This window comes from Dama dama, chromosome X (assembly GCF_033118175.1).
Source record: "Dama dama isolate Ldn47 chromosome X, ASM3311817v1, whole genome shotgun sequence".
Taxonomy (NCBI): Eukaryota; Metazoa; Chordata; class Mammalia; order Artiodactyla; family Cervidae; genus Dama; species Dama dama.
Window position 1 is genome coordinate 123,763,084 of NC_083714.1, and position 1,153,433 is coordinate 124,916,516.

General features: G+C 37.4%; 2 protein-coding genes, 5 non-coding genes and 1 pseudogene across 7 annotated transcripts; 4 read left to right on the forward strand and 4 right to left on the reverse strand.

The window, feature by feature from the left end:
* Positions 1 to 41,183: 41,183 nt before the first annotated feature.
* Positions 41,184 to 41,976, forward strand: LOC133052206 (KATNB1-like protein 1). The gene has a single exon (XM_061136973.1). The coding sequence runs from the start codon at positions 41,189 to 41,191 to the stop codon at positions 41,861 to 41,863; it is 675 nt and encodes a 224-aa protein (XP_060992956.1). The 5' UTR covers positions 41,184 to 41,188; the 3' UTR covers positions 41,864 to 41,976.
* Positions 41,977 to 160,386: 118,410 nt separating this feature from the next.
* IL1RAPL1 (interleukin 1 receptor accessory protein like 1) lies at positions 160,387 to 834,492 on the reverse strand. Its single transcript, XM_061137691.1, has 10 exons — positions 834,447 to 834,492; positions 833,389 to 833,668; positions 732,806 to 732,992; positions 728,652 to 728,805; positions 473,227 to 473,301; positions 213,372 to 213,504; positions 211,246 to 211,391; positions 182,464 to 182,607; positions 161,543 to 161,713; positions 160,387 to 161,105 (listed from the first exon to the last, which is right to left on the reverse strand). Exons 1-10 carry the CDS (start codon positions 834,490 to 834,492, stop codon positions 160,387 to 160,389), a joined length of 2,055 nt encoding a protein of 684 aa, XP_060993674.1.
* Positions 291,970 to 292,042, forward strand: TRNAC-GCA (transfer RNA cysteine (anticodon GCA)). The gene has a single exon. It is a non-coding gene; the product is annotated as a tRNA-Cys (tRNA).
* LOC133053242 (U6 spliceosomal RNA) lies at positions 332,681 to 332,787 on the reverse strand. The gene has a single exon (XR_009692175.1). It is a non-coding gene; the product is annotated as a U6 spliceosomal RNA (small nuclear RNA).
* TRNAY-AUA (transfer RNA tyrosine (anticodon AUA)) lies at positions 620,764 to 620,835 on the forward strand. Its single transcript has one exon. It is a non-coding gene; the product is annotated as a tRNA-Tyr (tRNA).
* LOC133051678 (actin-related protein 2/3 complex subunit 1A-like) lies at positions 785,166 to 786,610 on the reverse strand (annotated as a pseudogene).
* Positions 834,493 to 901,498: 67,006 nt separating the features above from the next.
* TRNAL-UAA (transfer RNA leucine (anticodon UAA)) lies at positions 901,499 to 901,569 on the reverse strand. The gene has a single exon. It is a non-coding gene; the product is annotated as a tRNA-Leu (tRNA).
* A 135,860-nt stretch (positions 901,570 to 1,037,429) lies between these two features.
* Positions 1,037,430 to 1,037,501, forward strand: TRNAA-UGC (transfer RNA alanine (anticodon UGC)). The gene has a single exon. It is a non-coding gene; the product is annotated as a tRNA-Ala (tRNA).
* The last annotated feature ends 115,932 nt before the right edge of the window (positions 1,037,502 to 1,153,433 follow it).

Genomic DNA, 1,153,433 nt, shown 5'->3' on the forward strand with positions numbered 1-1,153,433 from the left:
GGCTAACATTGATTGCTTACTTAACATAGGCAGACATTGTAATTTCTTGACATAAGTTAATCTAACTTAATCCTAACAATAGCCCTACAAAGTAGGTGGTTATCCATTTCATAGATGAGAAAAGTCAGGGTAAAAAGTGACAAATAAGTCAGTAAGTGGCAGAGCTTAGATTTTAATTCAAGAGGCAAGACACAGAGCTTAGGTTCTCATGCTGTGTATAGAGAATAACATGCCTGAACATAGCCCTGTCCTCAAGCAGCTTACCATGTAATGTGAAAAACAGTCAAGTGAATTATTGTAATTCAGCAATATAATTCTATCACATTTGAGTATTTAATGGGACAGAGAAATTGGATAGGGAGGTCTAAATGAATTAAAATTGGAGCTGAAATATGAAAGACAAATTTTCTTAGAAGGAAAGGGAAGAAAGGATGTTCTAAGTCAATAAAACTGCATGAACGAAGACTTGGAGATATGAAGTAGCCTGTCACACTGATGGATATTTTGAAATATCCTGAGTACTTCAGAATGGTCAGAAAAAAAATGAGGGTGAAGGGAGAGAAGGGGAGAGGCACAGGCAGAGAAGGAAGAAAGGCCCAGTTCCTCGCTGCTAATCTAATCATAAGGCTATTGGAATGAAATAATTTTTTTGGAGGAGAGTGATGTGGTCTGATTTGCACTTTATAAGCCTCAAGATCTTTGTCAGCAGCTTAGAGAATGGTTTGGAGTCAGAGGAGAATGGATACAGGGAAGACAGCAAACTGAATACAGGAATGAGGAAATGAAGATAGAGACTATTCTAAATTGAGAGGCAGGGTCAGCCTGGAGACAAGGAATTGTAGCAGTCTTGTCCCCTCATGAACGTGGCCCTGTTGAGGCCTTTAGCTGTTAGCTGAACATTCCTTATTATCCTGGGACCCATTACTGGAAAGTGGTAGGCATCCCTTGAGATTTCTCAAAAAATGCTGCTGAGGTCAAAACTGATTGAGACACAATAATCTTGAACTTGAAGGACCTTTTGGTGCACTGGCAGATGAACCGACATTTTCCCTTTGAACTCTTCCATAGGACATTAAGGATCTTAACTATTGAGAATCAGTTCTTAGAATGAGAAGGCCACATAGTATAGTGGATAGTGTTGTGGGCAAGTAGGTGTGGCTCCAATTCCTGAGTCCACCATTCACTAGGGAGGGATATTGGTGAAGATATTTAACTTAGCTGAATCTTAACTTTCTAATCGAATAAGTCATAGCTGCAGCATTATCAAAAGGGTGAAATCAGCTACCACATATAAAACAGTGAGCTTATTGCCTTGCACATAAAAAGTTACCAACAAATATTAATCTCCTTTCACCCTTCCTTCTTTTTCTTCTTATTTCTATGGCCCTATCCATATGTGGTAAATGACAGTTACGTGTCAATATCATACACACATATGCAAGAAGGAGCCTAACCTTACTGGGTGCCAAAAGTATAATGATGGTGCTAAGTACTCCACAATGATTGTTTCAAGTTGTAGAAGGATTTTTGGCTGTTCTAATTTTCATGGGGAATAAGAATATAAATTCTCTGTCACCTGAATAAAATCTTCCATGCTTAGTCATGTTAAGACTGAAATAAAAGCCAGAGAAGAATCAGGACTTTTGGTCTAACTAGGACTGATTTTGAAATCAAAGGCTAAAATCTTGAGATAATATGCTGAACCACACAGCCTATATTTTAATTATAGGACTCATATTTAGTCTTCTTTTCCTTTAAATATTCCTGTAATGTTAAAAGTCAGAACTTGTTTTTATAAAGTCATATTAAAAATATTCAGCTCACTGTGCCCTTGATGTAACACATCCAAAACCCTTCTGGCCATGTTGGTGGTCTCTGAGCTCCTCAGGACTAAAACTGACAGCTGAACTCTGCTCAAGGGAGCAATGGGGAGATTAATGTTACTTTGCATTTTCCCCAATCACAGCATTTCTATTAGACTCATAATAATTGACCCTTGTGTGTGGATCCTCCACTTGGGAATCACTGAAGAATTAGTAGCTCATAAAATGGCACCTGCTCAATCGTCCCTTAACAACAAGTGCAATAAAAATTGCCCAAATTCATAAATGTGATAGAAAATGCTGCTATAATGATTATAATGGATCTCCTTAGGTCTGTGGTATTTTATCTGCTGCCCTATGAGGTTTTTTTTTTTTTTTTCATTTTCCTTTCATTTCCTTAACTGAAAATATTTCAAAAGTTTGATGTAAAGCCATAAAATAAAGCCATTTGGTATTAAGTCAATCTTCCCTCTTAACCCACACTACAGTGACTAGGCATTTTAATTAGTGCAAATCTCTTTTGTCCATGAGTAATTTTAATGAGTGCTTTGGCTGTGCTGTTCTATATGGCTTTAAGCTTGCATATTTTTATCCTAAATTTTGCTTTCATCCCTAACTGAAATCTCATTGATTTTCAAATGAGAACAGAAGTATCTTGGGGCCATTTTGCTAAGTTACTCAATGAGTTTGGGTTCCTGAGGGAAAGCACTGTGGTAGAGGGAACTGTTTGTGTTCAAAATACAATTAGTCACATAGCAAGTTCCAAATAATAGTGGCGTCATGGGCTTATCCTTTTTTAGGTAAGTACTTCCACCTTACTTCATAATTTTTCTTCTAATTATAGCAAGAAGGAGACAGGTCAAAAGACATGTGCACCAAAAGACATGTACAAGAATGTACAATAGCAGCACTATTTGTAAGAGTTCCAAACTGGGAACAGCCCAGGTATCCATCAGTAGTAAAAGGGTAACTATATCACTGCATATTCATACAATGAGATACTATAGAGCAGTGAGAATGAATAAACTATAACTACTCATAAGTGCCAGGATAAATATCACTGACGAAATGCTGGATAGACTAGCCAAAGCAATCTTGAGAAAGAAAAACTGAGCTGGAGAAATTAACCTTCCTGACTACACCACAGACTATACTACAAAGGTACAGTCATCAGGACAGTATGGTACTGGCACAAAAACAGAAAAACAGACCAATGGAACAAGATAGAAAGATAGAAAGCCCAGAGATAAACTCATGCACCTATGGGCACCTTAAAAAAAAGTGGCAAGAATATACAATGGAGAAAAGACAGCCTCGTCAATAAGTGGTGATGGGAAAACTGGGCAGTTATGTGTAAAAGAATGAAACCGGAACACTTTCTAATATCATACACAAAAATAAACTCAAAATGGACTGAAGATCTAAATGTAAAGCCAGAAACTATAATGTTCTTATAGGAAAACAAAGGCAGTACACACTTTGACATAAATCACAGCAAGATTCTTTCTGATCCACCTCCTAGATTAATGGAAATAAAAGCAAAAATAAACAAATGGAGCCTAGTAAAACTTAAAAGCTTTTGCACAAGAAAGGAAACTATCAACAAGATGAAAAGACCGACCTCAAAATGGGAGAATTAACTGAAAATGAAGCAGATGACAAAGGATTAATCTCCAAAATATATAAGCAACTCATACAGCTCAATATCAGAAAAGCAAACAACCCAATCAAAAAATGGGCAGAAGACCTAAACAGACATTTCTCCAAAGAAGACATACAGATGGCCAATAAGCACATGAAAAGATGTTCAGCACTGCTCATTATTACAGAAATACAAATAAAAAGTAAAATGAGGTATCAGCCTCATACCAGCCAGAATGGCCATCATCAAAAATTCTATAAACAATAAATGCTGGAGAGAATGTGCAGAAAAGGGAATGCTGTTGCACTGGTGGTGGAAATTTAAACTGATATAGCCACTGCGGAAAACAGTAAGGAGATTCCTTAAAATACTAGGAATAATCTACCATATGACCCAGCAATTCCACTACTGGGCATACACCCTGAGAAAACCATGATTCTAAAAGACACATGTACCCTAATATTCATTGCAGTGATATTTACAATAGCCAGGACATGGAAGCAACCTAGATGTCCATTAAGAGATGAATGGATAAAGAAGTTGTTGTACATTTATGCAATGGAATATTACTCGGCCATAAAAAGGAGTAAGTTTGTTGTGGTGAGGTGGATGAAGCTAGAACCTCTTATACAGAGTGAAGTAAGTCAGAAACAGAAAAACAAGTACCATATATAAATGCATATACTTGGATTCTAGAAAAATTGTACTAATGAACCTAGTAGAGAATGGAAATATGGACTCAGAAGGGGAAGGTGAGTGTGGGACGAATTGAGAAAGTAGCATTGACATATACACACTTTCATGTGTAAATTAGTGGGAAGTTGCTATATAACACAGAGAGCTCAGCCTGATACTCTGTGTTAACCTAGAGGTGTGGGATGGGGGGAGGCTCAGGAGGGAAGGGATCTTAACTGTTGTGATGTTGTACAGCAGAAACCAAAACAAAATTGTAAAGCAGTTATACACAAATTAAAAAATAAACAAATTTTTTAAAAAAGAAAACTATCAAAAAATGCTGGGTAAATGAAGTCTCAAAATTCTCCAAGCCAGGCTTCAACAGTGCGTGAACCATGAACTCCCAGATGTTCAAGCTGGATTTGGAAAAGGCAGAGGAACCAGAGATCAACTTGCCAACATCTGTTGGATCATCGAAAAAGCAAGAGAGCTCCAGAAAAACATCTACTTCTGCTTTATTGACTATGCCAAAACCTTTGACTGTGTGGATCACAACAAACTGTGGAAAATTCTTCAAGAGATGGGAATACCAGACTACCTGACCTGCCTCCTGAGGAATCTGTATGCAGGTCAAGAAGCAAAAGTTAGAACTGGACATGGAACAACAGACTCGTTCCAAATCGGGAAGGGAGTATGTAAAGGCTGTATACTGTCACCCTGCTTATTTAACTTATATGCAGAGTACATCATGCAAAATGCCAGGCTGGATGAAGCACAGTCTGGAATCAAGATTGCCAGGAGAAATATCAATAACCTCAGATATGCAGATGATACCACCCTTATGGCAGAAAGCGGATAAGAACTAAAGAGCCTCTTGATGAAAGTGAAAAAGAAGAATGAAAAAGTTGGCTTAAAATTAAAAAAACTAAGATCATGGCATCTGGTCCCATCACTTCATGGCAAATAGATGAGGAAACAGTGAGAGATTTTATTTTGGGGGGCTCTAAAATCACTGCAGATGGTGACTGCAGCCATGAAATTAAAAAAAAATGCTTGCTCCCTGGAAGAAAAGTTATGACCAACCTAGACAGCATATTAAAAAGCAGAGACATTACTTTGCCTACAAAGGCCTGTCTAGTCAAAACTATGGCTTTTCCAGGAGTCATGTATGGATGTGAGAGTGGACAATAAGGAAAGCTGAGTGCCAAAGAATTGATGCTTTTGAACTGTGGTGCTGGAGAAGACTCTGGAGAGTCCCTTGGACAGAAAGGAGATCCAACCAGTCCATCCTAAAGGAAATCAATCCTGAATATTCCTTGGAAGGACTGATGCTGAAGCTAAAACTCCAACACTTTGGCCACCTGATGCGAAGAACTGACTCCTTAGAAAAGACTCTGATGCTGGGGAAGATTGAAGGCATGAGGAGAAGAGGACAACAGAGAATGAGACGGTTGGATGGCATCACCGACTTGATGGACATGAGTTTGAGTAAGCTCCAGGAGTTGGTGATGGGCAGGGAAGCCTGGAGTGCTGCAGTCCATGGGGTCGCAAAGAGTCAGACATGACTGAGTGACTGAACTGAAAATGAAGTCTGACAAAAAGTGTACACAGTACTTCTACAAAGTTTAAATTCAGAGAAACTAATTTATGGTGTTAGAAGTCAGGATAGTGGTTATATATCAGGAAGGAGGATTGTGACCACGTGGGTCAGTTGAGGCTTATAGGTAATATTCTGTATCTTGATATGAGTGCTGGTTAGACATGTTCACTTTATGGAAATTCCCTGAGAAATAAGCTTATAATTTGTGTACTTCTCTAAATATAAACACATTTTTTTTCAATAAAAATTAAATTGGACAGTGCAGTAGTTGCTTTTCCATTGATTGTTTCTTGTTCATGTTGTATATGAGAAGGCATAAGAAATTCCCAGCTAAGAAAATGACCAATGAATATGGAGGCAGTTTGGGCTTATGTTTGGGCACCAGAAAACTCAACAAGAGTATATCAGTGAGTTTAGTCATAAAAGTGAAAATACCCCTGGCTCAATAAGCCAACAGTTATACACTGAATGGCCAAGTTTATATTGCCCAAATTAGGTACCTCCCATTGCTCTATGGCAAGCAAATAAGTGTGTTAGGAAGGAATAAACTGCTGTCAATTGGGCAGGGACCTTTGCAAATATTCCTTCAAAGAGGGGTCTGCCATCTGGATAGGAGGTTTATAGCCTCATCACTGCATGAATGTCTATTAAGAGGACACATGAACATGAGACAATGAGGAAGAATAAATATGAGCATTCCATACTCACCCAACCAGAGTGTGAACCTCTCCACCAAGGCCGGATGCTGCAACCCTCCTCAGCTCATCAGGTAAAACTCCTACTGAAGATGAGTCCTGAGCATAAAGCACACAGCAAGGAGAGAAGCAATGTTAGCTGCCCAAAGGATGTTCAGTTTCATATAAACTAGGATAGTAATGAGCCTATTCTTAGATAATCTGTTAGAAGATTTTCCTCTATGTGGATTTAAAATAAAAAACCTTTAACAGTGCCTCTTAATTTAAGAATTAAATTTGAATTGTATGATCCACTTGAAAGGTAGAATTGTACCTGTAGTACTGAGGAGGGAACAATAAAAATTCTCAGCACCTCAAGGAGAATGTGTATACTCTCCTCCCAGGTGTGTTACCATACTTTAAATTTCTCTTAATCATGTGGTCAACAGAGAGTGAAGAGTATTATGGAAAACATCATGGCAGGTTATACATTGTACCCTTGAAATATATAACCTAAGCAAGTGTTTAAAGAGAAAGGTAAAACGCAAAACTCCACTGTCATCTCTTCAAATGCAACTAGTAGCACCATTGGTAATCACTCCCGAATAATGTGCAAGCAATCTATAATGCACCTTCCCAGCAGAGCATGCAGAAGGTAGTTGAAGCCACTTAGCTCAATGAAAAGTTTCAGGTTTTTTATTTCCTTATAGCTTTCAAGTGTTTGGGGTTTCTCAGTTGTTACCACGTTTTTCTATCTCCAAAGACATCTTTTTAAAAACAATTTAACTGCACACTGCTTGACATGTGGTGGAATCTCACTAAGTAAATATTTGGTTGAAGGAATGAATAGATGAATGGATAAACAAAGGATACAAAGATGGATGGATGGATGGAAAGGTAGATGGACTGGGAACTATGCATTATTAAGTTCTTTCTGCAGGAGAAAAATAATTTTATATTATCTTCACAAGCATGCTTTTGCAATTTATAGCAATAGAGAAATTATCTGCACGTTTATACCCTATGACCAACATCACCCCATTTTCTTCTTCTTCAAGCTCCTAGAAACTACCATTCTATTTTCAGCTTCTATGACTTTGACTATTTTAGATTCCACATGTCTTTCTGCATCTGATTTATTTCACTTAGCATAATGTCCTCCAGGTTCTCCCATGTGGTTCCATATTAGGGACTCCTTTTTAAAGGCTGAATAATATTTTTCATTTTGTATATACTTTTTCTTTATCCATTCATCCACTGATGTACTTTAAGATTGTTTCCACATCTTGGCTGTTGTGAATAGTGCTGCAATGAACATGAGAGTGCAGGTACCTCCTTGAGATACAGATTTCATTTCCTTTGGACATATACTCAGAAGTGAAATTGCTGAATCATACGGTAATCCTATTTTTAATTTTTTGAGGAACCTCCAAATTATTTGCCATAGCAGCTACAACATCTTATATTCCCACCAACAACGTACAAGTGTTCTGACTTCTCCTTATCTTTGCCAACACTTTTGATCTCTTCGTTTTATTTTTTTTGCTTGTCTGTTTGTTTTGGAGTTTGTTTGTTTGGTTTTTTTTTATCTTAGTCACCCTAACAGGTGTGAAGATCTCATTATAGACTTGGTTTGCATTTCCCTAGAAATTGGTAATGCTCTCATATAAGCTGTTGGTCATTTGTATGCCATCTAAGAGGAACAATTATTTCTGAAATTATGTTATGTTCAAAGCTTCTTGAAATTACATGACTTCAGTTATGTTATCTGTAGTCCTTCCCTTTTTAGAAAAAGGGGATCTTGGTATATCTACCCATTATTCATTAGAACAACCAGACAAATCAACATCATCACTATTCTCAGAAACATTAGCTTTTAGAAATGTCACATGCCTGCTATTGTGTACTTTCTATGACTGTTAACATCATTACTAAATAAAACCATCCATGGTTGATCGGTACATCATGTAAGTACAGGTTAGCAAGACTCATGTGTGAGGATCATGAAAACCTCTACCCATATTAGAGTCTCATTTACTTCCTCAAAATCCACATTGCCTCATCCTTTATGTTTTTAAATCAATAAGGTGGTTTCTTTATTTTTTTTTTTATTTTTACAAACATGGGGGTTTTCATCATTGCTTTGGGGCAAGTGCTGTCATAAACTTAGTTAAAAAGGATTTTGCAGTTGCGGTTTTGTCTCTACATAAACAAGTCCACTGTCTGAAACGTCCTAACTAATTGTTTTAGATTTTTTCCCCTCTGTTTTTCTTGCTGCTTCACAAACATTTTGCAGCTCTAAGAAAAATCAATTACAATAGGACTCAGGTTTTCTGGTTTTGTTTCCACTAGGGAAATGTAGATTATTTAAGGTTTCAGAAAGCAAGATCAACATTGATCTTCAAGTCTTAATATAGTTACTTGTATCAATAAAATAAAATAAATGCAAAGCAATTCCAGCAACCATAAAATACTTTTCCACAGAACTTTTTTCTTATGAAGACATGGAGGCCCAAGTGTACAATACACAAGCATGATAATAATTAATAGAGATGCTTAGTTCCAGTATATAATGCTTTCATTGTAAAACCTAATCCCTCAAAGACCCACCTTTAACTTCAATCTGATAATTGGATTGGGCAACGGATGATATGTAATAAGAAGGATGTTTGCTCCCATTAGTGAGCAAACCAGACTAAACAACTGACTAGAATTAGATAAAACCTGGCAAATAAAAGTAGTCATATTTGATTCTCTTCTTTTGAAACTATCCAGTCCTTAATTTCAGTCAATCTGCAGGAAAAGCACAATCAGAGAACCAAAGGATTACGAGTTCTTAGCACACTGCATTCAGTCCAAGAGTTAGAAAGAATTCCTCATCACAAAGTGTATATCTTCCAGGCCCTGATCAGTAAACTGATGATGTAGGAAGTCATTTTCATATTACTTTCTTTGAGATGGACTGCCAAGTCAAAATTTCAAGCAATATTTTCCTTGCCAGCTGAAAAAATAGAAGGGTGCTTTAATCTGATTGTAGCTAGTTTTTGTTTTTTTTATGAGCACCACTCTGCTGCTGTTTGTTATTAGTTTATGATGGATACTATTCTACAGTTGCTACATGTGCACACATTTTCAGTGAGGAGCAACCTGACCAAGCAAATCTATTAAGGCATCATTTGCTGTTTGTGAAGGTCTACAGGATAGAAGAAGAAAGAGCAGGCATGTTCTGAAACATACCCATGCACTGCCTCATTATATCATGTATTAAAATAGATATGATAGGGGACTTTCCTGATGGTCCAGTGGTTTAAGACTCCATGCTCCCAATGCAGAGGGCACAGGTAGGTCCCATCCCTGGTCAGAGAACCAAGATCCCACACGCCACATGGTGCAGCCTAAAAAATAAAAATAAAAAAATTTAAAATATATATGACACAGATTATGTGAGGACCCTGTTAGTAAGATAATTGGGGTATAGCCATCAACATATTAGGAAGTAAGGTATATTGATTGTTTATTGAATGAACTGCAATTTCATAAATGCCTTTTAAATCAGTCCTCATGGTAACCCCAGGAGGTAAATAGTAACCTAATTTTAAAATGTCTTAGAAAAACAAAAATACAGGTAAATGAAAACATTTTACTTATATATCCCCATGGTTTTCCACAAACTGAACACAACTGTGAAAGTAGCAGTCAGATGAAGAAACAGAATATGATCAGCACTACAGAGGGTACCATTCTATTTCCTTTCCATCACAAATCCTTCCCCTTCAAGGAGACCAGTGCCCTGATTTCTAATGGTATATATTTGTTTTGCCACTTGTGGAATTTTACAATAAAAGAATAATAGAAAATGTACTTTTCTATCTCGACACCAGGTCTGTGAGATTCACTCATAAGATTGACAGTAGTAGTAGGCAGTTCATTCTCATTGCTATCCAGTTTTCCCATTGTGTGGATATGGCATGATGTAGAGACAAGATTTCAATAAAAGCCTAAGTTATGAAATCCACTACTCTACATATTTTAATCTCTAACATAAAAGAAACATTACAGTTGTTAAGTATTTTCTAGTTGTTATAGGTTGCTCTCCACCCAGCATTTTCAAAAGCTTGGTCCAGTTTTCGCCTTTTGTTTTAAATGTAGCAAACAATGAATTAATAGGACAATTAATCAATAAAAGAGACACAGAAAGATGGTTGGGTAGTATTTAATTTTTAGGACGAATACTTTATATAACCATACTTATACTAAAAATGAGGAACTGCTATACAAAGATATAGGTCTTAGACTTCAAACTGCCTACAGCAATGTGCGTATGTGTGTATACATACACATACACATACATACACTCACATATATTTTGGAGGTAATATATCCCAATTACCACAATTCACTCCCAAGTCATACCTGCTTAGGGTAACTAAATTAACTGTTTCCTCATTGCTTGCATATGTACAGCTATTAGCTGATTAATTTGATAACAAAGAGATGAACAGTGACCAAAGAGTCAATTCAAGTCATTTAACAGTTGGATGCATTTTCATCAAACTATTTTTTATGTACCTATCAAAACAGTCAGTCCTAAGGGATATCAGTCCTGAATATTCATTGGAAGGATTGATGCTGAAGCTGAAACTCCAATACTTTGGCCCCCTAATGTGAAGATCTGATTCCCTGATGCTGGGAAAGAGTGAAGGGAGGAGGAGAAGGGGATGACAGAGGATGAGATGATTGGATGGCATCACTGACTCGATGGACATGAGTTTGAGCAAGCTCCAGGAGTTGGTGATGAACAGGGAAGTCTGGTGTGCTTGGCTTGGCTAGCAGTCCATGAGGTTGCAGAGTCAGACATGACTTAGTAACTGAACAACAACAACTGAAAATTCAGTGTTGTGAAACAGGGATCCAAAGAGACTCAAATGAGATCGGGCTAATCAGAAGGAGATCAAGAAGAAAGGAGTATTTTGTGATGAATTATAAGAGCAAGCATTTGGATTAGTCTGGCATATGTCCAATTTACAGCTGGAGAGACGGTCATGAGCAGGAACTAGGGTCCTGCAGAAGCCTTCCCTTCTCTGGTATCCCTAATCAGCAGCAATTTTCCTTGCTCTTATTTCCTGTAGCACTTGTAGCATATTCTGTACATAATTTAGGGCAGTTCTGCTTTGTTTACTAAATGTGTTGAGAATCTTGGTTTTTTAAATAAATCATTATCTCCTTGAGGGCAGAAAATTTTCCATAGCATTGTTTGGCATTTGTGACTCATCCATTTGAGTAGCCAGAACTTGTGATTTGGTCTTTAAGAGACAATTTGTTTCCCTTAGAAATGGACCTGCTTGCATTTCACTCTCCTGAGGCTATTAGAGAAACTATGATGAGAATGTGAGGATACATAAAAGGTCTTAATTTCAACCATCCTGACAATGTTAGTGACTGAAGTTAAAGTGGCTTTGAGGCGCCATTTTACACATAGAAGTAATAAGTCTCACTTTGACACAATATGCTATCCTGTGTGCTTGAAACATAACAGATTGGTTTCCCCACTAAGGAGAAGTTCCCACTAATGAGAAGCTATAGCATGTAAGTACAGGAAAGATTTTCTGATAGGGTTACAAATTGGACATGCAGCCACCAAATGGGGAATAATGAAGGATAAGGGGGGTAAAACCCAGAAGCTATCCATTGCCAATAATCTGAAACAGGAGACTACAATGGAAGCTTGATTTGCATATGGTGAGTTTATTGTGGTGTATTTGTACAACCAAGGGCCTTGTGAATATTTATAATGGACTTTTCTCCAACTAATGCCAATTTAAGTTAGTAAGTATTGTAATGGTTAAACATTTTTTCTAGGATATAAAATAAGCATGCTCTTTCCTTTTATAGGTATTTAATGGATTTCCTGGTGGCTCAGATGGTAAAGAATCTGCCTGCAAAGCAGGAGACCTGGGTTTGATCCCTGGGTTGGGAAGATCGCTGGAGAAGGGAATGGCAACCCACGTCAGTAGTCTTGCCTGGAGAATTCCATGGACAGAGGTGCCTGGTGGGCTACAGTCTATGGGATTGCAAAGAGTCAAACACGACTGAGTGACTAACACTTTCACTTTTCCTTTCATAAGCCTTGGTTCATCAATTTACTTCATCTCATTCTAATTCAGTAAAAATCAAATGAATGCTTTCTGTGGGCTGGGAGGTATGTTTAGCACTGGGGATCCACAGAAGAGTCCTGCTGGAAGAAAATATCTGCTAATTTTATTGTGTAGGATAATTATGAGAAATCACACAAACTAGTATTTTTGAAACATTTTTCTAAATCTTACACTAGTATAAAAATTTCAAGTTTTTGAGTTTATTTTTGTTCTTATTTCTGCCTTCAGACTATTTCAGCTAGACATGCATCTGTTAAAAAAATATTTGATTTTTGGAGGATACATTTTATTTGTGGTTTATGGGGAATCAGGTTCTCATACTGTGAAAGATGTGTTAACACAAAATAAGTATAGAATTCAATCCCAACAGTCAAGCTTTTATCAGTAACTAGTTGTTCTGTATCCATAATGTGGTTTTAAAACTGCTATGTTGATAAAAAGTTGCCTTTTTCTTCATTGCTTTTATTTCAGTTGTACACATCATTTCACACTTTTGAAGAGTTCGCTAAGATGAAATCTGGCTTCACCATTTTACTGAAGTAGAAAGTCAAGTGACCTTGATTTCCTACTTTATGCCAAATATCTCTCAAAGGTGATTACCACAAAACACCTGTACTTCTGACTCTTTGTAATGCATTATCCTTAACTGACATTCTATAGAAGAGGTTTATGCTTTCATGATTTCCTGAAAGTAAGTTTGTCACCGGTTTGTAGGCAAAAAGTTCTTCAAATTCCTTGGGTTTTTAAAAGCTACTACCTGAAGGATAGTTTATCAGTTATCTTTTTAACCTAGTAATGTTTAAGTTTATCACTTTCACATCTAAAATGAATTTAAAATATGCTCATTTTTCATATAAGTAAAGAAAGCTCAAAATGAGGAACTTAAAATCACTGACTTGAAACTCACTGTTGGGGAAAAAGCCATACCCGTCGAGAAAGCAATTTGTCATCATTTCAATACCTCTAATTGCCAAATTGGAACCATTTATGCCTTACTGTACTGGTATTCTAACTTTGCCTTTTTGCCTCTGAAAGATGTGGACAAGTCTCTATCACCATAATTACTATTATTTCTTGACAAAGATTATGTCCAAAGCCCTCTGCTAGGTACAACCTCCTTTGACCAGCACTGAGGAAGTTATATTACTTAGACAATCTATCCTTTGGACACAAAAAGAGATGAAACTGGACTGCAAGAAGATCAAACCAGTCATTCCTAAAGGAAATTAGTCCTGAATATTCACTGGAAGGACTGATGCTGAATCTGAAACTCCAGTACTTTGGCCACCTGATGCGAAGAACTGACTTATTGGAAAAGACCCTGATGCTGGGAAAGATAGAAGGCGGGAGAAGAGGACAACAGAGGATGAGATGGTTCAATGGCATCACCAACTTGATGGACATGAGTTTGAGCAAGCTCTGGGAGTTGGTGATGGACAGGGAAGCCTGGTGTGCTACAGTCATGGGGTCGCAAAGAATTGGACATGACTGAGCGACTGAACTGAATTAGAAGCAGCAGCTTACTTGGGATAAGCAAAGGGATCTGTCTACCAAAAATTTTTTTTTAAACAGATCAGTTCTTTCAGAATCTACTTTGACTTACATAAAACTAGTTATCAGCAGCAGATCCAACCCATCTTGGCTTTGATATTTTCCTTCAATAACCCCTCCCCCTTCCAAACAGATTTCAATGCTAATTTGGCCTGTTATCAGTATCACTCAGGTTGAGAGAGGGTTTTTAAAAAAATATTTTATTTTTAATTGAAGGATAATTGCCCTACAATATTGTGCTAGTTTCTGCCAAATATCAACATGAATCAGCCATAGGGATACCTATGTACCCTCCCTCTTGAAACTCCCTTCTACCTCCCACCCCATCCCACCTCTCTAGGTTGTTACAGAGTCCCAGTTTGAGTACCCTGAGTCACATAGCAAATTCCCACTCTTTTACATATGATAATGTATATGTTTTCATGCTACTCTCTCCGTATATCCCACCCTCTCTTTCCTCCCCCCACCCCATGTTCATAAGTCTGTTCTCTATGCTGTGAGGTTGAGAGAGGGTTTTGAATGCCATCAGTTTTTCTCAGTAATTATGAATTACCTCCTGCTGCAAAAACAGAAAATCATTATGTAGGAGAGAAGATTGAGTTAAAAAACATGTTAAAATTTGTATTCCCTTAATATTTGTGAAGGGAAAATTACTGGCTTTACTTCCTGAACATATTTAGGTACATATAAGTCATGACTTGGAGACAAGCAGAAGGCCTTCATGATCATTTCCCATTCTTCAGGCAGCACGGCCATCAAACGAGATATGCACAGCTTCTGCCTTCACTGTTGCCTCACCCAACAAATACTTTTTTTCCCAAGTCTCTAATTTCTTCCCCAACCTCAAACACACAACACACATGTACACCACAACCAGTCTCTCTTTCTCTTACTCCCCACTCCCTTCCCACCTCTTTCTCTTTTAAAGTGTTTCATTAGAGGAAATCCAGTTACTGGGGCATCAAGGGAAGGTGTGCAAGAGTCCAAAAATGTTACCATAGGCAGAATTATATCTGGGAAGAAGCAGAAAGTTATGAAAAATTTCCCTTGGGTTGATTGGCTAATTGTGGGGAAATGAGCTTTGCATTTCTAAAAGCATTCCTTGGGAATGCCACTCTTTGTCTATCCCTGACTTTTTTCAAACTTTAAACTTTTTATTTTGTATTGGGGTATAAATGATTAACAATGTTGTGGTAGTTTCAGGTGAACAATGCAGGGACTCAGTCCTATATATCCCATGGACTGTAGCCTGCCAGGCTCCTCTGTCTATAGAATTCTCCAGGCAAGAATAGTGGAGTGGGTAGTCATTCCCTTCTCCAGGGGATCCTCCTGATCCAGGGATAGAACCCAGATCTCATGCATTGCAGGCAGATTCTGTACTGTTTTAGCCACCAGGGAAGCCATACATGTATCCATTCTCCCCCAAACTCCCCTCCCATCTAGTTTGCCACATAACACTGAGCAGAGTTCCCCATGCTATACATTACAGTGGGTTCTTGTTGGGCATCCATTTTGAATATAACAGTGTTTACATGACCATCCCAAATTCCCTAACTATCCCTTCTCCCTGGCAACCATGTCATCACTGTCAGTTAAGAGGTCCCATTCATTCTAGATAATTAGTGGTTCTGACAACAGTGATCTTTATTTAAAATAATAATGTACTAAGAATGAACAGAAATAGTATAATTTCAAGGGATTTCTTTGGGTGGGGAGGGTGGGATTAGAAATCATTCTCCACATGGGTATATCAGTTCAGTTCAGTTCAGTCGCTCAGTCGTGTCCAACTCTTTGTGACCCCATGAACCGCAGCACGCCAGGCCTCCCTGTCCATCACCAACTCCTGGAGTTCACTCAAACTCATGTCTGTCGAGTCAGTGATGCCATCCTCTGTCGTCCCCTTCTCCTCCCGCCTTCAATCCTTTCCAGCATCAGGGTCTTTTCCAATGAGTCAGTTATTCTCATCAGATGGCCAAGAGTTAAAAGAAAGCACCACTTTTTTTTTTTTCCTTGCCTTCTACAACCAGGACTTATGCAGACCTTTTATTGGTGGAATGGTAGGAGTTTAATTCATGACATTTCTTTACTCTATATTCATCCATACATAATGGACCACTGTCACTTCATCAGAAGTACTGGTGGGAGGGGTGAGCTTCTTGTTCTGAAAATGGAGAAGTGGCTCCTATTGGACCAGCCTTACCACAGTAAACAACTAGAAACTCTGGACATGATAAAAGAAAAATTGACTTAAAGTCAATGGAGAATAACTAAAATCAGGCAAATTTTAAAGGAAAGTATACATTTGAAAGTAGAAAATGGAATAGGGTAACTTTCCCCTTTTACAGCTTTTTTTTTTTTTTTTTTTTTTTTGCTGAGGGCAGGCTACAGTCAATCCCAAGTAAGGTGACTAAAACTGGCATCTGGAAAGTACGAGAGAAATATCAAAGAGGAGACACTCAATAAAGGGAACTCCAAATTCTACATATAAACTCTATCCTAAACTATAGTTCAGCAGACCCTTGAACTATGCCTGTGCACGACTGAGGCAAAACTAACTGAACAAAGACTCCAGCTGCTTCTCACTAAGGAGGAGACACAGTTTGGATTTCAAGTTCTGCCAAGTCAACTGCCTATTAAACCCTTTTAAAAAATCAATATTCTCTGAAATAACACAACAGAATCCACAGTCTGAACATCCCATTTTTCATAAAGTCCAGGGTACTAGCCATGAACGAACAGAAAAATGTGATCCAAACTGAAGTGAAAAGGCGATCAATGCAGACGGACCACAAGACCAGATATTATACTTAGCAGAGATTTTATTGGACTCTACTATTTAAAATCTGATTTCTTCAGGTATTTTGGGTTTCCAGCAATTTTGTTATTCTCTGCCTTCCCACACTCGTTCAGTCCATTCCGTAACTTCTTGGGAAAGCACTTTAAAGTTCTCCTGAAGATGAGCAATTTTGCTCAATCCACACATTATTTCCCTCTGAACTTGGTTGATATTATTCTGAGATGTTCTTAAGATGTCTTTGGTCTCAATAACTTGCAATCGGAGGGATTCTGATGATTCTTGGAGTAACCGTGTCTGTGCTTGAAGGCGAGTTATCATCATGGTATGAAATAAAAGTTTAGGGAACTTACTTTTTTGTTCTTCGAGAGAGTCCCGAGGCAAAGAAGTGAAACTGTTCATACCTTTGTGAAATACAGCCAAACACAGAGTTTGTAACTTTAGAGGACTGTCTACCTTTGGAGGTGACTTCATGGCTTCATAGGCTTGTGTAAACAGTCTAGTCTTCTGACTAAATTTGCCATATTCTTCAGCTTGGTCAGTAAGTTGTTGGGCCGCCTCTTTTTCCTTCTTTAGAGTATATAGTCTCTCTACTATAACAAAAATCACAGCAACATACACCAAGATCTCCCAGGAAAACTCCAAGGTTCTTGGAGCTTGGGTCAAATATCTGGAGAACACCATCAAAGCACCATATAGTTGCTCCATGACCAGCTGGAAAAACATTTTTATGACAACTAGCACACCATCCATGGCTCCAGAGGACACTGCAGCTCTGTCTCTGACTTCCAGTCTCCTGTGGGCCACAAGTGACCACAGAGACCTTGTAGAATGTTCTGATTCTTACCTAAACAAGTGCCTGGCAACAAGGACAGAGCCAATAGGAGGGGCTGAGAGGAGGAGGCAGCAAGGTTCTATAAGAGAGTACCCTAAGATTGCTCTGCCCCCCTCAAAAAAACAGAGTCACATTATTCATACCCTGCACTTAGCATTTGAAAATGTGGAAAGAGCTGATGGTAGCCAGAGAAGGCCAGCCAATGAGTTCTGACCACACTAGGCCCCACCTGACCTTACAGCAGACCTGGGTCTAATCAGTCCCATGCCAACACACCCTTAAGCATGTTGGGGCATAATAGTGCTAGATGCTATAGTATAGGACTCATGGGCCCACATCTTTGGGTGAGGATCATTGTCCCGATTTAAAGTTTCCTTGGGCAACAAGGAAGTCTGACCTTGCTTAGTCTCATCAAAGATAGTAACTAAAAGCGCTGTTTTTCAGTTGTAAGGACTTGGGAAAAATCAATTGGAACTGGCAATGTCTTAATATTTCAGGATTTTCTGTGGAGCCAGTGTTTTCCTATTTAATCCTAGTGTCCTGGAAGATAATGACTCTTGTCTAGTGCTGACTCAGGGATCCCATCTCTATCTCTCATGTGGCCCTAGCTCTCTCCAGCACATGACTCCCAAAGTTGACCTGGAGACAGTCTCTACTCCACTGAGTCATCTTCAGAACAGAGGCCGTTCTTCCCAAAAGGAAGCTGGTCCTACTTCTAGCTGAATTTATTGTTTTTTAAAAGTACATCTCACTCTCCCCGTATTTCTCTGGCAAACTCTGCTCCTTGTCCAACACTTGGGATTGCCACGGGTGACTCATCCCTAATATTTTTATTTGTATTATTATTTTTCATCCCCAATACTTTTACTATGAGGAATCAGTAGGCTTGTCAGCCAAATTCCACTTGGGGGCCTTAGAGGGTGCTGGGCTGTGGGTCCTCCCATGGATATGGAGAGTAGATGTTCTGATCAATGAGGAGAAGGCAGCCAAATGCCTAATGTAGTGATTTTCTTTAACTGAGATAACTTTGTTTTATTGGACTTCCCAAGTGGCACTAGTGATAAAGAACCCACCTGCCAATGCAGGAGATGTAAGAGATTAGGGTTTGATCCCTGGGTTGGGAAGATCCCCTGGAGGAGAGCATGTCAACACACTCCAGTGTTCTAGCCTAGAGAATCCCCACGGACAGAGGAGCCTGGCAGACTACAGTTCAATATTATATAAGTTTGGGGTGTACAACATTATATTTCTGTATACACTACAGTGTGCTCACCACCAAAATTTTAATTTCTACCTGTCACTATACAGTACTTTCTTTACCCATGTCATCTTCCTTCCCTCCCCCTCTAGTAACCACTACTCTGTTCTCTGTATCCACATGTTTGTTTTTGTTTCGTATGTTCAAATTTTTTTTTGGGGGGGGTTGCTTGTTTTTTTTATATTCAACATACGAGAGAGATTGTATGGTATTTGTCTTCTCTGTCTGATTTATTTCACTCAGCATAATACCCTCAAGGTCCATCCATGTAGTCACAAATAGCAAGATTATATCCTTTTTTATGGCTAAGATAGTTTTTCCTTTTAATAATTTTAAAAGGAAATTGTCATTTTAGAGTTTATAACCTGTTTGGGAAAAGAACAAACTCAGTCACTGTTGGGATTTAAAGACAGGGAGCAATTAGAGAGGATTTTAGACAGAAATCTTTCAGTTGCCAGTTACATGTACACCACTGGAAGTAGCTTAAGTCAAAATAGGAATCTGAGGTGCAAATAGTGGAGGTTCACAGAATGGGAGAACTGTGTGAATCAGGGAATCCCCTGGAGCTTCAAGTCAGAAGCCACTCCTAAGAGTCACTCTGTCTCTTGTTCTTAATTCAGGAAAAAAAAAAAAACAAACCTCTGGGTGTCTGTGGGTTGGCTCTACAGACAGGTTTCTATGAGTGGCAGGAACATGGCTGCCAGTATCTCTAGTAGACAAGGAATTTAAATCAGCTATTATAGCTCTGATGAAGGTCACAGGAAGCAGCTGTGGAGGTTTTCCCAAGGAGGCCCCCCTGTCTATGGAAAGTTATCAAGCACTTCCTCAACTGCCTCTCCCTGTCTTTCTTGAGACTCTGAGGCTCTCACAGGACTATAGCTATCAGCAGAAGCCACAGGATTTACCAACGGCTTCTACGGTAACCACCACCATGTACAGTTCTATACCTTGGAAGGGGCTCTGCCAAGGGAAATCTAGAGTGGCTGCCTATGCAGTGACATCTCAGCCTGGAATCTCTGGACTTGGCAAGTCAGAAGCCATTGTTCTCTGTAACGCTGAGGGGTTCCTGAGGCCATCTCTGGTATCAGCAAATAAGAGGTAACCTTGCCTCACAGCTGCAGACTGCTTATCCTTGTACCCACGGCAGGCTGGTATGGTGACTCTGTGATTGAGCATAGACAGTGGTACGTGCAGAGAGGTCAGAGTAGAACAAACATGGTGCACTGATAAGATGGTGGAATAAGCAATTTAACTAGGCAGAGATTATTAAGATGTCCATGTAAGCAAGTGTGGTAGCCCATGGGTTTGCTCTCAGAGACAAGAACCACCACATAGACTGAAATCAGCTCACTGGCCTGGGCATACCCTCCAAACCACCGATTTAGGCATCTATCAGACCCCTGACCAGATCTGTGCTCGAAAGAAATCTGTCATGTTTCCAGTGAAGATTTAAAGAGTATCTTTGGGTAATATTCCATTGTGTATATGTACCGTAGAGGTTGGATGCATGAGACAAGTGCTCAGGGCTGGTGCACTGAGAAGACCCAGAAGGATGGGATGGGGAGGGAGGTGGAGGGGGGGTCGGGATGGGGAACACATGTAAATCCATGGCTGATTCATGTCAATGTAGGCAAAAACCACTATAATATTGTAAAGTAATTAGCATACAACTAATAAAAATAAATGAAAAAAAAAGAGTATCTTTGATAATCCAGTGTTTAAGACAGTGCCTAGCACATGGTAAGCACCAATATCTGTGGAATGACTAAGCCAATACTCTAGGGAAGGAAAGTGCTGTCTGAGTGAAGAGATGATGTTGACAATCATGGGATCAGCATGCAGCAAGTGTTTGCTCTATGCCAAGCATGGAGCTAAACAATTATATGAATTATCTCACTTAATTTCCCCAGCACGCCTATGAGTTAGGTTCTATTATTGTCTTCATTTTAACATATGAGGACAGTGAGGCACAGGAAGTCTCAAGAGATATATAATCTGTTGTTTCTGCATCCTTTTGGCTACTTGATCCACTAAAGCTGAATAATAAAAAGCATAAACTGGAATCACCGCTCCCAGAGTCTTGCATGGGCATGTACCTTCAAATGGGACTTCGCAGGTAACCATTCCACTAGGTAAGACTGGAGTCCCCTAAAACTGTGCTCAGTAACAGAAAATGGAATATTCACGAAGACACTGAATGAAAACACAAAAACTACACTCAAATAATAAACTGGCGGACAAGTTATTATACAGCAGAGCTGAGAGCTGCTGAGGTGGGGTGATGCTAGTGGGATGCCAGGAGAAACTCTTTTAAATGTGAGGAGAAACTCTCATAAAGAATGCTTTTGAAGCAGAAATGAAAGGACACTTCCCTGCAAAGGCATTGAAAAGAGCATAAACCAAACAGCTGAGTCACATACTACAAATTCCAGCTGCAGCTCTGAAATAAAAAGAAGCTTTCAAAGACATGGTGGGAAAAGATAGGTCTTTTCTGTCGTATCCAGTGGCAAGTTCAATCAGCAGTAATGTCACAATCAGCCACAGACTCGAGTCTAGAGGCTGAGTGGTCACCTAGGGAGCACCCCAAGGTCCTTCTTGGCACATTTTATAAACAGAATGCTAAAGCGTTGAAAACTAACTTGGCAATAGGGAAGAGAGGACAGAGACCTAGATTTACTTGACTTGAATAATCTGTACTATCAGAGATGGCAGAGATTTAGATTCTTGCATTGAAATCTACACGTGAAACTTCCTGTAGTAGTAAGTATGACTTCAGTGTTTATTTCCGCTTTTCATACAAGAAAGGCTTTGAAGGCCGATGCAATACAAATGTGAGGTAGCTTTAGGCAAGCATTGTCCTGTGTGGTTATAGGGTTATAAATCATTTGGCACTGGCTCTCACACTAACCTGGGACAACTCTGATCTCTCTAATTTGGCAAAACTTCATAGTATCACACAGCACTCTAAATCAAGGACCAATCATTTTTTGCCTGTAAAGATAGTAAATAGTTAAGGCTTTTCAAGACTTATAGTGTCTATATTGCATATTCTTCATCATTTCTATTTTTTTTTAAACCCTTTAAAGTGAAAGAAAAAAGTGAAGTCGCTCAGTCATATCCGACTCTTTGCAACCCCATGGACTGTAGCCTACCAGGATCCTCTGTCCATGGGATTTTCCAGGCAAGAATACTGGAGTGGGCTGCCATGCCCTTCTCCAGGGCATCTTCCCAACCCAGGGACTGAACCCGGGTATCCCGCATTGTAGGCAGACACTTTATCGTCTGAGCCACCAGGGAAGTCTAAGTCCCTTTAAAAATATACAAAACATTCTGAGCTCAACAGCCACACAAAAATAGGTCACTGGCTGGATTTGGTCCTCAGGATACAGTGTGCCTTTTACTAAATCACTGAGAAAGTGGATGTGTGGGTGAGAAGTGTACATCGAGGTATGTACATAATATACCTAATTGAAGAGACACATGCTTTCACGTACATGTTAAGTATGTGAATTTTCTTTTTCTTTCTTTTCCTTTAGAAAATAAATTCCTCTGGTGCAGAGACTTCACTAGCATTTTTACAGTTCTCCAAAACAGCAAGAAATGAATTCTGCACAAAGCAGATCTCAATAAATACACACTGACAGACTACTAGAAAGAAAATAGCCTATGTTAACAGACCATGGCTGGGGAAAATCTCAGTTTTCCTTTTTCAGAAGAAAAAATGCCAAGTTTTCTTTCTACTTAACATCTAAGGATATGTGATGTGTGTTGTTTCAGTGTATGTGCACCCGGTAACACTATTATCATCATCAACATCAACATTACAATTTTAACGTCTTATTTCACATATTATGGTTTTCAAAACACTTTCTATGCATTATCCTGTATTAGTCTTGACATCAGAAATACTATGCATTTTCACAGATAAAATTTCCACATTAAAGAAAATATTAAACAGATTTCAAAACTCCAAATTTCCTGATGCCAAAATTTAACTAGACTAACAGCTCAAAATCTACCTACAAAATCGACACAAAATCTACTATCTAGCATGATAAAGTACAAAGCAAAGAAATATGAAAGATGTTTAATTTTTCTATGTAATTATCTGAGTGTCTAATCTGATCAAGGAAAAGGACTGAAGAGCTCAGAAGACAGACTATATATAGGAACTAGAGTCTCACTAACTTTCCATTTTCTAGATCTTTTTTTTTCCGGTCATACTTTGACTGCAAAATCTGGTTGGGTTTTTCTGCCTCCAGGCTTTATTTATTTATTATCACTGCATTGAAGGGCCATGTATTCTCATCATGCATTTTTAAAAACTACTGCTGAGACATTTTCACATTCAGTACTGTAATAAACATTTTATTACTGAACTCCAGTATGTTCTCCTTCTTTCTAAAGATACCTGAAGTTATATATCACTGGAAATAAAAATACAGTCTTCTTGCTGCAGAAAGTTTTTATTTACTAGAGTTCAAAATGCCAGCATTATGAGATAAGCTATCATACAAGATGTTGACAAGAAAAGTCAATATGCATTACCCAGTTTGCGCTCCACAATTTTTTGTGCTGTTACTCATAGTTGGGGCATGTGGTTCTCATAAACTTCCCTTCAAATTGCCATCTCATTCCACTTATGGCTTCAAAGGCAATTTTCAAGGTTGAGAAATGAAAGGAATGGGACACAGTGATAGGACAACTCTATCTCATCATTATTCTCACTTTGTGGTAGTTCTTGGTCTTGCTGTGGTACTAACTTCACCAATGTATCTTTTTACCCAGTTCTACAGTCCAGAAATTCATGTGTCTCTTTCCTTCCTTCTGTCCCCAAAAGTACATAAGAAGTATGTTTATAATATATACTTATAACCCTTCTACACAGTAGAAATTCTCAGTTGCTTCCCAAACTACATCTGAATACCTGTTCCTTGTTTTCAAGAGTTTTTGGAATTTTTGTTTTAAAAATTGACATACTATTGACACATAACATTATATTAGTTTCCTATATACAACAACAAGATTAGATATCTGTATATATTGAGAAATGCTCACCACAATGAGACTAGATAACATCCATTGCTACACAGTTACACAATTTTTTCTTGAGATGAGAACTTTCCAGATCTACTCTCTTAGCAATGTTGAAATTTGCAATACAGTGCTATTACCATGTCTCTGGTGGCTCAGATGGTAAAAGCATCTGCCTACAATGCAGGACACCTGGGTTCAATCCCTGGGCTGGGAACATCCCCTGGAGAAGGAAATGGCAACCCACTCCAGTATTCTTGCCTGGAAAATCCCATGGAAAGAAGAGCCTGGCAGGCTACAGTCCATGGGGTTGCAAAGAGTCAGACACGACTGAGTGACTTCACTTCACCATGTCTGTATGGTACATCCCATGACTAATCTTCTTTATATCTTTTAACTACTTTCACCCATTTCACCTAAGCCCCACCCCCTGCCTCTGGCAAGGTCTTTCCTAACTCAGTGCTTCTTACTATCTAAGTTGATACATTTCTATACATAAACCTGGTAAATCTTGTAGATCTTGAAGGTAAAGTTCATTTCCTGAGAAGAGTTTTGCTATCAACTGCTGATAATGGATATAGGTTGAGTTCAGAATCTATTAGGGGAATTAGAACAAATAAACCACCAATAGTCTTTCTTTCCCCATGCCATCACCCATTTAGTACAGAGGAGGCATATCTAGGATAAACACCTATGAGATCATTCTCCCTTCTGTCTCTTCTTTTCCTTTCTAAAGGTGACCTCAGTCAGGGCTCTGGGTCCATTCCAGAAGCTGTGACTTCAGGTTCTTCAGAGTGAAACATCCACAAGTCATATCATATTTTTCTTGCCATGACAACTACATAGCTTCATTTTAATGTGCCATTATGCTAACGAAGTCTCTCTTTGTTCTAACAAGTAAAAAAGGTGAAGAACTTCTTGCCACATTTATCCTCAAATAACCTTTCCACTTTGTTAGTATGATTACCTCACAGGCACCTGAAGGCTTCAGGTTTATTCTTCATTTACCAGCTTAGTTCATGTGTTTCCCTTTCCTGGAATCCCTCTTCTCCTGCATGTCTTCCAGTCCTTCAGAGCCTGGCTCCACGTCAACCCTCATGGAAACTTCAGTATCAGTTATCTATCATTGCATAACATTCACCCCAAACTTAGTGGTATCAGAAAACATTTATTATGCCTGACATTTTATGGGTCAGGAATCTGGGCAGGAACCACCAGGGATAGATAGTTTTCATTCCACAATGACTAGGGTCTTAGTTGGGTGGTATGAATGCCTAGAGAGGACTATGATGGCTCAGTTAGGGTCCTATGTCTGAGGTTTTGGTTGTGGCTGCTGGGTGGCTGTCTTCCTTATTTTTCACATCACATTTGTTGCAGCTGGAATGTCTAACAAAGCTTCTTCATTTTCATGTATGGTGTTTCAAAGGCTAGAATGCTGAGGCTAAAGAAATAAGTTTTCATGTAGCCTTTCCATGATGATGCTGATGCTCCAATACTTTGGCCATCTGATCTAAAGAGCAGACTGATTGGAAAAGACCCTGATGCTGGGAGCCAGACATCATGGAATTTGAAGTCAGGTGGGCCTTAGAAAGCATCACTAGGAACAAAGCTAGTGGAGGTGATGGAATTCCAGCTGAGCTATTTCAAATCCTAAAAGATGATGCTGTGAAAGTGCTACACTCAATATGTCAGCAAATTTGGAAAACTCAGCAGTGGCCACAGGACGGGAAAGGTCAGTTTTCATTCCAATCCCAAAGAAAGGCAGTGCCAAAGAATGCTCAGACACAATTGCACAATTGCACTCATCTCACACACTAGCAAAGTAATGCTCAAAATTCTTCAAGCCAGGTTTCAACAGTACGTGAGCCATGAAATTTCAGATGTTCAAGCTGAATTTAGAAAAGGCAGAGGAACCCGAGATCAAATTGCCAACATCCATTGGATCATCAAAAAAGCAAGAGTGTTTCAGAAAATCCTGATTTATTGACTATGCCAAAGACTTTGACTGTGTGGATCTCAATGAACTGTGGAAAATTCTTCAAGAGATGGGAATATCAGACCACCTGATCTGCCTCCTGAGAAATCTGTATGCAGGTCAGGAAGCAACAGTTAGAACTGGATATGGAACAAAAGACTGGTTCCAAATCAGGAAAGAACTATGTCAAGGCTGTATACTGTCATCCTGCTTATTTAACTTATATGCAGAGTACATCATGAGAAATGTTGGACTGGATGAAGCACAAGCTGGAATCAAGATTGCAAGGAGAAATATCAATAACCTCAGATGTGCAGATGACACCACATTTATGGCAGAAAGCAAAGAACTAAAGAGCCTCTTGATGAATGTGAAAGAGGAGAGTGAAGAAGTTGGCTTAAAACTCAACATTCAGAAAATGAAGATCATGGCATCTGCGGGGAGCGGCCTGAACCAAAAGGCTGACTCTGGGAGCTGCCTTGATCCTCAAGGGTCTGTTCGCAGACATAGCTCTCTGTCCCGCCACCCCTCTCTGGAATTTATTATCTAAGTTAAATCTTAACAGAACATTAGCAAGCCTTGAATGCGCAGATGGATAAGCCTTTCACCCTTAAGATAAACGGGATGCCCTTCTTAACCCTTGACGTTATCAGAGAGTTCTGGTGATTGTTATCTCAAAGTGATGTTTATGGAAAAATATTTTCTTTTCTTAAGATTCTCTTCTTGGTTTAGTATAAATGTAATCCTGAGAAATAAAGAATCATCGCTGACTGCAGCGATCCTCTCGACCCCATCTGTTCTGTGTCTTTATTTCTTAGCCTAAAGGAACACATCGTGTTGCTCGCTGAAATCTTCCGGCTGGCCCGGCAGGCATCTGGTCCCATCACTTCATGGAAAATAGATGAGGAAGCAGTGGAAACAGTGGCAGACTTTATTTTTGGGGGGCTCCAAAATCACTGCAGATGGTGACTGCAGCCATGAAATTAAAAGACGCTTGCTCCTTGGAAGAAAAGTTATGACCAACCTAGACAGCATATTAAAAAGCGACATTACTTTGCCAACAAAGGTCCATCTAGTCAAAGCTATGGTTTTTCCAGTAGTCATGTATGCATGTGAGAGTTGGACTATAAAGAAAGCTGAGTGCTGAAGAAGTGATGATTTTGAACTGTGGTGTTGGAGAAGACTCTTGAGAGTCTCTTGAACAGCAAGGAGATCCAACCAGTTCATCCTAAAGGAAATTAGTCCTGAATATTCATTGGAAGGACTGACACTGAAGCAGAAACTCCAATACTTTGGCCACCTGATACGAAGAATTAACTCATTTGAAAAGACCCTGATGCTGGGAAAGATTGAAGGTGGGAGGAGAAGGGAATGACAGAGGATGAGATAGTTGGATGGCATCACCAACTCAATGGACATGAGTTTGAGTGAACTCCAGGAGTTGGTGATGGACAGAGAGGCCTGGTGTGCTGCAGTCCATGGGGTCACAAAGAGTTGGACATGACTGAGTGACTGAACTGATGCTGGGAAAGATTGAGGACAGCAGGAGAAGGAGAAGACAGAGGACGAGATGGTTGGATGGTATCACCAACTTAATGTATGTGAGTTTGAACAAATTCTGGGAGATGGTGAAGGACAGGGAAGCCTGGTGTGCTGCAGTTGATGGGGTTGCAAAGAGTCAGACATGCGAACTACAAATTGGCACTTAGCAAGAGCATTACCAAGGACTGAACAACAAAGGCATTTGCCATCTGCCACTTGGGAGATTGAACCTCATGCTGCTATAGCTGGTGACCTTCAACAACCCCTGAGGGAGTTCAGGGTGGAGTGAGGCACTCTGTGCTCCAGGGAATCTGGTGGGACAGGTCTTTAGATAGTTGGATGTTTTTAGGAACAGATTTTATTATCTCAATCCTTGAGATCTTAATCTCAATCTCCTCATATCTAGGAAGCACTAAATCCCTTCGTGGTGACATCAGATCCTCATGACTAACAGAAACCTTTTGTAAAATGAGAGATTCATGGTATTGAACTCCCCCTTCACCAAAACCTTATATATTGGCTTTCTCCCACTGCTGCTTTGGAGCAGTCTCTCAGAGCCATCTGAGATGCTGCCTCCTGGGCTGCAGTCCTCGTTTTGCCCCAAATAAAACTTAACTCACAACTCCCAAGTTGTACATCTTTTTTAGTCGACAATTATGGTGACTGACGAAGTGACCCAGGATGGACTTCCTTCCTTCGACTGGACTCCACAAGGAACTGGAGCTTTGGTACCAGCAGCGGCCCTTTGTGCCCATCTGCCTCCTCGGGGAGTGCAGACAAATTTGGTTAAGTCTCTCCTGGTTCTCACATCTCCCATATTGGTTGAGATTCTGAGTTTTACTTGGTGGTGGAGCAGGTTACCTGCCCCCCTCCCAGTAGGAAAGATACTGGGTGGGGCCCGGGTGAAACATCTGGGGCATACCCACTCATGGTCTAGACACTGAGTGGGGCTCAGCTGAAAGATAGAGAAATTCCCACTCAGTCAAAAGATACTGGGTGGGGGGCTGGCTGAAAGATGCCAGGGGAATTACCCACCCAGTGGAAAGGTACTGGGTAGTGGGGCTCAATTGGGAAAACAAAATCGAGGAATAACTGGGGCTCAGCTGAAAGATGCCAAGGTCGCTCCATTGTGGGGACTGAAGGGTCTTGGCTGAGCGGTTAAGTAAGAGGCTGATCTGACACTTTTCCTCAATTTGACTGCCATTATAGAATTTGTCAGGGTAAAAGTGAGGAAAATAAATGAGAGCTTTACTCCGAAGAAAAGGGATAAGACTCCTCCTGGCCAGTTTTGGTTTTCTCAGGTGACTGAGAAATTTACAGGAGTGGTGGAGGCCTAGTCCTCATACCATGTGCAGTGGTCCCATAGGGAAACCCACTCATTAATTAAAATACTTACTTGTATAGGGGTCGCACGTAAGAACTGGACATTCAGCGACCTGAGAGGCCATGGTGGTCTTAGATTGCCAGAGGCAGAATCTGAGACACATAAGACGAGCTGAAACGACTCTGGAGTGACTCCTGGAGGAGTTAAGCTCACAAGCAGCACATGGGCCCACTGCACAAGTTCACTAGTGATTTTTATGCCTGACAAATTCAGCTTAAAATGGGAAACAGAATCTCTCAAAAACAGAAACAAAGGGGTGTCAGAAAGCCAGCCTCTGACTAACACTCCAGCCAGATTCATGCATAATATGTATGGAACTCATACTTGCAAGTACATAGTTAATTGGAGAAATTATATTAAAAGAGATCTCAACCTAAAATGGCCAAATTGGGGTTCTTTTGATATTCTAAAATTGATATTTTTGTGCACACACTTAGAAAAGGCCAGCCGTGCTTACTTTGACTGGTATCTAGAAGCTTCTAAAAAAGGAAATGATAGAGTAACTTCTTTGCAGAAAATCAACAAGAAATTGCTTGAAACTATATCAAAACTAAAAAGGTTGCTGGCACTGACTTTGCCAGGTCACAGGTCTAGTGGAACTGGGAAGTCACGTTTGGCATTTATGCCATTTGGCTTTTGATTTCTGGGCATCACTTTACCATCTTTTTGGGGCACTCCTGCCACCTGGCTTTTGATTTCTGGGCATCTCTTTGCCTTTTGTTTCATTTGGAGTGTGACTCCTGGCTGGTGAAGTTCTGGTTTGATTTGGTTTGGTGGTTTAGTTTGAGTGCACAGACATCTGGTACAAGCTACTTGAGTTAATACATGAATTACTCACTCTAAGGTTCCACGTTCCACCTGGGAATCCCATGGAGGGGGGAAACTTTTTTTTTTGACTGGTCAATCATAGCTATGACCTACTGACAATAAAAATGGCCTAAAAATATTAGATCTTTATTGACATAGGATAGGAAAATGGACTGAAGTTCCCTTATGTCCAGGACTTCCTTCGGTAATCAACAGCCTGGGGCTGATCAAACTAAGATCCCCACTTTCCCAAGGGAAAATCCTTGCTGGGACCAATCTGCCCTTAATATCAGGACCAAATTGAGCACAATCTGATCTAAATTTTGGCTATAAAACTATGATCACAGGAAAATACGATTTTTGACAATGTGGTCACAATATTCTTTAGACTCCAGAGATAGCTTGAAGAAAATAAATTATCTCTATAAAAATTTTTGCCCTGAGGAAATAACTCCTTCTCTACCTTTGGACCAGAGCTCTCTGGATCACTTATCTAGACTACCTCTAATTCCTGAAACCAAAAGGAAAAAAAAAGAGGAATAAAGCCTTTTAAAATCTTATTCCAACCATTTTTTATAATTAGTGTGTTTTGTATTGTGATATCTGATTCATAACTAAGTTTGAAAAACAAAGCTATAGGATCTCTTGTGTTTATTTGGATATACGTATGTCTCAGTGTGTGTCTTTGTTTTTTGGATAATATGGCTGATATCAGTTTGTAATTGAGCTGTAATCTAATTGGCCTTAAAAAAAAGTAAGCACTTACAAATCAAATAATTCTAAATACAGGAGAAATTAACCTAAATGAATTTCAGGTTCATGTGAACTGAAAAATATTCAGTATTAAATACCTGATAATTGAAAGGTCATGCTGATCACAGGCGGAAAGGCGTCAGCCAGAAAATGCTGACAGAAAAAGCCCCCTGCCGAAAGGTCTCAGATAAGCCCGCTGCCAGGCAGACTGACAGGGACAGACATCCACCAATCAACAGCCTGTTGCCAGGCAGACTGATGGACGTGAAGGCGCCAAGACTCCGGCCAATCAAAAAACCGATGCGAGACCTAGACGGCCAATCAGCACCTTGGTCCCGTCACTTCCGTATCCGCCGGGGTATATAGGTGTTGCCACACCTCCCCGCAGATTGCAGACTCCCGTTTTTTCCTGGCTCGCATGTGGGAGCTCTGCCCGGGAGCAATTGTCCAATAAAAGCCTTTTGATACTCCGGTGCCCCTTTGTCTTGCCGCAGTTCTTACATCTGGCGCCCAGCGTGGGGCTCGAGGTGAGGGCCCCGGCTCACGCCGTGCGGGCCCCCTCGAGCTCCACTGCCACGGCCATACGCGCCCCAGCCACGGACCAACCTCCCGGACGGCAGACGACAGGGTAAGTCCCTCCGGCTTTGGATCCCGCCACCCTGGACGACCACTTCCTAGGGCCAGATAACCGGTGCGCACATATCGGGCCCTCCTCCGGCAGCTGTGCCTTCTCCTGGTTCTCAGCTCGTGCCGGAGACGTCCTAATCGGCTGAGTAACCCCCGGTCTCTCTCGAGACCTCCAGCTGCCTCTGTTTGCCCGGGGATGCCTGGATAATAGAGGCTAGCCCCCGGTCTCTCTCGAGACCTCCGGCTGCGCTCTGTTCGCTTGGGGACACCTGGACAATAGAGGCTAGGCCCCCGTGGTCGCCATGGGGTCGACGGCCTCCAAACCCGAGTCCAATTGGTCTACTCCGCTAGAATGCCTGCTAGCCAACCTAAAAAATCTGAGGTTAACGGGCTACATCAAGTCAAAACAGCTCACTTTTTTGTGCTCAGAGGCTTGGCCTCAATACCCCCTAGACAATGATTCCCATTGGCCCCCCACAGGGACGCTAGACTTTGATGTTCTCCGTGATCTGGATAATTACTGTCGGAGAACGGGAAAATGGTCCGAGGTCCCCTACGTACAGGCTTTCTGGACACTGCGCTCCCGCCCTACCCTTTGCACAACCTGCTCCCCGACCCAAATTATGCTCACCATGGCTCCTAAATGGCCCGCCTGCCCAAATCCAGACCCCCCTCCCAAAGAATTGCCAGGCCCTGAGTCCTCTGCCTTCTCTATTCCCCCAGAAGACCTGGTCGCCCCCCTGCCCTATGCTCCTCTGACTCCAGCAGTTCCATCCTCCACTCCCACTTCTCTGACTCCAGCAGTTCCATCCTCCACTCCAGCTTCTCTGACTCCAGCGGCACCCTCCCCCACTCCCACTCCCCTAGCTACCCCAACAACACCTCCCCACACCTCCTCAATCGATACACAACCAGCGGAAACTATACACCCCCCTCCTACTCCCATTCTCTATCCTCCACTACCCCCCCTAACACTCTCCCCATCACCGGTCAGCTCACACACACGGTCCCACGGACAGCCGTCCCGAGATTCTTTTCCCCGTGCCCCGGCCCCCCTACTCCCTCTGAGACAAGTAGCCGGAGCCGAGGGCTTGGCACAGGTCCACGTTCCCTTCTCCCTCCAAGACCTGTCTCAAATCGAGGCCAAGCTTGGGTCATTCTCATCCGACCCTACCCATTACATCAAACAGTTCACCCAACTGACCTGCTCATATGCCTTAACCTTGAAAGATATCTATGTGGTCCTAGGTTCCACCACCACCCCAGAAGAGCGACAAGCCATCTGGACGGCCGCTAGGGCCCAGGCCGACCAGAGACACTGTGCTAACCCCTCTCCCGAGCGCCCCCCAGGGGCCCAGGCAGTCCCCGACACAGACCCTAACTGGGACTATCAGGAGACTGGGGGAGGCGAATTCAGGGTCAGGTATATGATAGAGTGCCTACTGGATGGCATGGAAGCCACTTCTAATAAAGTGGTCAACTTCCTCAAGCTAGATGAGATCACCCAGGGCCCTGATGAAAACCCCGCTATGTTCTTAAATAGGCTGACAGAGGCCCTTATCCAATATACCCGACTGGCTCCAGACTCCCCAGCTGGAGCAATCACTCTGGCCAATTGTTTTATCTCCCAACCGGCCCCGACATCAAAAAAAAACTGGCCAAGGCTGAGGACGGCCCTCAGACTCCCATATGAGACCTGGTAAAAATGGCCTTTAAAGTTTACAATGCCCGGGAAGAGACTACAGAGGCTAGTCGTAAAGCCAGACTGAGACAAAAGGCCGAACTCCAAGCCAGCCTCCTCAACCAACAAACCCAGGCTCTGGTAGCAGCCCTGCGGCCGGCAACGGGCTCGGGCCCACAAAAACCCCCACCGGGGGCCTGCTTCAAATGCGGCAAAGAGGGACACTGGGCCAAAATGTGTCCCAACCCAAGACCGCCCACAAGGCCCTGCCCAAAGTGCAGGCAACGCGGACACTGGGCAAGTGACTGTCCCTCGGCCTCTCGGGCCCTGACCCCAGGGGGTAAGGGACCAGAGCAACCAAAGATGACTCCGAGCCCAGACCCCACCCTACAACTGCTGACCTTCGATGAAGACTGAAGCCGCCCAGACTCAGGAACCCCGATAACCCAAGCCGAGCCCAGGGTAATGCTCCAGGTAGCGGGTAAGTCGATCGACTTCTTGGTTGACACGGGGACTACCTATTCAGTCCTTCCCTCTTTCGGAGGCACCTTGCGTCCTTCCCGGGTCTCGGTAATGGGAATTGATGGCCAGCTGTCACAGCCTTTAGAGACCAAGCCCTTAAACTGTCAATTAGACAATTGTCTATTCACCCTCTCCTTTCTAGTTATTCCCTCCTGTCCGAACCCTCTGCTAGGGAGAGAGATTTTAACAAAACTCAAGGCCACACTTCACCTAGCCCCAGGGCCTTTCCCTTCCACAGGCAGATTCCTACTGCTACTCACCAGGTCCTCTAGCTCCCAAATAGATCCCCAGGTTTGGGACACCGAGATCTCAACAATTGCCCGACACCAACCCCCAGTCCTCATCCACCTAAAAAACCCCACCTGTTTTCCAGCTCGGGCCCAGTTTCCCCTGTCCCAGCCAAGCCTTTGAGGGCTTAAGCCAATCATTGACTGCCTCCTGGGACAGGGCCTACTGGTCCCCACCTCATCCCCATGTAATACCCCCATCCTTCTGGTCCGTAAGGCCTCAGGAGCCTACCGACTAGTCCAAGACCTCCAGCTTATCAACAAGGCCATTGTCCCTACACACCCACTGGTCCCCAATCCCTATACTTTATTGTCCCAAATACCCACAGGCACCACCCACTTCACGGTAATCGATCTCAAAGATGCATTCTTTTTCATCCCAGTCCACCCCGACTGTCAATCTCTGTTCGCCTTCACCTGGACTGATCCTGACACCAGACAGGCCACTCAACTCACGTGGACGGTCCTGCCTCAGGGGTTTCGAGATAGGCCTCATTACTTCGGCCAGGCCCTGGCCCGAGACCTGGCCCTCTGCCCTCTTAGCCCTAGTACCCTACTCCAATATGTAGATGACCTCTTACTATGTAGCCCTTCCGAAGATCTCTCAAAACAACACACCACAGCTGTCCTTAACTTCCTGGCCTCCAGAGGATACCGGGCCTCACAGGCAAAGGCCCAACTCACCCAGTCCTCAGTTACTTACCTGGGATTACAAATTACCCCCACCACCAAGGCCCTCACAATTGACCAGTGCCAACTTCTCCGGTCTATCCAGCCTCCAACTAACAGAGACCAAATCCTGTCTTTCCTGGGCCTGGCGGGATTCTTCCGCCATTGGGTTCCCAACTATGCCTCACTGGCAAGACCCCTCTATACAGCAGCAAAAGAAACCCCAAAGGGGCCACTCTCCTCACAAAATGAGGTCACCCGAGCCTTTCTCACGTTACAGTCTGCTCTGACATCTGCCGCTCCCCTTTCCCTGCCTAATCCAAACTACCCTTATCATCTCTATACTGATGTAAAGGGGGGGATAGCCTTTGGGGCCCTGGTACAGCCGGTGGGCTCTGAGTTGCTGCCTGTCGCCTTCATCTCCAAACAACTAGACCCCACTGCCAGGGGATGGTTCCCCTGCCTGTGGGCACTGGCAGCGGCAGCAGCGGTTTACATGGACGCAAAAAAGTTACTTCAAAATCAACCTCTAACCATTTTCTCCCCTCACCGCCTCAGTGACCTCCTGGCCTCCAGATTCCTCTCTGACCTCAGCGACTCCAGACTACAGCAATTCCACTTAATATTCCTAGACAACCTGCAGGTCACCGTGGGACGTAGTTCCCAGCTGAACCCGCTATCTGTGCTTCCCTCTCTCCCGATTTCCTCAAGAGTCCCTGCTCACCAGTGTACCGAGATCTTGGACTCTCTGACACAGCCACCTCCAAACCTCTTTGCAGAGCCACTGCTGGATCCCGATATAACCATGTTTGTCGACGGGGGTTCCAAAAAGGACCCAGATGGGCGCCGGGCAGCGGCATACGCTGTAGGCACCCTACAGGAAGTCCTTGAGGCCCAACCCCTCCCACTAGGAACAACTTCCCAAAAGGCAGAACTAACTGCATTGACCCGAGCCCTTCACCTAGCAAAAAACAAAAGGGCCAATATCTACACGGACTCTAAGTACGCTTTCCTAATCGCCCATTCACATGTGGCAGTCTGGAAAGAGAGGGGTTTTCTCACAACTAAAGGCTCCCCAATATGTAATGCCTCCCATATTACCAAACTACTGGAGGCCATCCACCTGCCAAAAGAAGTGGCCATCTTACATTGCCGGGGACACCAGGCAGCTCGCGATGAAATAGCCCAGGGTAATAATTTGGCTGACCAGGTGGCCCGACGAACCGCCCTGCAACAAGAGGCGGCCCCTTTACTGGTCCTAGAAACCTCCTTTACCCCTAAATACACCAAGGCAGAAACCAGAACTCTACCTGCCCAGGAGGGGACACAAACTCATCCTTCCGGATGGATCACCCTCCACGAAAAACTGGTCCTCCCTGAACAACAAGCCATTACCATTATAAAGCAGATCCATGACACCCTCCATATCAGACCACGAGCTCTCTTAACTTTCCTTAGCCCGCTCTTCTCTCCTCTTCACCTTAGACAGGCCATCCAGACCGTACATCGCTCCTGTCTGACCTGCGCAACGATCTCTCCTCAAGGAGGGCTCCGGCCCCCCCAGGAAACCCACCAGCTGAGAGGACATCTGCCCGGTCAAGATTGGCAGGTGGACTTCACTCACATGCCCAGACACCGGGCTTATCGTTATCTGCTGGTACTCGTGGACACATTCTCAGGATGGGTCGAGGCCTTCCCCACCTCCTGCGAAACGGCCGCAATAGTGTCCGAAACGCTGGTCAAACACATCATCCCCCGGTTCGGACTCCCTAGCTCCCTCCAATCTGATAACGGACCTGCTTTTGTTTCACAGATAACCCAGCAGGTAGCTGCAGCCCTCAACATCACCTGGCATCTTCACATTCCGTACCGACCCCAGTCATCGGGTAAGGTAGAACGGGCCAATGGGGTCCTCAAGGCCCACCTCGCCAAGCTCGCCTCAGAAGTGCGGCTCTCCTGGGTCGACCTCCTCCCCTTGGCTCTCACCTGCATCCGCAAAACACCGCACTCAAAGACAGGTTTGACCCCCTTCGAACTGCTGTATAGCAGGCCCTACCTGCTGACCCATCTGCCCCCAGAAAAACCACCTCCCCTGGCCAATTATCTGCCCCTCTTCACCCACCTGCGTGCCTTACTCAGGGATCACGCAGATCGGGTCCTGCCACAACCTGGAGACGGTGATGGCTCCATCAGACCGCTGTCGCCCGGGGACCAGGTGCTACTCAGGACCCTGTCTCCTGGGCCCCTCCAACCTTGTTGGACGGGTCCTTACACAGTAGTCCTGACCACCCCCACTGCAGCCAAGCTCTCAGGCCTCAAATCCTGGTACCACATGACCAGGCTCAAACGAGCCCCCCCCCCCCCGGCCTTCCAGAAAGAGATCCAGGCTTAGACTTGGGTCCAGAGGCTTCGCCAGGACACACATACCAGTCCTCTCTAACGGGGCCCACAAAACTAAAAATCTCCCGGACCCCCTTCCCACCAGAGGCCAAAGAATGACAGGCACCCTCCTATTGCTTGTTCTTCTTGGTCAGACCTACAGGGGATTTGATGACCCGGCTAAGGCAAGGCAAATCCTGGCCAGACAAATGGGAAAGCCTTGCGACTGTGCTGGGGGGGCTCTCTCCCAATATCCCGAGGGAAGGGTCAGACACATCCAATCAGTCAACTGTGGGGACAAAATGGCTTACAACTTTATAGGGTTGGGATATGAGCCTTCCTCAAATGGATACTCACGCATTGGAAAAGCCAATTCATGGCAATGCGTTAACACCATCCAGACCCCAGAACCCCTGCCCCCAGGTCAGCTCAAGAACTGCTCTTGCTTAGAATACCAGGAAACTCTCTACTCTCTATACTACCTTAAGGAACAGGCACACCAATGCAGGGGCCCAAAAAATAAGACTTATTGGACTGTAACACAAACAGGACACTTCCCAGGTACATCAGGCCCAGGCCCTTCCTCACCTGCGTGCCCAAATAAGGCAGGTAAAGAGGTCTGCTGGAACCTAAAGGCACCCATACACATCTCAGATGGAGGAGGGGTCCAGGATATGACACGAAGGGAACAAGTCCAACAAAAACTCCAAGAAGTAATAGACCACTACTTCCCAAAAGTCCATTACCATCCCCTGGCCCTGCCTGACCGGCGGGGCCCTCTACAACTAGACCCAGCAACAACAAACTTAATACAGCTAACATGGAACACCCTAAATCAGTCCAGCCCCGAATGGGCCCAAGATTGCTGGATATGCCTAGCCGTAGGTACCCCTCGCCTGCTAGCTGTGCCGGCCAACCTCTCCCAACCGGTCAACACCTCCGTAGACCCAGCAGCGTGTAAAGTGACACCACCCTTGCAGGTACAACCAATAGAAGCCTCAATAGGATACTGCCTACGAGGCCAAATAACAGACAACGAGACAGCTCTAGACGTGGGGGTGGGAGACTTTGCCAGCTGCACCACAATACAGAGCATCACCACCTCAATATGCACCCCTCATCCCCTGGTCTTTGTCTGTGGAGGAAACCTGGCCTATACTTTCCTCCCTACAAACTGGACTGGAACCTGTGTTCTCGCAGTCCTGCTCCCAGACATCGACCTGATATCAGGAAAAGAACCAGTCCCCATACCCACACTAGACCATGTGGCCGGGAAAAAGAAGCGAGCCATCCAAATGGTACCCCTGCTGGTGGGACTGGGCTTATCCACCAGCTTAGAGGCAGGGGCAGCAGGGATCGGCCTCTCACAGCACACATACGCCAAGCTCTCCCAACAGATCATATCAGATGTCCAACATGTGGCTGACACCATGTTAGAACTTCAGGGGCAAATAGATTCTCTAGCAGAAGTTGTCCTCCAAAATAGACGTGGGCTAGACCTCCTCACCGCCTGAGAGGGCGGCATATGCCTTTTCTTACAGGAAAGATGCTGTTTCTATGCCAACCGCTCCAGAATAGTCTGGACTAAGATTAAAGAACTACAGGACAACCTGGAACAAAGGCTCAGACAGCTCCAGGAAAGCCCTTTCTGGACCGGACTCAATGGTTTACTCCCATACCTCTTGCCCTTTCTAGGCCCTATACTCCTGCTGGTCATGAGCCTCACCATAGGCCCCTGCCTCCTCCAATTTATTTTTCGCAGAGTCCACGAAATAGCGCAGGCCGCGACAGGGCGGGCCATGATACTAACAGCTTACACTCAACTCAGTCAAGAAGACATAGACCTACCTCACAATCCCACATAAGCTGACCTTTCGTCCCGACTGGCCCTAACCCCCACGTTGCCCCCGTCCAGCAGGAAGTAGCCAGGAGACAAACGTCGCCCCTTGTCCTATACCAAAAAGGCCGGGATGAAAGGTCACGCTGATCGCAGGTGGAAAGGCGCCAGCCAGAAAATGCTGACAGAAAAACCCCCCTGCCGAAAGGTCTCAGATAAGCCCGCTGCCAGGCAGACTGACAGGGACAGACATCCACCAATCAACAGCCTGTTGCCAGGCAGACTGATGGACGCGAAGGCGCCAAGACTCCGGCCAATCAAAAAACCGATGCGGGACCTAGAGGGCCAATCAGCACCTTGGTCCCGTCACTTCCGTATCTGCCGGGGTATACAGGTGTTGCCACGCCTCCCTGCAGATTGCAGACTCTTGTTTTTTCCTCCCTCGCGCCGTGGGAGCTCTGCCCGGGAGCGATTGTCCAATAAAAGCCTTTTGATACTCCAGTGCCCCTTTGTCTTGCCGTGGTTCTTACAATAATTAATGCTTGTTTATTGATCTAACTAATGTAGACATGTCTAAGAGTAATTAACATTAAGCAGAATATTTTCATTGTACCTAGGTTTAATATAAGTTAAATATTATATCTGTTACAAGTTCGTCAGCAAGGAAATTACCTTGAGTGAAGAAACTTCTAAAAAATGTAAATGAGATATGAGCTTTTAGATAAATTCTATTAAGAATAATTATGCTTTAGGAATGTCTGTCTAAAATAGTCACTCCAGATTGGGGTAACTTGAATTCCTAAGGGTTGTGCTAAACTAAGTGCTGGAAGTCTAGGTCATTTCCAAATAAAATAAGATTTTGAAACATCTACTACTGAACATTAATTTTCTCTTACAGAGAAACTAAAGAGATTTGGGATTAAAAATGAATGATGTTTGGTGCCATCCTAAAATGTTCTAAGAAAGCAAAGGTTTTAGAAATTATCACTGGTATTTATGCTCACCAATCTATAAAATGCTAATATAAAAGTCAGTTCTTGGTTGCTTAAGGGAAGTAGGAAGTATGTTTTCAGTAAAGAAGGTATGAGGAACGGAATTGCATTTTGTGAAAGGAAAAGGAAGTAAGCCTGACATGCAGGTGGCTTTTTAGGATGGAAGAACACAGTAATGGGTACAGAAAGTGATAAAGTTTGTGAAAAGTGAACCATGGGGAAAGAGTTTTGTATATGGTTAGGACCAAGTGAGAGGGTAACAGGCAGGAAGGCCAGGGGTCTCCAAACGGAGGAAAGAGGCTGCAAGTGCCAGACATTTTTATCCCTCTTAAGCGGCAGAAGGAAACAAATCAGGGATATTTTTACTTCTCTATGCAAATTTAAAAGGAGGTTTCTCTTAAAATGCTGTGTTGCCATGACACCTGGTTTCACCTGAAGCTAACTACTCTCAAACCTTGAGTTAACCAATACATTTCTTTTTCTTATGGAAATGTTGTCTTAAGCTATGACTCTATCTTCAAGTTGGTTCCAAATGGCCCAACCTACTTACTCAGGTATTGTTCCCCTAATCTATGTAAACGAAACTATTTGTTGGTAATCTGCTCTTCTACAAGATTCAAGTCAATTGTTTTATGGCCAGGGATGAATTATCTGGTGCCATTCTAAGTTTTATGACATTCCTTTCTTTTCATTAACAGATTGTGAGTGACTATATAACAATAATGTATCCTGCCTGAGGACAGTCTTTGGATTAAACCCTCTGGCTAATTCTGTTATCTTAAAACATAAATTATGGGAGTAGGTCTGGTCTTTACAAGGATGTGTCCTGCCTGAGGACAATCTTTGGATTAAACCTTCTGGCCAACTCTGTTATCTTAAAGTGTAAATTATGGGAGTAGGTCTGGTGAGGTCTTTACAACCTCCAGACATTCTTTGGATTCATTGGAGAGTATATAACTCCATTGCTAATACTAGCAAGGGGGTACTCTTTTGCCCCCTTCTGATGCCTATGTCAGAAGCTTTCTCTATCTCCTTTATACTTTAATAAAACTTTATTACACAAAAGCTCTGAGTGATCCAGCCTCATCTCTGGCCCCAGATTGAATTCGTCTCCTCCGGAGGCCAAGAATCCCGTGTCTTATCATTCAGCAACAACCTTTCATCTGTTTAAAATAAAGTTAATTAAGTTTACCTTAAAGTAAGCTGGTGCAAAAATTTGAATTTAACTTTTCTGTTAAGATAACACCTTTTCTTCAGATTCTGAACTAACTGCCTTTGATAATAGATTTAAGTTTCTTTATCTCTTAAATGGGTGTTCATTGGTAGGACTGATGTTAAAGCTGAAACTCCAATCCTTTGGCCACCTGACGTGAAGAGCTGACTCATTTGAAAAGACCCTGATGCTGGGAAAGATTGAGGGCAGGAGGAGACGGGGCCGACAGAGGATGAGATGGTTGGATGGCATCACTGACTCAATGGACATGGGTTTGGGTGAACTCCAGGAGTTGGTGATGGACAGGGAGGCCTGGCATGCTGCGGTTCATGGGGTCGCAAAGAGTCGGACACGACTGAGTGACTGAACTGATGGCATCTGAAACCCATAGTGTTAAAAAATGCAACTTTTGTAATAATATTGAGGATCATTTCATTGATCTTCCTAGAAAAAGGACCTCTAATTTCACTAATAAAAACATGAAGGGGGTTAAGAAATCTCCAAAACAGTTGGCTGCTTACATAACTAGAATAGTTGGACAAGCTGTGAAAAGCCCAGATAAACTATGTAAGGTTTATAGAAGAAAGAAAGTTCATCATCCTATTCAAAATCCTTGTTACAGAAAAAAGCAGACCCCTAAAAGTGGGGGCTGTGTCATGACAAATAAAGAAAATGAACTGGCTTGTGCAGGCCACCTCCTTGAAAAATTACGGCATGATAGTCAAACATACTTGATTAACTCCAGTGATTCTGGTTCTTCACAGACAGAAAGCTCATCATCAAAATATAGTGGCTTTTTTTCTGAGGTTTCTCAGGACCATGAAACAATGGCACAGGTTTTATTCAGCAGGAATTTGAGATTGAATGTAGCTTTAACTTTCTGGAGAAAGAGAAGTATCAGTGAACTTGTAGCATATTTGATAAGGATAGAGGGCCTTGGAATTGTGGTGGATTGCCTTCCCATGCTCACCAAGAGTTTTCAGGAAGAAAAACAGTACATCTCACTTGGCTGCTGTGTAGATTTGTTGCCTCTAGTAAAGTCACTACTTAAAAGCAGATTTGAAGAATATATAATAATTTGGTTTAAACTGGCTTCAAGCAGTCATAAAAAGGTGGTGGTCAGAACTATCACCCAAAACAGAAATTGTGAATGATAGAAATATGCAGATTTTAAAACAGCAATTAAGTGGGTTGTGGGAACAGGAAAACCATCTTACTTTGGTTCCAGGATATACTGGTAATATAGCCAAGGATGTAGATGCTTAATTATTACATTTGCATTGAGAGACTTCATCTATAGTGTTTGGCTATTCAAAACATCCCTGGACTATATGACTTCCCCCCAAAAATATCCCATCTGAGAACTATGGAAGAAATCAAAACCATTTGTTCCTTTAAAAAACCGCATAATGAAACCCCTAATGAAATGCCACCAAGTTACTTCACATTGAAGTGGAAAAAGATCCAAAAGGCTTCAATGAGGTCAAAGTGCACTATGAAGATTGTTCACCTTTGCTGCGTTTGGGATTTATATGGTTATTTAGCAACATTGTTTAAGAAGTACTGGGTCTTAATGCAATCCTGCATAGGAATATAATTTATACTATGAGAAAAATAAGACAGGACTTATTACTAGGAATCACAAAGACCAATCATTACTTTTTTAAAAGATTGTGTTTTATAAGAAAACACTTAAATGTATGCAGCTACTATTTTATGTTGAAAAGACTTTGAAAGTTTGAACCATTATAGCAAATGATCAGTATGGTTGACAGAGATACTCTGTATGCAAAATGCCTTAATTATTAACAAGCCAATGTGTATGATACCAATATCTGTTTAAGAAAAGTAAAAGCAATCATGCTTTTGGCATGATAAAATCATGGAATTAAATCAGAGGTTTCCATTCATGTAGAATGTTGTTGTTAAAACTTATTCCACACCATTCTTAAAACTTGAGAATATTTTCAGTATCTCTGAATTTTTTTTTTGCCAAAATCATGTCATGTACGTATGTATGTTATTCCTATATATAGGAAAAAGATGAATTTGTATTTGTATGAATGCTTAACTGGAAATGTCTATGGAATTGACTAATTTATATTCACTTTTTATTGTATATAGATTTCTGATATTTTCAGTTCTGTATCATTTAAGTTTTCTTCATTTGAGTAAATTCACTAAATATTGCTTAAAAAAAAGTGTAAAAAGGCCATCAAAATAGTGGTAGAAAATAGTTCCAATACTTATAACTTAGAAAACCTCTTATCTTGATTATGTTTTAAAAGCCGCTATAAAGCCCTAAGAAAAAGAGAGACAACCCAATAGAAAAATGAGTAAGATAACTGAATGGGTACTTCACAAAACAGAATTACATAATGGCTATTATATCATGCCTTTTATAAACATATAAGAGAATTTAAGCCTCATTAATCAGTGGACACAATATGACATCACTAGTCACCCATTAGAATAGGTAAAGTGAAAAAGATGGAAAACACTCAGAGAAGATGAGGATGTGCAGAAGCTGGAATTCTCATATACTGCCGGGGACAGACAGAACACATGCACAGTGGGAAACAGCCTGGCCTTCCCTATGAGCTGGCAATTCAACTCCTTGAAAATAAATAAACCACAGCTATACACCACAATATGGATGACTCTTGCAGACAGAATGCAGAGCATGAAACAATCTATGCTGTATAATTCCTCTTAAATATAACTGAAAAGAGTCTTCATAACTATCTATGGTATTTAAGGATTCATGAATAAGCTGAAAAGCTATAATGAAATACCAAGAATGGTTATCATAGTCAGGGTAATGGTTATGTTTTGGGGGAAAGATAGTCATAGGAAAAATGAGGGTGACTTCTAGGATCCAAGCAATATTCCATTTCTCAGACTGGCTGGTAGTTACATGGATGTTTGATGATAAACTATTTAGCAGCACATTCATGCTGTGTGATCTCCTTGCAGTCCAATTTGATAACTAAGAAAATAAAAAATTAAATTTGAAAAATTATTCTTGTTTTTTCTTGTGTTGTCTCTGGATGTGTGCCACATTTTATATTACTTTATCATTATTTCTTTTCTCTTCTGAGTATGGTCTTCCTGGCTAGCTAATTGCAAGGGGTTCCTGTAGGTGAGGACAGAACAGATAACATTCTAGTTTAGCTGGTTTTCCCTGCCACTCTTATCACTTGCTGTAAAATCTGGTTGCCTCCTAAAAATAAGTCTTGCTCCAGTGATTCTTCATGGAGCCTCAACTGCCTGGTTTCTGTGAGCTAACTGAATCCAACAAGCAGCAGGACCTGGGAGAGGGCATGGAGAAGAATCCTGCTACCGCCTGGGTAGTCTGCATTCGGTTTTACACAGGGAAGTAGCTTCTGCCCTCCAGCATGCATTCCCCAGTCTTGCTAAGTGTACTTTCTGGAAGTGATTTCTGAGAATTGCAGTGAGTGCAGCCACACTCACATCAGAACATACATCTCATACATGAAAAATAGACCTAGGGGTTGATTTTGTCTCAGCTGTTCCCAGCTGAACATGTGAAGTTTCTTCACTTCCATGTGAAGTCCTTGCTACAAGACCTTTCCCAACCATTGCAAGTGCATTTTTTTATTTAGATAATTCTGTCACAGAGAGAGAAATTTTCAATTTACTTTGAGAAATTTGCATTTAAGAAAAATGCAATGTATCCACCATCCAGTAACTGAGAGTATATAACTACCAACCAAGCACATATTTTTTCCCTCTTTATATTTTCTTGCAGGTTTCTTATTGAAAAGAGGCTAAACTGAGACCTAGAAGAATTACATTTAGAACATTTGATTGCTTTTCTTTTCAAAGAAAAACATGTTCGTTAAATCCTGATGACAGTAAAAGAGCAGGAGCAAAAAAGAAGAGAGATAAATGTTAAGACCTTGCTCTGCGTGATGATTCTCTTGTTGCACATTATTGTCTGTTTAATCTAATCTTTTCTCTAAGTGTTGCCTAAAATAGAAAAATTTTCAATGTAAATGTTGGACTGGTGGGTGACACCATCCCTCTGATTTTTTTAAATTGATATCATTTATTTATTTTCCCAATTATTTTTATTAGTTGGAGGCTAATTCCTTTACAATATTGTAGTGGTTTTTGCCATACGTTGACATGAATCAGTCATGGATTTACATGTGTTCCCCATCCTGAACCCCCCTCCCGCCTCCTTCCCCATCCCATCCCTCTGGGTGCCCCCTTTTTTCTCCTCCTGCTCATCTCTATCTCCCTCCTCCCTCTCCTCTTCATCCCTTTGATTTAAAGACTCTAGGGTATAATGAGAAGAAGCTATTAGTGATGGCTATTTCTATAGCAGAATATTTGTCAGAAGCAATGTTTTATGAGAGAACAAACATCTACATGCTGCTATGAGAGGTGGTTTCTTTGACAGTGAAGCAATGATGCTTCCACAAATGGCTTTTACGAATGGTTCCTTTTAAACTTGTCTGTTTGCAGTGATTTTCACCAGTTCTACCATAAGAGGTAATTAAGGTGTGGTTCTTGACCCTGTTATATGAACTTGGTCCATATGTGAGACTAAAGACTTAAAGAGTATAGGCTCTCAAGTCAGAGCAACTGGGTTTAAATTCCAAGTCAGTCACTAGCTGGCTGTGTAATAGATAGTAACTATGGTAACTTGATCTCTGAACCTCAGTTTCCTCATCTACGAACTGAAGAAAAAGAAAACCTATTTTGTGGATCATTGAGAGCAGTTCAACTAATAACACAGGTATGTATATCTTTTACCATGGTGTAGGTTCTTATTATTTTGTCTAATATGGTTATTGTTACAATAAATTGATTCATTGTGATAAGCAAGTCCATATAACAAAGTTCAGTTCAGTTCAGTTGCTCAGTCATGTCCGACTCTTTGCGACCCCATGGACTGCAGCACGCCAGGCTTCCCTGCCCATCACCAACTCCCAGAGCCTACTCAAACTCATGTCCATCACGTCAGTGATGCCATCCAACCATCTTATCCTCTGTTGTCCCCTTTTCCTCCCACCTTCAATCTTTCCCAGCATCAGGGTCTTTTCCAATGAGTCGGTTCTTCCCATCAGGTGGCCAAAGTATTGGAGTTTCAGCTTCAGCATCAGTCCTTCCAATGAATGTTCAGGACTGATTTCCTTTAGGATGGACTGGCTGGATCTCCTTGCAGTCCAAGGGACTCTCAAGAGTCTTCTCCAACACCACAGTTCAAAAGCATCAATTCATCAGTGCTCAGCTTTCTTTATAGTCTAACTCTCACGTCCATACATGACTACTGGAGAAACCATAGCTTTGACTAGACTGACCTTTGTTGGCAAAGTCAACAAAATAAGATCCCCAAATGACAGCACCTTAACCCAACATGTACTGCTGGACTAGAACAGATCAAGCACTATGGAAGATCTGAGATTTCATCCTACTTGCAAGCTAACTGGGTGGCTTGATGCAGTTTTGTGGATGTTGGCAGATGGCACAAGATTCCTGAATCAGACATGAAGGACTGATTTTTACTTTACTATTCACAGCAGGGCGGACAGCATGAGCATATTTAGATCAGTTCCCTTTGTTGCCCTCCCCGACCCCAAGCCTCCTGAGGGCAATGTGGAGCCTGTCAGGTGGATGCCTATTTGCAGTGAGTTGGCAAAACAGGAAGAATCCTGTGTTTAGGCACTTCCAATCTTTTAGAAGGGGTTGAGAGCAAACCTGCCCAAACTTTGCCCCGAAGGAGAGGTTATCTTTACTCTTCTTCACTGCTAATAAATCTTCCCTCTTCCCCAGAGGGAGATGCTATCTCTATTGCCCAAGATTGCTGGCTTAAAAACATCCTGGAAAAGCGAGTCCAGAACAAAAGCAACCAATGCCTCTACTCCAAAGATGTGCAGACACGTGAGAGAAACATGAAACACGGTCCCCTACAAACACAGAGTGGGTTTGAAGAGGAAACAGGTGAAAAGGAGAGGGTAATGTATAATAAATTTTTTTCTTTGATATTCTTTTCTCCTTTTTATTGATGTATAATATACACACAGGTAGATGCATGTATCATATTTCTACAATTCAACTTTCAAAATGGATCACAACCCAGATCAACAAAGGGCTGATCTCCTGCTCCCAGAACACCTCTTGTACTTTCTTCCAACCAATAACCACTCCCCAAGGGTTAACGCTATTGAAGGGTAACTACTAACCATAGATTAGTTTTGCCTATTTTTGAACTTAATTTAAATGGAACCGTAGGATATATACTCTTGGTGACTGCTTCCCTTTGCAACTAGTTTTTTTTACTTGACATTATTAGTGGTGGTGAGTATTTATAAATAGTATTTATCCATACTATTATATGTATTTTCCATGGTTTATTTTAATGCTGTATAATATTCCCTTATGTGGCAATATGGCATCTATCCATTCTACTGTTGATAAGCATTTATTTAAGTCCTGGCTTTGGATTATTACAAATATTGCTGCTATGAACATTGCAGCATGAGCCTTCTGGTGAGTATATATTTGCATTTCTGCTGGGTATATACCTATGAGGAAAAATTCTAGGCTTGAAAGTTTTGAATGGGGTAAAATATGCTAATGCCAAGCCCTGCTTTTACAATAATAATTTCTCCTGGTTCTTTATTATTTGCCTCCAAAGAGTACATCTGCAGCAGCTTGAAACAACATGCCACTCTACGTCCATGATTAAAATAAAAGAGTTTTTAGAAGCCAGTTTAAATTAGACATTCTCATCGGCCTACATGTGAAGTTTTAATTAAAATACATTCACATTAAGACTCCATCAGTTGAGCACAGCTATTCACTTTTGCTGCAAAACAAGCAAGGAGGCAAAGATAGACTTGAGGCATTTGCAGCATTCATACCCAAAAGTAGAACAGACAAAACAGAAGTGGAAGCTAATATGGAAAGAAAATGTCTGTGACAGAAAGTCCCAGTCATGCTAGAAGAGCAGCTTAAGAAGAAATTGGTATGAATATATTCCCTATATTTGGAATACTCAATTGGCTGTGTGAGCAAATAAAATGGTGTGAAAAGAGTGGGTTTACTGGTTAGATTCACTGAGCTAGGCGAAAATAGCAGGTAAAAACATTAATCCACAGAAGCAATTCCCTAAACAGTAAGATTCTATCTGCCTGAATATAGAAAAATCGGGAAGTTTAAGAGCTGTAGCCAAACCCAGAGACATGAAAGGCAAATGAGAAAGCCATAAAGGGTAGAAATCAGGCCAGGTCTCTAAGGACATCTTTAAAAAAAAAAAACAACCTACGAACCACATATATTTCTTTATAGGACAAATGCAAGAAACTACAATCTGGAGCAAAAAAGTAATGCCACTTGCAAAAGATACTGAAAAGTCTACTGATAAGTGTTCATTAAATATCCAGAGAAATGGATCACGCTGATGGAACTGACAGGAGAATCCAAGGAATCTATCTATTCAGCTATTTCCTTTTTAAGTTTTAATGTTTCCTCACTGCCTCACTGCGTTTTGGTTTCTCCTTTGAAAAGACGTGGGGAGGAAATGTTCCAAGAAAAATGAAAAAGGAGTAACTTAGGCAGAATGAATTTCAATCACCAAAAGCCAGTGATGGGAAGGCCCTTCCCAGATGGAGGAGGTTCTTGGCAACTTACAAATGGGCTGGGGTGAAGGAGAACAGAGGCACCACATCTCATCATTTTCCCTGCAGCAGCAGCCTTAGGGACTGAACACTCACTGCCTTAGGGAATGGGGCACGTTTTAGTAGTAGTAGGAGACTCAGTGCAAATGCTGCAAAAATCATAAACTTTAATTTTGTAATTTGTATATAATTTATGTTTACTACATTTATATTTACTAATATGAGTGTGTTCTAAGCAATGGTTTTCCAAATTTGGTCCCTAGACCAGCAATGTGAACATCACCTGGGAATTTGTTAGAACTGCAAACTACCAGTTGGGGCCCAGTCATCGGAGTTTTACCAAGTCCTCCAAGGGATTCTGAGTCATGCAAAAATTTGAGAATCACTGCTCTAAAGTACTCAAAGAATTCAAAAGAAAAAGGAAAATCAAAAGTCTCTATTCACCAGTACCCACTTCTCTGCAGGTAGCCTTGTGACCTGATTTGGAGTAAAACCTAATAAACCTTTTCTAGGCTTTAACAATATCCACATTCAAAACAGGTGAAGATATACATACATCACAAACATATTAGCAGATCTTTTTTGCTTTTGGTACCTCTGGTTGGGATTCTGCAAGATATCAATATGTTGTCTCATAAAAGGTGAAACCCTTTAAGGAAAGGCTCAGTCTTGTTCTGTGAATTTCAGAAGCCTGATTATAGTGTAACCTAAAGATGATGAATCAGAGTAAATTTCCTTTGACCCAAGGATAGATGAGATTTTCTAGGTGAAGGCAGAGGGGAGCCAAGAGGGGAATTGCTCAGAGCTCACAGACTAGAAAGTCCTGAGAAGGGGTCCTAGGCCCTCAACTCCCACCCCAGCCCTCAATCAAACTCCTGGCTCAGGGGGATCAGGGTGTAGAAACCCTTGGGTTTTGTTTTGTTTTGCTTTGTTTTGGTTGTGGCTTCTAGGAACTCAAGAGCTATCTCTATTTTCTGTCCATTCATGGGGCTTGCTACAGTCTCCAAGGATTCCCCATGCCGTTCTATGGTATGGTTGTGAAAGAAGGGCCCATGTTCTTGAATGGGGTACCCTAGACTCTAGAGTGGTATAGGATCTCAGAATGTCTTCCATGTGTATGAGAGTGACAAAGACATGGCACAGAGAGTGGGCACATGCAAAGAGACGTTACTCGCAGGAATGAGTCTGGATGCACAGACCTAAGTTGCCTGGACCATAAAAATATGCCCAGGGAAAGAGTGTGGCGATTTATTGAAGTAAGAACACTTAACATGAGATCTGTTCTCTTAACAATATGATCCAGTAGTCCCACTTCTGGATATTTAGGCAAAATAATTGAAATTAAGATCTCAAAGAGATATTAGCATGTACATGTTCATTGCAGCACTATTAACAAGAGCCAACACATAGAAACAATATAAATGTCCAGCAATAGATGAATGGATAAACTGTAATAAGGATAATGAATATAGACAATAATATTGTACTATTATATAATTATCTAATGTGATAAATATCACTACAAAGCAATCATTTACAATATATAAGTGTATCAAAGTAACACATTGTACACCTTAACTTTACACAATGTTATGTGTCAAATATATTCAATAAAAAACAGAAGTCAATTCATTTAAGAATTAATACAAATATTTGTGAGAAACCAAAATAGCAAATTACTAAATTATGACCATCTTTGTGATTATTAATGAGTGGATAACTTTGGGACATTAAAGACCTGGGGGGAATGTGAAATATACATGCAATAGAACATTACTCAGCCTTACAAAAAAAAAAAAGGGAAATTCTGCAACATATGACAACATGGATGATCTTTGAGGACAGTATGCTAAACTAAATAAGCCAGTCACAAAAGGATAACTATGATAAATACCACTTACATGAGGTATCAAATTCATAGACTCATAGAGCAAAATAGTGGTTGCCAGGGTTGAGGGGTGGGAGCTTGGAAATACTGTAGAATATTTTAAATCTGGTAAGATAAATTCTCCCCTCACTTCTTTCTTTTCCCAGTGAAGTGAAGTGAAGTGAAAGTCGCTCAGTCGTGTCTGATTCTTTGCGACCCCATGGACTATGGGGACTGTATAGTCCATGGAGTTCTCCAGGCCAGAATACTGGAGTGGGTAGCCTTTCCCTTCTCCAGGGGATCTTCCCAACCCAGGGATTGAACCCAGGTCTCCTGCATTGCAGGCAGATTCTTTACCAACTGAGCCACAACGGAAACCCTCTTTTCCAAATATCTTTGGCTATTATGTTTTAACCTTTCAAACGAACATAAAATTTAATTTGTCATACATTATTAAATACCTTATTAAGAATTTTGTTTGCTACTGAATCCATGTAATAATTTGGTATATTTTTGAGGCATATTTGAAAATTCAGTTTTCAAGTTGAGGTATAATTTACATGTAACATGTTAGTTTCAGGTATATAGCATAATGCTTTGATAAGTGTAAAATTCATTATCACACAGTTAAATTTTTCTTGAGACGAGAACTTTTAAGACCAACTCTCTTAGCAACTTTAAAATATCGAATACAGTATTTTAACATGCGGTACATTTACATCCTCAGAAGTGATATAGTTTATAACTGGAAAATTGTAACTTTAAACAACCTTCACCCATTCCTCCCACCCTTCACCCCACCTCTGGCAACCATCAATCGATTCTCTGTACAGTTGGATATTTTTTAATATTCACTCTTAAATTCATCATCATAGTATGACTCTTATTTAGATTTTCTTTTATGCCTTTCAGTGTTTTTTCCTAAAATAGATCACACTTCTTTTTAATCTTATTCACAGGAAATTTTTGAAAACAGTTTATTTTTTTGCTATTGTGAGTGGGGTATTTCTCCCATAGCAATTTTTTTGTTGTTCACTCAAGAAATATTTATTGATAGGTGGTATGAGTGCACTGTATTTGAAAGTGGTTATTTTTGATGTATAGCAAAACTTTAAGGACTTTGGTATTCCTATTGTATATCTGGCCACCTTTATAGATTTCCTAATTGGTTTTATAGTTTTGTGGTTGGTTCTCTCAGATTCATAGTATCTGTAAATTATAATAATTTTTTCTTTTCCTTGCTAATATTTTTAGTTCTTCTTACATTTTAATGTCCTATTACATTGGCTAGGCTTTCCAGAACAGTGTTGTGGAGATAATGAGAATTCTTGTCTTGTTCCTACTGATAATGAGAATGCTGTTCAAATTTCCCTGTTAACTATGATGTTTACTGTAAGTTTCTGGTAGGTAGTCATTCTCAAGTCAAGAAATTTATATTCTTAGAATTACCGAGAATTTTTATTAGGAAAGTTTTTGAATTTTATCAAAATAATTTAGCATTGAGTAGAAGTAATATGATTTTCTATTTTGTTAATGTGATTAATTACATTAATATAGTTCTTAGTACAAATTATCCTTGCATTCCTAGAATGAATCCTTGGATCTAATACTCTTTCACTCGTAATTGTTTTTGCTCGTTTCATTTAGACTTCTACATTTATTTTTGTGAGATTGGCTTACAAGGTCTTATAAGACTTGAATATCAGGGTTATGCTAGGCTAATATATCGGAAACTTTTCTTCATTTTTTATGCTCTAACAAATTTTAAGTGGAAAAAATATTTTCTGTTCTTGATGAGATTGGTAGAATTGACCTGAGAAACGAATTGGGCCTGTTACCTTTTGAAGGACGGCTATTTTTATTACTTTCTGAATATTTTATAACTATTTACCCTTTCAGTCTATCTTTGTCTTCTTCAGTCTGATTTGGGAATTTATATATTTTTCTAGGGAATCATCCATTTTATCTGAAAGGAGCAGGAAGTTTGCTGAGGATCCTCATGATTTCCAGTGTAATAAAGAATTTTCTTGGGCCTGAAAAAGTTTAGTGTTATTCCTTCAAGGAACTGATTTTCTTTTCTCTTTCTCCCCTTCACATTTTTCCTCAGTTTGTTTCTAAAGTCCAAAAGTTGCCAGGCTCTGTTCTGCTTTTTTTTTTCCCCAGCCATAACTCATGCTGCAGAAATCCTCCCTTCAGCTCTCCGGAATTGCAATTTACTCTTCTTGTTCCTCTCTCAGACATCACCCAGTCTCCTTATTCTAGAAATCCCTTCACATTTTGGACCACTTTTGTAATTCCTTATTTTGTCTGTTCCAGTACCTGATAGCAGTGCTTGTCAAACTTTAAGGTGTATACAATCACATGAGGATGTTGTCAAGATGGAAATTCTGCTTCAGAGGACCTGGGCTGGACCCAAGAATCTGCATTTCAATCAATCCCGTGCTGCTCTGGGTCCTTGGACCACATTTTGGGTAGCACTGAAAGAAGACTTGAAGATCCCTTGATGTAATTTTCTCAAGGGTTAAACCAACAGATTCATAGCAGATAAGAGCCATGTGTCTTTAGTAGTGGTTAATCCAGGTCCTACTTAATATATCATGTTGCTTTCTACCAAGTTGCCTTTAGGTCTTTGCAGATAAAGTCAAGTGAAAGGAGAGTATATCCCATTTACATGTAATGTCTTTTTAGTTCAACCATACACTATGTATCTCAACAAAAGGAGTTTTGTTACAGCCAATATCTTCAAGGATAACAGTAAATTTGGCTTTCATGCTCCTACCCTGATGAAGGCCACTTACAGAAGAAAGCAATGCTGCTGGTGTTAAAAAGACCAGATTACCATCACCATCATCCTATCACTAGTACCATTTTCATGCTAAAGCATGTTCCCCCCACTCCTGACCAATCTCTCAGTTTGTTTCTACACTACATTCCAGTAACTTCACTGTCATAAACCTATACATACTAGAAAGTGAAAGTTGTTTAGTTGTGTCCGACTCTTCACAACCTTATGGACTATACAGTCCATGGAATTCTCTAGGCCAGAATACTAGAGAGGGTAGCCTTTCCCTTCCCCAGGGGATCTTCCCAACCCAAGGCTCGAACCCAGGTCTCCCGTATTGCAGGCTGGAGTGCCTAGCAAATAGTAAAGGATCTTTGTTGAAAATATAAAGGTAAATTTAAAAATTGAATTTTCCCTATTGTCAAAGGGAAAGTGTTGTCTTCTCCCTCTCCATTAGAGCACTCCCCTGATAAATCTAATATCTTTGACTTCTTTCTCTAACTCTTTGATACGTATGCAAATCTTTGCAAGGGCTAGGTAAACCTTATGTCAACTTTACAACTAAGGAATGTTTTTGTTAAGGGTCTAATAACCATATCTTTGAAATGTAAACCTTAAGGAAGACAGTGCCTCCATTTTTCTGTTACCTTGGGAATCTAGCTTAGGTGCCTCTCTCTGAGCTATAAACCATTTCCTTCTCATAGAGATAAGAGAAATTTTAGTATTCCTTTGGATAAAAGCAATTAGCAAAAAAAAAAAAAAATGGCTGCTTCAATTACCAGGTGAACTCTGGATGAACTATGAAAGAATGCATAGCAAAGGGTGCTGTCAAGTTTTCTCATAAGAAGACAAGTTACCATTAATGTAGTGAATATGTATCTAATGGATTTTAACTGCTCGGCTATATAAAAAGAATAGGATTTCTTTCTTTCTATTCTTATCTGATTTCCTATGAAGAAGCACATTGTAATCTGACAATACTTTTTCAAAAAATAAATCTGTTTTCTTTCTTTTCAACATTTTGTGGAGAGGATTTTGGGGGTTGACAGAATTTAAAATGTTCCCCAATAAGGGAGAAAAAGGGACAGAAGCAAAAATAGAATAGGAAGTCAGCAAAGGAAAGGGGGAAAGAAGAAAGGGAGGTAGGAAGAAGGGGATATCCACATGAAAAAAAAAATGAATGTAGATACAGTCCTTACACCCTTTACAAAAATTAACTCAAAATGGACCAAAGACATAAATGTAGAATGCAAAACTATAAAAGTCCTAGAAGATAACATAGGAGAAAATCTAAATGACTTTAGGCATGGTGATGATTTTTTAGATATAACACCAAAGGCGTGATCCATGAAAGACAGAACTGATGAGACGGGCTTCATTAAAATTAAAAACCTCTGCTCTGTGAAAAACAATGTCAAGAGAATGAGAAGACAAGACAGAAAATAGGGAAAACATTCATAAAGATGCATCTGAAAGAGGACTGTTATCCAAAATATACAAAATACTCTTAAAAGTAAATAATAAAAAAGTGAACAATCCAAATATAAAAGTGGGCAAAAGAATTGAATAGGTGCCTCACCAAAGATACACAGATGGCAAGTAAGTATATGAGAAGATGTTCAACATGATATATAGGGAATTGCAAATTAGAATGACACATTATTCTACACTTACTTGAATGGCCAGAGTCTGAATAGCAAATAATGTTGAGGATGTGAATCAGCAGGAACTCAATCAATACATTGATTGACGGGGGAATGCAAAATGGTATAGCCACTTCAGGAAACAGTTTGGCAGATTCTTACAAAAGTGGGGAAAAAAAAAAAAAACTTTTACCATATGATCCAGCAATTGTGCTTCTTGGTATTTACCCAAATGAACTGAAAACATGTCCATATGAAAACCTTGCACTTGACTGTTTATGGCAGATTTATTCATAATTGCTAAAACTTGGAAGCAACCAACATGTCCTTCAGTATAAAAATGAATAAATAAATTGTGGTATATCCAGACAATAGAATACTATTCAGTGCTAAATAGAAATGAACTCTCAAGCCACATAAAGACATGGAAGAAACTTAAATGCTTTTTACCAAGTGAAAGAAGGCAATCTGACAAGACTACATACTCTATGATTCCACCTGTATGGCATTCTAGAAAAAACTATAGAAGCAACAAAAAGATTAGGGGTCATCAGTGATCAGCGGGGAGAGAGGGATGAGTAAACAGAACAAAGAGGATTTTTAGGACCATGAAACCAGTCTGTAGGATACTATAATTGTGTGTATGTGTCATTATATATTTGTCCCAACCTATAGAACATACAACACCAAGAATGAACCCTAATATAAACTATGGGCTTTGGGAGACTAACATGAGTCAGTGCATGTTCATACACTGTAGCTACCTTAATAAATAAAAAAATATCTATTTAATTAAAATTCTAAAGCTTCATCTGGCATGAAGGATGGTAGAAAAAGTGACAGAAATGGATATACCTTGGCTTTGAGGAGTAACTGTGTTTTATTTGTAGCATGCTCGTCCCAGGGAGACCAGAGGAAAGGCCAAGCATGAGCTGTAGTCTTTATCTCTAATCTGTCTAGTCAGATTTTTGATCCACAAGAGAGGAACAAGTGTGAGACAGAGACTACAAAACAATATGGACTGCAGGATAATAATAATAATAATAATAAAACTTTGTGCTTTGCCTTTTTTCTTTTCCTGATACGAAATAGGAAATGACAGCATGATGATCTATAAATAATGTTTACCTTTGTCAACTACAAATTGGCACTTACCAAGAGCATTGCCAATGACTGAACAACAAGGCATTAGCCATCTGCCTCTACTGAGATTGAACCTCATGCTGCTATAGCTGGTGACCTTCAACAACCCCTGAGGGAGTTCAGGGTGGAGCGAGGCACTCTGTGCTCCAGGGAATCTGGTGGGACAGGTCTTTAGATAGTTGGATGTTTTTAGGAACAGATTTTATTATCTCAATCCTTCCATCTCATATCTAGAGAAGCACTAAATTCCTTCGTGGTGACATCAGACCCTCATGACTAACAAAAAACCTTTTGTAAATTGAGTGCTTCATGGTATTGAACTCCCCCTTCACCAAAACCTTATATACTGACTTTCCCCCATTGCTGCTTTGGAGCAGTCTCTCAGAGCCATCTGAGATGCTGCCTCCCGGGCTGCAGTCCTCATTTTGCCCCAAATGAAACTTAACTCGCAACTCTCAAGTTGTACATCTTTTTTAGTCGACACCTTGATTTCTTTATCAAGGCATAAACAGATCATGTATGTTTTGCCTGGTTTTCAGTAAAAATACTTTAAACAGAAATGAATGCAGCGGGGTCGGGGAGAGAGGCTCAACAGGGAAGGGATGTGTGTATACTTACAGCTGAAACACATTGTACTACACACATCAACATAACACTGTAAAGCAATTATTCTCCAAAAATTTTAAAGAAATGAATTATGAGCTGAAACAACCCTTTATATCAAGGAATATTTTGATGCTGGAATACAAGTTTTACAGAGAAGTCTGTGATTTGAGGACTTTGAGAGATAATTAGAAAGAATATCCATAATCTCTTGTTTTCTAGTAGTCAATTATTTAGCAGTAAGTAGAAATATTTTTATTTTTAAATAAAGTGTTAAATTCTTAATCATGTCTTTAATGTTCTCTACATATGTATCTTTTAGGGGTAGGAAGGAAACTCTTTTCTCTTGTCCATGAAAGACAAATGGCCATGTATACTTAATGCCTTCTTTAGGAAGTACTGGAAGAAAATTCCCACTGTTCTCTCTACCTCACACTTGATCCTCTTTGGTGGATCAGAAACCTGATTAGAGAGATTTGAGATAAAGACCACACCTCATGCTTGGCCGTTCCTCTTGGGCTCCCTAGGACAAGCGTGCTCACAAACAAAACACAGTCATTCTTCAAAACCAAAGTACATCCATTTATGTCACTTTTTCTCCCATTCTTCATGCCATGTGAGGCTTTAGAATTTTAATTAAATAGATATTTATTTATTGTCTTTTTCTGCCCATGAAGAATGCAAGCTCCCTGAAGGCAAAGATGGTGTCCTTTTATTGACTGTCCTTTTATTGACAGCACAGACACTAGCAAAATTCTTTACTCATACTATATGTACACAGTACAAAGTCTGTTGCATGCTGAAAATAATTCTCTTATCCTATGTTTAGTCAACTCAGACTTCCAGCTTTCCCTTGAATATTCTCTAGGTTTTCCTACTGCCATGCCTTTTTTATGTCATTTCTTCATGTAATGCTCTTTTCCATTAATTCCTACCCTTGGTCTCATTTTTTTCCTTTTTGAAATCTTACTGATCCCTCAAGGTCTATCTCATTCTCAGACATCCTCAGTGATTTCTCTCCTTATAAACTCAACCAAAATGATCTACTCCTGTTAAACCTCGCAATACTTTTATTTCTCTTGAAGAAAGAATTCATAGGGCCTGGACTCCATCTCAGGCCTGTCCGTGCTGATCGTGCTAGGCTGCCTCTCCAATGGACTCTGAACTCTCTGCTTAGCGCCTGTGGGAATGACAATGGAAGGATAAAACCCCCTCTGGGCAGGGGAATCTTGAAGATCACATCCAGGTTAAGAGAAAACAGACACTAATCACCCCTGCCTCGGACAGTATCTATCGGAATGTAACCACAGGCTTATTGGTTATTAACTGGTTGGAATATAACTGCGAGCTTATTGGTTATTAACTGTTTGAACACATAACACGTGAATGATGGGGTTACTGTGATTGTATTTACCCTTCCTTTGTAAGCCTCAAGGGATTTGGGCTGGTGGGTTTGGACATGTACATATGGGGTATAAAAGATTTTCACAAATGCTGGTCGGGGTCCTTGTCTAAGAGGAGACTCTGCCTTGGGCCCGCCGGTGTAATAAACTGCACTCCACTATCTGCATTGTCCTTCTGAGTGAGTTTGTTTCCCGGAAAGCATGGCTATAACACTCTGAAATAGTTTACCATGTTTAAACTGACATTTTATTCAATTACATGCATGCTCTCTCCCTTCCTTTTGATTATAAGTTTTCAAAGGATAAGAATTATTTTTTGTGGGGCTTGAGAGGGAGGTTCAAAAGGGAGGGGACATATGTATACTTATGACTGATTTACATTGTTGTATGGCAGAAACCAATACAACATTGTAAAGCAATTTTCCTCCAATTAAATAAAAGGAACTGTGTTTTAGTCATCCTTCTATCTCCGACAGCACCTGAAACTGTGGATGATTTGAAAATGTTCTTTTTTGTTCTGGTATTACCAGTATAACTCTATTATTTAAGTTTATTTAATCCATAGATTCAATAGCAAATATATTAACTGATTACCTAAGTCACAGCCTGATTTACTTACATTGCTAAGCAACAGGTATTGAGTTTTACAAACAAATAGCATGACTTACATATTTAGTAGTTCATAAAATATGATTTCTAGTATGCTTATAAATGTTGGTTCAGCTTTCTAAGTGAAAACGTTGTATAACAATTTTGATATGACTATAGAGTGGCTGTACCATTAGCCTAATCATAAGAATCTTTAGATATGCAGATTTACTTTTCCAGACTACTGAAGAGCTATAGTTAATATGCTATAGATTTTTATAATTTTAAAAACCTAAGAGATGTATTATTTAAGATAAAAATGTGAGATAATTATGAATGAACATTTTATTTTCTCATTTATAAGAACTTGGACTCCTTAAGGTATCTGGTAAATATAAAAATGTTACTTTCCAAAAGCTGTAAGATGCAAATTCCTAACTGCTGAAGGTTTAATTTTATTAGAACATGTAGCACCAGATAATGTAAGGAAGGTCTATATTCTGCTTAAAGCCTGGGACATTTGATTTATTGCTCCCTGTCAGAGTAGTAGTTGGCACCCTCTGCTTACATAGGTCTATTTTACTAGCATTGTAAAACAGTACAGAGAATGGGCTATGCTTGTAAAATCATTCTTCAGTCTTATTATTTGGTTCTTTTTGACAATTATACCCAATCTTTTAATGCTAAGTCAATTTCAAATGTCAAAAATACAATGAATACTTGTACACATGCTTTACTACTCAAATACAGGAGTGCTTATTTCCACTAAGACCTATTCATCCAAAAAATGATGGAGATGATTTAACTTAAGTGGGCATATTATAAAATTTCAATTGCAGTTAGGATCTGTTCAATGTCTGAGGCTTTTCTTTTTGAGAACGAATATCCCACAAACTGGTAAAGTAACACTGGTCTGAGCCACCTGCATGTTCTTTTGCTCATCTTTTAAAACTTATAAATAGGGACCCATTTTTTCTATTAAGGCTGGCACATTTTACGCATCCTCTTTTGACTTTCATTAAAGGGATTTTGGGCTTCCCTGGTGGCAGTGGTAAAGAAGCCACCTGTCAATGCAGGAGATGTGGGTTTGATCCCTGGGTTGTAAGGCTACCCTCTCCAGTATTCTTGTCTGGAGAATTCCATGGACAGAAGAGCCTGGAGGACTACAGTCAATGGGGTTGCAAAGACTTGCAAAGAGTCCAACATGACTAAGTGACTAAACAACAATAACAAAAGGAGTTTGTTTTCCATATCACATAATGACATTTGTATACCCCAGCTTCTGTTGTGTTGTTTGAGGATACTTTATTCAACAAAGTTTTGCTGCTGTCGGTTTTACCTTCTCTTGTCAGGAAACACGTGGCATACTAAAATTAAAATAATTCATAGAGGGTTTATAAAGTTCCTAAGTACAAAGAATTCGTTTGAGTGTAGGTGGAACCATAGGATGTAGGGCAAGAATCTGAGGCTAGTAACAGTGAAGTTGTCACCACTTCTAGGGCCTAAGAAACAAGGGAGAAGTTACTGGAACCCAGAACATGAGAAAATTATGTAGAGTAGGTTACCTCAAGAAGATAATTTGAGCAACAGAGCCAGTCTAAGGCAAGGTTGTAGGAAAGGATCCTGGAGAAAAAAAATACCCTTTTCTCTTTCTCTCTTTTCTTCAGTCTTCCAGAGCTCCAAGTAGGTTAAAACCAACCAGAAGACAGGAGCTATAGGAGCCTTGGCGCTGTGGTCTAAAGGGATGTCAGGCAAGGAGCAGGGAAGAGAAGGAATGAGAGCACACCTAGAGAGGAGGACGGCAGATAGCCAGTACAGCTCCTGTGCTATATGGTACCTGGGGAACACGACAGCTCCTGACCTTTAACCTTCTTTATAGGCACAGCCTCAGTGGATATACTAGCATAATACTGGGTGGGTAAATACCACCTTTTCCAAGACCTGCCAAACAACTTATTTCAATGAATTGACATAATTTTGTAGTGTCTAGTAATCCTCACCGGTGCCCATTTGTTGCTGGGTGCTGCTTGATTACCGGAGAGTTTCTGTTGAGGATTTTCAGCCCTCGTTGAGTCCAGACCTGTTGGAGAATTTGGGTTTTCACATTAGTTTTGGACTATGATTTTTTTTAAAGAGAGGCACAACTAAATCTTGAATTCCTAGTCAAAGTCTACAACACAGCCTGGCACCCATCAGTTCAACTCTATCACCTGTGCTATTTCCTCTATGGAAATCAACACCCACAAAACTGAATCGAAGATTAGCATTTCACTCTTGCAAAGAGCTGGGGAAATTTTATGACATCCAGTAACCTGTAAAATATTCTTATATTTTAATACCACTTTTGGCTGTGCATGGAGCCTTTCATGACCTGCTTTCCTTCACTCCCTGGCAGCAATCTTCTTGTAACCTTTTCCCTTTGGTCAGAAAAGGGAGGAAAGGATCAACATGCTTAGCATGCCAGTGTCAGTCAATATTCTGCTGCCAAACAGCTTCTTCACTTGAATTGATGAAAACATGGTCAGCTGTGTCAACAATGGGGACCTCAGCACCGAGAGGCCACAGCCCATGGCAGTGGAAGAAAATGGCCAACTCCGCTTTCAAAAAATGTGTCACAAAAGAACAACTTTCCCTAAGATAGGGACAGGGTTCACCTTCTCATGCCTTTTAGGTTCCTTGGGCAAGCAGGGTGTGCTGTCTTTTCGGATCACTCTACTATAAAATTACACTCTCCACAGACAGGCGAGATGCCCTTGAGCTATTTCACCCAAGTCAACGCAGCTCACATTATAGGAACATCTACTGTGTGTCAGGCTCTGCGCTAGGTGCTAACGATAACAAGATGAATGTCACACTGCTGACAAGGACATCAGTGCAAAAACAGACACACACACACAAATGGTTAGTCCTTGTGGAACTGAGAAGAAGGAAAATGCAGTCTTCACTGCAGAGATAAGAGCTGTTTGGGGCTGGATGGTGGTTGTTGTTTTGTTGCTAAGTCGTGTCTGACTTGTCGTGATATTGAAGAACAAATAAATATGGCATTCACCAATGGAGAAGGGAGAAGAGGAATTTTCAAGCAGAAGTGATAATCAGTGCAAATATTGTGTGATTATTTACAGAGTGAAGACAGTACGAAAATCATAAAACCAGTAACTTCAGTAGGAAATGAATTACCATTAATATATATTGGTATATTAGGAACAGAATATGTTTTCCATTTTCTATAAATTCTCAGTGTCTATCACAGAGCATGGCATAGAGTAGGGATTTAATAAATGTTGAATGAAGGGTCATTAGGTGCCTTTAAAAAATGTTTTTAACTCAAGATGTAAGCACACCATAAATTTTGAAGTGACCTGTAGAACTTATAACCTTTATCAAGATGAGCTGGACTACATAGGAAATGATCATTTATTTGATAGTAAGGGAATATTGGGGGCTTCCCAGGTGGCTCAGAAGGTAAAGAATCTGTCTGCAATGCAGGAGACCTGGGTTCAATCCCTGGGTCAGGAAGATCCCCTGGAGAAGGAAATGGCAACCCACTCCAATATTCTTATCTGGGGAATTCCATGGACAGAGGAGCCTGGCAGGCTACAGGGGGGTTGCAAAGAGTTAGAGATGACTAAGCAGCTAACACTTTCACAGTCAAGGGAATACTGAGGAAACATAATAAGTTAGGATTAAAAAAAAAAAAAACACTTTTTACTTTGTATTGGAGTATAGCCAGTTAACAGTGCTGTGATAGTTTCAGATGGACAGTGAAGGGACCCAGCCATGCTTATATATATATCCATTTCCCCCAAACTCCCCTCTCATCCAGGCTGCCACGTAACACTGAGCAGAGCTCCTGTGCCATACAACAGGTCCTTGTTGGTTATCCGTTTGAAATATAGCAGTGTTCACCTGTCCACCCCAAACTCAAGTTAGGATTTTTGATGTGGCAGGCTCATATCTGAAGTCTAAATATTTAGGATTAGGAAGCATCAGAATAATCTTCAGATCCCTACACATCTCATATTCAACCATCCCTTTGATACGAATCAATGAGTTCTCTATGGGGCCTGGTAGAGTTTACTCCGGGATGATCTCTAGTTCTTCCTCCTCTGCCTGAGGCCAGCAAAAGGAGAGATTATGAAAGTTCCCTAGGAACTGTGCCTGAGCTGCACTGTCCTTGTCAGAGTCTGCTGCATGTTTGAAGAATATACCAGATATATCCTTTGATATCTGTAAACTTCCGCTGCAGAAACACTCATGTGTTCACATACTGTGTTGTGTTAGGTGACCCTGTTTATTCTTTCTGAGAAAGACAACTTTTGGAACCATAGATGCTACAGTTTAAGAGAAGCAGGTTAATGCTCTTCCACCTGATACAAACCTACCTGTCCTGATTGACAGTGGTACCAGTAAAACTTAAAGACTCCCCTACAAAGGGAAAGAGGAGTGGCATAAACAAAAAGAATAAGTGATCAGCAATGCACTCACTAAGAACAGCAACAAGCTTGGCATGTTTTAGAGACTGGGTAATGAGAAGGCCAGAGGAGCGAAATGAAAAGAGAACTGTTGGAAGAATGTTCAATAATGTATTTGCTCAGATCCACAGATTGGAAGCTCTCAAACACTATGGTGCGAATTAAAGATATGCCAAGCAAAGGAAATTAATTATTAACAAAGTCAAGGCAGCACAGGAATCATAAGATTAGTGACTTCAATTTTAAAGTGGGAGAAATTACAAATAAACTGTATCCATAATGTAAATAGAGGAAGCAGTTGAAATTTCATAGCTCCTATGATGCCATCCCACTGAGTGCCAAAATCCCTCCAAACTGTCCTCCCACTTTCCTCCAAAAATCGTAAAGACTATGTTGCTGTTGTTGTTAAATCGTAAGTTTTTAACATTTATTTTTGTATTTGAAAGCTCAAGGAAAACTCTTTATTTGAACATGTAGTAAAGTTCCTTACAATTTGATAGCATGCAAAAAGAACACATAAGAAGTCAGTTTATCATGGAAACAATTCAGCAACACAAGGTGAATGGACAAGAAAAATTTGGGGAACTAGAATGCAGGTTCTTTAGGGATCAGGACACAGGGACCGGACACTTCCAGGGAGAACTGGAACAACTAAGGAGGTACATCAACTGCCAAAGACTGTCTGAAGCAGAAAGAGGACAAGTAACCATCCTGGCTTCCTCCCTTGTGCTGTACTGTGCTAAGTCGCTTCAGTTCTATCTGACTCTGTGCAACCCCATGGACTGTAGCCGGCTGGCCGCTCTCCTCTGTCCATGGGATTCTCCAGGCAAGAACACTGGAGTGGGTTGCCATGCCCTCCTCCAGGGAATCTTCCTGACCCAAGGGTTGAATCCACATCTCTTCAGTCTCTTACACTGGCAGGTGGGTTCTTTACCACTAGCACCACCTGGGAAGCCCCTTCCTCCCTTGTAGGACCCTCCAATTTCTTCTCAATGCCTTCCACTGGCTGCCCTTCTCCAGAGCCATAAAGTAAGAGGTTCTGGGCAGTGTAGTGTGCAGAAATACATAAGTGCCCTGAAATATAGGGAAGAGAAGGCAAACAGCAAGGGTTGGATCAGTGCAAACAAGCCAATGACTAGAGAAGGGAAACTACAATGGTTTTAAAACATGTTCATAAATTCTTTGACATTTCCACTACCAAAAGTGGAGTCTAATGTCCCGCCTCTTGAATATTGCTGGCCTTAGTGACTTACTTATAAGGAACAGAAGGTAGCAAATGTGAATGCACGAATGCATAAAAGATAGAGTCTCCACCTTGTTCAATCTCTTGCTCCATCCTTGGAACCCAGTTCTTTGAGGTGCAATCCCTCCGAGGGAATCTAATTTAGGGAACTCACTGCAAACAGTAGTTAACAAAAGACTTGAAAAATTAAGCAGAGGGCAGAGAGGCAAGCTAGGGATTAGCAACAGCCAAGCAGAGATGAATAAAGGACAAGTGTAGGTGGTCTGGTCACAGCCTCAGCTGAAGTTCCAGCTGATAGATGGAACTGAAGGCCAAACACGTGAGGGGGTGAACTTTTAGGTGCTTCTAACCAGACTTTATGTTTTGGGGCTCCAAAATCACTGCGGATGATGACTGCAGCCATGAAATTAAAAGACGCTTACTCCTTGGAAGGAAAGTTACGACCAACCTAGACAGCATATTAAAGAGCAGAGACATTACTTTGCCAACAAAGGTCCGTCTGGTCAAGGCTATGGCTTTTCCAGTGGTCATGTATGGATGTGAGAGTTGGACTGTGAAGAAAGCTGAGCACCGAAAAATTGATGCTTTTGAACTGTGGTGTTGGAGAAGACTCTTGAGAGTCCCTTGGACTGCAAGGAGAACCAATCCATCCTAAAGGAGATCAGTCCTGGGTGTTCATTGGAAGGATTGATGCTGAAGCTGAAACTCCAGTACTTTGGCCACCTCATGCGAAGAGCTGACTCATTGGAAAAGACTCTGATGCTGGGAGGGATTGGGGGTAGGAGGAGAAGGGGATGACAGAGGATGAGATGGCTGGATGGCATCACCAACTCGATGGGCATGAGTTTGAGTGAACTCCGGGGCTTGGTGATGGACAGGGAGGCCTGGCGTGCTGCAATTCATGGGGTTGCAAAGAGTTGGACACGACTGAGCGACTGAACTGAACCCCAGTATTCAAGACACCCCTGCTGATGCCACATGGAACAGAGATGAGCTGTCCCCAAATTGCAGATCCAGGAGCAAAAAATAAATACTGCCATTGTTAAAGCCACTAAGTGGTGTAGTGGGCTGTTAAATAGCAGGGGATAACCCCAAGAGGATCTGAGAGCAAGCAAGCCAATGACTTGCACAACATCATTCTCATTTGCTCATTTCTGCTTCAGCTAACATTTGAAGGTCTTGGTCAGAGCCAACCACACTTCAATTTTATGGCCATTTTAGATATTTATTGGCTAGTGTTACTAGCAGCAAAAACAATTTTTCAATTCATTAATTCTGATTATACATCCAAAGGAAGAATGATTGTTTGTTGATGCTCTGGTTTATTCCTCCATTTAGAAATATTTCCATATGAAGGTGCTTGACGGAGCTTGCTCTCCTCATATGAAATAGAAGACCTGAAACTTTAGCTCAGTTCAGTTCAGTTCAGTCACTCAGTCGTGTCTGACTCTTTGTGACCCCATGGACTGCAGCACATCAGGCCTCCCTGTCCATCACCAACTCCTGGAGTTCACTCAAACTCATGTCCCTTGAGTCAGTGATGCCATCCAATCACCTCATCCTCTGTCGTCCCCTTCTCCTCCCGACTTCAATCTTTCCCAGCATCAGGGTCTTTTCCAATGAGTCAGCTCTTCTCATCAGGTGGCCAAAGTACTGGAGTTTCAGCTTCAGCATCAGTCCTTCCAATGAACACCCAGGACTGATCTCCTTTAGGATGGACTGGTTGGATCTCCTTGCAGTCCAAGGGACTCTCAAGAGTCTTCTCCAACACCACAGTTCAAAAGCATCAATTCTTTAGTAACATATGTGAAATTCAATTTACTATTATATACTATTAATTTGAAACAAAGGCCAACTTATTGACTAAAACAATCTATTTTAAGAGAATTATTGCATATACAATTAATTTGATAATGGTTTGTGACATGTATTCTTTTTTTCATTTATTTATTTAATTGGAGGCTAATTATTTTACAATATTGTGGTGGGTTTTGCCATACATTGACATGAATCAGCCATGGGTGTACATGTGTTCCCCATCCTGACCCTCCCTCCCACCTCCCTCCCCATCCCATCCCTCAGGGTCAACCAGTGCACCAGCCCTGAGCACCCTGTCTCATGCATTGAACCTGGACTGGCGATCTGTTTCACCCATGATAATATACATGTTTCAATGCTGTTCTCTCAAATCATCCCACCCTCATCTTCTCCCACAGAGTCCAAAAGTCTGTTCTTTATATCTGTGTCTCTTTTGCTGTCTCGCATATAGGGTCATCATTACCATCTTTCTAAATTCCATATATATGTGTTAATATACTGTATTGGCATTTTTCTTTCTGGCTTACTTCGTTCTGTATAATAGGCTCCAGTTTCATCCACCTCATTAGAACTGATTCAAATGTATTCTTTTTAATAGCTGAGTAATATTCCATTGTGTCTATGTACCACAGCTTTCTTATCCATTCGTCTGCTGATGGATATCTAGGTTGCTTCCATGTCCTGGCTATTGTAAAGAGTGCTGCGATGAACATTGGGGTACACGTGTCTCTTTCAATTCTGGGTTCTTTGGTGTGTATGCCCAGCAGTGGAATTGCTGGGTCGTATGGCAGTTCTATTTCCAGTTTTTTAAGGAATCTCCACACTGTTCTCCATAGTGGCTTTACTAGTTTGCATTCCCACCAACAGTGTAAGAGGGTTCCTTTTTCTCTGTACCCTCTCCAGCATTTATTGTTTGTAGACTTTTTGATAGCAGCCATTCTGACTAGTGTGAGATGGTACCTCATTTTGATTTGCATTTCTCGGATAATGATTGATGTTGAGCATCTTTTCATGTGACATTTATTCTGTATGTTACCTTTTTACAGTCATCAGGAAAGGTACAGAAAAAGGAGATGACTGAGGAGAGAAAATAGAGGGCAGAGTGGAATGAGGGAGGAAAAAGTGGAAGGTGAGGCCACAGGAGACAGAAACACACTATTGGAGAGGAAGAGTACTGACACTGATCTACTTTTACAAGCATGCTGATTCAAAGGCCTTTTCACACAATGGAAATGTTTTGTCAGCCGAAGAGAAGAAAATAAACATAATCAGTACATTTCCCAATATGTTTTTGGAGACAGCAGATTTAGGATGGTTTGCTGGAAAACAGACCAGCAAGAGATCAGACTATGCCACCAACAAGTCATATGACAGGCCACTTATTGTCTTTGTTCTTGTTAGTTTCTTCATGGGGAAAAAAAAAAAAAAAAAAAAAACATGCGTTATACCAGATGGTTTCTAAAGTTTGCTTCAGCAATAAAATTTTAAAAATTTAATAGTAATGGGGACCTTTCTCTTGCCTGAATGACTCTAGATTCTGATGCTGTGCTTAATCCTAGAGTCAAAGAAATGTTAGACTGATAAAACTGATACAAAACAACCTGTCTCAGCCTGATCACTTCCTGCACACCTCACTGTAAACTCTGAAGCAGGAACAAATTCAAGCTCCTGTATTTGTTTTATTTTGATTTGTATTCATATAGGAAGTGAGGGAAAACTGCCTTCCACATTTATGGTCCTGAATATTTTTAAAATAAGAGAAATGAGGAACCTAATTAGCTACACACACTTCTATCCTATAATATTCTCACATATTTACATATGAATAAAAATTAGTGAAATTATGCCATACAGTTTGGATTTCTCTGGAAAAAAAAATTCCTTGTCTTGAAACAGTTTCGACAAAGATGGAAGGAAACATGAAGAAGGAATCTATAGTGCATGCTCAGTTTTCTCCATGTTAAAGAATGAAAGAAAGGAAACTGGAACCGGACTTCTTCCTGGTACTTTTTCACAGGAAGAGTTGACTGCAAATTTATTTATATAGTATAATTATTTTTATGTACAGCTTATTTCTTAAGGGTCAACATATTATAGACTTATGTAATAACGCATTGCCTAACAGAGATATAGAATTACCCACAATAGCTTGTCAGTTTGCTCCAAGACCTGGTATGTCTGACATTTTTGACATGCAGTTTTTCAACTATCATAGAATCAGAAAATGGAAAGAGAAAATCCTTTACTCATTAGGCTATTTCTTTGCCATTTTTCTTGTGTTTATGTCATTTTCTCACTTAATTATAAGCTCATTGAAGACAGGAATTGAATCAAGCTTCCTGGTAACCTTCCACATAAACAATGCAAAGCATCTGCTGCTACGGCTGCTACGTCACCTCAGTTGTGTCTGACTCTGTGCGACCCCATCCCTGGGACTCTCCAGGCAAGAACACTGGAGTGGGCTGCCATTTCCTTCTCCAATGCATGAAAGTGAAAAGTGAAAGTGAAGTCACTCAGTCGTGTCCAACTCTTCGAGACCCCATGGACTGCAGCCTACCAGGCTCCTCCGTCCATGGGATTTTCCAGGCAACAGTACTGGAGTGGGGTATGCAAAGCATCTAATACATGTTAAATCCATATGTATTGGTTGTCACAGATAATAGGCATTCCCCTACTTGATTGAGAGAACTGACCTTGGTTACTTAGTCTGGGGAGGCCTCGTCACGGCCCTTGCAGAGATACATAGTACTTTTCACTTGCATTTGCACCACCAAGGTATAAAAGAGTGATTTCAACAATGCTGCTTTGGAGAGGAATAGACCATAACTGTAGTGGAATAATATCATCAAAATGGGCATCAGGAAAGTTTTGCCTGAAAGCATTCAGCTATTTCCACTGCATGATACCTATATCATGGGTAAAAATGTAGTACTACTATTAATAATGGGTACTTTGGCATGGCGTTTGTGCTTCAAATGTCTTGTGATGGTTAAAGGAGAAGAGCAGTCCCTTTGAGAAAATACATCTTCAAGGACAGGCTGGAGTTTAAAACCAAACTCCACTGGCACCAAAGTGTCTCAGATACTTGTTTGTCCTGACACAAAGGTGAGAAAGAATCTGAGACGAAAGGAAAACACTGTAGACGATTCCAGCATTATCCTCCAATAAAGCTGATGTGCTATGAACAGGCAGACTGATGCGTAAGCTGGCACTTAGTGGGTTGTTGCTGTTCAGTCGCTCAGTCATGTCTGACTTTTTGCCACCCCATGGACTGCAGCATGCCAGCATTCCCTGTCATCACCATCTCCCAGAGTTTGCTCATGGCAATTTTAACATGTGTTTAGTTTCATTCAAACTAAGGGTATTTTTTGAGATTTAATTTATAAACATTAAAACAGAGATCGCAAGTATACATGATATGTTTTGACAAATGTACACAACTATGAAACCAATATTTAAGTAAGATAAAGAATATTCCCATCACCCCACAATGTTGTCTCTTTATCTTTCATCAATCTCCTTGTGGAGGAAACTACTCTTCTGAGTTTTTTCACTATAGATTACGTTTACTTGTTATTGAAAATGCCTATAACTTATTTATATATTAAATTTCTTTAAGAGATATTCCCATACTCAAATCTGATACTTCTTGAGAGTAGAAATGGTGAGTTGTATTTTTCATGGAATTTGTCAATTTCATTTAGCTTATTGAGGCGCTCCCTGGTGGTCTAGTTGTTAGGATTTGGTGCTCTCACTTACCTTATTGAATATATTGGCATAAAGGAATTCATAATGTTCTCTTATTACTCTTTTGATATCTGTAGGATCTGTAGTAATATTCACTCCTTAACTCAACGATATTTATACCTTGTATTGTTTCTTCAACCTTAGTTTGACAACTTTGTTTAACTTTTTAAGGAATCACATTTGGCTTTGCTTTATCCTTGTTTTCTATTTTATTGATTTCTACTCCTACTATTCTTATTTTCTACCTTCTTTCTATACACTTTGGGTTTTTATTTTTCTGAGTGATAAATAGAAACTTCATTGATTTGAAAACATTCTTTCTTTTCCAATGAAAGTGTTGGTTGCTCAGCTGTGTCCGACTCTTTGCAACCCCATGGACTATAGCCCACCAGGCTCCTCTGTCCATGGAGTTTTCCAGGCAAGAATACTGGAGTGGGTAGCCATTCTCTTCTCCAGGGGATCTTCCTGACCCAGTCCATGGGGTCACAAAGAGTCAGACATGACTGAGCTATTTGTACTAACCATTATGATAATCTCTTAGAGGTTTAATTTATATTTAAATTAATAATAGACATGGTTGAGTTTACCTCATAGGGCAGCATTAATTTTGCTACTGTTATCATATAGTTTATTTCTACATTTGTCATAAACTCCAAAATAAATTATTGCTATTTTTTCTTTAAAGAAGCTGTCATTTATAAAAATTAAAAGAAACAAAATATACTTTATAATTTACCCAGAAAATCACCCCTTTGGACTCTTTCTTTCTCCCTGTTTTGCTGAGTTTCCATATGGTACAATTTCCTGTTAGAGCGAAGATCTTCCCTTAACATTTCTTAACAGTACTGATCTGATCTGTAATTTTTTCAGTTTCAACTTATTTAAAATATCTGTATTTAATCTTTTAAAATATTTTCACTAAATATAGAATTCTAAATTCACTCTTCCTTCAGCACTTTAAAAGGGTCCATTGTCTTCTAGCTTCCACTGTTTTTGATAAGAAGTAATTTATCATAATCTTTTCCCTACATGTAATCTATCTTTTTTTCCTTTGGCTGATTTTTAGGTTTTTCTTTTTATCTTTTGTTTTTAGCAGTTTAATAATCTGTCTGTGGTTTTATTCTTATTTCTCTTGCTTGGAATTTACTTAACTTCTTGAATTTGTGTACTTAAGTTTATTCTTCAAGTTTAAAAAGTGAAAGTGTTATTATTCAGTCTTGTCCAACTCTTTGTGACCCAATGAACCATAGCCCATGACCCAATAAACTATAGCCCTCCAGACTCCTCTGTCCATGGGATTCTCCAGGCAAGAATACTGGAGTTGGTTGCCATTCCCTTCTCCAGGGGATTGTCTCAACCTAGGAATTTAACCCAGGCCTGCTGCATTGTGGGCAGATTCTATACTGTCTGAGCCAGCAGGCAAATTTAAAGTTACATAAAAAAATTTTTTCCTGCACTGTTCTCTTTTCTCCTAAAATCCAACTACATATACATTAGTACATTTTATCTTGTTCCTACTCATTGATGTTCTATTTTTTTCTAGATGGTTCATTTTGGATACTTTATATTAATATGTCTCAAATTTACGTCCCTTTTTTTCTGTGTCTAATAATTTTTAAATTCCATATGTTATTTTATTTCAAAAAATTTCATTTTGTCACTAAAAGTACAGATGTGTTTGATAAACACTGACTATCCAATCTTGATAAAGTGAAAGTGAAAGTTGCCCAGTTGCATCCGACTCTTTGTGAGCCCATGGACTGTATAGCCCATGGAATTCTCCAGGCCAGAAAACTGGAGTGGGTAGCCTTTCCCTTCTCCAGGGGATCTTCCCAACCCAGGAATCGAACCCAGGTGTCTGGCACTGCAGGCAGATTCTTTACCAGCTGAGCCACAAAGGAAGCCCGTTCTACCTTAATATACCAAAGCAAAAAAAATGTCTTAGAAGGACATCAAAATAGATTGGGAAAGACCAGACATCAGATAGCTCACTCTGGAGAAAAAAAAAAAAAAAAAATATATATATATATATATATATATCAACTTATATTTTAGATTTCACATATAAGTGATATCATATATTTGTCTTTCTCTTTCTGACTTACTAGACTCAGTATGGTAATCTCTAGGTCCATCCATGTTGCTGAAAATGGCATTATTTTACTCTTTTTATGGCTGAGTAATAACAAGGAATTGAGGGCGGGAGGAGAAGGGGACGACAGAGGATGAGATGGCTGGATGACATCACTGACTCGATGGACATGGGTTTGGGTAGACTCCGAGAGTTGGTGATGGACAGGGAGGCCTGGCGTGCTGCGATTCATGGGGTTACAAAGAGTCGGACACGACTCAGCGACTGAACTGAACTGAACTGAATATTCTATTGTGTACATGTACCACTATCTTCTTTATCCATTTATCTGTCAATGGATGTTGAGGTTTCTTCCCTGTCTTGGCTATTGTAATGCTGCTATGAACATTGGGATGCATGCATCTTTTTTAATTATAGTTTTGTCCACATATATGCCCAGGCATAGGGTGCCAGATCATATGGAAACTATTTTTAGCTTTTTAAGAAACCTCTACGTTGACTTCCATAGTGGCTGTACTAATTTACATTCCCATCAACAGTGTAGAAGGGTTCCTTTTCCTTCACACCCTCTCCAGAAATTACTACCTGCAGACTTTTTAATGATGGCCATTCTAACTGGTATGAGGTGATACCTCATTGTAGTTTTCATTTGCATTTCTCTAATAACTAGCAATGTTGAATATTCTTTCATGTGCCTATCAGCCATCTGTGTGCCTTCTTTGGAGAAATGTCTATTGGGGTCTTCTATTTGTTTTTGTGTGTGTGTCTTGTTGTTTGGGGTTTTTTTGTGCTTTGTTAATATTGATCTGTATGAATTGTTTATACATTTCGGAAATTAAGCCTTTGTTGGTGGCATTGTTTGCAAATATTTTCTCCCATTCTTTGAGTGTTCTTTCATTTTGTTTATGGTTTCCTTTTCTGTACAAAAGCTTATGAATTTCATTAGGTCCCATTTGTTTATTTTTGCTTTTATTTGTTTTGCCTTGGAAGATGGACCTAAGAAAACATTGCTATGATTTATGTCAGAGAATGTTTTGCCTATGTCCTCTTATGGTGTCATATCTTCTACTTAAGTCTTTAAGCCATTTTGAGTTTACTTTTTATAATTTTTTTATTAGTTGATTTTATTTTTGGCTGAGCTAGGTCTTCGGTGCTGCGCGGGCTTTTCTCTAGTTGCAGTGAGTGGGGGCTACTCTCTAGTTGTGATGCACAGGTTTCTCATTGTGGTGGCTTCTATTGTTGTGGTGCACAGGCTCTCAGGCACGTGGACTTCAGTAGTTGTGGCTTCCAGGCTCTAGAGCACAGGTTCAGTTATTCTGGTGCATGGGCTTAGTCGCTCTGGGGCATGTGGGATCTTCCCAGATCAGGGATTGAACCCATGTCTCCTGCATTGGCAAGCGGATTCTCTACGACTGAGCCACCAGGGAAGCCCTTGAGTTTATTTTTGTGTATGATGTGAGGGAGTGTTCTCACTTGACTGATTTACATTTGGCTGTCCAGCTTTTCCAAGATTGCTTGCTTAAGAGTCTATCTTTTCTCCATTGTATATTCTTGTCTCCTTTGCCGAAGATTAACTGGCCATAAGTGTATGGGTTTATTTCTGGACTCTTTTCTGTTCCATCAATCCATATGTCTGTTTTTGTGCCAGTACTATCCTATTTTGATTCAGAGAAGGCAATGGCAACCCACTCCAATACTCTTGCCTGGAAAATCCCATGGATGGAGGAGCCTGGTAGGCTGCAGTCCATGGGGTTGCTAAGAGTTGGACACAACTGAGCAACTTCACTTTCACTTTTCACTTTCATGCATTGGAGAAGGAAGTGGAAACCCACTCCAGTGTTCTTGCCTGGAGAATCCCAGGGACGGGGGAGCCTGGTGGGCTGCCATCTATGGGGTCACACAGAGTTGGACACGACTGAAGTGACTTACCAGCAGCAGCATACCATTTTGATTACTAAAGCTTTACAGTATTGTCTGAAGTCTTAGAGGGTTATGCCTCCAGGTTTACTCTTTTTCCTCAGGATTATTTGATAGGGATCAAATGTGTACATTACTTAGGGTAGTTTGGCCATTTTAACAATACTAATTTTTCCAATCTAAGAGCATGGGATATCTTTCCATTTCTTTGAATCATCTTCAATTTCCTTTATCAATGTTTTATAGTTCTCAGCATGTAAGCCTTTCACCTCCTGGGTCCACTCCTAAGCATTTTACTTTTTTGATGAAATTTTTAAAGGAACTTTTTTTTTTTTACTTTCCCTCTCTGATATTTCACTGTTAGTGCAAAGAAATGTGATCAGTTTCTATAGGTTAATCTTGTATCCTGCTACCTTGCTGAATTTAACAGTTATAACAGTTTTTTATTAATTAATCTTTTTATTGAAGGATAATTGCTTTACATAATTTTGCTGTTTTCTATCAAACCTCAACATGAATCAGCCATAGGTATCAGTTATAACAGTTTTTATGTGGAGTCTTTAAGGTTTTCTATATAGAGTGTCATGTTATCAGCATATGACAATTTTACCTCTTCCCTTCCAATTTGGATACTTTTTATTTCTTTTTCTTTTCTGACTGTTGTGGCTAAGATTTCCAATACTAGGTTGAATAGAAGTGGTGAGAGTGGGCATCCTTGTCTTGTTTCAGAGTTCAATGGGAAGTCTTTCAGCTTTTCAACGTTGAATATTGTGTTGGCTGTGACTTTTTCATAGTTTTTATTATGTTTACATATGTTCCCTCTGTCCCCATTTTGGTGAGAGTTTTTATCATGAATGGATGTTGAGTTTTCTCAAATGCTTTTTGTTCATCTATTGAGATGATTGTGTGGTTTTTGTCTTTTGTTGATGTAGCATATTACATTGATTTATTTGCATATGTTGAATCATCTTTGTGATCCTGGGATAAATTCAACTTGATCATGGTATATGATTTTTTTTTTTACCCATTCTTGCTTTCAGTTTGCTAAATTTCTGTTGAGAAGTTTTACATTTATATTCATCCAAGATACTAGCCTGTAATTTTCTTTTTTTGGTAGTGTCTTTGTCTGGTTTTGATATAAAGGTATTGGTGGCTTCATAGAATGGGAAGTCTTCAGTCTTTCAGAAGAGTTTGGGAAGAACTGGTATAAGTTCTTTGTATGTTTGGCAGAATTGCCCAGTAAAGTCTTATGGTCCTGGACTCTAGTTGTAGGAAGTGTTTTTTTATTCTTATTTTAAATTACAGATTCTATTTCACTTCTAGTGATTGGTCTGTTTCAATTATCTATTTCTTCTTGAGTTCATTTTGGTAGGCTATATGTTTCTAGAAACTTCTCCATTTATTCTGGGTTGTCCAATTTGTTGGCATAATAATTGCTCAGAGTATTCTTTTATGTTTTTCTATATTTCTAGTGTATTGGTAGTTATGTCTCACCTTACATTTCTCTTTCATTTCGGCCCTTTCTTCTTGGTGAGCCTGGCCAGAGGTTTGTTGATTTAACCTTTGGTTTATTCTTCCAAAAGAACCAGCTCTTGAATTTATTGATTTTCTACTGTTTTTCAATCTCTATTTCCTGATCTTTATTATTTCCTTCCTTCTACTGACTTTAGCTTTAGTTTGTTCTTCTTTTATAAATTCTTTTAGGTAGTAGGTTAGGTTGTTTGAGATTATTCTTATTTCTTGAAGAAGGCCTGTATAACCATAAACTTCTCTCTAAGGATTGCTTTTGTGCATCCCATAGATTTTGTATAGCTGTTTTCATTGTCATTTGTCTCAAGGTATTTTTTAATTTCCTCTTTGATCTCATCATTGATATATTTGTTTTTTAGTAGCATGTTGTTTAATCTCCATGTAATCATTTCTTTCTTATTTCTTTTTCTATCGTTGATTTCTAGTTTCATGCTTTTTAGTCAGAACAGATACTTGAAAATTTTCTATATTCTTAAATTTGTTGAGGCTAGTTTTTTGCCCTAGTACAGGGTCTATCCTAGAGAATGCTCCAGTAGCACTTGAAAAGAATGTGTATTCTGTTTTTTATTAATGTAATATCCTAAAAATATTAAATAACTATTCTGACATTTAGATTCTCTGTAACCTTATCCATTTTCTGTCTATAAGATCTTTCCATTGATGTGAGTGGGGTGTTAGATTCTTCTACCATTATTGTAGTTCCATCAATTTCTCCCATCCCTGCTTATATTTGTTTTATGTATTTAGGTGCTCCTATATTTCATGCATATATGTTAATGAGTGTAATATCTTCTTCTTCTATTGATCCTTTTATCATTACATAATTTCCTTCTTTATCTTTCTTCATGACCTTTATTTTAATGTTGATGACTTTTTATTAAAAGGCAAATCTGTGAAATCTTGTGAAACTTGAGGCTGCCCATTCTTATCTACCCTCAATGATGAGTGCAAGCAATCCATCAAGGAGGAGATTTTCATGGTGTTGAACTGGTGATGGTCAACTTGGTCTCACTGCTTCCAGTCCCCCCTAAGTCTGGGAATTGTTTCTTAGCACCACCTTCACTCTACAGATCCAGGTTAGATTTTACTAATGAGAGGAGCCCTTGAGAAAAATTGGGAAGTAGAAATGATACAAAAGCTATTATTGCTCAATACATCATGAAAATCAGAGGGGTAGGCAGTCAGTTCCAGACCACTCTGCAAACTCTTACTTTGGGGTATTTGAAGTTTCTTGGACTTCCTCAGGATTGGCAGCTTCACTCCAAGTCTTCAGACTAATGTCACAGTGAGTTTTCAGCTGATCCTTCAGTTGCATTCTTTCAGACCTTTACTCTAATGATTCCCATTTTAATCCCTGATTGCTATATGGAACCTCTTATTTACTTAATTCTTACAGTGATTTTCAAAATTCCCAAACTGGACTAATACAGATATTCTCAACAATTCCCAAGCAATAGCGAACTTTGTGATCTCAAAAATGTATGTCAACTGAAATGATGTCAGCAAAAGTTATTACAAAAATGCATTGTGAACAGTATGTCACAAATTTTTAAGATACCACAAATGTAATCAGATTCTGTGTGTGTTAGTCACAGTCATGTCCACTCTTTGTGAATCCATGGACTGTGGCCTGCCAAGCTCCTCTGTCCATGGAATTCTCCAGGCAAGAATACTGTAGTGCATAGCCATTTCCTTCTCCAGGGGATCTTCCTGACCCAGGGATCAAACCCAGGTGTCCTGCATTGCAGGCAGATTCTTCACCTTCTGAGCCACCAGGGAAGCCTAGCCATAATTATTGGTATAGGTTGAAATACAAGCAAGGCACACTGAAGAGGCATTCTGACATCTCTCTCCCAAATAGGATTTTCTTTCAGGTTATGATTATCTGAAAATAGATGACATAGTACAGAGTTGAAACCTATGATATTACTGATCCTTGCCAACTTTGGTCTACAGAAACATAAGTGTTTTATAGTTTAATCCTAATGATAATCTTGTCATCTAATGGATTTTTAGTGGAAAGTATATCATTTTTCCCAAGTAGGAATGGTGACTTTTCTTCACAGAATTTATATTGTATAAGAGATTATTTTTTGAGGCTATGCATGAAGTTATAACTCCCTGAATTCAGATAAGAAGTCTTGTGTGCTTGAACTCAAAGCAACAGTGTCCTCAGTCAGAGTTGATTTCACTTGTTAAGTGTTAGGGAAATTCATTCCTCAAAAATCCTAAGATCTCATCAGATGTCTGTCCTAGGTCAAGATTTCTCTACCTTGGCACCACTGACATTTTGACCCAGATAATTCTTGTTGTGAATTGAGAGGTGAAAGGAAGCAGGGGGTGGGAGCTGTCCTACGCATTGTAAAATGCTTAGCAGTATCAAGGCATCTACCCACCAGCAGCAGTGGCACCTCTCAGTTGTGACAACCAAGAGTATCCAGACATTGCCAAAAGTTGCCTCAGGCAGAGGGCGGTAAATCATCCATGGCTGAGAAACACTCTCCTAGATAAAACAGAAATATGGTATTGGCAGACACTTAGGTTCTCTCTACTATAAGCTTGTATTTCAATCTTCTACCTTACATTTGGTTTTCCTTCAAGAGAGACTAAAATTCTCTCAACATTTCAGTAAGGATATTGAATGTTATCAGATGATGTGAGGTGTGCCAAAGAATTTTTTAAAAGTGCATTAGCTATAAAGAATCCAGCCCAGGTTGGATGCATGAGACAAGTGCTCGGGCCTGGTGCATTGGGAAGACTCAGAAGGATTGGGTAGAGAGGGAGGTGGGAGGGAGGATCGGGATGGGGAATACATGTAAATCCATGGCTGATTCATGTCAATGTATGACAAAAACCACTACAATATTGTAAACTAATTAGCCTCCAACAAATAAAAATAAATGAAAAAAAAAAGAATCAAAGGAAATGCCATATTTAAATGTTACTGAGTAGCTGAGTAGCCATTTAGAGTGAGTGCACACTATATGCTGCTGTTTATTTTTCTTTTAAATTAGATATCATTTTCATCACCAGGAGATATTATACTGGGTATCGGTAAAATATACTATATAATGGATGAGCTTGTAATCAACAAAACATCTTATTTTCAAATTCGGTTATAAACTAATTCTACCTCAACTCACTGAAACATAATATATAGGAATTCAAACCAAACAAAACGTCTAATATTGAATCGCTGTGCTCCTCAAACAACAAAAGCTTCAACATCTTTGTTCTCTCTGCTCTTCTCCTACCCTTGGTCTTATTTTCTGATGCATTTTGGGCTCATCATGCAAAACATGTGGCACAAACAGGGAAAACATGCAATGACCTAGCAAGTGAACATCAGCATACTACTAAAGAAGCCTCTTGCAACCTGGAGAAAGCAGACCTGTGACAGTCCAGCTGGTCCTCTCATTTCAGCTGTATCAATAACTAATATTGTTACTGCAGCAGAACAGGTTGTTGGTGATTCATCTGGAATGTACCTCAGTCTTTAAATTTCACAAGGACTGTATATATTGCCCTGATATAGATAAACTTTACATTCTAACATTTTACTGGACACTTGTCTTTCTAAAACACTATCAACAGGGACTTCCCTGGAGATCCAATGGTTAAGACTCTGTGCTTCCAACTCAGGGGGTATGGGGATACCTGGTCAGGTAACTAAGTGTCTACAAGCCACATGGTCAAACGAAGAAATAAAACACTATGAACATAAAAAAACACACCAAAAATCTAGCCAATCCAAGCATTTAGACTACCTTACTTAGAGGATATAATCCTTCTCACCATTTTAGTGCTCTTATCACCCCAAGATCCAACCACTATAATACCATGCCTTTATCACCATGAATTTTGCTCACCAAATTGGGCAATGAGGTTGAACATCATTAGACCAATTAAGAAAAAACAGTCTCCTTTACATTCCAGTAAATCCCTGGAAGGAGATGGATTTGGCCATTTTGTCTACTCAGAAATTCACCCATAGCAATTTTCCTTGACCTTCTTACCAACCTCATTGCCATGATGCTGACTTCGCTCCACACTCACCAAAGAAAACCTTTACTGTGGGAATGTCTTGGTTGACTGGAGCTTTATGAAGATTATACTGAACTTGGGAGTCTTTTCCATACTATGTATTATCCTTGTCTAAGGAAAACTCAAAATCAACAACGAAAGAACAAAATTTCTATTTTATAAATGGAAAGATTAAGAACTACTTAAGGCAAAATACTTAGCAATAACAATAAATATGCAAAAGCCTTGTCAGATGGGTTGGAAAATATTATTTCCATTTTACAAATAAGAAAAAAAGAGGTTGTGAATGTGATAAATATGAACACTGCTAATGGGTAGGTAGAACTGAAGACACATACTTAGAAATTCTGGAAATGAGTCTAGCACTATTTCCTCCATATCATGCTGTAATAAAAATAAATGGAGAGGTATGGTGCCATTGTAAATAAATATTGTATAACTAGCAATAAGATTTCATACAATTCACTCATCACAGAAGAGAAAGAAACATATCCTGTTTGGATTTCCAAGGGGCATTATCTGAAAGAAAACATCATTTTATGCCTCCTTTTGTAGAGAAGAAACAATTGCATTCATGTAAGCTTGATTCCTGAGAGTCTGACAGTGTATGAAGGTCATGAATAGACCAAGAAGTCAACAACACTGGAGGGTGATAATTGAATCAGTGGTTACATGTACACACACACACACACACACACACACACACACACACACAGATATCATTCTTCTATTCTAAGAAATAAAAAAAAATCAGAGAATATTTTACTTTGGAAAGAAAATACAGAGAATAAAAACAATTTCTAAAAAATGTGTTTGCTGCTCACTCGCTTCTGGAATTTTCGAAAAATCTAAACTCCAATAAACCTTTTAATCCACAGTAATGCTCTCCTCCATCAAAAGAAGATTAAGCCTACAGGAAATATTGACATGATAAGCATACAGTCCTACAGCTCTCTGTAAAAATATGAAGTACCTGTTATCTGAGTGTGACCTCTCTTTCCAGAACACTGAGATTCTTTCAAGACCCAGACAAAACAGTTTGTTGCTTTTGCTTGAGGTTTGAATGACTTACTAATCTTAAAAAAAAAAGCAGCACATTTATATTAACATAAGGCTGTATGCTATTATTCAATGGCATATTCAGTGGTCTGTGATCCTTGGTGACCTTGTCCCATTCAGGAAACTAGAAAATATAGGAACTATAGCTGAAAAAATGGATGTTGCAAGAGGAGTGGAGAACTTTTAATAAGAGGATTCATGGCAGAAAGATTACATAATGGTAGAGCAAGGTTATCTATCCCAAGACTAGAAAAGATACTCCAGATTAATGGATTTTGGGAAACCTCTTTTAAAACATTAACAAACTATAGTCATTGTGGGTCCCTCAGAAAGGTTAGACTTGAGCCTTACACCTCTATTAATATCAAGTTCAGCCTCATCTTGAGGTGGGGTGTGAAGGGAAATCCTGGTAAATTTGAGATTCAAGAACATAGGGAGGTGGGACTTGCTTTTCTAGCACACAATAGAGAAGCAGCAAGCCTAAAGAGGCTTAGAAATGTCTGCACTGGGTGCCTAGGCAAATGGAACTGAGAGCTCAGAGTAACTGTGCCCAAAGGTAAAAAGAACAAGATAATTTCCTTGCATCCACAGTGGCATACAAAGAAGCAAACAGAAGGTGGCCTGTTGTTGGGAGTGGGACTTGGCTATGACTCATGGGGACCAATGAACAGATGGGAATAAGGACAACTTGGAAGACATGCAAAGACTACTCAAGCCAAAGTCCCTTTCCTATGCCTTGGCAGTATATAATCTCCCTATCATTAGATTGAACCCTGAAAGAAAAATGGAGATAGGGGAAGAAATGAATGAAATTAAATTTCTACTACCCAGTAGAAACAAGTAAATAAAATTCTTTTACCTTTCCATCACACATCAACATGTGGATTCAGTTTTGTACTTACCACACCAGCTTTATCGTAAAACAGATTAGTTTTATACAGATAGCAAAGTTGTGAAAGAATCTGTAGTGGCGGGAACACATCCATGTCCTCATTTCTAGCCCAGAAATAAGGTCTTTTAGGCTGATATCAAACTAGGGAAACTTTATAGGAAAAAAAATCTTTAACAATAATTTTGAAAGTCAAAGATTTTATAGTAATTTGTATATTTTTAATTAATTAACTTTAATTGGAGGATAATTACAATATTGTGATGGTTTTTGCCATACATCAACACGAATCGGCCACAAGTATACATGAGTCCCCCCTCATCCTGAACCCACTCCCACCCTATCCCTCTAGGTTGTCCCGGAGCACCGGATTTGAGTTCCCTGCATCATACATCAAACTACTGGTTATCTGTTTTACACATGGTAATGTATATGTTTCAATGCTATTCTCTCAAATTATCCCACCTGCTCCTTCTCCCGCTGAGTCCAAAAGTCTCTTCTTTTGCTGCCCTGCATGTAGGATCTTTGGTATCGTCTTTCTCTTACGCTGTTGGTGGGAATGCAAACTAGTACAGCCACTATGAGATAACAGTGTGAAGATTCTTTAAAAAACTGGGAATAGAACTGCCATACGACCAGCAATCCCACTGCTGGGCATACACACCAAGAAAACCAGAATTGAAAGAGAGACATGTACCCCTGTGTTCACTGCAGCACTATTTACAATAGCTAGGACATGGAAGCAACCTAGATGTCTGTCGGCAGATGAATGGATAAGGAAGTTGTGGTACATATACACAATGGAATATTACTCTGCTATAAAAAGGAATGCATCTGAGTCAGCTCTAATGAGGTGGATGAACCTGGAGCCTATTACAGAGAGTGAAGTAAGTCAGAAAGAGAAAGACAAATACTGCCTATTCATGTATATTAATAGTATCAAAGTATGCAGAGCTAATTTAAAAAGTTTCCATCTCTAAAATTATGTTGTAGTATATCTTAAAGAGATGTACCATACTTGCCTGGTTTCCCAAAGTTCCAACTTGTTGCAAAGAATGAGAGTTCTGCTATAATTGGTGTGAAAAGAGGTTTGTAGATACAATACCAGGGATGTGGTCATCACAAAAGTTTTTGGCAGATACGATCAAGATATAAGAATGCTTTAGGTAGGCCTTCATTCCACTTTAGAGTAGGATTTAGCCTAGCCATATTACAAACACTGTATTATTTTGTTCATGGCCATTCTTCTGCTTCCTTCCTAATGCATGTCTATAGAGCTGTGCTTCTTTCTATCAGAGTAACTATTCAACGAAAGTGTGCACCCCACACTAGGCTGCAGTTCTACAGGAGCAGGGGCCTTCTCTGCTTTACCTCATGCTAGTAACTCCAAGCTTAACATTTGCTACATAGTTAATGAAAATATGTGTGTGTGTGTGTGTGTGTGTGTGTGTGTGTGTGTGTATTTGCTAAGTGAGCTGCTGTGTTCATTAACTGCTCATTTTACCAGTTTGCTTTTCGAACACAGTACTTGGTAAAAATTATTCTCCCTCTGCTTTTCCCCCCATTCTCTGCAATTTTGTTCCCTTTGGGGGAACAGACAGAATGATACCAAACTAATTCCACAAACTTTTTGCTTTTCTGACTCGTTTTCTCTCCTCTGGGCTAAGAAGCCAGAATAATCAGAGTAAGATGAATGACTTGTGTCCCTGTCAATGCCAGGTTATAAGTCTCTGAAAGCATTCTCGTCTCCAACTGCTCTCTCACATGTGTTATGAATCTGGCCATGCGGTGATGGCACCCTCAATGGAGTTTTGAGTGTTCATGGTCATCTCAAGGTTGTGCCGCAGGGTGCCCACTCTACAGCTTGTCTCAGAAAAGGTCAAGTTCTCCCAGGGTCCAGATCTGATATTCAAAATTACTCTGGCTGGCTGGCCAATGAGGTTAAGAACAGATCCATCCATACTGATATACTGTAACCTGTATGGTAGTATGTCTAAAGAAACTGCTCCTATAGTGAACTTCTTATAATAATATAGTGAAAGAGGCTGTGACAGTACCTACGCAATGCTAAAAACAGCTGCTTGAAAAGTGAGAAACACATAGCAACATCCCTAAGAACCAAAGACACATTTATCTGATTTCCTAAATGTAGTCATAACATGGAACTACCAGAGGCCCTGGATTGAGTTGGTTGGTCTGTTCAGTCATAAAACAAAACAAAACAAAACAAAACTCATTTGGCTGTTTTGTTTTTCTGACTAAATTGCTGTAATGCACCAGAGAATAAGATGTCACATGATGATGTATATCCTAAAAGTTTTACAATAAAAAAAAAAAAATTAAGAAGAAGCCCCACACTTCTCGTGTCTTTCTTCTTTTTAATGGAGTTGCTCAGCTGTCTGACTAGATGTTATGTAAGTGAAATATATACATGTACATGGGCTTCGCTGGAGGATCAGTGGTGAAGAATCCGCCTGCAATGCTGGAGATGGTTCAATCCCTGGGTGGGGAAGATCCCCTGGAGGAGGGCATGGCAACCTACTCCAGTATTCTTGCTTGGAGAATCCCACAGACAGAGGAGCCTAATGGGCTACAGTCCATGGTTTACAAAGAGTTGGACAAAACTTAGTGGCTAAATGACTACAATATATATGTACATACCTGTACATATTGTTTATCTCATCTATTTATATATGTCTCTCTATATGTGTATCTACATATGATCTCCCCAGAAAAGATTTGTGATTTAATTACTAGCCCCAGGCCTTCCTTCCAATTACCTCTAGGCTGCTAAAGATACCATCAGGAATTTTTATGATCCCCGTGTGGACCATTTAGGGAATACAACTGTGGCCTTTTAAACAGCTCACTTTACTGCTCCCTAGCAACTTTAGTCTGTGCAAGGCGAAGTTCTGCAAGGCAGCTGGGCAACACCATCTTCATTCCAAGTGCTAATTTGATATCTGCATAATTTAATCTCCTCATTCTAAATACCAAACCCTGTTTCCAGAAGTTAATTGGTTTTCTTTCCTCTTTGTTTTTTTTTTAAATTTAGATATATTAACAGATTTTGTTTGCATTTTAATTTTCTCAGTTTTGGCAAGGTCCACATTTCAATTATAATTATTTGGGCTCACCACGGGATTTATATATTTTAGAGATTACATTAATTAGCTCTCAAGTAAAAAATAAATTCTATTCCTCATCAAGAGTATTATCAACAAGCATATTCAAATGACTTTCTGGCAGTTTCAGGGCATTAGTAATTCAGAGAACAACAACGACCATTGTGTTTTTTTTATTAAAGACCCAATGTATTGGTGTTAATTGACTCAGTTTGTAGGACCAAAGATGATTTAGACCTACATATACAGATATACCGCCTATCTGCCTCTCTCTCCCTCAAATAAACACATATCCACATCCACACATGTTTACTTTTGGAGGTAACATTGGCCTTAGCTCCATAATGGTTGTAAGCCATTGTTTTGAAGCTCCACAGTCATTAGGAGAAAAATGGGGGCAACTCTAACCTGCTACCATAACAAGCACTTGACCTTTAACTCTGTCTAAAGTCCTATTCCTGATCCAATCATTTGGGCCCTTCTGGAGTACATCTCTGGAGTATTCACAGGCGTCAATGTGGCCTTCTCTGTGGCAACATAGAAATATCTTTCCTCTGCAGTAATGTCTGCTGCTGAGACCTCCCAGGATGCTCTTTCTCCCCTCAAGTGCAGCTGCTCTGTGACAGCTGCCACCACCCTCCTGCTGCCAACACCAATGGTCAAGCCCTAGTTACTGGTGGTCTGTGCTGCCTGGCTGCCGCATGTGATAATATAGCCCTGGCCCTGGAGCAAGACTGGTGGCTGTGGATACTAGGCAGTGCTGAGGCATAAGCCTCAGTGCAGTACGCTGGTGCAGTAGATATCCTTCCCAACCTCTACCTTTGTGTCAGGCTTTATTACCAAGTAGAGCTCCTGATATCTCTGAGATTTTTGTGAGAAAATGACCCTTTGAGATTTTACCAGTGGAAGCCTCTGTCCATTCACAAGAAGGATTCAGATATCCATTCACAGGAAGCAATACATCTCGTCTCTGATCAATACAATCTTTCTCTCTAATTGTAGGAACACCTACAATGGAACAAGCTAATTTTTCCAACTCTTATTTCCTTGAAAGAAAGTGAAAGTGTTAGTCGCTCAGTCGTGTCCAACACTTTGGGACCCCATGTACTGTAGCCTGCCAGGCTCCTCTGTCCATGGGATTCTCCAGGCAAGAATGCAGAGTGGGTTGTTATTTCCTCCTCCAGGGGATCTTTCCAACCCTGGTGTCCTGCATTGCAGGCAGGTTCTTTACCATTTGAGCCACCAGAGAAGCCCAAGAGAAGCTGTTTCCCAGGAGGCACCTCAGTGCCTCACAGAGATAGACCTCTAAGAACCTGGGTCCTAAATATCATGATGCCACTCCAGAATTTTCATTCTAGGGTCAAGGTGTAACCTGCTTTACAATAGAGAAATTGTGAAATATGCAAACCATGTATGTCTATACGAATGTTTATGCAACTGATTAATGTGAGAAGTAGCTACAGTGTGATAGTTCAAAGCGTGGATTCTGGAGCCAGACTACGTGGACTCAAATCCTAGCTCTGTCACCTGCTAGCTTAGTGGGCCTCAACAAGTCACTTGGCCTGCTTATGTCTCATTATTCTCATCTCATAAACTGTGAATAATAACAGTACCCTCTTCCCAGGGTTGTTATGTGATCAGACAAGCTCATCCATGTAAAGTCCTTAGAACAGTAGCTGGCACAAAATAAGTGCTCTGTATTATCTCTGATGATAGTTATAGTTCTCTATGAGTGGTACAACTATTCATTCTGGTCCTCTAGGTGATGGGGATACAGCTGTGCCTAAAATATACAATGACCATGACCTCACAGGGAGGGCATACTATGTGTGCTTGTTAGTCACTCAGTCATGTCTGACTCTTTGCAACCCCATGGACTTAGCCCACCAGGCTCCTCTGTCCATGGGATTCTCCAGGCAAGAATACTAGAAGAATACATTTCCTTCTTCAACAGGGAGGGCATGACAACAAACAAAACATACACTCTCAGCAAGTGATAAATGCAGCAAAAAGAAAACTGAAAAAAGAAGGAAAAAAGAGCACTGTTGAAGGGATAATTTTCAAGCCACTGCCAATGAGTGTCATATTTTATCTTAAAGGGAACAATTATTTTGTTTCATGTTACCATTTGAAAAATTTTTTATGTGGACCATTTTTAAAGTGTTTATTGAATTTGTCAGAATATTGTTTCTGTTCTATGGTTTGGTTTTTTGGCATGTGGGATCTTAGCTCCCCAACCAGGGACCAAACTCACACTTCCTGTATTGGAGGGTGAAGTCTTAACCACTGGACTGCCAGGGAAGTCCATGTCACCATTTTTTTTTATTTAAATGAGTTTGAAAGTATAGATAAAACCCAGCAAAAAAGTAGTTTTCGTTTCAACAGTTCATCCTGGAAAATTGCTGTTCCAGCACACAGATTGTTGTTTTGGTGTACTTCATATAGCATAGAAAATCAGCTCCACAGAAATGTTGCTGGTGTTCTTAGGAAAGTTTAGGGTTTCCATGTGATATTCTATATTTATTTGCTCTTTGACCTCTGTTTACTTGAAAACGTTTCTGCTTCTATTGAAGATTCAAAGCATATGGCTGAGACCAGAAACTCATATACTTAGACACAGAAAACTGAGACCACCTATCCCCAAACGGCTTACTGTCTCCATTAGGGGTCAGCAAACAACAGCCCACCAGGCTGAATCTCGCTCCTTGCTTGTTTTTGTGAATGCATTTTGGCACAAGTTCCTGCACATTTATTTGCATATTATCCGTGACTCTCTTGCACAATCACAGAGTTGAGTAGTAGCCACAGAGAAGGCATGGCCCAAAGCTTAACATTTTTTACTCCTTGGGCCACACCAGGATTTCTCAACCTGGGCACTATTAACAAACTGGCCAGATAATTCTTTGTTGTGGAGGTTGTTCTCTGCATCGCAGGATGTTGAACAGCATCCCTGGCTGATAGCTATTTATCAGATGCCTGGTAGCACCAAAGCTGCCAACTCCCCTGGTAACAAGTATGAAGTCTCCGGACTTTGCCAAAAGCCCCCTGGGAGGCAAATCAGTCACAGTTGAGAGCTACTCTCATGGTTCACTGAGAATCACTGACCTGGTGTTACTATTCAGTTGTCTACATTAGTATAATTTGAATATTCTAGATGACTCTTGCCCAGGCAAATAAATATATTGTTCATTATAGGACTTCCCCAAAGGTATTGATTCTTCAATAGAAATTAACAATTTGCGCCCTCCCCTTGCTATGCCCTCAACCCTAAACTAATACGCCACAATCCTCACTTAATCCTAAGCAAGCCTCCACAGTAAAAAATCATCTGAAACCAAACTTCAGATGCTTATCAAAAATCTAACCAAGTCCTCTGAGACAAGATCAAAAACTGTCTAGGTGGTGGTCTCCCTTACCATGGTAAGTGGTACATTTGTATTCACTTTATCAATAAGATGCATTGGTGAAACTTAGGGTGTCAGCATCCCACAGTATGTAATAAGCTTTAAAATTCCAAAGTCTTACATAAAAAGGAGGTTTATGAAAATGTGTAATTTCTAGTTAGGCACTTATACTTCAAGCATCCTTTTCACTTACTCAACACTGTGTTGAGTCTAAACTCTTTCAGATTTTAGATTTATAATTACCTCTGTCCTCACTGCTTTTAGAAGATTTAGAATAAATCCTGAAAGAAATACAGTATCTGTATTTCCAAATGGAATATTTTAATGTTATTGGGATTTCCCCAACTAAGTATAATTAAACATATTTCAGAGTAAGTTATCTGAATATTGAATTGGCATCTACCCTAACAAAGAGAGAATTGCTGAGTTCTACTTAGGAAAATTGTTTTCCCCTTGAGTAAGTAAAAAGGCGAGAAATCCTTTCAGTGAATGGGAAAAATTCCAGTTTGCCTGAATAAAAAAATAGTTACTCAAACTAGCCAGATTGGGGGAAATTAGCTGGGTTCTTCATCTAACTGAAGCTCCATAATCAGCACACTTGTGCTTCTCAATTTTCTACCAGTTGTTATAGATGGAGCTTTATGAAATCCATCCTGTGTTTTATTCACTGCTCAATAATCAGAGTCAAGAAGAGTTTCCAACACATAGTAGGTGTTCAATAAATATTTGTTAAATAAAATAATAAAATAAGTTATGTACTCTATACATGTAAATGGAAGCATATGAAATCATCTCTGAGAATTTGCTTATGACTTACAGTCCTAATCTCAAATTCAAATGCATTAACATCTAAAATCCTCAGACTCCCCATGAAGAGTGTCTGCTGTGATGGGATGTGTTTCCAATCACTACCTGTTTTTCAGAATTTTTCTGAGGTAGGTGTCATACATCTATGCAGAGCCATTATTTCCAGTTAACAGCTTTCTTCCTTTTGTCCTTCATATTCAATCCCCTACTTCAGAGGGGTGGGGTGGGGAGGGAGGTGTGAGGGAGATTCAAGACAGAGGCGGCATATGCATACTTATGGCTGATTCATGTTGATGTTTGGCAGCAACCAACACAATACTGTAGAGCAATTATTCTCTAATTTAAAATAAATACATTTTGAAAATTAAAACAAAAAATCCCCAACTAGAGCTCTTGGTTGGTGGTTCAGCTGCTAAGTCGTGTCTAACTCTTGGACCCCATGGTCCAAGAAACTAGACTTCTCTGTCCATGGGATTCTTCAGGTAAGAATACTGGAGTGGGTTGCCATTTCCTTCTCCAGGGGATCTTCCCAACCCAGGAACTGAACCCGGGTCTCCTGAATTTGCAGACAGATTGGTTAGGGAGATGCATTTAGTGCCTTGATAATGAAGACACATTAAGATTTCAGCTTCATCTTAGGCTGTAGAAAGCCATGAAAGAGCAATGATTCTATTCTAACCAAGAGAAAAAAAATGAATAATTTGTAAATTCATAAATTTCTGAGCCCCTTGGAGCTGAAAATAAGATGAACTAAGTTCCAAAGGGTGACAGGCCTCTCTGAGGAGGCAAAAGAACACTAACATTGTTTTACCTGTGACAGACACGGGAGGAAGGGTTGGCATTCAATAAAGTAGGTAAGAAGAAAACATGCAAGTTTTAATGAATTCCTAAATTCTTAAAGTATGTGTGAACATGAGAGTTTATAACTCCTGGGAATGGCATACACAAGTCAAGTCTGCAGCCACTTGGCAAGCTTTTCTGTGAACATTCCCCAGTGCTCACAAGCAACGGTGACGTCAGGTGTGAGCTCTGAGATACTCTGTGATAGAGCCATGCAGGGCCTGCCAACATTTGAAGGTTGAGCAAAAGTACCCAGAGAAGCTTATCTGTGTTCCTTCTAGAACCTGCAGGTGCATGAAGTAATGAGCAACTGCTACTGAGTCATAGACAAGAAACCTGACAGACACGCCCACACCTCGATCTCCTCTCTGATATGAAGCAAAGGCATCTGCTAATGGAGGATGGAAAGAAACCTGCCCATATCTGGAATCTGACCACACTTTGATAGAAAAAGCTACCTGCCCCCAGGGAAGAGGAAGGAAACTGTCCCATTCCACAGTGGACAAAGTTTGGCTGCTGCTGGGTGAGGAATAGAAAACCCACTCTGCCCTGCATTGACACTATTCAAAAGCCATCTGACACTGGGAGAGGAACAGGAAATCTGCCTGTCTGCAAAAATTTATACTGATGGCACAGGTCTCCTGCCAGCGGGAGACAGGCAGGAAACTCATTCATGCTCAAGATACCCCATACAGGGCAGATATATAGGGCATTATAGATGCTGCACTGGGAGGGAGAAAGAGATGGTCCATCACTAGGGGAGGGCTAAAATACAGGAAGATCCACCTTTGAGGCTGAGTTACACAGGGCATGCTGAAGACTGAGGCTGTAGCAGAAGAAAGAGAAATTCCCCTTATATCTACAAGTTTCACACTAATAGTCTACCACTGGGGAGAGGGGCAATAGTGTACAGAAAAGCCTCCTTCTGTGTTGCAAGTGTGCTGAAAGCTGAGGGTGGAGGAAAAACAATGAGAGAAACTCTACAGCACTCAAGGCATCACACTAAACACAAAGCAGGAGCAGTGGCCCAATGAAGGAATTAGTGAGTTGCTTCCAAAAGGGGAAAATACAAACTGTGCAGGGGAGAAAGCTGGCAGACCCCCACCCAATCAACCAAGTGATCAAGGTCAACATCACTGGCGATCGTCATGCGAATAGCATGTACCCCCTGCTACGATGTGATGGGAAGAGCACTACCTTTCTGTGGTCTCCTTCCCCCCAACCCATGCAAGCAAAATGTGGAAGTGTTTGTCACTCAGTTGTATCTGACTCTTTGAGACCCCACGGATTGTAGCCTATCAGGCTTTCCTGTCCATGGAATTCTTCAGGCAAGAATATTGGAGTGGCTAGTCATTCCCTTCTCCAGGGGATCTTCCCAACCCAGGGACTGAACACAGGTCTCCTGCATTGCAGGCAGATTCTTTATCATCTGACCCACCAGGGAAGCCCATTACCCAGTCTAATCAAGAGAAAACTTCAGACAAACCCAAATTAAGGAATATTCTAGAAAGTTTTTGACCAATAGTCTTCAAAGGCATACAGATAATGAAAAACAAGTAAAAATTAAGAACTATTATAGATACGATGAGACTAAAAATACATGATAACTAAGGTAATATAGTATCCTAGACTGAATTCTGGAACATGAAAAGGAAAAAATGGTGCTGTTTAGTTAACAGTCTTAGTGTTAATATTTTAGTTTTGACAAATGTACCACTGGTTAACATTGGGGAATGCTGAATAAAGTATATGTGGGAACTCTCTGCACTATATTTGTAACTTTTCTATAAAGTTGTTCCCAGATAAAAAGTTTAATTTTAAGGGCTTTCCTGGTGGCTCGGTGGTAAAGAATCTGCCTGCCAATGCAGGAGACATGGGTTTGATCCCTGGTCCAGAAAGATCCCAAATGCCGTGAAGTAACTAAGTCTGTGTGCTACAATTATTGAGCCTGTGCTCTACAGTCCAGGAGCGGCAACTACTAAGCCCACGTGCCTAGAGCCCATGCTCTGCAACAAGAGAAGCCACTGCAATGAGAAGCCTGCACAATGCAACTAGAGAGTAGTACCCACTTGCTGCAACTAGAGAAAAACCTTCGCAGCAACAAAGACCCAGCACAGTCAAAAATAAAAGTATTTTTAAAAAGTTTAATTTTTAAAATGGAAAGAAATAAAGTAACTCATTGAAGCACAAGGAGAAAAAAGTGGAGGGAAGAAAGTATAGTACATTCAAAAGCTGTGGGAAACCATCCATCTTTTATACATGTAATTGGGGCCCCAAAAAGAAAAGGAGGAAAATAGAGCACTAGAAATATTTGAAGACATAATGACTAATTATTTGAATAAAAGGCAACAAATCACAGATCCAAGAAGCTCAGAGAATCCCAAGGACAATAAATGCAAAAATACTAATAAAAAAAAACAACCTAAGCATATCATAGGACTTCCCTGGTGGCTCAGATTGTAAAGTATCTGCCTACAATGCGGGAGACCCGGGTTTGATCCCTGGGTTGGGAAGATTCTCTGGAGAAGGAAATGGCAACCCACTCCAGTACTCTTGCCTGGAAAATCCCATGGGAGAAGCCTGGTAGGCTACAGTCCATGGGGTCGCAAAGAGTCGGACACGACTGAGCGATTTCACTTCACTTCACTTCACTTCAGGCATATCATAACCAAACTAAAAAGCAAAAACAGAATGACAACAGATTTCTCATCAGAAAATATACAAATAAGATTTAATGATATCTTTAAAGTTCTTAATGGACAACTAAACAAGTAACAATCTCACGGCAACCTACAATTCTATGCCCAGTTAAACATAATTCAAAAATGAAACTGAAATAAAGATATTTTTTGATACAAAAGAAAAAGCCAAGAGATCATATTGCCAGAGGATATATTCCTCCAACATTAAACAATAACAGGGGAATATTTGAACAACTCCATTCCAATAAATGTGACAACTTAGAGGTACTGGACAAAATTCCTCCAATGGCACAATCTACCATCTCTCACTCAAGAAGAAATAGATAACCTGAATAATCCTGTATGTATTAAAACTGACTTTTTAGTTAAAAATTAAAACTGCCTTTTTAGTCAAAAATGTTTGTACAAGAAAACACAGGTTCACATGGCTTCATTAATGAACACTACAGAACAATGAAGGCAAAGCCTGAGGAAGGGAGAGAAGAGGGACTGCACTACTTGACATTAGGATTACCATGATGTTAACATGTGACAAAGATATTAAAAGAAAAGGAAACTATAGGCCAGTATTGTTCCTAAGCACAAATGCAAAATACCTAATAAATTATTGGCAAATCAACTTGTACAACATATAAAGTAGATATAATATCATGAACAAGTAGGCTTTCTCTCAAAAATGCAGTTGTTTCAACATTCAACAACTGTATTTCACCACACTAACAGACTAAAATGTATACCATATGAAAAATCATTTCACAAATTTCAACATTTATTTACAACAAAATTTTCATTAATTTAAAAATTAAATGTAAATTCCTCAAGTTAATGAAGGGGCTCTACAAACACAGCTAACATTATACTTAACAGTGAATACTGAATTCTTTCCCTCTACAATTAGAAACAAGTCGAGTGTCTGTTCTCACCTTTTCAGTTCAACATTAACTGGAAGTTATAGCAGTAAGGCAAAGGATAAAAAAAGGTATACAGATTGGAAAAGAAGAAATATAACTGTTTTTATTATCTGATTTCACAATTATCTATATAGACTATCACTAGGAATCTACCAAAAAATTGGTAAGTGAGTTTATCAAAGCCACAGGACAAAAGGTCAACATACAAAAGTCAAACATATATTTATGAACTATTAATGTACTGCTGAAAACTAAAATTTTTAAAATACTATTTACAATAGCCTACAAATATGAAACACTTAAGGATACACTTTATAAAATATGTGAAAGTTATGTACATTGAAAATTGCTAAGTATTGCTGATAGAAATTAAAGTAGATCTAATTACATGGAGATATATCTTATGTTCATGGATCAGAAAATTTAATGTTGGTAAGGAGTTAATCCTCTCCTTGTGATCTCTAAATTCAGTGCAATCTTATTAAAATCATGGAAAGATTTTTAGAGCAATTAACCAACAAGTATAAAGTTTATATTTAATAAGATATAAAACAGCCAAAATGTTTTTGTAAAAGACAACAAAATTGGAGTTCTCACATACACCTATTTGATACAGTTATGTATCAAACAATGTGGTATTGATATAAGGATAAACATGAAGATCAATGCAGGAAAACAGATACTACAGAAACAGACTCACTCATAAATGATAAGTTAATTTTTGACAATGGTGCAAAAGTAAGCAATGCTGAAAGTAATTTTAAAAATTATGTTTGATGCTGTTCTCTCATGTATATTATTAAGTGTGAAATAGATCGCCAGTCCAGGTTGGATGCATGAGACAAGTGTTCGGGGCTGGTGCACTGGGATGACCCAGAGGGATGGGATGGGGAGGGAGGTGGGAGGAGGGGTTCAGGATGGGGAACACATGTAAATCCATGGCTGATTCATATCAATGTATGGCAAAAAACACTACAATATTGTAAAGTAATTAGCCTCCAACTAATAAAAATAAATGGAAAAAAAAATTAAAAAAATATTTTTGTGTATGGTGTTAGAAAGTGTTCTAGTTTCATTCTTTTACAAGTGGTTGACCAGTTTTCCCAGCACCACTTGTTAAAGAGGTTGTCTTTTTTCCATTGTATATCCTTGCCTCCTTTGTCAAAGATAAGGTGTCCATAGGTTCGTGGATTTATCTCTGGGCTTTCTATTCTGTTCCATTGATCTATATTTCTGTCTTTGTGCCAGTACCATACTGTCTTGATGACTGTGGCTTTGTAGTAGAGTCTGAAGTCAGGCAGGTTGATTCCTCCAGTTCCATTCTTCTTGCTCAAGATTACTTTGGCTATTCAAGGTTTTTTGTATTTCCATACAAATTGTGAAATTCTTTGGTCTAGTTCTGTGAAAAATACCATTGGTAGCTTGATAGGGATTGCATTGAATCTATAGATTGCTTTGGGTAGAATAGCCATTTTGACAATATTGATTCTTCCAATCCATGAACACGGTATGTTTCTCCATCTGTTTGTGTCCTCTTTGATTTCTTTCATCAGTGTTTTATAGTTTTCTATGTATAGGTCTTTTGTTTCTTTAGGTAGATATACTCCTAAGTATTTTATTCTTTTTGTTGCAATGGTGAATGGTATTGTTTCCTTAATTTCTCTTTCTGTTTTTTCATTGTTAGTATATAGGAATGCAAGGGATTTCTGTGTGTTAATTTTATATCCTGCAACTTTACTATATTCATTGATTAGCTCTAGTAATTTTCTGGTAGAGTCTTTAGGGTTTTCTATGTAGAGGATCATGTCACCTGCAAACAGTGAGAGTTTCACTTCTTCTTTTCCTATCTGGATTCCTTTTACTTCTTTTTCTGCTCTGATTGCTGTGGCCAAAACTTCCAACACTATGTTGAATAGTAGTGGTGAGAGTGGGCACCCTTGTCTTGTTCCTGATTTCAGGGGAAATGCTTTCAATTTTTCACCATTGAGGGTGATGCTTGCTGTAGGTTTGTCATATATAGCTTTTATTATGTTGAGGTATGTTCCCTCTATTCCTGCTTTTTGGAGAGTTTTAATCATAAATGAGTGTTGAATTTTGTCAAAGGCTTTCTCTGCATCTATTGAGATAATCATATGGTTTTTATCTTTCAATTTGTTAATGTGTATTACATTGATTGATTTGCAGATATTAAAGAATCCTTGCATTCCTGGGATAAAGCCCACTTGGTCATGGTGTATGATTTTTTTAATATGTTGTTGGATTCTGTTTGCTAGAATTTTGTTAAGGATTTTTGCATCTATGTTCATCAGTGATATTGGCCTATAGTTTTCTTTTTTTGTGGCATTTTTGTCTGGTTTTGGAATTAGGGTGATGGTGGCCTCATAGAACGAGTTTGGAAGCTTACCTTCATCTGCAATTTTCTGGAAGAGTTTGAGTAAGATAGGTGTTAGCTCTTCTCTAAATTTTTGGTAGAATTCAGCTGTGAAGCCATCTGGTCCTGGGCTTTTGTTTGCTGGAAGATTTTTGATTACAGTTTCGATTTCCTTGCTTGTGATGGGTCTGTTAAGATCTTCTATTTCTTCCTGGTTCAGTACACTTTCTAAAACCATACACAAAAATAAACTCAAAATGGATTAAAGATCTAAATGTAAAACCAGAAACTATAAAACTCCTAGAGGAGAACATAGGCAAAACACTCTCTGACATAAATCACAGCAAGATCCTCTATGACCCACCTCCCAGAATATTGGAAATAAAAGCAAAACTAAACAAATGGGACCTAATGAAACTTAAAAGCTTTTGCACTACAAAGGAAACTATAAGTAAGGTGAAAAGACAGCCCTCAGATTGGGAGAAAATAATAGCAAATGAAGCAACAGACAAAGGATTAATCTCAAAAATATACAAGCAACTCCTGCAGCTCAATTCCAGAAAAATAAATGACCCAATCAAAAAATGGGCCAAAGAACTAAACAGACATTTCTCCAAAGAAGACATACAGATGGCTAACAAACACATGAAAAGATGCTCAACATCACTCATTATTAGAGAAATGCAAATCAAAACCACAATGAGGTACCATTACACACCAGTCAGGATGGCTGCTATCCAAAAGTCTACAAGCAATAAATGCTGGAGAGGGTGTGGAGAAAAGGGAACCCTCTTACACTGTTGGTGGAAATGCAAACTAGTACAGCCGCTATGGAGAACAGTGTGGAGATTTCTTAAAAAACTGGAAATAGAACTGCCATATGACCCAGCAATCCCACTTCTGGGCATACACACTGAGGAAACCAGATCTGAGAGAGACACGTGCACCCCAATGTTCATCCCAGCACTGTTTATAATAGCCAGGACATGGAAGCAACTTAGATGCCCATCAGCAGATGAACGGCTAAGGAAGCTGTGGTACATATACACCATGGAATATTACTCAGCCATTAAAAAGAATTCATTTGAACCAGTCCTAATGAGATGGATGAAGCTGGAGCCCCTTATACAGAGTGAAGGAAGCCAGAAAGATAAAGAACATTACAGCATACTAACACATATATATGGAATTTAGAAAGGTGATAACGATAACCCTATATGCAAAACAGAAAAAGAGACACAGAAATACAGAACAGACTTTTGAACTCTGTGGGAGAATGTGAGGGTGGGATATTTCAAAAGAACAGCATGTATACTATCTATGGTGAAACAGATCACCAGCCCAGGTGGGATGCATGAGACAAGTGCTCCGGCCTGGTGCACTGGGAAGACCCAGAGGAATCGGGTGGAGAGGGAGGTGGGAGGGGGGATCGGGATTGGGAATACGTGTAAATCCATGGCTGATTCATATCAATGTATGACAAAACCCACTGAAATGTTGTGAAGTAATTAGCCTTCAACTAATAAAAAAAAATAGAAATAAAATAATCTGAAGAAATTAAAAAAATAAAATAAAACCTGTTCCATTTCCAAAAAAAAAATAGAATTTATATTAAAAAAAAGCCAAAATGTCTGTGCTTCAAAAGACAAGGCACAGATTGGGAGAAAATATTTGCAAAACATATATCTAATAAAGGTCTTGTATCCAGAATATATAAAGAACATTTGTAGTTCAACAATAAAAATACAAATGCTGGAGAGGGCGTAGAGAAAAGGGTACCCTTTTGCACTGTCAGTGGGAATATAAATTGATACAGCCACTATGGAAGATGGTATGGAGATGCCTTAAAATACCAGGAATAAAACCACCATGTGATTCAGCAATCCCATTCCTAGGCATATACCCTGAGGAAACCAAAATTGAAAAAGACACATGTACCCAAATGTTCATTGTAGCTCTATTTGCAATAGCTAGAACATGGAAGCAACTTAGATGTCCATTGACAGATGAATAGATAAAGAAGTGTGGTACATATATACAATGGAATATTACTCGGTCATGAAAAGGAACACATTTGAGTCAGTTCTAATGAGGTGGATGAACCTAGAGCCTATCATACAGAGTGAAGTCAGAAAGAGAAAGATAAATATCATATATACTAATGCATATATATGGAATCTAGAAAGATGGTACTGATGAATTTACTTGCAGGGCAGCAATGGAGAAACAGATGTAGAGAACAGACATATGGATGTGGGGAAAGGGGAGGAGAAGGTGAGATATACTGAGAGAGTAACATGGAAACTTACATTACCATATGTGAAATAGATAGCCAACGGGAATTTGCAGTATGTCTCAGGGAACTCAAATAGGGGCTCTGTGTCAACCTAGAGGGGTGTGATGGGGAGGGAGATGGGAGGGAGGTTCAAGAGGGAGGGGACATATGTATACCTATGGCTGATTCATGTTGATGTTTTACAGAAAACAAGAAAATTCTGTAAAGCAATTATCCTTCAATTTAAAAATAAATAAATTAAAAAAAAAGAAACTAATGAGTGTTGCTAAGAATGTGGGAAAATTGTAACACTGCTGGTTGGAATGCAAAATAATTCAGCCACTTTGATCACTTCCTATAAAATTAAAAATATATTTACCCTATGACTCAGCAATTCCATTCCTAGGTATTTACACAAGAAAAAGAAAAATACCTATATGCAAATGTTCATGGAAGCTTAACTCAGAATTTTTTTTAAAAAACTGAAAACAACACAAATTTCCTTAACTGGTGAATGGATAAACACACAGTTTCAAATTCAAAGAAGAGAACACTATTCGACAATGAAAAGGAACAATGTACTGATACATGTAGATACACAGGCAGATTTCACATCATTATGCTTGGTGAGAAAAGCCAGTCACACTAAGTGCTGCCTGATTCCATTTAAATGACTTCTAATAAAGGAAAAAAATATTAATAAAGGGACTGAAAACATATCAGTGGTTTCCAGAGAACCAATTAGGCAGAGGTATGAGGAATCTTTGGGAATTATGAAAATGGTCTATGTTTTGATTCTGGTCATGACTATACAAATATATACTTTAAAAGGGTAAATTTTATCACACAAAATTATACTTTAATAAAAGTTGAAAACTGTGACAGTATTCACATAGGGTACAGTCAGCTAGGTTAGTCCTAGCACTTGATTTTGTATGTGCAGACAGTGAAATTATGAATTCCAGGAGAGAGAGTAAGGAATTTTTTTCCATTAAGGTACAAAGAACTCTCAGATAATAACACAAAATTCTAACTTTTTTTTTTTTTACTGGAAATGAACTTAGAGATCATCCAGGATGAACACTTCACTTTACAGGTAAGGAAATAAAGCCCTAAAGAAGCTGGATGACTCATCCAAGAAACCCCATCTACAAGCTGGGACAGAATGGCCCTCAGAACAATCCTACTAGATATACCCCAAATTGTAAGCAAGTCATCCAAATAAATCTAAGCAATCCTGGGAGCTAATGTTACAAGTTAAATCTCACCAAGAAACAAAAGCACCACACCAGACCTTCAAAATAATGCAATACAATGTAATTATGATCCTACAGGTTGGGGAAAGGGAGTTGTATTTCAAGGCTAAGTGACCTTCAAAGGTCAGAGAAATAAAGAACTTTAACATTTCTCATTTTTCACTGATATGTGTTCAAACAGCTAGCTCAATTTGTCAGTGCATTTGCCTAATCAGTAATATTAAAATACTCATAACAAAGTCGTGAAGAGGAAGGGCAATGACCATTCCATTGTTTTCCATGATAGGTCAGGAGATTCCGAACTTTTAGATTCACTTTGAAGTCTAAAAGGTGAACATCATCAGATGTGAACACAGAATACGAACAAGCAGATACAAGATATCAATTGATTTCTTCCCCTTCTTCCATCCCTACTCCTGCTCACTTCCACTCCTACCATCTATAGTGCTCATATTTACAGATGTGATCTCTTTCCCTTGCCATTAATAATTAACACATTCTATATTTGTGTTTGCAATAGAAACCCAGTCAACCAGGGTTCAAATAATTTTAAAAGTGTGATCATTTTTACACATCAACTTGGCTAGGCTGTGGTGTCCAGGTGTTTGGTCAGACAGCAGTTGAGATGTTGCTGTGAAGATATTTTTAATATGTGACTAGCATATTATTATATGGGCATATTATTATAATGGGCAGACTTTAAACAAAGTAGACTGCCCTCCATACTGTAGATGTGACCTCATCCAGTCAGCTGAAGACCTTAAAAGCAAAGACATGTTTCTTGAAGAAGGAATTCTGCCTTAAGACTGCAACTTGGAAACTGCCTGAGTTTACACCTGTTGGCCCGTCCTGCAAATTTCAAACTTCCAGCTCCCACAATCACATGAGAGTCAATTTCTTAAAATAAATCTCACTTTATTTCTGTTTCTTTCTATGTATGTGTGTGTTTGTATATGTGTATATACAAACATATATGTTATGTGTATGTTGTGCATGTTCTGTTTCTCTGAGGAACTCTAATTCATAGAGCTCATAATTTTCATAAAACAAGCAATTAAGAGGTTGTGAGTTCAATGGCTTCATTTACCATCAGACACTTGAGCTTCTTCTAGCCTTCTACTCCTCTATCCTTACTTAGCTGGCAGCTTTTGTCCATATGATCATGGTGGCAAGGCAGTTATTGCACCATCAACATCATTACTATGTTTTAGAAAAGAGGAAAAATGAATATTCAGGACTGATTTCCTTTAGGATTGACTAGTTTGATTTCCTTGCAGTACAAGGGACTCTCAAGAGTCTTCTCCAACACCACAGTTCAAAAGCATCAATTCTTTGGTGCTCAGCTTTCTTTATACTCCAATTCCCACATCCATACATGACTACTGGAAAAATCATAGCTTTGACTAGACGGACCTTTGTCGGCAAAGTAATGTCTCTGCTTTTTAATATGCTGTCTAGGTTGGTCATAGCTTCTTTCAAGGAGCAGGTGTCTTTTAATTTCATGGCTGCAGTCACCATCTGCAGTGATTTTGGAGCCCAAGAAAATAGTCTCTCACTGTTTCCATTGTTTCTCCATCTATTTGCCATGAAGTGATGGGACCATATGTCATAATCTTAGTTTTTTGAATGTTGAGTTTTAAGCCAGCTTTTTCACTCTCCTCTTTCACATTCATCAAGAAGCTCTTTAGTTCCTCTTCACTTTCTGCCATTAAGGGTGGTATCATCTGCATATCTGAGGTTATTGATATGCCCTCTGCTCCACACATACTCACCCCATGGAACTAACACTTTATTCAAAGCAACTGAAAACATGGAAAGTAACTAGTATTTCATGGTTAATGAGTCTACTAGAAAACATATACTCTCATAATATTGAAGATTCAGGGTTACAGCTAATAATCATCAACTTGGTTGGAAAACATTTCACAAGGAAAGAAGATGCCCAAGTTTAGAGGACACAGGAGTAGCTAGGAAATTCATTTCCCGAAAGATTATTATGATGAGCTAGCTCAAATCTATTAACTGCTTGAGATCACAAGAAATGAATACATAAGGTACAGTTGCTTATCTCCAGGAGCTGGTACCACTGGGACTGATTTCTGTCTGTCAGAAATAATCAGTAATTATGAAGACAATACAAAATCAAACAAAGTAACTTTAAAAAATTGCCCTAAAGGGGCATGTGTAAGAGAGGTAATTAACTTTCTTTAAACTATAAATGAAAACCCTTGTGCCAGAAAATGGCTATTAAATCTACCACGTAAATTCTCTATCCTCAACATTTCAGCATTCATCTTTTATTCTTGGAATTTCACTGCCACTTCTTTGGATCCCACCTTTCACATATAGCTACATGTATTCCTTATGTTGATCTTATTCCATCCTGCACACCACTAATACTTTGATCTTAAGTGTGAAAGTGATCATGTCAGTCTATTGCCTAAAATCTTCTTCTGTAGGTCTCTGTAGCTTTCAAAATAAAGCCAGAAGCCTCAGTTTAGTACACAATGATGTTCATGACTTGTATCCTACCTCCTTTTCTTGGCTCAGTCTCACTGATCCTGCCTTTCTCACTCTCTAAACATAAAAAGATAATTCATCCATTCATTGAATATATATACTTATAAATATATATGTTTATTAAATATGCTGAACACATATTGTGTGCCAGGCATTGTGCTAGGTACAGCAGTTTAAAAACAGTACCCATCATTTAAGACTATTGTCTCATCGTTTTAAGTTTGAAATGACTCAGCTCAGTAGCTTTTATTCCGAGTTTCTCACGTGGTTTCAGTGATCTCAATCCCCAAGATTTTGTGCCATCTCAAAGGCTTCCTAATTGATGTGTCTGGGCTGGGAAGTTGTTGGCAGCTGGAAGCTGGAGCAGTTGGTGTTTCTTGGGCATCTCTGCCATCTTTGTGTGTTTGCTTCAGCATAGCAGCTTTGAATAGGCTAGACTTCTTCTATGGTGGCCCAGGACTTCAAAGGCACATTTTTAAGAAAGAAGTGGAGGAAGTCATATCATCTTTTATGGCCTAGCCTTGCCAGTCACGTGGTGTCACAGCTACTATAGTTTATTAATGAGGCAGTTTCCCAGGCCTACCCAGGTTCAAGGGGAAGTGATACAGACTCAAACTCTTGATGGAGGAGTGGTAAGGTTCTGGAAAGTATGTAGGACTGGAAACATTGTTGCCAATATTTTGAAAAACACCATCTGCCACAGAAACCTTTCCAGAAGAAGTATGTTGTTCCTTCACACTCCTATGCTTTCATAAATGCTGTTCACACTTCCTCAAGTGTCTTTGCCTCTTTTTGATTAACTTAGTAATACTCATTTGGTAAAACTTATCTCCAGTTTCTCTTCCTTTGAGAAGAAAAGTTCTTGGACCACTACCTGTCATGTCATACCCACTGTCACCCCAATGCTTCTCCTCATATCCTGCTCCATTTGCAAGCCATGGATAATCCTAGCCCTCTTTTCACAATATATTGTGGTAGATGATCTCTTAACTCCATAACTGAATCCAAAATTCTTAAAGATATAAATCTCTGTTCAATTTTCCATTGTCAGGAGATTATTTAGTACTTAAAGTACTTAAATGAGTTAATGTGAAAGCAAATCAAATTGTCAAGAATATAGCTAAATATAGAAATGTTTGTTAAACTTTTTGCTAGGATTTTGGGTATTCTAGATAAGAAGTGAGAATAACAAATACAAAGGAAAGAAACAGGGAGGCAGAAATCTAGTTTCTACATAAAAATCACATGTACTAAGTTGTGAGAGGATCACTTCCCATCAAATCTATGGTTAGGGCAAATGAGCATGTTAAGTGTTATACATTTTCTAGCCAAAAGAACAAGAAAACAAAGTTTACTGGATTTTTACTCAGGCAGTTTATGTACATTCATATCAAAGACATGAATAGATATTACCTCTATTTTGCAGGTAAGGAAACTAAAACTCGAGCATACAAGTAATTATTCTAAAGCACGGCACTCAATTATTATTGCTATTCTAGTTGTAAATGACAGAACCAGGATACAAACTAGCTGTCTGACAGCAAAATTTATTCTTTCTCCCATATTATTCTCTGAGTAAGTTTCCATAGCTCTTCATTTCTAGTCTCAAATGAGGCTGGATCTCTATGATGGCAAATTTCCACTTATTTGTGGCTTTCCTTTTAGAACTTTTAAGTTTAAATTTTTCAAGAAAGCAGTTGCCATAGACGTACAGACCATAAGGGTCTACCTCTTCTGTTTTCGTTTTTTTGTCTATTACTTCTTCTCTTAGATTTTTAGGTGCTAGAGTAGGAAAAAAAAAAGACCTGGGTGGAGATACTCAGAAAGATTCTATGACCTTAATTACAAATGAAGGATTCTAACAATGTAAGTAGATACACAATTCCACTTTTCATCTTAAGTGTTACCAGAGGCATTCTGGTGTAGTCTCAATATCTTTTAACCATTTCTAATATCCATATTTTTCAACTGGAATTGTAGTAATAACATATCATCTTGGTTTTGTCTGACTCCTTTAAGGTAACACTACTAGTATAAATAACTTTTACACAGAAAATGTTACAGAATATGTAGGATGAAGTTCCCTCCTGTATGTGTCACTCAGTTATCTTCTCCAACTTTTACTCTTCCTAAAATCTGCAAGATTAGACCATAAAACAATTTGAGTGGAATGATTCAAGTTATTTTATAATGGTTATAATCAAAACACTACAGGAACTTCCCTGGCGGCTCAGCTGTTAAGACTTCACAATTCCAATGCAGGGGATGTGGGATCAATCCCTGGTTGGGGAAATAATATCCTACATGCTGTGTGGTACGTACACCCCATCACTCTCAAAACAAACAACAACAACAAAAAACAATAGTAACTAACCAATCCAAGCTTCCAAGCTGATGTCCTTAAAACATTAACATTGCTTATTAATAATTTCTTCATTTAGAAAAAATGTAGAAAAGGAAATATCCTTTAAGTTTTTTCTCTTTATTGACTAACATAAGAAATTTTAAAATTTTTAGATATTTATACAGGTCAAATCAAACTAGCCACATGTAGTTGATGCAAAAGATCATATTATTTCTAAGTTGAAAAACATTTTTATTGTTAACAATTTAGGGTAATACTTGTAGCTTCTTCTACGCACTAACAAAGCTATTTGAGAATGAGTCCATTAAACCCCTTTCATCTTGCTATACCACTGTTTTTTCTGGTGAAGAGATTATACTTGGCAGATTCCCATAGGAATAAATTATTTCAAGACCAAGAGGTCTCATAACTCCTCAGCATATCCAGCACCCTAATTTGGGGAAGGATAGTAACTATATTTCAAAATTGTTGAGAGAATATGAGATTTGACTTTTAAAAATCAGAATCATACTTAATAGAAGAATTTGGTTATTATTCCATTGATAACAAAGGGTCTCTTAAAATAAGAATAAGCACTTCCTATTTTTTTTGTTTTGTTTTTGAGTTCAGATTATATTGTTCTGAATTTTCCTGAATCAGGATCTAGCCATTCTTTTCCAAACAGCACCAGTGTCTTTTGTTTTTAAACAGTATGAAGAATTCAGCTTGTCTCATGAATAAAACAACTGCCTGAATTTCTCTCCTATCATGAGTTTCTATTTATTTTTTTTCTTGAAGACAACCGTGAAATCAATGCACTAATTACCCTTCCAATACCCTTTCCTCTGAATTCTGTTCCACAAATGCAGCTACATGGAACAACCAGTCAATGAACTGCTTACTGTTGAATGCCACACTTCTTAGCTACTTGATCATAATTCAATGTCTATTAAAATAAAAAGAAGTGTTTTGTGGTTGAAAACATGATTCTTCACTCTGTTTTAATTCTGTTACCATATTTACATATTAAGCTCCCTTCAGGTGACTTTTCAGTTATTTAAAAATACATAAAATTATTGAGAAACACCAATTAAGCTGAGTGTCTAGTAAAGACTTATTTGGATGTAGTCCCAGATAATGTCCCTGGCTAATGGGACGAAAGAAAATGAAGCAACATGATTTTTAGTAAATTTGATTTGGTCTTGTAACATGCTCTCAGTTGAAAATACTCTAGCTATATGGCAACCCAAAGCTAATGCCAGTGTTCAAAATGCATACAGAAGTGAAAGTGTATATGTATATCAGGAGATGCACAGAAAATTAAATTTTGGATACAGAAACTTTTTTTGACCAAAAATATTTATCTGTAGAAAACAATGACTCAAAAAAATAGTACAGTTATCACACCTAAGCAAAATGATCTATTCTGTTACTATTAATAGCTCACTTGGGATCCAAGTCAGAAACTTCTAACAGTAGTTGTCTTTGGGAAAGGGGGACATTCTTTTCATTTAAGTAATGTTTTTACTATTTGAAATTGTATACAATATTTATGTATTACTTTTAAACAAATTTTAAACCTAAATTGAAAGTGGTATCTTTTAAAACAAAACATTTCAAAAACATAATTTTAAGATTAATTTTTTGTTACAATAACTATTCTCTTAAAAATGAAGCTTTGAAGTGTTCTGAGAAAAAGTGGTTAGATCTAAGTCCATCTACAGGATGTCAAATTGAAATGGGTCTGCCAGGATGCTTCGGCTCAAGGATCAGTTTATTCATGGAGAGGAAATTATGTACATACAAACTTCAGTTTGGGGGGTTTTCCATAGCTCACAGAGTCAAACTGAGATGATCTGGAATCTGTGAACAATTGGCAAGAAAGCTTTCTCAATATATGTTTTTGAGTGCCTGCATAACTAATTTTAGAATATTTTCCGGGTTTTGAGTCTTCTCAGATGGTACAAACATGAAGGAGAAGCCGGCAGCTCAGAAGGAATAGGGCCTAAGAAGAAGCTTTAGAGAGCACCAGTGACAACAAAGAGAAGCTGAAAGGGGAGGAGCAAGATGACGGAGACATTTGACCACGACTGAACAAGAGAAGTCTGCTGTGAACTGCCTTCTTTCTCTTTTCAAAGACATCTTCTATTTGTATCCATGATTTCATGTCTCCTTTTAGTTTCAGAGGAAGACTTGTATCCCCTTCTGGCACTTGAGAATTCTTGGTCCTATGCACTCTTCTTGTCTTCTTCATCAACAACTTGCCTTCTGCAATGAATACACTGCATTATGAGATTTACCCTGGGGGAATCTTTAATATGTCAGTGGCCCCAGTGTTTACCTTTCTTGTGGTTCACACCTTGGGCTGTGCCTACCCACACTGACTCTTGACCATAGTCCTCACTCAGCTCAATGGGGAATATTATGCAAACAGAAACTTGAAAAGGATTTCAATATTAGAATTTGCCCTCCATTGCTACCCTTAGGAAGCACTGCAACCATACTTTATTCCAAAGACAGCTATCAAGAAACCTAGGGATTTAGTCTTAATCCTGCCAGTATCTCCTACATCAATGAGAAAGCAAGTCACCTTTAAGAGCCTATGTAATCATCCTTTACTGTGATCCAAAATTGTCTTTAACCTGACTCCAGTCCTTTGTCAACTCAGTTTTTGTTTAATGCCTTGTCCATCTGTATCTGTCCTCTTCTAAGTGGAAACTGAACTCTTAAATGTCAATGTCTTTGCCAAATCAAATAAGTGTGTCAAATTTATTCACTTTAAATTCTCTGGCTTATTTGACACAATTAGCCATTCTTTTATTTTCAGTTATCTCTTTTACTCCCTGCACCTGTTTCAAAAAAATTTACTACCTTCATTTTGGTACTTCTCTAATTCTCTAGTTTTTAAATGGAGTTATGTAGAATTCAAATAGGTTTATATATTATTGGTTATACTGGGAAGCAAAGGTATACACATATGATTTAGGGGTGTCTATGATGTTGTTTAGTTGCTAAGTCATGTCCGACTCTTTTGAGACCTCATGGACTGTAGCCCGCCAGGCTCCTCTGTCCATGGAATTTCCCAGGCAAGAATACTGGAGTGGGTTACCATTTCCTTCTCCAGGGGATCTTCCCAGCCCAGGGATCAAACCTGCATCTCCTGCATCGGCAGGCAGGTTTCTGTTTTTCTTTTTAAACCACTGAGCCACCTGGGAATTCCAGGGGTATCCATACTTTTAATCAATCAAATGGTCTGTAAGCTGTAAGCTAAAACCGATTTGCTACTTCATTCATTTACCTGAGAACATTCAATATGCCAGGCTCTGTTCTAGACCCCGAGGAGAGAACAATGATTGAAACAGATACAATCTCTGACCTCATGAAAGTTAATTCTATCTGGAAAAGCAGAAAATAAAAACAAATTATATGTCATATTTTCTGACAGAGGAAAGTGCTGTGAAAAAAAAAGTGAAGCAAATTAGAAGATAGAATGGAAAAAAATAGTATTTTACATAGGTTGGTCAGGCAGTTTTCCATGGGGTACTGAGATTTGAACAGAAGACTGGATAAGGTGAGAAAGTTGTCCACATGGATACTGGGGAAGGGAGCATTTCTGGAAAGAATGTTGAGGTTCATTGTTGAGGTAGAAACATGCTTTGTGCCCATCAACAATACTCATGAGTCATTATGGCTGATGAGAGCAAATGAGAGGTGAGTATTTAGGAGGTGAAACAGAGAAGTTTGCAAGGGACGGGTTAGGGAGGCCGCATAGTCCATGGTTAGACGCTCAAGGGCACCAAGACAGCTTCCCTTTCTTCTTGGAAATTCACTACAGGAATCTTGTCAGCCTGTCTTAGTTGAATGAGACTGGATTTCGGATTATCACACATTTGGGTAGCTACTGTGAGAGGTTCGGTAAGTTTCAGTTGCAGAGCCTTGAGCAAATTGTTTTACCTTTCTGAGTTCTATTTTTCTGATCTTTACAACTGCTATTTAATGACCCAGCTGATGGAATTTTTAAGTTAATATAGCATATGAATGTGCCCACCTTAGTGCTAGCACGAAGTAGATGCTCAATAACTGCTAATTTTCATGCCTCTTTACATACCTTGTCTAAGAAAATGTATATCTTTTCATGACTTCAACTCCTACCTCTATGAATTTATTCTCAGATCTGTCCCTCAGACTCTACCATTCATTTTTCAATAGTGTGTTTTCTTTCATCATTTTCATATGCCTACCTAGATGTTCTAGTAACACCTCAAACTAAAAAAATCACCTTTCCCCTAAAACTGTGATCAAAATCTCAAATTGCTCCAGAGTAACAAAATGAATAAAAAGACTTGATCTGCTGGAAACCATTCAGTGTCAGCTCCCTGATCATAATGTGTCCAGCCCTGTAGATCTTTACCCACCACACGTGCACAATACTCAGCTATCGGCTCAAGGGAACCCCTGGGAAGTCCATAGTGCTCTTTCTCTGTGTAACTCCTTTCTGACACTCTGCTCTGAAATTCGAGCTACATCAGTCTCCCGAAACTGTTCCTGAACTTAAAGAAACCACTGTGATCTGCTTGGGTTTTCCCTCCAGGCATCATATCCCAGAAAGTGCCTCCTGGAAGAAAGGTGAGGTAATCCCAGGGCTCACTGCATTTGTTTCCCTTCTCTTGGGGATCTCTGCAACTCAATGTCTGATATCCAATGTCTGAAAGCTGCTGTTTCATATATTTTGTGCCATATTCTAGTTGTTTACAGGAGGAGGGCAAGTTTGTTCCCAGTGCTGACTTAAAAAAATGCACAATGTGAGAGCTATGAGTAAAGTTTTATTTGGGGCAAAATGAGGACTATAGCTTTGGAGGCGGCATTTCAGATAGCTGTGAGAAACTGCTCCCAAGATGAGGGGGAAGGTCAGTATATATGTGATTTGGGTGAAGGGCAAGTACATACAATGAAACACATGTTTTTTACATAAGATTGCTGCTAGTCACAAGGAACAGACATCACCATGAAGGAATTTAGTGCTTTTCTAGATCTGAGGAGATGCAAGAATTGGGCTCATAAAATTAGCTCTGGAAAATATCTAACTCTCCGAAGACCTGTTCTGCCAGCTTTCCCCAAGCACAGAGTGCCTGGTTCCTGATCTCTACCCTAAACTTCCTTTCAGGGAATGGTGAAGGTCAGCAACTGCAGCAGCACCTGATTTAATCCTTATAGAGGTAGATGGTAAGTGCCAATTTGTAGTTGACTCCAGTAACTTCACAAAAATAGAAGCCCACTGCTACTTATTTAGTAGAAACCCACTGCAGTACACAGAATGCTCAAACATTTCACATATGGATTTCTTACACAGTTCTTCAGAGAAAAATGATGTGTTTGGAGATAGGACCTCAGGAGGAGCAATTTGTTCCAGCCTGAGGCCACACTTATTGAGACTATACATTCTGTCTTGCATGTCTCTTCTTTATGGCCAGGTCTTCTTCATGCAGCACTGGGTCATTCCTGAACCAGGTCCATTTTGACCGACAGGCAGCAAGCCAAATGCTGAGTTGCTGAAAACTGGCAAGGCAGCTAAATGAGGAGACTGGGATGCCTCACACCCACCTTCCCAAAGCAGGAGCTGGAGGACTGGGGATAACAAATGAAGAAGCAGGGTAGTCTGGGGCATGGGGGACCTGGGGAGAGGCGACTGGAAAAAAAAGATGCAGGAAAGGTTGTTCTGCACAGGTGTAACTAAACTTCAGGCCTCTACATGTTCCAAAATTGAGGTTTTAGCACACTTGAGGGATGGAGCTTTCAGCACTCTGATGTCAAAAGGTTGCCAAGGGGACACTCATGCATGCCTAGTTAGAGGGTCAGTAATCCCATCCAGTCTTAAGTAGCTCACCTCAAGTGAGACACAACTGATTTCAAGTTCCTGGGAAAAAAAAAAACTCTGGCAAATATCTTATTGTTTATGCCAGTGGTCCCCGATCTTTTTGGCACCAGGGACCTGCTTCATGGAAGACAATTTTTTCATGGACATGGGGGCAGGGTGGTTTCTGGATTATTCAAGCCCACTACATTTTTTGTGTACTTTATTTCTATCCTCAGATCATCAAGCATTAGATCCTGGAGGTTAAGGACCCCGGGTTTATGCTGTGTGCCACTTACAGGATATGCAAGTCCTTTGTGGCAACAATTATGACTTTTATTAGTGAAGGCAGCTGACATTGATTTGACTAATAACCACAGTTGTAGGGGTACACAGAAGGTGCGTAGAAGGTATTCAAAAAGATAAGTCTCCACTTCTTTGTTCTCTCTTCTCTTTATTTCTTTCTTTAGGCCTATGAATAAGCAACTGCCATTATATAATTTTTCCACTTTTGAAAGTCCACATCATTTATGTTATTTCATTCATTTCCTTGCATTTCTCATGGTGTAACTATTAAAAGAGGTCTATTGTTTTCTATTAAAGTGGCTAAAGCTTATTCAAGCCTTACCTATCATTTTGAAAGGTAAGTTTGATTTTTTAAAAATTCCTATAAAACTCTAGTTACCCAACTCTATTTACCTGTAAGACCAAGAATGCAACTCCAGGTAAGGGACAGTTTTAAGTCTTGGGAAAAAAAAGAAAAGGATGAGGAGTGTTAGAGCTATGTTTTGTATTCACAATGTCTACTTGCCTGCATCTTTAAAATTAGTTTATTCCTTTCACAGTGTTGTATATAGCCCATGCTTGATAAATATGTCTCAAAAAGCTTATTTCTCTTATTATTCTTCAGGTCTTAAATCAAGGTCTTATGAAAGGGCGGGGGGGGGGGATGTGCCTGTAATAGATTTAGGTGGTGATTTTCACGTTGTTCAGAGTCCTGATATTTAGAGTCCTTTCAAATTCCAAATTGAGACATAGTCATCATGAACAATAGCTCAGAAGAAACCTCTCTACTGCTAATGCAATTGTTAAGTGTATTGTTTTGAAAATGAAGACTTATGATTTGCACAAGTTCTCTCATCTGCACTCATGCCACTTTTGAATTGCATAAAATAACAGAAAAATGATAGCATGAATCTTTCGTATGTGAAGCCATTCTTTTCCTTTCTGGAATGCAATATGTGCATCTTCTTATTCACACTGAAGTGCCTCATTCAAAACACAGAGGCAATTGTACAATAATTCTCACTTGGGATGAGGTTTCATACAATTGAATAATATCTCGACTTCTCAGTGTAAAGTTAATTTATGTAATTTGTTACACTTTAGGATAAAATAATATAGGCACATATCTACCATATCCACATTCTTTTTTAAAAAACAAAATTTTAATCCTTGTTAGAACAATGTCCAATCACTTTAATTTCACAGGGATACATATGCTTTAATTGCAGCCCCATTAGTGCAGACAGTGGCTTCCTGTAGGGCAATACAGAAGAGAGAGATCAATTGTGTCCTTTTATCCTCAAAAATTTCAGAGACTTTAATTTTTTTCAGACTTTTTATAGACATATAAGTGAGAGAAAAGAAATAAAGACAAACTCAAAGGCAAATAAGATACTTAATACTCTCACATTTTAATCTTTTTCTATAATTTGTAAATGCCTTGGATCAAGGAAAATGATTTGTATTTTGATTTAGCCAGAATAATTCTACACTGTCTTAGAAACTGGGCTATCCCATATTGTGTTTTTCTCTTGAAGTGTGGTCTTTCACTAGATTAAATAATAGAACATACTTCATTTTAAAAGTTAGTCATTAAACCCTAATAAACAACCAGCAATGCATACCTCATCCAGACAAGCGTGATTATCCATTTCTCATAAGACTTTGAAGATTATAGATTCATTTGAAAGCTTCTTACAAACATTTATACAGCTAGTCTTTATTTTTCATAATTTATTTAGCATCATTTAAAATGTACCAATTTAATAGTTTTAAAAAGGAAACAACTTATCTCTCAATTCTCTCATATATATGTTCATCTTTGCTATTTTGCTTTTTGTTCTGTTTTCTGTAATCTTCTGGAAAGGTGAAAAACTAAGACATGAAATTAATACAGTTTTAAAGACTCAAGAAAGTCAAATACTATGAACTTAATATTATTCATTCTGGGCTTCCCACGTGGCTCAGTGGTAAAGAATCCACCTGCCAATGTAGGAGACATGGGTTTGATCCCTGATCTAGGCGGATCCCACATGCCACAGAGCAACCGGGCCCGTGCACCACAACTGTTAAGCTTGTGCTCTAAAGCCCAAGAGCTGCAAAAAGAGAAGCCACTGCAGTGAGAAGCCCACACACCGCCAACAAGAGCGCAGCCCTTGCACTTGCTCACTAGATGAAGACTACACGCAGCAACAAAGACTCAACACAACCAAAAATAAATAAATAAATAACCCCAATCATTCCCAAATGACTGTTTCTTGAAAATAAGCTATCTTTACTATGAGAGTGATTCTTTTAAAAACTGAACTTATCAGTGGATTTTTGTCTCATGCCATTTATTCATATCTTTACTCAGACTATAAGAACTCTTAAATAGTTTCTTCCTCACAGACTTCTTCCTGCCTCCTCCAGATAATTCTATTATAATGCTTATCATATGGATTATAGGTAATTATTTGCTTAACTACTACTTTTCTTCTAAGTGATGAACTTCCTGGAGTTAGGGAAAATGTCTTACTAGTCATTGTAAACAGGTCCTGAAACACAAAACCTTTCTTCTCACAGTAAATCATCCCAAGTATTTGTTAACTAAATGAATATGGCATAACAAAATCCATGCACAATTGCTGGTGCCTTTTTGATGCGTTCTACAAACTGTCTTAACGCTTGAAAGCAGCTCCATTCCTTCCTACTAGTCTTAGAAATTCTTTAACTGATTCTTTTGAGGTTTCCTTTGAAAAGTCCTTGCTAATATTTTTCCTGTAAAGACAGAAATAAGTGAGAAAATATGTCACTTTTCTGGAGCCCTGAAACCAGTGATGGAAGGATTTGGCAATAGTTTATTACTTTTTCAGTCCATATTGTAGCTTTCTATAAGCTGAGGAGATAAGAAGGTATACAAGAGAGAAACTATGCATCTGACCTGATTTTTAAAATTCCTTTTCTGAGGAAGATGTATTATCATTATCCCTATCACAGGAGTATTAATCATGTTACTTGCGGAGTCATGAAGTCAATGTAATTATTTTGAAAGCCACTGCCTGCCATAGGGATATATGTTATCAGGGAGTTATATTCAACTGGAAGCTAGGAGGTGAGGTGGTAATCCTCAGTCACCCCCAGCCTCCCACATACCTCCCATTCTCTTCTCTTTCCACCTTTTGACTCCACAGTGGGAATCAGAAACAGTCCAGGTGGAATGTGGGTTTTCAATAACAGTTTGTAAGAATTAACATACTCTTAATCCTGTCTACCAAAAAGACAACTCAGGGTTTCCCATGAATTTTTAGCCATGTGTATTAGTCAACACTCTTCAGACAAACAGAACCAATAGAATGTAGATGATGGATGGATGGATAGATAGATGATAGATAGATAGATAGATAGGGATCTTCTTAAGGAATCGGCTCACATGAATACAGAAGCTGCCAAGTACAAAGCCTGCAGGGTGAACCATCAGGCTGGAGACCCAGGGAAGAATCCATGTTGCAGTTCAAGTCAGAACACCATCTGCAGGCAGAATTACTTCTTGCTCAGGCTAGCTGAGCCTTTTGTTCTATTCAGGCCTTCAACTGATTGCATGAGACCCATCCACATTAGGGTGAGTAAAATATTTTTCTCAAAGTCCATCAATTTAAATGTTAATCTCATCTGGGAAAAAAATTACCTTCATGGGAATATCTAGAATAATGTTTGACCAAATATCTGGGTACTGTGGCCCAATCATGTTGACACATAAAATTAAACATCACACCAGGTAATATTTACCTGGGCCTTTGCCCTCTAACTCTTCTTCTGCATGGACTTGGGGATGTGAAATCACAGGCCAACATGCCACTGGTCTAAGCAGGCCTGATTGGATTGATAGGACTATACTAAGGTGCCCTAGCTCTCCAGCTCTGTATTTTATAATTCTGCTCACTTTTTGTACCTATTATACAAATTAAAATGCCATGTTGCTTTCTTCTCATACTTCCTTCCAGCTCCAGTCACAAAAACAGAATGATAAATAGTACAAAAGATAGTGAAGGACAAAGAAATTGGATTAAATAACCTCTAAGATTGGTTAGGAGAAGGCAATGGCACCCCACTCCAGTCCTCTTGCCTGGAAAATCCCATGGACGGAGGAGCCTGCTGGGCTACAGTCCATGGGGTCGTGAAGAGTTGGCCACGACTGAGCGACTTCACTTTCACTTTTCACTTTCATGCATTGGAGAAGGAAATGGCAACCCACTCCAGTGTTCTTGCCTGGAGAATCCCAGGGACGGGGGAGCCTGGTGGGCTGCAGTCTATGGGGTCGCACAGAGTCGGACACGACTGACGCAACTTAGCAGCAGCAGCAGCAAGATTGCTTAAGGGGCTTCCCTGCTGGTTCAGTGGTAAAGAATCCACCTGCCAGGAGACGCAGCTTTGATCCCTGGGTCGGGAAGATCCCCTGTAGGAAGAAATGGCAACCCACTCCAGTATTCTCCGTGGACAGAGGAGCCTGTCAGGTTACAGTCCACGGCGTCACAAAAGAGTCAGACATGACTCAAAGACTCACCAACAATAGCAACAAAGATTCCTCAGAGCTCTAAAATTCTATGAGGAAGAGGGAAATTAGAGGGCCAGGTCTATCTTTCTTCAAAGCCTGTGTTTGGAGAGACGAGTTCTTGTGATGGTGCCTGGAGAGTAAGTGTGTTTGCAGATGGGGAGGGAGACAGGGTTGGGGAGAACCTAAATAGGGAGTAAAAAGACCTGTGGTTGCCAAAAGGTTCAGGAAGAAGGAAGGATGAATATAGCACAGGGATCTCTACTCAAGGCTCTAAACGGTCACTTAAATAGGAAGGGAATCCCCCAAAGAGGGGATACATGTACACATATGACTGATTCACTTTACTGGACCGCAGAAACTAACACAGCACTGTAATGCAACTATACTCCAATAAAAACAAAAAAACAGATGAACAGGTAATGAAGCTATTCATACTCCGCTGTGAATACATAATGGAGTATTACTCAGTTACAGTAATGAAATTCTCCCTTTTGCAGCAATGTGGATGGACGTTGAGAATATTATGCTTAGTGAAATAAACCAGAGAAAGGTAAATACTGTATGAAACCATTTACATGTGGAATCTAAAAAATAAAACATAGCAAAATGGAAACAGACTCAAAGGTATAGAAAAAAAAATAATGGTCACTATTGAGGAGAGGGAAAAGAGGAGTGGCAATATAGGAGTTGGGGATTAAGAAATAAAAGCTATTATGTATAAAGTAGATAAGCAACAGGGATATATTCTATAGCATAGGGAATTAGAGCCATTATCTTGTAATAATTTTTAATTGAGTATATTCTGTTTAGTTCAGTTGCTCAGTTGTGTCCGACTCCTTGAGACCCCATGGACTACAGCATGCCAGGCCTACCTGTCCATCACCAACTCCCGGAGTTTACTCAAACTCACATCCATTAAGTTGGTGAGGCCATCCAACCATCTCATCCTCTGTCGTCCCCTTCTCCTCCCGCCTTCAATCTTTCCCAGCATCAGGGTCTTTTCAAATGAATCAGCTCTTCTCATCAGGTGGGCAAAGTATTAGAGTTTCAGCTTCAGCACCAGTCCTTCCAAAGAATATTCAGGGCTGATTTATTTTAGGATTGACTAGTTGGATTTCCTTGCTGTCCAAGGGACTCTCAAGAATCTTCTCCAACACCACAGGTCAAAAGCATCAATTCTTCGGTGCTCAGCTTTCTTTATAGTACAACTCTCACATCCATACATGACCACCGGAAAAATCATAGCCCTGACTAGATGGACCTTTGTTAACAAAGTCATGTCTCTGCTTTTTAATATGCTGTCTAGGTTGGTCATAACTTTCCCTCCAAGGAGTAAGCGTCTTTTAATTTCATGGCTGCAGTCACCATCTGCAGTGATTTTGGAGCCCAAAAAAATAAAGTCTGCTACTGTTTCCATTGTTTCCCCATTTATTTGCCATGAAGTGATGGGATCCGATGCCATGATCTTTGATTTCTGAATGTTGAGCTTTAAGCCAACTTTTTCACTCTCCTTTTTCACTTTCATCAAGAGGCTCTTCAGTTCTTCTTCACTTACTGCTATAAGGGTGGTGTCATCTGCATATCTGAGGTTATTGATATTTCTCCCGGCAATCTGGATTCCAGCTTGTGCTTCTTCCAGCCCAGCGTTTCTCATAATGTACTCTGCATAGAAGTTAAATAAGCAGGGTGACAATATACAGCCTTGACGTACTCCTTTTCCTATTTGGAACCAGTCTGTTGTTTCATGTCCAGTTCTAACTGTTGCTTCCTGACCTGCATATAGGTTTCTCAAGAGGCAGGTCAGGTGGTCTGTTATTCCCATCTCTTGAAGATTTTTTCATAGTTTACTGTGATCCACACAAAGGCTTTGGCATAGTCAGTAAAGCAGAAAAAGATGTTTTTTCTGGAACTCTCTTGCTTTTTTGATGATCCAGCGGATACTGGCAATTTGATCTCGGGTTCCTCTGCCTTGTCTAAATTCAACTTGAACATCTGCAAGTTCATGGTTCACGTACTGTTGAAGCCTGGCTTGGAGAATTTTGAGCATTACTTTTCTAGTGTGTCAGCTGAGTGCAATTGTGCGGTAGTTTGAGCATTCTTTGGCATTGGCTTTCTTTGGAATTGGCATGAAAACTGACCCTTTCCAGTCCTGTGGCCACTGCTGGGTTTTCTAAATTTGCTGGCATACTGAATGTAGCACTTTCACAGCATCATCTTTTAGGATTTGAAATAGCTCAGATGGAATTCCATCACCTCCACTAAATTTGTTCATAGTGATGAACATTTGACTTCACATTCCAGGATGTCTCGCTCTAGGTGAGTGATAACAACATCATGATTATCTGGGCCATGAAAATCTTTTTGTACAGTTCTTCTGTGTATTCTTGCCACCTCTTCTTAATATCTTCTGCTTCTGTTAGGTCCATACCATTTCTGTCCTTCAATGAGCCCATTTTTCCATGAAATGTTCCCTTGGTATCTCTAAGTTTCTTGAAGAGATCTCTAGTCTTTCCCATTCTATTGTATTCCTCTATTTCTTTGCACTGATCGCTGAGGAAGGCTTTCTTATCTCTACTTGCTATTCTTTGGATCTCTCCATTCAAATGGGCATAACTTTCCTTTTCTCCTTTGCTTTTCATTTCTCTTCTTTTCACAGCTATTTGTAAGGCCTCCTCAGACAGCCATTTGGCTTTTTTGCATTTCTTTTTCTTGGGTATGGTCTTGCTCCCTGTCTCCTGTACAGTGTCACGAACCTCTGTCTATCAGATCTAGTCCCTTAAATCTATTTCTCACTTCCACTCTATAGTCATAAGGGATTTGATTTAGGTCATACCTGAATGGTCTAGTGATTTTCTCCACTTTCTTCAATTTCAGCCTGAATTTTGCAATAAGGAGTTCATGATCTGAGCCACAGTCAGCTCTCGGTCTTGTTTTTGCTAACTGTATAGAGCTTCTCCATCTTTGGCTGCAAAGAATATAATCAATCTGATTTTGGTGTTGACCATCTGGTGATGTCCATGTGTAGAGTCTTCTCTTGTATTGTTGGAAGAGGGTGTTTGCTATGACCAGTGTGTTCTCCTGGCAAAACTCTATTAGCCTTTGCCCTGCTTCGTTCTGTACTCCAAGGCCAAATTTGCCTGTTCCTCCAGGTGTTTCTTGACTTCCTACTTTTGCATTCCAGTCCCCTATAATGAAAAGGACATCTTTTTTGAGTGTTAGTTCTAAAAGGTCTTGTAGGTCTTCATAGAACCATTCAACTTCAGCTTCTTCAGCATTACTGGTCGGGGCATAGACTTGGATTACAGTGATATTGAATGGTTTGCCTTGGAAATGAACAGAGATCATTCTGTCATTTTTGAGATTGCATCCAAGGACTGCATTTCAGACTCTTTGTTGACCATGATGGCTAGTCCATTTCTTCTAAGGGATTCTTGCCCACAGTAGTAGATATAATGGTCATCTGAGTTAAATTCTGCAGAAATACTGAATCAGTATGCTGTACACCTGAAACTAATGTGATATTGTTAATCAACTACACTTCAATAAAGAAAAATAAAGTTAAAAAGATAGGTAAATCACAGGAGGTTTAAGGGCAGTGAAACTCCTATATGAAATGGTCATGGTGAATACATGACATTATGCATTTGTTAAAACTCATAAGACTACAATTTACATAGCAAGCCCCAAAATAAACAATCAGATTTAATTAATAATAATGTATTGGTATTGGTTCATTGATTGTAATAAAGGTACCATACTAACAGAAGAGGGAGTATATGTGAATGTTGATTTTTTTCTCGATGCCTTTGTCAACCTAAAACTTCTCTAAAAAATAGTCTATTAATTTTTGAAAAGTAGTAACAACTTAAATAGGAAAATAATTAAACTGCGTTTAACTATAAACTTGAGTGCTATGCAATAATAAAAAATTATGTTTATGGGGAAAAAAATCATTCTCAGCCTAAGCCTGAAGGAACACATTCAGCAAGGAGATGGGAACAACACTCAGAACTAGCTTTCTGGGTAGGAAGGGCCACTTGGGGGAGAAAAAAAAAATCTAAGCAAAGAAGTAATAGGGACTTCTTTGGTGGTCCAGTGGTTAAGACTCTGTCCTTCCAATACAGGGCACATGTGTCTAATCCCTGGTTGGGTAACTAAGATCCCACATGTTACATGGCTTGGCCAAAAGAGAAAAAAAGCTAATAATTTTTTTTCTTACAACAGTCAGATGAGAGATGGACTTGTGCTAGATTAGTTGCAATGGATTAGAAAGAAGTGAACAGATTCCAAATATTGAAAAAGTAGGATGGACTCAGACATGATGATGGATTAGGTATAAGTGTGCTGGGAGAGAAGGGTGTTGAGCATGACTCTGAAGTTCCTCCTCATCTCATTTCCTAAAAGAGAGGTTGGAAATCAAGAATTGTGCTTTTAACAGCTTAATTGTGAGTTGTTTAGGAGGCAGTGATGTAGGGGTTTCAAATATATTTACAAAATCTCATAAAAGTGGCCTAGGCTAAAGATGTGAACTCCAGAGTCCTATGATGTAGATTCTATTGGAAAAACGAGAAGAATGCATTAAGATATCTATAGAGAGGGGGGAATGCTGACCATAGATAAAAGAAAGCCATTGTTTTGTTAAGGGAGGTTGTTGTGCTGTGTGTTACTCACTCAGTCATGCCCAACTAACTCTTTGTGACCCCATGGACTGTAGCCCACCAGGCTCCTCTGTCGATGGGATTCTCCAGGCAAGAATACTGGAACAGGTTGCCATTTCCTTCTCCAGTTAAGGGAGGAGGAGCTAGTAAAGGAAACTAGGAACAGAGTAGCAGAATTGTAAAGGGAAGACCTTGAAACCGTGGTGTCATAGAAACTCAGAGTATTTCAAAGAGACAGGTCAGTGATGCCAAATGTTGTATGGACATCTGGTAAGAGAGATTGCGCAGTGAACTATTCATGCGTCCTGGCTCTAGAATGTGACTTCTGGAAATCATAGACCAATCGCACGCCTTACTAGTCACATGTCCTTGAGAAAATAATTGATCCTCACTGTGTCTCAGGTTCTACATCTGTAAAATTAGATAAGAAAATTACCTAGCTCACAGGTTTTTTGTGAGAATTAAATGCGACACCTAAGTTATGTGGTAAACAGCAAGCATTCAATGACTATAAGCTATTAGCATCACTAAAAAGTATTTTCCTAATTTGGTGAGAGGGAGGGTGTTAGTGATACAGTAAAAGCAGAATCAGCATAACAGTGGAGGCAGAAAGTGGGTGAGAGGGGTTAAAGGGTACAAGTTCTATTGATAAAGAGAATGTTTATGATAAAGAATGATAAAGATAAAGAAAAAGAATGATAAAGCTATGTTCTCATAGCTCTTGGACAAATCCAAGACAAGCGACAAAAAGATACTCATTGCCACCAGAAGCTACTATTCCATTAGATATGTCTATATATGTGACAGAAGTCTGGTCCCTACATTTATCAACCCCATTGATCATGGTTTTTATTTATTTATTTTTGATCATGGTTTTTTACTGGGTTGAACTTTGAGAGGGTTCCTCTTTGTGTTGAACCATAATCTGCCCTCTAAGATCTTCAATTCAGTGACCTTCTGTCATTTGAGGCCAACATAGTATATAACCCTAGAGTATAACATTCATTTATTTCTTAAACATCTTTCAATCCTTTATTTACACAAAGACATGTAAACTTCCTTCATGTCATTTGTTTTCAAGGTTCTCCAAAACGCCCATCAGAATCACTCCGGATTAAAAAACTATATAGATTCTGAATCTTGGACCTATCGATCCATGATCTCCAGGAGGCAGAGATAACTTAAACGTAACTTAAACGTTCCTTTGGCAAATCTGACGTACACGTATTGTCTATGCGACAAAAACACTTTCAGTGAGCCATCTTTTCTTTTTTCCACTCAGAGATCCCAACATTGCCAAATGTCACTTTCACTGGCACTGTTGCTTTAAAATTTGGCACTGCCAATTTGCAAACATGTTATATTTTGTGGAGATACCAATTACTCCCAATCTATGATCGTTCAACAGCTGATTGCAACATACAAGGCTTTTGCACCCAGATGTCACACAGCTGGGTGTACCTACTTGGCCACCAATCCTTTTAGTTACTGTATTTCTCGGCCAGATAAATGCTGTGTGTGGTTGGCACCAGGTAGTGCACAGGTAGTTCCCACTGTGCTTTGGCAACATATGCAGTGTTCACAGTGAAATTAATTTTACTTCCCTACCATCACCCACTCGTAATTCTTGCACTATTGTTTCAATCAGCTGTCCCCTGCTCTTCTTGTCAATGGCAAGGGATGGTGGAAGCCAGGCAGTTAGCTGAAAGCCAAAGTGCAAGCTGATTTCACAATTGCAAACTGGAATCATGCTTTTCTTTCACTAAGGAGGGAATTGCTATGGGCCACTCAGTCCTATTGTTTGCTGCTCTGACAATCCATGAGTATTCTGACATTTTGGGCGTGATCCCCACCATCAAAAAATAAGACTGGAAACATAAGGGAACTGACCCATGTCCTCTCCTCTTGTGGACTGGTTTTTATTTATGATTTATCACTGAACTATATCATCTTGTCACTTGCAGTCTCACTCCTCCTTGCCAAGAACAGCTTTAAAGGACTAAGTTTTTGTCTCTGTACACTCTTTTGTTTCCCAGGAATATTCTTCGTTTTAGCTACTGTGAGCTCCAAAATTTGCTTCTAAGTAATACCTTCATATTCTTTTCAACACAGATCCACATCTGAAAATCAATCTTTTCAGTGTCTTCTCATTGGAACAATACTCACACCTGCAACATCATACACAGCTCTAGAAAACATCTCAAGATGATCCAGGACCTGTCAAGTGGCATCTACAAGAAGCTGCCTTATCCACTGGAACAATTAAAACTAGCATACCACACCAGCCCTCAGGTAAAGCACTTCTTAATACTGCCAAAATTAGTGGTCTTCTTAACTCAGCCTCTGAGAACAGTGAATCTTGAAACCACTGCTGTCAAAATGATTTGTTTTCCATTTTTGTTTTGAGACAGTTGTAATTTTCTGAGAGCCTGTCTTCAGTCAAACACTAATTCCAGCTGTCTCAGTTTTAATTTGTGCTTTCTCTGGGAATTTCAGAAATTTCTGATGCCTCCTTTAAGTTGCTCCAGATTGGTTTTGATTTTTAAATGTCTTTTTGTTCTAAAATCTTTGGTACTCTCCTAGCAAACTCCTTCTTTCATAGCTCAAACTATTCAGGTCCCTAAAGCAATTAGCACCATCTTTCACATATGTAGGTCACTTGTTTATTCATTCATTCACTCATTCATTTAGCAAATATTTATTGAGTTCCAACTATGTCTAGGCATGGTTTCAGGTTTTGGGATTTCAGTAGTGAATAAATTGTGGTGGGAGAAACAAAACTGTAAATATGTATGTATCAAATTTTTGTAAGAGTTATTGAGAAAAATAAAGCAGGATAAGAGGGCCCAAGATCAGCTGTTGTGGACAGGCTGGTCTAGGAAATCCTTCACAAATGAGATGGCAGTTGAACAAAAACCTGAAGAAAGAAGGAGGTGTGTAAATTTCTGGGGAAGTGTTCCAGATAGAGGGAAAAGTAAATGCCAAGGTTCTCAGGGAGCATGTCTAGAGAATCAATGAATGAATGGATGGATGAGTACATGAATGAATATTGAGTGCTGAATATATTAAGGAAGAGAAACTGTTGGGGACAGATCCTCAAGTGATCCCAGTGTTGGTATCATGAGTAATCTCCTCCCTTGAGTGTAGGCAGACCCAGACCCTTTAAGTTGCTTCTCATAAATAGAATGTGGCAAAGGTGGGGACTTCCCTGGCAGACCAGTGATTAATACTCCACTGCAGGGGGCAAGGGTTTGATCTCTGGTTGTGGAATTTAGATCCCCGAAGCCGTGTGGCATGGCCAAAAGAAAATGAAATATGGCAAAGGTAAAGGGTGTCACTTCCATGGTTATGTTATTTTTATATAAACATTTTCTTTCCATCTATCTTATCTAGCCATCCATCCAGCCATCCATCCATCTATCTCTGTTGCTAGCATGCCCTAGAGATACCCTCCCACTGGGTTTGAAGAAGTGAGTTCCTGGAGAGTGCCATGTGGCAGGGCACTGCAAGTGGCCTCTAGAAGCTAAGAACCACAGCCCTACAGTCACATGGAATTGAATTCTGCCAACAACCAGGTGAGCCAGGAAGAGGCCGCCAAGCTCCAGATGAGAACAGTCTGGCCAACACCTTGATTGTAGGCTTGCAAGACTCTGAGTAAAGGATCCAGCTAAATTCTGTCCAGATTCCTGATGCATGGAAACTGTGAGATTATATGTGTTTTAAGTGGTTAAGTTCATAGTAATTTTTTATGTGCATAGACAACTAACAGGACAACATCACAGTGAAGCTAAGTAACGGGTACAAAATTGCATGTTAATTACCTTACTCATCGTCCACTCCAAACTTAAAAGTAACTGAGGTATCATGTAGTTACTTTTCAGTCTCCCCTCTCCTCCATCCCCCACCCCAACATCCAACCCTCATGTCCAGGCTCATTCTCAATAGCTAGGATCACATTTTACCTTGTGTTGTGGTCTCATCTTTTACTACATAACAAATTATTCCAAACCTTAGTGGCTAGAAAGAATAGTATATTGTTAGTTCACATGATTCTGGGCTCATCTAGACAGTTCTCATGCAGTTCTGTCATACAAATGGGAGCTGAGGCTAGAGTCATCAAAAGGCTCAATTAGACTGGATGGCCACAACAGCCCGCTCTAAATCCTGACAGTTGATTCTAGATGTCAGCAAGCACCTAGCTAGAGCTGTCAATTGGGCTACATGTGACTCTTCCCATGTGCCTTAGGCTTCCTGCAGCACAGCAGTTGTGCTCTGCGATGGAGCATTCCCAGGAGTATACACTCCAAGAGGCTGTAAGTGGAAATTGCTAGGCCAGTTAAGAACTGAATTCTGAAGTGGGACAGCATCACTTCTGCCATATTCTATGCCCAGGTCAAGGGAGTGGAGAAATGGACTCTTTTTAATGGGGGAGGGGTAAAGTGACATTGCAGAAAACCATGCTGCAGCCATCTTTGGAAAATATTCTTGGTCACTGCAATGACAGAGGGAAATCAAGCTCAGTTCTGTGCTTCGCTTTAATCATAATTGAAATGAGAGCCTTGAGTTCAATTCATGGCTCTGTCCCTTACAAGGTGTATGATTTTGATAATTTAACTCCTTGGGACTTGATTTCTTCAATCTGTTAAATCAGATGAAATACCTATGTCACTCGTAGTTATAATGATTAAAGGAAATAGTATGAAAAAGACAAAGCAGAGTTCTTGGAACATGGTAATATGTCTACAGTTATTATATTATCATATTATTATTAGTTATTATATAATAACTACTTATTGTATTATTAATTTTGTCATTTCAATTATGGTTTTATTCCTCACTCTCACAACTGAAACTCTTTTTTATTTTTAGGACACTTTGTGCTCTTCTAGTAGTGAATAAATTATGACATGAGTCTTTGAACCAGTAATCTGCCCTATACCATAATCATCTAGGCATGGCTTTCTGTCTTGGTTATGCCTGCCCTGTCTTCTTGGAGATTATGATATCCAACTGAACCCCAACCAAGCAGTTGGAGTCCTACTTTCTTTTGCTTTTTGGTTGTGCCATGGCATCTGGGATCTTAGTTTCCTGACTAGGGATCGAACCATCCCTCCTACAGTGGAAGTATGGAATCTTTTTTTTTTTTTTTTTTTAAAGCACGAAGTCTTATCCACTGAACCTTCAGGGAAATCCCAAACGAGTCCCCTCTTCTACTAGTGGACTTTCTGGATGGGTGTTACCTACTTACTTTTGTATATTTCTGCACTTGGCCTGTTCTGTGATTTTCCACTATGGCATTTATCTGTAAGGATATCCCATAGGTTGGCATTAGACCCTCTGAGTTCCACCTGCTTAGCTTCAAGTCTGGGCTTCATCTCAAGACTTTGCACCTGCTCCACTTCTACAATCAGTTAAGTTTCAGATCCTGAATTCTTCTTTTCTCTCTCTCCTTATTGGTCAGGTATGAATATGTACCTTTCAGGATTCTAATTCTTCATACATGGATGCTCTGTAGCCTCTTATTCAGCTCAGTTGCCCTAAGTATTTTGTCTTCCATGCCCATCAACTCCCTGTGGCTGGCTCACTCACTCCCTTACTCTCTCCCTCATTGGTGCCTCCACATCCCTTGTGTAAGAATTCCTGCTCTTTCCCATCCTCCAAACCTAGTGTGACTACCCCTCCCTACCTGAATCTAAGAGCATCATTAGGTCTCCTCACAAAGTCATATAATGGGGATCCCTGAGGTTTGATTTCTCCTTGAAGAGACAAGCACAGAGTAAGAATCCATCCTCATTTAACAGCAGATAAGTTCCGGGGAGACAGACACAGCCCTAGATCCACAATGATTTCCTGAGAGGAGAGCTTTTCACTTCAGCATCTATGGGAAAAGACAATCCTCTAGCAAGCATGGTAGGTTGATTTGTTGCAAATTTGATGTGACAGGGTGACCTAAAGAGAAACAGCACCAAGCTCTCCCTGCTGGATATTCACTGGGAAAGAATGAAAAGTGATTTTTACTCCACTAGGAAGCCATTTGGGTGTTTCTCTCCCTAAGGTTTGGGGTTCCCTTTCCTCTACTGGAGGCTAATCAGGTTTTGGGTTTCAGGGCTCTGAAGGAGACATTTTCATGTGGGTGGCAAAAGAAGTCTACCTTATAACAGAGTTTTCTGTTGAGATGGCATAGAGAGGCCCATGGATGCAAGTAAGCATTACTATTGAAAAAGCAGTCAGAACAAATCTTTGTGCTTAAAATTTTTTCTAAACTATGTTAGATGTAACCCCACAATTGGGACAGAGGGAAAACCGTGGATGTTCTGGGTAGTGGATGGTGGGGATGGAGTGTGATGGTGCAGCAGGTGATGGTGACGACTCGGTTAGTAGGGTGGAGCCTAACTCCACAGCCCAGGGAGCCTGCAAGGGGGACCAATGCTGAGCTTAGCCAGGGGAGAACTCTTTATAAAGAGATAGCCTCATTGGGATGATCTTGTTCACTTGCAGAGGGACTTGGACCAAGGTCTCTAAACCTAAAGAAAAATGGGCATGTAAATGGGATTGCTTGTCTGCAGCTACAAGCCACAGCAAAACATAAGAGCAGTGGAAACAGTCAGGGACTAAGAACCATGGGCTATCATGATGAGAAACATGGGAGGCTGTCTTATTGGGGCTATGTGTGCCCTCCAGGGTGGCAATATGATGTCAGATGTTGTATCCCCTGAATCTGTATCCTTTTTGCCCTTCTATGTCACCCCAGAAACAAAAATCCCAGAAGTATATTTTCAGGATCCCCTTAAGAGCAAGTCTTTAGCTTAGAAGACACCATGGAAAGGGTCTTGTGTGAAATTTGGAAAATGTAATAAAAGAAAAATCCATTCCTTCTCCTTTAGAAGTTGTAGGCAAGGGCTGGGCTGAAACAGACAGGGTTTTGACACTTCTCAGCCTCTTCCAAGCATCTCTGGGAGTCATATGGCTCCTATAGACGCTTGAGGTGATGAGTGACAGTCCTCTCTGATCCCTGCATTTTCTGCTTCGTTCATGTCAGTAGCAGTACAAAGTCTGTGGAAGCCTCTGTCTCCCTGTATCAAAAATCCCTTCTGGGGACTTCCCTGATGGTCCAGTGGTTAAGACTTTGCCTTCCAGTGCAGGGGGTGTGAGTTCGATCCCTGGTCTGTGAGTTAAGATTCAAATACCTCTTGGTCAAAAAACCAAAACATAAAACAGAAGCAATATTGTAACAAATTCAATAAAGACTTCTGAAAGACTCAGTTCAGTCGCTCAGTCGTGTCCGACTCTTTGCGACCCCATGAACTGCAGCACGCCAGACCTCCCTGTCCATCACAAACTCCTGGAGTTCACTCAAACTCATGTCCATTGAGTCGGTGATGCCATCCAGCCATCTCATCCTCTGTCTTCCCCTTCTCCTCCTGCCTACAATCCCTCCTAGCATCAGGGTCTTTTCCAATGAGTCAACTCTTAGCACGAGGTAGCCAAAGTATTGGAGTTTCAGCTTCGGCATCAGTCCTTCCAATGAACACCCAGGACTGATCTCATTTACGATGGATTGGTTGGATCTCCTTGCAGTCCAAGGGACTCTCAAAAATCTTCTCCAACACCACAGTTCAAAAGCATCAATTTTTCAGCACTCAGCGTTCTTCACAGTCCAACTCTCACATCCATACATGACCACTGGAAAAACCATAGCCTTGACTAGATGGACCTTTGTTGGCAAAGTAATGTCTCTGCTTTTTAATATGCTATCTAGGTTGGTCATAACTTTCCTTCCAAGGAGTAAGCATCTTTTAATTTCATGGCTTCAATCACCATCTGCAGTGATTTTGGAGCCCAAAAAAGTAAAGTCTGACACTGCTTCCACTGGTCCACATCAAAAAAAATATTTTAAAAAAATGTCTTCTGGCTAGAAACATCTACAATGATTTCCACTTTCCTGACTTGAACAATGACTTTGTAGAGAAGGTGAAGAGATGTCCTCCCAAAAGAGTGATGCAGGACTTATAGGTAGGGATTGGAGCTGATTTTAGTTAACTTGGGGAAAATGATTAACTGTAACCTTATTCATACCTCATATGCTGTGGAACAATTCATACTTTGTCCATAATCAAAGTGATATTTGTATCAAGTTTAAGGCAACTGCTTGAAAGACTTAAGTGATAATCTACCATGGCACCTTGTAATATTAAAAATCTTTTAAAATGTCTTCCTTTATACAATAAACACCAAGACCTAAGTTTTGTGCCCTAAGTGGAAATTCAGAATTGTCTGAGGCCAATGAATAGCATAAACAACAACAAAACAGAATTGAGTATACAACTATGTTAGTTGCAAGCATTTCCTGATTTAAAGAGAGAATTTAAATGTAGGGAATAATTAGAGATGTTATTAGTCTCTGGAGTAACCAATCTTTAGGTTATTCATCTTTTGACATGTATCATTTTTTTTCCAGTCTTTCAGCTGAAGTAGAATCTAGCGAAGCTAGCTCTTAGAATGCAAAGTAGATGCTGACTTCAGAAACAATTGTTCCATTGTGTTAAAAATGAGTATTCCCTTAGGTGACGTGGATTAAGACTACAGACTTCCAGTTATAAAAATAAATTAAGTCATAGGGATGTAATATACAGCATAAGGAACGTAGTCAAGAATACTGTCATAACTTTGTATGGTGACAGATGGTTACCAGACTTATCATTGTGACTATTTTTTAATTTATTTAAATGTCAAATCATTATGTTATATATCTGAAACTAACATAATATTGTACATAAACTAAACTTTAATAAAAAGTGAGTGTACCCTGTGATATCCCACTTTAACCCTGCTTATTAGATTTTGCCAAAGTGAAAGTGTTAGTCACTCAAACATGTCTGACATTTTGCGACCCCATGGACTGTAACCCGCCAGGCTCCTCTGTCCAAGGAATTCTCCAGGCAAGAATACTGGAGTGGGTAACCGTTCCCTTCTCCAGGGAATCTTTCCGACCCAGGGATTGAACTCATGTCTACCTGTATTGCAGGCAGATTCTTTACCATCTGAGCCACCAGGGAAGCCCAGATTTTGCCATGGGAAGGGCAAATGGGGATTTGTGGAGGAGTGGACATAAGGAGGCTTTCTTAAACCACTAGAAATATGGGAAAATCCCAAGAGTGTCTCTCAACTTATATAAAGAAGCAAATATTCTAGGAAAGGTATTTAATGAATTTGCACTAAAATTATGAATAATGTGAAGAATCTGTAATGCTTCAACATATAGTAGCTCATCACCTGGGAACATAACTTTTGTAGTATGAAACTGTACCATTAAAACATGTATAAGTGAAAAAAACAGCACAGCCAACTAAAATCCTTCCAATTCTCCTAAGAAAGACAAATGTTTTCTGGTTTACTTCAGGCCCCTGTGAGCTTTCAATCTGTCGAATATAATCTAGCTGAAGTCAGCAACCTGCACTATGGTCGCAGCTGCCCAGAGAAGTTTTCCCAAGGGAAGCATGTTATTTCCCCAGTGGAGGAACGATCTGTCATGGTAGACTAGCCATTCCAAATGCTCTTTGTGAAATAGAAAATCAAGGAAAAATCGATCTTTCAAATTAGTCTTTTAGCCAATAAAATACAACAACTTGATCTAAAATGTCACTCGAGTATTTACTGTCTTTTATCCAAGTCCTACAGTCTATAATATTGTACTGAATTAAACTCAGTAAATATTTCTAGAATTAAATGACTACATGAATGGATAGAACATCATCAAATTGATGGATATATTGAGCTCTTCTGGAAATATATAGGAGCATTTAAAATTTTAGAAATGGAAGAAATGAAAGATGTATCACTAGGGAGACCACAATGCATGGTCTCCCAAACAGGTTTTATAGTAGCAAATGTTAGGTCAGAAGGGACATCTGGACAAAAGGGATCAGTTGGCACTATTCCAGTCAAACCAATACATATGGTCTCCTAAGCATCCCATTCACCCTACCCAAGTCTAAAGCTAGAGTGGTAAAGGAAAGAGAAAACGGAATCATTTTTAACACAATCTTATTTGTTAAAACATTAATAGATCTCAATGTGTGTGCTGCTTGGGTTAATCAAGGATCAAGCACTGAAATGGAGTTAGGAGAGCAAGTGGTTTCTTGAAGGAAGAAAGAGGATAATACCAGTGAATGATGAAGGAGCAGGGAAGACAGAATGGACAAGGAAAACTTTCAAATTATCTGTCAGATCTGACACTTGTGAAAAGAACGGCGTTGGTCACAATCATGACCACGTGACCACTACCCAGCTCTAAGTCTCAGCCAATCCAGCTGGGAGCTCTGGAGCTAAGGTTCCCATTAAAGAAGAAATGTCACGATTTTGCGCCCCTGCCATGCGCAGTCCCTGGCTTAGGCTTCTCAGGAATTTCTGGCCTCAGATCAAAAGAAGGCAAACAGGAAGATCTGCACGGTTTGTAGCTTAATGTAAAGATTTCTCTTGATGGAAAATCTGACCGGTGTATCTCCAATGGCTGCCTCACAGAATACAAACCTTACTGTCTTGGACAAATGAAGACACTGAAATTCACAGGGATCTTTAAATCACAGGGCAGCTACTGGAGCCTCAGGTTCTTGACTTTAGGGACACTGAAATACCACACTGGTATGTCTTCTTTACAGTAACTTTGGGCTAACAGAACTTTGAGATATTCCAAATAAGAAACCATGTTTGATTCCATAGCAAGCAAGAGGCAGAGCTGAGAGGTAGACCCTGATCTAACTCACTCCAAAGACTAAACAGGCAAGGTGGGGGGAAACTGATTCATGAAAACAAAGATCTCTTAAAGATAACATCCAGACCTTAAATGCACTAAGATGCTGTTCACCTTTTCTAACTCTTTCAGGTCAGACTAGTTTAGTGAAGGAGGGGTATAAATATGTTTTGGATTGGTGGAAAGTAGTAAACTGTTTAGATATACCAGGCTGGCCAAAAAGTTGGCTTGTGTTTTTCCATATGCTGCTATGGAAAAATACAAACAAACTTTTTGGCCAACCCAATATAAATGTCATTTCTCACTTTAAAAAATGGCTTGTGTCCTAATAGAGGGAATAATGTCCCATCAATCAGCCTCTGACTATTATAAACTAATGAAGGTCTCTCCAGGGTCTGGTTCTGGGGGACTCTTCAAATACTCACACATCTACCAGTATTTGTTTCATCACAGTTGCAGGAGTGTGGACAGGCTGTTTGCTTAAGACTTATTCCGCCTGGGTGAGGGAGGCAGTTGAGATTCTAAGAGCTGGCTGTAATTATGTAGTTCAACTCTACAGAGTTCATAGCTTGTTCACGTGAGTGGATAGCCAGGGAACATCAGTATTAAAGATAGGGCAAGTAATGTGTGCAGAAAGAAGATACACATGTGTGTGTGTCTGTGTGTCTGTAAATAGAAGGTCTCACAGGAACTGCAAATAGGTTTCATCTTCAGTGCAAACTCAAAAGCATACTAACAGATAGTGACATTTTGGAGTTCTTTATTTACAAGAACTCTGATACGAAATTCAGGTTTAGTAGGAAAGAGTGCTATACTTTATTAGTCATGCCTGCATAGGGACAGGGAGTGGGGTGGCAACATACACGCCATCAATTAGCACCTCTTGGTGCTACAGAAGGAAAAAAGAACTCGATCTTCAAAATGGGCACAGTTTATGTAAGGACATTTTGCTTTCTTTCACAATGTTTCCATTAGTTTTATCTTGGTCCAAGCTGAGTTGGTGGGACTCTGAATACTCTGTATTTAACCAGAAAAGTCTGCTTCCATCTGTTTGGAGTCACGGACCTTACCTAAGATTTCCTTGGGAAATTTGAAGAGGGAATTCCATTGCTTTCTAATGAAAATACTTTTGGGGCCAACCCAATAAAGAAAAATAAGGATTTTGAAGATGGCTGAACTAAAAGATCCTTTGTCACTTCCAGCTCTAAAATGTCAATACATATGGCATCCTATCTGAGAGCCTGGGGAGAAATGGCCCTGCTTTTTCTGACCTGTTCAATATGAGATGGTTGGATGGCATCACCAACTCGACGGACATGAGTTTGAGCAAGCTCTGGGAGTTGGTAATGGACAGGGGAGCCTGGCCTGCTGCAGTCCATGGGGTCGCAAAGAGTCGGACATGACTGAGCACCTGAACTGAACTGAATTTTGAAATTTGAGGTAGTTGCAGGCGTGCTACAGCAGGTAAAGAACTGCTGACTCTTCATGAGTAGGGTCAGGTCTGGGAGGAGAGAAAGGAACTGAAGGTGCATTTGGTGTGTAAGACTGTGAAGAATGCAGCAGCTACTACAGGAGCTGTGTGAGATAATTGAGCAGAACTGTTGAACTGCACTGCAACCTGCTTTCCCCTGTATTTCTCAGGTGCTAGTATCTGCATGGGAGATTTACATAGAAAGGGGAGCTTAAATAGAAGACATTTTATACTAATATGATTTGACTTCCTTGGCGGTCCAGGGGTTGAGACTTCACCTTTCAGAGCAGGGGGTGCGGGTTCAATCCCTCATTGGGGAGCTAAGATCCCACATGCCTCGTGGCCAAAAAAACAAAATATAAAATAGGAGCAACATTGTAACAAATTCAATACTTTAAAAATTGTCCATATCAAAAAAATCTTAAAAAAAGAATGCCAAGGTGACTTTACTCGACATGCTTCTCAGTATATGACAAGCTTCTCAGTATAGTAACTAGCATACAGTAGGCAATAAATATTTGTAAGTGAATGAGAGTATAATGAGTACTTAGTCTTGTCTGACTCTTTGCGACCCCCTGGACTGTAGCTCACCAGGTTCCTCTGTCCATGGGATTCTCTGGGTAAGAATACTAGAGTAGGTTGTCATTCCCTTCTCCAGGGGATCTTCCTGACCCAGGGATCAAACTCAGGTCTCCTGTATTGCAGGCAGATTCTTTACCATCTGAGCCACCAGGGAAGCCCAATATATCTGAGTAGAAATCATATTCATTCTTTAAGGCCCAGCTATTTCCTTTGAAATTGTGCTTCAGTTTAGGAGTGATATATACATTAGAAAAGGAAAGAGAGACTCCATGATTAGAGCAGAAAAGAGTAGAACAGAACACAATAGTATAGAAGCAGAAAACCATAGGTTAATATTCCAAGTGGTAAATATTAGTGGGCACACATATTCATCCCTGCCTTCCTTTTGATTCTGGTTTTTTACTCTGAACATGTGATATGCTTTGAACAGTGAGATGAGGTCAGAGGCTTGGGAAAGTGCTTGTGTGTCTCTGCTCATGGCCATGTTCTGCCATTGCCCAGAGGGCATCCAGGCTTATGAGCTGGTAGATGAAGGATGCTGGCATAGAGTGAAGTTTCTCCAGTCATTCAAGCCAAGGCCATTGTAGATCAGAGACCAATGAGCCAAACCCTAGGCGGGAGAGTGAATCCAGACAAGACCAACAGAAGTGCCTAACTGATTGCCCAGATGCATGAGCAATAAATACCCATTTTTGCATGCTGCTACAGTTTTTTGGTATTTGTTACACAGTACTGATGTCACATAAGAATGCTAACACATTCCAGCTTCAAGATTACCACTTGTGATATCTTAAGCAAACCCTTTACCTTGTTGAGCCTCAGCTTATAAAAACAAAAATATCTTCTCTTTTTGATTCATCAGGTTATTGTTGGTTAAACTGAATTAAACAACATAATACATGTAGAAGTTCCTTGCAAAAAGGAAAAATGTGCTCCAAATTAACTTTATTGTGACTTATTTTATTATAGAGCAGCCACCATGTAGTCCTATCTCCCTTTGTATCCAGTGGTGATCAGAAACTTTTCTTAATAACTTGTGCACATCCAGGACATTGCGCTCTCTCTCATCTGTGTGTGTGTGTGTGTGTGTGTGTGTGTGTGTGTGTGTGTGTGTGTGTGCTAAATCACTTCAGTGCATCTGACTCTTTGTGACCCTATGGACTATAGCTCACCAGGCTCCTCCATCCATGGGATTCTTCAGGCAAGAATACTGGAGTGGGTTGCCATGCCCTCCTCCAGGGGATCTTCCTGACCCAGGGATTGAACCCATGTCTCTTATGCCTCCTGCATTGGCAGGTGGGTTCTTTACCATTAGTGCCACCTGGGAAGCCCCTCTCTTATCTGACAGATGGTAAACTGGGTGTGTAAGTATGCCTCTCAGCAGAAGCAAACCACAGCTGTGGAGTTCCCCCATCTTCTGAGAGTCAATGACATTTTACCTTAGGTTGGAATTGTTGCCAACGTCAGGCTGTGAACTGTTGCCAATGTCAGGCTGTGTCAACCTGGTCAGTAGGCATCAGTATTGTTGCAGTAATTCCATCTGGATCCATTTGGAACAGTCATTTCCAAAATTTTCACAAAGGGCCCCTTTAATTATTTTTGGATGTTCAGTTCAATTGCTCAGTCATGTCCAACTCTTTGCGACCCCATGGATTGTAGAACACCAGGTCTCCCTGTCCATCACCAACTCCCGGAGTTCACCCAAACCCATGTCCATCCTGTCAGTGATGCCATCCAACCATTTCATCCTCTGTTGTCCCCTTTTCCTCCTGCCTTCAATCTTTCCCAGCATCAGGGTCTTTTCCAATGAGTTGGTTCTTTTCATCACATGGCCAAAGTACTGGAATTTTCAGCTACAATATCAGTTCTTCCAATGAAGATTCAGGACTGATTTCCTTTAGAATGGACTGGTTGGATCTCCTTGCAGTCCAAGGGACTCTCAAGAGTCTTCTCCAATACCACAGTTCAAAAGCATCAATTCTTTGGGGCTCAGCTTTCTTTATAGTCCAACTCTCACATCCATACATGACTACTGGAAAAACCATAGCCTTGGCTAGACAGACCTTTGCTGGTAAAGTAATGTCTCTGCTTTTCAACACGCTGTCCAGGCTGGTCATAGCCTTTCTTCCAAGTAGCAAGCATCTTTTAATTTCATGGCTGCAGTCACCATCTGCAGTGATTTTGGAGCCCCCCAAAATAAAGTCTCTCACTGTTTCCATTGTTTTCCCATCTATTTGCCATGAAGTGATGGGACCGAATGGCATGTAGTTTTCTAAATGTTGATCTTTAAGCCAACTTTTTCACTATCCTCTTTCACCTCTATCAAGAAGCTCTTTAGTTCCTCTTCACTTTCTCTCGTAAGGGTTGTATCATCTGTGTCTCTGAGGTGATTGATATTTCTCCCAGCAATCTTGATTCCAGCTTGTGCTTCATCCAGCCCAGCATTTAGCATGATGTACTCTGCATATAAGTCAAATAAGCAGGCTGACAATATATAGCCTGATGTACTCCTTTCCCGATCTGGAACTAGTCTGTTGTTCCATGTCCAGTTCTAACTGTTGCTTCTTGACCTGCATACAGATTTCTTAGGAGGCAGGTCAGGTGGTCTGGTATGCCCATCCCTTTAAGAATTTTCCACAATTTGTTGTGATCCACATAGTCAAAGGCTTTGGCGTAGTCAATAAAGCAAAAATAGATGTTTTTTGGAAGTCTCTTGCTTTTTTGATGATCCAGCAGATGTTGGCAATTTGATCTCTGGTTCGTCTACCTTTTCTAAATCCAGCTTGAACATCTGGAAGTTCACGGTTCATGTATGTTAACGAATTTAAAGACTCATTGTCAGATGGAGCTTCTGAGCCACAGGAAAATATTCCACCCCCAAATTAATAAGATTTCAGCACCAAACAAAGCATATTACTGTTTCATTAGTCTTTCAAACAGTCTTGTAGAAACAGGTACTATTTTCTATTTTTTTTTAGATTTTAAAATAATGAAGTCCATTAGAATATTTTTTTTAAAAAAAACCTCAAAGTCTCCATTACTATTTCCACATAACTCCTTGGGGATTCAGCGTTTGGGATCCAGAGTTGTTATGCAGTTTTTCACTGTCCCCTTTCAGGATTATACAGGATTATTTTTATATATAAGAGGAGCAAAAGAGAATCACTGAATTTTATACCTGCAAGGAATTTTAGAGATATCTCATAATGCACACACAGAGACTAAGGTCCTAAGCTGTTGAACACTATTGGAAAGTTTACACAAATAATAAAAATAATTGGGAAAAAATAAAAAAAGAGAAATTTTAAAAAAAGAAAGTTTACACAATTAGAGAACCAGTCAGAATTATAACTCAGGTGCTTTATTTCTTTCCATGCTTTAATGCCACTTTCAGAGACACCACAGAATGCTCTTTCTAAAGTCTGTATTAGCTTGTATTTGATATTCTGCCAATTTAGAAATTTATTTGCTAAATTTCAATCTCTAATTACTGAAAAAATTAAACAAAAGCAAAATCAACAAGCATCCATAAATGATAATTTGTGAACTTCAGTCTCTTAGGTTTCATTTCCCCTCAGAATGAATCTGACTTTTGAAATTCTAAATAGTCCTAATTTTCCAGATTTTATATATTTTTTATCTTTGAACAGGGTTTTCTTCCTGAATTCCATTAAGCCACCTTCTACTCCTATTCCCCGACTGCATACATCAGCTTCTGTCTTTAGTTGGATTTTCTGGCTATGTATCTTTTTGGACATTCCAGCCATTCACTTGTCCCCTCAACCTCCCTTCCATGAAAAACTTTCTCACAAATTTTCACTTGTGGGCAAGTACTGTCTCTCCAAATTCATTCGAGCCTTTCCAACTCTCTGGTTGATTTCTACAGCTGAAATTCCACGGCTATGTCCAGCACAGCTAATTTACAGCTAACATAGTCACTATGCTCCTCTTTTGACAAGGAAATCATCATTCCCCAGTGTCCCTGGCTTGAATCTTCTGCATAAGCTTTTAATAGTTGGCCTCTCCCACCCCATATATCTGATGTGTCAAGAAATTTTTCTTTGGCCAGACTCTGAACCATATGATTATCTACTCAAGATGAACCAGTGAAAAATTCCTACCTCGTTTTTCTATCTCTGGTTTCTGCCTCCTGCACCTCATCTAAAGCATTTCTTGCATATTAACCTGATGAAAACACTGCAGTGTCATTTAGCAAACCCTGGTGGCTCTGACGGTAAAGAATCTGCCTGCAATGCAGGAGACTAGGGTTTGATCCCTGGATCAGGAATATCCCTTGGAGAAGGGAATGACAACCCACTCCAGTATTCTTGCCTGGGAAATCCCATGAACAGAGAAGCCTGGTGGGGTCACAAAGAGTCAGACATGACTGAGCGACTAACACTTTCATTTCCACCAAGGCTGAGATTGATTCCTTATCTCTCTCTGTGTCTGAGAAGAGGAATTAAGAACATGCATTTTTCTGACCCCCAACCACTTTGCTGTCTTATTTGCCACTGATGTAAAATAGTTAGTCACTTTCTCATGTAGTCAGCAAACTATGACACGAAGAGCAAATCTAACCCACCACCTGTTTTCCTGTGGCCCACAGAGAGGCTTTTACATTACTAAGTGGTTAGAAAAAAAATCCAAAAAGTAGAATATTTTGTGCCATGTACAAGTTGTAGGAAATTCAGCATTCATAAAATAAGTTTTATGGTAACACAGTCACACTCATTTGTTTCCTTATCATCTATGGCTGTTGTATGCTTCAGTGAGAGAGATGAGGGACTTCCCTGGTGGTCCAGTGTGGCTAAGATTCTGCACTTCCAATGCAGGGGGCCTGGGTTTGATCCCTGGTCAGGGAAATATGATCCTACATGCCGCAAGTAAGACCTGACACAGCCAAATAAATAAATCAATATTTTTTAAAGAAAATGATAGAGATGAGTAGCTATAGCAGAGATCATATGGCCCTCTCAAAGCCCCAAATATTTACTATCTGGCTGTCAACAGAAAAAGTCTGCTAACCCCTTTTATGTGTGCTGTTCTCTGAAACTATACGTCTGTGGCCATCTACATGTTATTTATCCTTGTTAAGGAAAATTATACAAAACATAGAAATAAAAAAGAATGAGTGCATGTCATTTTGATGTCAGAGTGAAGCATTGCCTGATAGCCCTACCCAACGATTATTTCATTTTCTAGAGGATGGACCTTTGTTTGATTCACTGTTTACTACTGATCAGGGCCCAGATTCTGAAGTTATATGTTAACTTATAAATATCTATTTAGGAGGAAAGGCTACTTCAAAAGATATAGTTTTATTACTCTGTAGGATATTAATTTTTCATCTACTAGGAAATTCATTTCATGGTGCCTTGGACTTACTGTCTATATAAATCTCTGTTTTTTTAACTCTCCTTTGAACCAATTTTACCATCCTGCTGGTTCTCTCATTAATGATTTAAATTTTTGATACATACTCATTCTGCATTTGTACGGAGGTTATGTTTTTGACATTTTGAAAATTATACTTTGACCCACTGTCTGTGATTCCCCATACACATCTCGAATGTTGGCCTCAAGTCCCCTGTCAAATGGCACTTAATGTTGTCTTTTGTTGCTAACACTGGTTTAAATTGATCATTTTCACAGTATTCATCTTGTTAATGAACATATAATTTTTCTCATACATCCTAAGATTTTTAAAGGTCAGTGAGTACATTTTTATTTAAGATTGAATTTTCAAATGCTTTGGTTATGTAAAAAACTCATTAAATGTTTGTGGAATGAATGAGCTTAAAATGCATTTAAAAGAAAGACTGCTATTAAAAGAATACTGTCATTCTTTGTATCAGAAGGGAAACAATAGAGAAAATAGTGCAGGGCAACAATTCAGAGCCTTCTAAGTGTTTGTTTAGCAAATGTTAAATAGGAAAGTAGATAAGAGTTCCTAGGTTGCTGTGAATCAGAACAATGATAAATTGCCTGCATTTAGAGTATTCAGATTTCTTCTCTTAAATGGTAGCAAGAATCTTGTACATGATAAAGCAGATCTCATCCACCCAATATAATTATCAGCTTCTTGTATACTGAACATTGATGTGGCTGATTCCCAATCTGCATACAGCATTCAGCTATGAATTTGCTCTCTTATTTCTCCTTTATTTAGAAGTTAATCACTATGTAATGATTATTCTGTAGTGATTAACTTCTAAATAAAAGAGAATTAAGGCCTCATCAAATCCATAGCTCAAAAATACTTTCTACTGAGTCATCCAGGTATAGAACTAAATAATATAGCCTTATATTAACTGGAACATCTAATATACCCTAAATGGTGTTTTCACAGGTTTGAAAAAAAATGTAACTGCACACGTGATCTTAGAAAAATATTTAAGGCATTGGCAAGAATGCAGAGGAGAAAAATTACTCATAATCCTACCTCTAAAACCATTCTCAGTTAATCTCCAGTGACAAGCCTTTGAAGTAGGCATTATCATCCTTATTTTGTTCATTTTGAACCTGAGAATCTTAGAAGCTATACCAGAGTACAGAAGACTGGCAATCTTGTCATAAACATGGGACAACTCTAAAGAAACATCTCAACTTCACAGTTCCGGATGGGTGTCAGCTGAGGACTTCTGTGGAATGGCACCAGTGCCCAATTTCTGGCCCTGATCTGTGGATTAAAATATAAATGTTATGCCCTTTCCTTATCTCCAGGATATAGTGAGCAAGGATCGAAAGACATAATTAAAAAAAAAAATACATTTGGAAAGAGAAGAATAATGAACAGAGAGGTCACTGGTTTATGGAAATTCTGAAACCCTGGCAGGCAACATTACAGATTCTAGCACTCCACCACCACAAATGGGGACGTCTGTAACATGAAGCTATGGCTGAGAAGGACAATCCAATTGCAGTCTATACTTTTCTGGCCCAATCAGATCAGGAGTCAACAACTGCCTAGTTTTGACTTCATGGACTGTTGAGTGGGAGTGATAGAACTTTTAGCAAGAGGTGGGGACAGGCTCCTGCATACTCCATAGCTTGTCTAAGACCTAGCAGAAGGTAGAGCTACACAGTGGAAAGATCTCAACAGTTAGGATTGGGTCTCAGCTGACCAGGAACTCCTCCAGCAATGAAATTTGAGTGAGTTGGTCACCTGGATATTTTAAATTGTTGTAGTTCCTGGCAATACAGAACCCAGCTAGATACTGTCTATGTGTCATACCAATGCATATAACTTTAATGTTCACAAAACATTATGTGTTATTAGCTCTGTTTTACAGATGAAAAAAATTGGGGCTCAAATGGATTAACTCTAACTTGACAAAGGTCCATGACAAAGCTGAGAAGCTAGGACTGAAAATTATGTTTCTCCAAATAAAAAAACCCATGCCATTTTCTTTATATCATGCTAGGAGAAGAAAGAAGAGGGGATGGGGAGAATTAGAATTAGGAGGAGCAGAGTGGAGTTCAGAGGAGGTGGGGGGTTGATGCTGTCTTTTGGCTCTGAAGAAATCACTGTGCCAATTTACATTTTAACCCATAGTAAATAAACCCACAATAAATAAGCACACACATTACCTCATCTCCTGATGAGCTCAGCAACACTTGGTGCATCACCTCATTAGCATCTGTATGATTTTATTAGAATTTGTTCATATTTTTGAAAAAAATCTCACAATTTTAGTAAATGTCACTCTTTATTAACCTGGACAGTTTCCTCTTAGCATGTGTAGATTACTTCCATAGGCCTTTGCCCTCATCCTCCTCTATTCCTAATCCATATTTACTTTGAAAATCCTAATCCACAGAGTGAAATGACTGAGGTCAATATCAAACAAAACTGTATTTGATGTGTATGAACATGACTTTGGGCGACTTTGCTTAATAATGATTCAATGTAACTGCAATTTTATTCCATTTGGAATCTCTCTGGGACACAGGTGGCATTTTGCTAAGACTTTTAGCAGCCCAGCCACATGTAGTGCAGTTGATAGTACATACTTTCTGATGGAGGGGTTCAGGGAGACTATTTAATTGTACTTTCCATGGCTTGCTGCTGTGTACAGAAGAGCCAAGTAGGGAAGGTTCACCTTTGCCTCTCTATGGTGCTCATTTGCATATTTAAATATGCCTTGGATGCTCTCCCAGTTGTAGCTTAGTGGCTAATGTTTAAGCACATATTTGCATTTGAAAAAAAAAGTTGTGAAAAGAAGGAAAATATACATTTGATCAAAGAAATGCTAATGAGAATTCAATATAGCTTCAACTTTTCTATTCCTGTTCAAAGTGTTAGCATGACCTCTTAGCTAGACAACTCTCTGTGGTTTGTTCTCAGTTCTGGGGACATCATGTAGGAAGTAACTGAACTCTATGTGTTTTAGAATCTTTAGCAACAGAGTGATCCCTGGGGACTTCACTGATCCAGGTAAGTGAAGACTCCCCTCATGCTGGGCTACACCAACAGACCTACAAGCACTTTTCTGGCTCAACTTCAAAACAGAAGAAGGAGACCGGGAGTCAGGAACAGAGACAACAGTGGTCTAATGGATGGGGGAGCTTACATATCTGAAGCAAGGTCCTGGAGCGACACCCCAGTGTGTATGGCAGCTGGCAGGCAGGACAAGGTAGCAGTCTTCATTGGGGGAAGGGGGAGGGAATTTTAAGGAATTGACCTCAAAGTGGACTCATTAGTTACCAGGGAGATCAGTAGAGGGCACATTCCTCACAGCTCTTTTAATGAGAACAATCACCAGCTGGGGCAACAATGGAGGAAAGTCAGTCACGTGCTTAAGATACAGGTGAAGCAGCACTGTCGGGCAGGAGGTGGACAGAGAGCAAGACAATAGCCATCTTGAGTGGCCTGACCATACACTCCACCCCCTGAATATCATGCATGGCCCTTACAATCTTGGTCTGCCCTTCTTTGACAATATCTCTGGGGTTAGGTATGTAGGGGGCACTGTAACCAGATACCACAAATACAACACAGATAGCAGCAGCCAGAGAGTATCAAGAGTAAGAGACCTTGCACGCTCAGAATAGTCATTTGACAGGATGTGGACAAATTTTGGAGCCAAGTGCACATAAGGTCAATGGAAAGGGAGTCAACAGCAGCAATGCCCTGTTTACTTATAAGGAAGGTAAGGCCACTCCTGGTTTTCACAAACCCACAGCCACCCCCATGGGAAAGGGAAAGCCCAACTTTAAAAGAAAGTCTGGTGGTCAAACCAGGACTCAGCAGACACAGTATAGATGTGTCACCTCATGTTATGTTGAGGGCCATTAAGGGTGAACCCAGTAGGTCCTTTCAAACAAAAACCAGTTAATCCCATGCACTTCTGGACAGAAGTCAGCCTATTCCGCTCCACACGACATACATAGCCCGGGCTGGGGGACTCAACAGGCTGTCAGCTGTACAGTAACGTTTAGCGAGAGGGTCCTTCTGATGTACTAGCATTGAGACCAGAAGATGGTGAGTCTTTTTTCCCCATTGTCAGCAGTCCCCACATAGTCACATTAGGCGGGTCGATTTTTCATGGAACTATAGATGTGCACAACAGCAGCATCTCTCTGTGAGGCCAGTGTTGCCACAAACAGACTTTCTCCGTCAGACAAGGGATGAAATGTAGGACATATAACAGGCACAACACAGGGGAGATGATGACCATTAAGCAAAATACAAGCAGTAACCACATTCTGAGATAATACCACACCTACCTCTGGTTTTTGTCCTAGTCTGCAACACAGTTCAGAAAACTCAACTTTTTAATAAGAACATATCTAAAATCACATCTACAATGACCAATGACTAGTTTTAGTTTGGATGTTTGAACCACAGCTACTCCATTTTGACTTTCAAATGCATTCCCTTCCTCAGTGGCCAAAGCAGATGCACAGTGCAAGTCTGAAAGGCCACAAAACAGACTGCTCTGGTCAGTAAAATTTAAGTAAAACCATGTATAAGCCTGAATGACTTCCCCATAGCCTCAGTACATGCAGATTTCCCCATCAATTCCCCTTTTGATTGCAAATCTTCCAATAGAAAGCACTGATGATCAAAATATACATCCTTTGATGCTGGCGTGTGGGCTCCTACCCCAGGTTCAGATCATGTCCCCTAGTACTAGGTCTCCTTTGTATTTCCCTGGTCATTCATGTTGGGGGGAAATTAATCAGATCTCCTGAACAGGCTCAGAGGTATGTTAATGGGGAAACACTTCACAGGCTATGCATTTTATCATTTATACCCACTGTCACACAAGCATTGTATATGTGCTTTTAGCAGCGGACTTAAAGCAAGCAGTGTCACACTTCACGAGCAGTCATACTCTGTGACAATTTCACTAGGTAATCTTCTTTCCATCCAGAACATCAGGGCAAAAGTACGCCTAACACAACTTCATAAATACAGACCTCAATAAACAGAACTAGAATTGAACATCCACTGAAACATAATATTGTTCTCTCTAAAATTACCTTCATCTCTAACAAATACAGTCAGTCCAAGCATTTCCTGACTGGAAAACTTAATGCTTTAGTCTTCCTTTCCTAAGCAGGCAAAAGTAGGTAAACTGAGACCTGCTCAGCAACTAATGTTCTAATATTTTATTCTATTTGAAATGATCTATGTAGTCAATGAATTCTTTTAATTTAGTTTAGGGACTTCCCTGGTTGCCCAGTGGTTAAAAATCCACCTTGCAATGCAGGGGACAATGGTTCAGTCCCAGGTCTGGGAAGATCTCATGTCCGCCGGGCAAGCTCTGCAACGAGAAGCCACCACAATGAGGAGCTGGGGCACCTCAACTAGAGAAAGCCTGTGCAGCACTGATGGCCCAGCACAGGCATAAATAAATAAATAAAATAAAAATTTTTTTAAAGCTAAAACAACCCAGTTTAGTTTCAAGTTCCCAAAATCTGGACAGACTGTGTTAGACATTCACAAAAGGTAATTATTTCTGTAGAGTTTACCTAAAAGTTCTTATTTTTTCTCCTTTACTCTTAGAGATCATGGAAGATTCAAATTCCAGAGAGCCCAGGTAGACAATTTACATCTCAAAGGCACAAGAGAAGTACCAATTCCTTCTAGAAAGCTAGCTTGCTGCTGCTAAGTCACTTCAGTCGTGTCCAGACTCTGTGCGACCCCATAGACGGCAGCCCACCAGGCTCCGCTGTCCCTGGGATTCTCCAGGCAATAACACTGGCGTGGGTTGCCATTTCCTTCTCCAATGCATAAAAGTGAAAAGTGAAAGTGAAGTCACTCAGTCGTGTCCGACTCTTCGCTACCCCATGGACTGCAGACTACCAGGCTCCTCCATCCATGGGATTTTCCAGGCAAGAGTACTGGAGTGGGGAGAAAGCTAGCTTAACCAATTATAAAAGGTGCACTTTGAAACAACAGCAGAGCTATTAGAGGTCTTTGTTTTCCAGAACTCTTGAGAGCCTCCGTCCAGCAAGCCCCAATCTCCAGGGGGCCCCACAGACCAGCAGACAGCCACCCTGGGATTTCCTCTAACTTGTAGGATCACCCCTACAACTTTGGGGCCCAACGAGGTAGTGGTAGGCCACCCCAGGATTATACCCGCTTAGTATTTCTCGACATCTCGGCGCTCATGGGAGCTTCCTCCCTCTCCTGACCTTTGTTGGGCTGCGCCCCGCAGGCTCCAAGGTCTGCACTTGCTCAGCTTTAAGGCAGAAGAAAGAGCCCGGAGTCAGCGACACAGACATCAATGGTCTAATGGATGGGGGAGCTTACATGTCTGAAGCAAGGTCCTGGAGGACACCCCAGAGTGTGCAGCAGACAGCATGGCGGCAGTCTTCATTCCCCGAGGGAAGGGGAGATGGGCAGTTAAGGGGCAATTGACCTCAGGTGGGCTCATCAGTTACCAGGGAAACCAGAAGAGGGCAGGCCCCTCACCACCCCTTTGATGAGAACAATCTTCAGCTGGGGCCTGGGGCGAGTATGTAGGAAGCTCAGCCCTGTGCATAAGATACAGATAAAACAGGCACTTGTTGGGGGGTGGATGGACAGATAGCAAGAGAACAGTTATCTTGAGTGGCCAGACTATAGAATTTTTATTTATCTGTGGAGGGATCCCTGGGGACTTTGCTGATGGAGGTTTGGCCTTAGTTCATTACTAGTAAAATGAAACCTTAATATATGGCCTCCCCTAGTTCTCCTGTAAGCAGAGTGAGTTTTGACTAAGAAAGAACCCTTATGGGCTGGGAGGGGAGAAGGAAGAGATTTTCTTCCTGTACATTTTGTTACATTATATTTAATGGTATTCATGACCATCGGAGATTAGACAGTTTTGTTTAGATACCAAAAGTTGTGGACTTCATGTCTTTCAAAGGTCAACCACGTGGTGATTTCAGGAGGTGAGACCATATCCTAGACATCAACAGTTCAGTCCCACACATCCTTTCTCACTGATTCTGTGGTAGTCAGTCTGAAAAGATGGCCTCCAAGAACCATGCCTTCTGGAATTCATGCCTTTCTGTGGTCCCCTTGCACAATCAAGAACAATGAATCTGACTTGACTCACTTTAACCAACAGAACGTGGTGAAAATCATGCTGACCCTGAAGAAGGTCTAGTTGCCTTCACTGTTGTACTTCTGGGAAACTGGAACTGCCAGCTAAGAAGTCTAGTACCCAGTTGGAGAGACAACATGGAGAGACCTTGTGGGAGGCACCAGCTGGAGAGCAGAGGCCCTGGACTACATGAGGAGAGAGACAGAGCCATTGCAGCATCTCAGTTTACCCTCCATGTGTGTCCATTTCCATTGGTCCTATAACCACAACTGCTTGAGAGTTCCTAAATGAGCCCAGCAGTAGAACTCCCCAGCTGATCCTGGTCAATTCACAAGAATGATAACAGAAAGTTTATTGTTTCCAATCACTGGCTTTTGGGGTAGTTTGTTACATAACAATAGAGAGCTAAATCAATGCACTTCTCTCAGGTCTCTTTCCCCAGGCCTCTCATTTCCTCTTCTTTCCTTGCACATCATGCTGAGGTGAGAGGTGAGAGACTATTGCACTGGTTCCTACTCCAGCTTGTGGACATTACATATCCTTCTTTGGCCTTCTGCTGCCCACACCCCCAAGAACCATATAGCCTCTGAGTAGCCAGATATAGCACATCAAGTACATAAACTGAGGGTGTGTTTTATGTTTCTTATTAGCTGATTTGGTGACATACTTAGAGATTTGAGAATAAATGCTCTTAAATACAACCTATCGAAGTCCTTCCTGGACCACAGTGATAAACTACAAGTCAAAGATGTTTTGAACAATAAGAAAGGTGGAATGAAAAATGACTACATATATTTTCATTTTACATTAAGACAACCTGAATTTTAAAATGTAATCTCCAACTTGCTTTCAATAATACTAACTACCCTTTATTTATCACCTACTATGTACTATGCCTTCTATATATTACTTCTAACCTGTATTTACAAAGACCCAGCTACATGGCCTTCCTTTTCTTCCTTAAACATACCAAGCTCATTCCTGCCTCCAGGGCTTTGTATTAGTCTGTCCTTTGGACTCAACTGCTGTTAACGCCAGGTCTTTTCCTGGTTGTCCCCTTCTCTTGATTCTAGGTTCAGCCATAATTTTATGTCTTCCAAGCAGCCTTTCATAGCTACTCTATAAATTAACCTCCTCACGTAGTCACTTCCTATCACATCCCCCTAGTTTATATTGTCATTGCATGTGTTACTGTCTGAAATTTTCTCATTGATTCGAAAACTTGCCATATGTGTCACCTTCAAACAGAGTAAGACCCATGGGTCAAGAATACTGTCTCTCTGATTTTTTATTATGTCTCTAGCAACCAGAAAGATGTCTGACATTAATGAGTAAATGAAGCAACTTTCACAATTTACCTTCAGAGAAGGTATTATTGTCTACTTGTATGTCAGATGTGGAATTCAGGGGTAAAAGAGGTCACATAACACGCTCAAGGTCTCTCAACTTAAAGTAAATGACTTGTCTGCTCTTCAGCCTATCCTGCTGTCCCCTCCAGGACTTCCAGGCGGTTAGGTTAGCAAATAAACAACTCTGTCTTAAAGGGGGTCTAGAAAAGACCAGAACAGATAACCCGAGCAGAGTAAACAGCCACTCTCCCCTGCCAGAATCTCAAAACAAGCCCTAGAACATTTCTCTGGTGCATTTCTCCTATACATTTTAAGAGGTAAATGAGGTCTTTAAGGTTTAATTAAATTATTAAACATCATCAGCTCAAATCAATAGGTCTTAGTGGTGTAATGAGCTTACTTAACCAAAAATAACATGTGACCAAGAGTTGAAAAATCAAGTTGTCTTCTGAGACTGAATGTAGACAGAGCGCTTAAGGAGATCAGCTGCCCAAAGCAGATATTGACAAATGGATGGCTGAGGAGTTCTGTTAACACTCATATTCCAGGGAGCCAGAACAAGGCATGGCTATCTTATCGTCCTTAAAGCCGTATGATGTAACAGGAGGCTGAGGGGCATCTGGGAGTCCAGAAAAGGGAAATGTAGTCAGAATTTGTCTGTCTAGTTCTGTGTAAGGAAGAAAATGGCCATGACAGAGACTTTGCCTAAAGCTATATCTCAGAGGTGGAGACAGGTGTATCAAGACATTAAGTTCTTTCTACTAATTTTCCTCTTTATGATTCCACATTGGGCAAAACCAATTTTAGTTATGATTTGACTTTCCTACAAGGTGATAAGAACAGTCTGTCCACTATTAATAATTTTCATTTGCATTGAAGACGGTGTCTTAAACACCCGATCAGCATGAGTCTGTACAAGAGAGCAGGATCTGTCATAGGTCTGTTAATAGATCTTCACTTAGACAACGGGAGATCATATTTTCAGACCCTTAGACATGAAGGCCCACTGAAGTGCTATCCCAGGGGTCCCGCCCTAAGCTGACTCCCTGAATGTGTTGACACTATCATAGAAAAGTTGGGACTGTATGTACATGATCATCCACCAGCACTGGAACAGAGATGCTTGAAACGTTAGAGGAAGAAGAAAATCACTTATGCTGTCTGGGTGAGTGTGGAATGGAGCAGTTAAAGTTCATTTTTGTCTTCCTTTTTCTTTAAAGAGAGAGATTAGAGAGATGGGATGAAAAGGAGGACTCTATGTTGCTAATTCAGCCAAATTCTTTGATGAATCATAAGAAAAAAGTAGGATGTGTTAATATATTTGAGTCAGTAGGACAATTGTTGGGGGTGGGGAAGAGTAAGACATTAAGGGTCAACTTCTATAGGTTAATGTTTCATTGTTATTTTCATTAGTTTAGATGCTCTTTTTCTTTTAATGTCTGTAACAGTTTTGGGAGCGACTGCATCCACCCACTCTTGATTTGGACATTTCCTCCCTGGGTGTGACCTAATACAGTAGTAACTGCAGTTTTATACAGATGCTGAAAATATAACTATGCATCATTAAGAAGTAGCAATACTTACCATTGGTATAGGAATGTCTGTGATACACCAGAAATTAGGTTTTCATTTTAATGCCCTTGGCCTCTTGAAAAGGAAATGTTTTACAAATTAAAAAAAAAAATTCTACATTACTTCAGCAATTTTCCCACCTCCCATAGTGCTGTAGGCATGAAACCTCATGTCCAAAAAATGTGATTGCTTTTCTGGTTTTCTTGTCACAAGTCTTTTGCCCAGCAAAGAAGGTTTATTTTCAGTTTCCACATTTTTTCTTAATCATAAGTTTATAGACTACTATATAGCTCAGGGAACTCTACTCAACGCTCTGTGGGGACCTAAATGGGAAGGAATCAAAAAAGAGGGGATATATGTATACATATAGCTGATTCACTCTGCTGTACAGTAGAAATTAACTCAACATCGTAAATCAAGTATACTCCAATAAAACTTAATTAAAAAACATCAAAAAATAAATTCATTATTTAACTCCTTAAAAAAGTTCTTAGAAGTTTCTGAAAACCACTTACTGGATGATACTTATAAGAGCATGTATGAAAATCTACACATCTAGGATTATTGTCTTCTTTAATGATCCAGCCTCTTACTTTAATCTTCAAGAGACATTTTCAGCTTTGGAAATACTTCTTGGTTTCCAAACCACCTCACAATCACATTTATAGATTTCAAAGAGGGGCATTTAACTAAATACAGGTACGTGATAAGGAGATATATATTTATGTGTGTGTGTGTGTGTGTGTGTATCTTCTGAGACTGAAAGTTTATGTGTGTGTATATATATGTATATATATATAAGTACACCATTTCTGTTTTTTGTAAATATGTTCTTTCTAATAAACCTTGCAACTTTTTTAGCCCAAGACATACATTCCCTAATAGCCAGGTACATAGAGAACTTTTTATAAATGGAAGAATTTTCTTTATGTATTAGCTTTGATGTCATAAACATGTAATAAGGAGCATGGTGTGCCATTAAATTGTCTTATTGTTCTTAATTTTAGAAAATAAATATAACTTTAAACTGAAGAATGAAGAATAAAAGTTTTCCTAAAATCAAAACACTCTTTATATTTTTTATATATATATTCTTGCATCGAATGGCAAACCGCATTTATATAATTATTTTTAGCATTATACTCACAAAAATGGATCTTGCTATGGTTTTCAAGATCTACTGGCGTTGATTAAAAGAAGTTTGCATACTCAACTTAGTCACATTGCTTTATTTCTGTTGTTGTTGGTGGTGGTATTGTTCAGTTCACAAAGAAGGTACTTCAAGTCATCATATCCTTGCATTTAACCAAGTGAAAGAGTCATCTTGAAAGAAAACATTTTACAAACTAGACACATACCCTGTTTATTTTCTCCGAAAAATGCACTCCATAAAGCAAGTCCATTTTTTAAACTTTTCCCAATATTATACAAAAATATTCTTATGCAAGTAATAAATGTATCTTTAAACATCCAACTTTTTTGAAATTTAAAGCAGTCACACCAAAAGTTATCATTGTTAATTTTTAATCTAAACATAGAACACCTTGTGCTTATAAACTGCTGTTAACATGTGCTCATATACTCTTTACATGGATCTGGCAGATATACTCTGCTGTTATCCACTAAACTATGTAAAAAAGTATAATCAGTGCAGAACTTGCCTATTTTTAAACAATGTTCTTTAACCATCCTCATATATGTTTGTTATATATAATTTCTTTTTGGAAAAAATTTTAAGGCAAGTGCAATCAAAATTACAAAATCACTATTTCTATTGCTAACATATGCAGCATTCATAGTGAGTGAGTGATCTCCTTCCTTTGTAAAAATGAAAGTACAAAATGCTAAGTAGGTTATACTTGCTAGAGCTGATTATGTAGTCTTACCTATTAAGTCATAAAGTCTTTAGAGATAACACAAAAGCATACATCTTTAAAGATCTTTCAAGATATCAACACAAATGCTATACCAGCAGCAATCTGCTATCCCCTTTCTGTAATTTGTTGTTGCAGGTCCAGTTTTCTCATGAAAATACACAGCAAGTTATTCAGATGCCCATTTTGAAGATGACTATGACTACAAGGTCACCTTGAGGCAAAGGATACTTAAGGTTCAGTACTCATAAAATCCTCGGTTGTAAGTTCACTTAATTCTATTGTGTTTCTATTTCACTTCGGTGATGGCCTGGATTCTGTAAAGTAAGAGAAAACTTAAAAAAAAAAAAGAAAAAGAAAGAAAGAAAGAAACTTACCAGTAACTGTATCTCTAAAGTTAGATTTTGCTGAGGACATGTTATTTGCTCGGGACATAATTTAAATGGAATCTGAAAAAATAAGTTATTTCACAGCCCTGGAAAAATAAAATCGACTGAAAGATAGGAAATTCATGGTAATAACTTTGGGGTTTTCATAGACTTTTCTTATGATAGTTGCTGACTGCAATGCCTTCCCTTGTTTTTATAAATAAATAATTCAGGGCTACCATGTAATGGAAAAAGTAGGAAATGGAAACAATCACAGAATTTTTATGGGAAAACAAGAATGAGCTGACCCTCTCCTTTAGGATAAAATGCATGTTCTTAGAGAAAAGTGAGTTGAACAGAAATGTGGGTATTTATTTTTAGCCTGTGCCAAAATGATTCACTGGGTCATTTCCTGATGGAGTGCATTATCTTGGTAATTCTTATAACTCTTTATCTAATGTAGCCCATATATTGATTAAGGTTATTTAAATGTAATGCCAGTGTGCATTTTCGATTAGATCACACATACCTTACACATGCACGCACACTAAATACTTCATGTTGTCCAAGTTGACTGTTTTGAACTATTGTTGTCCAGAATGCTTTCTAAAAAGAAATCCAGCTTAATTGGCATATTGTCTCTTTCAGTTCAGTGTAGAAATAAAAAAGGCTATATTGCGCTCAATAAAATTCTACTGTTGAGTATGATTTTTTGGGTGTTCTAGTGTTATAAAACTCAAGATAGTAAGTGGGCCTACAGTGGCTGTGGAAGTCACTAGCACATGAAAAGTGGGAAAACTGAAACCATTTCTCTAGGAACTCTTTGATGTGGCCACTCCACAAAGAATATATAAGGATATTTTCTTTTAACTAACAGAAGCCGTGTCCTTGAAATTTGCACTTCAGATGAGTGACATGATTTGTTTGTGAGACTCAGACATCAAACAGGACATTTCTTCTTAAGAAACAGAAGCTGGCAACCTCATCACTGATACTCATTCCTGGCATAACACAGAACATAAAGACCAATGCTAGCCTAGTGAGATAAATCTATGTGGCTAGAAATATATTGTTAGAATAAGTGATTGAGGTGTGAAATACAGAACCAACCGGTTTGTCATTGTTGTGTAGGTTGTCATTTTTCTGAAATGATGAGAGATGATGCATTTAGTGGATCATCTCACATAGAATTAACTAAATTTATTGTCACTGAACCAATATAGTCTTGAACTGTATGTCATTCACTGATATAGGGTTCCCCAAATTACGTGCTCATAAACATTTCCTGGAATTTAATTGTTTTGGAGTGTGAGACAGTAATTTATGCTTTTAAGAAATGCTACAAGCAATTCTTATGCTAAAGGACGTTTGGGAAAGTCTTCATTAGAGCTTATCTTTCTATGAATTCATTGTTAATGTGAGGAAAATAATTGTTAATTAAGTCTAAAAAATTTAGCACATTTTATATTGATGTATTTATTTTCACAACCAACATCTTTGGTATCCCTGTATATTCTTGCTACTTTTTTCTTCCTTAACAGAAAGAGAAGTAACAATAGATCTGTATTTTCTTAGAAGGGAGGTGTTTTTATTTAATGCTTAACTATTAATTATTTTTCTTCTACAATGGTACAATTACTTTTTTGAAGTCATATATTTCATGACAAAGTTGCTTGTCTTGACTAGTTTTTTGTGTGTGTCCTTTTTGAGAAATTCTCATATAAACTGTTATTGTCTATATCGTTCGGCTTTTCTCAGGGCTTCATTGTGAGTTCTGGTGAACAAACTGGGAGGAATTATTAAAAGCAAGACCCAGTTTATGGTGACGTTCATCCACTGCAAACTTTAATTTTGTATTCGAAAGAGTAACACCAGTTGTAATGATAGAAACAATAAACCCTACACCCTGTGTTTCTCAAAGAGGGGAGGTCCTTGGGCCACCACGTTAGAATTACCTGTGGAGCTTGTTAAGTAACAGATTCTGAACCCCACTCCAGTATCATAGGCATTCAATCTGAATTTCCATTTTTAACTAACTCCCCAGGCAACTGTTCTGATGTCTAAAATTTGAGACTCATCTGTTTGGCTCCTATAGTTTTCAACTGTTGGTTATCTTATAGAATCACCCGGAGGGTGTTAAACAAACAAAGCAATGGACTAACAATAGGGACAAACTGGATTAATTTTATCTGAAATCTCTGGGACCTTGGGATGTTTTAAATTTCCCTGGTGCACCGAGGTCTTAGAATTATTACTAGCAGACCCATTAGAAGGAGGCTATGAAAGAACCATCCCACTCCTCACCAAACCTTTATATCACAGTATCAAGCACGCCAAAATCCTAATTTCTATTCATATTAGAACATTTAGCAATAATTTTCCCATTTTATTGAGGAAAAGCATGCTGAGGCCACTGAGGGAAGGATTTGCATTCCGCGCTTGGTCTTCCTTTGAAGTTCATAGTTGTGTAAACAGTTCTTTATTTGCCAAAGACAATCGAACTGAGATACTTCATTGTTTAATGTAAACCAGCTACTGATTTTCATAGTTTTATAGTTCTGTTTGTCATACATATGGGCTTTTGACATGTTATTCTGCTCTCTGATTTTGAGGGTGTTCTTTTTTATTTCCCAGAAGTTGGAAATTGGACTGCCTTAGTTTTTCCATAATCCAGTCATTCATAAACCATTTTGATGACCTTTCCTAGACTATTATTTACCTATGTTTTTGTTTAATCATTTACTATATATTATTCTATCTGAAACAGTATCCACAAAGTCATTTGATCTACTACTTGTTTTTTTTTTAAATTTTAACACATTTTAAATCAAATACATAACTATTCAAATGAAAACTTCCCTCTGTGTACCATCTCAAACCAACATATCACTGGAATAAAAATCCCTAATTTGGGCAAACAACTGGCTAAAGTATTCATCAAATTTAGATATTCTTTATTCTTCAGAGTTTCACCCCACCCTCCTCCATACACATCAGTACTACTGGGCATTAAACAGTGACTGAAAATGTAAGCTTAATCAACGAATTTGCTTGCATTACTCTTACAGGCCTACATACATGATAAAAATCCCACAGCAGTAAGTGATTGGGTTACTACTATTTTAATTTTCTGAATATTTGCCTCATTGTATGTTTCTATTTTTCCAGTAGATGAGGATCTATATCAGTTAGGAGTCTTCTAGAAATAAGAAAGATGTTTCATGAGTATCAGTCTTTTAACCAGTTGTTAATAATATGAGTGTAATTGAAAGCTTCTGAGAATTTATGTGTGTGTGTGTATGTGTGTGTGTGATGTGCACACATAGTCCCAAATGTTCTTCAGCTATAGAGTTCTTTCCTGGTATTTTTAATAATAGGTCAGGTCCTATGACTCACAATTTAAAATATAATATATAAAATATACACTGAGTCATAACTCATACAACATTTTACTTTTTCAGTAGAAGTTATTTTTTTCACACTGAAAAATCCTATTGAGGTAGAAATGACTTTATGAAATTTTAAATTTATCAATTACTTTGACATTCAATCTGAAATAATCTTAAGTTTTAAAAAATATTACTTTCCATTTTTCATAATAATTTATCTCTGCTTCATTTTTAATAAGTGCTTCTTAAAAGGCTGTGCTAAGACATGAATTTTGCTAAAACAGCCCATTTATTCTAAAAGGTTTATGGTTATTCACTTGTTATCCTTGTGATGGAACGATTTACCACTTTCCCCCTCCCCCAAATAAATAAATAACAATTTTATTTATCTTTAACATAAAATGAAAAAGGCAAAAATATTTCCTTTTAGGAGTAAGTATGCATAACAACTAGGTGGAAACTGAGTGGAAAAAAAAAAACCAAACACTGATTAAAGATGTTGATCATTTTAAAATATTACCTGAGGGGACTTTATTTTAAGGTCCTTACGTTCGCGCATGCTCAGTCGCTAAGTCGTCTCTGACTCTTTGTGATCCCATGGACTGTAGCCCACCAGGCTCTTCTGTCCATGCTATTTTTCTAGGCAAGAATACTGGAGTGGGTTGCCATTTCCTCCTCCAGGGGGTTTTCCTGACCCAGGGATCGAACCCATGACTCCCGTGTCTCCTGCTTTGGCAGGCAGGTTCTTTACCACTGAGCCACCTGGGAAGCCCATCCTTATGTGAGTGGTACCTTAAAAAGAAAGGAATAAAATACCTGGGGATCAAGAAGTAAGGGAAAGAAACAGCAAAGAAGATTTACATGTTATCATCCCTTTCATTTCTGTTCCTCAAAGGATTGTATGAAATAGTTGAAAGGAAAATGCAGAATTTAACCTTGAAAAGATCATTAACATGATAATGACTTTTAAGAGATTGAATTTGTGACTCAAATTTCTCAAAAATCGAGAAGTGAAGAAAACAAAGAAGGATTGTAAGTGAACTTGACTTTTTAACAAAGTTTTTCTTTTTGTTCAGCCAGTTGGCCATTTCTTAAGTCCCTTTCTCCATAATCTTAATATGAATTATGTCTAAGAATTATAAGCTTATATAGACATAAACAGAGAGGGAAAGAGAAATATAACAAGAGTTGTCAAATTAACGAAGGTACTTACATAGGTTCCAACAACACATTATTTAATTTATTTTCATCTATGATCAGGTAGAAACCAGAAGAAACATATGTAGCTTAATAAATAATTTAATTTCTTGAATTTCTATGTAACATATAAATTTATTTTTACAGGATATATAGAGAGCATACTCATAGAGAGCAACAGACTTATGAAACAACTATAAAACACAAATTATAATTCAAGTTTAAAATTTCTCATTTTTACACTTGTATTTGTCTATTGTCCTATTGCTAGTCAAAGCAAAACCAAATATATAATTGTAAGTATTCTAAGAAAAAAAGGAGCGCCTCCATCACCTACGCATGTTACATACATTCTAGATTGTACAAAATCAAAGAGGGTAGGCAAAACTAAAGGGAAACACTATGGAAAATGCACTTTTTACTGACTGTTGAACATATCTGAAAGTATCTGAGTTTAAAATTTGATTTGAACACCAGCAGAGGAAAATGACCAAATTCATTTTCCTATTTGGGTTCTCTCAAACTCTGAAACTGTAAAAGTTTTTACAATTTAATAGCAGATTATATGAACATATCTCCACTACTTCAGTGGAAAAAACACACTAAGGATTCTAGCTACCAGGAGCATATGTTGTGAGGAATATGGACAACTGTCCACATATACTAACAGAAAGATGTCTTCATCCCAGTTGAGAATTAACCTAAAACACTCACATCCAATCTCCCCAAATTTAGTCTCTCATTGACTAGTAAGGATAGATCCAAATTACTTTGCCACATGTTCATGCACTATGTAATATGTCATTTTACATTAAATCTTTTTTTTTTTTTAATGACCAGCATGCCCTTTGAAACTTAAGGTTATCTGGACTATGAAGACTGAAATTTACACAACATCAATATTACATGTAAGAGTCTCAAGTTCATGTGCAGTTCTTCAATTTCTACTCATTTAGTAGTGGAGGAAATATACTGTAATGACTTGCCTTTGTTAGGAAGAGAAGATTTTTCAGGCTGTGGACGCTGGGGGATGTATTGTGAAGGTAGTTAACGTAGTGAATGGTAGAAACACAACCGTGCCTTACTTATTTCAGTGAACAATTCAGAAACCTGAGTTTGTCAGTGGACTCAGAGACTTTAGAGGGGCACTTCCTAAAGGGCAAAAGGAAATTTGTCTTTTTATGTCTTTTTATTTGTAGAGATGTTTTGTGTTCTGGAAGGAAGAAATGATACTTGATGGAAAAATCAGAGCTGAGTTCTTTCTTTTCAGTCTGGGCATTTTCTATACATGTGACTGAAGTTTGATGATGACAAAACAGAGAAGATTAGGATTAACTAGTCATCATCATCACCATCATCGTCCTCCCCTTTACTCACACTGAGTCAGGTCTTACAGTTCCTTGTGGCAGTATCTTAATTAACATAGCACCAACTTTCATCTTGCTGCCCACCAGGAGCAAAAAGTAAAACTTGAAATTACCACCATGTCAGTTCATTCTCAAAATTCTTCATATTGCCCCAAAGTTATATCATAAATCCTGAAACTGGCATAAACTCAGTTGCTGAAAACCAAGTACATAACCAACTCTAAATCTTAGCATAAGAAAACCTGGTCCCTTTGGAAAAACATGTCAAATGGTTGTTTCTTCTACTCCTGCCCTAAGTTATTTCTTCTTAATTTTGTTGTAGGAAAACAATTAAATCAACCCAGAAAAAAGTTTAATGACATAAGGCATCATGTCAAATTGCATGATTTCACATTCCCTACCCCTCAGTTATCTTTTGAGTAAATTAAGAAATGAATAAACTATCAACTTTCATTTATTTGGGTGTGAATTACTTGGTCATCTAAGTTTTGCCTCACTATAAACCAAGTCTCCCACAAAGTTGGGTCATGTTGGAATTGCCTCTGTTTGTTTAAATAATAATCATTCCCTGAATTTTCACGAATGAAGGTAAGAAATAGTAGCCATAACAGTGTCTGCAAGATACGTGGTTTATCTCAATGTCAGTTTCTGAGGATACGCTTTATATCCAAATATCATAGCTTTTTAGGTGATGGATGTCTTTGAAGACTCACATCCCAGAAAACACAGTTTTGTACATTTTCACAATTCTGTCTGGAATTTCAAGTGTTTCCTTACTTCCTTTAATCAGTCTTACATACTTAAGGTGTCCTTAAACCCACGTTTAAGGTCTATTGTTAAGGACAATGCAAATTTGACTGTTGGTTGCTTTCTTTGTTCAGAATAATAAAGTGGGAGGTGTTAGTGATAAGGCAAGGAATAGCTCTGCTTCCATTGACAAGTTACTCCTTTTAGGGAACTCAGTTGCATCATCATCTCTTTGTAATAACTGTATAGGTTGTTAAAAAATTCTTTAGTAATAGGGAATATGTGTCTGTAGATAGAATTTCTAACCCATTTAATAATGGGAATAATGATCAAGCAAGTTCAGATCAGAAACAGTAAGGGATTTTCTGCTTCTGTGTCTCTATGTTCTCTTAGTTCCAGTCTGTCATTTTACTTGCATGGTATCAGTGATCTTTGAATTTCACTAAGCTTTCTTCTGGGACTAATGATATAAACTTAAACTAAATTAAAACAAGAAAGAAATTAAGCACAAGATGAAAAATACTTCTTACAAAAAGGAGAACTAGAGCATCCAGAACCTGAAAAAAATTTACAAATATACGAATGAATGTTTTCTTAGAAATGATGATCTTAATTTACTTAAGTGGTACCTGTCAAAGTTAATGACCATTCTAGGATAAACAAAACTTACTTGGCGTTTAGGGTCAGCTCTCAGTTAACATCTGTTCTTGTTATAAAATGCTAAATAGTAATGAAATAAGGAAGGAAGAAGTATTTAGGTATTTAAGTCAACAGGGTTCAAATGCATATACTGTGAAGAAAGTAATCAACACAGAATGGTTGACTGAAACAATCAGGGGTTTAGCTATAGAAACAGAGTAGGTTCAGGTGTCTTAGGTCATTGTGTCTCGGATTTATTTCATATACTTGATCTTAAATCAGCTGGCTGCATGAGACACAAAATCCTTCTCTGCCCACAGAAGACCTAAGGAACGGATTACAAATTAAATAATCAAAGATTTGAGCACCAGTATAAAGGGTAGGACGCTCATAGGCAGCAAGTAGAGGTTACATTAAAAAACCAGGTGGACTTAGGAATCCATAACATGTCACTTGTGGTCTGAGTAGCAAATGATGAAAAACAGGCAATACCAAATATCACACATATCCAAGTTCAGATGTCCATTATCTCCCTCAGCTTGGCTAACAAATTCACACTTTCAACTGTGTTTTTACAACTAGAATATTCTTATCCCCCACAGCCCCCACAGAAAAAAGAGAAGGATGAAACCTAAGCACTAGGGAAAATACATTTTTTTCTCTCTTTATTGTGAATTCTAACATAACTTTTGTTAAACATAGAGCACGTGAACACATGACAGTTTCTTTCATTTGTTCTCACATGTAGCTGATAGAGGAATACTCGGGAGGAATGTTTCTAAAGCCATAGAGAACTTCTTCTTCCATTGATTTTCTAGAAATATGACAAAGCATTAGAGGAAAAAGAAAAGCGTTTTTTAAGTTGTGAGAATATCAAATATTACCCATCAACCCCTGAATCATGCTATTCAAAGTGCTTAAATCTACACTAAAAATAGAACAAAAAATGTACTCCCAATGCAGCTAAATTAACACCTATGGATGCCTAAAATATGACTGTGGTCTGAATACTTCCTCTACTTTTATTCCACACTTCCATCGTGCACTTAAAAAAATTAAAAAAATAAAAAAACAAAGAAAGAAATAAACCAGGCCATTGCCATGTTTATAGTTTTCTGAGCACTGGGGGAATCTGGAATCCAGTCCAGTGACGTCACTGCCACCAGTCCCTGACAGGTGTCCATAGTATAAACAATGGCCTTCTTGAATTCTGAAAACAACCCAATGTGCAAAGCTGACCTTAAAGTTTATGTGTCCTTGCAGCTTCAGTTCTGGTTTGTGAAAATGTAACACAGGTCCAAGGGGAGCACGGGAATAAAAAGAACAGATTGTGGACAAGGACCCAGGCAAGTTGTCAGGGAAATAAGCATTTTTTTTTTTAGCAAATAAAAATTAATGCACATCCTAAAGCTCCTTTACCTTGTCACACAAACATGAGATATTCGCAGCTTTACAAAATTCTTATAATCATCTCTCACACATTTGCAATTCAATTTTACCCTCACCAATGAACTCTACTGAAGTTTACATTTTTGTGTGTGTGGCCAACTCATACCTTAGTATTGTGACCAAAACTGTAGAATTGTTTTCTCATTATATGGTGGTAGGAATAAACCAAACATACAATAGTCACTACACAAGCCCACGGACGATGGCTGGAATGGAAGTTCCTACACTGAATCACTAAAGTAATGCATAAGTTCTATTATCAGTGTTTTCATCACATCGATTTTTTTAAAAACTAAAAGCTACTTAGGTAATATTTCCCTTTAGCAATTTTGCCCTCTGCAAGTTCCTTTAGGATTGATTTTGTATCATTTTCAACATGAATATGTATTAGCTACTTATGTCATTGATTTCAAACATAAAGCTAAATGGTAAGAGATGTATTTCCTGGGAGCATCAGCTTCCTGATTCTGACAGAATTATACAGTTAAAATAAAACTAATTTTTTATACAGTAAAATTATTTTAAATACTTTCTCATCTAGTTTAAAAACTATTTTGTGTAAATAATGTTTATTTTGAAAATACTGATTTCTGTTGGTAATCATATGTTTGACCTCCTGAGTTCTTATATAAACACTTTGAGATTAATAAGTGTTGCTTATGTTCACAAACTGAAACCAAACACTTGATTCTGATTATAGCACTGAAAATTAAATACAGTGAAGTAACATTTAAATACAAGGGGACCCCATAATAAGTTTCACAGATTTGCACTGACTCTTTAGAAAATAACATTTTCTATAATACAAGGTGACAAAACATATTTGATGACACATCCTGTCCTTCCCTTTGGTTTGGAAGCCTTCAATGTAAATTTCATTTTGACTTGTGTTGATTCACCCTTTTGAGTTAACTTGCCTGGCATTTGCACATAATCTCATTTGCAGAAAATCATAGAGGGAAAAGAGGAAGTAGAATAGTAAACAAAAACAGCCACGAACACATTCATGCCTTTCCAGGAAGTGATCAAATATAGGGCTTGATTTTTTTGTTTTGTTTTTTTTGTTTGTTTGTTTTTTTTTGTGTTTTTTTTTGTTTTTGTTTCTTTTGTTTTGTTCTGTGTTTTTATATATATATATATATATATATTTATATAAGGGTACATCAACTCATTTAAAAAACGGAAACAGCACACTCTCCCCCATTTTCATGCCCTTGATCTTCTCTTCTTAGCACTCTGTAGTGGTCACTGTCAAGTGACTAGCACACTTTTGGGTCTGGAGTGTATTCTGACGAGCAGTGAATTAAATGTTAAGACAGTTGGACCCCACCCCCCTACCCCTTCTCAGAGTTTACACGTCATGCCGCCATTAGAAGGGTAGAGGTGGGGAGTGAGGTGGGACAAGGAAGAGATTCAGGGCTCTGACTGGTGGGGCCCTCCTATGAGCAAGTGTTCTCATTATTTTTTTTTTTTCCCGAGTGGCAATGCTGGCATTCGTTGCACTGCTTTCTGAAGGCCCACATGGCCCTGCTGATCCTAGGTAGAACCCAAGAGAGGATCCGGTGCTCCTTGTCCCATCGGATAGATTTGTCCAAGCACCCCAAGGAAATGTTAAAAGCAAAACAAAAATCAAGGAAAGGAAATAAAAACCCATTCTAAAACTAAACTAATGAAGCAAAAAAGGGTTTTCTGTCTATACATAAGTCTCTTCTTTAAAAAAAGGTAAATTTACAAATTCCAATGACATATAAAACAAAGTCAAAAAATGTAATGGTAAGAGACATGGTAAAACAGGAAGACACTGATGCTACAAAGAAATTGCAAAAAACATATGTACAAGACCCTGTTTTTCCTCATGTTCTAGAGATTGTAATGCATGTTTTTGTTTTTTTTTTTGTTTTGTTTTGTTTTTTTTAAACAGCAGCAGTCGAGGATTTAGTTCCAGGCACTGGACTGCAGACTCTACTCAAACTCCCAGGGACGGGGTGTCCCTTGCTTTTCTGTCACCAGATCACACTGGATATACTGGTCTCCCGTGGCAACAGCGGCAGGATGGCACTGTTTGTGTGGGCCTCGTCTGGATTCTGCTCCCTGCTCGATTTTGTCTGTGGCCGCTGCCCGTTGATGAGTGTCATAGGGATGTTACAATAGGTATGCTGATTGCCTATGGAGGTAAGAGGCAGGGTGCCAGTAGGAGGTACGTCATACTCGTAGCTTCGGTAGTAGTGTTTCTGACGCATTTGTGAATGGTAAGTGTTATGAAAGGTGGATCGGAGATCTGGATGGGCAGTGGCTAGAGCTGTGGAGGTGGCGGCAGCCATGGAGATGGCTGAGACAGTCTGCAGCTCCCCAAAAGGCCCCTGCTCACTAACATCTAAAGCCTGCTCATGTGTAATGGGTTCTATCCTCTTAAAAGGCATTTCGTATTGTAAACGTTTCCAGAACTTAGAGTTCAACTTGTTGCATTTTGGTCCATGCCACTTAATAACGGTCAGGAGCTTGATGGTGTGCTTGAGGGCCTCCACCTCCTGGTAGTTCATAATTCCTCGTAGCTCACTGCACTCAATGAGTATCACTTTAATTTCTCCAGTCACAAGCATGTTTCGAAGTCTGGTCTCCAGCTCAAAGATGCTCCAGCCTCTTCTGACTACGTAATTGGGGGTCATGACAATAATCAGCCGCTTGCTCTGATCTACACACCTTGCCACATCTTCAATGTATGCTACAACAGAGAAAAGGGTTTATCAGAATAAGTAAATTGAACATTTGGTCCAGAAAGCCCCAATGGATTCTCTTTCACACATGAAAATGAGAATTGTTGGTTGTTAGGTAAACCTTGAGAAGATGAAAATAGCCAATGATCACTTAGAAAAGAGGATGGGGCTTTTGCTTCTCTTAGTGATAGAAATATTTTCCCAGGTACAAATCTCTCATTTGGTTTTTTTAAATGTCAAGGCTCATAACATGAGACGCTTTATAGAAGAGTGGAAGTGGCTTCCTCAGGGGTATCAAAACTTATTTTTCATTTGAACATATCATGCCATTTCTTGAGAAACTGACAGATGTAGAAGAAGCAAAAGTTAAAATTTTACCCAAAAATGATGACTACACAGACAGTTAGAAGGATACTCACACTCTTAAATGAAAACATTAACTTACTTCCAGTTGGGATTAAATCTCTATCTGGTATAAACAACTTATATCCATAATGCTTTTCAAGCATATCAGGCAGGATTTCAAGAGCAAAGCGTTCTTCTTCCCCAGTCTCTTGATTCCACTGGTCAGGATCCACTTTGGTATATGATAAGTATGCATCGTAATCTTTATTATCTGTCAAGAACATTACAGAGTAAAGCTGAAGTCACTACTCTACAAAGAAAGCAATAGGACATGAGAACAATCACCTTATTTCATAAGTATCTCCAAATGTCCCACTTCTCGGAGACCAGAGGAAGAAGTTTTTATTAATTTTCATTAATAATTCAATAATGCCAAGTATCGTGGAATGAATTTGGGGGTATAAAGGAGTTACATTTTGTTGTTATTAAGACAGTAGGAGAAAAATTAATGAAAACAGCAATGAAATGTTAACATTAAACATTTTTGATGCATAGATCATAGAGAATTTTGACAGCTTATAATAGCCACATATTTGGATAATATGTTCTTATTCTATGTAATTGTACATTTCACCTAATCCTTCTTTTGATGATTTTACCCTGTTGAAAAAAAAAAGAAAGAAAATTGAAATTGGCTTGGCTGGCTTGAGGAATGGTTTTTAGGTTGTGTGCTGTGTGGTTTTAGGTCGTGCTGATTTTCTTTTGGGGAAAAGATAAAACAAAATTTGGAATAATTAATTTTTCTTTGGGAGCTGGTTCTTAGAGTTCAGTATTAAGACTATTAATATGCTGAATTATTATAGAAAAACATATTGTTTTCCTGATCCTCACTTATCTTACATGTAAATTACTGCCTAATTTTATTTCATGTTAATCAGTTTGACTGAAAGAATCAAAAAGTATAATACAAATGAATTAAACTTAGTTCCAAAATTTGATTTCTTTCTTCATTCTTCTCGCTTTTTACATGAGAACCCTTCAAATATTTGATGACTACTATTGTGCGTTATCTTTATCTTAGCATAAACATCCCAAAATTCTCATTTGTTGTTTCTTAGAACAAGAAGTCATTGATCTTCTGCAAAATCTCATCTGTCAATTTCCTTTTCATAGTGTGATATCAGGATTCATAATTCACTTCAATTCTAAATACTATCAGTAGGCTATATCTGTCAATATCAATATGCTTAGGTCTTTTTTGTGCTTCCTTGATGATTGTCATTGATTTCTTTTGATTATTAGATTTGATTATTATTAGATCAAGTTGAGTTGAAACACTCATATTTCAGAACAAAAGGATGTTGGCATTTGGTGTAGAAAATTTAAAATATTTGGGGTATAAAATATCAAAGATAGAGGGGCATCCATGACTTGCTCTGGGTGGCTCTGGGACACTCCTTTTGACTTCAAAGACACTAAAATTCACTTCTGAAGGTACATATGTATGTTCATTTAGTAGTCTGATAATCCTGAACTACCTATAAGTCATTCTATAGCTTATTATGGAAAACTCAGAGAACTGTTTACTTCACTTAAAGTTAACACAGGCATATAAGAAACTAGCAACTCTACTACAGGATCCCTGGGAAAATAAAAACCTTTAGCTATGGAAAATTTTTTTAAAGCAACTTTCAGGTAATAAAAAAAAAGTAATCATCCCAATCATGTCATATTTTGGTATTTGGCATTTTCTTTATTCTTTAAGCAGGATATAATTGTACACAGTAATTCAATTTTCACAAAAATGATAATTATATTTATTATACCATGTCTATGCAGATATGCCAGTGGTCTATAGTGGTACCACTTTGTTGACGTAAATACTTGAGTAAGAAATAATAGAAAATAGCACATAATAAAGCTACAATACCAGTTAATATTCAATTAAAATATCCATTTATTAGATAATCACATGCCATATCTATGAGATAAAGTCTTCCTACAATATGACCTACAATATGGGTCAGTAACTTCCAGTCTAGTAGAAGACATAGACAAGTCCACAATCTATTTCCAGAGGATAAATATGTTGCAAAGAATAGTACAAGCGTCATGGGCCAATGGGAGGACTCTTTAAACTAGACTGAAGATTGCAGAATGATTTCATGCATATACTATTATTTTTCTGGGATTATTTCTCTTCTAATTTTTTACAAAGTACTATAAAATACTGAAGTTTGCCCAATCTGGGATGGGTAATGACTAGATCCTCATTCTTTACCTTTTGTCTTGTATAGGCTCAAAAGTATTTGAAAACCAGATCAATATGAACACCAAAGAGAACAGAGCACTTATGACCACATGTAAACAACTGGTCCACCAATATTAGTAAGTTCCAGATGGATGTCACTTTTGCTTACATGACACTGTTTCTGGTTCTCCTGCCTCATCCATGGACATCTCTCTTCCAATTCATAAATGCTGTTGTTTCTTAAGATGTTTTCGGTGGCCCGTTTCATTTGTCTCTCAGCCTACGATCCCTTACAAATCTCTTTTTCTCCCATTACATCGACAGCCACGTCTATGTAGATGTCTCCCTAACTTAGATGTCCAATCTTGTCTTCTTTCTCATGAACCTGTAACCTGGACATTCAACATGTTCACAACCAAACAAACTTTCCATCTCAAGCTTTGTTCTTCATGTTTTATTACACTTAAATTTAGTAACATAAGAATCTCACGTCTATAGTCTCTAAATGTCAAATGCATGTTTCATTTATCTCTTTTCCTTACCAATAATCTCACAGCCATTCACTGGTAAAAATCCTTTGGATTGTTTCCATCCAGGGTGAGGTCCTACTCTCTCCTCAGCTGCTATAATTATATTTTATTGGGTCTTTCCTCTCTGTTTCCTTATTCTTCTGGCCCATTCCACATAGAATCAGAAAATTTATTTTTTTAAACCTCACAACTGATTACATTTATGGGAGCTTGAGAAATACTTATGGCTACTCATTGTCAAAAAGCCAGCAGCTATCTCTGCCTTTGGTTTCCTTTCAATTTGAGTCTGATATCTTCGAGTTGAAGGTGATCTCTTTTACCACATATTATATTATTGTGCTCACATCTTATCTTCTTTCTTTGACCACAAGATCCTTGATTCAGATATATGACTAGGGATTAGTAGATGCTCAAACATATCTGTTGATTAAATGAATGAATGGCCTCTCGTTTGGGTATCACGTGACATATATCTATGGCTAATGGAGAGATTTTCTCAAGATTTGGGCCATTTCCTAGGAGAGATGGCTTTGGTGATACATACTTCAAGTTGCCTGGACTCCTCAAGTAATTACTAAGAGTGACAGGGTCAAAGTTTAGCAAAGTTTCTTTGGAATAATCTTGAACTGTATTTTCTCACTGTGACTCATTGAAGGCTCAGAGTCCTTGTAAGCTTCTCTGAGAAAGTGGTTTTCATACTTAAGCATGAATGGCAACAATTTGGAAGACTTGCTAAAATACAGACTGATAGACTCCACCTCCGGAGTGGAGTTTAGATATTCTAAATTCAGAATATCTAGAATAGGTCCTTAGAATTGGAATTTATAGAAAACTCTCAAGTGATAACTACTGCCAGCTCAGGGACAACACTTGGAGAAACTCTGCTTTACGACAGAGTATAGGTACTCCAGGCATAGGTATTGGAGCTTCCCAGGTAGCTCAAATGGTAAATAATCTACCTGTGATGCAGGAGACCTGGGTTCAGTCCCTGGGTTATGAAGATCCCCTGGAGATGGGAATGGCAACCCACTCCAGTATTCTTGCCTGGAGAATTCCATGGACAGAGGAGCCTGGTGGGCTACAGTCCATGGGGTCACAAAGTGTCGGACATGACTGAGTGACCAACACTTTCACTTTCATAGGTACTCCAAGGTCTCAAAGGTATCAAAGAATTGCAGTCAGCTGCCAGGTAACTGATCAAAAGTATCACAAAGCCTACACACTGCAGCCTCAGCTCCATGATAAGGAGACTTGATACTTACAAGCTGTGTGCTCTATTTTACCTAGAAATAAGATGAAAATCCACACTTTCATCAAAAAGGGGATAAATTCGTACCTAGACTAATATATTCAGTAACCATATTAAGATTAAATGAACCCCGGGAATAGGTACTGTGGTCTCAGTCAGTTTTCTATCTCTTTATGTCATCTGGATGAGTTTGCAACATTTAAGCTAATATCCCCCAGGTAAAAAGGAGATGTTCACATGGAAGTTATTCTGGTAAGAAATAGGACTAAAAGGCCCCTTTCAAGCAGCTACAGCAGCATCCTTCCTCAAATCAATGGACACTTGATTGATATCTAATCTCTCTCTTTCCCCAGAGTCTATGTCAGTGCAGTACTGGGCTAGGCATTTATTTAGCAACAGGTGCAAACTCCTGATTTGAAAATTATCAGACTGAAAATACCATGTCATATATCATGCTAAATACAGTAACGTTTCCTGAGTAAAAAACATACGGATTCTAAGGTTTCTTCTTTTTTCTCAGTTACCTGCTGAATCGGAGTCATGGGAAATATCTCTTAGATATTTTTTATGTCTGTAAGAATGCATATTGACTAATCTTAATGTGTATAAGAAATTGAAAATGTGATTTTTTTTATAATCATAGAAAAAACAAAATTATGCTAAGATTTTTAAAGGATAGGACTGTGATCTTTCAAATTCAACTTCAGTTTATAAATAGCTGAAAACGAGTTAGTCATAGAAGGATAGTACCACAATCTATATCTTATTCTGAACTTTATTCTCTAAATTTGATTTTCTGTAATTTAAACCCTCAAGTATAATTCTGTTGACTGCAGAGATGGAAAGCAGTTGACATACACACCTTTTGTAATAATACTCATAGGTTCTAATATAGTCATTGGTTTACTCTTGCCATGATTTTCAAGAGATTCTCACTGTAATGTCCCACAAAAAAAGAAAAATAGGAATGAAGTCATCAAGATGGTCCAATAAGATATCATTTGCATATATCCTCTCTTCTGCAGCACAGAGCCAGCCCTGCCCACCCAAGGATCCATCCAGTGACCAGGTCTTAGCCGGAGGGTGACCTGATGGGAGCCATACCCATCCACACACCTGGCAGTAGGTCCACCAACTGAAGACACAACTGTGGATCCTGAAGTGAAAACCTGTCCAAGTGGTATACTACTGAACAAGGTTCTAGAGGTATTCCTATCCACCCAGAGACCAGATAGGACCCATATGAACCTGAGCTCCAATCCAGAATGATTAGGTTTCTGGAAGTAATTGCACTGGCCTGGGGAACAGACAGAAGAACTTTACCTGCTAAAGTCAGTCTGGAAAGACTAGCAGAGATATTTGCTCCTTCAAATGTACAGACACCAATGCAAAGATACATGGATCACAAAGAATCAGGCAAATATGATATCACCTAAGGAAAGTAATAATGTGCCAGTAACCAACACCTAAGAAGTGGAGGTCTACAACTTGTGATATAAAAAAGTAAAAATAATCATCTTAAAGAAAAGCAGTGAAAATAAATACAGGCAGTTTAACAAAGTCAGGAAAATAATGCATGAATAAAATGCGAAAGTCGCAAAGTTGTATGCAACTCTTTGTGACCCCATGGACTATGCAGTCCATGGAATTCTCCAGGCCAGAATACTGGAGTGGGTAGTTGTTCCCTTCTCCAGGGGATCTTCCATTTAATACAGAAACAGAAACCATAAAGAAGAACTAGACAGAAATTCTCAAGCTAGTAACCACTTTGGCTGGTGAATTCTACCAAATATTTAAAGAAGAATTAATGCAATCCTTTGCAAACTCTTCCAAGGAAAAAATAAAAGAGGAGGGAATATATCCAAGTGAATTTTATGATGCCAGCATTATCCTGATACAAAAACCAGATAAGAACACTACAAGAAAACTACAAATCAATATCCCTAATGAATACAAATACAGAAATTCTCAACAAAATACTAGCAAACCAAATTCAACTGTACCTTAAACAGATAATATAACATGATCAAGTGGGATTTATTCCTGGGATGCAAGGATGGATCAACATGTGCAAATCAATAAATGTGGCATGCCACATTAATAGAATGAGGAATAAAAATCATATGATCCTGTCAATAGATTCAGAAAAAAGGATGTGACAAAGCAGTTTATAACTTCATTATAAAAGCTCTCAAAAAGTTGGGTAGAGAAAGAAAATACTTCAACACAATAAAGGCTAGGGGACTTCCCTGGAAGTCCAGTGGTTAAGACTCTGTGCTCCTAATGCAGGGGGCACAGGTTTGATCCCTGGCCAGGGAACTAAAGATCCCACATGACACATGGTGTGGCCAAAAAAATATGAACATAAAATATGAACACAGTAGAATATTGTTTTGTAGAATATTATTCAGCTATAAAAATGAAGGAAACCTATTTTATTTGGGTGGGCCTTGAGGGCATTATGCTTAAGTGAAACAAGTCAGACAGAGAAAGACAAATATTGAATGATCTCACTTACAATGTGGAACTGCAAAAGCTGAACTAATGGAAAAAGAGAGTAGAATGGTGGTTGTCAGGGGCTAGGAGTGGGGACATGCTGGTCAAAATAAATAAACTTCAAGTTATAAGAAGAATAATTTCTAGGGATACACAGAAAGCTTGATTAATAATACTGTATTATATACTTGAGTGTGGCAGAAAGTAGATCTTAAATGTTCTCACTACAAAAAGAAATATTTATGTGCAGGGATGGATATGTTAGGTAATGTTATTGTGGCAGTCATTCCATAATGTATATGTGTGTCAAATTGTCACATTGTACCTCTTGAATGTATACAATGTTATATGTCAATTATATCTCAATAAAGCTGGGGGGAAGAAGAGAAACAAATAAAAAATACCAAACCTAATCAATTAACTAGCTGCTTTGTTACTTTAAGTCAAACAACTAGTCCAGTAGAATTTTCTCCTTCAATTTACTGAATCAACTACTATGTTTTATAAAAAGATATATTTGAGGAGAAAAAAAGCTTGGTCTAGATAGTGAAGAAATAAAAATATAAATTAAAAACATTATTAAGAAATTTTGATGAGAGAAGGAAAATATAGAACTGTGTATCAGGAATAAAAAAAGTGGTTTAGAAAAATGATAAACAAACATTTTTCCTTTTGACATATGAGAGGATATTAGTCAATTCTCTTTAGAAGGACTGAGAAGCCGAAGAATCCATGGATTTTTTTTTAGAACAATAGAGCTTTTAAGAAAATGTAGAATGAAGACTCCCTTATCAAGATGAAGGTGGTGGCTATATTGGATATGTGCTAGGAAAGAGATTTACTGATAACGTAAATGGCTTGAGATTGACATTCAGGTCTTTGGGAGTTTTTAACCTTTAAATACCTATTGAATAGTTGTCAGATGATATTGGCAGGTGGCCGTTTCTTCTTAAAATTTATTTTCAAATATTTATAGTCACAAATGTGAAACTGACTAGTGACAGAGGCTATTATTCAACAAATGGATTACCAAAGTGAGACTGGGGTAGGGTTCCATGATGAACTGTGTATTTCATTTTAAAGATGATTTTCTACATTTGCATGTAGTACATTAGCAGAGAATTATGTGATCATTAACAACTAGCATTGATATAATTTGAATACATAAGAGTTTTTTTTTAAATTAAGTCATTTCTTTCTTGTATTTCAGACTTGACCTTCATATGTTTTCTTACATTTCCAACTAATAATTTTTCATTTAAAACATCTGCAGAAATAGGTATTTGAATAAAAACATTATGCACATATTAATATTTAGATTTTGTGATTACTGAATGTCATTGTTTTAATAAATTCCACTTTTCATGTCAATTCAGCCAGGGCAGCCTCTGACCATTATATTCTAAAATAAATCTGCTTTATTTTTACACTTTGAAAATTTAACAATATTGCTCTAGTTTACATGTTTGATTACTTGGTACTTTTCTGGACTCTTTGATTCCATAGGACCTCAAATACTGAAATGTGTCACTAATTAAAATATCTATGGTATGATACAGTGAAGGAAAAAAACAGCAGCTGAGCTCAAATTCAGACTGCCATTAATTTTATTTTACTCATTTGAGACTTCATTTCCAGATATATAAAATTGCAGCTCCCTAAAGAATATGTCTAGGATTAAATGAGTCTCCACCATACAGTGAAATGCTTGGCCCAATGCAGGTATTCAGTAGATACTAGTTTCTTTCCTTTGAATCCTTAAGAGGACAGTGGGAAGTGTAGATGGTAAAAGTCTTAATTAGGAGGGTAACACCATATTTGCTTGGGTTTATTTCTGTGTTCTCATTCTATCCCATTGGTCTACTTGTCTTTTTATGCCAGTATATATATATATACATATATATATATATATATATATCACACTTCAAAACAGTATATATATATATACTGTTTTGAAGTGTCATAGTGAAGTGAAGTCACTCAGTTGTGTTCGACTCTTTGTGACCCCACGGACTGTACCTTACCAGGCTCCTCTGTCCATGGGATTTTCCAGGCAAGAGTACTGGAGCGGGTTGCCATTTCCTTCTCCAGAGGATCTTCTGGACCCAGGGATCGAACCCAGGTCTCCTGCATTGTAGGCAGACATTTTACCATCTGAGCATGAAGTGCGATAACTCCTGCTTTATTCTTCTTTCTCAGGATTTCTTTGGCTATTTAGGGTCTTTCATGGTTCCATATTAATTTTAGTAGTGTATTTTCTAGTTCTGTAAAAAAATGCATCTGGACCCTTGATAGGGATTGCATTGCATCTACAGAAGGCTTTTGCTAGAATTGCCATTTTAACAGAATTAATTTTTTCAATCCATGAACACAGGATACCTTTCCACGTGTTTGTGTCTTCCGCAATTTCTTTTATCAATGCTTTGTAGTTTTGAAACTTAAACTTATGGAAAAAAGACCAAACTTAGAGTTATCAGAGGTGGAGGGTAGAAGAGGGAAAATTGGAGGAAAGTGGTCAAAAGTTACAAACTTCTAGTTATAAAATAAGTAAGTACTATGGATATAATGTACAACATGACTATACCTAACACTGCTGTTCAATATACAGGAAAGTTGTTATTAGAGAGTAAATCCTATGAGCTCTCATCACAAGGAGAATTTTTTTCCTTTTTTCTTTCTTTTATTTTTATTGTATTTATATGAGAAGATGGATATTAGCTGAGCCTATTGTGGTACTTTTTTTCACAATACATGTAATTCAAACCATTAGGTTATATGCCTTGAACTTGCAAAATGATGTATGTCAATTATTTCTCAATAAAACTAGGAAAAAAAGAAAAAAGAGGGTAAGAGTTGGCAGCATGCTATAGGGAACATGAGATTTGGAGTAAAAAGGCTTGATTCCTATCACTTAGCTTACGATTTTGAGTAAGGTATACACCAAAATCAGCTATATTGGTTTCTCCTTCTGGAATTCAAAAACACAGTCTAGATCGTTCACATGTAAGCAAATTATCTAATTACCACCACCAAAAAATACCCCCAAACAAACAAAAAACCCGAGGGTGTTTCTAAATGATTTTACGGAAGTACTGTGTGTCACAGAAGACAATGTTTCATCATGAGGACAATGATTCCTGAAACTCTTAATGTCAGTAACCTTATAATTGAAGAAGAATGAAAAATAAATTCTATGACATAAGACTGTATAGATACCAATTTATTTCAAATGCTTTAAATGGAACAGTTCTTCACATTTTCCAGGGTCAGTGGGTAGAGATTACGAAGGATTGCTCTGACTCACTTTGTCCAATATCTGTAATAATTCTTAAAGTAGAACTAGAAGAGATCTGTTTCTTTATCTTTAAAATAGGAATCATATTAGTTATTATAGTGTTTGCATAAGCTTGCCCTGCCAAGCCCTGCCATTATTATGAATAAGCACATCCCTCAAATCCCATACATAGGAGATAAAAGCAAAAGGAAGCATTTTATGATCTGAGAAAAACAAACAAAAAGTAGATTCACCCTGTCTAGCACAAGATCCTCCCCCCCCAAATGAAGTCTTAAGTTTGTTCCCATAAGTTATACCCTAATGAAATCTTACATAGTACCTTACTGACATCTACCAATACAATCATCAGTGTAAGACAGCTTACTCTTTGCTGTTTTCTTTTATTCATAGACTATAACATTATAATCTTGTTTTTCTTTAAATATCTTATATTTTTTATTTGTAGAGTCAATTCTAAAATCTAGACATCCTTGTAAGATTTTTGGAACAATTCTTTTATTCATGACTCTGAGCCTTTTGTTCCCATAAATCAATAAATGTGGTATGGAATCTTGAATTCATAATGATGTACAAGTAGTAAGTATTTACCAGTAAGTGCTCATCATTCAAAGTGAAAGAGCTATAAAAATGATGTTCCTGAAGTGCCATTTTAGTATAGATGAAGGAGAAAATAACTACATCTTGCGATTATGAGGGGAATCTCTGTAAGTCAGGGGGAAACACGAGCTGTATATGAAAGAGGAAAAGAGAAGGGAGGGAGAAGAGACAAGAAGAAAGGAAAGAAAGAAGGACAGCCTATCTTTACACAAGCATTTAAACAGAGTGGAAGGGAAATCCCAGTCAGAGGCATGTAGGGGCAAACGAGTCTGATGTTACTGGGATAACAGTATTTTCTTTTAATTATTCTGGCAAACATGGTGAGATATCATATTAGTGTATATTCAGCTCTACGGACAGTAGGTTGCCTTTATCAGGATGGTCAGCTAGCATTTAATTAGAATAAGGGAACACTCTAGAGCCACTACAAACACTTCAGCTATCATTATTTCTCATCAAAAGTAGATGCTTCATGAATTAGCACAGTGGATATTAGAAATCAAGTTTCACTGCTAAAATTAGCGACTTTTTTTTTACTAAGTATAATGGATTTTGGAAATGGACCCTCAATGTTGAAATCAGTGCTACTTAAGACATATGCCCAAGAAATCATAAACGAAATGAAAAGACAACTAATAGAACAGGATAAAATATTTGCAAATGATGCAATTGACAAGGGATTAACTTCCAAAATATCCAAAGAGCTCATAGAGCTCAATATAAGGGAAAAAAACACAAAATGAACAATTCAATCATAAAATGGGCAGAAGACATAAATGGATATTTCTCCAAAGAAGACATACAGATGGTTAACAGGTACATGAAAAAATTCTCAACATTAGTAATTATTAGAAAAATGCAAACCAAAACTACAATGAGGTACCACCTCCCATCTGTCAGAATGGCCATCATTTTAAAAAATCTACAAATAACAAATGCTGGAGAGAGTGTGGAAAGCAGTAACCCTCCTACACTGTTGTGGGGAATGTAGTACAGCTACTATGGAGAACAGTATGAAGGCTCCTTAGAGAACTGAAAACAGAATTACCATATGATCCAGCATTCCCACTCCTGGGTATATATCCAGAAAAAACGCTAATTCAAAAAGATACATGCACACCAGAATTCACTGCAGTACTATTTACAATAGCCAAGACATGGAAGTAACCATGCAGTAAATGTCCATTGACAGATAAATGGACAAGGAATATGTCCACATACACATACATGCAAACAATGGAATATTACTCAGCCATAAAAAGGGTGATATAACACCATTTACAGCAACATGGATAGACCTAGAGATTATCATACTAAATGAAGTAAGCCAGACAGAAAAATACAAACACCATATGATATCACTTACATGGGGAATCTAAAAAAAATACAAATGAAATTATTTACAGAACAGGAATAGATCCAGAGATAGAAAATAAACTTATGGTTATGTGAAAGTGGGGGAGGGATAAATTAAGAGTTTGGGAATAACATACATGTTCTACTATATATAAAATAGATAAACAACAAGGATTTACTGTATAGCATAGGGAACTATAATGAATATTTTGGAAGAACCTATAAGGTGAAAAATCTGAAAGAGAATAAATATATTTATGTGTGTGTGCATATATATACACACACACACATATATATATATACATATACACATACATATATATATATATATATAAAACCAAATCACATTGCCATATACCTGAAAGTAACACAACATTGTAAATCAACTATACTTCAACAAAAAAAGACACGAGTAACTTAACATCATTTAGAGACACATCCCACCTCTCACATATCTAGTGGGGCCAGAGACCTTTCCACTTAGGGAAACTGTTTCAGACTTGATTCCAAATGGTCCTGTGTCCTAATGAAGAATATTCCTTCTGGGTTTTTCATAAATCCAAATTTATTTCAGAAAGAATTTTAAAAGTTATATGTAATAGAAAAGACAGTAATATCAGAGAAATTTCTGAAAAAATATAGATATAACATCTCAAATTATAATGCCCTACAATGTTGTTTTCATGTCTGAATAGTACCTTTCAGTTCTTATCGACATGGAGACATAGCTCTCTTCAAAGCTGATCATCATAGTATACAAATCTTTTTATGTTCTGCTTTTCATTGAATACCATGACAGTTTCCTGTATCATACATCATTCCCAGTTGATGAGGAATATTCTTAGACATCATTAGATGGTTAGCCTAATCCTGACACCGGGATTGTCACATGTGCCTCAGGGGCAAGGTTTTCTGGGAACTCTCACAAACATTCATGTGACACAGAGTTGGATCTTCTTCAAGTTGATAGGATAGGTTAAATGTTTGTTTATTAAGAAATGTATATGCAGCAGAATCTGTCCAAATTTTCTTTCAGTATTTTATGGAATCAAGGTGGTAAAGTAGCAATTAATCTTCTCCTATCCCTAACCATTAGAGTTAGCTCATTTACCCAAAGGGACCTGAGAATTATGGGTAACTGCATTGTCTTGGGTCCATTCTCAACAGCTGTGTTTGTCCAAAGACCAGCATTTCATTCTAACTGGGAACTATGTATGATCAAATTCTATGGGGTTGGCAAGGTTACACATGTTTAGTTGGGTCACCCTGTTACAGCAGGTGCTTTCTGAGTTAAGAAAGTTTTCTGCTCTGGCAGGCAGAAATATCGATAACCAAAACCAGGAGAAGTATCAATAATCTCAGATATGCAGATGACACCACCCTTATGGCAGAAAGTGAAGAAGAACTAAAGAGCCTCTTGATGAAAGTGAAAGAGGAGAGTGAAAAAGTTGACTTTAAACTCAACATTCAGAAAACAAAGATCATGGCATCTGGTCCCATCACTTCATGGCAAATGGATGGGGAAACAGTGGAAACAGTGACAGACTTTACTTTTTGGGCCCCAAATCACTGCAGATGGTGACTGCAGCCATGAAATTAAAAGACGCTTGCTCCTTGGAAGAAAAGTTATGACCAACCTAGACCACATATTAAAAAGCAGAGACATTATTTTGGCAATGAAGGTCCACCTAGTGAAAGCTATGGTTTTTCCAGTAGTCATGTATGGATGTGAGAGTTGGACTATAAAGAAAGCTGAGCGCCGAAGAATTGATGTTTTTGAACTGTGGTGTTGGAGAAGACTCTTGAGAGTCCCTTAGACATCAAGGAGATCCAATCAGTCCATCCTAAAGGAAATCTACCCTGAATAGTCATTGGAAGGACTGATGTTGAAACTGAAACTCCCAATACTTTGGCCACCTGATGCGAAGAGATGACTTATTTGAAAAGACCCTGATGGTGGGAAAGATTGAAGGCGGGAGGAGAAGGGGATGACAGAGGATGAGATGGTTGGATGGCATCACCGTCTCAATGGACATGAGTTTGAGTAAACTCCGGGAGCTGCTGATGGACAGGGAGGCCTGATGAGCTGCAGTCCATGGGGTCGCAAAGAGTCGGATATGACTGAGTGACGGAACTGAACTAGCAGGCAACATAGCTGCTTAGTTGCTAAGTTGTGTCTGGCTCTTTGCAACCCCATGGACTGTAGTCTGCCAGGCTCCCCTGTCCATGGAATTCTCGAGACAAGAATACTGGAGTGGGTTGCCATTTCCTCCTCCAAGGCAACATAGATGAAGGCTCTTTTTTTTCCCCTAAGAATCACAGTAAATTTGTACTTAGAAAGAGAAGTTTGGCTGAGTATAGAGGATCAAACGGAGGGGAAGAGAATGAAGACTAAGAAAGTGTTGTAGGAGGTTTGCACAAGGCATTTGCAATGAAGAGTGAGGATATAGTCTATTTTCAAGAGGTACAATTAACTCATTATTGCCTGGGGGAGTTTTGCAGAAACCAATGTCTGTGACCAGTGATTTTTGTCTGGCCCCAAATTTATTCTGTTATTTCACTAACACTTTCTGGGTTATTATACTGGATAGTTACACTTGACACACCTATAAAGTCTTCTCCAGTACTGTGAGTTTCTTTTTCACTTTCTGTATCAGACTCGATCACTAAGGTTTTTTGTCTTTTTGTTGGTCTAATATTCACATCAGAAAGAAAGGCAATGCCAAAAAATGCTCAAACTACTGCACAATTGTACTCATCTTACACACTAGTAAAGTAATGCTCAAAATTCTTCAAGCCAGGCTACAACAATACATGAACCATGAACTTCCAGATCTTCAAGCTGGTTTTAGAAAAGGCAGAGGAGTCAGAGATCAAATTGCCAACATCCGCTGGATCATCAAAAAAGCAAGAGAGTTCCAGAAAAACATCTATTTCTGCTTTATTAACTATGCCAAAGCCTTTGACTGTGTGGATCACAATAAACTGCAGAAAATTCTGAAGGAGATGCGAATACCAGACCACCTGATCTGCCTCCTGAGAAACCTGTATGCAGGTCAAGAAGCAACAGTTAGAACTGGACATGGAACAACAGACTGGTTCCAAATAGGAAAAGGATTATGTCAATGCTATATATTGTCACCCTGTTTATTTCACTTACATGCAGAGTACATCATGAGAAACGCTGGGCTGGAGGAAGCACAAGCTGGAATCAAGATTGCTGGGAGAAATATCAATAACCTCAGATACGCCAATGACATCATCCTTATGGCAGAAAGTGAAGAAGAACTAAAGAGCCTCTTGATGAAAGTGAAAGAGGAGAGTGAAAAAGTTGGCTTAAAGCTCAACATTCAGAAAACTAAGATCATGGCATCTGGTCCCATCACTTCATGGCAAATAGATGGGGAAACAATGGAAACAGTGGCTGACTTTATATTTTGGGCTCCAAAATCACTGCAGATGATGACTGCAGCCATGAAAGTAAAAGATGCTTACTCCTTGGAGGAAAGTTATGACCAACCTAGACAGCATATTAAAAAGCAGAGACATTACTTTGCCAACAAAGGTCTGTCTAGTCAAGGCTATGGTCTTTCCAGTGGTCATGTATGGATGTGAGAGTTGGACTACAAAGAAAGCTGAGTGTCAAAGAATTGATGCTTTTGAACTGTGGTGTTGGAGAAGACTCTTGTGAGTCCCTTGGACTGCAAGGAGATCCAGCCAGTCCATCCTAAAGGAGATCAGTCCTGGGTGTTCATTGGAAGGACTGATGTTGAAGCTGAAACTCCAATACTTTGGCCACCTGATGCAAAGAGCTGACTCATTTGAAAAGACCCTGATGCTGGGAAAGACTGAAGGCAGGAGGAGAAGGGGATGACAGAGGATGAGATGGTTGGATGGCATAATCGACTCGATGGACACGGGTTTGGGTGGACTCCGGCAGTTGGTGATGGATAGGGAGGCCTGGCGTGCTGCAGTTCATGGGGTAGCAAAGAGTTGGACATGACTGAGCGACTGAACTGAATGTTCACATTGTCTGAATCAGTACTATATTCTGAAGAACTATCATCTTCTAAGACACTATTATATATGTCATCCAGATAATCAGAGAAAGTATCTGCATAAAATTCACTGAAAAGTCCTTTACTCAAAATTTTGTGATGTGGCATTTTTGAAAGTTTTATGGTAATAAACTTGCATTTACAATACACAGAATGTTGGGATAAAAACTGAATGGAGCAAAATATGAATGATAATGACAATCGTAAGTTGTACAATGAACCCTTGATTAACTTAAAGCTCTAAAAACTATGCACAGTCATGTTAATTGTATCTCTCTATATAAAAATGTATTGATATATCTGTGGCCAATAATGTTTGGGTAACAAAAGATGTATTAATATGTCTCTTGTCAATAATGTGTTAGCTGATCATGATAACTAATTGGAAATGGCAGATGGAGAGGAAGTGAAGCAAATGAGGTAAATGATGATACAGAGAATTGAGATGTAAAACGGAGAATGGTAAGGAATGAGTGTGGGGGGATGGGTGATGCAAAAGCTGGTCTTGGTTCCTATCACAGTGTGAAAAAACCAAAAGGTTATGTGAATATGATAATAAAACAAGAGAACTTGGAGAAAGACATTTAGGAGTAATTCGTACATAAATGCAACTGTAGACAGGTTGTACATATGATCCAAAAAGGTGGTGCCGCAGAATTAAAAGATAAATGCTAAGGCCTGAGTCTAGGGGAAATATTACAATGTAAGGTTGTATAGAAGGGTACAAAGATTGATGTGAACAAACCAAGAGAGCAAAGCATCAATGTGTTTCATCTTGGAAAAATAGAATCTTTCTGATACAGAACTGATACAGTCAGGTAATGCCCATTGTAAAGACTTGAAAGGAACCGACTGAATGTGTCCAGATGCCAAACAGTCCATCTCCTAGTCTGATACAGTGATGGAAATTAGGAAAATTTGGGGATTTAGACCTGGGTTTCAATTCTGTCTTTCTGGTTGTATGATTTTCTGAGTATCAATAAAATAGTCAACACAACACTTGTCATTTAATACATACTTAAGAAATGGTCAGTGAATCTGTTATTAACAATCACTGTAGTACTGACATTACTTCAAAAGATGAGCTAAACTTTTTTTCCCTCTTCTTCTTCTTCACACCCTTTTCCTTTCTTTCCAAGAGCATTTCATGTATTCCCATTTCAGGGGAGGAAACATGGTAGCCAAGAATAAAGATAGCTGATCAACTTTGACTTTCAAATTACAGTTTTTGAAGCCAAGTCAAGAAAAGCTTGCATTCTCTTAACAATTCTCTCTTCTTTGGAAGAAGAAAGGACTTGTAAGAGAGCTAGGAAGAATGGGGATTCATGATATTAGAGAAATTTTTCAACACTGCAATAGTAGATATTTATTCAATTGTAACAATGTGTAGAAGAATCCAAGGAGATGCAACTAAGGCTCAGTAACATCTAAACTCTAAACATCTAAACCTAAATCAAATCCCTTACGATTATACAGTGTAAGTGACAAATAGATTCAAGGGATTAGATCTGATAGACAGAGTCCCTGAACAACTATGGACAGAGGTTCATGACTTTGTACAGGAGGCAGTGATCAAGACCATCCCCAAGAAAAAGAAATGCAAAAAGGGAAAATGGTTCTCTGAGGAGGCCTTACAAATAGCTGAGAAAAGAAGAGAAACTAAAGGCAAAGGAGAAAAGGCAAGATGTACCCATTTGAATGCAGAGTTCCAAAGAATAGCAAGGAGAGATAAAGTCTTCCTCAGTGGTCAGTGCAAAGAAATAAAGGAAAATAATAGAATGGGAAAGACTAGAGATCTCTTCAAGAAAATTAGAGATACCAAGGGAACATTTCATGCAAAGATGGGCACAATAAAGGACAGAAATGGTATGGACCTAACAGAAGCAGAAGATATTAAGAACAGGTGGCAAGAATGCACAGAAGAACTATACAAAAAAGATCTTCATGACCCAGATAATCACGATGGTGTGATCACTCACCTAGAGCCAGACATCCTGGAATGCGAAGTCAAGTGGACCTTAGGAAGCATCACTATGAACAAAGCTGGTAGAGGTGATGGAATTCTAGCTGAGCTCTTTCAAATCCTAAAAGATGATGCTGTGAAAGTGCTGCACTCAATATGCCAGCAAATTTGGAAAACTCAGCAGTGGCCACAGAACTGGAAAAGGTCAGTTTTCTTTCCAATCCCAAAGGAGGGCAATGCCAAAGAATGTTCAAACTGCTGCACAATTGCACTCATCTCACATGCTAGCAAAGTAATGTTCAAAATTTTCCAAGCCAGGCTTTAACAGTACGTGAATCATGAACTTCCAGATGTACAGACTGGATTTAGAAAGCGCAGAAGAACCAGAGATCAAATTGCCAACATCCGTTGGATCACTGGAAAAGCAAGAGAATTCCAAAAAAAATCTACTTCTGCTTTATTGACTATGCCAAAGCCTTTAACTGTGTGGATCACAATAAACTGTGGAAAATTCTTAAAGAGATGGGAATATCAGACCACCTTACTTGCCTCCTGAGAAACCTGTATGCAGGTCAAGAAGCAACAGTTAGAACTGGACATGGAACAACAGACTGGTTCCAAATCAGGAAAGGAATATATTAATGCTGTATACTGTCACCTGCTTATTTAACTTATATGCAGAGTACATCATGAGGAATGCTGGGCAGGATGAAGCACAAACTGGAATCAAGATTGCTTGGGAGAAATATCAATAACCTCAGATACGCCAATGACATCATCCTTATGGCAGAAAGTGAAGAAGAACTAAAGAGCCTCTTGATGAAAGTGAAAGAGGAGAGTGAAAAAGTTGGCTTAAAGCTCAACATTCAGAAAAACAAAGATCATGGCATCTGGTCCCATCACTTCATGGCAAATAGATGGGGAAACAATGGAAACAGTGACAGACTATTTTTTGGGGCTCCAAAATCACTGCAGACGGTGACTGCAGCCATGAAATTAAAAGATGCTTGCTCCTTGCAAGAAAAGTTATGACCAACCTAGACAGCATATTAAAAAGAAGAGACATTACTTTCCCAACAAAGGTCCATCTAGTGAAAGCTATGGTTTTTCCAGTAGTCATGTATGGATGTGAGAGTTGGACTATAAAGAAAGCTGAGCGCCGAAGAATTGATGCTTTTGAACTGTGATATTAGAAAAGACTCTTGAGAGTCCCTTGGACTGCAAGGAGATCCATCCAATCCATCCTAAAGGAAATTAGTCCTGAATATTCATTGGTAGGTCTGATGTTGAAGCTGAAACTCCAATACTGAGGCCACCTGATGCGAAGAACTGAGTCATTTGAAAATACCCTTATGCTGGGAAAGATTGAAGGTGGGAGGAGAAGGGATGACAGAGGATGAGATGGTTGAATGGCATCACCGACTTGATGGACATGAGTTTCAGTAAGCTCCGGAAGTTGGTGATGGACAGGGAAGCCTGGCATACTGTAGACCGTGGAGTCACAAAGAGGCGGACATGACTGAGATACTGAACTGAAACTCTTTAGAATCTTCTACCTTTCAGAACGTGACAAAAAAAATTATACTGGAAATTTATCATTTGGGTTAAATCCTTCATATCATTCAGAACAAAAATTATGTCCAAAATAAGGTTAATAGATAAAATGAGACTTCTTTAGCCAATGTCTTTTCAAATAACTTCTACTGTGTTAATTGTGCAAATAACAGCAGATCTTGAAGTTATGCTGAACATACCAAATTTTTAAAAGGCTAAAGATAACAAGGGCTCAGTGATCAATCAAATAAATGCTTTGGAAATAGACCTATATTCAAATCCCATTTTGGCCACTTACAAGAACACTAGTGGTATCTTCTTTAGTAAGTTATTTAACTCTGGGAGCCTCAGTTGCTTTATCAGTAAAAGAGAGATTATACTATTGACCTGAGTTTTTCTGAGGTTTAGCAAAAATGATTTTAAGAAGGCCTAGTACTCAGCTTGATTCTCACTCAACAATGACTCTGACATTGGCAATTTTCTAAAATCTCTTTGAAGCAGTAGCAAAAAACTTAATAATCTGTATGAATAGGCAAAAAAGTTAGAAACAAAGAATAAATAGGCTAATCGATACTTTAAAATGAGAAAAAAAAACAGTCTTGCTGTAGCACAGATTTCATTTTAGTGGGAAGGGGAGAAGGTTACACAGAGGAGTGTTAGGGATGCTGAATAAATTGCTCCTCTTCACAAGTCTGACAGCCTACACTCTACCTGTGACTTATTCCAGAGGCCTGTGGAAATGTGGTAACAAGGGCAATTGTTTCATTTTCCTTTGTAATGATAAGTGAAAAATGGATAGTCAATAAAAAGAGATTATGAAAATGATCAAGAAACCCTGACCGTCTGTACTATTTATTGCCACTTCACATATGCTTCCTATGTTGCAATTAATGTTATATATGAATCACTTTCAAATGACCAAAAAAGGAAAAAAAAAAAAAAAAACTTTAGTCCACTAATGGGCAGTTTATGGAGCTCAATTTTAAGGACTCCAAATTCTTCTTAGATTGTAAACATATTTATGACTGACCAGAGGCAAATAATAATAATGATTCTATGAAAACAATATTTACTTACCCAGTTGGAGCACAAGTATTAGATTTATTATTATGAAAATAACGTGTTTGTGCACTTCCCTCTCTGTGGGTCCCCACTTGGAATAAAAATTAGACTGTCCAAATAAAGCTAAATAAACAGGGGTGAAAGACCGTTGGATGAATTCTAAAATATTCAGTATGGTTTATTATAACTGATCAGGCTAAACAAGGGACAAATGAAGATTCACTTCAAACTACTGAGCTAGGGAGCACAATTAAAAGAGACGCCCCTTACTTATACAGAAGTAAAGCTGGACTTTCAGTACTGATTACAAGGTGAGAGAAATGAACACTCTGATAACACTGTAGTCAGTGTTTGTAATTCAGAAGTGTTTTTTGGAACACCATTCTAAAAACGGTAGGTGTTGCTTTCCAGTTTTCAGAGGATAATACCTATTGGCTCCAAAGCATCACACATAGCGTTCCATAGAAAAGATGAATTTACAAACTGAACATTGAAAGACTCTAAGAGATACTGCAAATGGTTATTCAGGTAACTTTTCTTTCCTTCAACAAAACAAAAGCAGGAAACAAATATGAAAAGAAAGAACGTTACAAGAAGGGACTCAGCTTACCTCCATCTAGCTCCTCAGCCCCAAAATGATTCCTATAGAAGAGCATGATTTCTATCTTGTAACATTTGTAGATGGTCACCAAACAAACGAGCAGCAGAAGGATAGCACCAAGCCCTCCAGCAAGTTCAACTGTATACATCAGCTCTAGAAAAAAAATTACCAGAGGGAATTATACCATATTCACATACAAAATCATAAATTCAACTTGATTTCACACTTCTGTGGATGAGATCAGATGTGGGTAGTGGACTGACACAACCCCTTTCCTTTCTGCAGTAGAATCTGACCTTTTGATAACTTTCTAGCTGTTTCCTTGGTAACCAGATAAGGTGGTATGTGGTAACTGTGTTGCTAAGCAACATTGCTTATGGTAAGAATGAACCTACATTGGTAGATTGCGTTTGGACTGATTTGTAAATACCTGATTGGAAACTATAATTTGGGGCTTGCTAGAGTGAAAGTGCCTCTTACACATAAACCTATTCCTGTGGGAATCCTGCAAGGTATGCTGGAGTTGATAAAAGAAATACTGGTTCCTCTGGAGATGAAGCTTTTAAGCCAGGATAGTTTCTGAACTCACCCAATCTGAATCTTAATCTTTCCCACCTCAGCTGTCACCCGGAGGTCGGGGCTGAGGAGAAATGAGGGGTAAACTGCACAGTTCCTGAAGGGCAGTGTGGAGGGTTGCATAGAGAGTTGGGTGGACCACCTAATGAATACTGACTGCTGGCTCCTGCCAGAAGCGCTAACACTTGTCTTTCTCAACAGAGTGGTGCCAATATGGCTGACCACAGTCTTGGAGGCTGAGTGCTAACTTGGGCTTAAGAACTAGGCTCCCTAGAGGATGTCACACCAGACTATATGGTCGTTTTTTCCTTTCACTAAGCTCTTAAAGGGGCTTCCCAGGTGGCTCAGTTGTAAAGAATTGGCCTGCCAGTGCAGGAGATGCTGGTTTGGTCCCGGGGTCAGGAAGATCCACTGGAGAAGGAAATGGCAGTCCACTCCAGTGTTCTTGCCTGGGAAGTGCCATGGACAGAGGAAGCTGGTGGGCTACAGTCCATGGGGTCACAAAAGAGTCAGTCACGACTTAGCGACTAAACAGCAGCAACAGAGCTAAATATTTTTTTCTTATCCTTTCTTTCCCCTTCGACTTGGTATGTTACTACAATCTATCCAAAAGAGTAATTTTCTTGCCACCCTCTGTATACAAGTTCTCTTATTCCTATATAATGTCTATAAAACATAATAAACGATCAGACAATTTTAGAGATAAAACATTCACTTCTTTTTTCTCCTTCAGAGCTCATGGACAATGTAACAAATTCAATGATACTGGTATTTAAACACTAGGCCAGAATGCACAGATTTTGAAGTCCACTTTAGTGAAACTTTAGTTAAACTGCCTGTGTATGTATGTTGACCTTGATCATCATAGTCCAAATGTTACTGATGGGTTGCTATTGTTCCCTGCAGTTGACAACTACCTTGAAAAGTACTAGTTTCCTTAATTACCACTAAAGATAACTATTCCTGAAATTATGGCCCTAAAGTAATGGTATTTTCAATTCTGTAATTTACAATCCACCAAAGGGTTGTCTAACTCTGTAATAGTTGATGTAGTCTTAGATTGAGAATTTTAAAAGAATTTATGGTTTTTTTTCATTTATTTTTATTAGTTGGAGGCTAATTACTTTACAATATTGTAGTGGTTTTTGTCTTACATTGACATGAATCAGCCATGGATTTACATGTATTCTCCATCCTGATCCCCGCCCCCACCTCCCTCTCTACCTGATCCCTCTGGGTCTTCCCAGTGCACCAGGCTCGAGCACTTGTCTCATGCATCCAACCTGCCATATGACCAAGCAATACCACTTCTGAGAATCTATGGGTTTGCAGTGACAACTACTCTTGGGTTCCAAGATCACTCTTGAGATCTTACTAACGGGGTGAAATCATCATGGGTGCAACACAGTATCAGTGATAAATAATCTGAAAAGTATGGCCATCATATTCTCACAAGGACATTTTTGTATTAGTGTGTGTGTTTGCATCTGATGTCACTTATCCTGTGATGATTACAGGAAAAAAAAGAAACAAACCTCAGCCATACTTCTTATCTAGTCATTCATTTCTAATTCAACAGTTGAATAAAAAGGTACATTTAACTAGTGTTTAATCAAGTGTAGCTTTCTGCTCTTATTAAAATTAAATAGGACGCAGAAGAAAAACTCACAAAAAGTGATTGGAATTTATGAATTTAAGAAAGAAAAAATAAAGTGAATTATTAAATCTTTAAGAGTCTAAGTTAACATGAAGTGTGAATTACTAAGAAGTATCTCACGGAAATTTATATAGTTTGTATTTATAAATATCAGACAGCTTTATCTGCTGAATCTTGTGAGGGACTACTACAAAAGTACCAGGAATGAAATACAAAACATGCTTCAGTATACTATTTTCCCACTACTATGTGAACAGAAAGGATTAGTGGGTATATAATTCTGTGTGGTACTTTGGGTCTTGTTTTCTCAGGATATCAGTTAAACTCCACCACACATAGACACCTGCATAAAACTCTAACTTAGGCCCATAGGCTAATTTACATACCAGAAAATCTGATTTCAGTTATACTGGATATAATGGGAGAGATAAGCATTTGGACTGTGGCTTCTTTTAATATTCCTTCTGCTTTCTAATATAATGAATTTCATACTTGGAATTCATCACTCTAAAACATGTTGTGTGAGAAAAGAAATTACAAAAATAATGGAGAATGTGTAGCCTCTACTCCCAAACACTGCTAGTGGAAATGCCCAAATGAAACTTCTATATTAAAAAAATTTGACTAGTTGCTAATAAAGTTAAATATGAATCCACCCTAAATATGAATCTACTCCTAAGTTCTTGCTCAAAGGAAAAATAAGCCAATGTCTACAAGAAGACTTGTACAGGATGTTCAGAGTAGTCTTATTCATAGTAACCACAACTGGAAGCAACCTAAATGCTCATTAACAGGGCATGATGAACAAAGTACTGTGTGTCAATAGGGTACAATACACTCAGCAGTACAAAGAAAGAACTGCTGACAACATGCAGCCTTCGTGAATTTCACAAAATGATGTTAGCTGAAGGAAGCCAGACACAAAGAAATACCTTCAGTATATATATTTAAATAAAGTCCAAGAGCAGGCCAAAATAAACCTTAGTGATAAAGATCACAAAATGGATGCTTTGTGGATGAGTGACAGGAATATTTATTGGAAAGGGGAAAGAGGGAACATTCTGGGGTTAAAAAACAAACAAAAAAAAAACACCACTATCTTTTTCAGGTATAGATAGAAGCGTATACATTTGTCAAAACTCACTGAGCTAGACACTTAAAACTTTTATGTTTTACTTTAGGTTAATTGCACTTCAATTCTTTAAAATATTGGTATTTTTAAAAAGAGTCATTATAAGTTCTAATCCAAAGGATATGGGTGAAGAAGTTGTAAGGAAAGAAGGGAGTCAAGACAGCTGCTTTGCTGTAGAGAAGTGCCCAGGCAGGGAATGGTTCTTCCATGGTGCCCTTAAGCATATCTTTTGATTCTGGAACCATGCCTTACATACTCATGTCTCACTGAATAGCTTATGTAACAATCAAAAACTATGCCTGAAATGTAATTCTATTAATTCAATAAGCAGAATTCTTTTCCCTCAGATAGTATTTTTAACAGTGGTCTTTATACACATTTTTTTATAACTCCTAAAAATTAAGTATGTGTAAGTTAAAAATGTTAAGAAAGTAAGCTCTTCTTATTTTTAGGGAAGTAGTTGCCCAAATATGAATTATTCCCATTGCTAGATGTCATGAGTCACTCAAAAACCGTATATACTACTGAAACACACTGCTTACGAGGCTAACCAATAATACTAAATGTATTATAATAATACTAAATGTCTAAAATGTAATGAGAAAAAGAGAGCAGGGTAGGTGAGGTTTATCAATTACAGACATGCTCTTGTGTCTCATGAATCCCTCCTTTAAGGTACAAACATGAAAAGTTGTATATGCCTAGAGTATGAGCAACAAAGCAAGAAAAAAATCTTCTGAGCCATATGGCGGTCATTTACTTAATAATAGGGATACCAAAAATTAGTCCAAGAAACAGCATTTGCAAAAAGCTAACTTATCTTGAATCAAACCAGTCAATCCTAAAGGAGATCAACCCTCAATATTCATTGGAAGGACTGATGCTGAAGCTGAAACTCCAATACTTTATCTACCTGATGCAAAGAGCTGACTCATTGGAAAAGACCCTCATGCTGGGAAAGATTGAGGGCAAGAGGAGAAGGAGACGACAGAAGATGAGATGGTTAGATAGCATCACTGACTCAATGGATAGGGATTTGAGCAAACTCCAGGAGATAGTGAAGGACAGGGAAGCCTGGCGTGCTGCAGTCCATGGTGTTGCAAAGAGTTGGACAAAACTTAGTGACTGAATAATGACAACAAGTTATCTTGAGATCATGACAGTATCTCAGATTTTCCTCAGAAACTAAAGTATTACAAGGAGAAGCACAGTGTCTTATAACAAACTTGCAAGTTGGAAAAGAAATGTCTTTCCCTAGTTTATATAATAATGCCTGCTACCTCAGTGACTACATTGCTTTTATGCAAGACTAATAAACATGGCTTCGGTAGTATAAATGTATGCAGCTTAAACATTTTTCCATTTAGGTTTTTTGCATTGGTTTACATAGCATGTGTAAATTCTCCTGAAGAAAATGATATATTAGATTCGGTTCCACATTCTTTTGCTCTAAGCTGGACACATTCATTAATATGAGTGCCAGCCAATATTGCTTACACATTAGGTGAGGACAAAATTGCTAGGGGTTAAATTCTGTTACAGTTAAAAGAAATGATGTGAACCCACTGCTGTATTTTATCTTTACATTACAATGGGAATGGTGTTGCCCTAGCAAATGTCATTTCCTTTTGAAATGGGATCTACTTTTCAGCTCAAGTTCAAGCTGCCTGGAGTGGCAGCATTTAAAAAATAAAAAGATTCCATTTCAGCAGAATTCAACATCAGAGGATGGACAAAGAAAATGCAAACCTTTAAAACTCTGTTTAGCCTCTGTGTTATTTTGTTAAAATGATAGACTCTGCCCCCTTTAAGGGACTGAGATGGAATACGGAAAATTGTAAAGCAAAATCACTGGGCAAAACCTAAGGGAAACTGGCATTTGGTTAAACACAACAAATGAACAAGTGCCAAAGAGTTACGTTTAAGGGCGCCAGCAGTCATTTAGTTACAGGCAATTAACAATAGTCCATGGAAAGCTCAAGTATGGGCTAAGGGAAAACACATTGATTATTGCTGCAGTAGTAGACTGCTTTCGGAATAAATTGCTTCAATTTAAAACTAGATTTGCTACAAGCATTTTGAGCAATGACTACAATTTTTTCTTATCAAGACAGTTGGACCAAGCAACCCTTTAAAAGAAACAGCTAATTAAAATAAAGCGCATGCCATCCGCTAGTATATTGGATTACATTGCAAATAATAAATGCATTTGGTTTACACTAATCTTGCTGCAATTACCTAGTGTAGTCTGGAAACCTATTTTTTTTATTGGCCTGTACCTGGTGTTATTGTTTGCAAACTTTTTCTGCTAGGTATCTTTGAAGAGGTAAAGATATTAACAGAGTTAAATCAAAGTTTATAATTTTCAACTCTTCGCTTGGAGTATTCATTTTCTTCTCTCTGTTTATACATATCATCTTGTTTAAAGTATAGCTGAAGATTTTAGGTGACTTATATAGTTCATCCTAAAATTGCCTCATTCACTATATAAAGTCCTTTCAAATGCTCTGCCCTGATTTATATGCAGTAAAATGTAAGTTTGTGGGGAAAATGCATGATAGACAATATAATGATCTTAGTTTATTCATTAGCCTCACCAAGTACATTTCTTTTTCTCTCATTGTGTTATAAAGAGCTAAACTTTATAAGGATTTATCCATCCACATAAATTCATATGCATATTTATTTCTCCGGAGCAGTATAACTTATTTGTTCCTGGCAGGAGGGTAATTATACTCAGCCTACAAAGATATTCAACTCAATTCTACAGTACATCAATGCAATTTAGAAGCAGTTATAATTTTTTTTGGCAACACATTAAGAAACTGAATTGCTATTCACATAACAGCAAGAAAATGTTTTCAGAAGGTATAAACTGGTATGTAAAGATAGTAGTCTTGCTCTTGAAAAAGTGCTTTTTGGAAGAAAGAAGGGTAGACATAATAACAATAGTAATAGTAATAATAATAAATGAAAATGGTCTCTGAATTTAACAACTTGATCTGTGCAGCCAAACATTTGGGCAAAAGATGACCTTCAAAGTAGTGTATTTTGCCATTTTGGAAAGAGGTTTTCAGCCAAAGTATCAAATTAACTTTAATTTAGTGTCAATTGAGAATCCAAATAGGGTCTTGGTGGAGACCCATGATTAAGGCCTAGTTAGACTAAGCTCCCACGAGCCCTTGGATCTGAAATGTTATACATTCATAAACTATTAAAATGAAGAATTAAATGAAAGACGAGACAGAAGAAATGCATTGTTCTTTATATAGTTACCCGTGGAATGTCCTTTTTCTTTCCCCAACAGGACAGGAAGAGTGCTAAGTTTTGTTTTGTATTTTTTTTTCTATGAAGTAGGGAATATTCATAAGTGGTATGTATTAAAAGAAATTTACAATGAGTAATGACAGAAATCAAGTAAAACATGATTCCATGAGTTTATATTAATTATAAGCAAATTAATAAAAAGGAAAGCTCTCCTTTAGAGCAGAATGCCAATTGGCAAATATAGAAGGAATAATAGAGCTGGAAATCACCACTTTCTCCCATCCTAATAATAAATGACTCAGGAAAGAATTATCAACAAAGCCTAAAGTTAATGGATAAAAGACTGATGAGGTGGAACATTCATACTATCTTAAAGCACCTCCTTACTAATTATTTACTAATGATTAAGGGAGAAACAGACACCATCTTAAGGAACTGACCCAAATGAGCATCACCACTCATTGTACACAACATGACATCGTGTACCTCCTGACATAATGCATCAAGATGGCAGAACAACGTTTATGTGGTATTCCAGCCACATATAAGAAAATATCTGCCCAAGGAGGAAATAACAGACAAACTCAAACTGAGGGACACAGTATAAAAAATAAAATCTGGTTTCTATTCTTCGAACAAGTCAAAGGCATAAAAGGCAAATAAAGGTTGAGGGACAATCCCAGGTTAAAAGAGACTAAAAAAACTTGACAACTAAATGGACTTGCATAATTCTGGATGGAAAAAGTGGTACAACAATATTATGGGAATACCCTTTGAAATGTGAATATAAACTATATATTAGCTAATAGCAGTCTATCAATTTTCAATTTTCCTAAATTTGATAAATATACTCTGATGTTGTAAGAAAATTTCCTTGTTTTTAGAAGATTCATGTTGAATAATTTAGTCATGATGTCTGCAATTTACTCTCATGTGATTCAGAAATATGTATTTATATACATGGCATAGATTTATCTTATCTAACCTGTCTAGATGAAGAGATATAAGGCAAGTGTGGCAAAATGTTAATAATAGGTGAATCTAGTTGAAGAGGCTATATGGAAGTTTATTGTATTATTCTTACAGCTCTTCTGTAATGTTTGCAGGTTTCTTTTTTCAAACTAAAAGACTTTCACTATAGCATTTATCATTATAGGATATAATATTTACTTTTCTAATTACTATATTTATTATCTATTGTCTATCTCCTCCCATTGGAATTTAAATTCCATCAGGGCAAGCTTTTCTTTGTGTATTTTGTTCATATGTTTTTTTTCCTGATACTATCTCAAGTGCCTTGAAATCTACCTGACACATAGAAGACACATAGAAGAAACTCAGTGAATATTTGTTGAATAAGTGGATGACTGAATGACTAAGAACAAGTACAATTTTCTAATGAAAAGTTAGATTTCTTTTGGTATTCCACTCTAAAATTAGAATAATATCTCTGTGAGCCATTTTTCCAGACAATGTGTCATGAGGTTCAAGTAACTGATGAGGTATAATTATTAATACACAGTCTATTAATTTGATAAAACTTCATTTTATAAAAAAAATGGTTAACTTCATAGTACAGATTTAAAATGATTCTTCCCTCTATAAACCCAATGATAATATACATAGTCTTTGTAGACTTAAAGAACTAGGAGAGTTTGAATTCACTTGGCATTTAGGAATCAATCTTGTATTGTTATACATCTTTGATATTATAATATTATTACTCATTTTTGTCTTTTCATTCACTCCTTCATTCACTTTCTTTTTGTTCTTTAAGTGCTATAAATGTACCAGGTATAGTGTGTTGAGTTCTAGTGATCAAATGATGGATGGAATATACTCCTTGCCTTGAAGGAGCTGATGTGTAGTTGCAGAGTCAGACATGCAAGGAAATATTTTTTAAAAAATAAAAAAATATTAAAAAAAAAAGCTAATCTTTACTGTGCACCTAAGTGTCACTCTGCTAGGCCTTTTATATAGGGGTAAGAAATGCTCTACGGTAAGAATAATAATCAAGGACCAGATGAGCATCTCACTCAGGGTGCTTTGTGTATGCATGTTGTGTTTCTGTTGGGGGATTTTAGAGACAGATCAGACGCTGTATGGTGCACTGCAGGAAAGAGGCTGCAAACAAGTTTGGCAAGGTTGAGTGTGGAGAACAGGGAAAGCAAGTATATGGTATGATGGGTGATGGTCAGCAAATTTTTGCTCTGATTTCTCAGCTGGTATATATTATCTTTTATTTTTCCCCAAGCAACTAGCATGTACCTTGAAAATAAATATTTGTTTGAAGGATTCATGGTGTCAATTAAGTCAGGTTTCTTAAAATTAGGTCAGAAAAATAGGACAATGATTCTCCCCAGTGGAAAATTGACATATATTTTCAAAATGTACCATGTGGTCTTACTAACACAGACAGAGCTTTATCGCTGAAAACATTTGCCTTTTGGATTATAAAGGTACTGTTTGAAACAGGTCAATCCAGAGACCATAAGGTGGGCTGTGCACAGACTACCATGTATTTGCACACACAGAAACATACCAAATATTCAGATGGGGCCCCCTTCATTTTAGATTGTGTAGGACTTAGTGTGATGGGGAGAAACCAGATGAAAGAAGATTCTGCTATAATGAACAACAAAATGGGCCTCAGGTGACCAGCTTAGAAAAGACACAGCCATTTTTCATCAAGGTGTCAAACTTCACTGATGCCTAAAAGAATATCTCTGAGAAGAAAAAGTATTTGCTTTACTTCTACTAGGAATTTCCTTTCAATATGTCATACAAATAGACAGTCACAGATGGAGTGTTACAAAACGTCTCTGGAGAGAAAACTGTCAGAGAGAAGGTGGCGTTGCCATTTAACTCCTTTGTGTTAAGGGCTGCAGTGTTTATCCTGGACGCAACCCTCCACCAGAGGATATATTGTCAAATTTAGAAGAATTTGGTCTTCCACTGGGATTGCTTCAGATTGACCAAAGAACCCAGAACATCTGGGCAGCTTAGATAACCAATAGAAGGAACCATGTTTTTGATAGAAACACTGAACACTTCTAAAAAAAACCTGTATGATGATTTGCAGCATATTCAGTATATTGAGTTGTTAAGAATAGATTTATAAAATATATTACACATGTAGAAACGAATTGCACTGCAATAGACAAAATGGGATGTTTTGATAAACTGCAGAATTCTATGTTGTTATTATAATTTTTTCCCTTTAGGATTTCTTTTTTTAGGATTTTTAACATATTTCTTAATTATTGAAAGCATTACAATAAAATGTGTTTGGCAAAAGCTGTCTCTCTCACAAGACAAGTTTCATTCAAAATCTTGGTGATTCCACAGAGCTAGAGACTATTAAAGTAAAAAAAAGTAAAGAAAAAAAAAATAATCAAACCACATGCTGGGGCATTTCCCTCAATGGAAGTAACAGAAAAATCCTTTTCTTATCCCTGTTGAATCTTTTTTGACCACTCTGTTTTCTGAAAACATAAAAATGCTGAGGAAAATAGTGGTAAGTTTGCTTTCCCTTTCTCATTTTGTAAAGAGATAGTAATCAAGAATTTATTAACATTTAAGTATTTTTTTTCCTCCCATCAACATTCTATGAAGGAATAGACATGCCTTGGGAACTACCAGTAGCAGGACCTACCATGCCTTGATTCCTCCTAAGCTTCCTTAAGCCACGACAAAGTTGAGAATAAGGTGGGTTTCTTATATCTTTTAGTGGCCTGTGTTGTCAGGATATATGAATAGCCCATCTTCCATAATGAATTCTCTTTTACCAAAACGGCAATAACACTGCCCTGCTTCACATAGAGTAAGGCCTTATTGTCTCACTCTATGTACTGGTTTTTGGTGTGTGAAAATTAGCAGCGGTTTGAGAAAATGCAGAAGTCAAGGTGTCCCCCAATATACAATGTTTTCTAATATAGACAGATACAAAAGAGAAGAAAGACTAAATTCAAGGAAACAGACTTTTAAAATGTGGAAATAATTTGATATTAAAATGTGGAAATAATTCGATATTATAGAAAACAGATTAAGGGTAGGTTTCCTATAAGCATTTTGAATACTCCAGACTGTAGCAATAGATTTTTTTCTCACCTTTTTTCCTGACTATAAAACATGCTTATTGTAAAAAATTTGAAAATCATATAACAATAAGAAAAAGAACTTAAAGGTCACATGGAATCAGACCACCCTGAGATAACCACTATTACTACTCCAGTTACAATTTTTTAATGAATCTCTTTCTAATGTGTTAGATGTCGAGTGAACTTAATAGAGGCAAGTGACCTATACCTTTAAATGCTAATACTTCAAAAACGCTTATATTTTGCCTTTTACTCTGGACACGTTGGAATAGAGTTGTCCACGGTGGTTTATAATCTCTGTTTTGCCGAGGATCCTCATGGTAAACTATTTATCCTAATTAATTTTTCATTCACCTATCTACCCAATCATCATTTATAGATGCTTGATTCAGGAAGGCAAGTCAAGCAGGAATTATTTAACTCTACCATGGAGCTTTTCTCTGTATACAAAATAATCATTTTTTGGCAACAGTTTACAAATATTCCCTGAAAAAGTAGATTAAAACATAATCCAATTTTAGAGAAAATACGGATTTCAAGTTACATTTAATCTAATTGCATTGTTTTACTGAAAAGCAAACTAACCTGGCTTGTGAATAGGTAAAACTTGAGGGACTTCCCTGGTGGTCCAGTGGTTAAGACTCTGTGCTTCCACTGCAGGGGGTGTGGGTTTGATCTCTGATTGAGGGAGGAAGATCCCAAATGCAACATGGCAAGTTGAAAATATATTCTAATATTATCAACTTTTATGGTACTATTGAATTGCCACTGACATTAGTTTGCCCAGGAAGACAGCCAATATGGACTTTTGTTGTGACATATTTAATGTATTCCTTTTAGCTACTTTCAATAGTGATATATTTAGATAATATAGACACACTTGTTCACCTGGGGAGAATTAGAAATGCACCCAAGCAGTTGTGAGTCATTATCTGGAAATGGTGAAATAGTATAAATGAGTTTTCAAGTCATATTCATTTTATATTTCATGCTAGAATTAGAACTCCAAACTGAGTTAAGTCAAGTAATTTAAGTATCATTCTTCAGGATTTGATAATGGCCTCTTCCATTTTAGTTTCTGTGAATTTGGTCGCTGTTACGAGTCAGTACTTTAAACCGCAGTCACATATCTTAAGGAATGCTAATTTCTATTCTGCCTAGAGAAACTTGTCATCTAAAGATGTGAATCAACTTTACAAACAGTTAAAAGTAACCAAAGTCCTGAGAAGAGCAACTGTTCCATTCCACTTTCAAGATTTGAAAATTGAGGTACAATGATACAAAACTCTGACAACCTGCAAAAGCTGATGAATGGGCTAATATATACTATTAGTCACCCAGGGTTTAATATGTTCTTACAAGATTACCGCACTGTGGTTTAAAGACAATTAGGTAAATGATAAAAATGAAGAACAATGACATAAAGAGACTTGCTCTAGGTCACACACAAGAGTCAAAAACAAAACACTCTGAAGTAACTGTTTTTCCATCACAGTTCACAATTTTTCAGTCAATCTTCATTCATATCAAACTCTAATTCATTGTAATGACTCTTGGGTGATCTTTAAAATGACGATTTTGTGCTTTCTTAAATATACCACTGAATTTCTTTTGGTCAAGTACAAACAAAGTCTATTTTAATAGCATTTAAATGTCCAATTGTAATTTAGAGAAAGCAACCTCCGGATATATCATTCCTCACAGAACACATGCTAAGAATAGCATATGTGCCCTAAAAGTAGAGACAAATAGCTAACATATTTCTTACAGATGGCAAATGCAATTCTCAACTCTAAAATCTAATACAAGTTACCATGGTAATTTATTGGAAATCAACACATTTTTTTCCTACTATATGACCTGAGAGAACAGTTAGCATTTTTTAATGTGTCAAGTCTAATTTCTCACTTTACTGACCTGGTTGTCAAAGTTCAATATACAGGGAACTGCTTATTAAAAGTTATACCTTGCATTTTTGACCCAGTTGTGCCATTTCTCAACTGAGTGCAAGAATTCACAGCCATGAAAAGGTACAGCCATCTCCTCCCCAACAATGTTGCTTTAATGCCCCAGCATGGTGATCGACCTTCTTCCTGCAGCAGTGACTTAACTACTAAGGACAACTAACCCAGTGCCTTGCCCAGAGCTGGCACTTAGTACATATTTAGTGAATTGGAATGATTTATTGCTTTCTCATGCAATAGCATTATATGAATATATGAATTATTTTTAGCGGTGAAGTGATATTTCGAGCAGGATATGAGAACTTGTCAGTTACTAGGTTGTTTTGACCTAGAAATAATGAGAACATGAAGGTAGTTCTGAAAAGTGAAGTGAGGGGTGTGTCGGTGGGTAGTGGTCACAGGGATGGTATTCTGTTTGTGATCTCTGATCGCATATGTAAAATTGGGCAATGTGTGTGCCTCGTGATATCTGTGGCTTCTTGCAAATATCTTAAACTGAATTAATATTGTTGAAGCTGCTTGTGTGTTGCTTTCCAGGACAAAGATCCCAGTTCCAGTGGATTCCCTCTGCTCTCACTGTAGGTCTGTGTTTTCATAACCTCTTTAGATGCTAGACAGATGCCTGTAAACAACAATTTGAACTTTCGAACATGCAGGCCTGTTTATCCAGATTCTGTTACTGGGTTATTTCTTCTTTGCCTGTTTTGTAATCATATCATTGACCATGGAGGTTCAGTTTTCATACTGTCTGCCCTTCCTTACAACGCATAGTTGAGATTCAGCTGGATGCAAGTGTTTAAAACAGGAAATCAGCAGTATTTACTGCCCATCATAGAGCTTGTTTCTCCTTGGTAATTGCTATTTTCACAGACTGAACTCTGTATATAGCCTATTTTCATAGGCTGAAATACATGTATATACCCATATACTGGTTGTGGAGACATTCTTAAGTGGATTTCCTTTTTCAAAAGAGATATGTAGGAACTGTGTCCAAGAATGAAGGCTCTCTTCCTGTAAGAGGGTAATTATTTAATAGCTGAAGAGAGTGTTCTCTCAGATATTGCCCTGAGTAGCAAATGTGTTCTATAAAGCACAATTTCATTGAATACATGAGGCAAGTAACCTCATTAAGAGGGGATGTGAGGGCAATGTACAAATGTTCAACTAGGTTCAAAGGTGTTGATCATGTAAAAAGAATGGGGCAATTAGTTAGAATTAATCCCACTGACTGGCTCTACCCCTCTTTCATTCCTCTGTCATGGAAACAGTGAACTCGAGAGAATTACTTGCCTTTTACCTATTAGATTCTACCAAGTTTGTTAGAGGACCTATTGTCTAGGCAAAGACCTTGGCATGCCAAATGTGATCCACAGACCAGCAGCATTAGCACCAATAAGAAACCTATTTGAAATTCAAATCTTGAGTTCACCTTAGACTAAGGAAATAATAAGAACATGAAAAATCACTTTTAAACAAACTTCCTAGGTGATTTCTATGAACTGTAAAGATTGTGATAACAACAACAGCAGAAGATTGTAAAGCATTGCTCTAGGGACTTCTTTTTAATTCTCTCAGAGTGGTATAGGGGAACAAATTTTGCTACCCCCAAAAGTATCTCTTTGGTATGACGATTAACTTAGTCTGATTATTTTAAAGAAAAGGAAACTCGGGAAGTTTCTCTTGTTTCCTCCAGCTTAGTTGCCCAAAATACTGGGGTGGCCAAAAAGTTCATTCAGGTGTGCTGTGCCGTCTTATGGACAAACTTGAACAAACTTTTCGGGTAACCCAATAATTTCAGTATTGGAGAAGGAAATGGCAACCCACTCCAGTGTTCTTGCCTGGAGAATCCCAGGGACCAAGGAGCCTGGTGGGCTGCCGTCTACGGGGTCGCACAGAGTCGAAGACGACTGAAATGACTTAGCAGTAGCAGCAATAATTTCGGTAAAGGGCCTGTTGCCAGAATAGAGCTATCAGCAGAGACATCTGCAAAGAACAAGGGCCAGGTGTGGTGAGGAGAACCTAGCAGGGCCTAGAGATCAGAGTCCACTCTGTGTCCCATGGTCTCTGCCTGGCCCAGCAAACATTTGCCTTTCCAATTCCACATGAATTGCCTTCTTACCCTTTTAGGTTCCAAACCACTACCCCCAATATCCTTGTTTATCTTTAGCTGAAGATGGTATTTAAGTGAGGATTTCAGTCATTTTGGTGAGTTACTCAGTTCTCCTGGGTTTCTCTGATGTATGAAGTTCAAAAAAGTGGAAGTGTCAGTTGCTCAGTTGTGTCCGACTCTCTGTGACCCCAAGAACTGTAGCCTCCCAGGCTCCTCTGTTCATGGAATTTTCCAGGCAAGAATACTGGAGTGGGTAGCCATTCCCTTCTCCAGGGGATCTTTCTGACTCAGGGATCGAACCCGGGTCTCCTGCATTGCAGGCAGATTCTTTACCATCTAGCCACCAGGGAAGCCCATACATGTTATTAAACTTTTGCTTAGATTTTCTCCTATTGATCTGTCTCATGTCAGTTTAACTCAGATAAAAGAACTTAGATAGGTACAGAAAAAAATTCTTCCTCCCTGACAGTTGGCGTAGCAGGTAGGATTCAACCTGACTAGCTGGATACAACTAAGTCCGAGGATACTGTAGCTAAGAGATTCTTCAATAATTGACCAAAACTGGCCAAAGGTAAGAGTTTTTACCATGTAATTTGGTCTCCCAGATCTCTGCCTGTGGGTCTGTTGGAAACGAGGGTGGTAAGAGTCCTTTCTCTCTTTTATAAAATTAGATTAGCAAGAGAAAATATTTGTGGAGTTAGTTTCTTGGACTTAGAAACTGTGGTAAATTCAGCAGAGTATTCTTGGCTTTATTGAACCTTTTCCTCCTAAAGATGGTAACCTGTTCTTTACCTCTATCTGTTGTGTCATTTGTTCTACATCCTGAGAGCTTGACTTTTTGACCAGTGGGGATATTCTCCCCGGCATGTACATTATAGATAGGGTATTTTTATACCTCTAGATGGCAATACCATAATCAATTTGTAAAAAAGCTCTATTTACTTAGGTTAAAGTAAGCACTTATATAAATTATTTCTAAATATAATAGGAATTAACTCAAATGTTCCTCAAGTTCATGTGATCTAAGATTCATCTTTAGTCAATAAAAGTAAATTTAAAATTACTGGTGTAATTAAAACAGGTATATCTTTAGAGATATCAGCATTCAGTGTAATACTTTTATTCTATCTAGGTTTACTAAAAGTCAAAGAAGTTCATGCTATCTCTGTTATAAAATTTGTCAACAAGAAAAATAACTTAAAAGAGTTAACTGCTTTAATGTCTCATAAAACCTTCAGGGGTAATCTAAGTGTGATTATTAAAGACAAATGTATTAAAGAGATGCAAATGAGATAAACCCTTTTAGGTAAACTTTTAAAAAATGATTGTTTTATGATTGTTAAATAGGTTCCCAAATCTTTTTGGGAAATTAAACCCTTAGGGTTTTGCTATCTCAAATTAAATGAGGGAAATTCATTAAATATCTAGATTATTTCTGAATAAGATAAAATAATAAAACGTTAATACATTGTTTTATCTACTTCTGACTACCTTGTACAGACAGACTAAAGATGAATTCAGTTTTTTAGTCACCAGATCTCATGCCCCACTGAAAGACTGCACTACTTAAAAGGGCACATATGTCTAGAAATTATAAAAGGTATTTATAAATTCTCTACACCACAAAATCCTAATGTAATTCATAATTGTTTATTTCTTTATTTCCACTAGAAATTAAGGTTTCTAATTAATATATGGTCAATATGATTAAGGGTGCCAGTGATAATAAGGGAAATGATGTGTGCAAGGAAAGGAAAATGTATTTTGGGGTAAGAAAAGGCATGAGGTATGGAGATTCATTTTTGTTGAGAGAAATAAAAGCAATTTTTGTCCTACAGTTGATTATTTCAAAATAGAAAAGAGATCAAGGAACAGACTAAACTGGACATGGAAATTTGTAGAAATTTTCTGAAGAAGGGATCTTGGGAAAAAAATTTTGTGTGATCAACCTGGCTAAGATCGGAATAAAGTTAATTATGTGAATGAATTTCAGCATCAAAGGTACACTGGCACAAAATTAGAATTTGGGTTTTCTCTTTGTTAAAAGGATAATGTTTTTTTGTTTCCTTGTTTTTTTTTTTTTAAAGATTATCTGTCTGCTCTAAATGATGTTGTTGTTGTTTAGTTGCTAAGTCATGTCTGACTCTTTGCGACCCCATGCAATGCAGTATGCCAGTCTCCTCTGTCCTCCATTATCTCCCAGAGTTTGCTCGAATTCATGTCCATTGAGTCAGTGATGCTATCTAACCAACTCATGCTCTGCTGCCCCCATTCTCCTTTTGCTTTTAATAAGCAGTTGTAAACAAAGATTTTCTTTGTTATTAATGCCATCTGTCTATAAAAATAAAAATTCAATCTTTTATCTTCATCAGATCTTTGACTATTTAGGAAAAAAACTGACATTGTTCAATATTTACAAGAGCTAACTATCTAACTTTCTGTATTTGCCTGTGAAGTCTTTGTCATTTTGATTAAATACATAACTAACTATAGCGTCACAGTGACCTATGACCCTATTTGAAAAAGTGTTTTAAAATCTTTTGAAATTTTTGACGAATTTCCTTCAAATCAAACTCAAATGAAATCTTATCGACCTGGAAATAATTTGGGGGCTTTCCAAAAGCCCCTGGAATACAGCAAAATATTCGCTTTCTCTCTTAATAAAAGACAGATATGAAAATAATTAGGGTTATTGAGTATGCTAAATTTCATGGGAAGCATTGTCAAATAAGTGATGATAAATGTTCTTAGGTTATATTATATGGTGAAATGTTATTAATATAAGTGCTCTAGAAATTTATAAAATTTGTAAAAATCAGATATGTCATTGTACAATGTTATTAGTCATAATTCTAGTTATTATTTTAAAATTTTATGTGTCACAGAAATAACCAAATTACCTCTTCAATTGCATTATAATGACTCAGATCTTTAACCATGCCATTTTAAGTCTTTTGTCATTTAAGGAAATTACAGTGTTACTCCGATGCTTTTGCAAACAAAGCAAAACTTCAACTTCAAGAAGATCCTACAGTTCAGTTCAGGAACTCAGTCATGTCCGACTCTGCGAACCCATAGGCTGCAGCATGCCAGGCTTCCCTGTCCATTATTAACTCCCGGAGCTTGCTCAAACTCATGTCCATCGAGTCAGTGATGCCATCAAACCATCTCATCCTCTTTCATCCCTTTCTCCTCCTGCCTTCAATCTTTCCCAGCATCAGAGTCTTTTCCAAGGAGTCAGTTCTTTGCATCAGGGGGCCAAATATTGGAGTTTCAGCTTCAGCATCAGTCCTTCCAATGAATATTCAGGACTAATTTCCTTTACGATGGACTGGTTGGATCTCCTTGCAGTCCAAGGGACTCTCAAGAGTCTTCTCCAACACCACAGTTCAAAAGCATCAATTCTTTGGCACTCAGCTTTCTTTAGAGTCCAACTCTCACATCCATACATGATCACGGGAAAAACCATAGCTTTGACTAGATGGACCTTTGTTGGCAAAGTAACATCTCTGCTTTTTAATATGCTGTTTAGGTTGGTCATAGCTTTTCTTCCAAGGAGCAAGCATCTTTTAATTTCATGGCTGCAGTCACTATCTGCAGTGATTTTGGAGCCCAAAACAATAGTCTCTCACTGTTTTAATTGTTTCCCCATCCATTTGCCATGAAGTGATGGGACCGGATGTCATGATCTTAGTTTTCTGAATGTTGAGTTTTAAGCCAACATTAAGCCAAGTTTTCACTCTCCTCTTTCACTTTCATCAAGAGGCTCTTTAGTTCCTCTTCACTTTCTGCCATAAGGGTGGTGTCATCTGCATATCTGAGGTTATTGATATTTCTCCTGGCAATATTGATTCCAGCTTGTGCTTCATCCAGCCCAGCATTTTGCATGATGTACTACTCTGCATAGAAGTTCAATAAGCCGGGTGAAAATATACAGCCTTCACGTACTCCTTTTCCTATTTGGAACCAGTCTGATGCTTCTTGACCTGCATACACGTTTTCTCAGGAGGCAGGTCAGGTGGTCTGGTATTCCCATCTTTTGAAGAATTTTCCACAGTTTTTTGTGATCCAAAAAGTCAAAGGCTTTGGCATAGTCAATAAAGCAGAAGTAGATGTTTTTCTGGAACTCTCTTGCATTTGTTATGATCCAGCGGATGTTGGCAATTTGATCTCTGGTTCCTCTGCCTTTTCTAAAACCAGCTTGAACATCTGGAAGTTCACAGTTCATGTACTATTGAAGCCTGGCTTGGAGAATTTTGAGCATTACTTTGCTAGCATGTGAGATGAATGCAATTGTGTGGTAGTTTGAACATTCTTTGGCATTGCCTTTCTGTGGGATTAGAATGAAAACTGACCTTTTCCAGTCCTGTGGCCAAACTACTGAGTTTTCCAGATTTGCTGGCATATTGAGTGCAGCACTTTCACAGCATCATCTTTTAGGATTTGAAATAGCTCAACTGGAATTCCACCACCTCCACCAGCTTTGTTCGTAGTGGTGCTTCCTAAGGCCCACTTGACTTTGCACTCTAGGATGTCTGGCTCTAGGTGAGTGATCACACCATCGTGGTTATCTGGGTCACGTAGATCTTTTTTGTATAGTTCTTCTGTGCATTCTTGCCACCTCCTCTTAATATCTTCTGCTTCTGTTAGGTCCATACCATTTCTGTCCTTTATTGTGCCCATCTTTGCATGAAATGTTCCCTTCGTATCTCTAAGTTTCTTGAAGAGCTCTCTAGTCTTTCCCATTCTATTGTTTTCCTCGATTTCTTTGTGTTGATCACTGAGGAAGACTTTTTTTATCTCTCCTTGCTATTCTTTGGAACTCTGCATTCAAATGGGTACATCTTTCCTTTTCTCCTTTGCCTTTCACTTACCTTCGTTTCTCAGCTATTTGTAAGGCCTCCTCAGACAACCATTTTGCCTTTTTGCACTTCTTTTTCTTGGGGGTGGCCTTGATCCCTGCCTCCTGTACAATGTCATGAACCTCTATCCATAGTTCTTCAGGCATTCTATCAGCCTTTGCTCTGCTTCATTTTGTACCCCAAGGCCAAAGTTGCCTGTTACTCCAGGTATCTCTTGACTTCCTACTTGTGCATCCCAGTTCCCTATGATGAAAAGGACATCTTCTTTGGGTGTTAGTTCTAGAAGGTCTTGTAGGTCTTCACAGAACCATTCCACTTCAGCTTCTTCAGCATTACTGGTTGGAGCATAGACTTGGATTACTGTGATATTGAATGGTTTGCTTTGGAAATGAACAGAGATCATTCTGTCATTTTTGAGATTGCACCAAAGAACTGCATTTTGGACTCTTTTGTTGACTATGAGGGCTACTTCATTTCTTCTAAGGGATTCTTGTCCACAGTAGTAGATATAATGGTTATCTGAGTTAATCCCAGTCCATCCATTTTACTTTGCTGATTCCTAAAATGTCGATGTTCACGCTTGCCATCTCCTGTTTGGCCACTTCCAATTTACCTTGATTCATGAACCTAATATTCCAGCTTCCTATGCAATATTGTTCTTTACAGCATTGGACTTTACTTGTATCACCAGCCACATCAACGACTGGGCAATGATCCTTTCCAAGGATCTTCTTTAGCTCAGTTGGTAAAGAAGCTCCTTAGAAAGGACTTTTTGACAAACATAGTTTTCTGATAATTTTCAGATGATACCACTGAATTGGGTAAGAAATAATAGAACTGTAATGGAAAAACTAATGGCTTTACAAAACTGCTAACAGAAGACAAGATCAACAAGAATTAACCACATGGGACTGAACAAACTAATGAATACGATTATAATTTTATGACTTTTTTGTCTGAAATATTGCTGCCTTTTTAATCTTTGTTTTCCAGATATAAGAAAACCTTTGATCTTATACCATGACTTACAGTAATTCAGTAAATTATATCATTATAAGCAGAACTGAAACATTTATATTTTTCTCCCTGCCTGATCCCTCCAGAAACTCATGGTGAATACTCTTATTTTCAGGGCATTAGAGTTATATCTTGTTCTTGTTTAGTCGCTAAGTCATGTCTAACTCTGCAGCCGCATGTACTGTAGCCCACCAGGCTCCTCTGTCCATGGGATTTTCCAGGCAGGAATACTGGAGTTGGTTTCCATTCCCTTCTCGAGGGGATCTTCCCAACCCAGGGATTGAATCCATGTCTCCTGCATTGGCAGGCATATTCTTTACCACCTAAGAACCAGGGAAGCCCGTTACAGTTATATTTACATAAGTTAAATAAGAATTTCTTCTCCTTAGAAGAGGATGCAACTGGAAACTTGTTATATTACCAAAGATTTGACTGGAATGTCATATTTGAGATAGACAAGTATAGACTCAGGTATGACCAAACAGCTTTAAGGAACTAAGGTTGACTTTGTGGAGCTGACAAAGCCCTTTGGAAAAACAGCCTGGCACCTTGCTTACAGTGTTCCCATCAGCCTTACCAGGTGAGTAAAGAAGGTCATTTCCTGCAGGTGCAGAAACTTCAGGATATTTGGGGGACCTCAAAAAGAGAGCAATCCACCCAAAACTATAGGTATTATAGGCAAGCATGATGGCAAGTCTTTTGCTGTGCTTCCTTACCTCGAGAGACATTTAAAAGTTCAATCTGGAGACTCCTTACTGAAAGGTAACCATTCCATTCATCACATTTCTGTGATGATGTACAAGTTAAAGATACAAGACAGAAGTACAGGTTAAAGATCTTTATTCAGAATTTAATGTATAGTTAGGAAAACAAACAAAGTAAAGACTTCCAATGACTATGAAGGGAAGTGAAGTGTTAGTCGCTCAGGTGTCCAACTCTTTGCGACCCCATGGACGGTAGCCCGCCAGGTTCCTCTGTCCATGGGAATTCTCCAGGCAAGAATACTGGAGTGGGTAGTCATTCCCTTCTCCTGGGAATCTTCCCAACCCAGGGATTGAACCTTGGTCTCCTGCGTTGCAGGCATATTCTTTACCGTCTGAGTCACTAGGGAAGCCCTCCAATGACCACGTCCATACATAAATACTAAGAGCTTTGAACCACATGATTAATTCAACAGGAATAATAAAAATGGAAGGACTAGTTTATCCAGGATCATTCCCTTTTTATTCATTACTTGAGAAATATGCTAATCATCAGTTAAGAGTGGTCCTTTCTTTCCTAACCAAGATGCTGCTTGGATATTCCAATTCACATTTAGGAAAACTGAATAACCAAAATGACTGAAAGGCAAAACAATACTATATAACAAATATCCATGCTGTAGCTGATCAGGAAAAACTGGGATCAACAGACCTTTGAAAAGATATTTCACAAATGAGGTAAAAATAACTTGGAGTTAACTTTAGTTAAATCATACATTCTGTATTTGAGGAAATAGCTCAGAAGTTTATTTTCCATGCTTGTAATTTTGGTGACTGTCAAATAACCTCATTGGGATGTCCATATCAAGAAATTCAGTGGCACAAAAATCACGAATACTAGACAATTTGGGCTCCTGGCATTCATAATAGGCTCCAATGTAGTTTTTGCTTGTTTCTTTGCTTTGGTGTTAGTTATCAAGAAGAAGAAGAAAAAAAAAAAAAAAAGAACTGGGGTCAGCTTACATGTCTCATGTAATTGAGGAGCAGAGAAGCAAGAAAAATGTTACAGAATAGAATAAAACTTTGACTGCCAGATCTTATCCAAAGAGAGAATCTGTTAAACCTGATGGCTCTCATTGGGAGATGCTGCAGTGACATAACTAAAATTCTTTAATGTTTTGGTATTGCATAAGCAAAGAAGAGGGATAACATATGACCTCTCAAAATATGTCTCTTTGGTATAAAGATAATTTAAGGCTGATCATTTTTAAGAAACAGCAGACACAGGAGAAGTTCTAAAAATCCAGTAGAAGTTAACTCTTTGTAAGAGATCTTTACAATGATAAAAGAAATCTTCCCTTGTAAGGGTCTTTCCCTTCCTGTACCAGGAAGAGGATGACTTTCAATCTCCAGAAACTCATCAATGGAGAGGGCAGAGGCTTAAATCGGCATAACAACCATGCCCATCGTTACTGTGCTTTTCTTGGTCACCTCCCATAACTGGCCTCCCATGCTTCCCAACTCTTCTTTTGTCTTTCCTGGAGATGGTATTGAAGGTGCTGGCTTGGGCCATTTCAGGGGGTTACTCAGTTTTCCTGGCTATTTCACGTGTATTTAGGAGGAAGATATGTTAGTAAATTTATGTTTGCTTTTCTCCTGTTAATCTATCTTATATAGCCAAGAACCTAGAAGGGTAGAGGGAAAATTATTTTTCCTTCCCAACAGCAACAACTCAAAAAATGACTCTTCTGTGTATGCCTAGTGAAGGACTGGGAAGCCTGGTGTGCTGCAGCCCATGGGGTCACAAAGAATTAGATACGAATTAGTGACTGAACAACAACTCAGTTTTTAATGGTCTTTTTAGGAAGATGCAGCCGTATAGAGAAGTAGGAGGTTTTGATGTCTAGGCAAAGTTTAGCTTTTCCATATTCTGAAATCAGTGGTCAAAGATGTTAAAGGATGAGCCCCAAAAGAGCTTTACACAGTTCTATTGTCTTCCTGTATCTTGCAGCAAATAAATGCACGAGGTAAATACTAACAAGGATGGTGGCATATATTACAAAAGTGATCCATTATAAGAAGGGACAAGGAGTCCACTGGGTCTAAACTCATCTGGTTTTAAAACAACGCATCCTAAATGATGTGCATGTTAATTACATTATTGAAGATATTTCAAAGACTAGGGAGTTAGAGAGCAAGTCTAATTCCCAGGGATTTCACTCTTTGGGGGGCTTCCCTGGTAGCTGAGATGGTAATCTGCCTACAATGCAGGAGACCTGGGTTCGATCCCTGAGTCGGGAAGATCCTCTGGAGAAGGGAATGGCTACCCACTCCAATATTCTTACCTGGAGAATTCCACTGACAGAGGAGCCTGGCGGTACAGTCCATGGGGTCGCAAAGAGTCGGCCATTACTGACTGAGTGGTTAACACACACATACCTTCTAAAACAAGTATTTCCTGTAGTGATGAGCTAAACTTTGAGCTTCCCAGGTGGCTCAGTGATAAAGACACTGCCTGCCAATGCAGAAAACGTGGGTTTGATCCCTGGGTCAGGAAGATCCCTTGGAGGAGGAAATGGCAACCCACTCCTGTATTCTTGCCTGAGAAATCTCATGGACAGAGGAGCCTGGTGGGCTACAGTCCATAGGGTCACAAAGAGTGGGACAGGACTGAAGTGATTTAACACACACACTCTTCGGAGGGAGGGAGAGAGGGAAAGGGAGGGAGATTTCGCATCCAAGAGTTAAAATGGGTTTGAGGAGGAATAGAGGAAAACTAGATGTTTATGATTATTAACTAGTGCTAGTCTCTGAGACAGATACTTTGCCAGTTTTCAAATACTTCATGATGAATGAATTGCCATATTATTGTAATCAAGATATCTAAACAACAATTCACAACAGGACTGTTAATGAACCTTCCCTTTAGGTAACAGTTTCAAAGCCAAACATCCCCTAGAAGCACAATTCTACATTAGAAATGCTTAATATCAAAGTAATTTAAAAAGGAGATGATGGCATTTCAAATTATATTGGTTCTGATTTCCTGATCATTTAATTTTATGAGTGCCAGGCACATAGTAGGTTCTTAACAATTGCCATTAAATGAATGAATAAATTAATGAAGATCTCCCATAGGACAGCACATTCAAACTAAAGTAAGTCTATTATAAGGAAAAATATAGAATTAACAGAGCAAAATTGCCAGTGCTAAAGCTGACCATTTTAATGAAAGATAAATTAGATGTGAGGGAATTTTTAATGAGACATGTTATTGCTGCATCCTAAATTATCCAGATTATCACATAGTTGGAGTAGAAAAATCATGTAATAGCTGCTAACATGGTGATAAATATGTCAGACACTGTGATACATATCGATACATATTAAGTTTATTCCTCATAGCTGCTCTATATGGAAAGTACTATCATTATTCCCCATTTTATACAAGAGAAATTTGAGGCTCACAGAGAGTATGGGATTTATCCAAGATAGCACAGTTAGTATGCAGAGAGTGGGTTTTGCACAGAAAGCCTTACTCCAGAGTCCACACCCTTAAACATTAAACTGCTTTATTCCAGAGAGTAAACACGTCCACACTGTGAGGTCATTCAGAATTAGAGTGTGGACAAGGAACTCAGAGAATGAAAAAGAAACTTAGGACGGCCTGGTGGGCGCAAGAGTGGCTAGGCCAAAGTCAGAGCACAATGATGCTGGGTGTCTGTCTGGAGAATTGCTTGTGTTAGAGACATGGAAAACATACAAATGATGGGCAAATAAAAGATTGGGGTTTTGGAGGGAAGCTGAAAGTCAGTCAAATTGGGGAGCAGTGATTAGGAACCTAAACAAAGGCATCTGGGTAAAAGGTTCAGAGACTTACATAGGGAATTCAATTCAATAGGCAATGGTGGAGACAAGAGATAACACAGTAGGAAATGTATCTACTCTTTGCTTTGGTTCTTTTTGGGACAAGGATCTAACTCTCAAGCTTCTCAGGCCAGGGACTAGAGTGAGGAATATGGCGCAAGGCAGTCATACACTAATGTGGCCCATTGGTCATTGTTTTATTCTATGACCTAGTTCTCTGTAGAGCATGTGACATGACCCTAACTGTCCCAGTACCTTCCCTGGCTGTAGGAATCAACAACCCTGAATATTCTCAAGCAAAAGACAAATTTCTTAGTAAATTTTCAGCTGGTTTTTGTGGAAATTAGATTTTTTTTAAAGAGAAAAGGCTGGCCCAGAATCTACCCTAGCTCAATCCTAGCTGTACTATTTATTGTAGTATTGTCTTGGCATTAAGGACAATTCAGCTGATACAGGTGGTGATATCTCAAAGAATCCACAACACCCACTGGAGGGTTCTGACATCATTTTTATTGTGTTAACAATACTGAACTAAAGGTAACAGTGGAGGGGGAAAAAAACTTAAGTTATTTTGGCAAAGGTACGTCCTGGCAAGTTTACTTGTCAGAAGCATGGATAATTACTGACTTATGAGACCTGTATTCATCAAATGCTTTAACATATCTCTCTATGCAAGTTTTAAGAAGAAAGACTTTGAAGGTGTGTAAGATAGTTAAGGGGTCAACAGCAGAAGAATATGATTCACAGGAACAGCTTCCGGCTCTTCTCTGAGATTTAGGCTTCTGAGCAATACAGCCAGTCATCTGGTCATTACACAATTGCTAGGATGACAGCAATTTGACTCTCGCAGGGACCCTGTGATCAAAACTATCACCTCCCATGTGCCATGCCTTCCTTGAGCTTCTGAACCTTTCAGGGCTGGGGAACTTGTAGTGATGGCATCTGTTACCCAGAGTCCGTTGTTTTTTCCCAGAGATGGTTGCGATGCATCATTCCACATGCTGATAAGCCTCTCCAGGGCAGGAGATGCATGGCTACCATTGTGAATTGATGGCTCATTTTGCTGCAGCTCCCTTAAAAGGAAGGTGAACACTAACTTTAAGAGGGGCTTTTGGAGTACATGACCTTGATGGACACTTTCTGGCTTTAGCTTTTATTTTACTGAAGATAAAATGCTGGTGGCATAAATACATATTTGAGAAACACTGTGGAAGATGTAAGTATTGAAGAGTGCTCTAACACTGCCCACCACTTTCTTCTTCATGTTTAGGAAATCAGGCAGTATTGGAAAAGTTTTTTCAAATGATTTCCTTGATTCCTCAGTCATTTATGTTTGTAGTACTGGAAGCTTTCTTAGCTATGGGCAACTTAACCTTAGGCCACACATGCTAAAAATAACCTAGCAGTGTTTGACTCTTCCTGACCCTTGTGTGCCTGCCTGCTAGATGAGAGCTTTAATAGTTGTATCCTCCTTGGAAATGATCCAGCTTCCTTCCTTCTTCCTATGATCTCTACTTAACTGTCACTCCAACTTTATCCTAAAAAGAAATAAACGTCATTAAAGCCAACAGATTTTTAGATGAGCCCTCTATCTGTTCTCTATTACCTTCCTTCTTGAAGAATAATTCAGACTCTGTAATTAGACTCTTCAATTCAAAAGAGTGATCAGAATGGTGAAAGTATTTTATCCACATAAAAGAAGAATGAATAAAAGAAACTAAAGAAGCTGAATCTATGGAAGTGAAGGCCCAGAAGGATTATGGGGACTGTCATCAAACTTTTGAAGGGCTGTTTTGGGGAAGAGAGATTAAGAATGGGGTCATGGGGTAGATAGTGAAACAGGAATGTTTTCTAATTGTTAGGTTTTTCCAAAGATAGAACTGGCTTCCTGGAGGAGGAACGTGATCCAATATAAGTTGACAGATCATTAGGGAAGATGTTATGGAATAATAGTTCAATTATACAACATCTAGGCAACTTCCAACCCCGGGAATATTTCTGTCCTTTTATATGTGTAATACTTCTACTCTAAGTCCCTTCATTGACTGACAAACAGTCAGTCTGCTTACTAGCTGCTGCTTATCTTTTCCCTCTATTAACATCTCCCCAAAAGTAAACTATTTGAATATTACAGTCACCTTGACAACAGAGGTGTCTATTTTAATAGCTTTCAGTAACATTATTCAAAGGGAATCTATTCTCCAATAAAGTCTTTGGCATTCTCTTTCTTTTCCAACCTCAAAGAGTTTAGGATGAAACATGTGCTTTGAAATTAAAATCACTGTAAATTTGCTGAGTAAGAGAATGTTTTCACTTAGCATAATGTAGAAAAAAATTTTTTTTTCTCTCGTAATGTACATGAAAAAATTTCACCAACAAAAAGGCACGGCTCAAATTTTACAATTGTCTATAATTTCAAACAATTTAATATATATTTATATATATTTTAACCCTGTGTGTAAGGTATTGGGGTTGCTGTGGAATCAGATTTATTGTAGCTGATGTTACACTCAACCAAAACATACCTTACTTAAATTGCTAATAATGAATAATAATTGAAAAATAATTCACTAGTTAATTATTATTAATCATGGGAGGATATTACACATGTAAAAGTTATCTAAGGCAGAAAAAAATAAAAATGAAGTAAAATGGGGAATCCATTGGATGTAATTTGTACACTCAAGGAACAACCTTTCAATTAAGAGCATTATCTTTGACTTAAAACTCTCTTGGTTATTTTTAATTGGTTTGCTTACTTCGAAACTCCAATACTCTGGCCACCTCATGTGAAAAGTTGACTCATTGGAAAAGACCCTGATGCTGGGAGGGACTGGGGGCAGGAGGAGAAGAGGACGACAGAGGATGAGATGGCTGGATGACATCACCGACTCGATGGACATGAGTTTGGGTAAACTCCGGGAGTTGGTGATGGACAGGGAGGCCTGGCATGCTACAATTCATGGGGTTGCAAAGAGTCGGACACGACTGAGCCACTGAACTGAACTGAATAGCATTAATAGCATTTAGCTAAATACTTCCTGTGCATAGGCTCTGTGCCAAGCTCTTCACACTTAGTGTTTTCTTTCATCCGTAAAATTCACTAAGACTTGATATTATTTTTCCCATTCCGTATTATCAGGGAACTGAAGCTTAAGGAAGTTAGATATCATTCCCAAGGTTATATAGCTGGTATTAAAACAGAGAAAGGGGGACTTCCCTGGTGATCCAGTGGTTACGATTCCCCACTTTAACTGTAGGGGGCACAGGTTTGACCCCTGGTTGGGGAACTAAGATCCTGCATACCTAATGGCACAGCTTGGGGGAGGGGAACAAAAAGGAATCTGAATATCTAAATTTGACTCCAGTGCCTAAGCTAGTCACCCAGCCATTGTGCTATCTGCTTTGATGGCCTTACTGCTAAGGTAATTGTTTTATTTGGGATAAATTTATGTAAAAAAATTTTTTTTTACCTTCCAATTATTTCACTTTCATTAAAGGTTAAGTCAACCACTCAAACTTAGAAGGTGACACTCACCCCGTTTGTGAAGGAGAACGCTGGCATGCCGACGTCCATTTCCATTTTCAACATAACAGGAGTAATTTCCCAAGTCACCTTCTTCTACAGAGTCCACAATTAATGAGATGGAAACTTCCTGCTCCCCAAGATGCTCCTTGAGAATTCTAAAACATAAAGCAAAATGAAACAAAAAACCCCCACACAAACATACACACACATGAAAAAAAAATTTAGATGAATCTGATATGAAAAAACCTACAGCATCTGTGCTTCAAATTTAGTCATGGATTGATGCTATCTTAATTAAATTATATCATGCCCTTTTCTTCTTCACTTCTAATAAGGAAGCTTGTCTTTGTAGATGCTAATGAAGTTGCAGTTAATTATCTCTCTTAGCAGGACAATCACACTGTCATAATAAAGAGGTGAGAGAGACCTTGAAGAAAAGTTTACAAATTGCTTTCCCTTTAAGAAGAAATATGATGTAAGGGTGGGATAAGAAATTCTAATGTCTTAGGCTGGAGGACTAATTATCTATCAGGCTAATTTTTAAGAAACGAAGGATAGAAAATTTCTGAGCTACTTTGACATTTCAGTTGAAACCTCTAGCCTGGCATTTTTTTTTAAAGGTACAAATCAATTCCTATTTTTAAAGAAATATGAAATCACAAAACCATAGACTAAATGTTCTGATGAAGCATTTAATTCTGACATTTAAAATTCACAGTAGATGCTCACTAACCTCATTGTCAAGGATTTTAACAATCTTTTTAAAACAAATGGAAAACTTCAAAGTAAGCCTCCTTTGCTATGCTCACCAAGTTTCCACCTTTATTCTCCCACCCCTTTGGTAACTCATGCTTGCATAATACTTCCTCATGAAGAATTAAAGAAAAAAATACCTTTCTAGAACATTCCCTGAGCACCCACAAAAGGAGAGAGGGGGAAAGTTAGGAGGTTTATTGTCCTATAAACTTAGCATTTCAGAGTGTATGAGTATAAGATAATAGTCAAGTTTTAAACATGAAAAATGGCAGAGGAACATTTTAGTATGTATTGAAGAATTGCTCATCTGGGCATTTCAGAACCTGACTGTGATGTTATATTCCTGGGTATTTGTTGCCAGGAAGAAAATTCCAGTAGAAATAACCCTCTGTGACAGTTTTATAGGTTTTTATTTTCTATTAAAAATCTTTTTCTCTTATACCTTTCCTCAAGTTTTAAAAGTTCTCACATTTAAGAAGAATTTGGTTAAAATGCTCAAATATACCCCAAAGAGGTGATCTTTAGATTGGAGAATGTTTACAAATGATCTGCATTTTGATTCACTTATAATTTATTAATTAGTATATTTGCTTATTTACATTATGAATAAAAATTAGTATATATAAGTGTACTTTTAGTCATAACTGAATACCTCAATATTTAAAAGTAAGCAAACAAATATGTTAATTATTTTTAAAAAAGAAGAGGCAGAAGCATTATGCCTCAAAATAATTGTATTTTTATGATTATTGGTATTATTCCACTATATTAATATTTAGACCTTAAAATCAGACTAAAAAAGGTAATAAAAGCATTTTTGTATTCTTTACTATTCCTATCAAGTGTTTTATAGTCTACATGATGCCTCAAATATGTAGAAATATATAAAAGGAAGTGACAGAGATGATGTTTGAATCCTAAAAAACATGATATTGAATCCTAAAATCCTGTTAACACTGGGTTGGACAAAAAGTTTGTTCGTGTTTGTCCATAAGATGGTATAGAAAAACCCAAACAAACTTTTTGGCCACCCAATATTTCCTCTCAACAATTGAAAAAGAAAGAGCTCTTATCAACCAAAGGCACAGTATCACATTTTCTGTATTTGATGCTATTTTAGTAATCTCACATTCAGTTTATTCCTTAGTGGAAAATTCCTCTTTATTTCTCTTAAATTCTTTGCAAATGGCACTCAGATTTTACAATTTCATAGTCACCCCCTCAAGGATATTTTTCCTCCTTGCCATTAAATGTTGTAACATTTTTAGTATGATAGTAAAACACCCCCCAACCCCCTTCTTTTTTAGCTCACTTTCTATTCACTAACACAGCAAATGTGAATCCTGACTGTACAAGTTAAAAGAGAAAAATTACTTTACCTAATGTCACTTTCCCAAACTCGATTTTCATCCAGATCTTCAATAAACTTCTCTCCTTTCATCCAGTAAATTAAAGGACTGACATCTCCACTATACCCAAAGAAAGCTCTGCAGGTGAGATTAGCTGAATCGCCTGTGGACAGAAGTGATAGAAACGTGTTGTAAAATTGTTGATACACTCTTATTTTAGGCAAACTGGCATGTAAAACTTTAATCATTTCATTGATTTAATGAAACATCTCTCTAAATCAATATTTTTCATATATTTTCAATCTGTCAACTTAACAGAATGTGTGCTTTTGGCAGCTTGCTTAATGGAATGTGAATTACTTATCAGATCATGAAGAACACTGGTCAGTTATTCTACAGAACTTTACTTTCATTTAAGTTTGCCTGATGTTTCCACATGAATAGATTGAGGTTATGGATTATTGGGAAGGGTACTTCAGAGGTGATGTGCACATGCTCAGTCGCTCAGTCATGTCTGACTCTTTACTACCCTACAGACTGTAGCCCACCAGGCCCTCTGTCCATAGGATTCTCCAGGCAAGAATACTGGAGTGGGTTGCCAGTCCCTTCTCCAGGGGATCTTCCCGACCCACGGATCAAATCTGGGTCTGCATTGGCAGGTAGGTTTTTTACTACTGCAATATCAGACAAGTACATAATATTGATAATAGGAGATTTTATAAAGCAGTTAGAAGATGTTTCTCAGTCCTGAATGTTGGGAAAGAGAAAGAGAACCAAATCTTTTGATGGGAAAGAAATGGAACTGCAAAATACAGGATTCCTTACAAATGTTACTAAAATATTTGTACTATATGAGGAATAGTATTTTAATTAAGGAAACCAGCACACATTCAGATAAAAAAAAACACATTATTAAAATACAAATGGACAACACCTGAGAATAAATATTTGGGCTGTTTATAAAACATAAAATCAATAATACTACTGTGGAGATGAGTTTCTTCCAGTGTACTACTCAAGAGAGGCCACTGTAATGATGAATACAGATTGATTACTTAATAAGGTAAGTGGAAGTCCCTGACTGAAAAGTGGGAGCGAATTTAATGCCAGCAGAAACTAACACATATTTCTGGACAAGTAACTTGATTTTGCAAACACCTGATTTCCTCAAGCCTCAGGCAGCATTAGAGAACTGAAATATTCCAGTACTATTATAGTTTTAAGATCTTGCTGCCTCCAAGTAGAGCTAGAAAATGTGGGATGGTAAAGAGACCTATAGGGACCTGGGAAGGAAATGGCAACCCACTCCAGTGTTCTTGCCCGGAGAATCCCAGGGACGGGGGAGCCTGGTGGGCTGCCGTCTATGGGGTCACACAGAGTCGGACACGACTGAAATGACTTAGCAGCAGCAGCAGCAGCCAAAATGGACTGGAGCAGGGGAACTCTTAAGGATACCTTAAGTAAGGCAAGTTTATTCATTTCATAAATTCCTGAGACTTTTCTAGAGGACTTTGACAAATCTGTGACTTCAAGGTGAAGAGAAGGAGGTTCCTCAAGTCTAAGAGCTAAGCTATGAGTTAATAGTGAACATTGCTTGAAACTGGGCTTATCAGTGATTCTACCATATAAACCTAGAGAAAAGCATTATATACTTACAGATGCACTCTTTGTAAGTCCTGGTATGGGTCAACCTATATGTAAACTTTATTCTCCAAGTTCCACAAGAAAATTTTTATTGGATAAAATTCATATTATTACCTCATGTCCATTGTGTAAGACTAGTTCATAACTGAATTCTTGCTCTTCTAATATTTTTAAGATGGCATGATACAGCCTTTCCTTTGATCTTATCCTTCTTTATGTCTGAATATCCTCCAAGTAAGTGATTCCTTAGAGACTTTGATTCTATATGCAATAATCATTATTAGTGACAAGATAAGTCAAGTTCAAAAAATGTCGACAAACTTTTAAGAGGCAAAATGGAGCTTTAAATAATCTCCTTTATTATTAATTTTGATACATAAGTATTTTGTTAATATCTTAATATGTAAACCCCACTCCCTGAGAGAATAATTTATCTTACACAATGGATAACTGAATGTCAATCTTACTGATTGGAAACCACAGATTTCTATGGGAAATGTCAATCCAATGGTTCAGAACAATTTTTAAATCCAGTATTCTTTGCTTTTATATTTTTCTAAGAGCACTGGCTTTTATGTAACTCAACTACCTGTTACAGTGTCAAGGTAGTCATAAATTCAACAGTAAATCTCAAAATACTACATAGTGTGATGATTAATTTCATATGCCAAGAGAATCAGCTATATTACAGAGTTCAAAAATGTACATGTCAATAATTTACACAATCTGTGTCTTAAGGGAACAAGATTTAGCTTTTAGGTAGGAGTTAATGACTGAAACTCATAAATAGAAATCTCTAGAAATTATCTAATTTTCCATTACAGTTTTACTAAATTTGGGGGATCATAAATAATGATCATGTCACTACCAACTCAGCCTGACATTCTTTAGCAGAGAAGTCAATTGAATCCCTCATTGGGAACTGAATTTTTCTCTCTTGTCACCCTCCTACCTTCCCAGATCAACTGATTTGCTATTATCTAATTCCTCCTTTTTCTCAACTATCGGCCTTGTGCCACCACACCTAGTAAATGGCTCCTGCACCCATGTAAGAAACGATTGGCTTTTTCAATCATCTTCGCTCACCTTGTCTTTGACTACTTATCATTCCTTGAGCTCCAGTACTGGCGGTATCCCAAATGCTAGGGGGGCACCTGGAGGACCTCTACTCAGACCTGGGTTGTACTTACTGTGGGTTAGAGAGTGGAATTCATGCAAAGAATAAAAGAAGGTGGAGGGAAAAATAGAAAAGCACTCCAGGTAGAGAGGAAAGAACGTGAGTGACAGAATGTCAGGGAACTTTGGAGGAAGTCAGTAACTTCAGAGTCACTGAAGCTAAACTACATGTAGTAGGTAGAGTTGGGGTGAGGATTTGGGGTAAAATCATGAGGCCAGAGCAGTGGCAGCCCTAATCTCCCATGAAGGCCATGTTGAAGATGTGAGAATTCCATTTAAGGGCAATTCTAAGTTGGGGAAAGGTTTCAGGTAGGAGTTTGACATGGGTACACTTGCAGTCTAAAGAAATCACTCTTTTTGTATTTGCCAAACTGGGATTGGATATAAGAGAATTGAGAAAGATTGAGAATTTTATGATACTTCAGGACCAGATAAGGAACCATCACTGCAAAGAGAGGATTATTTCCACATAATTTCTTCCTTCCTTTCTTACTTGTTTTTTGGCCACACCACTTGGCATGTGGGATCTTTGTTCCCCAACCAGGAATCGAACCCCAGCCCCCTGCATTGAAAGTGCAGAGCCTTAACCACTGGACCACCAGAGAGGTCCCTCTGTATAGTTTCTTAAAAGGACAAAGTACAGGTTATAGCAGTGATGACAGACCACTGTGCTTTTTATCAATGTGATAGTAGGAAACCTCTCAAAGCACAGATTACAAGGAAGCCTGATAAGGTAGAAAATACATTTTTATTTTTATAATTTACCTGAATCACTCTGTGTGTGTAGGAGAGACAGACAGATTAAACAGTTGCCAGCTGCTTCTCAAAACAATCAGGAGAGAAAGTCAACTTGAGTAGAGATCTGTTCTGTGAAGTTGTTGTTCAGTTGCTTAGTCATGTCAGACTCCTTGCGACTCCATGAACTGCAGTATGCCAGGCCTCCCTCTCCTTCACTATCTCCCCAAGTTTGCTCAAACTCATGTCCATTGGGTTGGTGATGCCATCCAACCATCATCTGTTACACACTCCTCATCCTGCCCTCAATCTTTCTCAGCATCAGGGTCTTTTCCAAAGAGTCAGCTCTTCACATCAGGTGAGCAAAGTATTGAAGCTTCAGCTTCAGCATCAGTCCTTCTAATGAATATTCAGGGTTGATTTCCTTTAAGATTGATTGGTTGGATCTCCTTGCTGTCCAAGGGACTCTCAAGAGTCTTCTCTGGCACTACAGTTCTAAAGGAACAATTCTTTAGCACTCAGTCTTCTTTCTGATTAAACTCTCACATTCATACATGACTACTGGAAAAACCATAGCTTTAACTATATGGACCTTTGTCAGCAAAGTGATGTCTCTGCTTTTTAAAATGCTGTCTAGGTTTGTCATTGCTTTTCTTCCAAGGAGCAAGCATTTTTTAATTACATGGCTGCAGTCACTGTCCACAGTGATTCTGGAACTCCAAAAAAATAGTCTGTCACTGTTTCCATTTTTTCCCCATCTATTTGCCATGAATTGATGGGACCAGATGCCATGATCTTAGTTTTTTGCATGTTGAGTTTTAAATCAGCTTTTCACTCTCCTCTTTCACTTTCATCAAGAGGCTCTTTAATTCCTCTTTGCTTTCTGCCATAAGGGTGGTGTTATCTGCATATCTGAGGTTACTGAAATTTCTCCTGGCAATCTTGATTCCAGCTTGAGCTTCATCCAGCCTGGCATCTTGCATGATGTACTCTGCATATAAGTTAAACAAGCCAGGTGACAATATACAGCCTTGATGTACTCCTTTCCTAATTTTGAACCAGTCTGTTGTTCCATGTCCAGTTCTAACTCTTGCTTCTTGATTTGCATACAGGTTTCTCAGGAGGCAGGTAAAGAGGTCTAGTATTTCCATCTCTTGAGGAATTTTCCACAGTTTGTTGTGATCCACACAATCAAAGGCTTTAGTGTAGTCAATGAAGAAGAAGTAGATGTTTTTCTGGAATTCTCTTGCTTTTTTGATGATCCAACGGATGTTGGCAATTTGATCTCTGGTTCTTCTGCCTTTTCTAAATCCAGCTTGAACATCCGGAAGTTCTTGGTTCACGTACTGTTGAAGCCTGGCTTGAAGGATTTTGAGCATTACCTTGCTAGCATGTGAAGTGAGTGCAATTGTGCAGTAGTTTGAACATTCTTTGGCATTGCCCTTCTTTGGCATTGGAATGAAAACTGACCTTTTCTAGTCCTGTGGCCACTGCTGAGTTTTCCAAATTTGCTGGCATATTGAGTGCAGTATTTTCACAGCATCATCTTTTAGGATTTGAAATAGCTCAGCTGGAATTCCATCACCTCCATTAGCTTTGTTCGTAGTAATGCTTCGTAAGGCCCACTTGACTTCACACTACAGAATGTCTGGCTCTAGGTGAGTGATCACATCATTATGCTTATCCAGGTCATTAAGACCATTTTTGTACAGTTCTTCTGTGTATCTTTGCCACCTCTTCTTAATAACTTCTGTTTCTGTTCAGTTTGGTTCAGTTCAGTTGCTTAGTCATGTCTGAGTCTTTGCGACCCCATGGACTGCTGTTAGTTTCATACTGTTTCTCTTCTTTATTGTGCTCATCTTTGCATGAAATGCTCCTTTGGTGTCTCTAATTTTCTTGAAGGGATTTTTTGAATTGTTTCTCTTAATGATACCTATTTGTGTGTCTGAACAGAAGTTACTACTCCCATTCTTATGCAAAGTTCTGTTTCTCAAGAAAGGACACTAGAAGCCCAGTGGAGCCAATCTTGAGAGAAGGCCAGGTGACATCAGGCTCACCTGAGACTCACCAACCACTTAAGTGTTGGTGAGAAAAGCTGAATCCCTCTAGTGTTTGGTTGGGCAAAAATTTCATTTTTTTTTTTTTTTAATAGCTTAAGGGAAACCCAAATGAACTTTTGGGCCAACCCAATACTTTTCATTTGGGAAATGGTGGCTAATCACATGAACATCTGTTAGGAGCTGTGACCTCAGACCCCAAGTGTGTACGGCCTGTGTTTGAAAGCAGAAATAAATGACTATAATTCCTTCCCCTCGGGTTAAATAAAAAAACAGGAGTGAATAGAATATCATGGGGCAGAGTGGAGCCCAGGGAGAGATGATGCACTTCTATTCAATAAGGGTAGATAGGAATTCATAAGTATAACTAGGAAAATTAGGAAAATATAATTAGCAAATTTTGTTTAGAAAGCTAATTAGGCAATTAGGGAAGAGGAATTAGGAAAATAAAAATAATATGACTGGGTTTGTACCTCGGGCTGATGAAGCAGGATATGCAGTTACATAATAGGATTTTAGCATCTGAATTTTATGAGTAGTTCATCCATGATCTATTTCACATTCTCATGCTTTTTATAAAATTGTGATTAATGGTTTAGAGTTCTTTTTAAACAATTTATTTATTGTTATTTAAAAAATTTATCATTGGAGTATAATAGCTTTACAATGTTGTGTTAGTTTATGCTGTACAAAGTGTGAATCGGTTGTACATATACATATATCTCCTCCCTCTGGAGCCTCCCTACACATTTTCACGCTTTTTAATATTATATTCTTTGCTTTAAATTCTCCTCACTTCCACGTAGTAAATTCCTTCTCCTCCATTAAGTTGTATTAAAATAGCACCTGTTACAAAAGACTGACTTGGCTTTTATAGGAATGGTCAATCAACTCTGTCTTTTCTCCTCTCTTCCTCTTGGAACGGGTCTATTTCCCTGGTGGCTCAGTGGTAAAGAATCCGCCTGCCAATGCAGGAGACACAGGAGATGCAGGTTCAATCCCTGAGTTGGGAAGATTTCCTGAAGAAGGAAATAGCAACCTACTCCAGTGTTCTTGCCTGGAAAATTCCATGGATAGAGGAGGCTACAGTCCATGGGGTTGACAGAGAACAGAGGAAAGGTTATTACTATTGCAACTCCTAATGCTACCATTAACCTTGTTCCTTCTAGCAAACTTCCACTAACTTTCAGGTCAGAGGTTATTTTATACACTCATATCTTCTACAATATCATTTAGTTTAGATGAATATGGCTTCAGATATTATATTTTTCTCTACTTAAGCCAGTGACTGTTAAACTCATTGTCAACAACAACAACAACAATAACAAACTTACTCTTACTTCCCCCAAACCAGATTTTGACTCAGCAAGTGTGGAAGGTTCCAGGGATTTTAATTTTTAACAAGCACTCCCAGGTGCTTTTCATGCAAGTGGTTACAGTTAACCGCCTGGAACAATTTCTTTTTACCTTGGACTCTTTAAATTGGAGTTGGGGCTGAGAAAAGCAACAAGGTTGAAAAACATTCCATCAGGGTCCTTAAGCAAGGGAGGGAGGCAAGGATACGGTGGCTAGGAAAAAGGGTTCATAATGACAGTGGTGGGTAGAGAGGTAACTGGCATAGATAAGAAGTAGCTTATACAACTGGGTCACTGATGAGCCAATCCAAGCTATGGCATCTTTCCAAAGGGATGTAGAAAAAACATTTGTGCTCCAATGGAAAACTACTCATTTTTCTACCTCACACCATTCTGAGTTACCAGATTTTAGCCCTTTCCCGGTCTTTGAGCTATTCTTCAACTCTTTGTAACTCTTTGTAGGTAACTGATACGGAAATGCTCTCATGTCTGGGGACTTCCCTGGCAGTCCAGTGGTTAAGACTCTACATTTCCACTGCAGGGGGCTTGGGTTCGAACTCTGGTCAGGGAACTGATACTCTGTGTGTTGCGAGGCCAAAAAAAGAAAGCTAAGTCCATGAATGGAATAGAAATGAAAATAAAACATATCAATGTAAAAATTGTCTCATATCTGGTAGCCATTTGACTTAATTCCCCATCTGCTCCCCTAGCCTTGCTCTCCACCTCAACTCAGGGAAAAATCAGTTTTGTCTCTACTTGGAATTTATCTCAGCATTCCTTTCTGTTTTATAAACTATTTTGACTTTACTTTGAATTGATCGTAACATCTGTCTGTTCCCTTCCTATCATATGAGCAAAAATTCTTTTTACACTTTAACATGTATTCATTTCAGTATCTGTATGAAAGTCACAATTGTACATTTTTTTCTGAAAATGATGTTAATAGGAATACAATATTAGACTCACTGCTGATTATTACCATTCATACAAGCCACACACATGATATTCATATGTTCACAGTATGTCTCTGACATCTGTATAACTACTGAAAGATTTAAAAACACTTTCCTTACTCCTCTTTCTTTTTCAAATAGAAGAATAAGCAATGTAATTTTGTCTTTAAGTCCAAACTATTTAACTTGTTATCAAGAGAAACTATCCATCTTTTTCTATCTTTTGCTGTCTAATTTGCTATAACATGCAATTTCTGATAAGGCAAGCCTAGCGTGAGATTTAGAGAGTCAAGCACCAAAGCTCTCCCTTATCCTCTTCCAAGTTAAAAAAAAAAAAAAAAAACCTCCAGTCTGATCTCAGATACCCAAGTGATAACATTAATACTATTTACTCTACTTAATCAGAAATACAGGAAATTAGCATTCGAATTCCACAGGTTATAGAAAAGAGTCACACTAATTTAATTTCCTCCTTGATTTTTTTTTGTTTTCCTTCAAATAATAACAGAAAAATTTAAGCTATCGCCTCGGGAGTCACACACATCAAATATATCAGTCAGCCAGGGTTGGAGCCCTGAAGATAATGGTATTCTTGCTGTCTCAAGTTGATATCTGTAAAAGCTTCAGTAAATTGCACTAAATGCTTCAGCTCAATCTTACCAGGTTCTGAAGGAAGCACTCTAAAATTGATCATAAAAAATTATTTGCTATCTAAAATGAGAACAATGCTTGTCATAGGGCAGGCTTTCAAGTAGGCCACAATGTGAGAGGGCCTCAGAGGAAAAATAATACATTTTCTCTTCAACCCACAGATCCCAATCAGCACTAGGGACACTTGTTATTTAGTGCAACCTTCTTCTAATTAAATATCATTTGGCCATTTCTAAAACTGCTGACAGCAGAGATTCTCTCTCCACTAGAGGACACTCTCTAACGTATCGAAAAAAACAAAAACAAACTTTTATTTTTCAATTAAAAGGAAATTTCTTCCCTAATTAAAAGCATCAGCATCCAGAGATCTTACTAGTTGGAATTAAGAAACAGTGAGCATTTTGTTTTGAAATAAGATGTTGAATAGTAGTGGGGAGTTTAATTTCATTTGCACCATTAATCATGGATATTAAAATTACTCTACGGTCACAGTAAAGATGAATATTTCGCCAAAGCCCTTCCATTTAAGATAAAAGCAAAGTGGATTACAAAACATATTTATCTTGTGTCACTGATTATACAGAATGGCTCTTCTTCCATAAAGCTTTATTCTGAAATGAAGAATCTCTGTCTCTGTCTCTCTCTCTCTCTCTCACACCACCCCCCGCCCCCCACACACACACAAAGTTCCCTTGGAAATTGTTCAAGACATTTTACCCAAATAAGTATTAGGACCTATGGCACGTAACAGTTGCCAGGATCTAACCACAAGAGAGTTCTTTGAAAATCCGAGATTTAGCTAAGAATCCCAAAAGAGAAGAAAGAAATGGAAGAGATAGGTTATATTAAGCTCAGAGTTGAGGATGTTATTCCTGCAGGATGTAACAACGTCTGCTCAAATTTCAAGGGAACAAAATTACAGAAAAACAAGACATGCACTTTTAAATTTGCTAACCATAATTCTGCTGTAGTGTCAGATTTCCTTATGAAAATGCATTTGATACTATCTTACAACATATTTCTGTCAATTTGAAGAACAAAACAAGTTATTTGGCTGGTCAGTAAATTGCAAGGGGATTTAAGCAACCACAAATAACCTGGAGGTAAATGAGTTCATGTACATACATAGTAATGTTCAAAATTCTCCAAGCCAGGCTTCAACAGTAGGAGAACCATGAACTTCCAGATATTGAAGCTGGATTTAGAAAAGGCAGAGGAACCAGAGATCAAATTGCCAACATCTGTTGGATCATCAAAAAAGCAAGAGAGTTCCAGAAAAACATCTACTTCTGCTTTATTGACTATGCCAAAGCGTTTGACTGTGTGGATAACAACAAACTGTGGAAAATTCTTCAGGAGATGGGAATACCAGACTTGACCTGCCTCTTGAGAAATCTGTATGCAAGTCAGGAAGCAACAGTTAGAACTGGACATGGAACAACAGACTGGTTCCAAATAGGGAAAGGAGTACCTCAAGGCTGTATATTGTCACCCTGCTTATTTAACTTATATGCAGAGTACATCATGAGAAACACTGGGCAGGATGAATCACAAGCTAGAATCAAAACTGCCGGGAGAAATATCAATAACCTCAGATATGCAGATGACACCACCATTATGGCACAAAGCGGAGAAGAACTAAAGAGCCTCTTGATGAAAGTGAAAGAGGAGAGTGAAAAAGTTTGCTTAAAACCCAACATTCAGAAAACGAAGATCATGGCATCCGGTCCCATCACTTCATGGCAAATAGATGGGGAAACAATGGGAACAGTGAGAGATTTTATTTTGGGGGGCTCCAACATCACTGCAGATGGTGACTGCAGCCATGAAATTAAAAGACGCTTATTCCTTGGAAGAAAAGCTATGACCAACCTAGACAGCATATTAAAAAGCAGAGACATTACTTTACCAACAAAGGTCCGTCTAGTGAAAGCTATGGTTTTTCCAGTAGTCATGTGAAAGTTGGACCATAAAGAAAGCTGAGCACCGAAGAACTGATGCTTTTGAACTGTGGTGTTGGAGAAGACTCTTGAGAGTCCCTTGGACTGAAAGGAGATCCAACCAGTCCATCCTAAAGGAAATCAATCCTGAATATTCATTGGAAGGACTGATGCTGAAGCTGAAACTCCAATACTCTGGCCACCTTATGCGAAGAATGACTCATTTGAAAAGACCCTGATGCTGGGAAAGATTGAAGGCGGGAGGAGAAGGGAACAACAGAGGATGAGATGGTTGGATGGCATCAACAACTCAATGGACATGCTGCTGCTGCTAAGTCGCTTCAGTCGTGTCCGACTCTGTGCGACCCCATAGACGGCAGCCCACCAGGCTCCCCTGTCCCTGGGATTCTCCAGGCAAGAACACTGGAGTGGGTTGCCATTTCTTTCTCCAATGCATGGAAGTGAAAAGTGAAAGTGAAGTCGCTCAGTTGTGTCCGACTCTTAGCGGCCCCATGGACTGCAGCCTCCCAGGCCTCTCCGTCCATGGGATTTTCCAGGCAAGAGTACTGGAGTGGGGTGCCATTGCCTTCTCCGCAATGGACATGAGTTTGAATAAATGCCGGGAGTTGGTGGTGGACAGAGAGGCCTGGCGGGCTGCAGCCCATGGGGTCGCAAAGAGTCGGACACGACTGAGCAAATGAACTGAACATACACTGTACCCTGGTGAGTGAGTGCTCACAAGTTGTTAGCAATTATTACTATTACTATTGCTATCTTTACACTGTGACTTAAACTTTTCTATAAGTGATGACTTGCAGTTCAAGAATCAAATTAGGCCAAACTGTGCCCTTCAGGAACCTAGAGGTTGTATACTGGAATTTGAATGAATCATTGGGATTTTTCCCACATCAACTAGAGAAAGGCAGGCAGTGGCAGAGCCTTCCAGAATGGAGAGGAAATCTTGGGCATTTGAGAGGAAAGGGTGAACAAAATGGTAACATTATTACTGTACTGTTTTTAGATAGCTCAAAGATTCTTGCAAGGATTTATACGCTAGCTCATGAGGGCTGCTTTCTAGAAGAATGATCCGAAAGTTTCTCGCATGATAGGGGAGCCACATTTGTCATCCCAAAATGTCTCTTTGGCCTGTGGATTATCCCAAGCTGAAATCAAGTCCTGAAAGACTCAGCAAGAAACCCTGACTTCCCCCCTAACTGTCTAAAAGAATTTAGATAGAGGGCCTGTTCCTGGAATAGAGCTATCACCAGAGATATCTGCAATGGGCGAGGTGTGGTGGTGGGGACTTTAGGAAGCAGCTAGAGATTAGAGTCCACTCTGCAGTCCAAGGTCTCTGCCTGGGAGCAGCAAACATTTGTTTACAAAACCTTTCTTTTTCTATTTCCATATGAATTGCTTTCTTCCTCTTTCAAGTCCGAAACCACTACCTCCAATATCCTCTTTTGTCTTTAGCTGAAGATGGTATTTAAGATGACGTTTTTGTCCATTTTGGTGAGTTACTCAGTTTTCTTGGGTCTCTCCCGAGTATACATGTCATTATACTTTTGTTTGATTTTCTCCTGCTAAACTGTCTCACGTCAATTTAATTCTTAGACCAGCCAGAAGAAACTAAAAGGGTAGAAAGCCATTTCTCCCTTCCTAGAAGCATCTAGAACAATTAATGGACATGAAGCTGAAGAGGAGGGACACATCAGGAATCAGCAAACATCTGGTGCCACCTGATTCCTTCATCCTTGGAAGGTGTGATGTTGTACCTGAGTGTTGAGGAAATGGGAATTATGATTATTATTTTGTTGTATAGCATGTGGGATCTTAGTTCTCTGACCAGGGATGGAACCTATGCCCCCTGCAGTGGAAGTGCAGAGTCTTAACCGGTGGACCTCCAGGGAAGTCCTGAAAATGGGTATTATATAACAGAAATAGGAACCTGATAACTGCTCAGTGGAAAACATTTAATTGCCAAGGAATGGATTTCCTCCAAAAGGTTATTCAAAAACTCTTGGTGATGATGTATGGGAAGAACGATTTGGGGGAATTTTTTTGAGTCAACATACATGTAAAATTCACCAGCCTAGCCATTTTTAAATGTAACAGGGAAGTAGGGCTTTTTTGGCTCATCAGTTGAAAAACTGGATGGGAAAAGAGACTTGTGGTTTGCTTTCTGCCAAAGGCATCAGAACCACTTATAATTTTATTCATTTCTAAAATTGTTTTGAGTCATCCACAATGTAGACTTTTTTGGTAATGCAGACATTTTTAGGTTTTTTGTTGTCAAGGCCTTAGCTAATCTCAACTCTCTGTGATCGCATCTTGAGAAGACATCTCCTTTATTTTTGCTTCATTAATTACATAGCCACAGTACTAAATCTCTCATCGATTTTTTTTTTAACTCTTGTGGTGCTTTCTCATCCTTCCGGAGATTCACATTTTTAAAACAAATTATTCCGTTTTCAGACTCCAAGGATATTTAAATCAGTTATTAACATACATACAGAAAGCATTTATCTGTGGCCAGCAAATCTGGTAGACCTTAGTTTCAAAAGCAACTGAAGCAAGAAAGAAAATAACAGAGGCAGAGGAAAAATAGGAATAGGAAGAGGAGGAATGAGAAGAAAAGGAAAATGAAACGAGGAGGAAAGGAAGGCATATTGGTGGTGGTGGTGAAGAGTATTGTCCCCAACAGCTTATGCAAATGTAAATGTTACACTGAGGTTGCCATGTTCTTGAGTAGACCCTGTCCTGAAAATGCTGCCAACTTTTTTGTGCTTAATCTGTCTTTTCCAAACCTGACTGATATCTACTGAGGCAGAGATCAATAAATGCCTCTCAGTGTCTATTATCCTTCTTCTTTTGAGTAATATAACCCCCCCCCCCAAGTTTAGTTGGACACACAGCTACCAAGCTACAGACAATATTTCCTAGTTTCCTTTGCAGGTAGCTGTGGCCAAACGGGAGATTAGGCCAATGAAATGTGTGAGGAAGTGATGTATATAATTTCGCATTCATCTCTTTTATGATGAAGCCTCAGCCCTGGACTTTCTTTCTCCCTTTTTCCTGTAGGCTGGAAAGCAGATGTGCCAGTGAACTGGTTTCTGTCATACAGATGAAGACAAAAATGGTAGAGCAATAAGATGTAATGGACCTGGGTCCCTGAATGACATAATGAAACAGAACCATCCACCAGTTTGAACTTCTCTATATTGGTCTATTTGGTGAGAGAAATACACATCTAGTTTGCTAAAGACATTGTATTTTGGGGTACCTTGTTATCCAATACCTCTAGAAAGGATTTTTTAAAAAAATCTTCTCTCCCAGGCTGCAGTGTGGCAGGATAATATTCATGCCACTATACCAAATAATTTAATCTACTTAGTGATATAGACAAGAACCACATTTACCTCCTGCTAATCGTCTAATAATTTCCCACAATACCTATATACAAAATACAGAAACAGAAAACTACAAATGCTCTTTTTGAGGAAGAAAGTATGACATTAGAAAGGAGTCTCTTTTTAAGAAAGAATGTAGCTTTAACTGGAGGAAAACTTATAAGGAGTTTACTTAGGTTTTGGTCTACTTAAGGGTAATATAGTCAATCAGCTTCCCTAGTGGCTCATTAATAAAGGATCTGCCTGCCAGTGCAGGAGATGCAGGTTCGATCCCTGGGACAGGAAGATCCCCTGGAGGAGGGCATAGTAACCCATTCCAGTATTCTTGCCTGGAGAATTACATGGATAGAGGAGCCTGGCAGGGTACAGTCCATGGGGTCGCAAAAGAGTCGGACATGACTGAGTGACTAAACAACAGTAATACAGTCAATAGCATCTGTTCTGTTTTTGCTGTTGTTTCTTTTGGTTTGGGGTTTTTTGAGGGGCCACGCAGCATGTGGGATCTTAGCTTCCTGACCAGGATCAAACCCACAACCCTCGCAGTGGAAGTGCAGAGTCTTAACCACTGGACTGCCAAGGAAGTCCCAATAGCATCTGCTCTAAAACACATATAATACCTTGTGGTTTAAAAAGGGTGTTATGTTTCGTTGCTTCTTAAATGGACTGGCTGCACTAAAATAAAAGGTCCAATTCCAGTCACATTTTGCTATAGCTGTATTTTAATGAAACGCCCTTCTCTAAGTTTCCTAACACTCAGGGTCTTAAGAGATAATTTGGATAGGCATAAAGCCTGCTTTTCTTATCTTTTAAAAAATATAAGCCATAATCCTTAGGTTTATGTGGCTTTCAAGGTTAACGAAATATTCTCCAGGAAGTTTTATAAGCTTTTAAAACATGGCTAGTGTAGGACATAATGATAGCTCAGGCAAGATGTTTATTTAAAATGTAAATGAACATTCAGTGAACTCACAATTTTGTGTTTTCTTGGTTCCTGCCTAGAAGGGCTATTGTTGGTCAGCGTTATATTAACAGTACTCCGTGTAACTGCTGGTGTTTCATACAATGCTTCGTGTCCTCGTCTCTCCTCCACAGTGGTTTAGTAAAATGCTTCTGACAGCTTCTGAGCCTAAACTATACCATGAAGCTTGGTTTCTTGGTCCACATTTGATGGAAGGAGAAATGATAGCAGTTTGAACAACTGAAGTACAAAATGGGAGGGAAGTTTTTGTGCTGAGTTAATCAGGAAAAGTTTCAGAAGTTGATAGCATTCATATTTTCAGTACTTTAAAGAAATTCACTGTTATTTTCATTTCCAACCTGCAGAACAGCTATTTCTTTCAGTTCTTTTCTTTCTTGAAAAAGACATGTCATTCTCTTTGGAACCTGTATCTCCCTCCTCACTCTATAATACCATTGGTGTCTTGAAAATCAGTCGAAAGCAACCCAGCTATTCTCACTTTCATACCTCTTTCCTGATTTCAGAACCTCAGGTTCAAGGAGCTATCTTCCCCCCATGCTTAAAAGTATTTTTATTGTCTCTCAACCTGCAATTTCTTCTGAAGCTATGGTGTTATTATTAATTTTTTCCTTCCTTTTGGGGTTCCCAATCTCACTTTCTATAACTCAATTCTCCCTCATGGGGTTATCTTTACTTTTGGCCCTTTTAGCAAAAACCAATATCTTATTAAAACTCACACATACCCCAATACCAGACAGACTGGTTGCTTTTCTGTGAGCTATTGGGAGGTTTTCCATGTGATTTTTAATCACAACTGCCTTATGCAAGGCTTATGAGATGCTGATCCAGAAGTTTTATAACCGTCAAGATGTCTTCAATAAAAGAGACTATAATGCAGCATCTGAGACATGTCAGCATCTAATAAAGGTTATTGCTTGAGAATATCTTTACACTCTCTTACCTACAGAAGGTATATGATTTTCTGAAGTCTATTTTTGTGCCTATTACTATTATTCTGTGATTTTTAATTTATGTTCTAATATTGGCAACTCTCTAGGTGGAAAGTTATAGAAGTAAATGAAAATAAGGGAATCTTCTTGTCTTTAGAAAAATGACCACTTGTCTCATTGAAGACAGATGAATGCTTCCTCCACATATTTCTCGAATCATTCACATGACTGTTGTTCTATCTGTAGTTACATTAATAAGCTGTTTTTTACCCCCTAACACTTGAATCTCAAGCGGGAGTGCCCTTAAATACCCCTAATTGATATAGGTAAAATAGAGCAATTACTTCTAAATATTTTCCAGGAAACCCTGGTTACTTTTACACAGCCCGAGACAGAGGAAAAAAATAAAGTCATTTGTTCATATTTGGATGATATTTTATAACATTAACTCCTTGGTGCTAGCTGTTGGAATATGCTGTATTGAAAAGTTAATGGCAAGTTTTGCTAATAGGATGTGCCTTCTGAATCAAACAGCATCTTGAGTTAATCAAAATACTCATTGATCTGATTAACTTGATCAATCTGATACTTTAATTTGCCATGACCATGCCCATCACACAGTAAAACAACATAATTATAGCAAAAATTAAGACAAAATTGATAAAGCTATTAAACCCAACCAGATTCTTGTGAGCAGAAAATTGCAGTGCTAAAACATTACTTAATTAGTATTTTTTTCTAGCACTACTTATTCCAAAGATATGCTCCTTGACTTATTCATTTGAAGTAAGAGAAAGATGCTTAAGATTCCACAGAGGAAGCTTTAAAGCATTTTGACATATCTTGATTACTTCTTTCTTGTCTTCTTTGCCTTTATTTTTCAAAATTTATATAATGTAGAAACAATGCTTTTATAATTTAGGAAAAAATTAACAATAGCATTAACATGTCATCATACATTCTACTTCAAGGTAGCAGAGCAGACCATGCACCATCTTCTTCTAACTCCTTCGTCCAACAGTTTACAGTCACAGAAGGCTCTTGAAGAAACACCTCTCCCTCAATCAAGATCTGCTCTGTGACTCAAAATATGCTGAGAAAAGTACAGTTGTAAAGACTATAGATTAGTGATACTCCTTGGAATCACAGCATTAACACATGTATTAGAGAAGACATCTTTCAGGCTTCCCTGGTGGTCCACTGGTTAAGAATCCATCTACCAATATAGGGGACACAGGTTCAATCCCTGGTCTGGAAAGATCCCATCTGCTGTGAAACAACTAAGCCAGAGTCCCAACTACTGAAGCCCACATACTTACAGCCCATGCTCTGAAACAAGTGAAACCACTACAACGAGAAGCCTGTACACCACTACGAAGAGTAGCCCCTGCTCACCACAGCTAGAGAGGGAAAGTCCTCACAGCAATGAAGACACAGCACAGCTACAAAGAAATTAATTAATTAATAGAGGAGACATCATTCTCATCCATAGTTAGGGACTATGGGTTTTTCCAACACAGGTAAAATTTAAAAATCATCTTTGTTGAAAGTGTGTTCATTTTTAGGCTAGCTCTCCTCTTTTCATCATCTTACTCCAAAAACAGGGGTTTGGTACAGTATGAATGAAACCCTTCCACTTAAGAGTTTCCCCCCCCACCCCAGCAATAAATAAGCTTATAACCTGTAGCAACACTTGTTCTTTTTAGAGAGCCAAACAAGAGGTGTGAACAGTATTTATGCTTTCTACTTGATTAAGGCAAGCACTATATTTCCATTTGTTTAATTACTTTCTTAAAATTTTCAGAGACCCTCTATTCTCACTGTAATAATCAAGACTATTCATCTTAGACAAATGCGGCCTGAAAAAAAAAGTGGAAAGTAGACATATTTCAATATTAGGAATGGTTATTTGGGATGGGAGAGAGAGAAAGGTAAATTGAATATATGCATACATATAGGCGAGCAGTGCCCTTGGAACAGTTGTGATGATGAATAATTTTTTTTATCCCATCCTCTAATTTCTACATTACTTCCTTCACTGATCCTCCAAGTGCCAGTATGTTCATGAAATACAATGATTAGCAGACCCCCCACCCTGGCACCCACCATGGCCTGCCACCTTTGAGACTGCACATTGTCACAGCTTTGTAACGAATCGTCTGACTTGACTAGGCTGAACTGCATTTTCCAGAATTCCATTGTCTCGCACGTGCCCAGTTAGGGTAGGCTACAAGAGAGACTTTCTCACATGAGCGGAAGGATGGAAAAGGAGCAGCCATTTTGGAGTGTGAGTGTGTATGTGTGTCTGACCACGTGTACATTGTTACTGGTGAGCTGATGTGCCTCACGGACATGAAGTAGCAGTTGGGCTTGAAATTGCTCTTTTCCCCTGGGTCTTCTGCCAGTGTCTCTGACTCCTGCACCAGTGGTGTGTGTTTAGCTCCAGGATAAAGGGCCCTGGATCATTCTCTTTGGTAAGCTCAGAGGCAACAAGAATTTGACATGGGTTTCAGCCCATCTGAGGGGAGTTCAAGTCTTCTCATTCTCTCCCCACTTGATGGCTTGCCCTGTGGACTGCAATTCCAGCTGGTGCTCATTGGGCTCTATCTCACTTATTTTCTGACTCTTCCTGACTTCCTGCCTGTGAACTTCAGGCTTCAGCATGAGATGCAGAGACAGCCATGTGAAGACTGCTTAGTTAACCCTCCCTGCACAAAAGTAAATTTATATGTATAAACATGTTGTTTTAGTTGCTAAGTCATGTCACACTCTTTTGCAAACCCATGGACTGTAACTCGCCAGGGTCCTCTGTCCATGGGATTTCCCAGGCAAGAATACTGGAGTGGGTTGCCATTTCCTTCTCCAGGGGATCTTCCCAATCCAGGTATTGAACCTGTCTCCTGCACTGGCAGGTATTCTTTCCGGCTGAGCCACCAGGGAAGCTTGTATAAACATATACTTGTATGTATACATTTTCTATTTTGGCTGTTTCTCCCTTTAACCCTCTTCACATGCACTGCATGCATGGATGGGTTCATATCGATCAATGAACTAAATGTCTTTACCACCCACATTTTACTGATCTCCAAATTTAAGTCTTTGGCAAAGGCTTTTCTCTTGCATGCACATCCTCACTTGGATCTCCCAGGAGCCTCTCACACTCCTCATGTCAGAAATTTAACTTGCCACATTTCTCCCTAAATTGTTCATGCTTCTGACCTCCCTATTTTGGTGAACACTACCTAGGATGCAGTAGGCATTCAATAAATGCTTATTGGCAAGCTAATGAATAAACATGCTCAGAAAACAAATTTTTTATGTTATTAGATGCTGAGAGTGAATAATAGCAGCCTAATTCACACCACTAGATCTTATTCAAATTAAGTGAAAGGGATGTTTCAATGAACAAGACTCATCCTAATAACCTCCAATTTTTTTTCCAAGTCAGCCTTAGATTTTTTTTGGTCTACAGATAATTTAAAGAACTGATGAAAGATAGAGGCTATACCCCCACCATGAAAATACTTAGTGTGTTTATATATTTAAGGCCCACTGAAATTTATTCATAGGCCCAATAATCCTGGGTTAAGAGTGTGTGATCTGGTTAAAAAATGGTACTAGAAAATGTTAATTTATATATGTGCTACAATCTCACAGGAAGATGTTAGGGGATTTGTGCTGCTTTCAGGTATCTTTTTTGTTTATTTGAATTATAGAAATGACACTATAGAGTTGCTTGTCAAAACAAACTTGATTGTCCTACTGGGAGTTTGAAAAGCAGTAATAAACATCGATGATTTATTTGATGACAGTAAGTAGCAAAAGGCTTAAACAGAATAAGCTATTCTCTTTAAGATGTGAAGATACCGTATGTGAGGTTTTATTGTCATAATGTTTAGATGAAATTTAATAAATAAATTTTAAAATTGTTTTCATGTGCTAAAAACGTGAAAATCAGCTATTCTATACTAAAAACAGTGGTCACAACAAATGAATTTTCCACCATTTTTCCTCCAGTTAATCATTTATTTTTAGGAAAATGAAATAATTGTACAAACATTGGAATATGAATAGATTTACCAACCAACTTTTAGGAAAGAAAGAATGAATTTTTTCAAAAAACATCCGCTTCCCTCAGAATGTCCTTATTTTGAAGACAAAATGCAGGCCCATAGTGGAGAATAATGCAAAATACAAGACAAATATAGTCACAATAGAATATCAATGAAATATTATCACAGTAGTTTGAAATATATGAGATTAGTAATTTGACATTGAATTCACTGCGGTTATGGTTTCTCCTATGTTCCAGAGTGGGTCAGGCCACTGGGACAGTATTCACAACCTCTTTTTTAGATGTCTGTCTGTCAACAAATTAACACCTAGGTTGATGCATTAATGAGCAATTAATTGGTTGGCAGAGGCATATGGATGGGGATTACAGAAGGGAATCCCTCTGGCTGTGTCTATTCATGGAGAGGAAGATGTGAAATCAGAAAGAAGGAATCTTCAGAAATTTGTCACTCAAGATTGCAAACTCAGTGTCCCTGGATACATTAAAAATGTTGTAATATTTTCCTCAAATATTTCCTCTTTGCCTTCTTCAGCATAAATAATGGAACTTTCCTTAAATATGTATTGCATCAGTATATATATACACACATATATATGATATATATATTCATAAATTAATTTTAGGTAAAGTGGGGGGGGTGTTATGTGACCTTTCACCCTAAAAGAGAAACTGATATCTTAAATGTTAAGATGACTTAAGGCAATGATGCATGGTTATTCCAGTTAACAGTTCATCCCCTATAAAAAGGCACATCAGATTCTCTGTAAATACTCTATATAGGCTGAATAAAGCAGAAACATGGGACTGATGAATCTATTTGCAGGGAAAGGAAGGGGGATGCGGATGTAGAGAACAGACTTGTGGACACAGTGGAGGAAGGAGAGTGGGATGAATGGAGAAAGTAACACTGACATATATACACTATCATGTATAAAACAGATAGCTGGTGAGAAGTTGCTATATAATACAGGGAACCCCGCCTGGTGCTCTGTGATGACCTGGAGGGGTGGGGTGCAGGGAAGGGAGGGAGGCACAAGAAGGAGCTGATACATGTATAATTATGGCTGAATTGTGTTGTTGTATAGCAGAAATCAACACAACATTGCAGCTTTCCTCCAATTAAAAAGTAAATTAAAAAAACAAAAAAGGAAAAGAAAATATACTATGGAGGCTGAAAAAAGCAGGTCCCCAGGCTGATTTTGGTGCTCTGGTCACCAATGTACAATCCTTGTTCTGAAGTATAAATGTAGTAGTTGGAAGCCAGGCCCCTGAGTCAGCTAAATCAAAATCCAAATAGGACTCTATCATGTATTATCTCCTTGATCTTAAAGAAGTTATATCATTTAACCTCTCAAATATCTTAACTATCTCATTTGCAAGACTGAGTATAGAGATATTGAACTCCTAGGTTTATTATGAGGATTAAATGTATGAACAAGTTATGTAAAGCACTAGCACGTTGTAAATTAGGACAGAGAATAATAGCTCAAAAAATGGTGGGTGTTAATACTAGCAAAAATAATGATACACAGTCCTAACAAATATGGTGCCTACTAGGTACCATATTGAAAGTATCTCTTGATAAAATGGAATTAGTCCTCTGCTAACAAGAGTCCACATAATTTTCGTGTCATCACATTATCATTCCACACATCCAATGTTTCCAGGCTTTTTGGATTTAATAGATTGTCTTGTTTCCCTTCATTCTGTATTAGTCTCCAAAAGCATTGCTGAACTCAAGGTTAACCTATCCAAAGAATGAAAGAGCAAGTGCTGTTCACTGAAGTGAAGGCTCTCTACTGCTTTGCCTTGTTCTGATGAATTTCATCTTGAAATACACTCTTTCCATCCTCTTTGCTCAAGTTTTTTTCCATCTCTAATCTCACTTCAACTTGCTATCTTCTCTGTCATTCTATGGCTGTCTTGTAGAATTCAGGCTTGATCCAGCCCATTCAAAAAAACTTTCTCATAAATTTCTCATCATTTTCACCCATCATCTCTTCCCAAGTGGCCATACAAGCCCTTGCTAATATCCTCCAGATACCATCTAAATTCAATCCATTTCTTCAAGTTCATTACATCTTTTTTATCTCCTTGTCTCTTTACCAGATTGTAAACTTATATGAAAGCAAGAACTGCATTTAAATAAAAATTTATGAACTGTACACCCTCTTATTTGAGCTCCAAGGACTCCCGGGACATCATTAGTGACAGTGTAAAACTTTCAGAGATTAAATCCATAAGGAAACACAAGAGCTTTTTCCTTGTCTTACGAGGATTCACAAACAAATAAGCCAACAAGATAACAAACAAAAAGCCTTCAATGCCAGAGAACTAGAAAATGTTATCCTATTCTTAGGAACTACTTACAGTAACACATTCTTGTCAATACTGAAAAAGTAACTGTATACTTAAATGAGAGTCTAAGGTAGGTAAATTAGAAGCTAAATCTAGGCAACTATATCAAATCACACTTGAGTCAGAAGAAAAATGTGATATGTAATCAAAGCCATGATATTATATTTAACCCTTTCAGAACCTATGAGCAACTATACCTAGATTAGTGCAAAGACTCATAACTGCCCACTAGCCTCTTTCCCTGCATTATGTTTCAAATCTGCATGAATTTGAATGAGTATGAATGAGGTAGGTGTGCACGTGTGCATGCTGCAAACAAAATAAAGGACTTCCAATGACTGTGAAGGTAAGAGAAGTGTTAGTCACTCATTCGTGTCTGACTCTTTCTGACACTACAGACTGTATCATCTGTCCATGGGATTCTCCAGGCAGGAATACTGGAGTGGCCTACTCAAGGGGATCTTCCTGACCCAGGGATTGAACCTGTGTCTTTTGAGTCTCCTATATTGGCAGATGGGTTCTTACCACCACTGCCACCTGGGAAGGCCCATGAGGTATGTGTAAAATTACTTACTAAAGACTTTCTATGTCGCGCAAACTCATTGAAATGGTATTAATAGTCACATAAAGTTAATGAGGGCTTACCTTGTAGCTCAGTTGGTAAAGAATCTGCCTGCAGTGCAGGAAACCCAGGTTCGATCTCTGGGTTGGGAAGATCCCCTGGAGAAGGAAATGACAACCCACTCCAGTATCCTTGCCTGGAAAATCTCATGGACAGAGGAGCCTGGTGGGCTACAGTCCATGGGGTCACAAAGGGTTGGGCACGACTGATTGACTAACATTTACTTACTTAAAATTAATGAAAAAATTTCCAAATCTTCACGGGCTACAAGTTAAAGTTTTTAAAGAAACATTACATTGGTATTTGACTCATCTCCTTTCTGCTTAAAAGAAATCATATCCTTCTATGTAAACTGAGGAAGATTTTCATAGGTGTTGCAACTCACTTTATAAATCAAACCATCACACTTATTCCTCTTAAGTGAAGATTTTCATTTTCACATTGGTCTCCTATTCATTCCTAAGAGTGTGTATCTTAATCTTTTGGCTAAGTCATAGGGAATAGAAGCCTCCTTCTTAAAATCTACATGAATATAACAATGTCCATCAATGACATCACTAACACATCCATCTAAATGAGACTTCTTAGAGGAGGTTCAAAGAATCCTGAGACTCACAGCTTGTGAGGACTAAAGTTTAGTTTGGACTAAAAAGCCTTTCAGTGGATATTAATGGCGACAACTCCTCAGTCTCTGCTCATGGTCATTTGGGAAAGTATCAATAGGACTCTTATCCTGAATCAAGAGACTATGGAAGCTTAGACCTTCCTCAGGGAGCAGAGGAACAGAGGGAAATCTGACCTAACGCAAAGGCTTGACTGTTATTCTACTGGTGTAAAGTGAAAGTGTTAGTCGCTCAGTGGTATCTCAGTCTTTGCGGCCCTATGGACTGTAGCCTGCCAGGCTCCTCTGTCCATGGGATTCTCCAGGTTGGAGTGGGTTGACATTCTCTTCTCCAGGGGTTTTTCTATTGGTACTGGCATCTTTTATACTATTTTTAACGAGTTGATTTGAGTAGTTCATAAAAAAAGAAATTGGGAGTGAAAGAAAGAGAAAGCAGCTTATGTATAAAAGGATGGTTATACACAATGGAACATAGGAACCCCTTTGTCAAGAGGAGGAGGCTTCAGCTTCTTCAGCATTACTGGTTGGTTCATAGACTTGGATTACCATGATATTGAATGGTTTGCCTTGGAAACGAACAGAGATCATTCTATCGTTTTTGAGATTGCATCCAAGTACTGCATTTAGTCTCGTTGACTAAGATGGCTACTCCATTTCTTCTAAGGATATCAAGAGTAGGAACCCTTATCTAATATTAATTACAATCAAGGTGTTTGGTTATTCCACAGTATTCAAAAAGTACCCCAATCACTGCAACTTGGGTGCATGAGGGAGAGTGGGCTGGGGCTATTTTCTAATTATTGCTAATTTCTGGTATTTAGTTTCAATGGATACCAGCCAATTGCTGTGCTCCCCAGTTATAAGTTTTCCATTTATTATAGAAGCTGCTTCTCTTAACTCTCAGGTGGGAATGAATTTAGCAGATAAATGGAATAGTCATTGGTAGAATACGGGGGAAAAAAGGAGAATTTAATCACTACAAAGTAATTTTGACCTTGAACTTTTCCTCCATCTTTAACATTCTTATTCCTTAGTTATATGAAAACTTCTTTAATGACAGGTGCTACAAGGTTGTATTATGTGTATATGATATATATGTATATGCATGAATTCCATATGTGTGTATATATATATATATACATGTATACACACATATATGAAATAAAGGATATGCTAAATCAGATGGTAATGGTAAAAAAGATTCAAAGAGTTAAGAAAGGTAAAGATAAAGAGTAAAGAGCTCCTACCCACATTCCATGCCTTGGCTTCACCCTTCTGGGCATAACCAGAAGGTTATGTTATATATATATATATAGGTTATATATAAATATAAATTTATATAAATTTGAACATGCATGAGCAGTATACACACATGTGTGTATTTGAACACATACACATATATTCTTTACAAAGCACAAGTTATATCAGTACAAGTAGCTCTATTTTATCATTCCAACAGCTATAGAGTATTCTAGTATGTGAATCAGAGCTTATTTCACCAATCCATATTCATGAATATTTTAATGTAACTTTTGGTACTTATTATTATCAAAAGGGCTGTACTCAAACTCTTTGAATAGATATTGTTACAGTAAAGTACAGCATATATTTTGAAATGGGTCATGGATAAAAATAGGAAGTTTGAAGAATAAATTTGAAACTGGTGAACATACGCAAGATAAATGAGGGATAACAATCTGAAATGATGAAAGGTTATGACAGTCATGAAATTTCATACCCACACTATTCCAATCAGTAATAAACAGCAGTGAATCTAGTTTCTTATTTCAAATAGGATTTTTAACTTGGTGATGTAAATGAGCCTCTATTTTAGCATCTGGTACATAAAAAAACCAAACCAAAACAAAACATGAAGCTATGTTCCATGAAACCATCACTATTCACTGACATTTTAAAATCAATCATACACATTAAAAAAAGAGTCATTTTTTTCCTACAGTTTAAAAAGAGAATCTATGCTATTGAAAACAAGCAAATAAATATTCATCTTGGGAATTCCCTGGTGGTTCAGTGGTTAGGACTCTGCACTGCTGAGGTCCCATGTTCAATTCTTGGTTGGGGAACTAAGATTCCACAAGCTTTATGGGGTGGCTAAAAAAAAGAGAGAATATAAAATTCATCTTGGAAGTATCATTTTTGGAGGTGAATTTCTTTTCTTTTCTTTGTTTTTGGAGGTGAATTTCTTATAAGAGAAAATTTGGTTGAAAACTTGGATTGTAAAGATGCTAGAATCTATTCGGAGACAAAAGGAGGTATCCTAGCTGGAAAAAAAAAAATATGTGCCCTTGTTTTTTAATAGTAAGAAGGGACATCTTTTAAAGTACTCAAAATCATTGTAGAACAATAGCTTGCTAGATTCAGGTTGCTTCTATCATTTATCTTATAGTTTTATTACAGCCTACAAAAGGGCTGTACTAAATCTCCAGATGATTTGATGTGTAATAAAGTCTTTGATTTTCAATATCCAGAATGATGATTCCTATGAAGATTTGTGAAGAACTGATGGAAAATAGTTGCTGAGAAGTTTTTCAGCAAGGTATACATTTTTTTTAATGAGCAGAAAATTGGAAAAGTAACTAGAAGGATATGTACACTGAAAGAGTTACATCAAAAAAGATAGAGGTAAACTATGGTATCCATCATTGGAGCGACTTTTTACCCCAAATTTCTCAGCTGCTGTATTGTTCACAAAAGACACTATCTCAAAGAACTCACCATCTGATTCTTTCAAAGAGCTCAACACAGTGGTAAAAATCATAAACTTCATAAACTGTGGTTGAAATTTCCATCCTTTAGACATACTACATACTACTTCATACATAATATGAAGTAACCTTAAAAGCCCATTTATCACACATATGTGTGATATACAGCACAGGGAAGAATTTTCAAACTCTATGCATAATTGTTAATTATCTTTATGGAGACAACAAACAAATAAAACATGACTGTGGCGGAGACTGGTTAGCCATTCACCAACCTTGTATACCTTTCCCTCTAGGCAGACAGCCAAATAACATCATCAGCCTTCCTTGCAGTCAATTGTAGCCATATGACTGAGTTCTGGCTAATGGAAAATGGGCAGAAGTTCTCAATGAAACTTCCAGGCCTGACCTATTCATTCTATTCCTCCTCCCTGCAAAACTCACTCATTTCTCTAATATCCATCCAGGATTTCAACACCCAAGGTGAATTTGGAAGCCGGGTGTTGAGTGTAATAGAATCTCTATGTTCCCTGGTCTCTAAATGACTGCCTGGAACAGAGCACTCTACCACAGTCCCTGCCCCAATGGACTTTGGTTTCATGTGATCCAAAAATAACTTCTATTATATTAAGCTCCAGGGAATTGCTTTGTATTCCTGAATTAGAACAGTTATCATTATCTTAAGCAATATAGTAAGAAAGAGTAGAAACCTAGATAAGACTCCCCCCTCAAACTGAGTCCCCTAATTAACAACTGTAAACAAAGCTATGAATATTTTTATTACTCATGATAAGTTCACTACAGTGAAAGTGAATATTGAGTGTTGGGTGAAGAGTTCATGAGGATTATGAGTTGTTTGGGAGTCTTATTTGATTGACAAATTCAAAATTATACCGTAAGTTCTAAATATAGAACTCCATCTGTCATTGTTTTCTTAATGATGAAGCCTTTTAATTTTTCCCTGAGGCAATAAGGAATACTAGCCAGTATATCATAGACCATTTACATCCATCACTGGACTCTGGGTGACTTCACCTATAAGAAAGGTGAATGTAGACATTAAAATATCTGCCCATAGCCTGAAAAAGTAGCTCTTTTCCACCTCTTAGCATTATTTTGGGTAACTATGTTTAGAAATTTTTCTGACCAAGATCAAAAGATTGAAAACCAAAAACAGTCTCTTGCTATTTGTAGCCTCATAATGTTATATAAGTCTTTTGAATCAAAATATTGTGATACCCCATCAGAGAAGTCCTGAAATGAGTGTCAGCACATTTTTTTAAAATTGAGCGATTCAATATAATTGGATCTCACTCATTAACCAGTGCAAAAATAAGCTTACAATGGTAGATTATTTTTAAAAGTTTTAGTGGGGAAATAAGCATAAAAAGCCCAAATTGGCTCGACTGTCAGGTCTGCTGGTGTAGAAAGCTGAAGAAACATAGCTATCACATATTTCAAACATGGCAAATTATTACGCAAACTGTTCAGAGTAAAATTTTTTTCTTAACATTAAGTGCTTTATGCAAAACAGTTGAATGATACTAAAAGCATATTTGGCTGAAAATGTACAATTTTCTTGTTCTTGTAATTTGAAGAGATAATCTGTAGTGATTTTACTCTGATCATTTTTGTGTTTTTATGAGTGAGAGTTGTGAGACTTGATTAGGCTATTTTAATAACTAAAGAATTAATAATTCCTCCAAGTACAATATAGGTTATGGGATAGCAGCAATATTCATTACAGAAAGGAAATTCCTATTCATTGATTGGGACAAGTTATATGCAGGGGATTCCAAGTACTCTAATGAGAAACATGTTTCCATAATTTTGCTTAGGGCACACTCAACAAAAGATGTAAAATTAGAAGTGCAAATCATCAAAATAGTGAGTGTATAAAGATGAGGTTTCAGTAAGGACTCCATACAAATTTTATTTCATGGTTTATATTTTTCTTGAAAGGCTTCTGCAACACAATTACATTAGGAACTATAATTTTCAACTTAACTCTGGTTTCTAGGTCCTATTACATCTACTCCATATTGCATCTAACTCTTGCTTTTATTTCTTTCCTAAATTGTATTCTGAGAATGGTGATTATCAAAAAACTATTATAGTTATTTGAGTCAGGAGTTGCCATCTAAGTCTATTTCATTATTTTTTAGCAATTAACACATTCTATTGCCATTATGCTATTAGCAGTGACTCCACAATCTTCATTCTTAAAGATTTGCAGTGCTTTAATATGATATTCTGAGTATCAGTAATAGCTTTAACTAACTTGGTTAGAATTCAATGCCTGAAGGAACCTTCTACTTCCCCCCAACCCCAGCTAATTATTATTGGTTTTTACCCTCTAATCATCTTCATTAAGAGAAATTTGATATGATTAAAACCTCTGGAGTGGAGAAAGAAGAACATGGGACAAAACATACCCATAGAGCAGGAGGTTCTAGAAATGAAAGATGAAAGGGACTCCTTGTTGCTTGCTTCTGGTAAGCATGCATAGCTAAATAAATTATCGTACTTTAGGAAGAAATAACAACATCCAAAAATTTGGAGAAAAATCTTCCAAAGTTCTTGCTTTTGCTGTCAATGTAAAAAATGGCTCATGTAGTGAGGCAATTAGATCTACAACTGAGCTTATCTCTTTTGGACATTTTATTAACTAAATCATGAAGACGCAATTGCTTTACATGCTTGATTTTCCATGTGACAATTTTCTTTAGAACTCTATGACAATGTGACTATTATATCTTTGAAATTTGCCTGATATAGACTGTCACCATCTATCTTTAATTATATAAAAAATCCATCTTTTAAAATGTTAATAAGAATAATTTAAAACAAATATTATTTGTAAAAAAAATCACTCCCCTAAATTAAAAATCTTTAACAAGTCATTAGGCATTGTTACTATCTGTTATGAATGCTTGAATTTTTATGGCTATATATTATGATTTTTAAAGATAATTATGCAAGCATTTAGCATGCATAATTTAGATATTTAGATATTTATTGAGTTACTTCTCAGTGTGAGGCATTATTCTTGGTGTTTGGGCAATGTAAAAGAACAAAGCAACACTTTTAGCCCCCACAGGACTTGTATCCTGGTGTGGGATGACAGGGAATGGACAAAAATGGTATAGCATGTTTAAAGGTGATCAGATATATGGGAAAAGGAGAAAAAGTAGGACCCAGTAGTGCGGGCAGTAGGGTAAGTCTACAATGTTAAACAGGGGATCAAAACAAGATGTACTGACATTGACATTTGAGAAAAGACTTGAAGGAGGTGAAGGAGTTAGTCAGATGGATATGCCATGGAGGAACACTGCAGGAAGGCAAGCAGTGTACTGCTCAAAGCCCTAAGAAGGACAAGTGTCTAGCATGTTAGATAACCAGGAAGGAGGCCAGGGGGCTGGTGTGGAATAAGGAAGACAGAGAGGGTAGAGATGGGGTCATACAGGGGGTGGAGAGTTCACCTGGGTAGGGCCTTGTAAACCAAGGGTTCCCAACCTCTGGGATCTAATGCCTGATGATCTGAGGTGGAGCTGATGCAATAATAATAGAAATAAAAGTGAAAGCGTTAGTTGCTCAGACATCTCCGACTCTGCGACCCCATGGACTATAGCCTGCCAGGCTCCTCTGACCATGGGATTCTCCAGGCAAGAATACTGGAGTGGGTTGCCATTCTCTTCTTCAGGAGATCTTCCTGACCCAGGGATCGAACCCAGGTCTCTTGCATTGCAGGCAGATTCTTTACTGCCTGAGCCACCAGGGAAGCCCAGTAATAGAAATAAAGAGCACAAAAGATGCAGTGTGTTTGAATCATCCTGAAACCATCCCCCCACCTCAGTCCATTGATAAATTATCTTCCACAAAACCAGTCTCTGCTGCCAAAAAGGTGGGGGACTGCTGTTGTAAGCCATTGTAAGGATTGTTACTCATGATGTGAAATGGGAGCTTTTGAGCAGATGAGTAATGAGAAGTATCCCAGACCAGGGCAGTAACAGTTGAGGAAGTGAAGTCATCTGATTCTGGATAATTGTAAAGTTAGAACCATCAGAATTTCCTGACAAGTTGAATGCGATGAGTGAGGGAAAGAGAGGTCAAGGATGATTCCAAAGATTTTGGCCTGAGAGACTGAGGACTGGAGTTTCTGTCCTTGAGACAGAGGAGACTATGGGTGATGTAGGTCCAGACGGAAAGACAAGGAGCTTGTTTTTGGAGATGTGGTGTTTGGGGTTATTTATTCCAGTAGGGATGGGTAGATGGTTAGAGATGCAACTTTAAAGCAAAAATATCAGGGCTGAGGATATACACTTCGAAGTCACTGGCATATGAATGGAATGAGATCAGGCATAGAACGAGATTGGAGGAGACCTGGGCTTTACAAGATGAGGAGGCCGGAGGAGCAGGTGCGTGAGTACTGACACTCAGTTGTGTCTGACTCTTTGCGACCCCATGAACTGTGGCCCGCCAGGCTCCTCTGTCTATGAGATTCTCCAGGCAAGAATAGTGGAGTGGGTTGTCATTTCCTCCTCCAGGGGATCTTCCTGACCCAGGGGTCGAATCCAGGTCTCTTTCATCTCCTGCATTGGCAGGCAGATTCTTTACCACTAAGCCACGTGGGAAGCCCAACAGGAACAGGACTAACCATCAAAGGAAAGTGAGAGAGAGAGAGAGACGAGAAAGGCAGGAGAGAAATCCAGAGACTGTGGTGTCCTGGAAGCCAGCAGCAAAGGCATTTCATGCAGGGGTGCTATTATCAGACCGTGTGACATGAGGCTGGTACATTGGCCATTAAACTGAACATCATGGGGGTCACCGGAAATCATATCTTATGTATTACATGATACATATTATATATCATATATTCCATTCTGAATATAAGCTTAGAGGGAAGAAAAATAGACTTAATTGCCAATGAATAGGATAACTATAAATTAGGTATTAAATGGGTTGAATACAATTCCTGTCAATTCCTAGGTAAGGTATCATTTTAAATATCCTTGAGCACTTCTGAGAAATGCGTGTCTACCAAATTCCTAAAATTAGATGAATGGCTAAAAATGTTTCTGAAAAACAGGGGGGACAGCCAAAGAAGGAATGGAATGGTTATCATCCATGCTCTCAAAGCTAGATCCCATCTTGTTTATTTAAACAAAGACAGAGTAATCTCATCAAAGTTGCAGAGTACAATGTGATTGAGTTCACCATGCAGTATTTAATTAGAAAATGTTAATTAAGCTTCCTTAATTCAATCTTGCATCAAAGAAATGTCTCTGTACACCCAAGCCATTTCTAAAACTCAACTTGTTTCTAAAACAAGAAGTTTGAGGCAAGTCACACCCTGTGCTGTATTATGGTGGAAGAGTGATTCCAATTTTGAATTCGTAGAAGGCTATGGTAAGAGGTTGAAATTTCCTTTTCCCATTGACAAATGGTACTCAAAAAGCTGCTTTGGTTCAATCTTAAATAGGACAGTATCCTTAAGGGAACTTGTTGTAAAGTCCTCAAAAATGGGAAGTCCGTAGGGTTCCTGCATGGATATATGGAAAACGGAGGAGGTAGACTACAAATGCAAACTCAAATTATGCCAGGACAGCAAAGGATCCAGTGCAAGTCCACTACAATGATTTTTATGCTTTTTATAATGGCCAAATGTACATCCCTCTTCCTGTTAAAAATGTAATAAAATTTTTCTCTTGGGTCTGGACTTTATATGTCAAGTTTCTGCCTGCAGCTAATTTTTATGACTGAGTTGCAAAGCCCTGAAAGCAGCATTTAGGTTGAAAATGCTGACAGGCCCGTAGCCGAACAGTGCTAATGATAAGAACATGAACATAAGGCTGTGCTCAGCAGCCAATGAATTTCTCTATCCTAATAGGATGAACATTATAAAACAAGGAATATAATCAGCTTCATTATATTATGAAGACAAGGAACAGGACTCTAATGGCACAAGTTCAGCACATTAGGCTTCCACTAGGTGCATATGTTTAGCAACATTTAGGAAGGACATGACAGTCAAAGGATAAATACTTTGAAGAATGAATAAATGCGTGATCCTGGCTTACTGAAAATTTCATCTAACGGACTTTTGTTTAATATTCTAGCATTCCCTGTCTATTTAGTTGATTAGAAAGCATGGCAGAATGTTCAATGATTATTATTTCCCTTTCATCAGACCAGCAGATTCTACTGCAGAATTCTGCACAAACGTAAATCTTCAAACCACGGCATTTTCCTTTAGGATCTAGTTTTCATTTTTGATGTAATATAGCCTGTGATTAATACAGTATTCATATCCCCATATGATTGTGACAGTCTTGAATAATGGTAAAAGTTTACCTTTATGTCACAGAATTAATATAACTTAATTTACATTCATTAAAATTAATGTTTAGAACTGTGCCAAGCATTAATGCATATCAGTGGTTAGAAATCTAGGGTCAGTGGGCTAAATCTGGCTTGCTGCCTGTTTGTTGTAAATAGAGTTTTATTGGAGTCATGCCCACTCTTTTATATATTGTTGAGGTCTGCTTTTGTACCACAAATACAGAGTTGTGTGAAAGACACTATATGACATAGTCTGTAAAGCTTAAAATATTTGCTATCTGGTCTGTTACAGAAAACATCTGTTGACCTCTGATGTAAATACTCATATTATCCGAGATTATGGAAGAAGGGTAATTTAACCTCAGAGGAGTTAAATAAATGGCCTAATATCACAAGCTAGAAAATAATGGACCCAAAATTTGAATCTAAGACTAGTTCCCAAACTTTTGATCTAATTACCACGTGCAATTCCTCCCCCGAATGTCTGAAGGTCACCATGTACGCAGAAGCAATACGAGCATCACAGTGCAGAGAAAACTTGTGTTCAGAATAACAGGATGATCCTAGATATACTTAGCAACATTTTATTATTCAGTTTCAAAGAAATGTGATGAATATAGACAGACTATTTCTTGGCAGGCAACTCCAACTGCTTAGAGAAAAAATTTAAGTCCAACTCTGCGTGCCTACATGCTTAGTCGCTAAGTTGTATCTGACTCTTTGTGACCCCACGGACTGTAGCCTGCCAGGCTCTTCTGTCCATGGGATTTCTCAGGCAAGAGCACTGGAGTGGGTTGCCATTCTCTTCTCCAGGGGATCTTTCCAGCCCAGGGATCAAACTTGCATCAACAGCATCTCCTGCACTGGCAGGCAGATTCTTTACCATTGCATCAACTAGGAAGGCCCAGTCCAACTGTAATCATTGCTATATAAATGAAACAATCTACTACCAGTCCCACTACATACAGCTATATTAGTAGAAAACAAATAACTTTTGCAAAAGTTCCCCTCTATGAAATCACTTATCTCTCACGGTATAGTATGTAGGTATTTCAGAGTGGGGATACCGGGCTTGGATTACTTGATTGAATCACCAAGTAGCTGGTGCCAGAGTAAATATTTGAACGTAGATCTCTTCCTAGTTAATCACTGCTTTGCATGTATTAAAAAATAATAAATTATTCAAATGTTATATTCTGATCAATAAATATTACTAAGTCTCTAGTAATATGGACCAGAGATTTCTGAAAGTCAAGACTGAAAATGGAGGATTTCCCTAGCAGTTCAGTGGCTAAGACTCCATGCTCCCAATATAGGGGGCCCAGATTCTATCCCTGATCAGGGAACTAGATCCAACATGCCATAACTGAAGATCTCACATGCTGCAACCAAGACCGGTGCAGCCAAATAAATAAGTTAAAAAAAAAAGAATGAGAATGGAACAAAATCAAAGAAAAGGCAGAATAGCAAGAAGTTTAGCAAAAGGCAAAAGTAACCCCTGAAAGTCTTGTTATGGGAAAATCAGTGTTCTTATTTTCTTCTAAGTGAGTGAAAGTCGCTCAGTCGTGTCTGACTCTTTGCGACCCCATGGACTATGTGGAGTGAGTAGTCTTTCCCTTCTCCAGGGGATCTTCCCAACCCAGGGATCAAACCCAGGTCTCCCACACTGCAGGCGGATTCTTTACCAGCTGAGCCACCAGGGAAACCCAAGAATACTGGAATATTCCTGTATTCAATTCCTGACCCAGGAATTGAACTGGAATCTCCTGCATTGCAGGCGGATTCTTTACCAACTGAACTATGAGAGAAGTTACCATTTTCTTCCAAAAGCCACAGAATATTCTTTTCCTTAGCACTCAGCTCATGACTACAAAGTAAAGCAGTCTCCCTCTGGCTACACACATCCTCTATGACTTTGGAAATTTAATCCACTCAGTAGCCTGGCCCCTGACAGTTCCTCTGGGTGGTTTCAGCCCTGTTCATGATCAATTAACCCTCACTTTTGTTTTGCTTTAGGCTGTGGGCTGTCATAAAGACTCAATAAAGGAATCGAACTTTCAAAGTGCCTCAGGAATGCCCCCAGATTCACAGGCCATGGACTGCAGAGCAGATCACAGTCTGTTGGAAAAGGAGAGCTCAGATGGGAGGAGGACCAAGGGTAGGTGCAAGGGGATGCTTTGAGAAAAAAGAAATGAAGGGGATCTTTCATGTGAAAATAGGGGAAATGCAACCGAAAACTCATTCAAATATTTATTTTTGAATGGTTGTTGACAAGCACCCCTCAACAGTGCCATATACAACGACCTCGTTTGTGACCTTGATTCACAGTGAACCAATAGTCATGATAATTTTAATAGTAGATTCCAGTATAAAATTACTATTTTCATAAAGGTAACTTCCAAACAAGAACATAAAGGGTTATTGTGGTGTCTCTTTAAAAACTCTTTCAACCAAAAGAGACATTTGGTGCTCTTTTATTATTCTTTTCAATGATGTTTAAAGGAAAAGGAACCAGGCACAGAAATTCCCATAAAAAGGGAAATCTGACAGAAAAGCATGTTGATTGAAAGCTTCAATTCATGCATAAAACTGCTAAATCAACTGAGTTTACAAGAAAAGAAATTTTTTTCCAGTTAAAGATTAACTTGTGACATAAAATGGAAACATGAAAAATTTAACTGCTGTCATAAAATAAACATAACAATTCATTCACCTCTCAGTATCCGCTTGAATACCTCATTTAATTATTCTTGTTTAGTATGAGATGCATATGTATATAGTTCTAGAGACCATGCTTCATGATCATTTTAAAGATTTATTTTAATATACATCAGTGAAAAAACCCCTGACAAACTTGTGTTATAGTATATGCAAAACACAGGAAGAAACCTACTCTGGAATAAGAAGGAAGCATTAATTATATAGGGTATTTCATTTTCTTTGGTAGAAATTATAACATAAGAAAAGGTAACTATATTTTGAAATTAAAGTATAGAGCAAAAAGATATGACTACAAAGGTATGTTAATTGTTTATCTTTCTTTTATATGCACACACCTGTTTTTCATATGTGATGTCATATCATGCTCTCATTTTTAAGGCATTAGAGGATGAGTTCGGGGAAGAAAGAGAAATATGAATAGTACCTATTTTTCTATTCACTCTCTTATGAAAATTATGGCTAAAATACTTGTGAGTGGATGGAATTTTGAAAACTTCATTGTAGTAATAACTTAATTTTCTAAATTTATTACAGGCTAGCAATCCTTCAAGCTTTACAACTGAATGGAATAAAGTGAGCTCTTTGAAGAGGCAAATTATACTACAAAATGAAACTAAGAATGGTGTACTAATCTCATGTGCAGAGAGGTACTTAGGCACGAATCTATTAATTTTATATATTTCTAACACTTAATGACACTTGTCATCTTGGTTTCCAAGCTTGGCAGGAAGTAATATAACACTTACCATATATAAATAGTATTAATGTTATCAGAAAAATACTGAACAAAAATAATTATTAGTGATTTGGGTCTTTGTATTAATCAAAAACTATGAGAATGACTTAAATGGAAAAAGCATCTTGACCATTTCTAAATAAAAATAAACCTACTTTACAATATTTTAAAAAGAGAAATAGCTATTTTCAAATAACAAAAGAAATATATTCTTTTTCTGAAGTCTCTTCATACACATCATAACATTTTGGTGAATACCCTTCTAGATATCTCTCTGTGTGTATAGATTCATAAGGAACATTATGATGTATTTAACCTTTAAAATTTTACTTTTAAAATTCTCACACAGCTAAATTGACTTGTTTTCTTTTGGTATACAACCCAGTAGAGAATCTGCCTGCCAATGCAGGAGACGTAGGTTTGATCTCTGCGTCGGGAATATCCCCTGGAGAAGGAAATGGCAACCCACTCCAGTATTCTTGCTTGGAAAATTCTGTAGACAGAGGAGCCTGGCGGGCTACAGTGCATGGGGTCACAAAACAGTTGGACATAATTTAGCAACTATACAATAACAATTCTAAGTGTATTAATGTATATGCAGATACATGTAACCATCACCACAATCAGGTTACAGAACAGTTCCATCACCCCAAAGTCTCCCTTGTACTATCCTTTTTGAATGCTACTCCTGCTCTACTCCTAATCCCAGGCAACCACTCTGTTCTGTTCTAGAATGTCATAAATGAAAGCATACAGTATATGATCTTTTGAGACTGGATTCTTTCACTCATTATAATGTATGTGATATCCATCCAAGTTATTTTTCATATCAGTAGTTCATTCTTTTTCCTTTTTTTTACAGTTGTATACTATTCTGTTACATGGATGTAATATCATTTATCTATCCAACCACCCAAATAAGGCAATTTAGGCTGTTTCTGGTTTGGGTATATTATGAATAACACTGCTACAAATGGTTGTGCATAGGTTTTTGCATAAACATAAGTTTTCATTTTTCTATGATAAGTATTCTGGAGTGAGAATGCTGGGTCAAATGGTATGTGTATGTCTAACTGTTTACAAGATACAATATGATATTTTAAACATTAAATCAAAGCACTGATATAATGGGGTTCCCTCATAGCTCAGTTGGTATTAAGAATCTGCCTGACAAAGACAGAAACATGGATCAATGGAACAAAATAGAAAGCCCAGAGATAAAATCATGCACCTATGGACACCTTATCTTTGACAAAGGAGGCAAGAATATACAATGGAGAAAAGACAATCTCTTTAACAAGTGGTGGTGGGAAAACTGGTCAACCACTTGTAAAAGAATGAAACTAGAACACTTTCTAACACCACACACAAAAATAAACTCAAAATGGATTAAAGATCCAAATGTAAGACCAGAAACTATAAAACTCCTAGAGGAAAACATAGGCAAAACACTCTCTGATGTAAATCATAGCAGGATCCTCTATGACCCACCTCCCAGAGCAATGGAAATAAAAGCAAAAATAAACAAATGGGACCTAATTAAATTTAAAAGCTTTTGCACAATGAAGGAAACTATAAGCACAGTGAAAAGACAGCCTCCAGAATGGGAGAAAATAATAGCAAATGAAGCAAATGACAATTAATTAATCTCAAAAATATACAAGCAACTCCTGCAGCTCAATTCCAGAAAAATAAATGACCCAATAAAAAAATGGGCCAAAGAACTAAACAGACATTTCTCCAAAGAAGACATACAGATGGCTAACAAACACATGAAAAGATGCTCAACATCACTCATTATCAGAGAAATGCAAATCAAAACCACAATGAGGTACCATCTCACGCTGGTCAGAATGGCTGCTATCAAAAAATCTGCAAACAATAAATGCTGGAGAGGGTGCAGAGAAAAAGGAACCTTCTTACACTGTTGGTGGGCCCACTGTTGGTAGGCCAACCAATACAGCTGCTATGGAGAACAGTATGGAGATTCCTTAAAAAAATGGAAATAGAACTGCCAAAAGACCCAGCAATCCCACTGCTGGGCATACACACAGAGGAAACCAGAATTGAAAGAGACATGTGTACCCCAATGTTCATCACAGCACTGGTTACAATAGCCAGGACATGGAAGCGACCTAGATGTCCATCAGCAGATGAATGGATAAGAAAGCTGTGGTACATATACACAATGGAATATTACTCAGCTATTAAAAAGAATGCATTTGAATCAGTTCTAATGAGGTGGATGAAACTGGAGCCTATTATACAGAGCCAAGTAAGTCAGAAAGAAAAACACCAATACAGTATATTAATGCATATATATGGAATTTAGAAAGATGGTAATGATGACCATATATGCGAGACAGCAAAAGAGACACAGATGTAAAGAATAGACTTTTGGACTCTGTGGGAGAAGGCGAGGGTTGGATGATTTGAGAGAATAGCATTGAAACATGTATATTATCATATGTGAAACAGATCACCAGTCCAGGTTCGATGCATGAGACAGGGTGCTCAGGGCTGGTGCACTGGGATGACCCTGAGGGATGGGATGGGGAGGGAGGTGGGAGGGAGGGTCAGGATGGGGAACATATGTACACCCATAGCTGATTCATGTGAATGTCTGGCAAAAACCACCACAATAATGTAAAGTAATCAGTCTCCAATTAAAATAAATTAAAAAAATAAAATAAAATATATATTAAAAAAAAAGAATCTGCCTGCAATGCAGGAGACCAGGTTCGATTCCTGGGTTGGAAAGATCTGCTGGAGAAGGGATAGGCTACCCACTCCAGTATTCTTGGATTTCCCTGGTGGCTCAGCTGGTAAAGAATCTGCCTGCAGTGTGGGAGACCTGGGTTCGATCCTTGGGTTGATAAGATCCCCTGGAGAAGGGAAAGGCTACCCACTCCAGTATTCTAGCCTGGAGAATTCCATGGACCATATAGTCCTTGTGGTCACAAAGAGTCAGATACCACTGAGCAAACTTCACTTTCACTGATATACTACGAAAAAGACAAACAAAAGTCCTCCTCTGTAATGGATATATCTTCATGCCATTTCTGAGATGTGAAATTCTAGAAAGTTTCAGAAAAATAACACAGTTGCCTTTCATTTAGAAACAAAAATATTTCCCCTCATTACTTAGGTAATGAAAAGGATTATGACTGTAGATAACACAAAAGCATGGTTAGTTATTTCAAAGTTCTCTTCATGGTAGCAATGTCTCCTGAACTTTCCTATATCCTCGTGATGTACTTAAGCTTAAGAATGGGCTGGGAAATAAAGGGTGGATTCAGGCATTTTGCCCCATTTTTGTTCATCTCAATTGCTTTAAATTCTGTTTTTATATCATCGCAAAAATGAAGTTATAAGGACAACACACATCATCCTCCTAAATGCTTATAAACATAATAGAGGAGAATTGAAAGGTAGACAGTTCCTAAGAAAGAAACCAAGGGGCAAAAAAAAATGGGAAGGTGAGCTCCCTGATTTGTGTCTAGATGGAAACAGTCTGAAAGCTGTCAGAGAAATGCCAGAGAAATGGCTGTCCTAATTGTCTATTTAGTTTGGGTTTAAGGTTGCATAGAGCTCATTATGACATGGGACAGCCATAAGACACCTTGATCCACAACTTCCTTGAGTTAGCTTTCAGGACCATATCATCCTATGGTTATTAGTTCCCAAGAAAAATTTCCATGCCTATTATCTGGCTTGACTAATGATAGTAATTCTGACAGAGAAACTGGAATGAAATGTTTAAGTTTTGTCCATTTCATGAAAATTCACTAATAGCTCACAATGTTCCAGGTTTTCTTTGAGGCACTGTGGATATGCTGGTGATCGAAAATAGAGAAAAATGCCTGTCCTCTTGGATCTGACTTTCTCATATAAGTCAAAGTGACTTAGTACTAGACATTTGTGTATTTCCATGACAGTTCTGGTCTAAGCCTTAAACCAAACTCTAAGGTGTAGAAATGTACTCATAAATTATTAAAACAGTTTTGACTTCTGTTTAAATCATTTTGAAAATCAGAGCTAACTTGGACTCACATTAGGCATTTATCACTGCAAGAATTCACCAGTTAGCTAATATCTTACTCATTTTATGGGTTAATGAATCTGATTCCTGAGATAAGTATATGTGTCTGTGTGGACATGCAAACACCTGTTTATTAGTATCTAATGTTTTAGTGATTGTATAGTGATTATGTCTTATTTCTAGGTTAATGTCATTTGTTAATTACTCTTTTCAGTAGGATGTTATTGAAACTGTAGTGATTAAAAAGATTCACTTCTGTGGTTTTTGTATTTGTATTTATATTCTGACCCTTCTACAGAATAGCTCATATTGATGCTAATTTGTCCATAATTTGTCATCTTTCCTAAGGATAAACAAGATGAGATGCTGGTCCTTCAGCAATGCTGCTCACCAAGTAGTTTCACACTGCGAGCTGTATAGCCAGGGCTAATTTCAGATCCTCAATTTAAAAAAGCATGTATAAGAGTCCATTTCCACTCATTTTCCCAAATTAAGGATGAAAGGCAGAGGCAGGCAATACCTCTAGCCACTATGTAATCCTAGTTAAGCAAAGAAAAATTTGAAGAGGAGAATATATATGCATAGTGGTATCTGAGGCAATGATTTGCAGGCCTGTTTTGTTTGTGGACTATGATAATGCCAACCAAACAACAAACAAACAAAATGAAACCCTGCCTATGTAAAGCCAAAAAAGTATAGCATTACAGATAGCAGAGATGTTAGAAACCTTCCAGCGTTATTCGAGAACAAAGTTGGGGCTCTGATTGTCAAAATGATTAAAAGCCTCCCTCTGTGGTGATTTGGAAAGGCATGTGAGGTACACGGAGCAGGCTGCTCTGTGATTTGCAAAAGAGATGGGTGTGCAATTATTTCCTGAGATAATCTGTGGACTGGGATCTCTTTGAGCAATTAAACCACATTTATTTTTAACAAGAAATATGGGACTTTTTCTTCTTAGCTTAAGTACATTGATAGAAGCTTAATTTTTTCTGATTAGCTACCTATTTCCTGTGCCAAACTGCTTGAGGTTTCCAGCTATTTGGCAAAATACTAGAAGGCAAGGGTGGGCCTTGTTTATTTCTGGGTCCTTCTGTCGAGTACACTGTACCGTGCAGAGGGTGCTAAAGCATATTTGGGCTGATCTATTTAGCAGTTTGTTAGTGGAGGATTCTGATTTAGGAATCAGGAGTCAAAATATGAAAACCATTTATCATGAGTTGTCAGCCTACTTTAGGTTCTCTACACTCTATTCACTTTATTAGTCTGTTTTATCCTATTTACTCTTCTGGGCTGCCATTTTCCAGGGCAGTTCACTCTTCTCTCTCCTATTAGTTTCTCTTTTCAGAAAGTAAAAGTAAGGACCATAGGCGACTACAATGCTATTTCTCCTCCTTTGAGACTTTCCTCTGTGCAGCTTAATCTGTAGGTCTAGTCTTTTTTCATTTATGAGATGTACCCTTGGGAAGGTTTCAAAGGAGCCCCACCCAGAGGTTGGCAAATACTAGAGTACTGTTGCTGTTAGTGGATAAAGCATAGTGGTACTCATTTCCTGAATTGTACAGAAGACTACACTTTTTGGCAAAAAAAAACTATATCTCTTTATTGCCTATAGACACAGCTTAAAGGAACTTTATTTCTAAAAAATATTTCTATTTCTACCACTAGTATATAAAAGTGAATTGCATTTTTTAGGAATATATTCTACAAGGTTCTCACATAAGAACTCATGCAGTCAATAAAATCAAGGGACTTCCCTGGTGGTTCAGTGGCTAAGTCTCCAGGCTTCCAAAGCAGAGGGTCCAGGTTCGATCCCTAGTCAGGGAACTAGAACCCCATGCTGCAACTAAGAGTTTGAGTGCTGCAACCAAATATGACTCGTTGCAGTCAAATAAATAAATAAATGAACTTTAGACTCTGCCATTATATCTCCCTCAAAGCTTTAACTTCTCCCTTTTGACTAGAAGTGATAGCAAACAAGAAGAAGCATAACTAATATGTGGAGGCCTACTACCTGTCTACTACTGTCATTTAACATTCCCAACAATATGATGACATATATTACCATTCACATTTTGACCATCCACGTCATTTCACTTGTCTGAGTCACAGTCACATAGTCAAAGAGGGCAGAACCAACTCTGACCTGAAGTTGTTCAGGATCTGCTTTCTATCATTCACCTCTTCCTTGAGCTAATAAAAGCATCAGATCAGTAATTCCTTGTCTGTCCAGTGGTTAAGACTCCATGGTTTTACTGCAGGGGGTGCTGGTTTGATCCCTGGTCTGGGAATTAAGATCCCACATTGGTGTGGCCAAAGGAAAAAAAAAAGGAAAAAAATAGTGAAAGATCATACTCATGCTATCTGATTGCCACACGTTTGCCTCAGTGTTTTTCCCACTATCCTTTCCTGTTCCTATTCTAGGGATAAGGGATTTAGGGGGAACTAAACAACTGAAATTTACAGATTTGGGTTGAGGATTATCAATATGGGTTTTTTTAGATGCCTTGTGGTGAATACTTTATAAAGAATTCCAGGCTGTCCTAAATTGGATTTTTAATGGCTCTGAGGGACAATGCTTCTCCAATTTTAGTGTGCATGAAAATCACCAAAGAAGACTCCCCTTCTTGGCCTCCTTCTCTTTTCTCAAAGGCATTTGTTTGGGTATGTATGCAGGAGACCTGGATATGAACTTCGGTAGCAAGAATCTCAGGGGGAGCTGATGAAGAAGGTTCCTCAGAACATCTTACGATCAAAAACTATACAGCTGCTTTCAGCGTCTGCTTTTACAAGGCAATTTCCCCACATTTCTGAAACCACCAGTTTTCTGAGTATTTAATCATCGCTAAATAATGATTCTATCCCAGGTGGATTTCTAGAATTCACTTTGAGGGGACTTAAAAGATAGCTGGAAAAGAACTGATGCACACCACCAGGAGGCAGTGTGTACAAAGCATTCACACCATGTAAATAAGCATTTTGAACAGAGACTGTTTTTAAGAACTGTGAATTTAAAAGCTGTGTGTGTGTGTATCAGGGAAACAGCAGTGGTAGTATTGTGGCCAGTACACTGATTTTACAAAAAGAGACAAAGTCCTTAAAGTGGTATTTTCTTTAAGAGGAAGAAAAAATTGAAAGGGATCTATCTTATTAAAAGAGCCAGTTATATTTCAAATTGACCACCCTAAGTCAAAGCTAAATGCTAGAGTAAGATTTTTGTATTCATAAGATACTCCTAGCACCTATTTCAGGATCTCTTTCACTGTTCATGTTGCTGAAAGAGTCTTTGCAAAATGCTTTTCCCAAAGTGCACCAATCATCTATTGTGACTGAAACAATGGAACCCACTGTTCAGTAAAACTGAGAAGTAAAATTTTTGATGTGAATCCACAAATGCTTGGCAAGTGATCACTCCTCTTCGGTAAATACCTTTATTTTATAATTTCTGTTGGTACTGTAATTGCTCAAAGATCTCACTTCAAGGATCCCAGAAATGGTAATATAATCTGATATGGTCCTGAGAATGGAATAACAAAGCATGAACTTGTGGAAGAAAATATAAAAGTTCTACATTTTATCACGTTGGGTAAAGAGAAGAAAGTGGGACGAGCAATGTCTTGGAATGGATATCTGTATCTAAATCTCTAAATCAATCTATGGGCTTCACTGGTGGCTCAGAGAGTAAAGAAACCTCCTGCAATGCAGGAGATGTAGGTTTGATCCTTGGGTTGGGAAGATCCCCTGGAGAAGGGAATAGCTACCCACTCCAGTGTTCTTGGATGGGATATCCCATGGACAGAAGAGACTGGCAGCTTACAGTCCATGGGGTCGCAGAGAGTCAGACATAATTGAGAGGCTAACATATCAATCTATATACCTCACATTTCTTATTTTGAGGAAGAGATTTAAACCGTCTTAGAACATATCTTTTTCCACAAAACAGTAAACATGAAACACCTAATTGTCTTGTTGAAAATGGCAGGGAGAGGGTAGGTATATGGCCTGGATAGGAGCGGAATTCCACTTGGCTAAGGGTTTAGAACAGGTAATTGTCACCTAAGGAATAAGACACTCAGACAGGGATAACCCAAGGGTTTACTAGCCAAAGGGTAATTCCAAAGAATTGATTTAATTGAGGAAGCCCAAAGGGGAATATGAGTGCCAGGAACCTGCGATATGCAGATGATTCAAAATACATTCAATTGCAAGCAAAATAATGGGTGGAGGGAAATAGTGGTTCAGAGCAATGACCTTTGGGGGCTAGAATTTGTATTGTGCTTTTATGAGATGGGTGGTTTATAGTATATGGGAAGATGGCCCTAACATAAAAACTGTGTAACATAAAGGGTAGACTAGAAAGGCACTAATTGATGCCTGTCAAATCTACTTCTACCTTTATCCATATTGATTTGTAAAAAAGAGACTGTATCACAGGAGAGACAAACACTGCTATCCTGATTAAGGTTAAAGTGATGGGAAAACAACCCAGGCACTAGAAACATGACCACTGGAGCCCACCAATGGCAGATATTCAGGCACACCACCGCAGGACCAAGTGAACCATACCAATGAAAAGGCAGTCCACACTTGCTGGTGATCACAGATGCTAAAGTAGAATCAACTGCTATTTAATTACATACTGTATAAAAAAGATTGCCTATCTAACAGGTATTCTTTGGTAAGTGATGTCAGTTACTGGCATGGAACAGGGTTGCTACTAAGGTTCATTCACATTGTTTGAGATTCTTTCACCTTCCTAGTCTTCCAGCTCATCACTGCTCCCGTTTCCACCATCGACCATCAGTACTGCATCCTCAAAGGCAATCTCTTGAAAAGGTGGGCGGTCATGACCAAAGGGCTCTTTTATCTGTCTTAATTAGTGATAAAAAAGAAAGGAAGCAGAAAGAAGTACACATGTTGCTCATGTCCCCTATTGTTACTCTTCCATTCTTTCACCTTTTAAATTAGAAACTCGGTTCTCTTGGCCAATATGGGGGAGACCTAGAATTGTGCTTTTGATAGTTACATCCAGCTGAGATGAGTGTTTTGTGATGAAGGCCCCGAACCCATTCTGACCTAGTTTGAATGTCTGAAATAGTGCTGGGCTGTGCTCTGTGTAGGCACACGGGGGTCAATCGTGGAAAAGTTCACCAAGGCAAAAGGGAGGATTTGTTAGCAGAATCTGACAGTTAGAAAAAGATATGGTGAAGGATCATTTGCAGACAAAACATTCTAGGTGCTTGCTGATGACAGATAACCTAGCACTTGCTACAAACTTTCTTCTTATATGAGGTAGGATAATTTATAGGCTTTATATTTATAGGTAGCTGAAAAGCTACCTGACATAACATTCCTTCTGAGTAATGCTCTACTCTCATGATATTTAGGATGTATTGAATCACTATCATGAATGACCAGGCCAAACAGATAACCCATGAATCTGAGAAGAGGTTAGAAGACACTACCGATACTCATTCTCCTATAGACTCAACTGGTAGAAGATTCAAGGCATCATATGTGTTCTTCTCCTGGCCTATGGTTACCCAGATGGGGAGAAATTAGCAAGAAAGGAAATATGTCAACTTTAGTAACTTAGGAAAAGGTCTAGATTTCAAATGACCATAAAATCAGATAACTATGGAAAGAACAACAGAAAATAACAGAAATCTCTTTGATTCATGTAGTTAAACAAAAAAGTTTGCCTTCTAATGGCTAGATGGGCTGAACTGAGGTCTATGGCATTATCTAGCAAGATATGCGAGTCACCATCACTTTGAGGCAAGACACCATGTTCCCAGAGAGGTAAAAGTTACAGTTCAGTAGTATTAAAAATGGAGTATCACTGTCTACACAGCCTCAAAGGACATCTTTGTCATTTGGGTGGCTGTGTTGTATATCAAAATGGCTCATGTTGATACTGGATATGAGACTCTCACACATTCTCATTGGTTCAGAAAACATATTTGTGGAAAGCAGATGATGGCCACCCAAAGATGCATATACATCTTAACCCATAGAACCTTTGACTGTGTTACCTCATGTGGGAAAAGGGTCTTTGCAGATGTGATGAAGGTTATGGACTTTAAGAAGGGAGATTATCCTGGTGGGCCCATTCTAATCACATGAGTTCTTAAAAGCAAAGAATCATTTTTGCTGTGGTTAGAAATAGATACCATGAAGGGAGAAGGGAGATGAGATATTGACGATTTTGAAAGACAGAGAAGAGGGGCCATAAGCCAAGGAATGTGGGCAGCCTCCAAAGCTGGAAAAGGTAAGGAAACTAAGTTTATCCTGGAGTTTCCTGGAAGGGATTCAGCCCCGTGGACACCAAGATTTTATCTCAATGAGACCCATGTCACACTTCTGACATACTAAACCATCAGATGACAAATCTGTGTTGTTTTAAGCCACTAAGCCTGTGGTCATTTGTTACAGAAGCAATAGATATCTAACATAATCTGCATATAGATAAATCTCCAATCCAAGTTTCTAGTATTCTGGTTGTACCTACTCTTTTCTCACTTTCTTCTTAATTACAAATTATCAAGCTTTAAATATATCCTTTAGTAATTTTTGAATTAAACTGGATAATACAATCATACTGACTCTGAGATATGAGGTCTCATGGCTGGTTCTGGCAAACAGAACAGGTGGCAACAGGTAGGAAGCTATCTCCTAACAGCTTTCCCCATCAATTTTTTGCTGTAATGCCCTGGACAAAAGGCAAGTCTCAAATTCAAACAGACTCCACTTGAAGTTCTGGTTCTGTTATTTTCTGCCTTATGTTATTTTATTTAATATTTGGGAGGTGCAGTTTTGTCTTCTGCAAAAGTCATGAGATCTACTTTTCAGAATACCCAGTTTAAGATCTACTGAGATAACAGATGCAGGGTACCTATCAGGGAGTCCTCCACCTATGGTCATCCATAGTAGGTTGTTAGCTATTACAGATCACAGCAGCTTTCTAGGATGAGGCAGAAGCTGGAGAAAATGACCAGGTGACCAAGACAGAATTGGAGACATATAACCAGAAGGCAAGACACAGTTTCTGAAAAGCACACCCTTTTCAAGCCACAATTTGTTCCTATGCTTGGCACTGGTCAATGGTTAGAATCTTAAGTGAGGGTCATCATGAGGAGAGCAACTCACAAAGCACAACCATCAGAGAACAAGAAGGAAGGGCTCTTTCTCTGCGAAATTCTGATGAAGGCAAGCCAGAATAACTAGGAAGGAGGTGGAAGAGGTTCCTGGGAAATGGAACGCACAGTCTATTGGAGCTGTGAGTAGGGAGGCCTGGGGGAGAGGCAGTAGATTTAGCCATTTAGCATCAGCATCCCATATTCCCTAAGTAATGCTAAACCTCCTACCAACTGCGAGGGGCCAGAACAGCCTCGATACCTCTGCCTTAGTCAGGATCCTCTCAGTGGGACCATCTCTTTCCTCCCATCTGTGGGGAACTAGAAGAAGAACTCCAACTAGAAGTAGAAGAAATAATGAAGACACTGAAAATAAACATTGAAAATTTCTTCTTCTTTTCCTCCTTTTCACACTTTCCCTCTTCGTCTCTCTCTGTAACTGACAAGAGGCAGATTCCTTGACTTTGAATGATGTTTTACACCATTCTATCTTCCGCTCTCATTAGCCAATCTACCACCAAGCCATGTCCATTCAGCATGCTGAATATCTGCCATCTGTCCTCTTTCAGAATTGATCCTGCCTGGTCACCCTCTAAGGCAGCCTCTTTGAGTTGCTGTCATCTTGTCAGTAACACCTGCTTTATGTCACTACTATCTTTCACTCCCACAGTAGTTTTCTATCATATTTCCATAATGAAGCCAAAGAAGGTATACTGATCTACTGTGTCTGTATTTATAAAAATGCTCCAACTCTTCTGTGAGCAGTCTATCATACTTAGGGAAGTCTTCCCATTCCAATTTTCCATTTCTGCCCCATGCAGTGGACTCCAACTAACCCAAGGAAGTCCTTTTGTTCTAATTCTCAAGAACAAGTAACTCAACAATTCTCAAATAGTTCATAGTAATTGACAGATAATATAGAGTGCTCACCCTGGTGGTCCACAGAATAACAGGCATTGTTGTACCTCTCTCTGAAATCAAACAGATTTTACAACTGGGAGGGGACTAAAGCAAGAAGCTCATGTCATACTCTACTTCTTGCTTGAAATAGTCTGACTTTATGTAAGACTTCTACAGTGAGACTCAGCTTCTGCTAAAGCCCAGAGCTCACAAGGCTTGGCCCAGTGCTCTGGGTTCCACCCCAGCTTATGGAGGTGCATTTGGTGACCTCCATTTAGCTGCTCATCGACAACACTAACCATCACCAGTCCTCCTACTGAGAAGCGGCAGGACAGGGGCTCCCCTTCTTGTAGTCTCCCATCAGGATGTGGGACTACTGATGTCTTAAAATTTTTTGTTAAAAAATGTTATTCTTGGAGTATAATTGCTTTAAATTTTGTGTTACTTTCTGCTGAACAATAATATGAATCAGCTATATTGTCTGATGTTTTAACCTGAAAAAAATTGACACTCCACAACACTCAAATGCCAAGGATATTTTTGGATGCATATTAATCTCGTCATGATCAAATAATGGGCATGGATGTATTTTGAGGTGTGCTTCAAAGCTCTGAAATGCATTTTATTACTTACTATTGCTTTGTCACTATAATCACCACTTTGAAATTCTAGGATAGGTAAACTCTTGGGTGTTGGTGCATTCAGTTCAGTTCAGTTGCTCAGTCGTGTCTGATTCTTTGCAACCCCACGAACTGCAGCACGCCAGGCCTCCCTGTGCATCACCAACTCCCAGAGTCCATCCAAACCCATGTCCATCGAGCTGGTGACACCATCCAACCATCTCATCCTCTGTCATACCCTTCTTCTCCTGCCCTCAATCTTTTCCAGCATCAGGGTCTTTCCCAATGAGTCAGCTCTTCGCATCAGGTAGCCAAAGTGTTGGAGTTTCAGCTTCAACATTAGTCTCTCCAATAAACACTCAGGACTGATCTCCTTTAGGATGGACTGGTTGGATCTCCTTGCAGTTGGTGCATAGACTAAGAAATTATTATATCAAAAGAAGGCTCTTAGCAGTTTCCCTTGTCCTGTCCATCATCTACCTAAGGTGGTGCTCATTTTATGCTCTCCAGTTGGTAAAGAATCTGCTTGCAATGCAGGAGACCAGGTTCGATTTCTGGGTCAGGAAGATCCACTGGAGAAGGGATAGACTACCCACTCCAGTATTCTGGCCTGGAGAATTCCATGGACTGTATGGTCCATGGGGTCGCAAAGAGTCAGACACAACCAAGTGAATTTCACTTTTACTTTCAGTGAACTCTCTATCTACAGATGAAAGTATAAAGAGGAAATAGAGAGGATACAGTTTGGGAAACCTGAAATTCCCATTGATTGAGTGGAAATCTAACTCACACTTTATGCATTAAGATGTGAAAAGAGGCAAAAATAAAAAAAGCAAAAAAGCACACAGTCACCTCTCCACACTGCCTCCCTCTTGATTTTGCCAGTGAGAACTGAAATTTACAATTAAGCATTCCTTTAATTTGATATTTACAGAAAGTCGGAGTAAGACATGTTTCCAGAAAATGTCTGTCATTAATCATTTGTTACTATATCTATGATGTGTGTGTTAGTCGCTCAGTTGTGTCTAGCTCTTTGCGACCCCATGGACTGTAGCCCGCCAGTCTCCTCTGTCCATCGAATTCTCCAGGCAAGAATACTTAAGTGAGTTGCCATGCCCTCCTCCAGGGGATCTCCCTGACCCAGGCATCAAACCCGGGTCTCCTGCATTGCAGCCAGATTCTTTACTGTAGAAACTGTCAGTATCTACCATACTTTTTCCAGCTGTCTTCTGGCCCTGAATTGAACTCCAAACAAATGAAAGAGGAAGGTGAACTCCGTTGTTTGTCTTTTGGGTGGCGGTTCTGTTCATTAATTCATTGAGTTAGTAGTTCAAACAACTAATACCACATGACTGTCAACTATGTGCCAGGCATCGTGGTAAGCATTAGAGCAGGGGATCCAGCCAGAAGATGGTGTTGGGATTTATTATTGTAAGTTTCTCCCCATGCATAGGGTTGTCCATTGGGTGCACTAGAGTGTGAGAGGCACTGACTGATAGGAAGAAAGAGATGCCGGGGGAATAAAAGTAGAGGAGATTCCGGGGGAATATCTGGGGAAATAAAAGTAGAGGAGGAAAATTCGGCCAATTTTTTCTTTTTTTAACCTCACAAGGTCTCTTGGGAATCATTCTGGGTGGAGTAATTACAAGATGCATTAAGTTTAGAACTGGAGATCATATTGCCTTTTTATGATTGCTCAAGGTCAAATTAAACAAAAAGAAAATTAAACTGCTATGTGGTGCTCTAATTCACATCTGGAGACAGTGACTAGTTCATTCAAGTCAAAAGTGATAGGATTATGCTGGGAGAAACTTCACTAGAAAAGAAAAACAGTAGGTCACTAGGGATTTACTTTGTAATAAATTCGCTACCTGTCTGTCTATTCATAGCCAGCCACAAGCTACCCTGAATAATAATTCAAAACCAATTTATATTATTTGTGCTACTGGAGGTCATTCCACTAAATAAAGTTCAAAAATTGAATGAACTGTCTTAGTTAGGTATTCAGTTTCTCAAACAACACCTAAATTATAAAATAGCCACATCTTACATAGGTCTTAGTGATGATTTAGAGTGGTATGAATGATTCTATTCAAGAGTTTGTGACCTACAACAATGGAGAGAGGTGATGGATAAATATAGATTTGAGGGGAGGCTGCCGGATTTTAAAAAGCCAAAGCACAATGCTTATTCTCAGTGCTTAGAATTCCAAGAATTATCATTTCTAGGAAGTTCTGGGTGAACAAATATGCTCTCCAAAAGTTAATTTTTATGTTTGTTATATAGTATCTAAAGTTGTTGTTATTTTAAGATGAAAAAAAAATGTTGTTGCTTAGTCCCTAAGTGGTGTCTGACTCTTTTGTGACCCCATGGACTGTAGCTCGCCAGGCTCCTCTGTCCATGGGATTTCCCAAGCAAGAATACTGAAGTGGGTTGCCATTTCCTTCTCCAGGGCATCTTCATGACCCAGGGATTTAATCCACATCTCCTGCATTGGCAGGCGATTCTTTACCACTGAGCCACCAGGGAAGTCCCATCAAAAATACACTTTTCACTTAAAAACAAGCAAAAAAAGAAAAAAAAAAAAACCCAACCAAAAACATGTAGAAATCTGGGTTCCAAAGTCAGGAGCAAAAGGCTAGTTATTTATTCCATAATGTTAACTGGAATATATACAATTTTAACACACACAAATTTATAATTTTCTTTTTTTGCCATTACATTCTGCATTGTGAATGTAGTGACTAAGGACACGGACATTGTTTTCACATCTCTCCAGGCTCCAGTCTTAGGCATGATACTGTCAGGGTGATCCTGGGCAAGTTGCATGCTAACAATATCTACTTTACAGGATTGCTGGGAGAATTCAAAGCAACAGTGAATACAAAGCACCTAGCACATTGGATGATGCATAAAAAGTAATTGATGGTGGTGGCTGATATTATTTTTTACTTTTTTTTTTTTTTTGGCCATGCTGCGTGGCATGTGAGATCTTAGTTCCCCAAGCAGGGATCAAACCCATGGCCTAAGCATTGGAAGCACAGAGTCTGAACCACTGGACTGTCAGAAATGTCCCTGATAATATTTTTAATAGCTACTAACCCACATATTTTCCCTACCAATAATCCTAGAAGCACAAACTACTTTGCTGATCATAAAAGGCTCTGACTTCAAGCAGTGTCAGAGCTCAGACTCCTGTTGCAGTGATGTCAAGAAGTCTGGTGCTTTCCTTAAGTGATAGTTCATTTGTGAGGGTCTTTTGTTTACTAGGAATTCCTTCCTCAGGTTTGTCTGCTGAACAATGGCATGAGCTTATGAACATGTATCAACATCCATGGTCATGTGGATAAAGATAATCATAATAAAATGGAATATATACCATGTGCTGCATACCTATCTTGGGTCAGATATTTTACAATGTATTTTACATTCTACCTGATTTTATTCTTGCAGCACAGAAGACTTCACTTCCTTCAAGTCTGTTCAATGTCCATTTATCACAAAGGCTGTGTTTGATTCCTAATAAAAAGAGCAGCTTTATAATTCTCTTTTGCCCCTTTATCCCAACTTATTTTTTTTTTCATGGTGCTTATCATCCTCAGATATGATACAACATATTTGGTAGTGGTCCTTCTTGTCTTCAACTAGACAGGGGCTCCATGACAATAGTTACTAAGCTTGTTCAGTGCTGTACCCACCCCCCTCCCCACGCAAGCCCTGGAGCAGTGCCTGTCACATGTAGATAGTCAATAGATCTTGAATGAATGAGTCATCCTATGAGGTAAAGTTCTATTAGTCATATTTGGGAAGTGTCAAACTGAGATTCAAGTAAATCAGGGAATTTTCCAGAGTATTCTGGGGCTGGTAAATGGTATGGCCAACAATTAGACTCAAGTCTAACTCCAAAACAGAGTGTTCTCCATTAATTCTGGCCTAAAGTAACATTCATTCAATGTCCTAGATCAGGATCATTGTACCATCAAAATAGCTGTCTTTCAAAACAGAATCTAAGCTCATATAAGTTGAAATTGAAATGACAACAGTGTATGAACAGCAGTGTCTCCCAAAGCAAATACAGACATCTACCGAGCATCTATTTTGTATGTAACATCATATTAGATATGAGATTTCTGTATTTCACTCAATATTGAGATTAAGTACAAGGGAGCATCTCGCTTTCAATGAAGCAAAATAAGAACAGACCAGAAGAATATCTCTGAATTTTCCAGTATGATTTATGTGCACAATTTTTTTTTGCCAAACACCACTGCTCTAGAGCACTTTTTTCAAGACAAAATGCAATTTATACCACCAAGTAAGGCAAACTGATTATTTCTCCCAAGTTATTATTTCCCTAGGTAACTGCTATTACATACATAAACATGAAATCTTTGCCTTTCCTCCACTTGTCTGCTTCTGTGTGATTCTTGTGCTTCTATTTTGCTTTGCATGGAATTTTCACATAGACCACAACAGAGATGCTACTGAACAGTTTATTAATGCTGTTTGGTTTCCTGTGACATAGGCCTCCTTTGTTCTGAGAGGTTGAAAATAATTACACAGCATTTCCTCAAGTATTTCGGAAGAGCACTGGTTTTAGGAAATGCTTCACAAAGACTCCACCAAGAATAGGAATGGGGAGCAGGGGGAGTGTTTCGATCTGACTTAAGGCAATATCATCTGGGGCAACTATTATGTTCTTTTCTTGTAGATATCCATAACTGCTACTGGCTAGAGGTGGGAGAAGGGTTAGCCTCTTCCTCTAGGAGCTTACTCCTAAACTGTAGTGTGGGCAAATGGCAAAGCAAATTCTCCTTTAGACACTTATTAAGAAGCAATCACAAAACATCTAGTCTACACTGTGGAGTTACAAATCTGTGATCCAACATCATTTTGCATAAAAATTTCACCCGAGGCAAATATGATAATATTAGAGGGAAAGAATTCAGTTAATTAGGCTAGTAGGAACCAGGCACTCAAGAAGCTTCCAGAAATAGGAATCAAATTACAAACACTATTTCTCACATTAGTAGATTTGTATACCCTGTTCATACAAGGGTAGGGAGTGTCTCTATAAAATTTGAACCAGTACAAACATGGGAAAATCGCTAATTACACCAATGAAAACTCTTAATATTCTGCTACCAGTGCTAATTAACCAATCATTCTAACAACCCCTTCTCACAGCAAATCCTCTGGTGGAGTTCTGAGGAAAGAGTCAAAGTGCTTGTATTTCCTTTGGAAATTATCACTATAAGGGCAACTCACAACCTCTAGAGTTTAGCACAAACTAAGTAATACAGATGGCCTGTCATATTGTCAATGCTGACATATTTTAAAGAAATTTACAGTAAGTCCCTTACATACGAACGAGTTCTGTTGCAAGAGCATGTTCGTAAGTCCAGCAAAGTTAGCCAAGGTATCTAACACAATTGGCTATATACTGTTCTTTTATGCTTGTTTGCAGACATCCTGGGCTTGAAATAAAGATACTGTACTACTTTACTCTGTACATTACTGTGCAGTAAATCACACAAAACACAACCATTTGTAGGGGATGCACAAATGTGACAGTGTACTCCAGATGTGATTGGACATGTGAACACTCGTTCACATCTTTTTTTTTTTTTTTTTTTTCGTTCACATCTTTGAAAGTTTGCAACTTGAAGTTTTGTACACAGGGGACTTACCGTATAGACATCATAATAGGTTGTTGTTGTTCAGTGGCTAAGTCATGTCTGACTCTGCGACCCCATGGACTGCAGCATGCTAGGCTCCTCTGTCCTTCACTATCTCCCAGAGTTTGCTCAAATTCATGTCCATTGAATCAGTGATGCAATCTAACCATCTCATCCTCTGCCACTCCCTTCTCCTCCTGCTCTCAATCTTTCCCAGAAACAGGGCCTTTTTCAGTGAGTCATGTTTTTGCATTAGGTGGCCAATTACTGGAGCTTCAGCTTCAGCAACAGTCCTTCCAGTGAATAATCAGAATTGATTTCCTTTAGGATTAACTACGGAGAAGGCAATGGCACCCCACTCCAGTACTCTTGCCTGGAAAATCCCATGGACAGAGGAGCCTGGTAGGCTGCAGTCCATGGGGTCGTGAAGAGTGGGACATGGCTGAGCGACTTCACTTTCACTTTTCACTTTTATGCATTGGAGAAGGAAATGGGAACCCACTCCAGTGTTCTTGCCTGGAGAATCCCAGGGATGGGGTCGCACAGAGTCGGACATGACTGAAGTGACTTAGCAGTAGCAGCAGGATTAACTACTTTGATTTCCTTAGCATCCAAGGGACTCTCAAGAGTCTTCTCCAGCACCACAATTAAAAAAGCATCAGTTCTTCACCACTCAGCATCTTTGTGGTCCAACTGTCACATCTGTACCTGACTGCTGGAAAAACCGTAGCTTTGACTATTTGAGGAGCAATGCATACTTTATCCAAGGACTTCCCAGGTGTTGTGCAGTGGTAAAGAATCTGCCTGCCAATGCAGGAGACACAAGAGACACTACGCAGGTTCAATCCCTGGGTCAGAAAGAACCCCTTGGAGGAGGAAATGCCAACTCACTCCAGTGTTTTTGCCTGGAGAGTTCCATGAACAGAGGAGCCTGGCTACAGTCCATGGGGTCACAAAGAGTTGGACACGACTGAGCATGCATGCACACTTGATACTTCTTTAAGAGTCCCAAAGCATGTGTGTGTGTGTTCAGTCACTCAATTGTGTCCAACTCTTGGACTCTTGATAATAACCTATAAAAGGTTCTGCAATCTCACAGTAAAGAGCTTTGCTTAGCTTTGTTCAACTCTTAAAAACTCTCAAACGTATTTGATAACACAACAACAGTGAAGCTTAACACTATTAATATTTTAAGGCAATAGCTCTCAAAGTATGCCCCCTAGAGAAGTAGCATCAGCACCACCTAGAAACTTGTTAGTAATGGAAACTCTTAAGTTCCACTCATCCCAGATTCACAGAATTAGAACTTCTATGTGTGGAGCCCAGAAATTTGTGTTTTAACAAGTCCTTCAGGTGATCATCATGCATGCATACTAAAAATATGAGAACCAGCATCCTGAAGAACAAATTTAGGGATCTTACTTTATACACCTGACCTCAAAGAGTATCTTCTTCATTTATCCAGATCAACTTTTCTCTAATGGGAGATCTATTCCATAGCCTATCTGACTTGTAAGTCCTAATTTATTCCTTGTAATCATATTTATGTTTAACAGTCTTACTGGGACGGGGGTTGGGGGAGGTTAGGCATGTAGGTAGTGGAATTTGTAATTTACTTCTGGCCCACAGTCCAAGACAATAAGATAGGAAAAGAGGTCACAATCTAATTAACTTTCTAATTAAGGGAACATGGTCGCTTTCTAATTACAGTTACAAAGAATAAAATGTAGCCCATAATTAGAAAGTTACTCTGCTCTATTTAAACTTTGCATTGTGTCAGCTATTCCATCATCATATTATTGTTTAACATTTATTCTGAAATGCAGAATCTATTTTCAAAGTGCCTTGGAAGAGGTTTTATTTATCTCTTACACTGAAACTGCAAAATAGATCAGTATTTCACAGGCTGATACAATGAGATGCAGAAAGTTTACGGCATTCACACTATATAACATTAATAGAGGTGGGATCTGAGTAACCTTTGGTCCTTTGTAACCACATTGCTTCACCCTCAGTTCGGTGGGTAACATTACTTCTCTTACTATGTTTTTACTCTGGCTTTTTCCTTTTTTAAATTTTTTTGGGAAAATGCCAAAGCTCTACTCAGTATCCATATGTAACCATGGCAATCACCTGGATACATACACATCTGCCTCAAAGAGCTAAGCTATTAGAATCATTCTCCAGAGAGTCTCAGAATACCATGGATCTGTCACAGCACTCCGAGTTTCTCATTTTGATCTCACCAGCCATGTGCAAACATGCAGCCAATAATAAATGTCTACTGTAGATATTTTTCCTAACATGCTATACCGTTTCTGCTTCTTAAGAAACCATTTGTACTTTCAATAAGATGCAAAGATGCTTTATGAAAGAAAAAAATAATAAAACGAAAATTAGACTGCCTTTTTGTTTTACAACACAGAGTTGAAATTAAACGTGTCATTTTTCACCAAAATATTGTTTCCCATTACTGAAGAGAAGTGATGGGCCTGAGGGCCTCATGCATTACAAATCTCATGTGCTTTAGATAGCTAGTAAATCACTTGCATTTTGCCTATAGTATTTTCTGCCAAGCTCAGCGTTTATTGCTTACAGCTGAATACAGCCACCTAAATCATCCATCACGTTTTTATAACCAACTGTAGCTTTCCTTCTTATACACCAAGGACTGGTACATTTTAAGAATGAGAATGAGTGAGAGGTGCCTTTACACACTCAGAAGGACTATAGAAGCAATAAATAGTACATGAATTTTATAAGGAAGGAAAAATATAATACATTTACTGATATCAAGAGCTAAGAGCTTTTGAAATCACCCATCCACATACCAGCCTTGCAGCTGACTTTCCGTATTACCATCTTCCTGGATGCTTAGATCATTTAATGTGTGTTACAGTGAGTGTATGCTTATTAGTGAACCAAGCATTTTAGATGCAGGCTAGAAGAAGAAATATCACATCAGGTATTTAGGAGCTAGGAAAAGTTTTTCCCCCTCACTATACATAACTCTTCAGTTTTACTCAGTTCAAAATGCTACTGAGAATTTTTGAGATCATAGAAAGCAACCCTCTCATTTTTACTGGTAAAGATATGAGGGCCTCCTTGATAATTCTGGCTGCCATATTCCTACCAATTTTAGCAGGATTGGCTGGGTAGGTAACACGAGCCGAAGGTGATATACCTGAGTGTGTCTTAGTCACTCCGTCTTGTCTGACTCTTTGCGACCCCATGGACTATGGCCCTCCAGGCTCCTCTGTCCATGGAATTCTCCAGGCAAGAATACTGGAGTGGGTTGCCATTTCCTTCTCCAGTGGATCTTCCTGACCCAAAGATTGAACCAGTGTCTCCTTTATTGCAGGTAGATTCTTTACCATCTGAGTCACCATGGAAGTCTGATGACATATCTACTTCGTCTCAAATTATTTGTTAAAGTCTTCCCTGCCATCTCTCTTCCAAATCTGTTGGGACATGATTATCCACTGTGATTATATGTTAGAACTTCTTTGGGCACTTATTAAATTGCAGATGCCTGGGTTCTATCCCTAGAGATTTAGATTTAATAGAGTTTTATAGTAAAAAGCAAATGGCAATTGGAATCACTGCGTATGGTGTATCTTTACCTCTTATAGAAACACTGTTCAAAATTGTTTTAAAAGCACAAGTATTTTATCTCAATTTTTAACATGTGTAATAAGAATCAATATGGAAAATATTTTCTTATGTGGAAATTATGTTTATACGAGGGGGTATGAAAATCATTGATGCTATCATGACATCAGTTTCTAGATGTTTCTGATGCTATTGTCAGAGGAATGGGCAAATATCACATTCAGAGGTCTTATAGAAGAAGGACTTTGGGTAAACTACAGTGAACTTCATTGCAAAAAAAACCCCACTCCATTTTAGAAAAGATGGGGAGGAATAAACAGTTTTAAGAAATCCTTAACTAAAAGAGAAAGAAAAAACTTGGTAGTGGATTGGTCCATGGGGAAGCAAGAAAGAGGGATCAGAGATGAACACCAAAGTCCTAATTTAGGTGACTGTATATCATCACCTGGGCTTCCCAGGAGGTGCGAGTGGTAGAGGATCCACCTGCCAATTCAGGAGACAGAAGAGACGCAGGTTCGATCCCTGGGTTGGGAAGATCCCCTGGAGGATGCTATGGCAACCCACTCCAGTATTCTTGCCTGGAGAATTCCATGGACAGAGGAGTCTGGTGGGCTACAGTCCATGGGGTCTCAAAGAGTTGGACATGACTGAAGTGACTTAGCACACATGCACGCATAGCGTCACCAACTGAAAAAGAATTCACTGGAAGATGGGACTTCCCTGATGGTCCAGTGCCTGAGACTCTGTGCTCCAAATACACCTGAGTTTGGGGCCTGAGTTTGATCCCACATGCTAAAACTAAGACCAGGCATGGCCAAATAAATAAATCGATGTTTTTTTTAAAAAAGAAAGTAAGCACTGGAAGAAGAGGAAGAGTTGAATCTGTGACCCTTGTGGCATCTCCAGGTCTAGATGGCAGTGGAGAGTAGATGTCTGGACGAGAAGTGGCATTAAGAGAGCCATCAGCACACAGTTGATAGTCAAAGCCATTTTGGGATGTCACTGTCCAGAGAGAGTTTAAAAAGGGGAGAGGACAGGAGACCAAGCCTTGGGAGCTCCAAGAGGTGAGCGGCAATTGTTTGGTTAGAGTAACAAATGAACAAAGGACCAAAAACAAAGAACAAAGGCAGCTACTTCATGATAATTTATAAAAGAAAAGAATCTCGGGAAGGACAGAGTGACTCACAGGGTCAAATGCAGCAGAGGAGGTAATGCGATTAGGGTGAAAAATATCTCCCTAGGATCGAGACCTTTTCAATTGAATTCTGATGGCTGAATTCAGACAACTCTAGATTGATGATCAAGTATGATGTCATGCAGGGCTGGAACTAGGCTGAGTCCAACAAGGTGCCTAGGGAAGAAGATTTAAGAAAGCACTCACTCTCAGGGTCCTGCAAGTCTGGAGAGAAGAGTTGGCAGATAAGAGCCCATTGGCCAGATGCCTAGGCAATGGCCAAACTCCAGGTTAAGAAGTTAGTATTCAGGAGATCTGGAAACACAAAGATTTTAGGGACTAACTCACAGTAGGGAGTGGCTGTTGCCCTAGGACAAAATGTCCAGGATCAAGGTTAGAGGAGGAACAAAAGGGAACTGACCTAGGGCAAGAGATTTCAAATCAAGTCATCTTGATTTGGTTACAGTGCACCGTATGAAACTGCCCATGTTTCAGACCTGCAAAGTGGTCATTTCATGTTTCAGTGTAATAAAACTTTTTTCTCCACCAAGGCACATGTGGTCTCTGGATGTGAACAGAATCCAAATGAGAAAATAAGGGTTCTGAGGTACTAGCTGTGAATGTGAATGCTTGATAATCAAGCAACTCTTATCATGGGCATAACACTTTATGGCATATTGTGTGCCCTTTCAATTCACATGGCCCTAGTAGCATCTTTTCTAACTAGATTGTAAGTTCTTCTAATAGAAGGGGATATCTGGTGCCCCTCCTAGATTCAAAGCTTTACAAAGTCACATTTGGAGCATCAGTAGGTATATAATTTTTTTTTGATAGACGGAAGATGCAGGAGGCATAAGATGGTGTTCTCCATACAGAAAAGTTAGATTTTACTTGAAAGGAAGCAACTGTCTTTAGCTTTCCATTGATAACACTGCATTTTAACAGTGGCTTGAATAAAATATGAGAACTAGCTAGCTAGATGAATAGATAGGTGGATTGTTAAATATAAATCGGATATAGATGTAGAGATTTGGCTTGCTTTATTCTTATTCTGCATTTCTTTTCTTGTTTTCAGTAGGTTTTAAACCTTTGAGGGACTTTTTCCCTTACACCATTTGAAATCTGAAAGGTAGTTTAAATTTAGACATACTTATTTTAGTAAAAACCCATTGCTTTTCTTATCAGTGAACTCATGTTATGCAATTTTCAGGCAGAATTATTTCAAGTGAAGCTGAGAGGGGCTCCAGATTCAAGTATTCAACTCATTTTCTCTTTGCATAATAATATCTCGTTGCAGAGATAGATGTCTAATTTCCAGCTGTGGTTTCCAAGTCTTTTTTCAATGATTTAGATGTTTGCATTGGGCTAGGCAAGCAATTTATATTAGTTCAAGTGGGGCTACTGGGATGCATTGGCAAATGCTGCTAAAAGAAGAACTATACAGGACAATAAATATAATGCAATATGTATATGAATTTTTAGGTGCTTATGTCTGTGATTGGGGCTTCCCAGGTGCTCAGTGGTAAAGAATCCGCCTGCCAAATTAGGATCTGCAGGAGATGCAGGTTCAATCCCTGGGTTCGGAAGATCCCCTGGAGGAAGGCATGGCAACCCACTCCAGTATTCTTGCCTGGGAAATCTCATGGATAGAGGAGCCTGGTGGGCTACAGTCCATGGGGTAGCAAAAGAGTCGGACACGACTGAGGGATTGAGCATGCATGCATGTCTGTGATTACATAATTCACAAATTCTCCATCTTGATTAAACTACAAGATATAGGGCTATTCTAGTAGTAATTTCCAATCTTAAGGGCTGTGGAAAAACAGAGAGGAATGCCAGTCTTATACTGATTCCCTGGATAGTTGAATTCACCTATGGATCCGCAATTCCTTACCTGTAATTCAGAATTCCTAGAATGTCTAAAAACTGAAAGCTGCATTTCAGTAATATAACTCATTTGGTGGCAGAAATGTCCTTGAAACTGCTTAAGGCTATTTATGATCTTTTAAAAAATCATACTTAGTGTGAATAGTCATATGTTTTGCTGCAGAAATAGTACTCTGATTATGGGATTCTGCCCCTGAGTTCTCTTAGGAGGGAATGTCATACATGATACAGATACAACCTATTATTTTACTGCATTCTAATAATTTTGATTTCTGAACCACAACTTGTCCAAGACCCTCAGGAGAAGCTGATCGACTTCAACGTTGCCCCCTTTCCTCTGTGAAGTACTTTTAGGAAGTTGGAAGAGTTACCAGCACATCAGCGACTCTGAGCTTGATCTCAAGACTCAAGAGAAAGAATTCAAGAGAGTAGCTTAAGTGTGCTGACTAGTATTTTCTAAAATCAAACCTAGGGGACTCGAACATATATATATATATATGTATATATATATATTTATAAAATATATATATACATATATATATGTAGTTATTTTTATTTTTCTAGCTTTATTGACATATTTTTGACATAAAGCATTGTGTAAAGTTAAGGTAGACAAATGATTTGATACATGAATATATTGTAAAATGATCACCAATATGATGTTAGTTAACACCTGCATCCCCTCACATAATTACCATTTTTGTAGTGAAAGCTTTTAAGATAACTTTTAAGATAAAATAAAAGATAACTCTCTCAAGAGCTTTCAAGTGTGTTTAAAGATATAAGAATTCATCAACAAATCCCTCTCCCATCCCACGTCATATGAGCGTACAGGGTAGGTGCTGTACCTGCGTGTGGACACATACACGGACATACTATCTATACTTGGTGGTAGGTGAATTCCAGTGGATGCTTACTGTTTGTCTCTAAAAAATTAATGGGTAATCTCCTCCTGTACTGACATGAAAGGACATCCTTCTCAGAGAGAGAAATTTGCTAGCTGGAAATTCCTATACTAATAATGTCTTCATGATTCAATGGTTTGGATGCCAGTTCCCAAATTCTTCTATTTCTCCACTGTGCATGATGACGGATCTATTTACATTGTGTTCCAGAAACAGCAATGGGTTCCCCATAGTCTATGAAGACATATTTTTTATAAAAGAGGTATACAACCACCTACACCAAAGAAATAGGTGCTATAAAGAAAACAACATCTATTTTTATCATCTCTTAAGAGATTGATATCTCTTATCAATCCATGATGTTGGATTGCCTGATTACTCTGTGCCAGGCATTGTGCTAATGTTTTATACATGGCATTACTTTAATCATTACTCTAATACCAAGAATGTATAGTTCTATTAGATAAGTTAGAAAATTGATCTAATGGTAGAGAAGTAAGTCACAGGCTGAAGTCAGAGTAAGAACAGAAATTTGGGAGGCAAGTGAGGCCACTGCATTTCAGAATCTGATCAGCCCACAGTCCTGCCCCGGGGTGGCTTGCCAATTCTAATGACCACATAGAATAACATTCTTCCAATATTTTTTTTTTTTACTTTGAGCTGAATCAAGAATGAATTAAAATAAAATATATACATCATATGAAACATTTATTCCTAAAGTGGTTCCTACCTCATCAACACCTTTCCTACTTCATCTTAGAAAGCCCCTGTCTCCATGAGGTCAATTCATTCTGGCCTCTTCACTCCATCTTCTCACCCCTCAGCACTTAGGTATGAGTATGTGTTACTGGAAGACAGTAGACAGTAAAAGCCACAAGAAAGTCTGATAATGTCACATTCTTTTCCCTGTTGCAAGCTGCTCAAGCCAGTGAAAGAGCCTGAACAGTGCGTGAATAGAGTCTTTCTCCTGGAAGTAAGTGGAAGATGGCTGTCACTAAACTATAGAAACATTTCAGGGGCAATTTATGTGAAGGCAGAAAGTCATTTTTATACCTCAGAAATTTGGAAGGAGGATGAGAGAAGACTCAGAAAAAAAGTCCTACGTTAGATATAGTGAGATTCCTTTCCATCATTTATATGACACAGATAAAAAGAAAATAAGTTATTCATTTTTAATTAGTTAAAACAAATGAATTAAAAATAATCTTGCCATTTAACAGTTCCAACTCTCTTCTGATTAACTATTGATTTCTCACCAATTAAACAAAAAATACAGCACCTCTGAGTGAAATTACACAATAGAAAATGACATATGACCAGGCACTCTGGAGCTGAACAGGACTGCCAGAATTTCAGAAATTAAAGGCTTTATATTAATTGTGCATGTTTCATTTTACTAACAATAGACTTTTGAGGAATGATGGTTAATTATGGGTCAACATTTGATGACTAGTTATAATCAAGTTGCTCCCAACAAATTTATTTAATCACTAAATGTTATGTTATTGCCTTAATACTTATCTTTTAATTGTCCTGTCTTTTCAAATTCAGGTGTTACCCAGAAAAGTAAAAAATATAAAAGCTAACTTACTTGTGGTTACAACTGGGGTTAGTGTTTTGGGGGGTGTTTTTTGTTTGTTTAGACTTTTGATAGCCATAATAGAATTGGCAGGGCAGGTCTTATATTGGGTTGGCCAAAAAGTTTGTTCAGGTTTTTCCATATAATATCTACAACATCTTATGGAAAAACCCAAACAAACTTTTTGGCCAACCCAACATGTGTCCTCCTTATAGTCTTCAAATATGGTCCGTGCTATCACCTGTCTCTGAATGTGCCTGGGGCTGTTCTCATTCTAGAATGTGGCTTACCAAGCTCTCTTCGACTGTGCAGAGCAGCCTCTTTCCCATTCCTCTTGGCAAAAAACTATGCGTCTCAGAAGGTCCAGCTCAAAACTCACCCCATTCTCACACTCAGATGCGTGACGATCTCATTTTCTGGAAAAGACTGTCTTATGTGATTTCTTAATTCTGTGCCATAATTATTTCCAACTTGTGTCACTATTGTTATTGCTTGAACCTTTCTGTAAATTTCTATAGAGGATTGTTTTGCTTATTTCTGTTTCCTCCCAAGAGTTTTCTTGCTCTCAAGGAGCTTATTAAGTAGTTGCTAAACTGAATGGGAAAGATGGCCACTTTTTGAAAATTAAAGCTAATAAGCATTAAGCTGAAACAGACATGGTTATCCATTTGTTGAAATAACTCACTGTAAAAATGGTCTGCATGAGACAAGTGCTCAGGGCTGGTGCACTGGGAAGACCCAGAGGGATGGGATGGGGAGGGAGGTGGGAGGGGGGTTCAGGAGGGGGAACACATGTACACCCATGGCTGATTCATGTCAATGTATGGCAAAAACCACCACAATATTGTAAAGTAATTAGCCTCCAACTAATAAAAATAAATGAAAAAAATGGTCTACATAAAAAGCAGCTGATAAATAGGCACATGAAAAGATGCTCTACATTGCTAATTATTAGAGAAATGCAAAGCAAAAGTACAATGAGGTATCAACTCACACCAGTCAGAAGGGCCATCATTAAACTGTCTACAAATAATAAATGCTGCAGAGGGTGTGAGAAAAAGGAATCCTCCTACACTGTTGGTGCAAATATAAATTGGTACAGCCACTATGGAGAATAGTATGGAGCTTCCTTAAAAAAATAAAAATCAAGCTATCATATTATCCAGCAATCCAACTCCTGGGCCTATATCTGGAGAAAACCATACTTTGAAAACATATATGTACCCCAATGTTCACTGAAGCACTATTTACAGTAGCCAAGAAATGGAAGCAACCTAAATGTCCATGAACATATGAATGGATAAAGAAGATGTGATACATAAATGAAATGGAATATTGTTCAGCTATAAAAAGAAGGAAATAAAGCCATTTGCCTGAATATTCATTGGAAAGACTGATGCTAAAGCTGAAGCTCCAATACTTTGGTCACCTGATGTGAAGAACTGACTTATTGGAAAAGACCCTGATGCTGGGAAGGACTGAAGTCAGGAGGAGAAGGGGACAAGAGAGGATGAGATAGTTGGATGGCATCACCGACTCGATGGACATGAGTTTGAGCAAGCTCCGGGAGTTGGTGATGGACAGGGAAGTCTGGCGTGCTGCAGTCCATGGAGTCACAAAGAGTTGGACACGACTGAGTGACTAAACTGACTGATTGAATGCCATTTGCAGCAACATGGATGGACCTAGAGATGATCATACTAAGTGAAGCAAGTCAGACAGAGAAAGACACATACTATATGATATCACTCACATATGGAATCTAAAAATATGACACAAATGAACCTATCTATGAAACAGAAGCAGAATCACAGACCTAGAGAACAGACTCATGGTGGCCGAATGTGAGGGGGCTTGGAAGAAGGATGGAGTGGGAGTCTGGGATTAGTAGATGCAAACTGTTATATATAACAAATCACTTTGCTGTATGTCAGAAACTGCCACAACAATGGAAATCAACTATACTTCAATAAAATAGATTTTTTAAAAATGGTAGATGAGTTTAAGGTGCTCCTCAGATATTTGTACTGAATTCTCTAGTTTGTCTCCTAAAAACAGAAGAGACTAAGCATCATGAATGCAAAGTAAGCTCTAACCTAAATCTTTCTAACAGTATTGGGACTTTGTTGTCTCAAGACAAGGGTGGTGGCCTGAATGGAGAAGGGACAAAAACCACCTGAAAGGTAAGAACTGGCAGTGTCAGCTGCCTGACTTTCAGATCATAAAACCCTCAGGATTAGGAGGAACACAGTGTCTGAGCAACCTGAGTTTAAAAGAATGTCTCTTAACATTCCTTCCTCTTCTTTCTAATTACCTGTCTCAAGAAGCCTTCAGATCTGCAATTTAGTCTCTTCAATGGACTTATTCATTAACAGGGAGTGTGCCCTGTTCAAGTGATTGATGCCAGTTATCTTAGCAGATTCATCTCCCATTTCATTTGATGAATCAGCATTCTGGTTTATAAATCAGTTTCTGGCAACCTGGCTTGGCATTCATCACTTCTCCACAGCTTGGTCGCCCCTAAGTGAGTGGCTTCATTTATGTTTTCATTGCTATAAATCTGAGGAGTGGTCGCTGGGCTTGTGGGAAATTTTTCAAGAGCAGCCTCTGTGTGAATTTGAATTGAAGCAAACAGCTCAGGCTAAAATATTTGAAGAGCTTAACAGTGTTTTAAGAATACCTTGTAATTCTCATTATTGCCATCCATAATATTCATTAGGCAGTCCATACATATTTGTTGAATTAAACAGAACCTTGTGCTAGCAATAAGCAATAGCCAAGAAAGGATTCTTATTTTTATTATTATTTTAATTTTTTCTTTACCAGAGTTGTGGAGGTGAGTCATGAGACTTCCCTGGTGATCCACTGGCTAAGACTCTGTATTCCCAACACAGGGGACCTGGGTTCAATCCCTGGTCAGGGAACTAGATTCCCACATGCCACAACTAAGAATTCTCATGCTTCATCTAAGACCTGATACAGCCATATAAATAAATAAATATTAAAAAAAAAAAGAAATGGCTCACCAGAAAATCAGTCAGAACAGAAAAGAACCCAAAGTTCCCATGAGTAGATGCATGTCAGAGCATAACCTGTATGCAGATCAAGGCTTAACTGAGCAGAACTGTGCACAGACAATGGAGTTGAGCTTGGAGGGGTCCAGATAACAGAGAAGGTGAGAAATTTGAGGGACTGATTTCAAGAGGGAACTTCAGAGGGAGTCATAAATACCTAAAGAAGGATTCTTAAGATAATTTCAGTATGATGCATTGATTAAAACCCTCCTTAATTGGATATTTGTGAAATTTAATAATGGGGCAGAAAACTAAAAAAATAAGGACAAAACCCTCCATAGAATCTATGTTTTAGGAATCTGGAATTGAATCTAGCTTTTTGTTTTTATGGGTGGATCAATAGGCCTTTTGGGGCAGTACTATATTTTCTATATATTTACTATATTTTCCCTGGTAGTTCAGATGGTAAAGAATCTGCCTGCAATGCGGGAGATGTGGGTTCAATCCCGGGGTTGGGAAGATCCCCTGGAGAAGGAAATGGCAACCGACTCCAGTATTCTTGCCTGGAAAATCTCATGAACAGAGGAGCCTGGAAGGCTACAGTCCATGGGGTTGCAAAGAACCAGATACAACTGAGCAAGTAACACAACATAACACAACTATATAATCAAGTGATATTTAGGGCTACTTGCTCAGGGTTGACCAAAGGTACCTAGCCACAAGTTAGATAAAATGCTAAGCTAATTGTGTATTTTCATCATGACTGACTTATCCCATAGACACAGGTAGAAAGTGGCATGATATATGAGGCAGGAGCCCTGATGGTCTTAAAAACACAACCAGAGCTATATAGAAATCTGGGCCAAGATGATTTTAAAGTTAGAAGTACTGAAAAGTGCCTATGTGAAAGATCATCTAGATTTTTTTAGGCAATCTCCCCAGTATTCCCAAAGAGACTGATAAAAACTACAACTTTGGTGGCATATATTCTTACTGACTTAAAGCAAGGTAGCATAGTGATGTGGACAGACATTAGGACTCAGATGTCAAATTCCTAATTTCATCTCAGAGAGAAGAAAAAGAAGGTGGAAGTTCTATTCTACATGTAAAGAACTGGGAGAATGCCCATGAAGGGCTACCCAGGAGGGCACAGTAGACTGAGTTTGGAAGGTGGGAAGTTCAAATTATTAGGGGAATGATGAATAGTCAGGTATTATTGAGTAACCTTAGACTTCATTGAATGAAAGAACATGGGCAATATTTGCACTGTCTGCAAAGCTGCTCAAGTCTGAAGAAGAGAAAGGTGTGCAGAGCCAACTGAAAACTCTATAGGGATGAAGCTGTGCCCTAGCTGCTTGAAGGCTAAGGACCCCAAATCAACACAGCCCCTGTGAGCAGTGATGATGTAAATGTCCTCTGGAATTCAGTTCAGTTGCTCAGTTGTGTCAGACTCTTTGTGATCCCATGGACTGCAGCATGCCAGGCCTCCCTGTCCATCACCAACTCTCAGAGCTTACTCAAACTCATGTCCATTGAGTCGGTGATGCCATCCAACCATCTCATCCTCTGTCATCCTCTTCTCCTCACACCTTCAATCTTTCCCAGCATCAGGGTCTTTTCAAATGAATCAGTTCTTCACAACAGGTGGCCAAAGTATTGGAGTTTCAGCTTCAGCATCAGTTCTTCCAATGAATATTCAGGATTGATTTCCTTTAGGATGGACTGGTTGGATCTCCTTGCAGTCCAAGGGACTCTCAAGAGTCTTCTCCAACACCACAGTTCAAAAGCATCAATTCTTCGGCACTCAGCTTTCTTTATGGTCCAACTCTCACATCCGTACATGACTACAGGAAAATTCATAGCCTTGACAAGAAGGACCTTTGTTGGCAAAGTAATGTCTCTGCTTTTTAATATGCTGTCTAGGTTGGTCATAGTTTTTCTTCCAAGGAATAAGCGTCTTTTAATTTCATGGCTGCAGTCACCATCTACAGTGATTTTGGAGCCCCCCAAAATAAAGTCTCTCACTGTTTCCATTGTTTCCCCATCTATTTGCCATGAAGTAACGGGACAAGATGCCATGATCTTCATTTTCTGAATGTTGAGCTTTAAGCCAACTTCTTCACTCTCCTCTTTCACCTTCATCAAGAGGCTCTTTAGTTCTTCTTCGCTTTCTGCCATTAGGGTGGTGTCATCTGCATATCTGAGGTTATTGATATTTCTCCCAGCAAACTTGATTCCAGCTTGTGCTTCATCCAGCCCAGCATTTCGCATGATGTACTCTGAATATAAGTTAAATAAGCGGGGTGACAATATACAGCTTTGACGTACTACTTTCCTGATTTGGAACCAGTCTCTTGTTCCATGTCCAGTTCTAACCATTTATTCTTGACCTGCATGCAGATTTCTCAGGAGGCAGGTCAGGTGATCTGATATTCTCATCTCTAAGAATTTTCCACACCTTGTTGTGATCCACACAGTCAAAGGCTTTGGTGTAGCAATAAAGCAGAAGTAGATGTTTTTCTGGAACTCTCTTGCTTTTTCAATGATCCAATGGATGTTGGCAATTTGATCTTGGGTTCCTCTGCCTTTTCTGAAACCAGCTTGAACATCTGAAAGTTCATGGTTCACGTACTGTTGAAGCTTGGCTTGGAGAATTTTGAGCATTACTTTGCTTGCATGTGAGATGAGTGCAATTGTGTGGCAGTTTGAACATTCTTTGGCACTGCCTTTCTTAGGGATTGGAATGAAAACTGACCTTTTCCAGTCCTGTGGCCACTGCTGAGTTTTCCAAATTTGCTGGCATATTGAGTGCAGCACTTTCACAGCATCATCTTTTAGGATTTGACATAGCTCAGCTGGAATTCCATCACCTCCACTAGCTTTGTTCATAGTGATGCTTCGTAAGGCCAACTTGACTTCACATTCCAGGATGTCTGGTTCTATCTAGGTGAGTGATCACACGATCGTGGTTGTCTGGGTCATGAAGATCTTTTTTGTATAGTTCTTTTGTGTATTCTTGCCACCTCTTCTTAATATCTTCTGCTTCTGTTAGGTCCATACCATTTCTGTCTTTTATTGTGCCCATCTTTGCATGAAATGTTCCCTTGGTATCTCTAGTTTTCTTGAAGAGATCTCTAGTCTTTCCCATTCTATTATATTACTCTATTTCTTTGCATTCATCACTGAGGAAGACTTTCTTATCTCTCCTTGCTATTCTTTGGAACTCTGCATTGAAATGGGTACATCTTTCCTTTTCTCCTTTGCCTTCAGCTTCTCTTCTTTTCTCAGCTATTTGTAAGGCCTCCTCAGACAATCATTTTGCCTTTTTGCATTTCCTTGTCTTGGGGATCGTCTTGATCCCTGCCTCTTGTACAATGTCATGAACCTCTGTCCATAGTTCTTCAGGCACTTTGTCTATCAGATCTAATCCCTTGAATCTATTTGTCACTTCCACTGTATAATTGTAAGGGATTTGATTTAGGTCATACCTGAATGGTCTAGTGGTTTTCCCTACTTTCTTCAATTTAAGTCTGAATTTGGCAATAAGGAGTTCCTGATGTGAGCCACAGTCAGTTCCTGGTCATGTTTCTGATGACTGTATAGAACTTCTCCATCTTTGGCTGCAAAGAATATAATCAATCTGATTTTAATATTGACCATCTGGTGATGTCCATGTTTACAGTGACTTTTAAGATGGTGGAGTAGAAGGACGTGTGCTCATCTTCTCCTGTAAGAACTCCAAAACTACAACTCGCTGCTGAACAACGTTCGACTGGAGAATGTTGGATCCCACCAAAAAAAGATACCCCATGTCCAAGGGCAAAGGGGAAGCCCAAGAAATATGGTAGCAGGGGCAAAATCATGTTTAGAATCAAACCCCTTACCTGCCAGAGACGCTCAGAGGGCTCCAACAAACCTTGTGTGCACCAGGACCCAGAGACGCTACAGAGACTTGGACAGAACTGTGTTTGAGTGTCTCCTGCAAAGGTACGGGTCAGCAATGGACTGCTGTAGGGGCAGGGGCTCTGGGTGCAGCAGACTTGGGTATGGCATAAGCCCTCTTGGGGGAGGTCGCCATTAACCCCACCATAGAGCCACCAGAACTTACACAGGACTGGGGAAACAGACTCTTAGAAGGCACAAACAGAACCTTGTGCGCACCTGGACACACGAGAAAGGAGCAGTGACCCCACAAGAGACTGACCCAGACTTGCCCGTGAGTGTCCAGGAGTCTCCAGTGGAGGCATGGGTTGATGGTTGTCTGATGCAGGGTTGGGGGCACTGAGTGCAGCAGTGAGTGCATGGGACCTTTTGAAGGAGGTGCCATTATCTTCATTACCTCCACCATAGTTTGGCCTCAGGTCAAACAAGAGGGAAGAAACACAGAAAATTGGATTAAAGATTTACTGAGCATGGCCCCACCCATCAGAACAAGACCCAGTTTCCTCCTCAGTGTCTCCCATCAGGAAGCTTCCATAAGCCTCTTATCCTTATCCATCAGAGGGCAGACAGAATGAAAACCACAGTCACAGAAAACTAACCAAACTGATCACATGGGCCACAGCCTTGTCTAACTCAATGAAATTATGGGCCCTCTGGAAGGTTACTATATTCTTGTCCTGCCCTCCACAGCTGCCACCCACCCTAGACCACCTTGTGAACTCCAGCAAGTGAGAGGATGACCTACACCAGCTCACTTGTGGTGATCTTGTAGTGGTTTGCCAAAAATGTTTGGCCAAAAGCTTATGGAAAAACCCAAACAAAATTTTTTTGGCCAACCCAATACCTTGAGTCTTTTCATAAAGTAATCACATCTTCTTGTTCCTTGGATAGGCCTTGGTGGGGTCTTGATTAAACCCGAATGAGATTTGGCACAGATAGTTGGCACATGTGCGAGGTCCTAGAACTGATGGACCAAATTTTGAAATACATGATCGTGCCTAACCTGGAAGCATCTCCAAAGGCCCTTGAGAAAAATCCAAAAGAAGAGTTCCACAAGGCTAGGAACAGGAAGTACTCTTGAATGTACAAATAAATACCATGCCCTTGGGCAAAGGCTTAAGTAGGTAGATTGTATGTAGAATGGAAGAATTCTACTCACCTGAATTTTTCCCATTTTGAAAAGTATGAGGATTCTCATTGCAAGAAGAAGAGTTGAGAAGAGAAACTATATTCCCAATGAACTATCCTCAGCCAGGAGGGCTGAAAATAGGTACACCAATGCCAAAGAGGAAGGTGTTTGTGGGGGCGGAGGAGTGGGGAAGGCAATGGAACCATTTCACTCTTGTTAGGAAAGAGACAGAGAAAGCCATAGAAGAATTGGGGTGAAGTTTTCTAGATAATATGCTGAGTAAACACTCCCCGCCCCGATTCTGTCATGTTGAGGAAATTCGTTTTAACAATGTGCAGATTTCCCCAATGGCTTTCCTTTGGACTAAGAAAAAAAAGCAAACACCTTGTCCTGACCGGCAAGGTCTCATCTGATCTGGCCTCTGGCTGTCTCTCCAATCTGATCCAATGCTCTTGGCCCACTTCACTTCTGTCCAGTCCAGTAAGCCTCAGGTTCCTCCATCTTGCCAAGCTCCTTCAGGTCTCAGGAGTCTTAGGCCCTTTTGTTCCTTTGCCTGGAATGTTTGTCTCTAAGACCTTTGGATTGCTCAGTTGTTTTCAATTGTCAGGTCTCAACTCTCAGGTCACACATCTCAGAAAGATCTTCTCTTATCTCTCTATACCGAAGTATCCCCTTCTCCTGACACTTCCTATTCAATATACAGCATTCTTCTCTTAAGAGTACTTATCAATACCTGAGAAAAAAATGGTTCATTATATAGAGTACAGAGTTCTGTCTACTCCATGAAATACAAACTGTTAGAGGAACTGTTTATTCTTGGTCATCAGGCATTCCAGCACCTAGACAAGTTCCTGTCTTACTACTACATCTCAGAAAATACAGATTGTATAACTGGGACAAGTCTTCAAGTTTCTGGTATCAGAGGCAGGCCTCGAGGCAGGCTAGCAATATTCAGGTACATTTTAAAAGTTTAATATAAATCGAGATATGAGTGAGAATTTCATAATATAGCAACAAAGATCAAATTGTACTTTCTCTTAAAAATAAAAGATTTTTCTAGCAGCTTACTATAGTTTTTCTTGCAGTTATCCTCATGAGGATGACAAAAGCAAGTTTTGATGTTCTTATTTTAAGGACAGTAAACTGGAGGTACATGATAAGTCAGTGGTATAGTCCAGACCACAGCACAGTTTTCTTTACATTGGTCCAGTCTCTGTTTGGTCCAACTTCTATCAAACTTTATTGCTTCCATGAAAAACATGGCTAAAGTATCCCAAATAAAAATAATATTAAATACAAACAAAAGTTGCTTTTGCCTTTTATATAAAGTCTGTATCACCAACATCTTATGTGCCACTATTTGAAATCCCTGAGGTGAGAGGGTCTACACATATGTCAAAAGGGCTATTCCTTTGGGGATAAAATAATAAAATATACTCTTGCTCTATTAGAGAAAAGAAAAAAAAGTTTCAACTCACAGATGTGTTGACTTGATTTTAGTTTTCCACATAGCATCTAGAAAGTTTTAGCCACAGAAGATTAGGAAGGAACCAGGAGCATATATTAGTTCCAGTGAAAAGGTATGACCAAAAATAATTAAACTGGAGATAACCCAAAGTGGAGGAAAATACACAGATCATATAGATTATGAGGCTGAGTTAACAATTTTCATTTACATGCATGATAATAGGTGTTCATTCTCCTACGACCTAACTGGTACATTCTTCTGCAAGAGTCTTGGTTACTGTTCAGTTCAGTTCCATTGCTCAGTCATGTCAGACTCTTTGTGACCCCATGGACCGCAGTACACCAGGCTTCCCTGTTCATCACCAACTCCCAGAGTTTGCTCAAACTCATGTCCATCAAGTCGATGATGCCATCCAACCATCTCAGCTTCTGTTGTCCCCTCTCCTCCTGCCTTCAATCTTGCCCAGCATCAAGGTCTTTTCCAATGAGTCAGTTCTTTGCATCAGGTGGCCAAAGTATTGGAGTTTCATCTTCAGCATCAGTCTTTCCAATGAACATTCAGGACTGATTTCCTTTAGGATGGACTCGTTGGACCTCCTTGCAGTCCAAGGGACTCTCAAGAGTCTTCTCCAACACCACAGTTCAAAAGCATCGATTCTTTGGCACTCAGCTTTCTTTATAGTCCAAATCTCACATCCATGTATGACTACTGGAAAAACCATAGCTTTGACTGGACGGACCTTTATCAGCAAAGTAATGTCTCTGCTTTTTAATATGCTGTCTAGGTTGGTCATAGCTTTTCTTCTTTTTCATAGCCTTTCTTTTCTTTACTGTTAGTTGCCATCATTTGAAAATTTATGATAAGTTTCACATTTTTCAGTGAAATATACTTCTGCTCACTCATAAATGGTTGAATTCTAATGAAGAATTATGTCTACTGGGCAGGAACATGCATCTACTTTTCTTTATATCAGATTATTTTAGATAAAGTATGTAATGGTTGAACAGAATGGATCATGTTTATGAAATAAAACTTCAAAATATATAAGTTTGGCAATAATTTTCCTAAAACATTTTATTTGCATATTAAACTATAAATAGAATGAAAAAGCATGGGAGAAGTAACTAAAAAATGGCTTCAGATCATAAGGTTTTCACTTTTGTTCATAGGATAAAAAACTTAACTATGTCAAACCAAAGATAGCGCAGATTGAGATAGAAAATTAAAACTGAAAGGACTGATTTATATTTTCCTTCATGGAATATAACTTTCCTCAGTGACAGGATTTACATCTCTGGCTAATCCTTTCACATTCAAAAGGACACATAAGTATATATGTAGTCTAGATACACCATCTATATGAATAAGTTGTACTTAGATCACTTGTAGGTATCTAGATATATGGTTTTGATAACATTGGTGATGTTTTAAAATGAAATTTTTTCCATATTTTATACAGCCTAAAATGACAATGTGGGTTTTTTTCCTGTTTTTTTTCTTCCCCACATAGCTCAGTCTAAGTTTCAGTTCAGTTCAGTTCAGTTTAGTCGCTCAGTCGTGTCTGACTCTTTGCGACCCCATGAATCACAGCACGCCAGGCCTCCCTGTCCATCACCAACTCCCAGAGTTTATTTAAACTCATGTCCATCGAGTCAGTGATGCCATCCAGCCATCTCATCCTCTGTCGTCCTCTTCTCCTCCTGCCCCCAATCCCTCCCAGCATCAGGGTCTTTTCCAATGAGTCAACTCTTCGCATCAGGTGACCAAAGTATTGGAGTTTCAGCTTCAGCATCAGTCCTTCCAATGAACACCCAGGACTGATCTCCTTTAGGATGGACTGGTTGGATCTCCTTGCAGTCCAAGGGACTTGCAAGTCTTCTCCAACACCACAGTTCAAAAGCATCAATTCTTCGACACTCACCTTTCTTTATAGTCCAACTCTCACATCCATACATGACTACTGGAAAAACCATAGCCTTGACTAGACGGACCTTTGTTGGCAAAGTAATGTTTCTGTTTTTTAATATGCTATCTAGGTTGGTCATAACTTTCCTTCCAAGGAATAAGCATCTTTTAATTTCATGGCTTCAATCACCATAGGCAGTGATTTTGGAGCCCCCAAAAATAAAGTCTGACACTGTTTCCACTGTTTCTCCATCTATTTCACATGAAGTGATGGGACTGGATGTCATGATCTTAGTTTTCTGAATGTTGAGCTTTAAGCCAACTTTTTCACTCTCCTCTTGCACTTTCATCAAGAGGCTCTTTAGTTCTTCTTCACTTTCTGCCATAAGGGTGGTGTCATCTGCATATCTGAAGTTATTGATATTTCTCCCGGCAATCTTGATTCCAGCTTGTGCTTCTTCCAGCCCAGTGTTTCTCATGATGTACTCTGCATATAAGTTAAATAAGCAGGGTGACAATATACAGCCTTGATGTACTCCTTTCCTCATTTGGAACGAGTCTGTTGTTCCCTGTCCAGTTCTAACTGTTGCTTCCTGACCTGCATATAGGCTTAAGTTTAAGGAAGCAGAATTACAGTGAGGTTAAGTCACCTGCATGAGGTCACTCATCCTGCTAATAATAAAGGCAGAACTAGAACCCTGGGTTTGCAATGCTAACCCTGGCACTCAGTATAACTGCATCACTGTATGGTGACAATGTCTCTGAAGAGAATTTAGTGGCCTATATGGATAGATTCCTTCAAAGGCTACCTACTGCAGTTTTCTGGTCTGGAGAATTCCACGGACTGTATAGTTCATGGGGTCACAAACAGTTGGACATGACTGAGCAACTTTCACTGGATTACAATAGCCCTTATTAAAACAAAGATTTTGTAGGCATATTTCAAACTTGATTGCACGGAACTGTCATCATTCCTCTGCTCAAGTTCACATTTCTAGATTATCCTTATCTACTTAAAGTGTTACAGAGATTTCCACATTGTAATCAAATGAACTTAGCAGGTGCTCCCTTAGAAAAGGGTGTGATATGTTCTAAGTAACAGCTAAGATTCTAAAATCAAGACTCAGTCTTCTTATGATGTTTAATTTCACACAACTGAAATTTTCTTTTGTCACATAGAACATTTTAATATGAGATAAAAAGCAAAATGAAAGAGCATTGGAAAATGAGCAAGATACAATCTTGCATGTTTCTTTTGTTCTTTTTCTTGCCAGCAGGACTCACTGTATATATATGTATACAAAGTATATATACACATATGGAGACAGAAATTGGAGGATGGTTGATTTTAGTTTCATTGATGGATATACAATGCAAATATTTACATTGTACACAGTAGAGGGAGGGACAAGTATTACAAAAATAGAGCATCTCCTGGCAAACTCACATCGATAATGTTTCTTTGCATTACTTATTTCCTTGAGAGGACCCTACCAAATTACACAGTTTTAAAGCCATTAGAACATTATCTTTCATTTTCTAAGACTTGACCTTTATTTCTTAACCTAGAGACGTCGTTAGAGATATGACCTCTTATCCCATTATAATTTTCTTATTTCTACCACACTTCTAGCAACTATGATAACACATTGCAAATTTTAATAAGCCATTCATTAATTTTGAGTCTATTTCTTCAGCCACCTCTTGATAGCGTTTTCTGGTTTCTTGAGTCAGCATTAGTGGAGACCAGCAGGGGAGGGTGAAACAGATTCATTCATTTTGCTACCAGTTTGCTACTTTGATGAGCAAGTAAAGCTTTTAGACTTTGTGTGGAATTCTCACTGTACAGTGTGTGACCTCTGGTCTCACTGATAGGCAGGGTTATCTTGTGTGAGTATCAGAGTGTATCAGCAGTACTACTGTATACGGAATAGTGCTGCTTAAGGAGCTGAACAGATTTTTCTATAAGCAGACACAAAAGGAAAGGCATGCTTGTGTGTTGAAGGTGGAGGAACCAATCAATCTCAGTTCAGGCCAAAGCCAATATTACTTAGATATTTGATAGTTAAGTTACTGGAATTTGCTGGAGCCTATCAGAATATAATCTGATTTTGTGATTAGTGAATTATGTCACAATTACTTCCTCTGGCTATTAAAAACTGTCATGTACAAGAAAAAAGGTAAAGTATTAAATATAGAATTCTACCTATTACTAGGTCACAACTATACTTAGTCTGCCAGGCTCCTCTGTCCATGGGATTCTCCAGGCAAGAATACTGGAGTCGGTTGCCATTTCCTTCTCCAGGGGATCTTCCCAACCCAGAGATTGAACCTGGGTCTCCCGCATTGCAGGCAGATTCTTTACCATCTGTGCCACCAGGGAAGCCCATACTAAAGTATATAACAGAGTAAAATCCTAAATCCTTACTATAGCTCACAAGGTACTCACTGCCAGATCTGGTCTGTAGAGGAGTTCGGAAGTCATCTTCAAACATTTTCTCCCCCCTTCCTTTCTGGGTTCCACTCATACTGCCCCCCTTAGTGGTTATTTGGATAGTACAAAGTTGCTCCCACTTCCATGTACTCTGTCTATATCGCTGTTCCTTCAAACATCTGTAGACTTGTTTGCTCATTCCAAACAGGTCTAAGTTCAAGCGGAGACAGTCTTAGTTTCCTAAGGCTACTGTAAGAAATGATCACAAACTGGGTGGATTAGAACTACAGAAATGTATTCTCTCACAATTCTTGAGGCCAGAAGTCCAGAATCGAGGTGTCAGCAGGGTTAGTTTCTTTTGAAGGCTGAGTGGGAGAATCCCTTCCCTGCCCCTCTCCTAGCTTCTGGCAGTGCCAGGAATCCTTGGTGATGCGTGGCTTGTAGATGGGTCACTCCAGTCTCTGCCCCTGTGTTTAAATGACCCTCATCATTGTGTCATCTCCTGTTCTGTCTCTTTTAAGCACACCCATCACTGGAATTGAGGCCCACTCTGAAACAAGAATAATCTCAACATCCTTAATTATATCTGCTAAGAAACTATTTCCACATAAGGTCACATTCACAAATACCAGGGGTTTGGACTTGGATATATCTTTTGGGGAGCTTCCCTGGTGGCTCAGAAGGTGAAGACTCTACCTGCAGTGCAGGAGATTCAGGTCTGATCCCGGGGTCAGGAAGATCCCCTGGAGAAGGGCTTGGCGGGCTACAGTCCATGGGGTCACAAAGAGTTGGACATGACTGAGTGACTAACACACTATATCTTTTTTGGGGGGCACTGTTCAACTTGTTAGATTGCACCTTCAGAGAGGTCATCACTGACCACATTCAATGGTAAATGAGCAGTAGTTATAATACATATACTATCACACTCTCCTATCTAACTCTGAATTACTTTTCTTCATAGTACCAAATATTCAGAGTATTTCAAATATCAATTTATCTATTTCTCCTTCTAGAATGTAATCTCCATGAGAATACATTTTATTTGGCTACCTGCTGTTTCCTCAGCATCCAGAATATTACAAGGCAAGTAGGAGGTGCTTAGTCAATACTTACTGAATGGCCCAAATTTGGTTGAATACCATTAATTGGCTTTGAATAATTTATAGTGCTTGGCTTTCCTGGTGGCTCAGATGGTAAAGCATCTGCCTGCAATGCAGGAGACCCAGGTTCGAACCCTGGGTTGGGAAGATCCCCTGGAGAAGGAAATGACAACCCACTCCAGTACTCTTGCCTGGAAAATCCCATGGACAGAGGAGCCTGGTGGACTACAGTCCATGGGGTCGCAAAGAGTCAGACACGACTGAGTGACTTCACTTTCACTATCACTTTTATAGTGTTTATGATTATACAAAATAGAGATACGGGGGTTGTTACAGACAGAATAAGGACTTCCCCAAAATGTCCACATTTATTTTTCTTTTGGGCCACATCATGCAGTGTGTGGGATTGTAGTTCCCCAGCCAGGGATCCAAACTGCATCCCCTGTATTAGACGCACAGAGTCTTAACCACTGGACCTCCAGAGAAGTCCCCAGATGTCCACATTTTAATCTCCAGAACCTGGGACTATGACACCTTACATGGCAAAATGGAATTTGCTGATGTGATTCTTGAGATGGGGAGATAACCTTGGTTTCTCTAGGTAGGCCCATTGTTGATGATAAGAATCTTTCTTAAAAAGTATCAGAGTTAGAAAAGATGTGACAATGGAAACAAAGGTGAGAGTGAGAGAAATTTGAAGGTGCTATGCTGCTGGCTTTGGAGATGGAGAACGGGGTCACAAGTCAAGGAATGCAGGTAGCTTCTAGAAGCTGAGAAAGGTGGAAACAGATTTTTCCTTCAAGCTTCCAGAAAGGAACATAGCCATGCCCACACCTTGGTTGTAGCCCTGTAAAGACCATTTTGGACTTCTGACTTCACAACTGTAAGATAATATATTGGGGTTGCTTCCAGGCTCCTCTGTCCATGGAATTCTCCAGGTAAGAATACTGGAGTGGGTTGCCATTCCCTCCTCCAGGGGATCTTCCTGACCCAGGGATCAAACCTGTCTCTCTTATGTCTCCTGAATTGGCAGGCAGGTTCTTTACCACTAGCGCCACTTGGGAAGCCCTTAAGCTACTAAGTTTGTGGTAATTTGTTAAACCAGCAATAGGACACACACACATTCCTTTCAGAGTCCTAATTTATCTTCCATAAAGAAGAGAACAAAAAAGATAAGAAACTTGTTTTTATGCCTTTTTTTTTTTTAAGTGTCATGATTCTCATTATAAATCTATTTCTCAGTCTTAGCTGTTTATAAAATTGTGTTGTTCAGTTGCTAAGATGGGTCCAATTCTTTTTTTTTTTTTTTAAGTCTTTTTTTTTTTTTCCAGTGGGTTTTGTCATACATTGATATGAATCAGCCATGGATTTACATGTATTCCCCATCCCGATCCCCCCTCCCACCTCCCTCTCCACCCGATTCCTCTGGGTCTTCCCAGTGCACCAGGCCGGAGCACTTGTCTTGTGCATCCCACCTGGGCTGGTGATCTGTTTCACCATAGATAGTATACATGCTGTTCTTTTGAAATATCCCACCCTCACATTCTCCCACAAAGTTCAAAAGTCTGTTCTGTATTTCTGTGTCTCTTTTTCTGTTCTGCATATAGGGTTATCGTTATCACCTTTCTAAATTCCATATACATGTGTCAGTATGCTGTAATGTTCTTTATCTTTCTGGCTTACTTCACTCTGTATAAGGGGCTCCAGCTTCATCCATCTCATTAGGACTGGTTCAAATGAATTCTTTTTAATGGCTGAGTAATATTCCATGGTGTATATGTACCACAGCTTCCTTATCCATTCATCCGCTGATGGGCATCTAGGTTGCTTCCATGTCCTGGCTATTATAAACAGTGCTGCGATGAACATTGGGGTGCACGTGTCTCTTTCAGATCTGGTTTCCTCAGTGTGTATGCCCAGAAGTGGGATTGCTGGGTCATATGGCAGTTCTATTTCCAGTTTTTTAAGAAATCTCCACACTGTTTTCCATAGCGGCTGTACTAGTTTGCATTCCCACCAACAGTGTAAGAGGGTTCCCTTTTCTCCACACCCTCTCCAGCATTTATTGCTTGTAGACTTTTGGATAGCAGCCATCCTGACTGGTGTGTAATGGTACCTCATTGTGGTTTTGATTTGCATTTCTCTAATAATGAGTGATGTTGAGCATCTTTTCATGTGTTTGTTAGCCATCTGTATGTCTTCTTTGGAGAAATGTCTGTTTAGTTCTTTGGCCCATTTTTTGATTGGGTCATTTATTTTTCTGGAATTGAGCTGCAGGAGTTGCTTGTATATTTTTGAGATTAATCCTTTGTCTGTTTCTTCATTTGCTATTATAGAGCTAATCAATGAATATAGTAAAGTTGCAGGATATAAAATTAACACACAGAAATCCCTTGCATTCCTATATACTAACAATGAAAAAACAGACAGAGAAATTAAGGAAACAATACCATTCACCATTGCAACAAAAAGAATAAAATACTTAGGAGTATATCTACCTAAAGAAACAAAGGACCTATACATAGAAAACTATAAAACACTGATGAAAGAAATCAAAGAGGACACAAACAGATGGAGAAACATACCGTGTTCATGGATTGGAAGAATTAATATTGTCAAAATGGCTATTCTACCTAAAGCAGTCTATAGATTCAATGCAATCCCTATCAAGCTACCAACGGTATTTTTCACAGAACTAGACCAAAGAATTTCACAATTTGTATGGAAATACAAAAAACCTCGAATAGCCAAAGTAATCTTGAGAAAGAAGAATGGAGCTGGAGGAATCAACCTGCCTGACTTCAGACTCTACTACAAAGCCACAGTCATCAAGACAGTATGGTACTGGCACAAAGACAGAAATATAGATCAATGGAACAGAATAGAAAGCCCAGAGATAAATCCACGAACCTATGGACACCTTATCTTTGACAAAGGAGGCAAGGATATACAATGGAAAAAAGACAACCTCTTTAACAAGTGGTGCTGGGAAAACTGGTCAACCACTTGTAAAAGAATGAAACTAGAACACTTTCTAACACCATACACAAAAATAAACTCAAAATGGATTAAAGATCTAAATGTAAGACCAGAAACTATAAAACTCCTAGAGGAGAACATAGGCAAAACACTCTCCGACATAAATCACAGCAAGATCCTCTATGACCCACCTCCCAGAATATTGGAAATAAAAGCAAAACTAAACAAATGGGACCTAATGAAACTTAAAAGCTTTTGCACTACAAAGGAAACTATAAGTAAGGTGAAAAGACAGCCCTCAGATTGGGAGAAAATAATAGCAAATGAAGAAACAGACAAAGGTTTTTATGCCTTTTTTAAGTTTTGGAATTCCTTCAAAATTTTCTAAGTTTAACAAAATGAAAGATAAACAATATATTTTTTCTAATATATTTCTGAACTAAACCAGAGATATTATTTGTACAGTGTTTTATAAGATATATGTTTCTATACCACTAAGGCCCATGCATGTTTTTAATGGTAACATACCCAAGCAGCTAAATCTCTAAAATTGAGGCCTAGTTCTTTGAGTACATTATACCAATTGCATTAATAAGGCTAACATATTCCATCTTGCCTGTCAGGGAAAGCATGGAACTCATAAATCAGTACGAATCATAATATTTATTGAAATAGAGGTTGTCCTCAAGCCCTCAGTAGAGAATTATCAGCATTTTGCAGCAGCTGCACTCAACAGTGAGCAGCTAATACATAGCAATCTGTAGTGAAATATTTATGAGCTTAATAGTTTTCATTTCTCTTTTAGTGAAATAGAGGGATGGTTCAGCTTTTGATTGTACAAGTATAGGATCTGATAGACACTGAAGCATGTCTTCATCTGGCTGGGAAAAAGAGCACAATTCCACAGTTTACAGTTAATGCAGTAAGTACTAGTGATAAAAATAACATTTTGTGTCGATCACTTTTATAAATGTGCTCTGTTCTGAAGTGTCATCTCTGATAGTACATATTCCTCACCAAGGACAACATTACACTCTCCACTGTACTGTAAGAAAGATCTTTGAACTATAAAAGTTCAAATGTGTGATGGTCAGAAACTCTACACACCATGAAAAAACCCAAAACACTGAACCAAGACAAATAGCAAGATATTCCAAACTAGAAATACATCCCAATATGAATGATGTAGACAAAGGAGGCAAAATGTTTTGAATGAACACAATCACTGCTTTATTCCTCTCTATAAGATGATGCCTGTTTAGGGACTCTGGGATGACCTCAGGGCCTAAGGAGTGTGGGTTTTACATTTTGAGCAGCTCCAACGGTATTTAGACTTTAACATCTTGCTGAAGGAAATATTCTGAATCATTTTTCATACCTCTGAGTCCTTTCTTGATGTTTCCACAGCCTGAAATCATTTCTCCACCAACTGTCTGGACAGGTCCTGTGCAGAAAAGCGCTAACCTACCAGGACTGAGCCTGCTTCCCTTTAGAAAGGCTGGATTTCAAGGTTAGCTCTCCACCCGCCTGCGGGAACGTAGATCTTGGGAGAGTTCCCATCATTCCCTGATAAGTATGGCTCACTGTGCCTAAATGGTTTGTGCAAACAACATGCTTCCCGCTGAGCATCTGAGCATGCTTTCCTTCTGGGAGTCTGGCATTTTGATGTGCCAGGCAGAGGGTGCTTATGTGACCAACCCTCGATACAATCCCTGGATGCTGTGTCTCTAATGAGCTTCCCTGACAGACAACATTTCACCTGTGTTGTCACAATTCCTGGTTGGAAGAATTATGTGCATCCTGTGTGACTTGCCTGGGAGAGGACTCTTGGAATATTGTGTCCGGTTTCCTCTGGGATTCACCCCACGTCCCCTTTCTCTTTGCTGTTCTTGTTTTGTATCCTCTCGCCATAATAAATCACAGCCGTGGAAACAACTATATGCGAAGTCCTATGAATCTGTCTAGTGAACCATAGAAACTAGGGATGGCCTTGGGGACCTTTGATATACTTCCCTGTATTCTCAGCTCCACCGTCACCTTCTCCCATTTCTCCCACCCTGGAAGAATCATACCCTCGACTGTTTTGAATAACCCAATATATACTGCTTGCATGGCTTTTAAAGGACATATTTCAGTTGCTGTGTATATGTCCATCTCCTGTAAGGACAGGAATCATGCTTTATTCATCTCTGTATCACTGTGTTCTAGCACAGAGACTATAAACTAAATAATTGCTCAATAAATACTAGTTCAGTGGAATGGTTATCAGAGGTGCAACTTGTAAGAAGATAATCAAATACAATCACAGGAATAAAACCAAAAGCACAAATTTTGGCATCCTTATATTCTTAGTTTTTTTTTTTGATAACTAAAGATATTTTTGCATAAGCCAACTATTTAGTATATAAACAGACTTTTGATTATAAAGCAAAATATGACAATATAATAAAGCACATATACTGTCCACACAAATAGATCTAACTTTTGAATCTAACTTTCAGAATGGCATTTGTCATGATTTGTAACTAGCAAATAAAAGTAATTGCCATTTTATTTCCTATATGCTTGATCTTCTCTGATTAGATGTGCACACTTTGTAAAGCACTATGATTCTACATTTTCCCTTAAATTGTTTGCTTTTAAATCACTGTATGTTTGGGGAAAGACTGTTTTGCCATAGAGATGGTGACTGGTCACCAATAATCAAATTAATATAGGAAACACCTCAGAAAATCTTGTGGTGTTCATGTAGTATTTTAAGATAGAATCTCAGCAAATTCATGAATAGTTTTGTCTTAAAACTTTGCTTCTTAATAAATGTTGGCAAATCAGTAATTACCCTATTAATGTTTCTGTTAAGCCCCTTGAACAGATTTCACAAGTGGTCATTTTTCAGATTTTTCATTCTTTTGAGTTAATCAGGTTGTAATAAGAAATACAGGTAGTTACTACCTGGAATCCTGTATCTGGTTAGAAGTGATTCATTCAACTACAAAAATAAAATTAAAATCTTTTCATCTCAGAAAGCTCTGAGATGAGACAGCCAATCATTTTGGTTTCTAGCACTGACTCAGTGAAACAGATTAATCAAAAATTTTAAAAAATATATATGTTAAATTATTGTTGGACTAAGAGAAAAGGATATTTAGATATGCACAATATTATATTAAGAAGTAATTCTTTCGGAAAAAAAAGTAGTTCTTTTGTTTTTCCCCTATAAACATACGATCCCAAAGAAGTCTTCAAATTCTTTCACTCTCCTACTGTGGAAACAGTCAATAGCAAAGCACTGTCAAGTATATAAACACAGCTCTTTGCCTCAGCTCATGCTGACCAAATGCTCTTTTACTTTTTGTTTAAAAAGTCAGCAAAGATCATAAAGGTTCCATCAATCCTAAAAGATCCAAGAGATACAGATAAGATGGCTTCGCACACTGAAAGAAACCTGATATGCTCTGCACTATGTCAATGACCTAGGAAATAATAGATGTATGAGAAGTGTATTTTGGTCAAATAAACAACTTGTGCATTTCACAGAGTAAATATGACAAGTACAGTGAACTATTTTGATTTTTTTTAATGATTTTCATTTATATGATCTTCAGGTCAAGGTACTTCAGTGATACATTTACTGATCAGTTCTGAATTATGCAGACTATATTTGAATGCTGCAGTGATGCCAATAGAATGATCTATTATCCACAGATCAATGGGAAAAAGGATGGGTGCACTTGAAAATTACAGAAGCTCATCTACTCTATTGTGTTGGTGGCCTAGTTCCAAATTAAAGATGTGAACATCCGTGCATTAATATCGGAGCCAGGTTTTAAAGACAATCAGGCCAAAGTTGAGTTCAATTTAAGGGCTCTTTTGATTATTTGCTTACAATGTCAAGCTAACTTTAAAATGCCTTAACAGCTTCCATGGCCATGGTCAACACTTTGAAAACTTGGAACCTTTATGGTCTGCCTCTTCTACCCCATGACTCCCAATGCAAGGCATGGATTGTTTTGGTCTAATTTTGCCTGATTGGTAGGTTGCAAAAAAAAAAAAAAAAGAGAGAGAGAGAGAGAAGCTAAATAAATGGCTCATAAATGTTCAGTTTTTATGGAAATACAGTTTATATCCATGCATGCATTCACATACTATTTTATGAATATACTTCTTTATTTTTGAGTTTTTCCCTTTATTCACAGTGTATAACAAGCTTGGAGTTTATCAAACATTAGTATTAATAATTTCTAGCCTTGTTATTTTAAGTTAATTTTTATTGGAGCATAGTTGCTTTGCAATGTTGTGTTAGTGTTTATGGTAGAGCAAAGTGAATCGGCTATTTGTACATATACATCTTCTCTTTTTTGAATTTCCTTTCCATTTAGGTCACCACAGAGCATTAAATAAGAGTTCCCTTTGCTACACATTAGGTTCAGGAATATACTGCTTTGCAGAAGCTTATCCTCCAATTTAATGCATAGCTTCAGTAGAGATTGACATGAGATTGTCAAGGAAGAAGGAGATGCTAGCCTCTCAACTAAATACTAAACAGAGATGAGTGGTATGACATGTCACTAACAGTTTGCTCTCATATTTAAAACATTTGCATTGTGTAACTAATAAATGAGACTACATTGATTTCTTAAAGAGACAAGCATCCTTCTTTTATTAAGTACCTTCCATGCACCAGGCAGTCTACCCATCAAATTTACTTATATTAGTTCATTTTAATCCCACCAGCAACCCTATGAGATGATGCTGAAATTGGGAATGAAGGATTAAGAAACTAGCCCATAGTTTCTTATATTGGTGCATGGCAAGCTGTTGTAATAGCTTCCAATCTGTCCATGCCTCTCAGTATACTTAGTTTTTGGTAGCAACCTTCACTCTGTCTGTGGGCTTGGCCATGAGGCCAATGGGACAACAGCAGAGACTTGAAAAGTGCATGCGTTTTTGGACTCAGCCTCCTTTAATGATCTAGGGATCCTGGCCACACCACTATCTGACAAAGTTCGGGTCAGCCTGCTAAAAAGTAGAAGACCACATGGAGCAGAGATAGGCAATACCAGCAAGAGCCTCCCTAGGCCACCCTACCCCACCCAACCTGACAGTTCCTTCCAGACACATATGTGAACCTTAGCTCAGGTCAGGTGGGTCTGGCCTTGACCAGAAGAACCACCTAGTAGAACCCAGCCCCAACTGCCTTCCTACAGGATTATGAGCTAAATAAATAGCTACTATTTTAAGCCACTAAGTTGTAGGGTTCTTTGTTACATGGGAAAAGCTAACTGATTGAGTGAGTTGAGCTCTGTATCCATGCCTCTCTGTGTCTGAAAGACCATGTTCACAACATAAATAACAGAAGAGAAGTGAGGTGCTAGAGCTCTTGATTAAATTATGTGAAATTATACTGAAGAAAGCCCAGGTCAGGTCCCAAAGCAAGTAGCACAAATCAGAGTTAAAGTCACAATAATTTGTTCCCTGTGATCTGAATGGCCAAAAAGATGTGCTCAAATCCCAAATGTCGCTTTCTGTGCAAATGAAACCAGACTGCCTGAATTTTATGATTCTAATTCAATTGGGCTATGAGATACGGACCCACATTTATACGTATAAATATTTTTGTTTCGGCTCCCAAGCATCTCAAAGACAATACTCTTGATACTTGAGGAGATTCCAAGTTGGAACAAATGAATAGCAGCCTCACTTTATGCATTTTCACTATGGTAAAGTCTTTCCATGCTGATCGTCTCATTGTGCAATGTGAATTATTCAGAATATAAATCTGCTTTCTTTTTGCACCTAAGGGACGATAAATTTGACAATGGAGATAGATTTGAAGTATAAATCATGCTGGAGACTTCATGAATATTCAAATTAAATCAGGTCTGGTTCTGAACCCCACACTCCTGCTCACAGCGTAAATCACTGTGTATGTTGCTCAAGAGGTCACCCGAAACGGGCTTTAGTAATGCTTTTTTTCCCTTGGAAAATGCAATTAATTACAATTGTCTGCCCCTAAGGATTTCACTTTCAAATTGTTTATTTTCTGGTGTCACTGATGAGCTGACTGGGAAAATGAAACACTTCAGTTTAATTACCAGCTGCAATTATAGCTCGTGTAAAGGTACTTCATCTTATATTTTTTATAATTGCCTATTCTTATGATATAATATACAGTTATATTTGCCACCTTTCAAAACACTAACAATGCCACTCCATTTCCAAGAAAAAGTTAACATGAGATGACTCTAAAATGACTTCAATGTGGCTTGCAGATATTTAAACACAGGGGTAGGTTCTGTTTCATCCAAGTTCATTCAGTTTCTTGGACTTCAATATAGAAAGATAATGAAGATGAGAAAAGAGATAAGAAAACATAGTCGACAACTTTATTAAGGTGAGACTTCGTTTTAGAATAGAGGTGATGTGAAAGCTGAAAGAACTGTTTCGTTCAGATGTAAGTGGATAGGAGTTTACATCCAGCTTTTTTCCCTTACCAGATGTGTGACTAAGGTCATTTTCACTTTTTTAATTTTACTGCCTATTTGGTTTATCTTTCAAGTTGTACTTACAAAAGAAAGCAATGCTGATTCCTAACAGGGGCTGTTGTGAGGATTCAGATAATTGATGTTGACTGTCATAATTCTTGGTATAAAGTAGAGACTCAACAAACTTAAGTACCTTACTCAACCCTTCAAGTTTATTATATTGTACATACCAGACTGTATGATATGTTGGTTACTGTGGGTTGTGGAGCCATACTTTCCAGATTCAAATCCTGACCATACTACTACTATTTTGGAATCTCCAGCATGTCACTAAACCCCTCTGAGCCTCTTTATTTTCACCTGTGACATGCAGCAATAATATAATCTACCTAATAGGGCCATTCTTAAGACTTACACAACCTAGGTCTTGTAACAATGCAGGAAAAGGTGCCTAGCATAGTAAGCTGACAAGAAATCAAGATGACTGGTGGCAAAACAGCAATGTTTTTGTTTTAAATGTAACAGAACCCTCTAAAGAAGGCTCTGATTGCACCTTTAGTCACATTTTTAATTTGGGGAGCAAAGTACTTTAATCCTAAGAACAGGATACAGAATAAAGTGCAAAATGTAGAAAACGACCGTATCTTGTATTGTACATTCTAGTATCTCATAATTTTTTATCTGAAATAATAGATACAGTCTCTGGATTTTGCTTCTGGATTGTTATTTACTGGGTACTACAATGTTTTTGAATGTTTGGCCAAGGGGCTGTGAACAAGCATGAAATCCATATTAGTGTCAAAATAGATCTGTGTTTTGTTATTGTTTGCTGCTTTGATATACGGCTTGAAGACATGGACTTTGTACAGCTGTCACAACAGGAAACGTGAACAGTTTTATATATGTTGTTGATGTAAGATAACCCAGCATATACAATGGAAAGATAAAATCCTAAACATACCAGTACATCAAAAATAAAATATGAATGGAAGTCCACCATAACGTCTACATGGTTTTACTTAACCAGTAATGCAGCATAAACAGAGGATATTTGCAACTGGATCATTTTGCACTGATAGGCTTGCAATTCAAAGTATGTCATTTGATCTTTTATTGGTTGATGCAGGGCTGTTCCAGAAGTCCATTACATGAGGGCACCTGGACTCCAGACTTGAGCAGACCTAAAGGTGATAACATTCCACCTTGTCTCACTAGTTCTTAAAAGAACATCATCCCAATAGAAATACAAACAAAAAATTCATGCTGGTTTCCCACCCTCTTGGCAGGGGGCAGAGGTGAGGGGCTGTGCTGTGATATTTCCAGAGCTGGATTTAACACGTGTAAGCAGTTTTCGTGTCAACTGTGCTTTTACACTCACTACTAGAGTCATCAATATACGCTTAGCTATGCCCATACAGACATATAAGGATACAAAATCTTCAAGGTAGAAACAGAATATGTAGCTGATCAGCAATGCCCTTTAAGAGTAGAGTAAAAAAGAAAAAAGCAATTTAAAGCACATTTTTGATGGTTATGGCAAGCTATCTTAGTAGTCAAATGACAAGATGATGTTTTGTTTTTAGCACACTGAATTGCATATAGATATGAACTCAGAGGAACTTTTAAGAAGTGTTCAAGCTTCACTTGTGACCCTGAAAGAAAGGTTTTCCTGGGGAACTTCTACAAGTACAGAAACAGCTCTGTGCTTTATGGGTGAGGGGAATGACTATTAGGTTGGTGCAAAAGTAATTGCAGTTTCACACTGTTGAACTTTGCTGTTTGATATTGGAATACCTTCTTATATAAATGTGGTTATGTCATACATCATTTTAATGCACACTTCTTGCTTTATTTTTTTTTTTTTTTGCTAATGACATTACTTGCTGTTTATTGTACTGGAGGCTACAGAAATGATGTTAGACAAAAAGCAAATTGGAGCAATTTTCTTATTCAAGTTCATGTGTTGAAAAGCAGTGGAGACAACTTGCAACATCAACAACACATTTGGCCCAGAAACTGCTAATGAACATACAGTGCAGTGGTCATTCAAGAAGTTTTACAAAGAAGATGAGAGTCTTGAACATGAGGAGTGTAGTGGCCAGCCATGGGAGGTTGACAATGACCAACTGAGAGGATCATCGAAGCTGGTCCTCTTATAATTACATGAGAAGCTGCTGAAGAACTCAGTGTTGACAATCCTATGGTCGTTTGGCATTTGAAACCAACTGGAAAGGTGAAAAAGCTTGATAAGTGGGTGCCTCATGAGTTGACTGAAAATCAAAAAGCCATCGTTTTGAAGTGTCATCTTCTCTTATTCTACACAGCAAGAATGAACAATTTCTCGACTGGATTGTGATGTGCCTTGAAAAGTGGATTTTATGCAACAACTGGTGATGACCAGCTCAGTGGTGGAACTGAGAAGAAGCTCCAAAGCACTCTCAAAAGCCAAACTTGCACCAGAAAAAAGGTCATGGTCACTGTTAGGTGGTCTGCTGCTGGTCTGATCCACTACAGCCTTCTGAATCCCAGTGAAACCATTACCTCTGAGAAGTATGCTCAGCAAATCGATGAGATGCACTGAAAACTGTAATGCCTGCAGCTGGCATTGGTCAACAGAGGGCCCAATTCTTCTCTACGACAATGCCCCACCACATGTCACATAACAAATGCTTCAAAAGTTGAACAAATTGGGCTATGAAGTTTTGCCTCACCCACCATATTCACCTGACCTCTCACCAACCAACTACCACTTCTTCAAGCATCTCGACAACTTTTTGCAGGGAAAATGCTCCCATAGTCAGCAGGAGGCAGAAAATGCTTCTAAGAGTTCATCGAATCTTAAAGCATGGATTTTTACACTACAGGAATAAACCACCTTATTTCTTATTGGCAAAAATGTGTTGATTGTAATGGTTCCTAGTGTGATTAATAAAGATGTATTTGAGCCTAATTATAATGATTTAAAATTCATGATCTGAAGCTGCAATTACGTTTGCACCAATCTAATTAGAAGGCCAGTCATAGAACTAGTTTTACCTTGTTGGGAGGCTAGAAAGGATGTGCACCATGAATTGTGAGGCAGCGAGATTTCAGATGTAGGTAAAAGATCTTCCTTAAAAGGAATGACTGCTCTAGACACATACTTGAGGGAATTTTGTGGGGAAGAAGCATTGGACTCAATCCAAAACTAGCCAGTCCTATACCCTGCCCATGGCAGGCATCACTAATAGATCACAGCGGCCCTCCCTGATGAGAAATATCTTAGAATTGTTCCTAACACTCCAGCCAGCTATTCCTAGTGGGACTTCTCTCAATCGACAAAATTTATATTTGTCAACTCAGAAATAAGTACAATTCCTGAGGTGAGCTCCAAGGAGAATAAACACAATTGTCCCAGAGGCAGATTTTAAATAAGTTTCTAAATTTAAAAGTGTTCAGAGTGGAACATTGTCCCTAAAATCTCTGGGAAGTGTTTGAGGACATCCTGGGAAAATGCACTATAGGGGATTCATATAAGAAGGTGTGATACTGTAAGACCACTTAGGCAACCTTCAGCTCCACAGCTGAGAACCTAAGTGTGGGTCAGAATAACCAGGATCTAAAAATAAAAATAGATCAGTTCAGTTCAGTTCAGTCGCTCAGTTGTGTCCGACTCTTTGTGACCCCATGAACCACAGCATGCCAGGCCTCCCTGTCCATCACCCAGACTCATGTCCATTGAGTTGGTGATACAATCCAACCATCTCATACTCTGTCATTCCCTTCTCCTCCTGCCTTCAATCTTTTCCAATATCAGGGTCTTTTCAAATGAGTCAGCTCTTTGCATCAGGTGGCCAAAGTATTGGCCAAAGTTTCAGCTTCAGCATCAGTCCTTCCAATGACCACCCAGGACTGATATCCTTTAGGATGGACTGGTTTGATCTCCTTGCAGTCCAAGGGACTCACAAGAGTCTTCTCCAACACCACAGTTCAAAAGCATCAATTCTTCAGCACTCAGCTTTCTTCACAGTCCAACTCTCACATCCATACCTGACCACTGGAAAAACCATAGCCTTGACCAGACGTACCTTTGTTGACAAAGTAAGGTCTCTGCTTTTTAATATGCTGTCTAGGTTGGTCATAACTTTCCTTCCAAGGAGTAAGCATCTTTTAATTTCATAGCGGCAGTCACCATCTGCAGTGATTTTGGAGCCCAAAAAAGTAGTCAGCCACTGTTTCCACTGTTTCCCCATCTATTTGCCATGAAGTGATGGGACCAGATGCCATGATCTTAGTTTTCTGAGTGTTGAATTTTGAGCCAACTTTTTAACTCTCCTCTTTCACTTTCATCAAGAGGTTCTTTAGTTCCTCTTCACTTTCTGCCATAAGGGTGGTGTCATCTGCATATCTGAGGTTATTGATATTTCTCCTGGCAATCTTCATTCCAGCTTGTGCTTCATCCAGCCTAGCGTTTCTCAAGCCCCTTACTAAATATGATGAAAATCTGACCACCATATAAATAAAATTAGTTTTCATTTTCTGCCTCTTTAATTCAGCAAGGAAGAATGAAGACTATCTACCTACCTATTTACCATTCATTAATATCTATTTATCATCCATTTTATCACATATATGTGTATGTATGTGGGCATATATATATATGCACCTATATACTCTGAACTTTATATTTTTATCTTATCATATAAGGTAATTCTGGAAGAATTTATGGGGTTGAATTTTTTTAGTCTATACCAATAGAATGATTACTGTATATCTGAGGAGAATTTTATTAGACCAAGTACCTTAAATATACATATTATTTTTTTCTCTATATTTGTACTTTAAACTAGCAAGAGGGCAATAGGGGTATTGTTTTTTGTATCCTATTCCATCAGCAACCATGACAGCATTTATTAATCTTTGAGATTCCCCCCCACCATTTATCAATGAATAACATCTTGTTCAATGTCACAGGTTTGAGCAGCATGCATCAAACATTTGTAAAAATCCTTTATCCCCGACAGTGAACATCAAAGCCAACAGATACTCATTAAGGAAGAATCCAGGCAGGACTTTAAACAATAAACAGATCTAGAAGGAAATGTAATATGTAACAATGTGCTTGTGTAAGCTTGTGTATGCACACATGTGTGTACACTTGCTTGCCAAAAAAGTGACAGTGGGTATTTGCTGAAGAAATAAGAGTAGGGTGGGAGAGCTTGTGAGGAATTGAGAAGTGAGTCCTGACCTACATGAGCACATTTTCCTTTTACCAGTCAGTCAGTGGCAGGTGATATTTGCTACTCCTTTGATTTGATCATATGCTGCCTAACAAGAGATATTTGCTTTTATGCATGAAATGTTCAATTTCCTTTGTAGTAGAAAGTCATGGATGTTCATAAAGCTTTCTCTTTCCAACTCTCCTTTTTTACCTCTAGTTGCCTACTCACATCCTCAAGTTTAGTAGGGGACTATTCCTTCTTTCTTCAAACTGAAAACAGGGCTTGTATTTGATGGCTTGGATATGATAGGTAGGAAAGAAATAATTATTTGTTAACTGTTTTCCTTTATATAAGGATGCATGATATTCTGGAGTGCAGAGATAATATAGGTATTTTATTTGCAAGGCAGATAGAGTCTGGCTTTCATTTCATCCTTTATAATCCCATTCTTCTCAATGGCACACATTAAATTATTCCTACCAAATATACCTAGAATATGATGTTTTCTCAGTCCTTGCAAAGAATCTAAGAGAAACAGAATCATTTCTTTTTGTCTCATGACCATGTCTTATATCTTCTTCTGCTACTTTAGGTTCACATACCCTCTGAGTTGTGATGCTGGTTCCTGATAATGTCATCAGTGGTTCTACAGATTGACAACATGATAAAAAAAAAAACAACTATATGAACAATGACTAAAACTGTGAACTACCATAAATTTAATCCTTTATGTATATTAATCATAATCAGAAATACACATGAGGTTATTATTACTCTTATAAAATAAAACTAGAGGGTACATATATTGGAACCTAATATCCCTGAAGGCTGAGATGAAAGATTTTTAAGTAGATAATGTTGGAAAGGGAGGGGAGAGGTGACTGTTTTATCACTGCTTCTGACAAAGTATATACTTTCTTTCTTCCTTAGAACTAAAGGCTCTCCACTTTCATGACTTAAAAGTATGCTCCTTTAGGTCAGTTTAATACTTTTACTACAAAACTAAATTTCCCTCTAAAAAGGGTAAAATATTTGGGTCATACTTAAACTAGAACTATTTGAGGCTTAGTCTTAACAAACTCCAAATTCCTTCACACAGTGTTGAAGATGCTTCATAATCTGATTCATGTCTAGTTTCCTCCTGTCATTTGTTATCACATTCATATTAAATTGTAAGACATCTTCCAAACAACCTGTAATTTTGTACAGCCCAAAGATTTTGCACATCCTTTTGCTTCTTCCTGGGATTTCATTCCTTTTTTTTTTTGTCTTCTGGCCAGTTTCTATGCATCCTTTGAGACTCTTCTCTTCCAGAAAATCCAAGTGCTGCCTTCTTTAAGCTGAGTTCCATGGGAGATTAACTGCCTAGAATTGGAGGGCAAGAACCACACCTTATTCACCTTTTTGTTTTCAGCAGTTTGTTCTTCCTTTCCTCAGTCTACTCATTGCATTTGGTTTGCTCACATGACATCTTAGCAGAAGCATGTACAAACACAATTGAACAACAGCATTTTGCAAGCCAATAAATATTTATGTTTCACATACTACCCATGGAAACTACAATAGTGAATAAAAGCAACAGGGTCCTCAGTCTCCAGAGACACTGTCTCTAACTTTTCTCATGAATTCTAATTTAGAAGCATTATATCTTATTCCATTCTTCCCTGGCTCTCAGGCCCACTTTCAGGAACATGATTTAGTCTCTCTGCTACTTGAGAAGTAGAGATATGGACATAAGGAGCTCCCAGATTCTGCTCTTTAGAATCTGTATTAATTGGGTCAGCTCCATTCAACTATCTCTTCAAAGAGTCTGCAAGTTGGTTAATGGTGAATCAATACTTGTTGAAGGATGGGAAAATAAGAAAATATATTTAAAGAATAAATATTATTTGAAATATTAGTATAATTAGGATGTTGTTTAGTCGCTAAGTTGTGTCTGACTCTTTGAGACCCATGGACTGCAGCCCTCCAGGCTCCTCTGTCCATGGGATTTCCCAGGCAAGAATACTGGAGTGGGTTGCCATTTCCTCCTCCAGGGGATCTTCCTGACCCAGGGATTGAACCCACATCTCTTGAGTCTCCTGCATTGGCCGGTGGATCCTTTACCACTGAGTCAACTAGGAAGCCCATAATTAGGATAATGTATTGAATTATAGGGAAATTTGCATATGATCACCCAATAGAGCTATGATGGGCTTCATAATGACTCAGTGAAACTTTTATCAGTGTCACTTATTCTCATCATTATTGTTTAAATGTGTCAACTATTCCATTTCAGTTTAAGGTAGGGTAGATGATTATTTCTTTTTCTAATTCTGGCTAATGTGTAAGAAGTTATGAATGATATGTAAAGGTACAGAGATATTTTATCCCTCAAATTTATTCACTGGTTTAACAAACCCTAAGTTCAGAATAATTGAATTGAAATGTCAAATTCAAAATCAAATGTCAGAGGACTTTTTCAGTAAGCCTTCCTGTACTGGATTATTTTCCACATATGAATCTCAAAAGACAGCTAATTTAGCCTTAAAATACTCTTATATTGTAATGGGAGTTGAATTTAAATGATTGAACCTTTGTAAATTATATTAAGGAAAATGCAGTTTTTGAAAGTCCATTTTGCCACTGCTATGCACAATGTTTGGAAACTATAGCAAAGTACATTATTCTCAGAATAAGGATTAGACACTGTCAATAAAAGTTCTTCCAGATTAGATAGGTCCAGATACAATCTTTGGTAGTTTCTAGATCGTGTTTTTATATATAGTATTTTACTCAATTCTGAATACAACACTGTGAAGTAGGACAAACACTATTAATTCCATTTCAGAAATAAAGTTCAGACAAATTAATAAAACTAAAAATGGATGGACTTGGAATTTGAAGTCACATGCCTTTAACACACCACCCATTCTTAAGCTGTTTGGTAGTCACTGCCTTATGGATATGAGGTCTCCTTTAGACAAAAATAAAATGCTACAAAGAGCGCATCCTCAACACAAATAACTAAAAATTTTATTCATGTAACAGCTTTAGTACCTACTGTGGTCAAGAAGGTGTGGGGTGGCAAAGAGTCGGACACGAATGAGCGAATAAGCACAGCACAGAACAGTGGTCAAGCGCAGAGGCAGGAAGTAGATTATTGAAGATGAGTGAACATGAACCTTCTCCCCAGGGCCTTAGTGTCTAGCAGAATAAAATATTTTTAATAATATGGATAGTATTATCTAGGTAGATAAGATATTTTAAATTGAAATCTTCCATATCATGGGAATAAAAGGGAAGGACTCATGATAGTGCTATGGAGGGTAAATTGATAAAGGCCAAGAGAAATGAGAAAATATAAGCCTATTCTTTAAATCCTTCTTTTTATCTTTTACAAGTTTGACATATTAGTATTTTTAATTAAAGAAAAAGAAAAGAAACTCAATGGATATTTCTCTGTGTAGAGAACAGCTAATGCTTGAACTCTGGGATCAATGATCATATCGTTTAATAAGTATTTTCTTAAATAAAAATAAACTTAGCTCTTTCAGACATAGTATCTTTAAAAGATACTATGAAGTATCTTTAAAAATCCCATACCCATGGAAAAACTTAAAGCCTGTGCAAGGTGGAAGAACTAAATCCAAACAAAATAGAATGTGTTGAAGCTGCTAAGATGGACTTAAAATGCTGTGTTAGATGGAAAAGTAATAAAGAATGTTTTAGATGCTCCTAAAAAGTCAACAGATAATGATATATGTAGTATAGGCTTTATTAGGAGAAAGCTACTTCCATCCTATTTCAAAAATTAATTTGCCATAAAATCATCTGTGTTATAGCTCCAAAGAGCCTATATGGTACATTCTGGATAGAATTTTATAACATGCATATGACTATAAAGTAATTTAATTGCAGTGATTCTGAAAAATGTCTATCAAGGATATATATTATATATATATAAAATACATATGTATATGTAATATGTATATATATATGTAATATATATCCTGGAATGAAAAAGCCTTAATCTTACAGATAAAATGGGCATCTCACAGCAAACACCTGATTTCCATTTCACATACATGTCCAATCCTGATTCTCAGTCACATAATCAGATACAAACTTTCCAATCTTCAGTAACAGCTCTTTCACATACACATTCTGTCAGCAAATCCTGTTTGTTCCATTATCAAAATATATTCAGAAACAATAAACACCCACCACTTTCATCTTAGCTTTGGGCACCATTATCTCCTTCCTAATTTGTTGCCTCTTCATGGAACTTCAGCTTCTAATCCTATCCCACCCAATTATCTATTTTCTAAACATTAGTCAGAGTGGCCTATTAAAAGATGAATCAATTCATATCTCCCCTATTCTCAAAACCTCCAGTGTCTTCCCATATCCCTCAGCCCATGATCTACCCCCGGTCACCTGTGACTCACCTCTGCACTCACTCTCTTCGTCTCTCAGGGACTTTCCTCCAGTTACAATGTCTTCTTCTGGCCTCTGGGCCTTTGCACATCTTGTTGCCTTTGTCTGGAATCATTTATCCCAGAGATCAACAAATGGTAGCTAAGATCAGGACCAGGTTCAGGTTATGTAAGGTCTGGGGCTCATACAATGTAGGGTATTTTTTTAAAAGAAAGAATATGACATTTCATATACAAAATTTAATAGAGGGCCTCAGAAGAGGTACATATGAGTGAGGGGACTGAACTTTTATCTTCATTATCCTCATAGTGAATCTACCTCACATATAATACTGTACACTATGCACTATTTGAATGACTTTAATATACTATGTTATTATAGTGGTATATCTAAAATAGATAACTAATTAGAATCTACTGTGTAGCAAAGGGAACTCTACCCAGTGTTCTGTGGGGACCTAAATGGGAAGGAAACCCAAAAAAGGGGATATATGTATACATACAGCTGATTTACTTTGCAGAACAGTAGAAACTAACACAACATTGTAAAGCAACTGTACTTCAATAAATTAAAAAAAATAAATAATTTTCATAATGATACTATGGGGAGAGTTGCTATTATCCCCCATTTTACAGACTAGGGATTTGAACTCTGCCTGGCTTGACTTCAGGTTCTGACCATAACGTGCATCAAGTCTGCATTTCCTGCTCTCTCACTGCTTGCAAATCCTTAGTCAAATATTACCTCTTCAGAGAGACCTTCGATGGTCACTTTACTCTCGCCTACTGTTCCCTCTCTAGCCTCACACTCTCTCTCACTTTTGTTAATAGCATATATCATCCCCTGATATGTTACATGCTTACTTATTATTGTCTATCTTCTCCCACTTGAGCATAAGCACCACTTTTGTCTATTATGAAGAGACATATTTCCCAATGCCTAGAATAGTACTTGGTATACAGTAGGTTCTCAGTACAATCTTGAGGAATAAATTCTTCCTCCATATTCAATATCTGAAGTACAGCTCAATGATTATGCATATAAAGAAAAATTAATTATGCACTACATAGTATATTTACTAGGAGTATGCAGTACATGTTAAATCTGTGCTTCTCCAAGTGTGGCCCATGGACAAGCAGCATCAGTAACTTCTGGGAGCTTGTTAGAAGGACAAAGGTGCTCATGGTCTCCACACTGAAGGCAAGAGGGTCTCCAGTTACTTGTCTTAGTAATGCTGATATTCCCCAGAGACACTTCTTTATCAGAATGAATAATTTGGATAAATCTTCTGACAACAAAATGACAGCTGAAATTGAAGCTTAGAAAGTTCATTCCAAAGCAAACTGTTTAAAAGGAGACCTAAAGATGGAGTGTCATTGTCTTTAGTGGATGGGGAAGCATTCCATTATTTTCTTCATAATGTGTTTTTATTTATCCCTTTATTGTATAGATCTTTAAAAGCCAACTGCAATTGGCTAGTTTTTTCTATCTTTTGTCTTCCTCCAGTACCCAACTTGCTCCTGTTAAGAGGACACAACTGGTGATGTGATCCCACCTCAAAGGAAAGATGAATTCTAAACCAGGACAGAAAATCACAACTGATTCAAATATCCTTTCCAGGTCATGTGCTTAACCCTCTCATTTAATTTTACTTCACTGAGACACTTCCTTTTTCAAGACTGCAAACATAACCTGCACCTGCAATTACCTGAACAGAAATTAGTCTTGTACTTTCTTCCTTAGGAACAAAGAAGCGTTCAAGTGTTTGGCTGACTAAATGCCAACCTTTGTAGACATGGTTTTGAATTGGATTGGAACCCAAATGTAATTAAATGCATAAAAGGAACTACCCTTGGAAGTGATCTGTTTTTGGAAACATCTCAGCACCTAGTATAAATCAGATCATTTAACTTGCTATAAAACATCTAGGGATTGACAGTGTAAAACTGCAGTTCTCAAGGTGGGGTGATGCTAATAATGATCGGACTCTATATGGGAACATCATTTTTCTGACTCCATAGAGATTTCCTGGCTATCTACACTGCTTGACTTTACTCATTAAATGAATTTAATAACTGATGTGCTTAGTCATCCAGTTGTCTCCGACTCTTGCAATCCCATGGACTGTAGCCCAAGAGGGTCCTCTGTCCATGGGATTCTCCAGGCAAGAATACTGGAGTGAGTTGCAATTTTATTCTCTAGGGGAGCTTCCCAACCCAGGGATTGAACTGGGGTCTCCTGCATTAGCAGGCAGGTTCTCTACCACTGAGCCACCAGGGAAGCCCTAAGCAATTGATAGTAGCTATTGAAAATCAGGACCATGACACCCAACAAAAGAAAAGAGACAGAGGGCTTAAGTTGTAGCCACTTACAGAAAACTTAAGTTACCCCTGCCTCAGAATTACCTAGAGGGGCTGATCAAAATGTAGCGTCCCCAGGCTTCCCTGGTGGCTTAGTGGTAAAGAATCCACTTGCCAATGCAGGAGACACAGGTTCTATCCTTGATCTGGGAAGATCCCACATGCAATGGAGCAACTAAGCCACCACAACTATTGAGCCTGAGCTCTACAGCCAGGGAGCCACAACTACTGAAGCCTGTGATCTCCATAGACGGTGCTCCGCAACAAGAGATGGCACCACAACGAGATGCCTGCACACTGCAACTAGAGAGTAGCTGCTACTCGCCACAAGTAGAGAAAAGCCCACACAGCATCCAACACGGTAATAAACAAACAAACAAACAAACAGAGCTGCAGTTTTAAAAATGCAGAGTCTCAGGTTTCCCACACTATGGAATCTGAATCTCCAGGGAGTGTATGACCAGGAATACATATTTTTCAGAATTGCTTCTGGTGATACGTATGTATTTTAAGGTTTGAGAACTGATGAAAGTCATAAGGATATTGGTTATCTGCGGAAGTGAGAAAAGAAGGAAGGCTGAGTACATACACACATACACACACACACTCACACACCCTTGCACAACAAATTTTACCAATATCAAACTTTTGAGTAGGACTAGGTGGCACTAGTGTTAAAGAACCTCCACCAACTAATACAGGAGACTTAAGAGACCTGGGTTCGATCCCTGAGTCGGGAAGATCCCCTGGAGAAGGGCATGGCAACCCACTCCAATATTCTTGCCTGAAGAGTCCTATGGACAGAGGAGCCTGGCAGGCTATGGGCCATAGAGTCACAAAGAGTTGGACACAACTGAAGTGACTTAGCATGCATGCATGCAGCTATCACCATGGGAGAAATATTGACTACTTTAGAGCAGCTGTTCTTCAGAGGGAAAAAAAAATCAAATAAGAGAACGTAAATGACGGTGAATGAAATAAAATTCCTTAATTTTTAAATTCAAATGATACATTAAGGCATTTGCATGGAGAAACAATGCTTCCATGAATATGGAGTCACAACACCTCAACATCCATCATTGTTTTATTTTAAGTTCTATGTTGGAAATATGTTTTCCAGGAGGCTGGAATGTGTTTTTAAGACTCGGACCTTTTAAAAACTGGTGATTTTATAGACAGTCTTATTTGCCTCTCCAACTTCAATTTTCGCTCTTCAAGACATTGGTTTTGGTTATGAAGTGAAAACAAGATATACAACTTCAGTTTCCTCAAAGAGAATATTCTAGCTTTCTTAAAAAGAACTTGTGATAAACATTTTAAGTACTCTGTGATAACTAGTATCACTCTGAATATTATTTACCAAAGTACACTAATACAAGCAGGAATCAAGATTGCTGGGAAAAATATCAACAACCTCAGATACACAGATGAACCCACCTTTATGGCAGAAAGCGAAGAAGAACTAAAGAGCCTCTTGATGAAAGTGAAAAAGGAGAGTGAAAAAGTTGGCTTAAAATTCAACATTCAGAAAACTAAGATCATGGCATCCGGTCCCATCACTTCATGGCAAATAGATAGGGAAACAATGGAAACAGTGAGAGACTTTATTTTTATTGGGCTCCAGCCATGAAATTAAAAGACGCTTGCTTCTTGGGAGAAAAGCTATGACCAACCTAGACAGCATATTAAAAAGCAGAGACATTACTTTGCCAACAAAGATCCATCTAGTGAAAGCTATGGTTTTTCCAGTAGTCATGTATGCATGTGAGAGTTGGACTATAAAGAAAGCTGAGTGTCGAAGAATTGATGCTTTTGAACTGTGGTGTTGGAGAAGACTCTTGAGAGTCCCTTGGACTGCAAGGAGATCAAACCAGTCAATCCTAAAGGAAATCAGTCCTGAATACTCATTGGAAGGACTGATGCTGAAGCTGAAACTCCAATACTTTGGCCATCTGATGCGAAGAACTGACTTATTTGAAAAGATCCTGATGCTGGGAAAGATTGAAGGTGTGAGGAGAAGGGGATGACAGAGGATGAGATGGTTGGATGGCATCACTGACTCGATGGACATGAGTTTGAACAAGCTTAAGGAGTTGGTGATGGACAGGGAGGCCTGGCGTGCTGCAGTCCATGGGGTCACAAAGAGTTGGACACGACTGAGAGACTGATGTGAAGTGAAGTGAAGTGGCTCAGTCGTGTCTGACTCTTTGCGACCCCATGGACTGTAGCCTACCAGGTTTCTCTGTCCATGGGATTTTTCAGGCAAGAATACTGGAGTGGGTCGTCATTTCCTTCTCCAGGAGATCTTCCTGACCCAAGGATTGAACCCTGGTCTCCCGCATTGTAGGCAGACGCTTTACTATCTGAGCCACCAGGGAAGGAGACTGAACTGAACTGAACTGAAACTGAACACTAATAGCATCAGAATTTGTTCAGGTGTTTCTCTGCCTACACAGAATGGTCTGTGCTTCTTGATAGCTTATAGCCACCTTCTGATTAGTCTTTTCTAATCTCATATATTATAGTAATTGATGTAATATGGTTCATTAAATTGTATTTAGAAGTTTAAATAGATGCTTGGTGAGGGTCTAAGATAGTCTCCAATGGAGACTCTCAAAAAGTTCAGATTTCTAACTGTGTCCAGTGTTTTGCACATTTTAGAATGCCTGATATCCTCAAGAAGTGAGTAAATGGAGTAGCTTTACACAGTATGTTTCTATTTTAGAGTAACACAGGTTGCTTCACACTTGAAACTTCTTGAAATCTCTTCAAAACAGTCTGAAGCACGTTGGAGAAACAAAATCAGTCTCAAATATAGGAACACTGTTTGGTCACTCAGACTATTATTACTTTCCACCTGAACAATGACATTCATCTCATAGTGGATTTCCCCATTTTCATCTCCTGTTGTGACAACTCATCGTGTACACTGCAGCTAGATTCATCTTCATGAAAAGTGGTTCAATCTTACCATGCATATGCTCAAAAGCCTCCAGTGACTCCCAAATAAAGTTCAACCTTCTCAGCTTGCATCTGAAAACATCAACAACCTTTCCAAGTTTGTTCCCTTTATCATGGGACTTTGTCCGGCCAAACTTGTCTGTACTTCTTTTTTCAAAAATGCTCATTTAAGCATTTCCCTGTTGGTCCAGTGGCTAAGACTCCATACTCCCAATGCAGGGAGCCTGGATTCCACCCCTGGTCAGGGAACCAGATCCCACATGCTGCACTAAGGCCCAGTGTATCAAATAAATAAATATTAAAAATGCATACTTAATTATTTCCAAAGCTTTGCCTTTGACCACACTATCTCCTATTACCATATCCACATAACAAATTCCTACCCATCTTTTAAATGTCAAGTCATAATCTCTCCCCTTCATGGAAACTTCCCATTCCTTCTCCAGAAGTTCTGAGCTCTGTAAGTATCAGAACTATCCTTCTCCTGTAGTACAACATTGTCATTATCTGCGTGTGTAATTCCCCAGAGTCAAGGACCTTGTCTTCATTCTTTCAACAAATATTTACAGAACACCAGTACCTTCTAAAACAATGTTTTAGACACTATGGAAGCTGCCAAGTTGAATAAAATCTAATTTTTGTCTTCCCACTGTCCAGTACAATGTTGGGCACATTGTTGGTACTGAAAAAGTATATGTGGAATAAATAATGAGTAGTCCATCTCATTTTCAATAATGTAAGTTCTGATTTATAACACAATAAATTAACAGGAAATTCTATTCAGGAAGAAGATTTTTACCAGATTAACTTTCAGAATATCTAAATGATAATGATGCAGACATAAAAAGAAAAAAAATATTTTAAACATGAAGACAAAAGAAGTTTGAAAAATTTCAAGTCTTTTATATAAATTACAGATATATACATTTCTCTACTGTCAATAATTTCTTGATCTTCTTTGATTTACACATGATAAACCTCCACTGTTAATTAATTCTACTAGTTCTTTAACATTACAATATTTACATGCTTGCTACATGCAACAATTTTCTGCAAATACTGACCACATGTGTTTTAATCTGAATTTATTTAGAGGCAGTAATAATTAAATGCATTTTCTTGACAGTCATGTTCACATGATTTCAAACAAACTAATAAGTAAGACATGAGAGTAACTATCCAGATTGTTATTCTAAATGATGCTAAATATAAGAATAATAAATATAAGAAAACTGAAATCTTAGACTTCATTTTTTGGCTTCTATATGAATAATTGTAAGCTAGGATTTGGAAGATAACTAAGGCAAATTTCCCCTCACTCTGATACTTATATGTTACACACACACACAATGCTGGAAGCTTGGATGGCGTATTCAACAAGCATACAAGATAATTCAGATCAATGTCAACTTGCTCTCATCAGAAAATGAAGTCCCGTTGAGAGCCAACCTATCTTTCAGTCTAATTCAATAGAAAGCTAGAGTGCTAACAATAAAATGTCTAAGGTATAGGATTATGTCCATCCTAGTTCAGAAAAATGAGTGTCTTCAGATAACAAAACTTTCCCTTTTGAAAAGAAAGCCATTATTGCTGCAGAAAATAGTTTCACATATTAAAAAGTTAAATTAATTTTCTATATAGCTCTAGTCCTAGCCATTTGAATAGAAAGAGCTTGAAACTAGACTCTTAAATGCCATGCTAATGACGTGGGTTGTGTCATGATCAAAATTTGTCATAAATAAGTGGTGTTTTGTAAGTAACCTGGGGAAAATAAACTAATGTTCTAAGTAAGGATGTGACTTTGAAATCCATTCTCTATGGTACCTGACTCAGAGAGAAATAATTGATTACTAATGGGGCAATATCAGGTTGGTTACGTTACTATTTGCCTGCACGAATAAGAGGTAAGGGTTTTTTCAATTTCTAGAAGGTTGCCCATTCATCATTTTAACTGCTAAGTGCTTAGATCTGTGGATACTACTGGGTTTCTTTAGTCTTCTCCCCAAACTTCTGTATATCATCCTCCTACAAAAGAGAAAAGCTTTATGGTTTTCTCATTAATGTTGTCACAATTAAGTGACAATATGGAGCTCTATAGTTTCAACCTTATATGTTAAAGAGATTGTTCATCATCTATACGTCAATAAAACTTTATAAAAAATAAAAAAAAATAAAGGAAGGGATTGTCCAATGCAGTCTAAGAGTTCAAGAATTCCAACAGAGAAAACCAGCTGAGAAAACCATTCTCAGCTGACTGAGAATGCAACTGGGGTACCAAACAGAGACTACATAAAAGTTAATGAAAAGCATGAGTTTTAGAGTCCTACTTAGGTTCAAGACCTGACTTATATTTACTTGCATTTAAGTTCTTGAAAAATAAACTCTGTAGTTTATACACTCTTTGTAGGTAAAATGAGAAGAAAAATAGTACTTAGATTTTAAATAGTGCCTACAGAATGTTTACTATAGAAACTGGAATATGGCAAATTTGAGCTAAATAATAGCTTTTGTTATTGATATTAGGGAAGCTCAGATGGCTCTGTGATAAAGAATTCACCTGCCAAAGCAGGAGGCACAGGAAACATGGGTTTGATCACTGGGTTGGGAAGATCCCCTGGAGGAGGAAATGGCAAACCACTCCAATTCTCTTTCCTGGAGAATCCAATGGACAGAGGAACCTGGCAGACTACAGTCAATTGGGTCGCAAAGAGTTGGACACGACTGAGCCTGCACATACACACACACACACACACACACACACACACACACACACACACACATTCCAGATAAGAAGGTTTAGACATGAAAGGCATTTACAAGAATGCTAGTTTTTCCCTCCCCCACCCCCACCCCCATTTACTGCTCTACTTTTCCAACTTTCTTTACCTGCCTTTCTTTACCTTTCTTTACCTGCTAGAAGATGACTTCAGCTTTAGTTTGGGTATGACCAATGGGAAGTGCCAGCAGAAGAGTGGGACAGCATGGAGTCAAGACATTTATTTTCCCAGCTCTCTGCTGAGCATTCTTTGTTTGGTTGTGTCCCTTTATCAAAAGTCACAGGTCAAGTTGGGCAGATCCCCACTCCCCCTTGCAGCCATATCAAGTTCTCTCTCCTCACAACTGCATTAAGTTTGCCACCTAACTCTGGTCACTCGTGGACCAGTGGCTAAGACTCCATGCTCCCAATGCAGGGGGCTGGGTTCAATCCCTGGTCAGGGAACTAGATGCCACATGCTACAACTAAGAGTTTGCAGGTCTCAACTAAGATCTGGCACATCCAAATAAGTAAACCAATATTTTAAAAAAGATCTCTATTGTGTAGTCATCTGATAGCAGTATCAACTTTATACAGCTATGAAAACAGAAAGTGTGAGTTGGAACTTCCACTTAGGAAATACCAAAGAACCCTAAGACACCCCCTGTATACCACTAATCAGATATCTTAAGAGGACTAGAGAGACAATAGGAAGTGCAGTTTAGAACTCAGGACTCTTCCTATTTCCCAGGAGAGGGATCCTTCTGCCCAGTTCTTGGCCACGTAAATCATCCCCACGGGGAAGCTAAAATAGGTACAATGATTAGGGATAGAGGAGAAAACATTAGTGTCTCAAATGTCTTAGGGACCTTATGATGGATTCTAATACTTCTCCAGAGGTGCCTCAGGAGCCTGCTCAGGGGATGTGTGAGCTAAGAAGGCCAGACTTTAAATGCCAGCTCTGCTTTATCATAAGCTCTGTTTTTATCTGTCTTCTGCACTGGCTTCTCTGTAGCTCTGGTTTCAAGAAAGGATTACACTGCTAAAAATAGTAATATAAACATTTAAAAGTCACTGTCTTTGAATTTTACACACATCTATTAGTGACAAATTCCCCAGTACATTATTGAATCCTGAACACTTCATCTTTCTCTTGTGATACACGATGTCAATGGTTGGTATTCCTGAGGAGAATAAACTATCCATGTACCATGAAGCAGCTTATTTTAATACTTTTAACATTATGAATTTGTTTGTTGTTTACTCGTTTCAGTCATGTCCAACTCTTTTATAACACCATGGACTGTAGCCGCCAGGCTCCTCTGTCCATGGGATTTCTCAGGTAAGAATACTGGAGTGGGTTGTCATTCCCTTCTCCAGGGGATCTTCCGGACCCAGAGATCAAACCTGGGTCTCCTACATTGGCAACTGAATTCGTCACTGTCTGAGCCACTAAGGAAGCCCAACTTTATAAATGAGCATGGGCAAAAGCCCCTTCGTGTTTATCTAGATTCATTCTTCCATTTCTCTTTTACCTGTAGGAAATTAGACAATTATGAGCTATCTTGATGGAAATCAGATTCCAAATATAGCAGAATCTTACCTTTAACGGAACTATTTTGGTATAATATCTCACAGGGACCTCTTTGTCCCAACTTTACCTAAGATCATATTTATACTGGAGAACTTTTTTAAAGTCTTTCTTGGGGGAATGTGAGTTTATCCCAATGAGTAGGTAGTCTATGTGTGCATTACATTCAGTAATATATTGAATGCTTAATATCAGCAATAAGTATATACTGACAACATTAATGTCTCTTGAAAAATGATTGCTGGTTTTGTTTTTCAAAGGTAATGGAAACCCTCAACAGACTGCAGAAGCCCCAGTAGGAAGAGTTGAGAGGCAGATGGAATGAAACTGTGGTATAAAAGTACTTGAGGAGTTTGTAATACGAAACTAAAAATAGTTTCTCCATGCCATAATGGTGTATTTTAAAGGTACTTTTTATGTATTGGTAGAAAACAAATTTCCCTCCAGCTAACATCTTTTATCATCTGGCTGCATGTAATCAAAAGTTCTGTTTTCTAAGCAATGTGCTTTTAACCAAGTAAAAAAAGACCGTCTGCTTACTATTTGACTGTTATGGAGCTCAAATATTATTGTTAAACAAAGTATCCTTAAATAAATCTTCATTTCCTTGATGTCATACAACCCCGTTCATGCATGTTAATGTTTTCAGACCTATCTCAGGATCAGTTTACATGATAAAATATAATTAACTGTTGTTTGCTCACTTAAGTTGCAGTCAGTGTTTCAGTAAGCCTGACATGTGGGCTCAAACTGGACTGCTGACTTGTGAAGCTTGTGGTGGTTCACGTGGCAGTTGTACCTGCAAAGTTTTATTCATATAAATGGTCACCATCTCTGTTTAGGCACCAAGAGCATGATTAGTTGGTTTCCTGGGTTTATACTAGTTAAGGTATTTGTGATACAGGCTATTTAAGGAATTTCTCTAATTTGGCCTTTGGGAAACACAAGAGGCTAAATTCAGTGAGATAAAATATGAATACATGTGTAGAAATGATGTGGATAATCTATATTTTCTACTATCACTTTCAGCTACTACTGTGACTGGTATTTCCTCACATGACCCACGGTTTGAGGGTAGATAGTTCAGGGCTGCTCATCATCGAGCAGCTCAGGGATGCCATTGAGACCCTAGTGGCCTTCTTCTTCCACCATCTTTAATATGTGACTTTTATTTCCCTGGTTTCAAGGCAGACACTGAACTTATGAACACCATACCCAAATGTAACATTTATTTCCTGGAAAGGCAGCCTGTTCCCTTGACTTCTTCTTAAACTTCATTGGTCATAACTCTGCTCATGGCCAACCCAAGCTGTTTGAGAGGCTGTGAAATCAAGGACAGTACTTTACAATCACTAAAGAACAGGAAAAGGGGGATAGAAAGGCTGTTGAGTGAGCCAAGCTATAGTATCTGCTCACTAAAGAATTATATTAATTATTTGAGCTTCAGGCTAAAAGATAGGCAATCTCATTGTCCTTTACTTTTCTGTCAACCTATGCTTCAGAAAACACATGCTGATCATAGCAAGTTAGCCACAGTGACTCTCATTTCCCTCTGTATTTTTTCAGGGTCCAATATTAATGATACAACCAGGTAGTAGAGACTATTTTTGCCTATTTAGCATTCATTTATCCACTTTTTCGTATCTTAGAAACTCAATTTCAATTAAATATATCCTTAATTCCATGTAGCCACAGGTCTCAAGGGAAACTGAACTCACCCCAATTTTAGGAAGGGATTCTTTCAAGAGTAATCTTGCCTATGATTGGTTCTGGAACAAGCATATGTTTCCACTTTGACCTGAATGGGAATTCTTTCAGTGAGAAAAGGAAAATTCCTTGCCCTATGAGATGGCCATAGAAATGTCCCCTGGATATTACTGGATGTAGATATGATTCTGAGGACTGCTGCAGTCATCCTGCTACACAGAGGATAAAGCCACACTTGGAATTACAAGCAGAGAGATAGAAAGCACTGGGGCCCTTGATGATCTTGCTGAATCCCTCTGCCTTGAAGCCCACTCCACCACTGAACTTCCTTCCAGTCAAGTGAGATGTTCTTTAGTTTTTTTAGTCAGTTGGAATCAATTTCTGTTACTTGTAGCCAAAAGTACCTTAATTCTTAGGAATCATCTAAATTTTTTGTCCTCTAAAAGTTCTGAGAAGTTTGCATTTATGCTATTACTGTTATCTTTGCTACTTGTAACTCAAATTAAATGGGATTTCCCATAGAGACATCAGTGTAGAAATACACTATATGCATTAGCACATTTAGAGCCAACTTGCTACCAAGAATGTGCTAAGAAAATGCATTCTATCTCACACTCCTTCCAGTTAAGGGTTTTGCCAATCCAGGGGAATGAACCATAGGTACAGTGCAGATCAACTGGGAAGTATTTCTACAAAATTGGTAAGCAAGTGTAACTTCATCAGCCACATTATACAGGGACAACCAAGAAATACGTACTGTGAGATGCATTATAATCTATGAGGCCGATAGGCTGGTACCACCAAAGCAGGCTAAGGGACCCCTGAAACTGAAGTGAATGTTAGGCTAATGGTGCAGGAAATAGAAGACGACTCCATTCAAGCCAAAAGATACTGTGCACCAAACAAAGAGGAAGAAATGGACAATGTGTCCTATGCTCCCACTGTTCCCAAACTATACTTGATATGGCATGTAGGAATTGAAATACCTGATTGGGGCTTTAAGGTTCTCAAATGTGCGAGAGAGAGAGAGAGAGACAGAGACAGAGACAGAGACAGAGACAGAGACAGAGAGAGAATAAATGACTATAATAAAACCCCTCACACTAAGTTCTTGGTTACAAGACAGAAGGATAAATGATATTATCATACAGGGTACTGCAGAACTTCATTTACAAGATGATATTGGATTACTTCCTAAGACACCTGCTTAGTGTTAAATACAACAAAAACCATGCGGTAGAAGCAAATGTCAGAAAAAGGAGGAAAAAAGAGACACATTAAAAGCCCTTTTAAAAAACTAGTGTACAAAATAATGCATCATTGATAGTTGAAATACACATGAACTGTTAAAATGCTAGAAAATAATGGCTCACAAAGATAAAAGCCCCGAACAGATTAACTTTTAAAAAGATGTTCTTCTTATGGTTTTATAAGTTGCTTACTATTTTATGTCAGAATAATGGATTTGGTTAGTAGATGGCATGGTATAATTAAAAAGGTATTAGAAGGTATTCATTTAAAATATAAGATACGGTGCCCACTGTGATTAATTTTAGGGACTTTTTCTAAGAGACTTAGGGTAAGAGACACTGTTGTTCTAAGCCTCAGTCTGAATTTTCACACTATTTTGATTACTTACAAAGAAAAAGGTGTGAAGCATATATACAAATAACCAGGAAATGCTAATGCTAATTTTCTTTATTATTGAAACTTTGTTAGATTATGCAATTCTCTTATTGAGTCACCAACAATAGGAAACATGTTTCCCACACATTTAGTAGGAGACAAATGTTAAGAAGGTCTAATCATAACAGGGACACACAGGGCTATGAGTCTAGACAAATTTAAATACATGAAAAGGCTCATCTCTTTCTTACCCAAACGCCTGTCAGGTTTCAAGGTTAAAGCCATATTTATGTTTTCATTTTTTTTCTCCTCATAATTGGTAAGGTTATATCTATGAATATTATACCACCTAATTTCAAAAATTTCAAATAGGTTAAAAGGCAATTTATCATCAGCTTTAAAATGGGATGTTAACAGCTTTATAGTTAAATTAGGCTATGAAAAATGGGTAAAGGTTGTCTGTGGAAAAAAAAGCTTTTTATGACAAAGATAATTGAACTCACAGAGAGGAAGGTATAACCTGAAATGATTTAGAAAATTCATCATGAAAGTGTGTCATTATATTAATTTAGAGAGAAAATCACTTTTTTATTTACCCATCTCTAATGAATTCATCTCTTCATTCAGACAGGCCAGGGACCAGTGAAACGTTAATGATGAACATGTCAAAAGTTGGAATATAACCTTGTCACATTCACCATAAGACTCTCAGCAGTTTGGAACAATTTTCTTGACCTGCTTGAAATCCTCTAAGAGAGAATTCTTTAAAAAGCCATCTTATTGAAAGATAAAAGGAATTATTTGGGAAAGTTCTTTGAGTCATTTTCTAAAATATTTTTTATGAGAGAAGTGAATGCATATTCATGGTAGAGAATATGGACTATGAATAAAAGCATAAAACAGAAAATAAAAATTGCCTGCAATTCCACTTTCCTAAGGCAACTAACAATTGCAAATATTTTGGTTTGTCTTCTCTGTCTTTGAATGTTTATAAAATCGTTATCATAAGGTGAACAATTAGTTTGTGTATTATTTTACTTACTCAACATTCCATCATGAAGCCCTTCCCAGGCAGCATATTGAGAACCAGAAGAAAATATAGATAACAACTTCTAACAAATTACTGGGATATTTGAATCATTAAAGACTGAGTATAAAATATGTTTAACATGCTATGAAAAGAAAAGGAAGGGGTGAATATATGAATAAGAAGCAAGAGACTATGGAAAATGACAAAGTAGATTTGGAAATGAAAATACTATAACTTTCAGAAATAAAAATATTATCATTGAATATAAAAATGATTGTATAATTGAATGTTTAGGTTAATGGCTGATTACAAACTGCTAAAGAAATAATTAGTGATTTGAAATTTAGATTTAAAGATATATTCTACAATGCAGAAGAAAACCAAAAACATGGAAAATATAAAATAGGGTTGGAGATACGGAGAATAAAGTAAGAAGATACGTCTTAATCTAAGCAGAGTTCCATAAGAGGAAAAGAATGAAAGAATGGGACTGGCCTATATCTGAAGTGATAACATCTGAGAATTTTCATAACAGATGAAAGATAACAATTTTCAGATTCGTGAACACTAATGACTATCAGAAAGGATAAATAAAAGGAAATCCTCTGAAGGGTATGTATAATGAAATTATATGAAATTAAATATAAAGAGGAAACTTTTAAAATAGAGAAGAGACAAAGTACCTTCAAGATTACTTACATGGAACCTTACAAACAAATTCTCAGAGTCAGCAATGGAAGTCAAAGCCTGTGGAATAATATTTCACTGTGCTGAAAAGAATTTAGAACTAAATGTACCTTTCATGAATGAGAAATACAAACATTTTAGACAACAGACAGACTGAATTTGGTAGCAGTTAACCCTCACTGAAGGAACGTATAAAGAATTAATCTTTAGACACTAATAAAATTATTACAGAGGGATGTAGGAAGGCATAATGCAAAAAAAAAAAGTTAAATACTTGAGTACATTCAATCAACAGATTCAATAATTATTTATGAGTAATGACTATGTGGTAGGCCTTGTTTTAAGTACTTGAAGTATAGCAAAGAATAACCACCACAAAGAAAATTCCTGCCTTCATGGAACTTCCAGTCTAGTGCCTACCTAAACAAATATTGTCTGTATAAAGCAATAACAATGCACATTTCATGATTAAAATAAGTCTAAGATACTGAGCAGCAATAAGAAAAGTTGAGAAAAGCAGCAGAAATAAAGTCTTCCAAAGTTTTTACTTTTTTTCTGATGGAGTAAACTTCCCTAAATTAAGTGTATGTGCAAATTTTTAGGATATAATGGAAAGAACAGAGATAAAGTATAAAACTTCTAAACTCAGTATGAAAGAAGGCAAGAAGTCAGGCAAAATGATACATAAAAAATGTCAGGTAAATAGAAAGCACAAAATATGGTAGAGATGATTCCAAATACCAATTAAAAATGTTTGCTGGAGGCTTATCATATATGGCCTTTATGATGTTGAGGTAGGTTCCTTCTGTGCCCATTTTTTTGAAGAGTTTTAATCATAAATGTGTGCTGAATTTTGTCAAAGGCTTTTTCTGCACCTATTGAGATTATCATACAGTTTTTATCTTTCAGTTTGTTAATATGGTGTATCACATTGATTTGCATATACTGAAGAATCCTTGCATTCCTGGAATAAACCCAACTTGATCATGGTGTGTGAGCTTTTTGATGTGTTGCTGAATTCTGTTTGCTAAAATTTTGTTGAGGATTTTTGCATCTATGTTCACCAATGATATTGGCCTGTAGTTTTCTTTTATTATGTTGCCTTTGTTTGGTTTTGGTAACAGGGTGATGGTGGCCTCGTAGAACGAGTTTGGAAGTCTTCCTTTGCAATTTTTTGAAAGAGTTTAGAAGGAAAAGGCATTAGCTCTTTTCTAAATGTTTGATAGAATTCTCCTGTGAAACCATCTGGTCCTGGACTTTTGTTTTCTTGGGAGATTTTTTATCACAGCTTCAGTTTCAGTGCTTCTAATTGGGTTGTTCATAATTTCTGTTTCTTCCTGGTTCAGTCTTGGAAGATTGAACTTTTCTAAGAATCTGTTCATTTTTTCCAGTAAATACCAATTAAAAATGAACTAAAAATTATAGTTAACAAAGATTTTCAGACAGGAACAGAAAGATCAAATCCAACTAAGTGTCTTCATAAGTGGCACATCTAAATTAAAAGTGCACAAAATGGTATATAAAATATTCATATATAGCAAATACAAACAAAATGAAGCTGGCCTGCCAATATTAATAATACATGAAATAGACTTTAACGAAAAGGTGTTATTAGATATAAAGAAGGCCACCATATAATAGTAAGAATTTCACCTTATCAGAAAGACGTATCTAGAATACATACTGAGACTATAAAACTATGCATCTCAAAATAAACTGTCAAAATACATAATGTTTTAAAACTTGACAGATTGTGAAGACAAATACACAAAGAGGCCAGTGAGTAAATGTTTTCAAAATTCTTCCTACCAACTGATAGATACAGCAGGCAAAAACAAAAAGAAAAATTAGCACAATATATAACGTTTGAGATATGCAACCAACTAGCTTGAGCTAATCTATCCAAAAATTTCAGAACACAAAAGCTTTTCAGACACACATGGAACATTACTGACAATAATATGATGAGCCTTATTGCAACTCTATAAATTATAAAAGATTAGTAATCATTAAATAAATTTACCCTAATACAATGTTGCTTTTATCTCCTATGTTAAGATTGTACGTGAAATCATATTAAAAAAAAATCCTAATCCAAAAAAAAAGGGACAGCTCACTTATTAGAAAAAAGTAAATTACCATACAACATACTATTAAGGCATCTTAAATTTTCATTGAATGATCATGGCATAATTACTCTATTGTTTGTGATTTGGGTAATTTAAATTTTTGCTACTATAAATACCACTGTGACAAAGCTCCTATTACATAAGTCTTTGTAAGAATCTAATTAATTTCTTAAGGGTATATTCCCAGTATTTTAACTGTTAGATCATGTTTGTGAATTTTTAGACCTAAAATTCCCTGTTGGTGTTGCACAAAAGTTTTACTAATCTTACTCTTAGCAGCAGGATATGAAGGTGTCTATCTTACAAAACTTTTGATAATACTATCAGGAAAAATTATAATCTTATTTTGATTGGCATATCTTTGATTACCAAATTATTCATGATGTTGAAAACAGTCCATAAATTTCTTGACCATTTCATTTATTCTTATCATTTTTTAACCTGTTCAATTATGTGCTTTGCTTCTTTTCTTTTTTTTTTTAAATTTATTTTAATTGGAGGCTATTTACAATATTCTGGTGTTTTTTGCCATACAGTCACATGAATCCACCATGGGTGTACATGTGTTCCCCATCCTGACCCTCCCTCCCACCTCCCTCCCCATCCCATCCCTCAGGGTCATCCCAGTGCACCAGCCCTAAGCACCCTATCTCATGCATTGAACCTGGACTGGCGATCTGTTTCACACATGATAATATACATGTTTCAATGCTATTCTCTCAAATCATTCCACCCTTGCCTTTTCCCATAGAGTCCAAAAGTCTCTTCTTTACATATGTGTCTCTTTTGCTGTCTCGCATATATGGTCATCATTACCATCTTTCTAAATTCCATATATATGCATTAATATACTGTATTGGTGTTTTTCTTTCTGACTTACTTGGCTCTGTATAATAGGCTCTACTTTCAACCACCTCATTAGATTGATTCAAATGCCTTCTTTTTAATAGCTGAGTAATATTCCACGGTGTGTATGTACCACCGCTTTCTTATCCATTCATCTGCTGATGGACATCTAGGTTGCTTCCATGTCCTGGCTATTGTAAACAGTGCTGCGATGAATATTGGGGTACATGTGTCTCTTTCCATTCTGGTTGCCTCAGTGTGTATGCCCAGCAGTGGGAATTGCTGGGTTGTATGGCAGTTCTATTTCCAGTTTTTTAAGGAATCTCCACACTGTTCTCCATAGCAGCTGTATTAGTTGGCCTACCAACAGTGGGCCCACCAACAGTGTAAGAGGGTTCCTTTTTCTCTGCACCCTCTCCAGCATTTATTGTTTGCAGATTTTTTGATAGCAGCCATTCTGACCAGCGTGAGATGATACCTCATTGTGGTTTTGATTTGCATTTCTCGGATAATGAGTGATGTTGAGCATCTTTTCATGTGTTTGTTAGCCATCTGTATGTCTTCTTTGGAGAAATGTCTGTTTAGTTCTTTGGTCCATTTTTTGATTGGGTCATTTATTTTTCTGGAATTGAGCTGCAGGAGTTGCTTGCATATTTTTGAGATTAATTAATTGTCAGTTGCTTCATTTGCTATTACTTTCTCCCATTCTGAAGGCTGTCTTTTCACTTTGCTTATAGTTTCCTTCATTGTGCAAATGCTTTTAAGTTTAATTAGGTCCCATTTGTTTATTTTTGCTTTTATTTCCATTACTCTGGGAGGTGGGTCATAGAGGATCCTGCTGTGATTTATGTCAGAGAGTGTTTTGCCTCTAAGAGTTGTATAGTTTCCTCTAGGAGTTTTATAGTTTCTGGTCTTATATTTAGATCTTTAAACCATTTTGAGTTTATTTTTGTGTATGGTGTTAGAAAGTGTTCTAGTTTCATTCTTTTACAAGTGGTTGACCAGTTTCCCCAGCACCACTTGTTAAAGAGATTGTCTTTTCTCCATTGTATATTCTTGCCTCCTTTGTCAAAGATAAGGTGTCCATAGCTGTGTGGATTTATCTCTGGGCTTTATATTTTGTTCCATTGGTCTATGTTTCTGTCTTTGTGTCAGTACCATGCTGTCTTGATGACTGTTGCCTTGTAGTATAGCCTGAAGTCAGGCAGGTTGATTCCTCCAGTTCCATTCTTCTTTCTCAAGATTGCTTTGGCTATTCGAGGTTTTTTGTACATCCTTACAAATTGTGAAATTATTTTTTCTAGTTCTCTGAAAAGTACCTTTGGTCGCTTGATAGGGATTGCACTGAATCTATAGATTGCTTTGGGTAGTATAGTCATTTTGACAATATTGATTCTTCCAATCCATGAACATGGTATATTTCTCCAACTATTTGTGTCCTTTTTGATTTCTTTCATCAGTGTTTTATAATTTTCTATACATAGATCTTTTTTTTCTTTAGGTAGATTTATTCCTAAGTATTCTATTCTTATCGTTGTAATGGTGAATGGAATTATTTCCTTAATTTCTCTTTCTGTTTTCTCATTGTTAGTGTATAGGAATGAAAGGGATTTCTGTGTGTTAATTTTATATCCTGTAACTTTACTATATTCATTGATTAGCTCTAGTAATTTTCTGGTAGAGTCTTTAGGGTTTTCTATGTAGAGGATCATGTCATCTGCAAACAGTGAGAGTTTTACTTCTTCTTTTCCAATCTGGAATCCTTTTATTTCTTTTTCTGCTCTGATTGCTGTGGCTAAAACTTCCAAAACTATGTTGAATAGTAGTCGTGAGAGTGGGCACTCTTGTCTTGTTCTCGACTTTAGGGGAAATGCTTTCAATTTTTTACCATTGAGGATAATGTTTGCTGTGGGTTTATCATATATGGCTTTTATTATGTTGAGGTATGTTCATTCTATGCCTGCTTTCTGGAGGGTTTTTATCATAAATGGATGTTGAATTTTGTCAAAGGCTTTCTCTGCATCTATTGAGATAATCATATGGCTTTTATTTTTCAATTTGTTAATGTGGTGTATTACATTGATTGATTTGTGGATATTAAAGAATCCTTGCATCCCTGGGATAAAGCCCACTTGGTCATGATGTATGATCTTTTTAATATGTTGTTGGATTCTGTTTGCTAGAATTTTGTTAAGGATTTTTGCATCTATGTTCATCAGTGATATTGGCCTGTAGTTTACTATTTTTGTCGCATCTTTGTCTGGTATTGGTATAGGGTGATGGTGGCCTCATAGAATGAGTTTGGAAGTTTACTTTCTGGAAGAATTTGAGAAGGATAGATGTTAGCTCTTCTCTAAATTTTTGGTAGAATTCAGCTGTGAAGTCATCTGGCCCTTGGCTTTTGTTTGTTGGAAGATTTCTGATTACAGTTTTGATTTCTGTGCTTGTGATAGGTCTGTTAAGATTTTCTATTTCTTCCTGGTTCAGTTTTGGAAAGTTACACTTTTCTAAGAATTTGTTCGTTTCTTCCAAATTGTCCATTTTATTGGTATATAGTTGCTGATAGTAGTCTCTTATGATCCTTTGTATTTCTGTGTTGTCTGTTGTGATTTTTCCATTTTCATTTCTAATTTTGTTGATTTGATTCTTCTCCCTTTTTTTCTTGTTGAGTTTGGCTAATGGTTTGTCTATTTTATTTATCTTCTCAAACAACCAGTTTTTAGCTTTGTTGATTTTGGCTATGGTCACCTTTGTTTCTTTTGCATATATTTCTGCCCTAATTTTTTATTTCTTTCCTTCTACTAACTCTGTGGTGCTTCATTTCTTCTCTTTCTAGTGGCTTTAGGTGTAGAATTAGGTTATTTATTTATTTGATTTCTCTCCTGTTTCTTGAGGTAGGCTTGTATTGCTATGAACCTTCCCCCTTAGCACTGCTTTTACTGAATCCCATAGGTTTTGGGTTATTTTGTTTTCATTTTCATTCATTTCTATGCATATTTTGATTTCTTTTTTGATTTCTTCTGTGATTTGTTGGTTATTCAGAAGCGTGTTATTTAGCCTCCATGTGTTTGTATTTTTAATAGTTTTTTTCCTGTAGTTGACATCTAATCTTACTGCATTGTGATCAGAAAAGATGCTTGAGATGATTTAAATTTTCTTGAATTTACCAAGGCTGGATTTATGGCCCAGGATGTGATCTATCCTGTAGAAGGTTCCATGTGCACTTGAGAAAAAGGTGAATTCATTGTTTTAGGGTGAAATGTCCTATAGATATCAATTAAGTCTAACTGGACCACTGTATCATTTAAAGTTTGTGTTTCCTTGCTAATTTTCCTTTTAGTTGATCTATCCATAGGTGTGAGTGGGGTATTAAAGTCTCCCACTGTTATTGTGTTGCTGTTAACTTCCCCTATCATACTTGTTAGCATTTGCCTTATATATTGTGGTGTTATGTTGGATGCATATATATTTATAATTGTTATATCTTCTTCTTGGATTGATGCTTTGATCATTATGTAGTGTCCTTCTTTGTCTCTTTTCACAGCCTCTATTTTAAAGTCTATGTTATCTGATATGAGTATTGCGACTCTTGCTTTCTTTTGGTCTCCATTTGCATGAAATATCTTTTTCCAACCCTTCACTTGCAGTCTGTATGTGTCCCTTGTTTTGAGGTGGGTCTCTTGTAGACAGCATATATAGGGGTCTTGTTTTTGCATCCATTCAGCCAGTCTTTGTCTTTTGGTTGGGGCATTCAACCCATTCACATTTAAGGTAATTATTGATAAGTATGATCACATTGCCATTTAGTTTGTTGTTTCGGGTTCGAGTTTATAAACCTTTTCTGTGTTTCTTATCTAGAGAAGATCCTTTAGCATTTGTTGAAGAGCTGGTTTGGTGGTGCTGAATTCTCTGAGCTTTTGCTTGTCTGTAAAGCTTTTGATTTCTCCTTCATATTTGAATGAGATCCTTGCTGGGTACAGTAATCTGGGTTTTAGGTTTTTCTCTTTCATAAAAATATGGAAGGCTTCAAAAATTTGTGGGTCATCCTTGCACAGGGGCCATGCTAATCTCCTCTGTATCGTTCCAATGTTAGTATATATGCTACTGAAGTGAGCATAGCTTTGCTGCTTTTCAAAAGTGGATTTACAGAACAATTTTTGTATTAGAAATTCAATCCCTTCTTGCCTGTTGAATATACTTAACCTAGCTAGTCATTAAGTTTTTTATCTTTTGATTTTGTTATTTTTAATGTAGTCAAAATCTTTTCTCTTGTGAGTACCATCTCTCTTCTTTTTTAATAAAAAAATCATGGAAAATTGTTATCTATCTTGAGACTCATTAACCAGTAACTTTTCCACATGTCTTATGGTTTCATTTTTCATATAAGCTCCTTAAATTATTATATAAAAATACACACATATATTTATGTCTCTATATATGTGTGTCTGTGTATATATTAATACTTATATTTTTATTTATTTAATTCAGGGTCATTTGTCCTATCCATTGACTTGTCTACTCATATTAAGATGAGTTAAGTTAGACCCATATTTTCCCCCCATCTTTATTGTAACATAATTGATAAATAAGACTTGTATTTTATGTGTACAACATTATTCTTTAAGGTTTTTTTTTATTGTGGACCATTTTTAAAGTCTTTATTGTATTTGTTACAATATTGTTTCTGTTTTATGTTTTAGTTTTTTGACCATGAGGCATGTGGGATCTTAGCTCCCAGACCAGGGATCGAACCTGCCTCCCCTGCATTGGAAGGCAAAGTCTTAACCATTGGACCTCCAGGAAAGTTCCCATGATGTTTTGATAAACATATATACTGTGAAATGATTACCACAATCAAGCTAATTAACATATATCACCTTGCATACTGCTACTGCTACTTCTAAGTCACTTCAGTCGTGTCCGACTCTGTGCGACCCCATAGACAGCAGCCCACCAGGCTCCACCGTCCCTGGGACTCTCCAGGCAAGAACACTGGAGTGGGTTTCCACTTCCTTCTCCAATGCATGAAAGTGAAAAGTGAAAGTGAAGTTGCTCAGTCACGTCCCACTCTTAGCGACCCCATGGACTGCAGCCTACCAGGCTCCTCCATCCATGGGATTTTCCAGGCAAGAGTACTGGAGTGGGGTGCCATTGCCTTCTCCGTCACCTTGCATAGTTACCTGTTTTTTGAGCTAACACTTAAGATACACTATCTTAGCAAATTCCAAGTACACAATAGAATATTATTAACTACAGTCATCATGATGTATATAATACTTCTCCAGGATTTATTCATACTGTTCATCAGGTTCTCAAGGCAAGAATGCTGAAGTGGCTTGCCATTCCCTTCTCCAGTGGACCACATTTTGTCAGACAAGAAGAAGGAGAAGGGGACGACAGAGGATGAGATGGTTGGATGGCATCACCGACTCAATGGACATGAGTCTGAGTAAGCTCCAGGAGATAGTGAAGGACAGGGAAGCCTGGCGTGCTTCAGTCCATGGGGTTGCAAAGTGTCAGACATGACCGAACAACCTGAACAACAGGATTTATTCATCCTGTATAACTGAAAGTTTGTAGTCTTTGACCAATACCTCCTCATTTCCCCCACTCCCCAGCTCTGGCAACCACCATTCTACTATTTGCTTCTGTGAATCTGACTTTTTTAGATTCCACATAATGAGATCATGCAGTAAGCTCATACAGTATTTGTCTTTCTTTGGATTATTTCACTTAGCATAATGTTCTCCAGGTTCATCCATTTGTTGCAATTAGCAAGATTTTTTTATTACACCTGAATAATCATACAGTGTGTATATGTATAATTTTCTTTATCCACTCATCTCACTGATGGACACTTAGGTTGTTGTCATATCTTGGTTATTATGACTAATGCTGCAATGAACATGGGAGGGCAAATATCTCTTCAGTGTATGATTAATCATCTCAAGTATTGCCTAATTTCACTTCTCTTTTTTATTCCCTTGGTTTTTCAGGAGTGTGTTGTTTACTTTTCACATAATTGTGAACTTCCTATCTTTTCTCCTGTTATTAACTTCTAGTTTCATACCACTGTGGTCAGACAAGATAACTTTTTGTTAGTTATCGTTCAAGTTTTCCTACCCAGCACTGTTTTCTGTAGCCGTTATTATTCATGAGTTTCTGCTCTGGTGAGCCATGACTCTTTTGTATTTCCTTGTGTGTGTCTTTATTCTTTCTTCATCTCTCTGGTGGACCCATGAAGAGCTGTTGGTTTTTCAGTTTGTTCAGCGTTTTAGTTGCTGTGAGGATGGAGGGGCATCCTCCAAGTTCCTTACGTGTGGAATCAGAAACTGGAAGTCTGTCTTAGATTGTTGACAATATAATGTGTCTCAGTGTCTCACTGAAGTTGTCTTGAGTTCAGCCTACTAGAGATTCTCTGAACATCATGGAACTGAATGTTCATTTCCTTCTCCAGATTTTGGAAAATGTTCCCCATTATTTCTTTAAATAAGCTTTCTGACCCTTTCTCATTCTCTGTTCCTTTTTTTGCTCCCTTAATGCATATACTGGTTATCCTGATGGTGGTCGATAAGTCATGTAAGTTTTTTCATTGTTTTTCACTCTTTTTAACCAACTGGATAATTTCAAATGACTTGTCTTGGAGTCACTGAGTTTTCTTCTGCATGTTCAAGTCTGCTTCAGGGAACAGTCATGTCTTGGGACCTATTACCAGGGGTGCCCATAGGCATGACTTTTGCCTAGCCCATTGGGTGGGTCCCTGGAGGGGCAAGAATGTCTCTGATTATGGAAGAGCAGCACTGAAGTTAGGTCATAAGACTGCTTCAGGAACTGCGGCAGTGTTCCTAGACTACGTCACTCCCATTATCGTGTCTTTGTAATTATTTGTTGCAAATATACTGACCACTTTTTGATTCTATGGTTTCTTCATCTAAATCAGATGTATTTATGAGGTTATATATCTATTTTCTGCCCCCTACAACTCATTCATTCTCTTATCTATTTTTATTCTACTTTGTATTCTGGAGACATTGCTTCATTGATACAATTTGTTCAGCTTTCTCTGTCATTTCATATTATAATACCTTTAAATGCAGCTTTTAGATTCCTCATTGCATTTGATTTTCCTCTCATTCCTTTCTTGTTTTAACAGGTTCTTTTGCATCTCTGCCCTTCATCATTAAATTTTCTCCCTAGGGTTCCCAGTTTTTTAATTAATAGTGATCATGTATTCTTACTTCTTTTTGAGGACACCTAGAATATCTTCTAAACTTTTCACCTCTTTTAGTGGGAACATATTATCAGAAAAATGTTGCTACTTTGAACCTTCAGGAAAATCTTACCTTTCTCTTATAATATAGAACAATTTTAATAGATACTATTTAGAAAAGTTAGGTATAGACCCTTTATCCAATGAGAAACGATTTACTCAGGCCTGGCATATGCACAAAGTAAGTGGAGTATTTTTAGTACTAATGCTGGACAGTTCCCTAAATGGAAACATTTACACAAGCACATCACATCGCACACCAGCACATGTTTATGTGTAGCTATTTTAATGGGACATTTGGGGAAGCTATATCAGTCCCAACTCATCTGCTACAATGTGACCCTGGGAATTCTTCACTGATAAATGTTTACTGCTGTTCCCTTTGTCAAGGTGAAATGGTGACTGACATATTACACAAATGGAAGTGCATATTTCACCATGTACCATTGCAATGAATGCTGAATAACTTTAGTATGATCTCAAATCCTTCACTAAATAATATTTTGTCATTGGGAGATGACATTATATAAAAAGTAGAAATACTGAAAACTCATCTACGAATAAAAGATTTGTGATTTAACTAATATTCAGTTTTCTGCAATCATTAAGGAAAATAACTAATTGTCAGAGTCTTTATTACTAAATTATTGTTTCCCTGGTGGCTCAGAGGGTAAAGCATCTGCCTGCAATGTGGGAGATTCTGGTTCAATCCCTGGGTCGGGAAGATCCCCTGGACGAGGAAATGGCAACCCACTCCAGTACTCTTGCCTGGAAAATCCCATGGACAGAGAAGCCTGGTAGGCTACAGTCCATGGGGTCACAAAGGGTCGGACATGACTGAGTGACTTCACTTCACTTTATTACTAAATTAGTGGGACCTACAAAAGTTTTTAGTTTATTTTTTACATCACAATTAATGTTCAGATATTCAGTGTTAGAAAATCATTCAAGTAGCCATAATATACAGTTGACCTGTGAACAAGGCAGGGGTTAGGGGTGCTGACCCTTCACAGAGTCAATAATTAGTATATAACTTTACAGTGAATCCTACATGTCCCTGCTTCTGTATCCACAGATTCAACCAACCACAGACCGTGTAGCACTGTCGTACATATTTATTGAAAAAAATCTGTGTATAAGTGGATCTGTGCAGTTCAAACCTGTGTTGTTTAAGGGTCAACTGTACATCTATTTTTATTTTAAAGGAAGGAAACACAATTCATACTGAAGTTTGGTCAGGCTCCTTGGTGAGGCTACCATTGACGAAGTCAGCTCAAATTGAGCTTGAGCCTCCTCTTCTCTGAATTCCTTGTATATTTAGTTATGAAATATTAATACATAAGTTGGGCTACTGATAAATAAGATCTTAGTCTGCATTTACATGCCTGTAACTCTTCTTGGCCTACATACCCCCAAAAAGAAGGAAAATTAAAAACCTCGAGAATATGGGCCATGCCTCTAATATTTACATTTAATGTGCTTCCTCATTGAGTCAAAGATGGATTTCACAAATATTTGATTATTGGCTTCTACTTTTGCATTAAAATGTGCAATTATACAAATAAAAGTAGTACAGGGGAAAATGTTATGTAAGTTGTGATAGAAAAACAGTGGAATTAAGGGTCTGGTTTTACTACTTTGTCATATGGTATGAAGTGATAAAATCTGCTTCAAAATGAAAGACTCCCATAAATCAATTCATTTATGGTATGCATTTGTATTAAAACTAAAATAAAGCACATTAAAGTTGGAATTAAAATACTTTGATTCAAGGCCCAGATTTCCCATTTAATAAAAGTGACTCTCCAAAATATCACATTCTTTATTTATCCTCTTGTCTTTATTCATCAGACCTTGACATTTAGAATATTACTTGTGGCCGATTTGATTGAAAACACAAACACAGATGTGAACACTTATATCATGCATTGGTACTTTCTGGTCAGCCAGATAATAAAGAATGCACTTATACTATTTTTAATATTATCACCAAAATAAAATATGATATACCTAATATATAAATATATACTATTTTTCTGCAGGTATTTCATAACTCCCTGAGAATATACCCATGTACTCAGTTTAATACACGGTGCTGTAGAGCAATTCTATTTAAAATGTGGCCACAGACCAGAGTTAGTCTACAAATTGTTTTTATTGTTCTTCCATAAAAGAAGTATATAAAGTGAAGGTAAGCATTTAATAACTTTTATAGCATTCTGATAACATCTTCTGAATGAAACAATAAAAATCCTTGGCTATTTTTGTATGGCTTTGTTTTCTTAAAAAATTACCATTTCTAGTTATTGATTTTTATGATTTTTTTTTTTTACTGAAGTATTGGTCCTTAAGGAACTGGAAATGAAAGCAAAACAAAACAGAAAAACCTGGTACTTGACCTCAGGTAGTTTCAGAATCATTGGTGTGTTTTATTGCTATTAATTTTATTATAATTTTAAAAGCTAAATTAATTTTTTCTTTCTTATATAGACCAATCTAGGACATTACCAAGCTTGCTTTTTAAACTCTCAGTTCCTCTATCACAATTCTTCTCTGATGAGTCTACTAAAAGCTAGTTATTAAACATTTCTATGCCTTCTTTCAGTGATTCTTACACTGAGCAAGTTATTCAAATAAACAGGATAGTAATTTGTCCATGGCTTCCATTAAATCAAACACAGACAAACATATCTGTACACACAGAAACATGCATATTCTTGGGATATTCATTCATAAAATTTCCAAGAACTATTCATGATCATGTAACTGTTTAACATTAAGATGTATTGGAAGTCATTAAATTCCTTTTTAGATAGCAGAATTATATTTCTCTTAACTATGAATAATGAATATTTTTAAAAACATTTCCTTAATTCATTGTAATTCCAAACATAAAATGTTATGACATAAAACCTTTTAAAAGACATAAAAATGAACATTTATCTTAAAACAACAACTAAGGAATCCTTTTATCTCTCTTCAAAACCATCAAACACCACCACCACCACTCCACTTTTAAAACAGTCACTCACTGAACTATCTTTGATCAATCTTAGCTAAAGACTCTATCCTTTCTGGTCAACATCACATTCTCAACAGTTAAAACATTTCATAAACTGAATACTGGTACTTAGTAACATTTTACAAAGCTGATAAAACCAAGAAGGGTTATTCAAAAGAACCTCACACTGACACACTCTCGTTTCTAAATGTCAGGGACTTTGAGCTCGGCTCATAAAATGAAGCTCATGCTTAGAGACAACATTGCCTTCTGAGATAAATCTCTTTTTAAGTCTCATGGTTGTGGGAGGTATAGTCTCAACCCTAGTAAATGACCTCCAAAAGTAGCAGCCATTTTAAGGTCATGTGTACATTCCTGTAAGCAGATGGCACGGAAGGGCTTAACAGGTGTCCAGCCATAGCTTTACACTTCTGCTGGTTCCACCCTAAAAAACATGTCCTCCAAACATCTGTCTCAAAAACACATGCGATGTATTAAGAGAAGATTTTCAGACCACAATCATGTCAATATTTCCAATCCTACCTTCTTTTGCAATAATCTCAGTACCTTTTCAATACATACAGTCTAGTGGGAAAAGAGATATGCTATTCTGAGTTATATAATCATAAAAAGATTAGAAAATACTTGGAAATATTTGCCTTGCTTGAATCTAGAAATGAAGCTGTTTGTGTGTGCTTCTGAAGGTTTTAAACTAACAGTCAAAGATTACTTTTTTCTGAAGAATCTTTCTTAAATTAAATTTTAAATGAAAGGTCAGCATCTTGTGAAATTTACACATTGCAAATATTTTGAAATAAAATGATATTACTGATTTGGGGAGAGAGTTCATCACTGCTTTTATGTATATGTGAGAGAGAGTGAGCATGTGGTTGTGTGTGTGTGTGTGTGTGTGTGTGTGTGTGTGTGTGTGTGTATTTGGAGTATCAATCTCCCATAATAAGGAAAGCAGTAGAGACAATTAAAGATGGGTCAACTTTTTGGAGGTAGCCATATTGCAACTTAAGGTGAATACTTAAATCAGGGAAACAGGGTGAGCCAGTATATGTTCAGTGGCTGGTTCTAGACTGAGTGTAAGGAGGTTATGATGGGGAATAGGAGCTCTGTATTGGTGTAGGTAACTTCTAGCTCAGGGAGTGGTTGAGAGAACATTACTTTTGTGACTGTACCATGAAGCATCTGACTCAGAGGAGGACACGGCTTAGTAATGTTCAGCATGACCATACAGTGGAGTGCTGGATTGGGTCAGCAGACAAACTAGTGTTCAAGTACACAGTCACTATTTATGAGTCTCTCCTTGCTTTACATTGCTTTGGTGCTTTTAGTAATAATTCGTTGAGTGCCCCCTTTATGCACAACACTCTTTCCGGGTGCTAGTGCTGTGAGGACACTGGTTAAAAGATGTGGCCTTCAAAACCCTTATGACCTAGTTACAGAGCTGAGATGTCCAACAGCTCCAGGCGACCAACTCTGATAGGAAATGGTGCATGCAATGCACTCAGGGCTCTTCTTCTAGAGGGTCAGTTGCTTTAAGAGATAGTCCATATGTGGCATAATATTTCCTTATCGAATATTTCATTTGATTCTATTTAAGAATTCTTACAATTATCCTATTACATTCCAGAAAGCAATGCTTTTTAAAATATATTTCTAACAGTCAGGCCTATCCAACACTGCTCAGTAGAACTCAGGGATGATGGACATGTTCCATATTTTGTGCAATATAGTAACCACTAGTCACATATGGCAATTGAACACTGGGAATGTACCTAGTGTGAATGAGGAACTAAATGTGTAATATTTAATTTAAACTCTTTTAACCTTAAATTCAACTACTCACCCTTTCTAAATGTATTATGCTCCAAAACTAATTACAAAATTAGAAAAGTGAACCACTTGTAGCACACCACTTGTTGCATGCAGCACACTTTTTATATTCTGTTTAGTAGTTGGCCTAATTGGTTCTGGAAACCATAATATGGCATTCTAATGAACTAAGAAGATCTAACATAAGTCTTAACACACAACAGTGGTATCAGTTTTTATACGTAAAGAGAATACTACTAAGAAGAAAATTTTATAGAAGTTTTAAAAGAACTATTGATCAAATATAATTTCAGCAGAGCCCTTAAGGAGATTCAATTCAGGAAAATCATAATGAAACAGCTGGTTTTATATTTTATAAAATATCCATAAAATGAGGAAAACAAGTAGCTCAGTTTCATTAGTATTGACTTTTAATTTTTCAACTAAATAATTCAATTTGAAATTAAGCAGCTAAAATATAGTTATGTATATCAGAAGGGATAGTTTCAGTATTATACAAAATAAGGGTTTTTTTTAATGAGAATAAACACATTTTCTCCCATCATTCAAATGTTTTCTTACTTCTAACAACAAGTAAAAAACCCATATATAAACTGAACTGGAAGAACCTCTATTTAAATATTTTTGAAACAAACATAAGGAATTAATACTAAAATGAAAATGAGTCTCAAGGCTTACAACAATTTTATTAAACAAGCAGTTCTGTGGCCTTCTAAAGTGAAATCTCTTTTTAATCATTCTGTGTTTAATTAAGAAGTAAATAACCATATTCTAAAGAAGCCTGCCTCTCCCAGCCAACTTTTCCTCTTCAAAAGAAATGCCACAAAGCATCCTAGTAATTCTCCATTTGATCAATCAGGTTGTGAAACTTCCTTTGTGTGGAGCATTGTCATTCTTAGTGCAGTTAAATTAGGTTTTATGGTTTAAAATTGCCCTATTAACTTGGTGCTTCCTGCGTTTTCATTAACTCAAAACATATTTGATATCATGATAAGCTCCCTGAAATGAAACTTCCCTTCTGGAATAAGTCATTCTATTATAGCGGATGCTTACCACGGAACTTGGTTTTGAACATTACATTGCTTTAATATGCTTCCCTATGAATTGATGCTTTGGATGAGGCTATATAATACTAGCATTTATAACCTTATGCTGTGTTTTAGGCCAAGTCATTTCCCCTCTGCCCTACTGTAAAATTGTGAGGCAAACAATTTTTGAATCCCAAATTATATTCCTTTCCAGGAAGAACGTCTGCCAAGTACTTAAGATAAATCCTTAGAAATTACCCTGCTCCCATACTAGGGGAGTGCTCTAAACTTGGGAGATCTATCATCATCACCTAGGAGAACTTAAAAATAAAACAGAGCCCTGGCCCATGACAGACCAACTAAATCAGAACCTCTAGCAGAGAGGCTCAGGCATGAGAAATTTTAAAGTTTGGTAGGTGGCTCTCGGTAGGGGCCTCTTGATGAAAGTGAAAGAGGAGACTGAAAAAGCTGGCTTAAAACTCAACATTCAGAAAACTAAGATCATGGCATCTGGTCCCATCACTTCATGGCATATAGATGGGGAAACAGTGGAAACAATGACAGACTATTTTTGGGGGGGCTCCAAAATCACTGCAGATGGTGACTGCAGCCATGAAATAAAGACGCTTGCTCCTTGGAAGAAAAGCTATGACCAACCTAGACAGCATATTAAAAAGCAGAGACATTACTTTGCCAACAAAGGTCCGTCTAGTGAAAGCTATGGTTTTTCCAGTAGTCATGTATGGATGTGAGAGTTGTACTATAAAGAAAGCTGAGCACTGAAGAATTGATGCTTATGAACTGTGGTGTTGGAGAAGACTCTTGAGAGTCCCTTGGACTGCAAGGAGATCTAACCAGTTCATCCTAAAGGAAATCAGTCCTGAATACTCATTGGAAGGACTGATGCTGAAGCTGAAACTCCAATACTTTGGCCACCTGATGTGAAGAACTGACTTATTTGAAAAGATGCTGATGCTGGGAAACAAAGGCAAGAGGAGAAGGGGATGACAGAGGATGAGATGGTTGGATGGCACCACCGATTCAATGGACATGAGTTTGAGTAATCTCTGGGAGTTGGTAATGGACAGGGAAGCCTGGCGTGCTGCAGTCCATGGAGTTGCAAAGAGTCGGACACGACTGAGTGACTGAACCAAATTGAGGTGGCTATAAGGGGCTTTCCTGGTGGCTCAGGTGATCATAAAGTGCAACAGAGGTTGGGCAGTATTGCCCTAGCACAAGAGATCTCATATGTTAGCAGAGGGCTTGCTCGAACAGAATTAAAAGTTTCAGATTCTGCATGTCCTTAGAATGAGCATCTCTAACAAGTTCCCAGGTGGTGGTGATGCTGTTGGTCCAGGGATCACACTTTAAGAACCACTGCTCCAGGGCTCTGAGATTGAGTCAGTGGCTTTGGATTCTCGTTGGAAATATGCAAATGGGCACTGGCCATCCTTGTCATTGAATATGATACCATTCTTCTTCCTCTTGCCAAGAAGGCAATGGCAACCCACTCCAGTACTCTTGCCAGGAAAATCCCATGGGTGGAGGAGCCTGGTGGGCTGCAGTCCATGGGATTGCTAAGAGTCGGACATGACTGAGCAACTTCACTTTCACTTTTCACTTTGATGCATTGGAGAAGGAAATGGCAACCCACTCCAGCGTTCTTGCCTGGAGAATCCTAGGGATGGCGGAGCCTGGTGGGCTGCCGTCTATGGGGTCACACAGAGTCGGTCACGACTGAAGCGACTTAGCAGCAGCAGCAGCTTCTTCTTCTTGTAGTAATTTATCAAACAGAAGGATGAGGAGGGCGGGCTGAGGGAGTGGGAAGACTCAGAGTGATCCTACTGGTGCCCTGGTGACTCCTTGGGTAGTTACTATAGTCAGAATTGGACGTAAATATGGTGGACCATTTTCTGGGTCCCTCAGAACAGCTCTCGCAAGTCAGCATATTACCAAGGACCTCAACCACACTGGAAAAAGTCACATAGTTTCTCCCTTTCTTTTTTTTTTCATTTATTTTTATTGGTTGGAGGCTAATTACTTTACAGTATTGTAGTGGTTTTTGTCATACATTGACATGAATCAGCCAAGTTTCTCCCTTTCTTAAAAGAAGAACTTTTCCAGGTGGGAGACCTCGTTCCTTTATTCAACAAATTGGACTCCTACTATGTGCCAAATTATATAAAATAGAGTGGAAAAGAGGCAAGATCCTTGATTTTACTGAATTTATATTATATTTACAGTACAAGGACAAAAAGCAACCAACACAAATAAGAAACTTCTAGTTGGTGAAAAATACTCTGGAGAATAGAAGTCAGGTATGGATGTAGAGAGTACCTGGCTGGGGGTGTTGCTGAGATAACCGAGGGAAGGTGGTAGAGAAGGTCTCAAAGCAGTGTGACATATGACTTGAGGTTTGGATATCGAAGAACCATATGCGAATATTAGAGGCCAGAGCTTTCCAGAATCTAGATAGATGGAACTGATGAACCTATCTGCAGGGCAGGAATAAATATGCATACATGGAGGATTGACTTGTGGACACAAGTCACACACTCTCTCTCACACGGGAGAAAGAGAAGGTGGGACGAACTGAGAGTAGCAATGACATGGTAAAAATGGACATATTTACCACGTGTAAAATAGATAGCTAGTGGGGAGGTGCTGTATAGCGCAGGGAGCTCAGCTGGGTATGCTGTGGTGACCTAGAGGGGTGGGATGGGGGGTTGTAGGGGGACTAAAGGAGGAGGGGATATACGTATACTTATAGCTGATTCACTTCCCTGATGGCTCAGATGGTAAAGAATCTGCCTACAACATGGGAGACCTGGGTTCGATCCCTGGGATGGGAAGATCCCATGGAGCAGGGAATGGCAACCCACTCCAGTATTCTTGCCTGGAGAATCCCCATGGACAGAGGAGCCTGGCAGGCTACAGTCCATGGGGTCACAAAGAGTTGGACAGGACTGAGCGACTAAGCACAGCAAGCCGATTCACTCTGCTGTACAGCAGAAATTAGCACAATATTGTAGAGCAATTATCCTCCAATTCAATTTAAAATGCTACACTAATAAAAAAATTCACTTCCTTGTGAGTTATGTATCTATAAATTAACTTTGATTCATATCTAAGGTGGAGAGCATTTTTGGTTCCCTAATAAAAATTCACACTTTAAAAATGGTTATATAAGAATTTCAAGTATCATTATCAAAAGCTACACTAGAGGTTTCACGAATTGAAAAAAGACATGCTCAAAATAATTATTCATTGATGAAATAAGTGGTGTTCAAGATGTTCAGATAGCTAGGGAGATTTTATGGGCCTTACCATGAATAAGGCACAAGTCCTTGGCAATACCAGGAGACTAATACCTTCAGATAAGTGCACTAAGTCTAGATCTAAACTCTCTTTGGTCTGCCCTCTACTCTATTTCATGGAAGATTATGTCCTCTGATCTAAATGGACAGTGGGCTGATTGTCCTCATGATGAATGTCTCTTGTTTATCATGGTGACTAGAAGTTCCTACAGATTGAGAGTTAAGACTTAAAGGCCTAAGCTCAGCAGCAGTTTTTGTGCTTATTTGCAACTAAGTGTTGGTACATTTGACAGAATTTGGTTAATCTGGTAGGTTTCCATGGATTGAACCTGTGTCTCCTGCATTGCAGGCGGATTCTTTACCATCTAAGCCACGAGGGAAGATCCCATGGATCTACCACCTGTCTCTAAATGTAGGATTTTAACAAAGTTGGCTCTACGAACCTGAAAATTGCTGAATGGACACATTGGTCTGGTTAGTTGTTCTAACTGAAATTTAAAGCATCTACTTGGGGAAACAACAGACTGAGGTAAGTATGTTTATAGACTGTTTTTGGAACAGTATTAAAATTTTGATGATTTATTTATACTCTTTAAAAATAATGCCTTCTTTCATTTTCAAGTACAGTTTTAAATTTCACCAATACATTGGGTGAATTTGCTCCAATTCCACAAAAATGGAAAATGAATGCAAGAAAAAAAAAAAGCATGACCTGAACATACCATTCATAACACACAGATGAAGTACACTAAAAATAAAGCTGCTCCTTTGTCAAATTTATAATTATACTTTTAAAAGCAGAATGTTAATCAATACTACTTCTGTTTTTCAGTCATTTAAACACAGGTACAAACAAACATAAGCTTTCTTCTCCCCTGCTGGTAGTTAATCCACAGACTAGCAAGGGTAATTTCAACAGGACACAGCAGGTCCTCTTGGAGCAATAGCTACATATTATATGTATTTTAATGAGGACAGGATCTCATGCGATGGAAAAAAGATATAACTGTTCTGGTACATAGCCTCCAACCCTGCGCTCCTCCCAGCCCCATGTTTTTTAATGAAGGGTTTTGTGGAAATGTTTAGAAAGCATTTTAATTCCAACATTACATTTATTCACTCACTCCCCAACTATGTATTGAGTGCCTCCTGAAAGAATCAGTGGATCACTTTTGATCATGATGATTACTGTAAATACAATAAGCAAAAAGTGTATTAAGTATAATAATATAATAAGTGTAATTGTGATACTGATTGAGAATAAAAATACTCACAAAATATTAAGTCTTTTATGACTGCAACAGTAATTGCTCATGGTTATCACATTGCCTGGTGGCTCAGATGGTAAAGCATCTGCCTGCAATGCAGGAGACCCAAGTTCGAACCCTGGATTGGGAAGATCCCCTGGAGAAGAAAATGTCAACCCACTCCAGTATTCTTGCCTGGAATATCTCATGGACAGAGGAGCCTGGCAGGCTACAGTCCACGGGGTCACAGAGTCTTACATGACTGAGCAACTAAACAGCAGCAGCAACAACAATCATATTGCCAACTACATGTTAACAATCACATTACCAATTACAATGGACCGTATACTCATAGATTAATCATGGGAGTAGCTAGCTGAAAGGAAGGAAAGTAATTTAAAAAAAGAGAATCACCAAGATGAGTTGTCTGAAAGGAAGTTGAATTGAAGGAAGAAGTAGATGATCTCTTGTTAATCTTCTCAGCCTCTTATGGTTGTGTGCGTTGTGGCTCAAACTAATACTGCTAAAATACAATGCAATATAATGAAGAAAATCAGAAATTGGAGTGGCTTATAAGATCCTGCATAAGAGAAAGCTATCTTCCATTTCACTTCTCAGAGTCAGTGCCTCTGGATGGATAACACTGTTGTAATTTCTCAGTGAAGGAGGCAATGTGCTTGTGAATGTGCACATGCATATACATTCATGTCTGAACACATGCATAATGAAACACGATGAATACATGTGGAATGAAATAATATGCCAAAAATTGAATTCAAGGTCTTTTGCTGTTTTTCCTGTGTTATTGCATTTACAGAAACCATATTGGTTTTTAATGACATCAGCTCTTTTATTTTTCCCATTATACATGAGAAGTAGTGTTGATCATGGGTAAAAATGACTGAGTATAGAATCACCAACCTGGAATTATTTAGAGAACACCAGCTGAGTCTCTTAATTTCTCATATAAAGACAGAATAACATGTCCAAATTTACACATTTAGTGACAGAGCCAGGAAGATACACCTCTGCCTGCTCTACAAGAAGATAATTTATGAGTGGCTCCCACCCTCTGGGTGTTTCCATTCTGCCTAAATCTCAGCTTCCTGGTATTGTCATGTTTGCCCTTCTTCCTTCTCAAAACATCCTCTTAGCGCCTCAGACCTTATACTCAAATGGTTGAACTAGTTTAAAGTGCTAATCCTTCCAGGAATATTTCTATGTTAACATGAATCAAAATTTAAACCAAAAAAAAAAAAAAAACTCTAAACATGGGATTTCAGGAATAAGTGAGGATGAAAGACAACTCGAGCATGATTTCTATAACTAAAGATCTGTTCAATGCTTTGCCAAAATTAAATTCCACTGGTAGGAAATGTGTTTCTAATGAACAGAAAAGCCTGCTAACACTGTCAGTTTTGTGGGAGGGAGTTCCTGAAGCGTAAGATAACTTGATAGTTTCATGAGATTAAAAATGTTTGGAATCAATGCTTCAAAAAAAAAAAAAAACTTGTTCAATACATGCCTTGAATTTTGACACATTAATATACTATCCATTCAGCACACCTATATACAGTATTAACTATGTGTTAGATCATGACCTAGGATCTCAAGTATTGAATAAGATAAGGACCATAATCTCTTGGAAATTAGAAGGGAGTTGTGGGGAGGGAGAGATGTAATAATAAGGAAACAAATAAATAAACAAGTGATTTCAGATGTAGCTAACCAAAATGAAATAAACAGAATTGGGAGCTATGATAGGGATTGACTTTGGGCTACTTTGGGCTGGGTGGTCAGAAGACTTCTTTGGAGTGATGATATCTGAGCTTAGACCTGAGGGATGAGAAGGCAGAACTCAAGAAGCAGAGAAAGAGGTTTGTGGCATTTGAAGGAGCAACAAGAGCCAAAATTCTAGTAGAGCTTGGTATGTGACCAGAAAGGGATGTGACAGGAGATGAGATCAGAGAAGGAAGGAGGGGGTCCTGTTGGTGTAGCAACTAGTCTGTACTTGATTCCAGGAAATAATTGCACAGTTTTAAGTATGAAAGTGGTTCAACCCAATTAACTTTTCAGAAGTGGCTTTCACTGCTGTGTGGAGAATGGATTATAGAGAAGAGTGAGGAAGCTTGGAATAAGATGGTGATGGAAGAGTTATGGACAGGTACAGGGCCAAAATTGAGACACAACCAATAGGACCTGATGGATTAGGTGTCAGAGGTGAGAAAAAAGGAAAAACCAAGAATGGCACCAAGGTTCTTGATTTTAAAAATACTCTATCTAAATGTTGGTTTGATTTTATTAGATAAAGATGATGTGTAAATATAACTTTAAAAGTTAAATAAAATAATTTTATAAAACAAGTGATGTAACCACTGCTAAAAAGTCACAACACCATATAATATTTTTCATCATTTTGTTTTACCCAAGTTCTAACAATTTACATATATTGTTGAGTTTAGCTACAAACAAGATATGTGATTAAACTGTAAGGATTCAAGACAATTTTTAGAAAGGATAATGGCATTAAGCACATATTTTATAGGCTGTAATAAGAGCCATGAATGTTTGAGACTTAGGCTTTAAATAAGGGGAATTAAAGAGACATTAAAAGGAAATAATCCTTTACAGAAACAGGGAAAGGGATGAAATGTTTTCTGAATAGCACTAAGTATATTGCTGTAATTCATGGTGAATCCTCGTGGTGACTTTCCCAAAGAAATCATATAAATTCAGCAAAACATTAAAGAGCAACTTTATTTCCTTTAAAGAAACAGAAAGTCACCAAATATATGTCAGTGATAAAATGTTTATGCTGATTAGCTTCTCCTTTAGCCTCATGAGCTAAATACCCAAGAATAATATGAGACAGAAGGAAATTCATCAAGGAGTATTAGGCTTATAAATGTTCATTCAATGGCTAACAGATACAATCATTCTCCCTAAAGTCACTAACTATCTGTCTTTTTATAATCAGAAAACTCTGCATAATATTATTTTGCTCTTAAATACTGAGTTTCATTTGAGAAGCTCGAACACTTAATAGTAAGTTTTTTCTGAGATTCCTATTACGAGCTGGATTGCCAGCCCCCACTCTCCAAGAACACCTTGAGCTATAAAAAGAATCTCAAGAAGAAAGATGGAAAATAAATGAAAGGATTTTTTTCAATAGTTTGCTGAAAGCCTAGACAAATTAGAAGAATCACTTATCTGATGTCAAATGCAAACTCTATTACTCTGGAGGAAATAAGTTGTTTCAATCTATTGGGGGAAAAAAAAAGTTGTTTCACTTCAAACTATTGCCAAAAAGATACCCAAGAAATTTAATTTTTCCAAAGTTACCAATCACCCAGAACAAGATTATCCTTTTCTTCACTTTTTCCAGTGTACCTTGCAATAAAAAGTATGACTCTAAACCTAGCATAAAGCTGGTTAAAAGGAAGTCAAGTTTAATAGACAACAGTATCATGTATAGATTACTTAGTTGAATGAGTTCAGGGTTCATAACTGGGCTGTTTGCCCACTGCCTAAAGAGAAGATTGCCCTCCGTTCATTCTTCTGACAGTTAACAAAATAACTTCTAACAGTTATTTTTGGGGAATGTTACTGAGTAACCTGCCATCATGAAATTTTACTTCAGTAATTTTCCATAAGTTTTAATAAAAAGAAAACTTTAAGGTGGATTAAGCCACATGTGAATATAATTTCTTCAAAACCAACACTCACATACACACAACAGAACATTTTTCCTTTGTATTTAACACTAGAAAGATATATCCATGTGGATTAAAATTCATGTGAATAGAATTCCTCAAAAAACAAAGCATAACATTTGATGTTTCAGATTCACTGCTTTAAGCATGTGCATAAATAATAAGACTAATAATGCACCAATAAAAAGTTACAATAAACACATCTTGAATTGATAGATTATTAAATGAAGTTACCTAAATTATTATTGTTTCTCTTCCTTTGCATAAACATAGTTAATTATGGCAAGTTATTAATGAAAATGGAAAGACTGGCTTATTGTTTTACATTTATTCAGTGATTCAAAGCATCAACACACCAAGCATGAATGTATCAGGGATTTCTGATAAAGATCTTGGCTTGACCATTTAAGAATTGATGTCTAAAAAAACTACAAAAGCTTCAATTTCAATTTCAAGGAGATAAGATTAGAGTAGGATTAAGGTTGCTTCATGACCCTGATGAAAACTGCTGTATTTTCTACATTCTCTATTTTCTCCTATAGAATGTATCACCTTCTAACATACTAGGGCACTTATTTTTTATTATATGTGTTATTCATAGTCTATGGTCCCTCACTAGAATATCACATCCACATAAACAGGAATCTGGAACTACTCTGTTCCCTAATGTAGCCCAGGTGCCTAGACGAGTGTCTGGCACATAGTAGGCACTCAATAAATATTTGTGGCAACAATGAATGTTCTTTAGTTCTGAATAAATTCAAAGCCATTTATCTCTTGGAATAATTTGTACATACACATGCATACACACATACAGAATTTAAATCCTATTTACTTCTCATGCCTTTATTATCTGTTGGTAATCAATCAGTGCATGATTATAGACTTAAAATAATGCAGAGCAACACATATAGGGCAAATACTAAATATTTGTTATAAATGAGGATACCATTAAAAATTGATATCAATGATTTTAACAATAGTACCTTCTGATTAAACACACTTTCCAAACAGAGTATAGTAGCCAATGTGACCATGGCATAGATTGTATTATAAAATGTAAAGATGCTGTCTTTGTTAGACAATTGCAGCAAAATGTAGAAATAGAATTAAATGTGATAGCCAAAAAGATTAAGTAAGATTCACAACAAGCATAATACAGCCTTTGAGCATATGGAATAAAACCTGATTTCCTTATCCCAGCTCCAAATGTCACAAACACCTAAGCAAGGTCTTAATGTTAAAGTAATGTGTGCATTCTTAAGTTCCATCTGTCTAGTATTCTCAAGAGCCTCTTTAGTGCTAAAGTTGTCTACAGTTTTTGAGCACCCCATAATCCCTCATATACTTTTTTTCTTCTTTAATTAATGACTGATTTTATACACGGTAAGTGGAAAAACTTTTACCCTACGATGGCGGAGTAAAAGGACGTGCACTTATCTTCTCCAGCGAGAACACCAAAATTGCAACTAGCTGCTGGACAGCCATCAACAGGAGGATGTTGGAACCCATCAAAAAAAGATACCCACCTTCCAAGGACAAAGGAGAAGTCGCAACAAGAGGGGTGCAATCGCGTTTAAAATCAAACTCATACCCGCCAGAGACACTTGGAGGGCACAAACAAAACCTTGTGCATGGTAAGACCCAGGGAAAGGAGCACTGACCCCACAAGAGACTGAGCCCGACCCGCCTGTGTGTCAGAGGGTCTCCTGTGGAGGCATGGGTCAGCAGTGGCCTGCCGCAGGAATAGGAACTCTGGCAGCAGCAGTCCGGGGAGGCGCAGCGTGTGGCATAAGTCCTCTTGAAGGAGGTCACCATTTAGCTGCACCATAGAGCACCCGGGTGGATGACTCACAACCTGGAGAACAATTACACCAGGGAAGTTCTCGCACTGCTGTGGGAGTTCTAGGCCCTACAAGAGATTTCCCAGCCTGGGGATCTGACAAAGGGACTGGGAATCTCTAGGGAATCTGACTTTGAAGGCCAGTGGGATTTGATTACAGAACTTAAACAGGACTGGGGTAAACAGAGACACTTGGAGGGCACAAACAAAACCTTGTGTGCACCAGGACCCAGGAGAAAGGAGCAGTGACCCCACAGGAGACTGAGCCAGACTTGCCTGTGAGTGTCCAGGAGTCTCTGGAGGTGTGGATCGACAGTGGCCTGCCGTGGGGTCAAGGACACCGGCAGCAGCAGTCCTGGGAGGTGTGGGGTGTTGACATAAGTCTTCCAAAGGAGGTCGCATTACACCTACCATAGAGACTAAAGCCATTCCATAGAGACTACAAATCCCAGGACTGGGCCACCTCAGGCCAAACTACAGGGAGGGAGCCCAACCCAACCCATTAGCAGAAAATTGCTTTAAAGATTTACTGAGCATGGCCTTGCCCACCAGGGTAAGACCCAGTTCTCCCCACAGCCAGTCCCTCCCATCAGGAAGCTTCCACAAGCCTCTTATTCTCATCCATCAGACCACAGACAGAATGAAAACCACAATCACAGAAAACGGTGGCTCAGAGGTTAAAGCGTCTGCCTGCAATACGGCAGACCTGGGTTCGATCCTGGGTTGGGAGGATCCCCTGGAGAAGGAAATGGCAACCCACTCCAGTATTCTTGCCTGGAGAATCCCATGGACGGAGGAGCCTGGTGGGCTACAGTTCACGGGGTCGCAAAGAGTCAGACACAACTGAGCGACTTAACTTTGACTTTTCACTTTCAAGCAAAAACTGATCACATGGAAAAACTTTCTCTAATCAGTATTAAAACAAGAATACATAACTAAAACAACCTTCCAAGTTAAAATTCTTAGCAATAAAAATATCTACATTGTTGCAAAATATGTTGGCTGTCACTTAAGATGGGTTGAGGAACTTTAATGGACTTGGAAATGATATAGAATTCAGCATCTGGACATGATACCAGGTATCTTGGTGTGTATGCCCTTCCAGATCCACTCTCCATGCTCTGAGGACTGAGTTACTGTCAACACCATCTACAATCTCCTAGATCCCATGATCCCCTATGACCTCCTATCCCTCCAGGTCCAGGTTGGGTATGGCCCCTGAGAATGTACTCCAGCCACAAGAAAACCTCCTATTTGGAGCTCTCTCCATAAAACCATGCTAACTTTTTCCCTTTACTTGTTATACCCTGTGTGTGTGTGCTAAGTTGCTTTAGTCATATCTGACTCTTTGCCACCCCAAGGACTATAGCCTGCCAGGCTCTTCTGTTCATGTATTTCCCCAGGCAAGAATATTGGAGTGGGTTGCTGTGCCCTCATCCAGGAGATTTTCCTAACCCAGGGATCGAACCCTTGTCTCTTATGTCTGCTGCATTGGCAGGTGAGTTCTTTACCACTAGTGCCACCTGGAAAGCCCTAGGGATAGTAGTGACTCCCTATTAGTACTAACCCCAGGGTACAATACTTTCCTTACTGTTAGTACCCATTTTCTACTTCTTTGGAAACAGTCTGTCTCTTCATCTTACCTGGATGCCATCCTTCCTTTAGGAAGGATGCAGGAATGCCATCCTTCCTGCTAAACCTCTGATTAGACACATTGACTTTTTCACACTGATGTCCTGCCTTGACATCCAGATTTTACAACTCTGTAAACAGCACGAAGCTCAAACAAAGACTGATGGATCATCTGGGTTTTTCCAATTCATTCATTCCTCCACATCCTATTTGTTAGCCATGCTAATAGATGTGTGGCTTCTATTAGCATGTGGCTCAGTGGTAAAGAATCTGCCTGTCAAGGCAGGAGATGTGGGTTTGATCCCTGGGTCAGGATGATCCCCTGGAGAACGAAATGGCAATCCACTGCAGTATTCTTGCCTGGAGAATCCCATGGACAGAAGAGCCTGGCAGGCTACAGTCCATGGGTTCTCAAAAAGAGTTGGACATGACTTAGTGACTAAACAACAATAGGTACGTAATCATATCTCCTTGTGGTTATAATTTACATTTCCTTGATGACTAATCATACTGAATATCTTTCAATGTTCTTATTATCCATTCTTATACTAACATCTTCATTGGGGAAGTATCTGTTATTATGAAAATAATTTCATTGAAAGTTCACTGCAATTATTTGCAAAATGGCTGAACTCTCAAGTATACAGCATGCTTATCAACAAATTTTAGCTTTGATGAACTGATTACTTGATTGAGTTGAAATCTAGCAGCATTGATAGTATCATGCATTTATTATATATTTTAATACAGGAACCTACCATTGAGTTTACAGGCATGTTTTAATTTTTATTTTTAAAGAAACAAAGGCAGTCTGACTAGCACAATCTAGCAATACCCTCATATTGAACTATTTTCATTCTTTTAATTTAAAATTATAATCAAGATTAGAACATCTTATTCTCCCTAAGACACATGTAATCTGAAATTGGCACAGCAAGAGTTTGCCACAAATGCGAGAGGAGATAGAGACGGCTCATTTGCTTTTAAAATGGATACGATGAATATAGCACATGTAGGGAAAAATTAACTAACTGGAACAAAATGTTTTTCACAACCATTCCTCTCAGCTGGAAACCCTACTATCACTTTTTTTTAAGATAATAAGAAAGCCCATAAACTCAAAATGCCTCTATTTTTAATCACTTAAATCCTATTTTAATTCTGAATTTGACAAAGTAGAACAGCTACTCAGGATCTTTCATAGTCACATATATTCTTCAAAAGGACAATCTTTTTTTTTTTTTTGGCTAATCCTATGATGGAAAGACCCCTGATTTAGTATGTTTTTAATAACAATAAACACTATCGCATTTTGAATATAAGATATATGCCTGTGTATGAACAACCAATGCAAATCATGAATGCATCAAATGACACTCAATCTATTGCACTAGAAAATTATAAGGTGGGAAGGGTAATGGGAGCTACTTTCCTTCCTAGATACCATGATTTTGATTTTGGTATGATTTCTTCACTCTTTCTCAAGTTATACACCTCAAACTCATTGAGTGCTCTCAGCACCCTCATCCAATCGGGAACATTTTCCTCAAGGATAGCTTTCAGTTATTGCTCTTATGATTCCCCTCTATTGCCAATTACCTCTGTTCTTACTCACAGCTTCTCTGCCTGCCAATCCCCAAAGCTTCCTAAAGAGTCTCTTGACCTCACTTGTTCCCCACTGCTCATCAGAACTCTGCATTGTTGCCAGAGTTGCCTTTCCAATCACTCATATCCACCCGTCAAGCATTTACTACTCCTTATTGCCCATCATAAAAAGTTCCAGCTCCTTGAGAAACAATAAAAGGCCTTTTCAAATCTCACTATCCACCTATTCTATCTTCCACATCTTCCTTGATTACCCCTCATTTCAAGCATATTCCAAAATTCCAACAGACATTATTAAAGGTTTTTTTTTTTTTTTTCCATTTATTTTTATTAGTTGGAGGCTAATTACTTTACAGTATTGTAGTGGTTTTTGCCATACATTGACATGAATCAGCCATGGATTTACATGTGTTCCCCATCCCGATCCCCCCTCCCACCTCCCTCCCCACCCCATCCCTCTGGGTCTTCCCAGTGCACCAGCCCTGAGCACTTGTCTCATGCATCCAACCTGGGCTGGTGATCTGTTTCACCCTTGATAGTATACTTGTTTCAATGCTATTCTCTCTGAACATCCCACCCTCGCCTTCTCCCACAGAGTCTAAAAGTCTGTTCTATACATCTGTGTCTCTTTTCCTGTTTTGCATATAGGGTTATCATTACCATCTTTTTAAATTCCATATATATGTGTTAGTATACTGTATTGGTCTTTATCTTTCTGGCTTACTTCACTCTGTATAATGGGCTCCAGTTTCATCCATCTCATCAGAACTGATTCAAATGAATTCTTTTTAATGGCTGAGTAATATTCCATGGTGTATATGTACCACAGCTTCCTTATCCATTCATCTGCTGATGGGCATCTAGGTTGCTTCCGTGTCCTGATTATTATAAACAGTATTGCGATGAACATTGGGGTACATGTGTCTCTTTCAGATCTGGTTTCCTCGGTGTGTAAAAATGTGGACCACATTTAGTCTTTATTGGATTTGTTTCAATTTTGCTTGTTTTATGTTTTTGTTTGTTAGCCACGAGACATATGGGATCTTAGCTTCCCAACAAGGGATCGAACCTGCACCCCCTGCATTGGAAGGTAGTCTCAACCACTGGTTCTCCAGTGAAGACCCCAGCCAGAAATTTTAATTAATATAAAATCAATTGTCACATGTTTATGACTTTGCTTAGGCCATTTCCACCTTGGAATGTCTTTTCCTATTTTCTTTGTCAGATAAAACTCCACTTATTTTCCTAGAATATGTTCCATGAACACTTCTGCAGGACTTTCATAGACTATCTCAGGCAGAATAACTTCTGCCTAGTTTTTCCATATGGTGTGTACCTGCCTGTACTACAGCTTTAAGCACATTCTATCTTAATTATTACTATATTTTAGTTTCATATCCATCAGACTTTGCAATGGGGACAGGACTAGGGAGCACGTCCTATTCATCTCTAGCATGAACGAGAGAAGAGGAACTGCATTTCTAGCACAGCACAGAATCTTGATGAATAACTCTTTACTTAAACATGTGATATTTATACACTTAGGACCAGCAGGATATACAAAAGTCTATTTCTTGTTTTCCTTCTATGTTCATACCTGCAAGACACATAGCTTTCAATGGAAAAACATGTTCAAAGTTACCCTTTGTTTCAAGGTAGGTATTAAAATTGTATGATGGTTAACTGGCCTATTTAAAAGTCTAACTTCCACCGCAGTTTATATATTCAACGTGTATAACAGAGCAATAATAAAACTGAAAATGGTTCATTCAATTCTATAAAATAATCAATCACTGCATTGGTCAAATTTTAGGAATGCCATTTCTGCATTGAAAGCCAATAGGTGTCACAACATTTGTGTCCACAGAGAGAAGCAGGTTTGCCAGGACTTGGAAAACTGGACAGGAGAGGGTCCTTCCAAAGGAGAGAGGGATACTCAGCTTCAGCATGAGTCCAATATTGCTAGATCTTGTTTTTCAAGAGGAAAAATGGATGTGGTCGGGAGAACTCTCAATCTTTAAATGTGAGCAGCCACTTGACACAAAACTAGAAACAGTATATGACCTAAACAAAATATACCTTCAAGCCACATGGACCAGCAGGAGACAGTTGTCAACTCCTTTTAAGGATGTTGAAGAAGTTCAAAATTAATGACCTTTCAAGAGTCACTTGGTAAGACAGACTTGCAGTCAACAGCACACTATATTAGAATAGCTATTTTGTTTTGAAGTACATTTGACAAGAGGTATAAAAATAATTTTAGAAGTTCAGAATGCCACACACATTCACATTAATACTGTTCAGCTATAACAGTACACTTTGTCCAGGTTTTATGGGTTTTATTAAAGCAGAAGGGAAGGAGAGGCCCCATAGAAATCTGGATATTCTCCTTGTAGCACATGACGACTCACCACTTTTTTGCAGCTCCATCCTCTTTCCCAGGCTTCCCTTGTGGCTCAGCCGGTAAAGAATCTGCCTGCAGTGCAGGAGACCTGGGTTCGATCCCTGGATTGGGAAGATCCCCTGGAGAAGGGAAAGGCTACCCACTCCAGTACTCTGGCCTGGAGAATTCCATGGACTATATAGTCGAGGGGTTGCAAAGAGTCAGACACAACTGAGTGACTTACACACACACGCGCACACACACACACACACACCCTCTTTCCCTATGAACAAGATGACTATTCTCTGTGGACTAACTTTGGCTCATCCTCTGGACCAAAGCAATGAATTAAATCAACTCATGACAAAATGAGAACTGTAGATAAAATGGCTTTAATGTATTATCATTTTCATGTGTGTTGCAAGGCTTAAAAGAGGGTTATTAGCTCAGAGACGTAAACACAGGATAGTCAGAAGTTACTGGCGTGGCTGCCAGATAAAAGACTAGAGAAGAGGCCTGCTTGGTCCTCTTAAAAATTATATGTAAAATTAAAATAAAATATACAAGAGATGAACTTTAAAAAATTCTATAACTTCCATCATCTAAATAAGGGCAAAGCTATCATGTGAGTAAAAAAGAGCTGCCCAACTGACCTCCACTGTAGAGTATTTGTTTTGATACATTTTTTTATGAGTAGTAAAGCTTCTTAAGACTCCACCAAAGAATTTTTATGTAGCAGAAAATTCTAGGCATCACCCAGGCATCATTATGATTTTTAAAAATTCCTAGTAACCACTTCAATTCTCTGATCACACCATGGATTATTTATTTTTTGTTCAAATGCCAGCATCTGTTGTCAACTCTCAAAACAGTGATTGAGAATCTATAACAATTAGTTACTCACAGTCACTATGGAAACAAGATGGCTTCACTGAAAATCAAGGATTCATACACTATTAAAATAATATTTTTAATATCATGATGCTCTATTATGCTAGCATTTCATAATCTGTGACATGAAAATAACATATGAGGAAGTGGTTTATGATCTGTGAGACCATATTCAGGTGATATTAGCAGCAACAACAACAACAACAACAAGACAAATGCTGTAAGATCTTTAATGGCCTGAACCTAATTAGCACAGTAATTACGTTGCCTGAATTTCCCTCTATGCTCTCCACATCATAGCGATGTGCTCTTACAACCTGTATCAGAAGAAGCTTCCATTTGTTGCTCTTATAATTTTAACATGGATCAGGGAAATAGAAGGCTGAAGATAGAACAGAGGAGAAGAGCTGGTGGTGGCTTCTTATACTCCACATGAAAACAGCTTTTCCCCATGAAAACCCAAGGTTGTTCCATTAAGATCCCAAGGATATATGTAATCTCAGAGTCAGTGATATAATCTGATTAAATCGAGTCCAACTAATTGTTTCAAGTTTGACAAGACTGCAAATGAAATGTTAAGCGTCTAAGCACACTAGATCATTTCACTTTTCAAGTTATTTGATAGCAGACTGGGGTAAAAATAATTCTCTTTTAAGAATTTGTAATACTTGCATTTATACACATATACAGTAAAAATAAGGTGGTTTTGATTAGATGTGAAAGACTATAGAATAAAATAGAAACCTTTTTGACATTGGAGTTGAGGGGACTCTCTGAAGATTTCCAAAAATTATGTTCACTGCAGCACTATTTACAATAGCTAGGACATGGAAGCAGCCTAAATGTCCATCAACAGAGGAATGGATAAAGAAGATGTGATACATATATACAATTGGATACTACTCAGCCATTAAAAAGGATGAAATAATTTCCATCAACATGGATGGACTTAGAGATTGTCATACTGAGTGTAGTAAGTCAGAGAAAGAAATATCATATGAAACTGCTTATATGTAGAAACCAAAAAAAAAAAATGATACAAAATAACTCATTTACCAAAAAACAGACTCATTTAAGAATGAACTAGGTCACAAGGTTGGAAGAGCAGGAAGGGAGGGATAGGGAGTTTGGGATGGACATGTACACACTGCTATATTTAAAATAGATAAGCAACAAAGACCTATTGTATAGCACAGGGAACTCTGCTCAAGATTTTTTTAACAACCTAAATGGCAAAAGAACTTGAAATAGAATAGATTTAAGTATATGCATAAATGAATCAGTTTGCTATATACCTGAAACTATCACAACTATACTCCAATATAAAATACAAAATTTTAAAAAGATATATACTGAAATATTTACATATTAAAAACAACCAAAAAACCATTAGATTTAATTAAAACATATCTTGCACTAGTAAAAGCAGTAAAATTAATTTTTGGTATTTTTGTTGCTTTCTTTTTCTAAGTTTTTATGTTTTTGGTCATAAAATTAAACTTTCTCTTAAGGAAAAAACAAACTAGTCTATTGATGTCATTCATCATCTAATATTCAGTAATGCTTGATAAAGGCATTCTAAAGTTTTTAAGTATTATTTTCAATATTTAATAGAAATAACTGTAAATTTAATAAATGTTGCACATAAGAAATGAATATTAGTAGGAAACAAATGCACCATTTCCTTTCATTTTGACTGACTTTAGTGAAGCACTTAATAGTGAGTGAGATTAAGTATATTTGAAAGTTCAATATACATTTTAATGTTTTATTTAAGGAATGCTACTATAATTTTAATATCTAAGAGGAAGCATGCTCTATTTTAAAGAGGGTAGATCTGGGAATAAGAAAACCTGCGTTTCTATTGGGTGCCGCATCAGAGTGGTTTGTGTGCTCTTTGTAAGTTACTAAATATCTCTGGGTTTCCGAGTCCCATAGTGCAATATGAGGCAACAGATTACATCTCAGGTTCTTTCCAATCTGTTTCTATACAGTTCTTACTCCAAGTATGTGTCTCATTTGACCATTTTCAGCAATCTAAGTTTTTCCAGCAGTTTGATAATGAACTTTATCACATATAGCTTCAAAGCATGATTGTTTTCCAATGAATAATTTAATCAGTTGATTAATATCTTCTTACTCAATGTGTGGTCCACGAACCAATATCATCTGAGAGCTTATTATAAATGCAGATTCTCAGGATCCACTCCAGATCTACCCAATAAGAATTTGTATTTTAACAAGATCTCCACACAATTCACAGGAACAATCAAGTTTGGGACACATGGCCTAGTACTAGACTCCTTCTCCCCAGTTTTTTTTTTTTTTTTTCATTTATTTTTATTAGTTGGAGGCTAATTACTTTACAATATTGTAGTGGTTTTTGTCATACATTGACATGAATCAGCCATGGATTTACATGTATTCCCCATCCTGATCCCCCCTCCCACCTCCCTCTCCACCCGATCCCTCTGGGTCTTCCCAGTGCACCAGGCCCGAGCACTTGTCTCATGCATCCAACCTGGGCTGGTGATCTGTTTTTTCTCATGTACAACTTGAAACTTTTAATATCATCATATAGTTTATATTTTATTATGAGAGATACATTTAGCTTAATACACTCACTTTTAAATTTTGGTATCAGCTTTAGTTCTAGCAGATTTTCAAATATCATCATCCAACACAACTGGCAAAATCAGTACATTAACTTTCAAACTTTCAGACTGCAAGTGAATCCATATTTTGTGCTAGAATGTGATAGCCACAACCTCTAGTACTACACCAAAAGTAAAAAGGGGAAATGCAGTCATAAATATTTAAAACTTCAGAAATTCTCATTTAAGAATATTCAATGTAGGTGACCAGAGAACACAGCAGCTCAGGAATGAAAGTTAGAACTTGAAATGAATTTGTTTGTTTTTTTGGTAAAGGTGATCTTCCCTTTCATTATATTAAATACCTGTGCTCAACCTAAGAGGTAAATCAAGATAAGGAATTATAGCAGGGCCAAAGGAAAGGAACATTTTCAATTAATTGTGGTCAAAGTCTCTTTAGGGTGGGTTTTCTATTGTTGTTTGTTTAAATTAGAATAGGGGTTAAAGCAAAATTCATTCCATGCTTTGATAAACGTTGACTGGACTGCCTATGCTGTTTCCTATTGGATACTCCCACATCTGTGATTTGGAATTTGCCCTGAAGTTACATGGAGGGATAAGCCATAGACAGAAAACATTTCAGGTCAATTTCAAAGGCAGTTAATACACTCACTCTTAAATTTGAAATATGTCTGACTAAACCACAGCTCAATGTATGGATTTTGGGCTCCTTTGATGCTAGTTCGGTTCAGTTCAGTCGCTCAGTCATGTCTGACTCTGCAACCCTGTGGACTGTGGCATGCCAGGCTTCTCTAGCCATCACCAACTCCCAGAGCTTGCTCAAACTCATCGATTGAGTTGGTGATGCCATCCAACCATCTCGTCCTCTGTTGTCCCCTTCTCCTACTGCCTTCAATCTTTCCCAGCATCAGGGGCTTTTCCTTCCAGTACTATACATATAAAAGTGAAGGGCAGAGAGTACTCTCATCAGAGGGTTTTCTGGCATCAAATAATAGAATGGTAACCATGAGTGACAGCCAGGAGATCGCCTGCAATGTAGGAGACCCAGGTTTGATCCCTGGGTCGGGAAGATCCCCTGGAGCAGGAAATGATAACTCCCTCTAGTACTCTGGCCTGGGAAATCCCATGGACAGAGGACCCTGGCAGGTTACAGTCCATGGGGTCGAAAAAGCATTAAATATGACTTAGCAACTAAACCACCTCCTCCAGGGGCTCTGTGACATGTGGGATCTTCCTTGACCAGGGATTGAACCTATATCTCCTGCATTGGCAGGTGGATTCTTTACCAGTGAGTCACCTGGGAAGCCCAGGATCTAACCTTAAGTGGCAGAGGAATATTGTAGGATAGACAAGCATAACATGGGGGTGAAAGAAAGAAAGTGTGTTCATTCATTTGTTCATTCAACACTCTGGTAGATTAGAGGACACAGCAGTGCCTAATCTCTGCCTTTATGGAGTTTCTACTCTAGTGAAGGAGATTCCAAATTTGAAATGTAACCTCATAAGTTGTCTCATTCAGGTAGAAATGCTCTATGCTTTCAATCCTTGCTTCAGAGAGCACAGTCCTCTTAAAAGAACAATACATTCTTCCCCTTCACGTCCTGCACTGGCATTTCCTATTTTAGGTATTTTGAGATTGTTAGGCTTCCCTCATGGCTCAGATGGTAAAGAGTCCACATGCAATGCAGGAGACCTGGCTTCAATCCCTGGGTCAGGAAGATCCGCTGGAGGAGGGCATGGAAATCCACTCCAGTATTCTTGCCTGGAGAATCCCATGGGCAGAGGAGCCTGGTGGGCTACAGTCCATAGGGTTGCCCAGAGTCAGACATGACTGAGCAACTAACATACATGTACACCCTACCTCCTAGCTAAGATGTGCAATGTTTGCTCCCCAAACTTTATATAGGAAGACAAGAATCTGGATTTTCATGTTGGCAAAATACTGGCAACAATTCACATGCTTTCAGATTACAATGCAGATTAAACAAAAAAACATATGTGAGGAGCATGTGCTTGCTCAACATAGTTTATTAGCCTCTATAAAAAGTCTGCTATATTAGTGATATTAACATCTTTTTCAAAGAATGTATATCTCACACATGTTTCCTTTATATAAAGCATAATGGGACAAATGAAAACCTTTTAGATGATTAACCTATGCAATTCCTCTAATAAACATTGAAAATATACTGAGAGCTGGAATGATGTAGAAGATTTTCATAGAAGTCATTTTTAATAAGTAAACAAGATCAACAATATAATTTAACAGTATCACTTTTGTGGACTATCTAGAAGAATATTTTTTAGTAAGGCCCTAACTCACATTAGTATGTACTTCACTGAAAGTGTTATTTCATGTTTCTATTAATATCATTAATGTCATATTAATAATTGTTATTTTTATTAATATCATGATTTATATGTTTCAAGGTTTCAGGGGAAGAAAATGAGAAACAGCTCAGGCTCTGTTAGTGATTTCTATTGTCACTGATTTCTTATGGATTTGCTAAGCCAATACATCTGGATTTCAAGCCACTCAAAGAGGAAAAAAATATCAGAATCATCCAATTTGAAATGTCCACGTGACTCATGAATAACAAAAGGGCAATTTTTTCAACCATTCTTGCCTATAATTAAATACAAGTAACTATATTCAGTCAGTAGTTACCCAATCTGATACCAGCACAGAGGAACAAAGACAAAGTAGAACACAAAAGCTCCTCCTGTTTGGATGAATGTAAACAATTTTGCCCTTGCTTTCAAGGCACAGACCTTTCACAGTAATTAAGTTTAAATATAGTTCTCTTGTTTTTAAACAACAGATGGCTGCCATCTTGCGCACTTCCATTTTTACAGAAATATTTTATTGTTGGCTGAAAGGGATTTTCATTTGTTATTCTGTCTGCATGTCTCTTGGTTTCTACAAGAAACTGGTTAAGGGAAAAATAAGATCTCGAACATAAAGGGTGAGAATGTGGTAGCTCTCCACCTCAGAGTCTGCATGTGATTAGAGTCAGGGTTAGGGAAGGAGCCAACGACAGAGGTCAGGTAATTTTTAGACTGGGTGAGAGCCTTAAGACTCAATTAGCAATAAAGTAAAGCAAGCATGACCAAAGCTGAGAAGGACTTTCGGGTTTTATTGTACCTGATCCGCAGTGAGTAATCAATCAGTATTTGTTGAATGAATAAATTATATTCAATAACATCTAGTCTGAGATCATAAATCTTCAGTTTTTCTAATGCAAGCCTTTGAAGGCAAGCATTTAAAGCTGCTGTAGCACCAGACATCCAGATATTATTAAGGAGCTTTACCGTGGCTGCTAAAAATATTCAATTTGAAAAAGGTGAGTGTTTCGCCTCATAGAGACAAAGCCTGAGTCTCTTTTATTGGATGATTCATGTTAGGTCATTATCAACAACCAAGATTCTGAGGGCATCCCCAGATGATCAGAAAGAGAATATAAACCATCAAATAGTCTAAATTACTTTCTCCAAGCATCTTTTAACTATCATTTCTTCCCCAGGCCCCTCTCCTCAGTTGTAGGAAATTGCAAAACTCCAGAGTATAAACTTATCTTTCCAACTATGGAAAATTATAAAAAGAAGGCATCAAAGGAATACAAAGGTGAATAAGACAGATTACTTGATTTCATGGAATTTAAAATCTAGTTTGGAGAGATGATAAATGACACATTACAATATAAGGCAGAGTGAAGCAAATGCTGGAGAGTGGGAGAGGCAGGCAAAAGTGATAGGAGCACAAGGAGGCAGGCAGGATTAATTGTGAGTATGGTGACCAGGAAATCAGCAGGGTACATAGAAGAACTGTGACTGGGAATTAGGGAGGGTGGTCATGTTGGCATCCTTAAAGGCCCTGAGTGCCTGCTATCGTCAGGAAATAGCAAGGAGATGCATATGGCCAGAAGGTGAAGAAAGGGGCAGGAGATGAGAAGAGATCTAGATTCTATCAAGAGACCATATGGGGACTTCCTTGGTGGTTCAATGATGGGGACTCCATGCTTCCACTGCAGGGGGCATGGGTTGGATCCCTGGTGGGGGAACGAAGATCTCACATGCCATGTGACCAAATAAATAAATAATTTGAAAAAAAACACTGTCTTTATATTTTAAAAAGAGAGAGAGAGAAGAGAGACAATATAGAAACGATCCTCTTACTCTGTAGGCAGGGCTATGTCATTCAGTAAGTTTGTGGGGAGGATGTCATGATCAAATATTTATAACACTTAATTCTGGTAGAAGTGAGAAAGCTATATGTTCAACAATAAGTGATTGATATCCAAATAAATTTGAGGAGGAAGTGCGGGAGGAGGGATTGAGAGAGATCTGGAGATAGGAAAGGAAAGAATTGTTGATCAAGTGGATATGATGATTAATAAGAGTAAAGAAGATGCAGGAGTGGCAAAGAAAGTAGGCTCCAAAATCACTCTCAGTCTTTGGCTTTGTAACTGGAAGGATGCTGACTTCATCACATCATTCAGGGAAGACCACAGAAAGAGTATGTCTTTGATTATATATATATACATATATAAAACACAACATCCATTTCTCAGCTTAATACTTTCTATTCCCTCCATCAGGAACACTGTTCCCATCCCTCAACACACAACCTAACTTGTGCTCATCATTCAGGTCTCAACTAAAACATTTCATCCTCGGAGAAATCTTCCCTCAACACTGAGACAGTAATAGGTGCCTTATCATAGGTTCTCATTTTCCACTCTACTTCTTTTTAGCACTTAGGATATTTGCTTCTTTATTCTATGCCTGTTATCCCAGTAGACTGAAAGCTCAAGGCAGGTCTTGTTCATCAGCAAATGCCCTTCACTGAGGACACAGTATTCATACAAACTTGTTCAATAAGTATCAAGTAAGTGAACAAATACCTGATGAGTTTCTTTGTCAATGGGGTTAGCAATGGCAGATGACCTGTCTGTGTTTCTCTTTTGCTTCTCATAGGGTAACTATTGCTTTCCCAAGCACATCACACAAAAGCATACCATTTCTCCCAACTTATTTTCCCTCTTTGCTTGTCTAATCATCACAGGAGATTTCTCTCTCTCTTAGCTCTTTAACTCACTTGTAACCTCCCAAACAACCCTGATGATGAATAAGTGTAGGAATAATGAAAGTAACAACTAGGAAATGGAAAGTGAATTAGGATAGAACGACTCTCTCAAGCTCAAGGCCTTTGAAAATGCCCTAATTCTGTTTACAATTTCCACCAAAGACTTCATCTGCCTCCTGTCCTCCCCTAATTCCATCTGCTCTCCTTAAGCATCATGCTCAAAGTACAAAATAAAAATCCTACTCAGTGATTTTGTTTAGGTTTCAATTACTCTCATTTTATGGCACTCTTTTTATTCTTTCCTTTTTTTTTCTAGTTCATTCATTTCACTTAAAAACCTTTATTTTATAGTGGTAAGAACATTTAATATGAGACCTACTCTGTGTACAATATTGTTGACTATAGGTACAATGTTTCACAGCATAGCTAGAGAACTCGTTCATCTTGCTTAACTGAAACGTTATGTCCTCTGATTAATGACTACCCATTTTCTCCTCCCTTCAGTCCCTGACAACCAGCATTCCACTCTTTTTTTTTTTAACAAAAGGAATTTATTTTCTCATAGTTCTAGAGACTGGAAGCCCAACATCAAGGTGCCTTCAGGGTTAGTTTCTGGAGAGAAGCCAGAAGATACAGTTTAAAAACACACTGAAGTGGAGCTACCTGGTGTGAAGTCAAGCTGTTGACAGATCCTCACCATAGCATCCATGTTTTCCCAACACAGTTCAGTTCAGTTCAGTTCAGTCACTCAGTCGTGCCCAACTCTTTGCGACCCCATGAATCGCAGCACGCCAGGCCTCCCTGTCCATCACCAACTCCCGGAGTTTACTCAAACTCATGCCCATCGAGTCGGTGATGCCATCCAGCCATCTCATCCTCTGTTGTCCCCTTCTCCTCCTGCCCCCAATCCCTCCCAGCATCAGGGTCAAGCACCTCACTAATACCTGGTGAAGAAGTTTGAACTACATTATTTCTACAGGGACACATCTCTAGTTCAAAATTTCTGAAACCAAAATTTACAACAATTCTTTGTATAGTGGATTTGCATAGTGGTGGATTTAAAAAAAAAACTTTTTATTTTTGTATTGGAGTACAGCCAATTAACAATGTTGCGACATTCCGGGTGAACAGTGAAGGAACTCAGTCATACATACATATATGTGTATCCATTCTCTCCCTAAACTCCCCTCCCATCCAGCCTTTCACATAACATTGAGCAGTTCCCTGTGCTACACCGTAGGTCCTTGTTGGTTATCCATTATAAATATAGCAGTGTTTTTTATATATATAAAGAATTATATCCACTAAAACCTTATAAATTAGGATTTTAACTAGATGGAGAGAAAAATAAGCAGTTACTATCTTCGCGTGATAATCATGTAGATTTTTAAATTCTTCTTATTATTGCTTTAATGTTGTTTCCGAAAGGGACTTATTCAAGTCTCTCACTACTGCTCACTGTTCGCCCCAGCTTTCTGAGATATAATTGACATATATTACTGTAGGAGTTTAAGGTGTATAGACTGTTGATCGGACATACTTACATCTTGCAATATGTTTTAATCACTTCTTTGCCCCTACACTTTCCTTTGAGACACTGCATATGTTCCCACTTCTGATATTGTTGTGAACCTAAGGACAAATGGAAGATTTCCATTGATAATAAAATGCCTGAAAAGCACAGATTAGTCTCCCATAGTCCTGCAAGTACAGTTATTTCTTAGAACAAAACACCTTCACAAAGTCCTCCATTTTCTTTTTCTAAAAAGGAACACTTTAGAATTTATTTACCTGACTAAGCCGTTCTTCTTTGGCAACAAAGAAAGGGATGAGGGAAGTAGCAAGAAGGACAGGAAGGAAGGAGAGAAGGAGGAGGAGAGCAAGAGATGGAGAGAGTACTGAAGGGTGTCTATAAATTGTGGCTTCTCATACCTGAATACTTATCATTACCCTGCTGTTACAAGTACCATCTACATATATGTGTGTGCTGTGTGTATAGAGTTCCATACATATGTATATAATGTTGTATGTTCATAAGGCACAAAATTAGGAGACCAGAAATGTACATCATTGCAAACATCATCTCCAATAGTTTATTGTTTTAGGTCAGGTCTTGCATGCATTTTTTTGTTTTACTTTGTAAATTAAAATATTTATTTGGCATCATAGGGGTCTTAGTTATGGCATGCAGGATCTTTATTGTGACCTGCGGTATCAAGTTCCCTGACCAGAGATCGAACCCCAGTAGTTTGGAGTCTTAACCACTGGACTGCCAGGGAAGTCCCTGTAGGTATATTTTTAATCAGGTTCTTTGTCCAGGCCCTAGTATAGCAAGACATATATATGTGTACATGTGCACATGTGCATGCAAACACACACACAGACACACACATCCCAAAGCACTTCCTAACCCAGATGAACTCTAAAGATGCTTATTAGCCTACACACTTTCTAAAGATTAGTCCACATGCAAGTCACGCCTGCACTGTTACGTTGCTACAGCCAGAAACTCTGAAAAAGCACTGATTGTCCAAGACGATGACAAAGATGAATTCAATGAGAGACAATTTAATAAGAATACATATGAATTGAGCTGCGCTGGTATAAAAATAATAAATTTAAATTAAACTCTTCCTTATGTAGTTGGATTCCTAATTAAGTTATAAGCTTTAATCTCTAAATCTAAATGCAATTATGCTAAAGGTAGTACACAGGGACAGATAAAAGATCCTCACTATATAAACTCACAGGCAAATGTCTGAGCTACGGAAACCTGTGGGTGCAGAGAGAGAAGCAATGATAGTTCAACACATCCAGTTCTTGAATAAGTAATGGAACCTCATGCCACTGCTGAAAATTAGCAGAAAAAAGTAGTGAGGACAAGGTTAAAAAGTTTTTATCCTCAGTGCCATCTCTAGTTGCATGTAGACAAGCAACAATTACTTAGGGACAAACATTAGGAATGAACCCTTTGCCTTATTAGCCTTAGAATATTTCCTCACAATTTCAGTGAAGTTGTATGGTAAGAGTTCATTGTATATTTACTTGTATTTGCCTCCACCCACTAGCATAACTTCAAATTCTCACATTCTGAGCAGACAAAAACGTTTTCCCCTTGTAATATTATCAATTCTCTCTTCCATGTGATTTAACAACAACAAGAACAAAATACTGGAAATGACGCTGAATAGGTAGCAAGCGGTAAAGCTTGATTATAGCATCCCTACAGGATCCTTTAAAGGAATTCTTGAGGAGATGATAATAATAATGATCCATAAGAATTTCTGATAAATGGAGAAGAGGTAAGTCCCTCTATATGCGAATGAATTCTGTTCCAGGAGTGCATTCATAAGTCCAGTTTGTTTGTAAGTCTGACAAAGTTAGCCTAGGTCCCCAACTAACACAACTGGCTATATAGTACCGTACTATCATAGGTTTAGAAAACTTTTCACACACAAATAAGACATTGAAAACCAAACACAAAAAATAAAGAAGAGCTTTTGGATCTTCCAGTATAGTACCTTAAAAAGTACAGGAGTACTGTGCCGTACAACAGTGCTGCCATCTTTTGGCCTCACTCCACTCTCTCAATTACTTTCACTTTTCTTTCCATCATTACCACTCGGTGCTTCTTAGCAGTACCAGCTACATCACTGCTGCTTTCACACTTGCTTCCAGACATACTGGACTTGAAATAAAGATACTGTACGACTGTACTCTATACAGTACTGTGCAGTAAAGTACATGAAAGCACAAATGCATTCACATGACAATGTACACCAGACACGCGAACTAACGTGATAGGACATGCGAATGCATGTTTGCATCTTTATGCAAACCTTCCCAACTTGAAGGTTTGTATGTAGGAGACTTCCTGTACTGCCATCTCTCTATAACAGTTTTGGGAATGAAAGTGGAAGGTGCCTACTTATCAAGGGCTAAAGCAAGAGGATAGTTCTGGATAGGGTTAGTCGCTCAGTCATGTCCAACTCTTTGTGACCCCATGGACTGTAGCCCACCAGGCACCTCTGTCCATGGGATTGTCTAGGCAAGAATACTGGAGTGAGTTGCCATTTCCTTCTCCAGGGGGAATCTTCCTGACCCAGGGATTGAAACTGGGTCTCCTGTATTGCAGACAGATTCTTTACTGTCTGAGCCACCAGGCAAGCCCAAAACAAGAGGAGAAGAGGCTAGTCAGCACTTGGTTCACTGTTAACCCCCTTCCCTGCCTCCAGTAGACCATAGTAATTAACTCCTGCCCACTCTATTGAAAAAAAACATTTGAAATCTAAACCTGGAATGAAATAAACAAGCCAATACTGCTGGAATTTAGCATAAAGCCCAGTCATGAAGTTCAGTGCTTTCCTTGACACTGACTCTGATCACAGACCTCAGAACTTCAAATAAAAGATTAGAAGAAGGACATTTAGAGAACATCATCATCCTTCACAAAGCTTGGTGCACACACAAATACATACACATAAGTATAGATGTAAACACAAAGAACACTCATAAATGGTTCTTAAGGGTAATACAGCCATTAATATATGATACAAATATATACTCCCTTTATGGATGAACAGATACTGTCTGAGAAGATTCTGTCACCTCATAACTATCTCATTATAACTATATAATTCCACTGACAATGAATTAACTTCACATTTTTGAAGGCAAGCGTGAAATTCCTCTTCAAGGGTGGGAAAAAGCATTACTTCAATGTGGTCTAAGTCAGAAATATTGTGTTGCATTTTTCTCTTAAAACTGGAGCTGAAATTGATGGGAGAAGCAAATAGATAAATAGCACAGGTTAAAATCATTTGCTCTGTACTATTTATTCAAGCCATTATGGTTTCTTATGATTTCCCAAACAGTGACCCTAAACTATTGAAGAGCAAGTGAGAAAACAGATATTTGTTTTTATTTTTTTTTCTTACACTTTCCTTTCTGCAATGGGAATTCAAACAACAGAGAAGTCCTACCAAATATATTATCTACTGCAAAGCCTTGACTGATTTCATGTGCAGATATACTATCAATGACAGGGTTTAAACCTCAAAGCATGGAAGAATTACTTTTTCCTCCCTTTCATTTAGAGAAAACTCATGCAGTGCAACCTTCTTTATCTGAAATGGTATAGCAACATTTTCTTTTGAAAAACACAGAACATTGTTGGAAGGAAATGGAGTGACCCCAAAACTATGATCTATGATACACAGTCATGCTCATCAAAGGTGGACATATATTTTTTGGACACAATTTTGTCTCTGAGAACTCACATACTCTCCTGCTTCAAATATTTTAAACTTGGAGGTGACACTCATGGTAGCATAAAATCTGTACTATATAAGGTCAGCATTCTTTTTCAGGGAAAAGACATGGCAGGCACACACAGTAATAGTCTGGAGAACAGTTTCAGGAAATAATCATTTGCTTGAACTATGAATGTTGAAGTGGAATTACCATTTCTGTGGATGAGATGGTTGGATGGCATCTCCGACTCAATGGACATGAGTTTGAGCAAACTCTGGGAGATAGTGAAGGACAGGGAAGCCTGGCATGCTGCAGTCCATGTGGTCACAAAGAGTCGGACACGAGAGAATGGCTGAACAACAACAACAACAATGAAAGTCCTCCATCATGATTTCAATCTGTGGAAATCCTCACTGAATTGAACTCTCTCACAAAACAAGATATGTCAACAGTTTATTAGTGGACGGACATGCCCTTCAGATATCCAGAGTAGATCTGCAAATCTGAAGTTAGATATTAGAGACAGGTACTTACTTAACTTTGCATACAAAATGCTGTAGTGTGTGAAGCTGCCGAGTATTACACAAAACACATTTAAAGTTCCTAATAAGATAATGGCAGTAACAGGTGCCATTTAGCAAGATAGAGCAGTAGTTAAAAAGTACACACACTCAGGACTTCCCTGGTGTTCCAGTGGTGACGACTCTGCCTTGCAATGCAGAGGACACAGGTTCAATTCCTGGTTGGGGAACCAAGATCCCATATGTTGCGGAGCAACTAAGGCCGAGGGCTGCAACCAGAGAGCCTGCATGTAGCCATGAATATCCCACACGCCACAACTAAGACCTGATGCAGCCAAGTAAAATAAATTAATTCACTAATTTAAAAAAATGTACATGCTTTCTAGCCAGCCTGTCTAGATCTGAATTCTAGCTCTGTACTTGTTAGCTCTGACACTTACTCTTTTTTGTTTTATTGGAGGATAATTGCTTTACAATACTGTATTAATTTCTGCTGTGCAACAACATGAATCAGCTATAAGTATACATATATCCCCTCCTTCCTGAGCCTCCCTCCCAACCTCCCCCATCCCACCCCTCTAGGTCATCACAGAGCACTGAGCTGAGCCCCGTGTGCTATATAGCAGCTTCCCATTAACCATCTGTTTTAGATAAAGTAGGGACACTTATTCCTTTTGAGCTTTCATGTCCTCATCTGCACAATATGGAGAGCAGTAGCACCTACCTCCCAGGCTTATATTAATCATGTAGAGAACTTACAATAGTGTCTGCATACAGTGAGCATTCAATACAAGTCACGTCCTACCCATTTCATACTTGACAAACTGTCTCTTATCAGGTTTCCTTACTGGTATGGACTTTAGCTTTCTCATGATACCGTTTGCTCCTCACACTGAAAAATAAATTGTAAGGAAGAATTTTCTTTTCTTTTGCTATGGGGACGGAGGAAGACAGGAAGAGAGGTGCACCGAATTTCAGCTTCCACCTCAGTACTGGACCAAAATCTGTTATTTGGCTTCATATTGGGCTTTGGAAGACTAAATGGCCACATGCGTCCAATTTTATTTCTGTAATCCCTCAGACTGTGCTTCCCTTGTGATTGTGTTGCTGCCATCCAGCATAATAATGTCAGGCACATAAAGAGGCATGTTATTAGGTTTTATTGTTAAATACTGAATATCCACTTTCAAAGATAGCCAAATATCTCAGATGTAACCTGAAGTGAAAATCTCTTTATATGCTTTGTGTGTTTCCATTTTTATCAGTCAGTTGAAATATAGAGGCATACTTACTGGGAAAGTAAAATGTGTAACCACTTAGAAAAACAGTTTTGTAGTTTCTCAAAAATAGGACTCAGCAATTCCACTCACAGTATATAACCAAGAAAATGGAGACCACAGGGCCACACAAAAATGTGTACATGAATGTTCATGGCAGCATTATTCATAGTAGCCAAAAGGAAGAAAAAAGCTAAATTTCTATCAGGGAGATCAAGAAAATGTGGAATAGCCACACAATGGGATATCGTTCAGCAATAGAAAGGAGTAAATTACTGACACAGGCTACCGCATGGATGGAAGAACCCTGGAGACATTATCTTTAAAAAAAAAAAAAAGAAAGAAAAAGAGGCCAAACACAAAAGGTCACATACTGTAGGATTCTACTGATATGAAATATCCAGAGTGGCAAAGTCACAGATACTGAAAGCAGATTGCAGGTTGCAAGGGGCTGGGGAAGGAGGGATTGGGGAGTGACTGGTAAGGGACACATGTTCTTTCCAGCGTGTTGGCAGACAGATTGCAAGGAGGCTGTATTGGATTCATTATTAAACAGATGATGAGCGCCTGAGTAGCAGTCGTTCTGTGACCTGTCTATAAACAGAAACATCTTTCACTAAAATTCAGACTAGCTACCGAATTCACAAGAGAAATGTACATGAGAGCTTGTTTGTGTTGTCTTTCACATTAACTAATATTTATAAGGCCCTTATAGCCGTGCCTTGAGCATGCTAAATAACACAAATAAAAAGAACAGACTCTTAAAGTTTAGAAAATGAGGGAGAATGAAATATAACTTTTATGTGTAATATAAAATTAACATTCACCACTAGGAAAATACAATCACTAAGTAAACGTCAGCAGACACAGGAAGACAGAGTATTTTCTGTACTCTACATACGATTAATTGAAACTGATCTCCAGTTTTGTTATTGAACTCCAGTAAAACACTAGGCACACACAATGGCCTGGCCGGCTTTGCACATGGGTTGATGTATGTTAGTGATCACCGATGTCAAGTGTGCAATCCTTCAGTCAATCGATACTAAATGGGAAGTGGAGGGCACTGGGCTAATACAACAGCCCTGAGCTAGGCACTTAGTGCTAAAGAGAAAACTGGGCTCATTGTACATTCATTTCTGTTTGAAACGGCCAAATAAAAAGCATTTCTCTGAGCAGTTTTAGTTTCTATTCAGCGATCTTCTTGCAGCTTAAAATGCGTTTGAGAAAGCTTATTAATCAGAAAATTCATGAAGTTAGAATCACTGAATCTAAAATAGTTTTTCATCCCTAGGTTATTGAATTCCAAAAGAAGATCCATCATAACACTTGTCATAATAATATAAAAAATCAGTATAATTTTTAAAGAGTTAGAGTTAAACATTGTATACTATTTGCCTGGGGTCAGGAAGTAGAAAAATCAAAATTTTCAAAATGGTGAATAAGGCTTGGAAGTCTTGATAAATATAATGGAGGGTTTTTTTTAAAATTAGAATTCTTAAATAATAAACTTAGCAGAGAGATTTGTCACATTTGTAATGATCTAATTCAATTCAAGCACCATGCAAAGATATGTTTTAAAAGCAGTCTTATTTGCCTCAATTCTCTTCTTAATTACTTTAACGTAGTGCAACAGTTTAAAAGATCAGACACCAGAATTTTGCAGGCACAGTTTTGATCAATGAATAATTTTCATATTTATGAGCCACCATTACCTTATTTTCCTTGAAATCACATGTACTGTTTTGTAAATGATTATTACTAGAGCCAACATTAACTCTTGCCCACTTTGGACAATTGGTATTGCATTATAAAAATCAATAATTATATAAATTTCAGACAATATAGACATTTCCTATACCATTCAGTTAGCAATTAATGCTAAACTGCCTCATAACATATACTGGATCTTTACTTTAAACCTTATTCAATTGTTATATTGATTTCCCCCATGTTTCCTTTCCCTTTCAGCATTTAGACTATAATTTCCTTGGCAATAATAGTAACAATACTTTTCTTCATATTAGGATATTTTAATCAATAGCATCGAGATAAGAGAATAGCTTGCCACACATAAATTGAAACACCTTCCAAATGAGTGAAGGGAAACATCTTGCCAGGTTAAAAGAACAAAGGAATTAACAATGGAGGAACCAAGGTTGTGGAGGAACCAAAGTTAAGGAGGGTTGACTATGTTACAGCAGGATTTCAGACTTCACAGAGGGTCAGTGCCCCTAACGTCCCTGTTGTTCAAGGGTTAACAGCATTTAGAAGTAAAGTATCATGACATCTCGAAGTTAACTCTAAAATGGCTCCAGAGAAATTATATATGCATTAATCATTTTTACATTATATATATATATACACATATGTATATGTACACATATATACATATACACACATACACATATACACACATGTATATATATATAGGGGTTTCCTTGGTGGCTCAGTGGTAAAGAATCTGCCTGCCAATGCAGGAGATGTACGTTTGATCCCTGTGTCAGAAAAACACCCTCGAGAAGGAAATGGCAACATACTCCAGTATTCTTGCCTGGGACATACCATGGAGCTTGGTGGCCACAGTCCATGGGGTTGCAAAGAGTCAGACACAGCTGAGCACACATATAGACAGACAGACAGATACAGACAGGTTGCAAACGTTAGCACTGATTCTGGGTGAAAGGTATATGGTTGTTCATTGTATTAGTCTTGCAATTTTTGCAGGTTTGAAACTTTAAAAAAAAAAATCTGTAGACAAATGCGGATTATTCAATATGCCTGCAATAAGCAAAATAAACTCATATTGATTATAGCTACTCTTATGCAAAGTATCATAGGAAGACAGTGTGTGTCTGATTTTAAACAGCCGTATCTCAATGACAGGGTATATGCTAAGCCCATTCACAAGGATGCCTTTGAATACCACTAAGCACAAAAACAATATGCTGAGCCTAAGCAATTTTCAGAATACTTCTATATTAGCCAAATGGGTATTAAACATGTAATTAAAAATGTATGATTATTATTACTTTGCATTCAAGTTTACTGTTGCTGTACTGAATATTTTAATAACTTCTTTCCCACAAATAGCGTGTGGAATGTTACTGCAGGCAAATTCATTTTAATTAGTCATGTTATAAATTATACCAGTGGCAATGTCCTGGCAGTCTGAGAACTGAGAGAATACAGCCTCTACATTCACATGTAAAGAACCAGGGATGACAACTGAGGAGCCACTGATTAAAAAAAAAAAAAAAAAAAAGCAGAGAACCACTGCCGTTAACTTCAACCTAAAGCAATTGAGAGCTGAGCTGTACCTGTTTGAAAAAAAGGAAAACCTCTTTGAAGTCCAAGAATAAAACGCTTCTTTCACTTGCCTGTTTTGTTCCACTTGAGAATAAAGGCTATAATGAATGGACCACATAACCCAGTGTACGAAACAAAGGAAACGCAAAGGAAGATTTTTTTTTTTCCACTTTGCTGTCATTTCAGTGAGTAGAGGGCTCATTCATTGTAATAGCAATTTTAATTAGTTTCCAGTTGATACTCTTGTCCTTGTTGAGTATCTTGTTCTCCAGCAGGCTGGTGAGCTCTATTCACAGCCATGAGCTGACTTGGCTAGGAAGGACGAATCCACTTCTTGGTGCACAAAAACCGTAAAATGGACTCCCTTACTGTGACAGGCTGCTGAATGATTAAAAATAAAAGTATGTTCCTACCATTGGGGGCAGCCCAGAAGAGGGGCCTACTTGCCAACACACATGGCATTTTTTTTCCCCTATTTTAATACTACAGCTAAATGTAGAGTTTAGTTGGACAAAGGAAATGCATTTTTTTAAGCCTGGCAAAATTATTAAAGGAATAAAAAAGTATCAATGTTTAAATCCTCTGCCTTATTGATCCGTGAAAAGGACTCAATATCAATAATTCAAATTAAGAAAGATGGCATCTCATCCAAGTCATGTGAGCCAGCGTAAGGGTGCATCTCCCTTAAAACCACTTGCATGCCCATTGTTGTTTAGTTGCTCAGTCATGTCTGACTCTTTTGTGACCCATGGACTGTAGCCCACCAGGCTTCTATGTCCATGGGATTTCCCAGACAAGAATACTGGAGTGGGTTGCCATTCCATTCTCCAGGGGATCTTCCTGACCCAGGGATTGAACCCAAGTCTCCCGCATTGCAGGCAGATTCTTTACCACTGAGCCACCAGGGAAGGCCTGAGTGCCCATTACTCAGAGGCAAAGAGAAAAAGCAATTGTCTGTATATACAATTCTTTCTCATAGCTACACCTGTATCTTCTCTTCTCCACATATAAAAACACAAGCAACACTTGAAGACATGAAGCCCTCTGAAAAGGGGCATTGGTGTTTATATATGTGTCTCATGACACGCTGGCAACAGGTTTTTCTCCAAAGTTTGTATGTCAGTGAGAAACCCTGCACGTTCAATGGGGAAAAGAATCATGCAAAGACCTTGTTTAATACTAGAGAAGTTTAAATTTGATTTTGTTTTCTACCTCACTTATAACATGCTCTGAGGGCCTTTATAAATTAAAATTGTCATTTATATAATTTAATCATGTTAATTGCAGAGATATTTACAGTTTTTTATTTCCTTTTCTCATATATTCACTACAGATACATGTTAACTGTGTATATTTCCTCTGAGAATTAATGCTATTATGTATATCTATTTATATATATATATATATACACATATATATATAGTGGTAAACTTATTTGTAATAGTTCTTTTTCATTCCAGTATTTGTGTAAAACTTATAGTGTATAGTATTATGTACTATTATTCCAAAGAAATAAAATTGGTGCCTTCTTTGTCTCTGCGTTTCATTTTATAAAATTAGAAATTATCTTGATACCATGTCCTGAGACAGATAGAAATGTACCACAAATTACTTTTTTGTTTGGTTCATTGCCTAGGTTTAACAGACTAGAAGTCTTATACTTATTATTGTCTTTTTAGTCCTTACATCAGTAGATAGAAGTCAGAAGTCATAGGTGGGTATTAAAACATAAGAATGTCAATTCAAACAACATTAAAATGTTATTATAAATCACATGAATTTCTTTTATAAATATTATCTGTTACGTTATACCCTTCTTGAGTGTTTTTATTTTGATGATATTACACTTTTCCTGAGCTCATAGTCATCTTTCATAATAAAAAGGATAAATACTGCCACAATGAATTTCTGAGTTTTTGCTTCTATTTCAAGAATCAGAAAATCACAGAAAAGATAGATTATTTGCAATAAAAATAAAATTCCCCATACTAGTCTTTAAAACAATATTTACATGTTTTATTTGCATAATTCAGAATATTGTGCAGAAGATATTCAAGACTGATATAATATTCTTCAAAGCCAAGAGTGAGTAAGAGGGACATTTGAAACCATCACACTAAAGCTAGAAGAACAAAGATAACAAACCTCCTCTTAAATAATTTATATTAATATGTTCTCACATTACCATGATGGGCTGATTTAATCAGTTTAGAAAAAAAGGTAGTTTTGCTGGAAAAAAAATCTTTTTCTCATCACTTTAGGGTTTGGTCTTGAAACTCTGAGCAATGACATACAGGTTATTTTTCTCAGATGGATGCATTCCCTTGTGACAGTTCTTGACAAACAACGTCAGGCTAACTGCAGGAGTGACACTGAGGGATGTTAATGTGTTCAGTGTAGCCTTCTGAGCAATTACCTGATCCCAATTAAATCATGCTGCTACTGAATATCTAAAAAGGCAAGTCAGAAATTGACCTATATTGTCCATCTTTATCTGGAAGTGAAACCCCTGCTCACTTTGTTTCATAATTACCATTGAAGCAAAATTCGTATCACTTGCTAAGCTTCATACATGCTTCAATTTCCTAGAGTAGAAAAACCCAAATTCTTGCTTATTTTGTTTACCACTATATTGTAATATAATCAAGTAACAAACGGACACTAATTTCTAAACCTAAATCACCAATGACTGTAATCATCGATTTCTCTCCCTTTTTTCCCATTTGAAGTTCATTTTTAAAATCCTCTTTGATTTTCAATGACACATCTTCAAATATGCTTCTTAAATAGTATTTTTTTCTTTTGTGCAGATGAATCGTCTCCGTAGTTTAGCTTCGAAGAATTCTTTTACTCAAATTCAAGGAGTAATTTTTCAAAAGAGACACACTGAATAGAAATGTTTTTGATAAGCTTTTTCCTTTATAAAATACCAAACTATTTGTCCTAGAAGACAGCCACTGACAATAGAAAGAGACTTTGGTTTGTTTTAAGAAGCAGGGTTTAGTACTTATGATATCATGGGAGCCTGGTTTTTCTTTTGTATCTCCACTGCACACTGACTTGCATTTAAATGCATACCTCAATTCTAAGTAATTGTTCTGACCATTTGAAAAGTCGTTTTTTCAAAGCTCTGAGAAATATGAGCAGATCTGGTCAATTTCAATTTGTCCCTCTAATTAATTATGTATTTAGATTGCTCATGGATTGGCCATCAACAGTGCATTTTCTAATCAAGTGAAAGAAAAACAGAAACAGGCATACACGAAAGCAATTTCTCTTGTGCTCAGATATTATAGACTGGGTGATACTGCTATTTTCTCAAGACTGGGTTCAGTGCCTGAAAATCTTTCCAAGTCAAATTGCTTGAGACCTAAATTTGAGGATGTATTACTGCAGTTTTTTAAAAATACTTATACTCAAAATAAATGTAGGCTGCTAGACATTGTGTTTACTACTAAATTACAAGACTAACAGTGAAACAGATGTGAGAAAATTAAGTACATGAAATTAAATACATAAAATTGACAACCGGGGAAATAGTAATAGCTAACTTTTGGCAGGGGAACTGAGGTGGTGCCAGGCAAGGTTCTAAGGGTTTCAGGTGCATTAATCATTTAATCCTCAGAGTAAAACTTTGTTTTGGCATCATTAATATGTCTGTTTCACAGATGACAAGTAGTGGAGCACAAACAGGTTAAATTATTTACCCAGAGTTACTCACCTAACGAGTGGCCACCTTGGCTTTCAAACTGAGCAGCCTGGTTTTACAGCTGGGTTTTTGATCAATATACAATAGTGCTGACAACTACTTCTTTTAGATTCAATAAAAATGCAGCCACATCAAGGCTGGCATTAGACACAGAGCTCTGTCTACATGGTGTGATTTGGGGCATTCTGGCAAGGGGTTTTTCTCCCAAACTGTTTTCTTTACTTTTTGCCCGAAATTCTACCTTCAGAGTTTTTTGGTTTTTGTTTTTTAGGGAGGAAGGACTGGGGTTAAGGAATACTGCCAAATATTAATAGAAATATCCTCTGACATCGTTTAATGGGCAGAGTTTCAGTTGGGATGTTGAAGAAGTTCTGAAGATGGATGGTGGTGATAGCTGCACGGCAATGTAAATGTACTTAATGCTCCTGAACTGTACCCTTTGCAATGGTTCAAATGGTAAAAATTTGTTACGTATGCGTGCTAAGTCGCTTCAGTCATGTTTGACTCTTTGTGATGCTATAGATTGTAGCCCGCCAGCCCCCGCTCTCTTTGGGATTCTCCAGGCAAGAATATAGGAATGGGTTGTCATGCCCTCCTCCAGGAGATCTTCCCGAACCAGGGATCGAATCTGCATCTCCTGTATTGCAGGTGGATTCTTTACCGCTGTGCCACTGGGGAAGCCTGATGTCACATATATTTTACCACAAAAAAAAGCCTCTGATTTCAGAATCTGAGTTCTAATTCTAGATCCAAAACTCATTAGCTAAGCTAAGTCACTTCAGTCGTGTCTGACTCTGTGCAACCCCATAGACGGCAGCCCACCAGGCTCCCCCGTCGCCGGGATTCTCCAGGCAAGAACACTGGAGTGGGTTGCCGTTTCCTTCTCCAAAGTGAAGTCGCTCAGTCGTGTCTGACTCTTAGCGACCCCAGGGACTGCAGCCCACCAGGCTCCTCCGTCCATTCTCCAGGCAAGAGTACTGGAGTGGGGTGCAAATGCCTTCTCCTCCAAAACTCATTAGCAATGTATATATAAGTAACATAGTTTCTCTAAGTTTCAGTGTTTTCTTCTACAAAGTGGTAAAAATAAAGAAACTTCTATCCCAGGGTGGTTTTGAATATGAAATGAGAACTCTGTGTATAGTTTGTCACAATGCCTGAGATGATTGGTTTACAAAGGTTATTTTTTCCTTTGGTGGAATGAATGACTAAATGATCATAGCTCCTCACTTTACAATTCCTACCCATCCTCCTCTTTTATTTTTTTGGACAAATGAAGTGGGGATCACAGGAGAATACTGAACAGGAGAATGATCCAAGAAAGTTGGTTTGTCTAAATCTCCCTTACCTAAGACTGGCCAGATGCTGAGTATTCCTCAAAATCTAAACATGTAAGGACCTAAATCAATGTCTGCAATTTCAGTGAAATTACCTGGAGAGCTTGTTGAAAATGAAGGTTCCAGGACCCACTTGCAGATACTTTGATCAGCTGGGGTCCAGTTTTTGTCTTAAGAGTCCCAGCTGAGTCAGAGTTCATGGGTAGACAATTTAAAGAATTAATTTAAACTTTTTCTTTGAAATGACTGTAGATTCATGCAGTTGTAAGAGACAGTATAGAGAAATCCCATTCCATGTACCTAGTTTTCCTCAATAGGAACTTCTTACAAAACCATAGCGTAATAACATAACCAGGAATATTAACACTATACAACTCACCCATGTGAAGCTAACTCTTATTTTGACGACTGATCTAATAATCACTGAGGCTGAACATCAGAAAGCATTATAAAAAAAATCCAGGACCCAGATCCGGGCCATTTAATTCAGAATTGCTGAGGGTTGGTGGGCACCCCCACCCCCAACCCCAGTGACTATAATATGAAGCCAGAGTAAGAACCACTGCTGAACTATGCCACGCAGGGCCTTCCGGGCTAGTTACGGAGCAGAAGCCAGGCTTGGAAGCTGAAAGTCAGCCCAGGAACTAAGAGTGAAGGCAGTCCGTTAAATCTTTGTCTTAGAAATATTTTGTCTTTGCCCATTTTCAAGATTCAAGTGTGGCTAACGGAAAATCTAGCAACAGAGGCATTTAAGGTGTTACAGTGGTAAAAGAACTGGCCATTACCCCAAGGGAAATGATAGATTTCCCACCAAACACTATATAAAGACCATTGTGCTCAATATAAAGGGTTTAGCAATAATTCTGGCATAGCCTCTTTTGTAATTATATATCAATTATTCTACTGCTGGGTGGAAAATAACCCTATTTGAAAATATTTAAATGGGATCATCGAAAACCTATTCTTCATTCCTTTTATGTTTTAGGGGAGTAAGACTTTCTATTCATTGTGCTACATATACTTCAAGCTGTGTGCCTAATATGGTACCTAGCATTTACAATCAAGAAAATCAAGAACTACTGTTAATAAAATATTATCCCTGCCATCTTTTGTAGTAATTATAATGTTTTTCCAGTATAAGCTATTGCAAGTGTCTTTTTCCTTCCTTTTAGTATTTTGCAATATACCTACCATACAGTATTTACTGAGTGAAAACGGCGGCAGTGTTGGTCTAATAAGATAATCCTAGTGACTTCCAAGAAAAAGAAATCAGGTGCAGTACAAGGCAGCCAGACAAGGCATTTGAGCATGTGTTCTCTCAATAATAATCATTTCAAAAATGCAATATTATTATCAACTGAGAAGGGCGATATAAAATGTGTGAAATGCCATCATTATTATTTCAGGTAACCTGTCAAATACTGAAATCCTCAACAGCTTAAAAGACCTTATAACAACCACATATATAACTATCAAACTGCAGCACTGATTAAAACAATAATGACAACAATTACACCTTTAGTGTTTGAAGGTAATATGAAGAGAGCTAGGTGGTTTTCTGAAATTCCAAATCCTCAAAATAAGTTACGACCCATCGAAGCCTAATTAACTCTTCATGACATTTGTGTCCAATATAATTATATTTCCTTACAGTCTTTTGGTTTATCTTTGGTCTCTAGGGTAGTTGTTAAAATAGTTCAAAGATGGACACTTTGTGCCTATTAACCCCAGAGTACATTTCCGTGGCACTGGTAATTCTCAGGCTGTTTAACCTTTGCTTTAGTACCAGAGGAAAACACTGTTGGTTTGCTCTCTTAACAAGTAACTGTAACTACTCAGGACAATGTGACACATACCTTTTTGTTTTGTTTTCTCTACTGATAATGGCAAATATTTCACACTAGTGTAAATGGATGATAGAGACATTTGTATTTCCAGTTTCAGTTTCTTTCCTTCCTTCCTTCCTCTTTTCCTCCTCCCCTATCTCCTTCCTTTTCTTTTCCCTATTTTTCTTGCCATATTTTGTAACATAATTTTCATATATTACTTACAATCTCTTAAATCAGAGGACAGGGAAATCTTTGGATAGCATCAACCTTAAACAGTTTTCATTAATTTGGAAGTCTTAAAAGAAACACGTAATCCCATCAGAAAAAAATAATAAAACAGTGATAAATTTAAATCTTCAGCAATTTTGTATTCCTTGGAGGGAAAGTCTACTTGATGAATAAGCTAGATATTTGAGAAAGAGGCAAAGAAAAGAAATAATAATATATGCTGCACTATTTGGGGTTATTGGTTCTTTCCCTTCTTCCATTTATTTTATTAATCAAAATGATTACATTTTTCCTCACTCTCTTCTGCTCCTTCTGCTATCTTCCATGGTTACACACATTGAGAAAAGAAAAAACTCTTAATTTCTGATCCTATTCTTCCTAATACTGAAATGAAGCAGGACCCTGTGGGGCTTCTTCTTCTTCTTTTTTTTATGAAAGTTGCTCAGTCATGTCTGACTCTTTGTGACCCCATGGACTATACTCTCTTTCTCTTTAGTTGCTAAGTCATGTCCAACTCTTGCGACCCCGTAGCCTGCCAGGCTCCTCTGTCCATGGGATTCTCTGGGACAGAATACTGGAGTGGGTAGCCATTTCCTTCTCCAGGGGATCTTCCCGACCCAGGAATCGAACCATGGTCTCTGCACTGCAGGTGGATTCTTTACCAGCTGAACTACCAGGGAAGCCCCCAGAAGCCCCTGTGGTGCTCCTAGATACAAGTAATTCTGTGTCCTCTGTCTCTTGCTTGCAGGAAACAGGCTTCATTCTGCCTTCCTGACCTTCCCTGAGTTCCAAATGGCAGGTACAAATAGCTGCTGAGCAGGAAGGGAGATGATGCAGAGACAAGGGTTGTTGTTTAGTCACTCAGTCATGTCTGACTCTTTTGTGACTACATGGACTGCGGTCCACTAGGCCCCTCTGTCTATGGGATTTCCCAGGCAAGAATACTGGAGTGGGTTGGGAAGGACAGGGAAGTCTTTGGCCAGTTGAAACTGGGTTTCCTTCTCCAAGAGACAAGGGAGGGGCAGCCAAGAAATGATAGTGCAGCCTTGGGGTAGGGTCCTGGTTCCCTCTCAAGACATATACATAATAATATCTTTGAGCTCTTCTGCAGAATTAAAACTCCTTCCAAATAGAAGATGTTAACTACTTGAAGCACTCTTCCCAGAGACCTTGAGAACAATAAAAGCCCATCACAAGGATGATCCTTGGATTGCAGCAATGCATGCCCTACAGGAACCCTGATCCTGCCCTGGGTTGGGGTACATGGTTTTGAGAACACTAGCCCACTGGAGTCCCCTTTGCCTGGCAAAGCAATAAAGTCATTCTTTTCTACTTCACCCCAAACTCTATCTCTGAGATTCAATTCAGTACCAGAGTACAGAGGCTGAATTTCGGCTACAATACAAGAAAACAAAATTAAAATTGGAAAGCTTCACCACTAAATAAACATTTAAGAGCTCTACCTTTACCTACAGGTGGCGCTAGTGGTAAAGAACTCCTTGCCAATTCAGGAGACTCAAGAGACGCAGGTTTGATCCCTAGGTCGGGAAGATCTTCTGGAGGAGGGCATGGCAACTCCAATATTCTTTCCTAGACAATCCCATGGACAGAGGAGCCTGGCGCGCTACAGTACATGGGGTGGCCAATAGTTGGACACGACTGAGCAGCTTAGTACACACAGCACAACTTTACCTACAAATATTTGTATTGAACAATTTGTCCATTTGATACATATTTTAACATTTTAAAACTATGGATGCATATTGTTGTATTATGTATTTCTAACTGACTGTCCATGTTAATAACTTTGATGTCATTAGGAAAATAAACCTCTGTTCATTAGTTTTACCACTATGATATTTTAAACAGTTGAAAGACCAGCTGGAAACTAATTGAATGTTTGTTTAAAATTATTTTTCTAAAACATGTATCATTTGAATCACATAATACAGAAAAATTACTTGACATTTCTCTTTAGTATTTGGTATATACTTTCCCAGTAGCCAATCAACTGTTACTTAGCCCTTGGACCATCTATCCAGTTGATATGACTTACATAATTGGAAATCAAATGGAAGAAATTGCATGAAAGGACAGAATGTAAAGAAATAGCCCTCAGATCTCTTAGTACCTCTCATGAGTTTCTGAACCACTTAAAAAATATTTTGTTGAGATTTCTAAGAAGAATAATTTTATTGCCAAGGCTGGAGAGGGTTACAGTCAAACTGACCCTGTAGCTTAAACTTCACCAAAATATTATAATCTTACCAGCTATGTAACTGCCTGTCTTTCAGCATTTTACTTATACCTTTAAAACTACTAATTATTTTATTTTTGTTATATAATACTCTACCAGGGCTTTTGTAACAAAGTGCCAAACACTGAGTGGTTTACAACAACAGAAGGGTATTAAAAAAAAAAAAAAAGAGGAAGAAGTGTATTGTCTCAGTTCCAGAGGCTAAAAGTCCATAATCAAAGCATAATAAATTTGGTACAGAGGAGAAACCCATTCAGAAAATTAGGGCAGTTTGTTATCAAAAGAAAAACTCCTAAATTCCAGCAAGTATCATGACTAAAAATTGGAGTTTGGAAAACAATCACCTCTTTACCATCAAATAGGGAAGTCCTTCCTCACGTCTTCCTAGCATTTGGTGTTTCACCAGCAGTTCTTGGCATTCCTTGGCTGGTACCTGCATAAACCCAATTTCTGTCTCCATCATCACACAGCATTCTCTCTGTGTGTCTGTGTGTCTTTTCTCTTCTTAAAAGGACAACAGTCTTAGCAGATTAAAGGCCCATTCTACTTCAATGTAACCTCATGATTACATCTGCAATGACCCTATTTCCAAATAAGGTCACATTTTTGAAGGACTGAGGGTTAGGAGCTTAACATGTTATTTTAGAAGAAATAACGCAGCCCTCGTGTGCATGCTCCATCACTAAGTCGTGTCTGACTCTTTGGCGACCATGTGGACTGTAGCCAAACAGGATCCTCTGTCCATGGGATTCCCCAGGCAAGAATATTGGAGTGGGTTACTATTTCCTTTTCCAGAAGATCTTCTCAACCCAGAGATCAAAGCTGAGTCTCTTGCATTGGCAGATGGATTCTCTACCACTCTTAACAAGTTATAAAAGCAACATGTGCTTATTTATTGGGTTGGCCCAGAAGTTCTTTTGATTTTTCTATAAGATGGTAGGGAAAAACTCTAACAAACTTTTGGGTCAACTCAATAACATCTCAAGCAATACAAATGTCTGCAAAATAACAAATAAAGGTAACACCTCCATCCTTTCCTGCTTCCCCAATCTCTGGAAATAATCACTGTTAAAAGTCTAATGTGTATAATTCCAGATTTTCCCAACATATAAACATACAGATGAACTAAGTATATGTATTTTTTTTTGCAAAAGGCAATAGAGGTTCTACATATAGTTCTCCAAGTTGCCGTTCTTTTTTTTTTTTTTTTTCATGTCATGGACATCTTTCCATGTTATTATTTCCACAGTAGGAAATAATAATGACTGATATTCACTGAGAGTCCAATATAAACAGGTTTATTTTAATTGCTTTCTATGAATCATTTTATTTAATATTTTTGCAACAGCCCTATGATGTAGGTGTGATTACTGTTCCCATTTTGTAGATGAGTAAGCCAAGGCACAGGAGGTTAAATATTTGCCAAAGACTACATAAATAGTATGTGGAAGACTTGTGTTTCCATCTTATGGTTTGATGCTAACACCAACTCGATGGACATGAGTTTGAGCAAGCTCCAGGAGTTGGTGATGGATAGTGAAGCCTGGCGTGCTGCAGTCCATGGGGTCACAAAGAGTCAGACACGACTGAACGACTGAACTGAACTGATGCTCTTAACCCTTCCTTCATATTAGCCACATAGCGTTCCATTTTAGTCTTTCATTTGAAGGAACTTAAAAATAACAGAGATAAATCTGTCACTTTGTGATGTGACTTAAAGAAGATTGCCTTTTGTACCTTAGCTAAAGTAAATGCAATGCTCAGACCTTAGATTATTTGATGTTAGTATCCCTCTGGGGATACTATGTTTCCAGATAATTCCATGTATTAATGCATAATATTTACAGTATCATTTATTTTTAAACATTTATTATTTTACATTTAATGAGTACTTTCTTTTGGAAAGATGACAACCTACCAGACAAAGGAAAAGTAAACTGCCATTCTGCTCTCCAGGTCCCAATGAAAGAAAAAGCAAGCTGAACAAATAATTTGAAAATAATGTTAGTGTACAGTGGGAGTTAAGAAAAAGAAAGAGTAATCAACTTTGGAGTGGATTGGTTGGGGAAATCTTCAGTGATGAATTGATGTATTGATAATTGAGATGAGTCTTCAAAAATTGCACAAGTCTTGTGAGGCAGACATGGGTGAAGGAAGTTCGGGTTGGAGGATGTGGCAGGCAGCGTCTGAAATGGCTCCCCAAAACCCCACTTCCTGGTATTTGTATCTTTGTGTAATCTCCTCACCTCCAGTGGGGGCTGAGCCTACTGACTTGCCTCTACCCAATATAGCAAGGTGATGTGATGTCTCCTGATGATAAGGTCACAGTAGATTCTGACTCTTGTCCTGTTGGCTTTGATGGGACAGCTGCCCTATTTGTAAAGGAGTGGCCTATGAGCAAGCCTATGAAGCGAGGAACCAAGGAAAAGTCTCCAGGCGACAGCCAGGTGGAATTTGAACCTCAAGGAATTAGACTATTAGAACTACTGAATGAACGTGGAAATAGATCCTTCCTCAGCTGAGCCTCCAGCTGGGATCCTAGTCCTGACATCTTGATTATAGCTTTTAAGACATCTTGAAGTAGAGGACCCACAGGATTTCCCCTGGATTCCTAATCTACAGGAATTGTGAGATAACAAATATGTGTTTTAAGTCCAAGTTTATGGCAATATTTGGTATAACAATAGATAACTAATACAGTAGACTTTATAAGCAGAAAGAACTGTGTAAAACACACAATAGAGAGAGAGGGAGAGAGATGCAGTGTGGGACATCTCTCTATGCCCCAGTACCCTGTTACACTTGTTGAAACTTAGAGCATAAAGGTGTTCAGGCTAAGGACTGAGCCTGGAAAGGCAAACCAAGCTGTAACCACGAAGGCTACTCATGCCATGCTGATGAGCGTGGACCTGAGGCAGTGTGGCATTATTGAAGGGCTGGAAATAACATAATCAGTTCAGGTCAGGGAGGGGCCACTCTCCAGATGCCAGGAATAGAAATGTGAAAGCATGCAGGCAGGTAGCCTTTTGGGACAGTGATGATGCATAGCTGAGGGGAGCACAAACATGAGCAGTGGGGAGGGAAGACACTGAATAGGGTTGAGGAGTGTTTAAGAGGTTGACTCAGCAGGTTTTAATGAGCAGGAATGTGAGTGAGGACAACATGGTCTAGGGTGATTCTTGGGAATTTTGGCACATGACTGCGTGAATTCTGGAGCCACAGATTAGGAAAAGCCAGTTTAGGGCGGAAGATAATGAAATTACACAGGTTGAATTTCAGTTATCTGTGGGAGATGTCTCATGGAACGTATCGGCCTGGAGGTCAAGAAAGAGATCGTGCTTGGAGAATAGCTGGGTAGCAGTGAACACGCATGAAGACATACAATTTTCAGGGGAAGCAATTAAATGAAAAAAGAAGAGAACACAAGACAAATCATGGAATAACATTTAATAGAGGAACAGAATACAGAGGACCAGCCAGGGAGATTGAGAAGTAATAGAGAAAAAGCTGGAGAACTTGAGAGAGTGTGGGAGGCAGGAGCATGTCAAGAGGACAGTGGCCAATAGTGCTAAATATTTTTATAAGCCTTAAGTGATGAGAACTGCAACGTTTTTGCTGACTTCAGTGAGTTCAATGAGAGTTTACCTACCTTCTTGTACATTTCCTCAAAGCTATGCAATTATTTCAGCATTGTCAAAATTTCAAATGCCTTAGGATTGTGATAAGAGTGATCATTTTAAATGATTTTCTCCCCTCGGTCATAGATATTATTATTAGGCATTGGTTCTGGTACCAATCATTGGGCCTAGAATAAATAACATCATTCCATGCTGGGAAATGGCCTTATTCTTCTGATAGCTTGACAAGTTTTTAATCAGTATTGCACCATGCAGAGCCGGAAATAATAATTTGATTTACATGCAGTCTATAAGTGACATTAGATAACAAATAGTTCTCAGTGGGAGAGAAATATGGTAGGCCTTTCAATAGCTAAATATTATAGCTTGTCACACAAAAGGCTGTCCTTTGTTGAAATAATACTACAAAAGTTGATTTTAGTAAATTACATCCCAAACTGGTTATTTGAATAGAAAGGCAAGTCATTGAGATAGATTAAGGTCATTAAATGTTGGGTAGGCGTAAGACTACATCAGTTTTCCATGTCTCCGTAGGGCATGCCAATTATTTTCAGATGACATAAACTCAAGTACATGTTTATTAGGAGTGATGACAAATAAACAGTGAAGTGTGTGCCTCTGAGAAACACCTGCTTGAATGAAGTATTAATGGTATCAAATTGTTCTATGTGTTCGTGACTGATAAATAAAATAACTTTTGTGATTTCCATGATTTTACTTACCACTTGTTTTTAAATGACTACCATGTTTTCAGCAGATTGTCATTTTATCCAAAATCACCTGATTGTAAGTTAACTGTCCATCTGTTCAACTATGTCACAAAGTACATATTTTAATTTACTTTCTCTTTTAGGGTACCTCTCTCTTTATAACATCTCATTTTATGAAGCCCCAACCATATAGGCACTAGATTAAAGATGCTAAGGGAGAATATATTACATCTGTTATAGATTTCATTGAGTACATTAACTGATTGGTACGAGGTCACTCTGTAAAGCTGTTTGATTTTCAGTTCTTTTTCTCTTAGAAACAGACAAAAGATAGTATCAATGACGGTTACCTTTATCATCTGTCCTCTGTATTATTTCTAAACCAGTTGGTGGAGAGATTGAAATTACTGTAAAATACCTGAAGATGTAAAACAAACTAAAGTGTATTATCATATGTGAAACGGATCCCCAGTCCAGGTTCGATGCATGAGACAGGGTGCTCAGAGCCGGTGCACTGGGAGGACCCAGAGGGATGGGATGGGGAGTGGGGTGCGAGGGGGGTTCAGGATGGGGAACACATGTACACCTGTGGTGGATTCATGTCAGTGTATGGCAAAACCACTTCAATACTGTAATTAGCCTCCAATTAAAATAAATAAATTTATAAAAAAAAAGTGTGAAGGAACCATAGAGCCAAAATTAGAGAAGGGTTGAAGAAAACATGAACATCCACTCCCTTAACTTCAATTATTTCCAAAGGAATGAGTCCTAGTGAATGAGAATCTTACTTAATTAGAGGAATAGATTTGATTATTTCCCTCAGTAACCCTAATAATTAGAAAATCTTGATATCACAATATTTTTTGTATCCAATTCCTATAATACCTATTTAAAATAAAAGCATTCAAAAATATTTTTGGTCTATGGAACAAGTTTACATACATAGGTTCAGATTCACATTTTTCCATATTTTTGAAATTACACCATCAAAAATAAAATCACTTGTTAAAAAGTTTCATATTTATCTCAAAACACATATTATTTTATGTTATTTAAAAATATACTTTCATCCTCAGTAATTATGGCAGATTTCATTTTAGGGGGTGAATACCCTACCATATTCTGAAACATATTTATCTTTATAGCTTTCTGCATTTTTTAAAGATTTTTTTAATGTAGATCATTTCTAAAATCTTTGCTGAATTTGTTACAATATTCCTTCTGCTTTTATGTTCTGTTTTTTTTTTTTTTTGGCTTTGAGGCATGTGGAGTCTTAGCTCCCAGTTCAGGGATTGAATCTTAGCTCCCAGTTCAGGGATTGAACTTGCACCCTGTGCATTGGAAAGTGAAGTCTTAACCACTGAACCACCAGGGAAGTCCCTATTCTTACAGTTTTTCTCCAAATTGTTTTTGCAAGAACATCAGAGATTCAATAATGATAATCATCTATTTACTTTGGTGAGTGCATGATAATTTATTTAAAGCCAACCTCTATTGTGGGTCTTCCTTGGTAGCTCTGATGGTGAAGAACCTGCCTGCAACACAGAAGACCTGTGCTCGATCCCTATGTCAGGAAGATCCCCTGGAGAAGGGAATGACTATGAACTTAAGTCTTCTTGCCTGGAGCATTCCATGGACAGAGAAGCCTGGAGGGCTATAGTCCACAGGTGACAAAGACTCCGACACGATTGAGTGACTAACACTTTCAATCTCCATTGTACACTGAATACTTGAGAAGGGATTACGTCCAATTTGATTATATGTGTGTCAATAGTTTGTGACCAAATAGTAGGTTTTTAGTTAATATTTCTCAAAATATTAACTAGAATCTAGTTTTCAATTCTCACTCTGATATAATCTACACATCTGTGTTATATTTCTTAAAAATATATATACACATGTATAAAACTATGATTTCCAGAATGAAGGAAGGGCTTGACTTTGCATATAGCAATAAGCAGAGACAAGAGTTGAGTTTACTTACTTTACTTCTCCATGTACAGCTTTCAACCAACAGTGGACTTCTACTGATCCAAAGTCAGAGTTTGAGAACTGACTCTAAGCATATCTATCATGCTCAGTAACTTATTCTGGACAGTTTTGTCATCCTTTTTTCCACTGAGTCCGATGAGATGAATGGCATGCACATATGCTTCAATTTCATGGCTTACTAGATAAGCTAGTGTGTGGCTCCAATTCGATCTCTCTTCCTCATGAAAAATGACACATATCAGACTGAAAACATGTTAGAGCAATATAATTATAGGAATACTTTTTAAAAGATTCTGTTTGGTTAAAAAAGAAATTAAATGGTTTACAAAAACAAACTTCAATTATCTGCAATGAATTCTAAGTGTCACCTTTTATTACAGATACAGATAAATTAATATCTAATGAGAGAAAGACAGGTGACCTAGTAAAATATGGTACCATCCTTTAATAGTTCAAAACAATGGATTCTTTATGAAGCTCATAATCTTTTACCTCTTAGTGTGACCATTGGCAATTGTTTATAATGACTAAATATTGATAATGTTAATTTTCCTCAAAATTGCACTATAGCCATCTGTGTGTTAACACATAAAATTCAAATGTATTTTGAGATACAATCTATTATTATTATTAATTATACTCAATTATTTGTTTCTTAAGCATCTGAGTTCAAAGCCATGGACTTGCTTTCTGAAAAAAAAGAGTGGGGACATAGGATGCAAATAGGAAAAACACATTACCTCTAACAGCTTGCCCATCTGCTTCTTATGTGTCATATTCTTAAGTTACCCAGCTTTTCTTAAAATAGAAATGTGGATAAGAGGTTTTTCACCTTGGATGGAGAGTAGCTACAAGTTTTCTGAGAATAAAAAGAGAATTCTGAAAGGAAAATGACACTTAAAGGAGGCTTTTTGTTATTTCTTAACATTTCCCTGGAGAAAGGATGCTTCAATCAGAGTGAGGGGATGGAACACCGAAGCACCACGAGGGAAGAATGCACTGATTGCTTCTCTGACAAGATTCTGGATGTGCTCAAGAAACGATGCAGTTCCCCCCAAACTAAACAAAACCAAACAAAGTGAAGGACAGAAAGTAGAAAGCCCAAGACTCCCAAATCAAGAGAACAAGCCACACTATAGGATATCTGGCCATAAGCATGAGGACAGAAGACCTGTGGCTCTGGAGACAGGGGGATTGCACGTACTGCCATATGGATGATGAGGGAATTAGATGGAGCACTGTTCATGATAAACAAGCTTCCAAGAGACTGGAACATGAGAATGTCTTGGTCCCTACAGGGAATCTTCTAACTTCATATTAGCTGATGGTGTTTTCTGTTTACCACCACACTTTCTACACATTCTGCTACTGCTGCTGCTGCTAAGTCGCTTCAGTCGTGTCCGACTCTGTGACCCCATAGATGGCAGCCCACCAGGCTCCCCGGTCCCTGGGATTCTCCAGGCAAGAACACTGGAGTGGGTTGCCATTGCCTTCTCCAATGCATGAAAGTGAAAAGTGAAAGTGAAGTTAGTCGTGTCCGACTCTTAGAGACCCCATGGACTGCAGCCTACCAGGCTCTTCCGTCCATGGTATTTTCCAGGCAAGAGTGCTGGAGTGGGGTGCCATTGCCTTCTATACATTCTACTGGATGTTTTAAACAAAATCTAGCTACTTAAAAGCTACAGAAAGTCTTAAGCCAAGTCAGATTTTCTTGTTGGTGGGGATGGTAGTGGTGGTTATGATATCTTGTTTGTTTTCCTTTATCATGGGCATCTCCAATACAAAAGATTACATACTACGCATATGACATGGGGTTTCAGCAAGAACATTTTTTAAAGTATTGAAAATTTTAACCTAAAATTACTTAATACCTCATTTCAAAGAGAGTTTATATAAATTATGTGAAAGGAATACATTTAGACCATTTATTATTCAAATAGCTTAAGACTATTTAGAGTAAAATGTTTTCTTTTGTCTATAGAATGTAGCTGATTGATTCAATACCGTACTGCACTTTAAAAATGGTGACAAAAGTTAAAGCCTGTAATTTTCATTGACAGCTTAAATTGTACTTGGACCTGGTTCAGAAGTCAGTATAATCTTTAGAGTAAGTATAATAATATCTCCTAGGGGATCCCACAGAACAAGGCCAAATCCTATTTCATGGACTACCAGGCCACTCCAACTCAAGGCTGCTACCTTCATCATCTCATTCCCCTCACTGTCTCCAATGGTGCCCTCGAAAAGAGCAACTCAGACTTTGGGTAATTTTCTACCTGTATCTCATCTCTCTCATTTCTTCCTGATCTTGCTCATTATATTTCCTTTGCTAAAAATTATCTTGTGACCCACTCCAGTATTCTTGCCTGGAGATTCCCAGGGATGCGGGAGCCTGGTGGGCTGCCGTCTATGGGGTTGCACAGAGTCGGACACAACTGAAGCAACTTAGCAGCAGCAGCAAAAATTCTCTTTACCTTCTCTAATTGATAAATTCATCATTCTATGGGGCTTCCCAGGTGGCACAGTGGTAAAGAATTCACCTGCCAATGCAAAAGATCAGGAGACACAGGTTCAACCCCTGGGTTGGGAAGATCCCCTGGAGAAGGAAGTGGCAACCAACTCCAGTAGTTTTGCCTGGGAAATCCCATGGACAGAGGAGCCTGGCAGGCTACAGTCCATGGGGCTGCAAAGAGTCGGACATGACTGAGCACACACACCCATCATTCTATTTTGGCTTTTAACTCAAATATGAACTTGTCTCTGACCATTTCCCTTGTGACTTCAAAAGAAAACAGAGAGGCAGCGTGGTCTGGGAATCAAGAGTCTTGGCTTTGGACCCACATTTCCTGAGTTCAAATCCAAGACACACTGTCTATTAGCTTTATGGCCTTGGGCAAAATGCATCATCATTTAGGGTCTAAAAATATGGAGATAATATCCATTCATTCTTATTTCTGGTAGCATATATAAAGCACTTAAAAGAGAATGTGACCCACAGTAATCACTCAGTTAATATTAGCTGTTATATTTATTACTTCCCAAAGGAAAATTAATGGCATCATCAACTGTTCCAATGCACTAATTGCATAGTTCTATTATTGTATATTTTATTGGATCATAGTTAGATATGTTCATGTCTGGCCCTCTTGTGAGATTTAAATTCCACTGTGTTTGCCCAGAAAGTTTTTTGGAGCCTGAAATATATTTGGTAATCAAAAGTGTTTACTTACTGAATGATCTGTTCATTACATTACAGTATCCATGAACAACATTATTTAAAGAAAAATAAAAGAAAAAGGATACTTTCATGAAGTTTGGAGGATACTTCACGAAGGATATCATGAAAGGATACTTTCATGAAGGATACTTTCACGCTCCTATTCAACAAATACTCTGAAACGTACTTGATATTATGAGCAGTGAAACTAAAGGCATCTAGTCCTCCACACTCTATTACAGTTGTTGATTCTGGCTTTAGAAGTGTCCCAAGAGTGCATGACAGTAATGAAATCGGGGAGGTAGCACAGACAAGGATTATCAGTCTTTAGTAATCAAGTCTTGATATGTTAAATTGTGAACTCTGACATTAAAATATTCATGAAGTCTCTTAAGACTGGGAGAAAAAAGCAAGCTCTTTAGCAATAAATTCTAAAATGGCCTGATTTCTTTTTTAAGGTGTCGCATTTGCCAGTGAAGTCAAATATGGAGATAAATAGTCACAATAAGATACCTAGACACGTTTATCCTTTAAGTGTCTCCTATACCATACACAATGGCTTGAGAATTAATTTATTATTTTACTTTCTTAAAGCCATCATTTCCCCTTTTTTAAAAAATTAGAAGTGATGGAGAAACTATTTAGAAAACCAAAGTGCTCCTGTACATTTTATCCATTAGTTTCCAGTTCCTAAAAGACAATTCAAACCCCATGAAGAGAGATTGTTTACCAGATCTTTTTACACAGAATTTGTGTTGAAGTCATTTAACAGTGACTCCATTGTTATTTTGTGGAATATTCCTAATGAGCTGGCACAGTGCGCAAAGGAGATAAGTGATAGAAAGCTCAGTTATTCAATAAGAATTCTCTAGGTAAAGAAATAAATATACATTATTGCCTTCATGGACAAGCCAATGGGATAATGGTACTTTAAATTTTACTGACACGGTATTTGAAATTTACTGTTAATTGGTATGAAACATTATCACTCTATCAAACATTGGCACTCACCATATATTTGTAGTATCTGCTCCATATCTAATTAGACTGTCTCTGCTCCAAAAATCCACAATGGAGTAAGAGTAAAAAGCCCATGGCCACCCAAGTAGCCCAGTGGCCAAAGCATAAAGATGTTTGAGTCCCGGCATCCCCTTTGAACTCTGTAACAGCCCTTTGAATTATGTTTGAACATAATTAAGGCCAGCATTATGTGCTTGATTATCCAGTAGCTTTTATCCATCAATTCACTTCAGCCTTTGTGTATGGAGACTAATCAGATAGCTTTTTCTTTTTTTTTTTTTTTAATTACTTTATTTTTTTATTTTTATTTTTATTATTATTATATATATATTTTTTTTCCAGTGGGTTTTGTCATACATTGATATGAAATTATTTATTGAGGTCTTATTATGTTCCATGCCATGTTATGATGCTTTCACTATATCAGTGAACAAAACCAACCTAATGACATACTATTGTTTAATTTAAAAAGTAATGCCATGATTAATAACCTTTCTCCTGCACTCTCTTTTATTAAATATTTCACAAAGGCATTTAACATATTGTAAAGTATCATATAACACTTGAAAGATGCTAGAAATGGTTTTTGGTAATCCCTCAGCTTTTCCTCCCAAGTTTTGGATTCTTTTAGCAGAAACTTGCTCTGTGCATACATAGAGAGAAAAATTCTTTTTATTACAAAGAAGTGATGACTCATCATGGAAAATTATTCATTAAATTGTGCTTATTATCAAATTTTTAACTTCTTTTCCTATAATAAAATTATTTCTCTAAGTGATATGTTTTCCTAAAGTATTAATATTTCACAGTTCTCTGTGCTGAGCAAAAATTCCTCAAAAATGTATTACCATAATTTCTTAGAAATTTATTAGGATTTGAAGAATAGAAGCATTTAAGCATTTTACCAATATGCTATTTGGAAATTTACATATTGCTAGTTGGTTCCACAAGTGCCAAAATATGCTACCATTATTTTTTATGTAGGAAACTCACATTGTAAAGAGAAGAAAAGTAAATCAAGAAGCATATGTTTGTCCTTTGTGCTAATTTGACATAAAATATAGACTAGGAATTGACTTTTGGTGTTCCCAAATAATGTGCTTCTTAGTAACGCTCAGGCATCAATAGGTAGAAATCATGAGGAATATGGTAGATTTACTCCTTGATAACTAAAGTAACTGAAGCAACTGATGGTGACCAAAACCTGTCTTGGCTTGGCAGAGACCTTCACTTTGTGCATATATTTTAAATATTAATAGGATTTATACTCCTCATCAGCAGTCAACTTAAGTATGTCCCTGTAGTAACACTAGTGAGGACCAAAGCTATTGGAAACTCAGAGAAGACCTGGAAGGATCATTTTTCCCCTACTACTCATGCTCACAGAGCCACTGATAGTCCAACCAATAATATGCTTGCTCTCAGGCATCACACATGGAATCCCACTTATGAGAATGATCTTCAGAGAATGAGGGAATGGAACTTAGGGAAATTAACTTATTCTCAGCATTCAGCATTTTGTTGCTTAATGACAGCATCAACTTGTCATCTATTTCTACAAGGATTAAACCAGCTGCTGCTGCAGCTGCTCACCCCCACCACCTCCTGAAAGGAGTGCAGGGTGGAGGTCAGGAATGGGGCACTCTGTGCTTGGGGAAAGCTGGCAGAACAGGTCTTCAGAGAGTAAGATATTTTCCGGAGCTGATTTTATGAGCCCAATTCTTGCATCTCCTCAGATCTAGAAAAGCACTAAATTCCTTCATGGTGAAGTCTGTTCCTTGTGACTAGCAGCAGTCTTCTGTAAAAAACTATGTGCTTCATTGAATGTACTCCCCCTTCACCAAAATCACATGTTTATTGTCCTTCTCCTCTACCTCTTCAGAGCGGTTTCTCAGAGCTATCTGAGGTGCTGTCTCCCGGGCCACAGTCCTCACTTTGCTCCAAATAAAACTTAACTTGCGACTCTCAATGTTGTGCATTTTTTCTTTTAAAGTCAGCAACAGTGCCCTATTGATCATGAGGAGTTTTGTTCAGGCAAGAATGCATCACCAAATACCTACTTTATGCTACTAAGGTTTCCAAAAGGATATGGTTTTCAAGACCATTACCTGTTTAGTCTCCTTCATATAAATGGAGGAGTTATGATGCTCTTCTGTTCTGTTTAGTTGCTCAGTCATGTCTGACTCTTTGTGACCCCGTCCATGAGATTTTTCAGGCAAGAATACTGGGTGGGTTGCCATTTCTTCCTCCAGGGGCATCTTCCCAAACCAGGGATTGAACTTGCATCTCCTACATCTTTTGCATTGTAGGCAGATTCTTTACCCGTTACATTAAAGAAATAGAATGACATCTCATGGTAATGCAAATGGGATAATTTGTGCCTTCTTTTTCCTATTGGAGATTTCCCTAAGAACTTCTGAGTCTTATTTGTATAGGCACCTTGATTTCTGGTCAATAACTCCAAGCTGCATTTTACCTTCATCTGGTTGCACCTCAATGACCCTTCTTGTCCTCATTTTCAATTTATTTCTACTATAAATTATTTCATTCAAGTAATACTGTCAGATTTCCAAATTTAAGAAAAACGAGTCATTTTTAATCACTGTGCAGCAAAAAATAGATCACTGTGAATATGCTGAGGTAAAGTGACTTTTATTTATTATGTAATTAAATTGCTTACATGATTAAGCTTTGCTGACTTTAAGAAATCTGCATTGGCTAATTCAATCAACCAGACCCGAAATGGTGAAAAACTCAACAGCAAATCACATATCAACCTAGCTTCTTACTTCAGTATGATTTCTTAGTGATAATTATCAAGGGAATATAAATATGAATCAAGGAATACTTGCAAAATTTTGTAGTTAAAACAAAGAAGACAATTAAGATGTTTGTTTTCAATGTAGACTAGAGTGTAAAAACAATTGTAACTGATGAAAAGACTTAGAAGTATGTGGGGTAATGGCACAGATTTGTATTCTAAGATGCTAGTTTCACAGCTATTCAGAACTGAACTTGGTAGGTCATTTTCTCTCTGGAATGAGCACAAACTATTTAAAAGGTTTTCAGACTTGTTTTGCATCACACTTAACAACACTGTCGCAAGGGAAAAAACAAAAAACAATAGCAATCAGACAAACTGTGAGTGTGCACTATAAAACACACAAGGAGTGCTACTGCTTCCTCAAGTTAACACCCATACATGTTTTTTTCTAATTAATGGAAGGTTATGCTCTGGTTCAGCTTATTGCAAACGAGCTCAATTGTTGGAAAAATCAATAACGCTGAACAGAAAAAAGTATTGAGGAAGCGATGGGGCTGTTTGGTGAGAGAATGTATGGAAAGCCTGTGCTTACAATGTTGTTTGTTCATTCATGCACTTGCAGTAATAAGAAAAGCTGTATTACCTTCCAGAAAAAGAACTTTACCACTGGCTCCATTTTCCTCACTGCACTATGTCTATGCATGTGCATCTGTTTCAGTGGAAAATTAATGCTTACCTAATAAAATAGCATAAAAGTCAAGCCAGGTATTGAAAACAATGTTGAAAATAGATCATCTTATTAATAGCTTCTTCTAAAGTAAATGATTTTATAAGTCAGCTGCATTAAATTTGCCTATAGTCTAATAACATTGACTTAAAAGCTTTTGACTGTAAAATTCTTAATGTACATAATAATTAATGGAGTTTCTTCTTACACACATTACATAGTTATGTACAGATTTACATATATATGCATGTACATATATTATGTACATTGGAGAAGGAAATGGCAACCCACTCCAGTATTCTTGCCTGGAGAATCCCATGGACAGAGGAGCCTGGCAGGCTACAGTCCCTAGGGTCACAAAGAGTCGGACATGACTGAAGTGACTTAGCATATTATATACATACATGCTTTGCCATCTGTATGCGGTTACAGGAGAATACTGCAATTGTATTAATATATATATAATATTGGAACTTCCCAGGTGTCTCCAGTGGTAAAGAACTCACCTGCCAATGCAGGAGATGTAAGAGATGCAGGTTCCATCTCAGAGTTGGAAAGATCCCCAGGAAGAGGGCATGACAATCCACTTCAGTACTCTTGCCTGGGAAATCCCATGGACAGAGGAGCCTGGTTGGCTACAGTCCATGAGGTTGCAGAGTTGGACATGGCTGAAGCAACTTAGCATGCATGCACATATATAATAATATTATATAATATATATTAACATACATGTATGCATATTAATATAGTATATTAACACAGAATATGTAAGTAGCCTATTTTAGTATTATATTGCATATGTATTATTTATACATGTCATATATATTCTATATATGTCCCATATATATGTCTATATAAAATGATCATTTATAAAATATTAATTTTCCACTTTCAGGTAAAGGGATAGGGTTCAGAGAGGTTAGTTGATGTGATCAAGGTCACACAGCTAAGAAAGGGCAGAACTGGACCCTAAATCTGAGATTCTTTAAGATCTCTGGTCTTTCTCCATGCCACAACCTCTTCTCTTGGTAAATCCAGAAAAAAATATTTGAAAGATACAGAGTGATTTTATGTATTACTAACTCAGACTGAATATTCATATTCTAAATGTGATGGCAATGTTTAGGATTACTGATCATCAACAAACTAAAAATGATGGGTATTTTGTGAAGATGACTTCTGGTGGCAATACCAATCTGTATGTTTCATTGGTTCAATGTATGATTTTAATTTTTTTTTCCATTCTGCTTTGTTTCATAGAAGTTGTTGCAATAAACCTAACCACTGTAAGACATGTGTTTTGATATTTAAGGCTTTAAAAAAATCAGTCTTTTCTTTTCATTGTATACTTTGTAACACAACAGAGTTGGTGAATTGGTCTTAGGAGCGCCAACTATGGCCATAGCCAAGTTTTTCTTCAGGTCCAAATAGAATTTAACTCTGACCTTAGCTCCATTTGCTGCATAGTTTGGCCACCAATTCTAGTAACTAACATGTTCTTTAAGAATCTAAAAGTAAGTTAATTCTCTAAGTCTGTGATGAGGGGAGGGGATAGTTAGGGAGTTTGGGATGGACATGTACACACTGCTATATTTAAAATGGATAACCAACAGGGAACTGTGCTCAGTGCTATGTGGCAGTCTGGATGGGAGGGGAGTTTGTGGAAGAATGGATACATGCATATATATGGCTGAGTCTTTTTGTCTTTTCACTGTTCATCTGAACTATCACAACGTTGTTAATTGGCTAGACCCCAATACAAAATTAAAAGTTTAAAAAAAGAGTCTAAAAGTAAATGACCTGAAAAGAAATTCAATACTTGTTCACCTATATTCCTGTTTCATTTTCTATAGTCACTACAAATTCATTTACCTGACTTTTCATTATACTTTAGGCTTAAAAACATCAGAAGTGTCAAAGGCACCATTTCATCTTAGTATACACATGATTTTCCTCTTTCTCAAATGTTTATAGCTCTTGTATGAGGATATTTTTCCTACCAGCTTCCTAATAATATGTAAGCACCAGGATATGAACTCAGGAAACTGTTTCCTCTATCAGTCTCTCTGGGAAAGACAAAATGATTTCAGAACAGAAATGCTGTTTTGTGAGACGGCTGAAATGCAACAAAATTGTGCTAATTAAAAGCTTGTATGTGGTCAGCAAAGAGAGATGGAATTTTTTTCTTGGACTTCTGACTGCAAAAATGTCCCAAAGATGTGGGAAGCTTTCAGAGTCAGTCTCAGTTAAGAATCCTACACTTGCAAGATTAACATGCTAGACCCTAGGTCTCTGCTTCATTTTTATAACAGATGGAGGAAAAACATATTTAAATAAGCCTACCAATCATTGCTTAAAATGATGGGCGTAAGGCTAGCTGTGTCCTCAAGCAGGCTGTTGGCTGAACTGACATTAGTTGGATCTTTCATAAGTCCCAAATTAAAATTTTTGTAATAATTGTTGACCTGAACATTACCAGAAAGTATCCTTTACGGAAAAACATAGAATGTTAGTTTTACTTTTGGAAGACTATCCAGACTTCAGAAGAAAAATCAAAATGATGTAAATGAATTGTTTGAAATTGTCAAATTTTATAAATTAAACTAATATATAAATCTTTGCTTTCTTATTTCAAGCAAAAGCTGATTCAGTAATGACATAACATAGATATAAGAAGGCTAATGTTTAGAGCATGTCTTTTTGGGGGGACTTCCCTGGTGGTCCAGTGGTTAAGACTTTGCCTTCCAATGCAGGGGGTGGTCAGGGAGCTAAGATCCCAAATACCTCACAGCTAAAAAGTCAAAACATAAAACAGAAGCAGCATTGTAACAAATTCAATAAAGACCTTAAAAATGGTCTACATAAAAAAGAATGTCTCTTTTCCTTTCTTCACACTATCTCTATCAGCTCTCTTCATGTTGGGGAGTGATGTAGATGTTGGAGTGGTGGTTTAGGGGAGATGAGGGACATAGGCGAAATGTTGATTTCGACATAACCATTGAGTAGTTTGGAAGGCAGATAGAAGGAGGGGAAGGGAGACTGGTGAAGGCACTATAGTGTTGTCCCAGCAAGGTAAAGAGGGAGGCAATGGAAATGGAAAGGCTGTTATAAGCTCAGAATAATTTATAAGACATAGGACATGAGAGAAAAAGAGCAAAAGAGACTACAGCCTGACAAAAGTTCAAGTCTGAGTACCTAAGAGAATGATCAGATTGAATACTGAAATAAGGAAGTTTTGAGAGAACTTTAACTTTGGGGGAAAGGTGACAATTTTGATTTTAGACCAGTTGAGTTGGAGGGGACAGTGGGACATCTAGTTGGCTACTTCTCCTAGGAAACTAGAGATGATGAACTAAAGTTCAGGACACTTGTCTTGGCCATAGAATCTGATTTAAGAGTAAATCTATACAGGTGATAAATGGGAAGGGCATCCAAGTAAGAGGAGATATATGTACATGTACAGTTCATTCACTTTGCTATACAGCAGAAACTAACATAATATTGTAAAGTATCTATGCTCCAGTAAAAATTAATTTTAAAAAGTTAATTTATACAGGTGAAAGAGTAAATTCTGAGGTTATATCAGACCTCCAAAGGAGAAAGCACTTACTATATCACATTAGATGTTTAATGTGTTATGTGAACTGGGACAAGGGGTATAATTTGATGCATGGTGCATACCAACTGGCTGAAAAGATTTTACCATGGAATGAATATTTACAACTAGCTCAGACGAAGGTGCTCTAAATTTGCTACATGTCATTTTTAATACCAGGATGCAAGAAAGGTTGGCATCTTATGTAGCTATGACCACAGAGGTATGACGGGATGACTTAACAGCAAGCACAGCATGTGACTTTAACAATTAAATATTCAAATAAATACACTTCATATATTGATTGCATCTTGTGAGTAATTACATTTAAAGAAGCATGACATGTAGCACAAGTGTTTCCATGGTGACTGCTGCTTAAGAGAGAGTAAACAACTTCAGTAGAGAGAATCAATCGTAAGGATTGTCATAGACAAAGGTGGGAAATACTTAACAGGAAAAATACCAAAGAAATGATATATAAGGAAAAGTTATGTTTTCCAAAGCTATTAGGATAAAAACTTTTGGAATATTTTCAGCTATCAATGGTAATAAAATTGACATAAGTGCCAATATCCTAAATGTATGATCTGTCTGTTATCCACCATTTGGGCAGAATTAATAATATTAGCATGATCAACCTAATAATCCCTTCAGAATGGGTAGCATAATGTAGAAGAATTAGAAAGGAATTTGGAGTATGGGCCTGGCATTTTACTATATGCCCTTCAGCACACCAATTAATCTCTCAGAAATTTCCTTCCTGATCTATGAATACTACCTAACTGGGTTTCTCTGATCTGTGAGGATGAAGTGTGAGAATGTGGAGGAACTGCCTCAATGTTCAGGTCAGCTGTTATCATTCCTGTGAGATTATCTGACCAAATACTTAGCTGTTTGGTGCAATCCAAAACATTATCTCTAAAGCAAGTACTGATGTGATACCACCTGGGGTAAACCCCTGCAGGAACCTCTGGCAGGGCATCTTACCAGGGAAGAAGAGTTTATCTTTCTATCCCAGAATACAGGATGTACGACTCTTCATGTGGACCCTGTTCAAATTCCCATGATTCTCCGCATTAGGACTGAGAGCTGGAGGATCGTATTAATGGCAATAAAACGACACGGACTTACAAGAATGGCTTGTAGGGCCATTCTGCCCCAGAATCCTTTAAAATGATCTCAGGCTTCCCTGATGGCTTTAATCAAGCATTATGAGCCCCTCCCACGCTCCACTGAGCACCACAGAAGCTGCCGCTATGGGTAGGTTGCTAGTCAATGGGTCAGTGAATCTATTTAATGCAGATAAAAATCCTGTCTGGGAAGGTGAGCTTGGGGCAGGAGGAAGGAAAAAGGTTTTCACTCCTTTGTGATCGGAAATTGATCCCCAAAGAAGCTGGAAGAATGAAAAACATTAAACAAATGATGAGGGTATCAGAGAGCTTGCCTGGGAATGCTAAGAATGAACAGAAAATGGATAATATTCACTTTGAAATTTAAATCTCTTAGCTTCTGTGATCTTAAAGACAGCAATCTAAAGGATGTTTCTGTGTTTTGTTGGAACAGAGTTATGAAAATCTCCTAACCCGTGAAATCATCAACCATCATAGGATGTAGCACTTTGTAGCTGAAATTCGTTAGTCATTCTATATAAAATGCATATTGTTGCATACTTTGTTAAGTCAATAAAATATCTGAATGTAAGATCCCTGTGTCTAGAAACAAGAACTAGTGATTATTAGAAGGACTCACTGTATGGTAGCTGCAGCTAGGCTGCCAATTAAATCCACTTCTAGAAAGTTTGATTGATATTTTAATGTTCAAATGAATATATTTCTGAGATGCTTCAAGGATCAGAGTAATAGGAAAAGACTTATTTTGCTGTGACCTTAGCAGCAGTTCATTTTCTAAGCAAAGAGGATATTTAAAAGTTTAAGGATCTCATTGAGAGCTTTAGGACCTCTTTTTTTTTAAGATTTTTTTTTTGATGTGAACCATTTTTAAAGTCTTTATTGAATTTGTCACCATATTGCTTCTGTTTTATGTTTTGTGTTTTGTTGGCCACAAGGCATGTGGGATCGATCTTAGTTTCCTCACCAGGGATGGAACCCACACCCCCTGCATTGGAAGGTAAAGTCTTAACCACTGGACCGCCAAGGCAGTCCTGACTTATTTTCTTTATCGAATACATCATGGACCCTATTGAAAGGATAGAAGTACCACCCAAAGGTCAGTTTAAGACTCAGGTTCCTGGCAGTGTCAGACCTGGATAAACTCACAACTTAGTGTAAGCACGTCCTGTGACCTACACTGGAACTCCCTCACACAGCTGCTTTTAATGACCTTTGAAACTTTCTTCCATGTTGAACCATTTTGGGGGGCGGGTATTCACTTCCCTCCTCCAAAAGGAGCTGTTCTGTAGAGCAGCAGCCTACAAACAATTTGATAATGCACACTTATCCATAAAACAAATGTTAAAACACATCCTCAGAATACATGTACATATTTATTTATAAAGTACAGACAGACACGGTGGACTAATTTACTAATATATTACAAACAAAATATGCACTAAACAGAAATGGAAACATAAGATAAGTAAACATTAAATAAGTATTAATGCAAAATGATTTAATTTTTGTAAATTTTATTTATTACATTCATTTTTATTTACTGTATTCATGTCAAATCCAAAAATAATTTTTGCTCAAAATGGAATGAGTCAGATCTGACTCGACTGGGATTTTTGGTGACTGATGCAGAGAGTGCTGGAGGTCAGAGAAACAACATTTCTTCTATTTGCTTGGTACTCATCCATGCTCACCTTGTTAGTATTATCTTCATACATAGTTTTTTATAGTAGTGTTAGTCACTCAGTCATGTCATACTCTTTGCAACCCCATGGACTGTAGCCCACCAGGCTCCTCTGTCCATGGGATTCTCCTGGCAAGAATACTGGAGTGGGTTGCCATTCCCTTCTCCAGGGGGCTCTTCCCAATCCAGGGATTGAACTCAGGTCTCCTGCATTACAGGCAAATTCTTTACCATCTGAGCCACCAGGGAAGCCCATAGTTTCTTACAGGAATCTTTAAACAGTTAACTATTTTTAAACCACATGTTTTGAGGGTTAACTTACTTAAATCAAGTAAGTAAGGAGGAGGGCATGGCAATCCACTTCATTATTCTTGCCTGGAGAATCCCCAAGGCTAGGAGGAGGAAATGGCAACCCACTCCAGTATTCTTGCCTGGAGAATCCCCACGGACAGAGGAGCCTCATGGGCTGCAGTCCATGGAGTCGCAAAGAGTTGGACACGACTGAGCGACTAAGCATAGCACAGCACAAGCTACAAACCAAGTGATCATGAGAGTGTCAATTTGGATTTTATGTATCAGTAAAGCTCAAGTTCTTTTTAAAAATGGAGATGTGGATACAGAAATGCTTACATGGTCTTCCCAGGCTCCAGTGGGTTGGACTGAGTAACCTTGGGGATGTATATCCTCCAATTTAGAATCAACTCTGTGGAAGCAGAGTCAAGCATCAATGTTCTTCTAGGCTTCCTTTCTCCTTATGATCTGGCTGACTACAACAGTTTCCCTGGTTTTGAAGCACAGTTGTCAAATACCTACCAATTAGCCTTATGTCCAGAACTAGCCCTAAACCATCTGCTATATCTTTGTAGTCTTATATGTATTGCTTTATTCCCCATTATTTTAAAACAATGTACCTTATCTGATAGCTGGCTGTTTGCAGTCTCTGTTTTGAAAACTCAATTTCCAGTGGGTGCAAATATGTAACTGACAATGATTCCAATAGTTATCCAAAAATTCCAAGAAAATGACGACCTCCTGGTGGAACTTTCATAAATGAGATCCCTGCGTACTCTTAGGCTTGAAGAGACAAAGATCACAAATCTAGTGCCCCTTGCCAGCTCTACCTCTGCAGAGCTCGGAATGGCAACAATCTCTCAGCCTCCTGAAATGCCACTGCCTACTCCCACGCCATACTGAATGAATGAAGGACTCCAATCAAAAAAAAAAAAAAATCACAAATGGGAGGAAGTGGCCCCTAGATTGAGGTCTGTCTCTCTGAGTAGAAGGTAAGGCTTCCAGAAAGATGCTGCTTTAGGTAGAGTCTAAAGATGTCCATGTCCTAATCTCTTGAACCTGTGAATATATTATGTTACATGGTAGGGATGGATCAAGGTAGCGGATGGATTTGTGGGTACAAGTTGGCTGACCTTAAAAGAGGGAAATTATCCTAAATTATCTGAGTGAGCTCAATATAATTATAAGGATCCTTATATGAAGAAGGAAGGAGGAGAGTCAGTGAGAGAGGGATACAGCATGAGAAAGAGTCAGCTGGCCATTGCTGGCTTGGAAGATATGAGTCATGAGCCAAGGAACATGGGCTGCCTCTGAAAGCTGACAGACACAAGTAAACCGATCCTTGCTAGACCCTATAGAAAGTAATGTAGCCATGTCAACACCTTGATTTGAACCTAGTGAGATCTGCTCCAGACTTCCGACCTTCACAACTGTGAAATAAGTTAGTATGATTTTAAATCACTAAGGTTGGGGTAACTGTTCTAGCAGTAATAGAAAATTAATATTTACTTTAGAAGGATGATTTAATTGTTCAGTTCAGTTCAGTTGCTCAGTCATCTCAGGCTCTTTGCAACCCCATGGATTGTAGCATGCCAGGCTTCCCTGTCCATCACCAACTCCCAGAGCTTGCTCAAACTCACGTACATCAAGTTGGTGATGCCATGCATCATCTCATCCTCTGTTAGGACTTGAAAACAAGAAGAGAAAACCATGATGCAATCTAAAGGAAACTCCTGGTGAACAGTGTAAAATAGGTGCTTTTCCCTAGGAATCGGGGGGCCAAAATGGTCGTATTTATTTCATAACCGTGGGTTTCCCCTCCTTACATTATAATCTCTACCCTGCCCTCCAGTTTATAATGGGTGCTGAGACTGAGGAAGAAGGAAAATATAAAGACATGGTGACTTGCCCTTTTCTGGCTGAAACAGCTGATATTTTCAGAATGCTGAACACTAAACTGAAAGGAGATGTTTCCAAATTGTTAAGTCACTGATGAGATACCTTGTCAAGAAAACGATGCATCTTTCAAAGAACTACAGTTACTGACTAGATTAGGAAGTAAATTTCCAGACACCATCTGCTGCAGATATTGATTAATTTTCCTGTTCTTTGATTGAAGCTCAGCAAGGCGGCATGTCAGCAAGGTGGGGAGCTAGAACTAGCTTCCGAGGTCATATGCTCTGCTCTGGTGTCTGCTCACTGTTGGTGACTACAGTGAGAGCATTGTAATTTATGCAGAGGCAATTCTGACCCACATGTGCTTATGCGTGAGAAGCTATGTACATGTAACACGCATCTGTGTTAATGGTTCATTCACTTTCTTTCACTTGTCCCTTTATTTAAATGACAGTGTGGCCATGACTGTTTGAAGAAGCTGTCAAATCCTTCTATTCTCCTGACCTGATAAACACTGTGTAAGGTTCTCCAACTAACAACACTCTCTTCTCATGCCCATGACTTCTCCAAATAACAGAGAGAAAGACAAAATCAATAATAATTTCTTTCGACTATTTTGTTTCTATTTTAATGTTTCAAATGACATTTCAAGCGATTGCCCTAGCAATGACCTGGGAGATTTAAATGAAAAATGTTATAGTGGTCAAACCTGTTTCAGCTTGCAAATAAAGGAAGTTTGTACCTGCCTGGTGCTCATTGGGATATACATATTGTAGAATTTCATCATCTATTAAAGAGAATGAATATGATTATCTATTATTCCAATGTAACTGATTTACCATTAAATTTAAGTAAAGCCCTGGTGTGTTTCAATGTTGATGATTCTGCTCAGATAATACAATGGCTTTCTAATTCTCCTTTGATGTATGGTGCTATTTATAGAATGATACAAACTTTGAGAAAACATTTTCAGACTTTAATATTCACGAATAGATTTACTTAAAAAGAGCATATGCCATGAAGGTATAATTGTGTTCTGTGGTGCCCCAATGGGATCTTATCCTATTTCATGGAGAGATTTTTAATTATATTTAATATGATCTGATTTGTATTAAATAAACCTGCAGGTTATTTGCTAAAAGTCAGTTGGAGACAAGTACAATGAAAAATATGACTGTGACTCGTCACATATAAAATTCTGAAGGTCAGAAGCCTGATTCAGAGAATGAATCTAAATCTTGAACAGAACTCCAATTAGTTAAATCAATTTATGTGATTGGATTAAATCTCTGGAGCTACTTTTCAGCTACTGCTCACTCAATAAACATATATTGAGCAGTTACTTGAACCAGGAACTGAGCCAGAAGTTGGGAATACCAAGAAAAGTAAGGAGTAATCATTGTTTTTAACAAATCTGCAGTCAAGTAGGAGAAAAAAATCCAAGAAAATAAAGAATTGATGTACAGTGATATACATGCTATAATAAAGGCTTCTTCAAAGTGCTAGGAGAGCTCAGAGGGAAAATTATTAACTTTTCCAGGTTAAAGAATCATAAGTAAACTAGCTTCTGTGTTTAGATTCTTTCCCCAATCCTCTGCCTCCCCTTCTTTCCCTCCCTTGCATCCCTAGCTACCTTGTTCCAGAAAGGAGTTCCATAAAATGATGCACTAAAGGCAAAATAACAAATTTAAAAGTAAAAGAAAAGGAAAGTTCAGCTTACAAAATATAGGCAGGAGGACCTACCTGGTGGTCTAGGGGTTAAGACTCCACACTTCCAATGAAGGGGGTGGAGGTTCAATCCCTGGTCAGGAAACTAAGATCCCATATGTCGAGCAGTGTGACCAAACAACAACAAATATATATATATATATATATATATATATATATATATATATATATATATATATATATATATAGTCAGGAATGTACTTGAAAAATTCATATTAAATGTAGATAGGCTACAATTTTGGCTTGGAAAGTTCTGGCAACCATTGTTAAAAAGGACGACTGGGTGGCTGTCACTATTTAGTACTGATCACACAAATAGAAACCCATTGTTTCAGTAGAGGAAAACTGCTCTGAGTCTGAGATCAGCTGAAGGAGACATTTTCTAAGGTAGATTCAGAAAGATGTGGCAGAAGGATATGATACAGTCTATAACAAGAGTTTGGTAGAAGGAGAAATAAGTCAGATGGAACTTCCAGGAAAAGTAATGGTTTATCAGATAGAAGCAAAGGTAATGCACATTCCAGTAAAGGAAGGAGCATGTGTTCACTGAATGTTCGGAGCATTTAGTTAGTTTAGGAGAGTTAGGGCAGAAAGGGGGTAAATCAAAGGGAAGTACTGGGTTGACCAAACACAGAAAAACATGAGGGAACTTTTTGGCCAACCCAATTCCATGAGTTTATGCCTGAGAGAAAGATGGAGGTGACATGGTGACAGGTCTGAACGTACAAATGACGCTTGACTTTTATACCTGTAGCAAATTTTAAGATAAGCAAATTAGATAGGCAAATAACTTTACTGAAAATCAGTCAAATTATGACCAGATAAATTTAATCCCATATTGCCTTTCTAGCTACCAAAACAGTTGCTTACAGTTGTTTGGGGGGGGATGGTGAGTGGAGAAAAAGCTAAGACAATTAACAAAATCCTCTTACACATTGCTCCTGAGGAAGACTAACTCCTCATCTCTGTCCATCACACAATAGCACTTCGTTAGTAGAATATGTCATTTTAAGCCTTTTTGGGCCATTTCTTTTCTTTTTTTTAATGAATAGACTTTGGAGCGGGGGCGGGGGGTTCAGGATGGGGGGTCACATGTACACCTGTGGCTGATTCATGCTGATGTATGGTAAAAACCATCAAAATATTGTAAAGTAATTATCCTCCAATTAAAATAAATAGTACTAGTGTTAGCTGCTCAGTCTTGTCTGACTCTTTGTGACCCCATGGACTACAGCCCCCCAGGCTCCTCCATCCATGGGATTTTCCAGGCAAAATACTAGAGTGGGTTGCCATTTCCCTCTCCAGGATAAATACATTAATTAAAAAAATAATATACTTAAAACTTTTTAAAAAAATAATTTTTGACTGCACTGTGCAGCATATGGGATCTTAGTTTTGTGACCAGGGATCAAACCCATACCCTGCATTGGGGTACGTAGTCTTAGCCACTGGACCACCAGGGAAGTCCCTCGGGCCATTTCTTGCTCTTTGTCCTTCTAAGTTTGCCAGTCATTTTGAGGATAGTATATATCCTTTTAAAAGAAGACTATGCAACTCAAATTTAGTAGTGTAAAGAATATAAAATTTTCTGGCCTCAAGAGTCAATACTAAATACACTTGGTTTTGTAGTTCATTAGCTGTCTGAAGGAAGTGAAGGGCTCTCTATTGACTAAAAACATGAGCTTTCTTTGCTGAGAAAAAAGAATTTATGTCCCAGTTCTCGAGTTTCCAGGTTCTGCTTTAAGATCTTTGGAGGAAATTCCTTTCTAGACAAGGTTCCTCCTCAGCTCTTGCTCTCTAAAAGAGCTGCAGGAAAATCAAGCTCCAGTGTTCAACTTAATGTTTCTCAAGCATGCTAAGGATTTGTGGAAGATAGGCTTCCACTCCAGCTTCCAGTTGGGGGATGAAACCCTAGTTTTGCTGTCAGAGCACATAGCCAGCTACCCACTGTCAGAACACAGTTGCTGAAAACAAAAGGTCAGTTCCAACTTCTTTTCCTGAGAAAGGTAAGTTTATTAAATTATCTGAAATGTCAAAGGCAGGAGCATCCCACTTTCACCCTGCACTGTTTTTGCTTCCTGGGTGCCCCCTCACTGAGATCACCATGGAGATACCTGGACCAGAGTCACTATCTCTCAGATACTGAATGATGACTAGATCTCCTCATCAGATGTCTTTGACACATGCCCTAATCTATGGGATTCTGTCACAGATTCTGAAGATGGCTACACTGTACTTAGGGACTTTTCCCCATTGGATGTGTCTCCTCATGAGCTAGTGTAGAATGGGGAACACTTTTTGTTGGAGTTATAATCTCTGCTGAGGGGACAAATCTCCTCTACCAGCCAGGCATGGTGAGACTAAAGGGAAGGTTATATTATGACCAGCAGATCTTATCTTATTCTCTTCCCTTTAATCTTTCAGCCAAGAGACATGCCAGTTTCCCTGCCAACATAGGCTCACTTGCTCCACAAGTACAGAGGGTAGGTATGTACATGTTGGAAGAAAATGAATGAGAACAAGGAAAACTCTCATGGCCAATGCACCCACCCATTAAGGGAAATCTAGAAAATTAAAAATAGCTTTGAGGTGATAAGAGTATAAATCCCAGGGGTGTGGAAGTATAGTATAGACTACAACACCCAGGATATAATGATGGACAAAGGCAGAAATTCTGAATTGAATGCAGCACTGTGGAATGGTCACTGAACTAGCAGGAGCCAGGAGGGTTGGTTTAGAGCCTCAAATGTGTCATTGCAGATACATGGGAATATGACTTTGCCTACCTGGGTTCCAATTTCCTAACAGGTGCGTGCTAAGTCACTTCAGACATGTCCGACTCTTTGCGACCCCATGGACTGTAGCCTGCCAGACTCCTCTGTCCATGGGATTCTCCAGACAAGAATGCTGGCGTGGGTTGCCATGCCCTCCGCCAGGGGATCTTCCCGACCCAGGGATAGCATCCATATCTCTTATGTCTTCTGCATTGGCAGGTGGGTTCTTTACCAGTAGTGCCACCTGGGAAGCCCTAACAGGTAAAATGAGGCAATTGGATGAGGAGATCCCCAAGGCTCTCCCATGTTGATCTGTAACAATTCCACCACTGAGAAGGCAACAAATTCTCTCTTGGTGTGTGTATCATGGCAACCATGACCAATGAGCTTAAAAACTTGGCCCCTGAGGGCCAATATTCTCTCTTAGAAGATATTTTTGGTCACTGCAGCATCTTCACTCAAACAAGAGGGGTAAGCCCTATAAAGCCATACTTGTTACATGCCCCTATGCTAATGACCTGAAATTCAGTAATGTTCCAGGCAGCTACACTTGTGTTTGTAGGAAAGAGTCATCAATAGTTTTCATTCAACAAGAAAACCTGGGAGGAATCAGAAAATCATGGAGTTTGTTTAAGAAACAGCAAGTAAGTTGTGTACTAATTGGGAGGGTAGGTGAAGATGCCAAGGAAGGCTGCTTCTGTTTTAGAACTCAGGAGGTGAGGCTGGGGAGAGAAAGGAGATGGAAAGCAAACACCAGATGTCTCTAAGGAAGGCTGACTAACGACTAACGCGGCGCTGTTTTCAGCCGTAATGTTCAGCACAGCTGCCTGCTGTGGGTCTTGCTCCCAAAAGTCCCCTGGAAGAACCAAGTCATTTTGACACATGTGATAAGTTTGGCCAAATGGGAATAGAGTTCAAAATCATGACTGCCAGTTAGCGAAATCCCAGTGAAGCTGTGATTTTTCCCTGAAGAGACCTAAAGTGTATCAACTTTCCTTCTAAACAGCACTGTGATAATGCCTCCATAAATCAGGATGGAATCTCAATCCTCAAGGCCCCCTTTATTTGTCTCCAAGTTGGTCAGACTCTGAAGCTTAACTCACAAAGGTGATAACAACTCAAGGTCTCATTACAGTGCAAACTCAAACTTTGTCAGCTAACAAGCACGCCTCAGCTATTTTTTTCCCTACTTTCTGGTTGGATAGCAGGTAGAGACAGGTCATAAGTGAGATGTCTGGGAAGCATATCCACTGGTCTTCAGAGCTTTATTCCCAAATGTTTGCCACATAAATGGGAACTAATGTATGCCAGTCACTGTGCTAGGAGCTAGAGCAAATATTGACAAGAATCAACATGAAATGTGTTATATTTTAGTAGGAGGAGTACATTAGAGTATAGAATACATTAGAGTTTAGGGGTAGAGGGGCAGTAGAGGGAGGAAATAAGGGTGCTCACTGTAGTTGGAATGTTCCAGAATGTATGCCTTTGCCCTTTCCTCCTGTCACATTATTTCTTCCTTGTTATTTACAAATTCTCTCCTTATTGAGGTGGTGGTTTTAAAAATGGGATGAAGTCAGGCTCAATGAGGTAAGAGCAGTATGAGGAGAAAAGAGAATTCTCTCTACCCACCCGCTTAATTCACAGTAGATCAGGTAAGACTTAGCTGCTGAATTCATCCAGATCAGGCTGAATGAGTTACCACAAAAACACTGAATTTTCCCTAGCTATCTTTTAAAGTCTAGATTATTTTTTTTTAAAAAAATATTTATTTATTTGGCTGTGCCAGGTCTTAGTTGTGGCATGTGGGATCTTTAGTTGTGACATGTGGGATCTAGTTCCCTAATTAGGGATGGAACACAGGCCCCCTGCAGTGGGAGCATGGAGTCTTAGCCTACTGGACCACCAAGGAAGTCGCCCCCCTAGCTATTTCTGATCATGTATAAGGAATTGCATATAATGGATAGTAGACACATATTTATATATTTTTCTAAAGGTAGTTATCACATGCTTCTGCCTTCATTTCTCTTTTCCCTATTTTTATGACATAATAGAGGCTAGCTTTCCATACCAATTTATAAATTTAAAAAATCATCTATATATTCATTTTTTGATGACACACTTGCTAACTGCTTGGAAAAAGTCTTCCCAATAGTCTTTTGGTTTTGACAGCTGAAATTCAGCCAGCTCTTTGTTTTTTCAAATGAATATATGAGAGAGAAATTCAGCACGAGGGAAAGGTAGGGCTGGTCAAAGGAAATGCTGTTTAGCAAGACATCTTGTCTGCAAGTCAAGATTCATCTGGTTTTTCTCTTCCAGAGAATCTGTCTCACATTTTAATGACCCTGTGGCATCCCAAAGCAGCGTAGTATCCCAGGTAACCGGGAATAAGACTTGCAAGATCATCACATAGATGTGTTAGGGGACTCTGTCATAGTTAATTCACTTTTGCTAAATCCTCTGAGTGCTAATTTACCCAAAGGGCTTTTTCCCTTCACATTGAAATGAAACGCAGTAGGAAGATGCCTCCTTTTCCATATCCTTCACAATTATGACCATTTGAAGCATCTGGCACTGTCTGTTTCATACACAGAATATGCTGAAGGTAACACTTCTTCCTGATGGAAAGCCAGATGAGAATTGCTATAGGGAGGGAGGAGTAAAACTTTTTAAAGCTTATTTTCTTCCTCAATGTGAACAGAGATAAATCCTCAAATATGCTTTTTTTTTTTTTTTTTCTGGGAGAAAGAGCAAACTCATACAAAACCCTATTATTATGAGACATTTTCTTTTGTCTGAAAGTAACCAGATATCTCATGGCCAAATTATAGAGCAGTGACAACAGTTATTTAGTTCTGAATAACACAGCACTGCAAAGTGCTGTGAACCCAAGTCAGAGAGAATGCAGTCATCATCAATGACTGTGTGCCACCTTCAACACGCGTCAAAGGCGCTCACTGAAATGAAGGCATCATTTTAGTTTAACCTAAAAATGTCAACCCACCTCTGCATTCCTTCTTGTTGTTTTCTTTTTTTTTTCCACATACCCCTTTCTCAAGGGAGGTGTTTCTTTTCTTAAAGGAAATCTTTAAAAAAAAAATCTGTAAAGCCTCTTCATGTAAGCATTTGAGATCAGGGTCTTGATCCCTTTCTGGTACTTTGTAAAGCACCATTTATATGTTTAATGCTACATAAAAATCACTAGGGCAAAAAGAGGAGACTGTCCTAGTCTCACTATATTCTTGCATTTGGGTCCAGAATTGCCACAATAACTCTTCAGACTAGAGGAACTGATGGAGTATAAATGCAAATTTTACATTATAAGTTCAGAAGTTGGATCAGATGGAATCTACAGAACCCTTCCAAAATCTATCATTATCCCAACATGATCCTAAATGTTTTTTTTTCACTTGTGCTAGTGTATCAATATTTTATACATCCACATCAAAACTGGGTGCATGTTTAGTGGTCACAAACCCGCCATCACTAAGAATGGAGAATTTTTGCCAGTCATGAAGAGAATACACATGAATTATTTATATTTGTTCCAAATATTGGGGGAGGTGCTGGTGAGCCCCGGATGAATGAGCCACAGTGTCCACTTTGGGACATTTCAGAATCTACCCCAGCTGGGGTAGAACAAAATTTGCCATATAAATTTTGTGAGACCGTCTAGTGTATAGATACATACCTGGGTAAAGATGGAGATACACACTGTTGCATATATGTGCACACATAAGCACACACACATATCTATAGACACAATTCTAGTTGGATGCTGCCAAGGAGCTTGTTGCAGGCTTACACTGGCAGAACGAGTTGGCCCAATGGACCAGAGGCCAGAAGGCTCTACAGAAACCATAGCAGAGACTTGGGGGTCTGGAGTCACTCCAATATAAAGGGAATCCAGGTAAAACAGAAAGTGATGTTGGACACTAATTATTCCAGTTAGGAGACTCACTATGCATTCCACTAGCTGACAAGTTCATCAATGGTTAGAGAACAAGGGATATTATCTTAGAAAACAAGGAACATTATGCCCAAGGGCATGGATTCTTCCTAGCAAATGTGAGGGCCTGGGAAGCCTCCCTTTTACCTCATATATATGAGCAGCATCTTATTGGCAATAAGCAGAGGTAGAAGAAAGCTGAATGAGAGACTGGATCTTCCTATCTATGAGAGATTATACCCTAAATAGAAAGCTTAAACCACAGTGAGAATTTATTAGTCTTCTACTACATAATGGATGAGGACTCCTGAAGGAGACCAAATCAGTTTAAGATAAAGGAGCAACATTTTTCTCATCACTTCTTATATCATAAAAATGAATTGTGGTTCTAGTATATACTATAGATAGAGAGTTAGTAGTAGTGTTAGTCACTCAGTTGTGTCTGCTTCTTTGCAGCTCCATGGACTATAGCCCACCAGACTCCTCTGTCCATGGAATTCTCCAGGCAAGAATACTGCAGTGAGTTGCCATTTCTTTCTTCAGGGGATCTTCCCAACCCAGAGATCGAACCCAGACCTCCCACATTGCAGGCAGATTTTTTTTTTTTTTTTAACCATCTGAGCCACCAGGGAGAGAGGTAGACAGATAAATAAATATAGATAGATATAGATATTTTTGCAGATGTAAAGGTACATAAATATATAGAGATTCCTTTACAACTGACTCTTTTCCTCACTCTAAATACAAGATTTTCATCAAAATTCTTTTCAAAATAAATGTCCAGGAAAATAGTTCTTTAGAATTTCACTCCTACCTGAATAATTGTCTATACTCTTTAAAAATTAATAATATTCTTTTATACTTTAAAACAATTGGGAAATTAGCAAAGATAAAAATAACAATATGTGATATTATGGAATGCTTTCTATGTATCACATGATAGGATAAAACCTATATAAAGATAAATCTCATTTATCATCAAAACAACAATATCGAATAGATTATATAATTATCCTAATTTTTCTGACAAAAACCGAGGGCTTAAGGAGTTAAAGAAATTGTTCATCGGTGAGCTGTTTAGAAGTTGGTAGAGTCCTGGCTATTATAAACAGTGCTGCGATGAACATTGGGGTGCACGTGTCTCTTTCAGATCTGGTTTCCTCAGTGTGTATGCCCAGAAGTGGGATTGCTGGGTCATATGGCAGTTCTATTTCCAGTTTTTTAAGAAATCTCCACACTGTTCTCCATAGCGGTGGCTGTAATGAGATGGATGAAACTGGAGCCCATTATACAGAGTGAAGTAAGCCAGAAAGATAAAGAACATTACCGCATACTAACACATATATATGGAATTTAGAAAGATGGTAACGACAACCCTATATGCAAAACAGAAAAAGAGACACAGAAATACAGAACAGACTTTTGAACGCTGTGGGAGAAGGTGAGGGTGGGATGTTGCGAAAGAACAGCATGTATATTATCTATGGTGAAACAGGTCACCAGCCCAGGTGGGATGCATGAGACAAGTGCTCGGGCCTGGTGCACTGGGAAGACCCAGAGGAATCGGGTGGAGAGGGAGGTGGGAGGGGGGATCGGGATGGGGAAGACATGTAAATCCATGGCTGATTCATGTCAATGTATGACAAAACCCACTGAAAAAATAAAAAAAAAAAGTGGTAGAGTCAGGATTTGAATAAAGATCTAACTCTAGAGTCAAAATAATTAAATATTACATGGACTGCCTTGAAGCATGTTTATTTGCATTTTCTTTTTACAGTCAGGTGGCCAAGCATGTGAATTCGGGAGACAAGATAGTTTTATCCCCATCTGATACTTTGATGAGGCAGAGGACAGTTCACTTTTATTCCCAGGAGCATGCTAGCTTTGTACTTGTCAATGTGATTCTTTGTAATGAGTCTAAAGTCTGTCATCTGGGTAAATTTGATCTCCCTCCATTTCATTTCCTGCAATTAGACTGGAAATTCTAATTAGAGAGCTGGAAGTATAGCTTGCAATTTATTTCTATCGATGTCTGGTGTTTATATAGCTCCAGAGATTTCCTGAGGGAGTGGTCAATGGCCCTCAGATATCTGTCGGTGAAAATCTGAGCAACGATACAGTGAAGAGAATAGGGAAATAAATGGGGCCATGTTTGATTTGTAACTCTTATATCAACTCCAGGGAGGTGTCATTTAAGCATATCAATATGTTCATATTAATTAATAGTAGATACATATTACACCATTTGCTTGACTCAGAAAACTTAAAATGCCAACATAATGAAAGTGAAGATTTATTTACTTCACTATTTCCTACCTGTTGGTTGTTAAATTACCTAGAACACATGCATTATCTCATTGGGAAGGGATAGCTTTGTAAAAACTGATGGTCAATTCTAGCATTAATCATGTTGCTTTTCATTGTTCCTTTGTTCTATCAGTTACAGATAGGAGGTAAAATATTCACAAAAAGGAATGCAGAGTTCTGTGTAAATCTCTCAGGAATAACTCATTATCAAAGGAAATATTGTTTTAAAATCCTTGGGAATGTACAAGAATATACAAGTGTGCTAATGTTCTATTTATAGCCACACTGAAATCAGCAAGATCCTCATTCCATCCAATCTGATGAAATATTAAAAAAAAAATATATATATATATATAAAGCTATCATTTCCTTACATATACAGCAATAAATGTTAGAAATATGGTTCCAAAAGCTTCATTTGCAGCAGTAACAGTTATAAAATAAATAAGAATAAATTTAATAAGAAATGTGCAAGATCTACATTAAGAAAACTATAACAATATACAGTGAGAAATTGTTTTAGGACATGGAAAAACAGAGAAAGAGAAAGCATATGCTTTGGATGGAAAGTTAATATGGTGAAATTGCCTATTATTTCTAAATTAATCAAAATATTTGAATGTAATCTCAACAAAAATCCCAACGGCATTTTTAAATTCTTGTCTAAAGTCTGGACAAATTAAATGCAAGAATAGTCAAGAAAGTTTTAATTGGCTTGAAGTGGCAGACTTCAAAATGTCAGTGAAAGTTATAATAATTAAAAGAATTTTCCTGATGTACTGTTGGTGCAAGAACAGAGATGTCAGGTACAAGAGAAAGGTACAGAAATAGGGCAGGCATATGTAATCACTTATTAAAACACATCCCCATTGATGTGAGATAACAACTCACATCAATGGGGACTTATCACTCTAATGTGTTCACTCATTTGGGGAAAAAATAAAGAAAAAGAAGATAATCCAGACACAAAAATATTCAGATATATGACAATTTGGAAAGCACTGGAAGAAAACAGGTTTTTATTTGTTTCATGTTAAGGTAAAAACAAGCTTTCTAAACAGATACAAAGGGCAGAATTCATCTTAAAAATATAGATTTAATTTTTAAAGTAAGCTTTCAAGGCAAAAGACAAAAACTAATGGATTTCTAATACTCCTGAAATATAAAATATTTACATAAATCAATAAGAAAATAATGATCCTGCCAAGAGAAAAGTGAGCAAAAAGATAGCAACAGGAAATTTACAAATGAAATACAATTAAACATTCATATTAATCAATGTAACCTATGGAAAACAAAAATTTTTATCCAAAGGAAACAAAATCACTATCTCAGAAAGGTATCTGCAAAACAGCAGTATTATTCACAGTCAGAACATGGAAAGAACCCAAGTGTCCAATGACAGATAAATGGATATATAAAATGTGGTATAAACATACAGAGGAATATTATTCAGCCATAAAAAGGAGGAAATTCTATCATTTGTGACAAGGTAGATGAACCTTGAGAGCATTAAGCTAAGTAAAATAAGTCAGATGGAGAAAGACAAATACTGTATGATCTCACTTAGATGTAGAATCTGAAAAACAACAAAAATGAGCTCATAGACACTAAGAACAGATTGATGGTTGCTAGAGATGGTGGGTTGGAGGGTGGGCAAAATGGGTGAAGGTGATTCAATTAAAGATACATACAAAATGGGAAATAACTCAGACTTTAAAAATGAACAAAATAAAAAACCTAAAGATGGTCATTCCAAGAAATGGGAAATTGTGTTTAAAACAGAGACTGATTATAAAAATCCTGGATAAATAGTCCAAGAATTCCAATTATAGAATTTAAGCATTACTATTACAAAGCTATTTTTAATTACATACTTTGAGCTTTTTTGTGTGTGAAGTAAACTGTCTTAACATTCTTCAAATCTCATATACTCTCAAAGTAAAATTGTTCCTGATTATCTTTCATCATCCTGGAAATGCATGCTTATAAGACACTGTCGTTTCTGTCACAATCAACATTTTCTACTAAAGATATTAGCCTTGTGACTTAAGAGTGAAACCAGACATAAAATAGGGGTTAAAATTGGCTTCATCTCCTAATTTACTGAGACTCCTTCAACCTGAACATCTCCCATAGTGGTGGTCCTGGGGGTGTGTGTCCACTGTTGTCATTCTTTTTTTTTATTATTTAATTCTTTCTGACTTGTGAACATTTCTGGGAGCTTACCATGTTTTTTGAGTGTGTACTAAAGGGTTTTATACAGTGAGTTGGCCAGGTAAATATTCCACAATGATTGAAAGAAAAGAGGACTCAACATATCATCAAGTATGTTTAAAGTACCCAAATGGTACAGACCTTTTAATATCTGCCGGGATACAGGGGCCCAGTCTTGGGTACTGAGAGGTAGGTGGGATATGTATCTTCTGACTACAATTTTCCTTACCTAGCTTATTGTTACTCAGGAATTGCTCACATTCCCTAACCTCAGTTAACTGTGCTCCAAGAAAATTATTCCATTTGTAGGTAGAAGTAGGAGTTATACAAGACTGTCAGGGAAAATGGTCTTATTTCATGTTATTTCATTGTTTGTGGCTGTCTTCTTTTCTACTTGATAAGACTCATGGTGTCATCTTGAACTGTCAAGTGCTAGGAATGTGTGCTTAGGCTTGATCTGATCCCCTGCTCCAATTCAACCCTATCTCTGGCATCTCTATGTACTTCTTGAATATACATGTAACTTAGTTCATTAATTGTTTCATCATGAGTATGATCCTGTTAAGACTGAAAGTTCATAAAGCTCTTTTGCTCAAAAGCCTTCAATGGCTTCACTTAACATTCAAGTTAAGTGAAATTGAAAGTTAAGTCATTCAGTCGTGTCTGACTCTTTGCGACCCTGTGGACTGTAGCCCACCAGGCTTCTCCATCCATGGGATTCTCCAGGCAAGAATACTGGAGCGGGTTGCCATTTCCTTAGGAGCCAAAGTAATCATTGTGCCTCCCAAGGCCATCTGTGATCTCCGTCCCAACATTTTTCTTTCCTTTCTGACCTCTTCTCTTGTTACTTTTCCCCTTGTGGCTGCTACTCCAGACCTAAAAAGCCTCCTTGCTGTTACCTGAACATACTGGGCATGCTTTATTCTCCTTGGATTTCTCTTCCTCCAAATATCTGTACACTACTTTGTTCATTTCCTTAAGTGTTTAATCAAATGTCACCTTCTCTGTGAGGTTTTCCCTTATCCTGTCTAAAATGTCAACCCACCCCAAACACTCAAGTCAACTTTTAGCCTACATTTTAGACCTCAGGACACATCTGTATAGAATATACAATATGTAATCGCCATCACTAAATTGAAAGCTCTTAAAAGGCAAGAATTTTGGTCTGTCTGTCTCACTATTGCACCTAAAACAATACCTACAGGCACTCAATAAATGAGTTTTGAATGAGTGGCTGAGTTCACGGAGCACAGCATACCAAATCGGACAGAAAATTAAACCTGATATTGGTGGGCTCAATCTAATCTCTTAACCTCTTAATCTGAAAATATTGTTAAGAAGAAGGTACAACCATGTGCCAAGTTCTAAACCAGCGGAATGTAGCACAAGTACTACAGATATAAAGACAGAAAAGATTCACCAAAATCCACCCAAAGAGAGAAGGAAAGGCTTCATGGATGAGATGAGCCAGGAGTTCATGCTGACCCTTGTGTGCTGGTTTCATTCCCTGAAGTGGTTCACTGGTTCCCATGTTCAGCCCTCCCTTGGTCAGGGTCAATTTCCTGGATGCCCCTCTTTGGCCCTAGTCTAAGGAGAATTGTAAGAGATGGGCATGGCAAATTGGAAAGAACACTGGCTTTGAAATTAGCTGGATGTGGCTTGGAATCCCAAGCTCACAGCAGAATCATGGAAAAATCTGGGACCCTGCTAATTCTCTTTTTCTTCACTCACCATGACATGATGCCTTTGGCTCTCTTTCCTCAAAATATATGAGATAAAATCAAAGTTCTATTTTTGGCACCAACTTTACGAAAACACAGTTCCTCTGAGCAGCCATATCTTGTGAGCTGCTTTTGTGTTTAAAAGTTGTTGAAAATATCCTTAAGTTGTTTGGGGAAAACAATTCCTATTTCACACAGTGTTTACTTCCAGAAGAGGTTAAGCCAACTTTGCCTCAAGGAGACAGAAAACAGAATAACGTGAGATAAGATTCTAGGTGCTCTTTTTAACTTGATTCTCCCAAGTTTATAAAACAGTAATAATACTCTCCACCTTCACTGCTGGAGATGCTCCCACTGTATTCACAGAAAGGATCCTTCGAGGGGTGTTCACTGATCTTTTTTCACTGCTCATCTTTCAGCAAGTTCAGTATGAAAGTGAGAACTGGTCAGAGAATAGTAAAAACTGTAACTCTCATCATTTTACATTTCCCCTTTCCTTCCCCTATCAACTTCTCCTGAGAGCTTAAAGGATATTTATTTGAAAAATCCAAGAATTCATAATTTGGAAATGTCTGAAAGTCTTTGCTCCAGGCTTGTAAGTTCTAATATTATTCAAACAACTTGGGAGAAATAAGCAGGATAACTTTAAATATAAGATTTGTAGAACCCTTTCTACAGAACATTCAACTCTACTATTGGCTAGCTATGTGACTTAGGATGACTATGGGGAAAATGATGTCTCCCTTGCTGGCTGGGAGGATTTGCTAATAGTTACTAATAGCTAATTTACCACTTGCTAGTAGTGGGGGCTATTATCATTCTTTGGAAAGTAAATCATAATATGGGTAGATGAACTTCGCTTTATATTCCCATAATGTACCTTTTCTAAGATGCTAGTGGGTCTACTATGAGATGTTGGAGACTGGAAAAATATGTTCTAGGATAGGAGGCCTATTCCGAGTGGCCTCTTAATGGCTGCATGTATTTAAATACATTAGAAACCCATGTCATTCTAACAGAGATAATAATAACTGAGAGATCTTACTAAGTATCTGGTTAAAGCCACTGATCAATAAAACAATGATAATTGACTGGAAAAGTCACTTTTCTCTGACACATATTTTCCTCTTGCTTTTCAAAGATGGTAGACAGTGGAAGGTCTCAATTCTAGCAAATACAGCAATTACTTCCAAAGACTTACTAATTTAGAAATACATTTCCAATTACCTTTTAAAGAATATTGCAGATAGGACTTTATGAAGGGCACATGTGAAGTCTATATAAATATTATTCATTTGGGGGTTTACTTCTTGTGCTGGATACTGAATATCTCCCCCCATCCTCCTCTGCTGCAAGGTGCCCGTGTGCCTTAGTTATTGCTGTTAATGGCTCTCAGCTGTCCCCTGTTCAAGGGCATCTTACATCCAATGATGACATGAGGGGGGCGGAGTGTACAAAAGGCCACACCTCTTGCCTCAAGGTGGGAACAATCTGTAGCACATCTCATGCTACAGAGGTATTCATGGGATCAGGCCAAAGTACTTCTCCAGCGGAGACCACCACCTTGCTTAGCTTGTTTCTCCCACCGCATCTTGCTTCCATAACTTCCTTGCTCCTAAGCATGCTCCCTCCACAAATAACACACACCCAAATCCTGATCATCCCCTCTGCTTCTAGCAAACCCCACTCATGACAATGTCACCCAGCACATGGGCCTGAATCTCACATTTACGTGGGGAGAGGAAGAAGAATCTGAAGAAGAGAATGTGAACTTGATGCCCATTAAAAGGTATGCTGAAGAACTGGGGAGTCAAAGAACTAGGCCGTTTCTTAAAAATCCCAATACTTGCTAAAAATCCACATTTCTGTGTTTCATGCAGACTCACTAAATCGGGATCTCCAAAGGAGGAGTTGAGGGGCTGTGGGTTTAACATGGACTCCAAGCAATTTTTATCATTAGTAAATCTGGGATACACTTAACTAGAAGAGACCAAAGCAGGGGGTCAGCAAACTTTTTCTGTAAATGGCTAGATGGTAAATATTTTAAGCTCTGTGGGCCATATGGTCTATTTCACACTACTCCACTCTGCCACTGTGGCCCAAAAACAGCCGTAGACAGTACATAAACAAATGAGCATAGCTGTATTCCAATAACACTGTATTTACAAGAATGAGTGGCAGGTTGGATGTGGCCCAAGGCCAGTTTGCCAACCCTTGGACCAGAGCATAGGGAGCATAAAAGTGGTTTGCTGTTCTATAATCCTTTGGCTGCAAAACTTTGGTATGACTCTTTCTTCGGCAAAAATGTTTACATAATGTTGATCAGGCAAAAGACCTTCCCTAAAGTAGAGAAACATTTCCATTTTTCTAACCTCATTCTCAATCCTTGAATGTCACTGGCCTTGCCACAAGGTAATTTAAACACGCATTTCAGTGGGGAGATGGTTTCTAGAGACCAGGTTTGCTATGCTTTCATGCTGATTCATAATATTGCCAGAGGCCATTCCATCAGGACAGACTTCAGCTACTGCAGAGAGAGATGCGGACCTATTTCATTCTTTTGTGGATGTCTGCATGGGTTGGATTTTCTAAATCCAACTAAATACAGAAAAGAAAATTTGTGAGCTTTTATGACGTTTACTCTGGATAGGTTACTGGAATCTTCCTTCTGTTGTCTTAATGTTGTGTAATTAACTTTATAGAGACCTATTAATATCCTGCCCTTTATGCACAAAGACTTTCTAATCTGCTTTATAAATTATGTGCTGTTAGTATCTCAATGGAAATTTTCAATGTTTGCCATAGAGGAGGTGCAAAACAAACAGTTTTACATTCAAATTCGTCCTCTTTAATTAGGTTCTCCAATTTTATCACCACACATTTACAACACGCCGGATGGAACACTATTCAATCCAGGTAACTCACATTCATCTTTAGGTGACCCTGAGAACCGCATAAAACAAATGCTCTCTCTGCAGCCAGACTATTTACCGTTAGGCTGTGACTTTGGCTACTTGGAATACATTTAATTCACATAAAGAAGAACAGCGACAGCTTTCTCATTAAATTGACTTTAGCCTCTGAACTCTGGGCCCACATATGTTTATTCGGAAGATTGCTGCTTGTCGGCAGATCTGTTACCTGCTGCACTGTTCCTCAGAGTCACTGCAACAAGGTTTGGAACACTTTCAGGTCCTTCTACAGGATACATTTTTGGGAAATCTCAGGTTTATCTTGCATTTAGCATCTGGGATATTTGAGAAATGTAGTGCTCAAGAATAGACTCAATTAAAATTCCTGCTGGGTGGACTAGGACTATTGGTTTCTTGGCTTGAAGCCAGTATATATTAACTGAGATGTTCACAAGGACGGGTATCTAGGAACCAGTGTGTTTGTGTCTGTGTGTGTATGTGTATCTCTGTGTGTGTCTGTGTGTCTGTGTGTGTATGTGTGCCTGTGTGTGTATATTCCTCAAGCTGGTTCCTCCAACTTTTTTCTCACGAGGTCCAGCCTACTTTCTATGGTCCTGGGATGACATGGCTGAAGACTGATCATTCCTTGTATCCATCTGCCTCTGTACTGGATTCTGGGGTTCTCTACCCAGATCCTTGCTACAAGTCTTGAGACATCTACTTCTCCAGCAGCTGCAAGAACTGGCTAATGGTACCTTACAGTTGAGCATCCCCTTTGAACGTCCTTTAGCCAAAAAATTGCTTCTCCCAGGGTTATGTCCCTCTTAGTAGGCAGTTGGCACCTAGTGACTGACCCCTTTCCTCTTTAATTCTGGACATCTTCGGAGTTCCCCCATGGGCTTGCCTGAGGTCTCAGCCAACCTCTCCATCTGTACAATTATGCTTCCTTTACTTTCTCGCTGGTGTTCCCCAAAATATGCCTCAATAAACCTCCTACCTGCAAACCTCCAACTCAGAGTCTCTTTCCTGAGGTTTATGACACCCTCCAAGGTTCAGATAAAAGTTTTCATAGTTTGAAATTCTCAGCACTAGTGTAGCACACCAACAGCCACACTGTACTTTTACTGTATATTTATTGATAGAGTCTTTGACGAAGTGGTGGGCTGTTTCATAGAGAGATTAGGACAAAGAGACTGGGTCTTAAGAGAAAAGTGGAAGTGTTAGCTGTCCAGTTGTGTTCGACACTTTGCAACCCCATGGACTATAGCCCATCAGGCTCCTCTGTCCTTGGTATTCTCCAGACAAGAATACTGGAGTGGGTGCCATTTCCTTCTCCACGGGAACTTTCTGACTCAGGGAATGAACCCAGATCTCCCACATTGTAGGCAGATTCTTTACCGTCTGAGCCACCACGGAGCATAGTATTGGTCACACTGTGTTTACACTGTATATTTATTTAAACAGTCTTTGACAAAGTGGTGGGCTGTTTGAGAGAGAGACTGGGTCTTGAAAAAGACCCAGCTCTTGAAAAAGAGACTGAGACTTAACTTCTTCCCATATACCATATACTGCTTGGGGTATGCAAAGGCATTCAATAGAAGTTTGTTGAATGAATTGAACTAAAGAGACTGGAAACCAGAAATCCACAGGTACAAGTCTCTGGTCGTGCTTCCCAGAAGCATGGTCTAAGATGGAGATTTTGTTCAGGCAATTTACTGACAGAAAGCCTTCAACAGGAGAGTAAAGAAATAGGGTAGAATAGGGGTAAAAAAGCTAAGCCACACTATGGTTTCTCATGGTGAATATTTAATTCTGATCTCACCAAACAGCTCTGGAGCATGAATGAAGCACAGAGGCAATACTACCTGGAGCCAGGAGAGCCCTTTAAAACTGGTGGCAACCTGTAACCAATCATGGTGTGTCCTGAGGAGAGGAGATGGAAAACACAGCCTCCAGGGACAGAGACATTCCCGTTTAGACTAGATCAGTTATCCTCAAAGTTTGTTATTCACACCAATAGCATCAGCATCATTGGGAAATTGTTGGAAATACAGATTCTCAGGCTCTGCCCTGGATGTACTGAATCAGCAACTGGGAGCTGAGCCCACCGACCTGTTTTAACAAGCCTTCTCTTGTGGCTCAGCTGGTAAAGAATCAGCCGACTATGTGGGAGACCAGGGTTCGATCCCTGGGTTGGGAAGATCCCCTGGAGAAGGGAAAAGGCTACTCACTCCAGTATTCTGGCCTGAAGAATTCCATGAACTGTAAAGTCCATGGGGTAGCAAAGAGTCAGACACGACTGAGTGACTTTCACTTTCACTTTCTATGTGATTCAGAGGCAACCAAAAGCTTGAGAACCCCTGGCCTAAGGCAATTCTCCAAAGAAAGATGGTGGTGGGTTTCTTTCTGTTTTGTTTTATAACATTTTTATTGAAATATAGTTGATTTTACAATGTTGTGTTAGTTTCAGGTGTATATGGTGGTGGTGCTCAGTCGTGTCTGACTCTGCAACTCCATGGACTGTAGCCCACCAGGCTCCTCTGTCCATGGAATTCTCCAGGTAAGAATACTGGACTGGGTTGCCATTTCCTACTCCAGGGAATCTCCCCAATCCAGGAATTGAACACTCATCTCTTGCGTTTCCTTCATTGGCAGGCAGATTCTTTACCACTGCACCACCTGGGATATATATATATATATATATATATATATATATATATATATATATATATATATGCTGTGCTGTGCTTAGTCACTCAGTTGTGTCTGACTCTTTGCAACCCCATGGACTAGAGTGGGTTGCCATGCCCTCCTCCATAGGATCTTCCCAACTTAGTGATCGAACCCAGGTCTCCCACATTGCAGGCAGGTTCTTTACTGCCTCAGTCACCAGAGAAGCCCAAGAATACTGGCGTGGATAGCCTATCCCTTCTCCAGGGGATCTTCCCAACCCAGGAATCAAAGCAGGGTCTCCTGCATTGCAGGTGGATTCTTTACCAGCATATGTATGTATGTGTGTGTGTATATATATATATATATACACACACACACATATATTCTTTTTATACATTCTCTTCCATTATATGTTATTACAAGATATTGAGTAGGTGCTTGTTACACACTGCTGCTGCTGCTAAGTCACTTCAGTTGTGTCTGACTCTGTGCGACCCCATAGATGGCAGCCCACCAGGCTCCCCCGTCCCTGGGATTCTCCAGGCAAGAACACTGGGGTGGGTTGCCATTGCCTTCTCCAATGCATGCATGCATGCTAAGTCACTTCAGTCGTGTCCGACTCTGGGTGACCCTATGGACAGCAGCCCACGGGATTCTCTAGGCAAGAATACTGGAGTGGGTTGCCACTTTCTTCTCCATGTTACACACTACTATATATAAAATAAGATGGTGATGTTCTTATAACTGTGAGTTATAACTCAATACTCTCAGTAGATGTAGAATGAGTGCACTTGCAGATTAAGAGCATCTAGGTATGGTACCAACAGCATCCACTGTAGGTGAGATCAAAAAATTTTCTGAGTCAACAAAAGATCATACTCATATAAATCTTTAAGGCCAAAAAGCAGGATGGCTCAACATGTGTATAAATCAAACTGGGGTACTCAAAATGCTCTAATACCTGTTTGAGTGGACAGATAGTCAGCAGTTGGGAGGAAGTGAGATTGAAGATTCTGGCAAGAATTCCCTAATACTTTTTAAACAAAGAGAGGACAGGGCTGAGAACTAACATAGAGCAATTGGTGAATGTGAGAAAAAGGTGTGATCACAAGTAACATGGCAAGAATCAAATTATCAGACAGAGAAGTACAACACAAGAAGAGGACAAGGAGCATGGCTGATTCAATGGCCACTTCCACTTCCAGACATAGCACTTACTATATTTCCTTGGACATAAAACAGGAATAATCCTAGAATATGAAGCAGCAGAACCTAAAATGAGTCTCTAACTCACTTCAGTAATTAACATTAGAGAGAAAATCAGAAAGTCCAGTAGGTCATGACTTTATGTGTTAAAGCTGAAAGTTATAGCAAACTGTAAGTAACATGTTTATATAAATGGAGTATTCTATCTCTGTTATGGGTTTGACAAATTATTTTGCTATAATTTAGATCCAAAATGATAAGCTGTTACAATATAATAATTTACTATTTGGTTTCTATGAAAATGAGATTGAACTGGCTGTGATTTCTAACTCCCCAAACTTTCATAATCTCTTTCAGCTTGACAAGCTGATTGAATAAAAGAAACAGGAGGTGAAGGAGCAATTTGTAAAAAAGTGTGCAGCCCTGATTGTCATTCTATTAGATAACAAAAGAAAGGAAAATATATGCCTTTGAGATGAAAACAGTGGGGGGATATGTTTAGTACCGGAGATACAGATGCTGTCCTTAATGGAGTCCCTATTCCATATTAAGTCAAAAAATAGGTCTGTTCTCTAGCTGATTAATCAGCAGTGGCAGACATAGCTGTTGCTATCTGGCACTCCACTGTCTCAGCATATATTTACTAACTGGCCTGTAATTACTTTTTTGGAACATTACCCAACACTATTTTAGAGGAAGAAAGAATTCATTATCTGTGAAACAAAATATATAGGCCTTGTTTCTGGCAGCCAACAATACCCAGCTCTATCATTTAAAATGGTAGATGTAACATTGAAAAAAAAGACAAAAACCTCTGTCATTTTTTTTCAAAGCAAGAGTTCCAACACTGGCTATTTTAAGTGCTCTCTGGGTTATGCCTACCTAAGTTAGCCACTCAATCACATGGTTACTATAAACTATGGTATCACTGCATCCTTTTATTTCCACTGATGTGCAGTGATGATGAATTGGCTTCCAAATCATACTGAAACTCTACTTCACACCAGCAGTCCAGACCAGTGGTTCTCAAATTGAGCATGAATTACTATACAATCACCTGGAAGGCTTGTTCAATCATAGCCTGTGGGGCTTCACCCAAGGAGTTTCTGATTTAGCAGGTCTAGCGGGGGATCAAGGAATCTGCATTTTTAATAAGTTCCCAGGTGATGCTTATGCTGCTGTTCCATGTGCTATGCTTAGGGACCCTTCTTCTATCACATTCTTTGTTTCTCTTCAACTGCCACTTTATGGGTCACCTGTATTATTTCTCCTCCTGTTCTAGACAAATTAATACAACCGTCGAATACATTCCTAAAATTTAATCAAGTGTTGTATTTTCGTGTCAGTGTTTTCAGATTACTCACCTTACTTGGTGCAGAACTGTAGACTTAGTAAGCACTCAACATGATGTAATATATGTAATAAGTATCACAAGTTCATTATCAAATTTTGAAGTGTTAAAATGTCTATCAGAAACATAGATTAAAATCTAGAATCATATATTATTCATGATCAGTGATTTCTTAAAAAAATTTCAACACCTAGCACATTGTAGGTACTTTGTACATATTTTTTAATGCATGGGTGATGGAGTGATGCAGTTCAGTCTTCCACTAAAATTGGGAAGTTCTTTCTTCCGCTAATTATAATTGAGGCTTTATCATGTTTAGTGAAAGTTGCTCAGTTGTGTCTGACTCTTTGTGACCCCATGGACTGTAGCTTACCAGGATCCTCTTTCCATGGAATTCTCCAGGTCAGAATACTGGAGTGGGTGGCCATTCCCTTCTCCAGGGGATTTTCCCAACCCAGGGATGGAACCTAGGTCTCCTGCATTGCAGGCAGATTCTTTACCATCTGAGTCACCAGGAAAGCCCAAGAATATTGGAGTGGGTAGCCTATCCCTTCTCCAGCAGATCTTCCCTATGCAGGAATTGAACTGGGGTCTCCTTCATTGCAGATGGATTCTTTACCAGCTGAGCTACCAGGGAAGGCCTTATCATGTTTAGATAACTTAATTGGTTAAAAATAACTTTTGGTTGAGCTGAAGCTGACCTTTAAAAGTTTGCTGGTTTTAGTGTGGAGATTCCTTAAAAAACTGGAAAGAGAACTGTCATACAACCCAGCAATCCCACTGCTGGGCATACACACTGAGGAAACCAGAACTGAAAGAGACACATGTACCCCAATGTTCACTGCAGCACTGTTTACAATAGCCAGGACATGGAAGCAACCTAGATGTCCATCGGCAGATGAATGGATAAGAAAGTGTGGTACATATACACAATGGAATATTACTCAGCTATTAAAAAGAGCACATTTGAGACAGTTCTAATGAGGTGGATGAAACTGGAGCCTATTAAACAAAGTGAAGTAAGTCAGGAAAAAAAAACAACACCAATACAGTATATTAACACATATATATTGAATTTAGAAAGATGGTAATGATGACCCTATATGCAAAACAGAAAAAGAGACACAGATATAAAGAACAGACTTTTGGACTCTGTGGGAGAAGGCAAGGGTGGGATGATTTGAGAGAATAGCATTGAAACACATATATTACCATATGTGAAATAGATGACCAGTCCAAGTTCAGTGCATGAAACAGGGCACTCCAAGCTGGTGCACTGGGACAACCCAGAGGGATGGGATGGGGAGGGAGGCGGGAGGGGGTTCAGGATGGGGAACACATGTAAATCCATGGCTGATTCATGTCAATGCATGGCAAAAAACCACCACAATATTGTAAAGTAATTAGCTTCCAATTATAATAAATAAATTAATTTTAAAAGGTGTGATGGTTCTGACTTATGTAGTAAATTAAATTTTATCTAGTTTCATGTAACAGCTATTAAAATATTTGATCTCGTGTGTCCACACACAAGTCTTCCCTTCTCAGTATAATATTCTCTAGACCTCTAACCCATTCCTATGGAAGAGTTTTCAGGTCTTTTTCATCAACTTAGTTACTTACATGAGAATATTGTTTAATTTTTCAATAACCCTCTTAAAAACTGGTTCTTTTATTTTAACACAGCATGCTGATGCATGATGCACTATGGATACCTTCACCTTTGGTTTTTTGTTATTGTTGTTAGTCTACTTTTATTGAAGTATAATCAATATACAATGTTATCTTAGTTTTAGGTGTACAACATAGTGATTTGACACTTCACATTATGAGATGATGACTATAATAAGTCTAGTTACCATCTGTCACCATTTAAATTTATCACAATATTATTGACTATATTCCCTATTTTGTACATTACATCCCCATGCCTTAATCTATCTTATAACTAGAAGTTTCTCTCCCTTAATCCCACTCACCTATTTCACCATTATGGCAACCCACTTCAGTATACTTGCCTGGATAAGCCCATGGATGGAGGAGCCTGGCAGGCTACAGTCCATGGGGCTGCAAAGAGTCGGACACAACTGAAGTGACTTAGCATACATTACAAAAAGTAACTTAGTATCATGTACAAAAAAATAAGCTGAAAATGGATTAAAGACTGAATATAAGGCTTGAAATCGTAACACTCCTACAAGAAAGCAGAAGCAGTACACTTTTTGATTTTGGTCTTAGCAATATATTTTTTTGGATATGTCTCCTCAGGCAAGGGAAACAAAAGCAAAAATAAACAAATGGGACTACACCAAACCAGAAAGTTTTTGCACACTGAAGGAAACCATCAACAAGATGAAAAGACAAGCTAATGAATGGAAAAAAAATCTGCAAATCACACATTTATAAGGGGCTAATACATAATACACAGAATACATAAAGAACACATTTGACTCAGTATAAAAAAGCAAACCAGTCAATGCTAAAGGAAATCAGTCCTGAATATTCATTGGAAGGACTGATGCTGAAGCTGAAGCTCCAATACTTTGGCCAGCTAATGCAAAGGGCTGATTCATTGGAAAAAAAACTCTGATGCTGGGAAATATAGAAGGCAGAAGGAGAAGGGGATGACAGAGGACAAGATGGTTGGATAGCATCACCGACTCAATGGACATGAGTTTGAGCAAGCTCCAGGAGAGGGTGATGGATAGGGAAGACTGGTGTGCTGCAGTCCATGGGGTTGCAAAGAATCGGACATGACTGAATGACTGAACAAAAACAAAAAAACAATCCATTTAAAAAAGGGGCAGAGGACCTGAACAGACATTTTTCCAAAGACATACAAATGGCCAATAAGCACATGAAAAATGTTCGATTCACTAATCATCAAGGAAATGTGAAATCAAAGCCACAGTGAGATATCACCTCACCCTCACCAGAATGGCTAACATCAAAATGCTCTGCCCTTTGATTGAATGTCTTCTCTTCAAATGAGCTAAGTATCCAGAAAATGTTTAAATCCACACAGCACATGTACATATGGTCATCATCAACTAACTCCTAACAATATTAATACACTTAAGTCTGCATTTATATGACAGAGTTGTTGAACCTGAGTGCAGAATTTCATAATTGGGCTTGATAGATCACTCTTTTAACAGATCTAACTCCTTATTTTAATCTATTAAAATATTGTTGTGTCTTGATATCATTCTCCAATGTATGAGGTAGCTTGTGCTATTTTTAAAGCATTTATTATAGTATGTTATCTGTGTATGGGTTCATTCCTTGGAATTTTACATTTTCTTTATGAATTATCTGATTAGAATATATATATTCATCTTTATTCATTCAAGTGGGTATTATCTGATACTACCTTAGATTTCAGATAATGCACTGCTAAAATTAGAAGTGATTATATAGTTGATTTGGAAAGTCTAGATAGTACACATTATTGAAATGATTAATTAAAAGAAGACAGTAGAAAAATAAACTGTATATTTCACTTCACTTATTACAAAAGAAAAACTTAAAATTTGGGAACAGTTTCTCCTAAAAATAACAATAATAAAAATAATACTTAAAACTTCTATGTTTACTAGAGATTCTAGGCTTATAACAATAAAAAAAAATGATGGGTAACAGGACACTAAAATTTCTTATTATTTTTTTATTTTGTTCCCTAAAATTAAACATAATTATCTCAAAACTGATTCAGTGCTAGCAACACAGTGTGTGATATAATAAATACTTGAGGAAATGAACTTTTACATTTCTCATTAATCAAAGACTGCATAGAATTAATAAAATTTATGGTTCACAGAGCATTGTAGAAATCATTAAACAGAACAATGATTTTACTTAAATAATTATAAGATCCAAAGTTTTATACTAGGAGGAAAGAGATTAATTAAATAGAATCCTAGAAAATCATGGAGTATCATTAAGCATATAATATACCCATACCTATGGCTCAAAATAATAAAAACCAAAATCTTCCTTATGCATTTATTTCATAAGTATCACTTCATTTTTTGCTTCAAAATAGCCCTGGAATAGTAGGTAGGAAAAAATAATTATCTTCAATTTACAAATGAGAAAACTTGGACCTGAGGAAGTGAACAAAACACATCTAAATTTCTTCTAAACAAATAGTTTTACCAAAGTTATTGTTGTTGTTCAGTCGCTAAATCATGTCTGACTCTTTGAGACCCCATGGACTTTAGCTGGCCAGGCTTCCCTGTCCTTCGCTATCCCCCGGAGCATGCTCAAATTTATGTCCATTGAATTGGTGATGCCATCCAATCATTTCATCTTCTGTTGCCTGCTTCTCTGCCTGCCTTCAATCTTTCCCAGCATCAGGGTCTTTTCCAATGAGTCAGCTCTTCGCATCAGGTGGCCAAAGTATTGGAGCTTCAGCTTCAGCCTCAGGCCTCCAATGAATATTCAGGGTTGATTTCCTTTAGGATTGACTGGTTTGATCTCCGTGCAGCTCAAGGGACTCAAGAGTCTTCTCCAGCACCACAATGAAGAAGTATCAATTCTTTGGTGTTCAGTCTTCTTTAAAGTTCAACTCTTACATCCATACATAACTACGGGGAAAACCATAGCTTTGACTATATGGACCTTTGTCAGCAAAGTGATGTCTCTGTTTTTTAATATGCTGTCTAGGTTTGTCATAGCTTTCCTTCCAAGGAGCAAGCTTCAGTCACAGTCCACAGTGATTTTGGAGCCCAAGAAGATAAAATCTGTCACTGTTTCCACTTTTTCCCCATCTATTTGCCATTAAATGATGGAACTGGATGCCATGATCATAGTTTTTTGAATGCTGAGTTTTAAGTCATCTCTTTCACTCTCCTCTTTCACCCTCATCAAGAGGTTCCTTAGTTCCTCTTCACTTTCTGTCATTAGAGCAGCATCATCTGCATATCTGAGGTTGTTGATATTTCTCCCAGCAATCTTGATTCCAGTTTGTGATTCATCTCGCCTGGCATTTTGCATGATGTACTCTGCACAGAGGTTAAATAAGCAGGGTGACAGTATACAGCCTTGATGTACTCCTTTCCTAATTTTGAACAAGTCCATTGTTCCATGTTCAGTTCTAACTTCAAATTCTTGACCTGCATACAAGTTTCTCAGTATACAGGTAAGGTGGTCTGCTGTTCCCATCTCTTTAAGAATTTTCCACAGTTTGTTGTGTTCCATACATACTCACTCCAGTATTCTTGCCTGGAGAATCCCATGGGGTCATAAAGTGTTGGGCACAACTGAGTGACTTTCACTTTCACACAGTCAAAGGCTTTAGTGTTGTCAATGAAACAGAAGTAGATGTTTTTCTGGAATTCCCTTGGTTTTTCTATGATCCAACACATGCTGACAATTTGACCTCTGGTTCCTCTACCTTTTCTAAATCCAGTTTGTACATCTGTACCATATACCAATGGTATATGAAAGGCATAAATTACAGAATTCATCTCTATCTATTACATACACATAATAAGGGAAGGATGTTCTAAGACTCAAAACTGTAAAGATAGAGATTCTCCAAATCAATATATAAATTGGATCCAATAAGAAATTTCAGTAGGAATTTTCATGGAATTTGACAAACTGGTCTTAAAATTCACATTTAATTGACAGCATGTAAAATAATGAAATTAGAGAACATTTTCTCACACCACGTACAAAATTAACTCAAAATGGATTAAAGACATACATTTTTGACTGGAAACCATAAAACTCCTAGAAGAAAACATAGACTGAACACTTTTATATCAGTTGTAGGAATATTTTTTGGATGTGTATCCTAAGGCAAAGGAAACAAAAATAAACAAATGGAACTTAATTGTATTTAAAAGCTTTTGCACAGCAAAGGAAAAAATGAAAGGACAACCAGGTAAATGGGAAAAATTATTTGCAAGTGATATGATCAATAAGGGGTTAATATCCAAAATATATTAACAGCTCATACAACTCAATATCAAAAATGAAAAAAGTGTGATTAACAAATGGGCAGAAGAGCAACTAAGCCTGTGTGTCACAACTATTGAGCCTGTGCTCTGGAGCCTGGGAACTCAACTCCTGAAGCCTGTGCATGCCCTAGAGCCTGTGCTCCATGACAAGAGAATCCACGGCGGTGAGAAGCCTGAGCACTGCAACTAGAGAGTAGCTCGCGCAGCAGTGAAGACCTGGCACAGGCAAAAAAAATTAATCAATAAAGAAAATTTTTAAAAAATGGGCAGAAGACCTGACCAAACATTTTTCCAAAGAAAACACATAGATGGCTAAGAGGCATGTGGTAAGATGCTCAACACTGCTAATTACTGGAAAAATGCTAATCAAAACCATAATGAGATGTCACCTCACACCTGTTAGAATGGCTAGCACCCAAGAGACCACAAATAACAAATGATGGTCAAGGATGTGGAGAAAAGGGAACTGTTGGTGGAAATGTAAATTGGTGCAGCCACTATGGAAAGTAGTATGGGTAGTCCACCCAAAACTAAAAATAGAGCTACTATATGACCCAACAATTCCACTCCTGGGTACATATCTGAAAAAGCAAACAAACAAACAAAAAACACTAACTCGAAGAGATACATGCACTCGAGTGTTCACAGCAGTATTATTTGCAGTTGCCAAGACATAGAAGCAACTATATATATATATATATAAAACATACATACATATGTGGTACATATATACCATGAAATACAACTTAATCATAAAAAAGAACAAAATTTTGCCATTTGCAATGACATGGAAAAACCTGAAGGATATTATGCATAGTGAAACAACTCAGATAGAGAAAGGCAAATATTGTATGTTATCACTTCAATGTGGAATTCAAACAATAAACAAATTAATAATACAAAACAGAAATAGACTCACAGATATAGAGAACAAATTAGTGGTTTCCAATGGGGAGGGGACAGGGGGAAAGCTAGGGGTAGGGGATTAAGAGGTATAAACTGTCGTGTATAAAATTAAAAAAAAAACTACAAAGATATATTTATGGCACAGGAAATAGTCAATATTTTAAGATGGAATGCAATGTATAAATATTTTGAATTAATACACTGTACACCTGAAACTAATATAATATTAGAACAACTATGCTTCAATAAGTATAGTTACCCTGGTGGCTCAGATGGCAAAGAATCCACCTATAGTGCAGGAGACCCAGGTTCGATCCCTGTGTTGGGAAGATCCCCTGGAGAAGGAAGTGGCTACCCACTCCAGTATTCTTGCCTGGAGAATTCCATGGACAGAGGCGCCTGGAGGGCTACAGTCCATAGGGTTGCAAAGAGTTGGACACAACTGAGCAGCTAACACTCTCATACTTCAGCAAAATGAACAAATAGATAAGTAAATAAATAAATCACATTTGATAGCAAAGTGAAAGACGTTAAGATGAGTAAAGAGTAACTCTTTCAATACCTATTGGATATCAAGATTTACTTAGACTTTTTAGATGAAGCTATGCTAATTAAGGTTGTGAGGCTTGCACAAAGGAATGAACAAATAAAATAGATAACCCAGGACGAGATCCACACTTGCATGGAAACCTATTAAACAATAAGGGTGTTACAAAAATAATAAGAACTACTCCATAAAAAATTCTGAGACATTTAACTATCTTCATGAAAAATACAAAAGTATATTCCTAACTTCACACTAGATACTAAAATAAACCTCACATTAAAAAGGCTGAGTGAAAGAAAAAACATTTAGTTTGAAAAGAAATATATGTGAAGATATTTTTAATCCTAAGGAATGAAAGCATTTTTAAAGAAAAAAACAGCATCAACTAAAAACACAGATGAGTTTGATTGCATTAATATTAATGATAGCATAAGAAACAAGAATCTAAGTATGACAAAGGCAAAGAGTGGAATATGACATTTGCAACTCATAAAGCCCACATACATAGCCCAGGATATTAAAGCACAGGTGCTCATTTTTATTACTCTACAATTTTATCACTCCTTACTATTGGATCTTCTAAGATTGATGCTTCTAATATTGATTTACAATCTCATAGTAAATTTATTGAAATTGAACTATTACTTGAATACTTGAAGAGTAGAATATTTTGCTCACTGAGTTGCAATAAGGTCAAATTGAAATTATAGTTATAAGAGTTGGATCCAGGCAGATATTATTTTTAGACAATATAACATATAATAAAACAAAATTTAATATTTTTGAACAACATTTCTGACATCCAATTTCTCTTATAGCACACAGGAAAAGTAAGCCTAATTTACTCCAATCTAGTTGAAATTTCTATAGTTTTAAAGCAGGTATTTTGTTTGGATCTTTTATCATGTTAGTAAATTTTCCAATAGATTATATCAATATATCATATGCTTCCAGTATATATAATAAATAATACATTTCACTAAAATGTAAGAGGAAACCTTTATGATATCAACAATTAAAATAAAAAATATAAAATCTTATATCATAAAAACTAATATAGTAACTTTTTAAAAAGTCCAATATTCAGAATTATTCCTGCAGGTAATTTTTTTTTTACAACAAAAATATTTATGACTTTCAAGACTTAGGCTTCTAAGTTCAACACTTGAATTATCCCAAAGGAAAATAGAGTACACTTTGTTTCATGCTTTTGAAGTGAAAAATCTTTTATCCATAAGTAAGTATACAAATTCTGTATTTCTGCTGAACTGAAAATCAAGCTAAAACAAATAAAACTTAGTATTAAAATACATTTTCCATGTGCAAGACTGTGTTATGCATCATCAATTGATACATCTTTTTCACTTGGTCTTATTGAAATCAATATACCACATTTGGGGATCTACCTTTCAAAAAGTGGAGGGAAATAGCAATTAAAATGTTTAATACAGTGCATTTATGCAGAACCTAGTAGAAAGGTTGCAAATTATGACCACTTACAATTGATGCACTATATTTTCAACACATTCGAATCATCTGGAAGCAATACCATATCTTACTGATCTCTTCTGTATTCATTTAAGATAAGAAGATGTTAAGGTTTATTTTCTTACTTTGCACTATTCATATTGGAAACTAATTCATTACCTAAGGTCATTTTAAATTCATGTGGTAGCCTATGTACTGAACCATATAAGTATTTAGTTTATCAGTGTTGTATTAAGCCATGACCCTTCCTATTTATTCATGTCCTCGGTAATGATAGTTCAGAGTTCCTTTCTCCTTTGTTGTAACAAACCAGCAGAACAGTATAAGCATTTCAAAATTTGGGGAATGTTTCACTTCTTCTAAGGACTATTTTTATTAGGATAATTTCTCCTACTACTGAATGTAAACTCAGAACTTCCCATGATTCCATGCTCTTAGGAAAGGTTTGGTCATACAATCACTCTAAGTTATGAGTCTGACCTTAGTGTATGGTCCAAGATCACAAAAGCTAAGCCGCTCTCCTCTCCCATCCTCCTGGACACGCCTTATACATGGTGAAGGATGTGACCAGCTTACCTGTCTTTCTTGTCATATTCACACTCAGGTACAAAGGGGTACAGAGGAATAAAGAGACATAAGGACAGAACTGCTTTTATTTGGCTGGTGACTGGCAAATATGTGAAACTGAATCTTTCACTTAAGGATACGGATGTGGGTTTGTCATTGGTCTCCGGCTTGGACTAAGCTTCTCGGATGGTAAAAGCCTCCCCTTTGGTTGGTCACTGTCCCCTCAGATCAAGCATCTCTGCAGACTCATCTCTTCCTGGGCAGGGCTTACCACCTCTCCAAATAGGCTTTCTCTTCCATGTGGACCAAATCTGCTCCCATGGGAAACATTTGTGCCTTCTAACCCTTCTTCTCCCGCCCCACTCCCTGCAGGAGTATCATTTTCCATTCCTTTATTCTCTCTCCTTCTTTCTTTCTCCCCCTCTCTCTCTTTCTCCTCCCTCCCTCCCAACCCACCCACCAGCACACATGCTTTACCTTTCACACGTGTGAATGAGACATGAGCATACAGCCATCTCCCAACTCCAGGAAACATCCATTAACTTCTCTTAGTGGCTACCCTAAAAATTTCACACTTTGGAGTTTCAGGGAAGAAGGTAGACTGCTCACCCCACCAGAGGGGGAGAAGACCCCTTAGTACCTCTCTAAAAACCTTGCCAGCTCCTCTCTGTCCCTCTGTTCTAAACTCTTTTATATTCTCAAAATGGGGGAAGGTTTAAACAGTCACAGAATCTCTTTTGATTTATCCACTTTGAAGTTTCCTCCAGAGTATTCTGTCTCACACTCAGCTGGGTATCTGATAATTTTCATATATTGGCACTTTGGGCAAAACTTCAATTTTCACATCCTATTAAATATTACTAGTAAGTACAATAAACAGCAAAAACAACAACTAAAATGTCTTGAGATGTTGCTTTGTTCTCCTCATGGATTTTTGTCCTTATTCATATTAGCCTATTTAATTCTCTCAACAATCCTTTGAACTAAATACGCATGTTACCAACATTTTCAAGATGGATGAATTGAATCCCAGCAGGGTGTTAAGTAATTTTCTTAAGACAACACGGCCAGATTTTGAAACTAGGTGGTCTGGCTTCAGAGGCCATCTTTTAAAACATTTTGATAAACAGGCCTCTAGATAAGAAATGGCTGTTTTCTTTTCAATATAATATGATATAAGATGACTCTATGCTTGATTTAACTCTAACAATGGGTTAAATGTGTTGGCAGAACAATTTTATAACATGAAATTTCAGTTCTCCTTTCTTGGATGTTTTTTATAATCAATATTCCTAAAGGCTTTTTGATTCTATGTTTTCTAGTGAGTTTTTGCTTATATCATAATGCCATTACTCTTCATAGATAAATTTACATTTATGGCAAATTATGGAACTTTCTGCTTTGCTAAAAGCTCAGCTGTTTTTTAGACTAAAGTATAATGTCTTCTGATACAAGTCTACAAACTGATTTTCTTTGATTTTTTTAAAGTGAATACTTTTCAAATGGTAATTTCATGTAGTCAAACAGTAATTGCATATGGCTCAATCCCTCACAACTTCTGATGTGTCACAAAAAGAAAAACTGTCAACATATTCTTCCTTTACATATACGCTATGTGAGAATTTATGTCATTTCTCTTTCAACATAAACTTCTTGTAAGACTGTAATACTATTACTCTGATGGGACAAAAAAGTAAATAGCATTTAAGTAAAATATCTGTGAAAAACTTCTCCAAGGAAATAACAGTTAATACTTTTAAAGATTACTCAATGATCGTGAAATTCCATGACATTTTCATTTTCCACATCAATTGATCATATAATAAGACAGAGGGAGAAAACAGGAGATTAATAATGTCAGGAAAATATATTTAGTATCTGCAAAAAGAACTGAAGCAAGGAGGTTTTAATGTTTGGGGGTTGAAAATTAAATCTATAATTTGGACCCCATTTGTGTAGATAAGTGACTTCTGATGTAAAGTATTAAGCATGCCACTCACATGTATAAATATTCAAAATGTTCTATAATTTCTGAATTAATGTAGAACTAGGATTTTATGTTTTACACGATGTGATACTGTGATGTCTAATAGACCCTAGTGGAGATCAAAGTATACATCGTGTGATGTGAATTTTTTTTCAAACAACAAAAAAGCAAACCAGTCTTTGGCCTCAAATTCATTCAAGTTTTTGGATTTATTTCATTCATTTCCTTTTTCATTCAATAGAGAATTTTAGGCCTGGGAGTTCCCCAGAGATAATCTAGACCATGCCTCTCCTTTTTTTTTTTTTTTTTTTCCCATGCCTCTTCTTTTAAAGAAGAGAAAATAGAAGTATCAAGTGGTCAACCAGCTAATACAAGATCACACAGAGAAATGCCAAGTAAGGTCAAGAAGATTGCTTCTTGATTCCTCCATCTCGAAGTTTCTTCACCATGCCCACAGCCCCCAGTAGACAGAAACAACACAGAAATTTGTGCTACTGTATTTCTATTCTAAAAATTCAGCTTATGAAGAAAATAACTGACTGTCAGTATTGTCACCATCATATTTGTATTCTAAAAATTCAACTTATGAAGAAAAAGGCTGACTGTCCTCATATTCTCCTTTCATAAATGTTTGGGTGAACTCAGCTTTCCCTTTCGGGTCAGTCTAGATGTGGCCAATCACAAGGAATCTGCTGAAAGCCATTTCAAAAACCACTAACATTTAGTCAATTTGGAAATGAGAGACCAATTAAAACATGATCAAAAAGTCCTATTAAGAGAGCTAGTCACTTTTTACAGAGAAGAGAAATTTAAGATCTAAGTTGTTGTGACTTATGAACTAGAACCTCTGACTGGAGCTTCTTAAAAGCATAGGGTCTTTGGAATAAAGCTTTGAAAATGTTTCTGCAAAGAACCTGAGCAATCATGGTAATAATGTTTTTGAAGTTCAATAACTGTAAAATCAAGGCCATTTGATAAATGACAACTTTACAAGTCAGAAATATTTGAAAATGAAATAACTGTATTATAGAATCAAGCATGCTAGAAGATATTTGTAATCCATACAGGTTATAGGAACATGAGTTATGTAATGGTAAGGTAAATTTTTACCATTACAGTAACAATTTCAATGCTGACAAGAGTCAAGACTGAGAACAACAAAGCAAAACAAAAAGAAACCAAATGCTAAGCCAATTCAGTAATCATTAAATCAAAGTCAAATTTTGGCATGCATTTGGAAACCCTGGTTGCCATTAGGGAAAAGAAAGAACTGTGTAGCTGGAATTGGTACATAAACTTTTCATTGTATGTCTTTCCATAACTTTTGAATTATGGTCTAGCAAAAGTTATGTTTTCAAGAAGATGAATTAAATTATAAACAATAAAATAAAAGCAGAAATTCTATACTTAATAATAAGATGGCTACTTTTATAGGTTCTATATGTACACATGGGGCCTCCATGGTGGCTTGCAAGGAGTTGGACATGACTGAGCGACTAACACACACACATGTACACACAATATAAAACAAATATTTAACTTTATATTCAAAACTTAAAACTGCTGGCCTATTTCTGAAATCATTTCAGTTATTAAATTAGGAATGTTCATTGTACTATATAGGATTACTACATGGGGAAAGTAATAAAAATTAAACAAAAAGTTTAGACTACCTAGTGAAAGTGAAAGTGAAGTTGCTGTTGTGTCCAACTCTTTGCGACCCAATGGACTGTAGCCTACCAGGTTCCACCGTCCATGGGATTTTCCAGGCAAGAATACTGGAGTGGGTTGCCATATCCTTATTCCACTCCTAACTTCCTCCTTCCCTTCTTTCCTCCCACTCTTCCTTCCTTCTTCCTGACCTATCCAATGTTCTTTTATGGCATGCCTACCCTGGAGAAGGAAATGGCAACCCACTCCAGTACTCTTGCCTAGAAAATTCCATGGATGGAGGAGCCTGGTGGGCTACAGTCCATGGGGTCGCAAAGAGTCGGACCCGACTGAGCGACTTCACTTCACTTCACTTATAGGCACTGTGCTAGCCACTCGTGATGTACTAGGAGCAAAACAGACTTAGGACATGTTGTTTGGGGGCTTAGGATCTATTGGGAAAGACAGACAGTTAACAAATAATTTCAGAGTTCCATGAGATCACTGTTAAATGAAAAGAGGGAATTATTATTGTTACAGGTACCCAGAACGAATATCTGGGATACTCTGGGAAAATCATAGAAAGATTCCTAGAGGGTATGATATTTAATCTTGGAAATGAATAATGAATAAAAATTGGCCAAATGAAGGTATGGAAAAAGAATGTTTTAGAAAGAGAAACCATATGTAAAGGCTCCAATTGGGAAGAGCCTGATGCTTGGTGGGAAGAGCCTGATACATAGAGATTAGTGAGGAAGGGGTAAAATGGCCAAAGAAGAGACTGGTGAGAGCTAGATTATACCAGCCCTTATGTTCTGTGTAAAGACTTTGGAATTTTATTCCAAGTGTGATGGAAAGCCATGGACAGGATTTAAGAAAGATGACGCCATGGTCCATGTTACATTGTGGAAAGGTCATTCTGGTTGCTTTGGGCCAAATTAATTAGAAGTGGGCAAAAATAGATGTGGAAGCACAATTAAAAAGCAACTGCAGTGCTCCTAATGAGATGCAGACACTGGCTAATGTGCTCATGTTGGCTGTGAAGGAGAGAAGTGGGAAGGTATAGGATGTATTCAGGGAATGCTGTCAACAGAACTTGGTGATTCATTAGATGTAAGGGGTCAGATATACAGTCTGTTCCACTAGCTACAGAACTGATAACTGCAGAGAAAATTGTTTAAATCCCTTTATTTTGAAATTTCTGGAGTATATATAGAACATTACTGAATTTATTCTAGATATTTACAGCTGCTAATTTCATCTTATTAGACCAATTTTAGTTTTAGGTAATACACACTACATTCACAGACAATAAACACACACACACACACACACACACACACACACACAAACACACACACACATTTTGCCCACAAATGGCAACAATAAGTTAAAAACATAACGGAGAGGTCTTGTGTTAGCCTAGGGCCATTTTTGAAACTTAAAACCTTTTTATGCAGATATGCAAACATTGCTCTTCATACTTTCTTTCAATCATGTTTATAGTTTTATGTAAGCCACTAAACAAACAAAATAGAATTTAAACTTTCAGACTAAGTTGTTGTTTTTTTTTTTTTAAGCAGAGAAACAACTCACATGCCCAGAGTAATAGGAGGGAGGCCTGTTCACAACTGCTTACTCTTCACTTCTCAGAAAGGGCTGAGATTTTACCATGGTGACCTGCTAGGTTTTTGATCAAGGAGAGATCATTTACCTCCATAAAGGCCTCTCTTTTGGCAGTGCAATGATGAATGGAAAGGGGCGGGTAGTTAAACATTTAGATTTCATATCACTATATGATAGAGACCTATAACAAAATCCAAGACAGGAGAAGTTTTAGAAAATGCCTTCATTCATACCTCTCTATAAGTCCTTAGAAGTCATCAGTAGTTAGATTTCTATAGTTGAGGCATACATAACATAAAATAACCTAATTTTATTTTTTATGTTTTGAAGTCCTTTGTTCTTTAATCATTCAGATAGAAGAAAAAGTATAGATACAAGCTAGTAAACATCCTTGAAGGTATTATGACTCCCTTCTTTCTACCAATTTTAAAAAGACTATTTGCTATTTTTCTGCCTGCCATAGACACAGGATCAAAGTGCTAGAAACAAAAGCATAATGTAGAAATGTTCTGCAATAATTTTTTTGTTGCTCCTTCCTCAAATCAAGCCCATGACCACCCACTGGGGCAAGTATAGATTTTGGAAAGAGCAATAGAGTTGACATCTGAAATCTCATGTCCGGTCTCTATTCTCTACTAAGTATGTGATCTTGGATAAATCATAACCTTTCTCATTTTGCTCTTTCTCTGAGAAAATTGGGTTTATACCACTTTCCCAACCTATTTATTGACCTGCTACAGACGATGTGTGGGCTCTTTTAAAACCATATATTCTGGAGGTATCACTTTAAATGGAAGACTGCCTTAGGCAGCTTGTATGTGAAATATGGATTTGGGATTAGAGACCTGAGATCTATCAAATTTCTGCCACTATTTAGCAGTGTGACCTTCATTATAGCACTTTAATTCCCTTCTTGTATAAAGTTGAGGAATAACACTAGATTTTTGTAAGGCAGAGGTTTCTCAACCTAAGTGGTGGGAGCTTTTTTTTTTTTACCCTACAGGGGATATTTGGCAATGTCTAGAGGCAACTGAGTGACTGCTACCAGGATCTAGTGGGTAGGGGCCATGAATGCTAAATATCCTATGAACGTTCACACCCTTCCTCACACAACAAAGAATTATTTAGCTCAAAACATCATTAGTGTCAGGGGTGAGAAACACATTTTAAGGCCTGACCTTGCTTTAAATTTTTATCCATAGGGCATTCCATAAATTACCCACTTGACACACAAGTATTTAAATTTACCAAAAGAATTTTTTTTTCTATTATGAAAATAAACATTACCATCTACAGTAAGACTTTCCACTAAAACATAGAGTAGTTACTTTTTAGCATTAAGAGGAGCAAGAGTTTAAGCATCTATACCACCATTGTCAACCACAATTCCACATGTGATGTCTCTTTGGGCACCCCATATTCCCAAATTATATAATTGGAGGCCAAAGAACAGTTAGAGTTCACAGAAGGAAGGGTTTATGTCCGTTGTTGTCAGCATAGCGATGAATACCATGAGTCTTAGCCTCAGACTCCTTCGGCTCAAGTCCCATTTTCATAGTAACTGTGTGAACTTGGGAAGCCTCTCTGTGCCTCAAGCTCCTCATTTTCAAAATGTGATTGATAACAGAGTTTGTGTTTTAAATGAGATCATTCAGGAAAAGATCTTAGCATGGTATCTGACACATAAGAAATATTCAGTCATTGTTAGCTATTGTTATAGTTAGGTGTGAAGGTGAGTTTTCATTATATTCCAGGGCATTTCTTTATTACAGTCATTCAGATTTATTGCTACCCATAAGTATCTGATGATACTTGGTTTTTTTGGGGGGGTTGTCAAGTGTGCATTTCTCCATCTTTAGAAATTAAACTCATCCTTTGAGTCTCTAAATTAACACTACCTCCCTGAAGGAAGCCTGTCTAGCGCCTGTGAACTGACACAGCCTTGCTATCTATGGTGTCCTTAAAGATCTTTACCCATAACACACCCTAAAGAGTTCAATTCACATCCTTCACATTATTTCATCATTCATATATACATACACATACAAGTATCAATCTTCCTGGCTGGAATGGCATGCTCCCTGATTGATATCTGTATGGCAGGCAAACAGGGCCCTACATAAATGTGAAAACTGGATCAATACTAGGAAATATCTTGCTCTAGTAATAAAGGATAAAATTGAATTTATAAGCTGAAATTAAATCTTTATCATTGAGAAATTGAAGAGGAGAAAAGTCCCATGTTTGACAGGATGAAATGATTGAGGAAAAGCAGAACTCAGCAGGATCCATTTATAGATGGTTCCAGGGTATACTTCCTCCAAGTGTACAGAAGTGCCTGGGTTCTAAAGAGATGACACTGCAGATTCTGCTTGGATTCCACTATCCATACTATATATTAAAAGGTTAAAAAGAAGAATGGCTGCCTGTTTTATCTGGTGTATGCTTTTTTTGAAATGAGGATAAATCATTCCACATGCTAGATTTTCGATATGACTAGTGTTGCTAAACAAATCTTACATGACAGTAATAAGCTTAGTCTCACAGGATACAGTTAAGCTAAAAAGATATGAAAATGCTAAGCCAAAGAAAAGTATGCTATCAATAATTCCAACCCATAAAACATGGTTGAACTTATCCACCCATTAAAAAAAAAAGAAGAAAAGAAGAGTGGTTTCAGTACTTTCATGCTATGGATGTTAAAATGTGGCCACTAATGGGATTTAGGTACATGGCTGCAATTATCCATGGACTAATTAAAAATGACTGTCTCTCACATTGTTCATAGCATATCAACAATAGCAAACATGACTGGGTTCACTTTAGAGCTGTGTCAGATTAGCTAATAGAGAGTATTACAATTATTACTCAAGCTCATAAATCCTCCTTGAAGACTTGTTGACAGTTTATTTTTATGCTATCATCATATAAAATGTCGAGAACCAATTTCCTAAAGTTACTTGCAGACTATCAGGTAACGATGGTAGAATGAACACAGAAATACAGGGTTTTTTCCCTCCTCAATACGCACAAAAATATAAACGAGGGGCTTTTTAATTAGGCACAAGCCCATAAAGGAAAGATGGGAGGGAACCACAGCAACAGAATTTTAGAAGCTAGACAGAGAACAAGTAGTTACTCACGCAGAAGACCTGAAATAGCTGAATGCTAATCTTGCACATGACGATGCCAAGAAAAAACATGATTGCCAATGCAAAACCCGCAAAGGCTAGGGAATAGATGAGACCAGATATCAATGGAAGGGAGGATGAGCAAGGGGCAAAACAAAAGAATTGCTCAAAAATATTTTAAAGAAAATTAGATACCATTTTTTTTTTCTCCACTATGACAGAGACTAGAAGTTTATTCTGTGGGAAGGGTCAAAGAAACTCTGCACACTTGAGTGCATGCTTTTCTGCTGAATGTAAACTCCTTTCCCACTCGTCTATCAAGCGCAAGTCAGTTCAGTTCATTCGTTCAGTTGGGTCTGACTCTTTGTGACCCCATGGACTGCAGCATGCCAGGCTTCCTTGTCCATCACCAACTCCCAAAACTTCCTCAAACTCATGTCCACTGAGTCGGTGATGCCATCCAACCATCTCATCCTCTGTCATCCCCTTCATCTACCGCCTTCATCTTTCCCAGGATCAGGGTCTTTTCCAAGGAGTCAGTTCTTTGCATTAGGTGGCCAAAAGTATTGAAGGTTCAGCTTCAGCATCAGTCCTTCCAGCGAATATTCAGGGTTGATCTCCTTTAGGATGGACTGGCTGGATCTCCTTGCAGTCCCAGGGACTCTCAAGAGGCTTCTCCAACACCACAGTTTATCAATTCGTTGGTGCTCAGCTTTCTTTATAGCCCAACTCTCACATCCATACATGACTACTGGAAAAACCATAGCTTTAATGAGACAGACCTTTGTTGGCAAAGTAATGTCTCTGCTTTTTAATATGCTAGGTTGGTCATATATAGGTTGGTCATAGATTTTCTTCCAAGGATAAAGTGTTTTTTAATTTCATGGGTACAGTCACCATCTGCAGTGATTTTGGAGCTCAAAAATAAGGTCTCTCACTGTTTCCATTGTTTCCATGAATGAAGCACAAGCTGGAATCAAGATTGCTGGGAGAAATATCAATAACCTCAGATACACAGATGACACCACCCTTATGGCAGAAAGCAAAGAAGAACTAAAGAGCTTCTTGATGAAAGTGAAAGAGGAGAGTGAAAAAGTTGGCTTAAAACTCAACATTTGGAAAACTAAGATCATGGCATCTGGTCCCATCACTTCATGGCAAATAGGTGGGGAAACAATGGAATCAAGTGCAAAGAGAGAAGCGGAATATTGAAGGATTCTTCTCTATGAATCTGACCAGTAAAAAAAGATGCAAAGATACAGATGGCAGGGCTTTCCCAATGAGTCAGACAAACAAACCATGAAGCCCCACATCAAATGGCTGAGAAGAGTGCCCAAGCATCTCTTTGCTGCCATACATTTATTGATGAGTAGACAATAAAGGACCACCAAAAAAGTGAGGGAAGCTTTTAACATGAGGGAGAACCCAACATGCAAATAGACAATAGGAATTTGGGGGAGAATAAAGATAAAATATATACAGAAAAGTAAAGCTTCTAAAACATACAGCAAAAAATCCCAAAGATCTAACTTAAACACCCTCAGAGAGAGAAGAGATGCCATTGCCTCCGCATAACAGGAACAGGCTGCTATAGAAAAAGACATATGTAGAAAACAAAGAAAAAACACTTAGTAATTCAATATACGTATCAGAAAAGGAAAAAGAATCAGTAAGAGGGTTGAAAGATAAAGTTTAGGAAATGCCCCAGAGAGTAAAGCAAAAGAGAGAGATGAAAATTACTATGCTGAGTTGCTCAACTTTCACTAGCATTTCCATAATCACAAGGAAGCGGTAGATGGTGATGAAACCATAATTACTATATAGGAGGATGGGTAAGCAGGAGATGCACAGTTGTGTAGTAGGGGTGCTTATATTTTATATAAGTTGGCATTCACAACATGACTCCAAAGTATAAGCACATGTAACCATGACAAAAATAGCATTGAAAGTGAAATATGCAAACACATATATCAATGAAGGTATTCCACTACTAAACACAGAAGAAATGTGATTGTGCATTTTAATTAGCTTTCACTGTCAAATGTTTTATTTCAGCGTGGAATGATTAAGAAGTATTAGGATTATAATCATTCCTGGAGTCAGGGCATGATCAGTAACAGTCTTAAGATATTCTTAGATGCAACATTTTGGGAGAGAGAGAAGATAATATAGTATGTTTTAGAAATAAATACAAAGTTTGACCAGCTCAGTTCAAATGTCTAGTCATTTCTCTGATAAACTTTCAGGGTTTGGGATTTTAAATTACCCTTTTAAGAAATTACAAATTACACTAATAGCAGATGTTAGTGAGAAATGCACTATTTCAGGCCATGTCAGTAAACAAACATGTCACAGTCAGCAGCAATTGCAATCCTCCACTGTGAGTGAGTGAGTCCTGAGGACGCTCAGGAAGGAAAGAGCTCCTGCTATTTAGCAGCCGTCAGACTGCAGCTACTCCTCCTGCTGAGCCCTGAGGAAACTCAGGATGTGAAAATACAGGATACTGGCCCCAGACAGCTGAGGTGCATATCAAAGGAATGGCTTCTGTCAGCCCAGACTCCTGCATCTTCCCATACATAGAAAAGCACTAAATTCCATAACTTGGGATATCAGGCTTTCTTTAATTAACAGCAATCTTTTGAATTCCAACTACCTTCCCTTGGTTGCAAAAGTTCTATATAACCTGGCTCCCTCCTCCCCACCTTGGAGCAGTTCTCTCAGGGTTACTTGAGATGCTGCCTCCTGGACTTGAAGTCCTAAAAATCTCCACCAAATAAAACATAACTCTCAACTCTTATGTTGTGAATATTTCTTAAGTCAGCATTAGCTCCTTTATTTTCTTAGTAATATAATTTGGCAAACTAAATAAATTGACAACTTTGTGATGGTCTCCTTCCTGCCTTCTTCCTTCCAGCCTCCTTCCCCCCTTCCTATATAGTTCACCTGGTTCCTGAAATCTATATGTTTTGGAATTGCTGCTCTAAATGGCACTCAAAATTCTCATTCCTTTCATGAAGAAAAAAATTCCAATGACTCTTTACTTTCTAACTACATTGAACAACCCAGGATAAAAATCCCATGCTTGTAGACAAGTGCAATTCTCCTCTGTTTCAAATCATATTGCACTATATGGCTATTTGTGTACTATTTTCATGACTTGCTGATGACCAACACAGTAGGATGAAATGCACTTAAATGAGGTGGAAAATGGAAGTCCCTGAACACTTAGTAATCAATATAATGTGGAAGGATAGACAAAGGAAGAGTAAAACAACATAAAACCTTAAAGTCGTAAGCAGGTCACAGGAATTCAAGTTCCAAGTCAATACCATTCAAATATGTATCTGTATATTTTAAAGAAATTGTTGGAAAAAATTGAGTCAATTATCTTTTTAAAAAATCCCTAATGATGCCTAAATTATACAGTTACTAAATATTTTAATAATATGTATATACAATACCTTTCTTTCCTGGACAGAAGAAGAAAATTAAGCAGTAGCAAAAAGAAAAGGCATAATTTATGGTATCTCTACTGGAGTATTAATCTGATAATATGTATTTGTGGATGAGTGATTTTGAATGTCTACAACTCAATCGTTGAAATAATCAAAAAAGTAATCAGCAGTTTTCTTAGTTATACCTTATAATTATGTTTTGAAATAAAATAAGTTAAAAATACTTTGAAACTTGAAAGATTAAACAATGATAAGGTAATATGATTGTAGCAAAACTAAAAATGCTTGTGAAAGGACACAATAGTAAATACAAAACAATTTCCATTATACTTGGAAAAACAAGATACTCTCAAAAACGTTGTAGCTAACTTTCAGTTATTCACCAAGAACTTATTGAACAAAATCCACCCACTGGTTGCTCAGAGATAAATAAAACACATCTCTCATTCTCAACAGGAAAATAAAACATTAAAAAAATTAAATTAGTATACTATTTATCATAATAATAATTTGAGACAAGGTGAGAAAAATAAGTAATCTTTCAGACCAAGAATTGTCTCACTTCCTCTCCAGGAGGATCTCCCAAATGCTTGTCCAGCTCAAACACCTTAGTCAAGCTATGGCTACATTTCCAATTTTGGAAGAGCCTTGCCAAAATGTATCACAGTCCTTTAACCACAGTTTGAGTCAACATATTCCCATCAAGTACTGCTCCTCTTTTTGACATTCTTGTTGTTATTACTGGCAATACCTTCCTCCCAGTCAGCCGTAATTAACACTTACTTTCTTAACTCCTCTCTCTGTCAAGTTTACTTTCTATTAGTTGATACATTAACAAGATTTATACCTCTGATTGTCTCTGATCCCCCTAAAATCTGACCTTTTTCAGAGGCTAGTCTATTACTTTTCACCTAGGTAATTAGTTTCCCAATTGGTTCCCAGGGTACTGGCTTTTTTTTCTCCTACTCATTCTACAAGACCACCTTACCAGCTAGGCTCTCTTCCTTTCCTCTTTTGAAAAAATTTAAGCCTTCAGTGGGGTGAAGATTTCACTTTAGTGAAAATGTATCTAAATTCATAATTTTTCTGGTACCACTTCTTTTAATCAGGTCAGCTGGCTTGACTGCTTCAGTTGGCTGTAATACTGCCCAGCTCCCAAAGCTAACATGTGTTTCCTCATTTCACTGCCTTTCCTAAGAGTCGTCTTTCAGCAATGCCGTTATGCTTCCTATCTGCTTAAATCTGACTTCTTAACTAAGGTATAGCTCACCTAACATTTTCACAGTGAGGCCTTGCTTGACCCTGCTTTTGAAAACAGCCCTTCTTTAAACTCACACAGTACAGTCTTCTTGGTTTTACTTAGCACACTGCCTAATACTGGTCATGTGGCAAGCATTCAACAAGTGCTTGATTAAACATCTTATATCTTAGTACCTTGACAACTTTTAATGTAATATTATAACTCTGCTTATGAATCATAAATCTTAGAACAAAGCACAATATAAGTGATTATCTCTGTAGTTTGAAGAAGTTATGCTTATAATTGTTATGGCTAGATATCAGAATGTCTACTAATGGAGAAAGATATATTATTTTTAACATTTTATTTGTGAACATTTTGTTTGGAAACAATATATGACTTTCCATTAGTAGACATAATCAATCCACTTATCAGCAGACATTTGTTTCTAATAAATATAGGTGAGTCAACTCTTACCAAGTGTAAAAAGACAACTGAATATTGCCAAATTCACCTCTGAAGAGTTATGGTCAAACTTTCTGCTCTCCCAGAACTATAGGACAGTCCTTTTGTTTCTTTTTTCCCCCTTGGGAAAGGGTTCCCTTTGCTTCCTGTATTAGGCACTTAACTCTTGTGTTATGGGCAACTTGTAATGACGTCTTTCTCAATTTAACCTCAAGGGCTACCTGGAAAAATAACTCTTCAGGTGAAAAAACAAAGACCACAAAACATAATACATGTGCTCGTGCACAAACACACAGGAGCAAACCCTGATAATTACTGAATGAGGGCTCTTGTCAACACTTCACTGTTCATTCATCTTGTGAACTTTTACTCAATATCACACTTTTGTGAATATAATATTAACAGAGCATGTGATATATACTGTAGTAGTTTGAATGCTGGTCCCCAAAATATATGCCTAGATCCTAATCTCTGGAAGCTATGGTGATCACTTTACAGGCATATCTTGTTTTATTGTGCTTCACTTTATTGTGAAGCAGATATGTGAAGCTTTGCAGATACGGTGTTTTTATTTTTGTTTTGTTTTTGCAAACTGAAGGTTTGTGGCAACCCTGCCTTGGTACTCCATTGCTATCATTTTCAAACAGCATTTGCTCACTTTGGGTCTCTGTGTCACATGGTAATTCTCACAGTATTTCACTTTTTCATTATTATTACATGTGTTACGGTGATCTTTGATTCTACCACTACCACTCCCTGAAAGTTAGCATATTTTAGCAATAAAGTATTTTTAATTAAGGTCTGCATATTGCTTTTAAGATATAACACTATTATACACTTAATAGACTATAATATAGGGTAAATATAACTTTTATATGTACTGGGAAAGCAAAACATTCATGTGACTCACTTTATTACAATCTTTACTTTATTGCAGTGGTCTGGATATGAACCCACAATATTTCCAAGGTGTGCCTGTATTTGGAAAATGAGATTTTTCAGATGTAATTAAAGGCTTTTGAAGTGAGATCACTCTTGATTTTCCACGTTGGCCCTAAAGTCTATGCCAAGTGTCTTCTAAAAGAAAAGCATAATGAGATACGAGATAGCTGGAAGACAAGACACACATATACTCACATCTGAGAAAGAGGGCAAGAATGACCTTAAAGGCAGAGACTGGAGTGATGTGATCACAAGTCAAAGGGGCTGACTGCCTCCCAACACTCATTAAGGGAGTCAAAGATTTTTCCCTAGAGCCTGTAGGGGGAGTGCAGTCCTTGATTTCAGACTTCTGGCCTTTAGAATTGTTGACAGAAGAAATTTCTGTTGATTTCTTGCTGAAAATTTCTTGTCTTTTTTCATTATAACAGCCACAGAAAATTAATAAAGATGTTGAGATAAGTTTTCAGAAAGGTTCTCTTCAGCTCAGTTCAGCTGTTCAGTCGTGTCTGACTCTTTGTGACCCCCGGACTGTAGCACTCCAGGCCTCCCTGCCCATCACCAACTCCCAGAATTTACTCAAACTCATGTCCGTTGAGCCAGTGATACCATCCAACCATCTTATCATCTGTTGTCCCCTTCTCCTCCCACCTTCAATCTTTCCCAGCATCAGGGCCTTTTCAAATGAGTCAGTTCTTTGCATCAGGTGGCCAAAGTATTGGAGTTTCAGCTTCAGCATCACTCCTTCCAATGAATATTCAGGACTGATTTCCTCTAGGGTGGACTTCCTGGTTCTCCTTGCAGTCCAAGGGACTCTCAAGGTCCTCTCCAACACCACAGTTCAAAAGCATCAATTCTTCAGCGCTTAGCTTCCTTTATAGTCCAACTCTCACATCCATACATGACCACTGGAAAAAACATAACCTTGATGAGACGGACCTCTGTTGGCAAAGTAATGTCTCTACTTTTTAATATACTGCTTAGGTTGGTCATAACTTTTCTCCCAAGGAGTAAGCGTCTTTTAATTTCATGGCTGCAATCATCATCTGCAGTGATTTTGGAGCCCTCCAAAATATAGTCTGCCACTATTTCCACTGTTTCTCCATCTATTTGCCATGAAGTGATGGGACAAGATGCCATGATCTTAGTTTTCTGAATGTTGAGCTTTAAGCCACCTTTTCACTCTCCTCTTTCACTTTCATCAAGATGCTCTTCAGTTCTTCTTCACTTTCTGCCATAAAGGTGGTGTCATCTGCATATCTGAGGTTATTGGTATTTCTCCTGGCAATCTTGATTCCAGCTTGTGCTTCATCCAGCCCAGCGTTTCTCATGATGTACTCTGCATATAAGTTAAATAAGCAGGGTGACAATATACAGCCTTGACGTACTCCTTTTCCTATTTGGAACCAATCTATTGTTCCAGGTCCAATTCTAACTGTTGCTTTCTGACCTGCATAGAGGTTTCTCAAGAGGCAGGTCAGGTAGTCTGGTATTACCATTTCTTTCAGAATTTTCCACAGTTTCTTGTGATCCACACAGTCAAAGGCTTTGGCATAGTCAATAAAGCAGAAATAGATATTTTTCTGGAACTCTCTTGCTTTTTCCATGATCCAGCGGATGTTGGCAATTTGATCTCTGGTTCCTCTGCCTTTTCTAAATCCAGCTTGAAAATCTGGTAGTTCACAGTTCACGTATTGATGAAACCTGGCTTGGAGAATTTTGAACATTATTTTACTAGCATGTGAGATGAGTGCAATTGTGTGGTAGTTTGAGCATTCTTTGGGATTGCCTTTCTTTGGGATTGCAAAGAAAACGGAACTTTTCCAGTCTTTTGTCCACTGCTGAGTTTTCCAAATTTGCTGGCATATTGAGTGCAGCACTTTCACAGCATCATTTTTTAGGATTTGAAATAGTTCAACTGGAATTCCATCACCTCCACTAGCTTTGTTGGTAGTGATGCTTCCTAAGGCCCACTTGATTTCACATTCCAGGATGTCTGGCTCTAGGTGAGTGATCACACCATCATGATTATCTGGGTTCTGAAGGTCTTTTTTGTACAGTTCTTCTGTGTATTCTTGCCACCTCTTCTTAATATTTTCTGCTTAATATCTTCTTACTTTCAGAAAGGTAAGTGACTCAAATTGTTGCTGAATTTCCACTAGGCTTTGAGAAGTTCCCTCTTTCTCTACTTCATCCCTACTTTCAGTTTGCAGTATAGTATATAGTTTCCACTTGGAAGGATATTCAGATCTCACTTGTACCCACTATGCCTGAGTTACAGAGTCTGTCTTTCTTGACAATAACAACCTGGCTGATGAGATAATCAGAAGTTTTTGTATCTGTTAAGCTCCCTTATATGCATAGCAAAGAGCTCCAGAAAGTATAGATATCATGATTATGACAAAGAAAACATCAGATTCACTAGGTCAGAAGAGATACAAATATAGAGAGATATAGACATAGATATATGCAGATATAGAGACATTACTATAAGAATTTTCTGTTTACAGAAATTAAAAGTCCCAACAGGACAGAGAACAGTGATTCTCAGCCTACAGATCTAATAAGTTTTCAAGTACAAGTGAGGCAGGTGAGATAGAAAACTGGATGTATGTGTTTTGTAAAAGTTCTACAGGTATTTATGTCATTCATTTCTTGTTAAAAATCATTACTATAGACAGTTGGAGATGAAGATCTTCAGGCCACTGAGAATCTCAAATAGTCAGGGGCAAAACTAGACCATTGGCTCATGTCAGTATACCATGATGCCAAGGACCTTGTTAATCAAGAGAAAAAAAAAATTAAAAGTGAAAATGTTAACTTATAATGTAAAAATAATTGAAATACATGTGTTCCAATTACTAAACTGAACATAAGCTGTTCCTCTGTGTTTAAGAGAATTTATCATTATTTCAACAGAGAATCTTAGCCTTATTTCGCCATTGAGAAACTGTTCTCATAAGCTAGAATAAAGTCAACTTTATCTTGTTTTCAATATTCTGCTTTTGTGAAAATAAAATAAATTAATGCTTAGGTCCTTTTAGTCACTGAAGTTTAAAATGGAGTGTTAACTTAGTTACTATGCTACTTTCATTTGTATAAGCATTTTCACAGTTGGTGGAAATTCACATTTTGATACCATCATTTATGGGACCTTGACCTAGTACATGTCAGCTCAGAGGGAAAATTGCAAATTACTTTGTTATGTTAATTCAGTACATTTACATTATAAAAGAATTTTCATTTCTATGAATACCTCACCAAGTTCTTTAAAGTTAACATATATTTACAAGCCATGTGCATGATGTTCTGTAAATGTAAATGTCATAAAAATGTCATAAAAATATCCTAAGTCCTATGTAACTTCTGGGTTAACATTAATTTTAATATAGTTGTTACAGGTTTTCTAATGATAATTTATTAATGTCTACATAGTTTTTAACTTTAAATGCTCAAGCAATCATGAATTGGCTTTCAATTAGTTATCTATGTACAGTCAGTTAATTATATTCAGAAAGAAAATGCGAACCCTAAATTAACAAAAGCCAACTTCGTGCACAGGGAATTAATAGTCACAGTAAATTGACATGTCAATTATTAGTTTTACTTTGTCTATTTTAAGAAGTAAAATGAGACCACTTGCTTTTTGCTTGTTTTTATGAAAGGACTACAATTTGCTGTCTTTAAAGGGTAAAAACTCAGATGAACTAACGGGCTCTTCTATTTGCTTTTTTTCACATTCACTTTTGCAGCTCACAGGACATTCTGTTCATGAATGTTCTAAGTACTTCCATTTTCTTAAGTGCCTTGAAAAGAAATTTCATGCTTGAAGATCAATAGAAGAAGAAAAGTGTCTGTTAAAATGTACTTGAGAGAGCAGAAGTACAAAAAAATGGGAATGAGAAAATAGGAGGCAAAGATGAACAAAAGCAGATCCAGAAGCCATGCAAATGACTAGGGAAAAAAACCTGAGAAACATTTCAAGGACAAGTTCATATTCAATTGCATTATTACTAGATGTTCTATTTGATGAGACACAGAATGTGTTAACAGTGGGATAAAATAGAACGAAGCAGTCCATAAGGATGAGACCATTTTAAATATTGTCGTCCATAAGGATAATATGAAACCATTCTAAATATTGCAGAAGTGTCATGGATTTAAGAGAGCATTTATTCACAATTAGAATTTAACAATGGAGTGAAAAAAGAATCAATACAGTAGTGTGTAGAAATGTTCCAAGAAGTATAGCACATAAGCTTCTGTCACAGTCTATAAAATGGAAGCACAATACAAGCATCACAGACTGTTAAAAAGATGAAATGAGACAACATATGAAAATGTCTTGCAAAGGTAAGATATTGTAAGAGCAAAGAGAGATTATGATCATTAACCAAGGAAAGCTGAACCCACAGGGTCCTGACTTTCCAGTTGATTAAAAAGCTCATATAATGAGAGCTGACATTCACTTATGGCTGAAGTTGTAAACAAGGACAGAAAATCTTGGCCTATTCTTGAGGAACAAGGATCATTCCTGAGGTTAATCAAAATTATAATATAAAGCTTTTGTAGACAGGCTTGTGTCTATGTCTATTTCTATCTATCTAGCTACCTACCTACCTATACATACCTATATATGCAGTTGTTAGCAGACCTTGTGCCCAGTAGACAATAAGAAGGTAGTAAATGGAACTAGTGAACCCATTTCGCCTTCTGCCTCTCTAACATTATGGAGTCTAATAGACTAAACTTTAGAGATCTGCCCTAAACTCAAGATGCCACTTAACTCTAACCATTAACAGTTTATTGGCTGAACTGTAATATGTAACTGTTCTTTTAACCTCTGTTTATTTTTCCAAGCTCAACCTACTGTTCTGTTGCCCTTCAGTAGCGATCTGATTTTTCCTCCTCTGTCTGATTTGAATTTGATTTATTGCTGGGCTTCCCAGTTATATCTTCATAGCTCAGATTCCTAGGCCTTTCTTGATCTGTCTCCCTCATCCATCAAAGAGGATCTTTAATCATACCAGGCAATCAGATCAAAACCAACAGTTTTAGTTTGGTTCATTCTGTCACTATGCAGTTTGCAGCTACTTGAAAGGGTAAATTATAAATGTTGGTTTTTATTTATGAGTATTAAAGCTAAGTAAATGCTACACTATTTGCTCATTCATATATTTCTGTGTATTAGGTATTGACCAAAATTTTAGGCGTGTGAAGATGAAAACACTGTAGTCCATTCTTTAAGAGTTCCAAGTGCAGTAAGAGAAATTGACACACAATGGTATGTACACCAAATGATGAGAGAAATCCTCTAACAAAAATGTGAAAAAGAAACTTGTTAGTATTTGACAAGTGTTACTTAATTCTGCCCAGCAGGAATGGAGTTAGGAAAGACTTCATAAAATTGACATTGAGATACATCTTAAAATGTGAGTAGCAGGCACAAGGGACTTCCAGATGGCAGCCACTGCATGAGTGCCTGGCCAGTGCTGTGACCTAAGCAGGAGAGGAACCGAAACTGTGGGAAAAAATGGGGTCAGATGGTGAAGAGGCTGGCCTTTATCTTTGAGGCAACAGGCAAATATATTATCTTTAAGCAGCAAACCTAACATTTATTTTAAAGATAATTTCCTTAACAAAATAAACCCAGAGTCTGACAAACTCTGTTTTAATTTTTGGTATGCCCATTATAGGATTACTACTCTCTGTTGCCCTAAATCTTCACTCTGATAATTATACATAGGAATGACGATTGCATTAAACTCACAAAAGCCACTATGTATAGAATCCAATGAACAAGGCAAAGATAATTATGGACCCCATAGTTCATTCTTTCTTTGTACACCTTTGCAAGTGAATTAGGCGATGCCCACTTTCAAGTATGGGGCCTTGGACTTAGATACAAGGAAAATTTTGTAGAGAGAGAAGTAAAACTATCTGTTGGGATAATTGACAAATATTTCTACTTTCATCAACTTCAAAAGTCTATGAAAATAAAATAGGTATAAATATTTCTCTGTAGGGCCAGAACACTAAAGAGAATTTGCCCACTTGTTTATGTCTATGACTCCTGTATCACCCCACAGGGTGATTTTCCTTCTACAATTAACTGTGTTGCTCTTAACTCTTTGATTCTCAGATAATATCTTCCACTGGTACAACCCCAATTCACCCATTCATGTACCTGCACAACATACAGGCTTCCTCACCGCAGGAGAAATACAGCATACAACAGCCACTGAGGCAACACCCCTCACTCTGACACAAGACTCATCTGTTCCACATTTAGATCTGTAACAAAAGCTATGGGCTTCCCTGGGGGCTCAGTGATAAGGAATCTGCCTGCCAATGCAGGGGTTGCGGGTTCAACTCCTGGGTCAGGAAAATACCTGGAGACGGAAATGACAACCCGCTTCAGAATTCTCGCCTGGGAAATCTGAAGGGACAGAGGATCCTGGCAGGCTACAGTCCATGGGGTCACAAAAGAGTCTGATACAACTTAGCGACTAAACCACCACCACTGAAGCTATGCCAATCAGAATTTCTCCTTAGGCAATCTCCAATTTTAGCTAGAGCTCCTCCTGATTAGAAGAACTGAGAAAAGCTCTGTCCTCACCCTGTATGCCTCCCCAACCCCCTTGCCACACTCCACCTCTATAAGGAATGATGATCAACAGAAAGAAGGAGAGAGGAAAGACAGAAAATTGTAGCATTTTTCCCATCATCCTTGAAGCCAGCATTGCTCCTGCCTTTTAAGTGATTTGATGTTTGTGATCAGACCCCTGATGATGAAATATCAGAACCCGTGATCCTGTGTGTGTAAATTATCTAGGCATAGGAAGCTGATCCCCAGTACCTCCAAATTCCTCAAATTAACTTTTGCTTGAAGTAGATATGTATTTGAGAAGAAAAATAAACTTCTTTGGATTATTCTTCCTCTGAAAGGTTTATCTACTTGCCTTCTCTACTTTATTTCATGTATATAGTTAGTGACTGAAAATAAAGCCCTATATGCTCTGGAATTTGTCAAAAGAATTCCCTCTTGGTTTAAATTTCTTTAGTATATAGTAACATGTTCTCTGTGACACTTAATATCACCTGAAGTGAACAGTTCTTATATTCATCTAATCTAAGATTCACTTATTTATCTCCATTATATAAAAATGTTACTCCTCCTCTCTAATTAGTAGCAAATTCTAATCAACAGCATTGGAGCAAAAATGCATTATTCATGGGAAATAGAGAAGGGCTCTTTGTCAAAAAATAATCACTGCAAATTCTATTTATACCTAAGAAAACTATCTTTGTATATTTATCCTTTTATAAATATCATATGTGATATATAAGAGGTTGTATATAATAAGCAGAGTATAAAATAATAGTCTAATTGCATCTCAAGTAATTTTGGCCAAAATTAGGTATATTACTCAGAAAATATTTTAAAATTTTAATCAATAAATTAAAAGTCCTAAAGTTGCCAAGACAATTGATCAAATCAGAACTGTCTATTTATCAGAAACACTAAAAAATTCCTTATTATAAGAGGACAAAAACACATTTGTTGAACTTTCCCTAAGCTGTTTCCGATAATGGTTTCTTACTGAACATTTGTGGTAACAATCTCAAATTTTCCTAGAACACGCTATGTTGTGAGTGCCCTATCTCTAGTGATAGCTGGAAGTGACAGAATGAATTTGATTTAATTTTTCTAGAAAAGCAATGGACTTTCCTTTATTCTCTTCCTACTCAAACTGCCAAGTTTCTACAAACACAATTCTTTGTCAGGCAAGTCTGAGGTGAGTGCCCTGCTTTTATTAAACTGGAAACAAAAACTCTCCAAGACTGAGAAAACCTGGAGCCTGCCTGTAAGTTTGAGGAGATCACTGCAGGGAAGTAGGAGGGGAGAGGGGAGTATTGGCTTTCTTGGACTCCTCAGGATCTTGAAGTCTTTCTCTCATGTTCACTGTGGACCAGAAGTGGAAATGGAAGGTGTCTTCTGACCAGACCAATGGAAAGTAAAAACTCTTCATCAAGTTTTTTTCTTTTCTTAATTATTTGATCAGATAATATATGCTACAATTAAAATTTACATATCCTAACTATAAAACTTTTTAAAATCCTTAGTTTCCCTGAGAAAGTAACATTGGGCTTGTATGTGATAAACTGTAAGACAGGTCTCTTCTTGAGAGTTCGTGGTGAGGTGCAGGTTTTAAAATTTTCTGGATACTCTGTGCACTGGGCTTATCTGGCATGTTTTGGAGCATACATTTTGTTACATCTTAAAATATGAATGTTTAGGTATTCATGGACAAACAAAACAAATTTCATTGTATATACTTTTATATTAAAGAGAAAAATGTTATTAAATACATAGGAATATATGAAGGAAAAAAAGAAGGGGTCAACAGAATGATGTAATGAAAAGGTCCATATAAATTCCAGAAGCATCAAAATATAGAACGCTCTCTTTCAAATTGGAAATAATGGTTATAGCTATGGAAAAACAAATGATACAGTCATTTGGAATGGCAGTCATGTTGGCAGTCATTCCATTAGGATATTGTTCAAGGAAATCAAGGCAGACAAGATAGTATGATGGCCTTCACAATGTAACTCTTATGAAAATTAACTGTTTAGTTATAACTGAGCATGAGATATTCTTGTTACTCCAACAATCTACCCTACCACATGTGGTAGGATAGACTAAACTATATATATATATATATATATATATATATATATAACTAAACAGTTATAACTGGGGAAAAATTTAATATTTCATCAGAGGAAATATTTAATATTTAAAATATTAAATATTTAATATTGAAATTATATTAAATATGTAATATTAAAAATATTTAATATTTCCTCAGAGGAGGCAAAAGTCAGAAAGGGGATATCATTTTCCACTGATAGACAAGAGGAAGACATACTGAAGTGATAGGTGGCTGATCCTTTATTTGGGTTAATTAGAAATACCACTTGCCAGTTTTGCATCAGTGAACCACATCTTACAAAAATGTAAAAATCTTCACTAACACAGAGAAACGTTATAGGGGCGATTATTCAATTACAAAAGGAATCTTATATAAAATAATTCACCACAGAGTTACTTTATAGTACTTCCCTTGTGCATATAAATCTTGCATTGAACATTAGCTGCTTAAAAGAGACTGGGGGACAGAGTCTCCTAAAACTGACATGTTAAGCCACTACCAATGAAAGATCAATCAAAAATGAAGGGAACACTTCTCTGAAATGATGATGATTCAATTTACCCACAAATCTGTATGTAAGTTGGTAGAGTAAGGTATGATTAGAATGCTAAGTGTGTTAACATTAGACCATAAAATACTGGCATCCTATTTTTATAATCATATTCAAACACAAGTTATTTTTCATGAAAAGTCTGCATATAATTAGGAATGCTCAGTTATTTAGCCAAAATTCAAAAGGAAATTTATGGATGAACATCTCTTTATATTCAAATTTAAAATGATGTGGGTCTTTTTATAGTTTCTGTTTTAATGAACATCAGTCATGTGGTACATATTCTTATTCTGAAACTTCTTTCAACATTCTACACCATTAAGTCCTTTGATAGGTTTACTTCTGAGAAGTTGGCATTTACTTTGCAAATACAGAAGTTCATGTTAACATAGGATACTCACTGCATTTTTCTATGCTGGTAAACTTCAATCATTAGGAATGACTCAGAAAGCTTTGTGATAATAGTACTTGTCAGAGGAAAAGCAGTATTTTTCTATAAAATGAATAAGACTATTTTCAAAACCTTCAGGAGGAACTTGACAGGCATAATGGTTGATGCTTTGTTTTGTAAATTATTCTCATGTCCTTTGTCTTAAGAAATATCATATCTGAATTTCTTTACTTGAAAAAGTAATTTTTTCACTCTTACTTTCTTCTTGATGGTTACAGATAAATTCATGTGGTATAGTGTCCATTACATGGTCAATGTTTAGAGGCTGGCAATCATTTTCTTCTGTTATGGCCATGCAGTTGGATAGATTTGTTGAAGAATTAATTAATTTAAAATCAATAATTTCTTTAAGACACAGTTTCATTTAAGTTGAAAAATTTAGTATGCGTATGTATTTTTAGATGTTCTTAGATGAGAGATGGAAATTGTCTAAAAAAGCCTTACCGAATATAAGCAAGATCAAACAATCATTGGCATTCAAAATGCATTTCATAAATCTCATATATACAGCATTCTGTGTGTGTGTGTTTGTGTGTGTGTGTGTAGCATTAAAATAGCTCAACTTATAGCAGCAAGCATATATAGACCACTTAAACATATACCAGGCAATGTACTAATTTTTACATGTGTTACTTCATTAAATGCCCATACTAACTCTATAGAGCTAGGTATTATCATGGTATCTTCTTTACTGATTAGGAAAATGAGGGCTATTTGTTAAAGATTTCAGCAGAAGTACGTGGTATCATGGTATCTTCTTTACTGATTAGGAAAATGAGGGCTATTTGTTAAAGATTTCAGCAGAAGTACGTGGTAGCAAACCACTGCTATATGCTGCCTCTTTATTGTAGGTAACCAAAATAATAACATGATAATAGTCATGGTTAATAACAAAAAAAAATGATGATGGTGGCAATGATAAGTTTGTTTTTGCAAATTTTATAATACAGAAACATGTAGCCATTTTTGGTCTCTGTTTTCTCATCGGTTTAAGGAGAAGAATTTGACTCACTATCAAAGTCCCTCCACTTCATAAAGTTTCAAAATCTAGAAATGTGAAGAGCTTCACATATCTAGTTTCTCAGTTGACCACAAACAAACAAAACTGTACTCTTAGTGCTATAGCAAAAGAGCAAGCTACATGATTCACGTTGGTGTCCAACAAACTAGACCAGAACTATACCAGGAGGTGAACATTTCCAAGGACTCTCTGCATTGGTTTTGTGACATTTTTTCCTGGACCTTTGTTTTCTTCATTCCTTTTCTCTCTTTTGGCCCTTTTCCAAAGTAAGAACAAGCAGATTCACTTACAGTTTCTCTATTCCATTTTTAAAGCATTTTAAAAAATGTTTCAACTGACTTCTAAACTTTCAGAAATCAATGGCCCACAGGAGTTGCTCTAACCTTCATTTCCATCTTCTTTTGAGTTTCAAGCCTGGCCTAGCAGTAGGCCTTGAGCATATAATACTTAAAAAGGAAGTGTGGTTTCTGCTTAGCTAGCAGTTTTTTGTTTTTGTTTTTTTTTTTTGGCTTGATTTTGTTCTGAACTGAGAAACTGCAATAAGACACTTAATATTAAGAAGAGTAAGTTATTTTTAAAATAGTGTAGGTTTGTTCTCATTGTTGCCACTCAGCTCTTCTTGAACTTTTTAAAAACAAGTTTATACAATTTTTAAAGGTTACTTTCCATATACAGTTATTACAAAACATTGACTATATTCCTTGTGCTGTACAATACACCCTTAAGTCTATCTTACACCCAATACTTTGAACCTCCCACTCTCCCATTCCTATATGGCCCCTTCCCCTTTCTCTCTGAGTCTCTCTAGTTTATTCTCTGAGTCTCTGAGTCTTTAGTTAGCAATTTTTAAAGCGAACATGCAAAGCTGCATTTCCCCCCAACCTATTCTTCCTCTCTAGCACTAAGGACTCTGATTTTGAAAATCTTCAATATTCATATCATACACGTTAGGCCACATAATGATCTAAAAATGTGAATACTAGTTTCCATTTATTGATTTATCATTTGTATAAGGATATGACATATTAAATAAATACTAATATGAAAATATCCCTCTTCAGCTTAAAAATCACAATTCTTAAGGTCCTTTTGGTTTCAAAAATAAGATATCAGACCACAACAGCTGTCAAGAGTTATTACTTTCATTCATCCTGGTGCAATAAATTTGTACTGAGTAGAACTGAATACCATTAGTTTAAATAATTATAACACTACTCTGTATTTGCCTTTACATGCTTTAATCATGATGTCTATTTTCCCAGAAGCTCTAATTTATGTCTAGCAAGTTTTATTTCAGGCGGTAGAACTCCGTTGATCTGCATGTCTTTCTTAAGTGGGCAACAAGTACATCATTTGTCATCTCAAATCAAGACTTAGATACAAACGTTTTTATTCAGAGTGAAAAGGAAGTTTTATGGTGCTTTCTATGAGTTTTTCAGTGAAAATATAGTTTGTACATTCCCCATGGAGCAGTAAAACCAAAGTCAACAGCATTCCATTTGCTGATGACAACCAGAAGAGTATTTGCAGATGGGAAAAGCCCAAACAGTCAAACCTGACTTTTTTACCTCTGGGAAGGAAGGTCATATTTGAATCAGATGCATAACTCAGCAACAAAGTACTCTTTAGCATCAACAGTATTGTATGTCACTTTCAGAATTAGGTATCAAATTTAACACCTGAATTGTTTTGTTTCTAGGATACTGATATTAAGAACTTCCCTACCTGAGAAAGGAAACAGTCTTCCTAAATAAGTAACTATTCAGATAGTATGTGTTCTGTTTCAAGAAAATAATAGCTATGAAAATATAGACCTAGACAGTAAATGTTAGAGAGCTAATTTTCACTCCATAAAATAATTCCCTATATACTTTTCTTGGATTAAAAACTCGACTAGAATATATGTAATACAACAAATTCCATGCACTATATATAATATGTGTATATATATATATACACACACAAAGTTCTAGTACATATAAAGGATTGAAGCAGAATATGTTTCAATAACCACTTATTTTAGTAAGATAGTAAATGAAACATAGTCATGTACGGATGTGAGAGTTGGACCATAAAGAAAGCCGAGTGCCGAAGAATTGATGCTTTCAAACTGTGGTGTTGGAGAAGACTCTTGAGAATCACTTGGACTGTAAGGAGATCAAACCTGTCAATCCTACAGGTCAATCAATCCTGACTATTCATTGGAAGGACTGATGCTGAAACTGAAGCTCCAAGACTTTGGCCACCTGATGCGAGGAGCTGACTCATTGGAAAAGACCATGGTGCTGGAAAAGATTGAGGGCAAAAGGAGAAGGGGGTGACCAGGATGAGATGGTTGGATGGCATCACTGACTCAGCGGACATGAGTTTGAGCAAACTCAGGAAGACAAGGAAGGACAAGGAAGCCTGGCATGCTACATTTCATGGGGTTAGAGTCAGACATGACTTAGTGACTGAACAACAACAAAATGAAACATAAAATTCTCATGACAAAAAGTTTTCCTATTAAATTATCAATCAGGATCTATTGTATGGACATTTGCCCCTCAGTCTGCTTGAAGTTTAAAATTCTGCAAACTATAATATGGTGTATCAGAGCAAGATGTGTTAGTTAAGTCCTAGTGTGACATTTTATTTTAATTAGCCTGTAGTTAAATTGGATCTAGTCACATGTGTACTGTGTCCTTTACAAGGACAGACATTTAAAACTTTGAGGTTTCAATATTGTCATGGTTGATGACTTTCCTTGAGATGGCAATGTCTGGTGAATCCTTATAACTCAGTCTGATACACAAGGATTCTTTTTAACAAATTTATCAACAGGAAGTGGATATTAAAGAAAAACAATAGCACTGTTGAACTGTTTATTCAGTTCAGTCTCATTATTTTTTTTAACAGAAAATCTGGAGATGTGTATCCTTTGTAACATGTATACCTTATTGTCAATTAGTATTTATTGACAATCCCTATGCCCAAAGCACATCACAAAATTACCATGTACTTATATTAAGACACACAGACTCTAGAGGAAGTTTTCAGTTGAGCATTAAGATAAGCAAGAGAAAAAAATGGATAGAGACTGTAGACATTTAATTAAATTTCTATAATTCTTCAACAATATGGATTAGATTTATTTGAAACCTTCCAAATGTGGATAATCCTGAAAAAAGAAGCTACAGTCATATTCAGCGAATGAAAAGAAAGAGCTAAGATAGGGAAGGAAGAAATGATTCTGATACTTAAGGAAAGTGGATTTTTGTTTAAGGGCCCTATGTTATAAAGATATAATATTTTATGCAATGTATCAAAAAAATGAAAAGTTATTAAATTCACTAATACTTCTAGTGAGAGTCTGTACTTCTCTGGTAAGAATTCTAAAACTATGTATCAAGAAACTTTGGAGAAATTATCTCCTTTTACCCAGTAATTTTCCTTTTAGCAATCTGTCCTGTTGAAATAAGTCAGAAAATGTATGGCTAAAGATAACTGTATCATTATTTATGATAATGAAACTTGGAAAAACCCAAATTTCCAGCAATATCTGTGAAGTTATGGGACATTCACAAGGATGTCATACAGCCATTAAAGGGGTATTTTCTGGGAATATTTAATAGAAGCAGAATGTTTCTACAATATAAAGTATAAGAAACACAATTCTTTTCTGTATCTCCTACAAAGGTCTATCTGTAATTAACCTATGAAACTAACCTATAAAGTTATTTTTAAAGCAAAAAAAAAGCAAAATTTACATAAAGTACTTCTCATATCTAGATGAGTAATGAATGATAATTTTCAGTAAATTCTAAGTTATAAAGTATAACGTGTCTCACTAGGACAAGGATGGAATGAATTTCTACTCTTTGAAAGTCTGGTAATGATTAACATAACATCCTCTGGACTAGAAGTTTTTGAAAATGGGCTCCTGGCCATAAGAAGACCACATCTCTGATTGACATCCTTAGGGCTCAAGTTCAGCAAGACAACGGTGTACGTCCTTTGATTCCTTTGACTATAGCTGCCTGAAAAGAGTAAGTCAGGCTCACCCCCTGGATTGACCTTCAGAACTGTACAGTGTGATTTCTGGGCCTTTTGCCCAAGAAAGTTCTGTCCACATATTTGCTGATGCCTGAAAGTTATTTAAAAGAGACAGAGTCTTTTTTTTCCCCCATTTAGAAATAACATACAGATGCCACTTATAATCGCTAGCTGTAACACCATATTGATTGAAATTCAAAACCACCCAATTTACATGTTTTATACGAGTTTAGTTACTATTACATTAGTTTTTTCCCAAGTATTTTGAAATTTTTGGTGCCTTTTGCTTTCTGTACTGAAACAGTTTAAATGATCACTATCAGAATCTTTCCAGTTTTGAGAAGATGAAAGAATTAGAAGAAAAGGAAGATGCGAGGGATGTGGAAAGTGAAAGGAAGTCATGACTAGTAAACAGCAGAGAAAGCAGAATTTGGAGATGAAGATGAATCTATGCATTTTGTGCTTTTGTCTAAGTCATTATGAACGTGTTTTATATATTCACACACAAACTGGGGATCTGTTGGCTAGATATGTGTTTAAATTAGCTAAGATGTTCATGTTAGGTCATCAGACATGTATTAACTCAGCTTTGTGTAATTTCTAATGATTGCTCTTGTAATTAATGCACATAGTAGTTTTATTCACCACTGAGGTTAACCCTCAATTTAGGACAAGGTTGAGTCAGAGCCCTGAGCTCTTGGTCAATGAAACTTTGTTGGAGATGTTTACCTTCTCATGAAAGTTGGCATAACTTACAGGTTCCCTTTCACTGACCCTGGCCACCCTCCTTACTACCCCCCGCTGTCATGACTCTTCACTCAGTTCCCTTCCTTAGGATTTGATAACACATTTTGAGCCTATACAAAGTCATAGCTTTTTCAGACCTGGAAAAGGCAAAAATCAAACCCCAAAGGAACTGAAATATCAAACTACACCTTGTAGAGAACAAACATATTTTAGGCATCTCGAGTCCTTCCCTTTTTTGGCCCTTAACATTATTTCCTATTTTCACTTATCCTTTGTGATTAGTTCATCTCCCTCAATACTATAAAAGCTAAAACACTAAAAGGTATTCATTTCAAATCAACTGTTGCTCAAAAATTCATGGATTAAGGCTAAATTTCTCAAACTAGTAAACGATTTATCACATGGAGAACTAGAGTCAGAAAATAAAACAAAAGTTGACTAGAATATAAGTCCCAGGTTGATGTCTATGGTTTACTTGGAATTTAAAGTGAGCTCAAGTTCCTTTAGACAGTGACAATAAAGGAATTAATTAGAGTATTTTTCTGGAGCATTTTGATAACAGACATGCCCATTTTTCCTCAAACAAATATAAAGACACACCTTCTAATTTGCATAAAATTTTTCATCTTTTCAATGTGACTTGATTTGTTTTTGTAATTTTTGTTCAAGAAAAGTAATTTTTAAAAAAATAGAGCTTTATGAATTATTTATTCCATTTTGTAGAACATTTTAGTAGAAGGCAGGGAACAATCTGATATATTCAAAATTTAGGGAAAATATAAGGAAACTCAATGAGCAGCCATCTTTCATAAAATTGTTTGAATTATGTTGTCAGGGATATAATTAATATCACTTTGGCAATGTTCATTACAGATAACTAGTACAATAAACCACTCCTTCTTGGTACAATATACTCATAGTTTTGCATAACTCCTTAGAAATACATCTTCCTAGGGGTTACAGAAAGGTCTATATGAACATGGTCACTTATGAAAATTTATATTTCAAAATTTCTTTTCAAAGTAGCAATAATATACCTAGTCTAATAATATACCAAATCTAATACACCTCAATATACCATAGCATGCATAAAGAGCACGATACGATTTTAACATGTTTGTTTTATATATAGCCTTGCTTTAATGTTACTTGTGGTTTCCCACCTCAAAATAATAATTATAAAACTACTTGCATGTAAGATGGATTTAATCCAAAGGCTTGGGCTTATCAGCAAAGAAACATATTAATGCTCTGACTTGTATAAAAATTACATATGTTCATGACTGAAAATTGGTGAATATTTCCAATGTTGGAAATTTGTTGACTACGATTATTTTATAGTCTCTAAAACCATCACCTTACCTTTTTGCACTACAACTTTGGATATGCTATTAGTAAGATGATCAGATCTGTAATCTTCATTTTGAAGACAGATTTACAATTTTGATCAAAATTCTCACCCCAATAACAATAACAACATTGATAACATAAGGGATGGGCAATCAATTTTTTAGTTGTATTCATTAAATGCATTTCTACTTTCAAACGGTTAATGTAACAAAATATTCCTTAAAAACCATGAATATATGGCTAAAATTACACTTTTGATAACTTTTCATAATAAACCACTAAAAGAAAATAATTTTCTGCTAAAGTTTATGATATATACACACATGCATACTATATTTCAAATAAAAAATATAATTGAATGTGCTGTATGTATTTATAAACAAGAGGGGAAATTTCCCATAATTTGGTATAACTGAGTATAGATTAGTCAGACTAAGAAACTCTAGACTTAACTCTAAGATAAATACGTTAAAATTCAGATTTGTGGCCAACTAGATATTTTCACCAGAACATATTCTGTCCATATTCTTCTGTTTCAGTCTTTTAATCAAAAGTCACTTGCTCACATTTTATAAATACATTATCCATAACTGTAATAGTGTCATTCATTTTAATGAATCTCTACCCTTTCCCCCAATTTTCAAAAACTGTACTTTAATGTATAACTGGGTATTATAAGTCAAATAGTTTCACATGACTTGTTTTAAAACCAATTCAAGCCTTATAAAATGACAAGATAATATCAGCAAAACTCTCAGCCCATCTGATTTCTCAACAACCACCTAATTTCTCAACAATCATCTAAATAACACATGAGATTTGACATCCATATGTCCAACTTAATCCTAACGCAGGCATGGCGGGACGCAATATGCCATATTTGCTGGTATTTTCTAATTTTGCTCCCTTTAAATAAACATGGGTTTAGCTCAGAGTATTACACCGGGCTACAATCTAGGCTTAGTAATGGTCAGAATGTAACAAGAAAAGTGTACTAACAAGAATTAAGGAATTACTCACCCAGCTGGGTCTCCTGAATTGTCAGTTTACTTTCCACAGGATACAACAGCTTGGGTGGTTTATCTGTCAGAGGGGCTGAAAAACAATAATAATACAGACTTAGAGTTATGCTGCATAAACTGAAGGAGAGAACACAGTTTATTTTTATAAATATTTCTCATTCTCTGAGTAGTGTGTCAAAGCATTTTACCAGGTAGTGACTTACATATTGCAGGCAGTACCTTCAGGCAAGCTGAAAAGCGATTAGATTATACATGAGTCAAATATAACACTACCAAATTGACAGTCACATGAGACCGCTGAAGCACAGACTCAAGATTGCTCAGACCTTATGAACACATGATTGCACTTTACCAAATATTTCAATCTGCACCACGTTTTCCTTTTTAAAGGGTGCCCTACATTTTCTCTGTGTTAATTAAAGATACACATATAACTGTATCATGCATTTCAATGACTTTGGGGGGCATAATATTGTCCATTTCTTCTTAATCCCGTTCCTAGATTCCCTACTCTGGATCACATTGCCTCAAAATCCATAATTTAGTAATTAGATTAAGTGTTTCTCACATACATCTCCTATAAATGAAAGCAATGTGGCATTACATTACTACAAGTACAAGCTGCATACTCCAACATATGCACATAAATACTCACCACGTTCTATTTTAAAATGATACTTCCATTTAGTCAGAACCCTTTATTGCTATTATCTGTGACACTTAATAGTACTTATTGCTAATTTGCATGATATACTGTCTGAGTTTTAGCTTCTACCCATTACTGCTCTGTGCACTTATCAGTCTATCAATGATCAGCACACAGATCTAAGAGTGGGCTATTAAGCATCTCGAAGATAGGTTTCCCACTGCATACTTCATCCTGAGCTAGACCAGACAATCTGGACTTTAGGCAAATAGTCAGGTATCCTTCATTAAAGACTCCTGCTTACCCTCTCGGACTAAAAAGCCTGCCAGGTCCCTGTGAAATCTGCCACTGCAACTTCAACTCTGTAGGAAGTACAGAAACGACCAATTAAGGGTTGCTGAAATTGACTGAAAAATTAAATGGTTTGCATTGAGGGCTTTCTTCCTTCCTTGCCAGGAGGACATGCCAGTGTGGTTGATAACTGGAAGGTTGATCAAGACAGCAGTGCCCCGAGTCAGCCATATATCCTCCTCACCAGAGGATTCAAGAATTCAATCTGCTTTGGCAGCTCACCACTCTCTTTCTTTCACAGAAAACACAGTCAGTGCAAATGGATGATGCATCCTAACTCGGAAAACAGGGATGAGTTTTAAGAGTCCTGGTTTGGAAGACCAACCTCACATAGAATCAACAGCTTTTGTTCATAACTAATTGAATACATTATTCATCTTCATTAATATTTAACACCAGGCTGGGAAGGAAGCGGGGAGGAAAGCTAGGGTAATAGGATGAGATAAATCACTTTGAAATTCTTGAAGATTTGACATCACTCTGATTAACCTTAAACACTTGTATTTCTTGCCTACAGTGATCTTAACAGATTTTTATTCTCCTATCAGCTAAATAAGTTGATTATTCACTGAATTTTGGCAAAGCAGTTTACCACTGATAGGTTAAAAAAGCCACAGGTCCTAAGCTGTGGTTATCAAATAATTTCAGTAAACTTTGAAAGCAACTATGGCAGGGAAGCCTGGTGTGCTGCAGTCCATGGGGTCGCAAAGAGTCAGACACGACTGAGAGACTGAACTAAACTGACTGATGGCGTCAAAATAACCAGCTTATTCAGTAAATTAACTCAGTTTAGAAAAGCTTGTGACTGTGTAGACAAATAGACAATTCAGCAGTTATAGTAAGTAGCTGAGAAAAATATTCTCTGTTCAAACACATCCCAGACTAATTTATCTGTAGAGAAAGATAATAAAATCCCCATGTAGGACATTTGCTCAGAAATATCAAATGGTTGTATGGTTCTCCATTCCAATTCACCACCCACCACATGGCATAGTACTGCATCGTTAAGACCTTTTTATATTATCCTCATGGGACAACTCCAAGTTAGCAGAGGGGGCATAGAATGCTCAAGCCAGAGAAAATTCTAAGCTTATTAAGTTTTTTGATTTTTAGATTGTGTTCCCTAAAGCCCTATGGTTTCCATAGCATCCCTCTGGGCAGATGAAATGCAGACAGAGAAAAGGGGTGGACGGGGAGTTGACTTCATACTTGGTTATGCCACCTACTCCTCTCTTGACAAAAATATCTCTGCTTTTATTTATCTTACACATCAGTATTTTGTCCAAGATTTTAACCAAAAACGTCCAATCCAACTTAACTGATGTACTGTATATTGGGCAGTGTTATGTGCTAGGCATTGTGACAGGGGCTTTGGAATAGCTTTGATTTCAGCCTTTACCTCTTATAGTAATTAGAAGTTAAAAAAAACGGTGATAGTGGAAAAATTTGGAGCTGGGTCAATTCTCTTGTTTTAGAGATCAATGATCTGAGGTGCAAAAAGCACAAGCGGTGTGCCAAAAGTGACAGAGCAAAGACTAGCTGGAGTCCTTGCTGGAACTTTGCCTCTCAATTCTTTATCACCTGATCCTTGAAAATTCCATCAAGCAACTACTACAGCCCTGTGCAGTGTTTGCCCTCAAGGTGTGATCAAGGTGTTAGGAGAGCAAAGACACGAAAATCAGTGACCTACTACAGCAGAGCATTCATATTGTGCAATCTGTCATCTCGATGTTTTGATATTATGCTATAAGAGGATATCATTTAGGCATGTTTCTTGTATGATTCACTTGTCTTTGATAAAAGTGAACTGAATCTATCTGACCTCAGATCTGACACGTGACTGTGAAATGGGAGGGCCATTAAAGCTAAGATACATCTCCACAGTCTTGAGGGTGACCAGTTGTGCTGCCACAAAGAAAAGAAATGTGCTGAATTACCCATTATTTGAATGTTCCTGACACTTTAGGTGTTTAATAAATATTAGTTGAATTGAAGTGACAGAACTGGCAAACAAATGCAGGAATGGTAATGACCAAACAAAATGACCACATGCACACATACACAAAGCCCTCTTCATTTTCTGCTTGGGCAAAAGTAGGACTGGAAGGAAACTCAAACAAACTAGTTCAATCAAAAAAAAAAAGTAATAAGCATTAGACCATGACTAGACCAACTGACATTTTATTGTCAAGAAAACAACTTGCCTTTGGGGGCATTTTCTTTCTCTCCTTTCTCTCTCTCTCTCACAAACACACACACACAAAGGTGAAATCATTGAAAAAATAATGCAAGTCTGACAGTAGTGATATGAAGCACAGGTTGATTTTAAATCCTAATTACATTTTTCTATGAAAAAAAAATATACAGCAAGAACAGTAGAGATGTTTTTCTGGCTAATTACGCATTGAAATATTTATATGCATCCACCAAAGAATATACTTTCAGGCTCTCATTTTATTTTTCAGAACACCCCATTGACAACATTAAAGATAACATAGTTCTTTTGAAACAAAAATTATTTTTATTTTAAAATTAAAATCTTTATTTTAGAATAAAAACTCTTTTACAGAGTTATTAATATGTCCCGATTGACAAATCATTCTTCAGAGTAGAAAGGAAATTGTAAAGAACATTTGTGCTGCTTACCAGCTGCTAGTTAGAGAAACATCTAGAAGCTGGTATATACAAAACTGTATATAGGAATAATTTCTGTGTTAACATTCTACAAATAATTATGAAGAGATGAAGTTTCTCTCTTTTTTTCCCCATGCCATGTACACTTCGGTTATGGAATAACAAAATAATAGGATCCTATACTCCAAAGCAAAAGTGACAAGAGACAGGGTAATGAGGCCAGTATTCTCAAATTTTTCTAATAATCTTAAAGAGAAGAGAAGTATGAAATATTTAGAATGAGTGGATCTTTGCTTTGACATCCCTCTAAAATTTATTTTTAGACCCCCAGATACTATTAAGAACAATCAATACCTCTTGGATACTTAAAATTGTCCTACCATAAAAATCTGTTCTTTCAAAATCACAGATATTTTTCAAAATGTATTTTAAGTAGTGCCTTCTCTACTTTGTTTCTTAGAACATTATGGTGGAGTAAGAAAGATAATACACATAGTTTTCAGGGAGACATGAGTCTAGTAACTCCTGATTCTGCCCGGTTGGCTTGGCAAGTTAGAGAATTTATTTAAGCTCTCTGAGTCTCAGTTTCCTTATATAAAATGTGATATTTTCCCCTTATGGCTTGGTGTGAGGATTAAAAAGGATAACAGATTAAATGCTTTGATATACTAGATGGAAAATACATGATGATACCCATCAAAGTTTGGGATAGTAGCATTTAGCATTCTTTGTAGCTGGAGAAGAAAAATATTATCGTCTGTAAAATAATGAAGTAGAGAATTAGCTAATTCAAAAGACATTTAGATTCTGACTATAAAAATCACGAAAAAAATAATTAGGAATATTTCCTGCATTAGTTTCAAGAGCAGGACAACTGGTCCGTCTTCAAAAACAATTTAACAAAGGCATTTGGAAGACTTTTGGATGTGCAAGCAATATACTGGGAATGTAAAGGACTCAAAGATAAAATTCAGCTTTTAACCCTTACAGAGCTTACAACCTAGATAAATAATTAAAATATAACTCCACGACTCAATTGCAAGTGCCTTTTGGAAGCACCTGCGAAGAGTAAGTACTACATAGAAAAAGACCTATAAGGCACGGAGTTCTACATAAGAATGTATGAAATGAGAACACCTGTATGAGGCATTGTGATGGGGGCCACGTTGCTGCGCTGCTTAGCCCCTTCAGTCGTGTCCAACTCTGGCACCCCATGGACTGCAGCCACCAGGCCCCTCTGTCCATGGGAGTCTCTAGGCAAGAGTACTACAGTGGGTAGCCATACCCTCCTCCAGGGGATCTTCCTGACCCAGGGATCGAGCCCCAGTCTCCTACATTGCAGGCAGATTCTTTACCACTGAAACCCCATGATGAGCACTATGAAGTGAAAGTGAAGGTCGCTCAGTCGTGTCTGACTCTTCGAGACCCCATGGACTATACAGTCCCTGGAATTCTCCAGGCAGGAATACTGGAGTGGGTTGACTTCTTTCCCAGAGGATCTTCCCAACCCAGGGATCAAACCCAGGTCTCCTGCATTGCAAGCACATTCTTTACCAGCTGAGCTACCAGGGAAGCCCCGTGATGAGTTCTATACTCAGAGGTAATTCCTTTATGACCCTATTTAAATCTACCAACTAAGTATGGTCACGAAACAATACTCACAGATTTATTCAGCTGACAATAAAACATGCTCTGTGGCAAACCCACCAACAGGCTCCATTTTACAATGGGGTTTTTTCAGCTTGTTTTGTTGTCTGCATGTACTTTTTTATCTAAAAGACTTGACAAACAACTGCCTATTTTCCTAGCAAGTCAAGGGAACATGAACTACTCATAGAGCCTCAGTGACTCAAAGTGGGATTTCAGTTCTGCTTTCTTTGATCTGGAATGTTTGAGCGTTATTAGTTCTAAATATTGGAGCACAACAGTTGTGAGAAATATAGCAAGTAGACACCACCTTGTGTTCCTTGGGAGAAAAAAAATGAAAGGCTCGGAGAGAATATCCATGTATACTAGGTGAAGCTATTTGGGAGAAGAGAGGGTCTTTACTCCTTACTTATCTCCAATGCCTCAGGATTGGCAAAATGTATCATTTCTGTTGCAAACAATTATGTTAAGTCCCAGGGGTGCCATGGAGCCTCAAAAACCTCAGAGAGCAGGAGTGACAAAGCAAGGGAGCAGAGAGTGCAGGGAGATCAGTTTATGAATAAACTAACACCATATCTGTGATAACCTTGATCTTGGAGTCATGTCAAAGTGATAAAGCAAATGCTCCCAAGGGGGAACTCTTACTATATTTATCAGAATGCATGTATTCAGGAAAATCAAAAGTTAATTTGACTAGCTTTGATACTTGATATTTTATTCATATAGTTTGATAAGTGTTGCTTATAATGCAAATTAAAAACACGCTAATTCATTCATTCAACAAATATTTTTAATGCATCTCCTCTTTGCCAGAAAGTTCTCTAGTTATCAGAGGATATGACAGTGAACCAGCCACACACAACTCCTGCTCTCATGGAGCCTGCATTCCAGTGAGGGAGATGGAAAATACACATGAAAATGAATGTATGCATAACCTAATATCGGGTACTTCTAAGTACTATAAAAAATAAAGCAGCTAAAGGGAAAGAGACTAATGTAGGTGCTATTGTAGAGGAATGTCAGGAAAGCTGGTTTTGAAGGTCATTTGAAGCAGATCTATGTGAAATGAGGAAACCAGCCATGGAAAGGACCTGGAGGAAAATTATGGCAGGCAGAGGGAAGAGCAAGTGCAAAAGCCATGAAATGGGCATGCACTTGGCCTGTTTGAGGGAGGGCACAGATCATTCTAGTTATCCTGACAAAAGGAAAGAGTGGCAACGAGTTCAGAGACAGCCATATACCAATGCAGGCATGGCCTTGTAGAACATGGAAAAGTATGGGGTTCTATTCTAAACGTAATGCAACTGCATTGGAGATTTTTGGAAAGAGTGAATGGTAGCATTTATATGCCCGAAATATCACTCTGGCACCTTGGTGTTCAAGTCTTGAAGGGTGGAGTAGTGTGGAGGCAGAAGGCAGAGTGGAGGCAGGAAAACCAGTGATGAGGGTTTGAAGCAATACAATGACTGGTGATGATACGTTGCTGTTGGTGGTAAAAACGGTAGGGTATTGTTCCTTTAACTATCTATTTGGTAGGTAGAGTTAAAATTTTCTGATGGATTTGATATGAAACGTAAATGAAAATCTAGGTGTTAAGCGGGGGTGGGGGTCCCCAAGATATGCACTTGAGCAAACACATGAAGGGCAGTGTCATTTAATGATATGGAGGGAAGTACAGGAGTGGCAGTTTAAACTGTAGGAATTAAGAGACATATTTTATAAATCAATTCAGCCACAGCCCATCATCCAAACAGGCTAGAGAATTTTCCTATTGATCAATGATTTATATTTTGAAAAAGCAAGCCACTGACTGACAACTCATCTTCTCCTTCTGGTCCCCCAGAGGATTGAGAAAATAACCTTAAAAAGTTCCATGTTTCAGGCTGATGCCATATTCATTTATCATGAGATAAACTTTGGCTAATCTCTCTTTTCCCTTGCTTTAACATCATTCATGAAAAATTATATACCAGCAAATTCATTTTTGACTAATAGAATCAGGACCATGCTGTGCCAAGATATGAAGAACAATTCTCTAGTTATTTCCCTGGTTCAATATGTGGCACATATTTAATCAGGAAATTTAATATCATACATCATTTAGTAAGTGAAGAGGAACTAAAGAGCCTCTTGATGAGGGTGAAAGAGAAGAGTGAAAAAGCTGGCTTAAAACTCAACATTCAAAAAACGAAGATGATGGCATCCAGTCCCATCACTTCATGGCAAATAGAAAAATTGGAAACGGTGACAGGTTTTATTTTCTTGGGCTCAAGATTCATTGTAGATGGTGACTGCAGCCACAAAATTAAAAGATGCATGCTCCTTGGAAGGAAAACTATGACAAACCTAGACAGCATATTAAAAAGCAGAGACGTCACTTTGCTGACAAAAGTCTGTATAGTCAAAGCTATGGCTTTTCCAGTAGTCATGTACGAGCGTGAGAGTTGGGCCATAAAGAAGGCTGAGAGCCAAAGAATTGATGCTTTCGAATTGTGATGCTGGAGAAGACTCTTGAGAGTCCCTTGGACAACAAGGAGAAGTCAATCCTAAAAATTCCAACCCTGAATATTCATTGGAAGGACTGATGCTTAAGCTGAAGGAAGCTCCAATACTTTGGCCACCTGCTGCGAAGAACCAACTCATTGGAAAAGACCCTGATGCTGGAAAAGACTGAGGGCAAGAACAGAAGGGGGCGGCAGAGACTGAGATGGTTAGACAGCATCACTGACTCAATGGACATGAATTTATGAATTTGAGCAAATTCCGGGAGATGGTGAAGGACAGGGAAGCCTGGAGTGCTGCAGTCCACGGGCTTGCAAAGAGTCAGACATGACTTAATAACTGAAGAACAACAACAAACTGCAAAGTATTAACAAAGACGTTATGGGATTTATATTTTATCACTTTCCATTATCTTGAACGTCCCAGGGAACATAAACAGTGAAAGATTAGCTTCATTCAATAATTATTTTTAAAATAGAATCACTAAAGAACATCATAGGAAAAGTTAATTAACATGGAGGTAATGTTAGGGCTCGGGTTCTCTCTTCTTTTGTCACCTTCTACAGTTATCTCTTAAGCCACAACTTACCAGAGTCCATTATTGGCCACCCCACTTGCTGCACCCAGACTCATAGCTGATTCTAGAACTTCTTCCAGTCACCCACTACACTACACAATGATTCTGACCTAATGAGCTGAGAGTAATATGGAGGGCAAACAAAAGAGAACATAGGTAGGTAGAATAAAGGTGGCTTAATATTTTTATTTTTAAAACAACTGCTGCTGTGAATTTTGCATAAATGTTGTGAGGTTAATTTTTAAATGAATGTATGACTAATTTCAACCCTCCTAAATAAATTTGTGTGTAGTCAAAACTAAAGCAAAAAGAAATGGTGAGAAAAAGTAAACAATACATAATTATCTGTAGAAATTAGGATGAACCCAAAGAAAAGAATGCTGATTGATATAATAGCTATAATCAAGTAGGTATACATGACAACTATTGCTTTCACTTCTGTTGACAGGCAAGGAAAGAATTAATGGACACCAATTAGCTTCTAGGGACAATAGTCAATTCCAAAAAATTATGTCCTATAAGTGAAAGTATCTCTTCCCCAGCAATGAGAAAGAAAGCAAAATTATCATAGCATATCATTTTTTTCTTTTTCTATTAGTAGATAAAAGGCCCTCAAGAAATGAAAATAATAAATCCCAGGCTGTCTGGAAATGCTTATTAAGGGAAATCGTGGAATACACAAAAGGCATCATGTTACTACTGAAAGTCAGAAAATATTTTATTCTCTGCTTATTTATTCACAGTAAGACATCACATTTCCAGAGTATAGTGCAATGTAATTTAATGTCCTTCCAAATTATCTCAGGTTGGTTTGTTATATTATATTTCAATGTAGAAGAATTTCTAGAAATTTTTTGTAAGTGGCAAGGAGGAGTCAGCCAGGGATTAAAAAATGTAGTCCATATAATAGCTTAATTTAGCATTAAAATTAACAGCATACTTCCCTTAATTTTATTCACAACCTATTAAATTGACATGTAAGCTGGAACTCTCAGCATAAATTTAAGACCTTTAAGACACAAGAACATAAGATTTCAAATAAGCATATGTGTAGGAAAAATTAACACATGGTATTTTGGGGTGTGCAGTTACATTATTCCATTTGATCATCCATTTCCTACCATGAAAAAGTCTAGAAGCTTCCCCCCAAACCAATAGCCAGTGAGGACGGATGCCAAGATCTGAAACTATGTCATCTGATTTTAATGGCCACATATTTTCCATTTCTGTAGTCTGCTTTCCAACATTTGTGATTTCTTTTGTAGTTTCTATTAGACACCTTATTGTTTTTCTGGAGAGTCTGCTGATGTGGGGCAGACTGGGGGAAACATTTTGATATATTTTGGAAACAGAGAGAGGGAAAGGTCTGTCTTAGAACTAAACTGTACTTCACAATCATGAAGCTTTTAGTGTAGAATTTTAAAAAGCCTAACACTTATTTCTTAAGATTAGAAAGGAGGGTTAACGTCTATCATTAGTTCTCATAAGTAGAACCCTTTAATGATTACAGAACTTGAGGATGACATACAATTTGAGGCTCTCATTATGACAGTGGACCAAAAAAAAGGGGGGGAGGCATTCTAGAAATCCTACTAAAATTGCTACCAAAGAGAAAATGAACCTTAATAAGTACATTTTCCCGTACAATCCAAGGTCCATAAATATGAACTAAAATCTTAAAATTTTTGTAGTAGTTGTGTAAATATTGGAGACTTCCTTTATTTTTTTAGAGACTTCCTTTAGAGTGACATTTCATAACCACTCATATCCTGTAAAAAGTAACACCACTTTTGCATAAAATGTGGAAACACAAATTAAATAAACAATTCTACTATTTACTGAATTGCACTCTTCTAGATGAATTAAGTTTCAGTGGTGATCAGCTTCCTATTGGGCAATAACAGTAGATTTGTCAAATATTCAAGAATATTCAACTTCTGCACTGGCTTTAATTTTCTTGACCTCTGTCAATGATAAGGTTGCATTGGTAGACAGGACAGATTCCTCTGATAGTCCAATCCAATTTCTATACAGTTGGAACCCTCCAATTCCAATATAGTAGTAACAGAAACACTGTATACTAAGTTACAGGCTGACCGTGACAGCTAATGACAAGACGGTTAAAGAAATATGCCTACAAATAATTAGCCTCTCTCCCTCACTCCCTTCCTTCCTTCTTCCCTTCTTTCTGTTTACCTTCCCTCCCATCTTCTTTTTCCCTCCTTCTTTTCTACCTTCTCTTCTCCCTCTCTCCCTGCTTTCATATCATATTTCCTTCTTTCCCAAGAAATCCATCTGGAAGGCAGACTGAAGGGGAAGTATTTTGTTTTCTTGCTGGTTACAGTGCAAAATCAGAAACCTAGATTTCCATTCATTCATTTATTGGGCTATAACTTACTTGCCTACATAATCACCATTTTCTCCTATTTAGACTGTCATCATTCATTCAAGTAACACTGTCGGGAATTATCTTTTTCGCAGAGATCATTTTATAAAAAATGGTTATTTATCAAATAATAACCTCCTACCTAAAAGGATTTTAAGCAGCTTCAACGATGTCTAAACGCTTACTCAAGAGCTCCTTTGGCAGTTTTCTATTGTTTCATAAAAGAAAAGTCTATCACAAGTCATTAAAAACGTGATTACCACAAAAAACAATCCAAGAAAGAAAAGCATGCCTATGAGCAATAAGATCAGGCACTCTTTAAATAAAACTTGCTATTCAAATCTAATTATGCTGCAAATGCTGTTACATTACTTTTGCTATCATTATATAGCCAAGAGTTACTTGGCAGCAAATGGGGGTTAGTCATTTTAAGAATTTTCCTTTCAGCAATGCAGGAGCAAACTGCAAATTTGTCCTTAGTTGCATCGAACACCACTCATATCCTCAAAAGAAAAGGAAATAAGAACCAAAACAAAAGCCTATTACAAACAACAACATCCACAAGACGTTGATAATTACTGTAACTGAGTGATGGGTACATGGAATTTCATTCTGCTACTCTATTTTTGTGTCTATTATGCTTGAAATTATCCAACATAAAAATAGTTTTTTAAAAATATCACTATGTGAAAACTTTAGGGGTTGCTAAATTTTTTGAATGCTATTTATAGCATGAATATGTGCATATATCTACATATGTCCATACAGTGAAGAATAAATTACCAATTTGAGCCAAGTTTATAACAAGAAATGAAATGAAATTGAATTGCATCTATGCCAGCTCTAAGCAATACCACAGCTCTATTTGCTCAGCACAATTTGTTTCTATACATCTTCACATTTCTTTGTTTATAATAAATATAGCAAAGGCATTTTACTCTAGGAAAAAAGCACTAATACAATTTATCAGTTCAACATTATTGAATTACAAATTACCCTTAATCTTAGTAGCTTAAAATAGTGGCCATTTATTATTTTCTGTGAGTCTACAAGACAGCTGGGAGGAGAGTGGATCTTGGCCCAGACTGGAATGATCTTTGCCCAGCTCACTCATGCATCTGTAGTCCACTCTCAGTAAAGATATAGCTTTCCTCACCTGGGCAGGGCTTGCTTACATCTCTTGGATGTAAGTCTTCACAAGCTGATACTTTTATTCAGTAATTGATATGGGATCAATGGAGGTTTGTAAGGAGGGAAGTAACATGATCCTATGTGAAATTTTTAAGCTCCTTTAGCCTAGAACTAGCCTCGGGCTGCTCTGCATCATGGACACTGAACATTCTGCCATTTCCCCAGTTCACCATTCTCTTGGATTCTTCTGGAATGTGCCTCTAGTGCTCATTCTGGAAGGCAATATTGCTCCTTCTTCAATCCTAATGCACCTTCTGTAACTACCACAGATATCAGTTTTTAGGTGAAAATTTCCTGCCTCAAGATGGGGTCCCAAAAAACAACTTCCTTATCTCTATCCAGCCTTTAACAGGCTGGGTTGTAACTTTTCCTTCTACACATCTGACTGACTCTTGAAAGTATAAACTCCATGAGAACAGGGATTATTGTGGTTTAAAAAAAAAATCTTTTTTTAACCTGCATGTCCCTAATGTTTTCAGTGTTTTCTATAGAAGGTCGTGTCTGACTCTTTTGCAACTCCATGGACTGTAGCCCACCAGGCTCCTCTGTCCACGGGATTTACCAGACAAGAATACTGGAGTGGGTTGCCATTTCCTTCTCCAGGGAATCTTCCTGCCCCAAGGATTGAACCTGCATCTCTTATATCTCCTACATTGGTGGGTGGATTCTTTACCACTGAGCCACATGGGAAGCCCCATAACCTTAATGTTTTCAGTTTTTTTCTATATAAGGTAGAATATAGTAGATGTTCAAAAAAATTGTTGTACAACGACTCATCAAGGAAAAATTTAACTGTAATTCATGCATTCCATTTTAAAAGGCAGTAATTGCATGCTCCTTTTTTCCTAAAGATTTACACTGAAAACTGTTCGTTAAAAATACATTTTAGATGGCTAATGAGACAAGCTTCAGTTAGTTTAGGAAACTTACTCATCTAGAAAATACACTACATGACTCCAGAAAATAACTGTAATACATTTTGAAAAATAACTACCAGTTATTTGCATAGTTACATGAGAAATATGTCATCTTTCTTGAGCAATTTATGACCAGGAGTTAGTACATTCTTCTGTTTCTCATATCTGGGGAATCAAGCTAAATTTTATTACTCCTCTTTTTGTCTACTTATAATGTAAAGATGAAGATAATCAATCACTGAATCAATAGTATGTAAGAACTGCCAGTGATTAGCCTAGCATTTGTGTTGTTGCCATAGGGCAAGGCCAATTAAGTCCAGAACAAGATATTCACAAGTAATTTACACTCTGGTTGAAGATACATGAACAATAACACAATAACAAATGAAAGAGACTATATAATATAAAGTTGAACTATGTCGTTCTGGCTATGGGTGATATCACAGTTCTAACTTAAAAGACGGAAAAGATAGGATATTAACCAGAGAGATTCATGGATGAGGAACATGTAATAGGTAGAGTAGATAACTGTACCTGAACTAGACTACCCAAAAAGACCAAAGCTTTCCCTGTCCACCAAGGTCCCTCTCACACACTTGGCAAATAATTGCTTTTCTGTTGGTATGAGAATGTACCATGAGGTAAGATGAGATGACACAGTGTAAACAAGAATTGCAAATCAAAAAGCCAAGCAAGGAACACATAATGTATGTTCTAAAAGCATACAAGTTTAATAGTTAGTAAATCCTTTTATCAGACTCCTTTATTAGACCTCTTTGTCTCTTATATTTGCAGTGGAAAAGTCAAAGGTTTTATGTAGAGCCAGGAAGTCCTAAATTCAAACCTTGGCTTTGCTCCAGTACAAAACTGTCTTCTGGAAGTTCCTTCACATGTTTGAAACTCCGTCTCCTCATCTATAAAGTAGATATTAAATATGTTTCTTGAAAAATCAATCTTGTATCGGTTTGTCATGAAGTTTAAAGGAAATGCTTCATGAGGGTAGGCCTAGTACAGAAGGGTATTAGGCCTAGGACAGAAAATGTGCTTCAAAAATGTTAAGTGTGCATTAACACTGATATTAGGGATTTGAACACCTCCAGAAGTAAGGATAAAATGTAACTGAGAAGAGAGGAGGAATAGGTCATTCCAAGAAGAGGGAGTAGCATGAATAAAGAAACAGCTGGACTTGATACATCATGTAAGCTGAGAGGTTAATGAGGCAGTGGATCAGAGTCATTTTGAGAAATATGGGCAAATAGGCACCTCCAAAACATTTTATTGAAAGAATTAACAAATACAGGAATCATGAAGTAAAGGCCAGATATTCATCATCTCCTAGGATTAATTTATAAATAATAGATTATCTAAACCTGATTTTCTTCACCATAAATTGGAATGAGGTTGTGAATTCTGATTCATAAATCTACATACTCCAAAATGCTCTTGCTTGGATTAAATGATGCTTCAAAGACAATGGCTGCAACCGATAGCTAATTCCATACTGATTAACCTAGCAGAAAAGCATTGCTAAACACAGAGCACTGGCTTCATCAATGACTGTCAGATCATTTAAGATGGAGAAGTGGATGGTAAATACCACACGGTCTGTAAGACCTAAAGGCAAATTATTAGATTGCTCCAGGCGCCATCAGAAGAACAATGTAAATGCCACAACTGACCTGAACTCAATAAGGTAAGGCCTGCAGGTGCAACTTTGAAGCCACTTTCAGGCAATGACAGCAGTTTGCCACATCGTCAAATAACAACAAAAAAACAAGAGAACAGTGTCAGCCAGCAAATATCCAACTATGTTAGCCACATTAAAAAATTATGTCTGCTTTGATGCCTGTATTCTCAAGTCACTACACTATTAATTTCATGTGTGCCTGCTGGCCCCACAATGAGTTCTTAACGCTTCAAATTAATATTTGTTGAGCCTGATAAATTGCTATATTGGGCTTCTTTTTCATCTTTGGTTCCTAACAGATTATATAATTGAGAGTCTGTATTCGAGGTGCATTATCCATTATGGTAACTCCTAACCTGAGTCACACTAGCCACATTTCAGGAGCTCAATAACCACATGTGTCATGTGGTTACCTTACTGGACAGGCAGATCTGGGACATTTCTATTACTGCAGAAAGTTCTTTTAGGTAGTGATGGACTAGAATTACTCTCAACCTTTCTCATGCCACGACCTATCTGGAAATTATTTTTGTGGGGTACCCGAGGGTAAATAATTTTGTGATGAGAAGTGATTGGTCTAGATGCTCCAGCCACCTCAAAGAGCTCAGAGGAACTGATATCTTAGCAGATCTGAAATCCATTTGGGGTACAATCAAGTGTCACAGAATATCAGTTAGAAAGCTGTGCCTTAGTTGATGGTATCCAATCCCACACAATCAGAGAATATAGTGTCTTGTCCTCTTGAAATATACTTACTAATCAGATTTGTATTTCTAATTACTATGACAGGTGATCGGAATGTCAAAGATATTTGAAAAAGGCTAAAACCCAAGCTGACAGATATTGCTGATGGTGAAGGCTTTTGTGAAATGTTATGGCAAACACTGGGGTTGAATTTCTTGGTTTCTGCAATCTCAAAAGACTAGCAAACTTGCTGGCAATGTAAATCATAAAACAATGTTGAAATCTTGGGATAAATTTTCAAGACCAAAGAAGAGTAGGAAGCCTTCTTTCTCATTAAAACATAAAGACAAGGAGGAAGAGGAAAGGTGAGTTGCTTGTGGACACAGAGGATGAACTGCAGATACCATGGTTATTTGAAAAGTGGATGGAAGTCAATGGCAAGTCTAGGAAATTTTTAGCACTGAAACATTTGTGAATGTTCAAGTTGCTTCCCAAGATACAGAAAGTGTCTTTTCTCTATGATGATTTTAAGTCACAGGAAAAACCTTTGTTATCCAGGCATTATCACTCTGGCACTAGGCAATCCAAGGAATGCAAGATGCAGTAAGATCTGCTTTTCACAGCCCCAGTTTCCAGAAGCATGGACTAGTCAAGTCAGAAATGGAGAAATGAACTCCATAAGGTCTTGGATTTTAATGGGTTTTTCCACTGAAGAGCTAAAGATATCACACAATATTCTCATGGAAAAAAATAGAAAAAGAACCAGGTATTCTAAGTACTACTGAATATTTTCCAGCTGGTGGTGACAGAGGCAGAACCAAGAATTTGTCTGGGTGTGCTCTGCACCCATACGCACTGAAGACCCCTGTGTGCCAGGGGCTGTTCCGAGCGCTGAAGAAATGGCAGCAAACAGAACAAAGCCTGTACAAGGTGGGGAAAGACATACAGGAATTATAGAGGCAAATCAGAAGATAGAGCAAGGGAAGAGAATTGAGAACAGTGCTCTGTTTTATAAAAGCTGGTGAGGGAAGAGCTTACTGATAAAGACATCTGAGTGGAAACTCAATGGAAGGGAGGATACAGGCCATGGAAATATCCAGGAGATATTTGCCAATCTCTTTGCCAGCATTCCAGGCAAAGAGAAGAGCAATTTCAAAAACATTCAGGCGGGACCATGCCTGGAGCATGTGAGTAGTGAAGAGGTCATTGTATGCACAGGGAAGTGAGTTGAGGAAATGAGCTAAAGAAAGATCAGAAGGATACAAAGTTAGAGAAATACCAGAGAGTCAGATTCCTTATACTGGCTTTGGTCCTTTGGTGAGGACCTAGGGACTGAAAGTCACTGGTGATTTCTGAGCAGAGAGTAACACAATCAAACTTGTGTTTTATAATTGACTTTGCAGCTGAGGGCAAATCCACTGTTGGGGTGGGGAAGCAGGTGAACATGTCAGGAGGCAGTCACAGGAGTCCAGATGAGATTCGTTGGTTTGGATTAAACCAGCAGTGGTGATGGCAGAGAAGTATTCAGGTACCAAATCTCTTCATTCAGCTTTTTCTGTGACATCTTATAGAAAAACCCAGACAAACTTTTTGGCCAACCTAATACTTTCAAGATGGATCCTTGGAATGTGGGCAATGAGGTAAAGGTGAGGTAAAATCAAGGCTGATTGCAAGGTTCTGGCTGGAGTAACTCCAAGAAAGGAGTCGCCATTTATTGCTGCGGGAAGATGGTGGGAGGAGCATTTGGGGGTGCATATGGGTGGACAGGTCAGGAGCTTGCTTCTGTCCATTTTAACATGGAGATACCTCTTGAACACCACATCTGAGCTATTTGGCAGACAGCTGGATATATGCGTCTGAGATGCAGGGCTGAATCAGGGCCAAAGAAATTAATTTGGGAGTCATGGCTCAGAAGATAGAGTCTGCCTGCAGCGCATGAGACCTGGGTTCGATCCCTGGGTTGGGAAGATCCCCTGGAGAAGGAAATGGCAACCACACCTGTATTCTTGCCCAGAGAATTCCATGGACAGAGGAGCCTGATGGGCCATACAGTCCATGGGGTCGCCAAGAGTCAAGCATGACTGAGTGACTAACGGTTTCAGTTCACTTTCAGCAACTCACAGAGCATTGAAAGCCACGGGCTGGATGAGATCACTGGGGACAGGGGCCCCACTCTGGGTCTAAATCTTCCTCTCCTCAGATGCTGACAAAGACACAAACAAATCTGAGAAATAGCAGCGATTACTGCTCAGCTGCCACGCAGCAATGCCAGGCAGCTGCAATGCCCCTGGGTAAATACCTAAAGCAGCTAGTACTTAGCATTTTTTCACAATATTTCGAGAATCCATCTTTCTGACAGCCTGAGAAATACACAGTAAGGCAGCCTTCCACATGAGTAAAAATAATGCGTGCATGATCTGGTAGCATGATGCCAACCATCATGGCACCAGCTGGAGACACCCTGATGCTTCTTCAGCTTCATTACTTTTAATTGAACAGCTGGACCAGAGATCCAGAGAGGGCCGAAGTGATGCCACAGGCTGAGCAGGACTGCCATAACCCTTCTAATACCTGACTGCCTAACAGTGTGCTCACAAAAGCCTGCTAAAGGCGAAGTACTTATAATACAGCTCCTGCCTTAAAACCCTAGCCACCTCAGAAGCATATCTCATATTCTGGGTATAAGGTATTTGAATCTTAACCAGATTAATTGTCTTTAACAGCTTTGACAACATAAGTAATAGACCAGCTAGTCCATGTAAGAGAGTGAGGGTAAAATGAATGAAATCAGCTTGCTTGTCTGCTCGTCTGAAGGTATATGTGAGTTGCTTTATGCTGCCAAGTCAGCAAGTGTTCCCCAAGGCTGTTCCTGCCCTTCTTAACTATAGAAGCATCGAAAGCTATGCAGGATTGTAGATTTCAACTCAGGGTTTTTTTTTTATGCTAATTACGATGAAAAGATCACTCTGAAAAGTCAGGGCTATCATCAGCACATCTTTTGTGTGCAGGGAGGAAAAGGTACCTGAAAAAAACACTTTCAAAAAAAGATCACTAGTCAGATCCAGTTGTGAGATACATCACATAGCACATACAGTCCAGCCATCACAGGAATCAACCGGCTAAGAAAACTCACTCTATGCAAAGTCCTGTCTCAAAGGAAAGCCAGAAAGTGGTTGAGGGGGACATTGCAATTGGGCATTATCTGGTCCTAAGTCTGAAACAGCAGAGAAAGCTGAAAACAACGATGACAAAAAGTATCGAAAAAAAAAAATAAGGTAAGTATTCTTTAAAAACACATTTCACTTTCAAGAATAAAGGAATCCTTTTAGTATAAGTAGCAAGCAAAGAAGTCACTTTCAAAGCTGCATTAAAACCTAAATTTAGCATTTTGTGTATGTATGAGGAAGCACATTTGATATCTTCACTTACTAACAGTTCTTTTGATAAAAGATAACTCGGCATAGCACATTTAATAAATTCACACTGGAGCCAAATGAATTCACATATGTACTTATATACCCACCATATGTATTTTCAAAAGTATTCATTTGCAAGTTGGGCATTGTTCAACTGAACAAACTCTGATAACTTTGAAAAAAATAAAAGCGTTATGTTTTATTTATGAGAGTGGAAAAACTGAAGCCTTGAAACTTGAAATTATATATAAAAAAACTGCAAAGCAAATGCCATATTGTATTCAAGCTTTGCTTAACAAGTAGACTCTAAATGAACAGCAGGTAACTGAAATTCTGCTGTGGAACCAGTAGATGTACAAAAATTGTTAATTGGTGTTGACAGGAAGAAGTTAACATTACTATTGTGGCCAACAGAGCCGAAGTGACACAAAAGAGTAACTGAGAAAAATGCCACAGCCCGTTCAACAATCTAGAACTCAGCCTTAGGAAAAAGAATAGGTATTTCTGAGAAAGCAGAAACTGAAGTAAATGCTTTTAATCACCATGCTAGCCTAGGTCTGCTTGGGTAATAACTGTCTGCAGAATCTTCAGCATGCCAAGGAACATATAAACATAAAATGTTATCATTCGCTTTTATTAGAAATCTATTCCAAAAGTATGTGAATGAAAGCTGGCACAAAACCTAGGTCCATTATGCACAGAAAAACAAGGAGTTGAAAGTTTAAAATTTTTCTAGAGTCACCTAAAGAGAGGCAAGTATTTCTATACCACGCTATTCTTTCTGTGTCTTGTTTAATAAAATCTTAGTGGCTATGAACTGTGTCAGCTCTCTGGCCAAGTGTTATGGAGAGGGATATAAAAAGGGACAAAGGCACCAGTTTTGTTCAATTAGGAATTTTTCAATTTGATGGAAGAGACAAATCCAATAAGCAGAATAGCATAACTCTTGTAAGAAAGAGCTATAGAGATAGGAGTAACAGAGACGGCATTTGGCTTAGAGATCAAGGAAGGCTTCGTGGAAGTGGTAGCATTTTATTTTAAGAAAAAAAAGTCACTAAAATACAAAGAATAATATTTCTTAAAATATGCATATACTTTGCCCCAATCTAGATCTATCCACTTTAACATCTGTCATATTTGATTAAAATTATTTCTCAAGAAATAAGACATATTAAAACAGCTTAATTTTCCTTAAACCATGACCAGGACTCCCTTTCTCAATTACCAGAAGAAACCACCACTACAATTTTGAGCTGTATTAAATTGTACTTATCAATTACTATTACATAAATATCAACAAATCAATGAAGCTATCCATCTATTTTCTCGTATAGTTTTCTGGAATTTTCTGTTCATATCTGAAGTTTATGTTCTGGAAATCTAGTTTACCTCTTTTCCTTGCTGTTTAATATTCTGTATTATATGTTTGACATATTATTCCTAATTTTTTTGCTGGTAAAATCTATACAACAAAGAGTAGCTTTACACACAAATAGGACATATGGACAAGAGGTTATCTAGGGTTTATGCACAGAGTGGGTCATACAAAGGTGACATTATAACCAGATGGCCTGGGAAAATCCCAGTTTACCCATTTGTTCTGGCATAAATTTTAATAGGGCTTTCCAGATGGCTCAGTGGTAAAGAATCCACCTGCCAATGCAGGAGATGGAGGAGATGTGGGTTCGATCCCTGGGTTGGGAAAATCCCCTGGGGAAGGAAATGGCAATCCACTCCAGTATTCTTGCCTGGAGAATTCCATGGACAGAGGAGCCTGGCAGGCTACTGCCCATGGGGTCTCAAAGAGTCAGACACGACTGAGTACACAGAACACACAGAGAGAAGTTTTAATAGTCCCCTATTTCAGGTTCAAAGGAGTACTGGATTGAATAATAAATTATATATTCGTCCTAGAAGCCAAATATATATTCATCCTAGCATACAGTTCTATAATTCTATGGGCTACTGCCAAATAGTTTGCACCCCAAAATGTTTGCACCAATTTATACTTCCACTAGCAGCATCTGAAAGTTTAATTTTTTCCCACATTTTTCCTAACAATTTTTCTAAACAATTGATAACCAGATTTTCTAATTACATTTTAAAAATTAATCTGATGGGTAAAAAGGATAATTCATCATTGTTTTAATTTGTTTTGCATTAAAGAGTGAAATTGCCCATCCTCTAATATTTGGATTTTTTCATCTGTGAATTATATGTTAGAACTTTGCCATTTTTGCATGAAGTTATTTTATTGTGTAACTTTCTTATTGGCTTGGAATTCTTTATATTAGGTTGGCCAAAAATATATGGGTTTTTCCATAAGATGTTACCCAATATGTCTTATGTACCAATTTTTCTCATGATAAACAGTGGAAATACAACTTTCCATTTTGTCACTTTCCTCCTAAATTTATGAATTTTTTTTTTGCTTTACAAGAGTTTAAAATTATAATGTGGTCAGATCTTAGTTTGCATTTTTATGGCTATATTTTATATCTATGTTAAGAAAGTTTTCCTTAACCAAGGACTATTCCCCTTCATTTTGGCAACAGTTACATCTTGAGTTGCGTCTTTTAAGGACTAGTTGCATCAACAATGAGGATGAAGAAAGTGCATGTTAAGAAGAAACAGAAAAGTTAGAAACATATAGCAAGTGTTCAGAGATATTGAGTGGTTTGCTTTTCTGACAGTGTTCCATTTATATGTACATCATCTAAATTCTTATTGGCTTCTTCCACTGAAAATCATTTTTCTTTCATGTTTGCATTTTTCTGTTTTCTCTATTACTTGCCAGCAATATATTTCTCTGAAGAGGTTTTCTCTTTTTTCTTCTCTTCCTCTCCCCTCTCCTCTCCACGTGTACTCTGCTTTCTGATTCTTAACCCCTTTTTGTTGGTTTATTCACTCATTTTGGCAGACTATGTCCTCTAGGACCTTCTTGTGAAAGGGTATATTAAAGAAAGATTTTTGAGACCATGTACTTCTGAAAAACTCTGCACATCTGTACTTGTATGTTAACTGATTAATTGGCTATAGAAAGAATTATAGGTAGAAAGTAAACAGCAATTTTTTTTTCAAAATTTGGAAGACATTACTTAGCTGACTTTTGGTTTCAAACATTGCATTTGAGAAGTCCAATGTATTCTGATTCCTGTGACATTGTATATAACCTCTACCTACTTCTGGAAAGTTTTTAGAATCTTTACTCTTGGTGTCCTACAGTATTTGGTTGATACGCCTAGATACAAATCATCTTAAATGCCTTCTGCTGATCATCCATGGAACCCTTTTAAATATGGTAAATCCAATTTATCAATTAAGGAATACTTTCTTACATGACTCATTTTATAATTTCCTCTTCTCTAATTTTTCTCCATTTTCCCCAGCTCTTCAAAATTCCAAATAGACCTCTTTTGAAAAAATATCTTCTCCTCTCTTTGATAATTTGCTCTACATTCTGGAAGATTTGTGCTATAATATTTTAATCTCTCAAGAGTTCTTATGAGCTCCCTGAATGTCCATTTTTATAGTATCCCAGATGTTATAAATTGCTTCCTTGATGTACTTGGGAATATTCATGATCATTTTTTGAAATTTTCCTCTCCCTGAACAGTCTTTGTTTCTTCATAGTTCTTTTTATCTGTATGCTTTTAAAAAAAGAAATCTGTCCTTTACATTGTTAGCTTTCCTCCAATACACAGGCTGACTATTGCCATGTCAAAGTGAGGTACTGAAAAGCTGAATGAAAGTCCTGAGTGTATGGTGGTGTGACTGAAGAGTGGACTTTAGTGCATGTGATCAGGGAAGTATTGGTCCTTTCATTTGGAGGCAACCCTGTTAAGGGCAGGTCTTTTCTCTTTGGTTGCAGACTTTTCCCCAGATAAGAAACCTCTAAGCTCCTGACTAGGTTAGCAGCCTAACTGCCAGTGTCCTCTTGGAAGAACACAGAAGGGTGGGGAGTAGGTGTCAGCACCATTCAACTTACAGACTGTTTCTTAATTTCTTTGTTTTAGTACAGCACCTGCCCCTCCACCTGGGCGATTTCTCAGGTCCACAAACCTAAGGCCACTTTGATTCTTCCTTTTTTTATTGATTGTTCATTTCCTGTCTGCCTAGTGTGGAGTAATTAGTCACTTGGTTGCCTAGGCCTGGGGAGGATATCTTTAATTTCCTTGTCCAGTCTTTCAAACAGACTTCCTATTTTCTGCCCCACTTCTTATCCCCACACCCAGAAGTACCTGATGTCTCCAAATCCCGCGTCTGGTTGTAGTCATTTCCTATTGACACCCAGTTTTCATTTCTTGCATTCTGCTAAATCAACCAATATTCACTGTCCATCTTCTAAAATCTTGAAAATATCTCTTGTGTTTTCCACTCTTCTCATATTTTTTGTCTGTGTAATATTTTAATATTTTTTTTACTGTGATCTGCATGGAGATTGGGGATGGAATATGGCAGGAAATTGAATGGTGGTCCCACTAAACCAGTGGTCCCCAGCCTTTTGGGTACCAGGGACTGGTTTCATGGAAGACAATTCTTCCACAGACTAGGAGGGGGGATGTATTTGGGATGATTCAAGTGCATTTTATTTATTGTGCACTTTGTTTCTATTATTATTATATCAGCTTCACCTCAGATCATCAAGCATTAGATCCCGGAGGTTGGGGACCCCTGTATTAAAAGATGGTTATTACAACCTGTGAGTGCCATCTTATTTGGAAAAAGGGTCTTTGTAGATGTAATTAAGATAACAGTCTCAATTACTGGACCCTAAATCCAAGGGCCAGTGGTCATATCAGACATAGAGAAGAAATGCAGGGGTGGAAATCATGTGAAGAAGGAAATAGAGATTGGAGTGATACGTTTACAAGTCAAGGAATGGCAAGGATTGCCAACAGCCACCAGAAGCCAGGAGAGCCACATGGATTCTCCTGTAGATTCTCAAAAAAAAAAAAAAAAAAAAACCCAAAGTGTAACAGCTCTACCAATAATACTTTGATTTGGGACTTCTAGCTTTCTGCACTGTGAGAGGGTAAATTACTGTTGTTTTGAGCCACCTAGTTTGTGGTTATTTGCTATGGTAGCTCAAGGAAGCTAACACAAGCACATACTAACACTGGAGTTCAATTAAACATATTTAACCTCAGAGCTTCTCAAGAATTTTATTTTCTTGTTGAAGTATTTTATATATCTATGTATGACTGTATGTACATGTATGTGTATGCACAAATTATAAGTCTATATCTTAATGAATCATCACAAACTGAAAATACCCATATAACCAGCAACCAGATAAAGAAATGGAGTATTATATCAACATTCCAGGGGTCCTATTCAAGGTCCCTTGCCATCACTTCTCCCCTACCCTAAATCAAAAGTAATCACTATCCTGATTTCCAACAATATTACTTAATTGTGTTATTTTAAAATTTTATATAAATGAAATCATACATTATATATTGTTTCAGTGTGGCCTCTTTCACATAATGCTACATTTATGGGATTCATTCACATTACTGTATATAATTAGAGTTCATTTTTATTAATGCAACATATTCCATTAGGTGACCATTCCACAATTTATTTACTCCTTCTACTGGTGATGGACCTTTAGGTAGTTTTCAATTCGAAAACTACAAATGTTGTTTGTAGCTTTTATTGCCACTACAAATCCTGCTGCTAAAAACATTCTTGCACATGTTATATATGTATGTATGTTGGATCTAGACCTAGAAGGGAAAGGATAGGTTGTAGATGTTCAGCTAATAAACAATTTTGGGGCTTCCCAAGTAGCACTAGTGGTAAAGAACCCACCTGCCAAGCCAGGAGACTGAGATATGAGCTCTATCCCTGGGTCAGGAAGATGCCCTGGAAGAGGAAATGGCAACCCACTCCAGTATTCTTGCCTGGAGAATCCCATGGGCAGAGGAGCCTGGTGGGCTACAGTCCACAGGGTTGCAAAGAGTCGGACACAACTGAAGCGACTTAGCATGCACAGTAAACAATTTTACAAAATGATTGTGACAAAATACATCCCCTTATCAGTATTTGAGGTTACTCAGGAATGCTTAGGTATCTTGCTGGTGCCATTATGATGAATGGGCATCATGCGCAGCTAACATGGCATGGTGTTGACTGACATGAAATCATTAGTGTCTTGCACATCCATTCAATATTGCATCACTATAAAGGTTTGGAAAAGGCTGAAAATGACATCATTCCTATCTACTTCTAAAACTCTCACTCACGTAATACTCAGATTTGCTAAGTGACAATAAGGTACCTGCTTGTGTACACAGATGACAATGCTAGCATATTATGCTATTTCAACCCATTTGACCTCATTGTCACCAGAGTATTAGCATTCTTATGATCCTATGAACATGAACAATTTTAATTTTTAAACATATGTTTTCCAGATACCACAAAACCAAGAATACTTATTTTTAGCAGCACTGAGTTCAATGAAATAAACTAGTTTACTTAAAATTATAATCAAAATTATATCTACCTTATCCTTAAGTTTCTGAGGGATTTCATAAACCTGTGGGACAATTTTAAACCACTACAATATTGTAAAGTAATTAGCCTCCAACTAATAAAAATAAATGAAAAAAAAAATTAAAAATCTGAATGGGAGGAGCTTAAAACTCAAATAAATGCATAATTTATCAAAGAAAGGTGAGACAGTGCTCAATTTTTGTGTCACATTAATTAACATCTAGAAGTTCAACTGACAGTGATTAGGGTTTCTTGAGAAGATCAAGGGCAGTGCTATCTGACCCTTCACACTAAATTTTACTTCTTTTAGATTTGTACCAAATATTTCTTGAATGGAGTTGTGTGATTGTGTATATGATTTAATTAGCTGAAATTTATACTGAAATGTTTTAAATTAATACCTGTGACATGTGGCATGTCTTTTCAAATAGGTACAAAATCATGGTGGAAACAAACGTCATAGCCACATATATTAACTCCAAGACAACCATGATTATAAGAACTGCTTGTTTAGTTAAAGGTCACAATCTAATTCTTCCATTCACTGATATTATTCCTGTCACTATACATGGTCTCAATATAGAAGCATATTTTTAATAGTTGGCCACCTATGATTCAGCTATTTAAATGTAAAATGTATAATTTCAATGCACTCTTTACATTTTAAAAAGTCAATGTGCAAACTGAATAAAAAGACAAAAGACATATAAAAGTTAAATATTTAAACCTGATATGCATTTAGATAATATCTGGAGAAACTACTTTCTATGGACTGTTAAATGGTTCATTTCAAAAAAGAGACCAGCAGTTAGGTATACTGGTGATTCTTAAGAGTTCTGAGTAAAATAGCATAAATTTACATGTTCCCCACACTATCCTGTTTGAACATTTTTAAAACAAGATCATGTTAGAAAATTAATGCATTGACTCATAAAAGTAGGGAGGTTATTTATGGTATGTTTTTTCCTATTAATAAATTTACTATGCTGTCAGACAAAACAAGACTTCAGAGATTATTTGGCTTACTAAGGACAACAAACTTTTCAATCTATGAGAGGTCTCTCTTTACACTGAAATACCATGTTACCTAGTAAACAAGAAGGCTCTCTAATAGAAAGCCATTCCACAGTTCTTGACTTTAGATTTCACTCCAAGTAAAAATACTAATGCTAAATTATACAGCTACAGCAACAAACTCCTTCCCAATAAATTCAAGCTGATTTTAAATGGTGCTGGAGAAGACTCCTGAGAGTCCCTTGGACAGCAAGGAGATCAAAGAGTCAATCCTAAAGGAAATAAACTCTGAATATTCATTGGAAGGACTGATGCTGAGGCTGAAGCTCCAATACTTTGGCCACCTGATGTGAAGATCCAACTTATTAGAAAAGACCCTGATGCTGGGAAAGATTGAGAGCAGGAGGAGAAGGGGGCAACAGAAGATGAGATGGTTGGATGGCATCATTGACACAATGGACATGAGTTTGAGAAAACTCCCAAGATAGTGAAGGACAGGAAAGCCTGGCAGCTGCAGTTCATGGGGTCTCAAAGAGTTGGACATAATATAGTGACTGAACAGCAACATCTTCTCCCCAGTTAGCTTGAATTAATTGAGTCTTACTATACTATAATATAACTGTATTTAGATATTTTTAAATAGATGGAAAATTTCCCCAACATACTGAGTGTTGTTGAATGCAAACAGTGTTGAATGATGGATTCCAGTTGAATATTCTAGGCAACCTGGGAATGGAAGATGCAGAGAAGACTTTGGGATGGCCACCAAGCTAGGAACAGGTTCACAGACTATCACAGAGAGGGATCTGATTTTTTCATTAAATCAAAATTACATGTGGTTAGAGAAACTAAAACAGAGAACATTTGATCACAAATAATTAGACTAGATAACATAGAGGCTATCATGGGAGAATAAGAACTAAATGCATTTGTTTAGAAGGCCAACCATTGAACTATGCAAAATACTAATACTTTTCTAAACAAAGGTAACACTTATATGTAGTGACTTTCAGTCAAGTTTTCTACATATAATACATTATTGTATTTATAGTATTCTTATCTGGAATAACTTTGAGATTTTAATACTTGTTTCTGTATCAATAAAGAAGAATCAATCATAAAATCTCACAGAATATAAAATTTTAGTCCCTTCGACATTATCATATTGTTATTTCATAAAACCTTTGGTATAACCTACCATACCTTGAGTAAGTTTGGGTTATGAGTTTTTAATATAAAGATTACTACTGAGGTGAAAGATATACATGTCTCAATTTTACTAACTTCAGTATCATTTGTGTCTGTAGTATTGATGGGGCAGAATTTTTTGTTTCACCACTGCCCAATTAACTTATTCCTTAGGAATTTTACTGTAAAAGGTAAAATTAGTGATGAAAATTTTGCCTCATTCCTGCCAGGGAGTTATCTGATTCAAGACTATCTGTTAGGGTATCTTTTAAAATCACACCCCCCCCAAAAAAAATAAAATACTTAGGAATAAATCTGACTAAAGTGGTGAAAGACCTATATTCTGAGAACTATAAAATATTATAATAAAGGAAACTGAATATGATTCAAAAATATTGAAAGATATCCCATGCCCTTGGATTGGAAGAATAAGTATTGTTAAAATGGCCATACTACCCAAAACAATCCACAGATTTAATGTGACCTTTATCAAGTTACCCATGACATTTTTTATAGAACTAGAATGAATAATCCTAAAATTTAGATGGAACCATAAAAGACAGAATTGCCAGAGCATAACCCTCCTAGACTTTGGATAATATTATACAGCTACAGTAATCGTCTAAATAGCTGTGAAAAGAAGAGAAGTGAAAAACAAAGGAGAAAAGGAAAGATATTCCCATTTGAATGCAGAGTTCCAAAGAATAGCCCGGAGAAATAAGAAAGCCTTCCTCAGCAATCAATGCAAATAAATAGAGGAAAACAACAGAATGGGAAAGACTAGAGATCTCTTCAAGAAAATTAGAGATACCAAGGAAACATTTCATGCAAAAATGGGTTCGATAAAGGACAGAAATGGTATGGACCTAACAGAAGCAGAAGATATTAAGAAGAGGTGGCAAGAATACACAGAAGAACTGTACAAAAAAGATCTTCATGACCCAGATAATCACAATGGTGTGATCACTCACCTAGAGCCAGACATCCTGGAATGTGAAGTCAAGTGGGCCTTAGAAAGCATCACTATGAACAAAGCTAATGGATGTGATGGAATTCCAGTTGAATCTGGAATCCAGATGATGTTGTGAAAGTGCTGCACTCAATATGCCAGCAAATTTGGAAAACTCAGCAGTGGCCACAGGACTGTAAAAGGCCAATTTTCATTCCAATCCCTAAGAAAGGCAATTCCAAAGAATGCTCAAACAACCACACAATTGTCCTCATCTCACACGCTAGTAAAGTAATGCTCAAAATTCTCCAGGCCAGGCCTCAGCAATACATGAACTGTGAACTTCCAGATGTTCAAGCTGGTTTTAGAAAAGGCAGAGGAACCAGAGATCAAATTGCCAACATCTGCTGGATCATCGAAAAGCAAGAGAGTTCCAGAAAAACATCTATTTCCTCTTTATTGACTATGCCAAAGCCTTTGACTGGGTGGATCACAATAAACTGTGGAAAATTCTGAAAAAGATGGGAATACCAGGCCACCTGACCTGCCTCTTGAGAAACCTGTATGCAGGTCAGGAAGCAACAGTTAGAAATGGACATGGAACAACAAACTGGTTCCAAATAGGAAAAGGAGTATGTCAAGGCTGTATATTGTCACCCTGCTTATTTAACTTCTATGCAGAGTACATCATGAGAAACGCTGGGCTGGAGGAAGCACAAGCTGGAATCAAGATTGCCAGGAGAAATATCAATAACCTCAGATATGCAGATGACACCACCCTTATGGCAGTAAGTGAAGAAGAACTAAAAAGCCTCTTGATGAAAGTGAAAGAGGAGAGTGAAAAAGTTGGCTTAAAGCTTAACATTCAGAAAACTAAGATCATGGCATCTGGTCTCATCACCTCATGGGAAATAGATGGGGAGACAGTGGAAACAAGTGTCAGACTTTATGCTTTGGGGCTCCACAATCACTGCAGATGGTGACTGCAGCCATGAAATTAAAAGATGCTTACTCCTTGGAAGGAAAGTTATGACCGACCTAGATAGCATATTAAAAAGCAGAGACATTACTTTGCCAGCAAAGGTCCATCTGGTCAAGGCTATGGTTTTTCTAGCGGTCATGTATGGATGTGAAAGCTGGACTGTGAAGAAAGCTGAGCACCAAAAAATTGATGTTTTTGAACTGTGGTGTTGGAGAAGACTCTTGAGAGTCCCTTGGACTGCAAGGAGATCCAAGCAGTCCGTCCTAAAGGATATCAGTCCTGGGTGTTCACTGGAAGGACTGATGAAGCTGAAACTCCAGTACTTCTGCCACCTCATGCAAAGAGTTGACTCATTGGCAAAGACCCTGATGCTTGGAGGGATTGGGTGCAGGAGGAGAAGGGGACGACAGAGGATGAGATGGCTGGATGGCATCACTGACTCAATGGGCATGAGTCTGAGTAAACTCCGGGAGTTGGTGATGGACAGGGAGGCCTGGAGTGCTGCAATTCATGGGGTCGCAAAGAGTCGGACATGACTGAGTGACTGAACTGAACTGAACTGAACAGTAATCAAAACAGTGTTGTATTGGCACAAAAACAGACATATGGATCAATGGAATAGAATAAAGTGCCTAGAAATAAGCCCACATACCTATAGTCAATTAATTTTGACAAACAAGATAAAAATATAAAATGGAAAAAAAAAACAGTCTCTTCAGCAAGTGGTGCTGGGAAAGTTGGACGGCCACATGTAAATCAATGAAGTTGGAATGCACTCTCACGCTATACACAAAAATAAACTCAAAATGGCTTAAAGACTTAAACGTGAGACATGACACCATAAAACTTCTAGAAGAGATTATAGACAAAACATTCTCTGATATAAACTATGCTAATATTTTCTTAGGTCAGTCTCCCAAAGCAATAGAAATAAAAACAACAATAATAACAATAACATCAATAAACAAATGGGACCTAATCAAACTTACAAGCTTTTACACAGGAAAGGAAACTATAAACAAAATGAAAAGGCAACCTATAGTCTGGGAGAAAATATTTGCAAACAATGTGAATAACAGGGCTTAATTTCCAAAATATACAGATAGCTCACACAACTAAATAACAACAAAAAACCCCAAACACTCCAATCAAAAAATGGCCAGAAGACCTAAATAGACATTTCTCCAAAGAAAAATAGATGGCCAATAGGAACATGAAAAGATGTTCAACATCACTAATTATTAGGGAAATGCAAATCAAAAATACAGTGAGGTACCATCTCTCACCAGTCAGAATAGACATCATTAAAAAGTCTACAAAAGACAAATGCTGGAGAGCATATGGAGAAAAGGAAATCCTCCTTTAACTGTTGGTGGGAATGTAAGTTGGTGTAGGCACTGTGGAAAACAGAATGGAGATTTCTCAAAAAAACAAAAACAAAAAACACCTAAAAATAGAATTACCATATGATCCAGCAATCCCACTCCTGGGCATATTTCCAGACAAAACTATAATTCAAAAAAATACATGCATTGCTATGCTCATATCAGCACTATGGACAATATCCAAGACATGGAAACAACCCAAATATCAATCAACAGAGGAAGAGATAAAGAAGATGTGGTACACATATACAATGGAATACTATTCAGTAGTACAAAGGGCTGAAATAATGCCATTTAGAGAAACCTGGACACAACTAGAGATTATAATCCTAACTGAAGTAAGTGAGAAAGACAAATACTATATGATATCACCTATATGTGGGATCTAAAATATGACACAAATGAACCTATCTGTGAAACAGAAGCAGACTCATGGACATAGAGAAAAGAGTTGTGGTTGCCAAGGGGAAGGGGAGGAAGGAGAGGGATGGATTAGGAGGTTGGGGCTAGTAGATGTAAGTTTTTATATATAGAATGGATAAACAAAAAGGTCCTACTGTATAGCACAGGGAGAAATATATTCAATATCCTGTAATAAAACATAATGGAAAAGTTTTTTAAATGTATATATATGTATCACTGAATCACTTTGCTGTGAAGCAGAAATTAATACAACATTGCAAATCAACTATACTTCAATAAAAAAGGGGGGAAAGGACAATTTGTTAGGATGTAGGGTGTCTCATTGGTTTCATCCTGAAATATACGCCGGGTCCAGGAAACAACTTGTCTTTGCTCCTAAGGACTTCCAAAAGTGCAGGTTCTAGAGCCTTCTCAAAGGTATCAATTATTTAATAAAAATGAAAGAGTGGTTTGTCAGTCCTGGGTTGTTTTCTCCTAAGCTCCTCTGGATAAGGTGAAATCAAGAGTTATATTAGTTAATTATGACTAAGCCAAACTCAACCCAGAACAGTTCCTGAGAATGGAGTTGATTTAAATATCCAGGCTTCCCAGGTCGCTCAGTAGGTGAAGAATCTGCCTGCAATGCAGGAGAGGCTGGCAGATGTGGGTTCAACACCTGGGTAGGGAAAATCCCCTGAAAGAGGACATGGCAACCCACTCCTGTATTCTTGCCTGGAGGAGCCTGACAGGCTATAGTCCATGGGGTCACAAAGAGTCAAACATGATTGAGCACGCAAGCACAATCCAATGGTTCTCAGACTTAATTCATTCTTCTCTTTGTATCTCTTGCAGAATGTTAAGACATAATGAACACAGATTTCTCAAAGCAGATTCTTTGAGAAGAATATAGCAAGCATGTATTGAGCCCTTAGGCACTTGGTAATCAAGAATAATAATAACAATAATAATTATGGCCTATTCTACTTCAAAAAGCTGGTAATTAATGGTAAAGAAAGAAATTTAATTAAGAAGCAGAGTGAAAAGTGTCATAATGGAAGCATGGACACAGAATTATGGAAGCACAGGGGAGAGTCTTAATAAACATGCAAGGGTTTTATACCTACAAGTATACACTTGGATTCTCACATTTTTCCAAGAATCATTCATACTTTTCATCACTAAGGTACATAGTGAGGGATTCTCAAATTCATATACCTAATTCTCACTGGACTCTTCCCTGACTATATGTTAAGGAACACTAGATATCTCTTATCAAGAGCAGACTGTGTACCAGATCTTTGATGAGAATCTCTTTATTAATGCTAGGGGTCATTACTGGCGAGCATCCGTCAACACTTAGATGTAGTAACTCAAGAGAACACTTGTTGGGAAAACACTTTTTCCCTGATAGCCATTTGGTTTGTCATCCATCTATTATATGTGAATTATCACAGTTAGATTCAGTAAACTGTGATCTTTGCTTAAAGCTATCAACTGTTGAGAATGAAATTAAGCCTAGGTTTTTGAACAAGTATCTTTCCTTTAACAACAGCAGCAATAACAAAAGCAACAAAAAGTCTTTGCCTGCTGAAGGATTCTGGTTCAAAGTCAGGAAAGGTAGCTTTATCAATTATACCTCGGGGGACGGGAGATGAGTCATAGTAGTTAAAATGCCATTTTATTCTCCCTAAAGACAACAGATAAGCAGTGCCATGGCAACTAAATGTACAGTTCTTTGTGTATGCAGTTAAATAGTTCATGCATCGCTCAGAAACCTGGAGAAATCGTATAGTGTAATTTTCTCTTATATCCTTGACACCCTTTGTTAGATGACTACTGAAATGTTACAGCAGCACTGGTTGCGGTTTAAGAACAAAGAGATGCTAACCCAAGAAAGCACTGAATGTTGCTTCCCTAAGTAAATATAACTAACGTTACTGTCTTTTCCTATTAATTCTCAATGGAGACAAGCATTTCCATGGCTCTGGGTTCACATGCCTTTGGTAGACCCTACCTGAGTGAGATGGAGCTGGTGGCTTGGAAAAATGTACTGGAATACCACTACAATCACACAGCTCTAAGGACGATTCCATTAATCCATTAATTCACTCACAGATCCATGGGGGAAACCGTGAAAACACCTGAGATGAATTTTTTTTTTTTGACCTCACTACAAAGAAAGCTTGCTTAACCAACTGATGGTGCAAATAACATATACTATGTGCCTTTCTTGGATAATATTAAGGAAATGGGGGTCTCAAATTATTTGAGAAATAAATGTAGAACACAAACAAAATAATATCTCTCTTCCTATATGAGAGATAAATATGGTAATCAGAAAGCAGAACTGATGCTTTCAGGATCTGATTAATAAATGCCTTTGTGAAGAAAAATCCTCTGGATTAGCAACACTGGAATTTGAATTTGTCACAGGGCCTTCACATACACTGCTTCCTCTACCTGGCTCCCTATCCAAAACCTCTTCAAAATCCCATAGAATTTTCTGCAGTCTTTAATCATTTACTTATTTTTGTGTTTATTGTGTTCATAAATCTCTCCCCCAATAGAGCAGAGACTTTGTATTTGTTCAGGTGGCACTAGTGGTAAAGAACCCGCCTGCCAGTGCAGGAGACATAAGAGATGTGGGTTCAATCCCTGGATTGGGAAGATCCCCTGGAGACGGGCAAGGCAACCCACTCCAGTATTCTTGCCTGGAGAATCCCATGGATGGAGGAATGTGGCAGGCTACAGTCCATAGGGTCGCAAAGAGTCAGTCACGACTGAGCGACTTAGCACACATACCTACCTACCACTGTGACCTGGTTCACTGAAAGCACTCAAAACTTATTTTTTGAAAAAAAAAAAAATATATATATATATATACACATACATATTTTGTGGTCTCTTTCTCTGGGGAGTATCTCGTGGGTGATTAAATCTGTTCAATAATTTAACACCACAAAATAATATTTTTGTAGGCATTATATTTATAGTCTATATTTTATAGAATGTTTGTAGTATGAAATAAACCTTGCAATTAGTTTTTTAGATTTTAAGTTATGGAAACTTATTGGAACTAGTTTTGGCAAAAGGTAGTTTATTAAATGAATCTATGGCTATCTCAAACAACCCAAGGGCAGGGATTCAACTGGGTGATGTGAAATGGAGCCTTAGCCAAAAACTGTAGAGAAACCAGAATTTGCTCTTCATCTCTCAACTCTGCCCCTCTCTCAATAGTTGTTTAATTCTCTCTCTCGCTCCATGCTGCCCCTTCCCCACTCCATCCTGGTAGAATAACTTATTGGTTCTATTTCTAGAGGACATGTCAGAAAATTTCTACTGCCAACAGTTTATGAGTTTGCAACATTTCCATTTAAAAGCTCAAAGTTTCGCTGCATCATCACTTCCCAGTTCTAACTCTAAAATCCTGAGAATGGACTCAGATTAGCTCAGCATGGCTCAAGAGTCAACCTCTGGCTTCATCTCTACAGATGAGGTGGGGTGACTTTGTAAAAACAGTGGTTGCTTCCACTGTAACCATTCAAAAGGAGGGAGAAAGAAAAGCCAGTTCCCACAGACATGGGCGTGCTGGGAAAGCAAAACCTTGCAGAGGGTTGTACGAAGAAAAAATTTGGTGATCTTTGCCTGCCATTTGCATCGACATCCTTACGGTTAACTTTCATTATAACGTAAAACACACAAACACACACACACGCACGCACAAAACACAGGAATTGAAGACTTGGTTGGGAGACACTACTTGTATCTCAATATGAACAACTGCTGTATTTCAGGGAGGAAATAATGAAGGAAATTTAACACTTGGGAAGCAGCTGCATGACCCAGTTCATTCTTTTCTATACTTTAAAACTATTTTTTCCTTATGAGATGAGATGTGAGAAGATTATTTGATTATTCCCTTTATGTTGAACCTGTGATAAATTTAAGATGGGAGTAAGGCTGGTAATACTTGGGGCACTTGGGCATAATATTGATTAATCTCTTTAGAATATGGTAATAAAGGCAGGCAGTTATCTTACAGTGGGGATACAGTGGGGATACAGTGGGGACATTGACTGAACATGGGTCTCTTGCATTGCAAGTAGATTCTTTACCTTTTGAGCCACAGTATTATAAAAGTTACAGGTGTAAACTATCAGTTCAGTTCAGTTCAGTCGCTCAGTCGTGTCCGACTCTTTGCGACCCCATGAATCGCAGCACTCCAGGCCTCCCTGTCCATTACCAACTCCCGGTGTTTACTCAAACTCATGCCCATCGAGTCGGTGATGCCATCCAGCCATCTCATCCTCTGTCGTCCCCTTCTCCTCCTGCCCCCAATCCCTCCAAGCATCAGGGTCTTTTCCAATGAGTCAACTCTTCGCATGAGGTGGCCAAAGTATTGGAGATTCAGCTTCACCATCAGTCCTTCCAATGAATACCCAGGACTGACCTCCTTTAGGATGGACTGGTTGGATCTCCTTGCAGTCCAAGGGACTCTCAAGAGTCTTCTCCAGCACCACAGTTCAAAAACATCAATTTTTTTGGATGGCATCATCGACTCGATGGACATGTGTTTGGGTGGACTCCAGGAGCTGGTGATGGACAGGGAGGCCTGGCATGCTGCGGTTCATGGGGTCACAAAGAGTCGGACACGACTGAGCAACTGAAGTGAACTGAACTGTGACATCATAATTTATTTCCAAAATAAAATTAAATATACACACACACACACACACACAAAAAAAAAAAACATCAATTTTTTGGTGCTCAGCTTTCTTCGCAGTCCAACTCTCACATCCATACATGACCACTAGAAAAACCATAGCCTTGACCAGATGGACCTTTGTTGGCAAAGCAATGTTTCTGCTTTTGAATATGCTGTCTAGGTTGGTCATAACTTTCCTTCCAAGGAGTAAGCATCTTTTAATTTCATGGCTGCAGTCACCATCTGCAATGATTGCAGAGCCCAAAAACATAAAATCTGACACTGTTTCCACTGTCTCCCCATCTATTTCCCATGAGGTGATGAGACCAGATGCCATGATCTTAGTTTTCTGAATGTTAAGCTTTAAGCCAACTTTTTCACTCTCCTCTTTCATTTTCATCAAGAGGCTCTTTAGTTCTTCTTCACTTTCTGCCATAAGGGTGGTGTCATCTGCATATCTGAGGTTATTGATATTTCTCCCAGCAATCTTGATTCCAGCTTGTGCTTCCTCCAGCCCAGCGTTTCTCATGATGTGCTCTGCATATAAGTTAAATAAGCAGGGTGACAGTATACAGCCTTGACGTACTCCTTTTCCTATTTGGAACCAGTCTGTTGTTCCATGTCCATTTCTAACTGTTGCTTCCTGATCTGCATACAGGTTTCTCAAGAGGCAGGTCAGGTGGCCTGGTATTCCCATCTCTTTCAGAATTTTCCACAGTTCATTGTGATCCACACAGTTGAAGGCTTTGGCATAGTCAATAAAGCAGAAATAGATGTTTTTCTGGAACTCTCTTGCATTTTAAAGGTTATGCTTCAATTACAGTTATTATAATATATTGGCTATATTCCCTGTGTTGCACAATGTATCTTTATAGTTTATTTTCATCCCCTACCCTTATTTTGCCCCTTTCCCTCCTCTCTCCCCTCTGGTAACCACTCATTTGTTCTATTATCTATGAATATGTTTCTTTTTTTGATATATTCACTAGGTTGTATCTTTTTAGATCCTATAGACTTTTTAAAATGTTGATTTACTTATAATCCTCGTAAAACTCCTGCAGGCAGCACTTGAAACATGTAAACAATGGCTGCCACTATGAAAAATGGATGCCACAGGCACTTACCTATGCCCCAATGATCTTCAGACTACAATTGCACATTTGAAACATTAACACAGATATTTTAGGAGTACCTTTTTCTAAAAAATGCTTTAGTTTGTGTTATAGATCTAAAGGAATATAAAGCAAAGGTAAGAAACCTATGGCCCACATATCCACCTTTTTGAAAAATAACAGAAGACAATGCTTTGTTATTCAAAGGATTTTATATTCAATGACTTTATACTCTAATCCTTAAATCACCTATTACATGGCAAGCTCCAGGTAATAATAGGGACTACAAAAAGGATAAGATATCTCTGCTTTTGAAGCACTGAAAATTTCTTGTACTTTATATTTACTAAAAACCTGACAGCTTAACTAGCAGAGTCATTTTAGTTCATGGGAGCTGTAGCTACAAAGAAATACATAGAGAATTCCCCTCTAGTGAGGACCTGTTTGTAGGATGCCCATAGTGGTGGTGGTTTAGTCACTAAGTCATGTCCAACTCTTTGCAACATCATGGACTATAGCCTGCCAGATTCCTCTGTCCATGGGATTCTCCAGGCAAGAATACTGGAGTGGGTTGCCATTTCCTTCTCCAGAGGAATCTTCCCAACCCAGGCATCAAACCCAGGTCTCCCACATTGCAGGTGGGTTCTTTACTTTCTAAGCCACCAGGGAAGCCCTTATAAGGCTATTAGTATGTTTAATTCTTCATGAAGTTACAATGATATATATTATATTGCCAGAAATTGATTTTGTGATAAAACAAACACTTGATTTACTAGGAAACTGAGTGACTAACACGCCTGTGTGAGCGCATGTGCGCGCACACACACACACACACAATAGCCTTATATTGAGGAGTTTGGGATCATACGGGAATTTTTCACTGAAACAACATAGCAGAAACTTGCTCTGTTTCCAAAAAGCCAAATGGCACTGTGCTGTGCTGTGCCCCTCAGTCATGTCTGACTCTTAGCGACCCCATGGACTGTAGCCCGCCAGTCTCCTCTATCCATTGGGATTCTCCAGGCAAGAATACTGGAGTGGATTGCCTTGCCCTTCTCCAGGGGATCTTCCCAAGCCAGGGATCGAACCCAGGTCTGCCTCATTGCAGGAGGATTCTTTACCATCTGAGCCACCAGGGTAGCCTGCCAAATGGTACATCAAGGTCAAATAAGACTGTTTTCATCAAAGAAATGTATCCCACATTTAGAACATCACAAGTAACTACCAAGAGAATGTCTTTAAAACCATGATATGTGAGATGTGGATGGGATCTTACAAATCATTTTACAGCTTAAGAGTAATAAGTCAACAGAGGTGAGGTCAGAGGCAGTTCCCTGGTATTTGGAGAAAGATGAGAGGCAAAAGAGCCCTTGGCCCATGCCTTAGATTCAAGAATTCAAATTTAGACCTGATATCATTAACAAATGCATTTATATATTCACTCAAAGAGCTATTGATAGAATTGGAAAAAATTCATATTCTTTATATTGTGTTAAATTGCAAGTCTATACCAACCAGCTGGTACAATGAACTGATATTTTAAAAAGTTAATCTCATCATTATTCTTTTGAATAATAAAAGATATGTCATCTTATGGTAGAGGTAAGTTACATAGGAATATTATGAATATCAATTTGCAACCCTGACTTGGCAGGTCATTTTTTATGTTCTAAAAAATAAAAGAAGACATGGTCTTGAGATATCTAAGTGTTTAGAAGCCACAGAGAAAGTAGTGGGCTAAGGTGGCATGGTCATTAAGGAATGAGACTGGAACTAAAACCTGAGATCCAGATCCAATCTAGTATATGGTCCCTGTATTTATGTATATTGGTTTTAGGACCTTAATGAGATCATATTCTGGTTGAAATAAGATATGATAATATCCATACCTATTCATCTCTCAACTACTGCACATAGCAAGTATATATCAAATGTATGCTTTCTTCATTCACATTGTACCTGACTTCCCCAATAATCTGGAATGAGGACAGATACAGAGACACTGAATTGTCCAACGTAAATTATCCAAGCAACAGATATTTGACCCACTGTTGCAACATTGCTTGTTTGTTTTGCTGCATCATGCAGCATGCAGGATCTTAGTTCCCAGATCAGGGATTGAAACCATGCCCCCTGCATTGGGAGTGCAGAGTCTTAACCACTGGACCGCCAGAGAAGTTCCACTGTTGCAATTTTGAAAAATGAGAAATACAAGAACACATTTAGGTTTGTGCTACATATTACCCAAGTGGGAAGCTATTGTTATGAGTTTAATTCAGGTCAATTTAAGCCTCAAACTCTGCTTTAAATGCTGTTCTTGCCGAGTGAGCTAAGTATCAAAACTGAAACAAGAAAAACTCCTACACTTTGATTGTAATCATGAACAGCAAGTCTGAGAACTTTTTTGTGTTCATTTGGTTAATTGTTTTAATTTTTCCTATAATATTGATGTTACAGACCTGGCCTTACTATAAAAGATAGAAAAAGGAAAAATATCCAGAGTGTTCATACATAAAAAATACATTCCATTAGGAAAAATGGTGAAAATGTATAGAAGAGGGAGCTTGACAAAACAATCATGAAATATTTCAACTTCACTATTGTGAAGTTGATAAATACAAATTAAAATGTGTATAAATTTTATATAATATACAATATTTTATACAATAAATAATATTGTATAATATTATATAAAATTCAAAATTTTATACAATATACAATAAAATACAAATTAAAATTAGATAATATTTCAATCATATTATTTGTTCAATCATGTGTAGAACTGGCAGGGGGCTTCCCTCATAGCTCAGTTGGTAAAGAATCCACCTGCAATGCAGGAGACCCCAGTTTGATTACTGGGTTGGGAAAATCCACTGGAGAAGGGATAGGCTACCCACTCCAGTATTCTTGGGCTTCCCTTGTGGCTCAGCTGGTAAAGAACCAGACTGCAAAGCGGGAGACCTGGGTTCGATCCCTGGGTTGGGACGATCCCCTGTAGAAGGGAAAGGCTACCCACTCCAGTATTCTGGAGAATTCCATAGACTGTATAGTCCATGGGGTTGCAAAGAGACAGACACGAATTGGCAAGGGTATGGAGAAACAGAAACTCTTAGACAGTATTACTGTATATACAAATCAGAACAACTATTTGGAAGAACAATTTGGAAATATATAAGTCAAGCATATGCAAGGCTTATTGCTTCATGCTTCTACTTCTAGTTATAGGCCCTATGTAAACACTTATTCTTGAGCAGAAAGATGCAGATACATGAATGTTCATTATAGTATTATTCATTATTGCCATAACAATAAGAAAATCTAAATTACCAACCACAATAGACTAATTAATAAAAATGAGTAATATTTATTTATTGGGCTCTTATGGAACAGTTAAAATGTATAAACTTGAGCTACAGGTATCAAGCTTGATAAATATATAGACATAATGATAAACAATGGAATGGAACTGCAATGGAATATTACATAGCCATAAAAAGAATGCAATTCTGCCATTTGCAGCAATGTGGTTGGACCTAGAGAATATTATGCTTAGTGATATATCAGAGATAGAAAGCTAAATACTGTATGATATCACTTATGTGGAATCTAAAAAATAAAACAAATTAATATATATGCAAAACAGAAACAGACTTAGATATAGAAAACAAACATGAGGTTACCAAAAGGAAGAGGTAAGGAAAGAGGGACAATGTAAGGATATGGGATTAATAGGTACACTACTATGTATAAAATAGATAAGCAATAGAGATATTATTTATAGCATAGAGAATTACAGCCATTATCTTATAATAAACTATAATGCTTTTCAAAAACACTGAATCAGTATGTTGTACACATAAAACTAATAAATTAATGTAAATTGACTATACTTCACTTAAAAAAAACCCAACATAATGATAAATCAAGAAAAGCCTAATTTCAGAAGAGTAGGGGAGCATAATATCTTTATATAAACTTTAATATTCAAAATTATGCTCTATATTTTTATGGAGACATCTATAGGAAGTGAAAATCGTTAAACATGGATGAAAACAAACAAGTTTAAAATAGCAGTTACTTCTGTGGTGAAAGTAGGAAAAGGGAAAAGAAGACTATATGGAGAACTTGGAATTTATCTAATGTTTTATTTTCCTTTTATTTAAAGCAAATACGGCAAAATGTTAATATCTTATGAAGCTGAATGAATGGTGGATACATAAACGTAAATAGTATATCAATGTTTTTCAAACTGTCAGATAATACCCAAAATGTGGGTCTGAAATCACTTTGCAAGACTGCAACTTATCTTTTTAAAAAAAATAGAATAAAGTAAAAACAATAAGAAAAAGAAAATATTAGCACCAATTACAGTATATCTAAGCAGTGATTTATGGATAGCTTGCTTCAGTTACTTGTATATGTATGTATGTAAGTAAATGTGATATAAAGTAGTTTTTTTTTACTATGAATTTTGGGTAAAAATGTTTTAAAGTTACTACATTATTATTTTGTATCACTTCTATCTGTTTGAATCATTTCATATTTAAATTTAAAAAAATATTATTAATCGAAAATAGAGTATCAGTAGATTTTTAAAGACAATGTTAACTTTTAAATCACAGAAAGAATTGAGTCTGTTTAATCACTTCCAATGTTAAATATATCTTTAAAAATATTTATATCTCAAAAAGATAGATGAATCAGTGAACATGAAATTTGAATTCAGAGTCTCTGAGTTACAAATTAATGCTTAGTTCTCTGAGTTCAATTGCTCTTTATAAATCAAAGTTTTTCTAAATCTTAAATTCCACTCAGACATATTTATTTTGCTGTATTTGAATTAAAGCTTAATATATACCATTTTTAAGTTAGTCATCATTTAGGTTTCTTGGATTTTTAACTCTAGAAGTGTAATGAGAAATCCTAACATGATGAGTATACATCAGAAACTAGATTAAGAGAATAAATGAGAAAGAAGACCAATGATTTTTGACTTTTACATTTATAGATATATTTTCCTTATTTTTCTCTACTAGGACAGGGTTTCAAAGCTTCCACAATAGTGAATATGCTTAGCCTCTGATGAATACAGATTATTTAACACATTTATGTATCAGTTACAACAGATATTATATTAAGTTCTAATAAATTGAATGGAAGGTGGTGAGAGAACAAACCTATATAAAATAGTTCCAAACTGAAGCCCTTATCCTGTGGAAATCTTTTGGAAAATAGACTTAGGATTTCAAAACTGCGTTTACATCTCTTTACTGCAGAAGGTATTAACAATAAGCCAGCTCATACACATTTCCATTAAAAAATTTCTTAGCAACATTGGTACTAGTTGTAAATTATTAAAATTGGAAGATACTGAATGAAATCAAGAAAACTACTGATATCTTGGCATTAATTTGCATATCCTTGACTTCTAAGGTTATCTGTCTATTCTAATAAGCTATATAATGCACAGAAACACAATTTTAAAATGCTTTTGTAGTAACAAAATGCATTCATTGCTAAATTTATGCTTTTGGCACTCAAAAAAGATGCAGATGGGCCATAATTCATAGGGTTTATATATCATCCAAATTTGTTTATTGTTTGCTTTATTTATGTCTGCTGCTTTCAAAAAGGATTTTGAGGTAGATTGTAATAAAAGGTCCATGCAATAGGCTTGTTAACAGGAAGATAAATCATCAAAAGCATCACAGTAAGGAATGGAAGAGACAGCTATTTGGGGGTGGGGTGAGAAACATATAATTATACAATAAATATTAGTTAAGAATAGTTACTTTAAGTACCTATTCAATTTAGTCTGTACTTCCTGGAAGCCATACAAATGTTTAAAAATCAGTATGAATAATCTATGGGGCTTCCCAGGAGGTGCTTGTGGTAAAGAATCTGCCTGCCAATGCAGGAGACGTAAGAGGCACAGGTTCAATCCCTGGCTCATGGAGGAGGGCATGGCAACCCACTCCAGAATTTTTGCCTGGAGAATCCCATGGACAGAGGAGCCTGGCAGGCTACAGTCCATAGGATCACATAGAGTCGGACACAACTGAAGCAAGTTAGCAAGCATGCAGCTGTGTATTAGTTCAAGATAGACAAATTTGAGTTCTAAATCTAAGGGACACAACTTTTTAAAAAATCATGAATTTTTCATTACAGAACACTCAACAACATAACGGATGCCATTTTGAATATTCAATAAGGTTTTCACTGAAACATTCTTCCTGTGACCATGTTGCATGCCAAATAGGGATAAAAAGCTAAAATAGTGATAAAAAGCTGTTTGTGTTTAGCTCAACAGACTGTATACTCCAAATCTACAATGATTCCATCCATAATAATTTATAATTTGCCAGCTAAAGATACTTGAAGAAAAAAGATTGTTGAAACAACCTTTCTAGACCAAAGGGGCTGCGTTATTTGAGAAGATGGATAGTTCAGCTGAGAATAATATCTCAATTACCTGCTGTGGTAAACTGAATATTGGCCCCCAAAGACAGCTAGGTCCTCATCACTGTAACTTGTGAATGTCACTTTATATGGCAAAAGGAACTCTGCAGATACAATGAAATTAAGGGTTGTGAGATGGGGTGATTATTCTGAATTATCCAGGTGGGTTCCATGAGTTTAATCACAAATCTCCTTTGGAAAAGGAGGCAGAGAAATTGGACTACAGAGACAGAAATCGATGAATGACTGATGCAAAATGCTACAGTGCTGGTTTTGAAGATGGAAGAAGGAATGAAGGAATGTGAGAAATGGAGCTCTAGAAGCTTGACAAGGCAAGGAAACTGATTCTCCCCTAGAGCCTCCAGAGGAAGTGTAGCCTATGACACCCTGACTTTGGTCTGGTAGAACTGATTCTGGACGTCTGACTTTCAGAATTTAAAGAGAATAGATGTATAGTGTGCTATGCCACCAAGTTTGTGCTAAGTTGTTACAGCAACCACAAGAAACGAGTCTACCTAAGATAACATGAAAAATACTTATCTTCATTGTAAGTAAAATATTTTAAAGTATCATATACCATAGGATACTTGCCCAGTGTTATGATCTGAATGTCTGTGCACCCCATACACCTAAGTCCATATGTTGACATCCTAGTGCCCAATATGATGGAATCATGAGATGGGATATTTGGGTTCCACCCTCATGAATAAACCCAAATATGCCATCTCCTAATGAACCCAAATATCCCATCTCCTAATAACATCATATTGGACAGTAGGATTTCAACATATGAACTTGTGTGTGTGTGTGTGTGTGTGTGTGTGTGTGTGTGTGGCACCCTCATGAATGAAGAGGCCCCTGGTGGCTCAGGTGATAAAGAATCTGCCTGCATTGCAGGAGACCCAGGTTCAATCCTTGGGTCAGGAAGATCCCCTGAAGAAGGAAATGGCAATCCACTCCAGTATTCTTGCCTGGAGAATCCCATGGACAGAGGAGCCTGGCGGGCTATAGTCTATGGGATCGTAAAGAGTTGGACATGACTGAGCGACTGACACCTTCACTCATGAATGAGATGAGTGCCCTTATAAAGAGACCCTAGAGAACTCCCTCAGAGAAGGTAATGGCAACCCACTCCAGTGTTCTTGCCTGGAGAATCCCAGGGAGGGGGGAGCCTGGTGGGCTGCCGTCTATGGGGTCTCACAGAGTCAGACACGACTGAAGTGACTTAGCAGCAGAGAACTCTCTTGTTCTTTCCACCACATTCGGACATAGCAAGAGGTCTGCAATGAGGAAGAGGGCCCTCACCCAATGACATGGGACCCTGAACTAGGACTTCTGGCCTCCAAAACTCTGAGAAATAAATTTCTATTATTTATAATCTATCTAGTCTGTGGTATTTTACATCCAGAATGCAAGGAAATCAATTGCTGATTGCTTGAGGTTGGGGTTGAAAACTTACAGGCTGATCAGCATTTTTAACCTAATATTAAAATCCTAAGAGAATAATTTCAGGGTTAGTTATACATTTTTCTGGCTTTTCTTATTATAGTTTAGATAATATTTGCCATATTCACTTATTGTATTTTTGGTTACATTTTCAGTATTCTCTCTGGAAAATGAAGTAAAAGGCCTACTCGAGAATATAAGACCCAGTGGGAAAATAGGGCCTCTTCGTCCTCTCTGGGCTGAAGGGTTGGATCTTATTTGTAATTTACATAATCCGTGATTTGCAGAACAGCTGAGCCCCCAAGAGGCAATACCATTCTTATTTGAAAGCTGATTTCCTTTGGTAAAGCTTCAACATTGGATGTGATAAAACAGGCAAGAAACAACCGTTCTTCAGCTGCAAAGATTATATGAGTGGGGACCCAGGCTGTGAAACAGAGTACCTGGCGTATTCTTCCTTGAACTACTGACACAAACAACTTTAGGCACTCTTTAGGAGCCAGGGAATAAACATAGAGCATCCTTGCCTGTTTTTCAAGAGCATGAAGCAGGGTTGCCCAATGCACACATGTGAGCTTTGCGTGTGTGCTGAGTCACTTAGTAGTATCTGACTCTTTGCTACCCCATGGACTGTAGCCCACCGGGCTCTTCTCTCCACGGGATTTCCCAGGCAAGAATACTAGAGTGGCTTGACATTTCCTCCTCCAGGGGATCTTCTCGATCCAGGGATGGAACCCACATGTCATTCTTTACCAGTGAGCTACCTGGGAAGCTCATGACCTTTAGTTAGAGTTAAAAAAAAAAAAAAAAAAAAAGATGGAGCCAACAGGATGAACCCAGAAAGTCTGATGTAATCAAGATTCTTTTTCTTTTTTGTCTCACCACATGGCGTGTGGGATCTTCGTTCTCTGACCAGAGGCTGAACCCAGGCCCCCTGCAGTGGAACTGTGGAGTCTTAACCACTGGACCACCAGGGAAGTCCCTGCTGTATCAAACTTCTTCTGAAAGTTTCTTTGATGGCTGGATTTGAAATGCAGAAATTCAAGGTGTCTAGTTGAGTTTCCTAGCTGGATGTTAGCTGCTGGATAACTCATGATAACTATCAGCTCCTGATCTAAATGAACTGCACCACTGACTGCTGGAGATTGCCATCATTAGGAACCTTGCTTCCTCTATGTTCTCAGGGGGCTCTGCATCTAGCCCTGCACATTTTTCCTGTTGCACTGAAGTTATTCATTTATCTGTCTCTTCCACCGCATCTTTGGCTTATTTCTTTTTGTATCTCCATCACCAGCATAGTGCCTAGTATTTAGAATAAGCTGAATAAATGTTTGCTCTATGACTGAATGAAAGGAAACTCTGAATGAGTCTTCTGACAAAACCATTCTCCAGGATCTTTAAATTCTAGGAATCTTAAGACTGATGGGTAATTTGACAATGCAGAGATCAGGCTGTTGTCACTTGAACCTGCTTATCCATCTTGGCATCACTTAAAGTAATAATCAGACACTAGGAAGTCACTGCTACATGCTCCTATAAACCCAACTCCAGTTCACCCGCTTCACTGGGATTGCTTGGATTGGAAGCTCTATGAGGATAGATGCTTGATTTTTACTCATTTTGATATTAGGAGAATATAGAATAGTGTCTAACATCTAGATGATCCATAAATAGTTATCCAGTGAATGAGTAAGCTTAGAGGGCAGAGTTGAGAAGGTAGAGATGGATGATAGAGAAATCAGAAAAGAAGCCTTTGTAACAGTCTGGTATAAGGGACAATACCTGATCTAGACTTTGTCACCCTCAACTGAGTTCCCCAGTATTGCGTCCAGTGGAAAACACGCCTGTCAGGGGCTCAGGAGTGGATTTTCCTGATGCATACACTCCCCTTGCCTGGATTCCCTGAAGAATCCTTCCTGGATCTTCCAGTTTTGTCCATTCACTTCTTTCCTCCAAAATAGGTCTCTGATAGGCTTTTAGTGACTCTGAATTAGCATAACATAACAGGACACATTGTACCACTAACACTGATAGCTATGATTATAAAAACAAACCAGACATTTCGAAGACTTGCCTTCTTGCCTATCTCATAGACTCTCGAAAGAACTATCTCAGAAAATTTACTTCTAACCAATCTCCATCTCAGAGCAATGATGACACTGATCACTGCCCTCATGCACAAAGATGAGCCCTCTCACCCATTCTAGTATCCACAGCGATACTTATGTAGCATCCCTGTCTCCTGTTTCTACTGAAACTGTTTGATTGTGTGATCTCTAGCATTTAATGATCTCCGAAAACCCCAATGAGCCTTAATCCTTTGGAAAAAAAAGAAGTGTGGATTTGTGCTCAGTCATGTCTGACTCTTTGCAACCCCTATGGACTGTAGCACACCAGGCTCCTCTGTCCATAGGGATTCTCCAGACAAGAATAATGGAATGGGTTGCCATGCCCTTTTCCAGGGGATCTTCCCAACTCAGGGATTGAACCCAGGTCTCCTGCATTGGCAGGCAGATTCTTTACCTGCTGAGGAATTGGGGAAGCCCCTCACTCATTGGAGGGCCCCATAATACCCATTCATTTAAGGCATATCACTCACTGCCCACAATCTAGCAGAGACAGGATGCTGGCAGAATACATATTTACAGATAGGATCCTATCTCTTCCACCAACTATACTTCAAGAACGCTTCTAGAACCTCCCTCTCCACACTTCCATCCCTGAGTAGTACTTTCACTATGAAAAACAAAAGTAGATACATGCTATTTTTATATGATTAAAATGCTATAGTACATAACATTTTGCATATGTAATATTGGGTTGGTCAAAATGTTTGTTTGTTTGTTTCTGTAAGATGGTATGGCCAAACCTTTTGGCCAACCAATTATTTATACTTAAGTGAGTGAGTGAGTGAAAGTCATGTCCAACTCTTTGCGACCCATGGACTGGAGCCCACCAGGCTCCTCTGTCCATGGAATTCTCCAGGCAAGAATACTGGAATGGGTTGCCACTCCCTTCTCCAGGGGTTCTTCTTGACCCAGGGGTTGAACCTGGGTCTCCTGCATTGCAGACAAATTCTTTACAATCTGAGTGACCAGGGAAGCCCAATATTTATACTTACTCTTTTGTTTTTCTTCAACTTCATTTAGATTGAAAGACTTTGTTGTTTCTAAGATTTATAAAGAGTACATGTTTTTGGTGGAAATGGTGCTCTGTTAAATCACAGAGTAAGACGTTAGAAAAGTCACAACATATTTTTTTTTTCTTCTGGCAGGAGAGTTAGATTTACAACCACAATGCTTTTCCTATTTTCTCCCATGTGGTGATACATTTAGAAGATTTGTATAATATGTACTTTTTGTAAACACACCTATATTTTCGCCATTCACTAACAAAATGAGCCACACCATAAAATCCTACACTTTAGATGTTTGGAGGTGGTGATTAACTCTGCAGATCACTTTTCTGTGTATGTGTCCATCAGTGTGTGCATATTTCAACAAGTATTTTGGAATTCTGAGAACTCTAAAAATGGTATTATTATGCAGAATATTCTTGAGAGAAGACTTCTTTTGCTTCCTAAAAAAACAAAAACAAAAAAACTTCTATCAACCTCAATAGAAGTTTTTTTTTTTTTTTTTTTTTTTAAGGGTTTCCCTGGTAGTTCAGTGGTTAAGAGTTCATTTGCCAATGCAGGGGACATGGGTTCGATCACTGGTCCAGGAAGATCCCACATGCTGTGGGGCAACTAAGTGCAGAAGCCTAGAGGCTGTGCTCTGCAACAAGAGAAGCCACTGGAAGGAGAAGCCTGCACCCCACAAGTGGAGAGTAGCCCCCACTCACCTCAACTAGAGAAAGCCCACATGCAGCAATGAAGACACAGCACAACCAAATAATAATAACAATAAATGATTTAAAAAGCTTCTATCAACAAATAATAGACATAATATATTCTGTTTTTTTAAGCTATATATAGATATTATTCTTTGCTCAGAAGAATACCAACTATTTGTTTAAGCAGCTTTTGAAGGAATGAACACACTATTTTTGCTCCTTTCCTAGTTGTTCAGACTAATACTAACTTCATGTGTAATTAAAAGGAGAAGGTGAGTCTATTTTGTGTTTTCCTTCTTTTTACTGATGAAAGAAAATGTGCATCAATGTCTCTCTTTAACTTGGTCAGTTAGGAAGTATTTCCTATTCAGAATCCGAAAAAAAAAAATTAAGGGTGTCAGAGTTTCCAGAATTTTTTTCCAGTACTTTAAGCTCTAAATCCTATAAAATAGAAACTAGAATAGTCACTTTGTAAATAGTCAAAACTGCTTTCCAAAATCTCGAAATCTCTCATCATTATTTTCACTTCATCAAACCACAGAAGCACCAAAGGGAGCTGTCACAATAAAGACTTGTGCACACCAGAGTCTCCGCTGGGACACGGATATTACCATGAGAGTCTGGCAGTTTGCCTAAAAATCAGAAGTTTGAGCAAATAAGGCAAGTAGACCACGGGCAGCGTGTGTGCATTTGTCAGCTGCTGTAATTATTCCAGGTGAGTTCCATCTCTCAGAAGATCCCTGGCCCTAGTTTTGAGTATAAAAAACGACAGATAAGTGTTTGATAACCTAGTAACACAGTATTTTAAAAATCGATCTCTCCTGTCACATGCTATCATGTCCAAAGTTTCACTGAACTAATAAGCCCATTCACCCCTTTTAGTTTTATCATTCATAGCAAACTATTTTGTGGTTGCTGTTACATTTATGACTTTTCTTTGCCTTCCTAGGCAGATAGTTCATGGTAAGAGTCTTTCTGTCTTTTTGTTTTCTGCTACAAACAAGGACACTATTTGATGAGGGAAGAGGGGAAGGACAAACCAGGGGTTATGGGATTAACAGACACAGACTATTATGTATAAAATAGATAAGCAACAAGGATATGTTGTATAGCATAGGGGATTATAGCCATTATCTTGTAATAACTTATAATGGAGTATACCCTGCAAAAATACTGAATCACCATGCTTTACACTTAAAACTAATATAATATTGTAAACAAACTGTGTGTGTCTGCTTAGTCATTCAGTCGTGTCCAACTCTTTGTGACCCCATGGACTGTAGCCTGCCAGGTTCCTCTGTCCATGGGATTCTTCAGGTAAGAATACTGGGGTGGATTGTCATTTCCTTCTCTGAGGGATCTTCCTGACCCAGAGACTGAATCTGCATCTCATGTGTCTCCAGCATCTTCTTCCTTGGCAGGCAGATTCTTTACCACCACGCCAAAACAAACTTTATTTCAATAAAATAGGTAGGTAGGTAGGTAAGTAGATAGACAGACAGACAGACAGAAATGTTGAGGAAGAGCAAGTATGTGGATTCAAATATTTTAGCCTAATCTATCCAAAAGGGTAGTCATTAGCTACATGCCACTACTGAGCACTTGAAATATGGCTGGGTTTTGAAGACTCAGTACAAAAAAAAAAGCTGTAAAATTGCTCAATAACTTTTTATGATGATTACATATAATGACAAAATTTTGGAAATGGTTGGTTAGATATTTCAGAAACGTTTGGTTAGACAAATTTTATTATTAACATTAATTTTACCTGTTTCTTTTTACTTTTATTTTAACAAAACTATTATCATATTTAAAATCACATATTGTGGTTGATGTTACAATTCCATTCCATGGTGCTGGTTTAGAAGGTCTGCCTCAGAAGGAATGGGTAAAAGATATTTTAAGGCAGTTAGCTAGAGGTTTAAAATAGTCAAATTAACAGAGGTATATGTTGAATTTAAAAGCCAATAAATAATGGTACACATTCCCTGAGGGCAGGAGCCTGGTATGTCATGCGTGCATGCTCAGTCTCTAAGTCATGTCTGACTCTTGAGACCCCACAGACTGTAGCCCGCCAGGCTCCTCTGTCCATGGGATTCTCCAGCCAAGAATGCTGGAGTGGGTTGCCATTTCCTTCTCCAGGGGATTGATCTTCCCAATCCAGAGATGGAACCTGTGTCTTCTGCGTCTCCTGCATTGGCAAACAGATTCTTTACCGCTGAGCCACCTGCATAGTCTCAGCACCTGGCATAGTTTCTGGTGCATATTAAGTACTCAGTAAGTAAATGCATGAATAACGAATCAAATTAGAATTCTAAAATAAGTAGAAAGTGCTATTTTGTCATCGAAACATTAAAAAAAAAACCTGTATTAAGATCCTTACATAATTTTAAATCAAAAAGAAATTCTTCAGTAATAATTAAGAGTCTGAACTACCAGGCAAGTCCCTAATTAAGGGTCACTATTGGTCAAATGAACAATCAACTTAGGAACAAGTTTCAGAAACTTATTAGAGACTTCCTTTTGTTTAACATATATCACAGAACGGAAATGAGTGGAGGAGTGACGGTCTGGGATCTGTTGGTACCATTTTAGTCAAATTTGCTACCGTACAACATAGAAACAGAACTAAGTATTGTGCCCTTTGACTGTAGGTTTTTTTTTTCCCCAAAAAGGTGCTAAATCTAGCATTAATAGATGGGCTTCAGGAACATATGAATCCTCCAAAACTGTGGAAAAATCGTATCTGTGCAAATGTATGTTTTGGGGGAGAGAATACTATGGTTGTATCAGTATCTCAAAATAGGGCCAGTGACTTAATATAACATATTACTGAGCCACTGCTCTATTGCAACATTGAATAGGATCAGGGTGAAAAGTAAGATAACAGCATGCTGCTTGGGTTTCAACATTAGGAAAAGTTATCCTCTGGTTGAAAAGCATTCAATCCTTTTCTGTTTTTCACACCTTACTGAAGAGATCTGACTTTCTAGAGCTTTCCTTAGAGATTTCAGATAGCCCAACCAGCATTTTAAAACATGGTAAAATAATCTAAAAAGTCAAAAATAATTGAACAGTTATAAAGATGTTTGAAAATGCCAATCTATGCACTGTTTACTGGAAATATAGTATTTTTGGAATCAGTTTTGGCCATGATGAAAAATTTACTTATTTTTTAGTTTATTGATTTTAATTGGAGGCTAATTACTTTACAACGTTCCAAACATAAATTGTTCCTCTGCCCATACCTCCAATCATCCTAACCAATCAATATCTCTTTTCTTACTGCCAGTAAGCTTCCTTGCTTAGACTCTATCATGGTTGACTCTGAATATATTAAATTCAGATAAATCATAGGATTTGATTCGAAGGAGGAATGAGATGCTTGCCCCGTCTTTGCTTCCCTCTTCTTTGATAACAGCTTGCCAAGTCTGTTTTGGAAAATGACTTCTCACTCACTAGAGAGTCTTAATGTGAAGCCAATCAGGTTCACTTCAGACCCACCCCCAACACATATTTTGAGGAGAATGTGTGCTCAAGCTTGGGCAATCAGACTCCTCAAATTGAACTGTTATAAACAGAATGTAATTAAAAAATGAGAAATGGTGGGATTTCATTCATCCTGATGGTCAGACCCTGAGGAGCCTAGGAGGTTCTTAGTGACTGGATGCCCAGAGCCATTCTGTCTTTGAATCTTTCTGTAATCAGATTCTTATGCTTCTTCTTTAATTTCCAATAAATTCAGTGGTAGACTGTGACTCTTTATGAAGTGGATACATAACCTGAGACTAGTCATTTACTTATTCCTCAAAAGTAAAAAAGATAAGAATTGAATATCTATTCTCCATCAACTATTGAGGGCTCAAAATATTGATCTACCTAGGAAGATTTTATGATCTTATTTGAGACGTGAAATATTGAGAAATAGCAAGTTGATTTACAGTGAAGGCCAACTGGCTCAAGAGGTTCAAGAGGTACACCAATGACCAAGAGGATTATTGAGGTCTGGGGTAGTTCACAAAGATATAAGATGCACCGAAACTCACAAAAAGGGATAGACTTTGAGAAAACTGATCTGAGCAAAGAAAAAGTTCAGGTGGGGAACAGCTTGACCAATTACATAGAGGAAACTTATCCAATTGGCCACCGGGGAGAGTTTGTATATGAGAGAGATAGGAATACAGCTGAACAGTTAAAAGACACTCAAAGCCATGCTAAGATGTTTGGGATGTACTGTGCAGTCAATAGAGAATCTGCATAGTTACTTTAATGTGTAAAATAGCTTGACTCAGGGCAAGACTGGATGCAGGATGGGCAAGTATGAGGTTTTCATAATATTTCACATTCCAGGTATAAAGGAAATGGAGCAGGATGGTGGTGATAAAAATGAAAATGGACTACTTGATGGGAGAAATCACACAAAGAGGGACTCCATAGATTTGATAAAGACTGAACTGATATGGAAGGGGGAGGGTTAGACCAAAGAAACCATGATTCCAAGGTCATCAGCATAAATTATGGAAGAGCAATAACACTTTGAACTTGGCAGTCCAAAGAAGGAACTATTTTGATAATCATAATGTATATATCATTTATATTCTCTATATCCTTTTTTTTCCATTTATTTTTATTCATTGGAGGCTAATTACTTAACAATATTGTAGTGTTTTTTGCCATACATTGACATGAATCAGTTATATCCTTTTTTGATCAGTGTAAGGGAGAATTGCTGAAAGGCAGCTCACACTTCAAATACCAAGAAAGCAAACACACCATAGAGTAACAATGACTCCACTCATACTGCTGAATATTTGTCCCTTTTATTTTTAGAAGTTAATTGGAGATAACTTTCCATTCTTCCTACCTTTCTTCCTTCTCCTTCCTCCCTCCTTTCCTTTCCATTTTTAGAAGCTTCCTTTGAGGATGTCAATAGCTATTTTACCCCTAAAATTTAAGAATATTGTTATAAGTATATACTTTTGGCTAAAGCAATAGGCTTCCCTGATCTGGGTTAGTTCTGGGATCAACCCTTAAGTGGTCTGGCAGCTCCCACCTTTGCTTTCTTAGAACTCAGCTGTCATGCTATTAGGAAGTTTGGGTTATCCTGTTGAAGAGAGAGGGATTTCTCAGAGGGAAAGACACTGTGGGGAAAGTCGGGCCATCTTGGATCTTTTCACTCAGCCAAGCCTCCAGCTGAAAGCAGCCACATGACCCTAGAACCCACACTGAGTGAAGCAGGAAAACTACCCAGACAATGAACAGAATTCTCAAACATTATAGACATTCATTGTTTTAGCTACTATATCTATGAAGTAATGGAAAACTGAAAGAGAAAGGTAAGTTTGAGGTGTCTCTGAGACAGGCAGAGATTTCCGGATGTAAGGAGCTATAGAAGCTCATAGAGAAACTGGAAATACAGATTTTTGAAGCCATTAACTCAAAGATGATGAATTAAATCAAGAATATTCATGAGATTATCTATGAGGAGAATATAAAATGAGACAAGGAAGGAGTCTAGGCCAAACTCTCATAAGGGAAGACAAGTACGGCTCATATGGAATAAAACAAATGAGATGGAGAAGAAAGATGGAAAAAAAATGTGGAATCACTAAGACTCAGAGAAGGGTCCCATGAAGGAGAAACACTAACCCCTGTTATGAATGTTGCCAAGAAGTATGATGACAGGCTCCAGTTTACATACAGAATGAAAAGTGCCTCCAAGAGGTTTAATATCATTAACATTATCTGGAAAATTAATTTCCTCAAAGAAGACATATTTGATGTCATGTCATTAACCAATCCATGGCATACCCATTTCATCTTCCACCAAGTAAATGCTTATTCATATTTGACTTCAAATATAATCATTTCAAGATAGAAAATGAACAAGCAGTTACAGTTTTAACTTAATTGCCAGGGCATGAACTGGAAGGTTGCCTATATATCAGGAAGCTCACCGTGATCCCTTTGCTGGCTCCCGAACTGATCCACAGAGACTGGGAAATTGTTGCCCTGGCTTATCGGGCATTTAAGCTTCCATGATAATTAGGACTTCCATGACTTCCATGATAATTAAGAATAACTCATGCCATAAAACTTCACATTACATGGAAGCGATGATCTAGTGGAATGACAAGGGTATTCAATTTGACTACTGAAGTGGATCATATTTCACTATCTTCTTCTATCTGCTAAAATTAGTCTCATTAAAATCTGTATAATACTCAATAGTAGTCAATTTCTCAATCTATTCTTTAGTTTCAGAACAATAAAAATGAATAAAGAGATTTCAATTATAAAGGTATTTTTCAATTTCAGTAACATATTTCATGTATCAAAGATGTACTCTTTCCAAACAAAAATATTACTCCCTGTAGTTCACACTCTGCATCAATCTTTTAAATTTTAAATGCAAACAAAAACCCTAAGGGGTAATATATAATGTCAAAATGGAAGCAATTCAAGTTCTATTTGTTCATCTTTACAAACACTGTTCCACCATTGTTTAAATCAAATCTCCTGTTTAAATAAAAAAAAAATCAAGTGCCACTGGACTGGAAACAACAACATTTTTCAAAGTCAGCTCGAGTCAGTTCTAAACTATTTCAAATTTACTTTACAAATAAATGCATTGTAGCTGAGAATGTATGTTGGGGATCTAATATATAATTGCGAGGTTCAAGTTAACTGCTAAGTTGAATTAAATGTTTGTTCAAGGATAAGTAATAAAAATGTGTTACTCTGAAACATACACAAATATTAAACTCAGCAGTAGCCACATCAATTGTTTAGAAATTAGGCCAACAAAATATTTTGGGGGGAAGAAGTATTTTATCACAGACATTGTTTAGAACTGGTGCTAAATGGTGACAATAAAAAAGGAAAACAAACAAAAAAAAGGAAAACAAAGTCCTAGTCAAAGTTTGTTACTATTATCCTGCAGACACTTCACCGCCTCATTGTCAACTCATTAGGAGGATGGCTCTCTATTACTTCCCACCTCATGCTTCACTGATATAAATTGATTTAATGCTTGGATTTCATTGTTAGCCTTTCATTTTGTACCTGAAATTTCATCTTGCAACATGAGTGAAATTTAATGAGAAATTCAAAATTTTGTTGATGCATTTCTAGGCATAACTTACAATGGAAAACCATAAAAACCCTTTTGCAGTATTTTCTCTGAAATATCCTGAAAAAGATAAATTGGGGGGGATAGACTTCATGGACAATTAAGAGGAGAAAGGTATTTAGAGGTGATCATTTCTATGTCAGATGAGTTATGACATTGCATAAAATGGAATTAGATTATAATCATATATCATCCGTCCTCTAAATCCACTTTATTCACTTAGCCAACTTTTAATTATGTCTTCCACACCCTTCTCTGTGCTAGGTGTTAGGAAGTAAAAATATCTTGTCAATCAACATTCTACTTAACTTTTTCCTTCAAACAGCATTGCACATTTAATACATTTTCAGATTTTTTGATGGAAGTCTTTGTAAAACATATACTTCTCAGTCTTTATAAAAGGATAACTTAACTTTTCTCTTTATGTCTCAAAGTCATCATTATGAGCATCCATTTTGTGTTTTTGTTCAGTTGCTAAGTCATGTCCGACTCTTTGCAACCCCATGGACTGCAGCATGCCAGGCTTCCCTGTCCTTCACCATCTCCTGAGGTTTGCTCAAACTATGTCCATTTTGTGTATTATGGTCCTGTCAGCCTTCACATCTCCTACTGTCATCTGCTTGCTTTTAACAGCCTCTTACCTGATGTTAATCTTAAGGTTTCCTAGTTTGAAAGCCCTATGTGCAGGGAAACTAGACAGGCAAACCTGTTAAAAAAAATTATTGCTGAATAATAGTAACAGTGAATGAAACTCTAACATATAAAAGCCTATGATCAAAGTATAGGTAGATATATGTTAGGTTATAAATTGCAAGAAAAAGAAAACTCCAACTCAACTACTTTAAAAAAAATAAGAGGAAGTTATTGACACACATAAATATTAAGTCCAGTCTGCCATCTTCAGCCTTATTCACTTGTTGCTTGCCTTTCAGGTGATTGATGGCTACAGCATCTTCGGGCATCATGCCCTTCAGATAACATACAAAAGAGTAAAAGGGAACTTTTTCTTCCCTGTTCATGTACGTTTTTCAAGACTCAGGAATTTCTGCAGAGAAGCATTCCTACTAGAAGTCTATGCCTTTCAACTCACTGGTCAGAGTGCAACATGTACCCTTTCCAAAATGAAACAGAGGCACAGGGAATGAGTCTGCCATGATTGGCTTAGACCATGTTGGCCTGGGTGGGGAAAAGAGTCAGCTTACTCTGATAGTACCCAGCCAATCAGAAGAGGGTAGATCATGAACAAAATAAGGATTGTGTTAAGAAGGTTGAAGCTGGGGAATATAACAGGCAACCAGCAGCATCTTTAACTGGAAGCTTTGTGATCAAAAGCCAATTTCCATTTCATTCTCAGTTTGGATTTATGGTTTGGAGTGTTTAAGTTGCTAGAATATTAAAAAATGATTTACATGCTGCACATATCTCCTGCATCAGAAACTCTTAGTTATTCACCACCACCATAAGGTGAAGAGGGAGAATACAAAAGCAACAGTTTATTTCACTGGCTTCTGAAAATGAGGTACATGAGCCAATCTATCTGAGTACAAGAAGAAAATATTTTATATTGTTTTTGATACTCATTTTCTTTTTATTCATTTATTTTTTTAAAAATCAAAGCTTTACTAACATTACTTCATATAGATTGACCTTGATCATCCCTCTGTGTCAGACACTTATAAGACACACCACACCAGCTATATGGAGAGAAAAATAAGTCAAACAGGGAACGGTTTGACAATGCCCCCCTCATTCATTTCTATATCTTCAGAATATTTTGAGATATTATCGAGGTAAAGTGATTTATAGGTTTCATCATCTTAAATAGTAAAATCTTTTCATTACTCTGCAATGAAATGAAGAGTGATTATGAAACTCCCTCAGTCCACATGGAAGTTTATTGGTTATTTCATGGCAAAGTACTTAAAAGAGCTGTCAGATTTACACATAATTTTTTAAGGTTTCTTTTAATGTAAAAATGGTAGGTGTTCAGATCTTGCCACCTTGTTTTTCAGTAACCTATTTCTTAGAAGATACTTAATCAATCAATAAATGGCACAGAGTCAGTCTAGTCAAAGTTGAGGATTCACTTTAAGAATGAGAATGTAACTTAAAAAAATTACTATTTGTTGGAGAGAAAATGTTGAAAATGGCATGTTTGCAAATGGTTCCATTATTATGTAATTTGGGGCCCCAAATGATCATATATGCACATTTAAAAACTGAGAAACGGAAGTCAAACTCTAAATTATTAAAATTTCCTCTATGAAATATTTATCAATTTTGTGAAAAAAGTACAAAAATATAACAATTGACTAGATTGGAAACACAACTAGTTGCCTTCAGGGAAAATGAAAACTGACTAATTAAATTTCAATAAAAAGATCTGCATGTTGGAAAACATGCTTGAAATACCAATCGTGGTTCTTCAAGTCCAGCTAACCAAGCACTTATCAGCTGAAGATATTCATTTGGGTGTCCTGACTCCCAAAGTTCTGGGAAAAATAAAATTTCTATAAATATCTATTTCTTAAAAATCATGCTAACTGTATAGAACAGATTTCATAAACAGTTTTAGCTATTATATCTGAATTTGATTCTAACTATTGTAATAAATTATCAAAACCCATAACTATTTGTCATTCATTCACAAATGATGATTATATGATATAAATTCAGAGTAGTTTTTAAAATGAACTTATAATTACCGGGGGGGAAGGATGGGGGAGAAGAGATTGGGAGCTTGGGATGGACATGTATACACTGCTATATTTAAAATAGATAACCAACAAGGGCCTACTGTATAAAAAAACAAAACAAAACTGTCTTTGATGCTAAAATTGTATCAGATCTTCAACTGGATACATAGAAGGGACTCAATACAGAAACAAAAACGACAACAACAAAAATAGAGCAGTCTCCAAAAGTACTAAATAGCAACTCTTTTGGCTTGAAAATTCTGAAGCTCATCTATAGTAACATAACAGATAAACTTATAGCTATTTCCATAAGAACAAATTTCTGTGATTTCTCCAGGGATCCTCTAGGGAATCTTAAAGAAAGATTTAGAAAGAAAAGATTCTGTGAAAGTTTCATACTTTTTAATCCATTTTCCAGCGAGGATTCAGTTTGAGGAAGGCAGAAATCAAAAATTGCCAGATCTGATCACTTCAGATGGGATCGAGTATGCCTGAGTACGTGAATGGTTGTGATAGTGTGATATCTAAAAAACAAAAATCCTCAACGTTTTCGGAGATGAAGAAAATTTGTTGTTTCTTTCATTTTGAGAATAATCAAGGACACAAGAATGTCAGAAACACAGTGTAGAATGTCATTCTGCTGAGATACAGAATCTTCGCTATTTGGGAAAAACTAGCCTCTCAGGCAAAGAGCAAACTTTTATAACCTCTTATTAAGAGAGGACGAAGACAAAATACTGAAGGATATTACATGTGGAAGCTAACAGCTACAAGATTCCAGTGATAAAAAAGAGAGAGACTCACAAATACAGAGAACAAACTAGTGGTGACCAATGGGGAGAGGAAAGGGGGGAGGGGAAATTTAGGGGTATGGGAGTAAGAGGTACAAACTATTATGTATAAAATAAGCTACAAGGATATATTGTACAACAGGGAATATAGCCAAGAGTTCATAATAATTATAAATGGAGTATAAACTTTAGAAAAGTGTGAACCACAATATTCTTACACCTGTAACATATAAGATTGTATAGCAACTATCAGTTCAGTTCAGTCACTCAGTCATGTCCAACTCTTTGTGATTCCATGAATCGCAGCACGCCAGGCCTCCCTGTCCATTACCAACTCCCGGAGTCTACCCAAACCCATGTCCATCGAGTCGGTGATGCCATCCAGCCATCTCATCCTCTGTCGTCCCCTTCTCCTCCTGCCCCCAAATCCCTCCCAGCATCAGGGTCTTTTCCAATGAGTCAACTCTTTGCATGAGGTGGCCAAAGTATTGGAGTTTCAGCTTCAACATTAGTCCTTCCAGTGAACACCCAGGACTGATCTCCCTTAGGATGGACTGGTAGGATCTTCTTGAAGTCTAAGGGACTCTCAAGAGTCTTCTCCAACACCACAGTTCAAAAGCATCAATTCTTCAGTGCTCAGCTTTCTTCACCGTCCAATTCTCACATCCATACATGACTACTGTAAAAACCATAGTCTCGACCAGACGGACCTTTGTTGGCAAAGTAATGTCTCTGCTTTTAAATATGCCATCTAGGTTGGTCATAACTTTCCTTCCAAGGAGTAAGGGTCTTTTAATTTCATGGCTGCAATCACCATCTGCAGTGATTTTGGAGCCCAAAAAAATAAAGTCTGACACTGTTTCCACAGCAACTATAACTCAATAAAAATTATAATTAAAAAAAGAGCAAATGAATACTTCAAGGAAACTTTGTCACAGAGAGGAAATCAAACTCTAGGTTTGCCCCACTGAAATATTTGATTCTATAGGAACAACAGCTCTTTTCTTAAAAATCTCACGATTAATTCCATCAAAACTGAGTCCTACTTGGCAAAATATTAACGAAAATTTTTTCTCCTTTTCAGGTTATCTTTCTGTTAATCTTCTTTAGATCTATCCATAGGCTCAGTATTGTATTTCACCATGTTCTTTAATATTCTGCAACAAAAATTATTTCACTTCAGGAAAGGGGCATTCTCCTTTTTCCCCTTAATCTAAACTAACTAAAATATGCATTATTACATAGAAACTTCTAATAGGGTCTCATTTATTCATATTAATTACAACTTTTCAGCAAAGTTACTTCCATTTCACAGAGAAAACTAAACAGTGGATAATTGTGAATACTCTGCCATTTTGGTGGACTAGCAGAGCTCAGAATATACACAGTTCAGTTCTCTATAGCAGTACAATCCCTTTACACAGTTTCTCAACATGGCAGAAAAGAACATGTTCAATGACAAACCCAAAGATATACCCTCTCTGTAGCATATATAAGAAGCAAAATCTTAAAAGGTTAAAATTATGCTTAAAAATCAGCACTTCAGTATTATGTCTCATATAGAAATAATCTAGGCATCCCATGGATGTCGATCAATTACTTCAATACAATATCTATTCAAGGGTTAGCTGAATATCTTGGAAATTCTGTTCAAACTGACATATTCCTAAACTTACTGTGGAAATTGTTAAAAAAAAAAAAAAAAGAAAACTGTCAGAATAATGGTTCAGTTTGGCCAAACATAAATGTATGTTTTTCATAATGCTAAATGATAACTAGGAGTAATGTTAGTTTTATGATCAGTCGATCTGCATATATTAGGAAAAACATAATCCATGTACGAATAAAAACTATGCTTGTGTGATACTTAACACTGCCGAATCAGAGAAGATATGGTTGATTTTATTAAACACTAAAGATTAAATGTGCCTTTCTTACCAACTCTTTACCTAAATTATATAAATTTGAAATCTTATAATGCTTCTGTGTTGTATTTTTGGAGAATATATATTTTTTAATCCAGTACATTTAAAGGATCAGTAGTTCAATTTCCTTATTTTCAGGGAAAATTCAGGAAAAGTTCAGCTTATATAAATAGGTATTTTGATATGCATCTCAGTATAGAGTTTCTATAATTTAAGAGACTTTATAAGCTAATATATTAATACCACCTGGAGGTAGGAAAATAAACACTAACATAATAAGAGGCGAAGGTATTTCTGAATTATAGACATATAGACATACAGACACAGAAAAATAGACCTTATAACTTCAAGTCTATAATTTCAGCTATAGTGCAAGAGCCAACAAAGAAACAGAAACACTGCCTGGTTCAGATGAAAGAGCTGTTCTCCTGGACAGCATACCATTCTTTATTGATTTGAGCTCAAAAACAGACAAAAAGACTAACAAACCAGATTCCCTGTTGTCACTCATTCAACAGAGATTAGAGTTCTATAAACCATTAGTCCATTTAGAGGGATCTCCAAATTGTCAGACCTTAAAATCAAGTTCCCAACCATTGCTGCCAAAAACGGGTAATAACTTACTGGCTGTAAATGAACCAAAATAGAATAGAAACACAAAATTATTAGAGAGGAAATTAAAACTAGAAAAACAGAGTCAACAATGTTCTCCTGGTGCTTTGGATTCACCCAAGGAGAGCTAAGAAAAGCACATCTGGGCTTCAGCTGCATATGACATACACATATCTGTCATGGAAATTTACCTGACTCTGTCAGGTGAATTTACTGGACATCCTGTTGCAATTTCCAAAACAGTTAAAAAGTTTTATTTTCAAACAGGATCAAGTCATGGCACTCATATAGACATAAAATGAGCACCTGTTTACAAAGATTCTAATTTAACCTATGAGTGAATGTACAGGTGTTACAACTGGTCCAAAAGAGGATCCAAAGATAGACACTGGAATATTGATCAAAAGTATTGGAATTATTATGTAAATAGAGGTTTGGTTTTACTACAGTGGGAGAGGGAAGACAACTGTTAACTTTTTACACCAAAAATCAGGACCAATAGTCTGAAAGCAAAGAGAGTATCTGAAAATAAGACTGCCAAGGAAAAGACATTCAACTAAAGCTTCATGAAATCAATGACGTGGCTTGTTGGAGTCACTCCTCGATCCACAGCTCCTAGAGCAGTGATTAACACCAAAGCTACATCAGTTCGTATTAGACAAGTACTACTCAAACTTGAATGTTCTTCCAAATCTTTACCTGGAGATCTTGCTCTAATGCAGATTGTGTTTCAGTCTGGGTAGAGTCAGATCCTGCATTCCGACTAAGTCCTGCAGATATCCACGCTGTTAATTCGAGGACCATAGTTTGAGTGGCAGGGATGGGCTCACCTGGGTGGTATAAATGATTCTCAGGGGATCTCTCCCTTAGGATCTGGAGCACTGGTAGCGTGGCTGGCTCTGAACAATACTGAATGCAAGTAGCATAAATGATCAGACTTGATGTCATTGATGAACCTATATAAGTATTCTACTGAATTCTTTATTCTTTAGCTCAGCTGGTGCCTGGTTTTCCTTTAACATAATTCACCAGAAATCAGTAACTTCTGACCATCTGCCAGAGCTTCATTTAGATGATCTCCAGGCACTTAGCACTAGGAAAAACATGATGGAAGCCAAGCGTATCCTTACTGCCTTCCCGATTCTCTCCTTATTCTTTCCCGCTCCTTGATACTCTCCATCAGAGTGTGGCCCCCACTTCAAAACGTGTCTTCTACCAAGAAATCACACGCTATAAAATAATTTTCCCTCTTTTAACCACACTGTCCACACACAAAGTAGATGATGGCAATGTGATGATGATGTTAAACAACTCAAGCTCTCATGGGCAGGTTTGAGACAGTTTCAGTAGTTAACATATTTCACTCTAAGTTGCATATGACTCAGAGCTTCCATTCATTCTCAGCACTACAGTTATCCATACTACACATAAGTAATACCATGTTCCTCATTACCTTGCTCATTGTCATTTTGGCTCATGCAAAGAAAGCCTTAGCCATTATGTAGTAAATTCATAGGGGCAGAGGCCTTATCTATTGTTGCTTACCACCGAATTTCTAATGCCAAGCTTAGGGGCTGCCATATAATAGGTGCTCAGTAAATATTTACTGAGTGAATGAATGTGTGCATATTCAAAGAAAGCACGTTGATGCCAGTAGGCCTCAAGGGCAGTATTTGTTAAACTGGGTTTTAAGAGTTCACGAGAGAAATTTTAAAGTACTGTATTTTCACTTTGGAGATAATCCAAAACTATTAGCTACCATATAATTAAGCATTGCCACAAGATTTCAGTGCTGGAGTTGTATCTGTGCTTATGACTGAACCAGAGCCAAATAATACCACTGGGTGGAAAAAACAAAACAAAAGGTGCAAATGAAGGGTCTGCAGTAGTTTGAATAGAAAAAAGCAAAGGGAAATGGAGCTATAATTTAGCATTCAGTGGTGTGCATGTGCAGAACTCAAGAGTGCTACTGCAACTGACAGAATATGGACAGTAGATATTTTTAAGCAGAGGCCCATTGGTATCATTTACCCATTTGGAACACTGGGCATGTTATCTTGCTTCTGATAGCAGTTTTCGCAGGGAAGAGCAATAGAGAAAAAGGGAGCAGCCCAGTGGCTTATACCTTTTGAACTACATTTCTAAAAATCAAATAATTTTGCCAAATATCATTTTTTTCAGGAAGGTAGGAAAGGTGGGAGTGGGTCTAGAAAGAATTCTTTCACATTCCTTTTGCTTCATTAGTTTTGAAACTGAAACTCAAGATATGGTTTCAAAAACACATGAAAGAATAACTGAGCCAACCCCTCTTTTGCTCCTTAAAATTTGAATGGCACCTCCCGCTGGTACCAGCTCCACATAAGACCTTGCAATGTCCATGGCTAATGTATCTGCAATCTAAGTTATATGGTTTCAAATTCCAAGGTGTTCCCCTTGCATGGAACTTTGGGTTGACCGAGTTTCAGTTTGAGGATGATGCAATGGTGACCCATTAACAAATAAATATTGAAGACATATACCAACATATTTTTTGGTGGTAAGCAATTAAAGGAGGATGTACACTTCCCTGGTTTTGTTCTGTGTGCTGGAATCAGGCAAGTATAATTTATCTATATGTTTCAAGAAATAACTGCTCTCGAACAGAATGACTATGAACCAATCAAACACTTCATTGAAAAAGACTAATGCTCACTAATAATCATATAAAGTTCCACATATTATGTGTCTATTCATCCAAAGCAGTTGTGATATAAACTCAGTCCAACCCCAACCATTCTCTCACTTTCCAAGAACCACCATGAAATTATCCAGCCTGGGCTAGAAAGCCTCCAAATATCCCGTTTCAACACACTCCCAAGACTCCAAGTAATCAGTGTTCTTCCTTCACTGCAGTAGGACTAATTAACTTAGCTTTTGCTCAGTCAACAGGTTATTCTGTTGTGGTTTGGGGGAGTTTCCAGTCAACAGCATTAAGTAGCCAGACCTGCTCTTAACTCTGAGAGAGGGTACAAAGGATAAAGAGATATATTTTCGAGCCTTAAGAACTTTATCCTTATGACAAAATGTGTAAGTGCCACAAGAATTCAAAGATGAGAAATAGCAGTGTCAACAATGTTTCTCACAGGATTCCAGGAGAAGTTTCAGAAGGACTTTGAGGTGCTTGCAAGACTAATTTAGGAATTAAAACACTTTTTAAAAAGTCTCCACAATAATAGAGTTCAGGACACAACTGTGTCTTATTTTCCCCTCTGCAAACTCTGTTGGCATTACGTCCCAACAGGGACCTGGGAGGTATAGCAGTAAGATGGAAAAAGCCCATTGGTTATTCAGGAGAGCTGGATTTCATTTCTAACTCTTCCAATAATTTAAAATCCAACGTCTGAGAAGCCATTCGATGTATTTGAATTGTACTCTGTAACCTGATAAATGTGGAAGTTGTATATAATACATGATCTCTAACATCACTTGCAGTGTTAACAGTTTAGAATTCTTGCTCATATCCCTTACTTGAATAAAAAAAAATATATATACACACACACACACACACATATATATATATATACACACACACATTTGTAGATTTCCTTTTAAATCAGCACAAGCAAAATCTCGAAATGATAAAGCAGTTTTAAAATGTGTATTGTGACAGCATCTTTGTTCTGTTAACCTTTATATATGCCTATCTGTTTGATTTAAACAGCTCACATAAATGCTAACAGAATACATGACATAACGTGAGTGGGGAAAATGATACTGCAGACCCACTCCACTTGCTCAGGGGAAACCATCTCATTGAACCTATTTTGGACTCTATTGAGATGGAAGATGTTTTATTTCCATAATGTAAAGTTATTTCAGACTTAGATTAAGACAAAAGGAGTCACATGTGAATTCCATAAATTGATGAAGAAGGCTCAAGTTCACAAATAGAACAGAGGATGCAATAGTAAAGGAAAATGGAATTGCTTGTCATCTTGTATAAGTCAATAAGGTATCCTTGCATGTTGTTTCCCGTCTTCACATCTTATATATTGAGATATCTTGTTGCCTGCATTCAAATCAACAAATAGAAAAATTGCTGTCAGAGTCACCTACCAAAAACACACCAAGCTCTAAAACCTACAATGGGTCCGAGGAGAATAATAGACACATGACACTGACCTAGATCCAACCTACATCTGTTGGAGTCTAATGCAGCTGAGTCCAGACTAGATGAGCCCTTCCCCACCAGCAGATCCACAGATGCATGAGTGAGAATTAGGGACTGCTGTTTGAAGCCACCAAATTTTCAGATGGTTTACTACGCAGCCTTACTGGGGAAATGGGGCTTCTTAGGTGGCACTAGTGGTAAAAAAAACAAACAAACAGAAAAAACCACCTGCCAATGCAGGAGATGTAAGAGACAGGGGTTCAATCCTTAGGTTGGGAATAGTCCCTGGAGGAGAGCATAGCAACTCACTCCAGTATTCTTGCCTGGAATATCCCCATGGATAGAGGAGCCTGGCGGGTTACAGTCCACAGGGTCACAAAGAGTTGGACACAAATGAAGCAACTTACCACGCACACACAATGGGAAAATACCTATGCAATAGATCAAGGAAAGACTATAGGGGAATAAAAAGAAATAGTTCTTCTGTCTGAGACAGAAACACAGGCTTTCCCACCTGCAGAGCGAGCTCTCCACATGGAGACACAAACATACAATCAGGGCTGGTAACATGGGCCCAAGCTTATCGGAGGAGAGAAAAAGAGGAAAAAGTAATTTAATTACTTTGAAACAAATTTTAAGTCATGAAGATAAGTATCAATAGTAATAAAAAAAACCAATAAAAAGCACTAGTAGACGTGGTATTGGATATTTCTAAGCTAATATTAAAGAATTTTAATTCATGAAAAGATGTTCCTTTAAAAGTACTTGAAATAGTATGCATCAAAGGGAAAAGAAAGATCTTCTGGGGCAAAATACCACAAAAGGAAAAGGAGAGACCATCTTGCTATAACAAAATCACTGTGAATACTAAATCAAGAAAGGAAAAAAAATAATGTCTGCCTTTGCCTGATTTTATTTCACAGTCTAGTGGTCTATATAAAATGGTTACATAAGAGCAAAGCAATTTAAAATTATATTCATGAGAGCAAATCTATAACAAAAATGTCTATAAAATTTGGAGAAGAATTCTATATAGAGTCAATAAACAAATACAGAACATGGTTAAGTGCCACTGTATCATTTTTATTTTCATAAATTTCTCTCGGGTTCTCTTAGGATGTTATGTGGACTTTGGTCTTGGCTCAGAGTTAGATATTTTGGTTCTGAAACTGAAGAATCTGCTTTGGAGTTGAGATTAGAAGAATTTCCTTTTGAACTAGAAATGACATATATTATTTATACCTTTTATTAGCATTCTAAAAGTTCATGAAGGAGTCAACTAAGAAAATAGAATATCTAATTGGTCATTTGAGTCCTTAATTAATGAGTTTAAAATACACCCTGCCCCTGGAGGAAAAAAATGGTTATCAAAAGAAAGCAATTTCAGAAAGGAAATACAGTCCAGGGTCTGTTGTAAGAGAATATATAGATAAGACCCTGTGCTCATTTGCTGCCTTCTGCTTTCCTATTTCAGTTAATCAAAGTTCAGTTCTCATAATAACTGAGGTCTCAGCTTCCACTTAAATATGCCTGTCTCTTGCCATGCACACCAGATTATCTGCCAAATCCTATCTCTAATATGTCTTTTATATGCCCAAGCCGTCACCCTTACTCTGACCTCAATTCCTCCTATCAGTCCTATTTCAACAGGCTACTGTGAAAGATGACAAAAAAAAATGGCCACAATACTTTGTAGCAACTTCCATCAAAAGTGGAGTACATTTCCCCATTCCTTTGGACATGGGCTAGTCACATGATCTCTTTAACCTAAAGAATGTAACAGAAATGATATGGCATCAGTTGGATCCTTGACCACAAGAGCTTCCACTTCTCCACCCCTAGAAACTGTTACCATCACATGAAAATGCCCAGGCTAACTTGCTAGGTAACAAGACACCCATAGCTTAGTCCTGCCTATCACCCCAATCGCAGCCAGACAGCCCCAAAACAAAGAGCTGGCAGGATGACTAATAGGTGACACAGATGCACGTTTGAGTCCAAAAAAACAACCGTCCGAGTCGTGATCCCATGGACTGTAGCCCACCAGGCTCCTCTGTCCATGGGAGTTTCCAGGCAAGAATACTGGAGTGGTTTGCCATTTCCTTCTCCAGGGGATCTTCCTGACCCAGGGATTGAACCCGGATCTCCTGCACTGTAGGCAGATTCTTTACCGATTGACCACCACCTAGCAGCGCACAGGTCAAATCACCAACTCAAAGGACAGTGAGGCAAAACCAAAAGTAGTTGCTGTTTTAAGTCACAAAATAGTGTTTGTTCTGAGGAAGTGTGCTACACAGTGAACTCTCAATTGATAATCTACTGATTCATCTGCTCATGTAGAAATAACACTTCCAATCTGTTGGATGGTACTGGAGGTATAAGAATCTAAAAGAGCTGCCCCCCAAAAAAAAAAGAATCTAAAAGAGCAAGAAATACTTGGAGGCTGAGAGTGGGGATAAGGTGCTGGAAAAATAAGAAATATAATAAGATCTTTTTCAGAAATTTTTGATATCCATCTCCCTAGTTTTTGTCTGCCTACTGAAAAGAAGATAAGTGGACTCTGGTATTTCCGGGGTCATTAGCATAATAATTAGCACAAATATGGGATATCTGTTTGTTACGGCCCAACATAAGGCCGAGTATGCTTATGACTTCATTTAATCCTTACAACAATCTTAAGGAACAGGTATAATTATTAACTTCATTTTACTAATAAGAAAAGTGAAGCATAAAGAAGTATCTTGCTCAAGCTCACACACTAAAGGAAAAGTGCTTTAATCCCGGGGATTTGTTTGGTCCTCTTAATCAACCTGTCCCTCCCTTCAACATTGGATTGGAGCTGAGCAGCCAAGATCTTCACTCTCCCGTCCCCACAGAATCCATCATCTCCAATTTTTCTTGCATGGCTTCTTAATGTGTAACTATTGAGACTGTTCCTCTGTAGGCATCTGACATCTACTGCATTCCTCATCCTTGTTTAAAGCACTGGTTCTGGGAGCTTTAAATACCCCCAATGACTGTATTCCACTCCCAGAGAATCAGATATAATTGGTTTGGAGTATGGCCCGGACATCAGGATTTTTAAAAGCTCCCCAGGTGATTCTAATGTACAGCCAAGGATGAGAAAGAATAACTGGTACATAGCGATGAGAGAGTATTTATTACCCCACTCCACTCTTCTGAAGAAAGGTACATATAAAAAGGACCTTGTAAATAAAAAAAATCAAGTCAGGTCATAGCAGAACCAGCAGTACTAGGAGGCAGAAAAGTCTTCCTGACATCATTTTAGGATCCTGTCCCAAAAAATGCCTTTCTCATATGCCGCACTGCTTGAAATTTTACCATTAGGAAGTGTTAAAGGTTATATCATTGTATTTTTCCACCATGATTTTCTAAAGTCCAAATACACTCCCCTTTACCCCCAGAGAGGACACACTTGCTCATGGAATTCTTACAGCTACGATTCTTCATTTCCCAGATCACTCTCCTCAGAACAGTCAGAAGTTTAGGTCGGGATACTGAGGGAGTATGAAGTCTAATGTTAGAGAAAGGGAAACGCGCTCTTGGATTGTGGATCATTGCTCTTGGGAGTTGTGGCTCTGCTAGGGAACAGAGAAATGAAGTCTGAGGACTTCTGACAGTGTGTGTGAGAGTCGGGAGGTAAGGAGCAGAACCTGCAGGCTAGGGTGAAGTATAGTAGTATTCGGTTGGCCAAAAAGTTAGTTTGGATTTTATGGAAAAACCTGAATAAACTTTTTGGCTAAGCCAATATATGGAGGACTCTGCTAAGTATTGCTTTTTACTTCCACCTAGAGTCTGATAACAGCACTTTTCCTTTTTCTTTATGACATGTGTTTGTTCACTCATTTATGAAACATGCACAAAGTATCTGTGGTATAAGAAAACACTACTGAAAATACAAAGACGTCAAAGATATATGCCCTCTTGGAGTTTAAAATCTTAAACAACTTTTAATAACACTGTGATAAAATAGAGAAAATAAGATTGAATTGCATTTAGTTTTCTTAAATTCAAGAGCCTATATTAAATGCATAACTTTGACTGGCCTGAATTACTGTCTAATAGCCTTTTGTAATTCACAGTACTTTTCTATTTCACTGATAATTTTAATTCCTAAAATGGAAACTGAATCACTGACAAACACTTCTCATTTTGAAGTAAAGCAGTGCCCTAGAAGTGGAAGAATTTACTGAAGGTTTTTTTTTTTGTAACCAGCAACATCTTTATGAAATATAAATCAATATTAGAAACGAAAATTAAATTCAAAACCCCAGAAACTTAACCTAGACTAATGGAAGGCTTGACAACTTCAGCTGAATAACAAAGGGTTTTTTTTTTCTTTCATCTCAGGTATATCTGAAACTAATTCTGCTAAAGAGAGTGAAAGTATTGATTTTCACTTGTTCTGCAAGACCTAATATAATCTCCAACCTTCTAGAAAGAGTCACTATCTTACAATCAAGGCAATAGTGACAAGAGTGATAACATGATGGGAAATAAATCAACAGTTCAAAAAGAATTATCATATGGTACTAAGAAACTATATGTCTTAATAATCATAAGGATCATAGAGGACCAACGGGACTTTGAAAAAGGTGGGTAATGATAAGAAACTGTCCCAGAATCCCTAATCTGAATTAACTAAAAAGATCTCTTCTAGAGTATTGCCATCTCTGAAACTCCCAATTACTTACTCCTTGACAGTCTTCTGAAGAAATGAACACTTTAATTGCATTAAGACACAGTGTAGAATGAGAGGAATAAATGATTAGAATTATACAGTCAACCAGTCCATCCTGAAGCAGATCAGTCCTGGGTGTTCACTGGAAGGACTGATGCTGAAGCTGAAACTCCAGTACTTTGGCCACCTCATGCGAAGAGTTGACTTATTGGAAAAGACCCTGATGCTGGGAGGGATTGGGGGCAGGGGGAGAAGGGGACAACAGAGGAGAGATGGCTGGATGGCATCACCGACTCGATGGGCATGAGTTTGAGTAAACTCCGGGAGTTGGTGATGGACAGGGAGGCCTGGTGTGCTGCGATTCATGGAATCACAAAGAGTCGGACACGACTGAGTGACTGAACTGCACTGAACTGAACTGAGAGAGCTGGAATTAAAATATAATCTAAAGAGTGTCATGTTCAGCTGTGTACTCATGTATCATAGATGCATGCATGCTCAGTCTCTTCAGTCCTGTCTGACTCTTTGTGACCCTGTGGACCATAGCCTGCCAGGCTCCTCTGTTCATGGGATTCTCCAGGCAAGAATACTGGAGTGGGTTGCTATGCCCTCCTCCAGGGGATCTTCCTGACCCAGGAATAGAAGCCAGGTCTCCTGGCATTGCAGGTGGATTTTATTTTATTTTTTAACCCATTGAGCCACCAGGATATGGGGGGTTAAAAATGTAGACTTCAGTGCACCATTTCCAAAGATTCTGATTTCATTGTTCTAAGGTGGGACCCAAGAATCTGGAGTTCAGGTGATTCTGCCGAGCGTTATCTGAAGTCCACACTTGGAAAAACCCTACTCTAGTCTTTTCATTTTATAAAGGATAACAGAAAGGGTGAGAATGAAGCTGCATATTTGAAGAGCAGAGAAAGATCACTGTAATGCCCAGGGGTTCTTCTTACAGTCAACTAAACATTCAGAGTCTCAAGACTGGGACAGTCACACTTGCCACAAGTCTACTGAGAAGATACAAGTCAGACGATAGAGGTCCTCTCCATCAGAGTTCTTGCAGCAGTTCATGTGAATGAGAGTTCCCACAGCACTCTGAGAGACAGCCTTTCCCAGATGATGCAGTTCAGGTTCAAGGAACCAGTTCTCCTAATGCATCAGGCAGTTGGGTAACTGCCTTAGATTAGAAGAAGTCTCACTCCTCATAGATACATATGTTGCTTGAAACAACCCACTGATATAGCTTCCAAAGTCCTCCAAGGGGCATGCCCCATATCAAGAGTCCCTACAAGGGACCTCCCCAGTTAAGACTCCGTGCTTCCATGTCAGGAGGCATGTGGTTCGGTCCCTGGTTGTGGAACTAAGATCTAGCATGTTACATGGTACAACAAAACAAAACAAAAAAAGAGTCCCTATGCCCAAGGAAGTCCACAACTTCGAAACCTGCAAAAATCTGTATGGCTTTTTCAGTCCAGGTGCACTTAACCCATTAGGAGGCATTTTAACCTATTAAAATAGCATACTATCTTATCTAGGTTTCTAAGATAGTAAGGCTAGGACAGTAAAGCAAGGTGGTTAGCCATAAGTCAGTTTCTCTTGCAATATGGTTTTGTTAATACCACAATCATAAACACAATTCCCCAAATGATATTTTTACATGGATCTACCTAAACGCCTATTGCTGGTATCATCTCACTGTTACAGAGAAGTTCCAGGAATTGGTGGATGATGAAGTACAAAAAACAAACAAAAAAACACTTCTCCTTGTTTTTGTTTTTTTTTTTAAACAGGTAACTCTTTCATACAACTCAATGCAAGTTCCTATATGGTCAAGAAAGTGCCTCAGGATATCCACCTTTCCTTTCTCTCATTTTACCAAACAGAAGCCTCATTTCATAAGGAAAAACAAATTTTCAAGAAACAGACGGGTATAACAGACCTATTAGAAAACAATTATTTATTTGTAAATTTATTGGAGTTGGGGAGAAATAGGAACAAAGAGTCTTGCCAGATTTTACAATTAAGAATAGTACTTGACATATACTGAATATTGCTGAAAAATTATTCATTGAATAAACTGATGAACAAAAAGCAGCATCATTTAATTTCAGGACCTCTAGGGGCTCTGAATTATGAGACAAGAATTACAGAGCATAGTGGCATCACAGGAAGAAGGGACATAAATACTACGATGATTTAGCACTGAAAAACCCATTTTTTTTTATCCATTGTCTTTTATCTTACCCTCTCTCAGAGACTCAGAACACCACAACACAGCTACCAAAATGCAACTGGGAGAGTTCTACATTGCCAATATACTCATGTCTCTACATTAAATACTTTATATATGGGAGGGGAAATATACAAGATAAAAGAGGAAACAGCTACAGATTAAAGAAACAAGATTAGAAAGGCATCTATTAGAACAACAAGGAAAACTGTAATCTAACTGGAGATAAAGTGCTATATTTTCCTTGATATCAAATGTTCTCAGGTCTCTTGATGGATCTAATGGATACATAGTAACTACTAGGAACTAATCTTATTTTCATGCATTCTAGCCTAGGGCATTAGGGACAAGCTTCAATATATTTAATAGTTTGAGAATATCTGTCTCCAGGTACAGTTTTTAAATTATAACTCTGAAATATTTAGGGACTTCAAATCAGCATCACAATATGAAAAGTATGCTCAAGAGTAACTGCTTAGACAAATGATTTTACACATATCTTTGGGATGAAAGACAAATAAGATATACAAGCTTTTTCCTATATTTTCTCCTGCTTTCATTTATACAAGTACAATAAAGCAATTCTGGTATAAGATTAGAAGCTCTTATCACAATTATTTGTGGGCAAGTTATTCAGTGCAATCTAGTACTCAATACCATTTGTCAGCGGAGGCTTCAGTGGCTCAAGAATGGAATCCCTTCCTGGTATACTGTGATACTCATCTAACTCTTTTGTTCAAGGCTGTGATCTTAGGCAGACTTAGTATTAAATCAGCCTAGTATTTAGGAAATACAGCAGAAATTGTAGATGTTTTCATGCTTATTAATGTCCTCTTTATAACTGAGAGCTAGAAGTAAGGAATCATGTAACGCTACCATAAAAGTCTTAACACCCGGGGGAAAAAAAAATAATAATAATAAAAAAAAAGAAAGAAAAAAAAAAAGTCTTAACAATCTGAACAACTGTGTCCAAATTCTCAACACTCCCTTACTTTTAGTAGTCATGTGTTGGTGGAAAAAACATCAAGGTAAACTCACCAACGTAATTGTATTTAACCAGGAGGTAATAGCAGAGCAAAGGTCAAACTGTTGAGCCTTTTCACCGTCAGATCTTTTACTAAGAAAGCATCTAATGTCCACTATATTAAAAAATTCTTTTCATATGCATTGGACATGTTTTTGTTTCATCTGTCATTTAGATTAGTTATAGTTGTTTTAGAAGCCAACTTGGAATTAAGGGACATGAACACAGATTGATAGCTACACACACACTACTTGGATACCTTTGATTAAAAAATTCATTTGATAATAAATTTTGCAATTGGGTACCTATAAATCTTTCTGAAACATAAATCTCACAGTTTTGGATATCAGCTATATTTTCAGGGTCCAATAAATCAATATGTTTATCTTTAATTAGCAATGAAAGCAAAATGGCTGTCTGAGGAGGCCTTACAAATAGCTGAGCAAAGAAGGGAAGCAAAAAGCAAAGGAGAAAAGGAAAGATAAACCCATTTGAATGCAGAGTTCCAAAGAATAGCAAGGAGAGATAAGAAAGCCTTCCTCAGGGATCAATGAAAAGAAATAGAGGGAAACAATAGAATGGGAAAGACTAGAGATCTCTTCAAGAAAATTAGAGATACCAAGGGAACATTTCATGCAAAGATTGGCACAATAAAGGTCAGAAATGGTATGGACCTAACAGAAGCAGAAGATATTAGGAAGAGGTGGCAAGAATACAGAGAAGAACTGTACAAAAAAGATATTCATGACCCAGATAATCACGAAGGTGTGATCACTCACCTAGAGCCAGACATCCTGGAATGTGAAGTCAAGTGGGCCTTAGGAAGCAGCACTACCAACAAAGCTAGTGGAGGTGATGGAATTCCAGTTGAGCTATTTCAAATCCTGAAAGATGATGCTGTGAAAGTGCTGCACTCAATATGCCAGCAAATTTGGAAAACCCAGCAGTGGCCACAGGACTGGAAAAGGTCAATTTTCATTCCAATCCCAAAGAAAGGCAATTCCAAAGAATGGTCAAACTACCACACAATTGCCCTCATCTCACAGGCTAGTAAAGTAATGCTCAAAATTCTCCAAGCCAGGCTTAAACAATACGTGAACCGTGAACTTCCAGATGTTCAAGCTGGTTTTAGAAAAGGCAGAGGAACCAGAGACCAAATTGCCATCATCCACTGGATAATCAAAAAAGCAAGAGAGTTCCAGAAAAACATCTACTTCTGCTTCATTGACTATGCCAAAGCCTTTGACTGTGTGGATCATAATAAACCATGGAATATTCTGAAAGAGATGGACATACCAGACCACCTGACCTGCCTTTTGAGAAATATGTATACAGGTCAGGAAGCAACAGTTAGAACTGGACATGGAACAAAAGACTGCTTCCAAATAGCAAAGGGAGTATGTCAAGGCTGTATATTGTCACCCTACTTATTTAACTTATATGCAGAGTACATCATGAGAAACGCTGGGCCAGAAGAAGCACAAGCTGGAATCAAGATTGCCAGGAGAAATATCAATAAGCTCAGATATGCAGATGACACCACCCTTATGGCAGAAAGTGAAGAGGAACTAAAGAACCTCTTGATGAAAGTGAAAGAGGAGAGTGAAAAAGTTGGCTTAAAGCTTAACGTTCAGAAAACTAAGATCATGGCATCTGGTCCCATCACTTCATGGCAAATAGATGGGGAAACACTGCAAACAGTGACAGACTTTATTGTTCTGGGCTCCAAAATCACTGCAGATGGTGATTGCAGCCATGAAATTAAAAGACCCTTACTCCTTGGAAGGAAAGTTATGACCAACCTAGACAGCATATTCAAAAGCAGAGACATTACTTTGCCAACAAAAGTCTGTCTAGTCAAGGCTATGGTTTTCCAGTGGTCATGTATGTATGTGAGAGTTGGACTATAAAGGAAGCTGAGCACAGAAGAATTGATGCTTTTGAACTGTGGTGTTCGAGGAGACTCTTGAGAGTCCCTTGGACTGCAAGGAGATCCAATCAGTCCATCCTAAAGGAGATCAGTCCTGGGTGTTCATTGGAAGGACTGATGCTAAAGCTGAAACTCCAATACTTTGGCCACCTGATGCAAAGGGTAGACTCATTGGAAAAGACCCTGACGCTGGGAAAGATTGAGGGCAGGAGGAGAAGGGGATGACAGAGGATGAGATGGTTAGATGGCATCACCGACTCAGTGGACATGGGTTTGGGTGGACTCCGGGAGTTGGTGATGGACAGGGAGGCCTGGTGTGCTGCAGTTCATGGGGTCGCAAAGAGTTGGACACGACTGAGCGACTGAACTGAACTGAACTGATGGAGAAAATAATAATCATTTCACTGTTCTATATGACAGTGACATTGTTTATGTCCTCACAAAAGACTGGAACTACCTTCACATATTTCCATATGATGGATTATATCAAAACATTACTTAAATGCCCTCCTATATCCATCATAACACACGTGGGTTTACTAGACCACTAGGTTCTAAATTATAACCTAGAATGTGTTTGGTTTCTTATTTCTAGCCCAAAGCATCAGTTTGATAAATTCTTGGGAGTATGTGAATTAGGCAAATGTTACTATTCAATTAATAATATATTTTCATTTATCTTATGTATGTGTGCTGAGTCACTTCAGTCCTGTCTGACTCTGTGCAAACCTATGGATGGTAGTTCACAGGCTCCTCTGTCTATGGAATTTTTCAGGCAAGAATATTGGAGTGGGTTGCCATGCCCTCCTCCAGGGGATATTCCCAACCCAGAGATGGAAACTGTGTCTGGTGTCTTCTGCATTGCAGGCGGGTTCTTTACCACTAGTGCCACCTAGGAAGCCCTTATCTTATATTGATAGGCATTTTAACATGACTACAAGTTATTAAAAGGTAGTTAGATTTTTCTTTAGACAATCTGTTTTCTAATTATTAAATGTAAAGTAGAAAAAATGGCATCTGTCATTATTTTGCATAGTATTTACGGTCATGACAAAGTAACAAGAAAATTATTCATCATATACTCTTTATACTGAACTAAGGGTATAGTGATGGGACAATATGATAAAAAGCAAGAATTAGGCTTTGAAGTTATATAGTATTTTTTCCATTTTTAACTGTATATGAACATGCTCAAAATGTAAAGTATTTCCTGTTTTCACCCTGAAAATGACCCTTGTTTATACACCCCAGGTGGGTCATGTTCTAGCCGTGTGGTCTTGGACAAGTTCCTCAGACTCTCTGAGGTTGAAGTCATAATCGTATTAAGAGGTAAATGGAGAGAGTAGGCAAGAAAGAAGAAAATACCAACTCAGTTCCTTTTTTTCAGTCAAACTCTAGTCAGAACCTGAATACTGTTAAAATATACCATATCTCATTTTCATGGCTCCATCCCCAACTCTGTAATGATAAAGCTTCAATGGTTGGGATCACCTAACTAGAAAATATAAGGCTTTAAACTGCTAGAAAGTGGAGGAATAAGGCATATTTCTATATTATATAGTAAACAATTCTTTTCAGTTTTGATGAACAGAATTGTTCATCTGTTTGGTGGAATAGAAATTGCATCAGAAAAGATTTAAAGTGGCTGTCAAGGTTCAGTGACAACAAAATCTACGGTGGATAGTTTCTCAAAGTCATCTACAGTTGTCTCCATGGACATTCCCAAGGACCACCACATCTCTTTTTTAACCAAGTGATAAAGGGCTGAATAAATATTCTGTTTAAGACCTTCCTGGCTCTCTTTTCTTTTTCTATCAAATTGAAATCTTCTTGTTTCTCAAGGCACAGAAAACTGTTGGTCTCTGTTATACTGTATTTAGTTATGGCAAATCCTATTTTTTAAATTTGTGAAATCATCCCAGTTGAAAACATTACCGAGACCTAGTCCTAAATACTATTTGTTTTAACAACTCCTTCTATTTTATATATGATCCATAGTTCTAAATAAATACACTCAAGTGAGAGTTCACTTGATAACTGTAAATAATTTAGTTCAAAACAATATGGAAGATTTCCCCAGAAAATCACCATTTTAATGCTGGTGTAATAACAATAAATCATCTTGCATTTATATAGCACTCTAAAGTTCTCAAAAGAACATAAAGTTCACTGTTCCTGAAAAAGTGCCTGTGTACACAACTGGTATACTCATAATCCTGAGTTTATAACATTTTTCATGCATGGCTCTCTTTTATTTGATTTAATTTTACTTATAATCATATGAATCCATTGTCCTATTGTTGTTCAGGTGCTCAGTCATGCCCAACTCTTTGCAACCCCATGGACTCCAACACATCAGACTTCCCTGTCCTTCACCATCATTGTATATTAGATGAATAATATAATAATGAATCAATTACTCTTGATCTTAAAAATAATTTTAATAGGTCAGAACAGAAAGATATTATTTATTATCAGCTCAACATATAATCACTGAGTTCTTATTATGTACCACACAATAGATTTCCTTTAGTAATCTGACACATTACATTGGAATTAGGGGGATTCCATTCCCTTTTCATAAGCCATTTGTATGAAAATATTGACAACCCTCATGTATCCAGTTGCTGGTTCTCTGCACTACTTTTTCCTCACAAGTCCCTTTGAAAATGCCACAACTCTCCTGCCTCCTATTAATAAACAGGGAAGATGCTTGCCAAAAAGAACTTCAAATGAGAGAAAATCTTAGTACCCTGTATACAAACAGAGTATCTGTATACTTACTTAAATGTCTAGCTCTTATTTTTTGGTAATGAAAGTAACATCACATGTCATTTTACATTGTTTTCTATGTCAGCCTGCTTTAGAATCAAAGACTGCCAATTTCTGTATACTGGCATGAACTACATCAATTTTATCAAATAGTTGACTTATACTATAGTCAGTTGACTTATTCTGAACTTTTCATAAAGTTGTTTCAAGAATAAACTTTCAGGAGTAGAACACAAGTTTTTCTTACTTGGTTTCTAAAGGAAAAATACTAGAAATCAGATTGACTCAAACAGAAGCTTTATCTTTTCGGAGAGAAGAGGAAAGAAAAAAAAATGCATTGCTTCTTAAATCCATTCTGGTCACTTCGCTTCACTTTTCTTCTTGCTTTCGAAGCCTCCATACCCTTCAAGTGAATTTATGGGCAAAACATGGTCTCAGTTCTTCAATGCCAGAAGATATGTTTATTTTACCTTCTTAATAATAGTTTAGCTAGGCATAGAGTTTGAGGTTGACAAATCTTAACCTTGGTGCTTTCATGATATCCCTCTATTGTTTTCTGGCATCAATTCTTGCTGTGACAAGTTTGCTGTTGCTCTAATTGTCTTTCCTTTAGTTTCTAGTAGGTAGTCTGCCTTTGGTTTCTGGTAGCTAATAAGATGTTCTCATTAAACTTGATGTTCCTAGATATGGATTTGGTCCTACTGGACATTTGATGTACACACGTAAACAGTGGACTCCTGTACTTTTCAGTTCTGGAAAATTCTCTGACATTACCCTTTCAAATACTGCTCCTCTGCCACCTTCTTATTAATTTCCTATAAAATAGGAATATAAAACAATAAAATAATGTTGGAACTTCACAAGCTATGTTCCTTGTCTCCTAATTATTCCCTTATGTGTCTATTTTGAATCTCTTTGTCTCCTTATTCTGCTTTTGGTATAAATTCCTCTGCTCACTAATTTTCACATTGACTCTGCACTTTCTAAAGTTAATGTTAAGCTTTTTTTATGTTTTTAATTTCTTCTGGTAAAATTACCCTGAAAATATGTTTATAAATTTCAAAAGCACATAAAAAGAAATAAAAATAAGAGGAACCTATAATGCCAGCTGCCAGATTTAATCACTTTTGCAATTTAATAATTAACATCTTTTACCCTCATTTGTGTGCTTTAAAAACTAATATGAATTTAGGTATATTTTTAACCAAAATAGATCACACATAAAGCTCAAGTTCTCTTCAATCACCACTTCCATTGTTGATCCATTCTCCACTATGCTGACGTAAATACTATTAAAAATTCGGTTTATATCTTTCAAGTAATTTTTAAAACACACACACACATATATATATATATGAATATATATGAATATGTACCCATGTAAATTCAGTAATAGCTTTTACATTCCCCCATATGCTGAAACACATAAATTTAGTGCATTTCATTTTATTTCATTATATGTTTTGCCACACCATATTTATTTACTCCTCTTTTGTTAGCGTTTGCCTATTTTTGTCATCAATTTTTCTCTATTATAAAAAGCAATAAAAAAACAATATCGTGCATGTCTTTTGATACATGTACATGAGTATCTCTCTAGGGGAAACACCAAAAGGTCAAATTTGAGGGTGATAAGGTTTTAGATTTACTCAATATAAAACTGTACCTGTGCCATCAACCTTAAAAATGACTATTCAAAATTTTAAGTCTATTCAGTTGAGCATGGTACAGTACATGTATCTTGCTTAACTGATATTTTCATGATTACTAATGAAGCTGAGAAACCTCTGTGCTTATTGGTTTCTTTATCTGTTTAAATATTTTTATTATGTTGAGTTAGGAAGTAGGAAATATTTGCATATTCAAAATAGTGATCCTGTTCTATATACTGTACAAAATTTCTCCAATAATAAAATTTAGTTTATTCACTAAGTTAATTCCTTTGGGTATTTTTAGGGCCTCTTATTGTTTTCTTAAAAATTCTTCTTTTTGAATAACTGCTATCTATTTATCTCTTAGGCAATCATGAATATAATTGTTTTAGTATTTTCCCATTATTTTATTTTTACCTGAAGTAAGTGTATAACTTGAGTGTCAATTCATTGTCTGTTTTCTTTTCAAACTTTTCATTTGTTGTCATTTTGGATAAAGCTATTATTATTTTACAAAATATGATCAAGTATTATCTTTATTTAGTCATATTACTGCCATTGCTCCTTTAAGAAATAAAAAGAGGAATGCAGGAGGGTAAGAGGAAACAGAGGAGAGGAGGTGATGTGACAAAGGCATAGAGTTGGTGAAAAACATATGATTATGCTCTGCTCCTACTTTGAAGATGAAAGCGTGGGCCAAGCCCCTAAGAAATGCAGGTGTTTCTAGAAACTGGAAAAGGCAAGGAAACAGATTGTCCCCTGAAGCCTCCAGAGGGGATGCAACCTTACTGGTACCTTGATCCAGCCCAGTGAGACCCATGTTAGGTTTCTGACCTACAAAATACGAGATAATACATCTGTGTTGTTTTAAGCCACTAAGTTTGTGATAATTTATTACAGCAATACTAGGAAACATAGCTTGCTCCATTGTAGCCTCCTAAGAGTTAGACTCTGTCAAAAGGAAGATCTCGTCAATCAGTTTCCATCCCACTCATCAGTTTGCACAGTGAGTTCGGCCCTAGTTACATCCTTCACAAGGGGCACTGTTAGTTCCACAGTCCCAAAGGATATAAATTCTGGGACATCTCTTCTTACTTCCAGGTTTTGATCCCAGCACACTAAGCCCTTAGATTTGCCTGCCAAACTGTGCATATTTTGTTTCTGCCTTTTGTGTTTGGTCTGGAGAGGTTTACTTTGTTGGCATATGTCTTTAATCTGTTTTTATATTTTATTCATTATAACTATTAGAAAAATAAATATAATATTTTACTGACTTGTTGGTGAAGACAGTTTTGTAAAGTAATGCCAGAGACTGCCCTACTATTCTAGTAGCAAACAAAGCATACATTTATAATTTCAAGTCCTTTCCTCTCTTGCTCTATTTGTTCCCTCTTATTTCTGTTTCTCCCTTTCATACACACAAACTTTCAAAAGTTTTCCCCTCCACTTAGACTTTGGGATAAGGAAAACACACAGAACTTGCAGAAGTGGCAACATCTTGAACCAAGTACTCTCCAGAGTATCTTGCCAATTCTGAGTCTATTTACTGTGGTCATTATTTCAGCGGGGGTCAAGATGCAGGAATGACCATAAAAGACAAAATTTGAAAGGGGGAATTCAACCCACATGGCTCCCATCTCAAACGTTTGTAAAAAAAAAAAAAAAAGAAAAGAAACTTTTTATAAAATGTAATACATCTTTAAAACTATATCCAAGTGAAAAAACTTATTTAGCAAAAAATAGGTTCTCATTTCTTTTTCAGGCCAAGGGTTATAGGGAAATAGGACATGCAGAACAGAATTCTAAATCAAGTTGTTAGTATTACAATATCACTAATCTAGTACACTACAATCTGCATTAGTATAAGAATCCATGGGAAAATAAAAAAGAATCCATGGATACCATTTTTCAATGTGTATTAAATCTGGGAACAGGGTTGATAGGCTCTAATGTACCCCCCATATTCAGTATCACCTCTTGATATCTTCAAAGAAATAAGTGATAATAATCAGTAATAAAATAAACCAATCAAAAGTACCTGAAATGCTCTCTACATTCTAAAACACATATTACCATTATAAATTTTTTCAACTTCAGTTCAGTTTACATCAGTTCAGTCCCTCAGTCGTGTCCAACTCTTTGCGACCCCATGAATCACAGCATGCCAGGCCTCCCTGTCCATCACCAACTCCTGGAATTTAGTCAAACACATGTCTATCGAGTCAGTCATGCCATCCAGCCATCTCATCCTTTATTGTCCCCTTCTCCTCCTGCCCTCAATCCCTCCCAGCATCAGGGTCTTTTCCAATGAGTCAACTCTTCGCATCAGGTGGCCAAAGTATTGGAGTTTCAGCTTTAGCATCAGTCCTTCCAATGAACACCCAGGACTGACCTGCTTTAGGATGGACTGCTTGGATCTCCTTGCAGTCCAAGAGACTCTCAAGAGTCTTCTCCAACACCACAGTTCAAAAGCATCAATTCATCGTCACTCAGCTTTCCTTATAGTCCAACTCTCACATCCATACACAACCACTGGAAAAACCATAGCCTTGACCAGATGGACCTTTGTTGGCAAAGTAATGTCTCTGCTTTTGAATATGCTATCTAGGTTGGTCATAACTTTCCTTCCAAGGAGTAAGTGTCTTTTAATTTCATGGCTGCAATCACCATCTGCAGTGATTTTGGAGCCCCCCAAAATAAAGTCTGACACTGTTTGCACTGTTTCCCCATCTATTTGCCATGAAGTGATGGGACCAGATGCCATGATCTTAGTTTTCTGAATGTTGAGCTTTAAGCCAACTTTTTCACTCTCCTCTTTCATTTTCATCAAAAGGCTCTTTAGTTCCTCTTCACTTTCTGTCATAAGGGTGGTGTCATCTGCATATCTGAGATTATTGATATTTCTCCTTGGATTCTTGATTTCAGCTTGTGCTTCATCTAGCCCAGTGTTTCTCATGATGTACTCTGCATATAAGTTAAATAAGCAGGGTGACAATATACAGCTTTGATGTACTCCTTTTCCTATTTGGAAGCAGTCTGTTGTTCCCTGTCCAGTTCTAACTGTTGCTTCCTGACCTGCATACAGATTTCTCAAAAGGCAGGTCAAATGGCCTGGTATGTCCATCTCTTTCAGAATATTCCATGGTTTATTATGATCCACACAGTCAAAGGCTTTGGCATAGTCAATAAAGCAGAAATATACGTTTTTTTCTGGAACTCTCTTGCTTTTTCAATGATCCAGCGAAGGTTGGCAATTTGATCTCTGGTTCCTCTGCCTTTTCTAAAACCAGCTTGAACATCTGGAAGTTCACAGTTCACGTATTGCTGAAGCCTGCCTTGGAGAATTTTGAGCATTACTTTACTAGCCTGTGAGATGAGTGCAATTGTGTGGTAGTTTGTCCATTCTTTGGGATTGCCTTTCTTTGGGATTGGAATGAAAACTGACCTTTTCCAGTCCTGTGGCCACTGCTGAGTTTTCCAAATTTGCTGGCATATTGAGTACAGCAATTTCACAGTATCATCCTTTAGGATTTGAAATAGCTCAACTGCAATTCCATCACCTCCATTAGCTTTGTTCATAGTGATTCTTTCTAAGGCCTACTTGACTTCACATTCCAGGTTAGTAAAAAAAATAATAATAAAACACTGTTTTTAACAAGAAAAAGTTTAAAAACAAAAGATTATGATTGTCATCTTATGAAAGAGTTCCAAATTATGAGGGAATGTTTCTCAAGGTCCTAGTCAAACTACATAATCAACTATAAAGAAACATGTCACTTAAAGCGACCTCTGGTTCCTGATTCTTAAAGCCATTTAGAGATTGAAGGCAATAGGAGAAGGGGTTGACAGAGGATGAGATGGTTAGATAGCCTGACCAACTCAGTGGACATGAAACTGAACAATCTCTGAGAGATAATGAAGGACAGGAGACCCTGCTGGGTGGCAGTCCATGTGGTTGCAAAGAGTCTGACAGAACTGAGCGACTGAACAACAGCAACAAAAAAGACATTTAACTATTACTTGATTGATGGTATCAACAAGGAAATAAGATGGACTCCATATGTTTTTCACTTTTTGCTTTCAATTCTTCTTTCTAATTTAAATTCCACACATGTGAATTACTTGACCAAAACTACTTGAACAGGTCATACAAAGTCACATGCTGGACTATAAGTTCCCCCCAGGAGAGCTGCATCGAGAATGTCATAGCAACAGCCTCATTCTGAGAGGCGCCTTTCAAACCTATGTTTCTTTGTATGTACGTTCATTTTAGTTTAATCTATTTTTTAGCTGTTGTTCTTCTCTTGCTAAAAATTAAGATTCATAATTCTTATTGGATGACTGGTGTGACCCCAGCATCTTGAACCCTGCCTGGCACAAAAGAGGAGTTTAATTTACATGCATTAAATGAGCAAACGAAAGTTTCTTATCCAAACTGTGGTCAATGCAATTTGACTCAAGACAGGTATTTGCCAAAGGCAATCACATCTGGTCTGGCATAAGAGCCCAGTTCAAGATGGATAACCTGCCCTGAACAGTGATTAACTGACCAAGGAAACACGCAAAGATGGGCTCAATAAAGGACAGAAATGATATGGACCTAACAGGAGCAGAAGATATTAAGAAGAGGTGGCAAGAATACACAAAACTGTACAAAAACTATCCTTATGACCCAGATAATCACGATGGTATGATCACTCACCTAGAGCCAGACATCCTGGAATGTGAAGTCAAGTGGGCCTTAGGAAGCAGCACTACCAACAAAGCTAGTGGAGGTGATGGAATTCCAGATGAGCTATTTCAAATCCTAAGAATTGATGCTGTGAAAGTGCTGCACTCAATATGCCAGCAAATTTGGAAAACTCAGCAGTGGCCACAGGACTGGAAAAGGTCATTTTTCATTCCAATCCCTAAGAAAGGCAATGCCAAGGAATGATCAAACTACTGCACAATTGCACTCATCTCACAGGCTAGTAAAGTAATGCTCAAAATTCTCCAAGCCAGGCTTCAACAATACATGAACTGTGAACTTTCAGATGTTCAAGCTGGTTTTAGAAAAGGCAGAGGAACCAGATCAAATTGCCAACATCCTCTGGATCATTGAAAAAGCAGGAGAGTTCCAGAAAGACATCTACTGACTTTATTGACTATGCCAAGAGAAGGCCATGGCAACCCACTCCAGTACTCTTGCCTGGAAAATCCCATGGATGGAGGAGCCTGGTAGGCTGCAGTCCATGGGATCGCTAAGAGTCGGACATGACTGAGTGACTTCACTTTCACTTTTCACTTTCATGCATTGGAGAAGGAAATGGTAACCCACTCCAGTATTCTTGCCTGGAGAATCCCAGGGACAGAGGAGCCTGCTGGGCTGCCATCTATGGGGTCACACAGAGTTGGACATGACTGAAGAGTCTTAGCAGCAGCAGCAGACTATGCCCAAGCCTTTGACTGTGTGGATCACAATAAACCATGGAAAATTCTGAAAGAGATGGGAATACCAGACCACCTGACCTGCCTCTTGAGAAACCTGTATGCAGGTCAGGAAGCAACAGTTAGAACTGGACATGGAACAAAAGACTGCTCCCAAATAGGAAAAGGAGTACGTCAACACTGTATATTGTCACCCTGCTTATTTAACTTATATTCAGAGTACATCATGAGAAATGCTGGGCTGGAGGAAGCACAAGCTGAACTCAAGATTGCCAGGAAAAATATCAATAATCTCAGATATGCAGATGACACCATCCTTATGACAGAAAGTGAAGAAGAACTAAAGAGCCTCTTGATGAAAGTGAAAGAGGAGAGTGAAAAGTTGGCTTAAAGCTCAACATTCAGAAAACTAAGATCATGACATTCAGGCCCATCACTTCATGGCAAATAGATGGGGAAACAGTGGAAACAGTGGCAGTCTTTATTTTTCTGGGCTCCAAAATCACCGTAGATGGTGACTGCAGCCATGAAATTAAAAGATGCTTACTCCTTAGAAGGAAAGTTATGACCAACCTAGATAGCATATTCAAAAGCAGAGACATCACTTTGTCAACAAAGTTCCATGTAGTCAAGACCATGGTTTTTCCAGTGGTCATGTATAGATTTGAGAATTGGACTATAAAGCTGAGTGCTGAAGAACTGATGCTTTTGAACTGTGGTGTTGGAGAAGAGTCTTGAAAGCCCCTTGGACTGCAGGGAGATCCAACCAGTCCATCGTAAAGGAGATCAGTCCTGAGTGTTCATTGGAAGGACTGATGTTGAAGCTAAAGCTCCAATACTTTGGCCACCTGATGCAAAGGGCTGACTCATTTGAAAAGACTCTAATGCTGGAAAAGATTGAGGGCAGGAGGAGAAGGGAACGACAGAGGATGAGATGGGTGGATGGCATCGCCGATCAATGGACATGGGTTTGTGTAAACTCCGGGAGTTGGTGATGGACATGGAGGCCTGGCATGCTGCAGTCCTCCTGCATGCATGGGGTCGCAAAGAGTCGGACAGACTGAACAACTGAGCTGAACTTAACTGAACTGACCATGGAAATCAACTCTCTTGGAGAGCCTGAAATGAGGCAAACAGAAGAGCTAGCAAATAGCAGAGGGGCAGAAAATGGATGCTACAACCAGCTGAGGCCACAAGCTAGAGCAAGTAATGAATTAGAAAGGAAAGAAGAGAAAACTAAGTCAGTGGTGGCAATGGTACTAGAAGGAGAGCAAGTGCTGAATTTATCAGAAACATAAATAACAATGCCCCCTAAGAAGAGATGATGTGAGAGCTCCAGTTTTATCATACATGCACTCACACCACTTTCCAGAGTCTCACCAGGATGTTGTTGAAATGACTGCCTGTCACCTTCAGGTTCCCATGGGTCTTTAAAGCCAACCACCATCAATCAATCCAAGTGTGGCTGTGCTTCCTTGGAGCTCCAGAGAGCCCAAAACATCTCATTGAATACACAGCCCTATCCTAGGTTTTTTTTTTCATTTTAAGCTCACAAAAGTTTGGGCCTAATTACTTATTTATTTGACTCTGAAGCCAAAGACTTAATTTTTTTGTTTGTTTTTGCAGGTCTTTCTCGAGTCAGGTTCTGAGTCCTTTAATAGCATCTTCCTCAATTTTTTTTTTTTTTGCTATCAAGAGTGATAGAAGATGGTTTGCCTAATATACATTTCAACTTTTTGACATCAGTGCATTTCTCTTTACTCAATCTAGTAAGCTTTTGCAATCATCGTGCTTATTTGCTACTTCCACTGCCCCCAGAGTTTTGAAATATCCTTTCCTTGTCACTTACTCTTAAAAGCACAAAGAGGAATTCAACACTTCCTGGTCAGCTGGATCAGTTTGAAGGTGCCATCTGTAAGTTCTAGGACACTGATTTTTCCACTGGGCCCAAAAGATATAATACCTTTTCCTCATAGTTTAAATAAATTAGCTCACATCAGTTTAAAATAGACTCCTGAGGAGATAAAGAGCAATTTTTTAAAGAAAAGTTGAATATTTAAGAGAGGTCAAGACCTTTCCACATACTGAATGAGTATAATTGTCTATAGCAGTAAAGAAACTCTTCTCCAAGGTAAAAGACAAGACAAAACAAAAAAATATATTATGATTTACAAAAACTGAGGTATATGAATATTTGATTTCAGCCTCCCTCTGTTGCTCCTAGGACTTTAGCATTACATACAGAATTGCCAGTTTCACTACTTTGAATCCATCAACAATGTTAGCACTACAGGCAAGTAAGCTGATGACTGAAAATAAGGTAGTCAGTTTGAATTTGAGAGTTGTGTGCAAAGAGATGAAAATAAGGAGTTAATCTTGGAGCTGAAGTTCTACTTCTTCCTGCTCAGAGATCTCAAGAAAAAAAGTTTCATTTAACAGGAACTTTCAGAAGTCAGCATTTAATAATAATCTCTAAGTTATATTTGAAAAAATAATGCTGTGTGACGGATATGTTAACTGCAATGACCAGCAGTAAACCTTACTATCTGAAAAAATGGAAATGAGTATCTTAAACTTCTTACCAGCTGCTGCCTAAAATCTGACTTGTAGATTGCTAAGAAGATAGGTACTATTTTTGGAAAACTAGGTATAATATCTCTGAGGAACTCTTTATTAACATAAATTTTAAAAAATCTCTGAATAACAGCTTTAATTTAACTCTGTTATTGAAAGTCTAGTGGGACCAAAATTAACTTATTCAGAATTGAAAGAACTTGAGTGACCCAAATATAAAGGTCCATGTAGGTTCTTATTTAGAAAGCACCTCTGTAATATATGAAACTATATATATATATATATATATATATATATATATATACATGTATATATGCAACATATAAAATTATACTATTTTGGATTTATATAAGTAGTTCTGTATTTCCAAAAATGTCTATCATGAGGTCATATTTCTTAAGTTTTACAAAAAATATAAATAAATTTAAAAATATAAGGTTATTTACTTCTGCATGGTAACTGAGCACATCCTGATGGGCACATCATTTCACCCACCATGTGGTGCCCTGTTGATGGGATGGTCGTGTTCTGTCTATTCCATCTTTCCAAAAGTATCAACTCCTTTATCTTTGCCACTCCCAATAAAGAATGCCTTTCCATTTGTTTTTCTGATTGCCATTAACTACCAAAATGAGATTCATAGAGTAACACAAACCTTGGGAGGTTTGGTGATAGAAAGAATCTTGGGGGGGGGGGAAGGGAAACAATATCCACAGGGAGTAAGCACTTTAACTCTCTAATACCCAAATCAGCAATATGAACAGGTACAAACACTCTCTGACAACATGTAAACATAAATATTCATGGATGAGTAATTACTCTCTTGAAACTCACCTTTTGGTCTTTTATTACCTAAATTTGCATCCTAATAATGCTTATGTATTAATAATGACCTAATTCTTGACAATTCACCACGATCATGATTTTATTTTGCCCTTCTTTCCAAGTTTATCACTTTCTGCTTCAAATGAGAGACCTGCTAAGCATCTCCAAATGCCCATCGTTTTTGCATCTCTCCTTCCTGCCAGAAAGGTCATTCTATGATTTTCTTAGGAGTCTGGCATCCAATGAATAATCTATGACTTTCTTTAATCAAATCCTTCTTTCAAAAAAAAATAAAATAAAACCTCATAGCTACATTTTACCTTGGGATATTTTTCCCAGAAGTAGCTGCATTGTAAACCATGCCTTTAAAGAAGGTGAAAGCTCCCTTACTTTCTTCAACACACTACTCATTGGTTGTCACCAAAGAAACATCTTTCCAAATATCTAAAAAGAAGTTAGACAGCCAGCAACTTATTTGCTACTAACTTAGTTTGTATGAACAAGGCTCCCCTAATGCAAAGCACATCCCTTTTGGATTTTTCATGAGTATTTGCCATTTTGGGGAAAATTACTATCTATGTATTTAAAAGAAAGGGCTGAAAAGATAAATAGTTTTCCTTAGAATGATTGTGAATTACTTGGTAACCTAGGGTCAGCGGTATAAAAAGCTTAAGCTTTGTTCAGACCAAAAGAATCTGAATCAGGAGTTGGATGTAGGTATCTATCTGTATTAATTAAAAGCTTCTCAAGCAATTCTGATGCACAAACTGAATTGAAAAGCACTACTTTAAGGGACACCAAGTTTACTTCCTTGTAAAAATACATATTTTTAAAATTAAGCCAGCCCTTTTTCTAAACCAAATATACCTTTCATCAAGTAGTTTCCATACCACACACTCAAACCACAACATACATTCAGCTTTGATATTAAAATATGATTCTTAAGAGTTCATCAGATGCAATTAACACATAATTAAATGTGCAACTCCTGCTTTTTGGTTTTGTTTTTTAGCCAACAGTTACTGCATAGAGATAAACAGAAAATCATCTATACCTTTCAGTCTGTCCCATATTACTTCACAGAATGAAAGTGGAAGATAATGTCCAAGGAAGTACCAGGGGAGGAGAAGCCATGGTTGAAGCAGAAGGTGAACAAATCATGGAAATCAATACAGACACTGGGTTCTGCTACTTCTTTCTAGAAAAGCAAGGTTTTTGATGGAAGGGTGGGAGACACTGGACTTATTTACCTTGATTATACAGTACACACTGCTGCAGATGTCAGCGTGGCCAAGTTACTTCCCCAACACACGTACACTCTTCACCCTTCCTAAATAGTTTTTCCTTAAGGAAAACTGAAATGTAACACACATATGGGCCATTCAATTACTTATTGAATAACCCCACCAAATACCAATCATGTGCCAGGCTTGATACCAGAGCTTTGAGGAATGCAGAAGTAACTCATCACAAAGCTGATCTCAATATCTTATCATGCCATTGAAGGCACTGAAAAAGACATATATGCACCCAGGTAACTTAAAGGGTTAGAAGGACTATACTGAAGCTTGGAAACATCTGAGCTATCACAGAAGAGATGGCCAGCCATCTTTTTCAAGACTTCGGGAGAGTGTGACAAGAATGTCACTGGGCATGTACAAGGATGGAGGCAAAATCTAAGAAAATTTTCTGCTCATTTTTTGTTTTTCAAAATTTGGGCTGAAGGGAGCTAATTCTTTGGCTTGAAATGGTGTACCAGTGGGATGGCAGAAGCCTTAGGTTCAGGGTGCTTCAAACTTGTGCACAGTTTGCAGCTACTTACAAAATGATTCCCTCACAACATTTACCCCTCATTTAGAGCTGCTCATAGAGCACTACAGGTCAAATACATACGACAGTGAAAACTGTGGAATGATGCTACAACATTGTCTGAGAGTACATTTTAAAATGCAAGCATATGGTTATAATGGCATTATTTTTAATCCAAATGCTTTCTAACATGCCTCATTTAGGATTTGGTTCATGCCTGGCATGAATTAATGGGAAAAGCTATCTCTGAATTATCCAAGGGTAACAGGTGGTCTGGCAACTCAGTTTAGGGGTTTCTCAGTCTCACTGCCACCAGGGGGTGACCTCTGGGTGGACTTTCAAGGCCACCTGGATTTCCCAACATCTGTAGCAAAGGGTTATTTCAACTGGTGTTTTAGAAAGCATTAAAAATTGCTGTTTGAGAGGAGAGGAGGAAAAAATAAAACACTGTGGAAAACAATGGACAGAGTTAGTGAACAGCTAAACAAGGAATGTGTGTGTGTGGTTGTGTACATAAGCATACACATGGTATGCTCTCAGTGACCATGGTTTTATAGTAAAAGGAGAATTATAATTTACATGATTGATTTTTGAGGCAGCCTTTGGAAAAAACCCAAGGCACTACACCATTGTGCACCATATATGTGCAGCAGTCTCTACCCTTTTTGGCACCAGGGACTGGTTTCGTGGAAGACAAGTTTTCTACAGACCGGGGGAAGAGGGGTGCGGGGGGGTGGTTTGGGGATGATGATTCAAGTGCATCACGTTTTTGCACTTAATTTGTAATGTTATTACATTAGCAACACCTCAGATCATTAGGCATCAGATCCCAGAGGCTGGGGACTCCTGCTGGAAGGACAAAGCTAATCTAAGGTTAGAAACTGTGGCCTTGAGGACACTTATACAAATCCTAGGGTAGAACTTAAAACTGTAGGAGTCAGTGAATAGACTGCTACCATCTGAGAGGGTATATTGAATATATTACAGCATGACCTCTCTCGTGGGTTATTAAGGCACTGGCTAGCAGGAAGTCTGAGATAAACTTTCTAATGAAGACTGTCTCTAATTCAAGGCTGTTTACCTTGAATGAGACCAGGTTCGGTCCCCACAGAAATCAGCTAAAGAGATGTCAGCATTGACATCATATGAAGAATGTTGAGGGGGCAGACCAATGAACTCTCTCAAATCAAAGACCCTTCATTTGTATATAAATCATGTATTATAATTTTGAACGCTTTCACCCCCAAGTTTATAAGAGGAAATGACATATTTGTTTTGTCACTTGGATAACTGACAGTCACTTGGATAACTGATCTTTTGTTCTCCACTCTGAATTAGGGGATTCCCAGGTGGCACCAGTGGTAAAGAATCCACCTGCCAATGTAGGAGATACAAGAGACATGGGTTCAATCCCTGGGTTGGGAAGATCCCCTGGAGGAGGAAATGGCAACCCACTCCAGTATTCTTGCCTGCAAAATCCCATGAGCAGAGGAGCCTGGTGGGCTACAGTTCATGAGGTTGCAAAGAGTCAGACACCATTGAGTACGCACACGCTGAATTAGATGGCCAATTTGTGGTCCAGGCTCTGCTGTCTGATGATGTTTTTTCACCTTTACTACATCCCACTGGACTAGTAGTTCAAAAGGCCACAAAGGAGCTCCAACATGTGAAGATTTTAGAAGTTATTACTCCCATCTTTACAAGACAAAGCTGAACCAACTCAGTTCAGTTCAGTTCAGTCGCTCAGTCATGTCCGACTCTTTGCAATCCCATGGGCTGCAGCATGCCAGGTTTCCCTGTCCATCACCAACTCTTGCAGCTTGATCAAACTCATGTCCATTGATGCCATCCAACCATCTCATTCTCTGTCGTCCCCTTCTCCTCCCGCCTTCAATCTTTCCCAGCATCAGTTCAGTTCAGTTCAGTTGCTCAGTCGTGTCCAACTCTTTGCGACCCCACGAACCACAGCACGTCAGGCCTCCCTGTCCATCACCAACTCCTGGAGTCCACCCAAACCCATGTCCATCAAGTCGATGATGCCATCCAACCATCTCATCCTCTGTCGTCCCCTTCTCCTCCTGCCCTCAATCTTTCCCAGCATCAGGGTCTTTTCCAATGAGTCAACTCTTCGCATCAGGTGGCCAAAGTATTGGTGCTTCCGTTTCAACGTAAGTCCTTCCAATGAACACTCAGGACTGATCTGCTTTAGGATGGACTGGTTGGATCTCCTTGCAGTCCAAGGGACTCTCAAGAGTCTTCTCCAACACCACAGTTCAAAAGCATCAATTCTTCATTGCTCAGCTTTCTTTATAGTTCAACTCTCACATCCATACATGACCACTGGACAAACCATAGCCTTGACCAGATGGACCTTTGTTGGCAAAGTAATTTCTCTACTTTTTAATATGCTATCTAGGTTGGTCATAACTTTCCTTCCAAGGAGTAAGTGTCTTTTAATTTCTTTGCTGCAATCACCATCTGCATCAGGGTCTTCTCTAATGAGTCAGTTCTTTGAATCGGGTGGCCAAAGTATTGGAGCTTCAGTTTAGCATCAGTCCTTCCAGTGAATATTCAGGACTGATTTCCTTTAGGATGGACTGGTTTAATCTTCTTGCAGTCCAATGGACTCTCAAGAGTCTTCTCTAACACCACAGTTCAAAAGCATGAATTCTTTGGTGCTCAGCTTTCTTTATGGTCCACCTCTCACATCCACACATGACTGCTGAAAAAACCATAGCTTTGACTACACAGATATTGGTCAGCAAAGTAATGCCTCTGCTTTTTAATATGCTGTCTAGGTTGGTCACAGCTTTTCTTCCAAGGAGCAAGCATCTTTGGAACAAACTGAACAAACTGAAAATCAATAAATCAATGATTTTCTTAGACCCATGAAAATCCCAAAGCAAACTTCCACCCTGAAATCTGGAGATAGAGGCAAGACCAGAGTGTCATAGCTGAGAACTGATAAAGCTGCTGGAACAGCTAACACTTACATGGTCTTATCAAGTGGTAATTTTGCAGAACTCCTGCAAGCTGAATGGCAATAGCTTACTGAAAAACAGACATCACTTTGCCTACAAAGGTCAGCAAACATTAGCGGCAGGCCAACTCCTAGTCATATTAACATAAATCCTCACACTGAAAGACCCTTTACCTCAATTCTTTCGACCCAAAGCAAAAACTTACTGCTTTCTGTAAAAACTCTGTCATGCTAAAAGACAAGATACAATAGCCTGAAGAGACATAATAAATATCAGAACCAAACTTAAATATGACACATGTTGAAAGAACTAGAGAGGGAATATAAAATAACTGTGATTAATATGTTAAGGGTTAATATGTTTTTCTAATGGAAAAAGTAGACAACATTCAGTGACACGAGTAATATAAGCAGAGAGGTAGAAACTTCAAGAAAGAATTAAAAGGAAATGTTAGAAATCAAAACCACTGTAAAATCAAAACCACTGTAACAGAAATGAAGAATGCCTTTGATGGACTCATCAGTAGACTTGACACAACCAAGGAAAATCAACTGACTCTGTCAAGAGAAACTTTTCAAATTAAAATGGAAAGAGAAAAAAAATTAAGTGAATGAATTTAGTATACCAGAATTTAAAGTTTAAAATAGTTTGCTAATGATTTAATTATACAATAAGTACAGATTCAAACATCTAAAAGGACTACTGAATATCAGTGGAAAGAGAATCATTACAAGAAGTTAATAAATACTAGCCAGTAACGCAAACATTTCCTACTTTATAAAATGAGTAAAACTGTTACATGACCATGTGAATGTATTTAATGCCACAAAACCGTACATTCATTGTTACTAGTTTGAAGTTTTAGACATCGATATATATTACCTAAAAAGGTTGTGACAATATAGCTTGAAGTGAATATCTTTAAGGTAGGAGAAATATCTGGAGGTGGCAGGCTTCCAAAAGGAATGACCATATAACATATAGTTCTGGATATAATGATTCAAAGTCATTAGGCTTGGAAGTTTTAAAGACTTTTCTTTAGCTGAAGGAGAGTTGTAATGCTATTCACTTTATACAATCATCATTACAAAAGTTAAAACATAAAAAGAGCTTAAAAACTTTAAAGCACCTTTATCCAAACATGTTTTAAATTCCCTAAAAAGCATTATTTCCACCTAGAAGGACACATGCATAACAAAAATGAGTTTTCCACTGTTACAGAAAAACTTTCCCATCGTTAAAACTTTTCTAATCAAAAAGAATATTCTCATTTCTCTATACAATATATGCATAGAAAAACTTACAAATAAATAACTTACTGGTTTCACTTTCCTGCCGAGAATTCCAATAGATGATTTCCAGGGCTATAAATGCCTATTCATTTTAAAGAAGTTTCATCTATGATGTGATTTATTGAAAATAAGAACTTTGTAATAACATTTTGGAAACCCCTTGAAGACTGAGGGCCAGCAGTTTACTGCAATCAATGTCCACAGGCTTTATTTCTCGTTGGACTTCCTTTGCCACCATATCTGCATAGTAATAATCTTTTCTATCCCTATTGAAATAAATCATCACAAAAGTTCAGCTACACAATTTATTCCAAGGAATTTTATTTTATTTTCCTTAAAATAATATGAGCGGATTTATTTTATATACAGGGGATTATTATCAAGAAATTTAGTGGAGAAAATACAAGCATTAAAATCAATACATTTATTAAATGGGTGCTAAATGACTAAACATTTCATGCTGATGAGTAGATTTCATATAAAAGCTTTTGTTTCACAATTTCTATTTATTTATTTTTCTTTTTGTCTCCCATGTGCTGTGCTGTGCTTAATCGCTCAGTCATGTCTGGACTCTTTGCGACCCCTTGGACTGTAGCCCGCTAGGCTCCTCTATTCATGGAATTCTCCAGGCAAGAATACTTGAGTGGGTTGCCATGCTGTCCTCCAGGGGATCTTCCCAACCCAGGGATCGAACCCAGGTCTCCCACAATGCAGGTGAATCCTTTACCATCTGAGTCACCAGGAAAGCACTTTTTTTTTTTTTTTTTAAATTGGAGGATAGTTGCTTTAGAATGTTGTGCTGGTTTCTGTTGTACAACAAGGTGAATTAGCTATAAGTGTGTATATATATATATATATATATATATATATATATATATATTCCCTCCCTCTTGAGCCTTCCCCTCACCCCGCCGCATCACACCCCTCTAGGTCTTCATAGAGCACCGAGCTGAGCTATACAGTGCTATATAGCAGTTTTCCACTAGCTATCTGTTTTACACATGGTAGTGTATATGTCAATGCTACTCTCTCAATTGCAGTTTCTATTTTTAAACAAAAATTTATATTAGTTTTGAAAATATTTACATATTAACATATCATATTGGGACAGTCATAATGCATAAACAAAACATTAAGATGTGGGTAAAATTTAATAGATATATTGAGTCAGGAAGATTCCTGGAGAAGAAAATAGCAACCTACTTCAGTATTCTTGCCTGGAAAATCCCATGGACAGAGGAGCCTGGTGGGCTACAGTCCATGGGGTCACAAGAGTTGGACATGACTTAGTGACTAAGCCCAATAGATGCATTTCTAATCTAGTTCTGGAAATCATTCAGACATCTCAACTTAAACTCTACCTATTTTTTAGGTGCAAATTTAAACCTGTGCAACTTCCATCTGCTCTCCAGACAAAGAGAAAAAGACAGCAGTGACAACCTGTCCAATGAGAAAAAAGCTAAAACAAATCAGATTATGAAAACTGGTTTTACAAATATTAAATGTCTCTTGTCAGCATAAACCCCAAAGTATCTTATGAGAAGTAAGACATGTAAAGTGCTTAACTGCTCTCTTCATTTGCATAAGCCAGGAACAAGTTATGGTTGAAGGTCAGATGTTTTGTTTCAGATCTCATCTGCCAAAGTTGCAACACTAATGAACTAACCATGTTGCTTGACTTGAAACAGAACAAGTGTATCACAACCAAAGATGATAAAAGGTAAAACTTAGAAAAAAATCTTTTTTAGAAAATAGACAAGGAAATGAGCATGAATATGATTAATGATAATGTTCTATTTTTTAGAACATTTTGCTGCATTTATTTTGAAATTTTATTCAGAAGAATGTCACACATAATGACTGTGACTATAGAACTGATCTTGATTCTGTGTTTAAGAATAACTTGTCTGTCACACCCTCTTTCTAGAGTTGAAAAAAAAATGTTTTCTACCAAATTACTGACCACAGTTCAAAACACTGATTATTATGGTTTCACATTACGTGTGCTTTGTCAGACACTTATTTAAGGAAATGATTCACTTTATGTTCTTTGTTGAAATGCAAATTATCCTTAAGATAGCAACATAAGGGTGGTCTTAACAAAGAGAAGATAATGCTGAAGAATCTGTTTGGATTTACCAGTTAGGTAATTAAAACCATAGATTGAAGAGGAAGGTTTACTAGGGGATCTTTTAAGGTACTGTGAAGCACTAAAGTCTTTTATTCTATGCAATAAAAATGCTGGCTTTTGAATATTATTTTAAAATTATGACTAGAATGAGAAATATTACTGGATACTCTGATTTGCATAGTCATTTTTCAAAATGTTTTTCATAGAACATTTAGTTCATGAGATATTACGAGATGTTATGTGAAAAAAAGTACCCTGTAATCTTATGCATTTAAAAAATAATGCATATTTAATTTTTTAAGGATCACCACACTATTTTCCATAGTGGATGCACCATTTTACCTACTAACAGTGTCCAAGTGTTGCAATTTCTTCACATCCTCACCGAAACCTGTTCTTTTATTTTTCTAATAACAGCCGTCCTAAAAGGTGTGAAGTGAGATTCCACTGTGGTTCTGAATTGCATTTCCCTAATAAGCACAAGTTGGACTGTGAAGAAAGCTGAGCACCGAAAAATTGATGCTTTTGAACTGTGGTGTTGGAGAAGACTCTTGAGAGTCCCTTGGACTGCAAGGAGATCCAACCAGTCCATCCTGAAGGAGATAAGTCCTGGGTGTTCATTGGAAGGACTGATGCTGAAGCTGAAACTCCAATACTTTGGCCACCTGATGCGAAGAGTTGACTCACTGGAAAAGACCCTGATGCTGGGAGGGATTGGGGGCAGGAGGAGAAGGGGACGACAGAGGATGAGATGGCTGGATGGCATCACCGACTCAATGGGCATGAGTTTGAGTAAACTCCGGGAGTTGGTGATGGAAGGGAGGCCTGGCATGCTGCAGTCCATGGGGTCGCAAAGAGTTGGACATGACTGAGCGACTGAACTGAACTGAACTGAATAAGCACAAACTGGAATCAAGATATCAATAACCTCAGATATGCAGATGACACCACCCTTATGGCAGAAAGTGAAGAGGAACTAAAAAGCCTCTTGATGAAAGTGAAAGAGGAGAGTGAAAAAGTTGGCTTAAAGCTCAACATTCAGAAAACTAAGATCACGGCATCCAGTCCCATCACTTCATGGCAAATAGATGGGGAAACAGTGGAAACAGTGGCTGACTTCATTTTTTTGGGCTCCAAAATCACTGCAGATGGTGATTGCAGCCATGAAATTAAAAGACACTTACTCCTTGGAAGGAAAGTTATGGCCAACCTAGACAGCATATTAGAAAGCAGAGACATTACTTTGCCAGCAAAGATCTGTCTAGTCAAGGCTATGGTTTTTCCAGTGGTCATGTATGGATGTGAGAGTTGGACTGTAAAGAAAGCTGAGCACTGAGGAATTGATGCTTTTGAACTGTGGTGTTGGAGAAGACTCTTGAGAGTCCCTTTGACTACAAGGAGATCCTACCAGTCCATCCTAAACAAGATCAGTCCTTGGTGTTCATTGGAAGGACTGATGTTGAAGATGAAACTCCAATACTTTGGCCACCTGATGCGAAGGGATGATTCATTTGAAAAGACCCTGATGCTGGGAAAGATTGGGGGCAGGAGGAGAAGGGGACGACAGAGGATGAGATGGTTGGATGGCATCACTGACTCAATGGACATGGGTTTGGGTGGACTCCAGGAGTTGGTGATGGACAGGGAGGCCTGGTGTGCTGTAGTCCATGGGGTCGCAAAGAGTCGGACACAACTGAGCAACTGAACTGAACTGACCTGAAAGCTTTTAATATTCATATACACAAGGTTCAACTAAGGCATCATAGGGGTGGAGGAAAACTTTATGCAGCATTTAACTAATTTTTTACATCATTGTAGTAGTCATGGATTTCCACAGACAGAACTGAAAGGATATGTAAATACACATAAAAGAAGAGATTCATTATAAGAATTAACTCCGACAGTTTTGGAGGCCTAGATGTCATGAGTTCTGTATCTGCAAGCTGGATGACCAGGAAATCTGGTGGTTAATTTAGTATAAGTCCAAAGGGCTGAAAACTGGAAACCAGAGATATAGATCTGAATCTGAAGAACTGAGTATCAGGGTGAAGATATAAGTCTGGCTCTAAGTCTAAAAGTCTGAGAACCAGAAGCATTGATATCCAAGGGCAAGAGAAGAAGATGGTCTCAAGTCCAGCATTGCCTTTGTTCTATTCAGGCCCTCAGTGGACTGGATGATGCTCAGTCACATCAGTCTACACATCAGACCTTTCTTCCTCAGTCTACAGGCTCAAATGCTAATCTGTTCCAGAGATACTCTCACAGACTCACTCAGAATTAATGTTTTACCAACTATCTGGCATCCCTTAGTCCAGTCAAGGTGATATATGAAATTTACCATCACAACCACAGAACCCTTTTCTTTCCAATGATATATCACAGTTAATGCTTAGTTAATGCTGCTGAAGATGAAAGGAAAAAACATACTTTTTTAAACAGACCAAAGAGGCAATTTCTCTACGATAATGGTTAACAGCTTAAAGAAAATATTTCCCAAGAGTTTGAGTGCAGATCTAGTGTGTTCCATAGCTTTTCTTTGATTCTAGAATTACAGATTGAGGATCATTTGAAAAATTGTTATCCTCTTTTATGTTGCTGATTGCCAAGGAAGTCATTAGTATGTCTTAAAAATAGATGGTCTTTCTTTCTATGAGACACTTTCATAGTACAACTGTGAACATCACAGAGTCAAGGCACTAAATATCAATAACTATGAGTTATAAAATTAAGGAACCAGAGAGCTAAAGTTTAAGTTATGAAAGCGCTCACCCCCCAAAAAAATCTCTTGATATGTTAGAGCTGCACAGACAGAATTATTTGTAATAATTTTTAATTTAAGAGGCAGTTAAATAGTATTAAATGGGTTCTATTCACATTTAATAGTCTTAGTTACCAGTGGTTTTCAATTTTTGAAAGTGAAGAGGGCAAATGATGACTTTTCCTTTTTTTAGTGTCAGGCACTACTCAGTTGTCAGCCAAAAATATTGCATCTTGTGTGTTTAAAGCCTAAAGCCAACAAAACACCATTCTTCCATTTCAATGTCACTGAAATAAATGAAGGCAATCATATGAGGTGGAAATTCTATGCCTATTTGGAGAGGTAAGTAATCCCCTCCGTCGGACCTGAAGCTAGACAGATGATATAAAATCAGCAAAAAGTGTAAGTTAAGGTACTGCTCTTAAGCTCAGTTTCCAGAAGCAAGGACTGGTGGGAATAAGGGAGAAGAGAAGTCTCAGATATATGGAAACGGAAAATCATGTTCATTTTTTATTTTAAGTATTTCTGATAGCTAAAGTGAATATAATATACTTTCAGTTACTCTGAAGGTTAGAAGACGTTGCCTGAGAAAACAATGAATGATGTGTGGCGTCAGAATGGATTGATCAGTTCCAGAGATTAGGAAAATTGACAGGAGTATTCTGTACAAATTTTGAAACAGAATAAGAGTCCATGGCATGGATGCCTAAGCAGAAGCAATGGATGGCACTTACAAAGATAGACATATGATTTTTTTCTTGCATAGAATACAGTATTACAAGCTTAAAGTGGAGACATGCTATTTCTCCTTTCTAGAAATATTTATTGACAAAGTCAAGCTCATTTGATGCCTGAGCTCCTTTGACTCAGGCCACATAGGTGCTGAGTTGATACTGCAGACAGAATGGGGAAAAGATGCTCCATTTACAACTATCTTTGAGAATTCCTAATGAAATACAGTATAACAAATAGGCTGGTTGATCAAGCAATAACAACTGGTGTTGATATCTGGAAGGTGAAAATACAAAGTTAAATGCTATTGCTCTAATGTACAGGGCTTCTCAACAAGCCCTATTGACATTTGGTGAAGGACAATTTGTTGTTGGAACTTATCTTGTGTGTTGTAGACCATTGCAGGAATCCTGGCCCTTACCCACTAGATGCCAGGAGTTATGATAACCAAAAAATCTCCAGACAAAATATTGCCAAATATTCCCTAGGGGGCGAAACTATCCTTTGTTCAGAAAATGTTAGAAAATTCCAGCGGGGAGAGTAAAAGGAAGTACTCAAAATATAGAAAAATATTGAGTTCATGGCGCTGCTAACATTAAAATGGAGACATTTTATAGCGTTGTCATGTGCTTCTTATCCAAGAGAAATCAGTGGCCCACCAAAAACAGCTACAAGAAAGTCCACAGCAACTTTATTTATAATTATGTAAAACGAGCAACTACCTAAATGCACAACACTAAAATAAAAAAAACTGGAATATATTCACTCAATGGAATAATATTAAAAACAGGGAAAAATGATCTATTTAGCATATGGAAACATGGATGGATTTCACACATACAATGTTATGTGAAAGAAAGCAGAATCAAAAGAGCAATGTCTGATTCCATTTATATGAGGTTCAAAATATATGCAATGCCAGAAGTAACACATGGTTACTTTGACAGGGAGGAGTGGTTGGGGATTTGGAGGAACATGACTGAGATCTCTCGGGAACTGAAAATGTTATAGGTCTTTACCTGGGTGATGAATACACAGATGTGTATACACTTACAAATTCAATGGTATGCATTGGGTTGGCCTAAAAGTTCGTTCAGATGTTACAGCAAAACCCAAATGAACTTTTTGGCCAACCCAATACATTTAAGATTTGTGCTCTTTATACCGGGGCTTCCCTGGTGGGTCAGATGGTAAAGAATCTGCCTGCAATGTGGGAAGTTCAGCTTTGATCTCTGGGTCAAGAAGATCCTCTGGAGAAGGGACTAGCAACCCTCCCCAGTATGCTTGCCTGGAGAATTCCATGGACAGAGGGGCCTGGTGGGCTGGTTCTTTGTAGCAAATAAGTAATTAGTCAATAAAAAGTAAATAATAACTAAAAATCTATATAGTTTAGGCAGTGAATGAATAGAAAAAGACTCAGGAAAACACAGCATGTTATTATCATTTTTATATTATCACAACCATTTTTGACCTGTTTTAAATAGATATTAATAAATAAACAGTATTAGTTTGTGAAGGCTGCCAAATAAAGTACAGATCTTTTTCTGACTTATGGTGGGGATACATCCTGATAAACCCCTCATAAACTGAAAATATGGTAAGTCACAAATGCATTTAATACACCAAACCTACTGAACATCATAGCTGAGCCTAGCCTACTTTCAAGGTGCTTTGAACACTTTCAGTAGCCTACACTTGGGCAAAATCATCTAACACAAAGCCTATGTCATGGAATTTTTGAGTGACCATGCTAAAGATGAAAAATAGAATCATTGTCTCAGTAGAGAACATTTGTATCAGGCAGCTGACCCTGGTGGTCACATAACGGACTGAGAATCGTGCTTGCTGATGCTGCCTAGCTACACAAGAGGGGGTCATGCTGCACATCACTCGTCCAGGAAAAGATCACAATTCCAAATTCAAAGTCCAGTTTCTAATGAATGTGTATTGCTTATTCTGAAGTTAAAAAATTTTAAGTCAAACCATTGTAAGTTGGGGACTATGTGTACCCCAGACAATTTTGGAAGCTAGAAGCATATGATCAAGGTGTCAGCAGACTTGGTTTCTTCTGAGGCCCCTCTCCTTGACCGACAGTTGGTTGCCTCCTCCATGGGTGTTTACATGGACTTCTCTCTGTGTGAGAGCCCCTGGTATCTCTCTATGTGTTTTAATCCTCTCTTCTTGTAAGGATATCAGTCAGATTGGCTTAGAGTCCACATTAATGGTCTCATTTTAACTTACTGATAATCATCTACTGAAAGGCCTTATGTCCAAATACAGCCACATTCTGTGCTACTAGTGTTTAGGGCTTCAACATGTGGTTTGGGAAGAGGGGGAAAACAATTTAGTCCAATATACACAATGGACTAAATATATAAAACTTTCACATTTAAAAAATACTAGTATGCAAACCTGCTCAGTGTCACCCACTGGTTTACACAATTAAAACACTGTTTAATTTTATTAAAATTATGTATTAAAATTAAAATAAATAATTAATTATTAACACTCACTTCTGGTGGGAAAATAGATCCAGAGCACTAAATAACTTATTCAAGCTTAACTAGCTTTTAGTTGGCTAAACTGGGACTCAATCACTGGTCTCTTTACCCCCAAATGCTATTATATCAGGGATTCCCGTGTCCATCATATCAAGCCATCTTTTCTATGATATATACATACAGACACAGATACACATAGATATTTGAAAGATATAAGTACCACTATGTATTTATTGTGTGAATTCTAAATAAATTAGGTACATTTTTTAATATACTGGGCAACTTTTGACCATTTGCATATTTAATTGATGTGATGTAAGCAATATGTAACTGGGTATACACACAGACACACACACACACACACACACATATATATATATATATATACACTGCACATTCAGTATTATTTTGATTTTGTATTTTTCCATTAACTGAAACCTAGGTACCATAGCAACAGAGCTGGTTTAAACCAAATTCCCATGAAAGAGAAATGTTTGGCATAAATAGATTTTAGAATCCTTCTGCACGTCCAGAGAGAGAAAACAAAGGACTGGGTGACAAGTTTAAAATATAAAATTAGCCAACTCCCAGAACCCTTATATAGGAGACATTTAGGTCAAAATACCTATGTGACCCTAAGATTAAAAATTCTTTCAAATCCTATTGTATAACCACATATGTGACACGTAAACAAAGAATCAATTTTAAAAATCTGTTTTCAGTATAGATTTTTGAATTCTAATATTAATCATTTTGACACTTCCCTCTCCTTTGAGATATGCATTAAGTTCTATAGAATCTTGCCCCTATTCCCTGGCATGAACTTTTCACATAGTCTTCCCTTTACTGTCCCATTGCTGCCACTCCATTCTGTCACTATAAATTTCTTTTCCCTGACCTCTCTACCCTGTGTCAGGATCCACAGAAAGGTATAGAATGGGATTGTCTAAATGGTCATACAGCAAGATCTAAATTTTAATCCAGTTATGAAATGGGTAAAAAAAAAATATTATGGTCATTTTAGACAGGAGAACATTGAAAAACAGAGAAGGTTAAATGACTATTGAATCTTAGTCACAAAGGCATCTTTTGCTTAAAGGAGTTATTAAATGCCACCCTGAAATGATTAAAGCAGCTACTCATATTCCATGTTCTAATTTGTGTATTTGTATGGGGATAGAGTCTTGATGAGAACACATCTCTAATCTGTCCTTTTTGCTTTCTTAATATCTTAGAGCATCAGACAATGCAACAAAAAAGGGCACTTATTTTCACAGGAAAGGATATCTTATTTGACTACTCAGTAAGTAGTTTCATCTCTCATCTATCCATCAGTCCATACATTCATTCTTCCAACACATATTTTAAACACTTGCTAAGTGTTAGGCCTCAGATTCAGCATTGATAACACTATGGTGAAGAGAAGATGGTTGCCAGGCTACATAATGGGCCCATAGGCCCAGAAAAGAGGTACTTACTATAATGGGGAAAGGTATATACTATAATGGGAAAAGTGCTAAAAACAGAAATGCATGGTATTATAAGCAAACAAATAGGATCTACTAACTAATGGCTGACTTATCTGGATCACAAAAGATACATAGACCTATATTTGGAAATATGAACTCTGAATCTTGGTTTCCAGTATATCATCTGAGTTATCATTTCTCTATTTACCCTGAGTCATTCTAATAGACATTCACAACAACTTGGTTTCCTTTTAAGTATATTCTGGTTGGAGCCATCCAAGTAAAAAATGTGAAAGTAATTCAGGGGAGCCAAGAGAGGAGCCTAGAAGTGTTGCATAACAGATGTGAAATTTTGTTTTTTTTTATCTTTGTGTTTATTTTTAACTGAAAGCAGGTCCGCATCACTAGCCTAAGTCTTTATCTCAAATAATCATACAACTATTTGTTAAACAGGTAAAAAATATGCTCAACACTGTTTATGGCAGTACTAGATAAAAAAAGTTTTGGGAATGTTACCACTTTCAGGGAATGTACAATTCTATTTGGGAGATAAAATTAGCTTGAAGGAAACATTTAGAGAATGATGAAGTGCTGAGCTGCATGTTACTCTCCACATGAATTCTGAGAATAAGAAAGTTCTTCATGTACTGCACATTCTGAAGTATGGCTGGATAGAAAAGGATAAGAAGAAATGGCACTCCTGGGGCAGGAACCAATGGAGAAATAACATAAACTTATCTGAATGTAAGATTAGTATACAAGAATAATTACAATCCAACATTTTCCTGTGATGCTAATAGGAAATAGTGAGTGTTATGGGACATCTAATACTATAGGAAATACGGAAATCTGGCTACAGGAGGATGGCTTATCAAGTCTCTAACTCAGATGACTAATATGAATCAGAGAAGAAGCTGGATCAACAAAAATATATTTATAAACATTTCAAGAGCACATTAGTTTACCTGAATATAAGTTACTTCACAAACCCATTGGTTCAAGTATAAGGGTTTTAAATATATATTTTGGATAATAAACTTGGAAGTGCTTGCTACAAAGTAGATGCCTATTAAAAATTAAAAACTCATACTCAGCGCCCCAGGTCATAATTATGGGCTGCTAATCAGTGACCTGGTGGGAAACAAGAAGTGGAAGGAGATGAAGCGGAGCAAGCTTGGCCCAGATGATGAAAGCTGATATCCCTGGTTTCAGTCTTGGATTAATTTCACTGGTAAATGAAAAGCATGTAGAATATTTGACATAGGCTAGGTTTTCTCTCTATAATAAATTCAGTTATGAAAGCGTCTAGATGGTTATAAATTAGTGGGCTTTGGCCTGCCTATTTTAGATACTGATGTTTTCCAATGTATGCTCTTATTCAAACCAGTAAATATTCTATGCCTCTAAACTATACCAGATACTATTGTTTGCTTTTGTCCATTTGTAAGTAAAAGCAAATATATTCAATTTCCAGACATTCCTTGAAGGGCAAAGGGAGTTCACAAAATTTGAAGTATACTGCAAAAGAAAGGTAGTGATTTGGGTTGAACTTCACCCCACTATGACCGTAATCTTTTCAATAATGTATTTTGTATTTTCTGTAATGTATTTTGTAATGTAAATTCTCTTATGCTACAGTTCTACAGGCTTACTAAGATTCTGGTCAGCAATTATACCCTTAATGAAAAATTATTTTCCAGTTGAAAATAGAGTAAAGACTACGTATTTGTACAAGAATAGTGACAATTTAGAAGTCTACTGAATTATTTTGAAAAAAAAAACTTTTAAGGTTATACTCTGGATATTTTGCTGTATTATCAAATTTACATCAATTGTGAACATAACGAGACTTTTTTTGTGTTCCAGCACATGATCTATCCTTTAGAATGCTCCACATGCACTTCAAAAAAAACAAACATCCTGCTGCTTTTAGATGGAATGTTCATATATCTGTCAGGTAAATCTGATCTAATGTTTAATTTAAGGCCGCTGTTTCCTTGTTGACTTTCTATCTGGATGATCTATCCATTGATATATGTGGGGTGCTGCAGTCATTTTTCCACTTTATGTCTGTTAGTAACAGCTTTATATATTTTGGTTCTCCCATTATAGATGCCTATATAGTAATAAATGTTATGTCTTCTCTATGGATTTTCCCCTTTACCATTATAGAATGACCGTCTTTGTCTCTTGGTACATTTTTTTGGCTTGGAGTCTATTTTATCTTACGGGCACGGCTACATTCTCTTTCTTTTGGGTGCCATTCACTGTTTCATCTTCCATTCCTTCACTTTGACCCTATGTTGCTCTTTAGAGCTGAGATTAGTCTACTGGAGGCAATCTCTAGTTGAGTCTTGGTTTTTAATCCAACCAGCCACTTGTGTCTTTCGATTGGTAAATTCAATCTATTTACATCTAGGATAATTATTGATATATGAGGATGTAGTACTGCCATTTCATCTTTTCTATTCTGGTTGCTTATATCTCCATTGTTTCTTTTTATTATACTTGTGTTTCCATCTGCCATTTTACTTTGTGGTTTTCAATGATGTTTTTCTCAGCTTCCTCTTTTTTTATGTTTCATGTTTCTACTCTAGCTTCTGTGAGTGGGTGTGGTCATCATGAGGTTTGTATAAAGTATCTCATAGATAAAATGGTCTTTTTTTCTGCTGATAGTACTTCATTTGCCATACAGGTTCCATTCTTTTCCATTTACCCTTTTGCGTTTTTGTTTTCACGAATTATTGCTTTCTATGGTTTGAGTTCATTACCAAATTGAAATAGCTGTAGTTATTTTAATGCCATTTTCCCCCTTTAATCTTTATGTTATAATTAAGTGTTTAGCCTCCTATTCTGATATAGAGTTGTCATTTTCTGATTCTGTCTGGCTATTTATCACCTTAATGAAAGTTTTGTTAGCCTTTTTGTTTCAGCTATAAGAGCTCCTTTCAACATTTCTTGTAAGGCAGGTGTAGTGGTGATGAATTCCCACAGCTTTTGTTTGCCTGGGAAAACCTATATTTCTCATATATGAAGGATAACTTTATTGGATAGAACATCCTTGAATGACCATTTTTATATTTCAATTTTTTTTGAGTATGTTATTTTACTCTCTCCTGGCCTGCAGAGTTACTGTTAGGAAATCTGCTGCTAGCCTAATGAAGCACCTTTGTAAGATACTGTCTTTTTATCCCCTGCTTGCCTTTAAAACTCTTTCTTTACCATTGGCATCTGACAATTTTAATATAATGTGTCTTGAAGAAGGGCTTTCTGCCTTGAGATAACTAGGCATTCTATTAGCTATGTGAACTCGTATTAATATATCCAGTTCATTTTCCATATTTGCGAAGTTCTCAGCTATTATTTCTTTAAGTTCTCTATTCCCTTCTCCCTCTCTTCTCTTCCTTGGCTACCCATTATTCCTTTGTTGCCTTTTCTAATAGAGATGAATACTTCGTGTGAAGTTTGTTCATTAAAAAAAAAAAAAAATCTTAGTTTGCTCTCCTCTTTTACCTGAAACTTTCTGGATTTCTATCTTTAAACTCTAATTCTCTTTTCCATAGGGTCTGCTCTATTTCCAATGCTTCCTAATGCATCCTTCATCTCATTTATTGAGCTATTCTGTTCTAGAATTTCTGTTCGGTTCTTTATCAGAACTTACATTTTTTTGGTAAAATATTCTTTCTGTTCATTACTTTTATCCATGAACCCACTGAACTGCCTTTCTGAAATTTCTTGTAGTTTGCTGATACACAGATAACATTTTATTAAATGGGATTATGTTAAGCATGGTCATACATTTTGAATGACATATAATTGATACAATTTTATTTGCAAATAAATGAAGAAATAATCAGAAGTAAAATAATTATCAGTTTGTTGATTACCCATCTAGGTGTTTTAGAAGTTTTTTTTTTTAATTAACATGAAACAACATTAAGAGGTCAGCTTCAGTATATTTTAAAATAATTATTTTAATTTTAAGCCAGACTGCTTTCCTGTGGGAAAAACAAGAAAATAGGCCTGTTGTCCCTCTTTTTGTTTCATTTTTTTATTAACTTACTTCTCTAGCTTTATAACATTCACATTCTATTCTACAAATGATTTGGTCTTTTATTTCCAATTCTATGTTTATTTGTATTGAAAACTCTTCAATTATTTTACCAGATATTTAGTATTTGAGTTTTGTTGTTGTTTCTGTTGTCTTATTTCATTTCGTTTTGGTTTGATCTTGATTGCCTGGACTTTATCATCTAGTAGTCTTACTACTCCCATAAAAGGGGGTGCTAAGATCTTTTAAGCTTTATTATCTTTCTTTATCCTTTAATCTTTGGCACTTATTGTTTCCTTACATTGTTCCAAATTATAAAGTATAAAATTAAATCACTCCCCAGAAACTTCTCTTCCAAGCAGCCACAATTTTTTCATATATATGCATCATATCTTCACATTTTTCTGACATACCTACTTCCTTATCATTTCCTCTAATATTTAACAATGGTAAAACTATTTTTTCGTTAATGTTTTTCTCCTTTAGCTTTCTACTTTTCCTGAAAAATGGATCAATTTGGAGTAGACATGCCACGAATATATTTTTTGCCTATATCTCACTTGTAAAATCAACATGGATATCACTTCAAAATATTCCTTTTCTGAAATACGATATTTGTAATTTATTAATGTTTCCTTGAAGTGATCTTCACTCTCATTTATTTTAATGCTTCTTTTTTTTATTTTAATGCCTCTTTGTAGTATACAATAAATGGTAGATTTATTTTATTTCTTTTTCAAAGTTTTTTCTCTTAAGTTCTTAAAAGATGGAGTCTGAATTTATTTAACCATCATTATAAAGCCCTTAGCACAATGCATAATCAAAAAGGCTTTACTGCTTAGGTTAATGATAATGTTGTGCTCTTATACAATTTTTAGAGCAAAAGAGGCTCTGGGAAGACACTGAGTTAGTGATTTTGTTCCAGAAGGATTGCAATATATCTAAACCAACTCCCCCAAAATGGTTATACACATTTAAAGTCTTCACAGAAAGCAGATACACAGATTTTTCTGGGTAAATAGTCCATTTTAACATTTTCAAATCATGACAATTCATTTAATTCTAATGTAAATTCCTGATGGTTTAAGAGAATTTGCTATTGTTCTTGTCTTTTTTTTTTTTTTTAGCTTGAGATGGCAAATTTTCTTCCTTACACAAGTTCTACCCAAATATGTCATCAACATTCTCCTCCCTTTTACCTCTCCATGCAAAGAAGCCAACTCTGAGATGAGGATTTGTGTATAAGTGATTCATTAAAAAAAAAATAATAAACACTTGCAGGGCAAACCGGTGAGTAAAGCAGGACAGGAAAGGGTTTTATCACTAGGGAAATTTCTAAAACTTCAGGGAAAATTCCCTGGCTTTAAGCTCTCCCACTTGGGAGTAGGTAAGGAGATAGGCTCCAGTAGCCTGAGAACAATCCTCGAAAAAGAACTGGTTAATGAGCATGAAAGCACAGAAAGTGGGGAAAAGACAGACTACAAAACTATTCAGAACAGACCTGAGAGGATCTGGGCAGAGATAAGCAAAATAACTGCTCTTAACCTTTGCAGATTTTTATGCATTAGCTATTTTTAATATACTCTCAATCTTCTCTTCCTCCTACTTGTGAACAGGAGAGATTAATCTTGTCATCTAGGGATTTTTGCTCATCTGAGAACTGAGAATAATAATATCTATTTAGTAATGTTCTCATAGGAATCAAGGAAGCTAATGTATGTAAAATATATGTAGAACAATGCTTGGTACAAACATCCCTTTCTCCTTTGGAAACCACAAGTTCACTTTCTATATCTGTGAGTCTGTTTCTGTTTTACATATATATTCATTTATATTATTTTTTAGACTATACAAATAAGTGATATCATACAGTATATGTCTTTCTCTGACATATTTCACTTAGCATAATATTCTCTGTGCCAACTCACATTGCTGCAAATGACATTATTTTATTCTTTTCTAATGCTGAGAACTATTCCACTGTATAAATATACCACATTGTCTTAATCCAATTGTCAGTTTAAGGGCACTTCGATTGCTTCCATGCCTTGGCTATGTAAATACTGTCATGAACTTCGAGGAGCATGTACTTTTGAATTTGTGTTTTTGCTTTTTTCTGGATATATACCCAGCAGTGGATTTGCTGGATCATATGGTGGTTCTACTTTTATGTTTTTGAGTAACCTCCATACCGTTTTCCACAGTGGTTGCATCAATTTACAGTCTCACTAATAGTGTAAGAGGATTCCCTTTTCTCCACATCCTTGCTAACATTTGTTATTTGTAGTCTTTTTCATGACAGTCATTCTGACAGATGTAAGGTGATACTTTGTTGTGTTAATTTTTATTTCTCTGATAATTGGTGATGTTGAACATTTTTTCATGTGCCTACTAGCCATTTGTTTGTCTTTTTGGAGAAATGTCTATACAGATCTTCTACCAATTTTTTGATTGGGTTGGTTTTTTTCTGATAGATTTGTATGAACTATTTATATATTTTGGAGATCAATTCCTTGTTGGTCACATCATTTGCAAATATTTCCATACTTTCCATAGGCTTTCTTTCCATTTTGTCAATAGTTTTCTTTGCTGTGTAAAGGCTTTTAGGTTTAGTTAGGTCTCATTTGTTTATTTTGCTTTGTTTCCTTTGCCTCAGGAGCTGAATCCAGAGAAATATTGCTATAATTTATGTTGATGACTGTTCTACATATGTTTCTTCTAGGAATTTTATGGTTTCTGGTCTTATATTTAAGTGTTTAACCCATTCTGAGTTTATCTTTGCATGTGGTGTGAGAGAATGTTCTAATGTCATTCTTTCACACGGAGCTGTCCAGTTTTCCCAGCATCATTTATTAAATAGACTATCTTTTCTTCATTATATATTCTTGCCTCCTTTGTTGTAGATTAACTGACCATAAGTGAGTAACTTTATTTCTGGGCACTCTATTTTGTTCCATTGACTTGTTTCTGTTTTCAAACCAGCATCATGCTGTTTTAATGACTGTAACTTTGAAATACAATATTGTCTGGGAGGATTCTTTTTCCAGCTTTTTTTCCCCTGAAAATTGCTTTGGCATTTTGGGTACTTTTTTAGTTCCATATGAATTTTAAGATTATTTGTTCTAGTTTAACGAAAAATTTCATGGGTATTTTGATAGGGATTGCATTATATCTGTAGACTACTTTGGGTAGTATGGTCATTTAAAAAATAGCATGTCTTCCAACCCAAGAACACAGGGTAGCTTTCCATTTCTCTGCAACACCTTCAATTTCTTTCATTGATGTTTCATAGTTTTCAGAGCATAGGTCTTTTACCAAGTTTATTACTAGGTATTTTATTCTTTTTGGTGTGACTTTACACAAGATTGGTTTTTTACTTCTTCTTTCTGATATTTGATTATTATTGTATAGTAACAACAGATTTCTGTGTATTAACCTGATATCCTGTAACCTCACTGAATTCATTTACTAGTTCTAGTAATTTTGGGGTGGAGACTTTAGAGTTTTCTATGTAAAGCATCATGTTATCTACAAGTAGTGACAGTTTTATTTCTCTCCTTCCAAGCTGGAGACCTTTTATTTCTTTTTCTTATCTGATTGCTGTGGAAACTGACATTTTAACTGAGTGCTAACTATTACCATTTTTCTTGTCATCTTAAAGATTTAGCAGAGGACTAATAATTCTGAGAAAAAATATAGTAAGTATAAACTATTTAGTCATCCTAATGAAAGAGCAATAGAACATCTACAAAAATATGGTGAGATAATATGAAACAATTACTTCCCACACACTAAAATAGCTACAATGGAAAAGACAGACAAAAACTAGTGCTGGTGAGAATATGGAGAGGCAGTCAAAATGTAAAGTGATGTAATCACTTAAACAGCTTGGCAATCCCTCACATGTTAAACATAAAGTTACCATATAATGGGGAAATTCTACTCCTAGGCATATACCTAGGGGGAAATGATAATAGGTATCCACATAAAAACTGTACACAAACTTTCATAGCAGCATTATTTGTAATAGTAAAAATGTAGAAACAACTCAAATACCTATCAACCGATGAACACATCAATGAAACGTGATGCATGCATGCAATGGGATATTATTTGGAAATGAAATAAAATACTGACACATGCTCCAAATTAATGCATGACTATTAAAAACATTTTGCTAAGAAGCCAGTCAGAAAAGACCACATATTGTATGATTCTATTCATGTGAAATGTCCAAGATAGGCAAATCTACAGAGACAGAAAATAGATTAGTGTTTGTTTTGGGCTGGAAGGAGAGAGAAATGGGTAATGACAGCTAATGGATACAGGGTTTTTATTCTAAAATTAGGTTGTGTCATCTTTGTAAAACACTGCGAATATACCAAAAAGGATTGAATTGTGTACTTTAAGTGAGTAAAATGTGTGCTGTGTGAATCAGGAAAGCCTGGAGTGCTGCAGTCCATGGGGTCGCAGAGTCGGACAGGACTGAGCAACTGAACTGAACTGATCGTTGTGAAACACCGTGAATATACTAAAAAAGATTGAATTGTGTACTTTAAGTGGGTACAAGGTGTGCTGTGTGAATTGTATTTCAGTAGAACACTAGAAAAATACATAATGGAAAGTATTAAAAGACAGATTCTAACAAGTTCTTCCAGGTTTTGATTAGGCTGATATTTATCTCGGCAACCCACTCCAGTATTCTTGCCTGGAGAATCCCATGGACAGAGAAACCTGGCGGGCTACAGTCCATAGGATCACAAAGAGTTGGACACATCTGAAGCGACTTAGCATGCACACAAGAAATCTTTGAGCAAATCAGAATGTCCTGCAGTGTGGCTTTCTTTGGAGGGAATTGTTTGTATGCTGTGATTCTGCAAGACAGAAAATCCATTCTCTTTCTTTGCCCACCCCTTGGAAGAGGGGTGCATCACTTCACTACAAGCTTAGTGAGAGAACTCCCCTAAGAGGAAACTTTGATTTGGAGAGCTTAAAATACATCCTCTGGAGACTGATGACTGTAGGGACTGATATCTAACTCACTCGTAAACATTCAAAGCAAGTGTCTGAGGCTGGAGTTTTACTAGTTAATATCTGAGGAAATAGTTCCAGCTTCTTAGGACAAGGATTCACAGATTTATTGTGGGGCCACTGTCAAACTTGGGGAAGGATGCTTGGGGAAGGAGTTCATTTCAAGAGAGATTCCACCCAAGATGACTGCCTGGAGGCTATAGAGATCCCAGCTGAGAAATAGAATGAGACACCAAGGGGCTGGAGATTTGATTGTTTGTGATGGAGACACTATACATATAAACTAATCTTTAAGTGAGAGATATCTAGAATTCAGGGTAAGTGAGTTTCTGAAGAAGCATAAAAATAATCTAATGAGAGTAAGAAGAAGAATCAGAATTTGTAATCTGCTGCCTCAGGGGACACCAGAGCCAAAATAATTCTACCAGTCAAAAGAAGAGGTTTCTTCATCCTTTTCTCTCTCTTCGCCCTCCAACGTCAGCACCTTTACCCTATCTACCTGCTCAAGCCTTGAAAGAGTCAGCACCATTCAGGTCATGCTCAGCCCAATATGTAGGCTTTCAGGCATAAAGAAGTCCTGAATAGGAAGGGAAATTGTTTAGAGTGGAGAAGATATGGGGATTTGATTATTGATGGGGCTAGATTATAACTATCTGCTTGCTATGGGTTCAAATATATTCCCCACAAAATGATATGTCGAAGTCCTCCACAACCTCAGAGTGTGACCTGATTTGGAACTAGGGTTTTTTGAGATATAATTAAGTTGAGATGAGGTCATAATGGAGTGGGTGAGCCCCTAACTCAATATGACCAGTACATGTATAAAACAGTGGCCTTGTGAAGCTACAGAAGCACAGATAGAACACTATATGAAGATGAAAGTAGACATTATAGTGAAGTAGATATAAGAAGTTAGGAAGAAGCAAGGAAGGATCATCTTCTAGAGACTTCAGAGAAAGCAAAGCTCTGTCAACACCTTGATCTTGAACTTCTAGCTTCCAGAACTATGAAAGAACAGAATTCTATTCTTGCAAGCCACCTATCTTGTGGTATTTCATCGTGGCAGCCTTAGGAAACTAATATACTCTGAGACTGGTAAACTATAGCATTGTCCTGAGGTTTCATTCATGGGTGGGGAAAGGATAACACATGATGGAAGTTTTGAAAGTGCAGTAAAAGAAAGAATAGATGGTTTTCTATAACCAGTCCAATCTAGCTCATGCAGTTAACCACTTAAACTATGACTATTCCATAAATACATCCAAAGCATAATGCACATGGCTAGTTCAGTCCTCATGTTTATTTTCCTTCCCTTTATGTGTCACTCACAACTTATATTTTTTGATGGTGTTTGAGCTTCATTATTTGGTTCCTATCTCTCTGACTTTCCTTTGTATTTTTTTTTTTCAATGTCACTTTCCTACGTAACTGATTGTCATTTTCAAGAATAGATAGCAAATAGGAGTCCTTATAGTCGTGAGTCTTCAATGGTTACAAAAATTTCACATTTGTTGAGGCCAAGGTACACATTAATCTAACAGGGTGGGGTGCATCTTATAGTTCAAGATAAGATCAATTATCTCTAATAAACTAAAAATGAAAATTAATAACAACTGTAAGGGATACAAATATAATAATTAAAATTAACAGTCAGTAATCATTTTCTGACTTCTCTTGTGGCTCAGCTGGTAAAGAATCCTCCTGCAGTGTGAGAGACCTGGGTTTGATCCCTGGGTTGGGAAGATCCTCTGGAAAAGGGAAAGGCTCCCCACTCCAGTATTCTGGCCTGGAGAATTCCATGGACTGTATAGTCATGGGGTCACAAAGAGTCGGACACAACTGAGTGACTTTCAGTGTCATACTTTCAATCATTTTCTAGGACCAAGCTTTCAAAAGCAAGATTTTGCTACACCTAAGGAAATTCTATGATGATTTACTATTATTCTCCCTATTTTACAGATGAGGAAACCAAAGTTTTGAACAAATAATTTATCCAAGGTTGTTGAGCTAGTAAATGGAAGAGATAATAATTTACTTCTGATCTGTCAGACCCTGGAAACAGAGTTAAGGTAAAGACCTCATCACAATTATGGCTGCAGTGACTCTGAGTGCTGGCTGAAATACCAGGGGGACTGATTCAGCAGCTTTCTACTTCATCAGAGGCACTCACCAGTAATCCCTTGGTGTTCATTTTTCACACATGCAGTCTCATCTCCCAAATATCACCTCTTGTAACTGGTTGCTTAGGGGAATCTGGAGGAGCACTGGGGCAGTCTGAAAGTGCCAAGAATTAATTCACATGCTCCAGAAGCTTTCAGTCAATGTCTGACAGTCAGGGTATAGATAATTCATCCCCCTCCCTCCTTGGGCAGGGTAACTCTCAGGCGTGTATTACATTGTTGTCCAGAGTTTCCCAAAGGGATTAAGCTCAAGTCCCCCTAGTGGTAACTTGGTCAATAACACACCCTCTATGGATGCCTTCCCTTCCCTATCTTGGGACTTCAAAGGTGGCCCAGTAGTAAAGAATCCGCCTGCAATGCAGGAGATATGCGTTCAGTCCATGGGTTGGGAAGATCTCCTGGAGAAGGAAATGACAATCCACTCCAGTATTCTTTCCTGGGAACTTCCATGGATAGAGGAGCCTGGTGGACTTTAGTCCATGGGGTCGCAAAGAATTGGACATGACTTAGTGACTGAACAACAATAACAAAATCCTCCTTATCTCATCTGTCCATATCTACTAATTTTCTAGTATCCCTTCCCAAATAAACTACTTGTTCTTGAATCTTTGTCCCAGAATCTAGGGTCTTTTTATGGGGGGACCAAATTCAAGACAATCAATTAATCCAGTGACACTAAATTAGAAGAAATTCTGGTCACCATTTAGCCTACACAATCTACAGATTCAATGCAATCCTTATCAAAATATTAATGGCCTTTCTCACAAAGAATTTTAGAATTTATATGTAAACACAAAAGACCCCCAAAGCCAAAATAATCCTGAAAACAAAGAATAGAGCTGGAGACACCACAACCTCTGACTTCATATAACACTACAAAGCTACAGTCATTGAAACAGCAAGACACTGGTACAAAAACGGACATACTGAACGGTAGAACAGGATAGAAGGTGCAGAAAGAAAACTATACACTTATGGTCAGTTAATTTATGACAAAAGAGGAAAGAATAGTAATGGAGAAAAGACAGTCTCTTCAATAAGTGGTGCTGGGAAAACTGGACAGCTACATGAAACAATGGAATTAGACCATTTTCTCATACCATAAACAGAAGTAAACTCAAAACGGATCAAAGACCTAAATGTAAGACCATAAAACTGGTAGAAGAGAACACAGGCAGAACACTCTTTGATATAAATTGTAGCAATATTTTTTTTTGGATCTGTCTCCTAAGACAAAGGAAACAAATGCAAAAATAAACAAATGGGATCTAATTAAACTTAAAAGCTTTTTAACAGCAAAGGAAGCCATTGATAAAACAAAATAACAATCTGTTGAAGTGGAGAAATTATTTGCATATGATATGAGTGATGGGGGTTAATATTCAAAATATAAAAATAGCACATACAATTCAACATCAATAAACAACTGACCCAATACAAAAAATGGGCAGAAGACCTAAACAGTCATTTTTCCAAAGAAGATGGACAACAGGCACATGAAAAGATGCTCAACATCACTAATCATCAGAGAAAAGCAAAATAAAAATCACCCAATGAGATACCACCTCACACCTGTCAGAATGGCCATGATCAAAAAGACCACAATTAACAAATGTTGGCAAGAATGTGGAGAAAAGGGAACCCTGGTACACTGTTGGTCAGAATGCAGATGTAACAGCTAGTGTGGAAAACAATATGGAGGTTCCTCAAAAACTAAAAATAGAACCACCATGTGATCCAGCAATTCCATTCATAGGTATACATTCAGAAAAACTGAAAACAGCAATTAGAAAACATACATGCACCCTGATGTTCATAGCAGCATTATTTACAACAATTAAGATGTGAAAGCAGTTCAACTGTTCATCAACAGATGAACTGATAGAGAAGATGTGATACACAAACACACACACACACACACACGTGTGTGTGGGATCTCTCTCTCAACTACTCAGCCATAAAAAAAGAATAAAATTTTGCCATCTGCAAAACATGGGTGGATCTGGAGCTTATTAGGCTTAGTGAAATAAGTCAGAGAAAGACAAATAATGTGTGTTATCACTCATATGTGGAGTCTAAGAAATAAAACAAATGAATATAACAAAATGGAAACAGATACAGAAAATAAACTAGTGGTTAGCAATGGGTACAGGGAAGGGAGAGGGACAAAATGGGAGTAGAGAGTTAAGAGGTATAAACTACTAGGTAAAAAATAAACAAGCTACAAGGATATATTGTATCACACAGGGAATAAGTGCGTAAGGCAATGCCCAGTTTCTCCTCATCTTCTTTACTTTTTTTACACAAAAGCAGCATAAAAGAGAAACTTCCTTTCCCTTAGAAATTACTGATATGAGTCAATCAATATATCCTCATTATTTTATATCTGCCTACAGCTTTATTCTGTGCATGCACTATAATTTATTCAACTAATATCCTGTGTTTGGCTATTTAGGGAGATTCCAATATTTTGCAGTTTAAAGTAAGACTGCAATGAAGAACTCTATGTATAGGTATGTTTGTTTTATAGGTGTATCTTCAGGTTAATTCCTAGAAATGAGATTGCTAGGTCAAAGTGTAACCACACATCTACTTTTATGAGAAATTGCCAACTTCCCTTCTTTTTGTTGTGAACAATTCTGCAATTCTAACAACAATGTATGAGAGTGCTTCCTGAATGGAATATACTGTCAAGCTTTCAAATTTTGCAAATATGATGGCTGAGAACAATACCTCGTTACAGTTTTTACTTGCATTTTTCTTACTGTTACTGAAAGCAATCATTTTCATATGATTAAGGATCATTTTGGGGCTTCTTTGGTGGCTCAGCTGGTCAAGTATCCGCCTGCAAATGTGGGAGACCTGGGTTCGATCCCTGGGTTGGGAAGATCCCTGGAGAAGGGAAAGGCTACCCACTCCAGCATTCTGGCCTGGAGAATTCCATGGACTGTATAGTCCATGGGGTCGCAAAGAGTTGGGTACAAATGAGCAACTTTCACTTCAAGGATCATTTTAATACTTTTGGTAAATTGTTAATGTTTTATGTATTTTAATAGGACTTTTGTTTCCCATTTAAGATGTAAAAGTTCTTTCCATATTAGGAATACTAAACCTATGTGATATATATTAAACAATTTTCCCCCAATTTTCATTTGTTTTTTGATTTTCCCTTGTGAAAGTTTTCTATCATGTATAGTCAAAAATTTATTAATGTTTAAATTTGTGGCATCTGAATTTTTAAAGTCAAAATTAGAATGTCTTTCCCTACACTCAGGATATAAAGGAAATCTCCAACATTTTCTTCTAGTACTTGTATAAATTTATTTTATACATTTAGCTTCCTGATTTATTTAGTGTTTATTTTCATGCATGGATTGAGAAAGAAATCTAATTACTTCTCTTTATAAATGTTATTTACTATCAAATTCACCTTTGTCTCAGTGATTTGAGATGCTAACTTTATTATATATTACAATTCCATATGTATTTGGGTCTATTTTTGGACTTTTGATTTTGTTCCATTGGTCTGTCTATTCGTGTGCCATTAAATTTAATTACTGAGGCACTGTAGCATGTTCTAATACCTTGCAGGGTGAATCCCTCTCATAGCTTTTCCTCTTTAGTGCTCTCCCAGCTATTTCTTGCACCTATTTTTCCATATAAACCTTAGTTTGAATATGTGTGGCTTATAGAACAGAGTATTGTTATTTTTATTGAGATCACACTAAATCTATAAAATAATTTAGGGAGAACACATGTTAATGATGTTGAGATATCCTTTGAAAGAACAAGTGATGGTCTTTTTGTTAAAGTCTACTTTTTAGTCTTTCAGAAGGAATCCATAGTTTCCTATAGGTATCACACATTTCTGTTAAGTTTATTCCTATTTTATCTTTTTTGTTACTTTTATAATATGATTTTATAATTCAATTCAGTCTAAGACAATTTTCAACTCTTCTTAGTTATTATTTTTACATATAGAGAGTATCAATTTTTACTTGTCAATTTTACATATTGCCAACTTGTTGAAAAATTTTATCGATTGAGTTAAGAATACCATTTATTCTCCATAATTTTCTAGCTATACTATTACACCATCTGCAAGTTGGAGATTTACTTCTTTTCTAAATCATATGCCTCTAATTGATTTATCTCTTTGGCATCTGTGGAGTAAATGCACATTTTTTCTTGGACCTATTACTATGGTGAGTTATATTAATAGGTTTTCCAATATTAACACACTTACAATTCTACTTGGTCATATTGGATTATTTTCAAAATGTGATATTGGAGTCTACTCAATTGTATTTTATTTTGAATTATCTCTAGATATATTTGAAATCCTCAATGATATGACAAAGACATGCTGATGGAGAGTTCACTGAACTCTTAATTGCAAACAATGAGGCATATATATAAACAAAGTCAACTTTTTTTCCCCTTGTCACTGGTCTCATTTATATCATTTTTTCTTTCACCTCACTCTGTGAAGATTATTTAATATTTCTTTTTAAATTTATTTTTAAAATTAACTTTTACTGGAGTGTAGTTTCCTTGCAATGTTGTATTAGTTTCTGCTGTAATGCAAAGTGAATCAGCTTTATGACACATCTATCCCCTCTGTTTTTGGATTCCCTTTCAATTTAGGTTACCCTGGACCCCTGAGTAGAGTTCCCTGTGCTATACTGTAGGTTCTCATTAGTTACCTATTTTTAGTATTTCTCTTATTTATTAGATTTCTTTACATGCAGCACTTACATGCTTTATAAAGGGACACTCTGAACTCCCTTCCCTGCTCAGGTTGCAGACTCCCACCATCTGCGGTACCGATGATGTTAACACATCCGGCACATGAAAGGGTGTCATCCCTGCTGATCCGTGGCAGTGAAATAGTGACCAACCTCGGCTAAGGTGTCAGGGCTTTCTGTCTGGGCTAACAGTGAAACAAGCCACCAGCCAACTGTCTAAACAGACCCTTGTTTCAACCATTCCATCCCATTTCCTTTACCTACATCCTTCCTCCAGCTCCAAGCTCCCGATGGAGTTTCTTGTTTCACCTTAATGGCCCAAGTCACATTTACAGTAACAGGATTTCTAAAGCGCCAATGTGAGAAACCTGCTGGGACTTGGAGCTTGGGATTGCAGTGCTTCCTCTGCCCTGCAAGGCAAAAAGTTTATCTATCTGCTCAAATGAGCTGCCATGTTCTTACAATAAGTTTTAAAGTTCAGGGACTTCACAATCTGTGTCATGGCATTCTGCCTCTAGTGCTACGACTTTCTGAACAGGATCTGCATTCCCTAGAACCTCTGGGGATTTCTGATGAAAGCCGCCTACCTCTCACCTTCTTTGGAAATAAAAAGTAGTGATGGCATTTGTAATTATTGAATTTTTAAATCTTATAGCTCAGCCTTCTCAATAGCCTCAGTGGTTGAAAGTCTTCACTCTTCTAAGAACTGCTTTGAACTTCAGAAACAAAATTCATTGAGAATCAGATTCAGTAAGAGATTAAGTGGTATATTCGGCAATATAACTTTTGGCCAGATATGAGGTTTTAACTATAAAGAAATGAATCTTTATTTTCTGGTCCATAAACTAGCCAGTGAAAGCTATTTTAAAGGGGGGAATTGTATTGTATTTGGGCTAATGAATCACTGAAATCAAGAAGTGTGGTTTCTTTGAGATGACCCTAATGATTTAGATGCATATGTCCTACTTGCTTTGTTAATTTAAAAAAATCTAAAGGCAATTATGTCATTTGTCAATTTATAATAGTGGCTAAAGTTGAAACACTGCTGCTGTGATTTCTCTCAGTTTTCTGTTTCTACATTTAAAATGGAAGCTTTGAAGTGTACACAAAGCCAGCTACAATCACAATGATAGTCTTCATAGAAAATACACAAACTGAAAAGCAGAAATCTGCTTTTAATGACCACTTTAAAATCTATATTAATATATTCTCATCCAATATTAAACAGTTTCTATACAGTGCTCTAGCGTAATGAATCAAAGATTAACGTCGTGCTTCTGATTAAATTAAATAGGATAAGAATTTCAACACATATTTTTGAAATCTGAAGACACTATAGCAATCAATAGTGTGTGAAATTCGGTTTGCTCATGCACTCTTCTTTTCATTTTTCTTTTACAACCTGTACAAAAATGACAGTTAATTAACAACTGAGTCCAAGAAAAGTATTTCTAGTGATAATAAACAAAAGCTCTTGTCAAAGTATAGAAGATTTACTATGGCCAGAAAAAAGTGAACTTTAGAAACAAATCACATAGAAATCTTATGATTAAAATACTTAAGCTGACATGCAGATGTATGTATCACTGCAATTATATATAATTTATATCAAAGATTAAAATCCATTGTACATATATCTCTAGATTTTTAATAAATCAGTTCAGTTCAGTCGCTCAGTCCTGTCCGACTCTTTGCGACCCCATGAACTGCAGCACGCCAGGCCTCCCTGTCCATCACCAACTCTAGAGTTCACCCAAACTCATGTCCATTGAGTCGGTGATGCCGTCCAACCATCTCATCCTCTGTTGCCCCCTTTTCCTCCTGCCCTCAATCTTTCCCAGCATCAGGGTCTTTTCAAATGAGTCAGCTCTTTGCATAAATATGTGTCTAATATACAGATACGTATTGTTGTTTAGTTAAGTCATGCCTGACTCTGCAACTATAGCCTGTCAGGCTCCTCTGTCCACAGGATTTCCTAGGCAAGAATACTGGAGTGGGTTGTCATTTCCTTCTTTTTCCAGACTCAGGGATTGAATTTGCATCTCCTGCACTGCAGGTGGAATCTTTGCCTCGGAGCCACCTGGCAAGCCCCCAGACACATATACATATACTTAAATACAAACATACATACATATACACACACACAAATAGACAAAGATATACACCTTTTGTTATGTAATGAAGAAGGCTTGTAAAATAATGATTCTTTTCATCTATTGCATGGTTTGCTTAGCTTACATAAGTGTGACTTGGGAAATTGTTTAAGAATATTCGACTTGTGGACACAGGGTGGGAAGGAGAGGGTGGGATGAACTGGGAAGAGTAGCACTGACGTATATACACCACTGTGTATAAAACAGCCAGTAGTGACCTGCTATAGAGCACAGGGCGGTCAGCTCAGTAGTTCTATCGTGACCTAAACAGGAGGCATTGCGGCGGGGGAGGGAGGCTCCAGAGGGAGGCATATATGTATACATACAGTTGAGTCACTTTGCTATACAGCAGAAACTAACAGAACATTGTAAAGCAATTATACTCTAATTAAAAAAAATAATACACATAAGAGCACATACTTCAAGTATGCACAAATTAAACTTAAATGAGAGGAAAATAGATTTGCAGCATTGTCCTGAAATGTACATTTGGAAACATTCAGGAAACTACACATTTTAATGGCAACTTCATCATCAAAACAGATTCAAAGGTATTATTGTTAATGTGTCTTTGTTCTCTTAGACTTGCAGACTCATCTCTGTTTTCAACTAGGTAAGAGACGTAAATAAAAGACAATATTCCTGGGTGAAATAGCATATGAACAAACGCTGAAAGAAACGGAGACATGTTAGGGAGTATTTTCCTCCCACGGGTAGATTTGAAATAAATTTACCAAAGAAATAAAGAATAACTATTCTTTACAACATGCACAATTGGGAGAAAACAGAGAAGCTAGTAAATTAAACTGTCAAAGGAAAACAAGTAGAATGTTAGAAATACATGTAACTTAACTAATGGTTGAGAAAAATACATTCAGGTCCAGTCTAAAGATAAAAGTGTTGGTCACATAATTTAAAACTTAGCTTCAAACATGATGTACTCTCTTGCACTTTTAATCTTTCTCAAGATTATCCTTCTTTATTATCTAACACATAGGAGACAGTGTCACCTTAAAAGTGGTATGATCCACTTTTTTTTTTTAAAGCTACATTTAATGTTTTTATAAAAAGACATAATTATAGGTGGTCTAATATTCTCAGTGATAATAAATTGTTTTATCATTTTACTATTTAGAAATTAATTTCATTTTCAAAGTTAGCTTGAATGACTTCTTAAATTTTGAAAACATTAATCAAATTCAAATGCTTTTGTCTCAGAGTTGTTTATACCTTCTCATATTTTTTCAGATAAAATGATATCCTCGGGAAAGTGGATAATGTTCTTGGATCTAGAAGAAATATGGGAAGATATTTTCTTCGTTAGATTTAACACTGAGAGACAGATTCAATAGTAAAACAAAGTTTGAAAAAATTTTTAAAAATCATATGTTGAATTACTAAAACCTTGTCTCATTAAAAAAGAAGTTACTGAACTTGTGTTTTCAGAAGACTATATACCATATTGGCTTCCTTGGTGCTTCAGACTATGAAGAATCTGCCTTCAGTGCAGGAGTTCAGTTCAGTTCACTCAGTCATGTCAGACTCTTTGCAAACCCACGGACGGCAGCATGCCAGGCCTCCCCGTCCATCACCAACTCCATGAGCTTGCTTAAACTCATGTCCATTGAGTTGGTGATGCCATCCAACCATCTCATCGTCTGTTGTCCCCTTCTCCTCCTGCCTTCAATCTTTCTCAGCATCAGGGTCCTTTCCAGTGAGTCAGTTCTTCATATCAGGTGGCCAAAGTATCGGAGCTTCAGCTTCAACATCAGCCCTTCCATTGAATATTCAGGACTTATTTCCTTTAGGATTGACTGATTTGATCTTCCAGCAGTCCAAGGGACTCTCAAGAGTCTTCTCCAACACCACAGTTCAAAAGCATCAATTCTTCGGCGCTCAGCTTTCTTTATGGTCCAACTCTCACATCCATACATGACCACTGGAAAAACCATAGCTCTGACTAGCTGGACCTTTGTTGACAAAGTAATGTCTCTGCTTTTTAATATGCTATCTAGGTTGGTCACAACTTTCCTTCCAAGGAGTAAGCATCTTTTAATTTCATGGCTGCAATCACCATCTACAGTGATTTTGGAGCCCAGAAAAATAAAGTCAGCCACTGTTTCCACTGTTTCCCCATCTATTTGCCATGAAGTGATGGGACCAGATGCCATGATCTTAGTTTTTTGAATGTTTAGCTTTAGCCAACTTTTTCACTCTCCTCTCTCACTTTCATCAAGAGGCTCTAGTTCCTCTTCACTTTCTGTCATAAGGGTGGTGTCATCTGCATATCTTAAGACATTTATATTTCTCCCAGCAACCTTGATTGCAGCTTGTGCTTCATCCAGCAGTACAGAAGACCTGGTTTCAATCCATGGGTCGGGAAGATCCCCTGGAGAAGGGAATGGTTACCCACTCCAGTATTCTTGCCTGGAGAATTCCATGGACAGAGGAGCATGGTGGGCTACAGTTCATGGAGTCGCAAAGAGTTCTCTTTTGCTCCTGTTGCCTAGTTGCTAAGGAGTGAATGCCTGTTTTGCAACCCCCATGCACTGGAGCCTGCCAGGCTCCTCTGTCCATGGGATTTCCCAGGCAAGAATACTGGTATGGGTTGCCATTTGCTCCTCCAGAGGATCTTCCTGACACAGGGATCAAACCTGAGTCACCTGCTTAGCAGGTGGATTCTTTACTACTGAGCCACCTGGGAAGCCCGATTATCTCTTTACTGTTACTCAAAATGCAATTTTTAGTGGACTTAAAGTTATAACTGTGATGCCAGAACAAAATATTATGAAGTCATAAATTCCTTTCAGCTGAAAATAGACTAAGAATATAACATAAAAATCAGTAATTGGAAGGTGTATTAGAGAACTGGCTTCGAAGCCCCAATAGTATAATAGTATAAACATAAATAGTATAAACATGAGAAGGGGCTGTTTTTAACAAGCTTTAGTATGAATTAGGTATTTTAATGACTAGCTAAAATTAGCCTCCAATATTTGAAAAAAAAAAAAAAAACACATCATTTTCTGAACTAAGCTTACCAGATTCTAAAACTTTGTCAATACAAGGACCTGCAGTATAAACTTAAATTTTGAGAACTACTAAATATGTGTGCATGAGAAGTTAAAACTTCATTGTTCATTTTGGTGATGGGAGTCTTTATGGCACTTACAATGGAATTTATATTTCTACAACACTAGATGCCAGAAATCCAATACAATAAGTACATGTTCTCTTGAAAATGGAGAGTAAGAATTACAACAGGCTCTGATTCTTTTTCAGTACAACTGGTTCCTCTGAGGGAATTATAAATAGTGAACAGAGAACTTTAATTGAAAATTGACTCTTCATGGATATGTGTGATTAACTCCATTGGGCAATAAAAATTAACATTTAGCATTGCCGTGTTTTAACAGTGCTCTGAGGGTCTTGGGATATAGAGACAACAGCTATGTCCTGACAGAGCATTAATTTGTCATGGTGGTGGTTTTGGATTGCCCATGGCATGGACTGCAAGTCTAAATGAATGGTCAAATTAGTCTAAAATCCACAAAGGCTGATAAATGTTATGGCCTCTTAAAGGACATGCAGTTCTGTTGCATATATGTAACAAAGCTATAATCAGACAGAGGTGATATTAACAAACCATCAGCCTGGCCAGTGCCTTCTCCAAGAGGGACTAACACAGAGACAACATGGGAAAGATCACAGAAAAAAAAAGTAAACTTGAGATAATTGGAAAGAGAAACCAGAAAGGATTAAAGATGTCTTGAGAAGAGAAAAAAAGTACATTGTCCCTTCTTTCCCATTATTCGGCTTTGAGGAATATATAGGAGAATTTCAACTGTTATGGGGAGCCAAAACATGACCTATGATTTGGTGAATTGGGTTGAACTTTTGAGGTCCTAGAAGTACCAGAGGTGACATCTACCATGCAAATTGCAACAAGCTAAGAGCCAGGATCACCTCATGTAAAGTGGCAAGATCAAAGTGGAGTGTAAAGGTGATCTGAAAGGTGTAAGAGTGGAATTCTAGCAGTGTGAGGAATATATATACTATATATGTATATATATATATAGTATATATATTTGCAGTCACTAAAATTTTCTGATAACTCTTTGGTAGGAATGCTAACAGGAGGATTGAGGTATTAATAAAGAAGTATAAGTGATGTATAAAATTAGTAACTAGAGAACTAATTTAGGTATACTATCACATGAGCATCAAAGAGAGCAGGGAGAAAATGAGTTTGACATGGCACTTAAAAATGACTCTAAGAGTTTAGATGGAAGAGGAATTCGAGGGAGAATGGGTACATGTAATATGCATGGCTGAACCCTTTGCTGTCCACCTGAAGCTATCACAACACAGTTGATCAGCTTTACTCCAATATAAAATAAAAAGTTACATAAAACTCCTAGAGGGAAACATAGGCAAAACACTCTGTGATGTAAATCACAGCAACATCCTCTATCACCCACCTCCCAGAGTAATGGAAATAAAAGCAAAAATAAACAAATGGGACCTAATTAAACTTAAAAGCTTTTGCACAATGAAGGAAACTATAAGCAAGGTGAAAAGACAGCCTTCAGAATGGGAGAAAATAATAGCAAACGAAGCAACTGACAAAGAATTAATCTCAAAAATATACAAGCAGCTCATGCAGCTCAATACCAGAAAAATAAATAACCCAATCAAAAAATGGGTCTACAGTCTACAAACATTGAAAATTACATTTACAGTAACTTTACGATCTATAGTAATTCACAATTGTAGTCATAATATCTACCCACTGAAGCTAAACACATGAAGAAATTATGTTTTAAAATTTAACTAATTTCATTAATTTCAGTGTATTTGATTATGCTGATATTGGATGAGGCTATAAGAAATATGGGAAATAATTACAAGCAAATCTTTGTGTATTTTAACATACCAAATATACTGCCTAAGATAACACTTTCTATTGGGTCATCTCTTAACATGCAGTTTGTACATTTTCTCATCAATTTTTTAAAATATAAATATATATATATACTATACCACGGATTGCATTGCAAACATCACAGCAACATAAAGCCATTGTCAGAGGGTAATGCATAGACCATTCAACATATGCAAAGGAAATTCAGACACAATCGCCTTGCATAGTCTCCTTTTTTCCCTCTTCAAGGCAAAACCATACTGTTAAGACTGAGGTTAACTACTTCAGTCACTGGCTAAAGCAGACAGTTTACCAACAAGAAAATATGTATTTGAAGAAAGAAATGGATTCAATAAGAAAATTAAAGAAATGAAAAGTCATTAATCTAAATAAGGACCAATGAAGAAAATAATGATAAAGCCTTTTGTTGCTTAAGAACAATTTCAAACAAAAATTTTAGGAAACACATATGGAAGTAAACAAGAGTAGCTAGGAGGAAAAGTAAGCTATTTCCTATATTTTGGGGAGACTAGAGAAGTGTGTTAATGGTAACATTGTTAAAATATTAGCTCATTACTCGTAGTCACACTTAAAAATATATTTTCATGTGTTCCTTAAAGATTTACAGAAAATCACTAGAAAAAGAAATAGAACTAAATAGCTTCAAACCCTGTAGAGGGGGGTAGATAGGAAAACTTTATCAACTGGAATGTGGAAAATATACAATATGGATAGAGTTCAAAATCATAAATCTGATAAAAAGGCTTCTGGGAAGGTATGTAGAGGAATGAGACTGGCAGCAGGAGTGACAAAAGGGAATTTATTTTTATTCTATTAAAAATGGATTTGCCTAAAATAACCATAACACCAACTACTATTATTGCTTAGTGATCATTAAAGAAAGTTGGAACCATTTGGTGACTGGCAAATATTTTTTGAGACTATCTGCCAGGTGCCGTAGTAGAAATCAGAAATATAAGTATTCTGGATAGATCAGTTAAGCACATTTTACACAGTCACTTGCCTTACATTAGCCAGAGACATGCTCCTGGGTACAGATAGTCTATTTGGGAGGTGATCCCAAGAAGAAGTGAAGAATGGGAACAATGAGGTGGGGATAGATATAAGGAAAGTCAATGTGTGTGGGTGATGAGTCGCTCAGTCATGTCAAACTCTTTGAAACCCCACAGACAGTAGCCCACCAGGCTCCTCTGTCCATGGGGATTCTCCAGGCAAGAATACTGGAGTGAGTTGCCATGCCCTCCTCCAGGGGATCTTCTCAACCCAGAGATCGAACCCAGGTCTCCCAAACTGCAGGCAGATTCTTTACCATCTGAGCCACCATGGAAGCCCAAGAAAACTGGAGTGGGTAGCCTATCCCTTCTCTAGGGGAACTTCCCGACCCAGGAATCAAACCGGGGTCTCCTGCATTGCAGGTGGATTCTTTACTGGCTGAGCTACCAAGGAAGCCCCAAGGAAAGTCAATAAATGATATTAATTAGTGGGTTGCTTCTCTGGGAAACCGGGGCTCAGTCCTGCTGGTGGACCTCAGAGAAACCATGCAGAACATTCTTCATAATCATCTCCCTGAAGGATAGGGAAGCTCCAATATTATCCACCTGCTTCTCTACCCTTCTAAAACCGAAAAAGCACAGATTTCTTCACTATGAACCCCAGATCACAGACCATATGTTATTCTCTCCCCTAGTAAGCTGTAAAAGAAGTGAGTGATAGAGGAAAACATGAGTCACATTTACATGAGCACTGCACTCTAGAACACATGGAAACCTGCCAAGTATTGCCCTAAAGAAATCTGTATATAGTAAGCAAACAAGCCAGCTAAAAAGACGAACAGCCAACTCTTATTTCCCTGCCTAAGAATACTATCGACTTGCTCTGAGTTAAGGTATAACCAGTTGCAGTGACCAGTGCTGACTGATTTACTACTGAAGCAGGTGGAAGAGTTACATTTGGACCTAAACAGATAAGCTCTTGAGTTTCCATTCCCCCATTTGTCAGTGAAGTCAGTTAAGTTCTCTGATCATATTTTCCCAACTCCAAAGCAAAGATAAAGGATTAACAGCAGAAGATTATGAGAATGTTATGAGACAGCAAATTTTGACCTCCAGACTCCATCTAGCCACTTGGAGGACTAAATGACACAATGAGACAGACTGAAATCCTAACGCACTCCTGGAAATATAGTCTTTTTCCACTTCAGTTGATGATAACTCCATCCTTTGAAAAACTTAGGCCCAAACCTTGCCGTCATCCTTGACTCTTCTCTTTTTCCACAGCTTACATCCAGCATGTCAAAAAGCTCATTTGGTTCTACTTTCAAAGAAAGTGAAAAGTAAAAGTGAAGTCGCTCAGTTGTGTCTGACTCTTTGTGACCCCATGGACTGCAACCTGCCAGGCTCCTCCATCCATGGGATTTTCCAGGCAAGAATACTGGAGTGGGTTGCCATTTCCTTCTCCAGGGGATCTACCTGACCCAGGGATCAAACCCAGGTCTTCCACATTGCAGGCAGACTCTACCGTCTGAGCCACTAGGGAATCCCTCTCAGCACTCCCTCTACTTTCAAAGTAGATTCCAAATATGACCACTTCTCATCATCTTTTCTGCTACAACCTTTGTCTGAGCCAGCACACATTTTGAAGAAGCCTAACTAGTCTCACTATTTCTACTCTGGCCCTTCAACGGTTTATTGTCTCTATGCAGCTAAAGTGATCTTTTAGACAAAAGTTATAACACGCCACTCCCCTGCCCAGAACGCCAGAGTGGGTCCTCTTCACAAAGTAAAAGGCAAAGAACTAATAAATGGTCTGCAAGTTCAGCCCCCATCCATTGCCTCTCAAATCCGATCTGCTACTTCTATCCATGTTCATTCTGTTCCATCCATACGGGCCTCCTTGCCAGCATGCTCCCATCTAAGGCCTCTGTATTATCTGGTTATACTTCCATAGATTGAGTGTATGGTTAAAATCTCTCACCTTCTTCATATCCTTCCTGAATCATCACCTTTTCAGTAAGACTCATCCTAATCGTCATATTTACAATTGCAACCAGGGACTTCCCTGGCAGTTTAGTGGTTAAGACTGTGCTTCCAATACATGGGTTGCAAGTTCAGTCCCTGGTCAGGGAACCAAGATTCCATGTGCTATGTGGCCTGGCCAAAATAAATTAAAAGAAAAGAAAAAAATTGAAGCCAGTCTTCCTTTCATTCTCTACTCTTGATCCCCACACTCCACCCACCATTTGCTGTACAATCTTAGATACTCAAAATGTGTTCCTAAACTAGCAGCACTGGCATCACTCAGGAACTTGCTAGAAATGCAGAATCTCAGGCTCCCATTCGAGAACTACTGTAATAATCTGCATTGTAACAAAATCCCCAGGTGATTCACATGTAAATTAAAAAAGAGAAGCAGGACCATATGCTATTTTTTATAGAAGTAGTTAACTTTTACATACCTTTAAGGCAATAATCTATTATACTTTTTACCTAAATTAAATGAGGATAAGATTGTTTTTCTTTTTAATTCATTGTTTTATTCCAATTCCTATAACAGAACTTGACACATAGAAAAGTACTCAAAAGTATTTGTTGACTGAATGAATGCATGCATGCATGAATAAAGAATATCTGAGATAAGATGGCCAGAATGCTGTTTAACCTATACTGAGTGTTTAACCAATCAAAATTACCCTTCCTTGTTTCTCTGGATGAATTACAGTCAGTGTTTTAGCATTTTAGCAATCAAAAATACACTCTGCCAGAAACCAACCAACAAAAGTTCATAAAAGACGAAAATCCTATTTCATCACTCTGAATATACAGATGAACAATCTTCTAATCTGTTCCTCCTCACCAACTGCCCAAAGATTACTGGATTTATTAAAAAAAAAAAAAGAGCCAAATACATTAGCACTAATGGAAGGAGCTTTTAGAAAGTAAAACTTGATTGGCACAGTCAAACAATTGCTACACACAATAATTGCTAAAACAAATTGCACTGGATGTATTATTTTATTTCATGGGACATTTGAGTTGGAATCAATTGTCCCAAGAACAATAAATCGTGAGCATGATGATGTCTCATAAAGTTAAAAATCCCATAGTTTCTCTCATGATGCTGAAAAAATATCACAGTATCTATCAAAAAGAAAACACAAAGAACTGAAAATCCACAGCTACTTCCCCTTCTGCCAAGTAGAAGTGTTTTCAGGAGCTGGCTACAGTAATAAAGTTAGCAAAAGTAATAAAGTTAGCAATAAGGCAGATAAATGAAACTTTAAGCTGAAAACCTTAAAAGACACTTTGCTATGTGTGTGTGTATAGTTGACCCTTGAACAACATGGGTGTGAAGTGTGTGGATCTACTTATATGCAAAGTTTTTTGAAAGCAAATAACATAGTACTACATGATCCATAGTTGGCTAAATCTACTGATGTAGAACCATGAATGGGGGGGAATCATGTTCATGAACGACCAGCTATAAATTATACTCAAGGTTTAAGCTTTGGAGATGGTCAGTGCCTCTAACTGCCCCTTCCCCACGATATTCAAGGTCAACTGTGTGTATGTTTATAAGTGTGTATATATATAGATAGATAGATAGATTATATATATATGTGTGTGTGTGTGTGTGTGTGTGTGTGTGTGTGTGCGCCAAGTCACTTCAGTCATGTCTGACTCTTTGTGACCCCAGGGACTATAGCCTGCCAGGCTCCTTTGCCCATGGGATTCTCCAGGCAAGAATACTGAAGTGGGTAGCCAAGCCCTCCTCCAGGGGATCTTCCCAACCCGGGGCTCGAACCTGTGTCTTTTGCAACTCCTGCATTGCAGGTGGATTCTTTACCACTGAGCCACGGGGGAAGCCATCTCACATTTTACATATGTGTGTACCCTAACAATTTTTATAAAAGTACATGTTACAATTCTAGATAAATAGTCTTATTCTGGTAAATATTTTACTGATGTGAAACTTAAGCTATACACTCTAGTAGAAACAAAATTTTAAAATATTTTCAAAGTTCAAACTGGAAAGAAAAAGGATATAAATTTTAGTAGAATGAAATTAAAAGCTGATTTTGATTACAGGTACCACAAAGAGAATAAAAAGATAAGTCACAAACTAAGAGAAGATATTTGCAGTACTACTAGAAAAGGCATTGCATGCAGAATATGCAATATACTCCTTTGAATCAAGAGGCTTAAGACAAATAACAAAGTAGGAAGGTCAAACAAAGGCAATTGGCCCAGTTACAGATGTGGCTGAAAATGCTTGCTGGTATGTAAAGTGTTATAACATGTATGGAGAAGAATTTAGTGTTACCTAATATAATTCAAAATATGCACACAGACTCAGCAGTTCATATCCTGGTGACATTTTTCCATATGTACACCAAGAGACAAATATAGACATTGTCTTAGCAGCATTGTTATGAATAATAATATTAATAGCAAAAAAACCTTGAAATAGTTCATATGTCCATCAACAGTAAAATAGTTAATTAAATTGTGGTATACTGATGCAATTAAACACTATATAGCAATAGAAACAAATAAATATTGATGCTGCCACCATTATAGCATTATTTGAAAAACAGTAAATAAAAAATAGGTCACCGAAGAATGAATATATTTAAATGAATACATTTATATAACAAAACTAGCCAAATTAAACTATGCATTTTTTAGTTAATATATACAATATTTCAAAACTAAAGAGGAAAGGAATGAGTAACACAAAATTTAAGACGGTAGTTACACATAAAGTTAGTTGTGTCGGACAGGAAAATGGGAGTTGAGATCGAGGTAGGCATGCCCCAGAGTATTTATCAAGTGAGGTATTGTACTGCTCTATCCTCAAAAACTGGTGACTGATACAAAGGAGTTCATTTTTGTTATTTTTAAAACTTTCTGTATGTGGCACATACATTATTTTGTATCTATAACATATTTCACATTTCTTTAAAAGTATAAATAGGTATATTAAAAGGCATTACAGTATATCAACATACAATTTTTTCCATAATTTGTTAAATAATATCCTTATATTTTCTAGTAACCATTCTTTTGAAAGTGAAAGTCGTGTCTGACTCTTTACGAACCCATGGACTATACAGTCCACGGAATTCTCCAGGCCAGAATGCTGGAGTGAGTAGCCATCCCTTTCTCCAGGGAATCTTCCCAACCCAAGAATTGAATCTGCATGGGGTCTCCTGCATTGCAGGCAGATTCTTTACCAGCTGAGCCCCAAGGAAGCCCAATCATTCTTTCACACAATGTAAACAGCTGTGTAGGTATTTCCTACAGTCCAATTTAGACGTGTCCATGATGGAGATTTGTATTACACTTTCCGCTGTACCTACTGTAGCACTAAATTGACAGAAGCAACTAGAAGTAATGAATAAATTCCTAGAATCAGAAGGGCTGTGAGGGAATCACAGCACCACTGAAATTAAATTAATTCATTTAATTATTCCTAAAACCCATCTTCAAGATAACTTGAAAATTTCTTGAGTTGGCAATTCTATGACTTTCCTTGAATTGAGAAATTTTTCTCACTATCTTAATATGAAATATCCTTAACATCATTTAAGATATCTTTCTCCCTGAAGGCCATTACTGTGTTTAAACATATGCTTATTTTGCTACTTTTTTTTTCATATCTTTATATTAGAGCTTCAATCTCTTCACCTCTTCAAAAGTTTTACTTAAATTCTCTTCGGTAAACATCTCCACAGCTTGCTGTAGAAGTTGAAGTTGAGTAAGAGATCACTGGGGTGAGGCACTTCAAGCAGGTTTGTTCATATTAGCCCTCTTGATTTTGACAGGGCCAAGGAAGGAGACTGCAACTCATTTAACTAACTTCGCCAAAGATCTCACTTCAAATAACCAAAGCAAACCCACTCAAAGTGTACTTCAGCAACACAGAGAAATTCCTACAGGTAGACAGTAAGATCACTTGATTTGTGTTTACTATGTGGTTTTCATATAGTAACAAAGGCCAAACCTATGTTTTTCATAGTAGAACAACAAAAATTCTCCAGCTTTCCTGGGAATTCTTAATTCATTAAAAAGATTTCCACAGAAATTCAGATTACATTTATGTTCTAAATGCTTTGATATTTGTTTCATGAATCCAAAGAAAATACACGTGCACATGTTTTGCTCAATACATTTTTCAGAAAGGTTTCTGAAAATGTTGAAAAGATAATAACTGCAAGAGTTTTAATATCCTATGCAGCAGTTTGGAAATCCAAAAAAAAAAAAAAAAAACCCACACATTTATACTTTAGTTTGAAACAAATATCTTAATGAAAATAAATGGGGAATATCATTTTCAAGTGATTAAACTTAAAGGACACAGACTTCTGAGCAAAGGGAATTGCATATCCTCTCCTGTCAAAATGAGTGTCCTAATTCTTTTCATCAAAAACAATCATTATGATACCCAAAGTCACTGAACATTCTGCTTTTATTTGTGAGTGGCACGATGTAAAACTTTCAAGAAAATGTTTTTAGAATATCAATTATTCACCCTGTAAATATCTACCATAATTAGAATACACATTTAACCCAAAATGTTATCCAAATTACTTAAATTTTATATTAAATATTAGTAAAATCAGTATTATTTTTACAACAGCATTATTAAATTTACAATGGAAAGGTCTGCAAGTATACAAAACCATTTTTCAAAAACAATGGACGTTCAAAAACTGAAAGCATTTCCCCTAACATGAGGAACAAGATAAGGATGTCCACTTTTGCCACTTTTATTCAACATAGTTTTGGACGTTCTAGTCATGGTAATCAGAGAAGGAAAAGAAATAAAAAGAGTCCAACTTGGAAAAGAAGAAGCAAAACTATCACTGTGTGCAGATGACATGATTCTAGACATAGAAAATCTTAAAAGATGCTACTAGAAAACTACTAGAACTCATCATGAATTTGGTAAAGTTGCAGGATATAAAATTAATACATAGAAACCTCTTGCATTCTAATACACTAGCAATGAATGATCAGAAAGAAAAATTAAGGAAACATCCATTTTACCATCACATCAAAAATAATAAAACACCTAGGAATAAATCTACCTAAGGAGGCAAACAACCTATACTCAGAAAACTGAAAGACATCAAAGAGGATACAAACACATGGAGAGATATGTTCTTGGATTGGAAGAATCAATATTGTGAAAATGGCAATACTACCCCAAAACAATCTACAGATTCAATGTAATCCAGATCTAATTACCAAAGGCATTTTTCACAGAATTAGAACAAAATTTTTACAATTTGTATAGAAACAGAAAGACCCCGAATAGCCAAAGCAATCTTGAGAAAAAAGAATGGAGCTGGAGGAATCACACACTCTGACTTCAGACTATACTACAGTAATCAAAACATTTTGGTACTGGCACAAAAAGAGAAATACAGATCAATGGAACAGTATAGAAAGTCCAGAGAGAAACTCACACATGTATGTCCACCTATGACAAAGAAGGCAAGGAAGTACAATGGAGCACAGTCTTTTCAATAAGTGGTGCTGGGAAAACCGGACAGCTACATGTAAAAGAATTAAATTAGAACATTCTCTAACCACATACACAAGAATAAACTTCAAATGGATTAAGGATCTAAATGTAAGCCCAGATACTACAAAACTCAAAGGAAAACATAGGCAGAACACTATTTGACATAAATCGCAGAGATATCTTTGATCCACCTCCCATAATAATGAAAATAAAAACAAAAAAGAAACAAATGGGTCCTAATTAAATGTAAATGCTTTTTAACAGCAAAATAAAAATAAACAAAATGAAAAGACAACCCATAGAATGGGAGAAAATACTGGCAAAAGAAATAACCAACAAGGGACTGATCTCCAAAATATACAAACAGCTCATGCAGCTCAATATCAAAAAAAAAAAAACCAAACAACTCAATCAAAAAATGGGTAGAAGATCAAAATACTTATTTCCCCCAAGAAGACATTCAAGAAGACATTCATTTCCCCCAAGAAAGACATATTTTCCCCCAAAAGCACATGAAAAGATGCTCAACATTACTAATTATTAGAGAAATGCAAATCAAAACTATAACGAGGTACTATCTCATATCAGTCAGAATGGTCATCATTAAAAAATCTACAAATAATAAACGCTGGAGAGGGTGTGGAGAAAAGGGAACCCTCATATATGTGGTGGGAATGTAAACTGGTATAACCATTATGGAGAATAGTATGGAAGTACCTAAAAATAGAACTACCATGTGATCCAGAAATCCCACTCCTGGGCACATATTCAGAGAAAACCTTAATTTGAAGAGATCATGTACCCCAATATTCATTGTCTCACTAGTAGGTAAGACATAAAAGCAATCTAAATGCCCATCAACAGAGAATGGATAAAGAAGATGTGGTACATATATACATTGGAATACTACCCAGTCATAAAAAGAATGAAAAGATGCCATTTGCAGCAACATGGATGGGCCTAGAGATTGTTATACTGAGGGAGGTAATTTATATAGAGAAAGACAAATATCATAAGATATTACTTATATGTGGAATCTAAAAAAAATGGTACAGATGAATTTCCTTACAAAACAGAAATAGATTCACAGATGGAGAAAAAAACACCTTACAATTAGCAGGCTGGGGGGAAAGCGGGAAGGGATATTGGGATATTGTGATTGACATATATACACTACTATATATAAAATAGATAACTAACAAGGATCTACTGTATACCACAGGGAATTCTACTCAATACTCTGTAATGACCTACACGGGAAAATAATTTTAAATTTATGTCAGTGTATGGCAAAAACCACTACAATATTGTAAAGTAATTAACCTCCAATTAAAATAATTAGTTTTTCTAAAAAGAGTGGATATAAGTGTATCCATATATAACTGATTCACTTTGCTGTATACCTTAAGCTAATACAATATTGCAAATCTACTATACTTCAATAAAAATTGTTTTTAAAACATTCATTAAAAAGTAATACATATATCCAAATAATTTCACTGCTACTATCTCATTTGATATGTGTCTTTACCCAGGAAAAAATGACTGAGAGTTATTGTGGATCAATATATGTCAATGAAAAATATAATTATTAGAAATGCAACTGATTCTGTATCTGTATTGAGCTTTTACTACAATGCACAGCATTTATATAAAGAAAGCAAGAGAGTATTACGTTTTAAGAGAAATAGTGAATGTCAAAGACCTGACATTAAGAAATTCAATTAAGTACAACCAACCAACTTGACTGATTTCACTACAATTCTTTGGGTTTTAAGTGTCAATTTTTAATTTAAAAAAACAGTTACAGTGTACTTTTATTAAATATGTTCATTTGGATAAATATAACTGCATTTAGCAGTGAAACTTGTGTCTTCATGCTTATTTCTTAGGTAAAAATAATTAAAAAACAAAAACTCAGCACATAATTGTGTTGTCAGTTAAATATGTATGATATCAATGTGTCTCATTTAAAACAAAAAATGAAAAATGTGTGGAAAAAATTCCAAAGTTATTAACTTTAGTATACTTAATTTCTAGTATTCAGGTAAATCTAGGACAGATATTGTATTTTTCAGTAGACAGTTTATATCTATATTTTACAATTTTATGACAAAACTAAACCTATCAAATATTATACAGACTTATATTTCTTACTATATAATGAAAACATGATTGAACATTAACATTTTCTCACTTGTAATTAATTGTTTGCTTACAATTGTGTTAGTATTATGGACCAATACAACCTTGAAAATAACCTACATCCATAGAAATAGAAAAATAAATACATATATACTAAATGTTAGGTCAAACCAGGTTAAGATAAGTAGCATTTTAAAGAAGTTTCCAGAAATTAAGGAAGATTATATTCAACTAAAGAAGCATGGTAAACTTTACTGACTGTTTTTATAAGACTTGATTATTTTTGAATGAAATTTAGTAAAAATATATTCTTATATTAACTGAGGATATTAATAGATATCTGATTTTTTTGGTAAGGTACCCAGTGCTTTTACAAATGAACCAATTAATTAGATCCTTTTTTTAAAAAGCTACTTGCATGTTAAGGAATATTAGACATACTCAATACTACTGTAGTAATTTCAAAGTCCAAATCTAGGTATTAATAGAGGCATCTCCAAGTTTCCATCAGACTGCATTAAAAGTTATTCTAGCTAACCATTTGTTTCATTACAACAGTGACATAATTCTACAATTTTAAGTGGAGAAAAAATGATGGACTCTTTTGAATGTGTATAAGACAAATATATACTTCTTGTACAGAATCAGGCTCAGAGTTTTACCCATTCATTTAAAAAGGAATTTTTAGAAACATCAAGCTTTTTGCTTTCATCAATAGCTTAAAGTTAACTTAAGCACCCATCAATAGGAAATTGGTAAGCAAATTCCGCTCTAGCCAAAGAAGTGTTTAGATGCATTTTTAAGAGAAATAAAAGAATGTTACCTAGAAGGATGAATACTATAATCTACATTTTATAAAAAGAAACTACAATTACACTGATATAGAGCACTCTTAAAATTATAGGTGGTAGTCTGAGGTGATGGGATGGTAACAAATTTTCCCTCTTACCTTTTTTAGGAGGGAGGGGGCGTGGCACAGGTCATGTGGGATCTTACTTAGTTCCCCAACCAGGGATTGAACCTGCGCCCCCTGCTGTGTAAGTGTGGAGTCATAACCACTGGACCACCAGGGATGTCCTCCTTCTTACTTTTTATGCTTCTCCTAAGTTTTCCAAATTACCTCAGTGAAAACAATTACTTTGTCATAAGTAAGACAACATATATTTTTAAACTGACATTTTCTGCTAAATTAGATAGCAAGATTTGTAACTGAAACAGAATTAAGACAAGAGGGCATGATTACTTGTCTAGAAATCCAGACCATTAACACAAATGGACCATATCACTAGTGATTTAATGACATTATTTATTTTATTATGTTAATGTTTTTACTTTTAAGTTACATTTTCATGAGTCATTAAGTCAGACAAACAATATGGAATTTCCAATAGATGCAAATCATTTGAAGAGTAAAGAATTGTTTTGAAAATATATCATAAATGCTTGGTTTTACTACAGTTTACAAGAGAGTGCTTATCTATATTCTGACAATTAAAGAGTGGTTATTTTCATGATCCATGAACTGTGGAGTCATCTATTCTTTCGAATATACAATGCTGAACACCTGATCACAGGGAGACAATCAGTGACAAATGGCAAGCTCTAAGCATTATGTGATTATTTAACAACATGAATAGACAAGCTTATATAGTCGTCTGTGAAATTTACTGGTTTAAGTATCTTTAAACTTTTCCAAAACAAATAATTAAACAACCTCAGCAACAGTAAACATCCCTAAGGAGTTTTAGGGGTTTTACCATACAAACTTCAGAGAGTACAGATCATTTTATGTCTTGAGAATATTGTTTAGCATTAAATTAATTGTTTTACACTACTCCTGATATGTTTGGGAATATATTTTATTCTATAATGAAGTTATAATATTTTTGAAAATTTCCCTTGAAATCTTTTACTTGGCTTTAGAAAGTAGAGTCAAATAATTAACAATTAGAAGGAGAGAATATACATAATAAAGACAACTAATAATTTCAATATGCATGTGCTATGTACGCAAAGTCTTATATTACATTAAGTGTGCTATATTTCTATTATCAATCCTTTTCTTTTGAATAAGGCCTGTCATTTCATTATATTCCTATCACAAATCTCACCCCACCAGTTTATTTACATGAAAGGAACCAGTTAAGGATGTATTCCTATATACACTAGTATATAGTAATAGAATATATACATATGTAATATATAGAAATACAGTATGAGTATATAATATTATAGTAAAACACTATAGGTTAGTGGATTATCTATTTGAGGTTATCTATTTGAGATAGAAAGAGAGTGAAAAAGTTCTAATGGCAGGTCTCAAGCCTTTCTCATATTCTCTTCAAAATATCTTAAGTCAATGACATGGATAAAGTCATACAATAAATAAATATGCAATTTCTGAATAATGTGAATCTGGATGGATTACCAAATAGAGGATAACAGAATAAAATCCAAAATGATCTTGATGAGGGGAATTGAGTGAGGCCTAATATAATGGCATAAATTTAACAAGATTAAAATATATTGTACATTTGAATCTTGGAACACAGAAGGTACAAAAAACAGGGTAAGGAAGATATGATTCAGGATAAATATAAAAAATAAGTAGTAGCAGCTGCAGTAGTAGTAGAGTTTGGTTTTAAGTACAAGCACAATTATAGTCAGCAGGGTGATGAAGCTATGAAATATTAGCAAATGTGAACAAGGGCTGCCTTTCTAGAAAATACAATAATTTTGTTATAGTGAGTATATTTCATCATGGATTATAAAGATAAGTCTATTCCCCCCTGAGGCACATACACAAACCATGGTTCATAGGGAGAAGAATGGGGAGGAGAGTGAAAGAACTCAAGCACAGGTTGTATTTAAAAATATTTTTAACATCTATTAACATGGCCAATATCGTGCTAGTAATTGGAGAATAAAAACCTATCCTTGCTCTGAACAAATTTATAGAGACTAGTATCAGGGAATAGGAGAGTAAAGAAAAAATGATAATGATTACATAGAGGCGAGTCTTAATACAAGAACTTTCTAATCTTCAAAATTGTTCAAAGACTGTACCTCATTGGAGAGTAATGAGTTCCCCTTTGCCAGTAGTTTTCAAGCATAATTTCCATGGACACAGATCATTTGACTTGACTATAAAATAAGGGATTCAAGAATCAGATACCTGTTATCTTCAAGCTCCTTTCAGATTTAACTCTGCAAACCCTAACTGAAATAAATTACACATAGAGTCTCAGCAGGTAAAACCAATAAACAGACTGCAATCCTGGAAATCCTCTTCTATCACTGGGTCTGAAGAGTTCCCAGGAGTTAGGAAGAAGAAATTACCGATGACTACCAAGATTTCTGAGTTCATGCTGGTGCCATTCACAGACTCAAGGAATACAAAAATATTGGCCTTATAGTCTTCTCTTTTCTATATCTAGAGTTGTTGTTAAATTCCTTTCAGATTTAATCTCCTATCTGAACTTAATGAAAGGAGAGATTAGACTAGAGGAAATTTCATAAGATTTGAAGTTGGAAATGGACAGGATACAGATATTTGATGTGGAAAAGAGAGACTATTAAGCCAACAGTGTAAGTGGAAGTACGGCTCTAGGAATGTGTAGAATTGTGATGAGGATGAATAGTCCAGTATGACAAGAAGATGTCTGCATTGGAAAGTAAAAGGATATAAGTGTTGGATGGTAATTTAGGGTCTAGAAAGAAAAGTTTCTTGTAGTCTATGGGCATTATCTCATGCTGAGCAAAGACTTAGTGGAAAAAAAATGAACATTTGTAGGAAGGATGCTGTCTTGCTTTTTATATAAGGCTGACTTTTCAAAGAAGGCAACCAAAGCAGGGATGCTACTTGAAGACATGGCTGGTCTAATTGGGAATTTTTCTGATATTTGAACAAAAGTAAAATGGTAAAATTGTGAAGCAAAGTATGCACAAATGATTTCGAGCGAACTAAAATACTGTGTCTCTGGAAAAACACAAAACTTCAGAACAAAAGTCACATTTCACAGGGTTTTTTTTGTTGATTGTACTCTTTTTTGTTCTCTTTTTGTCTTTTCATATCTTAGCACTCTGTGGGGAGTGAATGTCCTCCATTTAGCCTCTCCTGTTTTTCAAAGTACACACGTATTTCAGAGCTAGAGTAAATTAGAGTACCATTTCTGAATACATACGGAAGAATAAAATGTATCATGATTTCAATCAGTAATGATAAAATAATAAATACTTTCTTAGTTGCTATTGCCTACTCTATGTGCTAAGGGTGTTAGACTGACTGTTGTACACATTTCTGCCACTCATCTATTAAACAATATGCAGAAACTCAATAAATTAAACACAATACTTTATAGATTCATATTTGTAGTTCACTTACTACCTAATTCCAATAATGCTAGAAATCACATTCTGTTTTCTTCAGTTTAAACTGACAGTAATTACTATGAGTGATCCCATTGACTTTAAGAGTTTACCCTTGACATTTTATTTCAGTTTTACGAAATGATGATTGACTGTCAAAGTATTTCCAAGATTTTTTTAATTCACAATGAACAGATCATTTTTCCTGACTTCGAAAAAGAAAATCAACCTGATTTAATGAAAATGCTAGCCAATCTCCACAATAATAAAAAGTGCATTCAAATGTCCTCAATGTTGTCTTTATCATTATTACATGAATAGCAGTAGAGTGGCGGTGGCAGCATCCATGGATAGGTGTGTCCCTGTATGTGTGTAGAAATCATTTCTTTAACAGGTAAATGGTCAAATTTCAATTTTCCTGTTTAGCATCTGGGTTTTACAATATGGGCTCTGGGGTTAGACAGGCCTGGGCTCAAATTATGTTTCATCACTTACTACTTGTAGCAATTTAACTTTTTCGAAGTCTTTTGTCTGAATCTGGGATATTACAACAATTAAAGGACTCGCCCGTGATGGTTATTTTTGTATGACACTGTAGCTACACTATACCTATAGGTATTGCTTGGAAGGAATTTTGTGGATGTGATTAAAGTCCACATTTAACTTTAAGTGAGAGAGATTATTCTGGATAATCTGGGTGGGCATGATTCAATCAGGTAAAAGGCCTTAAAGAGCAGAGTTGAGGCTCCTCTGAGCCTCTACTCTATAGCACTCTGGGTACTACAGCTTCAGTTCATGTCCAAGAGTTCCAGCCTGCCCTTCTTAACTGCCTGCCCTATATATTCTAGATTTGTAAAGCCAAGTCTCCAAATTGTACAAGCCAATTCCCTGTAAAAAAAAAAATTCTTAATATATATTTCCTACAGCTTTGTTTTGCTTACCATAGCATTTTTATGAGGATGATAAGCATGGTGACTGGCATAAAGTATATGGAGTATGGCTAGTACTTAATACAAGTTAGCAAAAATAAAGAAGTACAGGTTATTGTCTCAGTTCATAGGTACCAGTTGTCAGTTTTCCTATATTAAAAGAGAATGGGATTAATGTAACAAATTTACCAAAAGGCATGAGTGTACCTAGAAATACTAACATAAAAATCTCCAGTCATCCACCAATTCTACTTTAGTTTTTCCTTCCGGAAAGACTTCTTCCATGCCATACTGGTTGATTTCAAGGGACTTATGAGAGAGGACTCACCTCTGGTGTCTCGACCTTTCAACTGTACTAGGTGTCAACAGTCTGGAAGGAGTTAAAAATTCAACATAGATGATACACTGCGTTTAGAATTAACTCTGCTTCCTTCTTTCCTTTCATTATCAGGAGGCTCAGAACCAAATATGGAACTCAATTCAGCAAGCATTTGCTTTAGCAATACTGTTTATAGCTAATAGATATAAACCAATCACCTTCATATCATGAGAAATGCTGGGCTGGAAGAAGCACAAGCTGGAATCAAGATTGCTGGGAGAAATATCAATAACCTCAGATATGCAGATAACATCACCCTTATGACAGAAAGTGAAGAAGAACTAATGAGCCTCTTGATGAATGTGAAAGAGGAGAGTGAAAAAGTTGGCTTAAAGCTCAACATTCAGAAAACTAAGATCATGGCATCCAGTCCCATCACTTCATGGCAAATAGATGGGGAAACAGTGGAAACAGTGGCTGACTTTATTTTCTTGGGCTCCAAAATCACTGTAGATGGTGATTGCAGCCATGAAATTAAAAGACGCTTACTCCTTGGAAGGAAAGTTATGACCAATCTAGACAGCATATTAAAAAACAGAGACATTACTTTGCCAACAAAGGTCCATCTAGTCAAGGTTATGGTTTTTCCAGTGGTCATGTATGGATGTAAGAGTTGGACTATAAGGAAAGCTGAGCACCAAAGAATTGATACTTTTGAACTGTGGTGTTGGAGAAGACTCTTGAGAGTCCCTTGGACTGCAAGGAGATCCAACCAGTCCATCCTAAAGGAGATCCAACCAGTCCATCCTAAAGGAGATCAGTCCTGGGTATTCATTGCAAGGACTGATGTTGAAGCTGAAACTCCAATACTTTGGCCACATGATGTAAAGAGCTGACTAATTTGAAAAGACCCTGATGCTGGGAGAGATTGAGGATAGGAGGAGAAGGGGACGACAGAGGATGAGATGGTTGGATGGCATCACCGACTCAATGGACATGGGTTTGGGTGGATTCTGGGAGTTGGTGATGGACAGGGAGGCCTGGTGTGCTGCAGTTCATGGGGTTGCAAAGAGTCGGACATGACTGAGCAACTGAACTGAAGCTTTCAGAAACTACATTACAAAACTATTTTCATTTCATAACCATTGGAATTAAGCTAGCCTTTTCAATAGACACCCTTCTTTGAAGAGAGAGCAAGCCCATAACATGGCTTAGGTTACAGTGATTCTAACCTTGTAGGTGATGTAAGATTCAAATTCACAAATTGCAAAAAGGATTCCCAATCCTGGGGCCTAGTGTTGGATACTTGGATTCAGTACATCTGAGTTGGCATCAGGAATTCATTTATTTACATGTGTCTTGTGTGCAGTCTTAGATAACAATTATGTGACTCAGACAGTAAAGAAGCTGCCTGCAATGCAGGAGAGCTGGGTTCAATCCCTGGGTTGGGAAGATCTCCTGGATAAAAGAATGGCTACCCACTCCAATGTTCTTGCCTGGAGAATTCCATGGACAGAGGAGACTGGTGGGCTACAGTCTATGGGGTTGCAAAGAGTCAGACAGGACTGAGCAACTAACACTTTCACTTTCAATTTCTGCTGGACAGAGCAAAGAACCCAGATAACAAATTTTTTAAAGCTAAAAAAAAAGTTAAAAAATAAGCAATGGAGGAAGGGGACTGATTGCAGAATAAAGATTCATGTCATCAAAACTGCTATCTATAGGAAGATAATACAAGAGTTCTTGAATCTTATAGCATTTTTAAGGAAATAAGTTGGAGATTCTCCAGGTAGAAGGTGTAAGGTTTATACTGATCTTATACAGACTAATCTCCAAATAGTTCCTGGCCAGAGAAATAAAGCCTTAAAAGAAATCAATGAAATTCCCAAATAATACAATTCTCAACAAACTTTTCTATAAAAGTTTGAAGAGTGTAAGGGTTATCATTATTAGAACAGCCACAGTTAAAGCTTATTTTATGTCAAATATCATATCTATAAACATTGGCTTAAAATTGTCAGTAGAGAAATTAACAACTGATAACCTGGTTTGTTGAAAACACTATTGTTACTACACAGAATGGAAGCTTTTGAGGGTGTTATATACTTCAAGTCCTTCGAATATAACACATGTAGTTGTCTTCATAATAAACATGACAAGATTATAATTCAACAGACAGAGCAGAATTAAAGCTGTTGTTGGTTTCTTTAATGTAGGGTTTAAAGTTAGCTACATTACTTCCCTATAGCTCTGATCGTAAAGAATCTGCCTGCAATGCAGGAGACCTGGGTTCAATCCCTGGGTCAGGAAGATCCCCTCGAGAAGGAAATCACAACCTACTCCAGTACTCTTGCCTGGAAAATTCCATGCACAGATGAGCCTGCTGGACTACAGTCCACGGGGTCGCAAAGAGTCAGACATGACTGAACGACTAACACTTTCGCTTCACATTAACTTGGAGGAAGCAAACAGAGACCTAGCACAAGAACATTTGGAGGCACATTTGTACTAGGATTGTAGAATTGATTACATTAAGGCTTCCACTGCTAAAGGAGAATGATAAATGGACTCACCTATATATTTTTATTTGTACTACATATTTATATTTGACCTACAGCCTAAATCTGTTTGTCCTACAATGAACCTCATCTGGTGTGTGTGTAATAGCAGAGAAAGTAAATAATAGTTCAAGGAGGGGATCCAAAATAAATAAAACATAAATAGTATTTTCAACAAATTCACAAGGCTGATATACATGCCATACTTTAACTTCATGAATGATAATTTTTAAAAAGTGTGGCAACAAAGCCACCTTAAAGTTCATAATAGCCAGAGTATGCCACGAACATTTAAATATTTTGATTGAATCTATGACTGTACTAGCCTTCACCTTGTTGTTGCTCAGGCGCTAAGTCGTGTGTGACTCTTTGCAATCCCATGGACTGCAGCATGCCAGGTTCCACTGTCCTTCAGTATCTTGTGGGGTTTGCTCAAATTCATGTCCACAGAGTCAAGGATGCTATCTAACCATCTTATCCTCTCCCTCCCCATTCTCGTTTTGCCTTCAATATTTCCCAGCATCAGGGTCTTTCCAGTGAGTCAGCTCTTCATATCAGGTAGCCAAAGTACTGGAGTTTCAGCTGCAGCATCAGTCCTTTCAAAGAATATTCAGGGTTGACTCCCTTTATGGTTGACTTGTTTGAGCTCCTTGCAGTCCAAGGACTCTCGAGAGTCTTCTCCTACACCATTATTCGAAAGCATCAATTCTCCAGTGCACAGCCATCTTTATGGTCCAACTCTCACATTTGTACATAACTACTGGAAAAACCATAGCTTTGACTATATGGACCTTTGTCAGCAAAGCAATGTCTTTGCTTTTTAACATGCTATCTATGTTTGTAACTCCCCTGGTGGCTCAGATGGTAAAGCATCTGTCTATAATGCAGGAGACCCAGGTTCGATCCCTGGGTTGGGGAGATCCCCTGGAGAAGGAAATGGCAACCTGCTCCGGTACTACTGCCTGGAAAATCCCATGGATGGAGTAGCCTGGTAGGCTACAGTCCATGGGGTTGCAAAGAGTCAGACATGACTGAGAGACTTCACTTTCACTTTCTAGGTTTGTAATCGTTTTCTTTCCAAGGAGCAAGTGTCTTTTAATTTCACGGCTGCAGTCACCATCTGCAGTGATTTTGGAGCCCACAAAAATAAAGTCTGTCACTGTTTCCACTTTCTTCCCTTCTATTTGCCAGGAAGTGATGGGACCAGATGCCATGAATTTAGTTTTTTGAATGTTAAATTCTAAGCTAGCTTTTTCAGTCTTCTCTTTCACCTTTATCAAGAGGCTCTTCAGTTCCTCTTCACGTTCTGCCATTAGGATGGTATCATCTGCATATCTGAGACTGTTGATGTTTCTCCTGGCAATCTTGATTCCTGCTTGTGATTCATCCAGTCTGGAATTTCACATAATGTACTCTGCATAGCAATTAAATAAGACAGGTGACCATACACAGTCTTAACGTACTCCTTTCCCAATTTGGAACCAGTCCATTGTATCATGGCCAGTTCTAACTGTTGCTTCTTGACCCACATACAGGTTTCTCAGGAGACAGGTTAGGTGGTCTAATATTTCCATTACTTGAAGAATTTTCCACGGTTTGCTGTGATCCACATAGTCAAAGGCTTTAATGTAGTCAGTGAAGCAGAAGTAGATATTTTTCTGTAATTCCCTTGCTTTCTCTATGATTCAGCATATGTTGGTAATTTGATCTTTGGTTTCTCTGCATTTTCTAAACCCAGCATGTACATGTGGAAGTTCTTGGTTCATGCACTGCTGAAGCCTAGCTTGAAGGATTTTGAGCATAACCTTACTAGCATGTGAAATGAGTGCAACTGTCCTCAACTGTGTTGGGACATTCTTTGGCACTGCCATTCTTTGGGATTGAAATGAAAACTGACCTTTTCCAGTCCTGTGGCCACTGTTGAGTTTTCCAAATTTGCTGACATATTGAATGCAACACTTTAACAGCATTATCTTTTAGGATTTCAAATAGCTCAGTTGGAATTCCATCACCTCCACTAGCTCTGTATAGAATTCTCCAGCTTCAGCTGCAAAGAATATAATCAATCTGATTTTGGTACTGAGCATCTGGTGATATCCATGTGTAGAGTCATCGTGTGTTGTTGGTGGAAAGGGGTGTTTGCTATGATGAGTGTATTCTCTTGACAAAACTCTGCTAGCCTTTGCCCTGCTTCATTTTGTACACCACAGTCAAACTGGCCTGTTACTCCAGATATCTTTTGACTTCCTATTTTTACATTACAATCCCCTATGATGAAAAGGACATCTTTTATGGTGTTAGTTCTGGAAGGTTTTGTAGATCTTCATAGATCAACTTCAGTTTCTTTGGCATTAGTGGTTGGGGCATAGACTTGGATTGCTGTGATGTTGAATGGTTTACCTTGGAAATGAGCCAAGATCATTTTGTCATTTTTGAGACTGCACCTCAGTACTGCATTTGGGACTCTTTTGTTGACTATGAGGACTACTCCATTTCTTCTAAGGGATTTTTGCCCATAGTAGTAGAGATAATGGTCATCTGAACTAAATTCACCCATTGCCGTCCATTTTAGTTCACTGATTCCTAAGATGTCGGTGTTTACTCTTGTCATCTCCTACGTGATCACATCCAATTTACCTTGACTTATGGACCTAACATTCCAGGTTCCTATGCAACATTGTTCTTTACAGCATTGGACTTTACTTTCACCATCAGACATCCACAACTCTGTTGTTTCCACTTTGGCCCAGCTGCTTCATTCTTTCTGGAGCTATTTGTAACTGCCCTCCACTCTTCCCCAGTAGCATATTGGACACCTTCTGACCTGGGGCACTCATCTTCCAGTGTCATATCTTTCTGTCATTCCATACTGTTCATGAGGTTCTTATAGCAAGAATACTGGAGTGGTTTGCCATTCCCTCCTCCAGTGGACTATGTTTTGTCAGAACCCTTCACTATGACCCATTCATCTTGGGTGGCCCTGCACAGTATGTCTCATAGCTTCATTGAGTTACACAAGCCCATCTGCCATGACAAGGCTGTGATCCATGAAGGTGTGGCTTTCACTACTAAGCACAATTCTTTGATATAAATGTCTTTTTCCTGATTAAACTGCCATCAAACTGGCCAACACACAAACCAAAACCAAATCCTCCCAGATTCGATCAGAGACTGCTCTATTTATATAGCTAGGCATTTATATCACACATAAAATTTAATTAGTAGTAATAATTTTCAAACCTGCTATCATGGGGACCTCAGATATTATTTTTAGTAATTCTTATTTATAATAACATTTTACAAAATAATAAAATTAATGCACTAATATTTTTGTATCCTAAAATCACTTGCTGCTTTAGTCAATAAGGAACACTTGTGATCTGATTCTTACTGTTGAATTCTCATTGAATTTACTACTTCTCAACTGTTTAATTATAATTTCTTTGATGTATATTCAACAAAATTTATAGTTTTTCTTGTCAACAAAAAAGGTTTTCTCAAGATAATGTCTGTCATTGAATGATATTCTTAATGCCTAAATATGCAACCTACACATATCCAGAATGAAGCATGATATGGCTAGGTAATAGAATAATTATTCCAAAAGTTATGGGACAGGATCTTTAGTGTTAATCAACAGAAATAGCATTTTTAGTGAAGGATTCAATATTTTTGCTAACCTATGGCATATTTCACCTGGACTAATTTTTTAAAGGATCAAAACTAAAGAAATGGACAAAAAATGAGTGAATTCATTAAGAATGACAAAATGAGTGGACTAGATTTAAATAATGGGATAAAGAAAGAAAGGAAATAAAGATGAAAGTAAAGAAAGAAAGGAAATAAAGATGAAAGTAAAGAAAGAAAGGAAAATAAGGGAAAAATGAGAGGACAACAAAATAAATGAAGTAGAAGTGAATTAAGTGCTAGTGAATGTAATGGACAAGGTAAACTGCAAAGCCTTCACAGGAATTGCTCCCCCACCCACTGTTTGCAGCCACTCAAAGCAAGCAGGATGGAACTTGGGTGTGCCATAAAAAGGGATTGAGGGAGCCTCATATTTTGAAGTAAAGGAGACGTGGACTGACAGAAAAATCATGACTGTCATAGGGGAAATAAGAGAGAACTCAATCTTTATTGATACAAATGACTGTTTCTTGATTGACTATGTCAGCATGGTTAGTGCCTTTGGCAAGAGCAACCTTATTTGCCTGCCAAGTAGCTAAGAAGAAATTTTCCAGTGACTTCTCAGTAACTATTTTAGTGTCTGTCTGTCTGTCTTTCTTATTTTAAGAAGTTTTAGAAAAAGCCCATGTCAGAAAACTCTGACAGTAGTTAGCTATATCCTTGATTAATTAAACATTTGGTTCTGGCAACTATTAAGCTATGGAGGCTCATCAAATTTAAGATGAACCAATTAGCATTTAAGATAGCATAAAAATAAAAGTGCTTTGAAGATACAATGCAAGTAATGGCATAATGTACTTTCTTAAGTGATTACATCTTCCCCCAGAGTTGGTAAAGAATGACACACAGTTTTTATTCAGAAGGAAATTAGTCAAAGAGACAGTTATCTATTTTTCATATGGAAAGTAATATAAGCAAAATGAAGAAAAACAAAAGGATGCATAAATAGACACTGAAATGAATTCAGATTACACATAAATTATAGCTATATTAATGTTAGGAAACTGGCAACCCTGAAAACAATCACAGAATGAAATATTTTTTTAACAAACTAATGGTGAAAAGAATTCTCTAAAAAATAAATAATTGCTATGTAGCTGCTACATGCAAGAATATTAATTACTGTCAACACCTATTCTTCCCTCAAATGTCTCATAAAGTTTAAGGAAGTAGCAACTCTTAATGAGAAAAATAAACTTAAATGGTGCTTTAAAGATGTTGAAATTGTTGAATGGATATAACATGAGTTAAACTAGAAATGTCTACAGACTTAGGAGTGAAAAAAAATAAACAAGACAAAAATAGACAAACAAGAAAAGCCAACATGAACCTCAAAAGATGCTTTGTTAGTGTTATTCTATATGTGACCCAGTGTTATTCTATATTTGATGATGTATGCCTAAACTATTTCTTCATATATTTTCCACATAGTTTTCTATTAAGTGTCATTACCAAAACTATAGAAAGATGTTATTGCTTAAAAAGACAACTTCACATTGTGAATATGAAAAAGAAAAAAAATGCTTCAAAAATTGCTCAATTGTGGTCTCTAGTACTAAGACAGTGAAAGATGTATGAAATAATTGATGAGACACAAGAGTACATTAAAGAGTATCTATGAAAGGGAAAACTATGAATTCTCATGTGTGATCAATGAATATTGGAAATCATAAGTACAACAAAATAAAAATTATGGTAACAAAAATAGAGAGTATTGCAAATATGCTCATTTATATCATTTTTTTCCATTTATTTTTATTAGTTGGAGGCTAATTACTTTACAATATTGTAGTGGTTTTTGCCATACATTGACATGAATCAGCCATGGATTTACATGTGTTCCCCATCCTGAACCCCCCTCCCACCTCCCTCTCTACCCGACCCCTCTACATGCCATATATGAGTGATATCATATGATAAATGAACTGATTTACAAAATAGAAACAGACTCACAGATTTCAATAACAAACTTATAGTTACCACAGGAGAAATGTCTGGGGAATGGATAAATTGGGAGCTTGGGATTAACATACACACACCACTATACATAAAATAGATAACCAACAAGGACTGTATAGCACAGGCAACTATACTCAATATTCTGTAATGGCCTATACAGGAAATGAATCTGAAAGAGAATGGGTATATGCTGCGCTCCTGAAACTGACACAACATTGCAAATCAACTATACTCCAATACATTTTTTTTTTAAACTAAAGGTAGAGTTATTGTTTAAAACAAAAAAAAGTTTAGAAATTGCATTAACAAATCACTGGAACCTGTGTCTTGATAAAGACCAGATCTCAAAGGGAAACCAGATGAAGACTAAGTAGAAAAATGAAAGATTTTATATTTGAGGAGAGATATTATTCAACATATGGATGACTCTTAAAAATGGGGCATAGAGAATTATGTTACTGTGACAGGTAAATAGAGGCATAAGGGAATCTGAGAGTGAGAATCACATAATTCTGAAAGAGTAAATGACAAAATATCTGTTGTTAATAAGAAATGTTAAGAAACATCCGGTTTAAACGGTCTTTTAATGCATACACAAAATCCTACATTAAACAGTGATCAAAGTAGAGGAAATTCTACATTTAACGGACATATCAATTGTAAATAACGTAAAAGCCTCCAAGGTTTTCCCAAAACATATGAAAAAAACTTGAAACTATGGACTTCCCTATCAAGGTACTTAGTTTAGCTTTAAACATGGGGAACTCATCAAAATGACTCACATTATCAGTATTATGTTGTCTCTCATGTCCTTTGAGTCAGCATACCTGGAATATTGATGGTTCTGCTGTTTAAAAGTATAAATATTTCCCAAACCTTATTACAACCAGATTTTATTTTTCTTTTTGGCTGTGGTGGGTCTTCATTGCTATGCATGAGCTTTCTCTAGTTGTAGTGAGTGGGAGCAACTCTTCCTTGCAGTGCACAGGCTTCTCCTTGTGGTGGCTTTTCTTGTTGCAGAGCACAGGCTCTAGGCGCACAGGTTTCAGAAGTTGTGGTGCATGGGCTTAGCTGCTCTGTAGCATATGGTATCTTCCTGGACCGGGAATTGAACCCATGTCCCCTGCACTGGCAGATGGACTCCTATCCACTTTATCACCAGAGAAGTTCACAACTAGATGTCATTTCTAAATGGGGTATTATGAGTATTTCCAATCACTGGGAATTCATGGATGCTGTTTATGGCCAGTCTGTTTCACCCATCAATTGTAAGCTTTTGGAGGACCAGGAATTTATACTAGTGCTTCCTTCTTTCAATGGACAGTAGTGAAAATTTCATTTGGCATTTTTCTCAAAATTTTCATGAATGAATGCATAAAAGTGGAGATATTTCTACTAAAATGAACGAGCTTTAAGTCTTACATTAAACTATGTGATTTAATTTTATCAAATTATGGAGGTTGTAATGAGAAAAACACACTGTTTAGTTCATCAAATTTAATATTCTCATGTAAGAAGTACCTTATATACAGGTAAACGGTAAATTCAGAAATTTTGAGTGGACTGTTATTTATGTTAATAATAAATATAATGAAACTTGTTATCTACAATCTATACAATATATTAAAAGACAGTTTCTATAAAAGTTAAATATAGTAAAGATTAGGGTGGGGTGGGGTGATTTGCAAAGTTTACTTAGATGTTCGACAATTGGCAGTCTTCAGATCTACCTAGATAGGGATTACAGGAAAAAAAATCAGAATATATCACAAGAAGAGACATCTAATGTAGGGCTCTAGATCAGAACTAAGAAGAACTGCAGTCTATAAACAAGGCAAAAGTAGCAGAAATAGGGACTAGTGACCACTGAGCTATTGACTTGCCATACCTCACCTCTGAGGCACTACAATCCCTATTTAGAGTTTAAGTAAGAGAGATTTGGGCATGAGTGGTGGAGAAAGTAACTTTGGCTGGGACTGGAACCCTGTTCTGGAAAGGTCATTCAATGTAAAGTCCCATTAACCTAGATATGGGGTTAGGAGATAGAGACACAAGACTGACAAACTCGCCTGTCTTCTGTGTCCTTATTTCTACTGTCTTTTCCCCAAACTACTCCATAACCTGAACCTATATACCTTTTGAAATAACAACAGCAGCAGTAATAAATGTTTTATCTGTACCTGTGCACTCTCCTCATGTTTTACCTAAATATGTGTGTATATGTATAACATAGTATCACTTAACATTAATTTTCTACAAATGGTGGTGGTGGTTTAGTTGTTAAATTGTGTCGGACTCTTGTGACCCCATGGACTGTGTAGCCTGCCAGGCTCCTCTGTTCATGGGATTTCCCAGGCAAGAATACCGGAGTAGGTTGCCATTTCCCTCTCCAGGGGATCATCCCAACCCAGGAATTGAACCCAGGTCTCTAGCCTTGCAGGCAGACTCTTTACTGACTGAGCTACAAGGGAAGCACAGCTTAGTTATATTTTCAAAATGAATTTGGAGATGTCTTGAGATCAAGTCACAAAGAACAATCACTGAGACAGAATACAAAGAGAAATAATAGATGTCATTATCAGATGGGCAGTTCTAACATACGGAAACTGGAAATTAAAAGACTTCAATGACTATAGCTTGTGGTAAGAATGGTGTTTATGGTTGGCAGTGTACCATAACCCCAGAAGACCTGAATTTTTCTTTTAGAAACCTGAAATGTACTTTTAAATCGGTCTTTGAGCTCTTTAGAATTTTCACAGGTTAGAAAACATTTCATTAGTGAACTGAGACACAGGAACTTAAGCAATAAGACACAAACAAACTTAAATGGAAATTGAGGCTTAATGAAGCATAGTCCAAATACAGTATAAAATAAGCATTTAAATGAAAGTTAATCAACAAAATGACGATCGTTTTTCTAAGGATGAAAGAAGTAAAGTTAAAGTTTCTGCGTTTATTTAGTTTAGAGTCATACGCCTATCTCAAGCCTGTCTAAAGGGATTTCAGTAAAGAGACACAATACAAGCAGTTACCCTCCTTAAGGCACTAGTTAGATTAGATGTTGAGAGGAACCAATTCAGGAACCTCATTACATTTACCTTATACAGAAATAGTTGCACAAAACAGCTTTAGAAAAACAAAGGTAAATATACATGCTTAATTTTAACAGTACAACGTGGCAAAGTCTTTTTTGACAAAAGGTAACTGATTGAACCTAATAACACACATTTCAAAATGGATTGTCTGAAATATAAGGGAATGTCCAACATTTCGCTATATTTTTGGAAATTGATTTTTTATCTTATAAGTTCACATACAAACGCTGTTTATTCAACAAGCACTGAACAATTTTTCCTCTGAGCAAATTATCAAAATGGTTAAAAAGTAAACTGCATACTTTGCATCCTGATTTATTTAACCAAATGCACAAAGCAATGAAGAAAGTGGGAGGCAGATAAAATAGTGCCAAATAAAGTAGAGATATTCCTAAAAGATACAGCTATTAAGGATATCATTCATTAAAGAATGCCAGAATAAATCAGTCCTACTTACACTTTAATTATCTATCCAAGCAACATGTGAATATTGAAAGTGAATTAATTAATATTCATAATTACTATGGCTATTAAACAAATCAAATGATAGAAATTTGTAAAAGTGCCCTTATTCAATACCAGTGTTATCTACAATATTAGTTAACAAGAGCTGCCTAGAGATTGGGGTTCCTTTCTCACCACATAAAACCAATTCTCCCATAATTTTTGGGCTGAAAATGGAGAATCCCCCAGTAAGAAAAAGCTGAGCTCTTGTTCCTAAATGGATACGAATTTAACTGGACTCTCAGCCTTTCTTTGCTCATCAACAAAATTGGCAGTTTCTTCAATGTTGCATTGCAATACTGCAAAAAGAAAAAAGAATTACTCTATCATCCATTCTTATTAAAAAAAAAATAAATGAGAAAAGAACAAGAGAAAGCTGGGGCTGAAAATGAAGTGTAACTGTGTTCAAACTTTTTCCAGAATTAATAAGTAATGATTGCAATGCTTGGCTTCATAAGCCAAACGTCATATTTTATGAAATGCAGCATGTCATCCAGAGGAAGCACTCAGCTGCATTAGATACAACGATTAGTAAGAGACTGTGTATAGTGGGCAGAATATCAATTCCTCCAAAAATATCCACAGATATGCATACACTCATCCCTGAAACCCGTGAATATGTTGCCTTACATGGTAAACGAGACTTTCAGATGTGATTAAGGTGTACTGACTTTAAGAAGGCAAGGTTATCCTGGGTAACCTAGGTGGGCCCAATGTAATCACATGAGAGCCTAAATATAAGAAGCTTTCCTCGCAGCAGTCAGAGAGAAATGTGATGATAGAAGGGTCAAGTGATGTGATGTGAGAAGAACGTGACTGAGCATTGCTGGCTTTAAATATGGAGGGAAAAGCCATAAGCCGAGGAATCTGGGCAGACTCTTGAAATTGGTAAAGTTAAGAAAACATTCTCCCCTGAGTCACCAGAAGAAAATGAAGCCCTCCCAACATCTTGATCATACCATATCAAGACCTGTGTCATAATTCTGCCCCACAGAACTATAAGATAATAAATTGGTCTTCCTTAAGCCACTAAGTTTGTGGTAATTTGTTATGGCAGTAATAAAAATAATGACATCTCACAAAACACAAAGAGAAGGTGAATCATTCAGAAAATAAATTGGGAAAGGCACGTGTAAATATTAGCTGTGAATAAGACTTACTCTACTGTTAAATGATAACTCAGAAGCTATGTGATTATCTTATCTAACATTCTTGTCTCAGTAGAATTTATATTAAGGTCTGAATGAGACCTAGGATAAGAAACTATGAATCAGACACATGTGTTACTCCTAACTTTCACCAATGCAGACATATAAGGTTGGGAAAAGAAAGAAAGATTATTAGAGGGGTTTTGGATGTGAGATTAAATACTATAGTTTTGGTGGTTCAGTCACTAAGTTGTGTCCAACTCTTTGCGACTCCATGGACCGTAGCCCACCAGGCTCCTCTGTCCATGGGATTCTCCAGGCAAGAATACTGGAGTGGGTTACCATTTCTTTCTCCAGGAAATCTTCCTGACCCAGGGATCAAACCCTGGTCTTCTGCATTGCAGGTAGATTCTTTACCAACTGAGGCACCAGGGAAGCCCTACAAAGAGTTAGTCATTCAGTCATGTCCGACTCTTTGTGACCCCATAGACTATAACTCACTGGGGTCCTCTGTCTGTGGAATTCTCCAGGCAAAAGTGGATAGTCATCCCCTTCTCCAGGGGATCTTCCCGACCCAGGGAGCAAAACAGAGTCTCCTGCATTACAGGCAGATTCTTTACCATCTGAACCATCAGAGAAGCCCCCATAAGGTTCCAGAGTGACACTTCTAGAAAACAGTAAAGTTATTAGTCAACTAGACTTATTAAGATAATGGTTACTACTATAATTGAAGGGGATGTGAGACAAGATACAGTCTTTTCTAGAGTGCTCCCATTTGGTCATCATTAGTAGGAAATAAGTTTTTTCATTGCAACTGAAACTTTTGAGTGGTTTTGCTTAGAGAAGGAATAGCAAGTGATTACAATCTAAATTTATTTGTCACTCAACATCTTAAAAAAAGGAATGTGCTATTATTCTAGCAATAGAAACAATGCAATTAAACACTGCTAGATGAGATGCAAGTGTCTTATAATGAGAAATTAAGAAACTAAATACAGACATTACCTGTGTAATTGTAGGCAAATGAGTACTGTATGTATAATATTTACTTGTTCTACACAATTAGGTTCTTTTGTTGAATTATTTCCACTCATCAATGAAGCATCATTTGCAGCTAATCAAATGCAAAGGCTTTTCTATTTTTCTAAAAAAAATTACGGTGACATATATTGAAGTAGAAGTTTGTTACTGAATACTAAGCTTTTAACATAGCTGCTGTAGAAATAAATCAGTGACTTCATGTTTCACTTAAGTGAGGAGTAACTTTTATCAAAATAGCTTTATCACAATTAATTCACCTTTGGCAGCGAGCAGTATTCTATTTATAGCTTCTGAAAGCACATTTGAATAGCAGACAATTTTGATATGCTTCCATTCAACATGGGATGAGTTAGAATACTCAGTAAGTCATTTCAAATCGCTAAAGGCATCCAGATAAACAGATATGTATACTGAAATTATAATTTAATTAGAACACTGAGGTGAACATTCAAAAGTGTATTTGAAAGCATCATGTTTTTAATTTAATGGTTCTGACTTCTTTAATTTCTTCATTAGAAGATGCTTGCTGCCCAAAAGGAATTTGCAACTTAATGATGGAGACATAATTACCACATATTTATCTATAAACAATGATGATAATGATAAGGACATAAAATGACTATAAGTGGTGAGAAACACATTCATAAACAACTATAGCTATAAAAAGATACATAATACACACATACCTGTATAGAAGTGTGTTACTCACAAACACCTTTGTGTGTATGTATGTAAATATTTACTACTTTTAGGAAGAATGAAAGGTTAAAAAATTCCCTTTACTGAGGAAATTTTGGTATGCTGTAGAGTAACAAAAGGAAAATATTTGAAAAGAAAAAGAACAACAAAGTCTTGCTTACATTAAATTTTGAAATACAAAATCAAACTAGTTTCATTACTCAAAATATTTGTGGAGCTGCTTCCATTTTTTCAAATGTCCTTTTTAAGACATTTAAAAAACATATTCATTCACTTTCTCAACAATTATAAATTGAGTTAAATTAACATAAAATATTATTAGTTTCAAGTATAAGATAGTGATTAAATATTTTTATACAATATGAGATGTACACTGCAGTAAGACCAATTACCACTCATCACCAAAGTTGTTATGATATTATTGACTATATTCTCTATGTGTACATCACATCCTCTGGACTTACTTATCTGATAGTTGGAAGTCTGTACCTCTTAATCTCCTTTACTTACTTCATCTGTCTCCCAACCCCCCTCCCCTATGGCAACCACTATTTTGCTTTCTGTTCCTAAGAGTCTGTTCCTATTTTGTTCGGTTTGTGTGTTTATTTTGCTTTTTAGATTGCACATATAAGAGAAATCATATGGTATTTGTTCTTCTCTGACTGGCTAATTTCACTTAGCATAGTACCCTCCAGGTCCACGTTGTTGCAAATGAAAATATTTCATTCTTTTTTTATGACTAAGTAATATTCCATTGTGTATGTATGTATGTATGTGTGCATGTGTATTATGCGTGTATGTATGTATATGTATATATATATGTCTATCTACATGTCACATCTTCTTTATCCATATATGGATACACACTTAGGTTGCTTCCATATCTTGTCTATTGTAAATAATGCTATAATGGACATAGTGCTTACATATATCTTTCTGAATTAGTGTTTTTGTTTTCTTTGGATAAATACCCACTAATGGAATTGCTTGATCATATGGTAATTCTGGGATTATATGCTGGGGAAGATAAAAGACAGGAGGGGAAGGGGATGACAGAGGATGAGATGGTTGGATGGCATTACCAACTCAATGGACATGAGTTTGAGCAAGCTCTGGGAGATGGTAAAGGACAGGGAAGCCTGGTGTGCTGCAATCCATGGGGTCACAAAGAGTTAGACATGACTGAGTGAATGAACAACAATGGTAGTTCTGTTTTATTATTTTTTTTTTTTGAGGAGCCCACACACTGTTTTCCACAGTGGCTGTACCAATTTACATTCCCACCAAGAGTGCACAAGGGTTTCCTTTCCTCCATATTCTTGCCAACACTTGTTTCTTGTCCACAATTTTTACTGTGACTCTATATAACATACCTAGAACTTTTTCAGATATTTGGAATACATCAATTAACAAATAATAGAAGTCTCCTACCTTCTTGAAATTAAGATAGCAAAAAAAAGTTAAATAATAGTAAGTCACTCCCACAATATCAGAGATTAATGAGTGCTATGCAGAGAATTAAATAAGGTGATCTTTGAACTTCTTTAACCTTAGGGGCCAGGGAAAGTCTTGAATGATAATGACATTGAAGAGGATAGCATTATCCAGCCAAATGCTCTACTCTTCACTGTACAGATTTTTAAAGAGATAATTTTTATGTGAGAAAACCAAAGGCCAGTGAAATCATCTCTTCTCTTGCATACTACTAAGCCTATTCTAATAAGTATTTGTACAACACTGTCTCATGTGCTATTCTATCTATGAAATTATAGTAGCAGATGTAAGAACCACAAATTTATCAGAATATTTTAAAATAATAGACGATAAATCCTCTTATGAATATAACTATAGTGATGCCATTAGGTGAATTGCAAATTAAAACTATACATTTTTTGTAAATTACTCTTTAAAGAAGATACAATGATTGTTGTACTGGTACACTGGGTCAATATAAAATAAACACCAAATTTGTAATTTTATAAGAGCACTAAAAGATGGGCTAATGGAAAAATAATAAATTTTTAAAAATTTTGTTAAGTTTAGACTTCTTAGAATCCCTTTTTTCCATTGGTTAGCATGTTAGAGTTGTCCAAGCAAACACTATGGGTGGTAAGAACTTAATTCTGCTTTGGATGCCATTGTTTCTATGTGTACCTATATCAATAAAGCATATGCTCTGAAGTATGGAGTTGGGCTATGTGACTCAGTGGTGTCTTTCTCTACTGAATTCTGCAATACAGATGTAGACCTAGTTAAGGACTTGGATTCTATCTATACATCCTTGTGAATGAACCAGGAAACCCTTGGGAATACCATACATGAAAGAAAAAAAATAAGCAGTTTCAAAAAGAGAAACTAAAGAACAATGGGTAAAACGCCATAAGAGAAAAAAGATACTAGATAGATGAAATGGACTAGACAACATTCAGTATCAGGTGGGTAAGCCATGCTCTGCGGAAGAGATCTAGCCAAAGGGTGATGGGAGTGGAAATCCAGTCATATCTCACTCAATGAAATTCATCTTCCCAGGAAAAGAAGTTCTTTTTTCTAACTTACACAAGGATATCCTTTGCTCTTCTTTTTTTTCTAGCTTTACTGAGATATAATTAGCATATCACATTGTATAAGCTTAAGGCATACAACATGTTGATTTTATGCACTTATACATATATTACAAAATGATTACAATAAGGTTAGTTAACATTTCCATCACCTCACTTAATTGATATTGCATGTGTGATGAGAATATTTAAGATCTACCCTTTTAGCAACTTCCAAATATATAATACAGTATTGTAAACTACAATCATCATACTGTACATTAGATTCCCAGAATGCATTCACTTTATAAGTTTGTACCCTTTGATCAGCATCTCTCAATTTCCTCCACTCTCCAGCCCCAGAAACCACCATTCTATTCTGTTTCTCCAAGTTATGTTTTTTAAAATTCCACACAAAAGTGATATCAGACAGTACTTGTCTTTCTCTGTCTGACTTACTTTACTTAGCATAATGCTCTCAGATCTATGTTGTTGAAAATGGCAGAATTTCCTTCTTTCTCATGGAATAGTAATTTCATGCACACACACACACACACATACCCCACATCTTACTTATCCACTAATAACATCTTGACTACTAAGAATAATGTTGCAGCGAACAGCTTGAAAAACCCCTTTTGGCATTTCTTTTTTTTTTTTTTTATAGGGAATATAGCTTTTATTTATTTATTTATTTTTTATATTTTTATTTTTTTTATTAGTTGGAGGCTAATTACTTCACAACATTTCAGTGGGTTTTGTCATACATTGATATGAATCATTTCTTTTAAGGTGAATGTGGTGGTAAAGGAGCCTGGGAAAGTTTTTATCTCTCCTTAATTTCTGGAGGATAACAGTGCTCAAAAGAATATTCTTGGTTGGTATTTTTCTTTTTTCTTCAGCACTTACACTATATCATCCCAATCTCTCCTGATCTGGGCGGTTTCTAATGAGAAATCCACTGATCGTCTCACGGAGGTTCCCATGTAAGTTAACAAGCTCTTTTGCTGCTTTTAAGATTCTCTCTTTGTCTTTGATTTTTGACAGTTTATTATTACAGTGTGTGTTGAAGAGGATGTCTTTAAGTTGAACCTATCTGGTGACCTATGAGCTTCATGAACTTAGACATTGAAATCTCTCTCCAGATTTGGGAAATTCTCCAGCCATTACTCCTTTTCAGAGGTCTTGTGTCCCCCTTCTCCCTCTCTTCTCCTGGAACTTCAACACTGTATAAATTGTTTCTTTTGATCATATTCTATAAATCAAGTAGATTCCTCTCATTCATTTTCATTCTTTTTCCTAATTATCCTCTGACTGGATAATTTGAAAGTTCCTGTCTTTAACTTGTAGATTGTTTCTTCTGCTTATGATGCTCATTATTACATTTTAAATTTCATTCATTTTAAATTTCAGTCATATCTGTCAGCATTTCTGTTTGGTTCTTTTAAAATTATCTTTATGTTTTTGTTAAAGTTCCCATTTTGTTCATGTATTGTTTTCCTAATTTTGCTAAATTATCCCTCTGTGTTTTATTGTAGCTCACCAAGCTTCCTCAAAATCTTACTTTGAATTCTTTACCAGGTAAAACCTAGATCTCCATATCTTTGGGATCACATACTAGAAGATTATTGTGATCATTTGGTGGTGTCATGTTCCCTTGATTTTTCATTTACTTGAAGTTTTCCATTGCTATCTTCCCATCATCCCTCCTACTGATTCTGAGGCTTTCTCAGACCATCTATGGATATATATGCTCCATGCTTGCTACTCCCTCTTGTGACAGAATTCTTCATCTTATATGCATTCTCCTGATCCTGGAGCACAGAAGGCCAGGTCTTCTTTTTGTTTTCCCGAAGATGGTAAATTTCAAATCTGTGGTTTCTCCCTGGCTCACAGGTTTGGGCCTGCTTTCTGTGCATGTGCATTAAGTGTCTGTGAAAGCTTGTTCTTGCTGCTTTTCATCTGGCTGCGCATACAGAACTGACCAAAGGATGGGGTATGTATGTGAGTGAGGCATACAGAATTACGGGTTATATACGAGCCAGCAGAGGGGATTTATGGGCACACTGTCCCTGGTAGTTCACAGGCAATCTTGATGTAGTCTTCCACACAGTTGGTAGGAACTTCATGCCTTTAATGCCCTCCAAGAATCTCGCCTGTTGATTTTCCAGCTTCTTCATACCTCCTCTTCCCAGTCAAGCAGCTCTTGATTCAGTACTCTGGATGGCATAAGAGAGAAATGGGCCTCTTCGACAAAAAGTTATTGTTTTTCTGTTTATGTATTTTTAGATGATGAAACAGAATCAGGAGACACTGCACCATGTTGGAGGGTTCTAGTGGCAGTTGGCAAAAGCATTCACTGACCACAAGAACCATGGGGGATGAACTGCAAAAGTTAATTTTTACCGTGTTTTAGGGTAGAAAGTAGATTTACTGATATGATTATTTGTTCACCTATTTATTGTGTATCTGTCTTTCTCTATAGAAAGTAAGATTCTGGAGGAAAGAGATGTCCCTCTTTTATCCTCAGCTAGAACAGTGCCTATTACAATATAGGTGCTCAATAAATATTTTTAATAAATGGTTTCATGTAATACTCACAACAATATTAAATGCTTATAGTATGTGTCATAAGAACAAATACCAGGTATTTCTACATTAATATCCATTTATTACAACTTCACAGTTGTAGTAGGCCTGCGGGAGCTTATTTCCCTCCCATAATTTTAACTTCTTTCTGCGTGCTACTGAACATACCACTATAATTCCAAAGAAACATATTTGCCTGGAAAATAGCATCTCAGAATTTACGGCTTCAACTGTAATGTGGTAGCACATGGAAGTCGATGACATGATATTTTTCACACCAGCTACCTACACACCATACTGTCTAGGATAGATTGTGAAATTAATCCATGTGGAAGAGCATATAGACTTCCCTAAGCTCACTGAAGCCTTTGCCCATCATAATTCAGCTCAGTAACTCTCCACTGAGTTCAAGAGGCTTTCTATCATTTTTGGAATGAAATTTCAGACTCTAAACATATGAACTTCTAAAATATGTCAGTGGAGAACAAGAGGATTTCAATTACACTGGTTAAAATAGCTCTGAAAATGGCACTAAATTTAGGAATATAGTGTTTTATCCCACTGGCATCTTTTAAATTATTCCATTTTCTTCTTCGATATATCAGAGGAAACAAGATGTAATGAAGGCTGTTCACTGCAGCTGAATAAGGGGAACTGACCATTTTATGCTTGGCATCAGATAAAAGCTAGTATCTTGAGGCTCTTAAGTGTGTTTTTCTAATGTAAACACAAACACTTAATAGTATGTCCTTAGATATGGAGGCTCCTATACTTTAAGACACAGTTATCATTTTAGTTTTATCAGAGTTGATGATTTAAAATGAGTATTTAAAGTGAACTCTAAGAATGCCCATGTGTTGCTAATTATTGTATCTGGGTAATGGGTACATGAGGGTTCATTATACAAGTTGACCTACCTTTGTTTAAAAACTCACATAATAAGAGTTAAAATGTACTTTAAGCAAAAGTGGAATGATATAAATGTCTGAATATAGGGAACTAAATTATATCTATATAATAAAATGTTACACAGCTTTTAAAAATTGATGCCACAAAATATGTATTTATTAATGAATAATACTTATTCTATATTATTGAGTGAAGTAAGGATGTTTCAAAATGCTATATATTCCATGATTTGGTTTTTCTTTTCAAATGTAATTATTGTACTTTCAAATGCTAATTTTGTACATGCTACATGCCAGGCACATTCTAACTTCTTTAGATAGTGTAAATCTAAGTGGTGAAATATCCTTATAATTGAGGTAGCTCTGTGACTGGTAGATACTAGTATCATACCTATATGTATAATATGTAATAGGGCGCAGAGAGGTTAAGAGATTTGGCCAAAGTCACAAAGCCAATAAGGTATGGTAGAGGAGAAGATACTGGGGTTTGAACAGTTTGGTTCCAAAGCCTTTGTCTTCAACTGTTATATGATATTGCCTCTGCTAAACACATAGGTATAATCAGATATAGTCACCTATATTGAAAAAAAAAATGCCTTAAAGGTTTAATTCACATTAACAGTGGTAAATAATGAATGGAAAACATGGGCAGTAATTTAAAACTAATTTTCATTTCAGTTTTTATTCATGTTTATTTCTAAGTTTTCCATATTGATCACGTTATTTTCATAACAGGGAAAACTTTAAAAATTTTTTTAAATATAAATGTTAGACAAGTTCCTGTTTAACTTTTTGGAAAAGAAGAAGTCTATACATGTAAACACATCTACCCCTTCCTCCTCCTTCTCTTATGTCCCAGAAGCTCAAGGCTTTCATGAGCCAATCTGCCTGACAATATTAGAGGACATGATAGAATAATTCACAAGTATGTTTTAATTCAGCTATCTATTTTCATGTGAAAACTCAATCCAAGGTTTATTTACTTAAAACAACTCATTTTATTTTGCTCACAGTTTTGTGGGTTTGGAATCTAGGAAGCTCTCTGCTGGGTGATTCATCTCTTATCTGTGATATTAGCTAGAGCAGCTTACCAGAAGGATTTCCTCTAAGGTGCTCACTTTACATACAAGTCTGTGGCCTAGGTGCTTCTTGGCCTCCCTCTGTCCCCATGATGCCTCTTCTTCCAGGGACTCACCATGTAGCTGAGGCTTCTCACATTAGGGACACAGCCCTTCTTAAGTGATGGCTGACTTCGAGGAGGCAGGAGCAAGTCAGCCAATTAACTGCTACAGTTTCCCACATGAACAGTGGGAAGAAAATGGAATGGCCTCTCTTTATCACCATCACATCTACCCAAAGTCCCCCAAATCTCTCCCAGTCTTCCTCCTGGAATCTGGTTGCACAGAACTGATAGGGCCTATGGCAGATTCTTCAGACTGACACCTCTATTTCAGCTAAGCAGGCAAATGTTATCGGCTCTCTGAGCTTAGAATGTCTTATGGCTTTGATCTTCAAATGTGGGTGGCTGCCAAAGTTCTTGACGCACCCTCTCAGTTATTGGAATAAGGGATGGATGCATGGATTGCTAGTAACTTGGACTATAATATGTTACTGCTTTTTTGAAACGATTGAAGGTCAGTTGGCCTATAAGAGTTATTTTTGAAAGAAGTGTAGTCACTAAATTTATCATGCCGATGCAATTAATGCAAAAGCTTTGGCATATGCATCCCATTTGTCAAAAGAACTTCCATACTAAACTTTAAAGGTCAGCATTAATTGACAAATGACTATCATTTTATCTAGTTGCTAAAGACATATTTACTTTAGTCAAACGAAGCAGAGAATGTAAAAACAGAAAGTCACATGATTGGCTGATTCCTGAATACTGTGTTATATATCATCAAATACCTAAAAATTGAGCATCAACAAAATCTGAAAGTGGGTCATATATAAAATAGAATCACTAAGTATAATTTGTTTTGAGGACCGATGCTATTAATATTTACTTTCACAATAAAGAAAATATAACTAAGAAATCTACTGGAACAAGTAAAAACATTAAGATAAAAATGATATTTTTGTTTAGTCATAAAATGATAGTACGAAAGTATATTTAATAACAATTCTTATGTTTGTTACAGTAGCTATTACGTACTGTTAAAAAACATCAAGTAGTAAAATGCTGAAATTCCACTAGAGGATAGAAGGAATAAAGGAAAACAATATATATCAAACTGTTCATTGGTATTGTGGTAAAATGGTAAGACTTAACTTATTTTTTAAAATTTACTTACTTGTGTTTACTATTACACACACAAAATAGGGATTACCTTTATTAAAACATTCTACCCACCTCCCCAAAAATAAGTAGTTCTGCAAAGGCTGAAATTTTAATTATGCATATTAGAAATTATCTCCATCAAAGGCAAAAGTGCCAACACAAGTATTATATTAAGTGATATAATGAGATAAATTTAAGCTTTCTTTTCAAATAATTTTATTCCTTTTAATGAAGACAACAGTCATAGAAGAATATTAAAAGGAGTACACCAGGTTAGACTGACACATTTCTTTGGTAATAAATGATATTTCAGACCCAGAGATTTTATTTATAATATACATACCATATATTATAATATACCATATTTGTGCACATATATTCATATATATATATGTATCCATGCATAGGCATACATGGATACATATAGTCAGTAAACTGTCAGTTCAGCAAACTAATTTATTACTCCCCAAAAAGTAAATATTGGGGCCCACAGTACTAAACGGAGCTTCCAGGTCAGAAAGAATGAAGCTACTGACTCTGGACAAGAAAAGGTCCCTGAATATTTGTTAGTGATCAGGGAAGAGATGGAGGGCAAAGAAAGATTGACTTCTGCCAAGTGGTTGGCTTGAACCCAAACAAGAGGGAGGGAAGAGGTGAGTCAAATAGAACCTAGAGAACAGAAAATAAAACTACTTTATGAACTGAAAGAGAAATGGGGTTGTCACTAGTGGGGTGAATGGACAATAGTGGTCACCCACGAGCACCTGAAACTAGATGTGAGGAAAATAATATGGCAAAAGTGAAAACAGGGGAAGAGAGAAAAATATGAGCCTTAGGGGGAGGAATTATTCCATACACAATATTTTTTCAGTTTATATTTTTAACAACAACAACAATGAACCATCATAAGAATCTTGCTGTATAGTGCGGGAAGCTCAGCGTGGTGTTCCCTGTTGGCTTAGATGGGTGGGATGAGGGTGGGGTGGGAGGCAGGCTCAAGTGGGAGGTGATGTGTATGTATGTGTGTGTGTGTGTGTGTGTGTATACACACACACTTATAGCTAATTCACTTCATTGTACAACACTGTAAAGCAACTATACCTCAATTTAAAAAAGAAGGGATGGATTCAGTTAATCTTTCCCCTATAAACGGGAATTTTAAAAAATACAGAGACCGGCTCCATTCTTTCCAATACTGATGTATACTATTCTGCAGAATAAATGAACAGTAACTGTTTAAACATAATCTAGATTATTGACAATTTTATCCATTGAATACAATGCTGGAATGACTAACAGTGTGCATGAATCTTCCACCCTCTACGCTTTTTTCCTTTGGATTTGAAATTGGAAAAAATCAAATCAGAGTTTATATGCATTTTACATTGTCATAAACCATATAATCCTTGGGCCCAGGACAGAAATAATATGGACCTCAGAGAAGCAGAAGACATTAAGAAGAGGTGGCAAGAATACACAGAAGAACTATACAAAACAGATCTTCATAACTCAGATAATCACAATGGTGTGATCACACACATATAGACATCCTGGAATGTGAAGTCAAGTGGGCCTTAGGAAGAATCACTATGAACAAAGCTAGTGGAGGTGATGGAATTCCAGTTGAGCTATTTCAAATCCTAAAAAATGATGCTGTGAAAGTGCTGCACTCAATATGCCAGCAAATCTAGAAAACTCAGCAGTGGCCACAGGACTGGAAAAGGTCAGTTGTCATTCCAATCCCAAAGAAAGGAGATGACAAAGAATGCTCAAACTATGGCACAATTGCACTCATCTCACACACTAGCAAAGTAATGCTCAAAATTCTCCAAGCCAGGCTTCAGCAATACATGAACCGTGAACTTCCAGATGTTCAAGCTGCATTTAGAAAAGGCAGAGGAACCAGAGATCAAATTGCCAACATCCAAATTTGGATCATCAAAAAGGCAAGAGAGTTCCAGAAAAACATCTACTTCTGCTTTATTGATTATGCCAAAGTCTTTGACTGTGTGGATCACAACAAACTCTGGAAAATTCTGAAAGAGATGGGAATACCAGACCACCTGACCTGCCTCTTGAGAAACCTGTATGCAGGTCAAGAAGCAACAGTTAGAACTGGACATGGAACAACAGACTGGTTCCAAGTAGGGAAAGGAGTACGTCAAGGCTGTATATTGTCACCCTGCTTATTTAACTTACATGCAGAGTACATCATGAGAAACTGGGCTGGATGAAGCAGAAGCTGGACTCAAGATTGCCGGGAGAAATATCAATAACCTCAGATATGCAGATGACACCACCCTTATGGCAGAAAGTTAAGAAGAACTAAAGAGCCTCTTGATGAAAGTGAAAGAGGAGAGTGAAAAAGTTGGCTTAAAACTCAACATTCAGAAAACTAAGATCATGGCATCTGGTCCCATCACTTCATGGCAAATAGATGGGGAAACAGTGCAAACAGTGGCTGAGTTTATTTTTTGGGGGTCTCCAAAATCACTGCAGATGGAGATTGCAGCCATGAAATTAAAAGACGCTTACTCCTTGGAAGGAAAGTTATGACCAACCTAGATAGCCTATTAAAAAGCAGAGACATTACTTTGCCAACAAAGGCCCATCTAGTCAAAGCTATGGTTTTTCCAGTGTTCATGTATAGATGTGAGAGTTGGACTATAAAGAAAGCTGAACGCCAAAGAATTGATGCTTTTGAACTGTGGTGTTGGAGAAGACTCTTGAGAGTCCTTTGGACAGCAAGGAGATCCAGCCAGTCCATCCTAAAGGAAATCAGTCCTGAATATTCATTGGAAGGACTGATGCTGAAGCTGAAACTTCAATACTTGGGCCACTTGATGCAAAGAACTGACTCATTTGAAAAGACCCTGATGTTGGGATAGATTGAAGGCAGGAGGAGAAGGGAACGACAGAGGATCAGATGGTTGGATGGCATCACTGACTCAATGGACATGAGTTTGAGTAAACTCTGGGACTTGGTGACAGACAGGGAGACCTGGTGTGCTGCAGTCCATGGGGTTGCAAAGAGTTAGACACGACTAAGCAACTGAACTGAACTGAATTGATATAATCCTTTGAGAAGGTTGTGAAATTTTACTGTTTTAAACATTTTTCAACAGCTGTGATGAATGAATGAACTGACCATTCGTGATGAGTATGAAGAATACTCATATTCTTTTGTTCATTTAAAAGATACTCTACACTAAGGGCTGATGCTGAGAATACATTAAGTGAGGAAATCAAATGATCTCCTGTCCTCAGATCTTACAGTCTACAAGGGGTGGGGGAGGAAGCAGAGAATAAGGAAATTCATAATTTAAATATATAAAATGTCTGGTAGCATGAAACTAATGAAGGGTAGGGCACAGAGAGTGAAGGGTGTGTACAGAAGATACTGTCTCAGGCTGAGAGAATCACCAAAGGAGTGTTAGCTATTAAGACTCCAAGTTCCCAGTGCAGGGCATCCAGCTTTAAACCCTGGTTGTGGAACTGGATCCCACATGTCACACCTAAAGTTCCTGCATGCTACAACTAAGACCCGGCACAGCCAAATAAATAAATAAATATTTTTAAAAAGAAGTGTTACCTATTACCATTTTTTCTGTTTTCAGTCTACTCAGATCTGCAGTATCTACATATACCAAGAGCTAGGTAAGTGCCATTTGACAGGAAATCTTGGAAAATGGTGCTTCCTTATGAAGCAGAAGGTGTGGAAATGAGAGGACAAAATGTACACCTAACATCTAGCTGATTGCACAGATTTCACTAGATTTCTCTATCCGAGCTCTCTGAATTTACAGCCTAACTTATGCCCACTGTTGGAAGAGATGATAGTCGTAGCAATAATAGTCATAATAGCTAACGTATCTTAAGCACTTCTACTCTGCCAGCCTAGGCCAGTATGCTACAAGCATTGCCTCACTTAGTCATCACAAAACATCCTAGGAGATCAGTCCTTTATTCTTCATTTTATGAATGAATCATAGCTTCTGTGAAAGTACAGCTGATCTATATCATGTAGAGTCCATATTGTGTATTAGTTAAAGGAATATTTAAAAAAAAAAAAACAAATGGAGCGCCTAGAACATGGGTGGCACATAGTAGGTGCTGTATAAATGAAAGCTATTATTGTAATAATTAGTTTGCTTCTTTCACAAAGTAGTTTTGAGTGCCTGCTCTGTTCAAGTACAGTGTTAATTTCAAAGATGTGGTTTAAAATAGCCCTTGACCTCTTGGAAGTTACAATAGACTACAAAAATCAGTTAATGTTAAGACATCAAATGTTTTGAACAAAATGATCATTCTAGGCTTATTGTTTGTTATTGATGTGGTAAGACACTTAATTTGTTAGCTCATTAATCTAATGAGTATTGATATGTATGGTACCAGATACTCTGTTAGGTCCTGCATAGAACAGATAAAGAATGCTTACCTACAATAAACTCATGTAAACACGTGACAATAATGTAACATGGGAAGTGTATTAATAGCAGCATTAATTTATGATAGAAATACAGAGAGGAAAATGCCTAGGATTACCTTAGCAAAGATGGGGTGATGCTATTCACAAGATACCCTTAGCTATCACCACTAACTATCGAACTTCAGATCCACATACTGCTTTTGCCTTTGATGTAAGCTAATCTTTCCTTCTATGCGATTTCTAACAACATGGTCCTCTTGTGTCCTGTTATGCTCAATAGCCAAAATGTCACACAATCACAGAACTTGTGGGTGCCTTGAGAAATCTTGTTTAGTTTCTGATCTTCAGTCAGATAAGACAGTTAATCCATCTGGATCAGGTAATGACCTTAGTGTCAGTTTTATGTTCTGCTCTGCCTTGTCTGCTACATCAAGACAAAGATGCCATTATGAGCTCTAAAGAGCTCCGATTTTTGAGGAGAGCAACTCTAAAAAATTTATTCTTTAAATCCATCTGTTAATATTCTTTCATTCTAATGAAACTAAAATGTAGTCATGTTAAGTTTCCAAAAGAAAAATTCTGATATGTAGGTGAACATAATCAGATGTATATTGAAGGAAAAACTTAAAGGAAACTATCAGGTTGGTGACGAAGTAATTGTAGTTTTGGATCATGAAACTTCAATCATTATAAATAGGCTAATCACATCTTTATTAATCAAAATATGAATCATTACAATCAACACTTTTTTTTGCCAGTGAGAAACATTTTTTTTTTTTACTGTTTATTCCTGTAGCATAAAAATCAGTGTTTCAGGATTTGATGAACTTTTGGAAAGCATTTTCTGTCTCCTGCTGGTTGTGGAAGCGATTTCCTTGCAAAAAAAAAGTTGTCGAGAGGCTTGAAGAAGTGGTAGTTGGTTGGTGAGAGGTCAGGTATATAGTCGATGAGGCAAAACTTTGTAGCCCAATTCATTCAACTTTTGAAGCATTGGCTGTGTGACATGTGGTCAAACATTGCCATGGAGAAGAATCGGGCCCTTTCTGTTGACCAATGCTGGCTGCAGGCACTGCAATTTTAGGTGCATCTCATCGATCTGCTGAGCATACTTCTCAGATGTAATGGTCCCACCAGAATTCAGAAAGCTCTAGTGGATCAGACAGGCAGCAGACCACCAAACAGTGACCATGACCTTTTTTTGGTGCAAGTTTGGCTTTGGGAAGTGCTTTGGAGTCCAACCACTGAGCTGTTATTGCCAGTTGCCATAAAAAATCCACTTTTAATAGCACATCACAATATGACTGAGAAATGGTGTTACTTAGGATAAGAGAAGACGACACTTCAAAACAACAATTAATTTTTTTTTTTTTGATTTGTGGTTAGCTCATGAGGCACCCACTAATCAAGCTTTTTTACCTTTCCAATTTGCTTCAAATGCCAAATGAACATAGAATGGTTATGTTGAGGTTCTTTTGCAACTTCTTGTGTAGTTGTAAGAGGATCAGTTTTGATGATTCATGTCAATTTGTCATCAAATTTAGAGCTCCTCATCTTCAAGGCTCTCATCTCCTTTGCAAAACTTCTTGAACCATCACTGCACTGTACATTTACTAGCAGTTCCTGGGCTAAATGTGTTGTTCATGTTGTGAGTTGTTTCCACTGCTTTATGACCCATTTTGAACTTGAATAAGAAAATTGTTCTAATTTGTTTTTTGTCTAACATCATTTCCCTAGTCTAAAACATATATAAAATAAACAGCAAGTAATAAGTCATTAGCAAAATAACATAAAGCAAGAAATGTACATTAAAAATGATGTATAACTACATTTACTTAAGAATGCATTCTGATATCAAATAGCAAAGTTCAACAATGCAAAACCACAATTACTTTTGCACAAACTTAAATATTTATGTAGAACAACACTTCAGAATGTGTGATAAATTATTACAGGCAACATGCAACTAATGGCAGGAAAACAACACATCCGTAGCAGAAATAAACAGTTTGTCTTCATCATCATATTAATTGAAAGACCAAATGAAGAATATATCCATATGTTGTAAGAACTTGTATAAAACTTGCTCTAAAACACACATTTTGAAATAATGTCAACATTTTAATAAAAATATATTATGTGGTATTTTATGATTTAAAGAGTTCCAGTTCAGAGAGAACATTAACGACCCTAAATTCATTGGCGCTTTCCTATCATATTTCAGCAGAAGGATTATAGGAAAAGTAATAATTTTTTCCATGCCTTATCTACAGGTTCACAGAGAGAAGGCTATGGCAAACCTAACTGCATTCACAATGAAGTGAAAGTGGAGTGGTGTAGAGGTGAAATTTTCATTAAAACAATTACTCATATCTCTAAATGTTAATTCACACATAGATGCTAAAAAGCAGGAGTACTTCAGGTTATAAAATATACATCAACTGTATTGGAGTACTAATTAACATCCTGCATACTTATCTCAAATAGGCATATATTCAAAGGATTTGTCTTGATGACAAATCAACACCCAAATTAAAGTGTAATGTCTTTTCCAGACCTGCAGTAAAGTACAGACAGTCACTGGTATAACAAACATAAACAACTAAAAACTAGATAATAGGACTAACTCTTTATTGAGTACCTACTCTTGCCAAGTCCTGAGGATGCAAAAGTGACCGAAAGAGATCACTTTCTTGTGAGGGATACAGAAGGGAAAAACATGTCATTCTAGCTGGAGAGACACTTCTTTACAAATATTACTACTCCTACTAATCCTCTCCTCATTCTTCTACTAGGTAACACTTATCTGGTGCTTCAGTTCAGTTCAGTCGCTCAGTCGTGTCCGACTCTTTGAGACCCCATGAATCGCAGCACGCCAGGCCTCCCTGTCCATCACCAACTCCTGGAGTTTACTCAGTCTCTGGTGCTTACCACATGATAATTACAAAAGTATTAACCCATTTAATCCTTATAATAATGCTACAAGGTAAATGCTATTTAGTCCATCAGGCAATCTACTCCATAGCTGGAGTAGTATAGGAGATGGGATTCCAACTTTGGCTTCTGACTTCAGTTTCAAATTTCACATTCAATTGCATCATTAGAGACTGAATTGTATATGTCTCTGAGAAAGTCAAAATGTATACACAAATATATACATATTAGCAATTAACCATCTGTTTTAAGATTCTGAGGGATAGAAACAAAGGGCTTGACTTTGTTTTTCTTGGAAACCACCTTTAATGTAATAATCAGTTAAATATTATCAATATCCAACAAAGAAGAATCTTTCAATCAACTTCTCTGTGTTGGGAATAGATCATCTGATAAAAATGTGTCCTTTCTCAACTCCTCTCTCAAGCAAAAGATACAGTCAAGTGAAAGGAGTAAAAAGAGACTGTGTGTAATAAATAGCATGGATCTTGATTTGCTAAAATGACAATACTATAGTTATGTTTACATTTAAGAAATACTGATTCAGTTCCCATTGTATGCTTAAAAGGACTTACAGTGCAAAGGGTAAAGCAAACTATTCAGGGTGAAATAGGCATTACTGGGGGAAAAAAAGACACAAAACCTATGTACCACTAAAAATCAACATAAATGCTTTAGAGGTTGCATTCTTTGATAGATTCATAATCCAAGTGATCCAGCCTAGGAGATGAGGGAATTCACTGACTTCAAATCTGATTGATGAAAGGAATAAGTCAAGAAAAATGGCTTGGGGGTGGGGAAGATGGAACGAGGAACATTTCCAATTGAGGAAATACGTTTCCAACTGAGTTTCTTTCTGGAAAGAGTTCTAGAAAGGTGGGAATATTGTGGCCCATTTAAGTAAGGCTCATTTATGGGTGACAGGGAGAAAATCTTAGAGAACATGAAGTATATTTGTGCCTGGAGAGGTTGGTGGGGCACCAATCAGATGTTATGGGTGGATTTGCCCCGCTCCAATCTCAAAATCATATATTAAAATTTTTATTGGCGTACAGTTGATTGGCAATTCTTTGTTAGTTTCAGGTGTACATCAAAGTGAATAAGTTATACATATGTATCCACACTTTCTTTTTTAAAGATTCTTTACCCATACAGGCCATTACAGAGTATTCTGTAGAATTCCCTGTCCTATACAGTAGGTCTTTATAAGTTCTCTATTTTATATATAGTAGTGTGGATTTTAAAAAGGTGATTTTAGCCAAAGTGTGGTAAGCAGTTTAGACGACATCAATGAATCTGAGTCATAATAGGAGTTTGTTACAAGGTGGTAGCAATGGAGGTGAGCTGAAGAATTTGAGAACTATTTAGGAAATAAAGTACTAGAAATGGGAGATGAGTCAGAGGGAAAAGAGTGAACATTTAAAGTTCTGATTTCATGTCAGGCATGATTCTAAAGTCTTCACTAAAATTTTAACTCATGTAATCATCTCAACCACTCTGAGGATTACTCGCCTTACTAAAGAGGCAACATGCACAGGATGGTTGGGACATCTCCAAGTTCACACAGGGCGTATGTACAGACCTTGAAACTAAGCCCAGACAGTCAGTCTCCAAAGCTGTTAACTACTCCAACATGAACCTTCAGGAAGATACTTTATTTTGTGCTTCCCTAAGCTGGGTGAATAAGGAAAGTCATTTCATTCAGAAAATAAATTAAAAAAAAAAAGACGATTCTTGCATAAAGAAGATAATGAGTTTAGCCTTGACTAGATAAAGGTATCTTTAAAATACTCCAGTACAACAGCAAACATACAGATGTGTTACCCAGAAATTTAACTTGTAAGCACAAATTTGTAGATGATTCATAGATGATAGTTGAAAGTTCACAGACGACTGTCGAAAGCATAGTTGGAGATCACTTTGCCTAGGAAGAGACTTTTGAATGAAAAGAGAAGGTGGCCAAGGATCTAGTCTTGAACAAATCGTACTTTAATGGCCAAGGAGAGAAGTTGAGTATTCAAAGACAGAAATGAAACAGCTGTCCTCAGAGTAGGAAAAGCATAAAAACGTGGTGTCACAAATGTCAAAGGAAGAAGAGACACTGTCTACAGTGTCAACTGCAGCTGTGAGTCAGGACAAGCTATACTAAAAAGTGCTGAGATTTGCGAGCATGGCAATTGCTAGTGATACCGGAGAGTCTTCAGGTGAGTGCTTGGAGCAAAAATCAAATGAAGCAGGTGGAGGAATGACTAGGAAATTAAGAGATGACAGTGCATATAGACAACTCTATCAAGATGGTTGGTTATGCAGCATTATTCATAATAGCCTCCAAGCTGAAACAATGCAAATTTTCATCAGTTGATGAATGTATAAATGAAATGAGGTATATCTATGCGATGGAATAGTATTCAGCCATAAAAGGGAAAAAGTCAGACATTAAGAGCCACATATTACATAAACTCACTTATATGAAATGCTCAGAATAGGGAAATCCACAGAAACAGAAAGATTAGTGGTTGCCTGGGGCTGGGTAGGAAGGAGAATAGGAAATGACTGTTAATGGGTAAAAGATTTCTTTTGGGGTAATAAAATATTCTGGAATTAGCAGTGATTATCTGCATGTTTTTGTGAATACAGTAAAAATCACCCAACCGTATACTTTAATAAGATTGGTGTTTGGTTATAAAAGAAATGACAGATATTAGGTGGTGGTTGGAGAGGTATGTGCTATTGAGGTATCACCTGTCACATTTCAATAATTGTTGGAAAAATAGGTTATGTGAATCAGAATTATTTTTTCCATTATTCTTTTTTTTTACATCACTGTATGATTTACCACCATGAAGGGGCTCTGGTAAGGCAGGAATAAAAAGCCTTTACTGGGCAACTTATGTAAAACTCAAAGCAGCATATGGAATCTAACCAATAAATGAACTTGGGGACTTGTGAGGGTGAGACACGTCTCAGCAAGATGCTAATGAAGTAACGTGCTCTCTTTCACGTGACTAAAGTAGCAATGGGAAAGAGTCCTATATGGGTATATCTTCCCAAAGAGAGGGACCACAGGACAAACATGTAATTGGGAAGACTGCACCTCATCCAACTAGTATGTTCTGACATGCTTCAGTGAAACTCAGATGGTACCATATTTGAGAGGTAAAATGGATATTAATTCCAACTCAGCAACAAGGCAACAATTTTGCCCGAAGGAGCTAAAGAGTCAACCATTTTCTTGCAGTGAAAATTAGCTTTATACTCTTCATTCTGTGGTCTTCCTATCATTAACTGTATTAACATTATAGAAGAAATCTACTCTATGTTTTTACTAGATTTAGAAAAATCAGTCATTGAGAGAGTGGAGATATGGCGTCCATCTTCTGATTAGTGTCAAATAAACTAGTCCTCTTCAATAAAGCAAGGATATCAGGATGGGTTCTCATAAGGTCTCAAGAAGGTAGAAAGCAGAATATATTTGACCACATAACAACTCCTTGTACTTCAACTTTATCACATCAGGATTAGCACTGTGTTTCCCAAGTTGAGTTTTGAAATTGTCATCTATTCAGGCATATATTGGTAAGTCAGAGGCAGTTGTGTTTAGGGTAGAAATGCTAGGAAAAGGTCCATACGGGGAATAGAAATGTAGCAACAGAATTTTAAAACTGATTTCTATAGGAGCTGTATGGGGCTTCATATTTTTTCCCTTATAACAGAAAATGAAAGGTTGTACGAAATGTATTCAGCCCCTAGCTACAATGTATATGTACAAGGGGTGTCCTGGATTTCTTTAATATGGATGGTACAATGACCTGTAAAATTCAACTTCATCAGTGCTGAAAGGCTCTCTTAGTTTACCCAGCAAAATCCAATTGATGATGCAGCACATTATATGGCTTATTAAACAAACAGAATTGCTATTTTGCTAAACTGCTAAGGTGTAGCATCATGTTGTTACGCAGAATATGAATATGAAATGCTTTAGATCTACTAATAAACCAACACCCTCCCACCAAGGACATTAGTGGATTCAGGCAGACAGGAAGAGAAAATTTGGCACAAAAATAGAGAGAAAAAGAGAACCACTTTTCTTCCACCACCACAAGGCCATGGCTGAGATGTGTACAATGTTGATGACAGCTGCTGTTATCTTTTCAGACAGACTTTCTCTTATTTTTCACTTCCTCCGTTCACCTTTTTTGGGGAGATGCCAGTGCTTCGTGGCTTACAAAGATGCCGCTATCTAGAGGTAACTGGTAGCCAAGAGGAGCGATTTTGTAAAACATTTCTGGGAACCCCTGGTGGGAGTTTAGGAAAGTCCATTTATCTGAGCAGTTCATGTTAGGCAAATTATATAAGAGAAAAAGTTATCTGAGATATTGGAATTTGACTAAATTATTTCTGAACTTGAGGGGAACCACAAATGTGCCCATCTTAATCAAGTATTCTGGCTATGAAATAGCCTATTATTAATCTTGATTTTAAAAGTCACCCTGTGATTAATTGACTTTGGCTCAATAGACACCATATAGTGGTTTCATAATGTCTGCAAAGCAGACAAGAGAAAATGAATTAAAGGTCACTGTGATGAGCCAAGACAGCAGAGTAAAGAAGTGGCTGCCATGCCTATGAGAAATATTTTCCCTAAAACATACTGCAATCAATGTTGTGTCTTTGTTGGAAGAATAAACAATGAGTTAATATTTGAGAATTATAGAAGTATTTTAACCCCCTGACTGAACACATTAATGTAGACACTTGGCTAAGAGGTCAGTTTGCATTTTTCCTTAAATTTTTGCATATTATTTTTTCCTACTTTGAAGGGAAAAGTAATCAACACTTTCCCTTAGTCAGAAAACAGGTCCCTGAGACATTACTTCTCTCATAAACACAAAATTCCACCATAAGTCAAAATAGAGACAGCAGGATGAACAGTTTCCATGATGAGATTTCAAACACTCTTCATAAAGTGCTCAAAGTTATTCTTAGAGTATGAAAGGCTAAGGAATTAAGAAATTATAGTTCTAGTCCAAACACTTCTAGTATTTTATTGCACAAATTTCACCTTTTGCAAATTTAGCTTCTTCATGTGAACAACGAGAGGAATGTACTAGATAGACTCTATGGTACCTTCCAGGTAATAAACAGCTGCTTGGGACGTTTTCTTCCTAGAGCATCCTTATGAAAATGATAATCCTTGAGAGAGCTGATAACTAACCTCATCCTCAGGAAAGGATTTAGTAAGAGCTAGTTCACAGCCAGTCAAGTAGGCACATCAAGAATGAGGCAGACAAGGGCAACCTTGGGAGTTTTGAAAAGTGAGGAAGTAGAAAACGAGTCAAAATGGACCACCTCAAAAATTTCCTAGGGTTATAACTTTGTTTGAATCAAGTAGCTTTCCTTTTTAAACTGTATCTGACAATAAACTCAACACATATTTTTGGTAAAGTGTCATAATTTAGGAAAAAATAAGGAGACTGCTTGCAATTTCTTTATCCAGATATGACAATGATGTTAACAACAACATTAATAATCATAAGTATATCTGACTGTGCCATGGGTTATCCTCGGGCTCTTAAAAAGAAAGTCCACTTAACTGCCATTACAACTCTATGAGATGTGTTTACTTATTATTGCTCCAATCTTATAAATGAAGAGACTACTTCATAAACACTTTTATGCAGAACCTATTTTCACTTAATATATCTAAAAATTACCATGTTACAAAAATGTCAAACCCTTAATTCCAGTTTCTCCCTATTGCAAACAACATAAGATCTTCCTCTTAAACACTTAAACACTAACATATATCCCTTTGGGTAAATTAATGCAGTCAACCAGTTTTCTTCCTATTGGCTGAGATCTTGCCAAACAGAGAATGAGCATTTTCATGGTGCCTAAGCAATGGACTTTTCTAGGATAGGATACTTCTGGTAAGGCAAGTCTTGCCAATGGAAGACCCTCACATGTGGGACTCATTCTTCCATTCTAGTGTTTAGTAATTTATTTGAAAGATTTATTGCCTACTTTGATGTGCCCAGGTAGCATGACACCACAGTTGACCTCATAGATTTTAAAAACCAGTGGGGAAAGAGAAACTAGAAATTCAACAAGTAAATATTTTAGCAGTAATGTTTCAAGTTAGGATCTTGGCCAATGCATGAAGGGCAGGCAGATATTAAATGTTGAAGGAAATTCTATTCAGGTGAAATTTGAACTTTATCCTGAAGTAAATGAAAAGCTGTTAGGAATCTTTCTATAAATCAATGAATTTGGACATAACCAAATAAATGTGCTTTTAAACATTTAGGTTTAGATCCAGCCCTCCTTAAATTCGTATATTTCTTTTTCTTTTTTATTATTTTACTTTTTAATTGGAGAATAACTACTTCACAGTGTTTTATTGGCTTCCGCTGCACAACAACACAAATCAGCCATAAGTGTGTGTGTGTGTGTGTGTGTGTGTGTGTGTGTGTGTGTGTGTGTGTGTGTGTGTGTGTACCCTCTCCCTCTTGAGTCTGGAGACCATGTAAAATCATGCAAATCCTACTACCAATGTCCTCAAGAGATATGGATTGAAATTCTTCTCTGTTTCTTACTAGCCCACTTATTAACTACATCCTCCAGGGCAGAGGTTCTGAAGCTTGAATGTGGAAGAGAATCACCTGGAGGACTTGTTAAACACAAATTACTGGGTGCACCCCAGAGTTTCTGAGTCAGTAAGTCTGGAGTGAGACCTGAGAACCTGCATCACTAACAAGTTCTCAGGTGATGCTTGTCTGGGGACCAAACTTCGAGGAATACCGCTCTGAATGAGTGAAGGTGTTAGTTGTTCAGTCGTGTCTGACTCTTTGCAATCCCATGGACTGTAGCCCACCAGGCTCCTCTGTCCATGGAATTCTCCAGGCAAGAATACTGGAGTGGGTAGCCATTCCCTTCTCCAGGGGATCTTCACAACCCAGGGAAAGAACCTCAGTCTCCTGCAATGCAGGCAGATTCTTGACCATCTAAGCCACCAGGGAAGCCCACTACTACTCTAGGACAAGGCAATCTGAGTCATATTCTCCTTATTTATAGAATGGATATCATAATAATTGACCTGCCTGCCTTGCAGCATTGCTGAGAAGAACAGATGATAAAGTGAGCATGAGAAATGCAAGCCCTTGGCAAATGCGAGATGGTATTTGCCGGCAAGTGCTGTAACTGAGGGAAATGCTGTCATTGTAAATGGGACAGAGAATCTTTGAGTTTCACAGTGGCCTCTAAGGCTATGAAGTTCTGCCAGAGACCAGAATTTTAGCACTAATGCTTTTCTCTCTTCTATAATTAAATAAAAATATTTCAGAAATTGTCCAAGTACTAGCAATTGAAACTCACAAGGTGTGGTCTGTTCATTTGTATGTTTCGGGGTTTAGTCCTAAAGGACATTCTCATCATTTCACCTTACCCTGTTTTTGCTGCCAATAGACTTAATATTCATGGTGGGAGGAGGTTTTAGCTCTTTCCTCTTTTTCTCCTACATTTGTCCGTTGCTTCTGCTCAATAAAGAAGAGGCTACAGATGATGATAACTGGAAATAGTATTATGGAATAGAATGATTACTCCGTGGCTGTTAGGGGACAGTGAGAGTATTCTAACTCTGTCCCTGAGAATGAATTAAATCCAATGGCATCACACATCACCTAATGTGTTGTTTGGGTCTGCTTCTGTCTCTTGCCTAAAAGCTGTGTTATAGCTGCCATATAAAATACAGGTTCCCAGATAATACCAAAGTCTAGATTTTTTAAAGAGGATATTATTTTATTACAAGTGTCTGCCAAATATTGCATTAGACATACTTATACTAAATCATTTATCTTAAATCATTTATTCAGGCATAATATCCTGGTATTTTTCTTTGCAAAATCTGGCAATCCTAGCTGTGCCTTATTAGTAATGAGGTGGTAACTGGCTGAGAAACATGTGTATAGAGAGAGAAACATTCATCTACAAGCCCAGGATGAACATGTTGGTAGAAGTCCAATCACAATCACATGAAAAGCAGGCCCAACCCCAGAACAATCAAACCAGAATATTTGGAAATGCAACCAAGTCATTGATGGTTTTAGAAGCTCCACAGATGATATAATAAGCAGTCAAGAATGAGAATTATTGAATTAAACAAGAAACATAATCAGTGGTTCTTATTTGTGGTTGCCCATTAGAATAGACTGGCAACGATTAAAAATCCCAAAGTTCAGGGTGTAACCCAGGCCCATTAAATTTGATTCCCTCTGGACAGAACCCAGACATCAACTGGTTGTTAAAGTCCCTAGGTGATTCCGATGTACAGTCAAGGATGGAACTTTTATATTTAGTCAGTCAACCTGGCATAGTCTCATGAGACAGTGAAGTGTCTAGAAGTGTTAGAAGAGCATCATAAACATTTACAGATTATTGCATATAGTATGTGTGCTCATGCTGCATCACTTCAGTCATGTCCAACTCTTGGCAACCCTGTGGACTGGAGCCCAGCACGTTCCTCAGTCCATGGGATTCTCCAGCCAAGAATACTGGCGTGCATTGCCATGCCCTCCTCTAGGGGAATCTTCCCAACCCAGGGGTTGAACCCATGTCTCCTGTGTCTCATGCACTGGCAGGCAGATTCTTCACTGCTGAGCCACCAGGGAATATAAAATTCTGACTTTTCTAAATTTCAAAAATATGTTAAAAATATATTCCTAGTTACTTTTATATTTTAACTAGATTTTTATTCTTTTTTGTCAACAATAGCGTAAAGAAGTCTGAAAACATACACAATTTCGCAGTATTCCTTGCCACTCATGCAGCAATCCCTGAGACATTACCAGTAAAATAATGCTTACTGCTAAAATAGCTCTTTATCTTATCTTCCCAGTAACATCCCAGTTCACAACTCAAGGAGGCACCATTTACACAGAATATCATGTGAATGGGATGTGCCAGAATTTTGATACTTCGTGATCCTATATCTACTCCACTAACAATTTAGTTCTTCTAAGACAAAGACTATGATTAGGGCATTTTTAAGTGTCATGGTAAATGGGTTGAACATGGGTCCATAATATAAATTCAATTATTATTTGAACATGAGTCATGAAGAATATCCAAAATAAGTACATAAAAATATAAAAATTAGAGAGCAAAAGTGGTTTTACCATTACAAATATATTAAATTATCAATATTCCGTGGGACAAGAATTTGGGAAGAAATTGGCTGGGCAGTTCTGCCTTAGCACCTCTCATCTCATGGGACTGCAGTCAAACACCAGGTGGGGTTGCAGTTACTCAAGGGCTAGATTGGGCTGGATATTCAAGGTGACTCACTCACAGGACTGGCTGTTGGCTGGTGCTGTGACATGCAATGCCCACCTGTGGCCTCCCCAAATGGTGATCTCAGGGTAGTTTTATACATGGTAATGGGTTTCCCCAGAGTATGCATCCCAAGAGAACCAGGTAGAAACTAAATAGCCTTTTCTAAAGTAGCCTTAGAAGTTATATAGTATTACTATTATTGATTAGAGCAACCACAAGCCTGCTCAGACTCCACATCTTGATGGAAGGTATGTCAAATAATTTTGGAGTAATGATTATAACTATACTATTTAATTTAAGCCTTTCATTAAATTCAATTAAAATTTCCTCTGCAATGATTAGTTCAGTTATTCTCAAGCAATTCCATTTTTATAGCTCCAGTTAAACCCAGAAACAGAGGTCCAAAAAGAAAAACCTCAAATCCTGACTTATAAGAAACCTAAAGATATTGTAGGATCTCTAGGCAGCCATAGACTGTCCCTAATTGGGTTTGTTTCTGCAAGCATTTTCATGTGTACTCAAATGAGTAAAGCACAAAGTGACAAGTTAGAAAGTTCAACTATATCACTTTTAAAGGCATTCCTTTTTTTCTGGAATTCATCAGTATTTCACACAAAAATTATCTTTTTCCTAAATCTACATCAACCAATACTGTATGCATTATGAAGGCTAGATGTGTTGCTAATATGTTTCTTTTCATAAAGCATGTGGCATTCCTTTATTATTTCTTGTGTGAATCTCTCTATGCATTTGTTAAGAAATAAAATAGTAGATACATTTTAGTTATTTGAATTGCCTCTAAAACACCTTTTTTTCTATGCACAGGCCACTATGGTAGTTAAAATTTTTAACATTACCAAAATGAAACATGTCTATTTCCAAAACACCATCTTAATCTACACGACTGAATATTTTATTTTATGCAGGTCATCTACAAGGAAGTGAAATGCCAAACTTAATATTAAATGTCAAGCTCCAATACAATCTTCTCGTGATACTCACGGGAAAGACCTTTGATTTATCCTAGGACTGTTAGATCAATTGTGCCCCAAATACCAACAGAAACACATGCACATGGTTGTAGAGAAACAATTCATTTTCTCTGTTCTGGGGAATCTCCTGTGAGATGATTCAAGGCCATATATCACATAGCTAAGGGAGAATTTTGAGGCCAAACTAACTGGGAGGATAGAAACTGAAGGGAAGGCAGTCAATACCCATGGTGACTGGACTTCACCAGTTGGGTGTGTGCTTCACTTGGCCTGGAACTGTCAACCAAAACTGCAATTACTGACCTTGCTAGAGGCTGTGGCTCCCTGGAGGCAGCGGAGAGAGAGGGAATGATGGATGCTTCATGGTGTTTTCTCCAAACAGGAGGAATAATTATGAAGTACTCATGCTGGCACAGACCACAGTGCCGGGTCTCAGGAGGATCATAAGATTAAAATCGTCAGATTTTGGAATGAAAATAGGTTCAGTGAGAGTTCACTTCAAGTTCTCATTAAAATTTTTATAAGAGAGAAGGAAATGCACACGCCTTTATCACAGAGCAATTATAACTTATAAGCTAGTGAGAATGCTTGGTGACAAGCAGTAAGAAAGAACTCCCCAAGCAATATTTTATTTCACCGAGCTGTTTTTCCCTTCAAAACTATGAATATAGTTTCTCTATAAAAAGTTTCATTTTGTGGGTCATAAACAGAACTATACAATTTTGCAATATGCACGCCTACAAAAAAGATGCCTTACTTATATGCACTCTCTTATAATGCACTTATATGCACTATTTTATATTTGAGACATTCTAAAAATCTTTGTGATGAAGTTTCATCAACAGTTTTCTTTTTACACAAAAATTGTCTTTTAAACTAAAATATATCCTCCTATAACAAGAGTCTCTAACTTCTGGACAGCATTTCTGAGGTGTCATTTACATACAGTAAAATTCACCATTTTAAGCGTTCAGTTCAATGAGCTTTAGTAAAGTTATACATCTAGGCAGCCATCACCATAACCCAATTTTAGAACACTTCCATCACCCCAGAAAGTTTCCTCATGCCCACTTGTAGCCAATCTTTGCTCCTACCCCTGGGCCAGAGGCACCCATTGATCTGGTTGGTCTCTGTTGTTTTAGTTTTTTCTTTGAATATTTTATAATAACATAATTATACAATGTGTAGTCTTTTGTGACTGGATTATTTCAACTCAGCATTATCTTCTTGGAGATTCATTGATAACATGTATCAGCAGTTTATCCTTTTTTATGGAGTATCATTCTATTGTGTACTTACACTGTATTTCATTTATCCACTCACTAGTTAATGAAAGTATAAAGAGTCTCCAGTTTGTGGCTGCTCTGAATAATTTAAGTCTGAACAATTAAGTGCCAGTGTTTGTATGGACATGTTTCCACGTATCTTGAGTGGATATCTAAGTGTGGAGCTGCTGGGTTTTATAATAAATGTACATTTCAAAGTGGCTATGTGTGCTGGTGTGTGCTAAGTCAATTCAGTCATGTCTGACTCTCTATGATGCTATGGACTGTAGCCCAGCAGGCTCCTCTGTCCATGAGATTCTCCAGGCAAGAATACTGGAGTGGTCTGTCATGACTTCCTCCAGGCAATCTTCCCGACCCAGGGATCGAACCTGCATCTCTTATGTCTCCTGCTGGTTTACATTTTTACCAGGAATGTATGACGACATTAGCTTCTCTATCGATTTGCCCATACTTAGTGCTGTCGTTCTTTTGGACGCTAGCCACTGTAGTGGGCGTGATGTAATATTTCAATATGATTTTAATTTGTATTTCCCTAATGACTAATGCTGTTGAATATCTTTTCATGTGCTTGTTGGCCATTTGTAGATCTTCACTGGTGAAGTGACTATTCAGATATTTTACCTATTTTTATGTTGTCTGTTCTTATTATCAAGCTGCATACATTTTCTATGTTCTAGATAAAAGTCATTTATCTCATATATAATTTGCACATACTTTTTTCAAGTCTGTGCCTTAGTTTTTCATTGCCTTAATGATATCTTTTGAAGAACAAGAGTTTAATGTGCATGAAAATTTTTTTTTCTATAAAATTCTTTTACTTTTGTTAATAGAGCACTTTCCCCACTTAAATGTACAATGATAATTTCTGTCTGGTATTATTGCTATTATCTAAGAATGCAACTTTTCTGAGGTAAAGATTTGCTTTGTTCTTTTAAATGTTTTCTTACTTCCTCTTTAACTTTATGTTTCTTTCTTTCTTTTTTTTTGGGGGGGGGGTTGTCATACATTGGCATGAATCAGTCATGGAGTTACATGTATTCCCCATCCCGATCCCCCGTCCCACCTCCCTCTCCACCCGATTCCTCTGGGTCTTCCCAGTGCACCAGGCCCGAGCACTTGTGTCCATGAAATTTAGTTTATTAATATTTTATTATAATGTTCACCCTTTTAGTATGAAAAGAACTTTAGGTCTGTCCCAAGGTCACAGAGATTATCTGCTATGCTTTCTTCTAGACATTTATAGTTTCATCTCTTATCTCTAGTATTTTTTATAAAGATTTATTCTATTTTTCACAGGCAAGACCTATATTTTCTAGCTGGTAGGCAAAGAGGTATTCATATCTGGCAACTGGTTTGATGGATCAGTGACCAGACAGTATCAGCTATATGTAACAGTAAATATAAGTTCTAATTGTCTGTAATATTTTTTGACAAGTCACACACTTGATTTAGTATATATATATATAGGTGGGAATACATCAAATATCTATAATTCTTACTCTTTTAGAAAAAAGAGCTAAAGAATGGCATATCTCAAAAAAAAAAAAAAAAAAGAATGGCATATCTTAGCATTCAGGTCTGTGGTATGGGTGATTTTTCAGAGGAGAAAAGAGTAAACAGAAATGGAACATGGCATGTATTTGACAGAGTGGGACACAGTAGCCATGGGAAGAATTTGCCGAACCACAGGATTGGTGGTCATGAATCCATATGATGGGTCATTACAACGCTGCCCTCTGAATATGAATGTTTCTAATGAGATTTGGGAGATAGTGAAGGTCAGGGAGTCCTGGTGTGCTACAGTCCATGGAGTCACAAAGATCCGGACACAACTGAGCAACTGAACACCACCACCACCGAGAGTTGAGACAGAAAGCTACAAGGTCCAAGATGCAGTAGGGTCTGGGTAGGGAGTTACAAACTCATGTCAGAGGAGTTGACTTGACCAACTTGAAATTTCATAGAGGCAATTTACAAGACCACAAGGTCTAGAAACAGTGGGCCTCAAGAATCTAGGCAAGATTTTGTCTCTAGGAAATGGCTTATCCAGAAGATAGGATTCAAAGACAGATTTTTGTTTTATTGAGAACTTTTCTAGAAACAGGAACTGAGCAGAAACAGGACTGCTGCATATAGTGGCACTAAAGCTTGGGAATAATTTAAGTTCCCAGTTGTTAATCATTAAAATGTTACAGTTCACTTTAACAGTCCTTATTTCCAAACTGTCTTGTCCCAATAAGTAGGGCCCTCATTATCTCCCTTTGAAGCTATTATGATAGTCTTCTAATCTGCCCTTTTGTGCACAGTCCTTCACTTCTCTAATGCACTCTGTATAACATTCGTAGATTGACTATCTTCGTTTGTTTTCTATAAAGATCCCTTTGTAATATAAAACAGTTAATAATTTGCCATTGCATATCAAATTAGGTATAAACTCCTCATGGTAACACTGAACACTGTCAAAAATGAGCGAATCCACATTTGAACTTCTCTAGAGTTATTCCTTACACAGAGTCTACATTTCTTTCATAATAGACTGCTTGGTGTTCATGACAATTCTGCTTCTCATACTCTGCACATTCCTTCCACTAGAAATCACAATCTCAGCTCACCAAAATCCTCCCAGCTGGTCCCAATTGCTCCCTCTTCAATGAAACACTTTTCCATCTTCTGAAATTGAAACCATACTTTCTTCCTTTCAATTTTTATGCTGTCTAGATCAGTGGTGAACACACTGTGACCCACAGGCCAAATCAGTCTCACTGTGTCTCATTGGAACCCAGCCCTGCTCATTCATTTGCTCATAGTCTGCATCCACTTTCATGCTGCAGTGGCTTGAAGCTGAGTGGTTTTGATAGAGACTGCATGGCTCACAAAGTCAAACACATTTATTATGTGACTTTTCATATTAAAAGTTTTCTGACCCAGGATCTAGATAATGCTGATCAGGGAAATACCAATGTTTTATAACTAATTGTCCTAGTTAAAGAAAATACGTAAAATACAGATTTTTGTAATATAATATCACCATCATATAATCACCAACTATTGCTTAATTCAATGTTATCTGATAAGGTCCAAAGATCCACTTGAACACAGTGTGTATGTATGTGTGTGTAACCTGACTACTCAAGTAGTACAATCCCTTTTGCACACATTCTTCTATTGATCTGGCAGTAATCCATACTTTGGGGTGTTGAATTAATTATTCAAATATGTTACTTAACTTACTGCAATAAAATATTTATGGTGCATGAATGAACTTTTCAGAACAGAGGCATATAAAAACTGGCATAAATTGCATAATAAAATTTTATTTTAATGGAATGATTTGGGCTCAAGATTCTTCCATAAATCAATTTTTTCAATGTACTTTCTAGTGTTATTAGAAAATAGTTTACTCTATGTAAGTAATGATCAAAATATGCACATATGTAAATGTTCTTTCATTCTCCTTAATTAATCAAAACAAGTCAATAAAAGGTCAATAAAAAGTGGGTGGTATTAAAGCTTTGGAAACATTGGAGACTTCTGTAAGAGGTAGGCCCCCTTGCAATCTCTGCTGCCATAACTGGAATGTATTTGGTTGTTGTTGCTACTATATTCTGCACATCTAACACAGCTGATAGCATTTGGTAATGGCTCAATACATATTTATTTTTTTAAACCAATGAATGATTTATTTCTTCATTTTTCTATTCTATGACTTGGGCAAATTCCTGGTGGAACACTTCCCAGTAAACAACTTTCCTTTAACCAAAAGTCTTAGAGCATATTCAATTGCACGCCACCCAACTGAATGGCATCAATATGTTTTCTAGGTATTGGCGATGACTACTAGCACCCCATCTCGCTGCACTCCTGCCCCAGCAAATTTGCCCTGACTTGGGTAATGATGAGAAACCAAATACCATTTAGCTCTTTCATTTCCTAAAGCTGAGGCTTCTGAAAAGCAAGATGTTGTGCCACTTCAAAAAACTGCAACAAAATATTTTAACCAAATTCCATTTAGAGTAGATGTTGTAATGTATATTAATTCCGGGGTTATAAGAAAACGTTTTCTTTTTTCCTTTGGGGGTAGGGGAACTGTTGGCTTCTATATATAGGAAATTTTGTTTCCATAATTTTTATTTTTATTTTATTTATTTTAGTTTTTTCCATTTATTTTTATTAGTTGGAGGCTAATTACTTTACAATATATTTTTAAAAACTGGTCAGAAAGGAAAGAAATACCTTGGCTGTTTGTTTTCTTTTTAATTTTATTTTTAATTGGAAGATAATTACAATATTGAGATGGCTTCTGCCATTTATCAACATGAATCTGCCATAGGTATACATGTGTTTTCTATTAATTTTTGCAAAGCAAGTAAATTCCAATTTCCAGTGTTCCACTGCCTTTAGAGGGCTAAATACATTTCATTTCATGTCTGATCTAAAATTTTGCAAAGGCTCATTATCACCCAGTGAGTGGTATCAGTGTTTTGTTCTAGACACACAGTCATCAATGATGTGAATAATTAGAGGGGGAAAGAGTGATGACTCAGGATTTTCTTTAACATTTTTTCTCTCATAATTTTCACGTTTTTAATTAAATTAAAAGGAAAAATGAAGTTACTTTTAAACAGGAAATTAAATGAAGAACCCCATGGCAATGCAATAGAAATGTGGGGTTTTTTTCTTAATTAAAAAGACAAATGCTGTGCAATATGAAAATGTAAGGGCCTCCAGTATGAGCTCACATTTTGTATTTGTGATAACACTTTGCATAAATACTTAAGTAAATTAATATTGTGCTATATTTTATTTACATTAACCCTTATCCAGATTTCTGGGGTAGGGGCAATTTTATATGCTCCTCCAAATACCATGGGACTTTTATATTTATTTTGATGCTCAAGAGTAAAGTCTTTCAAGGTGAAAGTTCTTCTGTCTCCACACTTCTAAATAATTAAAAATTATCACTCTGCTTCTTTCCCTTTTAAAAAAGTCATTGAAGTCTTTATTATAATGTGAGTTTAAAAAAAATGTTCTCCTGCAATACTTCAAGTAGCACTCAAAGGTTAAGAAACACTTTTAGTCATTCAAGAGATAAGGGTTGGGATTATGTTTGGATGAAAACAGGAACCAAGAAAATTTATCAAAAAGGGAAAGTCTATAAAATATTTTATTTAAAAATATTTCAGAGAAAAGAGATATGTAAAAAATGTCATTAGCTGTGGGTCTGTATCTCTAGTCAATGCCATCTATGGTTGGATTTTATGGCTTTTCATTGAACAGAAGTAAATTTTCTGAATGTTCACTGTACTTTAGATGTCAGGATCTCCCTCTCTGTTTGCTGCCTTCCCCTTTCACACCAAAAAGATGGAATTATCCATTTCCTGCTTTTGCCTGCAGGTATTCATTTACTATGCATGACAAGTTATTGTTGCTTTAAATGGGAAACATGAAAGATTGTTGAGTGGGAGAGAAGGGAACCTTACATATTCTCACCAATTTGGTGATGGCATCTTCCAATGATTTTCTAGCCCTGTTTATCATAATCTTTAACCCCCCATGGTTTTGTTGATTACTGAACAATTTCACTACTTAATTCTCCTATTTTCTCCTACACTTCAGAATTTTTTCCTAGTTACTTTCCTTGTTTATTATCCTTCTGTTGGTATGAATGTATACTTTGATGCTTGTCTGTTCAGTTTTGGAGAAGACTCTTGAGAGTCCCTTGGACTGCAAGGAGATCCAACCAGTCCATCGTAAAGGAGATCAGTCCTGGGTGTTCATTGGAAGGACTGATGTTGAAGCTGAAACTCCAACACTTTGGCCACCTGATGCAAAGAGCTGACTCATTTGAAAAGACCCCGATTCTGGGAAAGATTGAGGGCAGGAGGAGAAGGGGACGACAGAGGATGAGATGGTTGGATGGCATCACCGACTCAATGGACATGGATTTGGGTAGACTCCGGGGGTTGATGATGGACAAGGAGACCTGGCATGCTGCGGTTCATGGGGGTCACAAATAGTCGGACACGACTGAGTGACTGAACTTAACTGAACTGTTCAGTTTTAACCTTCTATCTTTTTCTGACATGTGCCAAACACACTGCTCTAATTCAAAAATGCTCACCATTCCTAACCACCAATCCACTTGCTGGCCAACTGTGAGATTCAGTGAGGGACAGGCTAATTCTCATGCCTATCCAATAGTGTGTTCATCATACTACCAGCTCCATCTCTAATCCTGCTACTTTCCAACCTGGGTAGACATACTACAATGTGAAGACTTTCACGAAGTACAGAAACACAGATATATTTAAGGGAATCCATGTCCAGATCTTTGCCTTTTGAATATATCTAAAATTGATCTGATAATATGCCTGTGATCAGCCTTTCATCTTTCCTAATCATCCTCCTCTGAATTTAAAACAGAAAGTTCACAGAAATAAACCCATGTATATATGGTGGTGGTTTAGTTGCTAAGCCATGTCTGACTCTTGCGACCCCATGGACTATAGCCCACCAGGCTCCTCTGTCCATGGGATTCTCCAGACAAGAGTACTGGTTTATTGCCATTTCCTTCTCCAGAGGATCTTCCTGACCCAGGAATCAAACCCGGGTCTCCTGCATTGCAGACAGATTCTTTACCAACTGGGCTATGATATGGTCAATTAATATTTGACAAGGGATCCAAGAATACTCAGTAGGGAAAGATAATCTTTTCAATAAATTGTGTTGGGAAAATTGGATATTCTCATGCCAAGGAATGAAACTTGACCCCTATCTTACACATCATTTACAAAAATTAATTCAAAATGGATATTGCTCCAAGGAGAAAAACCCTCTGGGACAGCAAACAAAAGAATTATTAGAGAATGCATTGGTCCTTTGAAAAATTTCATTAAGAGCATCTCTTAAAGAAATATTAAAAGGAATAGACCCATACTTTATCTGAGAAACAAACTTTGGGAAAAGTTCTCTATCTCAGATTATCTTATTTTAGGACATTTTCCATAAATCAAATGAGTAAGATATCCAGCTTCTAACTTTCAACAAGAATGTATTTATAGCATATATATGATACAAAGGAGCTTATGTTCTTTGCAGCTCTTTAAATACATGATGAAATGTTTTATATTTAAAATGTGAAAGATTACATAGCTTTTCCAAATTCCTTTAGAGTTATTTGAGAGAAACCATTTGAAGACCACTAAAACTTCTCAGCCACAACTGCACAAAAGAATCACTTGAGCTGCTTTTTTAAAAAAAAAAATACAGGTATTCAGGTACCACTGTGGACTCTCTTAAGTTAGGATCTGGGTCTGAGGATAAAATTTTCTAAAAGCTCCCCTCGGTGATTCTCCCTTAGTCAGGGCTGAGAACTACTGCACTGTGATCTGCTACTGAGGATGGTCTTACAGTCATTTTGAAGTCAACAATCCTAATATTTCTCCCTATGTAATTCTGTGGCTGCGGTAATTAATAAGGATTGTTGCCTTGGTAACTACTAACATTGAAACTAGACTACAAAACATGAGAACCTAAAAATCCAATTATTTATGTTTCTTGGGATTGTTTTTTCCTAGTCAATGACTTCTTAGAGTATAAGCAAAAGGTCACATATCTGTAAACCAAAAGTACATTTTACTTGACATACAGGCATGTGAACTAAAAGTATCTTTTATCTCCTCCCTTTAAAGTAATAGTAATAAAGACAATATTCAGGCAGGGCAAATCATTCTTACAGCATTTGTATTGCATCCAGCTTCTCATTATGTAGGAAAAAAAAGAATCTGTGTAAACTCTCAAAGGGACACACCCCACAGCTTTATAAGGGTAAATTCGCAGACCCACTGTGGGGAGTGGCATGGTAGTTCTTTATTTGTAATTGTTATTTCCACTTAATTTAATAGGCACTTGTTAGAATGGGTTCCTCCTAAGTTTTTGCTGGCAACGTAAAGCTTGTTACTTTCAAAAATATTTATCCAGCATCTATCCTGGGCCCGGCACTGTTGTAGGAGCTTATGATGCAGCTGAGAATGAAACAAACAAAAAATCCCTTATGGACTTTGGAGAAAATGGTCCCTACCCTAAAGCATCTTCAAACCAAATGTTAAGAAAGCTAGACTATCCACGTTTGGTATAGCTAACTAAAATTTCTGGAATTGCTTGGTAAGTCACAAAAATCTTCCCCAGCCCTATCAAATTGTCCTTGAGATAATTAAACAAAAGATAGGTACAATCCCTGGTGGGCTTTGCAGGTGGCTCAGCAGCAGAGAATCTGCCTGCCAATGCACGAAGACGCAGGTTCGGTCCCTGGGTCCAGAAGATCCCCTGGAGAAGGAAATGGCAACCCACTCCAATATTCTTGCCTGGGAAATTCCACGGACAGAGGAGCCTGGCGGGCTACAGTCCATGGGGTCTCAGAGTCGGACACGACTGAGCACGCATGCATACCCCCTGGCACTAGCTTTAAGGGAACCGCCATTCCAGAGAGATGTTTTCCCAGTGGCTTGTTGTAATATATTTCCTACACATGAGTGACTGCACTGGAGGGGGCACATTTTTTATCCCAACATTTTACTGCCTAAACCTGAGTAATAATCAGCTCTGGAAAATTCATCTGAAACCGACAGATGTAATTGAAGAAGAGAGACAACTTCTTAAGTGAAGCAAATTACACATGTTTCCTACAGTTTAACATTTAAAATAGTAAAAGTAATGACACTTTATTTATAATGATAGCTTCATTCTTTTAGAGATGGAGTTTTCAGACACTTGATGAGATCAGTTTGTTATCCTGGTTTCAAAACGCCTAGGTTATTTGTAATTACTTGATAGTTCTTATTTTGTCATCTTGACTTTCATTAACTACATAACTTTTTCCATGACAAGTATTTCTCTTTTCAGAAACATTAATCCATATCCTGATATGCATAATAAGCCTTAGAACAATACTGCACTGAAACTTGTATTCTTCCCTTATTAAAATAAATTACAGAACTGATGGAAACTATCATTTATTAAGTTTACTTTCCGCTCTAATTTTAAATTAATTTTCTTTTTCTGTTCAGGCACCAAATACCCTTTTGTTCTGAGTAATAACAAGCAAAATGAGTACAGATATAAATGCAGGAGCACTGTTTGCACAAATACATAACAGCAATGTCTCTGCCTCTGTCTCTGTCTCTCTAGACAGAGAGAGACAGGCAGACAGACTTAAGCAGAGGTAGACACCAGTTCAAATTCCTAAATAAGAACAAATGACTCCTTAGACATTAATTCATAAACAACTCAATTCTACATGCCAGATCACTATAAAACTATGATTAAAAATTTTAAAAACGTCTACTAGTTCTTTTTTCCTATCAGGCATCCAGTCCAGTGTTAGTCACTCAGTCGTGTCCGACTCTGTGACCCCGTGGACTGTGGCCTGCCAGGCTCCTCTGTTTTCCACCTTATATCTAATCAAATTTCCCCCATCTTTTTGCATTTACCTCCTTTGAACTTGACTGTTTCTTACTGATTATTATTTTTTTAGAGTTTCTTCTTTTTTTCAATTAATTAATTTTGATTGGAGTATAATTACTTTACAATATTGTGATGGTTTTTGCCATATATCAACAAGAATTGACCACAGGTATACATGTGTACCAAATGTCATTGTGATACTTTTAAGATAAATACCAAGGGACCACCATGTAATTTGCTATTATTCACAAATATGGGAACCTTAATCTTATTAAAAGTGGTAAATAAACATTCAGAGATTATTTTCCAAGTTGAGTTGACATAATTTAGGAGCTCTTTTCTGAGAATTGTTCACAGATTCTATTTAAGGCACTGACAAGCATGAATATATTTAAGGCGGTTTTGAATATGAAGATGCCATTTCATTTTAATGCTTTTCCCTTGAATTAAACATTAATATAAAATAACTTCTGCAAAAAGTATAAAATATAGAAATGTTCAATATTTTTTTAAAAAATTTGAATGATTTGATATACATTTAGCTATTTGAGGCTTAAAGTTACATATACATCCATTATAATTTCATATAAATTTAAAAAATTCATAAAACTTCATATATAAAAAAATTTAGATCAGGGGTCAGCAAACTGGCCTGTGGGAAAAATCTAGCTCCTTCCTTGTTTTTACAAATTAAGCTTTTACTGGAACACAGCCATGCTCATTCGATTACATGTTGTCCGTGGTTGGTTTCATGTCTCAACAGCAGAGATGAGTAGCTGTGACAGAGACCACTTAGCTTGCAAAGCTTAAAATATTTACTTCCCTACCCTTTTGCAGAAAAAATCTGCCCACCCCTTGATTATAATAGATACTTGAAAATACATGCATGTGCATATGTGTGTGTCTCCTGTCCTGGCGTCATATCCTCTCAACACACTGCAGCCATTTCAGCTCTTACTCAATGGTAAAGCATTGAAATTTTTTACTCCAACATTAGCTAAATGTTCCTAATTGATAACATATCTTCCCATTATGCTGAAACGACTTAGATTTGTCAAGTGAAGCCCTCATTAGAAAGCCTGAAATTTGGAAAATCCCCTTCCTACCTTGACACTTTCTAACCAGTTTGCATTTCCCAAGTCATTAAGGTTATGATAATAAAATTGCTGATATTGTCAAGGAAGTAGAAATTGGAAAGCTAAGAAGCATACCAGCTGTCAAGAGAACTCCCTTAATATAGCTTTCTTCCACTGGCTCTTTTCTCCTTTCATTTTCTTGTTATTTCATTCCTCTTTTTTTCCTTTGAGTCAATTAAATATGTTCTTATTTTCAATAGGAAGAACACTGGTACATAACTACAGTGTCTTATAAGATAAGATTACTTTATTCCTCCTTATATTCTGTATGTGTGCATGTACGTTGTACACATATATTAGTCTTGTTTAAAACAAGATTTGTTTATTAGTCAACACTGAAAAATGTTTCTTCACTATTAGGAGAGATTCTGGGATGAAAGGGACACATTACTACTAGCACTTCACCCACAGAGCCCAATTTAGATTTAGCAAGATGTGTTTTCACTGTCCAGATACAGTTAGAAGAGCTGGGAGAGTTTACAAAATGACCACCTGGTGGGCATGTTTAAAAGAGTCAGATTAAAATTGCTACTTTTTTTTTTAATACTTCTAGAACAACACACCCATATCTCATAATGAAAATGATAAATTACTGTGTCTTAGTCTTCACGTTCTCTCCCTCTCTCTTACCCATTCTCAAACACACTCACACCTACACATTACTGCTACCCCATTATCATTAAACTGCCAATACTCTACTTTGACCCAGAGGATGGTTAAGAGCATCACTCTTAGGAAAACTTCTGAGTTTAAATCCTGGCCATTTCACAACCCCATCCCTCCAACCACATAGCCATTAATCATGGGCAAGTCGTTTACCAATCTCTGTCTTAGTCTGCTTATCTACAAAATAGGAAGAACTGAAATGTTGTAAATGCTAAATAAGATAATACCTGCTGTTATGGACTGAATGTTTGTGTCCCCCACTTCCCCAAATTCATCTGATGAAGTCTTTACCCATAATGTGATGGTATTTGGAGGTGGAGCCTTTGGGAGATTACTAGGTTTAGATGAAGTCATGAAGACAGGGCCCTCACGATGAGATTAGGGTCCTTATTAAAAGAGAAAGAAACACCAGAGTTCTCCCTCTCTGACATGTAAGGATGCACCATGTCAGGAATTGTGGGTCTAGGAACCAAATCTGCCAGCACCTTGATGGTGAACTTCCTAGAATCTAGAATGATGAGAAATAAATGTCTATTGCTTAAAGCACCCACCCTATGGAATTTTTACTTGTAGTTTTTCTTAGCTAAAATCTACATATCATACTGTGTAAGTTTAAAGTTTACAATATGTTGATATATTTACATATTGCAATGATTACCACCATAGCTTTAGCTAAGATCTCTAACACACCACTTAATTATTACTTCTCTTTTGCAGTTAGGACATTTAAGATCTAGTCTCTTAGCAACTTTCAGGTATATAATACAGTATTGTTGACTATAATCACTATATTAGATCTACATTAGATCTATATTATATTAGATCTCCAGAAATTATTCATCTTGTAGTTGCAAGTTTGTATCTTTGAACATGTCCCTAATACCCCTAGCCCCTGGTAACGAACATTCTACTCTCTATTTCTGCAAATTTGGTTTAATTTCCATATATAAGTGATATTTTACAATATTTTTCCTTCTCTGGCTTACCTCACAAGCATAATGCCCTCAAGGTCTATCCATGTTGTCACAAATTGCAAGATTTCCTTTTTCTTGTGGCTCAATAAATAGTCCATTGTGAATGTGTACATGATACACACACACACACACAGACACACACATATATCTCCTGTTAGAATGGCTGCCATCAATAGGTATCCCTCCCTCTTGAACCTCTCTCTCCATCCCATCCCTCTAGGTTGTCACAGAGCACTAGCCTTGGGTACCCTGCATCATAGAGCAACTTCCCACTGACTCTTTATTTTACACATGGTAATGTATTTGTCTGAATGCTATGTTGATGTATGACAAAAACCATCACAATTTTGTAAAGTAATTATCCTCTAATTAAAAACAAAGTTAAATTTTTAAAATGACTATTATCAAGAAGATAGACAGCAAGTGTTAGTGAGAAGGTGTAGGTATCAGGTAATCAAAAAGATATCTGTATTCTCATATTTTTTGCAGCATTATTCATAAGAGCCAAGATAAAGAAACACTCTGTGTCCATCAATGGATAAATGGATAAAGAAGAAGTGGTATATACATACTACATTAGTTATAGCAGCCTGAGCTGAAACAACTGCAAATGACAAGTTCTATACCTAGTATATAGTACTGCTTGGCAAATGTTAACTATTACTAATTCTCTCTGAGAAGTGAAATACCTAAAAATAATTTAATTATTTTTATTTTTCAACTACCCATTGCATAGTTTTCTTCTTTATTTGCATTCACTTCCATGACTCTTGCTTCTGTATTTTGTTTGTCAATGAGTCTCAGTAAATATTAACATATATTTAAAATTATTTTTACTCTAATTCTTCACATTTTTGAGTAGTCCAATCAATAGATTTGTACTGGCTGGTGATAAAATTGAGAGTCTTTGCTACACTCAGTCTCCATAATATGGACATAGAATTTAGAAGTATTATTTTCCTAGAAAAAGGTCTAAAACAATTTAATATTTGAGAATAATTTTGCCTTAAGATTATTTGTAGATTTTTGCAGGGAGAATGGGAACACATTTAAATAACATTGAATTTCATGGCACTAACAGTTTAATAGTTCAGACTTTCACTTTTCTCCGACTCCAATTTCACCCCTGTCACAATTTATTTCAGAGAAATCTTTCTAAAATTAAGTGTTTAACCAAAATCTCAGTGGTTCCCCATAACCAACAGGATAAACCCTCAACGTTTCTCATGACCTGGTTTTACTCCAACTCTCCACTCAACCTCCACAATTAACTTCTGTGAACCTCGGCTTCAACCAACCTGGCCCACTATTGAACTTCAAATGCATTAGTTACACCTCAGCAACCTTGATCATAAAGTCTTTTCTGCCCAGACCACTCTGCTATACTTTATATATATAAACTCAGTGTTCATGGAAGTCCTATCAGTGTCTTTCATTAATGAACTGACTTATTATTTATACCACCAACATTTGCTCTTAGTCATCATTCATTTATTCTGCAATGGATATTGAGTGACTCCAGAATATAATTTTTATATATATATATATATATATATATATATATATATATATATATATATATATATGCTTTTTATCACTGAGTAGGTAAGAGATGAGAAAGCCAACAATTTTATTGCTGGATGATACCTCCTGTAACAGAATTGCAGAATTGTGTTACTGGAGCTTAAAGGAAGAGCTTTTCTGAGTTAAACTATTCTAAGTATGGACATTTTAAGTGACAAAATGTTATAAGAGCTCTTGTTCATAACTGCTGTAGTAAAGTCCATGCAACAAGATACCTGCCTTTCATTGAATTCTGCAGTAAAACAAGTAATGCTAAAAGCAAAGCTCTGTGACTTATGGTCACTGTCCAGCTTTTAATATCAATGCTTCAAATACCAAATTACTCTAGATGGATAATTACAAAAACATCTTATTGTGAAAAGTGCTTCTAGGATAGTTATAAAATATATATAAAATTATAAACTTCATGGATAAACACTAAGAATCATGTCCTTGTTTTGAGGAAGTAAATTATTTTGATTCCTTTCAGAAGGCAATTAATGAAACATTCCTTTTTAAATATGTGTTTCACATAATTGCCTCAATATGAAACTGTGAAAGGCAGCTTCACAATGAAAACTAATCAGGTGGAAATTCTGTTTTTATAGGCAAGATGAAGCATCTATTTGGGGGATTGAGAGGGTTTTCACATGCACTAGGCAATCAAACCTCATGAACATAAATGAGGACTAGGCCAGGCAGTTTGAGGTAATAACAAATATTACAAGTACAGATGCATCATGGTTTTCAAGTTTAAAGACTATTTTAAATGCTTCATTGATTCTGCTAACTTAAACTAAAGGCCACAGTAAGAAAAATAAAAGATGAATATTCATTCCAAATCATATCATATAGAATCTACTTATAGGACTATAGCTAACACCACAGCACGACATATATAAAAGTTACAAAAGTAAATTCTAAGATTTCTCCTCACCATGAGGATTTTTTTGTTTCTTCTCTCTTTTCTTGTTATTGTATCTGTGTAAGAAGTTGGATGGTAGCTGAAACTACTGTGGCAATCATTTCACAACATACGTGATTCAAACAATCATGCTATAGGGCTTAAGCTCATATACCAATTATTTTTCAATAACATTGGGAAAAACCCTAGAAAATTCAGTGGTGTGCTGGTGCATGTATAGCAACAGTTTCCCAATGTGTGGGGTTATTTGGACCATTTGTCAGTCAGTTCCTTGTGAGGCACAGGTTGGCACCAGCCTAACACTGGTTTTAATGTTCTGAGACCATTCCAGATGAAAGTTAGCATTCTCTCTTGTGAAGATGGCTATACTCTGAAAATATAACTGGTTTCTCCCCAGGTGTACTATGTGTATGACTACGTGAATGTTGCTAAATGATGATTAATATGTTTACTGCTGGGGATTGTCAGGTGCATTAACTCCAAAGAAGCATTCCTTCCAAGTATTACCTTACAGAAAGAAAACAGCTACCTGAAATTAAGGTATGTATTGTCCCTCAGTTATCAGGCTACATTGGCTATAATATGGGTGAATCGTGATTTAGGAAATATAAGAACTATAACTGGCTCTTATTTTAGGTGATTAATTAATATAGCATATGTTAATCTTTTTTCCCCTAAAATGTCTTTATTAGCTCTTAAGAATAATCTAAGCATTGTCTCATATACCTGAACTTAGGAATCAGAATACATAACACAACTTATTAAAAATAAATTTATTTAAAAATGTCCATCCAAGGCTGTTTTTGTGTTTGCTTGTTTTTTTTTAACCACAGATGTGATAAAATGAAGTTCACACTCAACAGGGAGGATTTTAATGTTTCACAATTGTTCAAATATTTAACCACATTGCTTTTTGTGTTTTTCACAATATGCCTTTGCTTTGAGGAGCCACAAATTTCAGAGAGTTTTATAATTAAAAAGATATACAAGGCAAAAGATCTTGAGGATCATTTGGTACTGTGTAATAAATTTTGGATAACTATGGTGCTTTCAACTATTATTTCAAACTCAAGGCAATATTCACTCAAGTGATATTTATTTCTAGCTCAATTTTCTCTCAGTTGAAACAATTTTCTATTAGTATACTGAAATAACAAAAGATATTAAGTGGTTTTCAAATTGATTTTGGAATTAATAAATGATACTTGAAAAATAGCAACTTCATTAAAAGAATTATATCATAGTAAAGAATCATTTTCCCTTTTTACATCAAAGGCTCATTGTTCCTTTTAAACTCAGAAATCTAAACCTTTAGGCCACGTGTTTTCAGGGCCCATATGTCTGAACTAGGACAGAGAATAACTAAAGAACTAAAGCATCTGATTCAAATGAACTTAAACAGCTATTTTTAACACTTGACACTACTGCAATAATTCTATACAGACGACACTCTAAAGATAGCCAGATAATGGGCCAGGTAGAAGTCAATAGTAGTCTATTTCACTGTAGATTTTCTTGGATAATAGAAACCTCTAAGGAATACCAACACATTTCTAGGTGCAATTCCATTTTTAAAAACAAGGGCATTTCTGTATAATGTATAAAACTTCTATCTCAAAAGTAGCAAAGGCCTGACCCTTTTGGCGAAAAGGGAGCTAATGGCTAAGCCAGCAGGGTTCAAAAAGAGATAATGGTGTCCTACTGGTAAGTAAAACCTGTTCCAGAAGGTCAGCAATTGATTTTCTGCTCACTCGTGGCTTCCCTTCTCTCCACAAGAGTGATTCTATATATCACTCAGGGCTGGTGCACTGGGAAGACCCAGAGGGATGGGATGGGGAGGGAGGCTGGAGGGGGGATCGGGATGGGGAACACATGTAAATCCATGGCTGATTCATGTCAATGTATGGCAAAAACCACTACAATGTTGTAAAGAAATTAGCCACCAACTAATAAAAATAAAAATAAAAAAAAGAGTGACTCTAAAGCAAAGTGGAGGGTGGAGTGTCCCTTTTTCAAAGTCTATTAAACCTTTCAGAACCGATGTTTGTCTATTAGTGCACAGAAAGAAGTGTGGCATCCTGTTGATCTCATAGCGAACTCTGTTTCATGAATATGTCCAATTCTAATATTTATATCTGAGGGGTATTCCAGAAAAGAAAGGTTCACAGGACTAGGTACAAATGAACTGTCTATATTTACACAGAAATACATTAACTGTTGGGAATTTATTGCTTCTATTACCCACAGAAAAAACACAATACAGGCAGTACCAGTACAACATTCTAGCAAAACCAATAAGTGTAATTTATCTTCAACACTTAAGGGTCACTATAAAGAAAAGAAAGTTTTAATAACTTCTCTTTTTTTTCCAGTACTGTTCCCAATTAGTGTTCACTGTGATAATGGTTTCATCTTTTATTTTTTTCTCCCAGTGTGGGTTCTTTTACACCAGGACAGGCACCACATCTTTAACTTATCTATACTACAGAATAGCCATCAGGGGACATGTTTTCCAGTCATTGATATTTGATCTTAGATAACAATCAAAGGATTGACTGTACACACAATATGCGCTTTTCACTAATATACTTTCCTCAAACTATTTCATGACTCTCTTGTTGAGAATATTATAATTATGAGCAAAATGAACCACATCAATATAAATGAAGTACAGCACCCTGCTGATGTCACTGTATGAAGTATATTCTGGAGCTGCCCATTCACAAACCTGACTGGGGAAACATTTGCTCACATCCCCTTCTGTACTTAATTGTTAAGTGTTAGTTCCTCAATTGTGTCCAATTCTTTGTGACCCCATGGACTGGAGCCCATTAGGCTCCTCTGTCCATGGAATTTTCCAGGCAAGAATATTGGAGTGGGTAGCATTCTCTTCTCCAGGGGGATCTTACTGACCCAGGGATTGAATCCAAGTCTCCCGCATTACAGGCAAACTCTTTACTATCTGAAGCCACCAGGAAAGCCCTTAATACTTACTATTCTATGGAAAACACCTCTATTTCTTATGTTAGTGTGATAAACAGGTTACAAATTCTTCTATCTCTGCATGCTATCTCTTTTCAGCGTGCTGTTGTAACTTCTAACATGAGGTAAAATCTACTCCATTCTTTGAATCTGGGTCTGGTCATGTAATTTCTTTGGTCAATGAGACATCAGCAAAAGTGATACAAGAACAGACATGAATATTATTTTTGTATCAGGGCATGGACTCTTTTGCTGCTTCTGGAACAAGTTGGATTCAACAAAGTCCTCTTTTGGATTTGAACAAAGAGTCACCAAAGGAAGTTTCCAGTCTATGGTGAATAATAGAGCTGAAAAATGATTCACTTTGACTAGAGTGGCCATTATGGGGCCATTTGTTAGAATAGAAAAAGGCCTGAACAAGAGAGAACACAACTAACATACTAAAAGATTGAAAAATTCGACTGAGTGCTGAATAGGACAACTTGTGACCACTGAGTGAGGGAAGGAGAGACAGAGCGAGCAAGAGAGAGAACGTGTGCTCACTTTGGTTCCTAATTAATCTCTAGTCCCCAGCTCCACTTTGACTGAGAATCTAGTTCCTGTGTGCAGACTTCCATAAGATTCTGCTAAAGGTTCTTAGTGTTTAGGTTGTAAAGAACAAAGACCCATGCCCATATCAAACATGAAGGTTGCTATCTGCAACCCAAATAGTTAACTAAGATAAATATTAATAATATAACTAAAAGCTAACATGTAAGATAGTTCAGTTAGTAAAGAATTCGCCTGCAATGCAGGAGACTCCAGTCCGATTCCTGGGTTGGGAAGATCTGCTAGAGAAGGGATAGGCTACCCACTCCAGTATTCTTGGGCTTCTCTGGTGGTTCAGCTGGTAAAGAATTTACCTGCAAAGCAGGAACCTGGGTTTGATCCCTAGGTTGGGAAGATCCCCTGGAGAAGGGAAAGTCTACCCACTCCAGTATTCTGGCCTGGAGAATTCCATGGACTGTATAGTCTGTGGGGTTACAAAGAGTCAGACACGACTGAGAGACTTTCACTTAACATGTGAGAAAAAATTTTGAAAATGGGTATCAAGTAAAAACATTATTTTAGAACTTTTATTATTTTACTTATCAATATTAAGATGAATCACTATGTCTAAGTGCAGTATTTAAGTGAAACAAATTTAGATAAACATAGCCAATATACTGATATTTGAACATTACACTTTGCAAAACAAATCTGTAGATTAGTTAATAGTATTGAATCATTGTTAATTTCATAATTTCAATCATTGTACTATGATTATACAAGTTGTTAAATTGGGGGAAGGTGGACAAAGGACACACAGGAACTTTAAGTACTGTTCCCAGAAAATTTTTCTAAGTTACAATTATTTCAAAATAAAGGTGTTGAAAATATATAAAATACTAGACTGAGCACATTTTTATTTTATTTTTTTCAGTGAAATCCAATTCACATAAAAAATTGGATGAGGGAAAGAATGTCTCCTTTTTCAAACTAAAATATCAGTGCCATCAGCTAGCTAGAAGATGTGAGAATTTTGCTGATACAATTGATCAAGTTGAGAAAATTTCTACCCCAAGTAGGAGAAGGTGGATTTTGCTGTATAGTGAAGAGCTATTCCTCCCAGTAGATCTCGGGAGACCCTCCCAAACTAGCACCAATGAGTTCAGAGACACAAAATCATGAAGTAGTAATCATGTCCACTCCTTAATCAGGACTTCTCAAACCAGCATACATAGTCAATGATTACATTCATGTGGAATGGTAAAATGACACAACAAAAAGTATGCTTTAGGCAGATTTATCTGAAGGAAGTTTGTACAACATATTCAGAGTAGAAATATCCACAGAAGAGTGTTTTACATTGTAATATAATAATTTAGGCCAAGATTGCAGAGAGATTTCATACTGCGCCAGTGATACTGTTCTGATTTTGACTTTCTGATACCTGCATTTTGAAGCCATGTCTGGGAATAACAGGAGAGAATGTCAGGGTCAAATGAAATGTCTGCCAAGGAGCATGTGTCATGTGCTTACTATTTTTGACCTAGACATTGGTCAGTAAGAATTTGACGCAAGTGAGATCAGTGAAACTATGAAGCAGGTGTGAATTAAGACTACTAACATAATTAACAAATAGAGCATTAACAGTGAGAACCAGAGGCACATCTGGAAATACACGTCAATTTGTCTCCCAGTAACAAAGGAGATGTGGAGTTAAAGAATAGGCAAGAATCTAAGATAATGGAGATAATGACATAGGTTGCAGAATTAGCTAACTAGTAAATTAAGAAATAATGAGTTATTTTTTCTTGTTTAACTTGAAGGAAGAGGAGAGCAGACAAAGGATGGGAAAAGAGGGAGAAGAGATGTTGAGGTAACATGGAAATAGGTCCTATTGAACACTTCCAGGAGGTAGCTCGAGGTATAGAATGGGCTCCTTGGAAGAGAGGCTGGTGAAGTATATGCAGCATCACTGTTAAAGTTATAAAAGTAGATAAGGGAAGAAAAAAAGAAAGGAGACAAATCAACAATGATAGAAGATGGGAAAAGAGAAGAGTCATGACAGAGACATCCCTAGAGAAGAATATATCAACCATAGCAACTGCAGACACATATCCAGTGCTGACCTCCTTACATATTGTTTATTGCAACATTACAAGAAATTGGAAGTCATTATGGAAGGGAAAACTAGAAGAAGAAAATAATAACTTAAAAGTTTATTTACTGCCAATACTTCTACTATATTCCTTGCCCTCCAACTGACAAAATTCAACTAGCAATAAACATGTTCGACATCATCTCCATTTTTTTAGTGAAGTTTGCTCCTTTCTATTTGACAGATATTAGAAAGGTTCTAATTGAATTTTAATTCAGCTACTTTTATTTTGTTCTAATGATTGTGCTACAAATGTCATTCATATGAATGCCTATGAACACAAATACTTTTCGTATATGGCTCTTTATTTTTATTTCACTTGATATTGACCTAAGAAAACTGATAATGAGGTGGTGCCTGTCTTCCGGGTAGTGGTTTTAGTTCAAATCAATCTGATGAGAAGTGATTGAAAGTCACCACTGGCTCTTTCTGTCTTAATAGTCTGTGTCAATGTGTTGGTGGTCCCAAATCAATTCTTGGGGAACAAGTGTCCATGTCATTAAAACCTCTACCTCAACTGTAACCGATTACTATTCTGAATTGACTCTGAGGAACCATTTCCTTTATTCTCTGCAGGTAAGGAAAGTTCTCTGTTGTCCTGTGAGTACATGAAATACCCAGTAGTACGTGGCTGTTCTGGATTTAAAATAAGAATTCTTTCCCCAGGGTTTTGTTGTATTTTTCATGACTATTGGGACTCTTCAAATAAAATTCAAATAGTGACCTGAAAAATCCTGGACAATTATCATCCTATAGGATTGGGTGATGACTATCTGAGAGGTATCAAACAGTCTATAGATTTCTGACTCCTAGAAAATGTTTGACAAAAATAAATGGCAAGTGCAAATGTTTCCATACACTGAGAAACACACACACTTACACACACACTTACACACACACTTACATACACACACACACACACTCACATACACATGTCAAATTGATACAACTGAATCCTATTTTAAGTCTTTCTATTTAGCTTAGCTGTGGAAAGTTACAAAGGATTCCCCCCACACCAATCCTCCCAATCAAATGCTTATGTACAGTTGAAGACCAAAAGAGTCAGAGAAAATAGGCTGGGTTTAAAAATACACTGTTGCTCATGCAATATGAAGTATATTCTAAAGCCCTTTCTCATTAGTTATTTCTTCAAATTCTCCAAACCGTAACATATAGAACTTAATTGTATGTCAAGGAAAATATCAATTACAGTTTTTAAGTCAGATAAGGACACCCCTCTTTTTCATGTGGAGGGTTAATTTTCATTTTCCTGACCCTTATGTAAAGTAAAAAGTAGAAGAGATTCAGAAAGTAAGTCAGAGGTGAACTGGATCATTACTTTCAATTCTTCAAATCCTCACTGTAATAAAATTACCTCTATGACTCAAAACCCATGTGATTTTGAGGTGTCGCACACTGAAAGAGGTAGAGTATGTATTTCCAACACATCAGCATTTGATATCAGAGAAGGAAATGGCAACCCACTCCAGTACTCTTGCCTGGAGAGTCCCATGGACAGAGGAGCCTGGTAGGCTACGGTCCATGGGGTCACTAAGAGTCGGACATGACTGAGTGACTTCACTTTCACTTTTCACTTTCATGCATTGAAGAAAGAAATGGCAACCCACTCCAGTGTTCTTGCCTGGAGAATCCCAGGGACGGGGGAGCCTGGTGGGCTGCCGTCTATGGGGTCGCACAGAGTTGGACACGACTGACGTGACTTAGCAGCAGCAGCAGCATTTGATATTGTTATGACTTCCTTTGACTAGTGAAACAATGGACAGTGGAAGTCACACTGTGAATATTACAAGCTGAGCTTTAAAGAAATATTCCATGTTTCTTCCGGTTCCCCTGGAGCTTCCACCCTTTGCCACAAAGAGAACATGTTCCAGATAGCTATTGCTCCTGCAGCATAGATTCAAAAATTAAACCCATGTGGAAGCAACTTGAATCTAACCCCAAACCTGAAGTCCAGCATAGTTCAGTAGAGCTCAGGCAAGAACAGACAAGATCAGTCAAAATACAGCCAAAGTGTATACCCTTGACCATGAAATAAATCGTTAGCATTGCAAACTCTGAGGTTTTGGGTGGTTTGTTATGCAGCATTGTCACTGTAGCCTGCCTAGTAAAATCTCATGGTGAGATTTGGGGTCACATTGTTAGCTGCTTGCTTTTCCCCTGGAAATTTTAGCAAATGACAGGGAAAGTTGATGAGGTAACAGAAAGGAGGATAATGATACAAAAAGTTTATGTAACTCAACAAACTCCTACTAAGCATCAATTATATATGGGGTTAGATTCTTCAGGAACAAGAGATCCAAATCTTTTGACTTGACAGAAAACCATCAGTTAATAGTATCTAATAATAATTTATAAGATAACCTACCCAAAGGGGTTAGAAAAGCCATTTTTAAAGTTCCTATGGAACACATAACAAGACTTACCATATCCTATATCATTAACATAAACTTCAACAAATTTTATATAACTGAAATCATACAAAGTATGTTCTCTGACCACAGTGGAATCAAACTAGAAACTAATAACAGAAAGATAAGAAAATATCTAAACATGTGGAAAATACACAACATACTACTAAACAATCCAGGGGTCAAAGAAGTCTCAAGAATAGAAAAACTATTTGGACCTAGAAAAAAGAAAGAAAGTAACCACAACATGCCAAAATTCATGGTATGAGGCCCAGCTAGCGCTAAGATTAAATTTGAGAGTACTAAATGCATGAGTTAGAAAAGAGGTTAAATCTCAAACCAATAATTTAAGATTTCACCTCAAGAATACAAAAAAAGAGGATCAAATGGAACTCAAGGCAAGCTGAATGAAGGACACAATAAAAGACAAGGGCAATAAATAAAATAGAAATAGAAATAGAAAAGTAAGAGAAAATTAGTCAACGAAACAATGAATTTCTGTGAAAAGCTCCATAAGATTGTCAAACTTCTAGCAAGACTGATAAAGAAAAAAAGAGAGACAACATAAGTTATTAATATCAAAAATGAAACTATCACTATCACAAAGACCTTGTGAACATCAAAAGGATAATAAGAGAACACTATGAACAATTCTATACATATTAATTTGGCAACTTAGATGAAACAGACAAATTTCTCGAAAAACACAAACTGATACAATAACTCAATATGAACTTGATAAGTTGAATAGCCTTATAACTATTAAGGAGATGGAATTCATAACTAAAACTCTCTTAAAAAAAAGAAATCTCCATGTTCAGATGATTTCACTAGAGAATTCTACCAAATATTTAAAGAAGCATTAGTACCAGTTCAACACAATATCTTCCAAAAAATAGAAGATGGAATGCTTTCCATTACTTTCATGTGGCTAGTATTAACATGATGCCAACTATCCTTTTTTTAAATTAATTTATTTAAATTGGAGGATAATTACTTTATAATATTGTGATGTTTTTTGCCATACGTCAACATGAATCAGCCACAGATGTACATGTGTCTCCCCTATCCTGAACCCCCCTCCAACTTCCCTCCCCATCCCATCCCTCTGGGTTGTCCCAGAGCACTGGCTTTGGGTGCCCTGCTTCATGCATGGAATTTGCATCTGTTTTACATATGGTAATATACATGTTTCAGTGCTATTCTCTCAAATCATCTCACCCTTGTCTTCTCCCACTTAGTCCAAAAGTCTGTTCTTTATATCTGTGTCTCTTTTGCTGCCCTATATATAGGGTCATCGGATACCAGCTATTTTTTATGAACAAATACACAAAAATCTTTAACAAATTATGAGTTAACATAATTCAGCAATATATAAAAATAATTATGCACCATAACAAAATGGAGTTCTTGCAATGGAATATAATTTAGCCATAAAAAAACTGGAGCACTCTCACATGCTACAACATGGATGAACCTTAAAATCCTTATGTTGCATGAAAAGAAGCCAGTCACAAAAGACCACCTATTGTATGATTCTATTTGAATAAAATGTCCAGAACACTCAAATCCATAGATACAGAAAGCAGATTACTAGCTGCCATGAAATGGAGGGAGGAAGGAATTAAGAAGCATGGGCTTAATGAAAGTGTTCTAAAATTAGACAGTGGTGATGATTGCACAACACTGTGAAGACAATAAATCTATAAAATCGTCCATTTTAAAATGGTCAATGTGGTGAATTTTATGTTATGTGATTTTAAGTAAAAATGCATTTATGGGCCTAACATATATATTTAAACACTAATTAATGAGTACTTCCCAATCTCCCCCTCTTATTTCATGGAACCTACTTTTTGTCTCTATGAACTTGCCTGTCCTGGATATTTTATACAAATAGAATCATATAATAGGTTTTCTTTTGTGACTTGCTTATGTTACTTAGTATAATTTTTTTAAGGTTCTCCCCTGTTGTAGAATGTAACATATTCCATTTCTTTAGCACTTAACGAAATACTCCAAAATTACGTAGCTGGTTATTTTAAAAAGTCATCAGAACCAAAGCATAATTATTTGCCATCAATTTTATTTTGAGATATGGATTATTGTAAACAAAAATACTGAGGAAACACTGGAATTTACATGAGCAAAGCATTAAACGGTATCAATAACAACTCTTATGAATAAAGTGGAGGGGGCTTCCCTGGTGGCTCAGTGGTAAAGAATTCTCCTGACAATGCAGGAAACATGGGTTTGATCCCTGATCCAGGAAGATCCCACAAGCTGAAGAGCAACTAAGCCCATGAGCCACAACTTAAGCCTCTGCTCTACAGCCTGGAAACTGCAACTATTTAGCCCATGTGCTGCAACTACTGATGCTTGTGAGCCCTAGAGACTGTGCTCCACACATAAGAGAAGCCACTGCAGTGAGAAGCCTATGCATCTCAACTAGAGAGTAGCTCCCACTCGCCACAACTAGAGAAAAGCCCACAGCAACAAAGACCCAGCACAGCCAAAAGTAAATAAATAAATAACATTATTTTAAAATGATGTAGAAAAATAAGCAATAGACAACATAAAACAACGTGCCAACTATGAAAACAGGTATTGCTTCAAATGACCAGCACCTAAAAATAATTGGAATAAGCCTAACTGGAGCCAGAGCAATGTACACCTTAATCTGATATGTTCAGAGTCTCCTTGTTATCTTCTTGATATTTATATTTCCATAAAATCTCTTTTTAAGGTGGTACTTCTTCACAGAAAAAAATATGTATTTTTCTTAGTCTAATGACACTTTAAAAAAAGAGATAAAGATAAAAAGAGATCTAATACGTCCGTTCAAATTGTATGGAGAAAAAGTAGTTGAGGAGTGAAGGGAATTGAGAAGTTTAAAAATTTCAGTATGAAAAATTATATTAGAATGATAGAGTTCTTAACTATAAAAGAGAACTGTCTTTGTGTGATAATGAAGGATCTGCAGTTGTCTTAAATGTTTTTCTAAATATGTCTGCATAAAATTATTATGAATTTTAAGAATCATATGTGAATAGTAAGCTCACACACATCAGTACATCTATAGTTATCAGAAACTTCATTTGTACATAGAATAAATTTAGAAGGAAGCAAAATAATTTGTGATATGAAAGGGCTTGGGCCTGGTGCACTGGGAAGACCCAGAGGAATCGGGTGGACAGGGAGGTGGGAGGGGGGATTGGGATGGGGAATACATGTAAATCCATGGCTGATTCACGTCAATGTATGACAAAAACCACTACAATATTGTAAAGCAATTAGCCTCCAACTAATAAAAATAAATGAAAAAAAAAAAAAAAGAAAGGGCATGAAGTCATATAAAGTTCCCACAAGGACCACTGTACTATACAGTGAATTATTGTACATGATGATTATATTTTAAAGAATGTGTTTAAGGAGGAACAAAAAAAGAGAAAAGTAGGAAAATGGCTGAAAGTTCAAGATCAAGTAAATCTTTGTAGAAAATGCAAATAGTTGATATTCTTTTAAAAACACAATCCAAATACCTATTAAATAATAAAAAATTAAAACAATACTGAGGGTTCACTCTGTGCCTATAAATTGAGCAAAGATTTTAAAAATAGATAATACTGATATTATCAGTAAATAAATATGATAATATCTATTTTAAAAATAGATAATACTAAGCCTATTGTAAATGCAGAATATGAAGAAATTTAAATTTAAATTGCTAAAGCCTTTTAAAAATAATTTGAAGGTTTTATTAAATTAAATTGGCATAGGTTTTTGTCCAGAACTTATTTCTAAAATATTACATCAAATGCATAAATACGATATTCACCATGGCATTATAAGAAATACAAAACAGAAGAAGAAAGAATGCATGTCACAGAAAATTGATTTAAGAATCTGCCTGCAATGTAGGAGACCCAGGTTCAATCCCAGGTCAGGACAATTCCCTGGAGAAGGGAATGGCTACCTACTCCAGTATTCTTGCTTGGAAAATCCCATGGACAGAGGAGTCTGGAAGGCTACAGTTCATGGGGTTGCAAAGAGTCAGACACAATTGAGTGACTGTCACTTTCACTTGAAAAGGATGATGTCTATTTATATCAATATGGATAAATTAAAGCATAAGAACAGATGAAAGAAAAATATGAAATATTGTTAGCAAGATACCTGAAAAGATTTATGTCTAAATATAAGTAGTAGTCACCTCTGTGATGTGTAATATTAGGTGATTTTTTACTCCGTGCTTTAATCCATGCATTTTCAATGTGTAATATCATCCCATGGATGTAAAATTTGGTTATTGAGGGACAAACAAGTCTTAGTTATTACAATAGTTTATAGCACTCCAAAGGGTCAGAGTACATAAGCAGACACATGGTATTGAAACCTCATAGTGGGGGGTGGGGTGAGTAAGAAAGAAAATCTTAAAATGTTCCTTAGAGGGACACTTAAAATTTTTAGAGCAGTAAAACAACACTTTTCATCTACGGTTTTTGGTGTTTAACTTTTCTGTATGTGCACTTTTGTTTAATCACCAGTATTCCCCACACACATACACAAAACACACACAACTATCTCAGTTTGAGGAGCAAAGTTTTCTTCATCTGAGAAAAATAGAAGGCTTCTTACTACATTTTAGGACAATTTCTATCATGAAGGATAAAACTAGACAAAAAAATGTGGCATGACTTAAATGGCTAAGACATAGTGATTGCAGATAGATAAAGCATTGCTATGCCTTAGAATGTTCATTAAAACCCTTTAAAAATCTATGTACATTGATTCAGACTCCTTTCCAGTTAAACTTGAGGTCTAAATAGTGTCAAAGAAAAATTGCACCAAATAGAATTATAAAGGCAAGGAAGACTTTATGAAAGACAATTGCAAAAGGGGAGAGAGAAAGAATGCAATTCAATGGAAACAAAAGGAAGGTAATGGCCTCTATGGGAAAAGAATCTAAAGGACAAAAAAAAAAGGAGATATATATAACTGAGTCACTTTGCTAAAACACAACATTGTAAATCAACTATATGCCAATAAAATTAAGAAGTCTTAAGCACTAGCATGGACTAGTGAAAAAGTACTGGGGCACCTTGAGGGAAGGGTGGGTCATGTGATTAGACCATCTGTGTTTGCTAATCCTCACTTCTTAAAGTTACTCTCCTATGCTCCCACAGAGCCTGGGAGAGAGAAGCCCTGTCTTCCAGGATTACATTTCAAAGCAATGGCTCTCAAGTCTTTGACAAAGATATTTCTGAGTTGTAAAACTGACAAGAGTCTGGGAAATGATTTACATCTCAAAGAGGTAAAAAAGAATGTGCAAATTCAGAGTTATGTTTTTTTTTTTTTTTCAAATTCAGGTTTTTTTAAAGTGAATGTTCTAAGAACCTGGAGGTCAGGGGTGTGTAGTCATGAAGAAATGTCTCAAGTTAGTGGAACTGAGGGAACATTAAGTCTGCCTTAGTCAATAAGCACTCTGTAAACTGCTTTCATTTACGAGACCCCTAGGTTATTTTGTGGCTTACTAAAATTATTTTTTTATTGTTATCCTAGGGCTAACAATTGACTCCAAAAAAGAGCAGTTAAGCTCACCTTTGAAATTTAAAAAAGAAATGAGTTGTAAAAAGTTCCTATAATTTATAAAGAGCAATGTGGTATATACTGGGGAATTAAAAATTGGAGTAAAATATTTTAAAGCTTTAAAAAATAGCACTGTATGCACATTTAAGGACTCCTTCTAATTCCCACTTAATGATGATTTACTGTGGTAGTATTAAGCATAATATTCCTTACTAAAAAGAAAGTGAAGTTGCTCAGTTGTGTCTGACTCTTTGCAACCTCATGGACTGTAACCCACCAGGCTCCTCCATCCATGGAATTTCCCAAGCAAGAGTATTGAAGTGGGTTACCATTTCCTTCTCCAGAGAATCTTCCCCACCCAGGGATCAAACCCAGGTCTCCTGCATTGCAAGCAGATGCATTTACCATCTGAGCCACAAGGGAAGCTCCTCTATATTCCTTACTAGGAAGACTTAACTTTTTCATCTACCAAACTCTCTGCTACTATTGAATTAAGGTAAAAGGAGAAGGAAAATGGGAATAATATTGCTAAAGGGAAGAAAATCAGAGAGAACTTGAGAGTATTTAAGAGATTTTCACCTATTTAATCATCAAATGTGTAAATTATAACTTTATTAGTGCTCCAAATACTTGAATGATGTGAACCAAAATATCAAAAGAAAAGAAGTGATATATTTTCTTGATTGCAAGTGGGTAACTGAATAACTGTGCGCTGATAATGAGAGGGTAACAGGCAGGAAGGCCAGGGGTCTCCAAACGGAGGAAATAGGCTGCAAGTGCCAGACATTTTTATCTCTCTTAAGCGGCAGGAGGAAACAAACTAGCGATATTTTTTTTCTTCTCTATACAGATTTGAAAGGAGGTTTCTCTTAAAATGCTATGTTGCCATGACACCTGTTTTTACCTGAAGCTAACTATTCTCAAACCTTGAGTTAACCAATATGTTTTTTTCTTATGGAAATGTTTGTCTTAAGATATGTTAATTTACCCCAGACTCTGTAAGTTCCACTGAATGGCCCAACCTACTTACTCAGATATTGTTCCCCTAATCTTTGTAAATGAAACTATTTGTTTGGTAATCTGCCCTTCTACAAGATTCAAGTCAATCTTTTATGGCAGGGGATGAATTATCTGGTGCCATTCTAAATTTTAAGACATTCCTTTCTTTTCATTAACAGACTGCCAGTGACTATATAACATCCAGCTGAAGACTAGAACGGGGGTACTCTTTCTGCCCCCTTCTGATGCCTATGTCAGAAGCTTTCTCTATCTCCTTTATACTTTAATAAAACTTTATTACACAAAAGCTCTGAGTGATCCAGCCTTGTCTCTGGCCCCGGATTGAATTTGTCTCCTCCGGAGGCCAAGAATCCCAGCGTCTTATCATTCAGCAACAACCTTTCAATAATTATGGGCTAGTGTGTTCATCACTGAGAACCATGCAGGGAGGATGTAGTACTTTTAACATGTGTGTTGCAGCAAAAAGAAAACTGTTGGACAAAATCATCATCAGCACATCCTGAAGAATCTTGGGGTTCTACCTAGTTGTTAGTTCACTAGAGCTATTTGTTTTCAACATTCTGTGGTCTTTCATCGAAAAAAGGAACATGTTAATATTTTAAAGTAAGAATTACTATGGTGAAGCACATTAAAGTCAGACTTCACACACGTTACAATGTGAACACTCAAACGCAAAATTGCTGAAAACAGCTTTTTGAGGCTTTAGGACAGTTCATTATGGTGGGCTCTGCTGCCAATGTGTTCTTGAAGGCAGCAAAAAAATGCATTGCATTATAAATTGTAAGAGTGCCTTATAATTAAGTGCTACTGCTGTGTTTATGGCTTCCAGAGCATTATTAACAGCATTCAGTCAGATAATTAGAAATGCAGATCATGCAGATATTTCTTTTAATTAGCTAGAATTCACACCCTAGTATAATTGCTCCATTCTCTTATCTGGGAGGGTGGGGAAGGTGCTTTTAGTTGGAAATTCATAGTATAGTATACAGATCTACACATTACCAAGACTTTCTCTTTTGATTTAACACCTTAGCCACCAGAAAATGAAAATACAAACTGATACACAAACACATACCCACACACATATATGTGAAAGGCATACATATGGATAACACACACACTAGATATATATATACACATTTCACATGTCATGTAGATATAGACCACATCACATCTATCCCTTTCTATCCCTCCCTCTTTCTTCTCTCTCTGTATCTCTCTCTCTATCGCTTTCTATATATATATATATATATATATATATATATATATATATATATATACACACACACACACACACATCCAACTATATATATATGATAAATCAACTATGTCTATACATACATACATAGAGCAGGCTAAGTCATACCACATATTTTACATGGAAATCCACAGTAAATAACCCTCTTCTTTATATGTTTATATCGTGCCTTTGGATGGTAAAGAAACTTGAACCCTAATAAAAACTTGTTATAAAATTCACCCTGTGATTTCTCAAAACCACAGGTTTCTCAGGACACATTTTCTCCCCCCAAAAATTTTTACTTGATGTTTTGTCTGCTCAGAAATACAGTTAAGCCTAATGGAGAAGAGCACTGCCTATAACACTAAAAGCCTTGTTGACCTAGTAGCAAAATTATTCTTTGATGTAATGTTTCTACCAGTCTCCTCCTTGGATGCAGTGACTGTTCTATTATAGCACTTGTCCTCTAAGATTCTGTTTACTTGTAATATTTTAGACAGGGCTGTGAATATGGGTAGTAAGGGGACCACAGGGAGTTTGTGTTATTTTCATATTTCCATTTTCACAGTCCATGAAATTATAAACATTTGGAACAAAAGGGCTACGTGTCTTCTCTACTCCGAGTTCCTAGGCATGTATTCACTGAAACATATATATTTTTATTTATAGGCTAAAGATAAGATCAAGTCTCTTCTTGGACCCTACAAGACAAAAACTTGTGGAAACAAAAGACTGATACAATGCTCATTTCCATTTCTGAGGACCATCCAGATAATAGCTTTCTGTATCTACTTCTGCTTTATTGACTATGCCAAAGCCTTTGATTGTGTGGACCACAACAAACTGGAAAATTCTGAACGAGATGGGACTACCAGACCACCTGACCTGCCTCTTGAGAAACCTATATGCAGGTCAGGAAGCAACAGTTAGAACTGGACTGGTTCCAAATAGGAAAAGGAATATGTCAAGGCTGTATATTGTCACCCTGCTTATTTAACTTATATGCAGAGTACATCATGAGAAACACTGGGCTGGAAGAAGCACAAGCTGGAATCAAGATTGCTGGGAGAAATATCAATAACCTCAGATATGCAGATGACACCACCCGTATGGCAGAAAGCAAAGAACTAAAGAGCCTCTTGATGAAAGTGAAAGAGAAAAGTGAAAAGGTTGGGTTAAAGCTCAACATTCAGAAAACTAAGATCATGGCATCTGGTCCCATCACTTCATGGCAAATAGATGGGGATGATAGACTTTATTTTCTTGGGTTCTAAAATCACTGCAGATGGTGACTGCAGCCATGAAATTAAAAGATGCTTGCTCCTGGGAAGAAAAGTTATGACCAACCTAGACAGCATATTAAAAAGCAGAGACATTACTTTGCCAACAAGGGTCCATCTAGTCACAGCTATGGTTTTTCACAAGATCTCTGTAATTCCTATGCACACTGGTTTGAGAAAGACTACTTGAAATATAGGAGTATAAAAGTGTATGAAATAGTTGTGCCTTGACACTAGGAAAGCACAAAAGGAGGAGCCACTAAATTTGAGGGCTAAGGAGGCACTTTCCTGGTGGCTCAGATGGAAAAGAGTCTGCCTGCAATGTGGGAGACCCAGGTTCAATCCCCTGGAGAAGGAAATGGCAACCCACTCCAGTACTCTTACCTGGAAAATCCCACAGACAGAGGAGCCTAGTGGACTACAGTCCATGGGGTGGCAAAGAGTGGGACATGACTGAGCAACTTCACTTTAGGAGACGTCACTGTGTAGCAGTAAATTAGATCTGAAGAACGCAATGGAGTTAATCAAGTAAATGTATATGATGAGGCTGGACAGTGATCTGGGCAGATGGGATGTGCTCGTCAAAGTTCAGTTTGGGTAAGTTAAAATGTAATAAGTCAAAGAGAGATGGATGACGGTAAGGAGTCTGAGTGGGGACTAATGACTGATAGTTTGATAAAACAACTAAGGATTTGAGCCTACCCTTTGAATAATATGGAGTGAGTCACTGATGGCTTTTGAGCATCTGGTTTTTAGGACATGGAGAATGGTTTTGAGGCATGCAAGGTAGCAGCAGAAAGATGTCCTAATCTCAGCAACCAGGATCCAATTTCTTCACGTCTCAGGTTGCATAAGTTGTATCTTAGTTCTTTCAGGACTATATTGATTTCCTCTGTATGTTTGAGGAAATCAGTATAGTCCTTAAGCAGTCTTAAATTGTTTTTAATCATCTTATGTTCTAGAATAGAAAGACACTGTTCTCCTGCAAAGCAAATATCACTAGTCATTTGTGTGATCATTTACTATGGGCTGGAGAGAAAGGCCACTGTTTTATCTTTTCTCCTCAACTTCCAAGCAGCAACAGACATAAGTCACAGCTATATAGAGGACACAGTGGAACTTCTAGATGAAGTTGGTTTAATATTTTATATTTAAAGTATTTAAGACCAGCTTCAGTATAATTTTCACAATGTCCTACAGTCCTTGTTGCAAATCTTTAAACTATACTTGATTTATCTACAAACCACAAACTTACTAGAGTATAAAACTGTCACAAACTCCAAGACCTATTTGTTTGTTGATTTATTTAAGTCTTTTGGCCACACTAAGCAGTATGTGGGATCTTATTCCCTGATGAGGCATAGAATCTGTGCCTGGGATATTGGAAGCACAGAGTCTTAACCACTATACCTGGGGGATGCCTTTCAGTATAGCTGAGAGATGCTCCCAAGGACTAAAATAGCAGGCATTTTTCACCTATCTCCCATACTTTCAGATCTGCCATAATCTCGCTCACAGCCAAAGAAAGCCTGGAAACCTAGGCCTACAAAGATGACTGTGTTAAGGCTGACCCTGATCTCCATCCCTACCTCCATTCCCATATAAACAAAAATCAGAAAAACCAGTGGGCCCTCTGTCCTGACTGGCTCAGGTTTTTTGTTTTCCATTCCCTGCATCCAGAGCCTTTCCTGCTGATAATCATTCCCTTTTGTCAACCCCTCCTGGCTGCTGCTATTACCAGCACACCACATCCAAAGTCGGATTTTGTGGTTTTCTGTGTCCTTTTTCTGTATACTACTACTTCCATAAGTATTTGCTGGACTCCATTTTTCTTTTGGGAAGGTGGAAAATCAATGCATGTCCTCTTTTGTTCAAGCAGTTTCATCCCATCTGGCTTTGGGTTAAAGGAACAGTTCTAAGTAATGAAAAGAGGTTGGACCAGCTGTTGGGAGACACTGGCTTCATGAGTTAGAGTCCCAACTGTATTTCTTACTAGTGGTGTGAGCAAGTTACTTATCTTCTGGGGGATTCAAATTCTTTGGATATAAAATGAGAGAATAATTGTACCTGTATCATCAGGTGGTTGTAATAATTAAAAGAATTGACAGACATATGGTACTTGGAACAGTGCCTAGCACTCAGAAACCTACTATTACTAATTAGGGCACTCCTTCCTAATATTTACATCCTAGCTAAATGAAACCCTTCCTATACACATCTCTTCATTAGGGGGTTCTCACTGAGGTTTTCTCCCCATACCCCTGACGATGTTGAACTTTACCAAATCCTAAGATCTTGGAAAACAGCAGAGGTTAAGAAAATCCCCCATCCTTTTGTGTTCCAGGAAACAGCCTACTGCAAGAAACCACTCTTTCCCTTGTGACTTAGATAAGACTCATGGATGTACCTTTGATCACCTATAATAAGGTCAGTCACAGGCCTCTCAATTCCCACTCTTTGCCTCGTAAACGATCAGCTCTTCTATTGTACCCACTGACCAACCAGAACAAAGTGCTTGCTAACTATACTTTGGTTAAGATTCTCTCCTTCCATCAGGCCCCCAAGCTTTGTCCTCCCCTCAGCTTGAGTGAGCATGCAGTCCTTCCTCAATAGGCTGTCCACAGACTAGACTGATTCAGGGTAAAACATTCTCTAATCTACGGTCCCATCATACCTCTCCTGCTCATCCCATTTCCTCATGCCTTGTTCTTTGTAGCCTTGTTTCTCCTCACTATAAAAGAAAAATGCTTTTTGCTTAACCCATGATTGGCAGATCTCATATTCAGAATAATCCCTATAGGAACAGTCTCCCTCCTCCTATTACAATAGTCCCCCTCTTCGAAATAATCTATCCAAAAAAAGTCTTTATCAAGCTCATTTTTTTCAACTTTGGCACCCTCATGTCCAAATTCTTGCTCCCTTTGAAGAAGGACTTCAAATTCCACTTAAGCAGGAAATCTTCCATGACCATTCCAGATTCCCACCACCTTTTATGACTATCTTTCTTATGTTGCAGTTCTCATTTTGCATCTGATTACATGCATAATTTATCCCTTCTGGTTCATGATAACTATGCCAGGACATTTTTGACTAATTCATTCTTCAGTTTATCATAGTGTGCCTAGCATAGTATACAGTACATAGAACTTAGTTTTTGTAAAGTGAATGAAGAATGGACTTAGTACATCGATAGTCTATCAAGTGGTAGTAGATAGTAAGATGTGGTCAATAAACAGGACACTTTAAGCTATTACGTTATCTATTATATAATTTATTTTTTAATTGATTTTATTGGGATACAGTTGATTTACAGTGTTGTGTTTGCTATTTTTATTAATTTTTCATTGGAGTACACTTACTTTATAATTTTATGCTAGTTTCTGCTGTAGAGCAAAGTGAATCAGCTCTATGTATACATATATCCCCTCTTTTTTGGATTTCCTTCCCAATTAGGCCACTACAGAGCACTGAGTGGAGATCCCGATGCTATACAGTGGGTTCTCATTAATTATACATTTTATACTTAGTACTGTATATATGTCAATCCCAATCCCCCAATTCATCCCACCACCTTCCCCCCACCCCCATATCCATATATTCATTCTCAACACCTACGTCTCTATTTCTGCTTTGCAAATAAATTCATCTGTATCATTTTTCTAGATTCCATATATAAGGGATATTATATGATATTTGTTTTTCTTAATTTACTTCACTCTGTATGACAGTCTCTAGGCCCATCCACAACTCTGCAAATGGCACAATTTTATTCCTTTGTATGGTTCCATTGTGTGTATGTACTGCATCTTCTTTACCCATTTCTCTATCAGTGGACATTTAGGTTGCTTTCATGTCTTGGCTATTGTAAATAGTACTGCAATGAACACGGGGAAGCATGTATCTTTTTGAAGTATTGTTTTCTCCAGATATATGCCCAGAAGTGGGATTGCTGGATCATATGGTAGCTTTATATATTTTAGCTTTTAAGGACCCTCCATATTGTTCTCCATAGTGGCTGTACAAATTTACATTTCCATCAACAGTGTAGGAGGATTCCTTTTTCTCCACACCCTCTCCAGCATTCATCTTTCATAGACTTTTTGATGATGGTCATTCTGACTAGGGTAAGGTAATACGTCATTGTAGTTTTGATTTGCATTTCTCTGATAGTTAGTGATGTTGAGCATCATTTCATATGATTTTCTGCCATCTGGATGTCTTCTTTGGAGAAACATCTATTATTTTCTGCCCACTTTTTGATTACATTATTTGTTTTTTTGACATAGAGCTGCATGAGTTGTCTGTATATTTTGGAGATTAATCCCTTGTTAGTCCCTTCAGTTGCAAATATTTTCTCCCATTCTGTGGGTTGTCTTTTAATGGAAAACTCTTGATCTTGCCTTCAATTCTGAAGGACAACCTTGCTGAAAGTTTTTTTCTTGCAGCTCTTTGAATATATCATGGTACTCCCTTCTGTCCTGAGGTCTTTCTGCTAAAAAATCTGCTGATAGTCTTATGAGGATTCCTTTGTATGTAACAAGTTGTTTTTCTCTTACCTGACTTTAACTTTTGACAATTTAATTATGTATTTCAGGATAGGTCTTTTGGATTATCTCTCTCATTGGAACTCTCTGGGCTTTCTGGATCTGGCATATATTTGCTTGCAGTAGTCTCTTATGATCCTTTCTTTCTATTTCTGCAGTGTCAGTTGTAACTTCTCCTTTCTCATTTCTATCAATAATTTTACTGATTTGAGTCCCCTCCTTTCTTTTTTTCTAATTGAGTCTGACTAAAGGTTTATCACTTCTTCTCTAAGAACCAGCTTTTAGTGTCACTGATCTTTGCTACTGTTTTATTCATTTCTATTTCATTTACTTTTTCTCTGACCTTTATGATTTCTTTTCTTCCACTAACTTTGGGTTTTACTTGTTCTTTCCTTCTCTAGTTGCTTAATATACAATTTAAATTAGATAATTTATGCAAAATTCTTAGAATGGTGCATATAGTAGGCATTCAGTAAATGCTACTTATCATCATCATCAAAATTCTCTTTTCTTCTCACTGAATTAAAGAGATGCTCATTTAATGGAGAACACCCAATTTATATAATCATTATGGTCAAAGTTGGCCATATTCATTAATTTTTTCTCTCATATAATTTTTTTTAAAATATAATTTTACCATGGTTTGTATCACAATGAAAAATAATTCTTAAAAATTCTGATGTGAAACAACCCTTTGGGACCAGAACAGACATGCAGCTAACCTATCACTGATTTTATTTTGCATTTTGTTTTTGTTTTATATACCAGAAGATGGAAACAAGCTTTTATTGAAAGTCTGTGACATGCTAAAAGGTTCCAAAATATATTAATAATTTCTCTTTCATCACGATTTTATGAAGATAACAAAAATTAACTCTAATGGTTAACTTGCCAGTGGAACTCTTTTGGGGAAAAAAATCCTGGTTTAGATTGGAATCCCAGTATTTAGTAAGCATTTCTTGAAAGAATGAATGCTAGTTTAATGGCTTTTGGAGATTTTCCTCTCTCAAGAATAGCTTTCTGCCCTCCCACACACTATTAAGAGATATGCCATTCAAGAAATTTGCTAAAATCAGAACAGTGTAAACTTATTAACATTTTATTGCATTAGTAAGTTTTAGCTCTGGAAGGAACCACAGAGTTCCCTAGTGTTGGAAACAGGATCATAACTGAAGTCACCTCACTCTAACCCAAATTCTTTCTACTATACGTTATTGCCTCACGGAGTTTATAATATAAAAATCTTATCATTTTTTGGACATATGCATTGTTTCTAGCACTGTCCTGTTACAGATAATACTGCAAACGGACAGCATGATGACAACTGCCACTCTACCACTCATCCCCCTCTCTCAGATTAATGCTTAGGAAGCATACCCACCTCAAGAAGAACAGGGATTTTTTCCCCTTTCATTTTGGCTCCTTCACATTGTCTCCTCCTGTTCCACCCTCGTTCTTTTATTCATTCATTTGTTCATTCATTTGTTCATTCAAATGAACAATTTGAATCGTTCTGTATGTCTGTATGTCTCTTTTTTTTCTCCTCTCTGTCTCCTGTGTGTTAGCGTTAGTTTTCCAAGGTGCCTTGGTATTCTTACTTATCTTTTACATTATAGTACTTGTTTGAAGATTCTAACTTTAAAATATTTTGCTATGTGCTTTATGAATAAATTGTCAGACTATTAAAGGTTTCTAAAAACACTTCAGTTGACCCTTTATGAAGAAAATATTTTGTGCTGACTTTAAAAGAAAATCATATCATTAGAATTATCATGAAGAAATAACAGCTGTTATAGCTCATTAGGATTATTACATATTAATCTGAGAGTCATGAATATACAATGACTTTTCAACAAAAGATGTACATTCTAAATTATCTTGTGAATAAGCTAAAAGCCCTGAAATCATTACTTATCTAAGGGGTTTTCGATTAAGACTAAAAGCACATTTAGCTGAGTTATTTACAATATAATACACTCCTAAAATACATACCTAACTCAGCTTCTGTGTATTCAATAATTCAAAAAGTGCTCATTAACCATCTTCTACTTGTGTTAAATAATGCGAGATTACTGATAAAACCAAAATAAACAAGACAAAGTCTTATTTAAGTAACTTGGAGGTCACTGTGAAAGTGTCCATATATTCAAACAATCAGATCAACACCCAGAAAACAAAATGTCAGGAAGCAACTTGACCTCTAGGGAAGAAGAGGCTGTCCTGATACAGGAGACTGCACTGGTTGATTGGAGGTATGAGTCAGTGAGCTGGCCTTTGAAAGACAGGTGGACTTTGAACAGGTAGAGTTCCTGTGGGTGTGTATAGTAGCTTAGAGAAACCGAGTAGAGAAAGGCAGTCAGACAGGAGCAGTGGGAACAGCACAGCAGTCCCCTTTAAGGTCTTTGGTGACTTGACAATAAATATCTCTCTACTCTGTGTTAGCAAAATCTGCCTAACTGCATTGCTTGCAGTTAAAGTTAGCTGCAAATAAAGTAAACCTCAAGACTGCATTGTTTTAACTTAATTGATGCTCATTTCTCACTTACAAAAGTATGCAAAGAGAGTCTTTCCAGTCAGGGATCAGCTTTCCCCATTGATGGGATTTAAAGACCTGGGCTCCTTCCCTCCTCTGAGGCCGTGGCATTGTCTGCGTCCAGCAGTTCATGACGGAGAAAAGGCAGAAAGATGCTCAACATCACTCATTATTAGAGAAATGCAAATCAAAACCACAATGAGGTACCATTACATGCCAGTCAGGATGGCTGCTATCCAAAAGTCTACAAGCAATAAATGCTGGAGAGGGTGTGGAGAAAAGGGAACCCTCTTACACTGTTGGTGGGAATGCAAACTAGTACAGCCGCTATGGAGAACAGTGTGGAGATTTCTTAAAAAACTGAAAATAGAACTGCCATATGACCCAGCAATCCCACTTCTGGGCATACACACTGAGGAAACCAGATCTGAAAGAGACACGTGCACCCCAATGTTCATCGCAGCACTGTTTATAATAGCCAGGACATGGAAGCAACCTAGATGCCCATCAGCAGATGAATGGATAAGGAAGCTGTGGTACATATACACCATGGAATATTACTCAGCCGTTAAAAAGAATTCATTTGAACCAGTTCTAATGAGATGGACGAAACTGGAGCCCATTATACAGAGTGAAGTAAGCCAGAAAGATAAAGAACATTACAGCATACTAACACATATATATGGAATTTAGAAAGATGGTAATGATAACCCTATATGCAAAACAGAAAAAGAGACACAGAAGTACAGAACAGACTTTTGAACTCTGTGGGAGAAGGTGAGGGTGGGATGTTTCGAAAGAACAGCATGTATATTATCTATGGTGAAACAGATCACCAGCCCAGGTGGGATGCATGAGACAAGTGCTCGGGCCTGGTGCACTGGGAAGACCCAGAGGAATCGGGTGGAGAGGGAGGTGGGAGGGGGGATCGGGATGGGGAATATGTGTAACTCTATGGCTGATTCATATCAATGTATGACAAAACCCACTGAAATGTTGTGAAGTAATTAGCCTCCAACTAATAAAAAAAAAGAAAAGGCACAAAGAAAGAGGACTCAATGCCTCACTATTCTGGCTCAAAAGTGACCCCTCTTCCTTTCCTTTGTATTCACTGGTGAAAACTAGTCAATGGCCTAGAAGCAGTAGGGGCTGGGAGATACAATTCCTGGGTAAGAAGGTGCTTCTCAGCCATACCCACCCACTTGGGAACCAACTGGCAAAGTGCAGAAACACATATGAAAACATATCTTAGATTCCAATGGTGGGTACACTTAGTATGTTTACATTGGGGATCTTCACCTGTATTGATAACTATGACTTCAACAGCTACAATGATGTGGAAGACTTAATCACTACTCATGGGGCATTGTTAAAACACTCTGTCATTAAGCTCTAGGATTCCAGATGCCATAACTAGGAAAAAAAAAAGTAGCATAGGTCAAAAACACATTCTTGGAGTGAATTTAATTAATTGGCATCAAAGACTAGAGGTTATTTGAATGATAAGAAAGATATATCATTACATATGTTTCTAAACTAAAGTAAGAAACAAACAATTTGTGATAAGAAGATTCTTATCAATTAGAAATGCAGGGGCCAAGGTGAACTCTGAGGCAGGAAAATTTTGCCAATAACAAATTTGTATTTTAGAATTTAATCGTATCTCTCTTTCTTTCTTTTTTTTTTTTAAATTAATTAATTTATTTATTTTTTCAGTGGGTTTTGTCATCCATTGACATGAATCAGCAATAGATTTACACGTATTCCCCATCCCGATCCCCCCTCCTACCTCCCTCTCCACCCGATTCCTCTGGGTCTTCCCAGTGCACCAGGCCTGAGCACTTGTCTCATGCATCCCACCTGGGCTGGTGACCTGTTTCACCACAGATAATATACATGCTGTTCTTTCGCAACATCCCACCCTCACCTTCTCCCACAGAGTTCAAAAGTCTGTTCTGTACTTCTGTGTCTCTTTTTCTGTTTTGCATAAAGGGTTGTCGTTACCATCTTTCTAAATTCCATATATACGTGTTAGTATGCTGTAATGTTCTTTATCTTTCTGGCTTACTTCACTCTGTATAAGGGGCTCCAGTTTCATCCATCTCATTAGAACTGGTTCAAATGAATTCTTTTTAACGGCTGAGTAATATTCCATGGTGTATATGTACCACAGCTTCCTTATCCATTCATCTGCTGATGGGCATCTAGGTTGCTTCCATGTCCTGGCTATTATAAACAGTGCTGCGATGAACATTGGGGTGCACGTGTCTCTTTCAGATCTGGTTTCCTCAGTGTGTATGCCCAGAAGTGGGATTGCTGGGTCATATGGCAGTTCTATTTCCAGTTTTTTAAGAAATCTCCACACTGTTCTCCATAGCGGCTGTACTAGTTTGCATTCCCACCAACAGTGTAAGAGGGTATCTCTCTTTCTTTCTCACATATACATACATACACATAAATAGTGTCTCTGGCTCTTACTCCATCTCTTTGGAAAATCACCTTCTCTTAATATTTTCATTATCCTTATAGTATTTTGCCCTTTGTACACTTTATGTTGTACTCTAAATACTGTCCCTGGATAATCCCATTCAAGTACCATCTGTGTACAGATCCCAAATATTTAATATCTTCCAGGCTGCCCATTTTTCCAATGGTCTACTGGACCCTCTAATAGATACCCCACAGACATCCCATACTCAACATTACCAAACCTTAACTGTCACTTCTTGGGTACACAATCCAGTGGTCTATCCCAAATCTACCCCTCACTCCTGCTTCCTTGCTATCCTTGATACTCCGATACTGTTCACCCTTCTCCAAGTTCTCATGTGACTCAGGGGGAAGCAGAGATCCTTCTAAGTCCCAAGGTTGAATCCTGAATGGCCTAAAATTGTTCAACTTCAGTGATCTTGGCCCCCTTTGTAGCTATTGGTCTATTCATGGGAAATTTTGGACAATTGGATGTGGGTAGAAATTTACTTTTGGAGCCTTTGGGAAAGTTGGCCTTGCTCTTATTCAAGGGATACAACTAGAGCAATCTTTCTGTCTGTAGATACTAGTGCATTCATATGATGCCATCTTGAGAAGCTAGCCTGAGAGGTCAGATCACTTGCTGACAATGGCAGAGAGGAAACATAAAAGAAAAAGTGTCCCTGATAGTATCATTTTAGATGCTGAATAACCGACCCTGGGCCTATCCTACTTCTAAATTCTTGTTAGAAAATATAACACATGTCCTTGGTAAGTCATTCGTTACCTGCAGTCAAAGAAAACAAAAAACAAATAAAATTTAATGAATGTACTCTTCTTAAAGAGTCTCATCTTGAAATCTCTCAAAATTCAAATTTTCCAAATAGGAATTCAGCCCCACTCCTTCAATGCTCACATGCAATGAATCATCTAATTCTTTTGCCCTACCTCCTACATATATCTCATACCTATTACCTGTTCTTGAAACTCCCTCTCTTTCCTGTGTTTCAGTTCTTTGTTTTCTGCCATCAAGACAGTGAAGACGTAACTATCATCAAAGTTAACAACTGCTTTGTTATGTTACTTCCACTCTATACTTTGCACAGAACCAACGCACGATCAATGCAAAGAAATAGAGGAAAACAATAGAATGGGAAAGACTAGAGATCTCTTCAAGAAAATTAGAGATACCAAGGGAACATGTCATGCAAAGATGGGCTCAGTAAAGGACAGAAATGGTAGTGATCTAACAGAAGCAGAAGATATTAAGAAGAGGTGACAAAATATACAGAAGAACTGTACAAGAAAAGATCTTCACGACCCAAATAATCACAAAGGTGTGACTACTCACCTAGAGCGAGACATCCTAGAATGTGAAGTCAAGTGGGCCTTAGGAAGGATCACTATGAACAAAGCTAGTGGAGGTGATGGAATTCCAGTTGAACTATTTCAAATCCTGAAAGACGATGCTGTGAAAGTGCTGCACTCAATATGCCAGCAAATTTGGAAAACAGCAGTGGCCACAGGACTAGAAAAGGTCAATTGTCATTCCAATCCCAAAGAAAGGCAATGCCAAAGAATGCTCAAACTAGCACACAATTGCACTCATCCCACATGCTAGTAAAGTAATGCTCAAAATTCTCCAAGCCAGGCTTCAGCAATATGTGAACCGTGAACTTCCAGATGTTTAAACAGGTTTTAGAAAAGGCAGAGGAACCAGAGATCAAATTGCCAACATCTGCTGGATCATCAAAAAAGCAAGAGAGTTTCAGAAAAACATCGATTTCTGCTTTATTGACTATGCCAAAGCCTTTGATTGTGTGGATCACAGTAAACTGTGGAAAATTCTGAAAGAGATGGGCATACCAGACTACCTGATCTGCCTCTTGAGAAACCTATATGCAGGTCAGGAAACAACAGTTAGAACTGGACATGGAGCAACAGAGTCGTTCCAAATAGGAAAAGGAGTACCTCAAGGCTGTATACTGTCACCCTGCTTATTTAACTTATATGCAGATTCCATCATGAGAAACGCTGGACTGGAGGAAGCACAAGCTGAAATCAAGATTGCCCGGAGAAATATCAATAACCTCAGGTATGCAGATGACACCACCCTTATGGCAGAAAGTGAAGAAGAACTAAAGAGCCTCATGATGAAATGGAAGAGCAGAGTGAAAAAGTTGGCTTAAAGCTCAACATTCAGAGGACTAAGATCATGGCATCCGGTCCCATCACTTCATGGCAAATAGATGGGGAAACAGTGGCTGACTTTATTTTTCTGGGCTTCAAAATCACTGGAGATGATGATTTCAGCAATGAAATTAAAAGACGCTTACTCCTTGGAAGGAAAGTTATGACCAACCTAGACATCATATTAAAAAGCAGAGACATTACTTTGTCAACAAAGGTCCATCTAGTCAAGGCTATGGTTTTTCCAGTGGTCATGTATTGATGTGAGAGTTGGACTATAAAGAAAGCTGAGCGCAGAAGAATTGATGCTTTTGCACTATGGTGTTGGAGAAGACTCTTGAGAGTCCCTTGGACTGCAAGGAGACCCAACCAGTCCATCCTAAAGCAGATCAGTCCTGGGTGTTCATTGGAAGGACTGATGTTGAAGCTGAAACTCCAGTGCTTTGGCCACCTGATGCAAAGAGCTGACTCATTTGAAAATACCCTGATGCTGGGAAAGGTTGAGGGCAGGAGGAGAAGGGGATGACAGAGGATGAGATGGTTGGATGGCATCACTGACTCAATGGACATGGGATTGGGTGGACTCTGGGAGTTTGTGATGGACAGAGAGGCCTGGCGTGCTGTGGTTCATGGGGTCGCAGAGTCAGACACGACTGAGCGACTGAACTGAACTGAACTGAATGCGAAAGCATATATGACTAAACTCCACCTAAAACAATAAAGACAGATCCTGTAACTATAGGTTACATTCATTTATACAATTATGTAAGTAGCTTGTGTAAGTATACAGTTGTTGTTCTGTACATAATTCTATTTCTTACAAAATGTTTACTGAATGATTTTGTTGAATGAGAAAAATAAATACATGAAAAGGCAGGTCAACACTATTGAGTTTATTTAACTCAGAGAGAAATTAGATCAACAAAAAATCTGATTATGTACCCCAAATGGAAAACATCAACAAAACTATTTCATTATACTGGTACTCAGATTTTTTGCTTTAATCTGATTTCAGCAATGTCACAACCAATGAGTGAATAGTAAATAGCCTATGACCTTTTCGCTGCCCTCATAACATATTGTTTTAATAGTATGTGATATTTTTCATATCTCTGCTACTTCACCCCTTCCTTCAAGTTTGATGCTGACAACTGTTAACAACTTCATTATTCTGAAAGGGCTGTATCATTAACTAGCTCAATAATACCATAGCGACAATATCTAATTAGATACATTCTGTCTTCAAATTACATTTTTAATCGGGGATTCATAAAAGTTGATGCATAGAAGAAACATGACATGCTCATGACATCCAGAAGCCATAATTTTCCTTAAAAAGTTTAAAATGTATTTTTACTTTTAAAAAAGACTACATGTTTCAGTATCTTTCTTTCATTCTTAAGTTGACAGAACAAACCACGATTTTTAAAAAAAGCTCAGCATGTGCTTTGTTATCATAAGTGAAATACTGAAAACCAAAAGTTTTGAACAATGATTAGAAATTACAAGACTTAGAGAAAAGACTTTGAGAATTAGTCATAGGAGAGAAAGAGAAGCATTTATGTTTGTATTTAGGGTATGTTTCTAGATTTAGTGAAGAAAGGAAAGGTGTTCTTCAAAAAATGGCAGTATGTAAACAGAGCATAATTATCTAATGGAACATTAACAATAAGTGCCCATTAAAAGTTCCAAAGTTTCTTTTGCTGACATCAGAACAAAGTCGTGACTACAGACAATGCTTTCATATTTAAAATATCTCTTAACTGTTAAGTTTGCACTTAAGAAAATTTCCCTGGTAAACACATCGCACTGTATCACATGAGATAAAGTCTATAATAGTCATCATGAACCTTGGATGCTGTTTATATTCCAGGAAGTCCTGATTGATATATTGGAGTGAAACTCAATGCTAAATTCAACAGATGACTAGGAAATATATAGTAAGACCTTCAAGTTAAGGCACAGAGTAAGCTACTACTTTACATCTTACGTAGATTTCAGAAAATGGCTTCAATTTGCATATTCATGTTGAACTGTCCATTTACAATTCATTGGAGTTTTTCAGTCCTCCAGATGGAACAACAGATGCTAACATAATGACTAAAAGCTTCGGTCAAGCATTTTAAGAAATGAAAACATTAAATCCTCTTATGATGTAGGAGCCATCTATTTTGACATGCGTAAAACTGACTCCATTTCCATGCAGTTTTCTCAAGACAGTTTGAAAAACTCTTCTAAATATGTATTACACAATATCTGCATCACTTGCAAGTGAAGAGATGACTTTTGATCTCATCATCAAGACAGAGCCTTCAGCACTACAGGAAAGACAAGTGGAAACCCCAGAGCATACGTAGTGGGTCTTGTCATAGTACAAAAATAATAAAAGCTCCTCCAAGCAGTCAAAACCTTTGGAAAATAACATCCATCATTTAAAAATCTTATTATGTAATTATGAAAATGTCATATCAAAACCTAATGTTTTGATTTTCTTAACTGCTTCCTGTTTTTTCAACTATAAAATACCTTTGAAAAATAGGAGTAAAAAAATTAACATAATGCAAAAATCACTAGACTCCCAGTGACCTTCTGCCAGCTTGTCTATGCTTAATCCTATCTCAGGTGGGGATCTATCATACTTTAGAAACCAGCAAAGAGGACAATACCAGTAATCTCTCCCAGTATTGATTAATGAATTTTTCAGGAACCAGTGTCAAATATTAACCTCACAGAGCTATAAATTTAATGTCCTCCCTTGAGATGAAGATGAAATCTAGAGAAAGTAAGCATACTGCCATGTACACAGTAGACAATTTTTTTTAAATACTCAGAGTTTTTGAGAAAAAAGAAGGGAACACTACACCTGTGTTATGGATGATCTGAAGACTTTGCCTGTTCATTTTTTAAATATTACTTTCAGGTCCTTTGCTTACCAAAGGAGACCCAATTTCACTCAAATGTTTTGAGAACTGTGTTTAAATAAATGCAAATGAAAAGAGTAAAATAAATAAATAAATAAATAAAATATTCTAAATCCTGATGGAATCTTTACTTATATTTTTAATGCACTAAATGCTAGTTGCTGTATTATTCTGAATTGTCCCAGTTCTTAGCATCATATTGTATCACATCATACGTTTTTTTAAAATCCAAATAATTATAATAATATTCTCAGTCCATTTAACCTTTCCTATTTTCTTCATCTCTAATCATTAGTGTCCTTCTCCACCCCCCCCCCATAGTTCTCTACAAGTTCTTACTGTGTTTCATAATTTAATGTCTAGGAAATAAAAAAAATAAACACGGGACTCAATTAAGAATAATACACAAAGTGAGTATGATAGGAAATTGGCTTGTGGTTTTAATATTTTCCTTAGTCCTAAATACATTAAGCTGACAGAGTTCAGTTTATTAACAAAAAACCCCATAGTGAAGCAGCAGCATGATCATACTGCTTTTACAATGATTCAACTGCAGACTTTATGTATTATTGTTCATTTTGAAAAATAAGATAATAGGAATTTATTCAAACTAATATTGGAATGATATAATATCATTAAGTCCAGTAGTAACCTACTGCTTAAACAAATCAACTTGGTTTTATTTATACCAAGTAATAAATTTCTTGCAACTAAGTAGCAACAATAAAATTAAGAATACAGGAGCCATATATAAAATAAAAGAAGTCTGATAATTCTCCAACTCACAGAATAAAAAATATATATGTATATACATATGTGTTTATGAAAATATAGGTGTTATCACACTAAAATATGTAATTAATTTACTGAACTATTTATCTTATCCAATATCACATAAGTTTTAAGCAAGTGTTACTGTTGACATTATATTTCAAGTTTAGTCTTCATGTTTTAAAGAGTTTGCACGAAGTGAGGTACTACATTCAATCTAGCCCCGAGGTTACAGTCATCTTTATTCATGGAGCTCAAAGACTTAATTACCATAAAATATGCTGGAATCTTTCATCAAGAGTCTAGATTCTACTATGTTACATTTTCTGCCTAAAAGTTTTACTGTTAGGTAGGCAGTTATCTATCCTCACCAGGGAAGCCTAATCCTAGAGTTCATTTTCAGTCTCAGATTTAATGAGATGGAGATGATGGAAGATGTTGGGAAACAGAGGTATCCTTAAGCTCATCCTACTAACCCTTCCATTCCAGAGCTTCTGTGCTGAAAGTGGTGCAATGTTGAGTCCTCAATTAATTTCACTGACATCGAAACTAAAAGCAGTTAATATAAAGTGCCAACATAATGGCTAGAGTTTCATAAGTTTTATGGAAAAATCAATGCTTGTCAAACAACAGAGCCAACATGAAGTAGGGAAAGCTTGTTCTTTTTTACAAAAATCTGTGATACGCTAAGCTTAGAATATACTCCAAAATGTTAAGGGTAGTCATGTATATTAAACTGGACTTTATTTGTAGTAAACGACACAGGATATAAAATTTATTATTTTAATCATCTTTAAGTATGCAATTTTTGGTGACATTTCGTGCATTTAGTACCATCACTGCTATCCATTTCCATAATGTTTTCATTATCCCAAACTGAACCTCCTAAACAATACCTCCCCTTTCCGCCCTCTCCCAGACATGGGAATCACTATTATACTTTCTGTCTCTATGAATTTACTTATTTTTGATGCCTCATATAAGTAGAAACATACTCAAATAGGTTTTTGAAACGTGACCACAAAGAAAGAACTGGTTTTGTAAAAAAAAAAAAAAAAAAAGTGTGCTGGTAAAAAGTCAAGTTTTATATATATATTTGCATATAAATGTATAAACATGTATATATAATCAGATCAAAAACAGAAATGCATACATTCATTATTTACACCACGTTTAAACATTAGACTTCACTTGTTAATAGACTACATTAGAGATAAGATTTTTTGAGATGTCTTCACACATATAAACCATTAGTTAGTGAACAATGAATATTAATCAATGATTTGTATAATCAGTGCCCTTTGAAAGACGGGTAATATTATAAATATTAACATTCCATTAATTAATAACAAACCAAGGTAAAGATTCACAGATCAGACCAAATCATGACAGTGCACACTTCACACTTCCATTTGTACATTTTTCTATAGCCTATTTTCATGTGCATGAGATAGTGTACTCCTCACCAGAGCATGGTGAGTGGGTATAAAGAGTCTCAATATTAAGACAATACCTAGTCAAGTCAGGTGACGTGGACAAAGTCTTTTAGCCCAGGCATGACAGAACCACCCATCAAACTACACCCAAGGCTCTGGGTCCTGTGTCTTTCTCTTACACTTTTCAAGACTGAGATCACACGTCATTTTCTAGAGAAGCATTGTCCAAATAAAAATATAATGTAAATCACATACAAAATATAAAAATTTTCTAGTAGCTACATTTTAAAAAGTGAAAAGAAGCAGGCAAAATTAATGGAGTGATATATTTTATATTACCAAATATCATCAATTCAATACAAAAAATTACGAGATATTTTGCATTATTTTGTGATATCAAATCTTTGAAATCTAACTGATGTTTTACACTGCAGCACATTTCAATCCAGTCGAGTCGCATTTCAAGTGACACATGTTGCTAACGTCTACTGTATTGGACAGCATGGTTAACAGACGCTTGCCCATTTCTCTAATTAACTAATCATTCTATCAAACAGTATTTATTAGACAGCTCTTCCATTTTCACATTTGACTTTGTTGGAATGATTGTAAGAGAAGTGGAAGCAGTAGGGTGCAAATAAAAGGAACTTCATTAGAAATGATGATGATGATTTATTCTGAAAATTATAAATTCCTGCTCACAATGTACTTTGAGGTTCCTCCTTGGTAAAATGTAGATAATAACACCTATAAATCATTTTGCACAGTGCCTGCCATAAAACTAGCAGGCACCGGAAAAAGTAGCTGTTCTCTAACAAGGAGGGAGGGATGAGTCTGGTTAGTGGTCTGCAAGCCTAGGGGCAATACAGCTCTAACCTGGGTCAGGAAAGGAGGATGACTTGTGATAGGGATAATGAACCATTTCTAAGAGAGAAGCGGTTCATGGGATTGCAGTGGTAGGACTATCAACGAAAACATTCAAAGCACTGAGAAACCCAATGCTATGAAAAGCAACAAGAAATTCAAGGCTAGGTCTTGCTGATAAACTGTCAGACAACACCAAAATCAAGGCCAGAAAATTTAATGGAATCAAAAAGGCACAGAGGTCTGAAGTTAGGAGGAGAGTTGAGCAAGGGCTCTTCTTAAGATGTATGTGTTTCCAGAGCACCAAAAATAGCAGCATGCACTTAGATTTTTAAAACATCACTCGTTATAGCTTGACATATATGTGCTACCAATGTGTAAGATAGCTAGTGGGAAGCTGCTGTAGAACTCAGCTTGGTGCTCTGTGATGACCTGGTGGGGGCATGGGAAGAGGGAAGGGACATGTGTATACTTATGGCTGATTCATCTTGCTGTACAACAGAAACTAACACAATCTTATAAAGCAACTATCCTTCAATTAAAAATACATTTTAAAAAGGGATATCACTCATCATTTTGAGCATAAGCGTTTCATAGCCTGTATCTATGGATTCTAGTACCTAACATTCTTAGGGGTGTAATACAGTTTTGGCTGTGTTGACCCAGGTCCATTTGAGGCCCTGGATGGAGGTCAGTCAGTTCCCCTTCTCAAGCATTTGATTAATGTATTAATACTTCAAGCACTTCCCTTATTTGGCTCTCACCCTGGAAGGCACACAGTCAGGACTAGGGACAGCACTGATGTCCCTGAGTTCGTGATATTAATCAAATTAGCCAATCGGCTGGGAGCCCTCAAAATCTAGCTAGCCCCACTCCATTTGTCAGACTTCAGCTACTCCCCGCAGCTGGAGCTTGCTATTATCCCATCCCCGGGTACCAACCCTGTTTGCTCCTGCCAAGCAGCCTTCTCTCAGTTGGAGATGTAAGTAATAAAGAGTTCTTGCCTTTTATCTCAACTCAATGTGTTGTGATGTGTTGTGTCTTGTCATGAACAGAATGTTTAAATCTCATAGAATGGGGGTCCTAGCCTACTTTGTATTTTGTTCTCAGACACTTTTTGCGGCCAATCATGTTCATTTTCTTCTTGCAACCCTCAGTGGGGTTTCACCCACCGGAATATTATGTACTATGTATTGAGGTTCTATCCCTCTAGATACTCTGTTTTATATTGGTTTTGGATAGCACCAGCCTGGCACCATTTTATGTAAATTTTTGATTAATGACTTTCAGGCCAGGCAGGCGGTATAAACTCAAATGCCCAAACACACAAGGCTATGGGTTAATAGGATACATATTTTTTGCTTGTTTTAAATAAATGAAGAGCTAATTACCAAGACGGCAAACTGGCTGTCTTTTTCCTGTGCCAGTGGTCATATTTGTTTTCCTTTTCAGTTTCATGGCAACCCATTTAGAAACCTTGGTTTAGATGGGAACTTCTGTTCTAACTCCTTGCCCTTTGAGGGTCCAAGTCCAAGTCCTAATGTAACTAACAAAACAAAAGCACTTGGTTGCTGATAATTACAATCTCAACACTCATCTGCTTCCACCACCACCACCCCCAACCCCAAGGTGGCCTCAAAGCCAGGTTCATTGAATTGCTCTAGGTTTTAATTACTTCTTTACTTTTGGCCCCTGAGATTAAAACAACAACAATAATGACAACAAACTTGCTTGCAAGCTCAGCTAATCATTTAAAAGGCCCATCTATTCTATTTTATACAGCATTTCTAGGTGTTTCAAAACAGGGAAGGAGGGTACCTAGTCAACCACATTTTCAAAATGGTTATCTGTTACTTTTTAAATTCAAAGCATCATATGAGGTGGACAATGAAAAGTGAATTATTTTTAAGTTCAATTTATAAAATCCAGAAGAAAATCAGGTACTTTTGAACAAGTACTTGAAAGATGTTTTAAAGGGCTGCGTGGATTAGATGAGTCATTACAAATAAGAACTTAGAACAGATCCTGGCACAGAACCAACAGTAAATATTAACTAGTGTCATTACTAAAACTTATTATCATTGCTTATATTGATGGAAATCAGAATAATGCTTGTTTTCACTATGGCTAGAAATGGCACATCCCAACTTTGCTATTGATATAATCTAAAATGTACACTTTTTTGCTTAAGAGTAAAACCATCATGCTTTTAGTTCAAAGTTATCACATCTTGACATTAAATGACATTAATCAAACATGGCTTGATTAATATCTTTTAGATAACTCAATATATTGAAAGATTAAACAATAATTTAAGGTATTTGGTGTCAGGAGAGTTATCAATAGAAATTACTCATAAGAGACCTCTTTTACTTTAGGTACTGAACCAAATTAAGATTAGACAGCCAAAATGATTAAAGTCAGTTTAACTATATTGATCAGCTTTAATCTCTTTGATATCAAAAGTTTCAATTAATACACACGATCTTTCAGTTGTAAAATATGACATTTACTTAAGCTAAGGCTGTAATATGTTCCATTTTATCAAAAATAATATACATGATAGTTGTTATTGGCATTAATTCTAGCACACTACCAAACACACAAAGTCTGGAAACATGTGTGCCTAGCATCAATTTCATCAATTCTTGTTAAGTTACAGTTAGCAAAGCATACTGGAGTCTATGATATATTTCAACAAAAATAGTTTTTTAAAGGGGATATGAAAGGCACCATTTTTTAAAGAAATAGAAAAAACAATGAAAGTAATCACGACACCCCCAGGCTAGACCACAAATACACCATGTAATTACATCAGTGGCAGAAGAATTAAAGGTCTCATAGTAAAATGTGTTTCAGTTGAACCTAAGAGATAAATCTTTCATAGTGATCAGTAGAGCTCATATGAAAAGTACAATGCCCTACCATTAATTATCCAGTGTAGTAAATCATAAACTGAAGTTCAGGAAATTAAATTTTATTTCTAAATTTGTCACCATGATGCTTTGTGACCTTGATAAAGCCACTTAACCTTTCTTTGCCTCAGCTTCCTCATCCATAAAAACAGGAGGAAGACGTACCTTTTGAGAACATAAATTCAGCCTATGGTTGACTGGAAAGTAGTTTAAATATATTGCTACATTAACTCTGTTAAAAATGTCATACTAAGTATAGAAATGCTACTAAAATCATCACATCCTTGTAGCAATCACCTCACTCATTTTGGTATTTTTTTCAAGTCAATTTTCTTTTCCTCACTTCCTCACTATTCTTGCTGATTCTTACATTGTATTGAGAAAAATTTTTTCCTAACATAACATTCTCACAATCCACTTTCTTATCATAACTTTATGATCTAGCCCCAGAAATTAAATGGCTTTCAACTTGTCTGATTCATTCAAAATTTTATGATGGAAATATTATTATTTTGTTTTGAATTTTTCTTTTGAAAACTAAAGAAAAATGTTTCAACCAGAAGGAAGAATATGTATTAACAGATAAAAGGGAATATTACATAATTTAATCTTTACTTCTGGAAAAATTTATATAGGGTGTATTTTGTTCTTTAGTTTTTGGTTTAGTTGCTCAGTCATGTCCGACTCTTTGCAATCCCATGGATTGTAGACTACCAGGATCCTCTGTCTATGGGATTTTCCAGGCAAGAGTACTGCAGTGGGTTGTCATTTCCTTCTCCAGAGGATCTTCCCGACCCAGGAATCGAACCCAGGTCTCCCACATTGTAGGCAGACACTTTACCATCTGAGCCACCAGGGAAGTCCCATATTTATTTTTAATTTTTGGCCATACCTTGCAGCATGTGAGATTTCAGTTCCCTGACCAGGGATCGAACCCACAACCCCTGCATTATCAGGCTGAGTCTTAACCACTGGACCACCAGAGAAGTCCCAAAAATGTCCCATTGAGCCCCATATTTTGGGGGTTGGGCGTGGGCAAGAATACCACTCCCTTCTCCAGGGATCAAACCCAGGTCTACCTGCACTGTAGGTAGAACGCTTTACCGCCTGAGCTACCATTCTTAGACCTAAACAAATAAAAAAACGTGTACCATAAACTAATAAAGCCTGTATTTTTGTCTACATGGGTCACAGTGAATGAAGAGTCAAGTTCATCTAAATCATTTTGGAATTACTTAGTCTTTTACAGATCACCTCTAGATATGTTTTCCCTATATCCATACTCCCACAAATAATCTGTCAGATGGCTAGGGTTAAGGATATAGTTTGAGTGTGAATTAGAGTTTAGTATAAGGAACCCTAGGATATGAAAATGTATAACAATACAAACTTGAATTTTCACATTGTTATTTAGCAATAAATAAAGTACAGAAAATTGTTAAATAATCCATAACATAATTTTGTGAATATCAAACCACATTTTATAATCTCCAAGACATCATCATGTTTAGACACGTGCACCCCAATGTTCATCGCAGCACTGTTTATAATAGCCAGGACATGGAAGCAACCTAGATGCCCATCAATAGATGAATGGATAAGGAAGCTGTGGTACATATACACCATGGAATATTACTCAGCCATTAAAAAGAATTCATTTGAATCAGCTCTAATGAGATGGATGAAACTGGAGCCCATTATACAGAGTGAAGTAAGCCAGAAAGACAAAGACCAATACAGTATGCTAACGCATATATATGGAATTTAGAAAGATGGTAATGATAACACTATATGCAAAACAGAAAAAGAGACACAGATGTACAGAACAGACTTTTGGACTCTGTGGGAGAAGGCGAGGGTGGGATGTTCTAAGAGAACAGCATTGAAATAAGTATGTTATCTAGGGTGAAACAGATCACCAGCCCAGGTTGGATGCATGAGACAAGTGCTCGGGGCTGGTGCACTGGGAAGACCCAGAGGAATCGGGTAGAGAGGGAGATGGGAGGGGGGATCAGGATGGGGAACACATGTAAATCCATGGCTGATTCATGTCAATGTATGGCAAAAACCACTACAATATGTAAAGTAATTAGCCTCCAACTAATAAAAATAAATGGAAAAAAAAAAGAAGTAATGAGCATCTGTTGTTTATATTCTCTAGAATATTTTTCACCATCTCTTGGTACCTCAAATTTCCTTTGGATTACTATTCCCTTCCTCCTCTCAGTCCATTTGGTTGGGGTAAGGCCTATGACCCAAAGCAGCTTAAACAATATCTAATAAATTTGAAAATACACATACTGTGAATAAACAAATCCACTCCTAGGTAAAAATCCTCCAGAAATTCCTACTTGTATGTACAAGGAAAAATGTGTGTTTTATGTGTATGTGTGGGTTTGTATGTGTGCTTGCAAGATGGTTAATGGCAATATTACACACATTAGCAAAAAATCAAAACAATCAAAATGGTCTGAAAACAAACTGTGAGATATCCACATAATAGAATACTATAGGATAAAAGTAATAAATAAACTGCTGATAAGTGGAATAACATAAATGAATTTTTAAAGCAAATACTGGAGCTGAAAAAGCCAGACAGAATAGAATACACAATGTGTGGTATACACTGTACATAATAGATACAACAGAATACACAATGTGTGGGTTCAAACTTGTCAGTTTTAAAAACAGGCAAAAATACTAGTTATATTGCTTAGTTATTGTGTATACACTATCAGTGAGCATAATGTAAAAAAAAGACAAGAAAGCAAATAACATAAAATTCATGATGGTATTAACATAATCAGTAGCAGAAAAGAAGGAATTTATATTCAGAAGGGTAGGCAGAGAACTTCTGTGATGCCTGTAATGTTCAATTTCTTCACCTAGGCGGGTTCATTTTATAATATGCTAAGTAACTACATATTTATATTTTATGTACTTTGTTTTATATTTGACTATTAAGTGAAAAGAAACAAGTGAAGAAATATGGGCTGGGTCATGAATTTCTTGCTGTTGTTTAGTCACTGTCAGGTCTGACTCTTTTGAAAGCCCCTGGAATATAGACCACCAGACTCCTCTGTCCATGGAATTTCTCAGGCAAGAATACTCAAGGTCTCTTGAGGCCTAGGCTGAGAACTGACATGTTGTGAGTTCTGTTGCAACACATTGGCCAAAATAAGTCACAAGGCCAGTCCAGATTCAAGGGGAAGAGGAATGGACTCTGCCTCTTTGCGTGTGTGCTAAGTCGCTTCAGTCATGTCCAACTCTTTGTGACCCCATGGACTGTAGCCTGCCAGGCTCCTCTGTCCATGGGATTTCCCAGGCAAGAATACTGGAGTGGGTAGCCATTTCCTTCTCCAGGGGATCTTCCCGATCCAGGGATAGAACCTGTATCTCCTGTACTGGCAGGCAGATTCTTTACCAGTGACTAACCAGGGAAGCCCCTGGTTGTCTTAGTAGTATTAAAAGAAAAAAAAAAAGACAAAAACAAAACTGTACCTAAAGAGAGGTGGATAATACATTAACGGGGAAAGAAAAGAGTGTAACAGAATGCTACACAGCTTTATATAGGACTGCTTGCATAGAATACTTTAAACAATGATTTCAATCAAAACAGTGATATCTTCTGGTAAAAATCTCTTCACACATGTCCAGAAAGAGAAGTTGATCTGGTAAAATAAAGAATCTAGAATAGAAAAAAGTACTTGATAAACCGGAAAATGTGTTAAAAACGAACATCAAGCAATCTTAATAGGAAAATTTGGTTCTATATTTGTACCTATAAGTTCAACCGTAGGTAAGCACTTAACAATTAATATATGGAATATGATGTCATTTGACTTAACGTTCACTACAAAGCAATAATATAATGTAGGTAATAAAAAAGGTTGATTTAATAATCCCATAGTGTTAGCAAAAGTGGAGTATGGGATCTAGATTGAGAGAGTTACACCTCCATTATTTGTTATGCTTTTGGGATGACAAGGTATCATTTTGCTCAATTGTAAACACAATTTAAAAGCAACTGATTTAACGTGGAATATGTCCAAGATACTCGATCGATATATTTAAGAATGTACATCTGTTTAGTGACTACTATGGGGCAGACATGCTAGATTTTCACCCCAAGATGGAAATAACATTCCTACTCTTGTTTTCAGCTTCCTTGAGTAAATGGTTTAGAAGTCATCATCCCCATTGCTACAAGAAAAACCTGAAAACCAAAAGCTTTTCTAAGACCTCTAAGAGAACTGACTGACGTTTCAGGGCAAACCACCACTCCAGAATTTGGAAACATGGTTAAATCCAGAGAGTCACAGCTAGGATCTGCTTATTTGGAGAAGACATTGGAGTGAGAAACTCTGTCAGCAACCAACAGAAGCAAACTTAGATATGACACAGATACCGACATTATCCAACAGGGAACTTAAAATATTTATGTTTAATATCTTAAGTGTTCTAATGGAAAAAAGATAATGTGCAAAAACAGATGGATAATTTAAGCACAGAAATTGCAATTCTCAGCAGGAATCTAAAGGGCAAGCTAGGAATTAAAACACCATAACAGAAATAAAGGCTGTCTTTGATGGGCCCATGAGTATACTGGACACAGTCAAGAAAAGAGTGAGTTATCCTGAAGACAGAATAGAAATTTCATAAACCAAAATGCAAAAAGAACAAAGAATGAAAAAAATGAAACAAAACATACAAGAACTGTGGGATAATTTCAAAAGGCAGGAGAAGGAAGACGTACAGGAAGAAGAAAGAAAAACTAGACTAAAAGAAATATCTGAAATAATAATGGCCATGGACTTTCCAAAATTAATGACAGACACCAAATAAAAAACCCTTGAAGCTCAGAAAACACCAAGTAGGATAAATAACAAAATCACAACATCTAGATATATTCAAACTGCAGAAAAACCACAAATAGAAAATCTTGAAAAAACACAGGAAAAATGATATATCTATAGAGGAACAAGGGTAAGAATCAGAGTGAAGCTCTTGTCAAAAAACATACAAGATTCATATCAATGTATGACAAAACCCACTGGAAAAAAAATAATAATAAAAAAAAAAGAAAGAAAAAAAAAAAAAACATACAAGAAAGAAGAGAGTGGAGTGAAACATTTAAACTGGCAAGAACTAAAGGCATTCTTGAACTAACAAAAACAGGGGATTTATCACCACCAGAAAGGCACTGCTGCTGCTGCCAACTCGCTTCAGTCGTGTCCGACTCTGTGCGACCCCATAGACGGCAGCCCACCAGACTCCCCCGTCCCTGGGATTCTCCAGGCAAGAACACTGGAGTGGGTTGCCATTTCCTTCTCCAGTGCGTGAAAGTGAAAAGTGAAAGTGAAGTCGCTCAGTCGTGTCCGACTCTTAGTGACCCCATGGACTGCAGCCCACCAGGCTCCTCCGTCCATGGGATTTTCCAGGCAAGAGTACTGGAGTGGGGTGCCATTGACTTGTCCGGAAATTCACTGCAAGAAATGTCAATATAAGTGATTCAGAAACATGGGTCAACATAAAGAAGATAAGAGTGTTAGAGAAGAAGCAAATGAGGGTAAAATAAAATATTTTATTTATCTTATTATAAACTGATCTAAAAGACAACTACTTGTCTAAAATAGTAATATTTATTGGATGATTCTGTGCTTCCACTGCAGGGGACATGGGTTTGAACCCTTGTTGGGGAACAAGGATCTTACAAACTGTGTCTGAAAATAAATAAATACAATCTAAAAAAATTTTTTTAAGTAAAAATTAAAGAAAACAATTATTTGGATGATTACAACATACAGTTAAGTGAAATGAATAACAGAAATGTCATAAGGGATGAGAGGGAAGAACTGAGATTGGTTTTTAAAAAGTATTGAAACATCCAGGGCAAACACTAAATTTTTTAAAAAAGAAGTAAAATTTATAATAAGAAAGGAGAGGCAAAGTGGAACTATACAACCAGAGAAAGCAGAAGAGAGGAAAACAATAAGTTCAATCAACTGAAAACATTAACAGAAATACTAGTCTAATAATTCAGTAATCAGTTTTTTAAACTTAAAAAAATGTTTATTATTACTTTTTGCTGCACTGCACAGCTTGTAGGATCTTAGTTTCCTGACCAGGGATAGAATCTGAGCCACTGCAGTGGAAGTACAGAGTCCTAAGCACTGGACCACCAGGGAAGGCCCTCAATAATTACTATAACTGGTCTAACTATATCAGTTAAAACATAATGAAAGTCAAAGTGGATAAAAAATTAAGATCCAACCATTTTGAAGAAAAGAAACTCACTTTAAAATTTTTTTTAAAAAGTTAAAAGTGAAGGGATGAAGAAAGATATACCATGCTAATACTAATCAAAAGAAAGTTAGGTATATTGATTTCAGACAAAGCTGACTTCAGAACAAGGAGAATATGAATAAAGAGGGACATTACATAATGACAGATCAATTCTCTAAGAAGACATAATAACCCTAAACACCTAAGCACCTAACAGCACCCAAGCATAATAACCCTAAGCACCTAACAAGAGGAGCATCAAAGTTATGAGGCAAAAACTTACGGAATTGAAAGGATAAATGGAAAAATTGACTACTATTTTTGGAGATTTCAACACTTTATTTTCACTAATTGAAATATCCAGCAAGCAGAAAATCAGTAAGGATACAGCTGATTTGAACAACACAGCAAGTAAACTTGATTTAATTGACATTTGTAGAATTCTCTATCTAATAACAGCAAAATATATATTTCTCTCAGGCTCTCATAGGATATTCACCATGAAAGATCACATTCTGTGTCATTAAAAGTACTTTAGCAGTTCTTAAGGAGAAGGCAATGGCACCCCACTCCAGTACTCTTGCCTGGAAAATCCCATGGATGGAGGAGCCTGGTAGGCTGCAGTCCATGGGGTCGCTAAGAGTCGGACACAACTGAGTGACTTCACTTTCACTTTTCACTTTTGTGCTCTGGAAAAGGAAATGGCAACCCACTCCAGTGTTCTTGCCTGGAGAATCCCAGGGACGGGGGAGTCTGGTGGGCTGCCGTCTATGGGGTCGCACAGAGTCGGACACGACTAAAGTGACTTAGCAGCAGCAGCAGCAATTCTTAAAAAATAGAAATCACACAAAGTGTGTACTCAGATCACTCTGAAAATAAACTAGAAATCAATAAGAGAAAAGCAGCTGGGAAAATCACCAAATGTCTAGAAATTAACACATTTCTAACACATTGGTTAAAGAATACTTTGCAAGAGAAATTTTAAATATACATGTATACCTATGGCCGATTCATGTTGAAAGAAAGTGAAAGTGAACTCACTTAGCTGTGTCTGACTCTCTGTGACCCCATGAACTGTAGCCTAGCAGGCTCCTCCGTCCATGGGATTTTCCAGGCAAGAGTACTGGAGTGGATTGCCATTTCCTTCTCCAGATTCATGCTGAGGCTGATTCATTTAATTCTGTAAAGCAATTAATCTTCAATTAAAAAGTAAATTAAGTAAAAAATGCTTGAACTATATGAAAATATAACTTACCAAATTTGTGGGACGCAGCAAAAGCAATGTTTAGAAGAAATTTATAGAATTAAGTCTATGTCTTAGGGGAAAAAAAAGAACTTTAAAATAAAATCCTTAAATCTCTGCTCTGTGAAAGTTATTGTTAAGAAAAATCAAAAGAAAAGCTACAGGATGGGAGAAAATACTTAGAAAACACACATCTGATAAAAGAGCTACAAGAATTCATAAATTCTTTAAGAATACTAAGAATTCAAAAGTATACAAAGAATTCTTAAACCTGAGCAATGGAAAAACAAACATTCCACTTGAAAAGGGAGCTATATATCTGAACAGACATAAGATCAAAGAAGATACACAAAACACTAATAGCATATAAAAAGATGATCAAAATCATTTATAATTAGGGAATTGGCAATTAAAACACAGTGAGATACCACTACAGAACTATTGGAATGCTAAAATCCAAGCAATAAAATTGGTAGATGGATGTAGGACACTAGAATTTTTTATTTATTGTTGATGGAAATGCAAAATAGTGTACCTACTTTAGAAGACAGTTTGGCAACTTCTCACAAAGCTGAGTATAATCTTACCATATACTCTAGAGATTATATCCTGGGTATTTTTAAAACTAATTTGAAACTCCCATCAACAGAGAAACCTCTACAATAATGTATATAGTAGCTTTATTCATAATGTTCAAAAACTGAAAGTCCCCAAGATGCATCATTCAAAACATGAATGGAAAACTATGGTACAGCCACACAATGGAATATTACTCAGTGACAGAAAGAAATGAGCTATCATGAATGAACCTTAAAGACACTAGGCTAAGTGAAATAAAACATACACAAAAAGACAAATACTGTATAATTCCACTAATTTGAGGTACCTAAAATGGTCTAATTTATGGTCACAGAAAATAGAGGGGTGGTTTCCGGGGACTGATGGGAGGAAGGAATGGAGTTACTGTTTAAAGGATACAGAGTTTCAATTTGGAAAGATGAGAAAGTTCTAGAGATGGTGGCAATCATTGCACACAATGTTAATGCACTTTAATGCCAGTGAAATGTACACCTAAAAATGGCTAACAGGGTAAATTTTGTTAGTTACATTTTACAACTAAAACAGAAAAGATTCTTTGAGCCTAATATCAAGAAATCTTCTTAACCAGCTGCCCTCATGACTCAGAAACTGGGCTTATATTCTGCTTGAATCATTAACTTTTTTTCCCTTGTTTCTATGTGTCTATGTGTTTAGTCACTCAATTGTGTCTGACTCTTTGCAACCCTATGGACTGTAGCCCACCAGGCTCCTCTCTCCATGGGATTCTCCAGGCAAGAATACTGGAGTGGATTGCTGTTTCTTGCTTCTGGGGATCGAGACCCAGGGATCAAACCTGTCTCCTGCATAGAAATGCCTGTTAATAAACCCCTGATTGCTTGCACCATAAAGGCTTAGCTTTGGGAGCTCATGTGAAAAACTGTGTCCTGAAATGACACACATTTCTTTAACTAAAATAACCTATTCTTAGGACTGAGAATCATTCATTGAGATATGAAGCCATCTACCAACTCAGCTTCTAGGTTGTAAAACTTAATGGGGAAGTCTCAAAGGTGGGAATAAAGGGGAGCAGAAAGTGCCACCTCAGAATATGCCCCTTTAGAGTAAAGACTATTTTGAGCTGGGTTTTTTTTTTTTTTTTTTAGAAACTACAGAAACAAGAGAAGCTCTGAAAACAAAGCAAGAGTTACTCTATCGTAAGAGGAATTTACACTTATAAAGAAAATCTTCATTTATGTCAGGGTGACTCCCCTACACCAGGAAGAGCAAAATGACTAAATCTTCAGCAACTCTTACCAATGGAGAAGGCATTTAGATTTAGACTCACCTGGTTTACTGTCCTTTTCCTGGTAAACCTCCCATAACTGGCCTTTCCCCCCTTCAAATTGTAAAACCTTTCTTTTGTCTTTAGCCAAAGATGATATTTAAGGGGGTGGCTTTGGCCATCTTGTCAAGGTAATAAGTTTCCCAGGTATCTTTCAGGTACATGTACATTTTAATAAACATGTTTGTTTTCCTCTTGTTAACCTGCCATTTATTGTAGGGGCCTCAGCCAAGAACTCTGAAGAGTAAACAGAGAATGATTCTTCCTCCCCTACAAACTTTAATGTTTGTAAAATTTTAAAGACATTATTTAGGAGAATGGAAGATCCAAGAATGGAATGCAGAATGTGATAAAGCAATCTAACTCTATTATAAGCTCACTGAAGGGGATGGGAGGAAAAGGTGCTGACCTAAGTAACTTGGGAAATGAGTAGAGTTCATAAGACTAAAGTGAAAAGAAACTGTATCTTGGCAATGCACTGGAAGCTATAAAGTTGTTCCTCACAGGAATACAAGTCAACCATTTTAATCCCATTACACACCTATATTGTAAGTAAACAAGTAAATAGATAGCAGCTGGTGGTAACCAGGTTTCTCACTATTGGACAGGGAGGTTACAGATAAGCCAAAAGAAGAGGCTAGAATGATCTCTATGGTAATGGATTAGCAACATAAGTATGAACTCATATTTAGTTCAATATAGATATGGATGGTTACATATAGAAATATTTCTAGATATGTTTTTATGCCTGGGTTAGTATACACCTATGTCTTTGCTCTATCAATTGAGATGTCTTAAAAGCAATGATACTCCTTTAGCAAACAGTACTCCCACTGCCCAGATCTTCCAGTACCATTCTCCAAAAAAAGAGAAAAAGGGCTCTTTGGAAGAAATTGTTGATTGCAGGACTGGGGCATGAAATACCCATGATGATCCTGGAGCATCTTGTAGGATTCGAAAAGAAAGAAATACTCAAACACACACAAGTGCACAAATGTGTACACACACACACACAACTAAAGAGCTCCAAAGGGCCAAAGTTGGAACGATTTGAGCAACAATGGTGATGGTGAATACAAACCAAAGTATAAAAGAAACATCCATGAGTCCATACTGATATAGAAAATGATGGAATAAGTAGATGTCAGAAAATAGATATATGCCCCATGAAGAATTTCAAATAATTTAAGTATATATTCTGACTTCAAAGAGGTAGGGGCATAACTCCTTACTCCTTAAGTGTAGACTACAGATAGTTACTTCCTTCCAAAGGGTAGAGTAGTGAAAGCATAGAAAAAAGAGTAAATCTACAGTAGCAAAGTCTGATCAACAAGTGACTAACACTACCAAGTGATGAATGTCAACATCAACAACGATGCCATGTTGATAGTATGATATGTTGTGATTTTACATTTGTGGTCTTCCAGGAATATATAACTCAAATCTAAATGTTAAAAAATTCAAACAAATCACAACTGAAGGGCATTCTATAAAATAAGTGCTCATTAAAATGATCAAGATTATAAAAACAAGGAAAGTCAGAAATAGTAACAGCTAAAAAGAACCTAAGGAGACAAAACAACTAAAAGCAATGTGCTATCTTAAATGGGATGCTGGGACAGATAAAGGACATTAGGTAAAAACTGAGGAAATCTGAAAAAAATATAGACTTTGCTTAATAATCATACAGTGACAATAATTCATCAATTGTAACAAGTGTGCCATACTTATGTTAGATGTTAATAGGAGGGGAAAACTGGGTGTGGGGTGTATAGGATCTCTCCCTGTTTTTTATTTTTTCTGTAAATGTAAAACTATTCTAAAGTAAAACATTTAGGAAAAAAAGAGACATTGCCCTTGGCTCTGAAAAACATATTTTTGTGAAAATCGAGGCGTGTCAACAAATAGTTATAATGCAATGTGGTAAGAGCTGCAATAGAGATTCTAAAAATGCTATGGAGTCATGAAGAACTATACACCTCAGAACGGAGGGAATGTTTTAGCTGTGCCTCAAAGAAAGAGTAGGAGTCAGCTCTGTGATAACGTGGAAGAAAAAGCTTTCCAGAGGAGCACTCCAGAAGTAGGGTTCAGAAGGAGGATATCTGGAGAAGAGTGAAATAGTGTAGTCGAGGCATAGAGAAGAAGGTGGAGGCTACAGACGATGCTGAAACATATTACATTTAATTTTTCAAAAATGTTTAAAGTATACCAAAAGTGTCAAGTAGGTTTGTTGTTTCTTTCACTGTGATCTGTTTTCCTAAACCGCTACTTCAGTTAGTAGACTCATATACTTTCAATAAAAAAAAAAACCTCCCATAAAAGCTTACAATATGACCTGTACAATGTGACTTTACTTATCCCCATGTTTCCTTTTCTTTTCACATATAGGACTCTTTTGTTTTATTTTAAAGAAACCGTCTAACACACTTCAAAATACATGTTATCATCTAAGGCAGATCCACTAAAATTAAATGATACCATGCTTTGTGTAAGATTTACATTAACTAAAATATGATCATGATGTACATAAAACCAAGATACAAAATAGTGATTAATTATCATGCAGAGAAACGCTCACCTTTGTTATTATATTGAGAGTTTAACTTGGGTTCTAAGAATTACTCTTCAATTTAGCCACAGGCAAAGTAAATGAGCTATAAAGTGAAAAGTGACAGTTGCTCAGTTGTGTCCAACTCCTTGCAACCCACAGACTGTAGCCCACCAGGCTCTTCTGTCCATGGAATTCTCCAGACAAGAATACTGGAGTGGGTAGCCATGCCCTTCCTCAGGGGATCTTCCTGACCCAGGGATCGAACCTGAGTCTTCCTGCATTGCAGGCAGATTCTTTACCACTGAGACACCAGGGAATCCTAAATGGGCTATAGAGTAATACTATTTGAAGTAACATCATGCATAAGTATATCCTATCAATAGACTTCTTGTTAAACTCTAAAATGCATTTTAATACATATTATTTTGATTCTGGGATATGCAGTTCTAGGATTCAACCAAAATTTCATATATAATTTAATTTTGCTTTATATTGTACTTTCCCAAATCCATGTCACACGTAGGTCTACTTAAGTTAGAGGTAATGATAATAATCAGTTGGACGAAAATTTTCATTGAAACTTTAACTAACTTTCTTTTGGATATCAAGAGATAATTATTCCTCCTTTTTCCATAAAGAAAAGGAGATATTTTTGGCAAAATGAATGCACAAAAATATAACAGCCCTGGTTAGCATTTAGGAGAAAACAATTATATTATTAATTGTACAAAATAGCCTCATTTATATCATTTTACTCATTGGGACCCAGTTTCCAATCTCTAGGAGACTGTTCCCAATCTCCTCTTACTAGACAGTGTTTCAGTAACTGAGTGTTTCTAGAAAGGGGAAAGATGTGTTTACTGAAGATTAGTTATACATCCCAAAGAATAAAGACTAGAAGGTCATTCTATTCCCTTTTCAGAATAGATATTTTTCATTATACTTTTACATTTCTTTGTCTCAGTACTTACTCCTTGAAAAGCTACCTCAGTATACATTAAGAGCAAAAAAGAAAAAATAATATATTCAATATTTATTGTAAAGAAAATCCAAGTATAGATAGTTGTATTTTTCACTGTTCCATTAAACAGGGAGGTAAAGTGACAAAAGGGTAAATTTTAATTTTCTATACAAAAGCCTATTAACGTGACAAAACTGAAAACCAAGTGAGTGCAAATCATACGTGTGTACATCATAGGTACATAATACACGATTAAATGTGTGGTTACTATTTAAACGTAACATGTATTGCTACTGTCAGTTATCTTCTGGGTCTAATATTTCTCAAAGGCATCACCAAAGAGTATCTGATTTAATTAAATTTCATTTCAATCAGAATACTTACAGCCATCAAATGAATTTCATGATACCAAATTTTGTTTTTAGGTCAAACTAATCAAAATTTCAAGATTTAAAGATGATTATTAAAAGATGAAAGTGACTGCCACAAAATACTTTTCATATACAGGGAGTTTGATGCTGTTAAGAATAATACTGCACAGAAACCTGGAAAGTTAGGTCCATGAATCAAGGTAAACTGAATGTGGTCAAACAGGAGATGGTAAGCATGAACATCAAAATCTTAGGAATCGGTGAACTAAAATGGACGGGAATGGGCAAATTTAATTCAGATGACCATTATATCTACTACTGTGGGCAAGAATCCCTCAGAAAAAATGGAGTAGCCCTCATGGCCAACAAAAGAGTACGAAATGCAGTACTTGTGTGCAATCTCAAAAATGACAGAATGATCTCGATTAATTTCCAAGGCAAACCATTCAACATCACAGTAATCCAAGTCTATGCCCCAACCACTAATGCTGAAGAAGCTGAAGTTGAACAGTTCGACTACAAGACTTTCTAGAACTAACACCAAAACAAGATATCTTTTCATCACAGGGGACTGGAATACAAAAGTAGGAAATCAAGAGATAGCTAGAATAACAGGCAAGTTTGGCCTTGGAGTACAAAATGAAGCAGGGCAAAGGTTAGCAGGGTTTTGTCAACAGAACACACTGGTCATAGCAAACACCCTCTTCCAACAACACAAGAGATGACTCTATACATGTATATCACCAGATGGTCAATGCTGAAATCAGATTGATTATATTCTTTGGAGCCGAAGATGGAGAAGCTCTATACAGTCAGCAGAAACAAGACCTGGAGCCCACTATGGCTCAGATCATGAACTTCTTATTGCAAAATTCAGGCTTAAACTGAAGAAAGTAGGGAAAACCACTAGGCTATTCAGGTATGACCTAAATCAAATCCCTTCTGATTATATAGTGGAGGTAATTAATAGATTCAAGGCACTAGATCTGGTAGACAGAATGTCTGAAAAACTATGGATGGAGATTCATAACTGTACAGGAGGCAATGATCAAAACTATCCTAAAGAAAAAGAAATGCAAAAAGGCAAAGAGGTTGTCTGAGGAGCCTTTAAAAATAACTGAGAGAAGAGAGAAGCAAAAGATAAGGGAGAAAGGGAAAGATATACCCAAACAAATGCAGAGTACCATAGAATAGCAAGGGAAGGTAAGAAAGCATTCTTAAGTAAACAATGCAAAGAAACAGAGGGAAACAATAGAATGAGAGACTAAAGATCTCTTCAAGAAAATTAGAGATGTCAAGGGAATATTTTGTGCAAGGATGGACACGACAAAGGACAGAAATGACAAGGACCTAATAGAAGCAGAAGAGATTAAGAAGAGGTAGCAAGAAAACACAGAAGAACTGTACAAAAAAGGCCTTAATGACCCAGATAACCACGATGGTGTGTCACTGACCTAGAGCCAGACATCCTGGAATGTGAAGTCAAGTGGGCCTTAGGAAGCATCACTATGAACAAAGCTAGTGGAGGTGATGGAATTCCAGTTGAGCTATTTCAAATCCTAAAAGATGATGCAGTGAAAGTGCTTCATTCAATATGCCAGCAAATTTGGAAAACTCAACAGTGGCCACAGGACTGGAAAACGTCAGTTTTCATTTCAATTCCAAAGATGGACAATACCAAAGAATGTTCAAACTATTTCACATTTGTGCTCATTTCACATGCTAGCAAAGTAATGCTCAAAATCCTTCAAGCTAGACTTCAGCAGTAAGTGAACCAAGAACTTCCAGATGTACAGTTGGGTGCAGCAAAGACACAAGAACCATACATCAAATTGCCAACATCCGTTGGATCACAGAGAAATCAAGGGAATTCCAGAAAAGCATTTACTTCTGCTTCGTTGACTATGCCAAAGCCTTTGACTGTGTGGATCACAACAAACTGGAAAATTGTTAAAGAAATGGGAATACTAGACCACCTTACCTGCCTCCTGAGAAACCTGTATGCAGGTCAAAAAGCAACAGTTAGAACCAGACATGGAACAACAGAATGGTTCCAAATTGGGAAAGGAGTATGTCAAGGCTGTATATTGTCACCCTGCTTATTTAACTTATATGCAGAGTACATCATGAGAAATGCTGAGCTGGATGAATCAAAAGCTGGGATCAAGATTGCTGGGGGAAATACTGACAGCCACAGATATGCAGATGATACCACTCTAACAGGAGTAAGCAAAGAGGAACTAAAGAGCTTTCTTGATGAAGATGAAAAAGGAGAGTGAAAAAGTTGGCTTAAGACTCAACATTCAAAAAACTAAGATCACAGCATCCGGTCCCATTACTTTAGGGCAAACAGAAGGGGAAAGACCGGAAGCAATGACAGATTTAATTTTCTTGGGCTTCAAAATCACTGTGGATGGTGACTGTCGCCATGAAATAAAAAAGATGCTTGCTCCTTGGAAGGAAAGCTATGACAAACTTAGACAGTATATTAAAAAGCAGAGATATCACTTATTAAGAATCTCTCTTAATAAGATAAGAATAATGTCTTTAACTGACTGAAGCATTGATTTTTGATCCCCCCACTTTATCTGTTGGAGCCACTTTGAGAGAAGTACACAATAACATTAAATGAGGGATGAATACATTATTCAAGAATATATCATTTAAAATGACAAAAATTATGCATATTTGTATGTAATTCTATATTTTGCTAATGGATTTCATACATATTAACTTACCTCATTCAATCCTTGCAAAAATCCTATGAAATAAACAAGGCAAACTTTATCATCACCATTTTATACATGAGGAAATTGATATTCTGAGTTGTGGTGATTAAAATTATCACATGACTAGTGAGTCTGTGATTACAGACTGTCCTGAATTTTGCTCTCATGCCCTTCTACCTTAGTAACCAGATACAGGAATGAAACCATGCAATGCATCTCACATAATTATTCAAACATTGCATGTGATATTTTGTTATATTCAAGTTCATAAGAACATGTGTCAAGTTCACAGAGTGATACATGAATAAAAAAGTAATTTTTCTAATTTGGAACAAGACAGGAAGATTGAGGTAAATTTCATATATTCCATTTCAACACTCTAGGAAATGTTTCCAAAAATGGCACCACTACAAAATATAAGCATAATTTTCTGAAATTGTATACTCATTATTTCAAGCACTTTCAAAAGCTAACATTTCTATAATCCCCTAAGCCTATTTTCTTTAACCTTTCAAATGCATTTCAGGGCAATATGATTTGAAAACAAGAAGGAATAAATTTCACCTATAGAAATACATTTAGCATTTGGTTAAGTGGTTCTTTCACTGCAAAGATTTGAAAAAATCAATATGAAGCACAAAAGTGAAACTTAAAATGTTAGTTTCATTACTTGCAAGTGAAATACTGAAGACTGAACTTACCTGTAACAGTTAGTTCAGTAGTTCTTCTCACAACAAAGCCTCCATATTTTAACTCACATGTATAATTTCCAATGTCATCTTCTCTGACTTCTCTTATAAGCAGGGTATCTCTTTTGAATACTATACTTGGCCTCCATGTTTTTGTCCTACATTCCTACATGAAGAATATAAAATTTTTATAGTACATACAGTCACTTAAAAATAAAATATTTAAAATGACTAAAGTAAAACTTCTAAAGTTATATTTTAAAAATGCTGAAGTGTTTGGAATTAATGCTAAAGATTTTCAAACCTTTTCCATATTTCCAGAAAACCAGGTTGTCAATATGGAAAAAAGTACTTAAGATTCACTTTATTAATGCATAAGATTAGTGTCTCTAAATCAGATATATATGTGTTGATTTATTAGATATAATAAAAGGAACATTTATTAAGATTACTTTTGATATCACTTTTAGAAGAAAATATTTTACATTTGATTTTTATGAAATTAACTACCTTGATACTAATAACATAAAACATAAAATGAATTTTTTAGTGGAAAGTAGAAAAAAACTATGGAGAAAAATGCTTTAATTCAATATTTTAAATCTTTTAATGTCACATTTAGAAATAATTTGATCTTTTCATAGCATATATATTCTGCAATCCATGGAGGAAATGGTCATCATTTTTATGCAAGATCTTCATAGTTCCATAATACCAATTTTCATTGTTAATACCAAATTATGGTCTCTGATTTAAGTTTTGGATTATTATGATGTTGGCTCAGGAGATTTCTGTTTTTGAGAAACAGAAGTCCATTTTCTCTAGCCAGATTAGAAATCAATGGAATAAGGATAAAATAGCTTTAAACCTTTTAACACTATCCAGAAGTCATATCTTTTTAAAAATTTATTGGCAAACAAATCTATACAGACCATTGTTTTGATTATGTATCTCAATGCCTGTGTGTAATTGGGGCACAATTATTTGGCTATTTCAGTGCAAACTACATATTTAATATCCTCATATTAGTTGTATAAACTGTGAATTATGCACTAAATGTTTGCCATATATGTTCCCTTGGCTGTGGAAAAATAATATGAAGACTTCTTTAAATTCCAGATATACCCATCACTTCACTAGTTATGGTCTATCTAGCTTAAGGTCACAATGACAGGGGAGATGGTGGAAACATGACTAAAGGACCAATATGAGGCTAGTCATTTAAAAAACTGAGTGTAAGACTCTGTGTGGTGGATGTGTGTGTGCACGTGTGTGTAGTCTCTAATATTTCAGCAAATTCTGAGCTACTATTTGCAAAAAATGAGAAAAAGTGCACAACTCTCAAGATCAACTTCTTATGCATGCAAGTGTGTGCTCAGTTGTGTCTGACTGCAACCCCATGGATTGTAGCCTGCCAGGCTCTTCTGCCCATGGAATTTTCCAGGCAAGACTACTGGAGTGGATTGCCATTTCCTGCTCCAGGATGAACTTCTTAGCAAACAACAAAGAAATTGCGTATCTAGGAGTTGAATGTACACATGAAAAAATATTTGTAATTGAAGACTTTGGGTCAAACTCTCCTAATATCCCTTCTTTTTGAGGAAATCATCAGGGCTTGCTTAGAACCTTCCTATGGAAAGCAAGCAAACTCCAGAAAATCAGGGTTAGAAATAGTCATACAATTAAGACACATAAAATACAAAGCTCATATGCACAGAAACAGAAAGACTGGGGCTAATTTTAAGGCTATTTAATATTGTCCAAGACAAGAAATCCAAGGAAAAAGTAAAAAACTATTTCAACAGTTCCCTTGATGTTCTGAATCCTCCTTCATTGTTTATAATCAAGAATGAAAGTAAGTCATTCAGAGAAAGGCATTGCTAATATTGGAAAACCCCTTTAAAGATTACTAAAGATGTATCAGTTTTCATTCCAATCCCAAAGAAAGGCAATGCCAGAGAATGCTCAAACTAGTGCACAATTGCACTCATCTCACACACTAGCAAAGTAATGCTGAAAATTCTCCAAGACAGGCTTCAACAATACATGAACCATGAACTTCCAGATATTCAAGCTGGTTTTAGTAAAGGCAGAGGAACCACAGATCAAATTGCCAACATCCACTGGATCATCGAAAAAGCAAGAGAGTTCCAGCAAAACATCGATTTCTGCTTTATTGACTATGACAAAGCCTTTGACTGTGTGGCTCACAATAAACTGTGGAAGATACTGAAAGAGATGGGAATACCAGACCACCTGACCTGCCTCTTGAGAAACCTGTATGCAGGTCAGGAAACAACAGCTAGAACTGGACATGGAGCAACAGAGTGGTTCCAAATAGGGAAAGGAGTACATCAAGGCTGTATATTGTCACCCTGTTTACTTAACTTATATGCAGAGTAAGTCATGAGAAATGCTGGGCTGGAAGAAGCACAAGCTGGAAACAAGACTGCCGGGAGAAATATCAATAACCTCAGAAATGCAGACGACACCACCCTTATGTCAGAAAGTGAAGAACTGAAGAGCCTCTTGATGAAAGTGAAAGAGGAGAGTGAAAAAGTTGGCTTAAAGCTCAACATTCAGAAAACTAAGATCATGGCATCTGATCCCATCACTTCATGGCAAATAGATGGAGAAGCAGTGGAAACAGTGGCTGACTATTTTTTTTTTTTGGGTTCCAAAATCACTGCAGATGGAGATTGCAGCCATGAAATTAAAAGACGCTTACTCCTTGGAAGGAAAGTTATGACCAACCTAAACAGCATATTAAAAAGCAGAGACATTACTTTGTCAACAAAGGTCCATCTAGTCAAGGCTATGTTTTTTCCAGTGGTCATGTATGGATGTGAGAGTTGGACTGTAAAGAAAGCTGAGCACCGAAGAATTGATGCTTTTGCACTGTGATGTTGGAGAAGACTCTTGAGAGTCCCTTGGACTGCAAGAAGATCCAACCAGTCCATCCTAAAGGAGATCAGTCCTGGGTGTTCATTGGAGAGACTGATGTTGAAGCTGAAACTCCAATACTTTGGCCACCTGATGCGAAGAGATGACTCATTTGAAAAGACCCTGATGCTGGGAAAGATTGAGGGCAGGAGGAGAAGGGGACGACAGAGGATGAGATGGTTGGATGGCATCACTGACTCAATGGACATGAGTTTGGGTGAACTCTGGGAGTTGTTGATGGACAGGGAGGCCTGGCGTGCTGCAGTTCATGGGGTCGCAAACAGTCAGACAAAACTGAGCGACTGAACTGAACTGAACTGAAAGATGTATTTCCTGTTTCATTTCTAACAAGTCTGGAAATCAAAAGCTATCAGTCCTAAGGACTCACATTCTTTATACTGATATTTGTGAATCTAGTTATTAAAAGATCCAGCTTCCTACATTCCTATTTCCAGTTAGTTTGACAAAACAAAGTTTATACTAGGAATCTTTAAACCATGGATAAAATATTCCAGACAAATGGTCACAGCCTGTATACTGTATTTTCTTGAACATGTTCAATAATAAAACTATCATTTATGACATAAATTAGTTAAAGAATATGTTCAAATCCTGAAGTTCACTCAATGATGTGACAGTAAGAACAATATCTGATTATTCTGTTTAAGGCTAAATTTTCTATTGGTTTTTGAAAAAAAAAAGTTAATCTAGCACTTTTTTAATAATGTTACACATTTTCATCAGGTTTTCAAAAATATGTATACTTTTATATGAAAAGGATTAGAATATGCACAAAGGTACTTCCATTAAACAGAATATTTCAATAAAACTGGTATACAATTTCATCACAGAAGCAAGTCAATCCTTTCTCTGCTGTGTGCGGATATTTTGGACTGCTTATACGAGTGCTTTGAAATGAATGCTTGACATATTTCAGTTCTTGAAATTATCAACACAGATTATAATAGAATTGAAATGATTATCAGCATAAATTATATCTAAACATTCACACAATAGCTTACTACAGTGGACTACCATATAAATATTGACTAGGATTTTCAAAATCACTGATTTAAAAACTTACAATGACCAGCACAACTTGCTGTAGTATTTTATAAAGGCAGAACTGAACTACAGAACACCCATTAATTTTTTTATCCAACTTGCCCTATAAGATACACATGAATCTATTTATGAGCAATAAAATCATTCATAGTCCATACCTTATACCACAGTATTTCAGGTTCTCTGCTTGGTAGTAAAAAGTCTTCTATGTCACGGCAGGCAATTTCCTTGCTTTTGCTAAGTTCAGCTTTATCAAAGTACTTCATCTTGGAATTGTAGCAGAGTCCAGTGTCATTTTCGCCTACTGTCAGTGAGATGGATACTTTCATACAGTAAGTGGAGTTTCTGTAACAAAGCAGAATAAATATGGTGGCCTGGTGTGAACAAATAGCAACCGATGCCAAGGGAGTGCATCTATTTCAGTCAAAAAGGGAAAGAAGGATAAAAACTCTATTGATTAATTAATGTATGGTATCATGGCTTATTCCACAGGGCTCTTATCTGTCGGCTAAACAATGCTTGGTTCCGTTAAACCATTTATGTATTTTTCATATGCTGGGAAGAAAGTTTTATAATATATACAGGTTTGGTTTGAAAAAATGTTCAAGAGATTTTTGTTATCTAGAAAAAGAAAAGTAATAAAAGAAGATTTAGGTCAAGAAAGAAATCAAGTTTGGGTATAATTATGCTAAAATCAGTAAACTCATACTCAGCCATAAATACAAATGAAATAATGCCATTTACAGCGACATGGATGAACCTAGAGATTGTCCTACTGGGTAAAGTAAGTCAGACAAAGAAAGACAAATACCATATGGTATCACTTGTATGTGTAATCTAAAAAAATAATAGTAAAAATTAACTTATTTACAAAACAGAAATAGAGTCACAGTTATAGAAAACAAGCTTATCGTTACCAAAGGGGGATAAATTGGGAGACTGGGATTAACATATTCACACTATTATATATAAAATAGATAACTAATAAGGACTTACCATATAGCACAAGGAACTCTACTCAATACTCTTGTACTTATCTTTATGGGAAAAGGATCTAAGAGTGGATATATGTATATGTATAACTGATTCACTTTGCTATATAGCAGGAGCTAAGACAACATTGTAACTCAACTATATTCCAATAAAAATTGTTGTTGTTAGTCATTCAGTCATGTCTGACTCTTTTGAGACCCTATGGACTGTAGGCCACCAGGCTCCTCTGTCCATGGGATTTTCCAGGCAAGAATACTGGAGTGGGCTGCCATTTCCTCCTCCAAGGGATCTTCCCACCCAGGGATAGAATCCAAGTCTCCTACTTTGCAGTTGGGTTCTTTACTGCTGAGCCACCAGGGAATCAGGCATTCATTGGTCACCAGGGAAATAATTCAGACTGCATGAGATACGGTTGCATACCCTCATGATAAAAATAAACTAACACATACTGTTTGTAAGTTTGTGTTTACTCATCTATCACCCTAAGTTTTTCAGATAAAATGTTTTAAAGAAATACACTTTATATTTTAGTTTAATCACACTTTTCCCTGCTTTATCTACAAGGAACTTTATACTTTCATTTTGTTAGGTAGTTAGAATAGGAAAAAGGAGTCCAGAATGGTGGTGGTTAAAAGATAAGGAAGGGAAAAACCCATGAAAATAGAACAAAGGAAGCTCTGAGAACCTGAGTGAGGACCTCAGGTAGAACAAACAGCACTCCTGGCTAGCCCAATTTACATAGGGAAGGCCCACGGGGAGGAGAAAAAAACATATAAAAAGAGGAACCAAAATTGGGCCAGAGGCCTCTCTTCTCTTCCTGTCTTTTGGGTAGGCATGCCCTCAAGGCAAGCATGCCTTGAGGATGTATTTTCCTTAAATAAAAATTAATTAAAAATAAAATTGGTAAACCGAACAAAGAAATAGGAAAATGTAACTGATCTATTAAACATAATGAAAGGACAGGAATAAGGCTGCTCAAGTCACAAAGTACTTACTGGTTGTCTGCTAAGAGGGGACGTTTTCAATGACTATGGGCAGTAAACAGTCCTGGATAAAAGTTTTGCTCAGTTACAATCTATCTTCACAGACTCATACCCACTTGGACTGCAGTCCAGGTTGTGACACAGGAGAAACATACTGATATATTATGTAAGGACAACCCCATTCTGATAGACAAATTCTACAGAATCAATTGATTAAATCAGCACATCAATTTATTATTTGCTGGATCCGAGATTAGGTTTATAATGGAATACATGAGAATAGAAACTGTGTTCAGAGATCTCTTTGAAAAAGTCGGACCAAAGGAAGTTTTCTTGTAAATTGCACAATTTCTGTTTGCTAATTTAGCCTCTGGACAGTCAATGAACACCGATAATGTGTCAGTCATTGTGCCAGGCAGTGAGAATAAAGAGAAGAATTGGACATCAGACTTAAGGCTTTCTTAAGAGAACTCTTTTGGTAAGTGCTTGATGGCATATATATGTACATGGCCATCAAAGTTCTGGACTTGAGTCTTACTGTTATATTTACAACTTGAGGCAACTCACCAAGTACCTCTGAAACTCTCAAGTAGTGTGCAGAGACAACACTTTTCCAAGTATTGAATGTGATACTAAATGAAAACCTGTTTGGCCTGTCCTGGGCATTCAACCAGGAGAAGGTAATGGCTACCCACTCCAGTATTCTTGCTTGGAGAATTCCATGGACAGAGGTACCTGGCGGAAGTCCATGGGGTCATAAAGAGTTGAACACGACTGAGTGATTAACACACACACGGGTGTTCAGTGATGTTGATTCCTCTCTACTTCGCATTGACATACATGGACCACAACCCCCAAGTCCTCCCCCTTATTCAGTCAAGATGCTTTGTTGTTTAAGCAGAAACTTGATTTAGATTCCTGCTTTTCTTTTTTCTCATGCTAATATGACACAATGAGAATGACCAGAAAATAGCCAGATGTGTTGTGGTATAATAGAGAACATATTTGGTATTTTTCCTGGCACAGATCTGCTAAAACTCTTACAATTTCTTGAGTGACTTTTCCTGAGTATTATTCATAAGGGGTCCCTTTTGACCACATCTGGGTTTGTGCTAACAGCTGACTTTGAGTGGAACTCCTAGATAGACCAAGAGATCAGAGTTAGACCTTTCAGCCCCACCCACTGACAGGAAGGGGACAGGCATTGGAGACTGAGCTCTTTAAAAACTCTTAAAACAAAAGGTTTGGTGAGCTTCAGCTTTGGTGAACACAAGGCGGTGCTGGGTCGGTGGCAGGCCTGGAGAGCTCGTGCCAGCTCTGGGCCTCTTCCCTCACCCCTTGCCCTACATGCCTCTTTCATCTGGCTGTTCATTTGTATCTTTTGAAATACACTTTGCAATAAATCAGCAATAGTAATAAACCTGACTTTCTGAGTTCTATGACCCATTCTAGCAAATGACAGAATCTGAGGGCGTTCCACAAACCTCTGATTGACAGCTGATCAGTCAGAAGTGTAGGTAATTTGTGGACTTGCAACTGGCCTCTCGCAGGACTAGCCCTTAACCTGTGAGATCTGCCACTAAGTCCAGGAAGATATTGCCAGAACTGAACTGAATGGTAAGACATCCAGCTGGTTGAAGAATGATCTCATGTGGGCAAAACACCACGCATCTGGTGTGAGAAGTGTTGAGAGTAAAGGAGCAAAACAGGTTACCATTGCTGTTAGTTATTCAGCTTTATTTTGGGTAGCAGAGAAAACTTCCACAAAAAATCAGAATTTAGATTTCTCTAGCTTCATATAATATGTAGTCTACAAGTATATCTACAATACTTAATACGTGAAACCATTAGCTGTTAAACAATCAGTAGCCTGAAAAACGTCCTCAGAGAAGGCGCTCAGGGATTTTTCTAGAATGATGAGACATATTCCCTGTTCCAATCCCTCACAATCTAGAAATGATACACAAGTAAACAGTTGAACTTCAACGTGCTAAATACTACAAAGGTAGCAGGTACCACCACAGGAGTGCCAAAGAAAGAAATAAGAAGACTTGATAAATTGTCATATATGATTATCTTAAAGTATGAATAATTTAGAGTATTAATAATTTTAAGAAAGGCTATTTCAAGGAATACTATGCGCAAAGGCTTGAAGGCATGGAACAACTTGGCATGCTTGAAGAAATGCAAATAATTTGCTGTGACTGAATTATAAGGTAGTGATAAAGAACAGTAGGGATTGGAACTAGAGACGTGTGCAGAAGCCAGGTTGAAAGTACTGTAAAGTCACCATAAAGACTTTGGACTTTATGCTGGGAAATAATGACATTTGGATTTTGGAAAGATTTTTCTGATTGTAGTGAGAAAAATGAATTGAACCGGACTGGAAGGAGGACTAAGTACAGTGAGACAAATTAGGAAGCAATTGTATTTACTCAGGAAAAAAAAATGGCAATTCCAACAAAGGCAATGTCCATTGAGATAAAAAGGAGGGATCATGTTTAAAATATATTTAAGATATAGAATCAACGTGATAGTGAGGGAGCAAAGGAAAGAGAGACATACTAGATGATAAAGAAGTATTCTCAGATGAGTATATGAAAGGTAGAGTCAATCTTTCAGCATGGAAGATATTGAAAAAGAAAAAGCTTTGAGAGCAGAGAAAGTATGTTAAATTTTAGCTTGAGCTTCACACCCAAGAGGGAAAAAAATCCTCTTTGGGTCTGCCAGCAATATTGCTCATGCATTATTTATTACTTTCATTCCGGTACAGACTAAAGCATGCTCTTCTCAGGCTCCTTTTAAGATAATTCTTTTTAAGAAAAAATAATTTACTAAATTATTAACTATTTTAGGATGCATTCAACTGTCTTAAAACATTTGAGGTTTAGAAACATACTGATATTTGTAGAACATGTTAGAATTCTTAAAGAACAGACTTTTCTAAGAAGTAAATCAGTGAATTCTAATTTTGAACCTTCCACATTAATCTTTTAAATTCAAGAGTCTTAGGTCTTCTTTCTCCTCAGACTTACATTGTTGTCAGTTTTCCCACATCTCCTTGTATCAAATACAAGGCCATTGGGTCAACAGTAAAATCACTAAAGCCCAACTGCAGAGGTTCGGATTCCAGCCCAATCACTCATTACTTTTGAAAATAGGGAGTTACTTCACTTTAGGCTTCCATTTCATCATCTATACAAGGAGGAAACAGTACTAAAAACCTCATAGGCTGCTGTGAGAATCAAGCATGTTAAAACATGGTCTTGTTATAAAGCCAATGTGGGCCTCAGTCATGTCCGACTCTTTGCGACCCCATGGACTGCAGCTCGCCAGACTCCTCCGTCCATGAGATTTCCCAGGCAAGAATACTGGAGTGGGTAGCCATTCCCTTCTCCAGGGGATCTTCCTGACCCAGGGATCGAACCTGGGTCTTCTGCATTGCGGGCAGATTCTTTATGGTCTGAGCCACCAGGGAAGCCTTAAAATACAGTTTCAGGCTTTTAGTGAGTATTAGAGCTTATTATCAGTACTGGATTTTCTTTTCCAACTTCCTTTATATTTCTATTTTGCAGTAGGGCTAAACAGTGTTTGTTTAGAAGGTAGGTTAGATAGATAGTATCACCATGACGATGCCTTCAGTTCCTTGGTGTTTAATTAGTGTGAAGCACAAGAATGCAGATAAGTCCTTCTGTTGTCATCTGGGATATGTGGTTGGGCTAGACAAGAATGAGGAAAGTTCATAAAAAATAAAACTCCTCACCTCAGTCACCCTGTCTTGCTCTATTATAAATGAAACTGAACCCTAATTTTCAGAAAGTGGCTCCAGATGAACACACTTAGATATTCTTATTTTCCTGTCTTTTATTCCCTAGGTTTGTGAGGTGATTGCTGATTTACTACTGTCTGGTAATGTCTGAAATTCCAGACTCCCCAGGATAGCACTATTTTCAAATTACTTGCAATGTTTTAATACTTGTTTACTGTTTCTGTTCATCAGGAGGTGGTTTAAAAAGCTAAAAATAAAGCAGCATCCAATGAATGCTACAGTCCTATTTACTGAGAAGAGCTAACAGGAAGCAAGCAACTTGTGACACATTAATAAACATACGACCCCCCGAGGGGAATGACACATTCTCAAAGTAAAGAGTCCCATCCGTCATCATTAAATTTGCAGTATGACTGCTATGGCACTGTGGCTCACTGTAGTCAGGGAAATACGGTGGGATGGAGTAAATGGGAAAAGAGTGCTCAGCCAGGATGGACAGTACAAATCATGAGCACATATCTACTCAACTTCCATTGTTTTATCAGACGAGCTGCAATCTGGGCAAAAATTAAATCATGACTGCTGGTTCCAATGTTTGTCAAATGGGTAGAGAGACAGGATATTACATGTATGTGGGCAAAATGGTTGTTCATAATCGAGAGTTAATACTCATCATTTTTGGTGAAGAAATATTGATGTGAAATTTTGTTAAAACCTACTTTGTTCTAGCAAGGGCAACCCTGCAGGATATACCAGTGCACAAAACGTACTGTACAAACAACACAGAGTTACTTCTTTCAACCTCCTGAGGTTACAGCAAAGGGACCCAAAAAAGGGTCCCAAAAAAGGGACCAAAAAAAAAGTAAGTCAATGATTTGTCTTAGTTCTACTAACTGGTGACAGAAATGGGATTGGAATTCATATCTCCTAACTTCTAATTCATTGGTCTCTTCTGTACACTATACTAAGATAAGTAGTGCTGGGTTAGCGCACATAAACTATATATACATAATTTAAAACTAAAGAAAACTACCTACTCTTAGCCCCAATTTTATATTATTTTACATTCTAGAATAGATGCCTTGGGAGAAAGGCAGAAGGAACTTTAACTTGAGTTTCTTTGAAAAGTTAGGTCCTTAAAACTCCCAAACATCTCAAAAGGAATAAAAGAGGAGCAAGCAGCAGAATTAAAGAAATATCATGGTTTCGTAAACTTTTTCTACTATATACTTTCTACATGTATATACATACTTGTAAGAGGAACAGTTTTGGAAAGGACTGACTTAGGGCCATGTTTTATAAGGGAGAAAGAAAGCTGGCCTAAATCCAGAGCAACTACTAGGGATTAACAAACATTTCTGGACATAATCAAGAAGTCAATCTATGACACAGAAAACAGAATGAAAATACTTCCTGTAAGTACAGTTTCTGGAAGTCAGTACAGTGTACTGAAGTTCTCCACAGGTTCCTTAGCTGTGTGCTACTTTGAAACAGCAAAAGATTCTGAATTGGCATGTAAGGAAGCGACCAGAGGTTTTTAAATTTATCTTTCAAAGGATGACAGTATTACACAGCTACAGATCGAGGTGTGGAAATCTGGGTAGTGCAGGCAGGAGGTAAGAAAGAAAAATATACGTGGGAAGAGAAATTTTGTATAGTACCTGATTAGCTATAGAGTATAATAAAAGTCATGTTATTCCATACCTAAGGGTAGCACAGTTTCAATTATTCTATAATCACACCCCCTATGCATGATAATGCATGGTATTCAGTGTCTCTCTCCACTCCAGCAGAATTACCAGCAACATGATTGTCAAATATGTCCTCTAACGGCAGCGCCACTAAACACTTGACCTGTATATTATGTTAATTTCCTGGTCCCTAGGGGAAATAATAACATTTCCAAAATGTTTGGAAATCTCTTCCCACTTTATGAAGTGCAGAAAAAGATAGGGATTTGATTGCTATTTTTTAAGGATTAAGTTGTTTCAGGCTTCTATGTTTTATATGGTTTTTCAAGTCATAATCTTTCGTACATTTTTTTTTTTGTAAAAACAAAAGCAGAGTGTATTTTTGAAGTGCTGCAAACATTTGGAGACTGAAAAACAGCACAGAGGGGTGGAAAATCTGAAAGTTCAGTTACTACAGAATGGAGTAGAACTCAACTGCTTCAAAGGTGGCTCCTTAAACTATAGATTCGACTGTAGTCTTTAACCACTCATTGTGAAAACAAATGTTGGGAATCAAAAATGTCAGGGTTAGACTGAGGCAGGAACATCTTACAGTTTGTTTAGGCTTAAATATACATTGATAATTCATTTCTAATTTTAAAGCCTTCCAATTTTTCTATCTGTATTTTTTTTCTATCAGTCCTTCCAGTGATGCCTGGAGCTATGCATGTGGTCCCTCTATCTCATCTTTCTCAGCACACTCTATGCTTACAGTGACTGAGGAGAAATGTGAAATTTGTTTGTATTAGGTTTTCTTTTCAGAAGAGCTCTGGAGGACCTATTGATTTAACTGTGGTTGAAATCAGCCCTTGTAAAAGGACAAGAGTAAGAACACGGAGCAATTGATAAGACCTGAAAGTACCAGCTTAGTACCTTCTTGTTTGAAATTCTTTTTTTCTAAATGTAACTGGTAAGTTGACCTTCATCTACAATCTTATGCTAACTATACATTTAAAACAATTATATCCCTCTTTTTTGATGGAAAGCAAATAACATAATCTTATCATGTTAATCTTTCTAGCCTGGTATTCCTGGAATATTAGATGTGAAGAGGACTTGTATGAAATTCTAGTCTAGTATTTCTCCCCCTGAGTTATTACTGGGGCAGGAGAACTTTGAAACTTCATCATTACAGACCCCAAGGTCTCCCTCTAGACCTCTTCTGAAGAAAAAGAGACAGATTTAAAACAGACATACACACATACAAAACATGTCACCAAAGGAAACCGAGGCTCAGGAAGTATGCTCAGGGTCATGTAAACTTTACATTTCTTCAGAGAAGCTATGACTGACCTCCTCTATCACTATCCAGCTTATCTCTGTTTATTTTCTTCATAATAATCACAATTTGTAATTACCTGTTTTCCCTTATTTTGCTGGCCTCCTTCTGTTAATAGATATTTTTCTCGTAATAGGTAAATTAAGAGAGTTAGCTCTATGCTGGCTGAATTCCTAAAGGCATATATTTTTCAAAATTCACACAAGATAATATTAACCATTTGCAAGTGTACAGTGAAGCATCATTTAGCACATTTATAATGTTGTGCAGCCATCACCTCTATCTTGTTCCAAGGCATTTTCATCACTCCAAAATGAAACTCAGAGCCATTAGCAATCACCCTCCATTTCTCCATCCCTCTGGCCCCCGACGGCCACTAATCAGATTTCTGTCCTTATGGATTTGCTTAGTTGGAATATTTCATATAAAAGAAATCATACAACATGTGGACTTTTGTGTCTGAGACTTTTTCTTTCACTTAGCAGCATGTGCTCAAGGCTCATTCACATTGTGATATGTATCTGTAACTCATTCCTTTTCTTTTTGGCTGAACAATAGTCTATTGTATGGATATATCATATTTAGTTTCCTGCTTTCATATTTTGATTATTAAAAATTGTGCTGCTGTGAACATTCATCTACAAGTATTTGTTTGCATGTCTTCTTGGGATTCCCAGGTGGCGCAGTGGTAAAGAATCTGCCTGCCAATGCAGGAAACACAAGAGACTCAGATTCCATCCCTGGGTGGTGAAGATTTCCCTGGAGGATGGCATGGTAACCCACTCCAGTATTCCTGCCTGGAAAAGTCCATGCACAGAGGAGACTGACGTGCTACAGTCCATGGGGTCACAAAGAATTGGACCCGACTTAGCACGCATGCATTACATACTTCTTGCAATACTTTTGCGTGCGTATCTAGGAGTGGAAATGTTGAGTCCTGTGGTTATTCTATGCTTAAGTTTTAAATGATTTAGGGACTTAAAAAATCTCTTAAACTCTTTCTGCTCTTCTGAACACTCCAGTTTCTCCTGACATATGGGGAATAATACATTATAAGAATTTGTTCAGTGATGGCTGATTTAGAATAAGGACTTAAGAAGCCTAATGATATCCCTGAATGTCTTGTACAGTGCCAGGCATATAATAGGCACTCTGAATAACATTTGTTAAAAGTTCTGATTTACACTGCTTTTTGCTTAAGCCCTCTAAACAATCCTCACCTATATCCCAACATACTTTTGGGTTGGTCAAAAAGTTCATTTGGGTTTTTCCATAAGCTGGTACAGAAAAAAGTGATCGAACTTTTTGCCAACCCAATACTTTTTACCGCCTTTCTCTGTATGCTTCTTTGACATAGCACATGTCAAGAATGTGGATGTGCCATGAAAATGTCTCTTGCAAGCCAGGCAAAAATTACAACACAGCTGTAAAGATTTCCTGGCAATGAACCCTAGCCTGGTTAATCTCCTCCCACCATGCCTACAACAGACCTTTTTAGCATAGTAGACTTCCTTGATTTGAAAGATAAGGGAAAGATGAGAGAAGGGGAGCATAAATGCTTGAGCCACATTTGGGTCAGTTGCAAATCACTTTTTTTCTCTCCAAGCATCACACAGGGAGGTTTTTCTAAAGTGACTCTAATAACTCTTGTACTATTAAATCTTGCTCCTAGACTGCTGTGGAAAAGAGGTGATTTAGGATTCACACACTCGGCTAGTCCTGCACCCCACCCCTCATTTTATGATGAAAATTCCAGGGAAAATTCCAATAGAGTAAAACAAAATCTATACTGATCTTTAAAGAAGACAGAGAACTACCAGAGTCTGTTGAAATTTTACCCATGTACAAATAGATTTTTCAGAGTTAGCCTAATGTTTTGAAATTTAAAGCCATACTTTCCCCCTACTGTATGTAAACCAAATTTGGACAATGTTACCAAATAGTTGCTATAATCAGTGATTTTTTTTCTACTAATACTTCTCTAAGTATTTTATGAATATAATAATGGTCATATGCTTTATTTATTTTCACTTTCCAGGTCAAAATTTCCTGACAATAGCTTGGCTTTCCTTGACTTCAAGATAAAAATACAAGTGATAAGTAAAATTAACTGTGAAAATGGTAGATAAACTTAATTATAATGGGCATTTATATCATATATTTAACTACATGTAAAACACAAAAACTGAATCTGTTCCATGTTCCAGGTGCATATTTCCAGACTCTGGAGGCTGGTGTTATTTTGAAGACATAATGTTTATCAAAATGCACAGTCGAGTTTAATGTAAAGAGTGACTTTGAACTTAGCATATTTATAAAGTGGCTCAACTTCTACATACACAAAGAGACAGAACAGTGTATCTGTATCTGGGAAAACTACTCCTCACTCAAGAAAGGTTTGAGGGAAATGGATCTGGAACTAGAATTACTTTCTGAAGAAGGGACTGCAGGGACCTCCCTGAATTTACCTGTTCACAGCACCAACTTAGTGCTCCAATTTGAAGGTAACAAGTGAGATCTTGCTTGTTTTTTCATCACTTTCTAATGTCGCATTTTCAAGTGTTTTACTTCCTTTTCTCTTGTTATGGTTTGAGGTAGTTTCATTCTATGTAAATTTTGGTATATTGCCTCTTAAACTTTTCATAGCAAAGGCAGGCCATTTCATAGAAACAAAACAAAACCATTAAGCCCAGTAGGAGACACTCAACATAATACAGGAATGAATACATTAACTATCATTTACTACAAGAGCTAATTAAATATCACTTATTGAACATTTAAAATTCATTCACTCAGTCAACATTTATTGAATGAAGACTATGTACTTGGTCCAACTGGGGATAAAGCAGTGAATAAACAAGTGTTTGGTCCTATGGCACTTATATCCTACTGAGAGAAAATGGTAGGGTAAAGAACATTGTAAAAAAAACTTTATGAAATACTAATTCACACCCATTAGGATATCTATTTTTTTTTAAAGGAAAACAAGTTTGGCGAAGATATGGAGAAGTTGGAATGCTTGTGCATTGCTAGTGGGAATGGAAAATGGTACAGTTGTGTGGAAAACCAGTTTGGCAGTTCTTCAAAAAGTTAAACACAGAATTACCATATGATCCAGCAATTTCACTCCTAGTCATATACCTAAAAGAACTGAAAGCAGAGACATAAACAGATACTTGTACAATAATGTTCATAACAGCATTACTCATGATAGCCAAAAAGTGCAAATGTCCACCAAAAGATGAAGAAATAAGCAAAGCATGGTATAGACATAAAGTAGGATCTTACTTGGACTTTAAAAGCATGAAATTCTGATACATGTTACAACATGGATGAAGCCTGAAAACATTATGTTAAGTGAAATAAATCAAGACACAAAAGGACAAATATCCTATGACTCCATTTACATAATGTACACAGGATAGGCAAACTGCTAGAGATAAGGCTGGGGAGAGAGGAAGGAATGGGGGATTACTGGATGTTTAATGGATACAGAGTTTCTATTTGGGATGATGAAAAATATCTAGAAATAGACAGTGGTGATGATTGAGCAACAACATGAATGTAATTAATGTCACTAAATTGTACAACTAACAATGGTCAAAATGGTAAATTATATGTTAAGTGCATTTTACCACAATAAAAATTTAAATTTTACACTTTATATGGGAAAAAATATGATATGTGAATTATATCTCAACAAAGCTATTATTTTTAAAAAATCTTTATATGCATTACCACATTTAATCTCCCTCTATATAATCTCATTTATCCCTTTCACTTCAAATACCACCTCTATGTTTTTGTCTCCCGTATGCATATCTCTAGCTCTGACCTCTATCTAAAATTTAGATTTATATGCCCCATTGCTTATCATACTTAACTGAAATTAAAAAAATAGTTTCGATCTAATATGACTCATAAATAAATCCTTACTTCTACCCTCAAATCTGTTCTTACCCTAGTCTCCCCTCTATCACTGATAAACACAACATTTACCTAGTTGCTCAAGCAAAATAACTAGAAATCCCTTGAAATGTTAGTTTTATCCCAGTGGAACTAGTGTGATGCCAGTGTTGTTGTTTAGTCACTAAGTCATATCTGACTTTTTGCAACCCCATGGACTGTAGCCCACCAGGCTCCTCTGTCCATGGGATTCTCCAGGCAAGAATACTGGATGGGTTGCCATTTCCTTCTCCAGGGGACCTTTCCCACTCAGGGATCAAACCTGTGTCTCCTCAGATTCTTTACCACTGAGCCACCAGGGAAGCTTGTAATGCAAATGAGGGGTGCCAACTCAAAAATTAAGGTCAATGTTACCTCAATGCAATATTGAATAAAATGAAATTAATACAAAAAAAAATCCATGAAAACAATGAAGGCTTATAATTCTTTAGTATACCACTCTATATTATATTTATCCTGTCAATGATCACTAATTTATATTTTTCCTGACTTTATTTTTATTTTCTCTTCCACAAGAAAGTGAGTCGTATCTGTTTGCTTACCACTTTGTCCCGTAAATACGTTCCCCATGTCCCAGGCTCTCATGCCAACTGACTTCCAGGTTGGATTTTTTCAAGAGAGGATGTGTTGTTTCAGCTTCTTGGTCTGATAACACCAATTCCTTCCTCTCTTCTTCCCTTCATATATAGGGGTGGTTGCTAATCCCTGGATTGCCTATGTCCCACCATTTCAGCACTTCTCACATGTTTATAACCCATTTCCCACATTAAATTATCCCTACTGAACTGCTTATAATGAACTTGCTTTAACTGACTAGATCTTGGCTAATATAGTAGTTTAGGAAACAAATATATGAGTGTTTAATCTACATTACACATAAATTGCTAAAAGTCACCCAGGAGGTAAAAGAAAGAGGTAAGCAAATTATATATTTGCAAGTATTACATATAACACCTCTAAATGTGGCCCATTTAATAAATAAGGGTGCTTTTGCATTTTCCTATCTATGAGGAAATCCTTTCCTTTGTATATCTAAAACAAAGGGGCGGGGGACAGAATTAAACTGTGAGTTAATTTAATTTAAAAGCAGAATTAGATGTTTTTTGAGAAGAGACTTTTTTACTCTGTATAATTTATGCACATTTCACAGTTGGTTTCTTTTCAATACTTTTTAGGCAATTTTAGTATTAATTCCAGTCAACTGCAATTTTTACATTTTTCTGACCTGAAAAAAGAGCCATTAATCTGAATCACCTACAATTCCCTAAAAGAACAAATGGTTTAAATATCAGAAATTTAATAATGTTACTTGGTGAAAATAGGCCATTTTCAGGGAAAAGAAAATGAGCTAATGATTTATATTTCCTTATAAATATAAACATGGTTAGATTGTGACAACTGTACTATGGATTCTTGTCAACAAAGAAGGTAGGAATAAAATACACTCAGGTTGGCAGAATGCAATGTCATGGAGTGATATTAGAGATACGATTAAAAGTGTTAAAAACAAAATATAACTGGGTTGCATCTTTATCAAAATGTGATAATGAATACTAAAGAAGAGGACATTTGCGAGGGCAGAGGAATCCACTAACAAGCTGTTGTGATCATGGATAAATAACTTGTCCTTCCCTGAACTTCAGTTAACTGATCATAAAATTGGGAGGATACTTAACCTTATAGAGTTGTTGTGAGAAGTAAATAACATCCTGATATAAAAGCACTTTGTAATGAGCAAACTGTTACATAGTATGTCTTATTGCTGTTACCATTTTCTGCTCTGGAGGTTTAACCTCTTAGACTGTCAACCTTACTGTATCTCTTTGAATTTTCACACTGTAGGCCTAGTGGTGTTCCACATCCCCTTCATTGTTCATAGTATTTTCACCACTGGTTAAACAGGGAATTTATATCAAGGTCTCCTCTTTTTAAAAGCTTAATCTCCTTTCCAGCAGCACTTCGTAAAAGAGATAAATCATATAGTTCTTTATATTTAATCTCCTTATCCTACTGCATATATAACCATCTTCCACTGCTGTTCTTCAGATTCAACTTTTCATTTTTATAGAAAGGCTCATTATGAACAGAACACCCTTTCCAGGAGTGAAGTCTCATGCATTTTGAAACTCAGTTAAACTCATCTCATATCATTGCCAGAAAGAACTGCCGTTGATGGGAAGGCAACCCTAGATGCAGCAGCAGGGAGATAAAGGAAGGAAGGAAGGAAGGAAGAAAACACCATGAATGAGGGCTTCTTATTAGCTGTGCTCTGCTGGTTTTAGATGGATGAATCACCAAGGAGATTCTAGAACTGGATAGTTGAGTATTTGCAGATGTCAGCTTAGAACAGACATTTTGAAATTCAGTATTCAACAGTATGGGTTATATGAAAAACATTTATCCCAAGCCAGAGGAAAGATGGAGACTATGTAACAGTTACAGGAGACTATGTAACAGTATGCTGTCAAAATACATTTCTATCAATACTATAAGATTATTTCTCATGTTCTTCTTACAATGAAACAACTGTTATAAAGTACTAAAAATAGCTCTATTGTATACATGATTTCCAATCACAAAATCAGTTTTTTTCCTTAAAAGTCCATTATGATAATAGCAAGAAAACAAAGGGAAAGAGAACTCTTATGGAAGGGAAGGATTCAACCACGTTATATTCAGCCTTATCAGGATGCAGGGTTTTCCTAAATAATTTCTCATACATACATGAAGAGTATCATAATGATTAACCAGATATCTTTTCCTTGAGTGCTTTCTCAAAGCTATAATCTATGCAACAGCATTGTAATCATTCCCACTCTCAAAACCCTTTTGTTCACTAGTCTATTAAATACAATGGTAATTGACCAACTTGGTGACTAATTTACAAAAGCTATTACATTACTTCTGGCTTCTTGTATTCTTTACTAACATGGATTTATTTGGAATCCAAATTGTACAAAATATCATGGCATAATTTGACTGTGCAGTTACTGGAGTTTTTATTTACCATTTATTATGTCAATAAAGTATAAAGCAAATGGCAACCCACTCCAGGATTCTTGCCTGGAAAATCCCATGGATGCAGGAGCCTGGTAGGCTACAGTCCCTGGGGTCGCAAAGAGTCAGACACAACTGAGCGACTTCACTTCACTTCACTTCATGTCAATAATGTATAAAGCACACAAGATGAACAAATTATTACTTTGAATTGTGGCTCTGGGTATGTTAGTTTGTCATTTGTTGAATAAAAGTCTACAAGAAGGTTTACATCCTTTCCCCAAATTCCAAAATTGTATTATTGATAATATCATTATGCATGTAATATTTACTTGATCCACTGGTGCAATACTGAGAGATTTTACAAAGAGATATTGCATGTTCATGTGCATGTGTGTATCCTCTATATCTACCTATGACTTACCTCTTTCCCTTCACTAATAAAAATCTTTCAGTGGGAGTGTTAACTACTTTCCTCACTTTCTCAACACAGGCTCATCTCTTTTCCTACCATCGTCTGAATTTTCTCCCCAATATTTCTCAGAAAATACTGTTACTAGGACTATCAGTAACCTAATTTTCAACTGTTATCTGGCTAGAGCCTATTACAATTTAATTTTATTTATGTCTATTTATCTTGAGTTTTTATTATTTTCCTAGTTTTCCTTTTGTGTCTTGGTTCATTCTCTCATTTCCCCTTAAATACAGAATTTCCCTGGGCTTTTGTCCATGTTATTCATTTCCTCCTGAGTACTATAATGTTACTGAGTGATATTCAGGATGAAATATTGCTGCCCCCACTGATGGATCACATTTATGTGCTAGTGGTATACAAAGTAATTGGGTAAATGCTGCACTTTTTTTAAAAAATTGAAAAGTCAATTTTTAATAAGTACATGCTAGTGGTGAAAAAAATCCCCACTGATGAGCCCCAGATACCCTGAAGCCAATCCTCAGGGCAAATCCTATTACTAGGTTCTTTGTTATCCACAGGAATTGGACCAATTAACACCCTCAACAAAAATGTTTGAGTACCAGTCTTCTCATACCATTAACTAACATGGAAAGCTATGAATTGCTTTCATCTCTGGTAATCTAATAGGTAAAAACATGGTCTTTTATTTATTTTTGTCTTAACTTGCAATTTTATTGTGAGGTTGAATATTTTTCATATACTTAAATAGCATTTGTATCCCTTATTTTGTGAACTGTCATCTTGATTTTTTTTTCTACTGGATTAATGGTCTTATTTTTATTAATTTTTAGGAGATTTCTGAGGTCAAACTCTGAGATGGGAAACACTGAGATATGATTTGAGACCAGGTATATTAGAGTGCTGGTTACTGGGAAATCAGAAGAAAGGAGTACAGAAAAAGTATAGCACCAGAGGTGGTCATCCCTTCTTACGAAGAGTAAGGTACCTTTAAGAGGAAACATGTCCTTCAAAGACTGAGGGGGAAAAGGAACTAACAGAACATAAAGGACTCGAATGAATGAATGAAGACTGTGACTAAGAATCAGAAGAAATAAGACTTGTAAAAAATGTACAATTTGTTGAAAAATATCACCACAACAACCAACATTAATAATAATAAAATCAATGTATCATAATGACAGAAAAAGAAGGTGACCTTAAATTACAAAATCAAAATAAGCCATGCAATCCTCTAACCTACCCACTTCAAAGTGTCTTCTATTGCTGGTTCAGGAGGAAAAAAAAGTAAACAATGAGAATTAATTCAGCAGATAAAACTGCAGAACACATATGCAAACATACACATCCACATTTGCACAAAGCCGAGGAAAAATTTAACTTGACACTCCAACAGGAATCATATACTTAAATAAGCATTGCAGAATTGGAATCATAAACTTTTCTTTAAAGACAAAAAAACAAACAACATGAAGTATGAAACAGGAGCTAATCAAACTTAGTAGAAACAGAATAAATAAAGACTGAATTACAAAGTACCTATGATAGGCAGAATTTCTAAAATGGCAAGTGAAAATAAAGTAAAATAAAATAAAATGGCAAGTGAAAGATGGTCTACTTGAATTCTCAGAACATGTGAAAATAATGAGTTAACACTCCTGTCATTATAGTACATTATATGGCACCATGACTTAAAATAGGGAGTATTACCCTGGATTATACACATGGTCCCTTAAAAGCATAGAATTTTCTCCAGGTGGTGGCAGAAGAGGAAATCAGAGGTGCATGAAGCAGAAAAAGTATTCAATATGTCATCACTGGCTTGAGGATGGAGGAAGGCACTAGCAAAGAATGTGATCAACTTTTAGGAGCTGGGAGTGGCCCCTGACAGAAATCAGAAAAAAAAGGGAAACTTAATCCTAATCCTATAACCACAAGAATCTGAATTTGGCCAACTACTTGAATGAGCTTACAGGTGGTTTCTTCCCCAGATCCTCCAGTTAAGAGCCTAGCACAGGCAAATTTGATTTTGGATTTATGAGACCCTGATGCTGAAGCTGAAACTCCAATACTTTGGCCACCTCATGTGAAGAGCTGACTCATTGGAAAAGACCCTGATGCTGGGAGAGATTGGGGGCAGGAGGAGAAGGGGACGACAGAGCATGAGATGGCTGGATGGCGTCACCGACTAGATGGACATGAGTTTGAGTGAACTCCGGGAGTTGGTGATGGACAGGGAGGCCTGGCGTGCTGCGATTCATGGGGTCGCAAAGAGTCGGACACGACTGAGCGACTGAACTGAACTGAACTGAAATGAAACTGAGACTTCTCTGTGTTCTGACTTGCAGAACTATGAGGAAACAAACAAACAAACAAAACAGGTGTGTTCATGGCATGGACCACCAAGTTCATGGCAATTTGTCACGGCAGCAATATGGAGTTCCCTAGGGAGAAGAGGTATAACCACAATTAACAAAGGGTCATCAAGGATACCCTAAAAGATCTAAAGGATAGAAAAGAAAGAAGGAAATAAAGTTTTAGAAAGAACATGATAGAAAAGGCAGGAAGAGATTATCCAATGTACTTATAACTGAAATCCTTAAAGCGGAAAAAAGCAAATCAAAGAAACAGAAGAAAGATTCTAAGACAATAATTCTAGATAACTTTGCTGAAATAAAAGCTGTGAATTTGCATATTAAAAAAAGAATGACACTGCATCAGTTCCTAGAAAAATAAAAAGTGTTTTTTGCGATCACCTTGAAAAGCCGCACGGACTGGATACGGATGTCTGGCCCAACTCGCCAGTAGGAAGCACAGGCAGGAGAACCGGAAGTGCAGTTCAATAGTCAGTCCATCGCCGCCACGGAGGCCGGCAGACTGCAGAGGCTATTGAGGAGCACATCGGCGGACGGAAGTCCCTGTGTCCCTCACATTAACGACTTCCGGCTGCGCCTGAGGAGAGGACGCAAAGGTGAGGCCAGGCCTAGCACAAAGGCCATAACCCCTATAGTTATAAATATTTTCAGAAACTCACAAGAATTTTGTATAGCACTTCCTTGGTGTACTAAAGTTAGGCTGGTGGTCCCACTGTGAAGTTCGGGAGGGGTGGTTTGTAGACCTACACATTGATATTAAAGACGATTTTCACTAAGTTCGTCAGGACACTTCCATTTTCTCTTCTTTTCGGACCCCGCTCTCTTACTACAATGGAACAATCTCTAGAGAGAGCTTTGGATCTTGCAGAATCTGTCATTGCAAGTGCCCAACAAAGACCTCTGAAAAGGAAAAACTCATCAAGTGGGGAGATGTCTCTCTATGAAAAACTTTATGACATTTATGTAGAAGAAAGTGAAAAAGAGCCTGAGGTTGCAGAGGAAGTAAGAAGCAACGTGAACCTATTAGAGAAGCTCCTTAGGAGAGAATCGTTGCCCTGTTTGGTGGTCAACCTGTATCCAGGAAAGCAGGGCTATTCGCTCATGCTCAAGGGGGAAAATGGATCATTTATAGAGAGCATTAGACTGCATTATGAAGAAGGGGAATTGCTAGAATACTTAGATGCTCAAGAATTACCTCCTGTTATGATGGATCTCCTGGAGAAGTCTCCGGTTAATGTCTTTCATCAGGGGTGTGTCATAGTGGAAATACGGGACTACAGGCAGTCCAGTGAAGGGGAGCCTCCGAGTTACCAAAGCAGACATATTCTCTTACGTCCCACCATGCAGACGTTAGCCTGCGATGTAGAGGCCATAGCCAGTGACAACCAGAACTGGACTGAGGAGGACAAACTTTTGCTTGAGAGCCAACTTATCTTAGCTACAGCCGAACCACTGTGTTTAGACCCTTCTGTATCAGTAGCTTGCACTGAAAACAGACTGCTCTATAACAGACAAAAACTGAACACTGTTCCCATGAAAAGGAATTTGAAGAGATTTTCTACAGCCTCTCTGAATCGGCAGCAGGACTTGTCTCCCTATACACTTCCTCCTGAGCTAACAGCCCTGACTTCTTTCACAAAAAGACAAGAAACTAAAAAAGATGAGCAGTATGACCTCAAAACTTTGAAAGCAGGCAAGTGTGTAGATATGTGCAAACAGAGACCCTGTGATTTGGCTGTGCCTTCTGAAGTGGATATGGAGAAATATACTATGCCTTTCAAATATGAAGACTTAGAACCAACAGTCTGGCCAACTTATGAGGTAGGAGAAGATTCTATATTTGGATATGAAGACAGCAGTCATTCCCAGGCAACAAAGCAGATGCTCATGCATCCGTTTAATGATCCTCTTATCTCTGGAAAAGAAAGTTCCCGTGAAAAAAAAAGAAAAGTCAGATATGAGAGACAGATGCCTCCCCACCATTCCTTCACAGATGACCATCCCAGTAGTTTTCTGTCCAGGCCAGAGACTGATGATGTGAGGGTGGTCAGTCCATCTGAGGAATCATCCCAGAATAGCGCCCAATGTCCAGTGCAGATGTCACACAGCTCTGGTGACTCGGCGGATCTCAGGCCACCTTCTCCAGGGAAAGAACTAGAACAGCCAAAGATTGGGTCAGTTCAGTCTTCCGATGACTCAGCTGGTTTCAGGCAACCTTTTCCAGGGAAAGAGCCAGAACAGCCTAAGAACGGGTCAGTTCAGTCTTCAGTGCTAGACAAGGGAGCCAAACATCCTCCTTCACCCATCAGACTTCCCTTGAACCCAGGAGAGAGCTCCTGGGGTGACAGTTTCACTTCACAGCAGGCAAGCAGCTCTCATAAATTTCCATCTCCTGCTTCTGCTCCTAAGCTACCAAGTCTTTCCCAGAAATCATCTATGGAGGTGAGTCAAGTTAGCTCACTTCCTGCCATGGCCCTGTCCACTGTGGGCTCATCACAAAGGACTGAAGCTTCAGCCACATCCTTTGGTCTGAATATCACCAAAGAGGTGCACCCTGGTGGAGGAGACCAGGCCTTAGGAAGTGGCTCTAAGCCAGTGCAGGACTCTACTACAGTTCCTGCAGGAATCAAGCCTGGCCCCCTGCCTACAGGGATCAAGCTTAGCCTCCTGCCCACTGGGATTAATCTGGGTTCCCTGCCCATTAGGCTCATGCCCAGCCCCCTGCCCACAGGGATCAAGCTGGAGCTCCTGCCCACAGGCATCAAGTCCAGACTCTTGTCCACAGGTATCAATCTTGGTACCCTGCCCACAGGGATGAAGCCTGGACCCCTGCCCACAGAGATGAAGCTTGACCACCAACCAACAGGGGTCAAGTCTGGCCCACAACCCATAAAGATCAAGTCTGGCCCCCAGCCCAAAAGGATCAAGCCTAGACCCCTGCCGACAGGGATCAGGCTGGAGCCCCTGCCCACAGGGATGAAGCCTGACCACCAACCAACAGGGGTCAAGACTGGCCCCCAGCCCATAGTGATCAAGCCTGGCCCCCAGCCCACAGGGATGAAGCCTGACCAGCAACCAACAGGGGTCAAGCCTGGCCCCCAGCCCATAGTGATCAAGCCTGGCCCCCAGCCCATAGGGATGAAGCCTGGCCCCCTGCCCACAGGGATGAAGCCTGACCAGCCACCAACAGGGGTCAAGCCTGGCCCCCTGCCCATAGTGATCAAGCCTGGCCCGCAGCCCATAGGGATAAAGCCTGGCCCCCAGCCCATAGGGATGAAGCCTGGCCCCCTGCCCACAGGGATGAAGCCTGACCACCAACCAACAGGGGTCAAGCCTGGCTCCCTGCCCATAGTGATCAAGCCTGGCCCCCAGCCCATAGGGATGAAGCCTGGCCCCCAGCCCACAGGGATGAAGCCTGGCCCCCTGCCCACAGGGATGAAGCCTGACCACCAACCAACAGGGGTCAAGCCTGGCCCCCTGCCCATAGTGATCAAGCCTGGCCCCCAGCCCACAGGGATGAAGCCTAGCCCCCTGCCCACAGGGATGAAGCCTGACCACCAACCAACAGGGGTCAAGCCTGGCCCCCAGCCCATAGTGATCAAGCCTGGCCCCCAGCCCATAGGGATGAAGCCTGGCCCCCTGCCCACAGGGATGAAGCCTGACCACCAACCAACAGGGGTCAAGCCTGGCCCCCTGCCCATAGTGATCAAGCCTGGCCCCCAGCCCATAGTGATCAAGCCTGGCCCCCTGCCCACAGGGATCAAGCCTGGCCCCCTGCCCATAGGGATCAAGCCTGGAACCCTGCCCACAGGGATGAAGCTTGACCACCAGCCAACAGGGATCAAGCCTGGCCTCCAGCCCATAGCAATGAAACCTGAACCCCTGCCCACAGGGATGAAGCTTGACTATCAAGCAACAGGAATCAAGCCTGGCCTCCAGCCCATAGTGATCAAGCCTGGCCCCCTGCCCACAGGGATGAAGCCTGAAACCCTGCCCACAGGGATAAAGCTTGACTACCAAAAAACAGGGATCAAGTCTGGCCCCCAGCCCATAGGGATCAGGCCTGGCCCCCAGCCCATAGCCATGAAACCTGAACCCCTGCCCACAGCGATGAAGCTTGACTACCAAGCAACAGAGATCAAACCTGGCCCCCAGCCCATAGGGCTCAGGCCTAGCCCCCAGCCCACAGGGATCAGGCCTGGCCTCCAGCCCATAGGGATCAAGCCTGGCTCCTTGCCCACAAGGATCGAGCCTGGAACCCTGCCCACAGGGATGAAACTTGACCACCAACCAACCGAGATCAAGCCTGGCCCCCAGCCCATAGGGATCAAGTCTGGCCTCCAGCCCATAAGGATCAAGCCTGGCCCCCAGCTCAGAGAGATTAAGCCTCGCCCAGTGCCCACAGGGACCAAGTTTGAACACCAACCAGCAGGGATCAAGCCTGGCCCCCAGCCCATAGGGATGAAGCCTGGCCCCCAGCCCACAGGGATGAAGCCTGGCCCCCTGCCCACAGGGATGAAGCCTGACCACCAACCAACAGGGGTCAAGCCTGGCCCCCTGCCCATAGGGATCAAGCCTGGCCCCCAGCCCATAGGGATGAAGCCTGGCCCCCTGCCCACAGGGATGAAGCCTGACCACCAACCAACAGGGGTCAAGCCTGGCCCCCTGCCCATAGGGATCAAGCCTGGAACCCTGCCCACAGGGATGAAGCTTGACCACCAGCCAACAGGGATCAAGCCTGGCCTCCAGCCCATAGCAATGAAACCTGAACCCCTGCCCACAGGGATGAAGCTTGACTATCAAGCAACAGGAATTGAGCCTGGCCTCCAGCCCATAGTGATCAAGCCTGGCCCCCTGCCCACAGGGATGAAGCCTGGAACCCTGCCCACAGGGATAAAGCTTGACTACCAAAAAACAGGGATCAAGTCTGGCCCCCAGCCCATAGGGATCAGGCCTGGCCCCCAGCCCATAGCCATGAAACCTGAACCCCTGCCCACAGGGATGAAGCTTGACTACCAAGCAACAGAGATCAAACCTGGCCCCCAGCCCATAGAGCTCAGGCCTGGCCCCCAGCCCACAGGGATCAGGCCTGGCCTCCAGCCCATAGGGGTCAAGCCTGGCTCCTTGCCCACAAGGATCGAGCCTGGAACCCTGCCCACAGGGATGAAACTTGACCACCAACCAACCGAGATCAAGCCTGGCCCCCAGCCCATAGGGATCAAGTCTGGCCTCCAGCCCATAAGGATCAAGCCTGGCCCCCAGCTCAGAGAGATCAAGCCTCGCCCCCTGCCCACAGGGACCAAGTTTGAACACCAACCAGCAGGGATCAAGCCTGGCCGCCAGCCCACAGGGATGAAGCCTGGCCCCCTGCCCACAGGGATGAAGCCTGACCACCAACCAACAGGAGTCAAGCCTGGCCCCCAGCCCATAGTGATCAAGCCTGGCCCCCAGCCCATAGGGATGAAGCCTGGCCCCCAGCCCATAGGGATGAAGCCTGGCCCCCTGCCCACAGGGATGAAGCCTGACCACCAACCAACAGGGGTCAAGCCTGGCCCCCAGCCCATAGTGATCAAGCCTGGCCCCCAGCCCATAGGGATGAAGCCTGGCCCCCTGCCCACAGGGATGAAGCCTGACCACCAACCAACAGGGGTCAAGCCTGGCCCCCTGCCCATAGTGATCAAGCCTGGCCCCCAGCCCATAGTGATCAAGCCTGGCCCCCTGCCCACAGGGATGAAGCTTGACCACCAGCCAACAGGGATCAAGCCTGGCCTCCAGCCCATAGCAATGAAACCTGAACCCCTGCCCACAGGGATGAAGCTTGACTATCAAGCAACAGGAATCAAGCCTGGCCTCCAGCCCATAGTGATCAAGCCTGGCCCCCTGCCCACAGGGATGAAGCCTGAAACCCTGCCCACAGGGATAAAGCTTGACTACCAAAAAACAGGGATCAAGTCTGGCCCCCAGCCCATAGGGATCAGGCCTGGCCCCCAGCCCATAGCCATGAAACCTGAACCCCTGCCCACAGCGATGAAGCTTGACTACCAAGCAACAGAGATCAAACCTGGCCCCCAGCCCACAGGGATCAGGCCTGGCCTCCAGCCCATAGGGATCAAGCCTGGCTCCTTGCCCACAAGGATCGAGCCTGGAACCCTGCCCACAGGGATGAAACTTGACCACCAACCAACCGAGATCAAGCCTGGCCCCCAGCCCATAGGGATCAAGTCTGGCCTCCAGCCCATAAGGATCAAGCCTGGCCCCCAGCTCAGAGAGATCAAGCCTCGCCCCCTGCCCACTGGGACCAAGTTTGAACACCAACCAGCAGGGATCAAGCCTGGCCTCCAGCCCATAGGGATCAAGCCCAGGCTCCTGCCCAGGGAGATCAAGCCCAAGCTCCTGCCCATGGGGATCAAGCCTGTGCTTCTGTCTACAGGGATCCAGCCAGACACCCTGCTCGCAGGGATCTCGCCCAGCCCCCTGCCCACAGGGATCCTGTCTGACCCCCTGCCTGCAGGGATCAAGCCAGACACCCTGCCCACAGGAATCCAGCCAGACACCTTGCCCACAGGGATCAAGCCGGACACCCAGCTCACAGGAATCCAGCCAGACACCCTGCCCACAGGGATCAAGCCAGACACCCAGCTCACAGGAATCCAGCGAGACACCTTGCCCACAGGGATCAAGCCAGACACCCAGATCACAGGAATCCAGCCAGACACCCTGCCCACAGGGATCAAGCCAGACACCCAGCTCACAGGAATCCAGCCAGACACCCTGCCCACAGGGATCAAGCCAGACACCCAGCTCACAGGAATCCAGCCAGATACCCTGCCCACAGGGATTGCGCCTGGGCTTCTGTCCACAGGGATTCAGCTGGACACCCTGCCCACAGGAATCCAGCCAGACACCCTGCCCACAGGGATCAAGCCAGACATCCTGCCCACAGGGATCCAGCCAGACACCTTGCCCACAGGGATCAAGCCAGACACCCAGCTCACAGGAATCCAGCCAGATACCCTGCCCACAGGGATTGTGCCTGGGCTTCTGTCCACAGGGATTCAGCCGGACACCCTGCCCACAGGGATCAAGCCGGACACCCAGCTCACAGGAATCCAGCCAGACACCTTGCCCACAGGGATCAAGACAGACACCCAGCTCACAGGAATCCAGCCAGACACCTTGCCCACAGGGATTGTGCCTGGGCTTCTGTCCACAGGGATTCAGCTGGATACCCTGCCCACAGGAATCCAGCCAGACACCCTGCCCACAGGGATCAAGCTGGACACCCAGCTCACAGGGATCGAGCCAGACACCCTGCCCACAGGGATCCAGCTGGACAACCAGCCCACAGGGATCCAGCCAGACAACCAGCCCACAGGGATCCAGCCGGACAGCCAGCCCACAGGGATCCAGCCAGACAACAAGCCTACAGGCATCCAGCCGGACATCCAGCCCTCAGGGATCCAGCCGGACAGCCAGCCCTCAGGGATCCAGCCAGACAGCCAGCCCACAGGGATCCAGCCGGACAGCCAGCCCACAGGCATCCAGCCGGACAGCCAGCCCACTGGGATCCAGCCGGACACCCAGCCCACAGGGATCACACCCGGCCTCCTTCCCACAGGGATCAAGCCAGACAGCCAGCCCACAGGGATCAAGCCAGACACCCTGCCCACAGGCATCCAGCCGGACAGCCAGCCCACAGGCATCCAGCCCGGCCCCCTGCCTGCAGAAGCTCAGCCACCACATGTGCAGACCACCGCACTACCAGTTTCTTCTCAAGGAGGTGTTCAACTTGATAAAAATACTCCCAGTCTCATGCCTTTCACTGTACTCCAGCTTCCACCAGGCTCACTCATTTTGAACACCCAGCAGCAGGCCCAGGAGCAGCTGCAGCAGCCGACGCAGCAGTGGCTCTACCAGCTGATGCCACAGACACAACTTCAACAGCCCACAACTTCACATCCTCCACAGTCAGTGCCACAGGATCCTGTAGAAGGTTCAGCCAGTCAAATGGCCTTATCTGCTCAGCAAGCCATGGTCATTAACCTCGACGAAGTGGAGAGTTTTCTGCAGCCCCAGGCAGTTGTGTTGTCTCAGGCGGGCTCTGCCCAGAGCAGCCCCCGGCCAAGCCTCCCTCAGCACAGAGTTCAGCTCGCCTCCACCTTGCAGCTGCACCCACAGCCTCAGCCAGTAGAGTTCAGAATCTTGCAGCACCCAGCGGCTATGGCAACAGTAGTGGCCCCAGCAGCTCAGCCACAGCCACCTGGTGAGCAGTCAAGCCAGTCAAAAGGGAAAAAGGAGAACACACCAGCCCCTCCAAAGTCCTGACTTGTATTACTTCTGAATCTTTTTAAGAACAACACAAGACTATTGGATCCAAGGGTTTCTGAGTGTTCACTCCATTTTGGTGTATAATGTCTCAGTATTTCACATGGGTAGGCTTTTTAAAGGAACAGGGAAATGATTTAATTTAAAAAAAGTGGGCTGTGGCACTAGCCACCATGTCAAAATACCATCTCTGCAATTTACTAACTTTTAGCCTATTTCCTGACTTCTCTGAATCTCCATTTCCTTGTCTATAAAAATATAAATCATTAGGTCTACTTCTTCAGTTTATTGTCAAAGTTACATATATTATATATATATTAAATATCAAAATTCAATTAATTTTAAATTTTAATTGATACAATAGTAAATATTTGAAAGAAATGAGCATAAGTAAACTGAAACTAAACTATGGTAATAATATTAGTACAAATGATAGTTTTGTTACATTGTATAAAAGTCAACCTTATATCAGTGTCAAATATGGCATGGAAGTTTAATTTTTCAAATAAAAAAACACACACCAGACTTTTAAAAATAAGCAAAAATATATAGGATTAGATATGTATTCCTTAGGTTTTCAAATTACATGTGTATATATATATATATATATATATATGTTATTATATAGCCTTAGGTTTCCACATTTTATATATATTTATATTCCTTAGATTCCTTATATTTACATATTCCTTATATTTATATATTTATTAGGTTTTAAAATTTCTTTACATACATATAATATTTGGGTTCCTTTTATTTGTATGTTCATTATTCCTTATATATTCCTAGGTCTTCAAATTACCTATAATTAAACATATTTATTATTACATACTGCCTACATTTTCAAATTGTCAATATAGATAGATACAAAGATTTTAGTCCTGTCTTAAAAACCATAGCCTTTTTACTCTAAGTAGATGCACCACATGGTGAATTCTTTCTCTGTCTGATAAAACTGGATGCATTAGGCACTTGTACTTCGTTCTTCAGTAATTGAGGGACAATTTGGATATATGACCCAATATCATTTGCCAGACAATATTCATCAAATGCATTATTCATGCGGTGCTTATTATTTTGCAAACACTTCATAATATACAAATGCACCTGCTGTCTGCCATTCGTCTTGCTCCTCTATTCTGTCTCAATTATTTTGTCCCCATCAGACAAGATAATAATCACAAGAGAGAAAGGGTGAAAGTTTCTTGACTTATAAGGGATGGGTGAATAAAAAATGGTAAGTTTAGATGAGCTGTTGAAAGAAATGACAACGGGAGTAAGAATGAATAATTGTAATATGAAGATATCTCTTAATACACATGCTAGCTAATTTTAAAAAATATCTCTGTAGCTCCAAAACAATATATTTTAAGATAAGATGTAAGAAATGAAATGACTAGTTCAAATGCCCTCCCTCCAAAAAACTTGAGTAAATGCATTCATGTGGAAAATACTTTTAAAATGTATGTGAATGTAAAGATTTATATCACTCAAAAATGTCATCTTCCTGATTTTCTGGAATTGAAGTTTGCTGGAAAAGAATGGAATATTTGAAAATATCAGAAAAAATATTTTGTAAATAGTTACTTTTGTTGAAAGACTTAATTTTATTGTAATGATATTTTATTTATTTAAATTATTAAAAGACTTAAATTTATTGTAATGATATTGTAATGGTATTCCCTTAGATGACTGGTAACCATCTTTGCTTTAACATGTCCAAATATGGTGACATTTATCTTTTTCTTGATGGTATCATAGTCTTTACTATTTGGTGTTAGAATAATTCACCAAGTAACTGAATTAATCACCAAGTAATTTTAAATAATTAAAAAAATAGAAAATCTATCTGCGTACCCTTCTCATCTCAAACTCCTTCTACTCTAACTCTGAAGGATTCCTAGAGAAATTAAATGAGTCCTGGCACTAGCAAATGGATTAATGATAAAATATTTTCATCTGTGACATTTCTGACCATGCCACACTCTTTTGCTTAATATACTTCCTCCATCTGCTTATTCTGTGGAATCAAATTCAGACTACATTTTTTGGCTATACAAGGCCTTTTTTTAACCTGGATTTGTCCTGTATCTCTTCCCCATCTCTCACCACTTCCCCATTCACATCTGTGGCTTTGGCAGTACATTGTGCCATGTTCATTTTTTCAAACATAGATTGTATGATATTTATAGAGTATTAGCAGCAGCAGCAGTGTTTTTACTTGAATGGTTAAAATTTTACTATTTATATAATTATAAACAAATGTATATTTATATTCTCTAACTCTGTGTTTAATGTCACAAGTGTCTTTAAAACATCAAAAGAATATTAAATGAGTGTTATTACTATTTAAAAATAATTTAACTTTAAGCAGAGGTTAATATAATGATGAGAAATAAGAAAATTAAATGCAGCTCTTGTTTGTTTTCTTCACTTTGAACCAAAAAATTCCTGAATTCACAATTCAGTCATAGGTCATTCTCACACACTGTAACATAAAAGTTTCCTTTTATAAAATTCCAAGGCTACTAAGGAGCAAGAAGAAGACTAATCAGTAAGGTACTCCTTTTTATTTCAAACCACCTCATTGATTAGAAGTTTTAGATTCCAGGCATATACCAATGTAAATAAGATAATGTTCTCCTGTCTTCGTTTCCTTGTTTTGGTCATGTCATAACAGTCTGATGGAGTCTTATTAGATTGGAGTACTATGTTTGGGATGATAGAACTTAGATGTGGTGGGAAAAATGGGGAGTTGTTTAGTGAGTAGAGTTTCAGTTTTGCAAGATGAAAATGTTATAGAAATTGTGTGATATACCTAATATTGCTGAACTGTACTCTTAAAAATGATTAAGATGGCAAATGTTATGTTTTGTGTGGTTTTTTTTTTTTTTGCCATGAATAAAAAGTCAAAACAACAACAATGAAACAGTTGTGGCATATAAAATGCTTCATTTTCAGGGGCTTTAGGGGAACCTCGGGGCTTCCCTGGTGGCTCAGATGGTAAAGAATCTGCCTGCAATGCAGGAAACCTGGGTTCAATCCATGGGTTGGGAATGTCCCCTGGAGAAGAGAATGACAACCCACTCCAGTATTCTTGCCTGGAGAATCCCATGGACAGAGGAGTCTGGTAGGTTACAGTCCACGGGGTCGCAAAGAGTCGGACACAACTGAGCAACTAACACTAACCCTTAGACATTCCATAAGTAAATTATCCAGAATGACTGAAATGGAGGAGTTATTCTCACAAATTTAGAGGATATGTTTTAGATGATCTAACAATGTAGGCTATCTGGCAAATGTGAAATCAGTCTGATGAGCGACGGGAGCCACCTAGAATTGGTACTAATTCTCCAATGCAAATGAATGAGATCGGCCTTATTGTTGATTTATCAAATGATGGGACATCATTTTCTGATGCTGTGGACACAGCCAATAAATGGTAGTTGCTAATCTAAGTCCCAAACCAAACATCCCTACGGGAGACCCTCTAAATTGCAAATTAAGTTGTCTAACACATGCCCCTCTCCACATAGCCTGCTTCAGTGTAGATGGATGAGGACTTTAATGATTGATGGTTCCCTTATACAAAGGGGGAGCTGGCCAAAGAACACACACTGTTTCAGAGTGAAAGGGAGCCTGTGGGTACAGCTGCAGGCACCAATCGAAACCAGCAGTGCCCACCCCTCACCTAAAATGCTTCACAGCTGTAACTATGATGGGGTCGTCATACTTCACATTCATTCATTTACAAATGTTTACTGAGCACCTATAACCAGATACACCAAAAGCCCTAAAGAGAGCCATAAATGAGACAATGTCTTTCCAAAGCTTACAGTCTAGTACATTAAGAACAAATATAAATAAACTAGAGAAAACTCAAGCTTGGCTTTCAAATTGTATTGATCAAGCACAATTCATGCATTAACTTTCTAATTTTTGATATTATATTTCAAGACTCTATGGCATTCAGTGATAATTTTAAGAAACGCTGCAAATTAGGTTTTAAACTGGAAATAGCAAAAGACATCCAGACGTAGTGTTGACATAATATCACTTTTTTTTATCACTTGCCCTCATTTCAGCTTAATAAGCTCTCTTGGCTCTCATCTTTCAATGTTTAATCCAAAGCAATTAAACTGATATGCAAATACCATCTCCATTGCTTTAAGAGTGACACTTAGCATAATTTCATTATAACAGGCAACTGGAATGTTTGTAGAATGATCAGCTCATTTTTATTTTTTTAAATGTGATTTTCTTGCAAGGTATGTTTGTAAATAAAATGTCCATACACACAAATTTTACTTGATAAACATGTAGATATTTGTCTTGTATCCTGAGCACACAGTCCATACGATGTGATATTTCTATTTAAAAGTCTGCTATTCTTTTCCTCAGACTACAGAAATGAATATTTTAGCTAATGAATCATATTAACAAAAAGTACAAGATAAGCAGAAAATGAACAAAGTGTGTGTGTGTTTGTGTTTAAGGCAGTCTGTCTTTTAGGATTCAGGTCCGATTAGAGAATCAGAAGGTTATATACTTTATTAGATTCAATTAGTAAAGCATGTCCACTTCTTAATAGTCCCAGTTCTTCATTCCTGCCTGTACCCATATACTTTGACATGTAACCTCCACTGAGTCTGAATCTACCATGTGACTTGCTTGGACCAGTGGGATGTTAGAAGTCGTGAAGCAGGGGCACTATTTACAATACTGCAGCACCATTTACAGTAGCCATGACATAGAATCAGCCTAAATGTCTATCAACAGAAGAATGGATAAAGAAGATGCAGTACATATATACAATGGAATATTAGTCATAAAAAGGAATGAAATTGGGTCATTTGTAGAGATGTGGATAGACCTAGAGACTGTGAAGTAGGTCAGAGATAAATATATATTAATGAGTACATGTGGAATCTAGAAAAATGGTATAAATGATCTTATTTGCAAAACCAAAATGGAGACACAGACATAGAGAACAACTCTACAGATAAAAGGGGGCAGTGGGATGAATTGGGAGACTGAAATATATACACTATTGATACTATGTTTAAAATAGATAACTAATGAGAATCTATTGTATAGTTCAGGGAACTCTACTCATTGCTCTGTGGTGACATAAATGGGAAGGAAATCTGAAAAAGAGGGGATATATGTATACTTATAGCTGATTCACCTAGTGAATCAGTTAATGAATTCAATTAGTACAGTAGAAAATAACAAAACATTATAAAGCAACTCTACCCCAATAAAAATTAATGTAAAAAATACAAATGAGCATTTTGAAATGTGTTTTGACAGAAATGTTAAAAATATTAAGTTTGTATTTATGCCCAAAAAGGAAGCAAAAATATAAAAGAGTGAAATATGTGAGCTATAATTAATCTGAGCTTTATCTTAATTTTCACTCCTGTAATTATTTCCTGACTACTCCATCTGTAACCCAAGACTTATATGGCCAAGAAACATTTAAGCGACTCTAAAAATTTGCAGCTTTAGCATGATCCCAAGACACACAGTTGGCCAATTTACCAGACCTTAAATCGTGAAACACTTATCTCCTGTTGGGAGTATTTAAGGGTTTACAGTATAGCACTAAGATAAGGTTCATGGGCTTTAAGTCCAATCTCTAACATTTATTAGGGCTTCCCAGGTAACACAGCTGGTACAGAATCTGCTTACAATGCAGGAGACCCTGGTTTGATTTTGGGGTTGGGAAGATCCCATGGAGGAATAGGCTACCCACTCCAGTATTCTTGGGCTTCCCTGGTGGCTCAGATGGTAAAGAACCTGCCTGCAATGTGGGAGACCTGGGTTCGATCCCTGGCTTGGGAAGATCCCCTGGAGGAAGGCATGGCAATCTACTACAGTATTCTTGCCTGGAGAATCCCCATGGACAGAAGAGCCTGGTGGGCTACAGTCCATGGGGTCCCAAAGAGTTGGACAAGACTGAGCGACTAAGCACATTCAAACTCTTTAATGTATTATACTGTAAACATTTTTAAAATTCCAGAGTTAAAATACATTGATATGACCTTTTAATGTCAGAATTATTAATAGCTAACAGATATGGTTTTTTCCCACTGATTCTATGACTCCATGACATACTTGTTTACCTGCAGTAAGAATCCAAAATAAACAAAGTAAAACCAATTCTAGCCAATTAGCTTAAGAGTATACCTTGCACACTCCTTTTGACTTTGATCATCATATCTACATTTACAAACACAATATTTTTGACATCTGAAAAGAAATAAAAAAAATTATCTTGGGGTGATAGCTTTATGTTACAAATATTTACTGGTTGTAATCATTGGAACACATAAAAAAAAGAAGAATACTTTTTAAAGCATGTATCTGACAAAGCTAAATAAATTGTTGGGATACAGATTGTTATTTATATTGTCTACTTCTTACATTCTTCTTAGAATTCTTCACACATTGTGCACATCCCTTGGGTTCTTCTCATAGCATTAGACATAAGATATACAAATTATTAAATGAAGTTACTGTTGATCAGTAATGGTTTTCTAAATCCCAAGCTCTGTACTATCATTAAAGTTATCATCATCACTTATCTGTCAAAGAAGTGTCGGCACCATGGCACAGTTAATACACTGTTAATTAGAAGCACTGAGACTGAGTGCCCATCTATATCAATGTACTCTTGGTTTGGCAAGTCTCACTCCTTTGAGTCTTTTTGTCCTCATGTATGAAGTGCGTAATAATATCTGACCTAACGCATAGGATTGATATGAGGATCACAGTTAAAATGTACATGAAGCTAAATATAAGTGGAAGAATCTCATGAACAATAAAGTTCCATGTTACTAATTTTCTATGAGTCTTATTTTCTTATAAAATAGCAATAGTAATTTCTAGCTCTTAGGATTTTCTGAGGATTCAATAGGAAAATACATGCAAAACAGCATAGTGCCAGAGACAGAAATAGCTCAATAAGTTGCTTAGTCAAGCAACTTTAAACATTTAAGCACCTCAAAATTTAGAGATAAAGTATTATATATATGTTTTTTCATGTATTATACTCTATAATATAATCACATATTATACCCTCCTTTCAACTGTACTACATTAAACTGTTACAAATGAGAAAGCATAGCAGGGGGATAAAATCTGGTAGGAAAATAACACAGTGAGACTTTCTCAGATTCTCGAATTTTTTCCAATTCTTTCTATTATCTCCAGATTTAAAAAAAAAAATCATAAAATATCAGATGTCTTACTTTTTTTGTTTGTTTCTTTTAGCATATACATATATCTATTCTTTTTCAAGTTATATTCCCAATAAGGTTGATATAGAATATTGAGCAGAGTTCCATGTGCCATACAGTAGATCCTTGTTGGTTATCCATTTAAAATACTGCAGTATGTACATGTCAATCCCAAACTCCCTAACTACCCTTCCCCAATCCTTCCCCCCTGGTAACTATAAAGTTCATTCTCTGTGAGTCTATTTCTGTTTTGTAAATAAGTTCATATTCATCATTTTTTAATTTTAGATTTCCCATATGATATCATATGATATTTTTCTTTCTCTGTCTGACTTCACTTTCTATTTTTAGAAACTTTCCATTTTTCTACCATTTCAAGGTATTAGTTACATGAGTAAATGACCAAGTATATTCTTTTGAGGTCAAAAAACCCCTTGCTATGGATAATATCTGATAATTAGTTCTAAGAAAAGAGAAGACTACCAAACAGCCTTGATTTATGTGGTCAACAGTTATATATTCATTTATTGAGTTGATAAAAATTTGAATACAGGTTAGAATTCTTCAAGATTAACATGGGCTCCTGTGCTTTTAGTTCCTTCATCATTCCTTCCTGTCTTACCTGTTTTAATCAGCTTATATTCCAGAACACCTCCCTGGCTTCATTTAATTCCCTGACAATCTAAATAGTATGGTCAGTCAGCTCAATAATGCTCTTTCTACCCATGAGTTTCTCACTACATCATTTGATTTCACCCAGTTTTCCAAGTCCTGACTTTCTTCAAAGTCATGCAGTCATTCTTAAATCACACAACCAAATCATCCAAAAGGTTTTTGTTTTTTTTTTTGAGATTATATTTTTTGGTAAGTTCAGTTCAGTTCAGTTACTCAGTTGTGTCCGATTCTTTGTGACCCCATGAACCGCAGCACACCAGGCTTCCCTGTCCATCACCAACTCCCGGAGTTTACTCAAACTCATATCCATTGAGTCAGTGATGTCATCCAACCATCTCAACCATTGTCATCCCCTTTTCCTCCCGCCTTCAATCTTTCCCAGCATCAGGGTCTTTTCCAATGAGTCAGTTCTTCACATCAGGTGGCCAAAGTATTGGAGTTTCAGCTTCAGCATCAGTCCTTCCAATGAATATTCAGGACTTATTTCCTTTACGATGGACTGGTTGGATCTCCTTGCAGTCCAAGGGACTCTCAAGAGTCTTCTCCAACACCACAGTTCAAAAGCATCAATTCTTCGGCACTCAGCTTTCTTTATAGTCCTAGTCTCACATCCATTTTTTGGTAAAATCCCTATCATGTTAACGAGCATAACTATTTCAAGGTGCTTAAGGTTGATAGAAATTGTCCAAATGGTAAAATTAAGTTAAAATGGAGATTAGAAGTAAAGTTGACAGTAGCAAGAAAGGTCAGAGAATAAGAATTATGTCCAAGAAATCTGAAATGTTAAATATACAATTTGGTTGAGAAAACTCCTATATAAGAAACAGTGGGTAAGTTCTGTTTCTAGTAATATGACAAACTAGGTCATCCGAACCAATCCTTCCACTGTAAATAAGTAAAAATACTGGATTTTTTTTTTCTCAAAATGAAATAGTTAATAAGATTTGTAGGCCAAAATCTAAGTAAAACCTGAGCTCAAAGAATTAAGTGACCCACTGAAGATATTTTCCTGGGGGCTTTTACTAAACCTAGTAATTTCAGTCTCCATAGTCTTGGTTTAATGGCGGCACAGGTCTGAAAACATAGGGATAGGGGCTTCGGTCAAATCTCAAACTGGAGAAAACCTCCATCCAGTAAAGCTAAGGGCTACATCATTTAAAAAAATGATGAAACATAACTAAGCTTGACCCTCTCCAACCTCTTACATATCCTTAATGTAGATTTATAGCACAAATTCATATGACTTACATAGTCCCTCCAAAACCTCAAGCCATGAATTTCATTTAATTTACAGTGATCCCAGAGGGATCACACCTTAGGCACTTGTGAAGGCAAATGGAAATCCTTTCCAGAAGAGTTCCTCTTCATACTAGGCCTCAAAGAATCCCCCCAAATAATATTCCAAGGAAAAGGATCAGCTCATTGAAAACATGAACAAACAAAAACCAACTAAGCACAAAAGGGAATAAAGGGCCTTTGTGTTCTCTTCATTAGAAAGAATAAAGAGCAGCTATGTCTCTACTCTCTGTAGTGAAAAACTACAGATTTAAAGTTACCAGCCAGCAATTTTAAAACAAAGAAATGAAAGACAAGCATAAAGTCTATATATGCATATATATGTGTGTGTATATACTTATATATATATTTATATCTGTATAAAAATTACCTAATCAATTCGAAATAAGGCAACTCTTAGAACTTCTAGAAGAGAAATAAATAAAATTTAAATATCAAGGGATAGGTTCAATATAACATTAAATACAGCTGATGAGAGAACAGAAATGAAACATACACAGTGGTGGAAGGGAGGCAGTCGGCAGTCACTGGATTAGGGGAGTACCCACCATCTGCCCAACATCGTTCTTTACTCAGGGTTAGCCATGACAAACAGGTCATGGAATACTCTTTATTAATAGGAAGGTTCTTGAGGGTCACAGATGATGCTAGGTCAGCTTTGGTAAAAGCACAGATGTAAAGACATCAAGGCCACATATTTCTAGACTGTATCCTTAGCCTTGCTCATCCTTGAAACAAATGTTTTGCTGCTTATATAAAGCATAGGAAGAAGGTAGAGCAAATAAAAATCTACTTTTAGGAAAAGTCAAAAACAAAACTGATGCTCAACATATATGTTACATGTTTCTTCCCAAGTATTTAATTACACTTCTATTTCAATATGAAATTTAATGTAAATAGCATAAAACTGATTTGTTTTTGTTTTTGTTTTTTTGTTGTTGTGTTTTTTCCCAATTATTTTTATTAGTTGGAGGCTAATTACTTTACAATACTGTAGTGGTTTTTGCCATACATTGACATGAATCAGCCATGGATTTACATGTGTTCCCCATCCCGATCCCCCCTCCCACCTCCCTCCCCATCCCATCCCTCTACTATAAGCAGACTTGCAGAGAAAAATAACAAGCACTTATTATGTACCAGATAAGGTTCTAAGTATTTTATGCACATCATCTCCTCAACCTTCACAATATCTTAGAAAGAAGAAATTCATATTCTCCTTTGACACTTAAGAAAATAGATTCAGAGGAGAAATAAATTGAAAATGACAGAACAGGATTTGAACTCTGGTCTGCTGATTTAAGAGCTCAGGCTCTTAACTAAACATAGTGTTATTTTATTGAAGAATAAATTCAGATTAAAAGAGCAGTATCATCTTATTTTAACATGTTAATGACTGGGGAATTTTTTCAGGAATCAACGCCTGTGGCCATATACATTTCCAGTCAATAATGTGTTACAAAGTATGTTTTACATCTATACTACTTTAATGACATCCCCCACTCCCCACCCAAATTCCTTCCCAGACTTTGACAACTTACTATCAGACTGGAAGAACTCTGCTAGGTAAAAGGATTCTATACTAAACATACAGTGTTTACCATTTCACATTGTGAAAGGCAACCTGACAAATATGATCAATTTAGGATCTAAAGAATCATGTCGGTTAGAGTAACATTAGCTACAACAAAGCAAAATGTATCATCAGTTAAGGGAAGAGCCTCCACTTGGTTACACAGCCAGCTGCAGAGATGAACACACACCAGTGGCAGCATGCTGCCTATAAGCCAGCTGGGGGATGTAACCAAACTGATTTCAACTAAATATTTCTTTTTAATTAACAATATTTAGATGAAGGGAGGGGTTAGTCTTATTATTTTCCATGGTAGTTAGACCAAAGAAGAGTGATGTTATTGGAAACTATTTCATATGAATCACTGTGAGAACTAAAACTGTTTAGCTTATATAGGAATATAAGAAGTATAAGAATGAGTGAATGAAAGTCACTCAGTCATGTCAGAATCTTTGCGACCCCATGGACTGTATAGTCCATGGAATTCTCCAGGCCAGAATACTGGAGTGGGTAGCCTTTCCCTTCTCCAGGGGATCTTCCCAACCCAGGGATCGTACCCAGGTCTCCTGCATTGCAGGTGGATTCTTTACCAACTGAGCTATCAGGGAAGCCTTATGTTCCTTCTCACAGGAATATAAGAAGTATAAGAATACAGGAATATAAGTAGTGGGAGATGTAAAAGAAGCACACGTGTGTCCCCAGGAATCTGTCTATAGGGAGATCCTAATGATTCCCATTAGGGATTTATTTATTTATTTTTAACTGAAGGATAATTGCTTTACAATATTGCTGGTTTCTACCATACATCAACATGAATCAGCCATAGGTATATGTATGTCCGCTTCTTCTTGAACCTCTCTCCTACCTCCCATCCCATCCCAACCCTCTAGGTTGTTACAGAGCCCCACTGTGAGTTCCCTGAGGCATGCAGAAGATTCCCATTGACTATCTAGTTTACATATGGTAGTGCATGTGTTTCCATTTTATTCTCTCCATTTGTCCCACCCTCTCCTTCCCCCACCCACCTTGTGTCCCATTAGGGATTTTTAAAATTCAGTTTTAAATGTTAGACTTACTGAGTTTGGAACCCAGTCAAATTGTGTTTTCTGCTTTCCCTAAGTTTATTGATATCTCAGAAAACTAGCAAGGATCACAGCCAAAGAAGGCATAAAGATATTACATTGCCTCTGAGCACCATTCACATGCCCTGCTTTACTGGAAAAGTAGCCTAAACAGGGATGTTACAGCTTTCTTCAAATATCAGAAGAACTTTTGTGAGACTGAATGAAGAGCTGCAATGGCTCCAGGGTAGGGTCCCAGGATACAAAACTTGGCTCAAAAGGAAGGGACTTTGAAGAACTCACAGTAAAGAAGGAATTTGTAGCTGGCTTGTGGAAACAGAAATGCTTTTTTAGGATGTCATGGACCCCAAGCTTGAATATAGGATAGACAACCATTTGGCAGATATGGGGAAAGGGCACGTGAGAAAAGCTCTGAGGACTAACTGAGCTACAGAGTCCCTTCTCCACCATCCTGAGATTATTTTAGACTAAAACTCCCAAATCTCTTCTCTTTCTTTAACTCTCACTTGAACATCCAACCTCATTTTCAAATACTTGTTTGAAAAGTATTTTCATTCTCAAAATTCTTGTAGTATTTTACATCCATTCAGTTATAGGCCAAAATATCTCATATGCCCCATTTTCAGGCTTCTGCAAGTAAAGAATATGCCTGCAATGAAGGAGACACAGAAGACCCAGGTTCAGTTCCTGGGTCAGGAAGATCCCCTGGAGGAGGAAATGGAAACCCACTCCAGTATTCTTGCCTGGAAAATCCCATGGACATAGGAGCTTGGTGGGCTACAGTTCAAAGGGTCCCAAAGGGTCGGACAAAACTGAATGACTAAACAACTTCTGATACCACATTATCCTAGTCATCCAAGCAGGCAACCAGTCATTATGGGCCCCTCCCTTTTCCTCCTAAATCAGTTGCTAAATCATGTGGATTCTGCTTTATACAATGTCTCTCCCATCCATCTGCTCGTTTCCAGTTCTTCCCCACTATCCTAGTCAAAGCTGCCACTATCTCTCACTTAGGTCATTTGGTAATGAGCTGTTAACTATTATCCCTCCCTCTGATTTTACCTCCATTCCATTTATCTAATGCATGACAGCCAAATCAATTTTTCTCAAAAGGAGGCTGGATGACACATCTCCCTCTTCAAAATTCATTACCTCCTACGGAATTAAGTACAACACCCTCACAATTGGAATATGATCTAAAAGCTACCCTGAACCTTTCCATTCTCTATCCCATTGTGATCATAGGTGCAACAGACTCTATCTCTGCCAAAGCTTTTGATTTTACATCCTTGGATATTCTATCTAACTTAGGTAACATTAATTCCTTGCCTGGAGTGCCCCTGTCTATTTTTCACCTTTGTAGTCAAAACTCATTTCAAACAGTACTTACTCTAAGACATCTTTACATTGTGATTACTCTCCCTTATAATCTTTTACAGCCCTTTGTTTACATGTTATTGGGGCTATCATGTAATCCACTTTATATTATAAGTATCTACATATCCAGAAGAATTTACCCTATTATACTTCAAAAGCCTCAAGCAAAAGGACTGTAACTCATAATTGTAGAATCTGGCACATTGTAAGTGTTCAATAAGTACTATGAGGTAGATAAATTAATACTGCCATTTTCTACTATGTACATTTCACTTTTGATTTTAACTTGGTATTCTCATAAAAATTTGACAGTGAATAATGCATACATAATTATCTCCACCAGTGGAAAAACCTGGCAAGGTATATTTTCTCCTGACAGCCAATGGCCAGGGTTTAACATACCCCAAGGAAAGTAATTCACAAAACTTATCAGCTGTTTTGTTCAAAAGAATATATGACATTTGCAAATCTATTGTCTGCTTAAAAGTCCTTTCCTTGTGAACATTTTTTTGGGTTTTATTTACTATATAGTACATATTCAATATATATATTATATCTATAGATTTCTACATCAATTTATAATGCTTACTCTGCTCACACATTGTTCTAAGTGTTTATGAAATATGACTCATTTAATTTTAACATGTAATTTCCTATCTTAACTCCTTCAACCTGTCTATTGAGGAACGATGCTAAAGGTATCTTTTATGTTGTCTGCTTAGCCACATACCTTTTTAAGTGAAAGTGCCCCACAGAGAGCACAGACTCAAGCTCAGCTGAAGGCACCTTAAACATCCTTCTAATTCCTGCAACTCTATCACTGTCTCCCTTCCCCATCCACAAATCCATACAAGTGAGTTGAACATTGATGGGCACTGTAGAGAACATAGCAGGGGTTCCCCAAAGATGTCCACATATTAATCTCCAGAACTTGTGAATATATTACCTTACATGGCAAAATGGACTTCGCAGATGTGATAACATTAAGAATCATGAGATGAGCCAGAATTATCTAAGTAGATCTAATCTAATCACAAGGGTCCTTATAAGGGAAAGAGGTAGATGTTAATTTAATATTTACTACACTGGGTAAGGATCCTGACACCTACAAAAGAGAGAAGAAATGAGTCTGTTCTTCACTGGAGACTTTTGGGGTTTAAATTGAATAACTAAATGGTCCTCGGTAAACAAGAAGGAATATATTTTGATGATAACCCAAATAGCTAGGAAGTAGCATTCTTATTTTAGAGGGAACATTAAAAGCGCAGAGAAAAGAAATACAAAAGTTGCTAATTATCCATGGAGTTTCAGAAAAACATCTCCTTCTGCTTCATTGACTATGCTAAATTTTTTGACTGTGTGGATCACAACAAACTGGAAAACTCTTAAAGAGATGGGAATACCAGACCACCTAATCTGCCTCCTGAGAAGCCTGTATGCAGGTCAAGAAACAGTTAGAACTGGACATGGGACAACTGATTGGTTTAAAACTGGGAAAGGAGTACAATAAGACTGTATATTGTCACCCTGCTTATTTAACTTATATGCAAAGTACATCATGCTATGCCAGGCTGGATGAATCACAAGCTGGAATCAAGATTGTTGGGAGAAATATCAACAACCTCATATATACAGATTATACCACTCTAATGGCAAAAAGTGAAGAGAAACTAAAGAGCCCCTTGATGAGGGTGAAAAAGGAGAGTGAAAAGGCTGGCTTGAAACTCGACATTCAAAAAACTAAGATCACGGCATTCAGTTCCATCACTGCACAGCACATAGAAGGGGATGGGTGGAAGCAGTGGCAGATTTTATTTTCTTGGTTCCCAAATCACTAGGAAGGTGACTGCAGCCATGAAATAAAAAGATGCTTGCTCCTTGGAAGGAAAACTGGACAAATCTAGACAGGATATTAAAAAGCAGACCCATCACTTTCCCAACAAAGGTCTGTATAGTCAAAGCTATGGTTTATCTAGTAGTCCTATATGGATGTAAGAGTTGGACCATCAAGAAGGCTGAGCTCTGAAGAATTGCTGCTTCTGAACTGTGGTGCTGGAGAAGAGTCTTGAGAATCCCTTGGACTGCAAGGAGACCAAACCAATTAATTCTAAAAGAAATCAACCCTGAATATTCATTGGAAAGATGTTGCTGAAGCCCCAATACTTTGGCCATCTGATGTGAAGAGCTGACTCACTGGAAAAGACCCAGATGCTGGGAAAGACTGAGAGCAGAAGGAGGAAGAGGCAGCAGAGGATAGTATCACTGACTCAATGGACACAAATCTGAGCAAACTCCAGGAGTTAGTGGAGGACAGAGGAGCCTGGAGTGCTACAGTACATGAGGGCATAAAGAGTTGGACACGACTTAGCGACACAACAATAACAATTATCCACATAATTGAGTTAATTTTCCATAGTTTTTGGACTCTGATCTCTAACATTAATAAATGTTTCAAAGAAATTCTCATACATTATGACAGACACATATTCATAGATACACCAATTTCTGCTGTACACCATTCACACAATAATAAATCATAGTTGAATTATACATTAAAATGCTTTTTTCAAGGTATACGTGTACCAGAGTTTAGATACTGATATTGGGATTGAGAAGGCTGGAAGATTTTGTTAAATAACACACAACAATGTGGGTGGATGGAGACCATGAAAAATAAGATTGATATATTTAATTTATAAAATTAAAAAATTGCTAACAACCTAAGCAAAGTAAAAAAGATAAAACAACACACTCTAAGAAAGACTCTTCAATGTCTAAAATTTACAAAGGATTTAAAAGAACAAGGCTATGAAGAGGCATTTCAAAGAAGAAAAAAAGAGCCAGTTAAGTATATGGAAACCTGAACTCACCAGAAATCACAGAAATGCATATTAAAATAATATGTCAATAGTATTTTCTCTTTTCAGTGCTTCTAAAAGATAGGGGCCTGTGAACTCTTACAACCTACTGGTGGGGAAGTAAATTGATACTGACATTTGGAGGGCAATTTTGCAGTGTCTATTAATATCAAAAATGCTTGTACCCTATGACTATCAGTTCCACTTTCTAGTATCTACCTAGAGAAATATTCAATTATCTGTACACAGTCAAACATAATCATGGATTATAACGCAAGTATTGTTTGCAATGGTATAACATTTGGACAGTCCTAAATATCTGCCAGCAGGAAATGTTTTAATAAAATTTTTGTGTGCTCTAACTATGAAATATTCCTCATGACTTAAAACAAATGAGTTAAACTTATATGCATTGACATAGCAAAACCTCCAAAATGTATAAAGATGATCTGCAAAATAATTCATACACTTACAGTAAAAAAAAGAACCTGACTTGTGATCTGGAGATGTTAGAGAACAGAGATGATTATTGGCAAAGGGAAACTAATAACAGTCTATGTGCATTTTATTTTTTTAATTCATTTTATTTTTTTTACAGTAGAAATGGATTTGTGTTTTACTTGTTTACATAAAATACATGGAAATTATAAATATATATATATATTTGGCCATACTGTGCGTCTTCTGGGATCTTAGCTCCCTGACCAGGGATTGAACCCAAGTGATGGCAGTGAAAGCACAGAGCCCTAATCACTGGACCACCAGGGAATTTCCTATAAATACTTTTTAAAAAGGGAAAGTGAATCAAGGCTGATGTCTATGTAAAAGGAATACCTAAATGAGTAAATAGGAGAATGGGGCTTTAAATTTTTCCTTTCCTGTGCACATAAAATATATTTCATATTTATGGGGATAAAATTTGACTCCAGAGCTGAAAATATGGACTTGAGTGTGGCCAAAAATAAGCCAGTAAAAATGAATAATTAATTTTATTATTTTTTAATTTCAAAGATATATGACCTTCTATTTCTATTTATTCTTACTCATTTCCATTGAATTACTCTTCTGGTTGAAATGAAATGATCAGGTCAATCGTAAAAGACTAAGTGAAATCCCACATCAGTGAAACTTTTTGAGCAGATTTACAACTTACTTTTGGGAACAACAAAAAGTAATACATGTTACTGAATAATGAAAACATGGGCATAAAAATGGAATATTTTCGTATGTATGGCAAAGCTTTGAAAAATTTGCAATTCATGCAAAGTATGCTAATAAATGTCAATTTTCATACTGCATTTGGCATCCTGTTCATTTGCATTAACCTACTTTTGAAGTGTCCCTAAAGTAGAATTTCCTCTCTTGCTCTCCTACCTGCACGTGTGTGTGTGTGTGTGTGTGTGTTAGAGAGAGAGAGAGATTAATGAAGGGCAAGAATGGAAGCTTAATTAAAAAGGGTTTCTCATGTATGTTTGTTGGGAAAGTTTAAGTCCTTAACTAAATGATTATTATACACACAGAGACACATATACATATATGGATTTTCCGATGTTAAAAGCCAAACAAAATCAATATTTTCTCATATAATATCATGAGGTTGGCTCATACTTTATGGTGTGTTTCATTCTCCTGAAATTCATCAAGGAATGCTTTTCACTGTATATCTCTATCAGATAATGCTACTTCATAACTTCAGAAAATTAGGCATTTGATACAATCAATGAGGTATTTGATTCTTGAGTTTCTATGCCATTGATTCTATGGAATAACAGTTAATAAGCACAAGAGTAGAGTGTAGCTCCCATTTTAGAATGGGTCTTTTGGAGCAAAGGAAAATATTCACCTTAGACCCAAGATAAGGGGGATTCCTAGTGTAGAGTAAAAAAATGGAATCATTTACTTTGTACAACTTCTTTGTTCCACCACCATTTCCCATGAGCCATTTGGTCTCCTCTCATGGCATCTCAGCTTCTCCCTGTTAGACTTATGGGAACAAAATACGGAAAATAAGTAGACAAAAACAAAAATGACCTGAAATCCATTTCCATTATTAATCATTTGGCTATTTATTTTCCGTATTTTCCCAATGAACTTGTATTTTCTTTTAACAGCCAGCAAAAGTTAAAGCTATTTTCATTTTAAATGACAAATACAGAGGGGAAATCAACATGTATATTGTTTTGATTACCCAAGTAATTAACACTTGTTGGCAGACAGTTTAGGAACTGCTGTCTTCATCAGGCACTTAAAGAGAGAGACCTCCAGAAGTAATGACATTGAGCTGTCTAAGGGCACTTTTTCAATATTAATCTTTGAAATTCTATTCCCTCAAAAGCAGGCTTCACTCTCTGTTAATATTGGGACCTGTGATCCAGCTATAGTGCCCTGTTATCCTGCTTCTTTGACACTACAGAGTCCACTTGCTTTGTGCTTCTTTTCATGATGTTTACTTGAACGTAAAGAGAAATTTTGTGTTACCATCATTATTTTATGCTGCATGTTAGCATAATTAGGTGATTCAGGTGATACTAGTCTACATATTAAGCCATGTTTCCAATTTAAACACTGACATTTAATTCGAAAAATAGACTAAATTAATCTTCATATTGGGATATATTTCTGCCTTTCTCTAAGCTTTCCTCTGCGGATGTCCATTTTTGTTGGGACTGAGGAAAGTGAAGGCAAAGTTGCCCAGATGCATCACTAATAGGCAGATGCAAATATACTTGTGGAATGATTCACACTAGGAAAAAAATGACATCCTTGACCTCCTTCTAATCACACCTATCTTCATTTCATTCTGCATCCTTACTGCTACATGGAATTAAAACTGGGGGAAATGTGGCGCTATTATTGTCTGTTCAAATATAGACTTGTTTATCTGTCTACTGTGTTTCTCCCACTATCACCTAAGATTAATGAGGGCAAAAGCCATATTTTTTCAATTCACAATTTAATCTCTGATAACTAGCAGAGTCTAGAAACACAGTATGTTGTCATTCAATGCACCTGAATGCAGGACTTATTCTGGTCCTGAGGTTTCAGTTCAGTTCAGTTCAGTCACTCAGTCATGTCTGACTCTTTGCACTCCCATGGACTGCAGCACACCAGGCCTCCCTGTCCATCACCAACTCCCAGAATTTACTCAAACTCATGTCCGTTGAGTCAGTGATGCCATACAACCATCTCATCCTCTGTCGTTCCCTTCTTCTCCCACCTTCAATCTTTCCCAGCATTAGGGTCTTTTCCAGTGAGTCAATTCTTCACATCAGGTAGCCAAAGTATTGGAGTTTCAGCTTCAGCATCAGTCCTTCCAATGAATAGTCAGGAGTAATTTCCTTTAGGACAGACTGGTTGGATCTCCTTGCAGTCCAAGGGACTCTCAAGAGTCTTTTTCCAACAGCACAGTTCAAAAGCATCAATTCTTTGGCACTCAGTTTTCTTTATAGTCCAACTCTCACATCTATACATGACTACTGGAAAAACCATAGTTTTGACTAAACGGACCTCTGTTGGCAAAGTAATGTCCCTGCTTTTTAATATGCTGTCTAGGTTGGTCATAACTTTCCTTCCAAGGAACAAGCATCCTTTAATTTCATGGCTGCAGTCACCATCTGCAGTGATTTTGGAGCCCCAAAAAGTAAAGTCTGTCACTGTTTCCACTGTCTCCCCATCTATTTGCCATGAAGTGATGGGACCAGAGGCCATGATCTTAGTTTTCTTAGTTTAAGCCCCTACTACTTCCTCATACCAGAAAGTTTATCCTGAAGCCACCATAAAACAAAAACAAAAATCATAGCAATCATAGTGCATTGGTACAAAGTCTTTCAGTTCATTTATAATTTTTGAGCTTCTTTTCACTCCTAAACTGTTATCAATGCATTCACTATTTTTATTGGAATATTAACATACTTTATGTTCCAGTCCTGCCATTAGTTTATCTTATTTATGTCACTGAAAATTCTCCACCTCCCCAAATAATCTTTTCCATCCCCCTATAGATGTTCCAACTAAATGTTTCTTCGAAAAACCACTACTGGCTTTTCATTGTCCTTCCACTTCCATTTCTTTCATCTTTACCTTTAGTCATCATTATTCTAATCTCCCTTTGGAGCTCCAACATACTACCCTCCCCTCTATTTTTTTACTCAGGCACATGTCCTGTCTCTGATGCAGTCTTTTTTATTTTTTTTTAAAAATACACTAAGGAAGTATTTGGGGCATCTATCTCTGGACTCATTTATTATATATTTTCAACAAAAAATCAATATATTCTTTACTCTATAAATTATCATACTTCATTCTCTCCTAATTGGATATCAGCAGGTAATGCAAAGCACCTCACCTTTTAGTCAGGGCTACATAGATGCTTTTGACTTTTGAGGTTTATTCCCTGGAAGTGGGTGACTCTACATATGTTCAGAAGGAGTCTATATCAGCACATTTCTATCTTACTCTGTAAGTACTAGATTAGGTTCATTTTGATGTAATAAATCATTTAGTTTTCATCACAATCTTGTATATCATCTTTAGTTGAGAGTGAGGGAATGGATGCTCAGAAAGCTTTATAAATTGGCTAAAAGTGCATGGCCAAAATGGAAACGAGTTAAACTGTTCTGCTTCCTATATTCTTCCAGTATAATAAGCTGACTAGGAGACTGGTCCAATGTTCCTCAAAGGGTCGTTACCATAGCAATTTAGCAATACAATTTTCCCAGTATATGCTTCGGAGAAAGGATCACATTTCTCAGTCCACGTGACTCAGGTGGGTTGAGCCTATCCCTGGCCTTGGGGATGAGCGTATGATCCAAGAGTGGCCAATCAGAGTACTATATGTCTCCTTGGCCACTTGGGTAGGTTCAGCTATGGGCATATGATCAAAGCATACAATCAAATCCAGAGCAAACAAAAACCCAGAGCTTTCTCAAATGAGGGACGCCAAGAATCATATAAGCCTGAGGTTATCAGGGGCCATTTCGACCATCAGAAGGATAGAGACTGACTTAGAATTAAGCTAACATAGGGACACAGAAGAAACAAAAATTTAAGAGATGGAGAAACAAAGACAGGAGAAGAGAGAGGAGGAGGAAGAAGAGAGACCAAGTACTGACAACATCAATTGAACTTTTGGATTTGGCTAGACCTACAGTTTTGGCAGTGACAGTTCTACCATCAGTGTATTCAGTTACTGAATCAAGATACTTCTTTTGAACTATTTTGAGTTATAGTTCTGTCACTAGTCTCTCAGGGAACGATAATACAAAAGATGTGTATGAAAAAGCAGTATTTCTAATATACAGGCTTCTCTTTCAAGCCAATTGTTGTCTAAAACTAAAAGCAAATATTTAACAACCCAGTGAAGCAAAATTTTAATAACATCTACAGAGCCTTCCTGAAAATATAATGAATCAAAACCTATAATTTAACACTTTAGACTCATTATAAATACAGCATTCTATGTTCAAATGCATTTGGCTCAGATATATATATACATACACATATATGCTATTTATCATATAATACTAAAAGTAACCATTTCCTAAAGAAATTAAGTTCATATGCCTCTCATGCACTTTATAATTGACTCAGCCAGCAACTTATTCATTCACTCAATGAGTCATTTATTCAAGCCTTCAACGATAGAAACCGTGCTAATTGCTGAAGTCAAAAAACAGAAAATCAAGATATTGTCTCTTTGTCCTTAGAAAGCTGAATCCAGAGAAAGGGATATTTCAAGAAAAGTTTTTAAAGACTAATTCTAATATAATGAATAATAATTATAATAATTAGCAACTGTTAATAATTTTTATTTTAAGCACTTTGTGTCTAGTATCTAATACTGAAAAAATCCTTTGATACATATTGTATGTATCATTATTATAACTCCGATTTTTCAGATTAGGAAATGGCAGTTAATTGAGATCAAGATACTTTTCCAAGGTCACACACGAATGAACATGAACTCAAGGATCATGAACAGCAAAGCATCTCTTTTAGCCAGCACAGTAATATATTCCTTTACTGCTGTTGATTTTCAATTAAAGAGAATACTAATATGTTTTCCTCTATAAATCTGAAAGTCATTTTATACAGATATGCTCTTTTATCTCTTTTGACAATGATTTCAGATAAAATAATCCATAGTCAGCTTAAAATTTAAGACTTGACAAGGTTCAATTGAATTTTATACTTCAAAAACTATCCTAGGCAGTATTCTGATAAACATTAAAAATGTATATAAGTATTTACACATACATCTTTTAAACCTAGGCAAATCTTCTCAGTTATCTATTAAGGTATTGCAGTAAAACTTTCAAAGCCATTTTATAAGTGTACATTTGAGGTTAGCATTTTACATTTTACACTATTTATATTCATGTGTACATCTTTAAAAACAAAAAGAAACAAAGGTATTTACAGATAATGCTAGAAATCAGACTGGTACAGATTATACATATGTTTAATACAGGTAACTGAATATGAAGGTCAGGTTTATTTAAAAAAGAATAACCGATATGATTCAGGTACCTTTTTATAAACAGACAAAAAATCTGTAGCTATCATATACTTTTTGAACCATACTTTGTAAAGTTACCTACAAGCTAAAGTAAAGAATTAAATAGTGCCGTTCATTTGATATTAATTGAGTATCTCTATGAAACAAGTGTATCTATCAAATCTATGTAGGTAGTTTTGTGATTTTGTGCTCTGAGGAATTCTCAATTGCATCTCCTGCTTTTCAAGACATTAGAATGGTATCCTGAAAAACAGCTTGTGACATACCATACTCTTTTCTTTTTCACTTTTTGTTCTACTAATGGTTTAATAGAGATCTTAGTATCACTCATAGTAATACTTTCTTTATATATGTGATCTCTTATGATCATGATAATAGCCCTAGAGGAAGGTACTATTATTACCCTCATTTGACTGGTAACAAATTTCTGGCTTCAAGAAACCAAGTCATTTTCCTAAAGCCATAAATCTAATAATCTGGGTTTTCTGTTTTCAAAGCCTCTGCCACACTTAACCAGTTAAGCCAAGAACCTCTTTTAGTATTCTACTCAAAAATAACTCTCACATTTGTGATGACAAAAAAAAAAAAAAATATATATATATATATATATATACATATATATATATGTATATATATATGAAACAAGATGTTAACACTGGAGTTGAAACTAGGCAATAGCTTGCAACAGATGTGAAATAGTTGTGTGAGTTACATATCACTAGAGATTTTTTAAAGGAAATTGGTAAGCATCTGTTCCTCACTCTGGAAAACTTTGATGACTTTCCTATTATAAATGGTTTACAAAAGTGCAGAGGTAGGATTTGGTGCAGATACTTTTGGGAAAGAGCTGTCATCTGTCTCCTGGGGAAAGAGTTGGGGATTATGACCCATCGTCTCCAGCCAACTAAAGGGGTCTTACAAGGACCTCTTCCAAATATATGGAATGTATTCTAAGCAGCTGGGAGAATGAAGTTTACCTCATATCTGAGTGAGGCAAAGCAGTTGCTTCAGCAGGAAAAATGAGCCTGTGTTCAAAACTTTGGGGCCACAAGCATGTGAGTGTTTTACTATGCCCTGGGTGTCAATAAGACACATCTCCACAAAACAGCCCCATTCTCTGTCTGTTATTCCATTTTAATTATTAATGCTGCTGCTGCTGCTGCTAAGTCACTTCAGTCGTATCTGACTCTGTGTGACCCCACAGACGGCAGCCCACCAGGCTCCCCCGTCCCTGGGATTCTCCAGGCAAGAACACTGGAGTGGGTTGCCATTTCCTTCTCCAATGTATGAAAGTGAAAATGAAGTCGCTCAGTCGTGTCCGACCCTTAGCGACCCCATGGACTGCAGCCCACCAGGCTCCTCCGTCCGTGGGATTTTCGAGGCAAGAGTACTGGAGTGGGTTGCCATTGCCTTCCCCTTAATTATTAATAGCATCCCTTTTTATTCAGAAAAGTATGTCAGTTTGGATGATAAATTATATAGTCATCTTAATGTTGGAACAGGGCTTCCCAGGTGGCGCTGGTGGTAAAGAACCTGCATGCCAATGCAGGAGAGGTAAGAGATGCAGGTTCCATCCCTGGGTCGGAAAGATCCCCTGGAGAAGGGCACGGTAAACTACTCCAGTATTCTTGGCTGGAGAATCCTATGGACAGAGGAGCCTGATGGGCTACAGGCCATGTGGTGACGAAGAGTCCCACATGACTGAAGTGACCTCACAATGTTGACCTAGCGAGTGCTAGTGACCTAGCACAATGTTGGAACCCACAGAAGATAGGATCAACATGCAGTTGACTTGGGCTCTGTCCAGTGGACATCTAACAAGAATATAGGAATCTCAGTAGCAAGAATCTGGAGGTGAAGCCTAGATTTTCAGGAAAGAAGGATATAATCACCTGTCTTCTTCACACAGAATAGAGATGCCTCTAATGGAGTCAGGGAAACTACGGGGGATGGGGAGGAGAGAACGGGGAGGAGACAGGGAAGGAGAGAGAAGGAGAAATCTGAACTTTTTGAATCCCTTCACCCATATTATCCAAATGTACTTATACATTCTTAAAGCCACAGCACTTAGATATAATTCATGTAACATATCATTCATCCATTTCAAGGGCACAATTAAATGGTTTTTAGTACATATATTTATAGGGTTGTGCAACCAACACCACAAAGTATGTTGTTGTTTCGTGGTTCAGCCGTGTCCAGTTTTTTGTGACCCTATGGACTGTAGCCCGCCAGGCTCCTCTGTCCATGGGATTCTCCAAACAAGAATACTGGAGTGCATTGCCATTTCCTTCTCCATCCATAAAGCATGTATCCCTCTAAAAAAAATCCCAACCCATAAGCAGTTATCCTCCTACCCCCTGGCCACACTTTAGTAAAGAGTCATTTTATACATAACAGTAACTAATAAATAGCATTACCTGGTTAAAAGTTTAAGAATTAGAAAAAATAGAAATAGCCTCTAACAGAAAACTGCCCAAGGCCAGAGTTACATGAAATGAACTGAAAAGAATTAGGTGAAAAACTGGAAATTAAAGAATATATTAAGGATATATATTTCAAAGATGAAGTGCAAATGTAATTATTAAGAACTGACAAGTGATTTGACCTCTGTCATTGTTAGTAAACAATATAAATCAAGTTTAATTTAATTTGCCTTTTTCACTTTAATACAATGGAAGAGAAACCTTGAGCAGATGGCATATATAGCATTCATTCTCAACTCCAGCTATCCATTAAAATCACCAAGGAAACTTGTAAAACATACCAACATCCTAGTACCCAGGAAAATTAAATCTGAGCATTAGAGATTCTAGTCTAGAGGCAGCATTCAAATGCTACTGTACACTGTCATAATTTTCATGAGCATCCAGGATTTTTAGAGTTTGAGAGGGAAATGTAAAAGACAACAGGTTTAGATTATACACATAACTTTACTTTTTCTTTTTGTAGAAGTATTGTGTAAAATAATGGGGGTGTGTTGTCATGTGGAAATATGGAAGCAGGAAAATACTAAAAACGATTGCTATATAAGAAAGAGCATAAATTCTTTTTTTTTACATATTCAGTGTTTTTATTTAATTTTTTTCAGCAGACAATTTACATACCTCCCCACCCCTTCCTTTAAGTTAGTGTTGACAACGTTCCATAATAAACTACTTAAAGAGAAGCTTTGGTCAAGAATGGAATGAAATTGCAAAACAAAACAAAACAACCCCCCAAACAAAACCCAAATCACTGCTGCTTTAAAAAAAACCAACACTTTCACCAATTATGTTCAAACGAAACACACAAGGCAGTTTGCGCCATGTGCGTCTTCAGTGTTTGCTGGCGGCGGGCTCCCCTCCCCATGCGAATGGCAGAGCTGCCCCGGCGCAGCCGGTCCGTCCTCATGCTGGGTCTGGAGGCTCGCTCAGCTTCACATTATCCGAAGACCCTGGATGGAAGACTCTAAGGTCTTGAAATCCCAAATGGTCATGGCTCCGTCGATGCCGGTAGTGCAAAATTTGCGACAATCTTGCTTGTCTACCTCATAAATAGACACTTGGGTGATGCTGTTCTGGTCCAGCGTCTCCAGCGCCGTGTTGCGGTCCTCGGTCGTGGCTAGCTTGTCCATGTTGCGGAAGCGCTCCATGGCCGAAATGTTGTGTTGGATGCTCTGTTTAGGGATGTCCAGCTTGGAGACTAAGGTCAAGCAGCCGCGGTCATCGTAGTTAAAGAGCATGGGGCAGCAATCGTGGTCAGCAGCCACGACGCTGTTCTCTGAGACGAATGACACACTCAGGAGGGGCAGGAATTCCGTCTTCAGAGTTGAGACCTGCACGCTTTTTGAGGCATCGGCAACAGACACGGTGCTGTCGTGGCTGACCCAGGCCAGGCGGCTGTCACTGGCCGAGAAGCTGACCCCGTGCACCCAGCCGCTGGTGCCTCTGCCACCGAACTTGGACATCAGCTGACCGAAAGGCATCTTGCTGCCCCAGGGTGTGCTGGCTGGCTTCTCATCCACTTCTTTAATGTAGGCAGAAAACACTCTGCATTTGAAGTCGCAGGATCCCGCAGCCAGCAAGACGTTGTTGGGATGCCAATCCAAGCTGAGGACCGTGGAGCGGATGGGCTTTTTAATGTGCTTGCTCACCCACCAGTCATTTTCAGACTCAAAGTAACAGACGGAGATGAGTTGTGCTCTGCTATCCACAGCAAACTTGTTCTCTAGTGGGGACCACTTGACGAAAGTGGCCGCCCGGTTAATTCTCAGGATCACCAGGGTTGGCTTCCAGACACCATCCTTCTGACTCCAGATGTAGGCATTGCGGTCAGCCCTGCAAGTGACGATGCGGTCACTCTTGGGAGCCCAGTCGATACCTGTGATGTGTCCATTGTGTTCCTTGAGTTCATGAGCTTTCACCCACTGACCCCTGTTCTTCTTATAGATGTGGACTTCGTGATTATTGGGGCTAAGGGCGATCTGGGTACGATCCCTGTTCCAGGCATGACAGGTGATTGGCTCCAATAAAAACTGATGCAGGGACATTATTCTTAGTGTTTTCAAAGGATAGAAAGCTGGGATCGGGGCTGTCCGGACAGGCTCGGAGCGTTGAATTCGCGGACTCTGGTCAGTCGACGTGAACAGGCTCCGGCGGGCGCAGGTGGAGGGATAAAGAGCATAAATTCTTAAGTTCTACAAAGTTGGTACAGATTCTAGCCCTGATATAACAGTGGTAAGTCATATAAATTCTATGAGCCTTGAATTTTCAGCTGGGCAATGGAAATAATCATAGTTCACTTATCTGCAGTGTCATTGTGAGAATAGGAAAAAGCATATTATTAAAGTATAACAAATGGTGGCTATGTTATTATTCCAATAAGTTAGTATTAGAGTTGAAACAAATTAAATAATTATCTCTTTTTTACAGGCTGTTCATTTAATGAGATAGTGAAGTCTATGGCCCTTTAGAACAATGCATTCCCAAGAGTACTAATCTTTTCAAGTATTATTAAAAATACATTTATAACGTAATTATAGATGCAAGTATAAAAATGCAACAATGTGCAAAATATACAATTTTTTCCTACACTGAAAGTACAGTGGCTGCTAATACTTTCCCTCTATTTGGTAAAAGTTCAAACTCAACAGGAAACTCTCTCTTTGGATAAAAATTGAGACTCCTCAGAAAGGCATACACCTGAGATATTATATTAGAGAGATATCATCATTGACTATATCTAAGGTCATAAATATGCCTTTATATACAAACCAATTCATCAGAAATAAGACAAGGAGATACAGGATCCATTGTTCAAAGGCAAGTGTCAGTGAATTAACAAAATACTTTGAATGAAACCAGGTGTCAATTTCTCTTATCCTAACCTCCACTACGTAAAAGAGAAAGAACAGTTTTGGTGTTTCTTCACAGATACATGTGTAAGGTTTTCTAATATATACTAATATTCTCACATGTAAATAAGTAGACAAATGGATCTTTAAATGATCAAGAAGATAATGTCTGAAATGGTCCCTTGTGAAATATATCAACCAACTGAAACAGTAACTGATTTTATATTTATTTTATTTTTTCACATAAGTGAAAAGAATACAGATGGCAAAATAGTCTTAGAATTCAAAACAAGTATGAAAAAAAGACAGTGGCAATTCTTATCAATTAATTTTGAATAACTGCACAAGGAAGAATATGGAGTATCAACATGAAGATGTGAAAAAGTTCATCTGTCCAACAGAATTAATTCCTGGGTGACCTTTGACAGCTTAATTAATTTAAACAAATGTTTACTGCTTACTTTGGGACAGATCCCATTCTAAGTACTCTGAGTACAAACACGATTAATAGATGCACATTCTTCCCCTGGAAATGGGAAGTGATTGAGATATATATTCATACTTTATTTTTTTAATTATCTGTATCAAAATACTTGATGAATATGAATAGTGACCATATTTTAATAAATTAACCTAAATATCTGTCAAATTGGAGGAATTTTCGATGCTATGTGAAGAGGGGAGAGAACCAAGAAATATTTATGAGCTGATCCATACAAAGCTAAATAGAAAAATGCTAAAACCAATAGCAGCTGTCTTTTTAAAACTGACAAAAAAATTAATCTTTATTTATGGTGAATTGGCTTGTCTATAAAGGCATATTTATGATCTTTAATTTTGTATGGGTTAAAAAAAGTAGAATAGCTTGGTCTTTACCAGCACATTTCACAATTTAAAATACCACTGAATAATGACAACAGTAGAAAACTAATTGCATATTCCACAAGCCACATGTGTATAAAGCAGCGATGTTGAATTGTTTGTGTGATTATGTAAGAATTCATGAGGAAATAAACTCATCTTATAGGTGATTTAAACTGTATGACATGATTCCAAACCCAAAAAGGGCATCCTTTTGTAAATTAGAGTGTGTGTTATGTTCAATTATGTGAAATTTTTTGTGCTGCTGTAGGAGACCAAAAAAGAAATAAAGAGAAATATTTGAATCAGGGTATGGTGCTAGGGATGCAAGAGAGGATATGGGGGGAAAAAAGAAAATACTTAGTTGGCAAAATGTGCAAAGCTTGGTATCTGACTGAACAAGAAATTGAGCATGTTGGGGAACAAGAATGACTCCATTGTTTCTAATCTAGGTAACCCTTAGGATGCTGAGCTAAGAGAAGAAGGGGCGAGACTTACACCCATGGAGCTACATGCTGAGGTGCTTAGCCTGTTGTTTTTAAGAACTTCACTCATTATCAATAACAAGTAAAGAAGCATACTTGCTAAAAAAAAATGAAATAAGCAACACTTTCAAAACTAATATTTAAATTTATGTGTATAAAAAAATACAACAAAGTATTTTCTTATCACTTAAAAGCTGATACTTGTTCTTTTTAACCTGACTTAAAAGATGACAAAAATTCTAAGAGATTAGTCTAAGAACAATTGAGTTATCAAAATAATTGTTGCTCTATAATGATGACTATTTTCCTGAAAATATTTTCAAAAAGTGTGAAAAATCTTGAACATATTTTACTGGCTCTTTGAAAATTTTCCTTTGCATATTTTGCCACCAAATTTAGACAAAGTGAGCAGCATAACATTATCACTTATGGTATCACAGTTATTCCTGACATATTATGATTAGCCCTGATTGAAGTGACATTTCCAACATATACCAAATTTGTGAAAATGGTAATTGCATTCTGCATTTACATGAGGTTATTCTTTTAGCCTGCCAATTGGTTATACAAGTTTTATAGGTATCTTTCTGAGAAATAAAACAAACACTGAACTCTATGCATACTTAGATCATTAGTGTTATTTTGCAATAACTCTGTTTTATTTTTTATGTCTGCCAATAATGATTAAAGATAGGCTGACTTATACTGACTGAAACAAAGGGAAAATATCACATCAAATCCGTAAGGAGTAGTTTTGTATTAAAATATTGTGCTTCTTTCCAAATAACGCAAAACACGCAGGTCTCTTGGCTCTTTAATCCTATATTATAGGGTCTTTCCCATATTAGTGAAATGCTTATATGGTTCAAATCAGTTAACTAATATCTTCCTGATGATCCTCGGCTACAGAGAAAATCTCTCCCAGGAATATAATAACCCACATTTTCAAAAGAAAGTCAAAATTCCTTATGGTAGTCACATGCTATCTCTATACAAATTACAAATTAAAATTCAAGTATTTATTGAATCTTTCTCTGAATCAACCACAGTGCTAGGTTAATAAGACATTGCTGTTGTTTGATTGCTAAGTTGTTTCTGACTTTTTTGTGACCCCATGGACTGTTGCCTGCCAGGCTCCTCTGTCCATGGGATTCTCCAGGCAAGAAAACTGGAGTGGGTTGCTATTTCCTTTTCCAAGGGATCTTCCCAACCCAGGGATCGAACCCACGTCTTCTGCATTGCAGGCAGATTCTTTACTGCTGAGTCACCGGGGAAGCCTAACAAGACTTAGTTTGAAGTATAAGTTCTCTCTCATATAGCCTGCTGCCAGTTGCTAGACGTCTTATCCTGTTTGAGCCTCACTGTCTCATTATTTAAATTAAGATAACATTTCTTACTTCCTGAGCTTGTTATCTCAAATAATATGTCACATGTGAAAGGTTTTGTTAAGAGTATTGGATATATTATTGTTGCTGTGCAGGATTATTGAGGGACTAAAAAGAAAACATATAAGAAATGTATTGAAAACATATTTAAAATATCATGCAAATGGAAGGTGTTCTTTTTACTTTTGAATAAATTTACACATACACACACATACACAGGCACACAAACATGAATGCTGCTAAAATGGAAAGATTCCTCTATCTTCCCAGAAGACATATTATATTTAATGTGCAATCATGTCCTCTTTTACTTAAATATTCAGTAGTGATCCCTCAGGTAATGAAACAAATCAATAAATATATAGCATGGACTCAGAAGCATAAATTTTGGTGAATTTTATGAAGTCTTTAAGGTTTTCCTTTCTGATTGAAATTGCTGTCACAGATACAACAGTTTTTATCTATTGTGCATCAGCAGATGCTATGCTAAACACACCATTATGTATAAAAATATTTTCTAACAAATAATCACCTATGAACAATATTCTTCAAAAGAAAAGAAAATGAGAGTATTCATGAACTACATATGTCTGATTTTAAAAGCCAAACGTGGTTAATTTCCTAGATGAATTACTAGAAGACATCAGTCCCTTGACCTTTGAGGGATTAAAAAAAAATACAAACTCGCTTTTGTTGTCATGTTAACACCATTGTTTTTGACAGTTATTTTGCATATTTTCTAGTGTTTTTCTTGACACCAATAAAAATCTGGCAGCCATGTTATCCTTCCTCTAAACCCGGAGTTAGGGTTTCAGCAATTATGACACAAGATCCTAAAATATTTGGGAAGGATTAGAAAATTTGTCCTAGAATTATGATTTAATCCTATAGATATCACCATCATTGATCCTGCCTAGTTATTATTCTCACTTTATAATTCAATCACAAATCAAAATACACATGCTTTGGCTTTCTCTTTGCCTTTAATTTTCATTTTTCATAATGTGCCTCAGGACCTTTGGCAATGGGGCAGGTGGAATGTTTTGCTTGACCTTGAGGTCACCTATGAAGCTGACCATATCTGACTTTTTTCGTGTTCATCAGAGACAGTTCAGGAATCCTGTCATTTTCTCTGATTCTGGGATGCTTATTATAGCTCATTTCTTGATTGAAAAATAAACTAAGATCCATTCTAGCAAAAAAATAATAACACTTAGAAGAGTAGAGGAAATATTTTGGAACAGAGAGCACAGAGAACAGTCTAAAGGGCACTGGGGTTATCAACAAAGGAGAATAGACAGCAGATTGGTAAAGATTTTCAGAAGAGAAGGGACTGCACAGTGGAGTCTGGGTCTGGAATGAAGGAATGCCTGAGGAAGTCTTCCTGACTTGTTTGGAAGCCCTTTCACTCAACCTTTTGAAATTTGCTATCTTTATCTCCTCGCCCATACCTGCCACTCCTGCCCCTAATAACTACAACCCTTGGATTTTTCCTTGACTGAGCTCCCTCTCTATTCTTTATCCCAACATCTTGGTTTAATCCAACATTTACTTTTTTCTTTTGAGTGCATCTCATCTCAGGTACACCATCTCAACCTTAGCCTATGATTCCAATATCGCTGGGAAGATCTGAGGACCTCTTTCCTTTTCTTCTTTAAAACCAAGCTCCAGGTAAGCAGGAATGACTGAAAACTCACTCTCTTTCAATTCATTCTCTCTCTGCTGATAGAACTACCTCCTACAAGGAGTGATCATGGGATGGTTCCACTAGCAAACCTCTCAATTCCTTGTTTACAGAATTATTCACATGGACTGTAAGGCTACTGCTTCGATGACTCATATGAGGCTTCCTTATTGGTCTCAGACTTAACTCCTTACTGCAGGCAGATTTTCTGCCTTACCTATACATTAGAATCACTAGGGGGGCTTTAAACAAACAAAGAAAACACAAAAACACATTCCCAGGCTTTATTCCAGATCAGTGAAAGCAGAATTTCTAGGATGTTTTAGGCACAACTTGGACAATTATAAAAGTTTTTCCATGTGACCTTAGTGTACAAATCTATTTGATAACCACTAGAGTATGTAAGCAGAAGCCCAATTTCTTATTTTAATATAAATACACACACACACACACACACACACACACACACACATATATAAATTGACCCTCTGCTTGGAATCAACTTATGTGTATTCAAAGCACAGATTATTGTAATTATATATTGATTTGTTTTATCACATCATTATTATCTTGACTCATCTGCTGCTCTGTCTGGACAATTATCTGGAACCATACTTTCCCCTCATATCTGGAGTCCAACATGGAAATTAATAGCTCCAACTCTTTGTACATACTTACATACTTTTCCCTTAGTCTGGAATGATGTTTTGACCCTTGGCCGTCTCACAGATTGCTCTTCATCCTTCAAGGCCCAGGTTAAACATCAACTTCACTGGAACAATTTTTCCACTTTTTCTAAACTGACTGGCTTGCCTTGGTATGTCATTCATATTTTTCCCAGAGCACCCTCCCTGTCACAGGGTAACATGTCTGTTAGTGTAAAGGTTATTTGAGTGCACGGTCCCTTCATCTCTGTGCCTCTAACATGCAGCAAAGGACATATCATATGGATTATGGTGGATGTTTTAGAATGAGTGAATAAACGAACCAACTGTACATTAAGAATACTTATTTAAAAAAAGATAATTTACAGTCATTGTACATCTGTTAAGTGACGGGTGTCCTGCTAAAGATGTTATTCATGTCACTTCATTGAGTTCTCAAAACAATTAAAAGAAAAATTTACCATGGGTATCCCCATTTTACAACTCAGGAAACTCAAAGAGGTTGTTACTCAGACAGTTTAATCATCAAGGTCCCTATGTTAGGACTTACTCTTTGTTCCAAGAAATCCTTTCCCAGGAAATAATGCTGTAAACTACTATATAGCTTCATGGGTGGCTTCAGGAAATTCCTGAAAATACATTTATCTGTACTATAGAGTGATCAACCAGCTTTGTCTCAAAACAATAAGTTATTTTTTGGGGAAAAACTCTTTATTGGACAATGGATTGTTCAGCTGGATAATCTCTCACTGATTAACAGCTCTTTATTCATAAAAATCCTTGATTCGCTGCATCCACCAATCCTTGTACATTATATCTTGGATTTTGCTCAATTTAATTCTTATCTCTGCATTCAAAGACCTACTTTATACTACTTGAATCCAACCCCCACCCCAATCTATACGTATCTCCCCTCAACCTCCATCTTCTGAGAATCTACTAAGAACCTGTCAAGATGTTAGTCTCCTTTACTGCACCAGGTAATCAACTCAGCTTTGCTTAATCAAAGTGGTGGTTATTTTGGGAATCTGCCACTAATTCATAGCACTCACTTCCCAGAGTCAAGAATAAACCCTTAACTAAATTTAAGTTTGAGGTAACTATCCTACATTGTCTCTGTTAATAAAATAAAATTAGCTTGTAAAATTTCAATCGACTTTATAGGACCTGTTTTTCAAGTATTGATATAAATGCTTCCTGACACACTTTTTAGGCTAAGAGAGGGTCTACAGTATTGTTTTCAGTATAGAACTCCATCCTTTGAAACTACAAAGTATGTAGGCTGAAGGCAGGGTTAGAGGACTAAATTAACATTGTGAGGAATGGTGAGTTCTTAGTAACATTTCCATGATTTGCTTTTTTTTTCTTTTTGGTACATCTGCTACACTTTTTATTTTTATATTGTGCCACCTTTTTAGGCTTCCTGGACAGAGAACCATTTCTGACAATAATTGCTCACACTGATTGTGTATTTATTGTGTGTAAGATACCTTTCTGGGGCTTTCCAGGTGGCACTAGTGGTAAGGAACCTGTCTGCCAATGTAGGAGACATAAGAGATGCGGGTTCAATACCTGGGTCCCCTGGAGGAGGGCATGGCAACCCACTCCAGTATTCTTGCCTGGAGAATCCCCATGGACAGAGGAGCCTGGCGGGCTACAGTGCATGGGTCGCAAAGAGTAGGATACGACTGAAGCGACTTTGCATGCATGCACGCAGACACCTTTCTATGATGCTTAGTTCTCTGGGTTCAGAAATAAACATGGATGACTGTACATCTTACAGGAATTTAAAACTGCTCCAAGATTATGGAATTTACTTGGTAGAAACTTAGATAGCTCTGGAAGAGTTTGATCTAGGGAGGGGCTTAATGAGATTTACATTTTAGAAGGTCTCTTACTTTGCTGAGAACAGATTAGGAAAAGAAAGAAGGGCATGGGAGGAATCAGCTGGAAGGTTGCTGGAAGTGGGAAAAGATGGAGAATGTGAGTATGTATGTGTGTGCATGCGTGTGTGTGCCTACATGTGCTCTTGTTCTATTGGAGACTAAAAGATGAGAGGCCTGATCCTGCTTTCAGTTTAAAATTTGGAGAGCTGCTTTGAGAGCAGTGAACTTGCCTGGTGACTCAGACAGTAAAGAATCTGCCTGCAATGTAGGAGATGTGGGTTCGACCCCTGGGTCAGGAAGATCCCCTGGAGAAGGGAATGTCAACCCATTCCAATATTCTTGCCTGGGGAATCCCATGGACAGAGGAGCTTAGCAGGCTGCAGTCCATGGGGTTACGAAGAGTCAGACACAACTGAGCGAATTTCACTTTCCGTTGAGAACACTGAAGATTATACACCCAAATTTAAATCTATTGATGGTTTAGTGAGAATGAAACTGTATCACAACCCTGCCCATTACAACTAGCTCAAGAGATGCTAGCTGAGTAAAGATACAAATGAATGGGCAAATATAAGAAGGAATAATGTGTAAATGGCTCTAAATACTTTACATTTTATTGTTGATTTAAAAAGAAATGAGTCTCAATGTTCTACTCAGAGATAAATGAGGAATTCCTTTCTCAACTAAATTTGGGAGCTACTAGGTGAAGCAGGGTTTAAGAAAGGTTTTATTTTTTAAACAAAAAAATTTAACATTTTTCTTATTATTGAAGAACACATCAAACAAGATTGAGTTTTTCAGTATGGTAGCCACCAAAAATATACGACTAATTTATATGATATAAAAGAAAAATTTTAATTATTCAGTTTTACTAGTCACACCTAGAAAAAGAAAGAGAATTCCAGAAAAAAACATCTATTTCTGTTTCATTGACTATGTTAAAGCCTTTGACTGTTTGGATCATAACAAACTGGAAAATTCTTAAAGAGATGGGAATACCTGTCTCCTGAGAAACCTGTATGCAGGTCAAGAAGCAGCAGCCAGAACCAGACATGGAACAATGAAAGTGAAAGTCTCTCAGTCATGTCCAACTCTTTGTGACCCCATAGACTATAGAGCCCATGGAGTTCTCCAGGCCAGAATACTGGAGTGGGTAGCCTTTCCCTTCTCCAGGGGATCTTCCCAACCCAGGGATCAAACCCAGGTCTCCTGCATTGTAGGCAGATTCTTTACCAGCTGAGCCACAAGGGAAGCCCAGGAATACTGGAGTGGTTAGCCTATCCCTCCTCCACTGGATCTTTTCGAGCCAGAAACTGAACCAGGTTCTCCTGCATTGCAGGTGGATTCTTTACCAACTGAGCTATCAGGGAAGACATGGAACAATGGACTGGTCCCAAATTGGGAAAGGAGTATGTCAAGGCTGTATGTTGTCACCTTGCTTATTTAACTTATATGCAAAGTACATCATGCAAAATGCTGGGCTGGATAAAGCACAAGCTGGAATCAAGATTGCCGGGAGAAATGTTGGTAACCTCAGATATGCAGATGACACCACCCTAAATGGCAGAAAGTGAAGAGGAACTAAAAAGCCTCTTGATGAAAGAGGAGGTAAAAGAGGAGAGTGAAAAGGCTGGCTTAAAGCTCAACATTCCAAAAATGAAGATCATGGCTTCTGGTCCCATCACTTCATGGCAAATAGATGGGGAAACAGTGACAGACCTTAAAGTCTGTCTTTATCAGCCCAAAATCTGATCTTGGGCTCCAAAATCACTGTGGATGTTGACTGCAGCCATGAAATTAAGAGATGCTTGCTCCTTGGAAGAAAAACCATGATGAACCTAGACAGCATATTAAAAAGCAGAGCTATTACTTTGCCAACAAAGGTCTGTATAGTTAAAGCTATGGTTTTTCTAACAGTGATGTACAGATGTGATAGGTGGACCATAAAAATGGCTGAGCACTAAAGAATTGATGCTTTCAAATTGTGGTGCTGGAGAAGACTCCTGAGAGTCCCTTGGACAGCAAAGAGATCAAACCAGTCAGTCCTAAAGGAAATCAACCCTGAATATTCACTGGAAGGACTGATGCTGAAGCTGAAGCTCCAATACCTGATGCAAAGAGCCAACTCATTAGAAAAAACCTTGATGATGGACAAGATTGAGGGCAGGAGGAGAAGGGGACATCAGAGGATGAGATGATTGGATGGAATCATTGACTTGATAGACATGAATCTGAGCAAACTCTAGGAGATGGTGAAGGACAAGAAGCCTGGCATGCTGCAGTCCATGGGGTCGCAAAGAGTCAAACACGACTGAGCAACTGAACAACAAAGTCACATCTTAAGTGTTTAACACTCACATGTGGTTACTGGTTAATGTACTGAATTAACAAAAATAACAGAATGATTTCCTCTTTATACAAAGTTATATTTAGTTCAGTCACTCAGTCGTGTCCGACTCTTTGTGACCCCATGAATCACAGCACACCAGGCCTCCCTGTCCATCACCAATTCCCAGAGTCCACCCAAACCCATGTCCATTGGGTCGATGATGCCATCCAACCATCTCATCCTCTGTCGTCTCCTTCTCCTCCTGCCCCCAAACTTTCCCAGCATCAGGGTCTTTTCAAATGAGTCAGCTCTTTGCATCAGGTGGCCAAAGTATTGGAGTTTAAGCTTCTAAATCAGTCCTTCCAGTGAACACCCAGGACTGATCTCCTTTAGGATGGACTGGTTGTATCTCCTTGCAGTTCAACGGACTCTCAAGTTATATTGGATATTGCTAATTCCATTGAACCAGAGACAATACTAGTCCTGAAAACAATCTTTGGGAAGCCAGTTCCCAAGATATCACTATTACAGGAATCTGAAACACAGCTCTACCATATTCTTTACTGTTTGATGCATATTGATTACATTTAGAATGGAAAGAAAGCAGGTAGTTGTTTTTAAAATTTAACCTTCATTTATTGAGTACATTTTATGTACAAAATGTCTTTTATATTGTGACTTGGTAAAAATAATTATGAGATATATACTGTCAAAGCAAAAATCTTTATGCATCATCATCAATGAGCTAGCTTTAAAGCTGTCATATACTGCTTTGATCTCTACTTTTGGCAATTTCTAATTGTGAAGTGTTCCTCTAGAAGGCAATTTGCCATACTCCATTTTCCTCCAATCAGCTGGAGAGTCCTAGAAATTTCATGGGGAAAAATAGTAATTTAGGAAATGGAAATTAGATTTTTCAGTTCATTTTCTCAGACAATGAAAAAACAAACTTAGAGCAACATCAAAGGAAAGGACTTTTATAAATTTAAATAAATAGGAATGCCTAGAAGGATTTAAATAGATCAAGATAAATCTTTCTCATGGCAATAAAGAAATAAATGCTGCAAGCTTCATTTATGTCTGAGTCAGAATTCAAGTTAACTTTTGAATTTACAAAGAAAATTTCGGAAGGGGATTGGAAGCTACTTAAGAGGTAGTAATAAATTGTTTATTCTCTGATTCTTCTGAGCTCCCTCATTATTTTGTTATTACATACATTTCCTAGGATTTGAAATGGTGCTTTTTTTTTTTTTTTTTTTGGTATGATCTCTCAAATGAGCATCTCTTCGGACAATGACATAAAATACTTAACACTGTCATGCTTCTTATTCATTGCTCTCCATTATGTTAATGTTCACATTCCAAACACAATTATTTCCATTTATTCTTTTCCTTACTCCATTAACCTTCCCCATGCTGTCTCATTAGTTAGATTCCAGAAATGATTTTTTTTTGCCCTTTCTAAATCTGTGTTTTAATGTGAATCTTTGTTTCTATTTTGTTTTGTTTTGTTTTCTGGTTTCAGTGTCTGATTTCTGCTTGTTCTATCAACTATATCACAGGAGAAAAAGAAGTCACAATATAATTTTCAAAAATGTAAACAACCTTAACCTCATACAAATACACCATGAACGTATGTGAAAGGTTTGGAGAGAGACAGAGGATAACAAAGTTCGTTCTAAACAAATACCAGAGACTGGGATATACAATCTGTGAAAATGACGAAAATGGCCTTGACCTTTCTCTTAGCTTGACTAAACATCAGATGGGTTTTTTTCCCTGAAGATCACCTCCCACCGCCCAAGTTCCTTTCTTCAGAGCATTTACTTTGAGAAACCTTGCAATTGTAGATTCTTGTTCTGTCTCTTTGAGATGTAAATCTTCTACAAGCCAGGAATATCTTTCTCAAGCACCTGGGAGGAATCCTTCTGACATGTAATCATCAAGAAGGACAGCACCCCTGTCCCTCGGTCTCTGTGGAAAAGTAGGAGTATAACTTTGATAAGTAGCAGTTAGCACAGGTGGTCTAATGTGCTGACCGACCTTCCCTTAATGCCGTCCAGTACATTTCCACTAGCTGAGATCTGTTTACAAACGTTCTATGGGACTTCCTTCGAGGTCCTGTGGTTAAAAATCCAGGCTTTCATTGCAGGGGGCATGAGTTCAATCCCTGGTCAGGGGATTAAGATCTCACATGCCAAGCAGCCAGAAAAGCAAAGCAAAACAACAGCAGAAACAAAGGCACTATGTCCCATCTCTGGTCCCTACTCCTGAGTCTTGAATGAAGTCCTCTTGCCATTTGTAAGAGCTGGCAGGTGCAATATCTCTTTGACAAAGGAAAAGTGCTGGAACAAGATTGCAAAATTAGATATGAAACTGGCTAATGTCCTACAGGATGATAAACTGCAACTTTGGGGTTTGGTTTTCTTCTGAAGAAAGAAAACAATGCCCAGTTGTGGATGTGAATGGGGATGGAAGTCAAGTCCAATGCTATAAAGAACAATGATGCACAGGAAACTGGAATGTTAGGTCCATGAATCAAGGTAAATTGGAAGTGGTCAAACAGGAGATGGCAAGAGTGAACATGGACATTCTAGGAATCAGTGAACTAAAATGGACAGGAATGGGCGAATTTAACTCAGATGACCATTATATCTACTACTGTAGGCAAGAATCCCTTAGAAAAAATGGAGTAGCCCTCAAAGTCAACAAAAGAGTCCAAAATGCAGTACTCGGGTACACTCTCAAAAATGACAGAATGATCTCTGTTCGTTTTCAAGGCAAACAATTCAATATCACAGTAATCCAAGTCTATGCCCCAATGACTAATGCTGAAGAAGATGCAGTTGAATGGTTCTATGAAGACCTACAAGACCTTCTAGAACCAAAACCCAGAAAAGATGTCCTTTTCATCATAGGGGACTGGAATGCAAAAGTAGGAAGTCAAGAGATACCTGGAGAAACAGGAAAGTTCAGCCTTGGAGTACAAAATGAAGCAGGCAAAGACCTAACAGAGTTTTGCCAAGAGAACGCACTGGTCATAGCAAACACCCTCTTCCAAAAACACAAGAGACATCTCTACACATGGACATCATCAGATGGTCAATACCAAAATCAGACTGATTATATTCTTTGCAGCCAAAGAAGGAGCTCTATATAGTCAGCAAAAACAAGACCAGGAGCTGACTGTGGCTTAGATCATCAACTCCTAATTGAAAAATTCAGACAAACTGAAGAAAGTAGGGAAAACCACTAGACCGTTCAGGTATGACCTAAATCAAACCCCTGACAATTATGCCATGGAAGTGACAAATAGTTTCAAGGGATTAGATCTGATAGAGTGCTTGAAGAACCATGGACAGAGTTTTGTAACATTGTACAAGAGGCAGTGATCAAAATCATCCGTAAGAAGAAGGCAAAAAGGCAAAATGGTTGTTTGAGGAGGCCTTACAAACACCTGAGAAAAGAAGAGATGCTAAAGACAAAGGAGAAAATGATAGATACATCCATCTGAATGCAGAGTTCCAAAGAATAGCAAGGAGCAATAAGAAAGCTTTTCTCAGTGATTGGTGCAAAGAAATAGAGGAAAACAATAGAATGGGAAAGACTAGAGATTTCCTCAAGAAAATCAGAGATACCAAGGGTACTTTCATACAAAGGTAAGCACAATAAAGGACAGAAATGGTATGGACCTAACAGAAGCAGAAGATATTAAGAAGAGGTGGCAGGAATACACAGAAGAACTATACAACAAAGATCTTCAGGACCCAGATAACCACAATGGTGCGATCACTCACCTAGAGCCAGACATCCTGGAATGTGAAGTTAAGTGGGCCTTAGGAAGCACCATTATGAACAAAGCTAGTGGAGGTGATGGAATTACAGCTGAGCTGTTTCAAATCCTAAAAGATGGAGCTGTTAAAGTGCTACACTCGATACGCCAGCAAATTTGGAAAATTCAGCAGTGGCCACAGGACTGGAAAAGGTCAGTTTGCATTCTGATCTCAAAGAAAGGCAATGTCAAAGAATATTCAAAATACCACACAATTGCACTCTTTAGAGATGCTAGCAAAGTAATGCTTAAAATTCTCCAAGCTAGGTTTTAACAGTACGTGAACTGAGAACTTCCAGATGTTCAAGCTGTATTTAGAAAAGGCAGAGGAACGAGAGACCAAATTGCCAACATCCATTCCATAACTGAAAAAGCAAGAGAGTTCCAAAAATCATCTACTTCTGCTTTATGGACTACGCCAAAGCCTTTGACTGTGTGGATCACAAAAAACTGTGAAAAATTCTTCAAGAGATGGGAATACCAGACCACCTGACCTGCCTCCTGAGAAATCTGTATGCAGGTCAAGAAGCACCAGTTAGAACCAGACATGGAACAACAGACTGGTTCCAAATTGGGAAAGGAGTACGTCAAGGCTGTATACTGTCACCTTGATTTTTAATTTATATGCAGAGTACATCATGTGAAATGCTGTACTGGATGAAGCACAAACTGAAATCAAGATTGCTGGGAGAAATATCAATAACTTTAGATATGCAGATGACACCACCCTTATGGCAGAAAGTGAAGAGGAACTAAAGGTCTTTTAGATGAAAGTGAAAAAGTAGAGTGAAAATCCTGGCTTAAAACACAACATTCAAAAGACAGATCATGGCATCCGATCCCATCACTTAATGGCAAATAGATGGAGAAACAATGGAAACAGTGACAGATTTACTTTCTAGGGTTCCAAAATCACTGCAGATGGTGAGCGCAGCCATGAAATTAAAAGATTTTTGCTCCTGGGAAGAAAAGCTATGACAAACCTAGACAGCATATTGAAAAGCAGAGACCTTACTTTACTGACAAAGATCATCTAGTCAAAGCTATGGGTTTCTAGTAGTCATGTATGGATGTGAGTGTTGGACCCTAAAGAAAGCTGAGCATCAAAGAATTGATGCTTTTGAACTGTTTTGTTGTTTCCTTTGTTGTGCAAAAACTTTTAAGTTTCATTAGGTCCCATTTGTTTATTTTTGCTTTTATTTCCAATATTCTGGGAGGCGGGTCATAGAGGATCCTGCTGTGATTCATGTCGGAGAGTGTTTTGCCTATGTTCTCCTCTAGGAGTTTTATAGTTTCTGGTCTTACATTTAGATCTTTAATCCATTTTGAGTTTATTTTTGTGTATGGTGTTAGAAAGTGTTCTAATTTCATTCTTTTACAAGTGGTTGACCGGTTTTCCCAGCACCACTTGTTGAAGAGGTTGTCTTTTTTCCATTGTATATCCTTGCCTCCTTTGTCAAAGATAAGGTGTCCATAGGTTCGTGGATTTATCTCTGGGCTTTCTATTATGTTCCATTGGTCTATATTTCTGTCTTTGTGCCAGTACCATACTGTCTTGATGACTGTGGCTTTGTAGTAGAGTCTGAAGTCAGGCAGGTTGATTCCTCCAGTTCCATTCTTCTTGCTCAAGATTACTTTGGCTATTCGAGGTTTTTTGTATTTCCATACAAATTGTGAAATTATTTGTTTTAGTTCTGTGAAAAATACCATTGGTAGCTTGATAGGGATTGCATTGAATCTATAGATTGCTTTGGGTAGAATAGCCATTTTGACAATATTGATTCTTCCAATCCATGAACACGGTATGTTTCTCCATCTGTTTGTGTCCTCTTTGATTTCTTTCATCAGTGTTTTATAGTTTTCTATGTATAGGTCTTTTGTTTCTTTAGGTAGATGTACTCCTAAGTATTTTATTCTTTTTGTTGCAATGGTGAATGGTATTGTTTCCTTAATTTCTCTTTCTGTTTTTTCATTGTTAATATATAGGAATGCAAGGGATTTCTGTGTGTTAATTTTATATCCTGCAACTTTACTATATTCATTGATTAGCTCTAGTAATTTTCTGGTAGAGTCTTTAGGGTTTTCTATGTAGAGGATCATGTCATCCGCAAACAGCGAGAGTTTCACTTCTTCTTTTCCTATCTGGATTCCTTTTACTTCTTTTTCTGCTCTGATTGCTGTGGCCAAAACTTCCAACACTATGTTGAATAGTAGTGGTGAGAGTGGGCACCCTTGTCTTGTTCCTGAAAAGACAGCCCTCAGATTGGGAGAAAATAATAGCAAATGAAGCAACAGACAAAGGATTAATCTCAAAAATATACAAGCAACTCCTGCAGCTCAATTCCAGAAAAATAAATGACCCAATCAAAAAATGGGCCAAAGAACTAAACAGATATTTCTCCAAAGAAGACATACAGATGGCTAACAAACACAGGAAAAGATGCTCCACATCACTCATTATCAGAGAAATGCAAATCAAAACCACAATGAGGTACCATTACACGCCAGTCAGGATGGCTGCTATCCAAAAGTCTACAAGCAATAAATGCTGGAGAGGGTGTGGAGAAAAGGGAACCCTCTTACACTGTTGGTGGGAATGCAAACTAGTACAGCCACTATGGAGAACAGTGTGGAGATTCCTTAAAAAACTGGAAATAGAACTGCCATATGACCCAGCAATCCCACTTCTGGGCATACACACTGAGGAAACCAGATCTGAAAGAGACATGTGCACCCCAATGTTCATCGCAGCACTATTTATAATAGCCAGGACATGGAAGCAACCTAGATGCCCATCAGCAGATGAATGTTTAAGGAAGCGTGGTACATATACACCATGGAATATTACTCAGCTGTTAAAAAGAATTCATTTGAATCAGTTCTAATGAGATGGATGAAACTGGAGCCCATTATACAGAGTGAAGTAAGCCAGAAAGATAAAGAACATTACAGCATACTAACACATATATATGGAATTTAGAAAGATGGTAATGATAACCCTATATGCAAAACAGAAAAAGAGACACAGATGTACAGAACAGACTTTTGGACTCTGTGGGAGAAGGCGAGGGTGGGATGTCTTGAGAGAACAGCATGTATATTATCTATGGTGAAACAGACCACCGGCCCAGGAGGGATGCATGAGACAGGTGCTCGGGCCAGGTGCACTGGGAGGACCCAGGGGAATCGGGTGGGGGGGGGGAGGTGGGGGGGGGATCGGGATGGGGAATATATGTAACTCCATGGCTGATTCATGTCAATGTATGACAAAACCCACTGCAATGTTGCGAAGTAATTAGCCTCCAACTAATAAAAATAATTGAAAAAAAAAAAAAAAAGAACTGTTTTGTTGGAGAAGACTCTTGAGAGCCCCTTGGACAGCAAGGAGATCAAACCAGTCAATCCTAAAGGAAATCAGTCCTGAATATTCATTGGAAGGACGGATGCTGAAGCTGAATCTCCCAATACTTTGCCCACCTGACGGGAAGAACTGACTCATTGGAAAAGGTCCTGATGCTAGGAAAGATTGAAGGCAGGAGGAGAAGGGGATGACAGAGGATGAGATGGTTGGTTGGCACCACCAATTCAATCGACATGAGTTTGAGCAAGATCTAAGAGTTGGTGATGGACAGGGAAGCCTGGCCTGCTGCAGTCCATGGGGTCACAAAGAGTCAGACATGACTGAGCAACTGAACTGAACTGTACTTTCTTTTGAAGAGAATTCATGTGCATGTCTCTCAGACAAAAATAATTTTCAACTTATCAGTTTGCTACAAGTTATCATATCACTTCACAGAGTCCAAGATAATAACCTTCATCATGTGTTTGGAAATAATTAACATGTTTAAGTTTCAAAATCACCTTGTCAAATACTAGTCAAGCCATTTTCTGATTTTTTTTAAATTATTTTTTAAAAAGTTTCTCATGCCATGACTTGATTTCCTCTGGACGTTTTCTAATGCCACATATTTAATCATTTAGTTACTTGTCTGTTTTCATCAATTTCTAGATCTTATCAATTCTAAGATGTACATTTTGTTCACATTTTATCATCTCTGAAACTGGAACATCTTTTACAATTGCTGTGATAAGAAAGCATTGTGTCATAGTTTATTGGCACAGATATTGATTGTGTCTCTTACAATATTTGGCATCTTACACTTACTGAAATAAGTGCTTGCAAAGAATTTATGAAGGTTACTAACTATGAAGAAAATGTAGAAATGATGACAAAGCTTTCCACTTATCAAAATAAACATCTGCAATTATATGTCCAGTTACTTCAATTCTACATAATGACTCAAATTTTACTCTGATATTTCCCTTTTAGATTGGGTATAGCTCTTAGTTCCAAATCCTCCTTGAAGTTTTCTACAGACTTTTCTCTGCTGTGATGGCTTTTCATATCTCCTACTTTGTTTTCTTCTTCTCCCTATTTCATCTAAATGTATTTAAATCCATAAAGCTGTTTGTACGTACCGTGATTATGTTAGTGGGGATCATAAATAAAATATTGAAAAAGTCCAAAAGAAATAAAATCATGCCTTCCCGAGTTTCAGGGGAAAAGTACTGAGATAAGCTAATTGACCAGTATCTGAAAGGTGTTTCTGAAATTTACAGAGAGTTGAGTAATTTCAAAGGCCATTAGAAAAACACATACAAAGGGTCATTATGTCAGACTATAGCCGAAGTGTTACCTCAATGAAAAGGATTTCACAAAGACTGTAGATAGTTTGAACAGCATAGATGCCAACATAACAACATGAGATCTAAGACATTGGGACATTGGGACTGACATATCTACACTCTTGACACTATGTCTAAAATAGATAACTAATGAGAAAATACTGTATAGCTCAAAAAACTACTCAGTACTCTGTGGTGACCTAAATGAGAAGGAAATCCAAAAAAACCAGACACCTATGTATACATACAGCTGATTCACTTTGATTGCAGCAGAAACTAACACAATATTGCAAAGCATCCATACTCCAATAAAAATTAAATAAAAAAATAAGAAACTTAATTGTAGTTTTGAGTGGCTGATGTAGGGGTAAGTGGCTTGGAGGTACATTAGGGTAGAAGCTATAGAGGACACGGTAAAGAGTCTTTGTGCTTTAACAGGTCTTAAATGTTATCCTTAAATTTGAGGCATCACTGAAGGAATTTTAAGATAAGGAGTAACAAGTTCAAGTCTATACTTATGCTTATAAATATTACTTTATAAATGGTGAGGAATAAAAGTTTCCAATAGCTGGATTGTAAGCAATTAAATGGGTTTCCCAGGTGGCTCAGTGGTAAAGAATCTGCCTACAATGTAGGAGACATGGGTTCCACCCCTCGGCCAGAAAGATCCCCTGGAGGAGGAAATAGCAACCCACTCCAGTATTCTTGCCTGGAGAACCTCATGGACAGAGGAGCCTGGTGGAGTACAGTCCATAGGGTCGCAAAGAGTTGGGCACGACTGAAGTGACTTAACTGACACACACAGACACACACGCACAAGCAATTAAACATGTGGCAGTTAGTGAGAGATGAGATTAAGGAGTAGTAATGGATTCTGGGGACCTGAAAATCTGGCTCACCAGCAACCCATATTTAAAAAAAGAAAAACAGATCCAATGGCCTCGAGATGTGCCCCCACCTTAATTGAGTAAGTCACTGTCCGCAAAGAGACAGACTGAGTTCAACGTGTCTGTCATCTTCAGTTTCATAAATTGATGTTAAAACTGTTAGCATCCCTCCCTAAAGACACAGGTACCTTTACTACACATGCATCTGCATAATGTTCTGTATTTCATTCATTCATTCATATCCACTGCCTACACCTATCTCATATATCAAAGTCTCTATGCTCTCTGGTATAAATTTCCATAATCACATAACTGCCTTAAAATCACAGCTTCCCCTTCTCTTTCAGGCATTAACCCAATAAAATCTGGCTCTTCTCTGGGACTATAACCCTCCCTGCCGGAGTCACCTCAAGTGGTGCCCATTCATTTCCTCACAGTCTGCACTTCAGAGACAAGAGTTGCTGCTGATGTCCTTGCTTCCTGTTAACGACTTTCAATATTAACTTAGTAATAACTCTCATCTAAAATCTTGCTCTTTAAAAATTTAAACCAGTTGGCTCTATAATCTTTTGCCCTCTCTGCTCTCATTTTCTAGCCATGCTCAAGAGAGGCTTAGGTACCTGGTTTCAAGGTTTCCTGTTCCCATCAAGCTCTACTGTCAACCTTGGTGCCTTCAGCACATAGGAGGATGACACATCATAACACAACGAATGTTCATTAGGATAGGCTAGACTACCAACGAGCCCCAAATATTATAGTGACATAATAACAATAAAAAGTTTATTACTCTCCCAAGCTACATGTCTGCCATGGGTTGGTTGAGGGTTATGTTATGTCATCTCAGTCTGCAGGTCTGATCAGTTCAATCATTACAGACTCAGACCTGATTATACTCTCCCCATAACTTTTCCTCTTCAACAGCTGTTATTATTATACTTTTACATGTATTTCATGTGATTTTTTAAAAAGTTATTTTCAATTAGAAGATAATTGGTTTACAATATTGTGTTGATTTCTGCTAAATATCAACATGTATCAGCCTAGGTATACATACAACCCCTCTCTCTTGAACCTCCCCCCCCACCCCCTGCCTCTAGGTTGTCACAGAACACCAGGTTGAGCTCCCTGTATTATATAGCAACTTCCCACTAGCTATCTGTTTTACATATGGTAATGTACATATTTCAGGGGTACTCTCTCAACTCATCTCACCTTCTTCTGCCCCTGCTGGGTCCACAAATGTGTTCCCTATGTCTGAGTCTCTATTCCTGCCTTGCAAACAGGTTCATCAGTACCATTTTCCTAGATTCCATATATATGCATTAATATACAATATTTGTTTTTCTCTGACTTACTTCACTCTCTATAACAGGCTCTGAGTAGACTGATATTTCTTGGCCTGTGTTCTGTAAAGTCTTTAAGGACAAAGGACCAGTTTTTGCTGGTCTTAGATTCTTCAATATTTAGCCCAGTGTTAGTCACATAATAGGTATTCAAGAAATGTTTATTGAATTTAATAATGGATAGAGGGATGAAGGGATGAATGAGTGGATGGTAGTGGCACTGAATGGAGGCAGGGAGGAAGCAAGTAGGGGGAGGAGTAAAAGAGAGTTTTAGGGAAGAAGTCAAAATGCTCTGGTCATTGACTGGAAAGTGCTTATGGGTGATCAAAGGGGAGATGATCAGGGCATGCATGTGTGCTAAGCCACTTCAGTCATGTCTGACTCTTCACGACCCCATGGACTGTAGCTTGGCAGACTCCTCTGTCCATGGAATTCTCCAGGCAAGAATACCAGAGTGGGTTGCCATGCCCTCCTCCAGGGAATCTTCCCGACCCAAGGATCAAACCCTCATCTCTTATGTCTCCTGCATTAGCAGGCAGGATCTTTACCACTAGCACCACCTGGGAAGCACTGATACACAAAAGAGGTGAATGATAGCTACATAAACAAGATTGTGACAACCATTTAAATTCTTTGTGTTCATAATTTTTTTAATTATGGATAATTTCAAATATATGCAAAAATAAAGATCTCTAAATAACTCCCATACACCATCACCTAGTTTCAACAATTATCAACATGTTGCTGATTTAATTTCATCTATATCCTTACCCAATGTCCTAACCACTACCTAGATTCTTTTGAAGAAAACTTCTAACACCAATCATCTCCTTTTTCAAAGTAATTTTAAATACACACTTTAGAAAAGACAACTTGAATTCTTTGAAAAAGAAAGTAAGCCAATACTCTGGTAGAAGCTTGCTAAAGTAATTGAAATATATTGTGAAATAAATTCATTTAAATTAATTCTTATATAAGCTTGAACTTCAAAAGCCAGAAAGGAAAGAGAAAGTGGGAAGAGAAACCTCATCTCAACTGATAAAGCAGCAGAGCTGGCCCTGTGTATATTTCTGTAGAAATCACAACTTTTTTTCTTTAAAACCAGAAAAATAAGTCCCCTCTCAAGCAGAGAGAAGGAAGAAGAGATCTAATGCTAACCTGACTCCCAGATGTGGTTCAAGGCTTTCCTCGAAAAAGTCAAGAATAAAGGTTATTTTCCATAAGATAATTAATACACATACTGGAGGAGGTGGAGATCTAACTCAACACTGAGTTCCAATGACCTGAGGATTTTGTTACAATCAAGTGTCTCATAAATATGTCCTGTGGAAATTTCTTTTTGGCACAGATGAAGAGGAAATTTACTGAGGTAGAAGTGAAAATATACTTTTATCTAAGTCTATTTTTCTTAAAATATGCATGTAGAGTTATTAATTTATTTGATTAAATATTATAAGAGACACTTTTTTTGGTAGAGAAAGAAAGAGTATATGAAATTTGTACTAAGTACAGATATTTTAGCAAAACACTACTGCTTAATGGCAGGCTTCCCTGGTGGCTCAGTGGTAAAGAGATGCAGGAAAAGTGGGTTCAACTCTTGGGTCAGGAAGATCCCCTGAAACGGGATCCAGTATTCTTGCCTAGAAAATCCCATGGACAGAGGCTACAGTCCATGGGGTCACAAAAGAGCCAAACACAACATAGCAATTATAACTACACAATACAACATCACTCAGTGACAGCCATTCAAATACAGGTATGGGAGAAATGTAAGTTGTTTAACTAGAATCACTCATTCGTTGAAAATGAACAACTTGATCTGTAGCAACATGGATGGACCTAGACATTATTATACTAAGTGAAGTAAGTCAGAGAAATATAAATATCATATGATATCATTAATTTGAAGGATCTAAAAAATAATACAGATGAATTTATTTACAAAACAGAAAGAGACTCACAGACATAGAAAACAATTTTATGGTTACCAAAAGGACACGGGGAAGAGGGATAAACTAGGACTTTGGGATTAACAGATACACACTTTTATATATAAAAAACACAACAAAATCTATTTATAGAACAGGGACCTATACCAATATCTTGCAATGACTCATAACAGAAAAGAATCTGAAAGGGGATACATACATACACACACCTGAATCACTTTGCTATACATATGAAACTAACACAACGTTGTAAATCAACTATACTTCAATAAAAAAAAATTAAAAAATAAATAACTTGCTAGGTCCAAGGGCTAAAATACTTGATGTGACTTCTATTTTATTTTTAAAATTTATTTTTATCTGGAGGCTAATTGCTTAACAATATTGTGTTGGCTTCTGCCATACATAAACATGAATCAGCCACAGGTATACCTATGTCCCCTCAAAAATTCTGTACAAGGTTTATGTGCACTGTGGTTCTTGTTGCCTATAAAAACATGCTTTGATATTTACCTCTTTTTTTTTCATGAGAGACTCTGAGATATTGAGTATCATCCAAGCTTCACTTATAAATTTTTGAACATCAAGAGCTACTCCATGTCTTCTTGTTCCTAGTCAGTGTGTATAGTGCTATAACATAATCCTTTTTTGAAATAGATACAATTATAAAGAAGCTTCAATATTGGTTTCACACATACAGTAAAACCTTTTGGTTGTTAAAAAAGAAACACATTTTACAACATCTTCAGTATCAATCTACTTTCTGGGAAGTCATCCTTGCTGATTCATCCCTAACATTAAATCCACAGTCAAATCATATGAAAGTGATGGCCAAGTAACTCTCCAGGCTTCCTCTGGAGTCCCACTATCATGGTCTAAGTGAAGGTCCTCAACACTTCCCATCTAGCCCATGATACCAGATCCCTGACCAAATGGCTGCCATATAAATGCTGCTTCCTACACACATCTGAAACCTTCTGTCTGAGGACTTTTGTGTGGACTTGGGACTAAGCTTAGTTTCCATGACCGACAAGCCAGCAATGCAGGAGAGCTAAAACTTCTAGAAGAAGCCCTCAGTAAGGAACAGATGGAGAGTTGGTAGATGAATAACCCATCTTTTCCTTCCCTTGTGAGTGATAACTCTGAGGGCATATCTGCATTTTCTTGTCTTCCAGTGGATGTAATGTCCAGTTGTTCAAAGAGTAACTAACTTCATAGTAAATTTTTATTGACTTCCTTCTCTCCCCCATATCACTTCTCAATTTCTCTAGTAATGCTTCCTCGGGGCCTACTTCTTAGGGTGCCAAATATAAGACAACCCTGTAGTTAGGTGATGCTCTAAACCCTCCAATTAACTTCCTTGCACATAGCTGTCAAATGACCTCCCTAAAACTCAAATCTGATATTGTCATCCATCTGCTTAAAATCCTTCACTAGCTCCCTGCATCTTTTAGTAAAATGTTTTTACCTCTTTAGTTTTGCACCAAGTCCATGAACTGATAGCTCAGTTGGTAAAGAATTCACCTGCAATGCAAGAGACCCTGGTTTGATTCCTGGGTCAGGAAGATCCAATGGAGAAGGGATATGCAACCCACCCCAGTATTCTTGGGCTTTCCTGGTGGCTCAGCTGGTAAAGAATCCACCTGCAATGCGGGAGACCTGGGTTTGATCCCTGGGTTGAGAAGGTCCCCTGGAGAAGGGAAAGGCTACCCACTCCAGTATTCTAGCCTGGAGAATTCCATGGATTGTATAGTCCATGGGGTTGCAAAGAGTCTGACATGACGGAGCAACTTTCACTTCCACTTTTCCATGAACTGATATCATTCATAGCTGCATCTTACAACAACACAAAATATAGGCACTTTGCTATATAGTCCTAGACAGTCAGAAGGCATGTATAATGAATGACCTATGATTTATATGATTTTCCCACCCCCTCCAAACTTCCTTTTCATCTATCTAAATTTTACTCCTGTATCAGAACTCAACGGGTTTTCCAGGTGGTGCTAGCAGTAAAGAACCCACTTGCAAATGCAGGAGATATAAGAGATGTGGGTTCCATCCCTGGGTCGGGAAGATTGCCCTGGAGGAGGGCATAGCAACCCACTCCAGTATTCTTGCCTGGAGAATCCCATGGACAGAGGAGCCTGGCGGGCTACAGTCCATGGGGTCACAAAGAGTCGGACATGACTGAGTGACTTAGCACCGCACAGAACTCAACACTTAAATCATTAAGACTTTCCTGATTTTTATTCAAAATTACACGCCTCATCTATATACCAATTACACTCTGTTCTTTCTTCTCCCATAACTTTCCCCATATTAGACATTAATTGCTAACTTAATTAATTTTATTCTTCAAAATACTATAAAATTCTTGAGGACAAAGACTTGGCTTTGATTGTGAGCCATCATCTGACCCGAGTTGAGCTCTCAAAGAACAGTTAAATAATTGTCTGGATGACATAATATCCAGAAAAACTTTCTCCATGGCATATAGGCCATCCTGGATTACTGTTTCCATCTCTTAAGAAAAAATGAAACTCCTGAGCCTGGTATTCTATCCACAGACAGTTCTCATATCTGCCCACAAGCTTCCTTTCTAGGTTTTTCTGTATCTTCCCACGCACCATCGTGCACTCCTCACTCCAGCTACGTACATCTGTTGTTCTTCCCTTCTCAGAGCACCTCTTCCCAAATCATCATGGCTGGCATTGTGCTACTTCCACTGTGCGATATAAAATGCCCTTTCTACTTATTTATCAATAAAAAGCCATCTCCTGTGGCCTCAGTGCACCACTTTATGGATCCACCCTTGAAACTTCCCCATTGCAGTAACACTTTGTCACCAGATCTTGAACAGAATTTGCCATTTAGTGTACAGATAATCCTTCATGAGTTCATTTTCCCTGACTGACTGTGGTATCTTCAGGAAATATGTTCTAATCCACTTTTCTTTCTATATATCATCAGACAAAACTGTAGGTCTGGAAAAAAAAAAAACTGTAGGTCTGATGCTTAATAGGTGTTCAATAAATCTTGTTGAAGGTGCCAACAAAAGAGAACAATGTTCCAATTGAACTGCATTTATTTAAAAAAGTATATGTGTTTAAGCATCTGTGTATGTCTGTGTATATACTGTTTAAATAATTTAAAAGTTAAATAATGATAAATAATATGAATATCTATGGCCTGATATTTGATGATCAAATATCAGCACTGAATCAGTTTTAAAGAACATGATAGCTATCCTGTGGAAACTAATATTTTTCTGTGATCAACAGAAAAAGGGTCTGGAACAGTGGAAACAAATCTTACCTAATAGGAAAATAATTCCAAAGGAAATGATTAAAACCTGAAATTACCAAATACCTTAAGTCATGACGGCTTAGAAATTAATATTCATGAAAAACACCAGAGTCAAGGACATAGAGATTTTTGCACTCTAGAATTAAAGGTTTTAAAGTCTAATTTTAGAGTAGTCATTAAGTACTGTTTAAACAAACAAAAATGTTATTTCCTCCAGGGGGTCTATTAGGGTAAAGAGAGAGCTGTCATATTCACCTAATTAATGAAAGCAACAACCAGAGATCAAAAAAAGTTTGAGATTTTCAAATCTTTCCTTTGTCAACCAAAGCCTTTGAACAGACATCCATGGCGGCAATTTCCATTAGAAGTACGATTACTTGGAAATTGCCGTTTAGGAACTAAAACAACATTTTCATTCTTTTGTATGAGATATCTATGTGGGATTTCTACGCCGTATCAACAAGGTTAACACACAGGCTGTTATACTGCACACTCCTGGCTTCCTTAATTAAGAACTTTTCAGAAGGTGTAATAATCCGTAGGGCTCGTTCACTTGAAGATCAGTGGAATCTGGAAGGCTCCCTGCTATGTCTTTACTACCTATGATTCCATTTGTAAATTACATTCCGATGAAAAGGTAAATAGTTTTTGGAAGAAGTTAACCATGGAGTACATCTTTAACATTTTTGAAAGAAGATGTATTCTTTATATTCAGTCATCTAATATTTTATAAGGAGGTATTAATATAGACCTGTATTCAATCACTTTCAATCTACTACATGCTGGGTGCCATGTCAGACTCTGGGTGTTCTCCATCAAGAGACTCTATATTATGATTTTATAAAGCACTTTGTTGTCCCTGAATTTGGATGGGGCATAAGTCCCTTAAAAAAATCACTATCTGAATATCAACTGCCAAACAATGTGGATAAGAAAAAACTGAATGCATATCGAACCATAAGGTTCCCAGTCCTTCCCCCCCCCAGAAATTCTGATTAAACAGGTATCCAGGAATTTATTTTTAAATTAGCCCCTCTGGTGACTATTAAAATCTAATTATTTATCAGGTCATAACCTGAGAAACAGTGGGTAGTAGTTATCAAATTTTTTTTTTTTTGGTCACAATTTCCTTAAAAGACCTGAGAAATATCCTGAGTATTTTAAGTTGACATTTATTTTTTCTAAGTTTAAAGAAGTTTATTTGTTAATAGGAAGGAGAAATTTTAAATATTATAAATATCAAATAGGATAACTGGAATAAATTATGCCATCATTTGATGAAAGAAAATTTTCTTTTTCATAAGGACTTCTGTGGTAGTTCATTGGTTAAGACTTTGCCTTCCAATGCAGGGGCTGTGGGTTCAATCCCTTGAAGCCAAAAAAAAAAAAAAAAAAAAAGAAGCAATACTGTAACAAATTCAATATGGATTTTAAAAATGGTCCACAATAAAAAGGAAAATTCTTTTGTGGAGGCAATCATGTATATCAAATCTAATAAAAAGACAAAAAATTTACCCTTGGGTTTTATCAAATGCATCTTCAAAATATGATAGTTTTATGTGCTGCATGCTAAGTCATTTCAGTCCTGTCCAATGCTTTGTGACCCTATGGACCATAGCTGCCAGGCCCCTCTGACCAAAAGATTTCCCAGGCAAGAATACTGGAGTGGTTGCCCTTTCCTCCTCCAGGGGATCATCCCAACCCACGGATCAAACCCACATCCCTTATGTCTCCTGCATTGGCAGGTGGGTTCTTTACCACTAGCGCCACCTGGGAAGCCCATGACAGTTCTATAAAACATTCCAATTACATCTAATTTGTATCACTACTGGGGTTTCCCTGATGACTCAGATGATAAAGATTCTGCCTGCAATTCTGGAGATCTGGGTTCGATCCCTGGCTTGGGAAGATCTCCTGTAGAAGGAAATGGCAACCCACTCCAATACTCTTATCTGGAAAATTCCATGGACAGAGGAGCTTGGCAGGCTACAGGCCATGGGGTTGCAAAGGATCAGACATGACTGAGCGACTCACAGACTAACACTTTCACTTTCATTTTTGTATCACTATTGTATGTTGTGTATGTGTTGTGTACTATATGCATAGCATAATATACTATATGCTGGCTGCTCTGAATTAAGAGTATATCAACTTGGATTAAGCTTCAAACTTATCAGCAATACTGTAAGACAGGCAGGAGAAGATCTCTGAGCTTAAGTGGCCTTGAGTTTTTCAAACTAATATTTCCGACTATGCCTTTGTTTGGCACCTAAGTCCATTTTGCATCCAATACATCATAATACAATTTCCTTTCTCTAAAGTGAACGAAGTGCTACTGTGAATTATCAGGCAATTTTATATAAGAATACATATGGAAGTTGATGTTCTGGAGATGAATTCCCTTCAAAATAACTTTGTGGCACACTCCTTAGTGTAACCCCAGAAATATTTGGATTTCAGTTAGAGGAGTGCAAACTTTGAGGGTGAGCCTATACACCAAGTGGGCTAGGTTGGTTTGTTAGCTGATTTTAAGGCACCCTAATCTTTTCCTTCTTAAAAACCAGGGCACAAGCAAATACTGTGTGAAAGACTCTCTTCTAGAATAGACTTCCAGCCTAGGAAGTTCCAGTTCTAGACTTCCAGTTCTAGGAAGAACTTAGTCTTGCTTAATTCACTGCTATGCTCTCAATAGCTAGTCCAGTAGCTGGTGCAGAGTAGACACTTCATAATCTACTAGAAAATTCATTAAATTCAGAATGAATACAGTATCAAAAATTCCCATCCAGTTGAATCATATCAACTTCAGTGCAAACTATTTGAGAGCTTTTTCAGTAACAGAAATAATATTTCTGTTTTATGTACATCATTGGGTAGTTTGCCATTAGTGGATTGGTTTACAATGTCAAGACGAGAAAGACAGCCTAGCTCTCAATACTAGGACAGATCGACTGAAAATTTGTTGCTAGATTATTGTAATCATTCTTCAAATACAATGCCATCAAAATGAACTGAAATAATAATTGTGTATAACCTTACTTATTTGAGGCAAAGAAAGGAAAGTCTCCTTTTAATGTTAAGAAAATAAGTAAATTATAAAATCTTTTAAAAAACTTTATTGAGGGGTAATTAATGAATATAACTGTACACATTTAAAGTGCACTATGTGATGATTTGATACATATACATACTGTGGAATGACTACCAACATTAAGATAATACATCCATCACCTAATTATAATTTTTAAATGAATTTTCATAAGCATCAGTGAGTACACAGAGGAACCAGTTTGATTTTCAGTATTTCTAAATATCAGCTTTGTGGTCTAATATCCTTTACACATCTACCTTACAGGACTCTAGGCAAAATATAACTATAATATAAACATATTATAGGAAAAAGCCAATAATGATTTGATTTCACCATTTCAAAACAAAGGCTAAGAGCCACATGTGGCTATTCAAATTAAATAACATTTAAAATTCAGTTCTATGGCTGCACTAGGACAGTGGAGTGACCTTGTGAATGGAAACCACATGCTAAGCACTCCAACTGGGGCCTGAGAAACCCTGAAACTATCATACAAGTTCAAGATTGCATGGCTTAAATTTACTTTACACGAAAGAATAAACTATCTTACTGAAGTCAGCCTTCTATAATATGAACTATAGCTAATGATGTGATATTGATTTAAAGTGATGTTTTTATTTATTTTCCTTTGTTTCTTTTTGGCCTTTAGGGCAATACAAAACATTTTCCTGAAACCACTGGACCATATTGCAAATATTACTCATTTACTCTATAACCCTGACTCTTTTATACAACTATCTTTTATATCATTCATAGGAAAATGGGGATCTGTAACTGTGAGATATAAAGCAATCAGTTAAGTTCTTATTCAATTAATTTTTAAGTTTTCAGTTTATAACGTTAGATTCTATATCATGAAGCGGTTACTAAATGGAGACCTGCCTGAAAGCCGGAAATGCTACTGTAAAACCTGCAGAAATCGAGGCCATGGTAACTGATGACAAAGGTCTTACTGATTCTTCACCTAAGCTTTAGAGATGACTACATGAAATGTGTATATATCCTAATGAGAGTAAGCTAGTGTCTATTCCTTTCCTGGAGAATGAAAAGTTTTCCTGGAACCAGAACTAGAAGTATTTGTGAGAACAGCCAATCCTTCTTCAGGAATGTTGATGAGGTAATTCATAATTGGCTCTGAGTGATTCTGGGCAGACGGAGAGTGTTGAGGGTATGATGTATATGCATATGTTGGGGGTAGGTATGGTAGTATTCAGAATATTAATACTGCTTAATCCTTTCAGAAGTGTTAAAGAAGGAAGACTGTGCAAATAAAAAAATAGAAGTTTGCTCAAGAATATGAATTACTAGCACTATGTACACAATAGCTAGGACATGGAAGCAATCTAGATATCTGTCAGCAGATGAATGGGTAAAGAAGTTGTGGTACATATACACAATAGAATATTACTCAGCTATAAAAAGGAATGCATTTTAGTCAGTACTAATGAGGTGGATGAACCTAAAGCCTATTATATAGAGTGAAGTAAGTCAGAAGGAGAAAGACAAAAATCATACATTAGTGCATATATATGGAATTTAGAAAGATGGTACCAATGATCCTATGTGCAGGGTAGCAAAGGAGACAGACTTAAACAGACTTTTGGATTCACTGAGAGGAGAGGAGGGGATGATGTGAGAGAATAGCATTGAAACATGTACATTACCATATGTAAAATGGATGACCAGTGTGAGTTCAATGCATGAAGCAGGGCACCCAAAGCCAGTGTTCTGTGACAACCTGGAGGGAATAGCGTGGGAAGGGAGGCAGGAGGGGGTTCAGGATGGAGGGGACACATGTATACCTATGGCCAGTTCATGTTGATGTATGGCAAAAACCATCACAATATTGTAAGGTAAGAGCAATTATCCTCCAATTAAAATAAATAAATAAATTTTTTACAAGAATATTCATTATTCATTCAACAAACACTGACAGAATGTTTACCACATGCAAGGCACAAAATTGGGGATTTCCTGGTGGCTCACCTGGTAAAGAATCTGCCTGCAATGCAGGAGACACGGGTTCAATCCCCAGTTCAGGAAGATCCCCTGGAAAAAGGGCATGGTTGCCCACTCCAGTATTTTTGCCTGGAGAATCCCATGGACAGAGGAGCCTGATGGGCTACAGTCCATGGGGTCACAAAGAGTCAGACAGGACTGAGCGACTAACACTTTCACAGTTTCACTTGGCAAAAACAAAATATTGAGTCATTATAATATTTGTGGAGGGATGCTTCTTTGCTGTGCCAAAATCAGCTACTAATTTCCCCTCAATATCTGTTTCCCCTTCTTCCTTAGTGTAGCAGATACTTTTGGTGTTCCACTCAGAATTGCTTCACCAGCAGGTACCCATACCTCAGCCGCTGTGAGTGTTGACTGGATAAGCCCACACCTCTATCCTTCCCTAGAGACTCACCTTAGCATGACAAGAGCCGTCTGGATGGGGACGACTGCAAAGTCTAGGCCCTGCCCCTTTGCTTCAAGGGAGGATAAATTATGTGGTGCAGTTTATGTTTCACAGCTCCCTGTGGGATCAGGATGAGTCTAGACTTTTGAAAACTCTTCTTTTCCTGGCTTTTTCCCCTGTAGGTGTAATGCTGAGTATACTCCTCAGTAGACCATTTGCACAAGAATCCCTGTCTTGGGCTTTTGTTTTTTAGGGAAATAATTTAAGATCCCCAGTAATAGACCTCTATATTGTTAGCAGGCATATGGGTACTACTAATAAAACTACATATCCCAGCCACCAATACCATTTGATGTATTAATAATTATGTGAACTAGTTCTAGCCCATGAGATGTAAGGAGAAGTTAGGCAGATAACCTCTGTGTCTTGTTCTTAAAGCAGAAAGAGCCATGTTATTTGTTCCTTTCATTACATACTGCTGCTTATATTAACATGGAGATGACGTACAGAGCTTCATCTTGGAAAACAAAGATGAAGATCACACCCCAGGGAGGACAGAGCGGGGATAGAAAACAAACCTGAGGCCTAGACAATAGACATCATGTAAGCTCCAAACTGCCTGTATCTGGAATTTTGATTCTGGAACCTTTGAGCAGAAAGTTTCTTGCACTTAAACTACTGTTACTTCTAAATTCTTGTTATATACAAATAGCCTGTTCCCAAAGCTGACAACTGATCAAAACATCTTTCTTTGCTCAGATCTCAGTGGTCATATATGCATAACCAGAGACGTGAAGATGAAGCAGATGTTAAATCTCTGCCCTTACGGAGCTAATGGTCTAAAAAAGAAACCTGAATGAAGTATGGATTTCAATTTTTTTTAAAGACTAGTAAGTAGACTAACAGAGAACCTAGAAAGGACCCCAGATCTCTTTCTTCAAGTGCTGTGTCAAGGAGCAATGGTAGAGAACTCTATTTAAGACTTCCCGAGAACAATGGTTTAAAACTAAGGCGATTTTATTTACCAAGACCCTCAGATTTTGCAGTGAAAATGTTTAGGTTTATACTGGAAAACTAGTATGATGTACCTCTTGCTTGTCTTTTTTTCCTTTTATTTGTTTCCCATAGCAACATCCAGTAAAGCACTATCTGTGATGTATTTTTAACTTCCAAAAGTGATCTTGAACCTTTTTTTCCTTGTTATTCCTACCATTCATACTCTAACCATAGTCCCCATAACTCCACGGCCTAATTATTGCAAAAACTCCACACCTGTTTCCCACATTCCCATTTCTGTAAACATTCACATACTTTCTGCAACATAATTCTGAAAAAACTGCTTTACCTTTCTAATCCTTGCTTTATACTTATCTGCCATTTAGGTCTTAGCATCTGTTTTACCCATCTTTACAAGTCTTCTCTTTCATCATATCTCCAAAACCCCATCTTCCAACAAAACTGATCTAATCACTCTGTTATGAATAGACTGTGTTTTTCTTTTTGCCTTTGTGAATAACAACCGCAGTTTCTACTCTTGGCTTAACTATATGCAGGTTGCAAGCCATTTTCTAGATCAGAGGTCAGCAAACGTTAGCCTGCAGGCTAAATACCTCCATCACTTTGGAAAGGTTTTTTGAGCATAGCCAAACTCATTCCTTTATGTATTGTCTGTGACTCCTTCCTGCTACGATAGCAGAGTTGAATATCTGCAACAGAGATATTGTTTATACCATCTGACCCCTTACAGAAAATAGTTTGCCAACCCTTGCTCTAGGTCATTGTTTAATTTTTCTTATATTAGTCTTTTTAAAAACAATTTTTATTGGAGTATAGCTGCTTTACAATGTTGAGTTAGTTTCCACTGTACAGCAAAATGAATCAGCTATTCATATACATACATCCCCTCTTTTTTGGATTTTATTTCCATTTAGGTCACCACAGAGCATTGTGTAGAGTTCCCTGTGCTATACAGTAGGTCCTCATTAGCTGTCTATTTTATACATAGTATCAATCGTGTATATACATCAATCTCAATCTCCTAATTTATCCCACCCACCCCCTTTCACCCTTGGTGTCCATATACTTGTTCTCTACATCTGTGTTGTCAAGAGACCTTTCTGACAGGGAAAACTTTCTCCATTATACTTCCCCTAGCCATGTGTTTATTTCTCAAAGTCCTGCTCAAACTACAAGCTCTTTGTGAGCCCTTCTGTAAACAGTCTCTTTATTGTCTTCTCTACAGTCATTAGGTTATTGTTACTATTTTTCACTTGGGAACCAGACATAAAATTAGACTGAGAAAGAACCTTGGGTAATTGTATTCAAATTTTTCCACTTATCCTAAACTTTCCTGATCAGCTGCTACTACTTTATTTGGCCCATTCACTTTATCTTTGTTCCTGCACCAATATTAGCAGTCCCCCTTTTTTTAAAGAAAATTTTTTATAAATAAAAAATAATCAGAGTACGAAAGTATAACCACCAATAGTCTTACTAGACTGTCAATGGCCTCTAGGACTGGCACGCATATTGTTTCCAATTTTAAAATTTCCTCATGGTACATATCATTTATGTCATGTCATAGACATTTAGTAATATTTGCAAAATATGATAAATGTACACGTTATAGCCATGACTGAAAAGGGCTCATAGTGATTCATTTTACCTAAAGAGAAAAAAATAAAAGTGTACAAAAAAACTCAGAATTAAACTTTATGCACCTAATTATTTTACAAATGTATCTTTTTTCAATAGCCCACCAATTCCATACTGGTTTGATACTTTTTGCAGAAAATTTATAAGTCTCCCTTCCCTGAACCTGCCACCATTGATTTGAAGAAGTTCAACATCTTTCTTAATCAGTGATCTAAGAAACTATCCCAACATCAGTTGAGCAGAATTTATTTCATCTTCTTAGTATTAAAAAAAATGGCTGCTGAGTGCATTTATTTTCAGGATGCTTTAAAAAACCCATAAACTGACTAGGCAATTCACACTGCTTTAGGCTTTTACTTGCAACAATTGGGTTTGCTGTTTCTGAAAAGAAAGCACTCAAGACAACAATCTGGCTTATCATTGCCCTATTGAAATATAGTTTGATCCTTCTAGAAAACATCTTCATGTCTCAGGCATGGAAAGAAGGGTAAACTTCAGTATTGGATCTAGGTTGATTTACCACCTCAGCACAATCTCCAAGTATTATCAGAATTATACAACCGAAAATTCTCTTTGAGGCCTATAATGGCAAGAAGCACAGGTTCCCACCAAAAGATAACAGAAAGAATAACTGATGTGCAGTGCTGCAATTTCAGTTTATCATCCATAAAAAGACACTGCATCCAGACTTGAAACCTTATTTTAAAGACTTTCAATTGTATATGGATTGTTTAAAGGACTACCTTATGTAGGGCTTAACTGCATTTTTTATAACCTATAAATTATAGGTGATATTCTCAAGGGTATACTGTGGTTTCAATCAAAAGAGGTAGTTTAACAATTAGGAGACCAAAAAGTGAAACTACTTCAGGTCCTTAAGACACATATGCATCTGATCATTAAGATTTCTGGCTAGGTTATAAAACATTTATATGCACTTTGATTGCCTTGGAACAAATGAAGACTCCTTGTGGCATTAATGTTGAAGGCTTTCTAAAATGATGCTAACGTTATTTATCCTTTGATCCCAAATGACTTGATTTTTAAGCAACAATCACATGAAACAGTAATACATACTAAAATTATACACTATCATACAGATTAAAATGAATGAAAAATTATTTCTACTAAAAGCTGTTCCTTGTTGGTCTTTTAGGCCTAACTTAGTACCATTTACTTCCACCTGGTGACAGGGAAGGTCTAATACAGGGAGAGACTAAAACTGGAACACCAAAAGCAGTTCATAACTGGTGTTAGTTTCAGAAAAGATGTCTTTTTTTTTTCCTTTTTTTTTTTTTTTTTTTTAGAAAAGATGTCTTAAGAAACAGAATTGTTTTACTTTTTTTCTGGAAAATGATAGGAATCAGCAAATGGTGTAATTTTGGCTTATGCCAGTGTTTTCTACAAGGCACTCTAAGAACACTAGCTCCAATCACTAAGTATTTTATTCAGTAACTATCTTGTGGGTACATTCTCAGTGACAAACACTATCTCACATTGATTCTGAGGGGAAATCATATCAGTGGTAATAAGTTTGGGATGCTACGCATACTCTATCATCCATAAAAGGTTGCTTAAAGGGTCTTGGAGGAAAACCCTAAGATACTTAGCTGTGAAGTTCTATGAGGCATACACTAACACTAGCTGAGCAAAGGGGTGTCTAAGAATTTGGGGTACTATCTTCCAGCATCCTGACTTGAAAGTAGAGAGATATTAGTCTTAAATATATTGCTTTGGCCCAAAAGCTCATTCAGGGTTAGGTAGAAATGCAAGACATTTTTCACTTTCATGAAGATCTTTATTGAACAATGTACCCCAGACAAAGGAACTTTTTGGCCAACCCAAATGTTGTGGGTGTCGCCTCTGTTAAATGGAACAGCTACATAATTGAATACATAAAAGGTGCACAGCATTTTAAGGAATCTTACTACTTTGTTGATAAAGTTTAAGTTAAAAAAAAAAAAAAGAGGATGGACCCAAGAAGCACAGAGAATCAATCCCACTAAGCAGAACTGGGCCCTAACCAAAAAACTACTGATGTGTGCCTAGTTGGATTTCAGAATGGCTATAGGACAGTAACTGCTCTGTACCTTCCACCCATTTTTGTTTTTTTTTTTTTTTTTTAATTTTTATTATTATTATTTTTTTTTCCAGTGGGTTTTGTCATACATTCATATCATTTTCGTTTTTTTTTCTTCTAAGTTTATTTATTTTAATTGGAGGCTAATTACTTTACAATATTGTGGTGGTTTTTGCCATACATTGACATGAATCAGCCACAGGAGTACATGTGTCCCCCCATCCCTACCCACCTCCCACATCCCTCCCCACCTTCCACCCACTTTAAATAGGATTATTTAGTTTAGTTATCTTATTCCTGTCTGACTACAGAATGTTGGGTGTATAAGGGCTAGATAACAAGTCTTTCGAGTTCACAGACTTCAAGAGGAGCAACTCCTGAAGAGCTGTACTCAAGGAATTAGGCATGAAGAACCTCATTCACACATAGGTAATGAGATCCAGTGAAAAATCTGGCTTAAAACTCAACATTCAAAAAACTCACGGCATCAGTTTTTAAGATCATGGCATCCTGTCCCATCACTTCATGTGTGGCAAATAAATGGGGAAACAATAGAAATAGTGACAGACTTCATTTTCTTGGGATCCAAAATCACTGCAGATGGTGACTGCAGCCATGAAATTAAAAGAAGTTTGCTCCTTAGAAGAAAAGTTATGACAAACCTAGACAGCATATAAAAAGCAGAGATCACTTTGCTGACAAAGGTCCATCTAGTCAAAGCTATGGTTTTTCCAGTAGTCATGTATGGATGTGAGAGTTGAACCATAAAGAAGGCTGAACACTGAAGAATTGATGCTTTTGAGCTGTGGTGCTGGAGAAGAATCTTGAGAGTTCCTTGGACTGCAAGGAGATCCAACCAGTCAGTCCTAAAGGAAATCAACCCTGTATCCATTGGAAAGACTGATGCTGAAGCTGACGCTCCAATACTTTGGTCACCTGAAGCGAAGAACTGACTCATTGGGAAAGACCCTGATGCTGGGAAAGATTGAGGGTGGCAGGAGAAGGGGATGACAGAGGATGAGATGGTTGGATGGCATCACCAACTCAATCAATGGACATGAGCTTGAGCAAGCTCCTGGAGATGGTGAAAGACAGGGAAGCCTGCCATGCTGCAGTCCATGGGGTTGCAAAGAATCAGACACAAAAGAGCGACTGAACGAGACAAGAATGAGATCCTGGACTTTTAGCCTTATCCTGAGGTCATGATAAGATTCCAGGGCTCTTAGGAATAGGGTGAGTATATTTTGTATGTGTCAGGGCATGGATTACTAGAAGCTAACGGGCAGACTCTGCTGTACTGTTATTTTGGTGGTCCCACCAAAAACCCACATCTTGTGCAATTCAAGCTCTTGTAAAGTTTTCTTCCCTATTAGCTCTAGACTCGACTAATTGGATATTAGTAAGCATGATACAAATAGATGCTTGATAAGTCTCCATACTGTCCGAGTTGCCATATAAATTGCCTGGTTATCTTGCTGGAGAGACAGCTGGAAAGACCACATGGAGGCCCTGAGGATTACGGACAGAGCAAATCCTGTATCCAGTTGATTCCAGCCTCAAGTGACTATGGTGAAAATCAGCAGACGACCCACCCAGTCAAGTCCAGCCCACATTGCAGAATCATATGTAAATTAAGTAGTTGCTATTTCTAACCCCTTGGTTTGGAAGTGTTTCCCCCACATAATAGATAACTGAAACAATTGTCTTTGGAGCAGTTTGATAGAAGTAGAAAGACAATGAACACATACTGGATCTTCTATAAGAAATAGCTCTACATTCTTCAGATAGCAGTGAAAAAATGGGATTTCAGAGGAAGGAACAAAAAGTAAAAGAGTAAGGTAAATTTATACTTTAATCTGCAAACAGCAGGCAGGATGGTGAGACCATAGCACAAAGTATCCACAGAGACAAACACCAAAGATGAGTCTAGAAGGAAAATTTGCAGCTGAGTTATAAAGGAACATGTATGTCAAACAAAGTCTTCAGACTTCATATTGGGTAATAGGGCCCATTAAGAACTTTTAGGTAGAGAAATTTAATAAGATCTCTGTTGTGGACATGTAATTCCACAGCAGTGAGGAATGGTAACACTAACAGGAAAAATCTGGAGGCAGAGAAATCATTTAAGAGGACAGTGCACTCACAGTGTCCTCATTTAAGAGGACAGAGTAGAAATTAGCATGAACAACAAAAAATAAATCCAAAAGACATTTCTAATGGTAGATCAGACAGATCTTGGTAGCAATTAAGGCAATGTAAAGAATGATAAGTGATAATTTTCTAGATGGTGTTGCTGGAATAACAGTGATTCTATGCATTAAAAAAAGGAAACATCTGAGGAGGAGACAGCTTTGTTGAAGTAAGTATCAAAATACATTTTGGTACATGTTGAAGTCAATGTGTCTTTTGGACAAACAGAAAGAGGGGACTATTAGGAAACTGAAAATATACTTCTTCTAGTGCTGGTGAAAATGTTTGGAATTATTTTTTGAGTCATTAAGTACTTATTAAGTGAAGCTAGTGGAATAATAAGAAGAATCAGGGAGCAATGATTAATAAACTGACTGCATAAAAGAAACATCACGACCCAGTAATCCCACTGCTGGGCATACACACAGAGGAAACCAGAATTGAAACAGATGTGTGTACACCAATGTTCATCACAGCACTGTTTACAATAGCCAGGACATGGAAGCGACCTAGATGTCCATGGGCAGATGAATGGATAAGAAAGCTGTGGTACATATACACCATGGAATATTACTCAGATATTAAGAAGAATGCATTTGAATCAGTTCTAATGAGGTAGATGAAACTGGAGCCTATTATACAGAGTGAAGTAAGTCAGAAAGAAAAACACCAATACAGTATATTACCACATACATATGGAATTTAGAAAGATGGCAACGATGACCCTAAATGCGAGACAGCAAAAGAAACACAGATGTAAAGAACAGACTTTTGGACTCTGTGGGAGAAGGCGAGGGTGGGGTGATTTGAGAGAATAGCATCGAAACATGTATATTATCTATAGTGAAACAGATCGCCAGTCCAGGTTGGATGCATGAGACAAGTGCTCAGGGCTGGTGCACTGGGATGACCCAGAGGGATGGGAAGGGGAGGGAGGTGGGAGGGGGGTTCAGGATGGGGAACACATGTAAATCCATGGCTGATTCATGTCAGTGTATGGCAAAAACCACCACAATACTGTAAAGTAATTAGCCTCCAATTAAAGTAAATAAATAAATTTTTTTTTATCTGCTACTTCTTTTTTTTTTTTTTTTTATTATTATTTTTTTCCAGTGGGTTTTGTCATACATTGATATGAATCAGCCATGGATTTACATGTATTCCCAATTTTTTAAAAAAAGAATCACCTGACATTGGTATTTAACAGATCTGACATGGTGCATAGTCACCAATAGCTTTTATTTAAAAAAAAAATATTGGATTATCAGTTCAGTTCAGTGGCTCAGTCATGTCTGACTCTTTGCGATCCCATGAACTGCAGCACGCCAGGCCTCCCTGTCCACCACCAACTCCTGGAGTTTACTCAAACTCATGTTCATTGAGTCAGTGATGCCATCCAACCATCTTATCCTCTGTCTTTCCCTTATCCTCCTGCCCCCAATCTCTCCCAGCATCAGGGTCTTTTCCAAAGAATCAACTCTTCGTGTGAGGTGGCCAAAGTATTGGAGTTTCAGCTTCAACATCAGTCCTTCCAATGAATATTTAGGACTGACTTCCTTTAGGATGGACAGGTTGGATCTCCTTGCAGAACAAGTCTTCTCCAGCACCACAGTTCAAAAGCATCAATTCTTTGGTGCTCAGCTTTCTTTATAGTCCAACTCTCACATCCATACATGACTACTGGAAAAACCATAGTCTTGACTAGACGGACCGTTGTTGGCAAAGTAATGCCTCTGCTTTTTAACATGCTATCTAAGTTGGTCATAACTTTCCTTCCAAGGAACAAACGTCTTTTAATTTCATGGTTGCAGTCACCATCTGCAGTGATTTTGGAGCCCCCCCCCCCAAAAAAAAAGTCTGCCACTGTTTCCCCATCTATTTGCCATGAAGTGATAGGACCAGATGCCATGGTCTTAGTTTTCTGAATGTTGAGCTTTAAACCAACTTTTTCACTCTCCTCTTTCACTTTCATCAGCTCTAGCATCAGTCCTTCCAATGAATAGTCAGGGTTGATTTCCTTTAGGATTAGTTGGTTTGATCTCTTTGCTGTCCAAGGGACTCTCAAGAGTTTTCTCTGACACCATAGCACAGGGACCAAAGCTGCCTGCTTTGGTCCTGCCAATATTATCTGGAGGGTTAACTGAAGCAGTGTGGTCATGTTATGTCTCAAGCCTTGAGGTTCCTAGTCAGTCCTTCTTACCACCTTGCACACAACCTGCTATGTTTCTTTGCTGGATTATATCTGCCTTTTCAATTGTAAGGGGGAGGACTGTGAGGAAGGCAGCTTCTCTATCTTGACACAACCCCATTCTATTTTAAACTGTGACCACAGTATCTATAATAATTTATTGCACACTTATTTTCTCTCATGCAAATGATTTGAAGGTAAAACATGTTTCTTTTAGAGTCTTTTTAATTCTAGCATTAGCATATCACCTGGTGATCAGTCAATGTTTCTGAAATGGATTTAACTGAGCACCTTTTGACAGATGAGAAAGAAGAATTAGTCTCTAAAGAGAAAATCAAGACTTGGACAATGGAACTAGATACTAGATAAAATACATTATATATATGTAATTTGGAAAAGTACTCTTTTAGAAAGAAATTAACACAGAAAAATCAATCATCCTTCTGTCTGATTCACTTTGTTGTATAGCAGAAGCTGACACAGCAGTATAAAGCAGCCTTACTCCAAAAAAAAAAAAAAAAAAATCAATCATACTTCTAACAATGCTAACAATGTACATGGTGAAAATGAAATTCAAAAGGCCCTATCATTTAGAAATACACCAAAGAAAATGAAACACTTATGTATAAATTTCACAAAATGTGTACAGGATTGTACGCTGAAAAATACAAAGTGCTGATGAAGAAGAAATCCTAAATAATTGCAGAGACCTACTGCACTCATAGATTGTGGGCTCCAACATAAAGACAACAATTTTCCTCAAATTGAGTTATATAGGTTTAATTCAATTCCTATCAATATTATTCCAGTATGTTTTTGTAATTGTTTTTTTTTTGTAGACATACATAAGCTTATGCTAAAATTTATCTGGAGAAGAACAGGCCCTACAACAGTTAAAAGAATCTTGAAAAGAAAGGTATCTAGTCCTACTATATAGCTATAGCCACATTAACCAAGACAGAGTGGTACTGGCCAAGGAACAGGCACATAGATCAAAGGTATATAATACGGAATCTAGAAACTGGTTGTTGTTCAGTTCCTAAGTCATATCCAACTCTGCAACTCCATGGACTGTAGTACACCAGGCTCTTCTGTCCTCCTCTATCTCCGGAAGTTTGCTTAAATTCATATCCATTGAGCCAGTTATGCCATCTAACCATCTCATCCTCTGCTGCCCACACAAATCCACCCAATGGATTTTGTATAAATGTGCAAAAGTAATTCCATGGAGGAAGCTAGATGTTTTCAACAAATGATGCTGGAGCAACTGGACATCTATTCAAAAAGCTACACCTTGACCAAAATAAACTTTATACCCTATATAAATATTAATTCAAGATGGAGCAGAGAGTAAAATTTAAAGCTATGAAACTAGTGGTAAAAACTCCAATAATTTTAAAAAGAAAAGTTTAAGGATATAGACTATGGAAAGAGTTCCTATATTTCATACCAAAAGCACAATCCATAAAAGGAAAAAAATAAAAACTTTTGCTCTGCAAAAAAACCTGTTAAGAGGATGAAAAGACAAACTACAGATTGACAGAAAGTATTTGCAAGCCACATATCCAAAAGAGGATTACTACCTAGGATATAGAAAGAATTCTCAAAACTCAATGGTTAGCTCACAAATAATTCAGTTATAAAATGGGCAAAAGACATAAACAGATATTTCACTGATGAGCACAGAAATGGCAAATCAGCACACAAAATCCCATTAGCCATTAGGGAGATGAAAATTAAAATCATGAGATATCAAGATATACTGATGGTTACAATGAAAAATAGTGACAATACCAAATGCTGCAAGCATGAGGATAAACCAGATCACTCGCATATTGCTGGTGGGAATGTAATAAAATGGTACTGCTACTCTGGAAAATAATACGGCAGTTTCTTATATGATGGGGCTTCCCTGATAGCTCAGTTGGTAAAGAATCTGCCAGCAATGCAGGAGACCCCGGTTTGATTCCTGGGTCAGGAAGATCCACTGGAGAAGGGACAGGCTACCCACTCCAGTATTCTCAGGCTTCCCTTGTGGCTCAGCTGGTAAAGAATCCACCTGCAATGTGGGAGACCTGGGTTTGATCCCTGTGTTGGAAGACCCCCTGGAGAAGGGAAAGGCTATGCACTCCAGTATTCTGGCCTGGAGAATTCCACGGACTATACAGTCCATGGGGTCGCAAAAAGTCGGACATGACTGAGTGACTTTCAATTCTTATATGACTAAACATGCAACTATCATACAACTCAAGTTCACTCTAGAGCATCTATTGCAGATAAATGAAAACTTATATTCACTAAAAATGTACATGGGTATTCATAGAAGATTTATTTTCAATAACCAAAAATGCAAACAACAGAGACGTCTTTCAATGAGTGAATAAACACTGTGGTAATGTCCACATCATGTAACATTACCTAACAATAAATAAGAACAGACTACGTTGAACAACCTGGGTGAATTTCAAAGAAATTATGTTGACTGAAAAACCCAGTTCCAAAAGGTGATATCCTCTATGATTCCATTTATAAAACATTCAAAAAGTAGATATGGAGAACAGATTATTGTTTGCCAGGGATTTGGGACTGGGGTAGGGAAGTGAATATGGACAACAGAAGGGATCCTGGAGGTGATGACATTGTTCTGTATCTTGAATGTAGCATCATCAATATTCTGATTATGATTTTGTACTATAGTTTTGCAAACTGTCACTGCTGATGGAAACTGGCTAAAGGATTCATGGGACCTCCCTATACTATATCTTGCAAATGCATATGAATCTACAAAATAAAATTTCAGTCAAAAAACAGATTGACAAACAACTTAGTCTGTTACAATACAGGAGGCATTAAATTGCTTACATGAGCACCAGCCAGATATGCATATGAAACTGTTAAAAGGGTATAACTCCGAAGAGGGGTATTTAAAAATTGGGAGTCAAGAGGATAAGAAAAACATTTTTCTTTTAAAAAGTAAACTTATTCATTAAATGGCAATGAAAGGAAAAAAAAAGAAATTGTTACACATCTCCTTCACTCACTTTTTCATGTAAAAATAAACATTCAAGGAGGAGAAAATTGAGTAAAGAGCCAGGTACTACAGAACAAAGAATGATGTGGTATTATTCTGTCCAAAATGGCTACTTACAGAAGGGAGTAGGAAAGCTCTTATTCATTCTACTGAGAGTAATTTTAGGTGTTTGCATTATTTACATCATTTAATTGTACACATTTAGGTGTAATGGAGAAGGAAATGGCAACCCACTCCAGTATTCTTGCCTGGAGAATCCCATGGACAGAGAAGCCTGGCAGGCTACAGTCCATGTGGTCTCAAGGGTCGGACAAGACAGCGACTAAACCACCACACCATTTAGGTATAAATGTTGTACGTGAAAACACTCGTTAAACCATTTCATTGATAAGTTAATAACACAGAGCACTTATCAGAAAGACTAGAGCCTTGGAGTAGCAGCTAACGTTTTCAAACTTCTGAAACTCTTTGTAAGTGAATTATTTAAGAACTAATGGTGACAATTGTGTGACCTGAGAGCTAACAAAAAAGTGTCAATGATTCAACTAACAGCCCTGGGCTCCCTTCACATCAAGAGCAAGTCATTCTACTTAAACTGCTGTTTATAATGATTTTGAGTCCTGCTTTTTAAATTGGAAAAGGGAGTCAGATCAACACTAGCTTCAAATCAATTGGAACACTCGAATTCCAGGGACAAAAGCATCTTTTCTGCAGTTCATTGCTTCCTCTAGAATACCACTTGACACATATAAAACTTAAAGGTGTTTTTGTTTTACTTTCACCTTCCATTAAAATGTAGACACATGGACATATGACAAATGTTATGGTTTCAAAATTTTGTGACCTTCATTCATTATTGCAACTACAAATTCAGAGACATTTTAGTACAATTTCTCAGAGCATTGGACCAATATGTATATTTAAATACATCAAAGAATGGCAACTTCAGTGCTTTAGAAATTCAGGTTACTAATCTGAACACATCACTATTTTCCCATCAATAATAAATAATGGAATGAAATGTTAGACTGTGGACACTCAGCTCAAGTCTAATCTCAGATAAAGGAGGACATAAATTGGTCTATCTTAAAGAGTCACCTCTACACACACATAAATAATCAGAAATCATGTTTCTTAAAGAAATGCAGATGTGAAATTAAATCAAATTATTATTATTCAAGTAGGAATAGCCAGCACAAACAGTATTCTCTAACTATATTGTTGTTCAATCACTCAGTCGTGTTCGACTCTTTGTGACCCCACGGACTGCAGCATGCCAGGCTTCCCCGTCCTTTACTTTCTCCTGGAGTTTGCTCAAACTCATGTCCATTGAGTTGGTGATGCCATCCAACCATCTCATTCTCTGTTGCCCCCCTCTCCTCTTGCCCTCAATCTTTCCCAGCATCAGGGTTTGTTCCAATGAGTTGGCTCTTTGCCAACATAGTATGGCAATTAATTATCATTGTACCTACAAAAACTACTTCTATTAAGAATTAAGCTGAAACATAAAAGGGTTGGATTCCCATTTTTAAGGGAAAGAACAAAAGCTGACAAAGGAATAATGCATTTGTTCTTTTATTAATATAATTCATTCGACATTTTTCCCAAGCAGAACTTTATTTGCATTCATTTTTATTTTCCAAACTTAACTCTAACTTATATGTTGTTTAAAAGATAAAATTATAGTTAACCTTCATGTGGCTTTCACCCATTTTGACAACCTAACATACCTGCAGCCATGACTCTTCATAAAAGTAATTCTTTTAGGTTGATGGTGAGTGGGAGACACAATCCTTATGCTAGAGGAATAATAGCTGCCAATGAGAATTTCAGAAGTGAAAGTTGAATTTTGATTTGAAAAAGATACTAGATGATTCTGAGAGTTTCTCCAAATTGAGAATCAACTGCTTTAGATTTGGCTTTCTCTTGGTAAGTTGAAATAGGGACACAAAGGAATCAATTTAAACCCTCTTTCTATATGCCTATACCCTGCCAAGCCAATGTTCTTATAGTCCAATGACATCTGCAAGCATTCATGCAGGGTGTGATTCACAGCCCATGTGGGGCTAAATGCTTAAACAGAGGTTTTTCACTGCTAATATGATACATAGCTATTGTCTCAATGCATTATTATTAAGCAAAGTACATACATCTCTTCCAAAATCAGACAAAGATATGTAGATGTGTGATCAGTTTCTTTGTGGAGTAAAGGCATGGGGGGACCCAAAATATTTTTGTATTGACTCAGCACTTTTATGGCTTCCCAGGTGGCTCAAAGGTAAAAGAATCCGCCTGCCAATGCTGGAGACCAGGAGATGTGGGTTCGATCCCTGGGTCGGGAGGATCCCCTGTAGGAGGAAATGGCAACCCACTCTAGCATTCTTGCCTGGAGCATCTCATGGACAGAGGAGCCTGGTGGGCTACAGTCCATGGGCTCACAAAGAGTCAGACACGACTGAGCGCATAAGAGTGCACGCACAGCACTTTTAGTTAACAAAATGATCTGGAACATAGTCTCTGTACTTCTACCAAGGCAAGGCTGCTTTCTGCTTTCTGTGCACATACATGTTACTTAAATCATCTTTGCAGATGTGTGTGAACCAGAGGTATCTGTGCACTATCTGTGAAGGGCAATAACAGAATGTTACAACCCATTTAGCAATAAACTATGCATCCTTTCTGCAAGTCTTTGCTTACATTTTATTTGCAACATTTCACCTCCTCTATAAATTTTATTTCATAGTGTTTAGTAATTTCTGGCAACATAAGTAGATACCCAGATGGTATCTCTTTTCTCCATAAGCCAGAAATAATGTCTCAATATAAATTCCAATCCCATCTTTTTATGATTTAGATTCTAAATGTTAGAAAGCAGCAACACACACAAATATTGAGACAATACCTTGAGGTTAAAGAGAGAGCCACAAAATCTAGGTATATAAGACAGCAAGCTGTGATATCATTGATTCAACAGTAACAAGATGAAAAGCATACCTGATAACACAGGCATAAAGACCACTGTCCTGCAGTAACGTTGGTCGGAACCAAATGGAGTCTTCTTCCTTGCTCATTCTACTTCCATCAAAGGCTATTGGCTCTTCAAAGTCTCCAGGACCAGAGCTTTTGTACCACATCAAACTGAGTCCAGCACTTTGGGCTAGGGAGTAATTGGCTCTGATATAACCATAAAAGAGTGCACATTTGATGCGAACAGGCTCTCCCACCAAAACTTGGTATTTCTTGATATCGACAGACCAGTCTGTGCATCCATCGGCTATAGTCAAAAAAGAGAAAGAGAAAAAAAAACATTAGAGAAAACAATGGAAGCAATTAGGGTATTCATTCAACAATATTTATTGAGCATCTCTATTGGACAAAATTTTTCCCTAGGCACAAGCGGTGCAGCGATGGATAAAACTCGGAAGGGCACTGGAAAGCAATTTATCCTACTAACAAACAATATATTCATCACTTAGTTTGCTTCTGCTGATATTTATTCTTACTTTAATCAGTGTGATGGCTATTGGCTTATGGCATTCCCACTCTAAATCCAAATGTTTGCCTGTTTTTTGAAAATGGATCCGGACCTGTGAAATAGTTTCCTCTGCTAGCTGGCACTGATGCTTAGGGTGCTGGAGAGAGACTGCAAAGGAAAGGGTTCTGCACCCTGGCTCTAATGCTTGCTTGGAAGACTCTGGCAGTGTGCACTGCAGCAGCTTGATAATCTTTTAGCAGAACCTCGGGTGAGGCATCTTATGGACAGCTTGTCCCTAATACCTTAGAGGGCAAGGCGTTTCTGTCCAATTGCAGAGGGCAGACTTCCAACCAGTTCTACCAGGGTGCCATCTCAGTGACTTTAAGCCTTGCCTTTTCCCAGTGAGGTCTGGATTTCACTCTGGGAATGGAGGATGGGAGCTTCTCCTTGGAGGCTCTCTCTCAGCGAGGGGAGATGGCAACCATTCCCCTATTCTTTGTGGTTATCTTTTGCTATGGACTGAATGCATTCTCTTTAAACTCATTTTTTGAAGCCTTAATTGAGAATGTAATGGTACATGGAGGAGGGGCCTTGGGGAAGTAATTAGCTTTATATGAAGTCATGAGGGTAGAACCCTTAGGAAGACAGAGGTGCTCTTATAAGAAGAGACACCAGAGCTTGCAGTCTCTCTCCTCTTGTGTACTTATAGAGAAGATGTCACATGAGCACACACCAAGAAGGTGGCTATTAGTAAGTGGGAAAGCGGGCCCTCACCAGAAACCAAATCAGCCAGCACTTTGAACTTGAACTTCTCAGCCTCCAGAACTGTAACACATTTCTGTTGTGTAGGCCACCCAGTCTATGGTATTTTGTTATGGCAGCCCGAGCAGACTAATACATCTTTCTTTCTTACTAGCCAATCCTTCAGTACTCCAATAACCTGTTGCACTGAACAAATCTCTACACACACTCTCTGTGTTCAAATTAGTGTATGATTTTTTTTTTTCCTTCTGGACACACACTGGTAAAGTGAAGAGTAAGTCTTGTATAGCCAAACAAGGCAGAAAGTAATACAACAAAAGTGGGTCATGTTTAGTAGTGTTTTCACAGACAGAGACAGAGGCAGACCATTACTCTGCTCTGATTTCTGGGAGCATCAGGCAGAGTAAAGTAAAAACCATGGTGGGACATGGAGCTGATGGCATGGGGACTAGTTGGGTTTTCTGGGTTTCCTGGAAGCACCATCTTTCAAATGATATCTTGGTACCATTTTTATCACTTCTCCCCCACCATATCTCCACCACAACAATAGGTCACCATAGGACAGGTCCATCACCATTATTATGATCACAGAGAAGTTGTGGATTCCTGCCTAGAGAAGGCAGTTGCCCCACATCTAGAAAGATAATCAATTTGCCATAGCTTGCAGTATATAAATGCTGAGTAAAATGGCAAAAACCAAGAAAAGAGGACCCCCTAACAGTGAGAGCATTTGAGCACTGCAAGTAGAGTTTAACTCACTTGAGATTAACAAAAGGGCAACCTAAAGGATCTAAGGACAGGAAAAATAATGGAGAATTCAAGAGAGGGAAATGATCAAAATGAAAAGGAAGATGTATTTAGAGCAAAGGTGACACATTACGGAATTATCCAAATTTCTTCAAGTATTATCTAATATCTGATGAGCACTTAAATACATGCTGAGCTTACAAATTTTCATTCATCTTTCATAAAAATATTCATTTAGGCTTTGAACTCATTGTTCCCTCTACACTGAACTTTTAACACCAACCAACTTGCATGGATCCTCCTTACCTCCCTCCACATGTCACCTCCTCCAAGACTCCCTAACTGCCCTGCCAGCAAAACCACCTTCCTAGTCATTTGATCCAGATTGTTCATTCATATTTTTTTTCATAGGACTTATTGTTCTCTGATGTCATGTACCCACTTTTTGCTTGCTTTGTCTCCCCAGTAGGATGTAAGCCTCCTGAGGTCAAGGACTTGATCCCTCTAGATCACTTCTTTAACCTCAGTGCCTAGAACTGTGCCTGCTAACCAGCCCAACACACACTGACTAAATGAATGAGTGAATGAAAGAGTCAATGAATGAATTCTTGAGTAAGTAAACAAAATAATGTCAACATCAACAAACAGACTCAATACCAGCTAATACGTGAAAGTTCTGGTGTTCTCATCCAGCTCATCTGACCCTAGAATTCATTCTCTCTACCACCATAGTATTATCTCCTAATAAAGGTAATTTAAATTTCACACCATTCTTTAGTTACTTTAATTACCAAAGTTTGGTCTAAGATTCCCAATTAAACACTGTATTAAGGTACTCTCTGTAGTAGATGTGCTGGAAGCTTGGTGGACATCAGCAATGTCCAAATCATTACCATCATTCCTATCAACAACTGTTGCCTAGTGGGCTCACCCCACTAAATAGGATGACAGAACTGTACACGGAGATGTCAAGGTTACATAATTATATGCAGTACTCATCAACACAATTTTGTACATTTGTCCCAATGCATCCTAGGTGGGATCTTTAAATAGTTAATTCTGGCAATAAGCATGAAATTATCTTGTTTTACCATGATATGAATTACAATATAATTCTAGAATTACATTACTGTAACTAAGGCCATCTGTCACACAGGAGACAGCTGCCAGCGCAAAAGGCTGAAACACCTTTAATGTAGCAGTATGGACAGTGACATGAAATTACTCAGACTCTCCAAAAATTTGTAAGGTAAAGCAGAATGCTTGAAGCTAAAAGCAAATATATTTAGCTTAGAGACTTCTAAAAAGTTAGTAACAAATACAATTGAGAGAACAGAAAAAGAGTTGAGTTGGGAGACAGAGATATTGATATATACTTTCAGAATCTGCTTACTAAGAATAATGTTGAAAGAAAACCATAAATATTACAGAAAATTGAGTTATTTAGTACTTTATCTATTGCAGAAAAAAGTTTCAAACAGCTTTGATTCACACACCAAGGAAAAGGCAGAGGTGAAACGAAGAAGTAACAGCCTCTTAGGTATCAGAGACACCTTATGTTCATTTTAATAGGGAACTAGGGTATAGATTCTATGGCTTAGGAAGTTTTACTACCATTAAACTATAAATATATGATATTAAAAAGTAAACTATAAACTTAGCAACATGTTAGTACATTTGGGGGAAAGATGGCAAATAACATAAATAACAATTCAAGATATCTTCAAATATTTTGATAAACATTTAAATAAATGAACATATATTTTTTTCAAAAATTAAAGCATTTTACTAAATGAAATCAGTGAGGAGTGCTATTTTTTCCTTTGTTAACATGTTAACATTTGCACACATTCTCACTTTGCATGTATCACAATTTTTTCCTAAATCATTTGAAAATAGAGACATAATGACATTTCACTGCTGAAATACTTCAGTATGCATCTCCTTTGAATAAAGACATTTTTTCTTATATAGCCACAAAGAATTTTTAAAAATCTCATCCTACGGAATGTCTCAAATCCTAAAGGAATATGTGATAACTGAAAACCTAACTCTTGATGACAAGAATTGCTACTGATAGGTTCAGTACTTCCTTACTTCAGTACACGAGCTCTGTTGGCTTGGAAACAGCTATTCTAAGCCAACAATATTTCTATATTTCTAGACACTATTAATTCCATTATGTAAGTTACCAGGTAACCTTTATTATTTTTAAATTATCATTGGGTAATTCTTCAGGAAAATAATATCTAATCAGTTTTTCTGCCTTTCAGAATAAAATACCCTTCTATAAGCCTCTGTCAGAAAGTTAGATATAGGTATTCTCTTTCCCTGGTGGGAGGATTCCATGGAAATACTGTAGCTGAATGTCTTTTATACAGCACATACTCCTTCAGAGTCAATGCAAGTTTCTGAAGCCAAAAAGTTGCACTGAGGGAGTGATAGTAGGAAGCACCATATTCATTTATTTTTGTTACCACCTGTAATATTGTAGAAGCTTATATGAAGACAGTGATGGAATTAAGATTCAGAACTAATTTCCTTACACGTAGTTCATATTGATGTACTATTTCATAGACAAAGCCTCCATAGATTGGATAAATGTATTTGTGAAGGCATTTTTAATTGTCACTATTACTACAGATATAAGAGCTCAAAACATATCATGGCAAGAAATTTGAAAGTTGCATTCTTTAAAATAAAAAGTCTAATCATAGACCTTATCTGTAATGTATCCCAATAAGACAAAGACTTTACATATAAAAAGGTAAATTATGTTACTCTTCAAGTGTCTACTTGGATAGGTACATTGGAATAATGAAACAATAATTAAGGCATCTGTGATAATGTAATAGAGGAGCCCCATCACCTTTATTGGTAAAGAATCCGTCTGCAATGCAGGAGACCCCGGTTCGATTCCCGGGTTGGGAAGATCCTCTGGAGAAGCGCTAGGCTACCCACTCCAGTATTCTAGGGTTTCCCTTGTGGCTCTGCTGGTAAAGAATCTGCCTGCAATGCAGGAGACCTGAGTTCGATCCCTGGGTTGGGAAGATCCCCTGGAGAAGGGAAAGGCTACCCACTCCAGTATTCTGGCCTGGAGAATTCCATGGACTATACAAGTCCAGGGGGTCACAAAGAGTTGGACACGACTGAGCGACTTTCACTTTCACTATTACCTTTATTAAACTGATCTATCCATCCTCTAGCGACTTTGAGTATTGCCTGCTAAGAGTTCACAGTTGTCTCCTTCTCTTAAAAATTACCCTTGATTAACAAGAGCCATCTTGGTGGGAAATTTACATCTCTTTGGGTCTGCCCATTGCCAATAACTGACTGATGTGTGTTAAGAAAAAAAGGTTGTTCCTTTATCTCCAGTAGGAACAACGGTACAGGGCAGTCAATGCTCCAGAGCGTCTGTGTGTGGATCAGGCCAAGCTTAGAGGTTAACCGTGACCGCCTCACTCAGCTCTCTCCCCTGTCCTGCCCTGCTTCCCTCCCTGTCTCCCTCCCTTTTAGGTTTTCCCTGAAGAGCGCTCCCTTAGTCAATTGTGTGCATCAAAATCTTGTCCTGGGCCCTGTTCTAACCAATCCAGTCTAACACAGATTTATATATCCATGGAGCAAGAACTACCTTCATTCCAGTTTCTGTCCTCGGGGCTGGAGACATCAAGACCTACAAGGCATAGCCCTTGTTTTCAAGCAGCTCATGCTATCATCGAAGACACAGATAGAAACTGAAAGCACAACAGAAATGCAATGATAAAGGGCTGCACAGAGCTACTCAGGAATATGTTCCATGAAGAGAAAACATTTGAGACGTTTGTCAGAAGGGAGCCATACAGAGAACTGGCAGAAAGATATTTAATTTGGAGACGAACATGAACACAAAGGAACTTCGCTATGGCTCAGATGGTAAAGAATCTGCCTGCAAAGCAGGGGATCCGGGTTAGATTCCTGGGTCAGGAAGATCCCCTGGAGAAGGAAATGGCAAACCACTCCAGTATTCTTGCCTGGGAAATCCTATGGACAGAGGAGCCTGGCAGACTACAGTCTATGGGGTCACAAAGACTTGGACATGACTGAGCAACTAACACACTCACATGAAAGCAAAGTCACAGAAATAAGAAATAGCAGAGTTTTGCAGGAAATACAAATGGCTCTGTGGTGTACAAACAAGTTTAAAGAAGGAAACAGCAAGAGATGGGAGCAAGAAGTGGGCAAGGACAGACGGTGGAGGTACTTTTATGGGATGCAAAAAGTACGACAGGTTCTTGGAGACCATCTCATGTTTTCAGATGTGCTATGCTGGCTGAAATTTAAGGCAGGCATGTAAGGTAGAAGGTTTTAGCCAGGAGAGTGATGTTACTGAAGGTCTGAATTTGGGCAGTGGTAGTAAAGAAGGAGAAACGGGTGGATCTGAGGAAGATTTAGGAGGTAAAGTTGGGAGGAGTAGGTGAATGACAATAAAAGCATCAAAGAAGAGGCATTACGTTAGTTTACTCTGCAATTCATATCTTTCATCAGAGACTGATAATTGACTATTCCTGTCCAGTGGCAGGATCTGTGAAACGTTTTTTATAATGCCTTCATTTAAAATTTTCAGGCGATGAAAACATAATGATTTTTAAAATGACTCACGTACCTAAATGTGTTTGTGTGTGTGTATTCTTTTTATTTTTATTTTTTACAATTCTTATTATGTATTTATTTATTTTGTTGGTTATCGGTCTTTTTTCATTTATTTTTATTAGTTGGAGGATAATTACTTTACAATATTGTAGTGGTTTTTGCCATACATTGACATGAATCAGCCATGGATTTACATGTGTTCCCTGTCCTGATCCAATGATCAAAACTAAATACCTGACATATTTGTATCACTTGTCTCAACCTCTAGTGTGCTTGGAAAAGGCAAGCTTGAGACATGACCATGGTTACATGGTGTCGGCCATGCATGTACAAAGAACAGAAAGGCTGAGGCTAGATTTTAATGAGGCGAATTCTGCTCTTTACCTGCACTGGCTGCTACTCTTTCCAAATATGAACTTTATAAATTGAAACCTGGCAATGTTTCAATCCTTCCAAGAAAGAAGCAGAGATGTCCCCAAAGTTGTCAGCAGCAAGGATTGCAGCAAATTATGTCATAAATTAACCTTTATAGTATATGTTGTTTCACACAAAGTTTTGTTTGCATCTCTGCTTTTTGGATAATGTTTCTCTGATGTGGGATATTGCCAGATTCTTGTCTTTAAAATACACACACACACGTGTGTGTGTGTGTGTACACAAACATTGTAACACTTTTGGAAGAGCTCATTCACATATGTTGGAGAGATTTGTGTGGGTGTTAAGAACTGAGGTTAACTCAAGAGACTGTCAATTATCAGGAATCCAATTTCCAAAGCCTAGAAGTTATCATCTGCTACATTCTCAATGTTAGGTCATCTGCTACACTCTCAATGTTAGGTCATCTCCAGGTGGGAGCGGCCCTTGGTCAAGTGTTATCAAATTTCTTCTAAGATATGGTCTCCTCTTTATCAGGGGACAGGTGATGGATGCCAAGGCAAGTAGGATCCAGGTAGCATAGTTAATCCTCTGTCATACCTTAGCCTTCATATTCTAGAAGGTGTTTTAGATACTAATATACAAAACCCCGTGCATTGCATAACACACACTTGGTAAGAATTTATTCTTAAGACTATTTGTATTCTTATGATTAAAAAAAGAGGAAATTACAAGAATATTTTCATAGTTTCATAACCTTTCCTTTGGCTTAATAAGTTTCTTTTCTCAGCTGAGATCATAATTCCATAAAAAGTTACATCATGATGTTTTACAGAATATTTTATAATAACTACATAAAAGTCCATAATAGTGTTACATACAATTTACTTAGCTCTTTGGCTATTAGACTACTTAAAGTTTTCCCCCTGTATTTGACTGTTCTAAATATGTGATAAAATAACTTAATATGCAGTGTGCTGCAAACTTCCTCTCAAAAAAATGTATAATTTCCTCAGGAAATAATTCCTGAAGAAAAATTACTGGATCAAATAATACATTTTTAAAGGCTTTGTAGGAAATTTTAAGATTTTTCAAAAACTATCTCATAATCTCCTTTCATAATAGCCATCTAAAGAAAGTCAAAATGGCTCAGTCGTGTCCAAATCTTTGCAACCAAAATGGACTATACAGTTCATGGAATTCCCCAGGCCAGAATACTGCAGTGGATAGCCTTTCCCTTCTCCAGGGGATCTTCCAAACTCAGGGATCAAATCCAGGTATCCTGCATTGCAGGCAGATGCTTTATCAGCTGAGCCACAAGGAAGCCCATAGTGATCTAAATAAGTACATATATCACTTTATGTGCTAAGATTGTATTAACTCCTATGCACTATTTGTTAAATTGAGCACCAAGGTATAGTTCGCAACCTTTTGTGTCTCTATTTACAAAAATATAGCATCATCAGAAACATCACTCATATGATAACTGAATGGCAATTTTGTCACAGCTATCATGTATCAACTCTGAGTTCAGTTCAGTTCAGTCGCTCAGTTGTGTCTGACTCTTTGAGACCCCAAGGACTGCAGCATGCCAGGCCTCCCTGTCCACCACCAACTCCCAGAGTTTACTCAAACTCATGTTCATTGAGTCAGTGATGCCATCCAACCATCTCATCCTCTGTCATCCCCTTCTCCTCTTGCCTTCAATCTTCCCCAGCATCAGGGTCTTTTCAAATGGGTCAGCTCTTCACATCAGGTGGCCAAAGTATTGGAGTTTCAGCTTCAACATCAGTCTTTTCAATGAACATTCAGGACTGATTTCATTTAGGATGAACTGGTTGGATCTCCGTGCAGTCCAAGGGACTCCCAAGAGTCCTCAACACCACAGTTCAAAAGCTTCAATTCTTTGGTGCTCAGCTTTCTTTATAGTCCAACTCTCATATCCATACATGACTACTGGAAAAACCATAGCCTTGATTAGATGGACCTTTGCTGGCAAAGTAATGTCTCTGCTTTTTAATGTGCTATCTAGGTTGGTTGTAACTTTCCTTCCAAGAAGTAGGCATCTTTTAATTTCATGGCTGCAGTCACCATCTGCAGTGATTATGGAGCCCCCCAAAATAAAGTCTGTCACTGTTTCCACTCTTTCCCCATCTATTTGTCATGAAGTGATGGGACCGGATGCCATGATCTTAGTTTTCTGAATGTTGAGCTTTAAGCCAACTTTTTCATTCTCCTCTTTCACTCTGAACCTCTGACTTAATTCATCACACACAGTTTGCTCTATATAAAATTATTTTTATTCAACATTATAATTTTATCCATTCACTCCTGTATACATTTTCAATGAAAGACCTGGTTAATTTCACTTTTTGTATCTCCACAAAACCCTCTAGTCAGACCACAAAAAAGGATATGGGCATACGAATAGGTCCAAAAGTGTCACCAGTTTCAGGAATTTTAGACCTTTGTGACATGTCTTGGACACTGGATTAAATATCAACATGATGAGCAACAAACCAAACAGAGATCAAATTTTCTCTCTTTCCCATCTTAGAGACACCTAACAGGAAAGATGCACTGGGTGGCAGGACAGGCACCCTGCAAACCAGTACTTAAAATTTGTGATTGGAGCATAGTTGCTTTACAGTGTTGCTCCAATTTCTACTGCACAGCAAAGTGAATCAGTCATATGTGTATACATTCCCTTTTTTTTGGACTTCCTTCCAATTTAGGTTACCGCAGAGCATTAAGTAGAGGTCCCTGTGCTACACAGTAAGTTCTCATTAGTTATCTACATTACAAATAGTATCAAGAGTGTATATATGTCAATCCCAATCTCCCAGTTCAGCCCTCCTCTCTCTTTCCCCTTGGTGTCCAGAAGTTTGCTCTTGATGTCTGTTGCAATTTGATCCTTAAAAGAGAGTAACAAGGCTTAAGGCACATATTTACTTACATTTTGTTTTAGAGGATATAACTGAATAGACTTCTATTTTTTATTCTTGCAAGTAATAAAAGTCCTTAAATTTTAGCACAATTCCAAATGAGCTATTGTTTGAAGCAATGAAGACACAAAATCATGTATTAGAGTCCAGATCATGTTTCAGTGTGTTTCCACATTTGTTATTGGCCACCTACTACATGTGACCCATAGTCCTACAGCAAAGATTATTGAGGCTAGTGTTGACCTTTGGAGAAGGCAATGGCACCCCACTCCAGGACTCTTGCCTGGAAAATCCCATGGATGGAGGAGCCTGGTAGGCTGCAGTCCATGGGGTCGCTAAGAGTCGGACATGACTGAGTGACTTCACTTTCATTTTTCACTTTCATGCATTGGAGAAGGAAGTGGCAACCCACTCCAGTGTTCTTGCCTGGAGAATCCCAGGGACGGCGGAGCCTGGTGGGCTGCCATCTATGGGGTCGCACAGAGTCGGACACGACTGAAGCGACTTAGCAGCAGCAGCAGCAGCAGCAGTGTTGACCTTGAGGAAATCATCTTTTAATAGGCAAGTACATGTCACAAACTACACATAACACAAGGCAGAATGGAGAAATGCTATGAGTAAAAGCAACATTGTTGAGGAAACAGAGAGTCAGAGGTTTTGTTCCATATCAACCCAGAACTGGTTTCTATTTTGCAAGCAAACTAATGGAGGAGAAATATACAATGGGGAAGATCAAAAGGAATTTAAGAAGGAGAAGGAATTTTAACTGTGCCTCAATTCAAAATGATAACTGGGAAGAGAAAAATACCAAGTCAACGAGATATCTCAGATAATAAAGGGTGAGGTTCTAAAACAGTGGGATGGTGTAGGGAGAAAGGTAAAAATAAGATCATCAAAGTGGAATGAACAAGACGGCAGGCAAAGGAAATTGAACTTAATACTGAATCCCAGCAGATGACCAATTTCAGTGTGCATCAGCATCATCAGGAGGAACTATCAAAAGATGATTTGTCTTTAAAAATTTTGTATTATTATTATTTTTTAATTTTTTAACATTTTAAATAAAATGTTATTTATTGGGGTATAGCTAATTAACAATGTTGTGATAGTTTCAGGTGATCAGTGAAGGGACTCAGCCAAACATATACATGTATCCATTCTCTCCCAAACTCCCCTCCCATCCAGGCTGGCACATAACACTGAGCAGAGTTCCCTGTGCTATAAGTAGATCCTTCTTGGTTATCATTTTAAATACAGCAAGTGTACATGTCCATCCCATAGTCCCCAACTATCCCTTCCCCCATCCTCCCTGCCTGCAGCAACCATAAGCTCATTCTCTAAGTCTGTGAGTCTTTTACTGTTGTTTAAATAAATTCACTTGTGTCATTTCTTTTTAGATTCTGCATAAAAGAGACATCATATGATATTTCTCTTTCTCTGAAAAGATAGATTATTTGTCTTTACCATTAGTGCTTCGATTCAGAAGGTGTTGATTGGTAACTGAGAATTTGCATTTCTGAAAAGTCTTGGATGATGTTTCTGTGATGACACTTTGGACAGTCACAGCGTCTATTCAATGTAGACAGTGGAAAATATCCATGAATGAAGTGGTTTGATCTACATTTTAGGAAGATAACTCCAGTGGCACTATCAAGGATAGATGGAAGGAGACAGCTAGAAACAGGGAGGTCATTTAGAAAGCTCTTAAAATAGTGAGTGAGTGATAGTCACTTAGTTGTGTCTGACTCTTTGCAACCCTATGGACTGTAGACTGCTGGGCTCCCCTGTCCATGGGATTCTCCAGGCAAGAACACTGGAGTGGGTTGCCGCTGCCTTCTCTAGGGGATCTTTCCAGGGATTGAACATGGGTCTCCTGCATTGCAGGCAGATTCTTTACCATCTGAGCCACCAGGAAAGCCGTGTACACCAGGGAAAATAGTAAAGATGAAGTAAAGAAGTGGGAGACATCATAGAGGTGGAATCAACAGGATGGGGAGGCTGATCAGACAGGATAGATGAAGGAAAGGAGTAGTCAAGGGTGACTTTGAAGTTCAACCCAGGATTCCTAAGAGGATTTTGGCATCATTAAAGGAAATAAGGAGTAGAAGCAGGTTCAAGTTGGCAGATGACAAGTGTGGTGGGGGTAGAAGACTCATTTGTTATCTTCCATCACATTTTTGGCATTTATCACAGGTGTTTATACAGCAGAATGCATTGTTTGCATTGTCTAGTTTGTGCTACAAAAGCGCTTCTGTGTATCTCTTTCATATTGTGAACTCTGCTGGGTGTTAGATTCCCCTAGAGTTAGAGAAACATTCAAGAGAAATGGGAATGAAGTCTAGTGTGTATTTTAATATGCATTTATTTTCATATGAATAATATCACAGAGATTAATTGTCTATTTGATTAACTTCTTGCAGAGATTTTGGGGAAAATTAAACACACACAGTTTGTATATTGCTCCTTCAAGTGAATTCTAAGTGAGAATTTTATAAAAGGTTAGAGCCATATTTTTTTAGTGATGCTGAGTCTATTTTTATCACTGTAGAAGTCTCATGAAAATACATAATATGCTGTACACATATTAGCTTTACACAGAACTATCTGGATATTCACCTGCATTTATATGTGCAATCTATCATGAAGGGAATCTATTGATAGACTATATTTTATTCAGGGTATTATAAGCAAGTAAGTATGTGTACCTGCTGCATGATCTTTGTTTCTCATGTGTAAAAACAGCAGTTCCACTTTATTTGTGTAGAATTCCTTCATTTACATAGTATTTTCATAAACACTATCAGACTGCAGCAAGAAAAAAAGTGGTAATAAATTCAGGGAAAAAAATCATGGGGGATATTTTTGTATTTTTTCATGTATACTTAAAGAGCCAGGAACAGAAAAAAAAAAAAATAATTATCAAGGATAGAAGGTTTCCTTGAACCTTAAAGTCTGCTTTCCAGATATTTTGTTGGCATACTCCCAGCTTCTCTTTAAATAATCAAAGCAAGTTTAGATAGTAGGAAATTACATTGATTCAGATTTGGTTGTTTTGGGTTTTGTTTTCCCTGTCTTTGAGAGTGTAGTCTCTGGGTATGAGAACAAATTTATAGACATTTTTTGAGGGCTGATAAATTTGAGAGGAAGCACTTATGTGAAAAAGTGTACTGGGCAGTTGTTAAAATGGACATCTACTAAGTTCAAAGCAAATTTAAGCAGTTTCAGTTTTACTTTGCAATTAAAAGATCAAAGTGCTGGCTTAACTGAGATTATCTTCATAGTCTCTTTATTAATACCAATTAAACTCAAAGCTAGAGGAATCTTCTGACCCAGCAGATGTTACTTCATGATGATGTTCATCGCAGTTAGTTATTATTATTTACATAAAAGTTTAAATTCTCAGGGAATGGTAGTTCGCTTTTTATTTAGTTCACTAGTAAATACTTTTAAAGAGGAACACTTCGCATATAATGCTTCGTGGTTCATCCAGCTCAACATCCCCACTTTGGTTGCTGTACCAAACCTAGGTTCCTTGATGTACCTCTCAAAGGTTCAAAACTACTCCCTTAGTAGTCACACCATGACCCCTTCCTTTAATATATTTCAAAGAGGAAATATTTGAATTGGGAGGGGTTAGGAATGCTTTAACAGTATTTAGTGTGAGTCACCTCTGGAGGAAGGCATTCACTGATTCATTCTTTATTTCAACAAATATTTATGTAGACCCTGTTACCTTGGGCACTGCTGGGGCTGGAAGAAAGCATTTTGTAATCTTAGTGCATATCACGTTAAGCAGGGTTCCCTTCCTTTATGGAAAACTGCTTACATTGTTCCCACTGGACTGTTAAGGGCAAGAAGGAATATTTGTCTTAAACCTTACTTTATTTTTTCAATCTGATATTCATGGATATTTTCAAAGCTAAACAAGGCAGTGTTGTGGACCCCTTGTAGTGATCATTCATTAATGTGCTTTTTAAAATATTTTTTTCTTTCATTGTTCCCTAGTTTTCAAAGCAAGTTCGTATCTTTGGATTTGACAGCAAGGGCCATGCTGGCCTATACAGAGACCCAATTGGGTACCATGCAATTATGAGAAATAAATACGTATTGTGAAATGTATCAAGCCTGTGCGTTCTCTTTCTTTATTTCCATTACAGTACCATGAAATAGTCAATCACATATTCTTTTATTCTATAAATTGGAAAATACTGAATAATTCAACAGCTCTGAAACTTCAGAACTTCATTCAGTGGAGGAGCCATAGTCCCTGATCTCAATTTTAATATGCTGCCAGTTACCATAAGTCAGAATAGCACAATACAGGGCCCAGGATGAATATCACTCATTCATTGTTGCCTTGAATGGCTTCGGGGTATGAAGCAAACTCTACTACATCACTGTCTTCATAATGAGATCGTTCTGCCTGATAAACAAGCTCCCTGCAGGCCCTACCTGCTGATAGGACCCAGTGAACCAAATATCTAACACTTCACAGAGGCTCCTCCCTGTCATTCTACAATATCGCATGCATCATTTTCGAGAGAAAATGTGATGCAAAGAAGTAGAAAATTGAGCTACTGACTCCTGGGTCCATTGCTACAACCTGATTTTGGAACTAAGCTTCAATTCAATTTCTGGGTCCTGGGAGACAATATAAGTTTCAAAGTTTCCAGGAAGATTGTCGAAATCTAAATTCATGTGCTATCTAACTAATTTACACATGGCTTTGGGTGAAACCCCCCAAAGGAAACCATTGAAACAAAGCATGGGGTTTATGCAGTGATTGTTCATTTGCTTGCAACAGTCAGAGAAAAAAACTGACTCATGCAGAAAATGGAAAAGTTTTATTCCTGGGTTTTAAAAGATGACATCCTTGCTTCAAAATTACTTCTACTATTTGAATGAAGGTTCATATTCAAGAGAAACAATGCAGCTGAGAAAATACTTTGAGAGTTTCCATGTGCAAGGATGTTAGAACACTAAGATCGGTGGAGTGGGGTGTGTGTGTGTGTGTGTGTGTGTGCGCACGCGCGTGCTGCTTTTCCCTCTAAGTTCAGTATTACAACGTTAATAAACTCACTCTCTCACAGTTTCCTTTCATAAACTGCACCACAGTATGATGTCAAAAGCATGTCCTTTTAGTCAATAAGTCTGTCACATTTCATAATGGAAGTACAGTGCCCAAGTTCTTTAATACAGTCATGAAAAGAGCACTATGAGAGTGTTAGTTTTTTCTAGGGGAGTCGGATATGGACTTCACTGGGGCATGCAAGAGATGTGGCTTTGAGATTTATCATAAATTCAATGACAGCAATTCTAAGAAGTAAGAAAAGGCAGACTAACGATGTGAGTCGTGAAATAATGGGGCTTATTTGAAAAGAAGTTTGGTTTGGCTACACTATAGAGTTTGCAGACCCAGGGCAGGCAGTGATGACGGAAGCAGTTGAAGAGGGAAGGTGAATGTGTCCTCATGACCAGACCAGCCATGACCGATTAGTACAAAGATGACCTTTTAACCAATGGCTGCCAGTTCCTTAAGTAGGCAAATAATCCATGTCTTGGTTTCTTGAGAAAAGCAATGAACTGGTTCAATCAGATTCTTCTTCTCTATGGCAAATGTAGGCCAGGGAAGCAGTGATGATCACATGCAATTCCAAGTTAAAACAGAATAAGCAACTATGAATAAGAGAAAGCTAGGCCCTGGTGGCTCAGACGGTAAAGAATCCGTCTGCAATGTGAGAGACTTCAGTTCAGTCCCTGGGTTGGGAGGATTCCCTGGAGGAGGGCATGGCAACCCACTCCAGAAATCTTGCCTGGAGAATCCCCATGGACAGAGGTGCCTGGTGGGCTACAGTCCATGGGGTCACAAAGAGTCGGACACGACTCAGCAACTAAGAACACACACATTCCTAGAAAAATAACGGGGAAGACAAGGCACAAATAGAAGCTTAAAAAAAGCAGAGACCAAGAGATCTACTAAGGAAAGGACCAGAGACCATAGAAAGTCCCTTGACTTCCTTCTTGACCTTTTTTTTAAAGCTCTGAACCTAAATCCCATGCATCTTTATAATAAAGCACATTTTAAAATTATTTGAAAGGGTTTTGAACTTTGCACCTAGAAAAGTTCCATTAAAATATTTTGCTAATTGGAACTGCACTACAAGAAGCAGGATTTCATTTTCTGCCTTATCCATTAATAGCGTATAATGTGAACCATTCTTTAAATATTATTTGTAAAGGTTATTGTTAGTGGCTACATATATGTTCATTATATAAATGCATATTGTTATATATTTAATTTGTTTTAATTTTTATTTTCATATATAGTACTATGATCAATATCATTTTATACACATTTTGTCAGAATTTCTGATTTTGTCTTGGAGATTGAATATCTAAATCAAGATTACTGGGTCAAAAAATATTGTATGTTTTGCCACATTGCTTCAGTAGAGATTGTGTCAATTTATATTCTTGTATGCAGTGTATGTGAGTATCTATTTCACACCATCCTAGCTATATGAGCTTTTTTATGTACCACTGCATTCTTCTAAATTAGTGCCCATTCTAGTCTTGCCACATCTGCTTACAAATCCACAATCAGTGGTGGTCCTGATGAGATCTTCTGCAGTGGGTGTATTTTTGTACTTTTTTTTCCCTTCAACTTCCAGGTATACACTGATGACTCTGAATTTACATATCTATCTGTGCTCTTGTTTGGTGACTTTCAAAACCGTCATGCATTTATTAAACTGGGGAAGCACAAAATGCAATGAGTTCTTATTATAGCAGTTGCTGACGGGAGGACAGCTTGCTTATTCAGGTGCTACGATATTCTGTGTGCCTTACTTCAACCTGTCAGGTCATCGTTGGTGATCTCTTCTAATACAATTAACTTTTATTGCTAATGAAAATATTTTGTATTCATCATGTTACATTAGTACACACTGATAAACAATTGACACAAGAATAAAAAAAAAATTTTAAAGATCCCAGATGTCCCTTTTCCTGAGCATTTTCATTTAATGGATAAATAGAAAATCTAACCAAAAGTTGAATGCTAAAAAAACATAAATCAATTTTATTTAAAACACAGAAAAGGAAAATCTCGGGTATCACTCTACAATAATGGCAAAGTATTCATTAGTTAATATAAGTTAAAAGTTATGCCTATTTCTTAAATTGTGAAATCCACACACACAAATGCAGCAAGATATCACTTATTCACTATAGAAAAAATATCACATATACATACATACAGACACACATACATATACGTACACAAGAAAAATTATGCAATATTCCATATCAAATTGAATGGCTTTGCTTAAACAATGCACAGTGAAGAGAGAATTGTGGCAAAACCATAGTGAATATATTTGCTATTTGGTTTCCTCCTGATGGCTTCTAGCCTCAGGCCAGTCAAACATGTGGAGCAAAAGAAGGCAAATGAGGAAATTCGTGCATTACCTTTCTCTTTCAGCTTTAAGTCCCTAGGGTTGAAATCTGCCTTGTGTCAAGTTCAGCAGTATCTTCATTCTTTTATTCCTTAGAATTAACCTGAGAACTTTTACACCTATCCACTTCTGTTCCTTTCTTGTTGATGGCAAACCAGAAAGATGGAAGAACAGGGGCTTGTTTTGTGTGCCAGGAATTTGGGCTCATGGTATACTCAAACAGGCTGTGATGTGTTCTGACACAAAGGTAGCAGTGATTCCCCAGAGCTATCTGAGGGTTCACGGCCAGCCCCCTTGTACCCCTGTCCATTTACCCTGATTCACGGCATGCAGTGTAAGGGTATCAGCATTAACCAGTTCACTGAGTTTGGGATCAGTGGGTACAAATGGGGCCAGTCTGAGACCAGCCCATAAACAAGGTTCACAAATCCTTGGCTGCATCATGAGAAGTTCATGAGTATGGAATTTGAAGCAGTTTTGGTAATTCATGTCCACTCAGTTCAGTTTAGTTCAGTTGCTCTGTTATGTCCAACTCTCTGCAACCCCATGGACTGCAGTATGCCAGGCATCCCTGTCCACCATCAACTCCCAGAATTGATGGATTTGACTCAAACTCATGCCCATTGAGTTGGTGATGCCATCCAAGCATCTTATCCTCTGTTGTCCCCTTCTCTTCCTGCCTTCAATCTTTCCCAACATCAGGGCCTTTTCAAATGAGTCAGTTCTTCACATCAGGTGGCCAAAGTATTGGAGTTTCAGCTTCAGCATCAGTCCTTCCAATGAATATTCAGTATTGATCTCCTTTAGGATGGACTGGTTGGACCTCTTTGCTGTCCAAGGGACTCTCGAGTCTTCTCCAACACCACAGTTCAAAAGCATCAATTCTTCAGCGCTCAGCTTTCTTTATAGTTCAACTCTCACATTTATTATACATGCCTACTGGAAAAACCATAGCTTTGACTAGACGGACCTTTGTTGGCAAAGTAATGTACAGCCCATTAAAGAACTATCTTCTTGTTTATGCTTCACATAACTAATCATCAGTTTATTTAAAAGGTCAGACCTTAAGATAGTTCTTTAGTGGGCTGTTTAGTTCTAAACACCTTAGATATGCCTTTCAGTCTGAACAGTCACATAGATTCATTGCTTAATTTCACATTCACTTAAATATATACATACTTTCTACTGCAATTATGGACTGACCCTCCTATTAAACTATATTTTTTAAAAAGCAAATAAGTGGGGATAAGTCATATTTTTCAAAGATAACTATTAGTAACAATATCGATTATATTGCCAGGAAAACTTGGTGTGCTTTCTCCTAAAAGAGACAAACCACACACTTTCAAAACTTGGTTCCATGATACAGATTCTCTCTAAGTATATAATGAATGCAATGAAATTCCCATTCTAGGGCACCTGCCTAGATATTTGATAATATTATGATGTAGATCCAAATAATTTTCTCTGATATATAAGCATAACTGTGTACTCTGTTCCCCTTCTATATTGCAGAAAATCCTTAATGACACTTGTATTCTACCTCCACGGTTCTCATGCGCTCACTGATTATTATAAAATGTAAATGAACAAGTGTCAAATTAAGTTAACAGAAAATAAATATATCAACACCCCCAAATAAACACAACACTCTGGAGTGAATTCAACTAAGACTGACTGATTTTGAGAGAAGATATTCTTTGCGTATTAGCATTAACAGATATGTCACATCCAGCAAATTGCATGTTAGTTCACTTCTAATTAGAGAGCTTTGAACAGACACATATTAATTCATGGTTATTTAAATCTTTCTGAATAAGTGAAAACTATGCAGCTTAGACTCCATTAAATATACTTTAAACAATTGGTAGGAACGGAGTTCGACAACAGAGAAAATCAATGAAGTCAAATGCTGGTTCTTTGAAAAGATCAATAAACTTGATAATATTCTACAGAAAGACAGATCAAGAAATAGAGTTTAATAAAAACTTCAGTGTAATGATTATCAGGACTGGTGTGTATTTTATAAACAGCTACATGTACAATGATTGAGATCTAGTGCCTGAGAAGAAAGTATATTTTTTCAATGATTAGGTCAATGTCACATAATCTATTTATATTCAAAAATTATAAATGTATACATCCGTCTAAGATAAAAACTATATTCACACTCTTTTCAGTGTTCTATTACAAAGGATCTATGGGAGCCAAAACAAGGCATCCTAAATCTTTCCCACTTCTGCTTCTGAGAATGCTCACTTAAAGATGGATCTGTTACCAATTTCAGTCTTTAGTCTGCAACCACAGATGGCTTCACAACTTAGAATAGCCTCATAAACCTGTCCCCAGTGCTTGAGGCCCCCAGTGCTTCACTACTGAAAAGGTACATTACTTATAGAACATTCAAGGACACCAAAATGCTAACGTATATATTCCAGAAACTGTGGGGAGATTATGCCCCAAGCCCGGAACTTCTTAAAAGAAGGAAATTATGATTATTGTCTCTATTAAAATCATATTAAGCTTAGGAAAATTCAGCACACTTTAGATATAGTCTATTTGGGGGTTAATTTGTCTTAAGAGCATCAACAAAAAAAATAGCATAATGTACTATAAGCACTAAGATACCATAAGCAAAGGATAAAAACTGATATCATATAAATTTTATCATTTTCATTATAGGATGAGCTAATGTGTTAGTCACTCAAGTTGTGTCTGACTCTTTGTGACTCCGTGGACTACGGCATGCCAGGCTCTTCTGCCCATGGAATTCTCCAGGCAAGAATACTGGCGTGGGTAGCCATTCCTTTCTCCAGAGGATCTTCCTGACCCAGGGATTGAACCCAGGTCTTCTGCATTGCAGGCAGATTCTTTATGGTCTGAGCCACCAGGGAAGCCCATAGAATGTGTTTATGTGTATCTAACATAAACCTAACCTATATGTTATGAGTTACTTTAAAAGAAACTTGAAAATCTAAACAGCATATTTTGTTACCCTTCCATAATTGGGAGACTCGCGTACATGAGAACGTGTTTAATTTGGAGAGCTATAACTTTTAAAAGCTAAAACACTTTGCTTTATTGACAAAGGGTGGGGGAGAGAGGAAAAGGGAAGGAGGGAAGGAGGGAGAGAGGGAGGGAAGGACAGAGAGAGGGAGGGGAAGAGAGACAGAGAATGGATAATGAGTAAGATTATAAATAAAAAGGGATTAACTGGTGAGCCAATTCCAGGGTAATTTTAACAGAAACCAAATACTTCCTGGACTATCTCTTATTCCCTCTTCTTCTAGCGTCTTTTCTGTGCCTCATCTGATCTTGATGGTAGGATGTGATAAGGAGACTTAATGCCTTCTTACTTCAGGTGAAGCCACAAAGGTGACTTATCCCTGTAAAATAAGCCTATGATTTGAGTAGGGATTATTTCATTTCAATTCTGTACTTTGCACAGCATGTCTGGATATACTGAAGGTCAGAGTCAAAGCAGCCAAATATTTTAGGAACAATCAAGCTTTGTGATCTGGATTCTTCCCTTATTATCATGAGAGAATATTTTCACCAGCCTTGCTGAGAATTGTGTACAAGACAACTGAGATACAAATACGTCTGCTTCACCCTCCTCATGGTGACTGAGTATTGACTAGTTTGATACTGAGGCTTTCACAGTCTATGTCTCGTAAAATCAATTTATTTGGGGGAAAATAATACTGCTAATAGCATTAGTAACAAATGTACAATATTCAATGCCTCCTTCCAGATGCATAAAGAATAAAATATAATTTCTGCCCTCAATGAGCAGCTCATTTTTTAATGGGAGGGACAAACACATAAACAAATAACAGTAATGTAATATGATTTATTACTAATGGTGAAATGATATAAGCAGAATATTTGCAGACCACTGATAACAGAGGAAAGGCCACTGACCTCTAATCTTACCTAAGAACCTGGTAGAGAAGTGAAAATCTTCAAATTGATAGTAAATTACTTGCCAGCAAAAGATTCTCTTAATAGCCATTCAGTCTTTTGGTAACATTGCATTTACATTAACATAAGACTTGGACTCTATGTAATTCAGTTATTTGAGGGAAAAAAGGTGAATCTGGTTTATTCTTCTGACTGCTCTATTGAATCTGTTGGGCACTTCATCAAATAGATTTGGAAATAGTTATCTCCACAACTAAAGTATTCATGGAGGGAACAATAAAATGAGTTGTTTTCTAGATACTCATGCAGATGGGAAAAGGTTCTACCTCTAATAATCAATAGTAAGGAAGTGAAAACCATCATGATGCTGATAATGATGATGTTGGTGGTGGTGGTGGTGATGGTTTTGCTTATTAGTAACTGAAAAAACAACGACACACAATGAACTAGAGATAAAAATGGCACATCCATACACTGAGGAGATGATTATCTACTTACTTATATCATAAAACAAATTCATCCTTTCACTCACTCAACAAATATTTAATGAATACCCATTAGAACAGCAACGATAGTAACTAATATGTGCGGAAAGCCTACACTGTGACAAGCAGTAGGCTAATAACTATATGTGAATAATTTCATTTAATTCCTGGAAAACCCTATATGTTAGGTGTTATTATTGTCATGCCCCTTTTACACTTGTATCCTAGGACAGCAGTCAGTCTGTGACAGTGCCAGGATGTGAACGCAGACAGTCTAAACGCAGATAACCCACTGTGCCAGGTAATAGAGAAGGACATAGAGAGAAGCAAAGCAAAATAGAGAAGGGCATAGAGAGAAGCAAAACAGACATAGTAATGACCTTCTTGGAGTTATATATAGTTGTAAAGAGAGAAACTGATCAAGTTAACCCACAAATGCATATTCAGTCATGTTATGCACTGCAAAAAGGACACCAAGGGTGGAAACAGTGCTAAGTGGGAGAAGTTTAGACAGGGAGTTGGGGAAGACCTCTCTAAAAGTGGAATGACAAAAGTTACCGCCAAAGGATAAGAAGAAATCAGACATGGAAAGTGCAGGAAGAAGAGCCCTCCAAACGGATGGAACAGCAGGTATTCAATATCAGACAGTTGGCTTGCTTGGAAGGGCTGAGTGTTGGAGAGTTACAGAGAAGTGGGAAGTATTTAGAAGGTATCAAAAAAATGTGGATTTTATTCTAAGGAAACTCACAGCAATGAAGTAAAAGAAACAAAACAATCATGGATTAAAAGGAAAGAAAATGGGGTGCGGAAGAGGTGGGAAGCTGTACACCAGGTTTTTTATTTGAACAAGGTGAATAATGATACCATTTACTGAGTTGAGGAGGCCTGAAGTCAAGGAAGATAAAGAATTCAGCTTAGAACATGGAATTGCTTGCAATTCTACTGGAAAGTTGGAAACAAGCATGTGTTAAGAGGCTGAAGGGTTTATCTTTTGGCCTAAAGTTTATCCCCAATAAATAACTCAGACACTGAAGATGCTATCTGCACACAGGTGTCTGTAGCTAAAGTGTCGAAACAATCCAAAGGCAATTGTGGGGGATCATGGAGTGACACGCATTATTACAGGCACTAAAACCATACTTAGGAAGGCCCATTTTGAGTTGGAAAAAAATGGGAGTATTTTAATAAAAAAGGATTTATTTATATATCAGAATACATATTTATTAAGTATGTGCCTGCTAAGTCACTTCAGTCCTGTCCGACTCTTTATGATGCTATGGACTGTAGCCCGCCAGGCTCCTCTGTCCATGGGATTCTTCAGGCAAGACTACTGGAGTGGGTTGCCATGCCCTCCTCCAGGGGATCTTCCTGACCCAGGGATTGAACCTGTGTCTCATTACATCTACCTGTATTGACAGATGGGTTCTTTACCACTAGCACCACCTATGTACAGTTTTTATCCCAACTACAAAAATTAGCTGCATACATAGAGTAGGAATGGTAGTCATACCATACATACATACATATTAATACATATATAAACTAGGATGATGGGACATTGAGTGTGATATTTTTCATCTTAGCTAAAATCTTTTAATTCTGTGATTATGCTTACATGTATGTGTGTGTACATGTACACACACATACACACACATACACACACGTACATATCCTCTTGCAGGGCATTCTCTTTGGAGTCAACACTACCCATTTAAGTATATTTTTGGGTCTTCCCTCAGGCTAACATCTTCTAGTGGAAATCTTGTTACATCAAAGGGTAACTGAACTTTCAATAGGCAAACGGGTTGAAAAATCAGAAGTTATAATTCTTAATTTATTGTCTATGTCCTGGAATGTAGCAAAAGGATGAAGGACTAAACACTGCACAGTTGGAATGGTAACCGTGTCACCCTCCCAATGTTTTATTAGCTACACTCTGATAAATTAGGTTAAGATATTGTTCACTCACTCTTATGTATGCCACTGAAGTCTGCCCAATTCGAGTTTTATCCTCAGTCAACTCTTGAAACCTCAGTTAACTGTTCAGTCTGTCTTATCTACATGCTTTTTGTCTCTGTTTTGTCTACAATTTGATAAAGTAAATTACCCCATAATTTAAATCCCAGGTGGAATCAACTGGGACAGAGAGTAAAAAAAGTAAGAAAAGTTATTGCAATAATTACAACTCTCACCCAAAACAATAAAGTGTATGTCTTAAGAACTATGTCTTAAGAACTTCAAACTCTCTCTCTTAAAAATCTGTGCCAATGTGAATATATACTAAATATCTAAATGAAGAATATCTTAGGTGCTAACCTAAGATATAAATAATTCTGGCTTAAAAATATTTATTTTATAGTAAATCAAATACTTTATACTGTTTCTGCCTAAAATTTGACTATAAACTCAGGATATGAAAAATCTTAATGTACACTTTTCATTCAAACCAATTCATGTTCACTCAAAATTGACTGATTATTCAATATAGAAAAAGCAGAAATAATTTTTAAAATGAACTTTGAAAGTATGGTATAATTTGGAAAAATGAAACTTCAAACAGAAATCACTACTATAAGGTGGATACGAGCTCTACTTTTTGTTAGAAATAGAAAAGGCTTATACCATAAAACTTTTGAAGAGCTGCCAAATTAGGGGCATAGAGATGAGTGTAGAGATGAAGGAAAAGGAAATCCAATTTGAGTTAGAAGCTGAGGTCTGATATGTGCAAACTTTATGGGATGGAGGATGGAGGAGGGAAGAAGCAAAATTATTTTGTATTTACCATCAGTTCAGTTCAGTCACACAGTCCTGTCTCTTTGTGACCCCATGGACTACAGCACGCCTGGCTTCCCTGTCCATCACCAACTCCTGGAGTTTGCTCAAACTCAGGTACATCAAGTCGGTGACACCATCCAACCATGTCATCCTCTGTTGTCCCCTTCTCCTCCTGCCTTCAATCTTTCCCAGCATCAGGATCTTTTCCATTGAGTCACTTCTTTGCATCAGGTGGCCAAGGTATTGGGAGATTCAGTTTCAACATCAGTCCTTCCAATGAATATTCAGGACTGATTTCCTTTAGGATGGACAGGTTGGATCTCCCTGCATTCCAAGGGACTCTCCTCTTTTACTTTCATCAAGAGGCTCTTCAGTTCTTCTTCATTTTCTGTCATAAGGGTTGTGCCATCTGCATATCTGACATTATTGATATTTCTCCCAGCAATCTTGATCCCAGCTTGTGCTTCATCCAGCCTGGCATTTTGCATGATGCACACTGCATATAAGTTAAATAAACAGGGTAACAATATACAGCCTTGACGTACTCCTTTCCCAATGTTGAACCAGTCCATTGCTCCATGTCCAATTCTAACTGTTGCCTTTTGACCTTCATACAGATTTCTCAGGAGGCAGGTAGGGTAGTCTGGTATTCCCATATCTTTAAGAATTTTTCACAGTTTGTTGTGATCCACATAGTCAAAGGCTTTGGCATTGTCAATAATTCAGAAGTATATGTTTTTCTGGAACTCTCTTGCTTTTTTGATGATCCAACAGATGCTGGCAATTTGATCTCTGGTTCCTCTGCCTTTTCTAAATCCAGCTTGAACATGTGGAAGTTCTTGGTTCATGTACTGTTGGAGCCTGACTTGGAGAATTTTAAGCATTACTTTGCTAGCATGTGAGATGAGTGCAATTGTGCGGTAGTTTGAGCATTCTTTGGCATTACCTTTCTTAGGGATTAGAATGAAAACTGACCTTTTCCAGTCCTGTGGCCAGTGTTCAGTTTTCCAAATGTGCTGGCATATTGAGTGAAGCACTTTTAACAGCATCATCTTTTAGCACTTGAAATAGCTCAGCTGGAATTCCATCACCTCCACTAGCTTTGTTCATTGTGATGTTTCCTAAGGCCCACTTGACTTCACACTCCAGGATGTCTGGCTCTAGATGAGTGATCACAGCATCGTGGTTATCTGGGTCATGAAGATATTTTTGTAAAGTTCTTCTGTGTATTCTTGCCACTTCTTCTTAATATCTTCTGCTTCTTTTAGCTCCATACTGTTTCTGTCATTAATTGTCCCCATCTTTGCATGAAATGTTCCCTTGGTATCTCTAATTTTCTTGAAGAGATCTCTAGTCTTTCTCATTCTATTGTTTTCCTCTATTTCTTTGCATTGATCACTGAGGAAGGCTTTCTTATCTCTCCTTGCTATCCTTTGGAACTCTGCATTCAGATGGGTATATCTTGCCTTTTCCCCTTTGACTTTAGCTTCTCTTCTTTTCTCAGCTATTTATAAGGCCTCCTCAGACAACCATTTTGCATTTTTGCATTTCTTTTTCTTGGGGATGGTCTTGATCACCACCTCCTGTACTATGTCACGAACCTCCATCCATAGTTCTTCAGGCACTCTGTCTATCAGATCTAATCCCTTGAATCTATTTGTCACTTCCACTGTATATCACAAATGGCATTTAGCATCAGTATGTCACAAAGGGTATTATGTCATCAAGTAACTCCTGTGTTTGCATCCCTGCCTTTATTAAGCCGCATGGAAGAACTTTAAGATGGCATCTGTAGCATGACAGGCATGTTCTAATAAAAATATGCCTCTTGCAAACCCGTCATCCATTTATGCTATATATTATAATAGAAAGGAAACCCAAAGAGCACCTCTGGAATTGTTCCCACATATATTTATTATTTCTTCTAAAAATAGCCCATAAATGCTAATAGATTCTCTGTGGGGGGGGTGTTATTACAATTAGAGTATTTGATTGGAAACAGGGTACATAGAGTTAGGAACAACTTAATTTTTAAAAGGAAATAACTCCAGTTTTGTTTGATCACTTAAGTCAAGTAAAGCTTATAGTGATGCCTAATTAGCTAACATCAAATATCAGGGGCCAGAGTGGACCCCAGCCTCTGTGAGTTAGCAGAACGATGTTCTGTAAAATGAATTAAAACTTCAAGGGCATTATTGGGATTTAAAACTAAAGCACCACCACAGAGGAACAAAGAGGAAATGTAATCTTAATTCTTGAGGTAAAGTCTTAACCTTTTCTCCTTTTTCATTTGAAAATCAGTTCAAGCTGTCTTTACCTAATGGCATTCATTTTTACTGACTGTTTTCTTTTTTGTAAATTTTCAATTGGAGCATAATTGCCTTATAATTTTGCGTTAGTTTCTGCTATACAACAACGTGAATCAACTGTAAGCATACATTTTTCTTTAAACAAAAATGTGACGCAAGAAAAATTCTCAGGGCAATTATATGCAGTTTTTGTCACTTGCTGTAAGTCCTGTGTACTTTATATTGCCAAGAGAGAATTTTCCCCCTAAATTTGCTCTTCTGTGTAAAGCGCTATCATTGACAAGTGACATAGGATGCAAGAACTATTCCAAAATTGACCCTCAAATGATCTGGGAAAACCCCAGTTCAAGGGATGAATTTAAATGCTGAGTATAATAAAGGCTTTCACAAGTGCTGTCAAAGGAATTTCTGTTCTATTAAAACAACTGAAGGATACATTGCTTTCTGGAAATATTTCTATCCTTCTCCGTCACCATTTAGCATACTGCTCTCAAAATAAATTCCCCCAGGACTAATTTTCTTTATAAAAATTACAGCTGGAGAAGTTATAGCAACATGTTATCATAAAATAAACCATGAAGCTCTCTACAAAGGAATAATAAGTCAGCATTCTAGCAGTGAAAACTTGGCAGCAAAAAAAAGTATCCCCTGAGGAATTGTGTGAGAAATTTTGATGGGATTAAAACAGGCTGCATGACATATGGTATATATTTTTAACACATATAATAGGAGAAATAAATTGGGAGAAGCATCTAAGCATCAATCCCCTAACTCCCATATCTCGTCCCATCCGTTAGGGATTTATCTCTTTCAGATTGTCATGGTAATGTAAGCATGAAAGGATCTTTGCTACCTTCTGGAATTCAACTTTAGAAAGGGAGATAAAATGTCACTATTATTTATCTGCATCGTTTAAGATGCTGTTTTTGTACAGAACAGAGAGATGTAAATAGATAGATGCAGCAATCTCAGTGCACAGGCTGCTGAACCGAAAACAGTTTTACATATTTCTTATCAGTGTTAATATCTTTCCATGGACTCAAGTGATGCCATGCATTGGGTCAGACTTTGCTAAAAAAAAAAAAAATCATTTCCAAATACACTGATGTTAACAATATAACTAGGTAAATTGTTAAAACTTTCGAAACATACTAAGCTTACTCTTCTAAAATGACAGATATTTTTTAAAGGTATTTTTCTCTGTTTTTTTTTTTAACAGTATTTCTGTATGTTTAGATTTTGTTTTTTGTGTTACAAAAGTATAACTCTGTACCTTCTGGATTTATTACTCTCCTATTCCATTTGAGTGATAACTTCTACTTGTGAGAGATAAGGAAACAGAGCAATTCTCCCATATTTATCATTATGAAGAGAACATACCCCATATATAAGCATAGAGCAGATTCATATTATATGTGTGCGCATGAAGTCATTCTACCTCTCTAAGGTCTCAGAAAGGGAATTGAAAAAGTAGCCATCTCACAGGGTTGGTTTAAGGATTAAAGCTGTTAAACCAGGCAAATATAATACTTAGCATAATATCCAGCATACTGTAAAAGTTGCCAGTAAATGTTAACTATTATCACATCATCACCACCATCATCATCATTCAATCAAATAAGGCCTTATGGAACTGACCTCCATGTAACAGAGGTTACTGTTGGGTACATGGCCTGAAGAGTTGGAAACAAAGCTATCACATTACTTATTATAGTGCTACAATTTTAGCATTATCTTCATTGTACAGATGGAAGAACTGCGGCTTTAGAATGAAAAGGTTGGGTGGAATTTAGTGAAACCAGCAACTGACATGTCTTTCTCTCAGATGCTGAATCCTGCATAGGAGGCTGGGTATTGCCCTTCACATTCACTACTAGGAACTTTAAAATGATACTTAGAGAAGCACTCACAACAAAATTGTTGTCCCTTTTAGTTGATTTATTTGCATTATTTTTGCTCTTGATATTATTGTTGTTAGTATTTAATCATAAGCAATTTTAATGTAAACTGCCAGAAACCATTTGTGAAAAGGGGGAAAAATACATTAATTATTTAATCAAACAATATATTTTTAAAGGAAAGTTATGCTGGTCTGTAAAGTAAAATGCAGAAACCATTTAAAGGAGAAGAGATTAGAGACCACGAAGATAATTAAAAGATTATTCAAGATATTTCAGCAGGTTGATATGAGAGTAGGTAGGTGGAGAGTCATGTGAGCCCATTCAAAAGCGATGAATTAGTTTTTGGAACATTGTGGGAGCTTAATAAAAGTCTAGTGAAGAAAAGAGGGAAAGGAGGGGACAATTCACTTGGATGATTAAATGGGTCAGGAAGAAGAGGGAGAAAAAATGCAAAATAATTTTATTTTCCACCCCCACACAACAAGGGGAGTATAGAATTCTGCTTCAAACTGAGAAAACTGGAACTGAAGAAAACAGAAGAGCAAGCATAATGGGTGTTCCTTAACACACACACACATACCTTAGTTATTGAAAACTGAAAAGGTTAACTTCACTTCTTAAGAACTGTAGTGTTCTAACAATAAAAACCTCTCCAATATGTTTTTTTTTAATCTAATGACATAACCTCAGAGGGAATTAGGGTCTTGATTTTTAAAACCTGACACCCAATTTAAGAAAAAAATAATAAAGATAGATTGAACTAGAAAATTATAATACTTTTATTATTATTCTTGGTATGAGGGTTAAAGAAAATGAAAAGCGGTCAAGTAAGATATATATCAACAGATACACTTTTATTTTTAAGAACAATTCCTAGTTGCAGGCTGTTCCCTCAGACATGATATTTTCGATTAAAATATCAATTGCATCTTTTGTGGTTTCACAGCAGCATAATCTCTTGACTCCTGTCACTGTTGAGCTGCCAACATCAATTTTATATTTATTTCAAGGTGACTTTGGAATACTTCACCTGTCGTATATATGATTTTCTGCCTTCCATTCAAGTGTTTTGACTTGTCCCCAGCCTCATCATACTAGTAGTCTGTACAAATGCATACACCTAGGATTGGAACATTTCCTTTTACCATTAATATAATCTCATAACTCTCATATAGCTGTAAAACATTTAAAATTTTGCTTTCTCTCTCTCTCACACACACAAGCACCAAAATATCTGTACATGTATGTTCCATTTTATAATGTTTGTGATAATTATTTCTTATGTCTCTTAGTAGAATATCACATCCACAGATATAAATCACAAATTTGAAATTGTCCCTTGAAAAGGTTAGATTTTGAAAGATGGTGGCATTTCTTTTATTTACTCCTGGCTTAAGAGAAGACTCCTGTATCTATTTCCAGGAAATGTATCCAATATAAACAGCTATTCTTTGTTCAGATTAGTTTCAGTTTTGGTTTTCTTAGTTATTGAATTTCTTTTCTACAGTGTCTCTGGTTTCATGGTAAACTCTGGAGAAATATTTATGGGTCTACCTCCCTGTTTCACCCTTTTATATTCAGCCTAACTGCAGTGATACATTTGACCCTTGAACAAAATAGGGTTGACTTGTGTGAGTATATTGATATGCAGATTTTTTAAAATAGTAAATACTACAATCCTATGTGATCCATGTTGTTTGAATCCCAGGATGTAGAAATCTTAACTATGTAAGGCCAACTCTAAATTACATACAATTTTTTACTGCACTCAGAAGGCTGGTACCCCTAATATCCCACTTCCCATTGTTCAGTGGTCAACTGAATTTTCATTATCCTCTTTTAAACTGCTTGCTAAATATAAGCCCAGATGCTTTATATCAAAACAAGTGTGATTTCCATCCATATCATAGAATCAATAGGTTCTGTACACCAATTTGCCTTCCATTTTTCATGTCACCTAAGTAATTGACCTCCCACCCCAAATCCATAGTTTCACTTTTAAACCCTGATAAAGGTCCCTTTCCTGATCTCCTGACTGAACCCAACTACTATAAGTGACATGAAATGATGTGCCCAAACGATGTGTGATAAACTCCAACTTTATCAAACACTTTAGTTACTTAACACTATAGATTCTAATGCCTTTGAGCATTAGGATCCAATCAATCCTCTTGTTGCTCCCAGTTTTATCATGTGAAAAATGAAAATAATAATAATACCAATCTCATAGGGTTGTGGTCCTGATTGAATGCAGAGTTTGCATAAAATGCTTGCACTGGTTTCTGCTGGCCAGTAACTCCCATATATATTAGCTGCTATTATTATTATGTTCTTACTATTTTGGGGGGGCTTCCTGAACAAGTTTTCATAGACAATTTAGCTTTCAGCATCTGCCTGTACCTTCTTTTGCTTTAACCTGTCTCCTGTCTTTTGTCATTCATATCTTAACTCTTTCTACACAATATGTTTCTATTTATATTGCATTAATTTAGACTATAATCTGCTTGCTTAGATCACTATCCATATTAGAATAGAATATCTGAAAAGTTTTTGAGATCTCACTACCTCATTATTTAACATGATTGATTTTAATCGTAAGGGCAATATTTTCCTCTTATCCAACTCTTTATATAATTCATATTTCTCTGTATTCCTGTAATTGGGTTTATTCAATTTTATAAACAATAGGTATCTAATAACTGTCTTAGACATGTTAGGCTCACTTTCTTGTTGCTTCTCAGACAGGTAAGCTCTCATGTTTGATAGACAATTACACACATTATTTTTTAATTACTTAAATTATGATTTTGGACTATAAAATATAGTTTATCTCAGTTGACTACAGGGTATTTTAATCTGAAATATTACAGGACATAAGGAAGTGTTTACTAGATCAAAAAAAAAAAATACTGCATTAATCCCAATGTAAGAGTTTGCAAAATGACTTATAAAAGAGTCAGTGAATATAAAGAGCTGATCTATATACTCAATGAAGTAAGTTTCTTCTTGGTACATGAATAATTTATTGTGATTTCTATTTAAAAAACATACTACAGTTGCCAACTTGACTCTTAGGATTGAAATAAAAACATATCAAAATCATGAAAACTTCAGTATGGTACTAGATAATTTTAAAATGACATAATATTTTATAATCTACAAGCTTTTTTTAAGATTGGATGGAAATACACATCAAGTGAATCAAGTGTGGAAATTTGTTTAATAAAATATGAAGAACCATAATGGTAAAAATTAAAGACAAAAGCATGTTTGGCTGACAGAGAAGACAAGCAACAGCAAAATTTTTGGTGTAATTTTGTTTTAATTTCCATAAATAATTGGTATTCTTGATCACTTATTTACTTATTTAATCAGACCTATGAATTTTTTTAATTTCCCTTTATGTCCTGGCTACTAGGAAACTTAAAGTGAGATCTGGTGCTCAACTACAGAAAGCATATTAACATTCTTGTACATTATTTATGCTTCAGTCTTTTTACCACGGCCATGGTTTTCTACTTTAATTACCATATTGATACATATAACATATTGTATACATATACATATTACATGTACAAATTGGGCTTCCCTGGTGGCTCAGATGGTAAAGAATCCGCCTGCAATGTGGGAGATGTGGGTTTGATCCCTGGGTTGGGAAGATCCCCTGGGGGAGGGCATGGCAACCCACTCCAGCATTCTTGCCTGGAGAATCCCCATGGACAGAGGAGCCTGGCTGGCTACAGTCCATGAGGTCTCAAGAGTCAGAAATGACTGAGTGGGTAAGAACATACATAATGATATTTAAAAGAAGCCATTCTCAAATCATTCCAGAGACATCAAGGACCTATTTGACCTGTTCCACAAGCACCCTGTCTCTAACATCTCATTTCCTAGCACTTCCCCTCAGCTCCTATCACTCTCGGCTTAAACACGAAACATGCTTTCATCACAGGTCTTTGCATTTGCTGTCTCCTGCCTGCAATTCTCTTTGCTCCATAAGGGCTACATGACTCCTCCTCACTTCTTCAAACTCTCTTAAAAGTCACCCTATGACAGGTATCATCTTTCACTCCATTGAAAGTGAAAGTAAAAGTTGCTCAATCCTGTCCGACTCTTTATGACCCCATGAATCGCAGCATGCTAGGCCTCCCTGTCCATCACCAACTCCCGGAGTTTACCCAAACTCATGTCCATTGAGTCGGTGATGCCATCCAGCCATCTCATCCTCTGTCTTTCACTTCTCCTCCTGCCTTCAATCTTTCCCAACATCAGGGTCATTTCAAATGAGTCAGTTCTCCTCATCAGGTGGCCAAAGTATTGGAGTTTCAGCTTCAGCATCAGTCCTTCCAATGAACACCCAGGACTGATCTCCTTTAGGATGGACTGGTTGGATCTCCTTGCAGTCCAAGGGACTCTCAAGAGTCCTCAACACCATAGTTCAAAAGCATCAATTCTTTGGTGCTCAGCTTTCTTTATAGTCCAACTCTCATATCTATACACGACTGCTGGAAAAACCATAGCCTTGACTAGACGGACCTTGGTGGCAAAGTAATGTCTCTGCTTTTTAATATGCTGTCTAGGTTGGTCATAACTTTTCTTCCAAGGAGTAAGCGTCTTTTAATTTCATGGCTGCAGTCACCATCTCCAGTGATTCTGGAGCCCAAAAGATATAAAGTCTGCCACTGTTTCCACTGTTTCTCCATCTATTTGCCATGAAGTGATGGGACCGGATGCCATGATCTTTGTTTTCTGAATGTTGAGTTTTAAGCCAACTTTTTCACTCTCCTCTTTCACTTTCATCAAGAGACTCTTTAGTTCTTCACTTTCGGCCAGAAGAGTGGTGTCATCTGCATATCTGAGGTTATTGATATTTCTCCCAGCAATCTTGATTCCAGCTTGTGCTTCTTCCAGTCCAGTGTTTCTCATAATGTACTCTGCATAGAAGTTAAATAAGCAGGGTGACAATATACAGCCTTGACGTACTCCTTTCCCAATGTGGAACCAGTCTGTTGTTCCATGACCAGTTCTAACTGTTGCTTCTTGACGTGCATACAGATTTCTCAAGAAGCAGGTCAGGTGGTCTGGTACTCCCATCTCTTTCAGACTTTTCCACAGTTTATTGTGATCCACACAGTCAAAGGCTTTGGCATAGTCAATAAAGCAGAAATAAATGGTTTTCTGGAACTCTCTTGCTTTTTCAATGATCCAGAGGATATTGACAATTTGATCTCTGGTTCCTCTGCCTTTTTTAAAGCCAGCTAGAACATCTGGAAGTTCACAGTTCACATATTGTTGAAGGCTGTCTTGGAGAATTTTGAGCATTACTTTGCTAGTGTGTGAGATGAGTGCAATTGTGTGGTAGTTTGAGCATTCTTTGGGATTGCCTTTCTTTGGGATTGGAATGAAAACTGACCTTTTCCAGTCCTGTGGCCACTGCTGAGTTTTCCAGATTTGCTGGCATATTGAGTGCAGCACTTTCACAGCATCATCTTTCAGGATCTGAAATAGCTCAACTGGAATTCCGTCACCTCCACTAGCCTTGGTTGTAGTGATGTTTCCTAAGGCCCACTTGACTTCACACTCCAGGATATCTGGCTCTAGGTGAGTGATCACACCATCGTGATTATCTGGGTCGTGAAGATCTTTTTTGTGTAGTTCTTCTGTGTATTCTTGCCACCTCTTCCTAATATCTTCTGCTTCTGTTAGGTCCATACCATTTCTGTCCTTTATTGAGCTCATCTTTGCAAGAAATGTTCCCTTGGTATCTCTAATTTTCTTGAAGAGATCTCTAGTCTTTCCCATTGTATTGTTTTTCTCTATTTCTTTGCACTGATCACTGAGGAAGGCTTTCTTATCTCTCCTTGCTATCCTTTGGGACTCTGCTGTATAGTCCCTAGAATTCTCCAGGCCAGAATAGTGGAGTGGGTAGCCTTTCCCTTCTCCAGGAGATCTTCCTAACCCAGGGATCAAACCCAGGTCTCCTGCATTGCAGCCGGATTCTTTACCAGCTGGGCCACAAGAGAAGCCCGAGAATACTGGAGTGGGTAGCCTATCCCTTCTCCAGGAGGTTTCCGACCCAGGAATCGAACTGCAGTCTCCTGCATTGCAGGTGGATTCTTTACCAACTGAGCTATGAGGGAAGGCCTTGACTTCCTTAATACAACATAAAATCTATATCCATGAAGATATATATGGATATGGATATAGGTATGTTATATGTAATATAATTTTTTTACCCATCTCCACATATATACTGTACTGTTATCCTCTATACATTATTTTTCTTCACACAGCTATCACTACCTAAACCATAATTTTAAGCTCCATTAGAGTTAGGATTTTCTTTTTGTATTTGTATTTCTTTTGTATTCGTTGGTTTCTTTGCTCAACTGTTGTTTAGTCTTGAAGTTGTGTCTCACTCTTTACAACCCCATGGACTGTAGCCTGCCAGTATCCTCTATCCATGGGATTTCCCAGGCAAGAATACTGGAGTGGGTAGCCATTTGCTTCTCCAGAGGATCTTCCTGACCCAGGGATTGAACCCATGTCTCCTGTGTCCACAGGCGAATTCTTTACTGCTGAGCCACCAGGGAAGCCCTGTATTCTATTAGCAGTGCCTTAAATATAAAAGGTACCCACAAAATATTTGTGGAATGTAAGAATGACTAAATGGATGAATAGAAAATACAGAATCCAGACACATGAATTATATACATTGATTTATTGGTGTAGAAGAAAACAATGTAAACTCAAAAATAGCAAATGTTCAAGTGCTTTGTCTTTCAAGGTACAAATTAACATCAACCTAGCTGCAAAACAGAGGTTATAAAATCCAATTTAATTTTGTATCCTTGGTATTTCAGCCTAATTTAACTTCCTTCTCCATTTTCCTTTCCTGAACTTTGAATCATTCCAGAAAAGAAATGATCCAAAATAAATGTTTCCTGGTTTAGAATTAGCATGGTTGTTAGGAAAAGTAATGCATTTCTTACAAGTGAGAAGGGATTTAAGTGGCTCAGACCAAGGCAAAAGCCAGGTAAAATGAGGGATTTTCATTAAAAGGCTTCTTCTGTCTGATGGGGGATTTTGGAGTCCTGAGATTTCATAATAACATTATCTGTTATAGGAGATTAGGCAAACGAGAGCCAATTAAACTCCTGGACCACAGCCAAAGTAACACTGCTGACTCAAACAGGACTTTACTTAACAGTATCAAAGGAAGCCCCTGGTCTTAGCTGAACACCTTTCTTTTTCCTTGTGGAAAGCCTCTTATTTTTAATGATACAATGCAGAGAAATAAATCACACTATTTTAGATATGATGCAGCAGAAGAAATGAGAGAACAATATTACAGAAGAGACTGAAATGATGATGAAATTGCCTCTGGTGTTATTTGAGGAGAAATCCTTCTCTAGTTTGGATTCCAAATGCTGAAAGGTAATGATAGGCCTCAAAAGAGCAGCATTTCCACCATTCACTAAACTGGCTCTCTGGAATCGTATCCACAAGCCACAGCTTAATAGTTTACTGGTTTGATGCTTCTTATTTCCAAAACATGAGAAGCATTGAATGATGCCCACCCTTCTCTCAAATGAATTCATTAAACTGAACATTACCAGGATGCTCACCAAATCTCTTTCATTATTTACGTATATTTTTGTTGTTGTATCTATTTTTCAATTGTAGTTTTCTTTTTAACTCCCTTTAGGACTTCCATCCCTAAGTAGCATGGTAAATGCAAGTGTCAAGTGTGGTAACGAAACAAAGTTTAATAAAAGGAAAAAAATGCCATATTCTCATCAATAAGTTAGAGAGGTACATTGAAGAGAAAATGAATCAGCAATTCTATGTACAACTAAAATCTACATATCTGAGTTATGTCACTTGTACGTGATTTTCTAAATTTTTACCTGAAAATAATCACTTCAACACCTCAAGGAAAAGAGATGGCATATAAAATGGTGTGAAAAATTTCTGATACATTTTATGCTACCAATTAAAATAACATTTTGATATAAATTGGGAAATAAATGGGGATTCCTTTGTCTTTATTTCTTATATCTCTTCTTTATTTCACTGTTTCAGCATTTGGAATCCTAAGTTATACATATATTTCCATAATTTTCAAAAATTTCACTGAGTATTAATGAGGAAAATTAGGCCATTGGGGCATTCTAATTATAAGAAAAAATGTTCTCCCCCATTCATATAAGATTTTGACTTGTTCTCCACTCTTCATACTCTGAAACCCATTTTTACTGTTATAATCTATAACTGCTATAAGATATACATATTTTGATCACTGTTCTGAATACAGAATGTGAGTCTGATTCATATATTGCTTAATAACTGGAAAATGGTTAAATAACTGAGACTCCAATGCAGAAAAATCTTAAAGGTAACAGAGTGCTGTCAGTGCTAATGGGATATCATTGAGATACTGTAATGAATTATTGCATTTCTGGGTCACAACATCCTCTCCATAATCATTTAAGACGTATTAACCAGGCAGAAACTATCAAATGATCTCAGTATGATGTCAAAATATCTGTGAAAGTTTTTCTTCCTCCTGATTCATGTTCACTATTACCAGATTCCTAATACATTGAAAGTAGCTCAAGTTCATTGTACACATTTGCTCCCAGACAGACTGTATCTTAGAACTCATATCTTCCCCTAATTGCTTTGGTTTCTAATTATTTTTAGTAGAGAGACATACAATAAGATATACAATATAAAAGGTATGAAAAAGTGTCTGAATCAAAAACTTAGTCTTCTTCCCAGTCCAATCTCCCCAACCAACCAGTCTCATCTTCTGGAGGTAACCTCCTCAACCAATTTGAACGATAAACAGACCAGAAATAGCCTATGCTCATCATAGTGTGTGTGTGTGTGTGTGTGTGTGTGTGCATGTGTGCATGCACCTGAGCATATTTTTCCCAAACCAGTAGCATATTTATATCCATTTTTGCACCCTCTATTTTTCTCATTTATTATACATTTTCAAGATCTTTCCATGTAAGTACATACAGGAATGTCTTTCTCCTTTATATCTAAATGATGTCCATTGTGTGGAGGAACTACAGTTTTCTTGACCAGTCATCTGTTGATTTACATTTAAGTAATTCCAAATCTTACGCAATGCAAAAGATAATGAATGTAGTCTCTCCCTTACACATAAACAGAAACGTAGGCATGGATAAGTGTAACTTCAAGATAAATTTGAGAATTGCTGAGTCAAAGAGAATGTGCCATTTGAGTCTCAATTGTGTGTGTGTGTGTGTTTAGGTACTTAGTATGTCTGACTCTTTGTGACCCCATGGACTGTAGCCCATTGGGCTCCTCTGTCCATGGGATTTCCCAGGCAAGAATACTGGAGTGGGTTGCCATTTCCTTCTCCAGGGGATCTTCCCAACCTAGGGATCAAACCCAGGTCTCCTGCATTGCAGGCAGATTCTTTACCATCTGAGCCCACCAGGGAAGCCCTTGGGTCTTAATAGATACTACTAAATTGCTTTGCACATAGGCTGCGTTGATTAAACTCCTATCAGCAATGTATGAACATCCAATTGTCTACACACTTGCCATTTTTTAACTTTGTTAACCTGATGGATGACATTGTTTCTTTAGATTTATTTAATTTGGGAGGTTGAATATTTTCACATATTTCAAAATTAGCTGACGTCCTTTCTTAGGAACTGTTTAGTCATATAATACGTCCATTTTTGTCTTGAGTTGTTGGTGTTATTGATTTGTAAGAGCCTTTTTAATGCTTGTTAGATCATTGGTGATATGAATTGCATGCAACTTTCTATTTTTTGTGTGTATGCTTTTTTCTTTTATTAATTTACAGCAAATTTGAAGCATCCAGAACTATGTCAGCTCTTCAGAACACACCCTTATTCCTCTACCTCTCCACAAAGTTACTTACAATATAAAAGTACCTTCCCAAAGTAGAGAGTGTTGAGAACACTGGCGGGTTCCACTAACTGCTCAAAATGCCACACCAAAACACACTTGGTCTTACATGTCCTGTTTTTAATCTCTTCATGTTATTCCTGCCATCAAATAACCCCTCCTTTCCATAATGTCTAAATTAGACCCCAAAGAAGACATCCTAAATTGCACATCTTGACTATACAAAGGACATTTACTTTATGTTCTCCAAAAGCTTCTGGTTTTTTAATGTGCTTTCCTTTCACTACTGTTGGCCCAGTTTTGTATTTTTCTCTTGTTCCTTTTCTCTCTTTGTATTATTAGAGTGTGGTACTGTAGTGTCTTTAATACCTGTGTGACAGGTCCCTAGGGCCAGGTGAGTTGTAGTTTCATTTGTGTAATAGTCCTTGAAATAATGGGATCCTACTGATTGTTTTTTCTTTTTTCACCATCTAATCAGACTAAAATAAGTAAATTAATGAATATATGTGCTTTGTTTTATAAGTTCTTTTCCCCAATATCTAATATACTTTGTGATAGAGAATTTCGATGAATTTTAAATAGTCATATATGATTTTAGGAAATTGCAGCTTATAGTGAATATCTAGGCAGAGCTGACAACCTTACAAAGCTAATTTGTATGTCCCAGATAAAACAAAATATATGAGCCTAATTGAGTTATGATTGTATCATTGGTTGTTGATTGGTTCTTTCACTCTTGATGCAAAATTGTTTTGTGTGTGTATGGTATTTTTATTTTTATCTTTTTAAACTTTTTACTTTGTATTGGGATATAGCCAGTTAACAAGGCTGTGATAATTTCAAGTGAAGAGGAAAGGGGCTCAGCCATACATATACATGTATCCACTTGCCCCCGAACTCCCCTCCCATCCAGGCTGCCACATAACATTGAGCAGAGTTCACTGTGCTGTATAGTAGGTCCTTGTTGGTTATCTGTTTTAAATGTGAAAGTGCAAAAGTGAAAGTGAAGTCACTCAGCTGTGTCTGACTCTTTGCAACCCCATGGACTGTAGCCTACAACGCTCCTCTGTCCATGGGATTTTCCAGGCAAGAGTACTGGAGTGGGTTGCCATTTCCTTCTCCAGAGGACCTTCCCAACCCAGAGATCGAACCTGGGTCTCCCGCATTGTAGGCAGTGTGTAAAAAAAAAAAAAAAAAATTAACATCTTTGAGATAGTGGTTCATTTCTGTGCTTCACCTTATATTAAAAATAAACAGCATGTCCAATTAATCTAACCATGACTATGATAGTCAGTGTGTATGTACACACATATGGATACACACTGCCCAAGGCCAGATTTTCAGAACTCTCACACTTGGAGAACAGCTCTAGACTGCAGGACAACTGGGGTGAGAGAAAGAGGAGCTGCAAACCTTTCCCTCTTTAGGAAGAATGAAGCTTTCTCTGTGGACCCAAGCAATAAACCAAAAACATAGAAAACTATAAAAGTAGTCCCACCATGCTGTGATTATTTGACTTTCCACTTGAAAGGATATATATCCTCTGATGGCTTGGTAATCTAGACACAAGCCAGCTTTTCACAGAAAATTTGGAGTAGCAACAGAAGGCAGAAGAAAGAAAAAGGGAATGAGGGAACTGAGGCAAAAGGAAACAAATCCATGGCAATGATTCAGTGAGGCTGCCCCGGCTGTTATGAGAACTCTCTCATCAAAGGCTAGGCTGCATGGTGGTGATGAGAGATAGGTCAGTGTCGAGAGCAGGGTGGGGAGGGAGTGAGCTGTACCTCATCACTGTGGCACCTGGAGGCATAAGACATCTCTACTGTGCCTGGCGGAGACTTCATGTGCTAACCGCTTGCATTTGGCTCAATTGTCCTTCAGGCATTGATTGCTCAAAGAATCTTACAAAGTCACATTCGTAAAAAAGGGCAGAAGAGATTGAAGCCATTCTTATCCTACTACTTGTACTTCCACTAAAGCACCAGCAGATCACCATACCCAAGATGCACAAATAACATAAGGAATCACCAAGAGAATAAAGGAAATTTATGTTTGAGATGCTTTGTATATTAAGACAGGAAGTGCATGCTTGAAGAATTCTATGGGGGTTTGAATATACATGAAGGTGTTCTTTTATATTATCTGAAGATTGCCAAGTTTGGTTCATCTATTGAAGACAGCAGTCCCAATGGTGAGAGGAACATCAGGAATCGTAATACACAGGTAACTCGTTCACCAACTTTATTGCTTGTATACACGTAGTGAATGAAAGAACATAATCCTCAATATATGTGATGTAAATGCAAAAATAATCATCATTTAACAGTTTTGCCAATGATTTAGGGATGGAAGATGAGAAGCTGACTTTTTAAAAGGCATAAAATAAAATCTTTAACTCACTTCTCAGGTGAGCTGAATGCTCTGGATAGAGTAATTCTGCCATCAAATGCTATTAACATCCAATGAAAATCTTTTCAATGAATTTAAGAATGCTCATCACCAAGGTCTTTTTCTACATAGTTACTTTGTTCAAGTGTTTTGAGACTCAGGTTTTGAGGATCCAGGGGTCTATATAAACTGGCTTTCTAATTTAGTTCACTTTCTGTGTCAAAGATTCATCAGACATATCCCTGCAATGTCATATTTCATTGCAAAATCACTCTTGCATTGGTTTCTATGGCAGCCAACTGCAAAAGTTTTAATGCAGCTCTCAACTTCCTATTTCAGTGTTGACTGGAAGTTTCAGTGTCAGGGAGACTGTATATTTGTCTTAACAATTCTCCATCTGAATACAATACAGATACAGTTACATTCCTAAGCAGTAAGTCACCGTAATACTGAAAAAACAGATATTAATAGATAACAGGGATACACACAAAATTACACAGTGCTGTGTGAGGAAGTGCGAGGCGAGAAGGAGAAAGAGATAAAAGGTAGAGATGCAATCCTCTTTCCAAGAGTGTCACTCAATAGGCATAAAAAGCTGAAACCACATCATTATTTGGAGAAAGGAGAGAGAGACAGTTCACTTCCTATGTGAGTGCCTGAATCAGAGGAGGCTCCAGATCTTACAAAGAGTACATCTTCAGAGGTAGACAAGAGAAACGACATTGAAGTGATGAGGGAAAAAAGGAGCAGAGCAACAGGAAAGGGGAAAAGGTCATTTTTTTTTTAAGTTAAAATCACACATGTTGAAAGTTAGTTGCATATCTGTTTCTATTCATTCCATCACCAGACTCCTAAATATACTTTTAACAGTCTCATCTTAAATTGAATTCATATAGCACAGAGAGCTTGGCACTCTGTGATGACCTAGATGGGATGATTGGTGACTGATGTTGAGTAATATCAATATTTAGCTCCCCCTTAATAGTATACATTATCATATGCAATTTAAGTATGAAAGGTTGAACAGAGCTATTGTGGGAAAGAGTAGCTCCAATTTCAATCCCGACTCTGTAACTAACTGGCTTCATGATCCAGAATGAACCATGAAGTCTGTCTACACATCCTATCAATTAAATGTGGGCATCAGATAGATTGTTTGTGGCCCCCCCATCTCTACTGCTATAATATTCTCTGACTCTTGTTGCATCATGTAGGATCATTTATCTTCCCCTAGGAGAGCAGCTTCAAGTCTATAAAAGAAGTCAGTTGGGAAAAAAAAAAATCCTATACAGAGGATTTCACTTTGCTATCAACTTTCTAGCATCAAGTCTATTCCATACACAATAAGGCAAAACTATAGTAAAACATCCTTATGCTATTTCTTTTAAGACCCCTTCACATTTACCAATGCCATTGGAATTGAACTCAGAAAACAGTAAAGTATCAAGGAGACATGCCAAAGATCTCTTTTAAGCTTTCAGCATTTCAGTGAACTCTGTTTTCTATATTCCCAGTTGCAATATCTTTGTGATGTCACATCTAATGCTGTATTACTTTTTTCGAGTCCAACTCCCTTTCTTCCATGAGCCATCACAGATGCTCTGAAGCATATGGTGGCCATGTAAAATCTGGGATTATAACACAACATCACAGAAGCTTTGAATGATAGAGGGCTTCAGCGATAATTCCAGCTCAACTCATTTTTAAAATGAAGGAAATGAGGCCAAAAGATTATCTTTTATGTTCAAAAGGATACAGATAATTAGAGATGGAGCCAGAACCAAAACTAAGTCTCCTGTATCCTAATCCACTATTTTTACCATGATATCATGGTGTCTTTGTGTTAAGAACTACTTAGCTCAGCCCAAAAGGGAGTTCCCTAAATCAATTCCTTACCTCAGTTGATGTCATCACGTAGTATGCCTCATTTAAGAATATAGCAGTGTGCCTTATGACCCTACCAGTTACTATTTTCATAGGGATCCTCCAAATTGTCACAGGTCCTAATCTCCAAACATGAACCACTGTTGCAGTGTACACAAAGTTTCATGGGTCCCTGTTCTATGCAACAAGGCCAAATGATTTCTGGACGAGAGTGACTGAGAGTCTGCTCCTAATCCCTCAATTTAGGACTTTAGAATTGGGTTTGAAAATGGTTCCACTTGACAGAACAAGAAAAAGAAATGGTGTTTTCATTTGTGGAATGTAGTATCACAGAGATATCAGTAGTGATTAGCGGCTTGTAAGGAAAAGTTTGGAAATGTTAGCAATTCTGTGACTTCAGTCTTTGGATTCAAAGTACATACTGTATCACTGGGCTTATTTCCTTTCATCCTATAGGCAAAAAAAAAATCTACTGCTAAATAACAAACTAAAAAATGTTTACTCTTTTCTACTGCTGTTTGTTTTGATAGGCAGATTTGGGGGAAAATATATTTACATACCATATACTACTATGTGGTAGGCAGAATAGAAGCTGTGAACTGGTTGGATAACTTGGCAAAGGGGCATTATAGTTTCAGATAGAATTAATATCACTCATCAGCTGACCAAAATAGGAAGAGTACACCGCATTTTCCAGATGGTTCAATGTAATTGTAATTTCCTTAAAGCGGAGGAGGAAGACAAAAGAATAGAATCAGAGAGGGGGATATGCCCACTGAACAATGGTCAGAAAGATGAAACACCGCTAGCTTTGAAGATGGTGAAAGAGGCACATGGGCCATGGAACACATACAGTGTCTAGAAGCAGGACAAGGTAAGGAAGTGAATTCTTCCCTAGAGTTCTGCCAACAACTTGATCAGTAAGACCTGTGTCAAATTTCTAACTCCAGAAGTGTAAGATAATAAAACTGTGTGGTTTTAAGCAGGCATCCCCAACCACTGGGATCGAATGCCTGATGATCTGAGGTGGAGTTGATGTGATAATAATAGAAATAAAATGCACAATAAATGTAATGTTTTTGAACCATCCCAAAACCATTCTCCTGTTCCCAGGTTCATGGAAGAAAAACTATCTTCTGTGAACTTGGTCTCAGGTGCCAAAAAGGTTGGGTAAGCCACTAAACTTTTGAAAAGTGTTTTCAGCAGCAAAGGAAATCAAATGAACACTGCTCATTAAAAAAAATCATTTAAAACTGGAAGTTGAATGTGGTGTGATATCCAAGGCCTTTATGTAAAAAATTTGATTTTTCAAAACTAATGTAATTTAGTAATAACAATTCTCTATCACATGAGAAAGCTGGACTAATGAGGAGGAAAATAACTACTCCATCCTTTTTCAACACAGATTAGAGTATAAAAGATAAATTCTAAATAGGTTGCAATAAATGAGTTACACTAAACAATTTTAATAAATACCATAAAATATTTTCCTATCAATACTTTCATTTTTCTAGATTACTAGGTATATATGGTATATAAATCTTAATCTTAAAGGCTGTCATGTTTTTGAATGAATGCTTTGTAACATATAGAGAAATATGAAAATGAGTTTAAATTCAGGTTTCTTAAAATCTTCTTTAAGTCATAATACACAGTAGTAATTCAGTGGATATGAAGAGGTCATTGATAAGGAAAAGAGGGGATTACACACACATTTTGTTTTGAAAATTAAGTTCAAGGCTACGCCCTAATAAAACTCTACTCTTGAAGATAATCACACCAGCCTCTGACCTCAACAGCATTTGGTCTCCAGATCCCACATGCCCATGTCCACCCTCTAAAGTTGATGATTCTACATGACGGCAGGTTCACAGTGAACCAATGTGAGCCGTTGAAGATATCTGTACAGTGATGTTTCTACCCTCCCAAGCTCAAGGGATGACCAAACTGGGTCTTGAGGATCTCTAATGGCTAGAAATAAATAGAGACAACTAGGAGATAAAGACCCATGTGAGAGGCTGCTGTCATGTAGGACAAGAAGACCACTCACAAATTCACAAGTGATTGAGTAAAATAAAGCAAGGGTGGCCTTAAGAAATGGTATATGAAGAAAAATTACACAATTGTGATTGAGCTAGTGGTGGCCAAAGATGACAAAAATATGTCAAAATGCCTCCAGGTAACAGGCCTCTAGGGTCAAAATGATAGTTTTTCATAGGTGGTGAGGGAAGAACAGATAGAAACTCTGAAGGATGTGATTATAGATGTTGAAAATATTGTGTGATGTAAAACTTTCAACCAACATCATCTGCTTTAATTTCTTGAACACATGCTGCAGGGTGTAACAATTCCAGGTGATATTTAGCTAGCCAGATGATCTACCTTCTCCCACATATAAGGAAACATTAGCAGAGAGGAAGGAAAGGCTATTTATAAACTCTGTAATCACCATTCAGCATGAGAATAACAGAAGCAGGTGTGTAGGTCTTTCTCTAATACTCATGAGCAATAGGGATCTACTGTACTGAGAAAACACAGCTTGCTGCCAAATCTGTTGCACTGTGCTTTCACATTCTTTTCCATTCTCAACAGTAAGGAAGGCTCCACATCATAGCTATTGAATTCATTCAGCTGTTCTCATATTGTTTCCACCACAGTCTCCCCATAAATTTCTATTGTGCCAACATGCAGAGAACTGATTACATTCTTTTTCAGTCTGTCTTTGAAACTTGCAATCAAATTATACTATGCAATTAAAAAGTGCGTGAATATTTTCTTCCTTGGTAACACCTCTCTGCATAGCCCTCCTAACTCCATACTCTTGTTATCTCCTGCCCCACTCCCTTCAGAGTTTCTCTATTACTGGTTTAGAATCTACTTCATGTGTCTACTCTAGGGAAGCAGTGCTGCCCACTTCCAGTCTAACACATTTGTTTCATGATAACTAAAACCCACAAATCATGAAACTAGAGATGATGTTGGCAAAGATGTGGTTATTATGTGGTAGTAGTATTTGAGTCCCTTTGAGGCAAAAACAAATAAGTGCCTGTCACTGCTTCTAGAAGTTCCATATTGAAAATATTTGCCACTCAAACTCACATATCAAACGTTACATTAATAAAATTGGTTATCATTTTGTATTTTTTCAGGATGTGCTATGTGCAAAACATGGAGCAAGGCACATTCTTTTATAATTGCATACAAACTGGACTCCCACTTCGACATACCAAAGAATTCCCAGATCAAGACTCCTGGCATTTCATAGCTAAGAACACTATAATAACTATGCTTGCTGCTATTTAATGATTGAGTGTTGTATCTAATTAGTTAGTGCTCTTTTCCCATTAGCAGATCCTAGGGTGTCGATAAAACTAGCTTAAGTGCAAGAGGAATGAGTGCTTTTTCTGCAAGACTGACAGGACTCTATCTGGTAGGGCTATTGGTAGTTTATTAAATAAGCAGCAATTCTAAATTAGGTTATGCTGGTTTTGACAGTTTCTGCAAACTGACATTTTCATTTGCTCCGTTTCTTGGAACAACCCATCATGCAGATATATTACTTGTTGAAACCTCATAAAAACTCTGTTTTTCTCTGGGCTGTGAGCATGAATTTCTAATGAACTTGGCTCTGGGTGAAAGGCAAGTTCTCGTCCATTACTGCAAAGGATGGTTTTATTTTACTGAATACCAATTTAACAGTATCAATGCAATACAGATGTCCTTATTTCTAATGTTGGCTATATGAGGTCACTGTTGTGACCTCAAAATGGGAAAAATATTAACAAACAGAAGGAATACAAGGATAAAAATCCTAAGTGACCTTGACATTTGCTGCTTGTACTTACAGTTTATCTTTTAGGTGCAAGTCAGTGATGGCAAGCACAAATTACAGCCATTCTAAGCTAACCAGAAGAGTGCTCATCATTTTGTTAAGGATCTCAGAGTATGGTTAATCTCCCCAACCCAACATACAGCACTGACTACCGTATCTCTGCTCGGTGAAGTAGAAAAAGTTATTTCCTTTTAAGTCTGCAAACTGAAGTTGTATTTAAATATCTTGAAAGAGTGACTCCATCCACAAATGGGAGTTTTATTTCTGTCAAACTTTCTGATTATGTTTCCATGATGACATGTTAAGTATATTTCCATAGAGAAGCATGTTTATTAGACAGCAACCCAAACAACTGAAAAATCAGAAAGTTCTCAGTCAACCGTTTTTCCTGCAGAACGATAGAGAAATGGTCTGACTAATATTTCCATTGATGTGTCTGGTTGTTTGGTGTCACTTAAACACATCCACAGGGCACAGAAATCTTGTTGCTCAATATTATGTTCAATGAGGCATCTGGGATGATTCAACAATTGACTTTCAAAGAGAAATCTGGTGGAAAAGTGGCTAGCTAATACATAGATTCAGTCATACCTCCAGGAGGGAAGAGAGTACCAGTTTCAATATCAACACCAGTTCATTAAACCATAGACTGCCTAGCACATGTACTTCCTTATGCTACAGTAATCAGGATATTTTAACCAAGTGAGTGATGTAAGAATCATTGTATTTTCCTTTTTATGAATTGCATCTATGATCTATTCAATGGCAAGAAATGGAACTCACTGGACAGGATTTCCAAACTTGCTTTCTTGTCTGTTTCCCTGTATCAGATTTTTTCCTGGCATCATCCATTAATTCTCACCAGTAAGACACTAATACATACACTTAGAAATATGGCACATCAGTGCTTATTATGTAAGTAACAACCCTGGAAGACATTTATATATTTATTTTCACTTCTTTTTTCAAGAATGAATTAAAGGTAAATTACCTAAATACAACAGGAAAAAATGAATGAGAAATTGGTAAGGGAAAAAAGGGAACTAGAAAGATACAGAGTCAGGTTTCCACTAAAGCAAGTATGGATTTTTTTCAGTTAGCAGCCAACCGGAAGAAGAAAGCCTGGTCAGATGAAAACAAAAACAACATGTGGACTCAGAGCAACACAAATACTTCCAATAAAATGAAAGTTTTCTGTGGTTCTTCAACATGTTATGAAAAAGCACCCATCATATCATACTTATAGTAGATGGTCTCATTGGCCAATTTGAGTTGTAGTTCAATGTGACTGCTTTGTGTAGAGATAGAGTGAAGACTAATTCTTGTGCTATATGTTAGAACTACTCCCATTCCACAGACAGGCAAACTAAGGCTGTGAAAAATCTTGTTCAAGGTCCGATAACTAGTTCAGAGCTTGAAAATGAGCCAGTATTCATGCATTCTACTCTACATTATGTCACAAATGCAGGAGACATAGAGGTGCCTGCTTCATATGGCCAGTCGACAGGAGAAAAATGTAGACAGTAGAGGGACTTCGATGCTATAACCACAACCAGCACTTACTGATCTATTGCATAGGCCAGGCACTATCTTAGTTAATCTTTAAAACCATCGTCAGTGGAAATCATTATCATATATCATGTTTTACAAGTGAGATAACTGAGGTTTAGTGTGGTCATACACATTCCAAGAAATCACAAAGCTAAGAAGTATCAGAGCTGGGGCATATTAGAGTAAGGGTTAGAGTTTGAATTTTACCTCTAGAATCCGTATACTTGAGCACTTTATACATAGCCTTCTTGTATCAGAAAGATGTCTCTCTGCATGTAATGGAGGACCAGCAATGGTTTGGGTGTGTGTCAAGGTGGATGGATGATATGCATTCATTCACTCATCAGTCAATAACTGTAACCTGCATACAATGTCTTAGCGTTCTTCTAAGATAAAGTATTTTTCTAAGATTCACATGATATTCTGGTTTTCTTCTATAGATACAGTTTTTAACAAAACTACCTCATTGAGCTTACATTTTAGTCTGGTTTTGAAGATGACTCTGGCTGTGAGTATATAGGATTGATGGATATAGATGAGATAAGAGAGCTTAGTTTGAAGGTTACCCCAATGATCCAAAACACAAGGTAATCTATTAGTTAGCTATCGCTGCATAGCAAAGAACCAAACATTGCATCACTTACAACAACATACAATTTATTATCACACAGTTCTGTGGTTCAGAAGTCCAGGCATGGTTGAACTGGGACCCCTGCTCTGGGTCTGTCAACATGATGGCTAGGATGCATTCTTTTCTGGAGCTTGGGTCCTCTTCCAAGCTTGTGTGGTTGTTGGCAACAATAAAAAGCTGTAGTAATGTTTAGAAGATTTTAATGACGTAGGAGTAGACAAGCGGGTTAAAGGAACACATTTGGTTCCTGGTAGTTGTAGGTCTCTGTTCTCTTGTTGGGAGTTCTCCCAGCTTCTAGAGGTCACTTGAAGCTCATTCCTAGTGGCCCTCTCACAACCTGGCTGTTGATTTCATCGAGGAGAACTTCGTTTCTAGCAGAGAACTCTTCTCTCAGGAAAGGGCCCTGTACGTATTTGAAGGCTCTTCTACTGATTAAGTCAGGCCCACTCAAAATCATCTCCATTTTGATTAGCTCAAAATTAACTGATTTGCCAGCTCAAATATGTATGCAAGTTCCCTTTCACTTTTGCCTGTTCAGTGTCATGGAGTCGGGGGAGCAGTGTATCCATCATAGTCACAGCCTCACTGATGCTACAGAGAGGATTATACAGTGAACCTGTTCACCAGAGGGGAGTGGGAACCTTGCAGGGGGGGGTCCTCTCAGAGGCTACCTGCCTTGCAGTGGATCTGACCTCACAGCCCCCACTTTGCAGTGTATCCCAAATGAATGACCCCAGATAGATTTTATTAACAGAGTATAACAGGAGAAAAGTGGGAAGAGGATTAGAAAGAAAGAGGATTAAAGAGGACTGGAATCTTCTTGTCGACTTTAGAAACTTTTCATTGAAATGTACAACTGAAGAGCTGTCGTCCAAAATTTCCTAATTTGATGTGGAGATGTCGAGGTGCTGTAAGAATATCAGGAAGGGATGTCCAGAAGGCATTGGAAGCCTGCATCCTGACGGGGGGAGGGGGAAAGGAAACTAGAAGTTACCTGAATCGCAGAGTCAGCTATAAGCGAGATCCTAGGAGTCTGACTACAGGAGAGAGAGATATGACCCAGCATAAGAACTTGATCCAATGTAAGCTGTGATAGAATATTTTCAATTTAATTAAAAATGGTAAACTTTTAAAATGCTTCTTGTGACAATGCACTGAAATTAATATAAAGGCTTCCAAAAATGAATGTCTTGGGCATCTTGTTCTCCTATAAATTTATTTTTCTCCTTATGGGTAAAAGACAAACACTGCCACTCAAATGTTTTAACTTATCATGACTGCATTATAAAAGTTACATGCACAAAACCAGGAGGATATTTGTTTGAGGAATGACTACCTAATGGCTATAAATAATTGGGTAAGTAGCATGATGTATATTTTTTGGCAATGCCCAAATCAGCTCAATGCATGTGTTATGGACTGTTGAAAACTTCAGAGTATAAAAAATTGGTAATGTATCTTAGACTGTGAATCCTTCACACTATGTCTGTATCCTCTAATTGCATAAACTATTTTTAAGTCCTAAAATTCCTCTTACATTCAATTCCAAGGAACATTTAGTTAGTGGGAATTATAAAACCATGCTTTAGTTACTTGCCTATTTTTATGTCCTTACAATTAGAACACTTTATTTCATTAAAAAATCATACTTTATTCATCTCTGTATCCATGTTTCATACAAGGAGTTAAACTACATAAAATATAGAATGCTATTTATAAAGTAATGAGAAATTATTTTTGAAGCAAAAAATCATTAAAATTTAATGGATTTTTATATTTATATTTTTATATAATAGGAATATATAAACATATATATATATATTTAATGTATATATCTATACTTAATTGTATGTTTATTTAAATCTATATTCTGAGAAAGCCCATAAGGCAAAGAGCTCTGGACAAGATGCCACATGTCTGTATGCTTATCCACTAGATGGCTCCCTTACAATTCTAACTTGTAATCTTGTTGTTCTAAGGAAAACTCAAAATTCATTCAAAATGTACTATGCCTAATCTTAGCAGTTTCTTCCAGTGCCATCCATACCAGCACTCTTGCACCAAATAGTGAGAAACTCGAGCCATCTTACAGTAAACCAAAGGAGGCATGTCTTGTGCACCTTTATTATTCAGCAAAGAGTTAGAAAATGATAACGTATAAGACAGTATTTCTAAACAGAAGATCAATAGATTCATGTAGGAAAGACACTCACAGTGCTTACTGACAATGTGGAGTTTGGGTATTCGTGTCGTATCTACTGGATCAGAATCACCACGGTTGAGGGAGAACCAGCAGTCTGTACTATCAGCCAATTTACGTACCAAGTTCAAGAATGACAGTATAAAAATATACTTTTTAAGAAGCAGTTGGTTTTGCCTGTTCCTGTGAAGACTATACATACTGATTCAACATGTTTGTCTAATTCAATTAATACTTTCATTTTTAGCTCCAGAGATAGAAAAAACTATAACAAAAGATTTGGGAAGAGATTAGAATCATATAATCTTAGGACTGTAAAGGGCTTTAGAAATCATGTAATCCATTGGTTCTTAACCCTGGCTGCACATTCTAATAACTAGGGGAGCTTTTGAAGCCTGTCAGTACCCTAATCTCACCTCAAGAGTTTCCTTTTTTAATTAGTCTGTGATGGGGGCTGGCTATTAGTATATTTCAAAAAGCTACCCCAATGATGTTAATCTGCAACTGGGGTTGAGAACCATCAGTTCAGGAAAAACTCCTCATTTCATATGTACAGAACTATGGTCACAAATGAGTTAGGCGTCTTCCTATAAAATATACAAGTTCTTGGCAAAGTTAGGACTGGACTCCAGATCTCTGACATGCAGGCCATTCCTTTCCCCACAATTCCTGCTTATTCAGAAGTGACTGCACTCTTCTGTGCCCTAAAAGGTGCTCCAAATATGATAATAGTACTTTCAGAAAGAAAACATATTCAAATATTTTTAAAGGTATCACATATATTGGCTATCACACTATAAAAGCCGTGTTGCTAGAGAACAGACTATGGACATGGTTTGCAGCGAGAGGGTGGGCTGTATGGAGAAAGTACCATGGAAACATACATTACCATATGTACAATACATAGCCAATGGGAATTTGCTGCATGACCCAGGAAATCCAAACTGGGGCTCTGTAACAACCTAGAGGGGTGGGACGGGGAGGGAGGTGGGAGGGAGGTTCAAGATGGAGGGAACATATGTATACCTATGGCTGATTCATGTTGATGTTTGGTAGAAACCAACACAATACTGTAAAGCAATTATCCTTCAATTAAAAATAAATAAATTAAAACAAAAAAAGCAAACAAACCCAAAACCATGTTGCTATATCACCCTTTCTTTGAAATGTTAGAGGATGGAATTTAAACAGAAGCCTTAACAGTTCAGAGCAGATAACAGACATGTAATCTGTTCATCACAAAGCACTTGTCAGTGACTCGATATTGAATGAGAGAGGTGGAAGAAAGGCACCCACTGGGCCTGCATGAAACAAAGGCTAGAAAGAAGGCAGACCATGCCCAGTATCAATTAAAGGGCCACCCAGGGGAGGTATTATCCTTGAACTGAGACAGATGCAAATTCATTATAAAGTTGGATAAATCAACTACAGAAATTACCTCAAAGATGGAAGGAAAGAGACGCGAGGGCAACTGACAGACACCACAAGACTTCGTTGTAAATAAAATCAATTTTATGGTTTCACTCAGTCCTTAATTTGCCAAAATGTTCCAACTAAAACCAATATACAAGCTTCAGCAAACTCAGCAGGGTGGGTACTTTTTGTCGGAACTGGTTGCAAACTGCCGAGCAATGTGGGATAAAAGCATTTGCATGGCTCTCCTCTCACCCACAGAGAAGATGTTCCTCATTTTGAAGGTCAGGCCATACATCACTGGCCCAATGTCAGGAAACATGCATCGCCTCCGCCTACGCTGTGCCAGGTCAGTTAGAAAATAAACAAAAGCCACTGCATAAAGCAGCTATCCCCTCAACCCCCTCAATTGCCCCATCCTGCTTCTCAACCGTTCCATTTCCAAAGGGAAGAAGCCGGGCAGCAAAATTCAAGCCTTTTGCTTAAGATGCCATTATTTCTAATACCTTGCAGCAGCGGAAATTTTTTTCCTGATAAACACAAAACAGACTGAACTGGTAATACTAGATTATTTACAGCAGATCTCTTAAAAATGTCACTGGGACTTTACAAGGCTTTGCCTATGTCTATTTCAGACTGCCATGAGTTAGAGGCTTTCAGATTCCTTCTGCTACCAAAGGTCTCATGTCTCAGTCATCAGGCTCCTAGGGTCCCATCCGTCATCAGACTGTCATCTCAGAAAATTCTAAACTTTCAATTCCAGTTACCAGACTTGCCTAGGGAGGATGACTAGTAAGTTTCAATTAGAACCAGAGTGGTTGAAGACTGGCCTTGCCTACTGCTCAGGCACTGCTCATTAATTATTGAGTAAGAATCAGTTCATCAGATTAGCTTGTGGTCATGTGACAGACTAGGAAAGAAATGTTGGCAGGCCTAGAGATCCAGAAGAGAATGGGATGAGGTTTTTACAAGTTTCTTGTGGGGGAAAGGATTGTAGGAAGTTGTAGAGGGGAAGGAGGCTGACAAAAATTCCTGGTTGTCTAAAAGATACATGTATATTTTTTAAGGAACATAATGATAGAGTACCTACAGGGACCACAGTAAAGGGAATGGGCTTGAAAGAAGCGGATGTTGATACGGGAAGCACACACCCTGGGAATGCTGATTTCTCCATAGGATTCAGAGTAAACTTTCAAATAATATTAACCTTCCATATACTCTGAAGCTCCTAATCTAGTGCCTCTGCAGAACACAGAAAGTCCCAACCCCTTCCACACAGTTTCTCATTTTTAACAGCTGGCTTCACCCTATTTCCTTCATACAGACTTTCTGTATACAGATATGCTTTGAAATCCCTAGATGAGGCTGGCTTAATTTGAAATGAAGGTCTACCCTCTCAAAGACATTACAACCAGTAACTTCATAACAAATCAATCTCATGACATCTAAATAGGTGAGCTGCATGCCCATTATAAATTTCTTCTGATGGGTTGAGTCATTTACCACGAGGGCAAAAAGACCTGGAGCCACAATGCCACATTATATTCAATGCTGTGTCAGCCAGCGACCGTGGACACCCAATGAATAGCAGTATGCTGTGACTGATTGTGCACAACGCAGTCTGCAAGAACTGAAGCTGCAATAAGCTAAGTTTGAATTGCCATTCTTCCACAAATACAAAATCGCCCAGATCACTCTATTTAATATGTATGCTGGGAGGATAGGTTCAGTTTAGTTCAGTTGCTCAGTCATGTCTGACTCTTTGTGACCGCATGGATTGCAGCATGCCAGGCCTCCCTGTCCATCAACAACTCCCAGAGCTTGCTCAAACTTAAGTCCATTGAGTCGGTGATGCCATCCAGCCATCTCATCCTCTGTTGTCCCCTTCTCCTCCTGCCTTCAATCTTTCCCAGCATCAGGGTCTTTTCCAACGAGTCAGTTCTGCACATCAGGTGGCCAAAGGATTGGAGCTTCAGCTTCAGCATCAGTCCTTCCAGTGAATATTCAGGACTGATTTCCTTTAGGATTGTCTGGTTTGATCTCCTTGCTCTCCAAAGGATAGGTAGAAGTGGCTACTTTTTAAAATAATTTCTGAAATTCAGAATACCTCCCTCAAGAAACAAAACTGATTCTGTACTAAGAATTGATGTTGGCATTACAGGCAAGGCATGGACTTTCAAGGCAGCAGGCAGAGTGAAGGCAGCAATTTGACTGAAGAACAGGTCCGAAATGTCCATAGGAGGATTACCTAGCCACCTTTCCCTCCATGAGATAAGCTTTTAAGTTTCTTGTATCAAAAAGGAATGGTGCTTTTTTTCTTTTTCATAAAGGGGACTAGCAGCTTTAGTGGTGAACTACATTTGTGATAGAATTTGAGTTGTATTCAAAAGCTTACACACACACACACACACACAAACACACACACAAAAGCTTACACAAATCACAGGTAACTTTTTTTAAGACAGACTTTAGAGAGAAATTTTTTCAAATTTTTAGCAAACAGCATTAGTTCAGAGCAATAATTTCTTTTATGAAAATGAAAACTGTGATTGTTAGTAGGACAGTTAGACTAAAGGAGTATTTCCAAAAGTTTTGAACTTTGTAAACAGCATAAGAAAAAAGAATGAAGGCCAACACTGGATTTTTATTTCATCCAAATAAAAATATAAATAAAGGGAAAATGATGATAGTAAAACAGGACAGCTGAAATTTCACAATAAAGAATACTCTTTTTAAAAGGGTAAATTTAACTTTAAGAAAAAAGTACTCCTTCTTTTTCTCATTCTACCCTGAACCCATATAGGACTCTGTCTACTCTGAACCCTAGAACTTGATCTTGGATAGGCATTTAGGAACCAATGCCCAAAGCCCAATACACATGGGCTCATAGCTCCTACTGGAGAAACAAGCGATTCCAACTGAACCCTGTTAGCTGTCATCCACATCTAGAGTGGACCTGAGTGCCACGGGAGCAGGGCAGGTAAGAAGAGCTTACAGGAAATACAGGATAATACAGAGGACAGGAACAGATACAAAGGGTGGTGGGACAAATGAAACTATATCACGAAAGCGCAGGCAGCAAAAGCCAGACCATGGAAAACTTCATAGAACAAACAACGTTGCTTGTTCAACAAATGAACCCTTTGAAAATGACAGAGAGGTATGATGATAAATTTTCTGTGTCAACTTGACTAGCTTAAGAGATGCCCAGCTAGCTGGTAAAACATTTCTGGGTATGTTTGGGAGGGTGCTTCTGGAAGAGATGAACATTTCAGTCAGCAGACTGAGTAAAGAAAATCAACCCCTGGGACTTCCCTGGTGGTCCAGTGGATAGGACTCCACACTCCCACTGCAGGGGGTACAGGTTCAATCTCTGGTCAGGGAACTGACCGCAAGCCACGCAGCAAGGATCTGCTCTCACCAATGGGGGTAAAGGTGAGAAGGGCATCATCTAGTCCACTGAGGACCCAAATTGCACAAAAAGGCAGATGAAGGGAGACTTCCTACTCTCTTCTTGATCTGGGTGACCCATCTTTTCCTGCCCTTGGACACTGGAGCTCCTAGATCTTGGGTCTTTAGAGACCTAATTTTACAACTGGCAGCCTCCTGGTTCTCAGACTTTCAGGCTCCAAGTGAATTATAACACCAGCTTTCCTGGTTGTCCAGTTTGAGGACAGCAGAGTATCAGACTTCTTGGCCTCTGTTAGGCTTCCCTGGTGGCTCAGACGGTAAATCATCTGCCTGCAATGTGGGAGACCCGGGTTTGATCGCTGGGTTGGGAAGATCCCCTGGAGAAGGAAATGGCAACCCACTCCAATACTCTTGCCTGGAAAATTCCATGGACGGAGGAGCCTGGTAGGCTACAGTCCATGGGGTCGCAAAGAGTTGGACATGACTGAGCGACTTCACTTTCTTTCTGGCCTCCATTACCTTGTGAGCCTAATGCTATAATAAATCTATTATATATCAATATCTATATATTTCTCTATATAGTCTATTGGTTCCCTTTCTCTGGAGAACTCTAATACAAGGGGAAAACCTGCAGATTGGGAGAGACTTAAAAGATTTTGAACATTAGACAACTAATGTTCAGAGCTGTGTATTTGACTGTTAAAACTAAGAAGAAAGGCAAGGCAGCAATTCTAGAAAAGTCACATACAAGTGTTTACATTTGTATATTTGTGTGTTGGGGGTACTGGTGAGTAGGAGGCATGTGGAAGGTTTCAGGGGTGGTTGGCAAGAATCTACCTCCCAATTTTGAGGACAGCAAAACTGGTGTCTGCTCTAATTAATAACTAATTAGACATTCATTAACTGAAAGTTTGTTTTACAAATATTTTCAGTATTTGTCTTTCTTAGAAAAACACAGGACATACACACTTTTTTAAATGAAGGTTCTGGAGTCAGATGACCTGGTTCAAGCCAAAATTCTGACACTGATTACTTATGTGTCCTCAGCTCTAGTGTGTCCTCAGCTTAATAATATGGATATTGATAATTCCAGTGGTACCCATTTCACTGGGTAATCATGAACATGAATAGATGTAAAGGTTCTAGAACACCATGTGGCAGATAGCAAGTATCTTGAGGGTATTAGCTCTTATTACAGAAAATGGTTCCATCTAGGAAGCAATCAGAAGTAGCAAACTAAGAGATTAGGGGGAAGTGATGCCAATTGTGGTGGATGTATGCTGGTCTAAGAGATGTTCTGCATCTAATTCTTTTTTCAATTTCCAACTTCCAGAGTTCATTTCAGAGAGTGATGTTTGATGTATGGAAAAGAAAATGTACAATTTGACAATGAAAATCAATGGAACATAGAATTCACTTGATTATTACTTTGCATCCAAAATCATTGGAACTCCTCCATTTTATTAACCAAGCCAAACTAAAGAGGAGGCTCTATCTGTTAAAAACGAGGCTGCCAAATTAAATGTCTTGGTCTGACTGAACCTCCAATGAGTGCAAATTAAAATGTTAGGAACTTTTTGTTTGAGTCCTAAAACTTGAATTAGGTTTTCAGTGGATTAAAAAATCCATTCATGTAAAGCTAGTCTTTTAAAAATCACATTTTTGGCTTTTTAACTTTTGATGAGAAGAAGGCAAAGCTTTCTTAATCCTATTAATTCATTGATTTATTTTCTTCAGTTTTAATTAATTATGCTTTTTTTGACCTTTGGATTGGGTTATCATTACATACTTTTAGTTTTAGCAATTTAAAGCTTGTTTTTTGAGTGCATTTCAGACCTCACTGTTTTTTTATATAAGATATGTTAATGATTGCATTTTAGAATGCAGATTATTCTAATAAGAACTCTTTAAATTACCACATCAAATTTAATAGAATAAAAGCCAGAGTCCACACAGGTGATTCAAATGCCATATAAGTCTTTTGACTCACATTTTTCAAAAAATCCTCCATTCTTATGCAATTAGGAAAATTAGTTTATAGTAATGTCCTTTGGAGAATTCAATGTTTTATAAAGTCCCCACAGTATTTTATCATTCTATCTTTAATAATTTTCTACAGTTTTGGCATATCCACTCTAGTTTAGCTGATTATTTAAGACGCTGACTTTATCAGGTAATAACTGTTTGCAGAATTGAATTGTGCTATTTGCACTTTCACTGACCAAAACTGACTACATGTTTTTTTTTTTTTTTTTTTTGGTCTGTTAAAAATGGATGATGTGACCTATTTGTTAGGGGGTTAGAGAAAATAATTAAAATATACCACTGGAACTTCACTTAACACTTTTTACTCTTAGTGAAATGAGGTCAATGTCAAATATGTTCTAGACCCTGGGACCTGCCTTATTCCAAAATTCATCTCATGAAGAGAGACTCGTGGACATTTTTAATAGTTGCAGCCATGAAATTAGAAGACATTTGCTCTTGCTAGGAAAGCAATGACAAACCAAGACGATATGTTGAAAAGCAGAGACATAACTCTGCTGACAAAGGTCTGTATAGTCAAAGTTATGTTCTTCCCAATGGTCATGTATGGTTGTGAGAGTTAGACTATAAAAAAGGTGGAGTGCCAAAGAACTGATGCCTTCGAACTGTGGTGCTGGAGAAGACTCCCAAAAGTCCCTTGGACAGCAAGGAGATCAAACCAGTCAATCTTAAGGGAAATCAACCCTGAATACTTTTGGAAGGACTGATGCTGAAGCTGAAACTCCAGTATTTTGGTCACCTGAGGTGAACAGCTGACTCATTGGAAAAGCCTCTGAGGTTGGGAAAGATTGAGGGCAGAAGGAGAAGAGGGTGTCAGAGGATGAGATGGCTGGATGGCATCACCGATGCAATGGACATGAACTTGGGCAAACTTTGGGAGCTGGTGATGGACAGAAAGGCCTGGCGTGCTGCAGTCCATGGGGTTGCAAAGAGTCAAACATGACTGGGTGACTGGGCAACAACTAGAAGGACAATGGTATTGACCACTTTAAATTCACACTTCTATACATACTCTTGAAGCTAAAAAATAAGTGAACACTGTTCATCAATATTGAATATCTCCTACCTATCAATGCAACAATGCACACCTGTGTTATCCAGTGCAGTTTGCAGACCAGTGGCATTGATACGACCTGGGAGCTTATTAGAAAGGCACATGGAACAAGACTGCATTAGTGCTCCCCTTAACTTGACTAAATTTGAGACTGGGTTCTTCCTGACGATAGGATCCTAACCTCCCTTTTTTTAGGGTATTTACTTTAGAAAACTTGCAACTGTAAATCCTTTCTCTGTCTCTTTGAGATGGAAATCTGCTACAACCCAGGAATGAGTTTCTCAAAGACCTGGGAATCATCACTTGGAAATGTAACTATCAAAAAAATACAGCTCCTGTCTACGGTCTCCTGGCCCCACTGTTTTCCAGTACTTTCCCACTAGTTTACCCCAGCATTTAATATTCTCTCATCTTTTGTTTCGGTACACTTGAGTTAACTTCTCTCCTCTATCGGATTAGTCCTGAACAAAGTCTTCCTTGACTATTGAACTGGTCAGGTGCATTTTGAAAAATAAGATTCTTAGCCTCATCCCCTAATCAGAATACAATTTTAGTAAGATCCCTGAGTATTCCCAGTGTCAAAAAAAGTTGAGAAGGGCTTCTCTAGACTGTAACATTGATCACTCTTTGCTGGTATATAATGGGGCATGGGTACGAATGATAAACAACCTGCAAATATTAGATGCTGCTGCTGCTGCTAAGTCACTTCAGTCGTGTCCGACTCTGTGTGACCCCATAGATGGCGGCCCACCAGGTTCCCCTGTCCCTGGGATTCTCCAGGCAAGAACACTGGAGTGGGTTCCCATTTCCTTCTCCAATGCATGAAAGTGGAAAGTGAAAGTGAAGTCGCTCAGTCGTGTCTGACTCTTCGCGACCCCATGGACTGCAGCCTACCAGGCTCCTCTATCCATGAGATTTTCCAGGCAAGAGTGCTGGAGTGGGTTGCCATTGCCTTCTCCTGCAAATATTAGATAACCTCCATCTATTTAAACATTATAGTAAAAACCATTTCTAATTCAACTACCTGACCATCTTGTTCTTTCTTTACCTGAGTTTTCTTTTTGATTATATTCTGAAATAGTCTAGGTTCTATTTATACACTTTGTTGTTTTCAATTAAAAAAAAAATCAGTGAATGCTTTCAAGAAGACACATGTGAACCAATCCTTTACACCACTGCAGAAGAACACAACACCAAGGGTGCACAACAGGTGCACAATTTCATCACTAGATGCGGGACAGTCAACAGTGTATACTAAGGTTTCCCTCGTTCATTGAAAAATACTGACTCAGTGCCTATTATAATAGGTACTGAGTATTGTTCTAGAGGCTTGGGATCAGGGAACCAAACATTCATAACCCCTGCCTTCATTGCTCTTACCTTTTTGAATCCTCCCAAGAATTCATTGAGGTATTTAACGGTATCACAATTTTATCAATGAAATTGTTAAGGCTCATAAAATTTAGGCAGATGTAAGATTTGAATTAAGTCTCATGATCACAAAACCAGTACTATTTTTGTGGGCATGTGTTTGGGAACATATTCTTTCATGTATCCTTAATTGTGGCAAAAAATAAATAAATAAATAAACCCTTGCAAGTGAATTCTCTATTGGAAAGAGGTCTAGTTTTCTCATACCAAGTGAAAATGGTAAGTAATAGAGCTCTAGGAAAATGGCAGGAGATGATTTAAGATAACAGCGCTGCTTTATTATACATGTATTTAGTGAATATATATGTGTGCAGCTTTTGTTAATACATATTACATAGTTCAGATAGCTGAAGAGGCATGGCATATGTATATATGTGTATGTGAATCTATTACTCTTTTGGCATAATGGCTATAATATATGTAATATATAATCCCTTGCTTTAGGGATTCTGGGTTTTCAACATAAATTTTCCTCTGATATGATTTCAGCCATGTCTTATTTATGAGACCTTCACAAGGTATATAAAAATGCACTGTCAGGATGATTCGTTCTACTGAGCATTAGTAGTTCTAGTCAAGTAAATGTGAAATCACAAAAGACAGAGTGATCTACACTTCTGTCTGGTTTGGGCTTCATTTCATTTATCTTTGGAAGATTCGTTTGGCCAGTTCAATCATAAAAGTGCAGGTAGCCAACTTAATTTTTGTTAACTATACCACACTGCATGATGGTTGTAGAATGAAAAATTCTGAAAAGATAGGATACATTAGCTACCTTAATTTTTATAACTGAAGTCCATGGAACTTTATGTTCACCCGTGTCCACCAGTGATTCTCCAGCAGAAATACACAGCAGAACTAGATGCAGATTTTATTATAAAAACGAAACTAATGCCTAGGCATCATCTCAAACCAACTGATGCAGAATACCTGCCAGTGGGGTCCAATGTAGGTTAGTTTTAAAAGCTCCCTAAGTGTTTCTAATGTGGAGCCAGGGTTGACAAACTATGATTTATACATCGCATGCTAACCTTTATTTTTCCTACACAGGGTTTTAGCTCCTGCTTAAAAAAATGAGACTTTCAGAACATCTAAGTATTAGTTATATTATGTTAGATTTTCTGCTCTCCTAATATTTGCACAGCTGTTTAATACTCAGAATGAGCTACCACATATTTCCACCACAATTAAACTGAGATCTGACATTTACAATTTCCACATAGCCACCATCCGTTCCTAGACTCCCTGTTGCAACCAAGAGTAGTACGCGCATTACTGCAATGAAGCCAGGTTTTAAAAGTTCTATATCAGAAAGGATTCCACATTATTCAAAATTATAATCTAATTCTTCAATTTATATCCTATATTCAACTTGAACTGCACTTATCATCTTTTAGAAGATAAGGTACAGTCTCCAAAAATTTACTAACGTTAAGTGCAATTTTAAGCTATTTGGCTATGTCCGACATGTAGATATCGTTCACCTCAGGCAGATTTTTAATTGCAGACAATTATTGTGTCAAATTCCAGTGGAATAACATGAATAATAAAATATATCAAATGACAAAAATAATTGTCTTTAAGATTCAATAGTGCTTATTTGTCAACCATCTGAGCAGGTGAGTTTCAAACATACTTTTCAATTAACTTAGTTGTCAACTTACAAAAGATTAAAGCCATCATCAAATAAACTAGACTCTTCTTTAAAAGTATGCTGTTTCAAACTTCCTTCACACATAACTAAAGCAGAAAAAGAAACTGCCAAGAATCAAAATACTCCTTTCTTTTGAATTTTCCATCGGACTATCTGGTTTTCCTTTTATTCTATTAATATTGAACTGGTCAAAATGAGCTTTAAATAATATGAAGATCCCCTTTTTATGCCCAATTTAATAATTTAATCTCTAGAAACCTAGTGGCAGATAGGAGTAAGCAATTTATTGTATTCAGAAACTTTCATGTTTTCAAGGGAAAACAGTTTTGCCCATTATGGATCAGAGAAATGGAAGAACTTTTAACCCTACCTGTACCTACCCCTGCAACTTTCACTTTTCCCACAGGCCACCAACACTGTCACATCCCCTCTTATTTTCTAAGGATGGCTTTGCTTCCACTTCACTGAGTTAATGGTGGCCTGCAGGCAAGAATGCTCCCAAACTTCATCCACTCATGCCGATAGGAAACAGTAAGTAGTTAGTTCTATGCTGCTGAATCAAGGATGTTTCTGGAAGAGCAATAGAAAGTAATGCTGGAATGGCTGACTGCAGTCAGATCATGAAAGGTCTCATGCTAAGAAAATGAATTTGAACTTAATGAATTTGAAGAGCTGGGCACTCTTCGAAGGCAAGAGTTTTGATCAGATTTCAGAAAGACCACCCAAGCAGCAATGTGCAGGAAGGTCAAACTGGAAGTGTAAAAATCACTTAAGAGACAACAAGGGTGCTTCCGTGGTGGCCCAGTAGTTAAGAATCTGCCTTCCAACGCAGGGGACACGGGTTCAATCCCTGTTTGGGGAACTAAGATCCTGGGGGGACAACTAAGCTCCTGCACTACAATTAGAAAACCTATGTGCCACAGCTACTAAATCTGAATGCTCTTGAGCCCATGCTCCACAACGAGAGAAGCCATGCCACAGCTAGAGAAAGCCTACCTACCACAACTAGAAAAGTCCACCTGCCACAACTAGAGAAAGCCCACTCACCACAATGAAGACCCAGTGCAACTGAGAGAGAGAGAGAGAGAGAGAAACAGTCAAGTTAAGAAAGGTTGCAATCCAAGTGAACCCTCCACCCTGCCCACCAGCCAAAGATCCTAGGCACAATCCCAATTCCCCTCGATGACTTTCAGCTTGACCAATACCACATTTACCATCATAATGTTGTCTTCTTTCTCCTAATATTAGCTCTCTTCCTTGCTAAACTACTTCTCTCTAGGTGCAGACCCTTGTCTTTTCTATTTTTATCCCCAAAGCCTAGACCAGGGTGTGGCACAATGTAGGTATTTGAAAATATCTGCAAAATATTCATATGAATGAACATAACGATTTAAATGATGTTTCTTTGTACAGTAGAATACATGCTTTACCTAGATTTAAGTCTTTGCTTTCTCAAAAGCTAGTTGGGAGGCCTCTGCCAATTCATTTATCTCCCAGTTTTTTAAATCTGTTAATCAAGGGGTATGGATTAAATTATTTCTAATACAGGTTCTGACTCTAATATGCTAAAAGACTGGTTTCTATTAAAAATGTATCACACACAGACAATTATAAATTGGCATAGGTTGATTCAAAGACTGCATTTCATATAATCAACTATTTGTCACCTGTGTCCATTTTAATAGGTTCAAAATGATTTCATGTCTACTCAGAAATATTAGAATTATGCGAGGTGACAACAGATGGAATGTTAAATCAATATTTCTTCCATACAAAAACCCAGATTGCTAAAATATGTACCTTTTTCATTAAATGATTTTATTTTTAACTGACTAAAGTGCAGTAATATTAAGATGTTATAGTTTGATGCCATTAGCATGACTACTAATGCTGAATTGCATTTTTCCTTAATATTCTTCAATATCCTTTGCCTTGTTTGACATCAGCACCGCTTCCTAAATAAAGATGAATAACCCAAGTTTTTAAAATGAATATACAGATGTATATTATTGCTTTTTTTTAATAATGCAAACTTTTTGCCTACACTATTTTCATAATGATCTTCACTTAATCTTTAGGAAGGAGTCAATATAGATGGTTGACTTCTTCAAAGTCAACTTTTGACTCCTTCAAAAACCCATGTTTCTGGGTTTTTAAAAGTTAAGACCTCAGATCTACTGATTAGAGTAACAGGACTTAACTGCTCATCTTGAGTTACATAGTAACCGCCAAATAGTGTAACTACAGGGTGCTTTAAATATTTGTCAACAAGATTTACTATAAAGAAAGGTTTTATTTTGCCATGCTTTGGATATACCTTACCCAGGAGATATGATAAAATAGCTTTTTTTTTAAAAAAATATTTTAGGCTTCCATATTTTGCCAAAGACTATAGAAATAAGGTAGCATAATTATTTGCAAGTCATAACAAAGATACTGTACTAGTTAAGCCAAACATTACAAAATAAAAATTATAGCCAGATGGGTCCAGATTGATATTCACATAAAAAGTTGCCACACCAAAGAACTTTTACTGGACGATAGTTTCATATACTATCCAGAATGACACTACATTATAAAGTAACCAATATTTATTTCACATTTTCAGCATGCTCAAATGGTAGAGGAGACAAATGGGATTCATTTCAGTACAAAGAAAAGCAAATACACCACTTGACTGACTTTGTCTTTAAAGATTTTAACTGGAAAATCAGTGAAAATTAAGTAATGTTAATCATGCAAATTTTCAAAGCTGCATATAGGATATAAGGCTACACAAATTTATTTTTTTAAATCTCAGAGCTCTTTGGTTTTCTTTTTTTTTTTTTTGCTTCCTGGGCTTCAGATCTATTTTATATTCCATTAACTGACTAGTGCATAATACAAGCTTATGTGTGTACGTGTGTGTGTGTGTGTTTAAAAATCACTCTGGGTATACATGATGCGTGTTTTCCAAGTTCAAGGGTTTGGTCAATAATTTCAATTTTCATGCAGTTTCTTAGAGTAGCTTTCCAATAGTTCCTTCTTGGGTATAATTTTTCACTGCAAACAAATCCACAGAGATAAGACCATTTAAAACTAATGCCTGACACCCACCAGGCATTTTACAAGGCACCTTACTTAGAATATCATATTTTTGCTTCACAAGAATAAAATAATAAAAAAATAAAGTTCTAAACAATGGTGAAATAAGTAGCAAAACGGGAACTTAAACTACCATTGATAAAAAGACTATGATCCACTTGCTATAACACATTGCATATTGAGCATGGAACACACTATTCAGCAAATATTTGGCGTTTAATAATGGTTCATTTAATCAGAAGGGCAAGGTATTTGCTAGGTACAGGAGGCAGTGATTTTCAAACAGTGAGTTGTATCTATTAATGGGTCATGACATCAATTTATTTCTCTTAACCAGAACTTTCTCAAAATGGGATGAATTAGTCAATAGCATTTCTGGCAAGGGTACTCTGTCAGTGCACAACACCCATCCTTCCATTTTCTTTTCTGAATGTGCCAAAATGCATGCCTTAACATCCCCTGTGTGAACTTCATGCAATTAGGTGAAAGTGACCAAAGGATGACTACCATGAGGCTGCTTGATCCTTGGGGCGGATTGGGGGATGGGAGGCTACTTTGTTAGTTGTTTGCAACAAAAGTGCTGAGTCATTGGCCCTGGTTTCTTCAGCGGTGGTGCAATCCACTGTGTGTATAGTTGCCATCTCAGCATATTGTATTACTCTGTGGTGCTTGGGGTGGAGAAACCAGTGCTACTATGCCGATGTTCCTGCTAGTTGCTGTATTGTGAACATTAAAACAGTTGAGCTCTGACACATGGAATCTCACTGTCTACTCTCAGCACCTATGGGATTGCAACACGGCAAAATGGTACTTGCTTAGTCATCTCCTATGGAGTCTTGCTACTCCTTGACATCCTTGAGCAGGTTGGGGTTCTTCCCTGAAATGGAATAAAAATAAGTGCTGGCTCAGGGGACTTGTGTTTGAATGACAGGGATTGTATAAAGATGTGCGGGTTAAGCACTGGACTACGCCAGGGGCCAGCACTTACAGAGGTGTCAAGGCATCAAAAAAAAGTTTGAAACCATTGCTTTGGAAATGCGAAGAAATAAGCAGAAAGTATTGGTTGAGAGAATTTGTGTTTAATGGAGAAGTGATCATTTCTAGTTGAGCTCAGGTGAGAATGTGGGATTTAATCCATCTTTGAGACTGAAAAAAGGGACCAGGAGACAGCATTTAGTGTGGTCCCAAGGGCAGGGTTAGGGAGAGATGAACAAGACCAAGCTTCAGAAATGTTCAGAAGATTATATGCAAAAATAAAAGTTAAAAAATAGCAACAACTAAACAACTTGAGACCATGAAACAAAAATGACAATATAAAACACAAGGAGGTGTTCACCATCTCTGATTTTTTGGAACTAATTTTGTGCTCTATATCAGGATATTTTCTCATAAAAGGAAGCAGCTTCATGGAATAATGGTTAAACTAATCAATTGCCTGTGTTTTGTCCTTATCAATTTCCTTATATTTCCAAAGATTAAAAATAATACTTTACTCTTGTGCCAAATCCCAAATATTTTGTCTTCACCTGTCTTATTTACAGTGCTGTGCTTCTATATGTTTTATGGGATGAGACCATTGTCAAAAAAGCTACATCCATGATCTCATCGCTTTCTCCTCTATGTTTTATCAACACAGTGACTCATGATTCAGAACTTACTCAGCTAATGGTGCTTCATTGCTTTATTACACAATTATGCATCTATACATTATTTATTACACAATTTATATCCAGACCTGTGTATCTATGTACATACATGCAGAAGAAAAATAATAAGAATCCTTCTTTTAAAATATCTTGACAGTCTACAGTATTTATATGTGCAATGATACATATAATACATAGTTTAAGAGTTAGTTTATTGCTCAAATTGTATACTTATTGCTATTAAATAGATTTAGTGAGAATTTATTTAGAAAACAATATGCTCCATTTTGCTAACAGAAATGCAGGATAACTATACAATTGCTAAATGTGCAAACATCATTTACTCATTTATCTGCATTAATTATTCAAAATGAATGGAAATTTGGTTAAAATTCTTTAGATAGAATCATATTTTGAACAAAACTTTTTTATAATTGAAAAGTTAAGCTTGGTTTATAAATGAGGTTATATTGGATTTTCTGTCTTTATGTCTTCTTTTCTGTTTTAGTTATACTGTTGTTGTTAAGTTGCTCAGTTGTGCCCAACTCTTTGCGACCCCATGGACTGCAACAAGCCAGGCTTCCCTGTCCTTCACTGTCTCCTGGAGTTCACTCAAATTCCTGTCCATTGAGTCAGTGATGCCACCCAACCATCACATCCTCTGTCGGCCCCCTCTCCTCCTGCCCTCAGTCTTTCTCAGCATTAGGGTCTTTTCCAGTGAGTCAGCTCTTTGAGATGAGTTATATTGAGAAAGACCTTTATTTGTCTTGGGGACATGAATGAGTCTCTTAGTACTGGTGAATCAAACGATCTACTTACAAAATTCTGACTCCAATAAAAGTTATTCTGAGTAGGGAAGGATATTAGAAACCACACCTTTAAAGCTTTTACTATGGAAAAATGCAAATATACACAAAACTAGAGAGAATAGTATAATAAGCCCCATGTGCCTATCACTTTACATCAATAATTTGCCCATTTTTTGATCTATTCCTTTTATTTTTCTCCTGGAGCATTTTAAAGAAAATCCTAGATCGCCTATCAGTTCATTTATAAATACTTTATTTTGCATCTCAAACAGGTAAGCCCTTAAAATTTTACCAGAATAAAATTGTTACACATATTGATATTAATTATATATATATATGGCTATGCCACTTGGCTTGTGGGATCTTAGTTCCCTGATCAGGGATTGAACCTGGTCCTAGCAGTTTAAGTGCCAAGTCCTAACCACTGGACCACCAGGGAAGTCCCTAACGATAATTTTTTTAAAACAATGAATATGAAACCATGATCAAACATATTCTGTATCAGGGACTTTTTCTAACCTTTTCATTTCTGCATCTTGATCAACACAAGATGCATACATTTGCACTGAGTTGACATGTAGAGACCCTTCAGTTTCTGCAACTTGAGGCATGAAGAAAATAATTCATTTACTCAAACATCACCAGGCTTTTTGCTTTATCTATTCATTCTGCAAATATTTATTCAGCATCTAGTATATACTGTTCAAGGTACTTGGGAGTTATCTATAAGCAAAAATGACAAAGACCTCTGTCCTTATGGAGTTTCTATTCCTGTTGGAGGAATGTAATATAAATATTAAAAGAAATCAAGTGCAAAGTATATTTGAGGATGATAAATCACAGGGAGCAAAGAAAATTATAGCTGGCCTGTAAGTGCTTTGGTGATGGTAGGAAGAAGGGCTGCCTGAAATTTTGAGAAGGGCTGTCTGCCCACTCAGAAGGAGACATGCAAGAAAAGATTTAAGGTGAAGGAAGTAATTTGGGGTGATCTGGGAGAAGGGGAAGCAGGCAATGTCAATGCCTCAATGAGTAAAACAGAAGACATTGGAAAGTTAGCTACAGAGCAATGACACCTTTTGGTTTTTGCTTTAAGAGGAACATTCTAGTTAATACATGGAGACTAGACAGTTTAAGGCATGAACAAGGAGCACAGAACTTCAGACAACTTGGGAGGCCAGTACATTAGTTGAGACAAGAAATAACGTTAACAATGAAGATTAGTAATGGAGATTCAAAGTGGTCTAGTTCTGGGTATATTTTAAAGTTGAGGCTGACTGACTAGAGGTGGGGTATAAAAAGAGGAGAAAAGTCAAGATTACACCAAAGTATTTGGCCTGAGCAAGAACAGGAAAAAGCTACTATCTATTAAGAATTACAAGTCACCGATTTTGGGCTACAGAAGATCAGGAGATCAGGTTTGGAGATGTAGAGATGTTCACTGACTATTAGTCAGAGATGCTGAGTAGGAAGTTAGATATCCAAATCTGAGTCTGGAATTGAGCAAAAATATCAATTTTGGGGGTCATCAGCATATAGCTATTTTATTTAAGGTCATGGAAATTTTCTGAGAATACAAGAATGTCAGCATAAAGAAGAGCAGAGAGACTTGAGGCATGAAAGATTAAGCCCACAGCTTGCCAACATATAGAGATCAGAGAAACCAGAAAGGTAACAGCAATGTCCATCACTATTGTAATGATTTATTTCTTCTCAAGTTTCATATTGAAGCTCTCAATTGTTGCATATTGAGATCAAGTCTCAGATAGATTAGCAATTCCATCTCCACTGTGCATCCTCCCTACCTCTGAATCATTTTACTCCCCACTTCAGCATCATATAGGCTTTACTCTTTTTGGTTATATGGTTTTTCTTACCACCTCGGCCACTTTTCAGATGCTTTTGTATCAAACATAGTGGCTTTCTGATCTCTCTAGTCACCATGGTGATAGAGACTTTAAAAGCCATTCTTATTGATGCTTCCTGAGGACAGGACCAGCATATGTTTTGTTACAGCCCTGTTGTCAGCAAAATCATTAATAGGACAAAAAAATATCCCAGAATGCCTGATGAAGTTTATGGTTATCATTTTAAGAAGACTCATGGTCAAGCATAAGCAATAGCACAGAAAACAGGATGCCATAAATTCTTTAGAACAGAGAAAGGTTTATATTAACAGCATTGAACAAATACTTTGGGAAGAGAGGCTCACTCTAAACAAATGATTTATGGGTTGTTTTGCTCAATTTTTTTCTTTACCTCAGCCTTGTCCCCATGTGTATTCTAAAAACAGCTACTAAAATCAGTTACAAACACACACACACACACACACACACACACACACACGCACGCATGAGAATAATGTGACAGAATATTTCCTTCAGGATTCGTGCGTCCATGTGTGCATATTTGGCAAAGCATCAAAGATAGGGAAACTATTATAAGATGGAACACAACTAATCTACCACTCTTAGATTATATTCTTTGCTAATATAAACAGCTAGACAAGGAAAAGTCTTAGTCACTCAGTCTTGTCTGACTCTGTGACGTCTTGGACTTTAGTCTGCCAGGCTCCTTTGTCCACGGAATTCTCCAGGCAAGAATACTGGAGTGGATTACCATTTCCTTCTCCAGGGGATCTTTCCTACCCAAGGGTCGAATCTGGGTCTCCTACATTGCAGGCAGATTCTTTACTCTCTGAGGCACCAGGGAAGCCCAGACAAGGAAAATGATGGCATAAAAGTAAGTGCACATACAAGTACAAGGTAAAACATCCAATGAATATCTGGTTTCCATCAAGAGCTGAAGAAAAACAGTTTCTATATAGAGTCTAACAATGCAAGATTTATTTTTCTGTTTTTTTTAATTAGTTAGTCAGTTGGTATTTACTGAGTTCCTGCTATTTACCCAGAATTATTGTAAAGAACAAAGGAAGTACAGCCCTGAAGTCACACCTGGAATGAAATTTTACTACCCAGGCTTAGAAGAAAGACAATTCCAACAAGAGTGAGTGGACCAGTCGTGTCATTTAAGAACATTAGCCTTTTCCTTCTCCAGGGGATTTTCCCAACCCAGGGATCGAACCCAGGTCTCCCACATTGCAGGCAGATTCTTTACCAGCTGAGCCACAAGGGAAGCCCTAGTAATAACATAACTGAATAAGTACTTTTCTGCATCTGTCTGAAGTCAGGTAATTATCATTTATTTTATTAGGAACAATAAATTCAATTGACAGATCAAAATGTCTAAAAGCACATTTAAATGACACACATTTGAATGATCTCTTCATTAGGAAATATCTAAAATATTATCAGATTAATGACAGTATCTCTCTGCCATAAAAGTCAGACCTCTGAGCTTAGAGTGACAAGAAATATTTTAAGAAGAGCCTCACCATTTCTATTATAGTAACTTCCCAGACTGCAACAATAAATCCTCATGATCCATGGCATTCATACAGAACAGATTTAGAAACAACATATTTATTTTCACCATTTTTGTTGTATCTTAGTTACAAAACCAAATAATGGGTAAAATTAAATCATTACATTTAGTTGGATGGAATAAAGAAACAAACCAGAGATACAATCAAATCAAGCTATTACAAGCTTAATTTAGGTCTGATGCAGAAGACTGCTTACCTCTAAAAATGTGAACTAAACACCAAGTGTACCTAATAAGACATCTGATCGACTGGAATCAGCTTGAATGTTGACTGATTTTTACCTGCAGGATTAAAGTATAATCACTGGAGTTAAATAATTCCTAGGACTTGTAATCTGGGCCATTTTAAAAGTATGAGACATAGTCTCTTCCTCCAGCATTACTGTGGAGACAAGGCAAGAATGCATGAAATTTAAGAGAAATCACATGGATATGGTGACATAGGAACTTTGGTGCTCTGCTGGTGATAGTGTAAATGGTAGCAGCAATCTGCCTAGCCATCTGTTATTACTTAGTCAAATTAAGTATATACATACCCTTTGACACAGCAATTCTACAATTGGCATTTATCCCAGGGAAATTTTCACACAGGTCCATAAGACATATATGCCAGGGTATTCAGTACAGTGTTATTCGTAATGGTGTGAGTTGGAAGTAAACAGGATATTCATCAGCGTGAAAGAGAAAGGTAAAACATTCTGGATACAAAATCATGGCCCTCACTGCAAGTGTGCACAGATGTGTAACTTGTGTAACAGGGATATCTAGCCAAAGGGTTCCCTGGCAAGGACACTGAAGAGCTGGGAAATCAGATGCTCCTAATTCTCATAAGGGTTTTAGTGAGTACACAACCTAACTCTAGAAGATAGGGTTCTACCCTAACTACCCATCACTATGAAAGATTCTAACAAATAATAGAGCTTATGAAAAAGGATAAACAATGAAATATTAACAGCATGTGTTTTATAGAAATGATAATTCACAAACAGAAAACAATTCACATTTTGAAAGGACACTATTCAAATAAAAAGATACACCTTAAATACAATAATTGTACTCAATATAAAAGAGAAAATGAAATATGGGTATGGAGATAATTAGGGAACACATATGTACACCCACATTTAAAGATGTTGATGAGACTAATACAGATATGGCATCATGGATATTATGGTTACCTCCGCCCACATGATCCCTTGTATCAAACCAATGGCAAAAGCATCAAAAAACATACCTCTAGACAGTGCTATCAACATGGTGTCTGTGAAAGACTCTTGATTAAAAGATAAGAGAATCAAGCTCTACTAGTAGTTTCATTTATTTTTTCCCTATATAAAAATCCTCCTTAAATTATTTACCACTTCTGCACCTCAGTGTTTTTCATTGTAAAAATAGGAATGATGATGTCTTCTTTGTCCTAAAGCAGGAAGTAAGCCAGAAAATGTCTGGATGTTTAAGGTGATGTGACTACTGTAAACGCTTCACTCCACCTCTTATACCCCACTTGCTTGGACCTTGTAATGTATTCCTCCTCTACTTTGTACTAATGGAGAAAGATTAGCCAAGATTTAAAAAACTCCAACTACCTAATAGATTCAATAGATTCTTGCTTTTTATGCTCAGTACTCTTTCCTAAGGCTCTGTTCCTTGTCACCAATTCATTTTGGGTTTTGAGGTTAAAGGTGGTTGATACTGACTGAGTCTGTTCAAATTCTCATCACAAATTCAGAGATGCTATTTCATGAGAGATTTGGGGAGCTCTCCATTAGCCTGATTACTGTGTTCCTTCTACAACTGACAAATCAGAATTAAGGCACAAGATTTCTAACATGAATCTTGTTTTCATGATTCTGTTCATATCCTGTCTAATCTTGCATAACATATTCCATTGCTTATGTTAGATATATATTTATTTTGCACCAGATATAAGCCAATATGAATGTTAATAGTATTTCCACAGAAAGGCAGACAAATGTCTCTCTTGCATCTCCAAAGGGAACAAATGTGATTTCAAATCAGTTGAAAATAGCCAGCTAGATCAAGTTTCATATTCTTAAGTTGTTTTAACTGTTTTTCTGAATTACACTGCTCATGTGTTAATCAGAACTTTTGCTATAATATTAACATCTCCCCTCATTTGTAACAATATGCTAGTAGACCACATTCTGACAGAATGTGGCCCACTGGAGAAGGGAATGGAAAACCACTTCAGTATTCTTGCCTTGAGAACCCCATGAACAGGATGAAAAGGCAAAAAGATAGGACACTGAAAGATGAACTCCCCAGGTTGGTAGGTGCCCAATATGCTACTGGAGATCAGTGGAGAAATAACTCCAGAAAGAATGAAGGGATGGAGCCAAAGCAAAAACAACACACAGTTGTGGATGGGACTGGTGACAGAAGCAAGGTCTGATGCTGTAGAGAGCAATATTGCATAGGAACCTGGAATGTTAAGTCCATGAATCAAGGCAAATTGGAAGTGGTCAAACAGGAGATGGCAAGAGTGAACGTCGACATTCTAGCAATCAGTGAACTAAGATGGACTGGAATGGGTGAATTTAACTCAGATGACCATTATATCTACTACTGTGGGCAGGAATCCCTTAGAAGAAATGGATTAGCCAGCATAGTCAACAAAAGAGTCCGAAATGCAGTACTTGGATGCAATCTCAAAAACGACAGAATGATCTCTGTTCGTTTCCAAGGCAAACCATTCAATATCACGGTAATCCAAGTCTATGCCCCGACCAGTAACACTGAAAAAGCTGAAGTTGAACAGTTCTATGAAGACCTACAAGACCTTCTAGAACTAACACCCAAAAAAAGATGTCATTTTCATCATAGGGAACTGGAATGCAAAAGTAGGAATCAAGAAACACCTGGAGTAACAGGCAATTTGGCCTTAGAGTACAGAATGAAGCTGGGCAAAGGATCATAGAGTTCTGCCAAGAGAATGCACTGGTCATAGCAAACACCCTTTTCCAACAACACAAGAGAAGACTCTACACATGGACATCACCAGATGGTCGACCCCAAAATCAGATTGATTATATTCTTGCAGCCAAAGATGGGGAAGCTCTATACAGGCAGCAAAAACAAGACCAGGAGCTGACTGTGGCTCAGATCATGAACTCCTTATTTCCAAATTCAGACTGAAATTGAATAAAGTGGAGAAAACCACTAGACCATTCAGGTGTGACCTGAATCAAATCCCTTATGACTATACAGTGGAAGTGAGAAAAAGATTTAAGGGACTAGATCTGATAGAAAGAGAGCCTGATGAACTACGGACAGAGGTTCATGACATTATACAGGAGACAAGAATCAAGACCATCCCCAAGAAAAAGAAATGCAAAAAAGCAAAATGGCTTTCTGAGGAGGACTTACAAATAGCTGTGAAAAGAAGGGAAGTGAAAAGCAAAGGGGAAAAGGAAAGATATGCCCATTTGAATGAAGAGTTCCAAAGAATAGCAAGGAGAGATAAGAAAGCCTTCCTCAGTGATCAGTGCAAAGAAATAGAGGAAAACAATAGAATGGGAAAGACTAGAGATCTCTCCAAGAAAATTAGAGATACCAAAGAAACATTTCATGCAAAGATGGGCTAAATAAAGGACAGAAATATTATGGACCTAATAGAAGCAGAAGATATTAAGAAGAGGTGGCAAGAATACACAGAAGAACTACACAGAAAGAGATCTTCTCAACCCAGATAATCACGATGGTGTGATCACTCACCTAGAGCCATACATTCTGGAATGTGAAGTCAAGTGGGTCTTAGGAAGCATCGCTACCAACAAAGCTAGTGGAGGTGATGGAATTTCAGTTGAGCTATTTCAAATCCTAAAAGATGATGCTGTGAAAGTGCTGCACTCAATATGCCAGCAAATTTGGTCAACTCAGCAGTGGCCACAGGACTGGAAAAGGTCAGTTTTCATTCCAATCCCAAAGAAAGGCAATGCCAAAGAATGCTCAAACTACCACACAATTGCACTCATCTCACACGCTAGTAAAGTAATTCTTAAAATTCTCCAAGCCAGGCTTCAGCAATATGTGAACCATGAACTTCCAGATGTTCAAGCTGGTTTTAGAAAAGGCAGAGGAACCAGAGACCAAATTGCCATCATCCACTGGATCATCGAAAAAGCAAGAGAGTTCCAGAAAAATATCTATTTCTGCTTTATTGACTATGCCAAAGCCTTTGTGTGGATCACAATAAACTGGAAAATTCTTCAAGAGATGGGAATACCAGACCACCTGACCTGCCTCTTGAGAAACCTGTATGCAGGTCAGGAAGCAACAGTTAGAACTGGACATGGAACAACAGACCGGTTCCAAATAGGAAAAAGAGTACGTCAAAGCTGTATATTGTCACCCTACTTATTTAACTTCTATGCAGAGTACATCATGAGAAATGCTGGGCTGGATTAAGCACAAGCTGGGATCAAGATTGCCAGGAGAAATATGAATAACCTCAGATATGCAGATGACACCACCCTTATGGCAGAAAGCGAAGAAGAACTAGAGTCTCTTGATGAAAGTGAAAGAGGAGAGTGAAAAAGTTGACTTAGAGCTCAACATTCAGAAAACTATGATCATGGTATCCGGTCCCATCACTTCATGGCAAATAGATGGGGAAACAGTGGAAACCGTGGCTGACTTTATTTTTCTGGGCTCCAAAATCACTGCAGATGTTGACTGCAGCAAGGAAATTAGAAGACGCTTACTCCTTGGAAGGAAAGTTATGACTAACCTAGACAGCATATTAAAAAGCAGAGACGTTACTTTGCCAACAAAAGTCTATCTAGTCAAGGCTATGGTTTTTCCAGTGGTCATGTATGGATGTGAGAGTCCGACTGTAAAGAAAGCTGAGCACAGAAAAATTGATGTTTTTGAACTGTGGTGTTGGAGAAGACTCTTGAGAGTCCCTTTGACTGCAAGGAGATCCAACCAGTCCATCCTAAAGCAGATCAGTCCTGGGTGTTCATTGGAAGGACTGATGCTGAAGCTGAAACTCCAATACTTTGGCCACCTGATGCAAAGAGTTGACTCATTGGAAAAGACCCTGATGCTGGGAGGGATTGGGGGCAGGAGGAGAAGCGGACAACAGAGGATGAGATGGTTGAATGGCATCACCGACTTGATGGACATAGGTTTGGGTGGACTCCAGGTGTTGGTGATGGACAGGGAGGCCTGGCGTGTTGCTGTTCATGGGGTCACAGACTCAGACACGACTGAACAACTGAACTGAACTGAACTGATCCTAGTAGTTCACCATTCTTTCTGGTACAAACTGTTCCTTCATATATCCATGGTTTTATCAATCTATGTAAGGTAACTAGATTGAAACCAAAGTGGTAAAATAGAGACAGACATGATTAAAGCATACTTTTTAGGTAAGTACACATATTCTTCCAAGATATTCTATGTTAGGTCAGTATGGGTAGAAAGGTTCTCTTGAGAAACCAGACTAGAAATCAAAGAAGGAAAGCTATTAAGATAACATATTTATCCACTGAAACATTAAGGAGCATTTTTCAACAAAGCATTAGCCAAATGTAATGGAACACTACACAGTTCGAGAAAATTAAAAAAAAAAATTATCATTGTTCTTTCTACTTTGAGTTAGAAAGCAGACAAACACGGTCAAATTTTAGATTTTTGAATAAGAGCAGATTTTTAAAGGGTTTAGACCCTGAAGGACACATTTATTCTATCTTCATGAACCAGGATTTGGCAAACTGGAAAGTGAATTTGTTCTCTTTGCAGATCCTTCAACCTCAATCAGTTACATTTAATTTTATCTTATTTTGGAGGACTTGAGAACAATCTCTATAATTCTAAATTTATTCCAGGAAATAGCTTATACCACCTCTTGTTTCTTGAATTTTAGAAAATGCAGAACACATTAAAACTTCTACTTTCAGAACAAAATTTTGAAATTTAGCCATACAGTACCATTCTTTCTTTCAAAACCCCAAATAAGCAAAACTACATAAAAGTACTTTTCCAGCCCACTGGATGACATGTAGGGAAAACAGGGAATTTTCCCAGTTTAGATGATATCTCAATTTTGGGGAAAACGTTTAGTAAAATATAGTTTCTGATCCATCTATAAAAGTTATGTGGTAACTTAACTTATAAAAGCTATTAGGTTAAATGCATATTGGCCAACTGGAATAAAGTTTACAGGATCTTATAGCTTCTACTTTGTGGATAATTCACCACTACTTAATCTTATTTTTCTATATATTATTCCTTTCAATTTTCATATATATATATTTCATCTTTTTAGCCATATATATGTATCCTTGAAGGAAGTGATCCATCTGTTTGGTAATAAAACAAACATAAAGGTTTATGTACGTATTATTTTTTCCTTCAGGAGAAAATATTTTCTAGTTATCTCACAAGACTTTTGTCACAAGAAGATAATCCATGTAAAATTACGCCCAAATATATTTACTCACAGGAAATAAAATTACTACCATCATTATTTATCTAAAAATGGAACAAAATCATTATAGTTGGGTATTAAACACAAATCTAACAGCACTTGACAAAGAGTTTGGAACTATATGCAACCCAGCTGCTCTGAGCCCAAGATTAACACTGCCAAATGTATTTGTTTTCTTAAACTCTGTTCAATCATAATTTAAAATAAACGTCCGTCCATATGCAGGTAATACATTTTCAAAGGTCTACTCTCTCAGGTGATTAAACTATATTTCTTGGCTTGGTTCTTGTTAGCAAAAAAAAATAAATATAACCCTGGATGTTGAGAGAGGTCTTGGGAGGATATTAGGTAGAATTATCAATCACAGCAAATGCCTCTAAACATATGCTTTTTTCAAGCCTCTCATGATAGAAATCAGAATGAAAAAGATTTTCACCTGCTGTTGAAAACAACAGAATTCATATTTAACTGATGAATGTCTGACTTTTAATTATGATACATTTTCTAATCTCTTTTGCATCGAGGAAATAACATAGAAAGGAAAATGAGCTAACAATAGCAAGTATATAGAGAAAATGAGAGAAAAATGAAAATAAAAATTTGAAGCCTTTTATTGCCACCATTTTTCAAAACTAATGATATGTATGGATCAGGTAACTTCTGTCTCCAGTTGTACTTATTTGATACTAATGATATCTAATAAATTTATAGAATTTAATATTTATTGAGTCCTTCTTCCCTGCCAGGTATAGTGCGAAGCTCTTGTTTCATCCAATCTTCTCAGTAATCTTATGCAATAGCAATTATTTATTATAGTATCCATCGGACAGATGAAAAGTGAAAGTGAAAGTCGCTCAGTTCTGTCCGACTCTTTGCTACCCATGGACCATACAGTCCACGGAATTCTCCAGGCCAGAATACTGGAGTGGGTATCCTTTCCCTTCTCCAGGGGATCTTCCCAATCCAGGGATCTAACCCAGGTCTCCCCTTATTGCAGGTGGATTCTTTACCAGCTGAGCCACAAGGGAAGCCCAAGAATACTGGAGTGGGTAGCCTATCCTTTCTCCACTGGGTCTTCCTGACCCAGGAATCAAACTGGTGAGTAAGATTAAATTTAGACAGTTTACTTAACTTCACAAGTCATACACCTGGTAAGAGACAGAGTCAGTTTTCGAGACCACACAGTTAGAATCCAAAATCCATTGCATCTATCATGAAGAATAAAGTTGAGAATGCTATAAGTAACATCAGTGTTTATGACTAGACTTACATTGTAACTGCATACATTTGGGGAGAATCTCACAAAATAAAATCAAATATTCAGTTCTAAATTCTCATCCCTTCAATTCAGATGTTTGAATTGCAACTGTAAATTTGGGAAAGTAAAGCATTTACTAATGTTATGTTCACAAGTATAAGCCAATACTTATGGACGATTTTCCCCAGATCAGGGGAGTGGTGAGACTCTCCATTCGACTGAACTTGAGACAAATTCTTCTGAATAATCCTCTCAGGTAGGCCTCAACTTTAGCCTATAAAAACTGCAAGTTTCAGCACAGATGATTTTATCTACCCTCCACTTTAAGAGTGTCAAACAAGGTTTAGCATAATTTCTCACAGTTCATGGCCAAATCCCAAAGATGATATCACCATTCCCTTAAGTTCCTCCCAAGAAAAATCAACACTGCCAAAAGAAAATACTGTTTGCTCCAATCAAAACTTGACTATAGGTCTCCAGCCTCCCTTTTCTTAGAGTGCTTACTTTAGAAAACGTGCAGTTGTAAATCCTTTACCTGTCTCTTTTGGATGTGTTTTCTATTGGGTTGGCCAAAAAGTTTGTTTGGGGTTTCCTGCACGATGTTATAGAAAAAGCCAAACAAACTTTTTGGCCAACCCAATTCAGTTCAGTTCAGTTGCTCAGTCATGCCCAACTCTTTGTGACCCAATGGAGTGCAGCACCCCAGGCTTCCCTGTCCATTACCAACTCCCAGAGCTTGTTCAAACTCATGTCTATCGAGTCGGTGATGCCATCCAACCATCTCATCTTCTGTTGTCCCCTTCTACTCCAGCCTTCAACCTTTCTCAGCAACAGAGTCTTTTCCAATGAGTCAGTTCTTCACATCAGGTTGCCAAAGTATTGGAGCTTCAGCTTCAGCATCAGTCCTTCCAATGAATATTCAGGACTGATTTCTTTAGGATGGACTAGTTGGATTTCCTTGCAGTTCAAGGGATTCTCAAGAGTCTTCTCCAACACTACAGTTCAAAAACATCAATTCTTCGGTGCTCAACTTTCTTTATGGTCCAACTCTCACATCCATACATGACAAATGGAAAAATCATGGCTTTGATTAGATGGATCCTTGTCAGCAAAGTAACATGATGTCTATGTTATTCATAGCTTTTCTTCAAAGGAGAAAGCTCCTTTTAATTTCATGGCTGCAGTCACAAAACCATCTGCAGTGATTATGGAACCCAAGAAAATTGTCTGTCACTGTTGCCATTGTGTCCCCATCTATTTGCCATGAAGTGATGGAACTGGATGCCATGATCTTAGTTTTCAGAATGTTGAGTATTAAGCCAGCTTTTTCACCCTCCTCTTTCACTTTCATCAAGAGGCTATTTAGTTTCTCTTCAATTTTGCCACAAGGGTAGTGTCATCTGCATATCTGAGTTTATTAATATTTGAATAAAATACAACCCAATACAACACAAGAATGTCCTTCTTAAAGACCTGTGAGCCATTTCCTTGAAATCCAATGACAAAGAAAGGTAGAGGACTTCTTTGACAGTCTCTGAGAGCTGGGAGGAGCCTAAGGGACCAACTAGCAAAAACAGGTGGCCTAATCATATGGACTAAACACATCTGTCTCCAAAAAGCCTCCATACTTTTGCTACAGTGGAGTTGAACTCTACTTTATGATGAAGTCATTCTCTCCTACTGCAGTTCAGTTCAGTTCAGTTGCTCAGTCATGTCCAACTCTTTGCGACCCCATGGACTGTGGTATGCCAGGCCTCCCTGTCCATCACCAACTCCTGGAGTTTACTCAAACTCATGTCCATTGACTCAGTGATGCCATCCAACTATCTCATCTTCTGTGTTCCCCTTCTCCTCCTGCCTTCCATCTTTCTAGGCATCAGGGTCTTTTTAAATGAGTCAGTTCTTCACATCAAGTGGCCAAAGTACTGAAGTTTCAGCTGCAGCATCAATCCTTCCAATGAATATTCCAGACTGATTTCCTTTAGGATGGACAGGTCGGATCTCCTTGCAGTCCAAGGGACTCTCAAGAGTCTTCTCCAACACCACAGTTAAAAAGCATCAATTCTTCTGTACTCAGCTTTCTTTGTGGTCCAGCTTCTCACATTCATACATGACTACTGGATAAACCATAGGTTTGACTAGACAGAACTTTGTTAGCAAAGTAATGTCTCTGCTTTTTAATATGCTGTCTAGGTTGGTCATAACTTTCCTTCCAAGGAGTAAGCATGTTTTAATTTTATGGCTGCAGTCACCATCTGCAGTGATTTTGGAGCCCCCCTCCCAAATAAAATCTGTCACTGCTTCCACTGTTTCCCCATCTATTTGTCATGAAGTGATGGGACCGAATGCCATGATCTTAGCTTTCTGAATGTTGAGCTTTAAGCCAACTTTTTCGCTCTCCTCTTTCACTTTCAAGAGACTCTTTAGTTCTTCTTTGCTTTCTGCCATAATGGTGGTGTCCTCTGCATATCTGAGGTTATTGATATTTCTCCCGGCAATCTTGATCCCAGCTTGTGCTTCATCCAGCCCAGCGTTTCTCATGATGTACTCTGCATAGAAGTTAAATAAGCAGGGTGACAGTATACAGCCTTGATGTACTGCTTTCCCAATTTGGAACCAGTCTGTCGTTCCATGTCCAGTTCTAACTATTGCTTCTTGACCTTCATATAGATTTCTCAAGAGGCAGGTCAGGTGGTCTGGTATTCCCATCTCTTGAAGAATTTTCCACAGTTTGTTGTGGTCCACACAGTCAAAGGCTTTGGTGTAGTCAATAAAGCAGAAGTAGATATGTTCCTGGAACTCTCTTGCTATTTCGATGATCCAGTGGATGATGGCAATTTGATCTCTGGTTCCTCTGCCTTTTCTAAAACCAGCTTCAACGTCTGGAAGTTCATGGTTCACGTATTGCTTGAAGCCTGGCTTGGAGAATTTTAAGAATTACTTTACTAGCATGTGAGATGAGTGCAATTGTGTGGTAGTTTGAGCATTCTTTGGGATTGCCTTTCTTTTGGATTGGAATGAAAACTGACCTTTTCCAGTCTTTTGTCCACTGCCGAGTTGTCCAAATTTGCTGGCATATTGAGTGCAGCACTTTCACAGCATCATCTTTTAGGATTTGAAATAGCTCAACTGGAATTCCATCACCTCCATGAGCTTTGTTTGTAGTGATGCTTCCTAAGGCCTGCTTGATTTCAGACTCCAGGATGTCTGGCTTTAGGTGAGTGATCACATCATCGTGATTATCTGGGTCATGAAGATCTCTTTCTGTGTAGTTCTTCTGTGTATTCTTGCCACCTCTTCTGCTTCTGTTAGGTCCATACTATTTCTGTCCTTTATTAAGCCATGAAATGTTCCCTTGGTATCTCTAATTTTCTTGAAGACATCTCTAGACTTTCCCATTCTTCTTCTTCTTTTTTTTTTTTTTTTTTGTCTATTTCTTTGCATTGATCACTGAGGAAGGCTTTCTTATCTCTCCTTGCTATTCTTTGGAACTCTGCATTCAAATGGGTATAACTTTCCTTTTCTCCTTTGCCTTTTGCTTATCTTCTACTCAAAGCTATTTGTAAGGCCTCCTCAGACAACTATTTTGCCTTTTTGCATTTCTTTTCCTTGGGGATGGTCTTGATCCCTGCCTCCTTTACAATGTCACGAACCTCTGTCCATAGTTCTTCAGGCACTCCGTCTATCAGATCTAATCCCTTAAATCTATTTGTCACTTTTACTGTATAAATGTAAGGGATTTGATTTAGGTCATACCAATTGATGCTTTTGAACTGTGGTGTTAAAGAAGACTCTTGAGAGTCCCTTGGAGTGGAAGGAGTTCCAAGCAGTCTATCCTAAAGGAGATCAGTCCTGAATATTCATTGGAAGGACTGATGCTGAAGCTGAAACTTCAGTATTTTGGCCACCTGATGCGAAGAACTGACTCATTTGAAAAGACCCTGATGCTGGGAAAGATTGAAGGCAGGAAAAGAAGGGGACGACAGAGGATGAGATGGTTGGATGGCATCACTGAGTCAATGGACATGAGTTTGAGTAAACTCCGGGAGCTGGCGATGGACACGGAGGCCTGGGGTTCTGCAGCCCATGGGGTCACAAAGAGTCAGACACAACTGAACAACTGAACTGAAGTGAACTGGAACTGTATGGTCTAGTGGTTTTCCCTACTTTCCTCAATTTAATATAAAGTGAACTCTACTTTATACTGAAGTCATTCACTCCTACTGCATTAGAGGAAGTTTACTGTTTTGCTGTTTTTAACAAGTGCCCCATGCAAAATTTTCTTTCGCAGGAATAGGGGAATTTAAGTAATCCCACTGCATCATAGAAAATGACCAAAATTAATGAGAAAGAAATTGTAATTCTAACTAAAGTATAAATAGTTTGCTGAAAGTTGAACTGCCTATAAATATGTCCAATAAAGAAAGAAAAATAAAAGTGCTAGTTTGACAATGGTGCCATGTTATTTGCATATGTACAATCGCTTTCTAAATTGTGTTACTGAAATGGAGGTCTCTCTGGAAGGGATTATTTATATTACATTTTTAAGGACTTTTTATTTTATATTAGAGTAAGCCAATTAACAATGTTGTGATAGTTTCAGGTGCAAAGCAAAGCAACTCAGCCATATATATACATGTATCCTTTCTCCCCTAAACCCCCATCCCATCCCAGGCTACAACATAGCACTAAGCAGAGTGCCCTGTGCCATACAGTGAATCTTTGTTGGCTATCCATTTTAAATATAGCAGTGTGTACATGTCCATCCCAAACTCCTTAACTATCCCTTCCCCCATTCATTCCTGCCTGGGGATAAAGAATACCAGTTCTTAAAGATGGATAACATAAATTGTCTTAAGATAAATTACAGACTTGTTATATTTTTACAAAAGTTTTACAACTATAAAAATTGTCAGAATTCTCCAACATGTACAGAACCAGCTATAGTGAAAAAGACAGTTATCAAAATAAATTTTATTTTACAAATTTAAAAAATTCAATTCTGAGAAAGGTCAATGGAAAATATAAAACAAACAAACAAAAATTTAATGAAAACTGTATTAAATAGAAGATATGGTTAACTATATTTGCAAAGTACTTGATAAGAAATAAGGTTTATAAATATCAGAAGATTCATATTTTGAAATGAAACAGGATTTAAGACTGAATTATAGATTCTACAAATGGAAATTATCAGATGGAAAGAGATATTATCTTTATTTTTCCTTATTTTTTTGTGCTCCTCCTAATCAAATACCATACATGGTAAACTAGGTAAAATAATGAGTGAAAAATCTACATGCAGTATATGATACAACCAGCACAAACTCTCATATTGCATAGTAATATTAATATGAGCTTAATAGTATGAATATATAAGTATTAATATGAGCTTACTTGCTTTTACAGTAGAGAAAGTAATTATCATAGTTTTAGATATTATATCCTGCTCAGATGCACTATAAAATATCACTGTTAACACACACAAATTTATGGTAAAACATTATTTTATTTGGAAGAAAGTAGTGCTTCACTGGTGAACACACAAATGTTCAACTGTGGCAGTTTTCTCTCAACTTTTCAATATGATTTTGAATTGAGAAAAATAACCTGTTAAAATTTCATATGAACCATTTGCAAGTCATATATTCAAAGATGCCAAATAATATATTATTAGGAAGAGTGATCATTCCATAGAGTTGAAATTTATTGCTGCATCATTTTTTTTTTCTGAGTGCAAAATGCTAAGCCCCTAGTCGGAGTATGAGATACTAAATGCAACCAAGCAGGGGCTAGTCCACAGTAGGAGAACAACCCCCACCCTCAAGTGGATAGTTTTAGCCAAAATGAGCCTTTGAATGGCTCTGTCCAGGAACACGATGGCAATGATAAAATCTGGCCAATGTAAAGCAGTATAATTTTCAGGGAATGTTTTCTTTATTATAATACAGATTTGCTTTTTCAATTGTGAGAGTTTGGTTTCTTTTCTCTCAGTTCTATATTCCAAACCTTCAACTTAAAACTTAGAACATTATTTCTTTAATGCATAGGCTTAGAAACTTACATTAATACTGCAAGAATCTATATGCACGTCCTGAGCAAGCAGTAGTTGCTTAATGAAAGGAAATGGAGTGAAAAAGTATCAATCGCACTTGCTTCAGCAATGTTTTAAAAGTAAAACTCGGAACATATGATTTAGCAATTGAATTTTATGACAGTCTGTTGAGATCCAGAAATAATTTTCCTAGTCTAGGCTGAACACACTTCCAACTCCTTTCATATGATCATTCCTTGCATCTGCCTATTTTAGGAAAGATCATAATATTTTTCATCATCTAGAGTATACTTTATTCTTTGAGGTAATGGGTAATTTCCGGTTTTTTAAAATTAATGCTGAAAAGTAATTTAACTATATGAGAGAATATTCACAAAATGATAATATTTTGCAAAAATAAAAGTGGTTATAACAACATTAATCAAACAAAATCACTCATCACTGTGGTGCATTTTCTCTGTTATTCTTTAATAGGTATCTTGGTTTTTGACATTAGTAATAAAAGTATTTGTAAACTTTTATACCTTAATTTTTACATTACAATATAACAAACATTTTGCCATGTTGCTATTTTATCTTCACAACAATTTGTTAACTGCTAATGGATATTTATTGCATATTCATGAATAACAGCCAAATAAATAACTCTAATTCACATATTGTTCAATTATGTAACAAATTCATGAAGGCCCCTGGGAGCCTCCTTCTCTTGTATAAGCAAAGATGTTCTCTCCATACGTTACCCTTAGACATGATTTAGCTTCCCGTTTTCCTAATAGTTGCTTTTTTCCTGAATGCAGGGTACATTCCACATTTCTCTTAAAGTATAACAAGAATAGAATACAATTATCTTGGAATGATAAAACAGTAAAAACAGAAGAGTATCATAATTGCCCTCAGTCTATTTCAATGGATAAAATTTAATTTACATAAGAACTGCCTAGGAAGGTTTTTAATGCAGATTTCTGGGCCTCAACCTTAGAGGTTAGGTTTCAGTGAACAGCATGTTGGGTCCTGGAATGTACACTTCTAGTTCACTCTGATGCCATTGGCCACACTCTGAAAATACTGACCCAGGTCATATATTTATGTTAAGGTGACCAACAACTGTCATTGCCTTCTTAACAGTCACATCAAAGTGTCAACTTACACTGAGCTTACTGGTGCATAAACTCCCTAAAGTCTTGTTTGCTGAATCCAGCTGTATCTTCCTTATTTTCATTTGTGCAGCTCATTACTGTGGCCTGCATTGAGAACTCTGTGTATCCTTATTAATTTTCAGCTTGTTACACTGGCACTTCCTTTTAGTCTGAGGGTATTTTATAAATCTTCATTCTGCTACTTTGCTTTGCATAATCCATAAACTTAATAAATAAGCCTTCTATCTTTATCCAAGTCACACACCAAAATATTGTACCACAAGAGCCAGAAGAAAAGAGTGGAATCAGGATCATGACGGTGTTTTAGAAATGCCAGCATTCCATCTAGACTATTTTTGTCTCAGATAAATAAACTGTCATGTTTTGGACATCATTATTTACTTCTAGGGAGACTAAAATAAACACAGTATTCCTATAATGTACTTCAGTTTAATGTACATAGCAAAATCTTCTTGATATAATAATTTGACCTCTAATGAATACAGATCAAAAAATCTTTTTTAACTTTAAAAATTCCTGGTTTACACTCTTTGATACAATAAACCCCACAAATAAATACATGCAGGGTCTGTGAAGTCTCAGTTCTGAAATAAGTAAATCCTTTAGCATGAAAAAAAATATTAACACTCAAAATAGTATCTCATTACAAATTTTACTCATCTAAGCTGTTTTATACACAAGAAATGTGTTAAATATCCATTTCTGTCGGGTTACTCTTATAGCTCAATTGATTTGCATGATTAACATTTCAAGAGGAAAAAGCAGTGGACCGGTAAGGGCTATCAAATCATCTCCTACCATTGTCCATTCAGTAGGTTGTGAAATTCTCTTCCTATGGATTTTGTTATGGCACTTTTTTTTTTCCACTTTCTTCTATCCTATTTTTTTCATTACGTCTTTTCTATCTCTGGCTTCACTTACTTGGAACCCTCTTATATCTTACAGGATCCCCCTCCCAGGATTTACTGACCCTGGGCTTCTGTCCTCAACCCTTTTTTTTTTCTTTTATCATATTATGTACTTCTATGGGCTTTCCAGGTGGTGCTAATGGTAAAGAACCTGCCTGCAGTGCAGGAGACCTGGGTTCAATTCCTGGATTGGGAAGATCTGCTGGAGAAGGGAATGGCAACCCACTCCAGTATTCTTGCCTGGAGAATCTCATGGACAGAGGAGCCTGGAGGGCTACAGTCCATGGGGTCACAGAGTTGGACATGGCTGAAAGGGCTTAGCACATATTCTGTATGTTCAAGTTTCAGCCATTTAATACATCATCTTTTGAGGGGTAGAGCATGCCACAAGGCATGAGGGATCTTAGTTTCCAGACCAGGGATCAAACCCCAATTCCCTTCCTTGGAAGTACGGAGTCTTAGCCACTGGACCACCAGGGAAGTCCCTAAAACTCTCGATTATTCCGAAATCTGTAACTACAGTTGAGTTTTAACTCCTAAACTCCAATCCTTACATTTGACTTCCTCCTGAACCTCTCTACTTGCATGTACTTAAGGCATCTTAAACTCAGTACATCCCAAAGTGAATATATTTGTTCCTTCTCCTTTATTCCCCATTATCATAATTTTCCTACTTCTGTTAATCTCCTACTTCTATAACACAACTAGTAAACCATTCCAATAACCTACAAATTATTCTAAACTCCTCTCTTTCTCATTTGCTACATTAAACTAGCTACTGAGAATGTTGAATCTGCCTCCAGCTAGTTTGTTTAATGTAATTCATCTCTGGTTTTGACCTGCAATATTTGAGGACTTCTTTATCAGTCTCTGTCTCCAATTACATCTTTTCCTAGTCGTCCTTCATGCCGTCTCCAGAGTAATTACAGTGGATAGAAACTCAAGCTTATAAAAGTCAAAACTTTACTATTATTTTTCTACAGCTAAATGAATATTCACTGGGCACCTGACCTTGAGATCCTGTCTTACTTGCCGTAGGCCTGAACCTAAATTCCAAAGGATTTACATGGTGTCACATGAAGCAGTTTTTCTTTCTTTCTTTCTTTTTTTTTAGTTATTGAAAAATCATCTATCCATACTGAGGGATTTCCACTGGAACATCTCTCTAAAAATTATGAAAGCACAAAGTCAAAATTCAGTAATATCATACATTTACTGATGGTTCAAATTGCCCATTTTAAAACTTAGGAAGTCACTCATATGCCACGTGACAGGAAATAGTCCAAAGATCAGCACCTTTCTAAGAATGGTTGCTGACAAGGAAGGAGGCATAGGCATAGGTGGAAAGTGCAGAGATTTTGGTGGGCCATTTGTACCACTGGGTAGTGATGCATTCAACAAAACCAGATTTGACTTTCATGACAATGAGGGCTGACAACAGGGTTTGGAGTTGGGCAGCATGAAGTCACACATACTAATTATTTTTCCCCCCTAGAAAACCTGAGATACATCTCCAAAGAGAAATCAGACACATCAAAAACTGGAAAATAATTTCTAGCTCATTTTTTTCTAAACCAAGCCTTGGTTACAATAAGACATTTGCCTTGAAGATGACGTCTACATTTCTAAGCAGAAATCAAGAACTTTCAGGCAACCTTCAGACTTGACCTAATATGAATTTTTTTCTTCAATTTTATTTAACAAAATGAAAGTAAATTAAATAACTCAGTTAAGTAAAACTCACTTTGAAGAACTACTATTTTTTTTTTTTTTTTTGGTTGCAGGTCTTAATTGTAGCATGTAGGCTTAGTTTCCCCATAGTATGCTGGATCTTAGTTCCCTGACCAGGGATCGAACCAGCATTCCCTGCATTGGAAGGCAGATACTTTACCACTGGACCAACTGGAAAGTCCCTGAAGAACTACTATTAAGTGTTATTACTATAATTTCATAATTAAGTAATTACTCACCCATATTTGGGCTTCCCTTGTGGCTCAGCTGGTAAGGAATCCACTTGCAATGCGGGAGACCTGGGTTTGATTCCTCGGTTGGGAAGATTCCCTGGAGAAGGGAAAGGCTACCCACTCCAGTATTCTGGCCTGGGGAATTCCATGGACTGTATAAGTCCATGGGGTTGCAAAGAGTTGGACATGACTGAGTGACTTTCACTTCACTTCACTTCACCCATATATATTAAATAATAATGCCTTTAAAGCAAATTTTAGAGATCAAATATCTGATTTTAATATCCTTTATTTTAAATATTTTGTTTGAAATATATATTTTATATTCCCATCTCCCCATAATAGAAAGAAAACTCCTAAGAACATGTCCCCCCCCCCAAATGCTATACCACCAACATCTATAATAGTGCTTGGCATATGTTAGGTACACATTAGACATTTGTAAATGAATAAATTTGAATCTCAAGCTCTTATTTGCTTTAGAAAGCCCATAAACATAAAGATGATCTTTTAATTAGATGTAGAAGTTCTTTTGTGTTAAAAACTTTTCTTAAATTGGAGTCTGTAAAAAGAGATCTTTCCTAACAATGACATAAATATAAATGAAATTGTTCATGAAGAAATGTAGCACTTATTTTTTAAATAATCATAAACTTTTTTCTAATTTGTGTATGGTAATATTTCTTTTTCACGGTTTCATTCATAATATTCAGGTTCAGTGATTTTTTTAAATGCTCCTTCAATCAGTTTTAGTATATTTGATGCTAATATAATATCAGTTGTATTAAATATTAGTTATAACTAATATCTCAGGTTATTATTTAATTTTAAGCAATCCTCACTCAGATCTATTAAGGGAAATAAACTGTGACTTCGCTTAAGTTCAGGAAGCTCTAAACATTCAAGAGGTTATTCTTTTTAACTTTTTATTTTTAAATAACTACAAATTCAAAAGAACTTGTGAAATAATATGGAAAGGTCCCTTGTACTTTTCACCCAGTTTCCTCAATGGCAACATCTGATATAATTCTAGGATAATATCAATACCAGAAAAATTGACATTAGGGTAATCTATAGACTTTATTCAGGTTTTGCCAGTTTTTACAAGTATTGATTCATATGTGTGTGCATTTGTGTATGTAATTCTATACAATTCTATCACATGTATAGTTTCATGAAACCACACCACAATCTAGACATGGGCTGTTTTATTCTACCATCTCAAACTAAATCCCTTGTCCTATACCTCCAGCCTGCCCTTATCTTTTAATACACTGTATTTTATAAAAGAATTCTTCTATATTTTAATTGGCTTGTCTTTCCATAAAGGAACAAGTTTTCCTAGATTTCTGATACAGGTATGTTTCCCCGTATTTTTTTTTCCTACGAGGCTGTTTGTCTTTTAAAATCTTAAATGAAATGGTTATTTAATGCTCTATTTTCTGTCACACTTTCTATTGAGGAATACGGCTTTATAAATTAAAAAACAGAAAATTTTATTTTATAAGATGGCAGTGTGGGAGTTCTGAGAGTTTGTATTAAATAAAACAACACTTAGTTTAATCACTAGCAATTCAAATAATTAGTAGGAAATACTAATGCATTTTAGTAGTTCAATTTACCTGTAAGTTTCTACTTGTCAATATTAACACTGTTGACAATTGGGAAAAAAAAACTCATACAAAATTTGAAATGGAAAATCTGATTATCAATGACATTCATGTAGCAAGGATTACTATAGCAAAGTGAGCAAGAAACAAACAAACAAAAAAATTATTTTTCAGTCACTCAAATTTCCTTACAGCTGTGCTTTATAGGAGAAATGTTTGTCAGCATGCTACCATTCACAGCTTCTAGCATATAAATACAGACCATGCAACCAAATATAATCATCATTTTTGACTAGCATGAAGACTATTTCTGAAGCTAAGTATTTTACATTTACATAGTTATTGCTGTTAATATTCTATGTATTTAATGTATTATTTATCTTTCTAGATAACTTTCATTATAAACAGTTTTCCAATCATTTCTGCTTATGATAAAAATTATAACTTCAAACTTGTGTCATTCAAGGATCAAATGCAATGTCTTTTGTTTCCTAGCTTATAGTTCTTTACAGTATATTACAAAGGAAATGACAACAACTAGTTACTTGTAAATAAGAATTCAAAGTCTTAGGTAAGTGCTTATCCATTAGAAAATCACCCATCTAGCAAACTAGTTCACTGGAAAGAAATTTTGGTCCACCAAATGCATGTTATGAAACCCAGATGCCTTGTTTCTCTAGGTATGTGCTTTTAAGAGATAATATATAAATCCTAAAGAATTATATAATAGGAATTAAACTTTAAGTTTCAGTTGAAGAACAAAACATATTCCATCTGCTATGTCTCTTAACTACTCACTTATGTAAGGGAGTGAAGGTATAAAAAGTTGAAGAAAGAGATATTGGAACCAACTATCTGTATGCCTTGGAGTCCTGCCCCTTTTGGAGTGGCTGGAAATATTTTCATCTTTATCCTGAATCAAGAGAAAACCTTCACTCTACAATTTGTGGGGGAAAAAAAATAAAAGAATACACTACTGACTGAGCAGACCGGTCAGCTAGGGTGATATACAGCCAAGTTAAAGAGAGCTGACTATTGCATCGCACTGATTCCAAATTTTATTGGAACATGAATGGCAAAGAGGTGGGCTGTGTGTGATAAAGAAATGGTGTGGGTTCATCATAGGTCTTAACCAAGAGAAATATCTGGGAAGCCTACAGACCTCAGCAGGAAGACTTGAGGAGACCTACTGAATGCCGTGAGACTGGAGAGAAGACTGGGATAAGCTAAAAGGGAGCTATTTTGCCCAGTGATAGAAACCACAGGTGAAAGGTGTCACAAAGGGGCAGGTAAATGCTCCCTGAATGAGTCTGTGGACCATCACCCCAATGCCCAAGAAGTAAACATCTACTGGTCCACTCACCTCTTTTCCCTCCCTGCATGCTAACTGTGAGGAATCCAAAACCAAGTTAGTAAGACATTGAAAAATATGTAAAAGTGCATGGCGATAACTAAAGGAACCTATTGTACAGCTCAGGGAACTCTACTCAATACTCCTTAATGGCTGATATAAGAAAATAATCTAAAAAAAAAAAAAGAGTGGATATATGCATGCAAAGAGAAAGCAAGGGAATTCCAGAAAAAAAAACATCTACCTCTGTTTCATCGATTGTGCTATAAAGCCTTTGACTGTGTGGATCATAACAAACTGTGGAAAGCTCTTAAGGAGACGGGATTACCAGACCATCTTACCTGTCTCCTGAGAAACCTGTGTGCAGGTCAAGAAGCAACAGTTAGAACCGTGTATGAAAAAACTGATTGGTTCAAGAAGGAGGAAGGGTTACAACAGGCTGTTTCCTGTCACCCTGTTTGTTTAACCTATACTCTGAGCACATCATGAGAAATGCCAGGCTGGATGAGTTACAAGCTGGAATCAAGATCCGTGGGAGAAACATCAACAACCTCAGATATGCGGATGATACCACTCTAATGGCAGAAAGAGCCTCTTGATGAGAGTGAAGGAGGAGAGTGAAAAAGCCAGCTTAAAACTAAACATTAAAAAAAAACTAAGATCATGACATCCAGCCCCATTACCACATGGCAAATAGAAGCGGAAAAGGGGGGAAGTAGTGACAGATTTCCTCTTCTTGGGCAGATGGTGACTGCAGCCATGAAATCTGAAGATGATTGCTTCTTGGCAGGAAAGTGATGACAAACCTAGACAGTGTGTTGAAAAGCAGAGACATTACTCTGCTGACAAAGGGCCCTATAGTCAAGGCTGTGGTCTTCCCAGTGGTCACACATGGTTGTCAGAGCTGGACCTTAAAGAAGGCAGAACATCAAAGAATTGATGCCTTCGAACTGTGGTCCCTGGGACTACAAGAAGATCAAGCTAGTCAATCTTAAGGGAAATCAACCTTGAATACTCATTGAAAGGGCTGTGCTGAAGCTGAAGCTCCAGTTATTTTGGTCATCTGAACAAAGGACTCATTGGAAAAGTCCTTGATGCTCGGAAGGATTGAGGGCAGAAGGAGAAGAGGGCGTCAGAGGATGAGATGGTTGGATGGCATCACCGACTCAATGGACATGAGTTTGAGCAAGCTCCAGGAGTTGCTGATGATCAGGGAGGCCTGGTGTGCTGCAGTTCATGGGGTCACAAGGAGTCAGACATGGTTGGATGACTGAACAACAACAACATGTGTATGCATGACTGATTCACTTTACTGTACATCTGAAACTAACACAACGTTGTAAATCAGTTATAAGCTAATAATTTTTTAAATGCATGGCAGAGAAATAAGAAAATAAACCACACCTTCCAGCTTGCCACTGGGACACACCAGGGGATGGAGGAGATATGGAGAAGGAAAGTATGAAAGTGTTAGCCGCTCAGTTGTGTCCGACTCTTCATGACCCCATGGACTAGAGCCCGCCAGGCTTCTCTGTCTATGGGATTCTCCAGGCAAGAATACTGGAGTGGGTTGCCATTCCCTTCTCCAGGGGGTCTCCCGAACCCAGGAATCAGGAAGACAGTACTTTAAATACATTTAGAGTTTTAGATTATTATTGGACACATTAATTACTGAGAGGGGGGGGGTCTTTTGCCTTCTGAAGGTGATCCAAAGGGTCACCAGCTGAATACTACATTTCATGGAGAAACTGAGGAGCAGTAGCGCCATACTCTTAAAACAAAAGTAGGAGGTAAGGTTGAGTTACAATTGTGTTATATTATATAAGTGCTTGTTTATTTAATCCTTATAACTATTGGGTTGGTCAAAAAGTTGAAAGATTTTACAGAAAAATCCAAATGAAACTTTTGGTCAACCTAATATTAAATAATTGCCTTAATAGCTAATGTACTCCAGAATTAGTTATATAAGTAAGCAAGGAAGCCTCTTCAATAAATGCAAACATACAGGCAGAACTTTTCAAATTAAAGTGTGTTTGAGTCTAAAAGCCATGCCCTTTACATGACTGCACATTGCAAAAAGTATATACACATGGTCTATTTTGCTTTGTCTTCATGTCAAAGAAGTTGTTTTGTAAAGAAATTCGAAAGAAGGTGGACTTGTTTGACAAGTCAAAAATACGGACTATCTAAACTCAACTGGTCCTGAAAGGAACTAAAACAGAAAAAAAACAAAAAAACAAAAAAAAACCACACATTTCCCAATTGCTCCCTTCTTGTGGCTCACAGTTGCATATTAAACCCATTAAAGTAATAATACTTCAGAAGCAATCGTCTTTAAGTTTCAGTGGAAAAATAGTGCTTTAGGAAACATGCCATGAAATACTGATTCAACTAGAGTATTTTTAAACTCAATTATAGTACTAAACAGCTTTTTCAACTTTTAAGGAAAGTTAAATTTTGCTATATCCCTCTTTGTCACACAATTCTATTTTTTTTTCAGTTTTATTCTCCACTAGATTTCTGTTTCAATTCAATAATTTCAGCATTTCTATTTTGAGAAATTATAGATAATTAACTACTCTCTGTCCCTCCAGATTGATTTAAATTATTATAGAAAATGGAATTCAAAGTTTTTAATGTGCACTAGGGGGGAAAAAAACACATTGATGGTAATTATTAGTAATTAAATGCTTTTAAAATTAGGAAGATAAATATAGTGCTATCCTGCCATTCAAATTCCTCAGAGTCACAAAGGAGGAGACTTTAAGAGATGGCTTAAAGGAATGGAAGTTTATTGTAAAGAATCAGAGGGAATTCTATAGAAGAAGAATGATTCCAATCACATGCCTGGAGGCTGTAAGCAGTGTAGGCTCCTGGAAAAACTGCTCTAGTTTCCACCCAAGCTGGAGGATCCACCTGTTTCTTTGCACTGACTTCCTGTGTACAAAGACAGGAATGCTTATGGGAACTTACCCAATTGGAATAACACTACACCAGAGGGCAGGGCTCTAGAGGGCACGTTAAACCACCGCAGCAGAAACGGCCGTGGTCCCTTGGGTGCAGTACAATATAGGGTTTCCTCCTGGTTTCAGGCTGGCCAATGTCAGTATGCCAGTACGCAGCTAGAGTTTCCCATAAGAAAGCAAACTGGCACGTCAGCCAAAAAGGATGAAGACTTAGACTTCCCTGGTGGTCCAGTGGCTAAGATTCTGTTCTCAATGCAGGGGGCTCGGGTTCAATTCCTGGTCAGGGAACTAGATCCTGCATCCTGCAACTAAGACCTGACACAGTCAAATAAATAAATGAATATTTATTGTAAAAAGACAAGAAAAAAAATGTATGCAGACAGAAAATTAGGGGAGTAGATGACCATAAATGCATAAGAATGCATTTATGCAAATAAAAGGTGTTGAGACCTTCTCCATGGGTTCCTCACGTTTCCGTAAAGCTTGTGAACAGAGGTCCTTTTTCTTAGACTATCTTTTTAAAGGTATTGGTACAGTCAATATTCTCAAAAGATAGAAACAGTGTCTCCCTTCAGAGCAATGGGCAGACATGCTTACTGTTCAGTGTAAAATATTTGTTTTTTCTTGATACAGCGTTCACCTCCAGTAATGGAACTCAATGTTCAAACAGGTGTCAGTGGGCCCTCATCACGCCACACTGAGGGAACTGGGGTTTGGAGAACTGCTATTGCTGTGAGTAAAAGGGCCCTTAGTCTCTGACTCCAGATCTATGTCTTCTGCCAGTAACCATAAAGCTATGGCAAGCCATCATGTTAGCCTGTAAATAGGGTCAAATCTGTCTGCTTGGGCTCTGCCACGATTCTTAGGAGAGGGTTGCAAAGATCAGTAAATGTTTTCATACAATATTTGTTCACTCTTCAATATATAAGCCAAGCACCATGCTAGGCCCCACAGTGCAGAATAGTGGCTAAATGTTTTTCTGTCATCCAGTATAACCTTCAAATTCTGATTCTGTCATTTATTTTCTGTCTCAACTTCCTTGCCTACGAAATGAATATTAAAAAAAAATCTACACAGCAGTGTACATCATGTATCCAAATATCTAATATAGTATCTGTCATATATTCATCAATCGATCAACAACTATTATTATTGTTACACTTATTAGTCATAATACAAATATATATTAAAAATATAATATTAAACCTTATTAGAATGTGTCAGTTTGAAGACAGAGTTTCTTTTTCAGGTTACCATGGTGACATATTGCCACAACAATGGGAACAGGGAAGGGGATGACAAATATCATTTTCATTCCCCCTCCTCTTCCTTACATTCCTTCTGTTTTTCCTTTTTTGTTGGGGCCACTTTGTAGAGTTCCTAGCCTTTGTCACATACTAGAGTAAAAGATTGTATGCATGGAGTCAGACTGTTTTATGGCATCCTAATATTTCGTTTCTGCAAAACCAATCATACTGGCCTGGCATTCTGTCCAACTTGGTTACAAAGAAGTCATATGAGGCCAAATGTGTAATCGTTTCATTCCAGTATTTTTGTTATAGGCTTTCAACTCTGCTGCATGTACGTAGTTTTTTTTAAACAGTGGATATGCTAATCATTCATTTTTATAGCATCATTGTATTTTGTATGTGTCATGAATTTTTGTGAATGAAAACAAACATTTCCACATGGCAACTTGAAAATAAATTTTAAGAGTTTACTGCAGTCTGATAAGAAAAAGCCTATTAACAGTGAGTTATTTTTTAAGAGACTCAGGTGGCAAAAATGCTAAAACTAACAGTAGGGTGACCATTTGGACTAAAACTAGACCTATTTATTTTATTTAAGTCCTCTTATTCTCCATCTTCATAGTCATTTCCTGCTCCTTGCCTGGAATACCTCTTTATCACCATAGTCAAAATTAGACCCATTTTAAAATACTTTAAAAATACTTTAAAAATAAAATAGAGCCTTTCATTGCCACCACCACCTTGATATCTGTCCCAGGTGGTGAAGGTCATTTCTCCTTTCTTACACACCCATTTTACCTTCTCAAGCAATTAATCATATTCTTCCTTATAATTAGTCATAGATATAGTAATATCTCCCTCTGTTACATTGTAAATCACCCTGAGAAGAAGGTTTATAGTTTAATTATGTTTTATGACTTACAGTAGTAAGAAGTCAGCATTATTCAGAGAATATATCCTAAGAGAAGAGTATTAAATTAGAAACAATAAAGTAAAAGGGAGCCAGGGCTAACAATGATAATTACACTAATCTTTATGGAGAATTTACTTTGAGCCAGTCATTGCGCTAAGTGCTTTACCTGAATTTTCATTTGATACAACAACCCTTTGAGATGACCAATATCATTATTCCCATTTTAGAGTTAAAGGGAAATTTAACACAGGTAAACAATTTCCCTCAAGGTCACACAGCAAGGTAGGGATAAAGTCACGTTAAGAGTCCATGCCATTAAGTCATTTTGTCAGAAACCAAAATAGAATACAGACACATTAGAAATTTACCACCATGCCTATTTAAGAGCAGAGCTCTAAGGAATATTTCCAGTCCATTAAATAGTCTGTAATTGTATGAATGACAAATGCAAAGTTTTACATAGTGACTCACTTGACAAAAAGCTCTTATTGCCTTGACACCTAAAAATATATTTTTTAACTCACAAATTACACATGATCATTTTAAAAGTATCATTAAAAGTGGTAAAAATGACAGATTTCTAACAGTGTACAATTAACCCCATGAATACTTTATGAGACCTTCATGGAACAATAAAAATCATCATGGCTCTGGGAACACCATAATACGTCTTATATAGCCTAACAAAAATTTCTTCTGCATTAAGTTCAGTGGAATAATAGAAAATGATCTGTATAATTCATTTTGACATGAGAGCATTATTTTATTTGCATTTTCATATAGTGCTCATCAAAAAATTGGAAAAGAATAGGATCACCGTCCCTATGAAGACGACATAATTTAAATGGCTCAATTTAATTCTACAGGGGTATGTTAGGTGGTGCTTTGCAGAAAACAAACCTCAATCTAATAATAATTTAAATATCAACTCTCAATCAAATGTCATCATATGGGCTCTGATGAATACTGGTTAATTTAATTAATTCATCAAATCTTTATTAGCACTACCCTTTGAAATAGGACTTCCCAGGTGGCTCAGACGGTAAAGCATCTGCCTACAATGTGGGAGACCCAGGTTCGATCCCTGGGTGGGGAAGATCCTCTGGAGAAGGAAATGGTAACCCACTCCAGTACTCTTGCCTGGAAAATCCCATGGGAGAAGCCCGGTGGGCTACAGTCCATGGGGTTGCAAAGAGTCGGACACGACTGAGCAACTTTACTTTACTTTACTTTATCCTCTGAAATGGGGACTTCCCTAGTGGCTCAGAGGTTAAAGCGTTTGCCTCCAATGCGGGTCGACCCAGGTTCGATTTCTGGGTCGGGAAGATCCCCTAGAGAAGGAAATGGCATCCCACTCCAGTATTCTTGCCTGGAGAATCCCATGGACGCAGGAGCTTGGTAAGCTACAGTCCACAGGGTCGCAAAGAGTCGGACACAACTGAGCGACTTCACTCACTTCACTTATTCACCCTCTGAAATAATTTATTAGTTGCTTGAAACACAGACTATTTAAATAACATTGCTGCTGCTTAGGCACTCATGGTCTAGAAATGGGAACTAGAGGTGTGAACAAGCCAGGGTGATAGTGTCTGCTGCTGCTGCTGCTGCTGCTAAGTCGCTTCAGTAGTGTCTGACTCTGTGCGACCCCATAGATGGCAGCCCACCAGGATCCCCCATCCCTGGGACTCTCCAGACAAGAACACTGGAGTGGGTTGCCATTTCCTTCTCCAATGCATGAGAGTGAAAAGTAAAGTGAAGTCGCTCAGTCGTGTCTGACTCTTAGCGATGGTGTGTATTTTATAACAAAAGTATATACAGGCTGAAATGGGAGCCTTAAAAACATGATCAATTCTAACTAGAGGAATAAAAAAGTTTCATTGAGTGAAAATCTTGAAAACAATTTGAGTCTGGAAATGAGGGGTAAAAAAGAGATATATATATATATATATATATGTATATAATTATATATTATATAATATACATAAAATTATAAATAAAATTTTATTATATATATAAAATATATAAAAAATAATATATATATTATATATATATATATATTTTAACAGGAATGGGGTTAAGGAGAAGGGATGAAGGCATGTCAGACAGTGGGAAAAGCTTAAGCAAAGAGACAGAGACTAGAAAATAGTCTCCCATGTACTGGGGATGACAGATTGGACTATGGAGTGTGAGAAGGGATAAAAGTGTGATGAGGGGAATATTTGGAAAGATAATGAAGAACTAGATTGTGAAGAGCTTTGTCAAAGACATTATCCTGCTTGTACTTTATTCCATAGATATCTCACAGGCCATGAAAATGCCCAGGCAAACGACTTACAGAATGAGATGTAGATTTGAAAGAAAATAACACTGGTAATCCAGAGTGAGGAGGCTGGATCAGAAATATGGAGATGTGAAGAATGGGAAAATGTTTAGAGGTCTACATTAGCCCAGATCAGAGTGAAGTGATAATTTACAAGAGGGGGTAACCAGAACAAGTTATTTCCACTATACACATTTTAGAAAGATTTGATTTCTTTTTGTTGTGACGCTGACTGGAAGGCAATACTGACATTTAGTATTTAAAACATTTATCAGTCTCCTACTGCTGTTGTAAAAACTAACCATAAACCTAGTGACTTAAAACAGCACAGATTTATTATTTTACCATTCTGGAGATCAGAAGTCTTAAGCAGATAGGCAGGGCTGTATTCCTTTTGGAGGCTATAGAGAAGAATCCGTTTTTATGCCTTTGCCACTTTCTAGAAGCTTCCCACATTCCCTGTCTCATGGTTCTGCATTACTCTGAGCTCTCTTTCCTTTCACCACATCTCTGACACTGACCCTCTTTTCCTCCCTCATATAAGATAACCCTGAGGCTGTAACAGGCCCACTCTGATAATCCAGGATAACATCCCCATCACAAGATCATTAATTAAGTCACACCTGCAAGGTCTCTTTTGTCATATATATTCACAGGTTCTGAGCATCAGGACATGGACATCTTTGGAATATGTGAAGTGAAAGTGTTAGTAGTTCGGTCGTGTCCAACTCTTTGCAATCCCGTGGACTGTAGCCTGCCAGGCTCCTCTGTCCATTGAATTCTCCAGCAAGAATACTTGAGTGGGTAGCCATTCCCTTCACCATTCCCAAATGACAAAGCATTGTCCCACCATTTGCACGACTTTAGAATGCTCCTCTGGACACTTACAAAAGTGAAAAGAATTGTTTCTAGTTACATGAACCTAGAGCCTAAATCCATTTAATATGAACACGCAAAAGAGTTTTCAAAGTTTAATATATATCGATTTTTCTTATAACTCAACTATGTGCAATTCAAAAAAAAAGATGTTGGCTTCATTTGCAATTTTAAATAAGCACTTTAATAAAATTGCTTCATTTGCAATTTTACAAAGGCCTTTTCACCATTTTAGAAAACCAAATCACCTTAGCTCTGCCACTTCTGGAATGGAATTACCAGTGCTACACACCTGTCTGCAAATCAACCAACACAAAATGTTCTGTTGTGGACATTACATAATGGAAAAGCCCATGGGTGGGTCTAGCTTAAATCAAGAGGCATAAAGCAAGGTGCCAGATTCAGTTTCACTGTCTCTGGGCTTGGCTCAGTTCTGCTTTCCTTCCTGAGTGACTTCATTCTCACATTATATAAATACCAGAAATTCTAGTTTCACAGCCCGTCAGTTTCAAATTCAGCTGGATTTCCTATCACTCAAACAAAATCAGGGAGGTAAACTCCACCAATCCTCACTGATCAATCTAAGGCACATATACGTTCATCTCCAAACTAATCAATGAGGCTTGGGGAATGACCGTATTGAGCAGCTTAGGTCCAAGTCTGGAGGTTCATGGCCAATCCAAGGATCTAGGAATACTTGATGCAGGTAAGTCAAGGCCCTGGTGGATTCCAGGAGGAAAATCTGAGCACTATTTAAAGGAAGATGATAGATGCTGAGACAAAAATAGTTGATGTTGATAACATCAATTAAAAACTCAAAATCTGTCATTTAATGTGCTTGAGAGTTTAACTTTCAAAAATCACTTACAGTTAACATTAAAAATGGTGAAGAGCCCAGATAAATTGCATAAAATGAATGCAATTTTTCTTCAGTTGCAACTGCTTTGCATTATGAAAATTTAAAAAGGAACATTATTTTGTAAAAAATCTGAAAAAGGGATAAAATTGACTTAGTTATATAAATATAATTGCAATTATTTATTTTATGTACATCTGAGAGCAGTCAATCCACTAGAATATAAGTGTCATAGGGGCAGAATTTTCTTCTCTGCTTGTTTCATTGCTGCTGCTAAGTCGCTTCAGTCGTTTCATTGCTAAATCCCCCTAAAAGAAGATGTGGTACAAAATAGGCATTGTATTATTATTCCTTGATTGAATGAGTCAATAAACGATTCTACCGAATTCTCTCTAAAGTTTGCTACATCAAAGAACTTCAGCCTAATGATCAAGGTGTTCAAAGTACAAGTAAAGAAAATATCTTTCAAAATGAAGAGTTAGGGGCTTAACATCCACATCTATGTGCAACAGTGGCAGTATTACCTAGACATATTACCTAGCTATATTACCTAGTATGTAATGTCTTTGGCCAAGATTCTGAAGTTAAATATTCTTAGAATCAAAAGATGCATTTTGAGCTTCTGTAAAGACACAACAGTGCTACTGTACAAATACTAGTGAGAACATAGTATTAAACAGCTGAGATAGCAATGAATAATTTTCTTGAATGCAAAATATGCTAAGAGCCTTAAAAATTTTATTTCACTGACTCTTCATCAGAACCCTAGGATAGGACTAGTACAGTTTTCACTATAGGTGAGGAAATTGAGATTAAAGGATCTTAATTAACCTCCTTCAGTTCACATGTTAGCAAGTGACAAAGCAAGGCTCCGAAAGCACATCTGTTTGCAGAGCTGTATTTAATCACCATGTAACCTATTTCATGGGCTTCCCCTGTGGCACAGCTGGTAAGAACTCGTCTGCAATGAAGGAGACCTGGGATTGATACCTGGGTTGGAGAGATCCCTTGGAGAAGGGAAAGGCTACCGACTCCAGTATGCTGGCCTGGAGAATTCCATGGACTGTATAAGTCCATGGGGTTGCAAAGAGTCGGACACAATTGAGCGACTTTCACTTAACCTACTCCACAGAACTTAAGCAGATCGCACATTGGAAATACAATATGGAAGGTTTTGGGGTTTTCTGGTTTGTGTTTAGTAATAATGTTTGTCCAAAGAAGGAAACAAAATGAAAACACAGATCTGTGTTTTCATTTTGTTTCATTTTGTGTGTGTGTCACACACACACCATGAATTAAGCCTCCATTACTTTGCTTCACACAATTTGATACACACACACACACACACACGTACATATGCACCTATAAAGATATAAGATTCTAAGACTCCACTGTAACATTTAAATTCTAAGCAATATAGCAAAGTACAAGAAAATAAATAGGCTTTTAGTAGGTAAAGTGGATCAATTGAAAGCACAAGATTTAGAAACAAGGAAAAACAGCCTAATTGAGGTCCCACTGCTCCCTCAAAAAATAAAAATAATGTAATCTCTTCTTCTTGAGAAGGAAGGATAAATAATACTTAAATCTTACCTATCTCCAAGAGATGCAAGAGGATTAAAATATGTAAAAATAAACCTTAGATATATCTGCAGATTTTCAGAGGTTCTTCATGTAAAACATTACCCTTTGTTGCTCATTTTATTTCCCTTCTTAAAGACAATAGTTCTGATTGCACTGACAATCATTGTTCTATGTGAAGTTCCTCATTGTAATATGTGTTATTGAATGAGATTTTTAAGAAGCATTTTTTTGAGAGCGGGAAAGCAAGAGAGAGTGAGCAAAAATGAATATGAATTGTTTTATTGTTGTTCACTTGATCAAAGCCCAAAAGAGACATGTTTTTTTCATCACCTACAAAGATGAAGTGCTATTCTGGACCACTAGTGTTCATGAATGGATTACACAGTCCATTAGTTCTCAAAGTATCTCAAAAATGTCAAAGTATCCCAGATCTTTAGCAGCCTCAACCAGAGAATGTGTTAGAAATGCAAATTTGTGGATCCCACCTGGACCTAATTGAATCAGAAACTCTTCAGTTTTAGCTAGTCTTCCATGTGATTCTGGGGCAAAATAAAATTTGAGAACCACTCTTCCACTCAGCAGTGATATAAAAACATCATTCTCCCCCTACTCAGTCTATAAAGACCCTCTGTTGTTTAGTCGCTTAGTCAAGTCCAACTCTTTTGCGACCCCATGGACTGTGCCAGGCTCCTTGTCAATGGGATTTCCCAGGCAAGAATATTAGAGTGGGTTGCCATGTCCTTCTCAGGGGATCTTCCCGACCCAGGGATTGAACTCAAGGCTCCTGCCGCATCTCCTGCCTTGCAAGTGGATTCTTTACCGCTGAGGCACCTGGGAAGTCAGTAAAGACTCCATACTGAAAGCGAATAAAAAATTGCATTCATGGTTTGAGGTTGCTAAAAAAGAAGGGGAAAGTCACAACAGATCCTTCCAATTTGGCGTGCATTAAACAATGATTACTAAAACCTTACTTACACAGAGCTCCTTCTCTGACTCTGTGTCAGACTTTCTTGCATGCCTCTTACAAGGACTCTTGTGATTATATTAGGCCCTCCTAGATAATCCAGGGTAACCTCTCCATCTCAAATCCTTAACTTAATCATATCTGCAAACTCTCTTTGGTCATGTAAGGTAAGACAGTTCCGGTGCTGGGGATTTGACATCTCTGAGGGATCATTACTGTGACTACTACACTATTTTAGAACAAGCAAAAATATAAAACAGACTTCTTAGGAAGAGAGTGCTTTTTTTTTTTTTTCAGTTAAACAATGCAATTCTTTTAAATGTCGTGCTTTGTACAAATGTGTTTTTATGTGTGAACAGTTGACTGCTATATTTAAGAAAAGCAAATATATTTCATATTAAAGAATTAACCACTTCTGCTCTGTAAAAGAACACAATCATTTGGTGAAAAATTGGCAGTTAAAAAAAAAGGTCTATTCAACTGGAGACAGCACTAGAATGTGTGAGAAAAGTACAGTGTAACTGTAGCGAGGAAAAATCATTTGTTAAGAATTAAATCTATTTTAATTCTGAATGTACTGAAATGACCATTGAATAAATCGTCATAATGAATCAGTAAAACAAGTGATTTAAGGCAAAACAACTTTGTTCTTTCCAAAAGAAAAGAGAAAGGCACCCTTAGCCACATAGCCAGCAATATGCCATGCATCATGGAATGTTCTCCAACTAGTAGAACTGTGTTTCCTCTTTTTCTTCATCTCCACTGAAGCAGAATTCAGCTCAGTTGACTGTACAGTCATCTCTCTTTTCAGGCAAGGGGAGATGAATTCTCCTTGACAGAGCCCTACTTCCTCTAGTGCCAGCCTTCAATTTCATTGTAAAGAGAGTAAAGATACCGAAAAGACTGATGAGTCAGGAACTATCAAAACCATCAAATCCAAACCCAAAGAAGAAAATGGTGAATCATTCTGGAGTTCTGAAATGGAATGCTTTCTGGACTTGCTCAACATCATTTGAATCATTGTCCAGCCTCCTTCTGCTTCTCAATGACAGAACTCTGAAGACATACACTGGCCAAAAGATTGCTGACTTTGATAGAGGGGGACAATAACAACGCAGCAGAAAGTGTGCACATTTTCACACTGACACCTATTCATCACATAGAAAAGAAAGATCTGTAGTGCCTCTGCAAGCCCTGATATGATCATCAGATTTAAGTAAGCATGGATTGTTTACCTAGTTTGCCAGAGAAGGAAAAAAAAATGTAACAGAAGTTCTCCTTTCAGTAGCTACCATAAAAGCTCATTATTTTCCATTAAAAATTAAAGGTAACGATTCATAATAAATATATCTATAACAGTTGAGGAATCCCTTGGAAGCTGCCATTTTTCGGGGTTTCACATTTATTTATGAAAGACTAGGCTAATGGTTTCCAAAGTGTGGTCCCTGAACCAGCAGTATCAGCATCACCTAGGGACTGGTTAGAAAAGCAAATTATCAGATGCTACCCGAGATCTACAGCATCAGAAATTCCAGGTCTGGGGCCCAGCAAATTGGGTTTCTCTAGCCTTCCAGGGAATTCTGATGCAGGCTACAGTTTTAGAACTATGAAGATAAAGTAAAGAAAAACATTATATGAGGCAATATACTATCTCAAGAAAAAAATTTAATGTTCCCATTTCTACATGGAACATACACTGGAATCTTATTAAAAGAAGCTGCTCACATATAGTTTCCAAATTCTAGCAACTATCATTTTTCTATTTCTCCCTCTGCATGGGAAACTCCAGGGTACAATATGTGGCATTTTCAATTATTGAATTGCATTTTGCTTTTACTTGTAGCTACAAAGCTTAAGAAATAATAAACTGATTAAGCTCATCCCACTCATAACTCACTTGGTAGGCTTTCCAAAGCACTTGGATATATATTTTATATGACATACTGTGTTTTGCAATAAGGCAGTGAAAAAACAAACAAACCCAATTTCAAAACATAAATAAGTAGTGACTTGTCACTATGACAAAAGGGTCACCATCATTTTTCTTTAAAAATTAATTATTGTAGAACATTTTAAGTACAATATGACAACTTGTATTAATTTTGAACATGAAGTCTTGGTACATAAGCTGAGATTCCTGGATTTTTTCATGCCTCCTTACACATAGTACAGAACCTCGTCAAATAAATTTAGTAAAGAAACCCACCACGATTTAAATAAATCAACTCTTACATGCATTTTCAACAGAGAAGTCGTTTCCTGTACTTTACCAGAGTAAAATATCCAATATTCTATATTATTAAAACCACACTTACTATAAATCTATTTCTGAAGCTTTGTGAGTTTTAAATGATAGTAAAATACAAAACAAAGTCATTTACTGTTTGCCAGCTTCCCATGTAAAGATGGTTATTATGTCTTACTTTAGTTCAGAAGTTTTCATTTGATATGCACTACAATTTCTATGTCTTCATATATAATCAATTTAATCTAAAAACCACATGCATTTTAAAATGTCTTTTCATATATTTCATTTTTCCTCGACATATATATTTCCCCTTTGGCTCTAGGTGACATGTGGCTACTGGTTATTGTCACCCACACTGAGACCATTTTGTAAACAGAGTATATGTCATAGTTTAAAATTTGCAGTATATCTCTCAGCCATCAAGTTACTCTCATAGCTTGAAAATAATTGAAATAGCCTCAGCTATTTTGCTTGAGCAAATTTATAAGAATAGAGTGGCCTTGTAATCATCATTATCAATAATAAGGAAAGAATGTCCTTGTAATCACCATTAGCAATAAGAAGGAAAATGTAATTAGATCAATCAAAAATCAAACCAATCAATCTGGAAAGACTTCACTTAAGAGAGTTAGTAGACATAAGGTAGGAATTTTCTGTTCTTTCATAAAACAGAACACTAGAAAATGATGCAGGGTGAGCTATTTATTCATTATTGTTAACAATATAGAAAGTCCTTAGGTTCTGATTCTATTTCACTCATTAAGTGGATAAAACTAGAAACTGACAAGAGGAATTCCCCACATATAGAATAAAGAGCTAAAATAAAAGCTTTCTTCAGAATATTTTTATTTAAATATTTATACTTATTTACATTTTGAATAGTTACTTTTTACCACAATGCATAACACTGATTTGCATAGGGAATTTGAGTAAAACCCTCTGTCTACCCAAAACACTTTCAGTTCAGTCGCTCAGTTGTGTCCTACTCTTTGTGACCCCATGGACTGCAGCATGCCAGGGCTCCCTGTCCATCACCAACTCCTGGAGTTTACTCAAACTCATGTCCATTGAGTCGGTGATGCCATCCAACCATCTCATCCTCTGTTGTCCCCTTCTCCTCCTGCCTTAAATCTTTCCCAGCATCAGGGTCTTTTCCAATGAGTCAGTTCTGCACATCAGGTGGCCAAAGTATTGGAGTTTCAGCTTCAGCATCAGTCCTTCCAATGAACACCCAGGACTGATTTCCTTTAGGATGCACTGGTTGGATCTCCTTGCAGTCCAAGGGACTCTCGAGTCTTCTCCAACACCACAGTTCAAAAGCATCAATTCTTCAGTGCTCAGCTTTCTTTCTTTCTTTCTTTTTTCATTTATTTTTATTAGTTGGAGGTTAATTACTTCACAACATTGCAGTGGGTTTTGTCATACATTGACATGAATCAGCCATGGATTTACATGTGTTCCCCATCCCGATCCCCCCTCCCACCTCCCTCTCCACCCGATTCCTCTGGGTCTTCCCAGTGCACCAGGCCCGAGCACTTGTCTCATGCATCCCACCTGGGCTGATGATCTGTTTCACCATAGATAATATACATGCTGTTCTCTCGAAACATCCCACCCTCACCTTCTCCCACAGAGTCCAAAAGTCTGTTCTGTACTTCTGTGTCTCTTTTTCTGTTTTGCATATAGGGTTATCATTACCATCTTTCTAAATTCCATATATAAGTGTTAGTATACTGTAATGGTCTTTATCTTTCTTTATAGTCCAACTCTCACATCCATACATGACTACTATAAAAACCATAGCCTGGACTAGGTGGACCTTTGTTGGCAAAGTAATGTCTCTGCTTTTTAATATGTTGTCTAGGTTGGCCATAACTTTCCTCCCAAGGAGTAAGTGTCTTTTCATTTCACAGCTGCAGTCACCATTTGCAGAGATTTTGGAGGCCCAAAATCCCTTTAGCACAGTTTTTGTAAGTGTGGTCCTTGGACTTTTTAAGTCACAATCTCTGAGGAAATGGCTCAGGAATTTGCAATTGAAATAATTATTCAGGGGATTATTAAGTATACTGGAATATGAGACTCTTTTGAGATAAAAGGTACCTCAAGCCAGTTGCCATGGGTGAGTTTACCAGCAAACCCATGACCTCCTTGTTCTATAAGAAATATGAGTGTGTGTGTGTGTGTGTGTGTGTGTGTGTGTGTGTGACACAACAATTTCCCTTCTCAGTCTCTGGCCAAATAAATGTTCTTGTGTTAAAATCACTAGTTCTTTTTTCACTGCCTCCCTACTTGGTTCTGATTCTCCATCCTTTAAGTGAGATCTTAAAGACAGTCATCCAATAGCTTTCCAGTGATGCCAATCATCCTTAACATGATTCCTCAACTCCTTGGGCTTGTTATTCAATCACACAAGACTCATTGCTCTTCTCTGAAAATATGCTCGCCTCACAAGTTATACTTCACTGCTGTTAACACTACTTTATGACATTAAAGTGCCAGGAATGAGAACCACCTAGAGGAGAACAAGAATCTCCATCTTCAACAAGTTCCCATATTATTCTACTGTTTCTGGCCCAGGAACTACACTGTGAGAATCATTGCTATAAGTACTGAACTGAAAGCCACGGATATAGTTTAAGATCACACAATTCCCTTTAGAAACAAATTCTATAACTAGGCTTTAGATATACTTATATAGTATTAAAGAGAGTTTAAACTTGATTTCAGTCATACAGCAAACTTAACCTTTTGAAAAGAAAAACGTAGTAATTTTCTTGATGCTAAAAGGAACCACATGTGTGCTATTAAGCTGAATTTAGTCAAACTAGTTGAATGGTTAAAAAAAAAAAAACCTTGAGTTATTAAACACATCTTGAGGTTATTATTGGCAAAATGAACCACTATTTAGAATTTGGTAAGAAATATAAAACAACTTGAAAAGCAATATTTGAACACAAATTCATATTTCCTCGGCTAAGAAGATGCTATTTTACCCACAAAACACACACACAATAAACATTCAAAAGCATTCAGTGCTATGCTGAAAGCAAAATAAATGGTTTTTCCCTCTTTCTTTATTTGCCATTTGTACTGACATTTAGAAACACAGACGTGATATTTAGTTTGCTCTCAGATAATTATTTTTGTATGTCTACAGTCTTAATTTTGCATGCCTAATAAATTACTGATTGAACACTTTATTTCCCAAATTTTCACTAACTTTACCTCTATTTATGCATTCCATAATTATTGATAGTGCTCACTTATAGCTGTAGACTTTATCTTTACTATGATTTCATCATTTTCCTTATGAAATGTTTCTTTTTTTTATCATACTCACATAAAGGCAACTGAATTGATTTTAACTTAGAATTTTGAATTCTCTAGATACTGTGGGTACAAGATTTATATTTTTTGACCTTATGACAATCATGATGCCATTCCTACCACTTGCTGGGAAAGTAGGAAGTCTAATGCCCATTTGACATGTGAAAAAAATTAAGATCCAGAGTAGTTCACATCATCCACACAGACCTGAATTTTAATTTCAGCATACATGCTCTTTCAATTTTACCCTATGACTTCAGTATAATGGATACAACATTCAGTAAAAATGAGTAAACCATGATCCACAGAAAATTCAGATCATAGTCATACTTTGTTAAATGCAATTTCTCATCAATGACTTAATAATCACCCATATTTTTGTGTCCTTAAAGCATGTAGTACAATGGCTGGAAGAAGGGGAAATTCTTAATAATAACATTTTCCTGAAGTTATCTCAGTTCAAATAAAACTAAAATATGTATCTCTAATACCAGAAGTAATTATATGATCATACTGACTTTCAAGAAATATTATCAGGGGGTTGGAATGTTATGCATTACTTCTTCATAACTTACAGTGATTTTTCTATTTACTTTCCTAAATTGCTATAAACATTGTGTGCCAATCACTTCTGTTCTACATATATGTTGCATATTTGCTAACTACATTTCCCATTTTTCTACTAAAGAACAGTTCCAAATAATTCATCAAGCAGTGCTGGGAATATTTGTATAATCCAAAATTATATAGGTATGTAGAACTTCTACACTGAAAAAGAAAAATCAGAGTTGCAAGTCACTTCAATACCAGCCTTCAACTTCCTATCTAGCCCTTTACCAAATTCTCATAGCAAGCCTGGAAAACATATCTACTCCGTGTCTTTCTAATGAATAATAAGATGCAAAGGTAATGTCTAGTTTTTTCTTATTAGACAAGGAAGGTTGTGTACAGCATTACATGAGAAAATGCCAAGAAATACTGGCTATTTTCAGATGGATATATATTTCTAGGGAAAGTGATTTCTATATGAATTGAATTTTAGAAATATTTTAGAAAGAGGGATTCTGCAGAAAGTTGACTTGAAAAAGGAAAAAGATCATTGTGGATAACATAAAAATATGAATATCCACAATGTAAAATATATTATTTCCAAGTAAGAATCAGCATTATCTTTATTAAATTGTATGTAATCTGTGCAGAATTTTGTTCTAATATTAGGATATAAATTTAGCACATTCCTTATAGAATTTCTATTTTATAGTAAGATAGCTGCTCCAGGTTACATGGAAAACATGGCTTAAATTGAAACCTAAAGTCCATAAGAAGGACTTCTAGGAGTAATTTACAGTTTCTTTTATAGTTTAATCAGCATTATTATAGGAATAAAGTTTCAAAGTGACATTTGTTTTTGCCATGGACCACATGCAGACATTAAATAGAACTATTTTATCACGTATTTTCTTCCCTTTATTGCTTCATTTAAATATGTAAAATTCCATTTGTGAAACTTTGGAACCCTGATAATGTTTTCAAGTTAATGAACCAGTTTATTTACTCAATTTCTAGATAACAGAGAGATTTGGTAATTATTTTCATTAAACTTAAGGGAGGCAACAATGAATACTCTTTTAGAAATCATGGTAAGAATAATTAAATTAAATTCTACCAGGTAGTTTGAAATTGCTTTTTTAACTAAATGACCATCTATTCTTTCAAGGGAGAGTCATTCAAAATTTATTATTATTATTTTTTTTCTTATGAATTGTTCTGTCTCCAATTTCCCATAAGATTTTGGCTTAAATTGTATTTAATGAAGTTCCTGAAACTCTAGTTTACAGAAGAAAGGCCCCAAAAAAGCTGCTATAATATTATCATTAGAAATGATTTTTGTTGTTGTTGTTGTTTAAAACAATGACATCACAAGATGAGAATAAAGTAACCTCTATAGTGAGACAATGACTATAGCTTAAGACAATGCCTACAGAATCCATTTTAAAACATTAAAGAGAAAACAGCCACAGGAATATAAAAGTAGCCAAAAAACCACCCTTTGTTAGAGATTTCAATTTAAAAATCAGAGGCAAATGTGATATTTAGATAAATTCGTACCATCTCATCTAATAATCCATTTGGGCATTTGCCAGTAAGTTCATTTCTTGGTCTATTTCATTTTACTCAACTCTTGACAGTGTAGGCGAGGTAGGGAAGTTGACATGTAATTTGAAATGTCTTATTCACCCTATATGAAGCCACTTACAGGTGCTGGCACATATAGCACAGATTAGGTAAGACAACAGAGCAATAATATGAGTAACATGGTATCAAAATCATGTTTTAAATATCGACTCATTAATATGAAACTGTTACTGTTTTTCCCACTACCCTTCATTTGGGAAGAAAAATAAATGTTTTTTTAAACAAATTACTGTTCTGAGAGACCAGCATTGCAACAAGTATATTATCTAGGGTGAAACAGATCACCAGCCCAGGTTGGATGCTGAGACAAGTGCTCGGGCCTGGTGCACTGGGAAGACCCAGAGGGATCGGGTGGAGAGGGAGGCGGGAGGGGGGATCGGGATGGGGAACACATGTAAATCCATGGCTGATTCATGTCAATGTATGGCAAAAACCACTACAATATTGTAAAGTAATTAGCCTCCAACTAATAAAAATAAATGGAAAAAATTATAATGGAGCAGTTTTTAAATAATAGGGTAGAAATTTAGACCAAGGAAAATGCAATGTCAAAGATATGCCCATCTCTGCTTATTAAATAGAAGGTAAACTTATATTAAGCAAAAAGCAAGTCAAGCTCTTCTACATCAGTAGCCTCCAGAATTTTTGATCATGTAATAGTTTATGAAAGAAAGAAAGAAAAGGCAATGAAAGGAAAGAAAAAGGGAACAGGGAATACATTTCTCTCCATTTATCTCCATATTGTATGTTTATAAACTCAGTGTGTTGTGATGTGCTGCGCTGTGCTCACTTGTGTCTAATTTGTTGTGACCCCATAGACTATAGTCCACCAGGCTCCTCTATCCATGGTATTTTCCCAGCAAGAATTCCTGAGTGGGTTGCTGTTTCTTCCTCCAGGGAATCTTCTTGACCCAAGGACTGATCCGTGTGTCTCCTGCATTGGCAGGTGGATTCCTAACCACTAGCGCCACCTGGGAAGCCCATACAAACTCAATACTTTATGTGAGCTATAAAATAGGCACCAACATTTTTTATGACAAAATAAAATTTTATGGTTCAATATTTCCTTACTAATACATTTTTGGGGTTCCCTTGAAATTCAAAACACCATGTTGAAGACCACTCTCCCATGACATACTTATCAACACCAGGTTCATCAAATCTAGTAGGAAATTGAGCTTTGATAGACAATCACTCAAGAAATATTACTGAAAACCCATCATATTTAAAGCAGTTATGCCAGTATCTTGTGATGTAATGGTGAATAAAGGATATTTGGCCATATTTAGCATAAAAATAAAAAAATATTTATAATACAAATTTATAATAAATTACTGACAATTAATTAAATGTATCTGTGACCATTGCTACAAAGCTGAATTGCACAGCATTAGAAGGTACATATATAATAAGTTCTAACCTAGTTTCATAAGTGAGAAAAAGCTTACCTAAGAAAATGACATTGAACCTGAAAATTCATGCATGAAAAGGAGATAATTTGCTGAAGCACTGCCAATAAATGGGCAAAAAATATTTTGCACAGAGGATAAACAGCATACACAAAGGCCAAAGCATGTCAGAGGTGACAAAGTCAAAGCAAGCGCTTTCATGGAGGGTAGAAGCTGAGAAAACTAGAGGGAGAGGAGAGATGGACAGGAGGAAGATGGGAGAAGAAAAACATCATGCAGTTTTCTTCTGGACATAGTAAGAATCAGGGAGCTATGGGAAGTTACTGACTGGTTTTAGGACAGAGAATAAATGGATCAGATTTGTATTTGTATACATGGCCTTGAATGCTGAGTAAACAATGGGCTGAACAGGGCAAGAGTGGATGCAATTGCAACTGTTCAGGTTGTGATGGTTTGAAATAGGTTGTTGGTAGTGAAAATGGAGAGAAGCATAGATTTGAAGCAGAGTTAAGAGGCCCTGGCTTCTTCAAGCCATTAAGATTACTCTATGACAGTAAGTAGGTAGAATTAAAGTCAATGACATATTGCATGATAGTCTCCTTTGAGAATGGAATGAAATAGGCTGTGTAAAAGGTTGCCTCATTCAATCTGTTACTGCCAAGAATGAAGGCATTAAAAAAACCATGTGCACTAGCCTTGCATTATCTGTCATTATCCTGAGAAATACTGTAGACTATGAGCCTCAACAGAAGTTACATTCTACATACCAGTGACTGCCCTCCAGTGCAAAAATGTATGATAGCACAAATCATAAAGCAATTTTCAGAATTTGTATTTAGATCAACAAACTCTCATGCTGAACTGAACAATAACATTTCCAAGAAGATCCAATGTTATTGTTATACACAGAAAGTGTATAGAGAAACAATTTAGAACTAAAATATCTTAAGACTAAATATTGCTCTTACTGACAAACCTTAGAACAGTGAATCTAGAAATTTGGTAAGTCTTTGGGGACACCAATAAACTGGGAGGGTTTCAAGAGATTTCAATCCAAATTAAAGACATATCCTGCCTTATAGGAAGTGCTTGTCTTTTGCTTTGATCATATCTAGGTTTCCAACAGATCCAATGAATATTAACTATGAATCAGACTTGAACATTAAACATAGCTTCTCTGTTGGCCACAGGGAAATGATAAATTCCTTTAATGATGTAATACAGCATAAGAGAAAATCACAGTGCTGGGGATTTGGGGATTTCTCATTTTTACTCCATTTTTGTCAATAACCAGCTATGTGTCCTTTGCAAAGTGACTTAACTTTTTATTTTACCATTTCTACCACAGAAGGATTCAGCTGGATGGTCTCCAAGGCTCTGCTCTTATCTATGATCACCAAAAATATAACCATTTAAAAAATAGTGAAAACTAAGTTTTAAAAAATATGCTAGAATCCTAGAAAGTTTGAAAACAAAACAGCAGCATGAGTAACTAACCTTTTCAGGTCTCAGATACAAAAACCAACCCAAATGTAAGGTGCCTTTCGATAAAAACTGTGGGGCAGTTGTGAGTTTAAAATATTTATATCCTGTTGACCTAACCACAGTCAACACAAGTCAGAGGCCTCACATACCCAGTGCAGAAAGAACTAAGAGCTAAAATCCTTTGTCTGACCATGTTAGTGCTCACTGATATAGATTTCCACAGTACACTACTGAAGATAGTAATAAAATGCCAACCAATGTAGTTAGTGTTTTTCCTAACACACATACACAACAATAACAGTATAAAGAAACCATTTCTTAAAAAGAAAAATGGGAGGCTTGAAACGATGATGAAAAAGTCAGAGTGAAAAATGGCAAATTGATCTGATGTAAAGAAAACATATTTAAACTATACTATAATGCAAAGCACATTAATTTTGACCTAAATAAGATTTAGCCTTCTGATTCCAAAGTCACCATATAAATGAAATCTACTTAAAGAATGTGTGCATGGATGAGTGAAATATTGGTTGCATACTTTGGGCTGTATAAGATGGGTACTTATCTCACAATAAAGAAAAGAGAATCTGGAAAATGGCCACTCTAAGGACTAAGTCAACAGTTGCCGTTTCACTCACCCACTTATTCATTCATTTTTAAAGAAAATTTTCTCTGTGTTCACATCTGTTTCAGGTTCTGGGATAACTCATTCACTCAAAACAGTTTATGCAACATCTATGCTGGGATCCATGGATACAAAATGAGTAAGCCACAGCCTTGGCTGTCAAGGAACTTATCGTCCAGTAGAAGCCAGACCTAAACACATACAAGGGAAATGAATGCAGTGGTCTCTCTGACTGATAGTGTGTGCAGCGTAAATTCAGGTCACAAAGGAAGACGTGCCAAACAGCAGAAAACAGCTACAGAAATTCAGAGCATACAAAGAAAATACACTTCTCCCTGTCACCTCCACTGGCTTCTTTAACGCTTCAAAAATTTCAGGGATTTTTATGTGGGCACTCATGTTTTTCATCTGGAGGCCAATGAAGAGGAAACATTTGCTCAGGATGGATAAAGCACTGTTTACAATCATTGAGATTTATTCAACCTGTTTGGACATGTACTGCCAGGATAAGCATTTTCTTCTGGAAATAAAGATCAGAGAAGATAAACACATTCCAACCACTTGTCCACTTCCAGCATTTTGATTTTATTTTATGATCTTTTCTACTAGACATCTTCCTGTGGTTAGTTCAACACATAATTTATGCGTATGTATTCAAATTTATGAAAATTCAAATTTCCAAATTACTTGATGAACAGAAGAGGTCAGATTTCTCATTAGTTTCTCTAACCCGCAATTTAATTTGTTTTATATATTATACCTGTGTTAGTTCGTTATCTCTCTTCTCAGGTTGCTTCTACCTCTACTATGTCCTTCAGATTTTATCTTCTCCTTCCTGTTTCCACTGCAAGTGTCCTACTTCGAAGGCAGGTACCTCTCACCCTGTACTATTGTAATAGCCTCCAGACTTATCTCTCAACCTCTGGTCACACCCTGCTCCTTTCTAATCTATAAATTATTGCTAAATGAATTTACCTGGAGTTGAACTTGATCATGTTGCCCCTAGTTGGAACACCTTCAGAAGCCACCAACTGCCTCCCATACTAAATACAAAACTTCTCAGTTGATACATGAAAGTCCTTTAATGCCTGGCTATTCAGAAGTGTGGTCTGCATACCAGCAAAAGCAGCATCACCTTGGAGTTTATTAGAAATGCAGATTCCCAGGCCTCAGCTCAGATCTCTGATTCAGGCACTTTTAACTTTTGAGAAGCCCTGCTCTAAAGCAACAATCCCCAACTTTTATGGTACCAGGGACCAGTTTCATGGAAGACAATTTTTCTACAAAGGGTGGGTGGGATGGTTTGGGTGTGATTCAAGTGCATGCATTACATTTATTGTGCACAGTATTTCTATTATTACTACATGCGCCCCACCTCAGATCATCAGGCATTAGATCCCGGAGGTTGGGTACCCTTGCTCTAAAGCACCATCAACCTGCCTTCCTATTTTTCTTGCCCATTACCCCTTTCCTTAGCCCCACTGTACAACTACATTAGTCCCCAAAACACCAATCTGACTTTGAACTGCACAATGACTCCAATTTCAAATGCCACAAAATATAGCATTCTGTTGTAAACTTGTCCTATTATCATTTTCTACTTCCTTGAAGGTAGACATTAGCAGATGATTCATCTCTGTCTCTCTCACTGTGATGGTAAGCAAATCAAGTTCCCATTCCCTGGGTGATACTCAACACTTGCTCAACTTGGCCATGAGAAGAAAATCTGCAACTTCATTTTCAATTTATTTTTATCCTAATTTTCTATGTTATTTAGGTTTCTAATGTGCATTATATATTAATATAGTGCTGTGCTTAGTCATTCAGTCATGTCCGACTCTTTGCAACCCATGGACTATAGCCCACCAGGCTCCTCTGTCCATGGGGATTCTCCAGGCAAGAATACTGGAATGGATTGCCATGCCCAACTCCATGGGATCTTCCCAATCCAGGGATCAAACCCAGGTCTCCCACACTGCAGGTGGATTCTTTACCAGCTGAGCTACAAGGGAAGCCCTAATTAATATAATTATGCATAGCAATTCCTTGTTAATAGATAAATACTGCTTGCCCAAAAATATTTTGACCAATATGATGCATGATCAAAAATGTTTGCAGACCACTGCCACACCAATTATACAGTGTTATGCAGGAATTAAACAACTCTCTGTGAACTGAACCTCAACTTTAAACTGATTCCACTACAGCATGTAGAGGCAAGTGAGATTTTTTAATTTCATCAGTCAGACAAAAGTATTCATGTTTAGAAGAAAGCTGATGCAAAGTGCTAAAAGTTAGTATTTTCATTTATTTATTGAATAAAAGGTAAGCCTAATGGTATTTGTGAAAGGTCAATTGGGGAAGTCATATTAACCCAGAAACAAGAAACATTTATTCAAAATATATTGGCTTCAATAATCATCAAACAATGTGAAATTGCAATTTAAAACTATTTCCTGGATTATGGTTCCAGTAACATAGCCTTTCTATAATTATGCCTGCTCTTAGAATACGAGTTAATTTTCTTACAATGGATTAGAGAATTCACTATACAAGACCTTCTCCCCTGAATCATGTCTAGCTTATTGAACCACTCCATAGCTTCACTTAGCACCTTCACTGACCTGACTAATTCTTTCCTGCACAGGCTACTCTTGCCCTCTCCTTCCAGGCTAGGTCTCCTTGATATTCATTTAAAAACTTCCACCAGCTATAGCAAAATACTTATCACACTTTTTTGTAACATCTTGGCTAACTTCTAAATTTTCTCAAGGACTAGAAGTGCTCTGAGGGCAGGGGTTATGTCTATAATGTTAAATGCTCTATTCAAGGTCCTTTGGTACATGGTGGTGGTGGTTGTTTGGTTGTTTAGTCATGTCCGACTCTTTGCAACCCCATGGACTGTAACCCACCAGGCTCCTCTGTCCATGGGATTTCTCAGGCAAGAATACTCAAGTGGGTTGCCATTTCCTTCTCCAGGGGATCTTCCTGAAACAGGAATTGAACCCACATCTCCTGCATTTGCAGGTGGATTCTTTACCACTACTGGGTAGTGGGAAGGTACCTGGGAAGCCTTTGGTACATGGCAGGCAGTCCAAAAATTTGTTGCATAGATAAATGAACCAAGGAATGCATTCATTACAAGATTTATAATGGAAATTTGGTCTCCTTGCTTAGCCTCAATATTGGATATCTGTAAAATGAGATACTACTGGCTTTGCAGGATTCTTTTTTTATTATATGATATCAGGTATGTAAATCATGCCTTGGTACTTAGAAATGGTACACATTAAGAAAATGCTAGCTGCTATTATTAGTATTATCATCAATATATTCTTACTATCAGTTTAAGTAAAATGAAGAAATCCATTGACAATGCTTTCAAGAAAATATTTCAATGGAACACAATATTATAAAATAAAGCATAAAAACAATCTATCAGGATTAAAACAGAATAAAACTGCCATAGCTAATGAACAAATTTTACAACAATAATATATTATTCATTAAGAAAAATGAGATGCAGTGTCCCTATCATAGTAAAGTTACTTTCACCTCTACCTCACTATAAAGATGACAGTAATTTTGCTATGAACATATCCAAGAAAACTAAAATAGATAAATGACTCCATCACATTTACCAAATTAATAAGCAATCTTTCAGAAAATGTAATAGTCTACCACATAAGGACATTCAGTCCCAAGAGCAATACTGTGATAATTTTCTTGAGAAAGACTTATTTAAAGAGAAAAGAATGTTGAAGTACTTAAAAATGGAATCTGGAAATTTGTCCCAGAGTAGATTTATGGAGGGCCTCACTGATGAGCTATGCCACGTAAATCTTCTAAGTATGCTTGGCTACCCAGTTGAAGTACTATCCATTATAAAATGGCAGTTTTATTTCAGAAATGTACGTCACTTCAGAAATTCGCAGACATTTCTGGACTGTCTGACCCTTGGCATATTAAATTATGAACACATTGACCTTTGACCTGGTAAATAATACATCTTTTATATAATGCACTTAGCCACCATCTACCCAAAATCATGTACTTGTGTCACAAGCTGTAGATTGAATACTTGGTAGAGGAGAGCTAGAAAAGAATTTCCACAAAAATTGAATTATAAACTACAGATACGCGACATAACTCATCCAGTGAACACTGGGAATGTTCACATCATTGAAACAATGCTACACAACTAATTTTACCAACTTCTAATCATAATGTTAGTGGTTAAGTAACTAATAGAGTTCAACTTTTGGAAGGGACTAGACTGCCACTTTCTCTGTGGTAGGCACTCTAGAAGTATTTCAAAATGCATTATCTAGGTAAAATCCCAAGGATAAATCTGTGAAGCACACATTTTTACTCTCTTCTTACAGATCAGAAAATGAAGTAAGGGATTAAGTGACTTGAGATCCCACAGACAGGAGAAGATGGTGTTCATTTTATGAAATAGGTATTTTTGAGTTGAAAGAGCAACAGAAAAACAAAGATTTCTAAAAAATGTGTGCCAAGTGTGATGAGGTTCCCTTAAGGACCATTTAGAGAAAATTTTTCCATAAACACTGACACCACAGATGGCAATATTGGTAAATATCACTACCAAATTAAACGTGCATATTTTCTACATAAGGATCAAAGCTAGTTAACTGATAAATGAAATAACCCTAAAGTAGTCGGCAATCAGCATCATTTTCCAGTGAGTCAGAGAGCTGAGTTTGTTTGGGACACAAGGTATCCTTTCCTGTGTCATCCTAAATTAGACAAAGTACAAGTGTTTGCAAGAAATACCTGAGTCCTTTAAAGTGGGAGTGGGGTGAGGGGGGCAGAAATTCTTTTCAAAAGTGTAGCATTTTTAAATGAAATAAGTAGAAAAATTCCTTGGGATCATGCTAAATAACCGAAGGATCAGGGCCAAAGTAAGAAATTAAAGTCAAGGGCACAAATGTTCTGCTTTTAGTCCTTTATTTATTCTCTTTCTTCTAGCACATGGGACTTGGGTCATTATAATATTGCATATCTTTATTTCAGAAAATGACTGAATGTATTACCCTTTTGACTTAAATCTTTTAACTCTTCATATTAACCTACTTGGGAAACTAATTTTTTTTCTTTAAATTCAATTTAATATAATTATAATAAAAACAATGACAGGCAATATTTATTAAGCATTTACCATACCAGGCACTCTACTAGACTCTTCATGTGCATCATATAATTTAACTCTGACTACAATCCTGAGAGGTAGGTAATATTGGTGTACTAATGTCTTAGGAGATAAATCTGAGGCATAGTGAAGTAAACGAATATGACCAAGATCATGCAACTAATAAATGGAAGACTTAGAATTCACATTCATTTCTGCTATGTTATCAAAAAAGATTCTGCCAGTAATAATCCACCACAAAATGCACCTTGTCATTCTCTATATTAAGACTTATTAACACCCCTTCTATTATTCCCTATAGTAACACAAGCACTGTGCTTGTTCTTGATTTATTACAAATCCTAGTTATACTCACCATTGATCTACAGAAACAGTATTGGACACACCTAGACAAACATGACCACATTTAGAAATTTATGTGTTGACTGCATTTTTTTGTTTGCTGTCTTACCATTGAATAGATTTGTTTAAATATTTCAGAACATTTCAATGAATTATGACAGTAAAGAGTAGAAAGTGGAGATAGAGGTGCTTTCTTCCAAATTAACTGTCCTGTTCATCCTCAAATATAAACTCAGGTGTTTTAAAGTTGATGCCATCAGACCCCATCACCTACCTTCCCTCAAAGCTAAAGCCATGTGTGGACTTCCCTGGCATGTCCTCTCCTTTAGTAAGAGCTATAGAGCCTGAGTCACTGTTCCATTCTCCCATCTACATTTTGATTGTTTCAACATACACAAAAGTCCTCAGTCTCACACCCTGGCTTCTCCGTGCCCTTCAGCTCAACACCAAGGACCTTTACCTTCACCCCATCTCAACTATCAAGTCTTGAGGTCATAATCAAATCTTGTCATCTTAATAACAAAATTAATCCCCAAATCTACTCTTCAAGACCCCATATCTTAATGATTTTAGGTAAAGGGATTTTATGTAAAGAACATTTTTGACCTTCCACATTAGAATGTGATATTTGGTTAAATTTCCAGTTCTAATCTGCCAGAAACAAAGGCAGCATATCAGATACATTATAATGCTAGATGATCATGGTGAAACTGAGTCCTGATCGGTAAAGCTCAAGTAGATTAGAAGAAACTATACAAGAACTATAAATGCTTGATGTGCATGTCATTGAACATCCATAAATGTGATGACTTTTAACTGGGCATGTTCCAGAGGCTATAACTACAGATGATATGAGAGATATTGGTTACTAAGGAATAAGGCTTTCAAACCTCGGTGATTCCTGTATATGTCCAGTGTGGCCCTAGTTTCAAGGTGTAGCGAATTGGGGGATAAGATGGTTAAAATGTAGCAATCTCAGATGCTACTGAGGATCTATATATTAATGTACATGTTAATCAAGTATTGATTTATAATTAATTCTTTGTGTGTGTCTATCACATTATGCTAACAGATGTTAGAAAAATAAAAGCAAAAATAGAATAATGACTAAGAAGGAGCTAGAAATACAATACATGCTCTGAAATAGTAACCACTAATTTCATGTTAGAGTAAAGGTAGAATATAACAAAATCCTTGCTTGCAAGAAACACAATACACTCAAATCCATGCATATTTGAAATTACTATATTTAATGTGCTATTTCATATTTAAAAGAAAGGCTCATGAGAAATATGTGCATGCTTACTCAGTCACTAAGTTGTCTTCAACTCTTTGTGACCCCATGGACTGTAGCCTGCTAGGCTTTTCTGTCCATGGAATTTTCCAGGCAAGAATACTGGAGTGGGTTGCCATTTCCTTTTCCAGGGAATCTTCCCAACCCAGGGATTGAACCTGCATCTCCTGTATTGGTAGGCAGGTTCTTTACCACTGAGCCATCAGGGAAGTCCTGTAAGAAATATGACTAAGCCAAATTTAATAAGAAATCTCTACAATATGTTTATAACTCAAAAATCAGCATCAGTAAAATCATTTACTTCTTTTTGGTGGGCATATTGTTATAGGAATAGTGTTCCAAAAAAAGGCAGTTGATGAAGACAATGAATGTACATGAGGGCTCCTGTTAAATTGGGCTTTTAGTCAGTCATGGAAGAACGGACTTAATATAAAGACAAGGGCAGAATTTTCACTATAGAGGGTCCAAGTCTAAAAACAAACAATGCCTCCATCAGTTAACTTTGACTTAATAAAAATTTTGAACTCATGGCCAATTAAGAGTGGATTTTATTTTACATATATGTAATTATAGCACACCTCAATCAGAAAGCATTTGAGATTGTTGCAAACATGGATAGAATTTACGAAATGAAGGAGGACTCTTTTGGCATCAACTAGGTGAACAGGTAAGGCAATGGCAACCTACTCCAGCACTCTCGCCTGGAAAATCCCTTGGACGGAGGAGCGTGGTAGGCTGCAGTCCATGGGGTCACAAAGCGTCGGACATGACTGAGCGACTTCACTTTCATGCATTGGAGAAAGAAATGGCAACCCACTCCAGTGTTCTTGCTTGAAGAATCCCAGGGACGGGGAAGCCTGGTGGGCTGCCGTCTATGGGGTCGCACAGGGTCGGACACGACTGAAGTGACTTAGCAGCAGCAGCAGGTGAACAGATGAAGTCTATTCCATTAACGTCAGGGCCACTAGAATAAAAACTTGTCTTCTCAAAATGACTGCTTTGAAAACAAAAACACACTAATATTACTGTTTAAGTTCTAGTCTCTTTGGTTTAAAAACTTAGCTTCATCATTTTACAACCACACTTCTCTGAAGGCAACTGGTAATATGAATTCTTTGTATTGTCATAGAGAGGAAGAACAGGACAAACTCTTATTACTTTTCACAGATTAATTTTCCAGATTAACTAGTAAGAATTTTGATTCCAAGAAATGAAAAGAAAAAAAAAACACTGGGTTAAGAAGTCATCAAATACCCTTTCTTGATTGAGAGAGCTGCAGCTGTTGCTGCTAAGTCGCTGCAGTCGTGTCTGACTCTGTGTGACCCCTTAGATGGCAACCTACCAGGTTCCTCCATCCCCAAGATTCTCCAGGCAAGAACACTGGAGTGGGTTGCCATTTCCCTCTCCAATGCATTAAAGTGAAAAGTGAAAGTGAAGTCGCTCAGTCGTGTCCGACTCTTAGCGACCCCATGGACTGCAGCCCACCAGGCTCCTCCATCCATGGGATTTTCCAGGCAAGAGGACTGGAGTGGGGTGCCATTGCCTTCCCTGGATTGAGAGAACTAGAATACAAATCAGGAGCAATGGTGGGAAGATGAAGAGCCAGGTGGGCACCATAGAAACCGCATGTGTGTAAAGCCTTGTTGGGAGAAGGGCACAGAGATGATAGAAAGTAAATCCCCTGAAACAGATGAGTATGCAAGACCTAACAAATGCTATTTCTGCTGAAAAGGAAAAAAAAAGCATTTCTGGGAGATTTCTTTCAAGTTTTCTCTCTAATTGTTTTATAGTGTATAATTCCTTTTTTTCAGTTATTACATGCTTACCCTATGATTCAATTTCTGAATTACTGTGTAAGGTCTCCATCCAATGATGAGGAAAGAGCCTATCTTTCTAATGTCCCCTAACCAACAATGAAATCATGCACACTTGCTTTGTTTTCCTTTCTTGGCCATGCTTGGACCTGGACAACTGTAGTGAAAGTCCAGAGTCCTAACCACTAAGCCACCAGGGAACTCCTGAAATCAAGTACAAATATAATAGCCATGCTCTATGGTAGATCAGTGTAAATTAAAGGACTTAACTTGTTCAATGCAGTCAGTGTAATTTACTTTATAATCAGCTATGATAATGACAAAAATGACATTTATCTAGGAAATGCTAAAAGTAGGTCAACAGCTGAACCTTAGGTAGCAACATTATTATGCACACACTCACAGAAGTTCTAATTTTCTAAATTAACTTTCTTCTTTAAAAATGAAATATCCATATTGCTATATGATACATGAGAGCCCATCTGTTAAAACCATAACTCATCTCTCGTATCAAGGGCCTTTGGATAATATCTTAAATATTTTACTTGATAAATTCAAATGAATAGGATTATTTTATTGAGTTACTGGGAAAAAGTGAGACATCCCAAATGTGGCAAGCAGAATTATGGCCTCCCAAAGATATCTATATCCCAATCTCCTGAACTTGTGAATATGTTACCTTACATGGCAAAGAGGAATTATTAATAAGATAGTAGATGGAATTAGGGGTGCTAGTCATCCAAGTTGATAATCTGAAGATGTGCCTAGATTATCCAGATGGTCCCAATGTAATTAACAAGGGTTTTTAAATGTGACAGAGGGAAGAAGAAGAGATATGTCAGGGTGAAACACTGCAAGAGACTTAACAAGGTCATTGCTGGCTTTTAAGATGGGAGAGTACTGAGTGTCAAGGAATAGATGCAACCTCTAGAAGCTAGAAAAGGCAAGAAAACAGATTTTCTTCTAGAGCCTCCAAAAAGGAATATTTTTATTTTAGCCCAGCAAGGTGCCTTGTAGACGCATGACTTGCAGAATGAGAAGATAATATATTGGTATTGTTTAAGCCACTAGGTTAGTGGTCATCTGTTATAGCAGCAATAGGAAACTGATACACAGACCAAATATTATTTTATTCTAAGAAATATAAGGTATCATACCCTCATAATGAAAAGTTACTTGTAAGTACTAAATACTGTAATCGACCAAACTGATCTCTATTATTCAAGTGGATATTATGGATTAATTGCTAGAAACAAATCTACTTTGTATGCAGTTATTTCAGGGAGTTCCTTATTTAGAATTTTTCTGTTTTCTATTTTGATTGAACAACAAACAATGAAAAGTTCACAAGTTGGTATGCATTCAAACAATGAGTCCACAAACATTGATTAAGCTTCTATTATACACGGGATACTGTGCCAGTAGATGATATGAAGCTACGGTATAAAGTAAGATAGTATATAATCACAAATGCTTACAGCACGCCTACCAAGGGCTGCCAGTTTGGAGCTTTGACAACAATGACTAAAAGAATTAGCCAGGGCAAAGCCATGCAGAAGCAGTAACACTAAAAATACTGTAAAAGTGAAACAGACAGGAATTAGCAAATTAATTCAATGAAAGTGAAAGTTACTCAGTCGTGTCTGACTTTTTGTGACCCCATGGACTAGTCCATGGAGTTCTCCAGGATGCTGGAGTGGGTAGCTGTGCCCTTCTCCAGGAGATCTTCCCAGCCCAGGGATTGAACCCGGGTCTCCCACATTGCAGGTGGATTCTTTACCAGCTGAGCTACTGGGAAGCCCACGAAGTGTTCTGTGAGCAGCCTAATGTGGCTTCCTACAGCAGACTCATATGCTAGGAGTACTTCAGGAACAGTAAGTAGACTGGGGGAGCACATGGTTTCGGTTTCTCAGACATCTTCCGGCTGGTATCTTTTCTGTGCACTCTGGCCTGACTTTCAACTGTCAGAACTGAGGGCCTTCCATGGCTGCCTGAGTGGCTCTTTCCACCCATCCTATAAGCAGAAAAAACTGAAAACTTAAGGCCCCTCGGGAATAGCCCTAGACAAATGGCTGATGGAAGTTGGCAAATGAATGAAGCTCCCGTGACCCTCAGATAAAACAAGACTGAGACTGATGCTGTACAATGGCTCCTAGGGCCCTCCCCACATTAGGAACTCCAGCTGTCCCCAGCGATGACTTTCATGATAGCACACCCTTCATTGGTTGACTTCTTTTTCCTGTCTTACTCCCCATTCTCTGACTGGTGTGTCTGGGGAACATGCTTCAAATAAACTCTAGCACTTGAAGTGTTCTCTCATGGTCTGTGCCTGGGAAGATCCAAACTAAGACAGCTGGATCCGGTAGGTGAAGGATCCACCCAGGGCTCCCAGTTTGGAACTTTGGCAACAATGACAAGAAGAATTAGCCAAGACAAAACCACACAGATGCAGCAGGACTAAAAATACTGTGAAGCTGAAACAGACAGGAATTTGCAACATTTTTCATATGGGGTGACAAATAATGATGACTCAACTTTGATTTTAAGCCCAATGAACTAGGTAGGATTTTGAATCCTACAGGCAGGGCAGACTCAGAAAGGAGAGTAGTTGGTGAGATGCTGCTGAATAGGACAGTTTAATTTGTTTTTAGTACTGAAGCTCCTACTTCATATCCTAGATTTGGTCAGCATCTAGGTATAGTGGGAGGAGCCTGGTACAATGGTGATAACCAAGGCTTTGGAACCAGAATGCTTTGGATGCAAATCCTTGCTTTTCCACTTATTAGGTGTGCTATTTGGGCAGGTCATGTGGTGATTTTACACTTTAGTCTGTCAACCCTCAGAATGGGAGAAAAATGATAGCAAATGAAACAACTGACAAAGGATTAATGTCCAAAATATACAAGCAGCTTATACAAGTCAGTACCAGAAAAACAAATAACCCAATCAAAAAGTGGGCAGAAGACCTAAACAGACATTTCTCCAAAGAAGACATATAGATGGCTAACAAACACAAGAGAAGATGCTCAACAGTGCTCATTATTGGAGAAATGCAAATCAAAACTACAATTTTATATCATTTCACACCGGTCAGAATAGCCATCATCAAAAAATTCACAAACAATAAATGTTGGAGGGGATCTGGAGAAAAGGGAACCTTCTTGTACTGTTGGTAGGAATGGAAATTGATACAGCCACTATGGAAGACAGTATGGAGATTCCTTTAAAAAACTAGGAATGAAACAACCATATGACCCAGCAATCCCTCTCCTAGGCATATACCCTGAGGAAACCAAAACTGAAAAAGACACATGTACCTCAGTGTTCACTGCAGCACTATTTACAATAGTAAGGGCATGGAAGCAACCTAGATGTCCATTTACAAATGAATGGATAAAGAAGCTGTTATTTATATACACAATGGAATATTACTCACCCATAAAAGGAACACATTTGAGTCAGTTTTAATGAGATGGAAGAATCTAGAGCCTATTATACAGAGTGAAGAAAGTTAGAAAAACAAATATTGTATATTAACATAAATATTTAGGGATTCTAGAAATTGGGTACTGATGAACCTATTTGCAGGGCAGCAGTGGAGATGCAGACATAGAGAACAGACTTATGGATGTGGACAGAGGGAGGAAGGAGAGGGTGGAATGAACAGGGAAACTAGCATGGAAACATATACACTACCATATGTAAAATAGATGGCCACTGGGAATTTGCTGCATGACTTAGGGAACTCAAACAAAGGGTCTGTGACAACCTAGATGGGTGGGATGGGGTGGGGTTTGGGAAGGAGGTTCAAAAGGGAGGGGACACGTGTATACCTATGGCTGATTCATGTTAAAGTATGGCAGAAACCAACATAATATTGTAAAGCAATTATCCTTCAATTAAAAATAAATAATTTTTAAAAAACAGAACACACACAAATACTTTTCAGATTCTCCTCCATTATAGGTTAGTACAAGATCTTGAATACAGCTCCCTGTGCTATGCAGTGAATCCTTGTTGCTAATCTATTTTATATATAATAGTTTGTGTTAATCCCTGTCATCCCATACTCCTCTGTTATCCCATACATAATCCTCTGTTAATCTCATACTCCTAATTTATCCCTCTCCTCCCTTTTTCCCTTTGGCAACCATGGACTTGTTTTCTACATTTGTGAGTCTGTTTCTGTTTTGCACGTTGATTCATGTGTATTATGGAAAATTTTAAATTAAAAAAAATCATATATATAAAAATTTAGTCTTTCAATTTATAATATCAGAATAAAAATATCTTTTACCTACTGAAAGGAGTTCATGTTGATCATATGACTCTAAGATGCTTATCATTGCACAGAAAGGAAAGGCAAGATGTTTTATTTACTTCTAGTGTTATGGTTCCCATTAACCCCATCTTGGCCTTCATTCTACTCCACCACATAGCTGTATTTAAACAATGTGAAATTCTTCTTTTACATTCAAGGACTAGAAGTGTTAGTTGCTGTTTTTTAATAATACTTAGTCTATCCTGCCTGCTTAATAGCTTAATATTAGGACTACTGTTAAACTCAATCAAGATAATGAATAAGAAAATTCCCGGTAAATTATATAATGCCCTACCCAAGTAGACATTTTACCAGAATGAAAAATCCTTAAGTTATGATCATGTCTTTTTTGTTTAGTACTGTATTCCTAGGGCTTTGCACAATGTGTGGAAAAGGAAAGTACAACAACAAATTTGGATTGAACTGGATTGCTTCTTTACCTCCAACTATATACAGATTAACAATGTGTATTTGAATAACAACTTTGATTCTCTCCAAATCTTAGGCAGATAATGCATTATTATTGCTATTTTTACAGAATAGGAATTGATGGGTCAGAGATATTTAAGGGATATGCCACAGGTCATATATCGAATTGTTGGTAGCACTGAGACTTAAAAGAGCAAGTCTGACCCTAAATCCAGCATTCATTCCACCACAATTTGCATTCCTTTCTGCTTCTACCACATGCTTTTGCCTCTAAGAATGTTTAAAAATACATTATAATCAATGACTCTCCAGCTTGTGTGGCAATTTAAGCCTCTACAACTCCACTCCCACACCCCTGGTGGCTCAGTGGTAAAGAATCCACCTTCCAATGCAGGAGACACAAGAGATATAGGTTCGATTCCTGGATCAAGAAAATTCCCTGGAAGAGGAAACCCGCTCCAGTATTCTTGCCTGGAAAATTCCATGAACAGAGGATTCTGCGGGCTGTAGTCCATAAGGTCACACAGAGTCAGACACGACTGAGCACACATGCATCTCTATGTTTTGGACAATTTTGCACCTGAATTACCTGATACTGCTATAGTGCTTGCTATACATCAAAATGCTTTCAAAGCATTTGTATAAGCGAGGTTTAGGCCATGCTTTGCCATTAACTTGTGTGACTGTAACAAGTTACTTAACCACTTTAGACCGTTGCTTTAAAAGAAAAGAAAAAGGAAAGTTGCGCTACATAGTTGCTCAGATCCCTTTCAAATCTGAAATTTTCTTATGATTCTATGTCCATTGGTCACATTTATTTCCCTATTTCAAAAATTCTTGGTCTACTATGAGTCCAGAGAGAAAACAGGTAATGTGACAATTGGGGATAAAAGGAGGTCTTTCTTCTTTTCATGTTCTATAACATTTCTTTAGCACCTATGCCAAATGTCAAATAGGGTGGGTCATGGGATATCACATGTCAGTCATCCAATATCAGTCATTTCAAACCACTGGTTCTCATGCTTAAAGAAAGAGATCTTTGAGATAGCATCCTAATTATTGAAAGGATTCAGGAAATCCAAACGGATTTGATATATAACATGTATTCATATTTTCTAAACATATGTATATGATGCAGTAATAAAGCACACTAGATCCTTCACTATGACATTTTTACCAGTGGCTACTACATGTATCATAATTATCCTGTGCATGCATGAATGCACGCTAGATTGTGTCCAAAACTTTGTGACCTCATGGACTGTAGCCCGCCAGGCTTCTGTGTCCATCAGATTCCCCAGGAAAGACTACTGCAGTGGGTTGCCATTTCCTACTCCAAATTATCCTGGGAGGAGTCTACAAAAAATTTGATCACATAAACTACCATCATAGTTTGGTATCTTCTAATCTAAGTGGATTCTTTGTTCCGATCCTAAGTAAAGATGTGGTAAAGAAATCACAGAGACAAATGATTATCAAGCAGGGCAAAATTTTAGAGTGTTGGATTGATAGGAATGAGACAGCTGTAAGCATCTGAAATTAAAAGATTGCATCAAAACAAATTTGGAATTATCCAGGTACCTGGAACTATACAGCCTTGTGTTTTTTTTTTATGAGAAAATTAGATCTAATTAGATCTTAACTTATAATAAATAAAACCATCACAAATGCTTCAGAAAGTTATAAGCATGGAGTAACCCCATTCGCGGTTATCCACTGTACAACTGTGACCTCAGGCTGCTGGAAGAGGTTAGTAACCCTAAAGATTTCTTCTGACTCAGACAGACAAAAAGGAATATGATGGTTTAAAATATTTGCTTTCTGTTGCTAAGTGGAGGTGTCCTGGTAAGAGAGTAAAAGTGATTTTACTGATTTTAAAAATAATCTTCTTCAAAAACAAAGAACAACTCTTTGAGTCTGAAGGGACCATATGAGAAATCCAGTATTTAAACCATTTAGATATTGAGTAAAACATTTTTGCTTAATGACTGATGTCTGTTTTAACTACACAGAAGTGACTTGGCTACTTGATGCAAAGAACTGACTTACTGGAAAAGACCCTGATGCGGGGAAAGATTGAAGGCAGGAGGAGAAGGGGACGACAGAGGATGAGATGGTTGGATGGCATCACCAACTCAATGGACATGACTTTGAGCAAGCTCTGGGAGTTGGTGATGGACAGGGAAGCCTGTTGTGCTGCAGTCCATGGGGTCACAAAGAGCTGGACACGACTGAGCAATTGAACTGAACTGAAGTGACTTGATTTTGTCTTTTCTAAGGAGATGATGTCTTTACCTTGACAACTGAGGTGGCAATAGTGAGCTCATGTGACACTATGCATGCTCTGCTGACTGTGTGTCACTGAAATGCTCCCTTATCTGATGAGAATAGAGGAATAATCAGTTACCCACAAACGTATAATTCTTCTACAAAAAACCCAAACATTCACCAAAACAAAATAATTTGAAAATCTGGAGAGCCTTTATAACTTCCAGAGATTATATAGAATACATAAATATATATATAGAATATATGTGTATATATATGTGTGTGTATATATATATGTGTATATATGTGTATATATATATATGTGTATATATATGTGTATATATAGAATATATGTGTATATATGTGTTTATGTATGAGCATATCTATGTTATGCATACATTATAAATATACTTTATAAGCATTATTCATATTTCATATATCACACAGATTTGCATACATTCATGTCAATCTGTACATGTGTGTATATACAGATTACATGTGTGGAGGGTATACACTCTCTGACATGAACTCTAAAATGAAGCAGTAACTGAAAAACTGAATAGCATTATAAAAATCTCTCACAAAATTCTAGTGTCGGGTAATTAATTAAAAGGTACCTCCCATTTGTTGTCTGACTTATCATCACTGAATATAAAAATAGTACTGCATTGCCCCTGCAAAGTTCTGCTCCATTGGCAGTGATCACAGACTTCTAGAGACTTCTATCAGAGCTGTAATATACATCAATAACACTTCATATCTATTTTTCTATGTTGGTAAGATTAATAAAAAATACTAATTGGCCTCTTTGAAGAAATATTTTCTGTATGTGGTGGAGCAGTAATGAAAGCCTTTTGAGTATAACTATGATCTAGAGTCTTATGATTCTGAAATAATAAAACAACTTATGATTGATGAAGTTACAGGGCCTACAGAACTTGTGCAGAAAGTAGAAGAGAAAAAATTATGGCAAGAAAGCATAGCAATGATGAATCTGTCCAGGCATTTCTCCTCTCTGAGGTAGAGAGGGTACAACCATTATACTTATAAATGGGAAATTCATCTTAGTTTTGGTCATTCTGGTAATATCACCCCAATCTTGGCAATGAAACATACTTATAGCCTCACAAACTCAATCCTCTAGAAAATAGTGACCAAGAATCCTAAATCAAAGAATTCTTTATTAATATAGACATAAATTCTAACTTGTATACAAATTTTGTATGTGAGCATTTTTACTTAAATCAGAATAATTCTGACCTGCAAATAAAGTATAAATTTCTACCTTAAAATGCTCAAGAAATTTCAAATGCTTATGTTGCAATAGGAATGTGACCACAACCAATAACACTCAATTTTGTTACTTCTCAGATTCCTTGGGCTGTGGACTGATTCAGAAGACAATGAAAGAGAACAATTGCTGCCATCGTATTCTCATTCTCTGTCTCCCACACTCTAGGAGAGTCTGCTTATGGGAAGAAACTGCTAGAACTTCAGTCTGAAGAACCACAAAGAATTGTGCCAAACTTCCTTGTACTGGCTGCTTCTTGGGGATTGTGTTTTTTCCTAAACTGGAAAAAAAGTTTATAATTAAGTTTATAATTAAGATTTCAAGCAGAACTAAAGATCACAGCCTTGATTTTTTTCTTCTTAGTTATGGGTCACTTCTGCAAAACCAGTTAACAAATTTGCTCAACTGCTTCTACAGAATAGTTTTGACAGAATAAAAGATTAGAGAATATATTTTACTGCTAAAACTAGAGAGCAAAAATCCAGATTTTACCTTTCCTCTTATAACACTGCGCTATAAATGTATTTTTCTCATGACTGTTCCCCAGGAACCTAGAGATCCTAAAAAGCAATGTAATCTTAGGCCCAAGTCCAAGCACATAAACAGTGTTTACAATATTTTGTTCAATGAGTACATTGATAAGAAAAGCAGGGATGACTCTAGATCATACTTTCTATTAAATTCATTCAACAAATACTGATTTATAATACAGTATTTAGTTGACTAAAAAAAAAAAGCAAAAATTGTTGCCTTAATGGAGTTTCGATTCTAAATGGATAAGTGTATGAGAGAGAAAAAACAAAACTTATGTAAGCAAAAACTGTATAAAATGTGATATTGATAACTGTTCAAGAGAAAATGAGGGAAGGAGAATGGGGCTGGGAGTTGGTTTCAAATTTTAGAGTGGCCTGGAAATGCCTTAATTATAGTGATTTGAGTCAAGGCCTAAAGGAGTGAAATATTTAAAAAAAATTTGGAAGAGGAGTTCAGCTAGAGAAAGCAGTGAGGGCCAAGTCCCAGAGGCAAGGATGTTCCTGAAGTGTTTGTGGAAGAGCAAGAAGGTGAGTGTTGCTGAAAGAGAGCAAACAAGAGGGAGAATGGGAGGGGAGGAGATCAGGCCAGATCAAGAGTTTGTGGGGCCTTATCGACCTTTGAAATTTGGTATTTTGGCTGTTTCTCATAGTCAGATCACAGGTCTTTGGAGGGTTTATTTTGAGCAAAGAAATAGGAAGGACTAATCTATTTTAACAGGCTCTCTTCACCAGCTGAATTTAGAATAAAATGATGAGGAGCCAGGTGGAAGAAAGGAGTCAGAGGGTTCTTGCATTCATCCAGGTGAAATATGATGGACCAAGATGCTCATGGTGGAGTTGGTGAGAAATGGCCACATTTTGGATATGTTTTGAAGGCAGAGAGAGTAGGAATTCTTAGGGATCAAATGGTGGGTGAGAGAGAGAGGAAAAGAAAGTTATCAAAAATTACTTCAAAGTTTCTGTCTTGAGTTCCTAGGAAAAATAATTATGCAGTTAAGCAACATGGGGAAGGAATGGTGTGTTAGATGGTTTGGTGCTGGGGGGGTGCGGTGATTAAGAGCTTGGTTTTCAACACATGAGGATGAGGTTGAGATACGTATTGCGAGTCTGGCAGGCAGTTGGGCGTATGCATTTGGTGGGTTGGACTGACCACCACTGTCTACTCTCTAGTTTCCTGGCTACCCATCTTGCCTCACTCTAATTTTTACTTCATACCGCCATTGACTTTCTGAGGTACAGAACTAATCATATGGCTTACTCAATCAAAATCCTTTGATCAATTAAGACTGACTCTACAATGAAAACGAAATGCCTTTATATGGCATTAAAATTTTGTCATAATTGGATTAATTCCAGCCTTATTTCCCTATATTCATACCTAAGAACTCTAAGTATGACTTATTAGTCTCCAGAATCATATCAATATACTATTGTTCCCCCCTAGCCCCCAAACTAGAATAAGATGTTGTTTCTACAGATCTTCTAAATTCTGCAACTATGAGTCTCAGATTCAAATACTCTCTCTGATCATCTTATCAGACACTGTGACTATTTTTGTCTTTCAACATTTGTGTTCAGATATTGCTTAATTTTAGAGTTTAGCAAATGACATCACTGGTACTTGTTAAAATGTCTTCATAAAAAAACAGCAAAAATTAAGTTTTCTCCAGTTTTATCTCTCATGTGCATTGTAGGATGCCTTACATAGTAGACACTAAGTTTGTGGACATAAGTATGCTTACAAGGACTCTACCAGATGTTTAATATTTTAGTTAAATACCATTACAACATCTATAAGCATTCCTCTGTGTAGCAGAGGATTCCCAGCTTCTCTCCTCTGTGGAGCAGAGGATTCATCCAGCTTCCCCTATTGTTCATATTTTATATATTAACCACAAAAGAATTATTAACACCAGAAAATCACAGTTCATACAGTATGATGAACTGATGTGCAGATCATATTCAAATTTCACCAGAAATTTCACTTAGAACCACTAAGGTTCTTTTCTGAGATATGGTCCAACTGATTCCACATTGTACTAGATATCATATCTTAGTCTCCTCCAACCTGTGACATTTCCAGAGTTTTCCTTGCCTTTCCTGACCTTGAAACTTTTCAAAATCCTGGTCAGTTATTTTGTAGTATATCCCTCAATTTGGATTTGTCTGATGTATTCTCATAACTAGGTTGAAATTACAGATGGTAGCAAAATTATCACAGACGTGATGCTGTGTCCTTTTGAGTGCTTTGTATGAGAGAACACTATCTATTTTTCAGTTAATTATTATCTCAATAAAAATTAAATTTTAAAGAAGATAAGATTACTAGATAAATTATCCTAAATAATTTAATGATTTTCATATGGTATAAATCAAACCTGACAAGTTAAATACTATTTATCCAATGATTCTTTCTTCATGTCAATAAAACAAACAGTTAAGCAGTGAAAAAGTAAATAATACATAAATACTGTTCATTCGTACTCTTTCAAAGGCATCTGAAATAAATATATAAATCAAAACATTATTTTAAGATCTCTTGTTCTGGCTGAAACAGGAGTCATACAAGGGTTTTAAAAAATTTATTATGATTAATTTTTTAATGCAAAACTAAACATCTGTAGAAGCTACTAGAAATAACATCTCTTCACCCTACAGTTTCATTATGTGCAATAGCATATCCTCTAATAGTTTTATTAATTTAGTAGGTAATGACTGTCTGCTATCTTTCTGTATGCACATTTGATATTCATTATATGATCCAAACATAGAAATTAGTCCTTTTAAAACAATAGAGATATAACACTTGCACAATAGAAAAGCATATACTGCTTTACAACAATGGAATACTTACAAAAAGACCTAAGTTAATAAATACATAAATGAATACTGATCATTTGTACCATAGTTTTTCCTGACAATTACATTTTTCACATAGAAGATACAATGCCCCAATTTTGCTCATTAACAAAGCATTTTGTAGAAATCTTTGTCTCCTTGCATTTTTTTCCCTTCAAAATATTACCCCTCACTCATGTAAATGATATAGGCAGAGTGAAGATGGACTCAACAAGAAATGAAAACTTTGCTTTAATGATAAGAATGAGAGTAACAGGGTGACAAAATTTTTCTTTACATCATTAATAGTCCAGATGTTGATTTTTCTTCAACAATTCTTATAAAGAAATGTAGCAACTTATCAATTGATTCTACTCGTAAGTTTTATTGAGATTGTGTTGCAAATAGCTTTTGATTGCATCTGTTGGAAGATTTCTTTTGAGCTTACAGTATGGCAACATTCATAGTATTCCAAGAAAGCAAGCATAGAAACTTTTCTAAGTTTTAAACACACACACACAAATAATAATCATAACAATTTTAAGCTAACTGAATATAAACAAACACCTTTTCACTGTGTTTCACTTAATCACCCCATGCTCAGCAAGCCTTATAAATAATAGTCTCTCAATATGTGTCTGTCTTTATATTCTTATCTGTAAAATGATAATAATTGTACATGTTAACTATTTATTGTGAAACTACATTAAGATTTTTTAAGTATTGATATATAGTAAATGCTCAATAAAAGCCATGCGTTACTATATCATCTTTACTACTACCATCGTTTAACAGATTCTCACACAGAAACTATCCCCAAATTTCCAGAATTCGGTGGTTGACAATTTATATAACTCACACTTTCGGTAAAATAGCACTTCTTTAACTCCTGAAGAAAGCGCTTGTCCACGGACACATTTATGTTGGTTTTATATATTTTACTGTATTCCTTATTAAAATCAGAGCATGCTAAACGTAGCCTACATGTACTTATTAACCTTTGCTTCTTTCTAGTGTCTTCTTATCACAGATGTTCGATAAAAATTTAATGAATTAAAACATCGTTACCACTGTTTATTAAGTTTCCACCTTAATATTATCCCTTTACATACATTAGTTAAAAGTTAATGTTATATACTACACCTATTCCAGGAACAATTTTAGTAGATTATTTTATTTTTTCAACTCATGCTCAAGCACAGGTTTTTCAATCCATTTCATGTTTTCACCAATGTTCTTTTCCTTATGCCATGTAAATGCCATGTTCTGGACAGCTGCTACATGACATATAACATGAGAGAGACATAAACCAATGCCACTAAAAGACACTGAGATTTGGGAGTTATATGTTATCATTGTTTAACTATGCAGAAGCTCACTAATACAACTGGCTTACAAAACATATTCAGTGACATAAGAAGACGACCAGGAAAATCAAGATAAATGAACAGCAAATATGAAAACATAAGCTAAAGCCAGGAGAAAAAAGAAAGAGTATACAGAGCTGCATATTACTGAGTTGTATTAAAAATTATAATGTTATTTTTCTGTTTATTATGTCCGATCTAATGTTCTACCATTTTCTAGTATTTTTCTCATTAGTTACTCTTCAAACAATTCCTCTTCCCTTTCCACCTATCATCCTTCCCTCCCGGCTATTATCATGTTCCATAAAACATTCTCTGAAGGCTAAAAGATAGTTTAAGAAGGACTTCCCCTGTGACACCAGGATTTTCCAATGTCTCTGTTTTCCTCTCCCTCATACTGCACATGGACTCTGGGGAAATGGCTTACTACAGAACTCTACCATTGACGCCTGCCCTTCTGTAGCTGTCTGCAAGAGATGGGCTATCAGGCTCACTTGGAAAACACTTAACACCCTTTCCAGAGCTCCTCTACGCTGTGTTGAGACTGGAGTCAATGCCAGACTGGGAAACGATTCTCCTCAGTTTTACATTGTGCTTAAAAGATTCCAACATGATGCTGATGGAAAAATTCTCATTGTTATTATTCAACACAGCCTTAATAATTTAAACACCAAAGTAAGTTAAAATGTTAAAAATATTAAAGATTAAGTGATGACATTTCAACTTTTCTTAATTCTCCTATATTCTTGTTAATGTCTCTTAAATGTTAATCTGGCATTATCCAGTTACTTCAGGAAATTGATACCATTTTACCCAGTTTTCAACTGTCAGTTCTCCTATTAAATACTTGTAGGTGATGCTAAAATGCAATTTAGCAACTGGAGAGTTATTTGTAGACCAGCGAGATTTAACCACTGACATTTTTCTCCTAGTGAAATCTCTAGTGTCATTCTGACATCATGCATTGAAGGATGACAAGTTCTCTTATTGCAAAATCAAAGATTACTTTGAAAAGGGCTGAATCAGCTTTGGAAGTAACAATGTCTGGCTGAAGTGATGTTTTAATGCATTCTAGTTATCTCAAAGAAAACCTGATAGCTTATGGATTCAGCTTCTTGTGTGTGTGCACTTGAAAATGTGAAGTCATAAGGAATGGAAGCACATGAAGGAAAATACGTATTTAAATGTTAAGGAAGAGTTACATGTACAAATTAAAACTGCTTCACTGACTTTTATTGAAAGTGCTAAAAGCTAAAATAAATAATACTGCACACTTGCTTTATAGAGTTCTTGTTAAAAGTCAACAAAAACACTAGGTTAAGCTATTCAATATACTAGGTCGATTCTGGCACACTTAATTTCAAAGGGCAAAGTGACTTTATAAAAGGTCACAAATTACATCAACATTATCATACATTTTAACTTTTAGTTCTGGCAAGCCAACAGCTGCTGCATTTGCTAATCATACATACAACATTTAAGAAGTTACAGAGGAGAAATTATTACTTTTTCAAACAATTTAGGATTTTAGATATGTTAATTAACAAGAAGTAAACAGTCACTAAATAGAACATATTTAAAGTTAAAATATCCTCACTTTAAAGTAGAGGATGTACTAAGGGGAGCTTCAAGTAAGAGGAAGAGTAAAGTAATTACATATATCCACTGCCTACTCAGGTGAAATTAAGTGAAGAAAGAAGAAAATCTCAAGAAAATTTTAGAACACTTTAAGCTTTATTCTGCTATGGTACCACTTGATAAGTGTGGTTCAGAAAGGGAAAAAAATCTGCATGAAGCACCTTTGTAATTTTTACCCAAACGGTAGTAGATGTTATTTCCATTTCTTAAATTTTACCCCATAGAATTATGCCTTAAACATACTGTATGTATCAACATTATGATGTTTGTGCAGAGGAGAAAAAAAGAAACCTATGTGACATGCTTTGGCAATGAACCCCTTCCCCCCAGATGCGTATGCTTATGTGTGTATGCATGTGTGTGTGTATAATTTTTTTAAACAAAGCAAATAATCACTGTCTAGCTGAGACCAAGGTGAACAGTAAGCAGTCCGGAGCAGCCCAACAGACTTTATGGCTATGTACCATTGACAATATGAGTGTGATCATCAACTTGAGATTCAACTCATCATAGTTTAGATCTAAGAAGGTTCCTACTTCCACAAATTAAGGGCTACTGAACAGGGTCAGTTCAGATACAAGCTCTTATTATGTTACAACCATATTATCAACACTTTCCAGCTATATATTAGGCCAATCTCCTCTCCCTATCTCTGCCTCAGTTTTCTCCTAACAATTCTTCCCTTGCCTATAGTCCCCAATATTATTGAGCATTTACTATTATACCCCACACATTGTGCTAAAATTTTTCTACTTTATCTTTTCAACATTATCTTTACTGAATAATCAAAACAATTCCAGAAGGTCCTTACTGAAAGAAAGCACATCTGACAGGAAGAGAAACCAGGCTCAGTAACTTCTTCCAGATCACACAGGAAGTACTCCAATCAGAATGCCTATTTATAAGTGAAGAGCCCAAACATTTTAATTACCAAGCTATATGATTATGTAGTGGCAGTACTGAAGTATTTTTTTTTTACTACAACCATGTTACACAGCAAAAGCGAGCATTCTGCAAATGGACTCCTCAATTTGCCGCTGTAGGAAATTTAAAATTAACTTTCATAAAGCTAGCAGAATGCTTAGAGTGAAGGAGAATTTGATTTAACTGTCTGGAGTCCAGGGTTCTAGTCCAGCTATCTCATTAACTGAATGTCCAACACTGTGAAAGTCTTTACATAATTCATCTAAAACTTTATTAAAGATTTCAGAATTAGCACAAATGGATATGCTGTTATGCCCTGTAGGAGTAGGTTAGGTGAGAACTAGTAAAGCACTGGCATTAACACAAAGCAAAAATTAAGTTATAGTAGCCATGTCAAAATAAATCAAACTTGTATAAATGTTCTACTGATTTACAGGAAATAGAGAGTACAGAGAAGCATGTTAAACCACATTTCAGGGATGTAATCAGTAAAAAATCAGATTATGGCAAATTTTATAGGACAAATTACTTTGACTCCTCACCAAAAATCTTCAAGGGGGCAAAAGGATGGAACAGAATCCTATCAATTAAAAAAGACAAAATATAATTCAACCAATCATGATTCATGGACTTTATTGGATTCTAATTTAAATTTGAAAATTATTTCTATAATGCTGATAAAAATAAATTGCTGTATTATTTTAGGTGAGATAATCACTTTATGTTAAAAAGAGATTTATATCTATATATGAAATAATATGATGCTGTCTGGGATTTGCTACAAAATAATACAACAGTAGGAAAACTGAACAGGGGAGAGGACAGGGCAGGACTGGCCATGGGTTAGTGATTTTGGTGACTGTTGAAATGTGTGATTGGTACATAATTCTTTACTTATTTTTTTGTATGTTTGAATTTCTCCATAACAACAAAACATAGGCAGTAGACCCAGAGAATTAGAAAAACATTACCAAAGAAAGAGACTCATGTTGGAAAATGGAATTAGAGTAGGACTCATTGACTTCTTGATGCCACTCTTTGAGTCCTGAGTGGAGAGAAAGGAACACCATCTTGCTAGACACAAAAGAGGCCAACACAGGAATTTAAAGTGAATGTGGGAGCACAGTGAACTATCAAGACAAGCATGGTCACCCACAGACTTGAGAGAAGAAAGAACAGTGAACTCTGAAGTGATCTAAGATGGGTAGAAAAAAGAAGCAGGGCGATGATGTTATATAACCATAATGGTATAAATTTGTTAAATAGAGGAAATACATGTTGTGAGCAAAATATTGCTATTTGTTAAATGTTAAAAGTGAAGCATGGCTTCCCAGGTGGCATACTGGTAAAGAATTCACCTGCTAATGTGGGAGATAAAGGTTTGATGGCTGGGTTGGGAAGATCCCCTGGAGGAAGAAATGGCAACTCACTCTAGTATTCTTGCCTAGAAAATCTCATGGACAGAGGAGCCTGCAGGGCTTCAGTACATGGGGTCACAAAGAGTGACTGAGCAAGCACAATTGAGTGATGAAGCACGGCTGAGTGACGGAGCCCACATGCAAAAGTGAAGCATGGCACACCTATTAGATTAGCTTAATTCCCAACAGGTTGTACGGCAGAAACTAACACAATATTGTAAAGCAATCATACTCCAAAAAAAAAAAAAAAAAAAGGCAACACACACCCACAAAAGGGGGGAAAAAAAGGCAAAACAAATTTAGTAAAATTTTAAAGGCAAAACAAACCTGCAGTCTCATCAACCTCTGAAATTTGTAGGCACATACACAGTCCATTCAAAATTCACATAAATTTCCATTTTATTCACTCATCTTGCATAATTACCAGCATTACAGAAGGTGCTTGCATGCTCAGTCATGTTTGATTTTTTGCAACCCCATGGACTGTACACAGCCAGGTTCTTCTGTCCATGGGATTGTCCAGGCAAGAATACTGAAGTGGGCTGCCATTTTCTCCTCCAGGGGTTCCTCCCCACCCAGGGATCAAACCCAGGTCTCCTTTGTCTCCTGTATTGGCAGGTGGATTCTTTATCACTGAGCCATCTGGGAAGCTCACAGAAGGTAGAAAATGTATTTAAAATTTGTGGTTTTACTTTAATATATTGCTGTTTTATATAACTGCTAGTATTATAATCTCCCAATACACAGTTAATCACTCCTCACTCATTCTGTTTTGTAACATAAAACTTTTCCTATATTATAATTATTTTAGATGTGTCTAATTCCTTTGCCAACAAAGGTCCGTCTGGTCAAGGCTATGGTTTTTCCAGTGGTCATGTATGAATGTGAGAGTTGGACTGTGAAGAAAGCTGAGCGCCGAAAAATTGATGCTTTTGAACTGTGGTGTTGGAGAAGACTCTTGACAGTCCCTTGGACTGCAAGGAGATCCAACTAGTCCATCCTAAAGCAGATCAGTCCTGGGTGTTCATTGGAAGGACTGATGCTGAAGCTGAAACTCCAGTACTTTGGCCACCTCGTGCGAAGAGTTCACTCATTGGAAAAGACCTGATGCTGGGAGGGATTGGGGGCAGGAGGAGAAGGGGACGATAGAGGATGAGATGGCTGGATGGCATCACCGACTCGATGGGCCTGCGTTTGAGTAAACTCCGGGAGGTGGTGATGGACAGGGAGGCCTGGCGTGCTGCGATTCATGGGGTCGCAAAGAGTCGGACATGAGAGCGACTGAACTGAACTGAATTCCTTGACTAGAACATCCTGATTTCCTTAATGTCTCAGTACAGCATTTCTTATTGTAACCCCAGGGACTAAGCACTTAATAAATGCATGCTAAAATCTAAAAAAAAAAAAAAATCCCCCAAAGTAATAACACCAAATGCTGGTGAAGATGTGGAGTAACAGGAAATTCATTCATTGCTAGTGGGAATGTAAAATGGTACAGTCACTTTGGAAGATAGTTTGACATTTCTTAGAAAGAAAAACATAACACTACAGTCCAAAAACACATTCCTAAGCATTTACCAAAATGAAAATTTATGTACACAAACAACCTGCACACAAATACTTGTAGCAGCTTTAGTCATAACTGCTAAAAATTGGAAGCAACCAGGATACCCTTCAACATGTGAATGTATAAGTACTCTGTGGTACATCCTTGCAATGTAATATTATTTAATGATAAAAAGAAATTAGCTATTAAGCCATGACAAGATACTGAGGAAATTTAAATGCATAAAGAGAAACACCTTATCTGAAACGCTTGTCTGTACAATTCCAACTATATGGCATACTGGAAAAGGCAAAACTATGGAGACAATAAAAAGATCAGTGGTTACCAGAGGTTGGGGTGGGTTGGGCAAGAGAAGAAGAGGAAAGCATAGAGGATTTTTAGGGCAGTGAAATATACAAATATACAAATGTAATATATTTGTAAATATATATATATACATATATATATATTACAAATCAACTATTCTTCAATAAAAATTTAAAAATAACACATCAACTTGAGTTCATATTGTGATAAAGTCACCATATTAATGGAAGTTGTTAATGGGGAAACCATGGGGTGGAGGAAGAGGAAGTCTCCAAGAACTCTCTTCATTTACTGTCCAATTTTTCAGTAGACCCAAAACTGCTCTAAAAAATATATTACTCTTTTAAGGAAAGCATAACTTCTAAAATATGAAATCAGAATTATTTGCATTTCAGGCTGATAATTCAAGACCTGAGGGAGAACTCAGTGATTTGTCACTTGTCTTCCTCTTCATGCTCCAAGCCAGTGATCTGGGACATGAAGATATCACCAAGTATGAGTTCTTTCTTTGGGAATCCTTGTATTCCCCAGAGGGCTGACATTGCTTTTGAGGGTGTGTCACTTTTCATATAACTACTCACTGCAGAAATAAATGTTCCAATTAGAGAAGTGTTAGTCGCTTAGTCGTGTCTGACTCTTTGCAACCTCAAGGACTAAAGCCTGCCAGGCTCCTCTGCCCATGGAATTCTCCAGGCAAGAATACTGGAGTGGATAGCCATGCCTTTCCCCAGGGTCTGTTCCCAACCCAGTGATCGAACCTGCATCTCCTTCATTGGCAGGCTGATTCTTTACCATCTGAGCCACAAAAGAAGCACAATGTAAAAGTCTCTGTTTCTTCAGACTGGAGGGATTTAAGTAGTTTTGGTAGGTGGATGCTCTTGGAAACTTACTCAGGTAAGCAGAGTGTGAGATTGCTATCATTTGGTCTGCCATCTACCAGGAATCTGATCTAGCAGGAAATAGATGTTCATTATTACTCGAGTAAACTTACTTTCAGAATTAAAGGTATTTTATTATGGGGGTACAGAGAGAGGCAATGATGCCAGTTATGCTCAATCTTTCCAAAAGAGAATGCCCCAGGACCAGTAATCAGAGTATGTGTCTACATTACCAGTCTATCTATCCAGCACTCAGTCCTACCTGACTCTTTGTGACCCCATGGACTATAGCTCACAAGGCTCATCTGTCCATGGAATTCTCCAGGCAAGAATACTGGAGTATGTTGCCATTCCCTTCTTCAGGAGATCTTAGGAAGAACTAATTAATTCATGCACACTCAAACCAATCCTAAAAAGTCAGATTACAAAATACATTCAGCAAAATCATTATAATCAATGATGATAATAGCAGCAATAATAGTAATAATAAGATGGATGGTGATGTCAAGATAAATTTTAAAAGAGAGAGTTAGCAATGAATGTAGAATAACATTGTCATTGTTCAGTCACTCAGTCACGTCTGACTCTTTGCGAACTCATGGACTACAGCACACCAGGATCCCCTGTCCATCACCAACCCTCGGAACTTGCTCAAACTCATGTCCGTTGAGTCGGTGATGCCATGCAACCATCTCATCCTGTCATTCGCTTCTCCTCCTGCCTTTGATCTTTCCCAACATCAGGGTGGAATAATATTATAGAGCTCTTAATTACGGAAGACCAATGGTTGGGCTTAGAGCTCTCTGGCCCCTGCACTTACAGGGAATCATAGCCAGTGAAGTCATTTGCAGAGTCCATGGGACAAAAAGAAGCCAGTTCTTCAGAAGGCACATAGTGTTTATTATTAAGACGCACAGTTCTTCAGAAGATGCACACATACTGTGCGTCATCTTTATCTGAAACTTTTGGGACCAAGATATGTTGAAAAAACAATCTTTTTGAATGCTGGAAATTAATACAGTATGTATACACCAAATATTTTGAAAAATCCCCAGGAAGCCCTGTGGAATCACTCTAGATTTAAACATACGAATATTTCTACATTTAAACATACAAACATCGAAACTTCAGGGAATAAATATGTTTAGCTCAAGTTACCCTCAAATGAACTTTGGCATCAGACTTAGAGAAAGTATCATTTTGAGACAGTTGGGGATTTAGGGAGTGCAGATACTAGGAGCGCTGCTTCTTGCACAGTCTTCCTCCAGTAAAGCCCAGGGGAGTTCATGAAGCTCTATCATAGCCACTGAAGTCAAGGACAGTGGACACAGTGAATAACTCAAGCTCCCTGAGCTTCTATTTGATCAAATAATAGATCTTTTTTGTTTGAATACCCAGAGCAGTGGTTCTCAAATTCTAGTATGGACCAGAATTCCCCACCCTGGAGTAGGATAGTGTCTAAGCCTTTGTGATTCTTAGCCGGTTCTCCAAGTGACTGATGGCCACCAAATTTGAGAGCCAGAACCACTCCTGAACTCTGATAATGCTGCATCACCAGTTCAAAGAGTTTGAAAGGTTAAAACAACAACCAATTATGTTTGCCTTCCTTCTTTAAAGAAAATGAGAAATTTTAATGGACCTGAGCCCAAAATGACCCTCCTCAGACTTTGGGGGAAGTGTTACACTAAAGCAAGATAAAGAAGAGACAGAAATCATATTTCCAAATTATTGGACGAGATTCTTTGATTAGTCTGGCCAGGACGGCTAGTGCATTCATTTAGCCAGTGTATACAGGCACATGAACTAGAGAGTGCACAATTCAAAGCCTTCCACAAATTCAAATTTATTCAATAAAATGAAACACCATAATTTTTTTCTGTCTCTATGAAAAATGGCAAGAGCTTTGCACTGAGATTTACTGCACCGAGTTGGCACTGGGCAACTAACTATAGGTAATATGAAATGCACTAAAATATCACACAGCACCTGAATATGCATAAAGAACACTGCTTTCTTCTCAGCAGTGGCTGATACAACCATAGTCAAACTCTTGCTTTTAATCAACACAGACTCCAATGGAATGGTACATACAACTAACAGCCTCAATCCTAATTACTGCCAAGATAGGGTAAATTTGACTTTACAAAACTGTGTTATTAATGCTTGGACATTTTCAGAATAAAATGTGTTTTAAAACACTGGTAGTCAAGTAAGTAATTTTTTTAAGACTCTAAGTAAGCAAGGCAAGTAAAGGGGGGCAGAGTGGGAGAGGGAAAGGAAATTAACATCCATCGAGTAACTGTGAAGAGTGCATGCCTCTAAATGCTGTACAGATAATGGGTCTTTTGCTTTTCTCTAGTGAATAGGGGAAAGTCCAGTTGATATAGGTCATATATGATGGTGAATGCCAGATGTATCTGGAAACTACACCCGAGTCCCAGAAGTTGAATCATGGTGCTGGAACATTGACTGAACATCACTATCAAGTGGCATAGTTAAAAGAAGGGCAGTGTTTAATTATATGAAGAGTCAAATAGCGTGGAGTTCTGAAACTGCAGAATGTTTAGCTAGATAAACAGTGATAGCCTCCATACATAAATCAAATATGAAATTTATAATAATGTGGCTATTTTCTTAGTCAGCTGATAAGTAACAGTGCCTCAACTCATTAACAGTATTTTACCACTGGATCAACATAGACAAGTAAGGATAAAGGGCAAATGTATTCAAGAATTAGAAAAAGAATCCAACTACAGATCACCTTCCAAATGAAATAATAACTGATGAGTCAACACTTATCCCTCTCATGATGTATCAGCATTTAAGTACACAAATCAAAAGAACACACTGCTATGTTTGGGATAATTAGTACTTTTATATTATTTTTAAAATTTATTTATTTTAATTGGAGTCTAATTACTATACAATATTGTAGTGGCTTTTGCCATACATTGACATGAATGAGCCATGGGTTTCCATGTGTTCCCCATCCTGAACCCCCCTCCCATCCCCCTCCCCATCCCAGCCCTCTGGGTCATCCCAGTACACCAGCCCTGAGTACCCTGTCTCATGCAACAAACCTGGACTGGAGATCTGTTTCACATATGATAATATACATGCTTCAATGCTATTCTCTCAGATCGTCCAACCCTCGCCTGCTCCCACAGAGTCCAAAAGACTGTCCTATACATCTGTGTCTCTTTTGCTATCTCGCATATAGGGTTATCATTACCATCTTTCTAAATTCTATATATATGCGTTAGTATACTGTACTGGTGTTTTTCTTTCTGGCTCACCTCACTCTTTATACTAGGCTCCAGTTTCATCTACCTCATTAGAACCGATTCAAATGTATTCTTTTTAATGGCTTAGTAATATTCCATTGTGTATATGTACCACAGCTTTCTTATCCATTCATCTGCCGATAGACATCTAGGTTGCTTCCATGTCCTGGCTATTGTATACAGTGCTGCAATGAACATTGGGGTGCACGTGTCTCTTTCAATTCTGGTTTCCTTGGTGTGTATACCTAGCAGTGGGATTGCTGGGTCATATGACAGTTCTATTTCCAGTGTTTTAAGGAATCTCCACACTGTTCTCCATAGTGGCTGTACTAGTTTGTATTCCCACCAACAGTGTAAGAGGGTTCCCTTTTCTCCACACCCTCTCCAGCATTTATTGTTTGTAGATTTTTGGATAGCAGCCATTCTGACCAGCGTGAGATAGTTTCTCATTGTGGTTTTGATTTGCATTTCTCTGATAATGGGTGATGTTGAGCATCTTTTCATGTGTTTGTTAGCCATCTGTATGTCTTCTTTGGAGAAATGTCTGTTTAGTTCTTTGGCCCATTTTTCGATTGGTTCATTTATTTTTCTGGTATTGAGTTGTAGGAGTTGCTTGTATATTTTTGAGATTAATTCTTTGTCAGTTGCTTCATTTGCTATTATTTTCTCCAATTCTGAAGGGTGTCTTTTCACTTTGCTTATAGTTTCCTTCATTGTGCAAAAGCTTTTAAGTATAATTAGGTCCCATTTGTCTTATTTCCATTACTCTGGGAGGTGGGTCATAGAGGATCCTGCTGTGATTTGTGTTGAAGAGTGTTTTGCCTATGTTTTCCTCTAGGAGTTTTATAGTTTCTGGTCTTATGTTTAGATCTTTAATCCATTTTGAGTTTATTTTTGTGTATGGTGTTAGAAGTGTTCTAGTTTCATTCTTTTACAAGTGGTTGACCAGTTTTTCTAGCACCACTTGTTAAAGACATTGTCTTTTCTCCATTGTATATTCTTGCCTCCTTTGTCAAAGATAAGGTGTCCATAGGCGCATGGATTTATCTCTGGGCTTTCTATTTTGTTCCATTGATCTACATTTCTGTCTTTGTGTCAGTACCATACTGTCTTGATGATTGTAGCTATGTAGTATAGCCTGAAGTCAGGCAGGTTGATTTCTCCAAGCCATTCTTCTTTCTCAAGATTGCTTTGGCTATTTGAGGTTTATTTGTATTTCCATACAAATTGTGAAATTATTTGTTCTAGTTCTGTGAAAAATACCGTTGGTAGCTTGATAGGGATTGCATTGAATCTATAGATTGTTTTGGGTAGTATACTCTTTTTCACTATATTGATCTTTCCAATCCATGAACATGGTATATTTCTCCATCTATTTGTGTCATCTTTGATTTCTTTCACCAGTGTTTTATAGTTTTCTATGTATAGGTCTTTTGTTTCTTTAGGTAGATATATTCTTAAGTATTCTATTCTTATCATTTTGATGGTAAATTGAATTGTTTCCTTAATTTCTCTTTCTGTTTTCTCATTGTTAGTGTATAGGAATGCAAGGGGTTTTTCTGTGTTAATTTTATATCCTGCAACTTTACTATATTCGTTGATTAACTCTAGTAATTTTCTGGTGGAGTCTTTAGGGTTTTCTACATAGAAGATCATGTCATCTGAAAACAGTATGAGTTTTACTTCTTCTTTTCCAATCTGGATTTCTTTTATTTCTTTTTCTGCTCTGATTGCTGTGGCCAAAACTTCCAAAACTATGTTGAATAGTAGTGGTGAGAGTGGGCACCCTTGCCTTGTTCCTGACTTTAGGGGAAATACTTTCAATTTTTCACCATTGAGGATAATGTTTGCTGTGGGTTTGTCATAAATAGCTTTTATTATGTTGAGGTACTTTTAAACCCATTGTTTCCTCCTTAATGCTTGCAAATAAAAGAAGCTCTCAGAAGGACAGTCTCCCTCTATCATTCTTTAGTAAATATATCAGAGCTTGAAGTGGTTAGTAAATTTGCCCTGATGATTTTTTTTAATCAATTCACCTTATAGCCACTTTACATCTGAATCTGAATTGTGAATCAATCCACTTTACATATGTAATGATGGTTAGTCTGAAAATCTTCCCCTTCACAGAAAAATAGGATGCATGTTTTTTTTTGTTTGTTTGTTTGGACAATCACATTAACACTAAACTTGGTTATTAAAAATCCTGTTATTTCTTTATAGAAGCTAATTTAAATTAACTATAGAAAAGTTAGAAAGGTGGAAGAGAAGATTAATTCCACAACTTAGATATTAAATTTTATTATACATGTAATTTTAGCCATCCTATATTAATTATCCCTAAACATACAAACACAAAATCATGAGTATGGACATTTATGCCTGTTATTTAAATCAACTCAGTAATAAATTAGTTATACATATCTAAAACATTCATATAAGAAGATTCTAAATGAAAATAAACTATATTTTCCTGAATATTTGTAAACCACCTTAAGAGAGCAGAGCAGAAAAAGGCCCCAGGAGTAGTGGTTTTGAACTGCAAATAAGACAAAGTACATGGGACTGATTCAACTGTCTCTCTCCAGTACAGAGTGCCAAATATAAAACCAAATATTATTGTTCATTTCTTGACTTGGTGTTCCACCAAATAAAAATGAAGGATTAATCATTCATATATGACATTAAAAAAATTTCCCCATCCATTCATTTATTCAACATTCTCATTAAGAAGCAATTTCTTAACTAATACTGTCCTGTGAATGGAGGAAACAAAGATGAATAAGAGTTCCCATCCTTCAAGAACTCACAGTCAAACCAAGCCAAAGATATAGATAAGAGAGCAGGAAATTATAACACAGTGTAATAAGTGCTATGAGGGCCATAAGTAGAATAGAGATGCTAAACTATCCATTAAAGGGGAATCAGCAGTGAAGCCTTCCCAGAAGGTAATATAATTTCAGTCTTGAAGGACCAGTTGGTTTTAACTAAGTAAAGAGACAAAAGGTGCTTAGGGAGGAGGAAGGGTGAGCCAAGAACAAGAAGCAAAAACAATTAAAAACAAAAACAAAAACACCTAAAGAAAGAGAGAGCCTGGCAGGTTCTTCACTTTGAGTTAGTTAAATGGGAGGTGTGAAAAGGAGAAAAGAGAGGCCAGAAAGTTAAACAGAAGCCTTATGTGCTAGGCCATGGGTATGAGCTATGGTCAAATGGCCATGAGGCAATGTTGTAGGCTGAGGGCCTCTCATCTGAGCACACAGTGTTCACTGGCCTTCCTTAGTGATGGTATTTTTTATCACTAAATTCAAGGTGTTGTTAAATTTCTTCAGTGTATATTTACTATAAAATGGTTATTATTTTCCCTTTGGAAATATGAATAATTTGTGGGGAGATTTTTTAAGATCATATGTTTTAGATTGTGTCCTTCAAAATTCATATGTTGAAGCCTGAATATTCAAAATTATGGTATGGGGTGGGTGAGGCCTTTATTATTTTTATTATTGGGGGTGAGGTAATTATATTTAGAAAAAGTCAGGTGGTGGGGCCCTCATGATGGGATTAGTGCCCAAAGAAGAGACGAGAGAGGTTGCTTTTTCTCCCTGTCATGTGAGGACACAGCAAGGAGGACATCTTCAAGACCAGAGAGGAAATGTGCATTCAGTATACACCAAATCTCCCAGCATCTTGATTTTGGATTTCTCAGCCTCCAGATTTGTGAGAAATAGACATTTGTTGCTTAACCCATACAGTCTGTGATATTTTGTTATGGTAGCCTGAAATGACTAAGATAACATGCAAATAAGCTCTTCATGAAAACCTGATGATTACTGTGTGAAAAAAATCTTGGTGGACATTGACCTATGAGTTCCAGTTTGGGCAGGTTAAATTTAAGAACCCAGTAGGAACTCCAAGTGGAGATGAAAAGTAGTAGTTCCTAGATTGGATTGACACTCAAAAGAAGATCAAGGCTAGTGATTTATTTTGGGAAGTCCACAGAGATTGGGATACAGTGAGGCTAAGAACAGTGATATTGTACATTTAAAAGATATGGGAGAATGGCATTGAAACATGTAAATTATCATATGTGAAATGAATCACCAGTCCAGGTTCAATGCATGATACAGGGTGCTCAGGGCTAGTGCACTGGGATGACCCAGAGGGATGGGATGGGGAGGGAGGTGGGAGGGAGGTTCAGGATGGGGAACACATGTACACCTATGGAGGATTCAAGTCAATGTATGGCAAAACCAATACAATATTGTAAAGTAAAATAAATAAATTAATTTTAAAAATTAAATTAAAAAAAGAAAAAAAAAGACAGGGGACAGATGAGAGAGAGGCATTTGCTACAGCAGTAATTCTCAAAATGTGGTCCATGGACTACCAGCATTGGCCTCACTTGAGTACTTCTAAAGCCTGGTTTCTTATCTACTGAATTAGAAAATCTGGGGGTGATGCCCAGCATTATGTGTTTTGACAAGCCATCCAGGTGATTCTAATGCTTCTAGAGGTTGAAGACTACTGAAATGGACACTGTGTGGGAAAGTATTTTGTCTATATCTAGTAAGTTTAGATGATGCTAATGATGAAGAAGAAGAAAGAGGAGGAGGAAAACAAAACCACCACCACTTTGACCACCAAACTGTAGGATAATAAGCCTAACTTTCAAATTGCTTTAAAAACACTGTCTGTCAAAAACAGATTCACGTTATGAAATGAGTCATTTGAATTATCCATGTATCATATGGTACAGGTGTTTAAATTACATATTAGAGATTAAGTTGATCTTGAAGAACCACAGATAGTAATTACATATTGCCATGTGTGACCAAAGGTGCAGCTTAACTATTGTTCTTCATCCTTTAAAGAACCATTATCCAGAATTACAACTTGCTAGATATTTGTAATTTGCCTATTTCATGTGAGAAATGAATTATTCAAAGGTTCACACTATAGCTGAGGTACTATAAAAATATAAATTTACTACTCAATAGATACAAGCAATCACTTACTAATTATATTTTCAAAATGCCTCTAATTTAAATTCATGGGTGATTGATGCAGTAAGACAAGCAGCAAGCACAGGATATAATTTAATCAACAAATGACCCTAAGAAGAGTGGTGATGGTAAAAGTTTCATTTAATTTTATGTCACTTTTCCATTTCTAAATTGTTAATTTAGGGTCTGTTCATAGGTGGGCATTCAATTTGTGATTTGCACTCATTAGAAAATAAGTAACCACATTAAAAGGTCTTTTAAGGACCATGAACCATGCTTCACTATCTTCTTATCTTTTCATTTTGCTCTGAGTTCTTGACCAGCTATGAAATTTAACTTTTCCTACACAGCTTAATGTGTTAAAGTGTAACTCCCAAGATACCTTATGAAATTCTAATTATATTTAATGCTACGCATTATTGAGAATAAAAATTTTAAATGAGAAAAATTAATCACAGACTTTGTGAAAATGTTTTTAAATTATGAAACCCAAGAGTAGTTATAATCAAACTTTTAATCACCTCTAGAAATTATCTCTCTGCAAAAAACATATTTTCAACTAAAATGGGCACTCAACTCACAAAGCCGTATGTGGAAAAAACATTGAATCACAAACTATTCCATTTGCTCTTGACAGTCTGTGTCTTTGTCATTTTATTGTAAAATTATCAATACCTGTTCCTAGAAGCAGCCACTCTAACAACAAACTGAGCATTCAATATTGCCAAGCACTCCATTAAGTCAATTGTATGGATTACTTTTAATTCTTCTACCAACACCAAGTCATAGGTAGAATTATTCATATTGCACACATGGTATTTTGAGAACTAAAAGGTTATGTTGCAACTCCCCAAATCCAAACTCTCAGTCACCTTGCTCTATGTATGCTAATTAACTAACCTGACTCTTTTAAAAAATATTTTAGGAATTTATCTAAAAGGAAGCCCATATATGTTTCTGAAAGGTCTTTCTGACTGAGTACCATTTTGCTGATCTAAACCCTGTCTGCCTTTCCATTCCTTACCAGGTAAATACACAACAAAATGATGGTAGAGAGAACAGAACAAAAGCACAAATCTCTGAAATCTTAGTGTTCTGTTCTGTGGAGTAAGATGACCATGTATTGCACAGCCCAAACCTCATGCCAAATAACAAATGGTGAATAAGAGACTACAGAGACACTTCCTGAATCTATTCACGTTTGTTTCTCGTCCACATTCATCCTAAGGTGTTTCCTAAACTCTTTCAAAATGAAGACTAGCACAATATTCAGCATAAAGAGTACATTTATCATATGCAGTTTCCAGGGGAATGTATAATATAATAATGACGAACACAATAAGCAATCCATTTAAAGACGTACATTAAGCTGGCCATGACTCTTTCTGGCTAAAGGAAAGCCTTTAATAGTCAATTTTGAAAGTCATTTACTTAGGACAGCCTTTGTATTTTCTCCGTATGATGCTTATAACAAATGAAACCCACAAAGCTTGAAATTCCACCAATTAACTGCAGATTCTGGTAGGGGGTGAATCTAATTATCATTGTTAGAACAGCAGTCTGACTAATTTGACCTATGATTCTCAGAAATAGCATAGAGGGCCATTTTATAAAAATATGCTACTCAAACCAAGGCGCTTTGAAAGAAGGCTGGTTAAAGAAGGCAAGTAAAGGGTAGAGGAATTCATGTTGGAAAAGCTAAAAGGCATGAAGGATAAATCCTGATCATTTTTAGAGGAGCGTTAGAATCACAATCTTTTTCTCTGTCTTCTCTATTCTCAATCTTGTCCATTGATATTTTATCTGCATATATGATACTAATAATTGGTTCATTATTTTCCTTCTGCAAAATGCTGAGTGCTGGGATAGGTTTTGGACATACAATAGTATAAGGTACACTATTCCTGTCTCAATGTACCTTTTGTGAACAATATATCTGTTAGGCCTAATTATCACTCAGTCAGGTGGCCCAGTGGTAAAGAATTCACCTGCAATGGAGGAGACACAGGTTCCATCCCTGGGTCGGGAAGATCCCCTGGAGTAGAAAATGGCAACCCACTCCAGATCCTTGCCTGGAAAATTCCATGGACAGAAGAGCCTGGCAGGTTATAGTCCCCAGGGTCACAAAGTGTTGGACATGACTGAGCACATGCACACACACCAAATTTTTCTAATAAATGCCTATTTAATTTTACAGTTAGTTTTACTTTATCATTACTTTCTTATTCTTTGTAGGCTTTCTGCTTTTTTTTTTTAATGGGAATTATTTGTTTTATCCCCAGCAAAAAAGGTGACATGTGGCTTGTCAATTACATTGATGTTCCAGTTTCAATCATTCATTTTGTACGAGTAACAATTTCAATTGCCAATCTGTGGGTTAACCTACAAAACCTTTCCCAGCAAGTGCCGTTCTTTTATCAATCCTTCTCAGCTCTAACACATAGAGCTCCAGTATTTTTTACATATCTCACTTTTGATTGGTGGACAGTTTATAAATATCTTTTGGGCCAATTCTCTCCCACATCCTGACTGAAAAATAAAATTCAAGAAAAAGGTTTGAAATGATAACTTTAGTATTTTAATATTTTACCATATTTTTAAAGTATATTTGTTTATATTTCTGTAGTTTTATCACAAACTTGTAAATTAAAATTCCATCCCCCAACACAATGGAGGATGAATAGTGCAGTGATTAGGAAAGTCTGGAACAACACTGACTATCACAAATACTATGCAAGTCATGAATGTGAGCCACATATATAGTTTTTAAATGTTCCTGTGGTCGCATTCAAATAGGGAAAATAATAGCTGAAATTTGTTTTCAGAATATATGTATTTAATGCAATACATCCAAAAGACTACCATTTCAACATGCAATCATTATTAAAATATAGTATTTTACTTCTTTTTCCTATTAAGTTTTTGAAATTCAGTGTGTGGTTCACACTGACAGCACATTTCAGTTTAGACTAGCCACATTTCAAGTGTTTAACAACCACATGTGGCCAGTGGCTGCTATGCTAGACAGCCCAGCTCCAAAATAAAACTTAAATGATTTTAAAATCTATTAGCAATATCACTATAAAAGCACCACATTTTCTCTTCCTTGCTTGATATAGTTGCTCTTCATCAGCATATTATAAGTAAAAGTAATGCTATAAAGACATAGCCAAAAGAAATGAGATATCCCATAAAATCACATCAATACACATTGCCCACAATTTACTATGGAATATGTCATAATGACATTTATCACAGAGAAGTCTTAACCATGTTTTACAGTTGAATATTTTCATATGTATCATCTGAATCTCTTAATACCAAATTTTATTTTAATCTTTTTACAAAGTTTCCTTCTAAACTAATTAAATTTTCAAGGATCTTTCTTTTCTTTTTGTTTCCTGAATATAAAACCACTCTAGAAATGTTCTATTCTACAATTGACCTGATCCATTTGCATTTATAAATCTGAATTGTGAAAGTGCATATATACTCCCAATACTGACTGCTCTTCTATTTTTACATTGCCCCTTAGAAATTTCTTGTGCTTAGCCCAAGGGCATGGCTAGATAGTAAGAAAAGAAAGCTCTTTCTGAGCATGTCCTTCAGCATAATGTCAGAGTGAAGATCCAAGCGTCAAGTTAGCAATATCAAACACCAGGAGGCTCTGCAACCAGTAGTCTCTTGCAATGATTCTACTTTGCGTTATTCCTTAATCCTGACACCATTTGGCCTTCCTACTGTTATTAACTGCTACCTTTTTTTTTTTTTTGCTTTTGCTAATTTTAAAGTCATAGGTATCACCAAACTTTGGAAAATGAATACTTCATGATGCTTTCTTAGGAATCTTAGGTAACAGAAACATACGATTTCCCTTTAAGCTCATGATGGAATAGAAAAACACCCAATGTACAGCCAAACAAGAGACAGTTTAAAAGTCAAAAAATATTTTAACCCAAGTGAATTAATTTTTTAGAGTATTTATTGTGGAATATTCATGGCAATTAACTCTTACAAGTAGAAGATAGTGTTTAATCTAATCTGTTAATACAGTTCACATCATAAGAGACACATATTGCTTTCTAATCAGAAATGGAAATTTTCTTATACTAACAAAGGTACATATAAAATATAAATTAATGCTGACTAGTAAGAGTTTAAATCATGATGGTCTACTTCACAATGGGTCATATTTCTAATAAAACGTAAAGAAAAAATAGTTCCCTGATTTATGAATAGTTGAATTTATGAATAATGAATAGTTCTTGCTTATTGAATAAGTACTCTGTAGAGAATCATTGTACTGAAATAGAGATAAGTTACTTCAGTTTAATAACCTGTGGTACTGCACTTTCCCCTCTATGTTTTAAATGTTTATATAACAAAGTTCACAGGGTACTTTAAAGTATTAAATATCACCTATGCTGGCAAATATCAAGTCTCTATAAATTAGATTGTAAACTGGATGGATGGATGTGGTATGTAGATGTTCATAACCTAATCCTGGAATCCTCTGAATATACAATTTTACATGGTAAAATGGACTTTGCAGATGCAATTAAGGTTAAGAAATTGAGATGAGATGAGGACATCATCTTGGATTACCTGGGCTGGCCCAACCAAATAACATGAATCTTTAAACTGGAGTCCCTTTCTCACCTAGGATCACAGGGACATGTGATTATAAAAAGAAGGGTCAGAGATATTTGACTTTACTGGATTTTAAGGTGGGGGAGAGGGCCACAAGTTAAGAATTATTCTTCATAACCTATTTGCTTACCCTAAAGTATTGTCTGGACTGGGAGGAAACAATAATTCCTTTAATTCTCATCTTTACTTACTAGTGGAAAGACTAATAATTTGGTTCTCTTACATTCTCCAAAGACTCCCATATTTTTTGGGGGGTGGTAAGTGTCCTTAGGAATTTATTTAAACATATTTTATATATTTAATTTCATTGAAGATATCCATCTTTTAAAACTTATAACTATTTCTACAGCTGGCTGTTTTGAACCCCTTTCACAGCTTTATTGCTTTCTGGAATGGCATATGGCCTAGGTTTTATCTTGATTATTTCCTGTTCTATACCTGGAGTCAGTCATTTCCCCAAATAGATACAGTATTTTTTTTTTTTCCAGTAGTAAAGGTTCTGGAGTTGTATCTAAAAAGACAATGATATACACAAGTTATTCTAGATTTTCTTTGGTGTCATGTAAAACAGTTTTATAGTTCTGTGATTTACATTAGGCCCCTGGTGGCTCAGACGGTAAAGCATCTGCCTACAATGTGGGAGACCTGGGTTCAATCCCTGGGTCAGGAAGATCTCATGGAGAAAAAAATGGCAACCCACTCTAGTATTCTTGCCTGGAAAATCCCATGGACAGAGGAGCCTGGTAGGTTACAGTCCATGAGGTCGCAAAGAGTCGGACATGACTGAGCTTCTTCACTTCACTTTACTTCATACTCCATTTAGAGTGCATTTTGCGGAGAGTGTTAGGTATGTGTCTAGACTCACTTTTTTTTTGGCATGTAGATGTGAAGTTGTTACAGCACCATTTGTTAAAAGATCTTTGGTCCACAGATTGACTTTGCTCCTTGGTAAAAGATTCATTGACAATATTAATGTCAGTCCATTTCTAGGCTCTCTATTTTGTTCCATTGATCAATGTGTCTATTCTTTCTCTAATATTGCAGTGTTTTGATTGCTGTAGCTTTACAGTAATCCCTGTAGTTGGGTAGTGTCAGTTCTGTGACTTTGTTTTTCCTCTTCTATACTGAATTGTCTACTCTGGATATTTGACTTTCCATATTCCACTTTGGAATCAGTTTGTTGATATTCACAAAATAGCTCACTGAAATTTTACTGGAACTGCACTGAATCTAAATACCAAGTTGCAAAGAACTGACATGTTGACAACATTGAGTCTTCCTATCTATAAACAAGAATTTATTTAACTGCTCTTTGATATCAGAATTTTGTGTTTTCCTCACATAGATCTCATACATACTTTTAAAATTTACACCAAAGCATTTCATTTTGACAGTACCAATTTAAATGGTAATACATTTTTAATTTCAAATTCCACTCATCAATTGCTGGTATATAGGAAAGCAAATTACTTTATTAACCTTATATCCTGCAACCTTGCTATTATCACTTATTAGTTTCAGGAGGTATTTTTTTATTGAATCTTTCAGCTTTTCTATGTAGACAAACATGTAATCTATGAACGGTTTATTTTGTTTCTTCCTTTCTAACCCTAATACCTTTTGTTTCTTTTGTGTCTTATTACACTAGCTGATACTTAGAGTATGGTGCTAAAAAACAGTAGTGAGAGAGGATATCCTTGCCTTGTTCTTGATCTTAACAAGAAATTGTTCAGTTTCTCATCATTAAATTTGATATTAGTTGTAGGTTATTTGTAGATACTCTTTATCAAGTTGAGGAACTGCCTCTCTATTCCTAGTTTTATCATAAATGGATATTAAATGTTGTGAAATCAATTTTCTTCATCCACTAATATCATCATGTGCTTTTTCTTCATCAGCTTGTTGATGTGATTGATTACATTAAAGGTTTTTCAAATGTTGAACTAGCTTTTCATGCCTGGGATAAATGCCACTTGGAGACCATGTATAATTTTTTTTTTATAATTCTTTTTATAACATTGCTGGATTAAAGTTGCTAATATTTTGTTGAGGATTTTTCCATCTATGTTTGTAAGTGATATTGATCTGTAGTTTTCTTTTCTTGTAATGTCTCTGGTTTTAGTATCAAGGTAATGCTGGCTTCACAGAATGAGTATTTCCTTCTCTTCAATTTTTTGAAAAGCTTCTGAGGCAAAGTTGGATTCATCCTTATATTTGCTCCTCTATAGGTAAAATGTCAGTTCCCCTGGCTTCTTTCCTGATTTTTATTCATCCTTGATTTCGTGAAGTTTGAAAATAATATGACTAGGTATAATTTTGTTGACATTTATTCTGCCTGTTGACGTTTGAACTTCATCTTTGTTTGGTGTCTGGAATTAATTTAAAGGAGATTCTTAGTTATTATTTCTTAAAATATTTCTTCATTTCTTTTCTTTCTTCTCCTTTTGATATTTGTATTACAAGTATGCTACACCTTTGATAGTTATACACAATTCTTGGATATTGTTCTGTTTTTCCCACCAGTTTTTTTCTCTTCACTTTTCATTTTTGAAAGTTTCTTTTGTCTTACCCTCAAGCTCAAAGATTCCTTTCTCATCTATGTTCAGTCTACTAATTTTTCAATGCTAGCAATTTTTTTGGATTCTTTATTAGAATTTCCATCTCTATTCTTACATTACCTATCTGTTCTTATAAGTTGTTTACTTTTCCATAAAGTCCTTAGCATATTAATCATAGTATATGTGTGTGTGTGTGTGTGTGTGTGTGTGTGTGTTTTAAGGCTTGGCCTAATAATTCCAACATTCCTGTCATTTGTCTCTGATTCTGATGCTTGTTCAGTCTCCTTAAAATGTGTATTTTTATTTTGTCTTTCAGTAAGGCTTGCACTTTTTTTATTGAAATGTGAACATGATACAGGGAATGAAAGGAACTGTGGTAAATGGGCCTTTAGTAGTGTAGTGTTAATATGTCATGAAAGAGAACTATTCTATACTCTTACTAATTTCAGTCTTTCAGTGACCTCCTGCACTGTGAACTTCACCAGTATACCTTAGTTTTCTCTCCCTACCCCACTTTAGGTGGAACTGGATGGCCAGAAGGGACTAGAGTTTCATATTTCCTTTTGACTCAAAGACTGAGACGACATCTCAGCAGGTTTGGCTTCTGAGGGCAGGCGTTGTTAAGCATAACAAAAACAAAACAAAACAAAAAAAGACAATAGCAAAAAAGAAAAACAAAATGTCCAGGAATCTTTTGAAATAGTTAGTTTTCCCTTCCCCTTGCCAAAATCACAGTGGGGTTTTTCTCTGATATTCACTATGAGGTAGTGATCCTAGAGGTAAAAGTCACAAAACCTTGGGAGCCCCCAAGACAGAGCCCTGCCGGAGTTTTTAACTCTCAGATTTGCCCACATTGAGTCTCCCATAATTTGTTAATTGAAGTTTATTTTCCTACTGCAGCACTGGTTCCAATGGACGTTTCTTCTCGTGGGTCTCTACTTGGGTAAGCTCTTATTCTCTATATCTGCCTATTTGTCGAACTTTGGAAGCATGTTGTTACCCTGTGACTTTACTTCCTCTATTGGTTTCTACAAAGAGTCATGGTTTTTTTCCCCCCTTTATTGATCTTTCTACATGTTGTCATGACTGAGCAGTGACTTCTAAGCTCCTTCCTTGTGATTCCATAAACTTGAAATCCACCTAACTGTTGGCTAAGTCTCTTCAATGTGCCTATAACATGGTCTGTTCATTTTGAGGATTTTGGTCCATAAATGACCTTGACAAAATGATGGCTCTCACTTCTGGGTATTTGAAGAATATAGAATAAAATAAGTGTACCCATAATCTCTTCCCAGTGTTCTCTTATTATTTAAATATGTGAAACATATGTTTATTCATCATATATATATATATATATATATGTTTTTCTATACATACATGTGCAGATATGTGTCCTTTTACTGTATTTAGTATATATTTAATATATTTACTTATATTTATGGTTAAATACAAAATACTTTTTTAAATGGTATCAAGGACTCAGATTTGGGTTGTTTCTTATAGAAATGATTTTCTTATTTTTGGATTAACACATGTACTTCTAATATCTAAACATAATGACTCTTGATCTATATACTTTAAAGAATCTATTGTGAACTAACTAGAAAATACAAATTCATCCACACAGTGATATAATATACATGTGTACAATCAAAGGTACCAGAACTCATTATTGGTTCAGCTCAGTCACTCAGGAATGTCTGACTCTTTGCAACCCCATGGACTGCAGCATGCAAGGCTTCCCTGTCCAACACTAACTTCCGGAGCTTGCTCAAACTCATGTCCATTGAGTTGGTGATGCCATCAAACTATCTCATCCTTTCTTGTCCCCTTCTCCTCATGCCTTCAATCTTTCCCAGCATCAGGGTCTTTTCCAAGGAGTCAGTTCTCCCCATCAGGTGGCCAAAGTATTGGAGCTTCAGCTTCAGCATCAGTCCTTCCAATGAATATTCAGGACTGATTCCCATTAGGATTGACTGGTTTGATCTCCTTGCAGCCCAAAGGAGTCTCAAGAGTCTTCTCCAGCACCACAGTTCAAAAGCATCACTTCTTTGGTGCTCAACTTTCTTTATAGTCCAACTCTCACATCCATACAAGACTACTGGAAAAACCAAAGCTTGGACTAGACGGAATTTTGTTGGCAAAGTAATGTCTCTGCTTTTTTAATATGCTCTCTAGGTTGGTCATAGCTTTTCTTCCAAGGAGCAAACGTCTTTTAATTTCATGGCTGCAGTAACCATCTGCAGTGATTTTGGAGCCCAAGAAAATAAAGTCTCTCACTGTTTCCATTGTTTCCCCATCTATTTGCCATGAAGTGGAGGGACTTGAGGTCATGATCTTAGTTTATTGAATGTTGAGTTTTAAGCCAGCTTTTTCACTCTCCTCTTTCATTTTCATCAAGAGTCTCTTTACTTCCTCTTCGCTTTCTGCTATAAGGGTAGTGTCATCTGTATATCTGAGGTTATTGATATTTCTCCCTGTAATCTTGATTCCAAGCTTGTTGCAAGCCTAGGTCAACATATGTAAAAATGTCTTGACAACCAGTTCATCCTTAAGCAAATCAGTCCTGAATACTCATTCAAAGGACTGATGTTGAAGCTGTAACTCCAATACTTTGGCTGTCTGATGTGAAGAACTGACTCATTTGAAAAGACCCTGATGCTAGGAAAGATTGAAGGCAGGAGGAGAAGGGGATGACAGAGGATGAGATGGTTGGATGGCATCACTGACTCAATGGATATGAGTTTGAGTTAACTCTGGGAGTTGGACAGGGAGGCCAGGCATGCTGCAGTCCATGGGGTCGCAAAGAGTCGGACACGACTGAGTGACTGAACTGAACTGAACTGATAAAGTGTTTTGATCACAGCTTAGCACGTAGTAGGCAATCAATAAATATTTCTAGTGTTATTCTCAATATCTCAAGGCTACTTCATTTCTTTAAGCATATAGAAATCACATTTTAGTCATTCAGTACTTATGCAGAAAAGCAATACACATGCAAATATGTCCTACTAAGACAATCATTTATGGAGCATGTATTTTAGACCTCAGATTAAAATGTAAAAAAAAAAGCAAAAAAATTGGCATGATAGACCATTTTGCAATTGTTGATATTTGAGTCCATCCCTTGTTGGAAAGTAATTTACATGTGTCAACAAATTTTTATCTTGCTAGTGAAATCACTTCCAGGAACTATTGCAATGCTGAGATACAGAGAGTAATCAACTTGGAGAAAAGCGCTGTGGGGATCTTAAAAGTCAGCAGATATATACACATTTAAGTGAACAAAAATAATAGTCATGTGAGATTTGCATGGAGTGTTTGGCATTATGATTGGGGAAGATATGTTTTGAAAGCTAAAGATAAAAAGAGGCTACTCACATCTGAGATAAACTATAAAATGCTGTATCAAGAATATCTCTTCTATATACCTACATACACATGTTTTCAAGTGAAAATCTATCTTGTATCCAAATTCTTCTTTTTTGGGTCTTTTAAATACTAAATGCCAATTGTTATTGATAGCAAGTTGCCATTTCTTAAGTAATACTTTATCAGTGCTTGTCTTATTTCCCTACACGTACTGTACATTAAAAAACATGTACAAAAAAATCACAAAGCATCCAAAGCTTATGCTTTATCTGTGCAATTTCATGAGGCAGTGTTTCCTATAGATATCGTTGGAAACTTTAAATCACAGAACTTATCAATTCAGTAACTTTCAATGGCTTCTCTGTCTTTCCCTCTGGATCTTATTTTTCAAACTTTGAACATTTAGTTTTTCCTTCCGAAAACATTTGTTAAGTGCTGATTATATATAGACAGGATGCTCATCTGCGACTCTATGTTAAATGAAGAGCACCTTCTTGCAGCCTTGCTGTAACCCTTCACCAGTGAATTATTAAATCTTGTTTGTATTTCTGGGTTCCCTTGCACAGGAGTCATTCTTATATCAAGTTCTTTCAGTTGTGCTTCCATCTCTTTTAATCAGAACTGATTCTCTGTCCAATTTATCAATTACTTTCTAATGACACAATCCTTCTTTTTAATTTTCTTTCTCCTCTTATCACTTCTGCATCATTTGACACTGCTGAACACATTGTTCTTTTCAAAACCTTCTTCTCCACTGAGACTCTACCAGCACATCATTTGATTATTACATGAGATAATATAGATAGGAAATACCTATCACAATATCACATGCAAATGATACTCCACAAGACTGAATTCTCCATTACCGAACTCTATATATCCAGTGTTGACTCTTCGGTTTTCCAAACGTAAACATCTTTGGGGAGAATCTATGACAAGTCTGACACAAAGCACTTTCATGTGATTGGGCACATTCACTGACTCTTATATCTGTCTCCAATTACTGCATGTAAATATTTATGTCTATAATGTCTATTTCCTCAGTTGTAATTATCTCCCAAGTACTCTGTTGTATGTGGAACTCTCTGAGGAATATGTATCATCGGTATACACTATGGGCATTGCTATTTCTTTCTCCTCAAAGCAGCTGTTCCCTATGACTTTCCTACTTGCTGATATTTCTGCCAACCATTTAATAATCTGGATTCAAAAACCTCATCATCACTTTTTTTCATCACCGCTTCACATCAAACCAGTTGTTAATTCTATGTGTTCTCTTTAACCATCCTACTAGCACAGATCATTCCTTCAAACTGCTATAACTGTTGAAATATCTTTTATGTGTGCTTCTATTTCTCATCTCTTCCTCCTTGCATTCTTTTTTTGACTGCATGGCATTCATCTCCCTAAAATACCAGTTTGATCATGTCTTTCCTCAGATCAAATATGTCCATAATTTCCCCCCTCTATTGGATAAAATCTTCATTCCAGTGTAAGCTTTCTATTAATGGTACACAAAATATGGTAAATATGTGAGTAAATCTAATCATATAAACATATCTGTAATATCTAAAACTGAAGATTAAAGTGTACGAAATAGGACAAAATACCAAATGATGAGAGCAGGTAAAATGAGAAGAAGGTGATGGATTAAAAAGGTTCTTACGTCGTTTGGGAGGAAAAATTAGATGATTACTTTTTAGCTTCTAAAATAATCCAGAGTAAAATTTTAAGGGTAACCAATAAAATAATAAAGAAGAGTGCAGAAATTCCAAAATACGAGAAGGAAAATTAGAACACACAATCCAAAAGAATAAAGAAAGGTAAATAAGGAGCAAAGAAAAAGCAACTAAATAGCGTAAAATACTATATTATATGTAAATTCAAGCACAGTTAACCCTTGAATAACAAAGGGTAAAACTGTGCAACTCCACTTCTATTTGGATTTTTTTTTCAACAGTAAATATTATAGTACTACACTACCCACAGTGGGATTGAAACTGTGGTGACTGAAGTGGGATTGAAGATGGTGAATTGCGGATGGGAGGGCTGACTATACATTATACTTAGATTTTTGACTATATGGAGGGTACCTATCCTAACCCCATCATTTTTCAACAATCAACTGTATATAAGTAATTATGAAAAAAATATATAAAATAAGAGTGAAATAAACTCTCCAGTAAAATGGCAAATGTGATCAGAGTGGATATCTATCCAGATAGACGCACATAGCTTTTAACCTGGCAATATAGTATTTATAAGAGACAGAAAGAGACACATCTGAATATACACATGGAACAAAAGCTTGATGATAAAATATAAGGATATGCTAAACAAATATAAACCAAAAGAAACCTAAGATTAATATATAATAATATATCAAGTAAAAAACATTTTAAACTTAATGCATTCTTAGCAGCAGCAGCAAGAAAAAGGGTCACTACAATCTCAAGGTGAATAAAACTATTCTAAACTTTGAGCTTCTTAAAATTGTCTCCATATATGGGAAGGGTAAAGGGGCCTGAAAGAATTATAGGATAAATGTTCATACCTATAAGCTTAGTGGTAGATTTCAACACACACACACAGAAATTCCCATCAACCCAATTAATAAGCCTTTTTACATGAACATGTAAAAACCATATGCCCAAATGTGTGTCTAAATACTCTTTTTAAGATCATGTAAAATAGCTACAAAAATAGCACTATTTAATAAAGAGAATCTCAACAAATTTCAAAAAATCTGACATCATACAATACAATCAAGTTATAAATAACAAAAAGAAAATTAGAAAATACATCTAGAAATTTTAAAACATCATTCTAAATAATTCATGGGTCAAAGAAGAAATCATAATAGAAAATTAAATATACTTGGAAATAAACAAAACACTTGAGGTACTTGGAGGAATTTTTTGTTAATATTTACAGGAGAAAATAAACTAAATATAGATCATAAAACAGTCAGAGAAAGAACTAAACAAATTCTGCTCCTGCTGCTGCTGCTAAGTCGCTTCAGTCGTGTCTGACTCTGTGCGGCCCCATAGATGGCAGCCCACCAGGCTCCCCTGTCCCTGGGATTCTCCAGGCAAAAATTCTATCAAAGTATAAATTTTTTAAAAAGTATAAAAATAGAAACAAAAATTAACAGAGAACCTCAAAATAGGCAAGACTTGAAGAGAATAATAAAAATTTAAACCTGCATAGAAAATTGATCAGGACAAAAGGAAAGATAACAAAAATAAAGGGAAGAGGCACGCATATATTCACAAAAGAGATTTTAAAAGATATTTTCAATGTATATATGTAGTCAAACTTAAAACTTTTGAACAGAGAAACCATCAGCAAAATGAAAAGGCAACCTACTAAATGGGAGAAGGTATTTTCAAATGATATATCCCAAAAGGGGTTGATATCCAAAATAGATAAGGAATTAATACAACTCAATGTCAAAAAACAAACAAAAAATGCAACCCAATTGAACAAAATAGCATGAAGATCTGAATAGCCATTTTTCCAAAGGAGGGATATAAGATGTGAAGTGAAGTGAAAGTCGCTCAGTCATGTCCAACTCTTTCTGACCCCATGGACTATATAGTCCATGGAATTCTCCAGGTCAGAATACTGGAGTGGGTAACCTTTCCCTTCTCCAGCAGATCTTCCCAACTCAGGGATTGAACCCAGGTCTCCCACATTGCAGGCGGATTCTTTACCAGCTGAGTCACAAGATGGCCAGACACATAAAAAGACACTTAACATCACTAATCACCAGGGAAATGCAATTAAAAATCTCAGTGAGCTATCACCTCACACCAGTCAGAATGACTACCATCAAAAAGACAAGAAATAACAAATGCAAAGAAATAGGAATCCACATGCACTGTTGGTATGGTAAGGATGTAAATTGGTACAACCACTATGGAGAACAACAGTATGGTCGTTCCTCAATCAAAAACGAACTACCATGTGATCTAGCAGTTTCACAGTCAGTAATTATCAGAAGAAAACAAAAACACTAATTCAAAAAGATATACATCTGTGTCTCTCTCTCTTTTTTTTTTTCCATCTGTGTCTCTTTTAACAGATCGCCAGTCCAGGTTGGATGCATGAGACAAGTGCTCAGGGCTGGTGCACTGGGATGACCCAGAGGGATGGGATGGGGAGGGAGGTGGGAGGGGGGATCGGGATGGGGAACACATGTAAATCCATGGCTGATTCATGTCAATGTATGGCAAAAACCACTACAATATTGTAAAGTAATTAGCCTCCAACTAATAAAAATAATTGGGGAAAAAAAAGATATATGCACCCCAATATTCATGGCAGCATTACTTATAATTGTCAAGACATGGAGACAATCTAAGTGCCCATCAATGGATGAATGGATAAAGAAGATATGATATACAGAGAGCTTTAAATATAATGTGATATAACATATAAATATATATACTCACACATAATTGAATACTACTCAGCCATAAAAAGGAAAGAAAATTTGCCATTTGCAACATCATAGTTGGACATTATGCTTAGTGAAATATGCTCAGTGAAATATTGTATGTTATCACTTATATGTGAAATCTATAAAATAAAACAAATGAACAAATACAAAAATAATAGAAATAGACTCACATAGAGAACACATATGTGGTTGCCAGTGGGAGAGGGGTGAGGAGGAAGAGCAAAATAGACAAAGGGGATTAAGAGGTGTAAACCACCAAGTATGAAATAACTATGTACAAAATAAATAAGAATGCAATGTACAGCATAGGTAATATGCACAAAAAGAAACCTGATATAGCATGAGTCTGAACAAACTCCAGGAGATAGTGAAGGACAGGGAAGTTTGGCGTGCAGCAGTCCATGGGTCTTAAAGAGTCGGACATGACTGAATTGACTGAACAACAACAAAGCTAGCTGAGCACTACAAAGATCATACTCTTCCATAAAGAAGCAAAGCCTCTGGGAAGCTGCTGTCCACCAGCAAACAATATTTCTCTACACTCTTTTCATTTATGAGTGGCCACATGACTAGTTTTGGCGAGAGGGCAGAAGTGGCAGTAAGGTCATTTTCTGACCAAGTTGTTTCAGAAGTTGGCATGCCTTTCAGTCTGTTCTTCCTCCTTCTTTTATCTGGATACAGAAGACTACATAAAGTCCTAGTGGATGGTAGAGACATAAGGAGCCTGGTTTTTGACTATTGACTGAAACCAGTGGCATAGTATGAGGTATCTGAATTTGGGGGGACTAGTATTTTTTCATAGCAACTGACTTTATTATGGGCTTCCACGGTGTCTCAGATGGTAAAGAATCCACCTGCAATGGAGGAAACCCAGTCGGGAAGATCTCCTGGAGAAAGGAATGGCAACCCACTCCAGTATTCTTGCCAGGATAATTCCATAGACAGAGGAGCCTGGTGGGCTACAGTCCATGAAGTCGCAAAGACTTGGACATGACAGAGTGACTAACACTTTCACACTTTATTATAAAATATTTGACATAGGACACAGATTGCTATTGCAACTCAGTGTGGATAGAATATATTATTCAAGATAAAGTGTTCAGATAAATGACTACTCATACTGGAAAAAACTTCAAATCACTCTCTCACACCAATAAAGGACTGAATTCCTGATGGATTATAGATTTAAAGGGGTAAAGAAAATTTTTAATGATTGAAGAAAATACTAGAGAATATTTGTGTGATCTCATGGTAGGGAAGAATTCTTTAAACAAAACTCAAACTATAAGGAAAAAATCAATAAATATGACTATATGAAAAGTAAGAGCTTCTGATTTTTAAAATATACCAATAAGGTGAAAATACAAGCTACAAACAGAAAAGATTAATAATCAACTCCAAGCTGACAAAAATCATTATACAGAATATGAGGGATAGTTACCTCACACAAAAGAAGACAGGAGCAATAAATGTAAAAGGTTATTCAACACCACTATTAATCAGAGAAATCTAAATTAAATGAGACAGCATTTTATCAAGTCTTTATATAATACTAAGAGTAAAAATGTGGAAATATATGAACCTCTACATACTAATGGTTTTAGGGTTTTTTGTAAGACATTTTGGAAAAGAATATTGTATCATCTTGAAGTTTGTGTCCATATAAGTTGACCCATCAATTACACTCCTAGTCACTGGCACTGAAGACATTCTTGCTCATGTTCACCAGGAGACATAAACAATAATTTTCTCAGGAGTACTGTTTATTAGAGCAACCCTGAGATCAAGCCACTTCCCATCAGCAAGAGCATAACTACAAAGTGCTATATAAATAGCAGTCAAAAGGATGGAACTACAGCTGTGCTTGCCCATGTGAGGAACCTCAGAGAAAATGTTGAATTACAAATGAGTCAGAAAAGATTACATGCATTATAGTATTTATATACAGTTGAAAACCACGCAAAAACTACTCAGTGTACATGAACATGTGTATATATATATATATATGTATGTATGTATGTACACATGTACATGTACATATACAGGAACTTTTTTCAATTAAGAATATGATAAATACATAATTAAGAAAGAATAATTATCCTTGCATGAGAGAAAAGACTACTATTTCACAGGAATACATGGTACTTCAAACTATCAGCATCATTCTGGAACTTAGATGATGGTTATGGAGTATGTTTATTATTATTTATACCTTACATATACATTAATCAATACACATATAATATGCATATATAATACGATCTGTGTATGAAATATTATATATCAAAACCAAAAACCACTACAATATTGTAAAGTAATTACCCTCCAACTAATAAAAATAAATGAAAAAAAAATAAAGTTATAAAATGATCTGCATGATACTGTTTTCATTTTCAAAATAGATGTCTATATATAGAAAGCATAATATGTGGGAAAGATATACTTGCAAATGTTAATAGTAGTTATCTCTAGAATGTGGGATAATTTTAATGATGTACAACTCAGAAGAAATTAAGCACAATATAACTCTCCTTACTAAATAAAAACAGTATCAGATGAGGCAGTTAGAATCCTGGCAACTGATAACAGAAGAAGGTATAACTAGAATAGCAATGAAAGGAACTTGAGATGTTGGCAAAGAACTCAAATGTCTCACAGCAACCACACAATAATCTCCCATGTGTGCACTGCATTTCACAGAACTTAAAAAAAAAAAAGAACTATTTGTGAAATCACTGCTAGAAAGACTCATTCTAAAGTATGTGAAGCTCCAAGTCAGCTCAGCGTTGCGATTTTATAATATTAAATCAAGGCCAAGTTGATTTGGCACCTTTGGAAGAACAGACACTAGGAAAATGTCTCAAAACCACCTTACAATACCTAAACCTAATCCAGTCTTTACAGCATTTTAGTGCAATGCTCTCTGAGGACCTGCTGCATAAAAACCAGCTTATCAATGTTTAACAGACTTCAGTACAATGTTGAATATAGGATTACAAACAAATAGAATCACATGAGGTAAAATCGTTAGGTTCCAGACCATTGGCAGCTAATTGAGGAGAGGGGCGTAGGAGGAGGTCATTTCTATATTTAGACCAACAAAAGTAAAAATGAAGCTGCTTTAAAAATCAGGGCACACATATATAAGATTTATGTCGCATTATTCTTTAACCTCATTTTAGAAAAAGATTCAGGAAAATGGCTCATCAACATAAAGGAGAGCAGAAGAGGAGTTGATTATTACATAAAGAAAGGCAGCAATATTAAGTATTTTGTTGCTATTGTTATTGTTGTTGGGGCCTAAATTCAAAGTTCAAGAATTTTACTAAAGGCTTTATTAAGCAAAGACTTCTGACAATATAGCCCTAGAGTACAAAGCCTAAGATAAATGCCTTGAGGCTTAGAAAGTTGCTTAAAGGAACATCTTAGACAAAACAGAATAGTCTTATAACAGTTGCATGAAACCTTAAAAGGATAAAAGGCAGAGATCTTCCAGTAAAGCTCTCTTTTATATTTCTTTTCAGTCTAATCTAATATTGGAAATTATTTTCCCTTCTCATCAAAGCAAACTGAGCTACAGTTTTTTCAAGCCAATGTTTCTCAACACCATGTGCCTTTTTCACTTAAAATGACATGGAAGGACACTTTTGACTGCGAGCAATAAAGTGAAAGAATACCATTGAATTAGGATTCCTTTTTGAAAAATTTTAGCTAAATCATTTTAAACATGAATCAGCATTTTCTACTTCAAGTCAATATCTCCTTCAGTCCCAGAAAGGATCATAAGCAAGAGACAGTCCTACTTCATTCCTCTACACAATATGAAATTGGTATGTACAAAATTGACTAAAAATTACATCAAAACCTTTGATGTTTCTTATAACAAGATCAGGTATCCTGAGACAATTCAATATTATTAAAAACTGAAATACAGGAAATGTGACTATAGCTACAAATACTTCAAAAATATAGAAAAAAGTGTAAAAAGAAGGGAAAAAAACAGGGTTGAGGTGGCTAGAGTTATCTCCCATGATCTGCTCCAAGTCTGATTTTCATCTGTTATAAGTGGATGTTACTTTCTACCAAAAAAAAAAAAAAAAAAAATCCAGGCATGCTTTCTGAAATGACAAGTATTCTTTTTTCCCTCAATGACTTATATGATTCTTTAAAAGAGAAGGGGGGGGAACAAAACAACCAGGCCACTTTTCAAAAACCTGGATTTATCCTTTTTAACTCTCTAATACACCCAATGGGCTTCCCTGGTAGGTAGCTCAGACAGTAAAGAATCTGTCTGCAATGTGGGAGACTTGGGTTCAATCCCTGGGTTGGGAAGATCCCCTGGAGGAGGGCATGGCAACCCACTCCAGTATTCTTGCCAGGAGAATTCCCATGAACAGAGGATCCTGGCGGGCTACATACAATCTATAGGGTTGCAAAGATTTGGACACAACTGAGTGACTTAGCACACAGCACAATACACCCAAGGTATACTTGTTTGCTTTTCTGAATGTTCCTTTTGTGACCTAGTATAAATATACTCTCCTTCTCCTAGTTTTTATATCCTTATTTGCAATTGAATACAATTAGTTGCACACATATTTTACTTTATATTTCCCCCCTGATGATTGGAAAATATATTTACAAAATTGAAAATATATGTACACAGTTATGACTACAATCTTCAGGTACATGCAACAACATGGGATCAATCTCACAAACATCATGTTGAAAAAGACATGACACTAAGGAGTTAGTCAGACACTAAGGAGTACATCATGTATGGTATCATTTATAAAGGGTACAAAAAGAAGAAAAAACAACCTATTTTCAGAAGCCTGAACAGCGGGTGCCTTTGCAGGTTAATGATTACAACAGAGCAGAAAGGGAGTTTCTGGGGACTTGGTAAGACTAAGTTACATGCTAATTTTCCAGATGTCTTCCATTTGTGAAAAATCAGGGGGCCCTCTAATCATGATATGTGTTTCCAACTACGGGAACATCTACCCTTCAAACTCCCTGTAAGTAAATAGTAACTATCCTCATGGTCTAAACCTCTAAGAATTGACTATTATGTGAAGCCAAATGCATCCTAATAGACACACGTTCTCTATGAAGGATCTGAGAATACAACCAATGGTCAACACTGTAGCATTAAGGGTAACACCATGAAATAAATTTAGTCTTATTCTGAGTGTAACTGGATCAGGTAAGACAGAAAGAAGTTTCCTGAAGACTTTTCTAGCAGACTGGAAAATCTAGAAGACTACTAAATTTTCAAGGAGGCTAGAAAGAACCCTCCTCCTGTGGATCCTTAAAAAAGGAAGAGATAATCTTGTAATGTTGCTTTGTTTTTAAAAAGTGGGCAAAGGTTCAAGGTTGATGCTGTTCTTCTTTTTAAAGTACTTACTGCTAAATTCTACTGAAACCTCTTTTGGATGGAAATGTTTTCTTTCTTTTCCTCCTGATAACTATAAATTGAGTTGAAATGTCCCAATAAGGCAGGGAAAGTCTCTCAAATGCAAAGTGTTTTCAATGCAGATATCACAAGGAACATATGCCAAATCAAACAGCATCATAAAAGCTTGAATTCAGTAAGAACATTCCAATTTGAAAAGTTTATTTTTAAAAATGCTTTCAAGCCAAATGTAAGTTTGCATACATTAAATGCTTTCAGCAACAAGAGAAAGGGTTTTGTAATTCCAAAGAGTGAGATCTTTGAGCCAAGAGAGAACAAACAATAATTTAAGATTCAAACACTCACAAAGATTCTAACTTTTTGGGAAATGCTACAGATCACTGAAAATGATTACCTGACTATGGAAGGAACTTACTCTTAATTAAGATGAAAAACAAATTCATTCAGAGTTTAACTTGAATAACTATAAAGAAAGTGAAAGTGTTAGTTGCTCAGTCCTGCCCAACTCTTCGTGACCCCATGGACTACAGCCCATCAGGCTCCTCTGTCCATGGTGTTTTCCAGGCAAGGATACTGGAGTAGTTTGCCATTTCCTTCTCCAGGAGATCTTCCCAACCCAGGGACTGAACCCGGGTCCACTGCTGTGCAGGCAGATTCTTTACCGACTGAGCTACCAGGGAAAGATGTTCACTTAAAAGCACACATCATGAGCATTCAGTTTTTACCCAAGGGAGTAAAAGTGAAACTGTTCCCTTAAAATTGAGTTCCTTGTCCACATGTCTTTCTTGATTGATTTACTCATTTAGTGATGAACTAGCGAATATTTTGGGAGCATTCCTGGTGGCTCAGAGAGTAAAGAATCTGCCCACAACACAGGAGACCTGGGTTCGATCCCTGGGTTGGGAAGATCCCCTGGAGAAGTGAATGACAATCCACTCCAGTATTCTTGCCTGGAGAATTTCATGGACAGAGGAACCTGGTGAGCTACAGTCCATGGGGTTGCAAAGAGTCGGACATGACTGAGCGGCACACACACACACACACACACACACACACACACACACACACACACCTTTTGCTAAACATAGGATTTATGAAGGAGATCACAATCTATTGGGACTTCCTGTGGAGACAAAAAGGCGAGAGTTTTCATGAATGTGAGCGTACTAAGGCATGGGAAGGAGAAGAAGAGTTGGATCAACTTGCAGTGGGCAGAGCTTGTGGAGGGCCTTCAAGATTAAAAAAAAAAAAATCCATGGAAGATAACTGAGGCTGGGATAAGAAGCATACAGCAGCTTTATAAATGGATGAGTTCAAGGAGGACTGGTTAAAGACAGAGAGATCAGGTAACAAGTTCCTAAAATCACACAGCTACAATTGACAGAAGTTTGAGTGGTTACACAGATGGAAACAGTGATAACTGAGCTGTCACAGACACTGCAAAGAAAGAAGCTATAAACAACTAGACTATGGAGGTTAAAAAAGAAATCTCTCTAACACTGCAGAGAAGGGGAAAGATTTGTGTTTATCTTTTGCACATTTTAACTTCTGGCAATGCCTATGATTATCTGTAGCAGCAGAAACACCTCTAAGTATTTGCTAAGAGCAGTTTTTTTCAGGGTCTGTTCTAGGGACATTTTTTTTTTTCTCCTGTCACCATGACAATGCTGCCAAAGTAAATTTTCGATGTAAAGTTGCATTCCTTACTTCAAACACCTTAGTGGCAAAATACTGGATAAAGGGAATCATCATATTTAAATACATACATGGAATTAGTTTATATAAAAAGGCTTTTTATTTAAAGGGTTACATATTGACTTTTTTCTTTGGTTCACTGAAAGATCAATGGATATTATAGTAGATCTTTTGGATCAGTTACCCTGAAGGTGTTCAGCCTCTTCTTCTCCATGGTTTTGCTTTACCTAGGAGCTACAAAGCTAAAATATTTACCTTCCCAGGTTTTCCTGCAGCTAAAGGTAGCTAGATAACCTGATTTCTTGCCAAGAAGATGCAAGCAGAAATCCTTTGTTAGGAATATAAGGAAAGATTTTACCATGGATAGATTCAGCAAGCATTCCCCACTCTACATTTTTATTTCTTTTTTTGCCCTTCTTTGCCCATCCAACCCCCCATTTTTCTGGAATATGAACACAGTATCTGGCTTGCTGCATCAGTTCTGTGAACATGAGGATAAAATGCACAGACTAAAAAATGGTGCTTCAGAAAGACAGAAAATAATTGAAATCTTAGTGGCGCATTAGCACATCAGTACTCAAATGCATGCTTCTGGATATCTTTTTATATGAGAAAAATATATCTTTATCAGTTTAAGCTACTGACAGGTTTTCTGATGCTTACAGCCAAACTCAATCCTCAAAATAACTATCATATACCAGAACTGGTATATACAAGGATGTATATGATAAAATCTCTATTCTCAAGACATTAAAATTTAATAATAGATACAAGTGCTTATTTTTGTCCAGAAATATGTTAAGCAAGTTACATAAATCATCCAACATAATCCTCAAAGCAAAATTGTGACATAGATGCTCCTTTATATTCCCATTTTAAAGATGAGATCACTAAAGTAGAGGTTAATATGCATTTTGTCACATATCTTGTAAATGCTGAAACCCTGATGATAATCCAGAGAGCTGAATTACAGAACTAAGGGTCTAACTCTAATGTCATACTAGGAGGAAGAAAAACTAATACACAAATAATTACAGAGCTATTTTAAAATATGTTAATACCTAGTAATACATGAGTGAAATGTTTAGAGGATTTTAGAAATTAAAGAAGGATTAAGTCTAATGTAATGCTCAAAATTCTCCATGCTAGACTTCAACAGCATGTGAGCTGTGAATTTACAGATGTTCAGGCTGGATTTAGAAAAGGCAGAGGAACCAGAGATCAAATTGCCAACATCCATTGGATCAAACAAAAAGCAAGAGAATTCCAGAAAAACATCTACTTCTGCTTCACTGACTATGCTAAAGCCTTTGACTATGTGGATCACAACAAACTGTGGAAAATTCTTCAAGAAATGGGCATACCAGATTACTTTACATGCCTCCTGAGAAACCTGTATGCAGGTCAAGAAGCAACAGTTAGAACTGGACATGGAACAACAGACTGGTTCCAAAATGGGAAAGGAGTACAACAAGGCTGTTTATTGTCACTCTGCTCATTTAACTTCTATGCAGAGTACATCATGTGAAATCCTGGGCTGGACGAAGCAAAAGCTGGAGTCAAGATTGCCTGGAGAAATATCAATAACCTCAGAGATGCAGATGACACCACCCTTATGAAAGAAAGTGAGGAGGAACTGAAGAGCTCTTCATGAAAGTGAAAGAGGAGAGTGAAAAAGTTGGCTTAAAACTCAACATTTTAAAAACTAAGATGATGGCATCTGGTCCCATCAATTCATGGCAAATAGATGAGGAAACAATAGAAACACTGACAGACTTCAGTTTTTTGGGCTCCAAAATCACTGTAGATGGTGACTGCAGCCATGAAATTAAAAGATACTTGCTCCTTGGAAGAAGAGCTATGACCAAACTAGACAGCATATTAAAAACTTGGAGGCATTATTTTGCCAACAAAGGTATGTCTAGTCAAAGCTATGGTTTTCCCAGTAGCTAGGTATGAATGTGAGAGTTGGACTATAAAGAAAGATGAGCGCCAAAGAATTGATGCTTTTGAATTGTGGTGTTGGAGAAGATTCTTGAGAGTCCCTTGAACTGCAAGGAGATCAAACCAGTCCATCCTAAAGGAAATGAGTCCTGAATATTCATTGGAAGGACTGATGCTAAAGCTGAAACTCCAATACTTTGGCCACCTGATTCAAGAGCTGACTCATTAGAAAAGAGCCTGATGCTGGGAAAAATTGAAGGCAGGAGGAGAAGGGGACAAGAGAGGACCGGATGGTTGGATGGCATCACTGACTCAATGCTCATGAGTTTGAGCAAGCTTCGGGAGATGGTGAAGGACAGGAAAGCCTGGCGTGTTGCAATCCATGGGGTCGCAAAGAGTTTTTGAATGTTGAGTCACAAAGAGTCTGACACGACTGAGGGACTGAAAAACAACAACGTGTCTAATGTGAAAAGACTAAAATAAAGGGAAATTACTGATATCACTGTAATAATTGAAAGGATACCAATCTTTTATTGTGAAAACTTCACAGATGTCTATTCTTCTTAATTTTTATTTTATACAATAAAATAACAATGTTGATTAACAATGTTGTGTTGATTTCAGGTATATAACAAAGTGATTCAGTTATACACATACATGCATCTGTTGTTCAAGTTTTTTCCCCATTTAGGTTAATACACAGTATTAAGCAGAGTTCCCTGTGCTGTATAGTAGGTCCTCTTTGGTTATCTATTTTACATATAGCAGTGTGTACATGTCCATCCCAAACTCCTAGATGAGAATCTGCTACTATGATGTAAGGTTTTTTAATCGCTGCTTCATCTAATGAACCTAATTGTACATTAAACACTAAGCAGGGAAGTATAACACAAAATTTAAAAATATAAGTTCTAGCATCTGATGGACTTGGCTTTATATCCCTGTTCTGCCACTGATAAGCTTATGAAACTTGGCTTCAGTCCCCTCTTCTGAGAATGAGATTTACAGATTTGTGACCAAGTAATACTGTAATATTGTGAAATATTTAGTGTTAACTTGCATAATTATAAACTTTCCACAATCCCTACCTGAAATAATGATTATTAACACTCAATATATTGTTACATGAACCAAACATAAACATAATAAAATTTGATCTGCAGATGTTGAGGGATATATCTGAATCTTTGTTTTTACCTGGGCCCTTAGTTTGTATATGTAAAACAAATCTTAATGTTTTCAATACTTAGTGTCTAAATTAAAAATAAATAAATTAAAAAACTCTTCCTAGAATAATAGCTAATACCATAGTATTTTAAAGTTTCAAGAATATTATTAAACACTTAAGAATAATAACTCTGTCCTCACAGAGCTTTAGTTGTAAAAGGAAAAAAAAAGACAACACCATTTTAGCAATTTTTCCCCATTAAATAAGAAATAACTAACACTTTTTTGTAAACTCTTTTTTAAAAATGCTACTTTATTACATAGAAAATGATTTCTAATGCAGTGCTTCTCATGCTTGCAGGTGCATTCCAATTATGTGGAGATCTTCTTGAATGGGAGATTCTGATTCAAGGTCTGGGGAGGGTCCTGAGGTTTGGCATTTCTAACAAGCCCACAAGTAATGTCCAAGTTGCTGCTCCATGGATCATAGTTTGAGTAGTAAGACTCCAATATGCAACTTGGTAATGAAAATTTCAAGTGATGATATATTACAATAATTTAAAATTGATAGCTTCATTCCAAAGGTAAATAGGATAACCAGGGAGAATATATCCTTAAACTATAACAACATGAAATTGGAGGGAACACTGGGAGCAATGGAAGATGCAAGACAGAAGCAAAAGAGAAGATCAGGAAAAAGCCGAGAGGTAGAGGTGGTGGAGTGTGGAAGTGTAGCTGGATTCAAAGGGAACAGAGCAGAAGTTTACAAGAAAAAGAGAACATAGGGGAAACAGAAGAGAAGGATGAAAGAACTGTAGACTTGACTTCCATCTATAGATGATAAACTCTTCATTCTCCTAATTAAGTACTAGCTGGACAACTGTGAAGGGTCATTAGATCTTTCAAGTTTTTCTAACAAACTATCATTAACCAGAAAATGGGTGTCCTTTGTAGTAAAATGGATATAGAGGTTTCAACTTTCATTTTACAAATTTGTGTAAATCCATACATAGTTAAATCCCAGAGCAAGAGACTATCAACTCTGCCCATGATCAAAAGAAGGATTTAGAAGGCAAGGAGGTCATTTAAATCTAGGCCATTCACCCTGAGCAGGTTTGCTGTGACTACAATCAGGTTTGAGATGGTTTAAGGATATAATTAAGTCCATTACATCTGATCAGGTCAAAGGCAATTTCATGTAAGAGAGGGTACCTAGTCATCAGGGAGTTTTAAAAATAATGAAAATGATGGAAAAAATGCTACACATCTAGTCTTTTGGTGAAAGTGCATTTGCTGACACTTTTCCCACAAATCCCACAAGCTCAAAACCCATTCAACCTGTACAACACAAATGTGAGAGATGAGCTAAATGTGTGTGTTAACACAGAGGAAACCAGATCTGAAAGAGACACGTGCACCCCAATGTTCATCGCAGCACTGTTTAGAATAGCCAGGACATGGAAGCAACCTAGATGCCCATCAGCAGATGAATGGATAAGGAAGCTGTGGTACATATACACCATGGAATATTACTCAGCCATTAAAAAGAATTCATTTGAACCAGTTCTAATGAGATGGATGAAACTGGAGCCCATTATACAGAGTGAAGTAAGCCAGAAAGATAAAGAACATTACAGCATACTAACACATATATATGGAATTTAGAAAGATGGTAATGATAACCCTATATGCAAAACAGAAAAAGAGACACAGAAGTACAGAACAGACTTTTGAACTCTGTGGGAGAAGGCGAGGGTGGGATGTTTTGAAAGAACAGCATGTATATTATCTATGGTGAAACAGATCACCAGCCCAGGTGGGATGCAGGAGACAAGTGCTCGGGCCTGGTGCACTGGGAAGACCCAGAGGAATCGGGTGGAGAGGGAGGTAGGAGGGGGGATCGGGATGGGGAATACGTGTAAATCTATTGCTGATTCATGTCAATGTATGACAAAACCCACTGAAAAAATAAATAAATTAAAAAAAAATAAAAATAAAGAACATCTCAAAAAAAAAAATGTGTGTGTTAAGCTTTACAATAACTGTTGAAATCAGCTTCTGAGTGCTGTGGGATAGGATGCTTAACTGTAACCAAGCGATTTTCAATGTAAAAGGAAAAGTTCCTGACCTAAATAACCAACAAACTATAGACAAGCAAGGAAAAATGGGGGTGACTAGTCTTAACCATTGAAATTACTAATTCATAGTCATTTTTGATTGAATGTATAAAAAGCTGAAAGCTTAACTCCTTGTACACTTCGGGAGCATGAACAAATGATATTAAGAACAGAGTTTTTTCCTTTTGTTCCTAGGTGGAAAAGCTTCAGTACTTGCTCTGCCCTTTTGGCAAAGAGACTGTCTTATGTGTGCATTTAAGGCATTCAAATGTATCTACATCCACTGGACTATAAGAATTAGAGTTTTCCTTTTAGTTCTATGAGTCCATCTAATAATATTCCTGTGGGTTTAGGATACTTTATGAAAGGACACTCAAAGTGGATGTGAAAACAGCAAAAGAACAACACGAGCTGTGGTGGGCAAGGAATTATTATTATTCTGCTCTGATTCTTAGGACATAACTGATAGAAATTACTTAAAGAAGACTCAAAGTGTGGGTGTTACAATATTTTCTCAGTCCTCAGTAGATGTTATAAACTACATTACTGATGCTATGACTGAATAATCTATCAAAGTTACACTTAAATATGAGCTTATTAACTAAGTTTATAGCTGAAATGACTTGTTCCATAGTTCTGTTGCACTGATCCTCTTGACATGGAAATCATGACATGGAATGATATGCCATATCCATCTTTTCCTTTATTTTTTTCACAATAAATATTAGAGTTGAATCTTTCTCACCATGGTATACTTTTCTGCACAAACTTTGAATGAGCTCAAACAATTACAAGCTAACCAAAGTCTATGCTTTTGAAGTTAGTAAAATATCTTACCCTTCAGCATGTGTAAAGACCTAACACTGAACAACCTAGCACCTTGAAAATCTTAGTGTATTTTATTGCAATATGTATTGCATAAACATATATTGTATTATATATATATACATGCTTACTCTCCAAATATATGTATATGCACACATTTCTTACATGTTTTTCTTGTTCAAATCAATTATTTTCTTCAAGGAAATCTTTGTTTTCAGTTAAGAAATATTTTAAATTGAATATTAGCATGTTAAAGCTGAATATTAAGAAAAAACTTGATCAGATGTCAATGTTTAAATACAAGTAATGACCACCGTGCGTGAGTACTCTGGGTTTCTATCTAAACAATGATTTTTATCATTGGTATCTGTCCTTATAACATAGGTATACTATACTTATACTTCAGGACTTGGCCAGTATCTGGGGAAAAAAAATCTATAGAAATTAAATTCTTGAAGAGTATGGATGTGAGAGTTGGACCATAAAGAAGGCTAATGCTGAAGAATTGATGCTTTCAAACTGTGGTGCTGGAGAAGACTCTTAAGAATCTCTTGGACAAAAAAAAAAAAAAAGAATCTCTTGGACAGCAAGGAGACCAAACAAGTCAATCCTAAAGGAAATCAAGCCTGAACGTTCATTGGAGGAACTGAAGCTGAAGGTCCAATACTTTGGCCACCTGATGTGAAGAGCCAATTCATTGGAAAAGACCCTGATGCTGGGAAAAATTGAAAACAAGAGGAGAAGGGAACAATAGAAGATGAGATGGTTGGATATTATCACTGACACAATGGACATAAGTTTGAGCTGATTCAAGAAGATGGTGAAGGACAGGGAATCCTGCCATGCGGCAGTCCAAGGGGTCGGAAACAACTTAGCCACTGAACAACAAATGATAGGCCTGTCTATAACGAAATCATATTGCCATTAATACACATATACTAGTTTAACAACTGTCTTGGCTTTACCAATATTCCCCTTTAGGCAGAAGACATATGAGCAGTTGGAGTGCAAGAAAAATGGCCATATTTGTAGGTGTTTCATTGAAATTTTTCTGGTGATTTTTCCAACTTAAAAAAAATAACTTAGCAAAGGAAAATTAGATAAAGCAACTAAAGGACTATGTTTTTGTATAGCACTGCACAAAACAGTATAGTAATAAGCACTGTCTAGCATTCTAGTTTCAAACAGACAAATACTTTTCCAGTGAATTCTACAAAGGTCCATCGAGTGATTACCAAGGGAAATTAAACATTCAAAGGGTGTTGCTACCTCTTTAAATGTAAGAGAATTAAAGTATGCATTTATCAATCAATCAATCATATTTCAAAGTGGTACAAATGAAGTGCTTGAGGTATTTATTTGCCAAATCACTAAATCATTTATCAACCATGTCCAGGATTTTAAGACTCTATTTGTATTGCCATTAAAAGCAAAACAAAAACTGATCTTAAGGTACTGACAAAAATGCAAAATACTCCACTTAAATTCTTATCTCTAGGTGGCCTTCTCCAAAGATACTAAAAGATATGGCAAATGCAGTATTACCATGAATTCAAATTATACCTAAAAGCTCACAGTATAAAACCAATTCTTTTGCAAGGGGCTCATTCTTTTTTGAGAAAACTGTGAACATTATATAATTTATTTCTGTATGAAAGATTAGGGTCACCCATAATAATGCTCTACATGCTTCCTACTCATCATTTGTTGTTGTTGTTCAGTTGCTAAGTTGTGTCTGAATCTTTGCAACCCCATGGACTGCAGCACACCAGGCTCCCCCATCCTTCACTGTCTCCCGGAGTTTGCTCAAATTGAAGTCTATTGAGTCGGTGATGTTATTTAACCATCTCTGCTGTCCCATTCTCCTTTTGCCTTCAACCTTTCCTAGCATCAGGGTATTTTCCAATGAGTCAGCTCTTGGCATCAGATGGCCAAAGTATTGGAGCTTCAGCTTCGGCATCAGTCCTTCCAAAGAATATTCAGGGTTGATTTCCTTTAGGGTTGACTGGTTTGGTCTCCTTGCTGTCCAAGGGACTCTCAAGAATATTCTCCAGCACCACAGTTCAAAAGCATCAATTCTTCAGTGCTCAGCCTTCTTTATGGTCCAACCTTCACATGCATATATGACTACTGGGAAAACCATAGCTTTAACTATGGAGACCTTGGTTGGCCAAGTGATGTCTCTGTTTTTGAATACTCTGTCTAGGTTTATCATAGCTTTTCTTCCAAGGAGCAGGCATCTTTTAATTTCAAGGCTGCAGTCATTGTTCACAGTGACTCTGGAGCCCCCAGAAAATAAGATTTATCACTGCTTCCATGTTTTCCCCTTCTATTTGCCATGAAGTGATGGTAAATCTTGTCAAAAGTCTTAATTTAAAACATATATATTGGGGCTCCCCTGATGGTCCAAGGCTAAGACTCCATGCTCCCAATGCAGGGGACCTGTGTTTGATCCTTGATCACAAAACTAAGATCCCACCTGCCACAACTAAGCCCGTGAGCTGCTCTCTGGTGCCTGTTCACCCCATCTAGAGAAGTGTCATGATGAAGATCCAGCACAGCCAAAATAAATAGATAAAACATACATTTATCAAGCCTATTGTGTGCCAGGTCCTATGACATAATGTGGGCAGGAGTACGTTCAATCAGGAAGCTCTTGATCATGAAACATTGGGAATATCTTCTAGACTATGGTTTAGGTGAGGTTTGGAAATTTGTTCTTTAAGATGCTAAACCATACCACCACCACCCCCCACTCTGCCCTTATTTTGACTTCTTCGCTGCTCAGTTTGAGAGATCTTAGTTCCCCAATCAGGTCTTGAGCCCACGCCCTCAACAGTGAAAGAGTGAAATCCTGACCATGGGACCACCAGGGAATTCCCTAAAATGCTAAACCTTTTAGTGATTCATTTATCCAATCAGTTTTGAAAACCACTGAATTGTACCAATGCAAAACTGTGAAGAGAGAACTTCTGGATTTGCAGACTACCATCAAGTGAAGCTTCCCTGGTACCTCAGGCAGTAAAGCGTCTGCCTACAATGTGGGAGACCCGGGTTCGATCCCTGGGTCAGGAAGATCCCCTGGAGAAGGAAATGGCAACCCACTCCAGTATTCTTGCCATATGTGAGAACAGCCTTCTCTACTATGACTCTACCTGTTAACAAGAGCAACTTGGAAAGAAAGGGAAAATCAGAATCCTCCTAAAACTTAGGTGGAGAGAAAAGATAAGTCTTTGAAGGTGAAAAAATAAAACATTTACATTATTTGCATGCAAAATAACATCACATGTTGCTGAATATACAATTTGCTACTTGAGGAAGCAAAATACTCTGTCTACACTCCACATAAAAAACAATAACATGACCCACAAGAAATAAGGATTTTTAAGAGGAATATGAAATTCTCAACTAAGATAGAGGAAATTGCTCCCTCAAAGCAAAATCCATAAAAAGAAATGGTGCTCTCATTTAACCAAAATTAAAAATCAATGGGAAAGAAGAAACATATACACACAAAAGAATCTTAAAAGTGGTTGTCTCTAGGCAATGAGATTAATAATTGTTTTCTTTATTTTATCTTAGATGTATTTTCTAAAATTTCTCAAGAAATACACATTTCTCTAAAATAGAATTTTTAAAAACCTAGAAATGCAAAAGAAACCAAGAAGCTGTCTACTAAGTTCCAACTAAGAAAACCCCCAGTGACCGTAATGCCACAGTTAATGGATAGGCATTCACTGTGATTTTCAGAAATGAAATACATACTTTAACATTTTCAGAGAACTCATTGCTAGCACACTTTTAAACGGTCATAGCTAGGAGACTTTAGTCAAATCATATCACCTGTCTGCCCTCGGTCTATTAGCTACAAAATGGGAATAATAATAGTACCCACATAGAAAGGTGGCTTTGGTAAAGAACCCGCTTGCTAATGCAGGAGACATAAGAGATGGGGGTTCAATCCCTGGGTCAGGAAGATCCCCTGGAGGAGGGCATGGCAACCCACTCCAGTATTCTTGCCTGGAGAATCACAGGAACAGAGGAAGCTGGGAGGCTACAGTCTATGGGGTTGCAGAGTCAGACACACCTGAAGTGACTTATCATGCAGGTGGCAGTGAGGTTAAGTACCTAATATGACACATTTAGCATAGTGCCTGACATAATAAATCTTCCCTTCTAGAAGGTGATCACTTTGCATTAACTCTGCCAGCAAACTGAAAACATGTCTTCTTAATATTCATATGTTCATCCACCAACAATTATTGATAGCCAAGGTAACCTGATTGACCTGGTTATGGAATCATCTGAAGACACCACTGAAACTATACTGTGCAGTATGAAGAGATGGTTAAACACTTTGATATAAAATTTTAAAGTACTTTCTAAGCAACATGGCAGCAATGAGCACTAATCCAGATTATTTTGTTAAGAAGAGCAGATGTTCTTCAAATAGGTTCTTTTTGTTTTGTTTTTGAAGTACAATTGACCTGTTCTTCAAATGGATTCTTAATGCAAAACAAAAAGATTTGTTGAATCAAAGTCACTTACAACATGCTTAGGAAAAATGAATTAAATGTTTACCTTCCCGAAAACTAACATATGCAAGTTGTGATTCTCACTACTAGCTAACATAAGAACTAAAAGAAACTTCCTGTTGATCCCAAGAACCATACTTTATCATGAATTAAGCCAAATATGCCATTATTGCTGACTAATGAAAAATACTTGAATTTTTCTTCTTGAAAAAGTTATTTCACTTTTGGTAAATTAATTAGATGTAATAACAGTTTACTTACTATATTAAATAACACAACAATATTATGACTTTCCCCATTTTTAAAAGTATTAACCTACTCTTTGTAGAAGCTCTAGTTTTTCATTTACAGAGGCATCATAAACTTCCTTTAAAAATATCTTTTAGCCAAAAAAGAGTCAATTTAAGGAAAGATATTAAGTATGTAAAGCACAGGTAGTAATCAACATGGCAACATAAACAAGCTACAGTTTACAGGACTCAAGTTTGAGAAGTAACATGCTATTTTGTGTTTTTACTTGGGCTGGTAGAAACAATACAATAGATTCCTATTTTATAACTCAATTCTTCTTTCAAATGAGCCACAGTATGCAAATAAATGTGTCTGTTTGAATAGAGTCTTATTAGTGTAACTATTTTAAATGAGAAAGACATAGATAGTCTTTACTACCCTCAAGTAAACACTTATGCTACATAGCAATAATTATAATTTGACAACCAATTAGCCAAATTACTAATCAGTAGGAGTCAGCTGAAGTGCCACCTAGAACCCACAAAAGCTAAAGCAAATGATCAAATTGATGAAAATGAGGGAAGTGAATTATTTAAATAAAAAAGTTAATTTTTCAGTGCAGATTTTTCTATCTACAATTATTGTTCAAAAATTCTATTATGCAACAACTATTGACATAAAATTAAATATAACATAAGAATTCCTTGCACCAATTATTTTCTTATATATATATATATTTGCCATTGTTCAGGAAACGAAGGAAAATCGCACCTAATTACTGCATGTCAAGAACCTTATGATTCATGTCAATGTATGACAAAACCCATTACAATATTGTAAAGTAATTAGCCTCCAACTAATAAAAATAAATGAAAAAAAAAAGAACCTTATTCTCTGGCACTTTCTCAATATTATTCAGGAACAAAAAGCATTGAGAATTAGTTACTTCATTAATTCTAGCTACATTTTAGATGGACAAATTTGGTATCCTCAGTATTTTTTAGGTTATTGCACTACTGAGCCCCTTAATATTAATATTATTTGAAATAATACGCATATTGCCTGTATACTTCTGAATCATGTAAATATCAGGCATGTGTTTATTTTATAATCGAGATGCTGTCTTCCGAAATGATCACATTTTTACAACTGATTTTAATAGACACAAGTTTTAATGAACTTTATAGGCAAATAAACTAAAACACCCACAATCAAATGTTTTATTCTTTCCTCAAAGCAGCCAAAAATTTTCTTTCACATGCTTAGTTATATCTCGATATAAAATTTATCCAGCTCAAGAGATGGTCCTGTCCTCTATGCTTTTTCTATTCTAAGTCAGCCTACAAATCACAACTATGCAAATAGGCAGGGGGTGGGAAACTAAGACTTAAGCAACATACTGAAAAAAAAGAGAGTGCTGTCCATTAAAATAAAAACAAATCCTCCCTTATGACATCCGCAAGTCAATAGGTAGACAAAACCCAGCTACTCTAAAAATAAGATTATGAGAAAAACTCAACATTTAGCACAGAGGAGAGAGCTGTTTACTGGATGTGAGCATATTCATATACATTATGTTTTCATGTGTGGAGTATACACATCACATACAGTTTCTCATTCAAGAGCAAAGCGCATGAGAAACAGCACGTGTTCCTTTAATGAGCTTCTATTCACAAGTTCTAAACTGCTTAACTTTCCCCTTTGCAGACATTCAAACCAAGCTGTGGTCAGTGCCATTCCTTGGAAGCCGATAGATGGCATTGTTGTATCAGGTAGCTCTGCCCTGCCTTCAAAACACGAGGTTTTTCCAACATTATCCAGGTCTTTGTGAATTTCCCCAACATCTTTATATAAATCGTTTGAAAATCCTCGTAGAGAAAGTTCCCGGCCTCTATGGTTTTGACTTGCTTTTCCACTAAAAGTGGAGAGGAATTGGGTTATTTCCTTCCTGAGTTATGTAAAAGTCACAGGATAAATCTTTCAACCTTCAACATATTCTAATTTTCCACCTTATTCTTTTCATTTTATTTAAACCCTAAGCACAATCTTTGTACTAGGATGTACAGGAAAGTTCTGGCTTTCCACAGCCTGGTTTCTGACTGAGGGAATCGCAGCCAATTCTATAAAGCTGCAGGTCATTTAGACTTGGTAAAAAACCGATTTCTGTTGAATTAAATATAGTTATCCTTAATAGCAAATGTATGGTCAACGTTTTTGGTCATTTTTGCTTTAACGAAAGCAAAATGGCTTTTTTTCCTCCCTAGAGATGGAATCAGATTATATAAGTATAGAAGTTTCAAAAGTCATCAAACTTTTCAAGGGTTGAAGTCTCATTAATTAAATGTAAAAGTTTTCCTCTCAGTTTGAGCTTTATTAAAGAGTCTATAAAGACTTCTCCCACTTGAACTGTTTTCTTCCTATGATTTTAATTTGGGGTGGGCAGTTTTCAATAATCTAGGGTGGTGAGGGACAGGCAAAGACAATAAATACTAAGAAAATTTATGGATTTCAAAAAAATGTTTTAAACAAATCTTCTATTTCTTCTAAGCTTTCAAACCAGCTTTAAGAAAATCATACTTCAAACCATCTTGTTCCCTGATCAATAGGCATTACTACTAAACAGTAAAAGAGCTTAAACAGATGGCAGGGGGGAAAAGAAAAATAAGGAGCTTGAGACACACCCCCCAGAATGTTCCAGAAGGCAGTAGAATTGAGATCACCTGCAGGCCACTTCATTACGGTTGTACTTGTCATACCTTCTAGTCAAGTTGACACCTAGGCTCAAAACTTAAGCCATGCAAAGGCTTCCATCTCCCTGGGATGAAATGAGTAAGAAAAAGATCTCAAAAAACAAAGCCAAACCATTTGTTTTGTGCATGCTACCTCAATCATGTTGGCTTTCCCTCAATTTTCCAGCAGAGCAGTTCACTGTCCACTTAGGGAAAACAGGGAGAACAGAAAGGTAGAAAGAAGCTGCCCTTTATATGTATATGTACACTCACATTTACCTGCTTGCAAATAGAAAAAGTAATAACGACCATGAAGAAACTAGAGGAAAAGATTTCAACGTTAAATGAAAATCTGCTTTCCAGTGATTCACTGATATCTACAGACCCTAAATCCAACAGTATTTTGTTTCTACTTTCCCCCACTGCTCTCCTCTTCTCTGCTCCCTCCCCAGGCAAAATAACTGGAAAAAATAACCAGTTAAAGCAAAGTGATCCAAATCAGAACATTAATAAAATGCAGGTGCATTTCTAGGACAAAAGGCATCAATATCAATTTGCTTACAGGTAAGACTGGTCTCATTTTCTCCAGGGTAGAAACATTTTTCCCTGACAACTGGTGAACAGTGAAGCGTGCTATGGTGGAGTCTGTAGAGAATAATAGTAGCAACTAAAATTTTCAGGGCCACAGACTAAAATTACAGTGTAGTCTATATTATTTCTTCATAAGGATATCCTGTAACCCTTTGTTGCATTAAATGTAATTGGGGATTTATTTCTGTTTCATTTGTAAAGCATTATGTGTTAACTGGGAGTTATTTAAGATCTGCTTCTTCTGAAGACCATTATTAGAATTTTCTACAATAGCCTAGTATTCACATAAATATGCAATAAAAATCACTTAAATATCAACATTTAATTCCCAGTCACTTGGTATTACACCCGAAGCCAGATCTGTAGAGTGAATGCGAAGAAATGACTGAATATTAACCACATAACCTTAAATAAAAAGTTTCTTTTTTTTTTTTGGAGTAATCTTAAATTTTCTGAGTTTCCTAGAAAACCATCACCACCTTTTGATCATCATTGGTTAATACAGTGAGGCCAATATATTTTGAAGAAACTATTACTAAGTAGAGAGTGCTGAAAAGCAGATATAATATGCATATATTTTCATAGCTTTATGGCAAACTCAAGCAAGGAGAAAGTGCTATAGAGACTTTTTGAACTTAAAAATAAGATCATCATCTCTTTAACTTATAATGTGAAAATATATGGCAGAGGGGACTAGTTCTGGAAACATTTTGATGTTTTCTTAACTTTTCTCTAGATGTACCGGTTTTGTTGCTCAATTATTTGTTTACCAATGTATTGAGAAAATAGGCTCAATATGACAAAAGAAGGTAACATTTATTCATATACATTTTATACCTACAAACTTTGAGTTTCTATTAATGTCAACTTATGATGTAATCTGTTTTGATATTTATAGTTAGTTTAGATAAAGTGATATCCTCTCTGTATCATAGGAATCATCTTAAATAATGGTATTGCTTTATACTAACAGATTTTCTTTAGACTTCTTGAGGCTGAGCACACATTTAGAGGTCAATTACTTCTGCTGACAATTCAGGAACCTGAAGAGATTCTTAACTATTTTCTAAGATGTCTACTATACTTTTAGGTATCTTCACAGATAGATAATTTTATTTATTAAACTAAAATCTACCTCCCATAACTTCCACACTTTCCAAGTTAGAATAAGTTTTCAAACAAGCTAAACATTAGATTTTCATTGCTGACCTTCTAAATATTTCAAAACTGCTATCCTATTTCCTGTAGATATTCTTTTTCTCATAATTTATTTACATATTCCCCACGAGGCATGGTGCTGACACTCTTCACCATTTATATCACTCTACCAAAGACATGTTTTATCTTGTCCATATGTTTTTATAATTTCAATCCTTTTTGTTGTAAAGTAGCACCTGGTACCAAAACAATCAAGTTATGATTGCATCAGAGGTCAAGGATGATATTAAGAATCCAGAAAACACAGAATACGAATAAACTGGATGGGGACAAAAGGGAAAACGGAAGGAATGGAGCAACGAACAAGAACTCAAGCAGGACAGCAAGCAAGAAAACACCTAGTATATGTGTCAACTCTTTTGAAACAGTTCATGACATTTGATACTGTCAGAAATAGAAGCCTAAATTCTACTTCAAGATTGTCAGATAAAAGGATTTAATGCTGTCATATGAGTTTCAAACAGGGCTTTCTAACTTATTCTTTGGAAATAAGACTTTTCTTTTTGCCAGTGGTCTTCATAAACTGATATAAGACACATAGACTGAGACAGCTACAGCTCATGCGAAGTTAATCAGAGTAAACCCAGGGATACTCACAACGATGGAGCAGAAGAGCTAAGGCACCAAACTGAAAATATGTGGCTGAACTTTGATGTTTCATGCTCCTGTGTTTGTTCTTAAAACAAATATTTTAGCACTGAAATCAACCCGCTAAGCAATTAGGACTATTAATATTGAGTGAAAGTGCTTTTTAACCACTGTTTATTTTGTTCCGAGTTTAGATTATTGGAAACTTGGGAAAGTCAACCAGCGCCTCTGTATAAGGACGGAATGGTGCCCTGGGGGCTCCCATGGGAACTCTGTGATTGACGGTGCTCTGGAGCACGTCTAACACTTTATCTTAAAAAAAAAAAAGCTTTAATTAACTGCCAAATATTTAACAATTGGGAAGTTTCATTTTCCAAATACTTAAGACTCTGGAGGTTTCACTTATGAATCCAGATTTGAGACTACAAACTTGGATGATTTGATAACGTGGGTAACAGCATTGCTAGAGGGCCACAGTCAGATGGGCTGTAAGTTCTCGAGTTTACCATCCATCCTCCCCAGATTGCCCCACTGTCTACCCATCCATTTCATGGACCATATCATCCACATTTCTATCTGGCTATGGTAGATATTGGAGTGAAATAAAACCCCAGCGCTTCTCAGTCCTTCTCTGGAACATCCATGTTCATGTTCCATGGGCAAACCCCGACTTTAACACTCTTTTATGGCCTGGGTGGTCAGGGACAGGCTGGCTTCTCAGTCCCCTAATTGCCCTAACTGTAAAACTGTACAGTTATAAAAAATTATGGAAAATTCTTAAAGAGATGGGAATATCAGACCTCCTGATCTGCCTCCTGAGAAATCTGTATACAGATCAAGAAGCAACAGTTAGAACTGGACATGGAAAAACAGACTGCTTCCAAATTGAGAAAGGAGTACATCAAGGCTGTATATTGTCACCCTGTTTATTTAACTTATATTCAGAGTACATTGTGAGAAATGCTGGGCTGGAGGAAGCACAAGCTGGAATCGAGATTGCTGGGAGAAATATAAATAAACTCATATATGCAGATGACACCACCCTTCTGGCAGAAAGCAAAGAAGAACTAAAGAGCCTCTTGATGAAAGTGAAATAGGAGAGTGAAAAAGTTGGCTTAAACCTCAACATTCAGAAAACTAAGACCATGGCATCCAGTCCCATCACTTCATGGCAAATAGATGGGGGAACAATGGAAACAATGACAGACTTTATTTTCTTGGGCTTCAAAATCACTGCAGATGGTGACTGCAGCCATGAAATTGAAAGACACTTGCTCCTTTGAAGAAAAGCTATGACCAACCTAGACAGCATATTAAAAAGCAGAGACATTACTTTGCCAACAAATCTCTGTCTAGTCAAAGCTATGGTTTTTCCAGTAGTCACATATGGATGTGACAGTTGGACTATATAGAAAACTGAGTGCCAAAGAAGTGATGCTTTAAAAAAAAAAAAAGAAGAAGAAGAAGTGATGCTTTTGAACTGTGGTGTTGGAGAAGACTCTTGAGAGTCCCTTGGACTGCAAGGAGATCCAACCAGTGGATCCCAAAGGAAATAAGTCCTGAATATTCATTGAAAGGACTGAGGCTGAAACTGAAACTGCAATACTTTGGCCACCTGTTGCGTAGTACTGACTCATTTGAAAAGACCCTGCTGCTGGGAAAGATTGAAGGCAGGAGGAGAAGGGGACGACAGAGGATGAGATGGTCAGATGGCATCACTGACTCTATGGACATGAATTTGCATAAGCTCCGGGATTTGGAGAAGCCTGGCATGCTGCATTCCATGGGGTTGCAAAGAGTTGGACACGACTGAGTGACTGAACTGAACTGAAAACTGGACTAATAACGATACACATCTCTCTTGATTTTTTAAAAAAGTCATACAGTTTACTAGAGTGGAAGGACACAAAGCAAAATCATCAAAGGGAAAGGGAACATGGGCAAAATCGAGGGGCATCCCAGTGCAAGGTAGCAAGAGATCTCTCTTGGTAGACTCACACAGGATGCCCCCAATCCCTCAGCAACAAGATGTAAAATTCTTGTTTTCGCACACACATAAAAATCGACTAGGAAACTCAATAGAGACTCAGCACCTATGGTTTTTATTGTGGGCTGGCCACATAGGCAACCTTTGCCTACCATGTACCAAAATCCCAGAATCTCATAAGGAAAACATTTGAGTTTAAACTGTGTTTCAAAGGATTATTGTGCAGATGAACTCAGTTTAGATATGCAAAACTTTTAGAAAAAAAATATCTAGCATACAGTAAGCTCTATAGTATTATGAGTTAATTCTTCTTCTTTTCTCTTCCTTCTTCTTCTATTTTTTCTCGTTATCACCATCATCATCCTCACCACTACTGCTATAAGCTCTTTAACATGCATGATTCCTGACTGCCCACGTGTAATTCTACCCTTTCACTCAACTGACCAAATCACATCTGGCTTACCTAGATTGATTCTGAATTTCCTCCAAGTTCTATAGAACACAATATTAGACCTTAGTATGTTAAATCTATGAATAGTTAACATTTTAAACTTCTAATTCTATTAGTCTATTCTGATAGAATTATATTATTTTATAACTAAAATTAAGTGTTTCAAGGGCAGGGTCCTTATTTATCAATATCCCTTTAATTAAGTGGAATCTCAATATATGCTTATTGAAAAAATACATGATCTCTGACTTTCATCAGAATACCAGATAATACTGCAAAATACACAAATAAACCCTCATTATCTGTACTAACTTTAGTTATATAACTTAACTGTTCAGACTCCCTAGGTGTTCATTAAGCTAATGCAAAAGTACAAATTCTCATGTATGAATATTCTAAAATAACATTATATTGATTTAAAAGTCTTAGGCTGAATAAGGGCTGGATTCTTTTGTTGCCTTTATTTGTATGTTTTCCAAAGCAGATGTCTTTAGTTTGGAACTTGGGTTCAGTCATTTTTATAAAATGTGATTGTTTGGTTATACTTAGCCTAACAAGCTCACCGGTTGTTAAAATGTTTCAGCAGTTAGTTTTATTTCATTGATAAAAATCACAGATTTACTGATCCAAAGACTGTTTCATCCTAGATTTTCTTCTATCAGTGGATAATCTGATGAGACAAGTTGATTATCTATTGTATGCCCCTTTTATTGGATTGACAGGTGTAGCTATTTTTTTTTTTTTTTGGAAGTATTATTTCCACAGGTTTTGGGAGAGCAGAGTTGGTAATGAAATGTGCAGTCATGCCCCAATTTCAGTGCTCCCATGCTGAAGTCAGCACATAATAGCTCAAACAGAAGCGAGTGCTGAGATGCAAGCCTGTCAAAGGCTAAACCCGGGATTATCGCAGCAATGCGCCCATCCCTTTGAAGAAGGCTCCCTTTGGTGGCTTTTCAGGCAGTTGCTTGGCTACCTGTTTCTCAACAATATAAGTCTGTCTGGTCTCTTTTGCTCTCTGAAGACATAAGCACGACCTTGGAAGGTTTTATCCACGTAACTCTTTACTTTCATATAATTTTTGCCAGTTATTTCATGAAAAAGAAATTCTTAGGCTGTTTGCTATATGTAAGCTCTATCTGAATCACTCACTTTATATACCCACCACAGGACAGGGTTATTGTTTTCTTTACTTTTCTCCTAGTACTAAACTAATCAAATCACTACACATTAAGAACACTGGAAATCACTGACTCTAAGTCTCTCTTCTCATAGGTTGCTGTGGTATCAGGAGAGATTAAGAGGTCTTCCTAAGTTCTCTTAGCTGATTGGTGGCAAGGCAGGTCAACTTTCAAGCAAACCACATCGGCCACCACTGCACACACAGGGAGCAAAATCATGCCAAAGAATCAAATTCTGACTCTCCAGGTACATGCTTCTACATTTAACTTGGGCAGCCCCTCACTTTGATGAATATGTTTAGGGATTTATTACAGCATCATGATCTCTTATAACTGCATGCTAAATGGGTTTCCAGTTTATACAACCAAGATGGGAGGACTGCCTCTTTTATTATCAGAGCTTGCAAATAAATGTAAGCCCTATTTGTCCAAGTGTGTGCATGCTAAGTTGCTTAGTTGTGTCTGATTCTGTGCGACCCTATGGACTGTAGCCCACCAGGCTCCTCTGTCCATGGGATTCTCCAGTCAAGAATACTGGAGTGGGTTGCCACGCCCTCCCCCAGGGGATCTTCCCGACCCAGGGATTGAACGCATATCTATTATGATTCCTGCATTGGCAGGCAGGTTCTTTACCACAAGCGCCACCTGGGAAGCCCTATTTGTCCAAGAGGCTGTGCATACTCTAATCTTTAGAGTTTTATTCCCTGGGATTCTCAGGAGGTTAAATTTGAATGCATACATCACTAGTACATACAGAAATCAATACAGGCTTTTCTAATAATATTTCTATCATTCCCAATGTCGCCACAGCCTAAGTACTTTCCAGTTTCTTTTCATTGATTTTCATGTTAGTAAACAAATGCAAACCTAAAACCATCCCAAAGAAAATTACATACGAGCATTTACAAATATAAGAGCAGTGATTATGAGAGTCATTTTCATCCATATCTATAGAAGACTTAGCACTGTTAGGCTCACAGAGATAGCTTCACACATAACTGTCATATATATATATATATATATATAAAATAGTATACACACACACACACACACACACATATATATATGCAACTGTGTAAATATAAAGAACATGTTACATTCTCTTTCAGTTTAATTTAGTCCCAGATGCTGAGGCTTTGAATGCTGTCTCAATGCTGAGTTCAGACAGATATTTATTCCCATAAGTACACAGAAACATCATGATAAAAACATTATTAGGTAGACCTTCGTACAGCTATGTTTACGGCTGTGTACTGACTCATGAAATCTGCCACAGTCTTTACACATGACAGAACAGGATTCCAGGTGTAGGTAAAAGCAAACTGACCAAAATTTCATGTTCTTTGGGGATTTGATTTGACCCAGACAGACTCTAGAGCCCTTCAGCAGTAAGCCGTGAATGGATTACAGAATTTTCAATTTAGGGTGCATGGTTGCCCAAAGCCAGACAATGATTTGGTTTCAGCTGAGTGATAGGTAACAATTCCAATATGGTCAGTTTGCCCCAAAGTAACTTTTTATCAGAGTATACTTTATTCTGTAAAAGTTTATTGGGCACATATTTTACTTGGTTAAACCCAGCAAAAACTACAGCAGCTTCTTTGTAAATGTCGTCATATTTTTAAACATAAGAAAAATGTTATTTTGGATTTTCTGCATAATATCTGAACCAGAAAAAAAGATTATGCAGTCACCCTCTATGTATGGGGCGTTATGAATAGTCAAAATACTGTAGTAAAAATCAAAGCTGGATGATTATACCATTATTTCCAAATAAACTTCAATTAGAAACTACTTCTAACAATGGGTTCATAGGAAGACTCATATTCAAAAATTTATATATGTCAAATCAACGTTGACCTTTCAGAAGGTCACATTAATGGTTGTTTAGTAATATTCTATTATGAACACATTGATGATAACATAATAATCAAGAATTTAAACTTTGGTGAAACTACAGAAATTCCATTTCAGAGCATGTCCTATAAAAAGATCTGTTATGGGAGCTCATACAAAGGAATGATTCTGAAAGTGTTTATTATGAACAGGTAGCTTGTACTTAGGATATCCACACTGGATTTTCTGCCTCCTATTTGGACTCCCCAAGCCAGAGTCAGGACATAATCATTGCCAGCAGAAGGCCTCAATGGTGTACTAAATTCACTTCTTACATGGTAAGAGTAAGACAGAGGTTTGAAATTTTTCATAGGCAAATGAAATTTCTAAAATCAGAACTAAACAATTTAAAACCAGAGCAATAATCTTTTCAACATGTGTGTTGTTCCTAATCACTGCACTATTGTACATTCTCTGAAACAGCCCAAAGAGAAGCAATGATTCAAAGAAATGAACAACTTCCTCTTAAAAAGTGAGCCATACTAGTCAGAAATAACTAACATGTTTTAATGTCCTTTCCTAGGAAGCAAAATCATGCCGGTCCCTTGGACAATACAGATTCGAAAGTGAAGTGAAGTTGCTCAGTTGTGTCCAACTCTTTGCGACCCTGTGGACTGTAGCCTACCAGGCTCCTCCGTCCATGGGATTTTCCAAGCAAGAGTACTGAAGTGGGTTGCCATTTCCTTATCCAGGTTAACTATAGATTAACTCTAATTAGGCAGGACATTCAAGCCAGAAAATATTGCTCTCAAGAATGATAATGAGGCAAAACACAGTATTATTTTAGTGCAATGTAAGCACATTTTAAAGTTTTTTAGTGACAGTTTTAAATGTCTTTGTTTGTGATTTGACATGAAAAGTTAGGTTATGGACTCTCTACCTGCATTTATATCAAAACACCATTCCATTCATCCTTCCTCCTTCCTGCTTCATACAAGCACGAACTCATCTTATTCATGGATCAAAGCCACTTCCTTATTCTTAATCTGATTCCTCTCTTTTTTTTCCTGCTGATTCTACTGTGTATAAACATCTTTCCCTCTACTGTGTATGGTGGTGGTGATTTAGTAGGTAAGCCATGTCCTACTCTTTCCTACCCCATAGACTGCAGCCCACCAGGCTGCATGGGATTTCCCAGGCAAGAATACTGGAGTGAGTTGCCATTTCCTTCTCCAGGGGATTGGAATTCCTGACCCAGGGTTCAAATCTGCATCTCCTGCATTGCAGGCGGGTTCTTTACTGCTGAGTCACCAGGGAAGCCACTACTGTGTATAAATGTGTTTAAATATTTACAACAGGAAACAAACCTGAGCCACACAATAAAAAAACTAAAATAAAAAAATAATGTTCAGGCCTGAACACCACCCCTGTTTCCTTCATTTTGAGAAGAATTGGTCATAACTGACTGGTCTAGGCACCTTCTCCTCAAGTTGGCTTTCATCTGTTTGCAAATCTTTTCTAAACATGCTCTCAGTAAAATTGCTCATGACTTGATTCCGATGGACTTTACATCACACTTGACTTCAAGCCAAGTCTATGGCCTTTTTAACAATGGCCTTCTTGAATTCACCTTCTTTACATTTAGATAAAACATGCTTTTTCTTTTTTCCTTTTCTACCTCACCTATTCCTTCTCATTGTTTTCTTATGGTGCTCTCTCCTCGGCTGATCACTGAAATACCAATATGAATGCCACTGGATGTCTTTGCTTAATCTCCTTTTCAAATCATATCCTCTGGAGATAATTTCACTACTGCCTCTGTGCTGATAATTGTAAAATCAACGTGCCCAACCCACATCTTTATTCTAAGCTTCAGATTCATGTATCCAACTTCCTCTGAAATATCTTCAGTTAATATTCTCTGGCAATACATAATCAAATATCCCAATTTAATTTATTATCTTCTCTCCAAATGCATTCCTTTTGCCCAGTTTTCTCAGTGAATAATATCACCATACATCTAAGCCAAAAAGCTAGGAACCATCTTGTTTCTCCTTGTCTGTTATCTCCATATGAAATGAATAACTGCATTAAAGATGCAAACTGGAAAGAAATGGAAAATTCTCATCTTTCTCAGATTGTTCATTGCCCTTTGATTTTCCATTTCAAATAGTCATCTTATGATAGTGTAATTGTTGCTTTATGATAAAAATCAATCATAGATTTCAGTCTAAGGCACGTGATAATACCTACTTCACAGGGTTGTTATAAGCACTAAACTGAACAATACAAGTAAGCATGAGAAGAATGTATGACATACAGACATATCCAATAAATGTTGGCTGTTATTAATTTATTATCCGTATGCCGATTGTGTGATTTCCTTCACATTATTGCTAGAATCATCTCTCTAAAATAAAAAAGTAGGTCACCTTACTTCGTGCACTTTAAACAGCCCTTTACTTACAAAAACACAGCAAAACGCTTAAGATATGGTACAAAATGTTCCTCATGGTCAGGCATTTGTGTTTCATCCTGGCCTTATCCTTTGCAGCATTCTAGACATAAATAATTACTTTTTTGCTAAGATTCAAACCTCTCAGTCTTTCTCACACCATTCTATCTTTCTAGAATGATGCACCCTCTATATGCCTGCACACACATATGCATGTTCACATGTGTGTGTGCACCCCAGACACACACTCACCTATCACTGGTTGCCTAATAAACATATTAAAACTTAGCTCATTCCAAGCGACTTTTTTTTTACCACTACTCATATAAAATTGTGCCCTATATAAATTTCTGTTGTAACACTTGTAAAACATTCAACATTTTACAGCAATGGCCAATGACTCCATAGGAACAGTGCAATATAATGACCCTTGTGACTTAATTCACACACTTATTTATCTGTCTTCCTCTACCTGATGAGTGACATGTAATGGTAGGACACGTGCTTCATTCATTTCTGTGATACCCAAAAGTGAGCCCCATGAATAGCACATTTTTGGTCCTGAATAAACAGTCATTGATTGAATGGATGGATGACAATTTCCTTTTTTCTGAAATTGTAGATCTCTGGTTAGAGCACTCATGTACCTCCTATGAGCGGCTCTTGAACAACAGAGAAAAAAGCAAGTGTGGCCCAGAAAAACTGATGAGTACACCAATTCATTCTGACCATTCATCACAACAGTCTTCATGTAAGCCATATATGACCTTGAGTAATAATGAGCGACACTGTAGCAGTACTTTTTTGTATGAAAGTATAAATAGTGCAAATATATCTTTAAATTCTTAAGTCTCATAAAAATACATTTTAAATTCACTGTAATATATTCATCCTTACTCTTTTAGCAAGTATTGTTATACATCTCCTGCATTCTGAAAGTGACTGTTTTGTGAAGGAGCTGTTAAACTACTGAGTAAATAACATAGTTTTTGAAATTATCATAATCACACATATTTATGTAACAGACCACAAGATCAAGGAATTGTTACCTTAATTACACAAAACTCATATATAGTGTTTCTTTTTTCCTTATCCATGAATTATTTTTAATCTTCATGGTCTATATTCAGTATAAAATAAGCAACAATGTATTATCTCTCCATGGAATTTTGATAAGAAGGAAATCATTATCATGAGTAAAATAACACTTTGAATCTTCCTAGAACAAAATGTGCTTCTAAATAGCTCATCTATGGGATACTGACTTTGTGACTTTTTTGGCCTTCAATTCTATGTCATGGCCTTATTTTTCTCTGGGTAACCAAATTGGTAACCAAACCAATCTGGTTATAAACATATGTGATTAGGATTGTATCTGCAAGTGTATGAAGAGATGGGGCCCCTTTCAAATGGTTGAAATATGAGTGATGTATACTCAGTCACCTTAACTATTTAAAAACCATGATTGAAAAACCTTTCACTTTGCATGCTGTTCATTATGCTGAAATTCTGCAGGATCTCATCTGGCAACCATTGGGTCGCAAAGAGTCAGACAGTGACTGAGCGACTTTCACTTTCATCCGGCAATGATTTTTCTTTATTTACATGCTGTATTTGCTCAGTCACTCAATCAAGTCCAACTCTTTGCCACCCCATGGACTGTAGCCCACCAGTGTGACTCTCTTCCTACTCCCAAGTCAGACTGTTCCAGTTTGGTTCAGTCGCTCAGTCGTGTCCGACTCTTTGTGACCCTATGGATTGCAGCACACCAGGCCTCCCTGTCCATCACCAACTCCCGGAGTTTACTCAATCTCATGTCCACTGAGTTGGTGATGCCATCCAACCATCTCATCCTCTGTCATCCCCTTCTCCTCCCACTTTCAACCTTTCCCAGCATCAGGGTCTTTTCCAATGGGTCAGTTCTTTGCATCAAGTGACCAAAGTAGTGGAGTTTCAACTTCAACATTAGTCCTTCCAATGAATATTCAGACTATCCCAAGCAAGAGTCTATACCTCAGTGACTTTTGATTTATGACCGCTACACTCTCATCCTAAATATTCAACATTCCTCTACTTATGCACTTCAAATGCAGCACGCTTTAAACTAAACAAGACTCCTCCCTAGATTTGTCTTCTCTTGTAATTGCTCCAATATTGTCTGTTGTCTCCATCAGCCATCAAAGTGGCTACCGGAGTCCCTCGATACATTCTGGCTGGCTTAGCACTCTACATTTCATCTCCACTCACTTGGCAGGCACTCTTTATCATTTCTCACTGGACTATTACAACAGCTTTCAAATTGGTCTTTTTCTCCATTCGTTTTTTTTTTTTTTTCCCCCACCCAGCCAACTCTGCACACTTCCACTAGAATAACCTAATTGTGCAGCTGCTCAGAATCTTCCAATCGCTCTCTATAATCTTTTAGGATACTGTCCAAATTCCTGCATGTGGCCTTCAAGGCCATTCATGATCATCTCTATATTTACTGCTTTAGTCACTTATCTCAACACTTCTTTTAGGAGCCAATATGGTTTAGAAAGCCTTTTTACACTCAGAACATGTTATATCTTTGCAAATTCTTTTCACATTGTTTGAGCTCTTCATGCAACTCTCTGCCCTGCCACCATGAGCTGAGGAATACTCATAGATCCTTCAGCATCACCTTATCCATGAAGTCTTTCTAAATTTACAACTCAGATATAGGCGGTTTCTTTCCTTTTTTTTGCTTTTCATTTCCCTTTCATACATTTAAACAATCTAATTTATCACAATGTAATTTAAATAAATATTTCTGACGTCTCCCATGAAAACATGCTTCAAAGGAAAGATACTGCTATGGATTTTACTATTTTCCATGACATAAAATTTATGACCTACCATAGGTGAATAACAATGTCTGTGAATGAATGAATGAAGTGAAAATCCATCAGAAAAACAATCTGAGTTAGAGCTCCAAATACAAAGGTGAAATTTCACAAGGGATAGAAGGAAAGTTTTCCAGGTAGAAAATTCTACCCAGTAATTAGAAATAAAGCAAATTTGCTTAAGCTATAAGAATATAGTACAGTGTACCTTAGGAGAAATACTGAATTTGTGACAGAAATCATATGGCTTTATGTCTTGATGGTGGTCATAGTTGTTCAGAGTCAGGCATACATTGAAATTCTCTTTTATCTTTCTGACCTTTCCTCCTGTGGTATCTTGGTAGATAATTTTTTGAATAAAGGGGAGTTGTATAGAAGAGTAAAAAGATAAGGAAAAGACTTATATACAATATAACATATTAATGTCAAATATTAAAACAGTTAGAAAGAGCTGGAAACAATTAATAAGAAAGAAGATAAAGTATTTTCCTTTGAAAATTAGGAAAGGAAGAGTAACACTTTTAAATACTTCAATATAATTTTAAATTAATCATTCTAACTGATTTAACCTCTTTGGTCTTACTAGGCACTTTTGAGAAGGAAATATTTCTTATATAAGCAAAAGCAGTATGCTTTAATGGATGAAATTATTTAGTAACTGTATATTTAGGTATATTTGCTAAAATATTAATATTTGAGATGTACAGTTTCAAGTACACTCTAGCGAGAATAGTTTTTAAAAAGATATTAGGAACCATGACCTTTTTATTATAGGTGCACCAAGAGAGAAAGGGCCCTGAAATAGAGAGATCTCAAATTTTTCCTCTATGAATCAGCCTTGGGTATTACCTAACTCAAGGATAAGTGCATTTATATTCTTCTTTTTAGCAATAGTAAAACACATTTCAAAGATGACCTCTGTACCCAAATAGTAAGATAACAGGCTCACTTATACCCCTTTTCTATATAGAAATTGAACCAGAACATTTCATCCTTGAGAAATTATTACCTTACAGTACTCTCAAGGCCGGTCTAAATTTGATGAGAAAATAGCAAACCTATGCCATAATTTCAACATTTGTTGAAGTGTTTGGTCTTTTTTTTTCTGGAATTTTCTTAAAAATCATTGGTTTAGAGCTAAAGAACATCTCATTCTAAGGGTGGACAATTAAGTATCCTTTCATAGGGAATGGATCATTGCTCTTTTTAAACCAAAGTAATTTCTGAGTACAGTAGTTACTCCCTTCAATCAAATAGGTATATTTCTCTTGTTTTCTTCATTCTAGTTTGTGAGGTATTTCTATTTAATAGTTTACAGAACTTCTGACATACAAAAAAGATTACTCATTACCTTCACTGTCTAAGAGTCCAAGTGTTTTCCATACCTAAATATGTCTGGATGTTACAGAGAAACCTAACTTTTAAAAGTCCCTACTAACTGAAGTATACAAATTTCCCTAAAGGATCTTGCAGACTGACTATATAAGCACAAAACATAACAACTAGAAAGAATCAAGACATCAGCCAAACCAATTCTCTCATATATAAATTGAAAAGCAACGTTAAGTCTAAATCCTTAAAACTTTGTAAGAGAAGAAGAACACGGTTGTTAATTGAAATTAAAAGCCTTAATTATCTACAGAATCTACCAGACCTTTCCTGGGTTCAAATCTCTGATGAACCATCTGTTCTAAACAACTCTAATTTTATCAGATTCATGTCAGGTTGATTTAGTTTAAAAGTGAATAATAAGAAACTGAGAGCCTCTCCTCAATGATGAAATATAAATATGAGGGAATAATCATGGTCACAGTTGAGAAGCAGCATGTTACAAATATTCTAAGTTAATAAATGTAGATTAAAATGTTTGGAAATGAGTTCAAGAAATACTGCATTAACTGCAGACTTACTGGTGTTTCTGAAAACTTTGCACTGTCTGTTTATATCACAGAGTAATTAAATTACAGTACTGGTGAATTCACAATTTTAAATTATAAGAATAGTACATGTTTATTAACAAGAACATAAAAAATAAATCCAAAAAACAGCACAAAAAAGCAATATTTTGATGATCCAAACCCATGCTTTTGTGTGTGTTTTTGTACATGCTTTTATTTTAAAATTCCTACTCAATTTTGTTTTAAAAAGCAACTATTTAAGGCTCAATACTGCCTATTAGAGATTGTGAAAATTGAAAAACTGAAAACATGATTCTTTAAGATGCTTACAATTGAGTTATGAGCAAACATAAGTACAACACCTACAAAGTCACTTCAAGATATGATCTGCAGACTCAATTATCTAGCAAACCTGTTGAACCAGTGCAGTTATACAGGGAGTCAGTTTCACTCATGTGGGTGTAAGGCTAAGAAACAGACAGTGTATAGATGTCTTATTAGTAAGAGATACTATGATAAACAAAGGAGGCATGAGGAAGAAATAAATCTAGATATAAGTCCTAAGGAAATTATAATAAAAAGAAAAGAGTCTTAGGATTCAGCAGGGATAGGACCGAAAGAAAATATTAGCTATGAAAATATATAATTCTAGAGTAACTTAAAGGGAAAAAATAATCAAAGCAGAGTGATCAGTAGAAAAGTCTGCCAACAGAATAGAAAATAGCTTGGAGTGGGAAGAGAAAAAGAGGCAAGAGACATGTTAAAAAATATTGCAATAAATCAAATGTAACAGAATGAAGCCTTAGTGAGGGTGAATACAAGATAAAGATGAAAGATACCACAAAGAAAACCAATAATATTTTTATAATTTTTATTATTGAATGGTAATGTAATATGGTTAAGACCTTTGAAAACTAAGAATATAAGTTTTCTTTTTTTCTTTTTACTGGAGGCTTTTGGAAAGAGGACAGAAAAGAGATACAGGAGAGAAAGATGCATATCTGTACTTCCCCTTCCTTATGCTTTGATCAAGAGGAAGAAGTATGTTCCATACATTGTGAGAAGCAGTGAGGACCTTTCTATCTTCATTTTTAACACTAAGAGGAAGTTGTGCAAGGAAATTGTGGAAACACAAGAATCTATAACTCAGCTTATGAAGCAGGCTGACACGATTAGGCACAGAGGTGACTCCGTTTGCCCTCCCACGCCTTCCTCAGTTTTTGTACACCAGCGACTAAGCCCAAGGTTCTGGTAATCTTAAAATGGAGAAATAGCCTGTACCTGGAGAAAGATGGAAGACAAGGTAGAAAATTTTAGGGATGGGTTTACAGTGGCTAAATAAGCCAAGGATCTTAGTGAGACCTTAATCAATTGAGAGAATTCGTACTCTGAAGTTTACCAACTGTCAATTTCATTCATCCCATACGAGCCGAGCACCCAGTACGTGGATTTCTGCCAGTAATTCCCCCCAGAACCAGCTCAAAGAGAAGAGTTTAGTTTCCTGTCTACGACACAGTGTTACAAGAGCCACTTCTCCCTACTTCAGATACTCCCTTAGGGAGACGTACAGGAGTCTCCAATAGAAAGCTATCCTCAAATGAGTCTGAGTTAGAGGAAAAGCTAGCCTGGGGATGTAGCTCAGTGGTAGAGCGCTTGCCTTGCATGCATGAGGTCCCGGGTTCGATTCCCGGCATCTCCACTTTTGCTGAACTACGGTTTCAGCTGACTTCATTTTTTGGGGCTCCAAAATCACTGCAGATGGTGATCACAGCCATGAAATTAAAAGACTCTTACTCCTTGGAAGGAAAGTTATGACCAACCTAGATAGTATATTAAAAAGCAGAGACATTACTTTGCCAACAAAGGTCCGTCAAGGCTACGGTTTTTCCAGTGGTCATGTATGGATGTGAGAGTTGGACTATGAAGAAAGCTGAGTGCCGAAGAATTGATGCTTTTGAACTGTGGTGTTGGAGAAGACTCTTGACAGTCTCTTGGACTGCAAGGAGATCCAAACTAAAGGAGATCAGTCCTGGGTGTTCATTGGAAGGACTGACGCTGAAGCTGAAACTCCAGTACTTTGGCCACCTCATGCGAAGAGTGACTCACTGGAAAAGACCCTGATGCTGGGAGGGATTGGGGGCAGGAGGAGAAGGGGACGACAGAGGATGAGATGGCTGGATGGCATCACCGATTCGATGGGCATGAGTTTGAGTAAACTCCGGGAGTTGGTGACGGACAGGGAGGCCTGGCGTGCAGCGATTCGCGGGGTCGCAGAGTCGGACACGACTGAGCGACTGAACTGAACTGAACTGAAAGCTAAAGAGACTACTTGAATTATACAGATTAGAATGGGTTTAGATCAGATAATATCAAAATTAGTTTACCTCAGACCCAGTAGGAATGGAGGTCAGAACAATTTCTGAGAATAAAGGACTCTATGTTACCCTACTCATTTATCAGCGAAGTGTCAATAATTTGAGACTCCATCACAAAACTCTAACTACTGTTTTCCTTTTACGGTTAAGGACTGCTGATATCCTGAATGAATGCTGGAAAGAGTCTACAGAATATTTTTTTTCTTTAATGAGGATTCAGACAATTCATGTAAGTGGGGAAAGGTACGCCCTTTGAGCCAAGTATAGTGGTACCTTTTTTGGTCAATAATATATTAGCTATCTATCCTGTAGCTGGTTACTGAATGGGAGCCATTCATTTAAAAAGAAGTTAGGTGGGAGCAGAGAAGAGACTTTAACAAACAGATTCCCAAGTTGGTGAGACACAGCATTCCTATCTTGTAAAACTACACTGAAGATAATGGAAAGAAAAGAGGAGCACAAACTAAGGATAAAAAGTACTTCAAGCAAACAAAACAACAAAACAATGTGGCTTCCATTCTTCAGTGTTGAAGTGATCAAAGAAGTGACAGTGGATTACACTTGTCATCTTAGCCCCTACGGTGTCTACAACAGAACAAGCAAGTGTGTGGGAGCTGCACCCATGATCCTCTTCATGAGTCACAACACATGCTATTAATTGGTTCCAGTGTTCTTCCACTTCTTTCCTTTCTCACAAAGGAAAGAACACTGTAGGCCTCTACTGATTCAGGAGTTGGCACATATGATTAAAAAAAAAATCTACCATATTTGGACTGACACATTCTTGATATTTTTGTTGCTCAGTCACTAAGTCATGTCTGACTCCTTTGTGACCCAATGGACTATAGTCTGGCAGACTCCTATATCCATGGGATTTTCCAGGCAAGAATATTGGAGAGGGTTGCCATTTCCTTCTCCAGGGGATCTTTCTGACCAAGTGATCGAACCCACTTCCCCTGTATTGGCAGGCAGATTCTTTACCACTGAGCCACCAGATAAGCCTGGCCTAAATAAATGTTTTTTTCAATGAAGTACTGCACAGATCCAGAACTGGAATTTGGGGGTGTATAAAAAGGAACTCTTTTTTTTTTTTTAATTTTTTTATTAGTTGGAGGCTAATTACTTCACAACATTTCAGTGGGTTTTGTCATACATTGATATGAATCAGCCATGGATTTACACGTCTTCCCCATCCCAATCCCCGCTCCCACCTCCCTCTCCACCCAATTCCTCTCGAAACATCCCACCCTCACCTTCTCCCAGAGAGTTCAAAAGTCTGTTCTGTATTTCTGTGTCTCTTTTTCTGTTTTGCATATAGGGTTATCGTTACCATCTTTCTAAATTCCATATATATGTGTTAGTATGCTGTAATGTTCTTTATCTTTCTGGCTTACTTCACTCTGTATAAGGGGCTCCAGCTTCATCCATCTCATTAGGACTGGTTCAAATGAATTCTTTTTAATGGCTGAGTAATATTCCATGGTGTATATACACACTGAGGAAACCAGATCTGAAAGAGACACGTGCACCCCAATGTTCATCGCAGCACTGTTTATAATAGCCAGGACATGGAAGCAACCTAGATGCCCATCAGCAGATGAATGGATAAGGAAGCTGTGGTACATATACACCATGGAATAAAAAGGAACTCTTAAAAATAGCTGGGGACCAGATTTAGAAATAAAACAAATATCTGATCATTTCCAACCTTGATATCAACCCAAATATACCTCTAGCTAAATTATTTAGATTAACTTCATCTAAATAAAAGTAGATTCCTGGGATATGAACTAACAATTCCAGTGGGATTCAGAAAGCAAGGAGAGGAATTGAGATGACAAAGCATATTAGCATCATTTGCTTGCTTTTATGGATTGCTTCAGTGTAAAAATTCCTAAAAATACAAAATGACAAAGTATTCGTTTCAGCAGGGAAGAATTTCTGTATCCTGCTCCATTTCAGGAATGGAGAAAGGGACTCAGGCAGGCATGTAGCTCAGCAGCAGGAAAAACAAATTAGCAAACAAAGACAAGCAGTGCCTTTTCTCAATGACTGGGATCCCGGTGGTCATGTCAGCCTCAGTGTCTGCTTCCACACATCAGTCCACGGGTATGTGTAACATCTAAGCTTAGCCAATCAGGCACTCCACTGGGAATTTAGAAGGAAAATAGAACAGGTTTCTCTTGGTTAGAAGGTTCTACAGAGATTATTCATAAAACTCTGATATTGCACTGTCTAGAAATGCCCTTCTTCTGTCCATCCTCAGGGCTTATGATGTACAACAAACAACTCTTGTGACTGACACAATGTCCTCCTCTTATATTCATTCTCCTGTATTAAGACAGGAGGCCAAGCCAGGTTCTCTTTCTTACAGTCCAAATACAAACACTAACAATGCAAAGGAGGACTTGCTTATGATGGAGACTTCACTAGGGTTCCCTAATAGGGGTTCTCAAGACCTGAAAAGTTTTCGTAGTTAATTCTCAGTCTTCATGTATCTCAAATCCTTACCACTTCATGATTTGACTTCTAACATTTTCACTTGTTTACATAACGAAGTATATTTTATGAACTGATCCTGATTTCTAATCCTATCTGAGATAAGTAATAATCTTCCTTATAAAATTCTAGGACTCTGAGTTTTGGGGAAATACAGTCAGAAAAGTAAAGGAAGACACAAGTAAAAGTCCTGATTAACATTAAGCTATTATTATCTTCAAGAGTCAACATTTTTACTTTTTTCTCCATTAAAATCATTTATAGCTTCCTTTCCACCACCTTTAGAAATGATCAACTACTAATTTTCCGGAGTGTACCAAATGCACAGCAAAAGTATTAGTAACCCTGAAGTGTTCGCATAACTTTTCATACTCCCTTGTACCAATCTCATTATCATCCCTAAATGTGTTAGGCGGGCCAGACTTACGTGACCACTTGCTAGTTTCGGCTCATGATGTCCCGGGTTTGAGAAATGAACATGCAAAAACATGGCATCGGAAGACAGGAAGCAGGATCCAGGGGAATAATTACACACAAAAAAAATCTGTAATTACCCAAGGTCATGCAAGACAAGTGATATCCATCTGTGTCAGGTCCATGTTAACGTGTCAGCCTCTGTTTCGTTTGTAGTACAGCCAACTTCTCAAGTATCAGAAGAGGAATGGTGGAAGGTGTTAATTAGAGTGCTCATATCTGCTGCTTTGATGAAAATGATAAACATTCTAAGGCTCATAGAATAAAGATAACATTATGGCTCTTGAAGCAAAATATAATCCAGATAATAGTCTACTCAGTTTAGAAGGAATCTACATCATTTCAGTGTTTTTAACAATTCAAAGTAGCAATTCAAGATGAAAAATATTTTTTTTATTCTAACCTTCTTCAGGAAACATGAGGATATAAAGACTATACATGTATTTTATCCTACTAGGCATGAAAAGTACTTGTCCCAAAGATAACAGAAGAATTTGCAAATTTCAAGAGAACCCCATATATGGCAAAGCTTCTAGGGACAGGTCACATCGCATGCACTCCAAAAACACTAATTTCTGAATTATAAGAGAAATGAACTGACAAGGGACCAGATGGTCATGGGGTGATCTGTTCTTGAGCAAAGTTAAGAGCTATTATCTCTAATAACATTCCATTCCTACTTGTAAATCTACACACTCCAAGTGTTTACTTGATAGCAACACTGGTAAGGGCTGCTGGGTCTCTTACTGTTAATGTTCAGGAAAAGAGAATTTTAAAAGTTTCCCCTAGCATGGGAACAAAGGTTCAAAATAAAACTTAGTTACTGTAAAAAAAATATGTATTGATATAATTATATGATAGAAAATCATAAGTTTCTCTTAAAAAAATGTCAGGGAGATAGGTGTACAGGTGTGTGTCTGTGTGTATTGGGGGGGCGGTTTCTATAAGAAAGATGTGAAGAAAGCAAAGCAGAGCGCCATTTAGTGCTATTAGTTTAGTGCCATTTAGTGACCTTTGCAACAATCTGAAGCTGAAGATAGCAAATGAATAAATTAGGACTAGCCAGTGGAAATCATTTATAAAAGTATAGGTTGAGTTGGCCAAAAAGTCTGTTTGAGAAAATTCCAAATAAACTTTTTGGCCACCACAATATAAAGCTCAACTACGAAACAAGTGATTATCATATGTATACATCATTTTCTCATTTAATTTCTTTGTTTGGAATAAAAGAGCTCACTTTAAATCAACCTACACTTTAGATTAAGCTCCCAAATACTTAACATTTTTCTTTCATCATTAGGGCAGAAGAGACACAAAATTCATTTTATTTCTGCTAAATGTACATTATATTATGTCAGTAGTAGATAATATCATCAGTAACAACATTTCAAAACATTTCACTATGTACTTCAATTTCTTCATTGCACTAAAATGCATAATTTCAAAGGCATCTGATATATATTTCCCAAATTAGAATATGCTTCCCTTACAACATGGACATCATTAAAGCAATTTACCTGAGCGGGCTAAGCCAAAAAAAAAAAAAAAAAACCTGGGTGGTTGAATCTTAATACTTTTAACAGTTTTGTAGAACAAGACTAAATGCATTTTCTGAGGAAGAAGGGGGATTAGGGAGGAAAAACTCTATTGCACAGAACAGAAAAGCTGTCTTGGATCTGGTTATTTTTATCCAGCACTGACCTACCCTGACCTAGACCATTACAATAGAAACTTAAGCACTATGTCCTTCAGTCATTCACAATACAGGCAGACTTACTGTTCTAAAGGCCTAACTGACCATGCCACTCCTTCTGCTTAAAATGCTCTCTGGCTTCCCTCTGCCTATAGTATGCAGTCCAAAATCTTTTCAACAGCATAAAAATTCTTCACAACCTGGCTTCAACTTGCCCCTGCTCTCCCATCTTATTATCCTTCCCATTCACTGGATTCTCCAAATATCTGAACTTTTCAGCATCTTTTGAACAACACAAGCACTTTAATTATTTCATGCTTTCATCTGTTGTTCTCTGTGCCAGAAATGGCCTTCTTGCATCTCACCATACCAGGAAAAGTATTGGCATCTATAAACAACCTCAGATGAATGATCTTTCTTGTCCTCTTTGAAGATTCCCTAAGGAGTCTTTGTTTTCTGTGTTTCTGCAACATGTTGGAGTATGACTTCAAAGTACTTATCAAAATTTATCCTAGTGGTTTGCTTCCATGGCTATCTCTTTCTTTCAGCTAAAGAAATCAATTTGGCCTTCCAAATGCCTAACAGAGTGCCTGGTACAATAGAAGACTGGGTAAAGCCAACTGAATGAATAACATGTAGAAGAAAGCCTCGCATAAAGATTCATTTCATTTTGGGTACTACATGGTGGGTGTACACAAAAAAATTTGAGTTCTTAAAAAATTATATGACTGACTGGAGAGAAGGCTGTCACCACCCGTTTCATTATTTAGTTTATCTACATTGATAAACTAATTTTATGTGTATTAGGCTAATATTTAATAAAAATATTGTGTATTCTCATAGAGAAGGTATTAATGAAAATATATAATGTTTAAGAAAATCTCATAACATGAAACCAGTGATTATAACAACAGTTAGAAAATTCTTCTTGATTACTACAATCTATACCTCATTAAATAAAAAGGCTTATAGACTTCAATTTTTATTGATTATGTCAAGTTGCTAAGAGGGTTATATTTCACTAAATTGGACTTACGATTTCTTACTTCTATACTATGTTAAACTTACACATCAGGCATTGTTAATACATATAGGTATTATTACTATACATTAGGTATTGCTTACTACTTTATATGAATGATAAATGCCTATAAACCTCCTAACAACCCTAAAGGGTTCTCTATTATCACTACAATTCTTTAAATGGGAAACTAAAGTTTGGGGTAACTATTTCAAAGTCCTCAGTACATAGTGGTGAATCCAGGATTCAAAACTAAGTAGTCTGATTCCAACACCATGTGAGTGAGAGTGGATGAGGAAGAGAAAATTATATAAATTTTTGTTCCTAGCATCCCACAATCTTCATTATAAACACTGTTATTTGCATTCATCTTGAATTCTAGCTAAGCTCTTAACTGGTATGAAATAACCTGTTTGGTGGAACACTTCAACGATGAAAGTATTCTAGCTTAATGAGAAATTGTCTATGCGTTTGCAATAGCAAATTGCTATGATCCATTCACAAAAAAAAAAGAGAAATATTTTTTCACTTAAACAACCAAGCCCACATTCAATTATGATTGAGAAGCTAACATTTGCCTCATTTCCCCAAGACGGTAATGCTTTGTTTCGAGTGTGTGTTATTTCTTAATCCGAGTCACGGATGTTTGGAAAATCTTGTTTTATTTTTCCTACAAGTAACATGAAACATACAAAGAAATATTTAACACTTCAGTGTTTTAAATATTTAAGCAACAAGGAGCCTAGAAGAGCTTGAAAATGAATCATGGACGACTTCTACTTCCAGAATGGCAATATGAGGAGTTGTATAGTCTCATTCTTCAGGAAACAACTAGAACTGGTAAGAAATTATTAAAAAACACACAAAAAAACAACCATTTAAATTGTCCTAAGGCACAGAGCAAATTATCCTAAGAGAATATAGCAAATAAAAGAACATTTATTCAATAAACTCTACTAAATATCAATAAGAGCAGGGACACTCTGTGATATTTGAATCATCATCTTTTCCCTCCACTTTTCACATCTTAGCAGGATGATCAAAATTCAAATATGGGCAAGTGTGGCCAAAAAAGTAGGGCTCCCTCTCTCCCCAGTCCCGAGTCAAAGGCTATGGTATCTTCACAACAGGAGCAGGACATCAGCATTTCTCATCCGTTGAACCTCTGTGTTGCAGTGGCTAAATTCCTGATGAATGTAACTGAAAGAACAAGGGTTTCTCTTCCTGTACTTGACTCCCACTCATAGGGCCAAGCTGAGAATACCGGAGCTGGGGCCAAACACCCTCACCACATCTCATTCATAGGGCAGATGTAAGCTAAGAAGACAGAGGCTACAGAACCTATCCAACATGTTGCCTATAAAGCAGGTGTGCCAGTCAAAGGCAATCAGTCTACTTCCCCTATTCCCAGCTTGGAAGCAAAGATTTTGCCCAATGGAAGAATCAATCAGTAAGAGAGACCCAGCATTCTCCATAAGAACAAACTTTATCTGAGAGTATATGAGAGTTGAAGTCTAGGGATACTCCTGAAATAAATATACTCCTGAAATAAAGTCTGGTGAGAGGCAATTAGGAAAAATTATATAGACCATGGGATAGCTAGTTTACCAGACAGAATCAAGGAAAGAGACAGCTAAAAGCCCCTCTGAGATGAGGAATAATTAAAAGTACATGCGTGCTCAGTCACTCAGTCGTGTCCAACTCTTTGTGACCTCATGGACTGTAACCAACCAGGCTCCTCTGTCCATGAAATTTTCCAGGCAAGAATACTGGAACAGGCTGCCATTTCCTACTCCAGGGGATCATCCCTACCCAGGGATCGAACCTGTGTCTCCTTCATTGGCAGGCAGATTCTTTACCACTGAGCCACCTGGGAAGCCCAATAATTCAAAGATGTGCCTAAAAATTGTCTTGCACAGAAGCATGAGTATAATGGAATAAGACTGTGGAGTGATTTATACCCCCAGGTATCCTCCAAAACAAAGCAATCAGCAGACAATTAATGGAGCCTAAAAACTGGGTCTAACACCAGCAAAGACAGACAGTTTAATAGATCAGGAAAAAAGAAAGATGAACAGAGACTTCCTGAAACTTCTATCAATCCAGGGTGCCTATGTGCATGTCTGAAGCTGCACCCTTGAGAAGTGGCATCAGAGGCTTCATACTATGGGGGAAATACACTTCATTAAAAATATTCAGCCAATCACAAAACAAATAAACAATAAAACAACAACAAGGATCCCCAGAGTGTGTGTGTCTGTGTGTATATGTGAGAGTGTGGAGGGAATGTCACTATTTAGAGTTGCTACATTATCAAAAATGTCCAATTTTCAACAAGAAAATTATGAGACATGCAGAAAAGCAGAAAAATGTGTCCTATAAACAGAAAACAAAGTGGGTAACAGTAAATGCCTTTGGAAAGGAATAAACGTCAGATTTAACATAGCATTCAAAGCAGCCATTATAAATATGTTCAAAACAATATAGGCCAATATTGATATATTTTAGAATGTAGAGGAAGCAATGATGACAATGTTGCATCAATTAAAGATATCAATAAAGACAAATAAATATAAACAGCCAAATGAAAACTGTGGAGTTAAAAGCTTACAATAAATGAAATAAAAATTTGCTAGGATGAAGCAATAGTAGATTTGAACTAGCAGAAGAAAGAATCAGTAAACTTTAAGTAGATCAACAGAGAGCATGCAATCAGAAGAACAGAGAGAAAATTGAATGAGAGAAAATTAACAACCTTAGAGAAAGTTGGGACACCAATAGGCATACAACATCTACATGTAATGGAAGTATCAGAAGTAAAGAAAGGAGAAGAAAAAAAATATTTGAAGAAGCAGTAGCTGAAACTTCTCAAATTTGATATAAAAGAAATCAATCCACACATCCAGGAAGCTCAACAAACTCCAAGTATGAAAAACACAGAGATCCACACTCAAACACATTATAATAAAAATGCTGAAAGACAAAGGGAAAATTGGCAACTAGCAAGAGGAAAATGACTCATCACTTTCAAAGGAACTCCATATATTAACAGCTCACATCTCAATAGAAACTATGAAGACCAGAAGGCACTGGGAAAACATCCAAAGTGCTGGGAAAAGAAAGCATAAATCAAAAATCTTATATCCAGTAAAATTTTCTTTCAAAAATCATTAAATGTGCCTTTTTCCTGCCCTATTGTTGAGGGTAGGGTAATGATTGTCCATGGAACTGGTTGAGTATATGCTTTCTCCATTCATTCATTTTTATTTGGGTAGATTTCAATAATCAGCAGGATAGGCTGTAGGAAGCCAGATTGTGGCAGGAGTTTCAACATTACAGGGAAATGAGCCTGTAAAGTAACTGGTGTTTACATAGTAAAAATTACCAATGTCTGAAGTCCTATCCCCAACTACCTACTTATATATACATTTTTTAAAAAAATCACTAGATTTTAAAAACACAATAGGGACAAATATCAAATTTTGGAGGAAATTACATTGTCTAAAATATGTACTGGGTTAAATTGACTGCATACAATTCTGGACTATGCATAGTTTGCCCTCTGGTCAGAAACTACCAGGATATTGTCAAGAAGGTGCTCTATTACTGTGTTATATGACATTACTTCTGATGGCTCAGATGGTAAAGAGTCTGCCTGCAATGTGGGAAATCCAGGTTTGATCTCTGGGTCAGGAAGATCCCCTGGAGAAAGGAATGGCTACCAGTATTCTTGCCTGGAGAATTCCATGGACAGAGGAACCTGGCGGGCTACAGCCAATGGGGTTGCAAAGGGTCAGACATAACTGAGTGACCAATACTTACACTAACTATAAATTAGGCATTTACAGTAGGGGGATACTTCCCAAGACCACTAGAGGATGCCTGAAATCAAGGAGAGTACTGAACCTTACAAATAAGATTTTTTTCTATACATACTTAGAAAAAAGTGTAATTTATAAATTAGACACAGTAATAGATTATCAACAATAATAATATAATTGAACAATTATAAGAGTATGCTCTAATGAAAGTTATGTGAGCTACGAAGACCCAGTATGTAGGCCCAGTGTTTGGTAGCAGCTTCGTAGTTAAGGCTCAGGGAGCAGTACAAGAAATTGCCTATAGAAATTTTCCTAATTAATATTAACACACTAATCCTGACGCTTAGAAAGTGAACAGGTTTTTGGAATCTTTTCCACAGAAACGAAAGAGAATTTTAGAAAACATCCTGATGCCATTCTTGAAATACATGGACATGACAAAAGAATCTGGAGTCAAAGAATCATAATAGGAGGACAAAAATGAAGGAAAAAGGTAAGGGGAAGCTCATAGAAACAAAATGAAAAGATGGTAAAAATCCTAAATGAAACCGATACAAGGGGAAATATAATAGGGTTGTAAAGAGAATTTATGCAAGATACAATCGAATCAGCATGAATTTTTATTGTTTGAAATGTTATTGCCTTTACTATTTCTTCACATTAAGCACACCTCCAAGTACTGCTAATTATTACTTTAAGAAAATGTCTCTACATATCTTGCTTTTGATTTACATTGCAATATTCGTCTTCTAGAATCACACCATCTCATCACCGAATCATAGAAGCAGCCATTTACCTGGTCTGAGACAGTACTATTGAATGATATCCTATCTTGTAGCATTCTTTAAATGATTTATGTTTATTATTACACATAAATTTTCCAGAAGAAATTTCATTATAGCACTCTTCAGTGTTAAGAAAAATTATCCAACTTGGAAAGAAGCACTTGCAGGAAAAAGAATGCAAGCAAGGCTATTCTGTGTTACTTCATAACACCACTCAGGAGATATTTATTTTCTAGGAGAATATACCTGTGTTTGACTTTGCACTTTTACTGTTATAGTAAAAAATATTCAAATTACCTATAACCAATGAGATAAATTGAAGTTTCCTTGTACACTTGAAATTCAGTTCCACATCACTGCTTTCAGCCAACTCTAGTGCAATACCATTTTCTGGTCTGAAAATATATTAACTCAATAATTACATACAAGACATGTATGTATGTATGTACATGCAAGAATTACATGCAAAACATACACAGTATAGACTATGGAATGGGAATAATTTTTTTCCTTTTATCATATATCACTCATATTCAGAATTCTTCCTACTGTATCTCTAAACTTTTTTGAAACTGAAAAAGTTCTAGTACTTGGGTCCATAATGTTAAATTTTTGTGTACAGATTAATTTGATTAGGTTTATTTTTATTTTCTGGTATAGAGCTTAGCTTTGAGTTTGAAATGACAACTGAAAAATGACCACAATACTACCAACAAAATGCTTTATGTGTCATATCCATTTTCTGAAGGCTAGTTTATAAATACAATTTAAAATACCTGAAATTATACGGTTCCTTCATTGGCAGAAGTATATTCAGCTTAACTACCTTCACTATATGACTTGTAATTGCAAGGAAATCCACTCACTCATAACTTTAATGTGGTATATCATCACACCCTGCATCTGTTCAGTTTAAAACAAGCATGCTCATTAGACCAGGTGCTATGATTTCCAAATTGATTAGTAAAACCACTTTATAGTTTGGCACAGTGTTTTATAGTTTGTAAAGCAGTTTCAGAATTATTGCTCAATGGTTCAGTTGGTATTAAATAAACATTTATCTACTGTGTTTGTTAAATACTGTATTTTTATTGCTAGAATATAGTACTTAACACAATCAATAAAATACTGTATTAATGAATAAAATTAGAAGCATGGATTACCTTTTTCAGACATTAATTTAAACCTTTATGTATTTAAAAGGAACTGCCCTAGTAAAACTTTTCATATATACAAAATAAGGACTTGACATTCTTGAAAGTGTTTGTCACTCAGTCGTGTCGGATTCTTTGTGACCCCATGGGCTGTAGCCCGCCAGGCTCCTCTGTCCATGGAATTCTCCAGGCAAGAATACTGGAGTGGGTTGCCATTTCCTTCTCCAGGGGATCTTCCCAAGCCAGAGGTCGAACATGGTTCTCCCGGACTGCAGGCAGGCTCTTTACCCACTGAGCCACCAGGGAAGCCCAAAAGGTGTGTTGCTTCTGCATCAGGGAATCGAACCCCCATCTCCCTCATGACAGGCGGGGGTACTCACCACTATACTAAGGAGGACAGCGGCTGACATACTTAACTCCCATTATAAAACTAAGGAACACTCTGAAATAAGCCAGTCTTTTAAATTTCATCCTAAGTGAAAATAACCTTATAAAACAGCTGTCTATTAAAAATAGTTAATTTTATAAGTCATTGCTGTTTAGTTGCTAAGTCGTGTCTGACTCTGAGAGCCCTGCCAGGCACTTCTGTCCATGGTACCAGGCACCTTTGTCCATGGGATTTCCCAGGCAAGAATACTGGAGTGGGTTGCCATTTCCTTCACCAGGGAATCTTCCTGACTGAGGGATAGAACTTGCGTCTCTTGCATAGGCAGGCAGACTCTTTACCACTGAGCCTGCAGGGAAGCCCTAATTTGATAAGTAAGCACTACCAAACATTTTAACATTAATATACACTGCATATTTAATTGATAAATACTGATAAAATCAGGAGAATGCCAATGAAGCCTACAGTGGCTGACTGTTTGGAAGACACAGATGAAGGTTGTGACCACAATATACATTGACATGTTTCATGGCTGTATGGTTTTTCTGTGTCATTATTCAGCTTTGCGGGTACGGGCCTGGACAAGTAAATAAATTTATTTGACTTGGGTTTACACATATAGGTTCATGTGATGGGAATAAAGGGGCAACATTTTAGAAAATGTGTTCTGCAGTAGTTGTCCAAATGACAAAGAAGACATAGAAAAAACAAAGCTTTAAGGAATGAAGGCTACCACCAGGAGGTTAGGAAACCACAGCAACTAGGAAGAGAAGAGATGTGAAAAAATTCAAAGTAGAATGGGCTACTTCACACTGGTGGGAAAGAAACCAAAAGGACAGTGAATAAACCACAGCTCCCAAGCCATTTGAGGACAAGAAAGAATAATACATGTGCCATTATCAAACCATCTCAGAAGGCAAATACCATAAACAACCACTGTTTCATCAGTTGAATACTGTTAAGTATTCCCTACTTATAAAAAATTGACTTTACCTTTTCATACATCACCATCTTGTTACTCATGCTGTTGGGTCCAAAGAATTAATCACGTGTTACTTCTTTAGGCAAGTTTGGCAAAGTAATTTTAATTAATTTTATTAAGGGACAAAAGTTCATACAGAATTTCCAAAGTTTAGACCTGATAGAAGTTTTCTATTTTTTCCTTAATATAAAATTATACATCTTATTCTATTTTAGCTTGTCTAAATTTATCCTGTAGTTCGGCCCCAAAATTTTAACTGTCTAGCTTGTCATATATTTACAATATCAGTTTGTAAATTTACTTTAATTAAATTTGGAATTTTACATTATATCTAGGAGTAGGTATTTTTTAAAAGATATCTCCACATGAAGAAAAAGGACAGTTTCCAGAGAGACTAGTCAAGATATTTTAAAAATATTTATATCATTTTCATCTTCCCTTGCCTAATTACTGTACAATAATAATACAGATGCTAGAATCCCTAAATTAGATTGACAAAAATAAAGTATTTTTAAATAAAACTCTTATTTAAGTTTCTGTATTGCATTTTACTTTAAAAAATTAATTTTAATATAATTTTTTCATAATCTTAGATCCAAAATTTCAAATTTAGTACTTTTAAAATATGTTTAAACAGTTTTGTTGGCTGCCTTGGCATTATACATGACATTAAAAAAATTTAAAATGGTTGTAACAACAGTCGTGCAGACATTTATCATTTATACTCAAAAACAGGCAATTTATCTATAACCACATTTATAAAGAAAATGTACACAGTGGGTAAAGCTGATCAAATTAAAGACATGGTTTTATAATGTTGGTCCAATTACTTCCAACAAAATTATAAATATGAAAAGACAATTATTTTGGTCAAATACATTGATCATAACTTTGAATGCATCATGCCAGTGATATGATTAGATTTCATACTGAAATCTGTGATAAATGTTTATAAGTGATTCATTCATTCAGTGCATACAGTTACTGATTCAAAACTATGTGGTTTTTATTGATAGGCTAAAGTGTAACTGCCTGTGAATTTACCTAAAGCCACCTCTGAAATAATAGTCCTTCAAAAGAAACCAATTTGACAAACACATATAAGAACCTCCCCTTTGTCAAAGGAACTTTACTTAGTACTGGGGACAACAAGAATAAGACCACTGTCCAAGTCAGCACTTATTTCACAGTCTAGGAGAGGAAACAGAAAGACATAAAGGCAAACAGTGCACTGGAAGAGCAGGAAAAAAGCTGAAAGTGCATAGAGAAGGGTACAGACAATTCTGACTTGAGGAACTGGGGCATTTAAACTGAAAAGACACTGTATTAAATAGAGAAGGAAAAGGGAGATAAAGGAAACAGACATTTTCTCAGTAGCATACAATGAATAACTGTGATATAGGCTTGCAATGAGGACAAAAGTTACTTAAAAATGAGCATTTCAAACCTTCTCCCATTTCCCTGACTTTGACAGAGAAGAGCTTTGCTTATCGAATCATCTTGTAAGTTTTTTTTTAATTGTAAAAAAAAACAAACCAACCAACCAAACCAAAAAAAAAAAAAAATGAGTAATGAGTGAAGAAGATAAAATACAAAAGAAAACAAACAGGCTAAATTGATTTACAACTAAAATGCTGAGGCAAGTGGAATAGAAAAATAAAGCAATGACTGCTGAGTTTCAGAAAGTGGAAAGAATTGTTGTGGAAGAGAGAATGAGAGGCTGCCCTTCTAATCAAGATTGGACTCTGGGGAGACACAAATGGTGGACAAGAATATTCAAGATGTTAACTGTGAACTAGAAATAGTTCCCCCCAACACCTTGGTGTTTCATTGTGAGACAGATGAGATAATATTTAAATACTTTATTTACTCTTTGGATGTCAGACTGTTTCCTTGAACTAGATACCATTCAAAGATTGAGCTTCCTAAAGTCTGGTGATTATGTGGGTTACATAGATTGGAAAGGCTACGAAGAGGAGTGACAGAGAAAATGATGAACATGTATGTGTGGGACAGACTGCACAATTTTAAATGCCTTTTTAAGAAGCTTATATTCTCTATGCAATGGAGAATCATGAAAATTTTTTTTAGCATTAGTGATCATGTGAACAGATATGTGTTTTAAAAAGAGAAATCAAGCAGCAGTGTATAAGGTACTATAGAAATAAGAAAGATAATGGAGGGTAAGGGAGGGAAATATTAGAAATAAAAGTAATAGATATTCTAGATAGATTTTAGAAATATAAGCAAATGGTTAGAGCAATAGGTGAGATATAGTTGATGAGGGAGAGAGGGATATAAGATATGCATATTTCAGTCCCTCTAGGAGTGGAATCTTCCTTTTAATAATAATGATTAAATAGAAAATTTAATTTCCATTAATAATATCTCTTGGGTGTAGAAAAGAAAATTATAGATTGAAACTTTAAATCTGAACATATATTTCAATATATTCATTTCACCATTTAAAGTAGAAATAATATCAGCATGTAAGTTACCTATATGCCCCAACTCTCATGTTCAGAGTTTCTAATACTCAAGAGGTAAAGACCTAGTTCATATCAATCACAAAGATTTCTTTGGTACCACCAGCTAGAAATTTCCTTCCTTTACTCTGTATTAATCAATATTTACTTTGCATTCTTCCAAGCATTGATTTGCTCATTAATTCAGTAGACACTTAACTGCTAATATCTGACACCACTGTGGAATGTTACTCATCAAGAAGTCATGGCAATGGAAAGACATGTGAATAAATGAAATCAATTATGTGAACAGATTAACAGATTGACTCATAAGATTTGGTGTCCAACTGAAGAGGTCGGGAACTGAAGAGGTCGGGAAAATAACAGAGACTGAAAGTAAAGACAGTATTAAAATATTCCCAGGATTATTGAGGCTGAGAACTTTTTAAGTGTATGGGTCATGTGTTAATATATCCATGTTGTGATAAATGACATTATTTTGTTCTTTTATATGTCTGAGTAATATTCCATTGTACGTATGTACCAATCTTCTTTATCCCAGAATGACTTACTTGTGATGGTTATACTTATTTAAAATAGGTGTGTGTATTCCTACCTGAATATGGCATCACAAACTCAAAGAATTATAGCTATAATAAAATGTGCAATGTTTCTTAACAACTCAGATGGCCAATCGCTTATTCATTTGCACCGCCTATCACGTTTGTACCGACACTATTTCATCTGCCTCTTGCTTCTTCCATTTCAACAACCAGACATTAGCTTGAATGTATAAATCTGCATGGGAAATTGAAGTCATCTAATGTTTTTGCCTTTCAGATAAAACATCATCAAGTAATATTGAGACCACTACTAGGTTTCCACAAACAAGGAAAGTTGCTACCAAAAGAGCCATTTGAAACTCAAGGGTCTAACATACTAAAATCAAGAGTCAAACACTTGTGTTTTCCCTGTTACCTTTAAAGACCATACATGCTATTGGTGATAGGAAATGTTCATATAACCCAAATCCATGAACAGGTACACTGAGGTTTCATTTAGATCATGCATGGCATTGAAACTATAGTGTCTTTTGATTTTGGTAGGTATTCTGATTAAAGACAGAAGCTCAATACTAAAATCTTACCACATTATGTAAAGATATCCCAACATCTTTCTTTCAACAAGATAATCAAGTTTCTAGATGTTTGAAATTTCAGTTACAATCCTAAAAGTTTGAGCTCAAAACTTTTATCATCATTCCCCAAAAATGTTTGTTCAGCAAGCTTCAGGAGGTAATACCCTACTATTTCTTCAAAGATGTTTTGCTTTATCTTTTTACATTAAGATCCACAAAAAAATCTGCATTTTTAGATATGAGTGAATCAGGTTGCCATTTATAGAAATGAAAGTTTCTTGTATTCTGAATCTGTTTTCTCCCATTTTATTTATTCTATATGTTTTCATTACAGTGAAAATACTGCAGCTAACATTTTGGCTATTGCAGAGATTCTAAAATACACAGAAAAATTCTTTTGGCTCTAGAGTTAATGTAAAATAGTTGTTCTGCCTTTGCATCATATAACACAAGTATGCTAACCTGAAAAAATATTTTCCAATATAAAATCTGCAGACTGTAAACCAACCATAGAAAAGAGAAAAGTCAACCTAACCCTCATTAACATAAAACACAAAAGATGGTAGCCTTTCATCACTGAGTTGCACAATGAAAACTTCTCTGGAGCAATTTTTTCATAAGCAAAGTTTCTGCCCTATCCCTGCTCTTCAAACAGCTCTTTAGCACCATTACTGATGTAAAAATATTTCACCCATCAAAACACTCATGGACACAGTGTCTTTCATTCTACAGTTATCAGATTCAGGATTCGCCACTGGTAATATCCCAAGCCCTAAGAGACTTGGCAAATCAAAATAATAAAGGAGCTATCAACTATCTTTTTGACAGGGACACAAACTCTGAGTCAAATGGAGTCACGTTCTGCCTAAGTGAAACAGCTGCAGGAGACATATGGAGCTGCTGTGGAGAGAGGCTGCCTAGATCGTGGAGTGAGACCCTAATCAAAGTGATTGATACTGGATAAGATGCAGAAATTCAACAGATTCTCTTCTGAGGATAGTCATTCTGCAGATAAGTACACGATGTTTTAATGAATGGGACAGGCTGTAGGACTTAGAATGCCCTAGCATAAATGTTAATTTTACTTGAATGTTAAATTAGGCACAAATCACTTTCTCCTAGTACTAAATATGAAACACAAAGGAAAAAAAATATTTTTTAAGGTTGCCATATTTGGAAATGCATACACAGAATTGCAATTCATAATGCTTTCATCCAAATAGACATTTCAATTACAGATGTGATATTTTACCTGGGAATGGTGTGAGTATACATTTCTTTCATCTTTAGCATTACTAGATCTGCCTGCCATTTTTCATGGACAGGACAGGCTTACTAGCCAGTCACATTCAGGAAGATGATAATAAATATAACTCACAAGTCCTGGTCATAAACACAGTCATCCTGATTAACAGGTAATTGTATCAAAGTTAAATAGAAAATAGAGTTTTGAGAATTATCAGTTAACACCAAATGTTGATTCACAGTGTTTATTTTAAATATTTATTGGACTTCTACTCCTCTTCCTAGAAACTGTCTCTCTTGATTCTCTCCAACTCTCTATTCGAATCTCAGCCACTCTGAACTACCCATACAACAAGAATTTGCTTAACAAATGTGAACCAGTCATAAAATTACACTAAACAAACATGATCTGCTTCAAACTATCATAATCCATTCCCAAGACTCTGGGTTAGCCATATCATTAGATTATAGTCCCACCCTTGCAGTCCATTAGTACAGATTATCAAAGACTAAAAAACTACAAAAGCCCAGGAGACTTGACTAAACTGCATTAGGTAAAAATAAGTTATAAATCAAAAAAGAAATGGATAAATGTGCTATGTGAATTGCTTGATGAGATCATCATTTTTATTTTAATCACTGGTTCCTGAACAAACCTCAATAATGTGCCATCAATATCCTTAGACATAATAACAAAGAAATAAAATGAGATTCCTTTGGCACTTTAATTGTCCTAATATGCACACAGCTGCCAGGATAGAAATTACCCCCGGGTGTAATTTTTGGAACTTCAATTAACATCTTCAGATTGGTAGGGTAACAATTCCTTTACTAATACGAACATTTAGGTAAATGAATCCTACTTGCCTGAAAGAGTTAATGTGATAATTTCATCTAATTTATTTTTTAAATGCAAAGATAAAACTTCCTACTCGTGAGTTTGGAATTTTGAAAATACCTTCCCAGCCTAACAAGTAATGAGTTATTCTTAAGCTTCAAAATGCTTAAACTGTCATGACGATTAATGTCTCCCCATGTCTGATAACGAATAACAGGCCATAAATGAAGAAAAGAATTATTTAGTGGAAGCAATGTGCATTCTATTAACAGGTGATATAAACAGTTACTCTTCTGTTAATATAGGTGCCCAGCATTACTCAAGGGAAGGTACTATGAACACCTATATTAGAAATTTAAACCTAAACAGCACTAGGATTTTACTGACCTGAAGGGGTGCAGTAACTGCAAGCTATAGAAAAATGCACATGACAATGTACAAATCTCTCTTGTTAATATTCTAAGCAACTATAGATAACTATATGTCTATAGTGATGCATAACACACGTGTCACTGACAAGATGTCTCCCTCTCTGTCAGTCTGTGACTGAGTGTAAATTGGCCCAAATCTAGAATATTATTAATTATTCTCAGCTGTGAGCCTGAAAAATATATGTGAAAGCAAGTATTCTAACTAGGGACTGACCAAAATTTCATTTCTAACGAACTCATGTCAATATTGAAGCATCAGTTTCTACAGACACTAATAGAGTCCTCAATATACTAAAGACAATATACTAACATGAAAGAATGACACATAGTTTATCAACAGATTTTCTTCTAGGATGGGAAAAAAAAGGTCTAGGTCAAATAGCAATACAGAACAGTTAAGGATTCCTTGAGACAAGGTTCTTATTTATGTGATCTAAATTAACTCCCTGAAACACCTAAATTAATTACTCAAGTGAGTTCATTCTAATTTGCCCAAGGTAAATCATTTTATGATTAAATCTATCCTAAAATAGACATGGGAGTCATACACATGCATCTAAATTAGAACACCAATTTCCAGTAAGTTAAAAAGTCAATCTAATAGCACAATCATTTCTAAACTACATATTGGGTGCACACAAAAATGAGTCTTTAAGCTTAAAATATGTATCATTATCAGTTTTATTATTTTTCTAATTTTAGTCACGGACACAACTTTAAAAAATCATCCTCTTACAAATTTCAGTTGCTTTGAGAAAAGTGAAAAAAACATGGAAAATATATTTTGTTACTCAGAATAGACTAAGGCATATCTTCATTTTTTTTCATTCATCTAGGCCATGTTATTTTTTTTCTCCTATTGAATGAAATGACTATTTTTAGCACAGCACAGTCAATACTACATTGTGAAAGAATGTTAGTATCAATCCAATACCATTAAATGTTTTTGCAAGTTCTATTGATATGCATTTGACAATGATGATTGAAGCAAGTAATAAGAACACGAACACAACAAACAGTTTCAGTTCTAAATCTGCATGACACCCATGATAATGAACCACAGTCTTTGACAAAGAAAAGCACATTCTGGAAGGTACTGAATTATATAGACAGTATTATAGGCCTTGATCTAGACTAGTTAGACTTCATAAATAAAAATACTTTCAAAATTGTAGCAAAATAATTTTTAAAATTGCCCTGAAGAGAAAGTTCCAGAAGAAAAAAAAGGGGGGGGCCTGTTAGATCTAGAGAAAAAACAAAATTGACAAACAGTAAAATTTCCATGTAGTTTCTCTTTTTTTTAAAATGTAGTTTAAATTTAAATTTCCATGTAGTTTCTCAAATGCCATATAAGTTAAAATAATTGACATCATTCCTTCTCATAGCAGTAAATATTTATAGTTTTGGAATATGAAATACATTAGAAGACCAGATTTGAATATGTATAAATATAAGCCATGCTCTATATACCACTGAAAGTTGATCTATCCATGTATTTGGCCTAGTACAATTTAATGACAATGTGTCTTTAAACTATATTCATTCAATTAGTCATTACTGATCTCCTATATGTGCCATTCTACATTTTGGTGATAAGGCAAACAAACAAACAGATGCCTTTCTGCTCTCATGGGGCTTATATTCTAACGGGGAGGGGCAGAAAATAAAATAATATGTTAGGTGGTAGTAAATGATATGCAGTCAAAGTATAGTAATGACACAGAGTGAGGATGAATGAGTTGGAGGTTGTAGCCTTGGTTTGAGGTAATCAAGAAGGACCTCTCTGATGAGTGAATCAGGAACATAGGCCATGAAGAAAGTCAAGGGAGCAAACCTTGAGGATGGATACCTTGGAGAGCAGCATTTTGGAAAAGAAAAACAGTGACTTCAAAAGCTCTGAGTTGGGAGAGTTACGGTGTGTTTAAACACAGCAAAGTGGGTGGTGTGGGTGGTGTGGAGAGAAGAAAGAGCAGAATTGATGTTGTCAGGTGGATAAAGGGAGATCGATTTTCTATGTATGGCATGGAATTTGAATTTTGATCTGAGGGAGATGTTGAGAGAGATGACTTGACAAACATTTAAAAAAAATCACTGAGGCTACTTTCAGAGAACAACAGAACACAGTTTGGCAAAGCTGGGCTCAGGCTAGGGAGAAAGTTCTTAAAATAATTCAAGAAAGAGAAGATGCTGGCTTGGACCGGAATGCCAGTAACAGATGTGAGAAGTGATAGGATTCTGGACATAGTGATATTTTGAAGATAAAGCTAACGGGATTTGCTGGTTTGGACAAGCTGTATAAGGGAGAGAGAAGTCAAGAATAACTCTGAGGTTTTTGCTCTGAGTAACTAAGGAAATGGAACAGCCTTCTGGGACACAGGGCCGACTGGAGGAGAAACAGGTTTAGCAGAGAGAAATAAAGAGGTTCGGTTGATTTTACACAGTAGAAAAATAAACATGCCTGATGTGATATAGCTCATCAAGAACACAGAATGAAAGCTTCGTGAAAGTTTAATAAAGAGACTAGAATCCCATTTAAATTTGGACATATATTTCCTTCCTTTCCGTATGATGGGAACACAGGGCAGGTAGCTATAGAGCCTCACTCATTTACAGACATGGAATCTCAGTATCACTTTATACACATGCAATGAGAAAACTAGGCCAACAAATAATGTTTTCCACTGCTTGGCAGTACCGAGAAAAACCTAAAAATATGAGCTGCTGGACAAGTGTTAGCTAATCACAGCCACAGGCATTACAGCCCCAGATGCAACATCACATGACACCGAGAAGGTGGCACTTCTGAAAAATCTGAATCAAGCTACTTACTGATCCTTCCAAAGTATATTTTTTAAACACTTCCAGCAGGGAGTCTGACTCCCACATCTTTGAATGATGACAGAGGTTTGTGATTACAACCAGGTAACTGAACATTAGAAAAATCTCAAGATTTTAGAATTGGAAAGCGCGCGCGCGCGCACACACACACACACACACACACACACACACACAAAACAAAAAAACCTCACCAAATCCATATCCCACCCAATGAGGACATCTGCTGTGTGATCCTTGACCAAACTACTTTCAATTTCCAATATGGGCATTTTCTTATGGTTTATGAAGTTTGCCTTTCAATACTTTAGCTCAAGACCATCGATAGTCTCTTTAGAGAGGCTATTCCCTTTGCTACATCTGAAAAATACTTTTCCAAGCATTATAGCCTTTTAGCAGAAAATTTGGTACTAACTGCAACATGTGATCTAGTACATAGCACCGAGGAAAGTGCCCTGCCCACAGTAGGGACTCAATCTCTGTGAGATTAGAAACAAACATATCTAATTTAAGTTGGTAACACCACGTTGGAGTAATTTCTCATATTTTCCTCAGTAAATGAACACATTCCATAGCTATTTTATTTTCCCTCAATTCTTAAATTCAAAGAAAGGCATTTGCACTTTTATACACATTCTAACCTACAAGACCTTTTCCAGTTTGAGAGAAAGGGATTTCCATGTAATGTTAGTGGCATAGAAATTCTGGTATTGCTAAATGTTAGATGATGAGCTTCCAAAGAACATGCATAAGCATATGTACAGACACAGTCTGCTCAACTCACATTTTTGGAATTTTCCCCAATGTGCCTTTTTTTTTTTTTCTACAGTCTGACTCTGAGAGCTGTCTAGCAATTTTAAAAGTTCATTTGGAAAGTGGCCTTATCTTTTTCAACAATTCCCAAACTTGTGGGGACTATTAGAGCAGCCCTGTTTTCCTCTTCTGCATAGGGATTGCTTTGCAGAATTCAGAGTATTTTCTCCCTAAAAATAAGGGACACAGAGTGCCAGTGCATTTTCTTCAAGAAGTAAGATAAAAAACCTATGAGATAAAAAAACAAAACCTATGATTTCGTATCCCCTTCAGATTCACAGAATTGTGTTTATGCAACTAAAAAAAGAGTTGACTTCATTAAAAAAATCATTGTTATGCTAACAGTGAACATGATATAGAAATTTAATAAACTACAATACTGTGGTGAGCAGCACCATGTTAAGCACAATTATTATTATTGTTTTACAGATAATCTGTGATTCACTGTAATCTGAAGCCAACAAATACTAGAGAAACACTAAGGAGGACATAATGATTCTGCTTGATAAATCCTGACTCAATATAACCTAGTATTTATGAGTTCAGGGTTTATAAAAAGACTTTCTGCATTCAAACCCAGGGCCTCAAATTACTCAACTGTTCTCTGCCCCAGTTGCCTCATCTGTAAAATAGAATCATAAAAGCATCATCTTACAGGTTGAAAAAGTGAATGAGTTACTCATAATCCCAGTCTAATCATAGAAAGAACAGCAGGCCAACCCAAATTGAGGGACATTCTATAAAATAACCAGTGAGTACTCATTAAAAGAGTCACAGTCATGCCAAACAAGGAAAGACTGAGAAATTGTCACTGATCAGAGGAGCTTAAAGAGACAGAGCGACTGAATAAACATGGTGTCATGGAATGGAATTTGGAACAGATAAATGACATGAGTGAATAAATTTGTGAAATCCAAATGCAGTCTAGAATTTAGTTAATAGTAATGTATCAATGTTCATTTATTAATCTCAACAAATGTACCACAGTTGTGTAAGATGTTAACATCTGGAGGAAATGGATGAAGAGTATATGAGAATATACATTTCCAACTTTGCTGTAAAGTTAAATTTAAATGAAAATATAAAGGCTATTTAAAGTAAATCAGTTAAGTTGATTAATATATGTGAACTATATTCAATATCTTATAACAACCTATAACAGAAAAGAATATGAAAAGGAATATATATATTCATGTGTATAACTGAATATATATATGGGTGTGTGTGTAATTGAATCACTTTCCTGTATAGTAGAAGCATTGTAAATGAAGTATATTCTATATTTCAATAAATACATGAATATATATCTTGTATATGTATATAATGAGAATATATGTCACATATATATGTGTGTGTGTGTATATATAGATAGATAGATACACATATCTATATACATATATGACAGAGTACTGCCAAGCACATAACAATTGCTAAACATACATGACTTGGTCATGGTAGTAGTAGCAATGGCAGTCGTGGTAATGGTAGTATGTACTCTCCGCTGCATCCACAGCAGAAATGAGGATAAATATGGAGACAAAGCTGAGAAGAAAGTAATGATGAAGGATCACAGGAGTAGGCTCAGTCAGTTTGCTGTCCTGCAGTTGAAGGGCTGAAGGTCAATTATGTGTAGAATAGACAACAGCAAGCCCGAGTCCCCTCACCTTTATCATTCTATTCCAACACCCTTCTTATTTCACCTGTTATTATAATTGTATGCTGAGATTTGTACTCATACTGTTTGACTGCCATTAAAACTTAGAGGGTATATAAGGAATATGTTTTGTTGGTAGCTAATTGAAAGTCATCATACTAATGTTGGTGAATGATTTTAATGTTTAAAAATATTTAACTTTCTGTGTAGAGAAAACTGTTTGAGTTAGCCTGCCATAGGACAGGCCAATGAATGCCATGAAAAATGCCTGAAGAAAAGATTTGAAAGCTTAGTGGGATAGATGTTACTTTCTGGAGAGCTGTGGCAACATGATTTAAGTTTGTATGTAAGAATCTGAAAGAACGAACAGACCTGAACACATTCAGAAATTAGAGTTGCAGTGACAGGTCTTGCAAAGTAAAGTAGGCTTTAAACACTTTACTAGAAGAGTATGTGTCATGAACAGTCTATATATTTCCACCCTTCAAAAAGAAAGGTTATCAATACTGAAAATACAGATCATTTGAATACGCTCTATATAACTAATTGCTGAAAAATACCATATTTCATTTAAGGACTAGACCTTTAATCCATTTTAATATCTCTAAAATCAAAATATAGCTTAAAATAACCCACATTGTTTAATTTAGCAGCAGTTTTTCCTTCCTCCATGGTTCATAAAATAGTGATGTGTTTTGAAATTGATGGCATATTACATTTGAAAAAAACAGTGACCAATTATTTGTTTTTCATATGCAAGTTGGTACTATTATATTTAGCACTAATATGGAACCACACAGGAGAAAACGACTGATGCAAATTTTACTTGTGAATGACTTCTACTTTGGTTTTACACGTGGGATTGGCATCCTTCCCTAATTTTCCTCTCTACCTGAATGTTAATAGAGCAGCCAAGTAGGAATTGTTAAGATAATATGTAGAATTTTCAAGAAATGCTGTGAACACTATTTCCTTAACCAATCAGCTAAGTGACTTGATAGTAAATAAAAGATCTGTATGCTGAAATTGGAATCACATTGAGAAGCATATGTAAAAGCCTGGGAAAAGCTCCCCAAGCACCAGGACACTAATATTCAACATCTGATACCTACACTTGGAGATTTTGGGTAATTATTGTTGAAATAAATCATTGATGAGTGGAAGTTTTGGCATGAGATGCTAACAAAACATTTGGCTAGTAATTCTACCACCTTTATGCAAAAAAAACGTATTTTAGCAGGATGTTGGTTTTGATTCAAACTGAAAAATTTAGGGTGGGATGGCCTACTTTATATCATTCATTTAATTCACTCCCCATTAATTCATTTCTTCATTCATATAATGAGACACTAATAGAAGACAGATCCATTAATATATAACAGTAATAAGGGCTAGAGGCTGATGACACCCACACACAAAATTTGTGTGAACCTTTCTCTCGTGGAAAATGCAGTTTTCTTAAGGAAGAGGGTAGAGAATGGACAGAGGTGTAAATAGGGAAGTATGATACATAAATAGTTCCCATACAAGAGAAGAATATGACAAATCTGTACAAAGATGCAGGGCACATTATGTAAGAGATAAGAGGAGGAAAGATAAAACAGGATGTTCAATTAAGTGAAGGGAAGAAATATTAGGACAAAGGTTGGACTTATATAGAAAAAGGTTAAACGTAAAAGAGGGCATCTTCATGATTCAGGCTCAATGGTCACAAGTAATATCAGATGTTCCCTATTCAGCACCCACCCTTTCTAGTTCCAGAAGTGTTACCTAACTTTAACCTTAATCCCAAATTCCTCCTTCCCATCAGAGACTCTTAGCAACAAATGTCCTTGCCGTTTGGAAAATGCTGGTGATAAATGCATCTGTAACTCTCAAGTGGTTCATCCTAACAGACTCAGAGCAAATGAGAGGCTTACAGCCATGGCAGCCTTTGACAATGTGCGATCTGTGTGGTAACATCGCTCTAGATCGTTAGAGCGCGCTTTTAGTCATAAGTACAAGGCATGTCAGTGAATATCTAAAAACCTCCAAAGTCTATTAATTAGGAGTAGTGGCAGTTGTGTGCTATCGTATTGGCATTCTTCAAACAGCTGGAGTTGGACTTGAAAAACCTTCACTGAAAGGGTTTCGTTTTATTTTTCCCCGCCATTCTTCATTAACATATCATGTAGAGATGTCCCTTTATGTAGAATGTCTTGTTTGATGGATTAAGAATGTATCTGAAATGAAAGATATTCTGGAAAATATCCAACCAGGTTTTACTTTCTATTCAAAGGTATTATCAGCCAAGCAACAACTACAAGAAGTTCAGGCCATGTAGAAGGGTGGGGATTACACTGCAGTCAGCATCAAGGCATGTGGATTCCATTTCAGACTCTGCCACACAAAAGTACTGTGTGCTTGAGTATAACCCTTGATATCCCTTAACCTCACTGGGTTTTATAAACTGCAAAGGAATAGGTATTCCCGCCCCCTCCCTTATTTCTAAATGGCAACAATTCGTAGGACAGGATGATGCCTGTGACCGTTTAACCCATTCAAGTCTGTGAATGAATATAAGTATTCTGTCCACCACCAGCAGGCATCCTTCCATCTTATGACAATCAAAATCTAGGATGCGATCACTGCCTTGCTCCAAAGTGGTGGTGAGGTAGAGAATCTGGCAACACCAGCTTCCATATCTGACAGTACTGAGCAAAGCTGAGGCTAATCCCTAGCTCTGGAATTGGAGGTAGAGGACAGGGTCGTGGGATAATCTGACTCAGTCATCAGAGCGCACAAATTCACATCTCAATTCTGTGGTTATGTGATCCTGTAAGTTACTTAACTTCTTGGTTTCATCATCTATAAAGTAGCATGATTCATTGGATTCTTGTTGTGAGAATCAAGGTACTAAGTACTTGGTCTGACCTATAAAGAGCATTTAGCTAATATGTACACTCTGCTGCTGCTCTTTACCCCTGTTCACACCTCTTTCCATCAATATATTATTTCAAAGATAATACAGCAAATCAAGTGGCATGCCATTTGGGAACAAGTTTTTAAAACTACCAGAGGAGTAATTGGATTTTAGGAACATGATAGACCAATATGTAATAAGCAGCAAGTTGAAAGCTAGCTTTAAAAAAAAAAAAGGAAAAAATTGTTTTTTCATATGCACATGTGCATGTAAAAAGAATGCAACAAAGAAAAATATTTTTACTTGACTATCATACACTCTGCTAACAAAAGAATTCATATTAGTTGGCAATATTTTCCCTTATTCATTCAGTTAGCATATTTTGAGAGTTTACAGTGAACTAAAAAGTACAGTGAATTCTGAACTAGGTGGCAAGCCCAGATACCCTGGCTGTTGAAGTACCCAAGTTAAAACAAAGCCTGAGCTTCTGCTGTTATCATTAACCACTGTATGTGGCTATAGCAAGGGCTTTTAGCTCTACTTGTCCCATTGTGATCTAGTCCACTGTGAGACCTGGGGTCTAATGAGGTGGTGCCTTTGAACCATTCAAACCACCCTGCCAAAGATTGACCTACCATCTTTCAATCCTTAACATTGAATGATAGTTTCTGCCTCTTCCACGGAGTTGCCTCTAGAGGGCAAAATAGTCCCAGTCTATCAAATACCTGATATTTTATTCATCACATAGACACATCCATACACATAGTCAGATGCAAACTGGAAAACCACCATGTGTCAAATACAGCATAAGCAATTTTGTCATTATGAAAAGTAACAGAGAGTAAGAGCTTTTCTAGTAACATTAGTTAATTTCCACTGCTAAACTTCCACTTTGAGTGGAACAAGTTGCTAGAGTTTCCTGTGCCCCATTTTTTAAAACTCTATTACATGTGGATAATGCCAAACATTGCATACCTAGCCCCTTAGCATTCATTATGAAGATTAATAAGACAATGCCAGGCAGCATTTTCTATTACTCTGAAAAAATAAGATCTGCAAATACAACAAAAGAATGGTATTAATTTGCATATACCATGGTTTGGCTGAAAGAGTCTGTTATTGGCCACATATTAATGTTAAAAGAGCCACAAGATCTTTCTGAGTTTTTCTACTTGAAATAGGAAAATTCACTATTAATATCTTTTAAATGACTCCTGTAACAAAACCTAACATCTAAACCTTCAGGAAAAAATTTAAAAAACAACAACACAAGAAGGTACTTTCAAAGTTCCATCTGGTTGTTATTTTAATAAAATACGTTGTCTAATTCAGCTTATGTAATTATCTGAACAGCGTTGCATTACTAGTCTAGGGGAGCCGTCTGTCAGCAGACACGTCCCAAGCTCCAGAAAGATAACACTTAAAACATGATACCCTCTGAGCTCCCCGAGATGGGCATCCAGTTTGACAATTTGCAAGACATTTGGGTTTGTTTCCTCCACAAACCCTGTCACAAAAACCAAGGGAAGCCTGGAATTAAATAAATAAAAGCCCTATTAAGACTAAAGCACATCACTTTGAAAGATGAGGTTTTAAGATCCCATTGGGTGTCTTTACATTCATTTTCAATTAGCTATTTTTACTTTAATGAATTTCAGGAGAATTCAGATTCATAGATTAGCCAGGCTGATGAAGGCTATTGGCGTTCTGGCACAGTCATGTTTTCATGAGGCAGATAACACCAGGGGTGAGTTTGTGATTTATGCCCAAATGGAGAGATGCCACGTGGAGGGAAATATTTAAAAATAGTGGTGAGCTTTGGCATCACTGGGATGAACTCTGCACAGGTAAGCTTTGGATGCATTATTAAGCGAGTGGAAAGTTCCAAGAGAACAGGTGGACTAGGAAAAAATAATAAGTGGCAACATGATGTATTGTCCTCTCAAGACATTATTTGCTGGGTTCAAGGACCTGAAAGAAAAGAGTGTATCTGGCTACACACTTGGTAACAGACATACATTACCCTGAACAGATGAAAGAATGGATGGAGTTTGAAGACAAAATCCAGGAAATGGATTTTTGGAAGCGGGCAAAGGAAATTGATTTTATAGAGAAAGAGGTTACAAGGGTAAAAAGATCCAAAGTCAATATAAAGCACCAGGCCAGCCAATGAGAAGAGTAAGTACTTTATGCATCATCATCAACAGAGCTGTAGTTCCCTAAAACAAGGATTTTATATGTAGTTGGCAACCATCTCTACTTTCTTTTAATATCATGCCTCTGACTGACTTGCTTTAGGAACAAGGACAGGCATGTGATGGCCATTGAAATATTTGTATCAATTTGCCTACTTTTACCAGGAAAGAAGTATATCCAAAGGCAATTTTTAGTTTTAAATTATTCCTAAGAGGTTTTTTTTTTTCTTTTTTTGTTTTGCTTTGCTTTTGCTTGAAATCAAAACACCAATTAAAGGTATATTATCCCCTAAGTTTTCACAGAAAGCTCAAGTAGTTATGAATTTTCTAATTTATTAACTTTTATACCTAACAGTAAGAAAATCTGCAGAGAAATATCCATTTTTATGTGTCTTCTATAATGAAGGATAAAGGTCTTATGTCTCTTCTGTTGTTCTCCAGGTCAGTAAAATCTTTCCTATAATAAAACTCAATAATGCCATAATTACAAATGTAATGAGGGCTGAAAATGCACTGCTCTATTTACTAGGCACTATGTGTACATGAGCTCATTAAATCCTGAAACAGTTCTATTCCTATGTTATAAATGAGAATCTGAGAAAAGAGTTTAGGGATCTTGCCTAAAGTTACAAAGTCACTGAACACATTTGTGTTGGCCACAGAGTCAATATAACAAGAGCCATTCTTACAATAGAAGTTCCAGTGGGAATTAGAGGACAGAGCTTAGTCATGGTTCAAAATCTTATGCACATTAACTACTAGTTGTCTTCTGGTAGCGTCCAGTGGAAGGAATGTTTCAGAGGCAGTGTTGTGACACCAAGTTGTATATGGCCTTAGACCTCAAACCTACTGGGTTTTTATGGAATAAGAACAAGCAGAAACATCTAAATAGCATAGTGTGTGTGTGTGTGTGTGTGTATAATTGCTCATATATATATAATATGTATATATATTTTATATATATATTGCTCATAACGGAAATGGCCATGTGGGTCTATGTTTCAGTTCCAGCTATTACTAGTTAACTGGTTAAAGGAAAACTGATATCTATTGTGTGTCAGGGCGGGGGGCGGGTCATGAATCTGATATTCAGTGAGAGAAACTGCAAGTTGGCTTTCACTTTTTTTTAATTAATTTTTATTGGAGTATAGTTGATTTACAATTTTGTGTTAGTTGAGCTGGGTTTCACTTTTGAGACTATCTGAGAAAGTCATTTTCAGCGTCGTCTCATAGTTTTCCCCATCTCTGTCCTCCTTACTTCTCAGAGGTTATTTCATAGACAGAAAACCAGAAACCACTTTTCAGCTCACTGCCTTTGGACAGGGAGGAAAATATTATCTGTTCTTAGAAATGAGGGAACAGAATCTCAGTGTTTGCAGAAAACTCTTAGACAATATTTTGATACTGTATCTGGAACATACCGTTGTCATAAAATTATGGTCTTTTTGGTTGAACCTAGTATGTGTTCAGTAAACGTTGGTGGAAGAAAGGAAGCATGGATTCAGAGGGTGGTTTATTAGAATTCCCAGCAACTCTATCCCAGTACAGTTCATCTCCTCCTTCAGAACACTCTCTTACTTGCTAACCTATACTGTTTTCTTTCTTCTCTTTTTCTCCCCCAAAATGTGCATGAAAACAAAAGTGACAATGAATCTTGAAAGTATTTTAAAATCTAAACATATTATCATCTTTTAACTTGATAATTTTCCCCTCAGCTTCTTGTGTAAATTGAGACCAAATGGATGGCAAGCCCCTTAGGGGCAGGGTTGAAAGCTCAGGTCTTTAAGGCTATATCCATGGGCAGAGCACACTGCTTAGCATGGGTAGAGTCCCGGCAAATGTTGATAAATGAAGGCTGGCATCTACATGCTAACGAAGAAGAGCAGACAGAAGCAATAAAGATGAGAGTGATTTCTCCCCAGTGAATATTTCCCATGGGATCTCAGGGAAAGTAGATTAGGATTTGAGAAAGGTTTACAATTTTCAATGCTATGCAGGCCTTTTTATATGTGAAAAAGAAAGAGAGTTTTTCCTCAATACTCAAGGGTGCAGACATTCACTGGGCTGCATGAAGACAAACACGGTGACAACATTCACTAAAATATTTATGCTCTTTGAGGAAACATGGGAACACAGTTATCTCCAAGAAGGATTCATACACTCAGCATTAGAATTCAGTCCAAAAATTCACACTTTATGCTTCACCAATGATAATACATTGAAAGGAAGGCAAACATACTGATGATTACATCATTTTTGTACAGTCATACTGATCAATCATCTACAACATCTACAATTAATAAATAACCCTGAAGAAAAACAAGGCATTTAGTGACTTGAGCCTGGAGGGCAGATGTATTGGAGGTGGCCAGCTCTTTTAGGAATGGAACTGATCTGATCTCCTCGATTACACAGAGTTGACCCAGTTCCTTGTATTCACAAGCAAAAAGCTGACATCATGAATGGTCTAGCATGCATATATCCCATACTTCATCTCTCCATGTAAGGTGATTAAAGGCTTTGTACTTCTTTTCATTTCCTTTTATTTCTTATAGAAAGAATTCATGGATGGTAGAAACTAATTTTTAGCAGGTGTAAATGGAAAACAAATACCAGAGAAAACAGACGTATTTTTGAATGCCAAGAATATGCAGCTGTTGAAAACTGGTGAATTAATGTTGTTTAAACCCTGGCTTAAACTGGCTGTGCAGTGTGATCCCTGGCCCAGTAGCAGCACCACCAAGGAGTTCATCAGAAATGCATGGTCCAGGCCCCATCTCAGACCTACTGAAACAGCACCTAGATTTAACAACTTCCTCCACTCACTCCAGGAGATCCTTAGGCACATTAACAGTTTGAGAAGTAGGTGGTTCAAGCAAGAGCCTTCCTTTGGATTCACAGGGAATAGCAAAGAACCTTGGAGGACAGGCTGCCTGCCTGGTACCTATTTACTGAGCCAACCTCTTTTTTTTTTTTTTTCCCAGACAGATTTACATCTGAAGGTGTGTTTTTCAGTTTCTGCAATGACTTCATTTGTCGTTGTAGAAGCAATTCCAAACTAAAAGGCACATCCATATGTAAGAAGCAAAACATTTATCATTTAGAAACTCACTTTTCCAAAAATACAACTATGTTTCATCTATTTATTCCAGCGACTTTTCAAACTTGGCTGAACATTATACTCCCCCGTAATGTTTTAAAAACTAATTCCTTCATCTGGGCCCCTGCTCTGGAATATTCCAATTTGGTGATTATGAGAGATGACCCAGGTTTCTGTATTTTCAAACCTCAACAGTTGATCTTGATGCACAATTCAGATGAAGATTTATGGCTTTATTCTTTAGCAGTTCATATGTGGGGTGCTGCAAAGGGGTGCCTCCTGAGGGATGCCAAACCTGGCAACTTCAGTCTCTTGATTAGGTCTTGGGGCAGTGTCTGTTGGACTGCACCCAAGAATTTTTTTCTATAAGGTTCATGAATTTGGGAGCACCCACTAAAGTTGACGCTCACAATTCATCCTGCTTAAGTTGAGCAGCAGCTTCTGAAAACATTCTGTGATAGATGGGGCAAATTACACAGTTGAAAAACTAGGCAGAAAAAGAGGTAAAAGCAGAAAAAGAAGATTGAATGGAGTCTCTTCCCTGCTCTTGCCTGGGCCAGGCCAGGCTCATAAATTCATGGATAATCAAGAAGTGACCCTCCTCCTTAATAAATAAGACACATCAGGGGACTAAAAATATCAACAGATTCCACTTTTATAGGAAGAGTTAATCAATTCATTCAGGAAAATGACAGTACACTTGACCATCGAACAATGCAGGAGTTAGAGGCACTCACCCTCTGGGCATTTCAAAATCCGAGTATAACTTTTAGCCCTCCCTACCCATGGTGCCCCTACACCCAAAAATTCAGTCACATTCAGATCCTATTATAGCGTAATTTTTACTATTGAAAAAACAATGCATGTTAGTGGATCTATACAGTTCAAACCTGTGTTGTTCAAGAGTCAACTGTATTCAACAGATAGTATTGACTGATTGATTTAAAAACTGTATTTAACAGATGGTATTGACCTCAATCAAGGAAGCAGGTGAATAGAAATGTAGAGCAAAGGCCTGGCAACTAGGAAGGATTTATAAACTCTTGAAAGGAGGTTTTGAGATCAAAAAATATTTTTATAATCGACTCTTTGGATCACAGAGGTTTTCTGTTCCCTCAACACACTGAATGCTTCCTAGACTAGAGAGTTGTCTACTTAACAACAGTCTACTGTGTTTGTCCTAGAAACTATGTGTGCTAGTTTGCTACATAATGTAATTATACAAATTATGCAAAGGGATGAAATGTGAGTGCAAACAAAAAAGACTTTCTATAAAAACCAAGTTGAAACTTTTTGAAAGGCTAGATTGAAGAGAGTCTCTACATATAAGTGAAATCATGCAGTATTTGTCATTTTTGTCATTCTGTGTCTGGCTTATGTCACTTAGCATAATGTACTGTATGTCCATCCATGCTGTTGTAAATAGCGGAATTTTCTTCTTTTTTAAGGTGGTGTAACAATCCGTGGTATGTGTGTACCACATTTTCTTTATCCATTCATCTGTCAATGGACATTTAGGTTTTTTCCATGTCTGGGCTATTGTGAATACTTTGGCAAGGAACATGAGAGTACAGGTTATCTGTTCAAGATTCTTATTAGAATTTTGGATAAATACCCACAAGTAGGATTGCTGGATCACATTACTAAAAGGGTAGATCTCATGTTAAGTGTTTTTACCACACACAAAAAGAACAATGATGAAGGCAGGAGGAAACTTCAAGAGGCTTGGCCTTGGATGGTAGTGATGGTCTCATGGGTGTGTATATACCTCCAAACTCAATAAATTATATATATGTTAATTACTTATACCTTTTAACATACGAGACATGCCTCCATAAAAAGTTTTTAAATAATTAAAAGTGTCCTTCATAATCTGACCACAAAAAACCCAAAAGGTCACTAAAACCAATTCCTGTTAAATTAGGTGTGGATGAGTCAGCTCAAAGATGGGGGCAAATAAAAAGTATAGAAGGATTTTCTAGTCATGTTGCTTCACAATTGCATTTATGTTTTATTCCATTTTAAAGAATTGAAATTGGAAATTGTAGATGATACATTAAGAATAGAGTTTTTGCCAAAGACTCAAATTTCAATAAGGAAATTGATATTTAAGGGAGAGATCTTAGCCTCCCTACATGAAAAGATTACAAATGAATGCATTTGCATTTTTATTTTAAAAATGTTTATTTCAAGTATATAATCTATTTGTATGATATCTTGCTTTAGCCTAAATACCATCTGTCTTGATTATGCCAGATCAGTCAACTCCACTCGGAAAAAGCTTCAACATGTTCTCAACTTCACAACTCCCCTCACCGAAAAGATTGGAGCCAATGGCCCTCATTCCAGAAGCCCAGAGTGTAGAGAGAGTATCACTATGGAAAATGTGCTGGGTCATGAGTACTGTGTTCAGGAATAAAACAATATTGAGAATCATTAAATACAAATACATGCTTATTTCATGCATGCACTTTGTAATGTTCTATTACTATTTGTAGGAAATTTGAATAACCTTATATGAAGTTTACCACTTAATTATGATGTGCATCCAGAACACATTTTCTAATTACAGCTATTTAACTATATTAATGAGGACACACTCAGCAAATCACAAAATCTATGAAGAGTACATACAAAAGCAAACAGGTTTAAATCTACACTTGGCCCCATGCTCTCACAAATGCAGAGGTCTAGATTAAAATGTTACTTTCCATAAATTGTCAGAAAACCTCTCACCTGTATTACTTTAAATTTGTCTACCTGACAGGCCATGAAGTCTCCAAGTATCTAAAACATTGCCCCTCTGAGGAAAAAAAAAGGCACCATGTGAAAATCTTTTTTTGCAGAGCAGCTCTGCCTGGATCCCTGGTAGCTCAGATGATAAAGAATCTGCCTGCCATGCGGGAGATCTGGGTTCCATCCCTGAGTTGGGAAGATCCCCTGGAGAAGGAAATGGCAACTCACTCCAGTATTCTGTCTGGAGAATCCCATGGACAGAGGAGCCTGGCAGGCTATAGTCCATGGGGTCACAAAGAGTCAGGCATGACAGAATGACAAGCACAAGATAGGCCTGGATCTTACAGAATGTGAACAGAGAGAAGCTAAACTAGGGATTGCCCTCCACTGACTGAACCTGGTCTGAACTTGTGCACAAGCCAAAGGGCAGTCAGGACACTAGGAGGCCAACTGCCTTTCTGAGATACCTTGACTTGAAACCCTGTTTATCAGAAATATTCCATATTGGATCACAGGATAGCAATCCAATCGTGTCTTCTTAATGAGAAATGCAGGAAATAGATGAACAATGAGAACAGTGGTCACTTGAGCTCATGTTACTTCCCAATAAGACAGAGCTGTAATTTCTAGTTCACCTTAATAACTGATGTACATTCTTGTCTTGGAAAGACTATGCCTTTCCACCCACAATTCTCAAAGTATATCATCTCAAAGTTAACATGTACACTCCTTTTCCTTACAGTCAATGTGCCAAAGTATTGTAACACAAAGTTTATCCTTCACTTTGAACACATGTAAGATATAATTTAAAAAACAGTGACTCCTATGAAGTAATTACTATCTGATTCAAAGGTAAACTGATCCCCAAAATAAAGGGAATTATATTATATAAATTTTATATGATTATATTTTTAGTGCAGGAAAACTCAGAAAAGCAGCTTGTAAAAAATTAGAAACAAGTTAAGGAATAGAAAACTCCTGTGTTAATCCTTGTCTAGGGACTAACCACTCTTATACCAAATTTTAAAAGTGGCAATAATCAAAATATATTAATATGAAAATACTGAAAGGCATTCATACTTTACTTATTGACCATACGTTCAATGGTTAAAAGGAGGAAAAACCAGTGAGCTGTCTTTTAGTTTAAATAATCAAACTTAAAATAATCTATTTTTGTGTGTGTGAAATACTCTTTTGTATGAATGGAATTGCTTGATCTGGTCATATTTATTTGTGTATATACATTAAACACAATCTAAGCCACAGAATAGATGAAGTAGAACAGATCTCTAGTTACAAAGCCATTCAGCATAGGTTCTTCAAGGGAATGTCCTCAATAAATATCAATTAGATGAATTAATAGCAACAGCTATTGTAACATGATGTACAGTTTTTCTTACTAGATATTCTATATGGCTCTGCAGTAGCAATTTCCAGATTATATTCTATTTAGTGCAACTTTCTCAAAAGATAGCAATATATACTGTGTGCAACAAGAATTCTGTGTTCAAATATACTGGATTCTATGAAAGTTCCTTAGGGCATCAAAATACATTTTAGCAAATTAAAAGTTCTGAGCAATCCTGTAGGCATTTATTAAATATTGCTACCAGTTTTTTCCCAAGTTGTTCAACCATAAAATTATTTATCAATGAATACTTATTAATATCTCATAGAAAATTGACACACTATGATACAATTGGCTTCATTGCTATACCTATGTCTTGAACCAAACTCTGGTGAAACAGGCAAGATAATTCACATTTTTTTTTGCGGGTAAGAAAACTAGGGGAATCATTAATTCTGAACATGTACTTAAAGATTAAAAAATAAATGGCTGTTACCTACATGGATACCAAAATTTAATATGCTGAGATATGATTAAAAGGACCTTGACAATATTTTCTTGCAATAATGAAGAGACTTAAGAAAGTCTAGAGGTAAGAACAAATTGTTTTAAATAACTATTGTCTCTAAACACAAGATAATTATAACATTTTGCATTCTATTTGTGTACTGATGACTGGAAATGGCTTCAATTGCTCTGCTTTGGGGAATTAAATATTATTGGCTACAGATTCATAAATATTTTGTTATTTCATAAAATCAGTGTTTTTTCTCTCTAAATTTCTGCAGGATTTCTTCTTCAAATTACAAAGGAAAATAGTATCAGAAGTTAATAATCATTTTCATGTTTGTGAAACATACCATTTGTGAAACTGTGTAGAAACAGGAGAGGAAAAGTGTACGCATTCTTTAAAATGGTTTTCTTCAAATATAACTGGACAAGATTATGTCTTTTGACTAAATTGTGATCATCTTTCACAGCCACTTAGATGCCAAAGATGAAGTGTTGACAGCTTCTGTCTCAAGTCTTCTTGAAGCTAATAAGAGAGTTGATGCCAACTTGGCAGCATCAATGCCCTGTTGGATAGGCGATGCGAGTCCCTGAGTCTGGGTGAGAAATTTGGCCTGGCAGCTGGGGGAATTTCTACAGAAGGCAATCAGAGGCAGATAAAAAAAATGCTGCATTTTGAATTGTTAAAACAAACAAACAAAAATCCTATCACCTAAATATGACAAGTATATTACAGTAAAGTTTAGAATTTTCACCATGGACTGTTGGCATTCTTGGATTTAATATCAGTAGTTCAAATATTTAATAACAACCTTTAAAGGTTATGATTTATTTAAATCCATTTGCCTTTTTCCAGTATGGCTTTCCTCCTTTACGGTTATATTATTAAAAGCATTTTCCACCCCAGTGTCACATAAATAGTCATCTAAAATTTTCTCAGTAGTTTTAACGTTTCAATTTTATATTTATACCTTTAATTCACTTAATGTTGATTTTAGTGTATACTACACAGTAAGCATCCGATTTCTTTGTTTTAAAATGATAATACTTCACCAAATGTCATTTGAAAAACTTTTCTGCCATTATTTGAAATAAATATTTTAAAGCGCTGCGTTTGTATTTAAACGTTTTAGTTTGTATATTCTGTTCCATAGTTGTATCTAATGTGTCTGTCTATCCCTACAATAATAGTACCTTTACAAAAATTATTGGAACTATAATATGTACTTTAATATTAGAATGTAAAATTGATCATTTTATTCTTGAGAAAAATTGAACATTTTGCATGGACTTATTCTAGGATTTTTTTAACTACATCATGGAAATTGGAAGCACTGGTAAAGAAGTTTCTCTAATAAAGTTCCAGGCTTCAATAATTTTACCAGTAAACACTGGGAAGTTTTCCAAATTCAAAAGATTCCAAAGCCAATGAAATCAATAGCAAGCACTAAAAGGTTGAATTCTCAACTGGAGAAACTTATGGACAGTATGAAAAGGCAAAAAGATGTGATGCTGGAAGATGAGCCCCACCGCCCCCCACCTCCCCAGGTCAGAAGGTGTCCAATATGTTACTAGGGAAGAGTGGAGGGCAATTACAAATAGTTCCAGAAAGAATGGAGTAACTGGGCCAAAGCGGGAACAATGCTCAGTTGTGGATGTGTCTGCTGGTGAAAGTAAAGTCCAAAGCAGTAAAGAACCTGCATGGGAACCTGGAAGTTTAGGTCCATGAATCAAGGTAAATTGAATGTTGTTAAGCAGGAGATGGCAAGGGTGAACGATGACATCTCAGTGAACTAAAATGGATGGAAATGGGTGAATTTAATTCAAATGACCATTATGTCTACAATTTTGAACTCATAGAAACTAGAATGGTGGTTATCAGGGACTTAACAGTGGAGAGAGGTTGGTCAAAGAGCACATACTTCCAAGTGAAAAATGAGTAATTTCTGGAATCTAATGTACAGCACAGTGACTATAGCTAATAATACTGTATTATATTCCAGAATGTTCTAAAGAGAGTATGCTTTGAACATACTTACTACCAAAAAATAAAAAATATATGGTAAGAGAAGTGTTAGCTGAAGCTATGATGATAATCATTTTCCTGTATGAAATCAACACTTCGTACATCTTAAACTTACATAATGTTATATGTAAATTATATCACAAAAAATTCTGTTTAATAGTAAAATAATAAGTTGAGAAAAAGTAGCCAGATATTATGGCTACTATTTAATATTTTTTTAGAAGTTCTAGTTAATGACATGAGTCAAGAAAAATAAGAAACATACATCCTGAAAAGAGGATGGCCTGAAAAAATAGGAAATACTATCAAAAATTATTAGGACTAATTAGAGAACTCAGTTACAAAATAAAATATTAAAATAAATCAATACATTTCCTTTCTATCAACATAAGTAAACAAAATAGAAAAATCCATAAATACCTAAAAATCTATGCACAAAAAAAATAAAACACTTTGAGACACAAAAGATGACATGCATCAATAGAAAAACAGATAAAATTTTCAACTGAAAAGAGTCAATATTTTGATGTGTGTTCATTTTTGCCAAAACGTGTTTTAGAGAACAATGTGAAGGGTTGCTGTAGTTTCCAACATAGCCTTATTTGATTTATTCAGAATAAATTTACATTCTTTTCGCAGATATTTTCATTTTTTTTTATGTTATATAGGCATCAGTTAATTCAGTTAACTCTTGAGTATGTGTGTGTCCCTTCCCCCTAACTTTCTTTTCTTTTTTTTCCCCTCTATTCTCACTGGCACTGCCCAGGTTCATCACATAATTTTTCCACAAGACTTTACCAGTAGGGACTTTGACACATCTATGTTCTGAGTTTGAAAGGATAGTTTTGCACCTCCATGTTCAACAGCTATTTTACAAACTTGCTAATATCCTGAATAACCACATAAAAACTCTTACACCATGAAAATATTCTACACACTGCTAATGTAACTTTTCTAAGATACAGATAAGCTGATGTAACAAAAATCTTTCAGTTCAGTTCAGTCGCTTATTCGTGTCCAACTCTTTGCTACCCCATGAACCGCAGGACGCCAGGCCTTCCTGTCCTTCACCAACTGCTGGAGTCTACCCAAACCCATGCCCATTGAGTCGGTGATGCCATCCAACCATCTCATCCTCTGTTGTCCCCTTCTCCTCCTGCCCTCAATCTTTCCCAGCATCAGGGTCTTTTCAAATGACTCAGCTCTTCGCATCAGGTGGCCAAAGTATTGGAGTTTCCTTCAGCTTCAACATCAGTCTTTCCAATGAACACCCAGGACTGATCTCCTTTACGATGGACTGGCTGGATCTCCTTGCACTCCAAGGGACTGTCAAGACTATTCTCCAACACCACAGTTCAAAGACATCAATTCTTCGGCACTCAGCTTTCTTTATAGTCCAACTCTTCCATCCGTACATGATTACTGGAAAAAAACCATAGCCTTGACTGGACAGACCTTTGTTGGCAAAGTAATGTCTCTGCTTTTTAATATGCTGTGTAGGTTGGTCATAACTTTCCTTCCAAGGAGTAAGCATCTTTTAATTTCATGGATGCAATCACCATCTGCAGTGATGTCAGAGGCTAAAAAAATAAAGTCAGCCACTGTTTCCCCATCTATTTGCCATGAAGTGATGGGACTGGATGCCATGATCTTAGTTTTCTGAATGTTGAGCTTTAAGCCAACTTTTTCCACTCTCCTCTTTCACTTTCATCAAGAGGCTCTTTAGTTCTTCTTCACTTTCTGCCATAAGGGTGGTGTCATCTGCATATCTGAGGTTATTGATATTTCTCCCAGCAATCTTGATTCCAGCTTGTGCATCCTCCAGCCCAGCGTTTCTCATGATGTACTCTGCATATAAGTTAAATAAGCAGGGTGACAATATACATCCTTGACGTACTCCTTTTCCTATTTGGAACCAGTCTGTTGTTCCATGTCCAGTTCTAACTGTTGCTTCCTGACCTGTGTACAGGTTTCTCAAGAGGCAGGTCAGGTGGTCTGGTATTCCTATCTCCTTCAGAATTTTCCACAGTTTATTGTGATCCACACAGTCAAAGACTTTGGCTTAGTCAATAAAGCAGAAATAGATGTTTTTCTGAAACTCTCTTGCTTTTTCAATGAATGATCCAGCAGATGTTGGCAATTTGATCTCTGGTTCCTCTGCCTTTTCTAAAACCAGCTTGAACATCTGGAAGTTCATGGTTCACATATTGCTGAAGCCTGGCTTGGAGAATTTTGAGCATTACTTTACTAGCGTGTGGGATGAGTGCAATTGTGTGGTAGTTTGAGCATTCTTTGGCATTGCCTTTCTTTGGGATTGGAATGAAAACTGACCTTTTCCAGTCCTCTGGCCAGTGCTGAATTTTCCAAATTTGCTGACGTATTGAGTGCAGCACTTTCACAGCATCATCATTTAGGATTTGAAATAGCTCAACTGGAATTCCATCACCTCCACTAGCTTTGTTCATAGTGATGCTTCCTAAGGCCTACTTGACTTCACATTCCAGGATGTCTGGCTCTAGGTGAGTGTAAGTGATCACAAAAATCTTCACTAGTTCTCAACTGCCTACAACATGTCATTCAAAGGCTTTAGATTGTCATTTGAGACCTCTAAGATCAAGATTCAAAACCGTCTTAGCCATATCCCCCTAAACTGTCTATTCTGTATATATTACCCAGTAAAACTAGGCTTCCCATTCTCCAGAACCAGGTTTTCACCATCTGAGAAGTCCCAGACTAAATACTACCAACCTCCTTCGTGAAATCTCACCTCATCCCCGTCTGAAGTTAAAATTCTTTCCCCTTTCTGTCTGATAAAAATTTGTTTGCAAATCCACACTAGTATTTATTCTATCATTCTACTATAAAATATTTATAATTTGTGGTTATTTGTGTATTGTATAAATGGTAAGGTCCTTCAGGGCAGAGCTCATGAAATATTTATACTTATGTTCCCTACCGCACCACAGGCACAGTATCTTGTATTTAGTAAGTAATCACTAAATGTTTGATTAATTTATTAAAATTAGTATGTTTATGGAATATAAGGGGGTACATATTACTCTTTCCAATTTAATTATAGCTATCATTTTCAGATGTTCAGCATGTTCCACATAATATGCTAAGTAACTTCCATTTTATTCTCACATAGCTTGATGAAATAGGTATTATTAGCCTCATTTGTTGAGGCTTCCCTGGTGGCTCAGATGGTAAAGTGTCTGCCTGCAATGTGGGAGACCTGGGTTTGATCCCCAGGTCAGGAAGATCCCCTTGGAGAAGCAAATTGGCAACCCACTTCAGTACTCTTGCCTGGAAAATTCCATGGACAGAGGAGCTCAGTAGGCTATGGTCCATGGGATCGCAGATAGTCACACATGACTGAGCAACTTCAACATGATATACTAAGCACCTTACATTCCATTCACTTTTATTCTCATACAACTCTATGAACTAGGTATTTAGTAGCCTCATTTTTCAGGTAACCAAGAGAGTGCATCTTGACTAAAAGTGGCAGACCCAATTTAAAACCTAATTTGACTCTAAGTCTGTGGGTGTATGTGTGTGTGTGTGCGCCCATGTGCACATGCCAGCTAGTAGAAATAAAGATAGATATCAAGCCCTAAGAATAAAGGGATGTGATGAAAATTCTAGAAGAAACATGTACAAGAAAATATGCACAAACATTTGCTACTTTGAAGCCAGGAAGATTCATAAAGAAAGAAAAGGTTGGGGACATTTTTTTTTTTCCTCTGACAAAGGGCACTAAACCAGGGATTCAAGAGAGCAATGACTCAGAGGGATTAGGAAAGACCTGGGCAAAATAGATGAATTGTACATTTTCTGCATTATATTACAATACAACTATTGAAATAATTACTTGAGGAGCCATTTAAAATAAAGATCTACCTTCCCAGGTGGCTCTGGTGGTAAAGAACCTGCCTGTCAATACAGGAGATGTAAGAGATGTGGGTTTGATTCTTGAGTTGGAAAGATACCCTGGAGAAGAAAATGGCAACCCATTCTAGTATTCTTACCTAGAGAATTTCAAGAACTGAGGAGCCTAGTAGACTATACATAGTCCATTGGGTCGCCAAGAGTCAAGGACAACTGAGTAACTAATGCTATGTGCTCTGCCTCAAGGAATTCTGCTTATGTAGATTTGGAGAGGGACACACCAATCTGGATTTTTAGAAATCACTTCTAGCTAATTCTGATGCAAGAGTTTAACTTTTCACATTTTCAGAATCACCAGCATAGAGAATACAAAATGCAGAGTCATTATACTCAGTCTTCCAGGTCACACACCTTCATTCATGATGCCATTCAAATTATATGTTCAATGACTGTGACTCTATGAAGTTGTATAGTACACAAGCTGGACAGATGTTAATGACATTTCCTTTAAAGTACATGGTATGATGGGAGAAGAGAGGACTAACATTTCCGTGGTACCTACAATCTGCCACTTGCAGTACTACAGAAGACAGAGAGAAAGACAGATATAGCTTATAGAAGTTATATATCAAGCTTTATAATATTTTTGAAGTTAGGTATTATCATCTCTGTTATACCTATGAAGAAATTTACATTCAGGGAATTTAAATGGCATTTTTCAAGTTACACAATTAGAAATTACTCTTTCATCAATTTGATATATAAACAGCAATTAAAATTTGCTATAAGCCTGGTGGAAGATATTAAGAAGAGGTGGCAAGAATACACAGAATAATTATACAAAAAGATCTTCATGACTCAGATAACCATGATGGTGTGATTACTCATCTAGAGCCAGACATCTTGGAATGCAAAGTCAAGTGGGCCTTAGGAAACATCATTATGAATAAAGCTAGTGGAGGAGATGGGATTCCAGTGGAGCTATTTCAAATCCTAGATGATGCTGTGAAAGTGCTGCACTCAATATGCCAGCAAATCTAGAAAATTCAGCAGTGGCCACAGGACTGGAAAAGGTCAGTTTTCATTCCAATCCCAAAAAAGGCAATGCTAAAGAATGTTGAGACTACCGCACAATTGCACTCGTCTCACACGCTAGTAAAGTTATGCTCAAAATTCTCCAAGCCAGGCTTCAACAGTACGTGAACTGTGAACTTCCAGATGTTCAAGCTGGTTTTAGAAAAGGCAGAGGAACCAGAGATCAAATTGCCAACATCTGCTGGATCATTCATTGAAAAAGCAAGAGAGTTTCAGAAAAACATCTACTTCTGCTTTATTGACTATGCCAAAGCCTTTGTGTAAATCACAACAACTATGGAAAGTTCTTAAAGCAATGAGAATACCAGGTCACCTGTTCTGCCCCCTGAGAAATCTGTATGCAGGTCAAGAAGCAACAGTTAGAACTGGACATGGAATAACAGACTAGTTCCAAATCGGGAAAGGAGTATGTCAAGGCTGTATATTGTCACCCTGCTTATTTAACTTATATGCAGAGCACATCATGCGAAATCCAGGCTGGATCAAGCACAAGCTGGAATCAAGATTGCTGGGAGAAATATCAATAACCTCACATATGCAGATGACACCACCCTTGCAGCAGAAAGCGAAGAACTAAAGAGCCTCTTGATGAAAGTGAAAGAGGAGAGTGAAAAAGCTGGCTTAAAACTCAACACTCAGAAAACTAAGATCATGGCATCTTGTCCCATCACTCCATGGCAAATCGATGGGGAAACAATGGAAACAGTGAGAAACTTTATTTTGGGGGGTTCTGACATCATTGCAGATGGTGACTGCAGCCATAAAATTAAAAGATGCTTGCTCCTTGGAAGAAAAGCTATGACCAATCCGGACAGCATATTAAAAAGCAGAGATATTACTTTGCCAACAATTGTTCATCTACTCAAAGCTATGGTTTTTCCAGTAGTCATGTACGGATGTGAGACTTGAACCATAAAGAATGCTGAGCGCCGAAGAATTGATGCTTTTGAACTCTGCTGTTGGAGAAGATTCTTGAGAGTCCCTTGGACTCCAAGAAGGTCCAACCTGTCAATCCTAAAGGAAATCTACCCTGAATATTCTTTGGAAGGACTGATGCTGAAGCTGAAACTCCAATACTTTGGCCACCTGATGCGAAGAACTGACTCATTGGAAAAGACCCTGATGCTGGGAAAGATTGAAGGCAGGAGGAGAAGGGGACAATATGGGATAAAATGGTTGGATGGCATCACCAACACAATGGACATGAGTTTGAGTAGGCTCCAGGAGTTAGTGATGGACAGGGAAGCCTGGCATGCTGCAGTCCACGGAGTCGCAAAGAGTTGGACATGGCTGAGCAACTGAACTGAACTGATAAGCCTGGCATCAAGAGAACTACAACCAAACAATTCAAGAAAAGTTTATTAAAAGAGCAGTACCACTGAAAGAAATCCAGTCTGGTACTATATATGACAATGGGGACAGTACAAGGAATACAGACTGAACTAGCCACCTGTGATCAGGAGGTATGCTGTATTGACATTGGAATCAGGAATATCATAAAATGATCCATATGTATGTATCCATAATGTATTACAGTATGCTCTCACTGGATATATTATCCTCTTGCAGCAATGACCAAGAAAGTCATCAAATAAGCATTACATTTTTTGAAACCCACAAATTTTCAGAGTACATTACTCTGTCAAATCCTTGATAAGGATAACAAGAAAGTGCTCCATACATTTGATGCAACCTCAAAGGACCCTACTTGTAAATCAGGACAGTGTTCAAATGGTTTCATTAAAAATCACAAGGCCATTAAAATGTTCATTTCTCCTAAAATAACTGATCCACAGTAGCCACTCTTCTTCCATCTTCCTGGGAGAAGATATTGCCTTCTCCTCCATTCATTCTTTATGTAATTAAGTGAATATAATACCCGAAAAAGAAAATTATCTTCTAAAGACACACATTGCCAAGGGATTATGTTGGTAGCTCTTAAGGATACTCAAAAGATTTCTTGATTTGGAGTAAAATTGGCAATGATTGTGCTGAACCACTTCTCTAAAATGGTTAGTAAAATTGGCAAGGGACAATGACTAGTTGATTTCTTATATCCAAGAACCAGTATCAAAAAAAGTTAGTTCTGCTTTAGCTTCACAAGCTTCATAGTGTTTTCTGATTTTCATTAAGAATATGCTATTACCTTCATTCAAAATTTGTTGTTTTTGCTTAGTCACTAAGTCCTGTCTGACTCTTGTGGTCCCATGGGCTGTAGCCGTCCAGGCTCCTCTGTCCATGGGATTTCCCAGGCAAGAATATTAGAGTGGGTTGCTATTTCCTTCTCCAGGGGATCATCCCAACCTAGGGATCAAATCGATATCTCCTACATTGGCAGGTGGATTCTTTACTGCTAAGCTACTGAGGAAGCCCTTCACTAAAAGTAAGCCATTAATAACCAGGATATTAAAAAGTACATGTAAATACTCTGTGAGCTCAAAGTAGACTACCAGGAAGTGTTATTCTTGCAAAACCAAAGTAAATTAATTACCAGCTTTAAACATATCATTTAAAAAGCTAGCACTAAGCAAAAAAAGTTTTACAAGATGATGAAAAGTGGAGACAATATGATGGCACAATTGAGAAATAATTTAAGACAGTCTATCAGCCAGAAGGACCCAAGTATCAATTTTAATTTCATAGGTACTGTAATATAATATAAAAAACTTTACTCTTCTTCTGAACACCTAATAGGACATTTTTATTTTTCAAATAGGATTATTTCAAGATCTCAATGGAATTATCATTACACTCAATCTGCTCTCTTTACCACAGCTCTTTACCACCAAATTACCACATGTAGCTTTTACATTCAGTTTTTTCTAGCTGCTTCAGAACTAATTCAAAATATCAGTGTTCTATTTGGTATTCTGCCCCAATTTTGCCCAAAAAAAATCACAAAGGCAAAAATTACGAAATATTTTAACACATTACTATGTAAAAAGTCAAACATATACAAAAACAGAGAAAGTAGTATAATGAATTACCCATGTATCTACTACAGAGCTTCAAAAAGTAACCTACATAAAATCTTGTTTTCTTTTCATTCTCATTCACCTTTCCATCATATTATTTTTCTACAAGCTCCATATAAACATCTTTCATCCACAAATTATTTCATTTTATATTTCTAAAAATTAAGAAGGCCATTTTGTGCTAGTACCATATTATTTTCATTTCTGTAGCTTTGTAGTATAGCCTGAAGTCAAGGAGGGCGACGCCTACAGTTCTGATCTTCCTGCTCAAGAATATTCTGGCTATTTGAGGTCTTCTTTGTTTCCATACAAATTTTGAAATTATTTGTTATGCTTGTGTGAAAAACACCATTGGTATTAATATTTTGATTGGGATTGCACTGAATCTATAGAATGCCTTGCGTAGTATTGCCACTTTAACAATATCAACTCTTCCAATCTAAGAACACAGTATATCTTTCCATCTGTTTGTGTTGTCTTCAATTTCTTTCATCAGTGTCTTAAAGTTTACTGGGATCTTTTACCTCCTTAGGTAGCTTTATCTCTAGGCATTTTATTCTTTTGGATGTGATCATGAGATTGTTTCCTTAGTTTCTCTTTCTGATAGATTGTTGTTAGCATATAGAAATGCAACATATTTCTGTGCACTAATTTTGTATCCTGCAATATTACCAAATTCATTGATAAGCTCCAGTAGTTTTCTGGTGGCACTTTTATGATTTTTCTATGTAGAGTATCAGGTCATCTACAAAGAGTAACAGTTTTACTTCTTCCCTTCCAATCTGGATTTCTTTTATTTCTTTTTCTTCTCTTACTGTTGTGTTGGGAAAAAAAAAAAAGTGGTAACAGTGGACATCCCTGTCTTGTTCCTGATCTTAAGAGGAAATGTCTTCAGCTTTTCACTATTGAGTATGATGTTAGCTGTGGGTTTGTCAAGTACAGCCTTTATTATGATAAGGTATAATCTCTCTATGCTCATTTTCTGGAGAAAATGAGCAAAACTCCATTTTTAAATCATTAATGGATGTGGAACTTTATCAAAAGATGATCTAATCTATTGAGATGATCATGTGATTTTTAGCCTTCAATTCATTAATGTGGTATAGCAAAAAAAAACATAAAGATCAATGGAACAGAATAGAGAGCAGAGAAATAAACCCACACAGGAGGCAAAGATATGCAATGGAGACAAGACAGCCTCTTCAATATTTGGTGCTGGGAACACTGGACAGCTACTCATGAAAGAATGAAATTAGAACATTCTCCAATTCCATATATGAAAATAAAATGGAGTAAAGACCTAAATGTAAGACCAGATATTATAAACCGCCTAGAAGAAAACATAGAACATTCTTTGCAGTATAAATTTTGGATCCATATCCTAGAGTAATGGAAATAAAAACAAAAGTAAACAAATGGGATCTAATTAAACTTAAAAGCTCTTGAACAGTAAAGATCATTGATGAAATGTAAAGGCGACCTACTCAATGGAAGAAGATATTTGCATATGATATGACTGATAAGGGGTTAGTAACCAACGAACTATAAAAACACTTCATGCAACTCAACATCAAAAAATACAAACAAGTCAATGAAAAAATGAGTAGAAGAACTGAATAGATATTTTTCCTAAGAGGAAATGCAGATGGCCAACAGGCACATGAAAAGATGTTCAACGATGCTAATCATCATGGAAATGCAAATCAAAGCCACAGTGAGCAACCTGATGCTTTGTGACTACCTAGAGGAGTGGGATCAGAGGGGGAGGGAGGTTCATGAGGGAGGAGATATATATACATACATATAATTATGGCTGATTTGATTTGTATGGCAGAAAGAAACACACTATAAAGCAATTATCCTCCAAATAAAAAATAAATTAAAAAACACAATAAAATGTGACCTCATAACCTCATACACAGCTGGTGGGAATATAAATTGGTGCAGCAACTGTAGAAAACAGTATGGAGGTTTCTCAAAAAACTAAAAACAGAAATACCATATGACCCAACAATTCCACTCCTGGGTATGTATTTTTTAAAAATATGAAAACCTAATTTGGAAAGATATATCATAGCAGCATTATTGACAATTGCCAAGGTATGGAGACAACCTAAGTATCCATCAGCAGAAGACTGGATAAAGAAGATGTGGTCCATATAAACATTGGACTACTATCCAACCATAAAAAATAACAGAATTTTGCCAATTGCAGCAATATTGCTGGATTTAGAAGACATTATGCTAAGTAAAATAAGTCAGAGAAAGACAAACACTGTATGATATCACTTACATATGGAATTTAAAAATACAGCAAACTAATGAATAACACAAAAAAAGAAAGAGATTCACAGATACAGAAAACAAACTAGTGGTTACCAGTGGGAGGTGGGTGAGGAGAGGGGCAGTAGGATTACTATAAGATTATATGAAATCATGTTTGTGAAACTTCTGAAAATTGCAAAGTGTTATAAAATGTAAAGAACCTTTCAGTCAATAAAAAAAGAGAAAAAGAAAAACAAATTATAAAAAGGCCGTTTTAAATATAACTGTTATCTCACCTAAAAATACATCATGAATATAATCAAATAACCATATATGATCATATAACTCAGATAAAACAAAAATTATATGATGAGATTTGTAAGCTCTAATTCTAATTACACATACACAAATAAAACCACAGTAGTGTACTTAATTTTCAACAAGATTTGAAAAATAAGTCTTACTGAAGATTAATGACTTTTACAATTTGACAAAGAAAAAGTTTATCATATTTTCTGATAATCAAATGATTTCAGTAGTCACACTACCTATTATTTGATTCAATTTATTTAAAGTACTAAGCTAGCATCAATGTAGGCAAGTCGAGAGGCAATAGTTAGAACTGGACATGGAACAATGGACTGGTTCCAAATTGGGAAAGGGTTATGTCAAGGCTGTATACTGTCACCTTGCTTATTTAACTTTTATGCAGAGAACATCATGCAAAATGCCAGACTGGATGAAGCGCAAGCTGAAATCAAGGTTGCAGAGAGAAATATCAGTAACCTCAGATATGCAGATGATACCACCCTTATGGCAGAAAGTGAGGAAGAACTAAAGAGTTCCTTGATAAAAGTGAAAGAGGAGAGGGAAAAAGCTGGCTTAAAGCTCAACATTCAAAAAATGAATATCATGGCATCCGGTCCCATCATTTCATGGCAAATAGATGGGGAAACAATGGAAACAGTGACAGACTTTATTTTGGGGGGCTCCAAAATCACTGCAGATGGTGACTTCAGCCATGAAATTAAAAGACATTTACTCCTTGGAAGAAAAGGTATGACAAACCTAGAGAACATATTAAAAAGCAGAGACATTACTTTGCCAACAAAGGTCCATCTAGTCAAAGATATGGTTTTTCCAGTAGTCATGTATGGATGTGAGAGTTGGACCATAAAGAAAGTTGAGTGCCAAAGAACTATGCTTTTGAACTGTGGTGTTGGAGTAGACTCTTGAGAGTCCCTTGGACTGCAAGGAGATCAAACCAGTCAATCATAAAGGAAATCAACCCTGGGTATTCATTGGAAGGACTGATGAAGCTAAAGCTCCAATACTTTGTCCACCTGATGCGAAGAGTCGACTCACTGGAAAAGACCCTGATGCTGGGAAAGATTGAAGGCAGGAGGAGAAGGGGATGACAGAGGATGAGATAGCTGAATGGCATCACCAACTCAATGGACATGAGTTTTGAGCAAGCTCTGGGTGTTGGTGATGGACAGGGAAGCCTGGTGTGCTGCAGTCCATGGGGTCGCAAAGAGCTGGACATGACTGAATGACCAAACTGAACTGAATAATATGAGAGGGGAGGAATACGTAATCAGGAATCTAAGGTGCAAATATGATCATAGATCTTTCTAAGCCTTCATTTACCCACTTCAACATTTCTCTCCGTTGATAAAGATAAAAATTAAAAATTAGTTTGTTAATATTCCAGCGGTTTTCAATTAAGTTTGGAGTTAAATTCAACAGACATTTAGCAGTTTTGCAAGTGTGCTTTTGGTTATCTGTTGAGTCTCTACACTTCACTATGTAATATAAAAATGAGTAATTTGCCATGCCTTTCAAAAGGATGTGGAAACGGCATATAAAACAAACATCTCTATATGGAATGATGCAAACATGATACATTATTATTATTCCATGAATCAAAATAACTTACCAACAATGCAACTTAGAAAGTCATGTAATGTCTTTTCATATTTATCTTTACTCCTAGGCACCATGGTATAGTAAAAAATACATCATGGTGCCTAGAAGCAAAGATAGTAACATGTTCTTTTTATTATCAAAGCACCTATAGAATATTTATTTTGATTTTAGTAGCAATTTATTCTAATGGGGCCTGATTTCAAGGGTGATACATGGTGGTGCTCTTTATAATTGTTCAGTGTATCTATGCAGAGACACTATTCTTCCAATTCTTTCTTCCAGAAATTATTACCTTCTTGTGATGGCAACAAAAACTATAAAGAGAGTTAAGATTCTGCTGTAGGTCTTCACAATTTAGCGGCAAAGGCAAAAAAATAATTTGTCTATTATAATGGAATATGGTACAGGCTATGACGTGTGTTTGAAGAACACTCGTGGCACATCTAGTCCTCACCAAAACGTCCATAAGACATTTGGTGGTCCACACCAAAAGTTCTTTAATATTTTATCTTATTTAATCCAATCCAAAAGGTTCTTGATGTTTAGTCCTATCCAAAACCGTTTATCATGGATTATATACATTCATGGACATTTTGGACAGGATGAAATATCAAGGATCTTTTGGTGAAGACCAAATGTCTTATGGACATTGGATAGAACCATATGTCTGCTAACCTTGAAGAACATGTTATGAGTCAGTTGAGAAGATACATGTAAATCTGAAGGCCATAAGGATTGGGGGAAGGGACCTGTGTCTCAGAAGATTTCTCATAGAAGATAATGTTTCAGTGGAATTTTGAAAAACATGCAGGTGTTAGCAAACTGAAGGTAGAAAAAAGGGCACGGGTATATGCTAGAATGAAGATGATGAATGACAAAACAGTAAAATGTTCATGCAAAATTAGGATACAATTTAAAGATCCATCTAGTAGAATGTGCTCTACACTAAAGAAGAGATCTTTGTCTCAGTTGTTCATAGTTTATTTCCAAAACAACAGAAGAGCCACTGAAGGCAATAAATGTGAGATTAACATGATCACATCTGAAATTCATAAAGATCATCCTGGCAATAGTGCAAAAACACTCACAAATAGACCAGAAGGTGGAAGACCAAGTAGCTCACAGTGGTTCTCACAAGATACAATCAGGCTGTTGATACGATTTCACTTATAGGTACATACCCAAGAAAAATGAAAATGTGTTCATGCTCATATGTGAATGTTCAAAGCAGCATTACCCATAATAGCCAAAATCTGGAAATAACCCAAATGAATGTAACTGATGAAGAGATAAATAACATTTGGTATAGTCACATGATGCAATACTTTTCAGTAAGAAAAGGAAATCAACTACAGACACATGCTACACATGAAAGAACTTTGAAACATGCTAGGTACAAGAATCCGGGCACAAAAGACTTCATGTCACACAATCCCATTTGTAGGAAATGTCCAGAGAGAGGAGGGAGGGGAATACGGTGTGACTTCTAATGAGTACAGTACCTCTTTTGTGTGTGTTCAGTCACTCAACCATGTCCAACTCTTTGTGATCCCACGGACTGTAGCTCACCAGACTCCTCTGTCCATGGAATTTTCCAGGGAAAATGTTGGAATGGGTTGCCACTTCCTATTCCAAGGGATATTCGTGACCCAGGGATCAAAACTGCATCTCTTATGTTTCCTGCATTGGCAGGTGGATTCATACCACTGTGCCACCTGGGAAGCCCATAGTTAACTCTTTTAGGAAGAACCAAATTGTTCTAAGGTTAGATAGCGGTGATGTTTGCACAACCCTTTGAACATATTAAAACCACAGAGTTGTGGCCTGTAAATAGGTGAATTTGATTTATGTTGCATATTTATGTTGCTATTTGATTTCTTTTGCAATGAAAGCTGTAGAGAAAGAGAGAGAAAAAAAGAGAGAATGAATGGGAATGAATCAAGGTAGGGAAGGGTAGAAAATGTGTACAGTAAGTACTGGTATTAAGGACAATTCAGAGTTAAGTGAAATACATATTCTCATTCATGTTAAGAAATACATGAGCTGGAGACACTGCTTCTTAAAACTGTAAGCCACAGCTGCTCTTCACTAAGCAGTTACTATTTTGCAGGCCTTGTTTCAATTTCTATACATCTATCATCACATTTAATATTCATAATAACCCAGTGTAACTATCCCTATTTTACAAGTCATTAAGCTGATGCACAGAACAGTTCAGTAACTTGCCTACAGTCACACTTCCTCAAAATATCACTGCCATAATTTGAACCCAGGCATTTGGCATCCAGAGTCTGTGCTGTTCACCACTATGTGATTCAGCCTATCGTATTCGGTATGAAAGAATAGCCTATCACAATTCTAAGAAGTAAATATAGGATTTCATGAAAGCAGATACCTCATGTCTAATTAAGGTACTTTAATGACTTAGGCATAGCATATCAGACATCTTTCAAAGTAAAATCTAAGAATATTTTCCTTGAACAAATGCTCTGAGAAGTAGTACAACCCACTCCATAACAGGTGAGATTTTCAAGCCAGGCACACTTGAGTTCAAATTCACATTTTATGACTTACTAAGCTGAGTGGTCCTAAGAAGGGCATTTAATTTATCAGCATGATAATACATATAGTGTTCCTCAGCAGATTACCTGAGATAACACAAAGTATCTGACACAAGTGAAAGTGAAAGTCGCTCAGTCATGGCCAACTCTTTGCAACCATGGACTGTATAGTCCATGCGGATTCTTCAGGCCAGAAAACTGGAGTGGGTAGCCTTTCCCTTCTCCAGGGGATCTTTGCAACCCAGGGATTGAATCCAGGTCTCCCACATTGCAGGTGGGTTGTATATAAACCCAATAAATAGTGTTCTATTACTCATTATTATATTGGGGCAATCAGCCAATGTTATCTCCTGGAGTTTAAATAGTTTCCTGGTTATGCTTCTCATTTGTTAATTCTTTGAAGGTAACTGTTACTGATTTGCTATTGATAAATAGGATACATTTCTAATATATTGGTTTTAACTAGAAATCCTACAAAGGAGAAATACCATGCCACTGGATTTTATAGGAAAATCTGATGGACATAAAATATTATCATAGACTACATTCATTTAATATTCACCTAATTAATTTAGATAACTGATAGATTCTCCATTGGAAGGTATCAAGACATAAGTGGCAATTTAAGTCAAATAATAGGAGCTTTAAATGCAATTCCATCTCATTTCCACTGTAAGTAATATCCCTCTTTTGCATAATACATCAGTGATAGCATCTAAAATTAAAATAACTATTTAAAGGGTCTAAAGGAAGCTTTTTGAGATCCAAGTTTTTATTTTTCTAGGAGAAAACCACAGTTGAATGTTCTGTTATTTTCTATTTGCAGATGCATAAAGCAATCACTTCAGAAAATGAACACTTTGTTAAATTTATAGCTGGTGAGTTCTCATTTAGACTAATCTATGCTGGCTCAGCTTAACTACTGCATTGTCAGTGTCTGTCTTACTAAGCACACCCAGCAAATTTCACAATGGCCAACATTGTAATAATGCATTATATATATTTTCCAAACATTACAATGTAACTGCACATTTTATGGAAACTGAACAATAGGATAAAATTAAAAAGGAAGAAAGATGCAGTAAGATGAATTTCCATTAACAGCCAGGCATCCAAACACTGACATGGTTACTTATTTCCTCACTTGCAGATTAATGACAGTGTTTACCCCGTGATATTGACAAGGACATAATATATCTTGACAAATGATTAAGGAGGCCACAGTGGAGTTTATTTCTTGGTAGTGTCAACTGCCCTTCCTTTGGCATAATGTGAAAAGCTTACATCAGCTGTAATTTTTAGTAACACCCTTCTGTGGGGTTTTCTTACAACTTTGTAAAACAAGTGTGATAAATTGATTATGCTAACAAGTGTGGGTTGCAGTGAATGGTTTATTGGAGATTCCATCTGCTTTTTAAATCAGAAGAATGATGACAATGTGGCACATTAAAATCAACAGTAGTTTGCTATTCCTATAAAGCCTAAAGGTTTGTGATAAAGGGTTAAATATAATCTACTCTGTCTTGTAATACTTGTTTAAACAAGACTGTTGAGTTACATTACTGCTCAGTCAGGAAACAAATAATCAAATGAGGTGCAGTTTTGGGTGTTAGGTGAGAAGAATAATGGCAGGTTTAAGCATGAGCCTTTCGAAGAAGAAATTTGGATTTTTGTTTTTTAACTTCAATATGGGATTTCTAGACTAATTACCACTGTTCTGGCTCTGATAACTCAAAATGCACAATGATAAACACTTAATGTCATTGTGGCTGATGTGCATGTCAAAACCATTTTGGGCAAAGTTTGGAATGACATAAGAGAATTTCAAAAGAATTTTTATTTTTTCGATGTTCACTTTTTTTTTTTTACAAAACCATTTTTTAAATTTATTGGGGTAAACATTTACAATGTTGTGTTAGCTTCTGCTCTACAACAAAGTGAGTAAGTCACAACAACACATATATCCCCTCCATCTTGGATCTCCTTCCCACCTGACCCCAACCCACCCATCTAGGTCACTGTAGAGCATAAAGCTGAGGCTTTTCTATATCCTGATCAATTAAATTCTGTATTTGAAATTATATTTTCTTGGTTCATATTATGACATGTGTTGAGGCTACCTCTCTACTGACCAAGAAATCTACTTATCTATCAAATACAGCTTGAAACATATCAAATTTAAAGTTACAGTAGGAAAGGTAAGTATTCAGGTCAAAGTCAGAGAGAGCAGACAGGGTCTAGAAGGAGGCAAAGATTAGAGAGAGTGACCGCATTGCAAAATTGGTGACACGGAGGGGGTGATAAGTGTCTTGAGCAAGGTGGGAGTGAACAGGGGTAAAGAATAGCCCAAAAAGCAGCTGCATTGTTTACACAAACACTGGCAGTGAGGAATGGAAAGGACCACTGAAGGAGCAGGTGGATGTGACAATGGAATGCAAAGAAAGAATCAGGACATCCTGCAGGGAAGAAATTCCAGAAAGGAGGCCAAGAAGTGGAAAAAGGAGTGATTAACGTCTCTACTTCTGCCTGAATTTCAGGTACAACGATCTATCAAATGCTACTAGACTGATAATAAAAGGATTTTTGCATTTCAAAAGCACAGTTTAATGAGCAGTTGTGGGCAATGGGTGAAGGAGTCAGTATACAGGTATTGAAAAAAAATAGGTACAATATATCCTCATTCTAGAATTCTCCATTCTTAAAGTAAAATGAAATGTTTAAATAAAACTTGTTTGTGTTGTTCTACAAAACAGAAAGACAACCCCCTGCTTTCAGTCACAGGCAAGGAGGACACTGAATAAAACTGATTTACATTTTTGAATGATAGAGGAAAAAAAAAGGGATCCAGGGAAGAATCAAAGAAGAAGAAAGTACAAAATAGGAAAGGGAAAGGGGATAGCTCTCAATGACAGACATGCTGGTATTGATAGAAATATGTGCTTCAACAGTGCATAATGAAATGTTTTTAAATATTAATATGTATAGCTTGTATAACAAATACCTGTGGAACTTTTATTTCTATGATTTTTGTTTTTATTTCTATTTCTATGATTTAAAGCAGAGATTTACCAAGAAAATCAAATGGGATGAATAAAACAGAGCATCACAGAATTACTAACAATGGAAATGTTATCAATTTCTGACATGTCTCTTACAGATATGACACCACTAAAGTCCCAGGTTTTATCAGTCAATTCTACAAAAAAAAAAAAAAAAAGACTGATACATACATTTAACCTCCAAGTACAGGGTTAAATAGAATACATAGATGGATGACATTTTGAATGGATGGCCCCTTAAAGACCTCTACATTACATTAATTAAGAAAAGAAATGATCAGAAACTTGGCAGTCTAATTCTGGTATCACAGAAGAATTAAAAATTGGTTAAATATGATTCTTGAATAGTATCACAGAAATTCTTATTTATGAGAATTACTTGATATTGAAAAAATTGTATTAAAACTTCTTTCAGAACCCTCCTAAGATCTCAATCCCTCTCTCTTTCACCACACACATTTCCTGGGAGTATAGTCCACACCCATTGTCTTCCCCTCCTCCCCGCTATGTTCTAGTCATCCCTGAAATTCAGCTTTACTAAGGTCACCTAATCCCTCCCTAATCATCAAATCCAATGGATATGCTTCAGTTTTATCTTACTGAACTTATCTCTTAATTACAAAATACTTGATTATTCTATCACTCCTAAAATCCTTTCATTAGTTTCCTGGAAATTGCAGTCATTTCCTTATTTATTCATTTAGTAAATAAATAATAATTTTAAAACAAGATCTTCTAAGTATTTTTCCTCCAGTTGGTTTTCATTCTCTATGTGAGCATTTTTGTACTACACTTCCTTTTCTGACCATTAAATGTTCTCCTCACTTGACATAAAACTCTAGGCAATGGTACCTAACCTCATGGTTTTGACCATCATTTATATCAATAATTTCCAATGAGGGACATGGGAAGCATGGCCAGAAATCCCCTATGGAACACATCTCTGACAGGCAGACCTGTTTAAACTATAATTCTCCACATGGTAGATTCTAATATATTCTATTTCTGAAATGGAAATCACTGTCATGCCAAGAGGGATGCATGAAATTCTGTTGCACTTCTGGAATATATGGAAGCAGAAAAATTGAGGGAGCCATTGAAATCCTAGGATAAGTGTTGCCAAATTTATATCTATGGAGTAGACCAACCACCATTTTAGGTACAAGAGGATGCTAAACAGACCTCAAACACTCTACATCTGAAATCAACATCACCTACCCCCAATTTCATTACCACTCCCATCCAATAATGTCCCCTTGTCTGGAAGCCTTTATTATATTGGTAGCACAAGCATCAACCTGGTCACCAAAACAAGAAACTTGTAAGTCTTCTTATGTATTTCCATCTCGCTCCATTTTTCAGTCACCACTAAGGACTTTTTGCCAGCTCTTTTGAGACATAAATCACACACCATAATATTCACTCTTGCGAAGTGTACAATCACTGCTCTTTAGTATATTCACAATTTGTAGTATATTCACTATTCGTCAAATTCCAGAATATTTCCATTACCACACAAAGAAACCCTGCACCAATTAGCAGTCACCCCCCATTCCACACTCTCCCCAGCACCTGGCAATCTACTTTCTGAATCACGGATCTGGGGCAGGCAACATATGGTCTTTTGTACTTGATCTAGTTCTCTTTTCACATAATAATTCCTAGATTCCAAATACTCATGGCCATCCCTGTTTCTCTGGACTATTCCACATATCCTTGTGACATAGAGCCAGTGGATTCAACTAAAATATAAATCTGACCAGATCACTCTCCTGCTTAAAACTCCTCAGTGGTTAACAATCACCCACAGGTGAAGTCCAAGTTCTTGAACATAATTTAAAAGTCATTCCATGATTTGACCCTTGCCTAACTCTAAGTCCCTCTTGGCATCAAATGCCTCGTGCTTTAAGATGTGCCACCACTAAATTGTTAATAGTTCCCTGCAAGCACGATGCTGCTCTTCCCCCACCGTGTCTGTTCAAGTCCCTTCATCTCAGAATGTTCTTCTTACTTGGCCAACACTTGCTTGTCTTTTAAGAATCAGCTTTTGATTATTCATGAGGCTTCTCCTAACACCCCAGGATAAGATACTCTTCCCCAATGTTTCCATAACATTCCATGAAGAAGCATATTACTGCATCAATCACATTATTTTATAATTACCTGCTTAAGTATCTTTTGTTCTCTCTACACTTTGCAGTCTTTGGGATGACAAGACCAAATATTCATTTCTACTTCTCAAATTCTCTGTAGAATTCTTTGAATATGGTAGGCTTTCCAAATGTATTTGTGAATGCATGAATAAATAGTGCATCAATAGATTAATATGTAAGCCCATTGAGTAGTGATTAATTGAATGAACTTACACATTAGTAGACATCATATATAAAATTGGTTTGATCCATAAAGCAACAAAACAGAAGACACAGATCAGCTGCTACAGGAAAACAGAGAGACCATCAGAGTTGAAATTTGGAAATTAGCACAGTATGAATTTCCTTTAATCAGAAAATTTCAATGCAAGGATTGATAATCATGAATTGGAGATGGTGAAAGGGGAAAATTATACTGAGAACTGAGTCAGATTTAACAATTCCCATGATCATACAAATGAATATTTTATTATTTTATTACAAAGCAATAATAAATGATATGTCCATACAGATATAGATAATTTTGCATTGAGAAAATGGAATGTAATGAGTGTCATGGAAAATTAGTGACTTGGATGATCAATAGGATCATAATAAGCAGAAAGAAGATTCAATATATTTTTAAAGCATATCAACTGTTTTGAAAATAAGCTATATACTTACCATCACTGATGATATGATAGGTGTAGATCTTCTAAATAATATTATGTCACAGAAAACTGAAACCCTCTATAAATATATTTCTGCAGACATCCAAAATTGTCCATTACATGCATGTGGTGATGGTCATCCTCAATGAACAGAGATTCTATTTAAAGTCTGGCTTATTTTTTTTCTCCTACATGGACTTAAGGTTCCTGCACTTTGACATTCACCATGACTGTGGTGAAGCTCTAGAAAATCCAAACAAAGCCTTTAGGACTCCTTTTGTAAACCTCCATTGCAATGGAAAATAGAGCAGAGGTATTAAAACTTTATAGACTAAAGTCCCTTGTGTCTATAGTAATTTCTAGTTCCTAAAGCATCAAAGAACTAACTCTTTGATTCACCTGGATCCTATTTTTGTATTGGTGATATTTATATGATTAAAGGTTTTTGAGAGAGAAGCATTTACTGTAAGCAAGTAGAGACTTGCCTGCCATTTTTAGTCTATAGAAGGAGTCTGTGGACACACAAATCCACCTTCAATTAATTCATGGAGGCAATATGCAATATGTGGGAGTGATTCACCACTCATTCAGAATGTTTCTTCGAGAAATTCTACATCTTTTTTCACTATTCAATTCGCTTCTAACATTTTCACACTGAATCATATGTGGTCAAAGTTTACAGGAAAGAGTTATATCCATTCAATACAAATATTCAAAGTAAAGAAAAAAAGTGAAGCATTGATTTACTATTAAATGTAATCCAAAGCCTCAATTTTTTAAAATAATAAAATAAAATACTTTTTCTTACTTGCAATTCACTGTCAGTTCTTGTGAAATAACATATGACTCTAGGACATATAACTTTCACACATCTATTGGAAATACATATATATGCATGTGCATATATGTTTATATATTATTCTGTTTAAAAAGATTTTTCAAATATCACAATTAAGTCCATACAACTGGCTTCAAGCCTGAAATGCATCACAGCTACTATACTGATGTCAAATAACACATATACGTACAACGTTTGAATACTTGGTGTGTAAAAGCCTCAACAAAATGATACATTGGCACGCTGAAAGGACAATCACTGAAATGTACATTCTGCTTCTTTTCTGTATGGATATAAATATAAAGCCTCTTACTTGTATAGAAATTCAACCTATGATGACATTTAAAATACTTCATTTTTAATTATTTTTACCATTATCTAAATGCTGTTCTAGATTTCCAAATGTTTACAAAATTCAAGATGAAATATATTAAATTTCTTTATGGCGTTTTTACCCATTTGATCCTATTGAGCTAAATATCTATACAGGTTTCCTTGAAAGAGCAACAATAATGGGAAAAGGTGGCACATTTTGAATTACTCCCTCTATTGCACTCTATTTTGCAAACACACCCTATACAACAGCGAAAGCCACTAGAAAGGGGTTCTGCAAGAACACCTGTTCCCGAAGAGACCAGGATACCAACACTGTATGCCTACATTTCCCGTGAACCATCTAGTATCGATTTTTTCTTCTATACTGGTGTGCTTATCTTCCACATTACACTGTGAGCTCTTTGAGACCAAGAATCACACCTTAGGCATTTTGATCTTCCCAGCAATGGAGACAGACTATAAATAGTTACTGAATTAATAAATGGTAATAAATGCATAACACTTATTGTAATCTACTGTGTATGATTAGCAGTTATATACATGTCTAATGACCGCTTCCTCTATCCACTGAATAATAAAATGATCAAGAAATGCAGGTCTGTTCTAAATCTATAAATATTTGGATACTTTTTCTTCTGGCACACTACTTAGATGTGTAATAAATATTAAAATTTAATTAGAGCTGTGAAAGTTTAGGAGTAATAAAAGTACAAATCACAAAATTTCCCATCATTGTTTAAATGGCTTTTTTTTTGGCAGTAACAGTTATTCCCTTTTCTGCATTTTCTTCTGAGTTACACTGGAGATATTTTGCCTTCCATAGGCATAAGACTTTTGATACACAAGGCTCTAGCTTCCAAGATGAGCTTCTTTCTGAAGATAATATTTCTTGTCCTGTCTTTGGGTGATGGATTTGAGAGGCCTTACAGAAACAATGGATACTGCTCTATCCTGAAACCTCAGGAATATTCCCCAAAGAGACTACAAGTCCACCGGTATTAGTAGAGATTTAAGTCTAATATAAGGTCTTTCTTAGTACTTACCTTTAATTATCCTGTTGAGAAATTTTCTTTTAATAATATACCTTACAACTGAACTATCTTGGCATCTACCACCAGTAGAATACTTCTATAATATAGTTCAAATTTTAAACAATTTCATACAGTTCACTGTGATATTTAGAAAATGTTTTAAAATAGAGTAACATGACTACTACGGAATTTCACAGGCAAAGCTGCAATGTCATACTGACCTTTGAAACTTAGGAAGCTTATTTATAAAAGAACATTATTACCATCATAGAGTTAAAGTAGCAACCATTAAATTATTTGAGAATTCATATTTAATTGCCAATATGTAATTCCTAAGAATAATAAAGACTTTATATATTCAGACACCAATCTGATATTGTTAGCTATAGTTTAGAATCAAAGAAAGCATTTTATTTTGAGTTCAAAACTCATAAAGCCTTGTGAACAGGTCAAGCAGACTCTAATACACTACATCTGCTCCTGTGGTTGCTTCACTTTTTTAGATAAAATGTCATTCAAATAGTGTTTTCACTATTCCCTCATGAGTTCTCAGACTATTCAGAAAACTCACGGGGAGAAAGATTACTTATTCATGAAAGCAGGGTTTCTTTGGTCATCCTAGATTTGATTGGCATTAGCAGCAACTATGTCTGACTCCAAAGATTTAAATATTCATTACAGCATAATCATGGCATTTAAATATCTAAGCATTAGAAGTTTCAAAGTAATTCGCATTTTGGAATAAATCGAGCTTATTTTACATAGATGACCTAACATAATGACAAAGTATTACATTCCTGATAACTTTAGTATTCGGCAGACTGAAATATGGAATATTCAGAATTCTGTTAAAATGCCCTACCAAAGTTTGCTTATTATTAACCAATTGTATCCAAAAACTGACAAATAAAAAAATAAATGGCTCCTTATCATAACTGTATGCACATGCCTCCCTTTGAATGAATCAAGTCTCCCTATAATATACACATAAATTAAAATTTCACAACTCAACCAGTGTATGTAAAATCAATCATTCTAGGATAATATTTTCAATAACCTTCTCCCCTCTCCAAAGAACTGCCACACTGTAGATATGCATGTGGGATTGAAGCTGCACTGAAACAAATATTTCCATGAACTGAACTTGCTGAAATCCATACATAACAAAGAAAACACACTCAACTGAAATACTATAATATAAAATATCACTTTTGCTAGTTTATAATTTATTACTTTGCATAAATAATCTTGTACAGAATGCAGGACATCTTTTTACAAGGAACCTAAACTGAAGTTTAAATTTTAGAGATAAAACTCCAATTGAGATCACTATTAAAAACCAGCAATAAAACAAATCAAGAAAATGCTAAATTTTTATATCCATTTAGTTTATGGAAGAAATATATTTTTAAAAACAGATGTCTTAAGCTGTAATTGCCATGCAAATATAAAGGTTGTTCATATTGAATGAGTAGGATTTGATATGCTTCCATCTAGTCAAGGCTATGGTTTTTCCAGTAGTCATGTATGGATTTGAGAATTGGACTATACAGAAAGCTGAGCACCGAAGAATTGATGCTTTTGAACTGTGGTGTTTGAGAAGACTCCTGAGAGTCCCTTGGACTGCAAGGAGATCCAACTAGTCCATCCTAAAGGAGATCAGTCCTGGGTGTTCATTGGAAGGACTGATGCTGAAGCTGAAACTCCAATATTTGGCCACCTGATGTGAAGAGTTGACTCATTGGAAAAGGCCCTGATGCTGGGAGGGATTGAGGGCAGGAGGAGAAGGGGATGACAGAGGACGAGATGGCTGGATGGCATCACTGACTCGATGGGCATGAGTTTGAGTAAAGCCGGGGAGTTGGTGATGGACAGGAAGGCCTGGAGTGCTGCAGTCCATGGGGTCGCAAAGAGTTGGACACTACTGAGTGACTGAACTGAACTGAAGCATATGTATACACTCAGGAAACCATCAACACAATAAAAATAATGAACAAATATATCACAACCAAAAGTTTCCTGAAGCTCCTTAGTAACCTCTCCCTTTCCATCCTACCTCCTCTGTCTTTAAGTAACCATTGGTCTGCAGTTATTCACTATAAACTAGTTTGCATTTTCGAAAATGTCACAGAAATGGAATCATACCACCTGTACTCTTTTTTTGTATGACTTCTTTCACTCAGCATGATCATTTTGAGATTCACCCATGTAGTTAAATGTGTCTATAGTTCATCCCTTTTTATTACTGACTTAGATTCCACATATGGAGTAACCACCATTTGAAAAACTCAACTCACCTGTTCATTACATCAGGTCTATTTTTAGTTTTTCACTATTACAAAATAAAGCTGCTTTGTTCATTCATGGACAACTCTGCATGGTCATATGCTTTCACTTCTCATGAGTAAACACCCAGAAGTAGAAAGGCTAGGTTATATAAGAGATGCATTTTTAACTTTTTCAGAAGCTTACACTGTTCTCTAACATGGCCATACTATGTAACATCCCTGTGGTCAGTTGGTTCCTATAGGCTCTGTGTTCATGGACTCCAGCAGCACAAGGGATGTACATACATTTACTGGACAGAAGCATCCCATCGATATTTAATGTGTACTATATATGAGGAAGCCCATTTATTGGCACTGACACATAAGCTGACTATTCTCAGTTCAGTCACTCAGTCGTGTCTGACTCTTTGTGACCCCATGAACCACAGCACACCAGGCCTCCCTGTCCATCACCAACTCCTGGAGTCCACCCAAATCCATGTCCATTGTGTCGGTGATGCCATCCAACCATCTCATCCTCTGTTGTCCCCTTCTCTTCCTGCCCTAAATCCTTCCCAGCATCAGGGTCTTTTCAAATGAATCAACCCTCCACATCTGGTGGCCAAAGTATTGGAGTTTCAGCTTCAGCATCAGTCCTTCCAATGAACACCTAGGACTGATCTCCTTTAAGATGAACTGGTTGGATCTCCTTGTAGTCCAAGGGACTCTCAAGAGTCTTCTCCAACACCACAGGTCAAAAGCATCAATTCTTCGGCACTCAGCTTTCTTCACAGTCCAACTCTCACATCCATACATGACTACTGTAAAAACCCTAGACAAACCTTTGTTGGCAAAGTAATGTCTCTGCTTTTTAATATGCTATCTAGGTTGGTCATAACTTTCCTTTCAAGGAGCAAGCATCTTTTAATTTCATGGCTGCAATCACCATCCACAGTGATTTTGGAGCCCAGAAAAATAAATTCAGCCACTCTTTCCACTGTTTCCCCATCTATTTGCCATGAAGTGATGGGACTGGATGCCATGATCTTAGTTTTCTGAATGTTGAGCTTTAAGCCAACTTTTTCACTTTCCTCTTTCACTTTCATCAAGAGGCTCTTTAGTTTGTCTTCACTTTCTGCCATAAGGGTGGTATCATCTGCATATCTGAGGTTATTGATATTTCTCCTGGCAATCTTGATTCCAGTTTATGCTTCCTCCAGCCCAGCGTTTCTCATGATGTTCTTTGCATATAAGTTAAATAAGCAGGGTGACATTATACAGCCTTGACGTACTCCTTTTCCTATTTTGAACCAGTCTGTTGTTCCAGATCCAGTTCTAACTGTTGCTTCCTAACCTGTATACAGGTTTCTGAGGAGGTAGGTGAGGTGGTCTGCTATTCCCATCTCTTTCAGAATTTTCTACAGTTTATTGTGATCCACACAGTCAAAGGCTTTGGCATAGTCAATTAAGCAGAAATAGATGCTTTTCTGGAACTCTCTTGCTTTTTTGATGATCCAGCGGATGTTGGCAATTTGATCTCTGGTTCCTCTGTCTTTTCTAAAACCAGCTTGAACATCTGGAATTTCACGGTTCACATATTGCTTGAAGCCTGGCTTGGAGAATTTTGAACATTACTTTACTAGCGTGTGAGATGAGTGCAATTGTACAGTAGTTTGAGCATTCTTTGGCATTTCCTTTCTTTGGGTTTGGAATGAAAACTGACTTTTTCCAGTCCTGTGGCCACTGCCGAGTTTTCCAAATGTTCTGACATATTGAGTGCAGCACTTTCACAGCATCATCTTTTAGAATTTGAAATAGCTCAACTGGAATCCCATCGCTTCCTAAGGCCCACCTGACTTCACATTCCAGGATGTCCGGCTCTAGGTGAGTGTGATGCTGTAAAGAGCAATATTGCGTAGGAACCTGGAATGTTAGGTTCATGAACCAAGGCAAATTGGAAGTGGTCAAACAGGAGATGGCAAAAGTGACTCTTCTAGATAATTATAAAACTGGATTTTTCCTCCCTTCTCACAAGTAAGAGATTGTGGTGAAGTACATAAGTAAGAACAGCTAACATTTACTCAGTGCTTATCATGTTCATGTCTCTAAGTGGTTAATATATATCATATACATACCTACAATAACCCTATGAGGAAAGGTACTAAAATTGAATCCATCTTACAGATGAGAAAACTGAAGAGATAAATAAGTTGCCCATGATCACAAAACCAAGTGGCAGTCAGGCTTTGAGCCTGGCTGCCTGAGCCCAGAGATGCATCTCTTCATCACAACATGACACTGCTTCCCCTCATCTATACGTTACTAAAGAATTTTAATTTATACTACAAAGCTATGAATGACCCCTCAGATGACTCCATGACTTTTGTCAATTTGAAAAGTGCTAAATTGCTACTGTCCAGCCTTATTATTCATTTTGGGAGGAAAGAATTCACTAATCTTCATACCTGACCAATAGCCAAAACTGTTGTCTCTAAGAACACATTTCTGAACAGACACTTAGCTTCTATTAATAATTTTATTTCTTTAGTCAGTACTTTCACAATTTACATGTTTGTCCTACTAGAAATGTTCCCAGTGTTAAAGTGTGTGCAACTCAAAAATGCTAATATTTACCTAAAAGTATTCTACAAGTAGACTGTAATTCTTTAGTAAAGCCATTCCCACACAAAAATTCCATACTTTGAAATGACCTACACATAACATTTTAAAAATCAGTGAAATGAATAGTTTTCCTTTAAAACCACTCAGCTACTTGATATGTATTTTATTATGATTAAAAATGAATGGATATAGACATTTTTTAAATATATAAATGATATAAATTTAAAATCTCAGTGTATTTGGAATTAAGCCCCACTGCCACTGCAAGATTTTCAGCACCAATTAGAAGTAGATGCCAGATATTTTCCTGTTTCTAGGAAACAAACATCATCACTGAACCAAGAAATCGGAGGAGACTTTAATTTTTAAAAATAGTATTGTCAATATTGTCAAAACAAAACAAAGGTATGGAACAGACATCAGAACCCCGTTGTGGAGGGTGAGTTGAGAAGAGAGGGCTTTCTGACAGGAGCTGTGATCATGGATCTGATCACCAGTTCGCTTCAAATACTACCTTGCAGAAAGAGAATCAGGAAAACAAATATACTGCACTCAGTATTCTCCCTCTCAATAAACTCTTTCTGGTGTTCGCTGACCACATCCACCTGGAAGAGACAGGACAGGGAAGCCCTGACACATTCCTTATAGGTATTAATCCAAAGATACACATCACAGTGGGGATGACTAGAGATGGGTTTGGGGGAAAAGAAATAGAGATATTCAAGATATTACCTCTGAGTTTAGAGCTGAAACACGACTTCCATCTCTTTCTTAACACAGAAATATTTATAAGTATATGTGTGTGCGTGTATACATACATATATATATATATATATTTGTTAAATCACAGTCCATTTACAAGATTTTATTTTAGTAAGTTAGATTTTTCCAAAGTGCTAGCATCAAGACATATAATTCAGTGTTTATACATTTCAACCTTGTTGTAAATATGTACATTTACAGTGACAAGGGGAATTACGATGATGATGAAGCACACTAAAGCATTTGGTCCTTTATTGGGATTTTCACATTTTATCTTAGTTGTATATCTAAAACATTTTATTAATATATGTCTTTGTTCACAAACATGGACAAATCCAAATGGAGGAAAATATGGACCATCTTCCCTTAAGAATTTGGTTTCAAAAGTAATAGTTGCTAAAATAATGTTCAAACATCTTTCTTGCTGCAACAAGAATGAATTGATTTTTGCCACTCTGTATCCATAATGAAAACTCTGGAGCTATATAAGTGCTTTCTGCAATTGCTTTCACGGAATTCTCAGTATGCAAAGTTTACTGTTTTTAAAAGAACAGATAAAATATGACACAAAAACCTCCTTTTATAAGACCTTAAAGGAACATATACTCAGTTTCACCAGTATTAGTGTGCATGAGACAAGTGCTCAGGGCTGGTGCACTGGGAAGTCCCAGAGGGATGGGATGGAGAGGGAGGCGGAAGGGGTATTAGGATGGGGAACACATGTAAATCCATGGCTGATTCATGTCAATGTATGGCAAAAACCACTACAATATTGTAAAGTAATTAGCCTCCAACTAATAAAAATAAATGGAAAATAAAAGAAAAATTCAAATAGAAGAAAAAGCACCTAATTTCAATCTCATGCATTGTATAGTAATATATACAGCACACATTATCATCACTTTAAAAAAAATTCTAGTTGATTTACAAGGTTGTGTTACTTTCAGGTATATGGCAAAATGGTTCAGTTGTATACATATATTCTTTTCAGACTCTTTCCCCACATAAGTCATTATACAATGCTGAATAGAGTTCCTTGTGCTATACAGTAGGTCCCTGTTGTTTGTCTGTTTTACATATAGTAGTGTGTATCTGTTAATTCCCATCTGCCAACTTTTCATTCCCCAACCCTTTCCCCTTTGGTAACCATAAGTTTCTTTTCTATATCTGTGAATCTGTTTCTATTTTGTAAATAAGCTAATTTTTATCATTTTCCTAGATTACACAAATAGGTGTTATCACATGATATTTGTCTATTTGTCTCTCACCTCCTTGATCAGGATTATTCTTAAGTAGCTCTTTTCATATAATTTTTAAAGGTGATTTCTTTCTTTCTCTTTCTGATATTTCATTATTAGGGTAAAGAAATTAAAGAGATTTCTTTTTGTTACTCTTGTATTCTGCTACCTTGCAGAATCTGTTAATCAGTTCTAATAGTTCTAATAGCTTTTGTGTGGCATTTTGGGGGTTTTCTATGTAGAGTATCATATTTTCTGCATATAATAATAACTTTCAGTTCAGTTCAGTCACTCAGTCATGTCCAACTCTTTGCAATCCCATGGACTGCAGCATGCCAGGCCTCCCTGTCTATCACCAACTCCCAGAGCTTGTTCAAACTCATGTCCATCGAGTCGGTGATGCCATCCAATCTCCTCATCCTCTGTCATTCCCTTCTGCCCCTGCCGGTAAAATAATAGCTTTACTTCTTAACATTTACCTTTTATTTCTTTTTCTTATCTTACTTCTATAGCTAAGACTTCCAAAACTGTGTTCAACAGAAGGATGAGGGTGGAATAAAAATAAGCATTATTTTGTCCCAGAAGTCAGTGGGAAGGCTTTAAACTTTTCACTGTGGAGTAGTATGTTGGTTGTAGGTTTGTTATAAATAGCTTTTATTGTGTTGAGACATGTTCTTTCTTCTATACACAATTTGGAGAGAGTATATGTGATGAATGAATGCTGAATTTCATCAAGTGCATTTCTGCAGCTATTGAGATGATCATATTGCTTTTGTCTTTTGTTGATATAGTGTAGCACATTGATTTGCATATTGTGAACCATGCTTTTGATCCTAGGATGAATCCAACTTAATCATGGCTTATGATCCTTTTTACGTGTTGTTGGATTCGGTTCATTAATATTTTCTTGAGACTTTTTGCATCTATGTTCATCAAAGATATTATTATTGTTGTTCAGTATCCAAGTCGTGCCCAACTTTTTGCAACCCCATGGACTACAGCATGTCAGGTTTCCCTGTCCTTCACCATCTCCCAGAATTTGCTCAAATTCATATCTATTGAATCAATGATACCATCCAACCATCTCATCCTCTGTCATCCTCTTCTCCTTCTGCCTTCAATCTTTCCCAGATTCAGGGTCTTTTTCAATGAGTCAGCTGTTTGCATCAGATGGCCAAAATATTGGAGCTTCAGCTTCAGCATCAGTCCTTCCAAAGAGTATTCAGGGTTGATTTCCTTTAGGATTGACTGATTTGATCTCCTTGCCATTCAAGGGACTCTCAAGAGTCCTCTCCAGCACTACAGTTCAAAAGCATCAATTCTTCAGCACTCTACTTCTTTATCATCAAAGATATCAGCCTATAAATTTTTTTTTGGTAGTCTCTTCGATTTTGGTAACAGGGTGATGATGGCTTCACAGAATGACTTTGGAGACTCTTCAACCTTTGGAAGAGTTTGAGAAGAATGGGCATAAGTTCTTCTTTGCATGTTTGGTAGAATTCCCCAACAAAGCCATTGGACCTTCAACAATTTTTTTTTCATTTATTTTTATTAATTGGAGGCTAATTACTTTACAATATTGTAGTGGTTTTTGCCATACATTGACATGAATCAGCCATGGATTTACATGTTTTCCCCATCCTGATCCCCCCTCCCACCTCCCTCCCCATTCCTTTCCTCTGGATCTTCCCAGTGCACCAGCCCCGAGCACTTGTCTCAAGCATCCAACCTGGGCTGGCGATCTGTTTCACACTTGATAATATACATGTTTCAATGCTTTAACAGATTCTATTTCACTTCTAGTGACTGGTCTTTTCAGATATCTATTTCTAATGAATTTCTTGGTCCAGGAAAGATGATCTACTAGGAGTATCATAATGGATCAGTAGGAATTTCCCTGGTCATCTGGTGGTTAGGACTCCACACTTTCACTGCAAGGGGAAAGGGTCTGACTCCTATGTCAGATCTGTGCTCTGTTCTGTGCAAACCCCTACCTGCAGTTCAGACCACACGCTAGGCCCTTCAGGCTGTCTCCATGCAGTCAAACCAAGTTCTTTTCCTGAGTCTGTCCACAAAGGCAGAGTTTCAGCACCTAGGCACCACACACACCAGCAGGCAGGTATCTGGGGCTACTAAGTGCAGCAAAGTGGCAAGGACCATCTGTCCTGCCCACTCCAGGCCAAATGCTACCCTCTTCTCCAAGCTTCTGAAGCTCCCTCTCTGTCCCAGCTGAGATCCTAGCTGGTGAAGGAGTTTCCCGGGCTGAGGGAACCTTTCCTCTTTCACAGGTCCCTCCCAGGGGCACAAGTTCCATCCCAATTAACTTTTTTTTTCTTTTGTCCTGCCCTGTTACATGGTGATCTTTCCTGCAACTTTAGTTGTATTAGATCTTAAGACAGGGTTCAGTGGGTATTCTGTGAGAATTGTTCCACACATAGATATATTTTTGATATATTTGTGGGAGGAGGTAAGCTCCTTGTCCTTTTATTCCACCATCTAGATCTCCATACCCCAGCTGTACTTTAAGAAACACAGTGTGTTTGTGTATATATATATAAAATACACAAGTGTGTATGCAGATACACATACATTATAACTTTAGTGTTTTATCACATTTGTTATATAATATTCCAAATTACTGACAATGTGAGGGAATTTTTTACTACAATGCTTTAAAAAAAAGCCTTATAAAACAACAGTAAGCACTGTTAAACAGATCCTTTGAGTAAATGCTTCATTTTTGCATAATTAGTTCTAAGGTAGTTTAGTCTACCAAATTTCTTAAGTCCATACTATTCAAAATCTTTAAGTTGCTTTTCTCCATTCTAATAGATAAAGTTCAAAAACTCAATTGACTTCAGATGAATCACATTAATTCACAGTTCAACACACTATTAATAGCTATGTTTGCTATGTCTCTAAACAAGTTCAAAATGTCAGATGGAATCCATTAAACAACATGATTTGGCTCACTTAAATGTTTTAAAAGGTCAGCAAAACTCTATACTTATTACAACCACAAGGAGTAGCCACAGCTGGAGCTGACTAGAATTTTTTCTCTTTATGTTGGGTATATATACCTTATGAGATTTGTAAGAATTTTTCCAAAGATTTTCACTAAAATTGAATCTGTGTTTGTTAGTAATGCTTCATGGATTATTTTATCCCTTTATGAAGATAATTTATTTTCTATTAATCTTCTCTTTGGTAAGACTTAGATCACATTCTTTATGTGTTCACTGCCTAAGAAAAGTAGTTTTCTCCAGATAAATTTATTGTAACATATTGGGTATATTTTATACATCAAGTCCTTTACCTACTCTGGATAATTATTAGCATTTGCAAAATAGCCCAAATCAGTTTTTTTTTTCTATTTTATTAGGGCTTTCCCTGTAGCTCAGTCAGTAAAGAACCTGCTTGCAGTGCAGGAGACCCAGGTTCAATCCCTGGGTTGGGAAGATCCCCTGGAGAAGGAAATGGCAACCAACTCCAGCATCCTTGTCTGGAAAATCTCAAGGACAGAGGAGCCTGGTGGGCTGCAGTCCATGGGGTCACAGAGAGTCAGGCATGACTGAGCGACTACCACTTACTTACTTACTAGAGTACATATATAAAATGAATACATTTTCTATAAAGACTTTGATTTCAAAGATCTGCTATCATATAAAAAATCTGTTAAAATATGTAATGAACATATGCATCTTTGTTTTCAAAGACGATAATATACATTAAGCATATGCATTTATTAAACCAATTATACCTTACATATATAATGGAGACTTCTTTCACAATACACAGTTTTGTTTTTCCTCATTTCCCCATTTAACAGGTATTGTAAGATTTCTGATCTACCATGCTATAAAATTAGCATATATCTCATCAACTTACTGTCAAGTATAGTTTCATTTTCAAGTAACTGAACTAAATAACATGTACTGAGATTGTAGAACTGAATAAAATTGCTATAGTCACAATGCATATTGGACTTCATTCAAACTTACTGAGTAAAATTTTAGAAGAACCCAAATCTCTTTAAAAGCATTTCCCCATTATGTCTGGGACATACTGTGTAGCAGTTCCTGGAAAATAAAACTTCAGAAATCACCCACAGTGGCTTCCCAGTATTCATTCACTTCCTATCAAGACACAAGTTCCACCAATTTTATTGTGGAAATGTCTTTCAGAGGTATCCTGATCAATGTAACCATATAAACCTTCCCTTGTTTACATTCTTTTTAAAAGTCTTTCTGTTTTCAGGTACTTATCACTTTGAAAAACTTCCCCTGATTCAAATCTCTGAGGATCTACAAGTTACTGATTAAATACAGACTGAACTCATCAATATATCAGGCTTCATGATATGATCCCCACCTCTCTATAAATTCACCCTCACATATCCACTTGGTACTATGTGGAAGAGTCTATGCTTTCACCTCCAAAGTTTGTTACACAGAGTACTTTATGCTGGGAGTGCCTTTCCTCATTGCTTTATTTGCCTGAAAGTTTTAGGCACCCAAAATCTTACATAAGCAATCTCAAAGGAGGGCCTTCACTTCCCCCACAAGGTCCCATAACAGTATTTAATTTAATATTTTCTCTCAGGAAGGGTCCATTTTTCCCCTTTTGCCTCCTCTGCCTAAAACATTTCTTTGGACATTATATACACGAAACTATCGTTACAATTAATGCTTCACTTTATAAAACTGTAAATGTGTGTATGTGTGTGTTCAGACACACAGTATAACTAGTTAAATTTCTTAAGCTTCAATTAATTATTTTATGTTGTGCAAGGGCAGATTAAGTTGGTGAATTTTTAATGGTGCTGTCACCAGAAAAAGAAAAAACACAACTGTCATCTAGTTTTGAACAATTTTCCAACCTCAAAAGTCATCTTTTACCAAGAGAATTTTCTTTAGGTATTTCAGTTAAAACATAAGAAAGAAACTGAAGAAAGAAATAGGACTCTTTTTAAAACTCTTAAAATTATAATACATAAAAAAAGCCAATTTTATTGAATAATTTTCCTGATTTTTAAAAATTTGTATTAAATAAAAACATAGATACAAAAAAGTACATACATCACAAGCTTAATGAATTATCACAGCATGGACATGCCTGTATAACTACCAACCAGGTCAGGAAACAGAATATTACCAGAACTCAAAAGCGCCTGTTGAACACCTTCCAATCACTATGACTTCCCTCTTTTCAGTAATAACTATTATATTAATTTCTAACCTGATAGATTGAATCTTATATCTTCATATAAATAGAATCACATAGTAAGTACTCCTCTGAGTCTCATTTCTTTCGATTATGTTTGTAAGCTTCGTCCATGGTATAGCACATAGTTGAAGGTCTATAATTTCCAAATCCTTCTCCGTTGTGTAAATTTACCACAATATCTTAACCATTCTACTGTTTAAGAACATTCCAACTGAAATTGTTTCAATTTTATAATATGAAAAATAATGCTGATAAATGTATCATCTTAATATTTGATGATCTCAGAAAAAAATTGCATTTAATGTTACTTTGAATAAGTTTGCTCATTTACCATAAATTCATTTAAGCTTTTTTGCCTTTCAGATTAACTTTTAAAGGTTTTTAAAAACATGTTTATTTAAATATATTCCCCTAAAAACAAAATTAAAAATGTCAAATCTACTAAGATCACATTTAAATGTACGTACCACCAAGTATTCACTCATTTAACCTGTGAAGATGCTACCACCTTTTTTTCTGTGGAATCCACAAAATTAAAGACAAGGTCAATGTGAATAAAGCCATGAGTCACCATGATTGATATGTGGCCTTATAATTATGCCGGAAGACTTGGGCTATATAGTCACTTGGCCACTGATGATTTGTGTGAACATAGAGTAACTTCTTACCTTCTCTGTACCTTAATTATATATCAAGTAGTCTCCCTAAGGCTTTTTCCAGATGTTATAGTCAAATAATCTATTTATTTCCTTATTATTAATAAGTGAGGGCATCTTGGGTACCAGGAAGAAATGAAAACCTATTATTTTAAGCAGGATTTTCAAAAAAAATACTTTTGGTTTACAGTGAAATTTATGAAACTATTCCCACATGTGTTATGCCTTATTTTCCAGAACAGGTAATGCATACTATGTCATATGTGACATTGTCCTTAAGGAGAAGGCTTTTTAGGATAAATAAAGACAATCACATGTCTCACCTGAGAAATGTATCAATAGAAAGAAAGATGGAGGTGGTGAAAGGGTGCAGGAGGCTAAGAGACTAGGACACAAATCCAATGAGAAACTAAAGACAATCTGAAGAGAGGCCAGCAAAAGCATGAAAAGACCACATGGAGATCAACCTGAACAAAAATGAGTCAATCAACAACACTCAAACACATTGCTAAGTCCTTGGAGATCAACCTGTACAAAAATGAGTCAATCAACAACTATCAAACACATTGCTAAGTCCTGAGAATACTGAGAAATTATCTCCTTTTTGAAAAAAAAAAACAATCACAGTCCACTGGAAGACATACTTCTAAGAAGGGATTTACCACAAAATGGGATAATTACTTTCCATAAGAGAGATAATCAATGTATTTAAAATTAGTTCAAAAGAAAAAAATGAGGAATACCTGAGCAGCTGTGTTCATCTACATTTTCTGGTCTTGATGGAAGAGCATGCTGAATTGTGAATGGTATGATACTGGTTAAGGGAAATCAGGATAGAAAATCTTTTTGTAGAATAAAGGGAAATCATCTGTCAATTCTATAGACTAGTTTTCAAAAATGACAATTCTGTTCAGCAAATAGTTATTGAACACCTGTTGTGTATAAGGCTCAGAGATAACTGTAGGCACACAAAGGTGAATAAGACATAAGGTCTGTATCCAAGGGCCTTGGAATTGAGTAGAAGAGAATCAGCAAGCAATAAAAAAGAAAGATGGTGTCATATTATTGCCATTCACTTGTTGGGCTTCTGGGGTGGGAACGAGAGAAAAAGAATTGTCATGTCCAAGCTGAAAACATGGGATGTGAGTGAAAATCCCTATTAACTTCATCACACTGTGCCTTTCTCCCATGGTGATGCCTAATCCTTTTTCTAGTCAAAAGAACACTACAAACTGAGACAGACGTTAAGCAGCATCTCATACAAACACTGGCAGGGGATGGAAATTAATTTCCCCCCACTTCTTGATCATATCACAGGGAGATTCGGGAAATGTTCTCTTTCTTTGGTCAACACAAGGTTTATAGCACCAGGATAAGCCAGCAGACTAATCTCTGAAATCTTCTTCTACCAAGTGATACATTTAAATTTTTCAATGGGTTATAAGGGATATAATTTCCAAGAGTGCTCTGGAGGAACTGGGGAATCAGTGGAATTGCTGAAAATTTACAGTCAGTGCTTCTTCATGTTGCAAAGTGACCCAGTTTGAATCACATTTGATAAGGTATCATCACTACCAACTCTGTAGACAGCAGAGTAATTACCACGAGAAAGAATGAAAATGAGCTAGAAGTTGTCTTTTCTTTAGAGAGTCTAAGACATGATTGATGTTACAGAGTAAAACCCTTGCATGCAGTTGAGCAGAATGGATTCTCATCTCCACAAAAAAAAAAAGTAAAGAATATGATTACTATATGAGGCTGGCCTGAGGAGGATGATGAAAGAGTATGTATTTTAAATTGCATTGGTGGAAGTAAGTGGTAAATGTGAGAAAGACTTATGCCTACTAGAGAGAACAAGGAGAGAGGAAATGTACAAGCCCAGATGTGGAGTCAGAAGAGTGTCAAGAAAAGAAACAACTGGGGTTAAAACAAAGGACACAAGAGAAGAGGCTACAGGACCCCAGACGGGGAGAGGGTTTGGAGCATAAAATAATTAAGGGGTTAGAATAACACCAACATGACGGGCAGGTAGGATATAACAGAGGAAAAAGAATCTGTAAGATATTTTTGTCAAAGTAATCAGTAGGCTTGATTGACTGACTTCACATGAAGGCAAATAAGAGGCAAGATTAAGAAGACTTAGGCTTTGATGTGAATAATCAAAAAGCAGAGAAGAGATTCTGCATGTATGTGTGTGTATGTATCGGGGAGGGGGGCAGAAAGGTGGGAGAAGAAACAAGAGACAGTGTCGAAAATGTTTTAAGGCCTATTTATGTAATGAGCAGGGATGATATTTTTTCTTTCCTCCTTCTTTCAAAGTACAAAGAGCTCATAATCACGGACGTGTCATGGTGTGCACCTCTAACAGCCTGTTTTCTTCTTTGTGGCTGAAGAGTCAAGTTCATTATGTCTGTAGGGACTTGGAAAGCTCACAAAAAGCAGTGGTCATTAATCACGCTGGCTAAATTCCTGAGCTAGAGACTGGAAGGTGTGGAAAAGCGTGAAATTCAAGGATTTCCCTCATGTTCTTTTAACTTACTTTTTGACCAGATAAGTTCCGGCCCAAGTTTACACTCTGTTGTGAAAGAAGGCTTGGAATAGCACCTGATTTGTCTTCTATATCATAAATCTCAACAGCGTAGAACACTGCACGTTTCACACACAATAGAAAAGATACATCATACTCACTAATCTTTGTTTTAGTTGCTGATAAAGTAAAATAGATCCATTCTTTACAGGAACACTTATGATTCTATTCTGATAAATATTCCTTTAGTTGCAATAAAATCTGTTATTTTACATATATAGATTCACTCCAAAATCTTTTTTGTAAACACATTGAATGTCAATTTAAAATCCATAGGCTGTATATGCAATAATAACATTTTTAAAGGCAAAAGAACAACAGTTATTTACATTTAAACTTATCACATAACAGAGTAAAAGTTGTCTTTCTCTCCTCCCTCACCTCCTCCCTCTCTCTCCCTCTTTCTCTCTCATCATAAACATGAAAGAACTAAATGCAGGATTCTCATTAGTATGTTGAAGGAGATTTAAGATGACATCTTTAAGAAGGAGAATTGTAGCTGTCAAATGACCAAAGCTAGCAGAAATAATTCTCCTTTGCAATCCTTTTGAATCTAGGAATTGTGTTGAAGTTCACTTTCCCATTTTTTTTTTTCCTGAATAGTCTCAGTTGTTATTTCTGATGCCAGACAGAAAAGGACTGCGAAGAGGCAAAACTTGAGGGGAAAAGGCAATTAAGCCACACCGAGCTGAAAAAAAAAATTAACACTGGCTCATTTGTGTTTTTCTGTGAACTTGGTTCAACAAAACTGGTTTACCTTCTCGAAGTACAACAGACTTGCAAACGCCAAACATAGACGGAACACTAGCCTAGGAAAGGCTTTCCTTGGACAAGCCCAGCTGCACTGAGGGAAAAGGGGATTTTTCTGCCATGACAACTTTTTCACTGCAGAGACCAGCTGCTTTAACCAAAGTAATCGTAAACTTTATAGAATGGTCTGCACACCATCTGGCGCCTTTCAATGTCTTGGAGACTCCTTCAAAACTGGCTTAAAAGTGAATATTTTCCCTTGCATACCAGGTGTATTTACTATTGCCTGGAAGAAATCTGGTTGGGGCGGGAGGATTGGGCGTGGGAAGAGCCTTAGGATCTTGGAAGGCACTCAACTTTTTCAGAAGCAGACTAAGAAACTGTAAGTAGGATAACCAAGATCTTGGCTTTGTCATCAATTCCTTTTCAGTTTAATAACTGTACATGTCTGTAGTTACCTGGTGGTGGTTTATTCACTAAGTCGTGTCCAACTCTTGTGACCCCATGGACTGTAGCCTGCCAGGCCCCTCTGTCAGAGGGGGAAAAATGTCCATCAGCTATCCTAAGTCTCATTTTGAACCACATTCTATCCCAACAGTGGAAACACAAAGTTCCATTCAGCTCTCAAAAATATAGACCAAATGTCATCAACACATCGACTATTAGAGGCATTTTGCTAATGAGTACACTTATGTGAAGAAATCTGGAATCATACCTTTTTTATCTAAAACTTTCTTCAAGAATTTATTTCAAGAAAAATCATCTTCAAAGCACTTTCTTGTTGTTTATAACAAAACAAATTCATATCCTGTAAACTGCTCTTACATCACAAATGCTCTTGTCTTTCAACATATTTCTTCACATGTGTTTTTTCAGAGACGGACGTTCTCAGAGATAAGGCTGTGAAAATGTTTGCCTTATGGACAACTTCTTCCACACTATCTCAGACATATAGTCACCCAACCTAAATGTTCTGATGTCATAAAGATGTTATATATTCATACTAGGTAAGCCCAGGGTCATTGGCAAATACATTTAAAGTGACAGCTTTGGGTGATTAATTTTTCTCATTTAACACATTCATAGTTAAATTAATAGTGAGTCTTTTCACTTTTACAGCTCAACAAATGAAAAGATAAATAACTCAATTTGAAAATCTACCACAGGTTTTAATACACATTTCTCCAAGTAAGATGACAAATGGCCAATGAAAGAATGTTCAAAATCATTCCCAAAGAAATAAAAATCAGAAGCACAATGATATAGCACCTAATATCCCCTACGACACTGGTGATTAAATAATGAAACAATTCAGAAGCTAGCCTGGTGGCCCAGTGTTTAATAATCCACCTTGCAATACAGGGGACACAGTTCAATCCCTGGTCCAGGAAGACCCCGCATGTCACAGGGCAATTAACCCCACGAGCCACAGCTAGAGAGTGGCCCCCGCTGAGAAAGCACGCACAAAGCAACACAGACAAAGAATGGCCCAAAAAAGGATATAAAATAAATCAATTAATTAGAATCATGTTAAAGGAGCTCAGGAGCCAACTTGAAAAGATGGCATAATTTGAAGATCAAATGCAATGGACTGACCAGATAAAAAATGTTTAAATCCATAAGCTCATAACAATATTGAATACAAATTATTGTTCATCTTTGTAGGATTCTAAGAAACCAGCTCATAATTTTTAAAACTGGTAAATAAGGGGAAAGAATCAAACATTCTCTCCCATACAAACTGCCTTCGAAGGTAACCAGTTGATGAGACATTTTACAGACAGTACTCTACCTAATCTATGAAAAAGGAATAATAGAATTTAAATATCATTTTGCAATCTCTAATGAATTAATGAATCTAGACAATAATCCTCACTGGTGGGTAACATTAGACCTAACTAACAATTTCTAGGTACATTAAGAGGACAGATAGTTGCAGAATAACTTGCTTGGCAATGAGATGTTCTATAAGGAGAGCCTCAAATCCATCAATTGTCAAAGACTGGGGGTGGTGGAACAGTTTATTTAGGAGTTTGCCTCTCTTTCTGAATCCCTCTACTAATAACTAGGAACTCAAAAAACCTTGGCAACAATAATACAAATATTAGTTCAAGGATTATAAGTGAAAACCTCAGAGAAGAAACCTTTCATCATTTGCTCAGTGTCAAACAATCCCTCCTTCAGAGAAGCAATTTCTCTGAATTTCCCTCCTTTTCGCCTACCTTTTCTTTCCACTTCTCTGGCAGTCCAGTGGTTAAGAGTTCGCCTTCCAATGAGACTTTTTTTGGTTGGTAGATGTTCCTAAGTGTGTGGGAACGTATGTCCACACAAAGGAAGCTTTGAGGGGATGCGTCTACCCTATTGATATTTCCAAAAGTTAGTTTTCTGTCTCTCTCCTCTGCCACTACATACTTTCCCTACTATTGACCTAAGAAAAGAAGATATTTTAATAGTTTTAATTCTCAAATTATTTAATATAAATACCGAACAGCTGGTATGATTGCCTCCATGCATTTGACAGGAATCGGAGGGCACCCAATGGCTTCACAGCTATGTCAGGTCATACATGCAGAATTTAGTTCTTATATTCCATTTATAGCGTTTAGTAAACAATCCCAATCAAAGGCTTCAAAGATGACCCAAACTAGCATGGCATGGCTCCATGTACTTCCTTTCTCTATCCCAAAATAACATGAAGTAGATAGAAGTGATCTTATTATGTTTAGTCTTCCACATTCTGTAAAAATATGTGCTGCTGAAGACACACAATTTACTTTAAGAAAGAAGAAGAGCTCCCTACTATGATCATTCTCCTATAAGAGAATAATATTTTAATTAAATTTGCCACATGCTTAAGTCCCATTCTTTTAATAATAGTAATGTAATTAAGCTGTGATTGATCTTCTAGATTCTTTATTGAAATAAAATCATTCTGAACCAAATTCTCATAAGAATTGAGGAAATCAGTCCTCAATGCATTTAAACCTAACAAGACCTTCTTCTGATACATTACATTCTTGGCAAAACATCATAAACAAAACTACTTAAAATAGAAATGCAGTGATATTTGCTACTCAGAGATCTGGTCTCCTACTTGATCTCTGATTTCTTACCTCTTACTGTCCACTGAGAACTCCACATGGAAGTCTAATGGATATATCAAACTTTTCAGCTCCAAAGTAACTTTCTAACCATGCCCACAATTCAGACCAACCCTTCCTGTCATGTTCTGCATACCAAAAGGTGGCAATGCCACCTGTTCAGTTGTTCCGGTTAATCATTTAAGGTCATCTTTGAAATTTCTCTTTCATTTACAGCCTATGTCCAACCCATCAGCAAATCCTACTAGCTCTACTTTCAAAATATATCTAGAATCCAGAAAGTTCTCACTATCCTCCAGGAATAGCATCCAAGTTTAGGTAATCTTTTCTCTTACTTAAATTACTAAAACAGTCTTGTAACTAATTGGTCTCTGCATCAGTCTATGGCCCACTCTGATCTAGAATGTTACTTTTAAGCCAGGCAAATCATGTCATCTTCTGCTCAAAGCTTTTCATCTCATGCAGAATAAAAAGCAAAGTCCTCACAGTGATGCATATAATGCCCTATATACCTGCCTATTCCACATTTATCTAACCTCTCAACAACTGCACATAGCTCACCCTGCCCACCACGGATGGGACTTTGCTTTTAACCTTTCTTCTGTCTGGAAAGCTCTTTCAATAGTTAACCTCAGAATGTACAAGCTTGCTCAGCCACTCAGTCATGTCTGACTCTATGGACTGTAGCCCACCAGGCTTCTCTGTCCATGGGATTCTCTATGCAAGAATACTGGAGTGGGTTGTTACTTCCTCTTCCAGGGGATCTTCCCAACCCAGGGGTCAAACTCACATCTCCTGTGTCTCCTGCATTGGCAGGAGGATACTTTACCATGAAGCCACCGGGTAATCTATCTCAGAGCTCCCTCCCTCAATCTACAAGATCTTTCATATCAATCTTATTTTAAAATAAAATCCATTCCAGACTCCAATCTCTTCTTCCCCTCAGTTGACCAATTCTTCTCTGTTTTCTGTCTCTATATCATATGACTTAAGAATCATTCTGCTTAAGTCCAGAGTATTTATTTTACCCATAGGCCATACATTTAAGTTATTTCTCTTAAACTGTTTGGATCACCTCTACTAGAACATATTAGAATGCAAACTGCATCAGGGCAGAAATTTTGGTCTGTTTTGTTCACTGGTGTATCCCCAGTGATCAGAGCAGCACCTGGTACAAACAGTCACTCCACAAATTTTTGTTGAATTAATTGATAAATTACACACAAACGTAAAAATTCAGAAGAGCTAATTAAGAATATCAATTAGTATCATTAATTATTTTCTTTAATATAGTTTAGTTTCATGTTTCAAAAATACATTCAATTAAAAATCTCAGGATAACTATGAGACTACCCAAATGAATGAATTTATTTATGGTCAATATGGCATCCATCAAGCTAAATTTGTCACTGAAGCTACCAATCACAAATACTCATAAAAGCATTGTGAATTGTCTGTTTAGATTTAACAATTTACTTATAAAATTAATCACATGTTATTATTTGTCAAATTCCTACTTCAGTCTTTGCCTTCTCAATAACTACTATTGGCATCAATGCAATGGCTCAGGCCTGCAACTTAAATCATACTTGATCTATTGCTGTCACTATCTCACACAACCAATCCATCTGCAAGCCTTGTCGGTTTGAACTTCAAGGTCTTCTATTATGTGTTTGCTCACAGCTCTTACCACAACCACCATCATGCCTGACCTTGACACCATCATTTCTCTCCTGGCCAGTGCTGAAAGTCCCTCTGGTGGTCTTCCAGGAACACTAGTTCTCTCTTCCAAACCATTTTCTGCACCATAGCGTGAATATTTCTCCTAAAACACAGACTAGATCCTAGCACTCCATTGTTTCCACTGTTTAAAATCCTTCACTTTGTCTTTACAGTTCCTCTAGCTACATTTTTAGACTTTCATTTGCAAATATTTTCAGACTTACAGATAAGTTTCAAATATAGGACAAAGAGTAAGGTCCCCCAAAGTTAAGGTCTTACTTAATCAAAGTATAATTTTCAAGTCAAGGACATTAACAAGAATATGATATTCAACTAATCAGATGCACAGGCTGCTAGTCCAGTAATGACCCTTTGATAGCTACTGTTCTAGTCACATTTGACTTTTCTCAGGTCCTTGAAACGTCAAACTCATTCCAATCTCTGGGTTTCGGCATTAGTGTTTCTTTTCCTTTCTTTTTTTTTTATTTAACTCTGTCTCAAACATTCTTGCCCACATCTTGGCATTGATGGCTCTTTTAGTCATTGGGGTCCATTTGGGAAAACTTCCTGATGATCTAGTCTAAAACAGTTTCCCTGATTTATTTTCACCATAGTACTTCTCACAACTTGATATTTTCCCATGTATATCTTTATATTGTCTACATTTCCACACTAGAATTTGAGCAAAGTGGGATCTGTTTTTATATTTCTGACAATATCCCCAAGATTTCAAGCTATGCTTGCCAAATTGTATTTAATAAATATTTGATTATATAAATGGAGTTCTGAGAAATATTAAACCAAATTGAATAACAATTATGTTATTTCTATAAAACTTTGCAATTTTCATTCACTCCTATACACTTATCTAATCTAGAAAAATAGAAAATTTATTAAGTGTGAGATAAGCTTGATCTCATTTCCCAGCTCCATTACTGACCACCAAGTTTTAAACTCTATTTAAAACTTAACCTTCTTTAAAAATATTCAAATTCAAAATCATCCAGTCAGTAAACATTGAAGACATAATTCAATCTCTGTTTTCTGAAAGAGCAAGAATAAGATACAAATCTACTGTCATGGGATTTTTATATTTTATTTATCATGAAATCAAAGGTTAAGTTTTAATTAAGTATGAGGTCAGAAGAACACTAACCCTGTCACACTATGTATCTTTCTTTGATACAATTTTAAACTATCTTAATGGGATCCAGAAACATTTTTATAATACCATTTCATATTTTATCTGATATGCAGAGAGTTCTCAAAACTTTTGAAGCTCTTGATAGTAATGTTTCAATGTTTACAGTTTTAACATTTTCTGAGGAAGCTGGGCAAAAAGTATGAGTATTTTGTGCATGCTGTCACAGATAAACATATGCGCACACACACAGCAGAATCTATCTAGTTTTTATTTTGACTGTATTTCATCTCTTTAAAAGACTACCATAATGATAAGGGATTAAGATATACAAACTACTATGTATAAAACAAATAAGCAACAAAGATATATGGAGTATAATCTATCAAAATACTGAATCACTATGCTGTACACTCGAAACTAATATAATATTGAAAATCAACTATACTTCAATAAAAATAGTAAAAACTAAGACTCCCATAACAAATTAAAAAGGAGACCTAAGAGTTACATTTGGAACAGAATCAAATGTAAGTTGATATAACAGCAAACAAACTATGTATTTCTGATTTCTAAGAAGGAGCATTCATTACCAAAACATTTGTATGTGAGGGTGTATATGTCCATACATGCTCATTTAGCCATTTCTTTTTCAAATTACAGTTTGTAAGAGAAGTTAGAGTTATGAGTTTCATACCTGATTGACATTCAGGTGTTTGGAATCACAGAAGAAAAATCCCTATTCCAAAAGCCCCCACAGATTTGATAGGAAAATAGTCCAAAATAAAACCATCATACATATACACATCATTATTATTGGGTGACTTACACAACAGTGCTCAAATCTGATATTTCAATTCTTTACTTGGAGATGTCCAAAGGTCTGTCTCAGTCTCCTATATCTTTGTAGTTGGTGGACTCTGCATATGGAATGTTCTGCTATGTGTGTGTGCATGTGTTTACATGTGAGAACATGCACAAAATACTCTTACTTTTTACCTAACTTCCTCAGAAAATGTTAAAACTACAAACTCTAAAACATGAGCTCTATCAAGAGCTTCAAAAGTTTGAGAACTCTGTTCACTGGCAGGGCGGCTGGCCTCAGATCCCACGTATATCTTGTTTCTCCTCTAGCAATTTCATGGCATATATCTTTAGCCTCACTCTTACACACAAGTCAAAAGTGAGCAAGAGAGTGGGGAAAAACTAGGAAACTTAAGCTTGAGATAAGGGTCAGAAAAGAAAGAGTAAATACGTATCTGTTTCCCAGATACAGAGAACTATTTAGTATGTCAAAGGATTTTAGATTAATTCACATTTGATGCAGATATCTCCTCTCCAGACCTATGAAACTTTACTGACCAATGATATGATCTTTGATTTAGCTTTAAGTAACTTTTGTGATCTAATACAACAATGTAAGCTTATTCCAGATATGATCTCAAAGGGAAGCTGGAGGATTTGGCTCAGAAAAGGGACAGGCTGAAACAAAGACTAATGAAGTTTCAATACATTGCCCAAAGCAGATTAAGGATATGTCCATTCAAGAATGAAACCAATCAAGTGGAGAATAGCAGGACCAACTTGGTGGCTGCTGATCCATTCAAGTTTTTTTATTTGTGTTTGACTTTGTAAAATGACTCCTGAGATTTTTACCTTAGTTCCTCTCATGCAGGTTTAATACATTATAATTCAGAACATAAGGAACATTATCAGAGAAGACATATGCTTGCTAAAATACAAAAATTTACCAGATCAGTCTTAAATATATTGCATACTTGACTTATTTTCCCTGACAGTCATTGTTTTGTGTCATGATTGTTTAACATGTTTAACATGTTTAACATTGTTTAACATGTTTACTACCTAGAAATAATTTTCTGCCATAAACAATATTAAAGTTCAGCAATATACTCATGACATTTTATGAAAATTTCAGTTTTTACAAGCATATATTTCTCCCAAAATATTGACTACACAAAGAAATGATGGAAATTTTAAGAATGAATAAACATTCACTATTCTATATTTTCTGTTCACATGAAGATTCTGATTAAATTACCTAAGGACAGAAATGATATTAGTTGTGCTTGCAACTTTGTCTTATAGACATTTAGAATCTATATAATTGTTTGATACAAAATTGAAATGTCATAGTCAATATCCTACAGCAGAAATTTCATTGACTCTTGTACATGTATTAGTATATCACTACGGGCATAAGTCTTTTACAAAGACTATTAACTTATCTTAATGTGGCATCTTCAATGCAAATTAACACCTGAGCTGGCTTCTTGAATTTGCAAGTAATTTTTTTCAAAGTGTTAAGGTAGTTATTCTTACATTAATAATCAAATAACATTCTCAAATTTACTTTTTTCCGTTTGTGGTCTTAACAGAACAAAAGAATGAAGCCTTTAGGTAATTTAAGAGAGCAATGAATAGGTAATGGAGAGAAGAGAAAGTGAAAAGCACATGGCTTCCATTACAGCTGATAAGAGATGTAGTGAGAAGGAGCCATAGAAACAGTTCACAAAATCCTGGCCTTGAGACCAGCAATTCCACTGGCCAGAATCCTATGAACAGTTGTGATGGCTCCATCCCAGCACATCTCTCTTTCAGCTGTAGAAGTCAGTGATAAAACTAACACAATGGTGAAACATATTTTTATAAGAATTATTTCATTGCTTGAATAAAACCCAGAAGTTAAACATCAAACCTAAAGCCTACAAAGAGAAGAGACAGTGCTTCAGTGGGGTGAAAACAGTAACAAAATACTCTCAGACTTCCTGAACAATCATGTCTCTGTGTATACATTTTTAATAACTTGTGAAACTTTCTTTATCTTATATCTGTTACAATGTGAAGTGATATTTACATATGCTGCCCAAATGAAAGATAGCATTCATTGATTAATTTCAAACCCTATAAAAATTTTTGCTGTAAGAGTAATAATAATCTCTCTTTGAATTTTTAAAGGCTTTTTCCATAGAATTTTTACACACTAACGCTCCAAGATGAACCTGTGAAGAAGAGAGATCTGGGTTTTTCAACCTCCATTCTTCAAATGCAGAGGGATTGGGTAGAGAGGAAGGTGGGAGAGGGGACTGGGATGGGGAATACATGTAAATCCATGGCTGATTCATGTCAATGTATGACAAAAACCACTACAATACTGTACAGTAATTAGCCTCCAACTAATAAAAATAAATGAAAAAAAAAAGATTAGTTAAATATATAGCTAACCACAGGTATTCTGGGTCTTCCTCCCAGGTCTCCAGATCCCAGTACACAAGCAGCTCTTTCTACTCAACATATAGCAATGACAGATATATAAGTTGTAGGTGAGAAATCCATTCTGAAGTGGCTGCAACTTTATGTATGCTCCTATGCCCCCAAGCTGTGAAATTCTCCAGTCTGCTTACAGGAGGTCCTGAAGGAGCTATATGTGGGGGACAGTGACAATGCCAGATGGCAGTTTGTGTGAAAATCTGGGACCAGGGCAGTCAGCCAAAAACAGTGGACTGAATAAAAAAGGATGATCACCAAGAATATAACCCCCCACCAATGATCACGAATGAATGGAAGCATGAATTAGGGCTCTCTTCCTCATGCAGGTAAAATCCCTTCATGCAGTTTTTCATCCACATGTAGAACAAATGAAATAAAGGGTTGTAAAATTTTAAAAAGGACTTACACTGCGCTGATTTATCTTACTATCATTTTCTTTTGCTTCATTAGTAGCCAAAAAGGGGGGTGGGGGAAGCAGCCCATTGACAAGGAGAGTGCCGGCAAACTTAGAAATAAAGTGTTTCAAAAATTTTAATTGTATCACCAAAAGCAGATGAGATTGCTTCAAGGAACCACTTTCTACTTGATTTATAAGTAACAGGGGTATTTGCATTGTATTGATTGTTATTGTGTGCCTTTATCACTTTTATTGTCTGCTGCAGTATAGCCCTTTGAAGGTCTGCCAAACCACTGCGGCTTGCTCAAAAGCAGGGCTGAATTTTAATTAAGCCGAGCCAAATAGACACAGAACAGTTGAACTTGATTACACCACTTGTCCTGATGGACACACAGAGGGCATTCAACACACATATTCCAATAAATGACAAAGTCAATTCATACATTCGGCAAAATTTTCAAGACAAAACCACCATTTGTCAACATATCCCTTCTACGTAAGACTTGTGCTTCTCTATATTAATGCAATCAACCACCAAGGAGAACTGAGAGGTAAGGTAGCCAGTGAGGATATGTATGGCATAATATCTTGATAGCAATAATAGTCTATATTCCCTTGGAAGAAGCAGTATATGAGTTTAGTAATTAGAATTCCACAGCATTGTTCAAGTAAAGAAATGAATATATGTGCATGTGTGTGTATGCATGTGTATATATACCGATTTTCTTTTCAAATATTTCAACCTCAAGAAAAGTTTGCCACAGCATTTAGCCCAGCTAGGGGAGCAGGTGGGATGTCAGATTTCATGAATTTTTATTTTGGGGACTTCAGGAAGAACAAAGCATCCAGCTTCCTGGCTTGAGCAGCAAAACTATGCTAAATAAAATGTGTTCCCACGGTAACTTCTCCTGAAATCAGCCAGTGTAATTTTCCCACACAACATTGGAGAACCAAGTCTTTGATAGGTCCATGTTTCTGCAAAGAAGACTACTATATAAAGTGACTGCTGCTACATTAAACCAAGTAATCTCCAGAATATTATCTAAAACAACATTCCTGTGTAGACTTTCAGACTTCTAGCAAAACCTGCACTTTCCCTAATGGTGGGGAATTGACCATAGGCATTATTTCAAAAGTGAACACACAAAGGAGACACTCTTTCAATATATGTGGATCTCAGACAATTAAAAGATAAATGCTAAAATATAAATAAGTTAATGTTTCTTATGGTATTGGTGAAAATTCAAAAATTATGTCTAGAAGTTGAAACAGAACTTTGCATATACATCAAAGTACAAATACATTAAAAGAATGGGAATGGTTTTTCTTTTGATAAATTCAAATCACTAAGTCTTTAATAGAATTTTTCACTTTACTTCCCATCTTCCTAATACCAATTGACTACACTTAATCCTAAGAAATAATCCTCCTTGTTGGATTAGCCCCAAAAAAAAATTTACTAAATTTCTAAAAATAAATTGATGCCTTTTCTGTGCAGGAAAGTAAATTAGGTTTTAAAAAGAAAACAGAATCCAAAGTTCTCATCCTTGACAACAGCAGGAAAAAAGAGCATATTTCAAGTACTCCTTTATCTGCTGCAATTTCATTCTTTATTCCTGCCTACATGAGTGAAGGAAGAAAAGTTTTCTGATGATTCAACTAAAACCCACGATAAACATACTTTTTAAACTAAGTCATTCACCACAAAAATACCATAAGCTTTGAAGCCAGATCATACTGAATTTGAATCCTATATATGCAATTTCCTAGCTACATTATGTTGCTCAAGTTACTTAACATCCATTTTATCAAGTATAAATAGAAAGAAATAACACCTTGGAAATAAATATAATATATAAGACATACTCCAATTAATGTACACATAATGAATTTTAAATGAAGTTTAAAATGTGCACAAGTCGAGTAAACATATATGACTGGGAACAGGTTCCTATTGCATGTGTGTGTGTGTATTAACTGCTCAGTCATGTCCGACTCTTTGGGACCCCGTGGACTGTAGCTTGCCAGGCTCCTCTGTCCATGGAGATTTTCAGGCAAGGATACTGGAGTGGGTTGCCATTTCCTTCTCCAGGGGATCTTCCCAACCCAGGGATCGAACTTGGGACTCCCCTCACTACAGGCAGATTCTTTACTGTCTGAGCCACCACTGGAAGCCCAAAGTGAAAGTGAAAGTCATTCAGTCATGTCCAGCTTTTTGCTACACCATGGACTGCAGCCGGCCAGGCTTCTCTGTCCATGAAATTCTGCAGGCAAGAATACTGTAGTGGGTAGCCTAACCATTCTCCAGGGGATCTTCCAAACCCAGTGATTGAATCAAGGTCTTCTGCATCGCAGGTAGATTCCTTACCATCTGAGTTACCAGGACTTAGCATACATTTTTAAAATACTCAATTAGATCTTAACTTTTGGGCATAACTCTGAGGATATTTCAGGGCTAGCATGTTGTATGTACTTTTTGATTTTGTTATTTCTTTTTCCGGTGGAGCCCACTATCTATGAGTTTATGTCTAATGTTAGATGCACCCTAGGCTAATGCAACATGTATAATTTTCATGGGACTATCCTTATCAACAAAGGTCCGTGTGGTCAAGGCTATGGTTTTTCCAGTGGTCATGTATGGATGTGAGAGTTGGACTATGAAGAAAGGTGAGTACCAAAGAACTGATGCTTTTGAACTGTGGTCTGGAGAAGACTCTTGACAGTTCCTTGGACTGCAAGGAGATCCAACCAGTCCATCCTAAAGGAGATCAGTCCTGGGTGTTCATTAGAAGGACTGATGCTGAAGCTGAAACTCCAATACTTTGGCCACCTCATGAGAAGAGTTGACTCATTGGAAAAGACCCTGATGCTGGAAGGGATTGGGGGCAGGAGGAGAAGGGGACAACAGAGGATGAGATGGCTGGATGGCATCACCGACTCGATGGACATGAGTTTGAGTAAACTATGGGAGTTGGTGACAGACAGGGAGGCCTGGCGTGCTGCGATTCATGGAGTCGCAAAGAGTCGGACATGACTGAGTGACTGAACTGAACTGACTCATCCTTATCAATGTCAGCATTTCATTTATTGATTTTTATTCATTTTCATAAAATAAATGGACAAGTTTCAAAAATGCAAACAACTGCACTCCTAGTGCTCATTAGGCAAAAAGGGAAATGTCACTCAAATTCAACTTCTCCTGCCATTTAGCAGTTTCATGGAAGGACTTGAAGTCATCATATCTGCTATTCAAAAAGTCAGACTATGGTTTACCAAAGGTCATTTACAGATATCAATGTTTAATATATAAAACGATAGATACCAAAGTCAAATCTACAAACCATGAAAGAATACCTATGCATATGTTTTACTCTATATTTTATGCAGGTCTTAGTTTCTAAGCCATGCATTAGTATAGCATCCCTGTCCTGCAATATTTTATCATTTCATCCCATTCATTCCTTCACAGTAATTTTATATTTATGAGTTTAGTTGTTTTCTGACTGCCTCCCTTATAGCCTGCAGGTTCTATATGTGCAAGGACAACATTCTATTTTTTATTAGAAATACATATAAATTATCTTAAAAACAGTGCCTAACACAGTCACATCTCAACAAATATTTGTTGGGTGAATTCCAAATGATTAAACCCTAAAGTCTAAAGGGTAAGCTCACAATTCAGAGAAAATGGAGGGTATCTGTTTTTTGTTTTTCTCTCTGATAATTACTTTCACTTACAAACTCATTTGCTCATTGGTTTGCATCATATCTAGTGTGCATATTTATTATTCAATTTTTCATCAGATCAAAGAGGCAGAAGAGACCTTGAGATGTTATTCTTGCCTTGGGGTATTGCTACTACTCAAAGCATTCAGTAAACATTTGCTTTTTCTAAAACTCTGGAGGCTTCATGAAATTCAGATTAGAAATAATCTTGCCTAGAGGGTAGAAAAAGGGTGATATCTATAAATGATTCTAATATATAACCCAAAGTTAGACCTTGCCAATATTTATTCTTATGGCACAATTACAGACTGTCCCATTCTCTCTCTGGGGATGAGGGTTTTGTATTTCCCATTCTTAGTCAGGGGCCTGTTGATGTGTTGGATGTGATAATGGGTACAGAGGCAGAACTGAAAAGGTCAAGAGAAGAGGTGAGATAAGGGGACTGAAGGAGTGGAGGGACATAAGATATGAAAAGATCAGTTGGGGACAGTGTTTGGAAGAGAATGAGAAGAGGGAGTCCTAAAGCATGGTGAGAGGTCTTCAAGAAGAGCAAAGACTTAAGAGAACCCTTAAATATTTTTGTCACTTTCCCAAAAATAATTAGTAAATATAAAAATTGCTTTTTGAATTTTGTTTTGTTTTTGATTTTTGTTGATGAGTTGTTTCATTTTGTTGGTTGTTGTTAGATATAGGACTTGTGTTACTTTGTAGGATGGCACTGGCCTGAGAAAGACCACACAGTGACCTAGAAACCTTGCATGGGTGACAATCTTAAGAGTAATTTGGAAATCTCTTAAATCTCTTAAGACAGCACAGATATAGGAAATTTCTATCAGAACAGAAAACTTGATTGGACAGCACTGTTCTAGAACTTTGCGCTATTCAAATGTCCTTGGTCCTATTAGTGGCACGAAATATCCTAAGATAAATATTTCATCATTATTTTACTTCAAGAATATAAAATATTGACGGTGACGATGCATTTTTATGTCTTCCATGTACTAATTTCCAGATATCTCCGACTTGTTTCTATTTCTGTTGTTGAAATTTTTACACACAGATTTTGCAACATATTCTCATTCCCTGCTTATATTAGTTGGTTACTTTAATCAGGATTATATTTGTATTTTTTATTAAAAATTTTTATTATCAAAGCTACTCAGTAGACAAGATAAATATAAAAAAAAACTAATTTTTGCATCATGATTTTTTGCTTACACAGAATACTATGATATGGAGATAAAATGCACTGTCAATTAACACAAAAACAGATAAACAAAAATGCCCTCAAAAAATGAACCTCAAGGTCAGTGTGAATTGTAAACATCTAGATATGGATGGGACAGGATTGGAAGTATACTGTTCCTAGGCTAATGTTCAGTTCAGTTCAGTCACTCAGTCATGTCTGACTCTTTGCAACCCCATGGACTGCAGCATACCAGGCCTCCCTGTCCATCACCAACTCCCGGAGTTTACCCAAACTCATGTCCATTGAGTCAGTGATGCCATCCAACCATCTCATCCTCTGTCGTCCCCTTGTCCTCCTGCCTTCAATCTTTCCCAGCATCAGGGTCTTTTCAAATGAGTCAGCTCTTTGCATCAGGTGGCCAAAATATTGGAGTTTCAGCTTCAACACCAGTTCTTCCAATGAACACCCAGGACTGATCTCCTTTAGGATGGACTGCTTGGATCTCCTTGCAGTCCAAGGGACTCTCAAGAGTCTTCTCCAACACCACAGTTCAAAAGCATCAATTCTTCGGTGCTCAGCTTTATTTATAGTCCAACTCTCACATCCATACATGACTACTGGAAAAACTATAGCCTTGACTAGATGGACCTTTGTTGACAAAGTAATGTCTCTGCTTTTTAATATGCTATCTAGGTTGGTCATAACTTTCCTGCCAAAGAGCAAGCATCTTTTAATTTCATGGCTGCAGTCACCATCTGCAGTGATTTTGGAGCCCAGAAAAATAAAGTCTGACACTGTTTCCACTGTTTCCCCATCTATTTGCCGTGAAGTGATGGGACCGGATGCCACGATCTTAGTTTTCTGAATGTTGAGCTTTAAGCCAAGTTTTTCACTCTCTTCTTTCACTTTCATCAAGAGGCTCTTTGGTTCTTCTTCACTTTCTGCCATAAGGGTGGTGTCATCTGCATATCTGAGGTTATTGATATTTCTCCGGGCAATCTTGATTCCAGCTTGTGCTTCATCCAGCCCAGTGTTTCTCATGATGCACTCTGCATATGTTCAGCCCTAGTAGATCATAAGCTACCAGGAAAGAGAACCCAAGGAAGACATGCTTTAGAATAAAGCCGCTTCTAAAGGAATATAGCAGGTAGAAAGAGGCAGTGGGGAACATTTGGATAATTTTCATATTGTTTTACACAAATGACAGGGAGTTGTCAAGAGGGCTGGGAAAGGGTAAAGACTGAAAATCTCATGGTCTCCTTGGAGTAGAACACTCTGCTGCCCATGTTCAAAAGAAAAGACAATTTCCACATGTGCACATAGCAGTGGAGGGACAACTAGAGATGTGTTAGTCTGAGATCCATTTGGCTGTCTTCATAATTTAAATAATTCTAAGGTAGGCAGGCAGATGGAAGCTCCAGCAAAGTCAGTAATAGTCAAGGATTAATGCAAACAAAATAGTATGCATGTTTATTTCATATCTGGAGAATTTACTTAAAATACTGAAATATATTTACATGTAATAACAGTTGAACTCAGGATTCTTTATAATTAAACTGCACAGGCACACCTTGGAGATATTCTAGGTTTGATTCCAGACTAGTGCAATAAAGCAAATGTGACAATAAAGTGAATCACATGAATTGTATTTCCTAGTTCATACAAAGTTGTTTTCACTATATTATAGTCTATTAAGTGCACAATATTATGTCTAAAAAACAATGTACATAACTAAGGAGTACTTTGCTGCTAAAAATGCTAACCATCATCTGAGCCTTTATCAATATTCTTTTTGCTGGTAGATGGTCTTGCCTTAATGCTGATGGCTGCTGACTGATCTGGGTGGTGGTTGCTGAAAGCTGAGATAGTGGTGGCAATTTCTTAAAATAAGACAATGAAGGTTGCTACATCGACTGACTCTTCCTTTCACAAACAACTTCTCTGTCACATGCAATGTTGTTTGATAGTATTTTATCCACAGAAGAACCTCTTTCAAAATGAGTTAACACTCTCAATCCTTGTTGCTGCTTTATCAACTACATTTATGTAACACTCTAAATCTTCTGCTGCTATTTCAACAGTCTTTACATCATCTTCACCAGTAGATTCCACTCAAGAAACCATGGATTCATAAGAAGCAACTTCTAATCTGTTAAAATTCTAGATTGCAGCAATTCAGTCACATCTTCAGGCTCAACTTTTAATTCTAGGTCTCGTTACATTTGCGATTACTTCTTCCACTGAAATCTTCAACCTCTCAAAGTTATCAGGATGGTTGGAATTGACTTCTTCCAAACTTCTGTTAATATTGATATTTTGACCTCTTTCCATGAATCACAAGTGTTCTTAGTGGTATCTAGAATGGTGAATCCTTTCCTGAGATTTTCAATTTACTCTGCCCAGATCCATTAAAGGAGCCACTATCTATGACAGCTATAGCCATATGAAATGTATTTCTTAAAAAAAATAAGACTTGAACTTCAAAACTTCTTGACCATTGGGCTGCAGAATGAATATTATGTTAGTTAGCACGCATGAAAATAGTCATCTCACTGTGCATCTTCGTCAGAGCTCTTGAGTGATCAAGTATATTGTGAATGAGCAGTAGAATTTAAAAAGGAATCTTCTTCCTGTTGTTTCCATTTATAGAGCACAGGCAGAGTAGATATAGCACAATTCTTAAGGACCCTAGGATTTTTTAAATGATAATGAGCATTGGCATCAACTTAAAATCACCAGCTGCATTAGCCACTACCAAGACAGACAGCATACCATTTGAGGCTTTGAAGCCAGATATTGACTTCTCCTCTCTAGCTATGAAAAGACTCAGCTGGCATTTTCTTCCAATACAGGGCAGTTTTGTTTACATCGAGAATTCACTGTTTAGTGTAGCCACCTTCATTAATTATATTAGCTAGATCTTCTGGATAACTTGCTGCACCTTCTACATCATCACTGGCTGCTTCATCTTGCACTTTTTTGTTATGAGATAACTTCTTTTCTTAAACCTCATGAACCAACGTCTGCTAGCTCCAAAATTTCCTTCTGAAGCTTCCTCATCTATCTCAGCCTTCACAGAATTGAAGAGAGTCTTGCTCAGGTCTTGCTCTTTAGTTCTGGCTTAAGGGAATATTGAGCCTGGTTTGATCTTCTATCAAGGCCACTCAAACTTTCTCCACATCAGCAATAAGGCTTTGTTGCTTTCTTATCATCTGTGTGTTCACTGGAGTAGCACTGCTCATTTCCTTCAAGAACTTTTCATTTGCATTCACAAGTTGGCTAACTGGAATAAGAGGCCTAGCTTTCAGGCTATCTCAGCTTTCAAAACGCCTTTCTCCCTAAAATTAACAGTTTCTGACTTTGTATTTTTTGTTGTTGTTTTGTTTTTTTAATAAATAAAATTTTAAAATAAATAAATAATGCCTTTTCTTCCTTTAAAACGATTTTGGCTGCACCACACAGTATGTGGGATCTTAGACCTTGACCAGGGACTGAACATACATTCCCTGCATTAGAAGAAAGGACTCTGAACCACTGGACCACCAGGGAAGTCCCAGTTTCTGGCTTTTGATTTAAAGTGAAAGATGTGTTACTTTTTCTTTCACTTGGACACTTAGAGGCCACTCTAGGGTTAATAACTGGCCTAATTTCAGTACTGCTATGTCTCAGGGAATAGGGAGGAATGAGGAGAGGGGGAGAGCCATAGGACTGGCTTGTTGGTGGAGCAGTCAGAAAACACATAACATTTAATCAATTAAGTTCATCGTCTTATATGAATATGGGTCAGGGCACCCCATAACAATTACAATCGGAACATCAAAGATCACTGATCACAGATTACCATAACAAATACAATTACAATTTTAAAAGTTTGAAATAATATAAGAATCACCAAAATGTGATTCAGAGACACAAAGTGAGCAAATGCCATTGGAAAAAATAGTGCCAATATATTGACTCACTTAATGTAGGACTGCCAAAAACCTTCCATTTGTAAAAACACAATATTTGCAAAGTGCAATCAAGTGAAACACAACTAAATGAGGTGCCCTGTATTGTTCTCTAAATAAGAATGATGCTGATATGTTTAAAATCTTAGAAAAAGAGTGACTAAGTCAAGAAACAGGAAAGTCAATGACATCTAGGTTTAGTGGCAGAAACTCTGACCCTGTGGTCAAATCTTTGTACTTCACTACTGACTTTGTGATCCAAGGTACACAATTTAATGTACTGGTACCTTTATTTGTCTTAACTCTGAAATATAGTTCAAGCTCCATTAAAAGCAAAATGTTACAAATAAGAGGAATGCACACTCTAATCAGCAACTTTCATAAAAGTAAAGTACTGAATGCAAACTGTGGGTGTATTTTGGTTACTGAAGAATGTCATATGAATAAGAATATTTACTGAGTGTTTCCTCTATGTTAAGTGCTTAACGTGTAATGACTCTGTTAATCCTTACAACAACTCCATAAGGGAGGTACTATAATTATCCCATTATAGAGGAAATTTTAAGATAAAGCAAAGTTTTTATTCTAGTGCTCATGAGTTGCTTCCCACAGAGCTTTCTAACCTAACAAATTATTATAGTAGGCTGTGCCCAGGGAACCTAAGAAAAGTATATATATTGACAAAGAGCACTACTGGAAAACAACTGCAAATCAAATAGGCAAATGGATACACAGCCCCATAAGGAGAACCTGTTGTTGTATTTAGAACAATGACACTAAAAAAGAAACCAGATACCCTATAGCACCCACATCAGATTTAATCAGTTGTTAAGAAAAAATGGAGAAGAAGGAGCCCTCAAATTAGAGGGATATCTGCTTTGTCCTTCAGTTCTTATCACACACTTGAATGTATTAAAAGCTTTTCTATCAATGTTTAATACGTACACAAAGGACAGGGACGGGAGCTTGGCGGGAACCCAAGAGCAGTCAAGGGAGAAGGGCTAGATGGAGGAGGCAACACTACCACCAGGGCTGAAACCACGAGAGACGTGTCACGATGCGGAGAAAACTAGGGGCTGGGTGAGGATACTCCAGGATTAGTTATGAGCACGCACAAAAGGGAAACAGTTCAGGCTTTCCTGCAGTCCTTCCCCTGACTGCTGTGAAAACCACCTGAGGGTCAGGCCCCTTCCACCAAGAAGAGCAGCTCTACGTTTTCCTCATATTTAAGAAGTAAAGAGGAAGACAAGCTGGAAGGAGAAAGAAAGGAACCTCAATGTGGACTATCATGTAATATGGACATCCTGTTCAAGAGTGTGAGAACGTCAAAAAGAGTTATTAATTTGCCAGTTAGATGTTAAGTGCCTTGAGGGAAAAACTATACCTTTACACATTTTAAGTGCCTTAATACACTTTCGTGCATATAGCTACTAATCAGCAACTAATTGTTTGAGAAGCATTATGGTATAGGAGAAAAAGGATTGGTTTGGAGTCTTGAAATAGAACTGTTTCAATTTTCTTGTCTGTAAAACAAAAACAAAATAAAGATGCAGACTGTTAGATCATTTTAGGATTCTTTTCACACATTTTAATTGAAAATTCATGATTATGATTATAAATTATTTAGCATCACTCTTAATAAGGAGTTCTCCTTTGAGTGACAATGGATAATGGTTGAGAAAGTGCACTAGGCCTCTTTCTACCTGTAACACTGGGCTAAGGATGGAATTTGATCAGATTTCAGATAACTGCATGGGGTGAGCTGAAAATAAGGAGTATGTGTCTTGTAGGGGAAAAAAGAAGAAAGAGAGAGAGCGGGAGAGGAAAGGGGAAGGGGAGGTAGGGAATCAAACAAACAAACTACCCAGGTGACTCAGATATGCATGTGCTGTCAACCAAATTGGAAAATCCCTTTTAACAGAAAGCTCTTACTCTGGAGTATTTTACTTAGTCAAATCTCCAAACCAATTACAATCACATACATGAGCAATGTGGCAGGTTTCAGCTATTTCATGAAGCACTGCTGTGGGAAAGTCATATCAGAAATGAGACTGTTAATAGTAGGATTATTTCAATCGAGTATATATTAATAGTACCTAATGAATAAAGGGCTTCCCTGGTGGCTCAGCGGTAAAGAATCCACATGCCAATACAGGAGACCTGGGAAATGCAGATTCGATCCCTAGGTGGGGAAGATCCCCTGGAGGAGGAAATGGCAACCCACTCCAGTATTCTTGCCTGGAGAATCCCATGGACAGAGGAGCCTGGTAGGCTACAGGCCACGGGGTTGCAAAAGAGTTGGACACGAGTGAGTGACTGAACACACACACAATGAATAAACTTCACATATGCTGACAAACTTTTGACTTAATATATACATATGAGTGCCTGAAAGAAAGTGAAGTCGCTCAGTCGTGTCTGACTCTTTGTGACGCCGTGGACTGTAACCTACTCGGCTCCTCCCTCCATGGGATTCTCCAGGCAAAAGTACTAGAGTGGGTTACCATTTCCTTCTCCAGGGGATCTTCCCAACTCAGGGATCGAACCTGGGTCTCCCGCATTCCAGACAGACGCTTTAACCTCTGAGCCACCCGAGAAGCCCATGTGAGTGCCTAGGACTGGTCAAACATGTAGTGGAGCGGGAGTCTGCTCTAAATTAATCTGTAAAGATGAGCTGGAAGAGACAACAGCAGTTTAAAGAGCTGAGAAAACTGAGGTAACAGATAAATTGGTTTGCTCACATGAAATAGCCTGTGTAAAGAACTGGAGGTGGGAGACGAGAAGTCCCGTCAAGTGACAGAGAGCCATTTGGTCTCAATGAATCTGCCATGGCTCTTGTTGGAATCAAGACAATTTACATGTTGAGTGATTGATATGGAGCGAGGCAGTAAATCACACCGGGTCTCAGCTCAAAGCCTCTGCTATCTCAGACATAGAAAGATGATCACTTGGACCCCACACCTCAAGTAGTCACATTGTTCAAACACACTAGCAGGGATGGTCTGAAAATATCCATCAGTCAGCTCTGAACTGGAAAGACAGAGAACTCTATCACTGGAAATCATTTACCATATGATGCAGTGCAGATTAAGGGCTTCAGGTATTTTCAACTTTTGAAATATTTAATAGGATTTTTATCAACATGCTGCATTCTGCCTATAACATATTGCCATACCCAAGGGGAAAACATAAAAACAAACCACCACCACAACCAACTTGTTACCCAGGAGATTGAAATACATATTCAGCATGCTGGTAATTTCTCTGACTCTCTGTTTTCAGAAACATAATTATTTTCTTTTGCTTTAGGATTGCTGATTTTGTTTCAGATTAAATCTAATGTTAAAAGTGAGAGCAGGAGAAAAACAAAATGTATTCTCCATGGAGAGTAATTCTATTACCATCGCTGGACCGATCTTGTAGCTAAGAGGTATATTCTTTCAAGAAGAAAAATGGCCTCTCCCCAAACAATGACTGGATATTCTATCTTTAGGTGTAGAAAAGGCAATGATGACACAATTAGCCTTAGAAACTTGTGAATCACTAATAGCCAGCATAAAATAGGGCAAAAAGGAAACCACTAATATCTGGTTACACATTAAAGTATCCTGAATTAAGTCCAAGAAAATTCACATTGTTGCCTTGTTAAGTGTCTAAAGAGGAAATGGTCTCTGTGAAAGAAGGAGAATAAAGGGCTACCAAGTGAGAGTGGTGCTCCCTCATGCCCCAAAGATTTTAGCTCTGTCACTCTCTCCAATATGACCCTTGTCATCATTTATGGTACTTAGGTATCCATTGAAAAATAATTCTCTCACCACTTGGACCTACTCATTCACTGAACCCTTTGACTCCAGAGATCATGTCTTCCACCCTGCCTTGACCACTTGGTCCCATGGTCTTACCCTAGATTTTGACATGAGCTCAGATTTAAGCATTTCACTTTCAAATCTTCACTTTCTAAGCTTCCAGAGGACTCCATCTAGTGCCCCCTATTCCAAGAATTATTTGATATCACCAGACCCAGCAATCCATTCATCCCACTAGCTTTTCACCATCCTTCACACCCTTCCTGCTCTTCTCTTCTTATCAAGCATAAACTCCAGGGTTACCATTATAACCACTTTCTTGCATAAACCCTCAAATCCCTTTGCCACTCTCACTTCCGGTGCTCACTTGAGAAATCTCAAACTCCAGTTACAGCCAACTCTCCAATCATTCCTTGCTCACTCTCATATTATTCATTCCTCTGGGGGGGGCGGGGAATATCCATTCATTGTGACTAGTGGCATCCTAAATTCGAGACCACTAACTTCAAGCTGGTGCTTAGCATGACCCAGAAATCCTATCCTATCTCTTAGTTGACACCTTCTCCTGTACTCCTGGATCGACGCTTCTTAAATTTACCTTCATATAGGGGAATTTTTAAAAATTGCTAAAGTCAAGCATCATCCCAAGATTCTGAGTTCACTGGTCATGGTTGCAACCTAGGCACAGGAATTTTTAAATTTTCAGGTGAAGCGATGTTCACAACCCTTCTTGATGACTATTTTATTTTGTTCTTCCTCAAACATGCAAGATCTCCTTCCTCATTCTCAGTTGATGACACTGCTTCTCATTTATTTGAGAAAACTGAAGCAATCAGTAGAGAACTGCTCCCCAGCCTCCTGTCACCACATCTGCCCACATGTCTGCACTGGTGCCCAATACTGTGGATTACTGATGTGTGTCCCTCTTACAGGACGTGTTTCCTGTGCTCCAGATTCAATCCCCTCCCACCTACTCAAGGACATGGATCCAGCTATTAGCCTCCCTCTCTCCTGCATCACCAACTTCTCCTACTTTTTAGCATCATTCCCATGGGTATTCCATACTATTATTTTCCCATCTTAAAAACAGCTTCCTTGACCCCATTCCCCACACACAGATAAGGCCCCATTTCATTGTTCCCCTTAAAAGTGAAACTTGTTTACAAAAACTTTAGCAGTTACTATTACCTCTAATTCTTCTACTCAACTCTCCCTTGACTCAAACATTTCTTTCAATGATGCTCTTGCTCTTATGCTCCTTGACAAGTACAGTTGTCAATGTCATTAAAGGCTACCAAGTTGATAATCTAGTGGTCAATTCGTAGGTCTCATCTTCTTTGACAAATCATTAGCTTTTAATACAATCAGTAAACTCTTTTTTCTTTGAAATAATTGATTTATTTAGCTTTTTGAATATGGATCTGAAAACTACAGTCTGTGGGCTAAATCAAGTCCAGGGCTGCTTCTTGTAAACAGTTTTATTGGAACACAGCCATATTCATTTTATCTGTTACCTATAGTTGCTTTTTGCTAAAAGAACAGAATTATGTAGGTGCAAAAGAGATCTTTTGGCTGGTGAAAACTAAGCTATTTACTATCTGGTCCTTTGCAAAAGAATGTTACCAATGACCCCTCCCCCAACACCTGTTCCTCTGAGCTTTTCTCGTCTCAGTAAATAGCAACTCTATTAGTCCAAAAGCTCAAGCCAAGAATTCTGGATTCTTCCTTGACTCTTTCTCATCTTTCACACTATACATAAAATCTCCCAGCAAATTCTGACCTCTTTATCTTCAAAATATACTCATGATCCAATCACTTCTCATGACCACTACTGCTGCATCCCTGGACCAAGCCATTATCATTTCTTGCCTAAACTATTTAATGGATTCATAATCGGTCTCCCTATTCTTTGTGCTGTCTCTCTCCTCAGCTTTTCTTTACACACCACTCACTCTCAGTTCATTTTCAATATAGAAACCAGGGTTACCATTTTAAAATATTAAGTCAGATGACATTATGCCATTTTCAGAGCCTTCCATTCACTTCCTACCTTACTCACATTAATTAACACCTTTTTAACCTAAAAGAATTTACATGATTTTTCTAACCTTATAGCCATTGCTGCTCCAGCCCTCACTGTGCGCCCCTGCCTCTCTGATCTCCTAGCTCTTTCTTAAACACAACAGGCGGGTTCATTCCTCAGAGCCTTACCATTGCTGTTACTTGTGCCTGGGATGCTCTTCCTTGAGATTTCCCTCTGCCTGGATCTCTTCTCTTCTTCCACCCTTTCTTAAATACCACTTACTCAGTGAAGTCTTCCATGTCCATCCTACTTAAAACTGCAAGCCCCTCACCATATTCCATATCCTGCCTTCCTGTCGTATCTTTCACCAAAGCATTCATCACTAAGCAATATTTTACATATTTATTTTATTTATTGCCTCTCTAAATTAGATTGTTAATTGCTGAATCCCTGGTGACAGGAAGGCACTTAATAGGTGTTTTTGAATATGTGCTGACTGAATGAACACATGGAGTTGAAAGAAAACAATCAACTGAAAGTTGCTCAATTTTCCTTCCGGCTTTTCAACTTTCCTTCAGTACCAAAGATGCATGTATCTAAGTTCTTTTAAGTTCAATTCAAATATTTATTGATCTCACAAGTGTGCCAGGTTTTGTGCTGTGACTTAGGAATGACAAAATGACTTAGATCAGTATCATTTAATGTAGAAGGACAACTAAAGTATTACAAGGTCCAGAGAGAGTTCAACACCGAGAACTCATAAAGGGCTCCAAAACAGAGGACAACTCCCTTGTTGTCTTGAACAATAACCCAGTGTTTCCCAGGAAAATTCTGGGTTGACAGAAGTGGAGGGAGAGTGTTGACCAAGTAAGTATCACAGGAACGGAAGTAGAGACATAAAACAAGTACTAAGCACAATATTTTCATACCACTGAGTCACACTGTGAGTTTGCAAAGGGGAGAAAATGGCAGCACATGAAAATGAACAGATGAGTACTAGCCAGATGACAAAAGACCTTATCTTAAAATTTTAACAGGTGGGGACATAATTTTCTTGAATGCAAAATTAACTTGACATTTATGGTTTAATTAAAAAAATATTGAGTCAATATAAAAAACTTTGGTTCCATTTTACATGCATTTCAAATGTATAGGCAGAGTACACGTGTTTATTTACCTACCTTTACATCTATACAAACACTTAGACCAGTAACTCCATCTGCATTTCCCTTTACTCCTCTCCAAATAAATATGCTATATCAATATTATCTTAATTACATAAAGGATCTGATCATTCTCCAGTTTTGAACTGGCCCACATTTAAGAAGCAGAGGCAGAAAGCACAGAAGTAAGTACCCCTGAGTTTCAGGACCTGGCTTTCCATTTACAAGCCAAATGGCATAGCTCAAGTCTCTTAGTCCTATGTGTATTAGTCTTGTTATAGCTCCTTGTTATAAAACAAGGAAAATAACACCAGCCCTCACAGGAACTTCTTTAAGGATGAAATGGGATAATGGACAAATTTTATTAAAATATAATACTCTAGAATGCTAATAGTAGTAGTAGTAATAAAGGAAATATTAATTCAGGATTTCCATACCCCAGTTTTTGATAGAGTTTTCATTAACTAAAACTCAGAGTTCAGTCTTCATGTGTATGCGTGTGTGCTCACTCAGTTATGCCTGACTTTTTGTGACCCTGTGGACTGTAGCCCACCAGACTCCTCTGTCCATGGGATTTTCCAGACGAGAATGCTGGAATAGGTTGCCCTTTCCTACTCCTGGGGATTTTCCCAACCATAAGATGGAACCTGCGTCTTCTTGCATTGGCAAGCTAATTCTTTACCACTGAGCCACCAGGGAAGCCCTCAGTCTTTATAACAGTGTCAAAAATTCTAGAAAATAGATATACATGAAAAACATCATAGTAATGTGCTTATTTTTTTCCTTAATTGACAAATAGTCATTGAAAACTACCCTTAATAATTCAACAGCAAAAATTTAATGCTTATCAAATACCAAATACTATTCTATGCTTACATTCATTGTCTCGCTTAGTAATCAAACAGTCCCTCCGCGATAAACACTGTTACTATTTACATCTTAGTTATGTAGAAAAGGAAGCTCAGAGTGTTTGAGTAACTTCAGGTGTCACACAGCAAGTTTTGGTAAAAGCCAGAAGTCACAGCCAGGACTTATTCTAGTACCAACATCTGTAACCACTACACTTATTCTAAACATGTACCCTGTTCTTTAAGTCTACACTAGGCCTCAAGAGTTTTGTGTTTAAGTGGAACTATAAGCTTAACACCCTGATCACAGCGTAAGTGAAGTGAAAGTCACTCAGTCATGTCCGACTCTTTGCAACCCCATGGACCATACAGTCACGGAATTCTCCAGGTCAGAATACTGGAGTGGGTAGTCTTTCCCTTCTCCAGGGGATCTTCCCAACCCAGGGATTGAACCCAGGTCTCCCACATTGCAGGCAGATTCTTTACCAGCTGAGCCACCAGGGAAGCCCCACATCATAACCATAAAAGTAATAGAAATTTTCTCCACAGAGATCTTCAAAATTCACATCTTCTTTGTACCCTGGGTCAGACCATAAACCAAAGAATGGACTGTGGGTTTCTCAAAACCAGGAAAAGTACTTGATTCATCTTATCTAAGCAATTTGCATATAATAGACAGACGAAATATTTCCTGGATGAATAAGCCAGCTATAATCCAGATTCATGAGTTATAAAAACACTGATAATTATGACAGCCAACATGTGGAAAGAAATCAGCGCTGATGGGCTCAGCAAACTTATAGAGAATCATTCAAATTTCAAGTTGGATATTAGTTTTTAAGACACTGAGCCAAAGACAGAATTAGTACCAACAGAGCAGAATAAAAGAGAACGAATGAAGAACTGTAAGTTCAGCCCTAAGACTGTTTACCTAATCAATCACAGAAAGTCTAATCAAGCATAGCTGGTCTACCCAAGGCCAGAATTAAGGGGTGCATGGCAACCAAAGCTGACAAGTTATATCAGAAAAATTTTAAGTAAGGAGCTGTGGTGTTTAGGCAGGAAAGAAATCTTAGGAATAACCAATTCCCAACTACTTCAGTACAAGCAAATTTGCACTATTAAAATAGTATCATGATAATACTCTTGATTTACTTTTCTAAAGTGATTTCCAAACCAGAGTGGTGTGTGTATTTTAATGCTATTGTCAAAATGCACTGAGTTGAGGTGGGTAGAGAATTCACTCATTCATCAAGTACATATGAGCTGGTACAGTGGGATATCCATTGTGCTGTGAAAGAGAAAGTATGAGAAAGGTGCTCTGCTCTCAGGAAGTCATGGAAACCGATAAACAGGTCAATGAATAACTATAATACAGTGAGATAGGGTCAGCAATAGGAGTATGAATCCAGTGCTCTAGAACCTCTGCAGCATTGGAGGACAAACTCAATAGGATTAAAGTTCAGAGAGAAAAAGACGTATGAACAGAAACTTCATGGATGAGTACATGTAACGTAAATGAGAAATGAATACACACAAAGGAAACACCAATAGGGGGAAGGGCATGACCAATGGGAAAAGTGTAACAGATTTAAATTATGGTGGGTAGTAGGTGTGAATATGTATAATAAGAAGTACAAGAAGGTGAAAGTAGCAGGTGATGAAACTATAAAAGTGAGATGAATCACATTTAAATAGAACTATATTGTAATGGAAAATGTCTCCACTCTATAGTTTCAGGACATATTTTGTATTCTAGTTCTGTTCCTTACACCTGATCATGGAACTTGGAAAGATGTACTACCTCTATGTAATAAATTCCTTTTCTATAAAACAGGAGATAACAATACCCCATCTCCCACGGTCAGCTGGGGAGGTAGAGATAATTGTCATGTACCTAGAAATGTAAGGTTCTTAACAAATGATAATAGTAATTGTTATGTGTTTCATATTTCTGCTAAAAATGTTGGATTTCATTGGGTTGATGATGGAGAGTTCTGAACTACTTTATAAGCAAGGAATAACAGCTTTAGGAAGATCGCCCTGACACAGTATAAATGACAGACTGAGGAAAATGAAAGAGAAGCCAATCAGCAGATTATCAGAACAGTTCAGGTGAAAATACAGGTGGCTGTGAAACAAGATGGCAGCACAGAGTGTGGAAAGAAGAGCAGACAAGACGTGGGGCTTCCCTGGCGGCTCATGTAGTAAACAATCTGCCTGCAAGGTGTGAGACCTGGGTTCCATTCCTGTGTGGGGAGATCCTAATTTGATGGTAGAATTAAAAGGTGCCCAGTTACATGTGAGGTGAGAAAGTTGGTTATATTGATTCTGGTTTCCTGAAAAAAAAGGAAACTTTCAACTGCTACAGAACACAGATATATTCTATATATGATATGTAAATTCTTTATCTTCTTATTATGCATATATTTGTAGCCATAATATAATTCACCCCATTCAATTCTCAAATACAGATGGGTGCAATTAATTTCTATGCTAAAACTTACAATTTTCCTAATCTCCCGCTTCAAATATACTTACACCCTTCTATTTATGTCTCTTTGATCATTCTGCCATATCCTAGGTAACATTTTTCTTCGAAGTTTAAATGACTAAAGAATTCTCCCAAGGCTAATGAGCTCAGTATGAGAGGGAGCTGGTATTGCTCAATAATTTGGTACTCTACTCATGTCTTAGTGAGAAAACACATCTGTGCATTGACTACTGCTAATGATATCATGTTGCCAGAGCACCTGCAGCCCTTGTCCCGGGCTTGTAGGTCATTGGGATTTATAGATTACCTGCTAGAGATACAAAGGAGAACGCCGAGTGGCAATGGCAGCACATTCCCTTTGACTCCAGTGGATTGCTTCACTGAGAATTCTGAAATTGTTTCAGCAAAAACATTTATCCTTTTTTGTTGATGCATTCTAACACTATAGAAAAGTCACTCAGAATTTTCCAATCTCTAGGTGCATTATGAAAACTATAAGTTAGAGGTGAAGACGGGGCAGGAGGACAGCATCCTGGCCTCCCATGATGGTTTTGCCTTTGGAGAAAAATACAGTTCTGCATTAGGCATTTGCTAGTTACTGAGATGGTTGTGAAACAGGCAATCCATCACTTCAACCAAGAAAATGAGTTAAATCCACAACTCGAGGAATTTTTGCAAATCAGGGAAAGCAGTGTGGCTTAACTCTATTGAAAATTCTGTACTTCTCTTTCCTTTTTGATTTGTTTTTCATGGGATGGATATGCACGGAAGTTGAGTATGTATGTCATGTATAAATATTTTACAAGTACTTTTTTAGACTGGTGTTATGTGGCTGAAAAATAAATAGGGTGGCTGAAACAGATGAAAATTATATATATATATATGTATATATATATATATACACACACAGATATATAAAAGTAGTTCTGATAAAATATAGCAGAATAAGTATATTATTTTTAAAAGGAATAACTTTGAAAATATTAAGAGCTTATATTTCAATGTACCATTGCTTTTTATGTCACATCCATAAACTTATACAAACAAAATGATATTTTAATTATTATAATTCTCACACTTATTTAAAGATTCATTGAGGGGTTATAAACTTGTGAAACGTAGAAGGTAAGATTAGTTAGAATACCAGTAGGCAAAAACAGAACTTTTATAATTGGCATGGTAACTGATAAATGGTACAAAATCACTATTGTTGAATGATTTAATGTTTGCTGAATAAACTACCTACCTGAGCCTGAGGCACCAATATGGCTAATTTCTCAGCTCTTATAAAGGAGTAAAATGTGCATACATAGTTTAGAATTTTGTGTTAGGAGGAAAACACACATTTTTAAAAATTAATGCAAATAAGCAAAAACTATGTCTATTCAAAGTCCCAAATATACATTACTACATAGAAAATGTGTAACTCCTGAACACCTGAGAGTAAAATTTCTCTGTTCTAAAAAGAACTTAACACCAGATAGAAAAACAACTGATGCTACTGCTATGACAGTCTAATATCTATATTTTCATCTTCCTTAGCAAGGCCAGTCAAGATTATAAACCTAACAAACATCATCATAGAAACTGAATTACATGAATGAATGGCTGGGATTAAGAAATCAGTATGTGGCTATTGGAGTATTATGTTCTAAATCTTCTAAAAACTGGACAAAAATGCCTACACCAAACAAAGGACTTTCTATATAAGGGCAAGCTGGCTTGTAACAATGCCTTGAAATTCAATATTTTGCCTGAATAACTCAATTTACACCTCTAAGTCTCTTAAGATTGAGACTACAAACCATGTAAATTTAAGACAATTCAGGAAGCTCAGTTAAGAAAAAGCATACTTTAATGGCATAGGAAAAGAACTATAAAACCAAAATTAATTTTAAACACACATTTTCTCTCTGGGTTTTGGTAAGTAACAAGAACATAGGCTTGAAAATCTTTTTAAATGGATAAATAAATCTAAAAATACACCAGCTTCAAATCCAGCATGATCTAGGCAGACTGGACTTGTTTTAAACTTTCTCCTTACTGCATCTTTTATTCTTAACTAGTTGGCTGGTCATATGGTACATACGGCCATGATACAAAAGTCAAAGTATGTCGGATGGATGGATAAATGGTTAGATAGATAGCTTTTACTACAAGAAAAAATTCAATTGCTCTACTGTTTAAAAATAACTTCATTTTTTCCAATAAATTGGTCAATAAAAGTATATATGTATATATGATACCTAATCAGCTTAACAACTAATCCCTCTAAAGACAAATAAAGAAGAAAATAAAACCATGTATTTCCACCATTGTTACTGGTTTGGTATTGCCTGTGCAAACATCTCTCTTTTCCTCATACATAATGCTTAACTCTTAATAGATTATATTATGGAAATTTTGTGATTTAATAATTATTTCCCTTGATTATAAACAGAATCTTCTTACAAAGTATTTTGTAATCTTATCCCTATGGTGTTCCTGTGAGGCATACCTTATTATCCCTACTATGCATGTAGGAAAAAAAGAGGCTCTGGGACATGTGTCTGCCTAAGGTCACAGAGTCAGAAAATGGCAGGATTAGAATGTCCTTAGGATGACTAATAGATATGAAGTAACAGGATTTGCATTTTTGAACTTACATAAACTTACTTTATCTGATATCATTTTATATTTGAACTCCCCATATTAATAATAGACTACATATCATTACCTAATATTTCTATATAGTAACAGTTAACTAATGACTTATAGAACTCATGATTCTTGACTAATAGTTGCCGGTATTCTAAGTATATCCAAAGTAATCTAAGGGTTCAAAAACGGCCAATAGTTAATAATTACATATTAGATTTTATACATGAAATCTTTGCCTAAAAGACATTCAAAATTACATTTTAGATAATTCTTGTACAGAAATTCCCTTTTGTTTCTCCACAAGCAGAGAGCATGCCATATGGCCCTAGTGCCTTTAGCAAAAGCTGAGAAAAGAATGTGGGAAGCCACTTAGAGTAACTAAGGGCAGACACACCACAGGAACCAAAGGTGCCTGACATTCTCCCTCGGGCACCCGATTTCTATCTGCTTCATCAATATTTATTTTTTTTTCCTCTTTAAAAATTAAGATGTAAGTAAAGATGGTTTCCCCTTAGGGTTTTATTGAAATAATGTTTTAAGTGGAAGACATTTTCTTCACTTCAATACAGATTTATTGTATATCTCTTGCTTATTAGATTTAGGCTGTCCATGCCTACATAGTAACACTCTCAATTATACATGTCAGTATCTAGCCAGACAACTGGTAATGTTCACCAGTGAATTAGAAATTGGCCTGTGGAACTCAGGAATGGTTTGAGCTAGGTGTTCTCAAAGTCATAGTTGAAAACATGAAAATAGATTGATTGCCCATGTAGTGTGCCTAGAAAGACAAGAATTTAAAAAGAGAGGCTTGGAAGAATGTCTCTTTTTTTAGAGATAAGAAGAAAATCTATCTTTAAGGCATAAGAAAGAAAGGATTTATCTACTTGAAGTAGAAGGTTTTCAAAAATAGCTTATCTTTCTCACAGGCCATTGGGATCAGGTTAAAGAGTTGTGACTTCGTAGGTACATACAGGGGCAAAGAAGAAAAGGAAACTAGTTATAAATCTAATTATCATATAAAATTAAACTTTTGCATGCCCAATTATCCTGTGATTCCACTCCTCAGGATATTGTGACAAAGAAAAGATAGGACACAGGGGAAAAAAAAACGTTATGAAGTAATATGTCTATGAATGTTTAATGAAGGACAACTCATAACAACAAAAACTGGAAAAAAACTAAAATTCCCATCATTTAGACTATGGATAAACTATATCTGTGCTATGGAATATTATATAGCAGTGAAAATGGAGAAACTATATCTACAAGTTTTAAAACAGGTCATCCCATTTACTTGCATGTGAATGTAAGAAAATAAATTTTCTTAAGCATTTTTTATGTATAAAATGGGAATCATACTGTCTATTCTGAAGATTTTGTGTACTGAAGTAATGGATGCATGCAGTTTCTGAAACATCTTTACTATAAAAATACTATTAATTATTTGCAATCGTTAAAAAAATAATAAATAAATCTAAATGCCAGATTTGATACTGACCATTTGTGAGACTGAAATAGAGGAATATAAGACTTAAGAAATTAATTCTAGCCACTAATGCTATCAAGCTGCAGAGCGTGTTTTATATGTCTTCAGTGATGGATGGGTAGAGCAACTAGGGTGGGAAGAAGCTATAGATTGATGTGTGTGCAATAGGAGCTTCATTTTTGGTAGGGAATCTCCACGCACTTTGAGCGGTAGAACTCAGACACTACACAAGTGTTCGTGAAACTGGCCAAAAGAGATCACAGCTTTGACCTAGTTTATTGCCCGCTGCTGGTTGTGCTGTATCATAGCAACAATAAATCTATAGGCCAAGATGTGAAATTTGCAAGTGAAATAAAGCTGACAAAAATTGGACAGCTCTGAGCTGGCTAGCTCCTGCAAAAACAGAAAATATACACCTCAGAAAAGTGTAACTATAATTATAAAACTTTTGGTTGTGATGCCTAAAGGGATTCTAGGTAGGGCAAAAAGAAATTATACTGAACAGAAAAGACCACTAAGCTCAGGGAAAAAAGCACTGTTGTGAAAGGCCACCAAACTAAGCCCAAGCGCTGGCTGTTAGAATGAATATGAATTGTTCACGGAGTAACAGTGCCCGGCCTCCCAGCACTCTCTCCGGGACTCTTCTGCCCAGCCGTCCGCGGCATCTGAACCCCTCAAGGTATTCTCCCCTCTGGTTCTGTCAGCTAACTGGAAGAAGAAGAAATAAGAGCTAGAGTAACAACTTCCGTTTATAAATGACTAAGAAAAGACATTCATTTACACTTCAAAAAACAAAGCATAATCATTTCTTTTTCCAGAAAAGTGGAGAAACACCACTTGCCAATTGAAATGTTAAGGATCTGGTTGTTATAACAAATAATACAAGTTTCTTTGGAATTCTAATTATAAAATAGCTGGTTTTGTTGTAAATTGGGATCTTTGTGCATATATGTTTGTAAAGCAAGATAACTCATCTTAAGTACTTTAATATTTACTTTAATATAACATTTAATATCTGTGCCATTATATGGCCCCAACACCTACTCTATTCCAAAGAATTGCATGGTTATGAAGGCCTCTCTAGTACATGCCTACTGCAGTGGCCCAAGAATAAAAAGCACAAAATAAATGTTTATCGAATGAACAAACTATTATGAAAACAGGTTATTCTTCATCATTCATCATGAGGAAACTGTATTTCTAACAGTACACTTTATGACAAATGGATTTACTAAATAACTTCATGGTATAAAAGCAAATGAAATCTCCCAAGGACACAATTGCTAAGAGTACACAGACTGCTTCATTATTTTTATTGTGTGAGCACTCACATTCTGATAGACAGATATTGCTACTGAGGCCCATATGAAAGTTACACTGAAATCAAAGTGAATCCTATAGGCAAAGAACTAGAGAATTAAAAATGAAATCAAGTGCAAGCCTCTCTAGTGTTATGCCAGTTCAATGACTTGTGAAGTTTTGAAGCTGTCCTTAGAGACTGTAAATTAATTCCTAAGGATTATCTGCCCTGCTAGGTAAAAGGCTGAACTGAAATTGAGGGGAGAAAAAGTTTGTTCAATTAAGTAAATTGCTTTATCCAGAGGAACTTTTTTTCAAAACCCTCATGTTCTTGTCTGGCTTCTGAGAGAGAAAAGGGTTCACTCTCCTTCCACAAGAACATCCACCTGGAACCTGTTTGAAATTCCCTATGGTGAGTGAAATACAGGTGTTGATATCAGGGTATTAAATACATAAAAAGTTTTTTAAGAAATCTCCACACTGTTTTCCACAGCGGCTGTACTAGTTTGCATTCCCACCAACAGTGTAAGAGGGTTCCCTTTTCTCCACACCCTCTCCAGCATTTATTGCTTGTAGACTTTTGGATAGCAGCCATCCTGACTGGTGTGTAATGGTACCTCATTGTGGTTTTGATTTGCATTTCTCTAATAATGAGTGATGTTGAGCATCTTTTCATGTGTTTGTTAGCCATCTGTATGTCCTCTTTGGAGAAATGTCTGTTTAGTTCTTTGGCCCATTTTTTGATTGGGTCATTTATTTTTCTGGAATTGAGCTGCAGGAGTTGCTTGTATATTTTTGAGATTAATCCTTTGTCTGTTTCTTCATTTGCTATTATTTTCTCCCAATCTGAGGGCTGTCTTTTCACCTTACTTATAGTTTCCTTTGTAGTGCAAAAGCTTTTAAGTTTCATTAGGTCCCATTTGTTTAGTTTTGCTTTTATTTCCAATATTCTGGGAGGTGGGTCATAGAGGATCTTGCTTTGATTTATGTCGGAGAGTGTTTTGCCTATGTTCTCCTCTAGGAGTTTTATAGTTTCTGGTCTTATATTTAGATCTTTAATCCATTTTGACCCAGCAATCCCACTTCTGGGCATACACACTGAGGAAACCAGATCTGAAAGAGACACGTGCACCCCAATGTTCATCGCAGCACTGTTTATAATAGCCAGGACATGGAAGCAACCTAGATGCCCATCAGCAGATGAATGGATAAGGAAGCTGTGGTACATATACACCATGGAATATTACTCAGCCATTAAAAAGAATTCATTTGAACCAGTCCTAATGAGATGGATGAAGCTGGAGCCCCTTATACAGAGTGAAGTAAGCCAGAAAGATAAAGAACATTACAGCATACTGACACATGTATATGGAATTTAGAAAGGAGATAACGATAACCCTATATGCAGAATAGAAAAAGAGACACAGAAATACAGAACAGACTTTTGAACTTTGTGGGAGAATGTGAGGGTGGGATATTTCAAAAGAAGAGCATGTATACTATCTATGGTGAAACAGATCACCAGCCCAGGTGGGATGCACGAGACAAGTGCTCCGGCCTGGTGCACTGGGAAGACCCAGAGGAATCGGGTGGAGAGGGAGGTGGGAGGGGGGATCGGGATTGGGAATACATGTAAATCCATGGCTGATTCATATCAATGTATGACAAAACCCACTGGAAAAAAAAATAATAAAAAAATAAAAATTAAAAATAAAATAAAATAAAATTCTATAAGTAACAAAATACCTTTATAGAAGGTCTAGAACCCAATTAAGAAATTGCAGTACCATAGGTAAGCATAAAATTTACATCAGCTGCACTTGAAATGTGTAAGCACAGCAATTTGACTCTTTGGCATCACCCCCTGTCTCGGGCTGGTACAGCTGGGTACCAAGAGAGATTGTGACATTTCTTGGTAGGGGGAAATGACAGTGGGGTGAGTGTTTTGAGTTTCAGTCCTGTTAGTACTAAGAAATGCATTCAAGAAAGGTGCAGGACACAAAATAACACAGAAAAATGAGTTGTGTTTCTAAATACCAGCAACAAACTATCTGAAAAAGAACTTAAGAAAACAGTTCTACTTCAAATGTGTGAAAAAGAATAAAATACTTAGAAATAAGTTTAATCCAGAAAGTGAAATATCTAAACACTGAAAGCAACAAGACACTGATGGAAGAAGTTGGAAAAGACACAAATAAAAAGATGCCCCAAGTATATGAATTGGAATACTGTGAAAGTATCCATCCTGCCCAAAGTGGTCTACAGACTTAATGTACTGTGTGTCATAATTCCACTGGAATTTTCCAGAGAAATAGAAATGGTAAAATTCTTATGAAACCACAAAAGACCTTGAATAGACAAAATAATGTTGAGAAAGACGAGCAAAGGTGGAAGCCTGGCACTTCTTGCCTTTGTTCAAGACAGTGTGATACCAGCGTGTACATAGACACACAGACCAATAGAACAGAATAGAGCCTAGGAATACAAAGATGCACATAAAGTCAAGTCATCTTTGACAAAGGCACTAAGAATACACAGTGAATGAAAAGATGCTGAACATCACTCATTATCAGAGAAATGCAAATCAAAACCACAATGAGGTACCATTACACGCCAGTCAGGATGGCTGCTATCCAAAAGTCTACAAGCAATAAATGCTGGAGAGGGTGTGGAGAAAAGGGAACCCTCTTACACTGTTGGTGGAAATGCAAACTAGTACAGCCGCTATGGAAAACAGTGTGGAGATTTCTTAAAAAACTGGAAATAGAACTGCCATATGACCCAGCAATCCCACTTCTGGGCATACACACTGAGGAAACCAGATCTGAAAGAGACACGTGCACCCCAATGTTCATCGCAGCACTGTTTATAATAGCCAGGACATGGAAGCAACCTAGATGCCCATCAGCAGATGAATGGATAAGGAAGCTGTGGTACATATACACCATGGAATATTACTCAGCCATGAAAAAGAATTCATTTGAACCAGTCCTAATGAGATGGATGAAGCTGGAGCCCATTATACAGAGTGAAGTA

What these genes read in the sequence shown, in the direction of transcription:
- LOC133052206 (XM_061136973.1), top strand. Translation starts at nt 41,189, where the DNA reads ATGAAGGGGGTTAAGAAATCTCCAAAACAGTTGGCTGCTTACATAACT.
- IL1RAPL1 (XM_061137691.1), bottom strand. Translation starts at nt 834,492, where the DNA reads ATGACTTCATATAAAGCTAATTACTTCCCCAAGGCCCCTCCTCCAT. An exon ending in CCCCAAGGCCCCTCCTCCAT is followed by an intron (nt 833,669 to 834,446) that starts GTACCATTACAT and finishes TTTTGACTATAG; the next exon opens with CCGATGGATGCACAGACTGG. An exon ending in CGTTCTCCTTCACAAACGGG is followed by an intron (nt 182,608 to 211,245) that starts GTGAGTGTCACC and finishes TTTTTTTTCTAG; the next exon opens with AGCTGATGTATACAGTTGAA.